The sequence below is a fragment of the Anolis carolinensis genome, chromosome 3 (assembly GCF_035594765.1).
Source record: "Anolis carolinensis isolate JA03-04 chromosome 3, rAnoCar3.1.pri, whole genome shotgun sequence".
In the NCBI taxonomy this organism is placed as follows: domain Eukaryota; kingdom Metazoa; phylum Chordata; class Lepidosauria; order Squamata; family Dactyloidae; genus Anolis; species Anolis carolinensis.
The window spans coordinates 226,465,996-227,619,428 of record NC_085843.1 but is presented as its reverse complement, the minus strand read 5'-3'; the positions used below and the strand labels follow the sequence as shown (position 1 = coordinate 227,619,428).

At 39.6% G+C, this 1,153,433-nt stretch overlaps 2 protein-coding genes and 1 non-coding gene across 6 annotated transcripts; all 3 read right to left on the bottom strand.

Annotated features, from left to right (window-relative positions):
• Positions 1 to 257,681: 257,681 nt before the first annotated feature.
• sorcs1 (sortilin related VPS10 domain containing receptor 1) lies at positions 257,682 to 854,832 on the bottom strand. Of its 4 annotated transcripts, XM_062976275.1 has the most exons (28): positions 854,023 to 854,832; positions 627,356 to 627,423; positions 543,819 to 543,918; positions 427,513 to 427,671; positions 414,027 to 414,100; positions 374,582 to 374,646; positions 367,299 to 367,417; positions 363,859 to 363,948; positions 356,542 to 356,721; positions 343,518 to 343,664; positions 338,140 to 338,242; positions 336,355 to 336,431; positions 328,445 to 328,536; positions 325,242 to 325,349; positions 323,133 to 323,250; positions 320,701 to 320,831; positions 311,235 to 311,348; positions 310,013 to 310,184; positions 304,582 to 304,768; positions 294,001 to 294,134; positions 286,340 to 286,463; positions 283,915 to 284,027; positions 281,796 to 281,927; positions 269,576 to 269,675; positions 264,598 to 264,703; positions 264,330 to 264,490; positions 260,693 to 260,895; positions 259,113 to 259,256 (listed from the first exon to the last, which is right to left on the bottom strand). In XM_062976275.1, the coding sequence occupies exons 1-27, from the start codon at positions 854,473 to 854,475 to the stop codon at positions 260,756 to 260,758; spliced, it is 3,567 nt and encodes a 1,188-aa protein (XP_062832345.1). In that variant the 5' UTR covers positions 854,476 to 854,832; the 3' UTR covers positions 259,113 to 259,256; positions 260,693 to 260,755. The 4 variants fall into 4 exon arrangements, with proteins under 4 accessions (XP_062832347.1, XP_062832346.1, XP_062832345.1 ...); XM_062976277.1 differs by lacking the exon at positions 260,693 to 260,895 and having other exon boundaries at positions 257,682 to 259,256; XM_062976276.1 differs by lacking the exon at positions 264,330 to 264,490 and having other exon boundaries at positions 257,682 to 259,256; positions 854,023 to 854,826.
• Positions 474,803 to 474,908, bottom strand: LOC134298143 (U6 spliceosomal RNA). Its single transcript, XR_010005094.1, has one exon. It is a non-coding gene; the product is annotated as a U6 spliceosomal RNA (small nuclear RNA).
• On the bottom strand, positions 779,514 to 854,016 carry LOC134297776 (uncharacterized). Its single transcript, XM_062976279.1, has 2 exons — positions 784,746 to 854,016; positions 779,514 to 784,702 (listed from the first exon to the last, which is right to left on the bottom strand). The coding sequence occupies exon 2, from the start codon at positions 783,849 to 783,851 to the stop codon at positions 782,940 to 782,942; it is 912 nt and encodes a 303-aa protein (XP_062832349.1). The 5' UTR covers positions 783,852 to 784,702; positions 784,746 to 854,016; the 3' UTR covers positions 779,514 to 782,939.
• Positions 854,833 to 1,153,433: the final 298,601 nt, after the last annotated feature.

Genomic DNA, 1,153,433 nt, shown 5'->3' with positions numbered 1-1,153,433 from the left:
ACATCTAGGTAATGTTTTTAAGTATTCTGCTATCTGCTCTTTTATTTCAATGGCCTGTAATGTTTTGGCTTGCTATCGGCATAATATGTGAAGGATTTGAAGCATAAGCTCACAAAATGAGGATCTGCATCTTGGCTGGAAAACTCTAAGTTCTACTTCAATACAAATGATAAATCTCCCTAATTAGGTTTTTGGAACTGTTTGGTTTGATATTTTGTGGTGTGCAGCAGACAGCTGTCGATAAGGCATGGGATAAATCTCTATGTTTGCATTCCTGAAACACCTCTTGAAATAGAATTAGGAGGATTGATGTAAACAATCCTCATGTCTTAAGTATTTCCATTATAAAAGCTACAAAAATTAGAACTGTTACTATAAACATGGTAGATATTTAATACTGTGATCATTAAAGGAGAGCTTTTTCCCAACATCTTGTCATTGGTCTGATGCTTTCTAGGAGAACATAAATTATTCATGGGAATTGTGGTTTCCTTTCACCAACCCTGCAGCACTCATTCTCATACATCACAGATTTTAGATATCTGCTTGGGAGAGTCAACTCTTCAAAACATGAGATTAGTCACATTACATATTTAGTGCTCGACTAATAGTTTAAACTTCAGAGCTCCTTTACATGGAATCCTGGAATGTGTGGTTTCATTAAGGACCTTATCCCATGAGGGAGAGAAAGTGTCATATTACAGCGGCTTTAGACTTGTTGGGTTGAAAAGCAAATCGTATCATTTATCAGCACAGTGTTGTTTCTCACCTTTTCTTCTGAAATTATCCATTCTCAGATTTATCACACAAGTGAGTGCAGTTAAGGCAGAACCCATTTGCTCTCCCACCAGTGAAATTGCGAGACAACACAACAATGTGGGATAACTATAGGCAACTTTATTATATGTTACCAATCAATCTCTGTGTGATCTACCAACTAAATTTAAGGGCAGGAACATAAACTTGACCTTGTACTTGAACTTACATTTGAATTTGGCATGTAATAAAATTGGGGCAGTGGCCCTCCAAGACCAACTCAACCCCAACAATGGTGAAACACCACAGTCCCAACACACAACCCCCATGTTGCACTTAAGGGGAACCTCACTGGTGATTCAGTGGAGACATTGACATCAATCTCCCTTCACCAGTGGTACACGCCGATGTGTACCTAAAACTGATATATACAGTGAGACCTATTTATGACCCCCCTTTCACCCAATCTGCCATGGATTGAACAGTGTAGGGTAGGCGAAAAAAAAACCCAGCCTCATGGGGGGGGGGGAATTCCTACCTGGCCCCAAAAAGGCAACACTTGTAAGTACACTGTAAAGGAGGCAGGTGGGTGGGTTAGCATCTTCTGGAGAGTGTCCTGGGTGGGGAAGCGCTCCTTGGCTAGCCCCACTCACAGCAAGTCTCGGCCGGGACTTTTTTGTCTCTCCCTTCACTGAAAGGGAGCAAAGCACTTCCCTGCCCCCATGTTGGGGATGGGAAAGGGAATTCTCTCCATGGGTTCTTCTGCTCTTCCTCCCAATGTGCCACTGCAGTTGACTTTATGTGACTTCACTTGCTCAGAATCTTATTTACTATCTTATTTACTATCAAACCAGACAAAAATAACTCCTATAGAAATGGTACTGAATTAATATTAATATTAATATTCTTATATGAAACCAAACAATTTCAGTCTGTGGGGATATCCCTAGTGCCCAATACTGAAAACTCATCAATAATCCTCCTACAGATATTTTATTATTCCACAATTGGATATTAAACCTATGCAAGCTTTTGTGTTTATGGTCCAAATGTGAATGTATGTGCTACCTATTCATACTTCTTGCCTGTTTTCATTGTTCCCCACATGGAGGAGAAACCCGCTGTATAGTGGAAGCCTTTCTTTACGGAGGCTCTGCTTTCAGTTCACAGGACTTATTTTCTAATGCTCTGGATCAGATGCAGAACCTCCATGCACAGAAGGGATTCTCTTGTGTGTTTTTTTGCAAGATACTGAAGCACTTTTCTCACTCTCTCTACATACAGGACACTACACACAGTAATATCACTATACAATTTCGGCATTGCTGCATTTTTGCGAACTCATTAAATTCATAATTTCATGAATCTGAACTGCACAAAGCCAGTGGAAAAGAAGGAGAAAATATATTCTCCTCCAAAAGAGGGTTTATCATGAGCAAGATGCTTACAGCCCTCTCCCCATCCATGCTCAAATATTTCTTATAAATAATATTTTTTTCTTATAGATAACATTTCCCTCTTTTTTCTCCAAGGAATTCAATGAGGTTCACACCTTTCAACAATAGAGGAAGCTTGGGTTGGTACTGCTTAGTCTTATTATACCATATCTTTATGCCTAAGCACTGAGATGATCAAGAGAGGTCCTTCTCTCAGCCCTATCATAATCACAAACACAGTTGGGGAGAAGAACATGAGAGAAGTCTTTCTCAGTAGTTGCCTCTCAACTCTGGAACTCCCTTCTGAGGGAGGCCAGAAGCATTGTCCTTATTGATTTTAGTGGTTTAAAGAAAGTAGTCAAGCTCCATCTTCACTAAGTTGCTCTACATTTGAAAAAAGAAGCAAAAATGGAAGGGAGCTGGATTAATGTGCTTCCTTATTTACTTGTTTAACCTACACTGAATATAGTCATCTGCTTTGGACATCACACTGGTGTTACCAATGTTTCATCTATGCCAGTGGTTCCCAAACCTATTTGGTCTACTGCCCCCTTTCCAGAAAAAATATTACTCAGTGCCCCCTGGAAAGGGGGGGTGGCTTAGAGAGGTGAGTGTGGCTCCTGCTCAAGAGGGCAGGGCTGAGCCTCTCCCCTAGTCCAAGATGACCCCGCCCCCACCTCTAGCCATGCCCTTTAGTCCTAAAAGGCCTCTCAGGAGAGGTATAGAGGCTCAGCCCTGTCTCAGGCTCTTGGAAGGAGGCCCCACCCCTTCTCTAGCTCTGCCCTCTATGTCCCAACAAGTGCCTCAGGAGAGGTATAGATTCTCAGCCCTGTCTCAGGCTCTTGGGAAGAAGCCAGGCCCACTCCTCCAGCTCCACCCTCTGTGTCCTAACAGGTGCCTCAGGTGCTCAGCCCTGTCTCTGGCAATTGGGAAAAGGCCCCGCCCTTCCCCTCCCCTGGCCACGCCCTGTGTCCTAATAGGTGCCATCACTGCCTCCCTGGAATGCTGCAGCGCCCACCAGGGGGCAATAGCATCCACTTTGGGAATCACTGATCTATGCTAAGGTCATCTCAGTAGGCTAAAGAACTCTAGGTAATTTAAATTACATTTAGGGTCGCGCGAGGGGGGGGATGTATTACATTTTACTTCCCCATCTTCTTGCATATATCAGATTCAAATACCTGTAATCTACATCAGAAAAGGAAGATGAACTTAATAGAATGACTAAAAGAATTGCTGACTCTTCTCTTATGTGAACTGTTTCTATTCCCAAATAACTTTTAGTTTCTTTGCTGGATGTAAAGTCCATTGATCTAGAGATCAATTCATTATACTAGATGGGTCACACAATTGTTTGCAACTCAGTAGAGTTCTGTAAAAATAATTCTGGAATGGTTTCAGTTCCGAATTAAGCTGTGATATGGCCTGATCCAATCAATGAAAAAGTAGCATAGATATTGCAGATCTTCATATCCTTTTAAGGCAGGAATGAAGGGGTAGGAGGAAATGGCCATATAAGGAGGTACGAGCAGGCCAGGAACACAGCCGATGGGTTATCACATGATTTCCCCGAAATCATGTGTTTTGAGAGAAACGAAAGTAATGAAATGTAATACTGCACCACAAATATGCACCAATGGTTTGATATGTGGGCGGTCGTAAACTGAACCCACTGAATTGTGTAAATAGACACTTGACCCTGTCTGCGGGGTTCTCCCTTTTCAGCATCTAGTTGTGCGTGGGATGAACCTCTGCAGCTGTAGGAACTTTAGTAAACTGCTTTCTTTGGAAAAAACTCCAGTTGTCTGTCTCCTACTTCCACTGCGTCCGCACAGACACATGACAAGCCGAGAAGAGGGGAAGTCTGGTTTCCGCTACATTTTCTGGTGACCCCGACGTGATTCCACAATAAGACGGGCCAGGAGATCGGAGACGGATCCCGTTGGCGGGACGGTCCCAACTCGGCGGTGGGGGCCAGAGGCAACTACCGTGAGACGAGAAGGGGCCCCTGAATATTGTAAGACCGGCTGCGGTGCTTGCCTCTGATGCCAACGCCGGCCGACGGTGGGAGCCGCAACGACAGCGAGGTTCCAAAGAAACCAGCCAGGAGGATCCAGGGAAAAGTCCAGGGGCGAAGGTTGGTCCGACGTCTACAGCAATCTGGCAAGTATAGTGGTTAAATGAGACACTAAGGGAACACAGTTACCGGCGCCGGGAGGGACACAAAGGTTCCCAGGGAGGTATAAAGGGGTTCTGTCTTGTGATTCCTGACACACACCGTTGAGTGTCCAGGTGCCCAGTCCAAGGCAGTCCCCTCTATTAGGCAGGATGGGAGGCAGTGGGTTCAAATCCACCACCCCATTACAGTGTATGTTAGACAATTTCGGCTCAGTTGCAAGTAGAGCCGTAGAAGGAATTCCCCAGAGAACAAGACTTGTGAGGGTGCCCCAAGACCAAGTCGTGCAGGGCTCATGAGGAGTCGCAACTCCCGGGGAAAGGAAAAAAAAAAACTGTTTGATTTCTTTGTCATGTGTGGGGAATAATGAGTTTCAAGTTCTGCATGTTTCGTGGTAATATTGAAGTGAAAATGAAAAATGAGTCTATAGATTTACACAAAAAATGTTGAGCACAAATATCTAGAAATGTTTTATTACGGTTGAAAAAATCTGATTCGAAGAGGGTCTGTCTGTGTTAGTTTGCTTTTGCTGACAAGCTGCAGAGAGGCGAGAAAAAGGGAGGGAGGCTGTTAAAGTGGTGTTGAGGCTCAGAAAGTTTTCCTTGTTATTTCTGAGGAACAAAGGCTGTTTTCTTAAAAAGTTTTCCTTTGCACCTGGGCCTCATGCCAAAAAGATAGTGGGAAAATCTTGGCAGACAATCCAAGGTAAAAACGATAAGTCTGTTAGAATGTTTCTTCCCTGTCATTCTGGTTAAACTCAGGCGAAATGCCCAGAGAAAGATAATGGAATTCCAGTGGACAGCCAAGGTCAATGAAAGCCGCTGTGAACTAGTGAAGTTTTAAAAATGTAATGTGAATTTAATATGAAAAAAAAAGAAAGAAAATGATGATGTAAATGTGTATATATATATATATATATTTTGGGGTTCTGTCTTTCACCTGGATCTTAAATCCTTGCTTTGGACTTGTTTTGGGACAACTGGGTGAGAATGTTTCATGAGCTGAGAGAGAGTGTGTGACTTTATCTAAACAACTAACCACTAATCAGAATTCCTGTGGACCTTGTGTGAATGAGATGTATGTGTTGAATTCAAAATGCATAAAGAGTTATAAACAATGTTAGTAGATTTGTTCAGAAGCAATTCGGAAGCTGTAGATATTTTTTTTTGGAAAAAAAAAATGGTCTTAGGCTTGAAAAAAAAAATCCTTGTTTTGAAAGAACAATGCTTCAGTGTTTTTAGAGAACATGGTGATACAACAGATAAGAGCTGGACATCTGCCCAGAAATTGAATCTCAAAAAAAAAAAAAATGAGCCTGAACAAGTGTACTTTTGAAAACTCAAGCCTCTGTGGGCTACTCCCCCTTTTTCTGTTCTACAGACTGTTTAAACCCCTTACAGGTTATAGGGAAATGTTGGAGGTTCTTTTTTGCAGCACTTTGGAATACAGGTGATCTTGGTGAGTCAAGAAGAAGGAGAAGGAATGTGAATGAATGTTTTGGAAAGGAGATGGATGCTGAAGGGAGAGGACAAGGAGAGGAGTTATTGGTTGTAGAGACTTTGTATGGAAAACTGTCACAAGTTGGCAGTGCAAAAAAAATATATTTATTTTTGAAAAAAATTGACCCCATATTCCTGACACAGAAGGATTAAGAACTGACATTGATTTTTAAATTTTTGATTGACATTTTATTCAAAAAGGGAGCTAGTGCCCAAGTGATAAAAAGTTATCCTTTTGAGAACCAAAGACATGATATAATTGGCTACGTCTCATGTTGCTTCATAATAATTTTGTGAGATTTGGATTCTGGACTTTGTGATTTTGGCCCAACTCTTTCTAAAGGTTACGGAAAGGGAGGACTAGGACTTTTGTAAACGGGACATTAGATCATGCAAATAGGGGCATTTTTCCATCGCCCCCAGCCTGGATTTTGCCAGATTTGAGAAGCGGCAGGAGGCTTTTCAACGTGTGTTACTAACAAATTTTGATCTGTTCAACGAGTCGGTGTAAAAGGGGAATTGAGTAAGTTTAACACTGCAGCAGGACTGGAGTGGAAGATTGCATTGCAGCAAGTGGATAGACGATTGTTAAATCGTTTGCGGAAAAGAAAAGAAAAAGATGTGGAGAAGAAAGATTTTGTTGGATTTCAAGACAGATGAGTGTGTTGTCAAAGGCACAACCTCTGAGGAGGCCTGCCGTGGATGTGAGCGAAACGACTAGAGAGAGTGCTTCAAGAGCCATACAGCCTGGAAGGATGAGTATTTCCCTCCCCTTCTTTTCCCTCTCATTGTTTTTTGCTACAGGTCCTGAACTCCTGTATGGGATAAACCCAGAAGTCTATGAGACATGTTTATTGAGAGGCCTGGGAGGGCCTATAGGTGTTGCTGAGTGTTAAGGCTGTGATGGAGTGTGGCATCAGGCTGGAGGCTGTAAGGGCTGACCAACTCAACAACATACAATTTTCTATTTTGACCCAACTCTCCTGGATAGGACCTTTTGTAATGGGACATTGCAAATAATTTGGATTTTTGCCGGATTTGAGAGACAATGAGGGACTTTTTCATATGCCATCTAACAACCTTCCTTTTTAAGCCAAAAGGAGGATATAGCACGGAGGCAATGTGACAAAGAATAAAATAAGTTAACCATTGCAGCAGGACCAGAGTAAAAAGGATTACTGCAGATCGCGAAAGAAGGCCCATGGAGGAATCATTTCTCAAGAGGCCATGGAGGGGTCGTTTGGGAGCTGAATAGTGGCCTACCTGCCCCACCCGTGGAGAGACAAGGGATTTCAACAAGATTGGCTGAGACAAAAGTGATGCCGAACAGGATGATCGACAGATGGGTAATCCGTTCCCCCTCCCCCATTCTCTCTCACTGTCTTCCTGCTTTCTTTTTCAGCTTTTTGGACTCCTGTTCCTAAATTGGAGATCCATAAGGCATTGTTACTGAGAGGCCTGTTTTCCAAAATGGAGATCCATAAGGCATTATTACTGGAAGGCCTGTTTTGGAATCCAAAACAGTTTAAGTCTACCCCACGCCACACGCTGGGTATACTGGGTATGACAGCTAAAGCCCTGTGAGAGATGGAGATTTTCTTTACAGACTTTTCTTTACACAGAGACAATTCTTAGAGACTAGAGACTTGATTGGACAAAGAGACTTTCTTCAAATTAACTGAACATTATTCCTTTGATCAAGGAAGAGGAAACACACCCCCAGTTTGACTTTATGCCAAAGACTGAAAAGACCTGAAAGTTGGACATGTATGTGAATGGCCACCTCGGGCCATAGCAACAAATCCATCATCGGAAGAAGCCAAATGACTGGGCTAGATCAGAATTCTACTGTGGACTATGTCCTTTCTAAAACCTGATTAATATTTTTAATCCTCATGTGTTGTTTACCTCTGGTGATGAAACTATGTACAAATGCTATTCTGCGCTCATTTTCCACTGAAAAGATAGCTTGGCTGCAAGCTAGAAGGGATTGGAGGGACCCATAAGTCTGCTCATTTAGTTTGCTTCAGCTTTTGTATACACGCTTCGCAAAAAAAAAAAAAAAGGGGGAATAAGGCAGGAATGAAGGGGTAGGAGGAAATGGCCATATAAGGAGGTACGAGCAGGCCAGGAACACAGCCGATGGGTTATCACATGATTTCCCCGAAATCATGTGTTTTGAGAGAAACGAAAGTAATGAAATGTAATACTGCACCACAAATATGCACCAATGGTTTGATATGTGGGCGGTCGTAAACTGAACCCACTGAATTGTATAAATAGACACTTGACCCTGTCTGCGGGGTTCTCCCTTTTCAGCATCTAGTTGTGCGTGGGATGAACCTCTGCAGCTGTAGGAACTTTAGTAAACTGCTTTCTTTGGAAAAAACTCCAGTTGTCTGTCTCCTACTTCCACTGCGTCCGCACAGACACACGACAAGCCGAGAAGAGGGGAAGTCTGGTTTCCGCTACACTTTAGATTGTATTTTACACATTCTTCCCAATAATGTATATCAGTGCCTACAATTTCCATGTGGGAAATATTCATGGTTTGCAGTTGGAAAAACTGACTATAGGTAGTCCCCAAGTTACAAACAACCAACTCATAAATAAGAATGGGGCTGAGACAGGAAGTGAGAGCAATCTATCTCTTGGAAGGGAAATTCACCCCTAAAATAGTTATCATTAGAAAAAGGTGTCTGAAATGAAGCTTTATCACCAATCCTTGTTTCCACAGCAAGCCACATTTTTTCAAAATCCAATTATCACATGGACAGAAAGTGAGGTAAAGTCTTCTGAACAGGGGCACCTTTCCCTATGTCCAAAACACACGCATACACACACACACACATGCATATGGCACACCCATAGCTTCCAGGCCTATGGGTGAAGATTTTGGGCCTATGCACCTGGGCCTCACAGGACCTACAAACGATTACCGAGTAAGGAGCAATCCTATGGCTTTGGGCCTATGCACAAAGGCCTGGTGGGGGGGAGAGTTTGGGGTGGCTGGGTCATCTTGCATCTCCCAGTTCCTTTGCCTGGCTTCTTACTGAGCATTTGAGCGGGGCTGGCTGGTGCTGTGGGCTTGGCCAGCATCTCAACCCCCCCCTCCGAAAAACAAAACAAAACAAAAACAAATGTCTGACCTCCAAAAAGACGAAATGAATCAGGGCATCGATGAAAGCCGGGAGATGAAACAGAACAAGGTAAGTCCCAAAAGCACATCTCTAGTATATATGACAATATATTTTGTCATATAAGCATATATTTGTGCTCATGTTTTTATTTTGTGCTGAAAATCTTGTTTAAAAAGATGCTAATCAGTCTAGGTTTCTTCTCATCAGGGTCTCTTGAGACTCAAAAAACATAATTATCAACCACTATTTAATATTTTAATTGTTTTTTTTTCTTCATGTCAGGAGCAACAGGAGTTGCTTCTGGACTGAGAGAATTTGCCATCTGCAAGGACGTTGCCCAGGGGACGCCCGGATGTTTTGATGTTTTTACCATCCTTGTGGGAGGCTTCTCTCATGTCCCCGCATGGAGCTGGAGCTGATAGAGGGAGCTCATCCGCGCTCTCCCCGGGTGGGATTCGAACCTGGCAGCCTTCAGGTCAGCAACCCAACCTTCAAGTCACAAGGCTTTAGCTCACTCCGCCACCGGGGGCTCCTATTTTAATTGAGTGAGTTGTAGTTCAAAATATCTGGAGGGTGTCAAGTTGTCTAACTCTGAAATACTCCTGATTTAATTCCTTTGGCATACCTAATTACCTTGTGGAAGCATTTCAGTGAAGGAATGTCATTAATCATATCGGTAATGCTCAAAGCAGAGTCATCTGTTAATAACTACTCTTTCATGTAGATCCAATAAGAGTAATTGTTAAACTATCTTCAAGTAATAAATTCTGTAGTCTGCTCTCATAGTTATTGGGAAAGATGGGGCAAAAGGGATTATTTGGGAATATTTGCTTTTCACTTTGCATTTCCTGAATGAAGACGTTAACATTGACAGGAAGCTACCTGAATAAAAGAAGAGTGAAATTGAATAATTGAAATTCTTCTCGTCTACCTTGAGATGCCCTTGCAGGTAGTTGTGGGCTGCAGTCAGAGCAAATTAAAAACCAGACCTATTCCCATCACCTTTAAATCAATAATGAGTTAGGCAGGCTGTTCATTTTTAAATACTACTCCTTCTTGACCTAATTCCGTGAATAATGTTTATGACTTTGGGCATTTTTTTCTACCAAGGATGATGATGTTGTGAGCAAAGGTATCCTATTCAGTTGTACTTACAGACTTCATCTAATCAGAGAAGATACAGTGCATGAAATGAACACATCCCTGCATTAAATGTAACATGACCTTGCACGGTGCAATGTTTCTTAAACAGAAAACCAGTTTATTTATATTCTTCTTTGAAACAAAGTGACTTTTTATTTAGCAGATCTTTGAACTTAATGGGATGGTCAAACATCTTCATTGTAGGCATAATTCCTGTTTATATAACATGTATTCATTGATTTTTTGCAGTATATAAAAAGAGGCATCATTTTGGACTGTCATCACCTTTATAAACTAAATTATAGAGAGTGAAGACTTTTGCTTTCAGAACAAGACACAGGCGTGAATGCAGTTTTAGTTGTACATCTGTGCATCTGCTCAACAATCATTAGGCTGATTTTTAAAGGACGGTATCCCTACTTTTGCAGTTTTTCCTAAAGATAAAAAATGAGATCTTATATCAGAGTGGGTGCTTTCACCCCTTTCCTTTCTACCCCAGTGGAACTGACCTTTTTCAATGCAGGATCATACCTCCCTAGCCATTCATCCAATGCTTTTGGGTTTGGAAAGATCGGCCGCTTACAAGAAACGTTGCCCAGGGGACGCCTGACTGAATTCACTCAATCTTCGGGGAGGCTCTTTCCGTGTCTTTCCGTGGGCAGATCAAAAGACAACTTGGCAAGGTGGCACTACCTGGAGGAATCCTCCACCTTGTGTGACTGTGGAGCTGAACAAACAACTCAGCATATGTATGCTTGCCCACAATGCCCTGCCTCATGTACGGAGGAGGTTGCTGTTGCCCGCTTTTGGTCCAAAACTATTTAGTTGCTTGTGATTTCTTTTCTTTTCTATTTTATTTCCATTATTTGAAATGTATTTGCTGTACCAATGCTTTTGACACGAAATAAAAAAAAATAAAACCTCCCTAGCCAGTTAGTGGCTGGAGAAGGGAGGGGAAATCTGGAAAATGTCCAGCTGTAGTTCAACAACCAGAAGTAAAGAGATGCAATCTTAGCTGATTTCATCAAGATTTGTTTATGTGTTTGGATTTCATCAAAATCTGTACATTGTCTTCAGCTGTTTTCATTGGTGTTAAAACTGTTTTGACGTCACAACGTTTAATAAGTTTTAGACTATTTAAATTACAGCTTTAAATTGTTTTTATCAGTTTAAAATGATTTTGTTGTACACTGCCATGAGCTCTCTTGATACAGGGTAGGATATAAATATTTGAATAAATGAATCCTCCCAGATCTGCACTGTGCCCATATGTACTTACTGACAATCGGAGAGGATAACATCGTCTCTTGGCTGGACCCTCCCTAGAAATTTTCACCTTCCCTTCGGCTCTAACATAATGAATTTTAAGAATAACTGTAAGATAATACATCTAGGATAGAAAAATGAAAAACCCTAACATAGGATGGGTGATATGTGAATACCATCTTAGCAGACCACAAGCTAAACATGAGTAAACAATATCATACCGTGACCCAAAAAATAAATGTCTTTATGGCCTGCATTAATAAGAGTATAATTTTCAGATCAAGGGAAATAATAAAGCAGTTATATTCTACTTTGGCAAGATATCACATGGAATACTGCCTCCATTTTTGAACAGCTCAAGAATGATTTCAACAAGCTGGAATGTGACTGAGATGATCAACATTCTGGAAAGCAGGCCTTATGAGGAACAATCTAGAAAGATGGCTACATTTGGCCTGGAGAAGAGAAGACTGTGTAATTATATGATAGCTATCTTTAGATATCTTGATTGTGTATTTGTGCATGATTATATAGTCCTGCATGGCAGAAGATTGCACTGGATGGCTATTGTGGTTTCTTCCAACTCTGTGATTCTATGTAATATTCTTTGATGGAATGTCATTTAGAAAATGGAACAAGCTTCTTTTCCCTTACTCCAGAAACTGGAATACAAATATAAACCAATTGATAAAAATTACAAGAAAAGGGATTCCACATAAACATGAGGAAGAACTATTTTAATGTAAGAACTACTGGAAAGTGGAAAACATGTAGACTCCCATAATGGATGGTGAATTCTTCATCTTTGGAAGTCTTTAAACAGAGGTTACATACAAAAGTATCTTTCAGAAGTGCTTAACTTGTGTGTTCCTAAATGGCAGGAGGTTGGACTAGATGGCTTTTTGTCATTTCTTCCAGCCCAAAGAATCTATGTTTTTTAATTCTGTCTGTGTATTTGTCCTCTAACTATAAAACTGTTGTGTCCAGTTTTAATCATGATTTTTAAACTTGCATATTATGTTTAATCTTTGCTCTATTCATTTTAATATGTATTTTGTAGAAATGCATTTTAATATGTATATTTTATAGAATGTTTTTAGATGATTACATGTTTTTAGCAATGTTGTAACCCATCTCAAGCCACGAGGAGAGGCAGGTAAAAAATAAAATAAAATAAAATAATAATAATAATTATGGACAGGAGTTTTATAGCTCAAGGAAGTGCAATAAATATAAAGGTGAATATACTGCTATGATAAAAGATTGTGTCAGTGTATGTGTTACCAAAAGGATTCTGTCCTATATCTGAACACCTTTGAGAGGATTAACTATAGCTGCTGAGATCTTCCTCAGTGCTGTGATGGTACTACATGGCTGCATGCCTAAAATATGGAAAATTGTGTTTGCGGTTATCTAGTGTGGGCTCTTTTATACTGCCACTTAATGTGTGATGCACCAGGCTGATGCATGGTAACACTGGGTAAACCGTTGAAGATCCAGATCTTTGTAGTATGGATGCCTCCTGGGATCACCATCTGTAATCCTAGGAGGTGCTCCCACAGCCATCCCATTCTCCCCAGGCTAAGTCAGTCCAGGAAGGTGGGATGGCAGTGACACTCCCCCCGCCCTGTATCCATTCCACACCCAAAATAAAAGAGAAGCATGCTAATTATTTTTGGAGGCTGCCTGTTGTTGCATAGTGGTCTATGCTGATGCCATGGAAATTTGGAGGGGGAATTCTAAGAATGTGACTTACCAAAAGCCTCCCATTGGGTTTCTATGACTGAGCAGGGATTCAAATTCTGTTCACTAGAGTTGTAGACCACTACACCATGCTGGCTCTCACTTCTGCATATACAGATCATCACATGCGTACAGTGTACATTAAGAAATGCCATATAATACAAGCAGGATCATGAAAGATCATTAAAGGGACAACTGACACATGGTAAGTTATTGAGCTTATATGTAAGACAATGTTGTGACTCAGCTGGAACCTCAGACTGTCTCTGATGGGAATTATGGGATTCAGGTTCAAGATGACTCTGATGGGAATTATGCAATTCAGGTTCAGAGTGTCCCTGCTGTAGAAGATGAGGACCAGGGAAGCTTTTCCACAGCAGGGAATGTTTAGATCGAGCTGGCCGTTTGGAATTCAGGGTTAGCAGGAGTGTTAGAATAGCAAACAAGAAGGAGGTCAGAGGCCAAAGAAATGCTTTCATGCTATGCAAGGGGTATTAAAACAGTGTGTTGGGAGACAAACCTTTGTCAAAGCAACTTCTCGCTCAAGTCAAGAAGCAGGCTCTCGTTTTCCTGGATTATCTTGCAGCCTTGTGTGTTTATGTTCATGGGACTTGGTGATGCTCTAATGCAGGGGTCCTCAAACTTTTAAAGCAGAGGGCCGGTCCACCATCCTTCAGACTGTTGAGGGGCCAAATTATCATTTGGAAAAAAAAATGAAAAAATTCCTATGCACACTGCACATATCTTATTTGTAGTGCAAAACAACAACAATAACAATGAAAGACCAATACAATATTTAAAAATGAAAATAATTTTAACCAACATAAACCTATCAGGATTTCAATAGGAAGTGTGGGCCTGCTTCTGGCCAATGAGATAGTCAGGTTAATTAGGATTGTTGTTGTTGTGGGTCTTCAAGTCATTTCAGACTTTGGGCGAGCCTAAGTCCAAAATTATTTATTTATTCATTTACTACATTTATTTACTACATTTATATCCCACCCTTCTCACCCTGAAGGGAACTCAGAGCAGCTGTATGTACATACAATATATTATATTATTAGCATAGCACAATATTAGCATTATATATTACTATATTGAACTATACCACTATACTGTAATGTTATATGTAATATATAACATATAATTAATATTAAAAAGTCAAAGGTTCAGTCATGTCTGACTCTGGGGGTTGGTGCTCATCTCCATTTTTAAGCCGAAGAGCCGGCGTTGTCTGTAGACACCTCCAAGGTCATGTGGCCGGCATGACTGCATGGAGCACCGTTACCTTCCCGCCGGAGCAGTACCTATTGATCTACTCACATTGGCATGTTTTAGAACTGCTAGGTTAGCAGGAGCTGAAGCTAACAGCGACGGCTCAAGCCGCTCCCAGGGTTTGAACCTGGGACCTTTCGGTCTCCAGATCAGTAATTTATTATTATTAATATAATAATTAATATTATTATATGGTATTATTATTATTATTATTATTATTATTATTATTATTATATTGTATAAAATGATAATATTATTATCAGTATCATATGTATATACAATATATTGTATTATTAAAACCGATATAAAAATCTTATATTATAAATGAGGGCGGGGGCCAGGTAAATGGCCTTGGAGGGCCGCATCCGGCCCCCGGGCCTTAGTTTGGGGACCCCTGCTCTAATGGGACCTTGTTTTATTGGATTATTCTTTGAAGCCTTGTTTTACAACAATCTTTTGGAACTGTACTTTTGCTTTTTAAGAACTGTTTATTTCCTATTTTCTAATAAACTACAAAAGACTTTAACCTGTGTGCAGCTTGGTGTATAAAGCAAGGCGAAACTAGACTGAGGTGCGACAGATAAGACAATAAATGCACTGTCTACTCCTTATAAAGAATGATAGAGGAAAGATCTAGTGTACAAAACGGCACTGCTTTTTTTGATCTTATTTCCTTTGTACTATTAAATGCTAAAAATGCCCAATTGTGATAATTAAACATCATGAGATTGTACACAGGTTTGGATTTCAGATTGTTAAACAAATAGTGTCTGAATAATAATAATAATAATAATAATAATAATAATAATAATAATAATAATAATAATAAAACTTTATTTCTACCCCACCACCATCTCCCCACGGGGACTCGGGGCGGCTCACATGGGGCAAGGCCCGACCAGCACAATTTACAAAAACAACAGCATAAATACATTGAACAATATACAAAAAAATAAATAAAACACAGTAATACAATAAAACAAGAGTTAATACAGCAGTAATATCAATCAATCACCAAGTACAATTCAGTCGACTTCATTGGTGGAGGGGACTGAATGCCTAATAGTGATGAATATCTACTCTCTGCTGTTTTAGCAATAGCTGTATTTCATTTCATTTTTTTAAATGCAGAGACCTGTATTTCTTAATGCTAATCAACATTTTTAAGAAGTTGGTACTGTTAAAATTATTTCCTCTTTTTAAATATATGCATGTTATAAGAAACACAAGCAAACTTACACTTTGCATGTCAATGATTGACTAATTTCATGTTGTCATCTATTTGAAATTTAGCTGACATAAAGCAAATAGACTACATTTTAATATTGACTTTTGTGGTGAACCTCTGCCCTTTCAGCTCTTATTACCTTGATAATCATACTCTTCGTCTAAAGAAAGAAGTCAGTAATTATTATACTCTATCGTATGCTAAAAGAAAGCTGACTCCAGTTGTTTTTGTTCCCCTGCTTCTGACAGCTATATACAGCTGGGCTGAAAGAATGACAGATGTTCCAATGTTGCAGAATTAAATGAAAGGGTCAGATAAAGGACAATGGAAAAGGCCTGGTAAGTTCAGTAGACGAAGGTTTGGGTAAGCAGCTAAAACTTTGCAAATATTTTCCCCCTTGAGCGCACTATTTGGGAAATAAAGAGTATCAGCATTATGAGACACAACTGTGTTGGTGTAAGACTCCAGAGACCCAGATTCAAATTTCCACTCAGCCATGGAAACCCATTAGGTGACCTTGGGCAAGTCATGTACTTTCAGCCTTAGACAATTTTGCCCTATGATAAGTTGGAGACAACCTGGATCCTGAAGATACATGGCAAGAATATATCATCTCTTTTGATAGTGACATATGGCTTTTACACCCAGCTTGTTTACAATGTCTTATTGCACTTTATCACTACTCTTCATTTTTCTAGGCTGTCAGTGTTTTAATAAGACTGTTCCTTCACCCTTTCCTGATCACCTTTATACTATTTATGAGCCCTATCTAGAGTTCTGCACAAGTTTCTTTCTCTGCACATGCATTTTATGTCTAGGTTTTTAAAGCATTTGATGTGTTTTATGTTGTATATTTATCTTGTCATATTGTTTTAATTCATGGATTGTGTTTTAACCTGTGTTGATGTTGGGCTCTTCCCCATATAAGCCACCCCGAGTCCCTTCGGGGAGATGGAGGCGGTATGTATGTGTATATATATATATATATATATATATATATATATATATATATATATATATACACATATATATATATAAAATATTATTATTATTGTATGACACAACAAACAAGATAGATATGCTGGATTTCGTATCACAAAATCACAAGTCGAACACTTCCCAAGAGTCTAAAACTGTGTGATGTGTTTTCAGGTGATGCACGCAAATCCCAGTAGGGTGGCCTTTTGCAGTTAGGGTTATTATTATTATTATTCTATGTCATATTATTATTATTATTATTATTATTATTATTATTATTATTATTATTATTATTATTATTTATGACACAGCAAACAAGATAGATATGCTGGATTTCGTATCACAAAATCACAAGTCGAACACTTCCCAAGTGTCTAGGACTGTGTGATGTATTTTCGGATGATGCGTGCAGATCCCAGCAGGGTGGCCTTTTACAGTTGGCAGATCGTAATTTTGTCAATGTCTATTGCAGGGGTCCCCAAACTTTTTAAGCAGAGGGCCGGTCCACAATCCTTCAGACTGTTGAGGGGCCGAATTATCATTTGAAAAAAAAAAAAACAAACAAATTCCTATGCATACTGCACATGTCTTATTTGTAGTGCAGCAACAACAACAACAACGAAAGAATACAATATTTAAAAATGAAAACAATTTCAACCAACATAAACCTATTAGGATTTCAATGGAAAGTGTGGGCCTGCTACTGGCCAATGAGATAGTCAAGTTAATTAGGATTGTTGTTGTTGTATGCCTTCAAGTCATTTCAGACTTTGGCCGAGCCTAAAATTAATTATTTATTTACTGCATTTATTTACTACATTTATATCCCACCCTTCTCACCCCGAAGGGGACTCAGAGCAGCTGTATGTACATACAATATATTATATTATTAGCATAACACAATATTAGCATTATATATTACTATATTGAACTATACCACTATACTATTATATAATATGTAATTTATAACATATAATTAATATTATTATATGGTATTACTATTAGTATTATATTGTATAACATAAGATTATTATCAATATTATATGTATATACATTATATTATATTATTAAAACTGATATAAAAATATCATATTATAAAACTGAGGGCGGGGGCCAGGTAAATGACCTTGGAGGGCCGCATCCGGCCCCCGGGCCTTAGTTTGGGGACCCCTGGTCTATTTTTTCCAAATGCCGGCTGAGATCTTTTGGCACGGCACCCAGTGTGCCGATTACCACCGGGACCACCTGCACTGGTTTCTGCCAGAGTCTTTGAAGTTCAATCTTGAGGTCCTGATAGCGGCTGAGTTTTTCCTGTTGTTTTTCGTCAATGCGACTGTCTCCTGGGATGGCGACATCAATGATCCACAGTTCTTTTCCACAACTGTGATGTCTGGTGTGTTGTGTTCCAGAACTTTGTCAGTCTGGATTCAGAAGTCCCACAGTATCTTTGCATGTTCATTTTCCAATACTTTTGCAGGTTTGTGATCCCACCAGTTCTTTGCTGCTGGGAGGTGGTACTTGAGGCATAAGTTCCAATGAATCATTTGGGCCACGTAGTTGTGCCTCTGTTTGTAGTCTGTCTGTGCAATTTTCTTACAGCAGCTGAGGAGATGATCAATGGTTTCGTCGGTTTCCTTGCACAGTCTGCATTTTGGGTTATCAGCTGATTTTTCGATCTTGGCCTTAATTGCATTTGTTCCGATGGCTTGCTCCTGGGCTGCAAGGATCAGGCCTTCTGTCTCCTTCAGGGTCCAATTCGTGAGCCAGAGCCAGGTCTTCACCTTATCAGCTTTTCCTTCAATTTTGTTAAGGAACTTTCCATGCAATGTTTTGTTGTGCCAGCTGTCAGCTCTAGTTTGTAGTGCGGTTTTCTTGTACTGGTTTTTTGTCTGCTGTGTTTTGAGGAGTTTCTGATTTTTTCAATCAGAGCAGGTTCTTCACTTTGCTTTACATATTCATATAATATAATATTCATATAATACATATTATTATTATTGTTGTTGTTGTTGTTGTTGTTATTATTATTATTCTATGTCAATGGCACAGTGAACCCACTCCAGGTTGTAGTATGAACGTTAGTGGATAAGGGGGTCCTACTGCACATGGAAATATGTATTAGTACATTGTAAAGCTCCTTCAAAATTCTGGAATGGATGTTTCAATCTGCTGAACAGAAATCCGTTAGTTGCTTTTTATCACCAATGCTTTTTTTTACCAATTTCCAGCTTCATAATGGAACTAACAGAAGTACCAATAGGTTGGGTACAAGGCAGGGTAGAGTAAGGACCTCTAAACACCCAAATACAAATGTGATATCTAAGTGTAATAAAAATAAAGAGACAGTATGACGAATAAGAAAACTTGTCTTTGGTTCACAGATGTGAATGCATCAGTGCTGATAAATGATTTGTATCATGAACTATATATTATGAAAAAATCTGGAAAGAGATACAAGGATACAAGGAGCTTATTCCATGACTTCCTTGTGCAAGTTTCTTAGAAGTTATTTTTTCTTTCTTTTTTTTTAAAGATAACTGTACAAAATACTATACAAACTGTACAAAAATCCTGTACAAACAAATAGAATGAACATTATACTGTAGAGAGTTAATAATAAAGTTTATTTATATCCCACTCCCTCTCTCAGGGGACTTGATGAAGCTTACGACATAAATAATACAATAAATGCAATACCATAGAATAGAGAAAATGGAATAAACAATTCATAACAAGCATTATTCCCAATGCAACTGTTTCACCTTTTAGAAGTCAGGCAATTATGTGTGCACGCAAAGCAAAGCTACTATTAGAGGTGTCCCAAGGTTTATTGATGATATTTTTACCTCTGTGTATTCTTTCCTTAGATATTTTTGAGCATGTTCCAACTTTTTTCATTTGGCATTTATGTACTTGTGTACCATATAATATAATTTACTTCATCAAGACTTCTTTTTGTGGTGGTGGTATGATAAGTGCTTGAATGTGTGAAGTAATACTTTCAACACAAAATAATAAGTATTTTTCAAACACTTGTACTAAGCCAGAAGTCTCAAGAAGAGATTAGAGCTAATGCAAAGCTTTGAGAGGTTCAGACGTCGGGAGAGAAGAATCAATGATTTTATCTCCCACACATCAGTTTTCTAGCTTTACCTGGGCAATGTGCAAACTGTCCAAATCTTATTATTTTATCCACTACAGCTTCCTTAAGCTTATGAGCTGCTTTCTTGTTTTTTTTTTTTTGTCCAAACTTATTTTAAGTTGATGTTCTGCTGGGGGAGAAAAGGTTAAACACATTTTTTTAAATTTTCTTTATTGTAACTGTCATTGTGCATCCAATATTCCTAAGATACCACCAGCAAAAGTAACAATCCACCTCATTTTTTTTTTGTAAAATATCGAATGACTGCCTGGAGAGGGGATTCAGAAGGTCACATTAAGCTATGGGAGAATACATGTCAAATTGAGCTAGAAAAGAATCTTGCTGAAAATTCATGATTGCTGCCTCTCACAATTTAGAGTACTTATCTATATGTGCAAATAATCAGATTTAGTATAAGGCAATTTCTGGTATGGTTCAGTGTTTTGGGCATAAAACTATGGAGATGAGAGTCCAAATTCCCACTTAGCCATGGAAACCCATTGGTTAACCACAGTTAAGTTACACTATCTCATGCTCAGAAGAAGGCAAACATAAAAACCCACTCTGAAAAATCTTGGCAAGAAATGACAAGTTCCCATGACTTCATCTTATGGTCTCTACAAGTTGGAAACAAGGCACACAACAGTGACAAACTTTCTATACATAGAAGAAAGCTCTCCTTCAAGTAATATGGCTTTAAACAGTTTCCCAACTAGTTCCACAATTGAGTCTAAAGATGTACTGAAAGCCAGAGCAGATGACAATGTACTATAGAATCATAAAATCATAGATGAGTTGGAAGAGACCACAAGGGCCATCCAGTCCAACTCCATGCCATGCACTCACTCAATGCACCCCTGACAGATGTTCATACAGCCTCTGCTTAAAACTGCCCGAGAAGTAGACTCCACCACACCCTGAAGCAGTGTATTCCATTGTCAAGCACCTCTTACCATCAGGAGGTTCTTCCTAACATTTAGACGGAATCTCTTTTTTCTGCAATTTGAATCCCTTGCTTGGCATCCCGGTTTCTAGAGAAGTAGAAAACAAACTTGCCCTTTCCTCAATGTGACATCCTTTCAAATATTTAAACATAGATAGCATGTCCTTTCTCAGTTTTCTTTTCTCTATGGTGCTTCTGTTCCAGAACTAGTCACCTTACCTGAAATCAATCTAGAACATTTCATCAAAAAATGTCACTGACTTTAGTAGACAACTCGTCCTTGCTCATAACCTCCATCACTCTACCTTTTCTGTTTTCTTTGCAATGTCTTTTTTCTCCCTTCTTTATAAATACATGACTATAATTCTTCTAAATCCACTGGAAGGAGGTTCTTTTGATTAAGTTGGAAACAGATGGAATTTGAATTGAAAAAAATTGCCAGAAGTGTTTGTCATTATGTTCCATTCCAAGGACTCTAAATGTTTCCAAAGGGTTTGGAAACTGTGTGTGTTCACTTTGTAAGCACTCATAAGCTTGATAAATCTCCTGCACATTTTAACTAGATAAATTGATTCAATGCTTTGTGGTAATGAGTGACAGACATTAGTGCATTAGACACGTGTAAACCCATTTCCTTAGCAAGTAAAAAAGAGCTGTGTATGTGTGTGTGTTTGTAGAACTAATAATACTGTATATTTCATTTATTACTTAATCCCTTTTCTGTCACAACTCACATTTATTGAACCTATTTCATTTAACTGCAAATAAAATCTGACAAGCTGTCTTTTTGCTGCTGATGTTTTAAATAGTGCATTGCAAACATGTGACTCTATAAGGTTTGGGGCTTTCAGGGAATCCTATACCTTTATTGTGGTATAAAGCAGCACTTCTCTGCTTTCTAATATGGGCAACCTTGCATGCCAGTGATGAATGCTATGCTAGTACTCATTGGATGTCATTCTTTATTTATTTCTTGGAAACTCATCACATATCATAAACTAGCACTGGTCCAAGACCCCCACTTACAGGGCCACTGGTGTAAATACATGCAGAGTGCATTGCTTCACTGTGTCCATAGGCAACAGTGTGCAGATAGGTTCTCAACATTATATATGTGGAGGGGGGGGGTGATGATGTGTGTGTTAGAGAGGTAGGAAGCATTTTGCCACATTTTTCCTAGCTGAATAGTGTTTGACAGTTTCTTAGAGGTGGTACTTATTACAAGCATATATTCTTTTTCTTTCCTTAAAGCTTGTGGTTAGCTGTGGGGAATGTGATAATTTGTTTCGTTGGGCGTTTTTTTCCTCTGCCACTGCTCTTACTATTTGTATCCAATCATGGTTTTACACCCAGGATAATCTACCACCTAGCAATATTTCCTCCTGCGAAGGATAGTTACCTTTTCACGGTGCTGGAGCTTGAGAGCCTCAGTGATGCCACAAGTGAAACCGTGAAGGGACACCCAAGATGGGAAGGTCATGGCAGAGAGGTCACACTAAATACAATCCCTGGGGAAGGTAATGGCAACCCACCTCAGTATTCTTGCCATGAAGACTAAATAGATCAAGGAACTCTGGTGTGGGCTGATCCATGAGGTCATGAAGAGTCAGAAGCAACTGAATGAATGAACAACAAAAGCATTATTTCAAAGCATTTGGAATATTTGAATTAAATTCTGCCAATGGGGCCTTTTTACCATACTGATTTTTTAGATGTATTGGTTGACTGGTTTTCTACTCACTGAGGCTTCAAAAGTAATCTACAATAAAGTAGATATTTAAAAAATTCTACCAGCTAGTGTTAAAGGCCAAAGGGTGCCTGCCAAAAGCTCAGGAGTGATGAGCAGACATTGCTCCTTTTGCTGCTATAAAGCTTTGTCATAGGTAAATGCTAATCTAATGTCTAGTAGTGATGGAACATACAACAGGACTTCTGCTGGAGATATCAGATTCTGATAATACTCAAAAGAAATGTGATCTTTTGAATACAACACCAAGGCATTTAGGACTTTGTAGGTGAAAGCCTGTTCACAAGCAAACTGAAACTAGAATAATTGGTATACAGAGCCAGTAATATATGGTCTCCAAATGGCACTGTAGACAATAGACTTCTGGTCACATTTGAACCTAGCTGTAGCTTCAGAATACTTCTGAAAGTTAGTAAATTGCAGTGGTAGAATCCTGTACTCTAGGGGCCTGTCAATACAGACAAACAACAACAAAAAAACATACACTTTTCATAGCTGTCTTGAACCTGAACACATGGCCTCTTTCGCACTGACAGCACTTCTTTTAGACTTCAATGTGATATATCAAAACTCACTTCTTGCTCCCAGGAATTGTGTACAATCTAAATTGGAGTGGCCTCAGGGGAAGCGCAGGACAAGTTGCTGCAAGGGGTGGAGGATTGTCACCATACTTGTTTACATATCAGTTTCTACTTATTGGAGTGTATGTGTTGTAAAATTATAGATCACTTTAATATTTTATGAATTTTTGTGGAGGAGCAATAGCATACACAGGAGTAAATACCAAGAGGATGTCTAACCCCCTTTTATTTTTAAGTTTGTTGGGTTTTTTTGTTTGTTTTTTGCCCAGACTGGCTCCTTTTTCACCCACTGATGCAACTGCTGCCATCATCCCCTCCACACCAATGCCTCGCACTTCTGCTATTTTGTTTCTTTGTCCAGATCTGGAGTTAGCATACAATTTTTTTCTGGTTCCTGAGCAACAGGATAGGCTAAAGGGTTGTCAGAAAGAGCTATATCTCATAGCGCTGGCAGTCCATACAGGCTGCCCATCCACTTGGGAGTTGGAGGAGAGGAGCACACTGCTGTTGCTGGACTGAGCTAGTGGGGGGAGAGTAAACTGCTTACTCCCAAATAAACTGTTAGAATTGTGTTTATGCAAATTTGCTGTATAGACAGCAATGCCATTTTATACTGCAGGTAGATATGGCAGTAACGGGATGAATTTGGGGCAGCCCAGGGACAATAACTTGAATTATAGCTGGGTTATTTTCTGATGTAGACAAACACTAGGGGGGAAAGTGAGAAAAAGAACTATGGAATTTTTTTCTTAGAAAAAAAGACATCTGAGAATTTTTTTTCTTAGTGCACCTAGAGTTCCTTTTCTATTTCACAGGTACTTCTCTGACCACTTTTGCTTCTTAATAGATACTTTATAGAACATACCGCTTTGTGGAAATCATTCTGTACCTCTACTTGGGGCACATCTTCCCAGCTTTTGAATAGTAAGCTGAAAAAGAGCTTGAACATTGTTTTCATCCTAAATATCTTGATGTCACCTTAGATCGAACACTAACATGTAGGAAGCATGGCATGACATCAAGCACAAAGTAGCTGCACGCAATAACATCCTGTGGAAACTTACTGGCAGTGCATGGGGTGCAGATCCAAAATTAATAAGAACATCAGCTCTGGCATTGTCTTATTCAACTACTGAGTATGCCTGCCCTGTTTGCCACAATTCTGCCCATGTGAAGCAGGTGAACATAGCATTGAACAAAACATGCAGAATAATCACAGGATGTCTCAAACCTATACCTGTTGATAAACTCTACAAGCTAGTTGGCATTGCTCCCGCTGATGTGCCACAGGAAGTTGCTGCTAACTGTGAGAGAAATAAGGTTGTACATTGTGAAAGCCATTCACTGCATGGCTATCAGCCTCCTCCCAGTAGACTCAAATCAAGGAAAAGTTTCATGAGGACCTCCACTCCTCTTGATGTTTCCCCAGCAATAGCGAGGGTGTCCTGCTGGGCAACTAAGCCAGGAAATCTCAGTTGGATGGCCCCCACGAAGGTCTACCTCCAGGGGCAAACCAAGAACGGGCAACCTGGAAGTCCCTGAACAGACTCAGAAGTAGAGTGGGCAGATCAAAAGACACCCTGGCAAAATGGCACTACCTAAAAGAATCCTCCACCTTATCTGACTGTAAAGCAGAACAGACAACTCTGCATTTGTATGCTTGTCCGCAGTGCCCTGCCTCATGTATAGAGGAAGAATTGTTTGAGGCTACAGACAATGCTATCTCTATTGCCTGTTTTTCGTCAAAAGATATTTAGCCACTTGTGCTCCTTCTATTTTTATCAGTTTTATACTAATTTATGCAATGTTTTTGATATTAAATAATAATAGCAGGTAGCAAGCAAAGCTCTATGGACCGCTTCAAATGGTTAAAACAGCCCCATTTGCCGCTTTTGGCCGAGTCTGGATGGGGACTGCCAAATGCCATCATATGACACTCAGCAGGCCCTGTTAACATTCCTCCCAAAGTGAAGGGGAAGTGCTGGGAGGCGCATCCTTCACCATCTTGGGGAGAAAAGTGTGTTTTGGATAACTTTGACAGAGCTACTCGCACTTTCCTCCCCCTTTCCTTGCATGATGGGGGAAAGAGTGGCAGGGCCAATGCACCCTGCCCCATCCTGACTGTATGATAGGGGAAGGAGTAGGGCATGCAGGGCACCACAAGCCACCCTGCACAATTTCATTTTCACCGGCGACTGCCGACAAAACCGCATGGCCCAAAAGGGCCATGTGAAGAGGTCCTCTGAAAGCCATTGTTCATTTCAATTGGTGATGGTTTAATTCAGCTCTTTTGTCATCATTAAATTTACTTTAAGAAACCGTTACCATCAATTATACAAATCACTATCCTTGTTTTTCTGTCAAATTTGTATGTTTCAGTTTTGTTTTTGTTTTTTTGTTTTTTTGCTGTATCAATTCCTAACAAGAGATCAAATATGTTTGGAAACAATTCTGATTCACAAGAAATTACAGCTTCTAGTTTCAGTTTTCTTTGTTCTAAACAATGTAAAACAAAAAGTGACCCATGTGGATAGAGCCACCTTTTTTTTTTTTTTTTTACAAAAGGTCATAGTAGCTTTAGAAGAAGGCCTTTAATTTAGTGGTACAGCATACACTCTACAATCATGCAGCAAAAAACAAAACTAAAACTAAATGCTATCTCTAGTCTTGATCAGGAAGCTGCCCAGACACCAGGTGGTTGGAACAGAAGAACTGTCCAGAAGCTAATGCCATCCAGATCAGTCACAGATTATCCAAACAAGATGACATGAAAAAAAAAGTATAGTCATCATCTGACCCAGGACTCATTACAGCAAGTCAGTAGTCCAAACAAAGGAAGCCAATAAGGAGAAAAATAGTTGTCATTTGTTATATTCAGTTCAAGGGTCATGGAAAATGTGTATGCCAATGGACGAATGCCATCACTCACTGAGATTAAGGAATTATACACAACAGAGTTACAGGGGAGCTGCTGGGAGATGTATGAGCTACTGACTCCATGCAGCTGTAGCTTAATGGATTAGTGCTGCCTACTTAAGTATCACTGGGATTGGTGTCTACCTAAAAGTCATAGCACAAAGTAATAAGGTATAAACTTAAAAAGTCAAAGAAGAAAGCACAAAAGCAGATTTACATTAAGAAAACAAAAACAATCCCTGTGAATATTTTACATAACTTTAAAGTAGAAAATGAAGATACTGAAATATTTCAGGATTTTCCATACTTTGGCTCAATTGTTAATCAGAATGAAGACTACAGTCAAGAAATCAGAAGAACACTATGCTTAGGAAAAGCAGCTATGAAAAACTAGCAAGATTCAGGAGTGTCAAAATATATTATTGAATACTAAAATTAGAATTGTTCATATAGTTGTATTTCCAATTTCCACATATGGTTGTGAAAGTTAGACAGTGAAGAGAGCTAAAAAGGAAAAATCAACTCATTTGAAAGGTCACAGTCCTGAGTTTACAAGAATTGAACAGGACTGTTCAATTGACATGGTGACCTACTACCTTATTAGACGAGCAAAATTGCCCATTGTGCAATGTTTCCTCTTCATTTGTGGCACAGAGTCCACCGACTCCCATCCCATGATGTAGATCTACATCCGGTGGGGCTCTGAAGGAGTATTGTAAGCAGCTGTGGCAGTAACATGGAAGGCTTCCTGTGTTGCATAGGCAACAATGGGGGGAAGCCAGGTGGCGGATGCTTCCCCCTGTGGGACTGAGTGAGACGGAAGTCTAACGATGTGGGGCATGAGGCAATGGGTTCATCATGCCCTCACCCAAGTCCTGATGGATTTGCAACGATGAGTGGCAAATCCTGGTCTTAATGTGATGAGGTCCCTAGAGGTCTCATAACCATAAGTCAAAGTCAACTTGATGGCCGTTAACAACAATATTTCCCTAACCTTATCTACACGTACCCGATCACACATGAAGGAAGGTTTGTAGTATCACATGTTGTCCAAGCAGGATGACATGAGAAACAAAACAGTAGTCATTAGATGTTTCAAGAGTCCAAACAAACAAGGTCAGCAAGGAGTAAAAAAATATTCTTTTTTAAAGGTCAAGGAAAACATACACATTCAAAAGTAGTATGAGTCATTAAAATTAGGAAGTTGTTCCCAACAGAGAAACAGAGGAACTTCCCACCAACATCAAAAATCTACAACTACAACTAATGGAAGGTTTTTCTATGTGTGTTACTAGGTATAAAGTCAAAATATTTTTATGCTATCAGATTTTTTTTAAAAAATTGTCTTGGTTGAGAATTTATCCCTTCATATCTCCCTGACTGTGCAATAATATACATAATATTCAAGAAATGATCTTTCAATGTTTTACAGTGTTTAAAGACATATGTTCATTTATTATATGTTATTTTTAATGCTATGACATTTCTATAAAGTGAGAATACGGTTCATGTTAAATAAATTTTACTTTTTATTTTAAATTGGTTTGATTTAAGTATGTATGTAACTTACAATTTTAATTAAGGGTTTGGTGACATATACATAGCATTATGGCTGGACAAACTCAGGACAACCTTTGAATACTATGATTTCTTGTAGCAGAAATTACCTAGTTGGGACTGCCTATGGTGGGCAGTTCCCTGTCCAATCCCATTGCTACAAGACCCCACAAAATAACAGAGTCCACATAATTCATTTGCTCAACATAATTCAGCTGGGCTTGATGCCAAGAGAATAGGCGATAAGACGTATGGTTCACTTCATTAAAAGTAATGAGGAAGGGGAAACTGGGCAATAGTCCAAACCTGCTACAGCAAATCATAAGCAGACTCTTCTGTACAAGAGTATAGAAGGGACAACAGGTGGCCATATGGTTCAGACAAGGGACACAGTGCCAATTAGTTTGGCCACCTGTATTAATCGTACACATATATGATGTGACGTACAAAGAACCGGAGTATATGCTTCCTCTTGTTATTAATTATTGAAAAGTGGGCTTCAAAGGATATTGAAGCCATGCATTGGTATGTATAATGATCAAAGCTAGACAATGACCTAGCTAGAGAATAGAGGAATGGATGGCCAAGAATGAAGGGCTTGTTGATTGCCAAATAATCTGTCTTTAGCCTGCTGTTCGGATCTGATATTTTCCTGCAAACTTCTAAGAATCCTGAACTATGCATGGCAGTGGTAGATATATCTTTCATTTAGAACTGGAAACTCAAAATACTTAAGTCTGCATGATCAGTTTGAACATTTAATCAAGCTAGAATTTAATGTTTGAGATTTTTTCTGCTTTTTTAATACTCTAGCTTTCATCTATCATGCCTTTATTACTATTTCATCGTAGACTTTTAGGCTAGTTACACTATAATTGCTTAAATTATTATTTTTGATTCTACCCTCATGGTCTCTTCAGATTTACTATCCATTTTGTAGTTGTTTAAATAATAATAATAATAATAATAATAATAATAATAATAATAATAATAATTCTGTTTTTAATCATATATAGCTTTTTATCCTCTTGAGTATCATTTCAGTAATTTTAGTAACATTTTTATGCTCTGCTGGTTCATAGATTATTCATCTTGCCCATTGGAGCTATATTACAAGCATGGTATGGAAAAAGAATCCCCATTGTATAGCTATCTGGTATATGCTTTAAGCAAATTAATGCTTGGTGTTTAATTTTAAATAATGCTATGGTATAGTATAATTGAATATTCCATGGTAATATTTTTATTATGACAACTGAGATTATACTGGAATATTGCACAGTTGCTGCAGTTATGGAAACTGTGAAAGTAGTAAATTAACATAACATTGATCCATGTTCTCCTATTGCTTACCATTGCTGTGGGTGTGGAGCTATCTTTTTGCTACCTGAATCTATTGATGTTGTGGGTAGAGCTACTGTATGCTATATATCGCATCTTCCCCTATAAACCCCCGCGGGTTGTAAGATCTGCAGGGGAGGCCCTTCTCTCGCTTCCACCATCGTCTTGAGCACGTTTGGTGGGGACGAGGAAGAGGGCATTCTCTGTGGTGGCCCCCCGGCTCTGGAACTCTCTGCGCAGAGAGATTAGACTGGCACCCACCCTGTCCATGTTCCACAAAGATCTAAAAATGTGGCTGTTCCATTTTGCTTTAAATTAAACAGTTCACAGGAAATTCGACTCCAGCTATAACTACCATCAGTCCTCACACTTTATCCGTCCTTCGTCCTATAGGTTGCTCCTTCTGTCCTAATTTATTATTGTTCTTGCATTTTGTCCACCAGCCCTATTCTGAAAGAATATTACACAAGTTCTTTCCCCCTAAATTCCAGTACTCATTACGATTCAGTCTATTGGTTGTTGATGATGCTGTGTTTATGTTATTGTCTTTTGTAATGTTGTTTGATTTTATTGAGTTATATTTTAATCTATGGCTTGTTTTAATCTCTGTTGGTTTGGGCTTGTTCCCCATGTAAGCAACCCTGGGTCCCTTCAGAGAGATTGAAGCGGGATATAAAAATAAAGTTGTTGTTGTTGTTGTTGTTGTTGTTGTTGTTGTTGTTGTTGTTGTTGTTGTTATCATTAAGATCTATACTACCTTGACAACAGTTTGATTGTGTAACTGCTTTGAGGTTTGGGTCTTGGCTCCCTAAATTGTCATTTTAAATAATAGGTAGCTAGAGTTATTTTTTCTAGACAGCTCTGAAATCCTATTGAACAGTGGTTTAGGGTGGTACTGTATTAAATTCACCTTTTTGGTAGGAATGTATGGAAGTGAAAGAAAAAAGAGGTTTTCATGTTTAAAATCAGATTTTCAGATTGGAGTCTTTGATTTTTAAAAAAAATAAAGGCAGCATCTCTGGAGTTTGAGCAAGCCACAATTCACTTCATGTTGTCAAGCATCTCTTTCTTATGGTTTGTCTGTGCTGGGTGAGTGTGGACAGCACAACTGGCTCTAATCTGAACCAGTATGCTGTCCAGATGATCTGGCCCACCATCTTTTTTTCTTCACTTAGCAGCAGAGAGAAAGGGGGCAGATTGGCTTCATGTTGCCCTCCCCCTCCCAACATGATCATCAGTCACCCCTTCATTCTTCCTGGTCACACAGACACCTTTGCTACTACATAGCCCTTATGTACCCCATCTCTTTATTCTTAGTGGATACATAATGTGTGTCTTCACACAATCTCTGTACTTAAGTAGGCAGGTGATGAATCATACTGATGGTCTGAACTAGTGAATTGATCTAGATGGGGTGATGCCAGTTCCACAATTAACAACTTTCTCCCACCAAGGGGAACTGCATTTAGTCATTGCTCTTTTCATTTTTTCACTACTTCCTCATGTTTAAACAGCATCTTAATTTTTCAGATTAATTTTCCTTTATCCCTTTCCTTTATCACCTGATGTATTTTATTGCCAGAAATTATTCTAATATAATATTGTAACACAAAAAAGGGGTGAAGTCTATTAACTTAAATCTGGAACAAACCAATCCATTTTTATATACTATGTATAGAGTTGGCGACTATTTAATAACAATTGTCACATTAGAAGTACCGTGTCTATTGTCTTGACAAATGTATTATAAGAATTATGATTTTTTTCTATTCATAGTTTTATTGTGCCATTCCACATGCAAAATCCTCATAATTTTTAAATGCCCTATCTAAAACTTGTGCAGCTTTAAATCTGTTATCCCAAGACTGCATTAAGTTTGTTTTATTTTAATTATCTTATTTTGTCTTCCATCTTGCTTGTCAGCCTTAGCATTTATGTTTCCTTTGTTGACAAAGTCTTCAGTTACTGAAAATATGTAATGTTTTCTTAATCTTAGAGGACTTAAAATACATGTGCTATCACTGATAATGGAAAAATTAATAGTCTTAAAATATGAGTAACTGCAAAATTCTGATTGCTTCGTGTTGGTATTCTCAAGTACCATATTTTGAATTGAATGTTTTAATACGCTTTTCCTCAAAGCTAAACATTAGTGGATTGGAACTTTGGGAATCCATTAATCCTATGGTATTAAAGCTCTGGAACATTGTTTTACTTTTTCCCTTGTATGTAGAAAAGTTTTAAAACTGAACTTACCATCCAATACCATAATATTTACATAGAGGTGAATCCATATGAAATTAGTGGGGCTTTCCAACAGATAGGGATTGCAATTTTAAGACCTTCAAAATGTTTTCATGCTAGGACAAAATGTTTTCCCTCAGTTCTAAAATGAAAGAGTTCTACACTTCTCTCATGAGTATCTTTTTTTTTTTGGATGTTCTGAAAGTACAAAAAATGTTCTGCTCTTGATGGTTTCTTCCTGCAAGTGAATTCAGGATACAGCAACTGTTCCTGGAGACATGTTTCATACTAGGTGAAACACAGGAAAACAAACAAATAGACAGACAAACAATCTAACTGAACAGAGTGTGATGGAAGAGAGCTGTTCTCCCACATGCTTTATTCAAAGAGCTATTACTAATGATAATTTATTTTGACAAAAATGTGAATCCTTGCATTTCAAGGTCTAGATCAGTGGTTCTTAACCTAGGGTGCCCAGATGTTTTTGGCCTACAACTCCCAGAAATCCCAGCCAGTTTACCAGATGTGAGGATTTCTGGGAGCTGAAGGCCAAAAACATCTGGGGACCACAGGTTGAGAACCACTGGTCTAGATCACAAGCAGATTTCCAGATGATGTTGAATTTCAGTTCTCATAAAACCAAAATTGAGGACTGACAATAGACACATAGACTCGACTAAATTACACAAAATGTTAAATCACATACAAGGCTGATGAGCGGAAAAGAGACCATCAATATGGAAGGTGACCTCAGATCCAACTATATTGTTTATGTTTTAAACTTTCTCAGTAATATCATTAATTGTCAATACTTTTTGACATCTACTGTAAATTTGATTAATTTCAAAGAAAATTATGTATAAAATTCTGTGGTACAAAATATTGATTTTTTTTAGCTGCCTCACTCTTGCTGACAGAAAGAATAAGGCTGGAACCAAAGTGAAAAGGGAAGCCACAGTGAATATAGAGACTCAGTAGCTGTAACACGAAACAATGAAAGGGTGGACAAGCAGGAAATGTCAGAAAAAGGCACAGGTAAAATGCAAGATCTCACAGGACAACTCCTCAGCTGGGATGATATATTTCTGACTTCAACATACAGCACAAATCAGTCAGTTTATCCCAAATAATAATCATTGCATTGCAGTGAAAAAGCATATGAACTTAACAATAGCAATCATCAGAAGTGAGTATGAAAGGTGATCATAATGATGATGTTGGTGAGCATGAATATTCCGACCATAACATACAACTGCCCCTAAATATTGCCACCATAATATTAATAAATGAATCTCGCAAGTCGTAATCCAAATTTTGAAGTTGCTATCCAAGATGCTGAACTTACTTTCAGGATAGAGTTTGACACCTTGGATAGCTCTTTTAAAATTTGTACCAAAACATGGAACATATTCCCCATCTCACTTATGGGGCAGGCATCAGCCACCATTGCCCTGTAGGATTTCAACAACATAAGCAAAAATTACACTATTTTTATGTGGAGAACATACAGTGCAATTGGATAGCTAAACTAATTAACATCATTTTTCAACTATGTGATGTCAAACTACCTTATTTCATCATCTATGTAGATTCTATCTTTATGTCTGTTTTCATTTACATTTAAGTTTTAAGGCAAAATGAGTTCACCAGCATGATGAATACATTTCCTGAATATTTTGCCAACTACCTACCAGTGTTTATATATCAACTGTATTCATGAAAAATAGAGAGACTATGGATTGCTATGATTGGAGGGAGGATGTTCTAGTACAGATGTTCTCAACCTGTGGGTCGCCAGGTGTTTTGGCCTACAACTTTCAGAAATCCCAGCCAGTTTGCCAGCTGGGATTTCTGGGAGTTGAAGGCCAAAACATCTGGGGACCCACAGGTTGAGAACCACTGTTGGAGTATTTCCTCCTGCATCTCGGGAAACTCAGAGCAACATATTCTAGAAACTCAGCTGCAGAGATTGATGTTTAAATTATATGATGTAATATAATATAATAGCAAAAGGCAAAGAGGTCATTAATGAATCTTTTGAAAAAGAGATTGGGATGTTCAATCTGTCAGGAAAAAGAAACCTATACCTGCTCTAAGAACATGCAATCTGTTAAGCTTAGTAAAAAGAACATAACCAAAGAAGAACACAATGCTGTCATATTAAAGACGTTAGACTGAGCAAGGTGGTACCAACTTCACCTGGACATGCTTAGCTTATGGACAACCGAGTTTTGCATGAACCAAGACTGGAATCAGCATCTGTCTGGAAGGTGCCAGGGTCCAAGTTTCCTGCATGGGTTTACTCCACTGCCTAATTCCCACTTTGCATTTAGCACTCTGAGAAATGTCAGCCAGCATATTTAGTTTCCCATATTCATTCCAACTAAGCCCTGTGCTTAAAAAGTTTCAATTTTCTGGCTAGAGTTTATATCTGGGGAGCAATTAACTAGGGTTTGTTAAATGAGTTGTATTATCTTTGCAGATGAGTAAGATCCCATAATCCAGAGAACATTTTGCAGCTGGATCCTTTCATAGCTTCTGGCAGCCCTGTTATGACGTCTGTCTCTTCCTGTCTGAGACTGACAGTTCAGAGATGGGAGAGGAAGAGGAAATAAATTGGCACCAGCCAAATGATTTCTCTTTCATTCTGTTGATAGGGAGTATTGCTGTGACTAGAGGTAGGTCTTGGATTCTCTAACCGAGGGTATGCTATGTAAAGAGCAGGAAGCCACCACTTGAAAGAAAAGAAAGACATTTTCTTCATTGTAAATGGGGACAGAAACAACAACTTCTTTGTGTTTAAAGAAAACATGCTTCCTTCAAATGTCTTAAAATTCTTTCTCTTAGCACTTTATCACACTAGAGCATCTATCCACTTTAAGTCTGGTTTTTGCCTCCTGCAGAATTCTGGGGTTTGTAGTTTAGGGAGAGATCTTTAAATTGCTTAGCCAGAGAGGTCCTGGGCCCACTAAACTACAAACCCCAGAATATTGCAGGAGGCAGAAACCAGATAGTGGATAGATGCTCTGGTTTATTTTAATTATAGATGGTTTTTTATAATGTCTTATCTTGTATTATTGTATTTAGATTAGTGGTATAATATGCTTTATTTATATTCTACTCCATCTCCCTGAGATATATATATATAAAGAAAGTGATGTGGTTTATGTGGAATGGCATCAAATTGTTGTCGTATGGTAGCCATTCTGACTCCCTCAACGAGGGAGAGAGAATGGGATATAAAACAAAGTAAATAAATAAAATAGTGTGATGAAGTCCTCACACACATACACAGTGCATTTATTCATTCTCTAGAAAGTGCTTCCACTTCATTGTCATAAAATGTGGTGAAGAAAGGCAGGAAGAAAAAAAGATGAACCAAATATTTAAGCAAAGTACTAACCAGAATCAGCATCTGTTTTTATATCTTATACCATTGTAATCTGGGAAATAGAGGCAAATATACATATATATCCCCCTCCCATTACTTTACTAATATGCACCAGCTACGAATGTAAATCCTGACTTGGTTTATAAATGCATAGTAATGGAGGCAATTAAAAACAGTCTTTCTGGGAGAGTAATTTATTTATTGTCAGTCTCAGAGCAATACAGTCCATTTCTCTGAAATGTGAAAACTGGAAAAATGACAACTGTGCTTTGTTGCAGATTAGTAAAAGTAGTAGCACTGGATGGGGTGCTTCTGTTTCTGTGATCAATCAACCTGTCTTTCTACTTGTTCTGTATGTATGCTTACCTTCACAAAGGAAAAAAAAAACACCTATCAGTTTCAGCAGAGACACTCCATAGAAACGTAAGAAAATGCACACAAAAAGCATTTTGGGTCTTGGCTCCTGTCCAGGGAAAGAGCTGGAGGATCCTTGATAGATTGCAACAAATATGATAGCTTCCATCATCCAAAACCATAACAATGGTTTCAAAAAGTTCCCTTATCACAATCATTATATAGGATCTTTTAGATCAGAAGGACCACAGCTTGAATAGAAGTTACTGCGGAAGAATAGCAGAAGAAGGCAGTTGCCCACATGTCCTACTTCTCAGCTTTCAAGGGTTACCTTGCCAGCTGCTGTAGCAAACAAGATATCGAAATAGTTGAAACTTTGGTCTTAGAGAGCCCCCTTATGATTTTATTCTGTGGAAATGAGAAGATGCAAGAGTTCTCACAGTCGTGTTTTGGATTTGTTGTTGTTTTGCAAAGATGATGGTGAAGATTTAATACCTTGGAGAACAGTCAATCTTGTATCTGATACAGTACTGGCCTTTGAGGTAACTGCTTTAAAAGTCTGCTTACTCCAAAAATGCTTTATTGAAGAATTTGTAATTAAATATTTATTATTAAGACACTTTATGAAGTCAAAATGCTCTTATCCAAAGGAAATGAAATTCCCAGGTCATTGCTGAGTTAAGTGCTCCAGAGACTAGAACACAAATTTAAATTACAATTAAACTGATTTCACCAAAGCAATAAGAATAACTTTTTTTTACTGAAATAATTGTTCAATATTGAAATAGACTGGTTTGGAAAGTGGTGGACTCTCCTTCTTTAGAAATCATTAAACAGAATTTGGATGAGCATCTTTCAGGAATGCTGTAATTGTTTGTTCTTGCATGACAAATAGTTGGACTAGATGGTTCTTGTGGTTCTTTTTCTATTATTCTAAGTAGGAAATAGCTCTTATGGAAAAGAGATAGGATTACGGGAAGCTTCCAGGTTTTTATGGACTCACAGATCTCAACAGATTAGAAATGATTTCATATCTATCCTTGCTCCATATGCCAACGACAGAATCAGAGGGTATCTATCATTCTATCATTTTATCCAACTATCTACGTATTATACATCAATCCACCCAGTACCTGTTATCTATCTATCCAACTATGAAGTCAGCATTTCCAAAAGCAGTTGTATTCTTATAGTCCTATGAATTACAATGCCTTTCAGTAATCTGATTTATTTATTGAAGACTAATGGTAGAAGGCAGTAATCACTGTAACTGACCACTCAGACAAGCCTAACATCACATCATATGGATTTAACATGAAAAAGTGTCTCATTATAGGCAGAGATAATAGGAAAATGTTCTTTCATTTGTAATCCAGTTGTTGAGGGGTAATGCAGTGATACTACTGGATATTGAAGCTGTTCATTGAAACAGTACTTCAGCACTAAGATACAAATAGCTGCAACCCCTTCACTGGTTGTTTATCCACAAAATGCATTCTGGCGGAGCTTATAATTATTTGGGTGGTAGCCAGTGTAGGTTGAACTAACAATCCATAAGCAGTATTTAGAGAAGGCTATAAAAGCTTTTTAATGTGTTACTCCACAGTTAATTTACACTGTCTACATAGCAAAGTGTGCATTGTAAAAGTTACTTTCACAAAATGGGCTTCAATAGAGAGAGCTAATTCAAGAACCTTTTAAGAATGGTTTTAACATTATTTACATTAAGGTTTAAATAAGACATGCATCACTGATGCATGTTATTCTCAGCCACAGAAGAAGTTGCTTACCATACTAATTGATCAAAGAGAGGTCTACACCACATAATTTTTAACATGCCAGAGAAATAAAAGTATTCTGAAACATTTCTGGCAATTGTTGTTCTTTTGCCATCAATTCTTTCAGCAGCAGAAGATACTGTTCTTCCTTCTCCTCTACCTCTTCACCTGTACAGTGGGTCTATGGTATCAATGGTGTTTGGTTCCAGGACACAACACACATACCTGGACTCCTAAGTCCATGTTTAAGTCCCATTGGATACAATGACATAGCAAAATGGGTTTTGTGTGTGTGTCAGAAGTTAACATACAGCAAGTTGCTTCTGGTGTTAGAGAATTGGCCCTCTACAGAGATATTGCCCACGGGACACCTGGATTTGTTACTGTCCTGCTGGGAGGCTTCTCTCATGTCCCTGCATGGTAAAATGGTGTGCCTTATAATAATTACTAAATTAGGGATTGCTTTTTGGATTTGTTGTGTGGGACGCGGGAAGAATATTTTCAAGCATGGATGTTTGAATCTGTGGATGCAGAACTGACGGATATGAGGAACTGTATTTCTCTTCCTTTCTCTTGAGCTCTTCAGATTTTCCCAGGAAAAACACAAGTCTTCCTCTATTGCCTACTGATCGGTGCTTTTTCTGCTTCTTCTTTTATATTACACTATACTAAGAATATTCTGATACTCTTTCTCTTGGGGAACTGTGATTCCCATCATTCCTTACCTTTGGTCAGAGTGGTTTATGGAAATATAGTAAATCATAATATGCAAGTCCACAAGTTACACAGGCTTGCATTATAACATTGTGCATGAGTCTGGAGATCAGAGGTAAGTAGTTTGGCCTATAGATCACTTTCAGACTGAGAACCCATTTTATAATTTCTGTAGCCATCCAGTGACACAAACACGCAGAGAACCTTTTCCTTTATTTTTCCCCAAATAGTGCACCAATTATCAGGATGTTTCCTCCTGAACATTCATCAAAATATCCCTAAAATGCCTGCTAACTGGGTAGGCTATCACTCTGAACTCTCAGAAAGCCTGCCTTTTTTACTTTGAGAAGCAGCTTGCATTGAATACAGGCTAATCTATTGAGTACCGATTGCTATCTTTTTTGTTTTCTTAATAAAGAAATTACTGTCTTTGTTTCAAAATTAGCCTCAACCTGATTTTCTCCCTTTCTTGACATGTCTTCCATTATTTGTAAATTTTAAAAACCTTTAGACAGCAGGGAGAGCTTTTTTCCCAAACCCGTAAACCCAGTGAACTGCTCATTACTAGGCTGCGGTTATCCATAATAGTGGGGGGACATAAGGGAGAATTTGTTAAATATCTATGGAACACATTTGTGGAAAGGCAGGGCTCCAAAACAGCCTCTTTATTCCATGTGACATGGGAAGGAGACTTAGGACTTCACCGCACTTACCTTTTTTAGTGTCCTAAGATGCTAAAGGGACAGTCCAGCGATGAATGGGCATGTTGCCCATCACACGATATCACTGGACTTCCTGTTAAAGCCCTGCACCCAACCAGAATGGAAATGTCATATGACGCTTCCCTCCTATCACAGGAAGGCTACCCAACTAAGACCATTGTAGAATTACAGTTAAAGAGGAACTTATGTGAAGCCCAAAGAAACTTCAAACTTCTTATAAATAAACAACTTCAGTGCTGCTTTGGTGCCATTTCCCCCGTGTGATGGGGAAAGTGTTGCCATTTGGGAGTGACACACAGGGCAGAGGAGTCAATCTGTGTCCCTGACGTTTCACTACGGAGGCTGGTGAAAAGGCACAGGAAGGGGGGCTCATTCATGTGATGAGGTCATCATTGCTCTCAGTTAACATTATGTGACTTAGCAGAGGGATCTTCAGGTTGGTCTTTCAGTTGTGGACTTGCCAGGTGCAACTCAGTTTTGAGGTTCTCCTTGGGATTCAGGTGCTTTGTCCAGGAGAAGGATGAGGTTTGTGTGATACCACCAGCCTCAGTGGCACCCATGTCTAGGTTGCTTCCTTCTCTTTTCATTTCTCAGAAGGGAATCGTTAAATAGGTAAATAGTTGAAATAAAGTGGCCCTTTTCAACCCAGTCTCTGCTTTGTGACCTGATTATTTCCATAGGTTAGCAACTACTCTACATTGTATAGGAGTCCTTCTGGAACATGACTTTTTTTACTCTCATTATTGTTGGATTAATGCTGTATAAAAAATTCCCAGCTCAGATCCCCTTTTACTAGAGATATCACAAATTGAACCTTAGATATAAGAACATGCTCTCTATTCCCAAGTTGTACTTTCCTTCTGCAGCAAATATTATAACCCATGTACAGTAGTGTCCAGGCTAAGCTTAATAATCTTATACAGACTCTTCTTTGTGTAGTTTTTTCCATAGAATTCCTTTTGATTTTTACTTATAACAATCTTTTTTTTTTTTTTGCTTAATATGTTGCATTGACTTCTTACCATGTTCAATCTGGTCTCAAAATGCAGGGAAACAGATATGTTATTTAAGCAATATGGATATTGTATAGTATCCTATTCTATGTTTATTTCTAGTTTCATCACTGCCTTGGAGTTGATGGCTGTCAGTGGCACAATGATTGGCTTATCTCTACACAGCAAGAGACACAAAGATTCTATGTGACTTAATTTATCATGCAGCTGAAGCTAGTATCATTCTATAATACTGAGATACCCAGTTAGCACCACTGTAGAATGACAGTTAAAGGGGATCTTATATAAAGAAACTTCATACAAATAAACTCCTTCAAAAACTACCCTCAGAACAGGGCCTCTGACAATGCACATTCCAAAAATGTTCATCACACTGCCTCCTTAAGCGTCACATTTCTCTTTATATAGAAAGAAAATTATTCATATGACCCAGTTTGTGTCTATATAAAATGTTTATGTATTGAGATTTTTTCAAGCATCAATGTTGATAGTGTGTGTTAAAGGTTCATCATTCTGAACAAAGTATATGGAAACTAGAATCGTATGGGGATCCTTCATACTTGCATGTTGACGTGTAGTTCAGTGATCTATTCAGCATAATGAGAAATGACAATTTTTACAGGTGTCTGATCAGCTAATGGACACCTCTAAGGGGTTAACAGGCTGCATTTTTATGTTGAGGAAAAACTGGCTTGTCTAACCTTTTAGGAAAGACTGATGGAGAGAAAAGTAATACACAATGACAGGTATTGCCTGGCAGAGGTACATGGTGAATCAACAGACTTTGGTATACTAAGGCAATCTTGTGGCACTGAACAATTAAATCCTGTGCCGGCTAGCTGACAAAGAAAAGGAAAGAAAAATTAAAAAGCGAGAAATACAATTTTAGAATGCAATTTACAGTTGTATAACTGTCTTCTGTTGACATGCTAGTATTGATGACCAACCCTGAATAATGAAGCCAGACACATGATATTGGATGAAGTCAGGGTTGCTTTATTTATCATATTAACTATTTAAGATTAAAGCCTGGAAAATATGCTAAAGAGGGAGAGAAACCTAGTTGGGGTCTCAACTGGGATAGGTGTCTACCTATGACATCCTCCCCAGTTTCCCTTTGGGCAAAAAATATCCTGACTCTGAAGGCAATCTAGTCTTATGGGTTGCTCACCAAGAATGGTCATATTTTAGAAGGCAGACCTAGGAAACTCCTTTCTCCACAAGCCCCAGAAGTGAAAAAATCCCCATGTCAGTCCTAAGGGTAGGCTCCTTTCCAACTCCCAAGCCCCAGAACCCAAAGAAGTCATTCCAGGGCCCCACTTTTCACCCAAATGGTGCCAAGGTATACACCAATTTTTGATATCCCTCCCCCCAAAAAATGTCAGTAAAGCCTAATTAAAGACATTATCTTGAAGCCAGTTCCACATTCCCCCCAAACAGAATGGGGTCAGCAACTCCTCCAGAGGGGAAAGAAATCCCACCCATATTCAATAGGCAATCAGATAAACTCCTACTGCACTGAGAGCAAGAGAATGGGTTATGCGATTTCAAAGAAGACTCGTGTGAGAGCTGCCAGGGCTTAAATAACAACTGGCCAGCCTTAGTGTATGCATTTTGTTTATTTTTGATAAGCCTCTATCCAGGCAGGCCAACAAAATCTGCACAATATCTATTACAAATGGAAAAGCATGGAAGTTTAAGAAAAGCTTGGTACACACCCTGCTTCTCCTGTCTTTGGCATATTCATACATAGCTTTCCTTATCTGTTACTTATCTCTATATCATAACCTTAAAAAGTAGTGTTATTTTAAAGATAATGTAAATTGATGCATGAAAAGGTGTCACATTCAGGTTAGTTCTAAAGCCAAATGACTGCTTTCCAAAAACATCTTCAACACTTCCAAAAACACGTCATCCATTTAATGGTGGCAGAACCCTTACTTTGAAAATGTGCACCAACGCTTAAACTGATCTCACCCACCACCAACAATATCATTATGTGACCAAACTTGATTGACTACATTTTTATTTTATTTTATCTTTGGTAATCTTATTTGCTATTGACTCTTGAGAAAGTGCAAAGAGCCAATTGACATTTTGCTCAAAGAACAGTACAAGTTATGCAAAATCCCAAGGTTTTTTGAACAAGAACATTTTTCACAAACAACTCTAAAATGTTATATATATTTTTTCAAAAGTGTGCCAAAGCTCTTGAAATCTTTTCCAGCAGGGAGAAAATATTGGTTATTTTACTCAAGAATGAAATAAATGAAGATTTAAATGGCTATGTGGTACACATTCTCGATCTGAAGGCCATTGGGACCAAAATGTCTCTTGTTACCTCACTTCCTTCAACAAATTGTACATCTGAACTATACAAAACAAATCTTCTTAATAAAAGCAAAGAAAATCATTCTGAAGCGAGTAATTGTGAATTGTTAACCTCCTTTTCAAGTTATGTGCTGGAGGCAAGCTTGAAGCAACCAGTCACTAGACATAGTCATAGCCAACCCAACAGTAATGATTGTTTTAAATCTTAATCAACGGCTTTTAATTGGAAATATAAATATTTTGCTGCTGTTTTATTCATTGTGTGTCTGGGACCAATGACAAAAAATAGTAAAGAGAAAAATAAGCTGCCACTTCAAGCTGCTAATCACTGATTTCTTTTTCCACCTGGCTCCCAAAAGGAACATGGGGAGGTTTATAAATACTGCCTAGTTATTATTAATTAACTGCTGTTGTTTCCTAATTAATTGGAAACTTCCTCATAAGCTACAGATTCTCAGGGTGGGATTTTTTATGCCTAAATTCTCCAGGAATGTATGGTAAGGTATGTAGTAAAAATATTGCATTAAATGTACGCAAACAGGAAGAACATAAAAGAAAAGCCTATGAGCCTCATATTCACTTGTGCGGTGTCAGGAACAAGAGGCAAGACAATCAATATTTTGCAGAAACGTCCACACAATTAATCTAGTTCCTCCCAGTTATCATTGCTCTGATTTAATGCCCCGTATGATTTTTGAAATTTGTATGTTGGGCATTGAATTGCTGCCGGTTGTGAGGCCCTTCGGGGTGAGAAGGTGAGGATACATGTATAGAAAACAAACAAATAAATAAATAAATAAATAAATAAATAAATAAATAAAATTTCTTGAGACTCCATGAGAAACTTTTGCTTCAAAAAGGGTTCCATAGCTGAAAAAGTTTGAGAACCCCTAGTCTAGTCTGTTAATGCCATTATACCTAATAACATGAATAATTCGAAATCATACGGGGCTTTATAGGTCATAACCAGTTCTTTGAAGTGTGACCTGAAATGGACTAGAAGCCAGTACAGTTGAGATAACAAGAGAAAAATCTAACACTGCATTACTATTTGTTAGGATTTGGGAAGACTATTTTGTTAAACAAACATGGCCTGTTTTAAGGCTCTTTTTCCAATTAATTTGAGCCAAAGGTATAGAATAATAGAACTGTTGGAAGAGATCACAATAGCCAATCAGTCCGACCCCCTGCCATATAGGAAGACACAATTAAAGCACTATCAACAGATGACCATTCAGCCTTTGTTCAAAAACATCCAGATGAGACTCCACCACACTCCAAAGTGGCATACTCTTACAGCTCTGACCATCAGGATTTTTTTCTAATGTTCAGGTGGAATCACCTTTCCTGTGGTTTGAATCTATAATTCCGTGTTTTAGGCTGCTTCTCTACATACACTATAATTTAGTTTGCAGGTGGATTAAAAAGTACCAGTTTCACTGTGCAGTACCTACACAAAAAGCCAGGTTCTGATTGTGGATCAGAACTGAACCCAGGAATGTTTTTTTCCTTAACCATTCTGCTGATATGTGTTGATATCGCCATATCTGTTGGGATCAGCACTGGACCCTAGTAGAGCACAAGGAATGAGTACAAAGGGGCAGAAACTGGGAGTACGCATAGGAATTGTGGTTTCCTCTCCAGGGGGGTACTTGTTTATCTTCTGACCAACTGTGTTTCAGGGTTTTTAAAAGTATGTCAGTGCTAGCGGTGTCCTGACAAGCACCCTGTATTTTCCGGTCTCAGATTGAGCCCTCCATGGGATATACTCTGATAGGCTACAACTAATTTTTTTGTCTTGTTTCAGACTTTCTGGTAAGTTTTTAAAGATGCTGTTTTTGGCTTAATGCATGCTATAGCATTTTGTGGACACACCACTCTTGAGCCATTATACGGTCTGTGTAAATACAGCCCAAGTCTCCGGAGCAGCAGAAAATAAGCTTTCTACTCCCCTCAATATGACATCCTTTCAAATGTTCAAACAAACTATCATGTCTCCTCTTAGCCTTCTCTTCTCCAAGCTAAACATATCCAGTTCTCTAAGTCATTCCTCACTAGGTTTGGTTTTCAGACTTTTTGCCATTTTGTTTCACTTCACTGGGTACATCCTAATATCCGTCTTAAATTGTGGTGTCCAAAATGGGCACAGTATTCCAGGTGAAGACTGACTGAAGAAGAATAGAGTCGTATGATTACTGACTTCAGTGTACACAAGACCTGCACAACCTGTGGCCCCCCAGGTATTTTGAACTTCAGCTCCTAGGATTCCTGACCATTGGACAAGCTAGCTAGGACTTGTGGGAGTTGGGAGTCCAAACACCTGGAGGGCCACAAGTTGTGCAGGCCTTATTAGAAACTGGGCTCATATTGATACAACATAAAATCGCATAGGTTTCTTTAGCTGCAGTATCACACTGTTGACTCAAGTTCAGCTTAAAAGTCTAGTCCATATTTTTCTAGCTTATTTGCAAAAATATCAGCATAATGATGATATTACTTATGTGGCTCACAAGAGCAGACTTTTGAATTGTGCAATATTTTAAAATTAACTAAATTTATTTATTTATTTATTGTTCAAACTTATATGCCCCCACTCCCCTAAGGCTTGGGGCGGCTTACAAAATATATTTAAAACATTCTAAAAACATCTTTTAAAAACATCAATAACAAATCAAAAGCCTGCCGAAACAGGTGTGTCTTACATGCCCTGCGGAAGGCTGATAGGTCCCATAAGGCACGAACTTCAGGTGGCAGAGTGTTCCAGAGAGATGGCGCCACTGCTGAAAAGGCTCTGCATCTAGTTGTTGTTAGACGCAAGGTCTTAAAACTGGGAACTTCCAATAGGTCTTGGTCCTCAGAGGGACAATATATCATATGGGCATATAATGACTGGAACAATCCAAAGGCTATTTACAGAGACAGAGTTCTTAAAAACTATAGGTTTCATTTGGCTTTCATCTGTAGCAAATATTTAAACAGCAGCAAGTGCAAACAAAGAGCTGAGAACTGACCACAGTCTTATTTGAGGATGCTGAGAGAAATGTACCTCATTCTGTTCAGATTACCCCACTTTCCAAATAATGAGCTCAATCAAATTCCAGTTACATTTTCAGTAGAATCATTGAAACCAATGGGATTTCATCATATTGATTTCAGTAATCCTGCTCCAAATATGAGTAAAACTTTGATGTAACTTAATATTTATAAGAACCTAAACTTGAGATCCAGCATGATATGGTGCAGTGGTTCTCAACCTGGGGACTCCAGATGTTTTTTGCATACAACACTCAGAAATCCCAGCCAGTTTTACCAGCTGTTAGGATTTCTGGGAATTGAATGCCAAAAACATCTGGGGATCCCAGGTTGAGAACCACTGATATAGTTGACGTGGCATCTAGGGCTCATGGAAACCCACTTTGTGACCTTAGGTGAGTCACACTCTTTCAGTTTCAGAAAATCCTTTGATAGTTTCACATTAGGTTCACTGCACGTCAGAAATTACTTGAAGATATTCAACACCAAAACAAATTGGGGGTAGGGGAGGAAGAGCAGGAGAAGGCTGTCTAATACAGAGTAAATGTGTATTACCATTTGCCTTCTTTCCATGAAACAGGTTATTTTATGCTTAATCTGTAGCCATTTTGCAATCATTTTACATCATTGGGGGAAAGACAGTTATTTTGCAAAGGAACTTTTTGTGTCCCCTCAAATTAATGAGACTTGTTTTGGGACTGGAGCTGAAAACTGTCATAGAGGCTGGAAATTTCTTAACATATTTTCTTGACAATCATATCAGGGATTTACATTCTCTCATCAGAGTAAATGACTGTCCTATATATCTGCAGATAAAATAAGTGATATTTGCATGGAAGGGATGGGAACCATGTGACCCTTAAGATATTGTTAGATTGCTACATAACAATTAGCTATGCTGGCTTAGCAAGATGGGAATTGCAGTTTTCAAATATCTGGAAGGGTACATATTCCGAACTTCAGAGCTAAGACCACCACTGCTATGGACTCAAAAATACAAATAGAAACTCTGATTCAAACATCTGAGTCAGTTTTTGCTTGCAAAGTATTATATGGTTGGATGTCTTGAAATTTAAAAGATTTACTTTCTTGGCAAAGTTTCTGAATACATGTTATTGTTTGTCCTGGCTTTTAATTTTTTTTTTTAGCCTTTAAAGTTTTTTTGATTGAAAAACTCTAAGGCCATGAAAAGATGAGCTTACAGCCCCCACATGATTATGATGTTAGTTATATGTACATTTGCAGTCACACCTTCCCTTACGATCTCTATTCGTGCCTCTTCGAATTCTGCAGAACTGCTGGTCACAGCTAACCTCCAGTTAGAGTGCTCAAGGGCCAGAGCTTACATTTAACGACCATGTTGTTTATTCCTACTTCCTAACTATCACAACTGAATCCAAAGAGTCTAGATTTGGGGAATTGAGAGATAAGAATAAAAATCATAACAGCAGCAGGAGGGACAACAATGATAACAACAGTGTGACTCACCTATATATGAATAGACAATCCAGTTACATACAGCAAGTTTCATTAGCTTTAGAAAAACATGAGCAGAAAGGGTGAAGCTATAAAATTATATTTATTTGTGTTTATTTACTGAAATCACATGCCATTTAAAGAATGAATAAAAAGATATAAAAATAGTGTACATCACTGATATTTTCAATTTTTATGTTTCTTGTGCAGCATCCAAGCCAGTGATCAATGAATTTATTCAGGAATGACATGGGTAAAAACCAGATATAAGGACAATTCACACAGCTTGCTGTACAAGAGGAAGAAAAGTCCTATTTGAGATGTAATACAACACATAGATGTTAGGAACTGTGTATTACTTCCATGTTTTCGTAATATTCGAAAAATGAGTGAAGAGTGTAGCATGAATAAAATTATAAAGTTCATTGAAAATATCATCTTAAGGCCACTTATTTAGGATCTGCATTCCTCATAATCCTGTTATAAACGTTAGTTGAGAACAAAGGCAGGTTATTCAACATAACCATGGGAGGTATTCATATGCATTTGGGAGCTGAATAGCTTATAGAATCCTTGTATCTTGAGATGTGCAGCAACTATTGCATGGAGAGTCAGGCTTTCTCTGATGTAAAACCCAGCTAGATCATTTAATAAATCCACTTTTGCAACCATGGCTTTTTCTATGGTGGTCACAATGCCTGTGCATTCGATGAAAAGAAGTATTTCAATTCTCATTTCAAAATTAGGGGCCACTGGTGAATCATTTCTAAAGTGTTTCTAAAATATTGAAAGTGGTCTGGTTCATTTCTATTCAAAAACACCCTAAATTTGTTAATGTTTTGTTTAGGTAATCTGTCCATTCACACCAATGGGAACATTTCTGGGGCTAGAGCAACCCCAGAGGCCATCTAGTCTTACCCCATTCTGCCATGCAGGAAAAACACAAACAAAGTGCCCCTAACAGATGGACATCAACCCATCCTTTGCAACAGTAGTAGTAGTAGTGGTGGTAGTAGTAGTAATAGGCCATCAAGTCTTACCCCATTCTGCCATGGAGGAAAAGCACACCTACCCATCCTTTACATTAATAATAATAATAATAATAATAATAATAATAATAATAATAATAGGAAGAGGAACCCAGAGGCCATCCAGTCCTTCCCCATTGTAGCATGCAAAAAAAGCACAACCAAATCACTCATCCCAACAGATAGCCAGCCAGCCAGCCTTTGCAGTAATAGTAGTAGTAGTAGCAGCAGCAGCAGTAGTAATATTAGGAGGAACCCAGAAGCCATCCAGTCCTACCTCATTCTTCCATGCAGGAAAAGCACAACCAAAGCACCCCCAACAGATGGTCATCCATCCAGCCTTTGCAATAATAGTAAAAATGATAACAATAATAACAATAACAATAATAGAGGAAACCAGAGGCCATCCTGTTCAACCCCATTCTGCCATGCAGGAAAAGCACAATCAAAGCACTCCCAACAGATAATCATCCACCCAACCTTTGCAATAACAACAACAACAACAACAAAAGGAGGAACCCCAAAATTCCAACCTACTTCTGCCATGAGGAGAAGCACCTTCAAGGCAGCAGGGGCTCTGCCTCCTCTCTTCCCCTCTCGCTCAGTCCTGATAATAGGTTGGCAGAAGCTGGGACTAACAGCAGGAGCTCATCCCGCTCCTCGGATTCCAACCACCAACCTTTTAGTCAGTAAGTTCAGCAACTCAGTGGTTTAATCCATTACACTACCGGGGGCTCCAAGTGGTGTTGACTAGACCTGAATCCACTAAAAGATCTAAAGATTAACTGGTTCAATCATCCATTCCTACAATAACAGAACAGAAACACATGGGAAGACTTCAAACTGGATATGGGTGCAATGGCTAAAAGGCTGGATTTGCTTGGGATGATAAGAGATCACGGGAAATGGTGAATTAGCACCTTACTAAACCCGCAGAGCATAATAATCACTAGCACAGGATGCAAACAGCAGCTAGTCCCAAATATCACTGACCTCATTTACAGTCAACTTCTACTATGACATTTGTAAGAAAGCTTCTGGTATCCACAGAAAAACAAGTTTCATGTTTAAGCCAGATACTTATTAGTCTTGCTGAGGTAATACCTGACTAACCTTCTCCTTAAATATAGGGGTTCAGAGATGGCAGCTGTTTCACTAAGGATTGGAAATGTGCCCTGAATTAAAGAATGTAAAATGCATAATGTATATACTTCTTTTGGTGCCTATGTTCTTGCTCATCTGCTGGAATGACACAAGTCCCACTGAAGAGGTAGAAATGGTACCATTACTGTGACCTCAATGCCACAGAAAGTGTGGATTGGTTAAATGAAAATTCATTATGTCAGTGTGCATTCGTTGGTTACTCATATAAGCTATATAAATGTCTGCTCATATCTAACAACTAGAGAAGTACTTGTAGAAAAACAAATATATATTTCCTAAAGCCTTAAATGCATGAATGTTCACACTGGAATAGCTCAGTCTATTTGCCATTAGAACATATTGAGTCTATCTTGGATTTGGCCACCGGAGATGAGCAGGACCCAATTGATCAACCAACAAATCAGCAAACAAATACATAAAAGCAAATACTGATATAAAAGGTAAAGGTAAAGGTTTTCCCCTGACATTAAGTCTAGTCGTGTCCAACTCTAGGGGTTGGTGCTCATCTCCATTTCTAAGCCAAAGAGCTGGCATTGTCTGTAGACACCTCCAAGGTCATGTGGCTGGCATGACTGAATGGAGCGCCATTACCTTTCCGTCAGAGTGATATCTATTGATCTACTCAAATTTGCATGTTTTCGAACTGCTAGGTTGACAAAAGCTGGAGCTAACCGCGGAGCACACCCCGCTCACCGGATTCAAACCGCTGACCTTTCAGTCAGCCAGTTCAGCAGCTCAGTGGGTTAACCCACTGTATCACAGGAGACTCCCAAAATACAGATATGCCTCCATTAAAAAAGCCAGTTTACCAGCGTTTAGTATTTTAGGAGTTGAAGGCCAAAACATCTGGGGACCCTCAGGTTGAGAACCACTGGTCTAGTCAATGCCACATGGATCAAGGGGCTTAGTCAGCAGAAGACTTTTTAAAATTTTACTGGAACATTCTATGTCCTGGACATGTGATCTATCACGTAACTAAATACATGTGTGACTAATCTCCACAATCATACAAGGATTATGGCCAAATCACCTTATGAGTATTGTCTAATCTAGGAGAATTTTAATCATGTTTCCATTACTACATTTCAAGTCTACAGTTCTTATATCCACATTATTCTAGTTCAAAACATAAACTATTTTTATCTTTAAAAACATCTGTGCTACTGAAAAACAAATGAACATTAAATAACTTTCTACAGTGATTTGTGTTAAGGTACGTAAATAAAGAAAAAAATTGTTACAGCTGCAGTAATGTTGCCTGCCACAAACAAAATCAGTCAATAAAAGCACTTTGGAAAGTTAAAAAGCCAAATGAATGAATAAGCCCTCTTTAAATTCAATATTCCCTTGTATAAAATATTAGGGCCCTAGCTTAAATGGCTCTCTCCTGAGTATAGTATATACTTTTTCTGTTTTATCAGCAGTCTTGCACTCTTACTGCTAGTAAATTCATTTATTTGCTCTGAATTGCAGTGCGTTGCCAGTACTTTTCAGCACATTGTAACCCCATAACATGCCCTTTATCAACACTAAAGTTTTTCTTTCATAGATCATTGATTCCTTTTTCTGTCTTAAAATCTATGCTGTCAAACACTGGCCTTATGAGCTGGACCCATATTAGTTGAACCAAGTGAATCCTCTATTATTTGATGAGGCCAATGTGTGGATAAATAATTCTGACATAACCACAGCACCACTGAAGTTCCCAATAGGCAAGATTTTTCCTATTACATAAAAGGAGAGAAAACATAGTGGGATTGCTGATCTGAGCATTCTCTTTTAGGCTACACCAGAAGTATGGACAAATAATTTATATAGGAGAAGGAGATGCCCCAACAGACCCAAAATAAAACGTTGCCATGGTTCATTTTTGTGTTTCTACTCTATATTTCTTTCCTGATTCAGTCTTTTGGCTTTTAATGTAACTTTTAAAACTTTTAATACAGTTAATTTTTAAAAAGAAGCAAGATGGACATCTACCAAATTTGAGATCTTCAGATGTGTCTTCAAATAAGGATAAAAATTGGGTTGCTGTTAGCTTTCTGTATGGCCATGTTCCAGAAGCATTCTCACCTGATGTTTCGCCCACATCTATGGCAGGCATCCTCAGAGGTTGTGAGGTATATAATGCTTCTGGAACATGACCATACAGCCCAGAAAATTCACAGCAATCCAATGATGCCGGTCATGAAAGCCTTTGACAACACAAGGATAAAAATCACCATCTATTTCATTCCCTCACATGAAAATGAAGGTTTTAAAAGTTCTCTGCTGAAAAGAGTTGACACATTCTGCCCAGATTTTTCATAGTAAAAATATTAGCCCAAGGTTTTTGTTGTTGCTCAGGTATTTTGTGTGTGTAAAAAATATTTCCTCACCCAAAATGCAACAATATTATTGTACAAGAGAAAGGATGGAATTTGCAGAAGCGGCTCCTGATTGGAAATAAAAAGGCATTGATTTTTTCACACTTCCCATAGTAAAAATAAATATAAAACTTGTACTTGGATGACTATTTTTGGGAGGGGGTATCTTATTACGACATCTTTTGTCACTTTGTAGCCCTTCTCTTATGCATTTTTCAATAGTGAGTATAGTTGTACTGTGCATGTGTATATGCCTTCAAGTTGCCTGTTGGCTTGAGACAGCTCCATGAGTGTCATAGTTTTATTAGGCAAAGGATACACAAAGATAGTTTTCCATTACATTCCTTGAAGTAAGAGTACCTGGCATTCTTTGGTAGTTCCCCATCCAAATATCAAAATCACATCACATTTTGGTGTTTTCAGCATATTATTTAGTAGACATGGGCTTGGTTACTATTTTGGCCATTTCATTCGTGTTTCGTACCATTTTTGTTTATTCGGAATGCATGAAACAGTACATTCCCCTCCGGTACGGAAGAACCAGTGAAATGAATGAAATGTAGAAATGGTAACTGTTTATTGTCTGATTTTTGTGCCTGCCAGGGCTGCAGGGCCTGGGAGGCACAGGCACTTCTTTCTTCTCCCCCCTTAACTGTGTAAAGCAAAGGAAAAAACCTTACTGTAACTCCATCAGTGTGCATCTTTGCCCACTGCACAGCACATCTTTGATGCTCCACTTCAGGTCTGGCACACGAGTAAGCGGAGCACTGAGGAAGATGCAGTGTTCGGTGCTCTGTTTCAGGGCCTGCTGGCAGGCCTACTCACCAGATACAGTCATTTTCCAAGGAGAATGCATCTGGTGAGCAAGCCCAAAACACACGCACGCACCAGACACACTCTCCTTGGCCTCAAAAATGAAAATGGTGCCATATGAATGGAACATACAGAAACAGATAGCAATTCCATACAAATGAACAACACTATTATTTAGGCATATAGGAGCAGGTAAAAAAATTAGTATGATGAGAAGACATGGGAAAGTATGACAATGTGTGATCTAATCTAAGGCATTTGTGTCCCCATAGTCTTATCTTACAGCAGAAGTGGGAAAAGCCCTGAAACATTCCCAAGCACAAAACAATGAAGAGCAAAATGTTGGCACCAAAATTGCCTCAACTTGTGCAACACCATACCCAGATGCATCTGTTTTTTGCCTCCCTTACATTCCCAATCCATATACCCAAGCCTCATTCAAAAATCACTCAAAACCTGAACAAGAAACTATATGACATCCCTTCTGGTTCCATAAAAATGCACAAGTGTGGTCTTCCAGGAAAGTCTCCATACCAGAAGCAGTTGTCCATCTCTGTTATGAGTTATTCAAATTTGCTCACCTCTTCTGGAACTATGGAGCTCAATTATTAACAAGAACTGGATAATGTGTTTTTAGAAAGCAAGGTAAAATAGTCATTGGAGACAAATTTTGCAGTGACTGGGCAGGCATAACTATGGAAGAAAGAAATCCCTACCTCCCCAGTTTTGGTAATCCACAAGCACCGTCTCTTCTCCTAGTGAACAGATATCATTGGATATTACAAACCTTATAAACATTACAAACATTAAGTATAAACAAGATCATAAAACTGTCGGACAGAACAGAAGCAAGAAAACTAACATAAATTGTTTAGGGGAGAGGGGGGATTTGGAAGCTATGCCAAAGCACTGTGATGGTGGAATAATGAGACATTTGTTAATAAGAATATGCTAAATTTGTGTTTATATGTACTATACTTAAGAAGGGAGTGTGGAATTCCCTCTGTCATGTAATAGATTTGTCAATTTAGGATCTAAATTTAGGAGCATCCAGTCCATAAAAGCTTTCGGGTGCCACACAATACTTTACTGCTTTTGTGTACATAATTTGCGCCAAACTGATAATTATAGTTGTGATATCCTGACCAAGCAAACATTTTTCTACAAATCATTTTGAAATCACCCCATACATGTAACTATGGGTGCATCTACACTGTAGAATGAATGTAGATGGCTAAGATGGCAGAGAGGTAGCAGGAACTATACAGCAGCTCGGTAAGAGAAAACACAATCCAAGTTAATCCTCCCATCTCAGTCTACCCTTGCTAGCTAGAGCTCTTGTTTAGTCATCCTGGGTCTCGGAGGAGGCCTTGGGGGCTAATTCTGCGTGGCTCAGCAGGAAGAAAGGGGAAAGAGAAGATCGGGAGAGAAGAGGTAGAGGGCTACTACAGCCGCCATTACAACAGGGCTGGAACGCTCTCCCTCATTCTGCCTCCCTATACTAAACAACTGCTGCTGCTGTTGCTGCTGTTTGGAACTGACTTTTCTGTCACTAGGGCCACTGCTGGTCTCTAACCTCTCCATCGTTAATGACCAGCTTGGGAGGGGGGTTTACACCGCTCCTGCTGCTTTGAATTCTTCGGAGCCGATCACTGCTCTGCAGCTGGCCGCTGTGTTGCCTAATACTGCCTACTTGTCTCACTCGTGGCAGCTAGCTTTCTATCCGAGGCGGCTCTCCATCTGGGACTGGGACTGGCTGTTTCCGAAGCCATTAACACCCAATTATCAGTGCTAGCTGCTTCAAAGGCTCAAAAGGCTGCAGTGACTTCTACTTGTGCTGCTGCTGTTGTTAGAGACCTCCCCCCCCCCCCCCCGGAGGCCTTCTTGTTATTACAGCTGCTATTCACCATCCGCTGCAGTCACTGCTTATTCTCACTGCCCAGTGCTTCCCGGACTGCCCAGCTGTCTGCGTTTCGGCATCGCTGCTTCCCCGATTGCCCTGGTACCCTCCAGCGTTTCCACCTTGCTGCTGTGGGGAGTAATGTGACCACTGGAGCATTGCTATTGTCCACCATTGCAAGAATTTTGTTGTAGCCTTTAAGAACTACAGCTTACCATTGCTGTTGGCAGCACTGGGGTTTTCTACATTGCCTATCCTCCTAAAGGACACAGGAAGCAGTGCTGTGGAGTGCACCATCTTGGTACCATTGCTCCTTGGGACTTGCCTGGGCTTGGCTGACCTCTCCATCTGCCCCTGCCCTGTTGGAATCAACAGCTAGGGCCAGTGCTGCGTGACAAAGGGATTTCCTGTACCGAACTCCAGCTATATTAAGGCCGCCTAGCTGGACTGGGGGGCAGCCTGCATTGAGTTGCATCCAATCTGCCATCTGTTTTTTGACGCCATCAAGCCTTTTTTTTTTTTAGAGAGAGTTTAATTATTGGTTGAGAATCAATGAGGAAGTTCTAGATAGGAATAGCTTGGATCATTTGGGGGGGCATTTGTTGATGTAGGAGTTTCCTATGAGTTTTGATGAGTTAAGATACGGTCTTGTGGGTTATGGAATGTGCTTGAGGGTTAGTGCAAGTGAATGTTAGTTTGTAGAATGTTAGTTTAGAACCGTCTAGGAAAGGTTCAAGAAAGTTGGTTTGAGAAAGTTGTGGAAAGATTAGGTTGGGAATGTACAATTATATTTGAAGGTCTGGAGTGGTAACTGTTGGAAGGTTTTTGGAAGTGATATAGGAATTATGGACAAGCCTGGAACTCGTAGGAATAATGAACTATCCCATCTATGCGACCTCATGGGCAAGTCATTTGCCCTTGTTTTGTCACAACTCACTATGTTAAATAAGAAATTGGACCTCATTTTTAATGGAATTTCTCTCATAGTGAGATCTCCGGCCCAAAATGTCATCCAGAAGGAAGAGGACGCCATAATGAACATTGATGTTAAGGACTGGTCGCGGGTGCCTGATGGAGAGGGCGGGGAAAGACATTCCGAATGTGAAGTGAATGTGTCTATGGGAACTGAGGTTGTTGGGGAAGAGGGAGAGCAGGTTTATTCCTGCAGTACAGAAGGGAGGGCCAAACACAGGACAGGGGAGTCTGGCTGGTTAAGATCTTTCATAAATTTGACACCAGAGTCTGCTCCTCATCCATCAAATCCGTAATGCCATCAAACCCAAAATTTTCTTTTCCAGCATGGGAAATTGGCTTTTGAAATTACAGACTCAGGATTGAATAGGGGTAGATGGACCTCTAGGAGAGCGATCCAGAAGTCCCTAGCCCAGATACTATCGAAGAGCTTATCAGCAGTCAGACTAAAGACCTTTACTTGGCTGTGTAGGGACTTCCAGTTTCGAGATCGTTTCATATCCCTTATTGCCACCTTTGAAGATAGCCTATTAACAGAAGAGCTCTGGGCACTTAAACCCTTATTGTTATCTTGGGGAATTAATGTCAGAAGAGTCATCTTAGACTCTTTGATTCGCCCCTTAATGATAGGCTCGGTTAGAGATCATTTTAGTCCAAGCATTGGTAGCACCCAGAACTCTCCAATTCGGTCCCCCTCTGCTCAAGCTAATTGTCAAATGTCCCCTCCTTTGTTGTCAGCCACTGTTCAATCCGCATCTGATCTCTACCCTCAGTCCCTGATTCTGTTCAGTCAATCTAGCTTCTCCAATAGCTCTCTCCTCTCACCACCACCACTATCATTACCACCATCTCAAGATCTACACTCTTATCATAGACACAATTCAAACTTATGTAGCTCTCCGATTAAGGAGAGCTGACTAGGATGCCCAATTTCAGCTTTCACCTGCCTGGGCCCCAGGGGAGGGGGTGGGCCATGACCGGGGGGGGGGCATTGAGACCGTGTGGGGGATGGGGAGAAATAATCACCATCGACCCAGGGAGAAGCGCACTAGAGTTCTGGCGACCCTGGAGAAGGTTAGATGTGGTAGCCTCCATGACAGCCCCCTCGGATTAAAGCTTTTGCTGTTTAATGCCAGGTCCGTTAATGGTAAATCTGCTATCATCCAGGATTTGATCCTGGACGAGGCGGCGGACTTGGCCTGCATCACTGAAACCTGGTTGGACGAGCTCGGTGGGGTAAATCTCACCCAGCTGTCTCCTCCAGGTTTCGGGGTGCAACAGCAGGCTAGATCCGGGGGGCGGGGAGGTGGGGTTGCGGTGGTCTTTCGGCAGTCCATCTCCCTGGTCAGGTGCATCATCCCGCAATCTACAGGTTTTGAGTGTGTCCATCTTAAGGTGGGTTCCCGGGACAGCTTGGGGATTCTGCTGGTGTACCGTCCACCCCGCGACACAGCAGTCTCCCTACCTGAGCTAGCAGAGGTGATCTCTGATGTGGCGTTGGTCTCCCAGCATCTGGTAGTGCTGGGGGACTTTAACATCCACGCTGAGGTAGCCTTAACGGAGCAGCTCAGGACTTCATGGTTGCCATGACGACCATGGGGCTGTCCCAAGTGATAACTGGTCCCACCCATCAAGCTGGTCACACACTCGACCTGGTTTTTGTTGCTTTGGATGGTGGTGTCAGAGTGGAAGAGCAAAATATTCTTCCTTTGTCATGGTCTGACCATCACCTGATCAGTTTAAGACTTACCGTGACCTCAAACCTCTGCAGGGGTGGTGGACCCATTAAGATGGTCTGCCCCAGGAGACTTATGGATCCTGATGGATTCCTGAGGTCTCTTGGGGAGTTTCCTGTCATGGAGGCTGGCGATCCTGTCGATGCCCTGGTAGACCGCTACAACAGCGAGATGTCCAGGGCAATTGACATGATTGCTCCCGAACGTCCCCTCTCTTTGTGCAGAGTCAGGTCGGCTCCCTGGTTCTCAGAGGAGTTGGCAGTGATGAAGCGCAAGAGAAGAGGACTAGAGTGCCACTGGCGGAAGACTCAGGACGCCTCTGACCGAGCACGGGCTAGTGCTGCTATTAGTGCCTACTCCGCGGCTTTGCGGGCAGCCAGGAAGACCTTCACGACTGCCCGCATAGCGTCTGCAACTAATAGACCATCGGAGTTGTTCCGTGTCGTCGGGGAGCTCCTCCACCCTCCTGGGGGTGGGGAGGCACCCGAGGACACGGCGACTCGGTGCAGCGAGTTCGCGCACCATTTTGCAGACAAAGTCGCTCAGATCCGTCATGACTTGGACACTGCCATGTGAGTTAACCGAGGCACCTGTCTGTCCTATCTTGTGGGATTCGTTTCAGCTTGTTCACCTAGATGACGTGGACAGGATTCTTGAGGCGGTGAGACCAACTACCTGTGCCATGGATCCTTGCCCTTCTTGGCTAATTAAATCAAACAGAGGTGGGTTGCGAGACTGGTTTGTGAGGATAATTAATTCCTCTTTGGATCAAGGTAAATTTCCATCTTCCCTTAAACAGGCCATAGAGAAGCCAATCCTGAAGAAGGCCTCCCTTGATTCGACCATTTTAAACAATTACAGACCTATCTGAAACCTCCCTTTCTTGGGCAAGGTCCTGGAGCGGGCGGTTGCCTTGCAGCTTCAGGGTTTCCTAGATGACACTGATTTTCTGGACCCATTGCAGTCTGGCTTTAGACCTGGTCACAGTACTGAGACGGCTTTGGTCGCGTTGGTGGATGACCTCCGCAGGGAGCTGGAGGGGAGTGTGACCCTGCTGGTTCTCTTGGACATCTCAGCGGCTTTCGATACCATCGACCATGGTATCCTTCTGGGACGGCTTTCCGGGATGGGCCTTGGGGGTACTGCTCTGCAGTGGCTCCAGTCCTTCCTGGAGGGCCGTTCCCAGTTGGTGATTCTGGGGGACACCTGCTCGGACCCCTGGCCATTGACTTGTGGGGACCTGCAAGGTTCCATTCTGTCCCCCATGCTTTTAAACATCTACATGAAACCGCTGGGTGAGGTCATCCGGAGTTTTGGAGTGCGGTGCCATCTCTACGCAGATGACACCCAACTCTACTACTCTTTTCCACCAAACTCCAAGGAAGCCCCCCAGATACTGAACCAGTGCTTGGCAGCTGTGATGGGCTGGATGAGGGCGAATAAGCTGAAGCTTAATCCCGACAAGACAGAGGTCCTCCAGGTCAGTCGCATGCCTGATCGGGGTATTGGGTGGCAACCTGTGCTTGACGGGGTCGCACTCCCCCTGAAGGCGCAGGTCTGTAGCTTGGGGGTCCTCCTTGACTCATCGCTGACACTTGATGTTCAGGTGTCGGTGGTGGCCGGGAGGGCCTTTGCACAACTAAAACTTGTGCACCAGCTGCGACCATACCTCATGAAGTCTGACTTGGCCATGGTGGTTCACGCCTTAGTTACCTCTAGATTGGATTATTGCAATGCGCTCTACGTGGGGCTGCCTTTGAAGACGGCCCGGAAACTTCAATTAGTTCAACGCTCGGCAGCCTTGGTTCTAACGGGAGCCCAATACAGAGAGCGGTCAACCCTCCTGTTTAAGGAGCTCCACTGGCTGCCGCTTATTTTCCGGACCCAATTCAAAGTGCTGGTGATCACCTATAAAGCTCAAAACGGTTTGGGACCCATCTACCTTCGGGATCGTCTCTCCCCCTACGAACCTGTACGGTCTCTTCGGTCATCGGGTGAGGCCCTCCTCTCGCTCCCCCCAGCATCGCAAGCGCGGTTGGTGGGGACGAGGGACAGGGCCTTCTCTGTAGTGGCCCCCCGGTTATGGAATTTGCTGCCTAGGGAGATCAGGCAAGCCCCCACCTTGATGGCATTTCGGAAGAGTCTGAAAACTTGGCTTTTCACTCAGGCCTTTGGTTAAGATCATCTTTTTTCCATCACAATTATTATGCTCCTCGACCTTTTGCACTGGTCGCTCTTCCCGATTCCTGATTGATTGATATTATTCAGGACTCCTCCCTACCGTACCAAATGTGACCTTAAATGATTCTAATGCACTTTATCTATTTATGAATTTGTTACCCATAATGTGCACCGTACACTTTGCTTATCCATTATTGCAACCTCATTGTTTTTAACCTGATGTTTTAATTCTGTGTTGTGTTTTTAACTTATTGTGTATATTTTTTATTGTTTTTGTTTTTGTCCTGATGTTTTATATTTTATCATTGTTTGTATTTTGATTTTGCTGTAAGCTGCCCCGAGTCCCCTTCGGGGGAGATGGAGGCGGGATACAAATAAACTTATTATTATTATTATTATTATTATTATTATTATTATTATTATTATTATTAGTATGATATCACTTTAACTGCCATGACTCAATGCTATGGAATCATGGGAGTTGCAGTTTTAGAAGGCCTTTAGCCTTCTCTTCCAAAAAGTGCTGGTACCAAACTACAACTCTCAGGCTTCCATAGTATTGAGCCATAAACATTACAAACATTAAATGGAAACAATTTTATTTATTTATTTATTTCCAATATTTTTACCCCACCCTTCTCCCCAAGGGGACTCAGGGCGGCTTTAAGCAATGTCAAGCTGCAAAATAATAATAATAATAATAATAATAATAATAATAATAATAATAATAAACAACTTTATTTCTAGACCGCCCTCTCTCCCCAGAGGGACTCTGGGGGTTAACATATATATAAACAGCAAAGATTCAATGCCACAACTACTTCACAAATATCAAAATGACAATAACATACTAATAAAAATTCCAAATTATTTTTTTTATAAATTCTGCAGTATAAATTCCTCCCAAGAAGCCAAGTCACAGTGCTACATCCTTCCTTGATTTATTGTCACTTTTCATGGATTGTGCAAATTATTTGCATTATAATGAGGTAACTTGAATAACTTTGACTCAAATTGCAGTTATAATTGTAGTTATATGCTTCAAGTCCATTGTTAACCTGTTTCCCTAACCCCCCCCCCAATTATTGAGATTATTGTCATTGTGGTTGCTTTAAACTTGTTTCAAAAAACTATATCACAGGTTATTAAAAGAAAGACAATGCTATTTTGCAGGTAAAAGGTGGGACATGACGTTTTCTATGGATAAAAAAAATCAAACAAATGCAGAATAGAACTAGTACTGATTTTCCCTGCTATTTTATCTAGTTGCTACAGTCTTTGAGAAAATGAGCTCTGAATTTCATAAGTATTCCCCTGAGCTCCTAGAGCCTAGTTCTGAGGAAAATAGCTATTAATATTTTAAAAAAGCTTTCTTAGATTGGAAATCTTTTTTTTCTTTTTTGGCATCTCAGTTTTATTCAAAACGGCTAAGCCTCTTATGCGTACAAACAGTATTATGCTTTAAAATGAGTCCAAAGACCATATCCTTTCCCCACTCCGCCCCCATTTTAATATTACATTTTTCATGCAGAAGTAGGAAAGGGACCACACTGCAGCAATGTCCTAAGGTTTCCCAGGCTGTATATTACCCTTTCTTTATGTTCCAATCTGATTTGGGAAGATTATTATTTCACATTGCATGCCTGTGTGACTGTTTATTTAGTTGTGAACTGATTGATTGGGAAATAAGTGCTTTTCGCATTGGTGATGTAAATAATGAAACTTTATTAGTGATATATTTGATACACTCAACAATGCTAATTTTTTCCATACTACTCTGTCTAATTTGCTTGGTTTTTCTGGCAGGCTATAAACAATGCAGGTTCGTTGGGAAGTCTCTAATTTGATGGCTTTAAATTAAAGTAGAACAGAGACAACCAATTTAGAAGCATCTACAGAGTGCCACCTAATGGAAAATAAAAGAATCAGCTGAGAAAAGCAAAGCTAACAGCATTAGTTTCTTCTATGCATATGCCTTTGCTTGTTTTCATATCTTAAATTTGTTTTGTTTGGTTTGGTTTTGTTTTTAAAGTCACAAGAATTGAATCTTCATCCATCCAACTCAAACTACTGAAAAGTTATTTGAGAATGTTGACTGTTAAGATATACACAGTGATGCTCTTGGCCTTCCCTGGACAAAAAAGCAGTATATCTTGCAGTAATTTATATGTCCACTTCTATCAAATACCTATCTTACAAATTACTATTAACAGTAAACCAGGGCTCAAATACTGGATTTGAACACAAGAAAGAACTGGATTTTTTTGGATATCTGTATGATAAAAAATATTTACAGTATAGATTGAGAGGGACAACTTGAGTTCCTCCAGATGTTGTTGGACTACAACTTCTATTGCCCTTCATGATTTGCAATACTGGCTAGAGCTTATGGGAGATGTTCAGCACCATCTGGAAGGTCATAACTTGTTCATTCTGGGAAGAGATGGTCAGATTGAAGAGAATGAACATTAGATTTTACAATTTGTGCTGACCAAAACTTAAACAACTGGGTATCTGTTCAAGTAAAAGTTCAAGGAACAGGTAGTGATCATTGTTTTGTTTTTTTGTTACCTTTGGCATATATTTGAATATTTGTGACCATCCAGATATTTGGGGAAGGTAGCTTCCATCATCCCTAACCATTCATAATGGTGATGAAGACATTGCAGTCTAATATTTGAAGGAATCAACTTTGGATTCAAAAAGATGGGCTTAAATCTATTGTTGCACCAATATTGGTAGTTACCAATAAATTGATGGGATTTTCTTCTCATCCTTCAATTCAAAAACCAGCTCTGGATGACCTTTCATGTTTCATGAGTAATAGCACAGCTCTTTAAAGTTGGCAGTTGGTGGAGAAATTTTTCCATTTTAGCTGGATTCTGATTGTGGTGTGATTAATTGTAATATCAGTTAGACTCTCAGTTAGCTGGCACCTCATACTATACCATAGCATAAACTCTGTATTGATTTGATATTCATATGGAAATAAAGTAATTAAAAGCAAATTAAGACAAGGACAAACTTAATGTAACATTTTCGCTAAAACTGATTTTATTTTAATTTTTATTTAAATTGTTATGTCTTCTATTTTTGCCAGTTACTTGAGAGCTCCAATTGCTTGAATTCTGGTTAACTAAGAGTATATTGTACTCCTTTAATTTGCTTTGGTTTGAACAGGAGCATAATTTCTGTGTCTTCTTCAAGCCCTCAGGCAAATTCATTTATAACCTTTTGATATGATATAATTCTCACAGAGAGAAGATATGGTCTCAGCATCACATAGGAAGATATTTGATCAAAATATTCTGGGACTGAAAAGTTATCAAACCTATATATGTATGTATGTATGTATGTATATGTGTGTGTGTGTGTGTGTGTGTGTGTGTGTGTGTGTGTGTGTATATATATATATATATATATATATATATATATATATATATATATTGCAGGCTCTAATGTGACAAACCATTTTTGCTATTTCTGAAAACCTCAGCTGCTGGCAGGGGAACAAAGTTATTGGTTCCAGAAGAGAGAGTCCTGGGCAGTGCTTTAATTTAGAAATGATATTACAGTTGCTTATTTTGATTTGTTTTGCTTTGATTTCAATTATTATGTATTTGTAGTTTAGTTTTAACTGCTTTGCATGCTATTTATGCAGCCCTTGGGCAAAAAGCAACACAGACTTGAAAGTCAGCATTACATTATACCATGTAAGGGACTGGAGATTAAAGCTCCAATCATATGTATATTTACTTAGAAGCAGTCAATTTAATTGCATGTCACATTCTCCCAGTGCATCGTTGAAATGGGAAAGGACCCTATGATTTGGCCATGTAGTGGTCAGATGAAGATGAGGGACAGCTGGTAATCTTGTTGGCTATGATTTCATTGCCAGCACATCAATACTGCAATTTTCTAGGTACTTCTTTACGATGTCTATATTGTGCTATCACACTACAACTAGTGGTGCTCCTTCTGAAAAAGAGCAATTTAGGGCAGCCACAAATAGTTGCATATGGATCCATGTGCTTGGCAAGCAAAGAAGCCTGAAATAAAGCCTAACAAGTGAAGCGAAGCCATTGAGGTATTTTATTCAATCAGTTGAAAGTGATACCAGGCCGCAATAATTCTCCAAAGGAGGCTGAGATACAGTATAGTGCAAAACAGGCATTTTTATACAGAGCACATTCAAATTTCCCATGCCCGCCCAGCTGCACTGGCTCCGCCATGATTGGCTGAGCCCTGATGATGTCAGAGGAGATTCCCGATGGCGAGAATTCAGCCCCTGCCGGCCAATGGGAGAGTGCATCACACTCTTGACGTAGATTTCCCTCTGCCCAATGACAGGAGAGGGGCCGGCAGTCCAGGAAACAATGGTGATGGAAATGATCCTATGATTGGGTTATGAAAGTCCCAGACTGGGATAACAAAAGACATTACAAGGCCCTGAAAAAAACCTTTTTTGACAAGAATTTGTAGCTGATACCTCAGGTGTTGTTTTACTGGTTTGTCCATGGCAGGGAAACATTGTCCATAAATGAATCAATGGCTGGGGAAGTGACAAACGGGAATTACATTGTCTTTGGAAGTGGGACATCACTAACCCTTCAGGGGAACAATTATGTTGACAGAAAAAGCAGCTTTTGTATGTCCATGAGACCTATTCAGAGAGCCGGTGGCCCCTTCGATGGGTCCTGTAACCCCCTTTCAGCCCAGTCTATGAGTCAAATGCAGGTGATTGAATCCTTGATTAAATGCAAATGAAGCCCAGAAAGACTGTTGACTTGTTTTTCCAGGGCAGGAAAATGTAGGCAAAAGGTCACCACAGGATTGAGCTGGTGGCTTTTTCAATAACTCATATGAAGATAAAAATATAGACAAGATTATACATATAAAATCAAGAAACTTATAGTTACGGGGGGCTCATGCATTGGAGACCCGATCCCGCAGGTTATGGGGTAACACATAGACTAGGCACATGAGGCTTGTGAGGGGCTCCTATCTCACCCTAATTTCTCATGGGGAAGAAAAAGATATAAAGGGACAAATGAGACAGGGGAGACTAGCAAACACATAGGGGCTTCCTGGAGCCTGTTGTAACCCCTCGGAGAGGGAAACATACGCACAGGGTCCGAGGGAATGGGGATAGTGTGAGACCCGGACTGGGGGAAGGATGAGGCTATGGGATATATAGTTTGGTTGGAAGGGTAAAGAGAGAAAGGAAAGAAAGGGTCGGGAGGCAGCCGGGGATGATGGTTTAGCATCAAGGGAACAGCAGGGTGAATCAAAGATGACACAAAGAGGAAATAATAGGCCAAAATGATACATTTAGGATTTGAGAAATAAGGGCAAGATTATAAAATATATTATTTATTTGGCTTTTCCTTGCTAGCTATTAGCCTAAAGCCTAGAAATGTAAATTTTCCTCAGCCCAGCTTCAGACAAAGGGCCTTGGAGTCCTATTGTTTGTGAGTCATTGACTGGGGTGGAATGGGTTGAGCAAAGGTCAAATGCCTTTTGTACAATGGGTCCCAGTTCCTATATTACCTATGCATACATGCTATAAATATATAAAATATAAAATATAAAACCTTGGTTAAATGTATGCAGATTTAACATGAGAAGGGGTCCTTGTTGTGGTGATTAGTCCCTTCGCAAATTGGCCAAGACTTAACCCTTATTATATCATTCCTGCCTGGTGTCCTTGGCAAAACTATAAGTTCCCTAAATATAAACTATCTTTTATCAGGGGAGGTCACCCTCTATAACACTTCAGTAGCTGACTCCTTCCCTTTCCCAAGCCACTACATGCCCATGTTGGGAGAAAGGAATGTTGAGTGTGGTTTGTTGTCATTGTATTACTAGATCTGCACTCAGAGAATGTCAACGAATCCATATATGCTTTGACTACACATGTCTAAACCTTGGGCAATAGCATGTCTTAGGCAAAATGGAATCAATACTTTACATTAACATTAAAAAAATTTAAAATCATAACTTTTTGAAAAAAAAATCAAGACATTTACAATAAGTACATCATGGGAATGAAAAATGCTATGGTAGATCATCAATGAAAAGCCATACATGCAAAAGATAAACAAGTACTGTATCTAATAAAATTGTTTTAGAATGGGGAAATACTACATAAAATGGGTAAATGCAAAGTGGAAGGGATTTAATATCCAAGAAAGAAGAGGGAAATTCAGGAGGACCCACAATATGCTAAGAAAGTACTCTCTGAAAGAAAGATTTTAGTGACTACAAACACTACTTCTCCATGATACCATTGGAACTTTCCAAGAAGAAACTAGGAGTATTGGCAGTTCTGTTAGGGATCAGGGTTAAGAAAATTGTCAGACTAATAAAGATCCTGGATGCTAGGTCAATATTTTTCAAGGTGAGAATAAACTAACAAGATTCTCAAATCTCAGATTTTGAAGTGGCTGAATAAGTTATTTTACCCAACATGAAGCAAACTTGTACTAGGCAATGATTTCAGCAAGAGAGAAACAAAGCTTAGACATTGAATTCATAAGGAGGCTGCTGGAAGCTTTCCCTCTGAGCTTTTGGTTGATCTTGAAGAACAGCCCAACCCAGAACAAAATACTTTTGAATTAGGAGCATTTTAAAGCACCTCGAGTGGGAAAATAAACATGATGAGAGTTTCTCTAAAACAAAATGACTTCTAAAACAAAGCATCAGGATGTCCTGAGAGACATTACTCAATACTTTGTTTAACAAGGGTTATAATGTTTGAGACAAGAGCCCACTTAAAACAGGTATCACCCAAGCAATAAACTGATTATGCTTACCTCTAATGCAGCAATGCTTATAATGCATTGTTTGACATTGGAAGGATGAGGTTCTAGAAGAGAAATCCTAGGATATTAATGTGTGTCTCAATAGTGTAATAACTAATCATATCATATCTAGTAATAGTGGAAGATGGAGTTCAGAATGAGTGCTGGCTATAAAATATGCACGAAGGCTTTTTAAATTATTCCTCCTATCTTTAGCCAGACAATAAAAATTGTCGGCCATCTAACAACAACCAGGTATCTCATAATATAGCTTGGAATGATACTCCTTGCTTAGATTGTCTCCCACCCCAACAAACAATATAATGGCTGGAAGAAAGATAGGCTGGGAAGCTGAGGGAAGCTAGCATCAATGATTATATTTTGACATAGCCAGTGATGACAATCTTCATCCAGTTTCCCATTCATTCTCTTAACATGATCATGTAATGGCCAGTAAAAGGGCAGGAAGTGGACAGTAGACTAACTGAGGATCATTTCATGATGATATAACTCCTGGATGATGCCATCGTGATTATGTGCTAATTATTGAAATATAACTGGTCAAATCAGGTGCAGCCTTCACTCCCCTAGCCACTACTTGGCCATGTTGAGAGAACAGAAAAGAGGTACGTCTTCCCCTGGGGATGGAACAGTCTTTGGTTCAGTTGACTACTTTGTGGTGTGGGACAAAAAGTGGGGTTCAGAAGGATTTTCTAGACCAAAGTTTCCCAATTCTCAAGAGTCTCATAATCATACATTTGGAAGATACCATATGGGCCATCTAGTTCAACCCTCTGTCATGCACACTCAAAGTACCTCTAACTGATGGCCACCCAGCCTTTGTTTAAAAGACTTCAAGTAAGACTCAGAAGCAAAAAGTTCCAAAGACTTCAAATACAATTTCTGTTTGTAACACACACATCCTGGAATGTCTTCTCCCAAATCTTATTGCAGATGTTGCATTTGGAAGTCTACCAAGCAAGCCAGAAGACCTGCCTCATTGATGGCCCTGTGTTCCCAGGCTGATTTACATGTCACAGCCAAACTATGGTTTTAGATAGGAAAGGAATATGTTACTGACAAATATTTCAAAAGCCTCCAATTTTCAATTATATTTGCCCTTTTGAGCTTAATGGGAACACAGGATGCAGAACCATACATTGCTAGACATTTCTTGCTGTATGCCCTTCTTGGCCAATGAAATTCTGCTGCAATTTCATTGCAGGTGCGGGAGGTGGCTCCTAAAAGAATCTGAGGCCTGTGGCTTCTACAATTCATTCTTTTCAGGCCTGCTGGGCACTCACTAATGATTAAGTTCTAATGAGCCCTGCAACCTCAGCCTCTTTCTTCTGAAGGCAATTTGCATGTCGTTTAGTTTAATTTCTAAAAAGAAATCATGTGATAGCTCTTGCATTTATATGTCAAAAGGAGAAATTGTTCACACACAAAAAGTTAAAGAATAAACCATCCAATTATCCTCATGGTGTTGTGGTCTTGCTTTCAAAAATGTAAAAGAAGGAAAGAAGACCTATTCTCCACACAGACACAACCACCTATACATGGGGTATAAGTAACAAGCTATACGCCTAAGTGAGTGTAATTTTCTAAGCAAGTGTACGTTATATTCTTTCAAGCTCTGCGGGGCATGCAGTTTTACAATTCACAATCACAAAAATGCATGACCTAGAGTTAGCATTCATAACTGTTTTGTATTCATGACTGCTACATATTTAACAGGGTAAGGAATATGAAGTATCATAAAACTCCCCAAATCCTGATGTAATGGATAAGAGTCCCTGTGAATGTGCTTATATTGACCAGAATTCAGCAGGCTGACATCTTCATCTCTTTTCCACAAGTGATCTTCAGTGTGAGGCGTGACAAGGATCCTGCTTCTGTTACACTGAAAATCACTCCCAGGAGGGCAGTGGAAACATCTTTGTGTTGTGCCGTTTGAAAGAAAAACAGCCCTCCTGTAGCCTTGCTTGAGCCAATCATAGCCAGAAAGTGGATCAAGTGTCTTTTCATCAAGCTGGTCTATATATATCAGGGCGAGCTCCCCCATTTTCCTGTGGTGTCCTGGCTTCTGAGAAAGATTATATGCTAGCTCTATGTTCTATCTCAGTGCTGTTGTTGCTTAGAATCACTTTTAGACTCAATTCCAATCTTTTCTTTTGGCAATTTTATTAAATGTTTTTAGTTTAGTTTCTTTCAGTCCTTCTTTTTTGCTAGGGAAGTGAGGGTTGGCATGTATGGGGGGGAGCTGTGAAAGGACTTTTCGGGAGGGTGTTTGTTTAAATATTTTTTAATTTTGTGGGTGGTGGGATGGTTTAGTGAAGGGATGGGATAGTCTGACCCCCTTGAGTCCCCTCAGGGAGAATTCAATCTCTCCCCAGACCTATCTATCTTCTTGCTTTGTACTCTGTCCTGTACCTTCCTTTCCCACAAAAAACTTTAAGAATTTCCTAAAAATCAGTGGATGACTCAAACATTCTGAAACTTTGGGGGGAGGCTTGTAGTGGTAAATGTGTCCTCCAGGTGTGGCAATTTTCCTCCTGATAGTTGTATAAATGACAGAAGGGGGGAGTCTCAGAATTTCCACCATTGCTGCCAATGGGCTGGATTTTCCAAGAGTGAAAACAGAACTTACAGTTGATGGATCGAGAAACAGTATTTCTCCCCTCCTGAATTTGGGCAGTTCCCAAAAAAATGGAACAGGGGCAACCAAAAACCGGACATTGAAAATGACACTGTTACCAATGCAAAGAATCATTCAGTCAGAAGTTCTCTTGTCATCTTTCCAGTCCAAGAAAAGCCAAGAGTTAGTTTGAATAAAGTCAATTCATACATTTCTTTACTAGCAATTTATAGATATAATTCACCAAATGGGGCAGCAACATTAGTTTATGATATGTAGTTGTAACTCTTACTTTTGTTCTATGAACATTTTACAAAAATGTATATCTCAGTAATTAGTTTGGACAGACAAAGCAATTTGTTGTTGGCTCCTATCACTATTAAATATGGTCATTAATATGTCAATTTGACTTTAATTATAGACAATTTTCATTTAAATGCAGAGCTGAATATGTATTTCTAAATGTATTCACCCTCAATACACACAACTGGAATCCTACACCAGGAGATGTATGAGTGGCACATAACTAAGTCTCTGTAGTTAGCCTCCTCAGCACTAGCCCCCCAACCCACTTGTGATGGAATAACCCTTAGCCATTTCCCTGTTGTCTATGTTGTACAGGGATCACAGGGAAACTTTTGGCTATTTTCCTGGCACTCAGTGTGATGTGAAAGGCATTAGCAGTGGTTTTCTGGACATGATAATTGGTGCATGTCCAGGTACAGGAAATAATTGCATGTGTCTTGGCTATCCTTTCATTCCCCAATAACTCAGAGAGGATTAGGGAGATTGATCACTTAAAAGGTGTGATCAAGGAATTTTTGTGGTATGCTCTGTAAAAAAATCTGATCTAAAAGTGATTTGCAATAGCATTAGTCTGATTTGTTGTTGTTTGCCTTCAAAGCATTTCCAAATTATGGCAACCCTAAAGTGAATCTGTCAGAAGGTTTTCTGGGCATGAGATTATATTAACCACCCAAGGAGATTAACCACCCAAGATCACCCAGTGGGTTTTACCAGACAGGGAATCAATTCCTGGTCTCCGGAGTCAAAGTCCAATGCTCCAATGATTGCACCATGTTGGCTCCCATGAATTGGATTGATGTCACTGCAATTCACCAATATTTGAATTCAGTGACAATTTTCAATTTATTGTATAAATAAAAATAAAACACTCATGACTGTTCCATATTAACAATCTTTACTTAGGAATGATGAAAGTCCCCTGGTCACCACTTACTGAGAAGGAACTGCTGCAACTGTTCATTCCTCTGTCACTTGGGAAGCATCTGGATTATGGACTCACCTGTCCACTTGACATGTATTTTGCATGAAGTAACATTGTAACAGGGATCCTGATTTTCTGCTTGTCACATTCAAGATCACTAGTCAGTTGCTTCCCAAATATCAGAAGTTACCCCTGTCAATCACAGTGGCTGCTTCCTGATAAGTGGGGATTGTGGTGATCAGCATAGCACCATAATCCTGACCAATATCAGCACTAATATATGCTGGGAAAAGGGGTCATATTTTAGTTCTAACAAATATAAAATACTATCCATGGTGATTTTGCAGTCTTTCAAACTTTGTTTAATATAAGGTTTCACATAGGCAGTTATATAAAGTATTATTTCAGTTCTGAAAACACTATAACACTGAGGAATGTATGGATATTCATCTACAGAAACCTTTCAAATTTTATGTCTATTTTTTACAATATGACTATACTGCTCCATCCACAGGACCATGATTTTATGGAAAAATATATATGGAAAATAGTCAGAATAGACTATGAAGGAGATATGCCAACACAAAGAGGAAAGAAAGATATCAAGATTCCCTTAAACCCAAAAGTAATGCCACTAACTTCTAGAAGTTCTGAATTTCACATCCTAGAATGGGAAGGGATATCAAAGCAATTTGACAAATTAATCATTGTTTTCATAAATATGACATTTCACATGCTATCTTGAGATGCAGTTGCAGCTGGTGGCTTCCAAGGCAGTAGGGCAATTACTCCAATGGGTTTTAGCTTGAACTTCAAAGCACTATCCAAGGTACTGAGGTGCTATCTGCAAATTGGGTTTAACACTTTGGTAACTTCATTGAACTTTAAAAGGCAGAGCTGGTTCATTGACCCATTGACTTGGAAGCCATAAGCTGTCACTGTTAGGATGTCAATATCATTCTTCAAGGAGTGCACATGAACTTTCACCATTTCTTTTTCATTATACAGGAATGTCTCAGTTCCTTATTTTCTGCCATAAGCTGCTATGACAAAAGGTCAAAGTTGTTTTAAATTCCCAATTCTTTCAGCAGGTTACTTCCTTATATGTTCATTATTCTAGATACCTAGCTTCATTAATTTTTTAAAAATATATTAGTGGTTGGGAAGTTCTGGCATTCTCACTTCTGTTGCTCATTCATTCTACACAATGGTAGTATTACAATTCCACTTTAATTGCCATGAAATTTTGGGCAGTGAACTTTAGAAAGAGATACAGGGTGAGTATCACTATCCATGTGTTATGAATAACATGGGTGAGGATTTGGTTGAGCCCGGTATGGAACCGCAACTCCCTTGGCCACACCAAGAGGTAACAACTACTCAGCCTGCTAGCCAAACTCAAGAGGCTTGTGAGTAGTAGGCTGAGGAAGATTTAATTGTGCCTTCCTTTGCAAAACATAGAAGGGAAAAATTACATCTGAGGCATTCAACCAGCAATCAGAATGGCCAGCAATCAGAATCAGTTGTGAAAACAGCATTGCAGTGTGATACCAGATTGCTGACTTCAACATTTGTAATCAAGCCTTGGACCTTGTGCTTTAGAGACCAGTGCTTTAGCGATTGTTTCATGGCTTTGGCACTGGATTGTGGACACAGTTTCGCTGTGTGAAAATTTTGTAATTTGATTGACCCAGGACTTTTTTGTGGCTCCTCTGTTGCTTGTTTCCTTTGAAATTTGTTGTTATTGAGAACTAATTGGCTGACCTTGGACTCTAAGACTACCCTGTTGGCAATTCTAGGACGAGATACCTGACAGCTTTACGTTTTATTCCATATTCTTGAATACCTGCATTTGCTTAATGAAATATCTTAGAGATGGCACCTGAGCCTTAACAGGGAATTCATTTATGTTAAATATATACATCATATGAATAAGCTGGAGGCAATTTTATACAGAATATTTCAATTTTTTAAATGAAACATAGTTTGCATACCTTGCATCATTAGAAGGCAAAAGTGTCACTCACTATCTCAGCCAGCAGCCACCTATGTGGGCAATTTCATATTTTTGAGTATTTCATAATTTAGAATTCCAGATAAGGGACTCTCAATCTGTGTTTAGAATTTCCAGCATGGCTCTTTAGCATGTCACCAAACTCTAGACTTCGGGGTTTTATTTATTTATTTACAGTATTTATATTCTGCCCTTCTCACCCCGAAGGGGACTCAGGGCAGATCACAATGTATATATACATGGCATACATTCAATGCCATTAGACATACAACACACAGAGACAAACACACAGAAGTTATTTAACATTTTCCAGCTTCTGGCTTCATGAGGGTATGCTTGATTCTGGTCATTGGTCATCCACTGTGACACCAAGTCCTTGATGGAGTACTTCCTCATCTTCCACACACACACTGCTAGATCTTATTATGGTGACATAAATTAGTTAAATTAGCCTCCGCGCATAAGGGGTCCCTAAATTTTCCTAATTGACAGATACAACTGTCTTTCTGGTTACCTAGGTACACAACGAGCTAGGTTATTTAATGGTTGGGTACTCAATTCAAACTGGGCTTCAAACTCATGACCTCTGGGTCAGTAGTGATTTATTGCAGCTGGCTACTAACCAGCTGTGCCACAGCCCAGGTTCCACAGGATGTGGCCATGGCAGCTAAAGTAAAATCATAGTCATATAATTTTTTTCACAGCACATCTGTAAAGCACTTCCTTCTTTTCACTTCTTGCTTATCTTGTGGAAGGCATTTGAGTATTCTCTAATTTCCTTTTTTGATCCTGATTGTCATTTCCCCTGTTGTGCTACATTAATTATTATGAAGCAGGTGTATGTGTGTGTGTATCACACTTGGCATTAGTAGTAATCGATAAGATAGTTACAGGGGAGAAGGAATATGTTGTTGGGAAGGAGACAAACACATGTTTCATCTGTATTTTTAAGTTAACTGCCCAATTCATACTTTCTCACGTAATATGGAATGGAATACAATATTTTTTGGGATGAAATTATCTTAGAATTTTGCAATGCAGTTCTTGGCTCAAACATTGGTACCAAAATATGTTTCAGTTTGCTTCCTAGTCACCAGAACAATGTGGAAATATGGACTTTTTCTCTGTGTTGATGAGTGCACCAGTCTAAAATTTGACTCAATTCTGTTATCCATACTGTCCCAAAGCTGGGAAGTTTCTCTGAAATTCCAGTAAAACTTCAGAACACCCCCAACCTATCCTAACATGGGACCATACTGGATTAACCCAGTTTACACCACAATAAATATCAGAAGTGCAGGAATGTCATGGGGAAAGCAAGGAACAAACTCATGGTGTTTATGAGTTATAACAACCAGGTAGATGTGCCCAAATATATGTCAAATTGACTTGAATTGGAAACAGATGGTTTTGTGTATCCTCAATGGCTTAAATATAAAGTTGCAGTTCTGAGGAGGCTCCCAAGGAAATAAGTAGTACTAAAATACTTATTCGGAATTGACTAGCTTAATTTAACTCATTTGGTTCATAAACATAGATTTGAAAACTGACATGGTAACCTAGAGGTTACATCTTCTTAATTACTTCAGTATGCATAGTAAATATTTCAAGAGGTGCTCTAATAGAATATTGATTCTAGTTTTGCAATTAATCCATATTGTGCTGATCTCATCTTCAATTATTCAATAATTTAGTCCAATCAATCAGTGATCCTTTTTTCAGGTAAAAGTAGAAATTCATATTTCTTATAAGAAAATATGATGATCTGTTTCTGCCATCAGTTTTAATTTATTCAATTACACATAATAGCGGTAATTTCTGGGGATTTTTCATGATTTCTTTTTCTAAATATTTGGAAAGGAATGTCTCACATCTTACATTGTTTAAAGAGCTATGTCCAGCAAGAATGAATATGATTTACTTTTGAAATATAAAGCCACAAAAGCATTCTAAATTGTCTTAAAAGAGGTGCAATGGTTACAAACAGCAATGGTTATCTGTGTAGAAATTGATACAGTAGATATACAATGAAAGCTTTGTAAGTCTGCAATATATGGATGGGTTTAAAAGACCGTCTCAATTAATTGATTAATCAAGCATGCTTGCTAGCTGGAGAAAGCATCTTTGTGGCCTCCAATGAAAAGATGCCACATTGTATCCGGCCATGTGATATAATGTAAAGGAGTGAGGGAAGAGCAGAAGCTTTCAAAGGCTGCTCCACCCCTCCACTCAGCTTCTTTTGACTCTCAGTGTTTTAAAATAGTTTTATTTCTGAAAATCATACATATAACAGTGCATTAAAATACAAACCTTGACATTCTATAAATCAATGCAGATGACTATTTACAGCAGTGGTTCTCAACCTGTGGGTCCCCAGGTGTTTTGGCCTACAACTCCTAGAAATCCCAGCCAGTTTACCAGCTGTCAGGATTTCTGGGAGTTGAAGGCCTAAACATCTGGGGACCAGAGGTGGTTCAACCACCAGGCCAACTAGGCAGTTGCCTGTGGCGCCATCTTGTTGGGGGCACCATCGAGGCAACTCCTGTCTTCTGCGGCCTGCCTCCGCCGCCACGCCTCCCTCCACAAGGAAGGAGCCAAGGTTGCCGCTTTGGGGAGCAGAGAAGCAGCGCCAGGAAGGCATTCGGGACTTTGCAGAGCAGAGAAGCCGCCGAACGCCTTCCTGGTGAGGCCTTCCTGGCATTCGGTGGTTTGGGGAGCAGAGAAGCTGCGAACACCTTCATTCTCACCAGGAAGGAGTTCAGGGCTTTGGTAAGCAGAGCTCCTCTGCTCCCCAAACCACCGAACGCCTTCCTGGAGAAGCCTTCCTGGTGAGGCCTCACCAGGAAGGCCTCACCAGGAAGGTCTTCGGGGCTCCCAGTGCCCGCGCTGGGCCTCCCATTGCCCGCACTGGGCCCGCCTTTGGGGCCTTCAGAGATTGTGAGGTAAGTGGGGTTTATATATCTGTAGAAGGTCCAGGGTGGAAGAAAGAACTATAATTAATCACCTTGATTAGCATTTAATGGCCCTGTGGCTTCAAGGCCTGGCTTCTTCTTGCCTGGGAGAATCTTTTTTGGGGAGGTCTTAGCTGTCCCTGATTATTTACTGTCTGGATTTCTCCTGTTTTCAGAGTGTTGTTTTTTATTTATTGTCCTGATTTTAGAGTTTTTTTTTTAATACTGGGGGCTATCTGGGTTATCTAAGTCCACACTGCCCTATATCCCTGTTCAATGTTTGGTGCTAAATTCGCAAATATAATAATTCCTACATAACATTACCATGTATTGAACTGCTTTTTCTGTTGATTTGTTGTAAAACATGATGTTTTGGTGCTTAATTTGTAAAAATCGTAATGTAATTTGATGTTAAATAGGCTTTTCTTTAATCTCTACTTATTATCCAACATTTTTGCTTATCCAACGCTTTTATTTTTCAGTGATTGGTTGGGGGGGGGGGCAAAATTCTGTTCGCCTACACTTGAAAAATACCTAGGGCCGGCTCTGCTGGGGACCGAAAGGTTGAGACCCACTGATTTACAGTTTTTGTAACTAAGTGACATGTTCAGTTTGTACTTCAATATAGATCAATTAGTTTACCATTAAATCCCACCCTCCACCCCAGCTCCCCTCTTCCCACTCTCCATCTGGGTCAACTTATTTTAATACACTGATGTACTTGTTTGGATGGCCTAGTTCAATATTCTGTACCTATCATTTCATTCTGTTTTGTTGATTAAACAATACCATTTCTTATTCCAGTGTTGCTTGGAATTACTATTCAAATATTTATTTATTTTTCCTTTGATTGATAAAGTTATTAATTTAATATTCAGAGAAGTAAGATCACCAGGTTTCCAGATCCCACCTTGTCCTTCCACCCTCAGGCGATTGTGCCATGTATGGCTGATATCATACATTTTAATATTTCTGTCCATTCATTATTCCCTCCTTTACCTCTATAGTCAGGGACAGAAATCAGGATTTATTCCAATATAATTTTTGCCCAATTATTTCCTCTAGTACCTCCCTGACTTTGTTGTAATTTTTGTTTATTTCAATGCAATCCCAACACATATGAGAAAATGTACGAATTTATCTGCATTTATGCCAGCATCTATTAGAGATGTTTTCCATAATGTGTGCCAATTGTAAGGGAGTTCTATACTATTGTGAATTTTTTTCCATTGTGTTTCTTTGATCCTTAGGTGTTTAATTTGTTTGGATTTTGTCAATCCAGGACCTGACTAAATTCTCGTTAAAGTTTGTTACTTTTTTCCAAACCTCTACTACCGGTAAGGTATATTTTGTCTTGTAGATTAAGGCTGTTAATTCCTTATATATTTCCCCAATAATTCCTTTCTTTCTATTTTCCAGCTAATAATTATATCTAATGGGGCATCTATTGCTTCTTTCTTTTTCATGTCCTGTATTCTTTGGGACAAGCCTAACCACACTATCCAGTTATTTTAACCCGCCTTTGTACTTTATCTTATCCCATATATTTTTTTATTTCTCAGATGGGTTCTAAGAGGTCTCCTACTTTATTTAAACTGTTTTCTTTCAGGGTCTTTATTAATAATAATAATAATAATAATAATAATAATAATAATAATAATAAACTTTATTTATACCCCGCCACCATCTCCCCAATGGGGACTCGGGGCGGCTTACATGGGGCCATGCCCAGAACAATACAATATAACAAAATATAATAGAACAACAAATCATAGCACATTAAACAACACAATAAAAGAAAATATACACTACATTAAACAAGGTCAAAGAACAATAAAACCAAGGGTGGGCCACATGAACACTAGATTAAAACGCGAGGTGAGAAAGGAAGTAGGAGTAAAAACCACAGAGGACAGGATCATAAAGTGGTGGTGCGATCTGGAGGACAAATATTGAAGGAGAGCAGCAAAAGGAATGTATGAAGTGAATACTCTCCAAAGGCACAATGGAAGAGCCATGTTTTCAGGTCTTTCTTAAAGGCTGCTAGTGTGGGGGCTTGCCTAATCTCACCGGGCAGTGAGTTCCACAATCGGGGGGCCACAGCAGAGAAGGCCCTCTCCCTTGTTCCCACAAGACGGGCCTGAGATATTGGCAGTGGTGACAGGAGAGCCTCCCCTGACGATCGAAGGGATCGGGCAGGTTTATGATAGGAGATACGGTCACGAAGGTAGGTGGGTCCCAAACCGTTTAGGGCTTTATAAATGATGGTCTGCACCTTGAATTGGGACTGGAAGATGAACGGCAGCCAGTGGAGCTCCTTAAACAGGGGAGTAGATCTCTCCCTGTAACTCACCCCCGTTATTAGTCTGGCCGCCGACCGCTGGACCAGTTGTAATTTCCGGGCCGTCTTCAAGGGAAGCCCCACGTAGAGTGCATTACAGTAGTCCAGTCTAGAGGTAACTAAGGCATGCACCACCGTGGTCAAGTCAGACTTCACGCAGGTATGGTCGCAGTTGGCGCACAAGTTTGAGTTGTGCAAAGGCCCTCCCGCCACCGCCGACACCTGCGCCTCAAGCGTCAGCGCTGAGTCCAGGAGGACCCCCAAACTGCCAACCTGTGATTTCAGGGGGAGTGCAACCCCGCCCAGCACAGGCTGCCACCCAATACCCCGATCAGACGAGCGACTGACCAGGAGGGCCTCTGTCTTGTCGGGATTGATCCTCAGCTTGTTCCTCCTCATCCAGTCCGCCACAGCGGCCAGGCACTGGTTCAGCATCCGAGGGGCTTCCTTGGAGTTAGATGGAAACGAGTAGTGGATTTGCGTGTCATCTGCATAGAGATGGCAACGCCCTCCAAAACTCCGGATGACCTCTCCCAGCGGTTTCATGTAGATGTTGAATAGCATGGGGGATAGGATAGACCCTTGCGGGACCCCACAGGTCAATGGCCAGGGGTCCGAGCAAGTATCCCCCAGCTTCACCATCTGGGAACGACCCTCCAGGAAGGACTGGAGCCACAGCAAAACCGTGCCACCAAGCCCCATCCCGGAGAGCCTCCCCAGAAGGATACCATGGTCGATGGTATCGAAAGCCGCTGAGATGTCCAAGAGACATCTTAAGTTCCTGAATGTTTTGTCTTTGTTTTCCAGGGTTTCTAACAGAAAGGGATTTGTGTTATTTATTTCGAATTTATTTTGCCATTTGGCCTCTCAGTGTTCAGCCCACCATCCTGCCTCTAACACAGTGTAAGATTTTTGGCTGCTTTAGGGCTGGGTAGAAATTTGTTCCCCTACCCAAAGATTTTTCTCCTATGCTTTGGGGAAGTATTAATTGGCTTGTAGTGATGTCTTGCCTAGCTGTTCACTTTACAGGTAGTGTGTGAGAAAAGGAAGAGTATAGTGAACACCTATGCATCTCATTTCGTCAACAACAGATCTCTGAAACTGCTCCAGCATGGGGTTAGGAAGAAGGGTGTCCTTGAAACTTGCCTTGGGCTTTCACTCTAGCTACTGCGTTTCCCCAAAAATAAGATAGTGTCTCTTATATTAATTTTTGCTCCCAAATATGTGCTAGTTCTTATTTTCAGGGGATGTCTTATTTTTCCATGAAGAAGAATTCACATTTATTGTTGACCAAAAAAAAAGAACATTTATTATATACTATACAGTAGTTGTCATCACAAACCAGCATAACCAGATAAACTGTGAATCCTATCTCTTGTTACTACCATTATTTCCATATACTACAATCTATGGTACATACATTTACTGATCCTGCATGCTCTGGTGTTCTGTTTGGCGGGCATGCTTCCAAACAAAAACTTGGCTAGGTCTTGCTTTCGGGGGAGGCCTTATATTTAGCAATTCAGCAAAACCTCTACTAGGTCTTATTTCCAGGGAAACAGGGTAGAAGTCATGCAAATTGAAAGTTCAGCACAAGTTGGTTTTCCAGGAGAAGGCCAGTCAGCAAGAAACCTACACAGGTTTCCCCTGAGGTTCAGGAATTTCAGCTAGGGGAAGCTGAGGTGGAGATCTGGGAGAGATTTACTGCTCCAGCTGCTCCTGTGCTATGTGCTTATTTTCACATTTGAAGAAATAATTTAAATAGGTAATATTCTAAATAAAGTGGGCCATATTTCTATCCAATGTATATGTGTCGCCACATTATTTCATGGGTTCATCAGCAAAGGTGTACAATAAAGATAATTTCATTGACGAAAATGTACATTGACATCCATTTTCTGAGCAATGATATGAGTTCAGTACCTATTGCCTGCAAAACCAGTCACATATCTCTGTATATAAAGGTATTGAATAATGGGGCACTGATTTGAGTCATTGACCTCAGCTCTTCTGACAAGTGGTCGAGCAGATTGCCTTTTAATATCATAAATTATAAGATACTGACTCCTAAGTGCTATAACTGTATTGTAATAACAATAAATTGGTAATTAATACAGTAACAGTCTTTAGCATGGCTGGTCAAAGCCTAATGATCATTCTGGCTGTCTAAAGATCTATACGGATGACATGTCAGTAATCCTGAGCATGCCATTTGTTTCTTTTCCAACATTTTTCAGGTGAATCAAGCAGAAAAGATAGATTACCTTTCAGAGTGTCCAGAGAATACAGTATCTCAGCACACACTTTCAAATGCTGCATAGTCACATACTGAATGAAGATATCTCTACAGCTCAATAAATGCCTTCATTCAAATTCACATCTCCATGTTTTTCAGACAACAACTGCAACTATGTGGGACTGTCTTTGAAAGGATCTCAGAAACTTCAGTTGGTCCAAAGAGCAGCAGCTATACTCCTAATTGGGGCCAGGAACAGGGAGTATACAATGCCTCTTTGGCAACATCTCCATTGGCTGCCAGCATGTTTCCACACATAATTCAAAGTGCTGGTTTTGACCTGGAAAGTCCTATATAGCTCTGGTCCAGGTGATCTGAAGGACTGTATCTCTTTCAATGAACCTGGTAGACATCTATGATCTACTGGGGAGGGCCTTCTCACTGTCCCACCATTCACTCAAGCATACTTGGTGGGAACATGGAAGAGGGCTTTTTTAGTAGCTGCTCCCAGACTGTGGAACTCCTTCCTAAGAGAGACCAGGACAGCCCCATCCCTACTGGCCTTCCATAGGAGGTCAAACCCTTCTTCTGCCAGCAATCATTTGGGGAAAGATAAGGGGCATGCTGGGGAAGTGTGGGTGGGATTCCAGCGGTAGAGGGACTATGAGTTTGAAAGGCTATTTTAAGGGTATTTATTATACAGGGTGTTTGAAAAAGAACTCCCTATTCACCATTTAATTTAATCTGTTTAACTTTTGCATTGCACTTTTTAAACTAAGTGTGAGATTGTTAGCCACCTTGAGTCCCCACAGGGAGAAAGGCATAGTATAAATAAAGTTATTATTAATAATAATATCTTTTGAATACATCTGGTATTAATTCAAAGCAGGGCGGAAGTTACCAGAAGGATAAAAAAGTTTATAAAGAAACTTCAAGAACATGGAAATATAGCAGTAAATAGTTTCACTCTAGCCTTACTTGAACATGTCTGTTCCTAGTAAGTTGAACACATGGTAAAGGGATGATTTGGACTTTTTCTAATATTAAACACAGCTCATTGGCCACCATCTCTCATCTATATATCTAGTCCAAACATCTGCAAAGCAGAAAGTGCACACACTTAGGAATAAGGTAAAGGTAAAGGTTTCCCCTGACGTTAAGTCCAGTCATGTCCGACTCTGGGGGTTGGTGCTCATCTCCATTTCTAAGCTGAAGAGCCGGTGTTGTCCGTAGACACCTCCAGGGTCATGTGGCTGGCATGACTGCATGGAGCACCATTACCTTTCTGCTGGAGCGGTACCTATTAATCTACTCACATTTGCATGTTTTCAAACTGCTAGGTTGGCAGAAGCTGAAGCTAACAGCAAGCGCTCACTCCGCTCCCCGGATTCGAACCTGTGACCTTTCAGTCAGCAAGTTCAGCAGCTCAGCGCTTTAACACACTGCGCCACCGGGGGCTCCGGGACACTTAGGCCTACACATGAATTAAAAATTTATTTATTTATTTTATTACGTAATTTATGGCCTTTCTCCAAGGACCCAAGGTGGTATACAACAACAACTAAACAAGCAATATAAAATTTAAGACATTAAAATAATCCCATACGTTCCTGCTGAACATAACATTGTCATTAAAAGGAGTAAACTCATATAAAATTCCCAGGAAGTTAAAATATGATTATAAAGTACAGTTTCTAGGCTTCTAATGTAATTAATTAAAAGCTATTCCACATAGCAGAGCATTCCAGAGTTTTGGAGCCACACCCAAGAAGGAGCCATCTTTAGGCAGTTTTAAGTGTTGACTGCCCCTAAGATGAGTGGAGAGGAGCATTTTGCTACTCGATCTTAGGAGTCTAACCAGCTTGTATGGAAGGATATTCTGTCTCAAGCATCCTCTACTGAAGCCATGTTTTATGTGGAAGCCTCTGTATATGTAGCTGTATGTCCCTAGATTTTTTCTTTGCAGGTGGCTGCACTGGAAGGAAAGTAAAATTTCAGATGAAATATTGGGAATGGGATTATTTGGTTTGAATAGGGTTTCTCTTTTTTGTTCAGCCATTCACAAGAGTCCAGCTTCCATTTTGTCTTTCTTTCAGGATTGACTATTGGGTATCATTGTATTCAAAATGTCATATTGTTGCTACCTCTGTTTGCATTTCATGTTGCAAGCATTTACTGGGTCCAGGACTATATAAGTAAAGAGCAATTGGGATTTTAATTACTCATAATTGGACAATCTAAGTATCAAGAATAAATTTCTCTCCTTTCTAATTTTGGAAACGTGAACCAATAAACAAACCCAAATTAAAATGGTTAAGGGGCATCTATTGATTTAGCATGTTGTGCCTTCAAGGACTAATCTATATTTCTTGTGCTTGCTTTAACTGGAGATGATTTATTATATGATTTCTTGTAAAGAAATTTAAGTATGTAGTAGGTAGTAATCATGTTCAAAATACATACATCCTAGTAAGAATTTTTTATTGTTTTAAACAGTGATTCAGTTAATTAATTTTATTTTTAAAATGATGTTAATTTCAGACCAGCTTTCATGACAAGGTCCTCTCAACATAGTTTTGGGTCCCAATACCATTTCATCTGTTTCTTTCATGGTTTTGTACCATTCAAATGGAACGGAACAGTACAACCCCCTCTGGAATGGAAAGAACAGTGAAATGAAAAAAAGGGGGAAATTGTGACCGTTTGGTTGGCTGATTTTCAGCATGCCAGTTGCAGGCCCTGGTTGGCAGGGCCTACAGCCCAGCACCCAATGCTCGTAGGCCCAGCAGGCAGGGGCTACAACTGAAAGCTTGATGCTCATAAGTCCGGCTGGCAGGGTCTACAATCAAGCACCAAGTGCTCAGCTGTAGGCCTTGCCTACCAGGCCTACAAGCATCAAGTGCTTGGCGCTCGACTGTAGGCCCTGTGAGCTGGGCCTGTGAGCATCGAGTGCTTGGCTGTAGGCCCTGCCCTCCAAGTGCTTGATGCTCATAGGCCCAGCAAGTAGGGTCTACAACCGAGTGCCAAGTGCTAAGCTGTAGGACCTTCCTATCGGGCCAATGAGCATCAAGTGCTTGGTGCTCGACTGAAGGCCCTGTGAGATGGGCCTGTGATCATCGAGTGCTCAGCTGTAGGCCCTGCCCTCTGAGTGCTCAGTGCTCCTAGGCCCAGCAGGCAGGGTCTAAAGGCCCTGGCAGACCCTTGCACTTTGCTATCCAAGGTCTGAAAATCTTCATTTTTTTTCCGGACCTTGGGCAGAAAAGCTCATTTGTATAGGTACCCAATTTCAGTAGTGACTGACAGAAATGGAAATGGGGCCATACAAATGGGACAAATAGAAATAGATAGCAATTCCATACAAATGCACAAGACTAATACATATAGTAAAAATGTTTTATATGAATGAATGAATAAATAAATAAATAAATAAATAAAAATATAAGTGTTTTTTTTAGAAATTTCAGGTTAAACCAATCAAACAGTACCTAGAGCAAGCAGATCACAATTCAATACCAGAAAAGAAGATAGCTATTTTTAATATAGAAAAAGAGGTTATAAGTAGTGTTTTTGCAGATGGAAGAAAGAAGAGGAATGGTCCAATTTCCTCAATAAATTTCCAAATAATAGTATCAAATTGAGAGGCCTCTCACTGGTGACCAACATTTGATTTCACTTCAAATTATGGGTAGAATTTGCATGTGAAATCTGGTAGCTATTCAAACATACCTGCCAGCAACTTACTCGTTTAAAATAGCACATGTGGATACATATTCACAAAATATGTTCAGTCAATTTGTACACAGATCCATTTATTATGGATTGTAATTAATGATGAGCTGACATGGTGCAATGATTTGAGCATACTGGAACTCCGGAGACCAGGATTCAAGCCTATTTGTTCATGGAATCGCAAACAGATTCAAAGGGGGTGAAGCTAAAGCTAACAAAGAGAATAAAGGAAGGTCTACAATCCAGCCTAATTCAGATTTCCTCACAATAAACAAGGCTGTTTGTAGTTTTAAAAATAGCTCAACTTTTCCTTATGCCTATCACAAGAAAACAGCCACTCTCTCTGTGTGAATGTTAGGGATCGTTAATTGTTTGCTTGTTTCAATCATGATATATGGAATGATAGAGCTAATAACATTTAGAGTCAGCTTAGATATTTGTACTAGCATTTCTTGCTGATCTATGCTTCCAGAAAAAAGGATCTTTGAATCTGCATTATTTCACCTAAACATAGCCTAGCCTTTTCTTACATTGAGCAGACATTTGATATATGTAAGTCTCATGCCTCAAGGCACAGCCTACTTCCTGGAGTGGTGTGGGTCCAAACAAGATTATCATCACAAACTCCTGCTGAACTCACATTGAGAAAATAAAACAAGAAAATCAGCAAGTTTATGAACACACGCAACTATACCAAATCCGATTATGTGCATCTGTTCACATTATTATAACCTCATCTTTTTTCATATTGTTATTACTCTCGAATGAGACAATAATTGCCAATTTAAATGAAACTGAACTATCAACACCTGATAACATTTAAGTTCTTTGTCTTATTCTGTTCTATTTCTCTCTCACACGCAGGCACAAGTGTGTGTTCTTATATAATTGCTTCAAATCCTCTTAATGAATGCAGAGCTTTAATATAACACTATAATTACTCAGATGTAAATGTCTAAAAACATAGTTAGCCTGTCTTTTACAGAACTTAAATGCATTTATTTCTCTACTAAATCCTTCGCCTGGCTAAGGAAAATACATTTTAAAATAGCAACCAGGGAGAAAAGGTCAATGCTATTCTTGCAATCTTGTCTGGAAAGTAGCATTATAAAAATAATTGCAGTTTTAGCTAATCAAAGCTATGTTTAGTAGAACTAAGGCTGTAAGCATAATATACAGTATTACAGTAAGTAATCAGGTATCCAAGTTTTAATGTTGGGTGAAAATAGGATGTTTGGCAGATCAGTTCTCCTAATCTTTGAGAACTGGTATACAAAGCAGAAAGTTGTAATACCTGTCCATTTTTAAGATTCTGATAAGTGGGAAGTTTTCTCAAATTCAGAGGAGCTGAATATTTTTGTGGGCAAGGGTTCCAATGGATATCTTCTTTCTGTTTCTAGCTTCTTCATGGCCTTTTCCTCCCACAAGTACTAAATTGTTATGGGAACATGTGCTGGTAGCTGACATTTAAGCTGTGAATTTGTGTGCAGTGAAAAGAAGGTACATTTGGCAGAGCTTTACATTATACCAAGATAATGTAAGATCATGCCCTGATCATGTTCCTTTCATCAATTCCAACCTCTCAAGGCATTCTTTACCTCTCTGCTATCATTTATGGAGCATGAGGATGAGAATCCACACTCTGATTATTAAGTACATCCAATCCTCATTTGATTGTATTTCTTGCAGGCTCTGAACATACTGGTATCTGCTTGTTTGATTTCTTAGTTGGCCTCCTTTTGCTCCATCTCTGTTGTCTTTTTCCACATTAGATTATTACTATAGCATGAGGACCTTCTCACATGAGGCAAATTCAGTGTCCTAGGATGCTTTTGGGACACTTCCTCCTTGCTGCCCACCATCACATGATGTACAACGACTTCTGGCAGGGCCCCGTGGAAGGAGTGCCCTGAAGGCAGCGCAAGAGACTTCCCTTGGGACATGGGGCCAAGCCATGGCATCAATGCTTCCCCACATGGGATGGGGAAGCATCAGCTGCAGATGTGGTGGAGTGCAGGGCACCAAGATTGCCCTGCTGATTTATCATGGGTGATGGCAAATCGCCCCGCGGGACCTCATCCATGTGATGAAGTCCAGAGTGATGTTACTTAACTCCTCTCTAAATTATGATAGATTCCACAGTAATGGTTTGGGAAAACATTCCCTTGCATAAAAATAATAATTTGGTAAAATCAGAAGCCCTTTCTTTCATTCTTTCCAGTATTTACAAGAAACAAATAGAAATTGTTGCTGTGATCAAGGGAGATAAGTCTCAAATGCTTGTGTAAAAGGCTAGAAGAATAGTTGGTGATGAATATAATTTCTTTTTTGCCAGCTGGTACATGAAATGTACTAAACTTTGACTCAAAACCATAATTTCACATTACTTGTTTCCATCTGTGTCTAAACATTTATTACATAGAGATACCCTAACTATGATGTGCTACTCAGCAGTTTGCCTTCCTATTGTTTGCATTCTGACATTGTAAGACAAATAGAAATGATGTGATATTCATTACTATGGAAATCCTTCATATGTGTGTCTGCTCAATGGATCAGCATTTCATCAACAGATATAAGAAAATCCATTGTATCCTACAGAACAATATTTAAGCAAGACCCCTGGGTCTGAAATATGAGGTAATGTATTCTTGTCCCAAGACTTTGGACATTCCTCAGAGCAATCCTTCTCAGGGAACTGGCAATTATTATTATTCCCTGAGTATGCTAGAACAAGTGCCATATTTGTGTCCATTGGTTAGAAATGTTTCTTTATTTCCTAATTAACTCTTTGTAGCCTGACAACCAGTAGTTCACAGACCAGTACATCAGTCCATGGTCTTATCACTTAATGCCTTAGATAGTTCCATTTATTTATTTTATTTATTTATTTGCGACATTTATATCCCGCCCTTCTCACCCCGAAGGGGACTCAGGGCGGTTTACAAGTATATATACATACAATATATTATATTATACAACTATATCGCAATATTATTAGTAATATTGCATGTAATATAAATATACAATTATAATAGTGAATTATAATTATTATTACATTGTATTACATCATAATATTATTATTAATATTACATGTATATACAATGTGTTATAATATTAGTATAGTATAATATTATAATATTATATTATATTATATTTAATATAATATATTATATTATATTAAACAATATTATATTGTTTATCATAACCATAATCATAATCATAACGTTAATAGGGGAGTTTCATATCTCTATTGTGTATGTTATTTTTACTCCTTTATTTAGCATACGGAGTACAACATTTTGCCAAAACTCCTTTCTGTTTCTGAATAGATGAAGGATAGACTCTGACAGTTTTAACAACCATGACAGGTTTTATATACAGACAAACTACTTAGCAACTGATATGTCTTGCATCTTATTTTGTCTATTTTCCCCACTCCTTATGAAAAGCTCTTTTTGTTTGGATTCTAGCTTTCATGAAGTTGAGGACACTGTATTTTGATTTCTAAAAATTAACTTTAATCAAAATATTTCCCTAGGCATTGCACAACAGTTTTTGCACATATACATGGATAGCTTGCTAATGTTAAATTTGATGACCTGTATAAATGTATGAATCAGCCTCCATTTCTTGTTTTAGTGAGAAACTGGGACCCGACAGAACTTCTCTAAATAGTACATATGTGTTTTTAGATGTGCTTTCAGTCAGCCTATATTAACTTGATTTATTACTGGACAAAGGGAAATTTTTATAACATTATATACATATACTCGAGTATAAGCTGACCCAAATATAAGCCGTGGCACCTAACTTTACCACAAAAACTGAGAAAACTTATTGACTCAAGTATAAGACGAGGGTGGGAAATGCAGTAGCTACTGGTAAATTTCAAAAATAAAAATAGATACCAATAAAATTACATTAATTGAGGCATCAGTGGGTTAAATGTTTTTGAATATTTACATAAAACTATAAGATATGATTGCCCATCTCTGATTACCTATATAATTGAGTATAAGCTGACCCAGCCATCCAGCATTCTCAATTGAGTATAAGCCAAAGGGGGCTTTTTCAACCCTAAAAAAGGGCTGCAAACCCTGGCTTATACTCGAGTATATATGGTACATTTAACAGTATTGAATGCACAGTGATTTCATTCTCTCTGGAGATTCAGATTAATATGCAAAAGGAGTGAATTCTTGGTAATAACGCAATTGTGCAACAATATTCACCATCCAATTGATATAGTTAGTCTAGCACAGGATGTCAGAACCCAGGCTGCGGAGCACCAATAACCATGCGCAGAGACCAGAATCTATCTAATATCTTTATTAAAGGAATATATAAAGTCAATAAAAACAAATGTAGAATAAAGTTCAGAAGTAGACCTTTCAGAAAAGGTCAAATATAGTCCAGGAAATCAATGTCCAATATGAGATATTAGAGTCCAAAGTTATAATCCAATAACCGAAACACACACTTTGCCAAGCAAAGTGTGGGGAAAAGACAAGGTCCTTTAGTCCAATGGAGCTTGACAACAAGGCTGGGAAACAAACTAGATTCTTGGCAAACAAGACTGGATACGTGGCAACAAGAAGCAAGAAGCAAGAACAAGGTCCGTGGCGAGGTCCGAGGGAACAAGGCAGGCTTGGAACTAGAACAAGGTCCGTGGCAAGGTCCTGGAAACAAGGAACTGGAGTAGCATAGTCCACACACGATCTCACTCCTGAAGCTGACGAATTGACTCCGCAAGGATCTCCTTGCGGGTAAACACCTATATAGGATCTTGTTTTCCCGCCAAGGAACACTTTCCCTGGGGAACAAGAAGTGAAACCCATACTGTGTCCAGATGCATGACTCCTTAAGATTTCCCAAGGGAAACAGGCTTAATCAGCTAATTGTCTGGCAGCGATTCTGGCGCTTCGGCGATTCGCCTCCCTAGCGCCTCTATCTCGATTATAATTATCCTTACGAGAGAACGGGGGAGAATTCTGCTCAAGGCTTATTTGGCTGACTTCTTGAGGGCAAACATCTTGCAGGTGCGGGGCCTCCGATTCTGGCTGAATCGGTGGGAAACCCAAGTTTTGCTCTTCGTCTGCCACAATAGTACTAGGAATGGGACTACATGGCCCATGAGACATCACACAGGACCACATTGTGCCTTTTTTGCTTTATAGCTTTTAAAGGTGAGAAGCTTGTCAGGAGGAAAAGAAGTGACTATCATAATTCTGCAAAACAAACATGACTGAACAAAACAGATTAAAGCCATACATTTAGTAGTTATGCACTCAAAGCTCTCAATGGATAAAACTGTCAGTTTCATCCACCTGCTTCTTTTGACTGTCAATTTTATGTACTTGTGTACATTCTTCTCAAAAATGAACTAAAGCAAAATTCTTGCCTGTCTAAATTTCACACCAAAATACTAACAATGAGGCAAAAGGAGAATGAATGGAGAAGTACACTGTAATCCAGAATATAGATTCAACCTGTGAAGAAGACAGTGTAGTAGCCCCACTTAGGTACTACAGGACAAAGACAGTCTGTGGTAAGTGTGTGTGCATGTGCATATGGATTCAAGTCATCTGCAGATTTATGGCATGCCAATGAATTCCATAGAGTTTTCATAGATTGGAATACTCAGAAATTGTTTTCCCATTTCTGTGGACAGAGTGTGGTATATTAAAGTTGCTGAATCCAGTTGGAAGTCCAAACTAAAGAACTACTTGATCAATGGCTTTACAAAAATGTTGACTTAAAATGTTGTCTTAACATTCAGCATTGTTTGATCTGTTCTAATCTAAATGAAACTAGAAACAATATAAACCAGAATATCTGATGATCAATTGTTTGAAATGTCTATCTAAATATATCGATTTCTGCTCCTTTTGTACAATAATTTGTATATTTCTGCTCTGTTTCTCAGTTTCCTTAAATTTATCCTAGTGAAAAACCTGTTGTATGAACATTTCTATGATGAAGCCCATTCTCAGATTCTCCACTTTAGGAGGAAAGGGGGCGGGTAAAGTCAGTAGCCTTAAACCCCATTTCATGATCTTATGTTGCATTTAATGAAATTTAGATTTCACGTTCTAAACAACAAAATCTTATATGGAGTCTCTCTTTTTATTTAAAAAGCCATTTGGCACATTTAAATCTAATTTATTAAACTGCACAATGGAATTATTATGCAGCTCTAATTACAATTTACTGGCAGTTCTGGAAAAAATGCCTTGAAGATAATTACTTTATTTTAATAGATTTTTCTTCCAGCAAGAATTAACTTGAATAATCAGGTATTTTATTTTGCTCATGTCAGAGTCATCTAAGAATAATGTACCATTACCAAATGGCTTTGCTGTTATTGTAGATGTTTTCTTCTACTGGCATACAGAGATGGAGCTGTTTGTGTGTGTGGGGGGGGGGGGGGGGGGCGGCGGCAGTAAAGCTACACATTTCAATATTTAGATAACTAGTGTAACAAACTAAAATTTTAAAGATCTTTGTAATCCAAAGGATTATGTGATTTTTGGACCTGAGAATCCTAATCCCCATTCTATAACTGTACTCAGTATCCTTATCATATTTGCCATATTTTTCTCTAAATCAAAGGGAAATGGTAGTTCTCAGATACTTTTTATTTGGGAGGGGAAAAGTAAAATCTGCCATACCTTTGAATACATAGGTATTTGCCTGTTTATCTTGAAAGCTGCTGGAATGGCCTTTATTTCCATAGTTGAGAAAAGTCCCACAAGTGGCAAATGATGATGATGATGATGATGATGATGATGATGATGATGATGATGATGATGATGATGATTAGGAGATGAGGGTAAATTCAGAGAAGAATGCTGCACATTTCAGATGAATTATTTTGCTGATGTAGACAATTTCCTGGTGGTAAAGACTACCCCTGAAATGTATGCTATGTGACTGTGACCAAAATTCTGTTCAACACAGCAAAGGCATGCAAGTGATTTAGTGTGAATAAAATTATTCAAGCAATGCAGCTTCTGGTTCACAGAAGGAGGGAATTGTATGGGCATGCATTTTGACTGGTTTTCAGATCATCCAGTGCTCTTCAAGTAAAGCAAGAAGTACTTGCCAATGTCTAAAAGGATAACATCCCCATACCCTGGCAATACAAGTTACAGAATCTGCAAATATAAATTATGCCATAATTTTATCCAGTTGTTTATTGCATTTATATGTTGACTTTATCCCAGAGTGAGTAAGGCAGCTTCAAAACAATTAAAATGTTCCTTTTAAAAAAAGACACAAAAATGTGTAAATAGATCTTGGACAGGTCACTAGAATATGGCAAATAGGTCCTGGTATAAATCAAACTGGGGTGGATTAAGCTAATGCAGTTCACTCCATGAGCTGTGTTTCCCACTATTCACTTCCAGTTCAAAGCATAGCAAGACTAGACTTTTTCCTTTCTAGATAAAAGTATGGAAAGATGTTTTTAGCTTACAATAATGTGTTGTTTTATTTTTAACCCACTTTTCTCCCAGAATGGAATCCTAAGTATTGCATTACTATCATTGTTATCATTTCTGCAGAGGAAAGTTAGGGCTAATAAGAGAAGGCCTAATAACAGTGGCATTAAAATTGAAAAATACCCCTAAAAATGACCTTAAGGGTAATTATAAAGTAAATTGAATTTGGTGCAACCAAAACTAAAAGTGTTTCCCTTTGTGCATTATGCTTAAAAGACAATTTCATTATAACTTACCTTTCCAAGCAGGTTGTTCATAACTCATAATTCTCAAGCTCTGGGATCAAACATACCTCTATTTGAGGTATGGTGCAAACAACATTTTTGATTAACTAAGATATTACAGAATGGCAGCAGCCACAAAAGATGTTTCAAAAATGTATACCATTCATGAAAACCTGACATATTTATTTTATTGCCTTTACTTAACAATTTTATGTTGGGCAGGTACAAAATGATTTTTTTGTAGTAGATTCTTGCCCATTCAATTTGGCCAATATAGAAAAATCTTAAAACTTCAATTTAGTTTTATTTTCAGTAAATTACCAAAGTTCACATATGTCTTTATGTATTCAACAGGAAAAGCAAAACTGTCAGATACATTCATCTCCATGTAGAGTCATCACAGCATCAGACTTTCTTAAGCATTGTGATGTCATCCATTTATTATGTAATCCCAGATGCTATAAATTGATCCACGTGGTTAATCCTGCTAAGAGAAAATAAGAAGCAGCCAGAAAAAGGAGTGGTATCAAACCATAGAGGGTCATGCATATTTGCATGTTAAAGAGGAGAAAAATGCTGGAGGCACATAAATATTAAATACTAGCTTGGGACCCAGCGGTGCCCAGGTGATTTGAAAAAGGCATTATTTGTCTTTGAATGTTATGTATTCTCAGTTTGGAGTGGGTGAACTACAATTCCCAGAATCGTGGGTCAATCCTCCCTAAACCCTGCCAGTATTCAAAGTTGGTCATTTTGGGTCTGTGTACCAAGTGCAGTCCAGATCTGTCATTGGCTGGTCATCACCTGGCTGCAGTGCTCTTTGGATGGGGGTGAACTACTACAACTCCCAGATTCCCGGGGCAATTGTCCTGAAACATCTGTCAGTATCCACAGTAGGCTATGTTGAGTCTGTGAGCCAAGTGTGGTCCAGATCCGTCGTTGGCTGAGTTCAGTGGTCTTTGGATACAGGTGAACTACAACTCCCAAAATCAAGGCCCATTCCCACAAACCCCTGCAGTATGTTCAGTTGGTCATGAGGCTTCTCTGTGCAAAGTTTGGTCCCAGTCCATTGTCAGTGGGGGCCACTGTTTCTCAGGATGCAGTGACTCCCTTTTCCCCAAACTTGTCCCATATGTTCTATTGGTTATGTGGGCTCTGTGTGTCAGGTTTGGTCCTGGTCCATCATTGGTAGGGTTCGATTGCAGGTGAACTGTAAATCCCAGTACATACTACTCCCAAATGCCCAAGCCAATTCTCCTCAAAACCCACCAGTATTCAAATCTGGGCATATCGGGTATGCATGGCAAGTTTGGTCCACAGCCATCATTGTTTGGGTTCATAGCATTCTGGGTGTAGGTGAACTATAACTCCTCTAAATTCCCCAGTAGGAGTCACAGTGCTGTGACTCGATGCAGGGTGAACTACAACTTCCACCATGTGGAGTCAATCCCCCAAACTCCTCCAGTAAGTTTAGTTGCTGCTCAGTTCTGCTCTGTTTGTGATGCAGACAGATTTGAAAGAGAAGGGCAGTAGGTGGGGTCATGCAAATTTCACACCAATGAAGAACCCTGGGATGCCTACCTGTGGTGGAGGAAAATGCAAAATCTAGGATGAAATGCTCCCCAAATGAAAACATTCATTGGGTGGTGGGCCGTAGTGTTTGGGAAGGACATTGGCAGAGTTTGGGCTACATGTTCATGGAGCTCGCTGTAACTGCAATGTCAGTGGAAGGGAGTGACTTGGTGGCTCCTTAGCACTGGGAACTATAGCCTGTTTGTGGAGGCCGGAGGCTGTCTGTGTGTGTGGACACCCGTGCCACATACACACATACAGGTTTTCACTTTTATTATGGATATAGATATAGATGTAGGCAATCAGAGAGAAATTGGCTGAGAAATCCTGGTTACAGAAGACGGATGAAACTGTAGGTATATCTAACATGAAAGGAAGTTAATCATTAGATCAAAACTACTGCACGAGGTAAAAGAATTGTGCCTGCTTTAATCCACAAATCTTGAATCTAATGTTTTCCCCCCTTTAATGTTTGGTGTACAGATCAATATGTAATTTTAGATGTTTACTGACTAATTTATATACAAAAGCAGTGGCAAAATGCAGGACTGAGACCATCCCTGCATTTTCTCTGAAACTCTGCAGGGCACATAATAAAATATACATTCTATCAGGAAGATTTAGTATACAACTAATCCCTGGGAAAGACCCATCATATACCAGGAAGCCTCAATGTGCTGATACGCAAAAAGTAAAGAACAAGCATAATTAACTTTCACTTCAAATGCAATATTTTAATTTCATGAAATATTAAACCTGGAAAGATAGCTGACTAAGACCCCATCTACACTGTCATCTAATGTTGTTTGAAATTGCATTATATGGCAGTGTAGATGGGGCCCTGTTTAAGAAACCATTTGTTATGGGGTGAGAGACAATCACAGATAAGTATCCCCTCCTCCACATTTTAAATGTTAAAGAGGGAAAAACATAATCAGCAGAGATTTTGGCTTGAATCCTATGGTCACAGGATCCATATATTTCCCTTTAACTTGTCAGCTTCAACCATGACAAGAGAATCAGTTTATTTTTATTCCTTAGAGTTAGTACATCTCACATATTTCAGTTACATAGCTAGGATAAGTAATTAGTAATGGAAAAACATATCAGTTTTGCCTTCTTACACATTCAGATGCTTTAAATCTCAGGTTCTTGTTAATTATAAATTTATTAATTTTGAATAACAATATCTACAAGTGAAAAGAAACTATCAGGTCAAATAGGCCTTTTTTTACCATTTACCAGTTGAAGGTTTCTTCCAGATGGCATCCAGGCTCCATTTCGTTATGATTTCTATTTCAATACCAAAATTCTGTTTTTATATGATTGAAGAAAGATGGTAAAGCAACCTTATCTTTTTGATCTTTTTTCCATTTTGCAATTCATACATGCACCCTCAAGAATTCTGGAGGTACTTGATTGTTACTTTGCCCATTGTCTGCATGCAGATATAATAAGATTGGCTAAAGTAGAATCATGATATTTCCCAGTTTAGGCTTTGTTTATTCACAGACACTTTGTTAGAATGTGATACCAAAATTCAAACATGGACTTCCTTTACTATCCTCTTAAAGTTAATGCTAATAATGAAAACCCTCCAGTTGCATAGAGATTGAGGAAGCAAAGGGCAGGAATGTGTAAATTTCTAACATTTCTTCATGAATTTGATGGAATTAGCTTGTAAAGAAATGAAACCGCAATGTTGGAGAAATTGAAACAGTTTTTTCTCTCAATGTTATATCTGTCAGCTGTTTGGTGTCTTTTGAGATGATAAAAAGCTGCTTTCAGATTTGTCAAATTTCAAAAACAATTCACTTCTAAAGAATCCAAATGGTTAAAATAATTGGTTTGAGAACTTTTGTCTTATTGTCATCCTAAAGTGTTGATTACATGATTCTAGAGTTTCAATATGCAACAGACATTGTGACTCAATGTCTGTTTGTTCAATATTTGACGCTAATCACATTTCATTAAATTTCTCGCTAGACAATCATTGAATATTTCTTTGTAATCTTTTTGATCTATCATAAGTCTATTCCAGGCTATGGTTATTAAATTCATTTGTCAGTTGGTCTTTTTCTATTTGTGTGACACAGAAAGAGTAAACATACAAGAGGAACAAAAAAAAAAAAGCTTGGATTTAAAAACACGATATTATTTTCAATGCAGTTAATCTTTTTTTAATAAACCTATTATGCAGGGATTCCACAGGAGTAGCAAAATATGATCTAAGTGGAAACAGAAGACTTTCTGTTATAGAAAGAACGAAATATATTAAATACTAGTTAAGCACATCTTGCCCAATTGCTTCAAACTCCTATAAAAATTAAATCCATCCTAAAGTTGTAGTAATAAGGTGTGTGTATACATAGAGAGAGCCAGAGAAAAATGGATTTTCTTTCTTCCTCCCTCCCTCCCTCCCTCCCTCCCTCCCTCCCTTCAGATTGCTATCAGCAATGGAAATGAGAGTATTGTTTCAAGTAGATCTGTACAATTTTTAGATTAATTTAATTCTTAAAGTCTAGCATTCTGTTAGTGAGCTAAAATAGGGCTGGTATTATAACTCACTTTGTTGGTCACTATGGGTCAACATTCTCCATGATGCAACATAAATAGAAATCTTTTAAATGGCACAGCACCTGCAACATAACCATTTCTGTGTCCATTAGAAAGCAGGGAGGTAATTCACTGCTAACTATTTTCTTGAAGGAAGCAATGGGCAATTATAGCAATTTTCTTCCCATTGCAAGAAGGGTTTTGAAAATTATGCAGTTTTCAAAGACTATTTGCAATTCAGAACTTATTCTGTGCAAAATACGCACATGGTTGTTTTGTAATTAAACATAATTTTCCACACAGGAAACATTGGAAAATGCGATTTTCTGTGCAAATCAACCATGTACAAACTTTGGGACCACTCTAAATTAAACATTTTTCTTATATGAAACTTGCTTTTTCTGTGCAGAAAATAATGCTTCTGTATAGAAATATAATGTATGTATAAATATAATGATTTAATTTTTTGTGGAAAAAATTTTGAACTGTAAAGATTCACATTGGTCCAGAATTCTTTTCCTCTGAGTTTCTTTTCTTTCTTTTTTTTACTAGTAGTAGTACCTTTTATTGATTAGCCCATCGGCCATATCAAAACACTTGACAAATACATTTAACACATACACACACAGCATATATTCCACAGTACAACAAAGGTTCCACAGTGTTTCTTAGTTGTTGGCATTTTCATGTCATTCACTTAATGTTTTTGAATACATTTCTGTTTCTATTGAACAACAGGGTTATCAGCAACCATGTCTATCCACCAATAGGCATCAAGAGGGATCTCCAGAAATGCTTGGGGAGTTTCTGCAGTTGTCATGACTTAAGACAGTTACAGTAAACCATCTCAATGTATTTCTGCTAATCCTTGCAGTCTCCAGATGAAAGTGGGCCCTTCCACATACCATTTAATCGGAGTCAGGATTTGGATTTAAGAAATCTGGTTCCCTTCAGAGTGTCTCCACAGACAGCCCTCAAACCTGTTCAAAGTTGCCACAAAATATAAATCTCCCCTGATTCCAGATCGAACCAAATTCAGGATTTTTTATTTTTATTTTTAGCTTTTTTAGCAAAAGTGCTGGTTGAAAACAACTGACAAGCACTTGACTTAAAGCAAAATAAGCTGAGGCATTGAAATTCATCATTCACATGGGAACACTGTCATTTGCTTGCAGGAGGGGAAGTGTTTGTTTATTTTCACACTGATTTCTTAATTTGGCTTCTATCTGAAACTCCTAGAGTTTAATCTTGTCTATCGAAATGCACTCTGGATGCATCTTTCACTTTGCTGCACTGCACTGTTTTTACAGTGATCAGCTTCGGTGGATTTTATGGCTTGATACAAAATTTCCAGTGAATTTTTTTCATATGGTTTCTGGCTGGGTCCTGATCGAAGATTGCATTTGCAGTGTATGTATTGTAGACACCACAGCCTTAAACCAACTTCCAGCTAGATTATAATGCCTGTGTGGATCGAGCCATAGAAGCCATGTTGTTGGCTACATTACTTAAAAGATGGAAATTTGGGAGCACCACCTTGAGATGTATCTAACTCTCAAATGTATGGCTTCTGATGAAGGATTCTAGAAAGTATAGAATACTCTGGAGCATTTACGAACTTCTTTTAATGCAGGGTAAGACCAGGTAAACAATTTTCCCCACGTTACTGACCAGAAATCACTGGACAGTGGGAGTGACCTCTGTTGGCACTGAATATAGTGCTGGTGTAGAGAAGCCCTAAGCCAGATAACAGTTGAAAAAATAACAGCCAAAGAAACAGAATCTAACATATATTTGATTATTATTGATATTTGTTAGGTTGTCTGGTTCATGAAGTTGACCATGCAAATATATCTGAACAGAAAAAGTTCAAGAGTCATTGCTAAATCTTACTGGAAAGTCTAGGGTGTGAATACATTGAAAATCATCCTGCAGTCCTTTCCACATGAATGTATCCTACAAGTTCCATCTCCAAATGCTGGATGTTCTAGCCAGCTGAAGCTACCAAGGAATACCAACAAGAAGGTCACATTCATTGATGAATTGTTATTGTATGTTAAAGCTGAGGCAGAATCAAGTGACTTTCCAGAAATTGTTGGACTGTAGTTCCCAATAGCTTTAGCGAGTTTACCCTATGGTGAGGGTGCTGGGAGTTATACTCCAACAACTGCTGAAGGGCCCCTGTACTAAAGACTATATTTTAGCAATATGCTGTTACTCTTAGGTTGTGATTGACTATGATTTATTTAATTACTCTTAAATACAGATTATAGCAGGGGACTCTGCTGACAAGATAAACGGTGGCCTTTCTCACAGATGGTGATGAGACCCATTTTAGCTGCAACCTACAAAAAATGCTGGAAAGGTAAAGGGGGGCATGCTTTTCAAGTTTGGTAGGATTCACTTGAGAGTTGTGGAGGAATTCAACCATAAAGTGCTGGTAGTAACTAAGATGCTATATAAATTATCACCATAAGCAGTCCCACATGAAGAACAAGATGGGTTCTGTGGGATTTTTCTTAATTTGAATTAGTATGTAAGTCAGAAGAGATGCATTTTTAAAGTGTAACTACAGCTATTTTTAGCATAGGGAAGGATTAACACTGTAATGTGTTGTTGAGGGCTTTCATGGCCAGAATCCCTTGGTTGCTGAGAGTTTTTCGGGTTGTATGATCATGTTCCAGAAGCATTATCTCCTGACATCCATGGTAGACATCCTCAGAAGTTATGAGGTATACCCCTGTAATGTTTTTTTATTGTCTGTGCCTCTGTTTAAAAGATTTCACCTCACTTTCTGTCCTGGAGACAATTGGATTTTGAAAATATTGGGTTGTTGTTTAAAGAAAGATTAGTGATAAAGCTTCAGAGGAGACAACTTTTCCCCATAACTCTTTCAGGAGTGAATTTCCCTTCCTAGGGGTAGATTTTCTCTCACTTACTGTTGTCTCATCCCTGTTTGTAACTTAGAGTCATATGTAAGTCAGATGTTTGTAACCTGAGTGTTGTCTGTACTTAATTAGTTTTTAGGTGATTACTATATTGAGTTGTGTATATATGTATGGGTGAATGTGGAGAACCAAATATCACCAAGGGTTTTGGAAGGATATTTTTTATTGTGTCAGAAGTGACTTGAGAACATACTGCAAGTCGCTTTTAGTGTGAGAGAATTGGCTGCCTACAGAGACATTACCCAGGGGACACCCGGATATGTTATCATACTGCTGGGATGCTTGTCTCATGTCCCTGCAAACTAGAGCTGACATATAGAAGCTCACCACATCTTGCAGATTAGAACCAGCAACCTTCAGGTCAGCAACCCAACCTTCAGGTCAGCAGTTCAGCTGGCACATGGGGAACAGAACACAGCAGTATACAGATAGCAGAATATTGATTTAAAAACACCAACTTGCAGATGATCAACATATTGAAACATGCTTTCTATCATGATATCTGTGTTTCTTCTGAAAGATCCAAAGATCAATATTGTAACTTCTGCAGCATGAAAAGAAGAAAAGAAGAAAGGTGATAGCAATGAACAGTAGAAAGAAGACTCAATGCCCTACTGTGAGCAGGAGACAGTTACTGTGACTTCAGTGGAGAATTTACATAAATGTTGTTATTTCTACACAGCCCATGAAGATACATTGTACACAAATAAACAGCAGGAACACAGGATGTTTTTATCAAAATCCAGGTGTGTGGTGTTCATGTGCTTTTGGAAAATATGGGTAATTTTTGTACACTGAAAAGCCAATTTACTTGCTTTGTGACTCCCTTGCTGCAACAACTACACTAAATTCTGCTCTTTTTCCAGGCCAATTAAAGTGCTTTATGATTTGAGGTGAGCTTATCCAGTGGACCTGTTCCTCCCATAGCCTGAATTCTTATTAAGTTGATCACAAGCCCCTCCTGTATGTCCCAAAACCCTTGAATTAACACCAGATTCAGACCACAGAACCCTTTCCAGCAACCTGTGGGCAGCCATTAAAGCTTCCTCCCAAGGGAAGCTCACTGTCTTCCTTCAAAGGATATGTTTTGTTTATCTATATAAAGCCTAATTGTAGTTGTTTTAATTGTTTTATTTGACATTTTTTATTATTGCTTTTAATTCTGTCATTTTTAATTAATTTGTCTCATTTATATGATTTCTTACTGATTTAATGTAAATTTCTGTAGGGTGACTTAATTTTCTTTAAATAATCAATGAACATGTATAAATTGCTATTATTTTATTTATAACTACCAGGCCTTCCTTCCTTCTTCCCTTGCTCTCTTTTTCTCCCCCCCAAAAAACTTTTTAAGAACTTGAGTTGTATTGCAGTCAATCAAAGTGCTGAGAGTATATTTCTTTTCCAAATGATGTTCCATGTTTGCTCAGCTGCTTTTCACCAGCCCCTCTTCTAGCTAGGATAAATAAAAACAGCTTACAGAACAAACTAACAGGAATATGGAATAATATGTGTTTAAATATGAGTGGCGAGATTCTTAGCTGCTAGCCCTGACAAATGGAAAGGTCATTATAGAGTGCTTCTTTTAATCATTTGTGTCAGATTCGTCCCTCCTCTCTTATCTGTCTATCCAGTGGGAGGATGGAGAAGTTTTCCTCTGATTGTTAGTCAGAGTGATGGATGACTGAATTATTTATAATGTTTGCCCCTGGCTCCTTAATCCTTATTTGTAAAGTCTGGAAGCAAAGAGGCACCAGGAATCCACACTGGTGTTCCATTAATAGTTCAGGATGTTGGTTCGTAGGTTCAGCAGGTGTTTAAAAAACAGATATTCAACTTATAGTCTGGGAAATTTGCAAATAGCTGTGGAAGAAAATTCTCATAATAATTTAACCTTTGAAGCCTATGAGGCTTGGTAAAAACAAAGCAATAAGAGAGGATGGACTTGTATCACTTTTGTATTACTCATTGTGTAGTTTTCTTCATAGAGTGAGGATGCTTACTCTGAAAGGCTCACATGTGAAACTCAATACACAGAGGAGGGGGAAATCTGTGTATTTTTCTCTTTTCAAAGGTTCCTTTCTCTAATATCTCTCATATTCATGCTTGAAGAAGAAGCAGTACCCAAAGGGTATGGTACTACTCAGTTAATTTTTAATTAATAATCTTCTTTCAACAAAACCAATTGCCAATGGGCCAGGTTCAAAACAACCAAGCCTGCTGAATTCATAGGAGAATATATGGTATCGGCAAAATCAAACACAGTATTATAAAGACCAATGTCTAAATGGCTTCATAAATTTTCAACCTGAAACCAATAGCAAACTTGTAGTCTGAAATCTTGCAGATATGTAGCATTAAGGCACATAAGAAATGAGGCAATTAATCTGGGTGAAGTGATGAGTCCTTTTTCATGTTTATTAGCCTGTATTTTCTCATATGCAGGCTAAGAAGTATTTTTAACAGACCGAAATAGGAATGAAGGCCCAAATCTTTGGCAGGCATCCTCAGAGTTTGTGAGGTATACCTCAGTCACAACCTCTGAGGATGCTGGCCACAAATGTGGGTGAAACATCAGGAGAGAAAGCTTTTGGAACATGGCCATACAGCCCAAAAGACTCATAGCAACCCAATGATTCCAGCCATGAAAGCCTTTGACAATACATTAATACCTTCAAGCCATTTGTCGCTCAATATTTCTCTGTTGAACAAAAAGAAGTTCAACGGGGACTAAAGCAAGATACTCCACTTAGGCAGAAAAAATGAAATGCAAAGATACAGAATGGGGGATGCCTGGCTTGACAGCAGTATGTGTGAAAAGGATCTTGGAGTCCTCATGGACAACAAGTTAAACATGAGTCAACAATGTGATGTGGTGGCTAAAAAGGCCAATGGGATTTTGACCTGCATAAATAGGAGTATAGTGTCTAGATCCAGGGATGTCATTCTCCCTCTCTATTCCGCCTTGGTCAGACCACACCTGGAATACTGTGTCCAAATCTGGGCACCACAATTGAAAGGAGATGTTGACAAGCTGGAAGGTGTCCAGAGGAGGGCGACTAAAATGATTAAGGGTCTGGAGAACAAGCCTTACAAGGAATGGCTGAAAGAGCTGGGTATGTTTAGACTGCAGAAGAGAAGGCTGAGAGGAGACATGATAGCCATGTATAAATATGTGAGGGGAAGTCATAGGGAGAAGGGAGCAAGCTTGTTTTCTGCTGCCTTGGGGACTATGACGCGGAACAATGGCTTTAAAATACAGGAAAGAAGATTCCACCTGAACATTAGGAAGAACTTCCTCACTGTGAGAGCTGTTCGGCACTGGAACTCTCTTCCCCGGAGTGTGGCGGAGGCTCCTTCTTTGGAGGCTTTTAAGCAGAGGCTGGATGGCCATCTGTCGGGGGTGCTTTGAATGCGATTTCCTGCTTCTTGGCAGGGGGTTGGACTGGATGGCCCATGAGGTGTTCTCTAACTCTATGGTTCTATGAAAGCTTCTGGAACATGGCCATACAGCCCGAAAGACTCGCAGCAATGTGACTTGAAGTTTGCTTTTTCTATCAAAAACTGAGGTGTTATCAGCCCTTAGTCATCAACCCCTTTTGTTGTTATTGTTGTATTGTTGTAGAGAACATAGGCCACATTCTCCACTTCAAGATTAGATGTCATATTTGGTGAATGAAATTGGAAGCTAGGAATCTGCTCGCCCTGTCTCCCACCTATTCAATTTGTGATTTGCTCTAATAAACATAATTATTAGGGCATGTAAACTACATTTGTATTTAGATTTATAACACATTTTTTTCTTATACACGGAAATATAAAATAGCCTTGGGAAGAGATGTAGAGGAGGACAAGTCAGTATTTTCAGAAGAAAACTGAATGAAACTAACTCTATAATGGTGATGCTTTTTTAATAGCCAGACATGCTGATGATGAAATGTGGAGATACCCAGTGTTTGGACAGTGGTTCAGAAATACATTCACTTTTCCCACACCTGTCCTCCACATATTGCCTAGATATTCTATCAAATAAAATCCAAATTTCTCCTCCAAGATGTGATTACTCGCATTTTCACTGGAATTCTGTGTGTGTTTCAATCAGACAGAATATTCTGTGGGATTCACTTCTAGGTTGTGTGTATGGAGCTGAAGTCTTAAAACATCTGCCTAATTAAACAAAGACAATGTGAAGGAAAACATGGGTACTTTTCAAGTAACGATATGAATAAAGCTTGAGTGAAAGTCAGCAGAGAAAATACTGCGGAGCCGGATACATTGAAAATGACAAGCCAAATGAGTTATTCATGACATGTCCTGAGCAAAGTTATGGTGAAAACTTCCAGGAGACATAACCTTTTTTTATTTTGTTTTTTAAAAATCTTCCTTGGTAATTTAATTGCTACTCATACTATGTGAATACTGTGAAAATATTTTTCAGAATTATTTCCCTCAAGCCATTCTTTATATTGTCTTTAAATATGTATTTTAAAAATCACAAGTTGTAAAAAATGCATATGATGTATCTTTCTGCAGTGTGTATATCCTGCCCATGTTTAAAGAATACTGCTTTGTTAGAAAAAAAAGTTGCATGAGAAGAAGTCCACACAAACACAACCTCTGCTTAATAATATATTGTTCAAATATGCTCACCTGTGAAAGAAATTTATTTCAGAATCTTGCATGCATACGCATTGTGTCTGCAAAAATTGTGATCTTTACTTCTTCAGTTAACCCACAGTGCAAATTTTGCTTGAATTTAAAGGAGTACTCTTCAGAGATCTGTAATAGAATGGTCAAGATGAGTCAGTCAAAGATTGTATCCTTGCCTCTGAGGCATAATTTATTCTGATCCACCAAAGAATAAATGTGACAAGAGTTATTTTTAAAGACACCAAATTTAAATTTCTTATAAAGATATAAATTATGGACAAGAACCATTAGATCCTGCATTTAATTAAACACCTTAAGGAGGCTGTTAAAGCTCAGTGCTGTTCAACAAATGGGAAAAATACTGAATAGCTGAAAAGCTAAACAGCTGAAAAGGGATATTAGTAAAGAACCACTGTGATTTCCACATCTGAAAGTAATGATGGTGCCAATAATATTGCTTTTATGACATTCTTGGTTGAGATAATAAGCATGAATTCAAATATGTAGGGCAAACCATTATCACTGGTAATTTTATAGCACCAGGTTTCCAAAGTTAGAAAAATGAATAAATTTAAAGTAGTGGAGGTCAAGTCCAGAGTTCAAAAAAAATTATTGTGGGGGCAAATTGCCAAGAATCTTACGGCCAACAAGAGTAATTGATCGTGCTAGCTGCAGGATTTAAGGAATTAAAACCTCAATTCTAATGGTAGTCTCAATTTGAGTAAACAAGCAGTCTCTGAATTACAAACATTTGATTATAAATGACTCATAGTTAAGAACGGGGAGAGATGACAGGAAGTGAGGGAAATTTATCCCTAGGAAGGGAAATTCCAGAATGCGTTATCAAGGGGAAAAGGTGTCACCACAGAAGCTTTATTACCAGTCCTTGTTTCCACAAGCCAAATTTTTCAAAATCCAACTATCACAGGGATCGAAAGTGAGGTAAAATCTTCTGAACAGGGGCACAGATAGTAAAACACAAGGGTGTTAACACCTCCCTATGCTATCTAAAGTTAAAAAGTTATATATTTGGCTAGAGTTACACTTCAAAAGGAACCCCTGGTGGCGCAGCGTATTAAAGCACTGAGCTGTTGAACTTGTGGACCAAAAGGTCGCAGGATCGAATCTGGGGAACAGAGTGAGCACCTGCTGTTAGCCCCAGCGTCTGCCAACCTAGTAGTTCGAAAAAATGCAAATGTTAGTAGATCAATAGGTACTGCTCTGGCAGGAAGGTAACGGTGCTCTATGCAGTCATGCTAGCCACATGACCTTGGAGGTGTTTATGGACAACACCGGCTCTCTGACTTAGAAATGGAGATGAGCACCAACCCCCAGAGTCGGACAATTCTGGACTTAATGTCAGGGGAAAACCTTTACCTTTACCTACACTTCAAAAATATACCTTTTCTGACTTACATACAAATTTATCAAGAACAAAACCTACAGAACCTATCTTCATAATTTTGATTCTGAGGTCCTTCAGTCTATATGACAGTGATGGCCAACCTATGACACGTGTGTCAGCACTGACACACCTAGCCATTTTTGCTGACACACTGCCGCATGCAGATTAATTGGATGACTATGTCTTTTGTGGCCAAATTTGGTGTGATTTGGTCCAGTGGTTTTGTTGTTTACTCCATGGGAATTATGCACATTACATACATACATACATACATATATATATATATATATATATATATATATATATATATATAATCATTCTATTATTATTCTATTATTATTGTAGTATATTATCATATGATTACCATTATATTATTATTATATTATTCATTATTCATGACTACATTGAAACTAGAATAGAGAGAAATCAGCGTGGAAACTGCAAGAGGTGCCATAGATTGTTGTACATGGAAATAATGGTAGTAAATAGTTTTTGATTTATTAAATACAGTTATACATTACAATTATACATTTTTGTTATTTAAACTATACATATTGCGAAATTATGGTTTTTTCTCAAAGTGACACACCACCCAAGTCATGCTAGGTTTTTTGGTGAATTTTGACACACCAAGTGCAAAAGGTTGCCCATCATTGCTATAGGATAAGTGTATATTATTCACTGTTCAGCAGTTGAGTCAATGGGCTTACCCTAGATGGAACTTGCTAAAGAAAACTGCCATTGTAGGACTCTTTCCCAAGCCATTCTATCTATAGCCTGGTTGCTCAATGTCATCTGAGCATCAAAATAACAATTCCAGGTCAAGCATGTTGCTCCAAAAATCATACTATAAATAAAAACCCACTACCTCTCCAGATACAATCAGCAATATGGAAAATTTTCACCCATTATTAAATACCAACCTTGCACTGTTACCTCCAAGATTCAATTCCATGATTGAATCTAAAACAGGGTTAAATTTAGATCTATTCACATTTTGGATTGAAGTTGATCTTACAGCTTTTGCCATGAATCTGGCTGTGGGATCAATCCTATATTTTCGGCACTGGAGATATCTGCTCTCTCATGATTTTAATTACATTTCCCTTTAGGTTATTGTCCTTTCTAGATTCTAGATTATGTCTGGAAAGGGAGTGGGTCTTGATTTGCATCTATAGTATGGTTTATTAGAGTAGCATGCCAGACCTGATACCCTCAAACTCTAGAAACAAAGGCCAATTTTGCCAATCTAGATCAACTGAACTATGAAACTAAATCATCTCCTTGTACTGAAGAGCTATGGACAGTTAACTGCAATCCTGAAAGTTTGATCTATCTATCTATCTTCAGTATCCCCCAGGTCTCCCAATATGCAAGGCAGCTTAAAATATAGAATAAAACAAAATGAAATTATTTGAAAGAATGCAAAATGTGTGAAACAAGGATTGGTCAAAATGGCTTAAATGACTTCACAGACCTAAACCTGTAGCTTCACATGAGGTTTCACATGAGGTCATACAAAAAACCTCTTCATAAAAAGGCAGACTTACACTGAGAAATATGGAAGACCTTGTAAATTAATGTAGGACACTGCCTGTAGTAGCTTGTAATAAATGGCTCCCAAAGGAAGTGACTGTTATTCATTTGGGATTGCACCATAAGGCACTGTACTATGTCCACTATTGGTTACATGCTGTATATTGCCTAAATACCCATAAAATAATTGTGGAGGATAGGCCCTTGGGGTTAACAATGTCAAAAACACATTTGGGATAGCCCCAAACCATGTTGAATGTGGAGACTACTTCCAATGGAGCTTACTCCCCCACTGATAGAGTCAACAGATGCCTATCCATTTGAACTGTTCCAGATCCTTTTGGCCATTTATGTCAATTTGTGTGGATAGTGTCAGAAGACTCATGTTAATGCAGCCTCACCAGCACCCTCAACAGTAATCATCAGGGCTAATGGAACCTCCTCCACTTCCTCGGGTAAAGCACATTGGCCCTGTTTTTTCAAGGCATAGAAATGAGCCAAAATCTATTTAGTAAGATTTGCCTCATCCTTAAAGTTGGTTTCCCATTGAGTTGAGATTATGGACTTTTTATGAGGGACATGGGTCTTCTCCAAAGACTTAAGTCTGGCCAGAATAGCAGACAATCCACCTCCTTTTTCTTCCTCACCCGAGGAATCAGGTAATGTTGGAACTGTTATGATTGAGCCTCATGGCTCTGCTTCTGGCAGACGTGGACGTAAGACTCCTCGAGAGTCAGATACTCTCGAGGAGCGAGAAAGAAAGAGGCTGCGAGATATCTTTGCAGAACCGTCTGACGAAGAGTCTTTTAAGGGGTTCACAGAGAGAATGGAGGAAGAGCTGGTTAGCTCGGAAGAGGATGAGATGGATTGGACTCGGGTAAGGGAGGAGTTGGGTGCCACTGGCAATAATGGGATGGAAGATGAATGGGGACCTTCAGGATTAGACCCATGGACAAGCTGGAGGGATGGGACGGGATCCACAGCTGGGGATGCTGTGGGGCGTAGTCAGAGGTGTTCCAGCTCTGATGAGGAAAGTGATGAGGAAACGCCCGGGTTAAGGAGGGCAGCTGATAGTGATGAGGATTTGTAACTGGCATAAAATGAGGCTTGGGAGCAATTGCAAATTGCGTTGGGCAAGGTAATCTGGACGAACGCTTGGGATCTGTGTGGGACGCTTTCCTGAAGACTGGTGTGTTTTCGTGTGCTGATACGTAAGTTGTTTTGGAATTTGGGTTCAGACGGCGGGAGGAATTGTGTGGGCTTTTGTTTGTGCAAAACCTCTGCTTAATCTCAATAGCTTTGACCTTCCGTCGTCTTCTTGACGGACGCCATCTGCTACTCTGGATTTACGGACTGAAAACTGACTACGGGCTCGCTTTCTCCTATTGGACTTGGAAAACTGCAAACGTCTGATTCTGCCTCTCGACCTTCGGAACGAATTGGGACTACGCTACTGCTTCAATCCTTGGCTGTTGAGTTTGTATTGGAAATTTGCCTTGCTGTGTGAAGGAGTGACTCCTAGTTACTCAAAACATAGTGCTGGCAGCAGAGAATTATCTGCTGCCAATTAGTTGCATTCTTTTGAACTCTTTGTTTCCCAGCTTCTGTTTGTTTTTCCCCAGGCTGAAGCAAGCTGTTTTGATTTTACCCGGATTAAACTCCGGTTTAATCCGGTTTATCTTTTGAATGTTTTTTCTTGCCCCTTTTTGTTTTTAAAGGCTAAGTTGCCTTGCCCTTGTCTTTTACAGGCATTTTGAGTTCTGTAAATCCAATAAACTCTGTTATCTTTGATCTTGTGGCGTTCTGTCCTTGACAGGAACGGCTTAATGCTTGGCTGGTTGCCACTTAGCTGGACTTTTTCCTCTCCCCTTCCCCACCTTTCCTGAAACATATAGTTAGTAACTGGGACTAATCATTAATCCAACACTCAAACCACCAACAAGCCCAGATGATGCAGAACAATCCTTCACAAGCCTTCATTCTGCATATCAGACATCCAGTGGAACCACATTAGGCCAAACTGGGCCTAATAAGCCCAATGAGGGGTGTTAGCAATCTTGCCACTGACAATCTGATCCTACCAACACCCTGGCCTATATTTTCACATCTAGCTCATGCAGTTGTAATGACAATACACTAAACAGTCCAGCCCCCTACTTCTCATATCATGAGCTGAGAAGAAAAAAAAATCTGCTGTGTAATCTCTTCCATTATCCTCTTAAAGTGAAGTCTCATCCATAGAGGAGTCAAGAGGGCCAGACAGCTTATAAACACTGCAATGTCTCCACTATAATCACACCTGTCATCATGGTGCTCTGCACTTGACATAAGCATTCCATTGGAAGCCAGCAAAGATGGGTCCTCTCCCACAGTACAGGTCCAAATTCACATAATGAAACTTATTGGTGGATGGGTTGGCCCTGAATGTTTAGATTAAGGAGTTTAACATTACAATCATTCCATCCTTCCTAGTGATTGCATAATTCACTTACTTGACAAAGAAGAATAAAGAACTGATTGGAAATAAATGTTTGATGGGAGAATCAGGAAACGGGTTTGTCACTGGAATCATCAATTACCTGAGGTAATGCTAGTGACTCCTATGAACTTGCTGCACATTATTTTTTTAGTGTATCTGGCTTCGATATAGTGTGTACAAACAATTAGTCTTCATGCTGAACCAGTGAGATTAACTGGTGCATGACAAGCTCTATGGTGATAACATTGTTCCCAGAAGAGAAATTACAAGGCTAGCAATCAAAAGGTATACTGCAAATTAAACTATGCAATCATTAATTGCATTTGAGCCTAGGATCCCATTGACAGGAGGAATAATAAAATTAGAAAGTGGAAACCTCTGTACAAAGAAAAACCCTACAGTCTTCCTTCGGCAATATGCTTTTAGCCTGGATGGAGGACAATTTCCTTAACACATTAAATTAATTAATTACATCCATCCCTGGAAGCCAAGCTTCCATTGCCGTATTTAACCATCAGGGATTTCACGGAATACTAATAGTCCTTCAATTCTGTTACTTTAATGGTCATTAAATAACAAAAGTGGAAGAAAGGCGATCATGGCCATCTAACTATTTTTAATTAAAATAAAATGAAGAAGTAGTTGTAATTTACCCTCCACCTTTGACGGGAAGCAGATAGTAAACTTTATAGCATGCACTCGTGAAGGATTCCAGTTTTTAATTAAAAACTTTAGTAGTCAGTTAGAGATGAGTACTCAGCAGCTAAGATATTTCTCAACACGGAGATCTGCTCTTATCTAGAAAAGAGGTTATTTAAATTACAGTTAAGGGGATATAATTTGCCTAGTTGTATCAGTGCAATTAAATATAATATGAATATTGCATTCTGGCTAGGCCTGGATTCTTTTTCTATTCTGGCAGAGTGGTAGGCATCAAGAATGGCAGTTTCAAATGCATATTTGGTGAATAGCAAAGTAAGGCAAGGAAATGGAAAGCTATGGGATACTGTTTTTTGAAACTGTATTGTTAACATTAGATCTTAGCTCCTTGGATTATTAGGATTCTATATATCTTCTGGCACTTGAAAATGATGAGAGAAATAGAGTATGACCCCTTTATCCATGGATTCAATCTCCAGTTTCACTGTAAATTAACATGGAAGTTCCATTTGGAAAGATGGGAGTTTACTTGAATGAGTGAGGTGTAGATAGCTTTGGGGTTAGAAAGAGTGCCAGGAAATAGAGCAATGGTTCTCAATCTTTGGGTCTTCAACTCCCAGAAATGCTAACAGCTGGTAAACTGACTGGGATTTCTGGGAGTTGTAGGTTAAAACGCCTGGGGACCCAAAGGTTGAGAACCACTGAAATAGAGTAACACCTGAGAGTTCAACTTGGTTCAGGAAATTGTTTTCTTAACTTGTTCACTCATTTTAATATAATATCAAAAGTTATATAGTTGTGTGTGTGTTTTCTTTAGTCAGAATTATTGATCATAATCCCCTATTGCCATCCAACAGCACCTTTTTCTCTTATTATCTCTTTTTCTGATACCACCCCACCTTCTTGGAACCAAAAACCACTTAGCTGTCTGAGATGACTCATATTTTCCCAGTATTTTGATCTTTAGCTTCTACCTTTCAGCAGTGATGTTCATAATGAGAGACAACTTATTTGCTTGGGATTCAGTTCACTGTCATTCGTGGTAATGGTACTGAAACTTTGTGGTGATTAATGGGTATTGTTAGCCATTCTGATCTGTCCCCTGTGAGTCTTACTCTAATTAGTGGTTGACTTCATGAGCTCTGTCAGCTTTGCGAGATGGGCTGGCAAAGGACAAAGTTCAAGTGCTGATGACTTTATGATTTATACTGCTGCTGCCAGAGTTGAATTGTACATTCATTGACTTGTTATAACTTCATTGTGCTGATTTCTTTTCCATTACTGAATTATGCAGTCTGGCTGTTTCATCTGCTGACTACAGCCTCCTTACCCATTCTTTCAAGGAAGTTGGAAAACAGCATTGGATATCAATTATTCAACCTTGTGGTTTCCACAAATATGCTAAGTTTGATTTGTCACACAATGCTCATGTTTCTTGCCCTAGAGAAGGTGAGAAATCTGGATAGCAATAAAGAAAGTGCACCCATCCCTTATACCAGTATAGCATATTCAATTATCATGTGTGCATACAGCAGAATGGGGCTGGCTCAAGCCATTTTGCTGCCTGAATCAACACTGTAAAAATGCCCTCCCCTCATTCACATTTCTCTACAAATGTCTATCAGACTATCTGAAAAACCCTCTTTCCCAATATGAGAATGTCTGAGTTTTAAGATCCGCAGGAGAGGGGCCCACAATTTTCATAGACACATTTGATCAGAATGTGTGAGACAGCCTTCTCATTAGCACCTTCAGCGCTATACTCAGTTGATCCCTTCTTTGTAAAAGGCCTTTTGGATTGTGTTTCCTGTGCTGGGTGGGGTGATAGTGGTCTGTGGAATGAAGTAACTGTCTATAGTTCTGTTTTTATGGACAGATTACTACTTGGTGGAGTTTAGACTTGCTAGAGCTCACAACTTCTGCAGAGATGGTACCTCCCTGGAGACATATGGATCCTGATGGTCCTTGTGGAATCTTGCTGCCTCAGCAGGCAATTCCATTATCTATTCCATGATTTATGGAATGGATAAATGGCCAAGGTAGTGAACACAATCTCTCCACAGTGTTCCCTTTCACTGAATTGGTCCCCTCGTTCTCCAGAGAGGTGGCAGCAATGAAACAAGAGATGAAATGAATACTAAAGTCATATTGGCAGAAAACTCAGAATAGGCAAGAGCAGAGGCAGACAAACTTTTTGACACAGGGGCCATATTGCGTTTTAAAATTTGACAATTGGGCTGAGCCAGTGGCAGACGGATTGATGTGTGTACAACAACAACCACCACCACCACCACCACCACCACACGGGTAGAGCAACCCTGATCTGGGATTCCAAAATGCTTTCAAATCCAAAACTGTCCACACGGATAACTGAAATAGATATGCTAAGTCAGTGGCTCTCAACCTGTGGGTCCCCAGATGTTTTGGCCTTCAACTCCCAGAAATCCTAAAAGCTGGAAAACTGGCTGGGATTTCTGGGAGTTGTACACCTGGTAACCCACAGATTGAGAACCCCCATGCTAAGTGAATTATTTCCAAGCAAGCATCAATGTTAAGTTCATTAGTAGGCTCAAACAGAACCTGCCCGAGGTAATTCCAAGTAGTAGGCGAACTTACTACTTGGCGTCCCCCCCCCCATTTTGGCACCCAACCCCCCCCACAAACCAGAGGACATGGCTGCAGTGCGGCGGCTGCTGCGGCGACGGCTGCTGCGGCAGCAGTGTGGTGGCTGTGGCAGTGGTGCGCTGGCGGCTGCTGTGGCGACGGTGCCACGCTCTCACGCTGCCCAAAAGGTGGGCCCAGGAGAGTGTACGCCCTGCATGCTGATGCACGCTCTCCTGGGCCCAACTTCCGGGTGACGTGAGAGCGTGCACATCGGCCAGAAGGCAGGCCCAGGACAGCATGCATCAGCACGCAGGGAGGGCAGGTGTACGCTGTCCTGGGCCCGCCTTCTGGGTGACGTGGCAGCATGCACGTCACCTGAAAGGCTGGCCCAGGAGAGCGTGCATCAGCACGCAGGGCAGGCAGGTGTACAGTCTCCTGGGCCCGCCACATCACCCGGAACGTGGGCCCAGGACAGTGTACGCCCGTCCACCCTGCGTGCCGATGCACGCTCTCCTGGGCCCACCTTCTGGGCAATGTGCAACTGAAAAAAGATGGGAGATGGCGGCGGGCAGCGGTGGGCAGCGGCACTGTGTTTACACGGGGACACCTCGAGAGCGCTCCCTGTTGGTGTGCGCCAGCGGCGGGCACTGACTTCGCCTTGCTGTTGGACCACCTCTGGGCTCAAATAATATCTACAGTTAGAGTGTATTTCCTTCCAGTAAAATTTCATATTTGGAATCCTCAGCTGATAGGAGAATCTTTGAATTTCACTGGCACATGCGACCTGTGAGGGTCAGAATGGACATATGTGGAATTACATTTAGTAAAAGAAAGTACAGAAGGGGCTTTGCTTCACCTTCTGAAGTGCTTCAAATTTCACATTCCCGCCATGAAGTGCTTTCCTTATGCAAGGTTAAATGCTAGAGCTTATTCCATGAATTTATAGAGCATTTTAATGTTATTGTCTTCCCCTTGCTTGTTCCTATTGATGTGTGTAATACAATTTTCATAGATGCAGTAAGGACTTAAAATAGTAATAAAGAAAATTAAAACAAATTTTGTTATTCTCTTAATTTGATAACACCTACTGAATTTGACATATTTTAATGATTTTTTTAAAGAAATGCAGAATTCACAAATATATGCTAGCTGTTTTCAACTAGGCTTAGTATCAAGTGCTTCAATCTATGTGATAGATCAAAACACTCAGGCAAAAGCAATACCAAAACAGCAACAACATTAATTTTCCCAATAAGTAGGTCAGAAGAAATCATTTCCAGGCTTACTGCAATAACACAACTTTCCATTTTTTTTTAATGTCTCTGCATCTAATCTAATTGGATTTTTAAGAAACACATCATATAGGAACAAATACACTGGATATAAATAGTACTAAGCTGGAGATGCAATTTGTTTTCTGTAAGGTCCTTTAGAGCTTATCAGTCATCAAAACAATGCCTAGTTACCCACCTGAATCAATATGATCTGAAAATAACTTCATGCTTTCTTAATTTGTCATGAAGTTGATAGAAAACATAAAGAAAGGGTGAGACATCCTGTATTCTGTACCCAAATGAATCAGTTCAGTTAATTATATGCAAATCAGCTTCACTAACAAGTACCTAAATAACTCAGCCTTGTCTTCATTACCCAGAGAGTTGCATTATGTTTCACAGGGAATTAGACAAGGGATATTAATCAAAACGCCTTGTAAGCGGAAATGAGCTTGCTCAATAGTTGACCTCTGTACTTTCAAGGAGTGTGATGTATATAACAGACAACAAACATATTTCACTAAGGAAGGAAGTAAACAGAATTTTTGTTTAGAATTGGAAAATGACTTTCCTCCTTATATTTAGTAAATTTAGGTATGTATAAATGTAAACTGATATAAAGTAGGTTTCTGGGAAACAATTATGTTTGTAGGGTAGGGAAATTTGTCCTCCGAAATCCATATTTTTTGGGAGTAATGTCACGTGCCCTCCCTTCCTCCTCTCTCTCTTTTACCTCTCTATTTCTCACTTCCATTTTCTTTCCCTTACTACTTAAAAGGGATAATATCTGCTGCAAGAAGTCTGAATATTGTATGCAGTCAACTTTTCCTCCTCCAGTTCCCACCACAGAGATTCTCATGGCCAGATGCTTGTCTGACCTGGCTAGGCTGCTGCTGGGTGCTTGGAAAGGGTTAATCTGATTTGGCTGCTTGGAAGAGGTCAAGCTAACCTTCCCTTCTTGAGTATTGCATTACAGGTTCTTGTGATGCCCTGTACAGGTTTGATGTAAGGAGCAGCAGCTGAGTTCTCTGGATAAATAAAGAGTCTGGCAGAGATAGCTTTTTGGTAACAGATAGCTCTTTGGTATTTCTGTTTTGCTTAGCCAGACCTTTGAAAGATTCAGTGTTTAATTCTCTGATTAAGTAAATCTGGTCTTGGCTCATCCTGTGTTTGTTGATTAAACTCTTCTCTGGTTACCAGGTGAGAGCTGCCTGGAACATGATAGAGATGGCCTATGGCTCCATTTATGATGGCAGATCCTTTATGAATGTCATACTCACATCCATTCACCACACTTGGAAGGCATTGGCAAGTGTGTATAATTCAATGTGTTTTGCACATTCTTTTGGGCATCTGGGTATCCCTTATAAGACACAGAGAATGTTCATACACTGGAAGAAGGGTGTACCCTGTTCAGCAGGGCCGTAGCCAGAAAATTGGGGGGGGGGTTAACCCCTTGCACACACCCTCCCCGCTACAGACTTGTCAATATCTGCTTGAGATAGTGCCTGGAGGGACTCTTAATGTTTTGTGTCTCATAGACTTAGCATGGGGATTTGGTTAACCAGTTAAAATTCATGAGTAAACCAGGTTTTTTTTATAACCTGAAAAATTTCGGGGGGGGGGGGGAGTTGAACCCCTAAAACCGCCCCCTCACTACAGGCCTGCTGTTTAGCTTATATATATATATATATATATATATATATATATATATATATACACACACACACATACACATACTTTAAAAATGTACCTGATCTAACTTACATACAAATTCAACTTGAGAACAAACCCACAGAACCTTTTGTTTTGTTTTTTGTTTTGTTTTGCTTTTTGTTTTTTTGTTTTGAACCTTTCTCTCTCTCTCTCTCTCTCTCTCTCTCTCTCTCCCTTTCCCCCCTTTTTTCTGCTCCTGCTCCTTCCCCTCCCCTCGTATTCCCCGCCCGATCCCCCCCCGACCCCCCTTCCCTAACCATCCTTAACAGTCAATTTGGTTTTTATTGTATCAAGAAAAACAATATATATATGTTAAAGAAAATGTAACACTGTTGCTTACAAATCTTTCAATAAAAATGATTTTTAAAAAAGAATATATGAAACAAAAAATTATTGTTTAGACTTGGATCCTGTCTCTAAGATAGCTCATTATGTATCTATATGCAAATACTGATAATCCAAAATCCTCCCAAAAAACTTGTTCCAAGCAGTTTGGATAAGAGATACTCAATTCTGTGTTAGCCATCTTTAATAATCTGAAGGGCTGTTACATAGAAGATAAAGAATTTGTTTTCTGCTGTTCCAAAGAAATAGAACTTTCACCAAGAGGTTCAAATGACAAGAAAGTAAATTTCAATTTAACATTTGGGAAAATTGATGGATTTTGCTTAAATGGAGGAGTTGACTTATTCGAAATGGATACTTGGTGTGTGGACTCTAATTTCTTGCATTGACAGGTTTGACTAGATAATCTTTGAACTATCTTCCAGGACTAAAGTTATATGAATACCATTATAGGGAATCATATGTTTAAAGGAAATATATATCTTTTTAAACCTTGCTTCTAAGTTAATGTTTTATTCTCCACTCATTGGATCAGAGATAAGAAGATATCACGTAAAATAAACTTGAAATATTTTTTAAAAGAGATCATAATCATAACTATCATCTGGGAGATAGAGGATGTTATTGAGGGTCGAAATGTGAGATACATTTGTATGTGATGAAGTGTGTGTGTGTGGGGGGGGGGGGGGAGGCTGAGGGTGAGGACTATGAGCATCTATATGGACCTGAGACATAATCATGGCCAGCAAAAATGGAAAGGTTTGTGTAATGTTGTATTTTTGTCCTTTTTGTTATGATTTGAGGTTTTATAAGAATATCCCCTTTCCTTTTACACTACTGTATATTATGAAAGGGGCCCCTGGTGGCACAGTGTGTTAAAGCGCTGAGCTTCTGAACTTTTGGACCAAAAGGTCCCAGGTTCCAATCCCAGGAGTGGAATGAGCGCCCGCTGTTAGCCCCAGCTTCTGCCAACCTAGCAGTTCGAAAACATGCAAATGTGAGTAGATCAATATGTACCGCTCCGGCAGGAAAGTAACAGCGCTCCATGCAGTCATGCCGGCCACATGACCTTGGAGGTGTCTATCGACAATGCTGGCTCTTCGGCTTAGAAATGGAGGTGAGCATCAACCCCCAGAGTGGGTCACAACTGGACTTAACGTCAGAGGAAACCTTTAACTTTACCTTTATATTATGAAAAAAACACACCAAAGAGTTGATTAGTATGGTAGATTTTCCCTCATGATAAAGCATTCTGTTCTTAGTCTATTTGGAACATTTCAGAGTGCAATTCAGCCTGTTATTTTCTATTTTGAACCTCTTCAATCAACCCTCTCTTTTTAGCTTCCTTTTTTGCCATTGATTTATTTCAATTAAGGATTGCATGTTCAAGTACCATAATTGCCCCTTGTCACTATTAATTCCAATCCCTTCAAATTTATAAATGGATCTAGAGCCTGTAATGAGAAGTTCAGAAGTATATGCGCCTCTCCCAATGAGCCAAATGACTGGACAGTTTTGGAGGTGGAAGACTCAGCAAGCTTAAAGAACCAGGGCAAGGAATGCAGAAATGCCGCAACACTGGGGAAAGATTATTGAATAGAATACATTGTTTTTAATTAGAGTGATGGGTAAGATGAAGTAATGAGGATCAATGGAATAATTTCTGAATATTTTCCCATGCTTCAGATGCAAGCTGAACCAGGGATTACTTGGCATCATGCAAACAGTAGCATATCTTTTTAAACCTCAGCAATCTTGTCCTAGAGTTTATTTATTTATATATTGATATTTATTAATTTGTTTATTCATTTATTAGCTTTCCCGATGTTCTTTTTGCGAGGTCTTTTCTGGCACTACTAATGACATTTCAGTATTAGCACATGGAATTCTGTTTAACCAACACACACTTAATTCTATTTAAGCAAACATAAAAGAATGCCATGGTCACTAAAAGTCAACATGGATCCTCAAAATCTTTCAGCATGAATAAAAATTTTGAAATCCTTCACTCTTTCATGTAAGAAATGAAACAAGTGAAGATTTATAGTGCTGGTCTACACCACCTGTTCTAACCCTTGGGCAAAGTAGATGGAGATGAGTTTCTTTCTTCCATCCAATCATGCATGCATAATGATAAGAAAAACCAATCTCATAACATATTTCGAGTTCCAGATTTATGACACATCCTTATTTTATATTTAACTGTGACATAAGTCATTGAAACCAATAATGCCACCGAATGAAAATCAAGGTCTACTAAATAGATCACTTTGCATTAGCAAACTCTGACAGTCCTTGATTTTTGGATCTTATGAACTCTTGTAGTCGAGTTAACTCATCAAATTGTTTGTCCCTGACAGCTATCCAGCTTCTTTCACCCATCCATCACTTTTATAATACTCATTTGCATATACAATGTCATGCTTTTTGTTTGAGTACCCACAAAATATGTACCCACATAATCTGGGTATCTCTCCTATGGTTTGAATTATTAATCTATAGCACTAATATCTAGAAGTAGATAGTACTGTGTTCCCTCACTACTTTGCGGTTCACTTTTCGCAGATTCGCTGTTTCACGTGTTTTCAATAAACTCTAAAAGGCTATTATAAATCATAAAATATTACAACTTACAGCCTAAGGAAGGGAGGAAGGAGAAGCCAAAGGGAGAGAAAAGGAGCCCAAGCTGCAACAGGAGGAGAAGGAGGTGATTTATCAACACACGATATGTTAATAAAGACTTAAAATAGTGCATCACTACTCAAATAATGTATAAATATTAAAATATGGTGTCCCAACATTGCGGATTTTCACTTATTGTGGGTGGTCCTGGAACCTAACCCCCGCAATAAGTGAGGGAACACTGTATACAATAATGGACTTAAGAAAAGTTGCCTGGGTGTTTATCAATTTCAGAGAGTGTTTTTTTTTTTAAGTTAAATGGTTTCATTTTTTCATGGAAAAAATAAGAGCAAGGTTTTAGAATAACTCATAAACTGGTACATATTTAATTATTTGTGAAAACTGAATGGATATTACAGTGGGCTGATGTCATTATGACAAGGGTGGACATGATTATTGCTGTATTTTAGTAACATATGAAGAAACTGATTTTTGTTTTGTTTTGTCATTTCCTCTCATTCAGAGATTCAGGCATACTTATCTATAATAGGTAGCCAATTGGCAACACTGATATTGAAGATTAGCAAACACAATGGAGCACCACAATGTACAGAAAAGAAGTTTTAAGAAACAGCAAGAGTTAGAAATTGATTACTGAATTGTTCAGCTAGGCTACCCCCCCCCCCCCCATTAGTAAAATTGTCACACTGATGAGAGTCATTGACCAGGGGCTGAGGTCCAGCTGTAACACTCAGGAGCCCAGTCCTTAGGAAATAAAGCATGTTTTGACTGTCAGAAACATCTACAAACTGACATAGAAAGTTGAATCAAAGGAATTTATCTATGTATTGACATACAATTAAATAATTCATTGAATAGGACTTATATAAAGTTGGGATTAACCATCTCTTTGTGTAAGGTTTGTGGCAGGTTCATTGCTTGATGCAGAAAAGATTTGTTAAAATGTCCTACCTAGACTAAGTATAAAGAGTCCATTCCAGGTTTTCTATGTCAGTTGGTCAGGGAAAGAATTTGGGCAGGAAAAACCTGTACAATAATAAGGCATGATGTTGTAAGTTTTTGATGTATTTCAGTGCTTCCAAGACTTCTAGATCTCTCAACATTATACCAAGACAAGACAAATTAATTTGTGAGAATCAAAAAGAAAAATACTGAAAAACTAGTGTTTCTTTCTGTACTTCAGCAAATTAATCTGAGATTTATATATATAAACTAACAGCTGAGGTCATAAGCTCTTCACTCAATTCTAGTCCCTTCATTATTGCTTTTACTGTTGCTGCTTGCAGGGCCGTAGCCAGAAAACTTTTTTGGAGGTTTTTTAAAAAAATTTCAGGGGGGGGGTTTGAACCCCCCCCCCCCCCCCGCTACAGACCTGTCAATATCTGCTTGAGATAGTGCCTGGAGGGACTCTTAATTTTTTTGCGTCTCATAGACTTAGCATGGAGATTTGGTTAACCAGTTAAAATTCATGAGTAAACCAGGTTTTTCGGGGGTGGTTTGAACCCCTAACACCCCCCCCCCCCCCCGGATACAGGCCTGGCTGCTTGTACTGTTAATGTTTTAAAAGAAATCAGCTACTCTGCTTTATATTCAATCTACATAAAAAACACACCTGATGTACAAGATGTATAAGTGCAGAAATGCAGAAAATATGTATTACTGGAATTCCATTTACATTTTTCTCTGTTCTCTTGTCTCCCCACTCCCCAGTGATGTGCTCTTTATCAAACGTCAATATGAATAATTTTTCAGCTGCAGTTGTGCATAAAAGATCAGAGCCTCATCAATAACACCTAAGTTGTGTGCGTGAAGGTGGAAGAGGGCAGACACAAAAGCATGGAAGATTTAATTTTCAGATCACATGAATTTCTATTGCTTCCAAGGGACAAAACCAGGCACAATCTGTAATTTGTATCTGCTGTGCTTATTTCAGATGCCTTTGTGTTATAAAGCTGGGTTACAAAAATAAATAAAAAGACTGGCGCCAACTCCAGGGAATCCTTCCAAGAGGTGTATTTCTTTCTGCAGAGTCAATTTCAGACATAAAACCCAGAGATATTGATCATCTTCAACTAAATGAACTTTCAGATTTATTCTGAGCCATAAACGATGCTGTGATAAATAGGAAAATGATATATGGATTGACCTTGCATATAGAATTGTGTTAAGCAAGAAAATTCTTTTTCTGTCATAAGAGAGAACAAGCCTCCCCATTGGTCCCTTGGATCCTATAGACATGGATCAAATATATGCAGACTATATACAAGTTTCCTGGTATGTCAGTACTAATAAAGTGAATGGCAAAACTCTCCTCATCTCGTAGTTCACTAGAACATTTCTTTTGCAAACTCCATTAAAAATAGAAGTGCTTGAATGATTCAGTACTGGATGTATGTACCCACATGGAGCAGGCAGTGAAAAGGAATTAAGTTTATTGACACCTGACACCCACAAAACTACTCTAATTCTTTTTCTCTTTGGCAGAGATTGGTAAAGACCTTGTAAAAGGACAGCTCCCATGATTACATAGCATTGAGCCATGTCAGTTAAAGTGGGATCACACCGAATTAACTCTACAGTATAGATGCACTCTTGGCAACTAACTTTTTTATTTATTTGAAGCCCTGCAGTGCAAATCTATGCATGTTTATTCAGAAATACTGTCTTCAATAGAACCTAAGCCTAATAAGCATACTTGGCACTACAGTCTTAATTCATTGTAGGAAAGGAATGCTTCTCAGTGAGAGTGAAAAATAAATTTCTTGGCTTTCAGTTCATCTTCTATATTTCTACTGCATTGTATAGCAGGAACTCTGTTGTGTCATGTTTTTGTTAGCTGCCTTGAGTCCCTGTGGGGAGAAAGACAGGATAAAAATAAAGTAAATAATACATAATAACCCTTCAAGTATTTTTAAAAGGCATGAACAGGCTGATCATTTGCTGATTTTTTTTTCTTTTTTTCTTAGGAATTTTGAGATATGTGTGTGTGTCTCAAATGATTCTCATCTGTCCACCTTCAAATGTTGAACTCTTACACCTCAGCTTGTCATTTACCATATTTTCATCCTTTTTCTGTTAGAATAAATTCTATCAATAGAGGACATGGAGATGCACAGATGTATGTACAGATGTAGACTTAGAAATAATGGTGATAATTTATACAGCAGAACTCACCATAGTGAATGGACTGTGACTGTGGTAGAGAAGAACATAGTGAAGAAGACTTATGTGCCTGCTGGGTCTGGATAGGTATAAAGTGTTGATGAGACAGTTGAAATAAACAAAGGAAATATAAAGAATAACACCCTCAAGGAGATCTGGGAATAACACCCTCAAGGAGATTTAGGAATGGAAATAAATGAAACAGAGTTGTTGTAATTATGGAGAAAAAGGCATTTGAAACATTTATCAGTACGGGTTAAAGAAAATTACTATAAGTTAATATGGAAATGGTATCTAACACCAATAAGAATAGCAAGTATGAATACGTGGTGGCAATGTAAATATGTAAGTAGTTTTTGGGGAAGGTTTTTAGAGAAATAGAGGAGACAATGAATATCACAATAGAAAGAAGTCCTAGTATAGCTTTATTATCATTATATAATAATAAACAACTGAAAAGAGAGGATAAAGATGCGATAACAAACTTATTAGCAATAGCAAGACTGCTTATAGCAAGGAACCAGAAAAGAGAAATAGATATCCAAATAGAGGAGTGGTATAAGGAAGTATGGAAATTGGCAATAAATGGTAAGCTGACATGTAAATTGAAAATTAAAAGGGGGATATGGAAACAAAGTGATTTTGATGATGTATGGAGAAAAATTATTGAAAAGGGATTTTTTTAAAAAGACGGAAAGTTACCTCCACAAGAGGAAATGAAATTTTGGACAGATGATATATAAAAAGTAGTGGCTCGGCGGGAGGGGAACACTGCGGTGAGGGATAGAAAATATGTATAAGCATAAAAATAACAGTAGATGCCAAAAGTTAATGAATGGCAGATTGTATTGAATATTACGTGTCTGCTGTTAAAAATGATGTATAACGAATGTATTGCATTATGATAAAATAAAAAATATTTTACAAAATGGCGATAATTTATACAGCAGAACTCACCAAAGTGAATGGACTGTGACCGTTGTGGAGAAGACCATAGTGAAGAAGACTTATGTGCCTGCTGGGTCTGGATAAGTATAAAGTGTTGATGAGGTAGTTCAAACAGCCTTCTTTGTAACCATTCAAATTGCTTGGTGCCCTTGAGATGATGCACTACCAGCTTTAGACCATCACTGAGTGGCAAATTTTAAGCTTCTCTAGAGACAAAAATGGAAATCAGTATAGTGTATTCATTTCTCCCTAGAGCCTCTAGAAAGATAGATATGCTGATTTCCTCTAGAACAGTGGTTCTCAACCTGTGGGTCCCCAGGTGTTTTGACCTACAACTTCCAGAAATCCCAGCCAGTTTACCAGCTGTTATGATTTCTGGGAGTTGAAGGCCAAAAACATCTGGGGACCCCAAGTTGAGAACCACTGCTCTAGAGAGCCATAAGTCCTTCTGTTTGGAGAGAGAATGTATACCCTGCTGCCTGGGGAAACTTTGTGTCTCCTGTTGCTTTGTAAGTGAAAAAAAGCATTAAGAAGTAAGTCTGATCTGTCACTGAGGGAGGGTAACAACACAAAGAGAAAGTAAAGTGGGGAGGGAATACAAGAGGGAAAGCAGATGGGAAATAAAATGTTCTAAAAAGTACTAGATAGTACGTAGCTGTAAGCCATCCTGAGATAGTTGTAAAACTTCACTAACATTCTTGGGCACAGGGGCATCAATACAGGCAGGCCTGCAGGTATAGGCTGAATATCTCTTGTGCTTCTCCCTTATTCAGTGTTTACACTTTTTCTTCCAGGTTTCGGAATACCTGTCTTTATAGATAAATATCTAAAGGGGTATCTCAGAAATGGGACCCAAGTCTGAACATGAAGTTCATTTATGTTTCATAATCATATACACCTTAGCCTGAAGATAATCTTATATATACTATTTCTTTATATAATTTTGTGCATTGTGTGCATTAAACCATGAGAAGACAAAAGTATCATTATCTTAACCACCCATGTGAACAATTACAGATTTTGGCATATTCCCAATTTTGCAACTTCAGATAAGGAATGTTCAACTTGTATTCCTTATTCCTCTGTAGGGCCTGTAGGTAGCTTTACATGATACTGCCTTCCTGTGAGTAGATGGGAGAGGTAGACTAAACAAGAGATAGAGGTGATTGAGCATGAGCAGAGGAAGCCAGAGGGGTGGAAAGTGAATGAATACAACAATGATCAAAAAGAAAGGGAAGCAAGGAAAGAAAGAAGTGTTGAAAACCAAGATTAAGTGGGGGAATCAGCAGATAAGTTGAGGTTGGAAATAAGTGCTTTCTGTTTCTTTTGAAGTGTACCATCTCTGTGTCTGTGTCTACATGTGCATATCAGCCACATGACTTTGAAACCCCAGCACCTGAAAATGTGCATTGTGGGGTTACATTGTTTCATAAATGGATATTAGTTTTAGCTTATTTCGATCTGTCTATAGCCAGCAGTGCTCTTTTTTCATTACTAATGGTAGATTTCCTCAATCAAAAGAAAATGAAGGGATACTGTGAGGAAGGAAGCAACGTTTTGAAAAACACCTTCAGAAACATTGACTTGCTCTAATCAGATGATGGGTGCATAGAAACCTATAATAAATTATTTTCTAAAGTATTGTTTTCTTCTTCCTTTTCCTTCTTTCTCTCCTCCCATCTTTTAAAGCATCTTTTCAATTCCCTGAATGATGTTTTTTAGGACTCTAGAGGCAAATTTAATGTAATACCAATCTAGCAAAGTTGCCAGGTGAAGTTAATTCAGCATGCAAAGTGAACCAAAGCAGAAATGATCAATACCAGGCTTTGACATGCATGGTGTGTGTTTCTGATCAGCTGTCTTCAGCAAGGATCAAAGGCTGATTAGCTATAAACATCTGTGTTCAGTTGACAGGAAGAGATCAACACGGAAATATTTTATATATCAAAACAAGGAACTATCAGAAAGAAAATCATTTGAATGCCACTGATGTTTGCCAGATCAAGCTGACACAATCTGAAATGCTGACCAAAGATTCCCAGTGGTACAGCCATGACAGCAGCATCAGCACCTCTGCTAAGCCTTGAAAGTTTAATCTGCCAGGTCTGTGTACATGAATTGATTCTTTCTTTTGCTTCTTCCCTTCCTTTGTATTTCTGGAATACAGCTAAAGGCAAAACCTATTTTACATTATGCACAGACAAGCCTGTGAGTTACATTGCTGAGAAAATCTTTTTGCTCAAATAAGTGAGAGCATCTCTAAAAGCATAGTGTCCCAGATGTGCAAGTCTGTGGTTGAAGAATGCAAGTTATCCAGTCACTTGGACTATCAGACCTTCAGAACTACTATGATTTTTGGAGTTTCTCCCATATTTCAAGCTTGATCAAAAATTCTCAGAAAATAATTTGCTGAAAGATTATCTAAGCAATTTGAGATTCTTACAACCCACTGCCTATTCCCTCCCCTGATCCTTTCCTAATTTATTTTAGAGTCCCCAGGGAATGTGGGGGTATTTTTTGGAAGGACAAAATAATATTTGGCAAAGCAAGGTAAATATATCTTGTTTGGTAAATCCAGTAAGCTTCCCAACTCACCATTCTTTTAAGAATGGCATTGGACTGATAATGATTTTTGTAATATAAAGATGAGAACTGTTAATTTATATGCTAACAGTTGGGAAGAGTAAAATACATGCATTATGCTTAAATTATGCTTATAAGCATAATACAGTTGGTCCACTGGGTTTTGATTCCAGAGCCTCCCCACGGATATCAGAACTCAAGGTTGCTCATGTCCCACTTAATACAATGATATAGTAAAATGGCATTCCTTATATAAAATGCCAAAATCAATATTTGAAGTCTAGAATTTTCTTTAAACATTTTTCTAGTTATTGAATTGATGGGTCGGAAGCCCAACTTCACATGTTTCATTTCAAAATTCAATGTTCTTTTAAATTTATATTGATTCATTTTTGCTTTTGTTCTATTTATGTCTTTTGTAATCTTGTCCCACTAATAAACCATTGTGATGCCAAAGAAAAGAAAATGAATGTCAGTAAAACAAGTAACATTTCATAAGAGGCGAAGTCTAAATATTTTCTCGGCTAACCTCTCCTGTAAAGATACAAACAGAAAAATGTCTGGGGCATTCAAGAGATTCTGAATACAGGATTACATTGAATGTGTTCTGCATCATGGCAGAGGCTCAATGAGTACATTTGTTATAGTGCCCTCTTGCCTGAAATTTCCAAGTGAATTCTTCCTTCCTTGACTCAAAAAAAGGGACATATGGTTTATGGGTGTGCATGTGGGAAGAATATTAATTTCTGCAAAAAGATACAACATGCTTTGGCAACTGGCTGATGTTCAGCAATAATGAATGAAATTATTACCCAACTGAGTAGTTGGATTAAAGCATTCAGCATGGCTTTAGCCTTGCTGGCATTTATCAGAATGTTCTAATATTTTCCACCCTCCTCCTAAATTGTTAAAAATTAACAGTTAATGTCTAGTTAAAAGGTGAATTACTGAGATATATGATCAAGCACATGGCTCCCACATTTCTCATCAGGCCCTACTGCTATTACAAACAGAAACACATGCATCTGTCCTTGTTTTGGGCAGGATGTAGCAAAACGCCTCTGAATTCTCTGAAGCCATGATCAAGCAATAAATTCTACTACACTGCAAAATGGAACAACGGTAGAATATATACATATGTTAACTAGCCAGCTATACATATTCTCTTAATATTATGAAGAAGGTTCTGCATTTCTAATGGGAGCTACATAATGCCACCTAGTGCTTAATTTCATAGTAAAAAATCTCAGTTCAGTTGAAAATTCAGACTTCAAAACTCCATAGTCTGGAAAATTTATTTTTGGATCATAAATTTAGGAACCAATCAATCAGGATTGCTGGCTAGGATATTCTGGAAACTGTTTTCCAAAAAGTAACTTTTTTAGGCTCTTTCATGAAGATGCTGATTAGCCAAATTTTATCTCATCTTTTTTAAGCTGACCCTTAATGACAAATTCATAGTAACTAGTACTTGCAGTTAGTCAACAAAGACAAAGCCTACCCTATGTCCTCATGTATAAGTCTAGATATTTTAATCAAAAAATCTACCCCAAAAAAACTGAGTAAACTTATCCATGGGTCAAACAAATATTGTAGCTAAACTCTTATCTAAAAAAGAACTATCCTCTTTTCTGACTCGAGTGGTGCCAACCCCCTCTACTTTTCACTATGGATCTGCTTCTTATTTTTTGAATGCCTGGGCAGGGAAATGGCAGTAACAATGGCACAGTGGAGAAGAGGGCTTGTGAAGGCGGGTAGGCTGTTCTACAGTAGGGTGTGTGTGGGGGGGGGGGGGCACTATGGAGGGAGTGTATGCAGCAGCAGTGGGAAGTGTGCAGTGGCACTAGGGAAGGTTGACAGCAGATATAGGGGTGCGGGCAGAGTGTGTGGCAGCTTTATTTCTCTCATTCTCCCATGTGTGGCACCGGGGGGGGGGGGGGGGCGGAGTGATGTTTGGCGGGCTGTATAAATTGTTTATGCATGCTGGCTATACATCATACATACAGTAGAGTCTCACTTATCCAAGCCTCGCTTATCCAAATTTCTGGATTATCCAAGCCATTTTTGTAGTCAATGTTTTCAATATATCATGATATTTTGGTGCTAAATTCGTCAATACAGTAATTACAACATAACATTACTGTGTATTGAACTGCTTTTTCTGTCAAATTTGTTGTAAAACATGATGTTTTGGTGCTTAATTTGTAAAATCATAACCTAATTTGATGTTTAATAGGCTTTTCCTTAATCCCTCCTTATTATCCAAGATATTCGCTTATCCAAGCTTCTGCCGGCCCATTTAGCTTGGATAAGTGAGACTCTACTGTATTCAGCATCTTTTTATGCACAGCCCCCTTCCCCAGTTTTATGGATACCAGTAATCATATGTTTCTTTAGGAGTCAAGAATTCAACTAGGATTGTGTTGTATCTTTTCAGATGAACTTTTAAACATCTGAAATAAAGATGGAAAGATGAGGAAAAAGAAGGAAAGATCTGTGTAGACATTAATGAACTCTTTAAGACACGAGGAATATATTTTATTCTTACCAGTCAGAGAAAGCAATAATAATTTATTTCTTGTTTATAATAGTTTTTCCTATGGGTTGTAGCAGTCTCAATATATGATTTTCAATCTACAGTTCATCAAAAGAGAAACACTGTATCACTGCCAGAGTGTACACTGCTTTGCACTCAAGATTTCTAAGATTCATGTTGGAACTGTTAATTCAAGTCACGTCAGACTTGTATTTAAGTTAAAGAACCATATAATACAGTGATATATAAAGTCATGTCAACATTATATTAAAGTTAGTTTAAAGATATATAGAATCCAGTCACGTCAGGGCTTTATACTACGGGCATTAGTATACATTAACGATCCAAAAACAAAGATTTGAGAACCAGAGGTTTCCTTTCCTCACAGAGACTATAGTGGCAACTGAGGGGAAAATAAGTTCAATTTGTCTATTAATAAAACATTTTAATTTGCCAAAAATATTTTGAAGATTCTATTGAAATGGGAAAAATGTGAATCAAACAGAAGCAGTATTTTTAGAAGAATATTGCTGAATCTTCCAGCCAGCATGACCATTCTGAGAGTTGTCTATAAAAGTAAAATTTCCAACTTCTGGTTCCGCCCTCATTTTGCACCCTGAAATTGGATGTCTAAGGTAAGGAAGTGGTTTCTTATCTACCTCAATATCTATATTTTTTGTGCATTCCTGTGAGACATACAACATGGTGCTGCAACCAATGATTGAGAAATTGTAGTTAGCATCTTTGTTTAGGTTCTTTTCTTTTCTATTAATACTCATGAGAACAATCTCTTCTCTTTTGGCAATAAATATTGAGGAGGCAACTAAAAGAATACAACCTGAGCACTGTATTTCACTATTAATCACAAGCTGATCATGGAAGGAAGGCATGCAGGAGTGATTTGAATCCCCATGTGGGCTTTCTGGAGACACCTGTGAGTATTTCCATCTCAGAATTGATTTTCTCCAACACTTTTTGTGGAAGAGAAGACAATAACAGACTACCTATACTATGCTATGGGAAAATAAGGTGTGTGTGTGTGTGTGTTGGGGGGGGGGGAGATAGATTTCTCTTCCGTGTTGGGAAAAGAAAAGAAGCTTATAGTCTTGGGGTTACTTCTAATACAGCAGGAACTGGCCATTACACAATAATCTCAAAAACAACTTGACTCTTTTCCCATCCCCTTTCATTGGTACCAATCAGGAGTTAATTCTTTTGAAGTCTGTTGATTTGCACAAGAAGCCAGCAGGTATAAGCAGAGAAGACTAGCTCATGGGAGTGGAACCCGTTATTTCCGATACAGATCTGTCATTTAGGAGAGATGAAAGGTTGAAACTCAGTAAGGGATCATTTTAAGGATTTCAAAGATCTGATTGATCTGTAGCCTTCTCCTCACCAGCTGTGCCTAGCAACACTGGAAGTTTCCATTCACTTTCAGAGACTGGTATAAATATCCTAATTTCTTTCAAACATCTGGTAAAGTCCATCCCAGTGGGAGCTGGAAGTTAGTTAAGGCCATCTCTATAAAACATAATTCAAACTTTTATCAGTTGGAGAAATAATAGCTGTCTTTACATCTTTAACAAAATAAACACCCTTTTGGAATTGTCAGGATTCTTGTAGTCTATTTCGATCCCAGATATTAAATTATCTATTATTCGCTTCTGCTTACTATATATTTTTGGTCATTATTATTAAAATGAGCTAGCATTCTGGCTGACATGTATTTAACAAAAACAATGCAAGCGCTGATAGTGTAAAGCACAATAAAACAAATGTGAGGTTAACTGTCCCTATTGTTAATTGACGTTACTTCAGTCAGCTTGGAATTCAATAGGCTTAGTTAATTTTTGTAAGTGCAAGAAACTTGGCCCAGTCTTTCAAAGAGCTTCAATTCATTTCTGAAAAGCTCACACATGTTCACATATTTCATATTTGACATGAAAAGAACCTGAAATTGGAAAGAAAAAAAGATTATGTGAGAGAAAGTGATAGGTAAAGGTAAAGATTTTCCCCTGGCATTAAGTCTAGTCATGTCTGACTCTGGGGCTTGGTGCTCATCTCCATTTCTAAGCTGAAAAACTAGCATTGTCCATAGACGTCTCCAAGGTCATGTGGCCAGCATGACTGCATGGAGCACCATTACCTTCCTGCCAGAGCGGTATGTATTGATCTACTCTCATTTACATGTTTTTGAACTGCTAGGTTGGCAGAAGCTGAGGCTAACAGCGGGAGCTCACTCCATTCCCTGGATATGAACCGCTGACCTTTCGGTTTAATCCGCTGTGCCACTGGGGATCTGAGAAAGTGATACTGACAGGTTTTGCCCAGGCAAGTGTAGATGTTGGTAGTCTTAGCACAGTAACCAAGCAGTGCAATATGTTGGGTGAATAAGGCCACAACTTTATTTGGTTACAGCTTATGAGGTTTAGCACGCCCAATGGGCCATGGATCCGTTATTCCGTTTGGTGTAATTGCCATTGATATAATACATCTCTTCCTGAGACAGCTTACTGGACCACCCCAGCATGGCCCGTCTTAGGTTTCCTGATTTGTTGGTGTGTGGGGCAAGCACTGACCCCATTGCATCTAGGGCCAGGAAACCCCTAAAATCACCAGTACACCTTTCCTTATCTTGGAGTAACTTCTGGTTACTGGTTCTTGGACTTCTCATCATCAAAGCAGCATACTCAGAGAGCAAAGGTGTGCCTGAATATAATACTTAAAGTAAAATCACATAGCCACCCCAGGTACCCTAATCTTAATAATTGAAGTATATAAAGCTAATGTTACACCTATGTTTTATATGCAGTAGAAGTATGGGATTTAAGTTCCATCTCAGTAATAGATCAAGCTTAATCTTAGCACATGAGATGCATACTGGGAGTAGATAAAAGGACTTCAGCTGCCTCGGTGAGAGTTGAACTGGAAATTTACATAATCCATGCACAGTCTAAACTTAGAGCGTATAATTTACTGGTGCAAAATCAATGTAATGGAGCCAGATAGATTCCCAAAAATTGTGCCTATTAGAAAATAATAATAATAATAATAATAATAATAATAATAATAATAATAATTTATTTATTTATTTATTTATTTATTTATTTATTTATATATATACTGCCCTATCTCCTCAAGGGACTCAGAGCGGTTTCCAGCATACCAGGAAATATATGGTCAATTTAAAACATACAACAATTAAAACATTATACAGTGGCCAGGATTTAACATTGGAGCAGCCAACTGTAAAGTGCGAGATGTGCCAGGTTTTCCAATACAGTGTGGGCAGGGATGGATAAAGTGCTAAGCAGAGGTATAGCTAGAGAGTCTAAGGAGCTCCATTCAAAGATCTGTTTAAACCACCAGGTTTTCAGCTCCTTACAAAATGAAAGTAAGGTGGGAGCTTGCCTAATCTCTCTAGGAAGGGCATTCCAGAGCCGGGGCGCTGCCACCAAGAAGGCCCTCTCCCTTGTCCCCACCAACCGTGCCTGAGACGGTGGGGCGGGTGAGAGAGGAGGGCCTCTCCGGAGGATCTTAAAGCACATGCCAGTTCGTAGGGGGAGATGCGATCACGGAGAACAGATAAAATCCCAACTGCAAACTTCTTGGATTATGCAACTGACAAATTATATAAAAAGTTGTGGTCTTCCTGTCTCCTGCACCCTAAGTGACCATGTAAAAAAGAGTTCTGTTAAAAGAATTTTGGACATAGAAGGACAAAAAGATATAGCCACCCTCAGTAATGTTGCCAACCTAAAATGGCAGAATCAATATACATGTACCTTCTAAATTGCTAATTATTTAAAAATGCAAATGCCAAAAAAAATTAGGGAGGTATTCACTTGAGATAGATTTGATCAGCTTGATACAATGGTAATGCTGCTGCTCAGTCATTTAGTCGTCTCCGACTCTTCGTGACCTCATGGACCAGTCCACGCCAGAGCTCCCTGTCGGCCGTCACTGCCCCCAGTTCCTTCAAGGTCAAGCCAGTCACTTCAAGGATACCGTCCATCCATCTTGCCCTTGGTCAGCCTCTTTTCCTTTTTCCTTCCATTTTCCCCAGCAATGTGATCTTTCCCAAGCTTTCCTGCCTTCTCATGATGTGGCCAAAATACTTCAGCTTTGCCTCTAATATCCTTCCCTCCAGTGAGCAGCTGGGCATTATTTCCTGGAGGATGGACCGGTTGGATCTTCTTGCGGTCCAAGGCACTCTCAAGATTTTCCTCCAGCACCAGAGTTCAAAAGTGTCTATCTTCCTTCGCTCAGCTTTCCTTATGGTCCAGCTCTCACATCCATAGGTTACTATGGGGAATACCATTGCTTTGACTATGCAGACCTTCGTTGCCAGTGTGATGTCTCTGCTCTTCACTATTTTGTCAAGGTTGGCCATTGCTCTCCTCCCAAGAAATAAACGTCTTCTGATTTCCTGGCTGCAGTCTGCATCTGCAGTGATCTTTGCACCTAGAAATATAAAGTCTGTCACTACCTCCACGTTTTCTCCTTCTATTTGCCAGTTATCAATAGGTGTAGTTGCCATGATCTTGGTTTTCTTGACATTTAACTGCAACCCAGCTTTTGCACTTTCTTTTTTCACTTTGGTGATAAGGCTCGTCAGCTCTTCCTCACTTTCGGCCATCAGAGTGGTATCATCTGCATACCTAAGGTTGTTAATATTTCTTCCAGCAATTTTAACTCTGGCCTTGAAATTATCAAGCCCCGCACGTCGCATGATGTGTTCTGCTTACAAGTTGAATAGGGAGGGTGGAAGTATGCAGCCCTGCCATACTCCTTTCTCAATCTTGAACCAGTCTGTTGTTATGTGATCTGTTCTTACTGTGACTACTTGGTCTTTATACAGATTTCTCAGGAGACAGACAAGGTGATTTGGTATCCCCATACCACCAAGAACATGCCATAGTTTATTATGATCCACACAGTCGAAGGCTTTTGAATAGTCAATAAAGCAGAAGTAGATGTTTTTTCTGAAACTCCCTGGCTTCCTCCATTATCCAGCGGATATTGGCAATTTGGTCTCTGGTTCCTCTGCCTTTTCTAAACCCAGCTTGTACATCTGGCAACTCTCACTCCATGTATTGCATGCTAATAGCATCCCCTATAATGAATGGATTTGTATCTGCGGAGCACCTCAAATTATGAATATAGCACACATATTATTTGACTATAAATTGTATCAGAGGGAGAGAGACTTCTACTTTGGTCCATATATCAAAAGGACAATGTATGGGGAATCTCACATCAGAACAAAATATTTTATGTGTGGCCAAGACCCAAAAATAATATATAAAACATCTTTGTATTTAAGCAAAACAATACATTTGAGAACCACAAATGTGGGGCATGTTCCGCTTTTTCACACAAAAACTAGACAACTACATCTGCTCCAAATGCAAACAGATGACTCTGATGGAGCAGAGGATCCAACAGCTCGAGCACCGTATTAAGACCCTTAAGGACATTCAGGCACTCGAGCTCTTCTTGGACACTGCACAACACGCTGCTGTAGATCTGCAGCCTGCATCACACCAACACCACCAAGACCATGATGAGGAACCTTATGGGGAGATCAACTCAAAGGTAGACAACTCTCAGGCTTGGAAGGAGGTCACCCATAGAAGGAGACGCAGGACCAGGCAGCCTCCGCAGAACTCCTCTGCTCAGCTGCATTTACACAACAGATTTGAAATTCTTACATCATTAACATACAATCAGGAAACACATCTTGTGGAGGACCACAGTTTCTTAGATACCACTCAGTGGACCACCCTGGATCAATGCGCAGGGGATAGCCCTGACGGGGACAGTGCATCACCACAGTCACACTTATGTAATCATGCAAATGCTCCATCCCCAATCGTAGACCAGGAGCAACAGGAACATCCTTGGGAGAGTAATGGGCTCTTGGATGTATCTCAATGGATTGTCATTGATGAATGCACTGGGGATGTTGAGGAGGAGGACAACACTTTACACCTGCATGATTCACTTCAACAGGAACACTCTTCAGGGGACATACACACTGTCTTGCACAAAAGGGACCCTGTCAATCCTCAAAGGAAACAGGTCTTGGTAGTAGGTGACTCCCTCCTTAGAGGAACGGAAGCCATCATTTCCAGACCGGATGCGATGGCTCGAGAAACATGCTGCCTCCCAGGGGCAAAAATACACCATATCACTCAGAGGCTCAGTAGGCTCCTAAAGCCCCATCACCCTCCCCACCTTATGTTGATTCATGTAGGTACCAATGACACCGCTAGGCATACTTTTCAAAAGATCACAAATGATTTTCGAGCTCTGGGAAGAAAGCTAAAACTGTATAATGTACATGTGATCTTTTCATCCCTCCTCCCCGTTGTAGGACACGGCTCTACAAGGGCCGGAAAAATAGTACAGGTCAATAACTGGCTCAGAAAATGGTGTCAAGAGGAGCATTTTGGCTTCCTTGACCATGGTCTACTCTTCCAAGAGGATGGACTACTGGCAAGTGATGGGGTGCATCTCACACAAGTAGGAAAACATCTTTTTGCACACAGACTCACAAACCTCATCAGGCGCACTTTAAACTAGATCCACTGGGGGAGGGGAACAACAGCCTGGCGAACACTATATTACCCACAACCACAGGGAACCGCCAAAAGGCTAAACGGAGGGCTGCACAAACACAGCAAGGACCAAGTACAGAGAGCACAATAATCCCAAATAAACAGTTCGAGGGGAGGTCACAGGGGCTTACATGCCTTTACACTAATGCTCAGAGCATGGGAAATAAGCAAGACGAACTCCAACTCCTAGCACAGCACCACACATACGATGTCATAGGCATCACTGAAACCTGGTGGGATGACTCCCATCACTGGAATTTAACCATTGAAGGCTATAACCTCTTTCACAGAAATAGAACAAAGGGGAGAGGAGGGGGAGTAGCTTTATATGTCAAAAACAGTTACGTTGCAGAAGAAATGCAAGACTGTAATCCGGGAAACCAGCTTGAAAGCATCTGGATAAGAATCAAGGGAACAGGGACTCAAAAAGATCTTGTCGTGGGTGTCTACTACAGACCTCCGAGTCAGGATGAAGGACTTGATGAAGCCTTCTGTCAACAGCTGACCAAACAGGCACAAAGAAGAGATATAGTAGTCATGGGCGATTTCAATTATCCCGATATCTGCTGGAAAACAAACTCAGCCAAGAGTACAAAGTCCAACAAATTCCTCACTTGCCTTGCAGATAATTTTATGGTCCAGAAGGTAGAAGAGGCAACAAGGGGATCAGCAACTCTTGATCTAATCTTAACAAATGTGGAAGACCTGATCAATACAGTTGAAGTGGTTGGATCCTTAGGGGCAAGTGACCATGTGCTCCTGCAGTTTGCAATACAAAGGAATGCTGAAACTAAGACAAGTCAAACACGCATTCTGGACTTTAAGAGAGCTGACTTCCAAAAAATGAAGGAATTACTGAGCGGCATTCCATGGACGCCGATATTAAAAAACAAGGGAGTTAAGGATGGATGGGAGTTTTTCAAAAGTGAAATACTCAAGGCGCAAATGCAAACAGTGCCAACAAAGAAGAAAAATAAGACAAGTGCAAAGAAGCCAGAATGGATGTCCAAAGAACTTCTAACTGAGCTAAAGCTCAAAAGTGACTTGCACAAGAAGTGGAAAAGGTGAGAAATCACCAAAGAAGAATTCAAACGTATAGCCAACACCTGTAGGGAAAAGGTTCGCAAGGCTAAAGCGCAAAATGAGCTCAGGCTTGCCAGGGACATAAAAAACAACAAAAAAGGCTTTTTTGCTTACGTTGGTAGAAAAAGGAAGAAAAAGGAGGCGATAGGGCCATTGCAGGGATAAGATGGGGTGATGGCGACAGGGGACAGGGAAAAGGCAGAACTACTTAATGCCTTCTTTGCCTCGGTCTTCTCTCAAAAAGAAAGCCATCTTCAACCTCAGCAACATGGAATGGACGAAGGATTGGGGGAAATCCAACCGCAAATAGGGAAACAAGTTGCCCAGGAACACCTGGCCACTCTAAACGAATTCAAGTCCCCAGGGCCAGATCAGCTACATCCAAGAGTACTGAAGGAACTAGCGGAAGTTATTTCAGAACCACTGGCAATTATCTTCGAGAGTTCTTGGAGAACGGGAGAAGTCCCAGCAGATTGGAGGAGGGCGAATGTGGTCCCTATCTTCAAGAAGGGAAAAAAGAACGACCCAAACAATTACCGTCCGGTCAGCCTCACATCAATACCAGGCAAAATTCTGGAAAAGATCATTAAGGAAGTGGTCTGCGAACACTTAGAAACAAATGCGGTCATTGCTAATAGTCAACACGGATTTACCAAAAACAAGTCATGCCAGACTAATCTGATCTCTTTTTTTGATAGAGTTACGAGTTGGGTCGATACAGGGAATGCTGTGGATGTAGCGTACCTGGATTTCAGTAAGGCCTTCGACAAAGTCCCCCACGACCTTCTGGCAAACAAACTAGTAAAATGTGGGCTAGACAAAACTACGATTAGGTGGATCTGTAATTGGCTAAGCGAACGAACCCAAAGGGTGCTCACCAATGCGTCGTCTTCATCATGGAAAGAAGTGACAAGTGGAGTGCCGCAGGGCTCCATCCTGGGCCCGGTTCTGTTCAACATCTTTATTAACGACTTAGATGAAGGGTTAGAAGGCACGATCATCAAGTTTGCAGACGACACAAAACTGGGAGGGATAGCTAACACTCCAGAAGACAGGAGCAGAATTCAAAACGATCTTGACAGACTAGAGAGATGGGCCAAAACTAACAAAATGAAGTTCAACAGGGACAAATGCAAGATACTTCACTTCGGCAGAAAAAATGGAAATCAAAGATACAGAATGGGGGACGCCTGGCTTGACAGCAGTGTGTGCGAAAAAGACCTTGGAGTCCTTGTGGACAACAAGTTAAACATGAGCCAACAATGTGATGCGGCTGCTAAAAAAGCCAACGGGATTCTGGCCTGCATCAATAGGGGAATAGCGTCTAGATCCAGGGTAGTTATGCTCCCCCTCTATTCTGCCTTGGTCAGACCACACCTGGAATACTGTGTCCAATTTTGGGCACCACAGTTGAAGGGAGATGTTGACAAACTGGAAAGCGTCCAGAGGAGGGTGACTAAAATGATTAAGGGTCTGGAGAACAAGCCCTATGAGGAGCGGCTTAAAGAGCTGGGCATGTTTAGCCTGCAGAAGAGAAGGCTGAGAAGAGACATGATAGCCATGTACAAATACGTGAAGGGAAGTCATAGGGAGGAGGGAGCAAGCTTGTTTTCTGCTGCCCTGCAGACTAGGACACGGAACAATGGCTTCAAACTACAGAAAAGGAGATTCCACCTGAACATCAGGAAGAACTTCCTCACTGTGAGAGCTGTTCGACAGTGGAGCTCTCTCCCCGGGGCCGTGGTGGAGGCTCCTTCTTTGGAGGCTTTTAAGCAGAGGCTGGATGGCCATCTGTCGGGGGTGCTTTGAATGCGATTTCCTGCTTCTTAGCAGGGGGTTGGACTGGATGGCCCATGTGGTCTCTTCCAACTCTACTATTCTATGATTCTATGATTCTATTATTTATATTTTCAGTTTTATCATATTTATTTACTGTATTGTTATAAGTGTCTTATTTTAACTTATTACATAACAACAACAACAACAACAACAACAACAACAACAACAACAATAAAACAACTTTATTTTCCACCCTATCTCCCCGAGGGGATTACATAGGGTGTAATCAAGTCCTATCAAGCCTTGTTGTTTGGTTTGGTGTTGTGATACGGCCTTAGGGCTAATCAATAAAATGTATTACATAATATTACACAAGTACTGCATGTATTGGCCCCTATTTCAGGATCCAGGATCCATGCTAACTGGCCAACTCACAGTTGTGACAGGTGATGAAATTAGGAAGAGGAAGGTGCATCAAAGATTCCTCAAAAATAGCAATCTTCACTCCCCACCCCACCAAACCCCCAAAGCTAGATTGCCTGACTCCCATTGGCTACCCAGGTCATGAGGCTCGCAAGGAAGAAGCTCCAAAGGTGCAACGGCCTGCTGAGAGCCAGCAAGATGATCTCAGAAGCTTATTTGCAGTCTCCCAGGAATAATCGGTGCTAAGTAATCTGGGCCCTGTTTTTCATATCCCTGTTTGAAAAGGATGGGAGGATTCCCACCTAAAGATGGATTATCCAGAAATATATTGATTAATCACACTGTTTGTGGAATCAGTGAATTGCTTTGCAATTGTATATTTCATGATGGGATCCTATTGTTTTCATTCATTTTTGTGCCAGTGCAGCATGAAGGCAAATAAGAAGACATTCTCTGAGCAACAATGAGGAAGGTCCTAACTCATTTTTTGCTACACAGGAAGCTTATTAACAATATAACTCCTTGTTCATGCCTCACCTATCAAACCCATCTGTTTTCAGATGTACTACTAAAATATCAGCTTGCAAATGCTCTATGATATCCACCTCCTTGTTTATTCTTTTTTTTTTTTACTCCTAGTTTGGATGCATAGGGTATTGTAACTCAGTGTCAACGTCTGTTTCTGTGTCATCCCAAAGCAAAATTGCTCTCCTAACTTGTGTAGATGATGGTGACAGATGTTGCCAAGCAGTCACCAGGAAGAGATAACAGGGGATAACAGGAGTGCCTGGGATCATTATAGGACATGAATCTTCAGAAGTAATTATAGGTGGCAACAACAGAGATGACAATCAGGTCCCACTGGTCCATAGCTTGTTACTGAAAACAACTGCTAGCGATATTTCTCTAAAGGAATGTGTTGTAAAACTGAGAAACTTCCGGATGCTGTTTTCTATCATGTTCTAATATGCATGTTGAATAAAAAGCATTATGTGGTTATCTATTTCAATATCCCTGGACATACAGTGCAAGATTTAAAGGTCGCAGTCCTTGAACAAGGAAATCACAAAGGAAGACTAGGAAGAGGAACAACTGGATTGAATAACATTTATATATTCCAATCCATTAGCAGATGTATGAAGAAAGATAATGGCTTCATGATGCACTTTATGTATTAATACTAGGGTCTTCCCTATTGAACATGTAACAAAGGTATAATATTTCAAATCCAAGGACACTGACTTTTGGTAATCAAATTTATTGTTTTCACCCATTAACACTAGGAGCCACGGTGGGGCAATGGGTTAAACCCTTATGCCAGCTGATCTGAAGGTTGAGTGGCTGACTTGAAGGTTGCCGGTTCGAATCCACAAGATGGAGTGAGCTCCTGTCTGTCAGCTCTAGCTTGTGGGGACGTGACAGAAGCCTCCAAGCTAACACATCCAGGTGTCCCCTGGGCAACGTTTCTGTAGATGGCTAATTTTCTCACACCAGAAGCAACTTGTAGTATGTTCTCAAGTCACTTCTGCCACGATAAAAAAACTATTAACACAAACTGATCATTGCAAAGATCTGAAAGACCTACACAAACTACAGAGCCTTTTGAAAGTTAGAACAAAGATCTGGACTATACTAAATCTTACCACTCTCCCATTTTTACATCAATGTACATGTATTTTATATCCCGAGGTCTGACATCACTCTGTATTGCATTTGAATAAGTTGTTATTAGGGGTGTGCACATCTCAAAAAAACCTTCTTTGTTTATCTTAATGAAATTTGTGCAACCCCGGTTTTGATTCTGAAGTGTTTTGAAAAAATTGTAAGGGGTCTGTGTCAGATCTATTATGGAGTTCCAAAAAAGTCATTAATTTTTTGTTACATTATTCGCCCATTCATGTCAGTAGGGTCACTAATGGGGCTCCTCTCTCTCTCAGTTTTCGGGCTATCTGGATGAAACTTGCTACAATTGTAGTACACATTTATCACTTTATGACCCCGCCCCCAAGTTTCAGAATGTTTTACTCATCCACTGATTTTTAGAATATTTTTGAAGTTTTTGAGAACAACTTTAAAAAATACAGGAGCTCTCCCCTCAAATTTCTCTACAATGACAAACGATAACTAGGGCATCCTCCCTCATCCTCAAGTTTCAGAAAGAAATTGTGTTTTATGCTGTAAATCACGTTGAGTACCACTTTTCTACATAGAAATAATAATTTTCTGCACTGAAAATGTTATTTTGTCAGTTAAAAAATACCACACACATTTTGGTGCACAATAAGTCCTGAACTTCAAAGATTCTCAGAAGCAGTTTTGTTAAGTGCTTGTGGCATTCAAGAAACATATATTTCTATATAAGGCTTTATTATAAATTTGGCATAAGTACAGAGATTTTTCTCTAATATTATTTTGACCACTTCACCATTGATAGCTTCCCTTTTTAAAAGGAAAAAGTGGGTAAAAATTAAATATGGTTATATTGTGATGATTATCTGTATTTTGAACAAGATAGCTTGACATTAAATTGAAGGCAGATGATCTTAAGGAAGACAAAAGCAAGAATATTGTTTGCTTAAACTTGAAAACAGACTGAAGAATCGACAATGCAAGAATGGATTGTTAAACTTGCTCAGTAAACACATATAGCTAAATCAATGTGAGTTCTAAAAGATAAACACAATGAAAATGTTGTGAAAGATTGTAAAATGTTTTATGGACTTTTTTAGAAATAAAAATCTTTCAGCCAGATGTTTTTTCCTAGCTGTGCCTTTAGATTCTAGGGATTGAACTGGGATTTTCCTGGATTCTATATATACCTAAAATTATCAGTAGAAACATATTTTTTCCTAAATAAAAGAGAAAATTTCACTGATTAGGAGAGACTTTAACCAATTCTTTTAGCATTTCATTCAAACACGCTAGTAGAAAATTCATAGCACTTTTAACTGAGCATGAATTGTTTTAAGCTCCCATATGCAACTGGGGTCATATAAAATATACATTTTGTCTGTTGTGCAGAGCCTGAACAAATACATGGTTTTGTTGATTCTATTATCCCAAGGGATTGCAAGGTTAAGAAAAGGGTATTTTGAAAGTTAAGGGGGCAGGGGCTTCTTTGCATGAGAGAAAAGGGAAAACAGAGCTGTTTTGCTGCCAATCAATCACTCTTGCAAGAGGAACTGGGCTAGAAGAGAGAACAGGCAATAAAGAAACTCTGTCACTTAATGGACAGGAGGAAGTAGTCTAAACAAAGCTCAATGGGGAAAATTTCATGGCCGAATGAAAGAACTGAATCTGTTTACTGAAGACATTATGCATAACTTGTGAAATTACACAAGCCAAGTAAAGAGAGCAATTGTGTGTACAGATATAGGTTATTAACAAGAGTAAAAGTACCGTGTTTCCCCTATGCAGTAGGGTTGTGCAAGGATCGATTTTTCAAAATGGGCTCTGGCTGTTTTACCTCCTTCGGCTCTCAGCCAGCAGTAACAGCACAGGCTCCACCACCATTTTTTTCCAGCTGCAACAGACCACATGGCTATTGAAAACTGCTGCTTTTGGTTTCTTTCCGCTACACATGGAGCGTGTAGCTAATGCTTCTTCAGTTGGTGTGGCTCCCTTTGAAATAAATGTTTTAAAAGGGTGCCTTAACTCAGCTTCATTGAAAGGATGTTGAGGAGAAATGATTCCAGAAATGGTGGTTTCTTAAGTCCAATACCTTTAATCCAGGTTTTATTGAAGGATATAAGGAGAAAGGATTCTGGAAAGGATAGTTTCTTAAGACTGCCTTTAATTCAGATCTTATTGAAAGATATAAGTATCCCAGAAAGAATGGGAGATCCAGGTCTTATCCAAGTCTTATTGAAGGATATAAGGAGAAAGGAGCACAGAAAGGATGGTTTTTTAAAACACTGATGACCTAAAAATGATGGAAAGAGGAGTCTATTAAGTTCCCCATTGCCACCAATAGGCCGGATCTTCATGGATTCATGTCTGCCGGATTGAAAAACTGATTTTTTTTTTTCTGACCGAATTCAGGAAGCTCCCGAAAAATGGATCTGGGGTCCACTGAAATCTGGATACCAAAAACAGAATGAGGTGGGGAAAGTTGTGCTTAGCAATCTGTAATCCAAAATCTTTAACTGGAAATTGCTTCTGATCTTTGTGTTAGGTACATCCAAGTTATGCTTAATTTAGCAAAAAACAAATAGGCTAAAAAACAAATGAGACCAGCAATAACATTTTATGCAATGATATTTCTGTCCCATATTATAGCCAGTCAGGCTTCCTTCTGCAATTTCCCATTTCACTCCTTTTCCATTTTTCGTTCTTAGCATTCTGTGGCCATGAATCATTCACAGAGGGATACCCCCTTAATAAGTGTTTCTTACATCTTTGTCCTCTCTTCTGATCTCTTTGGTTTTCCTCAGGTTTACAATTTCTCTATTTTCTCTCTCTCTTCCTCTCTCAACCTCTCTCTCAGGGCCCCATCTACACTGCTATATAATGCAGTTTGAAAGTGCATTATATGGCAGTGTAGATGGGGCCTATTTATCTCTTTCTTATGTCTGAGCATCCTCATTTCGATGGTAGAAGCATTGTAACTCAGGTTCTGTGCTTAATAGATAAAATGTCTTCCCCAGCTTTTTTGATTCTGGCTTTCTTTGGATCCACAAACCACATGACGTCTTTTATCATTTTTTGATTGAGCAAAGTGGATAGGTATGAGAAGACAGTGACAAATGACACATCTATGAAATCTTTAAAAGTTGAACACTTTATATCGTACACTTTATACGTTCTATTTATTATACGATAATCTTGGAGGGGTTGCAGACTACTCAGTCTTTTGTGATTCTCAGAATTCTTTTATGTGTGACATTTATTGTGGAATAATAGTACCATATTAATTCACATAATTGATTAGAAACTGAAAATAGGGACTTACTATTTGCAGAAGCTTTACCTTTCTGGTAAGATGATTATAATTTAAATCAGGCATCGGCAAACTAAGCCCTGGCCGGGGGGGGGGGGGGGGGGCTGATGCGGCTTCCTGGATGCTTACCTCAGGCCCTCCTCATTTTCTCTGTCCTCTTGGCATAAGCACAAGACAGCCACCTCATCCTTCCACTAAAAAGACTGGTGAGAAAGGAATGCAGCAGCTGAGCCCTCTCAATCACTGCTTGTCTTGCCCTCCTCCCAGCATAACTATGAGAGAGGCTCCACCCTTATGCTGGGAGCACAGCTCATGGAAGGCACATGGTGGCTGAAAGCCCTCCGCAGCACCCTCAGTCACTGCCTGTCTCACCCTCCTCTGACAGCCTGAGAATCAGGTGAAGAGGATCAGGGCAGTTGCCATGTGCCCCTGGTATAAGGATGGGGCAAGCAGTCCCATCCTTCTTTTGGGAGGACAACCTGAGGATGACCCAGGCCCTGCCCTGCCCTGCCCCCTCCTGGCTCCATTCTTTCCTAAGACCTACCCCTCCCGGGCCCACACGACACAGCATGTGTGACTGTCCCCCCCCCCCGGACCCTGCCAGCCAGGCTGCAATGCCTGATTTAACTGATATTAAACTTATTCACATTTAAAAGTTTAAAGTGTAAATGAGGTTTTCCTGCTGAAGCAAAGATTATTTTGTGTGGCATGGGGAAAAACAACTACAAAGCATAACTGCGAAGCAATGTCTTTGCTGTTTATTCTATGCCTTCTTCCTGCAAGCAGCCCATGACACAACCTGTCATACAGAGAGGTGAAGCAACCAGCTTCATGGAGGGGGTAGGGATAGGTGAAGGCAGGAACTGGTGTTCAATGATCCCTTTAAAACCACCATGTGCTCTTCTTCTGTAATCAAAGTATTTGGTCTGCCATTACTGAAGTTGCTATTCTGCCAGATTTTGCCCAAAATATATGGTGTGCCAGATATAACCCTTTCAGACTGTGTATTAACCTCCCAATTCTACTTTCCTTACCATGACACATTCTGCGTTGGAATTCTAGAACTTGACAAAGCACTTCAGCTTTCTATCTGAAAATCAGAATATCCAAAGGACAAAACCCTGGCAATGGTACTACAGTTTTGTAGTATGAAAGGACTCCAGGTGCCTGTTTGGTTCCCTAGCTAGTCTGGATTCCAAATTTTCACACACACACACACACACACACTGTTATGGTTGAGCCTTATGGCTCCGATACTGGGAGACGTGGTCGTAAGACTCCTCGGGAGTCAGATACTCTCGAGGAGCGAGAAAGGAAGCAGCTGCGGGATATCTTTGCAGAACCATCTGACGAGGATTCCTTTGAGGGTTTTACTGAGAGAATGGAGGAAGAGATGGTTAGCTCAGAGGAGGATGACATGGAATGGACTCGTGTGAGGGAGGATTTGGGTGCCACTGGCAATGATAGTATGGAAGGCGATTGGGGACCTTCAGGATTAGACCCGTGGACAAGCTGGAGGGATGGGACGGGATCCACAGCTGGGGATGCTGTGGGGCGTAGTCAAAGGTGTTTCAGTTCTGATGAGGAAAGTGATGAGGAAACGCCTGGAATTAGGGTAACAGCTGATAGTGATGAGGAGCTGTAAACTGGCATAAAATGGGGTTTGGAAGCAATGGCTAATTGCGTTGGGCAAGGTAATCTGGACGAACGCTTGGGCTCTGTGTGGGAAATTCCTGAAGACGGGTGTGATTCGTTTGCTGACTACGTAAGTTACCAAGGACATTGGGCATAGACGGCGGGAGGAACTGTGTGGGCTTTTGTTGTGCAACCTGTGCTTAATCTTAATAGCTTGGACCTCCGTCGTCTTCTTGACGGACGCCATCTGTTTATTCTGGACTGACTGACTGACTGACTGACTACGGCCTCGGACTCTCCTTCCTGTGATTATCGTTGGACCTGGTGAACTACAAACGTCTGTATCTGCCTTACGACCTTCGGACCGGATTGGAACTTCGCTGACCGCTTCTGCCCTTGAATGCTGCGTTTGTATCTGGAAATTGCTTGCTGTGTGGAGGAGTAACCTCTTAGTTACTCAAACATAGCTTTTGGCAGCAGAGAAGCATCTGCTGCCAGTTTTTTTGTATTCCTTTGAACCTTTTGTTCACCAGCTTTTGTTTGTTTTAGTCCCAGGCTGAAGTAAGCTTTTTTGGTTTAACCCGGATTAAACTCCGGTTTAATCCGGTTTATCTTTTGAACGTTTTCCTTGTGTCTTTTTACTTTTAAGGCCAATGTTTGCCTAGCCCTTGTCTTTTACGGGCATTTTTGGTTCTGTAACTCCAATAAACTTTGTTATATCTTATCTTGTGGCGTTCTGTCCTTGACACACACACACACACACACACGCATATCTATATATATCTCTATCTATCTATCTATCTATCTATCTATCTATCTATCATCCATCTATTTATATCTTTAGCACTTGTAGGGACAAAGATATGGAGCAATATCTGGCTATAATCTGTCTTGAACTCGAGCAACAATGAAGTAACTTATTAGAAGACTGAAACAGAAAATTCCTTTTCCCCTTCCCAATCCCAAACATGACAAAAGTGGAGGATGTGTTGCAAAAGTATCACAAGGCAAAGAAGACATGAAGGGGAAGAGAAAAAAAGACAGAGCTAGCAAAAGTTCTCAAACACAGGAAGTAAAACTCCTTGGAGCAGTCAGTGGGCAGAGCTGAGCTGCACCCTGTCACCCTGTTGCAGGTGGGAGCTAGGAAAAAGAAGAAGTTTGTGAAGTTTCAGAAAAGCCTAGGATAATCTGATTGTGATTCTGGAGAAAAGTAAGGCTTCTTAAACATTTTCCACACATGGCCTCCCAAGAAATATATAAAACACGTTTAAAAGCCAAAACATTGTTTGAAAATAAACTAGCATTTGCTAGGCTGAAGTCCACTGTAAATTCTACATGTTGTTGCTACCAAATTTGTGTAAATGGGTAGTACTCTACATGCTTCCTTTACTTTTTCTTTGATACTCATTCTTGCGATGACCAACCTGGAAGAGTGATCTGTTATTAAATAAAAAATAAAAAACAGGTGGCAAAAAACTACAGTGTTTTGTTTAGAAAGCCACTGAAAGAATCTGCACATGACAAAATGTTGCTGCTGATACTTGGACCATACCACCAATGTACATGACCATTTTGTATGTTTTGCTCATCAGACAAATCTGGTAAGATAGATCGGTTGCAAAGCGTATTAACCAAATATAATGGGGTAGGTTCCATGACCAAGAAAATTTTACCTTGATTCCCTGTTCCATACCAAACAATATACACTAGACTACACTGCTGTCTCAGATCAGAGCTTATTATATAAATGGTCATTTATATCTTTTTTAACAATGGCTAATGCTCCTTCAAGTAGTATGGCTCCCACTGAAATAAATGGGGTCAATGCCTTAACTCAGCATCATTGGAAGGGTATTGAGGGCAAATGGCCCCAGAAAGACTGATGCCTTAAGGGGGAAGAGACAGTGGAAGGAGACAGATGATGGCAAATCAAACAGATAAATCTTCAAGAAAGCAGAGAAGAGGATTAGGTTGATGGGGCAGGAAATTTTTCAATTTAATTTCAAAACAGGGTGTGGTGAAGCTTAATGATTTACTTCATTTTACTTATCCCATGGGATGACGTCCCTAGACTCATGTTTTGTTGTGCAATTTTCAGGATCAGTGTTGGCTAGTCATTGCCTCCTTACCCACATATTTTGTTCACTGAGATCCAGGTTTTTAGAATTCTTTCTGGCAAAAGGGTATTCTCTTAAGCAGCATATAAATTCTGAGTCTAGGGAGACCTTCTGCTTCAACACTGCCATGTCATTCTATGCAAGGCAAGAAGCCACTTAGTGTTTTTGCTATAAAACTAACACAAGGTTCTGTTTGTCCTCCAATGCACATGGCTATTTCCTTCCTTTGCATCAGTCAGTTGGATTTTGTCATTCAGGGCATGGTGCTGTAACTATCTGTGCTCAGTCCTTGAAAACAACCCATCTCCATGCATTGCAAATCAGCTTCCAGCTTCCATTTTGTCTTAGCTAAGGCCCTCGGTCTCCTAGTCATAAATAATTCCAACATTCCTAAACACCAGAATGCCATGAATTATGAGCTTTTCATCAAGGATCAATAGAAACAGAGGGTGTCTAGATAAGCACATTTCATAATTACTGCTTAGAACTGCATAAATCAATTTAGTAGCCTGCTTCAGAAAAGTTTTCCAAAATATTCTCATTTTTTGTGTTAGATTTATAAGAGTAATGGTGTCTCAGTGGAAGATTTCATCCCATCTCCTTTTTAATATAGCCTTTTAAGGAAATTTAATTTCACCTTCAAAAGGAGTTACATTAAATATCAATCCCGTCAAATTGTATCTGACACGTTTATGTTTCATTATTATGTTTTTTACCCAAGGAAATGAATCAATCATCTGGTTACTCTTCAATTCATCATCTTCTTGTTCTGCAGCGTCTCCTTGAAATAATCAGAAGACTCTGGCAGTAAGTTAATGAACAGGCACTTAAGGATTCCTTTCTTTCAGTCAAATACTCCAGGTAATGAGGTTGAAATGGATTGCATGATATGAGTTACTGAGGACCCTTCACTGACATTAATCTAATAAACTCTCAAACTTTGCATTAAAATGCATTTGAACTTTCTGGTTATGCAATTACAAAAGGATATGAAAATGTAGCATTCTATATGCAAAACATATTTACCAAGGTTTTGTAGGTTTTTATAGAAAGATAGCAAGGGATAGAGATATACTGTTGGCTCGTTAAAATGATTTGAAGCAGCAATAATTCTGTAAAATGAAACAAAACACAACTGAAGTGTCCCTGTAGCATTGCTTTCTAAACATTATGGCTTTTCTTTCATTTTCTCCCTTCTATTGTAGCATTTCTCCTTCACTAAGACAGTTACTTTACCTTGAAAACCTAGATTTGCCATCATGTTAGATTTGTAGTGAAGGTATTTTCTTTTTTGTTGTTGTTGTGTCCTTCAAGTTATTTCCAACTTATGGTGATCCTAAAGGTGAACCTGTCACAGGGTCTTCCTAGCAGGTATTGTTCAAAGAGGGTTTTCCTTTGCCTTGCTCTGTTGCTGAGGGAATGTGACTTGCCCAAGGTCACCCAATAGGACTTCATGGCTGAATAGGGATTTGAATCTGGATTGTAATCTTGGAGCAGATCAACACTGATTGATACTCTAGGGCTGATCTTGTGTGTCATACATTGCATTGACCCTGGATATGGGTCGCATAGGGGTGTTACCTGTTGGCCCCTCCTTTACCACGTGAGTGCCATCCTGTGTTCCCAAGATACCCAAGCCTGGGAAACACGGGATGGCAGTGGACAGTTGTTACTGGTTCCATTCTTGAACTGGCTCAACTATTCCCACAGGCCCAAAGTTGGGGGATAGTCTAAATTCTGGGTCAGAATTCTGATTTCCGCCTGATTTTCACTAATGTATAGCAAGACTTGGTTAAAATGGTCTTACCTGGCATTACCCTGGATCAACTCTCCACAGTATTTGGCTGCCATGGAATTGATCTGGCTTATCACTGACCTATGGTCAGTGTATATGTGACCCTGTTCTCCAGTGCAGAGACCAGGATCACGTTTGAGCCCAATGCTCAAACGACTTCAATCAGCTGGGTCGCTGTGCCAAGAGGGGAAAATAGGAAGCCATGTGGCTGAGAGGCACTGTAAAGAACTTTTATCAGCCACATGCCTTCCTGCCAGGCCGGGCTGGGCCCCTCCTCTTGGAATAGCAACCCATCTAGGTTGCTGTGCCAAGAGGGGAGGAAGGTGCGTGGCTGATAGAAATCAGCCGTGTGCCTTCCCACTGGGCTGGGCCTCTTCTCTTGGCACAGCAACCCAGCTGGGTCAATGGGTTGAGAGGGAAGGAGGCATATGGGAAGTAGAGGGTTGGAGGAAAGCCCCCTCAAGGCCACATTTGGACCACAGGCCCTTTGGAGGGAACCAGCTACTAGACAGTTCGATTAGTCTTCCGCAGGGTTTGCCCATCCCTGCTCTAACCACTGCAGGAGTCTACTGTATACATGCAGCTGTGGGCAAGGTTACATAGGGACCACCAAATACAACACCCAAACACAAATCAAAGGCACTGCAGACTAATTCAACCAGAAAAGTCATCTATAGCAGAGCACTTGATGAACCAACCTGGACACAGAATATTATTTGAGAACACAGAAATGCTGGACCATCATGACAACAAGCATGCTAGACTACACCCAGAAGCCATTCAAATCCACAAGCATGTGAACAACTTCAACATTTTCACTATGAAAATGAACACAATCTAGTTACCAGGACAGTAGAGTCTCACTTATCCACCATAAACGGGCCATCAGAACGTTGAAAAGTACTGCTCCAGTAAATTCCCCGCTTGTGTCCTCAGCTCTTCCCCCTTCTCCCTTCCTGCAGTGTAGCCAAAACGCTGCGCTGCCAGCCACGCCCCCATTGTTGGAAACGGAGGAGAGAGGCAGCAAATTTACTGGGGCAGACCTTTTCAAGCTCATTTATCTATATGAAACGTGCCTAGATTTCAGTGGGGATTATGTGAGATTGTAGTATTGGAATGTGCCTTTCAGCTGCATATGGTAAATGATTCCTGCTATACTTTGTCCTTTTTAAAATCCAAAACATAACCTACTTTGTGGATAGCCCTCGTAGTAGTAAGAATAAGAATGAGAATGAGAAGAATAGAGTTCTTAAAGGGTCCAGTAGTAGAAGGCAACATTATTTTCCAATGTGTATAGCATAAATATGTATGAAGACCTGAATTGGGCCTCGGAAAAAGAAGTGCTTAGGAAAAAAATTAAGACTAACAAATAGTGTTGTGCGTTTGAAATAGTGTTGTGCGTTTGAGATAAACCTTGACCCGTTTCATATTCCAGCTTTCGGTAGGGGCCCTGATTTGTTTTTTTGGGAGCCATCTGAAATCGGGAGGGCAAATATCTGTTTTCAGTTTGGGGCCCTGAAAGATCAATTTTCCATCAGACCATGATGGCTCCCTTTCCCAGCACACATTTTGAGGATGCTTCTTATCTGCTATTTCTACTCTAGAAAAGGTGCTTGGTGGCAGACACTGGCAGGCATACATGCTTTCTGGGCCTGCCTGCATGCCACGCCACACACACACACTCCTTGGAAAGAGAGGGTGTGTGTGGTGTGGCATGCAAACCCTCTTTAGAGTAAGAGGCACTTGGCTGCAGGCATGTATGCTTTCTGGGCTTGCATGCCAGAAAGCGGAAGTGCCTGTAGTTCATGTGTGGTGTGGCATGCAAGCCCGAAAAGCGGAAATCCCAGAAAGTGCATGTGTGGCATGGCATGCAGGCCTGAAAAGCATGTGCACCTGCCAGTGCCTGCAGCCAAGCACCTCTTACTCTGGGATCAGCTCCAGCTTGCTTTCGTGTTGAGGTGATTTTTGTGTGAGTAGTTGACTTCCTGTTTCATTCTCCCAAAGAAATGAAAGAAACAAACTCCATTCACAACTCTATTAACAAAACAAAAACAGAACTGGGGATATGTGGAACTTTTTTCAGAAACTTTAACAAAAGTCTAAAGCAACTGAACCTTATAAAATTATTTCAGTTTTCATAAATTGACATACATGCATACACATACAGACAAGGGACAGTCACATAATATAGTATTCCACCTGACAATTGTGATAATAAAAGATTTCACATAATATGGTCTATAGGGAAATATATAGTACATTGAAAAAAGATTTAAGGTGGGTTTTTTTTAAAAAAGAAACAAAGCTTTTGTAATGAAAATGATATTATTTTTATCACTAGTGCTACTGTTATTTCAAGTTTGTACAATATTTTTCAGCCCTGATGATTATTTCCTAATATAAGAGTTTCTTAAAAATAGATTCATTTCTTCTTTTGGCAGCCCAAGGGTGTGTGGTAGTTGAACTAATATTCTAGTTCTGCCGGTTTGATTTGTATTCCTAGCACATTCAAGTGGCAACAATTTCAGAAGAATAGGAAGATAAGTATTCAGCCTTGACCACTAAATCAGGGCTTGCCACTTGCAATATTCCTCAAACCTATAGTAAACTGTCTTCCAAGGAAAAATGGATGCCATCTGGATTGTTTCATACCAGTCCTACAGTATTTCAACTTTATTGATCCTCCTATGCATGAATGATTTCTTTGATCTGTGAACATTAATTTAACTCTACTGCAGTAGCTAGTGCCATAACTGTTTCAGGTACTACCACTCAAATAACTAGGTCATGGTCCAGATAGAGCTGCACATTGCTAAGCTCCATTGATTTCTGTGCAAAAGAAGAACTGACAGAAAGGAAACTATCCAATTCCTTTTGACCAATCAGAAATTTCTGTCAGCTCAAAAATCATGGCAAAGCCAATACTTCCTCTGCAAAACTTTTTCTTTATATGTGTGTCCTTCTTAGTTTCCTACAGAGTTAAGGAAATAATCCAATGTGAGAATGTGAAGCAGCACAGAACCATTTCCACAGATGGAGGCAGAGATCAGAAACTGGAACTAAATACCTTCCTTGCATCTAAGTGAAAAAGAAATCACCACACTGTTCTTTCAACTGAATATTTTAACAGCTCTTATCATGTGTTTCCACACCTTTCAAATTCAGTACTCCAGATGGAACACTGGAAAAGTCAGTGGATTGACAAAACTTCAGAAAAGTTTTCTTGAATGTGGTTTGCTTGTGTAATAAAAGCAACAACAGAGCATCACCCCATTTCTCCAATGTTAATCCACAGCATTCTTCCAGAGATAACAAAGATCATATAGCAAAGAACAAGACAGATGTAAAGAAAAGTCAAGATGGGATTACAGACTTTCTTACTGAATCACAATGTATCCTCGCTTGGACCAATTCAGGAAAGTTTTGTAGCCAGAGTACAAAGGTGGATTTAGAAATAAGGGTATGATATACAGAGTTTTTGAAGATATCTGAAGTGGTCTGGGTTTTCCTACATATTGGTAAAGGTTTGCTCTGTTATCACAAGTAACTTGTACCTGCTTCTGGCAATATGTCCTCAAGGCAATTTAGGTTAAATAAACATTTAAAGATACAAATAGTAATCCCTTTAGAGGTTGTGAGCAACCCACACAATCTGAAATGCTCAAAGCAGCAGCTCAAATTAAATCTAATGCTTAAAGGATTTCCCAATTGCTTTACTGTATAAACAGCATAAATAACCAAATCATATTAGCCTTTAACATAATTAGTTAAACACACAAGTATCTGAATAAAACCCATTTCTACCCCCTCATTCAAAAAAAGAGAGAAGAAACACAAGATCTTAAGACGACTTAAATGCTAAGCTATTTGCATGAAATTCAAAAGATCAAAGAATTGCCACTTCTTAGCTAATTCAGCTTCTTAGCCAAGAAAGCTGTGGCACTGGCTTCTTTAGAAGAAGGAAGCACAAACTGTAAGGTAGAAGTTTGACCTCAGCAGAATTAACTTGACAAATCTGAAAGAGTTTTAAGTAACAAAAAAGCATTTGTAATCATATTGAGCTTTTCCCCTTCTGCCCTTCCCCTGTCTCATCAGCAAATAATCTTTTACACAAGAAGTGTCCCTCATCACAGACTAAAGGCATATAGGAGTCATATACTGTAACTGCATGTGGCTAAGTGAGCAATCTGCAGAATGAGGGCTCATCCTGTATGATTCTTGGTTAAATTTCAAAAATCTTCTAGAGATTATCACTTCATATCTCTAGCAAGGGTGGGCTATGCCACCCCCAATAAATTGTTGGATGGGAAAGAAGAGAGTTTGTGGAATACACGGTTAAAGGATATCGTAATCAGAAAGAGAGTTTAAAAAACACTGAGGGCATGAAAGAAAGAGAAAGGAAGGTGTCTGATTGAGATGCCTGATTAGCATTGTCAACAACTACTGGCATGCTATGTTAATTTCTTCTATTGACTATTTCTGTGGAAATATTAGTAAAGAGAGTCAGTGGCTTGGTTGTTTCAGGGCAATGAATTCACACTGGGTTTATAGAAGCTACACCAGATTTTATGGGAGCTGTCAAAGACACTGAATCTGTTTGGAGAAGATTACAAGATTGTTCTTATAAATCCAGTATGGAACCACCTCACTCTAGTAATGGTAGACAGGACACCTCTGAATGTTAGCTCAATAGGAAAAAAATCTAGAATGTTCAATACTTTAGACAGTATGTGTAATAGTAATTGAGATGAAGATATAGATGTAATAATTATAAGAAATACAAAGCTTCTCTTCCTCCCCCCTCCTTTCCCTTAGAAACATAGGGCCGGGCTGTAGCACAGCTGTTTAATCACCAGCAGCAATAGATTACTGCCGACCAGAAGGTGCCAAGTTCGAAACCTGAGTCGGATTGAGCACTTGATTGCCAATAGCCTAGCTTACTGTCCACCTAAGCAGTTCGAAAAGAGCTGCAGCTGTAACTCGAGAGAATGAGGGACCGCTTAAGCGGGGAGGTTAATTTAATTTATGACACCATAAAATTCCGGTGGCAATCAAAGAGCAAGGATGAAATACTATGATCAAAAGGATTCAGTGTTATAGTGGATGAAACTACAGCTTCCCCATAGCAGGAATTGAGCAGAACTTTCAGAAGCTCCAGAAGCCTCTGAAAGTTGGAAAATGTTGAATTATCTCTATCTGTTCTATATGTTTTGTATGTCTAAAAATAGCATTGAATGTTTTTCATGTATATATACATTGTGATCTGCCCTGAGTTTCCTTCAGGATGAGGATGGAATATAAATACTGTAAATGAATAAATAAATAAATAAATAAATAAATAAATAAATAAATAGAAGACTTTTTTATAGATCTATTCTACTAACAAGAACTTCACTACTCTCAAACTCTTTTTGTTTTTATTTTCATTTTGTGTGAAAAAATTTGAGCATGCTCAATAAAAATACATTGAAAAAATAAGTAAAAAATCTCAAAAAAGTAGGTGGTAAAGGAAAAATTGTTTGACGATTAGAATGGGCATATCACCAAATTGAAAGAGATTTTGGCAAGTTAATTCTGTAAAAAAAAAGGAATAAGGTATAATAGGAAAGCATTATATGTATTGCTAAGGCAAATGTCCTCTTAACATTTTCTTTTATTTATAGACAGAGAACTGGGAACAACTCAGTGAATTTTTCCAATTGTTTCTTGGAAATAGGCTCACTACATCTGACTGGAATTCTGTGTCATGTGTGTGCAGCTTCATATCCTACAGCATCTCTGGAAGTTGATCACTAAATGGCTGTGATAGTACTTTCCCATCGGTGACACTGCAATCTTCATTCCAGTGGAGACTAGAAGGAAGTAGTGGAAATTGCTTCTGTCTCATCTGTAAAGTAGCATACACTAACCTAATACCAAAGATATGTGACCACCTGGATTTCAAGACTTTTTTTCTCTCAGGACTCTATTTTTGACTGCTGTTACATCTGGCATCAAGTATAACTAAACTGACCATAATTTTATATCTTCCAGAATACCCCAACATTGATCTTGAAGCTTTGGAGAAGAAAATAGTCACTGGCTATCACTAAAATGCTTAAGGAAAAATTCTCTGTAACCCTACAGATCCACAAGAGGTTTCTAAGAGTTCAATGAGAAATTATGAAAAGCATTTTTAACTGTAGATATAATAATCTCAATGCAGGGATTTTCTGAAATTTGAACATTATTTCAAGGCTTCCTCCAAGTAAAATATTTAAGAACGTCTGTACTCAAGAATTTCCAGAAAATCATAAGAAAACATGAGTAATTTTTTTAAAAATTGAGAAGTTTTCTAAATTTGGGAAATATTCTATATATACTTACAATCCTAATAGCAGAATGCTTCAAACACTTAATAATGAAGTCCCCCCCACCAATGAAGTCGACTGAATTGTACTTGGTGGTTGATTGATTTACTGCTGTATTAATTCTTGTTTTATTGTCTTACTGTGTTTTTTTATTGTTCAATGTATTTATGCTGTTGTTTTTTTGTAAATTGTGCTAGTTGGGCCTTGCCCCATGTGAGCCGCTCCGAGTCCCCATGGGGAGATGGTGGCGGGGTATAAATAAAGTTTTATTATTATTATTATTAATGACCACCTTCCAATTTCTCTGCCACATATCTTTGCATATTTACAAAGTACTATTATAAATGCTAGTGCATATTTGACATGGAACCATACGTCTGCTTCTTGGTCATTCAATGCCATTTGCTTCCACTATTTCTCCAACTTTTAATCTATTAAAAAGAATACATCATAGAAGTGACATAAATATCCACTGATCCCTCATCCAAAAGAAAGAAAAATCTTATCTTTGAACCTATAATGAATATGGTTGCATGTGCAAGGTGACCAACCCCCCTTTTCTCAAACACAAAACTCAGATGCATTCAATTGGAGATAACAAAGGCCAGAACTTGAAATTTGTATTGGTTACAACTCCAAGCTCCCTGTGCCGCCACATCCCCTGATGACCAATAGGATGAACCATCAACTGAGGGCAAACTACCAGATCCGGATCCTGGGCCCTTGCCAACCACCCCAAAGTTGTCACAAAAAATCAAATAGAGCCAGACCAAACATGGCCACAAGAACTAAGGGTGGGTGGGAGGGGCACTCTCAAAGGCAACTGAACTGAATAGATGCCAGGCTGTCTTAAATACCTGGAAAGTGGACTCCAGGGAAGAAGGCTTTCCCCAGGTCTAATCCTGGTAACCAATCAGATTGACTTGGAAGTTCAATCTGATTTTCTGCTTGTTACACACGCTTGAAGAGTCACACGGCATGTCAGGTTTGCCAGGGAGGAAGCACTGAAGGATCATGGCGAGCGGAGGAGCACCTGCACCACAACTTCCCTTTCTGGTAAGTCAGGCATGGCATTAACAAGAATACTTTCAGTTTCATTTATTATTTCGAATTAAAAGTATATTTCCTCTAATATACAGGACTTTGTGGGGTTTCCAAATACATTTCTTTCCCATTTCCATCTTCCACAATTGTATACCACTTTTTTTACATTATTTTACATTATTTCTACATAATTCTGGAGGTAAAAATGCCTTAGTGTTATCACCTTATCATTGCGGCTACATACCTTTTATACACAGAGATGGTTTATACTATAATGCTATGCCACAGTGAAAAGCTTTAGCATCTCTGTGTTTCGCTGTATTCCCAGAGGGTAGTTATTTAAGTCTGTGACAGCAAAAAAGAACAAATAGCCTTCTGGTAGCTTAAAGACTAACTTTTATGATGACAGAAGTTCTCATGGATCCAATCCATTTTAGCCACATCCAAATATACGTTGTTGGACAGCATTGTAAACAGTCATGTCAGAAGACATTGAAATGCAGAACACAGATAGAGATAATTACCTTAAGATTAGACATTTGCAAAGGAGTAGTTAGATGTTAATAAAGAGAAACTCACATCGAGAACTTGATTTAATGCAAGCAGGGTGATTTTAATGCTTTTGTCCTTGCTCAAGGCATAAGAGATGAAGCTCAATATCTTAGAGAATTATTGCTCAGCAATTTCCCATTGAAATCTTTCTTTGAGGTTATTCTGTGTCAGAACTACCTTAAAATCATTGATGGGGTGTCCTGGGGTAGAAGTGGGAAATCCCACTGGTTTTAAGGGTTTTAATTTCTGATATCTTATTTGTGTCTATTTACTAATTCGTGTAGAAGCTGCCTGTTTCTAGGCTAGAATAGGACATTGCTATCAGTTAATAGCATGTATTATTACTGGAAGATAAGCAAGTGGATAGAACACTGATGCTGGGGTTGATATGATTAAAATCTGTAATAATGTTGCAGGAACAGATACAGGGACAGACCTGATATTTCTGTCCATTCCAGGGTCCAAGGACCTGATCAGATGGCCCTTTGTAAAGCAGGGGACAGAGGGGGAAATTGTGGGGCAGTGTAGGGAACCATCTCACTGAGTTTCCTACCATTGGGGTCCATGTCATCCTTTCCTATGACATTTTCCTGCTGTCCCCCGCTTCCTCTTTGACTCCTGTTGCCTTTTTCTATGAGGGCCCGAGTGTATATCCAATTCCTCTGGGCTTGAAAAGATCATTAAGGAAGTGGTCTGTGAACACTTAGAAACAAATGTGGTCATTGCTAATAGTCAAAAAGGATTTACCAAAAACAAGTCATGCCAGACTAATCTGATCTCTTTTTTCGATAGAGTTACAAGTTGGGTCGATACAGGGAATGCCGTGGATGTAGCGTACCTGGATTTCAGTAAGGCCTTCGACAAAGTCCCCCACTACCTTCTGGAAAACTAGTAAAATGTGGGCTAGACAAAGCTACGGTTAGATGGATCTGTAATTGGCTAAGCGAACGAACCCAAAAGGTGCTCACCAATGCGTCATCTTCATCATGGAAAGAAGTGACAAATTGAGTGCCGCAGGGCTCCATCCTGGGCCCGGTTCTGTTTAATATCTTTATTAACGACTTAGACGAAGGGTTAGAAGGCACGATCATCAAGTTTGCAGATGACACCAAACTGGGAGGGATAGCTAACACTCCAGAAGACAGGAGTAGAATTCAAAACGATCTTGACAGACTAGAGAGATGGGCCGAAACTAACAAAATGAAGTTCAACAGGGACAAATACTTCACTTCGGCAGAAAAAATAGAATGCAAAGATACAGAATGGGGGACGTCTGGCTTGACAGCAGTATGTGCGAAAAAGACCTTGGAGTCCTCGTGGACAACAAGTTAAACATGAGCTAACAATGTGATGCGGCAGCTAAAAAAGCCAATGGGATTCTGGCCTGCATAAATAGGGGAATAGCATCTAGATCCAGGGAAGTCATGCTCCCCCTCTACTCTGCCTTGGTCAGACCACACCTGGAATACTGTGTCCAATTTTGGGCACCGCAGTTGAAGGGAGATGTTGACAAGCTGGAAAGCGTCCAGAGGAGGGCAACTAAAATGATTAAGGGTCTGGAGAACAAGCCCTATGAGGAGAGGTTTAAAGAGCTGGGCATGTTTAGCCTGCAGAAGAGAAGGCTGAGAGGAGACATGATAGCCATGTATAAATATGTGAGGGGAAGTCATAGGGAGGAGGGAGCAAGCTTGTTTTCTGCTGCCCTGCAGACTAGGACGTTGAACAATGGCTTCAAACTACAGGAAAGGAGATTCCACCTGAACATCAGGAAGAACTTCCTCACTGTGAGGGCTGAAAGTTGCTATTGACTAGACAGGGTAGGGATGGAAGAAATTGCAGTTAAATAACATCTAGAGGCTTCTGCTTACTGATCCTCCTTATGTAGTATCATGAACTATAATATTGTTGAGGAGTTTGACCCCAATGAAGGCCTGTTGGTTGTAAAATGCCTAACACTTGTACTACTTATGATGATGTTTTCTGGGATATTATTAGTAGATTGTAGTTATCTCATCAAGTCCATGGTAATCCCATATATAATTTGGAATGGAGTCTGTTTGACAAATCTAAAGAGGCCATCGAGTCCATATAACCAAGCACCTCAGTTATGATGATATCAGTGCAAGAAATCACGGGATGCCCTGAATTACTTCTGGATATTTTGCAAAATATACAAAATATGACCACTATTTGTTTTGTAAATTAGTTCTTAGTAGATTAGGCAGTACATACTTGTTGCTAATTCTTTCATCAGTTTTTATATTACCTTCTGTATTTCTTGGTAAGATCTAGGAGCCTCTCATTTCCTGAATAGGTGGAATTGCATGTTAAATACAGAAATTGACAAGTTGTTTTATGGGTTACAAATCTCATACTTCTCCAAGCAAAGTCATCAGCCATGTTATGGTTCAAAAATATTTATTTGAAGAGAAGTTCACAATATGCAATGTCGATTTTTAATCTAGGACTTGCTCCATTTACAGAGACCACACAGAATTTTTCGCTTTCCATAGTGTTGATAAGATTTTGTTTTAGTTAAGTGCTCTAGTGGTTAATATGCAAGCAGGTGGATATAAGAATTGACACATGTATGTGGGAATTAAGGTATTATCATCCCAGGAAACATATTGTTAGTCAGGAGAGATTGGAATCCACCCTCCAAAGGACTTTCACACTGGCAAGCTGTAGATGAGATTTATTAGTTGCACTAACTGCTGACAGCTATTGTCATTCCAGGTTTCATTTTTTATATATACTACTAATATCAAAGAAAGTCAGTTATTTTTTCTCTTGCTTTTTATAGCACACTTTGTACTTTTCTTGAATGATTACCAATGAGAACATTAGCTCATGTCATTTCAATTGAATGGATTCCTATGCACAAGATATTCTTTTCCTTATATCTGAATTAAAATTTTACACAATGGTTTTCACAAACCTTGAAATTGCCTTAACAGTGAGCATTACTGATTGAAATTACACACTTGTCCAAATATGCCTAATTAGTCATTACTTGCTGAAACAGACAGACTATTCTTTTTATGTGATGAGAATATTTTTTTTTTCATTAGGAGCTGAGGGATGGGATGTGTGGCTGCTGCTGCTTCTCTGACTGCTTTTCCTTCTTGTCTCTCTGTGTTGAAAAGAAAAGCCAAAATGGCCACAGGGTTGATTAAAAGTACTCTTGGAATCTGATCTGATGTAAGATTTTTCACTGCGAGGCAGAAGAGGGGACTCCTTCCTTTTTCATCAGCATACATAATAGGGCTGTGCAAAAATTCATTTGTAATTCGTTAGTCATATATATTTCATAAGATTTGTACACATGAAGCGATATTAAAAAATGGGAGGGGCAGCCAGTGACCTATGACTTTTGGAAGAGTTATGTAAGTCTTATAAATGGTTCCAGGTCTCCATCATGAGTGCTGCTTCTCCCCCAAAAGGTTTGGGTTTGTTTTCCCCAAAAGACCTTGAGGAGGATAGCAAGGCTGGAGTAGTGGGAGAAGCCCTGCTCTTTCCCCAAAGGGGTCTCTTCCAATCCTCTATTATTTTGATGATGATGATGATGATTAACAACATTGAGGCTTCATTTGTTCCCTTCCTGTTTTTTTTTTTTTACTTCAAAATAAGATATGTGCAGGATGCATAGAAATTTGTCCATAGTTTTTTTTAAAACTATAGTCCGGCCTCAATGGTCTGAGGGACCATGAACTGGCCCCCTGTTTAAAAAGTTTGGGGACCCCTGATCTAAGAGATACAGGGATAAAACATTATTCCTAAATTTTCCAGGAACTTATTCCATGTTACCTTGTTACTTGATTTTTCTAGCAAAAGAAACATTCTGTGAAGATGCAAAGGATGATAAAAGGCAATAATTTATTTCCTCCCTTTCCATCACATCATCTGCTGGGTAGATTAGGCTGGAATCAAAAGCAGCTACATGTAACACAGAGCAGCAGTAGTGTTAAAACAAGTAAAGGAAGAATGGAAAGTGAAATAGTTAATGGGGATTTTAACTTGTTTTCTAAAGTATAGCAATAAGGCAGATTTTTTTTTTTAAAAAACTTCTGTATAGATGATTTCAACCATCCAGATACAGCTATTGAGAAACTTCTCAATAGGAATACATTATTAACCTGCCGTGGAAATGACCCATGGAGGGAGAGGGCTGTGCTTCTCTCACCAGCAAAGGCTGTACTAATAAGCTCCAGCCCTCATAAGGTGAAGCCAAAGACTGGTGGGAGATTTTTCATTTTACTTTCAAATGGAAAAGCTTAGAATACACTATGCAGTCATGAAAATGATGATGAAACTAGAGTTTCTAAACACCTGGAAAATGGAGATAATGCATTGTTTTATCACTGGTTAATGCTCTGGTCATCCAAGGTATAAGGAAGTGTGAAACCTTAAAAGGTTATGTTCAAATGAAGAAGTTTTTTTGAGTCGTGAACACCTCTAGCAGCAAGCATGAGGCAATGGCTGCAGCATAGTTTGAGAGAGCTGTGTGAGATGCTGCTTCATAAGAGAATAGATGAATATGTCTCCTAGAGTTATTTTGTGCTTCACTTGAAATGCATGTCATTTTAACACATCTTTTATACATTTTATAAAAAATTATATTACATTATTTCTAATGCCCCTCTGAACCAGATCAAAAATAGGAAAAGTATTTGAATTGTTAGTATATATTATGGTGTTTATCCCACAAACAATGAATACATAGAATTGTCTGCCATTTCCTAAGGAAAACACACAATGCAAAAGATGCATAAGCTGTAGATTGCTACTGCAATTTAAATGAACTTGGTTTGTTTGTATAGCTCTTTTCGTGCAATGGATAAAGAACAGCAGTAAGAGAATGGTAAGGAATTATTGTTCTTGTTCTTTCTTTTTTAAAAAATCCTTATATTCTTTTCCAAGACAAGAAATATTTTTGAAATAATTGAACAGTTTCATGAATGCAGGACACATGGAAAAATATGACTTAGGAAACTTTTGACGAACACAACGTAGATAAAAAGAAATGATGAATGTAGGAATTAATTACTTTGCAAGTTAGGTTGAAAGTCTGTTCTCAATTCCATTAGAGACAATTAGCACTGCATGACAACTTGTCTAAGAGTGGGGTCAAATTATGTTATTGAACCAGATATGGGTGGCAGAATCAAGACTTTCCAAATAAAAACTTCACTGTTTTGTCCAATTGATTTCTCTCTGCTGCTGGAATACTCTTTCATCCATTGGAGACTTCTTTTAGTTGAATGAAGAAAAAGGAGATTTATGATTTTTTTTAACTTCCATTTTCATTCCACTCCAAATCTTCCAAAATGTCTTTTAATATGGTTTGGAAGGTAGTACAAGTATTTTTTTTTTAATGTCAGGAGTGACTTGAGAAACTGCAAGTCACTTCTGGTGAGAGAGAATTGGCTGCCTGCAAGGATGTTGCCCAGGGGATGCCCGGATGTTTTGATGTTTTACCATCCTTGTGAAAGGCTTCTCTCATGTCCCCACATGAGGAGCTAGAGCTGACAAAGGGAGCTCATCACACTCTCCCTGGATTCGAACCACTGACTTGTCAGTCAGCAGTCCTGTTGGCACAAGGGTTTAACCAATTGCACAACCCGGGGCTCCTAGTACTGGTTACTTCAATAAGGGAAGAAGTGTGGAAAACAATCTTCCTCTACTTTGTTGGTGGAAGATTCTTCAGAACAGAAGAGTATCTATAAGTGGAAAAACCAAAACTGAAATGACATCTCCGTTATCACTTTGGATTTGCTTTTCACGCTTTTTCTTGCTGCTCCAATATTATGCAGATAGCAGAATCCCTGAGTAGAAATGACAGAAGTTTTTATTACCTTGTGAAAACACATCAGCCCATTGCACAAACGAAAGGAATAATGTTTCAAACACACATACATATACACAGCCTGTATAGAAGATGGATTGTTAAAGCTCATATACTTTTGCAGCTCATTTGCTTCAGTTTTCTTTGTTACCAGCTCTGGCCCATTAAATAAGACAGCCATAACTACTTGGAAGTAAACATACTGGACTCGATTGGACTTTCTCAGGAATAAACAAGCAAATGCACATTTAGGGGAAATGGTTTTATTGAACTGAGATACTCATTTTTAAATAACCATAATAGGATTGATGTGTGACACAAAATTTTACAATTCTTATAGTTTCATATAGCCCTGGTGGCACAGCAGGTTAAACTGCTGAGCTGCTGAACTTGCTAGCTGAAAGGTCAGTGGTTCGAATCTAGAGAGCGGGGTGAGCTCCCGCTGTTAGCCCCAGCCTCTGCCAATCTAACAGTTCGAAAACATGCAAATGTGAGTAGATCAATGGGTACTGCTCTGGTGGGAAAGTAAACGCACTCCATGCAGTCATGCTGGCAAGAAGATCTTGGAGATGTCTATGGACAATGCCGGTTCTTCAGCTTAGAAATGGAGATGAGCACCAACCCCCAGAGTCAGACATGACTAGACTTAATGTCAGGAGAAAACCTTTACTTTTACATTTTTATAGTTTCACTAGCTTTGCCCAGCCACACATTGCTGTGGTTTTTCGGAATGTTTTGTTCACCAGGTGGAATAGCAGTGAATAGCATTGGAGGCTCAAAGCCTGGCCATTTTTTTCATATGAGAATCCTTGTTTGGTGAGGTGGAATACAATGAGTAGTCTCGGTGTGGGAGGCATGAATGCTGTTATTAGTCACCTTGATTAGCATTTAATGGCCTTGTAATGTGAAAGGCGGACTGCTTCCTGGGTGGGGTAATCATTTGTTGGGAGGTGTTAGCTGGCCCTAATTGTTTCCTGCCTTGTAGCTTCAAACCATGGGTGATTCCTGCCGAGTGGAATCCTTTTTTTGGAGGTGATAGCTGGCCCCAATGGTTTCCTTCCTTGTAGGTTCGAAGCCTGGCTGATTCCTGGCTGGGGTAATGCTGTGTTGGGAAGTATGAGCGAAGTAGTGTGTGTCCTTTTTTGCCCCTTCCCATGTAAAGGGCAGAAGGCCCACAGTTTGGGTGGGGAGTTTGGTCTCCGTCTGGCTCCCCCTCCTCCCCAGGGTGGCAATGGGCGGTGTGGGAAGAGGGGTGCGAGCTGCCATTTTTGGCGCTTTTTGGCGTGGTGTTTTCTGAGGCCTTAGGTGGCCATCTGGCCCTTTTTCTGCATCCCCCCCTCGGGTCACTTAGGAGCTTACCTGGGTCTGGGGAGTAGTGTGGCGATGGCGAGAATAGTGTCTCGGTGGTGTGCTTGTGGGCTCTTTATCTGTGGGTGGTGTGGGCAGTGCTCCTCCTCGGGGTTTGGAGGATGGGTGATGGCGGAGGTGCAGGAAGAGGTGAGCGATGAGGCCCATGGCCTCCCCCCCCCCCGCGCATCCAGAGGGCTGGGAGGCCCAGAGTTTGGCTATCCAGTTTGGTTTCTGGTCAGCTTCCCCCTCCCCCAGGGTGGCAAGGGGTGAGCCAGGAGAGGCACCTGGGAGGCTTGAACTGATGTCAGGCCCGCACAGCACCCTGCAGGCCTGTTGCCACTGCCAGTGTGAGAGCTACCCTGGCATCGAGGTCCGAGACCTCAGTAGCTCCTTTTGCAAAGGGCTTGCCTTCTGCGCCATCCTGCACCGCCACCGGCCCGACTTGGTGTGAGTAGACCCACCTGTCTAGGCCTCAACGGAATCCCTGGGCTCGCCTAGGTGGAGCAGCCACTTCTCCTGGCGCGTGGAGGTTCGGGGCTGTTTGGCAAGTTGGTGGAGGCATCGGGGTGGGAAAAGGTGTGCGCGAGGGTGCGGCCGTTGAGGGGTGGTGGGTTGTTTTGTCCGCGTGGGCTCACTTTTGGCGCACGCTCAGATGGTTTGTTGCCAGTTTTTGAGTTTTTTAGCCCCCTTTTAGGCTCCTGCTGTGTTTTTTTGTTGTATGAACCTTGAGGCAAGGCTTTTGCGTGGTATTGTCAAGTTTGGTGGTTCTGGGGCGTATAGTTGTGTTGTTATAGTCACGGTGCAAACAACTTTACCCTTTTATATATAGATTGTGTTTCATTATTGGTAGTTTGCTATTTAAAACATCTCTGAAGTATTTTGCTAAATTGAAAACATACAATACTATGCTATAATCTAAGCAAATGAAATTGTCAAATACAAAAGGAAAATGGAAAATATGGGAAATTGTAACTAAGTTTGTTCTCAAAGCATAGTTGGTTCAGGAAAAAACACTAACTGGGTTGTAAAGTAATATATCTCAATTGGTTCGTGAACAAGACAGCATTTTACCATCTCATCAAGCAGGGAACTAAGGGTTTAATATGCAAAAAGTTTGGATCAACAGATATAATGAGCTTGGTCAGAATATATTAATAAAGCAGTTTTAATCAGGCTGGTGAGTGCAAATAAGTTGAGTCATACTGAGTTGCGGAAGATCTAACCCATTCGCTATATACTTGACTTGCCTCTTTAAATTCTTCACATGGAACTAATTTTGTCAGCTTGCCCTTTACAGCAATGGCCATATAGAATAACTTATTAGATTTCAACAATCTGTTTGGAGTGGAAATTTGACTGCATTTTTCATAGGTCTCCCTCTTAACATCAGAATCAAAGTGGTCTATCCACAGAGTATAAAATCATTTTCCAGTATTTTTCTTCCTCTCTTATCGAGATAGGACTGAAAATATTGAAGCCATCTGCTTCTAGCTATAGAAGATTTTTAAAAATAATGTCTTGGGTATGAGGAGTCATTGGCCTTCCGTAACACACAATTACACTATTATTAGGAATAACATCAAAACTTTCTAATCCTTTTAATTACTCTTTAACATATATATTAATACAGCTTCCATTCTTTGGCCTTTATCAGAAATATACCATGGATTCATCCCATAAAAGCTGAAATCCCAGATCCAATGAGAGTAGTGCAGAATCCACCCACGCACTGCAGACCATTCTGAAACTGACAGGAAAGGTAGCAAAGAACGAAACAATTTGTTCATCTCATTTGCTTCACTTGTCTGCACAGTTCAATACCCTCCTTCCTTTATGAGCTAGTTGAAAAAGATATACCACTGAAAGCTGATGTGGCTGCACTGTTAGATTCCTAAGATGTAACCACAGCTAGGTTCCTAAGATGTAACTTTGACAGATTCTTCTCAGTTTTCAGCAAACTCTTCCGCATTTCTAGAGAAAAAGGTTGCAAAACTTCGACAGAATGAAATTGGTCATTGCTCAGTCCAGTTGGATGGAATTAGCTTAGACAGTGGTTCCCAACCTTCCTAATGCCGCGACCCCTTAATATACTTCCTCACCTTGTGGTGACTCCCCCAAACATAAAATTATTTTCGTTGCTACTTCGTAACTGTAATTTTGCTACTGTTATGAATTGTAATGTAAATATCTGATATGCAGGATGTATTTTCATTCACTGGACCAAATTTGGCACAAATACCCAACAAGCCCAAATATGAATACTGGTGGGATTGGGAGGTGATTGATTTTTTCATTTGTAAGTTGTAGTTGCTGGGATTTATAGTTCACCTACAATCAAAGAGCATTCTGAACTCCACCAATGATGGAATTGAACCAAACTTGGCTCACAGAACTTCCATGACCAACAGAAAATACTGGATGTGTTTGGTGGGCATCGACCTTTACGTTGGGAGTTGTAGTTTACCTTGATCCTGAGAGTATTGTGGACTCAAACAATGATGGATCTGGACCAAACTTGGCACAAATACTCAATATGCCCAAATGTGAACACTGGTGGAGTTTGGGGAAAATAGACCTTGACATTTGGGAGCTGTAGTGTTTTCTAATGGTCTTTGGCGACCCCTCTGACACCCCCCTCATGACCCCCCCAGGGGTCCTGACCCCCAGATTGAGAAATACTGTCTTAGACAGATCTATGAAAAAATAGGGCTGGGTTGTTTCCTCAGTAATTGGTCTTCCTGAATGAAGATTTTATTCATGAAAATGAATATTTGTACTTTATTAGCATTAGAAGAAAGAATTTGTTTTTCGTATGTTAAATTCCTAATCTAAAGCCTGTTTATTTTTTTAAAACATTTCTAATGCTCAGATCAAGAGTGGGGGTCTATTGTCTTCTAATCTGCATTTCACGAAAAGTTATGTAAGCTGATTCCATAGCTATATCTGTTTGTTGGTCTGATATGGTTTAGAAATATGCATTTTTGTAATGTTCACTGTAACACACAACCATCAAACCACATACTAGGCCCTTTTAGGGGATTTAATTACAAGATAAAATGCCTCAAAAGATTTTGTAAATCTGTAGTCTTCGTGGTAACATTTCACAGAGATGCTAGGTTGTCTTCTCATTAAAGAAATGCCTCCCATCTGGCCAGCTTTCACAATATCATCAATTAGATATAATCAACTTCCTATTCATTTCAATTTAGAAGATAGATATAATGCTTGCAATTTTACCCCCCTTCCTTCATCCTCTCTTCTAATTTAATTTTTCTTCTAATTTGTCATCTTATAAATTCTCATAATATTGCTGATTATGAAGTTCATAAATTGAGGGCCGGTAACACACACAGAGAGACTGTATGTCAGATGAGAAACCAGTATCAAAATAGCTACAGGAGAAGATTACAAATTGTGTAGCTAGTTTCCTTGTTCCTACTGGTATGATTCCTAGAGTTCCAGATAAGGAATAGAAGGAAAAAGGGTAAACCTTTCCAGATGCTTTTGAGAACTATCCTCTTAGAGCACAGCCCTATTCATGGCAATCAGAAACGAGTCCTATTATGTTCAGTGTGACTTACTTTCAGGTAAATATTTACTATCTCACTGAACATTTTTATAATATACCAAAATGACATCAATGTTTCTAAACAATTAGCACCAAGAGGAGAATGCCTCTCCTTTCTTAGCTTCATGTCTTATTTTACATCTACAGTATTGATATTCAGCGTTATTCATATTTTTAAATGATTGTATGTAGTTTTGGTGAAAATAATCTTGTACATATGGCTTGGAATTTATATTGAATAGTTTGTTGCTGAAGATGGGGTGAATGAAGTTGTTGTTGTTGTTGCTGCTGCTGCTGCTGCTGTTGTTGTTGTTGTTACCTTTATATATTATATTATTGACACAAAGACAGAGTATGACACAGAAAACAAGATATATTTGCTGGATTTCGTATCACAGAATCACAAGTCGAACACTTCCCAAGTGTTTAGGACTGTGTGATGTATTTTCGGATGATATGCGCAGATCCCCGTAAGGTAGCCTTTTGCAGTTGACAGATCATAATTTTGTCTATCATCATCATCATCATCATCATCATCCAACGTTCTGAATTATCCAATGCAGTCTGCCTCCCTCCTGGATCCACAGCTGTTTCTCAAGGCAGCAAGGACTGAACTCTTTTACAGATTTAACTTCTGACAGTGTTGTTACTGTAAGTTCATTTTATGCAATTCTATCTTTATTTGTAGTCAATTTGTTAGTAACCAATTTTTTTGTAGTCAATGTTTTCAATATATTGTGATGTTTTGGTGCTAAATTTGTAAATACAGTAATTACTACATAACGTTACCATGTATTGCACTGCTTTTTCTGTTGAGATGATGTTTTGGTGCTTAATTTGTAAAATCATAACGTAATTTGATGTTTAATAGGCTTTACCTTAATCCCTCCTTATTATCCAACATTTTCACTTATCCAACATTCTGCCAGCCCATTTATGTTGGATAAGTGAGACTCTACTCTATTATTAATCTTCCCTCTCCCACCATAAAATTGGGACATAAGGCCACTTGAAATTTTAAAAACAATATAAAGGTGAGTATTAAAATAAGATTTAACTGTTTATAATATTAAAATATTAGACAATTGAAGTTAAAATAATAAATGGCAATCTAAAAAAGAAAAAAGACATTTGAAACAGTAAAGTTAAATAGTTTAGTTAAAACGATACAGCATACTCTAGCCCAGTGATGGCGAACCTTAGTAACCGAGTTCCCAAATTGAGAGGGGGGGCACTCAGGAGGGTGCAAGTGAGGGTGAGAGCGACCAGGAAAAAGGATGTCAAGTGGGCAAGCAAGTGGGCCATTTGTATGCTCTGTAAACACCCTTGAGTCCTTATGTTGGGAGAAAGACATGATAAAAATAAAGTAAATAAATAATACATATTAGAAAGATTGCTTAGCATATGCATGTACAGAGGTTTCTTCCTAGGGTTCAGCTGGGTTGCTTTTCCAGTTTCATACTTTCGGTATATGAAACTGTATATTCTATGCATTTCTCTCTCCCACTGGTGTGAAAAATATATTTCTTTCTCCCATCCCACTCTCTTTTTTATGGTCTTGTCTACAGGGCATAAATATAAGGTAATCACTATGCAGTTCATGTTGACAAGTTTACTTCCTAATAAATTGCCTAATAGTAGGAGGATATGACTATTTGCATATTTAAAGAGAAGGTATATGCTCAATATCATGCTGCTAGACTGTGCCTGATACAGCATCATAATTGCATTTGGACCATAAACTCTTCAGGGATATCTGCCTATTATGTGTTCACTGACTTAGGTTGCAGGGAAGAGAGTTGAAACATTTATCAGACAAGTAAAGAATTTCATAAAATATGTTTCCCATCCCATGTTGTCACAACTGTATCCCATCTGTCAATTAAAAAAAAAACAAATTCAGGCATGTAAAGTTAATAGAAGCTATAGAGGGACACTTTAAAAAAAATCTTCCCAGTCTCTCGTTTTCTTGCTCTGCTCCTTTTAACAGAAAAGGATGATGTTTATCAACTAGTACTGGAAATAGTTTGCTGTAATTAATTTTTTTAAAAGAAAAAATATCAAAACATTCCATGACAATGTGGCAAAGGACTGATGAATGTCTAAATAGCATTTTGCTGGTGTTTGATTTATTGGTAAGTAATTATAGAGTTGTTTCTGATAGGATCCATCTAACATATAATTTCTCTCCAAAGCAGAAAATAAAATGGCACTTCACTCTAGTTTTTTAACCTCACTTATTTAATCTCCTGGTCATAATAAATGACAGAAATGCAATAAATTGATATGCAGCTGATAGCTCTCTTCTAGAATTACACTTCAAGTAAGACCAAATACGTTCAATAGATAGATATATAATGTTATCTAACCCCCCACACCCCACCCCACCCCCAAGACAGCATGACATAGTGGTTTGACAGCCATTCAAATCTTCCATTCCCTTCTCTGCTTGGCCAGAAAAGAGTCTGGCTAGGATCCATGCCAGGGAGCTCCGGTGGCGAAGTGTGTTAAAGCACTGAGCTGCTGAACTTGCAGACCGAAAGGTCACAGGTTCAAATCTCTGTGAGCGCCCGCTGTTAGCTCCAGCTTCTGCCAGCCTAGCAGTTCAAAAACATGCCAATGTGAGTAGATCAATAGGTACCGCTCCTGCGGGAAGGTAACGGCGCTCCATGCAGTCATGCTGGCCACATGACCTTGGAGGTGTCTACAGACAATGCCAGCTCTTCGGCTTAGAAATGGAGATGAGCACCAACACCCAGAGTCAGACATGACTGGACTTAATGTCAGGGGAAACCTTTACCTTTTTAGGATCCATGCCAGGATTGGCTGAAGACTTTGCTGACATCATGGTTGGCCTCCAGGTTGGGATTTCCTTGGTGGGCTGGGAAGGTAGGAATGACAGCTGGGGTTTTTCAAGCAAGGGACCAATAGGCTGTTGGGACATCCCCTGGGAGTTGCAAAGCAGGAGAAAACAATGCTAGTGATATGTTGATGAGCTTTTGATTAGCTCAACTGTCCAGTTCTGAGCCAAACAATGATACAGGGCTCAGGAAACGAAGCTGCAAGACTCAGAAACAAAGGTTCAAATCCTGAGCAATCAAGGGCTGGGCTGCCACATAAAAAAAATTAATGAATTTCCATAATTTTAAGTCTCTGCTTCCATGGGAGTAACAGGGGACAGAGACAGACAGAGAATCACACAAGCATTTCTGGACTAAGCTGGCTCACAAGTGAGCTCCTCTATCTTTACATATAAACAATGATTCTGATGTCTTGGGACAAGGTCAGGGTCATCTGCTCAACCATTTCCATTCCCAGGAGATTATCTGAACAGGATCACAGAGGGGTGGCAGTTTCTAAGTTACATTTTGATACATTTACAAGAAGCACTTTATATACATTTCATATGTAAAAAATAGATACAGTACACAGTTGAAAGATACACAAAATCATAAGTTGATACAGTTTATTATAGGGTTAGATATGAAAGTGTTTAGGGGTTTTACAGCTGCTACTGCTGTTTCGGTCTTGATCTTCTGATGCTTCTAGCATTTGTATATCCTGAAAAGGTCTTTTTAAAAAAAGGGGGAAATCATATATTTATTTCTGAGCCTTTGGTGAACTATAAATCTTCGAGGGGTACCTGGTGGGGTAGTACCATAGTTCAACAACAATTCCTTTTGCCAGTGGAAGGGACGGCACTATTTGTTATCTCAGGTCTATTGTCATTTTGTACTTAATAACATTTTCAGCTCTGTTGCCAAGCTTCGGAAAACTTTACACACATTAAACTTTTGTATGATTATTAGGCCATGCATAATTGTTAGGACATAGAAAATGACATTAAATATTAAAAAAAAAACAATTACTTCCTTGGATACTTGATCCATTAAAAGTGAAACACTCAATATGATAGGATAACAATTTTCAAAAGGTCTCTGGATGAGCCAAAGGCCTTTATGTGCTATTCCAATAGCTCCCCGCCTATGGAACGCCCTCCCAAATGATGTCAGGCAGGCTCCCTCCCTCCTATCTTTCCGCAGAAAAGTTAAGTCCTGGTTGTGGGACCAGGCCTTCGAACAATAACAGCAGCATCAATTACTACTGCACGCTTTAAAACTCAATGACAGACCCAGTTTTTAGACTCAAAATGCGCCAATTGTATATTTATATGTATATTTTTCTGAATGTTTAATGTATTTAATTTTAATTGATTGAATGTTCTGTATTATTTTATATATGTGTTTTTATTGTAAGCTGCCCTGAGTCCCCTGTTGGGTGAGAAGGGCGGGATACAAGTACTGTATAAATAAATAAAATAAATAATAAACTAGCCTGGACAAATTTGACATGCTTCTGTGCCATAAAAGCTGGAAACCAATACATTTGCTTTTACCTATACAATTCAGGAAAGTCAAGCAATTCAGAAAAGCCTCGTATGGTTTTGCATTTGATGAGCTTGCACTTGGTAGCTTAAGAAACCAAATGTGAATTATGTTGCTGTTTCCATGAACTAAATTATTATGAACCCACTCAGCCCTTCATGAGTTGAACAAGGATATTTAAGAGGTCATTAGTAGATTAAAGGTTTGTATATATGTCAGTAGCTTTCTTTAATATACATGCCTCTTCAAATTTATGAAGAGAGAGTGCACAATGTAATATCTTTAGTCTCTGTGACAGTTTTGGAATCTTTAAATGTCACCTCACTGCCTTCTCAGAAAGGCATATTCTAGGAAATCAAGTGATAAGCAAAAGAAAATGTCAACTCTTTCAACTATAATGTGAGTTTAAAGGAGAAGTGAACTTTGTCAACATGTTTCTACACACAACTGCAAAGCTGTACGCCACATTCTTCAATGAGGCTTACGTTCAGGTAAGTGGGTATAGTCACCTGCTGAGGAACACGCACAATAATTATAGTGTGGAAGAAAATGATAAATCCTCTGCAGGAGCTTTTGTGTTGAATATCCCAAAGAGATTTAGTCTGTAGATCAAATATGCAGATGTTTTGTGCAATGTGCTTACATTGTATTCATAATTATTGGGTTGGGAGATGGGTCATGGCTTCAGGATGTTTGAATACTGAGAGAAAATGGCAAAATTTTATCTGGTATTTTATTCTAAATAAGATTTCCCATCTGCTGGGAAAGCATTTTGTGACTTAGGAAGAAAAATTATGAAAATCATTTCTGTCACACACAATACACCAATGTAAGTTAGTTAGACGATCCCTCATTGTCCGAGAGTGATGGTCTTCCAAATGTAGTGTTTTGGTGGTGGGTATGTAGGTGACTGTGGAATCTTATTCTTGACCTGCATGTTCTTCTAGTGAGGGCATCTGTTTCCAGGTGGAAGACAGTCCTTGTCAGGGTTGGCTTGAGGCGCATTCCTCTTGGCACATTTCTCCCTTTTGCCCTCCATTCGTGCCTCTTTGAATTCCACTGCACTGCTGGTCACAGCTGACTTCCAGTTAGAGTGTTCAAGGGCCAGGACTTCCCAGTTCTCGTTGTCTATGCCACAGTTTTTGAGGTTATCTTTAAGCCCATCTTTGAATCTCTTTTCCTGTCCACCAGCATTATGTTTCCCGTTGTTGAGTTGGGAGTACAGTAACTGCTTTTGGGAGACGGTGATGGGGCATTCAGACAACGTGGCCAGTCCAGCGGAGTTGATGGAGTAGGAGCATCGCTTCAGTGCTGGTGGTCTTTCCTTTTTCCAGCATACTGACATTTGTCTGCTTGTCTTACCAAGAGAATTGCAAGATTTTTCGGAGGCAACCTTCATGGAATTGTTCCAGGAGTTGAGTGTGATGTTTCTAGACAGTCCATGTTTTGCAGGCATATAACAGGAGGTGGGAGGCCAATAGCTTTATAAACAAGCACCTTGGTATCCCTACGGATGTCCTGATCCTCAAACACTCTCTGCTTCATTTGAAAGAATGCTGCACTTACAGAGTTCAGGAGGTGTTGTATTTCAGTGTCAGTATTGACCTTTGTGGAGAGGTGGCTGACAAGGTAGGAGAAATGGTCAATATTGTGTAAGTGTGGTCTGTTGTAGCCAATTATTTTTACAAGCAGTCCCCACTCACTCATACATGAGACACAGACATACACAATCTTTTAAATCAGAAATGAGTTGGTGGGTCCACCCACTTGCCTTACCTTTTTCACATGAAGAGAAAGGAGTGGGGCATACCTTTAAATTTTTAAAAAGGAAATGAATGAATAATTTTCTGTGAGGAACATGAATGGGTTAGAATCTGTCTCCTCACTCATATTTGCAATATGGAATATGAAGGGGTATGCTGAAATCTTCCTATCTTTGACCAGAAATGATACAGGGAATACAAGCAGAGGTTCTGCTGATCAGTAAGAAAACCAGCTTGCGGACTGAGATCACAGCCTATTCTGGATGGAGTTGCCCTTCCTTTGAAAGATTGGGCCCATAGTTTTGGGATGCTCTGGACCTAGTGCTGCTCTAAGAAAGCCAGGTTGATGCAGAGGCCAAGTGCTTTCGCAAAGCTTCAGCAGGTGTGCTAGAGCTGCCCTTTCTTGGGAAAAGTAGATCTGGCCATAATAGTTCCTGCCTGAAGCTGCTCTTGGAAAATGCTCAGAAGCTGCAACTATTGAAAAATTCATTAGCCAGACTGGAGACAGGTATGCATTTTAGAAACCTTGTGACATCTACTTTGCTTCCTAGCTCAATTCAAGATGCTGGTGTTGACCTACAAACACTAAATGTCTGGGGCCAGATTATCTGAAAGACTGTCCCCTCCCATATGAGCCTAAAAGAAATTTGAGATCTTCAGAGGAGACCCTATTGTATGTCCCAACACTCAGTGAAGTGAACTAAGGTGGATACAAGTAACAATGTTTTCTCTGTTGCAGCACTCTGTAAGGCCATGTTCTAGAAGCATTCTCTCATGATGTTTCACCCACATCTATGGCAGGCATTCTCAGAGGTTGTGAGGTCTGTTGGAAACTAGGCACGTGGGGTTTATATATCTGTGGAATGTACAGGGTGGGAGAAAGTCAGACAAGAGTTCTGGTCATGTAAGACTTAGAGTCTCATGCTACTCTATGTCTGCCAAAAAATAGCAAGGAATAAAATAACTCCTCTGCCCGAAACACCACTACTGTGGGAGTTTGCTGGTTCACCCAAATTTGTATGGCGCCCCCGGTGGTACAGTGGGTTAAACCCTTGTGCCAGCATGACTGATGACTTGAAGGTTAGGTTGCTGACCTAAATGTTGCTGGGTTGAATCCAACTTGGGGAGAGCACGGATGAGCTCCCTCTATCAGCTCCAGCTCCATGAGGAGACATGAGAGAAGCCTCCCACAAGGATGGTAAAAACATCAAAATATCCAAGCATCCCCTGGGCAATGTCCTTGCAGATGGCCAATTCTCTCACACCAGAAGCAACTTGCAGTTTTCCTGATATGAAATTTGTGCATGATGAAATGTCGGCTCACTACAGCCGCTCCTGAATGAATACACGAGACCTGCTGTGTTGTCACCAGAAACTTTACTGCAAGAAACATCAACATGAAAAAGCCAAGAATGGGAGGCATTTGCCAGCATTCCTTTATATACCCTTCCCCCTCATTTGAAGATACATCTCCCGCCCAACAAAACCCCGCGAAGTTTCCCCGCCAAGTCCAGCAGCCGTTTCTTCTCAGGATCCCGGGATGCAGGTGTCTTATCAGTCCACAATGTCAGTGTCCCTGAAACTCAGTGCTATATCCAGGCTCTAGTAGCAGGGTTCTGACAATGAAATATGTTCTTTATAACCTGGAAAATAAGTAAATGAGTGGAAGGGTAAAATCGCATTAGGCATGGGGCTATATATTTCCATCTGCCTTCCAGTTGAGATGTAAATGCTCATCCCTTTCTGCTGTCTCAACATTATGTGAGTTGCATGTTATCATAATGACAACATAGCATCATAGCTTTGATAGAGGCACCATGGGCCACCTAATCCAAATCCCTGCCATGCAGGAAAAGCACAATCAAAGCTTGTTTCAATTTCTAGACTGTAGTTCATGAAATGGAAACAGAAATGGTACTTAAATCAGATCAAAGTATGTTGACCCAGCACTAATAATTCAGATCTTTCTCTTAGTAAGGAGAATTTCCAACTAATTGACACTTTTAGGTTTAGGTTTCATCGTTTAAAATCTTAACTTTTGTAATCAATCTGAAAAAGACATTGAAGACATCAAATATTAGCTGAGGGTAAACCAGAAGACCTCTCCAAAAGTATAGTGGTGAATAAGCAATGGTGAGCTCTTCTTTTTGGACAAAATTAAAGTGTACTTTGAAAAGGAGTCTCTGATGCAACTATTTCATATATCAGAGGCAATGTATATTTACAGAAAATGAAAAGCTGGTCACAGCTTTATTTGAATCATTTATTTATTTATTTATTTACAGCATTTATATTTCGCCCTTCTCACCCCGAAGGGGACTCAGGGCGGATCACATTACACATATAGGCAAACATTCAATGCCTTTTAACATAGAACAAAGACAAGACAAATATGGCTCCGAGCGGGCCTCGAACTCATGACCTCCTGGTCAGAGTGATTCATTGCAGTGATTCATTGCAGCTGCTCTCCAGCCTGCACCACAGCCCGAGCCATGTTAAAATGTTCCACATGAACCAGGAGAGACTTTCTTGATTTACTCTGCAGTTACTACACATTATTTTCCCCTGTGCTAATAGCAAGCCATCAGTCACTGAAGATGTAATCCGATTTTGTAGATGGCCATGGGCATAATTTCCAATCATTTACTATATGCCAGCTTTCCTTACCTTCCTTATCAATTGCCAAGAATATTGCTAAAGGATAGTCTTCACCTCATTACTCTTTACATTTTAAAACAAACTATAATTGCTACCCCTTTGTTTCTATAACTTTGTTTTACATGATGTAGGCTATCTTATCAATTTGAGGTTTATTTATCCCTGATGGACACATAAGGCTTTCCTGATTTATATTAATTCTATACATGCAGTCCTGTGCATGTTGTCTATTCAGAAGTATGTCCTGTTGAGTTCTGTGTACACAGAAATACAGCCTTAATCTTTAATGACAATGGATTTTCTGTGAGTTAAAAAGTATTGTGTGTGCAGTCATTGCTGCTGAAGTGAAAACAAATAAGAAAGGGATGGCTGCTCATCCCTACATCTAAAACCATCAAAGGTAATGCTAATTACTCCAGGTTGGCAAATCTTCTACACCAATTGAATTATATCCATACTAATGCAGAAACAGAGGCCATTATTAATAGGGAAACAAAACAAGAGAAGTTGTTGCACAGCTACTCAAAGTACAGAAAGAAAAGATATTACTGTTGATCTGGAGATTGTTAGCCGAGAGTCTTTGCGCAGCAGTAGCTAGATATAGACATCAGGCTGCACCCATAATATAGACTACAAAATTATGGTAGACTGTAGGTCTATCATTGGTCTTTCTTTTCAAGCTGACAGTAATGCTATCAATAAAGAGTGTTGTTCAAAAGGCCTTTTAACTGATGTAACTTTAGGAGAGGTAATGAATTAACTTGTGCCACTACAGGAGGCGTTGATGAGGAAATAGCATTTGAAACATTTGGCAGGCATGACAATTTTGAGAAATGTTGGCAGCATGTGCAAAATATTCAACATAAGCTTTATAATATTTAAAATTACACAACCAATTGTATGGCAATGAATGAACAACCACTATGAACGTGTTCAAGCTAAATAAGTCAAAATGGACCTGGCTTTCAACAAATCAACATACTGAATGCCACAGATGATCACAGATCATGCTGGTACCATTATTCATAGAACTCTGGGCTCCATCAGAGAATAAACACACTCATGTTTCTCTTTCATGCTGGAGTATTCTCACTCTTCTTAACTAATAAGAAAACACCTTTCAAACAGATCTGCCTTCACCATCAGCCTCAGTTAAGGATCATATATATTCTCTGAATGAATGCCTGGATGGAGTAATGGGATGGATGAGGAAAAACAAGTTGAAGCTGATGCCTGATAAAATGAGAATGTTTGCTGTCAGGGAACCAAACCTGGATTTGGAGGAATACCAACCAGACCTGGATAGGATTACATTGCTCTGTGGAGACTGTGTTTAGAACCTGGTGGTGCTTCTAGAGCCATTGCTTCATATCAAAGCACAGGTAGATGTGAGAATAAGCAGTCAGGAGTGCCTATTATCAGCTTTAGCTGTTTCACCATCTCTTTCCCTTCCTCAGGTTGGATAATCTAAAGATGTTAGTGTATGGGCTATTAACCTCAAGGATGAACTTTGCAACATGCTGTAAATTGGGCTACATCAGAAGTCCAGAAACTTCAATTAGTTCAGAACATAGCAACCAACTTAAATATTAAAACCATGCATATCATCTTCCCTCAGGAGGAAGAAGAGGAATTTGTTTTCTTCATAATCATTGGTTGGTTTACAGATATATTCATAGGTAAAGAATTTTTAGATGTGTAAAATGAATTATTACCAATTATGACTCCAGCAGAGCTTTTCCCAGTTCCTACGGCACTGAGATTGCTGTAGGCATGCAAGCATTCAGCTTGTCCAATTGAATTTATTTCTTACAGTCACATTCCACTTTCCCTCTAATAAGGCGATATACATGTTTCTGTACATTATATACCTTAACCTGCATGTCGAACAGTGCTAGAGGGAAGAGTATCTTTTTAAGGCCTCCATGGTTGAGAAAGTTGAGAGGAGACATGATAGTCATTCTGTTTGAAAAGATGTCATAAGCAAAAGGGAGCATGCTTGTTTTCTGATGCCCTGGAGACTAGGACTCAGAGGAATGGGTTCAAATTACTGGAAAGGAAATTCCATCTGAATATTAGGAAGAACTTTCTGTCCATAAGAGATGTTCAACAGTGGAACTCTCTGTCTAAGAGTGTGATGAAAGCTTCTTCTTTGGAGGCTTTTAAACAGAGGCCTGGATGGCCATCTATTGGTGGTATTTTGTGCTTTTCCTGCATGGCAGGAGGTTGGACTGGATGTCCATGTGGTCTCTTCCAACTCTATGATTCTAGGCCAGGGTTGTTAGATGTGGCACAGAAATTTAGGACACAGCATATGATGGGAGAGGAGTCTGAGGCTACTTTAAAACCTGGCCTTCCCCCTCACATGGCTCTGCAGGTTGCCTTCTGTCTTTGAAAGGTTTAGTACATTTCTTGGGTGGGTTCTTAAAGCTGATGTTAGGGCAGAGAGATGTTTTTCATTAGCTTGAAGATTTTTATCAGTCAAGCAAGGACAGGGCAATGTACCTCTCTTATGCAAGAATTTGTTTCATTGATTGAAGAACTAGGGTGACCCTAGTGCATGAGAAAACAAAGGGTCCTGGTACAACACTTGTTTTGTTTTCTAAGATATCGAGCTTGCAACAAGTTGTACAGCATCACAAGTTCCCTATAGTAAACTTTAATGCTTTGAATAGCATTTCTGGGATTCAACACAGCCACTATTGTGGACTTTTAAGCAGAGGCTGGATGGCTATATGTTGGGGGTGCTTTGAATGCGATTTTCCTGCTTCTTGGCAGGGGATTGGACTGGATGGCCCATGAGGTCTCTTCCAATTCTATGATTTTATGATTCTATGCCTGTTCAGTTCCGAATCCCATAGACCTGTGATGTCCTCTACCTATTTATGGAGAATTTAAAAGTTCTCTTGATGAACGTATTCTTCAGGCAATGTGATTAGGGCTGAATAAGGAATTGAATTTTGTGGCTGACCTGGGGACTTTATTCATTTATAACGTCCCTGGGCATGGCTGGGAGTGCCTGCCCTTTATTTTCCATGAACTGAACTGCTGGAGAGCAATCCAGATATTGAATTGACCTCTGGCTTTGAGTGCTTCCATCCAAGGGAAGGCTGAATAAATAGTCTAGAAAAGAGATTGGGTCCCAGAAAAACCCATATCCGGTTATCCCCTCTTTCTCCTTTCAGGTTTAATCACCTTAAATAGGATATATGTCAAATAAAACAGCCCTTATTTTACTCAACCTTCTGTGTCTAGAATCATAGAATCATAGAATAGTAGAATTGGAAGAGACCTCATGGGCCATCCAATCCAACCCCCTGCCAAGAAGCAGGAAATTGCATTCAAAGCACCCCCGACAGATGGCCATCCAGCCTTTGCTTAAAAGCCTCCAAAGAAGGAGCCTCCACCACAGTCCGGGGGAGAGAGTTCCACTGCCGAACAGCCCTCACAGTGAGGAAATTCTTCCTGATGTTCAGGTGGAATCTCCTTTCCTGTAGTTTGAAGCCATTGTTCCTCGTCCTAGTCTCCAGGGTAGCAGAAAACAAGCTTGCTCCCTCCTCCCTATGACTTCCCCTCACATATTTGTACATGGCTATCATGTCTCCTCTCAGCCTTCTCTTCTGCAGGCTAAACATGCCCAGTTCTTTAAGCCTCTCCTCATAGGGCTTGTTCTCCAGACCCTTGATCATTTTAGTTGCCCTCCTCTGGACGCTTTCCAGCTTGTCAACATCTCCCTTCAATTGCGGTACCCAGAATTGGACACAGTATTCCAGGTGTGGTCTGACCAAGACAGAATAGAGGGGGAGCATGACTTCCCTGGATCTAGACGCTATACCCCTATTGATGCAGGCCAGAATCCCGTTGGCTTTTTTAGCAGCTGCTTCACATTGCTGGCTCATGTTTAACTTGTTGTCCACAAGGACTGCAATATATTTTTCACACGTACTGCTGTCGAGCCAGGTGTCCCCCATTCTGTATCTTTGCATTCCATTTTTTCTGCCGAAGTGAAGGATCTTGCATTTGTCCCTGTTTAACTTCATTTTGTTAGTTTCGGCCCATCTCTCTAGTCTGTTAAGATCGTTTTAGTCTGTTAAGATCATCTGCTCTTGGTATCCCTGGCTGGTTGTCAGTTTCACACACAATGACCCTATTAGGTTCCTAATGCTACCAAAAATCCTTTGGTGAAGCTATTGCATGTCTTCAGCATGGAACTCTGAATAACAGGATTACTTTAAAAAATAAAATATTCAAAGGGGGCCCCCTTTCTCTTCATTAGCCTCCCCCCCACCCCCCACCCCCCGCTACTCTTTTAGATGCATACATAATATTAATCCCTGACATCCCCATTTCATTTTCTCTGGAATTCTCATGTATATTTCTATGTAACTATGGTATTTTGTTGACAGACGCAGCTCAGCATTGCTGTTTAAATGAATCCACATTATTCTGTCTCTAGTCAGGATCTTCCTTAAGCTCACCCACTTTGTCTGCTCATGTCTACTCTCATGCATTTGCATTTTTCAGAAATTTTCTGCAATCTCTAACTGCCTTAAAGGGAAGTTTACTGGCAGTGAAAACTTCACACTGAAGTGAAACAGCCTCAACAAATATGCCTTGTGTTGCAGGCAATGCTCAGTTCCAAAATAATTTAAATTTAATCGGGAGAATAAACAGAAGAAAGTTGGGAGGAATGCAGTTCCAATGGCCACCAGGATCCACATAGGGAATGATATGATTATGAATTAAGCTAGATCTCATCTTGCAGCACTGAAATTACTAGACAACAAATGAGATCTGGTCCTCTTATATTTTGTGCAACTTTCAAAAGAATGATTACAGAACAGGAACTTGCAAACTTCCTTCATTGGACAGCATCTCCTAAAAGCCCTCATTACTTTTCTTATTTTATAATACTGCAGCTTACAGAATCCACATCATACCTTGGTCATGATAACCATGAGATTCTGGTAACTGCAGTCCCAAAAAAGTAATACTTCCAGGCACTGTTACTAAGAAGCAATGAATGGAGATCAAGGGCTTATGCTTTGTGGTATCTTTAAAGCCTTACAAAGATTTGGCACATATCAGATGCAAACTGAATCCGTCAAAAATCAGAAAACAAAACTGAGACTAAATCAAACCTATCATTGTCTTCTCTGACTAATTTCCATCTTGCAGATCTCAAGATATTTTACCACCATCTCAGCTATTCGGGAAAATGCCCTTTATGAAGTAATGCTTTTGACTAGACTAGTGGTTCTCAACCTGTGGGCCGCAGCCCAGCAATGGGCCAAGAGAATAAAAATCCAGGCCACAAACTTCCTTCCTCTTTATTTATTTATTATTTTATTAATTTTGTTTCTGCTCCTTTCCACAGAGCTGACTACTACATTGGATAGACCACATCAGCTCTAGATTATTAAATATGCTTTTCTCTGTGTGAGCAGATGGTGACAACTGGATGGCTTATGTGCTGAATCAAAAATTAGAGCTGTATTAGGAACTAGCGCAATGCAATATCCTGAACCAACACCTCAAATTACCAAACCGAATCTAAAGCTGGAAAAAAAACTGATTCGTAACCATTTGTTACTAATGTTGGAGAGTGGTCCCTGGTCAAGTGGGCCCCGGTCAAAAATGGCCCTGGTCAAAGTAAGCCCTCATGAAGTGGGCCATGATAAAAAAAAATTGGGAACCACTGGACTAGACCAACAGGGGTTTACCCACAAATAATCTGGCCATGGGCCCAATATGCAGAGATTTTACTATGTAAATGTCATATAAAAATTGTGATCCTGGGGTATTTTGGATTCCATGGAAGCTGTTGAAATCAGCATGACATTTCATGTCTTGTGTTGTGATTGCAGCCACAAGACAGCCTTTTGTTGTCCACAAAAGTCCTGCTCACTTCCATCACAATCCGCCTATGCTTTGCAAGGATAGCTTTGAACTATAACAATAGAATTCATTACTCAGGCTCGGTTTCTGGGAACATCATTCATTTCCCTCTTGTTACTTGCTCTTCAGTCACAAGAGCTAAAAGGAAGGTGCCTTGATCTCAAAAGAAGGACAATGGTGTAATACATTTCCCATCAGCTTCAGGAAGAAAGGTTGCAACCTGCTTTGTGCTGAATTCAATTAGGCTTCAGAAAGAGAGAAACAGAAGCAGAAAGTCACAGTCTGCAGAGATGCTGTAGCCTTTCAAGTTCCAGGAGAGTCTCTCTACCTGAAGAAAATTTTAACTAATCATGGACCTGATAGATATTGAGTGTCTCTATCTAAATGGTGGGAGATCTTTTCCTCTTTAATATGCTGTGGAGGATCTTTCTGGAAATCAGTTGAAGATTCATCCTGAAAAACAATTTGCCACTGCATATAGTATAACTCCCTGCATGTTGGCATGGTATCTTCATCACTTTGTACCCCACAGGAAACATTCTCTCTTCTTTACTGGCATGCAAAGAAACTCTCAGAAGCCAAGAGACTCTTGTTCAGGCTTATTTAGGCATGAAATTGGGGAAAACTAAGCCAAGCTCTCTACACCTATAGTGCATTAGCAAACATCTGCAGAAGGCTAGAATTTAGGCTTAAGTTCAAAGTGTATACACATTTTGAAGTGGGCTTATAGTGTGACCAGATCATAGACGTCCAACAAAAACACACTCATGAAAGCTATGAGTCCTTTAAAAATATTTTTAACAAAAATACTGATTTACAAAACAAGAAAACACAAAAAATAAAGAATGCAAGAAAAAAGAAGCAAAAACCATTACCATGAAAAACCAGAAACAAGAAAGGTTTTCATTATAAAACTAAAACTAAACCACAACTACTAACACAACTTTATCTACAATATTCAACCAGAGCTTTGCAAACTTTTCATGTAAGGGTGCTTCCAGACAGCACCAAATCACAGGTTTTAGTCAGGGGCAAAACAAAAACAAAAACTGGAACCTGAGAAGAGGTCCACATACAGATCTGTTGGTCCTGGGCTTTCTGCCTCCATCGTCCACACTTGCTGCTTTGTCCTGGGATTTTGAAGCCCCCAAGATAGCCGCAGCAAGACATCCTCTAGAAATTTCAGTGGCTTTTTTAAAATATGTGAATCATTGTGTAAATTCCATTCCTGAGTTATAGAGGCTGCATGGCCATCTGTGCAGACAGGCTTGGCCGTGTACTTGTGCCTGGGAACTACAGGGTGCTGTTCCTGAGTTATACATGTCTGTTCCTGATTGCTGTTATTGTGAAAAGATGTACAACGTTGACTTCAGGGTGACCACTTTGTCCTGACAAGAGAAACTTTGCCATCCACACATTTAATGAAGTTTCTGGCACAGTTGATTACATGTCAAAACCTTGGTTTCTGTGTCACAATCTTCATTAAATGTGTGGAGGATGACGTTTCTCTTGCCAGGATAAAGTTTTCACCCTCTAGTCAATTTTTAGGATACAACCAATCAGAAACCAACATGTACAACCCAGGAACAAACCAATATAAAAAATTCCATATTTTGTGATTTGAAGATTATGTCAGAGAATCATTGCTTCAGTGCTGATTATCTTTGCTTCTTATGTACTCCTCTTGATTCTTCTGCAGCTTCTTCTATGCCTACACTGTATGGTTCATCACAAACATGGGCAACAGATTTTATTTTCTTTATTAGACATTTTTCCATTTTAGTGGTAATTACTGCAATTCAATCAACAAATTACGCAAATTATAAGCCATAACAGTACTACACTTGAACAACACTATCATTCTACTTCTGTAGTGATTAAACTCTCTGGAGGTTTTTAAACATAAGCTGGATGGCCATCTGTCAGGGGGTTGGGATGGATGCCCTTTGGGGTTTCTGGAGTTTCTTTCTCTGGAGGTTTTTAAACAGGCTGGTTGGTTGTCTTTTGGGAGGGTCTCCTCCTCCTTGCTCTCTCCCCCCCCTCCCCACTGTAACTGGGACCACTGTTTGGGGGTGAGGCAGAGAGCTGAGGACATGGAGGAGAAGAATGGTGGACAACATGGGGCTTCGGGTTGCCACTGCTCTCGCTGGCAACCCCTCCTCTTCCTGGGGGTTGGTGCTCATCTCCATTTCTAAGCTGAAGAGCCGGCATTGTCCCTAGACACCTCCAAGGTCATGTGGCCGGCATGACTGCATGGAGTGCCGTTACCTTCCTGCTGGAGCGGTACCTATTGATCTACCCACATTGGCATGTTTTCGAACTGCTAGGTTGGCAGAAGCTGGAGCTAACAGCGGGCGCTCTCTCCACTCCCGGGATTTGAACCTGCAACCTTTCGGTCTGCAAGTTCAGCAGCTCACTGCTTTAACACACTTTGCCACCGGGGCTCAACTTCATCTTACTTCTTATATATTTAAATAAATATCCTAGCTATCAATTTATTTTAGATATATAGTTAACTGTCAAGCTCACTTCAAAGGACCAGTCTGAACGCAGATCAAAGATAGCTGCTCTCAAATCCAATCTTTATTGAAGAATACATGACTTTGGAAAAGTCGAGAATGACCTAATGTTTACATACATTCAATTTTATCACTTCTGATGCAACGTAATAGCACACGCAAATATCATCATCAAACCCCACCCTCCGGATCACATTACTACCATTCCCACACACTACATCAATTATAATTGTTTATACTTTCAACCCTGAGTTCCCAGGCTCATTTTATCTTCTCCCGCCAGGTGCTTGCAGGGTTGTTTTATGTTATGAAGCCAGATTCAGGGCTTGGAAATCCAGCCCTGGGATTTGGCTCCATGACATGGCGCCCTCGTTTTCTTCATCCTCCTCTTCGGTTCTTTTTTCATCATAGTCCTGAAACAAATCAAACAACAACTCTATGTGTCCATTTTGTCCAAAGTACCCATATACTTTTTCAGTAAGCTGCGATGGAATACTGGGTGTATTTTCCCTAAACTTTTTGGCAATGCCAACTGAAAAGTTACTTCATTGATAACACCCTGTATTCTGAATGGTCCAATATATTTGGGGCCCAATTTTCTCGAAGGTAGCCCCAATTTGATGTTTTGGGTACTTAACCACACTAGATCTCCTTTATCCAATTTATCACCTTCCACCCTCTTTCTGTCTGCGAACGCTTTATACTTTTTGTGTGCTTCCTTTAAGGATGCAGTCACTTGACTCCAGCATTCTAGCATTTGTGTTTTCCATTTCCCTGCCTCTGTTTCCTCATTCTCTGTCCATCTTGGTAACTGGGGCAAAGGCTGTATTTCATACCCGTAAACCACTTCAAAGGGGGTTTTATTTGTTGCTGAATGTAATTCCTGTATGACCAGCGCTCTGGTTATTGTGAAAACGATGCAAAATCTTAATCCTTAATATTGCTGGGATATACAGTTTCTTGTTAACAAACCAAAATCCCCCCTTCTGCTCCCCCTTTTCTGCGTTGGATGCGATCCACTGATCTCCTTCATAAGACTGTTTCAGTTCGTTTCCCCAATTATCTTCCCCGTCGAGTTCAACAATAGCCGTGTTCTCCTTTTGGGTTTGCGCTCTTGTCCTGACAGCTAAGCCCCATTGTTTATCAGAGAATATTGTCCCCTCTTTTGCTGTGGTTATGCCTTCGTGTTGAGGCATGCGTGACAGAGCATCTGCCAAGACATTCTGCTTCCCTTGAAAAAATTTTAATTGGAAATCGAACCTGCTGAAGTATTGCGCCCATCTAATTTGTTTGGGGGACAATTTTCGAGGAGATTTTAAATACTGGAGATTCTTATGGTCAGACCAAATTTCAAATGGGATACCGCTTCCTTCGAGGAAGTGTCGCCAGCATTCTAAGGCTTTTAATATGGCTAATGCCTCTTTTTCCCATATTGGCCAACATTTTTCAGTTTCGCTGAACTTCCGGGACAAATATCCACAGGGTTTTAAGTTCCCATTTTGATCTTTTTGCAATAGTACTGCCCCGTACGCACAGTCTGAGGCATCGCAATGGATTATGAAAGGGCTTCTGATATCTGGATGTTTTAGGATGGGTCCTTCTGTGAAGCATTCTTTTAGGGTTTCAAATGCCTTTTGGCATTCTGGCGTCCAACTCAGTTTGGCGCCAGGAGCTTTTACTTTTGCTGTCTCCCCTTTCCCTTTTGTTTTTAAAAGTTCAGTAAGGGGTGCGGTTATTTGCGCGAAGCCTTTTATGAAGGATCTATAAAAATTTGCAAACCCCAGAAATGATTGCAATTGCCTCCTTGTTTGAGGTACTCCCCATTCTTTTACATCTGATACTTTAGCTGGGTCCATAGCTAATCCTTCTGGAGATATCCGATACCCCAGAAAGTCAATTTGAGTTTTATTAAATTCACATTTGGACAGTTTTGCGTACAGCTTTGCTTCTCTTAGTCTCTGCAACACTTCCCGGACCAATTTCACGTGCTTTTCCTTATCTTCACTCACAATCAAGATATCATCAAGAAATATAAATACCCCTCTGTACAACAAGGGGTGTAATATTTCATTTATAAGCTGCATAAAGCAACCGCCTCCGTTTTTTAGTCCGAAAGGCAAAATTTTATATTCAAAATGGCCGAATGCGCAGGAAAATGCAGTTTTCCAAGTATCCTCCGGTTTGATTCTTAATTTATGATATGCTTCAATTAAATCCAGTTTAGTAAATATGCTCCCTTTCTTCAATACGGTAATTAAATCCTTTACTAAGGGCATAGGGTATTTATTGTCCTTAGTAATTGCATTTAAATTACGATAATCAATGCACAATCTTAGGGAGTTGTCTTTCTTTCTCCTAAATAACACTGGGGCCCCGAGAGGAGAATTGGATGGTTTAATGAAGCCTCGCGCCAGGTTTTTATCAATATACTTCCTCAATTCCTCCTTCTCCTGCACAGACATGGGATATACTTTTGGTTTTGGTAAGTTTGCTCCTGGGGTTATTTCAATTTCTACTTCTATATTCCTTTTGGGAGGTAATTTACTTGCCTCTTTCTGATTGAAAACATCCACAAAGTCTCTGTATTCAGGTGGCAATAGCTGTGGGTCTATTTCACCTGATTCATCTCCCTCGCCTTCCTCTTCTGCAATTTTGCTTATCTCCCATTGCGTCTGCTGTTCTTTAAATGCTAGGCTCTTTCCTCTCCAATCTACGTCAGGATTTGCCTGTTCGAGCCATGGTATCCCTAATATTACGTGGTATGTGGCAATAGGGGCTATCACAAAGGATATTCTTCCTTCCCATTTGCCTATTTTACATGGGACCTCCCGTATTTCCTTTGTAGATACTTCCCCAGCAGCAACTGATCCATCTAGCTGCGAAAATGCAATTGGGGAGTCAAGCACCATCTGCTGGCATTTCAGCGCTCCTGCTAGTTCCGGAGTTATAATGTTCCTAGAACAACCACAATCCACAAATGCCTTGCAGGTGGCCCGATTCTCTAGCCCCGAGATGCAGATTGGCACTACTATCATGCGTTTGTCCCGACTCACCAATCTTTCCGGAGATTCTGGGGCTTGCACCTCCTCCTCCGCACGCCTCCCGGTTGCTGGCTTGGGTTTTGAGGGTTTTGGCGGCTCCCCCTTCCGTGCCCAACATTCTGCTGCTCGATGGCCCGTCTTCCCACACACAAAGCATCCCGGTTTAGGTTTGTTGTCGTCTCCTCTGGAGGGAATCCCCGGCCTCCCTCCGGACCTTTCCTGCTTCCTCGTTTCTCCTCGGCCTCTCGCCACCGGTCTTTGCTGGCCGCCGCTGCTCCTGAAGCGCTTCACTTGGGCTAGGGTGGACTCAACGCGCCCCGCTAGTTGAATCCATCCCTGGAGCGTTTCGGGGTCATCTCTGTGCGCTGCCCAGCTGAAAACCTCGGGGCGTAGTCGCTCTTTAAATATTTCCACTTTGGTCACTTCAGACCACTCTGGTACCCTTTCCGCGAGGTGGAGGAATTCCTCTGCGTACTCGGGCACCGTTTTGTCCCTCTGCTTTATTCCTTTAAGCTGGTCTCGAGCCCTCAATTGCTCTAGCCGGTCTCTGAACCGGTTTTCCAGTGCGGCGAGGAAGCGGGGCACTGACCTCAGGCATGGGTCGCGTCTGGCATGTAGTTGCACATACCAGCTTGCAGCTCCTCTCCTTAGTGTGTTGCCGATGGCTCGAACCCTGCTTGCTTCGGAGGGGAATGTGTGTGCATTGTCTTCCATGTATCCTCTGATGCTAATTAGAAAAAAGTTCAATTCAGCTGATTCCCCTCCGTATTCTAGTTTGAGATCTTCCCTCCTTGGCATCCATTCTGCGGCCCGTTGGTGCTGTCTGGGAGGCAGGGGGAAGGGTTGCATCGGGTTTCCTTGGACGGCCCCTCTGAACACGCTGCGCCCCACTCCGGTAGTCATTCTGCGCGGCTCCCGAAATTCTGCCGCCGCTGTCGGCCCTTCCACCCATCCGCATACGGGCCTCGCTGTAGCCCCCGCATCTCGTCTTCCTTCGTCGTACAGCACATTCTCCTCCTCTTCCTGGATCTCCTGCTCCTCTCCGCCTTCGTCTGCTAATCCACTGGACCCGATCCCTGGCCCCAGTGGTCTTTCAACCCCGACGCCCATTCGGGGGGTTGGGAGCTCTGTTGGAGATGGCGGCCTCAGAGTTCCCAGAGCTCGCTGGCGCTCTACTTCGCGTGCCATTCTGTCTCGGAACTCCAGCTCCTGCCAATATTCCTCATCTCCCTCGCCCCTCGCGGCCACGGGACTCTGCGTTGATGCTCGCTGGCCCCTCTGGCTCCAATCTCCTTCTTTACTTGGCTCTCTCTCGGCGCCATATCGGATGGGCTCCTTTTGGAGATTCTCTTCCAATAGTGGCACCAACCTCCCTACGGTTTCCGACAGCCTGGATAAATTTGTTTCCAGGATGGATAACCGCAGGGCCACGGTCTCCGGCATGCTTCCTCCAGATCCCCAACTGGTTTCCGCAGCCGCAGAGACGCCTCTTCCTCCCCTGGGAATCCTCTGGGTCACGCCGTCCGGCCTGGGGTACCCCGTAGAGGAAGCTATGGCTTGCAGCGTCTCTTCTCCCAACGGCCGGGCCCCTTGCAAAGGCCTCCCTGCTCCATTTGGGCTTTGATCTCCTTCTCCACTCATTATCACTTCACTGCGAATTCCGCAGGAGGGTGAGAACGGGATTCTCGACTTAAATGTCAAGCTCACTTCAAAGGACCAGTCTGAACGCAGATCAAAGATAGCTGCTCTCAAATCCAATCTTTATTGAAGAATACATGACTTTGGAAAAGTCGAGAATGACCTAATGTTTACATACATTCAATTTTATCACTTCTGATGCAACGTAATAGCACACGCAAATATCATCATCAAACCCCACCCTCCGGATCACATTACTACCATTCCCACACACTACATCAATTATAATTGTTTATACTTTCAACCCTGAGTTCCCAGGCTCATTTTATCTTCTCCCGCCAGGTGCTTGCAGGGTTGTTTTATGTTATGAAGCCAGATTCAGGGCTTGGAAATCCAGCCCTGGGATTTGGCTCCATGACAATTAACACTTTACCCAAATTTATAAGCCTACACAAGTCTAGTGCACTTATAATTTGAGAAGGCATTAATTAGGCAGCCATCCATTACTGGGTTGTACTGATGTGTAGCTCTGACAACTTGCTCATAAGTCTTCCTAAACTGGCACATAAATGCTTAGGGCAAGGAGCAGCAGTTAGTCTAGCATGAAGTATACAGTGCTATGCGTATAAATCTATCCCCCAAAAATGCCAGTGCAAATGTTTATAGTCAGGATATAAAGTTTTATTCTCTTAATTCTACTCCAAATTTTTAAATGATGGCCATTTTAACAGTGGTTTTTTTTTTTCTGAGCTAGACCTTTCAGAGTAACACATCTCCACTGCAATGTATTGCTAGAAGAAAATATACAGGGTAAAATTAAAAGAAAAAAACACAGGCAAAATTTTAACGATTCTGAGTTGCAATTGCTATTTATATAATTATAATGCTTTTTAATTTATGCAATAAAAATAACACTTGGCACAACCTTGCTGACAATGGTATAGGGAGGCCTTTACATGGGATCTTTGCACTAATATTAATACTATTTATCTGCTTTAAAAACTCCAGAGAGTGAAATCCAATGTTTTCCAAATAGTCATTGATGTGGTTGTGTAAATCTTGCACCCAAACTGGAACACAACTTTTTTTTGATGTTATGTGTTTACAGAAAATGAAAATGTTACTTTTTTTTGTACAACTAGATTGCAATAGTTTTACTTTTTCAAGGAAACATGTGCTTGGGGCAATGGATCTATTCCAGATTCCCATCTAAATTTTAAAGCAACTATCCAAGGTGCTGAAAGTATTTTAGGGATATGATCATGTAAAGTTCCGATGAAAACCCAGACATTCATTGGCCTATTGACATAGATACACACATTTATATGAAAGCTAGTACAGAAATGTGGTTTTTTCTGTATTGTGGTGTGTGTGTGTGTGTGTGTGTGTGTGTGTGTGTGCTAGGCCTAGAGAGGGAACTCCTTCCTTGCCAGTGCCACTGCCCCTACTGTGGCAAATGGCGCATCTAGAGATCTGAGTAGTCACAATTTGGTTCTGATATAGTAATATCAAGAAATTCAAGCTATGCAAGAAAACACTGGAATTACTCATGAAGGAGAAAGCATGGGGTTGAAATTAGAACAATGGTAGTGTCATACAATATTTCCCTTCAAATTAGAGCCTCATGAAAATTCTGGGAAAATGTTTTTGTCTTCCAATTCCTGTGCCTTTTGTCCTTTGGAAATATCTTGTTTTGGGATGATGCAATAACAATAATTCACATCCAATACTCTACAGCCATGGCTGCTGCAGGTGAGGGTGTCCCTTTGTTATCTTCCTAGAGAGAAATTAAGATTAAACTGCTTGGTGTGTGTGCTTGCTGAGGGAGGTCACATGGAGACGGCAGGACCAGAGGTTTTAAACGCCCTGGCTGCCCTCCTCTGACCCTTTTTCTTCTCTTTTTACCCACCTCAGTGAAGTATGATCTAATTGCCTATAGAAGCTAGGTAGGAATTTTCCCACTTTTAGAGAGGAAGTATTGCCTACTCCATACTGTCTTTGGGAGAATAGTAGTGTCTTTACATTGGCTTCACTGGCAGGTTTTGGAGGAGAAAATAGAAAATGGTGTACATTTTGGCACCATTTGAGTAAAGGGTTGGACTCTAGGATACCATCTTTGGATTCTGGGGCCAGGAGTTGGGAAGTAACTTGCCCTTGGGGTGGACATGAGGGTTGGATCTCCATTTCTGAGTGTTGTGGCTTGCTTTGCGGGGGAGTTCCCTAGGTCTGCCTTCCAAAATATGACAGTCTGGAATGAGCAATACTGAAATAAGTTGGAATTCTCTTGGGGTCAGGTGTTTTTGTTCAAGGGAAGATGGGAGGTAGACACTTGCTGCAGTGAAACTCCAATCGGGTTTTAATCTCAATAATAATAATAATAATAATAATAATAATAATAATAATAATAATAATAATTTTATTCTTATATCCCGCCCCATCTCCCCGGAGGGACTCGGGGCGGCTTACATGGGGCCATGCCCAGACACGACAGCACAAATCAGATAAAACATTAAACCGAGCAGTAAAACTTCAACATGATTAAAAACAGTCATAAAATCTCAAATAAAATAATAAAATAATAAAACTTTATCTCCCCGAAGGGACTCAGGGTGGATTCCAACAAACAACATCATACATTCAATGCCTTCAAAAAACAGATAAATATTGACATAAAATCCCAACAAGACCCCACATATGAATACAGCCTTAAAAACCTAACATCGAATTAAACCTAATATTAGTTGAATATAACATCAATAATCTAAACTAATATCATCAGACACAATGAGACAAGAATTATATAGTGACATAAAATCTAAATAAACATTCACAGTAATTTACAAAAGCCAACTGAAGTTCAACAGAGTTGTGTGGGTTGGATTATGTGGCCTACTGTGGTAAATGGGTTGACATAGACTAACAGAACCCAGATACAGCATAGTTCTCAATCAGTATCTAGAAGTGCTCTCTTATTAATTAGTCCTCTTCCTCTCCATATGCTAATGAGCAGAAGTAGGTCTTTAGTTGTATGACCTTTATTACATTCAGTCTGGTTTTTTAATTTGAGGGTTGGTCATCAGTGTCCTATTTGTGGACTAGCCACTAGATTGTGCATGGTTTCTTTCTTTTTTAAAAAATGTATTTGAGTGAAACGAGAAGTACCTGCTCTGGAATAAAAGTCCCTACATACTTAAGCAATGGGGAATACCTTGAAATAGTCTATTATGAAGCCTTACCTAGAGGAGGCCTCCTCAGATGAAAAAGTAGTACCAGGTGAAGGAGGCCACCAAAGGTTAGAGAAGGCTGGCAGCTTTGTTGGGACAGAAGCAGAGTCTGGCCCATTCAAAGTCCTGAGGGGTGGGGACTAAGTATGCTCCATTAAAATCCCAAAGTTTTCCACTCCTTTTCTTATAGGACTTCAGGTTTCCACCTATTTTTGATCTCTTTTAACTGGAGATACCATGGTTAAAGTATGGACAAACTTGAGATTTCTTTCATTTTCCTGTCTTGGAATTTTCTCAAAATCTGCATCTTCCAAATTGGCAAGCACTGGTATATTCTTCTCAAAACCTAATAGAATGAAATATTCACCCATCTGCATTGGCTGAACATGCTTCTAGTCTCAGTATGCACAGGAGAGGTTGCACCTGTTTGGCATGTAGCCCAAAAAGTTAGGTGGCAGCTCTAATTCAGAACTAGCATGGTCGAATTCACACAAATCCAAAACCTAATGTTTAAGAACTGTGCTGCAAAACCTGTCCTTAGATTGTTAAATATATACACATACATTCTTTTCATGCTGAGTATGAATAAAACAAAAACAAAGTGAAATTAGAACTGATTCCATCTCTACCAGAGATTGAACCTGAAACAATATACATGCAAAACATGTACTGGGAGATTGAGCTTTGGTCCATGTTCTTAACAGTTCATAAATTGTGGGAGATACTGAATTTGATTGCCATCTGTTACTTGCAGGCAGTCTGTATGTGTTCCTAATGTGCCAGCTTGTATACATCGATCAAAATAAAAAGGACATATATATTACGAAAAACAAATATTTTAGGGTTTAAAGCTCTCTTTGCTCATTTTGACAGCATCTCTTCATCTGTTCTGTTTGTGCATTGAGTAGAAATGATGTCACAGGCTAAACTAGTTATTTAATACTTATGTTTGAGTCGTTTCCTTTCTTATTAGAGCAATACACCTTATTGATCTCAAGAAGTACTGCAGTGACAGAAAATTTTACAGTACATTGAGCCATGTGGGGCAAAGGCAATAGAAAAGGATTCATGTGCTTAGTAAGTTACTATTAATAATCTACACAGATATGATTCAATTGCAGTTGTGTTAGACAAGCAGAATTTTTTTATCACCATAACATATTAGAAAATAGCATATAACATATTTGTAAAAAGCTATTTTACAATGGCATGTAGGTTAAGATGCTATTTATATTTCAATTAAAAGTTGTTCGGAAATCTTTACAAGAATGAATCAGGAAAATCCCACCTTCAATTTTACTCTTCTTGTACTGTCTTCCAACTCTGGGGTTGGGAGAGAAAATAGCTATCTGAAGTTTTGAAAATCCCATTTCTGGTCCACCTGACTACAAAAAAACCCCCCTTCCCTTGATTTCCTTTTCTCCTTCTTGTAAAATCTCGTTTCTTTAACCTCTTCCTTTCTTTATTTTATTAATTTTCCAGAAAAGTAGTCATAGGATTAAAAAGGGTTCAAAATTCAGTTTCCTAGAGGTTAGGGCCAAATAGAGAAGACCACCCTGCTTCCAAATTATCCTTCCTATCTATTGGTTTAATTCTTTTAACTTTTGAATTAATGGCATGTCCATACTGTAATAATGAACAAATAATCAACAAGGGTTCCTATAACAACTGAAATAGATTTACAGTTGCGCTAGCATGGGCTGCCACTTTATTAATTAATGACTTAATTAAGTAATTCCAGTATTGTGTTAATGCTGAAAGGATGATATTAGTCATCAAGTTCAGTTAAAAATAAATGTAATTAAGTTTCCTAATTTCATTTTAAAAAAATAAATTAATTTAATTAGTTTCTATAACTTTCTTAAATTAGAAATGCATCAGTAATTTCAAGTAAAATCCAGAAAAAAAATTCACACTGAAAACCCTGAACTCTAAAATGTCTTTAAGACTAAAGTAAATGTATTTTTAACATGCTAAACAAGAGCTTGGACTCGTGCTTGTCAGCAAAGCCCATTGAATTTATTATGGCTTACTTCTGAATAGATACACACACATAGGATTAAGTTATACTACTTTACATTTAGTTCTACTTTTAAAATAGTGAAATCATACTCTGAAAGTATCTCGATGAGGTTTATCACTTTGGGAAGAAGCTGATGTTTTCCCAGATGTCATCATGCTGAGACACATGTTTGAAAGAATATTTCACTTAATTCTGTCAGTGGCATATAGAGGTAAATGTCCACTTCTGCCTATATATGCTTTTTTGGATATTATGAAACTTAACTTTTCCTGCTTCTTGCGATGATGACCAAAGCTCCCAACTTGGACTTTCCATTGATCTGTTGCAGTCAGCTCTCACAGCCATTCCATAGTTGGTGGTGAATGGGGAAGGGAAACATCTGGTTACGTCCCTGCAGCCATGTATGAAATCTATCTATCTATCTATCTATCTATCTATCTATCTATCTATCTATCTATCTATATAAATGTAATGTGTGTTTTACTATGGAGAAAACAACAAAACCACAGAACCAAATCACACCAAATTTGTCCACAAAAGACATAGTCATCCAAAATATGTCTTTCAAACAAACAAAAAAAACCCCTAGAAAAATGAAGTCCAAATTAGAGGACCAGGAAAAGCTGTTTTTTTTCTCAGCTGCCAGTTAGAAGGGTAGGCCCCGCCCACTTCATCTCCTAGCAACCCACTCAGCCACAATGGAGCTCAGGGCTTCTGCACTCAGGCCTCTTCCACACTGCTATAAAATACAGATTATCTGATTTGAACTGGATTATATGGCAGTGTAGACTAAAGGCCCTACCACACACCTATATAACCCAGAATGCCAAGGCAGGATAATCCACAGTATCTGCTTTGAACTGGATTATCTTGAGTCCACACTGCCATATAATCCAGTTCAGTGTGGATTTTATACAACTGTGTAGAAGGGGCCTCATACAAACTAGTTCTAAGCAGATAATATAAGATTATAAATATAATATCTAAAGTTGCTGTGGTATAATAATACAGTACAATATAATCTCTAAAATCAGGACAGTAAATAAAGAGCAACACTCTGAAAACAGGGGAATTCCAGAAAGAAAACAACCAAAGCCAGCTAACACCTCCCAACAAAGGATTCCCCCAGGAAGGAAGCAGCCAGTCTTTGAAGCTGCAAGGCCATTAAATGATAATCAAGGTGACTAATTGCAGCATTCATACTTGCTGCATTGAGACTATTCATTGCTATTCAACCTGGCCAACCAAGAATTCCACAAGGTAGAAAGCATCCAGGCTTGCAAGCAGAAAGGCTATTCAGTGCTGTTCAACCTGGCCAACAAGATTTCCCCTACATAGAAAACTCTCAGGTTTTGAAGCCAAGAGGCTACTCCGTCCCATTAAACCTGCCCAAGGAAGGTTACCCCTATATAGAAAGTAGCCAGGATTTGAAGCAGCAAGGCTTTTCAGTGCAATTCAAATTGGCCAAAAAACCATTCCCCTAGAATGCAAGTACCCCGCCTTCCAAGAAGCAAGCCTATTACATTACATTTCAGCTCACCAAACAAGGATTCGCATAAGAAGAAAACGGCCAGGCTTTGAGGCTGCAAGGCTATTTACTGCTATTCCACCTGATCAACAAATAATTCCTATAAGCCACAGCAACCTGTGGCCGGGCACAGCTAGTTTATTATATCATCCACTGAGACCTCCAAGTAAATGATGTAAGCTATTCTCATCTGATTAAAGAGCCATATCCAGATGTTGCTTATACAATCTCTCTAACTCTCTATCAGCCATGGAACAACTACAGAGTAGGCTATAGCAGCTAAACAATAAGTATATTGAATGGCCAGATGTAGCATTGTTCTCCATGACAAACTATTATATTGCATGCTGAACAATTATGTGTTATAAGTAATATATCCATCTAGTGAGGTGATTTTAGCAGATCATAAATGAATAACTGATACCCCTTATTAAATGTTTTCACAGTTTTAATTTCTGTACAGTATGACACTCATAAGGAGTCCTGGGGGCGAAGTGTGTTAAAGCGCTGAGCTGGAGACTGAAAGGTCCCAGGTTCAAACCCTGGGAATGGCGTGAGCGGTCGCTGTTAGCTCCAGCTCCTGCCAACCTAGCAGTTCAAAAACATGCCAATGTGAGTAGATCAATAGGTACCACTCCGGTGGGAAGGTAACGGCGCTCCATGCAGTCATGCCGGCCACATGACCTTGGAGGTGTCTACGGACAACGCCAGCTCTTCAGCTTAGAAATGGAGATGAGCACCAACCCCCAGAGTCAGACATGACTGGACTTAACATTAGGGGAAACCTTTACCTTTACCTTATGACACTCATATCCATGGATAATACATTCCTGGAAATGTAGATAATAATGAAGCTATTGAAATGAATGACTTCTGGTGGAAGTATACCATAGAATGTTTCTGGAGAACCTAGAAAATGTCTAGGGAGAACATATTTTTTCAGATATGAGTATGTGAAACTGGGTATTAAACTGTTTATCCCATTTCTTTCATCTCCTTCTGTCCTTTTCAAAGAGTGGTGGTGATGTGCCATTGATTTCATTGAGTCCCCAGGACTACTGTCATCACTGCTGAGCAATGGACTTCCCTCTAGACCAATGATGGGCAAGCTTTTGCGCTTGGTGTGTCAAAATTCACCAAAAAACCTAGCATGACTTGGGTGGTGTGTCACTTTGAGAAAAAAACCATAATTTCACAATATGTATAGTTTAAATAACAAAAATATATAATTGTAATATATAAATGTATTCAATAAATCAAAAATTATTTACTACCATTATTTCCATGTACAACAAATCTATGGCACCTCTTGCAGTTTCCATGCTGATTTCTCTCTATTCTAGTTTTAATGTGGTCATGAGCAATGAATAGTATAATAATAATATAATAGTAATAATATGATAATATGCTACAATAATAATATTATGATAATAGAAATTGTGTGTGTGTAATGTGCATACTTCCCATGGAATAAACAACAAAACCACTGGACCAAATCACACCAAATTTGGCCACAAAAGACATAGTCATCCAATCAATCTGCATGCAGCAGCGTGTCAGCAAAAATGGCTAGGCGTGTCAGTGCTGACACGCGTGTCATAGGTTGGCCATCACTGCTCTAGACACAGCTAGCAATTCTTTATGAGTGGTTACAACAGAAATAGCATTTTTGTCTTCTTAAAGCTGTCTGGCATCATAAAAAGGAGGAACTGAATTTTTGAAATGGAAATGCTAATTTTAGTAGGTCTTCCACTTCAAACAAGGCCAGGTTTGAAGAAAGGAGAGAAAAGTATTTTTTGATATTTTAGAGGTGAACACTTAGTAATTCCTATAAAGCCATTCCTATAAAGCTTTGTTCTGTTTCCTAGGCAGTGTCAGAGAAAGGTTCACCTTGAAAATAGTTTGATAGGAAAGTACCACTGAGAAGAATGAGCAGGTCTACCAGTCATTGTCATCTTCAGGTTGATCATTCAACCTTTCCACCCCTTTTCAAGTGTTGTCTCCACATTTTCATTTTTGGCTCACAGGAGAGTAGTAGATAAAGAATTTGCTGATTTCTCCTCCTTCTCTTTGAAATGGCAAGGCTCTAATTGCTATCAAAACATTTTTATGATCCTCTACCCTGTACAGATAACCTTTCCTCATCCCTACTCCATCAGCAAGTAAGTAATGGCTTACTCAGCTGTGACTGGCAAATTCACTCTGTTGCATCTTCCAACTTACCTCTGGCAGTAAAATAGACAAGAGCCTAGCACCCTGTCAACAGTCTGTGTGTGAACAGGCAGAATGGTATAATTGAAATGACACAGTTCCTGCTCTACCATTCCCTCTTATTATAGTGGCTATAGCCTTCATGGCCAAGCAATTAGCTACAACTTGGCATGTGATAGTCATTTGGGACTTGTATACAGAAAGAAAAAAGAAATGGACAGGATGTACCACAACATGTACTGCAGTGACAGAAAATGTTGAAGTCCCCACTGAGACCTCCATAAACCATTGTCCTGTCTTCAAGACAATCTATTTTTTCTGATCGGTTGCATTCCAGTAAATATAGTCACTGTGGTTCATCAGGCGTGGCCTGCTTTTCTAACTTGGAACATAACTGCTTCATATCTCATCTTGATAGTTATACTTTGTTGTTATTTGCAGCCTCTGCTTCCAGCTGGAGCATAAACTGTTCTGTCAAACTGGCAATTTACCACCATGTCACAATAAATACGTATAGGTTGACAACCATTTAGTGTTATATTCATGTGTATGTTAAACCAACACATGTATATGCTAAATCAAATGCAAAGTTAAGTTTTCCCTTCTTCATTTAAAAACATATCTCCTCCTTCTGCTAGGTAGGCAATTGATTAAAGAAATAAAAATAATCAAATAGACACATGGGCTTATGTGAGGTATTTTCTAAATATATTGGCTGCATTCCTAGCAGAATATAGAACTTCTAGGGGATTTCCTCGTTTTTCTTTTCAAGGTATGAACTGGAGACAGAATGCTCAAAAGGATTGCCTGTGTCTGCCTAGCTGCATGAAATTTCTCTCTGAAAAAATCTCTGTCATGATCCCAGAAAGCTTCACTGAAGCTCACCTTCCCATCTTTATTTTGCCATGTGATCCTAACTTCAGAAGAAATAATTCACATTGTCAAGGAGTTTTCCTAATTTGCACATTTACCTATTTTACCCAACTTTTCCCAATTGAGAACAGATATATATATATATATATATATATATATATATATATATATATATATATTCACATATTTGTATTCTGCACTTCTCATCTTAAAAAGCAGGCAGCAATTTGATGCCCATACATATAAATATAAAATAAACAGATATAATTAAAACCATACAATTAAACATTGATTAAAGCATCAATTAAAATCACGCAATCCAGATCATAGTCTGAGGCCTGTCCAACGTCAATTCCATTAATCCATTATTATTATTGCACTATTTACTGGTTGAATGTTTGGTCTCATAGCCACATCTTAAGTTTTTTCCTGAAAGAGAAGAGGAAAGAGGCTGACCTGATTTCATTGGGGAGGGAGTTCCATAGATAAGGGGCCACCACTGAGAAGGCCCTGTCTCTCTTCCTCGTCAATCACGCTTGCATGTGTGTATACACACACACATAAAAACTCAGGACACGTAAGAGAAAAGTCATAAAAACTAAAGCTCAGAATGATCTGTCTTTCTAGAGAAGGATTGTTCCCCTCACCTTTTGTTAGGAGCAGATATAGTATATCTCAATTTTTTTTCCAAATGTCAACAGATGTTGAGAACATGGAAATAATTGTTCTCCTATAGACACTTGGGATGGTTTTTTTCTTGCTATTGGAAAACTGTTCATCTTTTCCATGAAAGTAGTATAGTTGGACTAGAAAACTGCACTGTTTTTCAGAGGCTACACTGCTTTTTCTGACTCAGTGTGCAGCCTTCCTTGAAAGTTGTTTAGCTTTTGGTATGTAAAGGACAGCCATATGTGTGTGTAGTGCTTTCTAATGTGGAAACAGACATGTTGTCCAAGGGGTATACTATACACAACAAAAACATTGCAGAGAAAACAGCAATGTTTCATAACAAAACCATATATATATATTATGTGCAACATTGTAGGTTTTGCATAATGTTTTGCTGTTTTTAAAATTTATCAAGGGGTGGAATCTCCAGAATCAATCCTAGTTGGGAAATGAATGAATTTGCATTTCATTCCCAGTCCAGAGAAAGAGAAAGAAAGAAGAAAATGGTATGTCTTCTGCATGGGGAGGATGGAATGCTAAAAGAGACAGAGGGGAGACTGAATTGTTCAATAGATTCTTTCTCTCAGGGTACATCTTTACAAAGCAGAAACAGTAATGCTGATCTGGAAAAGGGTACCAGATTCATAGATTAGCATCACAGGAGGTTATACACAATAACCCAGAATTGTCCCAGCATCTGGATGGCAGCTGCATAATCAAGTGGCACTGGAAGCAGTTCAGTACCACCCTCTGATGACCCTTACCTCACCCCCCCCCCCCAGTCTGCCATTTGGGGTGCCCACTGGGGATGAAAATTGCACTGTTTGTTATTTAGTGCTTGGAGTGATAATATCTAGCACCAAGGCAACACAATAGAGGGGAGAAGAAATATCTCTAGCCTTTCCCACCTACCTTCTCTGATTGTCTTAATACTATGGATATCGCCACTCCACATTGAGGGAGCAGGGTAGATGGTATCTCATGTTCACAGACTGCCTTGGCTTGGGGAAAGCAGGATGGTTTCAGGCTGAGTCAAGTTTTTCATGCCCATATAGAAAAACCAAAACACAGGAAATACATATGAAGTGTGAAGATGCTTGCCTTGCTTGGTTTCTGAATGATGTAGCTGACTGCTGTTTCTCTTTATAATAAAGAGAATATTATAAATATTTCATCTATCCCTGATTTTGAGCTCTGCTAATGATGAAAATTTGGCACTTTTTATTCTTCTGGTTACAACAATTACACTGTCACACCTCAGAACTGAAGCACAGAATGAAGCTGAGAAAAACAACTGTGGTGATTATTCATTAGGTAAAGGTAAAAAAATTTTCCCTGACATTAAGTCTAGTCATATCCGACTCTGGGGACTGGTGCTCATCTCCATTTCTAAGCCAAAGAGTCTGTAGGTACCTCCGAGTCATGTGGCTGGCATGACTGCATAGAGCGCCGGACCGGTAACTATTGAACTACTCAATTTTGCATGTTTTTGAACTGCTAGATTGGCAGAAGATGGGGCTAACAGTGGGAGCTCACTTTGCTCCCCAGATTCTAACCACAGACTTTTTGGTCAGCAAATTCAGCAGCTCAGCAGTTTAACCCACTGTGACACCCGGGGTTCCGGTTATTCATTCCTATTTCTTTACTCCTGTAGAGCAAAGAGATTTTTCAAATCATGATCCCTTATATTTTGAATAAATTATATCTATAGCTAGGTTTGTTTTCCAACATCTAAAATTACAGTCTTAGTTTGCTTACAGTAGGAATGTCTAAAGTCTGGCCCAGCGGCCATTTGCAGCCCTTGTTCAAATTTCTACTCTCTCTCCAGGCCCCCCTCCCTCTCACCCTCCCTTGTTTTTTTTCCTCCCTCCCTCCCTTCCTTGACTTCCTTCCTCTCTTCTTTCCTTCCTTCTTTTTTGGGGATCAGGGCTCCGGAAGAGGTGGGCTCCTTAGAAGGAGAGAAAGACAGATGGCTTTCTTTCCCTCCCTTGGGAAAGAAAGCGGAGAGCCAGGCAGCAACTATAATCCACAACTGATAGATTCTTTTTAAAAGCAATGCACCAGGTCCTTCATACCTTAGTGCAACCCTGGCTTTGTGTATTGGTGGGACAATGGAAACATTTTAACATCCCCATAATGCCCAGAATGTAATACCACTGTGGCTAATTGAACCCCCCACCCCTCCTCCATATTTTCAAATATTCTTTCCATCCTTACTGGGCGCTAACTCCAGGGACAGATTCAGATACTCATCTACAAAATAATGCTCATTTGTTTTCATTAGACTGAACAACATTAGCCCAATCTAGTTCTTCTAAATATAGAGGTACAACAGACTATTTCTGTGATCCAAATTATTTATTTCAGAAATGGAAAACTTTAAGCATAAAATATCCTTAATTATTATTATTTGTTCATTTATATTTCACTTTTTCCCCATGTTTTTCCCCATTATAAAACATTATAATACTACAGCAAGAAGCTGTAGTCTTTTCTTCACAAAAGGAAAAGCATGAAAAGCTATAGGTAAAATATAATGATACAACCAAATGAATTTAAAAAATCCTTTAAGTAAATCATTTTAAAAAGAAAACAAACAAAAAACAGCAGCACAGCAGAGAGAGGAGGGAAAGTAAGACAGAGGATAATCCTAGAAAAAATAACTCTTAGACTTGGTCCGGCCCAAGAATTATTTTCCCGTCATGAAGCAATTCATTTTTTGTCAACTGTTACACTGATTCATTTTGTACTTGCCATTCTTGTTGATATTCAAACAATTTTTCACAGCCTCTCACCCCCCCCCCCCCCAACAAATGTAATCCTCTTTTTGTGGAGGTTTCCCAGAAAAGCAATTTACTTTCTCTAATTGGTTTATCAAAAAGGCAGCCATCTACCTGCATTACAAAGGCTCATAATGAAATTAAAACATTTAGCAGCTTTGCAACAAGACTTGGATGGTTTCAATTAACGACTTTCATTTCTTTCCCAGTAAAACTCTTTGGTCCACGGCGTGAGTCACTGTGCCGATAAAGGAAATAAAGACAAGCTGTAACTCTCTCCAGAGGAACGGATTAAAGATGCTGCACTCGCTTAGCAGCCAATTTCCACAGAGATGTTCTGAGGGGATGAAGTGAGCATTTGTGAGACAGATTGATGGAAACTGTGTGCCCTTTCCTTCCCATTTCCCTGTCTGCTGATGGAGGTCAGGAAGAAAGACTGATAAGGATAACATGAGGGTGCAATTTGAAGCATTTTAGTGGAAAGCCGGCAAGGACATCCAACTAAAGGATCATGAAGATATTGATGGACAGCAAAGGGTCATAACAAGTTTTGGTGGTCAACACAGAGGTCGTTTTGAAAATATATATGTCCCAGAGAGGATCACCTATTAAGATATTTTACTTTAACCTAGCTAATGCCATTTCTCTGTGCACAATAAATTCCATTTTCGGGCAGGAGAATAATGTAACAAATTCACCCTTCTCCAGGTGGATGACAAAAAAATAATAACATTTAAGCTATCCTCAATATAGATGATTTAAAGTAACTGTTTTGGAGCTCTACATTCTTTATATTAGAATGCCATTGTAATGTTTCTAAAGCTTTCCACAGAACCAAATGAAACATGTTGCAAAATGGATGGGAAGCATATGCAGCCTGTGGTCTGCATTTTCCCCACTCTTGATCTACAGCAAGGATACGAAAAGTCCAACCTGTGGGCTACATAAAGTTCCAGTGCATCACCAGAACCCATTTGTTCTGGATTTTATTTTATTTTACTTCTACCTAGCTTCAAAAACTTCAAAGGAAGTGTGGTAGCAATGTCATGAAAGGTCCCATCTACACTAACATAGAATGCAGTTTGAACTGCATTATAATGGTCAGTGTAGACTCATATAATGCAGATAGAACTGCATTGAAATAGATTATATGAATCTACAAGACCATACAATCCACTTGAATGCAGTTAATCTGCATTCTGACACTGAATTATATGCCATTGTAGATGGGGCCATAGTTTTGAGAGACCCCTGGGAAGGCATTTTAGGTCTGCCAATGCATTGATAATGTAGAATTAATGCAATCTGACACAGTTCTAACTTTCAGGGTTCAATTCTATGAAATCCTGGGATTTGTAGTTTGGTGAAGCACCAACACTGTTTAGCAGAGAAGATTAAAGACCTTATAAAACTTTCAGTTGTGGGAGCTGACAATATCTGTCTATATATTCTTCACATTTCCACTTGAGAACAATTGCTGGTTCATTTACAAAGAAGATGAAATTACGGCAAATTTTGAAGCCGTTTTAAATTCATGAACTGAATTGAGTATAAGATTAAAATGAAGGAGGACAGTATAGTCTACTTTGAAATCTAGAGTATCTATATTGTATGTCAGCCTGTTCAATCTGTGTCTGTTCCTTCTGTATAGTGTGAGGCTGAATTTCATGCAGAAAATGATGGTTCACGTAAGGAATGTGGGCCTGAGCAGCCGGGCTTAAGTGTAGATGAGACAGGTTCTGATGATCCTTTACTGAATTCTACAGAGTTACACTCTGGATGCGATTCAGAAGCCAGCGAGGAGCTAACCTTGAACCAAAGACAGTTTTACAACAAATATAGAAAAATCTCATGAAAGCTCAGAAGGTCAGCTCATTTACAATAGAAAAATAATAATAATAAGCCAGCTGTCTCTGAAGGAAGACAAAGTGCATTTCTCATGGTTGGGGATTTTGGAGAGGGTATTTATTGATTCATGTTGCTTTCATTTCTCAGTCAAGAAAACTTTGCCTTACCCAAGGTTCATGTTTTTCCAGGGCTCCCTGTTTCCAAGGATTTATGGTGTTCCAGTTGGCCTATGGAATTTTATGTTGGCTTCCTGAATTACTTTATCCACGTTTTGCCAAGGTCTTGCTTTGCTATGCTGCTTGTTTTTACCTGCCTTGTTCCATGGAATTTCTACAGCTTGATGTTATGAATTTAAACTGAAACCTTAAAAGACATTCTTTCCTCATTATTTTTGGATTGTACTTTTACCTTATTCTGCTTGGCTTTTTAATATATTCTACAATAAACTGTTTGCTGTATATTCAGTTGGTGTGTTGCTTCCAGTCAAATGGATTTCTGCCTTGGGGTACGACTATTAATTCAATTGCCAGTTCTCCAGTTATGGGTTTATATGTTAGGAAATGTGCAAGGTAAGAGTGCATGTCTCAAGCAAAGTACATAGACTGTGGAAGGCAGAAGCTGAAAATAACCAGTCACAGATCACCCCACCTCATGTTCATGAGAATTAGCAAAAACAGACACAAAACCATACATTCTTTGTGAAACATATAGAATAGCTTTATTTTCAAATGATGTGTGTTCAAATTTGTGCTGTAATGCAGCAGAAAAGAAAAAAAGTTTATAGGATAGAGAAATGTAGGCGGATATTGAAAAACAGAATGTTACCATAAATATATACTGCACCTTTACTGAAATTTCCAAACAGTGTGTTGCGACATGTCAGTGTGTTTGCTGTATTGTGTAGGTGTGCCATGTGAACATAATGTGAAACCTGTGAGTCTGTGTGAAATGAGCAATAAATCACATTAGGTAAAGGTAAAGGCTTTCCCCTGACATTAAGTTTAGTTGTGTTTGACTCTGGGGGTTGGTGTTCATCTCCATTTCTAAGCTGAAGAGCTGACGTTGTTTGTAGACACCTCCAAGATCATGTGGCTGCAATGACTGCATGGAGTGCTGTTACCTTCCTGTCAGAGCAGTACCTATTGATCTACTCACATTTGCATGTTTTCGAACTGCTAGGTTGGCAGAAGCTCAACCCACTCCCTGGATTTGAACCGCCAACCTTTCAGTCAGCAAGTTCAGCGGCTCAGCGGTTTTGTCTGCTGCACCACTGAGAGCTCTGAAATGAGCAATAAATCACATTAAAATATAAATGAAAGGTTTTCATGGGTTATGTTGTATCCCCATACATTTTGTTATTACAGTTTATGTATGTGTCTTTATTATATATATAAGGATTGATTTAATCTCTGGTTTGCTAGTAAAACTATTTTTTTCTGTTACTTTCTTGCTGATTTTCTCTCAGTATTTGATAATTAGGCATATGGTACTGAATTATTACTTAGGACATCTTTTGTAGCTGAAATGGGTGAGGAATCTAGACAGTATTAAAGATCAATAGGCCTGTCGTTTCTCACAAATTAACCTCCCACTTTGAATCTAAATACATTTTTTCGGCATCTGTGGCCCAATTGTATATACCAGGGGTCCCCAAACTAAGGCCTGGGGGCCAGATGCGGCCCATCGAAGCTATTTATCTGGCCCCCACGACACAAGGGCAGAAGGAGGTTGGGCTAAATGACCCAAGGGGTCTCTTGTTCTCTTACAACCATTATTATTATTATTATTATTATTATTATTATTATTATTATTATTATTATTATTATTATTATTAAACATTGAGGCTGGGTGGCCATCTGTCAGGGATGCTTTGCTTGTCCTTTTGGTGCACAAAGGCAGAAGGAGTTGGATTAAATGGCCCAAGGGGTCTCTTCCAACCCTCTTTATTATTATTATTATTATTATTATTATTATTATTATTATTATTATTATTAACATTGAGGCTGGGTGGCCATCTGTCAGGGGTGCTTTGCTTGTGCTTTTGGCGCACAAAGGCAGAAGAGGATTGGACTCAATGGCCCAAACAGTCTCTTCCAACCCTCTTTATTGTTGTTGTTGTTGTTGTTGTTGTTAATTATTATTGCTCGGTGGCCAACTATAGTCCAGCCCTCCAACGGTCCGAAGGATCGTGAACCGGCCTCCTGTTTAAAAAGTTTGGGGACCCCTGGTATATACACATATGACATAGTTTAGGTTACATAAGCAAGAATCAGAATGAAAATTCTGTAAAGAAAGAAAGTGCCAAAATACACATTTTCAAGACAATTTACAGCTAATGAGGAAAAATAGATGCAAAGTTTAGTTATAGTAAACAAACACACTGCTTGGTCAGGAAGGAATGAAAAGCCATTGAAAGATGCAAAAATTATACAAGATACTTTTAATAATACTTAAAAAAAGGCAAATGTAATTAAGACAGAAAATAAAACATCATAAAAACAATGACAGATTAAACAAGACAAAGCTACAAGCTTAATGAGAGGCATTATCTGTGGCACAAAGATGTATATAAATATCATATACCATGATATGTATTTCATATGCAAGAAATGTTTGCAATGTATTGACACCCATCATGCTTAACCTGAAAACCATGAAATGCAAAAAAAAAAAAAAAGAAGAAGACTAAAATCCCTCTATTTTTAGCAGCAACACAATGTTCATGTCAATGCACGCCACATGGGGAGTCCTGAAATCATACAATCATGGATCTATTCTTTGATCAAGTAACTCTCCTCCAAATACAATTGTGGTAACTTAAGAGAAATTGAAAAACCAACCAAGGGCAGTCTTCCACCAAATGATATTCAAATCCAAGTTTTAATCTGTCAGCTAACAATTTCAAAATAAACTGGCATTTTATATATCCTTTGACAAATGAAAAAATCCAGTATCTTAAAAAGTAAACAGCATCCAAGTCACAATACAGAAAGCTGACATTAAAAAAGAGTTGACAGTGCGAAATACTAAAGTACATACGAACATACTTAAAAACTGCTGGGGTCGTTTGGAAATGCACTTAATATCAAAGGAGTTATAGAAAATCAAAGTTTTTCTTCTCTCTTCTGCAATTTCTTTTGTAAAATAAATGCCCTGGATTTTAAAAGCATGTTAACATTGAGAGTATGCTAACACTGAGTTTGAAGTTGTCTAATTAATAAGATATTGATGCTTTAAGTAGAGTAATCCCCTTTGTTTAGCATTCAAAGGGAATATTCTCCCTGTCTTCTGTGAAAAATCAATTAGGTCTCATCTGGTAAAAGAATAAAATAAAAAGCCCCAAAGACAACTGAGGTGTGAATTAGCTGTTCCCTCACTAGTCTTCCACCAAAAGATCACACTGTTCCAAAGGAATGTGTAAAATGTAGCAACTCCGTGTGCAGCTGTCATTAAAAGCCAAACTGATGTTAATAATAAGAAAATAATATAAAATTACACATGAAGGAAATTTTCAAAGAAGTAGGTATGTTAGCCCTTTATGGCACAAAAAGACGGAACAAAGAATTGCGGAAGTGCCTTGGAGACAAACTGATTTTATTTTAACATGGGTTTTGGATATAAACGCCTTTCTTCAGATGTACCACCAAAAGGTATTAAGGCCTCAGGGATAAATAATATTTATACACTTAAGGCACTGGGATAGAATATAACGGCTTGAACGCAGTTCTGTACCTGGAAGCCCAGGTTTCAGTATATTTTCACAATTAATACTTGTATTCCAACTACACCTGTTCCTTGAGAAGTCATATTTGGTCACAGTAACACATGTCTTCATTATATCCCATTTGGATCATTGTAATGCATCCTATATGGGGCTCCTTTCAAAACTTCAGCAGATTCAAGGCTGTTGACTAAAAATTACTCTTTCAAAAAATGGAACCAACTCCATCTTTGAGTAGAGTGGCAAAAGACAAGAACTTAGGACTTCATCAGATGGAGGTTCTCAAGCCAAGGGAAAGCAGGGGCATCCATGAGGCAGTGAGGGAAATTCACCAGGTAGTGTCGCTGTCCAGCTTCCCCTTGTGCTTTCCCCAGCTTAGGCAATGAGAACACGGATTAAGTCACAAGGTGAGTCTCTTTTATTTCACCCTAGTAGACATTGCCTAAGAATGTATATGCACCACACAATTATAGAACTTTGATATTACTTGAACTATTATTGTTATTGTTATTATTAATATATTTATTTATACCCTGCTTTCTCTCCCTCAAAGGAGACTCAAAATGGCTATTAGAGCCCCAGCTATGGAATCCTGAACATTTATTTTGGTAAGTTATCTAAAATTCATGAGTGCACTATAATGGTCTACAGCACTACAGTTCTATAGCAAGAATTATAGAAGGGTTTCCCAAGAGTCCCTAAGAGATATGACATTTAAGTCACACAAAGTATTCCCTAAACTAAAATAAGAAAAATACAAACAGTTAAAGCAAACATACTGTAGCAAGTGTCTAACATCACAATCATATACTCATTTGATTTTTACATAATCCTATTGAGCTAACTGAATGTTATTTACAGATAAATAGATATTATACTCAGGCCTAGAACATTTAACATCGACAGTTTTGCACAATAACAGATTCCTAGAACTGTGGTGGCTAGAGGAGAAACAAAGGGGCATACAGGGAGCGTACCACCCCCTGTTAAGCCAGCTCCACTGGCTGTCGATATGCTACTGGGCCCAATTCAAAGTGCTGGTCTTGACCTACAAAGCCCTAAATGGGTCCGGTCCAACTTACCTGTCCGAACATATCTCCTCCTACGAGCATGTGAGAACTTTAAGATCATCTGGAGAAGCCCTGCTCTCGGTCCCACCTGCCTCACAAGTGCAGCTGGTGGGGAGGAGAGACAGGGCCTTCTCAGTGGTGGCTCCTCGGCTGTGAAACACCCTCCCCAGTGATATCCGGCAGGCTCCATCCATTCTGAGTTTTAGGAAAAAAGTGAAGACTTGGCTTTGTGAGCAGGCGTTTGATGAGTGAATTCTGTTGGCTCGACTCGGTCCGGATTAAGGTTTACGTACAAGGTCTTGTGGACGAATGGCTCAAGTATTTTATAATGGATGGTTTTAAATCTATTTATTGTATTTTGTTAAATTATCTAATTGTTTTAATTGCTTATGTTTTATCTTTTTGTATTGTATATTGGCATTGAATTTTGTCAGATTGTGAGCCGCCCTGAGTCCCTTCGGGTGAGAAGGGCGGGATAGAAATGATGGAAATAAATAAATAAATAGATGAAGTATTGGAATATCCTATATAGCTGCTTAGCTTACTAGGTATGTGTGATCCAAAAAAACTGTGTTCAAAAGGATGTGGCGCTGGCGCTTTGTTTCTAAAGTCCTTTCTGAATTTTGGGGGTAAAAATTTTGAAACTTTACAAAACTTCAGAATCTTCGTAAGTTCCTTGTTAATGACGGTTGCATGTGTGCCTTAAGGAAAACATTACTGTCAGTGGAGAAACTTGAGGGGCTTCTCTCACCTTCATTTTTGAGCTATCCTGATAAAACTTGCTACAATGATAGAATCCATTTACCACTGTTAGCTCATCAAATTTCAGAACATATGCCTTAGCCACAAATTTTTGGTGAATTTACAAAGTTTTTATAAAAGACCTTTTTAATAATAAATAAAATCTGTCCCTTTTAATTCAAATTCTTAATATTATGGGGGGGAGGGACAGAAAACGGGAGTGTTGGAACTCACTTCGAAAGCGCTAAACATCTGAACACAATTCCGAATAAGGATATTTCCACATCAAATGCACAAGTCTACTGCTTACTTCTGCAAGTAGCACAGCTGTCAGTTCAAACACATTCTGGTATGGCAACAACTGTTTGACCTAGTAATAATTATTTATTCCCATGCACTTTTTTTTAAAAAAAAACTTCAAAATGATTTTGGCAGAATGCCAGTAATTATTTCATAGATATCATGTATTTATAAAAATGCAATGAAAAGCAGCCTGCCATCCTCTGCAGAGGCATCATAGGTTAGAAATATAGACATGTAGTGTTGGCTACTGATCAAATAATTTCCTCCAAGGTCTTTACTATTAAATGATGCCTTCTTTGGAGGCTTTTAAGCAGAGGCTGGATGGCCATCTGTCGGGGGTGCTTTGAATGCGATTTCCTGCTTCTTAGCAGGGGGTTGTACTGGATGGCCGATGAGGTCTCTTCCAACTTTACTATTCTATGATTCTATGCAAATAAAGTCATTATAGTTTTCATTTTCCTCACTACCACACTTTCTGCACTTATTCCCTCTTTATTTTCTGGATAATCTTAATTATATAATTATTGCATTGGTTTAAAGCAGATTTAATTATTGCAACTGGGTGCAACTGGTATAACCCTACTGTTACATGAATTTATACATTAACATCACAATAACAAATCAGAATCAGTTATGTCTTCTCTTCCAACATGGATAAAGTTGCTCAGCTATGCAGTTGGATCTTCATATTTGTGGGTTTAACTTTTACCGATTTGATTATTTACAGATTTGATTAAAACATGTGCTCTACAAATCTCTAGGTCAGTAGTTCTCAACCTGTGGGTCCCCAGATGTTTTGGCCTACAATTCCCAGAAATCCCAGCCAGGTTAACAGCTGCTAGGATTTCTGGGAGTTGAAGGCCAAAACTTCTGGAGACCCACAGGTTGAAAACCACTGCTCTAGGGCCTCCAGCAATACTCTATGATCAGCTTCCAGTGAAAGTTTACCATAGAGTCAAACTCTAGAAATCCTCTAGAGATCCTAGAGAAGTGTTATTTTAAGTAAAAATAATAGTGGGTTTCTTCAATTCGGTTTTTGTCCATCATAACTCAAGAGAATGTGAAAGGTTGACAGTATTTTTAAGTATTTAACGTTGACTACACAATATCATTTTTTGCACACTTGTCATGGTTGTAATCCAATATTCTAGACATGATCAGAATTCATAGAACCTTGCTGCAAACCTTCTCTTATTTGCATAGATTCTATAGATCACTTGGTTGACATAAAGCTACACTTCAAGTATTTGCTAGCAAAGACTGTAGGAGAGAAAGTTTACAGTCCAATGCATTATCCTAAACTTACTATGACTATTGACAAAAGCAGATTAATCAAAAACTGCAATTGTTAAAAGTGCAAGTTATAGAGCGTTGCTAGATTTACATATCTAAATATCCTGGGTCATTACTATTACATGGAGCAATGTGTACAGCAGAGGACTATACCACACTTTTAGAAGAGCTACAAAGAGCACAAAGCTAACCTGCTTATGCCATTATAATGCTGTTGGAATGAAAACCACATCTACTGACTCAATGTGCTTTGTTATCTCTTTTCCAGGTTTCCAAGACTTTCATGCTTTGTTTCATTTCATTTAATGGAGGTGACCTTCCTCTACAGATCTCCAGATTGAGTGACAGGGCAATGATAAGGAATCCAGCCACAAGAGGAAAAAAAATAGAACACTAGGGGCAACTATCAACCTCACACAGCTTTGTGCAGCATAGTTATTAAAACAAAATATGCTAAAATATGAGAATGCCTTGTGCCTGTCTCAAATAGTTGATCTAAATCCAACTGTCAGTTCTGACCAGAGTAAACCTATTAAATCAGTTGGATTTACAGAAATATTGATTTACCATTTAGCAATTGATTCGATGGATCTGCTCTAATTCAGACTAGCAATTGGATTTAGGCTATTGCAATTATTCTACCCACTTCCCATTTATCAGGGTCTCAATGCAGAATTACCTGGCTGTGTATTGTGCTGAAGAGGAATTTTCCACATTGATCATGATGGATAGCTAAGAGGAGCTGTTTTCCTCCTCCCAACGATTGAATTTCTCCTGAGGTCATGCTTAATGGTAAGGGGACACACAAAGTTTGCAATTTAGGTTTCCGATTCATAATAATCAAGACAGCATAGGTATATGGGGGAAAAGAAGGGCACTGGTGAGCCCTTAGGTTATAAAGAAGATAAAGAAGAAGCTCACAATTTGTCCATTTAGAGGAGACAATTATATCTGGGCCCTGCATATTCTTAGGTCTTGCTGCTGATATGACAGCAACAAAGATTGCTATTTTATAGAAGGGCTTCTATTTTCTTTGGGCAACACTGTGTGCAAGGAGCATGTGCATTGATTTAAAGCAGAATTGTTCTAATTCAAAATAGCACATCCTTTAAAAAACAAAACAAAGAGACAAAATAAATTTCATGGCACAGCAGTAACAAAGTTAATCTCTTAGTAGGTCAAGTGTCCAACGCAACCTCTCTGGAAGGTTATGTCTACATGACCAAAATAGTGTAGGTCATTTGCTGTGGTGAGTTCACATGACGCATGGACCAGAAGCAGAATACACCCACTGTTGATACTGGATGAGAAACTCCATCCTGGGCACACAGAAGACTGGGAAACTTGGAAGGCACTGAACAAACTGTGCTCTGGGACCACAAGATGTTGAGCTAATCTTAAGAAATGGGGCTACAAAGTGGAGTCTACGACATGTGAGTGTGGAGAAGACCAAACCACAGACCACCTATTACAATGAAGCTTGAGCTCTGCTACATGCACAATGGAGGACCTTGTCACAGTGACACCAAACTCACTCCAAGTGGCCAGCTTCTGGTAAAAAAAAATCTAGTATAATGTCAAGTTCTTAAATTTGTTTGTGTTTTTTTAAAATACATGATCTGTACCCTCAATTTGCTTCTGACGAGATAAATAAATAAACCCAGCCAGTACTCCGTAACAATATCTGGTAAGATAATTTGGGAGTTGAGCCACAGGATAAAAAATATTTATTTTATTTATTTATTTAAGATATTTTTACCCCACCTTTCTCTGCAAGGCTTTATTAAATGAGAAGGGCTTTACCCCCTTCTGGAAACTCAACAGGGATGGAGCAGCTTTTAATTCTTCCAGAAGGGAGTTTCAAAGTACTGGTGCCTGCCCTGAAAAGAGCCTTCCTTGGTCCTAGTTTAGCACATATTAGAGGGGGGCCAGTGTGGAGATAAGGGTCTGCCCACAAGACCTCAACACTCGCCCCAGTTTGTATAGAGAGAAATGGTGTTCCAGGAATCTCTGGGAGAGATCTGTATGCTGATAGTAATATATAGTTATGGTGGCTGGGATGCCTTCCCAACCTGTGTGAACAGTCAAACGACTCCAAGTGTTGTGTTAGAACAGCAACAGAGCCCTTTAAAGTGAGTTTTCCAAGCCCTATTTGCCAAATAGATCCAGTGCCTTTCTTAGCTCCTTTACAGTTTGAATTCAAACTCACTCTATTGACATCAGAGGTACATGTCACCACTTTTCAGAAACAATAAAATTAATTATAGTGAATAATATTTTTGGATCTATATTGATTTTAATTGTATGCAAATATGTGACTTCTTTAATTCAAGATTAGTCAGGCATATCCCCTATGATTCTATTATGTTGATGATTTGAAGCCTGCTTATTTGAGGCAACATACATAGACTGCCATAGGTAGTATCTCTACATTTTGTTTAATTAAAAAATACACCTAGGCACAGCATTAACAACCTTGTCACATGGCTGCTGGATGTGCTCCAATTTGTTGATAGGTGTGAGAACACAGAACCCCATGCCCCACATCGCCCTGCTCCAGTTGTGGCTGATCAGATGGGGGGAAACATGAAGCATGCGTGGAGCTCCATTTTTGGATTCCCCCCATAGATTCCAATGGCAACCAGGGAGCCTTCCTGTATTGCCCTGGTGGCAGTATGCATCGGCTTCACCCTCCTTCACCCATAGAGCTGTGCCGGCATCATCTGATGGGAGCCGGTAGGCTCTGTGAGTGACCCGGGCTAATTGCATGTTGCCGATTTTAGCCCCATGTGAAAAGGTTGTAAGAAATTTTAAGCTACTGCTACTGTATTCTTCTACAAAGAGCTGGGAAAAACGGAGAGGATAAAAATAACTGTGAGACAACATAAAATTGAAGAACAGGAAGACTTTCTTTTTTCTCCATTGTATAGGAAAAATATGAAGACAAAGTGAAGGAACAAGAAACTATTTGTGGACCACAAATCATCTTCTTTACCATTGCAAAGATGTTTTGTGAAATTCAGTCCCCTGACGTGGATATAAAATGCAGATGAAGCTGGCAACTTTATCTGTTTTAATTTAGATCCGGAACATGGAGACCTCCTGACCTTTCCTGTTCTACCACTGGAAGAGTGACTGTGAATGTGATGGAACCTTTTATACAAATCAAGCTGCATTAATTCTGATGGAAAAATTAAATGCACCAAGGTGTGCTAATCAGCTCTGCTAAAGAAACACAGAAGGAAAAAAGTATGAAATAGAAAAGTTTTCCTCATCTTTCCCTACATGTACTCTACTTCTCCCTAGACTTGCTTTGAATATATTCTGATTTTATACTCACTTTGAGCTCATTCAGCACAACAAATCAGATTACCTCTCCTACAAGGGAGATAATATCCCTGTGCTAGGCGTTTGTGTAGTTTTAATATTATTTGATGTCCTTTTTTCCTGGGCTGCTGTATTTTATTTATTCATTTATTTTTGACACATGTTTTTCTAGATCTTTGACCTCATACTTTACCTGTTCTCAGGTACATGGCAGAATCCTATATTGCATTTCATCATCCATGGCAACAGGGACAAAATATTGTTCTTGCAGCAGGTTCTACTTTATGATTTTTTATAATTTTATACTTTAACAATTTTATTAGTGGAATTTTATATACACTGTTGTTTATACTTATGTTATTGTATTTATACTTGTGTATTGTTTATATGCAGCACTTGTAGTGCTTCTTTGAACTGCCCCGAGTCCCTTTGAGGAGATGATGTTGGGGTACAAATAAAGATGATTTTTATTATTATTATTATTATTATTATTATTATTATTATTATTATTATCCTCATCATCATCATCATCAGATGACATAGCAATGTGGTGACAATCACAAGAAAGAGTAACACTCAATTGCATCTCTCCTTATCCATTACTATTGATTATTTGCTAAGGTTTCTGATAAAATACATTGCTTAAGGAAGCCTATCATTCTTCTAGTTATCCTAGTACAGTAGAGTCTCACTTATCCAACACTCGCTTAGCCAGCATTCTGGATTATCCAACACATTTTTGTAGTCAATGTTTTCAATATATCATGATATTTTGGTGCTAAATTCATAAATACAGTAATTACTACAAAGCATTACCGCACATTGAACTACTTTTTCTGTCAAATTTGTTGTATAACATGATGTTTGGGTGCTTAATTTGTAAAATCATAAGCAAATTTAATGTTTAATAGGTTTTTCCTTAATCTCTCCTTATTATCCAACATATTCACTTATCCAACATTCTGCCGGCCCATTTACATTGGATAAGCGAGACTCTACTGTACTTTTCTTTGAGATGAGTCTAAAGAAGGGTTTCTCAACAGATTTTCAAATAAGCAATGATAAGTTCAAACCAAACTAAGCCTGACATTTTTGAGGAAGGTTATGCTCCTGGTTTGAATTTGGGGAGCGGGGTGAGTTCCCACTGTTAGCACCAGCTTCTGCCAACGTAGCAGTTCAAAAACATGAAAATGTGTGTAGATCAGTAAGTAGGAAGGTAACGGCACTCTATGCAGTCATGCCAGCCACATGACCTAAGAGGCATCTACGGACAATGCCAGCTCTCCGGGTTAGAAATGGAGATGAGCATCAACCTCCAGAGTCAGACACAACTAGACTTCATGTCAGTGGAAAACCTATATTTTATCCTGAGCCTTACATTGAGCCTGTATAATTTTTGCCCCTATATATATTGGACTATGCTCAGACTCATTGTTCTGATATACTGTTTTATCCTGTTTTATGCTATTATATGGTTTTATCATTTATATTGTTTATATTGGTTTTAATGTATGACTGGGAGCGGGATATAAAAATAAAGTATTATTATTATTATTTATCTTTAACTACACCAATTACTTTTGTAGATGCTCAGTAAAGTGGTATATAGCATATCTTGCCTATCACTTTCTCCATGGATGGGCAATAACAACTAGATGGCTATCTCTGATTCCCCCCACCACAACTGATTGACAATGGCAATAGAACTCACTCCTACAATAAGTGAACTTGTAGCTGCCACCCACACCCTCCTTCACTGTTAGGTACAATAGATAAACTTTACATTCTTTTAGTATTGAATAAGCATTTGGCCTTACCTTGGATCGTTACCTTGATGTGATGCTGGGGCTGGAGCGCCTCGATGATGCCATGAGCTATACCATGCAGGGCCACCCAAGATGGGAAGGTCATGGCAGAGAGGTCAGACTAAATAAAATCCCTGGGGAAGGTAATGGCAACTCATCCCAGTATTCTTGCCATGAAAACTACATGGATCAGTACAACCAGAGAAATGTTGGTATACCATCGGAAGATAGGACTCCCAGGTAGGAAGATGGGGAGGAGCAGAGGACTAGTCCAACTAGCCCCAGATGTGATGACGCAGTTAGCTCAAAGCTGAAAGGAAGGCTAACGGCCGACGGTGCTGGAGGTGAACGACAAATCCAATGCTCTAAAGATCAACACACTATAGGAACCTGGAATGTAAGATCTATGAGCCAGGGTAAACTGGACGTGGTTATTGGTGAGATGTCAAGATTAAAGATAGACATTCTGGGAGTCAGTGAAGTGAAATGGACTGGAATGGGCCACTTCACAACAGATGACCACCAGATCTACTACTGTGGACAAGAGGAACACCGAAGAAATTGTGTAGCCTTCATAGTTAATAATAAAGTTGTGAAAGAAGTGATTGGATACAACCCAAAGAATGATAGCATGATCTCAATTCAAGTTCAAGGCAAGCCATTTAACATCACAGTGATCCAAATATACGCCCCAACCACAGCTGCTGAAGAAGCAGAATTAGATAAGTTCTATGAGGATTTGCAGCATCTACTGGATAACACACCAAAAAGAGACATTATTCTCATTACAGGAGATTGGAATGCTAAGGTGGGCAGTCAAATGATAACCGGATCACAGGCAAGCATGGTCTGGGACAACCAAATGAAGCAGGATGTAGGCTGATATAATTTTGCCAGGAAAACTCACTGTGCATAACAAACACTCTCTTCCAACAACCTAAAAGGCGGCTTTATACATGGACTTCACAAGATGGTTAACACTGAAATCAGACTGACTACATCCTTTGCAGCCAAAGGTGGCGGACATCCATGTGAAAAGAAGACCTGGAGCTGACTGTAGCTCAGATCACGAACTTCTTATTGCAAATTTAGAATCAGACTAAAGAGAATGGGGAAAATATACAGATCAATTAGATATGATCTCATAAATATTCCTAGTGAATATGCAGTGGAGGTGAAGAATAGATTTCAGGGACTAGATTAATAAATAGAGTCCCAGAAGAACTATGGACAGAAGTCCACAACATTGTTCAGGAGGCAGCAACAAAGTACACCCTAAAGAAAAAGAAAACCAAAAAGGCAAGATGGTTGTCTGCTGAGACACTGGAAGTAGGCCAAGAAAGAAGGAAGGCAAAAGGAAACAGCGATAGGGGGAGATATGCCCAATTAAATACACAATTCCAGAGGCTAGCCAGAAGAGACAAAGAACTATTTTTAAACAAGCAATGCATGGAAGTGGAAGAAGGCAACAGAATAGGAAGGACAAGAGACCTCTTCTAAAAAATCAGAAACATCAGAGGCAAATTTCAGGCAAAAATGGGCATGATCAAAAACAACGATGGCAGGGACCTAACAGAAGCTGAAGGGATCAAGAAAAGGTGGTGAGAATATACAGAAGATCTGTATAGGAAGGATAATAATATAGAGGATAGCTTTGACGGTGTGGTGAGTGAATTAGAACCAGACATCCTGAGGAGTGAGGTTGAATGGGCCTTAAGAAGCATTGCTAATAACAAGGCAGCAGGAGACGACAGGATCCCAGCAGAGTTATTTAAAATCTTGGAAGGTGATGCTGTCAAGGTGATGCATGCCATTTTAAAAATGCTATTGTCCACAGAGTTCATCTAGGACTGTTTTCAAATAGTCCAGTATTTTTTATTTCATGACAGTTGTAATACATGACCTCACATTCATGGTGAGCTTCACACATGGGATTTGTTGGCTTGTCATAATTGTTTTTCTTCATGATAGCTCCACAGAATAACAAGTCATTTAAATTAATCTAAGCATTCGTGTTAAAAAATAAAGATGAACTGCATTCAATGACCAAATTCTAATATCCACATTATTATTGATGAATACCCACAAATGCTCTGCCTTAGCTATGGAATTTCAAACTGACTATGATAGAGAGTGGAGAAATTACCTTTTGGGATTTCACCTTCCTGAGTCCCCTAGCTACCATGTTGTCTTGGGAATTCTGGGAGTTCTCGTTCAAAAAGCAACTTTCAAAAGCTCTGGCAATAATTACAGATATGTATACTTAAACTTACATATTTTGAATGCTTTTTTCTATTTCGGTTAGCTTAGTCACAGTATAATGAAAAAAATCACCCTTTATGTGAAGAAATTTGTTAAGATTGACAAGTGCTTATAAAAATAAACCACAGTAAAGTTCTGTCCCCTAAAAAAAGTAGTAAAAGATAGTGAAATTGACAAATTTGTCCATTGACAGATTAGCTCATGAACATGCGTCAGATGCTAAACTAGAATCAGAGGTAACAGCAGTAAGACTAGCATTTAAGTGCCAATACATAATTACTTCATGATAATTCTGCCATCCTTTACAAATTACAGGTAACATGGGCTATTGATGATAGGTTAGGATGCAAAGAAACAATCAGTCTTTGAGAACAGCAAAATTGGAACAGAATTTATGACACTATTAGAAGATTATACATGATGAGATAGGCTGAGAAACTCCTCCTTCTTACTGGAAAAGGAATAAGTTCACTGTGGTGTAATTGCTGCTTTTAAAAGTAAGAAGGATTTTGTTAAAATTGATTTACTCTTACCTACTGGCCATAAGTGAGAAAATTAAAAGGCATAATCTAAAAATTATGCATGGTAGAGGAAGCTGTATTAAGGATAAACATAGAAATGGCCATTGCTGACAAAAATCTCATGCAGTAATTGGATGTGCTAAATCAATATTTAAAATTCTGGTAATCTATAAATACAACTACACTGAATCTAGACTATGTTCATCATGATTAATTCCATTGAATAGAATGGGACATAGTTATGAGTAAAGCATGACTAAGGCCAAATGCTTGCTGCTGCTCAGTCGCATAGTTGTTTCCGACTCTTTGTGGTCTCATGGACCAGTCCACGCCAGAGCACCCTGTCGGCCGTCGCCTCCTCCAGTTCCTTCAAGGTCAAGCCACTCACTTCAAGGATACCATCCATCCATCTCGCCCTTGGTCGGCCTCTCTTCCTTTTTCCTTCCTTTTCCCCAGCATCATGATCTTTTCCAAGCTTTCCTGTCTTCTCATGATGTGGCCAAAATATTTCAACTTTGCCTCTAATATCCTTCTCTCCAGTGAGCAGCAGGGCATTATTTTCTGGAGGATGGACTGGTTGGATCTTCTTGCGGTCCAAGGCACCCTCAGGATTTTCCTCCAGCACCAGAGTTCAAAAGCGTCTATCTTCCTTTGCTCAACCTTCCTTATGGTCCAGTTCTTGCAACCATAGGTTACTATGGGGAATATCATTGCTTTCACTATGTGGACCTTCGTTGCCAGTGTGATGTCTCTGCTCTTCACTATTTTATCAAGGTTGGCCATTGCTCTCCTCCCAAGAAGTAAACGTCTTCTGATTTCCTGGCTGCAGTCTGCATCTGCAGTGATCTTTGCACCTAGAAATATAAAGTCTGTCACTGCCTCCATGTTTTCTCCTTCTGTTTGCCAGTTATCAATAGGTGTAGTTGCCATGATCTTGGTTTTCTTGATGTTTAACTGCAACCCAGCTTTTGCCCTGTCTTCTTTCACCTCGGTGATAAGGCTCCTCAGCTCTTCCTCACTTTCAGCCATCAGAGTGGTATCATCTGCATACCTAAGGTTGTTAATGTTTCTTCCAGAAATTTTAACTCTGGCCTTGAAATTATCAAGCCCCGCACGTCGCATGATGTGTTCTGCGTACAAGTTGAATAGGGAGGGTGAAAGTATGCAGCTCTGCCAGACTCCTTTCCCAATCTGGAACCAGTCTGTTGTTCTGTGATCTGTTCTTACTGTGGCTACTTGGTCTTTATATAGATTTATATCCCGATACCATAAAAGGGAAATGCTAAAGAATGCTCAAACATCTGTACAGTGGCACTTATTTCACATACCAGTAAGGTAATGCTCAAAATCCTGCAAGGTAGACTCTAGCAATACATGGAGCGAGAGTTGCCAGATGTACAAGCTGGGTTTAGAAAAGGGAATGTGGAATGAGAGACTAAATTGCCATTAGCCGCTGGATAATGGAGGAAGGTAGGGAGTTTCAGAAAAACATCTATTTCTGTTTTATTGACTATTCTAAAGCCTTTGACTGTGTGGATCATAATAAATTGTGGCAAGTTCTTGATGGTATGGGGATACCAAGTCATCTTGTCTGTCTTCTGAGAAATCTGTATAAAGACCAAGTAGCCACAGTAAGAACAGATCACAGAACAACAGACTGCTTCAAGATTGGGAAAGGAGTATGGCAGGGCTGTATACTTTCATCCTACCTATTCAACTTGTATGCAGAACACATCATGCAACGTGAGGGGCTTGACAAATCCAAGGCTGGAGTTAAAATTGCTGGAAGAAACATTCATAACCTTAGGTATGCAGATGATATTACTTTGATGGCTAAAAGTGAGGAGGATTTGAGGAGCCTTATAACCAAGGTGAAAAAAGAAAGTGCAAAAGCTGGGTTGCAGTTAAACATCAAGAAAACCAAGATTATGGCAACCAGACTGATTGATAACTGGCAAATAGAGCGAGAAAATGTGGAGGGAATGACAGACTTTTTATTTTTTGCTGCAAAGGTTACTGCAGATGCACACAGGAAATCAGAAGACGTTTACTTCTTGGAAGGAGAGCAATGACGAACCTTGATAAAATAGTGAAGAGTAGAGACATCACACTGGCAACAAAGGTCTGCATAGTTAAAGCAATTGTATTTCCCATAGTAACCTATGGATTTGAGAGCTGGACTATAAAGAAGGCTGAGTGAAGAAACTGTGGTGTTGGAGGAAAATTCTGACAGTGATTTGGACTGCAAGAAGTTCCAACCAGTCCATACTCCAGGAAATAATGCCCAACTGCTCACTGGAGGGAAGGATATTAGAGGTAAAGATAAAGTACTTCGGCCACATAATGAGGAGACAGGAAAGCTTGGAGAAGAAAATGATGCTGGAGAAAATGAAAGAAAAAAGGAACAGGGGCTGACCAAGGGCAAGAGGGATGGATGTTATCCTTGAAGTGATTGGCCTGACCTTGAAGAAACTGGTGGTGGCGACAGCCAACAGGGAGCTCTGGTGTGGGCTGGTCCATGAGGTCACAAAGAGTTGGAAGTGACTGAATGAATAAACAACAAAAGAGTAAAAGCAATTTCTGAATGGTAGGTCAATCCTTATGTACATTTTATTGATTAATTGCATCAATGAGATTTACAAAAGGTAGACTCAATTTGGGATTCTGAGTCACAATCATGAAGTGGGGGTAAATAAATGTTTTATTAAAAAGCTGAATAAGCATACTGCTGGAGGGGGGCATTGCAGCCTTTTATTTTCTAGATAGCCCTAAATATTTAAAGGACTGCCTAGAGAATGTATGCTCATACTGGAAAGATGCCCCCATTCTATCATGGTGTTATTTCCATATAAGGATGGGACAGATCTGAAGGAACTAGATACCAAATCCAGAACTGACCATGTCATAATATTTCCAATCTCTGTGTACACTATAGTCATAGGAACTAATTACTAAAGAAAGCTGTCAGGAAGAGTTCCAACTCATATTTAAACAGAAGGATGGAAATTATAGATGAGAAGCTGAGGGGGACAATAGGATCTATAGCACATTAATAGTTGAGAACAAACAAAGCTTCAGATATCTCTACAACAACGTACATAAGTTTGGAAACCAACAAAATGAGTTGTCTTCATGCAGAAAGCTAAGTATGAGTTTTTTATGCTTAACAGAGACTAGTTGGGATGACTACCATGATTGGAATATTACAATTGAAGGGTGTAATCTATTGAACAAGAATATATTTGGCAGAAAATGGGTTAGCATTGTTTGTCAGAGACAAATTCAGTTGTATAGAAATCAGAGGGCACACGCTGAGAGCATGTGGGCAACATAGAGAAATGGTATGCATTTACAACAGGTCAACAAACTAAGAGGAGGTGGTTGAGAATGCTTTCCAGAAACAAATCTCAGAAATCTGGAAGATACAAAAATTAGTAGTTATGGGGAACTTCAAGTAGCCCAATATCTGTTGAGAGAGATTTTGCTAAATTTAGGCTTTCCAAGATGATGTACCTTGTAGAAGGGCCTGGTCTAATAGTTTGAAGTTACAGGAGGGTAGATTTCAATTGAACATTAGAAGGAACTAATTGTCATTAAGGCCCCTTCTACACTGCCATATTAAATCCAGATTATCTGCTTTGAACTGGATTACTTAGCAGTGTAGATTTATATTATCCAGTTCAAAGATGATAATGAGGATTATCTGCTTTGATAGTCTGGGTTTTATGACAGTGTAAAAAGGGCCTAAGAGAGGGTCAGCAATGCAATCAATTGCCTTGAGTGTTGCCTTATTTGGACATCTTCAAAAAGAAGCTGGACAGCTACTTGCTGGTGATTCTTTCATGTGGAATGGATGTTGGACTACTTTGTCCATGAGGTCCCTCCCAGTTCTATCAGTCTATGACTTTGTTTCTATGAGATGACATGATCAGTAGGAAATGAGGAAGATTGCATTGAAAATTCAGTCAAGGAGTCATGGCCTTAAGTTTGCAATACCTGAGAACAGTGCGTGGGAGGCTTCTCATTCATAAGTGGAAGCTGAAATCATGCCAATTAACAACAATAGCAAAGTTTAATTTCCCTTTGGTTTACCTTTCCATGATAACTTACCAACAGTCACAAAATCTGAATACAAAGAAAGTGAAACCAATATCCCCATCTCTATCTATTTAGAAGCAATTGTATGAAGAAAGGAATAATTGCTCTTCTTTCACATAAAATCTCTTAAAAGGAATAAGCAAGGACATCATTTCACACTCTACCCAGAGGCATGTGAAGTTTCAATTTGTGCCATATGGCAGGCAAGGAAGATTAACCCAGCTGCTGACTCAGCTTTTCTTAGGATAATTATATTGTTAAAGAAAGAGGGTGGCAGATTGGCCACTTTATATACATAATACTCCATATCTTTGCCCATATCATAATAATTCCTTTACCACTACTGAGAAGAAGGATCATGTTGAGGACCTTATTTATCACAAAGATGATTTAATACAAAGTAGTCAGTGATATGGATGCATGGACTGGATTTGTTGAAGGAAAACTGATTTCAAAACTGGAGCAGGATCAATAGAGAGTAAATAAGTGAATACGTTATATGAGTTATCACTGTCTGGTATAAATTAATACCAGTTTTTATTATTTGATGGAGGAAGATTTGGATGAATTAGTTTTTCTGAGAACTTCAAATTATTTTGAACATGAAATATGCATATACAATAATTTGGTACAAATTGATATCTTCTTTTGTCCTCTATGCAGCACTCTGTGTAATGGAACAAAGCAGAGCAGATCTAAGCCATAGGCCAGAGGTTTCTACTTTCAATTAATTTACAATTCAATAAGAAGCTTACTTCCATCAGATGTTACCCCCTCCTCTGAACACACCAAAAGCGAGACCATTGATCCATCTCAGGCACATCTACAAGGGTCACTTAATCGAAAGCCAGTCCACAGTAGAAATAATCCAGCCTGGGCCCAGCACAAATGAGCTGAAACCAGTTTAGTTCCACTCGACCATTACTTTATCTTAGATGATCCCCATCACCGAAACTGCAAGGCTCAACATTTTTCTTAGCTTTCATTTTCAGACCTGCCATATTTATCTGTATGGAGTTTGAACTGGAGAATTTTAGGATTAAACCTTTGGCCCTATAAAGTAATAAGTATCTATTCCACAACTGATCTATCATCTTCACCCATAATGTAAAATTCCATTTTCTTAGGAAATGTTTTATCTTATGGCCAAATGGGGACCACTTTGAAACAGATTAAAACAGTTGGTAAATTTAACAGCTGGTAAATTGGCTGGGATTTCTGGGAATTGAAGGCTAAAAATATCTGAGGACCCCAGATTGAGAACCACTGGATTAGAAGGACTAGTTTTCATGCTTCTATACAGCACAGTTGAAGTCTGTTAGAATGGGAAAGGGCTTAATCACAGTTTGTTTGTCATTTATTATTTTAGTAAGGAAAATATTGTTCAGGTGAACTGAGATATTTTTTTGCCCCTTTACTTGATTTTTTCATTTTTTTAAAAAAAAATTAGTTGGCAAAATGCCAACTATTTTGTGGAAAAAATTGTCCATGAATTGACAAACTTTGAATTTAAGATGACATTTTACAAGCTATTTTCATTTACTCTGTATCAGTTCACTTATATTGTTACATCCGATTCTCCCCCTTGCGCCCAGCCTCAAGATGATTGCATTCAGTTGATCCCTAATATAATATCTTGATTTCCGATCTTGTATCCTCAGTTCACCACATTTCCTGTATTATAGAATTTGCAGCCTGATTGTGACATTTTAGTTCCACTCTTCTTAAACTGGATGTTTTGTTTGTCGAAGTAAAAACAAAAACAAAAAACATGCAGAAAATACAATTTCCTATCACTTGCAAGATAATTTGGAAATACAGTGCAAAGACATAACATATCCATATAGCATAAGGCCTAAAGGGAACCTGAGACTTTCATTATAAAAGTGCTGAAGTGTCTTGAGACTGCATAAGCTACTCTATCGTTCATGAATTTTTGTGCTTTAGTTAACACTTCTCAGAGCCAATGAGTGCCGAAAAGACCCCACAGAGCTACTGTTTCCTATTTTCTCATTTCATGCTTGATGTGCCAATTTTCCACTGTTACTGTTTTCTTTTTAAATGGAAATATTACATTTGTGGGAGTCAGTCATGACACTCTTCTATATTCAAATGAGGAAATTACAGTGTAGACTATGTAAGGAGACACTGAAGTATCAAACATCTGGCAGCATAATACCTGAGAGCTGTGTCTGATAAGATCCCTATTTTGAAAAGAAACCAGAATTCTCTTGTTCAGAATCTGACCATAGAATAAGCTTGCTCTGGGAGCTCAGTAATAGATTGGGTTGTCTTGCATTCTTAGGTGTTTATGTGTGAGTGGCATCTCTGTTTTCTGACCAGTTTTATCTTTGGCTAGAGCAGCTGTAAGCAACCACATAATGGACAGGGAACAACCCCCCCCCCCCCCACACACACACACACTTGCAGTAACAAGCTCAAATGACTATTTTCCACTGCATTTCCTCAAAATGGCAACATCTCCTACCTGCCACTATTTTGAGAGGGACCGAAGAGGGAAATAGATATAATGAAGTAGTATTGATTCTGGAATACTTTTGAAGGTGGGCATATTTTCATGTGTTTTCACATGTTTGGAGAATGCTTTCTACATGAGTTAGGACATTTTTTAAAAAAATGGGAGACTGGTGTAGCATTTCAGAGGCCACAAAAGTATGTTCCATGGACTGGTAACAATTTGCCATAATCAATTAGAGTTTGAGTATGGTAGAATATCTAAATCCCACCTGAAACCTCTCCCACTCCAGATTTACATTTCATTTTTCCTCGGAATTTTCTTGCAAGTGTTAAATGACTCATGTAAGACTGGTGCACAGCTGTACCAATGTATCTCCTTCCTGACACTGCAAGTACCAAAATACTGAGGATTCTGGAATGGACCTACAGTGGTTAATGTAATCACCACCGTGACCTCAAATCTATTCCTGTCATGTCAATCTAACCATCTGTACAGCAAAACTGGGTTTCCCCTAAACTAGTTCTATACTGACTGTCTTGCCAAATACAAGAGAGATTCTGTGATTAGATTTGGAAACAAAAAGCAGAGATTATGGATGAAAAAGCTTCTTAGATTTATTATACAGCAAACAGGTTATATACCAAGCAAGGCAACACCTCAATTAGCTATTGGGAGCCCCAGAGATGGACTCTTTTCAAAGTAGCCACTGGATACATGACATCTCAACTGGCAGGTCCATGTTGAAGCTCCAACTTGGATTTTGACTCAATGCATTTTCTTATAAGGCTCTTGTTTATACCCTGAGAACTTCAGGTGTCTTTCATGCATCTGGCAATGGTTCTCAACCTGTGGGTCTCCAGGCATTTTGGCCTACAACTTCCAGAAATACTAGCCAGTTTACACATTGTTAGGATTTCTGAGAGTTGAAGCCCCAAAACAACTGGGGAGCTCAGGTTGATAACCACTGCTCTAGTTCAACCCTATGCTAAAGCGGAACCTCCACCATCCTTCAACATCATTAATCACATAATTACAAGTATCCTCTCTGTAATGTTCCAGGTGTGTTATCTTAAACATTTGGCAAATAGACAAAGTATGTGATTTAGCAAAAAAACAAAAACAAAATAAAATCATAATGCTCAGAGACAACATGGAGGAATTATAAGCAGCTCAGAAATGGAGGCGCAACTAAGCACCAGGCCACTGTCTCTTCAAGATGACAATGGTATTCTGGCAGTTGCCCATACACCAACTTAATGGACAGTATGAGTACATTTTATATGTGAATTTAACTTGACCCATGTGCCCTAAGTAAGGTATGAGTGTGTGCTGCTAGATGTATCTAAATCTAGTTTTCCAGTGTACTGAACAGAGATCTATACTGAGTTTTGTAGTAGTGTATACCTCTAGACCACTGGTTCTCAACCTGGGGTTCCCAGATGTTTTTGTCCTGCAACTCCCAGAAATTCCAGCCAGTTTACCAGTTGTTAGAATTTCTGGGAGTTGAAGGCCAAAAACATTTGGGGACCCCAGGTTGAGAACCACTGTTCTCATGTTACCCAAATAAACAAAGAAATTGTCAATTAGCTTGGCATCGGATTCACATATAAAATGTACTCATACTAGCAGATATCTGAGGGGCTGTAAATATTTATATAAATGAAATGTTTATCATACTAATGAATCCTTAGTGGGTTTAAAATGAGAAATTATGTAAAGCATGCTGTAAAAGATGACACTTAAAAATGTGAGTTCAAGATGATGAATTAATAGGTGATATAATGATATTTCAAACTATTATGACTTGATAAAGTATTCAGTTACTTCACAATTTAAAAATGTTTAGGACATGAAGAATGACAGCTGAAATCCTATACAAAATTGCCTGGGAATAAATTACATTGATTCTAATGGGATCTTCCATGTAGTAGCCATATACAGAATTATAATGTGTGAATGAAAAAGGGGGGATTACTGGGCATCTTTATATTGTTATGGTCTCAAAATAACCAGTTCGTTTAGAAATTGCCAGAACCATAGATTGTCCATCACTGCTCTTGACATATCACTTCATGGAGTGGAGGATTTAATCATGAAACAATTAATTATTTTTCAACATTCAATTCAAAGGTTCAAGAAGATTTACTTTAACCTCTTGTCATATAAAAGCATAAAAGGAAACAATTCTTCCACTGACAGCTAAAGGGTTAAATTCAGCCAGGGTTCTGTTAGTCGCAGTGACACTTAACTAATAGCTTCCATTAGTTCAAGAAAGGAAAATAACCCATCACTGTTTAGCCTTTAGGGTGGAAAGAAAAACTTTCCCACTTTGATTTGGTGAGCAGCGATTAGTTGGAGAACGTATCACATGCTCATTCATGGACAGATGTGATCCTTTGTATGAATTGGAGTTGATGTCTTTAACCCTAGAAGGAACAATTACGAGGGAAGGAGCAAAAAATATGGCTGGAAAACATCTCCAGAGTTTGAACACATTCCTCAAAACTGATGCCTTGCTCAAAGGAAGAAAGGTGAAAGCAATTACCTTCTCTTGAAACAAAAATGTGGATCACAGCTGAAGGAAGGTTATGGACTACAGAGATTAGAAACAGTCAAGGTATAATTGGCTTGCTAAGTTTGCTGGTGGGATACAGTTCTTGGGTCTCCATTCAGTGCACTCATGTGCTGGGGCATTTACTTTCACCTATAGAATGAAGCTTCTGCTTTAATGTCTAATGAGGAATCAGAAAGGGAGATAAGGATAGGACAGAAAATAAGCAAAGTTGGTGAAAAGAGCCAAGAGTTCTTGCATTGCCATGTGTTTCTGCTGTTCCTCTCAAATCAGTATCAACCATCCATAGAAACAGAAGATTTCAGCCATCTGAATGACTTGTCAATGTGTCGATATTGGCTGTTCCCATGAACCTGCCCATGTACATGTGAAGAGGAAAACCCAGAATACAGAGATTTTTTGCAGAAGTGTGGCACATACATAATACCTGATAGCAATTATTTAGTATTGGATTGTTGTGGCCAATAGAAGAAATAATACCAAAATAAATCCTTATGAGACTAAGAGATTATTCTCCATTATTGTGATAGGGGAAAGATGGAAGTAGGGAATTATGGTTAACTAACAGGGTTTATAGCAGGGCAGATCTTGCGGGGGTGGGGTGTATCAGCAGATCTTGTGAGTTTCTATGGCAAGAGAATTAGATTTATTCTATTTTGGATTTGATTTTCAATATTACAAAATCATGCTGGTTGGGATTGTGTGAGTTGTAATCCAAAGAAATTTATCAAACTCTGTCTCAGCACAATGTGCCTTGAGGAATAAGACATTGTCTTTTAAAGTTAGAAACACTCTTACTGTAAGGCACTCAATATTCTGACCAATTTTCAATAAGCCAGGTGGTCCTAAGACTGCAATTGTGTAGTAAAAAAGGTGGCATTCAAGTATCTCAGGGATGTATTTTAAGCTAACAAAAAGGGCAAGGACCTTGCAAACTCTTCCAGTGAAAATAATGTAGTCAATCATATAAAAAGAGGATCCAACACATTTTATACAGAGGCAATACATTTGCTTCTTTGAATGAGATGCTTAACCACCCTGTATAATATACATTTTTCTATGTCTCCATGGTCTTGTGGTATTGTGCAATTATAGATTGTAAGCAATGGTATGCTGACTATTGTGAGTTCTAAAAAAACTAATTCATTGTGTTTACTTAGAATTGTTATACATGTCTGTTTAGGAAGCTTAACTTTGCAATGTGCTGAGAATATGCCCCTGATCATTACATCTTCAGAGTGCATTCCAGGGCCCTTCTACGCAGCCATATAACCCAGAATATCAAGGCAGGAAATTGTACAATATCTGCTTTGAACTAGAATATATGGCAGTGTGGACTCAAATAACCCTGTTTAAAGCAGATATAGTGGGATTTTCTGCTTTGATATTCTGGGTTTTATGGCTGTGTGGAAGGGCCCCTACTCTTAATACATATATTTCACTAAAATGTGAACTATACTGTTCACATCTTTATCCAGGTGGAACTGATCAAGATATCAAACTTCAAGAAATTCTGTGGGACATATCTCATTGCCTTTCTCTCCCTGATGATCAATCTATCCATCTTCCATACACTATTTAACTAGCTGTATAACCTTTTATTGTGATTCCTTTTCAGGACACATATATTAATCTCTCTGATGAAGAAAGAATAACATACCACAATTTTAAAAATTATTGTTTTTCCAGTCACAGCAACAATTGTGGAAACTCACAATAAGCTTTGTAAAAGTTATTATGTTATTAATTGCTTTCAAATTGTTGCTTAAATCTATGACAAGGTTTTCTTGGCAAGATTTGTTCAAAGAGGTTTTTGCATGGGTTTCCACTGAGTTCACTAGTCTAACCCTCAAAACACTATACCATGCTGTACTAAGCACAACTTTATTTCAATCCAGGAAAGCAGACAAAAGCAACTAATTAGAAAGCGATTTATGTTTTGATTAGCAGTTTTGTTTGCCTAAAACACACCTCACCAGTTCTTCCTGTTGTATAGTTGAAACAAAGGAAATGTAACATCAGTGCACTTGCATTGTCAATTATGTACCTAATAGGCTCATAATTGAAACCACCATAATCATAGTGATTTCCTAATAAGCAACAAATGAGGTAAAGTGAAACAATTTGCCCGTGTGGATTTACTCCAGAGTTGTTATTCTAAATAATCAAAGTTCTTTCTCTTACTGAATTTCTAAAGTATTTTTGGGGGAGGGATGAAAATATCCTTTTGACACATCTGAATATTCCCAATAATTTGTTTTAGTTCATAAAAAGTGCATGTATGTATAGACAGAGATTATGATGATCTATGTACAAGGTTCTTGGAAGAATGGAATTAAGTAATTTATACATTTTAATGCTTTTTAATGTTTGTATAATGTATTTTTACTGAATACTGTTAATGGTTTTAAATGTGTTGTTAATTTTATTGATTGTTTGGCATTGAATCTTACCAGGTGTTGTAAGCCGCCTTGAGTCCCCTCAGGTGAGAAAGGTGGGGTAAAAATATTGTAAATAAATAAATGATAGCTAGAGAGAGAGACAGACAGACAGACAGACAGACCACAGTCACAAACATTGCTAATTCTATGGTGTTCCCCTCTGAAATGGTAACATGTATTACTTTTCTTCAAGATGTACATGCCATTCCTGTAAGTATTTGAGCACCCATATTCTGCACTGTGGTTGTTAGAAATACAGGTTGATCATCCCTTATCTGAAATGCTTGGAATTCATGGAATTCATTTCTGTTTCATACACACCTTATACATATAGTCTGAAGCTGATTTTATACCTAAAATTTGTAATAATTTTGATATTGAAACAAAATTTGTGTACATCAGAAAGTAAATGTGTTTATATCTCAGTCACCCATATAGACGATATTGGATTTTGGGTTATTTCAGAATTTGTAATCCCAGATAAAGGATGGTCAACCTGTATTCACATTTCCCAATCAGATTCTTGTGTCCTCATCTGATACAATTAAATGTGGTTTCAGAGTTTCCTCTTAGAACTTTTCAGACCTAACAACAACAACAACAACATCTCCTTGGCAGCTCGAGGTGGAGTACACCATGGTTAAAAAAGACTGATAAAACACACCACTATTAAAATACATATAATAAAAATACATATTCCAACACCAATAAAATGCAGATTAAAATTTACAAGTTAACATTGATTGGGTAGGCATGTCAGAAGAGATAGGTCTTCAGTTGTGTCTTACAGCCTTATCCCATGAGGTAACTTAAGCATCCTAGGATGCTTTCAGGACACTTCCTCCTCGCCGTCCACTGGATGCCATCACATGATGTATGGAGACTTCCAACAGGGTCCCATGAAGGAAGCATCCTGACTGCATAACAGCAGACTTCCCTTGGAACGTGGGAGGCTTCTTGTGTTCTGCAGAAAATCACGGGGCTGATGATGCTTCCCCACATGGGATGAGGCGGGGCAAGGAGTGCCAGGATTGCCCTGCTGCCATGCTGATTTGCCACTGATGGTGGCAAATCACCCTGCAAGGCCTCATCCATGTAATGAGGTCCTTAAATTCTGACATCTAATTTAGTTTTCAGGTCTCTTCTGACAGGTCATTCTACAGTCTTGGGGCAACTGATGAAAAGCTCCTCTCAGTGATGGTGACCAGTTGGGCTCTAGCTGACTAAAGTAGTCCAGGATTCCATCCCAGGATTCTATAGCATTGAGCCATGACAGTTAAATTGATCACCATCTTTCTCCTATTGTCACATTCTGCTTCCATCTCTTTTCTTATTGAAGAAGAAAGACAATTTATACTTAAGCTGGTTGTTGCTGCCACTAGAATACAAATAGAATAGTTCAACCTCTTGAGTCCCAAGATAGCATGTGTTATACCCAAGATAATTCAGCTGCTTGTACTATAGCTGCATTTTCTGGCTTAGCAGTGATCTGATGCCCTTAAAAGTGAAGAGAGTTTTTTGGTAATTGCTGTCAGGCCTGGATTGTACAGAATTCCCCCTGATGATCTTTTCACACACTTGCTGATGACTCACGAGAAGGCAGTTCTTTGCCAAGAGATATCAAACTAGCTGAAGCAGACGTTCTTGATTTAAATGAGCATTTAAAAATTGCTATAATAATAAAATAGCTCTTATTTTTGTCATTATGGGGTCCTCTCTTGTGGCACTCCTTTCTGGAGGCAGATTGCCCTCATCAGAATAATGGGACATTGAGAGCCAGAATAAAACGAAGCTGACTGAAAAGCGTTTTAGAAGCACTGAACTGTTGTAATTAAAAATGGTTGGCTCGCTTTCCCTTCTACCAACCATATCTGTCCCAATAGACAGTTTTGTTTCCTTATATCCTCAATGAAATACATATTCACTACAAGCGTTCCTTTTTGTTGCCAGATTACAGATCTTATTTATATCTGTTAATATAGCAAAAGCTGACATTACTTCATTGATGAACTTTATCAGATGAGAAAGGCAAACTGGCATTGTATCAGGAGTCCAGGACTATAACCTATTGTGCAATGGCACAGGCATCCCATTGTTGATGTGCCTCCTCCCCACTATTAACCTATTCCCACCAACACCCACCAATAGCTGCCAATCCCACAATGTTCCCATTACCTACCGTTTGTGATGTGACCATTTCCCTTCTGTGCCAACAAACCAGCACTGACGGGACATCGGGGGGATGATCCTCCGCCTCTTTCACTTTTCCCTTCCCTCTTGCTATTCCAGAACTCAAAAAAATTAACTATTACCCATTACTGCATCTGTAAAATTATATAATAATAATAATAATAATAATAATAGAGTAGCTGAATTGTGAGTTGATGGAGTTATGAGCACATGCAGAAGTACAAGTGCAGAACCATAGATCAACCAATCAGTGCAATTCCATCAATGGAGAGGGAAGCAATAAAAAGGATACTCATGCCAGCATGTATCTGCTACCTGGTGCCATTGCTTGCATGAGTTCTGTAAATTAGCAATTTCGTGCAGATCTTTATTTTTAAAAATTGCTGTTTAAAATATTGCTGGGAATATGGTGCTTTAATTATTTCCCCACCTGTGATTTTTATCTGAGTTATAGCAAATAGGTCACTATTTTGCAAGATGAACTGCAAGCTGGTGGAAAGGAAGCAGTATTCCAAAGCAGAACCTCAAAAGGGAATGTGACATTCTTGAGTTATATTCCATCTTATTTATTATGACTTGGTTTATTGTTGGTGGTTTAAATAGTTTAACTTGTTGTGTGTTTTATTATTATTTATGTTATTGTTTTGTTGTAAGCTGTTCCAAGTCCCTTTGCAAGATGGGGCAGGATATAAATAAATCTTCATTCATTTATTCAAATATTAAAGACACTGACTGGCATGTTGGGTTGTAGTCACAGATTTGTACCTAGTTCTAAATTTGTAATTGCTCTGTATTCAGTTATACTAAGTATTAACAACATGGCACCATGATTTTGGCATCATAACCATGAAACCCCTTCCTACTGCAATCTGTGATGTGGTAAGCAGAAGCAGGACCACTGTTGCATCTCCACTTGTAGGAGGGTATTGGAGATATCATCCTGCTTAACCTTCATTGCCATTAGGACAGACCTGCATCATTTGGTGAGACTGTTGGGTGATAAGGAAAAATTTGGGAGTCAGGCTAGTAGATATGAGACAGTACTTAGAAACTAGGTGAAGATGCTTTTTGCAGACTTTAGTTCTGCAGTCAACACAATTGTTCAACTTAGACTGGTGTCTAAACTCATGGATCTTGGATTGCAATCTGTTCCTGGATTACGGACTTCTTGTCTGGACATTCCCGCGGGGTTAGATTAGGTCACCATACCTCTTCAGCTCTTATTCTCAACACTGGGATGCCACAGAGTGGTGTGTTGAATCCTTTGCTTTTCACTTTGTACATCTTTGATTGTACCCCTATCCACCATAGAAATATTACATTTGCAGATGATACAACCATGGTGGGGCTTATCTCTGAAGGGGATGAGTCTGCTTATCAGGATGAAGTAGATCAGCTGCTCTCAATCTGGTTCTTAACATCATTAAGACCAATAGCTCTGGGCCTACTTCGATATTGTCCATATTGATGGACATAGTTTTTAAAGGATTTCAGACAATGGTTTTTCTGAGGCAAGGATTCAGCCTGGGGATTGTGCAATCATGGAATCTATCACCAAACAACAGCTTCTGCTCAAATAAATTCTATAGAATCTTCCTCAGGGTTTAGCCACCTGATACACACAGAAACCAGTTCAAATAAGGAATAAGTTCTCCTTATTTGCAAGTTCTCATAAATGACTTTTTCTTTCTTGATTAAAATTTATTCTAATGCTTTCTGAAAGGCACTAAAGTTCTTGTTGAACCTTGAATCAAATGCAGCAACAATATGGTGCCTTTCTCTGTAGCACTTCAGATCTTTGCACTAAATAATGGATCTGAGGAAGCCAAATATTTTTCATGTCAGGCTGCTGAAATCAGAGGAAGTCCCTTCTGATTAACAGTCTAACTAATCTTAATAGCATATAAAAATATTGAAATAGGCCTAAATGATGCTATATAGACAGGGAGATAAATGTCACATAGGACTAGGCTAAAGATCTCAGATTTATTGCTAGCTTACACATTCTTATCCTTGCCTTCTGCCTTCATATTCAGAAGTCAACATGTACAGTTGCAAGATGAATATGTATAATTACCGTAGATTTCAGAAGCTTTAAAAGCCAGAACTAGATAGCAAAAATTAGAATTTAATGAAGAATTCAACAAGAGGAATTTATGAAGCGGTGTCTTGATAATATCCTAATGACGGAGAAATAAGGCGAATTAGTTGAGTCCAAAAAGGGAGGGGGCTTGACTCCTGGGAAGGGGATGATGGCAGAGGGAATAGCAAGTCTGAGACGAGATTAAAATAACTTCAAACAGAAGCAGAACGGGGGAAATAAGACTTTGAAATCCGTTTTAAAACCTTAATGTGCCTTTTAATATTGCAACATGTATTTGAATGGCATTGTCATCAAATGCAGTTTGTGTACAAAAGCTATATAATCACAGATCAACAAAGTGATTTTGAAGAGGATAAAGGCATCTAAGAGACTACTAGATTTCACTTTTTTCCTGATGAGCATATTAGCAAAACATCTTCTCATCAGATGTAAGTTATACATCAGCTCAGATATAACTGCACAGAACTTGACTGCAACTCACAACTAGGACAGGATTTAGAAAATGATGAAGATAAACAAAAGACAACTTTTAGACTTTCTCGCTTTTTGACCTATCTCATTCCCATTCTCTATTTATAATTGTATTGGATCTATTCCATCATTGAAGGGACCAGATAAAGCATTTACACTTGCCAGGAGTAGTTTCACCCTCCTCACTTACTAGCTGGAAAGCAACTAAAGAGCACTGGGCATGTTTAAACATTCTAGATCAATACCCACCTATTATGTCAATGAACTATTTCTCCACCCAGTTTTCTAGTAGCATGGGCTTTGGATATTTACCTTTAGTGGTTTGGTTAGAATTTTGCAACTTGCCCTGACTGAACATAATGTTTTCACATACTCCATGCTGTATGGGGTTCATAGTCCCAACATTTGTCTTTGTGTTATTTGCTCTTTTGTCACAACTGACAGGGTGCAGATAGTTGGTTAGCTAATTTTTATCTAGATAGCTCTCCCAAAAGCCTTGCTTACAACCTACTCAATGTCATCTGTTTTAAGTGGCCAAAAAAGTTGGTTCTTTGATCTAGTGTTAAAAAGGAGGCCTTCAAAAACATCCTCAGCTAAGAATAGCATGTCTCCTCTGAATGAATGCCTGAAGGAGGAAATGGGTTGGATGGGGAAAAACAAATTGAAACTGAATCCAGACAAGACAGAGGTGCTTGCCATTAAGGGTCCTAATCTGGGGGTGGAGGTGTGTCAACCAGTCCTGGATGAGGTTACACTCCCCCTGAAAGAATGTGCTCGCAGCTTGGGAGTGCTTCTGGATTGGTCTCTCCAAATGTCAGCCCAGGTAGATGTGACAGTCAGGAGTGCTTACTACCAGCTTTGGCTGATATGCAAGCTGTGCCCTTTCCTAGATTTGGAGAACCTGAAGATGGTAGTGCACGCAGTGGTAACCTCAAGATTGGACTTCTGCAATGCACTTTACTTAGGCTACCTTTGTACCAAGTTCAGAACTCCAGCTGGTTACGGGAACATCTAGGAGTGAGCATATTACAACTATCCTGAAGTCACTCCAATGGCTGCCAATTAGTTTCAGGGCAAAGTACAAGGTGTTGGTTTTGACCTTTAAAGCACAACATGGTTTGGGTCCAGGTCACCTACAGGATCGCCTTCTCCCATATAATCCACCCTGCTCACTTAGGTCCTCTGGGGGGGGGGGGCTACTCCAACCAGCCAGAAACCAACTGGCAACTGTTACCAAGGGACATTTTCATCAGCTGCTTTAAGACTGTAGAGCGACCTGCTGGAAGAACTCCAACAGCTAAATCATCTGTCCAAATTTTAAAACAATCTAAACTTCTGCCTCTTCCGGCAGGCCTACCCAGCCAGTTTTAAGCATGAATTTTAAACTTGTGTCTTTTATTTAATCTTTGTCTTGTGTATTTTAATATGCATTTTATAGAAATACATTTTAATATGTATCTTTATAGAATTTTTACAATATTTATGTGTTTAAATTATGTTGTAACCCACCTTGAGCTACGGGGAGAGGCAGGTATGAAATAAAATTATTGTTATTGTTGTTGTTGTTGTTATTGTTATTATTATTATTCATTTTAAAAGTACAACCTAACACTAATTCCTGAATGATTGGTTACCTCCCCCCCCCCACACACACACACACACTATACATTGTAGAATGGCATTCCTGTCTGCACAATTCTAGTGCCACATGATTTCAGATTAAAAATACCAGATTTTGGAAGACCCCAGTGTTTGTTGGAAAGCACTTATTCACAAACCACATTATGAAGGTCAAAAAACTATCAAAATAGGTCAAGGGAAAATGGAAGCAAGTACTTTCCTGAAAGAACACACAACCTGTGGATAGCATTATTTAATGCAGTTGTCATTATCATTACATGGTACATTAGTATTATTAGTACCTAATACTTTTAGATTTAAACATAATGGCTGTGTGGAGCTCCATATAGTAATTAATGGAATTTTTTTTCTCTCAGTTCAGAATTTGTGCTCACTACATCTTCTTTCTAGGATATGCTTTATTTCTCTAGGCTAAGAGATGTACCCTGCTCTGAAACAGATATTTGCAACACTTCTCACTTACGTGGGCAAAGTATCTCATGCTTGAGTATGCCTGTTGTCTGTAAGTTTAAAATTGTTTTGCCATTCTAATATAGCTAACTATGTCAATCCAACTATTTCTTCTCATGTACTTTTTTACCTTGCTTATTTATGTACTGAAGGAAATACAATCTGTGTTTCCTTTCTGTGCATCAATGGTTAAAAGAATATTTTTAAATGGAAATTAGTATTGAGCTGTGGGCAGGTCAACCCTTAAATGACGTAATCTGTGTTTTGCATAATGAGCAAATGATTAGTTTGGATTTGAGAGATCAGAATAAAGCAGTCCTAATGGTATGCTTCTCATATACTTCAAGGAGCCCCCAGTGGTGCAATGGGTTAAACCCTTGTGTCGGTAGGACTGCTGATTTGAAGGTTGGGTTGCTGACCTGAAGGTTGCTGGTTCGAATCCTGGGAGAGCGCAGATGAGCTCCCTCTGTCACCTCCTGCTCCCCATGCAGAGACATGAGAGACGTCTCCCACAAGGATGGTAAAAACATCAAACACCTGGACATCCCCTGGGCAATATCCTTACAGACAGCCAATTCTCTCACACCAGAAGTGACTTGCAGTTTCTCAAGTCACTCCTGACACAAATATCTATCTATCTATCTATCTATCTATCTATCTATCTATCTATCATCTATCAATCAATCAATCATCTATGAGTTTCTCTTGCCTGAAGAAAAAGAGAAAGTAGAGACTTGAGCAGGGATTCATCCATCAAGGACTCGGTGCCACAGTGCATGAAGTAGCTGCTCCCCTTGTGGCCGGATTCGAATATACCCTCAGGAAGCTGGAAGCTGGAGAGTGTTAAATTGCCTCTGTGTCTCTGTCTCTGTCTCTATGTTCATATGGCATTGAATGTTTGCCATGTATGTGTACATTGTGATCCGCCCTGAGTCCCCTTCGGGATGAGAACGGTGGAATATAAATAGTGTAAATAAAATAAATGAATAAATCATGCCTGAATAAAGATTTGTCTACTACCTGCCTGCTAATATTATCCCAAGGAATTTATTAGAAATAAAGTATGCAGAAATGCCAGAGAACCTGAATCTTTAGTGGAACAGCCTAAACCTGAATAGTAGCCATTAGGATTTATTGCATACACATATTTATTTCTTTTAATTGTGGAAACAGCTTTTCAGAGGGATAGTCAAGAAATGAACATCTGCCCTCTTTTTTAGATTATGTCAACACTATGTAACATAAGAAGAAGCACTTTGGAAGATATCAAAGGCCTATCTGGCCCATTGAAACACAAAAATAATGTATGATCAATACAATGATTTATATAGCGCTTACTTTCAAGGGAACTCAGAAGTCTCTTTTGCACAATCATCCAGTGTGTGACAACTATTTTGTTATTTGGTTTTCTGGGACCTTTAGGAATATATATGGGTATGGGGGTAATTTAGATAGTTAATGACATCCTTTCTCCAACATGACTATTAAATAATAGGGTTGTCCAAATTTTCGTTATGTTTCTCGTTTCGTAATTATTTCGGATTGTTCTCATTTTTTGAAACGAGTATTGAAACGTTTTCCCTGGGCGCAACTGGCAATGTAATTCGAACCATCGTTGGCCCATTCTCTAATTGTTTCTTAAAATTTTCGTTAAATTTTTTCCTTCCAAAAATTTTTTTTAATTTTTTTTTAAAAAAAAATTAATTTTTTTTTTGTTTCTGCAACCTAACATGAATGGGAGCCTAGAGCAGCCTAACATGGCTACCGCTCCCTGGCCAATCAGAGACTTCCACGATGGCTGAAAAAAGGTGAGGGCTAGCATCCTCCGCGTCCACGTGGAGGATCTCTATAAAAATCCCCTCCCCAACTGAGCCAAGCCATTCTGGACTAGGATACCGAGGAGAGAGGGTGGTTCGCTCACGCTGGGAAGCTGCTTGCTTGCTTGGGGGAGAGAGGGCTAAGTGACTGTTCTGGCTATAGGGGGTAGAGTGTCTGTCTGTTGTTGCTGGTTCGATATTGTGGTTTTTTTTTTTGGGGGAAATTGGCTTGGGGCTTGTGGCAGAGTCCTTGCTGTGGCTTTAGGGAACTTTTATTTTCCAAAGGACGTCTGCGTTCCTGCAAGTGCAGAGCTTGGGGTGCTTTACTTTTCTACTCCAGAGGGAGTCCCTTTGCCTTTCTGTTTTCTTTTTTGGAATTTAGCAATCACCACATCAGCCCTTCTTTGCAATCCTGAAAGGGGGGGGGGAACTTGAAAATAATAGTTTCCAAAGGACGTCTACGTTCCTGCTAGTGCATTGCTTCCCCTCCCGCTCCGTTTGTAATCCCAAGCCCCCGGGCTGAGTGTTATTGCAGCAATCACAAAGACACACATTGTTTTCAAACCTAAAGGGTACATTGGAAGAAATAGTTTCCAAAGGACGTGGGGCACCCGCCAAGGCATTGCTTCCCTCACACTCCATTTCTATTCCCAAGCCTTGGGCTGAGTTTTATTTCTGCAATCACAAAGTCATAGAGGGTCCACAGCAATTTATAGTTTCCAAAGGACGTTGCCAATCCTGTCAAGGCATTGCTTGGCATGTGCTGCATTTCTAATCCAAAGTCCTCAGCCAGAGTTTCATTTTTGCAATCACAAGGTCAGCCAGTGGCACCATTGATCAAAAGGTTCAAAGGCAATTTATAGTTTCCAAAGGACGTTGCCAAACCTGTCAAGGCATTGCTTGGCATGTGCTGCATTTCTAATCCAAAGTCTACACAAGTAGAAGAGGGACTTTTACAGTGATAAGAACCCAATTGAACAGGAAATAAGACTTTCAAACCAGGAACAGGTTTCTTCAAATATTGAAAAATAGTTATGAAAATTCGCCCAAAATCATAGGAGACAGGAAACATTCTGCAATTTGTTGAGCAAAGAGTGTGGAATGTGTTCTCCCACTGTACCAAATTTGATGAGAATAGCTCAAGAAATGAGGGCGGGAGACCCCCAGAAAAGTCCCCCCCCCCGGTTTCCTGTTTTTTGGTGATTGCGCATGCGTGTCCGCCATTTTGGAAACATTTTAGAAACATTACGAATTTTCGGAAATATCCGAAAATTTTGGGTGAAAAATTAAGAAATAATTTCTATATCGAAGAGCCGGCACCCCCTACTTTAGAAATTGAAACATTATTTCCATCGATCGGACAAGCCTATTAAATAAACCAAGAAATTACTGTGAGTGTTAAAATGAAACCTTTTAACTATTTTATGTTGATGATTATGTCAAACATTTTTCACTGTGGAGTTTTACACCATTACAACAGCTTGAAATTACTGGACTCAATTAACCACACAATGCTTACTATACACTGTAAAATATGTTGTTAGAGAAATAAAAGCACAGAAAAAGTGGCACTCCTGCTGAACTCACTCTGTGCTTCAATGCTAGCATGTTTCCTTTCTCATATGCTTTTGTGTGATTGCATACTGCCATGCTATGGTCATTTGGAAATGCTATTTTTACAAACCTAACATGAAATTACCAACTCTCTTTGCACCTTCCCTTTCCCCGCACATGCCTTGCATTTAACTTTATCCTTTTGTGTGCAAGAATTTTGTTAAGTGAATCCATGCAAATTGCTCAGAATGCTTTTGGTTTGATGCTACAACTGAAAGGTATGTGATGATTTACAATGATACCTGAAAGGTATATGATGATATGAAACCTGGAAGTCTGTGCTATAATTGGTTTTCTTATGACAAGATTATCTATATCCACTTCAGTCAGTGGTTTGAAAAAGATTATTCTAATAACATGGAACATTAAAGAAGACTGTTATTAATACCAGTGCTGACACAGCACACTCAAATTGCCTATACTTGTCCTGGAGTTGCAGGATTAAATATATTTGTTTAGCCTTGGATAGAAGATAACACATGTTATTAGCCAGATTCAGCTTGCTTGAGATCAAAAATCTGTATAAAAGCTTGTCAATAGGGATGGGGCTGTAGCGCAGCTTGTTTAATAGCCAGCTGCAATAAATCACTACTGACCGAGAGGTCATGAGTTCAAAGCCCGGGTCAGCTTCGAACTCATTAAATAGCCTCAGCTTGTTGTTTACCTAAGCAACCCGAAAGACAGTTGCATTGTCAAGTAGGAAATTTAGGGGCCGCTTATGCGGGGAGGCTAATTTAACTAATTTACGTCACTATAAAAAAATGTCCAGCAGCGTGCGTGCTCCATCAAGGACTCAGCATCACAGTGGATGATGAAGCAGCAGCTCCTCCTGTGGCCGGAATCGAGCATACCCTCATGAAGCCAGAAGCTGGAAAATGTTAAATAGACTCTGTGTCTCTGTCTCTGTATGTCATATGTCTAATGGCATTGAATGTTTGCCATGTATATGTACATTGTGATCCGCTCTGAGTCCCCTTTGGGGTGAGAAGGGCGGAATATAAATACTGTAAATAAATAAATAAATAAATAAATACTAATATGAAGTATTGAAGTCCAAATTCATAGCACCTTAGAGAAAAATTTGGAAGCATAAGCTTTTGTAGATTAATGGCTTGTCTATCCTGCTTTAGACAAAGTTAGACTATCACTGTCATTGGATTTGTATTCTTTTTCAGAATAAAGTGATGATAGGATTATATTCACATATTGGATTTATGAATCTCTATGTATAGCTAGTGTGTATGTATATTATGATTATTAAATATAGCAACTTCATTCGGCATTGCTGTTAATTATAGAATGCTAACTGCTTCCAGTGTTATCTTGGTGTGACCTTGCAAGCGAGGCCATTAATTGTTTGCTGTTATCAGTGATTAGGACCCAAGTGGAATGAGTTGCAAGCTAAGAAGGGTGAAAAAACAGATGTATAGAAGGATAGTAGTCATCAAGGAAAAGAAAAGAAAAACAAGGCTAAAAGGTGGTTCTTCAGCATAGGAGAAAGTTGACTGAGAGGCAATTAATTAAATTTGTTAAGCACTCCGTTCATTGAACTAAACCAAAAATTGTATCTGATAGCATATATTCCTATTGCCATGTTAATTGTCATGCTATGGTATTACCCAGAAACCAAATTACATTTATTCAGGATTAATTAGCACATTTTGTATGAAGTTAATATTCAATGTAAATGAAAAAGATTAGCATGGAATTATGCAAGGGCTTGTGAGAATGGGAACTTTTTTAAAAATAGAACTACAGTAGAGTCTCACTTATCCAACACTCGCTTATCCAACCTTCTGGATTATCCACCGCATTTTTGTAGTAAATGTTTTCAATGCATTGTGATATTTTGGTGCTAAATTCGTAAGTGCAATAATTACTACATAGCATTACTGCGTATTGAGCTACTTTTTCTGCCAAATTTGTTGTCTAACATGATGTTTTGGTGCTTCATTTGTAAAATCATAACTTAATTTGATGTTCAATAGGCTTTTCCTTAATGCCTCCTTGTTATCCAACATATTCGCTTATCCAACATTCTGCCGGCCCGTTTATGTTGGATAAGTGAGACTCTACTGTATCATGAAGTCAGATTTAGTGGAAGGAAAACAAAACTTTCAGAATTTGAAATGCAACTTTTGTAATTGCTTTTTCACAAGTGCAGAAAGAGGATGGATATGAAAAAATAGTCAGATCTATTGCATTTTGAAGATATCTTCACTCTAAATCTAATTTTCTTTAGTTGAATTTGCAGCTATGAAAAGTGGAAATGTTCTCATAGAATCATCAAATAATAGAATCATAGAGTTAGAAGAGACCTCGTGGGCCATCCAGTCCAACCCCCTGCCAAGAAGCAGGAAATCACATTCAAAGTTCCCCCGACAGGTGGCCATCCAGCCTCTGCTTAAAAGCCTCCAAAGAAGGAGCCTTCACCACACTCCAGGGCAGAGAGTTCCAAAGCTGAACAGTTCTCACAGTGAGGAAGTTCTTCCAAATGTTCAGATGGAATCTCTTTTCCAGTAGTTTAACTTTCCTGCCTTTACTTAGGGGAGAAAACTTGCTGACATTTGTGCAATTGATCTGAGATTCAAAATGAGTCCCCTCAGATGAGAAGGGCGGGGTATAAATGCTGGAAATAAAATCTGTTTTCTCAAAGGATCTGCTTAATTCTGCAAGGCAGAACTTTCAAGACCAAGATGAATTATATTCATATTCAAAAGAGAAGAGAGAAGAAACTCCGCCTCTAGGAAACTATATGAGGAGAAGAGTGCCAAATGATAGTGAAAACAAAAAGTAAAATTGAGTTGAAAGGTAAACTGATTTATGTTAAAGGTGGGATAAAATACAAGCAAAACAAATGCTGCATCTAAGTCCGTCAAGTTTGGCTTGTTTACATGGTGTAATTGGTTCTGTTAGTTCAACACTACAGAAATAGTTCTACTTGGGCAGTGTTTGCACATGGGTTTAATACTATGTAAAGGGAAGAGGCACTGACTGTTGGGCTTTGCCCACATCTGCTTTAGACCTTCTCACCCAACACACATATAATTTGAACAGGAGAAGAACGCTGGAAACAGAGCCAACAGGCATACTCATATTCCTACTTGCATGCCACAGGGAAATAAAACTTGGATATGAAATATTTGATTCTTTTTTTACTAGAGGTATCTGAATTTTTCATGTATTTATTTTGTTAGATTTGTTTACACCCTCCCTTCATAGAAACCCAAGGCTGGCTATCAATAATGCCAAAACAACTGTTTACTAAACAGAATGCATTAAAATAAAACAAAGCCAATAAACAACCATCAGAGTGAATAAATAACAAACAGTAACTCCAACTGTTTGAATTACAGTGACTTTTACCTACTCAGAAACATCCAAGGAAACAAATGGAGCATAGTCTGGTGCTTAAATATTAATAAAGCTAATGCAATTGATGCCCTTATGGGAGGTCATTATAATGCTAGGATGCATTAAGTTTTTTCTCAAGAAGCTTTTGCTTCACCACAGTCTTGCTCCACTATATGGGATTTACACAAATCTCATGTAATAAGAACGTGTCTGATAGCCTGGCCAATCCATGTTGTATTTCACTTCTATCTTGTTAATACGAAAACAGTGTAATTAATTGGGCAGCTGGAGCTTTGCTTAGCCTATTTCCTTAGCCCATGGTACCTGGATCCATTTAGACATTTTTCTCCCCTGCACCTGCTTTTTACATGAGATTTTTGTACATCCGGCAACCCAATCCAGAGTACTCCACAACTTGCCCCTGTAACATTTCTGGGTGTGTTAAGAGCAATAGCTCCTTGAGTAAAGTTCAAAGGGAGGTTGGATGTGTAATTATCCCCACTTTTTCTCTATTCCTTATTTGCCATGTGTAAATATAAATCTACTGAGTTGTGTGCCCTGATGAGCTTAATTTGACACCTTGCATTATCTTCTTCCCAAGTCATCTGGCTGCAATATTCAAACTATGTAACACAGTCACACATACTTCCGTCCCTCTGCATATTTTAAAAAGAACAAAACCAAAACAAAAACAACATTACCTTATGAAGAAAGTTCAGTCTTTTTGCTTGGTCTAATAATGGTATAATGATATTACCCCTATATGGTCATACAAATATATTAGACATCATTTGATGTTAAAGTTAATAAGTACTGAATATACATTTCATTTTCTATAATACTAGATTAAGTGGATTACTGATAGAAAGATGTGAGGAACAGGCATTTCCAAGTGGAAAAAATAGAACTACAAAATTGTTACTATTTTATTAGCTTTTTTCAATATGCCACAAAATCACAGAACATGCAGATTATTATGTTAAGATTGCGGGCATTCAAAATGAAAAGGAAATTAGTAGATAACATGCTTTTCAAATTAAATCAATTTCTGTATATGTTTGTGCATGATGATTCCATCCCTCTCACCAAAATTGAAATATATGCTCACAAAGTAATCTCTTGATCAAAGGAAAATGAGCAATTATATCAAAAAAAAAAAAAGGAGTCATGTGAAGCTCCTTTTTTGTCTCAAAGACAGTCACCAACCTTGAACAGATGATTTAAGCTACTTGTAAGGCACATGTTGCAGCTGTGGTTGGCAATCATGGTTCAGTGCTCAGCCAAGACATTTTGACATTGTGAACAAAGGACAAGATGGCATCCCTGGCTCTTTCTACAGGAGCCAGAGATGCCAGTTCAATTTTATTTCAAACCTGTTGTCAGGATAGTGTCTCCTACCAAACATGTGATGAAAACTTTCCATGTTGTAATTCATCTTGTTAATTTTGGCCCAGCTCTCTGACCTATTAAGGTCATTTCTAAACCTGATCCTGATATGAAGATAGGATAAGGAACACCTAAGAGTCAGAAGCAGAGACTCTGTAAAATTATTGCAATGTGACATTACTTTAAGTGCTATGAAACTCAGGGAATTTGTAGTTTGATAACCAGCACTCTTTGGCAGAGAAGGTTTAAGATCTTATAAAACTCCCATGATTCCATAGCATTGAGCCACAGTGTAACGGATCTGGCTTACCTTATAAGGTTGGTAAGTGGCCCACTTTGCAGGATTAGTGTGCAGCCATTTTGTAGGCAGGGCTGATGAGACGCCATTTTGTAGGCCTTACTTTCAACAGCTCACCAGAGCAAGGGGGAGGAGCAGTCAAGTACTCTATGTGCAATCTGATTGGCTAAATGCAAATGAGAAGTTGCTTAGCAACTGGAGATGGGCAGAGCCAAAGTGACAGTTGGAAGCCAGAGCATTGTTTTTTTCAGTTAGGGCTTTGGAATTCTGTGAGTGAGCAGTTGTTTTTTGAAAGTCAGTCAGTTAGGAGTTGATCTTTTGAATTCAGTCATTTGGGAACTATGTTCTGAGAAAGAAACCTCTTTGAGGAAAATATAGGGAAAGCCTTTAAGAAGGAAAGGGCTTAGACATATATTTGGGACCTCTAGGGTCTAGAGCACTGCTGTTTAAATCCCAGGAGAAGTGGATTTAAAAGTAAATTGTCCTGTTTGTGTTTCCTTGGTGAAGGAACATATGTACACAGGAACCAAGATATAAAACATCCTTTGAAGTGAAAGCATAAGCCTTTAATGAAACCACTAAGCATCTGTACAATGTTAATGAAACCACTAAGCATATTTACTGTCCAAATGACCAATAAACAATCATTTCTTGTTTCTTCTCACACAAAGTGTCACATGTCTCTCTCTCAACATCCCAATATAGAAGAAGCTCCTGGTGGCAGCATTTGATTGAAGTAGCAGGTTCGAATCCTATTCATAGTTGGTGGCAGCAGAAATAGAAATAACTGCAATTTTGATAATTTGAGAAATCCTCGCTATTGTATATTGTTTTAAAAACCCCATCCTCCTTCATACACAGCAATTAAAGTAATGTAAAATTTCATTAATTCTACAGTGGAGGTGCATTCAGGGTCATCAGTGAGATAAATGTTTATCTATACTTTGCAAGCCAAGCACTGATCAATTCACAAATTAAATGTCTATGATATACTTAGTTTCTCCTTGACATGCTCAGTTTGTGTCCTATCTCTGTCTTTTCCCATCTTTAGTTATGTTTGCAACAAATCAGTCTTTTCCCATGTTTAATATATGCTATCAATCATCTTTCCATGAGTACATTACTTCATGCTAAGGGACAAATATTACATTTTAATGCATTTGTGTCATTATTGTTCCCTGGAAACCATCCAAGGCTGCAATAAAAGGGTGATTGGAAATGCACCAAGGCTTTTAATATCCTAATTATATTTTTCTTAACTGCCCCTAATCATTTAAATTGATTTGTAATTTGTTTAGAAATCACATCAATTGTTTTTTTAAGGGGAAGGATTATTTCACCTCCACCCACTGTTTCTTTATAACCACAAACACAAAGAGAACTTATTAAACTACAAATGAACATTTCAAGAGTAAGGAAAATAACAAACAAGAGACCTCATCATATTGATGCCCCCTCTGTTTAGTTCTATTTCACCAGCACCCCATGTGCCCTCCCTCCTTCCCACATCACATGGGGGTATCAGGACAAGGCGCATTGGTGCCCTGTTCCTGCCTCTATGAGACAGAGGGAAGGGCAACAACACTTGTTGCTGCATTGCCCTTCCCCTATCAGACAGGGGGAAAGGGCCAAAAAGATGGCTTACATACCGGTGTTGACAAGGAAGCGTCTTGCAATGTTTTCCTGCCATTTCAGGGATCAGTGAGGAGGGGCTATGGGCAGCATCATTTGATGGAGCTTGGCAACCCCCCCTCCCCGAAGAGAAGCAAAGAGCCCAAAACCCCCAGTGTTATGAGGTGGCTGGGCATAACCTTCATTTCATTTTACATTTTATTTCTGTCCTGTTTGACAAATTCTTGGGAAGGCAATCCTGATGTAGATGGCTGATGGTAATCAAATGCTCAACAGCTTCTGGCATTGTAGGCATGTAATAAGATTTGATATTACATTTGATATTCAACTCCCAGAAATCCTAACAGCTGGTAAACTGTCTGGGATTTCTGGGAGTTGTAGGCCAAAAATATCCGGGGACCCCAGGTTGAGAACCACTGCTCTAGAGCATGTGATGACCTCCTAGTCCCAGGAATTACTGGACAAGATGGATTAGAACAGGACTGCACAATCTGTGGCCATCCAAGTGTTTGGGACTTTCAGAATCTCCAGCCAGTTTTTCCAATGGTTAGGAATTCTGGGAGTGGAAGTCCACAACATCTGGGAGGCCACAAATTGTGCATGCCTGGTCTAGAGCCATATAGGACAGACTAGGCTTCTCAAAGGGGCCTCCTCCTCATCCCACCTGCTTTGAATGGTCCTCACCAGCAGGATCCTTTTCCAGCACCACTGACATTCCCCACCACTTCTCCTTCTAGGCTGTTTCCCTTGTGTCAGCCAAGTGGCTTAGTTCACTGTAGACATACTGTTTGGTGTTCCTTCATACTGAGCCAGCATTGAAAAAAGAGAGTGAGAGGTGTAATTGGATTATTAGGTCTTCTGTGTCCTTCTCTTGCGTTTTTTATACCTTGTTGTTTTAACACTGAGTTGTAAACTAATCATCATCCGCTGGCCTCCATTTCCCAGACTGATAAAACTACTGCATATAAAGGTGGTGAATTAGTTCAGAGTTCAGTACTTTAGGGGATTTCCCCCCTCTCCCAATGTGGTCTGAACAAATCTATATGATGTCTACCTTATTTATTTCACTCACCAGATTAAGCATACACTTCACATATTATCTGTAAATAAAACATCTAGATGCCTGAAAATATAGGGTTATGTTTACTTACCTATCTCTGGGTCACGTAGTGGAGTGGGATGGATTTTCTCTTTTAAAAGTTATAAACAAATAGAACAGCTTTGTTTTGGCATTCTAAAATAGATGTTCTGCCCAATCTTAATGATGTTAGCTTGCAAGTATTTCCCATTGGTTTCATTAAATATGTCCTCTAAATATTCTTAGGTTTGTTGCTTGACTTTCTTTTATATTAAGATTGGCACAATTTATGATTTCGTGTTACTCAAAATAAATACACAGGGTCAGTCTTTTGCACATTCATTTCAAAAAATCTTACTTAGTGGAACATGATGTCTTTCTAATGGGAAGGAATGGACGTATTTCCCAAATGACACTGCAATAACAGCCTGTTGCCACTCCCTATGGATGAAATATAATTTCCAGTCCTGAATAAGGTATTCAATTTGAAATTAAGTAAGTGGTTATTTGGCTGAAAGACTTTTGACAAATGCAATCTTCTTATGGGTTTCAGGTGAAGAAAATAGTCAGGGAAATGTAATTAGGGATGGGATTTAATGCTGGCTAACTTCCAGCTGAAGCCTGAAGGTATTGCAATGGTAATTAAAATGTCTGGCAGTTTACATGTACAATCGACATAAAATAAGAAAAATGTAAAATTCTAGGGCATACTCATTATACCCACATTAAAGCACAACTGAGGATGTGTTTATACTGTTCAATTATTAATGATAATATTATTTTGTGACTGAATGCTGTCCTTCCAAAAGTGTATGTGTGGAGGGGTGAAGCTGATATTTATTGGATGGTCATGATTCTGCTCCCATATAGGTTTGGTGTATGCAATATGTCATGAGCTGTGGTTTTGGTTGTAGTTGCACAAGATCTGACAAGTAGTTTTAGCATGGGTTTCAGTTCCTGTGAGTGGTAGAAAAGGCTTAGGTGCCTGTCAAACCTAGTTGGGAGTCCTGTAATGGGTTATCAGGGTCATGCCCAGCTCAGGTGTAGGTGGTTTGTTCCACTCCACATAGTGGATTGCCCCTATATTATTATTATTAGTAGGAGTAGAAGTAATAGTATTACTAGTAGTATTTATATCCTGCTCTTTCTCTCCCAAAGGAAACTCAAGGTCAACACTAAAAACCTGAATTAGGAATATCCTTTGAAAACTGCATTCTTTTCAAAGACTTTCTCTAAATGAGGAAAAAAAACTGCCAAGATTACTCATTGCTACCTTCAAAAAGAAAATTAGTGAAGAATTACATCCTGATATTCTTACCAACTCTTTAGGTAGCAATGTTATCGAGTCCCACTGCCTGAATTGTAGAACTACTTTTGTGTAGATTGTGCAGCAAAGTGTGACTATGGGCCCATCTACATGGGCCACATACTTCAGAGTTTATCCAAATCGACGTACTCTGAATAAGCTCCATGGGAATCCACATGGCCAGCTTCTGTGCCATCTCGGCAGGTAGTGGGTGTCTGCATTGTGTAGCGCTGACTTGGTGCAGTGGCTGGATGCTCAGTGCAGTGGTTCCAAAGCTGGTTTGGACAGCCACCCTTACCTTCCCCTCTTGTATTCAGAAAAGCAATGTTGTCCCCCCCCCACACACACACACACCTTCCTTCAACAATTGCTCAGGCACTCCAACTAGTGTCAGTGGATGTATCAAGCAATGATAACCAACAATTTCATGCCTGATTGTCACTGGTAAGCAAAGGATGAAAAGAGGAAAGGTAAGTGCTATTTCCTGCCCCTGGACTGTCTGAACCCAAGAAAAGAAGGATAGCCATGTGAACAGCCAAGGCTGATTCCAAATATGCCTAACTGTTCACAGAAAATATAGGTGAGCTCTGGAGCTTCAGGGAAGCCCCAAAGCATCCCACAACCTTTTCGTAAAGGTAGGACAAGACCATGTTAAGTGGCCCTGAAAGGTATCAGAGTGTTTGAGCTCCATACATCATGTGGATGGTATAGGGTCCTTTCATCCCCACCCCACCACATTTGCTCCATGTAGTTAGGGCTTCTGAGGATCTGTAAAGATCGAATCTGCTGGACTGCTATTGATTTGCACTCAGTTTTGTTTTCTATTAAAAATTGATTCCATTCTGTAGTTTCAAAGACTGCATCTTCTACAATACTTGTAGGCTTGGAAGTAAGTTAACATTTATGCCACCACATAAGAATATATTGCAAATAATAAAAAAGACTAAAATATCAAATTACTGGAGGTCTTTGCTTCTGATAAAGACCAGTAGCCTTTGTTTATTAAAATTAGGCCATTTGTCACACAGGAAACTTTCATCAGGGTCTTTAGAAAAGTACACTCATCAAGGCTTTGCAGAATTTAAATGTATTCAGTCCAATTAATTGAAGGTGAATGTTGGGAAATTAGATTACCTTTCTTTAGTTGAGACCTTCAACATCTACTATTCACATGATGAATTATATAGAAAAGTAAAGTTATAATTAGTGTTGGGGAGTGGAGTCATGTGTGATTCTGGATTTTGTAGTCCAAAAGGCAACTTTTTAAAGCTATGATATCAGCCCTATGTAGCAGGTAACTAAAGATAAATACGCTAGAAGCTAGACAAGGCCAAATTATGTCCAAGCTATCCTCCAATATTCTTAGCATATTTACTAAATATCCTTTCCCTCCAATCTTTGCTGACCCATTGTTCTTTCAGTTGCCTCTCAAAATGAAATACAGAACCTCTTGATTTCTTGGCAAGCAAGGTCTAAAACTATACAAATCTCCTCAGGGCACCTTGTACTAGAAGAAAATGTGACTTTTAAGTGCACAATTTTCTGTCCTGCATAAAAGCCAAAAGACTTTAAAAGATGCCAAAGTCAAAGGCTAGAGAAAGGCCTTTTAATCCTGCCACCAGGTATTCGTAGATAGCTGTAGAGCTCCATTTGTAGCCTGAAAGGTAATGCCATTTCATGCATCATCTATTTTTAAAAAATAAATCTTCTCCTCTTCAATTTCTAACTTTTTTGTCACTCCTACTCACACATGATTTTCAGGCATGTTTTAATGGAATAGAATTTAATTCCAGAAAAAAGAAAGAAAGAAGAAAAAAGGTCAAATGGACTTCTTCTGTCCCTTATTTGCTTGCCAAGATCAGAATCCCTTTTCTTTCTTCTTAAAAAAATGTCTGAATTGCCCTGCTATCTTGCATGATACACCATGTCAAAAACTGCATTTTCAAGGGACTGACAATGTGATTGGTTCCGCTTTCCTAATCTGCCAAATGTACAAAGAAGCCAACAAAATTCATCTCCATATCATTGATAGAAGGGTTTTGCATGTGCTTGTGAGTGTCTGAAGATAAGTGAGAGTTGAAGGATCATACACTGCAATATTTAACAGGCTAAAATAGCTAAATTTAAGAGAAGCAGGGTTATTGCTTGCCCTCTACTACATGTAAACAGCACTTACACATACAGTTGAACAACATGCATTGAGTTCATTGAAACAAAGTCATGGTGCACTACAGCTAGAACTGAGGAAATCAGGGAAAGAAAACGAGAAAAGAGACCATGGCATATCTATTCAGTGAAATCCAATCAGGGTTAGAAACAGGATATTTGACCCCATCATTATGTTATCTCCCTTCCCCTCCCCTTTCCCCTTTCCCCTTTCCCCTTTCCCCTTTCCCCTTTCCCCTTTCCCCTTTCCCCTTTCCCCTTTCCCCTTTCCCCTTTCCCCTTTCTCCTTTCTCCTTTCTCCTTTCTCCTTTCTCCTTTCTCCTTCCTTCCTTCCTTCCTTCCTTCCTTCCTTCCTTCCTTCCTGCTTTCCTTCTTTTTTGTGGAATTCTTTTACTTAGGAAGAAAATTCTATTAGATATACCTGAGAGAAGAAAGTCATTTATACTGATACTTACTGAAATACAAACAGACAATGAGAAATCTCACACGTCTCTGCAAATGTATAACATGTCTATGTAAATTTATTTATTTATTTCACATATTTGTATCCTGTCCTTCTCACCAGGAAGGGGACTCAGGGCAGTCTTACAGCAGGCAGCAATTCAATGCCCAAACATATAAATATAAAATAAACAAGTATAATTAAAACCATACAATTAAACATTAATTATTAAAAACAGCAATTAAAATGTTGGGAATGTGAAGGAATAATTAGTGGGACTTAGCTTCAGTGACAGAGAAATAGTAACGCACTGGAAAGTAGGGAGAAGGAATGCATGGCATTCAGGAGCAATTCTCACCAGACCCAGTCATAGTTGGCAAAGGTGATGATGAACCGAAGACCAGTAATGTCATATGTTTCCCATCCTGAACTTAAGGAAAAACTGAGATAAAGAATGTAATGTACCTTCAAAACTTGACTCATTTTTTTTTTTTGCAAAATCTATCCTGAGGTTTGCTGAGAGAGTGACATGGAAGTGGGTTTCTATGCATTACCAGTATTCATCTATATACTGTGTGTGTGTGTGTGTACGATATTAAATTGATGTAAAGATGTCCACCTCTTTCATTCAGGAGCACCAAGAATATAAGACTGGGTGAAGACAACTGACTTGATTAAGGTGCACTGTTATAAACTTGGAGATGAGTACCTAAGGTTATTGATTGTCCTATAATAGTGGGTCTCAACCTGTGGGTCCCCAGATGTTTTGGCCTTCAACTCCCAGAAATCCTAACAGCTGGTAAACTGGCTGGGATTTCTGGGAGTTATAGGCCAAAACACCTGGGGAACCACAGGTTAAGAACTACTGTCCTATAAGCATCTGATAAGAATGCAGATGATTTAGACCACACTCCCCTTACAAATAATAAAAAATTCCCCTGGTCTCAAATTAATCTAACATCATGCCCCAAAGCAATGTAACAATATTCTGTATATGTATTGTTCATCTAGAAGCAAGTGGCAAAAGACAAACACTGAGGCCACTATGGATCACATTTTACCACTTTTTTTAGTTACTTGAGAATAATCAAGTTCAAAGAAAGTAAACACAATAAGGAACTGTGCCCATGAAAACAAGCAAAAGAAATAACAATGATTTATTTTGAGTATAAATGGTTGCACCGGAATTCAGCAATAATGATTTTTCAGAACACTCAGGACTGAATTGTGCTGGAGCATTCGTGATCATGGTCAAGCATCACTATTTATTGACCAAGATTTCACTTGCTGCATTAACCTGCAACAGAATGAATCAAGTTTCTGCTTAGTTTCTTTCCTCTATAAGCCACGTAATAGAGGTCTGTTGGAGATTATCTAGAATATTGCATTGCCCTTAATTGATTAATACTACCATCTTTCTTGATAAGTTCTACTCACAAAAAATAGATGGATGTGCCAAGTAATATTCCAAACCTACTTGCTGATTTGTTTTTCATCTTTCATGATCTAGACACAAAAGGTCACCTTCTCCTATCCAAACATGTCTTTGCAAAACAACCAACCAAATATATTCCCATTAGGCCAATGCCTCTTTATCAATTCCACATCTTGTAGTGTTTGTAAAATAAGAGCTTTGCCTTTAGCAAACTCAAATCATTTCCTCCCTAGTGGAATACTAATAGTTTTGGAGGAAGAATTACTTTCCCCCCACAAAAGGCAATGTAAGAAGCAGACTTCTCCTTTGTGAACAACACTTTGGCCTGTTGGTTACAAAAGAACACATGACCACAATTGTACAGGTAAATGGTTCCTGAAAAAGGAGTAACACAGCAACAAAATCTTTGAATTAAAACATTACATTGTCAGTAGATGAACGTAAGTTTTTTTTAGAAATTGGAATGTTGCCTTTTAAACTGGTATTTCCCTAAAGGTGTTTAGTCTGCGTGATAAAAAGACATTCCTTTCTATTACCCCCTTTAGATAATGTAAAGCTTTAATGTTTTTCAATAGATGAAGCTCTATTTCAGGGCAAAGGAGATTCACAATAGTTTAATTGATCTATCATGGAACATATAATTTTTAGAATGGTATGGTTATTGGTTACCTACAAAGTGAATACCACCAAATATTAATGACCTTCTAGATGAATTTTATCTAGCAAGTACTGTTGATTCACTTATGCAGTGTGTACCAATGAACACTAATAAAGCTGCATAGGAAGATGAAAAGCTGATCTGATATTACATTTTGCCCACTCAGAATCTATTTCATAGTTTCTAAGCATATGCGCAGCTCAATCAAAAGATGTGTATGGAACTATCCATGATAATCATTTACCAAGTCTCCTTTAGAATAAGATAAATGATATTTAAGTCAAAATTACGTATTGCTTTATTTTTTTCCTTTTAAAAAATATTTTAATTCAAACAGTGTGAAAAGAATAGATGAATACATTTTATAAACACTTAACCCCACTACCTAGGCCTGAACAAGTATTGTTTCCTCTGCCATACATTTATGAGTCAACCACTAAACAAATGTCATATCCAAAATTCCTGACGAACAGGCTTGTATAGTTTTCCCTTATCACTCTCTAAAATATATTTAATGAAAGCCTAGCAATATGAGTCTAATTCTGATATTTTAATTTTCCCCCAAACACCCTCTTTTCCATTGATAGTTTATCATTTAAAGCTACATTCCATACCTCCCCATACAATGTTTCCAGCATGAGATTGGTTACTATTTTCCAATTCCTTGCAATGGTAAATCTCACTACTGTGAGTAAAACAATCACCAATTCTTTCTTATCCATTTCTGAATTCAATTTTGTGGCATCCATTAGTAATTCTAACTTAGCATGTGGGGTGTTGTTTAGTCCTATAATGTTACCTATTTCCTTATATATATATTGTTCCAGAAACTCTTCAGCAGGAGCATTCCCACCATAAATGAAAATATATATCCATACTACATATCCAGCAATCATTACTTTGCTTCTTATCCATCTGATGTAATTTAACCAGTGTTGTATACCATCTCCATATAACTTTATTCACGTTTTCTTTTAATTTTATTAACAGATTCTTAACCACTCTCCACTTTAGAACCCTTTTCCAGTCAAGATCTGTCAATGGCCCTAGATTTCCTTCCCATCCCTTTTCTAACAACTTCAGCCCTATTTCCTCATCTATTAACCCATTATATATCCATTGTATATTTTCCCATTTAGTTATTTCCCTGATATTTATTGCTTTTTAAGTTTGCTTAAACATTCTTCATATTTATTTAACTTACCACATATAGGATTTTTACCTAACCAATCAGTCATTTTTCCAATTATATAACTTCTGGCTCTCAAACCAATTCAGGACACTTTGTTCTCCAATTTATTAAATTTGCCCCTTATATTTTGTATTCAATCCTTCCAAGAAGGAGCCGTTTCTGCCTCCATTATTTTTTTATTCTTAACTTTAATTCTCAGGTCTTCCGGAAAAATTTCCAGTAAAATTATTGGGATTAGGGGAGAAACTCCTGAAAATATCTTGTTTTTTAACTTAAGCCATGTCTCCATTACATCTTTAGCTTTTTTAACCTTTTCTATATCCTTAGTTTCCAACTCTCTTTAATTTGGAGATATTATTTATAATATTCAGAACCTTTGTTAACAAATACATTGATTCAAGTTTTTCTCCTATCAGTTGATTCTCATGTTCCCTTTCCTGTTTCTTGAATATTTAAACAATCCTCTCAAAATGGCTTTCATTGCATCCCAGAGCACCTCGTATGAAGGGGGTTCCCTTAAATTTGTCTCCCAAATTTTTGCCCATTCTCTAAGAATATTCTCCCTTATAGAATTCTAGTTAATAATATTTATATCCATTCACATTCTTTTCATAGGCTTATAGTCAGTCTAATATTCTAATATCTTAGTCACATCCCAGTGATCACTTATAGAATTTAAATTTACTGTGACTTCATTAACATATTTGCTAGGGGTGGTGATACAAATATATAATCAATCTAGTGAATACCTTTTGCACAGCTGAATCATATGTATGTAGCTTTCCATCCCCTTTTATTATTCTCAGTACATCCTTTAAGTTATAATTGTTAATAATTTGAACAAAATCATATCTCGCCTGTATATCCCCTCCCTTTCATGAAGATGAGTCCAGTTCCTGGTTAAATGTTGTTAAAATCCCCTGCCACTCTCATATTGCCTGTTTGTACTTTTCTAATCCTTTCATCGACTCTTCTGCAAAACTCCCTTTGGCCACAGTTTGGGGCATATGTTCACTAGTAGGTAATCCTCAATATTTACTGCACCCTTAATTATCATCCTTATCTATTAAATCAGTCTTAAAACCCACGCTTCGTGAAATCAATAATGCAACCCCTCTAGTTTTAGAACTTCCAAATCCCTTTATGTAATGCTCTACCCAATCCAGATTAATTTCATTACAACCCTCCTTCTGTTGGTGTGTCTTCTGCAAAATATAAAAATAAAAAATCTGGTCTTGACCTTTTAAAGTATGTTCTCAGTCTCTGACATTTGAATTTAGACCCCATACCCCTCAAGTTAAGGGTAATGCATTTAAATCTATTCATCATCGAAAAAAGTAGTAAGAGTAATAGGTAAATTCTTTAGTACAGGCCTTACGTACACCCCATTTGATACATAGAAAACACAAAACAAAATTAAATTCAAAACAAAATTTATTGCCTTCTTGAATACTACTCTCAGTTATATGAATTGAGCTGGATCCCTTTTTGAAAAGTTTGATCCAAAGCAACCTCTTCTCCCTTCTTAATGCTTTGCTGATCTTTTTGAAAACCTCTCTGTTTAGCTTTGTCATAAGATCTAAAGGGGTGATTCTCTTAACAATTGATCATTTATGTCTATATTTACATGGGCTACATGAACATGCACTTTTGAACTCAATTCCCCATAACTGGCAACATCCTCATCAAATGTTAAGGAGCCCCTAACCCATTAAAAGGTGATCAGAATTAACTCTATTTTTCATGAAGACATTTATTATATTATTGCTCTAAGTTCAACTTTGCTTAGCCATTTGGTAACAGTGCACCTCTTCAATGGCTAGCCATCCTGCCTTACTTCATGGAGATCATGGACATACTATAATGTAGACAGTCTGTATCTGTCCAGCAAAATATCCTGGCAGTTATGGGCTTGATTTCTTTGGATTCTTAACCCTTTTTTCATATACACTACATGAAACTGATGGACTATATATTCAGTATTTCATTTAGTACTTTCCTATATTAGTGCTTGCCCTAAGTAAAGATTTTGTCCAAGCAGCATGTCATGTATTTTCTGAAACAAAATTGCTAATGGATATGAAATTTGCAAAGCAGACGTGAAATTTAGAAAGCTAAAGCACTTTCTAAGAAGCTTGGAAACTGATTACCCCTTCTCAGTGGAAACCAATATATAGTTAGTCTCACAGCATGTGAGAATAATTCAGCAAATGGGAAGATGCAAAATGCATCCTCTTGTACTTCCTTCCTGAATAGAGGAAAACAATATATTTGGAGACCCAAGATGAGTATCGAATGTGATCTTCATTCTGCCCTTCACTGACTTCAGGCACAGGTGACATCACCAATCTAACCAAAGAACCATCAGTGTCAGGGTTTGAAACTAATTATTTGGCATTCTTTGAATTTTGTTCTAACTGTCTGAAATAATATCAAAGCCATTATATGAATCTTAGGCGCCTTCTACACTGCCATATAATCCAAATTATTACATCATCCACACTGGTATGATGTTCCAGTTCAAATCAGATAATCTGGATTTTATATGGCAGTGTAGAAGGGGTCCTAGAATATATATATACAGTAGAGTCTCACTTATCCAACATAAACGGGCTGGCAGAACATTGGACAAGCGAATATGTTGGATAATAAGGAGGCATTAAGGAAAAGCCTATTAAACATCAAATTAGTTTATGATTTTACAAATTAAGCACCAAAACATCATGTTATACAACAAATTTGACAGAAAAAGTAGTTCAATGCGCAGTAATGCTATGTAGTAATTACTGTATTTACGAATTTAGCACCAAAATATCACGATATATTGAAAACATTGACTACAAAAATGCGTTGGATAATCCAGAACGTTGGATAAGCGAGACTCTACTGTATATAATTATACTTTTGAACTATTTAATAATTCTTCAGTGAGTATGATCTGAACCTAGAGGTTTGTTTGCTATTTGGTGATGGAATCCTTTTTTGCTCGTCATTACTATTTGCCTTAGCTCTTTAGGCTGGATCAACACTGCCATATGAACCAAATTATCAAATCAGACAATTTCCATTCTGTCCACTGCCATATAATCCAAAATTTAGTTTCTGTGCAAGAAACACTGGGGTTTTTTTTGCATGGAAAATGTATATATTTATTTATTTTATTTATTTACAGTATTTACAGAAGGGGATTCGGGGCGGATCACATTACACATATAAGGCAAACATTCAATGCCTTAACATAGAACAAAGACAAAGACAAACACGGGGCTCCGAGCTGGCCTCGAACTCATGACCTCTTGGTCAGAGTGATTTGTTGCACTGGCTGCACCTGGTTGCTCAACAGCCTGCGCCACAGCCCGGGCCCAAATGCAGAAAAAGTGGTATTTTTACACAGATAAATAATGTGGAAGAATCACAGATCTTATGGCAGTCTCATAATTACTTTTATTCTTCCCGGTAAGGGTTTTGGAAACAGCAGGAGTCGCCTTTCTCAGCCAGGAAATGAATAATGGACATTCTTTCCATTCTTACTTCAGTCATGAATATTGTTCTTAGATATGGGTATTATGCAATTTAAAGTTTTGTCAGGAGCCTGCACTCTTTGCTGAAAAAGCTACAGACGTTGTAAAACTACAAATACCACGATTCCATAGCATTTAATCATTACAGTTAAAGTGGTGTCAAACTGCATGAATACTACAGTGTAGATATACCCTAAAAGGCGGCGGGGGGGGGGGGGGGGTGAAGACTTGCAATAAATTCAAAATATTTATTGAATAAAGTTGTTTGAATAAAGTTGTTTTTGTTCTTGATTGAAGGCCTGTGTTATTAACTGGTCCATTGATGTCAATGGTAGTGATTTAAACATGTGTTTATCTATGCTATTGAAAGCATTCAAAATTCAAGAATTTTGTCTGAAAGCCCTCCTTTCTCTCCCTCTCTGATAACTGGCACTCCAGCCAGTGTCCACACTTGTGGTGAGTGATGACCACCAGCAATTTCATGCTCTGTTTTCACCACCAGGATGGGAGACAGGATTGTGATGAATAGTATGTTCCTATAGCAGGACCAAACCTAGTAGGGTGATGCTGGGCTATATGGACTTCCCCAGGGCTGATTCAAAGGTCCCAACTTCAGATCGGTCCTGGCACAAGTGGCATGTGGAGATGTGTCACAAGATATTCTTTTTCTTTTGATATCATGACATGCCCTAAATAATCTAAAAATAAATAAAAAAATGAAGTTACACCCAAACACAATGAGATAAATGAGAAATAGAAACATCAGTGCCTTCCTTTAGAGACAGAATCTGTTTAATAAATATGACTGTAAAAGCAATAAACAATAGCAATTATACATTACACTACATTGTAACCAACCAAGAGGGAAAAAATTACATCAAAAAGTCATTTAAAATTAGCTGTCGGTCAAACTCTATAAGAAAAAGAAAACATTCAAATTGACCTATAAAAATAACTTCACTAATATTGGACTTCTATGGCCTATTAGAACTATGAGGTTTACTATACAGTGATCAGACTAAGTTGTTCCCATCATTTTGAATACTACAACTATAGACATAAGTGATGCCAAATTTTGTAACAAAAATCATAGAAGATTTCTAAAGATTAATATATAAACTTTCTTGAAGTTTATTAGATTGGGTCAAAAATTCATTTATTTTGTGTGAAAAAAATAGAAAGCAATCTTTAGGATTCTAGTCACATCCCTGATATATTTTAGCATTATGGCAACTGCCAAGTGTTGCCAGTTCTATATAATTGTGACTAGGAGTGGCAGCAGAAGTAATATTAAGAGGCTAGAAGGTGAAAAGTGATCCCAACCATCACACTGCTTCACCAAGTGCCTCTATGGGCCAGTATGAACAAAGGAAATATGCATTAATGAAATTATATTTCTGCCGAACCACTTTTCCCCTTCTTAAATACTATTGTCAGAACAGAATGATTTGGATGTTAGAAAAACAGCTTAAATCCATTCATGTAATTACTATGTGGAGCTAAAGAACATACTCTTTCCTCTCTCAAAAGGGTCCCACAAAATAACAGACAGTGAAATGTTTCATAAAGATGGTGTCTTCTAAGGGCAGACATAAAATAGTGTATATGCTTTCATCCTTGTGACTGTGAGGGAACTATTTCTTCATTGTACTAGAAAGATGGGTTATACCTCTGTATAATACTCTATTATGAAAGGAACCTGAGCAGCTTTGGGGACTTACTCTATATCTGAAGAAGTTAGAGCAGTTATTGTAGACAAAAGAGATGAAAAAAACAAGAAAATGGCAAGACAGCAAAACCCATGAGAACATTGTGATGCCTTTAAACTTGAGGGCAGTTCTTGGGTGTATTTTTGGAATGTAGGCTTTGGTGGCAAATCCTCCTACAAGCCTGTTGTGCTAAAAGCACAAAAATTATGCTGGAAAAGTCAATAACCTTTACCCCACTTCATGCCCTCCCCCAAATTCCCCATGCAAATTCTTGGCCTATATCAGTATGAATCATCTACAAATTAAACCTTGATTAGAAAAAAAGAGAGAAGAGAATTAAGAGGATTTTTTCCTTTTCCTTTTACTCCATTAAAATAGAGTACCTGTACACTGCAGTTCCAAATATGTTATCCAAATGACATACACATGCACAGGTTTAAAGCTAAAAACCCTTTTGTCATCAGAAGAATCAAAAAGTCCAAAAGCAGTTGGTTTCTTTCTTTCTTTATACATATACATATTTATATTTAAGGGTAAAGGGGATAGAGACTGATTGGTGTCCTTGTTTCAAACATTTATACAAGTGGGGATTTCTTTTGTGCTTTGAGGCTCAGCAACTGTGGAAATACTTCCTGTGGCAGAGAGTAAATGAGAGAGAGAGAAGAAAAATAAAGGAGAGTTAGGTATACAGTTACCAAGGAAATTGAAAGCATCTTAATATTTTGCCATTTGCCTTGGACCTTGGACTTTTGCTTACAAATATACACTTGCACCTCAAATGTCTGCTGTTCCTTCCAGAAGTAGCTCATACATTCATAACTACTTGTTCCTGTGCTAATAACTATATTGTAACCTGTCAAACTATGACTGAAAATGTGGGAAAAAAATGACTGGGGCATTTGTGTTCCTCTGAGAAAATATGCAAGGCTTTTAACTGCTTTTGAAATAAGATGCAAGGTCCCTGAGTTTTGACAATCTGAAGAGGCATTTGTCTTTGCCCAAAGAGGAGACACACGATATGTGCTAAATGGGTGGTAGTTAATTTCTCCAGAGGGAGAAATAAGTGGAATAAGCATGAAGATGTTTCTTCTGTCCGAAAATCCGTTATTTTGAATCCTAATCCTTTAGCAAAATTCACTTTGAATTCAACTGAAGTTGTGACTTTCTAGGAGAAAATATGCCTGCCCCATTGAATTTATGCTGACATTTAACTAATGTCTTTTGTTACTAAGACCTTAGATCCTATCACACAAACATGACAGGCTTTGTAGCCTACAAAACTCGCAAACAAATTGTTAGTTGTCAAATAGGAAAAATCAGTATTAAGGATATTTCTGAATTTCCCTCTTTCAAATTTCCCTATACAAATTTTCTGCAAATCTATAGAAGCATGATAAAATGCAGAAAATCCATCTTCATTTTGTAAACAGTTGAGAAATAGATTAGCTATATGAAGCATGTGCAGATTCCAATTTCTATTTATTTATTTGGCATTTATGGTCCACAAGAGGCAAAAACAAGCAAGGCCTCCTAGAAAATAACAAGTACACTAGGATGTCTTTTAACTCAAGTTCAGAAAATAGCTCCTCTGTGTAAGCGGAAATCCACACACAGTGCTACATTATACAAACAATTTAATCCCAGACATACTGGAATTGGTTTTTACAACAGTAGAGAAGGAAGGATAATCATCACATGCTATTTTTTAGAACATACATATACACACACACAAACATACACAATGACTAAGGCTGAGCCCGGCATTGCAAACCACTTTCAGGCTGAAATTGTCTTGGATTAAGCCAAGGGATAGATTCAAAATAGGGTTGCCAGATATCCATGGTTGACTTAGACAGTATAGGAATTGCCAGCTTTGTCCAGTGTCCAGTACAAGGTTCATAGTCAAGTCTTGTGACTGGCAGCTCTGAAAGGGCTGCAAACCGCCTACTCATTTCCCCAACACCAAGGCTTTGGTCTGTTCCCCACATAGACAGCAGCCTAGACCACCACCCCCTCCACTTAGCTGACTGCCAGTCTACTAGTCGGCAGGTCAGCAAACCCAGCACACCTGCGCTTGGCGAGCGCTCCTCATACATCTGACCGCCATCATGCTCATCGGCAGGGCAACAGTCTATGCACTGTCTGGTTCTGGACGCTGGGCAGTCCTTGGCTGTCTGGTCACGCTCGTTGGTTGGCGTCCAGGATGTCCAGGAAATTTTCCTCCCAATAGCCTCTTGTGTACAAGAATTGGTCTTTGGAAATCTGGCAACCCTACAAACAACCCCAGCTAGAAACAGTTAGAGGATTTAAAAGCATAATTCTTGCATATTATTCCACTGGTGCAAGGAGAGAAGCAAGGAAAGATTATTAAGAAATAGAAGCCCCATAGTAATAAACAAATAAATATTTGCATGCACTTGATTAGGAAAGGTATGCTCAGGATTAGTTTCTTTTTTTTAAGAATTGATAAATTGAGTACTTTTCCCTGTTGTGGAGCTCTTACTTCTTATCATACATTGAGAAAATCACTTCTTTGTGACAGTTTTCTAATGGTTCACTAAATTGATTTGAGCTTATTAACCTATATAATACATTTATCATGTTTTTCATTTGCAGAAGTGGTGAAAGATGTCTGTTTGTCATAGCACATGAAAACTCACTTGACTAGTATTTAGGATGCTTTTATCTTGTGATTGATCATTGGAAGTCAAATAGACTTAATAATGCCTGATCAGCTATTAAAACATCTATTGCTGAAAAATAAAATTGCAGGAATGAGGAAAAGTTTAATCCTAATGAATGTACTTCCCCCTTGACATCTACTTTTATTCTTACATTCTTATGGCTTTACAATTCTTCTTCAATTTGATTGGAGAGGACAAAGAAATCCAAATCTGCTATGCCAAGGTGGTTTCAAGGCTGAAATAAAGCTGAGAGTTGTTCATTTTTCAGGCAAATATGGGGACAGACCTAGAGATTAAGGGCCCATCCAGACAGGCACACAAAGCGGGACCTGTCTTGGCTTTTTCCAGAGGTGTCCAAACAATGCCTCTGGTATAAATTAACAAACAAACCAAAAGTTTCCTTGATTTGTTTCAAATTAATGAAATATCCCATTAGATCCAGGCATTCCTGAAAGGCCCAGGTCTAACGGGGTATTGGACCTCTGCAAAAAGAAACAAAAGTCATCCAATTTATATCTCTGGCAGAATATTACATTTTCAATACTGCCAAAAATATGTATAGTACAGGTCAGTGACTTTCAGCTGGAAATATGGGACTCCTCAAATGATGAGGGAGTGCTGAGAACATTTGGAACAAATGGGCACATCTTGAACAGCCATTTATCAGTCTTCAAATATATGCTGTTTTCACCTAACCCTGACAATAAAATCTCATTTCCTAGATTTCTTCCCCAGGCAATTAAAGAAAGGTGTATTGCACTGAGGAATCAAAAGGAGAAAAATCAATAAGAACACTGTGGTCTATCTTTTTTCATACTGAATGAGGACTAAGTCCAATTATAAGTCTAAATCAGAGTAGGTCTTGCAATAGCCAAAATGGTAAAATAGAACCAGGAATCTCAATCAAGAAAAATACACAATATTAAATAAGGAAATATTCAATATTCATCCACAATGGACAAGGATACATTCAGCATTCAGTAAGCAGAAACATGATTTAGAAAAATGTCTATGTTTAATGCAGACGATACCAGGTTCAATCCCAGGCATTTCTAGTCGATTTTTTAAAAGGGATGGGCAGAAAAAGATATCTCCCTAAGACCCAGGTAAAAAGATTAAATATTACAGTCATCCCTTCATATCCACTACTTTGGGGTTCAGGCACAGACGAAAGCAGGAAAAGGGTAAATTTAAAAAGCTATTTTTAAAACCCAAGAGAACGCCTTTCTAGGCACCTCTAGATCCTCTAACATGGTGCTATGGTTAACTTCCACCAGACATTGACCACAGAATTGTTTTGGAAGACCTAGAAATTCCTGGAGACAATCAAATCCAAAAAAGTCAAACCTGTGAATGTGAAGAGCTGACTGTATTCTAAATTAATCAATGTTTTGATTTGGTAGTAGGTAGATTCTTATGAGCTAATCAATCACATACAGATCCCATCAGCCTGTATTGGGGCCGGGCTGTGGTGCAGGCTGTTGAGCAGCTGCAATAAATCACTCTGACCATGAGGTCATGAGTTTGAGACCAGCCAGTGGTGGGGTGAGCACCCGTCAATTAAAAATAAAAAATAGCCCCTGCTCGTTGCTGACCTAGCAACTCGAAAGATAGTTGCATCTATCAAGTAGGAAATAAGGTACCACTTATAAAAAAAAGTGGGGAGGAAAGTTTAACTAATTTACGACCTGGAATGAGGAAGTGCCGTCAGAGTGGATGATGAAGCAGCTGCTCCCCCCTGTGGCCAGAATCGAACATCCCCTCAGGAGAAATTAAATTGCCTCTGCATCTGTCTGTCTCGGCCTTTGTTTGATGTGTTTATGGGCATTGAATGTTTGCCCTATGTGTGTATAATGTGATCCGCCCTGAGTCCCCTTCGGGGTGAGAAGGGCGGAATAAAAATACTGTAAATAAATAAATAAATAATGTACTCAGCTGGGGAGAATATTGTCATATTTTGGCTGTCCTACATTTTTGATCAGGTGCAAATATGTGCCAAATTTATTGTCGTCTTATTGCTCACATGCTTACAGTAATTTAAACTCTAATGAATATCACAATTTCATACAAAACTTCATAGACACAAAGTTTGTTCTGTTTCTGTTTGTCTTGACTGCAATCCTCAGGGTCTTGTATTTGATGAAATTCCACAGATACCCAGCCAAAAGCAACTTCATTTATTGAGGACTACTAGTTGAGGCTTTAAGATTATAGTAAGTGGTCTATAATCTTAATCTAACCCACACAACATTATTTTGTGGAACCAAAATAATTAAGGGTTTTTTTTTCAGGCATCTCCAAACTTCTCAGACTACTGTGATTTTCAACATTGTTTTTTCCCATACTTCTTCCAGCTAATGGTATTGAAGTCAAATGACAGAAAATAATTCTGCATGTTTATTTTCCAAGACTAGTAGTTAACTACAATGTTAGTGGGACATGGCTGCTTGTGAGATGACATTCTGGAAGCATGTCATTTATCGGATGCTTTATTATTATATTCAGTTGTTATATGGATTTAAACATTTATCATGTATCATATATGGGTTTTCCCTAAAATGTGAGGTGGGAATAAGTCATTTTTTTCCAAAAACAGTAAAGCTTTTATGCATTAGAAATAGTTTTTAAAATAAAAAACAGAGGATAGCAGGAGGATTTTGAACTTTGCCCAGTAACTAGTACAATTTTATCATCACAATTGAATTTCATGGCTGAAACTAGAAAGAAGCTATAAAATATTTTCTTTACTACACAACTCTCATACAAGTGCATATTTATAAGCGGGAGAGAGACAGAGACAGAGAGATTATAGTGAAGACAAAATGCCAATGTCAATTTTCTTATTCACTAAGCAGAACAGAAAGAGGAAAGATTTTGGAATTAGTTTAGAGCAATCTAGAGAGATTAACTGAACAGTGAGAATAGTGAGTGTTTTAGCAGAGAAGGTTGGGAGACTCAGAATAGATTTTGCCAATCCAAAGGCAGACTTTGACCAATTTTTGGGTGCTGTAATTCATTTACCTATGGGCCGGGTCTCCAACTTCTCATCTACTAGTTGCTCTGGGGTCATCAGCTCCCTTTGAGGGACATTAGGAATGCTTTCATTTTGACTGCCTGGACTGACCATCTCTTGATCTTTCTCATTCTGCATCTTTGCATAAACATTAATGCCCGGAATCTTCCTAAAACATTAACAGAAACCATTGTTGGTGTGTACGCTAAGGCTCTTTTTGCAGTATGCTTTCACACCTTCCAGAAGAACAGTAAGGAAAGAAGGAAGACATCATACCTTTTGAATTTGTAGATTACAAATACTGCTAATCCCACAAATACCACGGATAACAGCATCAGCATAGCTGAACCACTGTGGCTAGGTGTGACATCTATGAGCGGGGCTGGAAAAATCAGAAAAAGGTTTAGAGCATCAGGTCCCAAATATTCTGCTAAATAAAAGATTATAAATTATAAGCTTTAGCAGCCATACATTGATAGAGAAACAACATGGTGTAGTATTGGCTTCAAGATTGGACTGCAGCTCTGTAGACTTAGTTCAAATCTCTAGTCAGCCATGGAAACCACTAGTCAACTTTGTTCAAGCCGTAATCTCTCAACTTTAGAAGAAGGGAAAGACTAACCACGTCTGAAATAAATATTTCCATGAAAATCCCATGATAGGGTTACTTAAGGCAGTTGTTCTCAACCTGGGGGTCCTCAGATGTTTTTGGCCTACAAGTCACAGAAACCCCAGCCAGTTTACCAGCTATTAGGATTTCTGGGAGTTGAATGTTAAATAAATGAAAGCATTGCAGACAATATTGCACGTACATAGAGTAGCTGCGAAATGATGCATGCAACTTTTTAAATCTCTATAGTTACTCTTCTGAGGCTCTAGAACAAAAGTTGGGATGTCCACAATTCAAGAATGAATCCCCTTTAGAGCTACATTCTAGTTCTGTTGTTTTTCAAATTTGGAGGATGATCCAAAATGTTTCCTTTTTTAAAAAAATGCTCCTGTACCACTGACATTCTGTATTTTAACTGGCAGCAATAAAAGTATGCAGACAGTATGTGTTTTGTTTTGAAAAGTCCTGTCATTCCTAGTGCATGTTGCTATTGAAGAAATATGCAATTTTGCTGTTCCTGCATTACAATATCCATCATCATAGCAGTAATTTTAGTGGATGAAAAATTTAACGTTCTTTAAAAAGAGCAAAAAATGCATGTATCTTGTGTACTGTGTATGGTTATCACTGCTTTAAAGTTTGTATTTGCATATGATCAAGATCCAAACCACAGTAATAGGTGAAGAGATATGTGAGTATATACAGAGTATTGCAATCACTGGTCGAGGCAGGACCAGCTTTTCCAAGAAACAGTGGACTAATTTTAAAATTAGTAATTTTAAAAAACTGAGTGACAGTGCTACTCAAAGTGATAGTCCATGGAGTAGTGCCAACCCATGAGCCATTCCCTGCCAATTCAATGGCAATACAAAGAACAATTTGTAGTCAATGGGCATACATATGGTGCCAGTCCGTGGGGAAAAAAAATATCCCCTATATCAACCTGAGAAGTACTGATCCAGGACACATACTAAAATAGAGAAACTTTTATCAAACCAAAGTAAATGGTAACAACCAACAATGAATTAATTGAACACACTACAGTGTTTTCAAGTTAAACCATGTTGTAATTCTGATGGGAGGTTGCAGGCATTGTCCAAAAACATGGCTTCTTTGCAACACAGTAAAGAATACACTTGAAAATCCTTAATTTGGGAAAAATTGCCATGTGTGATAAATATCCTAGTTGATCATAAAATGATTTATATTATCTAGAGATAGTTCTCAGTTCCCACTTAATAAATATTTATTTTGGTGAGATTTCCACCACCCACAAAAGATTGTTTGTTTGGAAATGAAAATCAAATCTAGACTTAGCCTACCAGCCCACACTATCTTAGAAATATCTAAGGCATTTTTTTTCAAGGACCTTCCTTATTAAAACCCTCTGTAGCTGTAGACATAAAATATATAATTAAAGTGCTGTGATTCTACTTTAACTGAATCTTGGGGTTTGTAGTTGGTGAAGCACTAGAGCTCGTTGGATGAGGATTGTTTTTATCCCTCCCTAAACTGCAAATCCTGGGATTTAATATCTTCAGGAGAGGCCCTACTCTCACATCAACGAGGGAGAGGGCATTCTCAGTGGCTGCCTCGACCCAGTGAAACACCCGCCCAAAAGAAATTAAAACAGCTCCCTCCCTTTCTTCATTTATGAGCCAACTAAAAACTTTCGTGTTTAGACAGGATTTTAGTGAAGGAAATTAATCTCAAGTGACAGGAAACATCATATGTTATGGACTGGAGCAAAGTGCAATTTATGTTGATATTATGCCACATGAAAGTGAATGTACGTTGTAGTTGCTCCTTAAATTTGCTTATTTTATGTTTATATTTATTATTGATATATTTTGATTGTTGTTTATGTGATTTTAATATGTTGTAAGTCACTTTGGGTCCCATGAGGGAGAAAAGCAGAATATAAATAAAGATTTATTATTATTATTATCATCATCATCATCATCATCATCATCATCATCATCATCATCATCTAATATCTACTTTTGAAGAAGTGGGGAGGGAAGGGGCAAGGGTAAGGGAAGGAGAGATTAAGTCAACAAGAGCATTAACAATGAATGCTGGAAGGATTCAGATCTGAGATAATTTTTTATTGATTTATCCATGCCTCAATACTTTCCTACTAGTCTGGTTTATGTTGTTTAATGGTGGTTGTGTCTTCAGATAATATTTTCTGCCTCTGCAGATAATGATGGCATTATATAAATAGATGATGATGATGATAATTATTATTATCATAAACATGATCATCATCATCATCGCTATTATCACCAAATATGTCTTTATTTTTATAACAGCATCATTATCTGCAAAGGCAGAATACTAGTATATCATTATCTTCAGAGCCAACCCCATTACACATTATAAACCAGACTAGTAGGAAACTGAGGAATGCAGAAATCAATAAAAACTTTGCTCATATTTGAATCTTTCACACATTCATCATTTGCTCTTTCTGACCTAATCTACTCACAGTCATGATATTTCTAATCAGACTTGATCAGTGTGACAAAGAAGAAGCCAATCAGAAAGTAGGTGCAGTATTCCTGCAGAGCAAACCAATCTGAGGCTGCAAGCTGAGAAGGTTCCTGCAGTGAAAAGCAAACAAACAATGAAGTTGTTTTCTTATATATAGACAGCATGTCATGGAAACAGCATGTCTGTCTTCCTCATACTTCAGCTTGGATTCTCAGCTTTTATTTTATACAAAGTTCCTAATTATCTTGTTGTCTGTCTACCTATATACCTATCTATCAAATTGATACAATACCTGTAGGTAAAGGGAATTGCACTATGGAGGCAGGTATTTTTTATCATTTTTGTGTAAGTAAGAACTAAAATCTCTTCAAAGTGGGTACACTATGGGGGATCTAAAATAGTAAAGGCATATTTGCTTGGAAACCATCTCTACACAACCAACAAAGTTGTATACATATACTTATTCCAAACATGGACATGGAATAAAATCCAAAATTCTGGGAACAATTTAATACTATTGTGTAGGAATGTAAAGAATGCTTACAAACACTGAAAAAATAATGTAAAAACACTGTTTCTTGGGTGTTGAGAAATGCTTTCAAGGAGAAGCTGAGTCTGATAAAAAAAACCTCTGTTACTAATTCTAAGAAAAAAATATCATGCATGCTCTTCTCAGTATAATTCCTCAACTACCGATAATCTTTGAAAACTGTATAGGGAATGTTTCCTACTGCACATTTTGAACACTTATTTCCAGATAGAAAATAATTAATAACATTATTGAATGAAATGGTCAATGAAAGGCCAATGAGACAAGTGAAAAACCAAAGGGGAATAATTACCAGATGTATTTATTTATTTATTTATTTCCATCATTTCTATCCCGCCCTTCTCATCCGAAGGGACTCAGGGCGGCTTACAAAACTGGCGGAATTTGATGCCAATACACAACAATTCAAAAGAATAAAAAGATAAGCAGTTAAATGCAGATTTAAATCAATACAAAATACTTGAGCCATTCATCCACAAAAACCTTGTACATAAACCTTAGTCCAGACCAAGTCGAAGCCAACTAAACTTATTCTTTGAACGCTTGCTCACATAGCCAGGTCTTCACTTTCTTTCTAAAACTCAAAAGAGATGGAGCCTGCCGGATGTCATTAGGGAGGGAGTTCCACAGCCGAGGAGCCACCACTGAGAATGCCCTGTCTCTCGTCCCCGCCAGCTGCACCTGTGAGGCTGGTGAGACCGAGAGCAGGGCCTCCCCTGAAGATCTTAAACTATGTGGTAGGTCATAGAGGGAAACACATTCAGACAAGTAAGCTGGGCCAGAACCATTTAGAGCTTTATAGGCTAAAGTCAGCACTTTGAATCATGCTCAGTAGCTAATCGGCAGCCAGTGGAGCTGACGTAACAGAGGAGTAGTGTGCTCCCTGTGTGTGGGTCGAGAACAGGTTCTGGGGCCTAAATTATGAATATTTATAAGGCTCATTGATAAGTTGAGTCATTCTATGGAGAAGGGAAATCACCAACGGTAATGCAAAAGGACAACCTTGACTGCCTTCACTGCCATTTCCCTGTCCAGGTTTTGAAAAAGGCCAGAAGCAGTGGCACAGCAGAAGAAGTACAGGGGTTTGGTGCTTTTTTAGTTCTCCCAGGACAGAGTAAGCTCTCACCTTTTACCATTTTACTCAGTGAAGGTAATTAACCCATAGATAAGTCAACCCATCATTTTTGAGTTAGTTTTCTTGCTAAAATTTCTAAACATACATTAGTCAATACAATATCAAGTCACATAATTTTATAGACGAATCCACCTTCTTAAAGATGAGAAAGAGCTATTTTCTGCCAAAGGTCTTTGAAGGCACTTGTCTGTTCACAACAGAGAACTGTTTTGTAGAGACTGCAATTCTATACACACATGCTGGAATTAAGTATAATTGAACCTAAGGTGGCTTACCTTCAAGTAGACACACAAAAATTGCACTGTAAGTCTGACAGTGATTCCATTAAATTACATTCAATACACCATAATAGAAAAAGCATTCAGGTATTTAAAAATAGAGCATTTCTATAGCATTGCAGTGAAGACTTGACAATAAACTGTGCTAGCAACATGAGCTGAAATGTTCAGGAATCAATACCAACCTGCTGTTAAATGGGCAGCATGGACAAAGATTCTAACACCAGGTTTCAAGTCAAATTGTATGGAGTTTTGGTTCAATTTCTGAGCCAAAACTTCTGAAATCTGGAAAAAGGAAATAAAGAAAATTCAGCTGTAAAATGATGCAAGGACTCTCACAAAGGTAAAGACTGTGAATAAGCAATAGTAAAAGAAAGGTATGTAAAAAATCTCAATGCAGTTATGACATTATCCTCTTGTCATGGCAGTCCAAATATTTTGTTGACTGAGATCGATCAATAAATATTCTTTCTTGCACAAATGAAGTTAAAAGTACTAATTTTCATAACTGACAAGTCCCTATTTGGTAACAGAATGTAATAAAAATAAACACTGTAGCTAACATTCCATTGTCTTTTGAAGGTATCACAAATCAGTTGTCTCAAACAGATTCCCAAGTCTTTTAAATGTTATCACCAATGGTGGTTGTTGAATATAGCCTTCTTTTGACAAATTTGTATCTGTGGATCCTTATGAATAAATTCTTTCATCATCAATCTACCTTACCAGTTGGAGATGAAACATATGAAAGTTTAAGGAAGCAACAATGTCAAGTTGACAATCTATACAAAGGCCTTCAATTTTGCCATCCATGCATAACTTCATATGGTAAGAATAATAGTGGTTCGTCTACCCCTCAACCCAAAATATCTTCATTCAGGTTATTTAAATCTGAAGTTGCCTTGAACTCATCTTCTTAGCACCACACTTATCTATAATATCACACTCAAATTATATTGCTATCCACATTCCAAGTTCAGATCGGCACCAGTGTTAGCAGCTTACTTGTAAGATTTGTCCATTTGGTTTTTAAAAGGCTCTAGAAAATATAACCTTCAATCCCTTTGCCAAGTGCAGCACACACACATAAAGCTTCTATCACAGTTTTAACCACTGTCTTTTAAAGATGTAACACTCTTCTTTTTTTAACAGAAATGTTCCATGTCTCACACATTCATGGATATACAAAAAGATCCACAATATCTTTCATATTTTACTAAAAACTAAATGGAGGTCAGAAATATCATATTGTGGGGGAGATCTATATAAAATCTATTTTCATGAACAGATTCACCACATGATGTAATCACCTAATATCCTTTCCCCCAAATAAGCCTTCAAAGGTTAATGAGAAATTATCAGGAAATGAAGGTATTCCCTTCATTTTATAGCCATTTTCACTCTTTTTTATTTTGTTGATTTAGTTTAAATCTGTAATGCTGCTCAGATGGGAATACATTATCTGACTCTCACTTTTCAGTATAATAGATTTATCATCTTTTTATTATCTTTAATGAATTTTTAAAAATACTTTTGGTACTTGCCCTTCATATGCAGGATTGCTTTCGAGAACTATTCGTGGCTCAATAATAATTAGGAAACCGGTTTACAAGCTGATAATTCATGAAGTTCAAAAAAACAGCAAAATTCTTACCCAGCAATGTATTTGAAATAACAATGATGATGTTAGAAATAACATACAAAAGATACAAAATGGACTATTTAAAAACAAACTCAATTGCTATGGCCAAATTCATTTAGAGAGAGAGAGGGAGAGGGGGGAGAGGGAGAACGAGCACAGAGAACAGGAACAAATCAGGGATTATGTTAAATATATTTTAGCAATAAACATATTGGTTTATATGCCTACAGCCAAGGAGTACTGAAATACCCAAATGAACTAGAAATGATTGCTGATACCTATAATAACAATCAATGTATCAGAACATTAAAGGAATCTTAAAACATTAGGGAACATAAAGACAAGAAGACAATCAACTTCCAGACTGGTTACCCCTGGGGCAATTTGCCAGCCCCTGTGGCAAATCGGTGGGATAACGAGGCAATCCTGGCATCCTGTGCCTCACCTCGTTCACATCGTCGCTTCCCCATCACACATGGGGAAGTGTAATCACGTGGATTTCCCCTATGCTCACCCCATGGTTCTTTACGGAACATGGAAAGTTTCCCATGATCCATAGGAAGCATCCTACCACATTGTCAGGATGCTTCCTCCATGGAGTCAGAAGTTGCCATACGTTGTGTGATGGCTTCTGGCTGGCTCCAAGGAGGAAGGGTCCTGGCAGCGTGCTGTCTCAGAAAAAGATAAACTTATTTTTCAAAGTTTTGTTATAATTACAAAACAAAGGTAGAGCTATTAGGATTTTTAAAATAACATTCTCTATAGCTCAGTCTCTTCTTATTTAAGGATCCCCTCACATGTATGTTTTTGTTTTTTTTGACAGAGAAAGGTTTGGCAGATTTTTGAGGTTCAGCCACAGAGCCAGATGTCTCTCATCATACCCTGGATAACTATTTTTCAGGCACCTCCGTGGCTGAAGTGCTGCCACTGAAAAATGGCAGCGACGGACATTGGCAGGCTCCCCATCTTTCCATAAGGAAAGATGGGTCAAGCCGCTGAAAATAGACTTCCCTTTATGTGATGAGGAAGGGGAGAAACCACCAAGGAATGGGACATGAGGTGACAGGCCCCCACGTCCTCTGCGTTACCACTACCTAAACACAGCGATTCACAACAATTTCAGTGGCATGTCTGACAAGGTCCTAAGTCTTTGATACAGATCCATATGATTTTTTCCCTATAATTTTCATTTTTTTTTCAAACAGCAGGCATTTTCTACCTATTGTGGCAATTCTCATATAAAGCATTGTGAAGCTCAAAGACCTATTAAGAAAATACAGTTGGAGATGTAAACAAACATAAAGAACATTTACATACAGCCAAGCATAATGATTATTTGGCCATAAAAGATACATGTGCAAAATTACTAGAGTAGTGCAATGGTGCCATCCTCATTTTGGTAGCTGCCTGAATATCTAAGTTATATGGCAACAAGTATTCTTAAGTGAAAGCTGAACAATAGCAACAGTATAGCAACAGTTCAGCAGGGAACTTATGGCCATGAGAAGTAATGTTCCATAACATCAACTCTATGTAGTGCCAAATTTTCCAAAAGGACAGGTGGCCTGTTATGGTTCCCTGGCTGAAACACCAGCTTGGTTGCAGATCAACAAAATATGAAATGGTATCTTGGATGGCAGCCACAGAACTGTACTCTGCGCTCAAGGGGTAATAAATGAATTGAAGATAACCAAATACAAGGTACAATCTGTGGCTTCCAATTTACATGACTGGAGTGGTAAGGACAAAAATAAAATCATTCTTTGAAGACAGCAATGCTATTTTAAATTATGTCCATGGAAAAAAAACCCTACAGCATAATTCTGACTTTGCTTCTCTTTTGCATTCATCTCTTTAAAAAGATCCAACTGACAGCTTAGCCTAAAGTGGATGCCTCTAAGAATGTTTCTTGTTAGAAAAACAACAGTGCTTACTACTGAAGGATGCTTCACTGTGGGCATCAGAAATAGGATTAGAATGTTTGAAGGACCCAAACAGTCCAACTTGCTTATCTACCAAGACTGACCCCTCTCTGATGTAAACTGATAATTTTGGGATGTTTTTCCACCTCTTTTCTTCCCACCAGTCCACTCTCAGAAATTCCCCAGATTAAATTAGCATGCTGAATAATGTTTCTAATTTAGAATGAAGATTCTAGTTTTTTGAAGCCTCTAGTTTTTTCTCCAGGCTACTGATTTATTTGTTCTTTAATCAGGATCTTTCATTACTATACATGTTCTCTATCAGGTTAATGGAATCATGTCTGGTTTTAAAGAGATGGTGATGTGATTGAGTTGAATCAAGGAACAAGGCCATGTTTGAGAGCAAAGAAAGGTGGTGACCTCTGGAGCACTGAGCTCACAATTTTCAAATTTACCGGGAAAAGCTTCTCAACATGAATTTTGACACTGGAACCTGAATTAGCAAGACTGTCAGACAACAGAGAATTTGGTGACAGTTTTGAAAGCTCAGTCAGAGAAATTACAACTGAATATTGTTATATGTAAAGTAATGACAAAGGAAAATGCCAAATCCGAGCAAAAGACAGACACCCTCCCCCCTCCACAAAGTGAAAGTGATACAGGAATCAGATGTTGAAAAGTTGGCTTTGCAAGCCATGCACAAACAGAAATATGAGTGTTTTGAAGATGGAGGATAGGAATATGAAGGCAGGCTCTGTAGCAAACAATTGTGATATCTTGGTCCTAACAGATGAGAGCTCCAGGCAGCAAAATATCTGGGACCCAATTGGCCAGTTTTATTATACCATTCTCATATTTGCTCTATGTAGCTGGTCAATAGGAAAACAAAATAATCTTAGTCTGTTATTCTCATTTCTTAGTGTTTGGTGAAAATAATTCAAGTAATATGGCCCCTCAAAGTATTTCCTCAGAGATTGTGTACTGTAATAGGACTGAGATAGAATGCTGCTTACACTCTGCAATCTTTCTAAAGCCTCATCAAAATGAAACAATAAGTATTCCCTGACATTTGTGTTGTATTCTAATTCAATTCCCATTTGTTTTGCTAGGTTCCCACAACAATTTCCCATTGGAGTATGACTAGCTTAAATTGATTTTGTATAGCAATATCATTGGAGATGAATGTTTCTGTTCCAGTATTTTGAAATATTTGTTAATAATGCTGAACTTTAATAGAAAAAAATTTCTTTTCAATATTGATGGTATACAGTGACTTTGGATTTTTCTTTTACTTTACATTTTTAAAGTATGCACACAAGCAGACTTATATCATTGCCAATCATGGGCGTCAGTCCAATTGTGTGCACACAGAATCACTGGGACCATATTAAACTTTCATGCTGAACTAGACATCAAAATGTCAAACAGGAGGTGAAGGGACAATATTTTATAGCAGGCATGGGCAGACTTCGGCCCTCCAGGTGTTTTGGACTTCAGTTTCCAAAATTCCCAACCAGTTTACTGGCTGTTAAGAATTGTGGGAGGTAAAATCCAAAATACTTGGAAGGTCAAAGTTTGCCCATGCCTGCTTTATAGCATTGATCACAAATAGAACTATTATAGAATTTTCTGGTGACCATATCAATAGGTGGCTAGTATATTTTATTAAAGACTATAGTTTTATTTGAGAATTTGGATTTACTTTGAATTAAGTAAACCTTACTGAACTGAATTAGCTTAGGTAAAAAAAAAAAACCAAGTGTCAATAAGACAGAGATGTGACATAAATACATGTAAAAATTACCCTTCCTAATCATTAGTATACATGGGATATTTTAATAGATATGGAAATAAAATGAAATATTCAGTCTTGGATTTCAATAGGAATGTTTATTTCATGACAGTATTCCAATCCAGAATAATAAGAGTATGAATGAAGAGACTAGTATTTGGGTAAAAGGAAGTCTGAACTCAAACACATCTGTGAGCTTATGTGAGTAGGTATCATACTGACCTCTAGTGGAAACTGAAAGCTGCTTGTCCTGTATGTCAGAAAATATTATTTTAGTACATCAATGGTAAAGAACACTCAAAATGTGTTAAAACTACAAAGGTATATTGTGGAATTATGTTCCTGATTTTTAGAAGTTTTTTACGGTCACGCTTGAATCACACATTCACATCCAACTGTGTGTAAGACAATTCCCCTTGCTCTATACCTTTAGTCCTCCTTTAATTCTTTCTGTACTATATTCCCTATTTAATTTAGGGATTGATCCAAAAGCCTGTTTGCAGTTCCTGTCAGCTGCATATGTGTCAAGTTTTCTGCGTTTTCTAAAACCCTCACAATTTGAATTTAAATTGCAAGCATTTGTATTCAATTGAATCCATAAAATATGCATTTTTGAACTGCAAAGTGCAGCACAAAAATCAAAGGCATATTCAGTTTCAAGGTTCGCTGTTTTATGATCTGTGTGCCTTTTGAGGAAGTAGGAATTGATTTGGTTCACTTTAAAATGTGTTCCAAAACAACATTTCTGATCTTACATTTTCTTACATTTTATGAGAAAATTTTACAAAATTAATTATTGAACAGGAACATCTCCATTCTGATGCAATTATTATTTCCTTTTGCTCATTATAATATTTTACCTTCTATGTAAGCAATTGGCATGTGCATGATAAAACATTAGAAAAGCAATATCAGTTTGTTTATATGTATGATTGCAGCTATATTATATCCTCCCAGGCTTTTTAGCAATGTATAAATGTAGCTCGTAGTTTGATAACTGTAAACACACAGAGAAAGAATCTTGAAACAAAAGTGACTAAATCTCCACCCTTTATATAAAAAAGATTTACAGCAAAAAAAATAACCCTGGATAGCCAAAATAGTAGTTACATGTGTAATAACATGAAGACTACATCTGCACAACTGTTGTCCTTACACAACATAAGTCTTATAAGGAGAAATATATATGGAAAGGTTATCAAAAGAAATATGAATGATGGCATCAAATATGAACCTGAGAGCTCTGAGTTGTTCAGTTAATTGCTATTTCTAATTGTCCAAAAGCAAAACAACAAGCCACAAGTCTGTGAAGCCATAAAGTCTGAAAGATAACTGTTGTGAAAACCAATCATCCAGTTAATCAGTCCATCCATTCTCCATCACTTCTCCTTTTTCTTGGCTCCTACATGTTCCTTTATAACAAAGTCTAATTGAATGAAACATTAAGGTGATAAAGTTTCCAGTACCTTTGAAACTGTTCTCCTCACTAGTGTTCGTACCAACCCTAAATAATTTAAAAATTCATTATCACTGTCATGTCATAAGCTATAGAAACAATATTGCTGGAGAGCATCAAACCTTCCACTTATTCATGGTTACCTCGGAAACAACAGGAGATAATAGAAAAAGTGGTAAATGAGTCTGAAAAGTGGTTCAGAGGTAGAAGAAGCATGTCAGCTGAGTTATTTTAGCTCATTATAGGCAGTCCCCAAATTATGAACAAGATAGGGTCTGTAGGTTTGTTTTTAAGTTGAATTTGTAAGTAAGTCGGAACAGGTACATTCAGTTCTTGAAAACTTCAGTTTGTTGTGGAAATAAGGATAGGTAATAAAGCTTCAGTGGAAACACCTTTTTGCCATGATAACTCTTTCAGGAATTAATTTCCCTTCCTAGGGGTAAGTTTCTCTCACTTCCTGTTGTTTCAGCCCTGTTTGTAACTATGAGTTGTTTGTAAGTTGGGGATTGCCTGTATTTCAAGATTATTGAACCCAGTCAAATGATCAGACAATGCAAATTTGCAAGGTTCAATGCTATGAAATTCTGGGAGTTGTAGTTTAGTGAGGCATAAGCACTCTTTAACAGAGAAGACTAAAGACCTTGTAAAACTACAACTCCCAGGATTCCACGGTATTGAGTAGGCATGTGCGATCAATAAAAAAAGTTTCAAAAATTATTACAAAATTAGGGTGTGCTGGTGTTTTATTTCCAAAGTGTTTCTAAAGTATAGTTAGTGAAAATTTCATTACTATAATGACAGTAACAAATTTTCATTAGTGATTGCGCTTAATTACTATAATTGAAGAAACTTCAGGGGCTCCTTTCTCTCTCAATGGTAGAACAAAATTACCACTGTTACCTTATCAAGTTTCAGAACATTTCACCTATCTACAGATTTTTTGGAAATTTTCAAAGTGTGTATAAACAGCATTTTTAAAACAAACTACAAGAGCTATTTCCTTGAATTTTCTATACAATGACACAAGATAACAGTGGATCATTCCCCCAAACATTCAGAAATATTCATACATCTACTGATTTTAGGGATTTAAAAAAAAGTTTTGACAAATTTCTTTTTAAAACCCACAACAGTTATCTCATTGAATGTCTCTCATATATTAACCAATAGAAACCAAAATTAACCAATTCTACATTTTCATAGTATCCTAGAGTTAGAATGGACCCCCAAGGGTCATCTAATCCAACTGCCTTCTTCCAGGCAGAAAGGCCTCCTGACAGATGGCTGTCCAGCCTCTAAATGAATCAATATGCTTCCTCTGTTGAGTTGGAAGGGACCCCCAAGAACCATCCATTTAGGGATTTCTACCCAGCCCAGCAATGATTTAAACAAATAAAATTATTATTATTATTATTATTATTATTATTATTATTATTATTATTATTACTACTACTACTACTACTACTACTTAAATACTTACTTACTAGGCGTATCAGTCAATCCTCCTCTTTGCAGATTCAACCATTCATTGGAACTCTGGCTGGCTGCTGCTAGAGGGGAATAAATCTCTTCCCTATCCTGATTGGGGTTTTCTGATGCGAGCAGATTTCTGGGAAATGAAATTTAGGCCAGGGCCTTTTGCATTCTCTGCCATAGGGCTCCTAGCCTTCCCAAACTAGATTTCCCAGAGTTCTGTGCTTTCTTTTCCAGCAAACTCTGCTTTCCTCCTGTAATGGCAAGATGCCATTAATTTAAAGAGGAAAGGCCATCTTTTTGGCTTGGCTTTGCTTTCTTATGCTGAAAACAAAACTGACTTTGGGAGGCTTCCAAGATTTACAAAATGCAAACAAAAAAGTATTTGGTAAGTTTCTATTCTTAAGTCTTTGGCATGGGAAATGCCCATGTGTCGGATATCGCCTCATAAGTATGAATTTATCAAATTTGATAGGACTTATGAGGATTAATGAGAAAATGCACACTTCTAGTATTGAGCCATGGTAGTTAAAGTGGTTTCAAATTGCATTAATGTAACAGTATAGATTTATCCCCAGACAAGCAACTTCCTGTGCAACATCATATGCAACTGTATATTACCAATAGAATTCCAGCTAATGCATACTATGCACTGTCAACAAACCAAATTCTGACCAATGGAGCTCTCTTTGATTTTCAGCTTTGAGGAAAGGCAAGATGTAAACAGACAAATACAATACAGCACACTGTCTGCTATCTTTGACTTGCAGCAACAACTATTTTGACAGCTCATTGGAGCATGTTGCTGTGAAAGCTGCTGTGTGGGGAGTCACGTGAGGCAGTCAAGTATTGTGAGGAAGCACCTAATTCAGCCATTTGCAAGCTGAAGGTACTTGAAGAGTGTGTTTGGTTGATAAATAATACTGATGTAATTCACAGCCTCCTAACAAATACATGCATTAGAAAGCAGAAATATTTCAGGTTTTTGTACTTGCCTTCTTTAACAAAATAGCTTTTACCTAAAAAGGAAACCTCATATTGATACAAGTGTGTGCATTTTAGGTTAAAATATTAAATACAGCTTACTGTTTACTTAAGCAATTCAAAAAAGTTTAGAGCTGTAAGTAGAGAAATTAGGAACTGCAAATTGTGGAGGAGGTATTTTATAACACCATAAAGAACAAGGCCAAAAATGTGGTGAGCAAAAATAAGGTGGAAGGAGGAAGTCCTGATGGCTCTTTGTCATAGAGAATGGAGCAACAGCACTCCCCTGTGACTGAATCTGCCGAGATCAACCTCCAAGGCACCAAAAACTGGACTTCAAGACAACATACCTCCTTTCTGTCTGTTCTGTCCTGTCTGTCCAAACAGCATTGAATGTTTGCTGTGTATGTGTATTGTGATCCGCCCTGTTATTATTACTTTAACACTTATGAATAAGAGGGAAATCTCAGCTTGTACATTAAGTTTTTGAAACAAATCTTGAGTTCCTGTATTACCTACAAGCTCAAGTAGAAAATATTGAAAAGTAAGTTTTGTATAAAACATGCTCAGAGTTTGTATCTATAGTGAACATATTTATAAAAACATTCATGCAAAATGCCAAAGCATCTACCTAAAAAACACATATGTCATTGTAAAACCAAAAACACATGCCCACCAGCTGTTGCTAGCTAACTATCTACCTCACTGAAGCAATATTAATGAACGACTAATTTTTTTGGAAAAAAAGAATTACAATGTGCAGTTTAATAGTGACTTTCTACGTCATACTACATTTCTAGAGTGACACTAATTGCTGGAGATGTCAAGAAAATGTGTTTCTGTCACTGGGACTCAGAGCTGTTAGGTATTTGAGAACAAAATGCCAGCATCAAGAGGATAATTATAAAAGAAGGTGTGAATATAGTTTCTCTTCACAAAATAAAATGTATGCAGATCTTTGCCTCTTGGCAAGCCAAAAATTATATTATGGGGAATGCCTAGACACAAATAAAGAATTAATTCCTATAATATAGAGATTGCAATGTGGTCAAGATGTTCTATTTACAGTTATATTCTTCTTGCTTTCTGATAAAGGCTTCTGGTGACAATGTGCTAGAGCTATAACACTAGATCACAAAGCTATAACACTTGATCACAGACTGCCTGGGAATACACTGGGAAAATATCTATATAATAATCTGTGGAATTCAATAAATAGCCAAGTGCTGCGAGTGAGCTGGATCAACTGTAATTTCCAGTTGTGCCAAGGGGAAAAGGTCTGCATGGAAGTAAATCTTCATTTCTCTTGTACTAAGAACGTGGAGAAAATGTACAGAAAAAAGGACAAAGTAAATAAAAGCCAGAAACTGAGGTGATATTTGCTTTGCCATTGGGGTACAAGATAGAGCTTGCAGGCATTGAAATATAGCCATCAAATTTGAAAAAAATACACAATTCAAAATTTGTTTTAAATATTTCAAACACTGTTGCAAATATCAAATTCAGCAGAAATAAAAACTCTAATCAGCTAATGCTTACTAATGAATTTTGGCCATAATTTAAGAGATGATTAATAAATAAAAGTATATGCTTGCTTAAAAAAATAGTTTTAAATGTTCTTTTCAAAATTACTAAATCCAATAGCATTAATAATTTGAAATAGTGAGTGAGTGGAAATTACTGACTTTATCCAGAAAGCTGATTAAATTTTAGACTTTTAGAGAACGCCAAACAAATGTATATAGGAATTTCCAAGCAGTGGTTTCAGAAACAGATTTCACTTAGTGTATACATTTATAGGTAAAGGTAAAGGTTTTCCACTGACATTAAGTCTAGTCGTGTCTGACTCTGGGGGTTAGTGTTCATCTCCATTTCTAAGCCGAAGAGCTGTTGTTGTCCGTAGACATCTCCAAGGGAGCACTGTTATCTTCCTGCCAGAGTGGTAGCTATTGATCTACTCACATTTGCATGTTTTCGAACTGCTAGGTTGGCAGAAGCTGGAGCTAACAGCAGGAGCTCATCCCCCCTCCCTGGATCTGAACTGCCTACCTTTCGGTCAGCAAGTTCAGAGGCTCAGCAGTTTAATCCGCTGCACCACCAGGGGTTCCTCTACATTTATAGTGCCATTTCGGAATCCAATTAAAAGTTGTAAAGTATGTACTTTCATCCGATATTATTCAGAAGGAATGCAACTAGAAATATACTGTGGGGAATTTCTCTAACAATGTATTTGTGTCTAAAAATCACCCACTGATCATTTTGGCATGAGGTTATTTTGGTTAATGATACATATGCAAACCTTATCTGCATTGTGTTGTCGAAGGCTTTCATGGCCGGGATCACAGGGTTGTTGTATGTTTTCCGGGCTGTATGGCTATGTTCTAGAACATGGCCATACAGCCCAGAAAACATACAACAACCCTTATCTGCATTGTTGGGGTGGCTGTACAGGAGATCTCTATTTTATGACAGAATGTATTGGATCCTAACCTTCTGTGGGTAGAAGGACTTTATTTATACAAAGTACGTCATTTTCAGGAATTTCCCCATACTACAGTTCACCACCTTTGATAGTCTCCCTAGTCTAAGGAAAGACAAAATCTTTTCTGTCAGCCCAATTGCACAAATCTCAGTTTCAATTTAGTTGTGTCAAAGTGCACAAGAATATAATCAATAGGTTGGTTTTATTTCTCACATCTTTAACGAATTGATCACATATATGAATTATTCTCCTATAGGAAAAATCCTCTTAAGTGGAAAACATCTTAAATAAAACATCTGAAGAGGATATGATTCTGATATAAACAACCAAGAAGGATGTAATTGAAATTATTATGTATCTCTGTTTTTCTGACAACTACTCTTTTCTCCCCTGAATTTACCTTTTAGGTCATTATTATGCTGCTGTAAAATAAATTCTAGTTGACATTATAAATTTCAGCTATAACCTAATTCAGAAGATATGGCCTTAAGAAGCTTATCAGTCAAGTAAACAGTATTACAAATGAAACAAAAGTTAATATGCAATATGTTTTATTTTCACTTTCTGCCAGAAATTCTCAGTGTTGCAATAATTGATTTTGATATATATAAAATACAATCTCACACAATATTATAAAAGAAAAGGATCAGAAACCTGCTGGAGATCTTCTGCTGTTTGTCTGTTTCCTCCTGTTGCATCATTATAAGGCAATATAAAGAGCTCAGCTGATGTAGGTAAACCCGGCAGGATTGCTACCAAGATATGCTTGTTGGGAATACCTGTTGCCTAAGATGTAGAAAGAAAAACTGTTAGTAACCAGCAAAGTCTGCCTGGCTGAGATAATTTAGAAAAGGCTGCCATCTGAGAAATAAAAATCACTGTCCTTTCTCAGATTCCTAAGTAAGCGACCTCTTTTACCTATGGGGTTTATGATCACTTTATCTCTGGTATAAAATCAAATTAACTGGGTGAGGTAGTTTAACTGATGTGAATGGCATAAATTCTCATTAAAGACTGACAACCAATTTGAAAAAAGAAAGATACTGTAAATGGATTTATCTTTTTCAAACTGAAGTACTGCAGTACAAAGTTATTTGACTTGCTACATTTCCAGGTTTTTTAAAAATAGTGTTTTAATAAGTACTATCAGTTATAGTGGCAGCCTTGATAAGGCAAATGATCTGATGCACACAATGCAAGCCAATTGCACGTTTCAAAAGGAGGGAATGGGTAGAAATAGTCTGGCAGACTTAAAACTACCCCATTTGGCGGCAACACAGCAGAGACCAGCTACTTCTGGACTGAGAGAGGAATTTTGGACAGTCACTGAGCAAAGTCTTAATCTTTTGTGCCAGATTTACTCAAGTGCTTAGGAAATTTAGACTTAAATCCATTGTTAGTCTCAAATAAAATAAAAGCTTTTGAATAAAAAGAAACTTATATAAACGTTAGCAGGCCAAATTCCCACTGAATTCAGAATTTTGTTTAAGTTTCAGGTAGATATTGTGTGACATCAGTGTTGAAAAGAAACTTAACACATGACTACTCAGATATGCTATACGTTTTTGCAGTTGTCATCATTATAAGTGTCAGAAAGAAGATAGGTGAAATGCATTTCTTTGAGACCTGGTTATGATAGATTATGATATAATTAGTAGAGACAGACTCCCCTAATGGTATAAGCATATATCTCATGCATATAAGAGGAAGTGTATTTTGTAATGTATATTTCAATGTACACAATTTTTTGAGCCCATATAGGACATGGAAGCCTTCAAAACTCTGTTTAACAAAGGCTGGCATAGGCCAGTTGGTGGGTCCGCTTTAATGAAAGGATATTCTGTTGAGAAATATCCTACTTGAAAATATCGCAGATTCATTTAGATTTACAATGACCTTATCAGTTTTGCCACATTTGGAAATCTGAGTACTAGCCACAGCATGACTTTCTGAGGCAGACATTCATCATGGATCCATGACAGTCTATATTTTATATACTGTTTCTGCCCTAAATCTTGATATCTCTGTGACATCTGGAAATATTATTTAACTTAAGGCAGAGACAAGTCTTTTACGTCTTGTAAAGATGGAAACACATTCTGCAAAACAATTCTGAATATGATGACTCAGATTATATTGAATCACACTCTGTTCAATCTCCAGAAGCACTACATCAGTTTCAACAAATTTGACAGGACTATCTTAGTGCCACAGATACTAACACAAATTACTTCACCAAGAATGTCATTTACACAACAGTCACAGGACTTCCTTAGATCTATATTCTGGAACACCTACTCTATAAAAGAAATATAGCCAAAGCATGTTCTTTTTAGTTTTATATTCCACTACTAAATAAAGATAGCAGACGTGATTAATGGATTGAATTATCACAAATAAAGCCAAGGGGCAACCTGCAGTGGTCTAGAAAGCCTGGCTGCTACTGGCTTAATGTTACCGCAGATATAGCTAAAAAGCTAGATATGAGCAACAAAATGAAGGAGAAAAGAAATGGGGAAGTTCAATTTGTAGATTTAAACTGCTTGTCTCTGGCCAGAAATTAAATTAAATTTTAATTTCACATATTCAGCATCCTGCAAAAGAGAAATAGTGACAGTGATGTATGATTACAAAAATGGAACTAGCAAGGAAAGAAACTTTCAAAAGAAGAAAATGTGTATATATTTACCCAAAATTAAATTGCTGTCTATTCCTTACATTAATTTTGGAAGATCATACTATTTAGAAATAATAATTTAGTCCCCTCACTTACCTCAACTAGAGCTATCTTGATGACTCGACTAACGTCCCGTCTCCATTCAGGAATGTCTGGATTATATTCATCCAGATTTGGGGAGAAGGATAACCTTAATGATCGAAATTGCTCTAGGGGAAAAAGGAATGACAGGGCTGTAATGTGTGAGCTTTATAATCAATATGTTTATTAGATAACATTAAATGTTAGAAGATAGAATCCAGAACCCAATCTTTCATAAACCATCACTGTATGCATTATGTACACACAATCACACATTAAGGCTGTATCTCCACCAGCTAAAATAATTCACCATGAAGCCGTTTTGGAGTCCAGATGGTCAACAACACATTGGCACCAGTGCCCTGTCCCTCTATGGGCCACTGCCGCCACTGCCAATTTGCCAACCAAAAACAGTTCCCAGACAAAGCCTTGCTAGCAATAGCACTTCTAATGAACAAGACACCCAGCTATGTGGTCACCAGAAGCAATGTTGCCAACAAGGCTCTGCTAAGGAGCTGCTTGGATTTGCTTCTGGCCCATGCGCCACAGGATCACCCTGAGCCAGCCTGATTCAGCTGTCAACATGTCTAAAACACCTGGGTCACTGCAGAGTTTTCTTGAAGCTTCAGAGTAACTAGAAGTTCTTCTTGTGCTTCCTTAATAGCCGGAAGCAGTACTTCTCCTATGAAATTGAACATACGTCATGAAGGATTGTTCAAACAAGGTTTGAAGTGTGCTTGTTTTACTTGGCCCATGTAGACATGGCTTAAAGTTTCTGGGGCAGGCATCAAAACAGCACACAATTGGGCAACCAGGACTTTCCCAGCAGATGTGAAAGCAGATACTCACCTGTAACAAATAATCTATACCCTTAATAGAGTTTAGTGTAAATCTTTTCATATTAATAGTTTGTGCACAGTGGTGCATATCTGTCTGTCCATTTTGACCAAGACTGGACACAGAGCATAGAAAAAAGGACATCTGAAAAAATTATCACAATGGTTTTAGGATTTTAATCATTGTCACTGATTACAATCTTGGCCACAAAGTGAGACCAACCTGCAGAAGCCTTGCTGATGAAATGAATAAATCCTTGTTTGTATTTGCATGACTTTAACTACAGCTACTTCCTTCTGACCCTATTTTGATAATGATGCCACTTAATCCTTCAAATACAAACCAGTGTCACGAGCACTGATGCCTGTGTTTTCTTTATTGATGCTTCTAATTAAAATAAGTTTCAACTTTGTGTTGACTCAGAATAAACCCTTAATTTAAATAAATCTGAAGCCTTGTTGACAATCAGCTCATTAAATGCTAGACATCTATGAGCAACCTACTGGCTATTCTTTCTATGAAACAAAAAAATCCCATTTGGTCTGATTCTCCCCCTTTAATATTGTCTCCAAACAGAAGCATCTTATCCAGCAATTAGAATGTTTGTTTTTTGAACGGCTGCAAATGAAACACTCCAAGACATCCCTCAAATAAGGGAAGCCACCATAGCAATTACATTAGAGTGCTGAATATTAGGGCGGCAAGAGGGGAGGGACAGAAGATAGGCATTGATGAAAAGTGTTACCCACAGGCTGGATTTACACTGTCCTATATCTCAGGATCTGATCCTACACTGCCAGATAATCTGGAATAAACAGATACTCTGGGATCAGATCCTGAGCTATAGGGCAGTGTAGACCCAGCCTCAAATAGTGTTTGATATCTAACAAGAGAGATAGATATCAACTGTACTGGATAACAGTTTGATGGAGTTCTGAGTGCTAATTTTTTCATCATCTGGTCAAATTTTTCTGACACGCATCTTGCCTCAAATTTGAGAATATTGAATGGAGGAATGCATCTGCTAAGCACAGTTCAACCTACATTTTCCATATATGATTATCCCATTTTCCCAGTTTTTGATCTCCTGTAATTGGGTAAGTTGCTCAATTGGATTCTGCTAAGGTGAAACTCTGACCCCAAGTGTTCATGCTATTTAGAATATTTATATTTTAAATAAATCTAGGATCTCATTCTGTGCTGAAACAGCTATTCCCCTTTCTTGTGGTATGATTATATGATTTTCTAAATATCACAAACTGAACACAACAATCTACATAGGGATAACATTAAGCATTGGTATGAACATGGAAGATATTTTGAAATTAAAGAAATAAATTGAAAGGGACTAGAGTGATAAAATAGCAATTTATGCTGAAATGCTTCCAAATCCCAGGTACATATTCTTTGCTTCAGCTCCTGCACCTCCATAGAAAAAAATAATGGCTCTGCAGTGACCCTTCTTCTTGATTAGTGAAACTGACATACATCCTACCTTGCATATGTGTTACATCTTCTGTGTCCTTCTAGCTCCCTTGGCCTGAATTTAACAAGGAACAGGGGGAAAGAATCAGTCAACAACAGTGAACAAGATAGGGCTCACCATACACTGCAATCGTTTTGGTGTCTTGCAGAATTGTGTTTCCTGCAGAAACCTGCACTGTGATGGTGTTCATTCCTTCTGCAGAGAATGTAAACGCAATGTTCCCTTCTAGAGTAATCAGTGGCTGCAAAAACACAAGAAGGGGAATGAGATAGGTGCTCATTGATAGTCTTATTTTTATATGCACAGAAAGTGAAATCAAAAGTTCTTCCCCTAAAAACGTTTATGAAAATACACTAGAATTAAAAGTGTGCAGCACGGCCAAACTTGAGAAGAGACAAAACAGGTCATTTTCCCTAGCCATACTATATGAGCTATAAAAAAATAACACTGTTGTTTTAAACCAAAAGCCTGCCTATCTAGCATTCCATCCCCACAAGCAGGATCAAATGTAGATATACTGTCTTTGCTGCTGGAGGTAAAATATAGCATCATGATTAACCAATTTGTAATTAATGGTAAAATATTTATCCAGGAAAACCTCAGAATACAGTATAACCCCAGTAGCCACATTCGTGGATTTAGTATGGATACACGAAACTGTGGATAATCATGAGCCTATTAATAATCTGACCTAATAATACAATATAATCATGCTAGGGTACTTAGAAAATACTTATGACTTCATCACACTAGAGCATCTATCCATTTCAAATCCAGTTACTGCCTCCTGCAGAATTCTGGGGTTTATAGTTTTGTGAGGCCCAGGACATCTCTGGTTGAGCAGTTTAAAAACCCCTCCCTAAACTACAAGCCCCAGAATTCTGCAGGAGGCAGCAACTGGGTTTAAAGTGGATAGATGCTTAGTATGATGAGGAGAGAGAACATGTTTTGTCAATTGTGGATAAACAAAACAACATTTTCTCAAAGGTAGATAAATGAAACCACGGATACCAATATTGTGGATACTCTGCACACAATATGGACCATACTATGCACAAAGCAAAATATGCTGAATGAAGGAGAAGAATTGAATGCAAAGTGAATAAAGAAAGTTAGTTTACAGGTGAGGGCACACTTCTAAGGATGAATATCCACTTAGGAAAGTACCCTTTGCTGATTCTAGATACAATATATTCAACTGTGAGTATCAGTGAAAATCTTCCTCTGAAATATTCAAAAGGAAGCTTCACGTGGGAACAGCTTAACATAATTCAGCAACTTGAGAATAGTTTTCTGTGGTGCTCCCAATCTTGACAGAGGGTTCTGGCATTCTAATGCATGCAATATCTAACTGGGATGTTTGGAAGATAGATACAATTCCATGACCATTAAGACACCAAATGAAAATCCAACAGTGATCAATTTTTCCACAGACACTATAGCAAACAAGCATTACCGTATATACTCGAGTATTAGCCAACTGAATATAAGCTGAGGCACCTAATTTTACCACAAGAAACTGGGATAACGTATTGACTTGAGTATAAGCCGAGGGTGGGAAATGCAGCAGCTACTGGTAAATTTCAAAATAAAAATAGATACCAATAAAATTACATTAATCAAGGCATCAGTAGGTTAAATGTTTTTGAATATTTACTGTATTTCAAAGAAAAAACTAGCTCTATAAGTGGAAAAGTAGGGGCAACAAAAACAATATGGTATCAACAATAACTTAATTATAAGGGTCTGATTCTGGCAGCCCAAGAACAAGCCATTAGTACCAATGGCATCAAAGCCAAAATTGAAAAGTCGACAACAGATCCTAAATGTAGGCTCTGCAAGGAAGCAGATGAAACAATAGATCACGTCCACAGCTGCTGCAAGAAGATCGCACAGATTGACTACAAGCAGAGGCATAACACCGTTGCTCAAATGATTCATTGGAACTTGAGCCACAAATACCATCTGCCTGCAACAAAGAACTGGTGGGATCACAAGCCGGAAAAAGTTACAGAGAATGAGCATGTCAAGCTACTCTGGGACTTCCGAATTCAGACAGACAGGGTTTTGGAGCACAATACTCCTGACCTCCTGATCGTGTTAAAAGACAAAGTATGGATTGTCGATGTCGCAATCCCAGGTGATGGCAGGATTGAGGAGAAACAACTGGAAAAGTTGACACGATATGAGGATTTAAAGATCGAACTACAAAGACTCTGGCACAAGCCAGTCAAGGTGGTCCCAGTGGTGATCGGCACACTGGATGCAGTGCCTAAAGGCCTTGGCCTGCACTTAAACACAATCGGCGCTGACAAAATTACCATCTGCCAGCTGCAGAAGGCCACCTTACTGCGATGTGCTCGCATTATTCGCCGATACATCACACAGTCCTAGACACTTGGGAAGAGTCCAATGTGTGATCCAATTCAACAGCCAGCAGAGTCTGCTGTGGACTCAACTTGTTGTGTTTCAAATAATAATAATAATAATAATAATAATAATAATAATAATAATAATAATAAACTTCATTTGGATCCCACCCTATCTCCCCATGGGGACTCAGGCCAGCTGCCAGCATAGTAACAGGCAAACATTCAATGCTTATATAAAGAATGCAGAGCTAGATATAGATCTATAATTATATATACTAATTTCACATAAGCATTTTCCCCTGAAACTTTTGCAAATCCTCTCTCTATGTGTGTGTGTGTGTGTGCATTTCCCCTACAATATTTGCAAGCCATACACTAACACACACACATACACACGTCTATATATATTTGTGTGTTCATTTCCCCCTGTAATATTTGCAAGCCCTATATATAGGTAGGTAAGAATATATTCATATCTATCCAGACATCTCTTTTTATATAGATAATTATATCTATATAGGATTTGCAGAGACTTGCAAACATATGAGGGTAAAGTCATATATAAAAATAATGTATACGTATGGCTACAGATATACAGGTACAAGGATCTATATGTATATAGGATTTGCAAAGAACTGCCGACATATGAGGGGAAAATTCATATATGAAATTAATGTAGATAGATAGATAGAAAGATAGAGATATATAGGTACATAAGGATTGCAAAAGCTTGCAAGGGGTTAATGCCTATATATCTATAGGAGAATTTAACAAATATTTCAGGGGAAAATGCTTCCATAAGATTAATATATCTTCTTCCTGACTTGCAAGGGTGTCTTTCTCTTTTCAAAACATTCCCTTGATTAAGAGCGAGGGGGGCTTTGCAAAAGAAAACACAGTGATAAGGAAAGGTAAGAGAGAAATATATCATATACTCATATCATATATATCATATACTGCAAGCAATAGCCTGAAGGCTCCATTGCTGGCCTTGACCTTGACCCCATTATAAGCCGAGGGAGGCTTTTTCAGCTGAAAAAAAGGGCTGAAAAACTCAGCTTATCTTTGAGTATATACAATATATACAAAAAATCACTATATTCATATTAAAGTAGCAAATTTACTATTCATCTTTAAGAGATTTATTTAATGTAGTCCCATACTCATCACCAATCAAATGAAAAATGATATTTGTTGTTATTGCCTGTTTTCAGTTTGTTTCCCACTTATGCCGACTCCAAAGCTAAGCTATTCTGGGGTTTTCTGGGGCCAAGACTGTATGATTTGCCCTGGCTAGCACAGTGGGTTTTGACAGGCAAGCATGAATTCAAATTCTTGTCTCCAGAGTCATAGTCATGCACTCAAAGCATTACACCATATTGGGGGTAAAAAAAACTACATTAAATTAATTAGCTTTAAAATAAGCAAGGTTCTATCACAGTAAAGTAATTTTGGTGGTGCTCCCAGATGTGCCATTCTTAAACTTCAACAGTTTAACAATCACTTTTTAGTGGGCGTTTAGTGAATAAAGCTAAGATTAATTGGATATTGATGTAAAAGCAAAAACAATGGTGAAGAGATAAGGAGTGATATTTCATCAATGTATCCTCATTGACACTAGGGGATTCTTATCTGTATAAAACAATTGATTCACAGACAAGTCTGGAAGAACATTTAGAACGGCTGCAATGCAGTTTGGTAACCCAAGGATTGCATTGCAGTCATTATGATGTGATTATGCCAATACACACTAATAAAAGAATGTGTGATGCTCGACATCACCATGTGCAATGGGAAATTAATGACTGGCCCATCAATATCCTTAGAGTATATACTGTAGCTAGCATATCTTCCCTCACAAGCAATAAGTCCATGCTGCCATACATCCCAGTTCAAAGCAGATAATGTGGGATTTTATTCAGCTGTGTGAAAGTGGCATTAGTGGTTGAGGAAGAAAATTCTAGCAGTTGAGAAGTCAGTTGCACATGGAGATAAGGGAGGGGGGCTGGTATGTCTGTTGAAGATTAACATTCTATCATGTCATTATATGATCACAGCTAATTTGTGTCATGATCATCACTACAGGTATGATTACAATAGAGTCTCACTTATCCAACACTCGCTTATCCAACGTTCTAGATTATCCAATGCATGTTTGTAGTCAATGTTTTCAATACATCGTGATATTTTGGTGCTAAATTCATAAATACAGTAATTACTACATAGCACTACTGCGTATTGAACTACTTTTTCTGCCAAATTTGTTGTATAACCTGATGTTTTGGTGCTTAATTTGTAAAATCATAACCTAATTTGATGTTTAATAGGCTTTTCCTTAATCCCTCCTTATTATCCAACATATTCACTTATCCAACATTCTGCCAGCTCATTTATGTTGGATAAGTGAGACTCTACTGTATTATTCAGAGATAGCAATGTGTAGGGATGCCATTATTCCCAGGAGCCCCCAATGGCACAGTGGATTAAACCTTTGTGCGGGCAGGACTGATTACTTGAAGGTTGGGTTGCTGACCTGAAGGTTGTCAGTTTGAAATCAACTTGGATAGAGCGTAGATGAGCTCCCTCTATCAGCTCCAGCTCCATGCAGGGACATGAGAGATGCCTCCCACAAGGATGGTAAAACATCAAAACATCTGGGTGTTCCCTGTTCCTTGCATACAGCCAATTTTCTCACACCAGAAGCAACTTGCAGTTTCTCAAATCACTCTTGACATGAAAAAAATTATTTCCACCATTCAGTGGCAAAGAAGAGTTTACATTACATTAACATAATGTAAGTGGAACATTCTGTAGGTCTGTATGATCCATAATATGAGCCCTATATGAAGACATAGAATCATAGAATCATAGAATAGTAGAGTTGGAAGAGACCACATGGGCCATCTAGTCCAACCCCCTGCTAAGAAGCAGGAAATCGCATTCAAAGCACCCCCGACAGATGGCCATCCAGCCTCTGCTTAAAAGCCTCCAAGGAAGGAGCCTCCACCACGGCCCCGGGGAGAGAGTTCCACTGTCGAACAGCTCTCACAGTGAGGAAGTTCTTCCTGATGTTCAGGTGGAATCTCCTTTCCTGTAGTTTGAAGCCATTGTTCCGTGTCCTAGTCTGCAGGGCAGCAGAAAACAAGCTTGCTCCCTCTTCCCTATGACTTCCCTTCACATATTTGTACATGGCTATCATGTCTCCTCTCAGCCTTCTCTTCTGCAGGCTAAACATGCCCAGCTCTTTAAGCCGCTCCTCATAGGGCTTGTTCTCCAGACCCTTAATCATTTTAGTCGCCCTCCTCTGGACACTTTCCAGCTTGTCAACATCTCCCTTCAACTGTGGTGCCCAAAATTGGACACAGTATTCCAGGTGTGGTCTGACCAAGGCAGAATAGAGGGGGAGCATAACTTCCCTGGATCTAGACGCTATTCCCCTATTGATGCAGGCCAGAATCCCATTGGCTTTTTTAGCAGCCGCATCACATTGTTGGCTCATGTTTAACTTGTTGTCTACGAGGACTCCAAGGTCTTTTTCGCACACACTGCTGTCAAGCCAGGCGTCCCCCATTCTGTATCTTTGACTTCCATTTTTTCTGCCGAAGTGAAGTATCTTGCATTTGTCCCTGTTGAACTTCATTTTGTTAGTTTTGGCCCATCTCTCTAGTCTGTCAAGATCGTTTTGAATTCTGCTCCTGTCTTCTGGAGTGTTAGCTATCCCTCCCAGTTTTGTGTCGTCTGCAAACTTGATGATCGTGCCTTCTAACCCTTCGTCTAAGTCGTTAATAAAGATGTTGAACAGAACCGGGCCCGGGACGGAGCCCTGCGGCACTCCACTTGTCACTTCTTTCCATGATGAAGACGACGCATTGGTGAGCACCCTTTGGGTTCGTTCGCTTAGCCAATTACAGATCCACCTAACCGTAGTTTTGTCTAGCCCACATTTTACTAGTTTGTTTGCCAGAAGGTCGTGGGGGACTTTGTCGAAGGCCTTACTGAAATCCAGGTACGCTACATCCACAGCATTCCCTGTATCGACCCAACTCGTAACTCTATCGAAAAAAGAGATCAGATTAGTCTGGCATGACTTGTTTTTGGTAAATCCGTGTTGACTATTAGCAATGACCGCATTTGTTTCTAAGTGTTCGCAGACCACTTCCTTAATGATCTTTTCCAGAATTTTGCCTGGTATTGATGTGAGGCTGACCGGACGGTAATTGTTTGGGTCGTTCTTTTTTCCCTTCTTGAAGATAGGGACCACATTCGCCCTCCTCCAATCTGCTGGGACTTCTCCCGTTCTCCAAGAACTCTCGAAGATAATTGCCAGTGGTTCTGAAATAACTTCCGCTAGTTTCTTCAGTACTCTTGGATGTAGCTGGTCTGGCCCTGGGGACTTGAATTCGTTTAGAGAGGCCAAGTGTTCCTGGACAACTTGTTTCCCTATTTGGGGTTGGATTTCCCCCAATCCTTCGTCCATTCCATGTTGCTGAGGTTGAAGATGGCTTTCTTTTTCTGAGAAGACCGAGGCAAAGAAGGCATTAAGTAGTTCTGCCTTTTCCCTGTCCCCTGTCGCCATCACCCCATCTTCTCCTTGCAATGGCCCTATCGCCTCCTTTTTCTTCCTGAAGAGAACATCTTCAGTTCTCACTCCCTGCTAAAAATGTAAAGGAGTTTTAAAGAAGTACAGCCACATACAAAAAAGAGCACTTTATCAAGCACCGGTTAAGATTTTTCCAACAGACAACTGAAGGAAAGGAAAAAGCAGACAGTGGCTTTATTTGGCATGCTTTTATGCGAAACAGTGTCCGTAGGCAGGGAAATGTACTAGATGTCATTTCACTTCTCCTAGCATGTGGTAATGAGGCATTCTTGCAGCTTTATAGCACAAATGAGAGTTCCATATAGGTTTAGCATTATAAAAGAGTAGGTGTTGGGACTGTTGGCAAACATTTCCTTTTATCAGTCCTGCTGATGAAAAAAATACAGCTTCGAGCCCTATAGAACTGCAGAGAGATCATCAACCAAACACAGAACTTTATGTCTGAACTCTGAGTATGTCACATAAGCTTTAAAGGAAGGGGGGAAATCTGCATTTTACATAAGAAAATGGAGGGGGGATTCTAATCTTGGAATCTTTGATAATCCGTCACTCTGCAGTTTTCTCAGTTTGATCTCTTCAGCTGTGTCCAATGGGGGATTAGTGATTTGCATAAAATGCAAATGAGGCCTAAACAGTGGCAGTTAAGCAAGTTTGTAAAAAAGCTGATTTGCAACATAAAAGTGCTGAGAATTGCTCTCTGTGATTTTCAGGGTCCTAGAATCTGTTCCTCAAGAGAATTCACAACCCCCATGATAATGACATTATCTCATGATTTAACAACTCGTTTTGCTGCACAAAATACAGACCTCAGTGTTGTTTCCAAACCACCAGATGTAAGTTAATGTTCCAACTTGACTGGGCCACAGAACTGCTGTGGCATTAACTTCTTTATTCTTTGTTGTTACAAATGGCAGTGATAAATGAACATGTTCCAAAGGACCTGGAAACGAAGAAGAGAGAAAATGTGTCTATGAATTTTACACATTAATTAATTCAAATTCACTCTCCTGAGTTTCAGTCAAGAGAATGAGCTACTTCCTACACAATCCTATTTCACCTTTGACAGCAAGTCAACACATGCTTATTGTGGAGTAAAAATTTACTGGATTTATTGCTTTAAAAATAATATAGAATATAAATGACTACCATATTGGATTTTTAAAAGACTGTCACACTTATAATGTATTACATTTTGCAATGTTCATGCGCATGGCATGCTGTATGCACACTGGGAAGTCAAAGCCAACCTGGAAAATGCAAGGTCAGTGCTGATAGCAGAGATTAAGACATAGAAATCACTTTCATTTAGGAATATTGTCCTGCATGAAATAGCCCTGAACAATATGCACATATTTAGCTTGATCTGCAAGCAGCAAAAATGTGGTTACATTTCTAATTATTCAAGTCAAGTCATTGGTTTCAAAGAATCATAGAGTTGGAAGAGACCTCTTGGGCCATCCAGTCCAACCCCCTGCCAAGCAGGAAAATTCACCTTACAACCCAGTTTTGAAGACATGCTTGAAGTCTTTCAGGACAAAAACAGATCTACTCTACAAATACACACTCTTAGAACAATTTGGTGATGATATGTTAAAACAGTCAGAGATTTAGATGGAAAAACAAAGAACTTTGGGAATGTGAGGATTTCCAAGAGGAATGGCAAACTTAGTGCAGGAAAATGGGCATGATCTCCCATTATATCTAAGGTGCCAAGTACCAGTGTTCAGTTCATAACAATGTAATTCATAGGCAGCTGAAATGAGCAAAGGATTCCTTATCATAATGAAACGAACACATATGTTAATGATGATACCTTTACTTTTCCAAGTACAGATTGCTCTCACTAAAGCAATTCTCAGTATAATGACAGAACATACAATTTGTTTTTAGAAGGACTCAAAACCCAGATCTTGGCAACAAGATATTAAGCAGGAGATGAGAGCATGAAAATTCATATTGCTGCTGCCAGTCTGAGGAAAACGTGCTATCTTGTTGCACAATTGATTTGATTCAGTATAAGGCTGCATTATATGAGCAATGCAACGTCAGTATGTTGTTAGGAAGGATTTTCCAAGTCAACCAATGAGTATTTATTTTAGAAAAGTATCTGTTCCAAAACATCTATTTAATTGCTCCACACACTTTGCCTCTTATTTCTTATGCATACATAATTTATTAAAGTTTGGAGTGTGTTTATTAAAATCCAGTTATAAGCTCTTAAAGATATAAATACTGGGAGAAACTCTGTTTTGCATAAAATGTTTAAAGAAACTACCCCAAAATATTTTTTAAAAAATCAAGAAAACTGGTGAGAAGAATCCTTGACTGATGAGAATCTTCACTGTTTGAAACTTTTTATCAGCAAAATTTGCATGTATTTTGTTCAGAGGGGGAAAAATCATTTCCTATAGCAGTTTCTTGTTTTCTGTGCAGAAAATGCTGTTTTATGGAAGGCAACCATGTGTTAATTTTGTTTAAAATAGCTTCCAAACTAAAGGGTAAAGGTTTTCCCCTGACATTAAGTCTAGTTGTGTCCTACTCTGGGAGTTGGTGTTCATCCCCATTTCTAAACCGAAGAGCCGGTGTTGTCCAGAGACACCTCCAAGGTCATGTGGCCAACATGGCGCACCGTTACCTTCCCGCCGGAGCGGTACTTATTGATCTACTCACATTTGCATGTTTTTGAACTGCTAGGTTAGCAGAACCTGGGGCTAACAGCAGGCACTCACTCCGCTCCCCGGATTCGAACCTGAGACCTTTTGGTCCGCAAGTTCAGCGCCTCAGTGCTTTAACACGCTGCGCCACCGGGGGCCCTTCCAAACTGAATAATGATAAAGATATAAAATAAATTCATGGTAAAATAATACAATACTTTTCCCCCACCAAGAATTATATCCCTATTGCTGTCATGAATGTTATTTCAATGCATTCTGAAATCATATGAACAACATATCTTTTTAAAGGATCCAGTCATTTCCCAACCCGATTATTTTTGTGCTGACATCCCTTTAGCAGTCCCAACCAGTCCAATTGAATTAAATGTCACCATTCAAAAATTATGCAAAGGGTCTGCTCTAATTGGGACTAACCAATCAGATTCCAGAACTGACGTTGGTAGAAAAACGAAGAAAAAGGAGGCGATAGGGCCTCTGCAAGGAGAAGATGGGGTGATGGCGACAGGGGACAGGGAAAAGGCAGAACTGCTTAATGCCTTCTTTGCCTCGGTCTTCTCACAAAAAGAAAGCCATCTTCAACCTCAGCAACATGGAATGGACGAAGGACTGGGGGAAATCCAACCCCAAATAGGGAAACAAGCTGTCCAGGAACACCTGGCCTCTCTAAACGAATTCAAGTCCCCAGGGCCAGATCAGCTACATCCAAGAGTATTGAAGGAATTAGCAGAAGTTATTTCAGAACCACTAGCAATTATCTTCGAGAGTTCTTGGAGAACGGGAGAAGTCCCAGCAGATTGGAGGAGGGCGAATGTGGTCCCTATCTTCAAGAAGGGAAAAAAGAACGACCCAAACAATTACCGTCCAGTCAGCCTCACATCGATACCAGGCAAGCTTCTGGAAAAGATCATCAAGGAAGTGGTCTGCGAACACTTAGAAACAAATGCGGTCATTGCTAATAGTCAACACGGATTTACCAAAAACAAGTCATGCCAGACTAATCTGATCTCTTTTTTCAATAGAGTTACGAGTTGGGTCGATACAGGGAATGCTGTGGATGTAGCCTACTTGGATTTCAGTAAGGCCTTCGACAAAGTCCCCCATGACCTTCTGGCAAATAAACTAGTAAAATGTGGGCTAGACAAAACTATGGTTAGGTGGATCTGCAATTGGCTAAGCGAACGAACCCAAAGGGTGCTCACCAATGCGTCATCTTCATCATGGAAAGAAGTGACAAGTGGAGTGCCGCAGGGCTCCGTCCTGGGCCCGGTTCTGTTCAACATCTTTATTAACGACTTAGATGAAGGGTTAGAAGGCACGATCATCAAGTTTGCAGACGACACAAAACTGGGAGGGATAGCCAACACTCCAGAAGACAAGAGCAGAATTCAAAACGATCTTGACAGACTAGAGAGATGGGCCGAAACTAACAAAATGAAGTTCAACAGGGACAAATGCAAGATACTTCATTTCGGCAGAAAAAATGGAAATCAAAGATACAGAATGGGGGACGCCTGGCTTGACAGCAGTGTGTGTGAAAAAGACCTTGGAGTCCTCGTGGACAACAAGTTAAACATGAGCCAACAATGTGATGCAGCAGCTAAAAAAGCCAATGGGATTCTGGCCTGCATCAATAGGGGTATAGCGTCTAGATCCAGGGAAGTCATGCTCCCCCTCTATTCTGCCTTGGTCAGACCACACCTGGAATACTGCGTCCAATTCTGGGCACCACAGTTGAAGGGAGATGTTGACAAGCTGGAAAGCGTCCAGAGGAGGGCGATTAAAATGATTAAGGGTCTGGAGAACAAGCCCTATGAGGAGCGGCTTAAAGAGCTTGGCATGTTTAGCCTGCAGAAGAGAAGGCTGAGAGGAGACATGATAGCCATGTACAAATACGTGAAGGGAAGGAGGGAGCAAGCTTGTTTTCTGCTGCCCTGCAGACTAGGACACGGAACAATGGCTTCAAACTACAGGAAAGGAGATTCCACCTGAACATCAGGAAGAACTTCCTCACTGTGAGGGCTGTTCGACAGTGGAACTCTCTCCCCCGGGCTGTGGTGGAGGCTCCTTCCTTGGAGTCTTTTAAGCAGAGGCTGGATGGCCATCTGTCAGGGGTGCTCTGAATGCGATTTCCTGCTTCTTGGCAGGGGGTTGGACTGGATGGCCCATGAGGTCTCTTCCAACTCTACTATTCTATGATTCTATGATTCTATGATTCTATGAACTGAAGTAGAGAATTCTGATTAATTACTTAAATCAAAGTAATGTAACTTTAAAAAGCAGCTTAAAATGCAGCTTTGGAACAGCAGGTAGTGTTGTACTTCTATCTACATGACAAAAATAACAAGAAAAAACATACAGATTTTTTATGAGATTGGCTAATCTTCTGCAATTTTGAGGGCCAATTATTTAAATCTTTTTCTGTTAACTTAGTAAAATAGAGTTCATTTTTACAAGAAACTATTTAACTCAATGGAATTTATCTACCTATATTTGCCATATTTCACATGGTCACTTTAAGATGCATAGCCACCATAGCCATATAATCCAGATTATCAAAGCAGATAATCCAGATTTTCTGCTTTGTACTGGGTTATATGAGTCTACACTGCCATATAATCCAGTTCAAAGCAGATAATTTGAGTTTTACATGGCAGTGTAGAAGGAGGCCCAGTGACTCTTGGGCTGACTCCCACACACTTGTTAGTTGCCTTGTGTCCCCAGAGTGGGAGAAAGATGGGATAGAAATAAAGTAATACATAAATAAAATAAACAAATACAAGCACAAATGAGGAAACATTCATGCAAATATACATGCATTTCATTGTAGGAAGAAAACACAAGTCTCACATTACAGGGGTGAAACCAGAGAGGTCTACCTGGAAGTTGTGACTATCCTAATCCACCAGCCCATACTTACTCTTTGCCTTTCCAATTCTTGAGGGGAAGTGTAAAACACAAAAGTGGTTCCACCTACACCTGTACTATGAGAGAAAATTGGTTGTGCTTGGCACAGGTAAAGTTTCCAATAATACTCCCAGAGTTGCTTGGTTTCAGCATGGACCAAGTAGCAAGTACTAGGCTTGATCGATCCACGAAAAATTTGATTCTAAACTCGTTTCACAACTAGAGGGGGGCAGCTTTTCGTTTCTGATGGTATTTCCGAATTTGGCCCCCCAAAAATTCGAAATTAACGAAAATTCGTTATTTTCTAAATTAATTCGTTAATGGCGGACGCGCATGCGCAATTCCCAAAAACAGCACAGAGGGAGAGGACTTTACAGGACTCTCCCACCCTCATTTTTTGAGTGATCTTCTTCCAACTTGGTACAGTGGTAGAACACATTTAACACTGATAGCTCACCAAAATTTGGAACGTTTCCCTCATCCTCTGATTTTTGGCGAATTTTCATAGCTTTTATAATAAACCATTTTTTAATAATTGCAGAAATCTGTTCCTGGTTTGAAAGTCTTATTTCCTGTTAAATTGGGTTGTCTTTACTGTGAAAGTCATTGTTCTACTTCAGAAACTTTGTTTTTGTGGCTGAAACTTTGTTAAATTGGTGTGTGTGTGATATATACTGTGTATATAGTCCCTGTATAATGTGTGTGTGTGTGTGTGTGTGTGTGTGTGTGTGTGTGTGTGTGTATAGGTAAAGGTAAAGGTATCCCTTGACGTTAAGTTCAGTCATGTCTGACTCTGGGGGTTGGTGCTCATCTCCATTTCTAAGCCCAAGAGCCAGTGTTGTCCATAGACACCTCCAAGGTCATGTGGCCGGCATGACTACATGGAGTGCCATTACCTTCCCGCCAGAGCGGTACCTATTGATCTACTCACATTGGCATGTTTTCAAGCTGCTAGGTTGGCAGAAGCTGGAGCTAACAGCGGGCACTCACTCTGCTCCCGGGATTTGAACCTGGGACCTTTCGGTCTGCAAGTTCAGCAGCTCAGTGCTTTAACACACTTCGCCATCGGGGCTCATGTATATATAATATACATACACATACACACAATGTGGAAAATATGTGGAAAGGTAGATAGATAAGTTGGGAGCCACAGCGAAGGCACCTTCCTGGGAGCAAGGTCTAATAATAATAATAATAATAATAATAATAATAATAATAATAATAATAATAATAATAAAAAATCCCTTACAATATCCAAGATGGCTCACTGCTACAGAATCTTGGGAGGTTTAGTTTGATATGGTACCATTATTGGCAGAGAAAGCTAAGCTGTAGGAGTTGAAATCCAATCATTTATCCTCCCTATAGAATCAATTTTATATGCATTTTTAGCTACAGAAAAGCTAAAATCAGGACAGTAAAAGAACAACACCCAGAAAATGGGAATTCCAGACAGGAAACAATCAGGGCCAGCTAATACCTCCCAACAAAGGATTCCCCCAGGTAGGAAGCAGCCAGGCTTTGAAGCTGCAAGGCTATTCAATGCTAATCAAGGTGACCAATTGCAACATTCACACTTGCCTCCCACAGACAAGAGTTCTTTCTCCCACCCTGGACCTTCCACAGATATATAAACCCCACTTGCCTAGCTTCGCACAGACGTCAAAACCTCTGAGTATCAGGCCTGAGCTGAGGCGAGGCGGCGGCGGTGGCCATTTTCCCCCTCCGTCTTCCTCCTCCTCCTCGGCCTCCTTCCCCCTCGCCCCCTCCCATTGGCTGAGCCCGTGACGCCCCTTTTGCTGAGGGGCAAAAGGAAAGGGCCTGAATGGTGGGAGTTTGGGTGATTTGCAAAAGCTTTTTTTTCCTAACGAAAAAAACGACGACATAACGAAAAACGGCCTCTCGCGATTCGAAACCGCGATATCCAGACGTGTGGACAACCAATGCTTCAAAATTGCTTCAAAACAAACGAAAATAACGAATTAATAACGGTAAACGGGGAAAACGAATTATTTGAGCAAGCCTAGCAAGTACATTGTGAAAGACTACTACAGTAAAAAGTCTCAGCTAGTCAGGAGGTTTGAATTGGAGACCAGATAATATTTAGCTCAATGCACAAATGATCTGAATATAGACATTTTAGTCCAACAAGTAGAATGTTTCCAAGTTCTGAAATGATCTAGGGTAAAGCAAAGTTCTAGGAGAATCAGTTTTCTTGCTTTTTTAAGCTACAGAACCCCAGATATGGTTGTTGGACTGCACCTCTCAGCAGCAAAAACAGTGTTGAGTAATTGAGGACCTACAGTTTAATAAAAACAGGAGAGCAATGCAATTTTCTCCCAAATCCAGACCAATCTAATATGAAAGCATTGACTGGTTGTTGAAGTTTTATTTGTTTTTAATTCACCTTCGTATTCCTAAATATAAAAGAAATGCTAGTCATAAAGGGCCACAATCATTTTTTGACTTCTGAAAACATAATTTGATCAGATGAAAAAGCTTTCCTGAGCACCCACTATGATCTTCTGCATTAACAGGTATAAAAGGAAAATATAATGGCATAAAATGGCATAAAAGGAAAACAATGGCATCTCCAATTCCTTCAGGCACCATTGAACTGCACCTCCCATAATCCCTGACTACTAAATTAGTAAGGATTGATGGGATATTCAGACTTTTTAATGCACAGAGTTGACACAGTTCCCATGACAAATGGCATGGAATCTACAAGTATGAAGACTGTTTGTATATTGATTCCTGGAAACACCATAGGCTATAATGTTTGTGATGCTTCTGGGAGTGCCAAGTAACCTCTTTCCTCCTTTGCACTCAGTTCCAATATTGTTCTCTGCCAATCAGTTCTATGTGGTGGGGGAGATGCTTTACAAGAGGGGAGTGACCGAAGCAATGACTTTTTCATTGCCACTTGTGGCCTGCATAAGCAAACCGCTCTTCTATCAAGTGGCCTCATTAGCTTGCAAACACAGTGGCTTGCTATGGTGATGGGCCCCCGCAGAATCATTTTCTGTCAAATTGCAGCAGACTGCATGGCCCTGTTATCTGAGACCCTCCAAACCTCTCTGGGGATATTACCATTTCTTTATTAGTTTCTAGTGACCTTTACAAACAAGGCCTGGCTGTTGTCTCTGCTATTTCCTTAAAGATGGGAATGAATAAGAAGCAGAGCAGGCAATTTTATTTTATTGGTTTATTCCTGTAATGGTCTATTGTTTGGGTTGCTTTGGCTGTTGCCATATCCAATTATTGGCATAAATAGCTTTCATATAATTATTAAACAATGCACTACTTGTCCCAAAGTTACAAACAAGATAGGTTCTGTAGGTTTGTTCTTAAGTTGAATTTGTTTGTAAGTCAGAATAGGCACATTTTAAAAGTGTTCCTTCACCCAAATATATACCATTACATATATTAACTTTTTATCATATAGAGAAGGGTTAAAACTCTTGTGGTGTTTGTTTTGCTGTCTGTGCCCCAGTTCAGCAAATTTCGCCTCACTTTCTGCCCCTGTGATTATTGAAAAATTTGGCTTGTTGTGGAAACAAGGATTGGTGATAAAACTTCCATTGAGTTGCCTTTCCCACATTATAACTTTTTCAGGAGTGAATTTCCCTTCCAAGGGGTAGATTTCTCTCACTTCCTGTTGTCTCTCCCCTGTTCCTAACATTTATAAGTCAAATGTTTGTAACTCAGGGACTGTCTATCATATAGTGATATATAAATTCCATCAATAAATAGAAGATAGAATTTCTTTACATATAGGTAGAAGAATCTAATATAAGGGTCTGCTGTCCAACCTAACACTACCGGACTCGTATCAGCAGGGGTGGCCAGAGCTCGTTTTTTGAAGTACTTTATGTAGTGAAAAAAACCCTTTCTTTCCAGCAATGTTTTTTTATTGTGTCAGAAGTGACTTGAGAACATACTGCAAGTTGCTTCTGAAGTGAGAGAATTGGCTGTCTATAGAGATATTGCCAAGGGGATGCCCGAATGTGTTACTGGGAGGCTTCTCTCATGTCTCTGCAAGCTAGAGCTGACAGACGGAAGTTCACCGGCAACGGGTTCGAACCGGCAACTTCAGGTCAGCAACTCAACCTTCAGGTCAGCAGTTCACAAAGGTTTAACCCATTGCAATGTTAAAAATGTAATACTATCTCCAGTGCAGACATAATTTTTTACCTTCTTTCCCAGAAATGGGGCTAGGAGACTTGTGAATCCTCTGTATTTCTACCAACTAATAGGCACTAAACACACATTTCCCTGCTCCTTCCCTTAACTTGGCCTTCTGATTTGGGGGCAGAAGAAAACCCTGAGCTTTCTACAGTGGTTGGTAAGAGCTGCACTAACACAGAGAGACTAGAATCCTGTTGGTGCAACTATATTGCAGATGGTGGAGGAGGGAAAAGTGGGAAATACAATTGTGAAGGAATAAGCAATTAGAAAAATAAATTAGTCAAAGCCAGCACATTTTATCTGCCTTTCCTCGGCACCACTATGTGAACCTGTAAAAAAAATGCAACTACTAATGTAGTATGCCAGACAGATTCCACACAATGGCTGGAAGTCTGTTAGTGACAAAAGCAGATGTAAATCAGTCTTATGTCTATGCAAGTCTCTCTTTTTTTGGTTATTTGCAAAAAATTCTAACAAGATACCCTTACAGTGTGATACAAAATTCTCGATAGTCATCTTATTGCTGCGGAGTGTAGCTGGGATGAGGAAAGCATCTGGTTACATCTCCATAGCCAGATGAAGACTGATCATAATTCACAGAGACCTCCAGAGTTCTTCACAGTATATGGAGGCAGGAAGATGGTGAAAGAGGGCAAAATGAAAACCTGAACTTCCCTCAATTGGATATGCTCATGTAAGATACACACCAAACCTGCACATATAGGTAAAGGGATTCCTGTGATGTATACATTCAAACTGTCTGAGGTTCAAATTACAGGAAAGGCAATTGAACATTAGGAAGAACTTCCTAACTATAAGAACTGTTGGAACTCTCTGCCTCTGAGTGTTGTGGAAGCTCCTTCTTTGGAGGCTTTTTAGCAGAAGCTGGACGGCCACCGGCAGGCCTGTAGCCAGGAGGGTGGGGTCAGTTAAGGGTTCAAACCCCCACCAAAATGTGTCAGCTTAAAAAAAAACCTGGTTTACTCATGAATTGGTTAACCAGTTCAGTAAACTATGTTTTTTTAACTTGGCACTTTTTTTGGGGGGGTGAACCTTTAATCCCCCACCCACCCTGGCTATGGGCCTGGACACCTATCATGGATAATTTGATTGTGTTTTTCCTGCATGGCAGGGGGTTGGATTAGATAACCCATGTGGTCTTTTCCAACTATATGATTCTATGTGTCTGTCAGCATATCAACACATCAAAACAGAGAAATTGTCAACATCCTGCAAGATTTTGCATTTCTGTGGATTTTTTTGGTGAAATTTCTGTTGTACAAAAATAGGGCTGCCTAATTGTTTTTTGTGCAAAGCAGAGTGGGTTTTCTGCAAAATGTGTTGGACTTGGCCTTCTTCAATACATGATGTGCAGAGAGAGGCAGAAGTAGACTGTAAATATATTAAATTAATGTTCCTATTTCTTTTCCCTCTGAGTTATCAATGCAGAGCTGTACTAAGCTATATCAGCTCAATAGAGGGAACCAAATTTTCATACAATTGGTTTAAAATAAAACTAACCACCTCTGCTGTCAGCACAGATTTACTGACTTTCAGAAACAACCATATGAAAAAGAAAATTTAAAAATATTTCATATACTAACAGTAATAACATACAATTTACATGTAAATACAGGACAGCACTGTCAGCTCCCAGACTGTTTTCCACCTGTGCTGTTACTCGGAAAATCCCCACATTCTGGTAGATGTGCTTGATCCCATCTTCTGTTGAGCTGAGATTGGCATATGACACAGCACTCCCATCTCCAAAATCCACTCGGATTATTGATCTTTGAATATCCCCCTAAATGAGGGAAATATGGGAAAAATGTATGAGTAATAAAACTTGCATAAAACCCTAGGACAATTTGAACATTTGGAAGGGATTTACAGAGGGTAACCCACAATTTACAGGGATAGGTAGAATCTAGGGCTGGTCGCCTCTTGTTGATTCAGTCAGCTAACGGTGCATCTACACCAGTGGTTCTCAAACTGTGGGTCCCCAGGTGTTTTGGCCTACAACTCCCATAAATCCTAGCCAGTTTACCAGCTGTTAGGTTTTCTAGGAGTTGAATACCAAAACATCTGGGGACCCATAGGTTGAGAACCACTGAGCTACATTGTATACTTAATGCATTTTGGCACTACTTTAATTGCCAAAGCTTAATGATATGGAATCATGTAAGTTGTAGCTTTACAAGTTATTTAGCCTTCATTGCCAGAGTGCTGATGCTACATTACAAATCTGATGATTTCATAGCTTTGAGCTATGGCTGTTAAAGTGGTATTAGATTGCATTAATGTATGTTTAAATGAGTGATGATGGTAGAAATTTAACCACATGCACCCTTCATTAAATAATTAGACAAATTAAAGGTGTGAAAACACCTGAAAATAGTCTACAAAAGGCATCTTCTCAAGAGGAAAGCATCACCTGTTATCATTTAAGTGTATCTAAATCTGAGAATTTAGTTGAATGATTTCAAGTCAGAAATTAATTTTTTGAGACTGTAGGGGCTGGAGAGGCACATTGGTATCTTAAATTTTGTATGTATTGTTTATTGTGTTTACTCATTTTGTGAGCCGCCCCGAGTCCTTTCAGGGAGATGGGGAGGAATAGAAATAAAGATGATGATGATTATGATTATTATTACTAATTAAATCTACTTCTGGGGCTCTTTCCACCCAAAGTGCCATACTATTATAATTTCAGTGACATTGAAGAGAATCTCTTAAAAATCATCACTTTCATTTTAAAACAACATCTCTGCCTTGTTTTACAGTGGAAAGTCATATCCTCAGGAGGGTTCTTTTTGCAAAATGTAGTAGCCTCTCAGAAACATAAAGGGAAAAGTTAAAGTAAAGAAGTAAGCTGAAATAAATTTAAAGGAAATCAGAGGAGGGAATGGAAAAATGACCTATGGGCATCTACTCAGAGATGGGGGTGGGGCAAAAGGGATATATTTAAGCAAGATATTATATACATTTTCATCTCATGTGACTCCTTCAAATGGTGCTGTAAAATATTAGGGGTATTCTACAACACAATCCTATATATACCTACTTAGAAGTAAGCTCGGTGAGCTTGGTGATTCTAACTAGGTAAGAATGTATAAGAATGCACTTAAATGTAATAAAAAGAGAACTTGGAAAAAGATGAATGCCATATCTGTTCTAATCTGAATGCATCATTTTAAGCATCACCTTTTACAGATTCTGGTAAGCCAAAAAATATGCTGAGTATACATTCGCCATTAAAGAAAAATCACTTCTAAGCTCAGCAGGAAGTGGCCTTCTGATGCTCATCAAGGCATCCTGGTGAGAAAGTTGTTCCCTTCCACTCAAATTAGAGAAGACCTATAGCTGCCACTCTCAAAGCCTCTTTGAGAAGATGAATTTGGTCTTTTTTCCAGTTGTTTTCATTAACATTATTTCATTCTTTTGAACTGAAAGTGCTTTCCTTTCCATTAAGTTCAGTTCAGGCTGTAACAATTTTCTGAAAAGGTTATATTTAAAAAGCTGATATTTAAATATTTTGGTTTCTGAGACCAAAGAACATCTAAGCAAATGAGATACAATATGAACAGTGAGACAGGTATTTTCTGGATTTTGAATGAAAAGGTAAAAAACAGAAAGAGAGAAAGTAAAAACCTAAAGTCTTTTTTCCCTTTGTGTATACTGAAAGTTGATCTATATTATTGTCCTCACACATCTAATTTTTTAGAAACAGAAGTTAGTAATAATTTACATTCTACTATACAGGAAAGTCAGTTCTGCTCATATCACAGGCATCGGGACATGAAAGAAGCCTCCCAGCAGGATGTGGTTGTCCCTTGGGCAACATCTCTGTAGATGGCCAATTCTCTCTCACCAGAAGCAACTTGCATTATGTTCTCAAGTCACTTCTGACACATTTTTTTTTAAAAAAAAAAATAGAGGCATCAAAAACTCCAAATGGCTTATGCAAGTTCCCTAGAAAATACTGATACAAACTTACATAAGATGAAGACCAGTACATTTAAATAATCAACAAATATGTATAACAGATACTTAAGATGTGGATTTCATTTGCATGGAAAATTACAAAAGATAGATCCATATCTGTCACTTTCCCCCTGCAAACATTATTGATCACTGCAATAAATCAATTGCTAGGCTGAATGTTTTTGTTTTTTTTCATCCTGAAGTCATACAATTAGGTAGTGACGTGAAGGCGTTTACACTAATTTTGTATTAATACATCAAGGCTTTCCTAAACACATTTGTGTAGAATCTAAACTGAATAATTTGTTCCCGTACTGTTATTGCATGAGATACTCTATCATGACATCAAACAATCTTCAAGTACTTTCTAGATGTGGAAGGTCAACTGTAAACATATTCTGATCTAGCACCCATTCATGTTGAATGCATAGTACAGCAGTAGCAAGTGCTAGTTGCAGAGAGAACATTTTCCCCCTTTATGTTTATCAGTTTCCACTCTTTTCCAAAAGTAACACATCTGGCACTTGTAGGTATTCATATATAAATCTTTCCAAAAATTGGAGGCCTCTTTGTCAGATTTATGCTGAATAAATCAGGAAGAACAAGAATAGGGGGAAAGGAGAAGCATAATTGCAAAGGTTGTTATCACAAACCTATTTCACCAAGGGGGAGGAATAAATAATGTTTCATTGTCACACTGTGTCATTTTTGTTGCAGGATTTGGCAAGGTAGGATGGGTGAGTGCTATTTTCTGAAGTTTGCCTTACAGATATATGGATATATAGGAAAGGCAGGTCATGCATGTCTAGATGCATTTCACACATTAATTCCTCTTGCAGTCTTCCTGGTTTTTCACACTTAGGTATTCAGAAACAGCAGTCTGAACTGTTTATAGAATATTATTATATGTTGATTACTTATATGCTGCTCATATTATTTCAATGTTGAAGAGAAGACTAATTTCCGTAGTTCTAATGAAAATAACATGTTCAAACGTCTAATTTCAAGCTCACCCAAGAGACGGCAAGCATGAATTTGTTCTATAAAGTGCTGGATTGTATATATAAATCAATGAGGTACGATTCAAAGTTTTCAAAATTGAGTCCCAAGCCTCACATTTAATTTGGAACTCTTCAATTATGCAATGACTTGTTATCTCTTTAGCCATGCAGATGTTTAAAATTGAGTTTTAATTGGGCTTTGTGGCAGGCAGATGTTGCTTTTCCTCAGTTGTTTTCCAGAATGGAATTCTTAACAATCTGCTTTATGTAATTTTTATGCAGATTTACCCAGGGTTTTTTTTTTTTTGCTGTGGCAAAAACCCAGTGTTGGAAGTATTTTTATGAACAAAATTTGTATTAAATCCAGAAAAGATGTGTGTGTGTGTGTGTGTGTGTGTATGTATATATCTCCATCCTTGGAGCTGGGGGTGGCAACAGCTGACAGGGAGCTCTGCCATGGACTGGTCCATGAGGTCACAAAGAGTCAGAAGCAACTGAATGAGTAAACAACAACAAACATATATATACACACACATGCATACACACATACAGACAGTAATAGTGCATGACAATGCAGTTCTACATGTATCTTAAATAAAGGTTTCACTGAGTTCAGAGGAGCTTATTGCAAGAAGCAAGTTATACAATTACACCCTAAATAACCTATTCTTCACCTACCCTAGGCAATGCTCACATAACAAGAATCAAAACATATAGCTGAATTTTGTCCATGACACCTAACATTTATGGATTTTTTTTTTGAAATGCACATGGCAGAAAAGTATCTAAGATATCAACAATGTATTCCGTTAAGATCAAGTCACTCTATTAATTTAATTGAGAGAATACATCAATTCTGCACTATTTTCTCACAGGCTACATTATCAGAAAAGGATCTTCTCTGTTATCCCAACTCCAGTCATTCCCCCCACTTTGGTAGGCTTCACATCTGCGGTTTTGATTATTTGTGAATGTGAAATTGTGCCCCTGCTTCTCAGGATTGGGTCTGTTGTGTGAACATTTACATGGCTGTCCTGTTTTCAGGAGGTCGGTGAGGGGACTTTTTAGGAAGTAAGTGTGTTGTTTACTGTTTCACCCAGTACCTCCCTTCCTTTGTGTAGATGAAACTGATACTCATGGTATGCAGGAGGAGGAGCTAGTCCCATGTACCACTTCACTCATCCCATGGATCTGGCTCATCTGCCTCTTCCTGTGTGCTGGGAATATCTGTTTTGCTGAGACAAAGGAAAGGAGGTACAGGGGAAAGAGGCACACATAACAGAGAGGAATAGCAGAATGAACTATATCTCCTGGGTAAGTGATGTTATAGGCATGCACGGGAACATTCCTCCTCCTCTTCTAGTTTGCTACATATATATCTCTCAATAGCTCATCTCTTCCTTCAGGTGAAACAGATATTTGTGACATGTAGGAAGAGAAAAAGAAACCAGGATCTTCAGAGTAAGTGAAGAAGTGTATGGGATCAACTCCTCCTCCTCTCCCCCTCCTCTTGGGGACTGCAGCAGCAGTGATTCATTCTCTCCCCAACAGATATATTTTCACCTGTTCCACTTTCATGGGAGAGCTGTGCCCATAATCCCCATGAAAGTGAAAGGATGACACTGTAATATTGACTTTTACATCATCAAATGAAACAAGATTATCTGAAGTGACTGGACATAGAAACAACAGTTGTTAGTTAATATAGATATCATTTTCATACCTTGCATTAATAGAGAAAATGACTGTATGCATTATTTCAGAAACTTGAATTCTCCATGCTTTCTATGCGCTGATTTCTCATTTCTTTGTAATACTAGCCCAGGCAGCTTCAACGTACTGGTACTTGTCAAAAAATCAGGGAGGACAATAATTTCAACCCACAAAGAGGTGCATTAGGCCCTGCTTGTTCTAAATGGATATGTCTGATACACAGCTCAGATTTATCAAACTATGAATTTGTTCAATAGCATCATTTCATTAATTGTGTTCTGTTCTATCCATTCTGTTCCAAATAAATCAGATTCAAAAGCCTCAGTGGGAAAACGTGAAACAGAACATACCTCTTCCAGCTGCATCAGAAATGTAACATTGTGCCCTTGTTCCGATGTCAATGTGCCATCCGAAGTGACAACTCGAAGCCCTCTTGGGGCCTTGCCAGGACACTGCTGAGGCTTGGCTGTATACTGCTCACGCACACCATCTGTGCAGTTATTAGATACAACCTTCCTATACCTGTTCAAATGTGGAAACAGATACGACAGTGGAAGAAACAGTTGCAATTGGTTAATTTCAGGTGAGGTTCAACTTTTCCAGTTCACCACTGCCATCTGTCAAGCAGTTTTCATCAAGAAAATCATGAACCAGCTAAAAATGATGAGCTTTAGGAACTTAGTCAAAGGGCTTGGAAGTACCAAGCTATGATTCATATAAGCCAGATTCTATAGAAAATTTGGAAAGCTTTGTCAGGGAGTTTATATTGATCTCCCCATTTAAGGCATTTCCAGGCAATCTGTGCTTCTACTTTTAGTGAACGTACAACCACAATCTGACACCATTGGGGTTCAGCTTGATCAGGAGGCAGTGGCTCTAAAGTTGTGTGAAACAGGACAGTTGAAAAAAAAAAGAAGCAGCCTTACCCTTCCCAAGCTTCCAGTATTCTCATGAAGGGTGTTCCTTTTTTCTTAAGTATAACAGATGATGCCCGGTAATCATGCTTTAGCCCAGTGTGGTCCATGTGGCCCACCAATTCATTTTTGTTGACCCTTACCCTTCTTACTGGAAAAATATTTTAATTATGAAATTAAATAATATTTTAGTTATGTAATTCAATATTAATTCTATAATTCATTTTCTTTCTGGAATGTCTCTGGCCCTCACATTCCTATACTAAAGTTTGATGGGCCCTTGGGTAACTAAAGGTGGGACCACACTGCTTTAGCCTATGGGGATTTAGCTCAGTGTTTCAGGCTATGCACACAGGAGGTGTTGAACATCAGTTGGCTTCTGTGTTCTCTCATTACATATTTTTCAAACATATAGCCTTATACGGAGTTCTATAGAACTTACAACACCATCACTTGGCAAATTTATAAAATCCCTCTAATGGAATATGGTGCTTTTTATGACTCCACAAGTTTATCTGTGTCTTTTGTGTTTTACATGTCACTACTCAATAATCAAACATCTCAAACCTGATATACAGAGATTTTGTTGGAGAATTTAATAACTTTCACACACACGGACATGCCAATGAGTCAGCTTTTGATAACTTTAGTCACTCACCCAGTGCTATTGAGATAACTTTGACCAAGACTGCAGTCTTTTGACAATGTTGATGGGTTATACCAAAATGCAGGCAGACACTGGCCATTGCTGTGACGTTCAAATCCATAGTCACTGGGATTGAAGAAAAAGAGACATGTTTAAATAATAAGCAACTCAAGCACCATATTGGGATGACATAAGATCCATTTCCATTGCACATCTAAGTAGATGGTGAGTTAATTCTGATATGTTCTTATGATGATGGGATACCTTGAATAAAGAAAAAATGATGATTAATCAGTTAAATTCAGTTGTATAGACAGGCTTTCCTGATACTTTGGCTCTAGTTCAGATAAATTGCCCAGGGAAGTTGTGGTGCACTATATACATCTCACAATTCCTTAGAATGGAGTCAGGGCAATTAAAGTGGTATTAAACTGATATAACTAAATAAATACTGCATTTACATCTATTTATAATGAATTCTGATGGCACAATTGACAGATGTAGTACCTTGTAGAATTATTTCAACATGTGCTCAGTTTCTTTGATATCACTAGGCATGCATTTTCCCACAATCAGGGAGTCATAATCTATATAGTCTCACATCCCTTTCTTTATTAACATCAATGAGTATGCAACATTTGAGCGAGAATAATTTTTTATTGTACCAATCATTCTCAGAAGAAGGAAGTGACTCTTCAGTACCCAATGTAGAAATCAGTTAGTGCACAATGAATATGCTCCTGTCTGCTCATCTTTCACATAAGTCACCAGGCTTCTTGCCTCTTTCTGTGCCAGTTTGAATCCCAGGAGAGTGTGGATGAGCTCCCTCTATAAGCTCCAGAAGCATCCCACAAGGATGGTTAAAACCTCAAAACATCCCCTGGGAAACCACCTTGCAGACGGCCAATTCTCTCACACCAGAAGCAACTTGCAGTTTCTCAAGTCACTCCCCCCCCCTCCCCACCATTTTGGTATGTGACAGTTGGGAAGGATATAATGTGTGGTAACATAATAAGCTGTTTAAAAAGTTAAGACAACTTCTATAATCTTCTAAACAACATAACCAGGGACTGAGGCTTCTGAGTGGGGAAGCTAATTTATAAGTTCTGGTCTTTTTAATATGGAATTCGGTCATTCACTGGACGAGCTCAAATAGTCTACATTCCACTGCTATTATTCTCTTAAAGTATTTCCCAGCCACGCTATTTAATATTCCTTTATTCAAGATACCAGGGAATGAACCTAGGACCTAATGCATATGAAACATGTGCACTACAACTGTGTTGATAACTCCCTCTGGACGTACGCCATTCATTGTCATTGGAAACCAGTAATTGCTGCTTTAGGGAAAAGACAACGCACAAATGGATTTTGAAAATCCAGCATTTTCATTTCTTTCTTTAGTCTGTATGTTGCTCTTAGGCCTTTTGTGTAACATGTCAATGAGGAAAGTTGGTTAATTGCTTTGCAAACAGATGCTTAGTTATCCCAAATGATGCAAATTAATTTCATAAGCATCCTTAGTGGAGGGACAGCAGAAAGGCTATTGAAATCATCATTCAACAACATCATTCCAGAGAAAAACAAATATTTATGTATGAATGAGCCTTCTTTCTCTTGTAATCTGATTGTCAACAAACCAGAATGCTTGTACTGCCGAGCTGTCATGTACTGATATAATTAAACAGCAGTAACACTGCACTCTCAGAACAGGTTCAATAATCAAGTGAAAAATAAATGAGCAAAAATGTGTATTACAATAAATACAAAACACGATTTAATCTGACAATATTAGTTTGAATTTTATATTATTTATCTGTTTTCTTTCTAGATGAGAGATTTTAAATATTTCTCAGTGCAAGATATAGATTATGGAAGAGGTTCTTAATATTTTTTTATAGAGTAGCAAGGGTGGTATTTTCTGCCTCCTAAAATCAGGTGCAATCCAAATGCTTAAGACATGGTTATGGGTCAGAGAAAAGCACTCTGTGTATACCCAGATACACTTTTTTCCTTAGTACATCCGCACATATTCCAAGATTGGGTTGTGTCATTGATGTCAGGGATCAGTCTCCAAGCTCAGAACACATTATGTTTTATCCCTATTTGCAATCAAGTTGGTTTGAATGTATGGTAGTTCAAATAATGAAAGAAGACCTTAAAGAGTCACACGTCATCACATCTCTGCTCAGTTGCTGCAAACCCAGAGCCATGGCTTCCTTTCCTTTATCACTGGCCCATGTTATTAGTACTCCTAATATATTGTACAACTACATATAATTTTATTCCTCTGCCCCAAGATTGAATTACCATTGTGTCACCCTTGGCTACTGGCTAGGCTTTTATTGTGTGATGTTGTGATTTTATAGTTCTGATGTATTAATTTGTTATAATTGGAATGTATTTTATGTTGTTGTATTTTATTGTACATTGCTGGGCTTGGTTCCCAAGCTCCCCCGAGTACCCTCAGGGAGATGGGGCGGAATACAAGAATAAAGTTGTTGCTGTTGTTGTTGTTGTTGTTGTTGTTGTTGTTGTTATTCAATTAATCAACCCCACTGTAATGTGGTCTTCTACTGCAACACATTTAATAAGATATCATCTTTTTCATGTCTGCTTTATAGAGTTGGAATATACTAAAAGTGATAGACATCGCTGGCTAAGGAAACTGGATCCTTGTGAGTATTTTATGAGCATATATGTTTGCAAGAACAAGCTACTATAAGATGATACTGCTTCTTGTCATTTTAGCTTTGTCTAATGTGTGTGGGCAGAGGTGAATTGTTATATGTTTTGTGCTAGCGAGGAACTCCTTTATGGCAGGCTCTGAATGATGATGCACATGGTATAAGGGTAAATTTGAGCAAGGGAACAGTCTCGTTGATCTCTGGCAGGACAGGTATGATCATATTAATTTCTGGACTCATGGCTATTATATTAACAAGACAATATTCCTTGTTAGAGTTTTGTTTAATTCTTTCTAGAGCTAGAGTGGCTAAGCCTAAATGCCAGACCTTCCCAACAGAGACCAATATATTTGAGAATATTTTTTGTTTCTCAAACCAAATGTCCGGCATTTATCCACACTTGATGTTGAGTAAACCTTCAATTTGGACAAATCTACGTTTAAAAAAGATAACTAGGTTCCTGCAACCATCTTTTTTGCCATTCAACAAGCTGTATATTTAACAGAGTTCTGATTGCAGCATTTTTAAATTTAAGTAATCTCCTTGCCTATATATGGCATGCATGCATACACATACACTCACTCACTCACATGTTTGCACATGCTGAGAAATGATGCAATCAGCTTATTTGCATCTCACTGGAGAGACATTCGTATCTCTCTTTCACCTTGCATCCTCATGATCTAATGAATGTCTTGTCTCCTCTCTGATGCATATGAAGCACTGATGATAACAACAAATTGCTGCCTACTTGTAGGCACCACAGGCTGCCTTCCAATCAACAAGCATTAACATCAATGGGAGCAGCCGAGGATGAACCTGCCTGCTGAAATCTGAATATAGGAGTTAGGGGAACTGAGCATTACAACTTCAGAGCCAGGCATCTGGCCTTGCAATTGGTATTTATGAAATACATTGTTTACTGTAAGTTGAGACTTCAGTTAGACATTACTTACTCATAAGCATAATGGTTACTGGAGAACCGTTGTAATTAAGGAACAGCCCTTTTCAGCAGAAGTAGTTGGGGACATACAAGCAGTAAAGGGAACAAAGGATTTACTAATCCAATGCACCATTTTCTCTAGTTTAAATACAGCGAAGGAAGGAGTACCATCATAAGGTGTTTTATAACTTCAGAATGAGGGAAAGATGTAATTTCACTCTAGATGGCCCGCTGTAAAAAAAAATTCCCTTCACTTAAATAAGTCCTAAAGTAGCTACCATCCCATACATTTTGCATGTAGCACATATTTTGGCTTCAGTAGAGTACAATAAGCCTTCATTTTTGCTGCGGTTAGAGATACAAAACCTCTGTAAAAGAGAAAACTGTGAAAAAAAGTTTTTAAAAAACAGACAAAACATTTTGGTCCTCCAGCACAAATTATAGTCAACATTTGCTGGAAATTGAAGATAGAATTGTCCTGGATGACTGAGGGAGTTCCAGAGAGAACAGTCAAATCAAATATTTGAATAGTCAAATCTGCAAAAGTCAAGTCCCCAAATGTGGAAAGGGAAATCATATTTATCACTAATTTAAAAGGCCTTAGTTTAGAAATCCACTTTAGAATTAAAAAGAATGGTACATCCAAGCCTCTAAAGTACAGATTGTTTTTACTGATAATGACTTCCTGTTTAATAAACAAATCTCAAACAAATAAACTACTGGTACCTCTCAAAGGATTTCTAAGCAGAAATTTAAGGCAACAATGTACACAGAATAAGCACTTAGAATGCTACTTTTTAATAAAAATGTCATATTTACTATTGTTATTTATTTATCATTGAGTTCTTATGTGCTGCTGTTAATGCTGTCTCAGAAAGTGACTAACTGGACTACTGTTACTAAAACGTTATTCTGTCCACCCACCCCCACATTAAAAATAAAAAAAGGGGGAAAGTGGAGGGACCCATGGAGTCTTAGAGGGCTGCAGTGAAGTGCCAAACAGCTGGCATTGTCTGTAGATACCTCCAAGGTCATGTGGCTGACATGACTGAATAGAGTGACGTTGCCTTCCCACTGGCACAGTACTTATTGATCTATTCACATTTGCATGTTTTCGAACTGCTAGGTTGGCAGAAGCTGGGGCTAACAGTGGGAGCTCATCCCACTCCATGGATTTGAGCCACCAGGGGCTCTGGTCCAACCTTTACAAAAAATGTATTTCCTTTACCTATCTAGAGGATATGAGAGGAATTTTGCCACATTTTCAGGGCTCTCAGGGCCCTTCTACCTATGAAGTAACCAAGATAAAGGGGTGTGTGTCTAAATGATGTTTGGAAAAAGTGCGTGCAGAATTGGGTTAACAGCTGAAAAGCACTTGTTTAAAAGGTGAGCTTAAAACCCAATTTCACCCCAAAAATGTGCACGTTTGCATGACTGTATACCTCTGCAGACATGAAAAACACATGACTTCCTTCCCTTCCCCCTGTGTGGACTGCTCCAGTGCACATGCACATTTAAAAGCCCAAATCAGCTGATTGGGCTGTCAAAAAATGGAGCCACAGACACACAGGTGGCTAAAGGGAAGCACAATTGGAAAGCAATTAGAACTCTTTGCAACCACTCCTTTCTTCTGATGTTTATAATAATAAACAGAGCTTGAATTAACAGTTGGGTGCAGACAGAGATAAGAAATCTGCTTGTGTGTACATTAAGATCTCTGCATGAGCGTATATAAGGTCCAGCGCATCTTGGAGAGATTTAATAAACAAAAAAAAAAAAAAACTTCCGCCATATGTCCCCCATCTCCCCTCCATCTTGATCTGTTACAAAGGAATGCTGTTGGGATGGCAGACCATTTCCCAGGTCTGTCAGGCCTGTGTGTGGACTGAAAATCTGGTTCCACTAGTTACCCAATTTTGTTCCGCAGTACGTTCTGTTTGGTTGATTGTAAAGTTTATTTTATTTATTTGAACTATTTTGATCTTCTTTATATCCATGTCATCAAAGCAACATTCACATGTAAACCAAAACATATAGTAAATAATAAATTCAGAGAAAACAATATATGAGATGCACCTGTTCATCACATAAAGACTTGCACATACAATAGTGCCTGGTGTGTAATTTCTCTTAGATGTAAATTGTTGCGGTTTTTTTTTAATGTGGTTTAGGAAATCTAAAGAATTATTTCATAGGAGGCAATTTTGAGGACACTATTGTGTAATGGTCTTCAAATCAATATCTGTTAATACTGGGATTAGGACTGGGAAAATAGGGTGGTTTTGTTCTCTCTCACATCTGATTTTTCAAAAGGTAAATCTCAAATCCTTTCCTTCACCTTTAAGAAAATATTTTGAAAGGCCTCCTCATCAGCAGTCTCTTCTATAGCCACACAGAAATCTAAGATATCAACTCCCATTGCCTTTTTAAAGCAAGCTAATCGTATCAGATTTAATCTAACATTCTACAGGAATTATAGCTTTTGCTATTATTGTTGCAGTTATTCTTTGACTAGATGTTTTTCTCCCTGTGTACAGAATAAAAACCTCAAACAGCCACTGGAGTGATACTATTCATGCTGTGGTGAAAAAAAAGAGATGGAAATCCAGGTAAATAAATGCTTTAATAACACATGTGTCACCATGTAATCCATTTACAACTCCAATAAATACAATTTAGTTTCTAGGCAGTTGCTAGGAAGTATTGTCCTTAAGGCTAGATACACCATTTCCATTGTGATAATCATTCCTGAAACACTATTGCCCCCTGGTAGTGAGAAGTAGGCAATGCATGCAAATTGAATCTCTGAAGCATTGACTCCTAGTTTGAAAAACGTGATATTAGTAAAGGTATTACTAGGGATGGGAGGCCTTTCCCTATTTCTGTTTTTTTCCTCATTTCCTCATTTTTCCTCATTGCTGGTGAAAATTTTATCAGCACTTTTTTGTGACAAAACTTTCTAGTATTAATACTGTATCTCTTCAGTTCTAAGAAACACTTTTTTCAATATAAACATCTCTAAAAATTGAGTGCGTCTTAGAATTGCAGGTATATCTTATGTATTTTTGTTGGTGGTGGTACTGAAATTAGGGTATATTTTACAATCAATGGTGTCTTACAATTGAAGAAATATGGTATATGTGTTTGTAAATGGAAAGGAATGTGTTTGAGATGAAAAACAACTCATATATATATATATATATATATATATATATATATATAAAAAGAATAACATTCCCAGTTTGTCCTAGCCAATTTGATTTCTTGTCTTATGAAGTCTGGATTTTAATGCCTGTGCAATCAGACATTTTGGTAATGTCAAATTAGAATAGCCATCTCCTTTCCTCAGACAGGCTTCTCATCTTTAAGAGATATCTGGAAAATAAATACTGTATTGTAGAAATAACTGAATTTTGCAAATTAATAAAAAATGAATTTCTTTTTAAAGGAATTTACCACATTGGACCATTTTTCATAAAGAACTTGAGATTAGAAGTTTGATTTAAAAATGAGATTTTAGCTCTGTAGAAGATCAAATTTCCTAAAAGGGGGAAAACATTGATTTTTTTGTGTGTATCAGGAGTGACTTGAGAAACTACAAGTTGCTTCTGGTGTGAGAGAATTGGCCATCTGCAAGGACATTGCCCAGGGAATGCCTGGATGTTTTACCATCTTGTGGGAGGTTTCGCTCATGTCCCCATATGGGAAGCTGGAGCTGATAGATGAGCGCTCAACCCACTTCCCAGATTGGAATTGCAAACCTTTCAGTCAGCAGTCCTGGAGACACAAGGGTTTAACCCATTGCGCCACCAGGGGCTCCAACAGATTGACCGAGTGATCATTATCCTTTGTTCTGTGTTTTTTTTCCTGCATTACACTTTTCCTGTGATCTGCATTTAATTAGTAGTATTTTAATTAATTTTTTATTGTTTGCCTCTCCTTCTTAATAGCACTACATACTTCTGAAAAATAGTGTTGCTTAGTGGTCTGAATATTGACCTGGGGCTTTGAGAAAACAGGGACTGAATCCCTGCTCAGCCATAGAAATCCTTTGAGTCTCACTCTCCCAGACTCAGAGGAAGATAACGGCAAACCACCTCTTAACAAATCTTGCCAATAAAATCTCAGGTTAAGGCATTTGAAAGCACAGAGCACCACCAACAAATATGATAATGCAGTATATCATGACATCAAAGCAGGGTTGATGAAAGAAAATCTATGATGGCACCATAATCATTTTGAATGTCACTTTACTGATGTACAAATGTACTCTTGCATGTGGATGAAACAAAAAAGACAGAATAACTTTGACACATGTGTTTGGTCACCTTGGTTGCATTTTGATGCAATATTGTATACAATCATATCAAGATAGCTTTTGTACATCCCTTAAGAATGCAAACACAGAAACTAATATGGAGTAAAGGAAAAACATAACCTCACAGAAGTAATCAAAACGTGTATATTATGTTCACATGGTATATCCTGTAACATTCATGTAATTGTTTGCAACTTTTTGTGCAGGTGCAATTAGTGTGAATATTATATGTTTCAGCTAATAAATAACATATCCATGGGCAACACTGTAGCGACATTAGAAGGAAAGTTGTATAGCATTTCTACAGTGTAAACTCTGTTAGTCTATGGTAACAAAAACAGTGTTGCTTATTAGCATATAAATGACTCACACATTTATTATCATAGGATAACTTTTAATCCTGACCTTAATGACTTAAGAGGAAGCATTAATTATTGTAGATTACAACCTTGAGGTCATGGCTTGTACTGTTTTACTGATCTGGAATCATCTCTAGAAGCTTTTGTGGTGAGCATTCAATAGCATTCAATAAATTAATATCACTGCACCAAAAACTATTAAATTCAAGATCCTGAATTGCTCTTTCAGTTTCTTCTCCAAATATATGCTTCCAAATCTTTTCCTCTCCTCATTAGATTTCCTATTGAAATAATCTGAAGTCCTTGTCAAGATATCCTCACTCTATTTCAAAGTGATTATAAACTTTCTCAGGTCATGCTATATTTCCCTCCTAGTCTGGGTGCTGAAAGATGGGGGTAAGAGGAGCTCCAACAACTTGCAAAAAGACCACATGGATCCCATGATCTCTTACTAAGATAGATTTCTAGGAATTGAAATCCAAAATATTTGGAGAACCAATTCCATTACTGGTTTAAAGAGAGATAGATAAGGTCCTTACTATATATACTCCTGCATAAGTCAACCTCATGTACAAGTGATGCAAACATTTGGAGGCCATAATTATGGAATTTGATATGACACACTGATAAGTATTCCATGGAGAGGGGGACATGCCAAATATACCCTAGATCAACGGTTCTCAACCTGTGGGTCCCCAGGTGTCTTGCCCTTCAACTCTCAGAAATCCTAACAGCTGGTAAACTGGCTGAGATTTCTGGGAGTTGTAGGCCAAAACACCTGGGGACCCACAGGTTGAGAACCACTGCCCTAGGGGGTCAGTTGCCCCTGGCTGCTATCACTGCCATTTTCCCACACAGGCATCCAGAAAGTCCAGAAATGATGGCATGACAGAGAGTGCAGAGCAGATCAGTGTTTCTTTTAGGTTCTCCCAAGACAGACTAAGCTCTCATTTTTCATTACCTGACTCATAGAAGGGGAAGATTCATTTTTTGATAAGAGGTAAGGTTTAGTACTCACACTGCCCGGTGGGATAAGTTGACCCAGGTTTTTTTTCTTGGGGGGGGGGGTGGATGTGAGATTTTCTGGGATAAAAATCTGGGATTCTGTGCCTACAACAAGAACTGAACAAGTTAAAAGACTCTTAATAATATTTTTTCAAGCTCTACTCACCAGTCAAAATCTGCCTCTGTACAAACACATGGTTGAGATGCCATAGCACCGGCATATTTGCCCTGCATGCATTTCTTTTCTGACTTGCGTTTCTTGTAGATTCTTTTTGCCCCCATGATGCATGCTTCTCCCTAGGTAGAGAACAGGAGAAACTCTCTCTGTATTATAATTAGCATTATTAAAATATATGCTTGGGACACCAGTTATTAGGAAAAGCAAAAGTTATATTCAGATAAATTAGTCACATTTTTCTTGGACCTCACACAGCAAATGAAAAAAACCCCAAAAGCTCATATGGACCACAGAATATATATGTGTGTAGCTGAATCATAAAGTAAGGGAAGGGAAATCCAAGGGAATGTATACATTAAAAACCTTGGAGGAATTAAAAACCAAATTTAGAGACCTATCATGGTTTCAATATGCAGAAATTAATCAACAATTTATAAAAGACAAGCAAATGGGATTTTGTGAAGAGGGAGAAACATGGGATAAATTATTACAAACTAACAGGAAGGAAATATCGAAGATTTATAATGTCTTATTGGGATGGTCTACCGAATCTGAGTCTGTGAAACAATGTATGATTAATTGGGCAAGGAATATTGGCTGTCCAATAAAATTTGAAGAATGGGAACAAATTTGGAATAAAAAACTAAAATATACATATTCCTGGGACCTTAAGGAGAACTGGATAAAGATTTTTCACAGACGGTATATGACTCCAAAAAATTAGCCTTAATGTATAAAAATTACCCAAAAAAAACCTGTTGGAAATGCAAAACGCATGAAGGATCCTTTTACCACCTATGGTGGACTTGTGAAAAAATACAAAAATTTTGGAGAATGATCCATGTAGAGACACAAAAATATTGAATAGAAATTTTTCCATGAAACCTGAATTATACTTGTTAGGAATTTCGGACACTTCACTAGAATTGGATATAAATGATGATAAACTCTTCACATATATCTCAACAGCGGCTAGAATAACTCTAGCAAAAAAAAAATGGAAAACAGAACAGATCCCACAGATTGATCATTGGTTGGAGAAATTAGAAGAAATAAAGAATATGGACAAATTAACTTTGTGTATGAAAGAAATTAGAGGTAAACCGATAAAGAAGACAAACTGGGAAAAAGTGGAAATGTATATTAATAAAAGGTCTAAATGTGAAAACTGAACTGGGACATTATAAGAAATGTAAATTACAAATACTGTACCAAAAGGGGAAAGAATTGAAGTTTTTGAATCACCCCCTTTTTTTTCTCCCTCCCTGATTTTCCTTATGTTTTTATTCCTTTACCACCCAAACCCCTTACCCCCCTAAACCTGCTCTATGTTCCTCCACTGTTATCCTTATTTGTGAACCCTGTTTTTAAAATGTTTTTGTATGTCATACACTTACCCCTCAATAATTTTTTTTAAAAAAATTAAGGTTCATTGTTAAATACTGGATGTATCCTCTTTGTCCAACATGCAAAATGTAAAATGTAGTGATGTTGCAATAAACAAACAAAATGCAGCTAACAATTGTTCAGTGTATCCTACGAGACATGTAACGGTATAAATTCTACAGTCAACTTTCCATGAGTGTTTCTTCTTTGGCTCCAACTACTATCGCATATGTATTTGGTCACTAAGAAGTAAATTATCAATCCCATGTCACCAAAGCTAGCTTCATAGGTGTGATCTATGTGTCTAAGCCCCAGCTAGCTTCCCCTTTGTATCATCTCTAATTGGATGGCTGTAAAGAGTCTACTAGCTAAACTTCAGTAACTTAAAGGTACTTCAGACACTCACCAAGATATCTTCAACTTCAGCCCTACAAACAGCAACAAGTAAGAAAAGACACCCCCCCCCCCCCCCCGCAGCAATTGGTTGAATAAGAAGAAATTATCCTACATATTTTAAAGACAGGAGCTGCTTGGAGATTGTACTGAAGCCAACGGGGCTGCATAAGCCCTTGTCCTGGCTGTTATCTCTGTTTGCAATTGGCCTTTACTTCACACACAGGGAAACCATCCTTCCCTTTGAAAAGGAAAGATGGGACAATTCACGAATTAGCAGATATTTCAGCATTGTATTGTATCACAGCCATACATGAAATGAATTCATGAATTCCGACCCAATAAATTAAGAGGGGTATCCAGAATGAGCAATATTCTGATGTTAGGGCTTTATTCTTATAAAAAACCCTGCCTCTTCCATGCCACATAAGTGCCCCTGTCTCTTCCATTGTACAACTCACTACATTTCTTGGGGTTGCTCTTGGCAGACTTTTCAGGGAGAGAAATGTTGCTGAGGAGAGGAGGGATGAGGACATCTCATATTCTTTGCACAGTTGCACATGTCAAAATATGGGTGTAATCCAACATATGCAATTAGGGAAAGTGTGGCTGAAGACGAATCCACATCTCAAATATTTTACCTGGCTATGAAGTTGCCATGGCCTGTAGTCATCTTCAGCACACCGTCTGTCAAAAATAGACTTGTAGTCTACTTTCACCAGCTGCCACTCTGAGCGATGGCTGAAATGTCCAAAAACCCTGCACAAAACAATTAAACAAAATTTAGGATATTTCAATAATCTGTGCTTCATACAGAATCAGAGAATTGCAGAGTTTGAAGGAATCCCAACAACCATGCAGATCAAATCCTTGACCATGCAAAATCCCACAACTGAAGCACCCCTAAAATAAGTAAAATATCAATGCATGGGATCTATTTTAACCTAGACTTGGAAAAAAGGCAGGACAATTTTGATGATGATAATAATAGGAATGACAACATCATCAATTCAAATTAGCAAAGAAAAGTATTTTCCACATCTTCTAAGGCAGTGGTGGCCACTTGCCATCACCCTTCTAAGGTGACAAATGTGATATTATCTTACTAATAAGTTTTATATACAAGTGTACATGTGTAATGGATCTCATTAAATTTATGTAATGCAAATTATCTATTAAAGGTGTGCAAAAATTTGTTTTTCATTAGTAAGCCATATCTAATTTATAATTTTTATATATACAAACAGGTATTTTAAAGGGGGGCGCCCACACAAAAACTTAAGAATCAAAACATCAAAACTTAGGAATCATCAGAGTCAGTTTCATTTTCAGTACAAGCATGGGAAGCCAAAAAGGCTGCCATTCCTCTTTAAATTAATGACCTCTCGCCATGAGGAGAGAAAAGAAGGATGGCGGGAAAAGCTGAGTGACCTGGGAAGGAGACTGAGAAAGCGCAGAATTCTGAGAAATGAGTAGGCGAGGAGCCCTATGGCAGAGAATTCAAAAAGCCCTGCCACAAACTACATTTCCCAGAATTCTGCTCAGCATCAGAAAGCTCCAATTAGGATAAGAGAGAGATAATTTACTTATCCGAACGTATCTCCTCATATGAGCCAGCTAGATCTCTAAGATCATCTGGAGAGGCCCTGCTCTCGGTCCCACCTGCCTTGCAGGCGTGGCTGGTGGGAACGAGGGACAGGGCCTTCTCGGTGGTGGCTCCCCAGCTGTGGAACACCCTCCCCACAAATATCCGACAAGCCCCAACCCTTCTGGGGTTCAGAAAGGCTGTGAAAACATGGTTGTGTGCACAAGCTTTTAATGAGTAATACAATAACGTCGACATGGTCCGATTGAAGGCTGAAGCATGAGGTTTTTAGACAAATGGATCTAATTTACATATGTTTTAATTGTTATAATGTATTTTAATGATGTATTTTTATAGTTTTAATTATATGTACTGTTTTTGTTTTATTATTATGTTCTTGGCATTAAATGTTGCCAACTGTTGTAAGCCGCCCTGAGTCCCCCCGGGTGAGAAGGGCGGGGTATAAATGCTGGAAATAAATAATAAATAAATAAATATTTCCCGCATAGCAGCAGCCAAAGTTCCAATAAATTGATGAATCTGCAAAGGACTGACTGATATTTCAATACAAGTAATTAAATTAGTGCTGGGCTGGGAGGAAATTCCTAAACTGAAGTTCTATGATAGACATTCAATGTTGTGCCTTTTTTTTAAAAAAAAACATTTTTGTCAAACTTTTTAAAAAATCCCAAAAATCAATAGATGTATGAATATTTCTGAAAATTAGGGGGAAATGAGCCCCTGTTATCTTGTGTCATTGTATAGAAAATTCAGAGTGACAGCTCTTGTAGTTTTCTTTTTAAAAATGTTGTTTGCAAAAACTTTGAAAATTCTCTGAAACTACGTGGATGAGTGAAATATCCTGAAACTTGATGAGATAACAGTGGTAATGTGTTCTATGCTTGTAGCAAGGCTCAGGCTAATAGCTCTAACAATGAGGGAGAAAGGCATCCCTGAAATTTCCCCATTGGCTCAATTAATTACTTAACGAAAAGTAACAAAAATAACTCATTATAAATAACTCTTTATAAATATGATACAGACCATGTCCAATTTCAAAAACACTTTAGAAACTATTTTTCCAACCCCCTAATTTTGTACTGAGTGTTGAAACTTTTTTCATTGATTACACAGCCCTATTATCTATGTAATACTTTCAACATACGTCATTATTAAGGTCTCTTCTCCAGGTTCTCCCAGGACCCCATCAACAAAAAGTGGGATAGAAGTGAAGCTGTACTTGCTCCAAGATCTTCCTTCATCAAAACTTAACCTGGTGGAGAAAATAAAAAAATAAGAACAATGAGAGACTTTTTTTTTCTGGAGACAGCATTAAAATGTTCATGGTAAGCGTCTAAGAACTTGATGTACTAAATAAGATAATAACTTCTTACAGATTTCAAGAAATTGGGAAATTTTAGAAATATGACTTGCAAGTTTTTTAAACATCGAAATACCATCCATGAAGAAAAACACCTCAGGGTTTCCCAAATGAACATTGGGAATACTTTTGTTTTATGGAGATGTATTAAATGTCCTATGGATCAGCCACAGCCATTTGTTGAAAATAATTAAGAAGCTACCACTGGTCCTCCTAGCTAAGTATTGTTGATACCAGAAGTAGAATTTTTTCAAGCCTTACCTAGAAATGTTGTCAATTAAACCTCAGGCTTGCTGTATACAAAACATGTGTAAAGCTATGACCTGCTTCATAAATTAATATTAAACCATAGTATGTATTTTCTGTGGAATCTCACGACAGTGAAAAAGTAAAATTAACTGCAGATCAACTACAGTCTTGACAAATTTAACATACGGTTAACCTCTTCTCATAAGAGAATCTGTACATGTTAGGAGTACATATACCCTTTTTCTGTTCAAAAAAGAGGTGCTTAGAAATAACCTTTGCAAACAATATCTTAAAAATATAACACCAGCAGATCAGAAGCATCATACTTTTGAACAAAATGTTAGGAAATATTGGGAAAGGAAAGGAAAGTATAGGTGAGATTATAGTATATTTCTTCTTGTAACCACATTTCAAAAGCAAGAGAACTATCAAAACAAAGGGAAGGAAAGGGTGGGAAAAGAACCAGAAGGATGGAGTGGCCTTCAACATGGCATGTCTTATTAAACCATTTTTCAATAAATTTAAAATAAAAGACCACTCCATATTTCATGTTTAGAACTCATAGCCACAGATTCAGTTGATATGTATTAGTTTATTCGAAAAGTTCGACACACTAATATGTCTATAGTAAGACTGTTATAACAGCATCAGTTTTCTCTGTAACTATTCTGTCTTCATGATAATCATAACTGTAGCGCTATTGCCAAACTTGTAATCCTCCCCCCCCCATTTTATTGAGCATGTAAGGAAGAAGGTCTATTATGCCAGAATTTGGAGCATGCGTGACTTACATTTCTGTAAGAATACAGGGGGATGATTGGGCCAGGAGAGAGTACTTAGATATGCAGGTTCCAGCTCTGCAGACACAAACATACTGAACTGGAGCCCTATTTGATGACCTACAATGAAATGAGGCCAATTGTGGGAGCTAGATGTGCGCACATGAGAGAGAGTGGTGGGGCTTGGGGGAGCAATATAGGAAAGACAACTCAAATTGCCTGTCTTTTGGTGTTGACTCACACACCTCTTTCCCCTCCTGTAAAATTGGATTTTTGGCTACTACACACTGTGAACTGGGGACTGGGGAATTGGCTTTAGATGTGGTCTGTGATTAGGTTTTGTCACTGGCAGGTTTTTATGTATATGGAAATTGGTGAACACCCATGGCACCCCTTAAGTGTGGAAAGGATTCTTCTGGAATCAGCTCTTTAGATTTTGGGACTGGGAAATTAGACTAGAGACTCATCTTTGAGGTGACCCTGAGCCTTACTTCCCTGATCTTGGGGCTCAGGAATGGGGAGACCTCAGGGAAATCTTCCAAATGCAGGGAGCAGCCCAGGTTTGGAGCTCTGGTATCTTCACCTCAATTAGGTGGTGCCACCTTTCCCACATCAGTACACTCTCTTCCTCTTTTTGGTTTGGATATCTCTGGTTCACAGTGATAATAAATAGCTCAATAATGATGGCCCAGTTTACCCAGTGTTCTGGTGCAATCTCATTATTTCATTGGTATGTCATCAACTAAGTTGCTTATGTAGAATATTGGCCATTTTCTTTGCATATAGAGCTAGGAATTTTACTTATTTTGATTGCAACATCCAGAGTTCCCCAATTGGCATGACCAGTTGTTTCCTACCTGAGGAACTCTATAACAATGGCAACCAACACTATTAATAAACCTATTATTCATAACTTAAAGTTCTGTCTACCTCTTATTTGTTTGCTGTCTATTCTGAAGGTCAAACTCCATTTCAGCTTTTTAAAGGAAAAAATGCATGTTATTTTGTTCAGAAAACAGCATTTTATGCACAGGAAATAGAATCTTCCACATGGAGAATAATATTTTGATGCAGAAATATTACTTCCCAAAAAGAAAGTGTTGTTTTGCACACAGGAAAAAAAGCTATAGTTCATGATTTGTTCTTCTTAAAATTAACACATTGTTGATTTGCACAGAAAGCATAATTTTCTTCTTAGGAAACAACATTTTATATGTGGAAAATAATATTTCAATCAAAACAAATATTAATTTATTTACAGAAAATGCAACAAAATCTGTTTCTTTGCAGAAAATGTTTCCTGAGCAAAACCACCATATGCAAATTTTGTGCAGAATAGATTCCAAGCTATAAAGATGTTTGTCTGCCCAGGATTCTTCTTATTAGAGTTTACTGACACTAAAAAATCATGTTTTGAATATTTTCAAATATTCTTTCAATTCCTACATCAAAGTTCTATCTCTTTTACAGTGGCCAGACAAATCTATGGAAATCTATGGAAATTTCATATTTAGGGTATCAGTATAATGTCACACACTATCTTCCTGCCTTTCACACTGTAGATAATATCTAGCTATTGTGACTGGCAGCAACTGATGGTTCCATCCTCCAGAAACTAACAATTTATATAGAAATCCTATTTCCATTTAAGAATGAGTCAAACATGGAGTGCAAATGGTTATTACATTTTTAATTCAGTAAGACATTTATAAAACAATGCCACTGCTTCATTCCAACTCAATTCAATATGAACACTAAAGGATTTCTTTTGTTGTAGAGCTGATGTGTGAAACTGCAATCATTGCTTTAGTGTGATCAAGAGAGAAAGCGTGTAAGTTTCTTAATTGGCATATCGTGGCACTTAGTTGAAATATTTAGTCATGGCCCAACTGCCAGTGGCATGTAATATATAATGAAGGACTCTATGACTAATGAGATCAGAAAAGTCACAGTAATTACCAGAGATGTCTGATAGGCAGAGATGTATGCTTCATGGCAACCAAAACCCCACCTTGATCCAGATAAAGAACGCTGTGCTCTTCTTCAAAGATCTGGGAGAACACATAAAAAGACACAACATTTAATGCTTCTAAGTGTGGGAAACAATTATGTGAATTGACAGTGACAGGCTTTTAAACATGATATATTAAAAATGAGATGCTGTATGTGTAGTGGTTTGAGTGTTGGTCCAGGAGTTTTGGAGACCTGGATTCAAATCCAAGTTTCAAATTCCACCCACAGACACTCACAAATGATACTCCCTTGCCTGATTATACCCGGAAGTCCGAGAAAGTCAAAATAATTTTGAATTAATTTGAATACGTATAGCAACAACAATTTTACTGGAATACAAATGGGGACAGGAACGCTACCACCTACCACTTTATCATCTTGGGACTTTTTGCTCCTTTGAAGCACTTTGGAGACAGGGCCTGCCAAGCGTTACCATGTTAGCCTCTCTGAGTCCCTCAATGATGGAAAGAGGGTGGGGTATAAAACAATGTAAATAAAATAATAAAAAATACTTTGCAGACCTCATCCCATTTTCCCTCCTAGTGCTGAGGAAGCATTGCAAGACACTTCCTCTGCAATAACGGAAAGGTAAGTAGCTTTTGGATAGCTCTGATGGAGCTACCCACAATTTTTGCTCTTTCCTTCATCTGATGAGGACAGGGCGCCAAAGCTCCTTGTCCCATCTCCACCATGTGATGAGGGGTGCCACAAGGTGCCCAGTGCACTTTCCATTTCACTGGCAACTGCCAGTGAAACAAAACGGGGCCAGGGACCATGTGAAACGGTCCCTAGTCAAATCGAGCTTTTCTGGGAACCCAGTGGATTTCTCACTTGAATTAAAATATGTCCCACTGCACATATGGCAATGATTTTCACAGAGTTCAGGGCAATGAAAGTGTTGTTCTACTTTGATTAAGAAATTTATTGCAGGCAAAAAAACCCACCGTAATATCAAATTATGTTTTATTTGCAAGCAGTGCAAACACCTTTCTTTATCAATATCTGGTGTGTGTGTGTGTGTGTATGTTTATACACAAGAGACTTATTTTTTCTTCTTTACACATATTTCAAACAAGATTAGCTGAATATTCACAACACTGAATTGCTCAAATTATTAAGCATGTGAACAAAACTGTCAATTGATCATGGTGCTTGCCTATGGTTTTCTAAAGCAAACAGGGCCAGGCTGATCATGAACTGAGGTAAGGCTGCTTTCACACAGGCCTAAAAACCACTAGAAATTGGCATTTTAAAGGTTGGTTTCTAGTGGGTTGAAGGCCAGACGGCTTGTCAAAACCCTGCCATTCAAGATCGACCCATGAGTATTGGCGGCAGCCCCCAGGCCCTATTTCCCTGGAAAGTTTACCAGAGCAGCCTCCTGCCATTTGCAGAACTCTAGAAGCAAGCTCCTCCCACATCAACTGATGTGATAGTAGCTTTGGAGAATGGAGGAGGAAAATCCCCCTTCCCCTCTCCAAAGCTCCTGTAGTGTCAAAATGACTTGCTATGGTACAAGAGGCCTGCAAATGGAGGCAAGTCTCTCCAATAAGTTTATGGAAGAAACGGGGGGCTGGAAAGGGATGTTGGCACTGCCGTCCTACTCCTTTGGGTTACCAGAGCCACCCCCCCCCCCAAAAAAAAAATATCAGGGTGGTTGTGAGGAATAACTATGGGATCACGGAAGGCAATCCGATTTAAAAATTAGACTTCAGGCCTGTGTAGATGGGTTCTAAGATGGATGTTTCTAATGACAGATCACCAGAAATAGTCAATTCACCATTGGAGGAGTATTTGCTGCTATGGAGAACTGTTCTACACAACACTCCAGAGTTGGGAACTCCTAAATGTCTGATTTTGAATAACCGAGAGAGCCAGGGGCCATGTCATGGGTAATTTGGAAAACTTTCTTTGCTAGGGTGGCTTTTTAATTAGTAGTCATAAACACATTTAAATATATACTTAGAGTCAAGAGGACAAGCAGTGATCCTCAACATTTTATGTATAAAAGACAAAGTAAGTATCAGTCCAGCACTTCCTTTTTGCTTTGTTAATTCCATTTGAGTATGTACTTGATTCCACTTTATGAGGATAGTTATAGCATATTAATTAAATGTCAACTACTTACTGAAAACATATTTACTGAGGTACAACAACCAAGCATTGTGTTGTGCATCTTATTACCCAATTGCCAAAGCTCATTAAACGCTTGTACTCGGTGTAATAGATATGCAATTAACGGGCAGGGAAGCAAACAAAGGAGGGTGAGAAGAAAACATTTGTTTGGAAATCATCATTTCTAATTTTGAGACAAATTAACTGAAACTTGTTTTTCTCATGAGCTCTTTTCCTTTCAAAAACAATATTTGAAAGCTCTAATTCACCAATACCTTATTCCAGAAGCTTCATCTTGCTGAAATTTATGTGAACTCTAAGGAACTTTACCAGAGTAAAATGCTTATGTATTGACTCTATATAATGATTTTAATCTTGACTGTTTTTAATATCTTTTTATTGGAAGCATGTTCTGAAGTCAAGCAGAAGATGGGGGTGAGGTTCCTATCAGGACTTCTTTAATCCCTCTTCGGGTGCATTAAAATTAATAGCAACTGCTGATCCCATTTCATTTTGGGGGGTGTTATTAGTTATTAAAGATTACATTCCCAATCAACAATTTACCACTTGTTGGGTATATATGAAGTTATAGGCCTTGTGGACAAAGATGTCTCACAAAGTTTTCAGGCCACATGAAAGACATTCATGTAGCCTGAAAGCGTTATGATTTATTTGTGCCCATAATGCTAACCATACGTTACTACTCCGATAGACTATTACAACCATGTTTAAGTACTCTGACACACTTTGCATGCATTATAGTTCAGATCTGAAGTTGTTTAGGACATGAAATGTGCCTCCTTTGTCATTCTCATTGGTGCTGATATATATATATATAGGTGCAGGAATCTTTAGACCTACAGCTCATCTTTTACTTGACTCTTCTATCATCCAAACAGAATGACCAATGGCAGTAGTTTGATTCTCCCATAAGTGTTTTGTAGTACAAATCTGTGAAGGGTCCTAGGTTCTTTATCCCTGGTTTAGTGGAACATGTGAGAAAGAGTGGGTAGGGCCTGATTCAGATCCTGAAGCCTTTTGTTATACTGTGATCCCAACATGCCTGCATTAGGGTTCGTGACACACTGTGCAAGTGCAAAATTGTCCAGATTCCTTCTATGCATAAATTTAAAATCATATTGAACTCACTCACATCTCCACTACTAAATCAGTCCACAAAACCCCTGTATCTGGTTTCAGAAGGTGTGTCCTTTTACTCTCTGGGGTTTATTCATAGTTATTTAAAATGCTTTTTACACCCTTGCAAGAATATTTCATCTAGATTTTAACAAAACATGAATATCTTCCAAAACAAGGTACATTGCTATGTGAGTCAATTAAATGAAATCATTTCCTTCCATGGATAAATGTTTATTAAAATCTGACAACAGAACACACAATTCTCATGTTTTGTAAGCAATAGGTGCAAAAGGTTATAAAATCCAATACGATTTTACATGAAGCTCAACATTAGTGGGCTTAGATTAGGTCATCTGCAACAAAACATTCCACAATGAAGTTCTACTTTTCATGGCTGGCTGAAAGTCCTCTTCCAGTATAGCAACCTTAAGAATATTGGCATACATTTTCTCATACTTGGTGGAAAACAGTGCTTCAGTGCACCAAGACAGCATGTCAGAATTGTCAACTGTCCTTTACAGCTGAGAACATTTTTTTTCAACAGCAGCAAAAACAAAATAATTTTTTCACAAAAATGTTTCCTGACAAAACCAACATGGTTTGCATAAAAAAGCAACATATTTTTTCACATTTGTGTGCATACATACAAAAACACGCATAAGACGTTCCCTGGTTGTTTAAATGAAAGATGTCCTGGAGGGTGAAAAAAAGTACAATTTACAAAAACATGCATACATTTACCCAAGGAAGAGAAACACCTGGAATTTGATGTTTACAACAAAAAAAAGTCATCATTATGCATTTTGAGATGAGGGAAAATGAAAATAATTATTTTCCCCAATTGATGTTTCCTTCAATCTTCAAGCACTACGAAGTGAATATACATTTATAATGCACAGATTTTATTGTGCTCACATTAGCTTGTTAACGTTGCCTGTTCCTTATCATTGCAGGCATAAACTGTATTTTTAAATGCTCAACTGAATTTTTAAGTTACCCCAGTGCTCAAAATTTGGGAACCGAGGGAGGGGAAGCATTTGGGAAGCATTGCCCTTATTTTGCTCTTCTTGAGCTGAACCTTGTCTCCACTCTTCCTCCTGCCCCTCCTCTTTTTCTCCTCCTTCTCTTCTACTGCTACTACTACTAGTAGTTACAATTACAGTAGAGTCTCACTTATCCAACACTCGCTTATCCAACGTTCTGGATTATCCAACACATTTTTGTAGTCAATGTTTTCAATATATCGTGATATTTTGGTGCTAAATTTGTAAATACAGTAATTACTACATAGCATTATTGTGTACTGAACTACTTTCTCTGTCAAATTTGTTGTATAACATGAAATTTTGGTGCTAAATTTGTAAAATAATAACCTAATTTAATAGGCTTTTCCTTAATCTCTCCTTATTATCCAGCATATTTGCTTATCCAACATTCTGCTGGCCCGTTTACGTTGGATAAGCGAGACTCTACTGTACTTCCCCTCTCCCTCCCCCTCCTTTTTCTTGAAAACATTACAGTTCTTCCCTTTTCTGCATAGATGGTAGCATTTTGGTTACAAAATGACCACCAACTGAAGAACTGTCAGATTTCGTATACTTTAATGCTATATGACCTCTATGACAGTGGTTCCCAACCTTTGGTCCTCCAGTTGTTTTGGATTCAATTCCCAGAAATCCCAGCCAGCTTACCAGCTGTTAGGAATTGTGGGCACTGAAGTCCAAAACACCCGGAGAACCAAAGGCTGGGAATCACTGTCTTAGAAGTATACTCAAACTAGTCTGTCTGTATGTCCAGCTTTCCAAAGTATGATAAGTTTTCTTTAAGCTTGTTTAGTTCAAATGCAGGCCTCCTCAGTGGCGGCTCCTAAACTTTGGAATTCTTTCCCTAGAAAAGCTAGGATGGCCCTTTCCTTCCACCAGTACATCAAAATATCTGTATATTTAATATTCAAAACATCTGTATGCTTTTAGAAACAGATTGGGATGGGCTTTTAATGATCTGCTGCACTTTTTGTAGTTTGTATATAATCTTTTAATAATTTTAATGGTTTTAACTTCAAGAATGGTTTAATTGTCTTGTGAGAAACTTTTATGTCTTATACTTTTTATGGATGCTTTTGTACAGTTCTTAATATGCATCGTTTCTGATATGTTGTAATCTGGCTACAGTCTTATTGCTGAGGAAAAGGGCAGGATATAAATTAACAAAATAATAAGAAGTAAGTTGTAAACACCTCCTACCTAATCCTCCACAAAGATGATACTACTATAACCCATGCCCATTGATTTTGTCCAGGATATGTGAGGCATTATGCTTATATAATTATGATGAATAATAATAGAGGATTTTTCCAGAGCTGCCAAAATAGGATTTTTAACATCTCTGAAAGGAGGCCAATGTGTCAAACACACCAGTGAAACTACTACTAGGCAGGAAAGTTGAGCCAATTTTAATTTGGAAGGGAATTTCACTTATTAAACAACATTGTACAAGAAACACCAAAAATAGTGCTTTCCAAATGAAATGAGCAAGCCATTAGCTAATGAAACTCAGTCAAAGGTAATATTATCCTTGGATCTTCCTTGTCTCCTGTCTGTTCATATGAAGAGAAATGGAAATTCTCTTCCACAAAGTAACTCTTCCAAATGACCAACTTCCAGGAAGAAATTCATATTTACTAATCAGTCTTCTAGGGCTTACACAGGTATAGGTAACCTAAACTATGAGGGGATTTTGCTGTCTCTATATGTCCTTTTTTGAGAGACATTTCTTAAGGTGTGAGTGGGTGAAGTTCAGGAATCCATTACAGCACCCCATTGAATTCAGTAAGAACTAATCCCAAGGAAGTATACTCAGGATTTCTAAACATTTAGTTGAGAAAAAGTCCTACTGAATGGAACATGCTCAGTATTACTCTGCTAAACTTACATTTCAATTTTACGTGGCATTTTAAAAGCTATTTTATATTTGCAGCAGATTTTACTGGCAGCTTTGGATGGTGCTGGAATATGCCAGGTTCTCCGAAGGTTCCGATAACAAGGAGGTAAGGTTAGTATAACTTTCATTACAAGTTAATAAGGATATTTCACCATGAGTAATAGCATGTAAATAATAAATGACATATTCCTGTTCTCATAAAATAATAAGAATTGGAGCAAGGATCAACAAGAGAAATGGAAAGGCAGTGAATTTAAATAGAATAGAAAAAAGTATTACTTTAAGCAGTTAGACTGCATCATACCAGAAGTAGACTATTATCAATGACCAGTACCATCTCCGGATTTTATATAATAATACAATAGATAATTACAAGATTTAACTCATTATTTACTAAGACAATAGATAGACAATATTTCATATTATTTCATATTAGACCAGGAACAGGTTGTCCTAGATTAAATGTCTAGCCTGACTTTCAAAATATATCCAATTCGACATTGGCATTTAGGAAATGGAGATTCAGCTCTTATCAAAAATCAGTTCCTGATAGATAATTTTACTCCTGCTCTAATGAGTATATCATGTTTTTATGGGGCCTGGCAAAATAATGCTACAGGAGATCCTTGGGTTTATTGCAAAGCAGTTGAGACTTTCTACATCATCAGAGGGGCTGATTTGCCCATTGTACACCACTTGCTCTCCACTTTTGACATGGACCCCTTTACACATCACACAGAGACTTCCTGCTGGGCTCCATGCCCATAGGAGAAAGCAAATGGTATACACAATGGCAGCAGCAACACAGGGGTTTCCCATTTTGCCTTTGGAGCAATGGGGGGAAGGAGTGCGGTAACACTTCCCCCTGTGGGATAGGGGTCAAAGTAAGCTGGGTAATGTTGGGCATGGAGTGACGGGTTCTCCATGCCCCCTGATGGAACCCTATGGATTCACCATGATGCATAGCAAATCCATAGGCCTTTGTGATGAGGTCCTTAGTTTGCATCTACGCTACCTGAAACAATCTGGAGCTAATCTGGACACAACATCGGAGCACCTGAAGCTCTGTTGGAATCCAGACAGCTGTCCAGGTTAACAGCTCATTGGGAACACTGCAGTTGATTTCATAAGGCAAAAGAGCTCCCTGACTGAGCATTTCTGGTGAGATTATGTCTGATCCGCTACAATAGGTCATGTGATCAGCAGAAAAAATGTCGTCAGCTAGGTTCTGCTGGGGAGCTGCTTTTAGCTAGTGACATAGTGGTGGGTCCGATGGACATAGGGACACTGCATTGGACCAGATCCAGCCCAGTCAAGCTGTCCATAACTCCAAAATGTATTCGGACTTCATCCAGATGTGTGAAGTATAAGAAAAGAAATTACCATTTAGATTTCCCAATACGAGTGATTGTAAGGAAGAGTAATTCAGTTTACCAGTTTACAACTTGGATCTAGACTAAGTTAGATCCTGATCAATGTGAAGTGTATCAGAGCATCATCTGAAACACCAGACAGTAAATCAGGCCCCAAATAAGATGAGGGGCCAATGCATAGACACACCCCATGCTGGTGCATTTTTTCTTTATCTGAGATAATAATAATATTACTGTCATTGAAAAGACAGTTTATATCTTTTGCCCCCCTTGTTTGCCTTTGCTACTCACTTGTCTCCATGTGTTGCCTGCATCAGATGAAACAAACATGCTGATATCTTGGTCTGACAACTCTGATCCAATATTACCTGTAAGAACAACACTCTTAAATGAATTCAAATACATAGCCATGTTAATCTGCAATATCAACATGCAAAGGGATCTTGTAGCACCTTTGTGACTAACTAAGATATCGTAGTTGGCAGCATAAGCTTTTGTAGACAAAGCGTGCCAATTTGCCAAAATATAGTGGACTCATTTATTGATTTCTTTACCATATTTGTTCCCCGCCCTTCTCAATCCTGAGGGGGACTCAAAGTGGCCTCACATATCAGCAACAATTCCATGCCTTAAAATAATATACAATTGGTAGACATCTACATTAAAAACCAGAGAATTAAAACATCCAAAAACAACTACATCAAATATTAAAATCATATAATCCAAAATTGTAATCCAGGGCCATTCCAATTGTCATTGCACAGATTCTACATTCATTTATTGCACAGTAGTTATTCTCCAAAAGCTTGGTGCCATAGCCATGTTTTAACTTTCTGAAATCTAGAAAGGAAGGAGCTGATCAAATATCACTGGGGAGGGAGGTCAACAGCTGAGGGGTCACCACTGAGAAGGCCTTGTATCTTGTCCCCGCCAACCGTGCCTGCAATTGCTTAGCTATTGCAAGGGGTCCACTGGACAGTTTGATCTGTAGCTCAAGTGCTGGAACCAGTCTTTAATACTCATCAAGGGTGCCAGAAATTTATTCTGAAACATCCAGGAAAATGCAGACTGATCCTGGAGTTTTGGAGGTGTAGACAACTATCAGGCTTAATCCAGATCAATCTACTGTCTAGGCCTCTCACTGCTGCTTCATTATCAATGTGCAGTTGACAGAAGCTTAATGGTAATATCACATGTCACAACAAGACATCATGCCGTGTGCCAGAAATGTAACATCTCCAGCAAGCCTCTGCCAAGGAGATGTTTCTTGGTGATGGTGCAGCACAATGTGGATGGCCAAAAAGCTCTGGGGATACGCCCAGGCTACACCAGAGCAGCTCTGGAGCTCTTCAACCCATCTTATTTATGTGTAGGCACAGCTTAAGTTTAAAGTTGCATCTGAGTAAGTACACTTAGCCTAAGATGCTACAATATTCCTTTGCACACTGTTGAAATGACATTTAAAAAATAACATTGGTTCAAAAATCAGGAATGCTTTTGTTATTGATTTGCCTTTAAATTTTAAATATTTTTAATGTCTTGTGTTTGGCTGCTTTAGTCTTTTATATGAGTAATAATAATTATTTATACAGTAGTTTAAAATTTCAGACCTTCACACGTATCATGTGCTGCCATGGAAAATAAGCATTACTGACACCACCAGCAAGGAGATAAAAGATGACAAGCTGTAGCCCGGTTCAAGCCCTTCATGCAGGAGACTTGAATCAAGAATATCCTAGATGGCAACTCAGGATGCTGATACACTGTAAAATTAATGAATTAACACCAATTTAACTGCCATGGCACAGTGCTATGGAATCCCTGGAAGCTGTAGTTTTGCAAGGTCTTTACCCTTCTCTGCCATAGAGTGCGGGTGCCCTACCAAACCACAACTCCCAGGCTTCCATAGCATTTGGCTATGACAGTTAAAATGGACCTAAATTCCATTATTTCTACAGTGTAGATGCACCCTCATGCCTACCAAATCACATCATTTTGAGTTTTCATGTTCCACTTTTTTAAAATGTGGTGCATAATTATAAACATCTGTATATACAGAATTGAAACATTTCCTACCAGAGGCCACAATGATCCCAGGAGCTGTATCCCGACTGGCAATGTTGCCTGAAGTGTATGGGTTCTCTGAAACCTTCAGGTGGAGATGTAGGGAACAATAGGGCTTGAAAGCAAAAGAAAAAAATGTTACACATTCCTGAGTTGATAGGTCTACCAGCATCTAGCAAATAAAATAGTTAAGAGTACAATAACACCATTTAGAAAAAATAATTTAGATCCCATGACAACCGATGGGAAAGACTTTCACCTTTATACATTCTTTCAGCATACAAATTGAAACCTATTATTGAGGGAAAGATGGAGAAAAGAAATATAAAACAAGGCTGAAATGATGTGGCCCGACCTAGTAGTTCTTGGAGATTAAAAAAGATTTCAAATAAATCATGAACCATTCTTTTGTTGGCCCTGTTGAATTCCATCGAACTTGAATCATAACTGTCAAATATACTACAGACTATGATATGGCAGTATGATGTATTTACAAGTGAGGTTCTCTGTTTTTTAGCTTGTGTGTTTCTAATTCATGTAATCAATATAATTGTATTTTATACTATTTTAACTATGTGCCTTTAAACAGAATTGTTTTTTTATGTTTTGTAAATTAGGTTTTTAGTGAAACTTTTATCTTAACATTTCATAAGCTTTGGGTCCCAGGAGAAAGGTGGGACATAAATTGAATAAATGAATAAATAAATTAAATAGCCTTAAGCCATCATCTGTCAATGTATATGTGCAGCGACGGGAGGGAGGAAGTATCAATTGTGTCAAAGAGTTTTTAGTGGAAAACAATATTTTGGAAATGTTCCTTCTGTCTATAAAAATTAATTTTTTTAAAAAATAAAATAAAATAGAGCTTTCTTAAGAGCCCTCCAAATGTTTATTTACCCTGTAGGGGATTCAGAGTGGCTTACATATATAGGCAACAATTTGATGCCAAAATGTACATCCAATAAAATAAACATATATATTACAAACAGCTACCAAAACATATCAACATTAAAACAATTAATTAAAATCACGTAATCCAATACCATAGTCCAAGGTTGTTGCTGAACTACCAACTCCCAGTGCAGAACCATATAATGCACTCTGAACTGCACTATATAATTCTACGCTAACCATATAATGCAAATCAAACTGCATTACATGACAGTGTGGAATCAGCCCCAGCCTCCCTCATTACTGGCTATGATAGCAAGGGCTTCTCAGGAATGAAGTCCAACAATATTTGGAGGGCTTCCGAATTTCTACCCCAGCTTTAGAGAGTTAGATGAGATGTGCAATTTAAGTGCATAGTGTGCATAAAATAAAAGAGCAAAGACTGTTTGATCTGATTGGTGTTAGATATTGCTTTAAAATTACACATAGGACTCAACAGAAAGGGCTTCTGATGAGAAAAGAGGGAACAGTAGGGCAAATCTGTCACCTTGCGTGCAGCTCCGTCTTGGTGACGCTTTCCCCATCACATGGGGAAAGTATCACCCTTGCAGGGAGGCTCCATGCTGGCTCCATTGGAGCCAGCACAACACTGAAGGTTGCCCGTATTGAGGTGACAGCATCCAGTAATGCATTCACCCCAGTTGGGGGCAGGGCATACACATGGTGTCATATGATGTCTGGCATCGCTCTCTGTCCCCTGGATGGGGTGAAAGCAGTGTATATTTCACTCTGTCTTAGGAGGTCATTCATCTTAGCTCAACACTGTACAAGTACCAAGAATAGACTATGACATTTTGATTTGGAGATGGAGAACAAGATTGCACACCTATTCCATGTACAGATGTTGGTCAGACTGGATCCTCTATCCCACTGAAAGGCAGGATGTGGATATGTAAAACAGGGCACAACACACCTAGTTTGTCTTCCAGTATTTCACTACTTCTGTACAGAAGCAGTGAAATACTGAAAGACAAATTAGGTGTAAGCACTGGTGCCTGTTTGCAACCTGCTTATACAAACAAAGGAGTTGGATGGCATCCATGGTGTGGAATGAATGCAGTTTGACACTACTTTAACTGTCATGGCTCAATGATAGGGAAATCATAGGAATAGTAATTTGGTGAGGCACTAGCATTTTTGCCAGAGTGCAGGGGGCCTCCTGTATAAGGGCAACTCCCAGGATTCTATAACACTGAGCCATGGCAATTAAATAAGTGTTACACTGTAATGTAGATACCTATTGTGAGGTGCCTAATGATACAAACTGACCTTGCTTATTGAAGTATCCTTGCTGATAAAAGTTCTCAGAGATAATTCCTTGGCCTTGTTCACCCAATTGGTTTGCAAGACCAAAGGCCTTTCCAGACAGGTAATATATTCCAGGATCTGATTCCGGGTTTTCTGTTTATCTCATATTATCTGGCAGTGCAGACTCATATAATCCAGTTTAAAACAGAAAATCTGGAATCAGATCCTGGAATATAGGTCCTATCTGGAAGGGTTCTGAGTGGGGATTCAAACTCAGGTCTTAAGAGTCATTGTCGAATGCTCAAACCACTATACCGAGCTGTTCTCTTCCAAATATAGGACTATTGTTCTTAAATGATACATTATAGAGAGAAGATGTAAATAGCCAAAAGTAGGGATGCCAAATGAAACAATGCAACAAGGACATCTTCTCTTCACTTACACATCCTGGAAGTTGTAACAGTCTTTTAAAGCTAGCAGAATCCCACAAAGATCAATGAAATCTCAGCAATTCCACACGGGAAAGGCCTGTGAAGGTTATATCTCTTCCTGCTATTTATTCAGCTAATGAATACTTGCAAAACTGCTGGAAAGCAGATTATTGTTAAATGCCAACGAGCTTTGTATCATATGATCCGTTCACCTGCTGCCCAATCCAAAGTGAGCCCCTGGGAATAATACCGTTCTTCCTGCTCTCCAACATTTCAACTGTCGTGGAAGACATCAGCCCTGAAAATCATGATGGCATGTGCTCCCAGAAGGTGAATATGATAGCAGTGTTGGGAGGTATAGTCTTACTGATGTGACAAAAGGAAAAGAAGGACAGAACTGAATGAATGGGTGCATCATGAAGCAAGTTTAATATACCTAACACCATTATAGAAACTGACAGCCTTGGAAGGGTGACAATTTGTAGCAATCCAGAAGCCAACACATTGGAGCTGAGGTAGGAAAAGGAATTTGTATTCATTTATATCATCTGTTCTGAATGCCAAACACGTTCTCTAAAAAACAAAGCCATACAAAGTATCCTATGGCACATTTAAACCTTTAAGAAATGGATATTATTTTCCCCACTTTGAAATCTGTTATATATATATTATCTCTCATATTTCTTATCTTTAAATTTTAATATATTCTGTTTATATGGCCGAAAATTTATTTTACATTTTAGTCTCCAGCACTCAATAAATCAAAATATAGAACTATGCAGGTAATATTCTTGAACTGCTACTGTACAACCTAGTTGAGTTGATCTGTTACACCCGTCTTCCATTTTGTTGAAGGCTACAGGAATTATCTTACAAATTCTAAGAACTTTAATCTGCACAGGTTTTAAATTTATCATAAATTCTGATGAGTGCATACATGCATATATGTTGGAGGAAGAGGGGAACAGAAGCGGGAAAACACAATTTTCTCATTATTTTCACTTATTTTTCCCCTTGCTATGTAGAAAAGAGAGTACAAGAGATTTTAATGTAAGAGACTATTATCTACTCCAGTATAGTTTTTTAATTAGTCTGTGTGTAGTAAGCAAAATAAACAAGACTTAGGCTGGATCTACACTGTCATATAATGAAGTTTCAGAATGCAGATTAACTGCATTGGACAGGATTCATTGCCAGAATCTGTAATGTAGATCTAGTCTAAGGCTTTGTGTACATGGCCAAACTAATATGGATTCACCACTCAACTGCAGCATTGAGTCCACAAGATGCACATGTTGAATTCACAACATACCTGCGGCATCCAGTTGTTACTCCGTCACAGTGGAAAATGCAGCTTTGGAGTGTGCACAGCGGAAGTGAGCACAATCCGCTGTGCACACTGCTAATGGACCCACTATTGTGTTGCCTCCAGCAAACAGCTCTTTCCCAGAGGCTTGTTTGCGATGTTCCTTTCTGGTGCTGTCATGTTAGGCAATGAGTGAGAGAAATCTCAGTGGGAGAGAGGTTTTGCTAGGCTGAAACATCAGAATTAATCTTATTCATGAAGGAAGAGTGTCATGGTATTGTTTCTGTTGCTGTCTACATTCATTATCAAAAGCATTTTGAGTACTCTACTATTTATATCCTTTCTTCAGTCTCCTGCACAAAAGCAACCATAGGGTGTTTGCTCAGATCACCAGTAGTTGCAATCAGCTTAAAGCAAAAGCATCTGTGTGAGTTTGGAGAAAATTGTCTTAGATTGACATCCTAAGGAAGAGCTGTGTTAGTGTCCATTTGCAAATAGGTTTGTCAAGGAAATGCATGCATTATCTAATTTAATGCATTTGTATCTTTGCCTTCTTTTTAGTATGAGATACAAGGCAACTTACCACCAATTAAAATAGAGGTTAAGCCTATTTCATACAAAAGTGAAAAAGTTCAGTTAAGAATCATATGTTAAAAAGCCCTAAATTAAAAGAGTTTACAACAAATTTAAACATAGTAATTCCTAAAAGTACAACATATTTCATTAATAGTAGGTAGGTAAAAAGCCAAAGGTTTGCCAAAATAAAAAGCAGATGGTGGCCATAGAGACTCCTGTAGGAGATCATTCCAGAACTTAGGAAAAACCAGCAAGAATTCTCTCCTTGTGTTTTCACCACTTATACCTGTGATGAGGGCAGGATGGAGATAACGCCCTCCCTCAAATATCTTAAAAGTCAAGGTATGTGATAAAAGTTGTGCATGCCAGACACTATATTGGTGTGTACACAAGTGAGTGAGTTAGTATGTGTGGAGGAAAAAATAGATATATAATTTCAAATAAACTTTCATGAACTTCTAATTATTCATTTCCATTTTCAGCACACATCCTACAAATTCTCTCTGAGGAAACTTAGTAAATTTGCATACTTTGAAAAATTCAATCTGGTAATGTTCTTTTCATCCAATGACAAAATAACCCCAAAATTTCTACTAGCCCATTTATCTTTCTTTTGCTTCCATGAATAGCTCACTAACCTCACCTAGTGTTCTGATTTATAATGACACAATATCCAGCAAATGTTTCCAAAAATGCATCAGAGAAAAGTTCACTAGTACAACAAAACAGATGGAAAAATTCATTCCCATTACATTCCTGCATGAGCTTCTCTAATGAAATCAAGTAAATAAAAGTCTAGTGAAAGATGCATTTATTTTTAATAGTCACAGTACCAGTGAAAAAAGGTCCTTGCCACTGTTTCCATAAAAACCACTTACCAGGAGGCAATGAATTGGGTTTCCTCTCAGATCTGTATCTGGGGCCTGCAGCAAATGCCAATCTCTCCCTTTATTGTAGGTAATGAAAGTTTTCACTTGGTTGTCAATCTTCTTGTTAGCCAAGAACATTCCCTTTATGCCTGCTACCTAGGAAAAATTGACATGACTGAAAAACAGATACATTTGACACTGATTGTGTGTGTATTCCTACCTGTCAAACCCAACTTTGGGACATGGTGCAGTGTATAGTTACAGCAGAGTTTGTGGTGAAATATGCATCAAAGTCTTTCTTATTTCCCTTGAGCTGGTACAGATTAATATGAAACACCACAGTGGATCCAAAGTTCAGAGATTGTAGAAGAGGGTTTCAGCAGAGAAAGTCATGAGGGAAAATCCTAATGCAGTATAATTTCTAGGGAATTGCCTTTAAAACAGTCCTTTTTCATAAGAAAGATATAATTTATTTGTTTAGAATATTTTTAAATCAGTACTTGTTCACAAAGAAAAGGATATTTTTGAAGAAGAGAGCAAATAAAAACAAAAAAAATATTTTGAAATGTGAACATTAATTTTAAAAGAAATATGGAAGATCACTATTATATATGAACACAGTAGCAAGAATCATTTATGCCTAGAGACAGAAAGAACCAGACATCCTGATGCAAGAAAAACGTCTGAGCAAGATATGTGAATAAACTTAGATTATTTGACAATGTTGATCAAGGAGAAATCCTTGACCAAATTCAAGAAGACTGGAATCCTTTTATTACTGTTTTTATAGCTAAGATGGAGACAATATTTAATTATTGGGGTTTTAAAATTTAGAAATGGGATATTAAAAGTAGGAGGACAGAAATAAAGTGAAACTTAAAAGGAATAAGAAATAGGTAGTTAAAATCAACAGGCAATGAGTGTGAGGCTCATAGTTTTAGTAGATATCTGTTTAGATTGTGTTTAGGTCACATATTTTAGATGAAAGCGTGTTAAGTGCTGTAGATTAGTTTTATATATATAAGGGAAGCTTGTTTTGGTTTTTGGGTTTTTTTATGGTGGTAGATTTTTACTTTGCTCTTTTTGGTACTCTTAATGTCTTTTTTTTTTTTTTTGACTTTCTGTGTTTCCCAAGTTTGTACATTTCCTTTTTTCCTGTATGTTTGGATAAAAAATATGTTGTTTTTTTTTAAAGAAAAGAAAATGTGACAACAAAAGAAGGAATCAATAATAATGAAAGGCAACACTAAAAATTATAACCTTATTTCCACCATTTTTTAAAGAAGTATAAAAACGACAGTGCTTCCCCATGAAGAGTTTCATAATGAGGGTGGTGCTCCCCAAGAAGGCCCTTGTCATATCACCATCAGTGCTCCTATTCCTAAAATCCAAATAAATGAAAGAAAAGCATAAACAAGTTCAAGACCTTAAGAAGAGATACAAAAATTATGAGTTTTAAAAGGGACAATTGGTTCAGCTCCAAAGAAGACTGAACTGGATGCAAGAAGCAACGTGAATAAACAGCTTTGCTTTGTCAAACAAGCTTGGCTTTCTCATCTGGTAAAAATCAATAACATAATATCTACCACAGCATGAGACACACTCTGTCATTGTGCCAATTGCTGGTTTGTAGTGAATGAGGGAAGAGGAGGGAGGGATTTTTTTTTTTGTCTTGCAGAGGAGTGCATCTGGTTCCTGCATCCCGCACAGTTTTCTTGGCAGGGTCATGCAAGAACTGATACATAATGTTACCCAGGAAGCCTCTTTCTTCTTAGCTATTATGGTTTAATTGGCATCCAGCCGCAATATATTTGAGTGGTAGGAGAAGTTACTTGATTTTTTAGCATACACTGTTAACTATCAATTCAAGAAAGAACATGATCAGAAGCTGAAAATGAGGACAGTTCCATTCTTAACACATCTGGCAAGCTATGTAGACATATAAAATTTGCAATGTTTGCAAGGGTTCCTGTGTGATGTATAACTTTGGTCGGATCCATGAGTTACTATAATTTGGACTTGGAGCATGTCCATGGCCAACCATTTTGGTGCCTTATCCTGGACAATGGTAGAGGGGGCAGCAAATGCTAATTGGATGGTAATAAGTTTTTTATTGATTTGTATGTCTTGTGAGATAAATACACTTGTGCATTTACAAATGTATTACCTATGGCATCTTTCTGATGTCTGGGGATATATTAAAAAAGTAATTGCATGTACACAGAGTACAGAAAAGGTGAAAGACAATATACTCAGGAACTTCTAGTCCAGGGGTGGGAATCACATAACCATGCATGTTTGCCTAGAAGGCCTCAGGACTCTCCAATCCACCCTCCACCCATCCTCATATAATTTTCATTCAACTGTTCATGGGAACTTCCAGGATTAGTTGTTCTCATTTATAGTAAGGTGTGAAACCACCATCTTGTTTCAGCAAAAAAGCAAAAAACAATTTCCCTGCCAATCAGACTTTTTTTTTTTCAAACTCAACATGATCTTTAAATTATTTCTGAGATGAATAGGGACTGGGATAGCTCCTCAGAGCTCCATGGGTTAGAACAGGGGTCCCCAAACTTTTAAAACAGGGGGCCAGTTCACAGTCCCTCAGGCCATTGGAGGGCCGGATTATAGTTTTTAAAAAAATACATATGAACAAATTCCTATGCACACTGCACATATCTTATTTTGAAGTAAAAAACAAACAAAAAGGGAACAAATACAGCCTCAATGTTAATAATAATAATAATCATTATCATCATAAAAATAATAAAGAGGGTTGAAAAAACCCCTTGGGCCATCTACTCCAACCCCCTTCTGCTTTTGTGCACACTATAATCAAAGCACCTCTGACAGATAGCCATCCAATAATAATAATAATAATAATAATAATAATAATAATAATAATAATAATAATAATAATATCACCATAATAAACATGGTTGGAAGAGACTCCTTCGGCTATCTTGCCCAACCCCCTTCTGCCTTTGTGCACCAAAACATAAAGCACCCCTGACCAACAACAACAACATTAACAACAACAACAAACAACAACATTGTAATAATCACGGTTGGAAGAGATTGCTAGCTTTCAAGAAAAAAGATTCCACAACAGGGCTGCAGAGTATTCTTTCAGTCATTCACACTGGAATGACTGAGGAGGGAGAGAGGCACATGCGGATTCCCTGCCTGTGTCCTCCGCAACAGCGAGAAAGGTGTGTGCGTAGCGAGGAAAAGGCCTGCGCCTTTCTCTCCTCCCTCGGCTGGTACGCACCTTTCCTGCTGCCTTCCTCGGTGGCACTGGCGGGAAAGCTGCCTGTGGGGCGAGGGAGGAAAGGCACAGGCCTTTTCCTCGCCCCATGTGCATCTTCCTTGGTGGCAGCGGCGGCGGTGAGAAAGGTGCGTGCAGGGTTCACATGGTGCAAGGAAGGTGCGCATGGTGCAAGGAAAAGGCCTGCGCATTTCCTCCCTCGCCCTGTGGGCAGTTTTCCTACTCCCACCACTGAGGAAGGCAGCGGGAAAGCTGTCTGCGGGGCGAGGGAGGAGAGAAAGGCCCAGGCCTTTTCCTCGCACCATGCGCACTTTCTTCGGTGGCAGCAGTGGAAAAGCTGCGTGTGGGGCGAGGAAAAGGCCTGTGCCTTTCCTCCCTCACCCTGTGGGCAGGTTTCCCACCGCCACCATCGAGGAAGGCAGCGGGAAAGCTGCCTTTGAGGCGAGGGAGAGAAAGGCACAGGCCTTTTCCTCGCCCCACACGCACCTTTCCCGCTGCCACCGCCACCAAGGAAGATGCACATGGGACAAGGAAAAGGCCTGTGCCTTTCCTCCCTCGCCCCACAGGCAGCTTTCCCGCCGCCACTACCGAGGAAGGCAGCGGGAAGGGTGCATGCCGGGCGAGGGAGGAAATGCGCAGGCCTTTTCCTCGCACCATGCGCACCTTCCTCGGTGGCAGCAGTGGAAAAGCTGCGTGTGGGGCGAGGAAAAGGCCTGCGCCTTTCTCTCCTCCCTCGCCTGGCGCGCACCTTTCGCACCACCTTCCTTGGTGGCGGTAGTGGGAAAGCTGCCCACGGGGCGAGGGAAGAAAGGCGCACGCCTTTTTCTCACCCCATGTGCGCCTTCCTCGGCGGTGGCGGTGGAAAAGGTGCGTGCGGGGCAAGGGAGGAGAGAAGCGTGCACGCGCGGGCCGGATAAATGGCTCCGACGGGCCGGATGTGGCCCGCGGGCCGTAGTTTGGGGACCCCTGGGTTAGAATATGAGTATTATTATTATTATTATTACAGTATTATTGTTATTATTGATACAAAGACACAGTATGACACAGGAACAAGATATATAATTCTGGATTTCGTATCACAAAAATCACAAGTCGAACAGAGTGTTTAGGACTATGTGATTTATTATTATTATTATTATTATTATTATTATTATTATTATTATATTATGACACAGCAAACAAAATAGATATGCTGGATTTCGTATTAAAAAATCACAAGTCGAACACTTCCCAAGTGTCTAGAACTATGTGATTTATTTTAGGATGATGCGTGCAGATCCCAGTAGGGTGGCCTTTTGCAGTTGGCAAATAATACCCTGAAGAAGGAGACAGAAGGCCTGATCCTTGCAGCCCAGGAGCAAGCCATCAGAACAAATGCAATCAAGGCCAAGATCGAAAAATCAGCTGATGACCCAAAATGCAGACTGTGCAAGGAAACTGACAAAACCATTGATCATATCCTCAGCTGCTGTAAGAAAATTGCACAGACAGACTACAAACAGAGGCACAACTCTGTGGCCCAAATGATTCATTGGAACTTATGCCTCAAGTACCACCTCCCTGCAGTAAAGAACTGGTTGGATCACAAACCTGCAAAGGTTGTGGAAAATGAACACGCAAAGATACTGTGGGACTTCCGAATCCAGACTGACAAAGTTCTAGAACGCAACACACCAGACATCACAGTTGTAGAAAAGAACAAGGTTTGGATCATTGATGTTGCCATCCCAGGTGACAGTCGCATTGATGAAAAACAACAGGAAAAACTCAGCCGCTATCAGGACCTCAAGATTGAACTTCAAAGACTCTGGCAGAAACCAGTGCAGGTGGTCCCGGTGGTGATGGGCACACTGGGTGCCGTGCCAAAAGATCTCAGCCGGCATTTGGAAACAATAGACATTGACAAAATTACAATCTGCCAACTGCAAAAGGCAGGATCTGCACGCATCATCCGAAAATACATCACACAGTCCTAGACACTTGGGAAGTGTTCGACTTGTGATTTTGTGAAACGAAATCCAGCATATCTATCTTGTTTGCTGTGTCATACAACGTCGTTGTGCCAATAATAATATTATAAAATTGTTATTATTATTATTAGTTTTCTGCTTTTCTCCCAGGACTAGGACCAATGTGGCTAAATATTAAAACAGAACTCAATATTACAGCCATTAAAATAATTATCTAAACAAGTAAAAACAACAGTTAAAAACTTTTCCTAACTAATCCCTTAAAGTTTGCCTTTTCCCTACACAGCAACAAGGCAACAACCCTGTTCTGCCCCTGATCTAGTAAAGAAATTAAGCATTTCAGAACTTATTGGACTGATTCCTTCCTTTATGAAAAAGCCCAGAGCTGACAGCCTCACTCTCTATACCTGTAACACAACAGAAGCAAAATGGGATGCAAAATGGCACTTCTGAAGCACCTTCTCCCACACCCAGCTGCCTTAGATATCTTTGTGTATTAGTATGAAGACCTTGAAAGACTTTTGCAAATATGTTCTGCAAGATACATTTTACAGACCTCTCACAACTGGGAATTTGCCATATCAGATCATGGAAGATTTGTGAGTGTATTCAGCTAAACACTCTTACTAAACCTTTTTCTGATCTTCACGCTGAATGCACAAAACCAACAAGGCATCTTTGGACACAGAAGTGGGATGTATACACACAGACATATTTCTCATCCAGTTTTGCCCAATCTCTCTACAAAGAGAAACACTTGGAAATGTCTTTCTTATTATACTCACCATGAAACTGCACCGTTAACTGTATAACATGTAGAAGATATGCTTTTCTGAGCATTTAAGTAAATAAGGAGGAAAGCTTCCTCTGTTAAATTTGTGTATATTGGCTCATTGTTAAAGGCCCAAGAATTCTTCCTTTCTCACAAATATGCAGATAATTTTGAGAGATCATTTGTTTACATCTCTATAGTATGCATATTCACTTAAATTATATCACACTGACACTACAGACTAAAACAGTACAGAGTTGGCAATGTAACTGATCATCTATATTTCAGAAACAGTATTAAAAATAAATAGTTATAGGTATCATGCTTCATATATTTTATTTTTCCAGCAAGATATTTGATCTTTTATAAAAAAAAAAATCAAGGGAACGTTTCATGGAAATAAATAGAGTCCTACAAATGTAAAGAAGGTTCAGCTTTATCGGACACTTTGCAGTAACTCTGTAATTTGCACAGATGAGGTAGATCACAGAAAATGTTCTAATGGTTGTCCAGTTACATATGGTTCATAAGGTGGTATTTGACATTATGGCAAAACATTTAGTATCAGACATTAATGTTTTTAGTTCTGGCAACTACTATGAGAGAGGATAAATAATTTTGTTGGATTTGCCACTCTGGTTGAACGTGAACATCACTATATGTGTGTGTGTGTGTGTGTGTGTATATAAAGGTTTTGACCATTTTTGCCTTAATCTAAACAAAGAAACTACAACACCCAGAACCACAAAACTAAACAACACAACCCAACACCCTTGTGGCAGGGTTTAAACAACAAAGCCACACTTCACATTAACATCCGTGGCCCACACAAACCTAAAAGCCCACAAAAACCATGTGCGCTTGCGTGGGACAAGCACAGCACACGAAAATCACTCGCCCCACCCCCCTCCTCCACCTCCCTCGCTCACCGGCTACCGCGACCGCCGCCATCTTGGCCACTAGCCCTGGCACAGCACCGCTCGCCTTCCCGCCACTTCCCCAAGCACTCCTAAGTGGCAGGGAAGGCGAATGGCCAAATCAGCAATTTCCACGCTCCTTCAACTCTGGCAGACGGCTGAGAGTGAGGTGCCTTTCCCGCCTGCAGAGCTACCAAAAAGGCGGGAAGGCGGACGAAGAAAGCGGTGGTTTCTTCTCTCCTTCTCTTGGGAGAGACGGCCAAGAGCGAGGTGGATTTCCCTTCTGAGTAGGCATCAGGAAGGAGGGAAGGAGGATGGTGAAAACGCTTTTTTCTCTCCTTCATTTCGGACACCTATTGACCCAAGAGGGGGGAGGGGAGGGAGGAAAGACACCTTAACGGCCACGGCGGGGCTCGCCTGCAAGGCGGAATAACAGAGATTTCAAAACGCCGCGCCACTGCCACCATAACAGCCACCCGCTTTCTTTCCCACTCTAATTCTTCCTGCCATAAAACAGGACACACTCCAAACAGTCCTGACAGAAGGCCATCCAACCGCTGTAATACCATAAAATCCTAGGACTGTCAGAAACACCTCAGGAACAACCACTTCAACTACCTTCTACCATAAACCAGGAAACAATCAAAACACTCCTGACAGATGGCCATCCAACCTCTGTAATATCATAAAATCCTAAGGTTGTGAGAGACCCCTCACGAACATCCACTTCAACTTCCTACAACAATACAGGGGGACACAATCCAAACACTCCTGACAGATGGCCATCCAGCCTCTGTAATATCATCAAATCCTAGGGTTTGGAAAGAGCCCTCAGAAACATCCAGTCCAACCTTTCTACCATGCATGACACAAACCAACCAGTCTTCACAGGTGGCCATCCACCCTCTACATACGCCACAGCAACATGTGGCTGGGCACAGCTAGTACAACATAAAACAACAATAGAAAGAAAATTGTGATAGTATTTAAAGAAACTGAAGAAAATCAAGACTCTAAGAATTTCTCTTCTGTAACTAGAAAACAAAACACCTTAATGGCACTAGTTCAACTTTGATCTTAGAAACTAAGCAGGGTCAATGTGCCACCAATTAACACTAGGTGCTGTTAGCTGTATTTTAGATGCCCCATTTAAACTGCCAAATAAAATCTAGAGTATCTGCTTTGAACTGGATTATATTGGTCTACACTGCTATATAATCTAATTAAAACCAGATAATCTAGAGTTTATATAGTAGTGTAGATGGGGCTAGAGTTAGGAATTCACAAAACCTCCTCTAAATATTCCTTGCCTAAGGAAACTCTATAGGAGGCCCTGGTGGCATAGGTGGTTATATCGCTGAGCTGCTGAACTTGCTGACCAAAAGGTCAGTGGTTCAAATCCAGGGAGTGGGATGAGCTCTCCCTGTTAGCCTCAGCTTCTGCCAACTTAGCAGTTCAAAATATGCAAATGTGAGTAGATCAATTGGTACCGCTCTGGCAGGAAGGTAACGGCACTCCATGCTGTCATGGTGGCCACATGACCTAGGAGGTGTCTATGGTCAACGCCGGGACTTTGGCTTAGAAATGGAGATGAGCACCAACATCCAGAGTTGGACATGACTAGACTTAATGTCAGGGAAAAACCTTTACCTTTACATTTAAGGAAATCCTATAAAATTCATGGGGTCACTATAACCTGAGACGTGACTTGAAGGCACTCTCTTTGTCTCTCTTTCTTTTTCATACATAAACTTAGAATACATGATGAGATCCTGTTCACAGATGAGCGTCTGTCAAAAAGAATAAAACTACACCAAAACTGAATTGAAATATCATCAGGTTTAAAAAAACTAGCTTTACTGTGTAGCATGCAAGGCATTCCAGGGACAGAAAATTCCCCCCTCCACACATTCAACTGCCCACCCCATTTTAAAGTTGTCCTATTTTAATAATATCACTTCATCCTTAAAGACCTTTGTGTTCTAAATTGCCAGGTGTTAGGGACTATTCTTGAAAACTGATAAATAAAATATGAATAAGGGACAGAATTTAACTTTACTCCTACAGTTGCATATCTAAAATAAAAAATGTTGTGGGAATACAGATATCTAGATATGTTAGACTACAATATCCCCCAATCCTAGTCTGCATAGGCAGGGAACAGCCATCCAAGAACATCAGGAGGATAAAATATTTTCTCATTAGAGGCACAAAAAGTTTGTTTAAAAACACCCTGAACATGCACCCAGCCACATACATATTATTGCTACTAACCTTTCTCACATGCTTGGCTCTTATTCCTACTCCACCCACCACCATAACTACTTAATTTCAACCTCTTTCTTATTCATCAATAAATCCCCCGGATGCTACCCAGGTGTTATCTGTTCCTTATCTTCATTTATAGCTAAGCCTCTCATGATTCATAGCAATCTTGTTGGGAGATTTGCATGGGATGGCTTTCGGCTCACTCATAGCTGGAACAATCAAACTGAAGGGGACGTTTTGTGCAAGCCTTGATGTCAGCCAATATTCTTTCTATCTAGGCAATCAGCAGATACGACATGACCAGTCTGATCACATCAATTTCAATTTCGACTGCTATGAACTGTCAGCCTAATAATGCAAAAGCCTTTTCTTCGATTCCTCCTCCTCTTGGGATGTAGGACACCTTTACATAATGCAGTGAAACCACTACTCAACCTGATGGTAATGTGAAACAACAGTCTTTTCAACAGTCTGTCAAAGTGCTAGTGGGATTAATGTATTGCTTTAAAAGAAATTCCACTCAGTTTCATCAGGGCATGGAACGCTCACTCCCCCACAATCCTGTCTGGTTGTAAACATGGGCCATTTGGGCTTTCTGCATCTGTGTGGTTGCATCAAGATAATTGCCAGTTAAAGCTGCTCAAAGTCAAGAGTCAATGTCAAAGTTAATCCATACAGTGTCATTCAAATTCATGTTATATAGCACAGGGAGACCTCTTTATGGTAGAATTCACTGCCTCCGCAGCATCCTGCTACAGAGCAGGAATGGCCAAGTCCAGACTAGCAGACTTTATCTCTCCCCTGACACATATTTATCTGGCTCCTGGTGGTCCTAATCCAAGTCTGGTCAAATGTTTGCCCATAACTTGGCTCGTCAGTGGAAGAAAAACGTGTTTTCCATCTATAAGTAGGGATGCTTGAAGATACGTTCTGTCCACATTTTTAGTGAACTGACCTGATTTTCTTTTTCTGGCTGGATACATAAATTTAAACTCAGTACTTTGATTGTATCTTTAGCTCAAATAAACAAAAAAAATGGTGACAGCATGTATACAAAATGCAGGTGAAATCAAAATATGCATTTCATGCATATTACATATGCAAATGTTTTACTCTTTTTAAAAAACAGACAGATACAGAAATGGGATGGAACTGACTTATACATTGATGCAAACAAAACTGATATATACTAAAAAATATACTGATCTGTGTATCACATAGTTGTTAAGAAGGTACATAGCTCATGCTTCAGTGTCTCATTACCATCTGGATTTTGTAGGGACTGCGTGATCTCAATTACAGAAATTCACCTTATGCCAGATATTAAGGCTACGTATTTGGTGTGGAAAAATATATTTCAGCCACTTTTTATTAAGAGTTATAACTATCCCCAAAAGTACAGAAACTGAACTGCCCTGCTATAGCGGATCTTTTTTTTAATGGAAAGTTAGTTCAAGTGCATATAAGAATATTGCATATAATATTTCCCACAATTCATTCTTAACATGTTGAGTAGAAATGATCAAATAACAGAATAGCCATCAACTAAAATTCATACACTCATTATAATTCTAGACTAGGGATGGAAAAAGTACAGTCTGTGAATATCATGTGAATTGACTCTGGTCACTTGCCTCCAGATGATCTCTCCCAGCTGTTTCATGTAAATATTAAAAAGCATTGGGGATAGAATGGCATCTTGTGGAATGCCATATAACAGCTCCTTTTTGAGGAGCAGCTATCCCCAAGTACCACCATCTAGAATTTGCCTGAGAGGTATGACCAGAACCACTGCAGCACAGTGCCTCCAATTCCCAGACCCCCAGGCATTCCAAAATGATACCATGGATGATGGTATCAAAAGACACTGAGAGTCTAGAAGCACCAACAGCGACACAGACCTCTTGTCAGTGTTAAGATGGAGATCATCCACTAGGGTGACCATAGCAGTCTCAATTTCATATCCTGCTTTGAAGCCGGTTTGAAATATGTTAAAGAAGTGTGTGTCATCCAAGACTGCCTGAAGTTGGAGAGCAACTGCCGTCTCAATCACCTTGCCCAAAAAAGGAAGGCTGGAGACTGGTCTGTAATGATTAAGATCCAGGGAGGACTTTTTCAGCAGGGGTCTAACTACTGGTTCTCTTAAACAGGGTGGAAAATTCCCCACCCTGAGAGATGCATTAATAATTTGTTGTATTTGAGATCAAATTGCATTTCCTCTCTGGATGACCAGCCAAGAGGGGCAGGGACCAAAAAAGCAGGCTGTCCTTACTTGCCCCATCGAGTTTTCCACCATTGGCACTCTAGTCATCATCCTTCCTATTTCATTTCCACTGATTTCCCAGTATTTGACAGCTTGGTTAGCATGGTATGCACCACTCAGGTATTTATGACCCACAGGAAAAGGCTTATTAATAATAAACATTTTTATTCCCTGCCATCATTGTCTATTTCAGCAATCTACACAACTTTATCAAGGTTGTGAGTCTTTAAAGACCTGGCTCAATATCTGCAGAACAGTTTTCCTTTGGACCTTTGTCCAGAGAAAAATCTCACCCATTTTACTAAGGGGTAGAAGACTCCTTTGAGTCATCAAATGAAGCTGCTCAGTTGTACCAGAGGTTGCTGAGATGGGTAATAACTAGTGTGACCCCACATATGATATAATGAAAGAGTTCCATGAACTGTAAAGTTAAAACCAAGAAGAAGATTTGTTTTTCAGAAATCTTCACTTGGCAATTAGAACATGCTGGTGAGAAAATACTCTTGCTCTGTCACTGGGTTATACTAACTATTATGTTAAACATGCAGGCCATTCTAGCTGCCTTGAATACCATACTGGGAGGAAGACAGGATCTAACACACATGAACAAACCAACTAACCAATCAAATAGTCGGCAGTTATTGTTTCTTTTTTTATTTTCAGGTAAATGTGAGAGACCTGATTTCGATGGGGTCTACTATGTGACAATTCAGAGTACTCTATTGATTTATTTTTCCATTTAGATTTTTCTCTTCTTCCATGGGGCCTTTAAAAATTGCACAAAATCCCACCGTAGGCAATTTAAGGAGAGTAAACCTCTCTGATGCTGAGCACTGCATTCTGGGAAATGTAGTTTAGGGCAAGGCCTTTTGAATTCTCTGGCATAGGACTCCTCGCCTTCCCAAACTACATTTCCCAGAGTTCTTTGCTTCTCCTAGTAAACACTGCTTTCTCCCCCCTCCCCCCTTTTCTGGCCTCTTCTAATCGTGAGGGGCCATTAATTTACAGAGGAAAGGCAAGACAGGCATGAAGGTAGCCTTTTTGGCTTAGCTTTGCTTCCTTGTGCTGAATATGAAATTGACTTTGGAAGCCTTCCAAGATTTACAAAACTAAAACAAAAAAGTATGGGGTAAGTTTTGATTCTTAAATTTTTAGCTCAGGTCAGGTCACACCTGCATATCTGAAATCAATTCGGAAGTACAAATTTAACAAATTTGAAACTACTTATGAGGCCAAACTAAAATTATGCACATGCCTATTAGATATTTCAACAACGAGTACATGAACCTAAGCTATTTTGGTCATTAGAAATCAAAACTAGCATTGTAAAATTGCATATTGAAGACAATGGAGAGGCATAACTGGAAGCAAATGAAGCTCTGGCATGGTATGTTCATCTTTAGTGCAAAGGCAAGATATTCTGCCCACATAAGGCAGTGTCCAGATCAATGACATTCTAGCTTAAGCTGGAGATATTCACGTACCTTGAGTTACATTTTCTGGGAAATATGGGATATAAACTAAAACAAATAAATAAATAAGAATGGGGTGAAAATGTGCACTATTGTCACATACCTCATAGAGGTCTATCATCACATTGCCCTCCAGGTCTCGGCTGCTCTTGACATTTTCCAAGGCCAGGGTAAAGTAGACCCCTCGGGTGTCAGAGATGTAAAGGTTGTACGTATCATTCTGGTTCCATTCCTGGACTGCAGCAAATACCTGATTCTCATCTGTGCTGATAACATGCATGTCCTGGAAGAGAAAGCACAGGGAGCCATCACTGACTGGCATCTCACTTGTTTCTGCTCCAAGGGCAAGGCAGGGTAATCCTCTTGGAGCAAGGCAGTATGTCATTATGGAGTCTAATCAGAAAGCAAACCCAATCTACTTTGCGTGTGCACATGCATATTTTAGAGAGTCTCTCTTCAGCAAATATATGCAGAGCAATAATGAATTGAGGACACATTAAGTGAACATTTACACTGGTGATAGTATTGTACAGTAGCAATAGAAGATGAGTGCATTTGTTATAGGGAATGTAGAATATTAATTCCTTTTTGTCCTTCAAGAGTGTAAGAAAATTTTACAATTAGGAATCACTAGGAATGAATGAGAAGGGAAATGAATGAGGAAGGAACACCCAAGAACCCAGGCAAATGAACACACCAAGTATTTAGTTATATAAGTATCATACTATAAGGTTTCTAACTGAAACCTGGGGTGCATGAAACCTGTAGAATTAGATGAATTTTTCAGCACTTTAATTGCCATGTCTCAATGGTACAGAATCCTAGGAGTTTTACAAGGTCTTTAACCTTCTCTGCCAAAGAGAGCTTCACCAAACTACAAATGCTATGATTCTATAGTTTTGATGCATGGCACTTAAAGTGATGTCAAACTAGATTAAGTCTACTGTCTAGATGCATTCTTAGACATATAGAGAAAGGCAACATACATGGTGGACTCAAATGGCAGGTAACTATAACATCTACACATTCTGCTTTATTAAGGTGAATATGAGGTTTCCTTATTGTTTCATGTTTATTTGTTTCCTTTAACGCCCTTTTCTAATGAGATAAAATTGCCAGTCTGAACAACATTTATTTTTCATTATTTGCCACATTGCCAGTTGTAAAGATTCCTGGGCACAAAGCCTTAAACTAACTCTCTTTTTCTGTGGTGCAACCCCCCTTCCCCCCAGTTCTTCCAGAACATAAACCTGTAATCTCAATTTCTAATTAACCGATATCTACATTTTTGTATAGGTGTTCTTAGCTCATCTTCCTAGCAGATTTATAATTATGTAGTACAATCTGCAGCTAAAGAATTGGAAAATAAATTATTACTAACAATACAGAATTCAAGTCTTTCCACAGAGCAATGGAAGTGAAAATGACTTGACCTGAATAACAGAAATCCATAAGGTTGTGTAACTACATTTAAATGCCGCCAAAAAAGCCGCATCTCAGTGGGTTTCAAGGCCAAACAGGGATTTGAATCCTGGTCTCCAACATCCTAGACCAGCACTCAAACCACTACACAACATTGGCTCTACCTTAAAGACATCGGATCCTGTCTGATCATGGAAGCTAAGCAGGATCGGATCTGGTTAGTATGTTTATAGGAGATCACCAATGAATATGAAGTGTTGTAGGCCACATTTCAAACAAAGGAACTAACAAACTGACCCTGAGTATTCCTTGCCTAGGAAAATTCTGTGTAATTCATTGAGTCAATACATGACTTGCAATACATGATCCACACACACTTTTAGGCTTCAGATATTGGCGTTGGTGCAGTACAATGGTTCTCAACCTGTGGGTCCCCAGGTGTTTTGGACTACAACTCCTAGCTGTTAGGATTTCTGGGAGTTGAAGGCCAAAACATCTAGGGACCCACAGATTGAGAACCACTGGTGTATTTAATTCGGGAAACTGCAGTCTAAATAGTATTTTTCCTTAAGATCTGTTTTGAAAATATGAGAGGAATACTTTTTGGATTTTTGTCAGATACAGCCACTGCTTAAACTCAGACAAGCTTCTTCATTTACAGGATGAGAGAGAATGCAGCATTTTCATGCCTTCTAAGAAATGCTAAACTACAGAATCTAGGGTTAGTCAACTGGACATTTGCAACAATTGTTTCCTTTTTATTGACAGTTTCTGATTAAGACTTACAATTTGATTGAACTAATATTCCTGTTTGGCTCAAGAATAATCAGTTTGTCAATTTCAAAACATCTATCCATTTACACAAAAATTCAAGGCTATTATGAAAAAGGAAGGAGGAGGTGACCTCTTGGTCCATGGAAAACTAGGGTGGATTTCGTCCCCATTTGGTATTATTTCAACCATGAGAAGAAGGAATAGCTGGTGTCTGTTCTTGGACACTGTGAGTTAACATTGATTTTCTGCTACATTCCTTTATTCTTTATTCTTTATTCCTTCTATATGTTACCAGGCTGAGAAATTGTCAGCAAACTTGTCATGTGCAACAAATACCACTCAGATGCACTACATAATATGGCCCTTATTCTTTCTGTCAGATTCAGTAATTCACCTGTTATTTCTGCTGGGTAAATCATACGATGAAACAATCTTCTCACTGACATGGAGAAGCTAAATACGGAGAGAGATGGGGAGGAAAGCTCTATCATCATCATCCTTTCTCTTCCAAGAGAAATAAAAACACCTCTTGTCTTTTGAAAGAAATGAAGAGAAAGTTCTCTTCCAATTAGCAAATACCCTTCTGACACTGGCTGTGACACCTTTTCTATATGCCTGCTTACAAAACTACTGCAGCACCAGCCTTCACAATTCCCCATTATACAGCTCTGCAGGATAGTCAACATTAAGATGCCATCCGTCTGCCTGGCTTTTATGCCTTTCAATGGAGAGAGGGGGAAAAACAACCGGATGGGCAGGAATGTGATGAGGTGACTGCAGAGGCAAAAAGCCAGTGCTTTCTAACTCACCAACATGCTATGAATGCCCTTATCTCAGTTGATCTGGGAAACTTCCCAGTTTGATGAATTTAATAGTAGGAATGCAATATCTCATATATGATCATAACCATTTTCAAGTGTTTATTTTTATGTGTTGTCGAAGGCTTTCATTCACACTGGCCTTCAACAGACAAGTCCTTTCTCCCACCCTGGACCTTCCACAGATATATAAAGCTCTCTTGCTTAGTTTTCCGATATACCTCACAACCTCTGAGGATGCCTGCCATAGATGTGGGTGAAACGTCAGGAGAGAATGCTCCTGGAACATGGCCATACAACTCGAAAAATGCACAACAGCCCAGTCTATTTTAATTTTCAACACATGGGCTTTTCCTTCATCCCATTGATGCCAGGGTTTTTTTGCCCTAACAACTCACTGGTGAAAAGTGACTAGTTTTCTGAATATAAGAATCCATAAGAATTCAGAACCATTTCTAGAGCTATAAGAATCAGAAATACTAATGATTTCAACAGGATAGGAAAGTTCAAACATAAGAGACACTGCAAAGGATAGTGGCTAGAAAAGCAATGCTACCCATTTGCATGAATGGAAGAGAAGAAATGAAATGTTGTGTGCCAGTGATCCATAAACTTAATTATATCTATTGGGGGCTGGGGGACCATGTAAACAATGCTTAACTCCTTTTCTTTTAAAAATATGTAAATGAATACAGTCTAAATGATTACAGTCTAAATGCCATGAAGATATCAGATCTCATGTGATCTTGAGAGTTAAGCAGTGTCAGCTCTTGTTAGTACTTGAGTGGAAGATCACTAATGACCACCAGGTATCCCCCAGACTATATTTCAGAGAAGGAGCAGGCAAAACCACCTCTGAGTCTTCCTTGCCTAGGAAAAACCTATCAAATGTATAGGGTCACCATATCAGGTGTCTTGAAGGCACATACACACATAAATGAAAATAACTATTTCTCATACAATTTGTAACTGAGAGTTTAAATGCTGAAATTCTCACCGTAAACCCCTCAAAGGTAGAAATCCAGCGATCAAGCTGCTTTGTCTTTCTACCAAAATTCCACCCCTCAATTTCACAACTTGTTATGGCCTCTAAGAACTCTTTACACCATTGATTTTATTTGGGCAAAGTAATTGAGCTGAAAGAGATTAAAGACTCTCTAGTCATAAAGGGCCTTGCTTGTTTCATTTCCTTTTGACTGTGCTGTGCTTTGTTCATTTTTAATAAAGGCAGCCACCTGCTTTGATAACAGCATCCTCAACACGCCTTTTCCACTGTAGCTCTGTGCATACAGATTTAGCTGCTCATCCTTTGAAGATGTTGTGAAATTGTAATGAAGCACCTTGTTGCCTTAAATATCACCCTGTAGGTGAATTCAGCAACATCTGTTTCTTGTGCTGGGTGACAGAGAGGGACTCTTGGGTCTTGTTAAGGAAAGTGGCATGCTACATCAGATGAAGTTGCTTCGGAAATATTTAATATGTGTTTTTTCTCTAACCAGGAATTAAGTCAGCTAATATTTTACTCAACAATTGGGAAGAAATCCTGGGGCTGTCAAGACGCTGCCTCGGGGAGAAAAGGAAACTATGACAGCATGGTCTTAGCATATGGGAAAAATGTTGTTTACTGCTTCGTTCTTTTTTGCACATGCCTTGCACATTTTGCTGGCTGGTATCTGAAATCCAAGATAGAGTCGAACTAGTTTGAGAAAAGAGCTAAAAATGACACCTCTAAAGTTGTCTTAGTCCATAAATACTGCATAACAGAGTCAATCTTTATGATAGAGCTGAGTCCCAAAGAGCCCAAAGTTATGCAGAATTTGTTGTGAGTGCAGAGAAGACACCTACTTCCATCCATATACTCCTTGTGGTAGGAGCTGCAAAGCAACTCTGAAATTTCTAAATATATGTATTGAAAAAATACACTCTTGCCAATTGAGATAAAGTAGTCAGTACCTGGCAATAGAGGAAAATATAAAGAATCAGAAATGAATGCAGTAGTTCCTGGATGTTTTCTTCACAGCTAAAGTGTACCACAATGTAATCCTCCTGTGACTTCAACTAAGTGCAACTAATGCTCTCAAAGAGCAAGCCTACATACTCAGTTTCATGTTGACTTGAGGCAACAGAAGATATGAAAGGAATTTGAACAAGTCCCTAAGGATCAGGCAAGTAACAGTGGTAGAAGAAACAACATATATCCATCTGCAAACAAGTTTTCTATTCCAGCATAAGAAAAAGATTACTCCCTTGTCAATGTGGAGCTGGGTACATGTCCAATGTTGGAATTTGCAGTTGCTAAGATATTGTGCTCCTCTCTTTTTCTTCAAACCTGACTTCAGTCTTTTATAAATGTGTGGCGTTGGTGGCCAGCATCCAGTTAACATAAGTCCACTTTATATGTATGTATATCTTTTTTTGTCATTGAAGAATTTAGTACTCTCTTCAACATTCTGTAACAACCAAAATCCCTCCAAGGACTCAGTTTTCCTGTGATAGCTCCTTTAGTGGATTTTGGCAGAAAATGATATTGGTCTATGTCTGGCTGTGGGGCTGTCACTTCATTCATCTCTCCCCATGGTGTCCATCAGTCTTGAGATCAATATTAAAGGGGAATATTGTAGCAAAACTATGTATCCTAGGGTAGTGAGTGGTGAACTGTATGGGGATTTTGCCTACAGGCCTCCTACATTAGTTTGACAAGTAGAATTGTGGCCAATCTTTCAATCTCCCATGCATGCATACCACACTGCCTGTTATCCCCTCTCCACTTGGAGTCTCAGAAGCAGCCCTCCCCTTAGCTGAGAGGCCAGTTCAGAGGCTGACCAATCACAGCAGGAGGAGGGCTTCTGGAGGGAGGATTCCCTGTCTGTTCCCAAAAAGGAAGAGAAGAACAGGCAAAGAGATCTTCAGCCTTCTCTGCCAAAGGGGTTCCTGAGACCATCAGAAATATGTGTTTTCTGATAGACTTTGACAAACCTTCTGATACCCCCTCATGACCCCCCACCAGGGGTCCCGACCCCCAGGTTGAGAAAAGCTGCTGTAGATGATTCATGCTGGTATAACTACTAGAATTTAACTGAAGAACCCTATATCTTACAAAATTGATTTTTACATTCCAGTTGGCTATGTCTTTGCTGTTAACAGAACTTAAATCAATAAGCGAGTGACCTGACTGAATTTTTCATAGACATTAGAGAAGATGGGCAGAAGGAGATTAAACATTTTTGGAAAATCTGACTGTCTGATTGCAAACAACCTTTACTGAAATGGCCCAAGTGAGCTGCCATTTGGCATTTCCAAGTGACCTTTAGCATGTCCATTACAATAACTGGATGGAAAAGGTTTTGATGATTTTAAACGCCTCTCACAAATAAGCACTTGACTAACAATTATGAGATTTGACAGGATAAATTTTCTCTTAACATTTTCAACCCCGGGGGTATCACTCCTGTGTCAGTATCATTTGAAGGGGTAATGACATTCTGAAACCATTTGACTGGATTTAGGAACTTCAAATATTAAACCAAAAGTGTAGATTTTCATAAAGTAGAAGGCTTATTATATTCTAAAATTAAAGAGAAACCCTTTATACAAGGGCCAAAATGTTTAACAGCTAATCCTAAACAGGTGGAGTCAAGGATGCTGATATTACCAAGGCCTAATGCCTCGGTATAGAATGTACTTCATTAACTGGCTTCTGGTCATTACATATCTGAATTTTGCAGAACCTTGAACTTGGCAGGCAGTTCCAAAGATAATATTTCTGAATCATCATACAATGGAACTAATTGGAGAAAAACAGAACTGTTCAACAGTGATTTCTCTGACCCTTTGAAATATTGAATTCAAAAACCTTGGTCAGTTTAATGTGAAATAGGCTTCTTTCTTCCCTATTGGTTTTTTTCCCTTAAATGCGCAGATCCAACCACCCCCCCCTCCCCCAAAACAATAATATCCTTTCAGGCTATGTTCTAATTCTTCATTTTTCTTAATTATGGAAGATTTGAAGTGGCAAAGCAATGCAGTTGTTTCTTTAATTGACATTAAATTCCATTAATAAAGCAAAATGAGGATTCTATCGGCACTGGGAGATGTGGGCGAGGGAACATTTTAATAATATAAAACCCTAAGCATCATCAAAGAGGAAAATGCAAGATTAATTACTTTCTGACTAACATAAAAATCAAACTGGTTTTGAACTGATGTCCTTGGACACCTGCAATACTGACCTTATTGAGGGTTTTCCCTATTGCTGCTGGAACATTTTCTTGAAAAGAAACTGTGTGTATCAATTAAGCCATTCTTGAATCATCTGCTCAGACACTACAAGGTTTGATATGAGTATGATCTCAAAGTAAATGTGTGTGTGTGTGTGTGTGTGTGTGTGTATAGACATAATTACTTACCTTTGGCAAGGCATATTTGGGAAACTTCATCTGTGAAAATGCATTTCTCCGATAGGATACGTAGTAATGAGGCCGGCCTCCTGATGTCAACTACAATATATAACATTTTCTTTTATTATCAAGGTTATTATTATCGCTGTTTCATTTTTTTATGGCACAGGGAAAATAGCAAGCATGCTAGAAAGAGGGATATGCCTGTAACAGCACAAAAAATGATACTGCAGTTACAGCAGGAGACAAAATAGCCATCATTCTGGTTGTCAGCAATGGAAACTGACAGTATTAAGTGTAAGCTATTCAGACTGTTTGTACAGAAAGACAAAAGGGCACAGTGAAACCTTCAAATACTAATGCCTGGATGTTATCTTCTGGATCCTGAGCATGCTACAATTGTGATACTTAAGTCAATAGTGCTTGCTTTTTATAGAGAACAATTGGGGCATAAGAGTATAATGGCAAAAGCTTCATGTTCTAGTCATTGTCAAAAAAAACTTTCCTCCCCAAATGCAAGGTCTTATAGTGTTGCCCAGATCTATCAAGAGCTGGTAAGTGCTCTAAATTTTACAGAGTGGCCCATTTATTTAACACAGGTTTTGTTACAATGTGCCAGAACCAGCAATATTTTCAACATGTGGTAGACATGAAAATATTTCCTGCATTGTAGACAAAACCTTAGTCCAAAAACACAAGGGAAACCTTTATTCCCCATTTCACAAAGAATGAGTCAAATATGAATTTACATTAAGCTTGGATTAAGTAAAACCATAAAAGAATTGGCTGCTGCCAGAGGTTAAGGAACTATAACATCTTAATATTGTTAAATATAAAACATTGGTTAACCTATTTTGATTGCCACTTGTTCTATAGTTTTGCTTAATATAAGCCAGGAAAGAGTTATATGTGTTTTGTCTTTATTTAAATTAGAGTTTTAAGACCATCTTTTGTTATTTGATAAGAGGTACACAGTTAAGATAAATCCAAAAGAATCATAATGGGGAATATCCTCATCATTTTTTTACTTGTTTAGTTTTTTTAATTTAACTTTTTTTTCAAAAAGAGCATTTAATACAAAATATTGTGTACAATAGAGCATGTTTGTACTAAAAAAAATCTTCAACCAAAATGTCCCTAAATACCAAAATTACAGAAAAATAAGTAAAAACTTGTTTTGTTTTGAAATATTCTTCAGGGGAAGTCACTCTGACCCAATCCCTGAAACTGTATCATTTCATTCCTAAAAAATAAAACCTATGGCTATAGTATACAGTTCAATATGGATGCAATACTGTAGTAGTTGTTGCTCTTTACATCTAAGGCATTTCAGACTTATAGTAACTGTAAGGTAAAACAATCTTAAGAGTTTTCTTGGCAAGATTTGTTCAGAATTGTTGCTTTTCTTTGAAACTGAAAGAGTTTGAATTGCCCATGGCCATCTAAGGAGTTTCAACAATCATGAATGAACATTCAGTGCATAATACCACACTGGTTCATATGTAATCATATCCCCACCATACACACACACACACTATAGATTTGGCCATCAAGAAGAAAACAATTGGCACAATAATTTGTTTTGTTATATTAACTTAATACACATATTTCTAATTTATTCTTTTTCTAATTAGGATATGAACTTTACAAACTTGTATATCTTTCATATCATCAAGGTGGCAAGAAGGTGGGATCATATAGGAAGCTGCCTTAGTTGTGTCAGGACATTTGGTCCTTATAGCATTGCCTTTTCTATTAAGGTTCTGTCATGGGCCCACAGAAAGATTAATCTCTTGATTTTGGCACTGCAACTGCATTAATATGCTTGATGTGCTCCTCAATACTTAAGGAGGCTCACAAACAGTGGTTCTCAACCTGTGGGTCCCTAAGTGTTTTGGACTACAACTCCCAGAAATCCCAGCCAGTTTACCAGCTGGGAGTTGAAAGCCAAAAACATCTGGGGACCCCAGGTTGAGAACCACTGTTCTAGATGGTTGCATTCAAACTTACTCATTTGTAAGTCTAGAAATTTTAGTCAAAAATCAACCTAATAAACTTGGACCAATGCATCCATAGGTCAATGTATTTTAGCTTAACTCTTATCAAAAAGGGAATTATTCCCTTCACTTAACAGAGTGGTGAACGGCAAGAAAGCTAAAAGAAGCACCCCCTCTATTCTCTCCACAGTGGCACCATTTCTGATCTTTTTGAATGCCTGCATGGGAAAATAGCAGTGGTGGCAAAGGACAACAGCCACTCTGAAATGACACTGGCACTTTCCCTCCTTTGCAGAATGGGTCATATCAAATCCATAATTCTGGCCTTTGGCGTTATATATGATGTTTACTTATACACTCATACATATGGTAGGTGTGTCAGTTTGGATTATCAGTATGCAAAGGGATCTTGTAGCACTTTTGAAACTAACTGAAAGAAAGTCACTAGAATAACCTTTCAGAGACTTAAATCTACTCCCTTGAGTGCAAGTAGATGCAATATGCATCTGAGGTAGTTGACATAAGTCTAGAAAAACTTATGCTGCCAACTTCTTGATTTCAATGGCAAAAATACTACAGGATTCCTATACATTCTAAGTGGTCTTGCAGTTATTATGGGGTTTGTTTACTATGCCTGCTTCTTTTTCTTTTATCTGGAGAAGCATGAATATAACAATTTAGTGAAAAATCCAAAAGAGGAGGTATAGTCTCAGTTCCAAAACCAGAACTACACATTGCCCAAGCTGGAATGTATTCTCTGAAATGAGCCAGAAACCTCAGAGTCTCATGAAAAAGGTTTGAAGACAGACAATTTACAGCTCATCTCCACTCTGCTTGCACTTTATTTCCTCTTTCTTTTTTACAAAATGGACAGCAGCAGGAGGATAATGAAACCCGAAACTGTTCAGATATATTCTCTGGCTTTCACCTGGAACATAGCTCAGCTGAATATATCTCATCTCCATCCTTTTCGCAATAATCATAGCCCATGCATGACAATCATGCCTGATTACTCCTCTCAAGCACTCCGTTTCCATTTCTCTCCCTCAACCCCTTCTTTCCCCTATTTCAAACTAATAGAAAAAAGCTTGATTGGTCTGTTGAGACTGAGATATCAGATTCTGGCATACAAACTTAAAAACCTGGTGAGATAGGAGGATACTCCTAGAATGTAAGATGAGGCAGGCTGATTGGCATGAAAGTTTATTTTTGCAGACATCACACACACTAGGCAAATCCTCCCCTCCCCCATGACCCCTGTGTTGATAAGGTACTCGAGATAGAGGCAGAGGAAATAATTAGCTTCCCAATGGTAGCGATGCTTGGATTTGTGGCACTGAAATGTAGCACTCACTCAAGCAGTTTTGTTGCAGGTGTGGGGGAAGGGAGATTAAAATACAGGAAAAGAAGACAAATGATTTGCAATCAATCAGTGAAAAAGCTGTTTCAGACCTGAACAAACACATAATCATCCTGGACAATGAGGGAGTCAGAGTCAATGTATCCTGGGAAAGGTTTACTTCTTACAGCTTCAGAGCAGTTCTGCATCCTGCAAGTGATGTACTGTGCATCTGAAATCACACAAACATATGCAACACATTTTTTAAAAATGTTTTGCTCTTAATACCCTTAATTAAGCCACAAATATACATTTAGGCAACAAATTAATGATCATAATGAGGATTAGACAACATAAAAAAGAAAAGAGAAACAAAATACTTCCTCGCCAGTTCTGTGACATCACTAGGGCTGTGTGGCCTGCACCAGGTGACACCATTAGAATGGGTGACATTAAAATGGTGTCTATAAACATTTGTGCATATCCTTTTAATTAGATACCACAGAAACATCTTTCTTAAGTCCATCATATATGTGCTATATCAGTGGTTCCCAGCCTTTGAGCCTCCAAGTGTTTTGGACTTCAGCTCCCACAGTTCCTAACATCTGGTAAGCTGGCTGGGATTTTTGGAAGTTGAAGGCCAAACCATCTGGAGGCCCAAAGGTTGGGAACCACTGTGCTATATCAATATACTTACATAACTAAAAATCCATGCAGTTTAATTTTCCATCCTTCTAATGTACATGTGCTTCAGTCAGAGCTTTCATTATTACCCAGTTTCAATGGTTCTTCCACTTACAGGATTTCATCTGCATTTGCTATAAGTACATATTGTTCTTTTCATTGTTGCTGGGTTTTTTAAATATATAGTCACTGACTTTTGTCTCAGTTTTTAGTATTTTCCTGATTTGGTGCAGGAAGAGGCCAATGGGACTGACACCATGAGCTACTACTCTGGATGATACCAACCCTAGTGATGCTACTGCTACTAACCTACTTGTCTTAGTGCTATTCTTAATCCATGCCTGGACCTGAAACTGTGAGGTCTTTGAGAGCACATGGTAGACCAGGAAAGAGTATAGAAAGGACAAGGGGATGAGTTTATTTTCTGTTGCACTTACGACTAGGACACTGAACATTGGATTCAAGTTACAGGGGAAAAAAGATTCCACCTAACCATTAGGAATAACTTCTTGATGGTAGGAGCTGTTCAGCAATTGAATATAATGTGGTGGAGTCTTCTTCTCTGGAGGTTTTTAAGCAGAAAAGGTGACCATCTTTCAGGGGTGCTTTGATTGGGTGTTCCTGCATGGCAGGGGTTGGACTGTGTGACCCTTGTGATCTCTTCAAATCCTCTGAGTCTATAAGATGCATTATACAATTAAATGGCATTGTATGTAGACCACTGAATCTATGGTTAGTTCAATGCAAAACTGTTCTCAAGTAAAGCCAACAGATACTTATTCGTAACCCTTTGTAAAGCTTAGGAAGGAAGGCCACCAAGAGCAGGGAATGTTATCAATCAAAATTATAACATTCTGCTACTTCCCAGCATTGGCTGAATTAGACCCAAATGTTGGTACTTGCTTAACTGTGCTACAAAGTGCAATAGGCATACTATACATAGCTGATTTGGAAAGTATGCTTTCTATAGAGATCAAGATCCTTAATTCTATTTCAGCTTGTATGCTGCCTATTCTAATCTAGCCCCCTTTTTTTTTTTTACATTTTCCTTCAAGTACTAGTAGCTGCTTCAATTAGACAATAATTTCCAGTGACAACAGTGGAGAATATGAATATCTTTGAACCACAAAACATGTATAGTTAGATCATCACAGTGGATTCCTGAAAGCTATGTTTTGATGGAAACAAAGAGAACATAAAAGGGAAAGGAAATGGAAGAGAAAAAAGATTTTAAAACTCATGTTTTTTTCTTCACCAAAAAAAGGGCAACTAATTGTGTAATGAACATGGCCCATTGCAGCTTTGTTTTTAACTCTTAAATATACAGACCTCTTACAGATGGAATATCATTGTATTTCATAAAATGTGGGTCCCTTTGTGATTAACAGAAATAACTCATTAGGGTTTCAGTCTGGCTAAATCTTTTCTATTTTGTAAGGCGCTGACTGTGGCATGGCATGTTTGGGCAGAGAAAGGTCCTATTTTACTTAACTTCTAGCTTTCCCTTTGCCATTAAATGTGTTTTATTTAATATCACTAATAAGCCATTGAGTTGTTACTTTACTAGTACCTCTGGTGTGAGAAAGACGCACATTCTTTCCAGCTTAAATAGCTCTATCATTCTCTAGAACAGTGGTTCTCAGCCTGTGAGTTCCCATGTGTTTTGGCCTATAACTTCCAGAAATCCCAGCCAGTTTACCAGCTGTTAGGATTTCTGGGAGTCGAAAGCCAAAATATCTGGGGACCTACAGGTTGAGAACCACTGCTCTAGAACAGTTCTAAAGATCTGGGACAGATATTTCTCTCTACCAGAAGGGGCATGTCTACATGTTAGAAAAAAATGTCAGGTTAGAAGAAAATTGGTCCAGTGAATCCTGTTCCTTCAGATGTGATAAATGGTTCAGTAGGCCCTGCCTCTGCACAGAGTCATCTTCCCCAACTGGGCTTAATACATTGTGGCTAGAAAATGGGGGTGGGAATAGAAGGGTGCCAGCTCTCCTTCAGATGGACAACTGAACTGCTAGTCCAGTTGGGGAAAGACATGGGTGGCTTTATCACCAATCCTATGCCTGTGAATGAACATATTAGAATTCACATTAAATCATGACTCCAGTTCTGAAAATCACAGTTTCGGAAAGATTTTGACAAGGTGGAACATATCCAGAGGAGAATGATCAAAATTATCAAAGGTCTGGAAGCCATGCCCAAGAGAAGGAGCTTAGAGATCTGGAAATGTTTCATCTGGAGAAGAGAAGATTAAGAGGTGACATGACAATCAAATTTAAATGTGTGAAAAGCTGTCATATTTAAGATGGAGCAGACTTGCTTTCTGCTGTGCTAGAGATTAGGACAAGGAACAATAAATTCAAATTGCAGGAAAAGAGATTTCACTTGAATATTAAAAAGGCCTTTCTGGCGGTAAGAGCTGTTGGAATACATTGCTTTGAAATAAAGCATAGTCTTCTTCTTTAGAGGTTTTCAAACAGAGGTTTAATGGCCATCTGTCAGGAGTGCTTTGACTGTGAATTCCTGCATAGCACGACACTGGACAGTAACTTCCAACTCTATGATGCTACAAAGACTGGATTTTTGGGCCAACCTTTGTGAAGTATTATTCCTTCATCATTTTGGTAAGTTATGGAGACAAAGAGCTATAGTGGTCAATTCCATATGAAGAGGCTGGAAAGCATCACACTGTCTCACATTTGAGAAGCAACCTATGTGTATACGTTTATATTTCAGAGGTATCTTGTTACGTTCAAGAAGGGTTAATCCCATATAACAGTGCATAGGATTGTAGTCCCTGCTGTTATTTGCCCTCAGAAGTGCAGATACTGAACACAATATCACTGGGACAAACGCAGCAAAAAAAGAACAATATTGGCAGTTCTCTGGCAGTAGGAAATATCATGGGGCCCCACAGTTACCTTTTCTTCAACATAAGAAATAGCCAGTTCTAGTCCATTTTTAAAAAGCATGAATAACACACCATGCAGTTTGGCCTTTTGTGACCCAAGGTTACGCAATGTACTTTTCTCTCTTCCTGTGCAGGTCTAACAACTGCTCATACTTACTGGGAATATTGTAATGGTAGCCATACTAGACTAGACAGAATACAGAGCAGTCTAACATAATCCCAAACTGCCTAATCATTGAGTCAAGGTGGGGAGAATATGAGAAATATGCTGTGACTGTGATGACTCATGGGCCTTGCAGTCCCGCTCCTAGTGTCCCTGTGGCAGATGAGGATGAAAACATGGGGTTTTCTCCGGATCAACAACAGCCGGAATCCTTTCAGATCATAGAATCATAGAATCATAGAATAGTAGAGTTGGAAGAGACCTCATGGGCCATCCAGTCCAACCCCCCGCTAAGAAGCAGGAAATCGCATTCAAAGCACCCCCGACAGATGGCCATCCAGCCTCTGCTTGGATGCCCGATGTTGATGTTTTTGCCCAAGAAGCAATTAAAAAAGACCTTGAGCAATCCTCGCCTCCTTTTGCCAGGAGACAGTCCTATACTGCGGAAAGGAGAGAAAGGGAGCAGATTCGCAGGAGTCTGAGAATCGCAGCTAAACAAGACATTGATTAGCCATGCTTCCCTTGGGAAAATCTAGGGAGCCTCACATCTGGAGAAAACTGGGTTTCATTTTCCGTTCTCTAGGGAAAGAGAACGCTGGACACCTGTTTGGCGGGAAAACGAGACCCAGATATAGGTGCCTGGCACGGTTGGATCTGTGCGGAGTCAACAGAGCAGCTTCAGGAGTGATTTGGTGTCCCAGTCTAGTGTGGACTTCGCAAGTCCGCAACTCAGCTTCCTTGCCTTGCCAATCCAAGTATTCAAGAACTGCCTTGTCTTTCCAAGTATTCAAGAATTGCCTCGCTTTGCTCCTAGCCACGGACCTTGCTCCAAGAATCAAGTCTTGCCCTCGTACCTTGTTGTGGATTTTTACCTTGGACCCTGAAAGACCCTGGACGTTTCCCCACACTATTGCTTGGCAATAGTGTGTGTTTCGGTTTGGGATTTAACTTTGAACTCTAATATCATTTATTGGACAAAACATTTCTGGACTATATTTGACCTCATTAGATAGGTCTGCTTCTGGACTACATTTTCTACTTGTTTTTATTATTCTTATATATTTCCTTAATAAAGATATTAGATAGTTATTGGCCTCCGTGTCTGGTTCTTGGTGCTCCGTAGCCTTGGGCGTGACAGTGACAAGTTAACAGCCACATACCAATTCTCTTATAGAAGCAGAGATATACCATCGACGTACGTAAAACAAATTATGATCTGAAACATAACTGTATTATTAGAGTTTCAGATGGAAAGTTCCCATTTCTTACTCAAAGTTCAGTAATTTAGCATGAGTAAATAAAATTTCACACAAATGGTTGGTTGAACATCATAGCAGTAGCAAATGTTTTCAGCATAGTTGATTCACACTGCAATCATCCTCAAGCTGAGCAAGCCACGGTTCTTGTTTCACCAAGATCCGACTCAATGTCGTGTTTAAATCACTGACAAAATTAGTTGCGGCTTTTTCATCTACAGGATAAAGATATTCAGTAATCTGCCAGCCCTGTCCCGCAAAGCCATTTCTAGGATGGTATCAATAATGCAGTGTGGTCAGTTATCTTTGAGAGGTGTATCAGTGAAGGAACAGCTGTGCTTTATAAAATAAGGTAGGATTTTGAGTGAATGTCTAAGGAGATAACAGAAAATAACTAGCCCATGGGAAAAGGAGTTTTAATTCCTTTAAGGATTTATGTGATACTGGAATTTTCAATTGTGTGTGTGTGGGGGGGGGGGAGAGATAGAAGGGAAAGGCACTCTGGTTGCCTCCTTCCCCCAAAGCCTAGCATTATTCTGATTTGCAAAAATTCTCTTTTTGATTTAATAGAAGAGAGAGGAAGAACCTTTAAGATTACAGGATACTGTTGAGTAAGAGGGAAATGGATAGTACGGAAGGATGCATAAATATTGTGTTCACAGCTCTTTTCACAGTAATTAAATATTTCTTTTCTTTAAGGGGTTTGTTAGGGAAGCATTCAAAAACACTTGTTCTCTTGGTATTCAATCCATGTGGAATCTTTATTTACCCAGTTACACGGGAAGCACCTCATCACTTACACTTAATTCATGTCAATTAATATATTCCATCGCAGAGCTCTAGAATTAATTTTGTTCCATTTCTAGCACAGATGTTTCCTACTCCCATCGGTAATTGGAATGTTATGCTTCTCATCTCCAGCAGTCACATTTCCAACAACAGATGCCATTTCAATTGTAATGGTAATGCTGAAAATATACTAGTTTGAAACTAGAATAGAAGGTGTTACTGTGGACCTGAATAGCTTAGTTCAGTAGCATTTGGAACTTCAGCTCCCAGATGCCCCAGCCAGTCTGGCAAACTGTCACAAATTCTGACAGCTTGTCAGACCGGCTGGAGCACCAGGTCCAAAACACCTGGAGTACCAAAGGTTGAGAATTACTGGCTTAGATAAGTCCTGGTTTTGTTTTGAAACCCAATTACAAACTACAATAAAGACCACCTTAACACACAACGCTATGCATTCTCCATTGGTTTCAGTAAGATTTTTTTTCGAGTTATGTGTTTAAGAGCTATGTGAGGGCAGGAGAAGAGTTTCTGTTGTCAAACATTCAATCCAGTTTTGAAGAGAGATGCATTTCTTAGCTAAATATGTTAGGTACTTAGTATATCATTATCTGCTTGTGTGTGTGTGTGTGTGTGTGTAGCCTGCATGTAGATCATGAGGACAGTTTGGCAGCTCTCACCATGGCCACCACTAGTGAAAGCACCCCTGACAGATGGCCATCTAGCCTCTGCTTAAAAGCCTCCAAAGAAGGAGCCTCCATCACACTCCGTGGCAGAAAGTTCTCTTATTGACACTAATAATTCCTGTCTTTTCCTACATTTAACTCTTATTCAAAATTTGCCAGGATACCAAGTTTTTCCTAATAAAATGTTAACCATGTCTGCACTTTAACCCTCTGTCCACATCATGGATTTGTCTGTTCTATTCTGTCCCTTGAAAATGCAATGATTTTGTTTTTATATGGAAGTTATTCATGTCCAGGAGGACCTGGACACAACCTGGATAAACAGCTGAATCTATAGCTGAATCTAAGCCCTATGAGCTTGTGGCAACAACAGCCAAGTGGAATGTGCATAAGATTGCAGCCCTGATAACACAGTTATAAACATTAGATTCTTTTTTACAAGTAAGGCCAAGAGATACTTATTCGTAACTCTTTGTAAAGCTTAAGAAGGAAAGCCACTGACGGCAGGGAATGTTATCAGTCAAAATTATAACATTCTGCTACTTCACACTGCTCTCTCAATGTTTGCAAGGTAGTTTGTACCAAATAAAACCATGATTCAGACCTTGGATTTTACACCCTTCTGTGACATCTTTAGAAAAGAGCCAATCAAATGAAGCGGTCCACAGGAAGAAAACATTTTATGCTTGTTGGCTGTTCCATTTTATGCTTTCCCTTAACATGACTTACAAATCTTCCCCATTTCTCTTCTAAAAACCCAAAACAAACAAAATGACTTTAGTTTCAGAGCACTTCTGAAATGCTACCACTTTTGGAAAAGACCTGGACCAAATCCAAAGAGAAATGTACAGTATTATCTCTCACTGTATTTGTATAATCACAACAAAGAAGAAAAAGAACTTACGGCCATCCACTGTTTTTGTCTCCAAGTGGACTATGTCTGGTTCTTTACTGGTCCCCATCCTAGACCTGGGAAAAGAGACACTAAAGTTGTAGAATTATTATGAAGAAATAAATAGATACAGCTCTATGAAATGCTGCTTGTTGAATTTACACATTGTGTTTTAGTTAACTACATTTGGGGAAAGTAATGGCTAGTACTCTAATTATAACTGAGATGTTTTAATCCCCTCCAAATCATTTCAAGTAAGTTCCGACTCTCCTTCCCCATGGCTTGTTAACTAAACAACCCTGAGTCCACAATTGATTCAGCCCACCCTGTGAAAATCAAGAGTACAGTTGTGACTGAAAAAAAATAAGTAAAGTTTATTATGATCATCAAGGGATGGAATAAAGAAATATATTTTTATGTTACATTGCCTTAGTGTTATAAATCAGGTAAGAATTATATCACAGTGGAGCAAATGGCAATAATGTCAGATGTTATGAATCATGCCAAATGTAGCCAACGACCTTCTATAGCTGATATTTTTGAAATCCAGGATCACGTTTGTTTATTAAAACAAAACATTGGCTAGACCCTGCAAGCTGGAATTCTGAAAATAAACATGTTTGTCCACTCCCTTGGACATGCATATTGTTACACGTTTTTTTATGTAACTCCTGATATATTTCACACTTCATGTTTAAAATGCCACAAACAATCTTATATGCTTCTGTCTAAACCACAACATGATATACACCAAAAGTTTTCCTGTGTATAAAAATGTGTTAACTTTATGACTTCTGGGCACCTTTGGCATGACTTCATTTTTTTCTATTTCTGAAGTTAATCTGACTTCCTCATATCATCTGCATTTTATTATATGTATATGAGTATGAACACAGAAACATATAGCTATATCCTATGTAAAAAAGTTAGTCTATTTGAGTTACGGGCATAGGATTTCCATGTAGATAGATACAGGATGGCAGACTTGGTCTATTTGAATAACTAAAATTCTTAGTGAAAATTATTTTTTCATTCATTGTACTAAATCAAAAACTCCTTTTCTATTAATTTTTCAGGAGGTTCTTTCTTCAAATATAAAATGACTAAGAGAAGTAGGGGTGGTTGGAAATAATATATACTACATTGTTCAAAGAATTGGAAAGAGCAAAATATAATATACTCAGTGTAATTCACAAACAATATAAAATACTTAGTGAAACTACTTTTAATGGGTGATATGTATATACTTAAACAATTATCTTGGGCAAATAATGTGATCATTTCAGCATCAAGATTCCAAAGTGTGGAAGGACGTCACAGATGTTCAGAAGTTTCATTGCAGAAGGGACCACTGGTTGATCAGGATGGGAATCTGAGGAAGAGAGCTTGAGATAGCCTTTCAGAAGGTATGTGCATGTGGCAAGGCTTTACAAAAGTATGAGTGAGGGAGAGGGAATATACAGGATGTCTAATAACTACTTCCTGCGCATGTTTATTGAAGAAATGAGGAGACAGTGAATTGACATGTGTGTACTATGAGTCTGTTTAGCACATTTCCCAGTTTTGAATGTTCTGTAAACTCCTGTATGTTATCCACTTAACAGCTGCAGGTCCATGGACCATAATAAAGTTTATTTCTATTTAATTTCTACATGTGTCTGTCCACCAGCCTGCTTTGTGTTTGTGGGGAAGGGGCTTTGAGTGAACAGCCATGTGCCTATGTGTGCTATAAAGAGAAGTAGGCAGGAAGAGGTAGTTTGTGACTACCTGGATATATGTTTGGGTCAATAATGCCTGCCATCTGTGTGAATAAATGAATGTTATTTACATATGTATACTTACAGGTCTATTTCTAAATCAATTCCTATCTACTTTAAAGTTTGGAATGTAAGAAAATGTTTATGTTTGCACACATGTTGGGAAGGAATCTGTAACAGTTTCTATGGATCTGTGTGTGTTGGTTTCCTTGGAATAGGTAAAGATAAATTTTTTTCCCCTGACATTAAGTCGAGTCATGTCTGACTCCGGGGGTTGGTGCTCATCTCCATTTCGAAGCTGAAGAGCCGACATTGTCCATAGGCACCTCCAAGGTCATGTGGCCAGGATGACTGCATGGAGCGCTGTTCCCTTCCCGCCAGAGCGGTACCTGTTGATCGACTCACATTTGCATGTTTTTGAACTTCTAGGTTTGCAGAAGCTGGGTCTAACAGTGGGAGCTCACCCCTCTCCCCAGATTTGAACCAACTACCTTTTGGTCAGCAAGTTCAGTAGCTAGGCAGTTTAACCAGCTGTGCCACCGGGGGCTCCTTCCTTAGAATACATGTGAGAATACCCACTTTTGCTTTGTCACTATTGCTTGGCTTTGCCTTGCCCCTGGCTTCAGTGGTAAAATTACTTTGTGTTGTAAGCTGAACTCTTTAGAAGCTATTGATATCCACAAACAATATCAATGGAATAGTTTTAGCATCTTGGACAGCATTTTTAAAGAAAAGTCAAATGACCTCATCAGGCGGGGTACTTTTTGGTGCCATGCGCTAGCAACTCCTTACTTTGGCGACAGAGTCCGTCGGCTCCTATCCCACCACATACAGCTACTTCTGTTGGGGTTCCATCGCAAAAGTAAAGAGGAACCAGTTTGAAAACTGCATTGCAGACAGTTCCTGAATTACAAACATCTGATTTACATCTAACTTCTAGTTACAAATGGGAGTGAGATAACAGGAAGTGAGATAAAATCTATCACCAGGGAAGGGAAATCCAGTACTGAAAGAGTTATCATGGGAAAAAAGTGTCTCCACTGAAGCTTTATCACCAATCCTTGTTTCCATGACAACTCTATCTTTTCAAAATCCAATTGTCACAAGGACAGAAATTGAGGTACAATCTTCTGAACAGGGGCACAGATAGCAAAATAAACATTAACACTGCCCTATGCTATCCAAAACTTTAAAAAATGTCTGGAGTTATGCTTTAAAAAAGTACCTGATCTGACTTACATACAAATTCAACTTAAGAACAAACCTATAGAACCTAACTTTTTTGTAACACAGGACTGCCTTTATATGGTAAATTTAACAGCATTGAACTGCACTGAAGTTTGAGAGTACAGTATATGATATGGCAGTATAGATACAGCCAGAGAATGAGCTAATGAGTTTTTTTTTTGTTTTGTTCTGGTGGGTCTAAACAAGTGATTCCAGCTAAAAGGAGAAAATGTTGCCCTAGGCAGCAATTTCAGCATGAGATGAGCAAAATAAACAAATAATTTCAGTAAGAAAGAACAAATCTAAACTAGTGATTTAAGCAAAGGTATTCCAGTAGAAGGAGGCACATGAGGGCAGCAACCAGACCTTATATAGTAGGCTTGTGTATGGATTCATTATGGACAATTGCCTTCGGCTTGTTTGGTTGATTTGAACACCTGTAACAGCATGGACTTTGTCACCAATTTTTTTGGCCACAACAGAACAGCAGCTGTCTCTTAAAGAGAGAAGGGAAAGGATCGCAGGAAAGGGGTTTCTTAAGCTCTTGCCTTAAATCTGGGAAGCCCCCCCCCATTGCCACTAAATAGCCTATTTCCCCACCTTCATCAGATCCTGTATTCCAGGGCCTAACACCATATGCAAGGTCATCAGAAGCCTCTCTCCCTAGACAGTATCTTTCACCACACTTGTCCAATATGTATATTTCATGTACACCACACTCCCCCAACAACTAAATTTGAATACAGAATCCCTATTTCATGTTCTGTAAAAAAACTTCTTACAAACAAAGGGTGTCCATCTGAACTTTCTTGGACACATTACTTGATATTTGTATTTAGCAAAATATGGGGATGTTTCAGACAAATGCCCATTTTAAAAAGGTGAAATTTCTCAATGACCTTTCCTGTTTATAATGCATTGTTTCCTAACTACAGGGTCACAAGCTAGGAATGTCTTGATTCTTGGTGTTTAATTATATCCCAGCTGTTTAATTTGTAATCTCAACATACTTAATGTGGCATTAATATAATTCCGTTCTTTCAGAAACAGCTACAAGACTGGACTGGACAGGCTTAATGGCTTACTCTACTGTGTTCTTGGCCAGTAAATAACAATGAATAATAGGTAACAAGTGTCTCTATTTTAGAACATACCCATGTACATCTTGGTGGGGGGGTATTATGCAAATATGGTTATCATGATATACAACCTCTTTGAGTTTTAAATAAGTGTTGTGTGTAACAGAAAGTATATGGATTATATTATGTAAATGCTTCTTTCTATACATTAGTGATGAATATGGATTCCTGAAATGCAAATTGATTGCCCCTGCTTTCCATTTATATTAGCCACTAGCCAGACTTAAGTGACAACTCCAATTTTAGAAATTTAATACAATCTTTTACATCATATATGTTATATGTCTATTTCTTTCCATAGGTAAAACATAGATAAGTTTGAACATAGATTACAATCTTGTATTAAAACATGGAATTAAAAAACAAGAAATATAAGAACACTTGTTTCTTGCTTTGCTTTTAAATGAAAAGTCAACACATTTTTCCTTCAGCTCATTAAAGATTTTTTAAAACAAATGTAAATTGGGATTAAAGAAATGTACTTTATCTTTTCAATTACTTAACTTAGTTGAAACATATACATCTGGAAGGCTCTAACTTATCAGCAGTACTTCATGTGGAAGAGCAAATGCCGATCATCACTTCTTACTAGTTTGAAGTGAGTACAAAATGATTAATGTAGAGAGCAGTCTGTGTTTGCAAAAGTCTAAATAAATCTAGGTGTTCTATATGGGAGAAAAACCCTGGAGCTTTTGAATAATTACCTATTGTCAGTATTCACATTAGAAGATTGCATCGTTGCTATGAAAATAAATCTGTTTGCAAAAGAAAAGATACTTATTCAACATATAGCAAAACATTTCCAGAATACTGATACAAAGTCATTAGCCTACAAGATCATAAAAAGGCCAGCCCCCGACTGAAGCAGCCATAATGAACCATTGTAATATCAAAGCTGTTGTTCTTCTCCCATTTGTTATCCATGCCTCTTTAAAACATGCATGCTGTAACTTTATCAACCAATTTTACAGTTATTAATAAATAATTGTCAAAGTAATCCCCAACAATGCATGGCTACAGGATTTATTTTGGTGACAGAGAAATTTCCCTCTTTAGTTCTTGCCTCTATTTGCACAAGAAGACAGCTTACTGTGACATATAGTCACATGTAATGCTTCCTTCTTCCCATCTCTCTTTCATTATTTTGCAACTTTTTGCCATGATGCCCAAATAGGGAAGACTCTAGACATGACAGTATACTACTACGCACTTGACCCAGGAAAGGCGAGATGGAACTAGAGCATGGAAGGGAAGGATTTCTGAGAATGGAAGTTATGTGTGATGGCTAGACAGTGGATTGGCTTTTTAGGGGGACCAATCACAATTCAACTTTTATAGTGGCCAATGTTTTGTATCAACAAACTTATTCTAAATTTCCCAGCCTTATTACAACTGCAGACTGTTCAATTCACAGTGGAAGCACTCTGAAGACTACTTGATGGAATGAAAATGTTTTGCCTTGTTGTACTGCAATCACCATAATGCTCAAGATCCTGTAGGGCAGACTCCAGCAATACATGGAGTGAGAGTTGCCAGATGTCCAAGCTGGGTTTAGAAAAGGCAGAGGAACAAGAGACCAAATTGCCAATATCCACTGGATAATGGAGGAAGCCAGGGAGTTTCAGAAAAACATTTATTTCTGCTTTATTGACTATTCTAAAGCCTTTGACTGTGTGGATCATAATAAATTGTGGCATGTTCTTGGTGGTATGGGGATACCAAGTAACATTGTCTGTCTCCTGAGAAATCTGTATAAAGACCAAGTAGCCATAGTAAGAACAGACCACGGAACAACAGACTGGTTCAAGATTGGGAAAGGAGTACAGCAGGGCTGTATACTTTCACCCTCCCTATTCAACTTGTACGCAGAACACATCATGCGACGTGCGGGACTTGAAGATCAAGGCTGGAGTTAAAATTTCTGGAAGAAACATTAACAACCTTAGATATGCAGATGATATCGCTCTTATGGTTGAAAATGAGGAGGAGCTGAGGAGCCTTATCACCAAGGTGAAAGAAGAAAGGGCAAAAGCCGGACTGGGGTTAAACATCAAGAAAACCAAGATTATGGCAACCAGACTGATTGATAACTGGCAAATAAAGGGAGAAAACATGGAGGCAGTGACAGACTTTATATTTCTAGGCATGAAGATCACTGCAGATGCAGACTGCAGCCAGGAAATCAGAAGATGTCTATTTCTTGGGAGAAGAACAACGGCCAACTTCGATAAAATAGTGAAAAGCACATCACAATGGCAACGAAGGTCCGCATAGTGAAAGCAATGGTATTCCCTATAGTAACCTATGGTTGTGAGAGCTGGACCATAAGGAAGGCTGAGCGAAGGAAGAGAGATGCTTTTGAACTTTGGTGCTGGAGGAAAATCCTGAGAGTGCCTTCGACCGCAAGAAGATCCAACTAGTCCATCCTCCAGGAAATAATGCCTGGCTGCTCACTGGAGGGAAGGATATTAGAGGCAAAGATGAAGTATTTTGGCCACATCATGAGAAGACAGGAAAGCTTGGGAAATATCATGATGCTGGGGAAAATGGAAGGAAAAAGGAAGAGAGGCCAACCAAGGGCAAGGTGGATGGACGGTATCCTTGAAGTGACTGGCTTGACCTTGAAGGAACTGGGGGCAGCAACGGCCGACAGGGAGCTCTGGCATGGACTGGTCCATGAGGTCACAAAGAGTCGGAGACGACTATGTGAATGAAGAAGAAGAAAGCAATCTCCAGCATTCCTCATCATGAGATACATTTACTAGGGCTCTGAGAGTTACAACACAAAAACATCTGGGCTATATTTTTTTTTCCTATCATGGCTTACAGCATTTTTTTTTATCAAATCTGCATAATACCATCATTTATTGATGTTTATTTTGCTGGCATATAATCATTAATGGAACAGGACATGCCCAAAAGTGTATGGGAATGGAAACATTCTGCAATTTTATCCATGTCTTTGAGAAAAGGATATCATGGTGCACTGAGTTCTGTGCTGGAAAAACTGCCAAACCATGACATTATCACCATTTTCAGAAATGTTTGCAAATAAATATTTTTTAGAAAACACATTGGGTTTTGTATACACACACACAATTTTGAAACCAAACAATTTGTTTGCAGAAAAAGTGTATATTGTCTAAAGTCTTATGCAAAAAGAAATCCAGAAATGAAGGGTAAAAACAAAATCTGCTAAACCCCTAATACATTCTATTCTGTTTTATTCTTCCATGCAAGAACAATAGAAGGTGATGATTTACAACCCCAATTGCCACTGGAGCCCATCAAGCACTGTAAAATATTTTACATGCAATTTTTAAAAGGTATTCTTTTTAAATTTCATGGCACCATTGATTTATGAACCAGTAGGGGCTTGGGGCTGATTCAGGCGTTTTAATTCAATTAATCACCTTGCTTTTATTCCATTATTTAATACACTCATTAAAGCACATGTTACAGCATACAAATGTAAGTAATATTCTAAGGATATTAATGATGATGATAGCCATTTTTCTTAAACAAACAGTACAGACAAGTCATTTACTGTTTGAAAAGTGATTTGAAACATTTGGCACCAGGCGGAATTTATTTAAATCCACTTTTTAATATGCAACATATATTAATTATGTGACTAATCAATCTGATTCACTGACTAATCTTTCATGTGTAGAAATCTTTCTATTTCACCAAACACCTGATGATAGAGTATGTTTTTCCATATATTAGTGCTGCCCTGCCCTTCCTTCAACAAATGTTGATTTAATTATAGAACTTGCATATTTCATAGCAATACTGTGAAAAACATATTTCCTAAAAGTTGATGCTGTAGAGTACCATATGTTTCAAAGTACATTTGAAGTTGCAGGATGGTATCAGGAATGGATATTAAAATGGCAGTCACCATATTTGTTTCTGGTGGAGTTTCTCTATCCTGTTTCCCTGTCAGTAGATAACAGCTGCAGTCTAAGGGAGACTTTAGACCCGTGGTTCTCAACCTGTGGGTCCCCAGAGGTTTTGGCCTTCAACTCTCAGAAATCCAAACAGCTGGTAAACTGACTGGGATTTCTGGGAGTTGTAGGCCAAAACACCTGGGGACAGGCATGTAGCCGGGGGGGGGGGGTTGAGGGGCTTCACCCCCCCCCCCCATATGCATGGTGGTATTGGGATAACAATACAAAAGGTTTGCTAGGGTAGACCCCCCTCATCCAGACTCAGCCCCTCCTCCCGAACCAAAAATCCCAGCCCCTCCTGAATCAAAATCCTGGCTACGGGCCTGCCTGGGGACCCACAGGTTGAGAACCACTGCTTTAGCCTCCATGTGTTTTGGACTTCAACTGGCAGGAGCTTCCACTGTACTGGCTAATGATCAGGGATTCTGAGAGCTGCAGTCCAAAATACCTAGAAATCCCTCCTTTGGAAACACTGTTTTAGACAATTAACTAGAGCTGTTCAAGGCCAAGTACTGTATTACATAAAGACAGCTCTTATTTAAGTATGAGCCTTCTAATATCCATAGAATCATAGAGCTGTAAGAAACCACAAGGGTATCCAGTCCCTGACACAGAGGAATACACAATTTAAGCACTTCTGATAAACAACCATCCAGTTTCTGTTTAAAATCCTCAAGAGAAGGAGACTCCAGCACACTCTGAGGCAGCATATTCCACTCTCGAATAACTCTTACCACCACAAAGTTCTTCCCAATGCTTAGATGAAATGACTTTTCTTGTAATGTGAATCCATTGCTCTGTGTCCTAGTCTCTGGACAGAGGAAATCAAGCTTTCTTAATGTGACATCCTTTAAAATATTCAAACATGTCTATCATGTCCCCTCTTAACCTTGTCTTTTCCAAGCTAAACATGCCCAGCTTGCTAAGCCACTCCTCATAGGACTTGGCTTCCAAACCCTTGATCATTTTGGTCACCCTTCTCTGGACACATTTTATTTACTCAATATCTTTCCTAAACTGTAATGCCCAGAACTTGACACAGTATTACAGGTGTGTGGTACTGCTACTTCACTTGATCTACACTATAGTATTTTTTATACAACCTAGAATCAGAATTACCTTTCTAAGGTCTGGAGTGGATTGGATGTCCTTGTATAACCTCTCACATCATAAACATTTTGGCCAGTCCGCTTGGAGTAAAATGGGCTTCTCGATATACTGCGATCTGGTTCAGTTTTTATCTTTCAATAAGGAAAATTAGGAAGTGCTCATAGCAGGGTCTTTTCAGGGACTGCAATTTTATTATGAATACACCTTCTAGAGTGGTTCATCAGGGCTCTTTTCAACTGTAGCTTGAAATAGCAGATATATACCATCTTTATCTCCCTGGCTTTTTAGCGTTTTTCTGGTCAGACAGTCAAGTTTAAAGTGTCTCATTTTACTGACATATTTTTCTCCATTTGTTGTATTATTTTGAACATTTCATTTGACATTTGTGGTTGTGTTTATATTATTTACTACATTGGATACAATCTATATAGGAAGACAGTTTCTAAACTATAAAACTAATTAATCAATAAATCCATAAGGTGTTCCCAGTTTCCACTGCTCATTTCCCTTCATCATTTCTCCACACTGAATCACCTCTAGTTTCGAGAGGAAACATCATCCAAAAACATCAGTGCATGAAGCACTGATCTGAGCACACTGTTGGACTGTATCCCGAAACTCTGTTGCAAGAAAATGGACTAGTGGCAATTTACTGTCATAACATACAGTAAAATCAGCATTTCTACACATTTAAGAAATGGCAACCCACTGTGCCCTTCACACAACACAAGCTTTAAGTGTATTTTTCCATTTCTAAACTTTGGTTTTCAAATGATTCCTAAGCCAGTTGGCAATTGACTTTTTAAAAATTCCCTGCATAGACAGATAAAATGGCCAATTTCCCCATGTGATGTTAATCCCTGTTGACCACTTTTGTTGCCTGCTTGTAAATAAAATGATGACCCTGTGTGTGGGAGGAGCCAAAAATGCTAATTTCCCCAGATCTCCTGTGCAGAGACTTAAGAAAAGATCAGGGGTTAATTTAAAACCACTTCCTATGATTGGGGAGATAAATAATTGAAATCCTGGAGAGACAATGGGAGGAAATCTCAGTGCAAACAAACCCAGGGAAAGTGCTGCCTTAAGAACAGTGTTTCTGTTTCAGTGGAAGGGTCTTGAGTACAAACGACCCTATGGAAAGTGTCACTTTAAGAAAAATCCCTTACATCAGCTTCAGTGGAAGGGTCTTCAAGGCAAAGGGCCCCAGGGAAAGTGCCGCTTTAAGAAAGGTGCTTAACTCTTTTTCAGGGAAAGGGTCTTGAGTGCAAACAACCCCATGGATAGTGCCACCTTAAGAAAAATGCCTTAAATCTGCTTCAGTGGAAGAGTCTTGAAGGCAGTGCTGCCTTAAAGGATGCCTATTTTTAAAAGTGTGCTGGTATCTTGGAAATAAGAGGAGTCATTGCCTGCCCATGTGATGGGGATTAAGTTGGGGATAATTGAATTAGAAGCTGGAGGAGGCAATCTTAGTGTGATGGGTGTGAATAATTTATTTGTCTTTTTTAAAGACAGAACTCTATGAAACCCCACCCTTTCCCTCACTTTTCCAGGTTTTCTCCAGCTCCTTGTGATGAAGTCCTACGTAAGTGGAGTTCATGGAGTTGGCAGAAAAAACTCTTAATTTTACTGTTGGTTGAGAAAGTCACTCATGTTTGCATATATATTACTCAGTAACCTAAGATGAGTGGAACTTTTCTGGGGATGGATCTACACTGACCATTAATCCAAGCCCAATCTGGATTATTGTCTCTCAGCTACTGTGGATGTGTGAGAGAGTCCACACCATCCAATGGCATTGAACACATATCTTGTATATTCAACCATTAGCAAGCATAGTTGGTGGGGACATAAGACAGGGCTTCTCCATGGCTGCCCCTCATCTTTGGAATTCCCTGCCTAGAAATGCCGGAATTCCCCCCTCCCTGCCATCCTTCTGGCAGCAGGCTAAAACTTTTTTTTTATCACAAAGGCTTTTAAAGAAGAAAGTTTTTGAGACTGAGCCTGGTGGTGTTGTATAGGGTTTTAAATTTAACCGTTCCCACATTTAATTCTATTCTAGTGTTTGTATGTTTTTTAAAAGAATATGATTGAAGATAGAATGAACTATATTGGAAGAGAAGAACTGAAGTCACCCTACACCCAATCCCCAGAGCTTAGGTAATTTTCCCCTGGCTTAATAGCCAGTACTCCTACCCTTCCCTTCTCAACCCATTATTCACCCTTTCCCCTCCATCATTATCCCATCTCCCTCTTTTTTTTCTTCCCTTCTTCTTCCTTACTACCATTCCCTCTACCCCCAAATCTTCCCTCACTAACCTTTCCTTTAGTCTACAGCCCCTATAACACTATTATGTATCAACAAAGTTTCAATAAAAATTATATTAAAAAAAGAAGACAAGACAGGATGTAAGATGAGGTGAGGAAACTAGACTCCAGTGCCAAAGAGCTGATTAAAAAAAATAGAAGCTGCACTTCTAGAAGAGTAGGGTGAGCTTAAATTGTTTTATTAATACGTTGAATCTAAGTTTAGACAAATGTGCTTTTCTGTGCTATTTTCACATCATAATGATTTGATGTCTAATCCTTCTTCTTGTGCTTTGATGTTTAGTCATTGACTAAAATATCCCACCAAATTGCCCCATAAACCGAGCTGGCTTGGTAAGGAAGTTGTCTAGGAGACACCAGCTTTACAGAGAATAAAGGGATGTTTAAGTAGAATCAATAGTAACAGTCTGATAATGTATGTGTGCATGTGTGGGATGTGTTTGAACTAGCTTGTTCATTCCTCTTTCATTGAGCTGCAGATGATATCAAAGTTCATCAATTATGACTTAGCCCTTTTCAATTGTGCAATCACATAGAAGACATGTACACGCCTACAGTTGGAAATGAAAGCAGGATTCCCTATCATATAACAAGAGAATGCAGTTAATCAAAAGTGAACAGATGTATGCTGGAATTAGAACCAGTCACTGTAGTCTATTGTGTTTATACAAATAAAGAGGATCAATAAATGTTTCACCTCATATGAAAGCCTATGAATACAGACTTGCAAATTTACTTTTATCCATAGTTATACCAGACTTTGTTTGGAACCAGATAATGCATCACTTTCTAAACATATCAAGGTCAAAATGAATATAACTCTCTGTATTCAAAGAAAAGTTATTAGATCCTCAATGAATTTAGCTCAATGTTTCTAATGTTATTCTATGGTTAAAGAGGACGAAATGACAGTAGAGCAACAGATTAATTTACATGCAAGTTATATCTGTTAAATAAAACAGGAATCACAAAACATAAACTGAAACCTGCCTTTTTTAGAGGTTTCCTTTTTCAGAGACTTTGAAATGTCACGGTTTATCTTTCTAGTGGCATTTTGTCTCTCTTTAGAGCAGTTGATGGTGTTACTTAATAAAGGCTGTAAAGTCCCATAATGTCCTGATGCAGATAACAGAGAAAGCACTGAAGAAATAAAGAACCATGACAGAGGAGGACGTGATTTGTATTCAAATCTGGTAAGTCAATACAGTGCCAGGTTATGCACTGAAGGAAATCCTTTCAGGTAGAAGGAGAAAATGAATTCTTTCCATCATTTGCAAAAGACCTTGGGTAATATGTCTCTCCTAATCTGAGGAAGATAGATTTTAAGAGTCAAAAGAAGACTTTTGCTATACATTGGTTTAATTTGAATTTCTTCTTCAGTCCCAATAATCTGTACAAACATGTATATAATACAAATAGAAAGTATGTGAGCCTCAAACCTTAGCAACGTGCATACTTCCCATTAAATAAGCAATTAAAAATATTTGTACCCCACTTTTTTTTTTTTTTTAAAAAAAGATATACATCTCCATACATAGAAAAACCAGTGAGATAAAATCATGATTAGACTTACATCAAAACAGTAACATATAAAAGGACAGATAGAGCAATATGGAGAAACATAGACCAAGTGAGAACTATTTTAGCTGATTATTATCCTTTTTAATATATGTTTTAATATTATGAATTGTTTAATTCCCTTGTAACATTGACCTTTGTATGCTATCGGCTATATTATATCTGTTTTAATTGTAAACTAACTTGAATCCCTTTTTTGTGGGGGAAAGAAAGGAAATAAATAATGTTAAAAGAGCGAATAATTTGCAATTAAAGAAGGTTATAAGAGGCTTGCCAATAAATAAAAATCTTAAGACTGTTGATGGAATGCTATGTTCATCATCAGGTTCAACTCTTTGTTCCTATCTGGTGCAAGGTGTCCACACAGTGTCACTATTCAGTCAGAAAAAAATGAATCCAGCCACAATTATAAAGAATAGGCAATTGGAATACATCATGCTGCTTTTCAGATTTAATAAATAGAAAAAAAAGAAACATTTCCTTTCTGACATTGTATTCTTTCCTTCTATATATCTCAGAACAGGATATACTAGCATATAACATTTTACCCTCACAACAGCCCTGCATAATAAATCAGGCTGAGCAATAAAGATTTATCAAAAGGTCATTGGATGACTTACCATGCTGGAATCAAGGAGTAACAGAATCACAGAATTGTACAGGCAAAAGGAATAATGTGATCCATACCCCCATCAACAGGAATCCATAGTATATCATTCTTGACAGGTAGTCATATAACTTCTGTTTGAAAATTTGAGGTGGAAGAGAGTCCTTCACCTTTCAAAGTCAAGTATCCTACTACTAAACAGTTCTTATTGTCAAGGACAATGAATTAACTATGTAGTAGTATTTTTCTTTCTGACTTAGGGCCCTTCCATGCAGCCATATAACCTAGAATATCAAACTAGATAATCCACAATATTGGCTTTGAACTGGGTTATGTTGAGGCCCCACTGCCATATAATCCAGTTCAGTGTGGATTTTATACAGCTGTGTGGAAAGGGCCCTAATTCCTTTTATTTCACCTCTCTTCTATTGGACTTGGATAAATTCTTCAGGTGTTTTTGAACCTTCCCAGAACCTACACACATAGTTAAAGAACATATTAATACTTGCTTGGAGCACTAAAGTTAGTAATCTGTACTGAACACAAAATGCAATTACCAGGAGATCAGGGACCTCATCAGACACATGTCCCCCCCCCCCCCCCCACGCTCGATCTGTGATGTGTTTTAAAAATGTGTAGAAAAAGGGGGAACTGAAGTTATGGAGAAATCATTTTGTGAGCTCCTGATTTACGAGGAAATGGCAGAAGGTGCATATTTATAAGTGTGATTGGATCTGCCAGATTCCCCCATGGTACAAGGAATGTGAATGGGCAGGAACTACACTGGTTCATGTGATAGCTGAGAACATGGATGATTTTGGAAGAAATTGTCAAAAGAAAGAGCATGTGATGGTGTTGGGAATATTATCTGATTGAATTCCAAATGCAATGGGATGATATACTATGGTAAGAAGATGATCCCATCCTCCACTTTTCTCTAGACACAGTCTACTCTAGTTCACATCTAACATTTTCTAATTCACAAAAGGTTCTGAAAACACATCACACTGTTCTACACGGAAGCTAAACTGGTTTCACCCCATACATTGCCTGTCAGTAGACTGACTTGATTTGTAACAGCCCTTGCCAAACTTGGCCTCAGTTTGTTAATGTACTGAGTATAACTCCAATGCACACTGCACAATGCAATGGGCCTTTGGTTGTGGTCTAGGACATCCACTGGGCACCAAAACCCATGATGCTCAAGTCCCATTATATGTTTTGGTATACTATAGTAAAATTGTCTCCCTTATTCTAATGGCAAATTCAAGTTTTTCCTTTTGGAATTTTTATTTTTAATATTTTCAAACCATGTATTGTGGTATCAATGAGTGCACAATTCATAAGCCTATAGCTGACTATATGTGGTGTGGTATACATTGTCATTAAATTCACCACATGGTCAAAACCAGCAAATCACACCTTACTTCTATGTGCTAGTTTTGCATCCTGCATTTCTAGATTTACTTGAAAGTATTGGGCCACTATTTGCAGAAGCTTTTGATGGCATGTTCTCAAAGGAGGAAATGTTAAGAAGATCCCAGAACACAAACCAATCATTTCCTTTTTTTTTGAAATAATGGTCCATCCTGTCTGTGCAAAGTTCACTGCTCAGTTAAATTTATTAATTCCTGTGCAATGAACCACAAGCCACAAGAGGGAACTAGAGATCTTTATGTAGCCCTTGCATCGCCTACTGTTGGTGGGCATCATTGACAAAAACCTGATGTTGGGGTGGGGATGGAATAACAGTACTGTTTCCTTGTTCTACCACTTCACTCATGGAGTAACAGAGAACCAGCAACAACTGACATCATAACCACGTGATGAAAATTTACATCTGAGAACAGAGTTGACACAGGTGACAAAATGTGACAGATGTTAAATCTCCATATTCCTGTCAAGCCTACTTTGTTAAAAGTACACGTGCTCTTCAGAGCTACTCAGGTCCCAAATACACAACTGGGAGAAGTTCTTTCTCAGATATTTGGGCCTAGCTGGCTTTGTAGAAAGTCTATTTCCTCAGCTACTTATTCTTTCATATTGCTCAGGTTGAACATTGGTCTCCTTTTGGGAGAAGACCGAGGAAAAGAGGGTGTAGAGCAGCTTTACCTTTTCCCTATCCTCTGTTAGCATTTCATCACCTTCGCCACACAGAGGTCCTGCCATTTCCTTTTTCTTCCTTTTTGTGCTTCATAATCGGGCAATTAAGATTAAAAGTAGGAACTTTCCCCAGATTTCCTATCGCTCTCTTCAAAACACCTCACTTTCCCCCCTTTATTTTATTCAGAGATGAATGCTGTTGAAACTGTGCATACCACAGGTGTTTGCTTCTGGGCCTCTGCAACTGGCTCCACCCCAAGAAAAGTCAGATGATCTAGCTGAAGCTCCACCACTCAAGCACACAGCTAAGGCTCCACCCCCTCAAGCACATGGCCTCAAACCAAGGCCTCAAACACTAGACCTCAAGCAGAGGTATCAGCGCACCAGCCACCAAAGCAACCACAAAGCTTTAAAAACAAACACACCATCTTACAAATAAGTACTCAGCCTTTTAAACAAGCAAGCAACAAACACTCAGCTGGGTTGCTGTGAGTTTTCCAGGCTGTATGGCCAGGTTCCAGAAGCATTCTCTCCTGATGTTTCACCCACATCTATAGCAGGCATCCTCAGAGGTTGTGAGGTCTGTTGGAAAACTATGCAAGTGGGGTTTATATAATTGTGGAAGGTCCAGGGTGGGAGAAAGTACTCTTGTCTTCTTGAGGCAAGTGTGAATGGTGCAATTGTCCAGCTTGATTAGCATTGAATAGCCTTGCAGCTTCAAAGTCTGTTTTTTCCTGCCTGGGGAAATCCTTTGATGGGAGGTGTTAACTGGCCCTGATTGTTTCATGTCTGTTTTTCTGAGTTAAGATCTTTATTTACTATCCTGATTTTAGAGTTTTTAAATATTGGTAGCCAGATTTTGTTCATTTTCATGGTTTTCTCCTTTCTGTTGACATTGTCCACATGCTTGTGAATTTCAATGCAGAGCACTTGATGAACCTGGACACAACATATTATTTGAGAACACAGAAATGCTGGACCACTCTAACATCCACCATGCCACACTACACAGAGAAGTAATTGAAATTCACAAGCATACCTCCAATATTTTATTTTGGAAAATTACTTTTTAAATTTGTGACCTGACAATCACAGAGACAATATAATTGTTTAAATTGCCTTATGAATACATCCAATTACAGAGTTTTTATTTTGTTTTTATTTGTAACTTTGTGAAAGCAGATACTCACTCTAAAAACATAGTTAAGAGGAATGATTCTTGAATAAAATACAGTGTGGAATAATAACACTTTCTATTAAGGTTCCAATGTTAGATGGCTCTGCTATTCATTGTAAGTTGTTTTCTACCAGCCGGCAATAAAGAAGCATGATTGCCACCTGCAAATATAATCAAGGCATAATTTATTCCATCTGAAATAATTACATTTGTGAAAACAACAGGGTTAAAATGGTAAAATTGGGAGAATTTTTTTTACAAAACACCATACCTATAATCCACACTATTAATAATGACATAATAAAGTCAAGATTGGTGATATTTAATTCTTATGAGCAAGATCATAATTATTGGATACTCTTGAAATTCTATTCACTCACTAAAACTTCATGACCTGTGTCTGTAATTCTTTGTATGTGGTTTATTATTTCAATATAGACATAATTTATTCTTCACCTTTCTTTTACTGCAGGTCATTATTATGGCTACATGTCCTCAGGCTTTCAGGGCACTAGGGAAAGCAGACTCACTCAGTGACATCTACTGTATGTTTTAGTTGTGGTTATTATGTTTCGCTTAGGGAATTGTTTGGATGAATTTTCAAGAAAATGGTGGGAAAGTTGGAGACATTGGGGAGGAAATTGTAAGACTGAATCATTCCAGTGGGAATAGTGAACCAATGTTTCTGCTGCCTTTGCTGAAAGTGGTTATGTCATGAAATATGTAAGACCCTTCAAAAGCTTCTGTTACAAAGTTGCTTCCTAAAATTTTAATTGCCTTCAAACCTTCTAAGTCACTGCAGTGGCTTCAAAGCTTTAAAAAAATGTATGTTGTGGCCCAGCAAAAACAATGCCACCACTATTTTATTTTGTATAAGAACGTAATGAAGGCTTGTTTCAAACATATACTCATTTTGGTTTCTTTATTTCTGAAACAACATGTCAAGAGAAAGAGGTCTGTGGTACTGAACTGGGAGGCTTTACATCTGAATCATAGACGCAAAGTCTTAAGAGCAAGCTGCTATAACCCTTCTTGTCTGATCTCCAGCTGTGAGGAAGAGCATTCTGTGCATCTCTAAAGCATTCCTAAGAAAACAAACTTCACAGCCATTGAGCAACATACAGCACTTCAGTTTAAGGCAATTCAGTCTTATTATGGACTAGAAATCCAAGCTTTGTCTCATTTGTTTCAATCAATACATTTTTCAGCTCTCATCTGGGGTGAAATAAAGTGGAGTCCACAACATGCAAGTATAGAGAAGAGCAAACCACATACCACTTACTATAGTGCAGTCTGAGACCTGCCATATGCACAGTGGAGGGTCTTCTTACAGCAACACCAGAAGCACTCCAAGTGGCCAACTTCTGATCAAAGGAAATTTAGCATAATGCCAAGTTTTTAACTTTGTTTGTGTTTTTTTATACATTACTAGCTTGGGGACCAAGTGATGCACAGGTTATTTGAAAAAGGTATTGTTTGTTTTTGAATGTTAGGTATGCTCAGTTTGGTGTGAGTCAATGCCCCCTGAACCCAGTATTCAAAGTTGGTCATTTTGGGTCTGTGCACCAAGTGTGGTCCAGATCTGTTTTTGGCTGGTCACCGTCTGACTGCAGTGCTCTCTGGATGGGGGTGAACTACTACAGCTCCCAGATTCCAAGGGCAATCTTCCTGAAACATCTGTCAGTATTTTCAGTACGCCATGTTGAGTCTGTGTATCAAGTTTGGTCCAGATCTGTCACTGGCTGAGTTCAGTGCTCTTTGGATGCAGGTGAATTACAATTTGCAAAATCATGTTGGTCATGGGCTTCTTTGTGCCAAGTTTGGTCCAGGTCCATTTCGGTAGGGGTCACTGTTTCTCTGGATGCAGGTGAAATATAACTCCCTTTTCCCCAAACTTCTGCAATATATTATGTTGGTCATGAGGCTTCTCTATGCCAAATTTGGTCCAGGTCTATTGTCGGTGGGGAATCACTGTTTCTCTGGATACAGGTGAATTACAATTCTTGTTTCCCTAAACTTGTTCTGTATGTTCTGTTGGTTATGGGGGCTCTGTATGTCAAGTTTGGTCCTGGTCCATCATCAGTGGGATTCGGAGTGCTCATTCACTGCAGGTAAACTATACACCCCAGTAACTACAATTCCAAAATCACCAGGCCAATTGTCCTCAAAACCACCAGTATTCAAATGTGGACATATTGGGTATGCATGCTAGGTTTGGTCCAGATCCATCATTGTTTGGGTTCATAGTGCATTCTAGGCATAGGTGAACTACAACTATAAATCCCACAGTGGGAGTCACAGTGTTCTAACTTGATTTAAGGTGAACAACTTCCATCATGTGGAATCAATCCCCCAAATTCCTCCAGTATGTTTAGTTGTTGTTCAGTTGTACTCTGTTTGTTATGCAGACAGATTTGAAAGGGAGAGGCAGTGGGCGGGGTCATGCAAATTCCACACCAATGGAGAACCCTGGAATGCCTGCCTGTGGTGGAGGAAAACATAAAATCTAGGATGAAATTGTCCCCAAATGAAAGCATTCCTTGGGTGGTGGCCCATAGTATTTGGGGAGGACATTGGCAGGGGTTAGGTCTACATGTTAATGGTGCTCGCTATAACCTGCAATGTCCTAGGAGAGAGTGTCTTGGTGACTCCTCAGCACTGAGAACTATAGCCTGTTTGTGGAGGTGGGAGGCTCTACCACATACACACATACAGATTTTTTACTTTTATTATGTGTACAGATAACTGTTTTCTCAATTTGCTTCTGATACGATAAATCAAAAGCTCTCATCTCTTTCCACAGACTTCTGGTCATCCTATTGCATTCCCTAATTTACAGACTTATGTGACCACACACAGAGATTTACTAACATCACAAACTTTCTTTTTCTCCTGGTGCTGTACAGTATTAGATATTTTCCTTCATAGGCTACAAACATCTTCCTGAAGGCACTGTTTCTCATAAGAAGCCATGAACTAGCATCTGGACACATTCATTTTTGTTTGTTTCTGAAGAAAGTCAGAAAGGAAACAAATTTTGTTCAAGTATCTTTGGGCAATGATCGTGCTACGACCGATTCAGCTGTAATAAATTCTAGAAACAATGCTATTGTTTTAATACCAGAAATATGAAAGGAAAAGTGTCCCTGAGCATGTGAGGAATACATTTGATTTACTACTAAAGAATTCTTCTTGTGGACTCACTCACATAGACTAGCAAGGATTATGATTTGTCTGACATAGAGCAACAATGAACAGTCTGAGAACCAGATTTTCTCCCACAGATCCTCCCCTCCTGATTTCCTTTAAGTCAGTGGTTCTCAACCTGGGGTTCCTAGATGTTTTTGGCCTTCAACTTTCAGAAATCCTAATAGCTGGAAAACTGGCTGGGATTTCTGTAGGCGAAAACATCTGGGGGCCTCAGGTTGAGAACCACTGCTTTAAGTTATTTAGTAATTGCTCCACACAAAATTGTTTTCACGTACTAAAACAATGTCACCTTGAATAAAATACTAATCTCTTTCAGTCACATCAGTTTTTTCTATGTTCTTGGATGGTAAATCCACACCATGTTTTAGTCTAGACTTTAAAGAAATTATTCAAGGTGCTGAATCATATATATATATATATATATATATATATATATATATATATATATATATGAATTAGCAACTTCTTTAAACCCAAAGCCACTTGTCTCTGCTATCTTTTTATCCCCTGCCAACAGTAACCTCCTCCATTCTTTGTTCTACCTAGAACTGTGATAGCCAGAAACCAAAGATTCTGTCATTGCACTTTACTGTCTATCATTCTACCTTAGATCCAAACTGGATTTTCCTATGTCACATCCATCTTTTCTGAAGATAGCCCAGCCTCCAGAGAATGTTTACTTCTACAGATGCATCATGATATAAGATTAATACTGTTGCTATTGACTAACACATGAGCCCTCTCATAAATATGTAGAAGGTATGAAGGGAGATCCTTCATACCTTTGGGACTTCAACTACCAGAACCCCAGCCTGCTTGGCTAACTGCCTGGATTTCTGGGAACAGAGGTCTGAAACACCTGGAGAACTACAGGTTGGAGCCACTGCATTAGTGGAACATAATCCTGCCATTTAACTAAGAGGGTAGCAGCAAGCTAGGGTTGATTTTCTTTTCCCCTTTCTTTCTTGGTTACAAGAGAAGGTAACTACATGAGCCCCCGGGCTAGCAAGGGAAGGGACTTTAGATGTCCCATTATCCATTCCCAATTCTAACTTGCCTAACCATGTTATTTTTCCTACTTTTCCATTGATGTTGAAATTCACTTCCTGGTGGGATTCCTTTTGCCATTAAACAGCTTTCTCAACTTGGTTTTTTTCTGTTTGCTTTCCATGGTTCCTCTATTGCAGCATTTCTCAACCTGGGGGTCAGGACCCCTGGGGGGTCGCGAGGGGGGTCACCAAAGACCACCAGAAAACACATATTTCTAATGGTCTTAGGAACCCCTTTGGCAGATCTCTCATCCTGTCCTTCTCTTCCATTTTGGAAACAGACGGTGAATCCACCCACCAATAGCCCTCCTCCTGCTGTGATTGGCTGGCCTCGCAGCCAAGGGAAGGACTGTTTCTGAGTCTCCAACCAGGGAGGGGAGAGTAGGTGTGCTCGGCACATGTTAGCATGGTGCGAATGTGAGGGTGAAGGAGAGCACATTCAAATTTGGGCGTATGAGGTATTTGTGCCAAATGTGGTCCAGATCCATAGTCATTTGGGTTCACAGTGCTCTCCGGAGGTAGGTGAACTACATCTCCCCTAAATCACTGACAATTCCTCCCATATCCCTCCAGTATTTTCTGTTGGTCATGGGGGTTCTGTGAGGGAAGTTTGACCCAATTCCATTGTTGGTGGGATTCAAGGGGCTATGTTGTGACTCAGCAGCAGAACCAGAGTGAAGATGAGGAAGGGGATTTTGGTTTTCAGATGCAGGAGCTAGAGGATGGGATGCAAGATGAATTCCAGGATGATGTCATGGGGCTGAGAAATCATGGAGTTATACAGGCTGGTTCAGAAGAGCAAGAAGCACAGCCTGTGGATGAACTCCTGAACCAGCCTGTCATAGATAACAACCAGAGAGACATTCCCATGGGAAATAATGAGCTGGATTTGTCTCAGGCTCCTATTCAGGTGCAAGATAATGAATTAGTTGACCTTGACAATCAAGGAGTGTCATTGCTATCTCGAGCAGATCGTTTGCAATGGAAAGGAATGCCTAGGCGCAGCCTGAGATTAGCTGGAAAACGGGAGGCCTCTGAAGGGAAGAGAAATGCATTTTTGGGTTGCTTTTAAAAGTGTGTGTTTAGAGACAATTCTTTGTCAAAGCAAATTCTCGCTTCATCAGAGTGGATGTGTCTTCATGCCTTGGAAATTCTCCTGTTCTTGAATCCTTGCAACCAGTGGGCTAATGTTTCTTTGGAAATGAACTCATGCTTTGTGACTAAAGACTTTTGGATTTACCGACTCTTTTTTGCAACTACTTTCAGATCTTTATTTCTGCCTACTTTGATTATATATATTCTGCTTTAGCTTAATAAAAATTACAAAAGACTATTGTTGTGTGTGACTTGGTGTCAACAGCAAGGTGAACTATTCTGAGGTGCGACAGGCTCTTTGATTGTAGGTAAACTATAAATCACAGTAATTACAACTCCCAAATGTCAAGGTCTATTTTCCCCAAACTCCACCAGTGTTCAAATTGGAACATATTGAGTATTTAAGCAGAGGCTAGATGGCCATCTGTCCGCGGTGCTTTGGATGTGATTTTCCTGCTTCTTGGCAGGGGGTTGGACTGGATGGCCCATAAAGTCTCTTCCAACTCAATGATTCTATTATTCTATGATTCATGCCAAGTTTGGTCCAGATCCATGATTGTTTTGGTCCACAGTGCTGTCTGAATATAGGTGAACTATCACTCCAAAGCTCAAGGTCAATGCACACCAAACCCGTCCCATATTTTTTGTAGGTCATGGGAGTTCTGTGTGTCAAGATTGGTTCAATTCTATCGTTGGTGGAGTTCAGAATGCTTTTTGATTGTAGTTGAACTGTAAATCCCAGCAGCTACAACTCCCAAATGACAAAATCAATCCCTCCCAACTCCGCCAGTATTCAAATTTGGACGTATTGGGTATTTGTGCCAAATTTGGTCCAGTGAATGAAAATACATCCTGCGTATCTGATATTGACATTACGATTCATAACAGTAGCAAAATTAAAGTTATGAAGTAGCAACGAAAATAATTTTATAGTTGAGGGCCACCACAACATGAGGAACTGTATTAAGGGTTCACGGCATTAGAAAGGCTGAGAACCACTGTTCTACTGGATATTTAGTGGAGTTTCAACTATAACCCAGAGTGTATACCTAAGTATTAAATAATTTTTTTGAATGACGTTGCCCAACAATCTGAACCCATTTGTGCCATGCATAATACTAATTATTAAAGGGGTTTCAAAAGAATAATAAAGTGGCAGTCTGTTCCTGATTTGTAATGTTTGTGGGAGATCAATTCCTTTTTTCAAGCCAGGATTCCTGAATGTTGGTCCATCCTAGGACTTAAACTACATTGGGGGGGGGGGGGGGTACTAGTAGGAAGGTGAATACACTGCCTGTGTGTGTGTCTCAGCCAAGAAATACAGAATTAAAAACTGCATTGGTTATGCTTTGTTTGATACTAGAGATTGATTTCCAAGAATCCCAGGCTTCTGAGTACAAAAGACCTTTAAAAATATTTTAGTTTTCACAACAGAGTACAGCGGTACACACTGAACATAATTACACATCATGGCTAGTTTTATTCTGCTTGTCCACAGTAAATAAAATATATTGCATTAACACAGTTATTTCCATAAAAACATCAACTTTAAGACCAGACCACGATTTGCAGGATACCTTTCACACTCTCAGTAGGCCCCATTAAAAGTCTTCATATACCACTGTTCAAATTTATCAAGTTATTTCCTTAATACTAATAAGAGTTTTATTTCCCACTGTCAGTGTAGCCAGCCTATTTCTAAATTGAACTCCTAATATTTGATGTCACACCTCTTTTAATCTCTATTGTAACGTAATAGGCATCCTAAATCTATTTGTTGTTTTAGCCTACTCTCTACAGTCAAAACAGCAGTCTTCGTTTCTAAGCAAATTTGTTGTTTCTTTCCCCATTTTCCTCTTTCCAACACTCCAGCAACTGCCTTTCTTCAAAGCACAAGCTCTTTTTTGATATCTCATATTTGCTTTGCCCATGAAATTCAATAAAGGCCTTGTCAGGTAGAGTCTTCTACCTATTATATTTATTTTATGAGTGTGAAAAAGTCTATAACTCATGATTGCAATGGAAGGGAAGTGTAAGAGAGTTGAGCTTTTCTTTGCTGTAAAGACATATAATCAAACAGGCAATAAAGATCATCCACACCTGGTATTTCATCATTACAACCCGTTTTTCAGAGAAGTAATTATTCACTCAAAGTTAAAATCAATAGGAGGCACATTTCATTCCTAAGCAGTTATAAGATCAAGGTTTTAAAAATTTGCATATGGATAAATGCATGGTCATATCATTGTCATTGTCATTATTACTTTAGGCTTAAACTGGGGAACTGAAAGATGAAAGATTGACATCTTACAGGTTGTAAGGGAGGATATATTATGCTTTAAGGCAGTGGTTCTCAAAATGGGGGCCCCTAGGTGTTTTGGCCTACAACTCCCAGAAATCTCAGCCAGTTTACCAGCTGTCAGGATTTCTGGAAGGTCAAAACATCTGGGGACCCACACGTTGAGAACCACTGCTTTAAGGCATGTTTGGTTTGGCCATTTTCATCCCAGTGTAGGATTTTGGGTTGCAGAAACAGATATGGGGCTCTTCAAAATAAAAAAATAATTTTTTTTTGAGACATTGCTTTAAACATCCAATGTTTTTATTTTATTTCTTTGTTTTTATTTGTCTTAGAGCTGCTAAAAAAGTGCTTTGTTCCATAATGAACCATGGTGCCTTACTTATTTCATTGCATTCAGCAGTCCTAGAGGTCAGCGTTTAAAGAGTGCTTGAAATTGCTTCATATATCAGCTGTGCTAATTACTGTATATATTTAGTAATGTCTGGTATGTATGCTAAATTCTGGTATGCCCATTCATTTTTATTTAAAATAATGAACAGCAATGAGATACTTAGAACACGTATAACACCTTTACTAAAGAGCTGAAGTCACTTTATGCATGCTCTTGTCAGTAATTCTAACAGTAAATTGCCAAATAAGCCAAAAATATTAGCTCCTATAGGGATGGACCTAGAGGAACTCAGTGATGTGTGATTTCAAATTCCAATTCATGCTTTAAATACATAGTACTACTCCTGTGGGTCCAAAATTTCAATAGGGATGAAAAAAGCCATCTCCAACATTCATTCCATCCCTTCTCTTTTACGATCCATAGTGGTTCTGGTGGCAAATGTGATGAGGTCCTTAGAAGGAAAGGAGATGCTAGTCTGTAGGACACTATGGTACTGACCAAGAGGTAATGAATTCGAAGTCAGCCTGGATCGGAGTGAGCTCCCGACTATTAATAGTCTAGCTCGCTGTTGACCTATGCAGCTTGAAAGACAGTTGTAACTGTCGAGTAGAAAATTTAGGTACATCTTTATGCAGGGAGGCTACTTTAACTAATTTACAACACCATAAAACCTTCCAGCAGTGTGCGGAAGAATGAGGAAGTACTCCATCAAGGACTCGGTGTCACAAGTGGATGGTGAAGCGGCAGATCCCCCTGTGGCCAGAGTTGAGCATATCCTCATGAAGCCAGAAGCTGTAAATTCTTAAATTGCTTCTGTGTCTGTCTATATATGTCGTATGTCTAATGGCATTGAATGTTTGCTATGTATATATACATTGTGATCTGCTCTGAGTCCCCTTCGGGGTGAGAAGGGTAGAATATAAATACAATAAATAAATAAATAAATAAATAAGGTACAGAAGGATACTCTTGCATAATTTTACACCACAAAGACCACTACAGTTGATGGGAAACAGCAGCAATGAAATGTTTTTGGGGAGTGATGGAAGTGGAGCCTCTGGTTGGTTGGTTTTTGGGGGAAGGAATACACTGGGAAAATGTCCACACCAGAGAGAGATCCAGAAATATCTTATATAACAAGTCACACTCAAATGACTTAAATTACTCAGAAATTACTGATTTGAATGTAATGAGCTGCTGGGTATTTTCACAGCAGGCTTTTTCAAGTTTACTTTTTGAGAAAGCTAAGTGTATGTTTTTGTCATCATAATTTGTACCCATCCTTTCGTTTTGTAAAAGTATATAGAGGAGGAGTTTAGTCTGTCTCATTTGGAAAGCTAAAATCCAAAAGATAATGAGCTGATGCTGATTTCAGTGCAGACCCCCAGAAGTCCAGTTCTCAACAAAGGAGTAACACAGTCAGCTTCTGGAAGTCAAGAATACAGTAGAAATGCCGAATTGTAAAGAGTCTGTTCCACAAAAATAAAAGTTTGCTCTTCTAGCAACCATCTAGACATAGTCTATCCCCATATTCTTCTCATACACCATTTTATCACAAGGCTAATTGGCCACAACAGACTGTTTAGAAAGTGAGCTTGTTTTCCTGTAGGCATTTCACTGAAATGATCATCAGCACATACATTTTTTACATGTTTTCCCTGTCACAACAGCATTGGAATGGCACTGCTTTACACATGATAATGGCTTTGTGATTCAATTAGTGGAAATATTGCCTTTGGGGGTTCATCTTCCTAGAGTCTCTGTAATCCAAAAAACAATGTAATCATAAATCTAGAAGCTAAACCTGTTCTTCCACCCCTTGTTCCAAATGTGACAATTTCTTTCAAAGTATAGAATACATGTAACTGAATAGTTTTTCAAAGGTTGAAAATACAATCTATATATATAAATGAGTGATGGCATCACAGCAACCCACAAAACAACAAAACTATAGGCCCCCCAACCTCGAAATTTGACAACACAGCCCATCATCCACGGCTCCAGTAAGATACAACAAAAAAGAAAAGAAAAATAAAGTCCTAATTAGAGGGAGAGCAATAATTGTTTTTATCCAATTGCTGCCAGTTTAGAGTGCTAATCTCTGCCCACTTCATCTCCTAGCAACCAAGCGCTGAGCTGCTGAACTTTTGGACTGAAAGGCCACAAGTTTGAATTGGGGGAGCGGAGAGAGCCCCCACTGTTAGCCCCAGCTTCTGCCAACCCAGAAGTTCGAAAACATGCAAATGTGAGTGCATCAATAGCTACTGCTCCAGCGGGAAGGTAACGAAGCTCCATGCAGTCATCCCACATGACCTTGGAGGAGTCTACGGACAACGCCGGCTCTTCAGCTTAGAAAAGGAGATGAGCACCAACCCCCAGAGTCGGACACGACTGGAGTTAACGTCAGGGGAAAACCTTTACCCTTGACCTTAACTACCACCAATTCCTCAATACTTTATTTCCCATACCACCATACTTTGCCACAGCAACGCGTGGCCGGGCACAGCTAGTATAAAATATGTAGTTAGCACACTCCCTAACAACACTACATATGTACTATTATTATTTCCTCTTCTGATTATCTTAGTGATTTCACAACAGATTAGAGATCACATTAATTACAAACCAGCGAAAAAAGAAAGTGTAATCTCATGGCAGATTTCTTTCACTCTGACTTGAGTAGTAGATATTTAAGTCCTGTTCCCCATAAAAGCTACATCCTTTTAGAATAAAATGGTGATCATTTTTTTCTCTCTCTCTCTTTTCTTTTTCTCTTTCTCTTATTTTTTCCTGAGAGGTTTCTAATTTTTAACATATATATTACATTGATTACAAGATTATCAATGTTGGAAACACCAGTACTTAGTGAGTTTGGCTAGTACAGATTATTCAGGGTTTAGTTTAAATTATTTACCAAAACAGGATGGAAGGGTTTCAAACATTTAAGAGTTAATGAAAGAGAAACTGTCAGATTCTTTCATGCCTACTCAGCTGAGATTTGTGAGTGGTCCATTTATGTACATTTTCATAATACAGGTGGCAAACTACATTATGAATGTAAATGGCTGCAAGGAATTCCTGTCCTCTAAAATTCCTGTTTCTGTACTATAAAAAGAACAAGGAGTAATGGTACATGGTAGCCATTCACTTCATGATTTATATCCATAGGTTTCAGAGTTTGTGGAAACTTGGAAGCTGGAAGAAAACCATAATCTCGCTCTCAATCTCTCTCTCTCTCTCTCTCTCTTCCCCCCTCTCTCTTTCTCTCTATCTATATATGTCATCCTCTTATATCAATGGAATTTGACTTTAAAACAATATAGAAACAACATTTGTAAGAAACTTCACAATGCTTTCCATAGTGAAAATTAGAAATATGATAGAACTCCTAAAGCAGTGTTTCCCAACCTGGGGATCGGGACCTCTGGGGGGGGGGAAGGTCGTGAGGAGGTGTCAGGGGGGTCACCAAAGGCCATCAGAAAATATTATTTCTGATGGTCTTAGGAACCCCTTTGGCAGAGAAGGCCAAAGATTTCTCCGCCTGTCCTTCTCAACCTTTTTGGAAACAGATGGCTACTCCTCCAAAATTTGTGCCAAATTTAGTCCAGATCCCCTGTTGTTTGGGTTCACAGTGCTCTCCCGATGTAGTTGAACTACATCTCCCCTAAATCACTGTCAATTCCTACCAAATCCCTCCAGTATTTTCTGTTGATCACGGGGGTTCTGTGTAGGAAGTTTGGCCCAATTCTATCATTTGTGAGGTTCAGAATGCTCTTTGATTTTAGGTGAACTATAAGTCCCAGCAACTGCAACTCCAAAATGGCAAGATCTATTTTCCCCATACTCCCCCAGTATTCACATTTGGGCATATTGAGAATTCATGCCAAGTTTGGTCCAGATCCATCATTGTTTTGAGTCCACAGTACTCTCTGGATGTAGGTGAACTACAACTCTAAAATTAAAGGTCAATGACCATCAAACACTTCCAATATTTTCTTTTTGGTCATGGGAGTTCTGATAACAGTAGCAAAATTACAGTTATGAAGTAGCAACAGAAATAATTTTATGGTTAGGGGTTCACCACAAAATGAGGAATGGTATTAAGGGGTCACGGCATTAGGAAGGTTGAGAACCACTGTCCTAAAGCCAAAAATAGTAAAATACTTTTTAGCAAAAACAAAAGTTTTTACAAAATACAACATAATAACTTTGGAATCCCAGCAACAAGGGAAATGCCAAATGGAGCATATGCTTCTCTGGTCACATCAGGAAGCAGAGATATTGCACAAACATTTCTGGCTTGTTCACATAAGATGCCGTAGGCCTGGATTGCTGCCTTGGTTCATTTAGGTATAAAGGCCCCTTTGGTTGTGCTGGCAGAGGCATCTTTTAATTATAGAGAATTCAAACATTTTGTTGTTTAGGCAGTCTGGCACCTTAGAAGCACCATTCACCCTCCCCAATATGGCAGGGGTTCATCTATTCCAAATCCCCTCAGAGAAGCAGACTCCACAAAGGCTGAAGAAGTGGAGCATCAGCCTTACCCTACGGCACTAACTCTGGCTCAGACCTTCTTCCAAATCTAAAAATCCATTTGACATTAAAAATGCTTCATTAACTTCCAGCTCCACACAGCACCAAAAAAGCTGCCAGCAAACACATGCGTATGAATAAGCTATGAAAAGTATCAATTTTTAATTTTTTCCTGTGCTGTTGCTGTCTTCTGCCATGGATTTTGGATTATCGCAACTCGATAATTTTCAGAGGTTGGTCACTTTGATTTGCAAGTTCTACATCAATGTCCTGCAAATGGCCATACAATTCAGAAATGTTGAATTGTTGATAACAAGACGTTTTTTGAAAATACAATTATACCATCTCAGCTGGTTCATTTCCAACACAGAAAGGATAAATGCATCACATGTGATAAGGTTTTTAATACAGTAGAGTCTCACTTATCCAACATTTGCTTATCCAACGTTCTGGATTATCCAACGCATTTTTGTAGTCAATGTTTTCAATACATCGTGATATTTTGATGCTAAATTTGTAAATACAGTAGCATTACTGTGTATTGAACTACTTTTTCTGTCAAATTTGTTGTATAACATGATGTTTTGGTGCTTAATTTGTAAAATCATAACCTAATTTGATGTTTAATAGGCTTCTCCTTAATCTCTCCTTATTATACAACATATTCGCTTATCCAACGTTCTGCCAGCCCGTTTATGTTGGATAAGTGAGACTCTACTGTAGTAAGTTCTAAAGCTTTATTGCCTACAGACTTTCAAATAAGCCAAAAAATAATTTTAAAATCCTGCCCACATGTATATATATATTAGTCATTTGGTGGTCCAAAGTAATGGTGTATGTCTGTGATTTGCTTTAAAATAATATAGTAAAGTTCCAACTTTCTAAAGTTTTCCTGATTTTTTTTCTTATTCACTGGGAAAAAAGGTCAGGGAGCCCCTGGTGTCATAGCAGGTTAAACTGCTGAGCTGCTAAATTTGCTGACTGAATGGTCGGTGGTTCGAATCCAGGGAGCGGAGTGAGCGCCAGCTGTTAGCCCCAGCTTCTGCCAACCTAGCAGTTCAAAAACATGCAAATATGAGTAGATCAATAGGTACCACTCCAGTGGGAAGGTAACGGCGTTCCATGCAGTCATGCCGGCCACATGACCTTGGAAGTGTCTATGGACAACACCGGCTCTTCGGCTTAGAAATGGAGATGAGCACCAACCCCCAGAGTCAGACATGATTAGACTTAATGTCAAGGGAAAACCTTTACATACAGATGGCTGCAAATTACTGTTTACATCTTAGCTGAAATTTTAATTTGTCTTTCCATCACAAAACAGCATTCTATAGGACTGTTTGATGTGTGTTCATTTCATGAACTATCCTTTTCCAACAGATGCTTTTGTTCTTTTTTGTTGTTTATTTGTTCTGTCACTTCTGACTCTTTGTGACCTCATGGACCAGCCCACGCCAGAGCTTCCTGTTGGCCATGGCCACCCACAGCTCCTTCAAGGTCAAGCCAGTCATTTCATGGATACCATCCATCCACGTTGCCCTTGGTCGACCCCTTTCCTTTTTCCTTCCTTTTCCCCCAGCATCATTCTCTTCTCCAAACTTTCCTGTCTTCTCATGATGTGGCCAAAGTACTTCAACTTTGCCTCTAATATCCTTCCCTCCAGTGAGCAGCCAGACATTATTTTCTGGAGTATGGACTGGTTGGATCTTCTTATGATCAAGGCACTCTCAGGATTTTCCTCTAGCACCAAAGTTCAAAAGTGTCTCTCTTCCTTCGCTCAGCCTTCCTTATGGTCCAGCTCTCACATCCATAGGTTACTATGGCGAATACCATTGCTTTAACTATGCAGACCTTCGTTGCCAGTGTGATGTCTCTACTCTTCACTATTTTATCGTGGTTGGTCATTGCTCTACTACCAAGAAGTAGTATTTGTTCTATATGTTATCTTTTTCCTCAGTGTTACAAATGGCAGTAGGGGAGGCTGGAAACATGTAATGATATCAGGAAATGGAATAAATAGTTTTTTTAGTAGAGGAGGAGAAGAGGATTTGACATGTAGAAGCCATTTGCCCTGGCAGCATTACCCTTGAGATAAATTGGCAGAAAAGATGTAAGAGAATAATTTTATTCAAAACAGATATTTCTTACATATTTCAATGGTTAGCATAGCTAATTCTCTTTGATGGTGTAAGGATCCTGTTTTGCAATACCTAGATAGGATTACTATCCCAAGGAGGCAGTATCATATCATGCTGTGTGATATACAATACTCTGAAGCACATAGACACACATTCCTCTGGTTTCACATTCACTTCTGTATGTTGTCTTCCATATCTCAGATTTGACATTTCCTTGCACTGACCTCATGTCAATTTGTTTCCCCATCCCTCTCTCTGTCTTTCACATTTTACAAACAATCCCTCCACTCAACATCCTAACAAGAAAAATGACATTCAGGATTTGTCATTTTTATAGTATAGTGCCATCTGGACCACAAACTGTCTTCCCTCTCTGAATCCCTAAGCAAATGGCTTCTTCTTTTGCTTATGTAATCTACCCTTATGTTGTCTTTCCTTTTTTTCCTCAGTAACCACATCTTCCCATGATAGTTTCTGAAATAATTTCTGTATAAGAACTAGTTCCAAGCCTGAAAAATACATTTAAAAAGTTATCTTGTGTCACAAAACCTTTTTGATTATGATATATGAAGCGATGAATCTGTCTGTTTCACTTTCTGTAATATACACTTCTCTATGGTTTCAGTAATAACATCAGCTAAAAATAATGTTTCTCCTCTAGATGAATGTCTGGAAGAGGAAATGTGCTGGATGAAGAAAATCTGAAACTGAATTCAAGCAATAATAATAATAATAATTTTTTATTTATACCCCACCATCATATCTCATAGGGACTTGGGCGGCTTACAAATAGCACAGAATAGTGCCACACAACATATAAAATACAGTATGTCATCATTAAAACCAATAACATTTAAAACCAAACACATTAAATTAACAAGAGCCATAGAGTCAAAATATGGCAAAGTATGCGTTAAAAATCCATGCAATCAAAGGATAGTAGGCTGGCTACTATCTAACATTATCAAAGGCCTGTTGAAAGAGCCAAGTTTTTAGCTCTTTCCGAAAGTGCTGCAGTGTGGGAGCTTGCCTAAGTTCCCTGAGGAGGGTATTTCAGAGCAAGATGTAGATGCTTTAACTGGGTTTGTATGTGAGCCAACTAGTCCTGGATGGAGTATTTCCAGCATAAGGTGTGAAATTATACCACATGTCTATTGAGCTTTCTCCCACGTGTATGCAAAAGCCTTGCCAAATCTATCTGTTATCCAAGGGTGCAAATGTGCCTTGAAGGACAGAATGGATTAGCCATGGCTCCTTTGAGCTACAGAAAAGCCCAAGGCATGGTATAAATGCATGTGTGCAAGATGTGGATTGGAGTTCATCCAAAGTAGATCTGACACATGAAGTTGTTTTTTAATACAGACCTGCCTCAGGCAGGCTAAAGACAGTGCCTTGCCCAATGAAACTTTGGCATACAACCTAAGCAGATAGATATATATTTGGTGATTTAAATATGTTTATTTATGTATTTATTTATTTATTTAAAGTGTGCTATTGCTCAAAGGATGCCAACAGTAGCAAGCAATAATAAACACAGAGCAAAACTACAACATAAAAACAAAACAGTTAAAATATATACATATATTACTTTATTCCAGTTCAAGCACTGGGTCTCAAAATGTAGGCAGGCCAGCGCTCTTCTTATAACAGCAAGGAGGAATACTCTATATCAGTGTTTCTCAACTTGTGGATCAGGACTCCCGGGGGGGGGGGGGTCGCAAGGAGGGTTCAGAGAGGTCACCAAAGACCAGTATTTTCTGTTGGTCATGGGGATTCTGTGTGGGAAGTTTGGCGCAATTCAATCATTGGTGGTGTTCAAAGGGCTCTTTGATTGTAGGTGAACTATAAATTCCAGGGACTACCACTCCGAAATGTCAGGATCTATTTTCCCCAAACTCCACCAGTAGTCTATTTTGGGCATATTGAGTATTTGTGCCAAGTTTGGTCCAGATCCATCATTGTTTGAGCCTACAGTGTTCTCAGTATTTAGGTGAACTACAACTCCCAAACTCAAGGTCAATGCCCACCAAACTCTTCCAATATTTCCTGTTGGTCATGCGAGTTCTGTGTGCCAAGTTTAATTCAATTCCATTGTTGGTGGAGTTCCAAATGCTCTTTGATTGTAGGTGAAGTATAAATCCCAGCAACTACCACTCCAAAGTGACAAAATCATCCCCCCCCCCCAACAAACCCCACCAGTATTCAAATTTGGGCATATCGGGTATTTGTGCCAAATTTGGTCGAGTGAATAAAAATACACCCGCAAATCAGATATATATTATGATTCATAACAGTAACAAAATGACAGTTAAGAAGTAGCAATGAAAATCATTTAATGGTTGGGGGTCACCACAACATGAGGAAGTGTATTAAGGGGTCGCGGCATTAAGAAGGTTGAGAACCACTGCTCTATATTATTATAATACTCTATATTATTATAGAATATTTGGACATATGAAAAAACATGGCTCATTAGAAAAGACAATGAGTGGTAATAAGATTGAAGACAACAGGAAAAGAGGATGACCACATCAAAGGTGAACAGACTCAGTCAATAATAATAATAATAATAATAATAATTTTATTCTTATATCCCGCCCCATCTCCCCAGAGGGACTCGGGGCGGCTTACATGGGGCCATGCCCAGACACGACAGCACAAATCAGATAAAACATTAAACTGAGCAGTAAAACTTCAACATGATTAAAAACAGTCATAAAAGTCAATATAGACAATAATATTAAAATCCCGATTTGGGTCAAAAGATCCAGGCCAAGGTGCAAAGCAATATCAAGTTATCAGGGAGGGATAATTATACAGCAGGTGTAATACTTAAAGTGCTGAATGAATCCTAAAAACAATCCAGAGGGTCTACTGCTTAATAGGTAAATAACATGATCCCACAAGGAAGGCCTACTGGAATAGCCAAGTTTTCAGGCTCTTCCTGAAAGGAAGTAGGGTAGGGGCCTGCCTAATCTCCCTGGGGAGCGAGTTCCACAGCCGGGGGGCCACGGCGGAGAAGGCCCTCTCCCTCGTCCCCACCAACCGCAACTGCGAAGTTGGTGGAAGTGAGAGGAGGGCCTCCCCCGACGAGCGAAGAGGTCGTGCGGGTTCATAGGGGGAAATGCGGTCTCGAAGGTAGGTGGGTCCCAAACCGTTTAGGGCTTTGTAGGTGATAACCTGCACCTTGAATTGGGCTCGGAAAATAAATGGCAGCCAGTGGAGCTCTTTAAACAGCGGCGTTGAGCGCGCCCTGTAATCTGCCCCAGTTAGAAACCTGGCTGCCGATCATTGTACTAGTTGTAGTTTCCGAGCCGTCTTCAAAGGCAGCCCCACGTAGAGCGCATTGCAGTAATCCAGTCTAGAGGTAACTAAGGCATGGACCACCATGGTCAGATCTGACTTCTCGAGGTATGGTCGCAGCTGGCGCACAAGTTTTAGTTGTGCAAAGGCCCTCCCAGCCACGGCCGACACCTGGGCCTCAAGTGTCAGTGCAGAGTCCAGGAGGACCCCCAAGCTGCGGACCTGCGCCTTCAGGGGGAGTGCGACCCCGTCAAGCACAGGTTGCCACCCAATACCCCGATCAGACGTACGACTGACCTGGAGGACCTCTATCTTGTCAGGATTGAGGTTCAGCTTGTTCGCCCTCATCCAGGCCAATACAGCGGCCAGACACTGGTCCAGTATCCGAGGGGCTTCCTTGGAATTAGGTGGAAAGGAGTAGTAGAGTTGGGTGTCATCCGCGTAGAGATGGCACCGCACTCCAAAACTCCGGATGACCTCACCCAGCGGTTTCATGTAGATATTAAAAAGCATGGGGGACAAAATGGAACCTTGCGGGACCCCACAGGTCAATGGCCAGGGGTCCGAGCAGGTGTCCCCCAGCTTCACCATGTGGGAACGACCCTCCAGGAAGGACTGGAGCCACTGCAAAACAGCACCCCCAAGGCCCATCCCAGAGAGACGTCCCAGAAGGATACCATGGTCGATGGTATCGAAAGCCGCTGAGATGTCCAAGAGAACCAGCAGGGTCACACTCCCCCTGTCCAGCTCTCTGCGGAGGTCATCCACCAAGGCGACCAAAGCCGTCTCGGTACTGTAGCCAGGTCTGAAACCAGACTGCGATTGGTCCAGAAAATCCGTATCTTCCAAGAATCCCTGGAGCTGGGAAGCAACCACACGCTCCAAGACCTTGCCCAAGAATGGAAGGTTAGAGATTGGTCTGTAGTTACTGAGGTTAGCCGGAACCAAGGAGGCTTTCTTCAGAACAGGCCTCACCACAGCTTGTTTTAGGCCAGATGGAAATATGCCCTGCTCCAAAGAGGCATTGATTATTCTCACAAACCAATCAACTAGCCCTCCACTGGCTTGTTTTAAGAGCCAAGATGGGCAAGGGTCAAGGGCACAGGTGGTTGCCCTCACCGCTCGAAGAATCTTGTCCACATCATCAGGCTGCACAAGCTGAAACGAATCCCACAAGATCGAACAGACAGATGCCTCGGTTACCTCACCTGGCAATGCATCAAGGCCGGCGTCTAAGTCGGAACGAATCTGAGCGATTTTGTCTGCAAAATGGTGAGCGAACTCGCTACACCGAGTTGACGAGATGTCGGGTGCTCCCCCGACCTGAGGAGGGTGGAGGAGCTCCCCAACAACTCGAAACAACTCTGAAGATCTATTTGTTGCAGACGCGATGCGGGCAGTCGAGAAAACTTTCCTGGCTGCCCGCAACGCCGCGGAATAGGCCCTAATAGCGGCTCTAGACCGTGCTCGGTCAGATACGTCACGAGTTGTCCGCCAGCGGCACTCTAGTCTCCTTCTCGCACGTTTCATCTCCGCCAGCTCCCCAGTAAACCAGGGAGCTGGGGCAACTCCACGCAGCGAGAGGGGGCGCTCAGGAGCGATCGTGTCTATTGCCCTGGACAACTCGCCATTATAACGAGTGACCAGGGCATCGACAGGATCGTCAGCTTCCATGGTAGACAGATCCCCAAGAGACCTCAGGAATCTCTCAGGATCCATAAGTCTCCTGGGGCGGACCATCTTAATTGATCCACCACCCCTGCGGAGGTTGGAAGAGACGGTTAGTCTTAAACTGATCAGATAGTGGTCGGACCATGACAATGGAAGAATAATTTGCTCTTCCACTCCGACCAAACCGTCGCCCGCAACAAAAACCAGGTCGAGTGTATGTCAAGGGAGCTAAGCAGAATAATTGGGTAACTTGGAGGTCTCTCATTCATAGGTTTGTCATAAATCAAAGCTGACAATATAGGATTGTTCCCTTATAATGGGGCCACCTATTTCCTAAGGAGGCTTGTTTCTTTATCCTCCACTATAGAAGAAAGAACTGTGAAGTACTCTTCCTGGGGAGATGGTGAATACCTTATCTTCTATAATTTTATGTTTATTCATTTTCCAACTGTTATTTCCTCCCCTAAAGGGCCTTTCAAATCCTTTCCAATTGATTGATAGCTGCAGGTGGAGCCATACAAAGATAAGCCCTTTAAAAAGAATCTCCTTTCATGCTAATGACTCATTCCTAATGAAATAGAGAAGACAGGAGCACAGAATTTCTATCACCTATATAGACTGCCAAATTGTCTCTAAGTGAGATGTTTTAAGCTTTGCAGGGGGTATTGGAAGACTGCTTTAATGTGTGCCCCCCCCCCCAAATCCTGTATGTATTGAAGGCAGCAATAGAGAAGCAGCTGAAAATTGTGGGGGAAAATATTTCGATTAATATTTCTGCAAGAAAGCCCCCATCACAAATAAAAAAAGGACAATAAAATAATCCAGCTGGGATAAGACAATGGCTTTCTTAGTGGTATTATGTGCAGGTTTCTGCTCAGCAGCTCAGTGACATGCATGTATTCATAAGCCACAAGGTGCCTAGGGGATAATTTAGTCAAGGTAATGGCCTGGGTCAAGTAGCAGTTAAGCTATACAGCTTGATATTTTGCAAAGATACAGTAGTTTTGATCTTGCCAGCCATCTACAGCAGTTGTAAGAAATGCACAAAGCTGTTCTAAAGATACTTTTTCTTTGTTCTTAAGCAGCACAGGGATGTCCCCAGATATATAAAGCCTGATTTTAACAACTCGGCAGCAAACTGTTCTCTATTTAAATGTCTGTTCTGTACAGTTATGACCAGAGCTTAGGGAAAAATATTTTTCGAGGACCCTATATATTCATGAATCTAGAAATTTTAGTCAAAAAAATAACCAAAAAAACTGGATCAACTTAAGCATGGGTCAATGTGAGTACTATCCCTTAATTTTCATAGTGGAAGGGACCATTTCCTTCTCTGAAGGAAATGGTGAAAGGAAGGAGCTTAGTATGTCCTGGGAGAATCTAAAAGAAACACCAATCCTCTCTACTCTCTCTGTCATGGCACCATTTCTGGACATTTTGAATGCCTGGATGGGGAAATAGCAGCTAGCCTCTATGGCAGCTTTTGTGATTTCCTCTCTCTGCAAAGTAACTGTTTACTTATTTATGGTATAAGTTGTTTTAAAAATCATATTTTTGGCCCCAAAACCTGTCATCAACTTATACATGAAGTCAATTTATACAAGAGTGTATGTGGTACATCTCTCAGAATCCCTAGCATTTTGACTGGGATTTGAATTCAAAAAAAGTAATTTAATCCAATGTTTTATTCAGCCTAAGCAAAATCAAGTTTCAAACTAGCTTTAACGTTCATCATATAAGATTTTTACGAGATACTATGTGAAGTAGAGGGAAAATAAATTTGTATCATAGAATCATAGAGTTGGAAGAGACCTCGTAGGCCATCCAGTCCAACCGCCTGCCGAGAAGCAGGAAAATCACATTCAAAGCACCCCTGATAGATGGCCATCCAGCCTCTGTTTAAAAGCCTCCAAAGAAGGAATCTCCACCACAGTCTGGGGCAAAGAGTCCAGTGCCAAACAGCTCTCACAGTTAGGAAGTTTTTCCTCCTTTCCAATCGTTTGAAGCCATTGTTCCATGTCCTAGTCTCCAGGGCAGCAGAAAACAAGCTTGCTCTCTCCTCCCTATGACTTCCCCTCACATATTTATAAATGGCTATCATGTGTCCTCTCAGCCTTCTCTTCTGCAGGCTAAACATGCCCAGCTCTTTAAGCCATTCCTCATAGGGATTGTTCTCCAGACCCTTGATCATTTTACTCGCACTCCTCTGGACACATTTCAGCTTGTCAACATCCCCCTTCAATTGTGGTGCCCAGAATTGGACACAGTATTCTAGGTGTGGCCTGACCAAGGCAGAATAGCATGACTTCCCTGGGTCTAGATGCTATAGTCCTATTTATGCAGGCCAAAATCCCATTTTTTTTTTTTTTGCTGCCGCATCACATTGTTGGCCCATGTTTAACTTGTTGTTCTCAAGGACTCCAAGATCTTTTTCACACGTACTGCTGTTGAGCCAGGCATCCCTCATTCTGTATCTTTGCATTTCATTTTTTTCAGCCTAAGTGTAGTATCTTGCATTTGTCCCTGCTGAACTTCATTTTGTTAGTTTCAAGGGTGAAAGATAATTAACACACATGTACAGAATAAGTGTGAGGGTTTTAATGTGTAGATACAAAATAAGAAGATATACAAAATCCTAGGACTGCAAGGAAAGATTGGATAAGTTATTTTGAAAGAACAAATACTGCTACACAGAGAACTGAACACATTGCAGTTAAGATACTATTCTCACACAGATTTGTACAGTCTAAAAAGTTCTAGCACAGAGTACAAAATTGTTTGCCTCTTACCAGTAGAATCTGTTTGGTGTTACAGTTTCTTGGAGAAGTAGCCATCTTCTTCCAAATTCCACAGAGCTGTACAACTAAAATAAAAGTCAAGAAAATACAATATCTTAATGGTCAATCAGCAATCTTATTTTCTTTAATTGTCTTCAACATTTTTCATAATCTAAGCACAGACACAATTTTCATTGCTTTTATGAGGCATACTCTTTTGAAAAGAAATCTGACGAAGAATACTTAGAAGAACCGCACTAGTTAACCTGACTATACATAGTACACAAATTGTTTTTTTTTTTAACTGAAATTGTGGATCTGGCTTGTTTTGCTGTGGTGTTATACTGCAACAAAATATACCCAGCCTAGAGGAGACTTCTCATAACATGAGCTGACAGCAGCATAATGCACTGGTCTATAGCAGTCCACTATGATTTGCACTGAAATACTCAGTGTTGATCCATATGTCCAACACAGTCAGAGAGGCTGGTGAGCATCAGCATGGCTGGACAGAGCAGCATCTGTTTCCATTATTCAGCAGGAGATTCAGGGTCTCCATGCCTTCCACTTTCAAATGACCCAATTATATTCCATGTTAACTGCCATGACAACATCTTGTAGAATTCTTGGGATTTTAATCTGGTGAAGCACTGGAGCTTTTTGGCTGAGAATTTCTAAGTTCCATTCCCTAACATTCCAATCCAGGGAGTCCACAGGATGTTGCCATAGCAAATAAAGAGGAATTGTCGGGTTATAACTACAGTAGAGTCTAGCTTATCCATTCTTTGCTCATCTAACGTTCTGTATTATCCAATGCAGTCTGTTTCTCTAAGCAGGCAAGGATCACAGATTTTTTGAAATTTTCACAGGACTGAACTTTTTATGGATTTAACTTCTGACAATGTTGTACTGTAAGTTCATTTTATGCAATTCTATATTTGTAGTCAATTTTTAGTAGTCAATGTTTTGTAGTCAATACATTCAATGCATTGTGATGTTTTGGTGCTAAATTCGTAAATACAGTAATTACAACATAACATTACTGCGTATTGAACTACTTTTCTGTCAAATTTGTTGTATAACATGATGTTTTGGTGCTTAATTTGTAAAATCATAACGTAATTTGACTTTTAATAGGCTTTTCCTTAATACCTCCTTATTATCCAACATTTTCACTTATCCAATGTTCTGCTGGCCTGTTTATGTTGGATACGCGAGACTCTACTGTATGTAGTATGAAAGGGGTCCTGGTGAAGGAGATTGATGTCTTATAGATGGTTACTATATCACTACAACAAGTTTTCCTGTCATGTTGGTGCTGTATCAAATACCAATTTTATCTCATTTCCTCTTCCTGATCTACCTATAAACATTTCATGTAGATGCCTTTCATCTTAATCCCTCCTAGTGGCACTTCCTATTGAGTATTCAGTTATAGGTAGCTGGCAACTGAATACATCATGGTCATAATTCAAAGGAAAAAATAGCTGTAGGGACAAGGCCACCAAGGATGGACATTACTCTCATGGAGGTGAGTCTTACATGTGTGCACATCATTAGAGGTACCATTTATCCAGGAAACACTCTTATAGTGAGACAATCTTCTGTGATAAGAATGACTTCCAAGATGTAATAGGAAATGGCTCAAGTAACAACATGTTAACCTGTCACACCTGCTAAATCAAAAAGATGAAGCAGACGAAATCTCAAAACCTCTTTAGCCTGAGAAAAAGAAGACAGAAAGAACTATGAGGAATTGTAAGAAAAAATCAACTGTCTTGCCCACTAATTGACAGGGTTGTCTCAGTGTCAAAACTGCAACCTTTCAAATTTCATCAGAGCAAATCCTCTAAGTCTGCGATAACATCTTAGTTTGTGTCAAGAAAAAGCTGAGGAATGCATATGCTGGGAAGATATACCTAAAATTTCTCAATGTCTTCATCAGTGGATCTGAAAGACACTGCAATATTGCACAAACATACAATATATATCTCCCATAAATAATATAGAGCCTTTTGTTTTTCAGGTTGGATCAAATTGACAGTGAACTACTGGAAAGGGATTACATTTTTCTTGAGTTTTCATTTATCGGCCAGGAGACAAGAGAAGTGCCTGCTTCAATTAAGCAGGGAATAGAAGTGTAGAGGGGGGTTATTGATCACAGTTATGTTGCAAAAACATACAGTGAACCAAAACTTGTCAGAGTGAAAGCAAAGCCTGGCAACCCACTGGGCTTGTGCATCACTGAGACAAAGTTAAGCACTTTCAATTGTCTTTGACTACAGCAGAAAGGAGCTAAGATGGATAGTGTGGCAAATACTGAAAACTGGCAACAACTTGCAGCTTGCAATTCTCTTGTTAGATGAGTGGTGAATCAGCTCCAGGTTTTACTCTGGACTTTACTAAAGTTAAAATTATGCTGAATCCTTTGCCTAAAATAGGTTCATAACCTTGGATAGCTCCTTTAATACTTTGCTGATATAGATCCTAACCACGGGATCTCCAGAGTTCTGTGATCCATTGCTTTTCCTCCAAGAAAACATTTACAGAAAGCTCATATTTTCTAATTGCCATAAATGCCCATAACTGGTACCTTTGTAAAAGTGAAACAAAGATTCCACATTTTCTTTATTTGCTATTTCACTTATTAATTTGTTCTAATTCACTTCAGGCTGTATAAAATAAATTAAACTATTTGCTAACAGTATAATCAGAAAAAAAATAATGAAGTGTTAATACAGTAAAATCATACTACCTATTTTTGACATTATATTGAAATCTGAAATATACAGAAAGTAATGGAATAATATATGAGGCCAATTGGCACAGAACATTACGGCATGAAGCTGCTATTGCCAATCTTTTCCATGACATGGGAGAGTGGCTACTCAGCACCATTACCATAGTCCTAACAGCAATTCCACTGACAACACATGACTTCGATGGTCACACTTCTGCATGGGTGGTGAAACTCTTCCCTCCTACTGTTCTGTTTGTCTTCTTGCTGTTGTTGTTTACTTTTTGAAAGAAAAAGTCCCTAATGGCTTCTTTGAGAGGAAGTGGCAGATTGACAATGGGTATCTCACAACAGCATCTGTGCAAATTTCCACCTTTGTGCGATAAAGTCCACATATCTATTCATTAAGGGTGTGAAATTATTTCATTAGTCCTCGTAAGTCATATCAAATTCATTACATTCATACTTATGATGTCAAAACATAGGAATCAAAATTTACCCAGTACATTTCCATTTGAATCTTGTAAACATCAGAAGCCTCCCAAAGTCAGTTTCAAATAAAGCAACACCAAAAGGCTGCCACTCCTCTTGAAATTAATGGCCTCTTGCCATTAGGTGAGGGAAGCAGCAGGGAGAAAGTAGAGTTTGCTGGAAAAGGGACGGAGAAAGCACAGAATTCTGGGGAATGTAGTTTGGGAAGGCAAGGAGCCCTATGCCAGAGAATTCAGAAGGCCCTGCACTAAACTATATTTCCCAGAATTGTGCTCAGCATCAGAAAGCCTCAATTAGGATAGGGGAGAGATTTGTCCCTCCGTAGCAGCAGCCAGCAAAAGTTCCAATAAATTGCTGAATCTGCAAAGAGGAGGACTGACTGATACTTCTAGTAAGTTAATCTCTGTGCTGGGCTGGGAAGAAATCACTAAATTGAAGTTCTATTGATTAATATGAAAAAAAAATATCCAACGAGATAGCTGTTGTGGCTTAAAAAACAAAACAAAATGCTTGTATCAAAACTTTAGAAAATTCCCTAAAATTAGTAGATATATGAATATTTCTGAAAGTTGGGGGGAATTATCACCTGTTACCTTGTGTTATTGTATAGAAAATTCAAAGAGATTTAACCCAGACCAAAATCTTTCAGTCCTCTGGCTGTTACATGAGACCTAACTTTGTTTCCCTTCAGATGAGTGTTACAGGATGAGTGGGACTTTGACCTCAATATTCTTTCTGATTTGTTGTTATGGTTTCAGTGGCAGTGGCTAAGAACAAATTCTCTGCATGTGTTCTTTCACTGGCATGGAAAGGATGCAAAGAAACCTCAGGGTACTCTCTAGAGTAGCTCATCTGCTACAGCGCTGCATGTGTAAACTGTGTCAAAGAAAATATATAACTAAATTAAATAATTAACTAAATCAACCAAATGTATTGTGTTGATCCCCAATAAATATTATAGCATGAAGTACAGTATGATACCCATATCAACAAGGGATGCATTTTAAGACCACCCATCCCTCCCATGGATACCTAAAATCATGGATAACAGTGAATCCTATGTTTTGATTATACTGGAGCTGGAAGCCTAAAACAGAATTGCACCAGAGGACATAGAGAGGCCCATAAATATTTTTGGGGGAAGGGGATATTTTTGGAATGTGTATAAGTGAAACTGGGGATATTAATTCCATGGATAAAGAGGCTGTACTCTATTAGGAGGAAAATTCCCTGGTGTGACAATTATGAGATGCAGCCCAAACATATACCTGGTTCTGCTGGTGATTGGCTAATCCCATATTGCACGTTTCATAAGTAAAATGGACAAAACTGCTACTCTAGAGAAATGCTCTGGACTGGAAGGCTATCTGAATCCTATTCCAATTAGCACACATACCCTGGTCAAGACAGGCACAGCAAAGAGAGTTGCAATGGATAAGAAGAGCCTCACTATGTCACATACTTATATACCTACCTGAATTACAAAGCTTGGGGAGAATGGGAAGAATGAGTGCTGCTCAGAAATACCAGGGAAATAACTTCCGCTTCATGAGAGAAAAGTAATATAAAAGTGTAATAATAATAATAATAATAATAATAATAATAAGTGTCTAGGACACACAGTCCTAGACACTTGGGAAGTGTTCGACTTGTGATTCTGTGATACGAAATCCAGCATATCTATCTTGTTTGTTGTGTCATACAATAATAATAAACTTATAATACTAATAATACTAATAATAATAATAATAATAATAATAATAATAATAATACTTATGCCTCAAGTACCACCTCCCAGCAGTAAAGAAATGGTGGGATCACAAACCTGCAAAAGTATTGGAAAATGAACACGCAAAGATACTGTGGGACTTCCGAATCCAGACTGACAAAGTTCTGGAACACAACACACCAGACATCACAGTTGTGGAAAAGAAAAAGGTTTGGATCATTGATGTCACCATCCCAGGTGACAGTCCCATTGACGAAAAACAACAGGAAAAACTCAGCCGCTATCAGGACCTCAAGATTGAACTTCAAAGACTTTGGCAGAAACCAGTACAGGTGGTCCCGGTGGTGATGGGCACACTGGGTGCCATGCCAAAAGATCTCAGCCGACATTTGGAAACAATAGACATTGACAAAATTACGATCTGTCAACTGCAAAAGGCCACCCTACTGGGATCTGCACGCATCATTCAAAAATACATCACACAGTCCTAGACACTTGGGAAGTGTTCGACTTGTGATTCTGTGATATGAAATCCAGCATGTCTATCTTGTTTGCTGTGTCATACAATAAAATAATAATAATAGTAGTAATAATAATAATAATAATAATAATAATAATAATAATAATAATAATAATAATAATAACTCCATAATTGCAGAGCAACCACTGAGGGTCCTTTCACACTACTCAATGATAGCGCTGTCATTCCACATCCAGCACTATGGAATCCTGGGATTTGCAGCTTGCTGAGACACTGGAAAGTTGCCTGAGATTTCTGATTATCTATCCCTAATTATCTATGGCTTCAAACTACAGGAAAGGAGATTCCACCTGAACATCAGGAAGAACTTCCTCACTGTGAGGGCTGTTCGGCAGTGGAACTCTCTCCCCCGGGCCGTGGTGGAGGCTCCTTCTTTGGAGGCTTTTAAGCAGAGGCTGGATGGCCATCTGTCGGGGGTGCTTTGAATGCGATTTCCTGCTTCTTAGCGGGGGGTTGGACTAGATGGCCCTTGAGGTCTCTTCCAACTCTACTATTCTATGATTCTATGATTCTATGATTCTAAACTACAACACCCAGGATTCTATAGGATGGAGTTATGACAGTTACAATGGAATCATTTTGCTATAATTATGTAGTGTGAAAGGATAGTATATCTGACAGTCTAATGTTTGCTAAAGCAGGCCAATGAGCCAAGAAATGATCAATGAGTGTAGCTGAACATTTTAAAGGAATTCCAAGACTTTTTCAGATCAGTGTAATATGCACTGACTACATCCAGTACTGATCTGTGAATCTGTATTATTTGCTGCATCCAGTATTGATCTGTGACTTGGTATCATTTGTATTTCCAAATTACCTATATTGGTATGCTCACGTTAATGTCAACATAAGACTACAGTTTTAATGTAATTGGTCCATATCTAGTTTCCTTATATAGGACTGCCATAGGTAAATGAGTGAGAATGTGAGAAAAGACTCTTCCAAGAATTCTAAGAATATTATGGATCAAGGATCATCCCCAAACTGTTTGCCATTCTTCACTGGCAAACAACAATTTCAGTTCAGGTGGTCTGCACACCATCAAAACCAGCAAAAAAAAGCCTTCATCCTGTCTTTCTTATGCTCCTATTTGCTACTGCATGTCAGAAAAATTGTTGGCAGGAACAAGAAAAGGTATGACTGTGTTATAGTTAGAATTTAAGTACTAGCTTTAATGTACTTGGGACTAAATATTTTAGATCCTACTCACATTTTAAAACATTGGCTGACATAGGAATAATATTAGGAAGGCAAAACCCAGTAACAGACATAATATTCCTTCTCATCCTATTACTTGTGGAACTACAGTGAGGAATTACCAATAATGAAAACCCAATCACGAAATGTGAACAGTATTCAAGGTAAACTTATAATTTTTAAGAGAAAAAAGGCCCACAAAACATTGATAAATGGACTGGTCATGGAACAGAATGTTGTATGCCAAGTTAAATTTGGTAAGAAGTCAAGCATCACATATATGGCATGAACTAACAGCCCAGAGAAATGAAATGATGTGTTCTCAAACTGGGAGATATATTTTGTCAGATATTCGCAATGTGAGTCGTACCATTATGTATTAGAAAAGAACAGGTGGATTGGAAATAAGGGGTGGTTATGTTGATCAAGTTTTTGTTCTCGCAGAAAGAGACATTAGCCATTTTTCTTCCCAACAGGTTCTGTTGTGCCTTGAAAGATAGAAAGTGCTGGTGGTTTCTTTTGTTAGACAATTTTCCTTTTCAACTGATCTGTTTGTGCAAGCTCATATTCCCCCTTTTCTGCAACATGATGGGTGATAATTTTTGCTAGATGAAATTCTGACTGCTAAATATGGGGAGAAAACGAGATACGGCTTGGTAAGAAATTTTAGGCAGAGAGCCAGGTTTGATATCATCATGTTTCTTTTCTCTCCATTCAAGTATCAGAAGTAAATTTTATATAGCACAGAACTGGAATAAAAATGTACAGTTATACATTCTTGTTCTCCGGGGAGTATTTCCCCTTCTCCTCCCTGTCTTATGGAGATATTTCTATTTCAAGCAATTCTCTTGGACCGACATACATATGGCCTAGATTTTTCAGTTTATCTAAACTGCATTCCACTTGATATGCAGAACACAATGTTCTCTGTGAATCCCACACCACTATCATTTAACTTGTCATATGCTATTCATGACCTGCAGCATGCAGATGTTAGGTGGTCTCTGCTGAGAAGGCACTGATTCAAAAGACACAATCCACTATAACATTTATTTCTGTGACTGGTCTATTGAAATGAATCTCATTGTGATGCTGCATGACTGCTTTACAGGGAAATGTGATGAAATAGAGTATCCTATAACTGAGCACAAAACTCAAAAGGCTATTGAGAACTTTCCACATGCTGAGCAACTTTGGTAAATGAAATATTCTGTATTGGCAGTCAATATTTCATCCTACTATAGGACTATGAATGAATCCAGGTGTATTGGTCCTTGATCTGTGAGGTTCCATTGGACTTTCCTTATCTCCTCATTTAATGTGAACTTTGCCTCTATCCTATTCTTGGAGATTTTAAAAAAGTGAGCATCTGACTAACCATATTTCAACCCATGAGTCTGACAGCCTTGAGATCTTCAGGAGAGGGCCTTCTTTCAGTCCCATCTCCTCTACAAACACATTTAGGCTGGAACTGCACTGCCATTTAATCAGTTTTCTGAGTCTACATGGCCTTAAAATTCAGTCCAAAGCAAATAATCTGGATTCAGAAACTGGATTATATTCCAGTGCAGATGAGGCCTTAGTGTCTGTTTCTAGGCTCTGGAAATCAATTCCCAGGGAAGCCATGATAGTCTATTATTTCCCATACTACCAATAGCAGACAAATCATTTTTTCATATATTACAGCAACATTTGGAGAACTCTAGTTTTTTAAGGGACTGGTTTTGGAGAGTGTGCTATCCTATTTCAATTGTAGTTTTTAAACTACTTTGCAACAGGTTTCATTGTATGTTTAAAATTACAGTTTTAAAGAAGACAGCTGGCATGGTGTAATGATCCAAGTACTGAACTATGACCCTGGTAACGAGGGTTCCATGAAAAACCATTGGGTGATCTTGGGCAAATCATATTTTCTCAGCTTCAGAGAAAGGCAAACACACATTTATATTTTAATTATAGTCTACTTGTTTTAATTTTAAGCCACTTTGAGTCCCAGTTTTAAGTGGGAAAGTAAGGTACGAAGACAATTATTTTTACTACTACTACTACTACTACTACTAATAATAATAATAATAATAATAATATCATATTCAGAAGGAAATGAAACAAAAAAGTAGACTTTGGCAGTGCCTTATAATTTTGTAAACTATCTTAGCTCCAAAGATAGTTTCATAGTTTTCATTATTCCCACATCCAGGAACCACTTTTGTTCCTTGAAAATCATTGTGGAAAAATTGGATTCTGACTAATTATGAATAATTCTGTCCTTCTGTAGCATCCACTCATACTTTTGTTTACTGGAGAGTGATTCTCCAAACATACTTTGGAGAAAATATAGGTGCATATTGGAAGAGGGATACGAGGACAGCATGAAAAAATTTGCTTATGCAAAGCTTCTCTTCACTTACTTAAAACAATGCTTTAGATAACTGCATGGCTATCAGCTGCCTCCCAGTAGACTTAAATCAAGGAAAAGCTTTATGAGAACCACCACTCCACTAAATGTTCCTCCAGCAACAGCAAGAGTATCCCCGTAGGCAGCAAAATCAGGCAATTCCTACTGGATGGTCGCCCATGAGGGTCTTCCTCCAGGGGCAAACCAAGAATGGGCAACTTGGAAGTCCCTGAACAGACTCAGAAGTGGAGTGAGCCGATCAAAAGGCAACGTGGCAAAATGGCACTAGCTAGAATAATCCTCCACCTTGTGCAACTGTGGAGCAGAACAAACAACTCTGCAGCTGTATGCTTGCCCACAATACCCTGCCTCATGCACAGAGGAAGAACTGTTTAAAGTTACAGACAATGCAATTGCTGTTGCACGTTTTTGGTCTAAAGCTATTTAGCTGCTTGTGATCCCTTTATTTTATCAGTTTTAAACTAATCTATTTATGCAATGCTTTTGTCACAAAATAAATAACTTACCTAAAGATCCAATACTATGTGACCTATAACTTTCCTTTTCTTGTCAAATGTCAGTTCTTCAGTGATTTAAAGATTCATTAATGTAGAAAATCAAACAAATGGCTGGAAAAATCCAAGTTCTTAAAATAGTACCAAGAAATCAGTCAAATTAAACAGAAGCTATTGATATGTTTCACTGACTACCTGGGTACTTGTTTATTTATTCCTGATGGAACCCAGTGATAATGATAATGCTTTCAGATATCCATGAGAAGGGAGACAGTCATTTAAAATGTACGGAGATTAACAGCCCAGCAATTAGTTTTTCTACAATGTTTCTTTAGCCTTCTTTACAATCCTCATTAAACATGTTCAAGCAAAAGTATCTTGAATCAATCCTCTTCTCTCAAGTATGGTTCATTTTTTAATGACAGTGAAATCTTCTGTGTGCATGAGCATCTTAAATGTAGAGGAGATCTCTGATGCATGTGTTAAGAACACAAACACTGCTGAATTGACTTAACAATTCATCTACTGTGATAGTGGTAAATGTAATCTAATTGAGATAGACTTGTCTTGTTGTCTTCCCTCATTCTCTAATACTTCAGTGCTCCTTCTGCATGTGGAAATTCCATTACAAGCTGATTCTACATAACTCTGAATATCTCTATAATATAGAATTAATGCAGTTTGACACCACTTGAACAGCTATGACTCAATGCTATGGCATACTGGGATTTGTAGTTTAGTGGAGCATCAGAATTATTTTGCAGAAAAGGCTAATGAGCTTGTAAAATTACAACTCCCATAATGGCATAACATTGACCCTTGGTAGTTAAAGTGATGTCAAGCTGCATTAAGTCTACAGTGGGTCCCCTGATGTTTTTGGCCTTCAACTCCCAGAAATCCTAACAGCTGGTAAACTGGATGGTATTTCTGGGAGTTGTAGGCCCAAAACATCTGGGAATCCCAGGGTGAGAACCAATGGTATAGATGCACCATTAGTGCAATACTTTTTTAAAAAAATAAATAAATCTCAGAAACCTATTTTAGACAAGAAATAGAGAATAGTGAATTAAGCAGCCAGGACTGGCCCTACTATTAAGCAGAACTGGGCAATTCTGCTTGTGGCAGATGGGGTTTTTCATGAAAGAAGAACAAACTCTTCATTATTTAATTTGTTAAGAACACATTCTCAATGCAAAGGATAGCTTTTTAAAAGGTACTGATGAATTTCTCAAAAGATCTGTCTAATTATAATTGTTAGACATTAAAAGAAAAATGGCTGAATGGCTGATGGTAATGAAGGACCCAAAAATTTCCATTGGTATATGTACAATATTTAATGCTTAAATATTATTTTCTGTTTTTCCATAGGAAATTCTATAGATAAAATCCTATTGTTTAGATTTCTATTGCATCAAGTTGCTCACTAGTTAACTTGCCTTTCCATGTTTTTTTTTAAAAAAAAATAAAATAAACAGGGATGTTCCATTATCAACTGCTATTTACTTTATCTCTTTCATTTATTTTAAGATGTGTTCCAAAACATAATGTTTAGTGAGATGTAATAAGACACTGAGTGATAGATGCTTTTAGATAGCATGCTTTATGGTCTTGTTTGCACACTGGTTTATGGACAAGTTAAAAGAAAAATGCATTCCAAAGGCTGTACCAATTTTAGAACCACAACTAAAGAATCCTAAAAAAAGAAGACAGCATATCAAAATACGTACTGTTTCAACCATCGTAAGAAAAAAGGAAAAATAGATAGGTAGATGTTGCATAAAGCCACAGGGTGCTCTCTCGGCACTGAGATTTTCATGCAGTGCTACTGGTGTGTAACACCACTGCTTTCCACATTCAGAATTGGGACAGAAAGGTATTGGAAAGTAACAATGTAATTCTTTCTTAATTGTGACCTTGAAGGAAAAGCAGTAGTTTTAGCAACTTTCTTTGTACTGCAAGAAAGTCTCTGAAAATTGCAGTTTTCTAAGATTATACACAATTCTATATCTGTTTTTATTGTTGTTTTTATTGTTGTTTTTATTGTTTTTATTGTTATTTTAAAGCTAAGTGTATTATTTTAATCTATTTCTGTAAACCGCTCCAAGCCAAACTGGGAGTAGCGGTATACAAGTCTAATAATAAATAAAATAAATAAATCATTTACATGTAGAAAATACTACTACTTGCAAAGAAAATGCTGTAGTTAGGGACTTTATTGTGTGCTAAACTCACATGTGGAAATTTGGAAATTTTGCGTAGAATAGTTATGTTAATTTTATTTGGAATAATCTCAGTTCTTCTAGAATAGTTTTAGTCCATTATTATTCTTATCATTGTTCTCCAAAATTTAAAAAATACATTTTCACCATGTTAAAAAATACAGTTTCAAAACGTATTACAATTCCTAAGAAAGACATGAAGGGGTACATTCTGGTTTTATTGCAAAGCACCCAATTAGTTGTCAGAGTCAGAGCAGATTCTTAAAGTTACAATTCAAAGTGTTCTTCAATGGTCCAGAATGTAAACTGGAAGTTCTGCAGCTGTTCAAGTTGTTTCTGACCTATGTCCACTCTACATCTATTACAGGGTTTTCTATTCAAGATTTGTTCAGAAGGGGTTTGCAATTGCCTTGCTCTCAGGCTGCCCAGAGTCACCCACTGGATTTTATTGCCAAGCAGGAATTTGAAGCCTGGTCCAATACTCAAACTGCTACATCATATTGGTTCTCTCTTCTTCTTGATGAAATCAAACAAAAGACGTATCTGTTAATCACAATGATAAGATCCAATCTTGTTCAAATAGTAATGTGCTTTATTTCTTTGATGTTTTTAATGCCGAATCCTTTTTAAATTTGTCCAGTTCAGAAATTCCATCCAAGGTTTGATTGCTCAGAAATTATGTTAGATTTTTTTCTGTAGCTTTGGCTACACATTGTTTATGACTCTTAAATAGTAGCTCACCATTTTGTGAAGTGTAGTTTATAAGCTTGGCCATAAATCTATAATTTTGCCTGCCTGCATGTCACTCTTTCTCTTCCTTCTGATTTCCAGCAGTTACTTTACACTTACCTATTTTATTTCATTATAGACATTAATTCTTTATTTATCCCACAATTTGTGCATTACCTATGGAAAATTCTACTTGTAGCAGGGAGCTGAAAACACAGCAAAAATCCACTAAAACCAAGCATTTTAATATCCAGGCCTACTAGCTCATATAACAGAACTGCTGCAATGTAATGCAAAAAGCAATTACTAAAGAAAAGGAATATGTGCCTATGTACTTCATCTTATTCATCTTATTTATTTAGAGACCAATCTCTGAAAGAAAAAACTGCATGATAAAGGTGGAGATAAATTGTGCAATAGATGGCATCAATTACAGTGTGAATATGACTGAAGATCACTGAAATCTCTTCATTACTCCTGTTACTCTGGAATGATGTTGTCAAAAACAAGTAAACAATTGTATTATGCTTGTATTACTTTGATCCTCAATGGGACTCTGGGGAACATGCCAAGTGATAAGAAACCTATTGGGATTAGGCTCAGAGATAATAGGAATGGACTCCTTATCTACCTGCTACAATAACTATTTAGATACATTAAGGAGAAAGTTGCCTGTATTTGCTCAGAACTTGTGCTGCAGTTATCACAGAGTTTGAGGATATGTCCAGTGTTCCATTTGATCAATTTTCTTGGAATCAGTTTCAGTTATTGAGTCTTAATGAAGAGGAAAAACATTTTAACAGTCTGTTCCATCACATAATAAGCCTGACCCTTTCTCATCTTAGTTGATAAGACAAGTGTTTGTAAATTTTACTTGTTTGGACCAGCTGCTCCCAGATGCTCCCAATAATCACCCCTATCTCAAGGTAAATACCCACACCAACCTTCTGATCCTGACTGTAGGCTAGAATCCAATCCTCCTGCTTTGGATGGAAGAGCATGCTGTGGATGTAGAAGTTCAGCCGGTATTTTTGATAGGTGGCTCCTTCATCTGAACTGATCAGGAGACTACTCTCAATTTCTGGATCAGTGAGCAGCATAATCTGTAAGGATAAACAGATGAAGAGTAGAGTTCATGATGAGGGAAAACAAATAAAAAATGTCAAACCTCTAAATCTTTAAGAAATGGTTTTTGTAAAAGGTTTTTTTCTTTTTAGCAGTCCCCAAGTAAAGTAACCAAAAGTGCAGCAAACGTAAACTGAGACAAAAATGAAGGCAACTTTTTTAATGAAAAAAGTTATGTAGCTACATGTCTTAATAAAATACCTCAATTCAGCCCATTACAAAGCACAATCATTGTAATATGTTTTGCTACAAAATACTAGGCTTGACATCGTGTTCAGTATTCAGAATGCTAGGAAATAGATTTATATCACAAACACTAGAATTCTTGGTCTTAGTGCACCAGTGAGAGCACTTCAGAATCCACCTTAGAAGCCAGGCGGAGCCATCAACATAGGGATTTCCAAGGCACTGCAAAGCAGCGAGTGAAGAAGTGTTGAACCCTCTCCCATTCGTGGGACACTTTATGAAAAATCCTGTGTCTAGGTATTTCAAAGCATGGGAGATAGTAATATACTTATATACTTGCTGCTCTAATGCCCAACATCTTGGTGGCACTGCCTGGCCTCTAAGGCAGTTTGTTTTTTGTTTGTTTGTTTGTTTTATAGTCACATTAGAAAATGTTGTTGCAACAATTGAAGGCAGCTTGCTTATCTACATCTCCTGAAACAGGATCTTGGCAACTATTTTTGTTAGTAAATGTACATTAGTTGGATAAATATAAAAGTCTTGAGATTGACTAGAAGCCCAGAAGTGTGTGATGATACTAAATTAATCTGGATTTCAAGAAAAAAAATAAGAGTACGCAGGCTATAAGAAGTAAGAACAAAATGAATAAGAATTGTTTAGTTGATCTTAAACACCTTGAATTCATGCATCAGAATTTCCTAGATGATTTCATATCGGCCTTCCATATCTAATCTGTGATTTCAAAGGCTGGCCGATTGTGCTTACATAGATTTAAAAGCAGTACTGGCTACAGCTTGCATCACTTTTAGCCACTTCTCACATGCTCACACTATTTTTATATTAGATTCTGACAGATGCAAATGTTCATACAGATATGGACTTTATTATTAAAGACTTGTTAGCCATGGACTCCATAATGCCATGCACATTTCCTGTCTATTTGGAACCTGCCTATCTCTAACATTTTCATCAGTTCATTCTGGCCTTAGAAATCCAAATAAAGCAATGATCAGACTAGAATTTGATTGAAATTGGAAAATACCACAAGCAAAATAAAAACATGGAGCAGGATCGAAAGACGTGCTATGCATATGTGGGGCAGAAATGTGCAATCAGCCAGAACCAAAGCACTTTGCGTTGGCAAAGAAATGACTGTTTTTCAGAATGAATAACAGATTGTCTCCTTGGCAGTGGGAACTACTATGGCAAGAACATTAAGCCCTGGCTATGCATGAGCTCTGCTCACTTGCATACCGAAATCAGTTCTTTAGATTCTGGGCATACTAAAATGAGTGTATGCACAATCTAAAGCACATTGAAGAAATCCAAAATATCTGAGCATTAAAAATGCCATAACTGGAATGTGCAACCATTGGCACATATACTAAGCAGAAATGTCTCATCCTGAGGGATGACACACAAAGAGTATTCCCTTTCCCATCCCATGAATTGTCAGATAGTTACTTCCATTACTTGAAGCCAAATGAAAGCTAATGCATATTAACTCTGCATTAATTACGTCTATGTCATTTGCATATTAATATTCCTCTTTTACCTTCTGTATATGTGAGACTGTGCAACTGTGTCACACCCACATGCACATATTTAAGTGTTAAATGGGTTTTTGTTTTATTTTGCTTGAAGATATCTCTATCAGCTGGAATTGCTATAGCACAGTGGTTCTCAACCTGGGGTCCCCAGATGTTTTTGGCCTACAACTCCCAGAAATCCCAGTCAGTTTACCAGCTGTTGGGATTTCTGGGGGTTGAATGCCAAAAACATATGGGGACCACAGGTTGAGAACCACTGTTTTACCATTAACATCCTTAACATAATCCTACATTTTATGTCAAGAACAATGGGCTTTTGTGATTTTGTGATTTGTCAGACTACAAATTACAAAATCTCTGAGTTTACCAGGCTGGGAGATTCTGAGAGCTATAGACTTTGGCTGGATCTACACTGACATATAAACAGCATTATAAGGCAGTGTAGATCCAAACATTGTCACACATACCTCTTGGGGAGATAGAGCAGGATATAAATAAAGTTTTGTTATTATTATATTATTTTAATAGGTTTTCTTGGTCCAACTATGAATGGAGCCCTGTTTAGACATTTAATCTGAATAAGAATAGAATTTGCAGGAATAGGGAAGGGAACTGTGCTCAGTAGTCCTTCACCTTCCCTCTGAGTTTAGGGAACTGTGCACATTGGCTCTATGTCTTCCTTCTAAGTCCAGATCTTGCTGTGTTGACTGGCAAGTTTTGAGAAGAAGTTCTACTTTCATTCGCTTAAACACAAGCAGAACTTACTGTGTGACCTTGATACTTAAAGCACATAGTATGTACTAGCTTCCTTTCAAACCTTGCTGCTAATATACAGCCAATAGGCCCGCCCACCCCCAAGGCCTCCCGCAATGGAGGGGACTGAGACCATTATATATTATCAAACTCAGATACTGTCATTTTGTAGAGATGGGGTGTTTGCTTAATGGGGTCTGCTCATTCTAAGAATAAGGGCTTAGTAGCAGCAACAGTAAAAATAACAATTTGGCCAGCCCTCCAAATTCACTATGTTTAGGGGCACGGGGCCACTTCAAAAGTGGAAAAATGTGGGAAAAGCTCACACACTTGTTTTTAACTTGAGAAAACACCTACCTAGGAATCTCTAGATCCTCCAGCATTACTTTGTAGGCCATTTCTACCAGAGAGTCAAAACTGTAAACATGGACTGCAGTAGTAGTCATGTTGGTAGTGATGGCATTCCTATTATATTCTTGGGTTCACAATCTACCAGATACTAGAATTTTGGGTCATCGATTATTCCAATCACAAAAACATAGGAATCAGTAAGATAACCCAATAATGTGGACTTTTCTAAGTAGTATCATTTTGTAATTTTGTTGTTGTGATGATATTTATCATAATTTCATCAAAATGTTCTGTTAGTTATTTATTCATTTATTTCTTCAGCTGCTATCTTATGTTTCTCCTTCCAGAGGACTCAGGCAACTTAAATGCTTGTTTGTAATTGCTCCCAACTGACTGATCACCACTGAAGCCACTGGTTTCTCACATGTACTGAATCTCCATTTGTAAATCTCAATATTTCACAATTTCTCCCCCACCCCCATGCATTGCCCTCAGGAACTGCTGTACTGTATCAAGAATCCAAACTTTTCTTTTCTCAACTACAGTAGTTATGTCTGGCATACTATATAGGAATCATTTATCAGTTTATATCTGACTCACATAACATTTTCCTTCATTTTTTTCAGGCTTATCTTCCATCCAGTTCTTTGCAGATGGTAAATTATACATTTTGCAAAGATTCCAAGATATCATTGCAGCCGTTATCACATTATTTATTATATTAATTTATATTCATTTTTATTCTCATTGACAGCCTACGTGTTAGAAAATTCTGAGGAGATGATGATGATGATGATGATGATACTTTATTTATAGGCCGCCCTATCTCCCCAGGGGGACTCAGGCAAAAGAGGCAAACATTCAATGCCTTAGTAAAAAACAAACCCATTAATCAAAAGCAGTGCAAAATAACATCATTGTAAACTCAAATTGTGAAATGATGATTTAGAGAAGCCAATTTGGAAAAATGATAAACACAGAATGATTCAATAGATCTTGAGTGTGGGGAAAAGATGGGAGATCTTTGCACCAAACAGTAGAACCCAGGTTTCTTGATCAAAGTATATCTGTCTGTATAAAGTTGCTTATGGCTGGATCTACACTGACATATAATGCAATTTGAATCTGTCATATATAGCCAGTGAAGACTCACATAATGCAGTTCAATGCAGTTAACCTTCATTAAATGGGTTTATACTGACCATATAATGTTGATTCAAACTGCATTATCAGGCTGTTTGTATCTAGCCTTTGTTGTGCATACGTCTTTCAATGGGTTATCTTGATCCATCCAACTTTGAATAGAGTTTGCACAAATGAACTACACTATATGAGTCTATGTTGACTGCTTTACATGGCAATTTAGATGGGGCCGTAGGACTCGTCCACATTGTCAAAACTGTGGAACAAACCAGCATTAAAAATGCTGGTTTAGGTTGCCTTTTGTGGCCACACACAGGGGCAAAACCTCATCTCATTGGTGAGGGGGTGGCCAACTCATACCCGCTGCATCAATGTGGCACCGGCACAGAAAGTGCCACCCTTCCCTTCCTCATTTTACCAGAAAAACAAAGAAACAGCCTCATTACATTTTCTGGAGGCTTCCCTGTAGCTTCAACATGCTGAGTGATGGCAAACTGGAGCTTTGGAGAAGGGAGGGAGGCACTGCCATCCCAACTTACTGGACTGCCTGAATCCAGGGAGTACAGGATGGCTGTGGAGAGCTTGATGGACAATAAGAGAAAGGTCTGAGTCCTTGTACAGTATAAGAAAATGCATCCAGTCTAGCTAACACTACAAATTCAGAAGACATTTTACCACTTATTGCTTAAACATGGTACACCTGCAAAAAGGCAGCAAGCAACAGAGACCTCGGCTTTCTCTCTAAACTACCATTCTTAACGTGTGCTCTGCGGAGCCCTTGGGGCTCCATGTAGCATAATAAGTGGTTCTGTACTTCCCTCCTCTTTCCTGTTCCTCCCCCTCCTCCCTTAGTGCCAAAAGCCTTTTTCCCTCTCCTTCCTTGCCACCAAGATCCTTTCCCCCTTTGCTTGCTTACAAAACCTTATTTCACTCCCTCTTCAATGGGTGCTTTGAGTGTGCTTTTCCTGCAGGGCAGAAGGGAGTTGAACTGGATGGCCCCTGGGGTTTCTGCCATCATCATCATCATCATCATCATCACTATTATTATTACAAAGGCTGGTTAGCCATCTGTTGGGGGTGCTTTGATTGTGCTTTTACTGCATGACAGAAGGGGGTAGGACTGGATAGCCTCTGGGGTCTTCCACAGAAATACTGTTAAGTTTAGTTTGGTTAAATTTGTTCTTCATTTTAAATATTGTATTGTTCTTTATTTCTTTATTTTTTGCACTACAAATGAGATCTGTGAGGTGTGCATAGGAATTTGTTCATGTTTTATTTTCAATTAGTTCACATAAACACTCTCCATCCATCTGCCATTGGCTCGGCCCATATGTTAAACTTTGAAATGCAATGTGTCAAAAAGTTTGCCCATGCCTCATATATACATTATTAAAATAATATAAAAACATTTATTGGGGCTCAATGGGAAACTTTTGCTCTAAAATATCACCTACCAGCAGCCATTCCAGAAGTCTATTTGAACCTGTTACATCTAGCTGGTTCATTATATTGATTAAATTCCTCTCCTAACCTTTCTATTTTGTGTAACATGTCTTATCTGGATTATAAGCCAGAAGGCAAACAATGTCATATTACCTCCCTGGTAAGTCACTTTGGAGAGCCGTTTTTGGCTGAAGGACAAGATTGAAATGTTTTTTTAAAATAAAATAAAATAAATAAATACATAAATGTATAAATAAATAACAGTTCTGAGAAGTTGAACCATATGGGCAATCCTCAATCGACCCTATGGAAGTTTTGAATCCAAAACTTCTATGTAGTATATTTTCAACTTCAGTCATAAACTGAAGTTTGGTACACATGACTATAAATATGAAGAGAAACAACAAAAAAGGGATGGTGCAAAAAGATTGTACTTGAATGATACAAATTAGTCAATCAAGCATTTTGCAATTGCTTCTGTAGAGACATGTTTGCTGGCTAGTGGCCGAGAAAGTAATTTCTCTATAATAGACTGTCACGGTAATTGATAGAAAGTACTCCCCAAAGAGTGTAATGGAATATGAATGACATCTGTCACTTTGTTAATTCTTTCGCTTTGTTCCACATATGCATACTGCAATAAATGAACTAAATGACAGGAAATGTGTGTGTGTTTGTTTTGGCTTTGTTTACATGTATCAAAATTTTGCACATATTGACCATCAGTAGGTGGCTTTCAAAGCGCACCTAGGTTGCTATATAATGTTAGATTTTGGTTTGATTTTTGTTTATGCTTGTTTTGCAGTAACTCTCATAGAATTTAATGATACCTGAAAGCATATATCTCAAGCAACAGGGAACCATTTATATGGTCCAATAGCCCTAACCTTCTACAGACCAAACACCAGTTCTTGGTGAGATTATGTTGGGGTCCTTTGGAAGTTTCATCAGACAATATAATCGCTTTGCATTTATTTATTGGGACATATTCAGAAGCTTCTCTGATTCCCCTCCAATGCACTGTACCATCTGTCATGGGAAGGGACAGTGGTACTATTAGGATTGGTGTTAGGATTGTGGTGTCACCCCCCTGGTCTTCCTACTATATCACAATATTGTAGGTAAAATACCCCCCCCCCCCAATGACAAAACCAGCTAATATAAAACCAGCATAAAATCCACAATCCCCACATCCTTCTAGATATGCCACTGGGATGGTGCTAATGTAGCTCAGTATTATTAACTCTAAGGAGGACTTGGTTCATTGCAAAAGATGAAATAAAATGCCAGCATCTACGGAAACCCCAAAATGACACACATAAGCATGAAGTGATATTATGCCTGTATATATAGCACTAACAGGATACTAGCCAAAAATCAGCTGGCTGTAATCATTCTATTCCTCCTGTGTCTATTCCCTGAACAGCCTCAGTACCCATGGTCTTTTTATCTCCTGACACCACTATCTATACCTGCATAATTATTTCGGCATTGTGCACCAACAGGTTTTCAGCTCATGCCTACATAGGTAGGACAAATGGAATCTTATTAAGAACAAGGACATTTGAGATGAATATTGTGAAAGAACCTAATAATGAGCCATATAAGTCTATGAACTTGTCTCCCAGTGGATGTGGATATATGATTCAGTCTTTATGAGGCTTAATAAAAATAAATGGAGTAGAAATTCCTGAAGCTATGGATCTCCCCGTCTGTGTAAATCCCATATTCCCCATGGGTTAAATCCTACTCAGCAGCTGTCGTGCCATCAGTTCACCCATCCTCACAATGTTCTACAGATAATGAACTCTCTGTCACCTTGGGCAAATGTCTTGTTAATAATCTTGGCACTGTCCATGCATTCTCCAGCCAGGTTTGACCATTTTTATGTGAACTTTCTAAAGTAGTAAGTGATGCATGCAGCCTCTTTGCTTCAAACAGGAAGCTACTCAGAAATGGGCGGGGAAGAGTTTCTTAACCTATTAATAAGTAGAAGATTATGAAAAAAAAAACACTGGAAATTGTTGAGGGCAGAAATATGGATTGGTTGTCCTACACTCATATTCTAGTGTGTGTGTGTGTGTGTGTGTGTGTGCGCGCGCGCGCGCATGCATATGTGTGTTTTGGTGTATAATCCTAAGGTCCCCCCACATGACAAATATAGAGAGAAGTATGTACATGATATATGCATGGCATGGAGGAAGTAGAATCAAGGAATAAAAATCATATACATTCTATACATGTGGAGGAGATATCATCAATGCAGCTCCCCCAGGTAAAAGGGATCCTAGTCAATTAAAAATCATTCTGTATATGTACAACAGGGATAAGGAACATGAAGCTTCCCAGCTGCTGCTGGAAAGTCTCATTATCTGCTGACACTGGATACTTTCTAGATGGTGCTAGAAAGTCTCAAGCATGGCTATCAGAGGCAGTCCAACCATAAGGCGAACTAGGCATTTGCCTGTGGCGCCATCGACCCGGGGGCACCATCGTCCTGGGAGGAGGGCGCCACTCTCCGCCTCCTTCTCCTTCAGGTCTCCTGGCGGCCGCGCTGGGCCTCCCACTGCCCGCGCTGGGCCTTCCGGCCAGCGCGGGCCCGCCTTCACACCACGTGAGCCCACCTTTGGGACCTTCAGAGATTGTGAGGTCTGTGGGAACTTGGAAGCTAGGTATGTGGGGTTTATATATCTGTAGAAAGTCCAGGGTGGGAGAAAGAAGTCTTCTTTGAAGCAGGTGTGAATGTTGTAATTAATCACCTTGATTAGCATTTAATGGCCCTGTGGCTTCAAGGCCTGGCTTCTTCTTGCCTGGAAGAATCTTTTTTTGGGAGGTGTTAGCTGTCCCTGATTGTTTACTGTCTGGATTTCTTCTGTTTTCAGAGTGTTGTTGTTTATTTATTGTCCTGATTTTAGAGATTTTTTTAAATACTGAGGGCTATCTGGGTTATCTAAGTCCACACTGCTCTATATCCCTGTTCAATGTTTAGTGCTAAATTCGCAAATATAGTCATTCCTACATAACATTACCATGTATTGAACTGCTTTTTCTATTGATTTGTTGTAAAACATGATGTTTTGGTGCTTAATTTGTAAAATCATAATGTAATTTGATGTTTAATAGGCTTTTCCTTAATCCTTCCTTATTATCCAACATTTTGACTTATCCAACGCTTTTATTTTTCAGTAATTGGTTTGGGGGGGGCGCCAAAATTCTGTTCGCCTACACTTGAAAAATACCTAGCGCCGGCTCTGATGGCTATGTTAGCTAGCACACATGCTAGTTGTGGTCCAACCATAGACCTCATCAGATGGACTTAAAATCAGTGGCATATGCCAGTTCCTCTCTGTTTTCCCCACAGAACCCACTAGCTCCCATCCCATGATGTAGAGCTACTTCTGGTGGGGCTCCGTGATTCAAATAGAAAGGAACCAGCATATGCTGCCATGGTGGCAACATGGGAGGCTTCCCATGTTGCATAGGGATCAACAGGGGGAAGCTGGGTGGCGATACTTTCTGTCATGAGATGGAGTTTGGGGTAAGTCGGGTAATGTGGGGTATGGGAAGACGGGTTCACCACACTGCCCCACCAGGCACTGCCAGATTCACCTTGATCTGTGGTGATTCTGGCAGCCAATGTGATACGGTCACATATCTGAAGAACCTCCTGATTAGAAGGATACCCATAGATAGGCACACATTTTTCAACCTTTTGTTTGTTCCAAAAGTTTATCAACAGTAATGAATATGAGTTAGTAATGTGCCCACTGCCAGAATCCTATTTTTCTCTCACGTGTAATTAAGGAGACCTAGATTCCTTGAGGAAATGGATCTTTAGAAATGTAAATGTGCAGAACCGGATGCGTATGTGTTCTTCTACATTGGCAATAATAGTATTATGATTGTGTTTTAACTATTGTGGTTCATTCTCATGGAATCCTGAGATTTGTAGCTTAGGAAAAAAATATGTGGTATTCTCAGCAAGAAATGTTTAGTGCGTCACTACATCATGAATCCTAGGATTCCATAGGATGCATCCATGTCAGCTAAAGTAGAACAACAGTGCTATATTTCTCAGTTAAGGTTGGTGTTACTGGAACATCATGAGGCTTGCCATTGGCAGTCCAATCATGACCATCTATTACTAAGATTATGTCTTCCTGCTTTGCTCTTACTTTAACATCATGAATGATAATAATGCAGTGCAATGAAACAGTCACAAAGAAAAATTAAGTAACCCGATATCTGGGTACTATTTCTTTCTATGCTTGATAAATAGAGGGAAAGTAGAATTACATTTTCATTAGATTTATGGCCAACTCAGCTCTGGAAGATTATGATGGTTTTCCTTCCTCTTAAGTACAAAGAATACTGTCCTTTATTAAATAGGCAAGTTTAAAGTTTTTAATCTCTTGACTGTCCTAGAAAGAGAATTAGTGTCTGTGTAAAGCAAGATTTAAATGAACTCTGTGAGAGATCAAATGACATAAGATAAGTTAAATACACATTTTGTTGGCTGAAGGGGTACATGGTAGGTCTCCTATTTCAAATAAAGTGTTTTTTTATTATCGTTTTTAATTCATTTCTATTCTGGCACAAATGAGATTCTTAGTTTGTTTAATACAGGTTATGAGAATGACCATGCTAAATAAAATGCAGAGTTTTCAAAACTATCGTTCCAGAATAATAATAAAAACTGATCTTACAATACATTTAAAAATATAAACTTTATTTTAAAACAATACCTGAAAACATTTTCCAACTGCTGTGCTACTTTGCTAGGCAGGTTGTTATTTGTCATGTTGTTGTGCCTGTATGGGAACACTGTCTGTGGCCCATTATTAAATGCCACAATTCACAGAAAAGGCAACATGAAATGAACAATGTCAGAGCAAAATGAGTATAGGTGTATATGGGGTTGCGGTTATGGATTAGTGATGTTTCCAAAAAATGCACAAATGATAGGACTGGACTGAAAAAGGACATATAATGATAATGTGGAATATTAGTAAATTAATGATGGCTGAGCTCCTGACTGGAAGGATACCCATAGTCACAGCATTTGTCTGATTGACAGGACAGGATACAACAGCCTTTTGACTTTTTAACCACAAATACGACAAGAGTAATCTGTACCAATTATCACAAGATTTATTCATTCACAATACAACTTTTGGCATGCTTTTGCACATGCAAGTATTCATAAAAATGACAATCAATCCGGGTTAGTGCTATTGGCTTCTCATGGCCAACAACTGATATGAAACTTATTGCCATGTAATGTAGCAAAGGTTCTGTGTTAGAAAGGAGAGCTCTAGGAAAGGATTGCAAGAGTTACATACAGAGAAAGGTAGAGTACATGCAACTTCTGGGTCATGTGTTGTCCATCCCTGCTTTGAAAGAGATTCAATAATTTCCTAGATGACAGTTTTATCAGTGCTTTCAGGGAGATGAGATCAATTCCTAATGGTCAGGTCTATCAGTGGGTCTCCTACCTAAACTTTTTCTGAATCTCTGTACCCCATCTATACTATTTTCAGTTTTTCACCAATGCTAACTGTGCCACTGGTGCACAGCAACCTTGTGATGACTAAATGTTTTGCATTAGACAATCATTGCTTATTCAACATAATGGGTGGTGCTAATGAGAGTTCAAGAAATTTGAAAGATATCAGGTTGCCTATAGCTTATCTATACTTTAGATAATATTGAAACAGATTCATGTTTTAATTTGTGTGCTGTAGTTTTGTTTTTTGTTTTTTTTAAAAAAAATATTTACCACAATATAATATGCCCAGAAGTCAGAACAAACTGGGGTTTTTTCACAAGAAATTCTGTGACATTAGCTAAAGGAATATGAATGACGATCACATTTCAAATTCTCATGTGGAAGTCATCATATAACTAATTTATATTAAATATAGCTCATTCATATTACTCATCCCCAGTTTTCACCATAGCACTTAGAGCGTAGGAAATTACTCTAATGTCCAATTAAGCAGGGCTTTGTGCAGACATTTTTTTTAAAACCTATAGATTTCTGATTTTAAAAGTCAGTGCCTTCTCCTGTCCCTGACTATATGCTTAAAATTTATGGTTGTCATAAATAATAGCAAATCCTAAGTAGTATATTTTGCTGACTCTGTATAGCTACTTTAATAAAAGACAATTAGCGTGAACAATATCATTCCAAAGCAACTTGCATGTCACAGGCTTTTATTCTTTAAATTGCGAACACTTCACAAAATTGATGTCTTTAAAGGAAAGAGCAGATAAGTCTTTGTAACTGCCCCTTCATCAAACAAGGTTCAGCTAGGAAAAGATGGTCTTGATATGAATCTAAACATCAGTTCTTTTGTGAGTACTAAGAAAATGGATGTCAATGTCTTGTGGCACCATAATTTTGTCTGATAACTGCAAGTGTTTTAAGAAAGAAGCAACCTTTTAGCATGTTCAAATCTCACTTGGATAGTAGGAAAAACTGGCATTACAGTATGGACTAGCCTTTCTTAGAAAGGCAGTCAAAGTTGAAATAAATTCTCTTTTTTCCCAGTGTCAACTTGTTTCAAAGAAACTTCATAGTTTTGCAGAATCAAATGGAAATATCAAGCAAACCTACAAGTGATGCGCATACCCAGCTTTTCTCTTCAGAAAGGTATCAAACAAAGCAAGTTGCAAAATGTAATTAAAGGTTTCCCTTGACATTAAGTCTAGTCGTGGTCGACTTTGTGTGTGTGTGTGTGTGCTCATCTCCATTTCAAAGATGAAGATGCCGAAGAATCAGCGTTGTCCATAGACATTTCCTAGGTCATGTGGCCAGCATGACAGCATGGAGTGTCGTTAACTTCCTGCAGTAGCGGTTCTTATTGATTGACCCACATTTCCATGTTTTCAAACTGCTAGGTTGTCAGAAGCTGGACTTAACAGCGGAAACTCACCCCTCCCCCTGCATTCAAACCATCAACCTTTCGGTCAGCAAGTTCAGCAACTCAGTGGTTTAACCCACTCCGACAACAGATATCAAAATAATAATAGTCTTAGATAAATATACAAGTACCAAGCTAAAAGCAGCATGAAAGAATAGGACTGTGACATCAAAACAAATGTGGAATAGAAGATTAAACTGCAAATTCCCAAAGTTGATTTAATTGTTTTCTTAATTGCTGTCATCATCATCATCATCATCATGTTTATTTAACCCTGCGTTTTCTCACCACAAAGAGACCCAAAGAGGCTTACATTAAAAGCATTTCAATATAGTTTAAACTTTACAAATAAACAAAGATTAAAACAGCATTAAATATCAATGGTATTAAAAGTTCACAGTTAAAATCCGTAAAAACATATTCAAAGCTAACCCATCTATACTTTGTTTCTAGAAACTTGTACTCCATGCAGAGATTGTCATCTCTGGCTACTTGACATTCTACCATGGGGGAGCTTGCCAGGTGCTCTACTTGGGACCCACAAATTACTTCATGCTATCAGCATATTATACATCCATCAGTAGCCTAGAAATGCAAGCTATGCACAATATGAATATTCTTTTAAAAATCATAAATATTCAGCTTATTGAGAAAAAAAAATTGAAGTACAGAAAACCAGTCAAAAGAACAGTCAACCATTACAAAATTTTAATCTCTGTGAGAGGGTAATATAACCAAAGGATTCTTTTCGTTAGCAGCAACAACAAAAGCACTGTAACGTGTGCAAAAGCTGTTGTTGTTGTTGTTGGTTTTTCCAACTCCCACCCACTATGCTTCTTTAATTGAAGGAAAGGATCAAATTTGTGCAAGAGGTATCTGGTAACTCTTTGAGCAACATTTATTACAAGCTGGCTTATAGGGCAAGGGCCTACCCGCTTAGCAACCTAGTATCTGAGAAAGGTGAAGGCTGACCAGGAAATGTCAATTTTGCAGCTAGGAGAAAAGAGCAACTGTTGTCATTTGCTTTTCTGTCCTTGGTACAACCAGATACTGCCTAGGTGCCCACTGCCCTTCCCGAGGGTCAGTCTACACTGACCTGCTATACTGGCATTGTGTATGCTGGATTGGCTCTGGGATGGGTCAGTTCCTTTTCCCTTCCTAGCAGTAAAAACACAGTCATAGCAAATGTCAAGTAAAATCTACCACAGTGAGGACTAGTCCTAATTCCTAAATACAGAAAAAGCACACAAAACATTAGTGGATTTCTTCAGCTTCCCAATCACATTCACGTTCACTTTATTACGTTCAATGTTCAGCTCATAGAGCTTCCCAATCGGACTTTTTTCTTACATAGAAAAAGAAAAAAAAGGAAAGGGCTACCCAAGGAGGATTATATTGCTACAGTAAAAACATGACTGAAACAGATTTATTTTACTAATCTAGTGGCTGTGGTTTATTACAATTGCCTATTGATTTTGTCTCCTTTGGCTACTCAACCATGTAGCCTATTTGTTCCATGTAAGGATTCACATGAAACTCTTCAAACAAATAAAATGTGCCTGTAGGTGGCATAACGGAAAACCCCCAAAAGCATGGCGAGATATAGAAAGCAGATGAAAATCTATTTGTTTTTAGAAGATATCCCAGCCAGTCTTATAGTCAATAACATTTTTGCAAAGAAAAAAGAAAAAAAAGCTTGAAACATACAAATTCTGTTTTATTTTCATTGGGTAAGTTTTATAAAAAAGCGGACCCAGTTTCTTTCACTTTGAGGAGTGGATGATAAATGGGTACATTTGGTTTGGTTGTAGAAGCTTGTGTCAACTTTATTGACTCAGGAATAAGTGGAAAGAAAAAGCCTTAAACAATTTGTTTGAAGTGTGTGTAAATGCAACCCACATTTGTTCTGAGTAAATGGATTTTGGGCAACAACCAGTGGAAAAGAGTTTGCTGTGGTGATGACTGAATCTTGTTCTACATTTTTTATTCTGACTACATATTCACCAATAAACAATTATCTGGGCAAGAGAGCTTGTAAGAGCTGCCCATAGATAGGTAATAAGTTATAACTATTGGGGATGTGTAACAAATAAAAAAAAAGGTTTCAATATTCATTACGAAATTAGAAAGGGATGAATAGGTTTTGAGGGTGTTTCTGAAATTATGCATCTAAATTTTTTTGGAACTATAATGAAATAATGAATTTTTCATTACTTTTTCATTAAGTAATTGAGCAAGTGGAGAAACTTCATGAGTTCATTTCTCCATCATATTTAGAGCTATCATGATAAAACATACTATAGTTGTACTATAGTAGGTTTTATCATGATAGCTCTAAATATGATGGAGAACAAATTTCAACAAAGCCCAACAAATTTCAGAACGTTACACTCATCTACCATTTTTTGGGAATTTTTTGAATATTTTTTGCAAACTGTTTTTATTTTGAAAAACTACAAAAGCTATCTGCTTGAATTTTATATGCAATGCACAAGTTGACCAGGGCATCAATCCCAAGAAATTTCAGAACAATTCACACATCTATTGATTTTAGGGATTTTAAAAAAAGTTTAGACAAAAACATTTTCCCCCAAAAAGCCACAACAGCAATCCCCTTGAATGTCTAACAGTGTGTCTATGACACACAATTAACCACAGAACTTCAACTTAGCACAGATTTATACTATTTCTTACTTTAATTATTTTTGCAGATTTATTATTATTATTATTATTATTATTATTATTATTATTATTATTATTATTATTATCTAAACGGCTGGCAGCTGCAGCTCTCACTAGGCTTTCTGATGCTGAGCACTGCATTCTGAGAAATGTAACGTAGAGCAGGGCTTCTGAATTCTCTGCCACAGGGGGCATCACCTTCCCAAACTATATTTCCCAGAATGCTGTGTTCTCAGTCTCCCGCTTAGCCCAGCTATCTGTCCTTTCTTATGGTGACCGGCAAGCAGCTTCGGTCTGGCAATGTCCTCTTTGGCTTTACCAAAGTTGCTTAATGCTTATACTGAAAATTAAACTTTGGGAGGCTTCTGAATGTTACAGAATCTTAACAAAAATATTGGTGAGTGTTTCAATTTTTAAATTTTTCTTTCCCCTTTTTTGCATGTTTTTTAAGAGCAATTTGTTTGCATGAATCTAACAAATTACTAAAGATTTACAGAACTAACAATAATTCTGCACAGCCCTAATAACTTTGTGGAAAATATGGATTCTTAAGAACTTTACTTTCACAGCTTCTTCCCACAGTCAGTTAACAATCCATCTGCAATGTTGGCTATCATGTCAAATTAATTTATTTGACTCTCACTATGCTTTGCATACTCATTATTGTAAAACCTCTGTGAAACAGAGAAGAGCTGGAGAATTTAAAAGAGCAAATGAAATGAAATATGTGTTGCCAATGTGAGTAAAAAAAATGTGAGATATTTCACTTCCCTTCTAGTTTTAGATTTTAGACATTTTTTGTGAGATGGCCTGCTTTACATTTTAACTTGGATAGAATATGGATCATAAACTCCATTTGCTCATATTACTCCACAAATGAGACTTACAAGACAAACCTTTTTTACAAGTAGTTCACCCATGGTAGAGTATAATCAGAAATAAATGAAAGTAGTTTTATTTACTGCTTTAAAACTGTATCAAATTCCATGGTTAATGATGTAAAATTCCTATGGATGTTGAAATCTGTCAGTTTATTTATCTCTTAAATTTTAACTGATTGACTTGAGTTCTTTCCATCCTAAATATAAATAAATACATTTTAAGTGTGAATGGAAACAAAAAAATCCCCACTTTTAAAGGCAAAATAAAATATGTCATCATCATCTTAGGCGATCCTTCATGGCTGAGTATTATTGTCTTCCAGATGTAGAGTCTTGAAGTGACCATGACGATCTATTCTAGATCTACATGGTATTTCGCAGTGAGGACATACATTTCCAGATGAAAGGTGGACCCAACAAGGGTTTGCTTGACACGTCTTCCTCTTGGCACATTTTCTCCCTTTCACCTTCTGTTCATGCCTCTTCAAAGTCAATAGCACTGTTGGTAACAGCTGACATCCAGTTAGAATACTCAAGAGCCAGAGTTTCCCAGTTCTCTGTGTTTATATCACATTTTTAAGGTTAGCTTTAAGACCATCTTTAAATCACTTTTGCTGTCCACTGACATTCCATTCTCCATTCTTGAGTTGTGAGTAGAGTGCCTGCTTTGAAGTGATTGGGCAATTGAACAATGTGGCTAGTCCAGCAAAGTTGATGGCAGAGGATCATTGCTTCAATGCTGGTAGTCTTTGCTTCTTCCACAATGCTGATTTGTCCATCTGTCTTCCCAAAAGATTTGTGGGCTTTTTTAGAGGCAACACTGATGGAATCTTTCCAGAAGTTGAGAGTGACATTTGTAGACAGTCCATATTTTGCAGGTGTACAATAGAATTGGAAGGACAATAACTTTATAAAGAAGAATCTTGGTATTCCTAAGAATGTCCTGATCCACGAACAATCTCTACTCCATTTTAAAAAATGCTGTACTTGCAGAGTTCAGACAGTGTTGTATTTCAGCATTGATGTCAGCTTTTGGGGAGAGGTGGCTGCATAGATAGTGGAAATTGTCAACATATTATAGTTTTCCACCATGAAGCTTGATTTCTGGCATTGCAGAGGAATTAGCTGGTGCCTTTTGATTATCTCTGTTTAGTGAAAGGCCAAGGTTTTCATATATAAATAAATATTACAGTGCAGATAAATATTAATTAATTAATTGTAAGTATGAATGGAAACAAAATTTTCCCCACTTTTAAATGCAAAATGAAATATGTATATCCATAGGAAGGACCCATTTTATCCCTGCTTTCGTACAGGTGTTAAAAGTGAGATGCAGCTTTAAAAAAGAAACAGCTATCATATTTATTTAATTTGTAGCCTGCCTGTCACTCAATATGGGACCCAACATAACTAATGCAGTACTTAACATGATTTAGTAATGAATTTAAAAATAAACTCTTAAGAGTTATGCAGTCAAAGTACTAGTCAAGAATGGTCAAATCTGCAACACTTGATTTTTTAAGATCTCGGTTTATTGTTATCCTAAATGTAAAACCAAAAAAGTCAATGTCCATATATTTATTTACAAAAAATCAACCAAAATGAAATCTATCTTCATTCCCACCCCAAAATATGTAGGTTTCTGTTATGCAGTAAGGACACTGAACAAATAATGACACGTTGCTACTAATAGCCAGGCAGAACAGATTACAACATGCTTTTAGGACAAGCCATTCACATTTTGATAGAAAAACAGAGTGCAAATGTACTTCCATTACTACATCATTATCTATGTTGGGCTGCCATTAGTATTCAGAAACTTCTGCTCATCCAAAGAGCTGAAGCTAGTTCTCTGGTGATAACTAATTATGGGAAACATACAACTCCTTTACTACCATAGCTTCATTAGCCAGCAATCTTTTTCCTCTGTAGATGCTGGCCTCAGATACAAGCAAAATGTCAGGAGAAAATGCTGCTAGAACACAGCTATATAGCCTGGACACCACACAACACCCCAATTTAATATGCTGTTTGTTAAGGGTTATGTTAAGTCTTATAATGAATTCTAATGTCTCAGTATTATTCACTGATTTGGGTTTCTTTTAAGAGAGAAAAGGAACAACAACAACAACAACATGTTAAAACTTCATAAATTGTTTAATCATTTTTAAAGTGTGTATATTTATATTTGTGCAATTTTGGATTTGTATTGCTGTTACATGATGTTAAATCTTTTGAGTTTCTTTATTGTGAGAAAGGCAGGATATAAATGAATAAATGGATAAATAAATGACCCATAATCTCCTTTATGGCTCAGGTCCAGATTAATTGAAAGCTTAATTCTCTAATATGAATTTTCTCTCTAGCAAACTATCCTCACAAGTACATTGGGAACATAGTAAAGGCCCTTCTCAGAAGCTGCTCCAAGGTTGTGGGACTATCTTTCTATTGGGCTAAACTCCTTGTTGTACTCCTTATAACATATACATATTTTTTTGTTCTGTTTTTGTTTTGACAGGCTGTTGGGAACTGCCTGACCAAAGGGAAAGGGCTTCGAGTACTATGCTGTATTGTTTGTATTTACTTTCTTTTCTTTTTAATGAATACTGTATATACTTGAATATAAGATGAGTTTTTCAGTCCTTTTTAAGGGCTGAAAAAGCCCCCTCGGCTTATGCTCGAGTATATAGGTAATCAGAGTTGGACAGTCTTATCTCATTAAAGCCTTATTATTATCTTAAATTACAATTTTATGTAAATATTCAAAAACATTTAACCTACTGATGCCTCAGTTAATGTAATGTTATTGGTCTCTATTTTTATTTCTGAAATTTACCCATTTCCCATCCTCATCTTATATTTGAGTCAATAAATTTTCCCAGTTTTTTGTGGTAAAATTCGGGTAGGCTTATACTTGAGTACATAGTGGTATATATTTTTCTTTTACTTTTAATTCTGTTCATAGTTTAATTCTATTTTAATTTTTGAATTTTTAAGTGACCTTTTCAATCTTTTTGTGGGTAGGGTATCTGTTTTAATCTTTTTTTAAAGTTACTTTAGGGTTGGAGAAAAGGCAAGTTAAAAATTAGTAAGTAGGTACTGTATATACTCATGTATAAGCCAAAGGTAGGTTTTAGGGCCGAAATTATAATTGATATGACCTGTAGATAGGTCGAGGGCCATTCACCACTACAAACTCAGGTCCCATCTACACGGATCATATAATCCAGTTTCTGAATCCAGATTATTTGTTTTGACCTGGATTTTATAAATCGACACTCTCATATAATCCAATTTAAACCAATCTGGATTCAGAAACTGGATTATATGGTAGTCTAGATGGGAACTCAGGGAACCAGCCCTTCTTGGCTGCCACTGCTGTCATTTTCCCACTTAGGTATTTAAAAAGACAGAAGTGGCACCACAGTGGAGGGAGGAAGTAGAGGGGATCATACATTTTCTAGATTTTCACCTTTCACCATTCTATCCAGAAATGGTTCTTTACAAAAGAGCTAAGGTGCAGAACTTACATAGATAAATCAACCCAGGTTTTGGGGGTCATTTTTTGGCTAAAAATTCTAGACATATACATGAGTATATACAGCAAGAAAGTAACATTTTAGACTGTTGGAATTAAAGCTACAGAGGCCCAGCTTCAATCTTCACTTAAGCATGAAATTTATTGGTTGCCTTTAGGCCTATTATTATCTTTCAGCCAAACATAATTCATAGACATGTTACAAAAGATAAAATGGTGGGCTTTGCAATGGAATGAGAACACCAGGAGACTTTCTTGGCTGAAAAACAATGATAACAATGTGAGATATATAAAAATAATAAATTTGACAAATGCATAATAGGGAGAGATATTACTAATTTCTAATTCTAGCCACTACTTGCCATTAAAATGTTAATCTAATTAAGATGAACAGCTAATGATATTTTTAAGAAGCAAAATGTAGCAAAACATCCAGCCTAAGGAAAGAAGTACCTTGAAAATGTCCATTCATATTTGAGAACAGCTGTTATATTATTCTGTGGGCTCACATAAAAATGAATCACTGAAAATTTAGCACTGCAGTATTTAGAATTTCATTGGTTTGCAGACAGACGGCTGCAGATTTTCTCACAATAGCAGAATAACACAATGTAATTTAGTTTTATGTAACATCTCCCACAAGTAAGTATTAAAAGTACTATAATCATAGTGAGTAATACATGCTGTCTTTGGTTGCTATTTCTTTGACAGTTGGATAAAAACAATATTTTATGATAAAAAGATGAGTGTAGTTATGTCAATAGAGTGTCAGAGCCCATGTGTAATTACGAAGGAAATGGTATTTGGATGCTTTAATTGAATAAGGGTTAGAAGGTGATGGGCCAGGGACCACGGGCAGGTCAAAAAATGGAATGGGATGACAGTAATTTATGCAAGTTATATAAGAACAGCAGAGATTAGGACTCCTGTTTAATGCTCATCATTTTGCAAGCAGAAGGAACATTCAGGTAAAACAAAGAACTATTCCAGTTAAAGCATATTGGCTGATGAGACAGATAGAATCATAGTTTTATTTCCTATAGAACAGGGTAGAAGGAAATAATGAATTCATTCTGCAATATCATAAGCCTTCAATGGATGGTAAATGCCAAAATGGCTTCCGTAAATTTTGATGAACAACAAAGACATCCATCATGTCTTAGTCTTTCTGTCCATGTTCTGAAGCTATATTGTACAACAAAGATAAATTTTAAAAACAACAGCAATTGCTCATAGCATGGAGATGTTTTCAGTTTGCCCCAGAACCCCACCCTTCATGACTAAGTTCTGCTATTTGAAAGTGATAGAAAGGCAAAAACATTCAGCTTATTTCTGTAATAGATTCATCACATACCAGAAATCAATTAATCTTAAACCCTGTTACTTGTGGGTTGAACATCTCTTATCTAGAATTCCTAAATCCAAAATATTCCAAAATCCAAAATTAGCCACATGGGTAGCTGACATAGCAACACCTCTGCTTTCTATTAGTTCAGTGCACACAAATTTTGTTTCTTGCACAATTATTAAAATTGTTCTATAAAACTATCTTCAGGCTGTGTATATCAGGCATATATGAAACACAAATGAATTTCTTGTTTAAATAAGATTCCCATTTCCAAGATATCTTGATTGCCAGGTTATGTGAGAGTGGATGGATGATGCCTGTGTCAAACCAGAATAAATTGCTTATGGGCTTTGTTTGATGATATATTAGCCAGTTTTGAGTTAGGCAGTTCTCTTCTCTAGTCTGTGTCCCAGCGGAGGCCCCGAGATGGATAGATACTCTGTGATGCCAGATTCTTTATTATTTGCTTATAGTTGGTTAATCCCTCTGCATCTTCTTTTAATAAAACTTGTCTACCATGCTTTTTGATGCATTGGTATCAGATAGTTTCATTAATATATGTATCAATATATTAAATCAGAGCAATAAAATGGGAAGATAATGGAATGAATGCAATCTCAAATATAAACAAAAGGCAACCCCATTTACAGTCAATGGCCAAGATCCTACATTGCTTCCATGTCCCATAATATTTCACCAACAGAGTGGAATGTGCAACTTCTATATAAAAACCAATGTAGAGAAATATATCAATAGTTAAAGTAATGGCTGACAATTCACTGTAAAGCTACAATATATGACAATGCATATTCACATGCTACTCTGTGTACTTTAACTGCTGACAATGTGTGCAACTATGTTCTTATGCCTTTATTATAGTCAACAAACCACAATGCAAGGCAATGATTATATGCATCTTACACACATATAGATAGAGGTGTGTGCACACTATTTTGGGAAACATAAAAAGGTCATGTTGGAATGGTACAAATGGATATAATTAAAAGCATAGAAAGACATTGTTGCATCCCATGACTGCAGAAACACCTCAAAACCATGCTGGAGCCCCAGACTATAAGCAATGCAAGCTGTTTATTGAAGAATATATGTAAGCTATAGCAAATCAAAGTCAAAAGTCAATGAAACAAGGTTTTAGTCCACCAGATACAAGATACTTGAGAATCTTGAAGCAAGGGTCAATGAAAATCAAACACAAGAATAAACTTCAACAAGGTATCAAAATTAGTCCAAGGAACAGGATCAAAGCTGGAACAAAGAACAGGATCTTCAACTGGAACAAGGGATCCAAACTGCAAAACTTCAGGAACAATGACTGGATAATCCAAAATTCCCCAAGAGCAAGAACAAGAACTGGAACAAAACTCAAGATACAAGGCTACAGGAACTTGGCATGAAATTCCACAGGAACATAAATAAGATTCCATGAGACATGAAACAAAGACTCCATGAAACAGGAACAACACTCTTGATGAGCAAAGTTACCACTTCTGAAAATCTCTCTCAGAAGCGGTACTTCTTAAAGCTGGAATCAAGACATCTTTCCTTTTCTCATTAACAACCGTCTGCTCCTTCTCAAAACCTCCCTTTCTTTCTGTCAACCTCATTACTCTTATCACAACTGGAATGCCCATCCGGCAAGGTATAATTCTACTTTGACTCTCCCAAGGAACGCGGTTCAAGCTGCCTGCTTGAAACTATTGTCTGCCTGCTCCCAGAATCCTCAGGAACAAACTCTGGCTGTCTAGGAACAGCAGCCTCATCCAACTCTGGCTGCATGGGAGTTCTAGGCCCCAACCCAGATTCAACAGACAGGTCAGGTGCAGGTACAGTCACAGGCTGAACAGGCCCAACCTCAGGCTCACCTGACCGCTCAGGTGCAGGCTGGGATACAGACACTGTAAACATAGCTTAATAAAATATGTTTAAAATTGAGTACAAAACAGATATAATTAAAAACCAAACAATTATATGAGTTAAATGTTCAATAAAGCCACATAGCCTTATTACCACAAAGCAAGAATGTGATATTCCTCCTGATCCTGGAACTATGATCCCCAAGTAACATCTAGCAAGTTTGGCCCATTGGAGAATCCTTAAATTTCAACAACTACAAGTTTTATTACAGACACAGGAACCTCAACCATTGAAGATACTCAGATTAATAAATTGGTTAAAATACAAGAAAAAGTAATAGACAAGATAAATACTAGCAAAGGCTAGTTTCATCCTGAGTCTAAAGCAGGAAGATTTCTTATCCTAGCTACCTCTGAGAGAAACTTGGCCATAGCCAAAGTCACATAGGGAAGATTACCTTGCAGTAAAAACTTGACATAGAATACCGTTGCCTGTTTTCCAAGGCAAGATGTATTGTATTCCCCTCGGAAATCCTTCGAGGCAGATTTGCAGGTGTTCCATATAATGCAAGACTTTGCCCATACAGTAACCAGGAAGTAGAATGTATGAAACAAATATTATTGTCCTGCAACTTTTAGAAACAGGCTTGACAACATATTACTAACCCACTACTGAACAACCTACCTGGTACTTGGCAATAGTAAAATTCTTTAGATAATTGGCTCCGTGAAGCAGCCCAGTGTAGTGTATACATAACACTAGGGGAACAAGAAACATATGAGCAGGAGTGCAGCTCACAGAAGGTAATGTCCTTCTGTAATCTTGTTTGAAAGATTTAAGGGCCAAGTCAAAGCCCAGGGATGCAGAAAGGCCAATAGAGTAGGATTTTTTAAAAGCCTAGACCAGCTACCTGTATACACATCCTGGGATAGATGGTGAATTACACCTGTACCCAAACTAAAAACACTGAGCCAGAATTTAAGAGCCAACCACCAAGCTCTTGTTGATAAGGGGATCTCCCCAGATTCTAGTAGCAAGACACATCTGGCGAACTGAAAGAGGGCCCTCAAGAACATTGCTTGCTGCTTGTCTAGCTGAGATGTTAAGCCACCATTTCAATTAATGGAAACATATAACAGCTGGAAGGTTGTCTTAGCATTAAAACCTTTAATAGTGGCTGGTATATACTGACCTTTTTTGGAAAGACTAAAGCACAAAATAGCTGGTCTGCTTATTTGTGCTTTCTGGGAAATAGCAGATATATGAGGGGTGGTCCAGAACATTGTGTAAAGGAAGATCAACCCCAGATATTGGAAGCTTTTAACCTGTTCTAAAGTATGCCCATCTAGGAACCATCAATCTTGGGATTTTTTTCTCTCAAAACCCCAAATTTTAGATTGCCCATAGTTGATTTTTAAGTTATTCTGTGAGCAATAATTCAGGAACTTCCTTAATAAGTACTGCTCTGGAGCATGAGATAATATCAGCACCATCAGCATAGAGCAATAATGGAATTTTACTAGTTCTGAGCTTGGGCAAAGGACCACTCAGGTCCAACAGAGTTTTTTTCCAGATCGTTTATGAATATGTCATACCAGGTAGGGGCCTAGGGCCACATCTGCTCTGTAGCTTGCTGTCTCTATACAGGGCCTTGATAAGGTATAGGAGTATTTTATTTTTCAGGACCTTATTCATTTTTTCTCATAGTTTTTTTCTACAGATGGCATCAAAACCTGTTTTAAAGTCCATAAAAGCCACTAACAGCTTACCCTGAAACACTCTATTATGCTTCTCAATGAGAGGGCACTAAACAATGATCAATTATTGAATAATTTTGCTAAACACTGCTTGTTGAATTGTGTTGTTCATCTCCAAGAGGGAAGATAGCCTATGGCATAAAGTTTTCCCATTATTGAGAGCAGACTAATCTGTCTTAATTCCCTAGTTCACTAGGTAGTAGGCTTGCTCAAATAATTCGATTTCCCCGTTACCCGTTATTAATTCGTTATTTTCGTTTGTTTTGAAGCAATATACGGCCTTGATTGTCCACACGTCTGGATATCGCGGTTTCGAATCGCGAGAGGCCGTTTTTTCTTATTTCGTCGTTTTTTTCGTTAGGAAAAAAAAGCTTTTGCAAATCACCCAAACTCCCACCATTCAGGCCCTTTCCTTTTGCCCCTCAGCAAAAGGGGTGTCATGGGCTCAGCCAATGGGAGGGGGCGAGGGGGAAGGAGGCCGAGGAGGAGGAGGAAGACGGAGGGGGGAAATGGCCGCTGCCGCCTCGCCTCAGCTCAGGCCTGGAGAGACCGAGAGAGAGAGAGAGAGGGGCCCGGCGGTGAGGAGGAAGAGGCCCGGGATGCGAGGGGGTGTGGGCCAGGCCCGTCCTCGGCTGCTCCCAGGGAGGGAGGGAGGACTACGACTCCCAGGGGCCCAGATTCGCACCCTCCCTCCCCCCAATACAGGTCTCCATACCACGCTACATGAACTTGAATGGATACTGTGGTTGTGTTGTCGAAAGCTTTCATGGCCGGGATCACACTGTTCTGGTATGTATTCCGGGCTCTATGGCCATGTGCCAGAAGCATTCTCTCCTGACGTTTCACCCACATCTGTGGCAGACATACACAGAGGTTTTGACGTCTGTGCGAAGCTAGGCAAGTGGGGTTTATATATCTGTGGAAGGTCCAGGGTGGGAGAAAGAACTCTTGTCTGTGGGAGGCAAGTGTGAATGTTGCAATTGGTCACCTTGATTAGCATTGAATAGCCTTGCAGCTTCAAAGCCTGGCTGCTTCCTCCCTGGGGGAATCCTTTGTTGGGAGGTATTAGCTGGCCCTGATTGTTTCCTGTCTGGAATTCCCATTTTCTGGGTGTTGTTCTTTTACTGTCCTGATTTTAGCTTTTCTGTAGCTAAAATGCATATAATAGGGAGGATAAATGATTGGATTTCAACTCCTACAGCTTGGCTTTCTCTGCCAATAATGGTACCATACCAAACTAAAGCTCCCAAGATTCTGTAGCAGTGAGCCATCTTGGATATTGTAAGGGATTTTTTATTATTATTATTATTATTATTATTATTATTATTATTATTATTAGACCTTGCTCCCAGGAAGGTGCCTTCGCTGTGGCTCCCAACTTATCTATCTACCTTTCCACATATTCTCCACATTGTGTGTATGTGTATGTATATTATATATACATGAGCCCCGATGGCGAAGTGTGTTAAAGCACTGAGCTGCTGAACTTGCAGACCGAAAGGTCCCAGGTTCAAATCCCGGGAGCAGAGTGAGTGCCCGCTGTTAGCTCCAGCTTCTGCCAACCTAGCAGCTTGAAAACATGCCAATGTGAGTAGATCAATAGGTACTGCTCTGGCGGGAAGGTAATGGCACTCCATGTAGTCATGCCGGCCACATGACCTTGGAGGTGTCTATGGACAACACTGGCTCTTGGGCTTAGAAATGGAGATGAGCACCAACCCCCAGAGTCAGACATGACTGAACTTAACGTCAAGGGATACCTTTACCTTTACCTATATACACACACACACAAACACACACACACACATATGCAGGGACTATATATATATATACACAGTATATATCACACACACACCAATTTAACAAGGTTTCAGTCACAAAAACAAAGTTTCTGAAGTAGAACAATGACTTTCACAGTAAAGACAACCCAATTTAACAGGAAATAAGACTTTCAAACCAGGAACAGATTTCTGCAATTATTAAAAAATGGTTTATTATAAAAGCTATGAAAATTCGCCAAAAATCAGAGGATAAGGGAAACGTTCCAAATTTTGGTGAGCTATCAGTGTTAAATGTGTTCTACCACTGTACCAAGTTTGAAGAAGATCACTCAAAAATGAGGGTGGGAGAGTCCTGTAAAGTCCTCTCCCTCTGTGCTGTTTTTGGGAATTGCGCATGCGCGTCCGCCATTAACGAATTAATTTTGAAGATAACGAATTTTCGTTAATTTCGAATTTTTTGGGGGGCAAAATTCGGAAATACCTTCAGAAACGAAACGCTGCCCCCCTCTAGTTTTGCAACGAGTTTAGAATCAAATTTTTCGTGGATCGATCAAGCCTACTAGGTAGTCCTTTCTAATAAACTGGGACCATAACGGCTTGCTTCCAACTAGTGGGAATTTTACCTATGTAAAAGGTAAAATTTTACCTATCTCAGTGAATAGGGCAACTAGTAAAAGTGCCTATCACTGTTCATTTGTTTTAATGAATTCAGCAGGAATGTAGTAAATGTCTAGGGCTTTCCCATTCCTAAGTTGGTTATTAAATCAAGAATCCTATCAACAGACATTGGGTTCCAGACAAAAGAGACTGGAAAAATAACATCCTTGAGTATCTCAAAAGCTGGATGAGGGCCACTGGTCATGGTAAATTATAGATCTAAAGTGATCTTCCCATACCTGTGATGGAATTACACAGCTCTAGAGTGAAAAAGTAGGGCTCCTGATATAGAAACCAAAGTAAAGTTTTTACATTATTATTCAATGAAACATTCAGGAAAAGAGCCCAAGTGTTGTATTCATATTGCTGTTTCTTCTGCCCTACTAAAATATTATATTCTCTTTTTAGTTGGTGGAAGACTGGAGGTAGGAAATATGCAAATCAGTGTAAGCCACTGCCAGCTAGGTATGACCATTGTTCATTATCCCAAAATAATTGCTTCCTGTGCATTGCTGAACTTGGTTCTGTGTATGTGCCCAAAAATATGTCAGACAACAAATTATAATCAATTAATTCCTTTAAGTATTTTTAATGAAAATATACTTTGATGTGGTTTACTACAAAGCATTCCTGCTTCTGCTATAGAGCAGCCAAAGTTCATGAAGCCATTTTTCCAATTGGACAATAGTTTGAATGATATGTTATTGAAATGTGATATCCCAGCAACAGAGGGGAAATATGGCTGGATTCTCAAAAAATGCATTCAGTAATCATATCCAAATTGTTCCAAAACACAAGCAAAATAGCACAGTACCCATCTTCTGGTGCATCTAAACTGCCAAATAATGCAGCGTATAGAGGCACATTAGTCTGCATGCACCCACAAACGGACATAGGTGAGTGCAATTTATCTTGGGGAAAGCCACTTAATCCTGTTGCACCCTGGGTTAAAGAAACACAGGGGAAGGTTTGAATCCTGCAGCTTGATTCAAACCTTCTCCCATGTTGGAGTAGTCAGGACAACCATCCTGGATCCTTAGGCGGGATCACTGTCTCCACAGACATCCCATGAGCCTCAGGCTCATGCAGCCTGAGCAAGTGAGATGGCACTTCGTTCCTACCTTCTGCATCCCTGATTTTTCCCTGGTGAAGGCAGAAAAAGCACCTACCTCAAGATAAAAGCCCCCTTTTTTGGTTCTGAACCATGTGACTGTCTCTTTTCAAGGTCCTTTGCTGGTCACATGGTATGTAGTAGATGCTTTTTCTGTCTTCTCTGGCAGAAAATTGGGGTTGTGGGAAGGGTGAGAACCAAGCCCATGTCCAACCCTGCTGAACTTGATTTAGCATGGCTGGGCTGTCAAGCTGGTGTCCCACCACTGAGATGGCATAGGACACCCTTGTGTGGCTTCAACGTAACTCAAAAATGGCAGTTCTGAGCTGCATTATGTCCCTGTGTAGAAGAGTATTTTGTTCTCAGAAACCAAAGTCAGGCAAATAGTAAAAGTTTAGATCTACTAAAAGTAAATAACAAGAGATACAGAATAAATGTCATGTTGCCTTGGTATTTCTAGTCTTCAAAAGTTGCTGCCAACGTACTTCTGAACTTCTTTCTCCAATCAAAAATTCTGATGAATTTGAAAAGAAATTCAGAATTCAAAGTTCATCCAGATTCCACTCCCCCCCCCAAATGATGAATTGTTGCAGCAGTTATGCAAACAGTGTTTTCCATTCCAGCTGGAGCTAATTTATGTCCTGCACAGAACATGTGTCTAGCTAGCCCCAGCAATTTTTGTTAAATAGAGATACAATCTCCTTCCTTTTGCTCATATTATTCCCAGCCTCATCAGCTGCATTGTTAATTTCAATAATTAGAGTTACTTGCCTGCTATTCAAAGAAAATACCATTCAGCAAACATGGATGCATTTTAATTGAATAATTTATTTGATGAGGGCTTTTATTTTTCTTTCCTGATATGCAGTCAGCTGTGACAATAATGGAATATTGCACTGAATGCAAAGTGATAACAGGACTGTACTTTAAATTTTTCATGTCCTTAATAATGGAATGATGTTCCCATTTCTTAAAAGCATATAAGTAATGAACTAATCAAGTGCAGAGACTTTTCTGAAAAGTATGGTGTTCATTTGTAACATTTGCAGAAGACAGTACCAATTCAAAACACTTAATGTTTAAATTGATTGCTTGGGAAATTTCAAACCTTTCCCAGTTTTCAAACACTGGAACGAGAGTGTGGCAAAGCAGCATTAAAATGTTGGCCTATGATGGTAACTTCTGGGATTAGTTACCCAGAACAAATCCTAGACTTGCTCACTAGCTAACATATATCTGATCAAAATGAATGAGCTATCCAAGGAAGATGCCTGAAAAATGATGAAGACAAGTAATTTATTTGCACATGCAGTACTACTGTCACTATTGCTATGAGGATGTAGGTCAGAGATGAGTCAAGCCACTTTCCAGAACATTATTAGGTAAGGCAGTGTTAGCTGGATATAGTAGATGAATTCCTGCTTCTAAAGTTAATTTACTCAAGTGTTAGGACTGAACCAGGGGCTGAGAAAGTGGAAGAATTGCTTTGTGCCTCTTACCGGTTGTGTTTTCTTCTTTTGTAAAGCTCAGACAACTGACTTTAGGTATCTAGAATATCTGATCACAAAAGCCATGGAAATCCTGTTGCCATATCAACACTAAAATGTAAATGTTTGTACCTGTTTAACTGCCATAGAATTGTTACTTGTGTGCTAAGGATTTTCTTCTTCCTAATGCCAACTCACACCATTATTCTCAATACAACTAACACTAAACCAGTTTGAATGAATGGATACAACTTTTAGTTGTTCTCTTGAAGGTAAGAAGATACTTTAATTTCCACCAATTACTCTGATTAGGAATGTATGAAAAAACATGTTCTTTCAAGAGTTTGCTAGTATACAGGTTTATTCAGCCTGCATCTCTCAGACCCAGAAAAGACACATGCAAAATCTGAACATGAAAACCCACACATTTTGAAGCTATCCCTTGGCTAACTTTTGTGGTACCAAGCATTTTAGATAAAGAATACTCAAGTACCAGGTCAGTGTCACTTCATGAAACAAAATGGTACTGCACGTGCTAAAGAATCACTGTACTTGTGTTGTTGTTACTACTGTCACTGTCATAATTTTAAGGTTCTTGGCAAGCTTGAGGCTGAACCCAAGCTATGGATGTGTTTGACATTTGAAGCTGAGGGCCCATCCAGACAGTACCTTTATCCCAGGAGCTCCTGCAGCAATCAAGAGGGTGGCCAGATACTGTTCCATGTAAACCCAGAAGCAATCATTACAAAAGGCAAAAAACATGAGATTTCCAGGTGCAGGAATATAGCGGTTTTTAGCAGAATATCTGGATCTTCGCATATCTGTATATCCCTGCAATCGGAAATCATTGAACTTTTTATCTGGGTTTGTTTCCGGGTTTTAGGTGTTTGTTCTTGATTGGTCAGTTCCTAAAAAGAAGGTGACACTTGAGTAGAAGTCAAAAAAATTGTCCTGGGAAGAGAAACTTTGTCCCTCACATGTTTAATGAAATTTGTGGCAGAAAAATGAAGTTCCTGGGGTACAACAAGTACTTTCACAGTAAGTAGTACACAATGAAACAGGAACAGACACTTTCAAACCAGGAACAGAATGCCACCAACACTATAATTACTTAGACTTTGTTGTTGAACTAAGATTCAAAAATGATGAGCTAAAGAAAATCATGGCAAGATACTATGAAAAGTTATAAACCAATAAAGAAATAGAAAGAGAAAAGGGAATTATAACAAAATGTCCAGACCCTCAATCACAACTACTACTCAAAGGGAAAATAACTACTGAGGAAATCAAGGAAGTAATCAAGAATCTTAAATCAAATTCATCTCCTGGATCAGATGGTCTCACCACAAACTCCTATAATACTTTTCAAGCTGAAAACATCCCAAACGTACTAATCCTTTTCAATGAGATAGTGATATACAAAACCCCAATTCATACAGATCAATTACATTATGCAGTGTAGATTATAATTTATTACAAAGATATTAGCTAATGTGTTGTCGAAGGCTTTCATGGCCGGGATCACAGGGTTGTTGTATGTTTTCCGGGCTGTATGGCCATGTTCTAAAAGTATTCTCTCCTGACGTTTCACCCACATCTATGGCAGGCATCTTCAGAGGTTGTGAGGTATGGAGAAACTAAGCAAGGAAGGTTTTTATATATCTGTGGAAAGTCTAAGGTGAGAGAAGAACTCTGTCAGTTGGAAGCCAGTGTGAATGTTGTAGTTAATCACCTTAATTAGCATGGAATAGCTTCATCTCCTGGCTTCTTCCTGCCTGGGGGCATCCTTTGTTCAGAGTCATTAGCTGCCCCTGGTTCCCATGTCTGGAACTCCTCTGTTTTCAGAGTGTTGCTTCTTATTTACTGTTCTGATTTTTTAGTTTTTTAATACTGGTAGCCCGATTTTGTTCATTTTCATGGTTTCTTCCTTTCTGTTGAAGTTGTCCACATGCTTGTGAATTTCAATGGCTTCTCTGTGTAGTCTGACATGATAGTTGTTGGAGTGGTCAAGCATTTCTGTGTTCTCAAATAATATACTGTGTCCAGGTTGGTTCATCAAGTGCTCTGCTATGGCTGATTTCTCTGGTTGAGTGAGTCTGCAGTGACTTTCATGTTCTTTGACTCATGTTTGGGCAATGTGTTTGGTGGTCCCTATGTAGACTTGTCCACAGCTGCATGGTATACGGTAGACTCCTGCAGAGGTGAGAGGATCCCTCTTGTCCTTCGCTGATCATAGCATTTTTTGGATTTTCTTTGTGTTTGTAGGTTTTGCTTCTTCATCAGTTTGCCTATGCAGTCAGTGGTTCCCTTGATGTATGTATGGCTTGACCACTCCACTTCTAGAACATGGCCATACAGCCCGGAAAACATACAACAACCCTGATATTAGCTAACTTACTGTAAGAGATTCCAATTGAAGAAGACCAATATGAATTGATTTTAAAAAAGGATGCTGGCTGATCCAATCAGGAAAGTAATATATGTAATCAACCAAGCAACATTAAGAAAAGGGAAATTACTGATATTAACATTCAATGTCTATAAAGCCAACTCCATAAACTATCAGTATTTATCCCAAGTCTGGGAAAACTTTTAATTAGGAAAGAAATTTTGTGAAGTAATAACAAAAGTATATAAAAATCATCAGGCAGAAATAATTGTCAATGGATTCAAATCAAGAACTATCATGATCAAAAGGCATCCTCTCTCGCTTAGTTTATTTGTCATAGCAATAGAACCATTAGCTAATTTAATGAAAAAGGGAAAAAAAGAATAAAAGGATTTAAATTAGGCAGGGAATAAATTCAAGTTGATTTATTTGCTGATGATGCCATGATAATATTAGGGACACTAGGGAAATCCTTAAGGGAATGAGTAAATATAATAAAATAACTTAAAAGATACCAAGTCTTGCAATAAATCTTGAAAAATCAGAGACATAAAAGTCTTTCCTGGCATGAGTTAAAAGAAATCAAAACAATCCTGGGGATAAGATATGGGTGGGGGGGGGGGGGGGGGAAGAAGCTTAAATACTAGGGAGTTTATTTTCCAAAAATATTTAAATAATATAATACGAATAAACTATGATCCATTATGGAAACAAATTGATAAGCAAATTCAACATTGGAATGAATTGAAAATGATTATTCTTCCAAAACTTTTATTCCTCTTCTAGGCGTTACCATTCAATATAACAAATAAAATAATTTTTAAAAATGGGACACCTTAATAAAAAGGTGGTATAAGTGGTAGGAGCCAATAAAAGCAGAATATCCAATTTGTCATTTTACTCCCTGTAAGAAAATGGAGGATAGGGAGCCCTCAACCTACAAAGTTATTTTGAAGCTATATCAACTATTAGAATTAGAGTGTGACAGTGCAAAAAGATGGGTAAGAATTAAAAAGTCAATTCCACTAAATATGTGAAACCACTGTTCATGTCTAAAGGAAAGAATGAACAGTCAAGAAATAAAGAAAATAAAAGGAGCCCATTTCCTTACAAACAATTTCATGTTGGGTCTCAGTGACCATTCCAACTGATTTTTAGGATGAAAAGAATTAACTAACTTTGAAGTTTTGTGTATTAATTTGTCCCATTCCTACACATTCATATTTAGAACTACCACATACACTTACTACCAAGCAAAGAAATTCGAATTGCAGAATTAACATTAACTGAATAGGATGTTTTTACTGAATCATAACAACTGCACTTAAATGAGAGATTAGAGTTTAACTTCCATTGAACTAAATGCAACTCAACTAGATTAAGTACTTTAAAGGTCAAATCAATTCACCAACCTTAACAAATGTAGCAATGTTTAGTTAAGTCTTTCTTTGAGTCTTTTATTTGTTTATTTTATTTTAGTACCCCTTAAAATTCATTAAGGGGAATAATTTATGACCCAGACTACAATTTTAGATTACTATATGGTTTATGGGTCATGATTCATCTTCAATTTGCAAATCTGCTTTGACAGGAAACTCAGCTTCCACCAGCCTTAAAGTTAGTAATTCATCACAGATTTTAAACTTCAGTGAACAATCAACGTTTCTAAGAGTCCTTTGAGAGACAGCATCCATGTCAGCACCTGGCTAATTTTAAAAGCTGCTCTAATTTTATCTAAGTCATTGAAGTTAATTTTGAAAGTCTGCAACAGTCATGACAATTTAAAGTTGTGCTTTTCACCTTCATAACAACATGAAGCATGATTTTTCAATATTTATTTCAAAAGCTAGTGATGTTTTATAGGATAATGATGCTACATATTATTTGGAATTTATTGAAAATTTTAAGAGGATGTAAATGGGTATAAATTATGCACTATAGCAGGGTATATGCTATTCCACTCAAAAGACTTAAGGACAACCACTCACCCTCAAATTTTCATCTTCCCAAAACAAAAGCCACAAACAGATAAAAGTAATTTGCTTTCAATGATGTTCTGTTTTAAAAATAACACAAGCTCTAAAACAATTGTTTTAAAAGTTGTATAGGTGTAAAGGTGAATGTGGGATGTGGGGGTGGGAGATTAAAATGAACAATACTGATGATTTTTAGACTAAATAGTTTAAGGAGAATGACTTTAGGTGGTAGGAAGATTTGTTGTTTTGTGTGCCTTCAAGTTTTTTCCCCCAATATATGGCAAATCCAAGGATTTAAATCTGTGCTCAGCCACTTAAATAAACTGGGGGCAACTCAACAATTCTCACTAGGAAAGGAAAGGGCCCAGGGTTGCCATAATGAATTGGCTAGGAAGCAAACAACAGGCAAGCCTATCAGGATTTTTCTTGGCAACCTCGAGAAAGAAAATTTGATTTGCCCAGGATCAGAGTACACTTTCATGGCAGAGCAAGGATTTATATGTTGATGGGAGCATAGTGGAAGGAAAATGTATGTGTGTTGCTTCTGGGCCCAGGGAGAAAAAAAATATGACTTTAGCCCTGAGAACTGGTCATCCCTGTCTACTGAAAACAGATGCATCAAGTACCTACAACATGGAAACCATGGGCTGTGAATCTTAGTTCTCTCGTTTTCCTTCACAGAATCAGTCCTTTACGATTGCACTGTCCATCAACATAAAATGTATAGCTTTCTTAGAAGCACTGTTCAAAGACATGAGTCATAGAAGGCAGTAATACAATCCCAGCTGGCTTTTATTGAATTGATGAATACATAGGCAAAATCAGCATTGAAATAAACTGTCAGCACATGAGAGGTTGGCAGTGGAGGACAACAAAAGTAGTAGTTGGAATGGCAATGAAAGGAAACTTTGTCAAGAAATAAAGCTACCCTACTGGATCCCAAGACATCTCTGCTGCAGTATGTCTCACTTGAAACGATATGCATCAATGCAATAGATCCTTATGCTATAAGTTACCACATTATCTTGACTTTAAGGTTTCCATCAGCACAACCATGTGTTATAGCTATTTCTATTGTCTGATATACCACAGAAAAATTAAAGAACTTGGGCTCTTGAAATGAGGGCACTTTAAGTGGCCCTTCCCATCTGGTCAAAACTCAAAATTATTTAATTACCAATAGAATGAACTTTTAAGCATTCCAAGAAAAGAGAAGAATTAACTAGAGACTCCTTTGGGTCTCACTCTGGAAGAATGGTGGCACATCGTGAAATAAATGAGTAAAGAAATAAAATGGTAGCAGAGACAGCAGACAGTTCAAAGCCTTCTTCATAACATTCTGTATGTATTTCATATTTCAACAATCACACCAATATAATCTAAACTCTGGCCACAATCCTGTTGTTTAATCCCAATTCAAAAACAACAAGAGATGTATTTTTTTTAAAAAAAATCTCAAAAGAGAAAAAAAACCCCTAATAAATATAGACAAGTGCTTCTTTGAAAACTTTAATTTTTGAAACTATTCAGAACTTGGACATAATTTCTACAAAATTCACATCTGGGAATTTTCTTTAGAAAATTACACTTTCTACACAGAGAACTCAATTTTCTATGCAGAAAAGAATGTGGGGTTTTTTTTACACAGAAGATGCTGTTTTCTGTGAAAAGAGCACTTTTTTAAAAAAATTGTCTTCCCATATCTTAATGAATTGTTTAATGGCGAATCAATGCAGAAGTAAATTTGATAGTTTCAATGGGTACAATTCAGTAAAAATATAAGATTTGTATCTGTGTGTATTTGAAACATTTGAATTGCTCTACATTAAAAACTGAAGCTAGATTAAAACATCAAAAGAAAAACAAGCAACACAGATATTCACTTATAAATACTCATGTATGCATTGAAATAAACATGCATCCTTAGGGATAAACATGCATTCATTTGATACAATATTGGAGGCATTTATAATAATATGAGAATACATCAAAATATGTATGTACATGCTCACACATACATGCACACATGTATACCTGTGAATATCAACATCAGTCCATAACACAGGGTAAATCTGGTTAATGTGGGTTCATGTCATGTTGTCAGAATTCAGGGAATACAACCTTGTTCTTCAGGATTGGTTTGGACAGCTGGACATGTTTTAATTCAAACCAGTCCACAGTCCACACAAGTCAGTGGAACTATCCCCTTTTCCATGCACTCTGCAGGACAGGGGAAAGGGGGTGCAATTTACCTGGGATATTCTTTGTCATGGAGGCAGCTGACCACGGAGCTCTGGAGACCTCATGGTCATTACCGAGTGCCTTCATTAACATCATCAAAAGCAACTTCATGACCTAAGAAAAGAATGGAAAACCCTTCCTTTTCTCAGGTCATTAAGCACCTATGCTAATGTCAGCAAAGACATCTGGCAATTGTCATTAACTCTTCAGAGCTCCATGGCCAGCAACCACAGTGACAAAGGATATCCCAGGTATGAATGACCATCCAGTAGGTTCTTTATTCTGCCCCTGCTGTCAATGTGATTTTGGGATGGAATATGTGAAGAGTTCCTCAAACACCAGGGCAGGTCTGAAGCAGCAATGCTCCAGATCGGCCTTGGATTTTGTGGCTCGTGTAGATGAACTTTTACTCTCTGAAGAAGCAGAAAATAAGCTTGCTCCACCTTTAATATCATATCCTTTCAAATGTTTGAGTATGGTTTATTATGTTATCTCTTAACTGTCTCTTATCCAGGCCAAATATATGCTGCTCCCTAACCTGCTCCTCATAGAACAAGGTTTCCTGAAATTTTACTATTGCAAACATCTTCTGAACAAATTTCAACTTGTCAATATAGGCTCATACGATCATGTTTTGCTCTAGTTAACATTTATAAGTCTGTGGTAATCACTCACTATAGAACAACTACTTTTTCTCAGCCCTGGCCTCAAAAATATTTATATTCCTGTGTGGTTTGTTGCTCCAATTTCAGGAGAAAGGGACACATTATCATAAATTTATAAAATCAAATCCACATACCAATTATTATTTGCATATCTATTATTCCAGCAATTATTTGGGGGTTTTAATGTCTGAAAAACATTCACACACACACTTTTACATGCAGTCCCATTTTTAGGGGGGAAAAGAATGAGTGACACTGGATATTTGAAAACCAACTGGAGCTAAAAGTCCTACATTTAATCTGTGTAATTTCTTTTTAAGTAAGAAAAATTCTGATCACATATCAACTCAAATGTACCTTCATATATATGTGGTCCTGTAATAAAAATGCAACATATATTTCTGAAGTGGCTTGACAGCCAAAAGGTTTCTTCTGACAAGTTTAAACTGAGTGTACAAAATTCAGGCAGTATCCTCCAATTACTACCTTAATTTCTGAACCACAATTTAGGCTCCTTAGTTCAAGGTTTTCAACGGATGCTAACCCCCTTTTCTAAATGTCCACAATGCACCTGGTTTTATAAAACCCACATTAATGGCTGAATCTGATTATTAACCTAACAAAGAGAAGACAGATTGAAACAATGAGATTTTTTAAATGGCTGACAGACAAGTCAGCTGCTGATTCATTGAACTACTTCTATTTGGGATTAACCAAGAGGACTCAATGTCAAATAAAAACATAGACACATACTTTGCTATACATAGGATATTTTCATTAACCTCCAGTTTCACACTGGATTCTAATTTTGCTTGTGTTTATCTTTCTTTCATATTTTTCCTACTTAAAAAGCAAGAGCTTAGAAAGTACATGTACATTTCTTCTGGAAACAATCTAGAATAGAATGCTCACACCTAAATCAAGTCTTTTCAAAAATTTGTTTTGTGCAGAACTTCCTTTGTGTTATGGTTGATCATGGTCAGTTCCAAAATCTGCTCAGTAGCAGGAGTGAGTCCTGAGCCATACTGTGAAAAGTGTTCCTAACTTATATATTTGAAGGGAAATTGTTTAAACTCATTACACTATATCACAAAATTAAAAAAAAAGTCTGTTCCTGGTTTGAAAGTGTTATTCCTGTTTAATTATATGGTACTTACTTTGAAAGTAGTTGCTATACTCCAGAAACATTGGGTGTTATTTTGGCTGCCACAAACTATGTTGAATCAATGAAATATTCATTAAAAACGATAGCATAATGTGCTACAGGATGTCTCAAAAAAACAAATGTTTGGAGTTTTATAAACCTTTTCCATGTTTTTATGATAGAACCAATTAGGAAATGACATATATAACCCAAGAACAAAATGGTGTTACATAGTGTCATTAAATAACGTTTCTTTCTCTCTCAGAGTATAATAATTGTTGATATCCCATTTCCTCCCCAAAACTGGTACTTAAAGACTTAAACCCAAGAACAAAATGGTGTTACATAGTGTCATTAAATAACCTTTCTTTCTCTCTCAGAGTATAATAATTGTTGATATCCCATCTCCTCCCCAAAACTGGTACTTAAAGACGGATACTCTTCAAGAAGGGGTCCCTGGTAGCACAGTGCATTAAAGCGCTGAGCTGCTGAACTTGCGGACCAAAAGGTCCCAGGTTCAAATCCCGGGAGCAGAATGAGCACCCGCTGTTGGCCCCAGCTCCTGCCAACCTAGCGGTTTGAAAACATGCAAATATGAGTAGACCAATAGGTACCACTCAGGCGGGAAGGTAACGGTGCGCCATGCAGTCATGCTGGCCACATGACCTGTAGATGTCTATGAACAACGCCGGCTCTTCAGCTTAGAAATGGAGATGAGCACCAACCCCCAGAGTTGGTCATGACTGGATGTGATGACCCATGGGCCTTGTAGTCCTGCTCAGGACATTGTAATCCCTGTTGAAGATGAAAACTTGGGTTTTTTACCTTCCCAGTCTGAACTGGATTCCTCTCAGCCAGATCTTCCCCAGGCAGATCTGGGAACCTTGCACCTGCAAGAAAGTTGTGTCCCAGAAGTATGTCAAACAACCCCAGAGCCTACTTCTCCCGTGTTCTTGCGCCGGGAGTTTTGTAAACAACAGAGAAGTTTGGAATCAGCTTCGCGCAGGAGTGCGAGGATAGCAGCTAAGAATGTTGCCAATTAAGACTGTTTCTCGTGAGAATCTTTAAGGAGTTTAACATCTGGTCTCGGAGTTTAGCTTTCGTTTCTGTTTCCCAGAGAACGGCTTCGGTGAGAAAGTTAGACTCTATATAGGTGTTTTGCCCGCGTAGTAACTTCGCGGAGTCAATTCGTCAGCCTACGGAGCGAGTTGTGTCTGGACAGCGCGCTCCGATTCAAGCCTCGCTCCTGCCCAAGCCTTGCCTTGCTATCCAGCCTTCGCCTTGCTTCCCAGCCTTTGTTTATCTGCGGACCTAGCCTTGTTTCCCAGGATCAATCCTTGCCTTGTTTCACGGATTTTACCAAGTTATTCCACGGACCTTGTTCTTGTTCCTAGTTACCTTGTTCCACGTTCAAGCCTTGTTTCAAGTATCAAGTTATTTCCTAGCCACGCTCAAGTTTTATGGACTAAAGGACCTTGTCATCTCCCCTCACTTTGCTTGGCAAAGTGAGTGTTTCGGTTATTGGATTACAACTTTGGACCTTAATATTTCCTATTGGACATTGCTTTTTTGGACTATTTCTGACCTTTCCTGAAAGGTCTATTTCTGGACTATTTTCTACACTTGTTCTTATTAACTTTATATATTCCTTCAATAAAGATATTAGTTAGATTCTGGCCTCTGTGTATGGTTATTGGTGCTCTGCAGCCTGGGTCGTGACAGTTTGACTCCGCCACCCTAAGCACCAATTAACCTCGGCCAGAATGTCCACCGGAGACGTACCTGGGCCGAGCGGCCAGCCGATTACCTACACCATCGACAAGGAAGAGGTGGATCGCATCCGCGACAGACTCAACGCCCAGGATGGAGAAATAAAGGGCTTGCGGGAGCGCGGAGTCCGCCTCCCGGCCATGGCGTTGCCCACCAAGTTTACTGGAGAAGCTTCTAAGGTTCATGTTTTCCGTCGCCAATGTCAAGCTTATCTAGAGGCCCAAGATGCCGAGTTTCCCCAAGAAGACATCAAAGTGGCGTGGGTTTACAGTCTTCTAGACGGGCCAGCGGCCAATTGGGCGACGGCACTGTTCGACCAAGCCTCTCCACACCTAAGATCAGCGCAACACTTCTTGGACCACCTCAAGGAGACTTGGGGAATCGAGGACAATTTGGAGGCAGCCGGTCACAAACTCCGTCGCCTTTTCCAAGGAGACAGACCTATGTCTCAGTATATAGCCGAGTTCCGAGTGCTGGCCCACAATACCGGCTGGAACGATGTAGCCCTCAGAGGACAATTCCGGGAGGGTCTCAACATTGAAATGCTGGAAGAAATCTCCAAGGTGGACCCTCCCCAGACCCTCGAGGCACTCATTGATCAATGTTTACGGGCTGAAGTCATGATTGCCAACAGGAAACAGTGGGTTCGAGGCCAGGGCAGTAGAGCCGGGGCAAATCCCCCCGCTCCCGCCAGCGTTCAGCCACGACCAGTATGGAGACCCCCACCACCAACCCCATACCCCAGAGGAGGCGAGGAGGTGCCGATGCAGTTGGGCAATGTGCGTCCCAGACTAGATGCCGCCGAGAAGGCCCGTCGTCAACGCTTAAACCTCTGCTGGTACTGCGGGAACGGGGGCCACTTCGCCAGAGAGTGCCCAGCCAAAGGGAAGCCGGCCGCCCGTCTTGCGGCGGCGTCCTCCACGGAGACGAAGGCGTCTGAGCCGACTGGTACACAGCCGGCGGGGGAAGCCAACGACCGGGTGTAGAGAGGCTCGCCAACCCGGTCAAAAAATCCATCCAAGAGCCGCCAACCGGGGTCCTGTTCCTTCTCGTGGTCACTTTATGGTCAGCAAAAAGGGGACCCGTCATGATCCACGCCATGATAGACTCTGGAGCTACCAACAATTTCATCGATAGAGAGTATGCCGACTCTCTGGGATTACAATATCATGATTTCAAGAATGCCCGTGTGGTGCAAGCCATAGACGGCCGCCCCCTCAAGACGGGCCCCGTAAGTCAGTGGTCGGAACCCACCAGGATGTGGATAAGGGAACACATGGAAGAGATCTCCTTCTTTGTTACCGAGGTCCCCCATTTCCCTGTGATTTTGGGAATTCCATGGCTGACTCTCCACGACCCTAACATCTCCTGGTCCAACAGAGAACTGCAGTTTGCTTCACCGTACTGCCAAAACCATTGCCTCGTAGCCAAGGTATGCCATGCCACAGACACCGAACCCATCATCACCTTGCCAAAGAAGTACTCCGAGTATTGGGATGTATTCAATGAGAAAGAAGCCGAAAAATTACCCCCACATAGACCTTATGACTGTGCCATTGACTTGGTGGAGGGGGCCCCGATCCCGCGAGGGCATCTCTACTCCCTGACTGAACCAGAGCAAGAAGCTCTCAGGGAATTCCTAGAGACAAACCTTCGCAAGGGATTCATCAGACCCTCTCAATCCCCAGCCGCCTCCCCAGTGATGTTTGTGAAGAAAAAGTCGGGGGAACTACGCTTGGTGGTGGACTACAGAGCATTGAACAATATCACCAAGCGGAACAGCTATCCCCTGCCCTTAATCTCGGATCTACTGGATCGGCTTCGAGGAGCTAAGGTTTACACCAAGCTGGATCTTCGGGGGGCTTACAACTTAGTTCGCATCAGGGAAGGGGACGAGTGGAAGACCGCCTTCCAGACCAAATTCGGATTATTTGAGTCCCGAGTTATGAATTTCGGTTTATGCGGAGCCCCCGCAACGTTCCAGCATTTTGTCAATGACATTTTTCAGGACTATCTAGACAGGTTCTTGATAATCTACCTGGACGATTTTTTGGTGTTTTCCAGATCACAATCAGAACATGAGAACCACGTCAAAATGGTGTTACAACGATTGCGGGATCATGGACTTTATGCCAAGCTGGAAAAATGCGCCTTTGATCTACAAGAGGTAGATTTCCTTGGTTACCGCATCTCGCCTCTAGGGCTTTCCATGGATCCAGCCAAGGTCTCAGCAGTGTTGGAATGGCGGGCGCCAACTAACAAGAAAGAGGTGCAGCGTTTCTTGGGGTTCGCGAACTATTACCGCAAGTTCATTCCAGATTTTGCCCGCTGGTCCGACCCCATCACTAGCTGCATCCGTGGAAAGCAGCCTTTCCGCTGGACTGATCAAGCAGAGAAAGGGTTCCAGCAACTAAAGAAACTATTCACCTCCCAGCCAATTCTACAACACCCAAATCCTGGAACCCCCTTTGTGGTGCAAGCGGACGCCTCTGATGTGGCAATTGGGGCTGTACTCTTACAACCGGAGGGAGATCACCTCCACCCCTGTGCCTTTTATTCTCGTCAACTAACCACACCAGAGAGGAATTACACCATTTGGGAAAAGGAACTACTGGCTATAAAGGCAGCCTTTGAAACTTGGAGACATTGGCTAGAAGGGGCCAAATTTCCCATTGAAGTCCACACTGATCATCGTAATCTAGAACATCTAAGAACTGCCCGCAAACTAAATCAGAGGCAGCAACGTTGGGCTTTATTCTTCGAACGTTTCAACTTCCAGATCCATTATGTGACTCCAGCCCAAACCAAGCAAGCAGACGCCCTGTCACGTAAACCGGAGTACGCTGCAGGACGCAAGGAGACCTTTGAATCCCAACTGCTACAACCCGAGAACTTTGCCACGCTCACGGTGGGGAACACCAAATCCATTCCCATTGGTTCAACTTCCCCTACTCCAGGACCCATCTGTGCTCAAGAAATCCGGGCTAGTCAGCAAGCAGATGCCTGGGCGCAGGACCAACTTCGCCAAGGTCTGCATTTTCCCTTTTCGCTTAAAGATGGACTGCTATGCTATAGAAATCATGTTTATATCCCACCCGGACCGGGCAGGGAGAAAGCGCTTCGTCTGTGTCATGACTGCAAACCAGCTGGGCATTTCGGACTATTTAAAACCATGCATCTGATCCTAAGGGATTTTTGGTGGCCCAAGATCCGCAAGGATGTGGAAAAATATGTCAACACCTGCCCAGTATGCCAGCGCTCCAAGATAAGAAGGGAGAAGCCCTCAGGGCTTCTGCATCCCCTTCCTACCCCATCTCGGCCATGGGAAATAATTTCTGCGGATTTTATCACTGACTTACCACCTTCCTGTGGTTTCACCACGATCCTAGTGGTGGTGGACCTTTTCACCAAGTTAGCCCATTTCATTCCCTGTGAAGGTCTTCCCACGGCCAAAGAGACTGCAGATCTATTCCTTCAACATGTTTTCAGACTACATGGATTGCCCAAGAGTTTAGTCACAGACCGTGGATCTCAATTCACCTCTCGTTTTTGGAAGGCACTACAAAAACTATTGGGCATAGACTCTCGCTTATCTTCAGCTCATCATCCCCAAACAGATGGGCAAACGGAGCGCACCAATGCCACTTTGGAGCAGTATCTTCGCTGTTATGTAAACTATCAACAGGACAATTGGGCTTCTCTGTTACCACTGTCTGAGTTTGCCTACAACAATGGAGTTCAAGCTTCTACAAAAGAAACGCCGTTCTTTGCAAACTACGGCTTCCATCCACGTTTCTTCCCCCCTGTCATTGAAACTTCAGAAGTTCCCGCAGCAGAGGATTGGCTGCAGGAACTCACAGCGGTGCAACAACTTTTGCTCCAGCAACTGGACCAAGCCAAGGAGGACTATAAACGCCACGCTGACAAACATCGCCAGCCGGGCCCCGAAATCAAGGTAGGAGATCGGGTTTTCCTGTCCACTCGCTTTCTGCCCTCCCACCGCCCTTGCCGGAAGTTAGATGCCCGTTTCATTGGCCCCTATCCAGTGGTGGCGCAATTAAACCCCGTGACTTTCAAACTCCAACTTCCGCGTTCAATGCGCATCCACCCAGTGTTTCACCGTTCCCTGCTCCTTCCGGCGGATGGTGTGCGTCCTGATTCAGACCAACCGGCCCCCCCTCCTGTGTTGATGAATGGGGAGGAGGAGTTTGAGGTTGAGGACATTTTGGATTCTCGCTTTCATCGCCGCCGCCTACAATATCTCATTGACTGGGTGGGTTTTGGCCCTGAGGAACGCTCTTGGGAAGACGCCTCCACAGTCCATGCTCCTGATCTAACCCGCCGCTTTCATCAGACCTATCCCGCCAAGCCGCGACCTCGCGCCTCGGGGAGAGGGCCCCAGTTTGGGAGGGGCCTTGAGGAGGGGGATAGTGTGATGACCCATGGGCCTTGTAGTCCTGCTCAGGACATTGTAATCCCTGTTGAAGATGAAAACTTGGGTTTTTTACCTTCCCAGTCTGAACTGGATTCCTCTCAGCCAGATCTTCCCCAGGCAGATCTGGGAACCTTGCACCTGCAAGAAAGTTGTGTCCCAGAAGTATGTCAAACAACCCCAGAGCCTACTTCTCCCGTGTTCTTGCGCCGGGAGTTTTGTAAACAACAGAGAAGTTTGGAATCAGCTTCGCGCAGGAGTGCGAGGATAGCAGCTAAGAATGTTGCCAATTAAGACTGTTTCTCGTGAGAATCTTTAAGGAGTTTAACATCTGGTCTCGGAGTTTAGCTTTCGTTTCTGTTTCCCAGAGAACGGCTTCGGTGAGAAAGTTAGACTCTATATAGGTGTTTTGCCCGCGTAGTAACTTCGCGGAGTCAATTCGTCAGCCTACGGAGCGAGTTGTGTCTGGACAGCGCGCTCCGATTCAAGCCTCGCTCCTGCCCAAGCCTTGCCTTGCTATCCAGCCTTCGCCTTGCTTCCCAGCCTTTGTTTATCTGCGGACCTAGCCTTGTTTCCCAGGATCAATCCTTGCCTTGTTTCACGGATTTTACCAAGTTATTCCACGGACCTTGTTCTTGTTCCTAGTTACCTTGTTCCACGTTCAAGCCTTGTTTCAAGTATCAAGTTATTTCCTAGCCACGCTCAAGTTTTATGGACTAAAGGACCTTGTCATCTCCCCTCACTTTGCTTGGCAAAGTGAGTGTTTCGGTTATTGGATTACAACTTTGGACCTTAATATTTCCTATTGGACATTGCTTTTTTGGACTATTTCTGACCTTTCCTGAAAGGTCTATTTCTGGACTATTTTCTACACTTGTTCTTATTAACTTTATATATTCCTTCAATAAAGATATTAGTTAGATTCTGGCCTCTGTGTATGGTTATTGGTGCTCTGCAGCCTGGGTCGTGACACTGGACTTAATGTCAGGGGAAACCTTTACCTTTACTTTACTCTTCAAGACTCTTCAAGTCCCAACACTTTCCTTTTATAAAAATTGGGCTGATCCCACCTTTTAAGTATTTAGTATGAAAATTCAGATTTTCTCTACAAAAGTCTACTGTTGGTTTCCTTCCTAGCTCCTTTTAAAAAACAAAAAAAAACCCTGCAAAAGTGCCCCCCTGCACCATAATAGGACACTAAGAAAGTCTAAAAGAGGTTTTGTTATTGTTATATGGCTTTAAATCGACTCTAACTTATTGTAACCTTAAAAATGATTTTTTAAAAATCCAATGGATTTGGGGAATATCAACTCCCTAGACTACTAGGTTTTTGATCAATGGTTTGTAATATCTCCAGTACTGATTAGGCAATTAAGAGCTGCTGACCAGCTCAAACAAATCTTTAGTCTCTTCCAAAGTTGTCATGAAAAGCTATTATAGTCTGATTTCAGGCTACTGGGAATTTCTTTGTTTATTCAAAGAGAATCCCTTTACAGCCTGCCAAATAAAGTCTTTCTCTTGACATCCCATCTGTGAAGCAACACAAAGATGAATATCAGTCCCTTGGGAGAGCCAGAAAAAACAATGAGAAAACAAAGACATCTTTTAGTTGTCTGAAGCTGACACAGTATATTGCACAGGTCTTAAATTTAAGAATACAGGTGGGTTTTTTCTTTTGAAAAACACTTTTACTTTGTTTTGCTGAAAATCTTGTTCTGTCATGCTGATTGTGCATTTTGCTTAAAGAAGGTGATATGCAGCAGACATCAACACAAGTTGTGGGATGGAGGGAGGCGTAACACCATAAGAATAATATACACTTTTTCTTTGCTGTCTGTTTCTCATTCTGCCATTAAGCATGCTGGGCTCTCGTAGTAAAGTGAGGCTTAAACTATTAACAGTAGTGTTTCATGCTTGTTTGGAAGATTTAAATATTATATAATAGCAGAAACTGAACCATTAATTACATTTATTGCGATGTGCATAGCATCCCAAACTTCATGAAAACAGAAAAAAGGAGGCATTAAAGTGGTTATGCAAGGCCAAGAGAAAAATCCTTCCATGCCAGTGCGGTGAGAAGAATAAGCAGAGCCTTTGATTATACTTGGTGGCTCTTTATAACTCCTTGGATGATATATAAGCTGTAAGTAGAGAAATTAGGTACCACAAATTGTGGGGGAGCTATTTTACAACACCATAAATAACAAGACCAGAAATGTGGTGACCAAGAGGAAGGTGGAAGGAGGAAGTCCTGATGGCTCTTCCTCACAGAGCATGAAGCAACAGCACCCCCTGTGACTGAATCTGAGCACAACCTCAACCTCCAAGGCACCAAAAACTGGACTTCAAGACTACATGCCTCCTTCTTTTGTCTTATTCTGTTCTGTCCTGCTTCCAAACGGCATTGAATGTTTGCCATGTATGTGTACCGTGATCTGCCCTGAGTCCCCTTGGGGAGATAGGGTGGAACATAATTAAAGCATGGTTGTTGTTGGTGTTGTTGTTGTTGTTGTTGTTGTTGTTGTTGTTGTTGTTGTTGTTGTGTCTATAGGGTATTTCTGATATTGCCTTGGAGGATTCCAATACCCATGATCCACAAGGATCCCTGACAGAAAATGAGGATCTTGGGTGAATACAGCCACAATGTCCATGGCTACTCACCTTTCACTTGCCCTCATGTAAACTTGCCAATGTGATTTGCTTATTTCCAGCAAAACAATAAGTATATTTTCCTTGGCTCCAAAGATGAGAAGCAGCAATAACAATATCCTAGGTGCACCCATGTTGGATTTACTTTAAGACATTATTATTGATGTGTTGTCTAAGACATTACTATTTCTTATTATTATTATTTTAAGACAAACTTATTATATATAGGGTTTTTGTGGTAAGATTTGTATTTGCCGTCCCCAGATGCTGAGAGAGTGTGATTATCTCAAGCTTACCCTGTGGATTTCCATGGCTGAGTGGGGATTACAACTGCTATTCAGAGTCATGGCCCAATGCTCAAACCACTACACCATAAAAATATGGAACGTCTCATGGATTTGTGTGTCATACTTGTGCAGCGGACATGCCAATCATTTCTGTCTTGTTCTAATTTGATATGTATTCTGCTGAAATGAGCACAGCTCTGAGACTGATTGCTTGGTAAATGTTTATGGGGAAAGACTAGTTTCCTGCAGTTTGAAATGTAATGCTCACTATTTTGATAACTAAATAAAGCACATACTCTTGCCAAAGACTGATGCATCATTTTCAGCCACCCAGACTGCTTTATGTATTTATTTTGGGGTAGCATATATCATTTAACAACACAATAAGACTGACATGAACAAGCAAATGTATTATGAAAATTTGCTTACTTCAATTTGTTGTGAAACGCTGAACTCTAAAACAATTTCTGAATTTTACAAAAAAGAAGAACTCATTTGGAATCAAGACATATATTATCTATCCCTAGCTATTGAGTATATGTGAATAAGACATATAATTTTAATCCACTATAACATTCACGCAGATGGATTTTGGCTACTTCAGTATTCAAGTGAGTCATGCATTGAGAAAATTGATAATAATAATTATATACTTTAAAGTTTTTTTATGTGTCCATACTTCTCTTAAGTTATAGGAAACAATTTTGTTAAGTAATCTTATTATTGGTCTTACACTCAGTACTAGGTACAGGAACAGCTATATTACCAGTGACCTTAAAAATAGAGCATTACATGATCTGTGAAGGCAATGATGTTCAGAAACTTTCCTATATATTGCAAAACAATAATAAATATTTAAGGCAACTTCCTTAATATTATATTACTTTTAATTCTCTTTTTTCTCTTACTTCCAGTCTCTGACTATTTTGGATTAAAGGATACCAGCCAAGTAGTCAAAAATAGTAGTAGTAGTAAATAAAGTAGTAAATAAATCTACTCTAGGTGAATACACACATGAATGAATGATTTAGGTGTACTACTTGTAGGAAAACAGCTTAATGGTGTCTATCAGCTGAGAAACACTGACATGAAATCAGTCACCTTTTGAGAAGGCACAACCAATATTTTTTAGCAAAGACAAATAAGATCTCTTTTTTCTTCATCATATTATAATTTTTTTAATGTCAGGAGCAATTTGAGAAGCTGCAAGTCACTTCTGGTATGAGAGAATTGGTGGACTGCAATGGCATTGCCTGGATGTTTGACCATCCTGTGGGAGGCTTCTGTTGGATTTTGGTTGTGTGTGTATGAAATGTGAATCAAGTGTTTTTGCTGTTTTGCAAGTGTGTGTTTCAGCAATGAAACAGTTAACAGCAGGCCAGTTTGAATGACAGCCTGCTGTGGCCAATACGACATGATTTCCGGCCTTGGAGGACAGGACTTCTTTTGGACCAAGGAATGTGCTTCTTATCAGTTGAACTGTGTGTGCTGAGTGGCAAAGAAAGAATGCCTGCTTCCAGCGATGGCTTTTGCTGTTATGTAAATATCTTTGTATATATTAAATAAGTGTTTGAACTGCAGATGTCTTTGATTCTGTACTGCTTCTCAGAATGAGAGCAAGCAGTCTGACATTGGAGAAGAATTGGTGAGGGAAGAAGATCACCAATTCATCAGGGTGCTGATGCAGAGCTGATGATAGATGGTTTTTGAAGAAACCCACACACGCACCCCTGCAGAAACAGCTTCTCCATGGGAAGCTGGAGCTGGCAGATGGGAGCTCACCCCACACCCTGGATTCGAACCACTGACCTTTTGGTCTGCTGTCCTGCCGGCACAAGGGTTTAACACATTGCATCCCTGGGGGCTCTTATCATATTATAATGAATTGATGTTCAATGATAGGAAATAATTTTAAAAAAAATGTGGAGAGAAATTTCTCAGTAGGGATCTATGATGAAACTAACATTGGAGCATCATTCCAGCATAGCTACATTTAGATTTGTGTTAGAATCCCAACAGAGGTAAAACTACTATCTTAAGTACTCTCTGACCTCCTTCTTTGGAAACATTGGCATATGAAATGATTGAATGAGGCTTTTTAAAAAAAAACAAAATCCAACAACTCACAATTTGCATTTTTAAAACTTCTAGAATACATTTTAGCTGTCTTAGAAATATTTGCACGATACTTTTAGCAATTACCATTCTCTTCCATAGGAGTTTCCGTACAGCTGACTACCCTGAATTAAATTTCCAGGAAAATTGTCATCTCTGTCAGGAAAAGTAACCATATAATAATGTACAGGTAACAGATGTTACTTTAGTGTTATGCTCTGGGTCCTTGGATCAAAGGAATCCCATCATGGTACATGGGAATTCCTTATCTGTGTAGTGTAACCAAATAGGGATTGGAGGAAATGTGCACAACTTAATCCGTTCAACATCATTTCTATTACTTCGTACACATGAAAGTGGATGTCCTGAAAGGAAGGTATCATGGATAAACTTTCCAATGGTCAAAATCAAATAAAAAATCTCCATGGGTACAGGAAGCTCCTTCCCCCCACCATTTGTAAGTTAAATTACCATGCTCTTGACAGAATGCAATATCGGAGTGCATCTAAGTAAGGCTCCTGGTCTTTTATGATCTTTCAGATGCCTCTCTGTAGGAGCCACAGCTGCGCCATGGGTTAAACCCTAGTGCTGGCTGGATTGCTGACCTGAAGGTGGCCAGCTCGAATCTGCGAGATAGGGTGAGCTCATGTCTGTCAGCTCTAGCTTGTGGGGACATGAGAGAAACCTCCCAGTAGGAAGGTAGCACATCCGGGAACCCGCTGGGCAACGTCTCTGTAGACGGCCAATTCTCTCACACCAGAAGTAATTTGCAGTATGTTTTCAAGTCGCTTCTAACACAATAAAAATATGCCTTTATCTGCAATGAAAAAGGAACTCCAGATGTCACAATTTATTCTACATTTTAAAAAGCCGCTACAATTCATATCCTTGACAGAAAATACAATGAAGTGACTTTCAAAGAAAATGTTATATCTATCTTAGGTCACAGAATCCAGATATGTATAGACATTGCTGGGAATAATTTATTTACCTCTATAACTCTTCTCTAAATGTCATGGACAGAGATTTATATTATCTTTGAGAACTTTGGATTTACTGTGATGATCAATTCTTTGTTAATAGATAAACTCCACACCATTTACTATTATTTATGGCCTGACAACAGATCAATTAGATATTTCCATATTCAAAACTTGCACGTTCCTTTAATGTAAATATTTAAAACTGACATAAATTTGGACAATATGTTTGATGGGACAGAAGATTTAGAACAATGAGGCAAACATATTTTTTCAGTTGACTGGATTTCTATAAAGCTAACAGATTTATTTAAAGTAAGGAACTCTTCTTGGTTGAATTTGGTATTGACATAACAAATATAAGTCAATAAATTTCTGAAAAACATAGATAATCCTGTGTATATTATGTAGAGCTTGGAAAGGTTACTTTTTTTGGAGCAACATGACTATTAAAGTTACAAAAGTGGGTGCAGTGTTATGATTTGGGGGAGTGTGGTTTATGTAGTGATTTGAGCATTGTAAACCACGAAAACCCTGTAATAGATTTGTCTTCACCATAGGCCAGAAATAACTTGTGGGTACACAATTATAGCTATCTAAGTAATGTTTTCAAAGTCTAACTTTAAGTTTAAGAATCTCAATTAATAGTGCTAGGAAAGGTTTGTGGTTGAATCCTAGAGAGTTCTAGCCAGTCAAAGTAGATAACTTTTGAAAGCCCACAGTATATGTATAAAACCAGTTTCATACACACCTTGTCTGAACAAGTTGAATGGAAAAATGCTTAACAGACATTTTTACAGTTTTGTGTTGCACTTCCAAGACCCTTGAATTGTTTGTTGGCTCTTAGATTGTTTTACAGCTTTGCTTACAACTAAGTCCTTGGATCCTAACAGTGATAAATGCCTCTTGATCTTGGGCTGTTAATAGCACCTGCTGCCTTCCTTTCTCCTGATAAATCTTCCACAAGTTATGAGCCTGGCTTCCTTTGGTGATGATTCCAACACTCTGACCAGTTGAACCACCTGATAATTTGAGTCAGAGCAGCAGTTCCTTCTCAGTGACCGAAAATGCAGACGTGGAATTCCCTTCCAGTAGTAAACCAGGTAATCTTCTCACTCTTGTCATTTAAGCATCATTCATTTTTACAGACTTTGGGAGTAATTTGTAAGTATGCTGTTTGCTCCTATTCTGATTATGATTTTCATTTTAATATATATGTATGATTGTAGAGAATGGATGAGTAATTTCCAGGAGTTCAAGCTGCTCTCATCTCTGGGTCCTCAGAAAGCTTCTCAGTTGCCACACTCACCATTTCTCAGACCTCTCAGTTCTGCCTACCTATGGCCTCTAAAAAATGGGACTTGTAATTGGGAAAACACATAACTATTTGAGGAATTTGTGGTGGACTTGCTTTATATCCTTCCATTTTTAAGAGTGCGAATGGTAGATTGGCAGACACAAAAAGTATGCCTTTCCCCATGTGCCAATCAAATGTACCTCTGAAGGCTATAGGTCTGAGAAAATTCTTAGCAGGATAATACAAAGAGGCATGAGAAAATCCTTCAGAGGAACTGGATTCAAGTAACACAGGACTTTTTAGGGGATAACTAGCACTTTGAACGATGCCCAGAAATAGATTACCAGTAAAGTTGCTGTAAACTATATTCACTTGCCCCCAATCTCCAGCCTCCCTCTTTCCTTTACTAGTTGATATCTTGCAGACCTCTCTATGTCAAGAGAAATGCTATTTTATTATTAAGAAAGTGACAGTATTCAATGAAGGCAAATAGAATATTTTAAAATGAAATATGCCCATAACACTGCCAGGGTTCCTTCTTTGAAAAAAAGACACAGAGGATGTGATGGGTGAAATATTACCTTCCTTCTGTTCCCAAATCTGGACTGTGATCAAAATGGCATATTAACTTCATGCAGTTTCACTCGCATATGCAAAGTTCTATTTAAATGAAGCTTTTAGGGCTTGATATAATGCATTGTTTAGTTGAGTGAGCACAGAAGTACAAGCCAATGTGCCTTTGAGTGACTGGAAAATGTCTTCTTTCTCTGTGGGATCTCCTAGCTGGAGCCTGCATATTCATGAATTGCAAGTATCTTCATTTTGCCCAGCATTTTCTGCCCAGCAAATTGAGCTTTTCTTTTTTTTAACACCTTTCGGGTAAAACATAAAACAGATGTGTTCACTATCTGTAACAGTTGCAAATCTCAGAGTCTTTTTCTTCCGCTACAGGTATAAGAAACATTTTTCAGTATAATAAAATGCAACTCATGCTTGAGCATTCTCAATAAACTAACCCATCCTGCCAGTTATAGAAATATATTTTTTCCTTTCATAAGTTGTTTCTCATAAAAAGCTATATGCTTGTATAGAAATAGCCCCAAATTTGATTCAGTATTTTCCACTCTGTTGAGCAAAGCCACGTTTTCTTAGCTGTAGCCCCCTGTACCGAGCCATTTCCTCATTGGGCAAGAGTAGGAGGTGGAGGGACAATCAAAGTGTCCAACTATTTTTTATGGCTAGATTCAGAGCAATGAAACAATCCAGAGGGGCTTCTGTGGATTGTGAGGGAAGGGTCTCAAGGGGACAGCAGCTGAGAAAATGTATTTTTTCTGGAAAATGTTGGTCGTTGGTAAGGAATTCCAACCTCTGCATAGTCCAAAGCTGGATTGCCATGGCATACGCCATCATAATTCAGCAATCACAATTCATCATAGGCTAGCACCCTATCAGTAGCACATGCAGCCAAAAGTCCAACTTATGCAAATGTTTATATATTTTCTTTTGCCATTGCAAAAGTAAATATTCCCTTACATCTTCTACAATTTCTGAAGTCTCACTCTCCAGACGCAACTATGGGGTGGGAGGAGATTAGAGAAGCACCTGACTTTTTCCCCATAGACAAATGCAAAATTATTATATTATTCTGTGAAACCTCCAGAAAGGCCAAAATGAATTTCAAACGTTGATATCATTGCCTTGTATATGGCTATGGGGACATAGCCAGATGCTTCTGTGATCCTTTCATTTAATAGCTATGGAGACGTGGCTTTCAACCTGTGAGTCCCCAGTAGTCTTGCGCATTTATATGAAATCACTTGCCATTTCTATTTGTACCATTCCTATTGCCCCTCTTCCTTCTTCTTTCACTGCTTATGGAAACAGGCACCTATGCAAATGGGCTTTTCCATCCAAGTTCCAAAAAAAACCCCAAAGATTTTTCAGATAATGGCCAGCAAAGCACCAGAGCCTGCCAATTAGGGCCTACAGCCAAGGGGGCCCAGTGCTTGGCTGTAGGCACTCTGAGCCAGGGCCTATAGCCAAGCACCGAAAATCAGCCAACCAAACAGATACTGTTCCCTTCTGCCTTTGGTTTCACTGTTTCTTTTGCTCCTGTGGGTTGTGCCATTCCTTGCAATCCAAATGGACAGAACAGTACAAAATCATGAAAGAAACAGATGAAACAGGATTCGGGCCTTACTCTAGACCCCAGGTGTTTTGTTCTACAACTCCCAGAAATCAGCCACTTTACCAGATGTTAGGATTTCTGGGAGTTGAAGACCAAAACATCTGGGGACCCACAGGTTGAGAACCACTGCTATAGAGAGTGCAGTGGTAAGTCCTTTAAGAGGTTACAAATCTGTTTCTTCATTTTGCAGCAACTATTAGCCTCCCTCATGGAAATGGATATTTTGAGACTGGCATTGTAACTACAATGGATTTTTATGCTGTGACTTCACAGATCACTACCGATGAAAACCACATAAACCAGTGTTGCCTTTAATGCATGGGCATACTGCCAGTTGCCGGGGGCCCCACAGGCATTGGGGCCCCATGCTATTCTATGCACAGACCAGAATTTAACATTAATTTTCTGACCACACACCTCAACATTCAAATCTCCTGATAATTTAATAGGAGAACAATTACTACTTGTAATAACAAGTTGGAATGTCTGCATTTGAGAGAGAAAAAATTACTATTTTAATTGTTTGCAATAAAGACATACACTACCCTTTCATCCACCTTTTTTCACATCTTCCCCTTTTTCCACTCCCCCCACAGATGTGGAGAGATCAGACGAAAAATGAAAGGGCTTTTTGTGTTGCGTTATGCAGCACATAAAGCAGGGCACATTTGGTACCAGTGGGAAGGAAAGAGGGAAGTGCCCCTCTCCCCTTCGATGAAGGGGGTCAAAGGGGGTCCTTTCCTCTCCTCTTTTCTCTTCTTCCTCCTCCCTTTTTTATTCCTGTGAGTGATTGTGTAGGTAGAGGCCAGTGCTTTGCCTGGAGGCCCATAATGCTTGTAAGATGGCTCTGACACAGAGCCTAATCAAATATTTTGTATGCATTCATATATATGAAATGTCTGGAAAAGAGTTGAATTTCATTTGATTGATCTTGTGCAGTGACTTGGCATTCTCAGCGTTCATCATCTCAAGCAGATGACTATCATCCAGAGTATTCTATGTCACAAGCAAAAGGGTAACGGGAGACACTTCATTACAAAGGGAAGTTTAAGGTGAGGAAAACAGCCTGCGAAAACCACTTGCAGAACAACTTCATAGCCTAATCCTGAAGATATCTATTCAGTGATAAGCCCTGTTTGAGTTTGTGATGATTATCAGCAAAGAAATGTCATTGTTGCCTTAGGTAGAAAAGTTTTGTTTTATGGTAGTGAAAGACAAACAGACTCACAGTCATGAATTGGTCCATTGGGAATTGTTTTTTTTCTAGCACCAAATCGAAAATCAACCACCAGACACTGCATGTAAGATACTTCCACATGCCATGTGTTTTTAAATTGCTATATCGCTTCTTCCTTTGCAGAGAAGACCTACAGAGAGAGAAATACTGTCTATCCATGCATCTTGAGAGTTGCCTATCTATCATATTTAATACATTTCTATTCATTTTTAAATTTGATATTTCCTTCTACTAACTTAACATATTAACTAACTTATTAACATGGTATTTCCAGGTTATTTACTCTTTTCTCCAATTTATTTACTTTTCACCCTTCTCACTGCTTTCATCCACCTGCTTTCATCAATTATACCAGAGGTGAGTGTCATGCAGTTCTCTAGATGTTGTTGCATTGCATCTAAAATACTCCTTGCTATTGGCTATGCTGGTTAGGAATGAAGGGAAATGCAATTATACATCTGGGAAGTTATATGAATTCAACTCCATTGAATCATGGAATCACAGAATCATAGAATTGGAAGAGATCACACGGGCCAGCCAGTCCAACCCCCTGCCATGCAGGTTCAGTACAATTAAAGCACCCTCCACAAATGGTCATCTAGTCTCTGTTTAAAAGCCTCCAAAGAAGGATCCTCCACCAGACTATGAAACAGTGAGTTCCACTGTTGAACAGCTCATATGGTCAGGAACTCCAGATCTACAAAAAAAAAAAGCCAAAATGGATCTGATGAGGAAATAGTTGCATGTAGATGCTTTATTCTGTTGTCGTTTTTAAAATGATAATTGTATATATGGGGAAAGATTAAGATTTCTAAATTCTGCCATAGGAGGAAGAGAGAAGCTTTTAAACCTTTCATTGGATTCTTGATCTGGCTTTCTGTTCCAGAGTTACTATCTTCTATGTTTAGGATAAATAACAAACTAAGTAATTTGGATTTGATTTGTACACCAAGACATGAATGGAAGATACATCCAACAGGTATCTTCCAAAACTAACCGATATTCTGTGATTTCCACTGGCATTTCTGTAGTGTGCAACTGCTCGACTGAAGAAGAAGAAAAAACACATTACTAGGCTGATACTGGTCTCATAATAAGGCAGGAATGAAGGGGTAGGAGGAAATGGCCATATAAGGAGGTACGAGCAGGCCAGGAACACAGCCGATGGGTTATCACATGGTTTCCCTGAAATCATGTGTTTTGAGAGAAACGAAAGTAATGAAGAAATGTAATACTGCACCACAAATATGCACCAATGGTTTGATATGTGGGCGGTCGTAAACTGAACCCACTGCCTTGTATAAATAGACACTCGACCCTGTCTGCGGGGTTCTCCCTTTTCAGCATCTAGTTGTGCGTGGGATGAACCTCTGCAGCTGCAGGAACTCTAGTAAACTGCTTTCTTTGGAAGAAAAAGAAAAAACCTCCAGTTGTCTGTCTCCTACTTCCACTGCGTCCGCACAAGACACACGACAAGCTGAGAAAAGGGGAAGTCTGGCTTCCGCTACATTTTCTGGTGACCCCGACGTGATTCCACAATAAGACGGGCCAGGAGATCGGAGACGGATCCCGTTGGCGGGACGGTCCCAACTCGGCGGTGGGGGCCAGAGGCAACTACCGTGAGACGAGAAGGGGCCCCTGAATATTGTAAGACCGGCTGCGGTACTTGCCTCTGATGCCAACGCCGGCCGACGGTGGGAGCCGCAACGACAGCGAGGTTCCAAAGAAACCAGGCAGGGAAAAGGATCCAGGGAAAAGTCCAGGGGCGAAGGTTGGTCCGACGTCTACAGCAATCTGGCAAGTATAGTGGTTAAATGAGACACTAAGGGAACAGCGCCGGGAGGGACACAAAGGTTCCCAGGGAGGTATAAAAAGGGGTTCTGTCTTGTGATTCCTGACACACACCGTTGAGTGTCCAGGTGCCCAGTCCAAGGCAGTCCCCTCTATTAGGCAGGATGGGAGGCAGTGGGTTCAAATCCACCACCCCATTACAGTGTATGTTAGACAATTTCGGCTCAGTTGCAAGTAGAGCCGTAGAAGGAATTCCCCAGAGAACAAGACTTGTGAGGGTGCCCCAAGACCAAGTCGTGCAGGGCTCATGAGGAGTCGCAACTCCCGGGGAAAGGAAAAAAAAAACTGTTTGATTTCTTTGTCATGTGTGGGGAATAATGAGTTTCAAGTTCTGCATGTTTCGTGGTAATATTGAAGTGAAAATGAAAAATGAGTCTATAGATTTACACAAAAAATGTTGAGCACAAATATCTAGAAATGTTTTATTACGGTTGAAAAAATCTGATTCGAAGAGGGTCTGTGTTAGTTTGCTTTTGCTGACAAGCTGCAGAGAGGCGAGAAAAAGGGAGGGAGGCTGTTAAAGTGGTGTCTTTCAAAGGAGTTTTCCTTGTTATTTCTGAGGAACAAAAGCTGTTTTCTTAAAAAGTTTTCCTTTGCACCTGGGCCTCATGCCAAAAAGATAGTGGGAAAATCTTGGCAGACAGTCCAAGGTAAAAACGCCCTGTCATTCTGGTTAAACTCAGGCGAAATGCCCAGAGAAAGATAATGGAATTCCAGTGGACAGCCAAGGTCAATGAAAGCCGCTGTGAACTAGTGAAGTTTTAAAAATGTAATGTGAATCTAATATGAAAAAAAAAGAAAGAAAATGATGATGTAAATGTGTGTATATATATATATATATATAATATTTTGGGGTTCTGTCTTTCACCTGGATCTTAAATCCTTGCTTTGGACTTATTTTGGGACAACTGGGTGAGAATGTTTCATGAGCTGAGAGAGAGTGTGTGATTTTATCTAAACAACTAACCACTAATCAGAATTCCTGTGGACCTTGTGTGAATGAGATGTATGTGTTGAATTCAAAATGCATAAAGAGTTATAAACAATGTTAGTAGATTTGTTCAGAAGCAATTCGGAAGCTGTAGATATTTTTTTTGGGGAAAAAAATGGTCTTAGGCTTGAAAAAAAAAATTCCTTGTTTTGAAAGAACAATGCTTCAGTGTTTTTAGAGAACATGGTGATACAACAGATAAGAGCTGGACATCTGCCCAGAAATTGAATCTCAAGGAAAAAAAAAATGAGCCTGAACAAGTGCACTTTTGAAAACTCAAGCCTCTGTGGGCTACTCCCCCTTTTCCTGTTCTACAGACTTAAAACCCCTTACAGGTTATAGGGAAATGTTGGAGGTTCTTTTTTTTTGCAGCACTTTGGAATACAGGTGATCTTGGTGAGTCAAGAAGAAGGAGAAGGAATGTGAATGAATGTTTTGGAAAGGAGAATGCTGGAGGGTTTACATTTTTGATGGACTTTATTTTCTTACTGCGTTCTCCTACATAATAAAGGTGTTTAAAGTTTGAATTTTTAAAAGCATCTTAAAATGTGTATAACTACAGAGAATAAAGATTATGTTTATTAAGAAAAAAAATAAAAATAAATTATTTTTGAAAAAAAAAAATTGACCCCATATTCCTGACACAGAAGGATTAAGAACTGACATTGATTTTTAAATTTTTGATTGACATTTTATTCAAAAAGGGAGCTAGTGCCCAAGTGATAAAAAGTTATCCTTTTGAGAACCAAAGACATGATATAATTGGCTACGTCTCATGTTGCTTCATAATAATTTTGTGAGATTTGGATTCTGGACTTTGTGATTTTGGCCCAACTCTTTCTAAAGGTTACGGAAAGGAAGGACTAGGACTTTTGTAAACGGGACATTAGATCATGCAAATAGGGGCATTTTTTCCATCGCCCCCAGCCTGGATTTTGCCAGATTTGAGAAGCGGCAGGAGGCTTTTCAACGTGTGTTACTAACAAATTTTGAGCTGTTCAACGAGTCGGTGTAAAAGGGGAATTGAGTAAGTTTAACACTGCAGCAGGACTGGAGTGGAAGATTGCATTGCAGCAAGTGGATACACGATTGTTAAATCGTTTGCGGAAAGGAAAAGAAAAAGATGCGGAGAAGAAAGATTTTGTTGGATTTCAAGACAGATGAGTGTGTTGTCAAAGGCACAACCTCTGAGGAGGCCTGCCGTGGATGTGAGCGAAACGACTAGAGAGAGTGCTTCAAGAGCCATACAGCCTGGAAGGATGAGTATTTCCCTCCCCTTCTTTTCCCTCTCATTGTTTTTTGCTACAGGTCCTGAACTCCTGTATGGGATAAACCCAGAAGTCTATGAGACATGTTTATTGAGAGGCCTGGGAGGGCCTATAGGTGTTGCTGAGTGTTAAGGCTGTGATGGAGTGTGGCATCAGGCTGGAGGCTGTAAGGGCTGACCAACTCAACAACATACAATTTTCTATTTTGACCCAACTCTCCTGGATAGGACCTTTTGTAATGGGACATTGCAAATAATTCGGATTTTTGACGGATTTGAGAGACAATGAGGGACTTTTTCATATGCCATCTAACAACCTTGCTTTTTAAGCCAAAAGGAGGATATAGCACGGAGACAATGTGACAAAGAATAAAATAAGTTAACCATTGCAGCAGGACCAGAGTAAAAAGGATTACTGCAGATCGCGAAAGAAGGCCCATGGAGGAATCATTTCTCAAGAGGCCATGGAGGGGTCATTTGGGAGCTGAATAGTGGCCTACCTGCCTCACCCGTGGAGAGACAAGGGATTTCAACAAGATTGGCTGAGACAAAAGTGATGCCGAACAGGATGATCGACAGATGGGTAATCCGTTCCCCCTCCCCCATTCTCTCTCACTGTCTTCCTGCTTTCTTTTTCAGCTTTTTGGACTCCTGTTCCAAAATTGGAGATCCATAAGGCATTGTTACTGAGAGGCCTGTTTTCCAAAATGGAGATCCATAAGGCATTATTACTGGAAGGCCTGTTTTGGAATCCAAAACCCGTAGGAGTTTAAGTCTACCCCACGCCACACATACTGGGTATGACAGCTAAAGCCCTGTGAGAGATGGAGATTTTCTTTACAGACTTTTCTTTACACAGAGACAATCCTTAGAGACTAGAGACTTGATTGGACAAAGAGACTTTCTTCAAATTAACTGAACATTATTCCTTTGATCAAGGAAGAGGAAACACACCCCCAGTTTGACTTTATGCCAAAGACTGAAAAGACCTGAAAGTTGGACATGTATGTGAATGGCCACCTCTGGCCATAGCAACAAATCCATCATCGGAAGAAGCCAAATGACTGAGCTAGATCAGAATTCTACTGTGGACTATGTCCTTTCTAAAACCTGATTAATATTTTTAATCCTCATGTGTTGTTTACCTCTGGTGATGAAACTATGTACAAATGCTATTCTGCGCTCATTTTCCACTGAAAAGATAGCTTGGCTGCAAGCTAGAAGGGATTGGAGGAACCCATAAGTCTGCTCATTTAGTTTGCTTCAGCTTTTGTATACACGCTTCGCAAAAAAAAAAATGGGGGAATAAGGCAGGAATGAAGGGGTAGGAGGAAATGGCCATATAAGGAGGTACGAGCAGGCCAGGAACACAGCCGATGGGTTATCACATGGTTTCCCTGAAATCATGTGTTTTGAGAGAAACGAAAGTAATGAAGAAATGTAATACTGCACCACAAATATGCACCAATGGTTTGATATGTGGGCGGTCGTAAACTGAACCCACTGCCTTGTATAAATAGACACTCGACCCTGTCTGCGGGGTTCTCCCTTTTCAGCATCTAGTTGTGCGTGGGATGAACCTCTGCAGCTGCAGGAACTCTAGTAAACTGCTTTCTTTGGAAGAAAAAGAAAAAACCTCCAGTTGTCTGTCTCCTACTTCCACTGCGTCCGCACAAGACACACGACAAGCTGAGAAAAGGGGAAGTCTGGCTTCCGCTACAATATCATCTTAAAAGGAGGCTAAAGTAATGGCATTAATTTATAACAAAGCTCTGAGTTTTTTCATGTTGTGCATCATGCAGACATGAAAAAATACTCCTTTTTGTGCTTTCACTCATTTGCACAAGTGCTTATGTACATCAGTAATCTGTATATGGTGAGCAGACATAAATAAACAGAAGAAATTGAAAGTTAAGAAAAATAGTAGGTGTGTGACAAACCTGTACTATTCTGTAAAGATGATGAGGTCAATTGGAGTGGAGTTAGTAATGTACTCTAGTTTAGTATGAACTTTAAAGGACCATATAAGGTACCTTGGCTTAAGCATCTTGGATAGTTCCTTTAGACTTATTGTAGAGGGGTTTACTCAGCATCCCAATAGTTAATTAAGAACCTCCCCAAATATCCATAAAAGCCCCTAGTCCTTCCAAAAGAATATGGATCTCATAAGCATCCCTATTTGTTGTTTAATTTCACTGCACAATTTCATGCAAAGACCACAGTAGCTCTCTCAGTAAGTACTTCTCAAACAGCACTTCTATTGGAAAATGAAAGAAAGAAAGAGTCAGAATTATTCCCTTTGCTATCACATAGGAGGCAATTAACCAGCTGCAGGTTGCATAAACCAGTGCCATACTATGAAATTCATCCATAAACCAAGGAGTGAGATCCAAGTGAGAGGATAACAAAACTGCAAATGCTTCCAACAAGCTTCATGTGCATGATTTGCAAACATAATGAGATTTCTGGATTCAAATTAATGTAATAAAACTGAGCCAATTCCATTTCAGACAATCAAAGGAACTTTATATTTCCTATATAACAGGTGAAGATGAGAAGGGTGGGAAAAGAGAAAAGAAGCAGCACACATGTGGAGACAGTCTTAAATCCCTCTCCTTAGCAAGTTTTTATGCCATTAACGTATCACATTGTGTGGGTGTTCTCCATGGCCTTTCCCTTTTGAGGGATCAGTTGGAGGTGAAATTGAACAAACATCTCATAAACACAATGCTACACATTGGGCAATTGCTGGTTGTCACAGGAAAACAGTCACCATAAGGACCTCTTGCACCTACATCTCAAGCCACCAACATTTTGCCCAACCCATCTTCTTTTCTGAATATGTCTCATGGTTAAATGGCATTACATTCCATACCGAGCCTGCCAGCATTGCTTTGCCAAGTTACATTTAATTTGCTTGCTATTTCGAAGCGTTCAGATTTGACAATGGAATGATTAAACAGAGATGATCTAGAGCTTGGCCATTTATTCCTCCTCTTTCTTCTTTGGCAATGTTCTAAAGAAAGAAGCAATTAGCTATTGTGGAATGAGGGGAGCCTGTTGACTGCAAAGAATTCAGCCATTTCACTCAGCCATCAGAGAAATAAGGACTCACTTTCACCAATGGTAGAAAATGCCCCTTGATTGCTCTAAGGAAACAATAGGTGTTCAACTAGGTGGCAAATCCCATGAAATAATTATCAATCCCAATTGTCTGTGAGTGGAAAATTACATGTACAGAACTCTAAATTACAGCATTTATAGCACTAGTTTCAACCTACAAACACTGAAATTAATTGGGCCTTTGATAAATTAGATACCATATCATAATCTGCATCTCACTATGATCTGAATAATCCAACAAAGCTGGCTTTTGTAAGCCTATTCTGAGACAAATACAGAGAGCAGCTGTGAACAAAATGTTCCCACAGTGTTTACCAGTTAGATGGTGACATTCCTTCCTCAACAACCTTGATAATGTCTTGCAGCACTTCTGGTATCACAACATGAAAAGATTGAAAGAGACTATTCAGTCACTGTATTTGGCTTTCATGGTTAACCCTCCAAGTATTTCTGAAAAAAAGGTCACAGAACCAAAGAAACAAGAGTTGGAAGAGGTCACAACTACTTTTATTAGTTGCCATCCAGCCTCTCTTTAAAAGCCTTCAAAGAAGAAGACTCCATCACACTCTGAGGCAATGTATTCCACTGTAGAACCACCCTTTCAATTATTTTAAAATCCTTTTTTCATTATAAAATTTTTCTAGAACCCAGTTGGGTTCTACATTTAATCTAGATAAGAAATAATACATTTAATCTCTGTAGGCAGGAAATTTTAGAGATTAAATGTAGTATAGACCTATATTGTAATGTTTTCCTCCACCTCAACTATTGCTTTAGAACAGTGGTTCTCAACCTGTGGGTCCCCAGATGTTTTGGCCTTCAACTCCCAGAAATCCTAACAGCTGGTAAACTGGCTGGAATTTATGGGAGTTGTAGGCAAAAAACACCTGGGGACCCAAAGGTTGAGAACCACTGCATCACAACAAAAGTGTCAAACCTGTAGCCCTCCATATGTTTTGGACTACAACTCCCAAAAGTAATAGCCAGCTTATCCAATTGTCAAGAAGTCTAGGAGCTGAAGCCCAAAACCACTGGAAGCCACAAGTTTGACACCAAAGTAGCCTAAATGGTTAAGGCTACAATTCAGTATGTAAGAACATTTGTTGTATCTAGGTCCAATTTTGAGGTAGATCTACAAAAGATTTGTCTGGAGAATCACTGCCACTCATTGTTGATCACAAGTCTACAAACTTCTGGGATGCAGATATTTGGGACTACATTTTTTGTAATCATCAACCACTCAATATGTTGGCTGAATTTTATAGGAATTGTCCAACACATTCAATCAGTAGGGAATTACAGGACCAACTACAATTGTTAATTGCACTCCTAACATACATTTGGTGCTTCAAATGTTAGCCCCTTTTCTGGGTATATTTGACCTGCTGATTCCAAAAATGGTAGCAATTTTCTCCAATGAGCTCTGATTTTTGAAATACTGAACATATATCACCTACCAGTTGCCATCTGCTCACCCATAGAAAATCATGATAACCATATCTCAGACACTAAAACTGATATAGTATATCCAATGTAATTTTCTAAATCAGTGCCCCCCAAAACTTCAGGAACAGGCCTTAACTCAATAATTTTTGTTGCTGTGCTGTGTTCATAGAATTATCAAAACAACTTTCTTCTAGGGAGAAAAAAATCTGTAGACATCAATGAATGTCTATGCAGAGGATTTAATAACTGAATAAGGAGTGAGATCTTGATATTTAATTGTCTGCAGAGGATAACATTGACAATCTTTGATCAGTTTCAGTACTGAATGTTTCAGAATTCAGATAGACCAGTCCCAGATTAATATAGATCTAGAAGACCTTCCTTTTTGTGTTATCTAATTAACATCCTACACAAATTGTTATCTAGGAACCTAAAGCAGCAGATTTCATCTGATCTTGGAAAATAAGTAGAGTTGGTCCTGGTTAGAACTTGGATGGAGATCAGGAACTAATATTGGGTGCAGTAGGTTATAATTCAGGGGAACTGGCACTGGCACAATCACCTCCAATAATTCCTTGCCTTTAGGAAACTCTATGAAATTACCATATATCAACAGATGGCTTCAAGAGGTACATGAAAAACATACTTGGAGTCATCTTGGTGTTTGCTACCAGCCCATGTTGCAAAACATTTTTCTGCAAGGGAACAAGATGAAAAAGATGTGCATGAACTTCAAATGTTGCAAATGTGGTACAATATTGGACAGGCTCATTCACTTTACAGCTTGTTGCAAGTAAAAATTGCTTCCAGGAATGACTCCTTCCAGAAAGTTGGTTTTTATTCTTCACCTTTTTAATGACAACAAGAGAGTCCAACCAGGGCCGGCCCCACTCATGCGGCAGCTGACGCCGCCGCCTCGGGCGCAGGCCCGGGGGGGCGCCGTCAGGCTGGGCGGGAGGCGGGGCACCGCCCTGACGGTGCCCCGCCTCCCGCCCAGTGCGCCCTGGCCCGTCTGGCCTGCTAGAAAAGGCCAGACGGGCGAGCGGGAGTAGCGTGGGAGGCGGGGCCAGCTCTGACGCCGCTCCCCCCCCCCCCGCCCAGCGTGCCTTGGCCCTGCCTCCCACGCAGCGTGGGAGGCGGGGCCAAGGCACGCTGGGCGGGGGGGGGGAGCGGCGTCAGAGCTGGCCCCGCCTCCCACGCTACTCCCGCTCGCCCGTCTGGCCTTTTGTAGCAGGCCAGACTCAGCGGAGGTTTCTCCAGGCCGCGATTGCGGCCTGGAGGAACCTCCGCTGAGTCTGGCCTGCTACACAAGGCCAGACGGGCGAGCGGGGGTAACGTGGGAGGCGGGGCCAGCTCTGACGCCGCCCCCCCGCCCAGCGTGCCCTGGCCCCGCCTCCCACGTTGCGTGGGAGGCAGGGCCAAGGCACGCTGGGCGGGGGGGGGGAGCGGCGTCAGAGCTGGCCCCGCCTCCCACGTTACCCCCGCTCGCCCGTCTGGCCTTGTGTAGCAGGCCAGACTCAGCGGAGGTTCCTCCAGGCCGCAATCGCGGCCTGGAGAAACCTCCGCTGAGTCTGGCCTGCTACACAAGGCCAGACGGGCGAGCGGGGGTAACGTGGGAGGCGGGGCCAGCTCTGACGCCGCCCCCCCGCCCAGCGTGCCCTGGCCCCGCCTCCCACGTTGCGTGGGAGGCAGGGCCAAGGCACGCTGGGCGGGGGGGGGGGGAGCGGCGTCAGAGCTGGCCCCGCCTCCCACGTTACCCCCGCTCGCCCGTCTGGCCTTGTGTAGCAGGCCAGACTCAGCGGAGGTTCCTCCACCTCCGCTGAGTCTGGCCTGCTACACAAGGCCAGACGGGCGAGCGGGGGTAACGTGGGAGGCGGGGCCAGCTCTGACGCCGCCCCCCCCGCCCAGCGTGCCCTGGCCCCGCCTCCCACGTTGCGTGGGAGGCAGGGCCAAGGCACGCTGGGCGGGGGGGGGGGGAGCGGCGTCAGAGCTGGCCCCGCCTCCCACGTTACCCCCGCTCGCCCGTCTGGCCTTTTGTAGCAGGCCAGACTCAGCGGAGGTTCCTCCAGGCCGCAATCGCGGCCTGGAGAAACCTCCGCTGAGTCTGGCCTGCTACAAAAGGCCAGACGGGCGAGCGGGGGTAGCGTGGGAGGCGGGGCCAACTCTGGCCCCGCCCCCCCGCCCAGCGTGCCCTGGCCCCGCCTCCCACGCTGCGTGGGAGGCGGGGCCAGGGCACGGGGGGCGGGGCCAACTCTGGCCCCGCCCCCTCACTATTCGCCCTGGCCCCGCCTCCCACGCAGCGTGGGAGGCGGGGCCAGGGCACGCTGGGCGGGGCCAGGGCGCCGGTGGCGGGGGCGCTTTTCAGCACCCCCGCTTTACATCAAAAAATATCTCCGGCCGGCCCTGAGTCCAACACACGATTTTAGGAATAATCATTAGTCATGTCAGGCATTAAATCCTGATCCAGGCTGCAATGAGTGGGGAGAAGAAATGTAGCTCATTGTTCCCACTCCAATCCTAGTCTGCACTGGTCCTATTGTTATAGCTATTTGTTATGAGGGAAAAAAAGATGACGTGGTTTCTCTTACATACAGCAGATATGAGAAGATCTCATTCACATTAGGGCCATACTGTAGATAAAAGAGCTGAATTCTTTATCCTCCACCTATGCACCCAATTTCTAACCAGATTTCTGACTGCAATTTAATAAACAAAAACAGTTATGGGCTTAATGTCTCACATGGAAATTCTGTATTGTGTCTGTGTGCTTGACAACATTTCCATACTTCGGTGGCAGAAATCAGAAAACTCAGCTCACCACAAAAAGTGACCATTTATTAGGTGGGAATATATGTAATTTTTGTTTATTGATGCTATAAAGCTGGGCTATGTAAAGAAATGGCTGGAAGTTCCCTTGCCAGTGGAATAGAAAAATTCCCTAGTTTCTAGAATCTTAGATGGCTTCAGAACAAAACCTTGATTGGGATTCCTTACCACACAGATATGGAAAACACCCTAGGAAGCCTGAGGAATATTCTGATTATTTAAAGCAGCAGTTATCAAAGTGTGCTCTGCAGAGCCCTTGGAGCTCCGTGAAACATACTGAGGGAGTCTATGGTTCAATCCTCTTCCTCCCCCTCTAAGCTTTCCCTCCTCTTTCCTGCTCCTCCCCCTCCCCCTCCATCTCCTTTGCTGCCAAAAGCCTTTTCCCTTAGTCCCCTTGCCCCCAAAAGCCTTTTTTCCTCACTTCTCTCGCCTCAAAGACCTTTTTCCCCTCATTTCCCTTGCTGTCAAAAGCCTTTTCCCCTCACCTTCTTTGTTAATTTGGCAAGCATGAAATAGCACCGATGTGAAGGCACTACAAAGACAAACTGCAAAACAGCTGAGTAATAAACTGACTAGTTTCATATCTAATGCTGCATTATATCAAGTGCAAGTTTAATATTATTCAACATGTTTTTCTGAAGTTCGCATTCTATTAACATCTTTGTTTTGCTTATTTCTTTGTTTGTTTTTTCTATTTTGAAAGTTTAGCTTATTGAACTCCTAAATACTTTCTGACATAAACTCAATCTATGGACAGTTGTGCTGGATTCTGTGTAAGTAGCTATGTGAAGCAGACCTGCAACTTGGTTGTGTGTGACATAGGGGAACCATCTGGATAACTATTTGCACATCTTCCTGCGATAAATATACACACTTGCAGTTATTCTGAAACTGTAATCCTGCCAGGCAGGTCATGAGCTAGTGCTAGTGCAGGCAAGCTACTATATCACACAGGAAGTAATAACTAATTCATTTCTGCCAACATTAAAAAAGATACTAGGGAGAAGGGGCAACATCCATAAACTGAATGCTTGTACTGCTCATGCAGCATGTGATTCCCATATTACAGATGCATTGGCATCTATTAATTTTGGCAGAAGGAGTAGTCTTTATTATCTGACAGCACAAGCTTTTCTTCTTGCCAATAGCCTGACAGGTGGCAAGTTGGACAGATGTAACATCCTCCCCACCAATGTCTTGGATTGGGACCTTTACAGATGCTGTAGTACTGGTACATCAATGGATTATACTAAGGAGTATTTTATGATATTTTGGGATGGATTCATCAAAGGAGTGAGACACATTTATCTTTTTAAAGGTTTTGCATTTTGATCAACCAACAGCCTTCGACTGCTTAGAATTTCAAAGCAGCTATCCTATAGGGATGCTGCTTGTGAGGAGGGGGAAAGATCACCTAAAGAGAATTATTTGCTTATTATTCTCATGATGATTCTGATTTCTTTTTTTAAAAAAACACCTCATTTATTCATAAAGCATCTTTGTGTCTAATCCTTGGCAAAGTCGTTAAACTATAAGAAATGTTTGTTTCCATCTCAAAATGCCAGTCACATTATAACTCTCACAAAGCAATAATGCACCAAAATTATATATACTGCAGAGTGATTACTAACTATATAATTCTTACAAGAATCTATACATAGTACTTTTTGATGGCAGTAATTTAGATATATTGGATAATATAATATTCTTTATAGTATGCACCTAGCTTTTTAAAAAAGAAAACAGGCACATAAATTGACTGTGTAATAATAAAAATGTTTTCCATTTACATTTTAGCTACCCATTCATTTCTGTTACTTTTGTTTGTCCTGTCTCTACAGTTCCTCAAAGCACCATTTTAACGTACTCGCCTAATGAGAACAGTCTGATTAAAATGGCACTGTTTCCCCAATACTTTACAGACTTCTATGTAAAATTATTCAGAACATAACATTTACAGTATTTACTGCTGTAAGAAATACCAGGCTTTATAAGCTATTTTTCAGAAGAAGACAATGGCAAACAATCTCAGAGGATTCCTTGCCTAAAAAACCTATATGAAATTCATGAAATCATAGTACTGATCCTGAGAATAAAGCAGAAATGGCACAGTGAATCCAAACAGACCCAGTGGAAGAATCTATTTATAAATCTCTACATTATGTAACTCACAGAAACAATCAAGAAGCAAAATCCCACCCAATTCTTCTGATTCCCACATCACAGAACTCCTCCTACCTATTACCTCTTATGTTGGCAATTGTATGGGGACCAGGAGCCAATTCCCCATAAGCCCTCAGAAACTATACGTATCAACAGCATACACAAATGCCTCTTTCTTTCTTCAGTGTCCCTCTGGATGCTTTGGTATCCATGTGGGTGATTCAGGGGAACAAAAGCAAATGTAGGTAAGCTGCTACACTTGATCCAGAAATTTTCCCTAGAATGGACTCTGGCTAGAAATTTATTGTAAAAATAAAGCACATGTTTCATTGACAAGACCTGAGTTAACTACATCAGCCAGTTTTTATTTGCAAAATGCCTTGTAAATTGGTCACAAGTGGTTTAAGTTTGCTTCTTGTAGACCAGAATGTATAATAGTCCTCTGAGTACCACTTAGTACAAAAATGGGCAACTTCATCAAGTTGAAGAACTGATTTTCTCAGTTCAAGAATCTCAGTAGATCACATAATTTGTAGCCCCAAATGCTACAAATTAAAAGAAACCAAAAACCACGATGTGGCTGAAAGTCCACTTCCAGCTTTGCATTAAATAAAATCCTCTTAAACAGTGTATATAGAGGGCAGAGGGCTGAAACTTACTGTATTTAAAATGCTAATTTCTCTTCCTGGGGGCCTGCAGGAGAGTCATGTCACTGGGGGTAGGGGCAGAAAAATAGCACTCCAACAAGTCTGTAGGGGGCTAGGGCCACAATAACAGGCCAAAGGTCCACGTGCAATCCCAGGCAGCATGAGTTTCAAAATTAATTTGAAGATGATAATGTGTTGCATACAAACCCCAAATAATAGTAAATCTGCTCAGGTCGGCATCCCGTGAAAGTAGAAGTAATCCCTGAATTTAATAAGGACACATGTCCTAAAATGACTATGCTTTTATTGGTACTGCTCATTTTCCAGGCGCACTCCAAAAGGAGTCCTAGACAAAGAAAGGTAGTCCATTGTATGGGGATGGGGTTGTTGAAGGAGGAAAACTGTTTTCCCCATTTTTGCTGGTTATTCACCACCCCTCTCATTCCCATTTCATCAAAGAGGGTTATTTTTACAACAGGGACATGGGTGGAGAAAATAATGGGAAAACAGGGGGAAATGGTTTAACTCATGTAACCCCCTTTCCTGCATAAAATGGACTGTACTTCTCTGTGTAGCATCCTCTTTTGACCTCTGCTCAGATAATGGAAAAGTACCTTTTTATTTAAAATGGAGTGATTTGCCATAGTGACTTACTTGATACTTACTGGTCCTAAGGTCTTACATGAAACCTTCCTCTAGATGCCCTTGTGAAATGAGTTGAAACAAGACAGCAGACATTTTCAGTTGTAGCACTATGTCTATGAAATATATTTCCCAGAGGTGCTCACCTGGGACCAAAGATAGCATTCTGACTATCATCTGAAGATTGTCATATTTTCTCAGGATGCATTTACATAGGCAGGAAACCCTGGAGCCTGTGCAAAGTGCAGTATAATGCAACAGTCCTGGTGGCAGCTTCACTGCCCATCTCCATCCCCTGGGGCAGTTGGATGGTGTCCTGACCACCCAGTAGAACTGTACCTAGTTTGTCCCCCAATGGATGACCACCCTTACCTTGGTTGTCCTGTCAGTGTCATCCTCTCCTCCAGCTTTTGTCTAACACATTAGGCAGCCTTCTCCTGTGTTGGGGCAAGAAGGCTCTGTATATCATGTAAGAGCTAGGGGGCCAATTCTTGCCTGTCGAAGTTAAACTTCCCATGTAGATATGCCCCTAGGACATTTCAAAAATGCAGAAATACATGGGGGAAGTGTCACCAAAGCTGTGCGGATCTGTGATGGCTCCACTGGAGCTAGCACAACACGGGAAACCTCCCATGTTGTGGGGGAAGCATCATATAACACTTCCATTCTGGTTGTGGGCAGGACCTCTGTTGGAAGTCCAGTGACATTATGTGATGGGCAGCATACCCATCTGACACTGGACTGACAGGGAAGCATCCTAGGATGCTAACAAAGCCCCATGTGATGAAGTGGCTTGACCACATTATTCTATTCAGTTTTGAAAACTGCAGGGCTCAGTAGCCCTAAGCCAGCCTGTTCCATCATGAGAACTGTTGGAAGTTGCAGTCCAACAACACCCAGAGGGTCGCATGATTCTAACTTCAGAATTAGATGGTTGACTGAATTTCAATATTTTTCAGTGAGTGATAGTCCTATTTTTTTCACAGGTAAACGTGCAGAGAAAGTGAATCATTGCTATCATCTGAATCATTTTCATCACCATCACATCTACATTCCAGATGCCAAGCCTATAAAAATGTCATTTGTGCCATTATATTTTGCCCACAGATATACTGTGCCACACATGTGTCTATAAGGTTCCTTCCATTCTGCTAAAGATATAATCTCAATTATAAAGCAAAGCACATTGCAGCTTTTCCTGTTGTGAGGAAGAGAAAGCCCTTGTAAATGCATCTTACAGAATACTGGAATGTTAACAATTAAAATGTTTGCCATTTATTTATCATATTTATTTCCCGCCTTTTTTCACCCCGGAGGGGACTAAAGGCAACCTTACAACAGGCAGCAATTTGATGCCATATAAATAATAAACAATTACAATTAAAATCTAACAATTAACACATGAATGATTAAAAACAACAAATAAAATCATGCCAACCAAAAACATAATCCAGGGCCTTTCCATTTGTCAATCACATTGTTTCATATTTGGTATTTCTACAATCTAGAAAATTGGCTTCAGCTTTTGTAAAGTTGCCACTGCTTTCAGAACAAAGAACATAATAAAATATGAGCATATGTGACTATGGTTGTTCTTTAACCAAAGGAAAATGGATAGAAGGAGAAACATGCTAGGATCCGCAAATATGAGCACAATAGTATGTGTGCATGCACATGCAGAGCCAGATCTGCCATTGGCACCTGTTTCAGGCAACAGATTCTAGGTGTCATGAAATTGTTAATTATTTAATTATTCATGACCTAATTGTTAATTATTCATTTTAATATTGTACTATTGCTATCACAGATTTATAGGCTCATTGGCCCTTCAAAAGACAGACAGTGAGATAACTGAGAAAAAGTGGACTTTGACAATCAAAATATTAGATAATATAGTCTGCCATCCATATTACTTGTTATGCATTGTCACTGAAAAAGGCTAAAAATGCATTGTGATCATTTGTATGCTGTCCTTCAACTGTGTGAGATGACTTGAAATATACATTAAATTGATATGCTAATATAGCATAATAAAATCAAATAAACTATATGAATGATTCTTGAACAAAAATGATTTATATATTCAAAGAGGGAAGAATAACTCCTTATCTCTTGGAAAATTGTTTGAGAGCCTAGAGACAATTGTAGCAAACGTTCATAACATTGCTTTCCTAGTTTTTTGTGCACTGAAAACACAAGGAGTATGGCTTGATCTGCCAAATACAAGTGGTGAAAGACTCGTTGCATGATGATCTCACGTTCAGCATTTCAGAAGCAAAGGAAAGTCTGATGTTCCTTCTAGTTTCACCCTGAGGTGCGTAAACTTGTGAACCACATTTGAGATTGAAAGCAGCTAGGTAACATAAAGACAAAATCACTATCTATCTATCTATCTATCTGCCTTTCAATATTACACTCTGATTTGACACTGGGGTTTAATACATGCCATGGTTTGTATGGAGTTTTGTCTACAATAGAACAGGTTTTGTAAATGAAAAGCTGTGTCTATTATTTATATTTGTTTTATAATGAATAGTCTATCAACATTAAGGATGTAATGCTTTACTAATTTAGTTCTCAAAGGAAGCAACAAATAATTTTGGCTATTTTTTCCTGCTGTGAGAAAGTCTGCACAATAACAACATGTATGATTTTTGTAGAGAACACATCCTAAATGGCAAATTCTTATCAGTCTAGAATTATCCTCATCAAAATTTCCCAGCAGTCAAGAAATGCAATTTTCAATTATTAAAAAATACATCTTTTCAAACGTTCTTTCTAACCAGTATCAGCCTATACTCAGGTCCATCTACACTGCAGAATTAATGCAATTTGACCACTTTAACTGTCATGGCTCAATGCTATTGAATGAGTGTTGTGATTTTAGAAGATCTTTAACCTTCATTGTTAAAGAGTGCTGGTGCCTCACCATATTACAACTCCCAGGATTCCATGGCATTGAACCATGGCAGTTAAAGTGGTGTCAAACTGTATTCATTTTACAATGTAGATGCAGCTTTAGACTGTATCTACACTGCCATACAAGCCCAAGCATATAATCCAGTTTCTGAATCCAGATTATGTGTTTTTAACTGGATTATATGAGTCTACACCAGTGGTTCTCAACCTGTGGGTCCCCAGATGTTTTGGCCTTCAACTGGTAAACTGGCTGGGATTTCTGGGAGTTGTAGGCCAAAACACCTGGGAACCCACAGGTTGAGAATCACTGGTCTACACTACCTTATAATCCGGATCAAAGCAGTAATCTCAATTCAGTTACAGGATTATATGGAAGTGTAAATGAGCTGTTAGAGATCATAATTAAAATCCTATCCTTCCTTTCATTACTCTGTAGTTTGTTTCTTTGCTTGCTTCTATGCTTGGGCTTGTATGTTTCATTGAATCTGAAAAGCTCCTCCACTGTCTTCTTGGGAACCCTCCATCATTTTAATTGTGATCACTACCAGCTCATTTACACTTCCATATAATCCAGTTTCTGAATCAAGATTACTGCTTTGACCTGGATTATATGGAAGTAAACTCACTGCCATATAATGAGTGCACTGCATGACTGGTTTGCCTGAAAAGTTGCTGCTTCTCTTAGCCACAACATTCCATGTTGCTTCTGAGAACTCTATCCTTAATTTACATGAGATGTGATGCTCTGTACATTGAGCAGTTATCTATAGAAGTCACCATAAATCTGTTTTCTCCTGATGTGGGAATCCTTTTTGAGCGCCAGAGTTCACTGTGTGTAAGGTAAAGTGGTTCTCCATCTCTGGTCTGGCTTAATTGGACTTTGACTTTGGGATACAACAGTGACATCTCATCATGGATCAGGCTAGTATCTTAAATTCCTTTGTCAGCTGTCATCTCTGCAGCCTGTTATGCTTTCTGTGTCTCGAGCATCAGTGCCACAGGGGAAAACACTTATCACAAAGCTTGCCTGTGCCTTCATTGTGCTTCAGCAATACTCCTGCTCCTCTGTGAATTCCCTGGTTAGCATTCTTGCCCCTTCTGAACTATACATTCATGGCTCTGAAATTTAATAGTTAGGTCACTATCTGTTGGTGCTTGACTGACAGAAGCCCTCTTTTTAAGTCAGGAACATATAGTGCTTTATATAGATAGCATGCCTCAACGCCAACTTGTTGCATTTCAAAAATTCCTTCTGGGGTGATACTGCTTCCTCTGCAAGGTATGACTGTAACAGCCTTATCAGAAAACCCAGGTGAAGTGTCCTGCTTTTCCTGGTTCCGCGACAAAAGAGGGAGCAGAGGGGTGAATCTATTAGGCTGTGCCTAGCTCCCTCTTGGCAACGCTTTCCCCATCACATGGGGGAAAGTGTCACCTTCATGCTTCTACTATGACAAAGAGACATAATTCCCATCTCCAACATGACTGGCTGCCTCTGTTTTCTCCACAAACACACAGTTAGGTGACCTAGTCCAGGTCTCAATGAAATATCAGTCATTCTGGTTACAACATTTTATAATGGCTTCTAATGTTAATTCTTCTCTCAGTAATATTCAAAATCCACACAATCATTCCTCCAATCTTGATCCCTTTTACACTAAACAATTATAGAACTATAATTCAATCTTAGCCTCAATGACTGCATCCCATGGAAACCTGGAGGTTGTTGTTTACTGAGCCACTGGACTTATTTGGCTGGGAATTATAAATAACGTTCCCTAAAATGCAAATGCCAGACTTTCATAGGAATGGACTCTGATAGTTTAAGTGGAATCACAGTGATATAACTGTGTAGCATGAAAGTCCCATGTAATGTGAAGTAACCTTTTAGTGGTTTATAAAACTGATATATTTCTCTTACAGAGAAGATTGGTGACTGTTACTTGTTTCAACAGCTTCTATTTAGACCTACTCTAGAGATCTAATTGGAGTATATCTTTCAAGGTCACAACAATAATAGGAAAACAGACAGGTTTTCTTGAGTTGATTCTGAGACTTCGGAATGCATTTTCTAATGCAGTTAGGAAAAAAATAAATGAAGGAGTAGAGATGTATGGAGAGAGCAGAAGGTGGCTGAGATGCAACAAAATGGATTAAACAGAGGTCAAGCCATTTATCCACTTTCAGAAAGACCAGGTTACAAATGAGGAAACTACATATTATCACCTTCTCCACACACCAGGGATATGGCTGCTTGGTGGATAATAGTTCTGTCCAGAAGAAAAAAAGATGCCTAGCAATATTTATAAAGGGAATTTGATAGCCACAGAAACTAAATAACACTTTTTTCTCATGACATGCCATTCCCTTAATAATGATATAGCATGGCAAAGTGTATAAGTGCTATCTTCAGATCTGTTTTGGTAATACATCTTTGTCCTTTGGTTGCAATATTGTTAAAGAAACACAGATATTTCTAAGAAAGCCTATGAATGTAATTTGCTTCATTTCAAAACAATTAAAACCAATGATTTAGAAAAGATTACAACACATTTGCAAATATTCTAAAGGATAAAGTTGCAATTTACAAACACCATTTTTATAATATTGGATCTGTATCCATTTTGTGCGTGGGTAGTGGACCTTGCTTGTTAAATATATTGCAAGAAGCAAACTTAAATGGGAGCTGTGCTTTGGTGAAGCAATGCATGAAGGATTAGGAAGGTAACACCTCAAAGGAAATCAAATTAGTAAGCACTGTCATATTGATTCAATAATTATTTTAATACCACGAAGAAAAGAGATTTCATCGTTAGTATACAGAACATACATATTCATTACAATTTGCAGTTAACCTTAGGGTAATGAAAGTCAGTCTACTGATCTAATATATGATGAATTGTATACTGTGTGACATTTAGACAATGCCTTGGCATTCAGCCTTTCCAAAAGGACCAGCAGGCTCAGCAGTTATTATAATATCATATTTTGAATGCTTTAAAACACTTTGGGGATATGGAAACTAGTCCCTCAAATTGTGAGCTTAATGTCCCAATCACCTTCTTCCATTGCCCAAAATAGTTTGCTATCAGTAGGGTAGAGCAAATACCAATGTTAATCTGAGTTACTCACATTAGAGCAGTGTTTCTCAAACTGTGCTCCTCCAGGTGTTTTGGATTTCAGCTCCCGGAAATCCCAGCTAGCTTACCAGCAGTTAGGAATTGTGAGAGCTAAAGTCCAAAACATCTGGAGGTGCACAGTTTGAGAAATGCTGGGTTAGAGAAATGCTGAAACTTCTCTCCAAGAAATGGATGGTAGAGAAATGGCTTAACCTTCATATGAAATGATTCTGATCAAGGGAGACAGGATATGTGTAAGACCAAGAAAAAGAAAAGACATTAAAGAAGAGTATGTGTTCATTCACTGTTGACTTAGTCATAACTGGCCCAGTCATTCCTAGCACCACACATTCATGTAGGAGGGGAGGACAATTTTAATTTTTTTCTATTTCCTAATAATTGTTGAAAAAATAACTGAAATTGTTTTTCATCCTATTGCTTCAGGATACTCAGAATTCCCCAACCCCACAATGATGGAAAACTGCAGTGTTTCAATGAAAACTGAGCAGCTTGTCCAGAAAAACATATATTCCAGAAACACAGCTTTCAGCACACAATAAATTATGTGACGTTCAAACCAGCAAAGGCTGCTGCTTAAGTCAACCCAAGTTTCTTTCTCCATCATGTAATATTTGAATTGCCCACCTAATTAAAATGTACACCATAACAGAAAAGAGAATTTTAGCATAGATCTCTTGCCCCTCTATTAATCAATATTGGCTCCTTCACAGGATGTCTTTGAACAGCCACTATGTGATGACAGCCACTAATGGAGCTTTAGATCCTTCAGTGAGTAAAACCTCCATGTTCATTACACAAAACTTCTCATTCTGCCTACATGTCTCTGAAGAGGTGGTTTTCATTGTGGGCTGTTGCCACACTATAATCTAAATCCATTTGCTTGTCTCAGTTAAAACAGACCAATTGAATCAATAGGACTGAATAGATGTGGGTTTACTCTATCTATCCAGTAGTCAATTCTATTGGTTTTACTCCAAATTTAGATTGATTTTAGGTTATATGCATGCTTTTTTAAAACATTCTATATATCAGATTGTAAGATGAAGTTTGAGTTGCCTGCAAGAGAGATAAAGAGAGATATATAAATAAATAAATACAACAACAACAACAACAACAACAGTAATAATAAATGCATCTGATCACATGGAAGAAAGAACTGATATATTTGCCTTTCTGTTAAATATTTCCTTCTCAGGTAAAATATTACACATTGGAGTCACACTCTCAAGATTATCAATTCATAACATGATTTCAATTCATAACATCAAAATCAACCTTTAAAAAAGTTGGAAAAGACCACAAGGGCCATCCACCCTTTATACTTATATCTCAAAGTTATATACACCTAACCTTATTTTCTTTCTTTTATCACTTTATCTCATGCACAACTCTAGTATGGTTTTCTTAACTAAATTCTGCATGGAGCCAGAATCAATTCCCTGAGTTACTGTTGGAAGTTGTGAAATCCAGACTCAAATCTCTAAGTAAAGGTAACTGTTTCCCAATTAAGTCTAGTTGAGTCCGACTCTGGGGGGTGGTGCTCATCTCCATTTCTAAGCCAAAGAGCTGGCACTGTCAGTAGACATCTCCTAGCTCATGTGGCCAGCATGACTGCATAGGGCACTGTTACCTTCCTGCTGGAGCAGTACCTATTGATCTACTCACATTTGCATGTTTTCAAACTGCTAGGTTGGCAGAAATTGGGGCTAACAATGGAAGCTCACCCTGTCTGTGGATTCGAACCACCAAACCTCCAATCAGCAAGTTCTGCAGCTTAGCAGTTTAACCCGCTGTGCCACCACAGTCTAAATCTCTAGTTAACAGATTTATTTATTTATTTCGTGTCAAAAGCATTGCATAACAAATATATTTTGAAATGATGGAAAAAAAGGAAATCACAAGCAACTAAATAGTTTTAGACCAAAAATGGGCAGCAGCAACTGCATTGTCCGTAGCTTTAAACAACTCCTCCTCCGTGCATGAGGCAGGACATTGTGGGCAAGCATACATATGCGGAGTTGTTTGTTCTGCTCCACAGTCACACAAGGTGGAGGATTCCTCCAGGTTGTGCCACCTTGCCAAGCTGTCTTTAGATCTGCCCACTCCACTTCTGAGTCTGTTCAGGGACTTCCTAGTTGCCCATTCTTGGTTTGCCCCTGGAGGAAGACCCTCATGGGGGGCCATCCAGTTAGAATTGCCAGGTTTAGCTGCCCAGAGGGACACCCTTGCTGCTGCTGGAGGAACATCAAGAGGAATGGTGGTTCTCATGAAGCCCTTCCTTGATTTGAGTCTGGTGGGAGGAGGGTGATAGTCATGCAGTGGGTGGCTTTCACAGTGTTCAACCTTATTTCTCTCACCGTTAGCATCAACTTCCCGTCGCACGTCAGGAGGGGCTATGCCAGCTAACTTGTAGAGTTTATCAACAGGTGTAGGTTTAAGGCACCCTGTGATTATTCTGCATGTTTCGTTTAGTGCTATGTCCACCTGCTTCGCATGGGCAGACTTGTGCCAGACAGGACAGGTGTACTCAGCAGTTGAGAAAGACAAGGCCAGGGCTGATGTTCTTATTACTTGTGGGTCTGCACCCCATGAGCTGCCAGTCAGTTTCCGCAGGATGTTGTTGCGTGCAGCTACTTTGTGCTTGGTGTTCATGCAGTGTTTCCTATATGTTAATGTTCGATCTAAGGTGACACCAAGATATTTAGGATGGAAACAGTGTTCGAGCTCTTGGCCTTCCCAAGTAACTTTCAGTTTCCTGTTGGCAGAAACTCATTGGTTAACAGATAAATTCATTAGTTAACAGATAAACTCATTGGATAACTTTGGGCCACATTCAGCCAACATAATATGCCTCACAAGGTTTCTGTAAGGACAAGGTGTGGAAGGTTCTATGCATATTTCTAAAAACTTTAAGTTACTGAGATTTTTTTTTCAGACAAGTGTTTTCAAGCTCCATTCTGTGCTGGATTCACAAGAATATTCTGAAATGTAGGTTCTCAGAGAACACATTTATTTTAATGTGGCAAACTCCACTCCGGAGAGGAGTATACCCTGGTGCATTATGTTAGAATTAATTGAATTCTAGATCCTGTCCTCACTACTACCCACAGGTTTTGGGAAAGAGTGAACAGCGGGTAGTTTCTGCTGCCTTCAGTCATAAGGAAGGCCTTCATGTTTTCTGCTTTCTCTACACTACCTGTGCTATGGTGGGGGAAATCTTCTTCCACATGAAAGGAACTTTAATAATCAGCTAGTGTTGCTTTCAATATATAATATCAAAGGACACAACCACACGGATGATAAAACCTCCCTTCTTATCATGCAAAAGTGAACAGTCTCTGCTGGATTCCGATGATGGAAAGGCTTCAGCAATTCATGAAGGATGGCTTTAACTCATAGCCTTTCCCTCAGATCTTCCCAGAAAGACAGTAAAATGTTGATATTTTCATTTTCCTCCAGGGAAATTACAAATCTTCATACAGAAATCCTCCCTTGATTTCACCCCTCCCATCCCTATTCCTTGTTTCCTTGAAATATGAAAACTTGCCTAATAGTATTTGAGAAATGCATTCAAGAATAAAGAAAAAATCCCTATTGCTTGGGGGGGGGGGGGAGAGTGAGAGAAAGAAAGAGAAGAAAAATGTTGTTGTTGTTGTTGTTGTTGTTGTTGTTACAAAACAGCATAGAGTCACTTGATGTCATATTTCAAAAGTAACATTCTGAAACAAAACAATTTTTTCCAACTAATTTGCCTCATGAAACTATAATTTCCATGATTCCACAGCATTGAGCCATATCAGTTAAATTGATGTTAAACTGCATTAATTATACAGTATAGATGTGCCCAGAAAGAGAATGGGAAGGAGCATTAGGAAAAGAAGAATGAGGGAATATAAAGGATAGTGAATTGCCAGAAGGAAAGATCTAATGAAGTGGAGAATGCTGAGGTGGAACATACTTATATCACAACTAGCTGTGCCCTGCCACGCGTTGCTGTGGCGTTGTCTGGTGGTGTTGGTGAGAACTTGCTTAGGTAGTGGTGGTATTGAATGTCTGTTGCATGGTTGTCTTTATGTTTAGTATGCATTTGGTTGTTTGTGTACTGTGAAAGTGGTGAGGGTAGAGGGGGTCTATGTCCCTGTGTAGTTGTATAGTATTTATACATTGTCCATGTGTTGTGAATGCTTGGATTGTGTCCTGCTGCATAGTAGAAAGGGTTGGGCTGGATGGCCCTTAGGGGTCTTTCCAAACTCTTGGATTCTATGCTTGTATCATCATCATCATCACCATCATGTTCATCATCATCATTATTATGTAGAGGCTGGATGGCCATCTGTCAGGAGTGCTTGGATTGTATCCTCCTGCATGGTAGAAGGAAGTTGATCTGGATGATCCTTAGGGGTCACTCCAAACCATAGGATTGTATGTTGTTGCTGTTGTTATTATTATTATTATTATTATTATTATTATTATTATTATTATTAGTAGTAGTAGTAGTAGTAGTAGTAGTATTGAGAGTCTGGGTGGCCATCTGTTGGGAGTGCTTGGATTGTGTCCTGCATGGCAGAATTGGGTTGGACTGGATGGCCTTTAGGGGTGTCTCCTAACTGTCTGATGCTATGATTCGATGTGTGTTATTATTGTGCAGATATTGGATGGCCATCTGTCCAGAGTGGTTGGATTGTGTCCTCCTGCATGATATAAGGAAGTTGAACTGGATGATCCTTAAGGGTATCTGCTAACCTTAGGATTGTATGATATTCTTATTCTTATTCTTATTATTGAGAGGCTGGCTGGCCACCTGTTGGGAGTGCTTGGATTGTATCGTCCAATGGCAGAGTTGGGTTGGACTGGATGGCCTTTAGGGATATCTCCTAACTGTCTGACTCTATGATTCGATTTGTATTATTATTGTGCAGATCTTGGATGGCCATCTGTCAGGAGTGCTTGGTTTGTGTCATCCTGTATGGTAGAAGGAAGTTGAACTGGATGATCCTTAGGGGTGTCTCCTAACGTTATGATTGTATGATCTTATTATTATTATTATTATTATTATTATTATTATTATTATTATTATTGACACAAGGACGTTGTATGACACAGCAAACAAGATAGATATGCTGGATTTCATTTCACAAAACCACAATTCGAACACTTCCCAAGTGTCTAGGACTGCGTGATGTATTTTCGGATGATGCGTGCAGATCCCATCAGGGTGGCCTTTTGCAGTTGGCAGATCGTAATTTTGTCAATGTCTATTGTTTCCAAATGCCGGCACAGCACCAAAGAGGCCTAAGTGAGGCCTAACTGTGCCTGTCCCCTGGGCTGAGTAGGTTGCTAGGAGACTTAGCCTTCAAACTGGCAGCAATTGGATAAAAACAATTATTCTTCTCCCTCTAATTAGGATTTTATTTTTATTTTCTTTTTGTTGTATCAACCTAGAGCCATGGATGATGGGTTGTGTTGTCAAACTTCAAGGTTGGGGGGGGGGGCTGTAGTTTTGTCCGCTGCCCTGATTCCATCACTCTTTTATATAGAGAGATAGATTCAATGGAGTTATTCTAGTTGAGGCTAACCAACAGAATTCCAGCCAATATAATTTATTTTCTTATAAATGTGATTCTGCCCATCCATGTGGAAACATAACTCGTTATGTTTGTCATGATGGTAAGATGGTAGGATGGATAATAAACCTCTCCATGTTTTGGCACATTTATAAATATAATAATAATAATAATAATAATAATAATAATAATAATAATAATAATAATAATAGCCCAGGAGCAAGCCATCATAACAAATGCAATTAAGGCCAAGATCAAAAAATCAGCTGATGACCCAAAATGCAGACTGTGCAAGGAAGCTGATGAAACCATTGATCATATCCTCAGCTGCTGTAAGAAAATCGCACAGACAGACTACAAACAGAGGCACAACTATGTGGCCCAAATGATTCATTGGAACTTATGCCTCAAGTGCCACCTCCCAGCAGTAAAGAACTGGTGGGATCACAAACCTGCAAAGGTCATGGGAAATGAACATGCAAAGATACTGTGGGACTTCCGAATCCAGACTGACAAAGTTCTGGAACACAACACACCAGACCTCACAGTTGTGGAAAAGAAAAAGGGTTGGATTATTGATGTCGCCATACCAGGTGACAGTTGCATTGACGAAAAACAACAGGAAAAACTTAGCTGCTATCAGGACCTCAAGATCTAACTTCAACGACTCTGGCAGAAACCAGTACAGGTGGTCCCGGTGGTGATGGGCACACTGGGTGCCGTGCCAAAAGATCTCAGCCGGCATTTGGAAACAATAGACATTGACAAAATTACAATCTGCCAACTGCAAAAGGCCACCTTACTGGGATCTGCGTGCATCATCCGAAAATACATTACGCAGTCCTAAACACTTGGGAAGTGTTTGACTTGTGATTTTGTGATATAAAATCCAGCATATCTATCTTGTTTGCTGTGTCATACAATGTCGGTGTGTCAATTTTGTGTGTGTGTGTGTGTGTCAGGAGCGACTTGAGAAACTGGAAGTTGCTTCTGAAGTGAGAGAATTGGCTGTTTGCAAGGACTTTGCCCAGGGGATGCCCGGATGTTTTGATGTTTTACCATCCTTGTGGGAGGCTTCTTTCATGTCCCCACATGGAGCTGGAGCTGATAGAGGGAGCTCATCCGCACTCTCCCCAGGTGGGATTCGAACCTGGCAGCTTGCAGATCAGCAGCCCAACCTTCAAGTCACAAGGCTTTAACCCACTACTCCACCGGGGGCTCCTCTGTTGTGTCAATAATAATAGTCATCAACTTACTTATACCTTGCCTCATCTCCCAAAAAGGGACTTGGAGCAGCTTACAATCATAAAATAAAACATAATCGATGATATAAACAAGGTAGATAACATATCAAATTAAAACAAAACAAAAACAACGAGATTATATATATCAGTTGACTATCTGCACTACAATAATGACATGAACAACAGTAATATCGTTGCTCAAACCTGATGTCTGGAGATTATATTTCCCATGTTCAAAAAGTTGAATCTTTGTTCTTCTCTTTTTTAAAAAAAGCTTTCCCATTTATGAAATATAAATTCCATCTCTGAAATGGAAGTGTCAATATAACAAGATCCTGTATTTCAAGCATGCACATTTTGCACCTGACATTTGGATTTCAATAGTTCAGTTTTATGTCTGTTTAAATATCAACACCTACTCAAAAGGAATGTCTGACAAATGAAGAAGCCCAATAAAACAGGAGTCACAAGTGTGATCACCATCAAAATAAGTCCAATAGATCATCCATCTTGCATTTTACTGAATCCCTAATAGCCGTGGCTCAATTAACAATATTATGTCTGAAACAAAGCTTGGTTATATCACTGTTTAGATTGCAACTTCCAGAAATCTGGGCAGGTAGCTAGCTGGAGATTTTGAGAGTTGTAGTCCTTAAAAGGAACAGTTCCAACTTTGATCTCCATACTTTTTGATTCTGTGCATTAAAAGATATAACTATCCCATCAAGACAACCTCCCCATAGTTCTGGAATAGTATTTTAACATCTGAAGCAACAAGAAAACAAAAAAAACAGGTATTGCAGAGCCAGCTACACAGATTCTATCCAATTATCAACAAATGTCAGGTTACAGAATAATTGGGATACTGGCATGTAAAGCAGAGAAGGTGAAAGCAAATAAACTCTATTACCATACTCTCAAAATTATTTTGTCTTCAACCCCCATGCTTATTTATGCTGACAAGCAAAATTTTTGTTTAATTAAAAATCTTCATTAAAAAATACATCAGCTCCTCTCCTTAGTCCAAATTAATTTACATATTGTCCTCAATATTACATTCTCAAAAATAAAAAGGAGGGAGGAGGAATAGTTATTCCTGGCAAAGGACCAAGATTCCAATTATAGTCACTACTATAGAAGAAAGTGAAATGGATTTTAATTGGGGCCCAAGGGTAAAGGTCAGTTTGCGTGGAACAATGGGTGTCTTTGGTGGTAATTGACTGAATCACCCTGTATGAATTTGTAAATGTCAGTAAGGTTCTTGAAAGGAGAGTAAAGACAAAGGCCCGATACTACAAAATGACAGGAGAGCATCAGCCATGGGGAGAAAAATGTACTTGGGGTGGATTAAATAGCACCTTGAATAGGAACAAGATGGGACAGTAGGAGAATTTCAATTAGGTCAACAAATACAAGTCAATGTGTACCCTAAGATAGGCATACTTTGGGTTTTTGTTCCAAAAATTCATGTCCAGGACCACATGAACAAATTGTCTTTTCTAGGTCCATACTTTTTCATTTTAAGATTTTCAGTGAGGAAGATTTTGCTATTATTCCAAAGTATCTCTACCTTTTTTTCATGAGTCTGTTCTAATAGTAGTAGTAATAATAGTTTTATTTTTTTGTTTTTTTTCGTGTCAGGAGCAACCGGAGTTGCTTCTGGAGTGAGAGAATTGGCCGTCTGCAAGGACATTGCCCAGGGGACGCCCAGATGTTTTGATGTTTTTACCATCCTTGTGGGAGGCTTCTCTCATGTCCCCGCATGGAGCTGGAGCTGATAGAGGGAGCTCATCCACACTCTCCCCAGGTGGGATTCGAACCTGGCAGCTTTCAGGTCAGCAACCCAACCTTCAAGTCACTTAGTCCACTATGCCATCTTGGGGCTCCTAGTAGTAATAGTAGTAGTAGTAGTAGTAGTAATAATAATAATAATAATAATAATAATAATAACTTTATTCTTATATCCCGCCCCATCTCCCCAAAGGAACTCGGGGACCAAGCCCAGTGGTACAAAAATTAAAATATATCACCATAAAATACATTTGCATTACGCAACATTAACCACAAAAATACATGTAAAACATCATAAAAACATAAACTCAACAACAACTGATAACCAGTAGCTGAGCACAGTAGGCATGGTCAGAGCTATAAGAGTGGGCCAGGGCTTGTGTAAAATACTAAAGGGACGAAGCTGGTAATAAAGGCTAGATATTAAGTAGGGCTAGAAAGGAGCCCCTGATGGTGCAGTAGGTTAAGCCACTGAGCTGCTGAACTTGCTGACTGAAAGGCTGGTGGATCGAATCTGGGGAGAGGAGTGAACTCCCACTGTCAGCTCCAGCTTCTGCCAACCTGGCAGTTCAAAAAAAATGTAAATGTGAGTAGATCAATAGGTACTGCTCTGGAGGGAAAGTAACGGCGCTCCATGCAGTCATGCCGGCCACATGGCCTTGGAGGTGTCTACAGACAACGTCGGTTCTTCGTCTTAGAAATGGAGATGAGCATTAACTCCCAGAGTCGGACACAACTGGACTTAATGTCAGGGGAAAACCTTTGCCTTACTAGAAAGGCCAAGTCAAATTGTTAAACCAATTAGCTCTTACCCAGTCACTTTGAACCCTTTCACACTACATAGTTAATAGCACCATGATTCCATTTTGATTGGCAATATTTGACAGAATCATGAGATTTAGTTCAGGGAGAAGCATTTAGAATGATCAGAGAGCAATAGTATCACACCAAACTACAAACCTCAGAATTGCTTAGGATGCAGCAGTTAAAGGGGAATGATAGTGTTGTGAGTGTTTAGTGTAAAAATGCTCTTGTAATATTCAAGATATATTTGTAATACATCAGAAAACATATACCAACTTTCTCTTAGTGCAATGATATTTGTTGATACTAATGAAGCAGACTACAGATCAATGGTGGCTGGGGCAGTGGATGCTTTGGTTATGAGGCGGGGGGCAAAGGTCTTGAGTTGGTGCTTATTATAAAGTGAGAACTCTTCCAGTACTTCATCAACACAAAAAATCCAAGATTTCATAGGATGAAAGTTAAAGTGAGATCATGGTACTATAACTATGTAATCTCAAAAGGTTTCTGGTGTAGTGAAAACTTGATATCTTCCTGACACTTATCGCTATGCATTCAGACCCATTGGGAGGAGAATGGTGAAAACGGAAGAGATATGGGAGTGTTTCTGCTTGTGCAAAATGTAGGTGAGGAAATCTCAAGATGTTTTTGCCTTTCTGCTCCTACTGCTCCCACCCTTATTGCTTATATATATTGCATATCACACGATTCAGACATTCCTGTCATTAAATATGCTCACAAAAAACTTTGAGGTAGAGTCTCACTTATCCAACATAAACGGGCCGGCAGAACGTTGGATAATCGAATATGTTGGATGATAAGGAGGGATTAAGGAAAAGCCTATTAAACATCAAATTAGTTTATGCTTTTACAAATTAAGCACCAAAACATCATGTTATACCACAAATTTGTCAGAAAAAGTAGTTCAATACACAGTAATGCTATGTAGAAATTACTGTATTTATGAACTTGGCACCAAAATATCACGATGTATTGAAAACATTGACTACAAAAAAGCGTTGGATAATCCAGAACATTGGATAAGCGAGAGTTTGATAAGTGAGACTCTACTGTATTATGTTTTTAATTGTTTTAATTGCATTTATTTGTTTTTTATCTGTTTTAATATTTGTATTGAAATGTGGCATTGAATTTTGCCAAACTGTAAGCTGTTATGAGTCCCTGTGCCGTCCGCCGGACAATAAAAAACTATGAAACTGAAACGTGCTGTCCTTTATCCGGGCGAACTGCAAATCCCTATAAGCTGTCCTATAGATATTGAACGACTGAGTCTGGATAACTTCAAAAAGGGATGTTTATTCATACAAGGTTGTAAACCTGGCACAGATCTTAAAGTTGCAGAAAATGAAACAAATTTCTATAGGTTTTAGGTACAGAATTATCCCTGGTTCCAGAAAGCAAAGGTGATTATAAAACCACTATACCCTAATCACGCTGCCTATATTAGAAGGAGAAACTCTTTCCTTCCCTATCTTTACAGCAAAGATTAGTTCTAGAAGCGACAGAATAACCCTGCTCCTCCAACTAGATTTCCTATTCCAGATCAATATAATTCAATACTTATCTAATTTGGATAGGCTTAGATTGGCCTGGTTTTGAGGATGATTTGTCCCAGTTAGCCTTGCACAGCTCCAGCACGTTGGAAGACTATAGCCAGAATGAAGCTCTAAAATGGAGACTAGACCCTGGTAAAAAGGGCGGTCCTAAGATGTTGCACTCTTTGACCAATCACTGCAAAGAAAACTGCAGCCAGCTATTGCAGATTCCAAGCCACTTTTCCTAGGCTTTTGCAGCCAGAGGCTCAAACAAAATGCAAAGGAGGGAAAACAAACAAATGACCAATAGGTAAGGCAAACCATCGTCCTGGGGGACGGAACACTCCCCGCTAAATTCCCAGGATGTGGGAATTTACCAATCAAAAACATACAAACACCTTTGTATATACAACAATAAAACAGTATAAAACTTACACACTTTGGACAAGCAACCCGAGATTGCTGGTTGGTCTGTCTAGGACAGACATTTTGTCCTTACTATGAGCCTTTACCTGAACTTTTCTAACCTTACCATCAGGGCAAGGAAAGGTCTTTAGTATAATGCCCATAGGCCGGGCATAGCGGGGCAAGTCTTTGTCCTTTAGCAACACAAGGTTTCCCACCTTGAAATTGTCCTTTGGGGTTTGCCAGAGTCTTCTGGTTGGAAGCTGGCTTAAGTATTCGGCCTTCCACCTCTTCCAGAAGTGGTTGGCTAAGGTCTGCACATGCAAAATTGGTGCCACAGTCCGACCAAATTGACTTAATTGGCCCTCTGAGGGCTATAAACCTTTTCAAGGCATTTACGAATGATGAAGTGTCCATTCCCTCTGCAACCTCTATATGGACAGCTCGTACTGACAAACAAGTAAACAAAACCGCACATCTTTTGTTATTTACAACACCACTGGTTTTTCTTGTAACAATTTCCCAAGGACCAAACACATTGATTCCCACATGGGAAAAGGGTGGGTCTGTCAAAGTCCTATCCTGAGGTAGTTCTGCCATTAACTGACTTTGACAGTTTCGCCTAAGGCGCCTGCATTTAACACATTTGAAAATACAACTGTTGACCAACCTTTTGGCATTAACTACCCACAGACCTTCATTTCTAAGGGCTGCCTCAGTTAGAGTTCTACCCTGATGATGGATCCTTTCATGGTGATGCCGAACGAGCAGCAATGCAGTGTGACTATTAGGGGGTATGATGATGGGGTTTTTTATGCACGCCTTGAGTTTAGCTTTGGCTAACCTTCCTCCAACTCTCAAAATACCCTCCTTGTCTAGAAATGGGTTTAACTCATTTAGAAGACTTTGATTAGGGATGTTGAGCCCTTGCTCTAGCCTAGCTATTTCCTGCTTGAAAGCAGATCTCTGTACTGACTTGAATATGACGCTCTTAGCCTTTATCATATCCTGGACCTGTAAAGGCTCACTATCTTTGCAAGCTAAACGATGTATAAGCCTAGCTACTGCTCTAAGAAGACTGTGCCACTCCGAAAAACGTTCAAAACGGTGTGGTTCCAGGCAAGATCTTTGGCCCATCTTGATTTCTGTGGTTGATTTGCAGGCTTTCACCTCTGCACTTCGTGAGACTTGAGCATTCATAATGTCCGAAAACCTTTGCTCATCTTTCGAGAGCGCTGTGGCTTCGTCTCTCTCAGAGACTTTGAAAATGGAGGAATACTCTGGAGTTATTGCTTGGCAGTAGACTGAGACGTGACTTAGGCAACTGCGCACAAGTGTAGGACGTCCACCTTTAAGCACCTGTGCTTGATTGGAGTCCAACGACGATGGTGGGTGCATCTTGTTTATGCACACTGGGCCTGTAACTGTCCAGCCTAGTGGTAGCAGCTGAGCAATGGGCGCCCCTGGAGGTCCCTTAACTTGGTCGTTCACATAGAACAAGTTCGGACAGTCCGCACCAAGCAGAAGGGCAATGTCCACATCTGGACGGAAAGCAGGTATGGCATTCTTTAATCGTCGCAAATGTGGATGAGCCTCCACAACTTCTCTAGTTACAATTTGTTTTTTGTTCCGAGGGATGGAGGAACACTCAATCAGGTCTGGCAACTTGAACTGCCTCTTCTGGTCGCAAGAGGAGACAACGAAGCCAGATGCTATGCGACCCTGCAACTTCTTTTTTCCTGCACACGTAGTCATAGTGTAGTCGACCATCTTGGTTTTAAGGTCAAACATGCGGAAGAACTCTGGAGTAGCCAGGGAGGCGTCGCTCTGTGAATCCAGGGCCACATAGAGTCTCTTTCTAAGCCAAGGGCTCTTGGCTGGATATACATCCGCTAGGCAGATAGGATGACAAACTCTGTACTGGTGCGAGTCAGAACACAGCTCTGTACAGGCGACTGCTGAAACTTCCACCTGCATCTCTGGTGCGGCTGGCTTGTCGGTGTCTTCGACTGCTGACTTTTCTTTTGGTGAAGCGTTCTCTTTGGGGTGGGAGATGATATTGGAGTTGTGCATTGCGGTGCAATGCTTGAGGCTGTTGCATTTCTCACACTTGATGTTTTCTTTGCAGTTGGATGCAAAGTGTGGAGTTGCTCCACAGCATCTAAAGCAGATTCCCTGCTTTTGAACTAGCTGTTGCCTTTCTTTGTATGTCTTTCTACTAAACTCCCTGCAGTTGGCCAAGCTGTGAGGCTTTTGGTGAATAGGGCAAAGCAACTCTTTTACCTCCGACCTGGGTTCGTCAGTCTTGAGTTGAGTTTCGACTGCCTTTACGCTGACAGGTCTATTGGCCTCTCTAGGTGGTTTCTTGTCCACTTCAGGTGCCTTCTCTGGCTGGGTCCCTTGGTATAAGGTGGGGAGGCCCGTCTGTGGATCATTCCTTTCTCTGGCTGCCCTGGTGATGAACTGGACCAAATGAGAAAATGGAGGGTATGCCTGGGAGTGGGCCTCCTTGTAGTTGAAGACCTCCTGTCCCCAGCGTTCTTGCAAAGTGAAGGGCAGCTTGGTCAAGATCTGCCTCTGGGACAGGTGCTGATCGAGGCACTTCAAACCGGGCAGTTCTGGATTCTCCTTGGCCGACTCTAATTCCGCAAGGAGATCGCTGAGGTCCCACAAGAGTTTGAAGTCTTTGAGTTTTAAAGCTGGGAACCTTTGGAGCTTGTCCATAAGAGATGCTTCAATCTCTGTGCTGGCCCCATACCTCTGCTGCAACCTGGCCCAGGCCTTTTCCAGGGCTTTGTCGGGATCGGCTACGTGGGCTGCGTAGATCTTCTTAACTTGTGAGGATGAGGCTGGGCCCAACCATGCAGCCAGAAGAGTCAGTTCTTCCTCAGGCAATAACTTTAAGTCTCTGATTGCTCTCTGGAAGGTGGCCTTCCAGAGAAGAAATTCCTCAGGCTTGTCCGAAAACTTTTCGACACCCTTGTCCTTAAGATCTCTTCTGGGGCTTCTGATGATGGAGACAAGCTGGGACTCTGGCGTCGAAGGGAACAATTGAGGAGTTTGCTGTTGTGGAGTGGACTCCCACCGTGCACCTTGCGTCAACCTTTGGCCTCTTGGAGGGATGACATCGACCACTGACGAATCGGTGGCTCCCTGTGCAGCTGTCTGTAAGGGCCAACTAGCACTTGGCCTTGAGGCCCTGATTGACTGACCTAGGGATTTAGCAGGAGGCACAGGTAGCTCGGGCAAGGGTGAGCTCCCCGCTATGACGCTCTGCTCTGCAGGAAACTCAAAAGTGACTTTGGGGCCCTGCTCTGGGTAAGGAGAGAAGTCTTCCTGTTCCTCATCCGAAAACTGGCTGTTCATGCTGCCAAGGTGCGCAAACACTTTGGCAGAAGGATCCTGTATTGGTAACTGGCTTACATTTTCTTCTGTGAGTGGCTCAATTAGGGCTTTGGCCAAAGTCTCAGCCCTTACCCTTTTGGCTGCGGCATCCATCTTTATTCTAAGCATTTCTATTTCACCTTGCCTTTGGGCCTGTTCCATTTGCATTTCGCTTTGTCTACGGGCCTGTTCTATTTGCATTTCGCTTTGTCTACGGGCCTGTTCTATTTGCAGTCGTTGCTCTTCTTCTTTAAAGGGAAGGGTGAGATCAGCTGCCTTAGCATCAGCCTCCGCCCCCGCTACCTTGCTCTTTAGCTTCAGACGCGCAGCCTCCTTAATGTGCAAGGCAGCTAGGGAAGAGATGGCACTCCCAGCAGCAGAAGACTTGCTAGAGTGGCTATGTTTAGATGATGCACACTCCCTTAGCTTAGATACCTGGCTAGAGCGGTTGGACTTAAGACTAAGTGCCACAGCAGGTGATTTTAAAAGATTGGTCTCATGGCTGCATAAGGAAGACTGATTTCCTTTTGGCTCAGACCTTAGATTAACAGGTGGAGAACTAAATTCCAAGGCATCTAGAATTGCCCTCACCTTATTTTCTTTCTCATTAGTGTCAGCTAAGACACTCACTATTTCTAACTCTGAATCCTTGGCGTTAATGCGCTCGAGGACCTGGACTATCTTAGACACCAAACCCCTCCAAATACCGAAGGTCTCTTCAAGGTCGGTCTGTAATATGGATGGCACCCTTGTAATACCCAAGCTCTCAATTCTGTCCATCAATGTTACAATTCGCTCCCATGCCGAACCTAACCTCACATGGAGGAGCTCCTTTTCACCTATTAGATGGGCTAGCATCTTGGCTGAAGGGTGCTTTATCCTTTGGGGCCTTTCATTCCTACTTTCAGCCTCAGAAGGAGGTATACCATCTGTATCATCTTGAAATTGCATAGACATTATGTATTCTTAATAGCAAGTAAATTTACAACAAAAGCAAATACAACATACCAGCAAGTAAATTTACAATAAAAGCAAATGCAATATATAATACAATGCACAACACTTAACCATAGCAATATATATCACTAAGTAACTATACTTTACAAAGATTGTGACCTTTGGCGCCAGATTTTAGTGGGCAAGCTGCAAAATGCCAACTGACAGCAACTTGCCACTTGATACCTCCCTTGCCCGAGTGACGTAAACTGCCAAAATGGCGACTTCGCCAAATTTTCAAGCACCTCGTGCTCTGCAGCTCGAGGCCTGCCGCCGAAGGAGCACCGAGGCTGGCTTTGGAAAGGAGGAGAGAAAAGACGCCTCCTCCCCGCTGTGAAGGGAGGTCACCACCGCAGGTCGATGAAACAGGTCACCACCGCAGGACGATGAAGCAGGTCACCACCGCAGGACGATGAGGCAGGTCACCACCGCAGGACGATGAGGCAGGTCACCACCGCAGGACGATGAGGCAGGTCACCACCGCAGGACGATGATGCAGGTCACCACCGCAGGACGATGAGGCAGGTCACCACCGCAGGACAATGAGGCAGGTCGAAGCCGGCCGAGTGCTCCGGCCGAACTCGCAGCAGCGTTGCCAGGCCTGTCCAGGTTCTAGCCTGGTTCTGGTGGGCTTCACGCCTCAGAGCCAGCCAAAGAACTGTCGCTGGTGCTCCGCGGCTCGAGGTCTACCGCCGAGGGAGCCCTGGACGTTGCTGGGAACTGCACAGCCTGTGCAAACCCAGAAAGCCACTGGGCCACGTGCGCACACGCGAGCCAAATAGCAAGGAAATAGAGCCCCACTATTTGACTCCTTCAGGTCTGAGAGCGGGCTCCACTGCCTCAGACGCTGGTAGAGTCTTTAGGTATGCAGACTGAGCTCAGGCGGAAAAGCCGCGGCCTAAACTAAACTTCCTAAACTATAAAAAACTATAAGCCGTGCAAGCTAGCTCAAGCGGAAAAACCGCTGATCTACCTCAAAACTGTGCCGTCCGCCGGACAATAAAAAACTATAAAACTGAAACGTGCTGTCCTTTATCCGGGCGAACTGCAAATCCCTATAAGCTGTCCTATAGATATTGAACGACTGAGTCTGGATAACTTCAAAAAGGGATGTTTATTCATACAAGGTTGTAAACCTGGCACAGATCTTAAAGTTGCAGAAAATGAAACAAATTTCTATAGGTTTTAGGTACAGAATTATCCCTGGTTCCAGAAAGCAAAGGTGATTATAAAACCACTATACCCTAATCACGCTGCCTATATTAGAAGGAGAAACTCTTTCCTTCCCTATCTTTACAGCAAAGATTAGTTCTAGAAGCGACAGAATAACCCTGCTCCTCCAACTAGATTTCCTATTCCAGATCAATATAATTCAATACTTATCTAATTTGGATAGGCTTAGATTGGCCTGGTTTTGAGGATGATTTGTCCCAGTTAGCCTTGCACAGCTCCAGCACGTTGGAAGACTATAGCCAGAATGAAGCTCTAAAATGGAGACTAGACCCTGGTAAAAAGGGCGGTCCTAAGATGTTGCACTCTTTGACCAATCACTGCAAAGAAAACTGCAGCCAGCTATTGCAGATTCCAAGCCACTTTTCCTAGGCTTTTGCAGCCAGAGGCTCAAACAAAATGCAAAGGAGGGAAAACAAACAAATGACCAATAGGTAAGGCAAACCATCGTCCTGGGGGACGGAACAGTCCCTGTTGGGGTAAGAAAGAGCAAAATAGAAATATAGCAAATAAATAAATAAACAACTTGAGGGTAAAGCAGTTAGTCTTCCACAGATAATTTTTTCTGGGAATGCCAGGGATTTTCTGAGAGTGCATGAATGATGCACACTCTCAGAATGAGTGAAATATTACTCAAATGAGTTTGGCAGTGACAACTTGTGCTCTAATGAAATTCATGTAAATGCTTTGCATTTTTGCATATTACTTACTCTGGGTTTTTCAGAAGGTGGTGCCTCATTGCCCTAGCACTATAGTCACTGCTCATTCAGACTGGAACGCTTTAATCATGAAGGTTTGATCATCCATTTTATGATGGCCCTGAACATGAAGCGGAATCAGGAACCAATCCTTATGTAAATGGCCTGTACCACTTTAGACTGTAGTAACACAGAGGTCATTTTTGAATGCTTTCAACTGAAATAAAAGCTCTGTGTGAGAGAAAAACTGTTGTCTGTGTTCATACTATGCCAGCATTCTACCGGTACAACACAAGTAATCTAAGGATTGATAACATCTCAAACCAACGTTTTTTGTTTGTTTGTTTGTTTTAAATAGGGATCTTGATTTAATTCAGTGTGAGAGACTTACTGTACTGTATCCCAACATGTTCTCAGAAAAATAGAATCATAGAATAATAGAGTAGGAAGAAACCACATCGGCCATCTAGTCCAACCCCCTGTCATGCAGGAAAAGTACAATCAAAAAACCACTGACAGATGGTCATCCAGCCTCTCTTACCATCAGGAAGGTCTTCTTAATGTTCAGGTGGAGTCTCCTGTCCTGTAATTTGAACCCATTGCTCCAATTCCAAGTTTCCATTGCAGCAGAAAACAAGCCTGCTCCCTCTTCCTTAGGATATTCTTTCACATATTTATACAGTACATGGCTATCATGTTAACCTTCTCTTCTGCAGGCTAAACATAAACTAGATCTTTAAGACACTCTTCATAGGGCATGGTCTCCAGACCTTTCATCATTTTAGTTGTCCTCCTCTGGACACCTTCCAGTTTATCAATTTCTCTTTTAAATGGAGGTGTCCAGAATCGGGCACAGTATTCCAGGTGAGGTCTAACCAAAGCATAATAGAGAGGTACCATGACTTCCCTCAACCTAGACACTCATGTTTAACTTGTTGTCCACAAAGATCTTTTTCACTTGGATTGTTGTTGAGCCAGGCGCCACCCATCCTGTATCTTTGCATTTCATTTTTCTGCCTAAGTGTAGTATCTTACATTTGTCCTTGTTGAAATTCATTTTGTGAGAGTTGGCCCAGCTCTCTAATCTATTACGGTCATTTTGCATTCTGATCCTGTCCTCTGGAGTATTAGCTATCCCACCTAATTTGATATCATCTGTGACCTTGATAAGCATGCCCTCTAAACCTTCATCCAAGTCATTAATAAAGATATTGAACAGTATTGGGCCCAAAATCAAACTCTGTGGCACTCCACTAGTCACTTCTTTCCAGGATGAAATGGAACCATTGGCGAGCACCCTTTGGGTTTGGTCACTTAACCAATAACAGATCCACTTAATAGTACAATTTTCTAGCCCACATTTGACTAGTTTGTGTGCAAGAATATGCTACAAGATATGCTACATCCACAGCATTCCCTGCATCTACCAAGCTTGTAACTCTATTGAAAAAAGAGATAAGTCTGTTATTTTGTTTTTGAGAAATTCATGTTGATTTTTAGTAATCCCAGCATTTATTTCTAAGTGATTGTAGACTGCCTTCTGTAATGATCTGCTCCAGCATTTTTCCTGGTATTGATGCCATGATGGATGGTAATTGTTTGGGACAAGGTCCTCTTTTTTTCTCTTCTTGAAGATAGGGAAAACATTTGCCCTCTTTCAGTCTGCTGGGACTTCTCCTGTTCTCCAGTAATTCTCAAAGATTATTACCACTGGTTCTGAAATTACTTCTACTAGTTTCTTCAATACTCTTGGGTGTAGCCCTGGAGACTTAAATTCATTTTAAGTAGCTAGGTATTCCTGGACTGGGTTGCTATGAGTTTTTCAGGCTGTATGGTCATGTTCCAGTAGCATTCTCTCCTGATAGCAGATATTCAAGATGCCAGCCTCAGATGCAAGCAAAATGTTAAGAGAGAATGCTATTGGAACATGGCCTTACAGCCTGAGAAACTCACAACAACTCACTGATTCTGGCCATGAAAGTCTTCGACAACACATATTCCTGGACTACTTCTTTACCTATTTTTGGGTTGCAGTTCCCCTATTACCTCATCTACTCTATATTGCTCAGGTTGAACACAAATCTCCTTTTGGAGGAGGACTGAGGCAAATAAGGTGTTGAGCAGCTCTACCTTTTCCCTATCCCCTGTCAGCATTTCACCACCTTTTCTATGCAGAAGCCCTACCATTTTCTTTATAAATATAAAAATATGTATAAAACTTTATTTATACCCCGCCACCATCTCACATAGGGACTCGGGGCAGCTTACAAAATAATGTACAAAGATGCTATATATAAAATACATAATACATAAAATAAAATACATCAACATAAAAACAATAACATTATTTGTCTTCCTTTTTCTACTGACATAACCAAATAACCTCTTTTTATGGTTTTTAATTTCTCTGGTAAACCTGAGCTCATTTTACATCTTAGCCTTATGAACTTTTTCCCTACATATGTTGTTTATTTGTGTGAATTATTATTTCCTATTTTGTGCACATCTCTTTTAAATCTTAACTCAGTTCTTTGGACATCGATTCTGATTGCTTCACACTTCTTCTATTTTTTTCTCCTTCCTGGTACTATTTGCAATTGTTCCTTCAGTATCTCACAATAAGAAACTCCTACTCCTGGAGCCCCGGTGGCAAAGTGGGTTAAAGCACTGAGCTGCTGAACTTGCAGACCAAAAGGTCCCAGGTTCAAACCCCAGGAGCGGTGTGAGCGCCCGCTGTTAGCTCCAGCTCTTGCCAACCTAGCAGTTCGAAAACATGCCAATGTGAGTAGATTAATAGGTACTGCTCTGGTGGGAAGGTAACGGCGCTCCATGCAGTCATGCTGGCCACATGACCTTGGAAGTGTCTACGGACAACGCCGGCTCTTCAGCTTAGAAATGGAGATGAGCACCAACCCCCAGAGTCGGTCACGACTGGACTTAACGTCAGGGGAAACCTTTACCTTTACCCATCATTAACTTTGAAATGATTTCAGTATTGGGTTTTTTTTTTCAAAAAAAATACAGGAAGAGAGAAAAAAAGAGAGAAGTCCATCCCAGTAATAAGCAAAAAGTGACCAGTATGCATAAAAGGAATCCCATTTCATGATACAACCAAGGTACTGGTGTGAAAGAAGGCGATTTTAATAAGTTTAGAACAAAGATCTTTTCACATACACAAAACAGAAAAGATGGAAAAAATAAAGCCAGGTCAGAATAATAATAATAATAATAATAATAATAATAATAATAATAATAATAAACAATGACAACAACAACAACTTTATTTTTTATCTCCCCAAGAGGACTCAGGGCGGTTTCCAACATATGCAAAGAATTTAATTGCAGAAAAGTATATATACTAAATACAGACAATTAAAACAATACAATTCTTTTTAAAGTTGACCATTTTTCATATTCTAAATATGCTTCTAGTATTACTAAACCTTTTTTGTTTCTCTTGCTTCAATATTTTTTCCTGGAAAGAAATAAGGTAAAGATAGGCATGAGATACCAAGGAAAGGTCAGAAATGGAAGACTGTGGCTTTCTTTAGATTGATGTTTCCTAACACTATCAAAAAAGACTTTGTATAGTGCCTTTCTTAACTGATACTTTATGGAAAGAAAAGACATAGAAGTGATGTGAAAACACAGGAAAGATAAACTTGTTGTTCAAATGCCCTATGTAATTCAACAAATGAGGCATATTTTTCACAGAATAAACAGACTCTGAAATAGTCTGAATTCTGTTTGAATTCTAAAAATAAGAGAACAATTCCACAATAAATGCCTCATCTGGAAATACCCCAAGCTCAGTGTTTATTATACTAAGTTTTTTTTTTAACCTGGTATATTTGCCTTAACCACTGTAGAATTTGGATTATGTTCTTGACTCTTAGTTGTTCTGAAAAAAACATAAACTGAATATATGCTTTAAAAAGTAATGGGATAAATATTCTTTTGCACAATCTGATGAAACTCTATTGGTTTTATTGACTGCATTTGTTTCTGGAACAGCATCCAAGGTTATATGTCTCAACTGATGCACAGCGTTCTAACCAGGCAGATATTCTTGCTTCAATAGTTTACGTTCTGCAGTGTCATCCATCACAAAACAAAATATATTGAAGTCTTAATACTGCCCTCATATCTATATATATAAAAGAGTGATGGCGTCAGGGCAGCGGACAAAACAACAAAACTACAGGCCCCCCAACCTCGAAATTTGACAACACAACCCATCATTCACGGCTCTAGGTTGATACAACAAAAAGAAAAGAAAAATAAAGTCCTAATTACAGGGAGAGGAATAATAGTTTTTATCCAATTGCTGCCAGTTTGAAGGCTAAGCTCCGCCCACTTAGTCTCCTAGCAACCCACTCAGCCCAGGGCACAGGCAGAGTTAGGCCTCACTTAGGCCTCTTCCACAGATTATCTAATTTGCACTGGATTATATGGCAGTTTCGACTCAAGGCCCTTCCACACAGCTATATAACCCATTTAGAATCTTATATTATCTGCTTTGAACTGGATTATCTTGACTCCACACTGCCATATAATCCACTTCAGTGTGCATACTAAACATAAAGACAACCATACAACAGACATTTAATACCACCACTACCTCAACAATTTCTCACCAACACCACCACACAATGCCACAGCAACCGTGGCCGGGCACAGCTAGTTTATAAATATTTTGAACTTTAGAGATCTAGCTGTATCTATAAAACAGCCAGATAGATTTGTTAGAACCATAGAAAATATACTTAATATGAAAAAGCAAAAGGAAAATAAATCTAATTTCTGATATGTAAATTCAAACTGTTCTGCTTGGGATAACTTGAAATCATCACTTTGGACTGAAAGCTGGATTTAGACTTCGGTATTAAAATTAACGGGTTTGTTTGTTTTTGTTTGTTTGTTTTTTTAAAAAAGAGTTAAACATTGCTTGTGGCCATTTTCAGAAGAGTAAAATGAATTATCACATCTGCCAGTATTACAAGGTGTGCTTCTAAATAGTGGAATGTGTGTGGTGAAATCAATTATCACTCTTATTATGAGAAATATGTTTCTCATATGCTAATTATGACTTCATAACAGTGCAGCAAAAGCCATGGCACAATAAAGACATGCTGTCTATTCCTCTTCCTCTCTATCAATCCCAACAGAACCATGTCATAAACTCTTCAACCTGCTTTCTAACCTTACTTAAGTAAAGCAAGATAGGAGAGCAGGAGAAAGTAGTTTATGACAATTGGAGTAGTTTTCAGAGGCTAGATGGATAGGAGAATGATTGAATTTGACTTGGGAACCCTAATGGGAGGGTTCATTTGAATGTGGCTTTGGGCAGAAATTATCAACATAAACTATTTTAGCTTAAAAGGGGTTGAATTTGCCTATCCTATACCTGCCACCACCAAGCATTTGCAATGGGAAAAGCAAGAGTCAAAACGTGGTCTACTCCTACATTATACATGGCTTTCATATTATACTGACAATCTGAAATTTAGTGGACTCCTCCTACTCTTGTATCTCTGAAATTATATAAGAACCATCTAATGAGCACAGAGTTTGAATTATTCGCAATTTTCTTCATAGTAGTGTCTAAAGGCACTTCCACACACCCCTAAAATCTGTGCTGAAATGGGTGCAGGTTCTAGATTATTTTTGACAGGAACTTTACGTTGCAAAGCAATTAGCCCCAGCCTACAAAACAATTATCTGCAACTCAGTAGCCTGCATATTAAACCATAAACTGAAGGGAGAATAGAGATCATTCTTCTTCAAGGTAGCAATGAGTAATTTCAGCAATTTTCTTCCTGTTCTGAAAATGCCTTGCAAACCACGAAGTGGTTCATTTGTAGAAAATACTGATTTCTATTTCAAATTGACTGTGTGGAAATTTCATGTAGAATAAATCCTAACTACATTTTTCTGCACAAGAATTAATGTGCATAAATGCAACGAAATATTGTTTTCCACATAGAAGATGTGGATTCCTGCCAATTAAATGCTGCTTTCGGGGTAAAACAATCATGTGTTGAAATTTGTGCAGAATACATCCCAAACTGAAGATTCTCATCAGTCCAGGACAGGGCCGTAGCCAGAAAAATTTTTTGGGAGGGGTTTTGTAAATTTCGGGGGGGGGGGGTTTGAACCCCTAGCACACATACCTCCCCCCCCCCCGCTACAAACCTGTCAATATCTGCTTGAGATAGTGCCTGGAGGGACTCTTAATGTTTTGCATCTCATAGACTTAGCATTTGTGCGGTACTATTTTTATCTTTTGCTTTTAACAGATAGGTTATAACTGGTTTTTAATTCCACAGACAGTTTAATTGCATTTTTAAGACTTCTTTTAAAAATATTTTTATCTGTGTTCTCATTTATATTGGTTTTATTTTGTAAGTCACCTTCAATCTAGCTGCGAGGGAAAACTGGGTTATAAACAAAATGCAAATAAACAAGTATAATGCAACCTGCTAAACTAAAAAGGGGTGGGTTTATTTATTTATTTTGCTAACTTAATTTGATTATATTTGTGGGAGGCAACTGGAGAGATGCACAGATGTGCAAAATAATGTGAAGGACATGGATCTTTCAGAACAAACCTCTCTGAGCCAGGAGGATATAAAATGTTTTTAGAGGATTAATTTTTGCAGGTATGTGTGAAATCAATGGGGCATTTCTATGCAATGCAAAAAGGGCACTTTAGCATACAATTTAAATACAGAAGTATTTAAATAAAGAAAATGCATGTACTTCAGTGTGAAAAAGTTAACACACCGTCCCACCCACCCCTCTCTCTCACACCAGAAATTCACCATTGCTTCTGTTGTTTAAACTGTTTGTTTTTAAAACCTTTTTTAAAGAAAGTGTTTTAGTCAAATGTAAGAAATGTTTTATCTGTATATAAATTATTATTATTATTATTATTATTATTATTATTATTATTATTATTATGTTTTAAATACAAAATGTATTGTTGTACATTGATTGTTTTACTGCCCAGAGCAAGTTAAAATTAAGTAAGTAAATAAATAAATAAATAGATGTTTTAAATAAATAATTAAATTGCATTACACTAAAAATGTCTCTTGAGATGTTTTGTAAAGATAAGAAGTTACTGCTTCCTCCCTTGATTTCTGGTTGTAATGGCAAAATGCAATTAATCTGATTAAATCTTAATATAGGACCACTCCTGTGGCTGTACAAGAATCGTTGTACAAAGATTCCTAAAAAAATTAGAACACAGGGAATGGCCTTAAAATATATATATATATACTATTTCTGCTACACATTTTTGGAAGCTATTTACCAATCTGTAACAGAATGTACTCAGTATTCCAATGTATGTTCCATTCTTTTATGAATGAAAATACAAAGCTAAAGTTTTCATTAGGTATATCTTTACATTCTTTGAGACACAAAATGCAGTAATTGCTTAAATGCAAAGTAGCTTATTAATTGCAAATTCCATATGATGGTATAACTCAATGTTTCCACACAATGACTTTTTCATGTGAAGTCTATATATTTTTATTTCAAAAAATGGATACATTTTTAAATTTTAAAAATTAATTTTAGTTTATCAATACATTTAGCCCACACTATGCTGAGAGCTCAGAACATGTAACAATATTGCTTTATCACATCAACCACAGGGTTCTTAGATATTTTGTTTTGTAAATTGCATCCCATGTTTGATTTCCTAAAGTCTTGTAACAACCTGAAGAGATACAATGAGCTTTAGAGTTTACAATATGAATATGAGAGAGAGTGGGGGGGGGGGGGAGAGAGAGAGAGAGAGAGAGAGAGAGAGAGAAATGTGTATGTGTAACCACCTCATCAGACGGGGCTTGGGAAGCATCCTAGGATGTTTCCTCACCAGTCCAGCGATGAATGGGCACGCTTCCCATCCCGCAAGGTCTCTGCACCTCTGGCACAGGCATCACTCACAAGTGGAGTGGAAGCATTATACAACCAATGGAGTCAGCATGAATCCTCGCCATGAAGGCAACGCTTCCCACATGTGATGGGGAAATGGTTGCTGTGAAGGAGCGGCATGTGGGGCAATGGATTCACCCCACTGACAGTTTCTGTGGTGAAGCCAGGCAAAGCAGGACATCTGGCCTTTGTGATAAGGTTATTTGAGTTAGCATTATTTAGGATTTGTGTGTGTGTGTGTGTGTGATTTGTGAAGCTATGTTCAATATGTATTTAAAAATTGACCCACTGAGAATGCTACTATTTGAAAGCTTGAGTTATACATACATTATGGTGGCAGCAGCTAATACAGAATGGTAGTGTGAAGATGAGATAAATAATGTTTTGCACAGGAACTACAAAGGCATCTGAAGGGTTCCTCTCTACAGTTTATGCCATTGCAGTGGAACAGAAGGAAGTTCTTACATTGGTGGAGAAAGGTGAGATAACTGGAAAACATCACATCTAGTAGTAGTGGAGGGATCAGTAAAAATTGTTACATTTGGTGGGGATAGTGGGAAACATGACATTGGATGGTAGGATTAGTGGAAATCCATACAACCCACTTGTTGGGGTCATGACTGGCATGGCAGAGACAGTAACTAACTTGCAGTCATGAGATTGCCATGAGTTTCTGGGATAGCAAAAGAACTAAAATCCTAGAGTAGTCCTGAATCTCACAAGACGTCCTCTCTTTGCAAGGCCTGAGCTGGCTCTATATAAGGCTGTTTTGCATTTCCCACATTATTTTCCAAAATATCTGTGATCCTTTCTACAAGGTGATTCTTGGACCACCTCTTCAATTTTATTTATTTATTTACTCCATTTCTATCCCACCTTTCTCACCAAAGGGACTCAAGGCAGCTTACAGATCTGGCAAAAATTCAATGCCAATAAAAATTAAGGGTTAGGTAAAACAGAAAAAAACTGTTAAAAACAATTAACGTTAAGCATTAATACACATGAAACAGTATACATCCATTCATCCAAAAACCTTGTGCATAATCCTTAATCCAGAAGAAGCCCTAGAAATGTATTCTTTAAATGCTTGTGTGCATAGCCAGGTCTTCAGATTTCTTCTAAGCCCAGAAGGGATGGAACCTGCCTGATGTCACTGGAAAGGGAGGTCCACAACTGAGGAGCCAACACTGAGAAGGCCCCATCTCTCGTCCCCATCAATCATGCTTGTGAAGCAGGTGGGACCGAGAGCAGGGCCTCCCCAGATGATCTTAAAGTTCTAGTAGGCTCGTAAGAGGAGATGCGTTCAGATGGGTAAGTTGGACCAGAACCATTTAGGGCTTTATAAGTTGAGACCAGCACTTTAAATTTGGCTCGGCAGCATATCGGCAGCCAGTGGAGCTGACACAACAGAGGAGCTCCCCATACGCCGCTCCAGTTATAAGTCTGGCCGCTGCCCATTGTACTAGTTGGAGCCATCTTCAAAGGCAACCCCATGTAAAGTTCATTGCAGTCATCTAAGTGGGATGTAACAAGAACATGGGCCACTGTGGCTAAGTCTGACTTCCTAAGGTAAAGGTACAACTGCTGCACAAGTTTCAAAACACCTCCCGAGGTACAATTTTCTCATTTCCATCTTCTTGTTTTCTCACTTCTCTTATCATCTCTATGTGTTTCATCATGCATGATCCAGCCTCTTCCTCTGACCATTAAACCAACAAATTATCCACAATTCAGTCCACAAATTGAATGATGCTGATAATCTTCAAATATGGTAAGAATGATGTTGTACCGTATTACTGAAACTCATTTATATAATCATTTCCCTAGGTTCCAGGGATCAAACAGCTTTCCTCACAGAAGGTACCTCTCCAATTTTTGAGAAACTAATCTCCTCAGAGAATAGCTTCATTCAGCACTGTCTTCCAATTCTAAGTGCCTTCTAGGATAATATATTGTGGCAAAGGAGGCAGAGAAGTACTCTTCTGGTTACACATACCCAATTCTGGTTCCAACCCATTGTTTGTAGCATCCCCTAATTAATTCTGTAATCCAAAAAGAATCAATAACACCTAATCATGAAAATACGTTGAAGGGACAGTCACACAAGATGCAAAACTAGACATATTAATCATGTCTTCAAAGTAGAACAAAGAAAAGATTGAAGGATTAAGACATCTTCAATCCATTCATTTTTACATGGACACATTGTTCAGCAAAGCAATTAAAAATGAAAGGTTTAGAAGATATAAAAGCAAAATTTAATGCAGGCATGCAAGACAAGAGAAAACAAAACCTAGGCCCACAGGAAATAATCAATATCTCATGAGAAGACACTATGCTATTAATAGTATGAAAATGCTGGCAGATACTATCAACTGGAGTTTTATTAATTAAGTGGAGATGTAAAGATACAATGGTTTTGGAAAGTACAAGGAACAAATGTACTGGCTCCTTAGAAAGAACAGAGTGTGCAGTTTATGAGGCCTAAGCATCTGAATTAGCCACAGGCTCCTCAGCACAAGCAAAGATTTCATTTTTCCTGAAGCCAACCAATTGCTTTCTTCCCTTCTATTTTCATACAGCTTTAGGATTTTATTTATCCCATACAATCCTAAAAGGGCAATTTGGAAAATTTTAGTATCAAAGCCCACATAGAGTGAAAATTCATATTCTAAGGGAGGGATTTTATTTTATTTATTTTTTTGAGAATTTGGCGGGTCACTCTTTGCAAAGTACTATTATTCTCAGGTTCAGGTTATCGGAAAGACTATATCTTTTTATTTGAGTCTGAGGGCATGATCAAGGCCAATTCGGCATGCCAGCTGCTGGATAAGCCCCAATAAGTATCCCCACAGAGACTCCCTAGTTGCCGTGGAGGCAAGAGAGTCTCTCTACCACCCACAGTGCAGCTCAACAGCAACCCTAACTGCCTCCCCCTTTGCCTACTATGTTGTGGTAGTCTTCAGTGACAACACAGGACATACCCGTTCCCCATTGCTTGCCCTGAAGTCAGCAAGGGAGACAGTCAATGAGGGAGCGGGAAAGGGGGGAATCTCCTCCTTTCTTCTCCCCTCCCCTCCCCTCCCCTGTGCCTCCTGTCACCCCTGCTGTGATGAGGAATTCCAGGTGGCAGTGGGGACAATTGCAGATGGTTCTGTTTGGGAACTGGACTAACTATTCCAAGTAGTCCTAAATCTGTGGAAAGCCTGGATTTTGAAGCAGAATTCAGACTTTCCTCCAATTTTGAGCAAGGCAAGGCAAGGTAACGCTATCAATCTTCCCTGTGTTACCACAGATCAGCCTGGGGTAGTGTCTGTCTGCTGTGGGAGTGATTCTCATCTACACCAACCTAAGTGGTTGTTCTAGATAGAGCCTGAATGAGCTCTAGATCTTAAGCCCTGCCACCTTACCAGACATGTCTGCTAAGAACAAACGACAGCATCTTCTCAGTGGTTGATCCCATGCTCTGGAAACCTTTCCTTTAGGAGAATAGATTGGCTCCCTACTTATTTTCCTTCCATCTGTTCCCACAGGATTGTAAGTACTAAACAGCAAGAGCTTAAAATAGCACACTGTTGGGATTTTGCCTTTTAATTGATTTATTTTTAATATTTTTATCAGTAGTTTAATCTTTTTTTAATAATATTTTTGTATGAATTTATTCATATATTTGCAGTTTGTGTCTTCCTTTTTGTTACTTCATAAAGACAGCATGGTGAGTGTTGGACTAATATTCTTGGTGAGCATGTGTTTGAATCCCCACTTTGCCATGGGAACCCATTGGGTGAAGTTGGGAAAGTAACACCTTTGCAGTCTCAGAGAAAGACAGTAGCAAAATCCCTATAAATAAATTTGCCAAGGAAAGCATATGAAAGTTTAACCTAGAATCACCATAAGTCTGAAACAACTTAAAGGCACACACCAATAAACAACCAACACACATTTAACTGTGTTGTAGTATTTAGTAAGCCAACTTGAGTTCCATTTCTCAAAAAAAGGGGGAAAAAAAGAAATGAAATCTTCTTCATCCCTGTGATCAATAAGTCTCTACCATGTTCAATTGGGTTTACTCCCAAATAACATTTTTAGGTTTTGTGACTTTAGTATCTTTAAGAAAATAAACAATTACATGGGAAACCTGAAGTTCTTTCCAGATGTGCCAACTATACATTTTCCCTTCCACTCACAGCAGATTTTTCTAACAAGATCAGACCAGATGAGAGATTTTATTGGACATTTGGGATTCTTGGTTCTGGAAACATGTTGACAAATATCCAAGTAGGCAGAATTCTTGGGCAGAATTGATATACTGCTATTTCCCTCCCTTCCCCCTCCCTTTCTTCGTTGTCATAAATCATAGAATAGGTGGCACTATATTTCAGGGAGATGAAAGTTATTTGTCAGTAAACAGGTTTTCTGTGGCTATTAAATCTTCAAAGTTTACACTGCTTTGTATTATTAGATTATTCTTTTCTATTATTATAGATTGATCTAAAAGAAAATGCTGTAATTTACCCAAATAAAACCCCAATAGTGACTGATCAGCAACTTAAATGGTAAATAATGTTTTCTTCTTTATGTGTCATGAACACCCGGAGGGAACAACAAGTTCATTTCTTGTCTGGAACATCTCGTTATGTATTTTTCTTTTCTATTTTTTTAAAATCAGTACTTATTTTTTAAATAATATATAAAATGGAGAAACAGAAGGTAGAATATAACATCATTAAAGAGAAATTGACATTCACAGACCACAGTATGCAGTTTTGCAAATGCATCCATATGCATTTAGATGAATCATATTACTTAAGGAGTGTTGGTCCTCTAATACATATAGTATTACAACCATAGAGTCAGAAAACTGCGGAACTATGTGACATCTGATTGTTTTCTTATCCAGCTGTTACTCAGAAACAATACAATTAAGAATACTGTTAGTGAATGCCTGGAGCCCAAAGCTTTTAACGCTGCCTGTTGAATATGTTTGTGGCTGCTGTCTAGCAGATAGAAAAGCTTAATTATAAAGTATCTGAAAAACTATATATGCTGGCCAGGTAGGACTCCTCCCATTTACTGGGAAGAGAGGGGAGAAGTTACCTATCCTACACTGTCATAAAGGTGGTGTCTTTAAATAGGTTTCTTAAGCAGGTGTTGGGAGAACTGCAATTCAATAATATACCAACTGGCACATTTTGTGTTGAATGGGAAATTAGAACTAAATTCTCCTGACCTTGGGACTGGTTTCTGGGTCTTTGTCCTCACTAGGGGCCAAAGCAACTTGCCGCTTATATCTTCTAGCTAGCCTTCCAGTATTTTAGCTGGACGTGGGAGTAGCCATGATTTTCAGGGAAAATAAATACATAAATAGTAGGAGTGTACAATTCATCAAAAAAACATCCCATTTTTGGTGCCTCCCCCCATTCCATTTATCAGAAAAATCCTGAAGTTGGGATGGAGAAATACTGTTTCATGATCTATCAGCCAAAAGCTCCATTTTTACTCCAGAACATCCGGTCCATTGGTGACAATGGGGGAACTGGTGAGAATCCTCTTTCTGACATTTTTATGGCTATTGGGACAAAAATGGCTAAACTTGTAGGACCCATGTACAACTGCAAGCCTCTCAAGTTTCAGAATGTTTGTGTCATCCATTGAATTTTAGGAAAATTTTTAAGTTTCTACAAGTAAAGTAGGAAGGCTGCTGGACTGGTGTAAAAGTAGAACAGCCAGGAGATAGGGCTGAGAATGGAATGGCAGAGACTGAGAGTCAAAGAGATGAACTAGAAGAAGAAAGGGCTTTTTTTTGGGGGGGGGTGAACTTAGGCTGCTGGTGCAGGACAGGGTACAGAAACCAGAAGGCAGGGCTGGGAAAATTCTCCCTGTGAAGATTCAAAGGAGTCAGGTTATTTCCTAAATCTATCCCACACTCAGTCAAGTTAAAAAGAAAAGAAAAGGTAAAACTAAACAATATTTAAATAAACACACACACAAAAGCCCTTCTTAAACTCATAGCCCCCCCCCCAAATGCACATCCACCCACTCCTCCCTAGCAAAATTAGTAAAATAACAGAACTATAAGATATTAACTAATAAAATTTAATAACTAAGAAAATTTAATGCAGAAGAAAAAGGTTAGAATTCTTAAAAAGCGACCTCTAGGCACTAAAAGCAGTGATGGCATTGAGATAGAACGTGGAGTTAGCTAGCACATGATCTCTCCCTCTCAAATGCCAACATGCCACAGAGAAATGGCACCCTTTGCAGAAAGACACATGATTCACTTTCTTCTTCTGATTGGCTCTGATGAGGCTCAACGGTTCCCCACATGGCTAGATGCTGTCGGGCCTTCCATTGCTCTCCCCCACCACCACCACCTGCCCCATTTCCTGAGGTCTGGCTACTAAGTCACCCAAATCCTTGAGAACAATATCACAAAATGGCATTGTGCACACCCTTAATAAATAGAAAGACAAGGGCTCATATTTCTCATCAGCTTTGCAGTGAAAGTACCCCTTTGACTGGGCAACTGAGTTTTTGCTCCCCCTCACCTACCATGCACTGCCTGGGAAGCCATTTTTCACCAGAATTTTTCCAGAAGAGAATACCCTTCTTAAGGGTATTTGCAGGAAAAAAAAGATCTAGCTCAGTTGTTGGTCTGCCTCCAGTTTAAATAAGTTTAAAGAAAAGGCCATCAGCACAGTGATGACCTCAGCTGATAAGAATCCATCCATAATAGTCCATTTACCTCCCAAGGGAAATGCAAAGGACAATCTCCTATCTCCCAAGAGAAATACAAATGACAGCCTGTTTATTTTTGATTGAACTGGAGGGCAATGTTATGATTAATTAATTGTAGTAATTGCAGATAAATCAGTTTTGGAGCAGGGAGTGTATCATCCAGGAGAACAAAAAAAATTCATTCAATAAATCAATTGAATGGATTGGGGTCTTCAGTAGTGTGCAAATTTTTTGAAAGAGAAAATTTATGGACTTGTTTTTTAATATAAAATGCAAATTCTAGCAATTAATTCCAATTTCAATACATGCTTATAAATTAGCAAAAGAATATTTTTCCTCTACATCCAAGGAACCTGTCCTGATCCTAAACAAGTTTCTGTCATCAGAACTGGACTGGATGAGAGCAAACAAATTGAAACTCAATCCAGACAAGACAGAGATGCTCTTGGTCAATCAGAAGGCAGATCAGAAAGTAGGGATTCAGCCTGTGCTGGCTGGGCTTACACTCCCTCTGAACACACAATTCCGGGGTACTCTTGTATTTGGCATTCAACCTAAAGGCCCAGGTTTCTCTAGTGGCCAGGAGTGCCTTTACACTTTTAAAACCTGTGCTCCAATTGTGCGCTTTCCTTGAGATGCTAGATTTAGCCATTGTGGTATGTGCCTTAGTTACATCCCATTTGGATTATTTTAATGCACTTTACACTTATTTGTAAAGTATCTGGAAGCTTTAATTGGTCAAACAGCTACAGCCAGGTTGCTGACAGGGGCTGGGTACAGGTTGTTTTTATAAATGCAATATCTATATAAGTTGCTTTTGTAAATTAGAAGTTCCAAAGCATTCTAAAAGTATTCTTGATTATTGTTGAGAAGCTGCTTGTCAACACAAAATGCTATCCCATATGGAATTACCTGTGGGACATAGTGTGCTTACTTTAAAAAAAAAATCTGCATAGAACAGCACTGTTAACATGGGAAGAAACTGCTTTTTAGGTCTTGTCTAAATTAACCGGAAAACCCAGACTCATCCTGAATCCACTGCTGTTTGTTTCAATGATGCCAGAGGATCTGGTGAGTATCCTAGGTATTTTGGTTTTGACCCAACTTCGCCCTATTTTAGGCAAAGTCATGGAATATTATGTAGTTTGCAGGAAATCTGTATTCCAGAACTTTGCAACCACCTGGCCATCACAGACACATCTGTTATTGTCAGTACAACCCAGAAGAATAGGGGGATGCATGATGAGCTCCATGAGATTGGTGACATCATAGAGAATAAGGTGATGTCTCAGTAGGGCTGATATGGACTCAGTCCAGTTGGGCCATTTGGATTGGTCCTGGATTCAGCACATACATGCTGGATCTGGGACTGCTGTGGGGCAGGTATTCATTGGAGTAACCTGCCAGATATAGACACAGTCTCAGATTGTGACATAATATTGGTTTATATCATGGCCCAATTCCCACAAACACAGCTTGGCTGTTAGGAGCCACTCTGAGTGATGCAGGTCTAGTCTGCCAGCAATAAAGGTGCAAAAAGATTATGTATGGTGTTATGTGAAATGGTGGTGGAGATTTGTCCCTGATGTTTTTGTTGTGGTAATCTCTGAGCGGTTAGACTCAATTTAACCCTCTCGGGGGAGATTCCACCAAAATCAGCAGAGTAGCAAAAGCAAAGCTTTCAAATGCAACAGTTACTTACACTGGTGAGCAAGAGAAGCCTTTAGGATTGCAATGGACTGAGTCTCAATAAAAGTTCAAAAAGTATTTATTTAGGTAAAAAGAACTCCATTGTAGATAGAAAGGCTTGGGAGCTGTCTAGATTACTATAGACTGGTTTCTAAGGAAAAATAGGAAAGGAAAAATAACAAACATCTACATAGTTACATCTTGCCAGGAGAGATGGCAGGATGCCGCTTGTTAGCTTGAAGAACAGAGGGAGAAAAGAGAACCAAAATGGTTCCAACCACATGGTCCCGTTTATTGGGGCCATAAAAGACATTCTGACCAATGGGAAGTTAGTGTCCCTAAAGATTCACATTTCTACTAACTTCAAAGTAAGGGATGTGACGTAAACAGGATAGAGTGAAACACAGTAAAGCCTGTCTAGGCATGCTTTGGAAACAGGGAAAGGATTCCCTCAATCTAACTCTATCATCTATCTAACTACATTTGGACTTGAGTAGTCCAGGATGATTTCCCAACAGTTTTCATCCTTATTTGCTGACAGAAGGGGGCTTGAAACATTCATCCTATTCATCCTGTGCCCCGATCACTAGCAGAAGAGAACTCCAAAGTGGTATTCAGGAGGCATTTCCGATTGTGTCTGAAATGCCTTGATCATTAATATGTAACATAACTAAACTCTGAGAAGTTATGGATTCATAATTCTAGGTTATGAATGTATAACTGTAGTACAGATGCCAGACTATATTTATTTATTCAGACTTAATTAATATAGATTTGGAGTATTTAATTTTAATGTAAAATTTAACTGACTTTATTTCAGATAGGGAGACAAAAATCCACACCAAACATACTTGCTGTCCGGTGAATTATACCGGTGACATTTTTGTTGTGGACAGGGATCCCTTGGACAGGGATCAATAAATAAATAGAGAGATAAAAGAAGTAAATGAAGCACTGCCTCTAAACTAACAGCTGATATCCCACCACAGGGACAAGTGTCTTTTTCACATGATTTAACAATTACGCTAAATCTTGAACCAAGCTGTGGTGTCATTTCCTTGATTGCTCTTTCAGTCATTTATATTTGTAATAATGTCATACAATACATTTAGCCAATTAGACAAAAAGGACATAAAACCCTGGTCAGCAAAAGACAGCATTTCACACAGCAGAGTTAATTTATGTAATCCATTGTCCCATGATGAGGTGATGGCAACTGGCTTTTAAAGGAATTAGACAATTTAATGGAAAAGAGGTTTAGTCATGCTTATTGGCTATGCTAGCTTAATGGCACCTCAAAAACAGTTCTCTCCTGGTTGTTCTATTTATTCTACTTTATATATCCCATTTTCTGCTTTAGAAAGGAGTCATACAACACAGTTAACAGAATATAGTGATAGGCATAAAAGTAAAAAAAACAAAAACAAAAAAACAGGGCCAGTATTATCAGTGAACTAGTGGTACCATCTTTCTTTTCTTTTTCTCCCCTTTCTTCCTCCTTTTTAGTTATGTGTAGTTAAACCAAGTAACCTTTTCTGGCCCAACTTCCTGAAACCTGATGGAAACAACATTGACCCATTCAATCACTTGTCCCCAAGCAGCTGTCACACAGTAAAGAAAGTTATTACAATAGGATTTGTGTTTATATCGTTATTACAGTGCTTTTCCACACTTTTTTTTTTGGGGGGGGGGAAGCATCAATAGTCCAAATAATATCACTGCTGAGTTTCTGAACTTGTGAGTTACAGTTTCTTCCAGTGCCCTCATGGCATTCTACCTAACAGTAAACAAGTTTGCATCGAAGTGCTAATGAAGAAGAATTGAGAAAGTGAATGTTTCAGTGCAGGTATTTTTCTGTTTGTTTTGAAACCATGAAGAATGCAATAAAACAGCCTCTTGTGATAAAGTCCTTAATATACTAAGGAGCTGATAGAGAATACAGGCTCAGCACGGGGTTTTCATTTCAACATTATTCAACTAAGGTTTCACCAAAGTCAATATCCAGCAGATGAGGCAGAAATGTTTTAAAAACTGAATGTAGGAAAAAGTAAAAATGATAGACTTATTCCATCAAGACAGGGGGTTTGCTTGATGGATTTACAGCTTGAGAAAATTTGTATACAAATAAGTATTTACTTACTACTGATAAGAGAGCATAACTTATCTCCATTTTGCTGTGTTAGGAACTTATGAAAATATCCAGATTTCTTCATAAATGAAATGGAAAAGACTAAATATTAAAACAATAGTTGACAGTAGAAAGATGATTGATACTTCATATTTATAACAGCAACCAAAAGCTGTTTTCCAAGTATTCTAGAAAGCTATGCTTCACAAGATTATAGAAATATTTATATGTAATAAATTGTATGGATGGATCTGTAGGGGCGCTGATCCATAAAACCAGGAGCTTTTCCAAAGCCACTTTCAACTTTTACAGATTATTTGTGCCCAGTCAAAACTTCTCTTCTAAAATAACCTATTCATGTATAAAGGGAGATAGGTGGAGAAAAATACACCTTTTCTGAGTACTTCCCCATTACAACTCCTTGGTAAATTGTAGCTTTGTGGGGTGCTCATATGATTAAAACCTTCTGGGCTTTGGGATGCATTTTCTCTGCAGGATTTGACAAATCTTTTTCTATTCTCTGTTGGGAGTACTTAAAAGGCAAACAACTTTAAATACAATCTGGCCTCTTTAGACGCCATTCTAACATCTTAATGAGAATCCCCCAACCCCCTCAGTTTCCAAACAATGTGTTCACCCTCATTCAGGATGAATTAAAATGGCTTCAGGCTTTGTGTCTATTTTTGATGTACTTGAAGCAAACTACTTTTGAAACTTTGTGTCAACATTTTTAAAAAATGAACCATACAATGCTAAATATAATAATTCACTTTTCTTGACATTTTGGAATTTTATTAAATATTAAGGGTAATTGTCAAGTCTCAGGGACCGGAATGAAATAACTCTCCAGATAGTTCTCCAGATGTTATTTTGCAGGTCCCAGGATTACTGGCCAGCACAGGCCATGATGCTGGGCGGTGCAGTTAAACAACAATTAGAAGAAATCCCACCCCTGTTCTAGTTCCATCTGCAATAACAAGTAATGTCAGTAAGTTTTCCCCTTCTCTGTGAAATTATGAAGGCCTTACACAATTTCAAACTGTGTTTTATTTTAGTACATAATGAAGAAAAATTCACAAAAGTCACAAAAGTAATATGCAGAAAACATTATTTTGAGAAGACAGTATCTTTTGTGCATAAAATACAAATCTTCTGTACAGGAGACAGTGTACTCTGTTACAGATTGACTGATGTCTGCATAATAGCTATTGCATTGATAGCATGTTTTCCCCCTGTATCAGCATGTTTTCTATAAAATCCTGTATTTCCATACTGTACAAGTTTACACAACTTGAACAGATAATGCAGCATGCTCACATAGACTAATTACTGTGAAGCAAACATGCTTTTATGGTCAGAAAACATGTTTTCTTTTTTTAAGTTTTTCCCTCTTTTTGTCAGAATTAGTTATTCTTAAAGAAAACCTATTGCTTCTCACTTTTGCACAGAAAATACATTTATTTTCCAAGACACAGAGGAAAAAAATACATGAACTTTTATGCAAACGGATAGTTCTGAATTTCACATAATTTCATCTTGACTATTTTCTTTTCCCTTGCTGGGGTGTGTTGAGTTTTGACACTCTGTCAATAAATGCTTTGACCTGTTGGAAGTGCTTTGATCATGTGTTCCTGCATGGCAGAGGGTTGAACTAGATGGCCCTTGGGGTCTATTCCAACTCTATGATTCTAAGATTCTATGAGACTCCTTTCATTGACAATGGAATTGCTAATGAGAATTTTCCACATCCCTATTTCTCGATAATTTGTTATCACATAATGTTTCAATCTATATTAATAATACCACTTTACCAAATTATTGGTGTTTCTTATTGAAATCTTGTGACCAATATAAACACAATCTATGCAATGTGTTGTCGAAGGCTTTCATGGCCGGGATTACAGGGTTGTTGTATGCCTTCCAGGCTGTATGGCCATGTTCCAGAAGTATTCTCTCCTGACGTTTTGCCCACATCTATGGCAGGCACCCTCCGAGGTTGTGAGGCATCACAGAGGTTGTGAGGCCATAGATGTGGGCGAAATATCAGGAGAGAATACTTCTGGAACATGGCCATACAGCCCGGAAGGCATACAACAACCCTTTAATTTATACAGCAATGTTTTCCATACACAGACTGAATTCACATGGTCAAGGGCATATGGCATTCAGCATGCAAAACTGAGAACTGCTCTTAGTTTCCAAGGTGCCTTCTGTACCATTCCATAGACAACTAAAGAAGCTACTGGCAAAGTGTTTACTTAGCCTTTTTATTTTTGTTTTGTGGTATTTTCCTCATATTGCTTTTATTGGAAACTACATGTGGCAGTTAGACCTTTAATTATTTTAATAGCAAAGTCCATTATGACGGCCAAATATCAGCAGGATAACTAAAGCTTAGTAAAAGATACCTTATAGATGCAAGTGGATGATTATACCTTGATTATGTTTCTAACTCTTAAGAGGGTTCTTTGGACACACAATATGTGATGTTTAGCTATTTCTTCCAAAAAGTGAATGCGTATTAAACTCCCTTTGTAAGCATTCTGCTCATAATTAAAGGAGACAGTCAACTATGCTCCAATGAATACCTCAATTTCCTCACTTCCCTTCTCTCTATACATTACTTTACAAAAGTGTAACTGGGTTAGTTTAAGAAATGGAATGACCTAAGAAATCTTTTAATTAAGATAGTAGGACAAATACACAACAGGTGCCAGAAGATGGCAAGTAGTGAGCAAGCGCAGTTGAAACAAGAAATCAAATTTTGTAAGCCAGCAGCATTGGTATACCTCTACAAAAGTGGGCAAGTGCCATAGTTGCTGCTTTGGTCCTGAAACCTATTGCAGGCTACATATGCTAAAATATAAACCAATGTTGGGAGAAAATATTGAAAATTTGAAGTGATTGGATCTTTACTTCAAAGTGGCTTGAAGAACTGTTATCCTTAGAACTTTCTAGGCCATCAAAATTAGTTCTGCTTTGACCTGGGGGGGGGGGGTGAGAGGGGACTTAAGCGAGCCTTTGAATCTAAAAATTCTACTGAGGCTCATATGAAGTATGATCACTGCACTTTATACACCTCTGTTTTTGAATTGACTACATTAGAGGTGCAGCTAAACATATTCCTAACCAGTAAACCTATGCTTAACCAGTAGCATAGTCCCTACTGGCTAGGGAGGTAAGGAAGAGGGGTGGAGAGGAATAAGAAGGTTTTTGGTGTTTCTTTTCTGATGGCCTTGACTGTCAAGAGACAAGTCTTAAACGAATGGATAGATGTCCACATACGTAGGAAATATACAAGGAGACAGACTATTGGGGCCTTGGAAATGTGTGAAGTGAACATAGAAGATGATCGTAATTTTCTGTGAAATTTCTTTGGGTATCTGAGGACCTAGTGGATGATCACGAGATAACAGATAATATTGCTAAAATGAAAAACTTAAGAAAAAAAAGAGAATCTGGATTCAGCAGTATAAAGATGTTTCAATGTACAGTCAATTCACCTCGTTCTTTTCAGAGTAAGCACACAAAGCCTTGGACCTAGTTAGATAACTCTGTGAATTTCAGAGGTTTTTTGCAATTGCGTTTTTTTTTAATCAAATCATTTCCCTGTTGAGTAGGAAGAAATAATATACTTGGGGTAAATTTCAATCCAAAATGAACTAAAACAAAGGAGTTACATATGCACCCTGAGAAAATATGTACTGTACAAGGTCTTACTTATTTTTACTCTCAAAATCAGAAACTATGTCAACATTTGACCTGCATTGAGATTAAAGCTATACATGTGTCGATGATGTATAATATCACATTAAAAATGTTGAACAAAAAATGTAGAGGCTGAGAACTGATTTGCTGACACAAATATAGAAACATATATTATATTAATGCCAAGAATAGTTCAACTTCATTCAATGCACACATTAAAAGTGTATTTATCAATGAAGTAATCAGGATGCACTATCAATTCAAATAAGGTTCAGGACAATCTACAATGGAAAAAAAAATGTGAATCTAATTTGGCAATGTAAATAAATAACACCTAACCAAGCAAGGAAAACACTGTGTCACCTTCAAAACAACCATGATATTTCACTTACCTTACGCTTATTAGTTGGACAAACATAGAGGTAACTCAGAATGGTCTTCAGGCCCACTTTGTCATTTAGCTTTTCATAGGTGGTCCCATAGTCTGTTGACCTATAATTTCAGAGAACTTTAGTAAGTATGCATGTACACAAAAAGCCAAAATAAGATGCAAACTGCTTGGCTGCTTTCCAACTAAAGACATGTGGCAAAATAGCTCTCTGGAGCTTTTTGAATGATTCATGTAGTCAGGGCCGGCCGGAGATATTTTTTGATGTAAAGCGGGGGCGCTGAAAAGCGCCCCCGCCACCGGCGCCCTGGCCCCGCCCAGCGTGCCCTGGCCCCGCCTCCCACGCTGCGTGGGAGGCGGGGCCAGGGCGAATAGTGAGGGGGCGGGGCCAGAGTTGGCCCCGCCCCCCGTGCCCTGGCCCCGCCTCCCACGCAGCGTGGGAGGCGGGGCCAGGGCACGCTGGGCGGGGGGGGCGGCGTCAGAGCTGGCCCCGCCTCCCACGTTACCCCCGCTCGCCCGTCTGGCCTTGTGTAGCAGGCCAGACGGGCGAGCGGGGGTAACGTGGGAGGCGGGGCCAGCTCTGACGCCGCTCCCCCCCCCCCGCCCAGCGTGCCTTGGCCCTGCCTCCCACGCAACGTGGGAGGCGGGGCCAGGGCACGCTGGGCGGGGGGGGCGGCGTCAGAGCTGGCCCCGCCTCCCACGTTACCCCCGCTCGCCCGTCTGGCCTTGTGTAGCAGGCCAGACGGGCGAGCGGGGGTAACGTGGGAGGCGGGGCCAGCTCTGACGCCGCTCCCCCCCCCCCGCCCAGCGTGCCTTGGCTCTGCCTCCCACGCAACGTGGGAGGCAGGGCCAGGGCACGCTGGGCGGGGGGGCGGCGTCAGAGCTGGCCCCGCCTCCCACGTTACCCCCGCTCGCCCGTCTGGCCTTGTGTAGCAGGCCAGACGGGCGAGCGGGGGTAACGTGGGAGGCGGGGCCAGCTCTGACGCCGCTCCCCCCCCCCCGCCCAGCGTGCCTTGGCCCTGCCCCACGCAACGTGGGAGGCGGGGCCAGGGCACGCTGGGCGGGGGGGCGGCGTCAGAGCTGGCCCCGCCTCCCACGTTACCCCCGCTCGCCCGTCTGGCCTTTTCTAGCAGGCCAGACGGGCCAGGGCGCACTGGGCGGGAGGCGGGGCACCGTCAGGGCGGTGCCCCGCCTCCCGCCCAGCCTGACGGCGCCCCCCCGGGCCTGCGCCCGAGGCGGCGGCGTCAGCTGCCGCATGAGTGGGGCCGGCCCTGCATGTAGTATATAATGACACTTAATTATGTACACATGCCATCATGTGAGTGGTTAACATTTGCATTTAAATTGGATTAGGAAAAATTAAAATTGCATCCTCCCAGAGCCACCCACATATAAAAGATACAATAAGAAATGTTAATCTCATTCTAAGAGGTGGTGGTAATGTTTGTTGTAAATGCCAAGTAGCACAACGAGAAACTGAATTACTTATTTGACATATACCAGTCTCTACCTCAAGATCTTGCTAAGATAAGATGGTGGATTCAGTCCATGACAGATCAATGTTACACTTTCAGGAAGTTTATTGAGTAAAGAAAATTCTACCTCATATTGGAATATATTAGTAGGAAGAAGGAAGATGAATTTATTTATTTGATTACTCATGTATAAGTCGAGGGCCAAATTAATGGGTTTTATATGATCCATGAATATGCTGAGGGTCATTCTGTGAGAGATAGCATAGAGGAGGTCGCTGCTTCTTTTACGTTCTCCTGGGATGAACTAAACTCTTGCTTTTGGCCAGTCTGCTCAGATAAGGGATGACATCTTTTTGATAAGAATTAATGTCACACTGAATCACAAATAAATTAAACCAGGCTCAAGTCCCATCTACACTGCCATATAATCCAGTCTTTCAATCCAGATTACATCAATTGAACTGAATTATATGGTAGTGTATATTCATGTAATCTGTTTCAAAGCAGATACTCTGGATTCAAAAACTGGATTATATGGCAGTGTAAAGCCAGACCCCACCTACACTGCATTATATAGTCAGTATAAACTTATAACTGCATTGAACTGGATTATATGGCATTGTAGATGGGACCCCAGGCTATTTGGGTTAGTTTTTTTTTACATATACATAAGGATGTAGGCTATATCTCACATTTCTTCCAAGATATGAGTCAAAGCATCTTAAAGGCAAATGCCCCAAAAAGTTTCCATAGACCAGCAAATCATTGATGCCCAAAAGAAGCAAAACAGCACCAACTGGTAAATGCCAGCTCAGATAATGTCTAACAAATCAGCAAGAATATCTGTTTTTTGAAGACTGCTTAGCAATATCAATAAAATCAGTCCTGTGACACCCTGAGTGATACCGCTCATATGAGAAAAGTTGCAGGTTACATGCTCAAGTATTGTAGGATACAGATCAAATCAAATCAGCAATTTGAATGCACAGGACGTGGTGAGCTCCCACTGTTAGCCCTAGTTTATGCCAACTTAGCCATTCAAAAACATGCAAATGTGAGTAGATAAATAGGTACTGCTCCAGCAGGAAGGTAACGGTGTTCCATGGAGTCATGCGTAGGAGACGTCTACACACAAGGCTGGCTCTTTGGCTTTGAAATTGAGATGAGCAAACACACACACCCCTCCAAGAGTCGGTCTTGATTACACTTAATGTCAAGGGGAAAACTTTACCTTTACTATGAGGTTAGAGTGTGGTCATCTGAATTGAAGACTGTTGTTTTGGAGATGGAAGCCAATTTATTTTAGTGTATAATTTTTATATTCCCTAATTTTCTTCATAATGCACTGGGCACATGCAATTATTATCAAGGACATAGCTTGCAGTGTCAATAATATTTTTAATTTAGATTATACAGAGGTCACTTTCCAATTTGCATCTAATAATACAGCATTCCTAATGCATGGATGCTGCACTTACTTTGAGTTATAACTTCCAAAGTAGCCATACATCTGTTATTGTTTCTAGGTATTTGTGCCACTTACCCACTTTTAACAGAAGCCAAGCTCTGGAAAAATATTATTTATAGCTCTTTAACTGTCCCCATCTACACCGACCATTTAGATCAGTGTAGATGGGGATTGCCATTTAGGTCAGCTTGAGGATAGATCAGCCCCCTAGCGGCCACAAAACACATATGGGCTCATCCAGATTAACCTGTGAAAACCAGTAATGTGGCTCTAATCTGAGTTAATATAACTCATGGTGAGGTCGATTTGGATTCTTCCCCAAGTGGCAGCACAGACACTTGCAGCCAGTTCGTAAGTGTCTCAATAGCTATCTTGCCTCCCTGGGCTCAGGTGGCCTGGGACCCCATCCTTTTGTCGGGAGGAAGACAGAACAAGCAGTGACTACCCCAATCCTCCTCCCCTGATCCTCAGGCTATCCTCTTGGCATTGTGCCAGGAGGAGAGCGAGATAGGTGGTGACTGAGAGTGCTCAGGAGGTATTTCAGCCATGGTGTGCCTTCCTCGAGCTGTCTTCCTGGCATAAGGATGGGGCCTCTCACACCCTCCTTATGTCGGGAAGAGAGAGAGACACACAGTGGCTGAGAGTGCTCCAGAGGGCTCTCAGCTGCTGCATGCCTTTCTCCCCCATCTTTTTGACACAAGAACATGACAAGCCACCATGTCCTTCTGCAAAAGGACAGGGAAAATGAGGAGGGCCCGAGGTAAGCACCCAGGAGGCCGCATCCGGTCCCCAGGCCTTAGTTTGTCCATGCCTGCCCTATTGGGTCACAAAGTGCTTTGGAACCTAGCATTTTCAGCCTACTTCTTTGGCAATGTAAAACCACCCACTGTTTTCAGCTTGACTGCTTGATCACTCTAGTGAAGTGGTCTGGTGTGTGATGTTTCTCAGGATGCAGCTATCTTAAATTCAAAAATGAATTTTGTCTGCATAAAAAAAATAAACTTAGAAAAATCAGAGTTCCACAGAAGGTTTTCACACTACTTCAGGATAAGTGGAGTAAAAGCCTGCAGGTAAGCATATTTGTATAGTTATCCAAAGTATGTGTTCTCTCCTGCCATCTTTGTAGCAGGTAATTTATAACTCTGAAACCATTTCACATTTTCAACCAATAATAATAATCTTGAGGACCTCAAGATTGAACTCCAAAGACTCTGGCAGAAACCAGTGCAGGTGGTCCCGGTGATGATGGGCACATTGGGTGCCGTGCCAAAAGATCTCAGCAGGCATTTGGAAACAATAGGCATTGATAAAATTATGATCTGCCAACTGCAAAAGGCCACCCTACTGGGATCTGTGCGCATCATCCGAAAATACATCACACAGTCCTAGACACTTGGGAAGTGTTCGACTTGTGATTTTATGATACGAAATCCAGCATATGTATGTTGTTTTCTGTGTCATACAATAAAATAATACTTTATTTATATCCCACCCTATCTCCTCGAGTTGTGCCAATTGTATGAGAGAAGAGCATATCATTATTTTGCATATGTAACACATGATTACTCAGAATAAAGAGAAACTTGCCAAATGATGATTTCATATTCATTTAAAAAGTTTCAAAGGGCCATGAACTCTATTCAGTCTGCAGAGAGTAGTCATATTGTATTATCAATTGCATGTGCATTTTTCAATGATAATCTTTGACATTTGCAACCAGTTTGTTTTCAGTGAGTGGCATATACAAAAATAAAATTTCTATCTTATTTTAACTACATAGTACAACATCAACTATAAATGTGCAAACCATAACAACAAGAAAATACAAAAGTTTCACAAAAATTATCCGAAAATACAATCATATCAAGCCAACAAACTGTGCACGAAAATTAATATAACTAAATCACTCAACCTAGGAATTCTATTCAAACATATAAACATGTATGTTGAGGGCAACTCAGACTGAATTGTTTGCCTATTTATATTATATACCCACTAAAGCAAATCCCATTAACTTAAGCATTTCTTAGTATTCAGTACTTTGGCACTCCTCCAATTCCTTGCCAAAACAATCTTTGCAGCAATCAAAAGATTGGCAAACAAGTATACTTGATTTATATTCACAACATCTGCTATGTATTAAATAGTACTAATAAGATATCTACATTCAATTTAATCCCTATCATCTGTTCAGCTATAAAACTAATACCATTTTGCTTCAGATAAGTCTAAGAAATACAATAAAATCCAAGACTTAGGTCAGCATATTCAAAGCACCAAAACTGGTTACTTTGAAATATTCTGTTCCTTTTTGTTGCAATCACTTACCAACAAAAATGTATTTTAAACTAAGGGATACTTTATAGTGGCTGGTGACACAGCCACAAACATCGTCCCCAATCCATGGCAGCAGCAGAGGGAGCTCAGACAGTTCATCCAGGTTGAGATAGCTTCACCTTGCTGGACTGTCAGCTTACCATTTGTGTTGCTGTCATCACTCTCAACCAACTACATGGCACCATGGGAACTCCTGGCTGTTATGGGCACCCCATGCTGGCATCAACAGAGATGCCCACATGACCAGGAAGAAGGAAGGGCAATCATGGGCTAATCTGTACCCTTTTTTCCTGAACTCATTTGAAAATATTTGTACTTGTGATTTTTATGCCGAAATCATTCCTGAAAATCTATAATGGTTGTTTAATTCAAAGCTTTCAATTAAATTCTCAAACCTATGGTGTCTAGTTACTAAAGACTTAATTTCAGCTGTCTGGAATTTCTATGCATATCTCATCCAGCTTATTTAGAACTGTTTTAGTATATTTTAATATTCAAATCTTTATTTCAACCTTTTCTTTTTTATCAAAGGTAGGGCATGCAGTGCCAAAACTAGCTATTTCTGTTATTTTCTTTATATTTTCTGCCATTGCCTACAAACTATTTCATCCCTAATGATCAAGCCCCTTCATACTAATACTGCAAAAAAGTGAAAGCTACTGTATATACTCAAGTATAAGTCGACCCAAATAAAAGCTGAGGCACCTAATTTTGCCACAAAAAACCACTGGGAAAACTTATTGACTCAAGGATAAGCCGAGGGTGGGAAATGCAGCAGCTACTAGTAAATTTCAAAATAAAAATAGATACCAATAAAATTACATTAACTGAGGCATCCGTAGGTTAAATGTTTTTGAATATTTACTGTATTTCAAAGAAAAACAGTAAACTAGTTCTGTAAGTAGAAAAGTAGGGTCAACAAAAACAATATGGTATCAACAATAAATTAATAATAATAATAATAATAATAATAATAATAATAATAATAATAATAATAATAATAATAATAATCTGTCGGGGGTGCTTTGAATGCAATTTCCTGCTTCTTGGCAGGGGGTTGGACTGGATGGCCCATGAGGTCTCTTCCAACTCTACTATTCTATGATTCTATGAATAATAATAATAATAATAATAATAATAATAATAATAATAAAACTTCATTTGTATCCCACCCTACCTCCCCATGAGGACTCAGGCTGGCATCCAATGTAGTAACAGACATGCATTCAATGCCTATATACAGAGTTAGATATAGATCTATTATATATACTAATTTCACACATGCATTTCCCACTGAAATGTTTGCAAATCCTCTCTCTCTATATGTGCATATCTCTCCTGCAATATTTGCAAGCCCTATATATCTACATTCATATCTATCTAGATATGTCTATATATATTTGTATGTGGATTTTCCCCTGTAATATTTGAAAGCCATATATATATATATATATATATATATATATATATATATATATAGAGAGAGAGAGAGAGAGAGAGAGAGATTATTATTATTATTATATCTAGACATCTCTCTATAGACATTTATATATACATGAGAGGAAAATTCATATATAAAAATAATGTATACATATAGATACAGATATACAGGTGCATGGAAATCTCTAGATATCCAAATGTATATAGGATTTGCAAAGACCTGCAAACATATCAGAGGAAAATTTATATATAAAATTAATGTATATGGATCAAGCATGGGCAAACTTTCTATCTGGGGGACCGCATGGTGGACCAGAGCAGGATGGGGAGGCTGGGAGGGAATTACATCTCTGCACCCATTGCCTTCCTCAAGGATAAGTTGCCCCTTGGAAAGAAGAAAAACAGGAGCAGGAGGGAAGGGAAGGACAATCTGCAGGAGAAATACTCCTCCCGACAAGCAACTTCCCAGGGCTCTTCTCTTTCCCTTCCCTCCTGCTAATTCTTCAGGCAAAAGTGTGGGCTACCTCCTGAAGGCCTCCTCCTTGCGGGCAATGCATCTTCCCAGAGTGACTTTCCAAGGGGGAACTTTCCCTTGAGGAAGGTGGTGGTGGTGATGGAGGAGGAGGAAGAGGAGAAGGAGGAGGAGGAAGAGGAGGAGGAGCTGCCCTCCTCATCACCAAGGGGCAGAGGCTGGAAGAAGGGGAGCATGCCAGCTAGGAGCAGCAGGCCAGGAAGGCCAGGAAGAGGCTCTGCCTGGGTCTAGTGCTGAGGCCATGTGTGACTGACCTAGCTTCCCTCTCAGCATTGGGATGCAGTGGGCTGCAGCATCATGATGCTGACAGGATAGTGACACAGAGAGGAGGGCCTGAGAAAAGAACTCAAAGGGCCGCATCCGCTCCCGGGGCCTGGGTTTGTTCATACCTGAGATAGATAGATAGATAGATAGATAGATAGATAGATAGATAGATAGATAGATAGATACAGATATAAAGGTAAATAGGGGTTGCAAAGACTTGCAGGAGGAAATGCCTATGTATCTGTAGGAGATATTAATAAATATTTCTGAGAAAATGCTTTTATAAGATTAATGCATATATGGTTTGCAAAGACTTCAGGAGAAATATACATATATAGAAATATATTTATAGACCTATAGGGCTTGCAAAGGCCAGTGAACACTTCCAAGGAAACTAAAATGGACATATAAAGTTGTGATGCCTCATGGGCCCTGTAGTCCTGTTCCTAGTACTATGAAGATGAAAACATGGGGTTTTCGCCGGTGCAACAAGAGCCGGAGTCTCTTCACCTGCCGGATGTTGACGTTTGCCCTCAAGAATTCAGTAAACCAGGCCTTGGGCAGTACTCCCCTCCGTTTCCCAGGAAGGAATCTTATTCTAGAGATAGGGGAGTTAGAGAAGCTAATCGGAGAAGCCTGAGAATCGCTGCCAAACAACTGGCTGATTAGGTCTGCTTCCCTTGGGAAATTCTAAGGAGTAATGCATCTGGACAGAGTGGGTTTCGCTTCTCGTTCTCTAGGGAAAGAGTTTGTTGGCGGGAAAACGAGACCCAATATAGGGGTTTGGCGCGAGAGATTCTTTGCGGAGTCAATTGATCAGCTTCAGGAGAGAGATCGTGTGTGGACTTCGTAACCCCAGTTCCTTGCTTCCCGGATCAAGCTTTCAAGCCTTTGCCTTGCCTTGCGGTTTAACCACGGACCCTGCTCCACGCTTCATGTTTTGCCTTGTCTCCAGTCACGGACCTAGCCAAGAACCAAGTTTATTTCCAGCCTTGTTGTCAAGCTTCATTGGACTCTAAGACTCTGTCATTTCCCCACACTATTGCTTGGCAAAAGTGTGTGTTTCGGTCAAGTGGATTAAAACTTTGAACTCTAATATCATTTATTGGACAATACATTTTTGGACTATATTTGACCTCATTTGAAAGGTCTGCTTCTGAACTATAATCTTCACTTGTTTTTATTGCTTTTATATATTTCCTTAATAAAGATATTAGATAGAGACTGGCCTCCGTGTAAGGTTATTGGTGCCCAGCAGCCAGGGTTCTGACAAAAGTTAATACATTTAGATACACACACAAAAAGCCAGGAAATTGGGTGGGTTTGAAAGCGAGTCATACAAACAAGGAGGACATGAAATATATCTTTCACTCCTTCCCTCCCTTTTGACTCCAAAAAACACACTGTTAAGGGAGGGGAAGTGGAGAGAGAAATATATGATATATTGCAAGCAAAGGCCTCCATGCTCCACTCTCTAGCCTTGACCCCATTATAAGCTGAGGGAGGCTTTTTCAGTTCAAAAAAAAGGGCGGAAAAACCCAGCTTATCTTTGAGTATATACGGTAATCCCTATTCTATTTGTAGGTTGTGTAAAAAAAAAACCTAGATTATTTCTTATCCTATAGAACTACCATCAATACCTTTCCTCATGTTTGATCTCTTAATATTTTGTTTACAAAAGCATGTCTCTTAAAGAAATATCAAAAGAATTAAAGAAATATTATTTTAATGGAGGAATAATGAAATTAAATATGCAAATGTGTTTCTTTTGTTTTATAGGGTTTTTCATTTGTAATTATTCAGAATTGCCAACATCTTTTATTTTGAGAATATTAAAAAGATATTCTCACTTTTACTCTAGACTTCATTATGAAGCAGTTGAAAGTGGAGGTCATGTTTTGAGTTCAGCCATGAAGATGATAGAGATGGTTCTCAAATCAGATGTTTTGAAGATAAAAACACATACCTGTAGTTAGAGAACCAGGGATCCTTTTAATGCTTTATATTAATTTCAGCCTACATAGTTAAAAGGCACACACCTGCACACATGATGCTTTTTAATAACCGTATGCTTTAAATAAATTTGTTCTAATTAACTATTAATCATGCACAACATTCAAACCTCTTGCAAATTCCATTTCCACCTTTTCATTATTCACAAAAACAGTGAAGCATTCTACATTTTAACACTATCAATTAAATAGTGCAACAATTATTCTCAAGAAAAGTACAAAGAAAAACCAGAATCTAACTGTTCAAAATCTTGGAGTTTCTTTAATATTCAGACTAAAGCTCAGAAAACATTTACCAATCCATGGGCATTGGAGCTAGGACCTCCACCAGATGGAGAATGATCAAAGAAGACACAGGAATATAGGCAGAACTCAGACCCCTTCTATACTGTCTTGGTTTTACTGGAGACGCCTCTGGTAAAACCAAATTAATTAGGAACAAACCAGGGTTCCTCTGGTTTGTTCCAAATTAATTAGATGCCCCATTAGATCCAGGCCTTCCTTCATGTAGCCAACCCCCCCCCCCCCCCTTCCCAGGAAAGCATGGGTTTTTGGTGGCAGTGGGAATGGGAGTGAGGATTTTGGTGCTGTCTGAGTTAAACCTGTACTCTTGAAGAAACAAGCTATTACTTATAAGCTATTACTTACAATGAAGTTGGTTATCTTTATTCATGGACTCAACCCTCCACAGCTTGAAAATATCTCTTCCCCCCTCCCCCAAATCAAACCATGATTTGCCAATTTAATATGAAGAACAACATTTTATTACATTCTTGTATATAATGGGATTTGAGCATTCATAGATATTAGTATTCACAGGGATCTTGGAACCAAATCTAAGCATATACCAAGGGCCCACTGGAACGGAAAAGGAGTGTATAGGTTTATGAATTTTGGTAGGAAATGGGAAAGCTCTGATTTTAGGATTTCTGAGCATGTTACCTATTAAAATATGTACACTCACCCCCATGTATTCAACATTTTCATAGTTGGTTACAAACAACCTTCTGGTTTTTCTGTTTGGTTGGTTAAAAAAAAACAAGTTAGAAGAGCTTCGAATGTGTTGCCAAAATGATTGTTTGGAGAACAAGCCCTATGAGGAGCGGCTTAAAGAACTGGGCATGTTTAGCCTGCAGAAGAGAAGGCTGAGGGGAGACATGATAGAAATGTATAAATATGTGAGGGGAAGTCATAGGGAGGAGGGAGCAAGCTTGTTTTCTGCTGCCCTGCAGACTAGGACGCGGAACAACGGCTTCAAACTACAGGAAAGGAGATTCCACCTGAACATCAGGAAGAACTTCCTCACTGTGAAAACTGTTTGGCAGTGGAACTCTCTCCCCCAGAGTGTGGTGGAGGTTCCTTCTTTGGAGGCTTTTAGGCAGAGGCTGGATGGCCATCTGTCAAGGGTGCTTTGAATGCGATTTCCTGCTTCTTAACGGGGGGTTGGACTGGATGGCCCATGAGGTCTCTTCCAACTGTACTATTCTATGATTCTATGATTCTATGATAAGCTACAGGCAGCTTTCAGGCATTTTCATGTTCCCATGTGACTCCTCAGGAGACAAACCTTTTGCCCCAAATATCCTGTAATATTTTTCACATTTGCCCACACATCCCATTTTGGTCCAGCAGATATTTAAATCAAAAGAAGTTTAGTGTTGCAATTTTTCTTGTTGATGAGTGACAGTGAGTGCAGTCCCCAAGTTGTCTACCTATGTTGCAAATAACAGAAAACAATTTGAAAGTTCACACAAGAATCTATCCAAGCTTCTGGACCAATTTTGAACATATGGTTTGGAGTCTTGAAAGAATAAAAAGGGTTGATTACATTACAGACATGAAACTTACCAGCTGTCTTTGCTTCTCAGAAGTAAATCCCAGTGAATGTATTGTGGTTTACTCACAGTGAGCATGTGTATAGGTTGGTCAGTCTCTGTATTCTCATTTCCCCCTTATTTCATCTTTCACTTTGCCTTAACATTGATTTGAGTACATCAGTTTGAGTAAGGGTCTGACTCTGACATTTGCTATATAAATTGCCATAAAACAAATGATTTCTTTTAGGGACAAAGTTAAAATGTGGCTTTTTAATAAAAGCCTCTGTAGCTTAATCTTATTTTAAACATATAGTGGTTTTAACTGCTTTAGTCTTTTCTGCTATTTTAACCTCATGATCTGTCTAATATGTTGTTTAAATTATTTTATTGTTTTATTTGGAATTAATTTAAATAATCTTTCTCTTCCTTCTTACCAGCATTTTAAGAGTACAGTATTTCACTAACAGAAACAACATTAATTGTATAAAAGTAGAGTTGTAGAAGACAGTTATGTTGATTTTTATTTCTTTGCAGCTGGCTTTTATAATATCCCTAGGTTCTATTTGTCCAGTCAGAGACAACTCTCGCCAATCTCTATTAATGTCAACAATGACCTTCCCCACCCATGGGAAGTTGTGGTGTGTGTGGGTGTGTGTGTTTATATCTATATCTATATCTATATCTATATCTATATATATAGAGAGAGAGTCTTTTGGATACCCATTGCTTGGAGTGTCACTAGCCTCTGCTTGTAGATCCACGCAAATAGATGGTTGAACCAGATTGCAACAGCGATCAGATATTAGAAAGAAACCACTAACACTTTTTGTTTTTTGCTATACACTAGTCATTTATTTAATATTTTCTGTCAAAACTTTCCACCATATCTGTGTGTTTAAATTCAATGGCTTCATACCCAGACCTAGCTGGAAAGCCTATACAGTAGAGTCTCACTTATCCAACATAAACGGGGCCAGCAGAATGTTGGATAAGTGAATATGTGGGATAATAAGGAGGCATTAAGGAAAAGCCTATTAAACATCAAATTAGGTTATGATTTTACAGATTAAGCACCAAAACATCATGTTATACAACAAATTTGACAGAAAAAGTAGTTCACTACGCAGTAATGCTATGTAGTAATTACTGTATTTATGAATTTAGCACCAAAATATCATGATGTATTGAAAACATTGACGACAAAAATGCGTTGGATAATCCAGAACGTTGGATAAGCGAGTGTTGGATAAGTGAGACTCTACTGTACTCTGAAAATTTAGATGTCCACTGCACAGAAATCTTAACTTTATACTCTGAACAGACAGACACCCTTCCTTAATATGTCTGTTTCTGTGGCTTAAATTTTGTAAAACATTTCCCAAATTAATGGTGAGCCTGTAACAACTGTAGGGTTATCATCTCAAATCCCCCATGCCTTCCATGCTCTTTCTTTCTAACCCTTCTTTTCCTGATATGAGTTGTTCTTTTCAATGCACATGAGGAAGTAAATAAAGAGGGGGGGGGGTGAAGATTAATAGGTAAATATACAGATTTCCTTTTCTCCTGCTTCAATCTGAAATTTAAGGAACATTTTCAGATAATGTGGTCCTCCAGAAATTGCTAGCAGACATAGATGGTATAGCCAATATTATGTCATTTATTGTTCAAAATCTGTGGAGGGTGATAGAGTTACACAAAGTGGTGATCCATGGACCAATGTCAGCCCAAGAATCATAATCTGTCACTCCCTGGAGAGTTTCCTTGAAAAGAAACAATTGTAGGCATTGGGCATAAACATGGTATTGATTTTTGTCGCCACAGATTGGGGGCAGGGGAAGAATTAGCAGCTCCTCAAATTAGATCAGGGGTACCCAAACTAAGGCCTGTGGGCTGGATGCAGCCCTCCAAGTTCATTTACCTGGCCCCTGCCCTAAACTTTAGACTTAGGGTTGACCTAGGTCTGAAACAACTTGAAGGCTCACAACAACTTGAGAGGAGACATGATAGCCATATATAAATATGTGAGGGGAAGTCATAGGGAGGAGGGAGCAAGCTTGTTTTCTGCTGCCCTGGAGACCAGGCCATGGAACAATGGCTTTAAACTACAGGAAAGGAGATTCCACCTGAACATCAGGAAGAACTTCCTCACTGTGAGGGCTGTTCGGCAGTGGAACTCTCTCCCCCGGAGTGTGGCGGAGGCTCCTTCTTTGGAGGCTTTTAAGCAGAGGCTGGATGGCTATCTGTCGGGGGTGCTTTGAATGTGATTTCCTGCTTCTTGGCAGGGGGTTGGACTGGATGGCCTATGAGGTCTCTTCCAACTCTATTATTCTTTGATTCGATGATTCTATTATTCTAACAAGAACAATGCTAATTTTGGACTATTTCATCATAGTCCGGCCCCCCTCCAATTGAAAAGTTTGAGGACCCCTGCATTAGATAGTATTAAGTAACTCAGGTGCAGATAGACTGGAGAGATGGTGGCTGTAGACAAGTACTTCTATTGAGACATCTGCTCCTAAATTCTGCAAATACTGTGTATATTCTGAAAATGTCTTCCTATACACTAGGAGTTAGACAAATTGTTCCTCTCCTGATTTTTTGTGCTTCAGCTCCCAATCCATGAACATTGTCTATGTTGGCTAGCATCAATGGGAGTTGTAGTGCAAAGACTCATAGAGCTCTTACCTGCTATAATAGAAAGACATTTCTACTGAACCAAATGATTTGCTTCTGAATAAAGAGACATATGACTAGATTGCCTGTGTATTTTACGAATAGTATTTTAAAATCCCATTCATCATAGTTTGTGTCTAATTTATTTATTTGGTTTCTATCACAAGTATACAAAGAGACATCCAATCTATTTCATTTAGTAATTCTGTACACAGAGCAACATATAAATCAGAAGAATATATAAGCATTGCAAATCTAAACTCATATATTTATTTTTACATATAATTCAGTGTTATTGGAAGGAAGCATCCTCTGCAAAGCAATGAAAAGAAATTACTTTCTGGTCTTTATCATTGTTAAACATAGAAAGCCAATTCTACTCTTCTTATTCACCCACATACTATTACCTGATAAATTTAGGTTAGAAATGGTTGTATATACATTATAAAATATATATTTGGTAAAATATTTCCCCCTAAAAAAAGATTTTGGCATATAAACAACTTCAATATTTTTCAATGACAATGTTCCCCATTTCTCCTTTTTTTCTCTTCTCAGACAAATGAAATTTCTATTATGGTATTATAAAAAAAAATACTTATACGCTTTATTGAAAGTCACCAAATTTCATTAGTTCACCCACTGTCAGGGCTATATCTCAGTTTGCTCTTCACAACATTTCAAAATGATAATAGGCAATCTGCTTTCACTGAACACTTGAACCTTAAAGACGTTGTTGCCTTTTCTTTTCTTAAGCATTGTACACTGGCTGTCAGCTGGAATGCAGTTTCAGCAGGCTACATACTGACATGTTATTTATTTCTTTGATCTGAAAATTTAGCCCCTATGAGAATTTCCTGTTTTTTTCCAGAGCTCCTGCACACTTGAAAGCCTGTTTGCACATTAGTCTCCAATCTCCTGAATCGCAAAGTGCCTATTAATTTTGCACAAGCCTACATTTTCAATGTAAACATTTTTCAGGAGCTACACACACGCTAGTCAAACTGACTCTTTGTCACTGTATTGTCCTCTACATTTTCCTCCCCCTATATCTTTACTTCAATGGTGTGGGAAATCAAGTTGGATAAAAATGTGGATGTAAAAGTGTATACAAACAGTCCTCAACTTTAAGTTCTTTAGGTTTATTCTTAAGTTGAATTTGTTTAAAAGTTGGAATAGGTACATTTTGAAGTTCTCTCTCTCTCTCTCTCTCTCTCTCTCTCTCTCTCTCTCTATATATATATATATATATATATATATATATATATATATATATATATATATCTCTTTGGATAGTATGGGGAAGGGTTAACACCCCTGTGGTATTTGTTTTGCTGTCTATGGCCCTGTTCAGAAGAGTTCACCTTACTTTCTGTCCCTGTGATAATTGGATTTTGAAAAAAATTGGCTTGTTGTAGAAACAAAGATTGGTGATAAAGTTTCAGTGGAGACACTGTTTCCACAAAAGACTCTTTCAATAGTGAACTTACCTTCCTATGGGTAGATTTATCTCACTTCCTGTTGTTTAACCCCCATTGGTAACTATGAATCATTTGTAAGTCAGATGTTTGTAACTCGAGGACTCAATTTTATTCTGATATATCAACATTCAGAATATTTATGTTATTAAAACCTTTAAAATAAATTAATGCAATGTATTTCAGTGTTAATTAATCATGGGTCAACTTTTTGGAGACTAGTAAATTATTTGTGCAACAATAACAACATGGTAACAAATAGAAAATCAAATTGAAAAGTGGGTGAGAGGAGGGCATTAAGACTCAAACCAAAGAAGGACTTGGAGGCTAAATTGCTTTGCTTGCTTCTCAGTTACTATGGTTTTACAAGTCAAGTAAGTAAAGTTAACTACCTAACCTGTATGTCTTTTAGCTAAGGTGCTTCCTTGTCATTTTTGTATCAGACAGTGTTTTGATTCAGTGGAAGCGTTTCTGATCAATAACCTGCTATTTTCCCCTTTCATATTCTGGACTTTGCCCTTTACATTTATTCAGAACCTATTCCCTACCTGTTTAAACATATAGTAGATCAGCTTCAAAGACAGCTTGGCTTGGAGACTTCAGAAAAACTCTTTCAGAATGTTCAAAAGAGACAAGTTCAATGGTGCCATTTTGTTAAGTGCCCTTAGAACATCTACAGCCCTAACAATTAGTAATGTAAAAAAAAAGAACTCTGGCTGAAAGACCATATTCTTACAAACCCTACAATCACACCAGTTTTAATTTCAAAAACTGGAACAAATTTGAGGATAGATTATTATCAGATGCAGCTCAGCATGTTATATGTACAGATCAAGCCATATGCTGAATTCATGAATAAAACAAAGCTTCATGTTGTGGACTGTAAGAATGAGGGATCACTTCACTACAAGGGCAGCCCGCAGTGCACAGAGTGGTTTGTTAAAGTTACCCTGATATGAGCTGTAAAACAAAAGATAATTTCTTCTCTTTGTGGATAAAAATTTCTGACCTTTACCTGATGTTTCCATGTAAGCCTACACTTCAATTGAAATTTAATTTTATCCCAATGGTTTTCTGTGCAAAAAGTAAATAGTTCTACAGGTACGAATTGGTTTAGACACTAGCACAAGACACTATGCAAAGCCATGGAATTACAACAGTACCAAGCCTTGCACAAGTTAGATGTAAGAGAATAGGAAAGTGTCCAGAAGAGCAAAGATCACCACAATGTAGCACAGAAATATCGACTCAGGACTGGGCATCATGTTTTAACAGTTTTATGGTATTTATATAATTTATTGTGTTTTTTTTTAATATGATGTATTTATTGTATTATTTGTTGAATGTGAGGCAATGAATATTGCCATGTTGTAAGCCACTCTGAGTCCTAAATGTAGGAAATAAATAAATAATATCTAATATACTGTGGAAACTGAAGCAATGATATAATCAAAAGCATAAATATTGTCCCAAAATATAAGCAATCGTTATTTCAATGAAACACGTTGCTGTTTTTTGTAGCCAGAAAGCAACAGCCTCAATTAGTTGTCCCTGCCCTCTCTACCATAGTGTCAACATCAAAGCAAAAACAAACAAACAAACAAACAAAAACACACAATTGTGCACTGTGGGGAATGTTCCACATAGGTGGCTGATATAATGACACCTTTGCTTTTTTTATAGTTCAATGCATACTTTTTTCCATGCACAAAATTATTACTATATCTTAGAAAATTACAATCAAGTTTTGGATATAAGATAGAATTTAATTTCAAATCAGACTTGGAACCCATCTCCAAGATATTTCATTATATACATAATTATATTCAAATACAGATCAGGCACTCCTCAAGTTACAAACAAGATAAGTTCTGTAGGTTTGATCTTAAGTTGAATTTGTTTGTAAGTCGGAACAGTACATTTTAAAAGTGTAATGTTAGTTTTGAGTAGCATAGGGAGCGTTTAACATCCCTGTGGTGTTTGTTTTGCTGACAGTGCCCCTGTTCAGAAGATTTCACCTCACTTTCTGTCCCTGTGATAATTGGATTTTGAAAAAATTGACTTGTTGTGGAAACAAGGATTGGTGATAATGCATCAGTGGAGACACCTTTTCCACATGGTAACTCTTTCAAAAGTTAATTTCCCTCCCAAGGGTCAGATTTCCCTCATTTCTTGTTGTCTCTCCCCATTCTTAGCTATGAGTCCTTTGTAAATTGGATGTTTGCAACTCAGGGATTACTTGTATTTCCAAATCTGAAAAAAAATTGAAATCCAAACATGTCTGGTTCCAAGAATTTTGGATTAGGGACACTCAACCTGTATTAGATTTCTGAAAGAAGTCACAATATAGTTAAGCCTCTCATCCTAATCATGCTTCCTGCAAAACAGTTGTATTGATTTTGATGAAATTACTTTCAAGTTTTTATGATAACGACTGCCTTTCTCTTAAATGACTATAGGACAACAGCTTCCTGAGAGGACAACTTTTTGGAGGACACTTGCCCCCTCTCAGTCAAACCTGTACTCTCACCCAGTTTGAAGGCTACCAGGTACTACAGATACAGGAAGAAGAAAGCCTTCTCAAGCATTTTATCATTACTAGTGGAAAAGCCTCTTTCTATGGCAAACCATAGAAAGATTTTGACTGGGACCAAAGTAGGCTTCTTGGCTGGGACCAAAGAATCTTTTCTCCAGTCACATCTTAAATTTTCCTGACCAATAAGAGTTTCTTCAGAGCTAATGTTTGATGCTTCTTTACTCCTTATCTTAAAACTAAAGAAAATTCAAAGAGCCCATAAATGTCATGCTTCTGGGAAAGTACAGCTTGAAATCATTTGTCACAACATATGGCTTATCCTTACAAAGTGAAAAACAACTCCATTTCACCAAACCATTCCCTAAGCATTTGTGTGTTAAAGAGTTCATTTTCTTGTTTTGCCTCTTTTGCCAACTCTTATTATATATATATATCACATTAAGAGCTATATATAGGGCTTCCAAATGACAGAAAAAAACACATATTGTTGGATTTCCAACTGATGCACATAAGCAAAATATCATGCAAGCTTCACAGGTGGCTAATGATTTTTTGCATTCAAAGCAAATGACTATTCACCCGCCATCTTCTCTCAAAGGGAGTTGACATAATCTGATGTTTCTCATCACCCATGGAGATCACAACGTTGTGCAAGAAACTTCATTGTGAAAGGATGATGTGAGCAGAGTTTAAAAATCACAATGCTTTGACCTACTAACAAACAAGTACTATAAAAGGCCAAAATAATTTTATTCATGTCCAACTTAAAAGCAGATGAGGTGAATCACTGTCATTCCAACTACATAATAAAAATTCTTGAGAAACACGAGTTGCATCTTGTTTCCATCTTCTCTACACATAAATATTCTTGAAATAGAGTTGGGTTTCAATTGGCAAGGGATTATGTGTCCTAGAATAGTGGCTGTCATATCTGTAGGACAGCAGATGCACTGCAAGCTTTTAGCCCAAACTTTAAACAAGATTACCAAGATGTTGAACCTATTTTTCTTGGTTTATGTTTCTACTGTTCAGAATAAAATCTGAAGAGGATTTACCACTCTGATGACATAAAAGCTATCTATTATCTCTGCTCAAAGGGAGAAATTTCTTGCATGTTAGTCCCACATTTGTTTTTCATACTTCTTGGTAGGCTACACTCCAAATTTTAGAATTTGGTAGAGATGCGTTTAAAAAACATATATAATTTCATTACTCATGATGCATATAAGATATTAGGAATTGTACTTTAAATATGTACTATGGACAGTTTTTGAAAGATAGTCCCGAGCAAGCCCACCTTCGCCAAAGGTTCAACCTGTGGAAACTAGTATAGCAAAGTACGATTAGTCAATTGATATAATAGCAGAGCTACCTTTACACATAGCGCTCAGTTTCTTAATTGGGGTGTGCTAATTAAATTGCATGCCTTACACTTCCCCCATGAGGTTAGATATAGGGGTAGTGAGCTGTCCTATCAGAAGCACAAGGTTGAGAAAATCTCCATTCAGTAATTATCTCAATCCATTCCACCTAATGTCATCTAGTTTTTGGTATGCATGTGTAGGTATGTTCCTCATCTATGGCATCTAAAAATGGAATATACCCATTGCTGAATATAATCAAGTTGAATTCAAAAATAAATTTAATTTCATGTAGTACTAATCTAGAGCACTAAATTATCCCAGATCTTAAGCCTTGTCCCACCTCAGTCTTTAAACCCTAAAAAATCAAATAGCTATCCCACTATTTTGATAATATACGCAAATACATCTTGTATAGCACATTTGAGACAGAGAAAAAAGTTGGTAACATAAGCTTTGGCAGACTTAAGTCTACTTCATCAAATTCATGTTTTGATACAAGAAATGCATATTCCAACTGGGATGCCTACAAAAATATGTCCATAGCTTTATGGATCCTACAATGTCTATAGCATTCATAAAGTCAGACTATGACAATATACCATTTGTCTGTGAATAAGCCCCATTTCAGAAATGCTTACTATGAATAAATAGAAATAACTCCCAAGTTGTGAATTCTAAATGTTGCAAGCCATGCCAAGGTGAAGGTAGTATTCATTTATACTTGTCCTAGATATGCATATAATCTTCTGCAAAAATATATAGTGACTCGAGGGTGATGAAAGGGATATCATAATTACAAACTTGATTTTGGTTAGTTCCAGTTAATCTAGCAAGCCTCTGAATGTGGATACATTTTTAACAACATATGAAAATTATTGCATCAATTTGTGTCCTGGATTTTCTGTATCCATAAAATGTAGTACATTCACTAGTGAAGCACCTGAGCCCTTTGTGTCATTAGCAGTATATTTATTGCTATGTATCTGGGGGATCAACTAGGTTATATAGTAGTCTATTTATAGCTTCTCCTGGGATATGGAGTGGTAATTTGTTCCCTTGACACCTAACCTGAGGTCAATTTCAGCAGTGGAAGATGTATTTTTACAGGAAATGAAATGAAAGCATACAACAGAAGATTAATATCATTTCTGAGGCCTGGAGAAAAAAAAAAACATGCTAGTGAAAAATGGTCAAGAGCACAGATTATGTATCAAGAATACAACAGTGTGTTATGGCCAAGGTGAAATGTTCAAGCAGTCTATTAATGAATTGATACACTGGTCTTTGCGTGCCATGGAGTTATAGCCTGATGTTTTTGAAATGAGCTGTTCCATGCTTCTAAAATAGTTCAATGCCTGCAACAGATCAAATGGTGTCTTATTCTTAGGCCGTCAGAACATAATTGAGTACAAGTAAAATTGGGGATAGATTCTACCGCAGAAATAAATGGTATATGGCAAGATCCATTTACCATTTGGCCATAATTCTCCTTGCAGTTTTCAGTGCTCTAAGGCACAAGTTTTTCTTGGTAGTGCATACAACACTGTAAGCAAAGAAGCAATACACTTTACTGAAGTGTTTTGTTAAACCTTACAAACAAGGTATAAATTAATATTGTAAACTGTCATATGGATGCAAAACACATGTATTTTTTCCAAGGATGAAAGCATGTGCATGTAGCATTAAAACCATGGACATTTAATTTAATACTAGGAAAGGATAAACAACTGTTTCTGAATCTTTTAAAGATTCAGATGAAATAGGAGAATACACAAAAAGTATAGACTTACTACAAAAGAGACGAAACTTCAATTCCTGAATATACTATAGCTATCAAATATTAGAAGAATTAGGGAAGGCAAACTCTTGCAGTACAGGATTTATGGTCATTTTCTTTCCACACATTGCTTGTCTCCTTCTTCGTATTCTTGCTTATGTACATTTTGCAAATTCTCAGAGCAATTTATGCTTCAGTTATTTTTCTGGTTATTTTATCCAGCACTCTTCTTGGCTAACCAGAATTTTGTTCTATTCTTTTATAAACCAATCTTTCTTGAACCCATACTTAGTGACAGCTCAAGCGCCATCTACACTTGTTACAAAATATGATGTGCAGATTTGATAAATGTGGATTTAATATGTGTGGATATGAATGGAACTGAATGAAAGGTGAATGAATGAGAGCTAAATTTTGAAGACACCAGTCTGAAGATTAAGGCCTTCAGTGACTAACTACCTGTTTGCTGAATTGTAAACTGGTAAACTGTGATAAGAACTGTGACAGTGATTAGAGAATTGTTTACATCAAGTTAAGGAAATCTTTACAATCTTTACAACCTTTAAGAAGGAAGTCAACACAAGGCTAACACCAATCAAGAAGAATCAACATCTGGTCAGGAAACTGAGATGGAGCCAGGATGGAAGTTTATCATTCATTTACAACTTTGGGACAACATCAGCAAAATATTGCTATATAAATGACCTTATGACAATCCAGAAATTGTGGTAGACCAGAGGTATCTAGCTCACCTGCCAGTGGAGATGGTGTACTTTGGAGAGTGGCAGATATGCAAGGAAGCAGTTTGGTCACTCTTGGCCTCCTTTTCTCAAGGAAAGAAGGAGGAGTGCATTTTGGAATCATAATACAGGGAGTCAGTTCTGCTGTATGGAAGCAGGATTCTGATCCTTGACATTCTTCTTAGGGAAAAAGGATGTACTTTGGCATTTTGCCATTTTGGCAATTTAGTTTTGGAATTATGTGTTGACAGGCTGCAGAGGAAAGTAGGGCCTGGCCTAAGCAGATGATTCTACAAAGAGGGGGAAAATGTTCTGGTAATATTTGGATGTGTGCATGGGGATGAATGTGTGTGGATGCTGAGTGAAAATGTAACCTTTTATTTGCTTGTTAGCCAATGTAGTAGGTTGTTTGTCAATCCAATGTAGTTGCATAGAATCTATATGTCTGTATGTCTAATGTCTAAATGTTGGTCTTTGTGTAAAAGTTCTGATATAACCTCTCACACTGAAATTTCAATAAAAAGAACCTATGTTTTGAAGTTATTGAAATGTTATTCATAACACAGTGCCATATCATCCAGTTTCTGAATCCAGATTATATGGTTTGAACTAGGTTATATGGCAGTGTAGACTCATTTAATCCAGTTCAAAGCAAATAATCTGGATTCAAAAACTAGATTATATGGCAGTATAGATCCAGTCTCAGTGAAAATTGGAAAAGGTTTTCCAGGTAAAGTGAAAAGAGAAAACAGCTATCAAGTAAATCCATAAAAGACAGGCTGTGCTTTCTCATGGCTTGGGATCAATGTTTTCCATTCACTGAGATGCATCTTTGGATATAAAGGCACCTTCACCTTCATATCATCCTTCCTTTCCACCCACATTTTGAAATTTATGATTACCATTTAGGCTGGTTTCAATTTCCATTAATAATATGTGCAACTGCTGTACATTTAAAGGGATTTAATCATGCCCCAATGACAGCATTAAGTTTAAAGCTGGGGCTTCACACAGAACTAGCAAGTAAATATCTCTTGAAAAAGTCGGTTTAACATTTCATAGGAGGGTCCCATTCCAGACAAATTAGATTTGTCTTGAGTGAAAACATACTCCTGTCAGACAGAACAATGCTGTCAATGAGAGGCAGAGGGACCTGTGAATGCAGGGGCCCATTGCCCAAACCTGGTGAGATATCCTCCCTCCTGAATAATTCCTTCAACTCATTTTCAGAGCTACACTGAACAGCTTAGTGACAAAAGTATGATTAGCTCTGAATAAAGCAGAGCTGTAGTTGCAGCAGCACAAAATAAAAGTGGAATGTCTCTTGGTTCTGGGATTTTCTCTTCATCACTCCTGAAAGGAGATAGAAGTACTAGCTTTAGGCTTCTGTGACAAAAAGGCAGCTAATGTCAACTGCTGGAACTGAAGATTTGTTACTATACTAATCAAGCAATGAATGGTTCCATATCTACAATCTTAAAAATCTTCTCTTCTCTTCTCTTCTCTAAAAAGGGAAGAGCCTGAAGCTGATTTGTATTTAGAAATACCCCAAAATGCAACTTCTTATTTTCTGTGCAAATCAAATCACATTTTAATTTTGCATAGAACAAGTCGTGAATTGCAAATAGGCTTTGCTGGCCAACCACAGGAATAATAATAAACTTTTAAATAGACCAGACACAATATATTGGGTGAAATAAAGGCAATTTTCATTATTACCTATTTAAATTGTTTCCTAGTGGTGAGCAAAACTATGGAGGGAGAAAACTGCGTGGCAGCAGCTGAAGCAGTAGGTCTAACCTGGACTACTCGCACCAACCTCCCTAGAGTGAAAATATCATATCCTCCAAGATAAATCCCTGAAATCCCTGGCTCTCAGGCCAGCCACAGATTGTGAGACAGACCAGAACAGTCATTCTCAACCTGGGGTCCCCTGATGTTTTTGGCCTTCAACTCCCAGAAATCCTAACAGCTGGTAAACTGACTGGGATTTCTGGGAGTTGTAGGCCAAAAACATCTGGGGATCCCAGGTTGAGAACCACTAAAACAGAGAGTATGATTCCTTGAGCTGAAACCCAGAAAGCTGCCTCAAGGATGGTCAATTTTTCCCAACCCTAGATGATGGGATAGCCAGGAGCAGTTCCAGAATTGAATCATTCACCAAAATTGTGCCTGAAGTTACTTACTGAAGTTACTTGATTTTTTCCCCTACACCTGTCATGGGAATGTATTTAAGACTCCTCCCTAAGCCAATTTCCCAAATTCTCAATGCTAATGTAGGGTTGGCGGGGGGGGGGGACCTTCTGTAGAGGGTAAAAATCCTATCCAGCCCCAACAATACTCTCTTGCTGTGGAATCCAGAAAATTGGCCTCCTTACCAGTACCACTACCACCACCTTGCTCAGTTGGGGTAAAATCACATTGAAACACTAGCACTGAGAAGAAAAGCTCTAAAATTACTTATTGCTTTTTTTTTTTTTTTGCATTTATAATGCTGTGTTTCATTATGAATTAAGAATTTCAAATCCTCCTGGGCTCAGAATTTTCCCATTCAATGTTGTTTTTCTTTTTAATGGCCATGCTTTTAACTGCTTTTAATTCAATTGATGGTTTTATTAGATAGTTTAATTATACTTTAAACTCCCGTATGACGTGAATATTTTGGTTGCATCTGTTTTAAATTTGTGTAAGCTATCTTGAGCCCGACACTCAGAAAGAGATATGGTAAGGGTAATGATGATGTCTTAAGGTTTAGGGAATAAATCATCTCAACATTAATAAAATGATGGGATACCATACCAGCAGAAATCTAGAAGAATTAACATTAGGTAGGATTGTTTTATTTCAAAACATTGTTTTTTGTGAAAACTATTAAACAGTAACCAATCACTATAAACTCCTTACTAGGCAGATGTGCTTTAATGATAACTTTGTATGTCATTAATGAAATGTTCTCCAATTGTTAATAATTGTATAGACAGTGGCACAATTATTTTAAGATTAATCAATTCCATAGATTGTATGTCATCTCAATCTAAAACAACTCCCAAAAATGCTGGGTGTATATGTGCTAAATTTCTAGATGCCAAGACACCTTGCTGCATGGCATCAGTTGGGTGAATGAGGCACTGATGGATAGACAGATTTCCAAAGGATTAAGACCAAATAACACTCACAAACAAAGCCAGGAGAAAAAGTTCAGCAACCAGATGGCATGTTCCCTTCATGTTCTCTCCAAATGCACACAGAGAATACTTATTAATGCTAAGGCACTCCAAACAGAACCACAGGTACCCACTACTATTTTAACTAAAATGGTTAAGGCTTATATGATACAAGATAGATTCTTTTAGGATAAAAACATGTTTAAATGCAATGAAAGTTTTGAATATATATTTTCATGTATACACATCCTCTTCTCAGCATAAAGAATGTACATCCAAATTACTGCTAAAGTGATAAAATGTCCATCTGCCTTCACTCTTACATGATGTTTAGTCCCTGCCCATACAAGTAATCCACCCTGACCTATTCAGGTTAACTAAATCCTTGCAGATGTCAAATATATTCAGACTGGATTACAGTCATATTTGATAATATTGATTTGAAAATGTAAGAGTTGATCTTTTTGATATGTGAGTTTTAGAAGGAAAGAGGAAAAGAGACTGACTGAGCACTGTGTTCCAGAAAACATTTTTAGGCACTTGTATTATAAAGGTTATAAGTGCATGACAAATGCATACATAAATTATGGCTCTAATTTCATTTTGGGTTACTGATGATCTGTGAAAACTACTTCGGTATCACCTACCTGTTCTCTCAATGGAAACGCAGAGTTATTAATGGGCACTCAGGGGAACCCTATAATTCCTAGTGTGCCAGATGCTCTTGCCAAAGCAAGTGTAGAATTCATCCGGCTTTGAACACCCAGATCCTAATTGATTCCCTTACATCTACTTTCGCTACCAATGTGGGCTTCCCCTTCCAAATCTAAAACAACAGAGAGTCCTGTGGAACCTTCAAGATACAGAATTTTATTGTAGTATAAACACATTTCTACATGTAGTATCACAAATTTTATTGTGCACTCAGATGCATGGAATATAATGTGTCTTTTGGGTGTACACACATAGCAAGAAGTCTGCAAACTGTAAGTGCCAAAAAGAGAGAAAGCATGTGGAAAATACAGAGCAAAATAAGAGTAAGCAAAATATCTGTATGGAGTTCAAAGATACAATGAGGCAAAACAGAGCAAACTGTGGTGACAGCAATGGACACTACCAACAATCAGTCAAAGTCTTGCTTCAAGGCATTTCTGAAAAGCTTCCATAGAACTTTTTTCTTAATGCTTTTATTGTAAACATGGGTAGAATAATGTCAAATTCAGTAACTATTCATAATACAAACAAAGCTTCCATAGAAGTTCACTTTCTGTTATATAAATATGCTGTGAATCTCTTGGTCTTTGACATTTTTGAAGCTTCTTCTGAGAAAACCTAAAACTCAACAACATGTAATTAAGCCATGTTGAATATAATCAAAATATGATATATTGCCATGCTCATAATAGAGAGTGTTACTCCCTACTTTTTCAAGCCAAAATATTTTATCTTTGTGAAAATGAAGGAATTTTAAGAACACTACCACGGCTTGACCTTTTCTGGACGTAGAACTGTCAAAGGTAACAGCTACTGAGAGTGCTAAAAATGGAAAATTCCATTCATGTTGCTTTATACAGCATATACAATCCCATTTCTCAAAAGGATTGGCCTTAGACTCTGTTAACTTATGTTCCAGTGCTTATTTTGAAAGATTTGAAAGCCACATGAATCTGCCTGATATTTGAAAAGGGGGGGGGGGGGGGGTCTCTAGAACTCATCACATTCCAGTTCCAGTTCTCCAGCCTCCGTGGTGAATCGGAGGGCAGCAGGACAATCCCAGTGCCCCATGCTCTGCCTTGCTGCCAGCTGACACTTCTCCATCACACGTGGGGAAGCTTTGGCATGTGATTTCCCCCAGCACTAGTTCTGTTGTTCCAAATGGAATATGGGGAGGCTCTCGTGTTGGCAGTGCAGCATCCTATGAGGCTGCCACTCCAATTGACCCACAGAACCCTGCTGGAAGTGAGGCTATATCGCGTGATAACCAGCATGGGGCTCCATGGTAATCTGGGGCAGAAGCATCCAAGAACACTGAATTTCCATTGTGTGATGAGGTTTCAAGTCATACTACCCTCATTGGTTATACTGATGATAACATGGAGAAAAGACTTAGTCATGGTTGGACCTTCAGCAATTAATTGGTTGAGATAGAAGGATGTGCAGTGCAGTGTCCTGTGGTGTGTGTTTTACTGTCTGTGTCCCTGTTCAGAAAATTTCACCTCACCTTCTGTCCCTGTGATAATTGGATTTTGAAAAATGTGGCTTGTCGTGGAAACAAGGATTGGTAATAAAGCTTCAGTTGAGGCACCTTTCCCCCATGATAACTCTTTCAGTAGTGAATTTCCCTTCCTGGGGGTAGATTTATCTCACTTCCTGTTATCTTACCCCCATTCTTAATTTGTAAGTCGGATGTTTGTAACTTGGGGGCTGCCATATTTTTGGCTGGAGTTAAACTTAGACTTCATCATACTTACTTTAAATAGTGTCCTAGGATGCTTCTACCCCATTTTAAGGACAGAGCTCCACGCTGTGCATCACACGACATTGTGTGACTTCCAGCAGAGGCCCTGCCCTCAACCGGGTGAAAGGGTTGTTGGACAAGTTCTCCTCAACACGGGAGCTTTTTTGTGTTATGCTGGCTCCAATGGAGTCAGTAGGGTGATGCACTGCTGAGAGGGACCTGCATGCAGAGTGACAGATTTAGCCTGATGCCCTTCTCTTTTCTTATGGAAACCAGGCAAAGCAGGCTGTTTCACCTGGCCTTTCTGATGAGACCCCTTAAAATGTACCTGTTCCAAATTATATACGAATTCAACTTAAGAAAAAATCTACAGAACCTATCTTGTTCATAACTTGGGGATTGCCTGTACACCTATATGGTAGGTATGACAGGTTTCAGTTTGACTGAAAGTTATTTGTAATATTCAGTGGTCCATTTCATGTAATCTCCTAAAAACAGAATGGGAAGGAGGAAAACAAAAAGTTAGGCAAAACTGGTCAAGAGAGTCAGATTTATTGGATACTGGAGAGGATGGAGTAAGTCTGCATTATACCTGGGGTCTCCTGCAGGACTCCTGCAGAAGATCTTGAAACATCCTTTCTCCCTCCATGGCAGAAGAAAAGTTCCCTAGGATCCCTAGGCTGATGGGAACTTGCTTTCCCAGCAGCACTTGCATTGAAAAGTCTCCGAGTTCCTCACCGAGCATGATAAGAGTTAAAGTTTTTTCTCTTTCCCTGTTTCTCAGCTAATAAAATGCCTGGTTGTGTCCATGCTCTGATTGACTGAGAATGGACACAACAAGTGACTATAATTCCCAGAACACTATCTTGTTTTTAAAAATGTTAGGGTTAAAACTTAAAATAATTCTTAAAAAGCAGTAGATTGATGAATTGTTCTGAAACTTGGCATGCCTGCAATTGTAAATGGGGTCTAAAACTGAGGTAAGTTTCATGCATTTAGGCCTTTAAATGATTGAGGAGTGAGCCGTTAAAATTTCCCATTGTAGCTAATTGGCTGAATCTTTGCTGAATGAAAATGGCAACACTTCTCCCAATTCGAGTAACTTCCTGGTAAACAGAATGAGGGGTTAGCCAAAAACGGACCCCAAACAACATGCCTTTTGGCTGAATTGCACAAGCCTACTATATGGGCTAACTGAATTTTCTGCTCTTTATAAAGGCAGCCCCTTGACTGCGTGTCCAGTTGTGCTGCCCCATTGATATAGTGTTTTTCTATACTTACACAATTATAATATAATAATAATAACTTTATTCTCATATCCTGCCCCATCTCCCTGAAGGGACTCGGGCGGCTCACATGGGAACTAAGCCCAGCAATACACGATAAAATACAATCACATAAATACATTTAAAACATATAAACAAAATCATAAAACATATAATACATTAAAACATACTCAAACAATAACCAATAGTCAGGTGCGGTGAACATATTCCACTGGGGCAAGGCAAATGTTGTCTGTGTACAAGATGTTTTAAACCTCTACTGAATGAACCGGAAGAAGTGCAGTAACTGGGTCTAGGTGGAGGTAAGGGACAGTCATCAATTTATGCCAATTTAATCAAATGCACATTTAAATAGCCAGGTTTTCAATTATCTTTCAATCTAGTGCCATGATGCTGCCTGGTAAAAATCAGACATTATCTCCTCTTCTCTTCGCTTCTTTCCTTCTATAATCTTTCTTGATTTTAAATTCTTCTTGTTGTTTATTTTATCTACTGTAAAACTTCAATAAAGTTTTTTTTAAAAAAAAAATCAGACTTTTTTTTTTTTTTTAAAAAAATCCTTTTCTTTTCTTTTCTGTTCTTTTTTTTAACTTATCCCTAAAAACTGCTTGAGAACTCAAATGGATTTCTAGAGCAGGGAACATGAGAAAAAGTGATTTTCCTGCCCTGAAGCAATGCCAAGTATCTCTTTTATTAATTTTCTTTCCAAGAAGTGCAAATATATTCTCACATCTTTCACTGTGAATGCTTTTGGTAGGCAGACTACTCCTCTCATCTCTTTTGTCTGACCAATTATCCAATCCCTAGTGAGAGATCAGACCTTGAGCAGTGGGAGCAACAAGGGAGGGGTGATTCCCCTTGGTTCTACAAAATTATCGTCTGAACTGCTTCAGTTTTGTACCATAAGATCTGTTCTGGTTCTGACCTCTCCCACCTTGCCATTCTTTGATATGCCGTGCCTTTCATACAGCCCTCCTGAGCTTAGCACTCTGACTAAATTGGGACTGAATATCCTCCCACAACTGAATTAATTCATTCAACAATAAGGGAGGCAAGGCAACTGCTAACTCTCCTTATGACCTTAATGCTAATTAATGAGCAAACAAGGACCTACTGCACTTTGATGTGCACAGAATTAAATAATATACGGGTCACTCTGAAGCCAGGGCCCCCAGGCACCCAAGCCCTCTGGATGGAAATGCTGATAAAGAGATTCAGCTATACAGCGCTGATGATGGCTTTGGAAGAGCAGTTAAGAAAAACTGGTAAATGTAGTGACAACATCTATAATGGATACAGTTTCATTTTCAACTTAAGTTATGAGGTTGAACAGAGTATATCACCAGTAGGCTGATTTGGAGGCACTTGTCAGATAACGTATGTGAATCTTTTCCACATAAGTTGTCTTCCAAATTATGAAGCTGATTTTGGTGCCAATTTCAAAATATGGATTATTTCAGTTGCCCCAATATCACCGGGAGCCAAGATGAAGAGGTATGGAGTGGCGTACTGAAGAACAACATAAGGGATCAGGACAAGGGGAGTGCCTATTTTATGATCCCAGTTTGTGGGGTGTTAAAAGGAAAAGGAGAAGTGAAATATGTCATCTTTTTCAAAAGTTCTAAAAATGAAATAGTGGATAAAAATAAATATTATATTTTTCTTGGTCTTTCACCAGATCTTAGCGACTAGACACCAATGAAGCTGACTGAAATAGTTTCAAGACAAGCACAATGGAACATTATAAAAGTGATTTCCACCAAATGTCTTATTGGTCATTATCTTAGATGTGTTTTAAAAGTATTACACAAATTAATGGAGGCTCAGGCTACATCTATCATTGGCTAGTAGCCATGGAAGCTAAAACTGGAACTGCTATATTCCAAGACAGCACATTTTTGACTAACAGATGCTGAAGGGAGAGTGAAAAGAAAAGAACATCTCTATCACATCTTGTATTCAATTTTCCAAGGAACAACTTAACTTCTACCAGTCAAGTGAGGATATTGCCTAGCTGAATAGTTCAGGTGTAATTCAGCAAAAAATTATTTTTTCTGCTGTCATGATTCTTGGTATGAAATCTTTCTCTTCCTCTTAAACACACCCATATACAAAGACATATGCTACTGCCGCTGCCACCACAAACAACGACAATAATTTCACATCACTACAACCAATGGGAATGACCTAAGTATATACTGTTATATTATCATGGTTTCCTGTGCACCAGGAGTCCCTAAGGATGCCTGCATAGTTGGGGAGCAAGAAAAATGTAATATGAGTTAAATGACCTAGACATATGGGTCTGCTGAAGATTTAGGAAAAATTAAAGTGATTCAGAAGTATTCAGGAATTGGCATTTCCTGACACCTTTTTGTCCAGCCTCTCAAGTCTTTGAATATTATTTTCATCCCTAGCCAAAGATGTTTTTCCTCTTTGCTTTTTTGCCACCCTCTTGTTTTGCTACATTAGGCTACACTGTTCATCTCCTTGGTAGTCATATTAAATCAGGCTGCAATATTTAAATATTACAGTAGCAACAGCAACAGCATAAACAACAACATTGATCTAGGTATGGAACACATCAAATCTGACACTGAAAATCAGAGAGCTCTGTTCAAATACCAAATTAACCAGGTGTTTATTCCATATTGTTGTGGCTCCTCAGGCTTGGATAGCTTGCATTTTGATATCAAATACAATGGTCAGGATCCCACACAAAAGGAGATTCCAGTGCTTTTTGGCCCAAGGTCAGGCTATAAGAAAGCTTGCTTGTGAAAGATGTCCAGGCTAGATTAGCAAAAACAATGGGCCAACTGTCCAAAACCAAATCCAACCCCAATCTGTTCAGACTTATTGTAGCTCTGGACCTTGTTCATACAATTAGAAAACCAGAAGGGACTCAATTACCAGCTTTAAAGAAGCATCCAAGTATCCTCTGCCTGCTGTTTATCCATACAGACTGCAAATTATACATACAAGGGTACTGCCAATCTAAGAAAACATCAACCATATGCGTCAGTATTTTATCAAGGTTTTGGCCACATTTGAACACAATTGAGACTCTGATACCATGTACTGTATTAAAGAAGTAACACTCCTCTCACTTGTATCTAAGCATAAACAAAATGAGACTGTGAGAATTTGGAGTATTTTCTAAAAAAAAATTACATGGGCCTACATTGGTTTAAATAATATGCAATCTTGAGTATTTAAAAAATTAAATTGGGTGGGTATTGCTCATAGTTACTTCTTTGTATTAGAGATTTGTAGGCATTTTGACAGGATGAGACTAGCTCTTTCTTCTTTCAATGCTTCCATTGGACCCTATGTGTGGAGCATTATGAATCCAAGCCAAAGATACTTCATCATATGAAGAGACTCTCCTTATGACTGGAAATGTCCCCCCACCCCATGGTTTCTACCCACATGGATTGCATCTGTGGATTGTGAATACTCCATGGAAGACTAGTTATACCATCTGGTTATTGTAGAGAACAACACAGGACTATGTTACTTCTTAAGATTCTAACTCCAATATGTCCAGTATGCTAAAATGAAGGTGGAGATTGTATACATGCCTCTTTTCATGGTGAATATAAAGCTTTATAACACCTGAAAATGAAATAATATTGAAAATCATATAGATAGCCCTCTTATCCTGGTATGATGAGATGTTGGTGGAACATAGGAAGGTGTCTTTTAACAATCCAAACAATTGTTAATACTGAAAGCATGTCAAAACTTGGGACCTTTTCACACTACACAATTTTAGTACTATGGTTCCACTTAAACTTATATGATTTATGGAATCCTGGGAATTGCAGTTGATGGAAACGTATTTAGACAGCCAAGAAGCTTTAATGCTTTAGCAAACTATAAACTGCAGAAACCCACAGGATGCAGTCACTGCAGTTAAAACCTATGATTATACAGTTACAATTCTGTACTATGAAAGGGCCTCTATGGTTGTTGGGAGCTAAAGGCAAGGCTCAAGGATGAAGAACATCAAGGTCAGATCATGACTATAGTGATTTGCACCAATCTGCCTACTCTATCTGAGTACTGGCTCTGACTCATAGTTACACAAGGGTGGCTCTGAAAATGGACACTTCAAAACCAACTAGGAATTTCCTTCTTTTCAAAGATGGTCACTTGTCAAAATGACTAGCACTGCCAGTCAATACTAGGCTTAGCTGTGATTGTTTTCACTGGCTGAGCTTATTGATAGATAACACCAGACTCATTTCTTAAAACAGGATTGGACAGAATTATGAATAAAAAATGTGTCTGATGTCTCAACTTCTACAAGAACCACAAGCTTACTTTTTATTTTTATCATCTGAAAGCTAGGGAGCTGGACCACTAAACATCTTAGGAGCTGAAAGTATAGACTGGCAGTTACAGTCCCCTGGCCCTTAGGCTTCAACCCCCCCCCCCCCAAAAAAAATCTCAGGGTGGTCTGCGAGAAGGCCTTACATTTATTATTTAAACTGTTATGTTTACTCATATCATGATCTGATCACCATGCTCAATATATCCCATATGCATGGGAGTATTGGGATAATGATAAAAAAAGGTTTGCTAGGGTAGAGCCTCCCTCACTCAGACTCACCCCCCCCCCCCCCGAACTAAAATCCCAGCCCCCCCCCCCCAAAATCAAAATCCTGGCTACAGGCCTGCCTTAGACCATTTGAAACTCTGGCCAGAATGAACACTGAGGTTTAATTGAAAGACTCTATTATGAAATGTATTTGTTATGTTCTACCAGGTGCAAAGAGGGTTCATTTATTGTATGAATGAAGAAAACAACCAAAGACAAAACAATATTTTGAAGCAATATTACTGTAGCTCTTGGCACATCCTGCTTGACCTCATTTCCGTTTCCATTCATGCATTCTTATATTTTGTTGCACCAACCCTTGTTTACTACATAAAGCAGTCGCATTGGCAATTCCAAAGGCTATGCATGCATTATCTTAGGTCCAAGCCTCAGCAGGTGCTTTTATGCCTGCCAATAAAATAAAAGACCTAGATACTCATTAAAATGACATCAGTTCTAAAAGGAAGGACCTCTTTATAAGCAAAAAAAAAAAATGTTATTCAGGGCAGTACAGTCTTTCAAAAAAAAAAGTTGGATTTGAATGATTTCAAGCCACGATGCAATAAAATCTAGAGAAACATAAAGATTTATTTGCTTCTAAACAGTTTATTTTATTTTTCCAGGAGAGGCAGTTATCTGAGTCAACACAGCTTGGATGATACATCTGGTGAGGAAACATATCCCAGACTAGTAACTGCCAACTGTGCAATCATACCTCAGGAGACAATGTACATGCAGCTTATAATTACTCAGTGTCTGTCTGTCTGTTTCCATGTGTGCAGAGGTACACACACATCCCATTTGAGTTTCAGATACCTCTTAGATTCTCAGAAAAGGTATTTCAGTAATAAATGTATTTCTAAACAATGCTCTTCCAAGAAGCAATCACTGGGTTTTTTTCAGTCTATTTTTCCAAGACCAAATTGATTCAAGGGAACCCCTAAAACCCTATAAGAAGCCATCTGATCTTGGAAGCTAAGCAGGGTCAGGTTTGGCTACTATTTGGGTGGGAGTCAGCAATGCATAATCAGGTGCTATAAGCTGCATTAAACATTAGGAAAAACTTCCTAACAGTAAGAGCTGTTCACTGGTGGAATATCTTCCTGGGGAGTATAGTTGAGTCTCCTCCTTTGGAGATGTTTAAAAAGAGGCTGGGTGGTCATCTTTTGGGAGTGCTTTGACTGTGTGATCTTGCATGGCAGGGGATTGTACTGGATGGCCTTCTAGTTTCTTTCAGTTCTATGATTCTGAGGATTCCCTGGCTTAAGAAATCCTTATGAAATTCATGGTGTCAAAGGGCTTAAAGGCACCCACAGACTGATCTAGTAGGGCTTTGAGGAACAATTACAATTCCAACAAAATCATTTTTAAAAACTCCCCACCCCCAGTTTATTAATATAATTATATACTTCACAGAATGAAATGGAATGCATTGCAAAGATGACAAATTATTATAATTCATTATATGGATTACGTGAGTAATTGTGTTTTTATTGTTTTAAATGTGTTTTATTGTTTTAATGCATTTTATTATTCTATTTCAATGTTCATTTTAATTGTACATTGATTTTAAGGCATCAAATAGTTGCCTATGTGTAAAGCCGCCTTGAGTACCCTTCAGGGTAGAGAAAGGTGGGGTAGAAATGTTGTAAATAAATAAATAAATAAATAAATAGAAGAACACAATAATATTTGGTAAATTACAAGTCAGTAGGAAAAGAGGAACATTGTAAGTGGATAGACTCAATCCAGGAAGCCATGGCTCTACGTTTGCAAGACTTGAACAGGGCTGTCGATGAAAAGGGCTCTCATGCACAGGATCTCTATGAGTCAAAGCTGATTTGATGGCAAATAACAACAGCCTAGGAACAGCCACCAAGAAGTCTCTCTCCCATCTCCTCACTAGACTACATGTCAAAAAAACAAAGACATTTAGAAATCCTGACTTAATGTCGATTTAGGGACTCTTAAACATACAATGGGTCATTTTCAAGAGCTTTTTGCTTGCATTTATGTGTACTCACGATGCTACATACAGCAGTGAAAGAAAGAAGATCAATACAGACAAGAGCTGAACAACCAGAGGTTGGTACACACTAGACAGCTGTCTAAATCTAAGAATGGAACAAGGACCACTATTCTCATACTACAGCTTCTGTAAAAGGCTGTACACACTTGAGTGTAATTTGTGTGTATGTGTGTGCCTTCAAGTTGCTGGTTGGTTTAGAGTGCTCTTGGGTGTTTCATAGGGTTTTCTTAGGCAGGGAATACTCAGAGATGTATTTGACAATTCCTTTCCCTAAAATATAATAATAATGATGATAATGAAAAACTTTATTTGTATCCCACCCTATCTCCCCGTGGGGACTCAGGACAGTTTCATTGCTGGTCTCCCCTGTTTAGATTCCAAGTTCAGACAAGATCTAATGCCTTTAGGAATCAGATTATATAAAAGAAGGTGCATAATGCATCCTGGGATACAATGTGTTGGAAAAGTATACAGTGTCAAGTAAAATATAAAGTTTTGATCCTTGGAGATCCAATTAGCAAACATTTTGATGCAGATCTAGTGGTTTACTCATTAAGACTGGTACCCAATCTTCATTTATCCAAATTAAATCCTATTTGCCTGAATTTGAGGTGTGCCTAAGCAAGCAAACATATGGAATTGTGTTGTGAGTATCACTGTCCATATACATCCATTTCCATTATGAATATTTTTAGGGATTTAAAGATTCATATGGCTCAGTGGTGCCAAATAATACTTTTGTGGAACCTTCTGCCCTATTACATCAAGGTTTGTTGTTGTTGTTTTTTTTGGGGGGGGGTATACATTCTGCAGCTACAATAGTTTTAAGATGCTTGTGGAAAAGCAAGCTGCATATTTTCACACACACACACACACACACACACACACACACATATATATATATGAAAGAGACAGAAAGAAAGGGTATGATTCATCATATATGCTCCATCCCATGTGCACAAATTATTATGGGGAAAACACACTGGAAGGCTAATGACTAGAGTAAGTGTCTCCCAGGCTTGGGACTGGCTTCAAAATGTTGTCATCGATCATCCTAATAAGCACTTAAGAAAGTAAATCAAGGGCTATTAAAACACTTTTGACATCAGCCTCACATCCTTGAGTAAAGCACAAACTATTGCAGTTTATGATCTGCATACAAGGACGGTGGGAATGAATGAAAGGGGGTGTGCTGGGTTTTCACACCAAATATGTCACTTCTACGGTTGCTTTCCATATCTGGAAATTAAATGTGGCACATCTGCTTCACTTCCCTCAGAAAATAACAATGCTGAGAAAAAATAAGTAATATATCAGGTTGGAAAGGAATCTATTTTTTACGCTAGACCAGTGGTTCCCAACCTTTCGTCTTCCAGTTGGTTTAGACTTCAACTCCCAGAGATCCCAGTCAGCTTACCATCTGCTAGGAACAGTTGGAGCAGAATTCAAAAACACCTGGAGAACCAAAGGTTGGAAGCCACTTCACTAGACAAAACAAATAATCAAAGAGTTTTATAAAATAGGAAAGAAAAGAAAATAATTAAAATCAGTGTTGTGCAAAAGTAATATTTGACTGTTTGTATAGTAGGATTGCTTTATAACAAAATATAGTCATAGTAGAGTTTATTGGTTTGGATATTGAGCACTGGAGATCAGAGTTCTAAACTCTTGCTCATGAAGCTCACTAACACATGTCACACCCTCTCACCCTCAGAGGTAGACAAAGAGCAAACATCTTCTGGACAATTTTTACCAAGAAAACCTATGATAAATCAAAGTCTCCACAGGTCAAGAACAACTTGAAGGTACACAACAATTCCAACAACAACAACAACATGAATGATAATTAACACAAAATATTGTGCATGTGGATTTTGGCTCACCCATTCTAAGTTTGTTTTTGTTTCTATTTGTTTCAATTGAAGGTTAAGAAGCTTCATATTGCTATTGGTTTACACTTTTCACAATTTCAATCAACTTCTGAATTTTCTTCCTGGTCCAGAGTGTACTTGACTTTTCAAAAGAGCCAGGCAAGAAATGTTTTGAGTGACTATACTCTTGGAGAAGGAGGCGCTCATATCAAAGCAAAATGCAGTCTTGATCCAGCTGCAAAAAAAATTAATCACATGACAAGGTAAATTACTGAAGACATATTCCAGAATGGAGAAAGTACTGGGAACAAAGAAATTGAGAGATGTAAAGATACAGGTACTGTATCTTGAATCATTAATGGATCCAGGAACAGAAAGATTTCAAGTAAAGTGGAGCTACACAATGTTTCATCCCTAACACTGCACCACACCTTTTGTTGCCATACCCATCAAAATGGTAATTAACTGGACAGTGGAAAGTAGGAAAGTTGCAGTAGAGAAACCTGGACATATAGAAATGTCTTCCTGCTTCAGGATTTGTTTTCTATTAAATTTTCAGTTTGGTAAACCTTGCTAGAGATCAGATCAACCCGGCTAAGAATGATTTTGCAGTGATTTTTCAGCAGAGAATGAGAAGAAGCTGGATATTTAGAGAATAAGGATCTCATCACATGGGGAATTTTTAGTGTCTTAGGACATTTCTAACCCAGTTGAGGGATGAATAGGCATGAAGCCATCACATAGCGTCCCTCAACTTCAGGCAGAGGCCCTGCCCCAAGCTAACATGAGAGCCTCCCCATGTTGATGAGGAAGCATCCTAAGATGCTTCCCCATCAACATGTGGAGGCCATGTTGTGTTGCCTCCAATGGAGACAGCACACTTCGGCCCCAGTTGGATGACAGTTCCTCCATGTGATGGCATTGGGGAAGGGCGTGTGATAAGGTCGTAAAGAGTAAGCTAGAGAGAGGCAGAAAGTAAGAAATTAGGAATGCAGGTGGGAATAGAATACCTAGGCTGGATCTACACTGCCCTATATCCCAGGATTTGATCTCAGATTATCTGCTTATCCCAGATTATGTGGCAGTGTACACTCATACAATCCAGTTCGAAGCAGATAATTGGGGATTAGATCCTAAGATATACGGCAATGTAGATTCAGGCTTAGACGCATACATATCCTTTCTTATTCTTTCAAAAATATGGTAATAGGATGAGAAGCAAGAATGAAACTAAAAGAAAGAACAACATGCATCAAGCCTGTGTAATCTGTAGCCCTCAGATGTTTGAAGTGCCAGCTCCCAGAAACCCTAGCCAGACTGTCCAATGGTCAGGAATTCTGGGAGTTGAAGTATAAAACACCTGGAGGGCCACATGTTGCATGGAGCTGGTTTACATGTTTTAGAAATAAAAGGCCTTTATGAAAAGTATTATAGAATCATGGCATGCAGAGATGAGAAATCAAGGTCACGACTGCCAGAATCAAATCAGACTATATGTCAGCCAACAATATGGCTACCTTCAAAACATCCTAAGTGCTTCAAGGGTAGTTCTAATCATGGAAAGACAAGAATTAGAATGACAAGTGGAATGAAGATTTGCAAATGCATGGAAGAGAAGAGTAATTCTCTACAGTTTTATCAATACTGGACTACTTGTTCTGAAGTTTGCATGTGTTTCGGTAATAACTGGAAGGTCACGCAAAAAATGTCAAACTCTCCACAGTGAATTAATGTGATTGAATTAGATGGTGGAGGAGAATTGGCTCAGGGTTTCCAAATGTTTCCAAGCCAACACTCTATTTTCCATGTCGATAGAGGATATCAACCAGGCCTTAAATGCATGCTGTGCTAATTCACAAGCCTTTGCCAACTAATTTTAAGAGGATTTTTAAAAAAGAAAAACTGAATTTATGCCATATTGTATGGGCAAAATTGGGGCACACGTTTTCCCATTAAGAGTTTTAATCAGAAAAGAAGAGACCTAGCTGTCATTTCAGCTGAAAATATGACTTATACATTTTTTATTCATTAATATATTTGTTTATTGTCTCTTGGTCAAGTCCCCAAGGACAGGATATTAAACAAATCACACACACACACACACACACACACACACACACACACGCACAGACTCATTGGAGAGTTACCATTTATTACACGTGTGACTCATGTATCTTCTTTAACAATACCTATGGAAAAGTTTGGAATATGCAACTGTCTGCAGTAATTATACCAAGCATTTGATTTTCCACAACAACAGAAAAGTCGCGATGTAAAAATGTCCCATCTTATGTAACACAGGTGCATTCTAAATGAATACAATATACCATACAATCCCAGTGTACAACTACAATGTAAAATTGATGTAGTTTGACACTGCTTTAACTGACATGGCTCAATGCTATAGGATCATGGAAGTTGTAACTTGATGAAGCACTAACACTCTTTGGCAGAGAAGGCTAAAGGTCTTGTAAAACTACAATTCATGGTTCCATAGCATTGAGGAATGGCAGGTAAAGCCATGTTAAACTGCATTAATATCACAGTGTAGATGCAGCACCTAGTCTTCTTCGCAAAATATATGTACATATACACTTGCATACAATCTAGTTTTCCAGTTGGGATTAGCTGCTTAATTACCCTGTATGACACTTTGAAGTAAAATTTCCTGATGTACATTGAAGAATATAAGAGGAATCAATTAAACAAAATTCAAGCACAATAAAGCATATTCATAATGAATAATGACTACATTTCTGTTTTAAAGACTCACAAAGTCAGTGCCAAAAGACAAGTGGGGTACATCCTCACAGTAAATTAAAACAGTCAAAACCATTTTAATTTATATATATATACTTTTCTTATCTTCTGGTTTAAATTATTGTAAAATTACAATAAAGAGTATTTTATATAAAACCATTTTAATTGTGAGGGCTCAATGCTATGGAGTCCTAGGATTGTAGTGTAGTGAGGCACCAGCAATTTCTGGTAGTGAAAGCTAAATAACTGGTAAAACTACAACTTCCAGGATTCCATAGAATTGAATCTAAGTAAGTGCAGATGTGCTCTCAGTCAACCACTTGGTTTTTGCTCTGTGCAGTTACTCAAGACTTTGTTTTTTTCTGTGCTTTACTAAGGCCATTAGAAATGGTCTTCTTCAGAACAACTTTCCTATGAAAATAAGACTATAATGAACTGAGCAAAGATCTGTCCCATCCAAATAAGGCCTCAGCAGGCACATCAATCTCAGCAGTTTGCCAGTCATCAAAACTAGTGTCTGAAGGACCCATATTCTGAAACAATGTTCATGTTGCTCTTGTCTTTTTATAAGGTGTGCAACACTATTCAAATTCATCTGAAAATGTCTGTCTCCCAAATCTGCAAGTGTTTGCATGCACAGCACTTCCATTATGCTGGGGTACTCCATCCAAATCAGGGTCTATTTATTTATTTATTTAAGATGCTTGGGGGGGGGGGCACTCAGGGCAGCGTCACAATCAGTTACTATTGGATGCCAAGAAACATAATATTTAAAACAATTACAATTATAACAAATTAAAATATTAATTAAAATCATCCATTTAAACATCTATTTCAAAGCACAATTCGAGTATTTAGGATTTCCATAGCCTCCTTAAAATCACTAGGTAAAAAACCATGAGAGTTGCATGTGATGAATATTTAGAAATGTTTTTATCCTTGATAAGAAATACAGTAGAGTCTCACTTATCCAACATTCACTTATCCAACGCAGTCTGCCTCCCACCTGGATCCAGAACTGGGTCTCTAGGAACCAAGGACTGAACTATTTATGGATTTAATTTTCAACAGTGTTGTTACTTTATGCAGTTCTATCTTTATTTGTAGTCAATTTATTAGTAGCCAATGTTTTGGTAGTCAATGTTTTCAATACATTGCAATATTTTGGTGCTAAATTCATAAATACAGTAATTACTACATAACGTTACCATGTACAGAACTGCTTTTCCTGTCAATTTTTTGTAAAACATGATGTTTTGGTGCTTAATTTTTAAAATCATAACAAAATTTTATATTTAATAGGCTTTTCCTTAATCCCTCCTTATTATCCAACATTTTTGCTTATCCAACGTTTTGTGGCCCGTTTATGTTGGATAAGTGAGACTCTACTGTAATGTTGAATGATAAAGACTATCAAATAAATATGGTCAATTATGCAAGCACTCCCCATATTTAGGGACTTTTTTGTAAAAATAAAGAAACGAAGGAAGAAAGGGAAAAATATTTCTTTAAAGTTTTTTTTTTAGTATTTTTCAACTTTTGTGCAAAACATTACAACACAATAAACATTTTATATTGGATCAAAAATTGTACAATTATTTCCCCATAAAATCGTCTAAAGTATGAAAAATTATCAGCAGTGTTTAGATTTTGAGATGAGTTGGACTGTTAATTCCATAATGTTATTGTTTGGGAGATGAAAGCTAGAATAGAAAAAAAAAGTGGTTCTCCAAAAGACACTGCTACAGATTAAAACAAATTTTCCCTTGCATCCTTGTAGTTCTCCTGCAAGAATAGACCAGAACTACCTGAATACCAAGCTACCCCATTGATCCAAAGGGATGAAATGGTCAGTTGAACTGCTGAGACCCGCTGGAGACATAGTTTCCTCTGTCCATTTTACAGTGAAAGGCATGTGGCTCAGTAAACTTTCTTTACTCTGACTGTAAAGGATGTAGGAGAATGAAGTATAGCATACTTTAAAACCAATCAATTCTCATAAAATTTCTTGTCCAGTCCCTCTTCCAAAAATATCAATTCCTTTCTTCCTTTGGGCCATGCCATTCAAAGATTTGTCAAAATGGCAGTTGACGATTGGGCTTATTTTAAAGGTTTGCGATTTACCAACCCTCTCAGAAATGCAGTTGAGAACTGCAAAGGGCTGACAGCTTTTTAATTACGGAGGGTGGGAGGGAATGACACTCTCCTGTAGTAATAATATCAGGCAGTAATATCAGTTTGTCCTTTCCATCAGACTACACTTCACTCAGTATAGAAGAGAAAGAATGGCAAGATAATCACTCATTGCCTGTTTTGCTTGCACTGAAGTTAGATTTATATTTTCTTTCTATCAAAATTATTTGAGGCTAAATCATGCAGAGAAAGTACAGCAACACTGAAAACTTCTTAGGCACTCAAATCATAGTGCAATTTGATGGAGGTGAAAGGGAAAATGGAGATTTTCATCAGAAGGCAATTGAGGTGGTCTGTTATTTGTCACCAATATTCTAGGATGCTAACACATTAGGCAACATTTTTACAGTGATTTGCAAGACACAAATCGTCATAGGTATCACCTAATATAGCACTATAACTTATATAAGTGGTCTTCCATTGCACCATTATACATGTCACAAACCTAAAATGATATAGTTGAACAAAAGGTAAGTAATTTCTTGTAGATGTCCAATGAAATTACTGAGAAATGTCCAACACATTTCAAATAGTTTGTTTCCAAAATAAATCCACTGCAGTAAGTTTGCTTCTGGGGATTATAATGCAAATACTGCATACTGAAATGGAGGCTACCAAAACCTATATCTCTTTGACTTTCACAGTTCAGGGATGGCAACACCATGGGAAAAGGGAAAGTTGGTTGTCCTCAACTGTATTTCAAATAATCTGGATAGCTTTAGCAATAAGCCCTATACCAAAAATACTGCTGCTCAATGACAGACACATAAATAGACAAACCCAGTTGTTAATGAGCATGTCAATATAGTTTGCATTGCAGTGACCTGGCTGCCTGAAGCTAGAGGTGACCTCTCCCAGTTTTGTCTTTCTGAGCTTTCTGGGCAGTTAAGGCTTGGTGGGGATGGAGAGATGGAGCTGCAGGGGTCCACTGTAATTCCACATCTATCACCAGGTGCCCCATCCCAGTTTTTTGAGAATTAGTGTGTGTGTTTGAAGATTGGTGGCCTGTACTAAATTGGGATTCTGTGGGGGTTGATACCATGCTGTTCAATAATGTTCCTTTCTGAGCTGGCTGGATTCATTTTGACAGTGGTATTTGAGTCTTAATGCTGGAAACTGGGCAAGGGGTAATGCATCTCTCATAGTTCTGGTGCACTTTATGGCAGAATTGAATACTACTAACCATGGAGCCCTTCTGAGCTACACTGCTCATACTTGTAGGCATTTTGCAGTTATCCTGCTCCTTTTTGTAGTGGTGCACTCAGAAGGTGGTATACGAGGGTACCTCTTTAACGTGCTGGTCATTATCCTGGGAGCCTCTTCATGTTTTACTTCTGTCCCCTATGCTGTTCAATATATACAGGAAATTCATGGGAATGAAATCTCAGGTATGTTGCTTAAGAGTACTTCTGGCTTCAACCCTGAGTAAGCATGCTCAGATGTCAGTACCGGTGAGGAGTATGTTTGCACAGTTGAACATAGCATGGCAGTTGCACCCTGTCCTTGATTACAACTGACTATGGTAACATATGATTTGATTGTATCCTACTTGGATCACGATAGTACACTCTATGTGGGGCTGCCTTTGGAAATTATTTAAAAAGTCTGGTTGCTCTGAAATCCTGTATCAAGATTTCTGACTGATGCTGGTTTCAGAGAATATATTACTTCCTTGCTGAAAGTACTAATTATGTCCATAAAGCCCTATATGAGTCCAGCACATGAAATATCATCTCTCTCTTTCTATATGAACATTAATATATTTCAGAGTCTGTGTTATAATGGGTTCTTCCATTAACTGGGCAACACTGCTGAGGCATATAATTTTCCTCCAGGTAAACAAAGAGTTAGAGATGTGTTGGATTTTAGAGACATGCCAAAGCTTTGAAGTACTTCCATGTAAGAGTACATACATTTCTCAACATGCCACATGGAGACCAAAGAACTGAAGTCTTGCCTCAGGAAACTATTTGCAGATTGGACTAAAGCAGGGGTCCCCAAACTTTTTAAACAGGGGGCCAGTTCACGATCCTTCAGACCATTGGAGGGCCGGATTAGAATTGGCCACCGAGCAATAACAACAACAACAACAACAACAACAACAACAACAACAACAACAACAACAACAACGAGGGTTGGAAGAGACCCTTTGGGCCATTGAGTCCAATCCCCTTCTGCCTTTGTGCACTGAAAGCAAAAGCAAAGCACCCCTGACAGATGGCCACCCAGCCTCAATGTTAATAATAATAATAATAATAATAATAATAATAATAATAATAATAATAATAATAAAGAGGGTTGGAAGAGACCCTTTGGGCCATTGAGTCCAATCCCTTTCTGCCTTTGTGCACCAAAAGCACCAGCAAAGCGCCCCTGATAGACGGCCACCCAGCCTCAATGTTAATAATAATATAATAATAATAATAAAAAGAGGGTTGGAAGAGACCCTTTGGGCCATTGAGTCCAATCCCTTTCTGCCTTTGTGCACCAAAAGCACAAGCAAAGCACCCCTGACAGACGGTCACCCAGCCTCAATGTTAATAATAATAATAAGAAGAAGAAGAAGAAGAAGAAGGAGGGTTGGAAGAGAAGAAGAGACCCCTTGGGTCATTTAGCCCAACCCTCTTCTGCCCTTGGGCTGTGGGGGCCGGATAAATGGCTTTAATGGGGCGCATCCGGCCCCCGGGCCTTAGTTTGGGGACCCCTGGACTAAAGTATCCAGATTCCCAGCCCCCAAGCATATTTAAGTCCAGAAATCCATCTGCATTGTTTTTGAATTTTGAATTTTACATATTCAGTACTTAAAACTTATACATTCTTTAACAAATTTGCAACACAGAGTTATGTATATCATAGCTCCTATGGTATTTTCACTCTCTAACTATATTACATACTCATATTGTTTACCTTTTGTTACCCTTCACCTAGTGCTATCCCTTCACCCCAGACCAGCCAATTACAATATTTATTTCCAAAATTCCATTGTTTCTTTTACAGATTTTCCCCCTTTCCTTCTATGTATACAAACTCTATAAATTTTCCCCATATCTTCCCAAAATCATCCTTTTTTAATAAACCTCTTTTAATTTTAATATTTCATGTCAATTTATCATTTATCACAATTGTTAGTAGAATACAGAATGTTTACCTAAATGTTTTAGGGATGCCGTTGCTTTCCAACATCATCTGAAGCAGAAATTTGTTCTTTAAATTAGTGTAGTAAAAGTGTCATTTACTAGAGTATTTAGACTTGGGTCCCATTTCTATGATATCTCATTATTTAAGTATATGTGAATACAGGTAAAATCCAAAATACTTATGGTCCCAATCTCTTCAGATAAACTGTATTCTATCTTTCCTAGGGAAGAAAGAAATGGATAGGCCTTCTTACATTTATTTCTCTTGGCATTTTTCAGCCTTGATGCTGAATGATCTTCTTTTCCTGTTGTTATCATGTAATCTTTGATTTCCTAGTAAATTAACACAATGTCCTTTTTAATTATAATGTTTTGTTTTTCTTCTATTTGCTTATTGTCACAGTACATTTTAATGTTGCTTGAACCTCTGGAAGAGATACAGGCTCAAATGAAATAGTGATAAACAAGCAAACAAATCAAGTCAAGTTATATTTGTCAGAAATCATTGGATATCATAAAATGGGAAGAAACATCATTCAGTGACAGATATAACACAAAAGGAATATAGTATTGTCATTTATCATAGATGATTTCAAGCACCAAGTACCACATTTTATCTGACATATTTATGTCCAATTCTTCGGGCCACCAGGGTAAAATATAAGAAGTTTCTGTATTAAATATTTATCTCCATCAGATATCAAATAAATGATTTGTTCATAATCATTGAAGATGAATGGAGGTTGAAAGGGAGAAACGTGCCAAGCTGTAGACACATCAAGCAAACCCTTGTCGGGACTGCCTTCCATCTGGAAATGTATATCCTCATTGAGAAATACTATGCACATTGCACATCCATAATAGGTGTCTTACTTACAGACCCACAGCCAAAACTCTACCCTTGGAAGACAATCATACTTAGCCACGAATGATAGCCTATGATAAACTGTTGTAATTATACATTGTCTTCACTGCCAAAGAGTTCTGGTTCCTCACCAAACTACAACTACCAGGATTCCATAGCATTGAGCCATGGCAGTTAAAGTAGTATCAAACTACATTACAGTAGAGTCTCACTTATCCAACGTAAACGGGCCGGCAGAATGTTGGATAAGCGAATATGTTGGATAATAAGGAGAGATTAAGAAAAGGCCTATTAAACATCAAATTAGGTTATGATTTTACAAATTAAGCACCAAAACATCATGTTATACAACAAATTTTAAAGAAAAAGTAGTTCAATACACAGTAATGCTATGTAGTAATTATTATATTTACGAATTTAGCACCAAAATATCATGATGTATTGAAAACATTGACTAAAAAATGTGTTGGATAATCCAGAATGTTGGATAAGTGAGTGTTGGATAAGTGAGACTCTACTGTACTTCTAAGTGTAGACATATCCTACATCAGTTTCTGGTTTCTCTAATTGTATGCAGCACCTCCTACCTTAATGCAAACGTAGATGTGAATGTCATTTGATAAATCTTTCTAAAAATGGGAAGGTAGTTCAAATCAATGTTCTTGGAGTTTTTATCAAGAGTAGATCTTTACCTGGCTGCTACTCAATGAAATTTTTTAAGAGCTTTACAATCTATAACAAGTAATAAACTCAGCTTTGCCTAATGATTTTGGCTTTCCCTGAAGCACAAAAATGACTTGATAGACCGTTCCTTATAAACAGAGTTGTTTGCTGCCACAGTTTTTGAGAAAAACCATTTTGTAAGTTTATGGTTAGATATGAAGCCCTGTGATGGTTAGATAGGAAGCCTTGAAAAGGCTCTCAAAAATATCATCGTTCTGTTTTATATTGATAAGTTCCTAGGATTCAAAAACCTCCTGCCAAGAAAACATTTTCTGTTCTCAGCTTGCAAACAGCTTGCAGAGCTACTCTACATGTTTCTGACAATTCTATTAATATTCAGAGTTTGATTAAGGTTATTATATTTTTCTTAATTTTTATTATCATTATTTCATTCTATATAGGGAAACTCTGCTGCTGTGTAAAGACAAAAGGAAGAGAGACAAATCACCAAGACTGTCATTTTATTGCAAGGTTGAGGTTGTTGGAATAGGTGTATGTGTATGATTAAGCAAAGGTATTAGTATAATGTCTTATGTGCCCTCTAACAGAAGACTAAAGTCCTGTAAGATGGACCTAGGCATTTTATAGATGTTCTCCATTTTTGACAGGCATTTAACTATGAAGTCTGGCTGTCCATCACTGTCATATCCAGGGAAATTTATGGATAAACATAGCCAAGCAAATTAAGTATGGGTTTCTCATCAAGTCAGATACTAACCTGGATTTTGTAATCTGTTTTTAATTCCCTTGCCTTCAGGCAGCAATTGATTGACTTGTAGTCTCTGATCCTTGGCCACAGTATCCTTACTTCTGGTCTTCTATCAGACTTCACAGGTAGCTGCCTGGTAAATTCTCAAATGTAGGAATGATCTATAAAGACTAAAAGGCTCTAGATCTATAACATTTTAGCTATATGACAAAGTAACAAAAGTGATGTTAATATTACATTCACATTCTTGAAATCCCTGAAGTGAATATATTAAGTTTTATAATGTTTAACGTCCCCATTCAAATTCCAGTTTAAGTAACTGCAATTCACCTTTGTCTCCTGAAAACCTATCAGTGTTGTAAAGGATCACCCAAACAAATTCCCAGTAATAGGAATATCCCCAAAGCACCTAGCCTTTTATTACATGAAATACAAATCACATCCCAGCAAACTTGGCAATCAATGGCAGGAAAGGGAAGAAGGATACAGAGTTCCGTGGATTACAGAAAAATACCACCCAAAGCAGGGGGCAATTGGCATCTGATAATCACCTGATAATGCTTGCCAAAATGTGGCCATTAAAAACAAGCCAACTTGCAGATACCCAAATCCACAAGTTAACTCATCTCAACAGCTGTTCTTATACCCCCACAACTTCTCTGTTTCCAATTTAATTAATGTTCCATGTTCCCACTCTTTTCCATTTCCACTAGTTATGGAACAGCAGCCACATATGGATAAGTGGCTAGAAATATGCAGCATTCACACATGCATATGGTCCAGAGAAAATTAGCATGAAGTGGGTGAAACCCCAGGGATGGAAAGAACAACCAGCCATCCACGCTGTGATAATGTGGGACAATCCCTTCCTGGCTCCTAAAGCCTAGGGAATTGTATAGCAAGGAAGACATTACAAAGAGAGAGAGGGTGGCATTCAATAGTGGTTTAGCTAAAATGACTAGGCTCACAGAAACCCCAGGAAGTCTTACAATGGTCTTGTCTTCTCTGCCATCACAAGATTTCACCTAAAACTTGGACTGAGCGATAGTTCACCCAGGCTTGAGAGCAGCCTTGCCAGCCAGGGGGCTCTATAAATCGATGCCCTCTCAAAAAAGGTGATGGGGGATAGATATTCTATTAGATTTTCTGGATTATGCCAGATTTCTCTTTCATCATGAAGATGCTCCTGGCGGAAATATAATTTTTATTAATTGTTACAGAATGATATCTATTAATGGTAATTTTGAAATCTGGTTCAGGAAACACAACAGAGAAGGGAGGAGGGAAAAATTAAGAGTGAGTTGTCAGCATTGCAAACAAAGGGACATTCAAGACACATTCAAGTCAAGGCTAAATTTGTCTTGGGAAGTAACAGATAAAGATAAGACAGTTGCAGACTCTGAATAAATAGTAGAGCTCAGTCTGAAGAATCTTGGACATACTCAGTGTGGAAACTGGGAGGGACATGAGCAGGAGGTGGAAGTGGAAGCATTTGAGAGGTGGGCCTAGAAGAAAAGAATGTTAGTGTGTTTCTGTGAGCTGTATAAATGTGGCTACCATTTTCTTTGTTCTTTGTGGTACACCTGGCTATTACAGAAGATGCCTGTTAGTTTTCTGCTGCAGTAATGAAATTTCTGTAATTTATAATCTCCTTGTTCTTGATCTTAATTGGGAAACAAGGACAGAAACATTTAAAGGAAGGCCTGCATTAACAATCATCTGTCAAAAATCCAAACCCTAATGATTGATTTTATAAAACATAAAAATATCAAGGTATACATTAAAAATTAACAGAAAATAAATACACGATCAGTGAAAATCTATGTACAACAACAACATCGAAAATAACCCATGCGAATTCAATATGTCTGGAAAAAGTGATATACAATGTTGTATGCATGGTAGAGGAAGCTATATTAAGGATATACATAGAAATGTCCATTACTGACATAAATCTCATGCAGTAATTGGATATGCTAAATCAATATTTAAAATTCTGGTAATCTATAAAGACAACTACACTGAATCTAGACTATGTTCATCATGATTAATTCCATTGGATAGAATGGGACATAGTTATGAGTAAAGCATGACTAAGGCCAAATGCTTGCTGCTACTCAGTCGCATAGTCGTTTCCAACTCTTCGTGACCTCATGGACCAGTCCACGCCAGAGCTCCCTGTCAGCCGTCGCCTCCCCCAGTTCCTTCAAGGTCAAGCCAGTCACTTCAAGGATACCGTCCATCCATCTCGCCCTTGGTCGGCCTCTCTTCCTTTTTCCTTCCATTTTCCCCAGCATCATGATCTTTTCCAAGCTTTCCTGTCTTCTCATTATATGGCCGAAGTACTTCATCTTTGCCTCTAATATCCTTCCCTCCGGTGATCAGCTGGGCATTATTTCCTGGAGTATAGACTGGTTGGATCTTCTTGTGGTCCAAGACACTCTCAGAATTTTCCTCTAACACCACAGTTCAAAAGCATCTGTCTTCCTTTGCTCAGCCTTCCTTATGGTCCAGCTCTCACATCCATAGGTTACTATGGGGAATACCATTGCTTTAACTATGCAGACTTTTGTTGCCAATGTGATGTCTACTCTTCACGATTTTATTGAGATTGGTCATTGTTCTCCTCCCAAAAAGTAAACGTCTTCTGATTTCCTGGCTGTAGTCTGAATCTGCGGGAATCTTTGCAACTAGAAATGTAAAGTCTGTCACTGCCTCCACGTTTTCTCCCTCTATTTGCCAGTTATCAATCAATCTGGTTGCCATAATCTTGGTTTTTTTATGTTTAACTGCAGCCCAGCTTTTGGATTTTCTTCTTTCACCGTGGTTATAAGGCTCCTCAGCTCCTCCTCACTTTCAACCATCAAAGTGGTATCATCTGCATATCTGCATAGTGTTTCTTCCAGCAATTTTAACTCCAGCACTGGATCCATCAAGCCCCGCATGTCACATGATGTGTTCTGCATACAAGTTGAATAGGTAGAGTGACAGGATTCAGCCCTGCCGTACTCCTTTCCTAAACTTGAACCAATCTGTTGTTCCATGGTCTGTTCTTACTGTTGCTACTTGGTTGTTACACAAATTCCTCAGGAGACAGACAAGGTGATTTGGCATCCCCATAGGAGTGGGATTATAAGATAATGTTATAATTATAATTATATATCATTATAATTATAATATATTGTTATAATGGATTGGCTGTATCTGGTACACTGCAGAGGCAGCAAGAGTGAGTGAGAGAGGGTTGTTTAAGTCCAAGGAACATTTGCGTTCCATAAATGGCTACTAGAAATCTAGTTCTACTTATCATGCCCCCTTAATCTCTGCAGAATAGTGTTATCCCTAAAGCAGTTATTTTGCTATTCTACCTTTTAATGTACCCACTTCCTTCAGTATGTCTCAGATACCACAACAATGTTGGTCCAAGCACAATGGCAGGGGTCCTCAAACTTTTTAAGCCGAGGGCCGGTCCACAATCCTTCAGACTGTTGAGGGGCCGGATTATCATTTGAAAAAAAATACAAACAAATTCCAATGCACACTGCATATGTCTTATTTGTAGTGCAAAAACAACAACAACAACGAAAGAACAATACAATATTTAAAAATAAAAACAATTTTAATCAACATACATTTATCAGGATTTCAATGGGAAGTGTGGTCCTGCTTCTGGCCAATGAGATAGTCAAGTTAATTAGGATTGTTGTTGTTGTTGTTGTTGTTGTTGTGTGCCTTCAAGTCATTTCAGACTTTGGGTGAGCCTAAGCCTAACATTTATTATTTATTTATTTACTGCATTTATTTACTACATTTGTATCACACCCTTCTCACCCTAAAGGGGACTCAGAATGGCTTACAAATTATATGTACATACAATATATTATATTATTAGCATAGCACAATATTAGTATTATATATTACTATATTGAACTATACCACTATACTGTAATATTATTAGTAATATATGTAATATAGAATATATAATCAATATTATTATATGGTATTATTATTAGTGTTATATTGTATTACATTATAATATTATTATCAATATTATATGTATATACAATATATTATATTATAAAACTGAGGGCGGGGGCCAGGTAAATGACCTCGGAGGGCCGCATCCGGCCCCCGGGCCTTAGTTTGGGGACCCCTGCACAATGGCATAAGGATTAAGGGTGTAAAAAAGGATTAGGGATGAAAAATTAGGATTCCTATATTTTTAAAAGAGAATAACCTAAACAGTTTCTGACTTCAATCCTACATAATTCATAAACAGTACATCCAGCTCCAAGGTGTAATGAGTGGTAGATATTAAATTTAAATATTCTCATATGATCTCAGAAGACTTTCTCCTCTAATGGCCAATATGTATACATTTTGGTCCTTGTTGCTACCATAGTTTATTGTTCAAGTAACTGGAAAAAAAGGAAAATAAAATCAACAACTGGACAGAACTAGAGATTGAAGATAGGATGGATTTTTCTTCCTATAGGATTGGCATAGAGTATAACTATGTACACATTTCATAGCTAATCAGCACATATAATGATGTCATGCCACCTGCCTAGCATTAATTACACATCAATTTCCTTTAGGCATCATAGACAAGATGAGTTTTAAAGAGGGAAATGAAAAATGATAACTTTCTAGATTTTGAATGGGAATTTTCCCATATGCAAAGTGATAAATTGAGCTAAAATGTCCTACTTGGTGCCCTGAAGCATGACAGATTTTAGCATGACTAATATCTGGCAGCCAATATACTGTCTGCTTATGTAGTCTTCCAGCTTCTAGTTATGTCTGAAATCCAGCTAGCAAGTTAACCTCATATACTCACATGCAAATGCCTGAACCACAACTTCAACATAGCAGGAAGCAGATACAGTTAAAGTACTGTATATACTCGAGTATAAGCTGACCCGAATATAAGCCAAGGCACTTAATTTTACCACAAAAAAACTGTGATAACTTATTGACTCAAGTATAAGCCGAGGGTGGGAAATGCAGCAGCTAAATTTCAAAAAATATAAATAATTACCAATAAAATTACATTAACCGAGGCATCAGTAGGTTAAATGTTTTTGAATATTTACCGTATTTCAAAGAAAAACAATAAACTAGCTCTATAAGTGGAAAAGTAGGGGCAACAAAAACAAAATGGTATCAACAACAACAACAACAACATCATCATCAACAACAATAATTCATTTGGATCCCACCCTATCTCCCCATGGGCTCAGGCCAGCTTCCAACATAGTAACAGGCAAACATTCAATGCTTATATAAACAATGCAGAGCTAGATATAGATCTATAATTATAGTTTCTATAGTTACTAGTTTCACATATGCATTTCCCCCTGAAATATTTGCAAATCCTCTCTGTGTGTGTGTGTGCATTTCCCCTACAATATTTGCAAGCTCTCTCTCTCTCTCTCTCTCTATATATATATATATATATACACACACACACACATATATTCATATCTATCTAGACATGTCTATATATATTTGAGTGTTCATTTCCCACCTGTAATATTTGCAAGCCCTATATATAGGTAGGTAAGAATATATTCATATCTATCCAGACATCTCTCTTTATATAGATAACTAGCTGTGCCCGGCCACGCGTTGCTGTGGCGAAATATGGTGGTATGGGAAATAAAGTATTGAGGAATTGGTGGTAGTTAAGGTCAAGGGTAAAGGTTTTCCCCAGACATTAAGTCCAGTCGTGTCTTACTCTGGAGGTTGGTGCTCATCTCCATTTCTAAGCCAAAGAGCCGGCGTTGTCCATAGACTCCTCCAAGGTCATGTGGGATGACTACATGGAGAGGCGTTACCTTCCCGCTGGAGCAGTACCTATTGATCCACTCACATTTGCATGTTTTCGAACTTCTGGGTTGGCAGAAGCTGGGGCTAACAGTGGGGGCTCTCTCCGCTCCCCCAATTCAAACCTGTGGCCTTTCGGTCCAGAAGTTCAGCAGCTCAGCGCTTTAACACGCTGCACCATCAGGGGATATTATTTCCTAAAGGTTGTGAATATACAATATTTCTGATTGGTTTTTTTTGTTTGTTGGAGGCAAGTATGAATGCTGCAATTAGGAAAAATGATTAGGATGTAATGGCCTTGCAGCTTTAAAGCCTGGCTGTTTCCTCCCTGAGTGAATTTTTTGTTGGGAGGTGTTAGCTGGCCCTGATTGTTTCCTGTCTGGAATTCCCTTGTTTTCAGATTGGTGTTGTTTGCGATATTTTATGTGCTTCTACTGTCTGTGGCCCTGAGAAAACAGGATTTGCCAGACTTTGATGATGGGAATACTTTGTTGGGAGGTGTTAGCTGGCCCTGATTGTTTCCTGTGTGGAATTCCCCTGTCTATTTACTGTCCTGGTTTTAGAGATTATATTGTTCTGCATTATTCTATCCCAGTAATTATTTCATATTAAAGAAGAATCTCACTTATCCAACATTCGCTTATACAATGTTCTGGATTATCCAACGCAGTCTGCCTTTTCATAATCAATGTTTTTGTAGTCAATGTTTTAAATTCATTGTGATATTTTAGTGGTAAATTTGTAAATACAGTACAGTAGAGTCTCACTTATCCAACATAAACAGGCCGGCAGAACGTTGGATAAGCGAATATGTTGGATAATGAGGAATTAAGGATAACCCTATTAAACATCAAATTAAGTTATGATTTTACAAATTAAGCACCAAAACATCATGTTAGACAACAAATTTGTCAGAAAAAGTAGTTCAGTACACAGTAATGCTATGTAGTAATTACTGTATTTATGAATTTAGCACCAAAATATCACGATATATTGAAAGCATTGACTACAAAAATGCGTTGGATAATCCAGAACGTTGGATAAGCGAGTGTTGGATAAGTGAGACTCTACTGTAAATACTACATAGCATTACTGCGCATGGAACTACTTTTTCTGTCAAATTTGTTGTATAATATGATGTTTTGATGCTTAATTTGTATAACGATTACCTAATTTGATGTTTAATTGGCTTTTCCTGAATCCCTTCTTATTGTCCAACATATTCACTTATTCTGCCAGCCAGTTTACGTTGGATAAGTGAGACTCTATTGTATATTTCTAATCTTATATTATCTGCTCAGAACTGGATTATATGAGGCTCCTTCTTCACAGCTGTATAAAATGCACACTGAAGTGGATTATATGGTAGTGTGGGGTCAAGATAATCCAGTGCAAAGCAGATAATATAAGATTATAAATGGGTTATATAGCTGTGTGGAAGGGCCTTGAGTCTACACTGCCATATAATCCAGTGCAAATTAGATAATCTGTGGAAGAAGTCTAAGTGAGGCCTAAATCTGCCTGTCCCCTAACTGAAACCTGGCTGTCCCTTGGTTGCTAGGCAACCAAGTGGGCAGAGATTAGCCCTCTAAACTGGCAGCAATTGGATAAAAAAAATTATTGCTCTCCCTCTAATTAGGACTTTATTTTTCTTTTCTTTTTGTTGTATCAACCTTGAGGCATGGATGATGGGTTGTGTTGTCAAATTTTGAGGTTGGGGGGCCTGTACTTTTGTTGTTTTGTGAGTCGCCGTGATGCCATCACTCTTTTATATATATAGATTATATCTATATAGGATTTGCAGAGACTTGCAAATATATGAGGGTAAATTCATATATATAAAATAATGTATATGTATGGCTACAGATATACAGGTACATGGATCTATATGATTATAGGATTTGCAAAGACCTGCAAACATATGAGGGGAAAATTCATATATAAAATTAATGTGGATAGAAAGATAGATAGACAGAAATATATAGGTACATAAGGATTGCAAAAGCTTGCAAGCGCTTAATGCCTATATATCTGTAGGAGAGTTTAACAAATATTTCAAGGGAAAATGTTTTCATAAGATTAATGAATATATATTTTTCTTCTTCCTGACTTGCAAGGGCATCTTTCCCTTTTCAAAACATTCCCTTGATTAAGAGCGAGGGAGGCTTTGCAAAAGAAAACACAGTGATAAGGGAGGGTAAGAGAGAAATATTTCATATATTGCAAGCAGTAGCCTGCAGGATCCATTGCCTGCCTTGACCTTGACCCCATTATAAGCCGAGGGAGGTTTTTTCAGCTTAAAAAAAGGCCTGAAAAACTTGGCTTATCTTCAAGTATATACGGTATACCTATCACATATAGCATGAGAAGTGTTATATAAGCGTTAGATCTCGCATCACTCTACATTTTGATGGTTGTGGAATTACCTTTTGTTATATGGGAAACTGCTGATTGATTGTGTCCAATGTCCACACATTCTTCTAAATTTCAAAGACATGTGTGTTTGGCCTTTAAAACAGAAGTCCTATTCTGGTGTTTGTTTGAACATATGAGGTCTATAGTGAATAGATACACAAGCTCATCTTACCTTCCACTTACCTACATCAACACCCTCAGTCACCATCCTCACTATTTGTACCAACAACGTTTGATGTAAAAATGCAAAACTTTGTCTTGTTATTGTGCAGATTTAAATCACATAATTCGATTAATCTCTCCATATTTGTAGAAAAAATGGGATTCCTCTTTCCATTCTATCAGATGTTGCACAGCTAGTTTGAATTTGCAGCAAGCATTGAAAAGTTGTACTGCTAATCCCACTTTAAGCAGACAGTTTAGCAGAGATAATCCAGCTACACCAAGGTACATTTTATTTACTTTTGAGACCCTGCCACAGACATCAGGAGGAAGATGATAACTAGCATAACTAAGATTCAAGGGGGAGCATTGCAGTGTTGTCAGTTAACATTTTATGCTAGCATCCCACTATCAAGATCATGAGAACAGTACACAATTTTGGTAGGCATAACTCAAGGGAGTTGCATGTGTTAACCATGGCAAGACGTAGTGATGCCCTATAATGCTTTGGGAAGCAGAAAGAATCCTCCTTCTGCCCTTCCCTGTTCTCTTGCATATCTTTGTAAACTTTGAATGGGAGATTGATTCTCCAACTTTTCATGGTGTAAGCCACATTGATTGCAATTAATCTTGCAGATTTCTTTCTCTTCTCTCATTCTATTCAGAAGAAAACCATATAGATCTTAATGGTGCTAACAACATTAAAAGACTGAGAATGAATGCAATACACTTTCCCTGCCACTTGTCTCAGAAGAAGCTAGGAAGAGTACTTAGAGAAATTATGTGTCAGATTCATTTTCAGCATTTTAGCATTAGTGTTAATGAGAATTTAATGAAAGTCCCATTAAGCTCAACAGGACTTCCTTCTGAATAGTGAAGAGAAGAGAGACTAGAGAAATCTGCAGGTTTATTGAGATCAATGGGATTTCAGATGTTAAAATGTCCTCAGTTAAACCTTCTAATAAATCCTGGCATTTGTGTCTGGATGTTCAACAAAAGCAAGCCCTGCTGCTCACTTTTGCTATGCAATCCGAGTACAATCTTGACATCTATTTTTCTATTTTCCTCCATGTTTGTTTCAAAACATGTTCATTCATGTGGCTTTGCTGGAAAATTCAGGAACGGGAAGGAACACAATATTCAGCTGTTGGTGGTAAATGGACAAAGATTACATTCCTCATTTGAAGGATTCTTGTCTACTAGTAAGACTAGAATCATGTGATCATGGATCATGACAAAGGAGACTTGTCTACTTGCATGGAACATAATGTTTCTATTTACATGAATATGAGTGTAGCCTCAGGCCTCTCTTTTCAAAATACGGAAATTGCCCAGTTAGGATGGGGAAACCTAAGGAATTAATGACACTATTAGTGCATCTAGACCAGGCATCTTCAAACTGTGGCCCTCCAGCTAGTTTGGCCTCCTACTCCTAGAAGCCCTAACCAGCTTGTTCAATGATCAGGAATTCAGGGAGTTGGGGCCCAAACAGCCAGAGGGACACAGCTTAAAGATGGCTGATCTTGATAAACACTAGGGGTGTGTGAAACAGCAGAAATTCATTCCATTTTCATTTTGAATTTCAGGTGTCCCCTCTCAGGATCTGGAGGTCCATTTCCATTTTGGGAAGGTTCAGTCCTTTCGCGCTAATGGGGTAACTGGCAAGGTTCGTCTGCCGAATCATCAAAATTATCCAAAATCTGAATCAACCTCCAGAATTTTGCACCTAAACAGGTTTTGAGTGATGTGATTTTATCACACTCAAAGCCTATGTGGGTGGGGGAAATCAGTTTGTTGGCCTCAGGTGGGAGGTAAAAAAGGTAAAGGTAAAGGTTTCCCCCTGATGTTAAGTCCAGTCATGACCGACTCTGGGGATTGGTGCTATTTTGTCCAGTCATGACCGACTCTGGGGACTTTGCTATTTTGGTCCTAAAATTACTATAATATCTTAAAAGATAATGTCACAATAATGCTGCTTTCATCATAAATAATTCACTATAAGCCACTTTTGGTGCTTGTTAGCTCAGTTATATAGCCTGTTGTTTTGCTCAGTTACAAGCAACTCGACCCTATTAGTTCCATTTTTTCTTAACTTAGTTTTTTTCTTTTTTGCCTTATGAAAAACTTAATTCTGTCCAGTTTTGCTTACCCCTTAAAACAAATATGCCCTTTCAGCATAAAATATGGAAAACAAACAAATAAGAATCAAGTGAAGAGTTGTTAAGTTTAAAAGCCTTAAAAGCTTAGAATTGTGCTGATTTTATTTGTGTGACTCCTTTTCATGTGAAATACATACATATATATATATATATATATATATATATATAGACCTCAGTTTCAAGTGCCAAGTTCACAAACAAGAAATTCACACAATTATGCATTCCATTTCATTTTGTCAGGGTGAATGAATATAAAGTTCCCGTCAACTACTGGCTTGAGTACTACTTATAAATTTTGCAGATTTGAAGTTCCATTAGAGCTGTTTGCCAGGATGAAATCTAAAACATGCACCTCTAAATTTATCCTACAATATTTGAACACATGCTGCCTTAAAGAAGCATTCACACACATACACGCACTTTGGCCTTTCTACATGTTGTTGTGTTATAACCTGGTATGATAGTCAAAACTTTGAAGACACATAATAGTTTTACTGTGACGCAGAAGTTCAGCAAACAAAAGCTAACTGGCACTTGTTATTCACATAAGTGTTAATTTAGTTTGTTGTGACACAATCAAATAAGCTCTATTGTAACATACTCCCTCCAGAAATCACAAGTGGTTGAATGGGCCCACTACAATGCAATTCCATTGTCACATGATCCCAGATTAAATCAATTTCTTTCTCAAAGCCCCAGAGTTTGTTGTGCCAACATCATAATTTTACAAGTCTTCCTAGAAAAGGGTGTTTACATAATTCAGTGATTGGGTAAGGGTTAAGCAAATAAGAGGCCAATGGTAACTGTGAAAAAAAATAAAACCTTGGGGAGGTCTACAACTGAAATGGCAGAAGCTATATGGAAATTACCACTCAGGCTCTCCACAAATCTGGGATTTATGAAAGAATGGCAAGAATAAAACAATTACTGAAACAATCACATTGCTAAAATAAATTGAGAAGAGTTGGTATGATGCAAATCTCATAGGGGTTAGAATGCATACACATATTAGAAATGTTATGGAAATGCAAATATCTTGCTGTTGGACAAAATAAGGCAGCCACAGCTTTCCACACTTTAGCTGACCTCTTTGTATATGCTAATAAACTCAATATGTTAGAAGCATAGCAGACAGTGACACAATTGAAAATCTCAAGGCAATATTTCCTTATGTATTAGGTCCCTTTAGAAAACAGATCTAAGAAACTTTTAAAACATCTCTTAACTAAGAAGCACCATGGGCATCACATATCTGTAATTTATAGTATCTGACTAATAAATGTCAGTATTAATATTCATATTTCTGATTTACATCTTGATTTTTCAGCTGCAAATGGATCAAGGTTTTCTTGATTTGCATTGCAGTGCTACTACATTTCATGACTGGATGCAAGAGAGAATGCACTTTTAATGTGCATAATAAATTTGCAATCTAATTAACATGGAATATTTTATAAAGTCTGGTCAAGCAGTGGTGAATGTATTGAATAATAGGCCTAGCTGAGGAGTTGTATATATTTCTGCAGAGCAAAAGCATGTACCTTTTCTTCTCTCAAGGCACGCTACACATCAACACAAAGAAAATTATCTGATGCAAAGTGAGAAAGAAGAGCTGAGCTCCAGAACTGTCAGGACTGGGAATCCAAATCTTCTCTTATTTAATTCTTTCATACAAAAATAAAGGAGCTGAAGTGTTTTCCAGACTTGGCAAGATTAGAAGAAATTTTGGGCATGTTAATGGTTTATTTAAATTTGAAGACTTTAAAATAATTAATTTTAACCCCAAGAAATGGTTGTTCAGCAAAAAACAAAACAAAAAAAAACCCTAGTTGCACAGTAGACAGTGTATTCTGTGGGCACACACACAAAATCATACTATCACAAAATATTCCCCAAAATCTCAGCAACAAAAAAAAATATTGAAATTAGAAAAATCCAACAACTTTTTGGTACAGCAAGCATGATAGCAAGGGAGGAAGCAATTAGCTCAGACCTTTGAAGTAGTTCTGGTGAGGGAAGTTTATAAACAGGGATCAGAAAGCATCCTTGCCTTTTTTGGAATATGTAGGCAAAAGTGTGGTCAAGATCAGTCTGGATTCAGGGAAACAAACAAGCAACATTGTCAGGCAGTCTACAATCTAGAACTCCAGGAAGTTCAGTAGGTAGTCCAGGGATTACAGTCACAGAAAACATGAAACAAGAACACTAACCAAAAAAACGGTAAAGTTGCTTCCAGCAACCAGCACCAGGCAGAGTTGGCTCTTACATGGGCTTTAACTTTCTGGTCCTAATCAGGAGAGCTTCTCCTGCTGCCTGACCAGGAGCCTCATTGAGTAGCTCTGTGCCTCACACACTGGGTCCATAGGCTTGTCAGCCATGCTGTTTCTTCCACTATCTGCTTCAGGTGTGTCCTGGCTATATTCATTCTCAGGCCAAGGCTTCTCATCAACCAGGAGACCTACATGACTAATTTCAGACTCAGAATCTTGAACTGAAAACTGGTCCATGACAACAACAATTGAACACCCCCCCCCAAAAAAGGGGGGCATCTTGGTGTATTTTTCACCAAGGCCAAGAGTATATGTAATTACTCTATCTCCTTAATCAGAACTTTTTATCCTTTTTATATAAGGTGAGCTATACCCATATATTTTGTATGCCTAAAGTCCCAGTTCCAGTTTCCAGAATCTTTAGGTAAGCCATGAAAACACTTTTTTGAAATTATAGAATGTGATGTCTCAGAGACCCTTGAGTCATGACCCTGTAGCCATTATAGATCAGACTGAAGAGGATATGGGGTTTTCTCCAACTCAGCAAGATTCTGCTCCCTTCCAGATGTTCACTGTTGACAGCTTGGGTCCAAGGCTAATTACAAAAGCCCTTGAAACAGAGCCTGGTTCTCCGGAAAGTGTTCCTTTTGATAGAAAATTGTTTCTCAAAACACACCGCTCTGAGAAGGAGATTCGGAGACGAAGCACGAGATTAGCGGAGAGAGGGGACGCTAATTAAACCGTTTCCCTTGGGAGTTTTCAGGGAGGGTTGCATCTGCCAAAGTTGTTGTCTTCAGTCCGTTTCCCTTGGGAAAATGTGAACTCAGGCACCTGGTTTGGGGAAGATCTGAAGTTCCATAAAAGTTCTGGGCACAGGCTAGCCATCGCGGTGTCAACGTGTCAGTTGGAAAGTTAACATCGACTCTAGTTCCTGCGGCACGCTCCTCTTGAGTAGACCGGGTGTTGCGTCTCGTCTCCCTGCCAAGACTGGACTGCGTTTCAGTTCCACCACGACCACCTTGCCTTGCCTTGCTTCCTTGCCTTGCCTTGCCTTGTTTTCCTGCCTTGGACATTGAACTTGGAACTCTCTTGAGAGACCTTGCCTTATTCCCCACTCAAACTGCCTGGAAGTTTGAGTGTGTTTCGGTTATTGGATTTAAAGACTTGATCTCTAATACTAGACATTAAACTTTATATTACTGGGCTATATTTGACCTTTCCTAAAAGGACTATTGCTGAACTATATACGCTGCTTATTTTTGTTTGATTCTTTTATTGTTTTAATAAAGATATTAGATTGTTTATTGGCCTCCGTGTTGGGTTCCAGTGCTCACACAGCTTAGAGGCGTCACATAGAAAGCCAATGTCAATGGGCTAAATCAGGGGTCCTCAAACTTTTAAACCAGAGGGCCAGTCCACAATCCTTCAGACTGTGGAGGGGCCGAATTATCATTTGGAAAAAAAAATTCCTTATGCACACTGCACATGTCTTATTTGTAGTGCAAAACAACAACAACAATGAAAGAACAATACAATATTTAAAAATGAAAACAATTGTAACCAGCATAAACCTATCAGGATTTCAATGGGAAGTGTGGGCCTGCTTCTGGCCAATGAGATAGTCAAGTGAATTAGGATTGTTGTTGTTGTGTGCCTTCAAGTCATTTCAGACTTTGGGCGAGCCTAAGTCTAAAATTATTTATTTATTCATTTACTACATTTATTTATTACATTTATATCCTGCCCTTCTCACCCTGAAGGGGACTCAGAGCAGCTGTATGTACATACAATATATTATATTATTAGCATAGCACAATATTAGCATTATATATTACTATATTGAACTATACCACTATACTGTAATATTATATGTAATATATAACATATAATTAATATTATTATATGGTATTATTATCAATATTATATGTATATACAATATATTATATTATTAAAATGATATAAAATATTATATTATAAAACTGAGGGCGGGGGCCAGATAAATGACCTTGGAGGGCCGCATCCGGCCCCCGGGCCTTAGTTTGGGGACCCCTAGGCTAAATAGACTAGATAGTGCATAGGTCTGACTCAGTTTAGGTCAGCTTTCAGTGTTTCATAGAATCATAGAGTTGGATGAGACCACATGGGTCATCTAGTCCAACCCCCTACCATGCAGGAAAAGCACAATCAAAGAACAATGTGAACATATGTGAAAAGGCTGTCATGTGGAAAATGAAGTGGTATATTCTGCTCCTTTGTAAGATAGGACCTGAACCAGTGGATTCATAATGTGAGAAGAGTCCAACATCCTGCTGATAAGAACAAGGAAATAGACTACCTTAGAAGATGGTGAACTCTTCTTCATTTGAAGATTTTTTTAAATAGAGGTTAGATGGGGTTGCAGTGGGTTCTTATACTGGGAAAAGGTTGTGCTAGATGGGCCCTGGGTTCCCTTCAAGTCCCGTGACACTATAAGGAGACAGTGTACCATGAGAGGTGGTGTCACCCCTATGGACCTACTCCCATATCAGACCATACAAAATCCTTAGTAATATTTTTTGCACTAGCATTACTTACAAATTGTAATTCTCGTATATTTTTAAATGGAATGACAAAATCACTAGCTACACTTGCAAGGAAAACAAGAGCAGATACTTGTGTGTGCAGGCAAAACTACATGATTCAAAGGGTAATAATAACAACACCTATAATTGGACAACATGCACATTATAAGGTTCAAAGAGTAGATTATCACAGAGTTTAATCTTTGTAGATATATTGATACAGTACATGTAAACTGGGCTTACAAAAATGTTTTTGTAATTATAATGACTGTTGAAACAGGGATGGTGTCACCTGGTGCAGTCTATCATCACCTTGTACCCTCCTGTAAGGAACACATATTCAAGGCTATATCCATTATTAGCCAGTACCTGCCCCCTGCCATGCCCCTTCTTCCATATCTAAGGTGGTTGCAATTGAAACAGGGGACCTGCTTGCACTCCCCTAGTTGCTGCCCTTTTCATCACACTATGGGCATGAAATACAAGGTTAGCTGCAAAGGTAACATTAGTTTGTGTTCTTCAGATGGGAACCTATCCTCCTTAGACTTTTATACCTTTATTAAGCTTCTTTCTGTTCACTTTGCTAGCAAAATAATTTAGAGAAATGGGAAGAAAAGTGCTAGGTCAAGGTGCACTGCTGCACTGGGAAATATCAAAAGAATTTATGCTTCATTTCTGTTCTCATGCCCTTTATGTAGCGAAAGAATGCAAAGAGGTATTTTAAAGAAAATGAGCCTGGGGTCTAGAGAAGTTATTTTTCAATAGAGTGATTTGCTGCAAGACAAAGAATATAATCAAATAAAGGAAAATTCTTATTGAGTTATACAAAACAGGTATTTCTGCCTTTAAGCCATTTGCTGAATAATATCAGAGTATCTGCAAAAAGATTTGTCCAATTCCCATTACTAAGTGCATTTGCATTGTATATGCACATTCTCTGATCTTTCAGACTCATAGCCGAAAGTCTGATAAACAGATATCACCACCTAAATTTGTATTTCAATTCATTTTAAAAGGCAACTGCTGAATATTCAAATTTGAACTTTCAGCCCTCGAATCCACTTAAACAGCTTCAAGGAAAATTGAAAGGCTTCAAGTTGATTTCAGCCCTGGTATTGTGGAATCTGTTCAATAAATTGTTAATCAGTGGGTGAAATCCCATTAAATCCAATAGTAGGTTTGTGCATAGATTTGGAGTGATTGGTTCCCTTCAGCCAACCCGGATTGTTTGCCTTGGCTGCCATACAAATAGAGGCACAACTATGTGGCCCAAATGATTCATTGGAACTTATGCCTCAAGTACCACCTCCCAGCAGTAAAGAACTAGTGGAATCACAAACCTGCAGAAGTATTGGAAAATGAGCACGCAAAGATACTGTGGGACTTCCGAATCCAGACTGACAAAGTTCTCGAACACAACACACCAGACATCACAGTTATGGAAAAGAAAAAGGTTTGAATCATTGATGTCGCCATACCAGGTGACAGTCGCATTGACAAAAAACAACAGGAAAAACTCAGCCGCTATCAGGACCTCAAGATTGAACTTCAAAGACTCTGGCAGAAACCAGTGCAGGTGGTCCCGGTGGTGACTGGGACATTGGGTGCCATGCCAAAAGATCTCAGCCAGCATTTGGAAACAATAGGCATTGACAAAATTACGATCTGCTAACTGCAAAAGGCCACCCTACTGAGATATGCGCGCATCATCCAAAAATACATCACACAGTCTTTGTGCCGTCCGCCAGACAATAAAAAAAAACTATAAAGCTGAAACGTGCCGTCCTTTATCCGGGCGAACTGCAAATCCCTATAAGCTGTCCTAAAATATTGAACGACTGAGTCTGGAGAACTTCAAAAAAGGATGTTTATTCATACAAGGTTGTAAACCTGGCACAGATCTTAAAGTTGCAGAAAATGAAACAAATTTCCATAGGTTTTAGTTGCAGAATTATCCCTGGTTCCAGAAGGCAAAGGTGATTATAAAACCACTATACCCTAATCACGCTGTCTATATTAGAAGGAGAAACTCTTTCCTTCCCTATCTTTACAGCAAAGATTAGTTCTAGAAGCGATGGAATAACCCTGCTCCTCTAACTAGATTTCCTATTCCAGATCAGTATAATTCAATACTTATCTAATTTGGATAGGCTTAGATTGGCCTGGTTTTGAGGATGATTTGTCCCAGTTAGCCTTGCACAGCTCCAGCACGTTGGAAGACTATAGCCAGAATGAAACTCTAAAATGGAGACTAGACCCTGGTAAAAAGGGCGGTCCTAAGATGTTGTACTCTTTGACCAATCATTGCAAAGAAAACTGCAGCCAGCTCTTGCAGACTTCAAGCCACCTTTCCTGGGCTTTTGCAGCCAGAGGCTGAAACAAAATGCAAAGGAGGGAAAACAAACAAACGACCAATAAGTAAGGCAAACCATCGTCCTGGGGGACGGAACACTCCCCGCTTAAATTCCCAGGATGTGGGAATTTACCACTCAAAAACATACAAACACCTTTGCACATATGACAATACAAACACTAGAACTTTAAACATCTCCAATAAGCAACACGAGGTCACTAATTGGTCTGTCCAAAATGGACACTTTGTCTCTGTTGCAAGTCTTTAATTGAACTTTCCTGACCTTACCATCCGGGCAAGGAAAGGTCTTTAATACAATGCCCATGGGCCATGCATGGCGGGGCAAGTCTTTGTCCTTTAACAACACAACGTTGTTAACCTCAATGTTGTCCTGTGGGCTTTGCCAGATTCTTCTAGCTTGAAGCTGGCTTAAGTACTCAGCTTTCCACCTTTTCCAAAAGTGGTTGGCCAAGGACTGCACCTGTTTCCACAGGGCACGGTGAGTTCCGTCCGGAACTGGCAACATGATGTCCTTCCATCCTGGCACCTTTTGTGTCAAAATAAGTGCAGGAGTCAGTGGTTGTAAGTTCTCAGGGTCACTGGTAAGGGGAACCAGCGGCCGGTTGTTGATAATTGCGGTAACTTCCGCCATAAGTGTCACCAAAACATCATGCGTCAATGACCTATAACTCAAAAGCATGGCATTAAGGATTTTGCGACTAATACCAATCATCCTCTCCCAAACACCACCCATGTGGGAGGCGTGAGGAACATTGAAAGTCCACATAATTTGTTCAGTATTCGTAAAGTTCTGAACCTTTGGGTCTCTCCCAAACCTAGACACACAATTGAGTTCTTTGGTCGCACCTACAAAATTGGTGCCACAGTCCGACCGAATTGACTTAATTGGCCCTCTGAGGGCTATGAACCTTTTTAATGCGTTTAAAAATGATGAAGTGTCCATCCCTTCTATGACTTCTATATGGACAGCTCGTATTACTAAACAAGTAAACAAAACTGCCCACCTCTTGTTATTTACAACACCACCCCTGGTTTTCCTAGTGACAACCTCCCAAGGACCAAACACATCGATTCCCACATGGGAAAAGGGTGGGTCTGTCAAAGTCCTATCCTGAGGTAGTTCTGCCATCAACTGACTTTGACAGTTTCGCCTAAGGCGCCTGCATTTAACACATTTGAAAATACAACTGTTGACCAACCTTTTGGCATTAACTACCCACAGACCTTCATTTCTAAGGGCTGCCTCAGTTAGAGTTCTACCCTGATGATGGATCCTTTCATGGTGATGCCGAACGAGCAGCAATGCAGTGTGACTATTAGGGGGTATGATGATGGGGTTTTTTATGCACGCCTTGAGTTTAGCTTTGGCTAACCTTCCTCCAACTCTCAAAATACCCTCCTTGTCTAGAAATGGGTTTAACTCATTTAGAAGACTTTGATTAGGGATGTTGAGCCCTTGCTCTAGCCTAGCTATTTCCTGCTTGAAAGCAGATCTCTGTACTGACTTGAATATGACGCTCTTAGCCTTTATCATATCCTGGACCTGTAAAGGCTCACTATCTTTGCAAGCTAAACGATGTATAAGCCTAGCAACTGCTCTAAGAAGACTGTGCCACTCCGAAAAACATTCAAAACGGTGTGGTTCCAGGCAAGATCTTTGGCCCATCTTGATTTCTGTGGTCATCTTGCAAACTTTCACCTCTGGAACGGACTCGGGCAATTCTGTATTATCGGTGGGAGAAAAGGCTGATGGAAAATTGACTTCGGTCAAGCATCTGGGGCCTGTCAGCCAACTTGAACTTAACACTCGTTGAGTTGAAGCTCCTCTGGAAGCGATGTCAGCTGGGTTGTTGCTGGTGGCGACGTGGTGCCACTGGCTAGGCGTAGAACTGTATAGAATGTTGTTGATTCTATTAGCCACATACACCTTGAATCTTTTGGTTGTGTTGTTGATGTAACCAAGCACAACTGTACTGTCCGTGTGGAAATGGACATCTTGAAACAAGTCTCCTATCTCTTGCTGGATGATGCGCCAGAGCTGGACAGCAAGAACTGCTGCACACAATTCCAGCCGGGGTATTGAAGTTCCCATAGGAGCTATTTTAGCCTTTGCCATGATGAATCCTGCGTGACAAAAATCTCTGTCCTTTTGTCGCATGTATGCCACAGCTGCTATAGCTCGTTCCGATGCATCACAGAAGATGTGAAGTTCTGTGGTGGGTTCTATCATCGCCTTGCAGGGAACAAATTGTCTGGGAACTGTGATGGTTTCCAGTCCTTCAGCTTGAGAAGTCCAATTTGCCCAAGCTGCTTTCACCGATGGGGTCAGCTCTTGATCCCATCCTATCTTCTTCAGTGACCAGAGTCTTTTTTCTGTCACATGCCTGTTGTTTGGCAAAGTGGGTTTTTCTGCTTTAAAAGGCAGAGGGGCTATCCAATTTCCCTCGGGACTCCGGGAAACTTCAGAGTTCATGATCTCTAAAAACCTCTGTTCATCTTTGGAAAGCGCTGTAGTTTCATCCCTTTCGGAGACTTCAAAGATGGAAGAATACTCTGGTGTTATCCCCTGACAATAGACCGAGATATGACTCAAACAGCTATGCATTAGTGTGGGGCGACTGCCTTGAAGCACGTGCGCTTGACGAGTGCCCACCGACGATGGAGGGTGCATCCTATTTATGCACACTGGGCCTGTAACTGTCCAGCCTAGTGGTAGCAGCTGAGCAATGGGCGCCCCTGGAGGTCCCTTAACTTGGTCGTTCACATAGAACAAGTTCGGACAGTCCGCACCAAGCAGAAGGGCAATGTCCACATCTGGACGGAAAGCAGGTAAGGCGTTCTTCAGCTTTCGCAAGTGAGGATGGGCTTCCACGACTTCTCTGGTGACAATCTGCCTTTTGTTCCGGGGAATAGAGGAACACTCAATGAGGTCTGGTAACTCGAACAGTCTCTTCTGGTCACAAGAGGAGACAACAAAGCCGGATGCTATGCGACCCTGCAACTTCTTCTTCCCTACACAGGTGGACATGGTGTAGTCGACCGTCTGGGTTTTTATGTCAAACAGTTGGAAAAACTCTGGAGTCGCCAGGGAGGCGTCGCTTTGTGAATCCAAAGCCATGTAAAGTCTCTTTTTAAGCCAAGGTCTTCTGGCTGGATATACATCTGCTAGGCAGATGGGATGGCAGACTCTGAACTGGTGCACGTCAGAGCATAGTTCAGTACAGGCGACCGATGGAGCATCCTCCTGCATCCGTGACGCGGTCTGCATGTTGGTGGCTTCAGTAGATGACCCTTCTTTGGAAGACGTGTCCCCTTTGGCGCGGGAGACAGCGTCAGAGTTGTGCATCGCGGTGCAATGCTTAAGGCTATTACACCTTGCGCATTTGACGTCCTCTTTGCAGTTGGATGCAAAGTGAGGAGTAGCTCCACAGCACCTAAAACATATGCCCAGCTTCTGAACAATCTGTTGTCTTTCTTTATAAGGCTTCTTGCCAAATTCCCGGCAGTTGGCCAAACTGTGAGGCTTTTGGTGAATGGGGCAGAGCACCTCCTTCACCTCTGACTTGGATTCGTTGGCCCTGTGCTGAGTTTCAACAGCCTTAACACTAACCGGTCTTTTGGCCTCTCTGGATGGTTTTTTCTCCACTTTAGGTGCCTTCTCTGGCTGGGTCCCTTGGTATAAGGTGGGGAGGCCCGTCTGCGGATCATTCCTTTCTCTGGCCGCCCTGGTGATGAACTGGACCAAATGAGAAAATGGAGGGTATGCCTGGGAGTGGGCCTCCTTGTAGTTGAAGACCTCCTGTCCCCAGCGTTCTTGCAAAGTGAAGGGCAGCTTGGTCAAGATCTGCCTCTGGGACAGGTGCTGATCGAGGCACTTCAAACCGGGCAGTTCTGGATTCTCCTTGGCCGACTCTAATTCCGTAAGGAGATCGCTGAGGTCCCACAAGAGTTTGAAGTCTTTGAGTTTCAAAGCTGGGAACCTTTGGAGCTTGTCCATAAGAGATGCTTCAATCTCTGTGCTGGCCCCATACCTCTGCTGCAACCTGGCCCAGGCCTTTTCCAGGGCTTTGTCGGGATCGGCTACGTGGGCTGCGTAGATCTTCTTAACTTGTGAGGATGAGGCTGGGCCCAACCATGCAGCCAGAAGAGTCAGTTCTTCCTCAGGCAATAACTTTAAGTCTCTGATTGCTCTCTGGAAGGTGGCCTTCCAGAGAAGAAATTCCTCAGGCTTGTCCGAAAACTTTTCGACACCCTTGTCCTTAAGATCTCTTCTGGGGCTTCTGATGATGGAGACAAGCTGGGACTCTGGCGTCGAAGGGAACAATTGAGGAGTTTGCTGTTGTGGAGTGGACTCCCACCGTGCACCTTGCGTCAACCTTTGGCCTCTTGGAGGGATGACATCGACCACTGACGAATCGGTGGCTCCCTGTGCAGCTGTCTGTAAGGGCCAACTAGCACTTGGCCTTGAGGCCCTGATTGACTGACCTAGGGTTTTAGCAGGAGGCACAGGTAGCTCGGGCAAGGGTGAGCTCCCCGCTATGACGCTCTGCTCTGCAGGAAACTCAAAAGTGACTTTGGGGCCCTGCTCTGGGTAAGGAGAGAAGTCTTCCTGTTCCTCATCCGAAAACTGGCTGTTTAAGCTATTAAGATGCACAAGCACCTTGGAAGAAGGGTCCTGCTTCGGCAACTGACTTACATTTTCTTCTGTGAGTGGCTCAATTAGGGCCTTGGCCAAAGTCTCAGCCCTTACCTTTTTGGCAGTAGCATCCATCCTTATTCTAAGCATTTCTATTTCACCTTGCCTTTGGGCCTGTTCCATTTGCATTTCGCTTTGTCTACGGGCCTGTTCTATTTGCAGTCGTTGCTCTTCTTCTTTAAAGGGAAGGGTGAGATCAGCTGCCTTAGCATCAGCCTCCGCCCCCGCTACCTTGCTCTTTAGCTCTAGACGTGCAGCCTCCTTAATGTGCAAGGCAGCTAGGGAAGAGATGGCACTCCCAGCAGCAGAAGACTTGCTAGAGTGGCTATGTTTAGATGATGCACACTCCCTTAGTTTAGATACCTGGCTAGAGCGGTTGGACTTAAGACTAAGTGCCACAGCAGGTGATTTTAAAAGATTGGTCTCATGGCTGCATAAGGAAGACTGATTTCCTTTTGGCTCAGACCTTAGATTAACAGATGGAGAACTAAATTCCAAGGCATCTAGAATTGCCCTCACCTTATTTTCTTTCTCATTAGTGTCAGCTAAAACACTCACTATTTCTAACTCTGAATCCTTGGCGTTAATGCGCTCGAGGACCTGGACTATCTTAGACACCAAACCCCTCCAAATACCGAAGGTCTCTTCAAGGTCTGTCTGTAATATGGATGGCACCCTTGTAATACCCAAGCTCTCAATTCTGTCCATTAATGTTACAATTCGCTCCCATGCCGAACCTAACCTCACATGGAGGAGCTCCTTTTCATCTATTAGATGGGCTAGCATCTTGGCTGAAGGGTGCTTTATCCTTTGGGGCCTTTCATTCCTACTTTCAGCCTCAGAAGGAGGTATACCATCTGCATCATCTTGAAATTGCATAGACATTATGTATTCTTAATAGCAAGTAAATTTACAACAAAGGCAAATGCAATATACCTGCAAGTAAATTTACAATAAAAGCAAATTCAATATATAATACAATTCACAGCACTTAACCATAGCAATATATATCACTAAGTAACTATACTTTACAAAGATTGTGACCTTTGGCGCCAAACTTTGGTAGGCAAGCTGCAAAATGCCAACTGACAGCAACTTGCCACTTGATACCTCCCTTGCCCGAGTGACGTAAACTGCCAAAATGGCGACTTCGCCAAATTTTCAAGCACCTTGTGCTCCGCGGCTCGAGGCCTGCCGCCGAAGGAGCACCGAGGCTGGCTTTGGAAAGGAGGAGAGAAGAGACGCCTCCTCCCCGCTGTGAAGGGAGGTCACCACCGCAGGACGATGAGACAGGTCACCACCGCAGGTCAATGAGGCAGGTCACCACCGCAGGATGATGAGACAGGTCACCGCCGCAGGTCAATGAGGCAGGTCACCACCGCAGGATGATGAGGCAGGTCACCACCGCCGGGCGACTGTCCCGGCCGAGATCCTAGCCACTGTGAAGACTCAGCCAGAACTTTCTTTTGGAGTTGCCAGGCTTATCTGGGTCCCGGCCTGGTGCTTCTGGACTCACCACCTCTGTGTGAGCCCAAAGACTGCTGCTGGAGCTCCGCGGCTCGATACCTGCCACCGAAGGAGCTCGGGGTAGATTGCTGGGTTTTGCACAGCCGTGCAATTGCAGAAACAGCCGCAGCTGAAGAGCAGGATACTGCAGAGGCTGAAGGAATGGCAGCAAGCTTCACTGCAACAGACCAACAAAATCAAAGTCTCTATGGCCGTGCAGGCTAGCTCAAGCGGAAAACCGCTGATCGACCTCAAAACTGTGCCGTCCGCCAGACAATAAAAAAAAACTATAAAGCTGAAACGTGCCGTCCTTTATCCGGGCGAACTGCAAATCCCTATAAGCTGTCCTAAAATATTGAACGACTGAGTCTGGAGAACTTCAAAAAAGGATGTTTATTCATACAAGGTTGTAAACCTGGCACAGATCTTAAAGTTGCAGAAAATGAAACAAATTTCCATAGGTTTTAGTTGCAGAATTATCCCTGGTTCCAGAAGGCAAAGGTGATTATAAAACCACTATACCCTAATCACGCTGTCTATATTAGAAGGAGAAACTCTTTCCTTCCCTATCTTTACAGCAAAGATTAGTTCTAGAAGCGATGGAATAACCCTGCTCCTCTAACTAGATTTCCTATTCCAGATCAGTATAATTCAATACTTATCTAATTTGGATAGGCTTAGATTGGCCTGGTTTTGAGGATGATTTGTCCCAGTTAGCCTTGCACAGCTCCAGCACGTTGGAAGACTATAGCCAGAATGAAACTCTAAAATGGAGACTAGACCCTGGTAAAAAGGGCGGTCCTAAGATGTTGTACTCTTTGACCAATCATTGCAAAGAAAACTGCAGCCAGCTCTTGCAGACTTCAAGCCACCTTTCCTGGGCTTTTGCAGCCAGAGGCTGAAACAAAATGCAAAGGAGGGAAAACAAACAAACGACCAATAAGTAAGGCAAACCATCGTCCTGGGGGACGGAACAGTCTTAGACACTTGGGAAGTGTTCAACTTGTGATTTTGTGATACGAAATCCAGCATATCTATCTTGTTTGCTGTGTCATACAATATAATAATAATAAACATTATTGGTTCTTTCACAAATAACAATGCAGTCAGGAAATGGTCACACTTTAGAATTCACTTTTCTGAAAAATTAGAAATTACTGCTGTTTTCAAACAGATGCAGAGAACATATCTGTTTACACTGGCATCCTTCACTGTTTCTATTGACTCTCCTTTGTATTCACTGCTCATGTTGTTGTAAAACTAGAGTGATTCTGATAAAAGAAACTGTTTTAATTTTTTTTAATAATTTGAAAGTTTTTTAGATTTTATACCTGCTTTTTAATACAAATTGATTGGAGATTCCTGGATGTCAAATAGCATGCAAATATTAGACATAAATACACCAAACTAAAATAATGCAAAGAAAATGCTAACGCATGTCTTTTGTGGATCAATTTCCTTCTCCTGTTTGCTCTCTCTAAATTTAATATTCAGCATTCATGTAAGTTAATTGACATTGGTAGTGCAAAGGTTCTGCCTTTATTACTGCAGATAAACAGGTGTCAAAGACCGGAGACACTGAAAGTAATCTTTCTGTAAGGCAATTAATATTCAACACAACCTACAAGACCCCATACTAAGTATCAGTGGTGAAGAACTGGGATTTGAGATGTTGCTGGATTGCAAATCCCATCATCTCTTACCATGGATTTTCTAGATGAATACTGCCTGTAATGTGATAGCGTACTCACTAATCCTAAGTAGGAAATCCAAGAAAACACTATTTTCAGAATGAATTCAACTATGGCTTGATCTACACTGCCCTTTATCCCAGGATCTGATCCCAGATTATCTGTTTCTCCCAGATTATCTGGCAGTGCAGACTCATATAACCCAGTTCAAAGCAGATAATCTGGGATCAGATCCTGGGATATAGGGCACTGCAGATCTAGCCTAAATCACTGTTGTTTAGGACTGACTTTTCCCAAACATAAAAAAATGCTTTTAAGCAAATACTATGTGGAATGAGATGAGAATGTCAATGGGCTGAAGGTCACCCATTATGTACTAGCTTCTGTCTTTCACTTTTGAGTGAAGCTATTATGGCATTGGCTAATGCAAATGTGAACACTATGAACATATGGCAACAAAAATATTCTGCAGTGTGCTTAATATATTCTCTCTCTCTCTCTCTCTCTCTCTCTCTCTCTCTCTCTCTCTGCAGTTTATATCTCTCTTTTTCTCTAAATATAAATGTGAATAAAATAACAAACTGAGCAGCTTGAATTTTTAAAAATGTGTTTTACTGCTAGAGAGAGAAAAAAATGGAAGTAACATATGTTCCTTCTAATTCAGACTACAAAAAGCACATCCTCAAATCAAGTTCATTAAGAATACCAATAATATTTCTTATTAAGCTAGTTTTACTACAATTGACAAAAATAAAGCTAACTATTTTTGGGCATGTACATCACTCAAAGCCTTATCTTTAAAGCCATGGGTGGTCACTGACTGGGAGATTGATTGAGTGATTAAGAAATGGGCTCATTTTAGTCTCAATCAATCAGTAATCTGAGACTGAAGAAACCAGATCAACAGTGTCTCTTTCCTTGACTTACACTGGGAAACTGAAATGGGCTGCAGACAAGCCCATAGCTAAGGGGAGGGTTTGAAACTTAAATAGAGCCCTCCTAATAGTGGATAGGAATAGCTCTTACCATCACCACACTGAGCTCTCACCAATTTTAAAGCTGATCAAGCAGACGTAAGGTCTGCTTTATTATCTATATTATAAAATTAATACAATCTGACTCCACTTTAAAGGCCATGAATCAGTGCTATGGAATCATAGGATTTGAACTTTAGCAGAGAAGGCTAAAGAGCTGGTAAAACTGCTGCGCCCATGATTCCATAGCATTGAATCATAGTAGTGAAAGTGGTGGCAACCTACATTTATTCTACAGTGTAGATGTACCCCTTAGTCCCACTACTACCATAATTAAGGACCCTTACAAGTTTTCTGTGACAAAGGAAAAACACCAGCCTACCTTTTCTATAACTGTGTGTGTGTGTGTTATAATGTGCATTTCTATGACTACTGTAAAAATGTATCATGATCAATTAACTTAATCTAATATCAGATGTAATGGTAATGAAAACAATGGCTAAACTAAAGATACAGACATTTATTTAAAGTGATACAGTGCAAACTGTATACAGCGGCCCACTTACACAGCTGGTCTAAATGAAATAGAAAATTAAATATTCAGTATTAAAAACACCAAATTGAGACAATAAATAATGAACACCACTCAAAAACAGGAGAACTCCAGACAGCAAGCAATCAAGGGCCAATTAACACCTCCCAAACAGAGGATGCTTCCAGGCAAGAAGGACAGGCTACCTCTATGCAGACACCCTCACTGACTGACTTTGTAGCTTTATAGCTACTCAATTTCTAATTCAAACTTGCTATTGCAACATTCATTGTTGCTTTAAACAGCCACAGCTTCTTTCTCCCACCCTGGACATCCCCAGGTATATATATATACTCCACTTGCCTCATTGCCAACAGAACTTCTGAAGATGCCAGTCACAGATGCAGGTGAAACATTAGGAGAGAGCGCTGCTGGAACATGGCCCTACAGGCAAAAAAAACCTCACAGCAACCCAAAATAATCAGGTTTCTTTTATTGACCATATGAGTTTTGTCATCACCATTTGCAGCTTGTGGGGAAAAAAATGTGATTTTAGCATACCAGATGAATGCAAAATTGCATACCTAAATACATGAGTGTGTACATGCATGAGCATTAGCATACACATTCACGCACATGTACACACAGAAAAACATGAGAGTTTTCTTTTTTAATAGAATCGCTTTTTCATCCATGGAAGTTATTGCTTAAGAAATATGCACTAAGTGAGAAACATGAATATTATAAGGTTCCATGCACTGAAATTTCTGATAGAAATTTCTGATGGAATTGTTCACTCTTTAAGAAATAGAATGGATAGAGAAAGGAGGTAAGAAATCATGCTGGCTCTTTATAACACTACCCCCTCCTCTGGAGAATACATCACTGGTTGGCATTCAAAGCCTTCAAGGATAAGGTTAATCACAGTTCTTTAATGTTTGGCTCTACACATCGTTCCAATCACATTACAAATGTGGAGATTATTTCCTCTCTCCTTTTTCCTGCCACCACTGCCAATTCCCCATAGATACGGTATCTTTTATTCTGACATTTTATTTATCTTAAACTTAAGCTTATCTTTCTTTAGTAGCAGAAACCACTGTTTTCTCCTGAGTCTCCAACCTTAATCCCTTTTGTGATCTGGGAGATATCTGAGAGAGCATTGGAAGGGGGGAAAATAAACAAATCCAACTTGACTAATTGTTCTGTGTCACATAATCTTTTTCTTATCCTTAGTCCCTTTCTTGAAGGAAAAATAAACAAATGATTCTTTTAAAAAGGAAAAACCAAGAACACAAGGAAGGTAAAGTCTATCTAGAGTGTAATTAATGCCAAACCCAGCTAGAGAGAAATCTCAATAACTCATTTCAAAAGTGGGATCACCCTTGCAACTTAAAGGCTGTTGCTCTACTGAGAGAGGGTGCATAAAACACTGAGCTGCCTATCCACTTCTCTGCACTTCACACACCGTGTTATCAGAAGTTAATAGGCTTTTGATTCCAAGGACTTTTGTAGACTTAGACTGCTTTGCAGGGCCGTAGGCAGGAAAAAAAAAAGGGGGGGGGGAGGTTTGAAACTTTTTTTAGCGATTCATGAAGCGTAGTTCCATAATGCAAAATAATTTAGAATTCAGGCTCCATTGATAAAATTCAGTGGACACTCATGAGGATTTGGTTAACCAGTTAAAATTTATGAGTAAAGCAGGTTTTTTAAAAACCTGAAAAAATTAATGGGGGTAAACCCCCCCCCCCCAGCTACACCCCTGCTGCTTTGTATACTGTATTACTATTGGGGAGAGAAAGGATCCCAGCCTGGGGAACAATCATATTAATGAAAATACATTAAAAACTGGCATTTTCTTATGCCCAAATCAGAAATACCGAAGAACCAAGCAGAGAGCATTTTTCTGTGAAACACTCAACTATTGTTTAGTAGCACATGAATGAGCCTACTTATGTTTCAAGGGCACACTCTTAGTTCCCTCCAAGCTTGGCTAGGGATGTAAAAACAAAAAATACCTATTTTTAATGACAAAGTGTATCAAATCAGCCCAAGCAAGTTGTATAAGAGTAAATATTAGGCTTGTGATTTTCGACTGAACCTTGATCCGTTTCTGTTGGCCGGATACTGGTAGACCCTTGTATTCATTTTTGCACTCCTTCCAAAAATGAGTGGGTACTCGGATAGCCATTTTTTGTACAGTAGCCAGAAAATGCGGCCAGATCCAGCCCATTGGCGGCAATGGGGAGGCTCATTGGGCTCTACTGCTCATTATTTTTGGCAAAGGCATCATTTGTTGTTATATCCTTCATTAAGACTTGGATTAAAAGCATTAGAGTTAAGATACCACTCTTTCTGTGATCCTTTCCCTTATGTTTGTAGAGGAAACTGGGTTTAATACTTAATACTTTAACTAATACTTAGTTAAAGCTTTTTCTACTCTAGAGGAGATAGGCACGTCAGGCGCATGCCGCTCTCTCCTTCCAGCATGCAGCTTTCCATTATTTTAAGGAGGCTTCCCCACTTACCAGAAAAGGAAGCGCTATGACCTGGAGCTATCCTACCCTAGTCTTCCTTTTTTTTTTTTATTGGTGTTTTCAACATACAATATAGTAAAACCCAAATGCACAAAGGAAGCATATAGTGGTGAAGAAAAGGAATAGGGGTTTGGAAAAGTGACAAAGTAATAGCTAGACAAAACCAAAACAAACCCGAAGAATACCCAACCACCACCCCCACTTAAAATAAAATTGACTTCCATCTTAACACAGTATCGTATCAATTATTTAATTTCAAGCTGTGTTTGGTTTTTTTTTTCCAACCAATTCTATCTGGTGTCTCTGATTTAAAGATTCGTTTTTGTTTGCATATTTCAGTATTTAATATATCTTATCTTCTATTACATTTTAGATAATCAAGTTATATTTTTCTTCCTTCAAGTAATTTTTGACCAATTCCCAATTTGTCTGTTTCATCGGTCTGCCATTAGTGTTTTGTAACCAATAAGTTAATTTGTCCATATTCATAATCTCCCAGACTTTGTTTATCCATCCTCTTATCTCCGGCATTTCCTTGTCTTTCCAATATTTGGCCAGATTCATTCTAGCTGCAGTTGTTAAGTAATTAAATAGGACTTCCTTATTTCTATCTCTATCTATGTCTAACATCCCCAGGAGGAAGTGTTTTGGATTCAGATCAATTCTAATTTGCAACATCTTTTGAATTCTCCAATGTATCTCTTTCCAGTAGGCTTTCACTTTTTTGCATGTCCACCAGCAATGGAAGAACGTCCCCACTTCTACTCCACATTTCCAACATTTATTTGTGGCTCCTAGTCTTCCTTTTAAAAGCCCTTTCTTTGCACTGCAGGTCCTGCCAGGAGTGGTGCCTGCATTTTCCCCCCTCATGTCTTTCTGCTTTGGATTTAATGTTTCCTTAAAGTTGTTTCTACTGTCTAGTCTAGAGGAGAGGTCCCTGGGTGGTAATAGTTTTTTGAGAATGAGGCTTTTCTTTTTATTTGTTGGGATTACTATTACCGTTATTATTAATAAATTATTATTATCTTTAGTAGTATTTTCTGAAGGGGAGGAGGGGGAGGAGAAAAAGAACTCTCCAAGCCCCCAAGTCAAAAAGATTCAAGAGAGGCTGAGCCAGAAGCCAAGCCAAAAATACACTGAAGCCAGGATGCAACTATGATGCCAAATAGAGGAGGAGGAGCCATGATCACCTCCCATGTGGTCCCATCACGGAAAGGAAAATGTGATGGCTTGGCCCTTGCCATTATGGCCATTCGGCCAAGCCAAACAAGACAGATTGGCCAGAGAGAACCGACCACTCCGAATCCGTGCACAAGCTTAGTAAATATGGTCAATCTTCATGTGATTGTTCATATTTCAATCACATGAAATGGGGGGAGGGGTAGAAGAATGTTTATGTAAAAAAAACACCTTGCGATGTACTCAAAATAAATACTCTGTCCCAGAAAATGGTCTGCTCCCCAACTTATGCAATGCCACTCCCACCCTCACCCTGATATTCTCTGTGATTGTTTTGCAAGAAAGTTCACAAATGCCAAAGTTATTGACAAAAAGGACAAGAACTATTTGTATCTTGCCCAACTGGGGAAAGTATTTGGAATACGTTGTTCTTAAGTCCAAACATGAAGTAAGTAGAAGCTTGCATTCCTACCTCTTGCATAGCTATCAAGGCAAAATCATTCCAGACTCTTCTGAAATCACAAATAGTTCCTACAAAGTTTCTAGTAGCTTATCTTTCTAAGCATGCCTGACTTCGCTTTTAAAGTTAAATATTAAAAAACAATTTCCACAATTCCAATGTTTGCAGTACAGTTAAAACTACCCACTTTTTTCATATTAAATTTGCCCTCATATAAATTGTTTCTTCCAAGCTATTATGAATTACATCTAAACAAATATCACAAGGCATATTCTTATAGGACTTTTTTGTGAATTCAAATACTCATTCTATTAGCAAATTTCACATTACCTATACAACCCAATGTCACTACCAAAGCAGGGATTTTTCTCTATTCATAAATTGGATTAAGGCACTTGGGTTCAAGGAAAATAACAAAATATCACAGTACGGAAGTCAAGGGAAGAAGCCTTTCCCCTTTCCAGCCTTCACAAATAGAAGGACACTTGTCAACAAGCAAGATCAAAATACTCATATGCAGAATAATACATCCTTTCATTCATTGAAAGGGCCCAAAACATCAAAGTGCTGAAGGAGATTGTTCTTTTCCTTTTATTTCTAGGTTTCTTTGATATTAATGTAGACATCAGGACATTTTAACTAATGTCACAGGGTGAAGAGGAATAGTAGCCTATTGTGAAACATTCTTAAAACCTGTCTTTTCATTAATTTGTCTCATCTGAAAAAGAAAACTCTATAATACATTGATTCGTAGTCCTTGGTGAAATCAAAGAAAAGTATTCTTGTCAATACAGAGATCTGATCCCTCCACTTCTACTTCAGCCTCTCTACTTGGCCCAGAATAATAGTAAAGAGATGTATCATTGGGGTGTTATGTGGTTTCTGGGCTATATGGCCGTGTTCTAGCAGCATTTTCTCTTGATGTATTACCTGCATCTGTGGCTCTGAACTGAAGATGCCAGCCACAGATACAGATGAAACATCAGGAGAAAGTACTGCTAGAAGATGGTCATACAGCCGGGAAACCATACAACACCTCAGTGATCCGGCCATGAAAGCCTTCTACAATACAGATGTATAATTGTTCTTTACTGTCCTCCGATTAAGAAAGAATTTTCTCAGATTTGGATAGTCAAGACTGTGTTTTGAAAATGCAAATATCTGCAACATACTGGATCCAAACTTATATCTTCCAGGAAACTTCCTGTTTGGATGAATGTTGAACGAAAGTGATGATGACAAGAAAATGTATATGGAGGTGCATTATATATTAAAAAAAACAATATTACTTCTAGATATGGATATAGATTTATAGAATCATAGCCTTGGTAGGGACCTCTTGCACTGGCAAAAAGTATGACCACATTCTTAGTATTATCAAGGGGTAGGCTCTTCACACAAATCATAGCAAATGTGTAGAAATCAATAATAATAAATAATAATAAGAAAACTTTATACCCCACCACCATTTCCCATAAGGATTCAAAACGGCTTACAAAATAGCACGTAAGGATAAAATACGTGATACATAAAATAAAATACATCAACATGAGAACAAAACAATAATAACATGACATAAACCAGGTATATAAATTAAATAAAACAACCTCTATTAAAATAAAATCAGTTAAAAGATCCATGTATCAATATAGCAGCCCAACTGAATGCACAAAATGTAGATATAAAATGTTAAATGATTGGCAATAAGCTCTGGTTACTGTCTAAACATTACCAAATGCCTGTTGGAAAAAAACAAGTTTTTAATTCTTTCCTAAAATGTTGTAGTGCAGGGGCTTGTCTAAGTTCCCTGGGAAGGGCATTCCAGAGCTGGGAATGCCCTCTGCATCGTGCTCACCAACCGCACTAAAGACCGAGGTGGGACCAAGAGGAGGGCCTCCCCGGCTGATCTTACAGCCTGCACCGGTTCATAGGGGGAGATGCAGACACGAAGATAGGCCAAGATAGGCCAAACCATGTATGGCTTTTTAGATGATAACCTGCACTTTGAATTGGGACTACTTTCTATAAATCCCCTGAAATGTGAATAAAATTAACATGTTATTAGTTAGGCCCCCTCCTACACTGCCATATAAAATCCAGATTATCTGCTTTGAATTGGATTATATGGCAGTGTCGATTTATATAATCCACTTCAAAGCAGATAATGTGTGTTATCTGTTTGTTTGTTTTTATTAAAAAATAGATTTTTATCAAGGGTTTACAAAAAATAGGTAAAAATAAACTAGGGGAAGTTTGCAGGAAAAGAGGGTGGGTTGAGTGGAAGAGGGTGTGGGCATAAAGGGGAAAGGAAAGGTTTAGGGATGTGGGAAAAAGAGATTGTACTTCCATTCTTCTTTGCAGTGTAATAAAGTTCAATCTCTCCCTACTATAGTATTTCCTTGTTTGCTAATCTTCTCTCCAATTCTTCGGTTTAAATAAGGTCCTTTTCCTTCAAGCATGATTTGTTTGCTTAAATTTAGGGTTTTACTTGACTATTATATTTTCAAGTATTCTTTGATGAGTCGCCAATCTGTAGATCTTATTGGGACACCAGTGTTCTTTTTGAATAAAAATATTAATTTATCCATGTCCATAAAGTCCATTATTTTCCCTAACCATTTGTCTTTAGTTGGGACTTTTTCTTGTTTCCATAGTCGTGTACAGACCATCCTTGCTGCTGTAGACAGATAAACGAACAGAATGTCCTTATTTCTATCCAAATCCATTTCCTCATCCGTCACACTCAGTAAGAAATATTCTGGTTTCAGTTATAATTTAGTTTTTAACATCTTTTGACAGGTTTCATGCACCATCCTCCAATAATTGACAGCTTTTTTACAAATCCACCACATGTGGTAAAACGTTTCCTCTTGCACGCCACACTTCCAGCATTTGTTCTGTGAATTCTTGTACATAATTCCTAATTTTTGTGGTGTCATGTGCCAGCGGTACATCATTTTGTACCAGTTTTCTTTTAGATCTATTGCATATGTATATTTTATTTTTGTATTCCACATGTGTTCCCAATTGTTTAATTTAATTGATTTCTCAAAATTGGCTGCCCATTTTGTCATACAATTTTTAGCCAGTTCTGTTTCTGTGGACCATTCCAATAATTTATTATATAGTTTTGTTATAGTCTTCTTTTCCATAGTCGTCACTTTATCCCAGAAAGAGTATTTGTCATTGAAACCAATTTTCTTGTCAATGTTAAATTGTTCTTTTAGTTGGAGATAGTGGAACCAGGAAAAGTTTATATCTTTAAGTTATTTCCTCCTGCATTTTAAGCAGGAAAGTGTTATTCTTTTTAATCAATATCTCTTTGTATGTTGGCCACTGCGTCCATCCCAGTAACCTTCTTTGTTTCACCTCAAGTGGAGAGATCCATAAGGGAGTTTTCCCATAAAAATTCACTATGTATCTTTCCCAAATTTTCCAAAGCGCGGATCTAATAAAATGATTGCCAAAGTTTTTTTTTTCAATTGTCTTTCTTTCATACCATAGATAGGCATGCCATCCAACTCTTAAGTCATACCCTTCTAATGTTAAAAGTCTTTCTTTCTTTCTTTCTTTCTTTCTTTCTTTCTTTCTTTCTTTCTTTCTTTCTTTCTTTCTTTCATGTTGTCCATTCCTTAATCCATTCGAATCCACATGCTTCGTAATATAACTTTAAGTCCGGGAGGCCAAAACCTCCTCTTTCTTTTGCATCCGTCATGTTTACAAATTATGTGTATTATTTGTTTTGATAATATGAATTATATGGCAGTGTAGAAGTGGCCTCAGTTTTATATAGAAGTAAACCATTGATATATTGTGTGAAGTTTTTAGGACACACACAGGAAAGTGTTGGGAAGCCTTTAAGACACACTTTCATCATCATTTGGAGAATAAATGATTGTGAACTAGAACAGCAAAGTTATGTTTTGCACCGTTTTTACAAGATATTTGTACAGTGCAAACCTGTATATGTCCACTCAGAAGTGCAAGAAGTATTAGTTCCATGAGGACAATAAGATATTGGAATGTGCTTTTACTAAATGAGGAAATGGGAATATCAATTTGTGTCTCTGCCTCATGCTTTGGTGTAACAAACTATAAGGCAGGTGAGGGTGTTTTGCATTTTGCACCAATGACATATAATTCCATTTTTTCTAAACAAACTGAAAAGTATCTATCACAATTACAGTACATTTCAGAAATGAGGTAAAATTATTATTTTTTGTAAAAGAAAAGTTAAATGTATAAGTTGCTAAGTAGGTCTTTGAATTACAGCAGTAACTAATTATACCGCCTTTCTGTCACCACTAACTCTGCTCAATCCAGCTATTCATCCACATAAAGAATAAGAAGAACCTCAAATGATCATACTGGGATACCTCGAAACTTCCAGCACATAAGAAATCCAATTAAATCTAATGAAAGGACTATACCAGAGTGTCCAGATTGAAGTCAGTTCGTAATTAGTAGCTCAGTTTATCTACGTACCTCCACAATGAGCTTTCCGTGATACTCCCCAGGTTGTAGTCATACAGCTTTGTCAGAATTAATATCACCTGCAGGCACAAGAAGAAAATCATAGTTAGTCTCTAACAATTAGAATCTCATAGAACTGATATGACCCAGGGGAAGGCTTAGACTGCTGTTAATGGGTGCTTAACATAATTAAATGAATTGCTTGAGCATTTGCTTAACTGATACGGGAAATGTCTGAAGAGACGTCCGCACAAATCAGAATTTTCCCTGCCAGAGTCTGCTGCACGTGTGGCAACTTCTCCCAGGAGACAAGGAGGAAAGAAAGGGCATTTGCTTCAACAGTCAAAGTAAATTAAATAAAGCACTACCACAATGTGGTGTTTATGATAGCATGACTGGACTTGATGTTGGAGGACTTGTACAGGTGAAATGTCCTTGAAAGTTTAATGGATTTGTTTGTTTTTATTCTGAGACTACAAATCCATAGAAAAAACTACTTCATACTGCAACAGACCTACAGAAATGAGAATGACCGTAGATTGAGATTGCTTTGAAGGTCTGTTTGAAGACCTACAACAAGAGGTAGCCATCCTTTCAAATAATGCTCTCGCTATTAATAAATATCCCCTATATTTAAAATCTTTCCTCATGTAACAATTTCCAAGCCTCCCATACATATGATTTCACCCCCCCCCCCCCGAACTACTTTTATTCTTTGCATTTGTTTCCATTGGGCTATATCTTCCTTAAAAGACTCCATATATAGTCAAATTAGTCTACTAGAAGAAAGTAGTTAGAATGGATGCAGTCTTTCTTAAGGTAGCTCAGCTCACAAAGGATTAAAGTACACTGGGAAGACCCAAAGTGCTCATATGATTTGAGTGCTGGTATAGGATTCTGGGAGACAAGACTTTGAATCTCTGCTCAGACATGGAAACCCTATGTATGTCCTTAGACAGATCATACCCTTTCAGAGGAAGGCATTATGCAACAGCCACATTCTTTGGAGTAAATCTTGCAACAAATACCTTACTATTGAGTCTCCATAAGTCAGACTCCACTTGAAGACACATGACCACAACAGCAAAAGCAGCAGCATACTAAAGAGATAGTTGTATAAACGGATAAAAAGTGTGAAAAACTATCTGGATAATGGTGTCCAAGAAAACAGAAATGCTTGGAAAACTGGAAGCCAACCTAAAACAATGGACCCGCATAGGCGAAGACACAATGTATGGTATTCTCTCAGATGTACTACTTTGATACCTCAAGCATAATTAAAAGCATGCCCTTCACCTCCTTCAACCCATGGAAAATTATATTTGCTACTTTTAATAACTAATATAGAACCATTGCTGTTGCTTTATTATTCTGATTAAAAGGGAGTAAAGGGAAGAATAAAGAACAATTTTAAGGAGGCAAATTTGTGCCAGTCAGAGTATATTTATATGTGTAAATTGACTCTTTTCTCTTTTTCTTCCTCACTCTCTCCGAATTTCTGTGACTACACTTTATTACGAGAATGGGTTTCTTTACTCTTCATTTTACTGTTTGTCTAATTCCATTTTTCACTAACAAACCTTTATTTTTCTTGCACACGTTAGGTTCCCACATTGTTTTTTGTCATCTTTTGAAAGCTGGGGTTCATTTTCTATTGTTTAATTTATTCCCAATGATGTTTTGAGCTACTTTTTTGAGACTATGTACTTTGTTAATGAACAGATTTTTAATAAATTGTGCAGTTTTATTTTATTGTATTTTATTTTGTTCTGTACTATTTTACTTTACTTGTTGGTGAGGTTCAGGTTTCACCGTATATGCTTTTCTAACTATACTTTCCATCTAAGGGTGAAATTTTCATCTTAGTTTCAGCAAACCAATTCACATCTTTTCCTAATTTTTAGGCAAAACTACTACACACTAGGAAACACAGTAAACTGCAATTAGTGCAGCATGGTGGGAGTTTTTAGAAGTGCAAAAACAAAGTTTCAGGAATAATTGAAACACACACACACACACACATCACTATAGTTGCTAAATATATGCTCTATGGTCTTTTGCTTTCTGTCAGTTTTTGCATGTCATAGGCTGATGTATACCCCCCAATTGTGATGTAAATTCATATCAATTTTACTTGAAACTGTCTCTGCTTTTCTTGGTTTAACCTCCTTACCTCATAAATATTGAAATAACAAGTTTTTTTATTTTAAAAACTAGAGTTCTATTGATGATTTAAAAAAGACATATTAGCCTTTTTCTCCTGCTGACTCTCATAGTGTGGTTATACTTTCACCTGAACTGCTGCAAACTGCCAAGTGATACTATGCCATGTCTGTGGACTTGATCTCTCATCATTACCTAAATAACTTGGGTTTCATCACCGTTTTCCATTTTGTGTTTCTAACACAGAAATAAAACTGTCTGAGAATACTGGATCCACAACAAATCCCTGCAATGATGTACTACCTCAACAGACAGGATACTTTCCCCATTGTATGCTGCTTGTTCTCCCCTTTCAGGACGTGTACTTCCGGTCGGCTCCATCCAAAAAGAGGCGAGCAAGTGGCATATGCCACCATTGTAGCATCACAGGAGCCTTTCTGCCTTGCCTTCCAGCAATGGGGGGAAGTCAGTCAGCAATGCTGTAAGTCATGTGATGCAGTGTGTGGAGCAGCAGGCTCTCCACGCCTCCTGTGTAGCAAATCCATGGGCCTTTGTGATGAGGTCTGTACTGGAAACTTCTTTCCACTCTAAGAAACCATGGATGAGCACTGTTCAGTACTGCATCCCATCTTTGAAAAACTACCCAATTGGATTTCCATTTCCTCACCAGGATGTCAAATCATTTCTCAAATTATAACACTTTACATCTATAGCATTCTAGCACAAATATATATCATTTAATTCAAACAACCTTGATGCTATCAGAGAGCCTTCCATCCTAGGATTACACTAAAGGTATTTGACTTTTTCCATACATGTTATCAGTGTCTAGCAGAGTTTATGTAAATATACAGAGCTTTTTGTACAACCACACTTAAATTCCTTACCATTGTCTTGAGGTGCTGGGACTTGGAGTCTAACAAACTTTGGAAGCCACATACTTCCAATGCCTCATACTGAGGAGGCTCCAAGAAAAGGGAAAATTACAGGACACTTTGCCACTTGGCTTTGGTGATTTTCAGCATGCCACTAGGAGCCCCTGATGGCGTAGTGGGTTAAAGCCTTGTGACTTAAAGGTTGGGTTGCTGACCTGAAGGCTGCCAGGTTCGAATCCCACCCAGGGAGAGCGCGGATGAGCTCCCTCTATCAGCTCCAGCTCCATGTGGGGACATGAGAGAAGCCTCCCACAAGGATGGTAAAAACATCAAAACATCCGGGCATCCCCTGGGCAACGTCCTTGCAGACGGCCAATTCTCTCACACCAGAAGCGACTCAGGTTGCTCCTGACATGAAAAAAAAAAAGCATGCCACTGTGAAACAACCACATACAAAATTAGACTTGTGCACAGATTTGATTTGGTTGGTTCCTTTTGGCCAATCCAGCTTGTTCGGTTTGTTTGCTTGAATGTCAAGGGCTCAGCCGTCACATTTTTTTCGACTGACCAGGCAATGTGGCAGCTGGTCACGACTCCTCCTCTCCTATTGGGCATCATGTAGGGTCAATCTGAATAGAACGCTGTGACAAGTCTTATGCAAGCCGTGTCTATTTAATGGGGTAAGCGCCTCCATTGCTCTAGAGACAGAAGGATGTTTCCTTAACCCCATTCCTCAAACCCAGGCTCTCTTGAAAGGAAGAAAGAAAAGGGCCCCAGGAAGGGTGCTTCCTTAACCCCATTCCTCAAATCTGGTCCCCCTTGAAAGGAAGAAAGGAAAGGATCCCAGAAATGGAAAGGGGAGCCTTGTAAGTTCCCCATTGCCACCAGTGGGCCGGATCTTTCTGGATCTTTCAGCTGCCTAGCCAAAGACGGATTTTTTTTCCCATTAGCCGATACTCAGGAGGCGTCCAAAAATGGATCTGGGTATCCAATGAAATTCAGATACCAAAAATGGATCGCTCTTCAGCCGAATTGCACAAGCCTAATACAAAGCTCTCACACAGAAGATAGGACAGTAGTGCACCTGAAACTACGGATATACTTTAAGTAATCTCTTGGACGGAGGTTTTGCTAAGCTGCTTTGCAGGTTAACAGGTTCAGTTGCTGACAGGGCCCTTAATTCCTGCTACAGATGGATGTGAGACCTGGCGCATTTCTAGCTTGACTTCATTATTTAGTTTACTACAGTCCTGTATCAGGAGAGCAACTACCAGAAATGCTTTATGTGCAAATGCCCCTCCCTTCCCCTTTTCGTAGCAGGGGATTTATAGGCCTATTCAGGGAGCAGAGCAGCAACATAATTCTGTATCTTCAACAAACAGCCGCCCTGCCGCCACTGATAAGCTTTCCTAGGAGGGTGGTGATTGAAATGTAGCACTTTCCAAGCCTTAATTGGCACATGCGTTAGTCAGGCATATGCACTCTCTGTGGGAACACCAGATGACAGGGTGGCAAGCAGCCTGACACCTAGCACAAGTTTAGGTTTTCTTTAAAGAAACAAAATTAAAATGAGAATGAGTCATCAACTTTTAGGATATCAGGCTTTGAGAAAATGAAGAATAGAAATACTGGGGTCTTCACTTGTTATTAGCACTTTATCTCTGCTGTGTTCGACCACACACTTGGCACCGCATTGCTTCAGCTGCCGTTATGCCAATAAACCCATGCAAGCCAATCATTTGTTATGATTTATGTGCCCCACCACATAATTCCCCTGAGCAGTTTGCAGACAAAAGAAGCAGTAGGACTCAATTCATCACAAACCCAAGTAAGAAAAGCTAAAACTACTAGAACTACTGCACTAATTTGACTAGTTCAAAATAAACATTGAAACACCAGCTAGGACATCACTTTATGGAAACAAAATCAGGTTATGATCTCAAACTATTTTGACAGAAAGCAACATCAAATGATGGGGTTAAAGCTGTTTGGAATGAGGTTTCATTGTCTTTCAAGACTCAGGTTCACAGATCTCCACATTCACTCTGGTTAAGCAAACAAGACCCCCATGAATGTGAAAAGCATGGATAAAGAAATTGCTTTTTTAACCTTAGAGAACACATCTCTAGGAATTTCTAGGTCTCCCAGCACAACGCTATGATCAACAACAGCTGAATATAGAATTGCATTGAAGTAATGTGTTCATTTTAGAAATCTCTATGTTCTCCCACATGGCTGGAGGAAGTTGACCATAAAATCACACTGTAGGACCTGGAGAATCTTAAAATGAATATTTAAAATCAAATAATGAATAATCAAATCTGCAGAAGTCAAAACCACAGATGTAGAGAGATGAATATACTATTTTTATAGCCAGAGGTGAAACACAAACTACAAATGTTCATGTGGATGACAGATGTGGCCAGAGTAACATATACTTAAGTTTTGACTATTGCTATAACACAATCCATGTGTAAATGCTCTGAAGACTGTCCAGAAACATAGGCAATTGCAGAATACTGCTGCCAGACAACTGACCAAGTACAGTCCTAACCCTTCAACATTTCAGATCCATGACCAATGTGGCCAAGGTACATCAGAATGTGATCAATATGGAAAAAGTTATATATTGAGGATTTTTTAAAGTTTACAAAAATCTGCAAACTGCATACTTGGATCAGAAAGAATGTGATGTTTTAATGACTCAGGTGTGAGAAAAGAACAACTAATTCTCTCATTCAGCCTATAGAGTTTTGGGTCAAAGAAATTCATTGGATAAGATAAAACAAGAAGCTGATGTACAGAGCTAAAACAAGCCCCACACAAATTAAAATTTACAGGCTTTTATATTGTTATCCTATTTGAACTGGGTAGCCACAAGCAGCAAGATTGTTGAAATAGCAGAAGAGCCTCCAGACATGAAGGCAAACAAACCCAAAAGTGGAACTGAATGGGCTCTTGTTTCACAAATTATTAAACTAAACCAAGCAATTCTGCACTTGTCCCTGCTGTCCCACTCCTTTCTGAAGCGTTTGTTTTTCCTCTTAAGAGAGACATTATGGAAAAACAATACCATTCTATGTGCATTTAATTAGGCCTACACTGTAGGGACAAACAGAACTATCATTGGGTTGTTGTATGTCTTTCGGGCTGTATGGCCATGTTCCAGAAGTATTCTCTCCTCACATTTCGCCCACATCTATGGCAGGATGCCTGCCATAGATGTGGGTGAAACGTCAGGAGAGAATACTTCTGGAAAATGGCCACACAGCCCGAAAGACATACAACAACCCTGTGATCCCAGCCATGAAAGCCTTCGACAACAGAAGTATCATTTCCAGGGCTTCCACGTCTTTCCAGTTAAGATGGCTGTGATGGAAAAACTGCTGAATTCATAAGGGTTGGGGATTTTGCAGCCATCCCCAAAACACAAATACAAAACTAGTGGTTGAAAATTGAAAAAAAAATTACATTCAGAGACCTCTAAGTGTCTCTCCATTACAACATTGTTTAAGAGGTCTGCAGAACCTCCTCCCCAAATGGCCTAACCAACAAGCAAGCAAGCCAGCCAAACAATAAATGAATAAAGATTACTGGACTTCACAACTGAAGTTAAAAATGTGTAAACCAGAGTTGCACATTCTTATTCATGACTGCTGTGTATTCATTAGAGTAGTGAATATGTAGGAATCATGAAAGGATCCCAATCCAAACTGACAGGGCAGCTGTTGCTGCAGGCAACAAGGGTCTGCTCTACTATAATCTGGACACAAAACACTGGTGTTTCTAGTCTCTCCTTTTCTTGTGCAGGTGGAAATTATGGCAGAGATCCTACTTCTGGCAGTTGCAATAGAGATCTCTGGAGAGAGGGCTGGGTGGTTTTTATGAATGCTCCCATTAGAAAATGCATAAAGATGTGGATAGACTACAATTCCTAAAAATCGTAGATCACTCCAAAACCCGCCAGTATTCAAAGTTGGCCACATTGAGTCTGTGTACCAAGTTTGGTCCAGATCTGTCGTCGGCTGAGTTCAATGCTCTCTGGATATGGATGAACTACGACTCCCAGAATGCATGGTCAATCACCGCCAAACCTCAGCCAGAATTCAAAGTTGGCCATATTGGGTCTGTTTGCCAAGTTTTGTCCAGATTCGTCATTGCCTGGGTTTAGTTTTCTTTGGATACAGGTGAACTTTAACTTCTGGATTCCATGGGCAATCATCAATAGAACCCTGCCTGTATTCAAAGTTGGTTATATTGGGTCTGCGTGCCAAGTTTGGTCCAGATCTGTCATTGGTGGGCTTCAGAGTTCTCTCTGGTTGCAGGGTGAACTACAACTCCTACACAGGTGGGTCAGTTTCCCCCAAACCCCTCCAGTAAGTTCTGTTGATCATCAGGGTTCTGTGTACCAAGTTTAGCTCAGATCCGTCATTGCTGGGGGTCACAGTGGTCTCTAGAAGTGGGATCCAATAGGAAAGCTGCCACAAACATACACCACCGCCCACATACATATATAACATTCACTTTTATTATATAGATATAGATGTAGATATAATTTATGACAAAATTAAAGAGATGAATTATAAACCAGTATATGATTCTAGCAGCAAGATTGGTTCATGCTAGAAGTGGAAGAATATTGAACTCCCAACAAAAGAAGGGTAGATTTCAAAAGCTTTTGAAATGGCAAAGAGGGTCAAATTGTCTATTTTGATCAAAGAGATTTCTGTGGATAATTTTCTAAAAGACTGGGAACTATTTTTATCTTTTATAAAGAGGAAAAAGGAATAACTTGTGGGATCTGAAAGCTGAGTGCTATTGTTTGATTTTTTATCAGAATTTTACATTAAGTCCAGTAGAAATGGAAAGTTTATTTTACTTTTTATTAATGTCTTCGACTGATTGGGTGGGAAGTCAACTATTAATATGTTTAAGTGTGTGGAGATTGTAGATTAGAATAGCGATTGTTATGCTTAGGATTCTGAGATTTGTTTCTGAGTTTTGTTTTGTTTTGTTTGTTTCATTTTTCTTTATTTTTCCCCACTATTATAATGCTTGTTTCGTTTTAAAATGGAATAAAATGCATGTGAAATGCATGCGGGAATCTTCAAGCAGAGCATACAACATTTTAGATTTGATATTAATATTTCTTAGATCTCATTGTGTGTGTATGTGTGTGTGTGTACATGGGGTGGGGGTTAGGATGGGACCCTTTCCATCAGTTCACACAAGCAAGATCACACACCATATATATCAGGATGTGTGCTTTACTTATATTTTAATTTTTGCATGACATTTAAATGGTTTTACACCATTAATGTAGTAAGTGCTCTGGTAGCATACAAGTGAAATAAAAAATCATCTTTCTATTGCAATAGCTTTCAGAATAGCCCAATCTACAAACTTATTTGCTTACCCACACTGTATTATAACTCCGTGGGTGACTAAATCATGAAAAGGTTGTTAAAATAGTAGCAGTCTGAATGTACACACATCTTTCTCTAAGTCAGTGGGTCCTCAGGTGTTTTGGCCTACAACTCCCAGAAATCCCAGCCAGTTTACCAGCTATTAGGATTTCTGGGAGTTGAAGGCCAAAACATCTGAGGACTCCAGGTTGAGAACCACTGCTCTAAGAATCTATGCCCTTCAATGATGATTGTTGGGCATCTCCCCCATCTTTGTTTTAATGAAATGTATAACATTTAACATGTTCTCCATTTAATATATTTTTAACAATAGCAATCTAATTGACAATCAAAGTGATATACATTGATAAAATAAAGAAACAGAGAAAATAAAAAGAGAAAAAATAGAAATATAAAAAGACATATAATTAAAACGAAGTAGAGTCTGATAACCTCCCCATGTTAACTATCATGAAAACAAAATGTATTATTCTACCATTACAGATCCATTTAATTTGTCCCACTAATTACTAATAACCATAGCCACAGATTTTTTATTTCTCAAAAACTCCATAAATAATTCTCAATATTCAAAAAAGGCTTCAATTGGCTTAGTGTGGTTGCTTCACAGCTCCAGGGATTCTTGGTTGACACTGATTTTCTGGATCCGGCACAGTCTGGCTTCAGGCCAGGGAATGGTACCGAGACAGCCTTGGTCGTCTTAGTTGATGATCTACGCCAGGAACTGGACAGGGGGAGTGTGTCCCTGCTGGTTCTGCTGGACCTCACAGCGGCCTTCGATACTGTCGATCACAGTATCCTTCTGGGACGCCTTGCGGGAATGGGACTTGGAGGGCCGGGCTGTGGCGCAGTCTGGAAAGCAAGCCAGCTGCAACAAATCACTCTGACCAAGAGGTCATGAGTTCGAGGCCAGCCCGTGCCTGCGTCTTGTCTCTGTCTCTGTTATATGTTATGGCATTGAATGTTTGCCTTTATGTGTGCAATGTGATCCACCCTGAGTCCCCTTTGGGGTGAGAAGGGCAGAATATAAATGCTATAAATAAATAAATACTGTTCTGCAGTGGCTCCGGTCCTTCCTGGAGGTCGGTCCCAGATGGTGTCATTGGGGGACACCTGCTCAGCCCCACAACCGTTGGCTTGTGGTGTCCTGCAGGGCTCTGTATTGTCCCCCATGTTGTTTAACATCTACATGAAGCTGCTGGGAGAGATCATCAGGAGTTTCGGGGTGCAGTGTCATCTGTACGCAGATGATGTCCAGCTCTGTCACTCCTTCCCACCTGTCACTAAGGAGGCTGTTCAGGTCCTGAACCGGTGCTTGGCCGCTATGTCAGACTGGATGAGGGCCAACAAATTGAAATTGAATCCAGACAAGACAGAGGTCCTCCTGGTCAGTCAGAAGGCCGAACAGGGTATAGGGTTAGAGCCTGTGCTGGATGGGGGTCACACTCCCCCTGAAGGTGCAGGTTCATAGTCTGGGGGTGATCCTAGACTCATCGTTGAGCCTGGAACCCCAGGTCTCAGCGGTGGCTAGGGGAGCCTTTGCACAGTTAAAACTTGTGTGCCAGCTGCTACCGTACCTTGGGAAGCCGGACTTGGCCATGGTCGTCCACGCTCTTGTTACATCCTGTTTAGACTACTGCAACACACTCTACGTGGGGCTGCCTTTGAATACTCTTTGGAAGCTTCAATTAGTCCAACAGGAGGCAGCCAGGTTAATAACTGGAGCGGCGTACAGGGAGCATACCACTCCTCTGTTACGCCAGCTCCACTGGCTGCTGTTTAGCTACCGAGCACAATTCAAGGTGCTGGCTTTAGCCTATAAAGCTCTAAACAGTTCCGGCTCAGCTTATCTGTTCAAACGTGTCCCCCGCTATGATCCACCTCGAAGCTTAAGATCGTCAGGTGAGGCCACAGATGCGGCTGGCGGGGACGAGAGACAGGGCCTTTTCAGTAGTGGCTCCCCGCCTATGGAACGCCCTTCCCATTGAAGTCAGGCAGGCTCCCTCCCTCCTGTCTTTCCGAAAGAGAACAAAAACATGGTTATGGGACCAGGCATTTGAGCATGAGTAGCAGCAAAAATGAGATATGAATATATGACCTACTGACAGACCCCACCTGGACATGGAAAGCGCCTTAAATGTATATTTAAATGTATAATTATGTATATTTTAATGTATATTCTTAATTTTATTGTAATTTTTAATCTCAATGATTTTTAAATTTGATGAAAGCTGTTTTTTGTTGTGTATGTTTATATTGTAAGCCGGCCTGAGTCCCCTGATGGGTGAGAAGGGCGGGGTAGAAGTGATGTAATAAATAAATAAATAAATAATTTTTATCCTTCACATAAGGATTATCCTTTAGAATCCATGTTAGTTTGGCAATTTGAGTTAGCTAAGTGGTTTTAACAACCTGTTCTTCCATTCTACACAATCTATTCACAAGTTTAAGCAAACCATGTTCTTGCTGATGTTTGCATGTATTGAAGAATGGTCCATATTTATTGTATCTAGTCTGTTATCATAATGCCAATGAGAAACATTTCTGGTAACATAACAAAATATACCTTTACCGTTTTAGAATAAACGTACAAATCTGAGACCAATAATATTTAATCTTCTTACACGTTATCAAATGAGTTATTTGAAACTTACTATGGCCTATACCTATACCAGTGATGACAAACCTTTTAGAGACCAAGTGCCCAAGCCCCAAGGGATGGAAAGAGGTAGAGGTGGGGTAAGTGGTTTGGAGGGGTGTCATACAGGGGGTGGGCAGGTGGGGGTGAGTGAGGGGTGGGCAAGCGAGCAAGGGTGGACAAGTGGTTACGTGTGGCATTAGTTCGCCACCACTCGCCTATACCATCAATTGGGAATGATGGGCTACTGGAAGGTCTACTTACTGCCTGCCAGGAAGCATTTAACAAAAGAAATTTACAGGCATACATCATGCATTTTACGAGTGCATTTTTATGTGATGTTCCTAGAAGGTTTCTATTTATTCTTTCTAAAGCCCCAAGGGATTGACTGTTTTACACAATTTTCAAGTTTTTCACGCAACCTTATCAAGTCAATAAAGTGTCACCATATTGAACCAGAAACTTAATAGTCTGGCTAAGCTTCTCTGACACTAATGCTCTTTTCCCACTGGCAGCTACATTGGCCACTTTTAGACACTGACACTTATCTAGAAAGAGTAGCTACTATAATCTTACCCATTTTCCTTGTTTAGGAAGAGCTTTAATTTTGTCTAGAAATAAACTATTTTATAATTTAAGATATGAAATAAGCAAAAGACACAGAAATATCACAGCCATGCTATGTGTGGCTATTTTTGATGGAGCTATTGAGGAACAATGTTTGGAAAAACAAGACAGGAGATGTCAATTGACATACAATCCTATAATGTTATGGTTGAGCCTTATGGCTCCGATACTGGGAGACGTGGTCGTAAGACTCCTCGAGAGTCAGACTCTCTTGAGGAGCGAGAAAGGAAATGGCTGCGGGACTTATTTGCAGAACCAACAGACGAAGACTCCTTTGAGGGTTTTACCGAGGGAATGGAGGAAGAGGTGGTTAGCTCAGAGGAGGATGATATGGAATGGACTCGTGTGATTTGGGTGTCACCGGCAATACTAGTGTGGGAGGCGACTGGCGGGTTGCAGGATCGGACCCGTGGACGAGTTGGAGGGATGGAACGGGATCCACAGCTGGGGATGCTGTGGGGCATAGTCAAAGGTGTGTTAGCTCTGATGAGGATGATGATGATGAGGCACCTGGAATTAGGGTAACAGCTGACAGCGATGAGGAGTTGTAAACTGGCATAAAATGGGGTTTAGAATCCAGGGCTAATTGCGTTGGGCAAGGTAATCTGGACGAACGCTTGGGCTCTTGTTGGGAATTTCCTGAAGACGGGTGTGTTTCGTTTGCTGAATACGTAAGTTACCAAGGACACTGGGCATAGACGGCGGGAGGAACTGTGTGGGCTTTTGTTGTGCAACCTGTGTTTAATCTTATTAGCTTGGACCTCCGTAGTCTTCTTGACGGACATTAATTGCCTATTCTGGATTGACGCTGGACTGACTGACTGACTACGACCTCGGACTACCCCTTCTGTGGCTTTCGGTGGAATTGGTGAACCAAAGACATCTGTACCTGGCTTTCGACCTCGGACCGGACTGGGACCCTGCTGACCGTTGTTACCCTGATTGAAGTGCCTGGATCCGGATTCCGGTTGTTGCACGGAGGAGTAACAACCTTAGTTACTCATTTGCAGCTTTCGAGTAGCAGAGAGGAATCTGCTGCCAGCTATTTATGTTCCTTTAAATCCTTGTTTATCTACTTTTGTTTGTTTAAATTGCCAGGCTGAAGTAAGCATTTTCTGTTTAACCCGGATTAAACTCCTGTTTAATCCGGTTTATCTTTTGAACCACTTTTGGTACCAGCGGAGTCTTTTTTGTGTATCTTTTACACTGAAGGCAAGTGTTTGCCTAGCCCTTTGTTTCATACGGGCACTTTTTAGTTCTGTAACTTTAATAAACTGTGTTGAACTTTATCTGGTGGCGTTCTGTCTATGACATATAATATTGGAAAATGTAGTCCGGTGAAAAGATCTTTACGTTCTATTAAATTCATATCTATTCCTTTCTATAGCAGAAAGGTGTGCTTATTTGAGCCAGTAGAAAAGGCATATATTAGCCCCTCCCCTGATTTTGTAAATGAATCCTAAATAAGTGTTTCAAGCATTCAAACAAAAATCAAAATATTCCCCCATGCTATAAAATAACAAAATCCCTTCGTTTAAAAAAGGATGTCTTTTCTATCATGCTTGCTGCTGCTGCTCAGTCGTTTAGTCGTCTCTGACTCTTCGTGACCTCATTGGACCAGTCCACGCCAGAGCTCCCTGTTGGCCATCACCGCCCCCAGTTCCTTCAAGGTCAACCCAGTCACTTCAAGGATACCGTCCATCCATCTCGCCCTTGATCGGCCTCTCTTCCTTTTTCCTTCCATTTTCCCCAGCATCGTGATCTTTCCCAAGCTTTCCTGTCTCCTCATGATGTGGCCAAAATACTTCATCTTTGCCTCTAATATCCTTCCCTCCAGTGAGCAGCCGGGCATTATTTCCTGGAGGATGGACTGGTTGGATCTTCTTGCGGTCCAAGGCACTCTCAGGATTTTCATCCAGCACCAGAATTCAAAAGCGTCTTATCTTCCTTCGCTCAGCCTTCCTTATGGTCCAGCTCTCACATCCATAGGTTACTATGGGGAATACCATTGCTTTGACTATGCGGACCTTCATTGCCAGTGTGATGTCTCTGCTCTTCACTGTTTTGTCAAGGTTGGTCATTGCTCTCCTCCCAAGAAGTAAATGTCTTCTGATTTCCTGGCTGCAGTCTGCATCTGCAGTAAACTTTGCTCCTAGAAATACAAAGTCTGTCACTGCCTCCACGTTTTCTCCCTCTATTTGCCAGTTATCAATAGGTGTAGTTGCCATGATCTTGGTTTTCTTGACGTTTAACTGCAACCCAGTTTTTGCACTTTCTTCTTTCACCTTGGTGATAAGGCTCCTCAGCTCCTCCTCGCTTTCGGTCATCAGAGTGGTTTCATCTGCATACCTAAGGTTGTTAATGTTTCTTCCAGAAATTTTAACTCTGGCCTTGGATTCCTCAAGCCCCGCATGTCGCATGATGTGTTCTGTGTACAAGTTGAATAGGTAGGGTGAAAGTATACAGCCCTACCACACTCCTTTCCCAATCTTGAACCAGTCTGTTGTTCCGTGATCTGTTCTTACTGTGGCTACTTGGTCTTTACACAGATTCCTCAGGAAACAGACAAAGTGACTTGGTATCCCCATACCACAAAGAACATGCCATAGTTTATTATGATCCACACAGTCGAAGGCTTTAGAATAGTCAATAAAGCAGAAATAGATGTTCTTCTGAAACTCCCTGGCTTCCTCCATTACCCAGCAGATATTAGCAATTTGGTCTTTCATTCCTCTGCCTCTTTTGAACCCAGCCTGGACATATGGCAACTCTCGCTCCATGTATTGCTGGAGTCTGCCTTGCAGGATCTTGAACATTTCCTTACTGGCATGGGAAATAAGTGCCACTGTACGGAAGTTTGAGCATTCTTTCGTGTTTCCCTTTTTTGGTATGGGGATGTAAATTGATTTTTTCCAAGCTGATGGCCATTCTTGTGTTTTCCACATTTGCTGGCATATGGCATGCATCACCTTGACAGCATCATCTTTCAAGATTTTAAACAGTTCAGCTGGGATCCCATCGTCTCCTGCTGCCTTGTTCTTAGCAGTGCTTCTTAAGGCCCATTCAATCTCACTCCTCAGGATGTCTGGTTCTAATTCACTCACCACACCATCAAAGCTATCCTCTATATTATTATCCTTCCTATACAGATCTTCTGTATATTCTTGCCACCTATTCTTGACCTCCTCAGCTTCTGTTAGGTCCCTGCCATCTTTGTTTTTGATCATGCCCATTTTTGCCTGAAATTTGCCTCTGATGTTTCTGATTTTCTGGAAGAGATCTCTTGTCCTTCCTATCCTATTGTCTTCTTCCACTTCCATGCATTGCTTGTTCAAAAATAGTTCCTTGTCTCTCCTGGCTAACCTCTGGAATTGTGCATTTAATTGGGCATATCTCCCCCTATCGCTGTTTCCTTTCGCCTTCCTTCTTTCTTGGCCTACTTCCAGTGTCTCAATAGACAACCATCTTGCCTTCTTGGTTTTCTTTTTCTTTGGAACGTACTTTGTTGCTGCCTCCTGAACAATGTTGTGGACTTCTGTCCATAGTTCTTCTGGGACTCTATTTATTAAATCTAGTCCCTGAAATCTACTCTTCACCTCCACTGCATATTCACTGGGAATATCTGTGAGATCGTATCTAATTGGTCTGTGTATTTTCCTCATTCTCTTTAGTCTGATTCTAAATTTTGTAATAAGAAGTTCGTGATCTGAACTACAGTCAGCTCCAGGTCTTGTTTTCACTGACTGGATGGATGTCCGCCATCTTTGGCTGCAAAGGATGTAGTCAATCTGATTTCGGTGTTGACCATCTGGTGAAGTCCATGTGTAAAGCCATCTTTTAGGTTGTTGGAAAAGAGTGTTTGTTATGCACATTGAGTTTTCCTGGCAAAATTCTATCAGCCTACGTCCTGCTTCATTTTGTTGTCCCAGACCATGCTTGCCTGTGATCCCGGTTATCATTTGACTGCCCAAATATCATGCTTACTACCTGCAATGTGTGGATGGATCAGACTGCAGGCAGCTACGAAACACATGCGGGTTAATCTAGATTAACCCGAGGAAGGCTGGTTAATATGGCTTTATCCCAAGTTAATATAGCTCAGGCAAAAGCCCAAATCCTGCACTGGAATTCAGGTTCCCCCTTAGATTATGGCAGTTCACCTACAGCCAGTTGCTATGCGGAACTGACTTAGGTGTCCTGACAAGCCATCCCAGGCTCCCTGGGCTCAAACAGCCCAGAGATATGTGATGACTGTCCCCTCCTTCCCCCTCCTCCCATTTCACTGCTGGCTACACAGTGACAGGGCAACCAACCTTATGCTGTGGGCTTCCTCCTTCTCCTTCTCTGTGTTGAGACTCACAAAAGGGGGTGGGAAGAGGAAAGGGGTGGTTCCCTGTATTGGCACATATAAGTTTAGTAAAAAAAAATCAACCCCAAAACATGGTTGATTTATCACTGAATATGTGAATACTGTACTTTAAATTTTATTTTTAAAATAACTGCCCCCTATTCTGAGTAGAAGAACAAATGGCATGATCTTAGTCCTTCTTGAGAAATCCCCCCCCCCCCAAATACACATTCCCCTTTAATACTTCCACCATGGTGCCACCTTTGTCTTTTATGAGTGCCTCAGTGGAAAAACGATGGCAGCCAAGGGCTTTCTCTTCTCTGTGGAATGATCCACAGATCATTATATTTGAGGTTGACTTATAAATGGGTTTATACAGTTAGTCTGCCATTTCCATACAGTTTCCAGCTCGACTAGATACAAAATTAGACAAAAGTTACTTCACAGAAAATGAAATGAAATATGGTACACACTAAGTGCTAGTATTCCTTCTCAAAGAAGAGTGAATTTTCAAGTATATACAATGTAGTATATGAAATTTGTTGTTGCTATTTTATCAGTGTGGAAACACATGCTCAGAAAAGAAAGTGGTTATCATGTTTAATTTTCTAATACCCCAAATTACTCCACCATTCAACTATGGGCTGTCATCATCATGCAATATATCACAAGATGATTTTAAACTCTTACTGAGCAACTAAGTGTATTTGCTCCAACAAGTAAACAGACATCTCCAGTTGTGGTAAACATAATGCTTATCTAAATCTTATTCCTACTCATATTCCAAACATACTATTGTCAGTCTGTTTGTTAAAAAATGTACAGAATTGGGCAAAGGCCAATTACGTAGCAGAGGTACATTGATCTATAACAAGGGTAGCCATCATATATCTCGACATATTGGACTGCAATTTACAGTAGTCCTAGCATAACCACTAAGAAAGAAGGCTGGAAGATAGTTTCCAACAATATCGGGAAGCTTACATGATTACCAGCCTAGTCTATTTTGCATAAATGTTTCCTGATGACATAGAGTTTGATCTTTCTCGTGCATTTTATTTATTTCAGGGCATGTCTTGCATTTTAGTAATGTTTATATATACTGCCCAAATAAATTTAATTATAGGAAAGCACAGAGAAAAAAAACTATAAACAGATTTCTATCTTTGGTGTAGTCAACCATGAAACTTTTAGGAAGCATACTCTTCATAAAAAGGCAACTCCTCTGTTACTGCTGTTATTCTTTGATGAGTACATTTGAAAAAGGCTCCCATGTGTCTATCATGCACCATATGAAAATAAAATGATCACAGAAAGAAGGTTTCTGGTATTTCAGTTTTCATCTAGACTGCTGTGTTAATTCAAGCGGTGGTGGTGTTTTCTGTCCTATAAAGTTCTTTAATGGGAAAAACAGCACATCTCAAATAATATGAGTCAAAACTAAATGAAGATAATTTCATGCAACCTGGAAGTATCTTTACAGTCTAACCTTAATGCCACCTCCTCCATTTACTAGAATGTGTTCTGCAGGGAATATTTATGGCTGTGTTTAACAGTAACTTCTAGAGCAAACTTGGTAGTTTTAATAGCTCCTATAAACCCTAGACTTGGAATTTTTCTAGGTAGAATTTGAAGCAATATGACCATTTTTTAAAAAATGCTATTCTCTAAAGGAGAGCAGCAACAACAAAAATACAAGAGAAAATGTTAGTGAGAAAGACCTTATTTAGAAATTGAACCACTTGCTGTGAAGGGGGGAAGAACTAATGCACAGGATGAAAGTTTTGAAAATTGCAACCCAAGATTAATGTGATGTGTGTATAAGCATGTGTGTGTGAACACCTAGCAATCCGATTATTCTGAGACCTCCTAAGGCACATGAAAGTGAAAATTAGCATGCAATGTATAATTAATTTTGTGCTTTACTGATGTTTAAATAAATGCCTTTCATGAAAAGACTGAGTATTCAAGCAATAAATCACTGCTTAGTTCTCTGTCAGGAGAAGAAAGATATCACTTGACAGAGTTATTGAATTCAGCTGTATGGTCATGAAGTAAATTACAACTCAGATAAGGAGGTGGAATATTGTTCCTGACCAATACCAGCGTGAAAAGAGGAACATATTTTGTAAATATGTTGGTCCAGGAGTGGGACAAGATGAAGAAAAACAGCAATGACAATCATTTGATATACATTTGTCTGAAATATACTAAAATGTAAACAGATATTCAACAATTTGTGAGGCAATTACTATAACAAAGGTTTTACCTGACCAGATTATAAATATCATATTCCCTCAAAATAACAGAAAAGTGGTGAATTTACTCCTTCTATTACTCCGCTACCTTTATTTCTCCTAAACTTAGTTAAAAAACCAGTGAGTGATTCCAGATTGGAAATGAAGATCAATTCATAAGCGAATACACTGATGTAAACCTTTTTACACATACACAGGAAAATGTAAAACATAGACTTCCAAGACTGAAAATCCATGTATAATTTGGAATCATCTTTCAAGAAGCCAGTATTAACTAACTTCATTGACACGTGTATGTATGATGGCCTACGTATGATATGAAGTATCAATTGTGTTAGCTATAGTGCAGCAGCAATATGAATTATTCTTATCAAATGAATTAAAAAGTAAAATTATGTATAATAGGCATAATTTCTTTGAAAACGCAGATAAACCTGGAAGGGTCTTGGCATAGCAAATGCAATATCATAGAAAGAGGCCATTGATAGCCAAGATAAGGTTCAAAGGAGAGAGAATTACGAACTTAAGAAGAATTCAAAACGTTTTTGAAGACTACCATAGAAACCTCTACAAAAACATAATGATAGATATTTAAAAATAGACCAATATCTAGTTGATATGAAGGTCACCAAGCTTTCAGAAGGTATGAAAGCAGACAAGGATAGACAAATTACATGGGAAGAACAGAATACAGCAATAGATAAAGCTAAATTAAATAAAGCCCCAAGTCCAGATAGATTCTCTGCTTTGTTTTATAAGATGTATATAGAAGAATTAGGTCCATTATTGCTTTGTACGATGAACCAAGTGTTCCAAAAAGGAGAGATGCCAGAGTCTTGGGAGGAAGCAACTATACTTCTTTTACCCAAACAGCACAGAGACATGGAGCAGTAAAGAACTATAAACCAATTTCATTGGTTAATAACAATTATAAATTGTTTGCAGAAAATTTAGCAAACAGGCTGAAACAAATTTTAGCCAAAATAATACATGGGGATTAAGCAGGCTTCCTCCCAAGTAGACATCTGAGCCAAAATGTGAGAATGATGATAGGTACAAAGAGTATGATGAAGAAGACCCAAGCAGGGTCCTAGATGCGGAGAAAGCATTTGATAATGTGAGCTGGGACTATATGATTAAAGTACTGGACCATTTTGGAGTGGGTCAACACTTGAGAAAGGCCATAGGAGCAATCTATTCATAAAGTATCAATTGTGTAGAATCAATCATATTTACTGGATAAAAGATATCAAAATGTTTTATACTGGTGTCTGAATCCAAAAGATAGATTAAGGCACAAAGAGATGGGCTCTAATCCAGTACCAGTGAGTTAATGAGCAGGAAAACAAACAGGAGCATTTTATGTGGGATTACTGGAAGGGATAAAACAAGGTGATGTTATGCCTTTTGTTTTTGGTTTAGGTTGTTTCTCTGAATCACCTGGAACTCTTTGTACATTTTTTCTTGCTATGGATGACAACTCTATGTTTCTCTTAGAGCACATTATCTCTGGTTTGGCCAGATTTTACTCGTATTCTAAGCATGACAGTCAGCTTTTTTTCTTGAACATCATTTCACCTGGATTACAATTTTTCATTTTTTCAGAGTGAATGGAATAAGTGGTAGAATGCAAGAACCAAGAGACTGCCCTGCAAAGCTGGTGTGTTGAAAAGTAACAGTGTGGAAAGGTAACATTTATGTGGAACATTCTAACACCAAGTAAAGATTTGAAACTGGATCTCCTTTTCCAAGTCCAGCATTTTAGGTATTACCATGTATTCGTGCTCCTAGATCAGTTGTAAAAAAGAATAGTATAAAGGTTGAAACAATTAGTTGCTGTGAATTTGCATGGTCAGATTGCTTTCTGAACGTTTGCAAGGATTTGAGGGAGGAGAATATGGCAATTTAAGGCAAGGAGCTACTGCTAACAAGATGGGAACAACATTGATGCCCCATCTACACTGCCATATAATCCAGTTTGAACAGCATTATAATGGTCAGTGTAGACTTATATAATGCAGATTGAACTGCATTTAACTGGATTGTATTTGTCTACACTGCCATATAATCTAGTTCAATGAAGTTAATCTAAATTCTGAAACTGGTTTATATGGCAATGTAGATGGCTCCTGAGAGAATTAGGTAGTCACTACCTCTATACCCTCTGCAAGCTCATGACCAGGTACTTTTGTTACCACCTAGATAATACTAAGAAACAGTGGCAAGATACTGCAGTGTTCTCCAATGTGTATACATCGTTTTTTCAGATTGAGAATATAAGATGCTACACCTGCAACAAATCAAAGAGGTTGTTAACCTGACAGAGGTAAAGATACAGTAACTTGAGAACTTTGGCTCTTTGGAGAAAATAAAGTGGTTTTGGAAAAAGCAGAGAAGAATCTCTTGGAGGAGCAATGGGGAGGGTGGAAATATCTCTAGGGAGTAGTATGAATGCAATGAATAAAAACTAAGCAAGAAAGAGGGCTCATTTTTCCCTCTGCTGAAAATAAGTTAATACAAGCCTAACACACTCTACAGAGAATATGTGGATGGAAAATGGAGCTGCAGTGACAGCTGTCTCCAGCTTTTGGTGTATACTGAAGAGTGGATGGGAGGTATTGGATATCTCCTGCAATGTTAAAAAATAAAGATATAACTGGATTGATAGAGGCACACCATAGTAGTTAAAATCCAGTAATAAACAAAAAAGCCATCAATTTTTTGCAAGGCATCCCATAGATACAATTCTCAAATAAAAATGCCCTTGGTTTTACTGTGATTATTTAACTATTCAATACCGTTAACTGAAGTTATCATTAAATAGTCACAGGAATATTTATATACATATCATACATTCTGGCTCACATCAAGGTATTTTCTTGCAGGAACAGAAACACAATATCTCAGGAAGTGTGATGCCTTCCTTTGCAAAGATCATGGCAGTCAGGTTTCAAAGACTCAATAAGACAACTGACCATAATCTCTTGCTTCTGTGCCATGATAGAGTAAATAGTGAAGTGAAGGAGGATGCAACCTAAAATAAGTAAAGACACAATACAACAAAACTTTGGCCTCATCTACACTGGCACCATACTGCAGCTTCGTGATTACTTGAAACTGAAGCAGCCACAATTTATTATCTCTGCTCTTAACTGTCACTTTCCCTAATTTTTTGTTCTGTATGCCTCTGGAATGCTGATGCGCATAGCTGCTGGAAATGGTAAAAATAAGCTGCATAACTGGTTCAGTGGGTGATTTAGTCACCCACCTAGCCTCAAACTACTTCCAGACCTGTCAAGTTAATCATGTGCACAGAGATGCTGGTTCCTTCCAAACTGATGCCAAGCTGTATTATAGTGTCAGTGTATATATGCCATTTGTTACCTCCACAGAATTAAAATCTCTGGGGCTATGCATTAATTAGAAAACCTTATAGATTGGAGAAATGGAAATATTTATTTTATTGTCCTAAGGTACCTGGGGGCAGGGGGAGAGAACCAATGCAATTGTTGACCCAAACAGAAAGTTCTACCAAAAAGATCATAAAATAGTTGGTCAGTAAGCAAGCATTTAGAAAAGAATGCCTTGAAAAGTAAGAGTCAACATGTGTGTGTGTCTTTTTAAAATCATGCCAGACTAATCATGCCTCCTTTGTAAAATTAAAACATGTTTCCACAGGGTTGATAAATCAAGGAAATGCTTTGAATGCAGTGCAGGGCTGTCAACAAGTTTTCCAGTGATACTGATGGATAAGCTGGTCAGATGTGGGTTAGAAAATGCCATTATTTGGTAGATTTACACTTGATTGAAAAACTATTTCCCAAAGGTATTCACAATGAAGAGCAGTGACAAGTGGAGTGCCACTGTATTCTGTTCTTTCTTTATAACCTATTTATATTTATATGACATACAGAAAATATATATTTAATGTATTATCTCATATATTATTTTCATTAAAGGGGAGAAGAGGCATGCATTGAATTAACAAATAACACCAAACAAAGAGAGGAATACCTAATTTAAGCTTGCTAACTGAAACATTCACACTTGGTTTAGACTAGTGGTTCTCAACCTGTAAGTCCCCAGGTGTTTTGACATACAAATCCCAGAAATCTTAGCCAGTTTACCAGCTGTTAGGATTTCTGGGAGTTGAAGGCCAAAACATCTGGGGGCCTACAGGTTGAGAACCACTGATTTAAACAGACAAGGGTTCTTTCTCCCACCTTGGACATTCCACAGGTATATATACACTCCACTTGCCTCACTGCCAGGCATGTAGCTGGGGGGGGGGGTGTTGAGGGGCTTCAGGGTGGTCCACGAGAAGGCCTTACATTTATTATTTAAACTGTTATGTTTATTCATATCATGATCTGATCACCATGCTCAATATATCCCATATACATGGGGGTATTGGGATAACAATACAAAAGGTTTGCTAGGGTAGATCCTCTCTCACTCAGACTCACCCCCCCTCCGAACCAAAATCCCAGTCCCCCCCCCCCCTCCGAATCAAAATCCTGGCTACGGGTCTGCTCACTGCCAACAGAATTTCTAAGATGCCAGCCACAGATGCAGGTGAAATTTTAGGACAGAATGTTACTGGAACATGGCCATGAAGCCCGAAAAACTCACACTAACCCACTGATTCCAGCCATGAAAGCCTTCAACAATACAAAGAGAGGAATACCTCAGAAGACAGAGACATAATTCAAGACAACTACAACAAGTTAGAGCCTAGCACAATGAACAACATCAAAATACGTTCTACAGTTAAATATAAGGCGGATCACAACTTGCTTGAAACCTGCATACAATTTTAGAGGTTGTAAGGGATCAAAATCTTCACTAATAATAATAATAATAATAATAATAATAATTATTATTATTATTATTATTATTATTATTATTATTATTATTTTATTCTTATACCCCGCCCCATCTCCGCAAAGGGACTCGGGCGGCTTACATGGGGCCAAGCCCGGTCATGACAATATAAAAACAAGCAGTTAAATAAATCAAACAACAATAAAACAAGTTATAAAAACACATAAAATACATCATGATAAAATCATGGATAAGATCTGTAGGAAACTGGGCTAAAGTGCTAGTTATGTCGATATCATCAGGGGGGAGTGGTTATCCAAAGTGTCGTAGCCATCAAAAGTGCTAGGAGAGGTGTACAAACGAGACTATTAGTAGAAGGCGACTGGTCAATCTTATTAGATCAGTTGTCAAAGGCCTGCTGGAAGAGCCATGTTTTTAGGCTCTTCTGAAAGGAGAGAAGGGTAGGGGCCTGACTGATCTCCCTGGGGAGCGAGTTCCAGAGCTGGGGGACCACGACGGAGAAGGCCCTCTCCCTTGTCCCCACCAACCGTGACTGCGACGGTGGTGGGAGCGAGAGGAGGGCCTCCCCGACGAGCGAAGAGATCATGCGGGTTCATAGGGGAAAATGCGGTCACAAAGGTAGGTGGGTCCCAAACCGTTTAGGGCTTTGTAGGTAATGACCTGCACCTTGAATTGGGCTCGGAAAATAAACGGCAGCCAGTGGAGCTCCTTAAACAGTGGCATTGAATGTGCCCTGTAATTTGTTCCGGTTTGGCTGCTGAGCGTTGTACTAGTTGCAGTTTCCGGGCCGTCTTCAAAGGCAGCCCCACGTAGAGTGCGTTGCAATAATCCAGTCTAGAGGTAACTAAGGCATGGACCACCATGGTCAGATCAGACTTCTCGAGGTACGGTCGCAGCTGATGCACATGTTTTAATTGTGCAAAGGCCCTCCCGGCCACAGCCAACACCTGGGCCTCAAGTGTCAACGCCGAGTCCAGGAGGACCCCCAAGCTGTGGACGTGCGCCTTCAGGGGGAGTGCGACCCCGTCAAGCACAGGTTGCCACCCTATGCCCCAATCGGACATACAACTGACCTGGAGGACCTCTGTCTTGTCAGGATTAAGTCTCAGCTTGTTCGCCCTCATCCAAACCAACACAGTGGCCAGACACTGGTTCAGTATCCCAGAGGCTTCCTTGGATTTAGATGGAAAAGAGTAGTAGAGTTGGGCATCATCCGCGTAGAGATGGCACCGAACTCCAAAACTCCGGATGACCTCACCCAACGGTTTCATGTAGATGTTAAAGAGCATGGGGGACAAAATAGAGCCTTGCGGGATCCCACAGGTCAATGGCCAGGGGTCCGAGCAGGAGTCCCCCAGCTTCACCAACTGAGAGCGACCCTCCAGGAAGGACTGAAGCCACTGCAGAGCAGCACCCCCAAGGTCCATCCTGGAGAGCCGTCCCAGAAGGATACCATGGTCGATGGTATCGAAAGCCGCTGAGATGTCCAAGAGAACCAGCAGGGTCACACTCCCCCTGTCCAGTTCTCTGCGGAGGTCATCCACCAAGGTCATCTCGGTACTGTAACCAGGTCTGAAGCCAGACGGCGAGTGGTTCAGAAAATCAGTATCTTCCAAGAATCCCTGGAGCTGAGAAGCGACCACCCGTTCCCAAAAAAGGAAGGTTAGAGATTTGTTTGTAATTGTTGTAGGTTGGTCAAATCCAAGGAGGCCTTTCTTCAAGACTGGCCTCACTATAGCTTGTTTTAGGAAGATGGAAATTTACCCTGCTCAAGAGAGGCATTAATTATCCTCACAAACCAATCTAGTAACCCACCACTGGCCTGTTTTAAGAGCCAGGATGGGCAAGGGTCAAGGGCACAGGTGGTTGCCCTCACCGCTCCAAGGATCTTGTCCACGTCATCAGGCTGTACAAGCTGAAATGAATCCCACAAGCTCGAACAGACAGATGCCTCAGTTACCTCCCCTGGCATTGCACCAAAGCCGGCATCCAAGTTGGAACGAATCTGAGTGAATTTTTCTGCAAAATGGTGAGCGAACTCGCTACACTGAGTTGCCGAGTTGTCGGGTGCCCCCCCAGCCTGAGGAGGGTGGAGGAGCTCCCCAACAACCCAAAACAGCTCTGAAGATCTATTTGTTGCAGACGCGATGCGGGCAGTCGAGAAAACCTTGCTAGCTGCCCGCAACGCTGCGGAGTAGGCCCTAATAGCGGCTCTAGACCGTGCTCGGTCAGATGGGTCATGAGTTGTCCGCCAGTGGCACTCTAATCTCCTTCTCACGCGTTTCATCTCCGCCAGCTCCCCAGTGAACCAGGGGGCTGGGGCAACTCCACGCAGCGAGAGGGGGCGATCATGTCTATTGCCCTGGACATCTCGCTATTATAGCGATCGACCAAGGCATCGACAGGATCGTCAGCCTCCATGACAGACAGATCCCCACGAGACCTCAGGAATCCATCAGGATCTATAAGCCTCCTGGGGTGGACCATCTTAATGGGTCCCCCACCCCTGTGGAGGTTTGAGGACATGGTGAGTCTTAAACTGATCAGATAATGGTCAATCAATACTATGATGCAGAGGACAAAAATGATAATGCAGTTCTAGCTTGAATCAACATAAGTATATTATCCCAATCAAGAAAATAAAACATACCATTCTGTTTTCCTCACTTAGAATACTATATCCCACCACGGGCACGTTTTAAGAAAGATATCAGAAACCTGGAACATTTTCAACAGAATTAGACTAATTCCAAAATCCAGACTCTGTAATAAATAGTTGAAAGAAGTGGCTATGTTTAAACTGGAGGCAAGAAGACCATGTGGTGATATGATCACTAACTTCATATATGTGAGTGCTATCATGGGGAAGTAGGTACAAGTGTATTTTTGTCTCCTTCATAGCATAGGATCCAAACCAGTGGATTGAAATGAAAATAAAGGATGTTCTGACTTAATGTTAGAAAGAATGTCATGATGGTAAGAGCTGCAAAACAGTGCAAGGGGCTACCACAGAAAGTGATGAGTCCTCCATCACTGAAGATTGCTAAACATAGGTTGGATAGTCTTCTGTCAGGAATGCTTTAATTGTGGATTCCTGCACTGCCAAGGTGTTGGACTAAATGGCCTTTTCAGTGCATTCCAATTTTACCTTTCAAATTTCATGATGTAAGGAATGTAAACATATGTACAAAGATACAATTAGATAAGTGAAGGTTTTGGCTCTGTCAACTTCTGGCAGTGCTCTGAGGAGTAAGACACAAACTCTGGAATAAAGGACACTCCATCTCATTATGGGAAGAATAAAGAAGACTGCACTCCTAAACACTTTCTGGTGAGTAAACATCCTTAGATACAAAGTGGTTTATTTCTAACTATATGAGGATAGAACTGTACTGTTAGCATACCCAAGGGAATACAACAAGCTTTGCTACCTTTTGCACCTCCCTTCAATCCTCACACATGGACATTGGAAACAGGATACAATGTCATCAGACAGATTGCCTTGCACCTGAACAGTAAACTGACCAGACACACAAGTCCCCTGAATAGCATTCCTCCCATTGCAGATCTATACATTTTGTTGAGGCCTGTGAAGCCTCTGAGGATGAAGATTTTCTGTTTGAGTCTGATGCTTCTGTGGGAAAAAGTGAAAGTGTGTTTCAAAATAATGGGAATGTTTTGGGTAGATCTGTTGTCTGGGAAACAGGCAGTGATTCTCATGAGAATCACCCAGACATTGACTCTGAAAAGAATGTGGAGGAGACAGGAGTGTTACAGATAACCCAATGTTTACAGATCAGACAGAATAGTGCGAAACAGAGACAAATCCAGTGTTCTCAGTGACTGAAAGATAAACAAAGGGAACACAGGTGAGAGAAAGGGAGTATTCTTAAAGAATTGGAGTTAATGTTCAGTGGGGAGGTCAACATTGCTTTTTTCATGGGTCAAGTTGCCTGTCTCAAGAGATCAGAGTTAGGAGTTCTGTTCTTGGGTCTGTATTTGGTTCTCCTGTTTAAGTTCTCTGCCTCCTGTTTGGATTACAACTATTGTTTCAAGTTTCAAGCCTTTGGATTATGATCATGTTCATCCTTTCAAGTTTTGCCTCCTGTTTGGATTACAAATCTTGTTTCAAGTTTCAAGCATTTGGGATTATAGTTAAGTTCAAGTATCAAGCCTTTGGATTATGGTCATGTTCATGTTTTTAATCTTTTGGATATAACTCTAGTTTAAGTGCTACAACCCTTGAATTACCGTTTCTTGTTTTGGCCTTAAGTGATTTTTGGAATTCCTATTCAGAGTTGGTCATTGCTTTTTGTTAAGCTTCTGGAAATCTTTGTTTTCAAATGTAAATATACACATAGATTTTATATGCAATATCCTCCATGTCCTCTTTTCTCCTCTTTTTTCCCTGACACATTTCATCTTTTTTTCATGACTTACAAGTGGTCTCCCTAATTAGACACAAAAGTCAGAATGAGCCTTGAACCTGAAATTCCAGTTGTTAAATTTAAAGTCAGTTTTCATTTTAAATCACAGATTGAATATTACTACAGTGATATTACATTTATTTTCCATTCCAGTAGCCACCTTGACAGCGTACTATAATGAGCAACACAAAGTCTCTTATTATTTCTTGTTCACTATAGCGGTTATATAACCAAAACTAATCTAATATCACCAAATGAATATGATGAATATATTAGGATAACTGGGAAGTGATTATATAGCCATCTGTGTATGGCACTAGGAATAAACAAGGGTCATAATTAAATATGACATATTACAGCAAAGTGTCTTTTAAAATGGCAAAGGAACTGAAGATCCTGGTCTTGGCAACATATCAGAATTTCTCCCAGCTTTCCTTTGGGTTTAGTTGAATTTGACCTTCTCTTATTATGGCTATGTGTAGTGTGTGCATCAAAAAGGGGGCTGGAATGTATACCTATTCATTTTTACATTAGCCATGGCTTCCAATCTGTCTCCCTTGCCCTGAGATAAGATCCTCTTTTTAAAAACACATTTATGAATGCACTCTATTTCCCCCTTTCATCTTTAAAACTGCTAAGTCAACAAACTCTAGCTAATTAGTTCTATTTATTCTGTGACTGCTAATCAATTACTGCCAAAAAATCTCAAATGACTTTCACTTTCCTCTTTCCTTCACCCAAGGTTTATTATTAAAATAAATAAATAAAAAGACTTGCCACCCATAATCTATAAGGTTTTCAAGTTTCCCTTGTGTACAAGAGCCCTGCTTGAGTGTAAAATAAAGTTCTCCACTTAGTTGCACTCTCATTGCTACTCAGCCTCCATGAAAATAACTCTGTGCCAGCTGCTTGAAAATAAGCTCAGAGGCATCTGGAGACCAATTGTAATGCAAAGGTCATATTTTCCAAGCTGTTTATAGATTGTAATTTGTAAGGGTGTAATGTCACAGGTTGTCAATAATTCAAGGTGGAAAATTACAAGTCGTAATAGGCTATCAATTCTTCATTCTTCCTCACTTAACTCTTTATCCCCAAAGAGTGGTTAAATTCCATTTCATTCCAGTTTATTCCTTTAGGTTTCATTCCAAAGTTTCATTTGTTTATGGTAAAGGCATTTAGGATGGTAAAATATAACTAATCCCTTAACAAGTCCTTGGGGAATGTAGCCAATAAAAAGTGCATGTTTCAGAGTACAGATATGAATTTCTGCTAAAGGTCTATTCCCGCTGGGCTCTTATATTCGGTTCAGCCTATTGGTAATATTGTCAGCATAAAAAAATGATCCCCCCCCCCCCCTTCGGAGCCTGAACAAAGATTGAAATGAAAACCTCTGTGAAAAAGAGACAATTTCAAGCCACTATTTTAAGATTTATCTGTTTGGATCTAATTCCATCTCTAGTTAATCATGCAAAGTTCCAGTGATGTCAATGGAAGTTATTCATACATAAGAAATCACACAGTCCCTTGGGAAATAAATTGCCTCATATTTCTGACCAAAATTGAGATTTCTCCCATCCCTTGAGGAAATCTAATTAGCACTTAATTAAATTATTTTACTATATCTAATCCTCTAACCTGAGGGAAAGAAGTCCTCAGTTCTTAAAAAAAAAAAACCTCAACGTGACTCAGCCCCCATCTACACTGTTATATAATGCAGTTAAACTGCATTATATGAATCTACACTAACCATATAACTAAGTTTCAAACTTCATTATTTGGCAGTGAAGATGTGGCCTCAAAGATTCTGTGTCCCTGCCTGTTGTTGTCCATCTAAGGACAAAAATTTACAGAGTTCAGGAAGCTTGAGAAGAGCAGAATGACCGACTGAATCCAGACACAACTAACATGTAGCAAGATGATGCTCAGTAATGATGCTCATTCTTTTTCAAAATAGTTCTGAAAATTGGTTAATATGAATAATTCATATCTAATACAGGATTCCTCAAATTTAATCTTGTCTATGTTTTTTAACCAAGTGCATATTCAACCATTTTATTCAATTTAGTGATCGCCTCTCCCCCTACGAACCTGCACGATCTCTTCGTTCGTCGGGGGAGGCCCTCCTCTCGCTCCCACCTCCGTCACAAGCACGGTTGGTGGGGACGAGAGAGAGGGCCTTCTCCGTGGTGGCCCCCCGGCTCTGGAACTCGCTCCCCAGGGAAATCAGGCAAGCCCCCACCCTGGTAGCATTCAGAAAGAGCTTGAAAACCTGGCTCTTTACTCAAGCCTTTAGATAAAGATTGCTAATCCAGAAGCAATCTGTATCTGTGACCATTCTTGTACCGGTTTGCACCTTTTACCTTTGTCAACTCGATATAGACACAGGGTCTATTCCCATCCCAATTTGCACTTCCAGAATTTGCAGCACTTTATCAGTCACCTTGTGTTTACAATATTTATATGGTGCACCTTACCCAGTCTACTTTTACAATCTCTCAGTTTTAATCCATGTTTTTATTAGTTCTTGTTTTTTATTGGCTAATGTTTTATTTTATTTTTTTTATTTTTTTTATTTTTTATTGTGCAAGTTGTTGTCTATTGTTGTGTTTTATACTGCTACTGTTTTTATTCGGGCTTGGCCCCATGTAAGCCGCCCTGAGTCCCCTCCGGGGAGATAGAGGCGGGGTATAAAAATAAAGTTATTATTATTATTATTATTACATAACTAAATATGTTCTTCGTGATTCGTCCAGTCGTTTCCGACTCTTCGTGACCTCATGGACCAGTCCATGCCAGAGCTCCCTGTCGGCCGCCACTGCCCCCAGTTCCTTCAAGGTCAAGCCAGTCACTTCAAGGATACCATCCATCCATCTTGCCCTTGGTTGGCCTCTCTTCCTTTTTCCTTCCATTTTCCCCAGCATCATTATTTTTTTCCAAGCTTTCCTGTCTTCTTATGATATGGCCAAATATGTTACTATATATTATAATGTATATGTTACAAAATTCAAGTCACTCTAAGTACTCCATTATGAGCTAACATGTACTGTATATGAGGCCAAAATGTCCAGTTGTGACCAACTAAGTTCAGTTATCATCTGAACCTTCTTTCCAGCACTTTAAAAATTGTAGATTTCAGTATTAATAGACCCAAAGTCCATGAGCCCTTTAAAACAGAATGGAAAGCATACAAAGAATCTGTTTCACCAGATGAAAACCTGACTCACTCAACAGGTTAATTCTGGATCTTCTACATGCAGAGGCTCCCATCTTGATCTAGAATTAAGCATATGTAAATGGATGAAGGACCTACATTAGTTGGAATGTGTTTGAGGTCTATAAGCTCTACTCCTTAGCATTAGGAGAGAATGTTTCTGGAACATTGCCATACAGCCCAGAAAACTCACAGCAACCCAGCTCTACTCCTGTTTACCAGCATTCCATTTTTACAAAAGAAGTCTTCGGTGGAACTTTTGTCTGACTCTTAAGTTTATAGCTGGGCTGAGGGTTGCACTGGACACAAACTTAGAAGTTTATATAAGCCAAGTTTTTCATTGGGTCATATAATGCATTATTTTTCTCTTAAAAAACAAGCCTAGGACAGTTGTTGTTGTTGTTGTTGTTGTTGTTATTATTATTATTATTCTTTTATTTCTTACCCACCTTTTCCCATGGCTTGAGGTGGATTACAAAACAATTAAAATACATAAGCACAGCAAAAACACTACAAATACACACACTAAAACATACCTCTATCAAAGTTACACACCAAAACATATCTCTACAAAATACATACTAAAACACAAAAAACAGAGATCAAACAAAGGACACTAAAAATTCATGCTTAAAGATGTCTGGGTAGGCCTGCTGGAAGAGATAGGTCTTTACATGGTTTTAAAATTTGAACAGCTCATTTAGCTGTTAGAGTTCTTCCGGCAAGTGTTTCACAGTCATGGGGCAGCTGATGAAAAGGTCCTCTGGGTGGTGGTTGCCAGACGGGTTTTAACTCTTGGAGCAGACACCCCCCTAGAAGACCGAAGTGTGTGGGCCAGATTGTATAAGGGAAGGTGATCCTTTAGATAACCTGGACCCAAATCATGTAGGGCTTTAAAGTTCCAAACCAACACCTCTTACTTTGCCCAGAAACTACTTGGCAGCCAGTGGAGTGACTTTAGGATAGATGTGATATGCTCACTCCTAGATGTTCCTGTAACCAATCTGGCTGCTGTGTTTTGGAACCAGCTGGAGTTTCTGAACTTGGTACAAGGGTAGCCCAATTTAAAACACATTGCAGAAGTCCAACCTTGAGGTTACCAGTGCATGCACTACCATCTTCAGGTCCTTCAAATCTAAGAAGGGATGCAGCTGGTGTATCAGCAGAAGCTGATAGTAAGCACTCCTGACCGTTGCATCTACCTGGGTTGACATTTGAAGAGACATATGCAGGAGTACTCCCAAAATGCAGACACAGTTTTTCAGGTGGAGTGTAACCCCATCCAGAACTGGTTGCCACACCTCTATCCCCAGATGAGGACCCTTGATGGCAAGCACATTTGTTTTGTCTGTATTTAGTTTCAATTTGTTTTTCCTCATCCAGCTCATTACCTGCTCAAAGCATTCATTCAGAGAAGACACACTATCTCCTAAATATGTAGATATGTAGAAATGTACATATGTAGAATGGATCCTTCAGCCCAACAACATCTTGCATTTGCTAAATAATATGGGGAATATAAAAGAAGGAGGACTCTCCCTGCCTGCTGATCCAATGGTGGATGAATTTTCAGAATGGGGACATAATGATATATCATATTCCAAAAGTGTAAGAAGGGGACATCAAACTGAAACTAGCCTCTGAGGTGGCCTTCTAATCTGCTGTGCCATGGGATCATTGAGAGATGCCTTGGTAGGACTGCAAGGGGAACTTACTGTTTTAAATATGTTGTACTTCACGTCAAAACTATCTTTTGGCCCCATCTACATTGCCATATAATGCAGTTTTAAGCTGCATTATATAGTCAGTGTAGGCTCATATAATGCAGTTTACCTGCATTGAGCTGCATTATACAAGCCTATACTGACCATATAATGCAGTTCCAAAGTGTAGATGGAGCCTTAGATTGTGACTGTCTTATCACATCTTGCAACTAATGCAGTCCTAAAACCTTACCTAAAGGCCCATGGATCCACTGTGCAATGTAGCAAATCCATGAGCTCCTGGTTGGGGGGGGGGGGGGAGGGTGGAGAACCCATCACTTCATACCCCACATCAGGCATATTGGCTTATCCCTCATCCCATGGGGGGAGCACTGCTGCCCGGCATCCCCCCATTGCTGGTAAGGCAACACGGGAAGGCTCCCATGTTACTACAGCAGTGGTGTGTGCTGGTTCTTCTCTTCTTTCAGCACAGAGCCCAGCCGGAAGTGCCTGTGCATTATCTAATGGGCTATGTGCTGAAAGTGGAGAGGAAGCAGCATATGACGAGCAAATTGACCCATCTGATGAGGTGCCTAGGGAATTTTGACTATCCAGGATCCTTTGTAAAACATTATTCAGTCTGCAGGCATGCACAAATCAAACAGCTGATAGATTTAAGGTCAATAGATAGAGGGAGCTGTTTTCCCCAAGGTCAAGTGTAAGCACAGTTGGTTGTTGGCTTGTTACTAACCTGTTTACCTCTATTACAGATTATACTATAGTTCATAAAGCTGTTACACATTTTAACTCATTTTGAATCTTCTGTCTTATTTTAAGTATAGGAGCACAGAGACACCTTTACGTTTCAAGAGTAATACATCAGCTGTGTTGGAAACAAAGCTGTGTTTTCAACACTAAACATAGAGGATGCATTCAACTACCATTACTGGGACTGAGTGGAAATACCATAATGGAAGCAATCATTTCTGCCTCCGAATGGAGCCATTTTAGTGTCTGCTAAAACTGCCTGCTTTCAACCAAGATATTAGTTCTGGCATTCAAGATGCTGAAAGCAACGATGTAGTTATAATGAAATAATTCCTGAAATCAAAAAAATTCCAGATAATTTCTTCCCCAAAAGGCAATATGTCAGTGTTTAAAGGTTCCCAAGAATATACACACACATTTGGGGAAATTCACAGAAATGGCTCTACTGCTCTAAGAGGATTGTAACTGCTTCATGTTGTGTGTGCTGAGCAACTGTGGATTTTCCATAGTGGCCAAGTTTTCACATTGCATAGTGAAACTGTCCCTGAGTTTGTATGAAATCCTTATGCCTTAATTTCCCACTGGCAGGAAAACTAAGGATGACATTCCAGAGAGAAATAGCAATACACATAAGAAGACAAAGAGAGAGGAAATTCGTTGTCTCCATATCTGATAGTCAAAGGACCTCATCCCATGCACGGAAGGAAAGCGGGAGAAAATGGAGGGAACTGTTTTACTCCATTCTGTCCAGTCAAGGTCCATCTTCTGGGATGACCAGCTATCTCATGTCCTTTTCCTGCCAAGGTCTGTCTTTCCCCCATTTTCCCCGTTTCCAAAGCACATGGAAACAGAGCCCAGAATCCATATGATGAGGTCCTTTGAAGTGATGTCATGTCACTTTTGCTCACCATTTTTTCATACCCAGGGACAGGGAAGGGTCTGGGGATGCAGAACCAAGAAAAATTATAGATTTTATCTGGAAGCCATAAAGGTATTTTTTTAAAACATGAATAGACCATAGAGAACCAAGCATGAAATCTATCCGGTAAAATTATCTACTGTGAACTGCACTTCATAACAGCAGTTCTTTCTCTTGGCATTCTTTTCAGTAACATTATCCAGCCCAAACAGACGGGAAAGTCAAAACATATTATAAAGCAGTGCACACTATTTCAAATCTTACTATCCCTATTTCATGGAGCCGAAAGGATGCTTGCACCTGTAGGACAACAGATATATTTTGGCCTTTACGTACAACCTGGAGGCTTCTTCTGAATCTGCAGAGACAAGAGACTTGCTCTCTCTGACTGGTGACCTTTCTGTGAAGATTAAGGGAGTGTTTGTCCTCTAAAACTACCATTTGCAGTTTAGGTTGTTTTCTTTTTCTTTCTTTCACTCCCCAAAATCCAGGTAAATATCCATGCTGTTTATCCAAGCTCCTTTTAGCCCCTACGTTAAGAAGTGAAATGCTAAAAAGTATAAGCATAAAAGAGGATTTATGGCATCCTTAGCAGCATTAACACTGCTGTATTATGACACACATCTGAGTTCAGTACTATCCTCTCAAGAAGATTCAGGGTTTCAGACCTCAAGACTTTGCCGACTCCAAGCAATCATGAGAGAACTTTCTTGCTGGACTGGATGGGTTAATGTTTTCGCAACTGTATTAATCTATAATAGAACAGAGGTCTTCTGAATTATTTCTCAGAGAAACCTGCTGCCTTGTCACCAGTTCACTGAGCCACATACTAGACTAATTTGACTTACACTTATGGTCAGCTATTTGTCAAAGAGCAAGTATGGAACAGAACTTTATATTCCATTCCCTTTGACTTATGGCTAAGTTTTGACATGTGCACCTCCAGGGAACACAGACCTGTTTTCTCCCCTTTCGTGAATGCTTGTTCAGCATCTATTCCTAGAGAGAGAGAAGTTGTGAGTCATTTGTGTTTGTGTTGTGTTGGTTCTCTCAATGAAATTTTTTCAGTCTGAATGAGGAAAAGAAATATATTTCAACAAATGATTCTTTTTTGAAAGGAGCCTCTTTCTCTGACACACACACACACACACACACAATTATTAGAACTTGAGGTTTCACTTGAAACTTACAGTAGATCAAGGGAAAGTGGGGAACAAATGCTTTCTTTGTGAATATGTTAGTTTATGGCCTGACAACAAGCATATTGTTAACTTGTGGAATTTGCTACCATAGCACATAATGATTTCCATTGGTTTCAGACCTCATCACACTAGCATTTTAAAGAGAAGGTAAAGTGTGTGCTCCTGCTTTCAATCCTGTGGCTGCCTCCTGCAAAATTCTGGGGTTTGTAGTTTAGGGCAGGGTATTTGAAATTCTCAGCTAGAGAGGTCCTCAGCTTCACTAAACTACAAGTCCCAGAATTCCGCAGGAGGCAGCCACAGGATTGAAAATGAGCACACACTTTATCTACATTTTAAAATGCTAGTGTGATGGGTTCCATGTTGCCTTTTTAAAAGGCCTAGACAAATCCATGGATGATTTCCCATGAGCTCCAATAAGACATAGTAATTAAATCTAGTTAAAAGGTAATAAACGAGGACCAAGAGGACTGCAGAGCTGTTGCCTTCAAGCTCCAACTAGAATTATGCCAAGAGAGATCTGTGTGGCCATTGTGGCAAACAGAATTTGGGTTGATCCAGAAGTACACGTCTCATGTCATATTTAGAAAGCATATAAATGTTTGATGGATTAAAATCCATGGAAATAAACCAGCAGCTTTGTTTCATTCTGCACTGTCAACATTCAATTTCTGCAGCTTCTTAAATACATTTACTTTTCAGCATTTCATGCTTCACAAATCATTTTCTAAAAATGTGGAAATTGGAAGTGAGGCCATATAATTAGTGAATAATGATCTAATAATGCAAAAATGACTACAAGCTACCAGTATCAATTAATACTCAGGTGTGCATGAAAATGTCTGTGTATCTCTGTGTGTGATGTGTGTATATTCTAACTGTAAAATACTTGAAAACAGATCCAGATGTTCAAGTATGAATGCTGCAAAATTTGATGAATACTAAAAAACTTATAGAAAAAAGAGAAGATATATAGTCTGTTCTCCCTAACTTGTGTACTTTGATCTTTTGAATTTTGGCTTTGCCTTACAATATGATTCTTGGGCCCCATCTATACTGCCATATCATTCAGTTTGAAAATGCATTATATGGTCAGTGTAGACTCATATAATGTAATTTAACTGCACTAAACTGTATTATATGAGTCTACCCCAGACATGGGCAAACTAAGACTCCCGGGTGCTTATCTCAGGCCCTCCTCATTTACCTTGTCCTTTTGGCATAAGGACATGGCATAAGGACTCTGGAGTGCTCTCAGCCACCACGTGTTTCACCCTCCTCCTGGCATAAAGATGGTGCAAGCAGCCACATCCTAATGCCGGGAGGACAGCACAGGGAAGGCACCTTCAGAGCACTCTCAGACGCTGCCTGTGTTACCTTCCTCCTGGCATAATGTCAAGAGGACAGCCTGGGGATCAGAGGAGGAGGACCTGGGCAGTCACTGTGCGTCTCACCTTCCTGCCGGCAGCCCGTGCTTATGTTGTGAAGACAGCCTGAGGATGATCCAGGCCCTACCCTGGCTCCTCCTGACCCTGCCCTCTCCTGGGCCCTACCCCTCATGGGCCCACCCCACCCAGTGTGTTGATGGCCCCCCATTCCCTCCCAGCCTAGCCCAGTCCAGCCCTCCCAGCTGGGCTTATAATGTGGCCCCAAGGCAAAACAAAAGTTGCCCATGCCTCGTCTACACTGTGATCATATAATGCAGTTTAAAACTGCATGATATGTCAATGAAGATTGGGCTTTAGAAATTAAAATCACATAGGCATTTGAAACATGTGAAATTTAAGATGAAATATGCTTACCTAGTCATTGGATAACATTTCTGGAGTTCTTATTCTAAGTGATCCCACTGAAAAAATTCCCCATAAAAATAAGGAAACTGAAATTCATAATTTAAATGGTTTCTAAAAATTCAACCCCGCCCCCCAAAAAATCAAAAAACAAACAGGTATACCTACATTCCATTTGATTCAATGGATTTAACACAGTTACATGCCCAGTACCATCAAACGAGTTAAGTACCTCCTTCATGCCTTTGCAAGTTCATGGTGAATTGATGGATATAGCAATTATGATCATGTATGAAAGCATTTTATCATTTAAAGCACACTTCTAAAAATGGAAATTTAAGGCCCTTCCAGACAGGCCTCTATCACAGGATCTGATCCTAGGTTTTCTATTTAAATCAGATTATATGAGTCCGCACTGCCAGATCTCAGATAAACTGAAAGCCTGGAGTCAGATCCTGGGATAAAAGGCCTGTCTGGAAGGGCTCTTATTTTCACAAGATACTACCTAGTTTGCACCATTGTGTAAAACAGAAATTTGTAAGAAAACTGGATTATTGTCCAAATTTTTTCTTTACTGTACAATCTGGCAGTTTCTTTTCTTTGATTTATGCCTTCCCAACAATGCAAGGACAGGACTCTAGGTTTGTTCTTGTTATTAATTCCTTTTTTTCCACTCCTCCTCTTCTCTGGATTTTCAGGGGGAAACAAACCAGACGAGAAATATGCCAGACTATACAATAAAGAAACTGCAAAGCTTAGCCACTTCCACTGGAAGAATAGACAACTGAACAGTGTTCACCAGCATGCTTTCTGGCTCACAAATCTAATTCATTGTTTCATGCACTTTGCCCTACTGTCTTGCAAAATGTCACCCGCGAGTATATGGATAAGTAATGATTTGAACTCATGTCCAAGGCCAAAATTTTAGGTAATAAATTATAAAGGCACGCAAAATCAATTATATTTATGTTGTATTTTAAAAGGCTCTATAATGCTGATCGGGAGCATTACATATGATTTTTTATTTTAAAAAAAACAGTAACAGTAAAATAGTTTTAAAAAGTAGAAATCTATTATTTGATTAAATAATAGAAAATCCAATTGTATTATATGAAACTGATACAGAATATATGAACCAGACATGAAATTTTCATAGTTGCAACACAGAGCAGTAAGAAGGAAAGACAGTCTGTATACACTGGGTTCTTTTACTATAAAACTCTATCAAGGTGAAACAAAGGAGTGCCAAAAGGCATAAACTGTAAATCTTACAACTCCACTTGCAGCAAAGTTGTTCTCTCTCTCTTTTAAAGTACTTCTTCTACTGAACTCAATTTTTGGTTCAGCAATGTCCAAAATAAAATCTAACATTCCCTATGTATGCTGATGTGAACAAGATACCTGTCTCAAAGCCGTTCATTGTAACAACCCAAAAATAAAACTCAGCTCAGCATGATAACAGGTTGATAACCTTCTAGAAGGATTATACTACATACATGACAACTGAATATTATACTGACTGACATGTTGTTAAACCAATAGATGGACCTACTGACAACAGTCTCAGCCCATTTCTCTCCAAGCAATCTAGTTTTCAGAAAATAGTAGCCTAGAAATTTTACAGATCATTAAAGCATTTCTGGTTGGGAAAATAATATTTTCAGTCAGAAAGTTAGCCCTGTGGCTTTAGTAGTAGTTTTGTAAGGGAATGCATTGTTTGGTGTTCCTGCTGAGCTTCAAACTTACATTAAAAACTCAATTTAAAATAAAGCAGAATATTTTGTCAAGATCAAGGTAGAGTGACGATAACTCTCAACACTCCTTGTTAGTAAGAAAATACAGGTGCCCTGGAAAAGACAATACAATGTATGAATCCTTTATTTCATTGTCTTCCCATTCCACCCCCCCTTAGGAATCGTCCCTCATATATGTGCATGGAAAGTAGTACCCATTTCAAAGCAGTAAATTATAAAGGATTATGTTTTATGGTGAATGAAGTCATACTTCAAATCAGAAAAACAAACACTACAGTCCTTGGGTCACAAGTGCCCTTCCCCATTCTCAACTTCCCCTCAATTCCTGAAAAAACAAACAAACAAATAATAATAATAATAATAATAATAATAATAATAATAATAATTTAAAAAAACTTTATTTATACCCCGCCACCATCTCCCCATGGGAACTCGGGGTGGCTTACATGGGGCAGAGGCCCAAACAACACAAGCACAAAATATAAGCAACATAATACAATATAAAACAGATAAAACAGTAGTGCAATATATCAATTAAAACAACAATACAGGATAAAAAAATACATTAAAAACACATAAAAAGGCAAGACCGTAATAAATACAGGATAGATTATTAAAAACCCTCTGGGGCCGATTAATTAATGACTGTATCTCCGAAAGCCTGCTGAAACATCCAGGTCTTCAGTTGTTTCCTGAAGGAAGATAGAGAGGGAGCCAACCTAATCTCCCTGGGGAGGGAGTTCCAGAGTCGGGGAGCCACGGCTGAGAAGACCCTTTCTCTCGTCCCCACCAAACGCAGTTGTGAGGAGGGCGGAAGCGAGAGGAGGGCCTCCCCAGAAGATCTCAGCGACCGGGTGGGTTCATAGGGGACGACACGGTCACGAAGATAGGCAGGTCCCGAACCGTTTAGATCTTTATAGGTAATAACCTGCACCTTAAATTGGGCCCGGAATATAATCGGCAGCCAGTGGAGCTGCCTAAACAGGGGGGTTGACCTCTCCCTATAAGCAGCTCTAGTTAGTAACCTGGCTGCCGACCGTTGTACCAACTGCAATTTCCGGACCATCTTCAAGGGCAGCCCCACGTAGAGTGCGTTACAGTAATCCATCCTTGAGGTAACCAGAGCGTGGACCACCATGGCCAAGTCAGGCTTCTCGAGGTATGGTCGCAGTTGGCAACAAACAAACAACAACAACAACAACAACAACAACGTGTCCTAGACACTTGAGAAGTGTCCAACATGTGATCCAATACAAAAGCCAGCATAGTGATCTTGTTTGCTGTGCACTAATCTTGTTGTGTATCAAATAATAATAATAATAGCTGTGATCTTTTTTCTCCATGTGTAAGCCACAAGGAGTGGTGGTTTTCTGTTGTAATATAATATAGGATCCAAGGCACAAGAACCTATAACCACCCAATTTCTTTTAAAAAATAACAAAATCAGAAATGAATTTTTGGTCCTAGTGCAACCTACCTCGTGGTGGGAAATGAGGGTGAAAAATTGTTCCCAGAAAAATCTGATTTTTTTCCCCTTTAATTAAATATACTGGATTTAAAGGAATAGTTATTCCAGCCTTCATGGCAAGTTAGAACAGAAACAAGAACAATTGTTTCACAAACAGTTGTTGCACTATAATGCTGAAGCAGTGAAGCTGTGGCCAGGCTGATAACTAGAAAATAAAGTTTTTACTTATAATCAATATTAAAAATGCTTCAGAACATCATATACTCAGTAAGGGCAATCCATTCTTTATCCAAACGGGAGATATTTGCCAAACATAATGCTTATTCCCAACTCATGTTAGGACACAAGTGCCAAATAGGAGCATGATTAACTAATACATCAGATGATTTTTGAAAAGAAAAAAAAGATTTATATTTCAAGGCAGATCATCATTCTGGCAAATCATTCATAATAAGATATTACTTTATCAATGTCCCTTTTTGGTGTGACCACACTTCCATCTTACTAATATAAAAGAAATCAGTGACAGATGATGGTGAGATAAATGCTCCCATGTTTTAGGCTAGATTTAAAGCAGTGGTTCTCAATCTATGGGTCCCCAAGTGTTTTGGTCTACAACTCCCAGAAATCCCAGCCAGTTTACCAGCTGTTAGGATTTCTGGGAGTTGAAAGCCAAAACATCTGGGGACCCACATGTTGAGAACCACTGCTTTAAAGGCTTTAAGGCACTCTCCATCATGCTGAACCGTATTTCCAAATAGGTTTAATACCGTAGGTGGCTCCTTTAAAGGAAATTCAAATATGGCATGGATTCACCATTATACTGACATGGGGCCACCAGCTGCCACTAATACACACTGTCAAGGACAGAACGCCACAAGGTTCAAAATAACAGAGTTTATTTAATTACAGAACTCAAAAATGCCCGTAAAAACACAAGGGCCAGGCAATTTTAGCCTTTAGGAGCAAAAAAGGGACAAGGAAAAAACGTACAAAAGATAAACCGGATTAAACCGAAGTTTAATCCGGGTAAAAACAAACTGCTTGCTTCAGCCTGAGGGTAAACAAAACAAAAGCCGAGGAACAAAAGAATGCAACTAATTGGCAGCAGATTCCTCTCTGCTGCCAACACGGTGCTTAGAGGAACTTGCGTCGCTCCCACACACACAGCAGACAGGATTTCCAACACGAACAGATCAGCCAAGGATTGTAGCAGAAGAGTAGACCCAGTTCCTTTCCGTGGTTCAAAGCCAGAAGTAGACGTTTGTAGTTTCCAAGTCCAGAAGGGGAAAGACAAGCCGTGGTCAGTTCAATCCGAGTTTTCAAAGCAGGAGATGGCGTCCGTCAAGAAGACGACGGAAGGTCAAGCTAATAAGAGTAAGCACAGGTTTGCACAAACAAATGCCCACACAATTCCTCCCGCCGTCTGACCCTGAATTCCAAAAACAACTTACGTCTCAGCACAGGAAAACACACCAGTCTTCAGGAAAGCGTCCCACACAGATCCCAAGCGTTTGTCCAGATTACCTTGCCCAACGCAATTTGCAATTGCTCCCAAGCCCTATTTTATGCCAGTTACAAATCCTCATCACTGTCAGCTGTCCTCCTTAACCCGGGCGTTTCCTCATCACTTTCCTCATCAGAGCTGGAACACCTCCGACTACGCCCCACAGCATCCCCAGCTGTGGATCCCGTCCCATCCCTCCAGCTAAGCCATGGGTCTAATCCTGAAAGTCCCCATTCATCTTCTATCCCATCATGACCAGTGGCACCCAATTCCTCCCTTACCCGAGTCCAATCCATCTCATCCTCCTCCGAGCTAACCAGCCCCTCCTCCATTCTCTCCGTAAACCCCTCAAAAGACTCTTCGTCAGATGGTGCTGCAAAAATGTCTCGCAGTCTTTTTCTTTCTCGCTCCTCGAGAGTATCTGACTCTCGAGGAGTCTTACGCCCACGTCTGTCAGTAACAGAGCCATGAGGCTCAATCATAACACTATCCCCTCTCACAAAGGCCTCCTCCCCCGATGGCGGAGAAGTGGCAGTGATACCCTCCGCTATAGCACCACGACGACTAGAGGTATCCAGTTTCAACAGCGAACGATGGAAGACTGGATGGACCTTTAAACTAGACGGTAAACGCAAACGAAACGCAACGGAAGAAATCTTTTTAACGATAGGAAAGGGACCCAAATACCGAGGCGCAAACTTTCCCCCAGCCTGTTTAATATGTTTGGAAGATAACCACACCAAATCCCCTTCTTCCAACTCCTCCCCTGCCTGCCTGTGGCGGTCAGCCTGAGTCTTTTGCGTTGCCTTAGCTTCCAACAGTAAGCGACGGGCAACATCATGCAGTGCAGCCATTTCCGAAGAGCGGTACACAGGGTCCGAAGAGACCACATTGGTCGACGGCGCCACACCTCCCCGTGGGTGAAAACCATAAGTTAGCTCAAATGGCGTATGCTGACTAGACGCGTGCACCGCATTGTTGTAAGCGAACTCAGCCACCGGTAACCACTTCACCCAAGCCGTGGGTTGATCCAAGCAAAAACAACGCAAGTATTGCTCTAAGAGCCCATTAACCCGTTCAGACTGTCCATCCGTTTGTGGATGAAAAGCTGAAGAAACGTTTAACTTAGTCCCTAAGCACTCATGGAAGTGTTTCCAAAAGCGTGACACAAATTGCGGAGCCCTATCTGAAATAATCACCTCGGGTGCTCCGTGCAAACGATAGATGTGCTTAGTAAATAGTAAGGCCAACGTAGGGGCCGCCGGAATGGTTGAACAAGGAATAAAATGAGCCAGTTTGCTAAATAAATCCACCACCACCCAAATACAAGTATAACCCCCAGACTTAGGTAAATCCGAAATAAAATCCATGGAAATGATTTGCCATGGCCTCTCTGGAACAGGTAGAGACGACAACAACCCTCTAGGGCGCCCAACAGGCGTCTTACTCTGCTGGCAAACAGCGCAGCTGTCACAAAAGCGCAAAATGTCTTGCCGCATCTTTGGCCACCAGTAGCTCCTGGTGATAAGCTGTACGGTCTTGAACCTGCCAAAGTGCCCAGCCATGGGTTCGTCATGGTGGGCTCTAATCACCTCCAACCTGAGGGCCCCCACTGGTACGTAAACCTGCCCCCTGCGTACCAATACTCCGTCTTGATCCTGTAGATGCGGCAGTATTGTACGGTTACCTGCTGATAGCAACATCAGTTGTTCCTGGGTCCACACATCATCCCTCTGAGCCTCAAGGATCTGGTCATGTAACCCGAGCTCATTGTCTACAACACATAGAGAGGCAGTAGGCAAGATGGTCTGACATACTACCTGCTCATTGGTCTTAAACTCCGGCTTGCGGGATAAAGCATCGGCCCGCAAGTTTGCCTTCCCCTCCACGAACTGCACCTTGAAGTTAAACCTGGAGAAAAACAAAGCCCATCGGATTTGACGCTGGTTTAACTTCTTTGCTGTTTGCAAGTGCTCTAAGTTCTTGTGATCAGATCTGACCACGATCTGGTGCCGTGCCCCTTCAAGCCAGTGCCGCCACACCTCAAACGCCACCTTAATCGCCAACAACTCCTTCTCCCATATGGTATAGTTCTGCTCGAAGGGTGTTAGTTGCCGCGAGTAAAATCCACAGGGACGCAAGGTCCCTGAGGAATCCTTCTGAGACAATACAGCCCCCAACGCGTAGCTAGAAGCGTCCGCTTCTACCACGAACGGTTTGTCAACATCAGGATGTGTTAGTATGTTATCCGATTGAAAACTAGACTTAAGTTGTAGAAACGCATCGTGAGCTTCCCGCCCCCACACAAATGGCTGTTTCTTACGCAGGAGCTGCGTCAAAGGTACCATGAGCTTTGCAAAGTTCGGAATAAACTCCCGGTAGTAGTTAGCGAAACCTAAGAACCTTTGTACATCCTTCTTAGTCTTAAGCTCTTGCCATGAGTTGACGGCGTCAACCTTATGTGGGTCCATTTTAAGTTCCCTACCTGACACTACATGACCTAGGAACTCCACTTCAGGCACATGAAAGACGCACTTGGAAGCCTTGGCGAAAAGCCCATTAGCCCGCAGACGGTGCAGAACCTGCTTGACATGTTGACGATGTTCTTTCTCGTCCTTAGAAAAAATCAAGATATCATCCAAATAAATCACTAAAAATTGGTCAATTAGGTCCCTGAACACATCGTTCATGAACCTCTGGAAGACCGCGGGAGCGTTGCAAAGTCCGAAAGGCATGACTCGGAACTCGTGGCATCCGAAACACGTGTTAAATGCCGTCTTCCATTCATCCCCTTCCCGTATACGGATTAAGTTATATGCCCCCCGCAGGTCAAGCTTGGTAAAGAACTTCGCCCCTTGCACCCTTGATAATAGTTCCGAGATTAAAGGTAGCGGGTACCTATCCCGAATGGTGTATTTGTTTAGGATCCGATAGTCGCAGACCAGCCTAAGTTCCCCAGTCTTTTTGGCTACAAAAAATACTGGTGCCGCAGTTGGTGAACTAGATGGGCGAATAAACCCCTTGGCTAAATTTTCATCTAGAAACTCCCGCAAAGCCTGCCTTTCCGGTACAGTCAAGGCATACAGCCTTCCTGCTGGCAATTTCGCACCTTCTGCTAACTTGATGGCGCAATCATATGGCCTGTGCGGTGGTAATTTGTCCGCTTCTCTTTTACAAAACACATCAGAGAACTCCCCATACTCAGCAGGCACTCCCTCCATATCAGATTGAGTAACATTCAGAATGCAACCGTCCTGCCTCTTTAAGGTTACTTTACGTGTCGCCCAATCTACTTGTGGATTTACTACAGCTAGCCAATCCATCCCCAGGATCACGTCATATCTAGGCAAGCTCGTAATATCCCACACAAACGTTCCCGTTACTCCCTGCACCTCCCACATTACTGCTGAGGTTTCATGGTTAACCACCCCAGTCTCCAGCAGTCTCCCATCAGCTCCTTCCACCCACACGTCGCATGCTTTGCGCACTCTAGGAATGCCATGCTTCCTAGCAAACTCAATATCTACATAAGAGACCGTAGCCCCTGAGTCCAGCAGTGCCAAAGTGGAAACAAGTTCCCTTCCCCCAACAGATAATGTAATGGGTATGAAAACATGCTTCCTCCCCTCAGTTGACTGCTTGAGGAGCCCTAGTGCGTTGGACTCACGTCGCACTAGGGCTGGCCTTTTCCCGAAAGCTGGGAAGGTTTCACATTACAGGTCTTGGCAAAATGCCCCGCATTCCCACAGTACAAACACAAACCCAGCTGCCTCCTACGGCTCTTTTCCTCTGTAGACAGCTTTTTAAAGACCCCCAGCTCCATAGGCTCTTCCCCCATCACCACAGGTGCCCTGGTAATATGCATGGGTGGCGCACACATTGCTTTCGAGTGTCTACGAGCCTCGAACCTTGCGTCTAAACGCAGCACCTTAGCTACTAAGGCATCCCAATTTTCAGCCGGCTCCAAGCGTGCTAATTCATCCTGGAGCATATCACTTAACCCAGCAGTAAATAAAAGCATGAATGCATTTTCCCCCCAATCCAGCTGGTGGCGATACAGGTTAAACTTATTTAAGTAATCCAAAACAGTCCCCTTTCCCTGTTTCAACCGATACAGAGCCCACCCAGCATTCTCCGTGTGGAGAGGATCCCCAAAAGTGTCAATTAATAACTTTTTGAAATTATCCAAATTGTCTTTGACTGGGTCATTTCCCAAAATTAAATTAGTGGCCCATTGTCCTACGGGACCGGTCAACAAACTCAAAATAAATGCCACCTTGCTAGTGTCTGTAGGAAAAGCATGAGCACTGAGGTGGGAAAAATAAAGCTCCACTTGTGCCAAAAAAGTTAGCAACTTGCACCTGGTCCCATCAAAGCGTTCAGGAGTCAAAACATGTCCTTTCACAGCATGAGCAGCTTGGCTAACGGTAAAAGCCATTTGTAATTGGTCAAATTTGGCTCTTAACTCATCCATCGTCTTCCTGACGGGTTTATTGCTGCAATAAACTTTTTATGGCGTTGGGCAATCTGTCAAGGACAGAACGCCACAAGGTTCAAAATAACAGAGTTTATTTAATTACAGAACTCAAAAATGCCCGTAAAAACACAAGGGCCAGGCAATTTTAGCCTTTAGGAGCAAAAAAGGGACAAGGAAAAAACGTACAAAAGATAAACCGGATTAAACCGAAGTTTAATCCGGGTAAAAACAAACTGCTTGCTTCAGCCTGAGGGTAAACAAAACAAAAGCCGAGGAACAAAAGAATGCAACTAATTGGCAGCAGATTCCTCTCTGCTGCCAACACGGTGCTTAGAGGAACTTGCGTCGCTCCCACACACACAGCAGACAGGATTTCCAACACGAACAGATCAGCCAAGGATTGTAGCAGAAGAGTAGACCCAGTTCCTTTCCGTGGTTCAAAGCCAGAAGTAGACGTTTGTAGTTTCCAAGTCCAGAAGGGGAAAGACAAGCCGTGGTCAGTTCAATCCGAGTTTTCAAAGCAGGAGATGGCGTCCGTCAAGAAGACGACGGAAGGTCAAGCTAATAAGAGTAAGCACAGGTTTGCACAAACAAATGCCCACACAATTCCTCCCGCCGTCTGACCCTGAATTCCAAAAACAACTTACGTCTCAGCACAGGAAAACACACCAGTCTTCAGGAAAGCGTCCCACACAGATCCCAAGCGTTTGTCCAGATTACCTTGCCCAACGCAATTTGCAATTGCTCCCAAGCCCTATTTTATGCCAGTTACAAATCCTCATCACTGTCAGCTGTCCTCCTTAACCCGGGCGTTTCCTCATCACTTTCCTCATCAGAGCTGGAACACCTCCGACTACGCCCCACAGCATCCCCAGCTGTGGATCCCGTCCCATCCCTCCAGCTAAGCCATGGGTCTAATCCTGAAAGTCCCCATTCATCTTCTATCCCATCATGACCAGTGGCACCCAATTCCTCCCTTACCCGAGTCCAATCCATCTCATCCTCCTCCGAGCTAACCAGCCCCTCCTCCATTCTCTCCGTAAACCCCTCAAAAGACTCTTCGTCAGATGGTGCTGCAAAAATGTCTCGCAGTCTTTTTCTTTCTCGCTCCTCGAGAGTATCTGACTCTCGAGGAGTCTTACGCCCACGTCTGTCAGTAACAGAGCCATGAGGCTCAATCATAACACACACATTTGGGCACCAATAACTGATAAAAGTGTAAATGGGAGACCGAGATACACAGGCTTACAACTGCAAAAAATATCTTAAGATTCACATTTTCCATCCCTGTATCTGAGGATAACCTAAAACATAAAAATATGAAAAAAATGGGAGCAGCTTGAGAAGCATTTTGTGCTGATGAATAATTCAGTTTCATTTTTTTTGCTATGTATATAAAATAAACGGCTATTTAACTTTCTCATGTGCTTCTGAAAGTAACTAAAACTATTTATTTTTATTCCAAATCAAACTATTAACATTTAAATAGCACAATAATTCTTTGGGAATATTTAACCTGCTTTTAAAAATGAGATCATTTTGCATGTTGCATTCTTTGATTGTAAAAAACAAAACAGTAGACATGATTTTTCCTAATTTCAAGTGGAACTCCTTGCAGTCTCTTTTTTATGTATGGGTTGGGTACGCAAATCAACATGAAGAATATGGAACATATTTGCAAGCCTGTCAAATAGCTGTGAAACATTGCATGCTTGCAATTTCAACATGAAGGATATATCAATCCTCTTCTAACTTACTCACCCACAAAAAAAGCAAAAGCAAAAAAATTCAGTATATAAGGGTTCTTCATGATTGCAGGAATACAATGCAGATATAGGCATGACAGAGCACTACTTTGCCAGAAGTAATTAGTGCTGTGTATCTGGAAGATGCATATTACCAGTCGTGGATCTGTGATTACTTTTAGGTAGACTAATGAAAGCTCTGTGCTTATCCATATTCCAATTCATTTCCATTCTCTCCTTCCCCTACCTTATCAGCAGTAGGATTAACATCAGTAATAGGGCTGTATGCATATTTACACATTGTAATTAAGTGGTGGATGAAGAAGGAAAGAAGCTCCTTAAGAATATTTATTGAAGCCTAGAAAGTCTTCTCTTCACAGGCTAAATTTATTCTACCATTATTTGAAAAATGAAGCCCATGCTAAGATTAGAATACCATTTATTCCCGGGAGCCCTAAGAAAGTCCAATAAGTTGCATCCCATATGCATTCTTTGAACTGCTGACAGCCTATAAAAACTACCTATGGGCCCCCTTTTTCCACCCTGTAGCTGTTAGCTGCCCATTGACTCTCAAACATAAGGGGGTCATCTATACATACTTGAAATCTAGATATGATATACACATATAGTTTTTCACATGTAATATTTGGTATGTCTACACTATATGCAGATAACGTCACAGGATCTCACCAGCTTTCCCCTCATCCTTGGATGCTGCAAAAAAAAAACAGCCAGAATGGCTCCGACCTTACAGTGTCTTGGCAGCGTGTTGAGAGGCTGCTCTGAGAACACAGGTGACTACTCATGTTTTCACTGACTAAGCTGGGGACAGCCTGGGATGAAGCTGGGAGCAGACAAGAAGGGTGCAATGCAGGGAGCTGCCCGATGGATTCTCCTGCTGCCCCACAGATTTGCCTTGCTGCCCCACAAATTCCCCCACTGTCCCACAACTTATGGACCTCCATCTGATGAGGTCCATAGGTTACTGCACACATACTACACACACATTATGTTGCTCATATTGTGCATACTTGTGCAAATGTCTGGACTGTAACACCGACATAGAGACAAGAACACATCAAATACTCTGCTCATAAATTATATTAAAGATTCAGTATGATACAGTATTTGTACTGAACTAAGACTTAGAAAATCCAGGTTCGGGTGCTTATTTAGCCCCAATTTTCATTGGATAAGCCTGGGTTAGTCAATTTCTCAATTTAATCTCTGTCACAGAATGTATTAAGAACAATACAAAGAGCAGAACAACTGTCTGAAGCTCACTGGACAGAAGGTGAGATACACATACAATTAAGCCTACCACAGATGTACCAAAGCATCACAGGGAAAGGGTAGGAGATCCCATAGTGAGTTTTGTCATGAGATAGCTCCAAATAATTCAAGAAAACCTACCTATCTTCGTAAACATTATATCTCAAGGCATTCCACAGTAATTGAATCCCCAAACAATATCCAGTAATACATAATGCATGGTACCTGGATATATGTTCTATATGTTTACTTTATGTACAGTTCCAAAACCAGGAAAGTTGGGCAGACCTAAACGTTTGATCTGATATATCTCCTGCTCAAGTATAAAATTGTACACTCTCAAAAATAGATAGGAAATTATAGCCACCCTATTGAAATTAAGGACTTCTGGTCCAATAATACCATAGAATCACTCTGGAGGACCTAGAAAATGCCTAGAGATGACATATTTTTTTCAGACCTGGATAAATAAAATTACAGATTTCATTTCTCCTGTGAATATGATGGCCATACAGGCAGTCTATGAGTTATAAACATCCAACTTACAAATACTTCAGAGTTAAGAACAGGGCGAAACAGAAAGTGAGAGAAATTTACCCTTAGGAAGGGAAATTTATGCCTGAAAGTGTTACCATGGGGAAAAGGTGTATCCACTGAAGCTTTCTCACCAATCCTTGTTTCCACAACAAGACCATTTTTTCAAATCCTATTTTCGCAGGGACAGAAAGTGAGAGGGAATCTTTTGAACAGGGGCACAGACAGCAAAACAAACTCCACAGGGATGTTAGCCCTTCCCTATGTTATCCAAAGCTATAAAATATATAGCTATGTTTGGAGCTACACTTTAAAAATGTACCTGTTGTGACTTATATACAAATTCACCTTAAGAACAAACCTACAGAACCTATCTGGTTCATAACTTGGGAACTGCCTGTATTGTCTCAGTTTCTGAAATTGAATGGATGATACAGGAACCCTCTATTTTAGCCTGAAGGAATGAAAATTGGGTGGGGTCAAGGCAGCACTCTTTTACTACCCAGAGGGCTGTTATATAGAAGATCGAAAAGTCCAAGAGAGCAGAAAAAATCTCATGGCTTTACTTCAGATAAAGTTTGATATCTGCTGAATACTAGGAGAAAGGGTTTGACATGAACAGAACTTTGAAGAGGAGTGTTTCCAGACTCTGTCTGATAAGGTCAATCAAACAGTGGAATCAATTAACTAGAGGAACTCCTTTCCTAAGCTGCCTAAATACCCTGAAGCCATCAGCCACTTATCTGATCTTGAAACCTAATAAGCAGAGTCAGGCCAGGTTAGAATATGGAAGAGAAACCACCAGGGAATACCAGGTGCTGCAGGCTATATTTCAGAGCAAACAATATCAAACTCCCTGTCGATTATTCATATCACGAAAGAACTACAACAGGGTCACTATAACTCAGAATTGACTTGAAGTTACATGATAACAATATCCCTTCCTAGAGAGCATTAGACATAATCCCCTCCATGAGGTATTCCTTATTGTAACTGATTACCTTTTTGTTGTAGCAGACTGGGGAAATTTCTTTTTGTGGAGAGAGGTTTTTTAATAATTGGCTATATAATCCATATTTCTGTTTTTAAAATGGGCATATTTTTGCATTGTTTTTAATTCTATTAACATTTTAACTATCCCTTATCTTTTGTATGTTTTTGTTTTTAAAATTATATTGAAACCATCTTATTTTTTAGGAATGAAAGCAGTTAAGATACAGTAGATATATTTTCCTTCATTTTGCTTCTGATTCTTGCTTGATTCAGGAAGAACTCTTTCGTTAATCCTTCTGAGTCCTAAACCAGAAGGGGTTACTTTAAATTTGGCAGAATTCAGAAAATTTCTGTAAAATAGATTAGTACTAATTGCATCCATAATCCATGTTGAGTTTTTATCATGAAATATTTTCTTTGTAACTAGGGTCTACTGGTATTAAATATTTCATTACTTACTTATTGAATTTATTTATAATACACATCTAGCCACAAAGCAACCATTGAAACGTGGAACCAATCTAGGCTTCATTTGAATTTCAACAGCTGCTGAAGATTAATTGCTTCTCAACCTGCAATCTCAAAAAAGAACTTTGCAAAAGAGGGCAGTTTTTAGATTGTAAGTGGGAGAGTTATGGTTTGCCGATACATTGAAAAATAAAAATGATTAAGGGTCTGGAGAACAAGCCCTATGAGGAGCGGCTTAAAGAGCTGGGCATGTTTAGCCTGCAGAAGAGAAGGCTGAGAGGAGACATGATAGCCATGTACAAATATGTGAAGGGAAGTCATAGGGAAGAGGGAGCAAGCTTGTTTTCTGCTGCCCTGCAGACTAGGACACGGAACAATGGCTTCAAACTACAGGAAAGGAGATTCCACCTGAACATCAGGAAGAACTTCCTCACTGTGAGAGCTGTTCCGCAGTGGAACTCTCTCCCCGGGGCCGTGGTGGAGGCTCCTTCCTTGGAGGCTTTTAAGCAGAGGCTGGATGGCCATCTGTCGGGGGTGCTTTGAATGCGATTTCCTGCTTCTTAGCAGGGGGTTGGACTAGATGGCCCATGTGGTCTCTTCCAACTCTACTATTCTATGATTCTATGATTCTATGATTCTAAGATGTAAACAAGGGAAAGGAATACACTCCTGTTATTGTTACACTGCTTTTCAAGAGGTATTCCCAATTACCTGGTATATCAAGAGGGAGATAGAAAGGACAAGAATGAAAACGTTTGTAGAAAGTGTATGAATTTAGGATATTCTGTATCCTTCATACAAGAAGGCCAATGCTCTTATTTCCATTCCTTATTCCAGAAAAAAACCTGAGTGCTTCTCAGGACCAAAAAAATAATCACAACAAAACCCAAAATTTGTTTTTAGTCTAGAGTTAATACATATAATTATGGAATAAAAATATCCTAAAATAGCACCCAAAATATGCTGATATACTGAAGTATCTTATAAGGAGAGTGATTTGCTATAGACACTGGTTTAGAATCCTCCAACTCTAGTTCTAGAATGCAAATGCTTATTTGCATAATGGTAGTATGCATAAAATCTCAATTTTAAATATATTAAAAGAGTAATGAACAATTAAGCATTGCACTTAAACTGAGAGTCCATAAAGAATGATTTAACTAGCTGAAAGAAGGCAATTGATTAAAAATGCCTACGCAAATAAATGCTTTTTGACATGGTGCCAAAATGTCAGCACCCGTTATGGCTCCCAAGGGTGCATATTCCAATGCTGTATTGAAAATAAAATCCCACATCCTCTAATCATAATCTAGCCATCAAAAAGATTTTTTAAAGTTTAAGATGAACTACCCGATACTCAAGTCATAAACAGCACAAAGGACCAGTAGTGAAGAAAACCTAGTCAAGTGGTAGTAGTAGGCAAGATCAACCTTTCTCTAGGAAACAAGTTCCTTTAATAAAAAGCTAAGACAGAGAGCTTTATAGAGCTAGAGTCTAATAGATCCCTGCTGGCCTGTGGCCCAACCCCAGCTCATCTGGAACTTGAATTAACAGTCTCTGACCATCTGCTATAGTAGTACAGTTCAGAACAGGCCAATAGCCCCACCACCTGGCAAACAACATCAGTAGTGAAATGCCTACAGTGCCTGGTTTCTCTGCCAGGTTTGAGGTCCCCAGGACATTACAGGCCTCCAAATTCTAAAATCTGAAATAGTCATGTGCAGTTAAGAGTCCTAGACTAGGACAGAAGGGACCATCTAGAATTCGGCTAGGACAGAAGCCGTGGGAGAGTTAATCTTTCCCTCCTTGGCCATGCCAGTTTCTCAAACATCCCTCAGCAGAAACTGTCAGTAGTTTGGGTTTTTTGAAGCACTAATAGAGACTTGTTTTATTACCAGTAATGGATGCATGAAAACAATGACTGTGCCTATGGGCACATAACTGGTAAAAAAATGATTAAATCTATTCTTCCTACAGGTTATGGTCCTGACCCATCAGTAGGTCCCAAGCTTAACTTTTAGTAATTTTATGTGCAATTTTGAAATGCAACCACACCAAAAGAAATATCACAGTTTTGGAGCATTAGATCTCACTTAGTGTTTTTCCACTGAGAATGAGAAAAATTATGAGTATTCTTTATACTAGTAGCATTTCACAGACTAATATCAACTCAGTACCTCTTAAATACTACAAATGTGCAAGAAAGTAGGTACATTTGATTAATTGGAACACTTAATTGGAAAATGTAGTTTCTGAAATGAACAAATCTGAACTTCTTTCAGACTCCTCCCCTTTCGATAGCTGACATTTGGATGTGGAGAAGCATTTCCTAAAAGAAATGGATTTTCCTATACCTGCCAGAACTTCACTTGTTATTCACTTAAATCCCAAGAAAAGCTAGAACTTGCTTGTCTGTAGAATGCCTTTCCATTATCTTCTCTATGGGAAGGTGAGCCAAATGGGACTAATGGCATTCAATGGGAAATTTTCTCCCACTTGAATTTTCCTCTATGCACCCAACTGCTAGCACTACAGTATCTTAAAACATAAGTTGAACATTAGAAATAGAATCAGGCAACCAAAGAAAAAGGGAATGGTACTGAGACAATATGAATGCTGCAAATATAAGAGTTCTAGGTGTGGGTTGTTGTTAGTTTTCCAGGCTATATAGCCACGTTTTTCTGAAAATGCCCATACATCCCAGAAAACTCACAACAACCCAGTGATTCTGGCCATGAAAGCCTTCGACTACACAGTTTTGGGTTTGAAGGATTTTCAATATTTCCCTCCAATGCTAGAAATTTTAGGCTGATGTTCTGGGCAGAATTTTTATTTAGAGAGAAATGATTTGATTCTGCCTCTCCTCATAAGCCCTTACAAAAAACTGACTAAACAGCTCATTAGGCAAAAAGTGTTGTCTTTCTTTTATCATTATGGCATCCCCAAACTAATGTGTGCATTGAACCATAAGTAACAATAGGGTTGTGAGTTACCACAAAACTTTTGGAAATGTTTAGATAAAAAGTATCAAAAACTGTATTTTGAGATAAAGTATGGAGCTTTAGAAGAACAGATATGAAAGTGGCATGGATTGGAAAAAGCTGATTTAATTCCTGGCACAAGCCCATTATTTTGCCCCCCATCACTTCCATCTAAAGTCCTATCATCTTTACCTTATTAGATAGTGACACTAAGTATAAGTGAAGTCTCTATCACTTTTCAAAATGCTGAAATTATTACTTTTCCCACAAAAAAAACCCTTTTTGCTTTTAAGGCAATAAGTGAAATGAAACACAATTGAAAATAATGGTTCTATTACTTAGGGTGACAAAAGCACCTGATTTGAATAGACTACTGATTCTCCTGACTTCACTAATGCAAGTTTTAAGCTATTTTATATGACCTACTGCTATGTCTCCACAATTACAATGTTTAAAAAGATGGAGCCTGAGAATCTTCATTGATGAAGAGCACTCATGGTCAGACTCACATTTCATTCAGTATGCTGCAACTGAAGAAACCCAGACAAGAAATAAAATACAACTAGGAAGAGTTTACATCAGAATGATATAAGTACAGAAAGCAAAGGGGTTATGGAAGGACTTTTCTGGGTCTCTCTCAAGAGACCAGACCAGGAGAATAGATCAGGAAAAATGAAAATGGTAATATTAAGGTGGCTAGTTATCAATATTGTACTATTGATCGGCTGATGTTAACCCAGCCCACTTTGCTAAGAAGACCATAGAGGAACAGTTGGGTCAAACTACAGTTTTTACCAGTTGCAAAATAGAACTTTTTAAAATGATTCCTTTATTTTGTTGGGGAAGAGTGGAGAGGTAAAAGGCGAAGCAAAATGTTAAAGTAAAATCATTTTCAAAAGCTTTTCATTTCCTCTGTAAAGCAAAAGGTTTGTGCAGGGGTCACCAGACTAAGGCCTGTGGGCTGGGTGCAGCCATTCAAAATAATTTACCCACTCCTGCCCTAAACATTAGACTTAGGGTCAGTGCCAGATTTAGGACAAATGAGGCCCTGTACTATTTAAGTTATAAACCCCCTTACTTGGACCTTGATGGAGTTAGGCCCAGTAGGACTACACTGGCTGCTTTGTGGCATATCCTATAGATGATAAACTCTAGCATTATGTCTGGAATCACTCCAAAACAGAGCGCCTTCAAATTTAAAATTGTACTGCACAAGCAAAATCCACTGTCATTTTTTGACAAAAAGATGGGATCCCCTGGCCAATGGGGCCCTGTGTTTTAGCACACCTAAGCACAATGGTAAATCCAGTACTGCTTAGTGTCACTCTAAGTCTGAAATGACTTGAAGACGACGACGACAACAACAACAACAACAACAACAACAACAGGCCTAATTGACTTGACTGTCTTATCAGCCAAAAGCAGGCCCACACTTCCCACAGAAACACTGCTAAGTTTATGTTAGTTAAAATTGTTCATTTTGAATATTGTGTTGTTGTTTTTTTGGTTTTTTGCACAACAAATAAGATATGTGCAATGTGCATAGGAATTTATTTATGTTTTTTTTTTCCAAACTACAGTCTGGTTCCCAACAGTCTGAGGGAGTGTGAACTGGCCCTTGGTTTATAAGGTTTGAGGACCCCTAGGCTAGATCAATCAACAACAGATTGCTAGTTTGGATTCTTGGTTGTACAAGTGTTCCCATATTTTGGGAAGTCTGACTTGGCCACGGAAGTTCACACTCTGGTTACATCCCAAACAGATGACTGCAATGCGCTCTGCGTGGGGTTGCCTTTAAAGACTGTTTGGAAGCTGCAACTGGTCCAACAGGCCGCAGCCAGATTTCTCACCGGAACTGCGTACAAGGAGCACACAACCCCCCTGTTGCACCAGCTCCACTAGCTGCCAGTTTGCTACCGAGCACAATTCAAAGTGCTGGCTTTAGCCTATAAAGCCCTAAACAGTTCTGGCCCAGTTTACCTGTCCGAACATGTCTCCCTCTATCAACCATCTCGGAGTCTAAGATCATCTGGGAAGGCCGAGATGCGATTGGCGGGGACGAGAGACAGGGACTTCTCAGTGGTGACCTCTTGGCTGTGGAACTCCTTCCCCAGGGAGATTGGATCAGCCCCCTTCCTTTTGATCTTCCCCGAGAAAGTTAAAACATGGCTCTTTGACCAAGCTTTCAGAAATTTGGTGCAGTAATAGATATGAAGATAAAGAAATGACAAATGGAATGGCCCGGACCACGCTCTTGGATCACATGATTTACTTTGCTGTCAGAGTTAAATGTTCATTGTTTTATTTATGTTTTAATTATATTCTAATGTTTATTATTATTATTTAAATGACTATTTTGTACTTGTTTTAAAAGACATTAAATTATTGCCATACTGTGAAGCTACCTTGAATTCCTTCTGGGCTGAGAAAGGTGGGATAAAAGTATTGTAAATAAATAAATAAAATATAAATTAAATAATAAACATTAATAATTAGAATTATAAATATATTTCTTAAAATTATACACACAGCTCATTGCACACACAGCATCTACTAGAACCAAAGAAGGGATATCACATCCAACCCCAACTTCTGGGTCCCCAGCAGGAGAAGACTGGTATATAAATTAAATGACTTAATGAATAAATAAATAAACAAACCCCCTGCTCAGTGCAGGATCTCCAGAGAAAGTATCCCCAGCAATTCTTTTTGAACATGTCCAGAGAAGGAGATTCTAACAAGTGGTTCCATTACTTAATTAATTTTACTGTGAAGAAATTCCTTGTAATGATTATTAAACATATTTGAGACACCAGATAACAAACCTGCCCCCACTTCTCTATGATAGTCCTTGAAATCTTGAATAAGTGCAATCCTGTGACCCATCATTCTTCTTTTCATGAATCTGAACATGTCCAACTTCTTTAGCCTTTCTTCATATGTTCATTCCCCATAACTCTTATCACACTTCAACTTATTAACTAAATGATGCTGTGCTTCAGCAGCATTTCTAATTACAATCAGCATTCATATTAAATTAAAAATCAACTATTCTACACATGTCTCTTGATTCCACTATTTCCTATAAGTGCTTTCTGGTAACTTTAAAGCCAGTTCCTATAGCTTATCAGACCACCTAATGTCACTGAATTGAACATGGAAAGGACCTTCATTGAATATGAGAATTGAAGTTAAAATAAATCCAAGTTCTGCTCTGGACCCAAACCACCATAGTCTTCGAGGTTGCTAGAACACAATAGATACTAGCATTCAGCAGTCACCATGCCTCTTTTTAGGTATAAAAATAAATTAACTCTTAATTTTTGAAAGGTAAATCCACAACAAGACTGTGATCACCCAGGTGTACACCTCAAGCAAATACATCTTCTGTCAAAGCAGATGGAGCCAACTAAAAACTTAATCCAGACTTCAAGTCAATGGAAAAGTTATCAATTTAAATCAAGGGTGTTTCCACTTATCCCGATGTCTTGACAGATGAGTCTGTCATTGTATATTACAACTACGATACCATCTCTGGCTGAATGAAGGACACAACTGTATGATACTGGCCTTTGGGTCCCAGTTAATATCCATCCATTTTTATTTGCAATATCCTTGACATTTTTGTTTTGTTTAGATCAAATCAGAATTAATCTCCCAGATATTTGTGATGAACAAAATAAAATGATACATGTAACTCAGTATGGCAGCATGACATTATTGCTGGCAAAGTAATATTAGTTTTGTATGATTATCATCTCCAGGGAGCTCATTGTACGATAGAGACTCCAGGTGCTGGAATCATAAAATATTACATTCATTCTTCAAACATCTGCATGACATTTCCTCTCAAGGACAGCATCAGAAACTGGAACAGTGGCTCAGGCCTGATGTATTAAACATGTTCACTAAGGGCATGAGAGTTTTAAAATCACAGTATTCTACTATTGCCTCCAAGTTAACCCTTTGTTGCTTTTTCACTAAAAGTGATAATTGCACATAGTGCACTATCTATAATATAATTTTGTATAATCTTAGAAGCTTTTCTAAGATAGAAAAGTAGACTAAAGTACAATTTATTGTACTTTCTGGAAAGGTATGTTTTTGCTTCATGAAAGCTGGCCTTTATGGGCACTACTAAACCTCACTTAGCATGTATGAATTTCATATCTAAAACTTTCTTTAGATTAATCACACTGAAAAGTGGTTGTCAGTAAAAAAATAAATTTTCCAGAAATAATGAATGCATATAGTGGTAGCATTGCCTTTACCTCCATTTTTTCCTAGGAAAAAACTGAAATTTTGGGGGAAATGTAAAAATATACAAAGCTTATTTCTTTATTACCCTTCATGGCTATCATGTTATCATGTTTCAAAAAAATTAAATTCAAAATATACTTTGTTAGAGGTTTTTTTCTAATTGCATTTAATGACAAATGTTTTGTGACATAAGGAGTAGCAAAATGCTGAAGAGATTATGCACAACAATCTCACACAAAAGTGTTTCATGAAAGAAAACAATTTGGATTCTTTTTAAGAAATGTTACGTTGCATTTAAATATAGCCCCATAGATATACCTTTTTCTGCAAAAGTATTCATTAGTTTAGTTGGGGGGAGGGGGTTGTACAGCTCAGCAATTTTGCAAAAAAACTCATATGGCTGTTTGTTTAATTGCTAATTTTTGCACAATTTATGCACATAAATTTCTTGAAACACTTTAGGACAAAAATAGAAGGAATAACTGCACATAAATACTCATTTTCCCCAGATCAGGGAGAGAACTGCAGAAATTAGTTATCTTCTGTGAAGGAAAAATATTTACAAGCCTATATCATACTGTACCAATGAAAGTTGCTTCATATTTTGAATCTATTCTTCTCCACAGTATTAAGTAGAAATAGAAATAATTCATTTTAAGGGTGAGGGGGTGAAAAGTGCAGCCAAGATTCAGTGACTACTATATCTGCTTCTTAAAAAGGTCTAATCAATCTCTTTTTCTAATCAACAGTTTGGGATGTGAAAAGTTATTGGCGGCAATCTTCTACCTAACATTTTTTCCAGTTCCTGCTTTATATTTTAGCACTGTGGGATTTCTTCTCTACTAAACATGTTTGATATATTTTTCTTAATATACACTTCATCTTTCAATTTGTCTAGTTTATACATGTTATTGTTTACCCCATTGACTGAAGATTTTTGTGCATGTTTCTCCCAATTATGCATATTTCAGCCATTTATATATATATTTTAAAAAATGTGTGCACTTTATTTCAGATGCCTGAGATGAGATTCAACATCACAAAAGTATGAAAATCATTTTTGTTGGGATTTTTGAAATTGCAACTGCAATATTCAGTCATTTTTAGCTATCAGAATCAGCAAATTCTACTTCTTCTACTACTTCATTTTTATTATCTTCATGGAGATCTATATATCAAAATTATTTTTCTAGAAATGCTTAGAAATCACTTTGGGGAAAGAAAAGTGAAGTTGGGATGCATTAAAATCTTTACCTTAAGCATTTATACATCTAGGTTTGCTTGAATCAAACTTTTCTATACTTTCATCTGCCAGTTTATAAACAGACTTGGTGTATTTCCAAACAAAGATCATTTTAATTTACATGTGTTGTGAGATTTAGGAATGTGAATCAAGGTGAAAACCGAAAGGAGTCAGACATTATGTCATACAAAGGACCTGTTATTATAGTGAAGGAGGGATATTCTCAGCAGACACCTAAAAAGCAAAACCAAATTTCTGATGATATGTTGTCTCCAATAGTTAAGCATTGCAGCATTTCCAATATCAAATTCCTAAATGTGTTTATGACTTTGGGGAAAGTCAGGCCAGGTAGCAATATATTAAAATCTTTGCCTTAAGCAATTTCTTCAGTTTTCTGAGATGAAATTTGGTGATCCATCCTTCTCAGTTTTCAAAATAAAAAAGGAGGAGGGCTTACAGGGCAGAAAATTATTGGGAAACAGAATAATAGAATCATAGAGTTGGAAGAGACCACAAGGGCCATCCAGTTCAACTCATTACCATGCAGGAAAACACAATCAAATCCCACCTCCCCAACTGATGGCCATCCATCCTCCACATAAAAACCTCCATAGAAGAAGACTCTACCCTGTGAGGTAGCACATTCTATTGCTAAACAGCTCTTGCTGTCAGCAGGTTCCTCCTAATGTTTAAGTGGAATCCCCATTTGTGCAATTTGAATCCATTGCTCCATGTCCTAGTTAGACATAGATAAATTTCATCTCCTTTCCTTTTGTTTTCTTCCTGATCTTTCACATGTGTATATTTAAGTAGTCTAGAAGTATGTAGAACTATATAACAAACAACAAAGGCAGTCTTAGATAAAAAATAGAACATACTTGAGATTGTCTCCTTTAGCTAAAAGGCTTTACTTTGTCTAATTAAAGCTTTGATATCCAATGCAAAAAAGGATAGAATGCACAGGAGAGCAAATGCTATAACAAATTGGGTAAACTCACCAAATGGGGTCATATTTTTCATTAACACATTGTCTGTTTTCAAGCTTCTGTAGAATATTGTTGAGATTATTTTTAATGTCTGGTTCTCATGGAGCCTGAGTGGTTATTGAAACAAAGAATTCATAATCCAATAAAGGTATTGGCTTAAGGGACCACTATGTTGGCCCATGAAGAATCGCTTTATGAAGGATCCATGCTGTTGATGAATGTGTTTTCCATTTTGTTTACCTATTTAAATATCAAATGTTATGTCTTACAGAAAGGTACCTTGAGGTAGTTTGCAAAAATTTCAGGTCCGGCTTGTGCAAGCCGCAGTCCCATGGATATAAGAAAAATGGGTAACCGTTATTACCTGTCATGAGTACTGGTTTGACAAGACATACCCATTGTTCACTCTATCTAAACAGCAATAAAAACACTGAAGGAGTAAAACCATTTATTATTTGGAGGATTTGAAGGGGAGCATAGAATCATGACTCTATGGACCTCTGCTGGATATTGGTTCTTCTTAGACTTCTGCATTTGAACTATGTGAGGCTGGTCTCTGCTTTAATTATTTCTGCTTTCTCAAAATGGTATCTATTCATCTGCAAGGAGTGACTGAGTCAGCAGGCAATGTGGCTCCTATGATAATGATTTACAGAGGGAATCAAGGCAGGGCATAAATCACTGGGCTTCTCTGAGAGAAACATGTTACACAATTATAAAATAATTAATCCACCTCCATCTCACCGAGCAAGCTTTGTAGAGGGCAAAACATTGGAAAAGCTCTGTATCCTTGCTATCCTCAGAAAGAAGGCTTGTATGAGCTGAGATGTAGAAACAAGCCAATATTGGATATCTTTTAATCTTATCATTTTGAAACGCATGGGTCTTCTAAATTGGTACCTGATGCCTGCTATGGCTCACATGCAAATGTATATGAAATAACAGTTTCGGTACTGAAATGTCACTCAGCTTTATGCATGAATATACACATTTTCTAATGCTTAAGGAGATGTGCAGTCATGCATGCTTTCAGAGAAAGATATTTGTACCAAGGAATTGCAGGGTAAATGAAATCTCATAACCATGGAATACAATCTCTGCCATTTCTGCAAGGCAAGACACTGCATACAGAACTGATATTGACAGGTAGTTTGTTGGTTGTAAACTGCCTTGTAAAGAGTATTGCATATTAGATTTCTTCTAACTCTAAAGCTCTTCATCTGAAAGTACTTCTCTCTTTATAAGCATAAGCTTGTAGCTTTTATATATTAAGAAGCCTCATTATATAATGATGATGGTTTTGTGTCACAAGAAATAATGGAATACAACAGGCACAAAGGCCCCATCAAGACTGCCTTATAATGCTGTTTGAAACTGAATTATATAGCAGTGTATATAGGACTAAAATAATCTATCAATCTAATCTGTAGCATGCAGGAATAATAAAGTACTACCAAAAAATGGTAATACAACTACTTCTTAAAGACCTCCAATGAAGAAGAGTCTACCATCCTCTGAGTTGGTCCATTCCATTGCTGACAAATCCTTACTATCAGGAAGTTATTCCTAATGTTTAAGTGGAATCCTGCCATTTGAATCTATTGTTTCATGACTTACTCTATGGAGAAAAAGAAAAGAAGCTTGCTAGATCATTATGGATATTCAAGGTGGTTATCATATTGCTTCTCAGTCTACTTGTCTCTATGTTGAACATAGCCAGTTCTCTGCTTCATTGTTCATAGGCCTTGGTTTCCAGACCTTCTACCATCTTGGTCATTCTTATCTGGAAACATTCAAGATTGTCATTGTATTTCTTGAAATTGTGGTGCCCAGTAGTGAGCAGTAACTATTACTTTTTTTGCCTACATATTATAGACTTGTTGATATAGCCTAAAATTACTTCACACTGTTGACTCATGTTCAACATGTGGTTTACTAAGAACCCTAGATTTTTTTTCACATGTACTTTTGTCAAGCCAAATGTTGCCCATTTTGTATTTTTGCATTTAGTTTTCCTATATACATTTAATATTTTAGAATTATATCTGTTGAAATTCATTTTGTTAGTTTCAGCTCGTCTTTCCAATCTGTTAAAGTTATTTCCTAATTCTATCCTCTGAGGCACAAAGTAATTTGGAGTAATCAGTCATGTAGCCAGGTATTCTAAAAAGCTGGGAAAGAGAAGGGCACCAGAACAGTGCACATTTATCAACATGCAGGAAGTAGTTTTGTACTTTATTTTTACCAGAGGACATTAAAAATTCTTACTACCTGCAAGAAAGCTAATCATTAGATCCTTCCCCTCCACCCTCAAACAGTGTGTTTCATCATCCCAATCTCCGTATTAAAAGGATTCCGCATAGCTGAGGCAGGTTTTATGCTGATTGATTGAAAGTATCACCTGCTGTTTGGGTCCCCTTTACTTCACAGAGATAAAGCTCATTAGATATTTATTTATTACATCGACTGGCTTTACTGAAGCTTTGAAGTGTTGTAAAGCAAGCTAATCATGGTGTAACACTTATATTTGAGCTTAGGGAATTTTCAAATAAATTGATCCAGGGCTGAGGAAGCTTTGGGTTTCATGAGCTTGATAATACCATTTTTTTTAAAGACAGGACCTCTTTCTGTTACTAGTTTATTATAAATATAAACTGTTGAAAAAGGAGGGTATTTGATATTTGGCCTTTATGCCAAAGAAAGTATAATTCATCCAATAAAGTTTATTTTCAGAATTTTGCAGGTCTATCTTAAGGGTCAGCAGGATATAGTGGCTTGAGTCTTAAAGTAGGACACTGACAATTACACCATTTTTGATTAAGATTCAATTGCTTGTCCCATGGCATACGTCAGTTCACCTTCCCTTTTGCAGCAGAGCCCACTGGCTCCCATGATGTAAAGCTACTTCCAGTGAAGCAAAAGAGAAGGTGAACCAGCATATGCCGGCATGGTGGCAACATGAGAAGCTTCCTGTATTACATAGAGATCAACTGGGGGGGGGGGGGGCAAGGAGCAGACACTTCCCTGTGGGATGAGGTGGGAGGAAGCTAAGCAAAGCAGGGCATGGAGCACCAGATTTCCACCAGAACCACTAGATTTGCCATGATGCGTGACAATTCCAGTGACCAGTATGATGAGGTCCATCATGTCAATTTCTCAAGTTTCTTTTGATCTAATTGTAACCAGTATGGCTCCTCTATTCACAAAAAGCAAAATGGCTAGTTGGGGGGGGGGGGGGAGAGAGAGAGATTTGAAGGTCCCTTGGATTGAGGATTGAGGCCACCCTCCATGCAATATGAGTGAATGCTGGTCAGTTTAGGGCTGGGCAGGAATCCTCCTCCTTTAAGGGAAATGGTGGGGTGCCTAAGCCATATTGTATCTCTCAGAGAACAGAGCCTATGAGGGTGGAATGTTTAAGTTAGGTGGCCTTTAGCAGAAACAGGGGAGAGTGTCTTCCATATACAATAGAGTCTCACTTATCCAACACTTATCCAACGTTCTGGATTATCCAATGCATTTTTGTAGTCAATGTTTTCAATACATCGTGATATTTTGGTGCTAAATTCGTAAATACAGTAATTACTACATAGCATTACTGCGTATCGAACTACTTTTTCTGTCAAATTTGTTGTATAACATGATGTTTTGGTGCTTAATTTGTAAAATAACCTAATTTGATGTGTAATAGGCTTTTCCTTAATCCCTCCTTATTATCAAATATATTCACTTATCCAACATTCTGCCGGCCCGTTTATGTTGGATAAGTGAGACTCTATTGTATCTGAATCTGGCCTCTTTATTTCATAGTGGGTCTTCAATTACCTCTAGGTCTTTACTGGCTCCCCCTTAGGTATTTTGGTCATTTCCTTTTGCTCTATTTAGGAGTCAAATTCATCAGTGTTCTAAGTTTGGATGTAATTTTGCCTCTTGTACCACTGGTGTTTCGGGTGATGACTTATGCATTACTAAGAAACTTCAAAACCGTTTCCAGAAAGAAGGAGGTACAGATGTGGATAAATTTTTCATAGGCTAATTCCTAGATATGGATGCAAATTTTTTAAAAAATATTACTGTACTTCAAATAGAAACACGATACACTGCCATCACTATACAGAGAAGTGTTTCCAGCTGATCTTTCTCATTCTGTATTCCAGGTGCTATTGTGATTAAACTTTCTCTTCTTCATTTTTAGCATTGTCTTTGAAATGGATTTGGTCCAGAGATTATGCTTTCAAAGAAAAGGCTAGATGGTCCCAAAGGCATTCCTTCAAATAAGGGGCATGTTTAAATGAAGGACTGTTCTTTGACATTTCTTCAAATAGAGAATTGCAAAGTAAGACTCATGTTTACCCTACTAGTACTGTGTATGGCCATGAAAAATATGAATATTATATGCTGTATAATATTTCATGATCGAAACACTCCACTGGAGCTAACAGAATGGATGCAGATGGTTTTGAGTGTAGAGACAGCAAAAAAGTCAACCTCAAAACCATATTTTCCTAAATATATTGTCATTATGAACACTCATATTACACTTCAAGGACCTGAAAGTGGTTTTTTAAACCCTTCTGTTTAGAAATACAGTACTTCTCTTTTGGAAACCATGCAATCTGGTATGCTCCTAGTGGGATGACAGCTGGTGAGAAAGTGGCAGAAGGTGTTCAAAGAACATCTCATCTTCAGTGGAGGACACAGTACAAAGAATTAATCAAGTCAAATCACATTGAAACACAAGGCTGGGCATCTGACAACCAAATATGCATGTTCCTAAAGGACTTAAAATTATTGGATACTGTTTCTCAAAGGACTATTTTAACATCTTCCTGATACCTGCACTCAGACTGCAGAAATACTTAACGTTCTGGATGTTGTTTCCCAAGGGTCTATTTTAACATTCTGATACCAGGACTCAAATTTCAGGAGCTACTTGCTATGGAGGATTTGTTTCTTTCTTTGGCATTTAGGTACATCAAGGAACTATAACTATATGGACAGTGAGGAATGGATGCAGAAAAAAATTGCTTAGCATGATAAGGAAAAAGGTTTCCATTCAAAGCAGAGATCTATACCCTTTTCTTCCTGCAATGGTGTGGATGAAGACCATTCACTTTCCTAGAAATGTGCTAAGCTCAGAGAACTTATCTTCATTTTTAGAATCTTGAATGAACTTCTTATGTTTATTCTTTAAAGGTTTCTTCAAAGGAAGCAACATGATCTCTAAACCAGTTCCAGTTAAGATGGCCTCCCCATTGCATTATATCCTTTGTATTCTGAGACTGTAAGATATTTTTCACTGATTTGTTTGTCAATCAGAATGATACATTCTACTCTGCAGGTTCCTAATTGCAGTTTTCCATTGTTTATTGTTGTGTTAAACAACAGCCTCAGACCATTTGATCTTCTTTTATGTCTGCATAGTGGAGTATCCCTTCTCTTACATAAAAAAGAACAGTGTTCATACAACTGATGAAAATGATCACAGCGTGTAACTGTCAGATATCCAATATTAAATATTCAGCAACCAAAATGAGATATTAGTAAGAGACAAAAGGACGCATACACATTAGAATGAGAATACCCAAGAGTGCCACTAAAGTTAACAGAGATGTCAACATGTCTAGTTAACTACCTGCTAGGTCTTTGGTTTAAGATTTGGAACCTGACCATTAATGCTTCCCTTGGGCTAAAGCGCAGCAGAGGTGTATTCCCTGCATAATGTATGAGGGTGACCTAGCTAGTCAGTATTAATGAGTAATAACATCTTCTTGATTATGTGGTGTGCTATCTGTCACTGTGGGAATCACAAAGCACATTCCAAATGGTATATAATGCAGGACTCAATTACCAGCTAGAGAAATCCAGCCCCAGGTAGAATGGAAGGTGTCAGCTATAACTTATGTAGGATCGGAAGTGACTAATTTCTCCGGAGGGAATTTTGTCTGCAGTTGTGCTGACATGGAACCATATTTTTGATTATCCAGATTCCAGGGCTGCCCTTCCATCATGCCCATGCACACCTCAAGTAAGTGAAATATTATATTGCCAATTTTGCTGCTTGTATATTTGAAATAAAAATTAATGTTGCTGTAAGAATTGAGAGACATTTTAATTTAACACTCACTCTTGGGAACCATCCATTCATCAGTGTACTAATAATGCTCAGACCTCAGTTGTATCAGCTTCCAAACTGATAACTTCAGCAATTTTATCTCCCTACAATAAAGATATTTCTTGCATTTTTTATTTTTTATTCACATGTGTGAAATTTGTGCAGAAAAAGTCCTGAATTGTCAAGATTCTGATAATCAAAGATTCACCTACTGAGAATTTTCCAACATTTGAGAAAATTTTCCATATATATTTTTATCCCTACTTGGGAGCTGTCTGAGACCTCTCCCTCCTGTGAATTCATCCCTTCCTTATGAAAAACTGGGGAACTGCCTTACCCAAAATAGCACTAGATGAAATTTGTCTTAAAACCTCAAAATTCCTTCCTTCTTGCCCTATTATGTGTCCCCTTTGTTTTTCCTTTTGCTATCTTAGCTTGGTATATCTTTATATTTCTTTGCTCTGGAGTATCGTAGTTATTTCTGAAATTTTCAATTAATGCTTCTCTATTTTAAAACCAAACAATTTGACACTGGAATGCCAAGCAATTCCTTTGTTCCATATCATATATTGTCTGGCTTTACAGATAAAATTATATGGGAATGTAGCCTCAGAATATAAATCTGAGGAGGAAGGCAGGGTGAGATGGTCTCCAACATTCTCAGATCTAGCAAGAAGGAAAGACGTGAAGAGCATGGATGGTTGGTTCACTGACTTTCTCCTTGCATGTCATTACCTGAAATAACACTTCATTGTAACTGACATGTAGGCAATGAGGACCTCCAGCTGCCAATGTTTACAAAACTGTAAAAGGTCAGAGAAATAAATCTGACCTTTTCCCACTGTCTTGCTGTGTAAACACGAGGCATTGCAAAGTTTGAGCACAGAAAACAAAGGGTGGGGAGAACTGACAATACAGGTTGATCATCCCTTCCCTGAAATGCTTGGGATCAGAAATGTTTGGGATTTTTTCAGGTTTTGGAATATCTGTATTTGCACATACAGTGAACCCGTGATATCTTCTGAGGTTGGTTCCAGAATCCCATGTGAATACAATTTGTGGATGCTCAAGTCCCATTGTATGCAAAGATTTAAAGGGTGCTTGTAAATAAATAAATGGATTACTTTCACAGTAAAGGTGTCCAGAGGATACTATCTTAAACAACCATAAAACTACAGAAGGCATGAGGTTAATAATTGTTCAACTAAAATCCATGTTATTAATATTTTGGATTTATTAGGACTGCTCACGTATTTTCCCATTCTTGATTAGAAAGAAAAAAAAAACCAATTCCCACAATATGGTTTTTTTGTTTTTGTTTTTTGGCTTTTATTTTGATCAAAAACATTTGTACAAAAACAGTATTGCACAGAAATCAGTGCATTTTTACAAACAGTGCATTTGAGCAAAATCAAAAAGTTTTATTTTATTGTATTTTATTGGCATGAATAAATGGTACAAAGGTTCCCAAAATTTAAACAATAACAACCCCAAAACATATCAAAACTTCTGATCTCACTCAGATGAAGGGGAAATGTTTTGAAATAATTTTGTATTCCTTCCAAGAATTAAACAAATACAGATTTGCATTCCTAATGTGAAGGCACGCTGGGGGAAATGGCTATCTCTAGGTCTGGCTACCCAAGCGGCATTCGGTTTACCCTTTAAATATACCTCAAACCCCAAAGTAAACACTCTTGAAGCTGATTAAAGATAACCAATATATATATATATAACACAGGAAATAGTCCTTTTACTGTATTAGAAATAATATGAGGTAAAATTGCTGAAATTATACAGAAATAAAACTATATTGATAGAGAATGAAGGCTATGAGGTGAACTATACGCTATGCTCTCTTTGAGGTAAGTACCTAAACTATGAGCGATGTGGTAAGTACCAGCTATAATGAACTATCTATAATGACTATGAGGTGAACTATAAGGTAAGTACATAAGCTATGAGGTAAACTATGAGGTATAATAACTATATGGTAAGTACGAGGCTATGAGGTAAGTACTTCACTATCCGGTAAGTACATAAGCTATGCTCTTGGTAAGTACGTGATTTATGTTGCCTGTTTGAATTTGCCAGGTCAAAGAACCCAGACCAAATTCTAAGACCTATCTCTAAGAGGTTTTTCTCTGGAATGCCCAAGGAGGGGAAAGAGCCTCTAAAGCCTAGCTCACAGGCTGAACCATCTCATCCAAACCTACAGGGGAGTCTCAAGCTCCACCCCCAAAACAGGAGCCAATGGAACATTCCACCCAAGAACAGCAAAGCAGAAAATAAGCAGGGGATAGGAACCCAGTAAGACATCACACCTAATGTCTCTTTGTTTCCTACTGCTGTCCTGTTACCTTATTGTGATCAAACATCCTTTTCCTGTTCTCCAGAAATACTGGCATATTATTTTTCTTTTCTCACTGAGAACTTAACTTGCTCAAAATAATTAGCCAAACACAACTTAATCCATTTCAAATAAGATATGATATATTTGCTTCTTTGTATTTTTGTAATAAACACAGTAGAGTGAACATGGTGTGGTGGTTTGATTGTTGGATTAGGATTCTGGGGGGGGCAGGGTTCAAATCCCCATTTAGCCATGGGATTTCTGTGGCTGGCCTTTGGCATGTCATATTTTTTTAGCCTCGAAGTATACCAAAGGCTCATTCTCTCTGAAGTAATCTTGCCTAGAAAGGTCTATGATAGGTTCATTGAGGTTTCCATAAATAAAAAACAACCAGAAGACATTATTCTAGATTATGGATGAGCGTTTCTTCTATTGTGTCATCACCAAATACCCAAGTGCTGCAATTTCTGCTTTAATGCACTATAACTTTTCTTGAAGGTCACAAGATAAATTGTTCGGGTATACGCTCATGAGAAGACCCATGTAAATGGGGATTACTGCTAAACTTCATATGTTTTTCTGTAATCCAATCTATAACACATTTATAGCAACTCAAGTGTTATCTAGTTAATGGCACTTTCAAATGACTTTAAAAGCCTAGTTAATCAATACACTGACAATCTTCAGAGCAACATAGACTTTGCACTGAATAACATAAGAGATAATTGATTTGGATTTAGATAAATTTGTTGTGTGATACAATAATGGGAATTAGTGCTAGTGTTCAAGTTACTAAAATTTACATTTGTGTGTTTGGAAAGCTGAAACAAAAATATAAATCAAAGGATTCCAAATACTAATTCTATATATTATTCTTATATGAATTTTTATCTTTTTCTCATTCCAGAATCAGCTGATGGATTCACTAAACTGATTAAACTAATCTAAGTTACTTTGTGCTATCAAGTGACCTGCTGATGTATAGCTCTATTCTGTCCCCTGAGCTAACATTCAAGTGCCCAATTTTCGGTAAGAACAGTTAGAAACTCACACTAAAAAGGTGTAACAACAAACAAAAAATAATGTAATTGTAAGAAAAATCAGTACTCTAACTCCTCCCAGGGTCTGACTTTTTTTTTCTGTTAACACCGCTGGAAAGTCTTTTTCCTCTTCAAACTGCAGACTTGGTTCTTTAGTATTTTAAGTTTACTTCAAGTCTTGAGCTTGTTTTCTACAGTCTTTGTCTTCCTAAACTATAAACTTTGTAACTCTGAGTTTCTTCAACCTTAGCTATGGAAAATGTTTGCAACCTCTAGAGCAGGCATGGGCAAACCGCCCCTCCAGGTGTTTTGGCTTGACATAGAAAACAATAAAAGCCTCTGTGGGGGCATGACAGTTTTTTTTAGATAAGGAGTACAGACATGGTCTATCTCAGAAAATAGCCTACAGCACTCAATATTTACTGGTAATCTTCCAAATGCAAACCAGGCCTCACACTTCTGGGATCAGATGGGATCCATTGCCTTTATGGAAATAAGAAGCGGGCTTATTAAAGGGCCAATTCTTTTAAAGGACCTATCCCTATTGTCAAAATAGATTCAATATTTTGGATAAAACCCAACATGGATTCACTGTAGCTCTACACATAAACCACTGTTCAGCACTGACTTTAATGTAGTTGTTGATTCAAGAATTATCTACTACTCAGTCAGCTTCCTGCTTCATTTCACCAACCCCTACAACCAATCATAAATGTGAGCAATCTGACAGATGGCTCTGGTGGAAAATATTATGTCACAAAACTGTATACAGGTTCTGATACTGTGCAAACAAGGAGCACTAGACCATGTTTACCTTTACATCTTGCTAGCTGATTGGGGACCACATCTTTTCGGTAACAAAAACAATATTTTCTTTTTTGTTTTTTCTTCAAGGGCTGAAGTTTATCTTTAATGTATTATTCAAACACTCACAATGATTAATTAATCAGTATGGGGAGAACCAAACTGGGCTCAGTGTATCGCCCTATCCAGATGCTCCAAGTTAAAGAGAGTCAGGAGGGAGAGTATGTCAGCATGAGCTGTTAATTATGTAATATAATATTGCAGGATTACAGACAGTTTTCATATTTTTATGGCATATCTTGTTCATTGTTTTTTCTTCTTCACTGTATATAGGTTACATGTCTCCCTTCTCATCCTGCCTGTCAAAGTTACTGCAGGCAAAGAATGGGTAGCATTCTCCAGGTTCACTGAGATTGATTTAGAAAGGTTTGTCATAATACAAGTAGAATGCTGACTGGTGCATTAGTTTCAGGAAAAAGCTGTGAAAAGTTCAGCTCTCTTATCACGTATTGACAGTTTCAATAGAATGTGGAGCAGGATCTTGCAAAAACAGCCAGTTAACAAAGATTCCAAAATCAGTTCGACAACTGTCATTTGATTTCAGGTTCTTCCTCTTTTCCAGATCACTGCTTTCTTTATCCATTTAAATTCCTATCTGCCATGTGCAAAGGTGGTTGGTTAACGATAGGTAGATTAGCATGAAATGTGGAGAACCTACTATAAACTGGAGATGATGGGCATGTTTTGGAGTTCCTAACATAATTCCTTGCTTTCATACACTAATGACAAAGGCTGGGTAGTACTACGTAGTCTTCACTTTTTGTCCAATTTATTCAGAACAGCGAGAACTAGCTCATGTATGAAAGGAGTATAGAAGAGTCCGTTTCGTTACTTTTGCCATTCAATTGTAGGCTGCTAAGACTCCTAGAAGAGTTCTTTTTTTTTTTTTTTTTTGCTGCCAACAGCCGTGCAGACCTATGTGCTAGCATACAGATGTCAGGATATTTGTGGTAAATGAGCCCTGTAAAAGTTTATGGCCAACATTGCAATTATCATTTCAGGTATCACTCTGATACCACATTTATGTAACTATGCATTCATACTTGAATTCAATCCATGCTTATGAGCAAGTGGATTGTAAACCACAGCAGCTTACCCTAAAATAAATATGCTAATGTGGGCACCACAAGACTTCTCTCCCCCTTTCTCTTTATACCCAAAGAAACTAGCCGAACTCTTTGAAAATGGCTACATTTTGATCACAGATGTTGGTATAATTCCCCATAATGAGAAGAACCTGAGATATGAATCACTATACCAATCAGCCAAACATCCCAAAAAATATGTTGACAACAGCTGACCTTCCATTACTTAACTCTAGAAAAATAACTGGGCTTGAAAAGAAAGTGGACAGAAGTTAAGGCAGTGTAAAAAAAGTCCCTTAGTTCATTTAAAATGCTCTCAGAATACTTCTAAGGAAAATCTATGGAAAACATCATCATCATGAAATGAGAAAACTCTGACATCTTTATGTCAGAAGACACCAATGCACCTTGGTGATTCATAATCCACTGTACCAGTTATCACTGAAGCAGCAAATTGTACAAAAGCAACCTACTTAGCTGCAAATCAGCCAAATAAAAAAGGAGATGCCATATTTCAAAGGAAAACCTTCTTACAAATAGGGTTACCAGATTGTTAAAAAGGTGCTCTGCTCTTGTGCAAAAAAAAGTTTTGTTTCATTAAACTTTTAAACAATTTCTTCACATTCCCCACTCCCCCAATGAGAATTATATAGAATGCAACTGGAGGGTAACAATGATAAAAAAACAAACTATAATGGCAATAAGGTCAGTAGCACATGCTATGACATTGGTGTCATCCATGAAAATAAAGCAAGTAATGAGTTGTTGGTAAGTAAAGCATGGCTTGGTGAAATCTGATAAATAAATTAAATTACAAAGGAAAAGGAACACTAAATTAAAAGGCACTGGTGCATGTGTATGTATATATAGTTTCATATGTGACAGCTCAAATGCTTACTCGATGGATTGTCACCTTGCCGTGGTGAGGGGGCTTGCATGTTCCAATGAACCTGCGGGCACAACCACTGGAGTCATGCACTCCCAGGAGGGGCCACAGGGGAGGATCCAGACCAAGAAAAATCTGAAGACCCTAAGACCTCAATGGCAGAGCAGGTGGAGGATAACATGGTACATGTTACAACGGCTGTGAAGGTGGAAGCAGGCTGCAACAGACTGAAAAGCCATCATCGTTGTATTAATCATGCCACTGGCTGGAACCTCACTCTGTGAAGACTGTGTGTTGACCGGCCATGCACCAACCTCCACACATTAAAAAAAATCATGCACAGGCATCTTCCAAGAAAAATAAAAACAAACCAACAAATGTCCCATGGCAATCAGCAAGTGGTGACGGGGGCAGGAAGCCCCTAGTCACAGACTAGCACATGGGCGGTGGACATGGACTCAGTCGCTCTACCTCAAGGTCCGAGGCAGTTGAGTAGTCCAGCAGCTGTATCCATGACTGAGCAGCCCTTTTTAGTATCCGCTCTGCTCACCTCACACAGGGAAGGGGCTAGAAAAGCTGCCCTAAACAAAGTCTGCCTCTCTTATCCCTGGACTGGACTGCCGCATCAGGAGGGGTCCCCATTCTGCGGCCAAAAAATTAAAGTGAACTTTGGAACATGGAACGTACGGACACTGTTGGATAACACTCACAGTGAACACCCCGAACGCAGGACTGCTATCATTGCAAGGGAGCTGGGATGCTTTAACATCGACATAGCAGCCCTTCAGGAGACCCAGAGAGCAGGAGAGGGACAGCTGAAGGAAGAAAAGGGAGGCTACACCTTCTTGTGGAAGGGACTGCCTGAAGAAGAGTGAAGAATACACGGAGTTGGCTTTGCTATCAGAAATGACCTGGTGAAGCACCTGACTGAAGCACCCATTGGCATTAATGAACGACTCTCAACCCTCCAAATTAACCTTGCCAAAAACCAACAGGCAACCATCATAAGTGCCTATGCACCAACACTAGATGCTGACGAAGACATCAAGGAAAAATTTATTGTCAGCTGGACACCGTCTTATCGGAGATACCTAAGGACAAAATCATCCTCCTGGGGGACTTTAATGCAAGAGTCGGACAGGACTCCGACCTGTGGCCAGGGATCATAGGAAAATATGGGGTTAGAAACAGCAAATCGAATGGCATCTTGCTTCTCATCAAATGCGGAGAGCACAACCTTGTCATCACCAACACGCTCTTCCACCAGAAAAACAAGCTCAACACATCATGGAAGCACCCCCGGTCAAAGCATTGGCACCTCTTGGACTATGTAATTACACGTGCCAGAGACCGCCACGATGTGCTTCTCACAAGAGCCATGACAGGTGCTGATGACTCCTGGATAGACCACAGGTTAATCCGATCCACTATGGCTACCAAGATCGCCCCCAAACGCAGACTCCAAGGAAGAAAAACAAGGCACAAAATGAACACCCAAGCCCTTCAGGAGCCCTCCAAACGAGCTCTTTTCCAAACAACACTCAAGGATCATCTACCCATAGAACACCCTGAAAATGTTGAGGAACACTGGAACAAACTGGAGACCTCCATCATCATACCCTGTGAAGAAACCATTGGATATCAAATTAAGAAACATCAAGACTGGTTTGACGATAATGACAAAGAGATCCAACAGTTAATTGATAACAAAAGGAAAGCCTTCCAAACATGGCAGAGAGACACCAACTGTGCTGTTAAGAAAAGGATCTATGCCAGTGCAAAAGCTGAGGTCCAAAGAAGGACCAGAGAACTCAAGAACATCTGGTGGACAAAGAAGGCTCAAGAAATCCAACACTTTGCAGATACCCATGATGCTCAGGGATTTTTCAAAGCCACAAAGATCATCTACGGACCAAGAAACCATGGCATACAGCCTCTTCGCTTATCAGATGGAACCAAACTTCTGAAGGACAAAACATCAATTGCACTACGTTGGAAAGAACACTACCAGAACCTTCTGAATCACAGTTCCAATGTGGCCGAAGAGGCCCTCTCACAAATCCCGCAACAACAAACCAGGGATGAGCTTGCAGCACAGCCTAGTTTGGAAGAAGTCAGCAATGCCATCAGCCAACAAAAAAATAACAAAGCCAGTGGACCTGATGGGATCCCTGCTGAAATCTTCAAAGAGGGTGGACCTGAGCTGATATAACAACTCCACCAGCACATTGAAAAAGTGTGGGTGACCGAGAAAATCCCAAGGATGCCACCATCATCACCCTTTTCAAGAAAGGGGATAGAACAGACTGCGGAAACTATCGCGGTATCTCCCTTCTAATCTCCGCTGGGAAAATCCTCGCAAGAATACTTGCAAACCGACTTCTACTTGTTTCAGAAGACACCCTCCCAGAAGCCCAGAATGGCTTCCGCCCCTCCAGAGGAACAGTGGACATGATCTTCACTGCACGACAGCTCCAAGAAAAATGCAGGGAACAAAATCAACCTTTGTACATGGCATTCATCGACCTTGCAAAGGCATTTGACACAGTGAATTGCAGTGCTCTCTGGACCATCCTCCAAAAAATTGGGTGCCCTGACAAATTTGTGAACATCTTTCAGCCCCTCCATGATAACATGATGGCAACAGTCTTGGACAGCAATGGCTCCCAAAGTGACCCATTTAAGGTGGAATCAGGTGTCAAGCAGGGATGTATTGCCCCTACCTTATTTTCCATCTTCATCGCTATGATACTTCACCTTGTTGATGGAAAGCTTCCCACCAGTGTGGAAATCATCTATCGGACAGATGACAAGCTATTTAACCTCAGCAGACTGAAAGCCAAAACCAAGGTCACCACAACATCTATTATAGAACTCCAATACGCTGATGACAACATTGTGTGCATTCAGAAGAAGACCTACAAGCCACTCTAAACACCTTCACAGTAGCATACGAGAAGCTCAGCCTCTCATTGAACATTGAGAAAACCAAAGTGCTCTTCCAACAGGCACCAGCTAATCCCTCTTCAATGCCAGGAATATAGTTTAATGATGTAACATTAGAAAACATTGACCATTTCCATTACCTTGGCAGCCACCTCTCCACAAAAGTCAACATTGACACTGAAATACAACACTGCCTGAGCTCTGCGACTGCAGCATTTTTCCAAATGAAGCAGAGAGTGTTTGATGATCGGGACATCCGTAGAGATACCAAGGTGCTTGTTTATAAAGCCATTGTCCTCCCAACCCTGCTCTATGCCTGTGAAATGTGAACAGTCTACAGACGTCACACCCAACTCCTGGAGCATTTCCATCAGCGTTGCCTCAGAAAAATCCTGCAAATCTCTTGGGAAGACAGGTGGACAAATGTCAGTGTGCTGGAAGAAGCAAAGACCACCAGCATTGAAGCGATGCTCCTACACCATCAACTTCACTGGACTGGCCACATTGTCCGAATGCCTGATCACCGTCTCCCAAAGCAGTTACTCTACTCCCAACTCAAGGATGGAAAACAGAACGTTGGTGGGCAGGAAAAGAGATTTAAAGATGGGCTTAAAGCCAACCTTAAAAACTGTGTCATAGACACTGAGAACTGGGAAGTCCTGGTCCTTGAGTGCTCTAACTGGAGGTCAGCTGTGAACAGCAGTGCTGCGGAGTTCGAAGCGGCACGAATGGAGGGCTTAAGGGAGAAACGTGCCAAGAGGAAGGAGCATCAAACCAACCCTGACCGGGACCGCCTTCCACCTGGAAACCAATGTCCTCATTGCGGGAGAACATGCAGGTCAAGAATAGGTCTCTTCAGCCACCTACGGACCCACCCTCAAGACCCCACAATTGGAAGACCATCATCCTCAGCCTACGAGGGATCGCCTAAGTGAAATATGTGATTAGAGGGAAAGATGAAGTACTTTGGCCACATAATGAGAAGACAGGAAAGCTTGGAGAAGAGAATGATGTTGGGGAAAATGGAAGGAAAAAGGAAGAGGGGCCGACCAAGAGCAAGATGGATGGATGTTATCCTTGAAGTGACTGGCTTGACCTTGCAGGAGCTGGGGGTAGCCACTAGGCTTGTCCGATCGATGGAAAAAATGTTTCAATTCTCGTTTCTAAAGTAGGGGGTGCCGGCTCTTCGATATAGAAATTATTTCTTAATGTTTCACCCAAAATTTTCGGATATTTCCGAAAATTTGTAATGTTTCTAAAATGTTTCTAAAATGTTTCTAAAATGGCGGACGCACATGCGCAATCGCCAAAAAACAGGAAACCGGGGGGGGGACTTTTCTGGGGGTCTCCCGCCCTCATTTCTTGAGCTATTCTCATCAAATTTGGTACAGTGGGAGAACACATTCCACACTCTTTGCTCAACAAATTGCAGAATGTTTCCTGTTTCCTATGATTTTTGGCAAATTTTCATAATTTTTTATAATACACTATTTTTCAATATTTGAAGAAACCTGTTCCTGGTTTGAAAGTCTTATTTCCTGTTCAATTGGGTTCTTATCACTGTAAAAGTCCCTCTTCTACTTGTGTAGACTTTGGATTAGAAATGCAGCACACACCAAGCAATGCCTTGACAGGATTGGCAACGTCCTTTGGAAACTATAAATTGCTGTGGACCCTCTATTGAATCAAATCAATGTCTGACTTTGTGATTGCAGAAATAAAACTCAGCCCAAGGCTTGGGAATAGAAATGGAGCATGAGGGAAGCAATGCCTTGGCGGGTGCCCCACATCCTTTGGAAACTATTTCTTCCAATGTACCCTTTAGGTTTGAAAACAATGTGTGTCTTTGTGATTGCTGCAATAACACTCAGCCTAGGGGCTTGGGATTACAAACGGAGCGGGAGGGAAGCAATGCAATTGCAGGAACGCAGACATCCTTTGGAAACTATTATTTTCAAGTCCCCCCCTTTCAGGATTGCAAAGAAGGGCTGATGTGGTGATTGCTAAATTCCAAAAAAGAAAACAGAAAGGCAAAAGGTCTCCCACAGGAGTAGATGGAAAGCACCCCAAGCTCAGCACTAGCAGGGACGCAGATGTCCTTTGGAAAAAAAAGTTTCCTAAAGCCAGCCACAGCAAGGACTCTGCCCCAAGCCCCCAGCCAATTCCCCCCCCCAAAAAAACACAATATCGAACCATCAACAACAGAAACACTCTACTCCCAGTTAGCCCTCTCTCCCACCAACAAGCAAGCAGCAGCTTCCCAGCGCACGCCAAACACCCTCTCTCCTCGGCATCCCAACCCAGAATGGCTTGGGTCGGCTGCGGTTGGGGATTTTTATAGAGATCCTCCACGTGGACACGGAGGACGCTAGCCCCCACCTTTGGCAGCCATCGTGGAAGACTCTGATTGGCCAGGGAGCGGCCATGTTAGGCTGCGCTAGGCTCCCATTCATGTTAGGTTGCAGAAACAAAAAAAATAAAAAATAATTTTTAAAAAATATTAAAAAAAATTTTGGAAGGAAAAAAATTAACGAAAATTTTAAGAAACAATTAGAGAATGGGCCAACAATGGTTCAAATTACATTGCCAGTTGCGCCCAGGGAAAACGTTTCAATACTCGTTTCAAAAAACGAGAACAATCCGAAATAATTACGAAACGAGAAACATAACGAATATTTGGACAACCCTAGTAGCCACAGCTGACAGGGAGCTCTGGCATGGGCTGGTCCATGTGGTCACGAAGAGTCGGACGTGACTGAATGAATAAACAACAAATATGTAACAGCTTTGTTGATAAATTTTTAAAGATCTCTGGTATATCCTAAATTGCATTCCTGCAATGTGGAATTTAATTGAGGATCAATGTTTTGGTTCCTGCATGCTTGCTAAAAGACTTGATCTCCACAGCTGGAAAAATCAACATTCACCATCTTAATATTCAGTGTTTAAATCTTACTGTTTTTTTCAAATTTTCATAGATGTCAATTTCAAGAAAATGTATTTTTAGAAAATGGACAGTTGATATAAATGTATATGCCTAACACTTGCTAATACCTACAATTTCCCTTCTCCTTTTTTCTTTCTTCCTCCACCTCAGCTTTTTACTTTCTGTTTCTTTTCTTTATAATCATACTTTAAAAATCCAAAAGTTCTTTTTAAAAACTTCTGGTATATGGAATGAATGGATGTTAGATAAGCAGAATGATTTCTAATTTAGTTCAATCTCTACTGATGTTCAGAGTTTGGAAATAGTCCTTTGTAGACTTCACTTGCCAAAATTCCTTAGCCAGTATGGCTACTGGCCATGTTGACTGGGGGGATGCTGGGAACTTTTGGCTCTGCTACTGTTAATTTGGACATATAACATTTTCACTAATGAGGAAGTCCCACACTTTGCCAAGCACGAAGACGTTATGTTCTGCTCATCACTTTATATCCATGTCAGAAAAGATCTGTCCTTTGCTGCTTTTTTTCCATGTCTGGCTATTCCTAAAGCCAAAGGCCAGGTACAGTGAACCAGCTGGCAAATCCACCTACAAAATTTAGCATTATTAAGATGTGTTTCCCATATGATGCTACCTGGTCAGTGAGATAATTTCTGTGTTTGAAAATTGTGTTGCTCATCTTAAGCAAATAAGGGGACGAATATTTATTTTCCATTGTGTCTGTATGTTGAGAAAAAGATTGTTCCTTTGTCTGGCTTTAACTTGTCAAATGACTTAACATTCTGTCATTCTTTTAAAATTATTCTTACTGTTTGAGGTTGTTTCAAACTGTTTGAAATTAAAATTATTGTACACTGCCTGGAGCATCTTGATTTCAGAATGGATATAAATATTAAATAAATGAACGTAATGGTTGAAATTTTAATGGGAATTATGGAATAATTAGGTAAGCTTTTCAAGAGGGTTCTTTTGTCTTTAAGACAAACCTCAGTGTCTGGAATCTTAGCATTAAATTCTTTTATGAGGATTGTCTTGTGTGTGTGTGGTTATATATGTGTGTGGGTTTGTGTGTGTGTGTATATATATATATATATATAATTTTTATTAAACATTACATGCACATCTACCCAATAATGCCTCCACACAAACACACGATTACTTAAAATATGACTTCCCACCCAGTTAAAGACAAATCTTCTTGTTTAAATATGTAATATACACTATCCTCCTAACCAACAGCCATTTCAAATCCCACAAGGTTTATTTTTCCTTCTTTTTTATTTATAAAGTTTAGAATTGACTTGTAGTCATTCAAATTTTTGTCTAAAGACTTCTCTCATATCATTATTGACTATTTCTTATTTTGGCTAATTTGAATAATTTCACTGTTTTATCTTCAGTAGTAGGTATCTCTTTCTTTCCACCCCAATATTTTGCAAATAAACGTTCAGACACAAAAATTATGTCATGTAACATTCTATAACAGAGTCACCCAGTAAGAAAACTGAATCTTGTTTTTGTTTTTATTTCATTAACCACTGGATCTGTCCCCAAACATCCTTGCCTAGCCACACATCCACCATATGTGGTAGAAGATACCGCCATACCTTTAACAAACACAGCATGTTCTCTTATCTGTGAAGCCAAGGAATCAGAACTATTTTTTACAGAAATATACTTTTCACATATCTACAAACATACACATATGTCTTCATAAACCACTGGTTCTCAACCTGCGGATCCCCAGATGTTTGGTCTTCAACTCCCAGAAATCTCTGCCAGTTCACCAGGTGTTAGAATTTCTGGGAGTTGTAAGCCAAAACACCTGGGGACTCACAGGTTAAGAACAACTGTCATAAATGAATGTGGAAAATTGTATATATGTTTTCTATACTTTCTTCTATGGTTTACAGTTTGACCTACCTGTAAGAATGTTTTGAAAAACAAAACCTTCAGGAAACTGCCATTGAACATTTTAGAATGTCAGACCTCCAATAAAACTATGTTTTCTCCTGAAAAGTAGCATTGAGCAATCAAAATCCGACTTTAGCAGAAAAAAATAGAGAAAAAGACTAGAAGATATGCATTCCCTTTCAACTGAATTTTTTTGAGTTAATTCTCAAACTTTCCTAGACATCTCTGACTTTTCATGGTAACCTTCTTTCCACTGCTTTAACTGTGCCTTCACTTATTTTTGTTCCATGGGTTTTCTTTTCATGCTGAACATGTGTTTTCTCCTGGTTGGGTGCCTGTTCAGAGTCTAACTGATATTCCTTCTATTATTTAAACACATAGTTAAATTTTAATGGCCTCCAGCATTTTCATCTCAATTAAAGAAGGGATTTGTCTGTAACAAAATGGGGGGGGGGGGGTGTAAATCTCCAAACTTCCAATCAGCTCCTTAACTCCAGAAACAAAGTATTGTTTTGACTTTCCCCAAGCATGATTTTATTTTTCAGTCCGATTACTAGCTGGTAATTACCTCTGGAAATTTCTAATCTGTAATACATGAAAATTCCCGTGAACTTTCCCTAATGTCATTAGTATGTAGTAACCTGTGTAAATATATTAACACTGTGTTTTAAGATATCTGAATGCTGGATGATGCAATTAGAGAGAATTCCTGTTTGAAAAAAAATAATCATACTTAAGAAGGTCCCAGTACAATATCACATCCATTGTAATGTATTTAACCATTATGAATAAGTTATGTGACACGGAGTTACAACCAAAACCAGGACTTACTGTTTTTCAGTCCAGCTCATTGATTGTTGCAAAACTAAACAAACTTTTAAAATAGACATGCAATTTATAGAAAATACTATGATGGATAAGTAAATAATGTCTAGCCCATGCCACCTTTGCATGCTTGTACTACTAAACCCAATTGTAGCTGTCAAGGAGAATATGATTATGGACATATATGAACACAGCACAATCATGGGATGCATATCAAAGTCATGTGCCAAGTAGATATAGGCTTTTCCAAATGCTTGCTGAAAAAAAGCTGGTAAATATTGGGAAAAAGGCAAGTCAATCTCTGGATCTCACACCTCAATAAAATGTAGCTGAATATATAATTTTATGCAAATATTTTATCCTGTTTTTACAGAGGCAAATTTTATTTAATATGAAATTCTTTTGTTGAAAGATTTTCATTATAATGCTGGACGGAAAGTAACAGATGGTCATTTATTTTCCAGGCTTCTAACTTAAAGCCAAAAACTGACATCCAAGTTTAAACCTGAACACAACAGATGGTGGGAACTAAGAAACACGGGCTAACAGAGATGTGTGGAGCATCACCACTGTAGGTCATGCCATAGATGAACTCCCAAGTATTTTTAAAGATGTAACTGCAGTTGTGAATTACCAAACTTCTCTTTTTCGTTGCCTTAGAGAATAGTTTTAACATTTGGAGAGGATGGATATAATTTGAGTCTATTTTTTCCTTCTTTCAAATTCCCTCTTCTACTGAGGACTCACAACTGACTGTTGAAAAGTTCAAGTGCTTGGAGTAGAGAACACAAGAGTATCTTCAGTGTTGCTTCTCCACGTCAAACTATGTATTTCAAATGAACTGTGATCACTCACTTACTTGCAGCCAGTTTTTTTAAAGACTTGAGTAAATATTAATAGAACCCAGCAGCAATGCTATTTTTATATCTTTAATGAAAGTAATGTTACTTATTTCCAGTTTTTATGTATGGCTGTGAAAGTTGGACAGTGAAGGCTGCTGACAGTAAGAAACTCAACTCAGCTAATGTATTATGTGGTGATGGAGAAGAGCTCTAGAAGAGCTCTACAGATACTGTGGACTGGTAAATGGACAAATGAGTCTAAGAGCAAATTAAGCCTAAATTCTCCCCAGCAGCAAAGTCCATTCAGCTGAGTCTATTGTATTTTGGACATATTGTGAGACAAAGTGACTCACCAGAAAATACAATGATACTTGGTAAAGTTGAAGGCATTAGGAAAAGAAGTTGAATACACTAAGGATGGGTTGATTCGATAAAAGAAATCGTAGTCCCAAGTTTGCAAAACCTGAGCAGTTGATGACTGATGCAATTGGAGGTCTCTTCAAGCATAGACAAGGTGATGGCAAATAACAATAACAAACATTTCAAAACAACATACCGTATATGCCCGAGTATAAGCCGACCCGAATATAAGCCGAGGCACCTAATTTTACCACAAAAAACTGGGAAAACTTATTGACTCGAGTATAAGCCGAGGGTGGGAAATGCAGCAGCTACTGGTAAATGTGATGTCTCAGGTACCTTTGGCCCCTGATCCAACAGCCATTGCGGATCAAAATGAAGAGAATTTGGGTTTTTCCCACCTCAGCAAGACTCAATCCCTTTCCAGATGTCTCCTGTTGACATTGCTGAGCCAGAGCCAATTAGGAATGCCCTTGAAATGTTGCCAGCTCTTCCGGGATCTCCGGAGAGTTTACAATTTGATAGAAGGGCTACTTTCCAAACAGATCGCTCTCGAAGACAAAGTTTAAAGAGAAGTGTGAGATTAGCTGAGCGGGGAGATTGTGGTTAAGCCAGTTCTCCTGGGAAGAATTGGGGAGGCAGGCATCTGGCGCCTCGTTGTTAGCAGCTCGTTCTCTTGGGAACATTTGGGGAGTCACGCACCTGCTTTGGGGGAGCTTTTGGACTTCAGTAAAAGTTCTGCACAGAGAATTTCTGTTGCGGTGTCAACTGAACTTCTGACTGAAGAATACATCGTCTCTTTATCCTGAGCTTCTAAGCGGCCCATTGGCGCACTTACTCTCGAGTAGACCGGGCGTAGCAGCTCGTCCCTTGCCATGTTTGGACTGCGTTTCAGATCCACCACGTACAGCCCTGCCTTGCCTTGAAACCTTGTTCTGGACTATTATTTCAAGTGCTTTCCTGAGGAACTTTGCTTCTTTCCCCACTCAAACTTCCAATAAGTTTGAGTGTGTTTCAGTTATTGGATTTTGGACTTTAGACTCGAATATTGGACATAAAACTTTCATTCTTTGGACTAATTCTGATCTTTCCTAAAAGGTCAACTGTTTGACTATCTATTCTGCTTATTTTTGTTTGAAGCTTTTATTGCTTAAATAAAGATATTAGATTGTTTATTGGCCTCCGTGTTGGTTCCCAGTGTTCACGCAGCCTAGGGGTGTTACAGTAAATTGGGTACTTACACTGTTGTAACTATGCTAGTTGAGGCAGTAATCATGGTTCAACTGCAGCAGAAGAAGGGTGCCTTCATGAAACATTATTATCTAGGCTTCCAAAGCTCCTTGGCTACAAGGGCATCCCATATCCTGGGAAGCTTTGTTATTTAATAAATAAGCTGCTAAGAACCAGAAACCTTTACTCTCAATGATGGAGAAGAACTTGATCAGAATCTTGTTGGTACACAATGCTCTAGCATAATGATCATTTATCCAGCAATCATTTAAGTTAATTGTCCAAAACCAGATCTGATCGGTTACAAATCAAAGCAAGATAAAGTCCTAGATTGCTCTGCTGCCACAGCTGTTTAGGGCAAAAAAAAATTGTAAAGTGTTAACCCTGTAGTTAAGGACTAACATATCATTTCATATATACAGACAATATTTATTATTTATTTATTTACAGTATTTATATTCCACCCTTCTTACCCCGAAGGGGACTCAGGGCGGATCACATTATACACACATAGGGCAAACATTCAATGCCCATAAACACATCAAACAGAGACCGAGACAGACAGACGCAGAGGCAATTTAACCTTCTTTTGAGGGGATGTTCAATTCTGGCCACAGGGGGGAGCAGCTGCTTCATCATCCACTCTGACGGCACTTCCTCATTCCAGGTCGTAAATTACTTAAACTTGCCTCCCCACTTTTATAAGTGGTACCTTATTTCCTACTTGATAGATGCAACTATCTTTCGGGTTGCTAGGTCAGCAATGAGCAGGGGCTATTTTTTATTTTTAATTGACGGGTGCTCACCCCGCCACGGGCTGGCCTCGAACTCATGACCTCATGGTCAGAGTGATTTATTGCAGCTGCTCAACAGCCTGCACCACAGCCCAGCCCCATATTTATGTACAAATCCTATTAACCAAAGCATTTCTGCACCTGTTTAGCATATCTGCATCTTTGTTTGTGACATATACATACATATAAATCCAGCTCCACCACTGAAAAAAAATGTAAAGGTGAAGAAAAAAGGAGAGAAGGTTAAGAGGTGACATTATATGTTCAGCTTGAAGAAAATAAGTTTGAGAGGAGATATGAAACCATGTTTAAATATTTGAAAGGATGTCACATTGCTGTTCCAGAAACTAAGAAAAGGAATCAACACATTCAAAATACAGGAAAAAATATTCTACAGGTGGTATTGTCCAAGAGTCAATGAGTCATAGGTGGAGGGTTCACAGGTGCAAGGAAAGAGGAAAAGTGTTTTTTAGGATGTTGCAATGAGTTTGGTTTGCTAACTATTGTAGTATCTGTATTTGTTTGTCTTTTGTATACAAAAAAAACATTTTAAGGAGGTGCATTGCAAGGGAAAATTAGATGTCAACAAACGTGTAGGAACCAATGAATGGACGGATGTCTGTTTTACTAAGAAACAAATGATGAGTTGAAAGACATTTCATTTGGAAACCTCATTCACACCTAACTCTTCCTCAACAAAAGGAAACAGAAAAGTTATCATCCACTTTTTCAGGTGGATGCATGTGTTGGAAAGCACTGGCTTGTGCATTTTAAAAGGAGGGCTATTGCCATACTTCTACAGTGGTCTGATAAACCCTCTCCTACTTTGGTAAAAATTATGTCTCTTTAATCCCTGGAGGTGATGAACTAATATTTAATACTTGCTTCAGTTGCTTATGTACTTCTTCAAAGTGACTGACTGATGAATCAAGTGAATCAGCTGATGATCCCAATACTGCAGGAGAAGGTTTGTACTTAAAGGGACAAGCGTATGTAATTTCATCTAGAGCCACTTCATAGTGAAAGGACTGAAATTTGACACTCAAAACTTTGGTGCTCCTTTTAGAAAATATTAAGATCAGCAACTCATCTCTACAAAAAAAAAGAAAAAAAAAGAAAGAATGATCAGGCAGCAAGCTTCTTGAAGAAAATAACTTAATCTCTGGATGTCTTTTAAGTCTGTCAATCTCAGTCAATTTATAATTTCCAAAAATAAAACATTGTTTTGCAGTAGAGCAGATGTTTTACACACAATTGGTTCCAGGTGTTCCCTGACGTCTCAAGATAAGGCTGTGAAAGTTCCTTATATGAGACTCTGGAGATAATCTCCCAGTCAGCATAGATAATCCTGGCTTTATACATAGTTTGAATTGATATAGTCAGTCCTCCATATCCACAAATTCCACCAACTATGGCTCGAAAATATTCCAGAAAAGAATTTTAAAACAAACAAACACCAAACTTTGATTTTGCCATTTTATAAAGGGACACCATCTCTAAAGTCCAGTAGGTTGTTAGGAATTGTGGGGGCTGAACTCCAAAATACCTGGAGGGCCAAAGTTTGTCCATGCCTGTTCTAGAACCAAAACCCAGTTGATGCCAGGGGACAAATGTATAATACATCCTACTGATTTCCTAATCCTGTCTTCCTCCGTGTGAAAGCTGATTGAGTCTGACAGTGCATGTTATATTTTTTGCATTCCTTCAGAATGCAAATAGGGATTACAAGTTGTCATGCCTCCTTATATATAGAAAACTATTACCTTGGGGAGATTTGGTTCATTAGTTAGTCTTGGTTCCATTTTGAGAATGTATGCAGGATAAGGATGGGGCTTATCTACTTGATGTTGAAACATATCTGATTGAATAAGAGAAAACTGAGAACCTCACAGTAGTCTGGAAGCATGTAACAATTTTTATAACTGATGCGGCCCATTCCTATTGATGCCCAGTCTCCAAAAGCAGATGCCATCATAAAGTCGCACAGCTAATCAACCTGCAGTGCCCCCATTCTGCCACATCGAAATATTACAAGATAACCAGGTGGAGAATTCTGATTTATTCATTCCAAGGCTTGATGGGACTATGAATTTTTTAGTATTTTAGAGGAAATTAGCCAAGAAATTTACAAAGAAAGCTAATGCCAGTTAATCACTATCAATATCCCACTGAACTGGATGTATTTGTATGAATTTTATATATTGTACACCGCTTTGAATCCCACCCATGGAAGAAAAGTGGGATGGAAATGATAATAATAATAATAATAATAATAATAATAATAATAATAATAATAATAATAACTGATTTTAAAAATTACAGATGCACTGGCTTTTTTTTTTGCATTGTCCTATAGGAATTCTACACAGCAATACAGGATTTCATCTAACAACCACAGAAAATTCTTGTGCAGTCATTTAAACTTCTGTTATGTCCAATATTGTTATGTCACATATTTTAAGATTGTTTTCTGATATTAAGCATCAGTATTTAGTGACCTCAAGGGTATGCACTGAACTTTCATACAAACAGACTTTATCCTGTTTTGCTATTTCTGCAACCTTCTCTCCCTCCCTTTGACCTGTGATGATTTCCTACTTTGTGTCTTTGCTGAGCTGATGAGACCCATCTGTATACTCTGCCAGAGTCCAAAAATAAACCTCACATATAAAGATATTTCTAGGTACAATTTTATTTTTCTGAACTGCCTTCTGGAAAGTAAAACATTAAGTACTGCACTGGTAACCAAGCTCTACTGACTTAAGCTCATATAGCATAAACTGAAAAAGGATAGTAATGACTACATTAGTAATGACTACCCAAAAGAGTACATGCTCCATTGTTTTCTATCCTTACAGAAAGATAATCATGGCTTATCTCCCAGCACCACTGTGAGTACAAGAGGGAAAAAAAAGTATTGAGGGCATTTATGTTGGGGATCCATTCCAAAACATTATCAATGAAATTAAGCGCACAAAGCTTTAACACCTCTCCAGATGATCAACTTCCCCAGTTTTAAAATGTAAAAGCTGTATTTCAAGATGTTAATTTTTATAGTGCAGGATCACGCTTGGTCCATCACCAGCCCTGTGAGTTACAGGCAGAGAAAATTGGAAGCTTGGATGTAATCTTGCTGCTGTTTTATAGTACATTCCACTAGATCAATGGAGTGTAGAGATATTGATTGAGAAACCTTGCTGAGCTGAAAAGCAGTTCCAGCTGCCAGAGGTGTCATCCAGAAGAAGGGCTTATCAAATTTCTCTCACTTTGTCATTTACTCTTTTGCCCTAGCATGCAAGGACTCTTGCAGCAACCTCCCGGTAGAGTTTAATTATCCTGCCTCCCATCTCATCTAAAAAAAAAAAAAAAACCCCAGGAACTTACTCAAGATTTTTCATATCCCTATTTTAACTGATTTTAAATCCTCTGTGCTACAAATATTAAACATTGAGAATAGCAATTTCAGACTCATTCCTATATCACCCTATCCTATGTGGACTTTTTCAGGAGGAATATCATGTGTTATATGGGACTTATTCTTAAGTAAGTATGCCTAGGATTGCACTGTTAAGGTGCAATCCTAGGCATACAAATAAAAATAGTATAAAGCATAGCTCCAAATGATGGGCATTAGGTTTAGAAATAGAGTTTATGGGATTGATATTCTGCTGGGCAACTCTATGGGACACACTAGGGATTATTTTCATTTAAACTCCCCATACATTCTATTTTTCTGATTTACTAGAAAACATGACCCCATGATCCTGGCAAATTTTAGCCAACTGCATGTTGTGTTGTATTTAATTTCTTATTAGTTCCTTAGAAGTGCTCCTGCAAATGCCAGCATAGATATCATCATCAACTAATCTCTTTTCTACAAGATTTTCTCTCCTTTTCCTTCCTCTCTCCCCAAAATGGTTGCTGGGGAAAAATACTTAACAGATGGCCCTGAAAGGGTCTAGAAAGGTCAAACCATATAGCTGTTTTTCTACTTAGCACCCTCCACAGTTAGAACTGGTTCTGAAGACCAGACTGCTTTCGTCTGACAGCTCAACTCAAAAGTAATCAGGTAGCATTTCTTTTTAAACCTGGGTATGTGGCATGGGCAAAGAGAGATAGGATGGATTCATTTAGTGCAATGAGTTCTACACATACTATATCCAGCAGTTAACTTTCAGGATAGTATTAGCTTGTAGAGGAAGAGAAGATTTTAATTTTCATAGTTTCAATACTGACATTTTCAAAAATGGCAATGAAAGATTTGCATGCAATTTTCTTATAGACTTTAGAAAATTGCCTAGCTAATTGGACTTATTCTTTTGGCTTGGTTTACAAAAAAAGACAGTTTGAGGAAATGTACAAGGGCAGGTCCTTTCATTCATACCTTGTTTGACACTGCTGTTGGGCAAGTCACATTTCCTTTAACATTATCTAGCCAACTAAGGGCCCTTTCACACAGCCATATAACCCAGAATATCAAGGCAGTCCACAATATCTTCTTTAAACTTGGTTATTTGAGTCCACATTGCCATATATTCCAATTCAAAGCAGAAAATGGGTGATTTTATTCAGCTGTGTGGAAGGCGCCTAAGGCTGTTCATGGAATTGGCCTGCCCCAGTATTCTATCCTTGGAATATACATTAGACATTCCATTGCTATACCAATGTGGTATAGCAGTTTGAGTGCTGGCCCAGGACTTTGTGATACCAAGGTTTGAATCTCTACCCAACCATTAAAACCTACTGAGTGACCTCAAGAAAGTCACTTTTCTCACCGCAGAAGAAATTGATGGCAGACACACTCTGAACAAATCTTGCTAAGAGAACCCCATTATAGCTTTGCCTTAGGGTCATCACAAGTTGGAAATGAATTGAAGGAACACAGCAACAACAACATCCCTCTTGACTTTAGTTGTTCTTAGACAGAACAAGACAGCAATGAGCTAAGGTAATTTTCTTTACTAAGAATTTGGGAAACCTGATATACAGATCTCCCTTAATAGGGCTATATACTCCTTGGGAGGTAGATCTCAAAGAGCAGTATTTGTCATTTTTACATGTTCCACACCACATAATGGTTTTAGCTTCACATAAATTCCAAATCTATGCTCGTCTAGTGCAAGTGGGAAGATTGCTCCCTGTCTGTGAAACTACAGACTCTCTGTTCTCATTTGTTAGAATCCATTTTCATTAGCAGAGTATTTAATGACATACTCCTCACATAATCTGTGGTATCTCTGACAGGATGGAGCAGTTTCTGTTTTCCTTTCTGTCCAACAATTTACAATTTCATCAGCAATGCTAGTTTCTAAGGGGGAGCTACAAACAGTGGCTTTATAGAAAGCTTCCAAAATGAGGCAGAAAAGAAAGTCATTAGCAAATTATAAAGACGTCCTTTCAGTGACAAGCAACTAATCTGGGCTTTCTGCTTTCAGAATGCCACAGGAAACTATAGTTACAATTTCCCCAAACAATGCTTCATTTTCTGAAGATATTTCCCATGCTTATTTGAGAATCCCAAAACAATAGGCAATTACTTGTAGTGCATTATCACTTGCTTAATGATATTATATCTGGCCAGGCAGAGTGTGGCACAAATGTCATTTTTCAAGTGAGCATTAGAAGCTCTCGTAAACCCAATGAACAGACAGTTGTGAAATATCACACATCCCTTAAAAAAAAACAAAAAAACAACTGGAACATTTTAATATCTTTGTTGGTTTACTAGGGTAACTCCCTCGTAGAGTGAAATGTTTTCCCCATTTTGCCCTCTCCAATACAGGCAGTCCCCAAGTTATGAATGAGATACGTTCTGTAGGTTTGTTCTTAAGTTGAATTTGTATGTAAGTCAGAAGAGGTACATTTTAAAAATGTAACTCTTAACTATACACACACACTTTGGAAAGAGTTAACACCCCTGTGGAGTTTGTTTTGCTGTCTGTGCTCCTATTCAGAAGATTTCACCTCATTTTCTGTTCCTGTGATAATTGGATTTTGGAAAATGTAGCTTGTTATGAAAACTAGGATTTGTTATAAAGCTTCAGCTGAGACCCCCTTTCCCCATGATAACTCTTTTAGCAGTGAATTTCCCTTCCTAGGGGTAGATTTTTCTCACTTCCTGTTGTATCACCCCCATTTGTAACTATGGATAGTTTGTATGTTGGATGTTTGTAACTTAGGGGACTGGCTGTAATGAGTACAAAAGCATTAATCTGGATTCTTCAGGATAGTGGTCTGTATGAAAAGCAAGTGATTATGGTCTGGCACTTTCCTTGCTGGCATCATGCCTGCTTTCATTGAACCACCACAAGTCAGTAACAGGACAGGCATCATATATGCAATGTGTCATGGGCACATTTCTTGACATCTTCACATAAAAAGAACAGGTGAAGTTATGGATATCAGATTCAACCTCTGAAGTGCTGTTGTCAGCCAGCCACATTGGCTAATATATCTCCATGGCTTCCTACCTTCACAGATGAGAAAGTGAGTAGGGGATTAAAGATAACACTGCATGGCTGTAGCATGTTACCTGTACTACACAATAGCCTATTAGCCATCGCTATAAAGACAGTATTGGAACTGCTAAAGATAACTCCTTTTCCAATGTACCTTGGAAAAATGCTTTCCACTCTCCCTTAAAAAACATGTGTTAAGCCAATATAACCCATAGATTTCAACTATATTTCCACAGACTCACTGAGTGATGGAAGACCTTCATATTTTCTGTATCTAATAACAGCCACTATCTCTCAAAACACAGAATCTACTTAACATCTGTTTAAAGTATAAATTATAGAAGCCTCATAAGCATAAACAGTGCTGTAAAAACTTACAAGGGAGCAAAGATGTTGTAATGCTCTCATGTAAAAGTAAGTACATATTTAAAATTCTGAAGCATATGAACATAACTTACAGCTCATCTTGTAACTGTAAATTCATGCATAAATTCAACTGTAGGCAAATCTGAATTGGAAAATTATGTTGTTAAATAAAAGAGTCTGTAGCAGATATTATTCTAAGTTCCAGACATGTAGACAGCAAGGTATCATAAATCTCCACTCTCAAAAACAGTTCATATGCCTATTTTGATGCAACTGAATGACTGGTGGCAAATGTTAGAAATTATAAGCACTGCATTAGACTTCATAACAAAGGCAGGCACCCAAACTGAACAGAATTTAACTTTGAGTAAAAAATATTTATGCTATTACCAAGGCAATATGTATATGTGTATGTATGTGTGTGTATACATCTAAATTTAAGTCAGGAAAGCCCATTCCTACTCTTTTTTTACATCACTGATTCCGAAGAAGGGGGTGTTCTAGGAGTTAAAAGTCAAATACATTATGGGTTAAACCACTGAGCTGCTAAACTTGCTGACTCAAAGGTCAGCAGTTCGAATCCAGGGAGTGGAGTGAGCTCCCACAGTTAGCCCTAGCTTCTGCCAACTTAGCAGTTTGAAAACATGCAAATGTGAGTAGATCAATAGGAACTAATCTGATGAGAAGGTAATGGCGCTCCATGCAGTCATGCTGGCCACATGACCTTGGAGGTGTCTACGGACAATGTCGGCTCTTTGGCTTAGAAATGCAGATGAGCAACAACCCCCAGAGTCAGACACAACTAGACTTAACGTCAAGGGGAAACCTTTACCTACATCTAGAGGACCAAAAGTTTCTTGATGCCAATTTCCATTGTGTGTTTGTCAGTACTAGATAAGTGCTAACTCCACTATAAATTATTTTCTTTCTAAGACTCTGATTTCCTCCACCACCAATAGCTCAATTGAACCAATTATCTACTGCATCATTACACATAAGCAAAGGTGTCATGGGCTGATGTTACTGAAATTAAAAGAAAGATAAATTGGATGTAATTAAACACAGTGATATAAAGTTAAGTACTAGTCTCTGCCCTGTTTGCTGTTTACCAGTTTCTTTTGCAGCTGTGAAATGGGGCTAATGGTACTTCCCTACCTGTCTCACATGTGGTAACAAGGGAATGAATTATTTACTGCATGCAACACTTTGAAGATAAAATTGTTACATAGATGCCAAGAAGATTTATCATCATGGGGCTGCAGGGAGGGGAATCATGTCTTTGAACACTCCTGCAGCTCATCAGGGTAGACTTTAAAAGAAATGTGAGAGGGGGGAGAGAATAAAAAGAGGAAACATGAAATTTGAATAAATAAGTAGGCTACTATACATATAATATCCTTTATGAAATATTCCTTCCAAAGTACCTGTAGAATGAAAGCTCTAAAAAAATAACTAAAATTTAGATAGACTTCAAAACTGGATCTCATGGATGTCAGAGTTTTCCAACTGTAAAAGGAATTTAACAATGCATATAGCCAGATCCTATTAGAAATTGTATTGTATTGAATGGATCTTAATTATGCACAACTGCAGCCTCTGCTTTCTGTGATAGAAAAATCAAACAGACTTAGTTTTTGTTTTGTACAAAGGTTCAGAAGCAGAAAAATGGCTGAACTCCTGTTGAGCAGTTACACACTCATTACGATTTCATATTTATAATTGTATGTAGAGCCTAGCTGAGGAAATGAATAGATTGGGAGAGTTCCCCAATCCCCACTAACTGGGAAGCAGTGACTGTGATTGATAGTGGTCTGTTGCCCTGTCGACCAGTAAGTAGCTGGTTGATGGTCGCACACCCTTGCGCAAGGATTTCTCCAGTGGTGGAGAATAGCAACAGGGACCCTACTACTGCCTGCTAAAGTGGAGTTCACTATAGGAATGAGTGGAAGCATCAGTTAGTGCTTTCTTATCAACTGGAGAAAAGACCTTTATCAACTATAGTGGCTGCTGCCTAGTAAGTGAGGATTAGGGATATTGGAATGGATGTCACTGTGTAACTAATTACAGTGCTTATGAATTCATAATTGTCCAACAAGATTCCAGCCTGTATTAATTACATTCTGATCGTATTGCCTTTCTCTGTGTTTTTCAGGCAATGCAACTATGTGCGAGTTACTTCTAAACTTGTGAACATGGTTAGCATTTTATACAATAATAGGCCTACCTATCTGTATCCCCAATGGTAGAAAATACGATTAACACAAATCGTTTCACAGAAGCATACTTTCATGCTGTTGCTCAATATTAAAAAAGTATTTTAAAAAGCATAATATCAGTACTATGCAACCATATTTATGCAGAGAAACTGTACATCTGGACTTTTCTCTTTGGCATCAGATGTCAGTGCTATGGAGTGGCATTTACTAGCTCTGTACGTTCAAGTTGCCAGTTGTTCTCAGGTAAAGTAGAGCAGGGCTTCTTAAAAAAATCCACTTGTGATCGCTTTCAACCTGAGAAAATTTTTAGGGCCCCCGGGTGTATAGGGATGTAAAATAGGAATAAAAACCTATTCCCTGAAAATAAAGCCCAATTTCCCCATCCCCTTCACTCAGGCATACCATTTTCCCCTTTCTTATTCTGAAGTCCATTATCTCCTCCTTCTTGATCCATTTTCAAACTAAATTCCCCTCCTCTTTCATCCAGGCATGCCACTTTTCCCTTTCTCATCCTGAAACCCAAATTCACTTCCTCATTTGTTCATTCTCAAACCCAATTTCCCTTCCTCCTTAATCCAAGCACACAATTTTCCCTTTCTCAACCTGAAGCTCAATTCCTCCTTCTTCATCATCCATTTTCAAACGCATTTCCTCCTCTTTCTTTGCAACCACCACCACCACCCACTCACAAGACCCCATTTGAGATAGCAACCTCAACTTTAAGAAGTTTTGCAGTAGATGACTGAAAGAGTATTTGTGTAATATTCAGTTGCTAGATTTCTTGACATTGGTGTATAAAATGTGGATAAGGGTACAGCTCCTTATCTTTTGCCTCAGACAAAAGAAAATGGGAAGAATCCTAGACAGAATCTGAAAATGCAATTTTCGGTAGGGAAAATTTGCATTTTGTTTTGTAGAGAATAAATCCTAAATTGGGAGCATGCTTCAAAAGCTGCATTTGACAGCAAAAAGAGAAGTTGTAAACTTGCTCATTCTAGCCAATGAAGAAAAATTGCTTCAGAATTTCTACTTTATTCACTTTGACTTTAAATGTCCCTCTTCTAAAAATTAATATAAGTTCACTACTGGGAACTCTTAAGACATTTAGTCCAGTTTCCATTAACATGAGAAAAAGATGCTCCAGGAGTTTGGGTGATGTCTCCTGACACCTCTTCGCACGGTCCCTGGGGCAGTGCCATTTCACTGGCAGCTGCCGGCAAAAGGGAAGGTGCATGGGGTGGCTCATAATGCCCTGTGCGCCCTCCCTCCTTCCCACATCATATGGTGGGGATGGAACAAGGTGCATTGGTGCTCTGCCCCTGTCCCCATCATATGGGAGAAAGGGTGGCAAGCATTGCCTGTTGCCCATCATATGTGGAAAAAAGAGGAGCTTCCCGAAATATATTTTCTTCTCCATCATGGAGGAAAAAATGTCTTGCAACGCTTCCCCTCATCTTTGGGAGGAATGTGGGCAGGGCTAAACCAGCCTTGTCTGATGATGCTCAGCAGGCCCTGTCTAAAAATAGAAAAAGGGCACAAAAAGTCCCTGTGTGAAGATGTCCCTAGGATCTTCACTTTACTGAAGGCTGGTGTTTCCAGTTTTACAGAGGGTGAATCTATTCAAATGTTAGCCTTAGCTTTAAAGAAGGAATGTTTATGTTGGTGACAGGCTCACATTTAAAGCTCACTTTAAAACCCAGAAGGATTTTTCCATCCCATTGAAAGAAGAGCCATACAACTTAACTGTTTTGTCTTCCAAAGCCTTTAAAGATAAGAAAAGACAGTGGATACTTCATATGACCATTCACTGACATTCATTTTTGTTTTGTGAACTATGAATTCTCACGCAACCATGCTACCAATTAAACTTATGTACCTGTGTAGCGTTAAATGTACTTTGATTACCATAATCATTGATAAATATCAATCAAAAAGCCTTTGTAATAGATTTTCAGCTCCTTCAACCTCTCATCACATCCTATTAAGTTGTGCCATTCTCTGCTTGCTTAAAGAGATGCTATAAATTTAATGGCAGGAGGATGGAGAATGACAGCATTCAAATATTTATGAAGAGATGCATTTCTTCCCTTTGCACCATTATTCTTCCTGCATGTCAGTCCAACTCCTCTGTGGCTGCTTTTCCTAAAAGATATTGCACCCTCTGAAGTAATTTCTCTGGGGGACAATTATTGAAGAAGGGCTATCACCTGTATTTAATTAAAGTTTCACAGCCAACAGTAATTAAAGCTAATTGAGATGCTTGCAACTCAAAAGAACTACTTGCTAACTAAGGAGAAGGAAAGGAAACCCAATAGTGGTCTATCAAATATGACCTTGAGTGTGGATCTTTCTAGGGGGGGGGGGGAGTCTTCTGGAATGGCATTTAACAGCATGGTTTTACAGCAATATATGAATGCATTGCTACTGCTGATCTTTTTAAGTTGGTGAACAATACATTTACAATTCAAGTGATAATATCATGGGCAAACACAGGATGGTCAAAGGGAGAGCTATCTTTGAAGACAAAAGAGTTTAGCTCACGCAATTGACACACTATAGCTATCTGATAAACCCACAATTGCCAACTTCTCACCTGGCTTCTGAAGCTATTGTTAAAATGGAGAATATTGTGACAACCTGTTGCACAAAGAACCAATAAAGTTTACAGAAAGTGCCTGATAGAGCCATCTAGGTGTTTTTTCTCTGGTTCATCTATTCTGTTCTCTTTTCAAAGGAGACTAATGTTCTCTCTGGGTGACTTTACTTTCTTCTCTTACCTAACCACTTCTTGCTTTCTCACTCAACCATGTAGCAAACATAAAACAGCATTCCAAGTAACTATCCTATCACAGATGCGATTCCTTTAATAAAACACACATCTTTGTTAGCTGTAGACCAACATAGCCTTTTGCACTGCAGTTCATATACCACATTTCATGCATTAGTTGTGTCAATAATAGATGCTTGACTTGCTGATGTTAGTAGTTCACAATGTTTATACCCATTGCCTACAATGGTGTACTTATTTATTTTTTTGGTTCAGGATATGGTTGAAAGCAACAACTGTAAATTCTTGTATAACATATAGAGGATGGCTATAATTGGAGCAACTCTTCAAACAAAAAATTCATGGACAAACAGGTGATGCCATGAAAGCCTTCGACAACAAGGTGATGTCTGCTTTGCCTCCAAGGATGTGTGAGTGTTTGTGTCTATGTGAGTTGCTAGATGCCACACAACAGGTAGCCTTTCTTTCCCTTGAAGTTACCTATACACTGGTAATTGGAGGATACAGTATGGCTCTCCTAGGATTTGTAGCTGAGCTCTCTGGCCTATCACCTAACCAGAATACAACCAGATTAATATATTTGAAAATTAAAGGCTTTCTCTCCTTTCCTACATTAGTTTTTAAATGCATCATAAAAAATCTTAGCAATACATTTTGTCCCCTCGATACAAAAATTTTAGATGCTCAAGTCCCATTATACATACTGGGTATAATAAAATGCTACCACTTATAAGGTTAAAGGTAAAGGTTTTCCCCTGATGTTAAGTCCAGTCATGACCAACTCTGGGGGTTGGTGCTCATCTCCATTTCTAAGCCGAAGAGCCGGCGTTGTCCGTAGACACCTCCAAGGTCATGTGGCCGGCATGACTGCATGGAGTGCCGTTACCTTCCCGCCGGAGCGGTACCTATTGATCTACTCACATTGGCATGTTTTCGAACTGCTAGGTTGGCAGGAGCTGGGACTAACAGCGGGTGCTCATTCCGCCCCCGGGATTTGAACCTGGGACCTTAAAGCAGCTCAGTGCTTTAACACACTGTGCCACCACCAGGGCTACCACTTGTATAAAATAGCAAAAGCAAGGTTGCCAATGATAGTTGCTTTTTTTAAAATATTTTCCAGCTGTGGGTGATTGAATTCATGGATACAGATCCATGCATTCTGGGGGTGTTGACTGTATTTATCTTCAAAATCCATTTTTTTGCTATAATATGGGAAAAATGTAATTCAGTTTCAGAGGGAAACTCTCAAAATTTCACTTTTTAAATGTGGTGGGGAAGAAAGTAAGTTCCCCATTCATTTCCTCTGCATCCATCATGTTGTTAAAATCTCATGTAAAGTTACCAGGTGAGGAAAGGATACAGTAGCCACTGCTTTAAACAATGCTAATGAGAAAAAGGCTAGAGATCACCTGCTGCACAGCTGAAAGGAAGAAGATAAGTAAGCCATTATCCCATTATCTATTCTGAAATATCACCTGTGCATAGCACATTGTCACCTAGCAGGCAGCAGCTGCATTAGGCTACCTGAGTTGTTTTTCACCTCAACTGGCATTATGCAAACTGTAACTTTACACACTTGTGCTTCCTTGAATGTAACTTTTAAAATTGAAGCATTTTAGCCCATTGGCTCTTACTGCAGGGAAATAGCTTCAGAATTATGACTAAGTGTTTTTGATGCAACCAAACTTTGCAGGGAGGAGAAGCCTAACCTGGCTTGCCTCCCTGCCAATCAGGGCTTCCTTTTGTATAAGGGGAGGGTTTTGGAGCTTCCAGCAGTGCTTAAAAGCCTGGCCACATGGCTTGCAAGCTCATTCTAGCCAGGGAAGGGATGAGGGTGGTTGCTCTTGGTTGTAGCTGCTGCTGGCTGGGTGGGAGAGAGAGAGAAAAAAGAAAGTGTTTGGAAAAAAAGGAGAAAGTGTTTGGAAAAATAAAGGAGAAAGCATTTGGGAGAGAAGAAGTGCTGGGGTTTGGAAAACTTTCGGTTTTGGGAAACTGACTGGTCTCTTTTAAACAATAAAACTCATAATTGAAGTTACTTTTCTCTGGGTTCAATCCTGTCTGTCTGCCACAAGTTATGCCTCTTGCATAGCTCAAGTGCTGTATCCCCCATCATTCCTTAACTGCTTTCTGGATAGACTGCTCTGCTCCCTTCATTTTGGGGAGCAAGGCAAAACGTACTATTCTCTGGGTTGAAGCTTGCCTGCCTGGGCTGCCACAAGCTGTGCCTTGTCTCAAGTGCTACATTTCCCATCATTCCTTAACTGCTCTCTGGATAGAGAGACTTCTCTGCTTCCTCCATTCTGGGGAGCAAGGCAAAAGTTACTGTTTTCTGGGTTTAATCCTGCTGGGCTGCCATAAAGTCTGCCTTATCTTAAGTACTGCATCTCCCATCATCCCTTAACTGCTCTCTGGATAGAGAAATTGCTCTGCTCTCTACGTTTTGGGGAGCAAGGCAAAAGTTACTGTTCACTGGGTTGAAGCTTGCCTGTCTGGGCTGCCACAAGCTGTGCATTGTCTCAAGTGCTGCATCTCCCATCATCCCTTAACTGCTCTCTGGATAGAGAAATTGCTCTGCTCTCTACGTTTTGGGGAGCAAGGCAAAAGTTACTGTTCACTGGGTTGAAGCTTGCCTGTCTGGGCTGCCACAAGCTGTGCATTGTCTCAAGTGCTGCATCTCCCATCATCCCTTAACTGCTCCCTGGATGAGAAATTGCTCTGCTCTCTCCATTTTGGGGAGCAAGGCAAAAGTTACTGTTCTCTGGGTTGAAGTTTGCCTGTCTGGGCTGCCACAAGCTGTGCATTGTCTCAAGTGCTGCATCTCCCATCATCCCTTAACTGCTCTCTGGATGAGAAATTGCTCTGCTCTCTCCATTTTGGGGAGCAAGGCAAAAGTTACTGTTCTCTGGGTTGAAGTTTGCCTGTCTGGGCTGCCACAAGCTGTGTGTTGTCTCAAGTGCTGCATCTCCCATCATCCCTTAACTGCTCTCTGGATGAGAAATTGCTCTGCTCTCTCCATTTTGGGGAGCAAGGCAAAAGTTACTGTTCTCTGGGTTGAAGTTTGCCTGTCTGGGCTGCCACAAGCTGTGCATTGTCTCAAGTGCTGCATCTCCCATCATTCCATAACTGCTCTCTGGATAGAGAGACCGCTCTGCTCCCTCCATTTTGGGGAGCAAGGCAAAAGTTACTGTTCTCTGCCAGCCGCAACTTGTGCCTTATGCACACCCCTGCACTCTCTCCAGCTGGAGAGGAAGGGTTTGCCCCCACACCTGAGACCATTTCTAGGTTAGGTCTTGTCAGGGCCAAAGTCCGATTTTGTCTGGGGTCACTAGAATTAAAATATGAAGCATTCAAGTGCAAGCAGGTCGGGTCGTTTGATTTCTGAGCAAGTTTCTGCTGTCGTTCAGGGGGCAGCCAGAAAGGGAGGGGGCAGCCAGTAACCAGTGTCATTATACAGCAGGTGGTGGAGGTGGTGATGTTGGCACTTCTTCAACTCCCAAAATTAGCCGTTTCTGGACCCAGGGGCCTCCCCCCCCCACTTATCTTATCTGACAGTGAGTAGGATGAAGGCCCATCCAGTGAGGGTCCTTCAGAGGAGGCCTCACTAACATCTATCCCTCGCACCATCAGTACGCCTAGGTCCCAAGGTGCTGCAGTGATGGGAAGGTCAAAGTGTTTCCTCTGGGATCACTTCCATGTCCCATGCCCAGTGTGCCAGGGTGGCAGTTTGCAGGCACTGCAGTACCAACATCAGCAGGGGGAAAGGCTTGAGGCATCTGGCAACCACAGGGGTGAGGGTGCACATGAAGAGGCATCACCCAACAATTTCATTGGTAGTAGGAGAAATTGCCAGCTCCTGCAGCAGCCGCCAAAGTACTCTCACTTTGCATTCTGCCAATGGTGGGAGACAGTGTCAGTCCACCTTGGATGTTTGGGGCCAGCCCGTGAGCAGGATGAGAATGGGGAAAATATTGCCCATCACCCAGCAGATCACCCAGCATGTCAGAGAGATGGCTCTCAACCACCAGCCCTTCCGTAGGGTGGAGCGGGAAGATTTTATTCGCTTGATGCAACTTGTTTGTCCTAAGTATAAAATCCTAACATGCACCACCTTCTCCTGACCTGTGATACCTGGTTTGTACGAGGGCTGCAAGGAATGTGTTGCGAAGATGTTGCGGTGTGCCTTGGAAGGCTACATCCATTTCACATCTGACATTTGGTGCAGCTTAGGAAGAGGCCATTCCTACCTCTCTCTAATGACATATTGGAGAGAGAAGGAGGGAAGCCTGGAGTCAGGCAATTGCTGGGCCCTCCTTGGGATGGAAGTGGTAGATAAGGACCACAAGGCTGAAATGATCTGCCATTACCTAGAAATCATGATGAGGGAGTGGATACAGTGAAGGCCAGAAACCATGAGGACAGGGTTCATGGTGATTGATGCTGGCAAAAATATAAGAGCAGTGGAAAGCACCAGATTTTGAAAGTCGCCCTCCCTCCCCTTTCCTTCAGCAGGGTCAAGTTTCCTGGAGGGGGTGGGGTGCAATGCCGGCCTCCAATAACCAGCCCAAAAGGCTCCCCACCCCAGGCTCTTGGCCGGCACTGCCGGGGGTCACCTTATTTTGCCCCCTCCCTTTTCCTTCAGCTGGGGCAAGATTCCATCCTGGAGGAGGCATGGTGCAGCGCTAGCCTCCAGAGGCCAGCCGAAAAAGTACCCTGCCCCAGACCCCTGGCCAGCCTTGTCAGGGTTCTTGTTCTTCCACCTCCCTCCCCTTTCATTCTGCAGGGCCAAGATTTCATCCTGGAGGGGTTGTATTTGTTAATGTGGGATTTGTGTATTGATAGTGTTTAAATGCAATTTGTGTCTTGGTTTGTACTGCATACTGATTGCATCATCCAGAGTGTACTATAGTCTGTAAAGAGTTAATTACTGAGAAGCTGTGATGACCTTGATGTGTGGCTGGAGCTGGGGAGTGTCCAGACACAAGTGTGTATGCATTACTTGATTGCATCAGTTCAGAGTTCTGTTCTGTCTGCCTAGAGTGAGAGTCCTGTGTCTATTGTCTGCAAGTCTGTTTGTCTTGATTATTACTGCATATAGTAAAACTTTGTATATAGTTTTACCAAAGTCTCTGGCTGTCTCTTCATTCTGCGTTCCACTGACCCCATCCAACTGCTGCTGCGCTGTGTAAATTACTCTGACAATTGGTTATGGGCCCAGACTGACCAGTTCCTAGACTGCCCAGATCCTAGACTGGACCAGAGTTCTGGAGTTTGGAGTGGAGAGAAAGTTGGAGCTGCGACTGTGACCAGAGATGGGACCCGCTGTTTTGGTAAACCTGCTTGAGTGTGAATCTGGTGTATCTTCGGAGGAAGATTGATTCCTGTAGAAGCAGAGCTGCGCAGCGGGGCATGCTGGAGCCTGACTGATTAATGGCCAGAAGTGAGAAGTGGAGCCATAAATCTCTAAGCTTGAGGGGGAGACTGCCAGATGCTACTGAAAGTGTGGAACCATCAGTGGCTGGGCTGAAACTCGAGAGCGAGGGTCTCCGGAAGGTGAGATAATGGCTACCTCAAACTCATTGACAATGATTGAGGGATTAAATGACCATAATTATAAAGAATGGTCTGTGTATATGCAGCATTTGCTTGTGAGAGAAGGGCTGCAGAAGACAATCTTAGGCACAGAAGCAGACAGAGAAAAATGAGAGAGGGCTGGCAAATTTGATATTAAGTATAATGCCAGATCAATTCGTGCATGTACAACATCTACAAACTGCTGTAGAAGTGTGGCAAGCTCTCAAGAGTGTTCACCAGAGAGAAAGCACACTAGGCAAGATGATCTGGACAAAGAGGCTGTACAGAGCCAAAATGTTTGAAGGCGAAGATGTGAGACGGCATGTGGAAAAGATGAAGGAATTGTTTTTGGAATGCCAAGTCAGAGGTGTTCAAATAAACAAAGAGCATCAAGCATACATCATGATGTCTAGCCTGACTGGTGATTGGGACCATCTGCTGTATTCATTGCAAGCCGTGCCGTCACAAGATCTGAGTTTGGATCTGGTGTGTGCGACAATTACTCTGACAGTATTGTCAGTGGGTGGTCTCTGCTAGAAGGTGGCTGACTGCCAAGGTGGGCTGATTAGAGTGAAATCAGTACTGTCCTCATGCAGCCATAGCCACTCAGAACGTGATTCCTGTTCTTAATGAAGGATAATGCAACACAGGGCTGTGTTGTTGGGAAGGGGAGTCACTTGCCATTCATTTTAATCTGTCTCATGAGCATGGGTTGATTTATGTCAGTCAAGACAGACTCGAGGTGATGCTAGCTGTCTTTGTGCAGCTACAGCCACTCAGGAGGCGAATCTTGTTTTTGCTGAATGCTTATACTATCATGCCAGGCATTGTAATAGTATTCATAAGAGATCTGAGAGATTTATAATTCTGGAATGAATCTGGTGGTTTGTTGAATAAAGAGAAATTATTTCATTTAATTAAAAAGGATCTGTCAAAACTTGAAAAATTTCCTATAAATTGTTAGATGTACGAAATGTCAGAAAGTTAAGGGGAATGATCCCCTAGAACCTAGTGTCATTCTCTAGAAAATTTAAAGACTGCTTTTTAAAGAAATGTAATTCATAAAAATCAGTGGATCATCAAAACGTGAGCTTTGGTTGAGCTAACAGTGGAAAATGTGTTCTACCACTGCAGCAAATTTGATCAGGATAGCTAAAAAATAAGGGCAGGAGAATCCCCTGAATTTTCCCCCCTGGCGGTGCTGTTTTTCCCTATTGCACAATTGTGTCTGCCATTAATGAAGTACATACGAATATTCAAAAGTTGGGTAGAGTTTCAAAAATTTTGACTTCAAAATTCAGAAATGACTTTGGAAATGAAGTGCCAGCACCCTCTACTTTTGAACTGAGTTTAGAACTGTTTTTTGTTGGGTTTTTTTTCTGGATCGCACAAGCCTAAACTCACACATGAGTCTAGAAATTGTGGTAAAAAATCAATCCCAAAAACTGGGTCAGCTTATCAATGGATCAATGTAAGTAACATACTTTTTTTAAAAAGGAACCATCCCCTTCTCTTAGAAGAGTAGCAAAACCACTCTAAGATGCCGTTATGGCTTTCTCTGCTAGAGGCCAATCAAAGAAGGATTTTGGGGTGGATTGAGTGGCCAACATATAAAGAAATCTTGACAAAAATGACTAATGAGGAAGGATTACATACAACTAAGTACATTCGAAGAATTGTCTCGAAATTATAAAAATATATCATGGCTCCAATACATGCAAATTAAGGAATCATAGGTAAAGGTAAAGGATTTCCCCTGATGTTAAGTCCAGTCGTGACCGACTCTGGGGGTTGGTGCTCATCTCTATTTCTAAGCCGAACAGCCAGCGTTGTCCGTAGACACTTCCAAGGTCATGTGGCCGGCATGACTGCATGGAACGCCATTACCTTCCCGCCAGAGCAGTACATATTGATCTCACATTTGCATGTTTTCGAACTGCTAGGTTGGCAGGAGCTGGGGCTAACAGTGGGTGCTCATTCCGCTCCTGGGATTTGAACCTGGGACCTTTCGGTCTGCAAGTTCAGCAGCTCAGCACTTTAACACACTGCCCCACCACCAGGGGCCTAAGGAATCATAGGGAATGGATAAAAAATTAGGATTTACCTAGGAATTCTGGGATAAACTTTTACTATCCCCGAAAATAAGACATCCCCAAAAAATAAGACCTAGTAGAAGTTTTTGCTGAATTGCTAAATATAAGGCCTCCCCCAAAAGTAAGACCTAGCAGAGTTTTTGTTTGGAAGCATGCCCAGCACCTGCCAAACAGAACACCAGAGCATTCAGGATTGGTAAATGTACATACTAGTTGTACATGGAAATAATGGTAGTAACAAGAAATTCTTGATAGGATTCACAGTTTGTCTGGTTATGCTGGTTTGTGATGACAACTACTGTACAGTATATAATAAATGTTCAATTTTTTGTTCAACAATAAATGTGAATTCTTCTTCATGGAAAAATAAGACATCCCCTGAAAATAAGACCTAGCACATCTTTGGGAGCAAAAATTAATATAAGACACTTATTGTCGGGGAAACACAGTATAATAAAAAAATAATCAAATGGAAAACAGAAACAGAAGAGATAAAGAACTCCATGGTGCAGTGGGCAAGAAATATTGGCAGACCAATAAAACTAAAAGAATGGGAATTAATCTGGACAAAAAACCTTAAATACACTTATGCCACAGAGCTTAAAGAAAATTAGTTTAAAATGTTGCATAAATGGTATATAACCCCAGAAAAATTAGGAATCGTATATAAAGTCATGGACAAGGAAGTGTAAAGAACAAACTGGCTCCTATTTTCATATGTGGTGGAACTGAAATAGAACCTCCGCATATTGGAAAAAGATACACAAAGAAAATTAAAAAAAATTTAAAGATCTTCCATTAAAACCAGAATACTAAATCTTCCATTAAAGCCAGAATACTATCTCTTAGGAATGTGTGACACCCAAATGATGGAAGAAATAAGTAAGGACAAGCTCTTTGTATATCTGACAATAGCAGCCAGAATAACATTTGCAAAATTTTGGAAATCAGAAGTTATCGCTGAGAAGGAGCTCTGGATAGAAAAAACAATTGAAATAAAAAATATGGACAGACTAACTTTTGTTGTTGAAAAGAAACACTGGTAAACCTATGAAGGAGAGAGACTGGACCTATTTTGAAGAATATTTAAAAAAATGATTACTAAGTAAGATACACAAAATTTAGAAGGAAAAGGGACGTTCCTTTTTTAGCATTACCATTACCATTTATTTTCTCAAGAACAAGTAAGATACAGATAAGAAGAGAATGGAAAATGCAAGGAAGAAGAATGGAAATTAAATAATCCCCTTTTTTTTCTTTCCCTCCCCTACATCTCCCCTTTCCCTGTGATCCCCTTACCCACATCACACATACCCTGTTCCTCCCCTTCCAACCATTTCCATCGCTTTGTTCCCCCTTTCCTATTTTTGTTTTACCCCCTTTTCATTTTATTATTTTTATCATCTATGTAAAAATCCCTAATAAAAATCATTTATAAAAAAAGAGTAGCAAAAGGTAAGAGCTTAGTCCATCCCAGGAGAACCTAAAATAAGTGCTGATTTTCTCTACTCTTTGCCTCACCACAACTTCTAGCCTTTCTGGATGCCTGGGTGGAGAAATGGCGCCAGTGGCCAAGTACAGCTGACCCTGTGAGGTAGCACTGGTGTTTTCCCCCATCCATGGAATCACCTTCAATGTATTTATTTATTTACTATATTTCTACCCCGCTCTATCTCACCCCAAAGCGACTTACAGTTTTGGTAATATTCAGTGCTACATTGCAATAAATATGCAAATATAACACATTCAGCAGTAAAATCAGATAAAACATTCAAATACAATTAAAATGGTTAAAATATAGTATTTAGTTGCATATTGGTCATTTGTGCTGCTACATTTATGTCGATTCTGTATTGCACTACTCCCCAAATTCCTGGTTCCGCAGCCAGGTCTTAACCTTTTTCCTGAAACCTAGGAAGAAAGGGGCTGATCTAATATCACTGGGTCATATCCACAGTAATATTATCCACAGGCTATATAAAATTCATAATTTTAACCCTAAAGCATGCCCTTGATTTACTTATATATGAGATGAATATATACATGGGTATATATGGCAATACAGTTCAACACCACTCTAACTGCAATGGTTCCATTTTATGGAATTCTGGGAGTTGTAGTCTGGTGAGGCACCAGCATTAGCTGGTATAAAACTACAAGTCCTATGTTTCCATAGATTGAGCTATGGCAGTTAAAGTGGAGTCAAATTGCATTAATTCTACAGTATAGATGCAACCAAAGTTGATCAGCCATTATTCAGAAACAGTGAAGCCATTCACATTGATGCCACAAAACACTCTGGTTGTTCTTGTCCTGCTATGAAGCAAATAGTCTTGTGACTAGAGATGGGGAAGTGATCAAAGTGCAGAGAGAGTCAATCTGGCAGGATAATAGGGACCTAATTAAGGCCCCTTCTACAGTGCCATATAATCTAGATCAGATAACCCAAATTATTTATTTTGAACTAGATTGTATGAGTCTTCACTGCCATATAAACCAGTTCAAAGCAGATAATCTGGATTTTATATCACAATGTAGAAGGGGCCTAAGACAGCTGGTCTTAACTCACTTTAAGAATGAGATCTGGCAAACCCACCTAAACCTTAATACAACTGAGATGAGGAAGTGTCTTATCACTTATCTTTATAGCATAAAAAGTCTTTATCTCTTCCATTCCTACCTGCAATGCCACTGATAAATACACACTAGCCCTCCCAGAGCAATATGAATGGAAAAGCAAAGATTCAATAACAATGCATGGCCTTCTGTAGGCGCATTATGAAACTTACTGCATTGTTTCCTAAGGAAGAGGGTACCACATGTGCTATATTATCTGTACTTCCTTATTGTAGGTTCATTCTCTTGTGCCACTCCAATATTCTCTTAACACATAATGGTCTTCCTGTTCAGTGATGTGAGTTATTGTGATTCTCCTTTCTTTCTATTGTCATGCTATTGGCTTTCCAGAAAAAAAGGGAAAGAAAGGCAAATGTTGTTTAACCAGAGATAGCAAGTGATTGAACACCCAAAGAGAAAAAGAAACACTGGTGTGAATTTTTTCCTTTTCTTTAAACAAGCTTTGTTGATTATTCACTTCAGAGCAAATCAAGAGGGAAGAGACAGCTGGCCTCCTGAAAAACAACAAGATGGTGAGCAAAGTTTCAAGGTTTGAGTGATGTAGAAAATAGTCTGGTATGTGTCTCAGCTGACTCACTCAGGATTATGGACAAATTACTTTACTACCTAGTATGTCTGCTCTCATTTCTACAATTTTGTGATGTAGGAAAAACTTCATGATGGTAAGAGTGGTTCAACAGTGAAGTACACTGCTTTGGAATGTGGTGGAATTTCCCCCTCTGAAGATTTTAAAACTGAGGCTGGATATCCTTCTGTTAGGAGTATTTTGACTGTACTCCTGCACAGCACGATGTTGCAGTGGATGGCCCTTGTGGTCTCTTTTGAGATTCTATGTGTAATCCCACAAATCTTTGGTTTAGAGCAGTGGTTCTCAACCTGGAGTGCCCAGATGTTTTTGGCCTACTTCTCCCAGAAATCCTAACAGTTGGTAAGCTGGCAAGATACTGAGAAACTGCAAGTCGTTTTGACCTGGGATGATATCCAACCTCCCCAGCCCTCCCTCAAAACTTACCCGAGGGCAGTCCCCATTGGGCCCTCATCTTTAAAGACCCGGAACTTAGCTTAAGGTCTGGGTCTTTAGATGTGTTTAATGTGGGGTAAACTTGGATAACCCAGTTTACTCTACATTAATTCACCTTTACCTGAGGTGTCATTTGAATGCATCTGGGTAAATAGCAATTTAGGTCCCACTGTCTGGAAGGGCCCTCAGTTGTTTCATCCTGCTCTGTCCTTATAAGGTGTTCCTGTGATCATGCATAGTTAGCAAATCAGGGTCTTGCTCTTTCCTCCAAATAACTAAGGCTTGCTGTAATATGAAATAACTGCTTTGTAGTTGGGGAAAGGGGCGAACGATCACAGATTGAGGTTAATCACTTGATAGCTTAAATGTTCAAACTTTAATAGTTTTTGATCTTGCAATAGCTCATTAAATTCATATCTTCTACTCTGATTAATTACAACATTCTGTGGTATCCTAGAATAACAGGACTATACTTACCTTTGCTGCCCAACAATTGCTTAATATCACATTTGATCCCATGATTGTCGTAGTTGATTTTTCTTGTATGCATTCAAGCCATTTTTGACCTATGGTGATTCTAAGGCAAACTGATCATGGGGTTTTCTTGGCAAAATTTGTTCACAAGGGGGTTGCCTTTGCCTCTCTCTGAGGGTAAGAGAGTGTAACTTGCATAAAGTCATCCAGTGGGTTTCATGACCAAAAAGGATTTGAGCCTGGTCTCCAAAGTTGCAATCCAAGGCTCAAACCACTATGCTACATGGTAGCTCGCAATACTCCATAATAATACCATTGTTAGGACAAAATATAATACTGAATTTAGAAAATGGCTTTTAAAACAAATACATAGATGTTGATAGATTCCAGGTTTAAAATCATTTTTTCCGAAATGATGTGGATTCCCATCACACTTTTTGTTCAGATCAAATTGAGATTTTTTCCCTTTTCCCATAGACACATTTTTATAGGTATCTCCTAACATATGTATATTGTCTACTACTTTTCCACTGAAGCAAGTATATTTATGTGTGTTTCTCAAGTGTACACATTTCAAAAATGTATTCATGATTTTATGCAGATGAAGAGTACAACACACTTTTCAACTGTGTAAATTTCTGAAGCAAATTAAGCTTTGTCACACAATTTTGAAAGGTAAAAATATGATACAGGAAGAATCACAAAACCACACCATACCCATTGATTAGTTTATGAATACTACCATCTTTCACTGATATTTGAGCTGAAGTATGACTGTCCTCAACTATGACTTTTTTTGATGAGTTTCTGAGAGTAGACTTATTCTTAGAAAGGATGCCTTCATGTTGTCATTTCACAAATGAGACAGAACTCCTTAGAGCCCTTCTACACAGCCATATCCAGAATATCAAAGCAAATAATCCACAATATCTGCTTAGAACTGGATGATCTGAGTCTACACTGCCATATAATCCATTCAATGTGTATTTAAAAGAGCTATGTGGAAGGGGTCTAACTTAGACCCATAAACTCAAAGCTCTAAATCACCTTACCTGGGTCACATTGAGTCATAAGAAATTGAAAAGAATCATTCAGAACATACCATTTTAGGTTTTAAACCCAGTTTTATAAGGTGTTAGATATTGAGCAGTATTTCCACAACCAGTTGTAGAACTTGGAAGAGTGGCTGAAAAACCTATTTCCCATGTTCTTTCTGAAGGATTTACATCAAGGTTGAAGAACCTGCAGCATTCCAGATGACATTGGGCCACGAATCCCATCGTTCTTAACTACTGACCATGATGGTTGGGGCCCCTTCACACAGCTGAATAAAATCTCACATTATCTGCTTTGAACTGGAATATATGGCAGTGTTGATTCACCATATACCCACTTACATCAATTCACACATACTCCCACAACCAGGAGAAATGGCATGTAAAAACTGTTGAATATGTTTCATTTTCTATGTGGTCTACTGTAGATTTTATTACATGAACCTATCCCACACTTCAATATTTCAATCACTTCTTCATCAACCCTTTTCAAAGCCTGGGATTCAGCCCTTGCATTTACCACTTACAGCATCACACTTTTTATTCTCATTCAGGATGGCATATATGATGCCTAATTTCCAGCATTGCTGTTTTGTTGGCAATGTTTTATGAAGCAGGTCATTCTTGCTGGAGGGAAATAAAAGTCGTTTTGAATGCAAAGCCTGAACATTCGTCATCTTTGCCGACCTAAAAGAAACACTGTGTTTGTGCATTATCTGTACTTTATCTCTGCCAGTTGCAGTCTGCTGTATATACTGGAGTATAAATTGTGTGCTTTACTGAATAATACATCAGGAACAACTTATTTTCAGCATCTAAGAGAGTACAGGATTGCCATTAACTTTGTTACTTGTGTCTTATAACTGAATTTGGATAACCCCTCTAGAACCCATTTGCGAATTAAATGTGTAATTCTTCAGAGTTTAATATATGAGACTTAGTTTTGCAAGGCTTTTCATATTTCCATTGTTGTCTGAGTGTGAAATGAATGTAAATTGTGGCATGAAATACATCTTCACATTTAATGTTGTAAATGTGTGCTTTTCGACATACTATAGAATTGTCATTAAATCAACTGTCCATAATGGCAATGGGAGTGCATTGGAATGAGACCCTCTACCGATAACAAGTAACAAGAGAAAAGCAACTCTGACCATTCAGATGTTGCCCTGCAATTCTCAGTATCAAGGGACAAAATGTTGGTGTTGACTCCCAAATCGGAATCCCTCCTCCGAGTGACATGAAGAATTATAGAGCAATTTCACTTCTAAATATAGATTAAAAGATTTATGCCAATATCCTAGCAGGCAGATTGAAGACTTTCCTTTTAGATTGGATACAGGAAGAAAAAGCAGGATTTCTTCCACAGTGCCATATAAAGGACAATAAAGACAATAATCAATGTAACTGAATATTACGAATGACACAGCCGGAAGGAAATGCGCTTTGATAGCATTGGACGCTGAAAAGGCATTTAACAATGTGAATTGGGACTTTATTCTCTAACTTATGCAAGAATTAGATATGGGATAATACTATACAAAAGGCATAAAACCACTATACACACAACAAGAAGCAAAGATGATAATAAATGGCTTGGAAACAGAAAACTTTAAAATTAGCAAAGTAACAAGACAAGGATATCTACTATCTCCATTACTATTTATAATGTCTCTAAAAATATTATTGAAGAATATAAGAGAAGATAAAGATTTAATGGGTGTCCAGATAAGGAAACAGTCTTACAAGATTAGGGCATTTGCAGATATAATATATATAGTAGAAAATCCAATTGATACTATACAAAAATGGTTAATAAAAATAGAAGAATTTGGGAAAGTCTTGGGACAGAATAAATAGAAACAAAACAAGATAACAAAAAAGACAAGAGGAATTACAAGAGAAAATAGGAATACAAGTTGTCAGTAAAACAGAATACTTCGGAATAATTCTAACAGCTAAAATGCTCAATTATTAAAATTACAAAGAACAATAGAAGAAAATAGAAAAAGATCTGGAAAAATGGAAAAATCTGCAACTCTTTCTGATAAAAGGATATCAATAATAAAAATGAATTGATTTCCAAAAATGCTCTTCCTCTTCCAAACAATTCCTATTATAAGAAATAAAGAGGTCTTCTGGAAATGAAATATTGTTATAAAGAAATTTATTTGGCAAGGAAAACATAGAATAAAGTTTTTGAATTTAACTGATAAGAAAAGAGAAGGCTTTGGACTCCCAGACTTGAAATTATATCATGATTCATGTGGACTACTTTGGCTAACAGATTGGTGTAATTTGCTCAAGACAAAAATATTAACACTGGAAGGCTTTGATCTAAGAAGTGGATGGCGTAGGTACTTACGGTATGATAAAAGAAAAGTAGGAAAAATTGGAATTCATTTTATAAGAGCACCATTAATAAAAATCTGGAAAATTACAAAAGATTTTATCAAAAAAACAAAAAACAAAACCTAATGTGGTTATCCCCAATGGAAGCTTGACAAAGAAGAGAACTAGGGTGGGACAATTGGCCAACTTATGAAGATATCCCTAAAAAGCAACCGGACAATTATTTTTTAAAGACTCATTAGGAAATAAACTCAAAATGTAAAATGTATCCTGGTTTCAATATATAAAATTGAAGGACTACTTTAATAAAGACAAACAATTAGTTTTTTCAGAGAAGGATTTGATATGGGACAAAATTTTAAAGATGAATACGAAATTGATTACAAAAATATACAAAATCTTATTGCAATGGTCAACAGAAATTGAACAAATAAAGGATTGTATGATTAAATGGGCCGCCAACATCGAACACAATATAAAAATGGAAGACTGGGGGAAATGTTGGAATAAGAAATTAAAGTATACATATTCTTATGATCTAAAGGAAAATTGGTATAAGATGCAATATAATAAATAATAATAATAAAACTTTATTTATACCCCGCCACCATCTCCCCAATGGGGACTCGGGGCGGCTAACATGGGGCCATGCCCAGAGCAATACAACATAATAAAATATAAGAACAACATATCATAACACCATTTAAAATACAATAAATAATAATAAACAGAACATCAAGAAATCAAGAAAAAAACAAAAACAAAAAAACTATAAATCAAGGGCAGGCCGCTTGAACACAAAGATAAAACCCGGAGTGAGAGGGACAGAGAAGTACTCCACTATGGGCAGGGACATTTGGAAGGGGTAATCTGGAGGATAGAAGTTCGGAGGGGAGTAATACGGAGATATATGACAGACATTACTCACCGAAAGCACAATGGAAGAGCCATGTTTTTAATTCTCTCCTAAAAGCTAACAGAGTGGGAGCTTGCCTTATTTCAGTGGGAAGTGAGTTCCACAATCGGGGGGCCACAGCAGAGAAGGCCCTCTCCCTTGTACTTACAAGGCGAGCCTGGGATATAGGCAATGGTGATAACAGGGCCTCTCCGGATGATCGCAAGGAACGGGCAGGTTTATGGAAGGAGATACGATCACGGAGGTAGGTGGGTCCCAAACCGTTCAGGGCTTTATAGATGATGGTCTGCACCTTGAATTGGGACCGGAAGATGAACGGCAGCCAGTGGAGCTCCTTAAACAAGGGAGTGGATCTCTCCCTGTAATTTGCCCCCGTTATTAATCTGGCTGCCGAGCGTTGGACCAGTTGTAATTTCCGGGCCGTCTTCAAGGGAAGCCCCACGTAGAGTGCATTACAGTAGTAATGCATCGATGGTATATGATGGTATATGACACCAAACTGGTGAAATGTTATAAAAATGTACAACCAAATTGCTGGAAGTGTAAAAAATATATAGGTACTTTTTAATCATACGTAGTGGACATGCAAAGAAGCATATAAGTTTTGGAGAAACATACATGAAAGAATTAAAAAATTAAAAGTGAAGTTTCCAATGAAACCAGAATATTTTTAATTAGGTATAACAGATTTGACTTTTAACAAAATTTAAGATAAATTATTTACATATTTTACCACGGCAGCTAACACAGAAAATTGGATTATAAAAATCATGGACATTATGAACATGGATATTTTGACATACCACCTAAAGAAATATCAAGCTACTCAAATTTTAAAAATACTTGATAGGACATGTTTTAAAGACTATGTAAACTCAGATAAATAGAAAAATGTTCATTTGATTTAACACAACTCCAGGCATTCTTGGGAGACACTGATTATCTAGATCCGGCGCAGTCTGGCTTCAGGCCGGGGCATGGTACCGAGATAGCTTTGGTCGCCTTAGTCAATGATCTTCACCACGAGCTGGACAGGGGGAGTGTGTTCCTGTGGGTTCTGCTGGACCTCTGAGCGGCCTTCAATACCATCGATCACAGTATCCTTCTGGGACGCCTCGCGGGAATGGGACTTGGAGGTACTGTCTTGCAGTGGCTCCACTCATTCCTGGAAGGTCGGTCCCAGATGGTGTCACTGGGGGACTTCTGCTCGGCCCCACAACCTTTGTCTTGTGGGGTCCTGCTGGGTCTGTATTGTCCCCCATGTTGTTTAACATATACATGAAGCCGCTGGGAGAGATCATCCAGAGTTTTGAGGTTCGGTGTCATCTGTACACAGATGATGTCCAGCTCTGTCACTCCTTTCCACCTGTCACTAAGGAGGCTGTCCAGGTCCTGAACCGGTGCTTGGCCACTGCATCAGATTGGATGAGGACGAACAAATTGAAACTGAATCCAGACAAGAAGGAGGTCCTCCTGGTCAGTCGTAAGGCTAAACAGGGTATAGGGTTGCAACCTGTGTTGAATGGGGTAGCACTCCCCCTGAAGACATGGGTTTGCAGTCTGAGGGTTCTCCTGGACTCATTGCTGAACCTGGAATCCCAGGTCTCAGCAGTGGCCAGGGGAGCCTTCGCACAGCCGTACTTGGCCACGGTGGTCCACGCTCTTATTACATCCCGTTTGGACTACTGCAACACTCTCTATGCAGGGTTGCCTTTGAAGACAGCCCGGAAGCTCCAACTAGTAGGACAGGCGGCAGCCAGATTCATAACTGGAGCATCATATAGGGAGCATACCACCCCCCTGCTAAGCCAGCTCCACTGGCTACCGATATGCTACTGAACCCAATTCAAACTGCTGATTTTGACCTATAAAGCCCTAAATGGTTCTGGCCCAAACTACTTTTTGGAACATTATCTCCTCCTATGAACCAACTAGGTTGTTAAGATCATCTGGAGATGCCCTGCTCTCGATCCCATCTGCCTTGCAGGCCCAGCTGGTGGGAACGAGGGACAGGGCCTTCTCAGTAGTGGCTCCCCGGCTGTGGAATGCCCTCCCCAGTAGTGTTCGATAAGCCCCAACTCTCCTAGGTTTTAGGAAAGCAGTGAAGACATGGCTATGTGCTCAAGCGTTCGAGGAGTAAATATCTGAGGTGATACGGCTTGAATCAAGGCATACACAAAAGGTGCCAGTGGACAAATCTAACTACATATGCATTTTAAAATTCATGGTTTAATTGAGTTTAATAGAGTTTTTAATTGATGGGGTATTGTTGTAATGTTTATTGATTTTGTTATTGTTTTATTGAATGTGTTTTGGGCAATGTAAATTGCCAACTGTTATAAGCCGCTACAAGCCTGGCAGTATCCCTTTTCAATGCTTTTTCAATGCCTAAACCAGTGTTTCTCAACCTGGGCGTCGGGACCCCTGGGGTTGTCACAGGGGGTGTCACAGCGGTCGCCAAAGACCATCAGGAAACACATATTTCTGATGGTCGTAGGAACCCCTTTGGCAGAGAAGTCGGATGATCTCTTCGTCTGTCCTCTTCCTTTTTAGAAACAGACGGCGAATCCTCCCACCAAAAGCCGCCCTCCTGCTGTGATTGGCCGGTGTCTCAGCCGGCCTCTCAGCCAAGGAGAGGGTTGTTGTGAGACTCCAAGCAGGGAGAGGAGAGTAGGCATGCTCAACGCCCCCCCCCCCATCCCCACCAATATTAAATGTTGACCATGCAGGTACTGTGCCAAGTTTGGTGCAGATCCATTGTGCGCTGGTTTCAGAATGCTCTTTGATTCTAGGTGAACTATAAATCCCAGCAACTACAACTCCCAAATGACAAAATCAATCCCCCCCAACTCCACCAGTATTCAAATTTTGGCGTATCAGGTATTTGTGCCAAATTTGGTCTAGATCGATAGTAATTTGGGTTCACATAGTTCTCCGGAGGTAAGTGAACTACATCTCCCCTAAATCACTGTCAGTTCCTCCCAAACCACTCCAGTATTTTCTGTTTGTCATGGAGGTTCTGTGTGGGAAGTTTGGCCCAATTCTATCATTGGTGGGGTTAAAGGGGCTCTTTGATTGCAGGTGAACTATAAATCCCAGAAGCTGAAACTCCCAAATGTCAAGGTCTATTTTCCCCAAACTCCACCACTGTTCCAATTTGGGTATATTGAGTATTCATGCCAAGTTTGGTGCAGATCCATCATTGTTTGAGCCCACAGTGCTCTCTGGATGTAGGTGAGCTACAAGTCCAAAACTCAAGGTCAATGCCCAACAAACCCTTCCAGTATTTTCTGTTGGTCATGGGAGTTGTCTGTACCAATTTTGATTCAGTTTCATTATTGGTGGAGTTCAGAATGCTCTTTGATTGTAGGTGAACTATAAATCCCAGCAACTACAACTCCCAAATGACAGAATCACACCCCTCCCCCCCCAACCCCACCAGTATTTCACTTCGGGTATTTCACATCGGGTATTTGAGCCAAATTTGGTACAGTGAATGAAAATACATCCTGCATGTAAGATACTTACAATATGATTCAAAGCAGAAGCAAAATTACAGTTATGAAGTCCCAACGAAAACAATTTTATGATTAGGTCACCACAACATGAGGAACTGTATTAAGAAGTCATGGCATTAGGAAGGTTGAGAACCACTGGCCTAAACTGTCTTGATAGGAGTTGTAGTCTGACAATATCTAGGACATAGTTTTTAAGTTTTTAGGGACATAGTTGTCCATCTCTGAAATACACAATACTGAACTACCCCATCTTGGCATAAGGCCTATTGCTTTATTTCTTTGAGTTTTCCTATGTTTTGGTTAAGCCAGCAATACCATCAACTCTGTACGCACAAGCAGCCACAGGTGTCATAACTCTGGATATGCTTGGGTGGCAGCGTTCAAGACTTATGTGGCTGTGAATTAAATCTTGTAAGAATCTGGCCTTTTTCATTTAAACCAGACTCTAATTGAACAGTTGAATTGCCTCTCTGTTATTAGAGTTTTAATGAATAATCAACATGACTTTTTATTTTTTAATCTAACTTACTAACTTGGTTTTTAATTAGTCTGCTCTCTGAGTCTAAGAACGCCCCTTCCATTTTCAAGGATTGTTTTCCCCTCATTCTGTCAGCAAGACTTATCATTTCAATAATGCAATTCAACACTTAGCATTGCCATCTCCCTGATGAGAATGAAATGGGTAATGTTTTCCTCTTGCTCATGCTGGAAGAACAACAAAAGCAAGAAATTAAAGGGAAATTAAAAGTGGAGATTTATTTTTTATTTATTATTGCCAGACAATGTATCATGTTGAATAAGCATAAGCAAGAATTACCGAATCCAATAAACATTGCACACTTCATTCTTTCCCAGCTGTCTTCGCTGGAAGTAGAATATTGTTTATTCAGCATATTTATGAAAACCAAATGATTACACATATACAATAGAATTGTTTTTCTTGATAATATGTGGACACCATTGAAACTGACTGAATGGCATAAATTACCAGTTTTCCTGTTTTCTTAAAAACATCCGCATGTGAATTTGTATAGTTTCTGACTTCAGCTTCCCTAAAGCAAACTTATATTGGGATTTTCTTGGCAAAAGGTTGACCATAGGAGATTGTTATTGCCTTCCTCTTAGCTGAGAAAGTGGTGCACCCAAGTTTAACTCATTGATTTCTATGAACAAGAAAGGATTTAAACTAGTTTTCTGGAATTGTAGTTTAACACGCAAATCATTAACCATGTTGGTGTATTACTAGTCTCAAATGCAGTGCTTGGTTTCCTTTTATTGGTGACTGATTGCATAAATAGTAAGTAGCCTACAAAAGAAGATGAGAAATCAGGAAGACAGGACTTTTTTCTTGCAGTAAGAACAACACTGAAAATACATACTGTTAGCCTTCTAAATCCACAGGTTCTGCACCCATGGTTTTAACCATCCACAGCTTGAAAATATTATCAGAGATTTTATAAATTGCTGGGCATCTTTGCTGACATTAACAAAGGTACCTGCAATATTCACAGGTCTAAACATATTCTGTAGAAAAGTGCAATTGTTTTTTCTACATAAAATGGAATTTCTGCACAAAAAACAAGTTTTCTGCTCAGAAAATACAAAGGACTGCAAAATGCAAAAATAATTAGAAAGAGTTGGAGCAGTGAGTAAAAAAGCACTTTCTGAAAACATTTGCTGAGTTTATTTAAAAGAATTAGCACTGCTGTCTTGGAGGGTGTATTTTTTGCTTTCTTCAAGACTGTCATTGAGACCTTACTTGCCATGTCCTCCAGGTGGCACATTATGCATTTCCTTCATTTTTATATACAGCAGTGATGTATACTAAACTTTCAAAGGCCTGCTTATCAGGAATTCCACCATTGCAATTTTGAAGACACGGTGCATTCTTCTATTCTCTTATCCAGGAAAGATTATTTTCTCTTCTCTCCATAAGAGTATTACTAGATTCCTTGCTTTTAAAAAAGGCAATTTCATTTCAATGAGACTATATATATTTATAAGAAAGCAGGATACTATTGCAAACCCATGCACAACAAAAACTTAAGAAAAGAATTTAATTGTAGTAAGATTCCTTATTATGATGCTTATCCTTTTGGAGAATGCTAGCTTTCTTTGGTGACACTCATATTATCATCTCTTTGCTAAGAAATGTGATACTACCAATTTATTTCACATTCAGATTCCTTTATAAAAGCACAAATATATCGCACATACATGTAACTTTGATTCTAATATATGTTGAAACATTACACACAGAGAGAAGGGGGTTGTTTAATATAGTTTTAAATCCAAAATACACATGTATACACACATACATGCACACACACCCCAAATTCAAGTGCCTAGAGCAGGAGTCCCCAAACTAAGGCCCATGGACTAGATGTGGCTTTGCAAGGTCATTTACCTGGCCTCTGTCCTATACTAAAGACAGGTTGACCTAAATTTAGGTTGACCTAAATCTCAAATTACTTGAAAGCACTCAACTACAACAATCCTAATTTTGGTCTATTTCATCATAGTCCAGCCCCCCAATAGTCTGAGGAACCGTGAACTGGCCCTCCACTTAAAAAGTTTGAGAACCCCTGGCCTAGAGAATAGACCACATAAACCAGTGGATTAGGTATACATTTTGATTCAGGAATTTATTCAGTGACTATAATCTAATTGGGACTGGTGGGTAGATTGAGGCCATGATATCAATCTTTATTGTGTTTTATTTATATGACTTTTAAATGCATTTGCATGTACAATGAAAATTTAAATTTTCGAATACAACAAGAATTGCATGTACAGAATAGTAAACTTCATACTTTACTTAGAATCATAGAATCATAGAGTTGGAAGAGACCTCACGGGCCATCCAGTCCAACCCCCTGTCAAGAAGCAGGAAAATCGCATCCAACAGATGGTCATCCAGTCTCTACTTAAAAGCCTTCAAAGAAGGAGCCTCCACTACACTCAAGGGCAGAGAGTTCCACTACTGAACAGCTCTCACAATTAGGAAGTTCTTCCTAATGTTCCTGTGGAATCTCCTTTCCTGTAGTTTAAAGCCATTGTTCTATGTCCTAGTCTCCAGAGCAGCAGAAAACAAGCCTGCTTCCTCCTCCTTATGACTTTCCCTCATATATTTGTACATGGCTATCATGTCCTCTCAACCTTCTCTACTGCAGGCTAAACATGGCCAGCTCTTTAAGCTGCTCCTCATAGGGCTTGTTCTCTATACCCTTGATCATTTTAGTTGCCCTCCTCTGGACACAGTTCAGCTTGTCAACATCTCCCTTCAATTACAGTGCCCAGAACTGGAGACAGTATTCCAGGTGTGGTCTGACCAAGGCAGAATAGAGGGTTAGCATGACTTTCCTGGATCTAGATCAGTGGTTCTCAACCTGTGGGTCCTCAGGTGTTTTGGCCTGCAACTCCCAGAAATCCTACCCAGTTTACCAGCTGTTAGAATTTCTGGGAGTTGAAGGCCAAAACATCTGAAAACCACTGATCTAGATACTATACTCCTATTTATCCAGGCCAAAATCCCGTTGGCTTTTTTAGCTACCGCATCACATTGTTGGCTCATGTTCAACTTGTTGTCCATGAGGACTCCAATATCTTTTTCTCACATAATGCTGCTGAGCCATGTGTCCACCATTTTGTATCTTTACTTTCTACTTTACTGAAAAACAGTGAAGTCATGTTCTTTTGTAGAAAACACAATTCCATAGAACAGCCATATAAATAAACGACCATGAAAATTTTTTTCTCAGATTCTCCTCTCACATGCCAAACACCAGTTTCAAAAGAGCAACAGGATCTCAGGAATCAGCTAAGCAAACAGAAGAGAGTCTCCATATGCTACTAAAGGTTTTCAGAGTACCCATAATCCTCTTCATCTTTCATAACATCCTACCTCTACCCAACCATGAAATTTCCACAGAAATATGTAACTAGTTTCTAAGATGTCTCAACTGATGACATTTTTACATCTTAATGCCTAGAATATCCAATTCATAAGGTAAAATAATTCACATCTTCAGCATTGTTCATTTAGACAAGCAATGTACCATAATATACTGAAAAACTGAGTAATGCATATAGTATAACTGGCTTAAGTTCCCATATTGGGAGGTAGGCTAGATTAAAATAAAGCAAATAAATAATATTACACTATTTAATTTCCCTTTGTGTATATGGTCAGTGCTTTAAAATGAGCTCCAAATGATGGAAGCCCTATCTGAGCTTTTTTTGGTAAATATTTCGTCAGACAGGTTTGCCATAGCCCTTATCTGAAGCCAAGAGTATAACTCACTCAGGGTCATACAGCTAAGCAGAAATTCAAATCGTGGTCTCAAACCATGATACCACACTGACTCACATGTTATTTGTGTACTTCCTCAGAATTCAAGCCATTGATCAGTAATTAAAATAATTCAATTCAAGAAAGATAGGAGCTCATTGAATTTGATTGAAGTTGCTACATACAATAAAGTGCACTCTGGTTGACAGAAAAATGAAGAACCCTCTTAGAATTATGAGGATTGTGCATAATAAAGGTTGAGTATCCCTATTCAAATTGCTTATGACCAGAAGTGTTTTCTATATCAGAAAGTTTTGGGTGGCTATCCCCCCTCCCAGATTTTTGAATGAATGTATTGTAGACAATATATCAGAGAAAGGAACTGGAAGTATTCCTTGCCTTTAAAAAATCCTATGAAATTCATGGGCTCACTATTCCTGGACAATTTGAAAGCATACACACAGAATGAGATCTCAGAGATGGAACCCAAGGCTAAATATAAAATTAATTCATGTTTTACATACACATAACCTGAAGGCAATTTTGTATAAAAGATTTTTAATAACTTTGTACATGAAACACTGAAATGCCGGATATCAATATTTATTTATTTACCGTCTTTATATTCCGCCCTTCTAACCCTGAAGAGGAATCAGGGCAGATCACAATGCACATATACAAGGCAAACATTCAATGCCATTAGATATACGGCATATATAGACAGACATAGAGGCATTTAACATTTTCCAGCTTCTGGCTTCATGAGGGTATGCTTGATTCCAGCCACAGGGTCATCTGCCACTTCATTGTCCACTTATGACACTGAGTCCTTGATGGAGTACTTCCTCAATCCTTTCTGCATGCTGCTGAAAGTTTTTATGGTGTCATAAGTTAAATTAGCCTCCCCAGCTAAAGCGGTACCTATATTTTGTACTTGACAGAAACAGCTGTCTTTCAAGCTGCTTAGATCAACAGCGAGCTAGGCTATTAATGACTGGGAGCTTAATCTGACCCGGGCTTTGATCTCATGAACTCTCGGAAAGTAATGATTTATTGCAGCTGGCTACTAACCAGCTGCGCCACAGCCCGGCCCAAAAATGTCAGTGTCTTAGGCCCCATCTTCACTGTCATATAAAATCCAGATTATCTGCTTTGAACTGGATTATATTAGGCTACACTGCAATATAATCCAAAGCAGATAATCTGGATTTTATATGATAGTGTAGATGGGGCCCAAGTTAACCATGTGAACAATTTTGGAGTATTTCATATTTCAGGGTTCTAGATAAATCTGCAATACTATTTTGGGACTAGTAGTCCATTGAAATGTTTGCAAATGACAGCTTTTCATAAAGGGCCCTCTTTTCTTCTGCTTAAACAAAGGGATTGTATGAGGGACTTAAATGAGACAACTATATTCCTCTAAATACTTCAAATGCTTTGTGGCGGCCATGATTAATAAAAAGTAATGCATTTTGGCCTCAATTCCAGACAAGATCATGACAGCTTTAAGTACATGATTAGTTCTGTACAAATGAATAGAAATTGCTCGAAAGCAATCTAGATGATGATTTACCAGTGGATTATGTAAATTCATTGATGTCACGACCCAGGCTACAGAGCACCAATAACCATACGCAGAGGCCAGATACTATCTAATATCTTTATTAAGGAAATATATAAAGTTAGTAAAAGCAAATGTAAAAGTTAGTCCAGAAGCAGACCTTTCAGGAAAGGTCAAAATTAGTCCAAAGAAACAATGTCCAATATGAAATATTAAGGTCCAAAGTTGTAATCCAATAACCGAAACACTCACTTTGCCAGGCAAAGTGAGGGGAGATGACAAGGTCCTTTAGTCCATGAACTTGAGCAAGGCTAGGAAATAACTTGATACTTGAAACAAGGCTTGAAACGTGGAACAAGGTAACGAGGAACAAGAACAAGGTCCGTGGAATAACTTGGTAAAATCCGTGAAACAAGGCAAGGTTTAGTCCTGGGAACAAGGCAAGGTCCGTAGGTAAACAAAGGCTGGGAAACAGGAGCGAAGGCTGGAAACAAGGCAAGGCTTGAGCAGGAACGAGGCTTGAATCGGAGCGCGCTGTCCAGACACAACTCACTCCGGAGGCTGACGAATTGACTCCGCGAAGTTACTACGCGGGTAAAACACCTATATAGAGTCTAACTTTCCCGCCGAAGCAGTTCTCTGGGAACCAGAAACGAAAGCTAACCTCTGAGACCAGATGTCTGACTCCTTAAAGATTCTCACGAAAAACAGACTTAATTGGGTACATTCTTAGCTGCTATTCTCGCACTCCTGCGCGAAGCTGCTTCCAAACCCCTCTGTTGTTTACAAAACTCATGGCGAGAGAACACGGGAGATGTAGGCTCAGGGTTTGTTTGACATACTTCTGGGACATAACTTTCTTGCAGGTGCAAGGTTCCCAGATCTGCCTGGGAAAGATCTGGCTGAGAAGAATCCAGTTCTGACTGGGAAGGTAAAAAACCCAAGTTTTCTTCTTCATCAGGCATTACAATGTCATGAGCAGGACTACAAGGCCCATGAGTCATCACACTATCCCCCTCCTCAAGGCCCCTCCCAAACTGGGACTCTCTCCCCGAGGCGCGAGGTCGCGGCTTGGCGGGATAGGTTTGATGAAAGCGACGGGTTAGATCAGGAGCATGGACTGTGGAGGCGTCTTCCCAAGAGCGTTCCTCAGGGCCAAAACCCACCCAGTCAATGAGATATTGCAGGCGGCGGCGGTGAAAGCGAGAATCCAAAATGTCCTGAACCTCGAACTCGTCCTCCCCATCCACCAAAATAGGGACGGGGGCCGGCCGGTCTACATCTGGCCGCACACCATCCGCCGGAAGGAGCAGGGAGCGGTGAAACACTGGGTGAATGCGCATTGAACGCGGAAGTTGGAGTTTGAAAGTCACGGGGTTTAATTGCGCCACCACTGGATAGGGGCCAATGAAACGGGCATCTAACTTCCGGCAGGGGCGATGGGAGGGCAAAAAGCGAGTGGACAGAAAAACCCGATCTCCTACCTTGATTTCGGGGCCCGGCTGGCGATGTTTGTCCGCGTGACGTTTATAGTCCTCCTTGGCTTGTTCCAGTTGCTGGAGCAAAAGTTGTTGCACCGCTGTGAGTTCCTGCAGCCATTCTTCTGCTGCGGGAACTTCTGAAGTTTCAATGACAGGGGGAAAGAAACGTGGATGGAAGCCGTAGTTTGCAAAGAACGGCGTTTCTTTTGTAGAAGCCTGGACTCCATTGTTGTAGGCAAATTCCGACAGTGGTAACAGAGAAGCCCAATTGTCCTGCTGGTAGTTTACATAACAGCGAAGGTACTGTTCCAAAGTGGCATTGGTGCGCTCCGTTTGCCCATCCGTTTGGGGATGATGAGCTGAAGATAAACGAGAGTCTATGCCCAATAGTTTTTGTAGTGCCTTCCAGAAACGAGAGGTGAATTGGGATCCACGGTCTGTGACCAAACTCTTGGGCAATCCATGTAGTCTGAAAACATGTTGGAGGAATAAATCTGCAGTCTCTTGGGCCGTGGGAAGACCTTCACAGGGAATGAAATGGGCTAACTTGGTGAAAAGGTCCACCACCACTAGGATCGTGGTGAATCCACAGGAAGGTGGTAAGTCAGTGATAAAATCCGCAGAAATTATTTCCCATGGGCGAGATGGGTTAGGAAGGGGGTGTAGAAGCCCTGAGGGCTTCTCCCTTCTTATCTTGGAGCGCTGGCATACTGGGCAGGTGTTAACATATTTTTCCACATCCTTGCGGATCTTGGGCCACCAGAAATCTCTTAGGATCAAATGCATGGTTTTAAATAGTCCGAAATGCCCTGCTGGTTTGCAGTCATGACACAGACGAAGTGCTTTTTCCCTGCCCGGTCCGGGTGGGATATAAACATGATTTCTATAGCAAAGCAGTCCATCTTTAAGCGAAAAGGGAAAATGCAGACCTTGACGAAGTTGGTCCTGCGCCCAGGCATCTGCTTGCTGACTAGCCCTGATTTCTTGAGCACAGATGGGCCCTGGAGTAGAGGGAGTTGAATCAATGGGAGTGGATTTGGTGTTCCCCACTGTGAGCGTGGCAAAGTTCTCGGGTTGTAGTAGTTGGGATTCAAAGGTCTCCTTGCGTCCTGCAGCGTATTCCGGTTTACGTGACAGGGCGTCTGCTTGCTTGGTTTGGGCTGGGGTCACATAATGAATCTGGAAGTTGAAACGTTCAAAGAATAAAGCCCAACGTTGCTGCCTTTGATTTAGCTTGCGGGCAGTTCTTAGATGTTCTAGATTCCGATGATCAGTGTGGACTTCAATGGGAAATTTGGCTCCTTCTAGCCAATGTCTCCAAGTTTCAAAAGCTGCCTTTATGGCTAATAGTTCTTTTTCCCAAATGGTATAGTTCCTCTCTGGTGCGGTTAGTTGACGAGAATAATAGGCACAAGGATGAAGGTGATCTCCCACCGGTTGTAGGAGCACAGCCCCAATTGCCACATCAGAGGCGTCCGCTTGCACCACAAAAAGGGTTTCAGGATCTGGATGCTGAAGGATTGGCTGGGATGTGAATAATTTCTTTAGTTGCTGGAACCCTTTCTCTGCTTGATCAGTCCAGCGGAAGGGCTGTTTTCCACGGATGCAGCTAGTGATTGGGTCAGACCAGCGGGCAAAATCTGGAATGAACTTGCGGTAATAGTTCGCGAACCCCAAGAATCGCTGCACCTCCTTCTTGTTAGTTGGCGCCCGCCATTCCAATACTGCTGAGACCTTGGCTGGATCCATGGAGAGCCCTAGAGGCGAGATACGGTATCCAAGGAAATCTACCTCTTGTAGATCAAAAGCGCATTTTTCCAGCTTGGCATAAAGTCCATGATCCCGCAATCGTTGTAACACCATTTTGACGTGGTTCTCATGTTCTGATTGTGATCTAGAAAACACCAAAAAATCGTCCAGGTAGATTATCAAGAACCTATCTAGATAGTCCTGGAAAATGTCATTGACAAAATGCTGGAACGTTGCGGGAGCTCCGCATAATCCATAATTCATAACTCGGGACTCGAATAATCCGAATTTAGTCTGGAAGGCAGTCTTCCACTCGTCCCCTTCTCTGATGCGAACTAAGTTGTAAGCTCCCCGGAGATCCAGCTTGGTGTAAACCTTGGCTCCTCGAAGTCGGTCTAGTAGATCCGAGATTAAGGGCAGGGGATAGCTGTTCCGCTTGGTGATATTATTCAATGCTCTGTAGTCCACCACCAAGCGTAGTTCCCCTGACTTCTTCTTCACAAACATCACTGGGGAGGCGGCTGGGGATTGAGAGGGTCTGATGAATCCCTTGCGAAGGTTTGTCTCTATGAATTCCCTGAGAGCTTCTTGCTCGGGTTCAGTCAGGGAGTAAAGATGCCCTCGCGGGATCGGGGCCCCCTCCACCAAGTCAATGGCACAGTCATAAGGTCTATGTGGGGGTAACTTTTCGGCTTCTTTTTCATTGAATACATCCCAATACTCGGAGTACTTCTTTGGCAAGGTGATAATGGGCTCGGTGTCTGTGGCAAGGCAGACCTTGGCTACGAGGCAATGGTTTTGGCAGTACTTTGAAGCAAACTGCAGTTCTCTGTTGGACCAGGAGATGCTTGGGTCGTGAAGTGTCAGCCATGGAATCCCCAAAATCACAGGGAAATGGGGAACCTCAGTAACAAAGAAGGAAATCTCTTCCATATGTTCCCTTATCCACATCCTGGTGGGTTCCGACCACTGGCTTACGGGGCCCGTCTTGAGAGGGCGGCCATCGATGGCTTGCACCACACGGGCATTCTTGAAGTCATGATATTGTAATCCCAGAGAGTCGGCATACTCTCTATCAATGAAATTGTTGGTAGCTCCTGAGTCTATCATGGCGTGGATCATGACGGGTCCCCTTTTTGCTGACCATAAGGTGACCACTAGAAGGAACAGGACCCTGGTTGGCGGCTCTTGAACGGGTTTCTTGACCGGGTTGGCGAGCCTCTCTACGCCCGGTCGTTGGCTTCCCCCGCCGGCTGTGTGCCAGCCGCCTCAGACGCCTTCGTCTCCGTGGAGGACGCCGCCGCAAGACGGGCGGCGGGCTTCCCTTTGGCTGGGCACTCTCTGGCGAAGTGGCCCCCATTCCCACAATACCAGCAGAGATTTAGGCGTTGGCGGCGGGCCTTCTCTGCGGCATCTAATCTGGGACGCACATTGCCCAACTGCATCGGCACCTCCTCGCTCCCTCTGGGGTATGGGAATGGTGGTGGGGGTCTCCACACTGGACGCGGCTGAACGCTGGCGGGAGCGGAGGGTTTTGCCCCAGCTCTACCGCTCTGGCCTCGTACCCACTGTTTCCTGTTGGCAATCATGACTTCAGCCCGTAAACATTGATCGATGAGTGCTTCCAGCGTTTGGGGAGGATCCACCTTGGAGATTTCCTCCAGCATTTCAATGTTGAGACCCTCCCGAAATTGTCCTCTGAGGGCAACATCGTTCCAGCCGGTGTTGTGGGCCAGCACTCGGAACTCGGCTATGTACTGAGACATGGGTCTGTCTCCTTGGAAGAGGCGGCGGAGTTTGTGCCCGGCGGCCTCCAAATTGTCCTCGATTCCCCAGGTCGCCTTAAGGTGGTCCAAGAAATGTTGCGCTGACCTTAGATGTGGGGAGGCTTGGTCGAACAGAGCCGTCGCCCAGTTAGCCGCTGGCCCGTCTAGGAGACTGTAAATCCACGCCACCTTGATGTCTTCCTGGGGAAACTCGGCATCACGGGCCTCTAGATAAGCTTGGCATTGGCGACGGAAAACATGAACCTTAGAAGCTTCTCCAGTAAACTTGGTTGGCAACGCCATGGCCGGAAGACGGATTCCGCGTTCCTTCAAACCCTTTATTTCCCCATCCTGTGCATTGAGCTTATCACGGATTCGGTCCACCTCATCCTTGTCGATGGTGTAGGTAATCGGCTGGCCGCTCGGCCCAGGTACGGCTCCGGTAGACATTCTGGCCGAGGTTAATTGGTGCTTAGGGTGGCGGAGTCAAACTGTCACGACCCAGGCTACAGAGCACCAATAACCATACGCAGAGGCCAGATACTATCTAATATCTTTATTAAGGAAATATATAAAGTTAGTAAAAGCAAATGTAAAAGTTAGTCCAGAAGCAGACCTTTCAGGAAAGGTCAAAATTAGTCCAAAGAAACAATGTCCAATATGAAATATTAAGGTCCAAAGTTGTAATCCAATAACCGAAACACTCACTTTGCCAGGCAAAGTGAGGGGAGATGACAAGGTCCTTTAGTCCATGAACTTGAGCAAGGCTAGGAAATAACTTGATACTTGAAACAAGGCTTGAAACGTGGAACAAGGTAACGAGGAACAAGAACAAGGTCCGTGGAATAACTTGGTAAAATCCGTGAAACAAGGCAAGGTTTAGTCCTGGGAACAAGGCAAGGTCCGTAGGTAAACAAAGGCTGGGAAACAGGAGCGAAGGCTGGAAACAAGGCAAGGCTTGAGCAGGAACGAGGCTTGAATCGGAGCGCGCTGTCCAGACACAACTCACTCCGGAGGCTGACGAATTGACTCCGCGAAGTTACTACGCGGGTAAAACACCTATATAGAGTCTAACTTTCCCGCCGAAGCAGTTCTCTGGGAACCAGAAACGAAAGCTAACCTCTGAGACCAGATGTCTGACTCCTTAAAGATTCTCACGAAAAACAGACTTAATTGGGTACATTCTTAGCTGCTATTCTCGCACTCCTGCGCGAAGCTGCTTCCAAACCCCTCTGTTGTTTACAAAACTCATGGCGAGAGAACACGGGAGATGTAGGCTCAGGGTTTGTTTGACATACTTCTGGGACATAACTTTCTTGCAGGTGCAAGGTTCCCAGATCTGCCTGGGAAAGATCTGGCTGAGAAGAATCCAGTTCTGACTGGGAAGGTAAAAAACCCAAGTTTTCTTCTTCATCAGGCATTACAATGTCATGAGCAGGACTACAAGGCCCATGAGTCATCACAATTGACAAGATAAGAAAGACTCTCTATGTGCCAGCCATTGCACATGAGCATATCTCAACTATTTACAACTTCAAAACCAAATTGCATTGACTAGGAAAAATTAGATTGCCCAGCCAAAAAGTAATGAAAGGCTGGGATTTAATTTATTCAAGTGTGTTGAGAGAGAACGAATGCAAAGGAACAAATGGAAACATAAGACTAGAAATAAGGGTCCATAAGTGCCAGAGAGAAACAGAGGATCTGTAAAATGGCTGTCTAGTGCTTGGCTCATTGCAAAAATTAAGGTTTGCTTTTTGGATGTTTTCCCAAACCACAATTTATTGAATCTTGGATGCAATATCTACTCTGATCCTTCATAGTAAAATTTCAGTGGAGAAACTGAATATTAATGGTGATAGCGGACACCCCTGTCTGGTACCTTTGTTGATCATGAATTGTTCTGTATTATGTCTATTAATGATGATACTCGTTTTCTGATCTTCATAGATGACATTCACTGCATTTTGAAAACGAAAGCCTAAATCTAACTCCTGAAATAATAATTTGAAAAAACTCCAATTTAGGTTATCGAAGGCTTTTTCGGCATCCAACGATAATAATATCATTTCTTTTTTATTAGTAATTTCATAGTATTCTATTGTGCTCAGTACAATTCTTAAGTTGTCTTTTATGTTTCTATTTGTTAAAAATCCATTCTGATCTTCCCCTATTTATGAGTTTAGAAATCTTTTCAATCTCTGCCAAGATGTTTGCATAAATTTTATAATCAGTATTCAACAAGGAAATAGGGCGATAATTTCTAACATCTTCTGTGTTTGTGTCTGGAATGAATTTTTCCTGTAGAGCCTAATTCATTGTTTTTCTAAGAAATTGTATAATTTCATCCTGCATTGTTTTATAAAAACATGCAGTGACGTCATCTGGGCCAGGTGATTTATTTGGTTTAAGGTTTCTTATTGCTTTTTTAATTTCTACTACCGTTATGTCTTCATTTAAACTTTGTCTTTGTTCATCTGTGATTTTTTGTAGACCTTGTTTACTCAGATAGCTTGCTATCTCGTCCTCGCTAATGTTATCTTTGGAATATAATTGTTTATAAAATTTTAAAAATTCCTGTCATATATCTTTGTCTGTCATTAGGATTTTATCCTTCTCTTTTATTTTAACTACTTGTTGTGTCTGTATTTTCTTTTGGATTTTTCTGGCTAGCCATTTGCCAGGTTTGTTCGCATCTTCAAAATAATTTTGTTTTGCAAATTTCAATTGGTTGGCTATTTGGTCTAGTTCCAGGTTTTGTTTGTTTTTTCAACAAGGTGAGTTTATTTGCTAATTTTGGGTTTGAGGGGTTTCTTTTAAATTCTTTCTCGGTGATTTCGATTCCTTTATTAATCTCATCCATCTTTTGATTTTTGATTTTTCTTTTATATGCACTTTTATATGTTGGATAAAGTGACCTCTTATAACTGCTTTGTATGAATCCCATATAGTTTGCATTTTTGTTTCTTTCTTGTCATTTATATCAAAAAATTCGTTTGTGAGTTTTTTGTTCTTACTAATATCTTCTTCCATTTTTATAAGGTTATCATTTAATCTCCATTTCCATGGGGCGTTTCTGTGATTTATAGTCATTTCAATCGGGCAATGGCCACTTAATTCTCTTGGGAGTATTCTTATCCTGGTTACCTTGGTATTTATGGTTTTTGAGGACCAAATCATGTCTATCCTCAACCAATTTTTGTATCTGCTAGAAAAGAAAGTAAAATCTTTTTGAGTGGGATTATGTTCTCTCCAGATATCTTGTAAATCATATTCTTTCTTCAATGATATGAAAAATCTTGGAAGTGAACCTGCTTCTTATTTTAATCTTTTGTTGCCTTCATTGGATTTATCTATACTTTTGTTCATGACCCCATTAAAATCCCCTAGGATTATGATCTGATCATATTCTTTTTGGCTAATATATTCCCTTAATTTCTTAACAAAGTTTGTTTTAGGCCCATTCAGTACAAATATATTGCAAATTAGTATATTTCTCGTACCGACCACAATCTTTACTGCTATAATTCTTCCCTCGTTATCCTTAAATTGAAATTCTGCTGGAAACTTGTTGTCAATATATAGCACTACTCCTCTTTTTTTCCTTTCTTCTGATGAGTAAAATTCCCTTCCTAGGTTTTCCTGATGTAAGAGGTTAGTATGCTTTTGGGCGATATGAGTTTCTTGGAGCGCTATAATGTTAAACTTTCCATTTATGTTATGTGAGTAGCATTTTATTTGATAAGTACAATCAAGCATCTTTTGAACTGTCATTGTCATCAGAGTTCTCAGCAGTTTCCTCCTCAACCTCATCCGTGGGTATAGGATTGGCCTTTACTTCTTCCTTAGGAGAATAAAATCTTCTTTTCTTAGGGTTTTTCCCTTTTGTCGATGATTGCGGTGATGAGTTGGTTTCTGGCATCTTTCTGAGTTTTTGATGGAATTCTCTAGCTTTTTCTTCCGAGGTGATCCAAGTACTTTCTCCTTTGTAGGTTAACATCAGGCCTCCCTATTTTTCCCATTTGAATTTGATGTATAATTTGAATTTGGTGAGTTTTTTTTCCATCTTTTTATTGTTGGCTTTCAAATCAGTTACATCTTTTAATGCCTTTGTAAATTCATCCTTCATTAATCCTAGGCTGGGCTGTGGCGCAGGCTGATTAGCAGCTGCAACAAATCACTCTGACCAAGAGGTCAGGAGTTCGAGGCCTGCCCATGCCTGCGTCTGTCTCCGTCTCTGTTCTATGTTATGGCATTGAATGTTTGCCTTATATGTGCAATGTGATCCACCCTGAGTTCCCTTCAGGGTGAGAAGGGCGGAATATAAATGCTTTAAATAAATAAAGAAATAAATTTCTTCTTTCAACTCCCTCTTCATTTCAGTCATTTCTTCTTGTGTCATTTTCTGTTGTGCGTCATGTTTGCTGGATAGAGTTTTTATTTCTTTTTGTAGTTCGTCTTTCATTGTGTCCTGTTTTTCTGAGAATTTCTGCATTTCACACAAAATACCTTTAAAGCTAACTTCCTCTGCAAGAGACATTCTGCGAGGGAGGGCTTTGAAATCTTTTGGGTTTCCTTTCAGTTTGAAAGTTGACTTTTTTTTTTCATTTTTTTTTCCTACAGACACATGTTTAAATATTTTTCCTTAGAATTGGTAGTTTTTCTTTTTCACAGTCCCAGTGTTACTGTTGTAGTTGTATCTTTCCTTTTATATTATTTGAGTAGTGTTTAGTTACTTGTCTCAATGTTTCCAGTCCTATTTTCCAGTTTGAGGCTTTATTAGACCTCAGTAGGGAGGGTCTTGCAATTTAAATTCTGGAGTTGAGTGTTATAAGAGTAAGAGTAAGAGTAAGAGTACTACTTTTTGATTGTCCAGTGAGAAACTTTGACTAATTCCCTCAAATGTTAGTAGATATTGATCTTATTTCTGTGACTTTTATTGTAATATAATTATTATTATTATTATTATTATTATTATTATTATTATTTCTTATCCAAATTCTACTGTGATGTTGCCTTTTCCCCAGAACTTCTTTTTCTTCAGCCCTTTTATCCTATCCTAATAAATTTTATGCTCCTGTTGCCTGTCTTCTAATAATTCTCACTTTTTTTAAAAAAAATTAATCTTCAAATTAATAATCTTCTTAAATTATCTAGAAATCAATTTATAATAATCAATATCCATTTGGTCAGTCCTAAGATTTATCAATAGTCTCTGGTTCCTCCAATGCACTTTAAGAGGAGAGTCCTTCTGTTGTTAATAGTCCTTCCCCCTCCTATTTTCTGTCAGGTGCTCTGTTTCTCTTCTGTATTTTCACTGGCTGGTATTATCTCGCTTTCTTCCATATGGTTCCTTGCAATATGTCACTCTTTTCTTTTTGGATTCCTGGATCTATGGTTTCATGCAAGGAGGGAGGGAGCGATGAGTCACTATGTGTTGTTTTTGAGGGGGGGGTTACCCCAGCTGGGTTAGGTTCTCCAGCTTTCTTCTCTTCTTATTTTCTTGCAATTTAAAATGGGCGAGGCCGGCGGTTAATGCGGTCTGTGTCCAGCCGCTTCCCGATGGGTGACCAGCTCGTCTCGGTCAGGCTCGCTCACTCTCCCTTGAGGGGAGGACACGCACCGGGGTCTTCGGAGTAAATGCCAGTAGACTTGGTGGCTCCAACTGTTTTGATCCATGGCTGGAGGGGAGCACAAGGCTCTACCAGGTCACCACACTCGGTTGGTCAGCCAAGAGCCTCAGCCAACCATGCCCGCTGCCATATCTGCCCAGTCAAAAAAAATTAGGTAGATATTGAGATCATTACAATTTCAATCAATCTAATGGCCAGGGTGGATTTCTCAGAATGAGTAATTAAGTGTGAAAGTTCAGGTTGAGTCTCCTATTCCAGAAATCTGAAATACTCCAAAACCCAAAACTTTTTGCTCCCCCAAATTTCCGCATTTGATGAAAAGTGTTAATTATACATCCAGCCCTTGCTGGGTTTTTCCTCAAACAGCTGTGACCCCACCTTATCTGAAATTAAATGGAGAAAAGACTCCGTATTCTGCTGCTGGTCTTATACAAGCCCCTGTAAGAACCAGGTTATTAGAGGAGATAAAACTGAAATGCATCTGGCTATGGGATAGAGAACATTGTGAGGCACTGGCTAATGAGCCAAACCACGTTATGTTTTAATTCCACCCGGCAAATTGAAAAGAGTGTGGGCAACCAGGAAACTGACCATAAAAGATTGTGCAGTCAGTTCTTTGCAACATCACTGGTCAACACCTCATATATCTATATATCTAAATGAGTCCTGACATCGTGGCAATGCACTAAACAACACAATCACACACACCCCAACCTCGAAAATAAGCAACACAACCCAAAATCCCCGCCTCAAGGCCAAGACAACAAAATTGAACAAAAACAACAATCACAGGGCCAAAAACAGCCCAAAAACCACAACAGCCCATCTGCGCCTGCGCCAACACAGGACCGGTGGCGTAAAGACACAGTAATGTCACCGCTGTCTTTGAGTTTCTGCAATTGCGTGGGAACGGGACGTCTGATTGCCTAGCGGGCGGCGTTGTGGGCGTGGCCTCAGAGACAAGGAGGCCAAACAAAGATGGTGGCGCCTGAGGCGAGCGGCCTACTCCTTTCAGCGGAGGCCTCTCCCAGCTCGGTTGAAGGAGAGGGGAGATATGTCGGGGCCAGACGAACCCGACCCCGGAGGCGAAGGAGTGGTGGCTGGGGCTACCGCTGCTGCCCTGGGGGAACTCGCGGGGCCTGTTCCGAATGGCACTGAAGAAGTAGGGCCTCCTCTCAGGCCTGGAGTGGTTGCGGGAGGTGGAGGAGGAAGAGAAGACTGGCAAGCAGAGCTGGGGGCAGACAGGGACTCAGACGCGCCGCCCAAAAAACCCCTCAAGCTCCCGACAGGCGCCGAGGGAGGAGGCGGAGGAGTGAAGCTGGAGCAGCGGCTCTACTCCGTGCTCTGCTGCACCGTCTACCTCAACCTGCCGAAGGCCTCCGTCTACCAGGTGACAGAGAGAGAAACACACACATGGAAGGTCCGTCTCACCACCACCGCCGCCTTTTTCCCCTCAGGAGGAACAGAGAAAAAAGGGGACCCCAACTAAGGATTCTGGGAACTCCTCTCCTTTAATCCAGGCTTAATTTTCAAGGCGCCCCTTTTATTCTCTTCTTCTGAATTAGGGAGCATCCCTTTCACTTCCATTCCTCACAAAATTCCCTCTTCTAATTCCCCCCTCAGTTATTAACTATTGTTATATATAAATACATCCCAGATCTTATTCCAACCTCAAATAAACATTCCAAGGTGTTAAAACCTATCTCACAACCTTTTGTGGAAGTGATCTTGAGACCTCTGACTATGACAGTCTACTCTCATTTAACCCTTTTGAGTTTTAGAAAAGCCTTAAAAACATGGTTATGTGCCCAGGCTTTTAATGAATAAATGACAAAGACGACCCAGACTGTTATATGGATAAAGTAGGAGAATATTGAACGAACGAATTTTAAGCATATGTTTTATGTTTTATATTTTATACTGTATTTAATTGGTTGTAATACATTTTTATATGTTGTTGTTTTTAATAATGTGTCGGTATCGAATTGTTGCCAATTGTACGCCGCCCTGAGTCCCTTTGGGTGAGAAGGGCGGGATAGAAATATTGGAAATAAATAAAATAAATAACCGGTACCCGTGGGGAGTGGTCAATGCCGGATAATTGAGAGTTGTCTCTGGTTGCTTGAGAGTTTCTATTAATGCTATGACAGTCGACTCTCATTTAACCGGCACCCATGGGGAGCGGTCGATGTCTGATAACTGAGAGTCATCTCTGTTTCCTTGAGAGTTTCTATTAATGTCATGACAGTAGACTCTCATTTAACCGGCACCCGTGGGGAGTGGTCGATGCCAGATAACTAAGAGTCATCTCTGGTTGCTTGAGAGTTTGTATTAATGCTATGCCCATAGTATTCCATCACATAACCCTGTATGGACTAGACATTAATATTGAAATGCAGCCATTGAAAGCAAATATAAGACCAATGCAGTTCAAACTGAATTATATGGTCAGCATAGACCCATGTAAAGCCGTTCGAACTGAATTATATAACAAGAAGAAGAAGAAGAAGAAGGAGGAGGAGGAGGAGGCAGTGTAGACCCCATATAACACAACCCAATAAAATGCAGTGCAAGAGCCAACACGGCCAACTTGGTATAGTAGTGAGGTTTGGAGGTGGTTGAATTTGCTATCCAGGAGATCTACTTCACCCGTATCCAGAGAGCACTGAAGATAGCCAACATCAAATCTGGACCAAACTTGGCACACAGACTCAACATGCCCAACTGTGAATACTGGCACAATTTTGGGGTCTGGGAATTGTAGTTCACCTGTATTCAGAGAACACTGAACCCAGCAAGTGATGGATCTCGACCAAACTTGGCACACAGACCCAACATGGCCAACTGTGAATATTGGGGGAGTTTTAGAGGAATTGACCCAATTTTTTTTGGAAATTGTAGTCCACACACATCCTTCATCTTATTACTAAATATAATTGCTATTGATTACAGCAGCCTGTGGGAGGCGCCTTCCGCTGAACCTTATCTTCTGCTGGTCCTTCTTCAACTCCCTGGACAGGAAGGGAGGGGGTTCAATCAGGGCCACCTAGCACCTCCAAACAAATGATTCCCCCAGGGAGAAGGTAGACAGGCTTTGAAGCTGCAAGGCCATTACATGCTAATCAAGGTGACTAATAACAGCATGCATACCTGCCACACCAAAACTATTCAGTGTATTCCAGCTCACCAAATTAGGATTACAATAGGAAGAAAATGGCCACACTTTGCAGCTGCAAGGCTATTAATTGCTAATCCACCTGACCAACAAACAAATCCAAAAAGCCACAGCAACGCGTGGCCGGGCACAGCTAGTACTGCCATATAATGCAGTGTAGGGGGCACATTAGCCTAAGGCATCCAAATGACATGTCAGCTAATGTAGGGACTGCCTTTTGGGATCGCCATGTATGAACCCAGTGTGTGACCCATATTCCATCCCATCTCTGCAGGTTCAGGGAGCTCAAGGAGGAGGGATGGCAATGTTCCCCTAGCTTCTCTGTCCCCCCATTTAGCCCCCAACCCTATGCCTTAGGACCATAGAACAAGACTCTTTTGGAACTTTTGGCATGTCAAAATGATGCACAAAGATTTTTAGGTACAGGAAGGGAGGGAAGGAAGGGAGGAATTCCCCCTCCATAACTCATGGCATCATTTAGATATGATAGGAGCTCTAAAAAAGTCTTGTGCCTGAGATATTTTCAGTACATTTTGGGAGCAAAACAGAGGTCAGTTACCATACCCTACCCGTGCCAATTGCAAATCAGCACAGGTGAGTATTTGGCCATCACCCCCCCCCCACACACACACACACACTTGAAAGGAGGGGGTTTGGCCCCAATGAAGCTACCAAATGTGGGTGGAATTGAAGTTTTAAATGCTAATTCCTTTCACATTTGGGTCAGTGTGGAAGCGCCCTATGGAATAAAACTTTATCAACCTGTTCATATTTTCATAATTATGTTATTGAGTAAATCTCTTAATTTGCTGTCAGCCGTATCCTACAAAAGAAGAAACAGCTAGTCTTTTCTTTAGGCTTGAATTTTTCATAATACTGGTTTTAGAAATTATTAATCTCATTGCCGGTTCAGGTGTAAGTTAGTACTGGCTACCTACAATCCATGATTCCGTATTTCAAATTAAGAGTCAGTCTTAGAAGCATGTGTTTTTCGCCTTCTGCCATCTCCTACACATAGTTTTGAAATAAGTGCGGTTCTCAGTTTTAATTGTGATTCAAGTGTTCATGATAATATTTAATGCTAACCAGTCTCTTTCTTGATAAGCCTTGCAAACTCACTTTAAATTCAAGATTCAAAGCCTAGTTAAGACAAGAGAGCTGGGTTTTATGAAAAATGAGTAGTATCAATGCAACCAAAGATAATTCACACCATAACTGGAAAAATAAAAAAGTTTGTTTCCAGTTTTGATTTTTCAAATTATGGTTTGCAGGAAAATATCATCAACCTAACCTGAACCACTGATCAAACTTTCAAGATATATCATTAAGAGAGCAATTTTCCATGTTAGGCTCCATTTGGCATATTGTGCATGTAAATTTATAATTGGGTAGCTCTGTTTCAAACAAGCACAGAACTCCTCTTCTCTTTAAGAGCACAGAAAGAGTATCTGGAGTCAAGTTTGCTTACTTACCTCTTCTCTACTCCATTTTAATGAGATTTTATAATGAAAATGCTAGTTTACGATACACTGTAATAGCTCTCATTTACTGCTGGTGTGTAGTTTTTCTTTTAATCTTCATTGCCTCTTTCAGTCCCCAAGCTTGTAAAGTGAAAATGTACCAAGAGCTGGAGCAACATTTTCCAGCTGTTGCAAGTAGGTATACAAGGTTTGGGAGACCGACCTCCAAGAAAGGAACAAGCTAATTGTATTTAAAATGATCCCCTTCTACTGTCAATACATAGCTCATGAACAATGAAAAGACGCTCATGATCTGCTACTCCTTGAACATACATAATTATGAGAGACCTCAACCCTATTCTATTTGGGCATATTTTACTCAGCAGTAGCTATAAAATTATCTACCTTAGTCATGAATGCTCCATTTTATCTTCCATGTGACATTTATTGTAACAATTGGTTTAGCGGTTAAGCACTAATGATAATGTTTAAGAAAGTGGAATGACAGCCATGTTTTAAACACAAAATATCTTTCCTTTCAACAGCTTCTGTGGTTTTCTTCACACATGACATGTTTTCTACACAGAGATCACTTCTTTATACAAACAAAACCTCACAGATATCATGTGTGGGATTGGGTGGGGTGTAGCTGATGGAAATGAGTTTATTTACTGTCAAGTCAAGTGAAAGAAAGATTATACTACACTGGAACTTGGATAAATTCCCCATGCATCCTGAAAACATGTTACAATTATGTCATTTTCTTTGACTGCTATAACAAAGACTTATTGTAACAAGGAGCTTGGATTTCCAATTCATTTTGGCTCATTGGTGGACTTCATTTTGCCTCCTTCAGATACTCATCTCTTTGGTGCTTTATCCTAACCACAAAAAATTAGTTATAAGTTTCCTCAAGTGATTGGTCCTTTCATTATGTATACTGCTGGGACCCAAGAAGGGAAATTAGTTACAGGTAATACTGCTTTTCATATATCACTGGAATGAATTTAAAATAGAATTTGTACATACTTCTGCCTGTGCATATTTTATTGGAAACAAATTCCCGCCTTCCTGGTGCAAGCAAATGACATGCCAGGAGACAACCAAAAACCCGCTTTTGTGCAGATTTTTGGGTTGTGTGGAGGAGCCCTCAGTCTGTTTGTCCTAGTCTTCATCACTCTGTACCGTCTGCTAGATGGTAACAGTTAAAAGAACATGCTGTGTGAGGTGGATTCTTAAGAACGTTATGAGGTTTCTTAAGGCTGCGGGACTTATAAAGTTCTTCCAAAGAAGGGAAAGGGAAACCAGTGATTTTCTATGCAGTAGTTGTGATCCTTTGGAGCTCCTTCCTATCTGCCACTGTGCAGTTATCAAACCATGTGCAGATTCTATAATTTTGTATAGGATTGCAGTTGCCAGCCTATACACAGTAATATGGGAATAATTCCTACTGAAGTCATTGGGACCCTTTTTCTGAAAAATGTGGATAGGATTGTGCTACAGATCCATATTTCACTACTTTGAAGAGATTGATGCATGTGCTAGGACAACTTACATGAAATTGCTGCTCTTCAAATGCTTTGAACTAGAACTCACATCAGACCCACCAATTATAGCAAGGATCAGAGATGGTGGGGATTATTATTCAAATTATCTGGAGGATATTGTTGGAGAAATCTAGTTTAATGGATTAAGTCAAGAATTACACTCTGTATTCCCCTTGCAACTGTGAAAATCCTTTGCCCCTGTTCATGAGCCAGCAATAACAATTCCCTCCATTTTCCAAATAAACTTCTATTATCTCCTGTTATACTACCCCATTTGTAGGTGCTAATAGAATTCTTGTCAGTCTTGAGTTCACAGCAAGTGCTAAACCTGAGCCTCAGGTAGTATCAGCCGGGATTCAAATTATTTCTCACTGGTATGCAATTGTTCATCATTTTCTTTCTTTCTTTTTTTGGACAAAGAAAAAGCTGCAGGATAGCCGTCCAGATCTACAGGGCACCTCTTAATGAACCAGAAAACATCATCTGATAATATATTCCAATCATAAAATTTGCTTTCGTTTGCTCTCCTTAAAAAAAGAATAAGTAGAAAAGTGTTTTTTGACAGCTATGATGGGCATGTTGAACAAACCAATGGCTTGTTCATGGACAACTTGTATGGCCTGAAAATTATTAGGAGATGGGGACATTCTTCCTTTGGGGGACCGAAATTGCTGCCAGAAAGTATGCAGTCTACAATAAAGGTCTAAAATAGTGCATCTGAGAACTTGGAAAACTGTATCCTTATATCCTTTGGGACAAAGTGGTCCCCATGTCCCTGAGGAAATATGGGGACCATTTTACTATGCCCCCAGGTTAAACTCAAGGGAGCACTTTTGAAAACTGTATCTTTTTAAATGTCATTTGAGGAAGGCTTCAAAAACAGCCTGAGAGGACTCATAAAAAACATAAGCTGTTATTTTTTCCTATATCCCTGGTTTACATTTTGCTGCTTCTTCTGATTAATAATTGGTAATGTTCATTTTGTGCTGGGGAACACAACACTCAGCATTAAGCACGTCTAATGCAAAAGGGCTATTTTCTAATGCCCTTGCAGAGAGAAAGCTATAAACTGGCCTTCTCCTCAGATGTCTCTCAGGATTTCAACTGCTTACAGTATCTTTTATTAAAATTAATAAAATATTAATTATGACAACGAAATCCTTAATTGGACATTGCAACAATAACAAAGCCATAATGTTTCTACAGTGTAATTGCACAGCAGTCCATAGTTTCAATTAAAGCTAAGGAAACTGTTTCTTTTCTCTATTGCTAGCATTTGACCTGTTCAATCAATTTGCCTACTGGCTGGAGAAAGAGGGAAAACAATTAACAGTCATTAGTTTGATGGTTTCTGAAATGTAGACATTTTGGGGAGAAGAGGATACATCACATTTCCTATTTCACTCTCTTGGTATACTAATAACCTCAATTCTGACTCCCACACCCAACATAAATCTATTTGGGCAGAGCTATCCTATATGCACATGTCTATTTCAGAAACATTAGTTAAAATCAGTTAAAAATGCCTGGGTCGAATTACTGATGGATCAAAGTGAGTACTGTACCTCAACTTTTATATAAAAAGGGAACCATCCCCTTCTCTGAGTAGAGAGGCAAAAGGCAAAAGCTTAGTCAATTCCATGAGAAACTAAAAATAGCCCCTACTTTCTTCACTCTATCTGCCATGGCTCTGCGAATTTACATTTAGCTGTTCGGCAACATAATGGTGGTGGTGACCTGAGATGGCTGTACCCTGAGGCAGCATTGGCACTTTCCTTTCAACATAGAATGACCCTCAATTTATCCATGAGCCATATAAAAATCCACAATTTTGGCCCCAAAACCTGCTTTTGACTTATATATGACTTATACATGAGTATATGCAATATGTTAGCCATAATTCCTAGATGGAGGATATGCTCATTCATGTATGACCACCACCATCATCATCATCATCATCATCATCATCATCATCATCATCATCATCATCATCATCATCATTATATTTCTTACACACCTCTCCTTGTAATTCGAGGCAGTTTACAGCATAATTAAAACACATAAACATTGTAAAAATTCTATAATATACATATTAAATTTTATTTATATAAAATATATGTATTAAAATGTATTTCTATAAAACACTTATTAAAATACCCAAAACAGAGATTAAGCGCAAGATACAAATTAAAAATTTATGCTTAAAACTGACCGGATATGCTTGATGTACACTAGATCCTGAGGATGCAGCCTAGGTTGTTGCGATGGCTAATAAGGATAGTCACAAATGTTCTCATTCACAACAAAAAAGTGTGTTTCACCAGGTAGAGGGAAATGCCAACAACTGCACCAAATGTCTTTTAGCAAGAACTAGAAGTTCAAATTTTTTGGTGAATTCTGTACGCAACAGTCATTTCTGCAGAAAAAAGAATGCATATTATTGTTTTTAGACAGCCCTTTCAAATGTTTTCTATGTAAAAGTTATGTTTCCTGTAAAAAATTCAATCAAAAATAGTTAAATGCAGGAAAAGTAAATCAGAAAATGCAAAAACCTCATGCACTCACCCAGCAGTAATAATATTTCTTTATTTAAAAAAATGATTAGCATATTCGAGGACAAATTTAATGAGATCAATGAAAACTGATCATGTAAGGCTGGTTTCAGTTTTTATTTCCTTTAGTATTCTTATAGAAAATTTTGCATTAAAAAAAAGTAGTCTCACACTGACAAATGCCTTGTTTTATTACTCCACAAAATACAATCATATTACCTGGCAGATTTTGAATTCTTCTCGACAATGGATTCGACAGTGGAAGCAAAACCAAAACAGCTTATGGACAACAGGGAATTTTTGATACTGTAATGTTACAACTGTCTTCTATAAATGATCTTGGAAGAGCATTTTTTTTACTGACTTGATTCAGTAGGTTTCCTTATACAAATTATCCTAGACAAAATTAGGCAATTTAAAAACTGGTAACACTTTTGCAGTGTCTTTGTTGTAATTTAGACAACACAAGGCATTAGCCTCACAGTTCTGCTCAGTGGGAACACTGTGTTTTAGATTTCTAAATGCTGTGCAAATTTTAATCAATCTTCCCTGTTCCCTACGACATAAGTACCAAATTCATTATTCATTCATTCATTCATTTGTTCATTCATTCATTAGCCTCTCATTTCACAGGTGCTGAAGAGACAAAGTTATGCAATTTCCAATTACACATAATAGGTTAACAGCAATGGGGGAGCACACTATTATCATGTAATAAATATTCAACAGAAGAATTAACAAGATATTGAAATCCCTGGATTTCTAATGCTTCCCACATGATACTTTGCTCTGTGCTATCATACAAAAATGCCATGACTCACTATCCTGTTCTAATTCGCAGGTGTTTAGAAGTTGTAGCATTCATGTGCCAAATGTAAAACTGATACACATATAACCATGATACAGGGGGCATACAGACTCATACAGATGTTTTCCTTTTCATATATATGACTGCATGGACAATGAGAATCTGATTCTGTACACATCCTCACCCCCAAATGGCAACTGGCAGGATCTTAGATCCTTTGAACACTGATTCTTGGGAGGTCTCTATATCTTAGTCATCTTAACATGGTGACTGAGTTCCTATGCCTAGTAGCCCAGCCTTATCAAGGTCCACAATCATGAAGTTCTGTAGCCATATTCAGCTAAACATATATGAATGTATATATGTATATTTTATTAATTGTTGTCCTGTTTTTCTCCCAGTATAGACGGCACACAAAATTTTAAAAACACATTTTTAAAAAACCAAATAATACAAAATGTATTGAACTTTGATTTATAAAAGCCATATTAAAAACACAAACTAAAACCATCATTAAATTTTAAGACATAATAAAAACAATACTACTCCCACTAAAAACTTTGTATGCCAGAATATATTAAAAACCAAATGGCTCTTTAAATAAGAAGGTTTTTACTTTCCCATGCAAAAACAACAGATAGAGAAACAACCATGCCTCCTGGGGAAAGGAGTTCCACAACTTGGGAGCAATTATGAAGAAGGCTCTCACCTGTGTCATCACAAAATGAACCTGAATGACCTTCCCCTACAGATCTTTCAACATAGACAGTCATATAAAGAAATTACAATTTTTCAGAGAGTCTGGACTGAAGCTATGTAGAGCTTTAAAAGGTCATAACCAGCACTTTGAACTGTGACCAGAAATGGATCAACAACCAGGAGAGGGTTTTTTTTTTTAAGCAGGTGATTATATGCTCCCTATGACCTGCCATAGTCAGCAACCTGGCTGTAGCATTTCGGTCTCACCGAAGTTTCAAAACAATTTTTCAAAGGCAGCACCATGTTGTGTGTAAGAGAAGTCCAAATGGCATGGAATCAAGGCATTTATAAGGGCAGCCAGATCTGACATCTCAAGGAATGAGCACAACTCACACAGCACTTCAAGCTATACCAGCATTTCTTAAACTGTGCTCCTCCGGGTATTTTGAACTTCAGTTCCCAGAAATCTCAGCTAGCTTACCAGCTGTTAGGAATTGTGGAGCTGAAGTCCAAAATATCTGGAGGAGCTCAGTTTGAGAAACTCTGAGCTATACACATGTATTCCTGGCCACTGTGAAAACCTAGGCATCCAGGCTCAGGTCTGAGTCCAGCAGCACACTCAAGCTCTGAATCTGAGATTTTAAGGGAGCTGAAACACATCCAATACAGGCTGAATTCATTTCTCCTAATCTGTCTTTTGACTCACTGGGGCACCTGTTGCCTATAATTCAACGTCTTCAGTTACAACAAGATAGTGCCAAGCAAAGGTAATTACAGTTTTCTCAGCATTTGAAAAATAAACAGAAGGATTCCAGGTGTCAGACAGATAGTGTCTCCATGGAAAAAATAGATTTCTTAAGATATCTTCCTTGGTTGTTTTGTGAGTGCAATATTTTTCCTTGAGCTCTGCGGTAGGAGTTCTTGCCTTGGTTTGATGTCATGATTTTCTGTTTCTGATCAGGGAATCTCACTTGGATACAGTTCGTTGTTTAATTTTGGGGACTCTAGCTTTATTCCCAGAGCTGGACTTTGTTTATCAAAGAATAAGATGACTGTAGGATATATTTTGAAATGACTTTTGAATCCTGCACTTTGGATGTACTTTTGTTTTGGTCTGTTACGTATACCTTTGAATTACTTTTCTATTTTGTACTTTTGTATTTTTTTTATTTTTTCTATAGCGCACTATAGAGCACCTTTTTCCTATAGAACTTTTTCTATAGAGCACTTATTTCTTAAAAACTATAAATCAGTGGATTGAATACCTTTTACCTGAGCTATATTTGGGCTAATTAGCTCTTCATTTTAGGTGAAAACGTGTCACACAGGCGGCTGGGCTGCAGCAGTCCCTCTGTCTTATCTGGATTAATTTTCCATTTGTTTGCCCCATTCAGTCCATTTTCAATAACAGACATTGGTTTATTAGAGAAACAGGCCCCTTCTACACTGCCATATAATCCAGATTATCAAAGCTGATAATCCACATTATCTGCTTTGAACTTGATTATATGAGTCTACACTACCATATAATCCATTCAAAGCGGATAATTTGGATTTTGTATGGCAATGTAGAAGGGGCCATATCTTCTTTGGAACTAGATGGAAAATAGAGATAGAGCTGGGTGTTATTCATGCTCTTTGGATTTTGCACTTAACATTCAGAGACCTAGGAAACTGTCAAATGACTATAGATAGTTCAGGAGCATGGGTTATGTATGCACCCATGTTCCCATGACTCATATAGTTCTCTATGGAAGCAGGTGAATACCAGAAGAACATTTAACCTCATGTTACCTGGCCACAACCGTTTGACTGTGATGTTACTCAGTCACATGTTTCCTGGCTTTCATTTCTGAAATGGTGAAGGGTATTCTACCCTATGTCACCCATATAGAATACCAGCCCATGTGGGTAGAACCAAACTATCACATAGTTCAATTTTTTTTCTGGATATGGAATTTCAAAGACAAAAGTGTTTCTTTCTCCAATACAGAAGCACACAAATGGTGATTTTTAAAAGTTTTGTTCCTGGCTGTCAATCAATAGACCTGGGGCCACTTTATCATCCATCTCCTTCAAACAAATGACTAGGCTTGTGCATAGATTCATTATGGATGTTTGCCTTTGGCTTTTCCAGTTGGTCCAGTTGGTTTGGAAGCCCATAACAGCATTGGCTCTGCCACTACTTTTTATCAGCTGCAACAGAATAGTGGCTGTCGAAAACCGGCTACTTTTGGTTACATGTGGAGTGTGGGGAAAGAGACAGCTGCTAAAAGGAAATGTGCGAGGAGGGAAAAGGCACCACTTCATGCCTCCAAATCAAAAGAGAAGAGAGGACTTTTAAAGGAAGCCCAGGGTAGGATACTTCCAGGTCGATCCCTCTTCCTTCCCTGGGAAGTGGGAAGCCTCATTAAAATGCCTTGGAAAACTGCCTGCAGCAGAAAAAGAGCATGTGTACCTGAAGCTCCTGTCTCCTCTAAAGTAGAAACAGCTTTAACAAAGCATCAAACCCACTTTCCTCTACAGACAGAAGGGAAAGGATCACAGAAAGAGTGGTATCTTAACTTTGATGCTTTTAATCCAGGTTTTAATGAAAGATATAAGAACAAACACGATCCCTAAAATGATGGGAAGGTGAGCCTTGAAAAGTCCCACCCATTGCCACCAATCAATCGGATAGAAAACAAATCTTTTGGCTCCTCCGATTGAAAATGGATTTCTGTCCTCCGAAATAAGGGAGGCTCTCGAAAAATGGAAAAGGACCCCCACTGAAATCTGGGACACCAAAACGGATCGCAGTTTACCCAGATTGCACAAGCCTACAAATGACCACTAGGATGTTTGCACTATTTGTACACAAACACATACACACACACACACACACATTGGTTTCTTTAAGAAGACCTCCTTGACTGATCATTCCAGCTGGTCTGTGTCAACATTTGATCCAGGTTACGCTGTTAAGTATACTGCCTGAAATCAATAACAGGATCTCATTAAGATGCATTGATGTATCATATTTTCTATTAAATTCACGCAAAACAATGGCATACCATTAAGAAACTTTAATAAAAAGAAATGCCTTTCCATTAAATGTTGTGAAATATACTATGTTAGTCATCCTGTAGAGTTTTGAACATTGGACTATGACTCTCGGGACCACGGTTCGAATTTCCACTCCACTATAGAAACTCACTGGATAACCTTAGGCACATCACATACTTGCAGCTTCAGTGGTAGGAAAAAGGCAAACTCCACTGAAAAAACCTTGCTAAGAAAACCCTGTGATAGGTTCATCTAATAGTTACCGTAAGTCAGAAATGACTCGAAGGCACAAAAGAACAATCCAATCACAACTTTGTTCCATTAAAATTATTACATTAAAGGGCAACATTTTATGTTGAAAATATTAATATTGTAGCACCATGGTCAATGTCTTCAGTGAAATAATCAAGCTATTCAGCTTGAATTTTAAGTAGCATATGCTGAATCAATGAGAAGGGCAAATGAAATGAAATCGAGATCACAGGCCAGAGTTCTTAGAAGTTACTTTGATAGTTTGATTACTCATCCATATAAATGAGACATGAGATATAATTATTTTGAAAAGGTCTAATCATGGAAGGAATGGTGCCCATCTCAATTTCCTATATACATTGTCACAATAGGAAGGCATTCAATATTGTGTTAGATGAATTTTGGAACTCTGCACTAGGAATGCTTTTATCATATACCCTGTCAATATGCCAAGCAGGGTTTTATTAAATCCATTCATTATATAATTGCACTAGAAAGTTCCCAGAACAAGTGTGAAAAGCTATAATACTACTTCCAAATGAAAAAAATGTCCAAACAAGAATTTCCTAAAAATTAAACAAGGAATTCTCATGCTCAAGAGACCTGGTGCCCAGGAAAGAAAAGGAAAATCAAGAGGAAAGACAGATGTTTATCTTCGTGTTGTGAAATATACTATGGTATATTTCAATTAACAGATTTGAAATATATGGAATGACTATGGAATTGCTTGTACTACGACTATGGATGGTGTGATTTTAATATAGAATGGAATGTTTTAAATTTTTTAAAATGTTTAATATGTTTTAATTTTAATCTAATTTTATTTTATTTTTTGGCATTTTATGTTTTTTAAGGCATTGAATAATTGCCTCTATGTAAGCCGCCTTGAATCCCCTCCGGGGTAGAGAAAGGTGAGATAGAAATAAAGTAAATAATTAAATCATAATAAAATTTATTTAAGCTTACAGTACACCTTTCAGCTCTCCACTTGTTAATACTAGAGAAGAAGAAAAAGTGTACACTGTAAGTTTGAGATGACTTAACATGAAACACAAGCAAGGCAATAAGGTTTTCACCATTTGTAACATGTAGGTGCCACAGAAAAGGCGTATACAAATTGATGCTCCATCAGTGCAATTTACTCCAGTAGGATAATTCTTCTAATATTTGATAGCTTTAGTATACTCAGGAATTGAAGTTTTGCCTCTTTTGTAATAAGTCTATACTTTTTGTGCATTCTCCTATTTCAATACCCTGTAGATGACAGATACAACTATTTCATTATTTCAAGTCTTTAGCTGATTAAGATTTTCAGCATCTCCTCTTTTGCACGATAGCTGAGATCCTGTATGAAACAGGTGGAGCATAATGTTATACTCTCACACTGGCTAGTAGTAAGCCCTCAGACAGGCTCACTGGTAGACAGAAGATGAACCGGGGGGGGGGGGGGGGTATTAGTAATTCACTAGTGGGCAAAAGAGTGAAAGAGTGATCAAGAACTACTTGATCTCAGTTTTTAGAGGAAGGAAATGAGTTACAGATAGAGTGCATGGCTTTTCCCCTAGAGCCCAGCTGCATCATAGACCCTTCTTCTCTCCACCAGTGAGCACCATCAGCCAGAGCAGAACCTTTAACCAGATTCAAAAGCTATCTAAATATATATATTTGAATAAGCCACAATTATGTCACTAACAAAATGCCACGCTGTCTGATGTATGCTGTCACTTCTGGTTTGGGTCATCTTAAACAAGTCCTGACCTATGCAACCCCTGCAAAAATGGCTCTGTATGGAAAATTGTTCCCCCTAGAATTTTAGGATCTACACATTATTAGTTGTGTTGTGTTCCAAAAGTAAAATAAAAATGGATGTGGAGTTTATGCTTAGAGAGGTCCACTTCCCTGGAAGTTGTATGCCCTGATTTTAAGAATTTATTGCTAGTGCATTGCCTGAGATCTCTTCTTACAACTTTTTCAATTTAGTGTGAATCTGCAGCTCTCTTTTCTTTCCACACCCACCATCATATACGCTTCACTCACTTGTCAAATGGTTTATTGGTAAAAGATTTACAGAAAGTGATTTATTTCTATTAGAAGGCATTGATCCAGTACAAGTACACCAGTAAGTGGACAGCTATAAAGACCTGCAAATATATTAAGAGATGAGAACTTTGAATCTACATTTCTGGCAGTCTCTGCTCATATACAGAATATTTTTCAGCACAACAGTCATTGCATCATTGGTGACTTCCCATTCTCCGTCAAAAAGTATGAATTGCAAAGATAAGCATAAGTTCTGCCACATCTGAAGTTGTAATGACCATTAAACACTTAAAGACTAAGTATTTAACAAACCTATTGTACTATGTTCCACTTACTGATCTTACCGTAACTGTATGACTAAAAGGGCATGAAGGACAAGAAGGCTAGGAAACAAGAAAGAGAGAAGCTTAGAGAAAGTAGTGAAAAATGTGTTTCAGAAAAACTTTTTTCTCAGAGCTCATCTACACAGGCCAAATGAGGTGGGAAAGAGGTACATGAACTGCATTTACTCTAATGCCCAGCAAGGTTGCTTAGTGTTGCTTTGTCTCGCATTTATAAAAGTCAGAGGATGCTCAAGAGCTTCCTCGAAGTTCCAGAACTTGCCCACACTTTGTAGCAGTGTAGACAGTTGTGTTGCTTCTGAGTCAGAATGAGTCATAGCTATTCATAAATAAGGTCATCTTCCTTTCCCCAGAGTCAGGCAGCATAGGGACAAGGATGGCACTTACCATTCCCCTCATGTCCTCAGCTTAGTGAAAACCCCCAGACATGAAATTGCTGGTGGTCATTACTTGTCATCTGGAATGATGCTGGCCAGAGTGACAAGAAGGGGGGAGGAGAGAAATTCATTTTCCCCCTCTCATTTTCCACATTGCTCTGGCGCTCTAGCCAGAGTCAGTAGTTGTGACAAGCAATAACCAGCAACATTTTTACACCTGCTGGTCACTACTAAGCCAATGAGGGGAATGGTACATAAAACTGGATTTAGTGCTGCTGGATCATGCAGACTCCTTCTAGCCACTGGCCAGCTCAATGTCATGCAGTGCAGACACCCTCAAACCACAGAGCTGGTTTGGCAGCTGGTTGTGCAAATTCCCCTAGCACTGATCCAAAGTGCCCAACTCTGGATTAGATTTGAGGTACATGGGCTTTGTATTAGGAGTGTGAAAATCTTCATTTTCAAGGCAAAGCCAAAAAGGCTGCCATTCCTCATTAAATTAAGAAAGAGGCTGCCTCTCGCCATGAGGAGAGGAAAGCGGCAGGGCAGGACAAGCTGAGTGAGCTGGGAAAGAGTCTGAGAGAGCTCAGAATCCTGGGAAATGTAGTTGGGGAAGGCAAGGAGCCCTATGGCAGAGAATTCAAAAGGCCCTGTCCTAAACTACATTTCTCAAAAATCTGCTCAGCATCTGAAAGCCCCACTTAGGATAGTGAGAAATTTGTCCCTGCCTGCAGCAGCCAGAGTTTTAATAAATTGTTGAATCTGCAAAGAAGACTGACTGATACCAGTAAGTAAACCTATGCTGGGCTGGGAAGAAATCCCTAAACTTCAGATCCATTGGTTAAATACATTCAATAAAATAGCTGTTGTGGCTTAAAAAAATAGCTTTTGTCAAAACTTTTTTTAAGATCCCAAAAATCAGTAAATACATGAATATTTCTGAAACTTGAGGGAAATGATCCCGTTATCTTGTGTCATTGTATAGAAAATTCAAGAAGATAGCTCTTACAGTTTTTTAAAATGTTGTTTGTAAAAACTTTGAAAATCCTTTAAAAATCTGTGGGTGAGTGAAACGCTCTAACGATGGTTAACATGTTCTATAATTGTAACAAGTTTCAAACCAATTAGTTCTAACAATGAGGGAAAAAGGAGCACCTGAAGTTTACCCATTGGCACAATAGCTTAATGAAAAGTAATGAAAAAGTAGTTAACCCGTTATAGTTACGATTCGGATACCATCCAATTTCAGAAACACTTTAGAAATGGTTCTCCCCTCCATCCCCTAATTTTGTAATGAGTATTGAAATATGTTTTCCATTGATTGCACAGGCTTACAGTGTATCCCAGAGTCCAGCACTGAGCAATACACTGAAGAATTGCAAATAGTTTTGTTACATCTCACTCCAAATACAGTGTTCCCTCCCTACTTTGTGGTTCACTTTTCACTCCCTCACCGCTTCACGTTTTTTTCTGAGTGGTGGCGCATGCGCAAAAGGTGCCAGTTTCCCTTTTGCACATGCACCCACCCTCCCGTCGGCATCCAGCCGGGCCACTCCAGATGCTGACGAGAGGGAGGCGCATGCGCAAAAAGGAAATTGGCAGGCGCCAAAGAGGGGGCCGCCAAGAAAGGCTTGCGAAGGGGAGAAAGGCCACCTAACTACTAACATAATGTGTAAATATTAAAATAAATATAGTGCCCCTACGCAGATTTTCACTTACTGTGGGTGGTCCTGGGACATAACCCCCGCAATAAGTGAGGGAACACTAATATGAGAACATATATTCTGCAACAATATACAAGAGAAATCAGTTCAGAATATAATCAAGAGAACTGGATAGGATATTTATTATTTATCGTGTCAGAAGCGAACCGAGGGTACAGGTTGTAATGTATTTGAAAACACAAAGTTTTTAAAAAAACAATTTGGCATTATACTAAATGTCCTTTAACCAGTAGCTGGCCATTTGGAGTTCCTTCTTATAGCAACACCAGAGGAACTCCAAATGGCTCTCAAGCAGACAGGGCCCTTCGGAATGCCTCCCCTATTACAATGCAGCCTGGTGCATGTGGCAGGGCTCAGGCTGCATTGTAATAGGATATTGAGCAAATCTACAGTGTATTCTACTCCCCCTGCAAAAAGAATACACTAAACATTTTCCTTCCACATAGGCCAACGGCAGGCATTCTGAAGGGCCCTGTCTGCTTGAGAGCCTGAGTCTTATGCTACATAAACAAATCACTCATTCCCATGTGCATTTGATTTCATGATTCCCTTTCCATTATTCTTTTTTACTTCTTTACCAAAAGCAGTGCTCCTACTCCACAGACAGAACATGGTATTCTATTTGACCTCACCTCCAGAAAGTTTTCTCTCTCTATCTTGCCCTCCTTGCTATCTTCTCGAAGGAATTGCAGCCCGTTGTTGTTCTAGCAAAGAACTGAGCCATTTCCTCAAATTCTTTTATTCTTTTCCAATTCTCCTGAGGTCATAGGACTTTCTATTTTACCCACCCTTAATGAATTCTAACAAGCTCTAATAACCTAATTAACTAAAGCATATTTTTAACTTCTGTGGAATTGAAGTATATAGAAAATTAGGTAAAAACATAAAACTGGTGAATTAATAATCAACAGTTAATCCCAAACTCTGCCTTGTACATTTAAATAGGAAGACAAGATAAATATTTCTGGATTCTTTTCCAAGATATGTTTAATATAGTACAATCAACATTATGAATCAATTCAGAAAAATTGAATTTTAACTTTTATAGAAGTTCTCTAAAACCACATAGAACTAGTCACACATTATTGGATCAATGGAATGTGTGTGTGTGTGTGTGTGTGTGTGCTTTCAAGTTGCTTCTTGAATTATGGCAACCCCATAAATTTCATAGGGATTTCTTAGTAAATGAATATTTAGAGGTGGTTTCTCAAGTTCCTCCATCTGAAATATCGACTACAGTTCCTGGTATTCATTAACATCCAAATGCTAATGATGGTTGACTCCACTTAGCTTCCAAGATCAGATGGGATTTGGTGCCTTTAGGGTATATAGGGTATACGTTGCTCCACTGGCTGCTGATAAGCTGCCGGTCCCAATTCAAGATGCAGGTGATGACCTATAAAGCCGTAAACAGTTCGGGCCCTGTCTATCTTCATGATTGCATCTCCCCTTAGAAACTGGTGTGGGCTCTAAGATCTGTTGGGGGAGGCCCTCTTCTCACTTCTGCCACTGTCACAAGCCCAGCTGGTGGGGATGAGGGAGAGGGCCTTCTCGGTGGTGCCCCCCCCCACTCTGGGATGCCCTCCCCAGAGAGATCAGGCAAGCCCCTACACTGTCCTCCTTCTGCAGGGACCTGAAAACCTGGTGGTTCCTGCAGGTTTTCGAGCAGGATTAGTCCCCCTCCCCCCAGTTGTCAACTAGGACACTGCTGTGATTGTTTTAGTGGAATTGTATGTTCTTGTTTTATTATGTTTAACTTAGTTGTATGGTCTCCTTTTGACAATTGAATGTTTTGCCTTATGCTGGAAATGGCCCTGAGTCCTCTTGAGAAGATAGGGTAGCATATAAATAAATTATTATTATTATTATTATTATTATTATTATTATTATTATTATTAACCATCTCCAATTTTAAAATCAGAATGAGAGAGAGAAAAAGAAGGAAACACTCTGTGAACAAAGCTGGCAAAAGGAGAAAACGGTTAGACACAAAAATAATTGTGTTATTTACTTTGATTTACATTTACTCCCATATTTCTTTTACTTTCAACCCAGGTTTCATTTTCTCTACAAGGAAAAAAAAACAGCAAAGAAAACATGTGTGAGACAGAATACATTATCCTCATAGTAAAGGTAAAGGTTTTCCCCTGACATTAAGTTGGTGCTCATCTCCATTTCTAAGCCGAAGGTGTTGTCTGTAGACACCGCCAAGGTCATGTGTCCGGTATGACTGCATGGAGCGCCATTACCTTCCCGTCTGAGCGGTACCTATTGATCTATTCACATTTGCCTGTTTTCAAACTGCTAGGTTGGCAGAAGCTGAGGCTAACAGCAGGCACTCATTCCACTCCCCGGATTCGAACCGTCGACCTTTTGGTCACAAGTTCAGCAGCTCAGTGGTTTAAGCCTCTGTGCCACCTGGGGCCTCATAGGAACAGATATATTAAGCTTAATTACACTGGTAGTACCAAAACTGACAAAAACCTTGACTACATAGCCACATCATATATCAAGTCTTTGAGAAGTGGATGAATTAAGTTACACAAATTCAACTTTCTAAGCAAGAAGACTTACTTGAAAGGGCAGTCAAAAAGTGAAGATGTAATTTTCCCTCATTATCATGATTTGAGCTCCCCCATCCAATCAACAAACTTGAAAGAATCTGTGCAAACCTGTGCAAAGTAGGAAATGGGTTTGAGGGTTTGTTTTTTTTACAAAGGTAGGTGCTTTCCTTTGAAATATTAACAGGGACATAGGCATTCTGAGGGGGCGGACAGAGTGCTGAGATCAGTATTTATGCTACAGAACCACTATGAGCACACTTTGACACACTATTGAAGGAGTCCATCTCATGAAAGGAGAACTGGGTTGCAGAGCTGTGTGAATGTACCCAATGGAGGTGCCATTCATGAAATAATCAGGAAACAGATAATATATCTTGAGGCATTCATGCCCCATGACAGTTCATATTCTCTGTCTGGAGTGGATGAAAGGACTTTGCCTCTTCCAAAAAGTAAAGTTTTTAAGATAACATTGGAAACATAGCCTTGTGAGAAATAAGGCACTTTCTGCTTCTTTTACTTCAGCAAATGAAGATTCAAAAACTGCTTCAATTTTTGTCCATCAGCAGTGCCTCTAATGCAGCAAGTTGTAATGTTTAAGCTGTCAGCTCCTCACACCCCACACAGTCATATTTATCTGCACTTATATACACGTGTACCACTATAAAAGCAACTGACAAGAAAATCTTGGCTGTGTTCTGTTTATGTATGTGTTTTCTAGAGTATGACAGCTTTTAGGTCATTTCATGAAGAGTCAGCAGGTTTGCTTTGGCAGCAAAAACAAAGACCATGCAAAGCGTATAGCCCCTGCTAAAAATAATTGACAAAAATAGCGCCAAAAGTCTCATGCTTTACTATGATACACTCATCCAGGATTCCCCTCTAAATAATCATGGAAGCAACATTCAACAGCAAGGTGTTTTTCAATGTAACCCATGATATCTTTATCATAGTAAATATGTTGGCATGGAGAAATATAAAAACCACAATGATTTAGCTATACTATCAGTCTTCATGCCTCATCCCAAAAGGAAAAAAAAATGCAAGAGTCATTTTTACCAAATCAATTCTCTTCCCACTAATTTTACTTCCCCGACTTTCCATCTGGGCTTTTGTCCAAAATCATGGTGAGCTGAGGAGAGGGTGTTCAAAACCAGTTTTGAATTCTTTAATCATTGCAGCTTGACACAAGTTAGTAATTGGGGCCATGGTGTTCTGATAGCATGCGTTTATGAGGAGAAGGAAAAAAAGCCCTCCAGTTTAGGTGCTATTACTAATTGCTGGATACATAATAATTAATGGATACCCAACAGAGCCCCACGGGAAGACTCTCAGTTTTATAGATTCACAGCAAAGGAACTGAGCTAAGGAAATTGTACTCCAGAGTCTGAAAGCATATGTAAATAAAGAGTAAGGAATGTGAAAGAAGGAAAAAAATGGAAAACAAAACTAGAATCCAAAACGGGGATCAAATGCCTGTGCATAGGTTAGAAGTCCAAATATGGGCCTCTATAAAAAACATTTTCAAATAATGTTAATATATATGTGTAAACTCCTATAAATGGATACCATTTTTTTTATTAATGTTTTTTCTATTTCTATCCACTATTGGTGGCGCAATAGGTTAAACCCTTGTGCTGGCAGGACTGCTGACTGAAAGGTCTGTTGTTTGAATCCGGGGTGTGGGGTGAGCTCCCATCTGTCAGCTCTACTTCCCATGCAGGGACATGAGATAATTTATTTATTTTATTTATTACAATATTTATATCCCACCCTTCTCACCCAACAGGGGACTCAGGGCGGCTTACAATAAAATGCATATATAAAAATTATACAGTGCAATATAAATCAGTTAAAAATTATTATTAACTTACATCAGTATTCATAAAATACATTATAAAATACAGGTAGGCGTGTTCAGTTCAAAAAACTGGGTCTGTCGATTGAGTTCCAGCGTACATAATAATAATTAATGCTGCCAATTATTATTCAAAAGCCTGACCCCATAACCAAGTTTTAACCTTCCTACGGAAGGATAGGAGGGAAGGAGCATGCCTGACTTCAATGGGGAGGGCGTTCCATAGGTGGGGAGCCATTACTAAAAAAGCCCTGTCTCTCGTCCCCGCCAGCCGCACCTGTGATGCTGACAGGACCGTGAGCAGGGCCTCATCTGATGATCTTAAGCTTCGAGGTGGGTCATAGCGGGAGACACGTTCGGACAGATAAGCTGGGCCGGAACCGTTTAGAGCTTTATAGGCTAAAGCCAACACCTTGAATTGTGCTCGGTAGCTAATCGGCAGCCAGTGGAGCTGGCGTAACAGAGGAGTAGTACGCTCCCTGAACGCCGCTCCAGTTATTAACCTGGCAGCCTCCCGTTGGACTAATTGAAGCTTCCGAACAGTCTTCAAAGGCAGCCCCACGTAAAGTGTGTTGCAGTAGTCTAAACAGGATGTAACGAGAGCGTGGACTACCGTGGCCAAGTCCGGCTTCCCAAGGTATGGTCGCAGCTGGCGCACAAGTTTTAACTGTGCGAAGGCTCCCCTAGCCACCGCTGAGACCTGGGGCTCCAGGCTCAACGATGAGTCTAGGATCACCCACAGACTGCGAACCTGCAGACTGTGAGTGTGACCCCATCCAGCACAGGCTGTAACCCTATACCCTGTTTGGCCTTCCGACTGACCAGGAGGACCTCTGTCTTGTCTGGATTCAGTTTCAATTTCTTGGCCTTCATCCAATCTGACACAGCGGCCAAGCACCGGTTCAGGACCTGAACAGCCTTCTTTAGTGACAGGTGGGAAGGAGTGACAGAGCTGGACATCATCTGCGTACAGATGACACCGGACCCCGAAACTCTTGATGATCTCTCCCAGCAGCTTCATGTAGATGTTAAACAACATGGGAGACAATACAGAGCCCTGCAGGCGTCAATGGTTGTGGGGCTGAGCAGGCGTCCCCCAATGACACCATCTGGGACCAACCCTCCAGGAATGAGTGGAGCCACTGCAGAATAGTACCTCCAAGTCGCATTCCCGCGAGGCGTCCCAGAACGATACCATGATCGACGGTATCGAAGGCTGCTGAGAGGTCCAGCAGAACCAGAAGGGACACACTCCCCCTGTCCAGTTCCCGGCGAAGAAAAAAGGTGAAGACCTGGCTTTGCAAACAAGCATTTAATGAATGAATTATGATGGCTTTAACTCGGTCCAGATTATTGTACTGTTTTAAATGTATTTATGGGATTATTTTAATTGATTGTTTTAATTGTTATGTTTTATTTTTGTACTCTATACCGGCATTGAATTTGCCAGATTGTGAGCCGCCCTTCGGGTGAGAAGGGCGGCATAGAAATGATGGAAATAAATAATAAATAAATAAGATCATCGACTAAGGTGACCAAGGCTGTCTCGGTACCATGCCCTGGCCTGAAGCCAGACTGTGCCGGATCCAGAAAATCAGTGTCAACCAAGATTCCCTGGAGCTGCGAGGCAACCACATGTTCCAGGACCTTGCCCAAATAGGGGAGATTGGAGATAGGCAGAAAGTTTCCAAATTGAGTGGGATCCAGTGATGGCTTTTTCAACAGCGGCTTGATCACAGCCATTTTTAGGCTCGCTGGAAACTTGCCCTCCCGAAGGGAGGCATTCACCACGACCTTCACCCACTCAGCCAATCCCCCTCTGGCTTCTCTCACCAGCCAGGATGGGCAGGGGTCCAGGATGCATGTAGTCGGTCTCGCCTCTCCAAGGATCTTGTCCACATCCTCGAGCTCAACCAATTGAAATGAATCCAACAAAACTGGACAAGCAGATGCGCTCGATACATCCTTCCACAGGATGGTAAAACATCCCCTGGACAATATCCTTACAGACAGTTAATTCTCTCACAGCAGAAATGACTTGCAGTTTCTCAAGTTGCTCCTGACATGAAAAAAAAACAAAACAACAAAATCTACACACACAGATAGATACCTTCATAAAAACTCCAACCATCACCCAAGTCAAAAAAGGAACACAATCAAAGCCCTGACAGACCATGCACAAAGAATCTGCGAACCTCACCTCCTCCAAGGTGAACTAAACCACCTAAACTGGGCTCTACAGGCCAATGGATACTCAGAAGTACATCTGAACATCAGAAGAGCTGCAAGGCCAAGAACAAGCCATGAGAGTCAAGACAAAGATCCACCCAGAGGAAAGGTGTTCTTTCCATACATCAAGGGAACCACTGACCGCAGAGGCAAACTGATGAAGAAGCACAACCTACAAACTATCTACAGACCCACAAAGAAAATCCAACAAATGCTATGGTCAGTGAAGGACAAGAGGGATCCTCTCTCCTCTGCAGGAGTCTACCAGATACCATGCAACTGTGGACAAGTATACATAGGGACCACCAAACGCAGCGCCCAAACAAGTGTCAAAGAACATGAAAGGCACTGCAGACTAATTCAACCAGAGAAATCAGCCATAGCAGAGCACTTGATGAACAAGCCTGGACACAGTATATTATTTAAGAACACAGAAATGCTGGACCACTCCAACAACTATCATGTCAGACTACATAGAGAAGCCATTGAAATCCACAAGCATGTGGACAACTTCAACAGAAAGGAGGGAACCATGAAATTGAACAAAATCGGGCTACCAGTATTAAAAAACTCTAAAATCAAAACAGTAGATGGGAACCAACACTCTGAGGGCAGAGGAGCCCCAAGGACGGCTAATGACTGAACAAAGGATGCCCCCCAGGCAAGAGACAAAACCTTTCCAATGCTAATTAGGGTGATTAACTGAAACATTAATGCTGGCTTCCCAATGACAAAGGACTCTTGCCACACCCTGGACTCTCCACAGATATATATTTTTTCCTTTCCTTGCCTAGTTTATCCATGCCTCACAGCCTCTGAGGATGCCTGCCATAGATGTGGGTGAAACATCAGGAGAGAATACTTCTGGAACATGGCCACACTGCCCGAAAGACATACAACAACCCAACAACAAAAGCTCCAATCTTTATTGTCAGAATGCAATCCCGCATCTTTCAACATTGAAAAACAAAGCAGTTGGAGTTCCCCAAACAACTTTTTTCCTTGTTCTTCAATCTTCCCTTTTTCTTCCTGATGTAATAGGTGATGGTAGACTGCATACAGTGGGAGCCTTGTGCCACAGCCAGTGAGACAGAGAAAGGGGAGTGCAAGATACTACTACAGCCATATTTTTCATTTCAACACTAAATAACAAGGGCTGCATGTTCTGGCTCCAAATTGCAACTCAGAGATTCCCCTTCATTCAGATTTGTTGTTAAATTGCCTGCAATATCCTGGCTGCCAACAGTTGTCAGCTTTTTAGGCAGCCTCTACAAGGGTTTTCTTAACTAGTGACACATTGTCATTCTGATTAGATATGTGAGGATCTCCAATCCATATTCCACCTGATGCATCTATTTCCTCACCTTATTCGGAAATGTTATGTAAAACTTTGATCTTTTTGGTTGTTCACATATATGTAAGCACCACTACAAAAGCAGTTGGACATTTTTGTCCAGTACTAAGCAATGTTCTTATTCAGTTCCAGATCGCAAAAACAGAGAAGCAGATCTCATGCATTATTAGGTTCACCAGATCTCAGGACCTGGCTCAAATTTCAGAACCTCTTCTCTAATTTTCAGGAGAATGGAAGGAATGATGATGATGATGATGATGATGATGATTTGTATTCCTCTTTATCTCTCTAAAAAGAGACTCAAAGTGGCTCACAACAAAACCTAAAAATATACAGCATTGAAATAGAATGAAACATAAACCTTATTAAAAAAATACAGTAGAGTCTCACTTATCCAACATAAACGGGCCGGCAGAACTTTGGATAAGCAAATATGTTGGAAAATAAGGAGAGATTAAGAAAAAGCTTATTAAACATCAAAATAGGTTATGATTTTACAAATTAAGCATCAAAACATCATGTTATACAACAAATTTGACAGAAAAAGTAGTTCATTACACATTAATGCAATGTAGTAATTACTGTATTTACGAATTTAGCACCAAAATATCACAATGCATTGAAAACATTGACTACAAAAATGCGTTGGATAATCCAGAACGTTGGATAAGTGAGACTCTACTGTAAATGGGTAAAACCATTAAAACCAATTAAAACCTAATCATAGCCAAACTCACAGCACCCTTGACTTGATCTTAAAAACTTTCTTCTTTAAAAGCCTATCTATTTATTTATTTTGCCTGCTGCCATAAGGACTGCAGAGAGGGTGGCATTCTGGTTTCCCTGGGCAGGGAGTTCCAGAGTCGAGGGAAAGTCACTGAGAAGATTTTCTCTTGCATTTCCATCAACCAAACTTGCAAGAGAGGTGGAACTGTGAGAAGAAAGGGCCTCTCCTGGAGATTCTAGGGTTCAGGCAATTTGTAGAAGAAGATGCATCAGCTAAATAGCCCGGACCTGAACCATATAGAGCTTTAAAAGCCATTAATAACATTTTGAATTCTGACTAGAAATAAACTGGCAGCCAGTGGGGCTGCTGCAACAGAAGGGTTGTTACCTCCCTGTAGCCAGCCCTCACTTAATAACCTGGCCACAGCACTTTGAAAGACTAAATATATCTATGTATCTACTTAAATGTGTAGTAATTGTATACTTTTGTATTTGAACAGCATTCTCTGTGTAAATGTGGTTAATCCTCAGTTATCATGCCTAATGACATCACCAAGTGGTTACTCCTATTATTACGATATTTACTTGAGTTTAGTGCACCATCAAATGTAATGTACACCTCAATTTTGAGGTGGGCATTATCAAAAAAAGAGAGGATTTTTCTAAAAAAAGGAAGGGGAAGGAGCACCCTTCCACCAGGCAGAGGCTGGGAAGGGGCACCCTTTCTCTTTCACCTCTCATCTGAGAGACAAAGGAGAATGGGAATTGGGATGGGGAGGGCCACCCTTTCTCCTTCGCCTTTCAGCCGGGAGATGAAGGAGAAGTGGCTTGAGGAGGGAAGGGGCACCCTTTCTCCTTTGCCTCTCGGCTGGGGAATGAAAGAGACCAGGGCTTGGGGAGGGAAGCCGATGCCAGCGAGTTTTCTAGGCTCTGGCTGATGGAAGGGCACAGGCATCTTTTGGCATGTAATTGTAATGTACCATTGAATGCAATAAATATCCTCATTATGTCAAAATAGATGCACATCACATTCGAGTAAATATGGTATATATAAGTATTTGAAATTATTTGTGCAATTTGTAACATACACAGCTTTCCTGCATTCACTATATGCTTTCTGGCTATTTCCCCCCAATCCATATATATATATATATATATATATATATATATATGTTTTTCCCATGGAGTAAACAACAAAACTACTGGACCAAATCACACCAAATTTGGCCACAAAAGACATAGTCAGCCAATCTATATCTTTCAATCAGATAAACTTAGAAAATAAAGACCAAATAACAAAACCGCCAAAACCTCACAATTGCTTACCTCATGTGTAGAGCCCATCCCCCCCCACCACACACACACACACTCTGAAATAACTACATTACCCAGAGGACCTTGCAGCTGCGCACGGAGCCTAACCCCACTGTCTCAAAACATTGCCATGGTGGGCGGGGCTTGTGGCTGGAAACCTCGTCCCCTTTCCCCCTCAGAAGAGAGACCTTTCCCGGTGAGAGAAAAATGGCTGTTCTCAGGAGGAAGAGCAGCAGATGGTATTTATCCATGGCTCTCATGGCTCTCATGTCTCATTTCAATCTTCTCTTCTGTAGGTAAACAGACCCAGCACTTTCAGATGCTCCTCAGAGGGATTAGTCATCCTTTCAATTGCCCTCTTTCTCTGGACACCTCCCACCTCAGAGTCATTATTATTACTATTATTATTACTATTGCTATTATTATTATTATTATTATTATTATTATTATTATTATTATTATTATTACAATTATTATTTTGTGTTGCTGTGAACCATGAAAATAAACAAAACCTGGCACCCAGCATTACAAAACACTACAACCAGGACAGTAAATAAAGAACAACACTCAGAAACAGGGCAATTCCAGACAGGAAACAATCAGGGCCAGCTCACCTCCCAACAAAGGATTCCCCCGAGAGGAAACAATCAGGCTTTGAAGCTGCAAGACCATTCAGTGCTAATAAAGGTGACTAATTACAACATTCATACTTGACTCCACAAACAAAAACCCACTTAGAATGGCACCACAGCAATGTGTGGCTGGGCACAGCTAGTTACATATATCACATACAATAGCAAGCAGAGCTTGAACACACACACACACACACATATGGATTACAAAAACAATATCTGACTGGGGACGTTAGCAAACTGTAGCTCCCAAAAGTAACTTTTGAATGTTTTGGTGAAATGTTTCACATTTCAATTTTCATTGCTAGAAGTGCAGTAAAAACACAACAGGCCAATAGTCATAATAACTCATCACTGTTAATCATTTGCAATGAAAACAATCTTCAGCATTTGCACCACTGGGCTGACTGAAAAGTGTCAAACCACAGCTACTGTGGTTACAGACTAAGATGCTTTTTGTGGCATGTCACCTTTAGCTGCCACTCCTTTGGGCACAGCTCCCTTTACATAGATACCTGGCTTTATATCCCAAAATACCAAGTCTGATCTCTTTGCTTTTAAATGCCATGTACTGCCTAAGGCTTAAGAACTACAACTTGTGTGCAGCTGGCTCAGTGGACTCATTGGGAAAAATAATGTGCTATGGGAGAGGCTGCTTTTCTAGCAAAACAAGGATAGCTTTTCCCCCTCCTCTTCCTTTACCTTTTACCTAAGGGGAGAAACTGCTGCATCGATTTTTTTCTTTATTAATGAAAACAGTCACACTGCAATTTTGTTTATATATGTTGCTCGGAGGCTAACGGGAAAATGCTGAAGAAAGGACTTTATGAGAGGACTTTCATATAGCAGGGGTCTGCCAACACAGAGCAATCATTTCTCAATTAAATCTCAGTGTGAGGCAGTTTGATATTATTATATGCATTTGACTGATGAGCACGGAGAGCCATTAGGGAGGTAGAATGCTTTTCCCAGGATCTCGTAGCAAGTCAGTCACAGGCACAACTTGCACTACCAGCTAAATCTATTACATTCCAGAAATGGCAACAGAGGCTACCCTACTGTGAGAGGGCTGAGGGGGAAAGTATGAGAACTATCTGAATTACCTACTGGACCATTGTGTGGCAGCCACAATGAACACTAAAATGTTGCCACTGTACTGTTGGCCCTTATCTGTGTGAATTTGACTTTTGTAGATTTGATTGTTCATAGACCTCTCTAGGAACCTAGGTCCTTTTGCTGAAAGTTGACCACAGAGCCACGTTGGAGGATCTAGACATTCCAGAGAGAACACCCGTCTCTCTATTAATCCTCCAGTGTGATTCCATGGTCATAGACTTGTGCTTGAGGACATAGAGGTTCCTTTTACAGGTTTAAAAAAAATCAGTTTCTTAATTAAAGGTTTACCCACTTTTGCAGGAGTCCTGAGCCTTTATGTGGCAGGATGACTGTTCAAGCAGGAGGCTTCAGGTGACAAAACAGTAGTGTAAGGTACGCACTACATCCATTGCAGTAGATGTCTTGTAGAAGGTTACACAAAGGTGGCATCCTAAATGAGGATGTGTAAGTGTGCAATCTGTGGCACATTTTAGGAATTCATTTAGTGAATTTCTAACTCATTTCTAACTCATTTAGTGGAGGGACTATAACTACACAATTACAAGCAGGGAGGTCAGCTGGGCACCAATGCAACCTAGTATAACTCTGGTGTAACATAGCTCCAGCATGCCAGCCCTACTAGTGTAAATGCATTGCTTCAAAACTTCTACATAGGACCACAATTGAGAAACATAAACACATTAAAATGTCAAGGTTATCTCTCTTTGTCGCCTTTTCATTATGGGCAATTTTACTCCACATGCTTTCCCTATTGAGTTGCATTAAAATGGTTACATTAATTACCAATGAAGGCAATATGCTTTTTAAAAATAGCAGACATTATAACAGTTTGTGTGTCACAAAATAATCACTTTCTCCGCACCACATTCATTGTCTTGAATGGCCTTCAGATTTTTTATATATCACCTGTCACAAGGCAAGCCTAATGTTCAAAATGAAGTTCAAATGTGAAAAAAAAAATCCCTTACTCAATTAGCAATGAATAAGTTGCCAAAAAAAACCACTGTGACAGAGTTCATTGATGCCTTTCCCCAAGATGGCTCAAAAGAAACAAAATTAAATTAAACGTCAGGAAAGAATATTTCTGGAACATGGCCATACCGCCCGGAAAACACACAGCAACCATTAAATTAAATCATTAACTATGGTAAGAAATAAAACCGTGTAAACCACATTTAGAAGGTGTTCCATGGTTAACAAGGTATCATGATGAAACTTTGTAATGAGTATGGAATCTTTTCTTGTACAACAATACACTCCATCACAATGGGCAGGAAAGCAACAAGTATTATATTGTGATAAGATGAATTGGCAGCTCATGGTGGTGAATTTAGATTTAAAGGGAGAATTTAAGTTGCTGATCTCTACTCTTTAATAGAGCCAGCACTCTGGACAGCTCCTTCAAAGACGAAAACCTGGAACAGATTCTGCTAACATAAGACCACTATCCAGATGTTAAATAACTCTTTTTCTATTCAGGATGATAACTATCCAATTCATATAATTGTATATATGAGACTAGGAGTGTAAAATATGATGATAGAGGCTTTCTCAGTCATGCTGAGACAGCAAGCCAAGTTGTCATCAACATCTACAAGACTTCTTGACTTAGGGCTTATCTACACAGTCACTTAAACCCAGGGCTGGTCTGAAACTGCTTCAGACCAGCCCCAGATTCAGTTGAGCTATTTATATTCAGCTACTGAAATGCCACAGAGTTCTGACCATAGATAGACTGGACTCTTAACTCACTGTGGTCTTTGTAGTGTAGTAGTTGGTGCAAAGCCCTGTTCCTGGCTGCCACCAGGCATTTTTGCTGACAACAATGGAATAGGAGGGAGATCTCTGCAGTTCTTGGCCAGATGCTGCTACAACAGGTACTGATCTATCCACTTTTCACTATGTTGCAGAGCACAAGGGAAAAAGGGAAGTAGTGCCTGGCTTTGTAGACACTGAAATGATTCAAATTATAGTTGATCCAGTTGTCCACATTATCCTGGAGCGTGGGGCTGCTCCAGAGTTTTGGTGAAAACCAGAACATTTTTCAACTTCTTCTAAAGTCGGATAAAATCACATAAACTGGTTTCACCTCATCTTACCAATTGGAGATTCATGGACATTGTGTGGATATCCAGGAACAATTCCTGATTGGAACCAAGGTATAGGGCTAGTGTAGATTCGCCCCTCAGAAGCAGATAGATTTTTGTAGAGGTTTTTGTAAGTTGTGTGAAAATCTGTCTGTGCAGCCATGGCACCTTTTTCCTCTGTGGAAAAAAATCTATCTGTGCAATGTTAATGGCTTTTCTCTTTATGAAAAAAAAATCATCCCCACAGAATGACTACCTGACTGATCCAAAAGGTACACACACCTAGTCTGCACAGCAAAGCACCAGGTATTTCAGTTTAGGTATGTGATTTATATTATCCACATGATTCATGGAAGAATTTGAAAAAATAAGAAAACTCATGAGGCTGAATTGGCACCAAAGTGAAGAGGGAAAAACTGCAAGGGAAAAGCAGAATTTTGTCTTGTAAGCAAGAACAAAATTAGTAAGAAATTTGAATTGTAGCTTTCCCTTGTTTTACATTTTGGGTACAGAGAATAACATTCCTGTACAACATTCCTGGGATGCAGGAGAAAATGGTAGCTTTAGGTATCTACTTTAAAAACAACAATGAAAGAACACTGACTTTTAAAAAAAATGAAGCTGACCTGGTTTGAATTCATTGCCAAAGTGAAAGGAGCTTCCACATTTACTAGTAGCTTGAGGCACAGAAAAATCAAACTGCATTACAAAAAAGAAAAGAAAAATATCTATGGTACTAATAAACCGTTTTGCTGTGAGGAAATCTGCTTCTCATCCCAAAAGTGTCCAATTAATTTTTAGCACTTCAGGACTCACATTCTAATTTGCATTAACCCAACAAACTGCCTTCCAGTGCTAATTCAAACTGCCATCCAATGACTGTACAATTAAATGTCCGATCATCTATTCCCAAGGGGCTGCTTTAATTCCTTCTGCTTCTTTCTTTAGTTCAATTTCTAGGCAATAATAGAACATGCAGAGCCTTTATGAACATTGAAATCCCTGACTGAGCAAACATGTGATGGAACCATTTGCAAAAGAATGACAAGGCCAACTCACATTTAACTACGGTATCACTTTCAGATTGCAGCTGTGGCTTGTACATGAAGGCTGAAAGCACGATGAAAAAGTGAGGTTGACAGCCATAGATGGACCTCAAAGACTACAAAGGCTCACGCTTGAAAACCTAATGTTTTGCCTGGGAAAAGGTGATTGAGGAAGACAGGGAGTGAAAGAATCACTCCTGGGAAGAATCAAGCAATAGAAGATTTAAAATGGTCAATAGAACAGATCTTCAAAGTCACTGATGTCAGCAATGCTTAATATTTTTTTATTAAAAGTACTAAAGCTCAGGCCCTTGCTTAGACAGATTTTTCCTAAATCAAATACATCTGAGACTTTCCTATGGGAAGTTTGAGGACACTGCACCAAAATGGATTTTGCCCTATTAAAAGGCAAAGTTGTTGTTTTTGTCTGAACATCTGGTGATCTTCGAGTGGAAAGTAAACAACAGAAAATCTGATTTGTTGCAGGTACACAGAAAATAGTTTAATAATTCATAGCCAGAATCTTCTTGGTGACAAATATAAGAGTAAATTTCTGTTATACTTGTATTATATCCTTTCAAGGCTGTTGCTGAAAAAGATATCTAACATCTTCTTTATTCAGTGACTCCCTATGCACACAGAGGCCATCTGTTAGTTGCCACTGCCTGACCCACATTCATTTAATGTACAAAAAGGGCGTCTAGGCAACCCAGTCAAACACATAAAGAAGATTGCATTGCCCTGCACTACTTAGAAGTCCTCCAAAGGTCCATTACAATGTGTATTCTTTGTGCTCCTGGAGGCTGATGGATAGAGGGGCACACAGGGGATAAGAGGAAAAGTAAGATGAACTGAGCTTTAAGCTTCATCAAATCAGTTCAGGATCTCAACCAATGCATTTCAAGCCTGGTAGTTCATTCCCAAGGATAAATGATCAATAGATAAAGCTTTTCTCCTGACATTAAGTATAGTTATGTCCAACTTTGGGGGTTGGTGCTCATCTCCATTTCTAAGCCAAAGAGCCGGTGTTGTCTGTAAACACCTCCAGGGTCATATGGCCAGCATGACTACATGGAGCACCATTACCTTGCCATCAGAGCGTTATCTATTGATCTACTCACATTTGCATGCTTTCAAACTGCTAGGTTGGCAGAAGCTAGGGCTAACAGCTTACCCCGCTCCCCGTCTTCTAGAAGAACACAGAATCTACCATTTGTTTCTGCAGCTTCATTCTTCTATGGGTTCATACCCTGGCATGTTACCTTTCAGCAATGAGGAAAAACCCCAGAAATATTGATGGCCAAAATTATACATGGAGATCCTGCTCCATTGTGGTACAGTGACATGACTCTTACCTTTCATTAATGCAACCCTGCAAACACCAACAATTTCCTCTGTCTTGTGTATCATCGTCTTCATCAAATATTTCTATTAAAACAATTGGATGCTTTCACTGAATTTTACCGGAGAAGATACTGGTCTAGTTTTTATTCAAGATTTTCTTTCAACAAAAAATTCCACTAAAATGGAATCATGTTTTGTTTGGTAGCTCATGTGGGAACACTACTAATTATTGCCCCATACACATTTAGTATAATCAGAAAACAGCTTACACACTCAAACATTAATCTATAGTTCATTAAATATGTAGAGTTTCATGCTGAAAGGATGATCAAAGAGAGACCATATTTGGACTCCTGTTGAGCTTTCCCCCCCCAAAAAAGACACACATCTATGAGAATTATAAGAATTAAGTCTCACATGTTTATGAAAATCTGAAACCAGTAAAACCATATCTTTGTTAGAGGTGGTGTATTCATTTGTTCAATTGTGAGATAGTCTTTGTTTCCGAGGATACTATCTAACTGGCAAATTTCTGTCATTTGTAAAGATATAGGTTACTGTGGAAAAAATCTGTGTTCCGGCAGTCCTCAGGTTACAAACATCTACTCATAATTAAGAATGGGGGTGTGACAAAAGGAAGTGAGAGAAATTTGCTCCTAGGAAGGGAAATTCACTCCTGATCATGGGGAAAAGGTGTCTCCACTGAAGCTTTCTCGCCAATCATTGTTTCCACAACAAGCCAATCTTTTCCAAAATCCAATGATCACAGGGACAGAAAGTGAGGTGAAATCTTCTGAACAGGGGCACGGACAGCAAAACAAACACTACAAGGATGTTAACCCTTCCTTATGCTACAGAGAGAGAGAGAGAGAGAGAGAGAGAGAGAGAGAGAGAGAGTCTTGGTTGGAGTTATACTTTAAAAATGTACCTGTTCCAGCTCATGAACAATTTCAACTTAAGAACAAACCTACAGAACCTATCTTGCTCATAACTTGGGAACTGCCTGTATAAGCAAATGAATGTAAAAGAATTATTGAGTTTTAATGTAATGCAGTGAAAAAAAGACCTTAATCCTAAGTGTTCATTTAGAAATTAAACATATACTTTATAATGGTTATAAACATATACTATAGATTGGTTTATGAAGATAATCAACGCCTCCTTGGAGCAGGACAAATTTCCATCTTGCATAAAACAAGCTATAGTGAGGCCAGTTTTGAAGAAGGCCTCCTTGGACTCGACCAACCTAAGTAACTACAGACCAATCTCTAAACTTCCTTTTTTGGGCAAGGTCTTGGAGCCGGTGGTCGCTTCTCAGCTCCAGAGATTCTTGGAAAATGCTGATTTTCTGGACCATTCGCAGTCTGGTTTCAGACCTGGCTACAGTACCGAGACGGCTTTGGTCGCCTTCGTGGATGACCTCCGTAGAGAGCTGGACAGGGGGAGTGTGACCTGCTGGTTCTCTTGGATATCTCAGCGGCTTTCGATACCATCGACCATGGTATCCTTCTGGGACGGTTCTCCGGGATGGGCCTCGGGGTACTGCTCTACAGTGGCTTCAGTCCTTCCTGGAGGGTCACTCTCAGTTGGTGAAGCTGGGGGACTCCTGCTCGGACCCCTGGCCATTGACCTGTGGGGTCCTACAAGGTTCTATTTTGTCCCCCATGCTTTTCAACATCTACATGAAACCGTTGGGCGAGGTCATCCAGAGTTTTGGAGTTCAGTGCCATCTCTATGCGGATGACACCCAACTCTACTATTTTCCACTTAAATCCAAGGAAGCCCCTGGGATACTGAACCAGTGTCTGGCTGCTGTGTTGGTCTGGATGAGGGTGAACAGGCTGAGACTTAATCCTGACAAGACAGAGGTCCTCCAGGTCAGACGTATGTCTGATCGGAGCATAGGGTGGCAACCTGTGCTTGACGGGGTCGCACTCCCCCTGAGGGCGCAGGTCCACAGCTTGGGGGTCCTCCTGGACTTAGCGCTGACACTTGAGGCCCAGGTGTCGGCGGTGGCTGGGAGGGCCTTTGCACAATTAAAACTTGTGCGCCAGCTGTGACTGTACCTCGAGGAGACTGATCTGACCAGGGTGGTCCACGCCTTAGTTACCTCTAGACTGGATTATTGCAACGCACTCTACGTGGGGCTGCCTTTGAAGACGGCCCGGAAACTGCAACTAGTACAACGTGCGGCAGCCAGATTTCTAACTGGAGCAAATTACAGGGCGCATTCTACTCCCCTGTTCAAGGAGCTCCATTGGCTGCCGTTTATTTTCTGAGCCCAATTCAAGGTGCAGGTCATTACCTACAAAGCCCTAAATGGTTTGGGACCCACCTACCTTCGGGACCGTAATTCTCCCTATGAACCTGCACGATCCCTTCGCTCATCGGGGGAGGCCCTCCTCTCGCTCCCACCACCCTCGCAGTCGCGGTTGGTGGGGACGAGAGAGAGGGCCTTCTCCGTCGTGGCCCCCCGGCTCTGGAACTCGCTCCCCAGGGAGATCAGTCAGGCCCCTACCCTCCTCTCATTTCGGAAGAGCCTGAAAACATTGCTCTTCCAGCAGGCCTTCGATAATTGATTTAGTAAGTCTGACCTGTTGCTTTTCCAATAATAGTCCCATATTTATGCCTCTTCCAGCACCTTGAAGGTGACAACAATTTGGACAATCCACCCCTTCCTGATGATTCTGACATAACTAGCACTTTGGCCCAGGTTTCTCCTGATTTTATCTAAGATTTTACCTTTTGTCCTGATATGTGATTTCTAAGGAGAGATGGGGCGGGGTACAAGAATAAAATTATTATTATTATTATTATTATTATTATTATTACTCAAGATTCTCTTCAGGGTACAACATCTCAGGTATCCTGCATGGCACTGTTGAGTGATATTATACATTTGAATAAGCATCTGAATAACAGATTTTGTCTGAATACTATTCAAGGAAATAAAGAACAACACTCTGAAAATATGGAATTCCAGACATGAAACAATCAGGGACAGCTAACACCTCTGAACAAAGGATTCCTCCAGGCAGGAATCAGCCAGTTCTTGAAGCTGACAAGGCCATTAAATGCTAATCAAGGTGATTAATTACAACATTCACACTTGTCTCCAACAGACAAGAGTTCTTTCTCCCACCCTGGACCTTCCACAGATATATAAAACTCCCTTGCTTAGTTTCCAATATACCTCACAACCTCTGAGGATGCCTGCCATAGATGTGGGTGAAATGCCAGGAGATAATGCTTCTGGAACATGGCAATACTGCCTGGAAAATTCACAACAACTCAGTGATTCCAGCCATGAAAGCCTTCAGCAACACTATTCAAGTAGATAACATGGGATGACTCAAGAACATAACATATTAGACTTGATTGATTTTTAATTTTCTGTGAGTGATTTTTGCCTTTACTTGTTCTGCCTTTTACATTCTTTTTTCCCTTTCAAAACAGAATTGTTTTAATATCTGGATATTAATAACAATGAATTGATTAAATTGTTTTAATAGAGAATGTCTTCTTGAAACACTTCCTTATGCAGAACTGCACTGTTGCTATGCTACTCCTTGTATTCTTAGGTAATTTCAAAAGATTTTGTTATGTTCAGTGTTAATTGGGGTTTCGGCAAGGAAATCCAAAATACCTTTCTGGTTATTTTTTTGCCCAGCATTGGGATTAAGATTGACACTTGAAAGATGGATTTTGAATTCCTTAAGCAGTTAGAGATTATAAGGTTTGTGAAGACGTTTAGCCTGACTGATGGCAGTCGATCATTATGCTTGGTGAGGAGAACAAATCGTTTTAAAGAAGGGCATCTGTCAAAATGGGAAATCTTCCTACAAATCCCTAGCACACCATAACAATAAAGTAAAGGTAATGGTTTTCCCCTGACATTAAGTCTAATTGTGTCCAACTCTAGGGGTTGGTGCTCACCTCCATTTCTAAGCCAAAGAGCCGGCATTGTCTGTAGATGCCTCGAAGGTCATGTGGCCACCATGACTGCATGGAGCGCCATTACCTTCCCACTGGAGTGGTACTTATTGATTGACTCACATTTGCAAGTTTTCAAACTGCTAGGTTGGTAGAAGCTGGGGCTAACAGTGGGTGCTCATCCCCTCCCCTGATTCAAACTGCTAACCCTTTGGTTAGCAAGTTCAGCAGCTTAGCAGTTTAACCCAGTGCGCCACAACAGTCTCCCCACCACAACAATACAGTTGTGATGCCTCATGGGCCTTGTAGTCCTGTTCCTAGTACTATTGTGGCAGATGAAGATGAAAACATGGGGTTTTTGCCGGTTCAACAAGAGCCGGAGTCTCTTCACCTGCCAGATGTTGATGTTTGCCCTCAAGAATTCAGTAAAACAGGCCTAGGGCAGAACTCCCCTCTGTTTCCCAGGAAGGAATATTATTCTAGAGACAGAGGAGTTAGAGAGGCCCAATGGAGGAGTTTACGGATCGCTGCCAAACAACAGACTGATTAGGCCTGCTTCCCTTGGGAAATTCTAAGGAGTCTTGCATCTGGACAGAGTTGGGTTTCGCTTCTTGTTCTCTAGGGAAAGAGATTTGTTGGCGGGAAAACGAGACCCAATATAGGTGTTTGGCGCGGGAGATTCTTTGCGGAGTCAATTGATCAGCTTCAGGAGAGAGATCGTGTGTGGACTTCGTAACCCCAGTTCCTTGCTTCCCGGATCAAGCTTTCAAGCCTTTGCCTTGCCTTGCTGTTTAACCACGGACCCTGCTCCATGCTTCACGTTTTGCCTTGTTTCTAGCCAAGAACCAAGTTTATTCCCAGCCTTGTTGTCAAGCTTCATTGGACTCTAAGACTCTGACATTTCCCCACACTATTGCTTGGCAAAAGTGTGTGTTTCGGTCAAGTGGATTAAAACTTTGAACTCTAATATCATTTATTGGACAATACATTTTTGGACTATATTTGACCTCATTTGAAAGGTCTGCTTCTGAACTATATTCTTCACTTGTTTTTATTGCTTTTAATTATTTCCTTAATAAAGATATTAGATAGAGATTAGCCTCCGTGTACGGTTATTGGTGCCCAGCAGCCAGGGGTCTGACAGTTTGACTCCGCCAACCCAGCACCAAATAACCTAAGGCCAATATGTCAACTCCAGGAGCCGGAACGGCCGCCCCAGCTCAACCACTCAGTTACACCATTTCTCAAGATGAATTCAATCGGATCCGGGACACACTCCGAGAGCAGGAGGGAGAGATACGGGGCTTGAAGGAACGAGGAGCCGATCTCCCTGCTCTAGCGCTGCCAACCAAGTTTTCTGGAGAAGCCTCCAAGGTTCATGTCTTCCGTCACCAGTGCCAGGCGTACTTAGAGGCCCATCAAGCCGAGTTTGCCCAAGAAGATGTCAAGGTGGCGTGGATATTCAGTCTCCTGGATGGGCCTGCGGCCACTTGGGCGATGGCATTGTACGACGCGGATTCCACGCACCTAAACACTGCGCAGCAATTCTTGAACCACCTTCGAAAAACCTGGGGGATCGAGGACGACGAAGAGGCGGCCGGCCATAAACTCCGGCGCCTCTTCCAAGGGGACAGACCATTGTCCCGATACATAGCCGAGTTCCGGGTGCTGGCTCAAAACACCGGCTGGAACGATATAGCGCTCAGAGGGCAGTTTCGCGAGGGCCTCAACATTGAGATGCAGGAAGAAATCTCTAAGGTGGACCCCCCTGGGACTCTTGAAAGACTCATCGCCCAGTGTTTACGGGCTGAAGTCTTGCTCGCCAACAAGAAACAGTGGCTCCGGGGCCAGAGTGGAAGAGCCGGAGTAAAGCCTCCCACTTCTACCAGTGTCCAGCCTCGTCCAGTATGGAGACCCCCACCACCAGCCCCTAACCCCACGGGAGGCGAGGAGGAGCCGATGCAGTTGGGCAATGTGCGCCCCAGGCTAGATGTTGCTGAAAAGGCCCGCCGCCAACGTTTGAATCTGTGTTGGTACTGCGGAAATGGGGGCCACTTCACCAGAGAATGTCCAGCCAAAAAGAAGCCCGCCGCCCGTCTGGCGGCGGCGTCCTCCGCGGAGGCGGAGGCTACCGAGGCGGCTGGAACAAAGCCGGCGGGGGAAGCCAGCGACCGGGCGTAGGAGGGCTCGCCAACCCGGTCAAAAACTCCATTCAAGAGTCGCAAACGGGGGTCCTATTTCTCCTGGTGGTCACGCTGTGGTCAGTGAAAAAAGGACCCGTCATGATCCATGCCATGATAGACTCAGGGGCAACAAACAACTTCATCGATAGGGACTATGCTGACTCTCTGGGACTACAATATCATGATTTCAAGAACGCCCGGGTGGTGCAAGCCATAGACGGCCGACCCCTGAAGACAGGTCCAGTAAGCCAATGGACCGAGCCCACCAGAATGTGGATAAGAGAACACATGGAAGAAATCTCCTTCTTCGTTACCAAGGTCCCCCATTTCCCCGTGATTTTGGGTATCCCGTGGCTGACACTCCACGACCCAAACATCTCCTGGACCAACAGAGAACTGCAGTTCGCCTCAAGGTATTGCCAAAATCATTGTCTAGTAGCCAAGGTCTGCCATGCCACAGACGCAGAACCCATCATCACCTTGCCCAAGAAATACTCGGACTTTTGGGATGTTTTCAATGAAAAGGAAGCCGAGAAACTACCCCCACATAAACCCTACGACTGTGCCATTGACCTGGTGGAGGGGGCCCCAATTCCGCGAGGACATCTCTACTCCCTGACTGAACCAGAGCAAGAAGCTCTCAGGGAGTTTATAGAGTCAAACCTTCGCAAGGGGTTCATCAGACCCCCTCAATCCCCAGCCGCTTCCCCAGTGATGTTTGTGAAAAAGAAGTCAGGGGACCTACGCTTGGTTGTGGACTATCGGGCACTGAACAACATCACGAAGCAGAACCGCTACCCATTGCCATTGATCTCAGACCTATTGGACCGACTCTGAGGGGCCAAGGTTTACACCAAACTGGATCTTCGCGGGGCTTACAATCTAGTTCGCATAAGAGAAGGGGATGAATGGAAAACCGCCTTCCAGACCAAATTCGGATTATACGAGTCCCTAGTCATGAATTTCGGATTATCCGGAGCCCCCGCAACGTTCCAGCATTTTGTCAACGATATTTTCCAAGATTATCTAGATCGGTTCTTGATCATATACTTGGACGACTTTTTGGTGTTCTCGAAATCACAAACGGAACACGATCAGCACATCAGAATGGTGCTACAACGATTGCGGGATCATGGACTATATGCCAAGTTAGAAAAATGCGCCTTTGATTGGCAAGAGGTAGACTTCCTGGGATACCGCGTCTCGCCACTAGGACTATCCATGGACCCGGCAAAGGTTTCGGCCGTATTGGAATGGCGAGCGCCAGCTAACAAAAAGGAAGTTCAGCGCTTCTTGGGGTTTGCAAACTACTACCGCAAGTTCATCCCAGACTTCGCTCGCTGGTCTGACCCAATCACCAGCTGCATCCGAGGGAAACAACCTTTCCGCTGGACAGAACAAGCTGAGCAAGGGTTCCACCAGCTAAAGCAGTTATTCACAACCCAGCCAATTCTACAGCACCCTGATCCTAAAACCCCTTTTGTTGTGCAGGCTGACGCCTCCAATGTGGCAATTGGGGCTGTGCTCATGCAACCAGTGGGAGAACATCTCCATCCTTGTGCCTATTACTCACGACAACTAACAGCCCCAGAGAGAAATTATACCATTTGGGAAAAAGAACTCTTAGCCATAAAGGCAGCCTTTGAAAATTGGAGGCATTGGCTAGAAGGGGCCAAATTTCCCATTGAAGTCCATACTGACCATCGAAATTTCGAACATCTAAGGACCGCACGGAAGCTAAACCAAAGGCAGCAGCGCTGGGCTTTGTTCTTTGAACGTTTTGACTTCCGGATCCATTATGTGACTCCAGCTCAGACCAAGCAAGCAGATGCCCTGTCACGGAAACCAGAATATGCAGCAGGACGCAAAGACACCTCAGAATCACGATTGCTGCAACCCGAGAACTTTGCCACGCTCACAGTGGGGAACACCAAATCCACTTCAATTGAGCCAGCTCCTCCTAACCCAGAATCCCTTTTCACTCAAGAGATTAGGGCCAGTCAACAGACAGATGCCTGGGCTCAAGAACAGATTCGCCAAGGACTATGTTTCCCTTTCTCACTCAAGAACGATCTATTATGCTACAGGAACCATGTTTACATCCCTCCAGGTCCCGGCAGAGAAAAGGCACTTCATTTGTGCCATGACAGCAAGCCAGCAGGACATTTTGGGTTATTTAAAACCATGCACTTGATCCTGCGAGATTTCTGGTGGCCCAAGATCCGCAAGGATGTGGAGAATTATGTCAATACCTGCCCTGTATGCCAGCGTTCCAAGACACAAAGGGAGAAGCCGTCAGGGCTACTGCATCCCCTTCCCACTCCTTCTCGCCCATGGGAGATAATCTCCGCGGATTTTATCACTGACTTACCACCCTCCCTTGGATTCACCACGATTCTAGTAGTGGCTCATTTATTCCCTGCGATGGCCTTCCCACGGCCAAAGAGACTGCAGATTTATTCCTTCAGCATGTATTTCGGCTACATGGATTGCCCAAGAGTTTGGTCACTGACCGTGGATCTCAATTCACCTCTCGTTTTTGGAAAGCCCTGCAAAAACTATTGGGCATAGACTCTCGTTTATCTTCAGCTCACCATCCCCAAACAGATGGACAAACCGAGCGCACCAATGCCACATTGGAACAATACCTTCGCTGTTATGTAAACTACCAACAGGACAATTGGGCTTCACTATTACCTCTATCAGAGTTTGCTTACAACAATGGTGTCCAGAATTCAACTAAGGAAACCCCGTTCTTTGCAAACTACGGTTTCCATCCTCGTTTCTTTCCTTCTGTCATAGAGACCTCAGAAGTCCCTGCAGCGGAGGATTGGCTGCAGGAACTCACAGCGGTACAAGAACTCTTGCACCAGAAACTTGATCAACAAACGCCACGCTGACAGCCATCGCCAGCCTGGTCCCGAGATCAAGGTAGGAGATCGGGTTCTGTTGTCCACTCGCTTTTTGCCCTCCCACCGTCCCTGCCGGAAGTTAGATGCCCGTTTCATTGGTCCCTACCCAGTGGTGGCGCAACTTAACCCTGTGACTTTCAAACTCCAACTTCCGCGCTCCATGCGCATTCATCCGGTGTTCCACCGTTCCCTGCTCCTTCCGGCGGATGGTGTTCGCCCCGACGCGAGCCAGCCGCCCCCCGCCCCTGTTCTAGTGGACGGAGAGGAGGAGTTCGGGGTTCAGGACATTTTGGATTCTCGCTTCCATCGCCGCCGCCTTCAGTATCTGATTGACTGGGTGGGTTTTGGCCCCGAAGAACGCTCCTGGGAAGACGCTTCCACAGTCCATGCCCCTGATTTGGTCCGCCGCTTCCAAGCCGCGGCCCCGCGACTCTCGGGGACGGGCCCTGAATGAGGGGGGCCTTGGGAGAGGGGATAGTGTGATGCCTCATGGGCCTTGTAGTCCTGTTCCTAGTACTATTGTGGCAGATGAAGATGAAAACATGGGGTTTTCGCCGGTTCAACAAGAGCCGGAGTCTCTTCACCTGCCGGATGTTGATGTTTGCCCTCAAGAATCCAGTAAAACAGGCCTTGGGCAGAACTCCCCTCCGTTTCCCAGGAAGGAATATTATTCTAGAGACAGAGGAGTTAGAGAGGCCCAACGGAGGAGTTTACAGATCGCTGCCAAACAACAGACTGATTAGGCCTGCTTCCCTTGGGAAATTCTAAGGAGTCTTGCATCTGGACAGAGTTGGGTTTCGCTTCTTGTTCTCTAGGGAAAGAGATTTGTTGGCGGGAAAACGAGACCCAATATAGGTGTTTGGCGCGGGAGATTCTTTGCAGAGTCAATTGATCAGCTTCAGGAGAGAGATCGTGTGTGGACTTCGTAACCCCAGTTCCTTGCTTCCCGGATCAAGCTTTCAAGCCTTTGCCTTGCCTTGCTGTTTAACCACGGACCCTGCTCCATGCTTCACGTTTTGCCTTGTTTCTAGTCACGGACCTAGCCAAGAACCAAGTTTATTCCCAGCCTTGTTGTCAAGCTTCATTGGACTCTAAGACTCTGACATTTCCCCACACTATTGCTTGGCAAAAGTGTGTGTTTCGGTCAAGTGGATTAAAACTTTGAACTCTAATATCATTTATTGGACAATACATTTTTGGACTATATTTGACCTCATTTGAAAGGTCTGCTTCTGAACTATATTCTTCACTTGTTTTTATTGCTTTTAATTATTTCCTTAATAAAGATATTAGATAGAGATTGGCCTCCGTGCACGGTTATTGGTGCCCAGCAGCCAGGGGTCTGACAACAGTTCCCATTTTTTGTTGCCAGAAAAGCATACTAGAATGGGATGGAGAAGATAATCAAGACCAAATCACTGAATTTAACTTATTTTAAAAGGGTAATATAAGTCTTAAGAAACTAAGATACATTGATTATAATCTGAATTTCCTCTGCCAAGGTAGTGCAATACCTGCCAAAGGTGAATTCAGTCTTTGGTGTGCTACCTTTGCAGCTCAGTTCTTTCCCCTCCCACTCATCTGCTTGATCCTTCAAAGGTAGATAGAAAGAGATATTTTCACAGACACAGGACATTAAAGCCATTCTTCCTTCATCAAGCCCTTCCTTTGAATATACATGTCAAGGTTTGGTTTTACATTCCTCTTTTAGTTTGCTTGCCCCAATTGATACTGCAAACTGATATAATCTTTAAAGCAGCTTAACTGTGATGGCTTTTAAAGAAAATTACTATAATACTATAATCAAAAGATCTCTGGTACACAACTGCTAAAACCACCCTGAACCTATAGTACAAACGAAGAAAAATAACAATATTAAATTTGTATTATAGATATGTCCTTGTGTTAAATTATCACAGTGAGATGGCACAATCTTCTGGTCTTTTTGGCCAGTGCTGGGCATATCAATTTTTTTTCTGGGAAACCACATATTATAACAAATGCCAGACCTCATTGGATTAAGATTACTAGCAATTTTAGGACCTTAAAGACAGCTTGAAACATTTGATTGGTTCAGAATACAGCACTTAAGAATTTTGGAAGGAACTCAGAATTCTGATCACATTCCACATGTTCTGCACTAATCACATTGGCCACCTGTCCATATCAGAACCTAATTTAAAATGGATGTATTCACCATTCTCCACGGTCCATTACTGAGACCTATTAGATTGGTGTATACCATAGACTGTGCCTTTTCTATGGTGGATGTACATCTCTGAAATATTCTCTGGAATATTTTCCACAGGAAAATACACTTGACCCTTTCTTTGATGACTTTTTTGGTTGGCATAACATATATTTTTATTCCAGTCAGCTTTGGGTGAATACTGCGGCTGTGACTGCTTCATCAGCTCCTATATTTGTATGCTGCTATTTTTATCAGATCATTTTATATGATTTATTATGTGCTGTTTTCCTCCAATATTTTCATTTCTTCTGCATAATCTTACTTTATTGTTTTACTGACTGTTGTAAACCACGTTGGAAGTATAAATTATCCTGAAATTTTGTTTAAACACTATTAAAATAATATACATATACACAGACGTAGTGTGTGTAGAACATATGAAAACCAATCAATTATCACAACTTTGAAGACCTTGAAAGTGCTCCTGGCTTTGAACACATAACAGAGAGAAATCTGAAGAAAAAAAAAACACTGTCCAGATATGGCTCAGTGTCTTTTGAAATGTCAAACATTTTATTATTTGTTTCAATGTGAATATGCTGATTATTATTTTTTACTAAAACTTTGCTCCTTTTAAAAAGTTGTCATTTTCCTGATCATGTAATGAGTATATTGTTTTTGAATCTCACATGCCTCTTTATATAAAGGGATATTCCAAAATAGAAGTCAGAGAAATGAGACCTGCAGGCCACTTGAATTCCTCTAACTTCTTTTTGTGTACACATCCCAACCATCTAGGAGACTATAAAGTCCATAATCTTTCCCAAATTTTAGTGCACAATTTTTATAAAAAGCAAAGCTAATAAATGCTAGAGATGTGCACAGTATTCGTTTCTCCCGTTTCATTCGTTCTTTCATTCCTCTCATTTCAGGGTGGAGCATGAAATAGGAACACCCCCTCCAGAACAAAAATTAACTTGGAACAAAAGAAAGCGGGAGCGGTTACCATTTACTTGTCTGCTTTTTGTGAGCACAGTTTAATCTTTTTTATTAATCCCCCAGCAAACAAAAAGTAAACCCTATTTACTCTCCTCTTCCAGGAGGTCATAACTCTTCCTTATGTAGAAGTGGGAAGCCTTCTTAAAATGCCTTGGAGAGAGTGTGGCTCCTCTTCCCTCTTCCTTGGCTCTTGGAGCTGCTGCTTTAGGTTGCTGCGGCTGTTGATGCTGCCTCTGTCTCTAATGCAAGAAATGCACCTCCTCTTTCCCCTTCATGGCTCTTACTCCATCTCCTCTTTCTCCTTTGCGCCTCTTACTTCTTACTTCACGCCCCCTCATCTTCCTCTTTTGCACCTCTTACTCTATAGTAAGCCAGGCAGCAGCAGCAGCAATGATCCAAGGTGGCAGCTCCAAGAGCTGCGGAGGGGGAGAGGAGAGGATAAGAGGCCTGGAGGAAGAAGGGGGGACTGAAGGAGCCTTCCTTGCATGACAGATAGAGGAGAAGGAGGACAGGAAGGCAGCAGTAGCAAGCAGGGACTCAAGGCAGCAGCTCCAAGACAAACCATGCCATTGCTAAAAAATGATGGGAAAGGGAGTGGAATCCCCCCCCCCCCACATTGCCACCAGTTAAGGAAGTAGTAAAATACTGGATTTGGGCACTGGGCTGTGTGTGGGGAGTGTCGAGCATCTTTGACCTTTGGCTCCCTCCTGCTGCTGCTCCTGGAGAAGTTAGAGGGTGGGGCCAGTGGGGAAAAAGAGAGGATGTTTTTAAGGAGGTTTTATTTATAGAATGAAAAAAATCCCTAAAAATTGGAGGATGACCCAAACATTATAAAACTTGGTGAGCAAAGAGTGGTAGATGTGCCCGCCATATGTGGCAATTTTCACCCCTCTAGCCCTAAAACCAAGGGAAAGGGGAGCCTGGGGAAGCCTGTCCTTTGCCACCAATGGACCAAACATTTTTGTATTTTCAGACGCAGAACAAAAATGCTCATTAAGAAAGGCACTGCTTTTCAGAAGATGGTCAAAAATGAAAACAGGGTCCTTACAAATGAAACAAACAGAAATGGATAGCAATTCTATACAAATACACAAGCCTAAAAAAATACCTCCACACCATCAGAGAATGCATTGATTTTCCTTATTGGATCCACCAACAACCCAATTCCCCTGTATCCTTTACCAAAAAACCCGCCACCAAAATGAAAAACAGTTTAACCTGGAATCTACTGGCTCACATTTGTTGTTGTTGTATTATTTGCTTGCCATATATCACACTAGCTGAAGCCTTCATGTTGTCTTCAAGGTCAGCCCCACAAAAATCACATGGCTTTCTATCTGTCACAAGAACACCTGGTCCAGTCTCAGTTCCCCTGTTTCCTACCAACTTGATATGATAGCATGAAGTGCAGACAACCCCATCCCATTACATACTGGAAGTTGTTGCCTTCCTGTTTTGAGCTCTGTGCCCACATCAGCACATTCTTTTGATCACTACTGGCACATATGACAAAAGAGATCAGTATATTCCTGTTATGCTGTCATCCACGCAGCAAGAATGGAACTGCCCTTTCCCCTCCCACTCCTGGCTCTTTTCAAGTAGCAAGAGAAGTATCTGATTAAACTAATAAGTGTAATTTGCTAAATTTATCCCTGGTGTATGAAACACTACTGAAATCGATGGTCCACTAAGCACCAGTATCTCTTTATATAACACACACAATAGAGGTCAGAATAGAAGACTATAATAGTCCCTTCTGGGTCTTAAAATCTATTAGTGAAAACCCTGGAACAGAACTAGCAGATAGTAATGACACAAATTATAACTAGCTTTTGGAGTGTAATGAGGGAGGGGAAGTATGAAAATTTCCACTGTTCAGTTAGGTATAGCTATTGCAAAAGATTCTTGGTATTTTTGTAATGGTGTCTTCCTTCAATGCAAGGGCACAGACATTCCAGTTTAGGAGAGCAGGTTAACGTGATAGGACAAATTTAGCAAATGTGGATTGAGACCAGAGGCACCCCATGCCCTGGCTGTGCTCTGTCTTTGACATTATCTTATGGATTAGGTGTGTTAAAATCTTGTAATGCACATGCATTTTATGGTTTTCTATTCTGAATTTCAAAATTATTGGGCAGAACAACAAAAGAATATGACAGATCTCTGCTGTAGTAACTATTGTCTATTAATCTGTCTATGTTGCTACTGGGAGGAGGCTTAAATCCTGCATTCCTACACTTTAAAACTAAAACTAAGTACTATTCAGACATGAAAACACTGGTTTAAGATAGCTACATAAGGCTTCATCACAAAGACTTCCAGTGGTGCATGTCTGGGGGTGTGGGAAACCTGTTGCCCAATGCCCCCATCACCCAACTCAAGCAAAAGGAAAGGTGAAGTGGAATTTGCCACCAAATTTATCCCAGTCTGATGAGGTTGTCACTCTATTAAGCAGAGTTATATCAGTGGCTTAGAATATTACAAGGAAATACTCTTGGAAGAATGTTTACCCAACTGGTAATTTATTCTATTGGTTGTAATTTTTTATTCCATCCACAAAAGCTACTTATTTAGAAAGTAACTACAGTTGGCTTTCAATGTTTGGCATTTGAATTCAATACCTTTCTTATACTGAAATCCTTATTTCACAAAAGGTTCAAGATTTTAGCCTAATGCTACAAGCATATCCTAAATTCTCTAACAGGAGTTCTTTAGACCTACTGAACCCTGTGGAACTACTTCTATGTTTCTGTTCCTGTGTGGTTTCAAAACATTTCCAACTGATGGTGATCATAAAGCAAAGCTATCATAGGATTTCCTTGGCAAGATTGTTAAAAGAGGGTTTTCCAATGCCCTCCTCTGAGGGTGCTTCCAGTCAGTGTCAAACTGTAGGAAAAATAAGTGGGGCAAAAAAGCAGTACCTGACAGCAATTTACTGGATTGACGGAGCTGTCAATCCAGTAAATGCTCCTCCTGTGTCCTGACACCTTCCTCTGTAGCAGATTTTAGAAATACACAAGATAGACGAGGGACATCCGGCGGAAGTTTATTTTTTATTACAGTAGAGTCTCACTTATCCAACACTCGCTTATCCAACGTTCTGGATTATCCAACGCATTTTTGCAGTCAATTTTTTCAATATATCATGATATTTTGGTGCTAAATTCGTAAATATAGTAATTACTACATAGCATTACTGTGTATTAAACTACTTTTTCTGTAAACTTTGTTGTATAACATGATGTTCTGGTGCTTAATTTGTAAAATCATAACCTAATTTGATGTTTAATAGGCTTTTCCTTAATATCTCCTTATTATCCAACATATTCGCTTACCCAACATTTTGTCGGCCCGTTTATGTTGGATAAGCGAGACTCTACTGTATTTTTAATTGATTATCCGAGATGTGCTGGACTTCATATGTGCTGTTTTGGATATCTTCTTGTGCACACAAGCAGATTTATTATTTATCTCTCCTCACTCTCTTGTAAATTCAAGCTCTGTTTAATTTCATACACATCAGAACAAAGGAATAGTTGCCGAGAGTTCTCATTGTAATTGCTTTCCAATTGTGCTTCCATTTAGCCACCTATGTGTCCATGGCTCCATTTCTTTATAGTCCCCATCAGCTGTTTTAGGATTTTAAATTGCGCACATGTGCTGGGGCTATCCACACCAGCATATAGAAATGAAGTAACATATTTTTGTTGAGTGTAGCAATAAAAAGTCATGTGATTAGTACATTTTTCGGCCAAAATCAGGTTTTAAGTGCACTTTTTTAACATGAGTTTTTCAACTGTTAATGAGAATCAGCACACATTTTCTGTAAAAGTCATTTAGCCACACACACACACACACACACACAAACCTTTTTATTCTGGTTTCTTCTGGGTTTTAGAGTCTGTGGAGTGAAAGTGTTACTTGCTCAAGGTCACCCACTGGATTTCCATGGGGAATTGACCCCTAGTCTATAACAGCACCCAAACCACTATACCATACAGGCTCCCCCACTTCAATATCAATAAGTGTAAGCTTGAACAGTTAACAGTATAACCCTAAAATACAACTTACCTTAAACCAATTTTGTGATCAAACTAGGTGCAAAACAAAATAAAACAACTATGAATGGCCCCCTTTCAGGCTCTCCCAAAGCTTCTAAAGTAGAGGATTGATTCAACATTTTTTTCATTTTTCCATTTGGGGGTAAGTGTCTCCATCTTTTGTAATTTCCTGTGCTTGCTATATTTGATTACTGCACAGTTATCTGTAAAGACACAAATCCCTCTCTTGTCCTCTCTAGTCCGAGACAATAGCTCTCCAGCGGCTCTTCAACAAAAAGCCAATCCCTGCCAAATTCAAGAGGGTAAACAAAATTCATCTCCTTTGGCAAGGTTTCTCCAATCTAATGCATGTAATTACCTGTATCCCTTATGATGTCCTTGTTTACAGATTAAAGCTACAAATCTAAAGATGGGGACACAATTAAAGCAGATGAGTCAAAAATGCACATTGGCTGATTTCTTTAGTACCTCCACTAATACCACTGAGATGACTGGGACTGCCTTTGCATTTTAAGATTCAACCAATGAAGCAGCAAATACAGGTAATGGGAAGATCTAATGTGCCTCCTTTTCTCTCTTTATGGCTTGCTATGTGTCTGACCTCATCCACCCACATTATATCAGTTCAGAAACAGTGATTCACCAGCCCACCTATCTACTTTAGAGACGTAGGTAGCACACTTTACTTTTTTGTTGTGCCATTTGTAGTTGCCATGGGGACTGAATTCCATTTTTGATGTGTGAAAAATGATGCAATAATCAAAACTACAAATTCATTCCATTTTCTTAGGGTGAAGATGATAAATGATAAGACATCTAACAGGGATAGTAAGTGTGACAATTCTTTAAAATGAAATAACCTTCAAACCCTAAATAAGGCTCTATTTATCTTTCTCCAGCCAGCAGTCATTTACACAATTCTAAGTCTATATGCTTCATTATGACTCTAAGAAACAGTAGAATATAAATGCACTTTTCTTTTTTAAAGGAACTATTTACCAAACAATTTTAACATGCTTAATAGCATACTTTGCTGCAGTGCATAAGACACATAAGGGTATGTCATATAGGGGATGGGGCAAGCTTGTTTTCTGTTGCTTTGAGAACCAGAACACAATGCAATGGATTTGAATCACAAGAAGAGAGCTTCAACCTAAACATTAGAAGAAATTCTTTACTGTACTTTCAGAAAATGATACATTCTTTTAAAGTCTTTAAGCAAAGGTTGGTTATCTCTAAGAAACATATTTTTGTACTTTTCTCCACGACAAAAGCTTGGGCTAGATGGCCTTTGTGGTCCTTTATTACAGATTCTAAAACGTATTTGCTGTTCTTTTGACTTCTATACCAAAATATGAATATACTTGAGGAGGTTATAAATGATACACCTATGGAAAAAAGTGGGAGCACAGATAGGGGTGAAATCTTTTCCAGCCATCTTTACTTCCTTTGCTGAGATCTTGATACCTCTGTATTTACTATAGTCACCAGTTGAGTATATATATCCTGGGAGTTCTGGGAATTTTCTGACTCTGCCTATTCATGTGCAGAGAACATTACATAAGTTGATGATAGAAATGTAAATTCCTAGCATCAACAATGTAGTTGTTTTCTTGTATATGAAGGCACACCACTGAATGTTCTCCTCACTGGATGAGATTACAAAAGCTTTTCTACCCTGGGACTTTCAGAATTTCCATAAAAAAACTTTTTACAAGAAATAATGCGCTTTTTTCCAAAACATCTAATGTTTGTATCCGGCGGACAGCGGTGTATGCGACGGTGTATGTATGTGGTAGCTTTCTGATGGACCAACACTTTCACAAGCCACTGAGACCACCAGGAATGACAGATCTGGACCAAACTTGCCACACATAACCCCCATGACCCATTTTATGTCCTGGTGCCATTTGGGGGATGATGGGCCATGGATTATGGGATTTGCAGTACTTTCAATCTCTTCGGCTCCCACAGATCACTGCCGTGCCCACGAGTGATGGAACTGGACCAAACTTGGCAGACAGAACCTCCATGACCTCCTTTACATCCTGGGGCAGATTGGCGGAGGACAGACTAAGGATGATGGGACTTTCAGTACCTTCACTCACTTCCCGACACCACTACAACTGCCAGGAATAACAGAATTGAACCGAACTTGGCACACATAGCCCATATGACACAGTTTACACGCTGCTGCAGTTTGGGGTAGGACAGACCAAGGATTATGGGATTTGCAGTACCTTCACTCGATTCACTTCCCACAGACCATTGCGACCCCCACAAATGACACAACTGGACCAAACTTGGAACACAGGTGCAATGTGGCCCACTTTACACCTTGGTGTGGTGTGGGGAAGGATGTACCATGGATGATAGGACTTGCAGTGCCTTCACTAACTTCCTGAGACTGTTGTGACCCACCAAACTTGGCATGCAGAGCACCCATGACCCACTCTATACCCTGGTGAAGTTTGGAGGATGATGGTCCATGGACAATGGGAATTGTAATACCTTCACTCACTTCCTTAGAACATTGCGACCCCCGATGCGTGATCAAGACCAAACTTGGCACATAGAGCCCCCATGTCCTAATACAAGTTGAGTATCCCTTCTCTGAAATGTTTGGTGTCAACCAAAAGGTTTTCAGATTTATTTATTTTTTGTATTTTAGAATACCTGCATTTCTAACATGTATATAATGAGTTGTCTTGGAGATGGGTCCAATTCTAAACACAAAATTCATTTATGTTTCATGCATACCAGCCTGATACAATACGATATTATTCATAATTTTGTACAATAAAATGAAGTTTGTGTACATTGAACCATCAAGTTCCCTGCATATAAAATGATGCAAAATTTAGTGATTTTATGCCCTTTCAGATTAATTTCACTTGAAAGGATATTGCATGCTTCTGTGTTCTGTAAGTTTCAATGCGTCATTCTTCACCATTCTAATTCTTTTTACAAAACTTTCAACAATTGGTCACCTAAACCCTAATAACTCTAAAAGTTTTTTTTTTCAGGTGCGCACAGTGGGAAGTCACACATTCAAAGCTACTGAGAACAAGTCCAGAATATCTTGCATTTTGACAGTAGCAGTTTATACAAAAGAAAATACCTGGATATAAGCCAGAGCTCTCTGTTTGGTATGCTATAGGCATTTAATACAACAGAACAACGTACAGATAGTTCTTGTCATGATCTAGCTCTCTATTTACTGTCTGTCTATTCATTGATGTATGAGTCACTGAGTATTTGTACTATTTGGAAAATAGTCAAAACTTGAAAAACAACCAACATCACCCCCCAACAGCCACATCACCAATCTATTAATTAAAATATATTTAAAATCTGGATGGAAATGATAAATCTCCAAGAAAATAAATATCAGCTGCAGGGATAGTCTAACATGAAAGGGACAATACATATCTCAGAAACAACCAGTTTGCCACTGGGAGAATCAGAAAGCTGTATTAAATTAATGGAGTGTGAGCTTGAGCACCAGAGTACCAACAGTAACCCTTGTCATCTTCCAAAAATTGAAGAGATAGTGTTAAAGTGGGGTACTTTCTCTGTTTCAGTAGGCTCCCATAGTCCTATTCAATTTATAACACATGAAGCACAGAGTTTGTCATGTTCTCTGGAAGTGTTTGTTTTGCTCATTCTGCTGTGTCTATTATACCTAGCTCTTGTCAGATGGCTTTAAAGCTATCATACCATGCATCTGGTGTCCCCATTTTAAGGTTGGCTGAGTCAGTTTACCAGCTGAGTCAGTTTCCAGTGCACATATTATGCACCAGGAGCTACAGCTATCCACAGTTAGCCTTATCATACTTAGATATTGCTCTTGAAAGTCTTTTTGTGTTCTTGGCAGCTGGCTGATAAAATCCCTGCTGTTAACTCCATCCCAGAAACAAGGAAATACAAGGTAAGTATTACCTCTCAGAGACCATTAAAACTATCTCATTAAAAAGTGAGGAGGAAAACCCATGCCTAACCCCAGAATAATGGAGAGAGACAACGACATACCATGTAGCTATCATGTATAACAAGATAGGATTTAATGACCAAGCAACAGTAGGAATCCAGTGCTAAACTCAACTCACTGTGCCCCTCTTATTCTGCCTATCCCTAACATACTTGAAGGAGTCAGGTATAGAAGATATATTATGGTGGCTCTCAAAGGCTGGAGATGTTTGACATTGTTTCTGTGGTTGTTTAACTGAATGATAACATTGGAGGGGACATTCTTTATAGGAGCAATATTTTAATTCATACATTATTGTTTGTGATAAACATTTGAGATAATCACTTAATACGGAACCATCTTAAGCAGAAAACAGTTTAATTCCATCCTACTCACATGTATCCCCATGGTTTTGTCACATATTGCAAAATTTCCATTTCTAATTGAACAAGCAAATCGACATACAGCATATGCTATACATATTAATAATGGGAAGGAACAAAAGTAAACAAAATACCAACAAGGGAGGATCTAATTTAGGAACTTTCCAACAACTCACAGACAGATTCCCAAAGTATGTTTTGGTTTCTTTTATTAAAAATACATTTCCTTTTACAGTACCAGATCGTTCCAGCTTTTGTGCTGAAGACAGATCTGCCATGAGCACAGTTCTCATAACCCACTTTTGCTTATCTCCAGTGGACTATATATAACCCAAGAAATGCAGTATTAGATACAATAGTAAATGTTAAAACACAAAATACACATCTACCAAGTTAATATGCCATCTTGAATAAAGGTCCAGTTATTCTACATGTCAAAAACATGACTATGCATACTGTCCCAGTGCTATATATCTCTGAATTTCGATGTTTTATTATAGCACTGAATATATTGAAATAACATGTTCAAATGTACTCTAATCACTATTTTCTTTTAGATTGATCCTAACTGAACATTTAACAATGCAAGCTGTATTGCACACACCGCTGACATGTATTACTAGGGTAACATTCTGAGAACAGTTTCTTTTTTGTTGTTTATTCATAATTTCATCTGATAAAACAGAATTATACCTTAAATAAGAGTTAGCAACAATTCCATAACTTAAACATTTACAGAGGGAAACCTGCCTTTTAGCATAGCAATGAACTAGCTTTTGGCTTTGAGCCAGTAAGTGACTCTGACTCTAAAATAGCAATGACAAGGATTGACCTCACATAGACCTTCTGGGAATGAATCAAATAAGAAAGGGAAATAATGTTGTGCAATTAAAAATGCATGGCTAATTCACCCTATGGGCAGAGTAAGACAGTTGTACTAGGAGTGGTGAATTTTGTCCACATGAGGAGAACTGCAGATACAGCTGCTACTGCTCTTGTTGTTCATTCTTGTTACACCAACCAGCTTCTGGCAACTCCAGGAAAGAAAGGCTTCTAGGTCATCCTATCACAAATAGCCCTGTTTGGATCTTGTAGATGCTGAACTTTGACTACCTTGACTGCCTGGTGTGACATCAGACAAGCCACCAGAGTGAGGGGCAAGAAATTGCTCTCTCCTCTCCCCTCTCCTCTCTTTCCTTGATCACCTTCTTACTCCAGCTAGCAGCACTCCAGGCAATGAGTGACCAACACTAGGCATGTCATGCCTTCTGTCTGCTACAATAGAATTGGGATGGGGGAAAGATCATGAGTGCCATCCCATGTCCCTGGATTGCCTGAGCCTGGGCAATAATAATAATAATAATAATAATAATAATAATAATAATAATAATAATAATAATAATAATATGATCTGAAGAGAAACCAGAGTAATAATGTATGCCTTATCCGCTTCTCCTAGTAGCTCAAGGGATGTTACAGAATAATTAAAACAATTAATATTGTAAAAATACCACAAATACACATATCAAAATGCATTTCTATAAAAGATACATATTAAATGTATTTCTATAAAATGCATATAAAAATACACAAAACAGATTATATAAAGGACACGCTTAAAAACTGGCTGGGTAGGCCTGCCAGAAGAGGTAGGTCTTTAGATGGTTTTTAAATTGCGACAGCTGATTTAGCTGTCAGAGCTCTTCTGGAAGGTTATGTCTCAAAGAGAATTCAGAGCAACCAGTGACTTTGGTTAATGCAGTTCAAGACTGCGTTAAGATGGTCTTGGATCACATTAACCCAAATCAGTGCCATGCATCACCACAAAGCTGATTTGCTCACCCCATGGGAGAAGTAGTTAATGTAAATGTGCTTTATTCTGATTTCTTGAATAAAGTTTCCATTCTGATCAATGATTGTTTGAAATATGATCCCTAACGCCTCTGCTTTTTGTGAACCCCTCTTGGACATTTGGCATTTCTTGTTCCATATTTGGTTAAAGTGTTTGATGGAGAATTTCTAAAATCATTTTGCTGGCATGGGAGATGAATGCAATAGTTCTGTGGTTACTCCAATCCCTGAAATGTATTTTGAACATTTTCACTCTGTGGACCATTATTCTGTTTTCCATTTTTGTTGGAAGATTCTGGTTAGTAGCAGAGTAAATTTTGTTGCTGAAGCTTAAACAATTCTATTGGTATGTCATCTGCTTCTGATCATCTGTCTCTATGAGTTTTAAAGGCCATTTTAAGTGTATGTATTGTATTTTTATTCTGTTTTTACTAATTAATTGTTTCTAAACTTTTGTATTGCACCTTTTATAGTGTGGGATTGTTAGCTGCCTTGAGTCTCCATGGGGAGAAAGGTGGGGTATAATTATTATTATTACTATTTATTTATCCCAAGTGCTCTAAGCCCATCACTTTTTAAATTTTGAGGTTCATCTTCAAATGATTCTTCCTTGAATGAATCTATGTCCTTTCATTTTTTTTATATAGTTCATCAGTGTCTTGTTTCTACCATCTTTTTATTTGTATTTCATCATGTTATTTGCTCCTCTTTTGGATTTATAACATATGAATTCTCCTTTGATTCCTCACAGACTTTTATTCTTCCTTTTTGTTGTCATCTTCTATCTATGAAAAAATATTGATTCTTACATAAAATATGTTGTTTTCAGAAAATACTATTCTCAAGGTAAATCAACCATGTGCTGATTTTATACAGAACATTTTTTTTCTAATAACAGTATTTTCTGCACAGAAGATGACTTCTATGCAGGAACAAATTTCTGCATTGAAATATTTGTGCACTGAAAGTACTGTTTTCTGCACAAAACAACTAAGTGCAAATTTTGCAAAAAAATAAAATAAAATAAAAGTCCTGAACAGCGAGGATACTTGCTAGTCCAAGATTCTTCTTGTCAGGGTTTCTTAACACTCAAAAAATGTATTTTCATAGTTATTCTGAATATTCCTTTTATTCTCTGCATTTTGTCATCATATAGTTCTGTTCCTGAGACATACTAACAGTCGGTCTATAGAATTTGGCAGAAGCCTCACCATATTTGCAAAATTTGAGGGGGGTGGTGGAATCACTGGCAAAAAAAGAGGACAACTTTGTGCAGTGTTCCTCCTCCATCCAAAGGTTGAGCACATGCACGACATAATGGGTCTGGCTAGAACACCACCAACATTATCTCTACTCAACTCCCCCTTTTCAAATGTTCAAAATAACTGGTACACAGGATTAATCTGATAGACTCCTTCCTCAAATATTTCATGCATAATAAATACTCAAAATGTGCATCTTGCTCTCTTTAATTAATTTCCAAGTTGTTTCCACATGAACAAAAGAAAACAAAGTTTTAATGATCTTTTTTTTGTCAATTTAGCTTTATCTCTTACCACTCCTCATGCACGTAACTGTAAAATTATACAAGTTGTTTTTTGTATCCAGTGAGGAGGGAGAGTTACACCACATTTCTTTCATGTTCAATACATTTTGGATTGATTTTATAATGTTTGCCTTTTCAAGTGTTTGCACTATAGTGGGCTTTTCAACTGTAATATTGGGTTTCTGGGAATTCATGTAGGCTTTCCTGAACCTTTTAATCTATATTCATGTCCATATTTTGAGAAAGATTTTTACTCATGTCATGAAAATGAGAGGACAAGATTTAGGCAAGAGATTAGTTTAAGAGTACTGGAACAGACTGCTTGTCATAATATGGGCATGCCCGATATAGAATCATAGAGTTGGAAGAGACCTCATGGTCCATCCAGACCAATCCCCTGCCAAGAAGCAGGAAAATTATATTAGAAGATTCATCAACTTATATGATTATACCATTATGATTCCACTTTAGTTGCCATGCTTCCATGTTATGGAATGGTAATGTTTGCAGTTTTAAAAGGATAATTTGGAATTCTCAGCCAGAGAGCCCTCATGCATTACCAAGCTACAAACTACAGGATTCTATAGAAGCAGATAAGGTAGTGCTATAACTAGTGCTATAACTGTATAGTCTGAAAGAGTGTTTAGACTTTCATTTACATTGACCATTTAATGCAGTTCAAAGCTAGCTTTAAACTCTGGCATTCAGACAACAAACTCCCACAAAAGTGTACAAAAGAAAGCCCCTAATGTGCATCAGTACTCCGTGGTACATGTTATCGTCATCCAGACCTCAAACTGATTCCAGGATTTCCTATGTAATCATCTGCACAATAAACCACTTTCTTTAATACCACTTTCAAACTGCCTTCAATGGTCAGTGTAGATGGGCTGGTGTCACAAGTCAGATATAGCTTCTTCTTTTTTTAATTCCAGGATTTTCATTTAAAGGTATAAACCAACCCTTGCCATGCATGCCTTTATTAGTTCAATTTATGTTCGAGTGCTATCACACCATTTAGGGATCTTCCTATGAAAAGCAGGTGGGAAAATAGCTTAATTTATTATCTGCTTTGGCTGTATCTTTCACAGCAATATATTTTGAGATGCAAGAGGGGATTACAGCATGCACCAGTTACAGCTGTCAATGAACTGGCAATGGGTACAGCAAACCCCAAGAGTCTACGTTGAATGACAGATAATCTGGCCAGTAGCCAACTCAGTATGAATGAGCCCTTTGACTCATATAATGAAGCCGAACCTTGCTGACAATCAAACCCTACTTCTATAGTTCTGTATCAGGAAGGACAACCAGATGACTGTCTCCCAAGTAGGCTGACCCACTTCCTTGCCAACATACTTCAATCTGATAGGAGCACTATGATGCTTGCTCAATGGAATGTGGCAGTCCTTCCCACTGATACCCGCCCACTCTGTTCAACACACTGAGCACTAAAGAACTCAAAGCAAGTAGCAGCACACATAGGATGATTCAGAGGCAGCCATCAGTAGTCCCAATTCTATTGAAAGCTCATTTCTTCTAGACCCTGGTAGCAAACTCAAGTGTGTTATGAGGGCAAAAGGCAGCTGGAGAAAGATGCCTGCCTTGCATGTTACAAGGATTATTAGTGGGGCAGGGAAAATGCTCCTTAAGATTTATGCGCTCCAGGGCAGCACTCTAGCTCTTTATGAGATATTGTACACAGCTATTTAGTTACCATGCAATAAAAAGAAAGTAATTATCATTTGCATCATTTACTGAACTTCAACCAGCTGAAATACTGAGCACCAGGGCTAGCAGTGACCTCTTGTATGTTTTGTGATAGACATCACTCTTCTCGCCCTTTTGTGCTGTTTTCAGCTAAATTAGCATTTATTTATTCCATATGCTGTCTGCCTTTTTCACCATCTTTCTTTTTTTAACAAAGACATGATAAAATACCAAGCAGCAAGAAAGGAATGTATCTCTTGCATATTTTGTGAGGAAGGTTTCTACTGTTTGTTGTTGGTGGTGCTTTCAAGAGGGAGGGGCTTAACTGAAGTAAAGTAAAATTCCCATACAGATTCGTCACACTTGAAGCACATGCTTAAGATGCTAATCAAAGTGGGAAAGTTAATTTCAAAATATAAATCTTTCTCAAACAATGATATATGTAGTCCAAATTTAGTGTACATCTTGTGTGCTTTCCATACTTGGAACTGAAAGAACTGAAAATGAAGATCTCGCTTTATCACAATAAGCACAATGACTAAAAGGAATGGACACTGCCTTTTATGAATAGACTATTACTTTAAATTCCAAAGTGTAACAACAGTGAACGTCGGTAAAATTACCAAATATGAAACAGGATAGATTACAAATATTGAGGAAGATGAATATCCATTTAAAAAGAAACTATTACAAAGCCTATCTATCTATATATATATAAAAAAATATAATTTGCAGTTTTATTGTGGAGTAAACAACCAAATCACTGAATCCAATCACACCAAATTTGGCCACAAAAGACAGTTATCCAATCTCTGTCTTTCAAACAAAAAAACCTAGAAAAATAAAGTCCAAATTTGAAGATGTGGAAAAGCTGTTTTCTCCCTGGCTGGCGATCAGACGGGTAGGCCCCACCCCCTTTAGGCCCCACCCCCTTCATCTCCTAGCAACCCACTCAACCATAATGGTGACAGGCAGAGTTAGGCCTCACTTAAGCCTCTTTCACACTGCTGATAAAATACAGATTATCTGATTATATTCAGTAGTTCTTCTCTGTCTGAGTGTTACGGAAGTCTTTATTTTACCCTTCAGTGGTTCTCGTTTCTCAAGCTTGAACTCTGTTTTAGGATCGTCTTCCTTGTTACTGTATTCATCAGAGTCATCATTTCCATTCTGCTTGCTGTTTTCTGCAGAGGAAGAAACTGTTGGTTTAGGTACAAAAGAACTTATATCTTGTCCTGATTCTTTTAGCTTCAGTAGCTTTTTCTTATAGAGCTTCCATGTAGTGGCAACAATTGGATTTGAACTCGATGACATTGTAGACTCAAGGCCCTTCCACACAGCTATGTAACCCAGAACTGGGTTATCTTGAGTCCACATTGACATATAATCCAATTCAGTGTGGATTTTATACAGCTGTGTAGAAGGGGCCTCATATAATCCAGTTCTAAGAAGATAATATAAGATGATAAATATAATATATAATCATTACTGTGGTATAATAATATAGAACAATATTTACTATCCTGGTTTTAGATATCATAAAGAGCAAAACTCTAAAAACAGAGACAGGAAACAATCAGGGCCAGCTAACACCTCCCAACAAAGGATTCCCCCAGCCAGGAAACAGCCAGGCTTTGAAGCTGCAAAGCCATTAAATAAATGCTAATCAAGGTGGCTAATTGCAGCATTCATACCTGCCACACCGAGACTATTAATTGCTATTTAACCTGACCAACCAAGGATTCCGCAAGGTAGAAAGTGGCCGGGCTTGCAAGCAGTAAGGCTATTCAGTGCTGTTCATCTTGGCCAACCAAGATTTCCTCTAGATAAAAAACCCCCAGGCTTTGAAGCCATGAGGTTACTCCATCCCATTCAACCTGGCCAACGAAGGATGCCCTAAGTAGAAAGCAGCCAGGCATTTAAGCTGCAAGACTATTCATTGCAATTCAAACTGGCCAAACAATGATTCCGTTACAAAGGAAGTAGCCAGGCTTCAAAGGCTCTTTGATTGAGGGTGCTACTCCAGCTCACCAAACCAGGATTCCCCTAGGTATAACACAGCCAGGCATTGAAGCTGAAAGGCTATTCAGTGCAATTCAACCAGACCAACAAAGGATTAACCTTGGTAGAAGGTGTCCAGGCTTTGAAGCAGCGATACTACTCTGTACTATTGAAGCTGACCAACTAAAGATTCCCCTAGGTAGCAAGCAGTTAGGCTTTGAAACAGCGAGGCTATTCATTGAAATTCTAGCAGCCCAAAAAACCATTCCCCTAGAACACAAGTACCCAGGCTTCCAAGCAGGAAGCCTATTTCATTGTATTCCAGTTCACCAAACAAGGATTCCCATAAGAAGAAAATAGCCAGGCTATGAGGTTGCAAGGCTATTCACTGCTATTCCACCTGGCCAATAAATGATTCCCATAAGCCACAGCAATGCATGGCTGGGCACAGATATATATGTGTGTGTGTGTGTGTGTGTGTGTGTGTGTGTGTGTGTGTGTTGTTATGTAAAAGAAGCTACAATTCCTTTCTTGTTAAAGCTCACTAAATAGATACAATATGGGAATATAATATAAAACAACTAAGTATGTGATCCAGTGCAACACTCAGATCTTGCCAATATGTCAGAGAAAGCAACTCATGAGAATCCCCAACTGGGCACCATAATAAATACAAATCATACCACAACTACCTTCTGTGCCTTTATGTAGAAGTGTCACATTTGTTTTACAGAGCTTTGCGCATATTCTCACATGACATCATATTACATGTGCCAAGTCTATTCTTGTTCTAATCCAGGGAGGTTATAATATTTGGATGCAGAGGATCGAGAGGGCAGGGAAAGATGCTGAGTTGCTCAAGCACACCTAAAAACAATAATGTTAAGGCAATGCTTTTATGATAATTGTAGTGTAGAATTTATTATTGTGTTGTTCTATTATTTGTAATTGTTTCAAATAGTCAGACTAATTCAATAAAATTGATCTGATCTGACCAGAGTGAAATTGAATCTTGCACATTCAAACTGGAAATAATCTACACAATAACAGTAGGTCTATCTCTGTAGTATTAAAAAGGAAGTATTCTTTTCTTTACCTGTCTAATTTTATAGCTAGGGAAATGCCTAGTTTAATTACTGTGTCTAGGTCATGTCTATTTCTTTAAAATTATTACCATCTGACAGGTTTTAAATATAGTGCAACCTGTTGAAATTGCAGATTACCAATCACCTAAAACTGTCTTCTCTGAGTCTGCAAATTTGACTTGGGGGGGGGGGGGAGGAAAACTTTCCAATATACACATATACAGCTATTCTGTGAGTGTGTGTGTGTGTGTGTGTTTATGTGTGTATCTCAAACAACTAACAGCACATCATGCTGTCTCAAGCTGTTGCTGCCTGTCAAGTTACAGTAATGATCTTGGCTTTCTGGCAGCAATTCGGGTTGCTTAAATCATTGTTTCTATTGCAATGTGTCCATCAGAAAGAGGCATCCCAGCAACAGTGTCAATATTATCCAGTGGTGGTCTGCACAGATGGAGGACGAGAAGATGGGGCAAACAGACTAAGTCTGGGTGAGATTTTTTTTAAAAAATTCAGGGGGGGGGGGGGAACGGTATTCCAGTTGTGGAAACAAATAAACTCTCGCTGCCAAATTTAGTGGAAGAAATTGTTCCTTTAGCTGTGAAGAAGGCACAGAAAAGAATTATGTATTCTTGTAAGTAAACCAGGACAAATGTATAGGGAGAAGAAAAGAAGCTCTCCAAATGATTTAGGTTTTGCATGTAAAAACATAATCAACATACTTAAAACAGATACATATATATGCTTTTAAAAATGCAATCAGTATAAATTTATGGAGTGAGACAAGCAAAAGAACTAAAGTTGAACAACGTCTTGTTAGAGTATCAATTTATAGTGCTCCTTTGCTTGGTAGTACAGTAGAGTCTCACTTATCCAACATAAACGGGCCGGCAGAACGTTGGATAAGCGAATATGTTGGATAATAAGGAGAGATTAAGAAAAAGCCTATTAAACATAAAAATAGGTTATGATTTTACAAATTAAGCACCAAAACATCATGTTATACAACAAATTTGACAGAAAAAGTAGTTCATTACACATTAATGCTATGTAGTAATTACTGTATTTACGAATTTAGCACCAAAATATCACAATGCATTGAAAACATTGACTACAAAAATGTGTTGGATAATCCAGAACGTTGGATAAGTGAGTGTTGGATAAGTGAGACTCTACGGTATAACAAAATCCTTTGGTAAATAATAGAGGTGTGCAATTTGGCCAAAAGGCATGCTGTTTTGGGGTTCATTATTGGCTGACCCCTCATTCTGTTTACTGGGAAGTTATTTGAAAGGGGAGGGGTTCTGCTGTTTTCATCGGGAAAAGATTCTGCCTATTGGCTACAATGGGAAACTTTAAAGCCTGAATGCTCAGCCATTTTAAGGCCAATCTGCATGAAACCTACTTCAGTTTTAGACCCCATGTACAACTGGAGGCCTGCCAAGTTTCAAAACAATTCACCAATCTACTATTTTTTTAGAATTAATTTAAGTTTTAACCATAACATTTTTAAAATAAGACAAATCACATGAGAGGGTTCTGAGAATTATAGTCACTGGTTGTGCCCATTCCCAGCCAGTCAGAGCATGGACACCACCAGGGGTTTTTTTTTGGCTGAGAAACACAGAAAGAAAAACCTCAACTCCCATCATGCTCCGAGAGGAAGTTTTAAATGACTGCCCAATGTAAGTGCTCCTGGGAATGTGAGTTCCCAGGGCCCTCTCTGCAGGAATAGGGGATTTTCCAAGAAGAAATAGAGGATGCTGTTTTTGCTGGGAAATGTGGCAGATCCCTGCCTCAGGTATATTGCAAACTTAACTCTTTGCTCTCTAGAACCGATAAAATCTGGCTCCTTCAATCTGTTTTGCTGGGCTTTTTGTTTCCCTTCTCCCCATTATGTTTTTGGATATTATACAAAATGACCCACCAAAAACTACAAATCATTTTTGTTCAAACTGATTCAGGCCCAAGCCTAGTAAGTAAGATTCTTTACTGTCTGTAATATTACAAAGATCTATGAAAACTGGCATGCATTTACTCAATTCATTATATGCAATCATCAAATCAGCAAGATGAGCCTAATTTACCATATATTAAACAAAAACCTAAGACTTGTGCGCCAGCTGCGCCCATACCTTGGGAAGACTGACTTGGCCATGGTGGTCCACGCTCTGGTTACATACTGTTTGGACTACTGCAATGCTCTCTATGTGGGGTTGCCTTGGAAGATGGCCCAGAAACTCCAATTAGTATAATGGGCAGCAGCCAGACTAATAACTTGGGCGGCTTACAGGGAGTGTACCCCGCCCCCCCCCCCCCTGCTAAGCCAGCTCCACTGGCTGCCGATATGCTACCAAGCCCAATTCAAAGTGTTGGTTTTTGACCTATAAAGCCCTAAACAGTTCTGGCCCAATCTACTTGTCCAAACGTATCTCCTCCTATGAGCCAGCAAGATCCCTAAGGTCATCTGGTGAGGCCCTGCTCTCGGTCCCACCTGCCTTGCAGGCGCGGCTGGTGGGAACAAGGGACAAGGCCTTTTCGGTGGTGGCTCCCCGGCTATGGAACACCCTCCCCAGAGATATACGACAATCCCCAACCCTTTTGAGCTAAAAACATGGATGTGTGCTCAGGCCTTTAATGAATAAATGGCAAAGACTACCTGGACTGATTTATGGATAAAGCATGAGGATCTTGGATTAATGGATTTAACCATATGTCTTATATTTTATTTTGTATTTAATTGTTCTTAATGGATTTTATATATTGTTATTATTTTAACTATGTTGTCGGCATCAAATTGTTGCCAATTGTGTAAGCCGCCCTGAGTCCCTCCGGGTGAGAAGGGCGGGATATAAATGCTGGAAATAAATAAATTTAAGACAAGAGTTAAGACTATCTCATGATGCCTCATGCTTCACAAATCCAGGAAACTAAAGTGAATGCCTTATCAGATATGCCCTATGATCATATCTGACATGTGCAATGTGACAAATTATATTTGTTTATAACTTACTCTCCAAGCACCTTTCAGGACCAAATACAGATGCTGAGAATCATGTACCTGTGACCAGCAAAAATGCCACTCCGTTCTAGTCTTGCATTATCTTATGAAGCATTTGAACCTTACTGTATTGTTTAAAAGGGCATAAGAATATCTAATTGCACCTTTGAGACCAACTGGAAATGAGACATTTCTGGCAGAAGATTTGGTGGAATGAGGAAGAAGGGGTACTATCTTGTAATTTCCCTTAGGTAATAAAATATCTTGAATTGTCCCCACATTGACAGATTATGCATGCATAGGAATTCGTCTAACCACCTCATCAGTTTGGCTGGTTTGTCCGTCATACACTGCTTCCTCTCCAAGTTCAACATGGAGCTCATTAGATGATGCAAAAGCACGTCTGACCAGGATATGTGCTTAAAGAGGAGAGGAAACCACCAACACAGGAGCCTTCCTGTTTTACCTTACCAGGAATGGGGGGAATCCGGGCAGTGATGCTTCCTCCCCATGGTAAACCAATTTGTGCAGTGCGGAGTGTGGAGTGATGGGTTCTCCACACCCTGCACTGGGAGCCCATGGATTTGCCACAACATGGGGTGAAACCATGGGCCTTTATGATTGTAAGTAAACCTGTTGTCATGTTATCAGTTCCAGTTCACATACTGAGAATCTGAAGAGACTTGAATTACATGTCATAGTTTTATATGATCTATACTGGAGTCACAAATTAAAAAGCAAGAAGAGCTTGGTTTACAGGCATTTCCCGCTATATTTGATGTGACATACTTTGTGGGCAGATTATACTTGGGCTGCATTTGATGAGGATTCCATTATATTAGTTCCACTGCGGACACAGCCTGAATTTCAAATACACAATTTGAATGTATAATTCAGCTTAAAATGATCAGGGTCTAACCTCTAATAACAACCTAACCCTTAGAGTTTAGTCTCTAGACACAAGCCACAGTCCTAAGCATACTTAATTGAAATGTGGACTCTTGGTTTAATGCTGCTATATTTGTCTTCTAAAGCAGAATGCTTTACCTTTTCTTACGTTTTGCCTTGCTAAAAAGCCTGCCATCTGTTTTAAATTATTCATTTATTTACATCTGTTCATTAATATATTTGTGAATGCTAACAGAATGTGAATATTGCTTTTTTTTAAAAAAAAAAAAAACACATTTCTATTTAAGAATAGGAAGTCAAGAATCTAATTTCTAGATTCCATTGGTGCATTTGATGTTGCACAACCCAAAAGGCAAATATGTTCAAGTTGATTTTAAAATAAAATCATAGATCTGGATTTCCCTGGGGAAGTACCACGCAACTCTACAAGTGAGTAACAAAACTGCACAACAGTGCAGGCAGATAGCCAGCTATCCCCACAGGGCCAATTTTATGTTTATTTCACTCCTAGCCCTTATGCAGTCCATTAATTTAAATTCTGTGCCAATAAGTAGTCATATGAACATCTCCACTCAAACAATATCTATCTGAGTGTTTCCACAGCAACAGTGCACCAGGTCAAAATAAAAAAGGGTTGAGCTACCTGGAAATTTGATGGTAACCATAGAAATTATTATTTTGTAGGCCGTACATCACTTAATTAGTCTTGATGCGCTCCTAGACCATCCAGTCCATGTACTGGACTTCTGCAGGCATACTTTGGAGAAACGCCTAATATCCACACTAAAACGATGAAGAGAAGATCTCCTGTAAATACTGTTATCCTCTGAGGGAAAATAGGACAGTACTAGGGAAAGGGCCTTCTTATTGTTGGTGACTCATCAAAATGTTCTTGACAAAGGAGTTCACCTATTATCCTTTTCGTGCCTGGCAAAGACTAGTTTTTTCAAAAAATGTGCTTGTTAAATGTATTTTAAATCTTGTAGTTTTAATACTAATGCTGTTTCTACTTCTACTTGTTTGCTTTTTTTACTGTTTTAGTGTCTAAATTTAGATTTACACCAGATTAGGATTGAATAATTATAATAACTAAGAAACCAACAAATTCATGCCATCCAGTAGACATTGGCTGTTTCACAGTTCATACAACTCCCTGATCCATTTTTTCTGTGCAAGAGCTTGAAAAATTATTATCAAAATATGTGAAAGCATTAATCAATGCCTCCTATTTTGTTGTACAAAAGAAGTCCTTCTCACCTCCTCTACATTTTCCGCATATTTCTATGCATGTTTTCATACATATGCATATAGTTTCCCTACAACCTCTTATCAACAAGCATCTTTTCTAACTGGGCAGCATATGATTAATAAAGATATTCTGGGGAGGAAACATCTATATTTCTCATGTTAATGTATATTTACTGACAACACAACACACCAGACATCACAGTTGTGGAAAAGAAAAAGGTTTGGATCATTGATGTTGCCATACCAGGTGACAGTCTCATTGACGAAAAACAACAGGAAAAACTCATCCGCTATCAGGACCTCAAAATTGAACTTCAAAGACTCTGGCAGAAACCAGTACAGGTGGTCCCGGTGGTGATTGGCACATTGGGTGCCGTGCCAAAAGTTCTCAGCCGGCATTTGGAAACAATAGACATTGACAAAATTACAATCTGCCCACTGCAAAAGGCCACCCTACTGGGATCTGCACGCATCATCCGAAAATACATCACACAGTCCTAGACACTTGGGAAGTGTTCGACTTGTGATTTTGTGAAACGAAATCCAGCATATCTATCTTGTTTGCTGTGTCATAATAAAATAATAATAATAATAATAATAATAATAATAATAATAATAATAATAATAACTTTATTTTTGTACCCTGCCTCAATCTCCCCAAAGGGACTTGGGACAGCTAACATGGCACCAATCCCAAGCAATTACAATAAAAGAAAATACTTACAAGACACATGACAGCATCCAGTAAAAATGTTTATACAATAACATAGTGAAACAAAACATAATAACAATAACATAATAGAAAAGAGTATGAAAACAGTACAAAAATTAAATGAGAGCAAGCTGGGTCAAAGTGCGAGGCATGAAAATTGTAAAACCCATGGGCGAGATAGAAAGATAAAGTGTTGCATTTTGTGAGGAACTCGGGTGGGATAAACAATGAGGTTATTCTCAACTGAGGGATGAGATAAAGTGCATCAAAAAAAAACAATTGACACTGGGACGGGACCTGACATGGGAATTAGTTATTCATTGTTACCAACACTGTGAGGAAAACAGGCTGTTTATGTAAGGGGAAGAACACATGGTGACAAATGTACTTCAGAGGAAAACTTGTAACTGATTAAACCATTTGTAACTTTTTGTGGAATCGTAACATGTTGCCATTGTGAAATATACTGTTTGGAAATTGGGTCCATCATTTTGAAAGCCACTATAGGATTTGTCACTGTGCCTTCAAGCTGTTTTCGACTTATGGTGATTCTAAGACAGCATTATCAAAGAAAATCAGTGGGCAGATTTAACGGTAAAGGCAACACTCTGAAGTCTATGGTGAAAGAAATGACTACAGAAATGTCCCAACAATTGGCCTTAACATGATATCTCTATGCTGTATGGAGACCTCAATCAAGCAGACAAATAGGAAAAATCAGACCTTGCAGAACCAACTAGTGAAAATCAACCAAGAGGTTTTCTTGGTAAGATTTGTTCAGAAAGAGTTTGTATCCTCTGAAGCTCTCTCCAGTTTCTTTACTCATCTTGCTGGTAAATATAATTACCAGAATATCCTTCCTTTTTTGAAACTATCTAGAAGGACATCAAGACATGTGAGACTAATTCAATTTTATGCTCAAGTGAATGTTGAAGAAGCACACCCAATGGAAGAATGGTGAATGGAAGCCCTATCTTGGGTTAATTTATACATAGGAATCTTTTACTGGTGATAATGATAACATTTATTGTCAAGATCATGCTGTTATTGCAGAAGGGTTTGACCGCAGAGTTTTGACCTGGAAATGCAATTTAATTTTTGCAGAGTCTTAAGTCAGGCTTGATAAAGTAAAGGTGGTTTAAATAGATTGTTACATGGAAACTAGTTAAGATAGTGTGAACAGTGATGCAGCGTTGTATTTTAGACACAGACTTATCCCCTTCCACTGGCCAATTTGGACCACCATGTGAAATGCATAGCTAATATTTCTCTTTCCCCAATTAATGCTCCATAATTGCATTTACATTTCTTACACATTAGAACTAACCGCTCAACCTGCTGGCAGGTACAGTTTGCCGCTGCTTTCTTCTTTCTGGATGCTGGTGCGTGGCTTGAGAGTTGGGTCAGGGTGTGGGGTGTTACTCCTGGCTATTCCACTAAGTGTGAATTCCTATTTTCAAATCAAAGATTTATTATACCTAGTTTCCCTGAAAACAAGACAGTGTCTTATATTAATGTTTGCTCCCAAAGATGCACTAGGTCTTATTTTCAGGGGATGTCTTATTTTTTCATGAAGAAGAATTCACATTTATTGTTGAACAAAAAAATGAACATTTATTATATACTGCACAATAATTGTCATCACAAACCAGCATAACCAGACAAACTGTGAATCCTATCAAGAATGTCTTGTTACTACCATTATTTCCATGTACAACAATTATGGTATGTACATTTACCAATCCTGCATGCTCTGGTGTTCTTTTTGGGGGGCATGCTTCCAAACAAAATTTTTTCTAGGTCTTACTTTCAGGGGAGGCCTTATATTTAGCAATTCAGCAAAACCTCTACTAGGTCTTATTTTCAAGAGATGTCTAATTTTCGGGGAAACAGGGTACTATGTTAGCTTGAACACTAAAAATATTAATATAATAATTCAGTACAGTATAGCAGTTTGAGCATTGGATTATTACTCTGGAGATCAGGGTTTGAATCCCTGCTCAGCCACTGGGTGATCTTGAGCAAATAATTTTCTCTCAACCTTGGAGGAGGTGAAAGACAACCCCACTCTCACCAGATCTTCCCAGGAAAACCTGGTGATAATTTCACCATAAAATCCCCATCAATTGGTAATGACTTTAAGGCACACAATAACAAATATCAAAAGCCCCCCCCCCCCCCCAAATGGCTCAATGTCATGCCAATGAGTGAAACTATCCCAACCTGTGGTCAGTTTGTTAACAATTCCCAGTACAGTGATTAATTAAAATTTGAGTTAGTCAGCTCCAGTGATCAAGCTAATAAAAACCTAATTGGCACCAATGCACTCATTCTGATATTAGTGTTTCTATTAAACATTTGTTTAGTTATGTGCTAAGGCAGAAAACATTTCACAGCTAAATCTGCTGCTTCAAACCCAAAATCTCTATATGAAGTTATTTAAAAAACCTTTTTTATTTTTCTCCATATCAGTTGGGTACAATAACCAATGTATTAATAAAAAGCACAATGTATTGCCAAAGGCTTTCACAGCCAGAATCACTGGAGTGTTATATCGTTTCTGGGCTTTATGACCATGTTCTAGCAGCATTTTCTCCTGACATTTCACGTGCATCTATGGCTGGCATCCTCTGAAGATGCCAGCCACAGATGCAGGTAAAACATCAGGATAAAAGGCCGCTAGAACACTGCCATATAGCCCAGAAACCACATAATGCTCCAGGTGAAACATCAGGATAATATGCTCCTAGAACACAGCCATATAGCCCAGAAACCACACAACACTCCAATATAAAGCACTCCTTGAATTCGTCATCTGTAATGAATTTAGCTTTAACAATTAACTCTTGTCATATTATTACATTCAGCTTAGAACTGGTTACCCCCAATATGTACAATCTTCTCACACATATAATTGTTAGTTGCATGGAAGAACTAAGGCTTAATAAAGACCTCCACATTTAAAGTAGATCAATTGAAGGCTAAATCAACCCACTGATTTCAATAGGTCTGCACTAATCTATAGCCAAGTTGTGTATATAAAAATAGAAACATAATCTTATAATAAAACAAAGTATTTGCTTCTAATAATCATATATTTATTTACCAGGCACAATTGCCATAAAAATGTATCCCCAAACCAAATGAATATATTTATTCTATGTTTGATGGTGTACATCTAAAACAAAGGAATGTGTTTTGATTTAATCACCCATTTCATTTTTTATCTTTTCTTATGATTTAACAGATCTTTGCTCAACATGAAATTAGCTGTAACTGAGATTCAAATGTCAAAAGATATTAAAGTGGAACCTATCAGATACTTGCTGCTAAGCACTGAAGTATACACTCCTAGTGAAAGTTAGGAATCACTTGATGAGTGATTTTGGTCTGTAGTCTTCAAAGACTAGGGAATACTGTGTATATTACAACTATTCCCTGAATTTAAGTCATCCAAGCCAAACTACCCATGTGTCTTCCTGCTGCTTTGACATTAGAGAACACAATGGCAAAAGCAGCTTGCTTTATATACTATGTCTGTTCAGAGCCAAAACTCAGCAGGTTGCTTCACCTTCATGCACTGTAATGTTTCTCAATACTGAGAGAGGTTCATTGCCTTTGAGTCTCATGAGACTCTGAAGTAGGGCATTTTAATTCACCTCCTCCTGATTAAACAGCAAGAGCCAAGCAGTTGAACCTCTCAGTCAGCCATTTCCATACTATGGTTCGTTCTTGCAGACACAGACAGATAACAGATAGGCAGATAGAGAGAGAGAAGGGGGTCTGGCGCAAAATAATTTCGAAAGAGTAGAAATATTATTTATTATTGCCTTTTTCTCAATATGTGAATGGAACTCTATGCAGTTTACAAATTATTAAAACCAGTAGAGGTGTGCAATTAGGGAAAGAACTCATGCCATTTTTGGTGCCAATTTTTGGTCGCCCCCCTTCCGTTTTTCAGGAATTTCCTGAAATCAGGAAGGGAAAAATACTGTTTCTTGTTCTGCCAGCTGGAAGTACCATTTTCATTCCAGGAAGATATGGCCCATTGGCAGCAATGGAGGAACTTCTGAGGCTCCTCTTTCTATCATTTTTAGGGCTACTGGGACTTGTCGGGGAATTACTGGTCTCAAAAGTTAACTATGTATTCAGTAATCACCTCTCTTAAGTCTATAATTTGCTGATTGACCTGTGCATTGTATTTTTTATCCTGTTTCCCCTTCTGCTTCTCTCCCCCCCCCCCCTATTGTGCTTCAGTATCTATTTTTACACTTTAAATGTACTAAACATATCAAGTCTGTATGAAACTGTGACCTTTATTTCCTGTGCTGGTCTATGACCAAAATAAATGATTTGATTTGATTTGAGGGCTACTGGAACAAAAATGACCACACTCTGAGGACACATTTATAACTACAAGCCTCCCAAGTTTCAGAACGTTTGGATCATCTACTGATTTTTAGAAAATTCTTAAATTGGAGGGAGGGGGAGAGAGAGAGAGAGAGAGAAATGAGCAGGAGAGAATGCAGAAGCAAGAAGATAGATAGGGCTGAGGAGGGGTTGAAATTAAAATAATTGTATTCTCCCCATGGAGACTCAAGGAAGTGTGTGTATTTCCTTCTTCATATGTTTGCTTGACCCCTTTTCTAACACCTGAGCAGAGCTTTGATTTCCTAGAAATCAAGAGACATAGATGTATATATGGCAGATGAGTAGTTCTACATACTTTCTCCCAGTACATGATTCCACTACATGAGAATAGAAAACAAGGACATACTTGGTGATCCCACTCTCTTTGTTGCATCTTTTAAAAGAGCATGAACCACTCTCCCTGTCCATGAGATTGGAACTGCATAAGGGAAGGATGAGAACTGTGGGGTCCACTGTATACATGTTAACCAATAATAAACTACTACTAATAATAAATGTTATTTGCATTCCGCCCTATATCCTTGAGGGGACGCAATATGTTCTCTTATGAAGTCCTCTCTTCCAGAGCACAACTGCAGTACATAAAAACTGACCTCTAAAATCAACAAAAGAGCATCTTTTGGAAACTGGATTTATGTCCACTCTTGGTTCGATAAAAAGGGGGTGGGTGTCCCAGAAGGGTCAGTGGGATGAAAAATGGACATGCATGGGCCATCAGAAGCTCCACAGATGCACAGTGTTGTACAGTGCCAGTGCTGCACAACAAATTTAACTATAGCTTGAAAAACATGCTATTTAGGGTATTTTTATTTTGCAAAACTCTTCTAAAATATAGAAGTATAGAGGGGGAGTCCACCACAAGATACCTCTCAATCCTCAATCTTAATTGTTATACAAAAAAGCAATGTTGTTAGTAATTATGTCATACTGTACAAATGGTATTCCTATGCCCTCATGACATATATACTTTACCGGTAGCCACTTGCTACAGAGCTCTGAATTAAATCCTGATATATTCAAAAAGAATAACAATGTAAACAAATAATGCTTTAGTATGGATTAAAGTTTGATGCAGCAACATACAAATAGTTCATCTAGGTGAAATGATAGAAAGGACATGGAAAAAACTAAATTTCTGGATCTGACCAAGGTCCATATGGTCTTAGAAAATTGGTTTCAGCAGTCACAAGCCAGATACAGCCGGAAATTGACAGACAAGGCATGAAATGATTGGCTCCTCCTGTCATTTGCCTCAGCACCCGTTGTTCAGAAGCACAGAGCCTCTGCCCAGGAAGGTTCTATTTAGCAATTACAGTAGAAAGCCATTGGTTGTCTTGTCTTCTGTCTATGCTGGTGTTTTACAATTGGTGGGAAGACCCAACTTAAGTTAAGCATTTTAAATCCCAATGAATTTAGAAGATCAAAATCTTTCCATTTTTTTTTCTATTTCTGAAAAATGTGAGATCTTGGCTGGGAGTTTTGATGAGTTTGCCATCACAGTGGGGATTGGTTGCTGTTTCACAGTTTGGGCATGTTCATAGATTCAGTGTTGGCAAACACAGCCTCATTGGCTTAGAATGATGTTTATTAGGCTAGACTCTAACCTTGTCAAGACAGAGAAAGCCTTGCGGTAGGTGTCTATATCATAGTATTTCTCTTTGTGGAGAAACAAATTCATTATGCACAAATAAAGTGTCCTTGAAAACAGTCTGGAAAGTTACATCAACCAAAACAGGAAGGCAAGGCACAGTGAATTAAACCTTTGTGCCAGCAGGACTAGTGACTTGAAGGTTGGGTTGCTGACCTGAAGGTTGCCGGTTGAATCCAACCTGGGGAGAGCGTGGATGAGCTCCCTCTATCAACTCCAGCTCCATGTGGGGACATGAGTGAAGCCTCCCACAAGGATAGTAAAAACATCAAAACATCTGAGTGACCCCTGGGCAATGTCCTTGAAGATGGCCAATTCTCTCACACCAGAAGCAACTTCTAGTTTCTCAAGTTGCTCCTGACACGAAAAAACAAAACAAAACCTGAGAGTAGTGCTAACATTTCACAGGTGAAAACCAGGACACATGAAGGCAAGCAACATCAATTTGTGGTCAAAATGGCAAAAGGTATTAATGAGGCAACACAAATAAGCTAAGAGCTTGTCTACACTAACTGTAAGACCCAAAATGGTTTAGAAATTGCCCCTGGATATCCAGACAATATCCAGAGATATCCAATCTTTAATGTGGACCTGTTTAGCTCTGTGTCAATAAAACTCAAGGGATGCTCCAGAAAAGGGAATGGATCAGGACTATGTCTCATTCGTCATCATGGCAGATGTCTGGAGAGCTCCAGGGAACTCCTCGCTTTCAAGCTTTCACAGGGCACCTTTGCTGTGATAGCGCGTGCATGTGATGAGGGGAAAAGAGTGTTCTTGTCCTCCTCCTCCTTCCTGGTTGTGTTGGCAAAGGTGCCAACACAAAGGTCCCCTGTCATCTTCCACAGCAACTGTCCAGCTGGTCCAAATGAGTTTCAGCCTAACTGGATTGAATCAGTGTCAGTACAGCTGGTCTATTCAGCATTTCTGCTTGACTGGCACCAGAATAACTGGAAGAATGAGTCCCAGAAAGGTTGCAGGAATTTGCTTTTGCCTGAGTCTATTAGGAAGGATAGGATTCCACCTTGTGTCTTCTCTCCCTTGATGAATTTTTTTCCCTTTGAACTCAGTTTTTGCCCATTGAACTCAGTTTGCAGCAACTTGAATGAGTTGATGAGAAAAATGAAAGTGGGAGGAAGAAAACAAAATTAGGATCTGTTTAAAGCAGCTGAAAAAGTGGGACTGTGGGTAATTACTCATAGATGTCCTTGCCAATTTGGGGCAGTTGGATGGTATAATAAGATCATTCTATGCCTGGGCTGTAGGATAGTCTCCTCTCACACCTTGTCAGGACCTTTAAATCTTATTAAAAACATCATTTCTGGATGTCCCTGCCAAATGTGCTGAGGTGGATGGCAACAGTGTGGTGTGTTTGGCAGCTATACTATGACCTTTTGCATGTCCGCCAAATATTCTTCCATTGTCATTAAAGTTTTAGATCTTTTGTAGTATTTCTATTGAAGATTTTACTTTGCTGTTGGCAGTTTTAGGTGCCAGAATCTAGTTGTGCAGTCTTAAGTAGAGTAGACCTACTGAATCAATAATATTATTTACAAAAGTATTGCCTTACCATCTAGAAAATGATCCAAAGGGTCTACTCCAGGCATAGACAAACTTTTTTGCCTTGGGGCTGCATTGCGGGCCTGACCAGGAGGGCCAGGTAAGGAGGGAGGGGGGACTAGCACATAGGCCCGGGAAAGGACGAGGCCAAGAGGGAGCGGGGCAGGCCAGGGCCGTCCCAGCTGCTCACCCCAACCTTATGCCAGGCGGAAGGCGGGACACATGGTGACTGCCTCAATCCCCCCCCCCCCCGATCTTTGGGCTATCTTCTTGGCATTATGCTGGGAGGGAGGGAGGCGAGACAGGCAGCAGCTGAGAGTGCTCCAGAGGGCTTGTATTGTACTTATGCAGTGAGGAGGGCAAGTCACACAATGGCTGAGAGTGCTCTAGAGGGCTCTCAGCTGCTATGTCCCTTCCTTCCACATAATTTTGGCATAAGGACATGGCAAGCTGGCATGTCCTCCTGCCAAGAAGACAGGGAAAATGAGAAGGGCCTGAGATAAGCACCCAGGGGGGCACATCCGGCCCCGGGCCTTAGTTTGCCCATGCCTGGTTTAATCTAACTGAGTTTAGGCCACTTGGATGTAGATTTCATGCCTGCATATTCTTTTTAGGATAGAATAACTACTTATTGTAAATCACTTGGAGAATGTTTGGTATTGGTAAAATGCTATAAAAATATATTATGCACACCTATCTAAAATAAAATTTTACATTAACTGCTGGCACTGATGTAACTACCTCTGCAAGAGTTGGTTGGGAAAAAGGCTTGATTCCCATTGCAATGCTGTAGCTGGAAGGACACAGAGTACAAGCTGAACATAAGGACTCCATTAAGTGACTGTATATATTTTGTGTGCAGAAGATTTCTGGTTCCCTGGTGAGTTCAAAGCTTGGATCCAACACCAATCCAGCCTTTATATATAGAAGTTCAGGTTTATATTCTTTGTTCAATATCAAGCCAATTCTTTCAACCTGTACACTGTCTTTTTTCCTTGCTTTCCATCACAATCAAGTATTCTTGTGATTTTTTGGGGAATATGTATGTTATCAGCATATCTTATAAAAGAAAGTGTGTGCTTTTAAAAAGCGAGCTGAGCCACACAATGGAAAATGCAGATGGATCATGACAAAGACAAAAAAGAATTATGGGAGCCATTTGGTTGGACTGTGAAACACAAAATGCTTCTCAGTTTGTCGGGAAAACTATTTTCTATTTCAAGGGCTGGCAGCAATTTATGTTGGCTTGTTTCTACTGACTGTTCTCTCACTGTAGGATTTGGTTTCATAGCAGCAGGGAGTATGAGGGATTTGTGAAGTATACACGCCAGAAGATTGCAATGACCCTAATGTGGCTGAGGTGAAAGGGGAACTTTGGAGATCATTATTTTGTGCTTGGTGGCACGTTGTGATTTAATACGCTCCTGTCCGTTTTCAAACCTTACAAAAAACCATCAAGATCCCATTCATTTTGATAAGGACTTTATAATGACAGAAACATGCTACCATAGCACAGACAAAAAAAATCAAAATCTAAGAAAAGCACAGCACATGCCTTACCTTAGATCAGTCTCTTTTGCACATCATGGCACTTTCCAAGGTAAGGCAGAATATATTCACATTATCATATAATATAACATAAGATTGTACTGCAAATATCTCTATTACAGAACACCTTGTGGTAGATGTTCTCTTCAGTGCAAGAAATACAAGAGCACTCAGATTTAAAGATTTACACTTTCAGGCACCCAAGATTGAGCTCTTACACATAAAAATGTTCAAACATTATCAGTTTACAGGCATCAATTCCAAGATAGCAAATGCAGTTATTCTGTAGAGTGTGTTTATGCCAAAGAATGAAGCTGCATTATCATTCTGCCTCTGTGCTGCTCACGTTGCCTTTTCAATAGTAACAACAACAACAAAAATCTCATTATGCTATCTTATTACCAAACTGCCTTATCATAAGGGTTTCTCTTCTGAAACCAATTTCTTTGCGTGATTATTTAGAGAAATAACTACAGGTTTCTTTTATGGGTATGACATTTTCCCCTCTTGCTTAACGTCTTGTGAAGGAAGATGTTTGGACTTGGGGGACATACTATAATCAGCCTGGTTTTCTAATTTCACAAAGATGGACCTGATTTGAAGGCTATAGTGCTTTGAAAGTGGGTCCCTTGTTTTGAAACACCCTATATAGAAAAGAGTATTTAGGTGTGAAAGGATGAACATCTTACAAGCACTTTTTCCAACAAACAATGTATGTTTTCATTGACATAGCTGCAACCCTATATACATTTTCCTTGGACTATACGAGAAATGTTCATTTAAGATTTCCCCTGACCCACTTCCTGTGGACTGAGACCAATGAAACTTGGCACAGTTATTAGTCATTCTCTACATAGGTGCCCCTGGTGGCACAGTGTGTTAAAGAACTGAGCTGCTGAACTTGTGGACGAAAAGGCGCCAGGTTCAAATCCCGGGAGCAGAATGAGCGCCCACTGTTAGCCCCAGCTCCTGCCAACCTAGCAGTTCGAAAACATGCCAATGTGAGTAGATCGATAGATACCGCTCTGGCGGGAAGGTAATGGCGCTCCACGCAGTCATGCCGGCCACATGACCTTGGAGGTGTCTATGAACAACGGCGGCTCTTCGGCTTAGAAATGGAGATGAGCACCAACCCCCAGATTCGGACACGACTGGACTTAATGTCAGGGGAAATCTTTACCTTTTTTACATAGGTGCCACCTAGGGACACACACTTCTCCTATCTTTTTTAAGCAACTCTAAATGCCTCGCTTGTAGAAGTTGACAGGTTGCTTCAAAAGCCATGTTGTGACTTTGGAAATCAGAGTGTTATCATCTGAAAAATGCTTACCCTTCAAAAATAATTTCATTCAGAGAGGTGGAAGTCCAATGTTGTGAGGTTGGGTGAATAAGGGGGATGGTAGAATTTCAAAGCCACAGGAGCATGCTTCCATTTGGGCAATGTGTGAGTTGTGAACTGGTGCACTGTCTTGCAGAAAGTGGACAACTTTCGTAAGCATGCCACATCTCTTGGTTTTGATGGCCTCCCACAATTTCTGCAGCAGTGAAGCATAGTATGCCCCAGTGATCATGGTACCCTTTGCTAGGAAATCCATCAATACTACTCCGTACTGGTCCCAAAATACTGTGAGCATGACCTTGCCTGCTGAGAGTTGGGCACATGCATTCTTTGGAGGCATGATGCTTCCATTGCATTGACTGGAATTTAATCTCTGGATCAAGGTGATGGACCCAAATTTCATCCTGTAGAAAGCATCCTCCTGGTTTCCATGGCACATTGTCAATAGAGCCTGAGAGCATTCAACTCGTTCCTGCTTCTGGAAAGGTGTGAGCAGCTGGGGAACCAAGCGAGTGGATACCTTATGCATGTGAAGAAGATCTTGGATGATTTTTTTTCCATGGAACCCACACTAATCTTGACATTTTGGGCTAGGTGGTGAATGGTTATGCAATGACATTCAAAAATGGCAACCTCCACTTGCTGGATGGTGTGTTCATCAGTAGCAGAATGGGACCACCCTGGAATTGGAGCTATTTGCACCGAAGTCTGACCACATTAGAATTACAATGCCAATTCTTGACTACATCGTATGATGGGGAATCATCACAATAAACCTCTTTCATCTCATTGAACATCTCCTTTGGTGTGTGGCCTTTCAGGTAAAGGAACTTGATGACTGCTCTGTATTCCACTAGGTCCATTATCAAATCTCACACCACTTCAGCACCTGTACAATCAAAACTGTTATCAGTTCTGAGTTGTAAATTGGCATGTAACCTATAGAGACTTATATCATCATTACAAGTATGCAGTTTCAGCACCTTGTGATAAATAGAAGTGGGTCAGGATAAATCTTTAATGAGCGCTCCTCATAACTTACTCCAAACAAAGGATGGAATCCAGAAATGGATTCCCACTAACAGAACAGTAGGATCCACCATAACTCAGGAATAATGCATTTTCCCTCTGTCACTGTGGCCCCTTGAAAACTCCCCCCAAACCCTCTGGTGGGTTGGGAAACACTGGGAACATTTTCTTGGTGGCATGATAGGACACAGTGAGAATGGAAGTAGAAGAAAGTTTTGAAACCTCTACCAATGGATTTATGCTGTCAAGGCTTATTTCCATGTAAACATAAGTAAGATGGGTGATAGATTCTTTCCTGTTATTTACAATAAATTAGTATATGCATGCAAGTCAAGAATATGTTTTCATGGGTGGTAAATTGATAACTGCAAATCAGAAAACAAGGCATCTCATATGTTATTTATATGTGTACAACTGTCTTAGCTTTGCTAAATGTTTTAATGGCTTAGGGCCCTTTTTAGCATTCACACACACACACACACCAATTCACACTTCCCAGACTAATACTCAGATTGAAATACTGCAATACTTTGAACTGTGAAGTTCTTTGAATTCTGTGATGCAGTTCTTGCTTAAACTTTGCATGTAAAACCCCTACATCATGAAAAGTTGCATATAAAATGTGTACATTATGGAAATCATACTATATATAAATGTGTGTGTGTGTATTTGAAAAATTATAAATCAATTCAGAAAGCATTCAGAGCAGATTTGTGTCTGAATAAATATGAAACTGAAACAGACTTGAAAGAAACTGTTTAGCTGTTAAAATATACTTCTGGAAGAAACATCATTTATATCCTATTCTCTCTTACCATCTACAATAGATCCTTAGCATCCACTATGGTTTGGTTTCAGGATCCTCCATGAAAAGTGATAAGAAAAGGGGAAATGAAGAATCTCTGGATACTCACGTTTCATTATATACAATGGTATAGCAAAGTCATTTCTCTTATATAAAATGACAAAATTAAGGTTTTTGATTCTTAAAAATATTTTCAAGCCATGGATGGTTCAATCCATAGATAGAGAATCCATAGATATGGAAAGTCGATATATTAAAAGAGAGAAACTATTTTGAATTTTCTCATGTATTGACATAATGATTATGATGTCCACATCCTTTGAGAACTAATTTTGAAACACCTAGCAGTATGTTTACTTTCTCACTTCAAGGACACAAAAGGTTTCTCTTATTAATGCCAGTGGCTTTTCTATGGCTATGGATTTCTGTGCATCCCTCAACTTCATCTAAGGGCATCTGAACAAACGGAATACCTATTTTCTTCCATCATACATCAGCTCAGCTCTACACTAATTCTTCCATAACCTTCAGTTTTATTAGCAGAGGTGTCTAGGATTAATTCAAATGTAGATTCAGATTCATATTTAACCACTTTGAGTATCCACTCTCCAACTGGGATCATATCAGGAGAGGGTTGAACCATGCACATTCCATTTTGTCCAAGCCATTGGGTTCTAACATATAGCATTCATAGACCCCTGCAGAACACCCTCCAACTGTCCTGATTTGTCATTCATCACACTTTTTCCAGCTGTTTTTAAAAATGTCCAAGTTTTGTTCTCCTCTTCCCAATTTTCCTTTTTGTCCTTAACTTACTTCCATTATGTGAACTGAATTCAACATTCAAGAGTAATTTGTACCCTTGCCCTTCCCAGTAGCCTCAGGAAAAAACAATCCACTACAGTATCCTCTAAGGTAGTAGTTCCCAACCTTTTTTGACCAGGATCCAGTTGACTAGAGATCACTTGAACAGGACCACTTTGACCAGGGACCACTTGAACAGGAACCACTTTGAATGGGGACCACTCTCCAACATTAGTACCAAAAGGGTTATGAATCAGTTTTTGGTCAACTTTAGATTTGGTTTGGTTATTTGGGGTGCTGATTCAGAAAACTGTATTGGATTTTTTTATGTCAAAGGCATTGCATAATAAATAAGTTTAAAAATGATGAAATAAAGGAATCACAAGCAGCTAAATAGTTTTAGACCAAAAGCGGGCAACAGCGACCACATTGTCCGTAACTTTAAACAACTCCTCCTCCGTACATGAGGCAGGACATTGTGGGATAGCATACATACGCGGAGTTGTTTGTTCTGCTCCACAGTCACACAAGGTGGAGGATTCCTCCGGGTAGTGCCACCTTGCCAAGTTGTCCTTTGATCTGCTTACTCTACTTCTGAGTCTGTTCAGGGACTTCCAAGTTGCCCATTCTTGGTTTGCCCCTGAAGGAAGACACTTGTGGGGGGCCATCCAGTTGGAATTGCCTGGTTTAGCTGCCCAGAGGGATACTCTTGCTGTTGCTGGGGGAACATTAAGAGGAGTGGTGGTTCTCATGAAGCTTTTCCTTGATTTGAGTCTAGTGGGAGGAGGCTGATAGTCATGCAGTGGATGGCTTTCACAATGTTCGACCTTATTTCTCTCACATTGGATAGACCACAGCAGCTCTAGTTTCTGATACAAAATATATGCTCGCCTACAGAAAACCATATTTAATAATCTAGAAAACCATATTTAATAATAAATAAATAAAGAGGAAGGAGGTTTGCAGACCAGATGTTTGTTCTCATGGCTCACTGTTGGGCCGCGGCCCACAGGTTGGGAACCACTACTCTAAGGTAGGTGTTCTTCCTCAATGGTAACTTGTTCTTGCTTCTCCCCATTTGTCCTGGCTTTCATCTGTGTCCCCATCTACACCGCCATATGAAATCCAGATTATCCAGTTTGAATTTATATGGCAGTGTAAACTAACATAATCCAATTCAATGCAGATAATCTGGATTTTATGTGGCAGTGCAGATGGGGCCTGAACTCAGCAGGAGGTATAGGTTTCTGCAGTGATCAGGAGTGCAATTTAACACTTAAAATGGTTGTATTAACTGCATCTCTTCCTGGAAGCACTTGATTTTGCCATGATGACAAATGCCTTAGTTACATTCTGTTTGTAGCACATTCTTGTGTAACTGTTTTTAAGATCATCATCATCATCATCATCATCATCATCATCATTCCAATAGGATTTTCAGATTTGAAGATTCTTAATGAAAGAGCTTTTAAGGTGTAATATTATTATTCTTTTAAACTGCTTTTTAACTCTTTTAATTATATGTTTTTCATTGGGTTTTTTTAACTATTGTCAGCATTTTCATTCCATGTTTTTAATTGAACTGTGTTTAATTTAACTTGTAAGCACTTAATTCTGGCCAAGGTGAGCCAGGAATGGTCCTTCATATGTTTCTCGCTCTCAATCTTCCTGTCCCAACATGTGAGTGAACCTGAAAAGGTTATAAAAACATCTGAAACATTCTGTAATATCATTCATGGCACTCATTTAAAAGAAATGCATGTAAGGCTCTTTAAACTCTTATTCTAGAGTCCTTTACATGCAATTGTAAAAACCCTAACCATTTTGATACCCCTGTGAATTAATCTTCAACTGCTAAGCATCTTTATCTGTGAAATATACAAAATGACAGTTTTCAAAATGTCCAGATTCTTTACAGTTGAAAAACCTGTACATTGCTATCTTACTACTTTAGACCCTTAAACAGTTACACTCTGCTATCTTAACAGAAGAGACATGCCATAAATTACATCCCACGGTAGAGATTAATGTTCTGTGATTTGCTGAAGTCCAGTATGAAATCATAATCATAGAAAACAACACATTCCTCCTAGTCACTTTCAGGGTTTCAACACTCTTTCTTTCTCGACAGGGAATATGCATCTTTATTGACTGGATAGCAGGCAGGTTTTCTATAAGTATGAGCCCCCCCCCCCCCCCCGGTGCTGGAAAAACTGATACATTTTGGATTCCATCTATTTATGCAGCTCTTAAAGGCTAGCTTCCAATCATTGTCACCCGCATTGTTGGTTTGTTATATCAGTGATGGGCTACCTTCTTAGCAATTATGGGAGATCAGCTTCATAACTGATAAAAAGACCAGAGACCAGAAAGTTGGACTAAATTGTCACTTTGCACCCTGAGGTTCTCCAAGATTCCATTACTAAGACTAGTGATTTTTTAACTATTCTGGAGCTAAGAGTGAGCAGTGAAGCATTGCTGTTGTTGCTAGCATGATATTCCAAATTCAAAGTTTACAAAGAGGACTTCAGTATGTTCTTGTGAAGGAAGCAATCCATAGTGTTGAATCTGCTTTGGGGACAAGATTCAGCTTCTAGGTAACTCTTTGAAAATTTGGAAGAGAATGTGGACTGGATTCCCTGCCTCACTGACATGGAAGGGACCAGTCATATTGCAGGAACAATGTTTGGAATATTGTGCACAGTTCTGACATAAATGAAAACCAATACTATAGATCTCTAAAATTTAATTAAAAAGCAGTCAAGACAATAAAGGTTCTGGAACAATTTACCTACAAGAAACATTATGGTAAGATCCCCATATCCAAGTTCAACAGTTTCACTTACTCATGCTATAAACCCACCCCTCCCTATGAATGTTTTGGGATCTTTCTATGTCCTCCATTTATTTATATACCACTCCATCTCCTCGAGAGGATTCCGTGCAGTTTCCAACATGAACATAAAAAACATTTAATTGTCAAAAAACACCATGCAACAAAGTTAAACATAGTAAACATAATAAACAACATCATAAGACAGAACCAAAACAGAGAGCTGTCCAATGACATGAATGGTAACAGAATTGGGACAGATGAAATATGTCTTTACATTACCCATGGTTAAAAAGTGGGTTTTGCTATCACAAGATGTAAAAATAGTCATCTCCTGCTTGTGGACTTCTCATAGCATCTGTTTGGGACCCATGGGTGAAACCAAAATGATTGACTACAAAAGCTCTGACTTTATGACATTTATATTTTAATTCTTTATCCCTACCATACCCCAATCTCTACACCCTACTGGAAGACAACTAACACAAATTTGAAGTATCAAAAAATTATGCACAGCAGTATCTGGATTGGCTATATATATCTTCAAATCACCTGTTGACTTATGGTGTCCATATGGATATCATAAGGTTTTCTTAGGCAAAAATACTCATGTATTTCCTCTGAAATACAGCCTGCAGGACCTGGTATTCATTGATGATCTCCCACCCAAGTAGGGTTTACCCTACTTAGCTTAGATCAGATAGGATTTGAGTCTTTAGGGCACTCTATACAAATAATATTTTCCATTTATATAACAGTTGTCTGAATTTCTCATAACAGTTTACATACAGTGATGCAGTTACAGCAACCTTTGATCTCCACTCTCAGAGAAACAAATATGCTAAAGATCACTGTGTGAATTCATGTTTGAAGTGAAAGCTTAACCTCTGACTTTTCCAATTATGCTCCCTCCTCTCAAAAAGCATTATCCCACTGTTTTGCTTGTCATGCCAATCTTTAAGGTGCAAGATCCTTGTCTGGAAAAATTGAGTTCTAAGGGCTAGAAAGTAAAACACTGAAACATGTCTTTATATTTTTTTACCACCAAAGTCTATTTCCAAATACAAAGATATGGAACTAAATCTATCTAAGGCATGGGCAAACTTCGGCCCTCCATGTGTTTTGGACTTCAACTTCCACAATTCCTAACAGCCAGTAGGCTGTTAGGAATTGTGGGAGTTGAAGTCCAAAACACATGGAGAGCCAAAGTTTACCTATGCCTGATATTTCTGGATATCTCACTCTATTAGTTCAAGAGCAAATTTCTCATCCAATGTGTAGCAACACACCACAGGGTGCACTGTTAAAATCTGAAATTTACCACAATGTATCATAAAGGCCACCACCTTGGCCAACATAGTCATGATGGCTACATATTTTTTTTGTTCATGATGAAAAGAAAGCTGAGTGGGAATGTGCTATTGCATTTATTTCTGCATGTGAACTTCCCACAGCATTTGGTTGGCTATCATGCAAGCAAAATGGTAAGCTAGATAGGTCATTGGCTTGGTGGCTACCATGAAAGTATATTTGCTTTTGGTTTTAGTCCAGACTTTTCAACTATGCAACTATACCTATCCAAACATATAGGTTCAGCACATTGGACAGATCCTTCAATTCTACCCATCCCAATACACAGGAAGAAAAGGCAGTTTTTCTTTATTCCAAAGTTGTACTCACATTGCATACTTATAGCACTTTGATACCATTCTAACTGTCATGGCTTCATCCTTCAAAATCCTGAGATTTGTAATTTACTGAAGTACTCAGAACTCTCTACTATGAAACCCCAATCCACCCTCTAGATCACTGGTTCTCAACCTGTGGGTCCCCAGATATTTTGGCCTTCAACTCCCAGAAATCCTAATAGCTGGTAAACTGGCTGGGATTTCTGAGAGTTGTAGGCCAAAACACCTGGGGACCCACAGGTTGAGAACTACTACTCTTTATTTAAAGCATAAATACTCTCTGACAGAGAATTCTACATCCCTCATCAAAGCACAAATCCCAAGATTTCACAGGATGGAACCATATCAGTTGTAGTGGCATCAACGTATTATATTTGTGTAGTGTGTATACATCCCATGCTTCTCACAGCTAAATCCCGACTTTATGTTTAACATCATAGCTCAGAAATTTGTTATTTAAGTACATTCAAAGTGTTGGAAAATGTCCAAATAATGAGAAAATTTGATAATTTGATGTGTTGCATGCACTGATATTACATTATCTATAGAGCTAGATATGCTTCTTAGCAGGGGGTTGGACTAGATGGCCCATGTGGTCTCTTCCAACTCTACTATTCTATGATTCTATGATTCTATATGGAAAGCTGGAACAGCTATAATCATTCTATGGTGGTTGTCAGGAAGAGTCATGTGGGTAACACTGGCCCAGATTCCAGACTATACTGTATAAGCAAGGTGAGATATAAGGAGAAGGTAACCAGATTCTAGATGCTGCCACTGCTGTGACTATCATAATTATTGCCATGCTATTGAGGATATTTTCATATTATCATAGTTTAGTGTTCTCTACAATTGGCACAAGCCACCAGAAACACAAATGAAAACATATCTCAAAGATAGTCTCTATGTATACAAGTAACAATGCTGTCAGAAGAGGAGGGGAAAGTAGTAGTAGTAGTAGTAGTAGTAATAGAGGAGGAGGAATCCAAAGCTATATTTCATGTTCAATACTGGACATAACTTAAAATTTTAGGCAAGATGCTTCTGGCTTGCAGTTTTAAAAAGTCATATAAAACTATAGCCATCCCATTGGTTCATAAAAAGCTCTTGTTTTTGTCTCACATAACAGTTCAACACCAATTTCATTTTCTGCATTCACAAACCATCACATAAATGGCAGTTAAAAGATGATTCCAGTAATAATAATATTAATAATAATACTAATACTAACAACAGCAACAGCAACAACAACAACAACAATATAAACATAGTTCTAGACACCTGGGGTGTCCGACCTGTGATCTAATACAAAAGCCAGCGTAGTGATCTTGTTTGTTGTGTACTAATCTTGTTGGGTATAAAATAATAATAATAATAATAATAATAATAATAATAATAATAATAATAATAATGAGATTTTACATATTTAAAGCAAAAAAGCTACATCCATTCAACATGAGTATCTTATGTATTGTGGAAACACATGAGAAATGTTTTATATCAATTATGTGGCAAAATGTTGAAATACAAGCAAACTGAAAAGAACATGCATGAATAACTGAAAAACTTTTCTATATTCACTTCAAAGCAAACACTGAAATCAAGACAAATGGGGATTGTAGCATTCTGTAATTCACAGTAGAGTAATGATATTTATTGTTTTCATTTTAAAAATTGTGATCTTAACTCCTCTGTTCCATAACCTGAGACTACCCAATGGAGGCTTTTAAACCTGTTGTGAAGTTATAAGCCAGGCTAAAGCAGTGACAAACTTTTTGATCAGTTTTTAAAATCAGCAATTCAAAGTGATCAATTCATTTTAAAAGGAACTATATCAGAGATTTAGAAGGCAAACAGAGAAAACAGAGAAAATGTCCAAAAGACTTGCAAAAGGATGTTGTTGTTCTGAGTGCTTAGTTCGGTTGATTTAAAAGTTCCTAAAAAGTCTATAAATTACAGTCTAGTCAATGAAGTCTGGCTCCTGGAGAAATGCTGACATGAACACAGAATTTGTACAATGAGATTTATATCCACATATTTTAAAAAGGCAGAGATAATGGCCAGATCATTCCATTCATTCCCCCCCCCCCCCCCCGCCAATTAAAATCCCACTAGAAGCATAGCTAAAAGTAGCAGCACCATGGACAGGAGGGAGAATGATATGTTGTCAAAGGCTTTAATGGCTGGAAGCATTGGGTTGCTGTGGGTTTTTCAGGCTGTATGGCCATGTTTCAGAAGCATTTTCTCCTGATGTTTCGCCTGCATCTATGGCAGGCATCCTCAGAGGTTGTGAAGTCTGTTGGAAACTAGGCAAGACGGAGTTATATATGTGTGGAAAATCCAGGGTGAGAGAAAGAACTCTTGTCTGTTTGAGGCAGGTGTTAATAGAGCAATTGATCACCTAGATTAGCATTGAATGGTATTCCAGCTTCAAGGACTGGCTGCTAACTGATTGGGGGAATCCTTTGTTAGGAGGTGTTCGCTGACCCTGATTGTTTTCTGTCTGGAATTCTCCTGTTTTCTGAGTGTTGTTCTTTATTTACTGTCCTGATTTTAGAGGGTTTTTTTAATACTGGTAGCCAGATTTTTAATACTGCATAGTACTTCATAGTTGACCATGTCCACTCTGAAATTCTGGCCATTGGTACTTTGAATCCATCTGGAATTAAACTGGAATTAATTTTATGGTTTTTAGCAGGATTGTGTGTTTTGTTTTAGGATGTCTATCTTGTTGTATGTCTTCTATTGGCAATTGAATACTTTGCATGTGTTGGAAACCACCCTGAGCCCTCTTGGGGAGACAGGGTGGTCTAGAAATAAAGTTTTATTATTATTTTGTTCATTTTCATGGTTTCCTCCTTTCTGTCGAAATTGTCCACACACTTAGGGATTTCAATGACTTCTCTGTGTAATCTGACATGATCGTTGCTAGAGTGGTCAAGGTGATCAATTGCTACATTCACACCTGTCTCAAACAGACAAGAGTTCTTTCTCCCACCCTGGACTTTTCACAGATATATAAACCCCACTTGCCTAGTTTTCAACAGACCCCACAACCTCTGAGGTTGCCTGCCATAGATGCAGGTGAAACATTAGGAAATAATGCTTCTGGAAGATGGCCATACAGCCTGGAAAACTCACAGCAACCCAGGGAGAATTATAGTTTAAATGTGTGATTGTGAAGAACTGACTGCTTCATTAAGAAAAACTTTCCTTTTTGTTGTTGTTGTTCCCTCTTATATTTCTTTGGCTCACTAAGAACCAGCTCCAAGGGATCTGCATTATTCAGAGTCAGCCTGTATTGTCCTTATTCTCTCAAAACTGAAGTCCAGTTAATACCAACACTGCTGTGAAAGAAAGTGGCTCAGCTTATCTGAATAAAATCTGCAGCAGAGTGTCATAAGAGACGTCGTGAAAGTGGAATTACCTTTCAGAAAATAAAAGACATTCGCAATGAAAAGGAGCCGGGTTACTGGAGATATAGATGAGAGAAACTGTCTCATTTCAACACCGCGGGGATAAACCAGAGAACAACAGGTGAACGGGCAGCCTCTTCCCGCAAGTTTAGCTTCATTTTTATATAAACGGACACTTGAACTGCCTCAAGGGAACAAATGGTACATTGTGAACCAATCTTGTGTTGCAAACCTGAGCTTTTTAATGTGCTTGGGGAAAAGTGAAAAGAGTTAGGGACAAGCTTGAGGGAGATTGTACAAGTGGCATCCCTTTGATCAAAACCGAATCGTGATTGCCTGCGACATGAACTATTAAATTAAAGCTAGGGGACCATAGACTACTGTCAAAATACAAACCGAGAGACATTTTTCTACTCTGGTGTCCCAGTTGAGAAAACACAGCTTTATAAATTTTCCATTTGTACAATAAAAGAGGAAAATGGGGGGAAACAACTTGTTCGTGGGTGGAAAGAAAGTGCCAAACCATAGTTGCTATTTAGATACATACTATCAGAAGAGGCAAGAACTGGACACACAACAGATGAGAACAAGGTTCCCCAGTTGCCTCACACAAAGAGTATATAGCACTCCTGTCCATGCCTTCCCGATGCCACCATTCATCTTTATCACTTTGCCACGCTCGTGCCACTTGTCAACAACGAGGCATTTCAGGGTTGAAATCGCTGACCCTTTTCAGCTTCAAAACAACACACACAGCCTTCTGCGGAAGTGAACACCTTTTTGATTCCAGTCATCTCAGAAAACCCTTTTTCCATTCACTGCACACAGAGATTAGGGTTCTAAAAAAAAATCCGGGGCATAGAGTACACGCTTGTCTTCAAATGCACCTAGTAGCATGCCAAGTGAAGCAGGAAACTTTCTGCTCCAGAGAGGATGTCAACAGAAGACACAGCAAATAGTTGATTTAAATGGAATCATAGAATCACAGAGATGGAAGAGACCTTGTGGGCCATCTAGTCCAACCCCCTGCCAAGAAGCAGGAAAATCGCATTCAAAGCACCCCCGACAGATGGCCATCCAGCCTCTGCTTAAAACCCTCCAAAGAAGGAGCCTCCACCACACTCTAGGGCAGAGAGTTCCACTGCTGGACAGCTTTCACAGTGAGGAAGTTCTTCCTAATGTTCAGGTGGAATCTCCTTTCCTGTAGTTTGAAGCTATTGTTTCACAACCTAGTCTCCAGGGCAGCACAAAACAAGCTTACTCTCTCCTTCCTATGACTTCCCCATACAAATTTATGGCCATCATGTCTCCTCTCAGCCTTCTCTTCTGCAGGTTAAACATGTACAGTAGACTCCCATAGTTGTACAGCACTCTCAGCTAACTGGAACTCAAGTAAATGGAACTTTTAAGCAACTGGCAAACAAAAAGAAAAAAAAACTTTCAATAAATACATAATAAATATTAAAATAAAATCAATTTTAGCGGAAATGTTACATTAAATCAAATGTGTTTGTATTTGTCTTAATTTGCTTTTAATATCAACTCAGTACAGTGTTTATGGCATGGTATATTTTAAATAGTAACGCTCAAGAAGCCAAAAGCTACACTGGCACGGCATCTACCAATTCCCATGGTGCCAGTGAACTGTGACTGCATCCCCACTGTAGACTGAATGCTGTTTGGCATGCCTTTTTAACTGCCATGGTTCAATACTTGGGAATCATGAGAGTTGCAGTTTTACAAGGTGTTTAGGCATCTGGATTGCTGTGAATTTTCCAGGCTGTATGGCCATGTTCCAAAAGCATTCCCTCCTGATGTTTTGCCCACATCTATAGCAGGCATCCTCAGAGGTTGTGAGGTATATTGGAAACTAGGCAAAAGGGATTTATATATCTGGAAGGTCCAGGGTGGGAGAATGAACTCTTGTCTGTTGGAGGCAAGTGTTGCAATTGATCACCTTGATTAGCATTGAAAAGCCTTGCAGCTTCAAGGCTTGGCTGATTCCTGCCTGGGGAAATCCTTTGTTGTGAGGTGTTAGCTGGCCCTGATTGTTTCATGCCTGGAATTCCTTTCCTGCTTCTTGGCAGGGGGTTGGACTGGATGGCCCATGAGGTCTCTTCCAACTCTACTATTCTATGATTCCCCTGTTTTCAGAATGTTGTTTTTTATTCACTGTCTTGATTTGAGAGTATTAAAATATTGTTTAGGCATCTCTGCCAAACTACAAAGCCCAAGATCCTTTAGCACTGAGCCATGGCAGCTAAAGCGGTGTCAAACTGTGTTGATTCTACAACCTAATAACTGCCTCATCACACTAGAGTATGAATCCATTTTAAATCTGGTTTCTGCCTCCTGCAGAATTTTGGGGTTTGTAGTTTGGTGAGGCCCAGGACCTGTCTGGCTGAGCTGTTTAAAGGCTCCTCCCTAAAGTGGATTTAAAGTGGATCCAAGCTCTAGTGTGATGAGGTCCTTAAGAGTGGGCATAACTCTGAATAGACTAGAGAGAAGGGGGCAGCAGAGGGGGAATGTTGAAGGGCATCCTTTGCTGCCTGGGTCTTTGGGATGAAACCACAGCACCATCAGGGATTGGAAGGCGGAGAGTGCCTCGACCCCAGGGACATAGCCAGAAAAAAAATTGAAGGGGTGGGGTCGAAACTTTTTTTAGCCAATCATGAAGAGTAGTTCCATAACGCAAAATAATTTAGAAATCAGGCCCCATGGATAAACTTCAGTGGACACGCAAGACAGATAAACTTCAGTGGATACACATGGGGATTTAGTTAACCAGTTAAAATTCATGAATAAACCAGTTTTTTAAAAAAAAAAATCTGAAAAATTTCGAGGGGGGTGAACCCCTAACACCCCCCCCCCCCCTTGGCTACAGCCCTGGGAAGAAGACCTTGCAAAATGACAACAACTCCCACCACACATTCACACTGACCTCTCTCGCCCTAGACTTTCCACAGATACATATTTACCTCTTTGCTTAGTTTTCTCCATACCTCACAACCTCTGAGGATGCCTGCCATAGATGTGGGCAAAACGTCAGGAGAGAATACTTCTGGAACATGGCCATACAGCCCGAAAAACATACAACAACCCTGCAACTCCCACCATTGCTTTGAATGCGATTCTCCTGCTTCTTGGCAGGGGGTTGGACTGGATGGCCCATGAGGTCTCTTCCAACTCTATGATTCTATGATAATAAATCATTTGCAATGCTTGCTGAACAGACTGAATTTCCTTTTGGTGGAGTACAGCTGAAGCATCTACTGCAGAGTATGATTCTGTGCTGGTTCGAAAGTGGTGTCAATCTGCATTCATTATACGGTGTGGATCAGGCATGGGCAAACTTCAGCCCTCCGGGTGTTCTGGATTCCAACTCCCACCCTTCCTAAAAGTCTCAAAGGCTGAGAAAGGGACCTGAGGCTGTTAGGAAGGGTGGGAGTTGGAGTCAAGAACACCCGGAGGGCTGAAGTTTGCCCATGCCTGGTGTAGACGCAGACTCGGGGCAAAGGCTGGAGACTCAGGGCAAGGCTAAGGCGAGGGGAGGGGGCTACGGCAGTACTCACGCTGCTGTTGTGTCCGGACCAGTGGACCATGGCTTGGTTGTGGGCCGAGTCTCCGGTGAGGGCGAAGGTGGTGCTGGTCAGCTTCAGCTCCTCGGGTCGGAAGCGGGTGGCTGGCTCCGGGCGGCTCTCCAGCGGCGGGGCGTCTCGGGCTCTCCGGCTCTGCCGCCTCCTCCTCCGCGGGAGTCCGGGATGGAGAGGAGCAAGAGGCGCAAGCGGCAGCTCGGAGCGGACTTCCAAGGAGACAGGCTTCTCCCCCAAAGCGCCCCCGAGCCCTTCCCCGCTCGCCTTGCTCTCCTCCTGGCTCCTCGCCCTCAAGCGCAGCGATAATCCTTGGTGGCCCCGGCAAGACCGGCAAGTGATCTCCGCCTTGACGAAGCCCGACAGGAGCAGCAGCATCAGCCACGTCCGGGCGGCCAAGGACCAGCCTGGGGACCAGCCGGCAACTTTTCCCATCGCTCCCGACGCCGAGGAAAGACGTGTGTCTCTCCAAGAGATATGTGGATCTCTTTGGACCCAGCGATAACTCCAAAGAAGTTTGTTTTTTCCAAGAGCAAAAGCTTCCTTTCGGATTTCCCTTCTCTTTCTTCCAAAGCTTTTGGATGGAAGGGGGAAAATCAAAGCCACAACCACACGAGGGAGGAGCTGAAGGAGCGCGAGAGAGAGAAAGAGAGAGGACACGCGCGCCAGCCAGCCCTGCTTGGCGGTTTCTGGGCACTGCTTTTTGGAGAAGTCCAAAAAAAAGAGAGAGGATAATAACCCGCCTCTTTCTCCCTCCTCGTTTCTCTCCCAGCCCTCCCCAACCGGCTTCCCTTTCGCCAATGGCTTCTCCTCCTCCTCGCTGGGATTTTCTCGTCGTTTGTGTGTTAGAGCGCCGACGCGGCGTCCCTTTCCTTCCCCTCCTTCCCCTCCGTCTCGCCAACTTTCTCCTTCTCTCCATCACCCCCTGGATCCCTCTCTTGGGCGCGTTTTTCTCCCAGGAGAGGTTGACAACCACGTTTGTAAAAGCCGGGGTTCCTCAAAGTCAGGCATGGGCAAACTTAGGCCCTCCGGGTGTTTTGGGTGCCGATTCCCACCATTCCTCACAGCCTCAGGCCCCTTAAGCCGCTGAGGGGGAAAGGAAAGGGCCTGAGGCTGTTGGAATGGTGGGAGTTGGAGTCCAAAACACCCGGATGGAGGGCCCAAGTTGGCCCAAGATTGCTCTAGGTTGAGAAAAGCGTATTGCATATTTGATTCGAAGTTTCATGCAAGGTTGTTTTTTGCAACTAACCAAAAATAAAGGTGGGTAACTCGATTGGCTAGCTGAACAGTGTTCCCTCACTTAGGTTCCAGGACCACTCTAAATAAGTGAAAATCCACGAAGTAGGGACACTATATTTATTTTAATATTTATACATTATTTTAGTAGTTATACACTGTTTTAAGTCTTAATCCTGTGTTGATAAATCACCTCCTTCTCCTCGTGTTGCCACTTGGGTTCCTTTTCTCTCCCTTTGGCTTCTCCTTCCTTCCTTCCTTAGGCTGTAAATTGTAATTTTTATGATTTATAATATTCTTTTAGAGTTTATTGAAAAACTGCAAAACAGCAAATCCATGAAAAGCGAAGTGTGAAGTAGTGAGGGAACATTGTACTAAGTTTGTGTCTATATAGGCACACTGACATCTCAATAACACCGGTTTAAAATCCAAAAGAGACACACAGTGTGTTGCTGTGGGTTTCCCAGGCTGTATGGGCATTTTCCAGAAGCAGTCTCTCCTGACTTTTCACCCACATCTATGGCAGGCATCCTCAGAGGTTGTGAGGTCTGTTGGAAACTAGGCAAGTAGAGTTTATGTATCTGTATAAGGTCCAGGATGGGAGAAAGAACTCTTGTCTGCCAAATGCAAGTGTGAATGTTGGAATTGGCCAGCTTGATTGGCATTAAATAGCCTTGCAGTTTCAAAGCCTGGTTGAAAAACTCTAAAATCAGGACAGTAAATAAAAAACAACAACAACACTCAGAAGACAGGGGAATTCCAGACAAAAAACAATCAGAGCCAGTTAACCCCTCCCAACAAAGGAAAATGGTAGGAAAAAGGAAGAAGAGTCAACCAAGGCCAAGGTGGATGGATGGTATCCTTGAAGTGACTGATTTTACCTTGAAGGAGCTGGGGGTGGCGACAGCTGACAGGGAGCTTTGGCGTGGGCTGGTCAATGAGGTCATGAAGAGTTGGAAGTGACTGAACAAATAAACAACATTCAATGCCAACCAAGCTAGCCAATTGCAACATTAACACTTGCTTCAGGCAGACAAGAGTTCTTTCTCCCACCCTGGACTTTCTACAGATATATAAACCCCACTTTTCTAGTTTCCATCAGACCTCACAACCTCTGAGGATACCTGCCATAGATGTGGGCGAAATGTCAGGAGATAATGAATGCTTCTGGAACATGGCCATACAGCACAAAAACTCACAGCAACCCAGTGATTCTGGCCATGAAAGCTTTCAACAACACATAGACACAAACTGTGTTTTTCAACATGCAAATACACACATCACTGATGTAGAAAGCCAGTGCAGCTCGCTGCTTTCTCTGCTAGGTGCCCCCCCCTCTCTCTCTCTCTCTCTCTCTCTCTCTCTCTCTCTCTCTCTCTCTCTTGCTGCATGTCTCTCCCTTCTAGTTCTACCTAGGTTCTTTTCACAGTCCCTGGAATGCAGAGTTTTATTTAGAACTGTAATTTAGAGCAATTTCAGATTGAATATTGGTGTGCATTTACTAGTTTCTCTTCCACTGGCACTAGAAAGTGCTTTTGGTTGTTGTTTGTACAGAGACAGTGATACTACTGGATTCTGAACCTGACCTTCTCTTACCTGCCTTATAAGGGGATTCCCATTCACACCATGTCTTAATATATACATCAACCTGTCATCTTACCAATGCATCAAGGTGCAAATCTGCACTCCCTGTTTTGATGCCCTGGTTTAATACCAGCATTGCAATAAACATCAGAAAAATCAGAAGAGAATGAAAGAATGTAAGGATATGTATATAATTGTCATTCAGGCATCAGCCAGGAATCATACCTGATTTTGAAGAAAAAGGCAAGTGAAGCCTCCCTCTCTCTTGAATAGCAAATAAATGGCATGCACAATAACCTGGCAAAAGTAACAGATGAACAGAGGAAAAGAGCTCACACTTTGGTGCACCATAAACTAGGCTTGGTTTGACTGACAGTGATTTGTAATATTCGGTGGTCCATTTCGTGTAATCCCTTGAAAACAGAACAGGGAGAAGGAAACCAAAAAGCTGGTCAAAATGGATCAAGACAGCTGGATTTATCGGCTACTGGAGAGTTAAGTCTGCATTATACCTGAGGCAGGGGTCTGCTGGGAGGCTCCTGGAGAAGATCCTGCAGCATTTTTTCTCCCTCCCTGGCAGTGGAAAAGTTCCCTATGCTCTTCCTCCATAGAGAGCCCTGCGGGGGAACTCACTTTCCCAGAAGTACTTTCAGGGGACAGGCATTGAAAAGTCTCTGAGTTCCTCTCAAACATGATGGGAGTTCAAGTTTTTCTCTGTGTGTGTTTCTCAGCTAATAAAAGGCCTGGTTGTGTCCATGCTCTGATGAGAAGAGGAGGAGGAAGAGGAGGAGGAGGAGGAGGAGGAGGAGGAAGATGACTTTATCTCAGGGCAGATTCCAACAAACAAAAAGACAAGCATGTAATGCTTCAGTACAACAACAAATACAAACATAATAACACAAATAACCCAACATATAAAAACATATTATAACATGACACCTAAAGTTAAATAAAACATAACCTATCAGATAAATTATATCTAATCTAAAACATGAACATCAAACATCCACATCAATTTACAAGAGCCAATGAAGGTTCAATAAAATATGTAATTTTTGACTGAGAATGGACTACAATTCCCAGAACCCTCTCTTGCGGTTTGTCTTATTTTTAAAAAATGTTATTTATTTATTTACTGTATTGCTACCCCACTCTATCTCATCCCGAAGGGGACTCAAAGCAGCTTCCAAATTGGCAATAATTAAATGCCATACAAACATAAACATACAAATATAATATACACATATATTAAAATCAGTAAAAAAAAATTTAAAAAATCATAGCATATCAATACATTAAAATCAACTATTAAAACCTACACAAGGTTATGGTAAAAATTAAAATAATTCTTTTTAAAAAATAGTAGATTAGTGCTTTTTTCTGAAAATTGGCAGGCCTGCAGTTGTAAATGGGGTCTAAAACTGAGGTAGATTTCATGCAGATAGGCCTTAAAATGACTGAGGATTGAGCCTTTAAAGTTTCCAGTTGTAGCCAATGGGTCGAATATTTGCCAAATGAAAACAGCAACACTCCTCCTGATTCGAGAAACTTCCCAGTAAACAGAATGAGCGGTTAGCTGAAAATGGACCCTGAAACAGCATGCCTTTTGGCCAAAGTGCACGGGCCTAATCATAAACCACTGCAGTTGAGAGCATTTTGAGTTCTTACAAAGCTTTATGGCAGTTGTTCTCAGTATGGGGTCCCCAGATGTTTTTGGCCTTCAACTCCCAGAAATCCTAACAGCTGGTAAACTGGCTGGGATTTCTGGGAGTTGTAGGCCAAAAACATTTGGGGACCCCAGGTTGAGAACCACTGCTCTACGGGTTTAAGTATGTTGGACTATGACTCTGGAAACCAGGGTTCAATTCCCTATTCAGCAAACTCACTGGTGACCATGGCCAAATCACATACTCTCAACTCCAGAAGATGCTATGACGGATTCATTTTAGGGTCACCATAAGGCAAAAATGACTTGGAGGCACACAAAAACAAAATAAACATATAAACAAGACCAAAAAAAGTATCCTTGTGTCCATGAAGGTATGATATAATGCAAGAAGCATTAACTGATCATGACTTTGAACAAAGGACATTGAGTGAGCAATTACTGGGGTGTGTATATGTGAAAGTTATGATCATGTTTTATCTGGCATTCAACCTCACTGAATTTAGAGGAGTTAACTCTAAAGAAAAGTGCACAGGGTCAACTGAATAGCTCCAATCCTGTGGAATTTTTGACTAGAAACACATCCCACAAAACTATTTACTTTTGCTATTTACTTTTACTTGAATAACTATGGCCAGGTTTGCACAGCAAGAGCACTAAAGATTGCAATCTAACTTTATATTGAACTGTCAGTGGGCTGTTTTCTCCCATTCATTGGTATAAGTGACTCAGAACCAGAGGCATGGACTTCTAGTAACACCTTTGGTCTGCTTCAACTTGGGAAACCAGTTGCCAGAGCCTGCTGCATTGCCCTTTGACTTAAGCAGTTGCTGTCATGAGGAATTGAGATAAATAAATCACTCAAACATTGCTGAGATCTGGTTGGATTAAAACTGTCAAGAATGAAAATACGATTTGTGGTATATTAAGGCAGTAAGAGGAATTCAGAGAAATCACCATTTTCTAAGTTGTGTGCCCTCTAGCTCTAAACGGCTCGTAATTTATAGCAAGAGGGCAAAGTATTGCTCCTCCTTGACATCTTTTATATTTTTCCCCTGTGCATTTTATTCCCTTCTGTCAAATATTCCACAACATATCAAGCATGTGAAGATCTTGGGGGGATTTCTCTTTTTTTAGCCTATTACTATTCAAAAATTTAGTCTTTCAAAAGGTCATTAACAAAAGTGCTTGTAAATGAATGTGTGTGAACAAGTGCTTTCCTTAAAATATTTGGTGAAGTCTTAATGCCAGAGAAATTGTTGTGAGTTTCAAAACTGATCTCAGAACATTTGAATGCACAGGAAGTGTGCATCAGAGGTTGGCAGATTTTAGGCTTGTGGGACCTACTGAAGCTTTTTACTTATGCCTACAAAATCTGACATCTGATCCAATAGACATAGCTTGATTTATAGAGTGCTTAATCCAGTTTTTACATTCCTAACTCACTTTTGTGAGCATTGCAGAGGTTGGAATTATTTAACAACTGTTAAACAACCACTGAATGGTCCTTATGTTATCTTCCAACTCGAGTTCTATGATAACTGATTATCTCCTCCCCAACATCACATTTAAGCTGCCATAGATCACATCAACATAAACATTTACTGGCCAGTGGTAAGAGGGAAGAGAAGTATCCAAGTATATTCCTATAGTTGGATGTACACATAACATGACATCAAATTCTATGATGCCTCAAAGATTTCTGAAGATACCTGAAGCTGTGCATCCCACTATAGAAACATAAGATAGTAGATATCTGCTATGACCATTATCCAGTCAGCAGTAAGTCGTAATGGTGTGTGTGTTTGCTATGGTAGCTGAAAATGTACCTTTTTCTTTTTCTTTGCCTTTTTATAGATCAGTGGTACCCAACCTTTGGGCCTCCAGGTGTCTTGGATTTCAACTCCCAGAAATCCCAGCCAGTTTACCCGCTGTTAGGAACTATGGGAGCTGAAGTCCAAAACACCTGAAGGCTCAAAGGTTGGAAATCACTGTTGTAGAGGAAGGCTGGTCATTGCTCCACCTGTGCTCAACTTTGCACTATGTCTCCTGATCCAGGACCTTGGTGTGAAGTGAGATCCTGGGCAAGCCTGAGAAGAACCAGCCAATCACAGCTCATAGCATGCTATGAGAAGTAACATATGGGAGAAAGGATTTAAACTTGAAATCGATCTGTTGAATAATAAAATAGAAGCAAGATTAACTACATTGGGGCAAAGAGATGCAGTGAAAACTTAGTAAAGATATTCTCCTGACATTAAGTCTAGTAGTGTCCGACTCTGAGGGTTGGTGGTCATCTCCATTTCTAAGCCAAAGAGCTGGCATTGTCCGTAGATGTCTCTAAGGTCATGTGGCTGGCATGACTGCATGGAGCACCATTACCTTCCTGCTGCAGTGGTGCCTATTGATCTACTCACATTTTTATGTTTTCAAACTGCTAGGTTGGCAGAAGCTGGGGCTAACGGCGGGAGCGCACCCAGATCTCTGGATTCAAACCCCCAACCTTTTGGTTAGCAAGTTCAGCAGCTCAGTGGTTTAAACCACTGCACCACTGGGGGCTCCGAAAACTAAAGGGGAAATCAATTAGATCTGAACAGAGTTAGGGGAGTTACAAATGTAGAAGGAATTCAGATAGAGCTATTGCTTTACTTGCTTGTTACATAATGAAGTTTTACTTGTTTTTTTCTGATATTATTAGCTTTATTTATACCCCTCCTTTCTCATCCTGGGGACTCAGAGTGGCTAACAATTCCACAATGTAGTCATAGTTTAAAAAGAGCAAGACTAAAACTTAAATAAATGAAATTTCACAGTGTGATAAAAACAGATTAAAATGAAATAAACACACTTAAAATAACCTTTGAAACTCACAGCTCCCCCCCCCCCCCAAATCCAACCCACACTTTTCCAGGATATTATTCTATATTTGTATAAATGTTTTATATCAATAACTGATAAGAATAATTGGTCACACTTCATGACACTGGACCCACTGCTCAACACAGTTCCTTGTCCAATATCGAGGTCACTTTGAGATCCAAGTACCGGATCCAGAGAGGGATCTTAAGGATAAAGAGCAAGATGAGTGACATGAGTCCGTGTTCAAAATACAGAGCCAACCTGAATAGGGATTCTGTTACCCCTAGCCATAGTCTTATAATGAAATAATTCATTTTGAGTCTGCAAACTAAATGGAACTCCTTAAACATATCACAAGTTACTCCCTTCACTGACAAGCTCTTTCCATTTCAGAAGCATAATTCAGACCAGGGGTGCACAAGTACATGCACCCCTTTCCCCAAATATCCTTTCAGGCCATTCTTTTCCAGCCAAAATAATGCTTCTTTCCCTGGATGTCTCCAGCAGTGGCAAAAGACCTTTCAAACAGGTTGCAGCCCTAGCATACACATTGCTTAATACAGTTTTTAAAAAACATGTAGTGCCCTTTTTTTTGCATTTTCAGGTGTCCTCCCCACCCCTCAAAGGGCCTGAAGGGCAATGAATTGGGTTCTGAATATGTTGAATTTGTTCTTGTCATCTGGAAGGCAGAAACTCTACTCATTTCAATCATCCAGATATATGGTATAGTAATTACTATATTAATGCATTTTATGGTGCATACACGTAGTACATACCCACTGCTTTCTAAATGCTGTTTATGGGTTTCTTATCTGCTTAGCTCCTGCAGAAATAGATAATATGCTCTTCCTGTTTTCCTGCTGACTTTCACCTTACCAAGCGTCATTGTCTTTTCAAGTGCGTAACGTGTTCTCACGATAAGGCTAAGACATGACAATTTCAGTGTTGTCATCTTGACTTCTAAGAAGAGTATAGTTTTGATTTGCTCTAGAACTCATTTGTGGTCTTTTTAGCTGTCCATAGTATCTTTAGAATTTTTTTTACCACCTCATTTCAAATGAGTCTTTTTGGCTGCAGATGATGTCTCCTATACTCTTCCCTGGTAAGATCCCTGGTTTCAATCCAGAGTTTTTCTTGCTTCCAATCGATTAGGCTTAATAGTGTAAATCTATTTTTTACATTCTCTTTAAATTCTATAGCCATGTTCTTCAGTTGTATTTTGGCATGATGTTCATTAATTTTATTTAATTTTTATATTTGCAGTTTATGGTCTGTGACACAATCTGTTTCTGGTCTTGGTTTTGCAAAAAAAACAAAAAAACAAAACACAAACGCTTCTCCATCTTCTGCTTCCAATTATGTAGTCTATTTAATTTCTGTATTAACCATCAGGGGATATCCATGTATACAGTTACCTCTTTGGTTGCTTGAAGAGTTTGTTTGCAATGAATAATCTGTTGGCCTTGCAAAATTCAATCATCGCCCTCCTGCTTCATTCTTGATCTTAGACCAAACCATCCTATGATCTTTGATTATTTTCTGTTTTCTATGTTTGCATTCAAATTGCCTATGTATTAACAGAAATTTTTATTTTGTTGTGTGGTCAATTGCCTCCTAGACTCCAGTGTAGAATATTTTCATTTCTTCTTCTTCTTTTGCCTCTGTAGTAGGAGTGTAAACTTGGATTATGGTTCTATTAATGGCTTTTTTCCCCTGAAGTCTTATTGAAATTATTTGGTTAGATTTTGGTACTATAGCCTTTGACTACTTTTGCTATGTGTTTTATTATCAATCCTGCTCTGTTTCTTCTTAGATTTTCATTTCCTCAGTAAAATACTATATTTGTCTGACTTAAGATGTCCAATTCCTGTTGATTTCATTCACTCACCTATGCATTGTAAGGTATTTATGTTCCATTCTTGTTTTACTATGCTTTGCTTACCCTGATTCCTGCTTCTCACATTCTATGTTAGTGTAATAAGTATTGTGCAGCTCCCTTTTACCTATGAGCAAATGTATGTCTTTTTTACTTGAGTCCAGTTGTGTCATTATTCACAGTACTACTCATAGTTGTTCTCTGCTTTTTCTCTTTAGTGTTTTAAAGCCTGGGAGTCTCATTTTCTGGCATCTGGCATATTTTGGATTGTCTTATCATAGAGTTTTCATAATAAAAGGCATTCAGAAGGAGTGCTTCCTTTTGTACAGTGATGAAATATTATATGGAAACACAAACATCTCAACAGGTATTCAGAGATTCTCTGCCAGTGTCACCTTCCACTATTGCTGCCTGCTCAGTGGCTGCTTGGCATATTTAGTCTGGCTCAGCAAAAGCTTTTCTAAGGGTGCATCTATACTGTAGAAGTAATGCACTTTGACACCACTTTAACTGGCCTGGTTCAATGCTATGGAATCATGTGAGATGTAGTTTTACAAGGTCTATAGTCTTCTCTGCCAAAGAGTGCTGGTGTCTCACAAAACTACAAATGCCAGAATTCCAAAATTTTGAGCCAGGTCAATTAAAGTGGTGTCAAACTGTATTTATTCTACAGTGTAAAGACACCCTTACATGACAGCCTTTACTAGCAGCACTGCTACCATCAATATAGCCTCTTGCCTCACAGGAGCACTTCCACCACTGTGAAAGACATACACAATAGGCACATACACACACTGATTTTTTGGCATCTCTTTTCCTGTTCTGATGGCTTGTTGCAGATGTTTCAATGAGTGATTTATTTCAAGTTTCCCCCACTCATAATTATTTTACTACTCCCTCTCAAAAATTTTCTTACTAGCAGCCTTGAGAATATAAGTAAGTGGAAACAAAGAACTGAGTGCTGGAATTTAATTGAGGTTTCACAGTACCTTCTGAGAAAGCCGAAACAATTATGAATGATCTGTAATCTGACCATCGAACCCCAGCATAGTCTACTGTAAACCAATTATCTTCCTACTGGCGTGAACTTCTTTCAGATAAATGATCACTATTACTTGCATAATCTCTGAACAATTAATAATACATGCTCTGAAACAGTTCTTTTTTTTCAATTTGTAGGTCTCACATACAATCTGTTTCCTGGTGTTCTCTCTGTTCTGCCAGTGATAAAACAAAAAGAAATGAGAGTTTTCACCACAGAATCTGCTCCAAAGTCACCTTTAGTCTATGGATTTAGGATAAGGTCAAGATGTTTTGATGCTCACCACATAGTTCTGTTTCTCATACACAGTTGCTTTAGAGCAGAGGTCCCCAAACTAAGGCCTGGGGGCCGGATGCGGCCCATCGAAGCCATTTATCTGGCCCCCATGGCACAAGGGCAGAAGGGGGTTGGGCTAAATGACCCAAGGGGTCTCTTCTTCTCTTCCAACCATCATCATCATCATCATCATCATCATCATCATCATAATCATCATTAACATTGAGGCTGGGTGGCCATCTGTCAGGGGTGTTTTGTTTATGCTTTTGGTGCACAAAGGCAGAAGGGGATTGGACTAAATGGCCAAAGGGGTCTCTTCCGATCCTCTTTATTATTATTATTATTATTATTATTATTATTATTATTATTATTATTATTATTATTAACATTGAGGCTGGGTGGCCATCTGTCAGGGGTGCTTTGCTTGTGGTTTCAGTTCACAAAGGTAGAAGTGGATTGGACTCAATGGCCCAAAAGGTCTCTTCCAACCCTCTTTTTTATTGTTGTTGTTATTGTTGTTGTTATTATTATTATCGCTCAGTGGCCAGCTACAGTCCGGCCCTCCAACAGTATGAAGGATCGTGAACTGGCCCCCTGTTTAAAAAGTTTGGGGACCCCTGCTTTCGAGAATGTTAAAACAGCAACAAAGTTTCAAATTGTTGCTGTATTTAGAGCAAAACCATGCCAAGTGTTGGATACTCTTAATTCTCATCCATTCTAGGATGACAAGCCTTGGAGCTTCCCTCAGGGCCAGCAGTATTTCATGGAAGACTTCCAAATAACAGCTACATCGCCCTTGTTATTTGAGTATTTAGTACCCCTATATATCCTTGCCAGAAGAGTGCAATCTATTAAATAGCCTGTTCTCTGTATCCTACCATGGGGAAAAAAACATGCGAGAGGGCTTCCTTCAATGTAGCACCCAGTTGTGGCATGCTCTCCCCTTGAAGGCCCAATGGATTTTATTTTGCCTTTTTGTTGAGTCCATTGGGACCTAATGATTTCAGCCAAATCTGTGTACACATACATATAGTTTTGGACTGTTTTAACTGCTTAAATTATTTATTGTTTAAAAAATTAGTTCCTGGTTTATGCCAGACACTGGAAAGAAAGTATTATTCCATCTGTAAATGAATGATTGACCAAGCTGCTAAATTTTGAAGAATTTGACTAACGTGTCTTAGAAGAACTTTTTCTGGAAGTTCTGTCACATGATATATACGTAGAACATTTAAAGACTGGTCTGTAATAGTGTTGAGTGTTAAAATACATAGTCAGAAAGAAGATCAAGATTATGATAAATGTTGTACAATTTGCCAATTTTGAATACTTTTTGTAAAATGTACATATATTGATAGGACAAATGATTGTAAGATGCTATCTTGGTATAGGGTGAGGAAGTTTTCAAAGGGGACACATGAGTTTTAGTGTTATTGGAAAGTGTAAAATTAAGACGGTTGGTGGCTTTGTATATCAATAATTTTGTTATAATGAGTACACTTTGGAAATAATAATAATAATAATAATAATAATAATAATAATAATAATAATAATAATAATAATAATTTAGTTCCTGGTTTTAGAATGTTACAATAATTTTTTTGTTTTTCATTTTAACCCATTGAAACTAACTTATTATAAACAAAGGTTCTGACCATATGCATAATAAATGTCACTCTTTCCCACCTGTTACTAAGGAGGCTGTTCAGGTCCTGAACCAGTGCTTGGCAGCTGTGTCGGACTGGATGGGCAAACAAATTGAAATCGAATCCAGACAAGACAGAGGTCCTCCTTGTCAGTCAAAAGGACAAACAGAGTATAGGGTTACAGCCCGTGTTGGATGGGGTTACACTCCCCTTGAAGACACAGGTTCACAGCTTGAGAATGATCATAGATTAATCGTTGAGCCTGGAACCCCAGATCTTGGCGGAAATAGTGCAGTACAATAATATTGTTGGAATATGTGCAATGACCATGGAATGGCTCGGACTAAGATTTTTGAGTGGCGTGATTTTAATATTGTTTGCAATTTTAAATATTTAATATGTATTAGTTTAAATTTAATTTAAGATCAATGTGTTGTATGTTTTTAAGGCTTTGAATAATTGCCATATGTAAGCCTCCCTGAGTCCCCTTCGGGGTAGAGAAAGGCGGGGTATAAATGGGGTAAATAAATAAATAAAATAATATAATAAATGCAGCATTTAATTCCCCACCAACCCGTGGTTTTAGCTATTTTATGTTTACCAAATGAATTTTTTACACAATATTTATAGCTGTGTGCCGCTACATTCATTTTTGTTTAGGTTTCCCTGTACCCAGATTCTGTTTCTTTGGCCTCCTGCCCTATTCTGCATTTGGACTCCTTCTTAGGATACTTTCCCCAGCTCTGGGTCAGAAAGAGCTTCCCGCGGTTGACTACTGAAACCTTCACAATTAACTGACTGAATTACCCAAAATGACTGAATTGTTACACTTGGTTCAACACGAAGGTGTTCCCTTCTGAACTAAAAGTATCACACAAAAATATATAATCAAAATCGGATATTTTGATGTATCAAATTCACAATTCTCTGTAAACTTAATTTATGCAACGTCTTGAATTCAGGAGGTTACCAGCATTGATGTTCCTGCACTAAACTTTGTTAAAGTTCTGTAAATGCGCTAACCCATTTTTCATCTTGTTCAAAATCAGAAAGTATATTGTGATGCATTTTAATATGCATGAAGCATTAAGCAGAACAGCAATATGTTGAGCATTCTCCCTCCCCATGGACAACATATTGAAGCAGGTTTTTAAAAAAGAAAAGAAAAGAAAGAGGGTAAAGTACAAAGCCAATTGTTTCTTTTTACACAGTTCAAGGGATATTCCTTCTGATGTGTTTTACCACACACAGAAATCAAAAGACTGGCTGTTTGAACCTTCTTCAAACATCTCAGTTGATCAAGGCCTCTCAGCACATGTAAACTCAGCAAAATGAATACACATGTGATTGTTACACAGTGTTGTATGCATTCAATTTTAGGCTTTTTCATAACTTTAAAGGAATTTAATGATGCTTGAAGCAGATCTGAAATAGTACACCATATGAGTTTAATTGCACACGTGTATCTATATGTAGCTATGAGTTTATGCATCCAGGCACTGCAATTGTTATACATATATAACAATTGCAGTGCTTGGAATTTTTCCAAGCAGCTACTCTTTAATGATGCTATAAGTATCCTCTGAAGCATCTTCTTACTTCTGGTGTGAACAGCTGAAAGTACTATGTCCAACCTTTTACCAGCTATAATTAGTTCTTGCACAGCAGAGAGAAAAGCAAACTTAATAGTCACCCACCAAAAGCGGTACTTATCAAGTGTGATACATATTTTACTTTTCCATCAAAATCATAAGAGAACCAAGGTTGGGGAAGAACATGAAAGTCTTCTTCAACTTTCACATTCCTTTTGGTCTCACTTGGACCAAGCCAGTGAGACCTGTTTTTTTTTTCCAATTGTATAACGGTATTGAATGTTTGGCATATATGTCCCTGTAATCTGCTCTGAGTTCCCTCGGGGAAGATATCATGGAATATAAATAAAATATATTATTTTGTCTTATATTCTCTCAGTAGTTTCCTAAATAATTATGACATTCTAAATATCATAGGATTATTTCTGACTGATGGCAGCACTAAAGTGAACCTATCATGGTGTTCTCTTGATGTGATTTGTTCAGAGGAGGTTTATCTTAACCTTTCTCTGAGCCTGACTGTTACTTGCCGAAGATGAGCTGATGAGTTTGTATGACTTTCCACATAGGAAAGAATCCCTGCGTTATGCAAAATGCAGTGCTCCATATGAGCCCCGGGAGTAGCTTTACTGCCCTCCCCCACCTATTGAGACCAAACCCTTACCTTTGTGATCCTCTTGCCATTGTCTCAGTGGTCACAGAGTTCCAAAGAACTCCTGGCTGTTCTTGGGTAGTGATACTTGCATGATTCATGGAGGGGAAGGAAGAAAGATGGGGACAGATCTATTCACCTCTTTGAGTCACATGGCTGCCTTCGCAAATGTCGGCAATAGCACCCAATGAGGTGCTAAGGAGGGGCTAAGGAGGCTGTTCAGGTCCTGAACCGGTGTCTGACCGCTGTGTTGGACTGGATGAGGGCCAACAAATTGAAATTGAATCCAGACAAGACAGAGGTCCTCCTGGTCAGTTGTAAGGCTGAACAGGGAATAGGGTTACAGCCTGTGTTGGACAGGGGTCGCACTCCCCCTGAAGACACAGGTTTGCAGTCTGAGGGTTCTCCTGGACTCATCGTTGAGCCTGGAGCCCCAGGTCTCGGTGGTGGCCAGGGGAGCATTCGCACAACTGAGACTTGTGCGCCAGCTGCGCCCGTTCCTTGGGAGGTCTGACTTGGCCACGGTGGTCCACACTCTGGTTACATCCTGTTTGGATTACTGCAACGCGCTCTACGTGGGTCTGCCTTTGAAGACGGCCCAGAAGCTCCAATTAGTACAATGGGTGGCAGCCAGACTAATAACTGGGGCGGCTTACAGGGAGCGTACCACCCCCCTGTTAAACCAGCTCCACTGGCTGCCAATATGCTACCGAGCCCAATTTAAAGTGCTGGTTTTGACCTACAAAGCCCTAAACGGTTCTGGTCCAATTTACCTGTCTGAACGCATCTCCTCCTATCAGCCCACGAGAACCTTAAGATCATCCGGGGAGGCCCTGCTCTCGATCCCACCTGCCTCACAAGCGTGGCTGGTGGGGACGAGAGACAGGGCCTTCTCGGTGGTGACTCCTCTGCTGTGGAACTCCCTCCCCAGTGACATCCGGCAGGCCCCATCCCTTCTGGGGTTTAGAAAGAAGTTGAAGACCTGGCTATGTGCGCAAGCGTTTAATGAATAAACTCAGTTAGCATTGACATGGATTGGATTAAGGCTCTTGCACAAGGTCTGATGGATGACTGGCATATATATTCAGTGTTGCACTGTGTTAAATCTTTTATATATTGTATTTTACTATTTTAACTGTTTTATTATTTTATTGTATTATGATATACTGGTAGTGATCCTGCCAGTTGTGTAAGCTGCCCTGAGTCCCCTCGGGGAGAAGGGCAGGGTAGAAATATCGGAAATAAATAAATAAATAGGAGTCCTTTGGAGCTCTGTGACTGCCACAACAATAGCAATAGGACTACCAAAGTAGGTCACACCCCTCTGTCCCCACAGCACAGAGTTAAGGGAAAGCTGGATGGCTGTGTGAGCAGTGAAACTGGTTCTGAATTAGACTCAGCTGTCTATACAACCCTGAAGTGTAGGGCTGCAGAGCATTCCCCAATTTTGCTTAATGTGAGGCAAAATTGTGTTAAGCAGATTGCACTGCATGGGGGGGGGGGGCTGTGAATCATGTGGTTACCACTAGGCAAATTCTTGCTTGAGAGGGAATTTGACCCCTGACCTTCAGAATTATAGTCCAACACTCAAACCTATATACCATGCTAGCTCTCATAGTATGGCGAAACAGCGTTAAATTCTGAAAAAATGAATGAACACAAAATTTATGCAATAACCCCCCATACACACATACTTTTTTGCTTCAGAAATTTGCACTTGAAATAAGAAGTAGAAATAACCCAGTATGGATCCAATTGTGAAAGCTCTCAAAGCGAAGCATGTAACCTATGAGTCTATATTGAAAAATTCTCTCTGGAAAGGTTCCAGTTCAAGGGTGTTTCTCTTACTTCAAGAGTTGGAAAATGTTTGTTTGTTTCAGACCATCCTTCCATGACTTGGTTCCCTTGCACCATGATAGGAATTTTAGTCCAACATATCTGTTTAAAAAGCAGTAGATGTTTCATACTAAAGGAATTGGATTAAGACCAGAGGAATGGTTTTGTATGTCAAAACCAAGGACTTTATCACATTAGGAAATGCTCAATTTCTAAGACTGAGAATGATTTCGAATTGGTCCCATCACATGACGTTTGCCCCATCTCATCGATATTCTGTCAGAATCCGTCTGCAAACTATTGCAGAAACTGATTATTTCCACATGAAAATCTATACGCATCCTGTCAGCAACGATATGACTTGTCATTTGATGGCGTGTCCGAGGGCAGAGTCTCATGATCCTGGACTTTTCATGATGCAAGCGGCTGCCATTTCTGTTTTGGACATTGAAGGAGAAAGGTCTCTGGAATTACTGAAATCAGTAATTACTGCTTCATCTCATTATTTATTTATTTGCCAGAATCTATGTAAGTTCTTCCCTCCACTGTATCTGTATGTGTAATAGAATGTTAATGTGCAAAAGAACTTTAATTCAAAGAAGTAAAAGAGTAATTCAGCTGTACTTCACTTGTCTTTTTATATCACAGAAAAATGGCAATGTAGTAAAAATGTTTTGATGCAGATTTCATTGCTTCTTTTTCATTAGCTATTCTGCTAGAAAAACTTCCTAAATTTCCTCCTCAGCTAGCATCGCCTCTGCTCTGGGGCGATCCTTTCCCATGTAAGGGCACCGTCCACATCAGCCACATAACCAGCAAACACTTCCGTGTTATATCTATTATGTCTTCTCAAAATGAGAAGCAGTGCTGATAGAGGCTGCTGTTGCTTCTGTATCAGCTCAAGTTCGGCCTCATAAAATTGAATGACTAAACAAAGCAACATGAGTAGATTTTTCATTTGGTGCCAAAACGTAGGGATCAGGCAAACCTATTACTGCGCAGATGCTTATCTTTGAGACCACATCTCCCCCTAATGAACTGGTGTGGACCCTAAGATCTGCTGGCAAGGCCCTCCTCTTGCTCCCACCACTGTCACAGTCACGGTTGGCGAGGACGAGAGAGAGGGCTTTCTTGGTGGTGGCCCCTGGCTTTGGAATTCCCTCCCACGGGAAATTAGACAAGCCCCAACATTGTCTATCTTTCATAGGGACCTGAAAACTGGGTTGTTTCAGCTTGCTTTTGAGAACACCTAGTCCCTAGTGACAAATACCCAGTCCCTCAGTTCTACAAGAATATCCTGCTCTCTTCACTTTATCCAATACCTGGCCCTATCTATGCTGCTTGTACTACCCCACACCCAGCCCTTGTATATCCTGATCATGGCCATTGTACTAAGGCAACTAGTTTTGCTGAGTATTGTTACACGGCTGTTTTATATTGTTATGTTTTATAACATTTGTGTTTTTAGCTGTTTTGTTATTTTTAATGATGTTTTTATTTTAACCTGTGTTTTTTGCTTTGATGGATTGTTTGTATTTGTGTCTATGGGCCTTTTGTCCCATATGTAAGCCATCCCAAGTCCCATTTGGGAGATGGTGGTTGGGTATAAGAATAAAGTTATTATTATTATTATCGTTATTATCATTATTATTTGTTGGTTCTTTTTCAAATCTTGTGAGAGGCTTCAAAGCTACTGTGCAATCTTATAAAATAAGTTTTACAAAAGGTCATGAAGTGGTGTAATGAGTCAAAGCAAAGTATTTTCTGAAGGTAAGAATCATAGTATTTGGATGTGATGGGGTCAGTATGCACCCTGTCTGAAAACAGTATGCATTTAGTCATTAAGAAACTATGGGGTGCATACTGATCAGGCCCGGTTCGTCATGGATGCCTCTGAAGCCCCCGCCTCGGGCGGAGCGCCTTCCTGGGCGCACGTGAGGTGGTGGCGGTTGCGGGCGGCAGCGGCGGCAACCACTGGGTTGCTCGCCACAGAACCAGGAAGTATTTTTCTATTCTCACGATATTTCGCAAGATTTCTGCTATATTTCGCAAGATTTCTGCGAGATTTCTGTGAGATCTCACGGAAATCTCACGAGATCTCATGAGAATAGAAACTATTTCCTGGTTTTGTGGCGAGTGACCCAATGGTCGCTGCCACTGCCGCCCGCTGCCGCCGCTGGTAAATTTAGAATGGGGGGTGCAATTTCGAGCGGGGGCGCGCGGCCCTAGGTTGGCTTACCACCTAGAAAAACCTAGGGCCACTCCTGATACTGATTAAAACAGAGTATTTCCTAATGTGATGAGGTCCCAAGTCTGTTTCTATGTCTTCTGTATATAATCTAGTAACTTTTAGGTACTATAGCTAAAATGACCACACTGCCATTTCAAATATTCTCCCTTTGTGCCAGCAATTTGTATGTAGTAGTACTGCACAAAACTAGCAGCCTCTTGCTGCCTCTCTGGCATGTTTTCTCATAGGACTGGGTCATTAATTTCTGAGAAAAGAAAAATCTGTGATATATTTTCTTTAACTGGAAAAGGCATGTCTAGTGGGAGTTTTGACCTTTTTCTTCTCTGAACAGCAGATTCCCCATGTCATATCATAAAACATTAGGAACTGGTTGGTATCACCCACACAAGAACTAGACAAGCAGGAATTTTCTGTCTTTAGGGTGTTATTTAAAATGAAAAATGTTGTTGACAAGGACAGTCATGAGAAAATGTCTATTAGGACAAAATAATGGACAGTACTGTCACAATGTGTTGTCGAAGGCTTTCATGGCTGTAATCACTGGGTTGCAGTGAGTTTTCTGGGCTATATGGCCATGTTCCAGAAGCATTCTCTGTGGGCAGGAGAGAATGCTTCTGGAACATGGCCATATGGCCCAGAAAACTCACTGCAACTCAGTGATTCCGGCCATGAAAGCCTTCGACAACACATTGTGACAGTATTGTCCATTATTTTGTCCTAATAGACTCACAGAAAACGCACAGTTACCCAATACTGCCACACATCATATGTGTTTAGAACACTTATGTCATCATCCTATTACATTTAGAAATATGTTTCATTCTGTTCAGTTACTCCATTTTGGAAGTTACTATACTATTCCTATTCTAACTGAACTGAAGGTAAGAAATTTACTGCAGTATACATTTATTGCAGTTTGAAACCATTTTTGACCACCATGGTTCCATGTTCAGAAGTCTGGGATCTGATACTTTGAGTTCACTTCCCCAAGAATTCAATTGCCCTATATGGGGTATTCAAAGTGATAATCAAGAATCAATTCAATCAATTTACTTTAATTGGTTTTGGCTTATATGTATTTTTTTTTCTTTGAATGGCAACAAATTCTTATGTCAGATAGCGTCCTAAAAGCATATTGAGTGCTTGAATTGCTTTGTTGCCAACTCCTTCAAAAAAGAAACACAACTGTTTCACAAGTTTTTATATTTATTTATTTACAGTATTTATATCCCACCCTTCTCACCCTGAAGGGGACCCAGGGTGGATTACAATGCACATATACATGGCAAACATTCAATGCTATTAGAGATCAGAACCGGCCCAAGGTAATTTTCAAGTGTAGGCGAAACAGAATTTTGGTGCCCCCCCCCCAAACCAATCACCGAGAAAGAAAAGGTAGAAGATAGAGGTGAATAGAATGGATGAGTTCCGCATACTAAACATGCCCAGCTCTTTAAACCGCTCCTCATAGGGGTTGTTGTCCAAACCCTTGATCATTTCAGTCACTCTCCTCTAGACATATTCATGTTATCATTTCTTATTATTATTATTATTATTATTATTATTATTATTATTATTATCAGACAGACAATCCAGTTCAAAGAAAGTAACGTGGGTTATTTGTTTGAAGCCATTCTTCCACATTGTTCTCCAAATCCTTGATTATTTCAGTCACTCCCCTCTAGATATATTCATGTTATCAAGTATTATTAATATTATAAGAATTATAGTAAATTATTGTAAATAGTGCATCTGGCTAAAAATCCACATTAACTGCTTTGAACAGGGATATATGGCACAGTGTGGACTCACAATCCAGTTCAAAGCAGGTAATGAGGGTTATTAGCCAGATGCACTATTTACAATAATTGACTATAATTCTGATAATTCCCTGGATGGAAATAAACAAATAATAAATAAACAAAAGGAAAGGAGATGGAAGGAAGGAGGGAAGGAAGAAAAGGAAGGAATGAAGGAAAGAGAGAATAAAGGGAAGGAGAGAGAGAAGGAAAGAAACTGAGAGGGAAAGGAGAGATGGAAGAAGGGGGAAGGGAAGAGTGGGGGTGAGGGAGGGAAGGAAGGAGAGAATGAAGTTAAGGAGGGAAGGAAGGAAAGGGGCGAAGGGGAGAATGGAGGGAAGGAGAAAATGAAAGAAAGGAGAGAGAAGGAGGGAAAGAAAGAAATAGAGGGGGAAAGGAGAGATGGAAGAAAGGAAGGGAAGAGTGGGGGCAGGAAGAGAAGAAGGGAAGGGACGAGGGGAGTGTGGGGGGGAGGAAGGAAGGGGGCTGCGATGCCAGGAGCCCCCTTCCCACTTCTGAGGCCCAGCCCTGGCATAGCAAGGGAGAATGAGAGGGGGGGGGAGAAGGAAGCAGCTTATGTTGCTCTTGGGATCAATGGCCAGGAGGAGCCGGTTCCTGATCTTCTGCCGGGAGAAGGGTCCCAGAGCTGCTGCCATTGCCTCCCTGTGCCGGGAGGAGATCAGGGGGTGGGCAGGTCGGTGGGCCTGGGCAGGCAGGTGGGCGAGCGAGGGGCCCCTTCCCTCCCTCCCTCACACACACACCAGCACCATACCAACACGGGGCCCCTCAACAGCACCCCCCTTTGACGTGCGCTCACGGCGGGGGCTTCACTCGCCCCCCTGTTGAACCAGCTCTGTTAGAGATACAACATATAGACACACACAGAGGCAATTTAACATTTTTCAGCTTCCGGCTTCATGAAGGTATCCTCGATTCCGTCCACAGGGGGAGCTGTATCCCATCCTAATGCCACCTTTCTTTTTCATTTTCTTATCCAAATTAGTCACATTACCGTCATGATAAAATGAATAAACTGTTCAAAATGCAACAATTCTAGTGTTGAATGTGTCTTAGCGCTGTAGTAATAGGATTAAAGAGCATTTCAGTTATTTGAAATCTCTTTAACGTCTTATCCAGCTTTCCTAACCTTTTTTTTTTTTAAAAAAGGCTGATATGCTGATTGCTCCATCTCATCATCCTGACTCATATTTTTTCTCTTTCACTACTCCAAAAGTAAAACCAATTTTGGACTGTATTACATGAAGCAAGCAAACCAATATTGCAGCTAGACCAAAGGTGATCAGAGATCTCTATCACACAAGACCATGTGCATCTTCAACCAAATTATCTCCCACTTTCCCTACCCTGTGATGCTGTCTCTAGCTGTTGGTGGGTGGGGGAAGATCATCATTAGTTCCTAATTCCACAAAGTTCACACCACCAATCTTGGTGAGATGTATCCCTTCAATTTCTATGTCACCATGCTGACAATAAAATGACATCAGGTGGCATGATTCTCCTCTTCCCCATTCCTGTCATTATTCCCAGGCTGCGGATTTTCTTTTTCTTTAATATTTTATATTTATACTTGTTTTTGTTTGTAAATGCTAGAATTGTGCAATTGCTCTGAAAAAAATAAACCAATAACAGAATAACAGTAGTACAGGAAGGCTGAATTGGTGAAGAGAGGTAGGTGAGATATCAAAGGTGGTCAATGTATGCACTATTTAAACCAATGTGACTGTAACAAAGGACTGTGATAAAGTCCCTAGTCCTTCTCTTCCTGCTCAAGTTTAGCTTAGCCTGGCACTCTCAGAGAATTCACCTATTTTTAATTGAGCTTCTATAATGAAATTTTATTTCACTTTCTATAGCTGTTGGTGTCAATACTCCTTAATCATAATACCTAGCCACTGCATGGATACATTCTATCATAAATCCCTTTGTTAAAACAGATTTTGGTATTTGATTCACTGAAGCAAAACATGCTAGAATTAGATTAATAAAGTATACATCAGTAAATGCCACATTTATTGTTTAACCTGACAAAAATATAATTGTTCAAATGCATGGGAGGAAAACCAGGTACTGCTTCTTAATAATCTCACAGTTATGTTAAGGGTGAAAAAACAGATAAAATCCCAATGTATTTTTATTTCCTTTGCTTGTTTTGATATAAATATTACTGACAGTACTTTTTATAAAGCTTGGCACAGTTTTTGCATTTTCACATTTACTGTCAACATAGAATTATGCTGTCTTGATGCCCTCATTTTTAAAAAATTGAACATTTAGACAGCAATAGAGGAAGATGTTGCAAGAAATCATAGATAATACATGTCTTAGGAATGAGTTGTGAATTCCAGTAGGTTTCCTCATTATAAAGCAAAACATGCACAACTCATTTCCCTGCACAAATAAAATAAATATATTTGCCTACAAAGTTTGTTTTGCAAAGGATTGATTGCTTTGGCACACAAAGAGGGCCTGAAAGTAACATTCAGAACTTTAAACAGGAGTAAGACCTTCGGTACACATACATTATCAAAAACAAGAACCCAATTGCTAGCATGAGCATCAGTATCTCCTATCTGCCACATTTTATTTACTTAGCTCTTCTAATTTAGAAATAGAGAAGGGAACAAGTCTTTTTATGATTCATTAAAGACATCTCTTACTTAAAATGTTCGCATAGTTTTGCAAATGATGGTAGTACTGGTTTCCCATTTCTTCCTTTTCTTGTGTTCTCAGTAGAAATGAAATTCCATTTATATTCTTGATGTTTTTGTGACTAAGTGTCTGAAAGAATGATTTTTAAAAGGTGAGCAGAAACTGAGTATGACCACAATTTTATTCTAAGGCTAGGGTGGGTCTACACAGGCATGACAACCCAGACTCATCCTAAAATGACTGCTGTTGTTATCATGGTGTCCCTGTTCTTCCGGTAACTATTAGAGATTATATTGAGTTAAAGCAGCTTTAACTCAAAGTAGGAGGATGTTCAGACAAGTCAGGGGATGTTCATGAATTTAATTGAAACTATGGAGTATCCTGTAGCTTTGGGGCACTGTGGACAGCTGTATCAATTCTGAGTCAGAACAGTCTGCCACCAAAAAAGGGCATCACTACTGTCACTATTCCCCTGTGCTCAATAGTGCAGGGAAAAGAGAATGAATCATGCTTCTTCCTGGTCATTTAGGCCCCTTTGCCAATTTCTGAACAAATTGCTCATGACGGTGAGAAGCTCCCATGGAGCTCTGTGGCCAGCTGGATGCAGCAATGGTAACATGGAAGATAAATGGATCTTGGCTCAGCTGGACCATGTGGACAACAACTTGTTACCACAAGAGGTTTGGCCAAGTGCATTTGGCTTTTCCAAATGCCAGTCTGGAGCATTTCTGCTCCGGACTGGCCACAGATTTACCAGTCAGTGAGGCTTCTGCTATACTCACTACAGCGTAATCCTGTACCCACTTAGCAGAGAGCAAGGACCTCATCAGATGGGCTGCCAGAATCACCATACATTGTGGCAAATCTGTTGGTGCCTGGTGGGGGTGGGGGAACTCATCACCCCGTGCCCCACATTGCATGACTTCCCCCCTACCTCATCCCATGGAAGGAAGCATCCATTGCACAGCTTCCCAACAATGACTCCAATGCAACATGGAAAGTCTCCTGTGTTACTGCCATAGCAGCATGTGCCAGTTCCGCTATAGTTTTACGATGGAGCACTGTGGGAAGTAGTTCTACATCATGGGATGGGAGCCAGCAGGCTCTATTGTAAAACTATAGAGGAACAGGCACATGCTACCAAAAAGTCGTAAGACTAACGCAGCGACCTATGTCCAATTAGACATCACTGAACTATGTATATCAAAAGGAGACCCAAAAAACCATCTTGTAAATTGTTTTATAATGTTGTTTTTCCATGCCATTACTGCTGTTTTTATTTGTTTTGTTATACACTATCTTGGTAACTTTTTATTGAGGGGATTGTTAAAAAATACATTGGACCTTTAGTAAACACTGGGGTTTACTAAATCCGCCCTGAGTTCCCTCGGGGAGATAGGAAAGAATACAAATAAATTATTATTATTATTATTATTATTATTATTATTATTATTATTATTATTATTACTACTACTACTATTTGGTTCCAGGACACTCTTGACTATTAAAACATATTATTAAAACCTTATTTAGTACCGCACACCCACACAAAGCAGAAATATTAGCTGAACAAGATATTAGCATACTTAAAACTTAAAAGTGTAGATTAACAGAAGCATAAATTATCTTGTGGAACAAAACAGAAGGACAGGGAATGAACCTTCTCAGTAGTCACAGAATTCTCAAGTCCTTTTTATCTACAGTGGCATAGTGAAATGGCAACTCTTTTATAAAATGGCAAAATCAAAGTTTGTTGGTTGGATTAAAAAACATTTTGAAGTGATTGATAGATGGATCTATAGATATGGTGGGCCAACAGTATTAAATAAATAAATAAATCTTATGGTTAGTCCAACAAACTTAGCATTCTCTACACAAGAGTTCCAGACATCCAGAAATCTACAGTATAATAGGAGTTACTTTAAAACAGGAACCTTTTGTACATAAAGGAATTGCTCTACCATTGGGTTACATACTCCTCTACCACCCCCCCCCCCCCCAATGAATGTCTCTGGATTAATACTCATTCTCATCACCACTCACCCCCCCCCCCCCAAAGGAGAGAACAAGCAAATACAAAAGCTTATATTTTGGGCTACTAACAAGTCTTACCTCCTGCCAACCTAACAGTTTTAAAACATGCCAATGTGAGTAGATCAATAGGTACTGCTCCGGCGGGAAGGTAATGGCACTCCATGCAGTCATGCTGGCCACATGACCTTGGAGGTGTCTATGGACAACGCTGGCTCTTCAGCATAGAAATGGAGATGAGCACCAACCCTCAGAGTCAGACATGATTGGACTTAATGTCAGGGGAAAGCCTTTACCTTTTTAACAAGTCTTACTGTAAGAATAGAATTTTAACTGTTGAAAACATCCAACTGAACTGGCATTTGGCTATAGTGAATCCAAAACAGTTTCAGTTTCAGAACGATGGGCTTCTGTAATGTTGGCATACCTTTATGCCAGCATTGTGGCTGTGCCCCTGGCTACCCGCAGTCAACATTTTCTTGCCCCCATTTGGCTCTTCCACTGGCTGATCATGCTAATGAAGAATGTTGCCATCTGATCCCTCTTGCATTCAGTCTCTGAGATTAGCCAGCAGAAAGCAGTGGACCAACACAGGGTGATTTCTGCTGGCAAAAACAATTTGTGTGTACTGCTAATCCTAATCTTTTATAGCCAGATATGACTGATTTATTGCATTAAAACTGAATCCTTTTAACCACTGAGTGAAGTGGGAGGGAAAATGAAGCCTGAGATGAATCTGAATTCAGAACTAAAATCTGTAGGAAATTGAATAAAATGTTTTAAAATGCTTTTCACATCACTTGTATCTGGGGTATACAATATGTTCATTCATCTATGATTCTTCCAGCAAGATATTTATATTTGTCAGATGCAAAATTTTCCACTGCATCTTCATTATTTTCATTTTTCCATCTGGAAGGGTAATAATTTTCATTCCATATCCATTATTGTTTTAAACCACGCTGCCTTGTCTTGTTTCTCGCAAGTAGCATTTTACAAAGCTACTATGCAATTTAAATGGAGGTAAACGGTAAATATCATTTAAGCCATCCTCCCTGGTGACAGACTACAAGGATAGCAGAATTCTTTCACAGATCCCTAGAGATGGGGTACAATGGGAGAGAATCATGTGGATTGTTCTCTCCTTTCTCCCATCCCTTCTTTAGAGATCACTGAATTTCAGCCATCGCTGAAGGAGAAGTCTGACATTTTATCAGCTCTGGGTTTATTTGTATTGACAAGACAATAAAAATTCTTGTCTATCACTGTCACCTTTAGCACTTCGCTCTGGAAGAGTTTAATAGAAGCAAGTGGGTAATAATGAAGAGGAAAAAGAGTACGAATGTAATTTCTTACAAATGCTGTCTGCAGTTTGTCATGGTTACAGAGAATGAATGTATAAGAGCATATCTACATCTGCCTATTTACTTCTTATTTCAAGCTCACTTTTCTTCCAAAGCAGCTAATGGTAATCATTCACTTGAATGTTCTAAGAGCAACCATATTCTCTTACCTTTTTTCAATGGCTAAAATGGCACCCAACTCACACAAAATAGAGATATTAGCTAGACAAGATATTGGCAAGCTTGGATAAAATGGGTTGTTGTGTGTCTTCCGGGCTGGATGGCCATGTTCCAGAAGCAACATGTTCTTTTCGTGTTGATCTGTTTTGTTTCACAAGACAGTATGTGCTGCAGCAAATCATTTTATCCAATGTGTTGTCAAAGGTTTTCACGGCCAGAATCACTGGGTTGTTATATATTTTTCAAGCTGTATGGCCATGTTCCAGAAGCATTCTCTCCTGACATTTTGCCCACATCTATGGCAGGCATCAGCAGAGGTTGTGTGGTATATTGGAAACTAAGCAAGGGAGGTTTATATATCTGTGGAGCCTGCCCTCCTATTTCAGACTCAAGTAACAAGAACAATTGGTGGTAGTTGTGATGTGGGATAGGAATAAAAAGCATGAAGAAATAGTCAAAGAAGCAACAAATGCTAATCCAAGCAGAATGCTTTTCAAGCTTGTTCCTTATGCTTTTTTGTTCAGAGACTACACTCATCCTCACTAAGAACAGACTCAACTTCCTTCCCTCTTCTCAATATAGAGGCTAGTGGGAGGATGGGTTCATCTGAACAAGAAAAATCATTGCCAGCCATTCCAATGATTTGCACAGAATAATGACATAATTCTTCCAAGACTGCCACAGAACCTCTTGACTGCTGGAGGAGTCTGGGACCACTGGCCACAATATAGTCCTCCAAGAGTGTTGGGTGCAGCTGGGCATAAAGCGACAGCTAAGCAAGCATCATGGCTGTTAAGTTCGGGTATTGGCAGTGCAGCCATAATTTGTCTCATGTGATTGCCCTGTTACCAACAATAGCTATGCTGAGAAGTGGAGGGCAGTGGTATATGGAAGATCATTTTCACTGCCTTTGTCAGAAAAACAGATAGCAATGTCAATCTTTCTACTCACATTCACACTTTTCACTCAGGCTGGATATATGGCAGCCCTACAGGGTCAGGATGGGAGAAAGCCAAGAGAACATCTTGAGGATATTTTATACACTGCACAGTACTGGAAGATACCTGCAGCTGGGGTGTGGGGTGGGTCACATTTTTGTTCTTCCCTGCAAGAATAATTAATTAAAAGAAAATTGTCTTTTGTGGACTGGAGGAAAGAATAATGTTTGATACTATGGTGTAATGGACCAAGGTTTGAACTAGGACTCCAAGAGGCCAGACTTCACGTACTTGCTCTACCATCAAAGTTCTTAGCCAGGCCATATTATGTCATTCTTGGAGGAAAGCAAATAATAATAATAATAATAATTATTATTATTATTATTATTATTATTATTTTATTTTATTTTATTTTTATACCCTGCCCCATCTCCCTGAAGGGACTCGAAATAAGTCTCCAAATAAGTCTTAACCATAAAACTACATGATGAGGTTTACACAACTCACAGTCAGCTTGAATGCTGTCCTTCTATCCCAACAATAACATCCTAAAAGATACAGTCTCATTGACAAAACAAATTTCGTAAGAAAGCAAAAAAAGATTAAGCTAGACAAGTCAATAAAAACAAACAAAAACAAAATTAAGAGACTTAAGAGGGCCAATTGCCATTGACAATCAAAAATCATCAATGCTTAACATAGCTCTTTCACAATCTACTTTAACACAGGGAACAACTGATTATACAAATTCAGTTCAAAAACTTCATGAAAGCTTGCTCCATTAGCATTGTGAAATGTGGAATGCTGGGGAACATTTTTCTGGATTCTGTAATTGGCCAGGCCCTACCTGTTTCTTCTTCTCTGCATCATATAAGCATTTAAACATAGTATTTTCACTGTATAGCCATTCGGGCAGTCCACTGAGTTTTCCCCACCCACTTATTTAATGTCCAACATGCTTCTAATTGTACCATTCTGCTCCAGAAATTAATTGGTCAACCCACTCAGGGCCATAATTCATACTAATGGGTCCAAGCCAAACCAATTAGTTTTTTCATCGGTGGTGCAGCATGTTAAAGCACTAAGCTGCTGAACTTGCAGACCGAAAGGTTGTAGGTTCGAATCCGGGGAGCAGTGTGTGCACCCGGTGTTAGCTCCAGCTTCTGCCAACCTAGCAGTTCGAAAACATGTGAATGTGAGTAGATCAATAGGTACCACTCTGGCAGGAAGGTAACAGTGCTCCATGCAGTCATGCCAGCCACATGACCTTGGAGGTATCTACGGACAACGCCAACTCTTGGGCTTAGAAATGGAGATGAGCACCAACCCCCAGAGTCGGACACGACTGGACTTAACGTCAGGGGAAACCTTTACCTTTACCTTATTCAGCTGAATACCGGTTGAACAGCTTTACAAAATATTCTTAGCAAGCACCAATCTAGATGATTCTAAGTATTCTAAACATAAGCTCTTCATGCAATCTCAAATTGTAAAGTGGGTTTCTTCTCTCTCAGAAGAAAATTCCACAGGAAGGTTGAAACCTCAGAAAATATACCTGCCTAAGTGTTTCTGTGAATGTACAACATTTACACTTGGATAAGTGACCGTTGACATATTTGAAAATGTCTGAAAACCTAGAGGATATATATTACTTCAAAGGCAAGCACATTTCTGTTGGTAAGAGGAAACCACTTAGGATTGTTAGGTATGTTCTTTTCTGTCTCACTTCAGAAATTCAGCTGAAAACTTAAGGGTTCAAGGACTCCTATAGGCATGGCCAAATTCATTACCTTTCATTACTCTATCATTGTTTTAGGACTTCATCACAAAAGTCTTATTTTGTGGATATAGACATGTTTGCTCTTTTTCTGGTTGAACATTCCCAGGCACTTTGTCCTTCAGATTTGTTAGAGTACAATTCCCATTATTTCCAGCTACCAGCCACACTGATGAGAGAGAATGAGAGTTGTAACCCAACACAACCAAAGTGTACTAACCTGGGAAAAGGTAGTTATAGTGTTACTAAACCCATTTAACTTCCCTTGAAATTCTTCAGACCTTTTAATACCTGGATTCCTTTATCTCGGAAACCAGTGGGATGTAGTGGTTTGATAATTAGACTATGGGTGCTTGTAGACTGTAGAATTAATGCCAGTTGACTTAACTGACATTGCTCATGGGAAGCTGTAGTTTGGTGAGATACCAACACCATTTGGTAGGGAAAGCGAAATAATTTTTTCAAACAACAATTCCCATGATTCCATAGCATTGAGCCATGGCAGTTCAAGAGTTGTCTACAGTTTTGATCAGTGGTTCAACCTGTGGGTCCCCAGGTGTTTTGACCTACCACTCTCAGAAATCCCAGCCAGTTTACCAGCTGATAGGATTTCTGGGAGTTGAAGGCCAAAACATCTGTGGACTCACAGGTTGAGAACCACTGGTCTAGATGCCCCCATGACTCTGGAGAACACACAGCCTGGTGATAGTGGGGTGTGTATGTTGCACATGCCAATAAAATTGAGTTGGATTTGCACACCAGAATGGCTTGTCATCTATGGATCCAGTGGCTGAGACTGGGGGTGGCTGTAGTGGAGGAGAACTGTGCTGATGCCCCACAGACAGCCAAATATATTCAATTTAAATCAGTGCATTATGAACAGTAAAAGGTTAGCCATTGGGGGGGGGAGGCAACACAGTCTAACATGATCAACAAAAATGTTACCTGGTCAATTCTGGCAGATATGGGGTAATAGGAAAACAGTCCTTTGGTGTTTTCAATGATAAATGTAGGCTTTGGGGCATCTTACCATATTGGTAGTATTTTTAAATAGATTGAAAAGATACACGGCAATTTAAAATTCTACTGGATAATGTTATATCACAATAAAGGGGTGATTTGTATTTAATGATTAAATGGTGAAATTTTTCATATGGAACATGTTACATTTTAAGATCCCTTTTTCTTAGGGGAAATAGGAAGGATGAAACATTTTTTTGGGAAAATAAAACACAGCAGTTCTGTAGATCTAAGTATTTCCTGAAAAGCCTAAATAAATGTCAGGCTATTCCAGAAACGATTTGTTTGGATTGTAAAAATATGGAGAACCTTTGATTTGTGCAGACAACGAACTTTTTTTGGTGAACAAATGAGAGTGAATCTTGATTTTGATCTGATCTGAAATACTCTGCATTCTGTGGAAGCATATTCCACTGATCAAAACCCACATTTCTCAAGAGTTGGGAACTCTTTTATGGATTGATAAGGATCTGTGTTGTTTGGGGATTATTTTACATAAAAGTCACATTTTAATGAAGAAAATAGGCATAACCTGTGTAGAAATATTATTTCTATGTACAAAGATTATTTTCTGTGCAAACAAAAACACCCCAAATTTACAAATTTTCTGCAAAATAGGTCTTTAGTTATGATGGCTTTGAAGGCTTTCTCAAAGTTGGAAAGAAATCGGAAAAATTATTCATTACTTCCTTCAAGAACTTAGTTAAGAAGTATTTTTATTATATAATTACATAAGTAGTAATTGTGTTACTATTTACAAGAACACTATCCTTTTACTGCAACTATATAAACCAGTATTATAAAAATATGCTGCAGAATATAAAAGCCAAATGTATCAAAACCAATAGTTATTGCGCAAGAGAGATTAATGACATTTATTATTTAACACTCAAGCTTGACAAAAGGCACACTTCAGCTCAAGAATGTCACCCAGTATGCATAAGTTTGCAAAGGAAAAATCACAGTAATATATTCATTGTTTTATTTTCAGCTAATATAGGATTAGTTTTCAGGTTTAAAAACAGAAAAAGATCTTAGTTTCCAGTGTTACTTGAGCAGGTTGGAACCTGATGGTTGCTGTTTTCTCAGACCCACCACCATCACAAGTACATCTTATGGGAAAATGGGAATTAGATTATTTTTCCCCCATTCAAAGCTTGCATTTGTGAGAAGATCAATTTGGTGGCCTCTTGTGTGAGAAGCCATTTTAAATTTGACATCGGGCAAGCCACACTTGATGTGGAAGAGAAGAAGTCTGGAGTGAGAATATTTATGGCCTGCTGCTCTCCATCTTTACCTTATTTGATTGTTGACCCACTTTCTTTTCATGGGGTAAGTATTCTTGTCACTTTAGAGTTGTGTAGGTATTTTCCTCCTCCTAAAAAGTATGTGGGGGGGGGGGGTTGCCTATCCTACACTGTCAAGGACTTCTTAAACAATTAGGTAAGAGTAGTGCCATAAATCAGTTCCAATATTTGTCTGATTTTGAGTGAAGTATCAAATTCAGTGAGCACCATTGGCACTCCTTTGGGGTAGGATGAGGGGTAGGATGAGTCCCTTCGGGTGAGAAGGGCGGGATATAAATGTTGGAAATAAACTATTCCTAAGTGTCACATGATCAGGGGACAGGGAAAGTTCACTTCCTTGGGCCTGGTCTCAGGGTCTTTGCCCACACAAAGAGGCCACAAGTCTTAAGGGTTGACACCCTGTGGTCAGTCTTCCAATTTAATAGCTCACTTGGAGCAACCCTATTTTTTAGGTGGGGTTCCCTGAGTGATCTTATCCAGGGAAGTTGGGGGCAAGGTTTAGAGGTGACTACTGCCTCAGCTGTGTCCACACTTGGTTGCCGACCCATTAGGTTTTTTGGATATCACTTAGAAACAATTAAATAGGTAACATTAACAAAGTTGCCCCCTTTTAGTCCATGTGTACCTGTATAATTTCCTTATTCCATCTCTGGGTCAACAAAAGGTTTTCTTTGAGACTGTTCAAGGATCTAGAACAGGCCTGCACAACCTGTGGTCCTCCAGGTGTTTCGGTCTCTAACTCCCAAAAGCCCTAGCCAGTTTGTCTAATGGCCAGGAATTCTGGGAGTTTAAGTCCAAAACACCTTAAGAACCACAGCTTTAGAACTTCTTTTCTAGGAAATTTAGAATGTCCTCCCAAAGACAGATGGTTTTTTTTTATGGCAGCAGGACTTTGATAGTTGATAAATGAGAAGAAAGGGGCCTCTAATAATGTGCTGTGTGGTTTGTTGCTCTTGTGTGTCCTCAAGTAATTCCTATCTTATGGAAATCCTTAGGCAAACATATCACAAGGTTTTCTGGGGCTGAGCATGTGTGTCTCACCAAGGTCACCCAGTGCATTTCCATGCCCGAGTAGGGAATCTAACCCTAGTCTCTAGAGGTGTAGTCCAGGGCTCAAACCACTACTCCAAATTGGTTGTCTTTTTATTTTAATGATTTAAATGTTTTTCATTTAGTCAGTATAATTAATTTTTAAATTAAAGTAACTATATTTTAACTTTTTCAGGAGGTATACTTGCTTTATCTTTTGTAAGCCTCATTGAATCTTAGAGCTGGGGGAAAGGCAAACAAACAAACAATTTGTTGTCCTGTACTTTCAAGTCATTTCTAACATATGATGACCCTAAGGTGACCCTACCACAGGATTTTCTGGGCAAGACTTGATGCCTCTCTCTGATGCTGACAGAATGTGATTTGTCTCACATTCAGCCATGGCTGAGCAGACTCAAACCACTATGCCATGCTGGCTCTCAAATGAATAAATAATAGAGGGTACTGGCTTTTACCTCATTCTAGTAAAAGGAACAGGAAGGTAGTTATATCTGCTCAAGATATTCAGAAATGGCACTGAATTTAGTCTCGATGCGATAAGGATAGATGTAATGGACATAGCTGCAGCAAAGGTAGTAGGTAACATTCTCCTTGGTGGAACATCTGTACCTCTAACAAATACCTGAGGGACCCTATTGCAATACCTTAACAACTTTTATATTGCTTGGATGGTCTATAAAATATTGTGAATAACATTTAACTTTGTCAGTTATTTCCCATCCTAATTATAGGTACAGGAAGTATTGGTTCCTAGATGGGGCAACCCTTGTCAAACACTGTTTTTTTTAATGGTGACCGCTGTGTGTAACTTGTCTCAAGTGTGCCTTTTTTCATCACAGCAAGAGCAGCTTCACAGATTCAAGTCCGCTCAAGCAGCCGGTTAGCTCATTTAAATGTTTTATAGGACTCTATATACTCCCTTTATCAGAACTTCAGATCCATACCATTACTCTGCAGAATCCTTAACACCTAAGGGATGGCTCCTTTCCCTTAACATATGTGCACACAATACCTTCAGCCTATAAACCATCATAGTTTCTTACCCAATTTGTTTCTCAGCAGATTCTGAAAAAGAAACAAATAACACGTTAGCCTTAAAAAATCTCACTCAATATAGTTAGCAGATCAATTTTCTTTACTTTTTATATGATGAAGATCATATTTCTTTTTCTAAAAAAATAATATAGGCGTCCCTCATTACTGTAGGATCAAGTAGACTAATTTTCTTGATTGGTTGGTGGTGAACAAAGTTTTAATTAGCTCCTAGGGGAACCTAGAATGGATTTGCCTAATACAATGCAGCTGGAATTAGAACGTGTTTTCCAACAGTGTCTTTCTTTATTTTAAAAATGATATAATTTATTTGTTTTGTCACACTCTCAGATTTTTCTCTCTCCTCCCCCCCTCACCTTTTCTCATTCATTTGAACTTGTTGGATCTCAGTCTGAAATAATATCTGTTCACATAAATGTGGCAAATGCTGGATTGAAGAGTGTAAGAAGGCATGCCCAGTTCATCCCATGGAGAAGTGCAAATCTGCATCCTTGTACCAGTAGAAATGTATGTTATTTGTCCCATCTCCTCTAGAGGGCAATGACTTTAGATCCTATTACTGTCTTCAAATGAAGGAAAGGGGAAGAATTACTGCCAAGCATTTTGTCAGCTTATTGTGATTATTTCCAAAAGGAAAGGTAGGGCTGCTGGGCTCCCCATTTATCCACAAGTCCAAAAATATCTCACTAATGGATTCAACCTTAAGAAAGCAAGAGAGGAGGAGGGAGAAAGAATGCATATTGATTTTTTAAAAGATGTCTGGAATGCTGTTATTTTCCAATTAACACTCCACATTAGAGAGCAATCCAATGAAAAGAAAAAGCTAAGCAGTCTCGTTCCATTTTTGGCACTTTTCAAAAGACATGATTTGCTATTCTTCCTAACTTTTCAGCTAAAAAGTGCCAATCTACAGATGATGCCAGAGGCTTATTTGGTATAAACTGGAATAGTATTGACTTCTTTGACCTGTGATTGCTTCTCAAAGACAGACTGTTCCACACTAGAGAAGGATTTGCACTAGGCAATAAAGTGATATAATTGCTATTTATCAATATTGCTATTGTTGCAGTTCTAATAGTAATAGGAAGGTTGACTAACCTTTACAGTGTCTGTTGCTTTAGACACATATCAGTATCTTTCATTTAGTATCCCCCCCAAATGGCATTTAGCAGGAAATGTATTATTATTAATTAACCCTGAAACTTTATGGCTATGAGTCTATCTGCATATTATGGCCGATCATTTTTTAATCTTCCCCTGCCAAAGCCAGTCATGGCTGGGTCTACTATAGTTCCATTTCGCAAAAAAATTGAACTAGACTGCTTCGTGTTTCTTCATTACTATCATCACTTCAAAAAATATATCTCAGCACTTTCTTTTCTTTTCAATGAAGATAAAGAACATTCAAGGAAAATATAAGGCCATGAGTCCCTATATCAAGAGAAAGATAGGACAAAAATAAAATCAATAAAATCCCATTATTGCTGTTTACACTTTCACTTGAGTTTTCTTCAGATCCTCCTGTACAATTTAAATGTGGGTACATTTGAGAGCAATTAAGTCAGTTTTTGTTCATTTTTTCAAGATTGAATTAGTTCATTTTTTCAAGATTGAATTAAATAGCCATCTGACATCTCTATATAATAGAAAAATAGTATTTGGTGCATCCTAAGTAAACAATCAGACAAGGACGAAGGAATTACAGTAACTGTGTAAACCAATTTGAACATTATGGGAGATGTTGTAAAAAAAAAAAAAAGCTGTCTGAAGCTTTAGTTATACGCCCCATCTTTCCTGAACATCAGTTATCTCTGAGCATTGACTGAAGCAAATGCTGGTTGCAGCCATAGCTTTTATCTCCATAGGATGGAAATCTGCCCTGAAATGTAGCCCAGAAGTTATTCAATGTGGTTTGGAAGGTTTGGCAGTTTGGATGAATATTGGAAAGTCCACAGTGAAGTCTAGAGCATATTAACCAGTACTCTGACATGGACGTCACTCCTGATGCTGATGGATTTGAAGCCAACACCTGGAGAAGTACAACTATTCTGGATTTGAAGAATATAAGCAGTAATGAAAATATTCACTAAGTGTAAGTAATCATGAAGACCAAGCCAAGCTATATTATTTGAATTAGGATGCATTCAAAATGTGTGCTTTGAAGTGAGTGCATTTCTAAAATGCTTGTCATTTTAGTTCTGACAGTTTCAGATTTATCTTTACATTTTGAAATATTTTGGTTGGTGTTATGATAACTTCATTCTGACAAAATGTTTCAAACTTCCTGTGTTTTTTTTTCTTTTCTGTTCCTATTATAGAACTATTGCTAAGCATTCCTCCAATTTTTAGGTGCAATTTTAATTAAAAGCAATATAGAAAATCAAGCAGAAGTTATATGTAATCATACGCCATGTGAGTTTTGAAGTTGTTAATTACCAGTTGCCATGAGGTGTTTTTTTTTAAAAGTTTATGGCTTGATATATAATTAATATATAGCACATTGGTAGCACTAACTTTCTTAAGCATATTCTAAGTCTTAAATATAAATTGATAAATACTTCATAATAACTCAGATGTTCCATAATAACTCAGATGTTTACTATTGGACTCGTTTAGTTTTTGTACCTGTTGTAATCTAAGTGTTCATTGATTTCACACTTGCTCACCATCTTTAACAGCTTTAACATGGCAGATAAATTGAGCACCATCTTTTCAATTCTTGAAATAGCTGTACTCATTGAATTTGGCCAAAGAAGATGGTTGAGAATTTCATTTAGTTCATTTTCTAGTAATATCTTATCAAAATTTGCACTCAGACCTTAATCCTGATTAGATTAAAGCTTTTGAAACAATGAGATTCATTTGGAAGTCTTTTAATTCAATGGACCCACAGTGGTGTAGATTGTCAATAGGATTCAGGTCCTTGTCTTAGCAACACGGAGGCTAATTTAATTATGGCTAGATTGCTGTACTGAGCTGCAGAGTTCTCCCCTGATAAGCTCCCAGGGGGAAAATTCACCAGCTCTGGGTTAGTATCAATTCTGAGATATCTCAGTCTGGTAGTGGTATTTTCCCAGGCATGGAAGAAATTGAGGTTTTTCATGAAGATCCCGTTTCTGCCTCTGATAGCTTGCCAAAGCATTTGTTTTTGCCCCAGGAGTCAGAAGAGATACAGATCAGGGAAAAACACTTATCGCAGCATGGTAGCTATGTTAAACCCACAGCAAAAAGAAATTCTTTAATTGCCATTTTTAAGGAAGAAAGAAGATTTAACCTTGTGAAATTCATTCCTCGCTGTTGGAGAATTACTCCTATTGGGAGTACCCTCTATTTTCAGAAAATGTGAGTAATGTAAATTTACTATCTCCAAATGGAATGCAACTGCATACTGATTTTTCTACCTCCCCCAAATTGCTAATGGACTTTAAAGAAAAAATTGTTAAGAAATGCCAACTCTAATACATTTTGTGGGATAGATTGTTTGTAACAGCTAATAGTATATATCAACCAAAGTGTTAAAGTATTGTTTGTCTTTGAAGCCAAAATAAGAGAAATTTCCTGGGACAAACAATCCTCTCTATTCTAGGGGAATAGCCCTAGAATGAGCCCAAAAAAACTGAAAAAAGAAAGAAAATATACTCTTCTGCCACCTGTTGTTTAGCTAAAATAACTTAATTCAAAATTAGAACAATCACAGCCAAGTTGGAATCAAACTCTATTAAATTACCCACAACTATGGGGTTAATTGAAATTTCTGAGAAAAGAATTAACAGCAGAAATGAAAGAAATACATATCTCTTTGGAAAAGCTGACTGATGAGCCAATTCAGGCAAACCAGAATTTAGTGAAACCAGATTTCAGAACTCAGAAGCAGGCAGCAAGGTTGGAGAAAACCCTTCTGGAACTTTAAATAAAGGGTTTAGGAAGGAGGTTGACATGATTTACCAAAAGGGTTGGCTTGAGGGCAGACAGAAAAAATTGCAATGAAAAGTAGTGACTAACTTTATAATACTAGAATATTCTGTGGAAGAATTGTTGTGGAAACACTTATATATATTGAAAGGGAAGTGAAGAAGAAGAGAAAGACCTTCTGGGTGGATTGTTTCCTGATGCAGATCCATCTGGAACACTGAAGATGAGAGTTTTTGACAATTGCCAATGAAGATTTGTGAACTGAGATGGAGAAATTGATTGGGCTGATAGAGAAAGAATATTTGTTTATTTTAAGAGAGATTTGGGATTTACTGAACAATATATTTGAATAATTTTTTGGGGTTCAATATTTGTGGGATTTGTGAGCTTGTAGTATGTTATTCAATGTAAAGTGTGGCTAATCTATATACCATATATACTTGAGTATAAGTTGACCCGAATATAAGCCGAGGCACCTAATTTTACCACAAACAACTGGGATAACTTGTTGACTTGAGTATAAGCCGAGGGTGGGAAATGCAGCAGCTACGGGTAAATTTCAAAATAAAAATAGATACCAATAAAATTTCATTAATCCAGGCACCAGCAGGTTAAATGTTTTTGAATATTTACTGTATGTCAAAGAAAAACAATAAACTAGCTCTATAAGTGGAAAAGTAGAGACAACAAAAACAATATGGTATCAACAATAACCTAGTAGTAGTAGTAGTAGTAGTAGTAGTAATAATAACAACTTCATTTGGATCCCACCCTATCTCCCTATATATATATATATATATATATATATATATATATATATATACACACACACACACACACATACATATATGTATACAGTAGAGTCTCACTTATCCAAGACTCGTTTATCCAAGGTTCTGGATTATCCAAGGCATTTTTGTAGTCAATGTTTTCAATATATCATGATATTTTGGTGCTAAATTCATAACTACAGTAATTACAACATAACATTACTACGTATTGAACAGCTTTTTCTGTCAAAGAGTGCATGTGATTCACCAAACTACAACTCTCAGGGGCCCATACCTTTGGATCATGCAGTTAAAACAGTGTCAAATTGCATTAATTCTACAGTGTTGATCCACAGTTAGTTATGTTTCAAGAAACACCATTAAAATAAGGGAGCCTTATCTCTGGGCCCTTCCACACAGGCTCAAATCCTGAGAGGAACTGGGATTTTATATCCCAGTTCATCTCAGGATGGAGACCCCACACCACCCCGAAGCCCTGGGATTTTGATGGGCTACATGTTGTGGCTACATGCCATCCTCTGGTCAACCAGGGAGGGCATTTAGCCAGTCCCCAGACCCCCCCCCCCAATTTACTGGAGGGACCTGCCAGGATCTTCAGGCCTTTTGGATTTCCATTCTCCCCTCTCAGTCTGAGGCATCAGGAGCTTTCTATGAGGGACCTGAAGATGCAGCTAGGGAGCAGGCTAGGAGGGGGGGCAGTTCTAATTCTGAAGCAACTCTATTATTCAGACAAGTCAGTGATGCCATCTCACTGTTATTATGATACAAAGAAAATGGAGTGGCACATGTGCCATTTTGTCATGGCAATTGTTGTAACCATGGAGCTCCAAAGAGGCCTGGCATGACCCAGTTAGGGATAGGAAATTACTCCCTCCTTTCCCCCTTCCCTCTGAATTGTGTGGGCATTTTTGCTTAGAGCAGCAAAACCACCCAGGGATGGGCAGGAGCTCTTTTGGGTTCTGTGGCTGCATCTACAGCAATGGCAAAACTCCAGAGGTAAAGATGATCTAGACCAGTGGTTCTCAACCTGTGGGTTCCCAGATATTTTGGCCTTCAACTCCCAGAAATTCTAGCAGCTGGTAAATTGGCTGGGATTTCTGGGAGTTGTAGGCCAAAACATCTGGTGACCCACAGGTCGAGAACTACTGATCTAGATTCAGGTAGGGATCCTCCAAAAATGCTATCTTAAAAAAGTTAAATTTATGTAGTGAAAATCTAGCTGCTTTCCTCAAAGCATGTCAGAAAAAATATGCTAAAAGACACCTCAGGTTCACAAGCAATAGCATTAGCAAAACTTAAAGCCTGCTTTCTTGTCTTCAGACCTACATTCCAATAAAGGTGCAAATATTCAATTTTACTCTTTCCTTCCTCAGCCAATCCATCATATTTTGTTTGACTTAACTTGACATCTGGAACTAAGCATTCAACTATATCTTCATATAGGATATGGCATACAAACCACCTCCGACTCAGTCTTCCTAACTGAATATTTGAGGATTATTTATATTGTATTATACTGTTCACCTATTCTTCTTGTTTACCCCACAACTTTTCCTGTTGCAAAACACACTTAGCCCTTCTCCTTGGCGCCATTTATTATTATTCCAAATAATAATTCATCTAGTTGATAAATAATTTTCATTCATGTTTAGAGATTAAGTAAATCAGTGAAACCTTTGAATTGAAAACAGCCTATTTACAAGGTATGACAAATATCTGCACAAAATGGTCAGATATTTTGATGCATTTTGTATTTTTTAATAGATGTTTTATTATCATCTCTTATTTGCATCACTATCTTAATATATTTCTTTTGGAGGACAACCATTAACTTGAATATAATGAAGGAAAACACATACCACATTTCCATATAATTTATTTTGGACTAAATTCATACAGAGTTTATTTGGCATGCTGGGGGGTGAGTGTCAGATAATTCACAATTTCTTATTGGTTCCTTTAATAATTAAGAATATGTGTGTGTGTGTGTGTGTGTGTGTGTGTGTATATATATATCCCACAAATTTTCCAGATTAAAAAGCATAAAGAAAGCTTGTCAGGATTAACATGATATCCTGAAAGCATTCGTTTGACTCCTTGACTATCTATAATTTACTGAGTTGCAAAATAAACATATTCTGCCTTTCTTCTGCCGAAGGCTCAAAGTCGTAAATATTTCATTACTTTAAAAAATGAATTGCTATTAGGTAAGTGTTTTGGTTATTCAGGAAAATAAAGTTTTAAGTAGTCAAATAAAATTGCTTCTTTTACCTTCTGGCGGATTTGTTTGTTTTGAACAGTTTGAAATGGTGAGCAGTACAGTGTCACCTCTTGGATTGGAATAGAACTACGCACATCAAGTAGTCAATCACTTCTTTATTCTGACTTTATACCTCTACGGTCCTCAGATGGTAAAAAGATTAGGTCTGTGAAGGATAGCATGGAGTCATAGAACCCTTTAACTTCCATTGTTTAAACATGCTGTTCAGAAACTGCTTCAACACTGACCTGATTGTAACATTCAACATTTCTTTTTCCTCTTAAATATATTTAGATGCAACAGCTTTAAACAATAAGCTTTTTGATAACCAAACTTTTTCTACTGTCATCTAAGGAAACAGAGGGTGTGTCAAGATGGACTTAAAAAAGGTGCTCAGTTTCTAACAGCCAAGAAGAAGAAGAAGAAGAGGAAGAGGAAGAAGAAGAAGAAGAAGAAGAAGAAGAAGAAGAAGAAGAAGAAGAAGAAGAAGAAGAAGAAGAAGAAGAAGAAGAAGTTGTGCCCCAAATACCATCTGCCTGCAACAAAGAACTGGTGGGATCACAAGCCGGAAAAAGTTACAGAGAATGAACATGGCAAGATATTCTGGGACTTCCAAATTCAGACAGACAGAGTTTTGAAGCACAATACTCCTGACCTCACGATCGTGTTAATAAACAAAGTGTGGATAGTCGATGTTGCAATCCCAGGCGACAGCAGGATTGAGGAGAAACAACTGGAAAAGCTGACACGATATGAGGATTTAAAGATCGAATTGCAAAGACTCTGGCACAAGCTAGTCAATTTGGTCCCAGTGGTGATCGACACACTGGGTGCAGTGCCTAAAGACCTTGGCTTGCACTTAAACACAATTGGCGCTGACAAAATTACCACCTGCCAGCTGCAGAAGGCCAACTTACTGAGATCTGCATGCATTATTTGCCGATACATCGCACAGTCCTAGACACTTAGGAAGTGTCCGACGTGTGATCCAATACAACAGCCAACAGAGTGTCTGCTGTGGACTCATCTTGTTGTGTTTCAAATAATAATAATAATAAATAATAATAATAATAATAATAATAATAATTAATACACTTTATTTATATTCTCCCCTTCTCCCCAGAGGGACTCAGGGTGGAGTACAGTATAATAGAACAGACAAAGGCAAACATTCAATGCCTTATTTACAGACATACACTAAGACATACAACATAGTCAAAGTCGAAGACTTCGCTTTCATTTCTGGCTTTTGGAGGCAGTACTCATTTCTGTCTCTAGGAGGTGCTCTTTCTCCATTTTTCAAGCCAGGAGCCTGCAATGTTACCTCCTGATCAGGTGGCCGGCAAGATTACTTGGAGCATTTCTTTACCTTTTCTCGATGAAGCTGTACCTAATTATCTACTCATATTTGCATGTTTTTGAACTGTTTGTTTGGCAGGGAAGCTAGGGCTCACAGATGGGAGTTCACCCCATCTCACAGATTCAAACTGCTTACCTTTAGGTCAGCAGATTCAGTGGCACAAGGGTTTGACCCAGTGGTTCCCAACCTTTTTTTTTTAACCAGGGACCACTTGACCAGGGACCACTCTTCAACATTAGTACCAAAAGGGTTCTGAGTCAGTTTTGGTCAACTTTAGATTCGGTTTGGTTATTTGGGGTACTGATTCAGAAAATTACATTGGATAGACCACATCAGCTCTAGTTTCTGATACAGAACATATGCCATCCAGTAGTCGCCATCTGCTCATCCACAGAAAACCATATTTGATCATCTAGAGCTAATGTGGTCTAACCAATACAATTTTCTGAATCAGCATGCCAAATAACCCCAGGAACAGGCCTAAAAACAAAGACACCAAGGCGCCCCCACTTCCAGATGCCACATGGAATGGCTCCACTTAGGGAGAGGGGGGAGGAGGAGGAGAAGCACCAGTCAGAAAGCTTTTGTTGTGCCTTTTGTGGATAGTCAGCCTCTCCCCTTCCAAAATCCCCATTGCCTCAGCACTATAAGAGGGTTTCATGAGACCAGTCGCTCTTGTTGCAACAGTGTAGTGATGGTGAGACTGCTACTAGTTGTCCATGGACCAAAGGTTGGGAACCATTGGTTTAACCCATTGTGCCACAGTGGCCCCTGACCCAGGACATTCATCTCAACTGGTTCTTTGGAACTTAATCTGTTTTTAAAATAATTGATTTCTATGTTGTATTTTGGCCAAAGATCTACATAATTTTTTTTGGGGGGGTGCCATGTTGCTGTCTCCAACATGTGACTTCACATTGGATCTGGGGAAGGTATTAGGACTGAGATGAACAGGTTGATGGGAGGTGACAAAGGACAGCCATAGATTGAACTTGATCATATCTGCATTTTTAATTTTTTCATTTGCCTATAATATATTTTTAAAAGAACGACTGTGTATGCAGAAATTTGCATATCAATATACTAGCATACTTTTGCATAACATTATGGCTTATGACAACTTAGGTGGAAATACATACATTCACATGCATGATGGGAAGAAAAAAAGTGAAATGGCAACCAAGAATGTGAATGCAAGTCTCCAAAAGCAAGCTTACATTGAGGTTGCATCACTTGAGGACAAATGTGGCTGCATAAGACAAATCCACCATACTGTCCAAGCTCCATGTGATATTAATGACACAAATGTAGGATCTATGCAGATCAGGAAAATATGATATGGGTACTTTTTTTCCCTTTGGTGGAGACATTCATACAGTGCTTTTCTTATCATTTGAATCTTTATAGTGGCAATGAAGAAAAACATAATCCTTTCTGTCCAGTTCTGATGTTCCCTTTAACTAACTTTAAAACTTCTCTCTTATTTTAGTTCTTCTCCCCTGTACCTGTACATGCATCCCTACTAAATTTTATTCATGTCCTGTGTGCTACATTTTTTATTATCAGTTTTGCATATCTCTGCCACCCACTTGCTCACAGTCTTCTTATATTTTCTGCAGTGTTTAAAATAAGATGTTGACCTGTACTGAATACAGGAGATTGTTTCCAACATACCGTATATACTTGAGTATAAGCCAAGCTGAATATAAGCCAAGACACCTAATTTTACCACAAAAAAACCTGATAAAACATTGACTCCAATATAAGCCAAGGGTGGGTAAATTTCAGAAATAAAAATAGATACCAATAAAATTACATTAATTGAGGTATCAGTAGGTTAAATGTTTTTGGATATTTGCATAAAGCTCAAATTTAAGATAAGACTGTCCAACTCTGATCAAATCATTATTCATATCTTCTTCAATGTAAATGTGCTTATGTATCCTTTTAATAATAATAGAGTAAAATTAATAATAATAATAATAATAATAATAATAATAATAATAATAATAATACAGGAAAATAATACATGTAATAATAAATAGAGTAAAATAATAAATGCAATAATAATAATAATAATAAGATCAGAGTGAAATAATAAATGTATTATTAATAATAATAAAATAGAGTAAAATAAATGTAATAGTAGCAACAACAATAGAGAAAAACAATAAATGTATCATATATTCTTGAGTATAAGCTGACCCAAATATAAGCCAACCAGGACCCTCACCCGAGTATAAGCTGAGGGAGGCTTTTTCAGTCTTAAAAAAGGGCTGAAAAACTAAGCTTATACTCAAGTATATACAGTAATTGTTTCATGAAAGAAGGTTTCAGTTACAAAGTTTGAGATAAATATTCCTGGAATGAGTCAGTGTCTTTAAGCTCTTCCACACAAGGGCCAGCATCCTTCTTGTGAAGAAGATCCTTGAAGTCTTTGATCCTTGAAGCCTCATATGAACAATTGCTTTAAATGCTGCTGAGAATTTCTTTCAGTGGCTGCTTTGATTTCCCCCCACATGTTCATAGCTTTGGTTCTATATTTTTCTATCTTTGTATTATAATATATTTTTTTATTGTCACCTTGGATACATATATCTAACTGTTGGGTACAGTCTAAGAACATTGAATCATTCTGTTGCAAAGTATTGGTTTTTACTCTACTGTCATCTCTAATTCCATGAAAAAATGTAACGATATGATCCTTTCAAACTTGTTAAAAAATAACAGTCACGAACAGCAAGAGATTGATAGATAGTGTTGTGGGTGTTACAGAATGATTCATATTTAGGTTTTTTAAGTGTAGGGTTTTAAAAGATGTAATATATTGTATTTTCTCTGTAGCGGACCTTCTAATTTCTGGAAGGAAGATATCTGGAGAGCCACAGCAAACAAATGGGGGGTGAGGGAGGTTACCAATTTTACCTCTTAAAGATCTATTTGGTTAACTAATTTTGATGCAGAAACATGCCTCCTCAAATGACAGGGCTCACTGGAAGTACACAACAATACTGCAAATTACTCCTATTGCCTCTCTCTACTGATTACAAAAACAATGTCTAATGAGAATTGCAGTCCAGGAACATCTGGAGGACCACAAAAGGCCTACTCTGTTTTGGAAATTCCAACCTGAGAAAAGCCATAGAAGTAATAGTTGGATAGTAAGTCAACTCTTACGTAAATTTAACTGATGCAATAATTTTGCTGTATTGATTCTGCTGCTATTAATATGTTTCAGTCCTTATTTGCTAGTCTGCCTGTGTTTTATTATTTTCACAAAAGACATTGTGGCATGGCAGTTTGATTGCTGGAGTAGAAATGATGAAATGCAAATCCCTATTCAGCCCTGAAACTTGCTAGATAACTTTGAACCAATCATCTTAACCTAGTGTGAAAGTTGCTAGGATACTAAGGAATAGGGTTGTGGAATACTCTATGTTGAAGTTCTTGGAATAAATGTAATGATGTTTTATTGTTTATTAATTGGAATTTTGGTGTTATCCTGTATTTTTAAAATCATTTTGGTGTCTTTATGGGCAAATTAGAAGCCTTAGAAATGCTTTGTTGAAGTATGGCAAAAATCCTGATCTTCAAAATACCAAAGCTTAAAGTTTGTAGGTTTATAAACCACTCCTACCCTGAATTTACTATTCTGGTCAAGCTTAAAGGAGATAAAGGTCAGTTGAAAAATTGTTCATTCATGACCAGGAAGTTCTGCATAGGAACAAGCTCTGAAATGCAAGTCCAGATTCTCTGTGAATGTGAGCATTCATTTTTCTATAGTTAATGGTTGGGATATCTGACTCTTAGGTCAGACTCTTGTGTATATGTCTTGATTCACTTCTAAAAAGATACCCTACACAAAGTTTTTTTTACCTCTTTAACTTTCCTGCCATTTGTCTAATCTCAGCACATCATCCCTTTCACAGCGGTGCATATTAAAAGTGAGTTTGCACAGACTTCGGAGCAGATTGCCCAATTAACTCCTCAGCACTTTGATTACTTTATCAAGCAACCACTTATGCAGGTGCCACCTTTCCAAACGAGACATTCAGTTCAAGGAAAACGGGGTGGGAGGGAAAGCTGCCCTCTTGCCCTGAGCAAATTCCATCTTGGGTAATTACATTCCGCCTACACATTCCTCAATCAATTTCTTCCAGGTACCATCTTACCTTGAATGCAAAATATCTTCTTGTCTTTATCTGTATGGATATTGACAGGTCGGGGGAGTCTATTTTTGGCCCTTTTGGTTGTGGAACTAATCCTGAAAGGTTATAGTAAAATGAGTCAGAAATGAGAACATTTATAGGTAGATCTCTCTGTCTGGCTGGGTGTAGGATGATTATCATCATACCTTAGATTCTCTTTTTATCTGCTTCTAAATATTCCAATACAAGTGACCATAGCATAATTATCTTCACATGATTTTTCAAAAGCACCATTTTTCAGCAGAATCAAATGTGACCAAATGCTGGACAACATAAAACCATTCTGGGAGAAAGGTAGGATATACATTCTATAAACCAACAAATAATCAACCAATAGGAAATCAGTGTTGTTATATGCATTAATATCACTTCCAACTTACAGATTTTCTTGGCAAGATTTAATTAGCCAAGGTTTGCTGTTGCCTTCACCTAAGGCTGAGAGGGTGTGATTTGCCCAGGGTAACTCAGTGGGTTTCCATGCAAAGTCAGAATTATAACTCTGGTCTCCAAGACTTTGAGCACAGCACTCGAGCTACTATACCACACTGACTTATTCATAGTCAGGCAATAATTTTATTAGCACCCATTTCAACTCTACAGTAGTGTTGTGCATTTGTGTGGAATTGCTGTTCATTTTGTGTAGTTTCATTTGTGTTGTCTCATTTTCGTATTTGTGTCCCACTAACGAAAAAGGGCCCCTACACAACACGAATTTTCATCTGGCTAATGAAAAAAATGAAAATTTTTGGACCATTGGCTGCAATGGGAGGGCTTCTGAGACTCACCCCCCCCCCACCCCGCTCAGTTTTTGGGTTAGCGGGGTGAAAATCGCCACACATGGAAGGCATTTCAGCCCAAGCCAAGGGAAATAGAAGGCCTGGGGAAGTGAGGCCCTGAACCAGAGGTGGCCGAATCAGGCATCAGGGGCAAGAGCTCTAACAAGGGCCCAGTGTAGCCCTCCCACCTACCCCCTCCTCCCGGCAATGGCGGGAAAACTTCTTGGGTCTTGAGAGGCCTTGCTCAGGCCTTTCTCCCTTTTTCTTTCTTTAGGCTGCATTGGGGCCTACCCCACTCCTGCCAGAATGCAAGGCCCAGGAAGGCCCAAGCGGCCCTTCTGCTGTTGCCAGGAGGAATGGGGGTAGGTCCCAAAGTAGCCTAAATAAAGAAAAAGGAAAAAAGGCCTGAGTAAAGCCCTAGAAGGCCAAAGCACCCTCCTGGAGCCACAGAAATAACGCACCGGAACTGCCTCTGGTCGGTTCGCCCCCGCTTGGATTCGCTGCCACTACTGTCCTTGCCACTGCTCTGGCCCTCCAGGCAGCCTTAAATGGGGCCACCTGGGCCGGCCTGCCACCAATTGGCCAGGAAGCCAGGAGATGGAAGAATTTCCCACCACACAGGGGTCTTCTCAGAAGAAGAAGTCTTCCATGATGAGCTGCAACGGCCCTTGCCTGGTAAGTCGGGCAATTCATATTATTAAGACCCACTGGTACACATCAGCTGTAGTGGAAAAGCAGCAGGCCTCTGTCAGTACGAAAGGAAAATGAAAGCAAGCACAATTACTGCGGTTTTCATTTTCATGTCATTTCCTCATTTCTTACAAAAATGTCGCCATTTGCTTTGTGTAGACAAATGGTCAAAACAAAACAATAGCACAAAGGAAACGAAGGGAAAAAATTTCACGCACATCTCTACTCTACAGCACTGAAAAAGTGTTTTAGTTCACTGTAACTCTTCATCAGATGAGATAGCAAGGTGGGGAGGGAAGCTTGGAAATGATAATACTGTAATAGAAAAGAAATCCTATTTATAGAACCTGAGATTTTCTTGTTACTAAGTGTGATTCCAGATGTGAAATTCTCCTGCCTCATTCATGCAGATTCCAGACGTCATTGCCTCCCATTTTTAACTTTTTCAAGTTTTCCATATCTTTCTGTATTTTTTATTATCATAGAAAATTCACAAATGACATCTTTTAATTGACAATGAAAGATGCCCATATGAAAGTACCTTGACATACTTTTGTCTGCTTCTTTTCTAACTGCAGATTCCAGAATATAATAAGAAAGCTTTTGATGCAATTTCAACACTGAAGCTAAACAACCATCACTTGGCTGATAAATTCTCTGAGATCCACATATATAGCACTCAGAAGATTGGTACTTAAAACAGTTGTTTTACACTCAGCTTGTAAAATTCCTGGCTACAAAATGCATGAATAGAAGAACAACAGATCTCAGCAATGGATGGATGCATCTTTACTGATCTGCTCCATTTCAAAATACTTACAAACCCACTGGCCCCTTCTACCTGAAATTTGCTTATTAGGACTTCATAACCGAAGTACTGCATGTCTATTTGCTCTCAAGATATATATTTTTTAAACTTCCTTAGGAGACCAAACACAGGATAACATGCAAGTGTGTAGGAGTGTTGTTATTTTGTTATTTGCCTCTAAGTTCACTACAGTTTACAGTGTTCTTATTGCAGGCAGTCCCCAAGTTAGGAACAAGATAGATTCTGTAGGTTTGTTCTTAAGCTGAATTTGTGTGTAAGTCAGAAAGGTACTTCTGTGCAACCACACACACACATACACATACACACACACATACACACACAAGCTATGGATAGCATAGGGAAGGGTTAACACCCTGTGATGTTCATTTTGCTGTCTATGCCCCTGTTCAGAAGATTTGACGCCACCTTTTGACCTGGGATGATTGGATTTTGAAAATTTTGGATTATTGTAGTAGCCAGGATTGGTGATAAAACCCTTTCACCCATAACTTTCAGAAGTGAATTTCCCTTCTCAGGGGTTGATTTCTTTCACTTCCTGTTGTCCCACCCCCATTCTCAAATATGAGTAATTTCTAAGTTGAATGTTTGTGTGACTTGGGGTCTGCAAGGACGTGGGGGGGGGGGGGGGGTGGAAGGATTTACCATGCCCTGCTTTCAGAAATTAGAGAATATGACTTAATGTCATCCACTGGGGGCCCATCCAGACAGGCCCCAAATGCAAGACCTGCCTCGGTTTTTACCAGAGGCATTCAAATGACACCTCTGGTAAAAATGAATCAATTTGGAATAAAACCAGGTTTCCTTGGTTTATTCTGAATTAATGAAATACCTCATTAGATCTGGGCTTCCCTGAAAGGCCTGGGTCTAATAGGTATTGGGCCTGTGGGAGGTAACTCCTGGGATTGCATTCTGTGACACCAGGGCTCAGTCCTCATAGTCAACCCACATCTTTTGGGCTTCTGGAGCCCAAAGGTACAGGAGGGTGCCCACCCCCTCCCCCAGCCTCCGATTCCCCCCTAAAACTTACTAAAAAAAGGTCTCTGGCTGCCATGAAGCTTCTTTTCAAATCCTCTTGGTACAAGAAAATGATGCCTGGGGGGGGGGGGGTAAGGAGGGATTTTCCTCCTCAGCCCTCCCATCTCATCAGGTGTCATTTTCTCATGTCAGGAAGACATGAGAAGAAGCTTCATGGCAGTCAGGGACCTTTTTGGTAAGTTTTAGGGGGTAAATGAGGGGCTTTGGGTGACTTCATGCCATCCCTCCCCGAAAGCCCAGATTTGGGTTGGAGAGTGGGGAATGGAACCTGCGCATGTGTGGAAGGGCTCTGGATTTCTCTGTCTGAGCCAAGATTTAAACCAGTGTCTCCAGTTTCCTAATCCAACAGTCAGATCACAAGAACATTCTCTCTCTCTCCCTTCACAAATATTTTTAATTCATTAAGTTGCTTCTGGTGTGAGATAATTGGCTGTTTACAGAGACATTGCCCAGGGGATGCCCAGATGTGTTACCACCCTGCTAGGAGGCTTCTCTCATGTCCCCACAAGCTAGAGCTGACAGATGGGAGATCACTTCATCTCAACAATTCGAACCGCCAACCTTCAGTTCAGAAACCCGACCTTCAGGTCAGCAGTTCAGCTGGCACAAGGGTTTAACACATTGCGCCGCCACGGCTCCTCATTGGATGCATGTTTACCATTCATAAAGTGCATTTAAAATTTGCTTGTTGACTTATTAGCTTAATTAGCTTATTAGTTCATCAAAATGGAGTCTGGTCCCTGATTTTTCCTTGGATTACCAAATAATAAATGAACTGAACTGTTAGCATCCCACCAGTCTCTCTCCACCTATAAAAAGAATCCATCAGCAAAACAGAAAGAGGGAGGGATTTGTGGATGTTTCCACCTTCCTTGTGCCCTCTGTACACTTCCCAAAATCCCTTCCAGAAATCCGATGCACTAGGGAATAGTTTTGGATAAAATAGGGACTTCAGTAGAAAAGGGAATTATTAAGAACTGTTCTCTTCTTATTCAGATGACTAATGTGTTCCTTCAGCTGAGGGTCATGGGTTAAATACTATCTATTTAAATCTGTATTATTTTAGGGGATTTTTTTCACATCCCAGAAGTTAGCACATTTTAATACTAATAAACTAAGGAATTTTGATCCAGAACAACTCAACACTAATGGTTCAAGTTGCATTTCTACTGGTAGTCATAGGAGCGTTTTCAGATAATATTTTCTTGTGACGCTTTCAAAATACTTGAGATTTACCTGATTGAGCTTTAGTATTCCTTTTAGTGGTTGTGGGGAAAAATACTACTATGGGGTTTGGCATTTGACGATTTGATTCCCCTTTTCTCTCTCCTTTATCCTATTTGTATTCTTGTCTGTGTCACATTAAATGATGCAGAGCTCACTTTTAGGGTAATGCCAGACCCAAAGTTTATGAAAAAAAGATTGATAATCAGCTTCATAAAACTCTGGGGAAGCAATAATTTTTTTGTATCCTGCCATCGTTCTAACTGCAGGCAACTTGGTATATTGCATACAGACAAGACCGAGGAGGGGGAGGACCTACAACGAAAGGGGAAAGCATTTTAGTCATAGGTTTTTTTTCTTGGTCAAGGATGGATAAGCTGTAGCTGTTAGCTTCTTTATCATTTTTATAGTAGGACAACTAGACTGCTTTGTAGATTTCATGAGTTATCACAGGCTAAAAAAACAACAACAAAAAACCTGAAATGTAAAAGTCACAGGCTAAATGCTTAAATGTTCATGTGCCACAACCTATGAACTGGTATTGCTTTATCAAAACGAAATGAAAAACCATCTCATTTTTTTATCATGGTGGAGCGATAGCAAAAAAGTATATAGCTAATATACCTATATCACTCTTGTATGTACCCAAGAGTGAGCATGGTGTAGAAGCTTGAGCATTTGACCAAGGACTTGTCTACATAAGTACCAAAATCCTGGAGTCATCCCAAATGGACTTCTGGCTATTTTCATGATATATAGCAGCTTACAGTGAGTATAGCAGGATGATGATGGTTAGCTTTAAATTGACTTTGCTCTACTTCAGGCAAAACCATGGAATACTTTGGAGCTTGCTGGAAACTCCAGAATATCCTGGGATGTCAGGGCAGTCTGGACAGTGGGATTTGTGACCTTATGACATTGGCCTCTGGAATCTCCATGGATCGTGGCAAATCTGGCTGTGCTCGGTGGGGGAAATCCATTGCCCGACTTATCCCAAACCCCATGCCATGGGGGGGGGGGGGAGTGGTCGCTGCCCAGCTTCCCCCCCATTGATCTCTATGCAACACCAGCATATGCCACCAACTTTAAGACCATCTGATAAGGTCATAAATCTGATTTGAATCAATTTGCTGTCCAAACAAATGTCCTTCACTTCAGGGAGCAAAATGTCATAGGATGTCCCTATGGCTACAATGTTTGAACAAGATTTAATTCTCTAGTGGTTTTCTTTCTGATTTGCCTATTGTAAAGCAGATATATAGTTTTCATCTCTCAGGCATAGACAGGAGTGTGTGAGCTAATTCAACACTGGAGGGGGTGTTGTTCCAAGCTGGTAAATTAATACCCACTATATCTTACCTAGTAATTGGAAACTTTATTCCTTTCTCTAGAGGTATCTTAATTTCTGAAACTCAACAATGATTCCCACAATTTTATAGTAGTGGGAGTGGACAACTCCACCTGACTATCACATCCAATTTCACCCAAAGGCTTTTTATTCCAGTTCAGTTATTCTATCTATCCAAAATTTATCACTTTGCCCTCAGCTTAGTAAGCCTGGAGAACTAATGTAAGCACAATCGAAGAAAAGCTCCCTCTCTCTCTCTCCTTCTCTCCCCCTCTCTCTCTCTGTATGTGTGTGTGTGTGTATTCACACACTCACACATACAATCACCATTAGTTTGTGTCTCTATTACTCTTGGCAATAGATCTTAAATCCAACAAAACAGTAAAAGTGATTGCATTTCAGCTTTCTGCTCAGATGCTTGTGAATTGTGGTATATTAGATTATTTATTTCTTTTTTAGGCACTGGCAGTTTTGCAATATTTGCTGAACAGAGCAGATGAATGCATGTAGGGGGGTTGGGGAAGACTTGACACAATTAAATGATTCAGATAATCCTGTAGTAGTATTGGAAGTGTAAACAAATACAAAAATTAGTAATACTCAAGAAGAAATAGTTTCACACTGTGGAAATATGGAGCTAGTTTCACTGTATTGCCAGAAGTACAAAGAGTTACAGTCATTTTCCAAAATGTATCTAAAAACACATATGCAGGATGAGGGAGATTGCAAAGCAGATGCAAAGGAGGTGAGATTAGAAGCATGTATCATATATAATAAGTTAACCTTATATAGTTGCAGACTGGTTTGGGAGCCAAAAGTAGGGATTTTAATATGATTCATGGATAAATTGAGTGCCATTCTTCAGAGAGGGTAAAGCACAAATACCATCTCATCAGGCCAGTTGCCTCAGGCCACTGTTGCCATTTCTCTGCCTAAGCATTCATGATAAGTATTAAGGTACAGTACACACTGACCCATAGATAAATCAATCCAGGTTTTTGGAAATGATTACTTTGACTAAAATTTCTAAATGTATACAGGAGTATATGGGGTAACTGGAATTCAAAAGTTCTTGGCAAAAACATAGTCAAGTGTCCATCTTATCCATTTTAAAAACCATGTATCCTGTTAATTTGCATTTCTCATTCTCTTCCACATGTCACATAAATGATAGCATGCAGTATTAAATTTCAATGTTTCTGTAACATGCCATTTAATGTCATTTTAAGAGTGGGGTAAAGGGATTGAATTTATGATAAGTGTTTGTAGTGACATTCAATAGCTAGAATGTGACCTTGTACAAAATTAATTATCAGTCTGAATGAGGCCAACAGTATTAATGAATTATTCTGCCAAAGATACGAGTGTGACAGTTAAGAAAATTGTCCAGAAAATTGGTGAATATGAGTAAGAAGTGCATGAAGTGGAATAAAAATGCAACACAATGCAATGTGCTTATAAGTTGAAAAGAGACAGAATAATTTTCACCTGGCCAGTTTTCAAACTTCCCTCCTGCACAAATGCAGGAAAGTTGAGTTATGGGAATTCTTATTCCTATAGAATCGTAGCCCATGTGGAAGAGGCCACATGGACTATCTAGTCCTGTCATGCAGGAAAAGCATATTGATAAATTGCTTTGGCTAAAATACATGCACTCATTCTGATATCCTTGATCAGAAATCATTTCACAATGTGATAAGCAACTAAAATACTCATAGAATGTGATGCATGGAAAAATGTACTTCTTCTGCTGTAATTTCTATCCATGATTTCCAGCATAAGCTAGCATGCTAAGAGATTAAAGAAGAGGCTGTTGTAGAAAGAAGATGGAATCTCCCCTTACTACAGTCAGCAAGTGCCATTACTTCCATCGCTTCAGGATCTGGTTTACCATTGATAAATAGCTAGGCTTTCAGTGCCAGCTCAACAGATATTTCCAAGATTGATGTACTAATTTCTTATGCTGTAAATTGATTCGCTGACATGAGATGTAATAGTTCCACTCCAGTTGGCACTAGTTAGGCCACAGCTGGAGTATTGTTCTCACATTTAGATGTAGATTTTAAAAAGAGAGAGAAATGTATGTAAATTGGTGACAGTTCATAGTAGAATAACAAAAAACTGAGAAACGAATTCCCACGGGAAATACTTGCAGAATATGTGGAGAAAGCTCATAAAAATAAATGCTCTAGGTAGATAATAGGTATATTTAGCCACATCTGAGTGTTTTTATATGAAGATTGGTTATTTTCCTTGTCTTTTTACACTGGGGAAAAGGGAAAATGAATGATCAATTTAATGACTGGAGTTTCAGAATTTAGACTGCAATCCTAATTATTACACAGTGAGTAAATTCAATTGAACTCGTTGGGATGTCCTACCTATTATGCACATCTAGAAATGAGCTGGTACTTGGAATGCTGACTGTGTTGAGAATGAGTTTAAAATTCTTGTTTACAAAAGGAACAGAAGGCAAGCTAGATAAATATACAATGGGAATTATGTGTTATTTCAAATCTCTTTTGCTTGACCCACAAAAATGCCAATCACTATTCAACACATGATGATTTTTACTAAGAAAAACAACATGCCCAGGAGACTGTGCAAAATAAATTGATTGGAATCCTATGGCTGCTGTTGTTTCTGCTGTTGTTATGTGTGTTTTTAAAGCAGGTCAGGCCGAAGGTTTATCAAAATTAACATGTCTGAAAATGGTCAGTTCTGTACACTTTAAGAAACATACACCAACAGCTGGGTGGTATCCCAATGGGTGTTGGTCTGAGATTTTAAAAAAGCTATACAAGTAGCCAAACCTTCCCCCCCTTCCACCCCTGATTGGTGGGTTCAGCATTTTTGATAGTTCAATTAAAGTAGACAAATACGACAAGAGGATTCATTTCTTATAGACATGCAAGCCACCAGTCATCACAGAAATATAGGGTAAAGATAAAGGTTTTCCCATGACATTAAGTCTAGTCGTGTCTGACTCTGGGGGTTGGTGCTCATCTCCATTTCTAAGCCAAAGAGCCAACGCTGTCCATAGACACCTCCAAGGTCATGTGGTTGGCATGACTGCATGGAGCGCCATTACCTTCCTGTCAGAGTAGTACGTATTGATCTACTCACATGCACATGTTTTCGAACTGCTAAGTTGGCAGAAGCTGGGGCTAACAGCGGGAGCTCACCATACTCCCAGATTCAAATTGTCGACTTTTCGGTCAGCTAGTTCAGCAGCTCAGCGGTTTAACCCACTGCAATAAATTCATGTTTGTAGATGGACATTACGAAAGTGATTTCACAGCTGGCCTTAACAGTGGGATAGTTGGTGGTTCCACCACAAATCAGTGACATCATTAACTTCCTACTATGGAGATATTAAGCAACTGAACGACACCACAAAATTCCACCCATAATATTACCAAGAACATTTCCTAGTCTCAGAGTTTCCCAGGAAAAGGCTATTTTGGACCCAGAAACCTTGGTTCACATAAAATGTCTGTCTTGTGGAAGGAAATTGCATTCATGAGATCCATCTTTTCCCACTTCATGTGTTTTTTCACCCCACTCATTTCCTGAAAATATCTGTGGAAGAAATATTCAGATTTTGCTTCAATGTGTACCTGGGATATAATGCAGACTCTAGTATTGGGAGAAAAATCTGGATGCTTTTTTGAACTAGATTCTATAAACTGGGGTGGGTTCCTGTGCTCCACCAGATATTTTTGGATTCCAGCTTTTGTCAGGTCTAGCCAGCATAGCTGCTCAACAGGGATTATGGAAGTTGGAATCCACTGACATGTGACAGATAACAGATTTTCCAACCCTGTCATCAGCAGTGACAAAAATTCTATTGTTAGAACCACCGAATCAATTACATCTGCCTATGTTTTGATTCACTATCCAATAACTGATTGAATAGGGCTAATAATTAGGACTAACCGATAGGATTCAGGACATCAACAGCAGTTTAAATTCTTGGTGCTATTTTTATTGTACAACAAAGAAATATATAAATCACAATTATTCCTGTCTCTAGCGATAAAGCAACTTATACAACTCCATTATTTTCAACATGTGGAATCCACATCCAAAATGACAAAGATGTCTGTATTTTGGGTGTGCATGGTTATATGTGTGTGATTCTATATAGAGATATTAAAATGTCAGTCTTCATTTGAATAAATGGTTTCATCATGGTGCTTTCGAAGACCTGGATTCTAGTAATTTTCCTGGTCTAATTTGAAATTGGAAGGTTTTGCTGAACCTCTAATACTGGGCTGTATTGAGCAAACTATCTGTCTGAAAGTTCCCATTTCACTATTAAAATTTCAATGAAAAATCATCCAGTGGTAGAATTTCTATTTTATTATTTAAGAAAGAAAGAAAAATGAGAGAGACAGACATTTCAAGTAGGAAACAGTAGCCATTAAATGGAAAACAAACTACAAAAAAAATATCGCTATGGTTGTTAATTATGGTCAGGTCCTGGCTTTGTCTCAATAGACACATATCTTAACAGCTCACATCAAAGCCACCTAGATACTTAGTGATATTGTCAGCTGTGGGAATTCCTTTTTATAAACACACAGGCACACATGCATAAGGAATAAAAATAAACTTGATTAGCATTCAGTTGATCCATAGATTATGTATCCAAGATTGAGAATAACTGCTCACTGAGTCTGAATTCTACATCTACCCAGCAGAAACTAACACCAATAAAGCAAGCACTAATGCTACTTCACAAATTAATATTCATGCTTTTACAATCTGACAGAAGAGAGTTGTAGAATTTGAGTTCCAAGTACACTGGTTTCCTACCATCCCCACCCCCTGAATTCAGGCCAGTGTTATTTCTCCTATGCATAAATTATCTGTAGTGAATAGTAATGTGTGAACTAGTTATGTTAAAGTATCTTTCCTCAAATGCATATTTTTTGTTTTTTGTTTTTCTTTTTTGTCAGACACCAAATTGAAGTTTTCATTGAGCTGCTTGCCATGACAATTGGATATCTATTCACCTCATTTGCAATTTTCTTTCCCAGTCCTGTTTTTCAGTCTGGAGAAGTAATTCCAGACTTTTCTGCTGATGGGACACATCTCTAAAACTTAACTACTGCTGCTCACTCCTGACATCTTTTGCGGTGATGGAGAAATTAGGCTGGGCTTGATTTGAAGCTTGCTTGCTACTCCATCAAATGTCTGGAAAATGATCTATTCTCAGAGTTTTGGCTGTGTCTGAGTTGGCACTGATAGTGCTAGATGCATATCCATTAATACCTTATTTTAGTTTCATGAGTGCCAAAGTCTGTGGAGAGCCAGCGGGAAAATAAACTACCATCGCTGCTACCAGCACACAAGAAGTGAGTCCTGCTGCCACACCCCCAGCCCTGCTTCTACTCGTGTGAGGAGGAAAGGAGGAAAAGAAGAGGGTGGTGGAGGAGGAGGCCTTAAAACACCTGCCTGCTGCTCACTTCTTGCTGTTACCATCGCTGCTACCAGCACACAAGAAGTGAGTCCTGCTGCCACACCCCAGCCCTGCTTCTACTCGTGTGAGGAGGAAAGGAGGAAAAGAAGAGGGTGGTGGAGGAGGAGGCCTTAAAACACCTGCCTGCTGCTCACTTCTTGCTGTTACCATCGCTGCTTGCCAGCACACCCCCAGCCCTGCTTCTGCTGGTGTAAGGAGGAAAGAGAGAGGGGAAAACTTTAAAAACTCCATAAACATTCTGGAGAAGAAGGCAGAGCAGCTGGCTTTAAAACATTCGCGTTCTCAGTCCTACCGTTCCCTCTGCCCCTCGGCCTGCTATGAAGCGTGGCCTACTGGTTTGTCCTTGGGCTCATCTTCAGCTGTTCACATCTTATCACATCTTTTTGCATCTGGCAGCCTTTCAAGGGGTTGAGACTTTGGGAATTTCTGGGCTGGGCCCATACCATCGCTATTACCACCACTGGCTGACTTCTGGGGTTGGACCCATTGCCAGAATTTAATCTAAATTTGGTTGGACCTGGGAAGACGGGGGGTTAATTTGTCTTTGTTAAACTGAGCCGTCAATCCTCTTGTGACTGGGAAGTTGAGAGCAGTACTGTATAGCTGCTAAAAATCCTGTGTGGCTGCTAACCTAATGTTAAAATGTGGTGGTGTTGTAATCACTGATCGGGACTGCCCCCCGGAACCAGATTGGTTTTTTGGCAATAGAAATTTATTCAATGTATTTAACAGATAGGCACTTTAGATATAGGATTGGCTCCTCCAGCCCCTTAGTTTTATTGTTACTTATGTACTGTGCACTTTATAGCCTCCAACTGTTACTAGGATTCTGCTTTTACAATATCTCCCATTCCTCTGCACAGGTCACTTTCAGTAATTGGAACGTGGATGTGAATGTAAAAGGGGAGGGGGGAGTGTTGGAGGGTTTTGGAGACTATGTAAGGGGGGTGGGAAGAGGGTGGGAAGTGCCACCATCTGGCTTGTTCAATTGGCGCAGTCAGGCTGACCCAGCTAAACAATGGTCAGGGGAGGAGAGTGGGGGATGTGCAGAGGATGGGGGGAGTTCTGCCAGCCATGGAGTCACCATTGGGACGGTTATAGGAAAAGGGAGGTACGGGAAAAGGAGACCAAATGTGTTAATTGGGCCTAGAGACCTTCAGAGATCATTATTAGTTCCAAAACGTATTCCAAAAGGGTCTCCTGACAAGGTGAGTCTGGGTATCCGGGATGGCGGACCTGATGGATTAAAGCTGGTGCTGTTGAATGCCAGATCAGTTAATGGGAAAACAACCACTATAAGTGATCTGATATTAGAAGAGCGAGCAGACCTGGCTTGTATAACAGAAACCTGGTTGGATGAGTCGGGTGGGCCTAACCTCACTCAGCTCTGTCCTCCAGGTTACTCTGTTCAGCACCAGCCAAGATCCGGAGGGAGGGGAGGTGGGGTTGCAATAATCTATAGGGATTCTATCCCCGTGACCAGATGCCTCATCCCGCAATCTACCTCATTTGAAAGCGTCCACCTGCGGGTAGGAGACCGGGACAGTATAGGGATATTTGTAGTGTACCGTCCACCCCGCAACACTACAAACTCCCTGACTGAGCTAGCCAGGGTGATCTCGAGCTTGGTGTTGGAGTCTCAGCGGCTTCTTGTGCTGGGAGACTTCAACATACACGCAGAGACCACCCTGTCGGGAGCGGCTCAGGTTTTCATGGATACCATGGCAACCATGGGACTGTCCCAAGTGATTTCTGGCCCTACCCACTGTGCGGGACATACATTGGACTTGGTATTTTGCCAGGGATGGGAGAATGGTGGTGGTGTGGAAGAGCTCTCGTTAGTCCCACTGTCATGGACTGATCACCACTTGGTCAAGTTTAGAATTACTGCAACCCCTAACCTCCGCGGGGGTGGTGGACCCATTAAGATGGTCCGCCCCAGGAGGCTTATGGATCCAAATGGATTCCTGATGGCTCTTGGGGATGTTCCCGCCTCCTCGGTAGGTGATTCTGTTGATGCTCTGGTCACTCTCTACAATGGGGAGATGGCCAGGGCAATAGACACGATCGCTCCAGAGCGGCCCCTCGCAATGCGCAGAGCTAAACTAGCGCCCTGGTACTCCGGGGAGTTGGCAGCGATGAAGCGCGAGACGAGGCGTCTAGAGCGTGTGTGGCGAAAGCGACGGAGCGAATCAAATTTAGCACGGGTTAAAGCCCAAAGGAAAACATATTGCAAAGCAATGGCTGCTGTAAAAAAAATCTATTATAGTTCTAGAATTGAGGCAGCCAAAAACCGTCCTGCCGAGCTTTTTAGAACTGTCAGAGGGCTGCTTAACAACACCCCTCAAACTGCGCCCACAGATGATGTGGCAGAGAAATGTGAAGCTTTTTCCCAGTTCTTTTCAAAGAAAATCGCTTTGATTCGTTCCGAGCTTGACGCCACAGTTGATGCAATCTCCGAAGATGTAGCAAGAGCACCTGCTTGTCCTATTTTGATGGATTCATTTCAATCTGTGCAACCCGAGGATGTGGACAAGGTCCTTGGAGAAGCGAGAGCGACCACATGCATCCTAGACCCCTGCCCATCCTGGCTGGTTAAAGAAGCCAGAGGGGGGTTGGTCGAGTGGGTAAGAGTGGTGGTGAACGCCTCCCTCCGGGAAGGCAGACTTCCAGCTGGCCTCAAACAAGCCGTAATAAAACCGCTGTTGAAGAAGCCATCACTTGACCCCACTAATTGGAATAACTTTCGGCCTGTTTCCAATCTCCCCTTTTTGGGCAAGGTCGTGGAACGCGTGGTTGCCTCGCAACTCCAGGGATTCTTGGAAGCAACTGATTATCTGGATCCGGCACAGTCTGGCTTCAGACCGGGGCATGGAACTGAGACGGCCTTGGTCTCCTTGGTGGATGATCTCCGCAGAGAGCTCGACAGGGGGAGTGTGTCCCTGCTGGTTCTCCTGGATCTCTCAGCGGCCTTCGATACCGTAGACCACGGTATCCTTCTGGGTCGCCTCGTGGGAATGGGCCTTGGGGGTACTGCATTGCGGTGGCTCCAGTCCTTCCTTGAGGACCGTACCCAGAAGGTGTTGATAGGGGACAGCTGTTCGGCTCCACAACCGTTGTCTTGTGGAGTCCCACAGGGTTCAGTACTGTCCCCTTTGTTGTTTAACATCTACATGAAGCCGCTGGGTGAGATCATCCGGAGTTTTGGAGTTCGGTGTGATCTGTACGCAGATGATGTCCAACTCTATCACTCCTTTTCTCCAGCTTCCAAGGAGGCCGTCCAGATCCTGAACCGGTGCCTGGCTGCTGTGTCGGACTGGATGAGGGCGAATAAATTGAAGTTGAATCCAGACAAGACAGAGGTCCTCCTAGTCAGTCGTAAGGCCAAACAGGGTATAGGGTTACAGCCTGTGCTGGATGGGGTCGCACTCCCCCTGAAGGCACAGGTTCGCAGTTTGGGTGTCCTCCTGGACTCATCGCTGAGCCTGGAACCCCAGGTTTCGGCAGTGGCCAGGGGGGCCTTCGCACAACTCAAACTTGTGCGCCAACTGCGCCCATACCTTAGGAAGCCTGACATGGCCACGGTGGTCCACGCTCTGGTTACATCTCGTTTGGACTATTGCAATGCGCTCTACGTGGGGTTGCCTTCAAAGACTGTTCGGAAGCTGGAACTAGTCCAACGTTCCGCAGCCAGGTTATTAACTGGAGCGCTGTACAAGGAGCATACAACTCCTCTGTTGAAGCAGCTCCACTGGCTGCCTGTTAGCTTCCGGGCACAATTTAAAGTGCTGGCTTTGGCCTACAAAACCTTAAACGGCTCTGGTCCAACTTACCTCTCCGAACGTATCTCCCCCTATGAGCCGCCCCGCAGACCTGGATGTGGGACCAAGCTTTTGGCCCATCCTAAGATACGGTCGATATAATCTGATGTATTCGCTGGATTAATGTGTAATTGAATACAGACTGGCTCTGACTTTTGGCCCAATGCTACTGGCCCTGTTGTAATGGCCACACAGTGCTTACTGTTTTAAATGGGGTATAATATTGGTTTTTAAGTGTGTTTTTACGATCGTTTGTTTTACTATATTTTGTATTATATGGGGCATTAATCTTGCCATTATGTAAGACCGCTCTGGGTCCCCCTGGGGGAGAAGAGCGGTATATAAATTAAATAAATAAATAAATACCCTAGGAAACATACTCATGTACAAGATTTGGATGTAGCAGAGGAGAGAGAGGGGAGCCAAACTAAATATTTTCAAGGAATATTTTATTTCATATAGAATCAGAATAGCTTTGTCGTTGTGCTATTGCACAAAAAAATTACATTCCTTCCCTCACACACACCACAAAACAACACACCCATTCCTCAACACCCACATCACCATCGCACAGCCCTCAATGCCACATCAATGCAAAACCATGGAGTTCAACATAGCCACAGCTCTAGGATAACATTTATCCTTCAGTCTGTTTGTCCATGTCTTTGTCATCTTGCACCATCTGCCACATGGCAATAATTCAAAATAAGAATATACAGGGTAAGAGGGATCTCGCTCTGAGCTTTCTTAAGGCAGCAGGAATCATAAAGTTCTTCCAAAGAGGGGAGAGTGCGACCAATGATTTCATGTGCAGAAGTGGTAACACTTTGGAGTGTCATCCTATCTGCCACTGTGCAGCTACAAATGCAGTAGGTTAAGACACTCTCTATAGCACAGTGGTAGACAGTCATCATATTGTTGTTATACACCAAATAAAAGGAGCTTGGATAGAATTTTCATGACAAATAAGAAAGAGACAGGCATTGAAAATGTCCGTCCTTGTAGTAAAGCAATAGGATTTGGATAGTCTGCTTGCTGGATATTAAATCCACATGCAGAGAATCTATTTAACAGTCTATGCTAAATAAGATATTTGGAGGGAAATTGTATTTATTTTTTATATCAAAAACAATGAGATAGATACATACTGAAGCAAATCAGTTTTTCCCATAACGTGCCATGAAAAACCTAAAACCTTTTAGCTACAGCACACATGAAGGACTAAATTAACTGTTAGGACTATGGTTATTATTAACATAAGAGATTCGCAGCAACAAACACAGAATATATCAGGCATAGCGATGTGATATATGTGCAACGTAGGAACCTTTTCAAGGACATTCCCCTATTTGCTATCATTAATCCTATCCTACCACAGACTGCAGCTACTTTGCTGTGATTTCAAGATCCACTGGGCAGATTTTGCTAACCTAGAGCAGCCGGTAACTGATAGGTAAGACAGAATTTGAAAACATATCTCTCCCACAGGTATGTTCAACACTTCAGAACAAAAAAGGAGCTGTCTTAAAAAATTTTTTAAGTCAGCCAACATTCATGATAAACTTGAACATTTTCTAAAACCTTTCTGTTTTACTAATTCAGTAGCATTCATTGTAGGTAGCTACAACTGGTTACTTTGGAGGCCTATATTCTGTACAAATAATGATAACTCTCCTGATTTTCAGCCTATCTTAAGTAACTGCTGCTCTATTAATCAAACTCTTTTAAAAGTGCCTAACATTTCTTTTATTTTAATACATCTCAAAACATTAACAGACATACTTTAAAATGACCTGCTCAATTGGTTTCTCACTGCAAGATTATATATATTATATATATATTGGTGCATGGACAGTATATACTCCATAAACCAGAAGTAGAAAAAATTCAGTTCTAACACTGAATAGTTTCCATGTGACTTTTTTTTTTACATACAGTGTGATAGAACTGTGCAACAACTGTTAGGTCTGGAAGCAAACTTCAAGGACAAATCAAAGGATGTGATCATAGAGCCAATTAGATGTTTTCTTGAAAAAAATATAACCACAGATAGGCAACTGTTGTGGCTTCAGCAGTAAATTATCTTCTCCTGATACCCTCCAGGTCTGCACAAGTTCTCCAAAATAATAAAGAAAACAGACAAAAAACCCCCCAGAAGTTGCCATAAGTCCACTTCTGCTTTGCAAAACAGTGCAAAGTGGGATTAGATACCTATTAAAATCTGTTTCACTATTTTGGGGGCCAAAATAAAGAACAGAATCTGGGGAACCTATAGGAGTCAAAGGCTTAAAATAGTATTGGAGGGCCTTTGGGCTCCACCTTCTCATCTATGCTACAAAAAGTAAAAAAGTTGTCTGGTGTCCATATACACACAGACACAAACTATGTCGCTCTTGGTCATTATGTATTTAAATTGTTGATGCTGTATGTTATATTTTTGATGTATTTATTGTTGTGTGTTTGAATTTGTTTTTACCATTGCATTTTATTGTACACTGCTGGACTTGGCCCCCATGTGAGCCCTCCTGAGTCCCCTTGGGGAGATGGGGCAGGATACAAGAAAAAATTATTATTATTATTATTATTATTATTATTATTATTATTATTATTATTATTATTATTTATTAATTATTATTATGTCAATTCCTGGGAATCTTGCTTGCACCAATTATACAGAGATTCTTCTGAGTATTCAGAAGAAAATACTGTCTATCCTCTAGGGTTGTGCATTGATTCGTTATGGACGTTTGCCTTCGGCTTGTTTGGTTGGTTTGGTTGGTTCAGAAGTCTGTAGCAGCATGGGCTCCACCACCATTTTTTTTACCGGCTGCAACAGAATAGTGGCTGCCAAAAACCACCTGCTTTCAGTAACGCGTGGAGTGTGGGGAGGGAGGCAGCCGCTAGAAGGAAAACCATGAAGGGGGAAAGGCAGCACTCTAGCATCTCCAAATCAAGAGGGAAGATAGGGCTTTTAAATGCCTCTTCCTTCCCTGGGAAATGAGAAACCTCCTTAAAATGCCTTGGAAAACTGCCTACTGTAGGGTGGGAGCATGTGTGCCTGCAGCTCCTGTCTCCTCCAGAATAGAAACTACACATCAAAAGAAAACAAGTGAGCGAAACTGTATATGCTGTGTATTGTTGCTGAGATAGCACTATGATTAGATTTAAAAAATCCAAAGAGATTACACTCTTATAACACAATTATTACACAAAAACTGTGATCACAACAGACTCTGGAATTCTAGTTGTTTAGTGAGGCTCAAGACCTCTTCACTGAGAGTCCTAAATGCCTCTGCCTAAACTACACATCCCAGGTTTCCATGGAAGATAAAATGGAAAGATAGTGCTATAATAGTGTAATGTGATAGGAACCACAGTTTAGTAAATTGAGTTGGTCAAACTACCAGAAAATCAGGGCAAACTTCCTCCCCTCAGCAGCCCCATGAAACACAAAAAAGCTACCCTAGAAGGCCCTATGGAACTTATTTGTAGATGGAGCTGAAGGATATAAAGGCCAGGAAATGGGAGAAAACACTCATTAGGCTGTATTGAAAAGGCAGGTGAATTTAGGTCAGAGAGTAGTCTATGACTATGGGTATGACAGTAGTTAACACTGTCTTTCCTGGGCAACCTGGTTATAACTATCTTAGGAAGCTTCTTCATGCAATCTTGTTTTTCTAGTGACTGGAACTTGGGGTTTTCTATATGGCAAAAGACTCTATAACAATTTACTGAGCTCAGGAAAGCAATAATGATGTGACTTGGGAGTTAACCCAGGCTTCCAGTGTGTAGTTCTGCATGTATATTTATAGAGTTATGTTTTATTGTTTTATTACATGTGTTTGAATTCCCATACTTTGGTAGAAAGGGCATTATAAATAAATGTTTAAAATATTACTAATTGCTTGTGAGTTTTTAAAATTGTTATGTATGAATTAATTTCTACTAACTAGATCTATATCACCTAGCAAGTTTATAAATTGTTCTTGGCTTGTTTGCAAAACCACAATGCAGAGATTTCTTATGATCCAATTAAGCATCCGCAGTTGTGCTCTGTATTTCTCCTCACCAAATGCAGGAAAGCCAAACAGAGCAATGAAGTGTGATTTCAGAGCAATATGTAGCCACTGAGCACTGCTGACAGGGAACAGTAAAAAGCTATTAAACTTAATAGATATTATATTAGGCTCTTTCAAACTCTAGATTGAATTTGTACCATTTATGAAATACATCTGATTTGGCATTTCCTGATTACTCCCACAAGTAATTACATAGATCATTTCAATATGTTTACCTCAAATGCTCCCAAGCACACATTTATAATTCTAGGAAATGCTGTCAAAATAACCAAAGATCTAACAGCTGGGTCAGGCCCCTTGACATTCTTTTACATAATTACACCAGAATCAAAGATTCAGAATTTCATCAGCTAGAAATATAAAGATATGGTTGTCTTATCCATGCCTGCAAACAAGAATTTTATCTTCTCTCCGAGAGGTGTTTTTGGGGGAAAAAAAAAAAGAGAGAGAGAGAGAGAGAGAGAGAGAGAGAGAGAGAGAGAGAGAGAGAGGGAGAGAGAATTAGTGCTAAAACCTTATTTTTGCGCAAAGGAAGCAATGTTTTTCCAGTTGCTCAAAGCTACAGTGGTCAGTTTCCCTGATGTTTGACAATTAGATGCAGCAAACAGTTTGCTTGCCTCCTTTATGACAATTAGCCATTTATTCTGTTGGTTAACCAGAGCGGAAGAACACTAGTGTGCTCAGAGATAATTTGCACAAATTTTAGAGGTCCTGGTGAGGCAGTAACAATTTTTATCCCACTGGAAAGTGAGATTCTCTTAAAACCTATCATCATAATTTTGCCTTTTTATTTAAGGTGGTTTATAAAAGTTGAAACAGGCCTTGACCCATTTTCCAGTAATTGTAGACATGGCCTCAGCCACTATAAATAGTAGTTGCTCATTCCATGTTTCCCACTGCAAAATAAGTTTCTGACTGCTGCGCTAAAACTTTTTATGCTTGAACTTTATAAGCCTTTCTTTTCCTTTCACCCTTCTTCTTTCTGGCTGAAATTTCCTGATCTCTGCATCCAAACATTTTACATCTGAACTGTTCACCTTTGATCTGCAACTAACTAGTCAAGAGCATCCCTCAAAAATTTGCCTCAATTTTACAATAATATAAAACTAAAATAAATACAACATAGACCTCAGAGTTGTTGCTTCAGAACATAATTTAACAAAAAGTACTGTTCCACACTTGTTGAACTGCATAACCCCTTCATAGCAAGTCATTATCCTTAATGTGGAATCAAAATTGGGGCCAGTTATACTTGTGAAATGGAGCTGCCAAATATTTTAAAGATCAAAACATTCTGAATGATACCTAAGCTATGTACAACAACAAGGTTCACATATGCTACTTCTGTTTTTATGTGCATACTTTGACTATTGCCAGAAATCCTGCTTCTACAGTCCTATTGTTATGTGTTTTCAAGTTGTTTCTTGTCTTAAGATAAATCTATCACTGAATTTTCTGGGGCTGAGAATGTGTGGCTTACACAAGATCAACTAGTGGGTTTCCATCATCAAGTAGGTGACCTTGTGTAAGTCACACATTCTCAGCCCCAGAAAATTCAGTGATAGATTTACGTTGAGATCACCATAAACCAGACACAACTTGAAAGTACATAACAATAAGACTGTAGAAGCAGGATCTCTGGCAATAGTCTAGTATACACATAAATAATAAACTTTATTTTTAGTCTCTCTCCAGAGGGACTCAAGGTGGTTAGCATACATATAAAAGGGCAACATTCAATGCCACAACTACATCACTTAATATCAAAGACTATAAAATAGCAATAACTTATAGTAAAAAGGCAGAAAGTTTCAGAGAGTGCATTTCAGAACAAATGAAAAATGCACACAACTTGATATTTGTTGTTTACTCAACTTTTGCATATATACTTTTAGGTTTCATGGATCTTTGTAGAGCCTGAGAACTTGTCAGTTACTACTAACCAGAAAACAACATATTTATAGAGTCAATTCAGATGCACTCCATGCATTAGATGAAGTGATCTGGAATCCATTAAAATGTATGTTAAACAACTTTCAACATGGCACAAGAAATAACATTATTTAAATTGTCTATGTTTGTTTCCTATTAATTGCTTTGTCACTTTAATTCTTTAATATATATATATATATAACAAGAAGGTTTTCACAACTCCTCTTAGAAAATTTGAAGGACCTAAATGGAGAAATCAATTCTAGAATTTCAATAGTCCCTTGGTTAACAGGTCTGTAGCAAGAGATCAGCAGGATCTGCCTATTCCTATCCTCATATCTTAGGCATTATATAGTTCCAGTTCTTCTACTTGTGCATATGATATTAGAACATGTCAACTAGACTTATGACAAATAGACTCCATCAGCAGTCTTTAGCAGTTCTCCCTTTAAAAAATACAAGTAGGATTTACATTTTCTTATCCTCCTATCCTAAAAGCCTTTCCTGTTCATAACAATTGAAATACAAACTGCATTTAAAATTCATGAGAGCTATAACATCCATTTATAAATGCAAAACACATTAGAAAATGGAAGTACAAATGTATGTAACACACATTGGTTGGGATTTTAAAAACAGTAGTGGAATAAACACATCATGGTAGACCTGATAGAAAAAAACTTGAAAATTCATTTAAAAAAGTAATTTGCTATACCATCAGTTATAATATCCTTCTCCAAGCGGACATTTTACTATTAATATTAATAACTAGTTACTTACTCCTTATTTTTTAGTTTGAGGGAAATATCAATCTAAAAAAAAGAAGAAAAAAATCTTAAAATGTGATGGGGAAAAAACCCAAGTATATGTCAAGATAATGAAGTTACTAAACATTGTATTAAAAGGGGTTTCTATTATTCATTGGCAGAAATGGGGAACTTACGAGGCTCCCCTTTCTGTTCCTGGGATCCTTTCCTTTCTTCCTTTCAAGGCAGTTTGAGTTTGAAGAACAGCATTAAGGAAACATCCCTCCTGGGACCCTTTCCTATCTTCCTTCCAAGGGAATCTGGATTTGAAGAACGGGGTTAAGGAAGAACCCCTCCAGGGGTGCTTTCCTATCTTCCATTCAAGGGAGTCTGGGTTTGAAGAACGGGGTTAAGGAAGCACCCCTCCAGGGGTACTTTCCTATCTTCCTTCCAAGGGAGTCTGGATTTGAAGAACGGGGTTAAGGAAGAACCCCTCCAGGGGTGCTTTCCAATCTTCCTTTCAAGGGAGTCTGCGTTTGAAGAACGGGGTTAAGGAAGCACCCCTCCAGGGGTACTTTTCTATCTTCCTTTTAAGGGAGTCTGGGTTTGAAGAACGGGGTTAAGGAAGCATCCTTCCTGGTACTCTTTCCTATCTTCCTTTCAATGGAGTCTGGGTTTGAAGAATGGGGCAAAGGAAGCACCCCTTCTGGGACCCTTTCCTATCTTCCTTTCAAGGGAGTCTGTGTTTGAAGAATGGGGTTACGGAAGCATCCTTTGTGGGACCCATTCCTTAGACACAGCTTGGATAAGACACATCACAGCGTTCTTCTATTCTGATTGGCCCAACAGGCAGGGCTCACAAGCAGTGCGAGCAGCATGTGACAGCTTCTTTGTACCACGTTGTGCCAAATAAGGGAGAAAGAGCTATGTTCGGCTGCCATGTGGTCCCAAAACAAACAAAAAAACTTGGCGGCTGAGCCCTTACCATTATGGTAAGCCAAACAAGCCAGATTGGCCAAAGGGAACTAACCACTCTGAATCTGTGCACAAGCCTACGAAGGCTTGTATTTGACTTCCTTTGAGGCTTAGAAGTTATGCCTTTTTGCAAGATCAGGTTTCTTAGCTGAGAGAATGTTGAACTGTAGTCTCCAAAGTCATCCAACTCTCTAACCACTACAGCAAACTCTGAACTTTTGTGCCAGCTATACCATCTATCCAATTATGGCTAATATCAAGTTTCATGCAAAAATAATTCATCCTCATTTGCATTACCATCCTAAAGTACAGTTTTAGTTATAGCATAGTTTTGAAACATGGAAGATAAACTCTGCCTCCCATTTCTTTGGGTGGGTTCAATTAGACTCTAGTTACATGCATTACATCACTTTTCAGATAGTAATATGGGGAGGGCATTTTTTACTAACTAGACAGGTCTCTTCTATTTTCACATTTCTTTTAATAAATAAAACTATGGTCTTCTCTCCCTTCTATTTCCAGACCTCTGGTGCTCTGATGCAACACAACCTAATTAAAATTCCTATTATCCAACATTCAGATAAAATAATAAAGTCTGCTGTGAAAAATGCATAGAAAAGAGAAACTAGGCATCATTTTATAGTACGAAGTGTATTGTATTCTATTGCACTTGAGCTTGTTCAAGAAAGCTGATGATGGGTAAAGGTAAAGGAAAATAATCGTACACTGGATACACATTGAAGACAAAAAGAAAAACACATTATATCACAAAAGCAAAAGCAATCAGCTTTTTTGTGTTGACCATATCTCAGTGGTACAACATTTGTTTGAGTCAAAGCCAAAACAGCTTCAGGCATCATAGTTAAGAGACTCTTGGCCAAAAACTATAACCAGCACTAGTCTAGATACAAACAGTGAGTTGACTCTATCAGAGATAGTTTTATATCTTCATTGACAGGTTTTTGCCTTGCTTACCTACACAGAAGAGATAAATCTTGAATGAACTGGATCCCCAACTTTACAATAAGTTTTGAACTGTAATTTACCACCCATGTTCTATTGGATGGAGGAAACAACCCCATCAAAAACCAGTACAATAAGGAACAAGCCAATGTTTTGCCTAAGGAGGTTGGTTCTTTAGTGTATGAAGTAATAAACACATAAGCAGACATAAGAGTTATCAAATAGCAATCAAATCTGCAAATGTTGATGTAAGATCTGTTTATAAAATAGATCCCAAAGTTGAACTGGCAGCTTCATTGAGCTGCTGATTTACCCCAGGCTAAGTCTGCTGATCTTTGCCAAGCTTCTCAAAGACAATTCTACAGGGATTTTTAAAATAGGTCTTCTGTAAAGAGCCCCGGTGGCGAAGTGCGTTAAAGCACTGAGCTGGAGACCGAACGGTGCCAGGTTCAAACCCCGGGAGCGGCGTGAGCAGCCGCTGTTAGCTCCAACTCCTGCCAACCTAGCAGTTCGAAAACATGCCAATGTGAGTAGATCAATAGGTACCGCTCTGGCGGGAAGGTAACGGCGCTCCATGCTGTCATGCAGGTCACATGACCTTGGAGGTGTCTACAGACAATGCCGGCTCTTTGGCTTAGAAATGGAGATGAGCACCAACCCCCCTTTACCTTTTACTAAAGACATTTCACTGTGTACCTTCGGTCAGGGCAATATGCTGTAAGACAATGTGGGAGAGGGCCTTCTCTGCTGTAGCACACCAGTAATCTCCCCTTGGAAGCCCAAATGGCACTTATATTGCTATATTTTAGCCCAGTTGGCACATACATTGATCTATTCTACATCCTAGTGCCATGTGGACTGCAGTTGTCTACAAAAGCATAACCTGTTTTTATACATACCCACACATGTGCAGGGTTTTAGATGGCTTTAAATTATTTCATCTAATTTCAGTGTTGCAGGATATCTGTTGCATACCCTATGGAAGCAAAATTTCCAGCACTGTCTATCCACTCCTCAACTGCACTTGCTTTGGGTTGAAGCTGTAGTAGAGATTACACTCATTAGAAAACCCTGGCCCCAAGACAAATAGCTCTCAGTCCTGTACGTCTTCTTTCAGTGCATCAAGATACTGGGCAGATAATTCCACAATGGGTGACAGCATCTTTAGGGATTAGCCAAAGTATCATACAAAGGTTTTAGGATATGAAGTTAACATATTATATCCTCTGTAACCTTTGGATCCTCTGGTTTTCTCACTCTATCTTGTCTAGTTCCCTCGTTTCAAGGCGTTGAAATCCCTTCCCAAAGGACTCATATCTGGTATGAAATTCATAACCATAATTATAACTTCCAATGAAGTTATAATAGGAACTTCTTTGGCCAGCAACTTTGTACTTTCCTTTGTACTTTCCTTGCCTTTGTGGGAAGCCATGGCAATTGGCTCAAAAGATGTCTGATCTCAATATATGTCTTCTCACCTGGTAATTTAGTTATAAAGGATATCACTTGCATGGAGAAGGCCTATAAGTACAGTCTTTCATGCCACATGGCTATAGTCAACAAATGTTGGTATGTATTAAATGTACAAATGTGGGGGGGGGGGGAGAAACCCCTAAGCCCAAATGTCAAAAAAAAATGGAAGGATGGTATCAACTCCACCTGGCTAAGGCTCCAATCTTACCCATCCCTAATCTAGAGAGGTCTCCCACCACTGGTTGGATAAATTGATAACCATTCCTGTGCTGGAACGTCATGGGTTCCAGTTTCTCTTGATTGGCTTCCTTTCCCATAGTTTTAGAGCAGTTACTTTTATGTTAGTTTATATGGGTGGAGTTTAGGGAAACCCTTCTTGGTTTGTATTAGCCATTTTGTTACCCTTTTGTCTGAGGAAAAGGGAGCCATTTTGTGTCAGTTAGTTGGCTGTGCCCCCTTTTTCTTGAGTTAGAAAAGAGCCGTTACAGAGAATTCTAGAGGCAGAACATGTCTTCAGTCGGTCTCAAAGTTCCAGGCTTTATCAAGCCATCTCAAGTCAATGCTTCTGACCAGCTTGCTTTGACCAGTTACTAGTTTTAACCAGCACTTCAATCAGCTACTTTACAACCAGCTTGTCAAATCAGTATCTTTCATCAGCCAACAGTTAAAAAGCAACTGGTTATTGCCTTTGGATATAGGGTGTCTCAGTGGTCCCTATGCCAGAGACTGAGAACAAGGAAAGCTGTCATCTTTTGTTTCACCTCAGAAATATTCACGTCTAGAAGCTCCAGAATCATTAAATTATCTTTCAAGTTTTGAATATGAACTTTATTGTGGGAAAACCAAGTTAGTGCTTGGGTGGAGTTAAACCCAAGTCCTGTTAATAAATCGTTATCATTTCCCTAAAAACAACAGTGTGGACATTAATTCTGTGGTGTTCCTTGTTCTTAAAGAAGGCATCCAGAATCCCCCAAGCTGACAGAAAGTTTAAACATGTTAACACCAAAGTTACCTTAACAACAGTTGGGGTGCGACTGCATAATGCCAATCTCCAAAATCTGAATACATAGCAGAGTCCAACAGACCTGGCTGTACATACTGTGTAAGAAGTGATTTTCATGCCTCTTCCATCTTTCCATTCTTCATGAACATACAAGCCACCAACTGTTCCCAATCCTAACATATCCAGAAGAGAAGGTTGTTCATTATTATTACCAAGAGTAATTAACTGTAGAAATTAAAACCTCTGAAAAGATTTTGCAAAGAATAGAACATTCCCTCTAATCAATGCATTTTTCAAACAAGAAACTAATCAGACCAGCTCTGCATGATGGGCCTTTCAGCTTTCAGACTTCCCAGTACTAAAATCCAGTGTGCTGGGACTAATAAAGTCTAACCAGGAGATAAATACAAAGTAAACCCTGCATCTTGAGTAGGAATGAGGAAAGCTGTTTTAGGTGTGAAGCTGGACATAATATAAGACTTACTATAATCAATGCTCCCTATTTTGTGTTATCTGCATAACCACATTGTCCCAGTCTCATTTTCCTCCAAAAAAAAAAAAAAAACTCCTCTAAGTAGCAGCCTATCTTTGACATGCAAAGCAGCCACCCAGGCCAGACCATGCAGGGCTGAACTGTGATTATTTTGTCATTTGCAAAAGCAGTGATTATAGGGAATATTCTCCTTTCTGCAAAACATTAGCAAAGATTGTAATTCCTACAGTTAATTATTCCTGTTGGTAACAACAATGAATGTCCTTCCCTTCTGGATATATTCATGTACACATAAGCCATTTTGATCCAAATTACAAGGTAGTTCAAAAACAATATTTGCAGCTAATTATTTATACTAATTTTTAATTGGCGATTAGTTTTATAATTGGCAAGGCAATGACAGTGAGCAATCACAGTCTCTAGTCCTGCCTTAATCTTGAAAATAGTGTCTAATTATAGAAGACTTCATCAATTTGTATTATACATTTTTACAATTGCTCTTTTCCCCGTTTGTTGCTGCCACTGTTGATTTTAAACTGCTTCAAGATTATGTTCTAATCCTTCATGGTCAGTGCACCAGAATTTGCAATTCTTTTTATAAGAAAAACAAACACGACACACAGAGGAGTTTCTCCTTGATTACAATATTTGGAACTGTCTCTTTGAGGTGACAGCTAAAGAAATTAGAGATGTTGTTAAGTTGGAAGTCATCCATTACCTTTCTGGAAAAGGAGCAGTTGTCTGAGCAACCACAAAGAGATTGTCTCAGGGAGATTTCTGCATCAAGGTCATAATCACAGGTTTGATTGTGTATTTTAAGGAGATATCCCTGTGGGTTAAGAAAAATATATCTCATTAAGGGATTCATCAGTTACTCAGGATTCCTTCCAGCCGTATGATGAGGAAGTGCAATTACACTCCAGATGTCTCTCAAGGTTTTTTCTTTTTACGTCTTCATGGTGCTTAGACAAGTTGGGTGATTTACACATAGGGTCAGCTTCATTCCCTTATTTAGATTTATTAGCCCTGTCTTACAAAATCATAGACTTGGGAGACACCTCAAATGTCATCCAATCCAATCTCCTGCCATGCAGGAAGAAACAAAGAATTCTCAAAAACAATGGCCATCCAGCCTCTGTTTAAAAACCTCCAGAAAAGGAGACTTCAGCATACTCTAAGGCCCCTTCTACTTGTCCAAATGTGTCTCTCGCTATGACCCACCACATAATTTAAGATCCTCAGGTGGGCCCCTGCTCTCGGTCCTGCCAGTCTCACAGGTGCGGCTAGTGGGGATGAGAAACAGGGCCTTTTCATTAGCAGCCCCCGCCTATGGAACACCCTCCCAAGTGAAATCAGGCAGGCTCCCTCTCTTCTTTCCTTCTGAAAAAGAGTTAAGACTTGGCTTTGGGACCAGGTGGCACCATCTGTAACATATGCTTCAGGATATAATTGTCAGACCCGGTTCGTACTTGAAATGTACCTAAATGTATATTTATATGTGTTTTATGAATGTTTTAAATGTAATTTAATTTTAAACTGAAGTTGAATGTTACTATGATTGTTTATATATGTGTTTTATACTGTAAGCCGCCCTGAGTCCCCTGTTGGGTGAGAAGGGCGGAGTAAAAATACTGTAATAAATAAATTAATTAATTCTACACTACCATATAAAATCCAAATTATCTGCTTTGAACTGGATTATATAGCAGTGTAGACTCATATAATCCAGTTCAAAGGAGATAATGTAAATTATCTGATTTTATAATCTGGGTTATATGGCAGTGTAGGGGCCTAAGGCAGCCTATTCCACTGTCAAGGAGTTCTAACAAACTGCAAGGTGTTCCTAACGTTTAGATAGAATATATTTTTCTGTAGTTTGATTTTATTGCTCCTTTTAACCTTTTCTTCTCTAGGATAAACATACCCAGTTCCACAGAACACTCCTCATAGTGCCTAGTTTTCAGATCTTTTACCATTTTTCTTTCATTTGGACAAGATTTAGCTTGTCAGTCTCATTTTTAATTGTGCTGCCCAGAACTGGACACAGTATTCCAGGTATGGTCTGGAAACATTAATTTCTTTCTTATTATGACATCTTCACATATTTAAAGCATCTTTTTGATATAATATTTTGTGTGTTTATTTTCTACCTTTTGCTTCCTGCCTACTTCTAGACAGAAGACTCGAAATACTAGCACTCAGAAAGCATTACACACACAGTAATTCCATCTTTCTGTTTTTCTCTTATCACCTCATCACAAAGGGCTAAAATCAATGGCATGTGCAATTTTAGCCCAGGCCATCCACCTAGCCAGCCAGCTCCCATCATATGACACCATGCTGGTTCCATGGGTGAAGGAGGGCAGAGCCAGTGCATGCCGCTGGCAGGACAACATGGGAGCCAGTGCATGCTCTGACAGGACAACATGTTGCCATACAATCTATGAGGGGAAGCCACGCATATCATGTGCACTCATGCTTCCCCCCATATGATTGTCCTTGCATGGATCCAGGCGATGCAGGGTGTGGGTCCCAGGTTTCCCATGCCTTTATACGAACCAGAGTATTGCCACTGGTGGCTGCTGGCCGTCTGTTGACATTATTAGTGCCCCCCCCCCCCCCCGATAATAAACAAGTCAGACAAACTAGTGGAGAAACCCAGGAGAGGTACAAATGAAAGACAACAGTGTCTGACATGAAATTATTTTATTGAACTTAGTAGCAAAGCATCTACAGGCTCTCTTGGCAGTTAAAGTTTGGGAGAATGGAATTGTAGAAGAAGAATAGTCAAGATGATATACTGGCCAACATCCATGCCATGATCATTATTGCAGCACAATGTCCTTATATATGTTTGCAGTTGAAGTACTAGAAGAAACCATACAGACACAAACCATGTGATCTCAGATCTCATGTTCTGGCCCTAAGTTTGAAAACAGAGCCCCTCTCTTTTCAGGGTCTTAAGATAGGTGGAGGAAATGTGTGGACAGTTGGTTATGGCTGGATCTACACTGCCATATACAGTAATTCAGATTATCAAAGCAGATAATCCACATCATCTGCTTTGAATTGGATTATATGAGTCTATACTGCTATATATCAAGTTCAAAGCAGATAATCTGAAGTGTATATGGCAGTGCAGATGAGGCCTATTTCTGCAGACTGCTTTGGAGCTTCTGGTACACACTGTCCATCCGTCTAGCAATCACTTTCACAGTCACCTATCTGTTCCAAAGTTTTCCGAACCATGGCTAATACCAAAATTCAGTGTGAAATAATAATACTGTGGGGATATATAGAGTTGCCTCGGGGTGCTGCCTTATAAAGAAAATAAATAAAACTTCTCTAAAAACTATGTGTTTCTGTCTTCTTGCTGCTGTGGGATCTCCAGGGATGTACAGCCAGCCAAGATCAAGGATTCAGTGTGAAGGAGCAGTCAACACAGAGAAATATTGAATTACCTTAGATTTGCTTGTCTCACAAATCACTGAATATGGTAGTATAAGATTGCTTCTTTGTAGTTTGGCCTATCTGATTGTTAAATTTCCCAATTTCCACTTCATCAGTCAATCCTGAATTACTGAAGCTGCAGTACAATTTCCTTTTTCGGTTTAAGGCTCATGAAGGATGTACCACTGTTAGCAAAATGCATAATATGAATATCTTTCTTTGGACTTTATCACATAAGGCTGATAAAGCACAATTATGACAGAATTAAAGTGCCTTTGGGTGGAGTTTACTACACAATGTATGACTCTCTCATGGTTGCATTGTACTTGGAATGTGATTGAATCATCTTTTTCATTGATAGAAAAAAAAACTCATCTATGAATTCCATATTGCTGATCTTCTGTCATTCTTCCTTGTGCGATAATGTCATTCTTCTGCAGTCTTGATATTGCCAAGTACAGAAAGGTCTTGTGGGAATGTTGACATTGTGCAACTATAGAGTTGTGGCAAAATAGAAGGAAAGGGAAAATGAGGGAGAAACACCGCACTGAACCACTGGGTAGGAAAAAATAGGCAGGGAGGAAGACAGAAGACAGATTGTGGGAATTCACATCAAGAGAGTGTCAGCATTGCACAGTTGCAGTGAGGATTTTTTTTATTGTGTCAGAAGCGACTTGAGAACATACTGCAAGTCGCTTCTGGTGTGAGAAAATTGGCCATCTACAGAAATGTTGCCCAAGGGATGCCCGGATGTGTTACCATCCTGTGGGAGGCTTCTCTCATGTCACCGCAAGCTAGAGCTGACAGACGGCAGCTCACTCCATCTCACGGATTTGAACCGGCAATCTTCAGGTCAGCAACCCAATCTTCAGGTCAGCAGTCCAGCTAGCACAAAGGTTTAACCCATTGTTGTTCTTGCAACAAAATGTTTCTTTTGCTTAAAGACTGTGATTATGATGAGACAGTAGGATAGTGTCATAATGTCCTTCCTCTCTGTTTAGGCACTTGATTACTTTCACTTGGTTCCCCTTCTTTCTTTTTCTTTCATTCTTTGTTTTTTTTGTTTTTGGTTTTTTTTGGTCTGGCTAAACATTTTATCCTTGCCCTCTTTCTCTCTCTAATCTTTTTTCTCCTACATTTCCCACAAAATCTGCTCATGTTTTCCCTATTCACTAGGGTTTTTTGTTTTGTTTTGTAGTCTCTTTCCTTAGTTTCCCCTTCTTCCAATACCTCCATACTTTTTTCTCCACTTCCCCTCCCCATTATTCATGGCTAAATGCTTTCTCCTTCCCTTTTTGTTATTCTCTTTCCTTCCCATATTTTTCTTGTTGCACTTATCTTCTCTTTCTCTTGGTAGGCGTCTCTCATTGTACCTTTATTTATTTTGGACTATGTTTATCTTTTGCCTAATACCTATTTTTGTTGCTAACTCCCTCTTTTATTCCTACTTTTGTTAACCACACTAATCACATCCCTTGTCTTCCCCTCCCTGGTGTCTCCATTCTTTCTTTGGTTCCTCTACAACTTCCATGTGTTTAAACATGTTTTCTGTTTCAATCAGATCACTGAAAACTTAATTTCCAAATAGATAAATGTTTTATTTCTCATGTTCATTGTATTTGAGTATTTGTCTTATTATTTAAATGGAACACTCTGTGAAACATTGGTTGTTGCTTATGGTATCATGCTTAATGATATCACTAGTACTTTCTTTCTGTTATATCACTAGGACTATCCCAACATCTTAGGTAAAAGCCCTGAAATAATCAGGGCATGGGATGCTCTTGAGCTAGAAATCCTAATTAAATTAAAATTATTACATGGCAAATATAATAACACAAACCTGCATTAAGGGGTTCATTCAGGCAGTGCTCCAACCAATGACTTGAAGGGTAAAACATAAGGCTTGTTCTTATATAGTCCTTCCTTCCCCTCCTTTCTTAGGTCCCTTTTACACAGCTGAATAAAATTCCACAATATCTGCTTTGAACTGGAATATATGGCAGTGTGAATTCTGATATTCCAGTTCAAAGCAGATATTGTGGAATTTTGTGCTTTGATATTCTGGGTTATATGGCTGTGTGGAAGGGCCCTTAGTGAATGACTTCTTGATTTGATTATACTATAGTTAGGCAGAAAAATAGGATCATAATCTAGGTTCAAGCCTTACTTTCTGATCCAGGGGTTCAACCTTACATTTGAACATTACTTCCATCTAGATGGGATACACAAAAATTAATGGGACTTTTAAGGGTCCTTTCATACAGCCATATAACCCAGAATATCAAGGCAGGATAACCCAAAATATCTGCTTTGAACTAGAATATCTGAGTCCACACTGCCTTATATCCCATAAAATGTCGGATTTTATTCAGCTGTGTGGAAGGAGCCTTAGTCACAACCAATATAAATCCTATTGATTGCAATGAATAGGGCTAACATGAGATTTATCCCTTGGTTTTAAGCAAACAATGATTTGATCAGACCAGGAAGTTGTCATTAAATCACATGTAGTAAAGAAGGAAGAAAAATGAGTTGTGCAACTACAGAGTTTCTATATATCTGTATATTTCTTGTGAAAGATGTCAGAAGAATCTTAAAGGTTCTTTCACTTAACAGAGATGATGAACACCCTCAAACACTATGTAGAATGTTCCCAATCACAATAAACTCTTAATGAAACTTCAATTGTAACAATTAACCATGTTAGCCTTACATGGTTGTTTTTCTGATTCTGATTATTGTAATTGCCACTTACCACCTCATCACACTGGCAAAATTGCCCATCCTACAACAGTTTCACCTTACTTCAGGGATGGAGCCCACAGGATCCTATCAGATGACATAACTCTACCTCCAGTGGGGCTCTGTCCCTGAAGTGAGGTGAAACTGCCATAAAAGGCAGCAGCGAGAACATGGGAGGCTTCCTGCGTTTTCATTGAGAACAATAAGGGGGGGGGGGAGCTGAGTGGTAACACTTCTTTCCATGGAATGAGGTGAGGGGTGATGTGGACAATGCGGGGCATGGGGCAATGAGTTTCCCATGCCAAATTCACCATGATCCATAATGAATCCCTCCGCTAATGCCTGCAATTATGATCTCAGTGTGATGAGGCCCTTACTCCGGGCAGGACTTCTCCTTTTTAACAAATATATGTAACTGTCTGTTGAAACCTCTCTTGTGATCAAAAATTTTGTTAGTACATTATTGACCATCATACAGTTTTGGAAGCATTTTCAAGTGTTTGAAATTTGTGCTTGTCCTTTCCTTGGATCATGCTTGGGATGTAAATTCTTGCTTATCTACTTCTTATGAATGAATATGAAAAACCTCTTTAAAAAGCTTTGCCAAGTAAGATAAGTCTTTTTAATATAATTTTCACATTTGCAAGGACAATTTTTATGCAAGCTACAAATGCTGCCACATTGTCAAGTGGACTTTAAAGAAGTAAAAAAAACTGTGTGGTTATTTAGGCCTTTTAAAAATCAATAAGCTTTATTTTCTGTGCTCGTTGTGTCTTTGCACTTTTACACAGTGACTTCTTATGTAAAATATGTTAACTCTGACATCCACCTCCCTACTCTCTTTCTCCTCCATCTCCCACAACTCCTGCTTATGCTCATTTCCCCCCCATTCACTAGTTTTTTGCTTGCTTGTTTCTTTCCTAGTCTCTAGAAGGAAGAAAACCTCATTGTGATTGTCATTTTTTGCTTGTCTTTAACACATACTAACAAAGAACCTTGATCCACCTGGATTAAAAAAAGACCTGCTCTCATCTCAGCCAATGCCTTTTCTCTTCTCACCTGCACTCCACAACTCTTCTTCTTTCATGTTCCATTTTCTGTCTACACTCACACTCATTTAGTTTGCACTAGTTGACTGTAGGGATTACAAGCGTGTAGATGTGTGTATAGGATTTAACACAAGTGTTCACAAATAATAATAATAATAATAATAATAATAATAATAATAATAATAATAATAATAATAAAAACTTTATTTATACCCTGCCACCATCTCCCCACAGGAACTCAGGGCAGCTTACATGCGGCAAAGCCCGAACAGCATAAATGAGCTAACTGCGTAAGGTGTTCTGTATCACCCTTAAACACTTATTTGCATCTTTCAAAATCACATTTCAAATTGAATACCTCTCAAACACTCCTCAGAAAACTTTTTATGCCCTAAACAATTACAGGAGATAACAGATCAGTGGCTTAACAAGCAGGTGTGCGTGCACAAACCGACACATCAGAGGAAGTGACACTTAAACGACTATAATTTTATTATCCAGCATTTCAACAGAAATTTATTATTTTTTTCATAAAAGTCCCTGAGTGTGAGAGATATGCTTGTTGCTTTCCTGAAAGTTATGTTTTTAGCTTTGTTACCAGTTATGCTTTTTTTGTTTTGCTATCAATTAAGCAAAAGACCATGTTGCTTCTACAAACTGCTAGTGTGTTAGAAATAACTGAAGATGAGCTCAATAATATGCATGGGAATGTGGTATATAAACAATGTTCAAGAAAGTTTAGAAAAAACCTAGAACCTTTTCATTTACTTCCACAATAAGTACAATAAGGTAAGTAAAGGTTTTCCCTGACATTAAGTCTAGTCGTGTCTGACTTAACAGGGTTGGTGCTCATCTCCATTTATAAGCCGAAGAGCCAACATTGTCCATAGATACCTCCAAGGTCATGTGGCCAGCATGACTGCATGGAGCGCCGTTACCTTCCCACTGGAACGGTACCTATTTATCTACTCACATTTGTATGTTTTCGAACTACTAGGTTGGCAGAAACTGGGGCTAACAGCAAGAGGTCACCCCGCTCCCTGGATTCGAAACGCCGATCATTCAGTCAGCAAGCTCAGCAGCTCACTACAATGATTATGATTAATTAATTGACAAAAATGTCCTATTATGATCTGATTAAAAGGGGGAATAAAATAATAGGAGCACATATACATTTTATTCAAATCTACACTTACATTAGCTATACCATCAGCTACAAAATAAGGACCAGTCTGGATCCCTTCAAATGACCACTACTGCCAGCAATTTGTGTCTAGAGTTGCTCAATGCCTTTGCCTACACGAGTCATATGGAAATGGATCAGAAGGACACCAGTGTCACTAGAAGTTTACCAGGAACCTTCTCAAAGGAATACTTTCATCACTCAAATCCAGCTTACCATACCATGATAAGAAAGATGTTGCAGAATTCAGAATACAACGTCCAACTCTGAACACTGGCCTTATTAGCTGGGGAATTCCAGGAGATATAGTCCAAAAGTTAATTTCTTCATGCCCTGTGGGAATAATTTAGATATGACCTTTTTTGGTAAGGAAATTATTATTTTTAATTTGTAGTTTTTACCCAGAAATATTTACATTGTACTTTATCAGTTACAGTTTAGTCAATTTATGTATCCAGATCAATAAAGGGAAAACTGAAACATCTTTTTTTTAATGTTCCCCTAATATTGGAGATGCACAAAGTAATATAAATGAAATAAATTTACCATCCGTGTTGCCGAGAGATTAGGGGTTTTAAATAAAATAAGCCACAAAAGCACATTACTTGCTGCTACTTAATCCAGCAACAGGAATATTAGGTTAAAAAGACCCATATATGCAGCTTTGAAGACTCGTATGTATAATAATCAAAATGGGAACAGGGCTGTGAATAGCAATGCAAGAATCTTTCTTAAAGAGACTCTCCACTTGAGCTAAACTGACATTTTTCAGTAGACTTTATTTTTGCAAAAGTTTCATTTCTAGAAAGAAGAAGAGTCTACATAAACTTTTCCAAATCCATCTCTATTATATTTTTTGAGGGGATAAATAATTACCGGGCCTTAGCACAGCAGGTTAACCACCAAGCTGCAATAAATCTTGCCAATGGGAAGGTTGAGAGTTCAAAGCCTGGGTCAGGGTGAGCTCCTGACCTTTAGCCCAGCTTCTGCCTACCTAGCAGTTCAAAACAAATGTGAGTAGATAAATAGGAACTGAACTAAAGTGGGGAGGTATTTAAGCTTGGCATTTTATCAGAAAAAAGAAGGAAGTTTACAAACAAAGCTCTTCATCAGGGAGATGGAGCGACAGCACCCTCCAGTTGCCAGTAACAGGGTTTATCCTCATATCAGTTGAGAAGCACCTGGTTGATATTCCAACAGCCCCACTGCAAATACTCTTTATGTAATGGGGGAATGGCAACAGAGTCCCTGTTTCTGACTGTTGCACTTTAGATCACTAAATAAGAATGCTGGAGACCTGCTTCCCAATTGACAAGGAAACATCAGTCAGTCCCATATAGCAATTTTGCACAAAGTAAGTCTTGAAGTAGGAGCCCCCAGTGGCACAGTGCATTAAACCACTGAGCTGCTGAACTTGCTAACCGAAAGGCCAGTAGTTTGAATCCGGGGAGCAGGGTGAGCTCCTGCTGTTAGCCCAAGCTTCTGCCAACTTAGTTTGAAAACATGCAAATGTAAGTAGATCAATAGGTACCACTCCAGCAGAAAGGTAACGGCACTCCATGCAGTCATGCCAGCCACACGACCTTGGAGGTGTCTACGAACAACGCCGGCTCTTCAGCTTAGAAATGGAGATGAGCACCAACCCCCAGAGTCAGACACAACTAGACTTAATGGCAGGGAAAAGCCTTTACCTACCCTAAGCCTTGAAGTGTGAAGAGTCTTGCCATTCCAGGATTCTCAGGGTTTCCTGACACTCAAGAAACATAATTTTCAATGTTTTTTGAAATATTCTTTCCATTTTGATTGCTATCTGTGCCAACTGCAGTACTTTCATTACTTTGTCTCATCATGCCCACATGTGCTTTCTATGCTTTCTCTAGCAACTTAGTGTTCACCTAGCATCTGATTAAGAATGAATCCAATTGATCTTCCTAACTAGAGTAGAGAATAGATGAATTGTTGAATGGCAAGTTACTACTGAAATAATTTTCACTGTTCTAATTCAAAATCAAGTGTGTCAAAATCAAGGCCTGTGAACTGAATCCAGCTCACCATGTCTTTTTATGTGGCCCTTTAAATAGTGGACTACATTATGTCATCATTAAACATAATTACTGCAAGGACATTGCCCAAGGGATGCCTGGATGTTTTGATGTTTTCACAATCCTTGTGGGAGGCTTCTCTCATGTCCCCATGTGGATCTGGAGCTGATAGATGGAGCTAATCCGCACACTCCCCAGGCTGGATTTGACCGGCAACCTTCAGGTCAGCAACCCAACCTTCAAATCATCAGTCCTGCCAGCACAAGGGTTTAACCCACTGTGCCACCAGGAGCTCCTATGACTAGAGCTGATGAGTGTTCTTATACAATAACATCTGGAAGGATAAGTTAGTTTTAGTCAGGATAGTAAGGTTTAAATTTAGTTACAATGCTTGTGAATATGATGTCTAACTTTAAAATGTATAGAGCCATGGCAGGTAAAGTTGCACCAAACTGGATTAATGCTATAGTGTATATATGCACCTAGAGTACATTTATTTCTGAGAAAATATACATAGGCTTGCTTCCCCCCCCCCCTCCCAGTGTGGGGCATCGTATTATACTGACTGCTTATCAGAAGGTTTTCCAATGGCATAGCAAGAAATGTCTCCCAATGAAATATGCTATGAAATCGTTATATTACAGTCTCACAAATACTCAGATTTGGCCCACACTTCATTTCCATGTAGAATCATAGAGTTTGAAGAGACTACAAAGGCAGCCAGTCCAAACTCCCGACTTGCAGGAAAACACCATCAAAGCACCACTGACAGATGGCCATCCAGCCTCTGCTTAAAAAACTCCAGAGAAAGAAGCAGTATATCCCATTGCCAGATAGTCCTTACTATCAGGAAGTTCTTCCTAATGTTTAGGTGGAATCATTTTTCCTGCAATTTGAGTCTATTAAAGCTTAGAGGCAAAACTGTTGCAATGCTTCAATGCTTGCAGTTACAGGACGGTTCTACCCAAGACAATAATGTGGGCCAGAATTGGCATCCAAAAACGCTAGTTCCAGCCTGCATTGCAGCCCAACAGGGAGCCACTTTGAAAGAGGGAACAGGCCCTGAGTCACAGGACCAATGCCACTTAAGCGACACTGGGCAGGAACCTAACTGCTAACCCCTTTCCCACTTCCCAGCCTTATGAATAAGACATAGAAGTAGGAAGGGGTACCTTCAAACAGCAGGTAGAGTGCATTGTTGCTGCTATAGCTAGGGACAGCTATCCCATATCCCCAGGTTGGCTGAGCCCGGGGAGTGTGCATTCGCTGTTGGGACACCCACAGCCAGTTCTGCATTGGAATTGACTGTGAATGTCTGCATTGTCATAACTCAGAAGAAATCCCAAATCTGGTGCAGTTATTTTAACCCAGAGTGCAGCCACAATAAGTGGATTCATCTGGAACTGCCCATGTGCATTTAGTGGCTGCCATAAATTGATCTGACTCCACACTTACCATTTAGGACAAGGACCCTTATGCACTAACCTAAATAGCCAGTGTAAATGGGCCCTTATTTGTTCTTTAGGTTCCACTTAAAGTTAGATGAACTGGTAACTATGAAGTGAATGCACAGATTTTTGTGGTTCTGCCATCTTAAATCCACAAAATAGCAGCATAATAGATAGGGGATTACATTCCTATCTTTTATAGCACTTCAACACACACACACACAAACGTTTTCTGTCTTTGTGCAACACTTTTTCAGGTAAAAATGTTCAAAGCTATAACCCTACAGTTAGAGAGCTATTATCTAATCCAGATATATGCTCTCAAATTGGCGTAGATTGAAGTCATCATCATCATTTGGCCTTTAGAACCCTAAAGCATGAAAATTCAATTTTTTTCAACAAGTTGGTCCAACAAAAGAGATAATTTTAACCAACACATTAAAGTCGGTCTAATCACCAGCATGTTCACTCTATAACCTCAATCACTGAGCAGATCCAAATTGTCGCTGAAGAATGCACTTGGAGTTCTCAAAAACCAAGCCTTGGATTATATCCTCAAAAGGTCAAGGCTTGAGACTTGTACTTTCAGTAGTAAACACTATATTATTCTAGTATTTCAAGTGTCTATATGTCTTTCAGCTGAGCTAAGAAACAGAGACACTTACTAGAGGAATGCTGCTTAGGAAAAATTCACTCACATTTTCTCTGGGATTTTTATTGTTTTGCCAGGCTGTCTCTTAAAATGTTTGCAGATTTTCACCTGAACTAACCTTTCTTTCATATAATGTAAACCTTACAGTTCTTGTTATGTGCTTTCAAGCCAAATGAAGCTTAGCACAACTATATTATACTATTTTCTGGTAAGGTTTATTCAGACGGAGTGTGATGTACCCAAGATCAGCAAATGGATTTTCATGGCTGTGCTAGGATCCGAACCCTGGTTTCCCAAACTCCTAGTCCAACATGCAAACTACAATACCTCACTTGCTTCAGACGCCACGTGGATTTGTATATATCATGTTTTAGGCTTGTCATGGATGTGTTTTAAATAGGAACCTGATTACGTTGGTTGTAAATCTTTGACTTTCTGATTTAATGTGTTGAACTTCTGCTTTTAATGTTTCAAAACCCTCCAATTTTAATGTTTTGCCGTTGCAAACTTCTGGTCTGTGACTGTAATAAATTCATTCATTCAGTCAGTCATTCATTACCTCACTGGCTCTTCTAAATTTTATTCTTCAATCTTAATTACATGGAAGGGGTGGCAGTGCTGCCATTTTAGTTGCTCTGTTGTGTCCCCCCCCCCCCCCCCAGAGTATCCTCTATTAATAGAAATGGTAAGAGAATAAGGAAGCTGTAGGAATGTTTTCATCTCAGAGAAACAATGAGAAAAAATTGTCCACATTTGAACAAACTTGAAGTATGTGTGTGGTTTTTTTTGGTTGTTTTTTTTTTGGCAATATGTGTGCCTCCAGCCCCATTTTTAGTAGCCATGTTGAAAGGAGATATTAATTTTGTCATTAATGAAGGCACAAAAAGTAACAATTCTTAATATCTAGACTTTTCACTGTAGATTTTTGAAATATATACCAATGTTTTGCATTTAGAACCTCTCTTTTCTTTTTAATTTATTTGTTTATTTGTATGCATCTTTTCTCTCTCTTATAAGAGACTCTCCACATCATAGTGAATGGTTATTTGATGCTTTTTCTTCTTCCACCGGTGCCCCCTCATTAGGATTAAATCAACCCTATTATTATAATTCACTCTATGCATTCCTGTTTAATAGAAAGCAAATCCGCACAGAGTGCATTTCCATTAGTTAACATCCAGCTGTAGAACCTCTTTTCCTTGGGGCTTCATCTGTTTTGGAATGCATCCATTTCCTTATTACAAGCTGCAAGAAATTATTCCTGGAGAATATCTGTATCGGGTTAGTACGTTGGTTCTACACACCGAGGAAGCAGTCCTAGGGTCTTTGTAAGAGCATAGCAGGCCCCAGACTTTAGATATTACTATGAAGTAGCAGAATTGAATTTTTTTAAAGGAATGGACTAGATTCGAGGACCATACTTAACTTGGAGGACTATAACTAAGATATTGATGGCATGCTTATTTATGGTATGGAAAATATAAGGTGAACAAAGAATTTAACAGACATCCAATAAGATCTAGCCTCCTGAGGATCTGTAAGAGATATAAGGAAGAGATGAAATTAAAAACCCCTTTATTGCTGCATCCATTGGAAGCAGTACTTAGGCCAACATCTAATGAGGAAATAAGAACTTACAAGGAGTATCTAATTAAAGAAAAAAGATAAATGGAAATTATAAAACTGAGAGAAGAGATAGGGATAAGTGATTGGTTCTGTCACCATCACTTGCATGATTGATTTAGGAAAGATGTTAAAGTAGAGTTTGCTTTAACAGAAAATCAACATTGGAAGGTATTTTCATTGGAAGGAAATCTGTTAATATAGTTTTGTTCCAGCTAGACTGACAATAGCAAGATCATCGAAAGGTGAAAAAGAAATATCTAAAAAGAATGAGAGAGAAACATTATTAGATTATATTGAAATGGCCAAGTTATCTAATGGTTTTTGGGAAGGAAATAATGAAAAGTTTATTAAAAATGGAGGCTGGCATTCGAATACATGAAAAGGAAGACAGATGGGGTCCTTAAGATAGCCACAAGGGGAATTTACTAAAGTAAATAAAAGGGTAGATTTTGTTAGATATGGCACTCACAGCGGGTAGTGTCAAAAGTCATGGTTGGTGGGGTAACAGGTAGGGAGTAGGAGGGAAAAGATTGGAGAGAATATTGCAATGTATTGGTTTGGCGGAATGACATACCTGTATTTGACTCTCTCTAGATGTTTCTCCTTTTTATATTTTGTATCCTATTAATTTCACTCAATAAAAATTATTTAAAATTGTTTTTAAAAATGAAAGAGCATATCAGGGCATTGTTGATGAATTACCATCAGAGTTGTAGCTAGAAGGATGGTAAAATGAGGACACTTCCCCTCCAAATAACAAATCATTTTCCTTCAATCTCCACATTTCTAGCATTGCAGAGTGAGAACTGAAAACAATTCCTGGTTAGAACTGCTATATTGGTTGTGTTCACAATCCGTTGTCAACTTTGCCTGCCTCTTTTCTTTTGATGCCTACACTCTGTTTCTAAATGCACAACTGAAGTTTTAAGTTATTATGAGTTGTTCCTTCACTTCTTACATGATTACTCTCTCAGTGACTATTGTTGAGAATAACTGAAATGGAACAACTTAAATATGATAGTAATTTTTTTAAGAAAGAGGAAATAGAATTTGACCTATGCTGACAATGGTGATTCATTTTTTTCTTTTTAAATTTTGAAGCCTTTGTGCCAGGGACGTTTCTTTACTTTAGCAAATAACATGACTTTCACTTGAATTGTGTATATTTTAAAAGTAATGCTCATATACATCTTGCATGGTATAGACCAGAAATGAGGGTATAGCCATGAAACAACATATTAAATCACATTATCATATTTTTTGTGGGCTGAATATGGCCTTTCTATTCCAGTGAACACAATTTAAACAAAAAAAACCTGTGATGCAAAGTCTAAATGTGTTGCTATGAAGTCAGAGCATGAAAACAGTCTTCACTCATAACCCTAGCTTGGCCTAAAGCAGTATCGCTCACTCTCGCTCCCAGCCTTCTCAAAGAGTTCTCCAAAGATATTCCCTTGGTTGCTGCCATGGAAAAGAATGGATGCTACACACAAAAATTCCCCTCCTTGCTCTCAGTTTCACTTGATGTTCAGTTTAATATCTCTTGGCTAAATCTCATCCTAGGAATGAGTCAATAGAGATGAAAAGGAAAGAAAGAGAAGCAAAGGGAGAGGGAACCATGGTGATGTTGCTTGCAAGGGAAAAAGAAATATGAGCCACTCAGACGTTGTGCAATAATGGATCTGCCGACACCACCACAGCAGCCCAAAATCAATAGCAAATTCCCCTCTTAATTCCTAGCACTCTCCAAACTGTCTTTTGATGTTTGCCTCAGTAATCTCTATGGATTTGGTCAATTCTGGAGTTGTTAGCTTCAAATTGATATTCAATCCATTTTAAGATCCATTTCTTGCCTTGTTAACATGTGCAGCAACAATCTAGTTTCCGGCAATTCTGTTTTGTGATTGGTGGTGGTAGGAGAGAATAGCTTTAAAAGTGATGTGGATATAACAGCTATGAACAGTGCTGCCATGGCTGCACATCACCTCATATTCTCTAGGTCCCATTTACTGAAGATTTCTATAGTACTGATGTCTTTGTTTGGTCATAAGGCAAATGTTAATTCCCAACTAGGCTACAAAGTATTGTTTATTATTTGTTCCATAAATCTCACTTCAAAGACATCAGTACTATAGAAATCTTCATACTTTGTAGCCTATTTTGGAATTAACATTTGCCTTATGACCAAACAAAGTAGCATGGAATTTTTAAAAATCTGAACAAAAAATGATACATATATTTGACATAAAAATTTTCAACAGACATTTGGACATGTAGAAGATCATCATACCAAAGAGACATTCCACCAGATAGTAGATCATATGTTAAAAATAAACTCAAAAAAGAAAAATATTACAAACCATGTAAATATAGGAAAAATAGAGTCCACTATATCACTACATGAAATTCTACAGTTGAAGTGGCACCACCACAAAGTTTTTGCCTATCATTCATTGCCTAGTTCACCTAATGTTTCTTGTATACCATGCATGTACATTGGATTCAGATAAAGTTCAAACTGAATCAGGCTCATTCAAACCAATTCTGCCATTTTTTACACTGAGCAGAACTGAATCATGCACAATGCCTTTTTATTTCTGTTCTTGGGAAAGACAATGACTTTATTTCCATTATAATCTATTACAATTTTGTTTCACTAAAAATCATATGGAAGGAAAGAAAGTTTGAATGACAGGTCCACCTTCTAATCCTAGGACAGGTCTATTATGAGCTTTCCAGTTTTCACACTTTAGAGGAAGAATGCTGGTTTGGACTCTTCTTCATTGCTATTCAGCTTTCCTATAATTCCTATAATTAGCATGAAATTCAGTGTTGAGTTCTGACATGGGAATAGCTCTATAATTTTTATAATTTTAAAACTTTATAATTCTGTGCATTCCCAATACTGTTGCAGGACTGAAAGCCTATCTATGAAGGGACCAATACCATCAAAAGTGCAAATAAGGCATGGTAAGAGTTTCCTATATACTTTTGAATAAATCTATAAATTTTAGTCAAAGATCAACCCCAAAACCCCTGGGCTGACATATCCACTGGTCATTGTCAATGCTGAACTTGTACTCTTTCTCAGGGGAATGTCTAGATACCATCTTGGTGATTACCTGGATGGCAACCAGCCACACCCAAAACCCCCAAAACGAGTCTTGTAATTAAAAAAAAAAACATACTGTGCCGCCATTAAGCTGCTCCATTAGTCCTCCTGGCATGTAAAAATGATATGCAATTTTGTTTCTGCCCCCCCCCCCCCCCCCAATCTCTTGGCACATCATTTCAACATGCCAGGAGGACTCATGGAGCAGCTTAATGGCAAGTTTTTTTTTATTTTATTTTAAGGCTCCTCGGGGAGGGGGGAGGGGGGGGTCCAATTCTAGGAGCCCAAATTGTGTGAGATGGAAAATGGGGATAGTTCCAGATAGTCCTGGAACTAGATGTGGGTGAGTCCCCACAGGCCCAAAACCTCATTTCCTTTCAGGAAAGCCTGGATTTAATGAGGTATCTAATTAATATGGGACAAACAGGCAAACTCTGCTTTGTTCTGAAATCATTTGCTTTTACCTGAGATGTTGTTTGGATGCCTCAGGTAAATACCCAACAGGTCCCTCCTTTTTAGGTCTGCCTGGAAGGGCCCTGACACTGCAATTTGAAGCAGAACCTGGTGCTCTGGGACAGTGGACCTTACTGAGTTTTTTTCAGTTATGCTCCATCTGATTGCTCCTTTCAGTAGTGTAAGGGGTAAAATATGAAATATGAAAACTTCCATGTGTATGCACATGTACACATATGCAGAAAATCTGTGTTCATAATCAGATATTAGTCATCTTTAAAACATGGAAACAGAAGAATGGCTAGTTCTATCTTCCTCGTCCCATCATAACTTTCCTCACAAAGAAAATGATTTATCTTCAGAGAACATTTTTGTCCATGTGGAGCCCTTCTGGGCAAAGAAATTTTACAGGCTCACACAAAGAGCCTCCAGGAACTTCATCTCTCCAGACACATAGCTATTCATGATGAAAGTAATGATGGAGTGGGGTTAGGTTCTCCCCTGCTGTTTGATGAAGCAAATGACCTGGGTAACACCTGGATGGGATCTCTTATAATCATTTCTATTGCTCATAATCCTTGCTAACTGTTATAATGGTCCTGCTGCTTTAGTTCCCAACAAGATTTAGAAGGGAACATTTGAAAATGCAGAAAGAGATCTTCTTTTTTGGCATATAGGGTGAACAATACAGGGTCACAGTGACTGTTATTTATCTGCCCTCTTAACATAGTTATGTTTCACTGTACAGCTGTCAAACTAGGCAGAAATGTGAAGCTCTCAAAGAAGAAATACAAAATATTTTCTCTAAGGCACTTACAATCTTTTCTTTAGGAAGAATGATAGCTTCTGTGCTGCAAACTTCAGCTTGGAATAACTAGCAATCCCTAAAGAAACATGCCAGCTTTTATTTGGTCTAAGATCACTTCTGTGCCAGCACTGTGAATTTACTTTTGAAGATTCTTTATATATATATATATATATATATATATATATATATATATATATATATATCACAAACACACCCGAGGCACATATCCAAAAGTAATAAGACCTCCATTAACAAGATACATAATCGCTAACATAGTTTTAGAATGGCAGCATGAAGAAGTCCAACATCCATAAATAACACCCACTCACTATGAGTTTTGAAACTCAAGCAAAATATGGGTTGGCCAAGCAATGCTGAAGAATATTGAATTTGATCTGACATTTGTCACCCTGATAAAAAGAAATCCACACATTCTAACTGCATCATTTAACAGAAGTATTACAAAACAGAGTGCTTGTTATTTGGGAAGATAGTGTTATACTGCCACTAGAAATATGACATCTGGTCTGGTTCTGTCACCAAACTAATCAGAGGTGACAAGGCAAGCCATGTCAATGTGTAGTACCTCACCTCCCACTATAAAACTGGCCTGTTTTTGTTTTGTTTTTTAAAGAAGAAAACATATACTAACACATTTCACAACTTTTGAAAAATAATTGCTCAAAACTTCCTTTGGGCAGTTTTTCCTAGATGTATGTTTGTTCTCAGCTGTGTCCCTTTCTTGTCATAGAAAAACAAATCACATAAACTAAGGAAATATACTGTTTTAAAAAGGTTAAGCACAGGCAGATCCTAAGATTTGATAGTAACTATATTCTGGGGAAAAAAATCAAGACTGGAAAATAAAACCCCAAATGATCGAGGAGGCAAAAAGCAAACATTCTTCCATCTAATTGGCAACATAGTTGTGTATACTTCTCCCAGTTGCTTATAGAATTGGGCTTTTTGGGAGTTTATATGTCATCTGGAAGATTGTTGACTGCTTTAAGATGGCTAATAATATTATTTCTAAATCAGATAAAATTGTTATTGTTGCTGTTAGCATTAATGTCATAATAAGAAATATGCATTAAATATCTTTTATAGCAAATCTACAAATCATGTCTGCTTAGCCTATCTTTCATAAAAAGCAGTTGTGTTCATCTGCCTTCTGTAACACAGTTCATTAACTTTTCAGACATTTCCAAATGGAGAGCTCCTCACTCTACCAATTCAAGAGTACTTGCAGTTTTTACAGTTTTCTCCTCTCAACAGATTCTCTGCAGTGAGTTAAAAAAAAACCCAGAGGAAGTGGAAGAAAAACAGAAGAGATTTATGAGTGGAGACATGCATCATGTGAAAACTCATATACAGTTCAGTAAATGATATCTGAAATCTTGGTTTGGCTATAGTATTCATTCATGAAAGTTCCAGTTCCTGGTTAAAATTATTTTAGTGACTACTAATTCATTATCGCCCTTGGGATAGAATCGTTTAGATGTCATATGCAGCCTATCCCCCTATTATTGTTGTCTGGGTATGTATGTGGAAAGGAGTATTTTTGCACATCTGTATAAATCTGCATTCACCTGAGACTGCAGACATCATGGGTACAACTCCATGTACCTGGCTACCAAGTACCTATGAGAATGTGCCTGAGTCTCTTCTGACTGCCCTTGGATACCTGGGGGGAGGAGTTGTCTTGTCAGAATGTATTCATGAGTCCCCTTTACTAATTGGTAACTTAAAGGACATAGTGGTTGTGACACCCCGGCTGCGAGAGCACTGGAAACCAATACACTGAGGCCAATAAACAATCTAATATCTTTATTAAAGAATTGAAGCAATAAAACAAAAACAAGCAGAAGATAAAGTTCATCAATAGACCTTTCAATAAAAACAAGTGAAGAATAAAGTTCAGAAATAGACCTTTCAGGAAAGGTCAATTATAGTCCAGGAAAATAATGTCCAATATGTGATATTAAGGTCCAAAGTTATAATCCAATAACCGAAACACACACTTTGCCAAGCAAAGTGTGGGGAAATGACAAGGTCTTTTAGTCCGTTGGAGCTTGACAACAAGGCTGGAAAACAAACTAGATTCTTGGCAAACAATTTATTTATTTATTTATTTATTTAATTTATATACCGCTCTTTTCCCCCAGGGGGACCCAGAGCGGCAAACAAGACTTGATACGAGGCAACAAGAAGCAAGAACAAGGTCCGTGGCGAGGTTTGGGGAACAAGGCAGGCTTGGAACTTGGTCCTGGAAACAAGGAACTGGAGTTGCGTAGTCCACACACGATCTCACTCCTCGAGCTGACGAGTTGACTCCACAAGGTTTCCTTCGCGGCAAAACACCTAAATAGGGTCTCGTTTCCCACCAGAAGAACACTTTCCCTGGAGAACTAGAAGTGAAACCCAACTCTGTCCAGATGCATGACTCCTTAGAATTTCCCAAGGGAAGCAAACCTAATCAGCTAATTGTTTGGCTGCGATTCTGGCGCTCCGGCGATTCGCCTCCCTAGTTCCTCTATCTCTATTATAATTGTCCCTTCGAGAAAACGGGGGAGAATTCTGCCCAAGGCTTGTTTGGCTGACTTCTTGAGGGCAAACATCCTCCAGGTGCAGGGGCTCCGATTCTGGCTGAACCGGTGGAAATCCCATGTTTTCCTCCTCATCTGCCACAATAGTACTAGGAACGGGACTACAAGGCCCATGAGACATCACAACAATGGAGGCAGGTTCATGGCCCAAGGGTTCAGGGGACATCACAGTGGTTCCCATGAGACCTATCAACATTATTATGCCTTCATGGAACAGCAGTAACATAAAATATCTAACTGTACTTTAATGTTGGTTTTAACCAGGATCAAACCATGTTTTAAAATTAAGTGGCTAGTAAACCAACTTTAAACCAACATTAAACCAACATTGCATGTTTTGCCTTTCACAAGGAAAAGGTTCAAGAGATGGAAATGAAAAAGCCCTCTTTTTTCTCTCACCCTACCCAAACTTTCCCCTTTTATGTTGCACTTTCTCTTTTTATGTAGCACCAAAAGACTAAGGCTTGTGAATAGATAAGGTTCATGCATAAGTGTTCAGCTGTATGTGCTAGAAAATAGGAGAGAAAGATAACCTTTTTAATTCCAGCCTCTTCCTATAGCATTTAGAAGATTGTTTAAGAAATTATACATTGTCCGTATGTTGGCTCTAATTGTGTCCTGTTTGGAAGAGTCATAGACTAGGAAGATAGTTCCCTGAAGATATTTCCAAAGAGACTTTTCACCACACTTCATAAAAAGTTACTGCCATTGATGTGAGTGGGGTAACTCTAGCAGGAATCTATTCTGTTTTTCTCTTCCCCTTTTCATTTCTTTACCAATGAAAAGAACACAGTGAGGAAAGATTCCCCATTCTTTTTTTTCTTTTTTTTTGCAGTACCATTTCCCCTAACCACCCGTGATTCTGGATAGATTAGAACATCCTGAACCAATACTGCATAACTATATCTTAAAATACTGTAAATTCCTAAGCTGCATACAGCTTTTGCTCTAGCAGTTTTTTTCATCTCTCCTTCAATAGAATCATAGAGTTTAGTACAATCCCCTGTCATGCAGGAAAAGCACAATCAGCATCCTCCTGACAGATGGCCATCCAGCCTCTGTTTAAAAACCTCCAAAAAAGGAGCTTTCACTACACTCTAAGGCAGTGAGTTCCACTGCTGAACAGCTCTTACAGTCAAGAAGTTCTTCCTAATGTTCAAGGGGAATCTCTTTTCCCATAATTTGAACCCATTGCTCTGAGTCCTACTACCTCATCAGATGGACTGATTTACCCATCATACATCGCTTGCTCTCCACTTTCAACATGGAGCCCATTATATGATGCACAGAGACGTCTATCTGGGCTTTGTGCCAAAAGGGAAGAGCAAGCGACATATACTGCCACCACGGCAACAGAAGCTTCCCATATTGTCTTTGGAGCAATGGCAGAAAGACAGACAATGACACTTCCCACCATGGGATGGGGTAAAGTAAGTCAGGTGATGTGGGGCATGGAGTGATGGGCTCTCCACACCCCTGACGGGACCCCATGGTTTTGCCATGATGTGTGGCGAATCCATAACACTTTGCGATGAGGTCCACAGTTTCCGGGGCAGCAGAAAATAGAAGTCTGCATAAATGCATCACAGAGTGTTATGACTACCTAATCATTCTATAGGTTTATTGCTACAACCTAACATACATCAAATACTATCCTCTGGGGGAAAAATCATAAAAGCCACAATAAATGTGTTCCATCTGGTTTTGAGATTTAACTAACCTAAGGGCATTTTCTAAGGTAGTTCTTACTTTTAAGGGGTTGAGTAAAGAGTCATTTTGTTTTCCTTTCAACTATAATTCCCCCAAAGAATCATTTCTGTCCCATCAGTTATTATTATTATTATTATTATTATTATTATTATTATTATTATTATTATTATTATTACTGTGGAACTTCCGAATCCAGACTGACAAAGTTCTGGAACACAACACACCAGACATCACAGTTGTGGAAAAGAAAAAGGTTTGGAACATTGATGTTGCCATCCCAGATGACAGTCGCATTGACGAAAAACAACAGGAAAAACTCAGCCGCTATCAGGACCTCAAGATTGAACTTCAAAGACTCTGGCAGAAACCAATGCAGGTGGTCCTGGTGGTGATGGGCACATTGGGTGCCATGCCAAAAAGATCTCAGCCAGCATTTGGAAACAATAGACATTGACAAAATTACGATCTGCCAACTGCAAAAGGCCACCCTACTGGGATCTGCACGCATCATCTTAAATACATCACACAGTCCTAGACACTTGGGAAGTGTTCGACTTGTGATTTTGTGATACAAAATCCAGCATATCTATCTTGTTTGCTGTGACAAAATAAAATAAAATAAAATAATAAACTTTAATTCTAGACCACCCTCTCTCCCCAGAGGGACTCAGGGCAGTTAACATACATATAAAAGTTGTTGTCTTTGCTGCATGTGAGATCATGTCCTTTTAATGGGAATTTTTTTTTTGTGCATTAGATATTATGCTAATAAGGAAAGATGGAAGGGGAATAAGAAATAAATGTTGGAAGTAAGAGGTGATTGGTGGAACGCCTGATGGAGTTGGAATAATGTATTTGGTATGGAAAAACATTTATGACCTTTTTTTTCATGTCAGGTGCAACTTGAGAAACTGCAAATTGCTTCTGGTGTGAGAGAATTGGCCGTCTGCAAGGACATTAGCCAGAGGACACCCAGATGTTTTTTATGTTTTTACCATCCTTGTGGGAGGCTTCTTTCATGTCCCATGAGAGCTCATCTGTGCTCTCCCCGAGTTGGATTCGAACCGGCAACTTTCAGGTCAGCAACCCAACCTTCAAGTTAGCAGTCCTGTGAGTACAAGGCTTTACCCACTGCGCCACTGGAAGCTTCATGACATGATGAAATGAGTGAATGAATGAGAATGAGGATTAAGGACCCCTTCAAATTGGGGGTGGGGGTGCCCCTATTTCTTCTTTTGGACAGGGTTTGCTGAGCATCATCAAATGACACTGACTTGGCCTCGCTCACAATCTTCCCAAAGTGGAGGGGAAGTATTGCAAGATGCTTCCTCTGCCACCACAGGGAGGAAAGTGTTTATCGGGCAGCTCCAATCAAGTTATGCACATTTTGTTGCCGCCCTTTCATCCATATGATGGGGACAGAGACAGGGTTCCAATGCACTTGGTCCCATTCTAACCATATGATGGGTGGAAGGAGGGAGGGCACACGGGGTGCCACAAGGCGCCCCACTAGCCTGCCCTTTCACTGGCGACTGCCAGTAAAAGAGCATGGCCCCAGGATGTGTGTGAAGAGGTTCTAAAAGAGTCAGGACATCTGATAAATCCTCGCATTTAGCATTCACAGTTAGGAAGTTCTTACATTGGTGGCTGTACTGGGGAAAAAGGAGAGCCTTATACTTGTGAAAGTCCTAACCTTTGGTGGCAGTGGAGGTTTAGGCAGAACCTTACACGCTTATGCAAAAGTCATGGCAGAAAGGAGCAGGACACATGCAACCTGCCTGCATTTCCTAGAAAACAATTTATTATAACATGGCTGAATTCCCAGGAGAATTCTTGAGGAAAGGAACATGGCTACCCCCATTGTTCACATTCACTGGAAGAGGCTTCAAGTCAGATTAGAGAATATTGATGCCCAATCATTTACAGCAACCCTTTGTGTCACAATAAACTTAGCATGGAACTTGATGCCCAAAACATGTGTTTCTTGGAGAGCAATAACATATTAAGTATATTAGGGCAATGCCTTTCCAATGACGGCAATGATTTATTGAGAAGCCCTCAAAACGATAAATTGACTTCCTTGTCATTTTTAGACACAACTAATATTACCAGCTGCTCTAAGAAATATGGTGCTGGCCTTTTGCACAGATGACAATAAGGAGAAGTTACAGTTGCTGAAGCAGAGTATAATTTAGGAAATAAAAATGTAGAGCATGCCTATGGATGAGGAAGTGTTATCTTTAAGAGCATCTAAAATGGCCTCAGGTACTTTTTCTTTTCTTCTTTGTCTTTTTCTCTTCTGTGCCATGAATAGATGTATGACAGGCAGAAATCCATGAAATGAAGTTTTGTCCTGACAAGAAGATGTAGTAATGTGGAAGGATTAATCTGTTTGCCATGCAGGGATTAAGGCACAAGGGGAGCGGGAAATTGGAATTTTATTGTGAGATGCTAGTTTTGTGTCTCTGGTCCCTGACAAAAGGTTATTCTGATTACAGTTGGAAACATGAAAATTGTGGATAGGGATAGAAAGAAATGTGGGGATACAAATATATGGCTGTTTTCTTCATTATCACCATCTATTGTCACTACACAGGAACCTAAATATTGAAGAAACTACTTTCTGTGGCAGATGCGGCTTCTGCTAAATGCCAGGTACTTTGGATCAGCTGCTATCAAGATTGGCATTACTCCAGTCAGACTTTATCACAGAAAATTTCTCAGCACAAGAAAAGTGGAAGATATTAGTGGAAAATCCTAAATGGGAAAAAGAATCACAGAAGAAGGCAAATGTGAAGCAAAGTCGCTTTAGGCACCCCTGGGAAGTTCTAAATACCCTTTTCAATACATTTTTTTATCATGTCAGAAGTGACTGGAGAACATACTACAAGTAACTTCTGGTGTAATAGAATTGGAGAGGGGACACCTGGATGTGTTACCATCCTGCTGGGTGGCTTCTCTCATTTCCCCGCAAGCTAGAGCTAACAGACAGACTGGAGCTCACCCTGTCTCACAGATTCAAACCGGCAACCTTCAGGTCAGCAACCCATATATCAGGTCAGCAGTCCAGTCATAGAATCATAGAATCATAGAATAGTAGAGTTGGAAGAGACCTCATGGGCCATCCAGTCCAACCCCCTGCCAAGAAGCAGGAAATCGCATTCAAAGAACCCCCGACAGATGGCCATCCAGCCTCTGCTTAAAAGCCTCCAAGGAAGGAGCCTCCACCACAGCCCGGGGGAGAGAGTTCCACTGTCGAACAGCCCTCACAGTGAGGAAGTTCTTCCTGATGTTCAGGTGGAATCTCCTTTCCTGTAGTTTGAAGCCATTGTTCCGTGTCCTAGTCTGCAGGGCAGCAGAAAACAAGCTTGCTCCCTCCTCCCTATGACTTCCCTTCACGTATTTGTACATGGCTATCATGTCTCCTCTCAGCCTTCTCTTCTGCAGGCTAAACATGCCAAGCTCTTTAAGCCGCTCCTCATAGGGCTTGTTCTCCAGACCCTTAATCATTTTAGTCGCCCTCCTCTGGACGCTTTCCAGCTTGTCAACATCTCCCTTCAACTGTGGTGCCCAAAATTGGACACAGTATTCCAGTTGTGGTCTGACCAAGGCAGAATAGAGGGGGAGCAGGACTTCCCTGGATCTAGACGCTATTCCCCTATTGATGCAGGCCAGAATCCCGTTGGCTTTTTTAGCTGCTGCATCACATTGTTGGCTCATGTTTAACTTGTTGTCCACGAGGACTCCAAGGTCTTTTTCGCACACACTGCTGTCAAGCCAGGCGTCCCCCATTCTGTATCTTTGATTTCCATTTTTTCTGCCGAAATGAAGTATCTTGCATTTGTCCCTGTTGAACTTCATTTTGTTAGTTTCGGCCCATCTCTCTAGTCTGTCAAGATCATTTTGAATTCTGCTCCTGTCTTCTGGAGTGTTAGCTATCCCTCCCAGTTTTGTGTCGTCTGCAAACTTGATGATCGTGCCTTCTAACCCTTCGTCTAAGTCGTTAATAAAGATGTTGAACAGAACCGGGCCCAGGACGGAGCCCTGCGGCACTCCACTTGTCACTTCTTTCCATGATGAAGATGACGCATTGGTGAGCACCCTTTGGGTTCGTTCGCTTAGCCAATTGCAGATCCACCTAACCGTAGTTTTGTCTAGCCCACATTTTACTAGTTTATTTGCCAGAAGGTCGTGGGGGACTTTGTCGAAGGCCTTACTGAAATCCAGGTAGGCTACATCCACAGCATTCCCTGTATCGACCCAACTCGTAACTCTATCGAAAAAAGAGATCAGATTAGTCTGGCATGACTTGTTTTTGGTAAATCCGTGTTGACTATTAGCAATGACCGCATTTGTTTCTAAGTGTTCGCAGACCACTTCCTTGATGATCTTTTCCAGAATCTTGCCTGGTATCGATGTGAGGCTGACCGGACGGTAATTGTTTGGGTCGTTCTTTTTTCCCTTCTTGAAGATAGGGACCACATTCGCCCTCCTCCAATCTGCTGGGACTTCTCCCGTTCTCCAAGAACTCTCGAAGATAATTGCTAGTGGTTCTGAAATAACTTCCGCTAATTCCTTCAATACTCTTGGATGTAGCTGATCTGGCCCTGGGGACTTGAATTCGTTTAGAGAGGCCAGGTGTTCCTGGACAACTTGTTTCCCTATTTGGGGTTGGAGTTCCCCCAATCCTTCGCCCATTCCATGTTGCTGAGGTTGAAGATGGCTTTCTTTTTGTGAGAAGACCGAGGCAAAGAAGGCATTGAGCAGTTCTGCCTTTTCCCTGTCCCCTGTCGCCATCACCCCATCTTCTCCTTGCAGAGGCCCTATCGCCTCCTTTTTCTTCCTTTTTCTACCAACGTAAGTAAAAAAGCCTTTTTTGTTGTTTTTTATGTCCCTGGCAAGCCTGAGCTCATTTTGTGCTTTAGCCTTGCGAACCTTTTCCCTACAGGTGTTGGCTATACGTTTGAATTCTTCTTTGGTGATTTCTCCCCTTTTCCACTTCTTGTGCATGTCACTTTTGAGCTTTAGCTCAGTTAGAAGTTCTTTGGACATCCATTCTGGCTTCTTTGCACTTGTCTTATTTTTCTTCTTTGTTGGCACTGTTTGCATTTGCGCCTTGAGTATTTCACTTTTGAAAAACTCCCATCCATCCTTAACTCCCTTGTTTTTTAATATTGGTGTCCATGGAATGCCGCTCAGTAATTCCTTCATTTTTTGGAAGTCAGCTCTCTTAAAGTCGAGAATGCGTGTTTGACTTGTCTTAGTTTCAGCATTCCTTTGTATTGCAAACTCCAGGAGCACATGGTCAACAAGGGTTTAACCCATTGCGCCATTGTGGCTCCTTTCCAATAGATAATATTATAGGAATAGTATAGGAGTATAGGGTTTGTTAAAGCAATGATATTCCCCATAGTAACCTATGGATGTGGGAGCTGGACCATGAGGAAGGCTGAGTGAAGAAAAATAGATGCTTTTGAACTGTGGTGTTGGAGGAAAATTCTGATAGTGCCTTGGACCGCAAGAAGATCAAACCACTTCATACTCCTGAAAATAAAGCCCGATTGCTCACTGGAGGGAAGGATATTAAAGGCAAAGATGAAGAAGAGAGGAAAGCTTGGAGAAGATAATGATGCTGGGCAAAATGGAAGGAAAAAGGAAGAGGGATTGACCAAGGGCAAGATGGATGGATGGTATCCTTGAAGTGACTGGCTTGACCTTGAAGGAGCTGGGGGTGGCATCGGCCGACAGGGAGCCCTGGTATGGGCTGGTCCATGTGGTCATGAAGAGTTGGAAGCGACTGGATGAATAAACAACAGCAAAGGGTTTGTTATAGGGATATTTTCCTAAGTTGCGTTTTTATGGGAAAGAATGAATAAGTTGCCAATGTGTCTCATTGTTATCATAAAGTTGGGGGACACAACATTTTTTAAGACTTCACAGATCAGCTCTTATTCTGTTTACATTAAACAAAATAATCTGTGTAAACAATTGCATTTATCTGCAGAGACATTCTCTTGCAAGGAAATGTAAATTCCCCTCTCCACACACAGAGAGAAAATGCTATTTTCTTTATAGGAAGCATATTAATTTCACATTTTAAGCACAAAATAATTGCCAGACCTGGGTGCCCCTGGGGAGAAAAGCAATATATTAAATAAATAAATAAATAAATATTTGTGTAGACCAAATTGCATTTATTTTAAAAATGACTTTATTTTATTCCATGTGTATCCTTTCCATAGCAATATGTTGTCTAGTGAGAACTGAAAGTTGCATGTGTATGAAAGCACATATCTCTATAACTTTTTAAAAACAACTTTCCATCTCTAACTATGTACCAACTGAATGGTATGCAAACCATCCCAGAAAACCCAATGTATTTCTTTTCATCTGGCATTTCTCTCAAACTGGTGACAAGGATTATGGAAGGAAATTGACGTATTGGTGGTTACTATACGGTTCTGGGGCACTCTTTGTTGGGGGGGGGGGTTGGAATATCTTTGTGCATTTGTATGCACTCAAAGGGCTTCTGATGGCATATGGGGGCAAAATTACCTTAAAATGAAGCTAGAAATTATTGCCTGAGCTCTGTGTCTATCTATACTATACATGATATTTTAGTTTTCTTCCTATAAAATATAGTTTGGGGCATGCTCCTTTTATTTTTACAAGGATATCTTTTTGTCAGTTAAGACATGGTAGATATTTTGGTGAAATACTTTTCTGTGTAAATGAATTCATTCTTGCTATCACAGTACAAGAGTTTTCATTGCATCCAGTTCTTCCTATGCTGTTTCAGGTCTGATTCTGGGGAGGGATTAAAGAATAGTTTATACCACAGTCCACAGCAGCTGTTTCTTTTTAAGATGTGAGCTTATAGATCAATACATACAATACTTACACAGATGTAAAAAAGGATTCTGGCTGATAATATCACATGTTGCAACTAATATTTTATTAACACAGCTTGTTAACAAAAATCTTCATAGTTAATTAATTTAATTTCAGTGTTTTGCCAAATAAAAACCCAGTTTGTATCATTCATATTTCTTTTAGGATGTATGTATGTGTGTGTATATTTTTATATTGGAATTACCGGAGTCATAATGTAACAATAGTCTGTGAGGTGTAATCACAGATGCTCAGATAAATTTATCATAGAAACATAGAAGCATAGAGTTGGAAGAGACCACAAGGGCCATCCAATCCAACCCCCTGCCATGCAGGAAAAGCACGATCAAAGCACCTTTGTTAAAAGCTTCCAAAGAAGGGGCTTCCACTCCACTTTCAGGCAGAAAGTTCAACTGTTGAACAGCTCATACAGTCAGGAACTTCTTCCTAATGTTCAGGTAGAATTTCCTTTCCCATAATGTGAACCCATTGCTCTGAGTCCTAGACTCCAGGGCTAAATAATTTATCATTAATTAGGATACCTAGAATGAAAATTACATTTACAAGAACTTCTGCAATAGCATCTGGTGTGAACAGTCTGATCTGAGCTAAGAATAGGCAACTGGCAATGTCTGTCTGCATATCATTTTGTTATTAAGGAAGGAGAAAGAAAAAAAATGCAAGCCAAGTGTTACATTTTTAAAGATGTGCTAATAGGCAGCAAAGGTCAGAGAATATGATAATATGAAGCTTGTCCTTGAGATTCATTTATTGATAAGTTCTCTCCTAATCGGAATGATTTATGATAATGCACAGCAAGGTCGCAAGATACCGAGTGATGTTCCCATATAGGCTTAATAAAAAAAAGGTTTTGCATAGGAGCAGAGATCTGTGGACTGCAGGCCCCATGCACATATTGTGATGTGAACTTCAGACCTGATTCTCAAAGGTGCTCATCCAAAGAGACACTGTGACCTTTCATCAACATTGCACCCTTAGTTTATACTTTGGATGAGAACTTTAGGGACCATGTTTCTATCTAGAATGGAAAATACTTGTTTTAACTTAAGTCCTACTTTTACATTTAAAACTGCCATCTGTTGAACTCAAACATTTGTTGGGCATTGCAAAGGTTGATCTTAATTATTTTGGTTTTGATTTGAAAGGAACAAAAGATATTGAAGTTATGGATGGTTTGAATTATTGTGCCAACAATCCTTAAGAATGATCTGTATCAAGATCCACACATTTTTTTTTGAACCAAAATCAGAAGTTTCTAAAAAAGAGCCAATGTCTCCCAATTGGGGCCAAATTTCTCTGAAGATCTTAAGCATATCAACCCAAGTGATAAGAAGTTTATTAAAATCAGAACACAAATGTTCTTTCCAGATTTAGAAATAAGGAAATATCTGAAAGGTTTGTTCTGGAATGAAGTAGCTGAGGGATTAGCTTCAAGACCTTATTGTGGTCTCTTTTTTCCATCTCCATATTTGCTGTTTTTTGTGCCTTCAAGTCATTTCTGACTTATGGTGGCCCTGAGGTGAACTTATTGCAGGGATTTCATGGAAAGATTTGTTCAGAGGATATTTGTGTTTGCTTTCCTCTGAGGCTGAGTATGAAATGTGCAGAAAATCACCCAGTGGGGTTTCCATGGCTGAGTGGACATAGGACCTCACCAGATGGGGGAAAGGGGGGTTTAGTATCCTAGGATGCTTTGAACTCATCTAATGGATGGAGCCTCATGCCGGTCATCACACAATGTTGTGTGACTTCTGATGGAAGCTCTGTCCCCAACCGTGGTGAAAGCGTCATTGAACGTTTTCCTCACAAAACAGGAGGCTTCCAATGGAGCCAGTATGTTCCCTCTCCAGAAGGGCAACATCTTCTGCTCCTCTCTTTTCTTGGCAAAGCCAGGTGAAGCAAGACTCTTCACCTGACCTTTGTGATGAGGCCCATAGTCCAATGCTTAAAGCACTACACCACTAGCTATTATTATATAGCACTTTAAATTTTAGTATAATTAGATGACTGGTCCCTCTAGCCCACTGCTTCTTACATTGTGTGTCCTGACCCCAAATGGGATCCCCTTAACTCAATGTTGGGGGCACAGACATTGGCAACAGTAAAAGATGTCTGAATTCCACCTGTTTAAATAAATCTGTTCACAACAACATGCAGTGTTTACAGTGGACTCTACAGAAGATGCTTCAGTTCTACTCCACAAAAAAGAAATTCAGTCTGTTCAGCAAGTTTCGCAAATGATGGTTTATTATCAGTACATGTTTTATTTTTATACCTATTTTATATTCCCATATACCTAGTGTTGCAAGTGGGGAAAGTTTAAGAAGCCCTGCTCTAGCACACTGTCTGCCCAGCACTGTCTGCTCTAAAGAATTTCTCTTCCATTTTCAGACCAAGGTGTTCTCCATCCTTGCCAAGCAAGAATCATTTTATAAATGGTCCCTGTAGGCCATTTTAGAAATGTATTTAAGGATTCTCAAGGCAAAGACATTTTTGTGTAATAAAAATTAAAATTCTAATACATCTAGCCTTTTTTATTTTCCTTCTGTTGGACCAAAAATTCCCTATGTTCCTGCTCTTCTGATCCTTTCTACTATTTTCATCCTGAGGGAAAAATGGGGAAGGTATTCAACTGAATAGGCATTGAAACAACCTGAGGCTCTATCAGCATAATTTTTTCCCCTTCTTTCTCCTTGACCCTTTTCTATCTTTTTATTTCTGTCTGTGGAAAACTGCAAACTGTTAAGTTTCTTTACTATCTTTGGATTTGCAAAAAGCCTGAGGTGGACGGAGGAGTCAAATAAGGATATTTTATCATGATGTTTCTCTTATATGCATAGTATAAATGCTTTAGGCCTGTCAATTGGAGGTTGTTTGTTTGGCAAGAATGTTTTTTTTCTATGGTGATGTGGAGGCTGAAGGAAAAAGAGTGGTGTGGTTGATCACATTTTTCATATTGACATCACCAGTCTAAATATATCAGAATTCATTTTGTTCAAATAGTCAATGCTGATGTGCTATTTCTTTTGTATTTGAAGAGCTTTTCCTCAGCTCAAAACATCAAGTTGTGTTTTTATTCTCACATTCTCTACTAAATGAAAGCAGATGTCTGAAAACTTACATAACAACCATTTTCAAGTAATATATGCTCAACCTTCGACATCATGAACATTCATTGCATCTCTGAATATTTCATACTCCTTTTCTTCATATTTCCTTAGGTGATTCCAAAGATAGTTGGTATACATCTGGTACATTGAAGCACCGATTACTTAACACTCCATAAAAACACATCCAAACAAGTTCTCACAATAAAATGAGGTGTTTTTTTTAAAGAAGCAAGGCATTTTGAACGTGGTATTTCTAATATGCCAAAATAAATCTAAGTACTCAATAATTTCATGAAGCTATGCTGCAAACTGTGTCATATTCCTGTATTGGAATTTGCAAGAAAAAGTTTGCATTTTAATATAGATTTGCCTGATTTGCATTTCCTAAAATTAATGGACAAACTGGAATATGATTATCCTTTCGGATTTTGTAGTTTGTCTATTTTTAAATATGGCTTACCAATGAAAAATTCCCTACACAAATCAATGCAATAAATACATATGCACAGAATTTAATATAATTCCTTTAATATATATATATTTAAAATACTTATGAACTGCAGTAGAAGTTACATGGATTAAACTTGTGCTAGCAAAAATTAAGGCAAGAAGATGAATTCATCCATCCCAACATTGGCAAGAGAGTATTTGAGAGCATGTATTGAGACAGCTGTTATATGTTCCTGCCATTCAATTATGGGCATCTGTTCAGAAATAGTCACATGCAAAAATGTGTTGTGTGTGATGGCGAATGCAAATAGGAAATGCTTTGGGAAATGACCCAGGTTAGGATATGGATGTGTGCATTCTCAACCCAATCAAAAGATAAATTATCACACCCGTCTTTATTTTTTTTATAACTAAAAGTTACTGGGAAGACATTAAGCAACATGAATTCTAACTATATTAACTTTCATCCACACCTACAAGTGTCTGCCTGTATACATACCTAGCGCTGATGCAGATGGGAAGCTGTTCTCCATTGCATACATCATCCAGAAGTGAAGCACATCTGGCCATTCCAAATTACTCTGCTTCAACATAATTAGATGTCTTTGAAAGATAGTGTCACATGCATACAACTTCAAATGTTGGTTGAGATCCTGCATTGGGAGCTCTCAGCCATCAGCTCTCAGTCATCAGCATGAGCCCTTTTCCCTATAGTTATGTGTCTCAATGCAACCCACAAAATGTATCTTAGACAGAAGGCAACCATACCAAAACATGGATTTCTGTAGTGTTGTCTAATGGATTCTAGCCCTTTGGCAGCATTAAGAAGTTTTGCAAAAGGCAGATGTGACAGGTCCCTGTAGCTGCTTGTTGTAAAACACCACTCTGCTGAGATAAAGATAGAAATTTCTTCACTCACCATCCCACTCCACAGCACCCCAAACATTCCTATGTTGGTAGAGTTGCCTGACTTCTAAAATGGGTTGTGAGGGTACATTTAAGTCTTTACAAAGGTGCAATGACTGTAAATATGAATTCCAAAATTTATAATGTCAAAAGTACAGCTTACACAATGTTAGTACCACTTACAAATACAATAACTATATGGAATATAATAGGCTGAATAAAAAGTAGTAAAATTTCTCATTGAATTTTGTAGATGCATGAGACTTTCAACATGTACTTCTATCAGATGTATGTGTCACACAAACTTCTCAAACCAATACACAGTTGAAATTCATGATCACATTGCCTCACTGCAAACTATTTCCAGTGGGATAATGCATTATATGAACAGAAAGATGGAGAAACCACAGGGAGCTCTCTTAGTCCTGTCATAGTAAATTCTTATATTGAACACTTTGAGATACAAACCCTGGAAACAGCACCAAAAAGCCCACTATATGGTTCCGATATGTTGATGACAACTTCACCATTTGGAGCAATGGAGAACTAAACAAGTTCCTGGACCACATCAACAACATCCACCCAAACATCCAATTTACCATGACAAAAGAAAATGAAGGAAAACTACAATTTCTAAATGTCCTAGTCATTCCCAAACCAACTCAATAATTGGGGCACACCATTTACAGAAAACCTATGCACACTGATAGATACCTACACAAAAACTCCAACCATCACCCAGGTCAAAAAAGGAGCACAATTAAAGCCCTGGTAGACCATGCAAACAAGATCTGTGAAACCCACCTCCTGCAAGATGAACTGAACCACCTAAACTGGGCTCTACAGGCTAATGGGGATTCTATGACAGACATCAGAAGAGCTGCAAGACCAAGAACAAGCCACAAGAGTAAAGCCAAAGATACATCTAGTAGAAAAGTGTTCTTATCATACATCAAGGGAACCATAGGGTGATAAAGAATCACAACCTACAAACAATCTACAGAACTACTAAGAAAATTCAACAAATGCTACATCCAGCAAAGGATAGGAGAGGTCCTCTAACCACTGCAGGAGTCTACCATATACCATGCAGCTGTCACGACCCAGGCTGCAGAGCACCAATAACCGAAACACTCACTTTGCCAAGCAAAGTGAGGGGAGATGACAAGGTCCTTTAGTCCATGAAACTTGAGCGAGGCTAGGAAATAACTTGATACTTGAAACAAGGCTTGAACGTGGAACAAGGTAACTAAGAACAAGAACAAGGTCCGTGGAATAACTTGATAAAATCCGTGGAACAAGGCAAGGATTGATCCTGGGAAACAAGGCAAAGTCCGTGGATAAACAAGGCTGGGTAGCAAGGCGAAGGCTGGATAGCAAGGCAAGGCTTGAGCATGAGCGAGGCTTGAATCGGAGCGCGCTGTCCAGACACAACTCGCTCCGTAGGCTGACGAATTGACTCCGCGAAGTTACTACGCGGGTAAAAACACCTAAATAGAGTCTAACTTTCCCGCCGAAGCAGTTCTCTGGGAATCAGAACCGAAAGCTAAACTCTGAGACCAGATGTGAGACTCCCCAAAGATTCTCACGAGAAGCAGTCTTAATTGGCCACATTCTTAGCTGCAATCCTCGCACTCCTGCGCGAAGCTGATTCCAAACTTCTCTGTTGTTTACAAAACTCCCGGCGCAAGAACACGGGAGAAGTAGGCTCTGGGCTTGTTTGACATACTTCAGGGAGACAACTTTCTTGCAGGTGCAAGGTTCCCAGATCTGCCTGGGAAAGATCTGGCTGAGAAGAATCCAGTTCAGACTGGGAAGGTAAAAAACCCAAGTTTTCATCTTCATCAGGAATTACAATGTCCTGAGCAGGACTACAAGGCCCATGGGTCATCACACTATCCCCCTCCTCAAGGCCCCTCCCAAACTGGGACTCTCTCCCCGAGGCGCGAGGTCGCGGTTTGGTGGGATAGGTCTGATGAAAGCGACGGGTTAGATCAGGAGCATGGACTGTGGAGGCGTCTTCCCAAGAGCGTTCCTCAGGGCCAAAACCCACCCAGTCAATGAGATATTGCAGGCGGCGGCGGTGAAAGCGAGAATCCAAAATGTCCTCAACCTCGAACTCCTCCTCCCCATTCATCAAAACAGGAGGGGGGGCTGGTTGGTCTGTATCAGGTCGCACACCATCCGCCGGAAGGAGCAGAGAACGGTGAAACACTGGGTGAATGCGCATTGAACGCGGAAGTTGGAGTTTGAAAGTCACGGGGTTTAATTGCGCCACCACTGGATAGGGGCCAATGAAACGGGCATCTAACTTCCGGCAAGGGCGGTGGGAGGGCAGGAAGCGAGTGGACAGAAAAACCCGATCTCCTACCTTGATTTCGGGGCCCGGCTGGCGATGTTTGTCAGCGTGGCGTTTATAGTCCTCCTTGGCTTGGTCCAGTTGCTGGAGCAAAAGTTGTTGCACCGCTGTGAGTTCCTGCAGCCAATCCTCTGCTGCGGGAACTTCTGAAGTTTCAATGACAGGGGGGAAGAAACGTGGATGGAAGCCGTAGTTTGCAAAGAACGGCGTTTCTTTTGTAGAAGCTTGAACTCCATTGTTGTAGGCAAACTCAGACAGTGGTAACAGAGAAGCCCAATTGTCCTGTTGGTAGTTTACATAACAGCGAAGATACTGCTCCAAAGTGGCATTGGTGCGCTCCGTTTGCCCATCTGTTTGGGGATGATGAGCTGAAGATAAGCGAGAGTCTATGCCCAATAGTTTTTGTAGTGCCTTCCAAAAACGAGAGGTGAATTGAGATCCACGGTCTGTGACTAAACTCTTGGGCAATCCATGTAGTCTGAAAACATGTTGAAGAAATAGATCCGCAGTTTCTTTGGCCGTGGGGAGGCCTTCACAGGGAATGAAATGGGCTAACTTGGTGAAAAGGTCCACCACCACCAAGATCGTGGTGAATCCACAGGAAGGTGGTAGGTCAGTGATGAAATCCGCGGAAATTATTTCCCATGGGCGAGATGGGGTAGGAAGGGGGTGTAAAAGCCCTGAGGGCTTCTCCCTTCGTATCTTGGAGCGCTGGCATACTGGGCAGGTGTTGACATATTTTTCCACATCCTTGCGGATCTTGGGCCACCAAAAATCCCTTAGGATCAAATGCATAGTTTTAAATAGTCCGAAGTGTCCTGCTGGTTTGCAGTCATGACACAGCCGAAGCGCTTTTTCCCTGCCCGGTCCGGGTGGGATATAAACATGATTTCTATAGCAGAGCAGCCCATCTTTAAGCGAAAAGGGAAAGTGCAGACCTTGGCGAAGTTGGTCCTGCGCCCAGGCATCTGCTTGCTGACTAGCCCTGATTTCTTGAGCACAGATGGGTCCTGGAGTAGGGGAAGTTGAACCAATGGGAATGGATTTGGTGTTCCCCACCGTGAGCGTGGCAAAGTTCTCGGGTTGTAGCAGTTGGGATTCAAAGGTCTCCTTGCGTCCTGCAGCGTATTCCGGTTTACGTGACAGGGCGTCTGCTTGCTTGGTTTGGGCTGGGGTCACATAATGGATCTGGAAGTTGAAACGTTCAAAGAATAAAGCCCAACGTTGCTGCCTCTGATTTAGTTTGCGGGCAGTTCTTAGATGTTCTAGATTACGATGATCAGTGTGGACTTCAATGGGAAATTTGGCCCCTTCTAGCCAATGTCTCCAAGTTTCAAAGGCTGCCTTTATGGCCAGTAGTTCTTTTTCCCAAATGGTGTAATTCCTCTCTGGTGTGGTTAGTTGACGAGAATAAAAGGCACAGGGATGGAGGTGATCTCCCACCGGTTGTAAGAGTACAGCCCCAATTGCCACATCAGAGGCGTCCGCTTGCACCACAAAAGGGGTTCCAGGATTTGGGTGCTGTAGAATTGGCTGGGAGGTGAATAGTTTCTTTAGTTGCTGGAACCCTTTCTCTGCTTGATCAGTCCAGCGGAAAGGCTGCTTTCCACGGATGCAGCTAGTGATGGGGTCGGACCAGCGGGCAAAATCTGGAATGAACTTGCGGTAATAGTTCGCGAACCCCAAGAAACGCTGTACCTCTTTCTTGTTAGTTGGCGCCCGCCATTCCAATACTGCTGAAACCTTGGCTGGATCCATGGAAAGCCCTAGAGGCGAGATGCGGTAACCAAGGAAATCTACCTCTTGTAGATCAAAGGCGCATTTTTCCAGCTTGGCATAAAGTCCATGATCCCGCAATCGTTGTAACACCATTTTGACGTGGTTCTCATGTTCTGATTGTGATCTAGAAAACACCAAAAAATCGTCCAGGTAGATTATCAAGAACCTGTCTAGATAGTCCTGAAAAATGTCATTGACAAAATGCTGGAACGTTGCGGGGGCTCCGCATAAACCGAAATTCATAACTCGGGACTCGAATAGTCCGAATTTGGTCTGGAAGGCGGTCTTCCACTCGTCCCCTTCCCTGATGCGAACTAAGTTGTAAGCCCCCCGAAGATCCAGCTTGGTGTAAACCTTGGCTCCTCGAAGCCGATCCAGTAGATCCGAGATTAAGGGCAGGGGGTAGCTGTTCCGCTTGGTGATATTGTTCAATGCTCTGTAGTCCACCACCAAGCGTAGTTCCCCTGACTTCTTCTTCACAAACATCACTGGGGAGGCGGCTGGGGATTGAGAGGGTCTGATGAATCCCTTGCGAAGGTTTGTCTCTAGGAATTCCCTGAGAGCTTCTTGCTCTGGTTCAGTCAGGGAGTAGAGATGCCCTCGCGGGATCGGGGCCCCCTCCACCAAGTCAATGGCACAGTCATAAGGTCTATGTGGGGGTAATTTTTCGGCTTCTTTCTCATTGAATACATCCCAATACTCGGAGTACTTCTTTGGCAAGGTGATGATGGGCTCGGTGTCTGTGGCGTGGCATACCTTGGCTACGAGGCAATGGTTTTGGCAGTACGGTGAAGCAAACTGCAGTTCTCTGTTGGACCAGGAGATGTTAGGGTCGTGGAGAGTCAGCCATGGAATTCCCAAAATCACAGGGAAATGGGGGACCTCGGTAACAAAGAAGGAAATCTCTTCCATATGTTCCCTTATCCACATCCTGGTGGGTTCCGACCACTGACTTACGGGGCCCGTCTTGAGGGGGCGGCCGTCTATGGCTTGCACCACACGGGCATTCTTGAAATCATGATATTGTAATCCCAGAGAGTCGGCATACTCTCTATCGATGAAATTGTTGGTAGCTCCAGAGTCTATCATGGCGTGGATCATGACGGGTCCCCTTTTTGCTGACCATAATGTGACCACGAGAAGGAACAGGACCCCGGTTGGCGGCTCTTGGATGGATTTTTTGACCGGGTTGGCGAGCCTCTCTACACCCGGTCGTTGGCTTCCCCCGCCGGCTGTGTGCCAGTCGGCTCAGACGTCTTCGTCTCCGTGGAGGACGCCGCCGCAAGACGGGCGGCAGGCTTCCCTTTGGCTGGGCACTCTCTGGCGAAGTGGCCCCCGTTCCCGCAGTACCAGCAGAGGTTTAAGCGTTGACGACGGGCCTTCTCGGCGGCATCTAGTCTGGGACGTACATTGCCCAACTGCATCGGCACCTCCTCGCCTCCTCTGGGGTATGGGGTTGGCGGTGGGGGTCTCCAGACCGGACGTGGCTGAACGCTGGCGGGAGCGGGGGGTTTTGCCCCGGCTCTACCGCCCTGGCCTCGAACCCACTGTTTCCTGTTGGCAATCATGACTTCAGCCCGTAAACATTGATCAATGAGTGCCTCGAGGGTCTGGGGAGGATCCACCTTGGAGATTTCTTCCAGCATTTCAATGTTGAGACCCTCCCGGAATTGTCCCCTGAGGGCTACATCGTTCCAGCCGGTGTTGTGGGCCAGCACTCGGAACTCGGCTATATACTGAGACATAGGTCTGTCTCCTTGGAAAAGGCGACGGAGTTTGTGACCGGCTGCCTCCAAATTGTCCTCGATTCCCCAAGTCTCCTTGAGGTGGTCCAAGAAGCGTTGCGCTGATCTTAGGTGTGGAGAGGCTTGGTCGTACAGTGCCGTCGCCCAGCTGGCCGCTGGCCCGTCTAGAAGACTGTAAACCCATGCCACTTTGATGTCTTCTTGGGGAAACTCGGCAGCACGGGCCTCTAGATAAGCTTGACATTGGCGACGGAAGACATGAACCTTAGAAGCTTCTCCAGTAAACTTGGTTGGCAACGCCATGGCCGGAAGACGAATTCCGCGTTCCTTCAAACCCCTTATTTCTCCATCCTGTGCATTGAGCTTATCACGGATTCGGTCCACCTCCTCCTTGTCGATGGTGTAGGTAATCGGCTGGCCGCTCGGCCCAGGTACGACTCCGGTAGACATTCTGGCCGAGGTTAATTGGTGCTTAGGGTGGCGGAGTCAAACTGTCACGACCCAGGCTGCAGAGCACCAATAACCGAAACACTCACTTTGCCAAGCAAAGTGAGGGGAGATGACAAGGTCCTTTAGTCCATGAAACTTGAGCGAGGCTAGGAAATAACTTGATACTTGAAACAAGGCTTGAACGTGGAACAAGGTAACTAAGAACAAGAACAAGGTCCGTGGAATAACTTGATAAAATCCGTGGAACAAGGCAAGGATTGATCCTGGGAAACAAGGCAAAGTCCGTGGATAAACAAGGCTGGGTAGCAAGGCGAAGGCTGGATAGCAAGGCAAGGCTTGAGCATGAGCGAGGCTTGAATCGGAGCGCGCTGTCCAGACACAACTCGCTCCGTAGGCTGACGAATTGACTCCGCGAAGTTACTACGCGGGTAAAAACACCTAAATAGAGTCTAACTTTCCCGCCGAAGCAGTTCTCTGGGAATCAGAACCGAAAGCTAAACTCTGAGACCAGATGTGAGACTCCCCAAAGATTCTCACGAGAAGCAGTCTTAATTGGCCACATTCTTAGCTGCAATCCTCGCACTCCTGCGCGAAGCTGATTCCAAACTTCTCTGTTGTTTACAAAACTCCCGGCGCAAGAACACGGGAGAAGTAGGCTCTGGGCTTGTTTGACATACTTCAGGGAGACAACTTTCTTGCAGGTGCAAGGTTCCCAGATCTGCCTGGGAAAGATCTGGCTGAGAAGAATCCAGTTCAGACTGGGAAGGTAAAAAACCCAAGTTTTCATCTTCATCAGGAATTACAATGTCCTGAGCAGGACTACAAGGCCCATGGGTCATCACAGCAGCTGTGGAGAAGTCAACAATGGGATCACCAAATGCAATGCCCAGACCCGAATAAAAAATGAAAGGCACTGCAGACTAATTCAACCAGAGAAGTCAGCCATAGCAGAGCACTTGATGAACAGACAGAAATTCTAGACCACTCTGATAACCATTATGTCAGACTACACAGAGAAGCAATTGAAATCCATAAGCACATGGAAAATTTCATCAGAAAAAAGGAAATCATGACAATGAACAAAATCTGGTTAGCAGTATTAAAAAACACCATAATCCAAACAGTAAATAAAGATCACAACTCAGAGATGGGAGAACTCCAGACAGCTAACAATCAAGTGTCAATTAACACCTCCCAAACAGAGAATGCCCCCAGGCAACAGAGGACAGGCCATCTCTATGCAGATACCCTCAATGCAGGCCCGTAGCTAGGATTTTGATCGGGGGGGGGGGGGGCTGAGTCTGAGTGTGAGATGATCTAACCTAGCAAACCTTTTGTATTGTTATCCCAGTGCCCCCATGCATATGGGATATATTGAGCATGGTCATCAGATCATGATATGAATAAACATAACCGTTTAAATAATAAATGTAAGGCCTTCTCGCGGACCACTCTGAGAATTTCGGGGGGGGGGGTGAAGCCCCTCAACCCCCCCCTCCCCGCTACATGCCTGCCTCAATTATTGACTTGCAGCTTCATTGATAATCAGTGTGATTCAAGCTTTCTAATTGCAACATTCACACTTGCATTAAACAAAGGTTCTTTCTCCCACCAGAATGCTACTGGAACCTTGTCATACATCCTGAAAAACTCACAGCAATACACTTACTTAAGGATTGTTCTTCAATCTTGCCTTGGACTTTTAAAAAGTATATTTCAATGCTGCAGTTGTATATTCGCTTCACCTAGGGCCTGAAGTTAGTCAGATTAACTCAGTCTAGCTTATTTCTGAGCAGATATATACAGAAATTCACTCTAAGAGATTTAAAGGCAATCACATGACAGAATGTCCAGAGGATTTTTTACCTAGTCATTCATTTCATATTTTATATCTTGTAAGCAACTCCTGTAAGTAAACCTTTTCTTGACTTATCTTACAATGACAGTTTGATTATGTATCTTCCAGAAGGTATGATGTATGACAATGTGAGAAATAAAAGATATCTCTGGACACATCTCTATATTGTCAGGCCTTTATTTTTATACCTATGGGAATAACTTAAAATGACATCTAGAAGCTTGGATTTTTTTTTTCCACCAGACTGTGGTTACACAGAATATGTGAACATATTCACACTCCCTCAGTCTTATAGAAAAACAATGGCAAGTTGCCTCTGAATAAATCTTGCCAGGAAAATCCTATGATATTCAAAAGTCAGAGTTCACTTGAGGGTACATAACAGCACTGTGTTCTCAAGAACCCAGTAACAAATTATATAATTATTCTCTCCAGGAACTAAATAACAAAAAAACAAAAACAAAAAACAACAACAACACATACTTGGGAAGCAATTCCAAATGGACTGACAAGTGATGCTATTTGGAACAGACCTCATTATTTACCAATACTCAACGATTCTTCGATCTTGGATAGAATATGAATCATTAATGGTTCAATATTGCTGTGAAAATGAGATGATAACAAGAAACAGAGCAAACATTTAGCACTTGTACTGTACTTTTGAGTGCTTTACATGCATCACTCTCATAATGTTTATTTAACTCATGATCAGTGGTACATCTCCCTACCACTCTCCCAAATGGATGGTGCAGAAAGAGGCTGAAAGACAGTGGCTTTGTTGGGCCACTTTCTGTTAATGGACTAAACAAATGATTTCCAATTTATACTCTTAGCCATTATATTAAACCCCACTGACAATCTCATCATTTTTGACATTTTGAGAATGTAATGACGGGTTTTGAAGCTCTGGTCATCAGGCTAAGCTGTTCATATGAGAAAATAATTCCACCTCTGACATGGCAATTAAAAAAATATATCAGCTAGAAGCCACTAGAACATTTATGAATGTATAACCATCATAATTACACACCAATGAAGAGTCCCCCAGTTTGATCCCCGTCCAGTTTCCATTAACTGGGCAGCAGTTGCTGTAGTCAATGGCACTCTGTTTCCTTGTCATTCTGGGAGCAGAAAACTGGCATTACCACCCCTTCCCATAAGCAATACCTATTGTGACTCATAGAAGTAGGATCCTTGTAGCAATTACTTTTCACATTGGAGATTGCTTGTGTGAAGAGGATGAAAAAAAACTTTTGTGTCCTGACTGACAGAGGAACAGTCTACCATTGGTTTCAATGGCCACTGCCCAGTAAGTAGGAATCAGGGGACTTTTGTGTTCCCTATGCTTTCCAAGCTAGATAATACATAGGGATTGTGAATACAAAACTATTACTAATGCTAACACTGAGTAATGCATTTGTAACTACCCAAATTAATTCCAGTCTATGTAAATGTTTTTTTAAAAAAAAAGTTACATTCATTTTTATTATTTATAAAGTAATATGCCTAAAACTAATTATATAGAAAAACAACATATTTAAACAACATATATATACTTATAAAGATATAAGGAACCCTCAGTGGCACAACAGATTAAACTGCTGAGCTACTGAAATTACTGACCAAGAGGTCAGTGGTCCGAATCCGAAGAGCGAGGTGAGCTCCTGCTGTTAGCCCCAGCTTCTGCCAACCTAGCAGTTCAAAGACATGCAAACGTGAGTAGATCAATAGGTACCATTCCCGTGGAAGGGTAACAGCACTCCATGCAGTCATGCCAGCCACATGACCTTGGAGATGTCTATGGACAACACCAGATGTCAGGGGAAAAACTTTACATTTTTATATAAACATAGGATATAAGAAACAACATTGATCCAGATTCTTTGAGACACTAGCAAAGAATAATCTTGGAACAGCTCTTCTTTTCTTCTGATTTAATAATTTACATGCATATTTTCCATCTGAACAGTTCTTCCATACCTTCAATTATAGGGGAGGGTTTTTTGCTTTTATATGGGATAGTGTCAGTTTGTTAGTACAATGCTGAGATAAAACTGCGTCCCTAGAAACGTGGCAGAGAAAGCAGATATAATGTATGAATTCATTTTCCCTTGATAACATTTTGTAGTATAATTTTGTAGAGTAAAGGCACACATCTTTATTCCAGGTTATGTACTTGCTTTTCAAACACAGTCTTTTGAAAGATATATTTATACTACACACCTCTGGGGAATTTCTTTCTAGGCTCTCTTCTATCACACTGCATTTCTCTGAAGACATGGGTTATTCTAGGTGAGCCCAGTTTCAGTCTGAGTCCATCACTGATAGGTCAGGCACAGAATTCACATCAGAAGGGTGAAAGAAAATATAGACTTTTACATTTCTCCTCTTCCTCCTCTTCTTAGTCTGGGATTCATTTTGGGCTGTTCTAAAAAAACTCTCTGTTATGTTTTCATTCATGCATTCAGATTAAGTCTCCTCTAGTCTTTCTGGCAGATTTTCCTGTTGAACAGTGTTTTCTGTGTTCATATCCAACCACACACATGCTACTTTTCTGAAGAAATATCTGTTGAGTACTACATGTCATGTTTTCCTACCTCTTAGAAGTGCACTGACAGCACATTAGTAAATGGTAAATGATGAGCATCGCTTCATTAGCATGGTGTCCAAACAGTCATAAAATAGGAGGGAAAATAAATAGCTCTTAAGACATTAGACGAAATACTACAAGCATTCATCTCAAAGAAAATATTCATTTAGTATTACCATAAACACTTGAATATAAGCCAACCCAAATATAAGCTAAGGCACCTAATTTTACCACAAAAAACTGGGAAAACTTATTGACTTGAGTATAAGATGAGGGTGGGAAATGCAACAGGTACTGGTAAATTTCAAAAATAAAAATAGATACCAGTAAAATTACATTAATTGAAGCATCAGTAGGCTAAATGTTTTTGAATATTTAATAGTTTGAATATTACAATTGTAATTTAAGATAAGATTGTCCAACTCTGATTATCTATATACTAGAGTATAAGATGACCTGAATATAAGCCAACCAGGAGCCTCATTCAAGTATAAGTCAAGGGGGCCTTTTTCAGCCCTAAAAAGGGCTAAACACTTGGCTTATACTCGAGTATATATGGTCTGTTTGATTGGTGGAAGGTATGTCTTTTAAGCATGTAAATTACCGGGGTGATTCCCAATAGCTCTATCTCTTCCCTTACCAACAAGGTGCTCAAAATCATTTCAATACATTCAGTATTTTTCTTTGGCCTTAAGTTATGAGCTTCCTTGAATTCCCTTGCCTATTTCTTCTTCTTCTTCTTCTTCTTCTTCTTCTTCTTCTTCTTCTTCTTCTTCTTCTTCTTCTTCTTTTTGTACTTCTCAATAAGTGAAGCTCAAACAGCTCATCCCATTTTTGTCCTCTTTACATGCTTCCATTCAAAATGAATGGTCAGAGGATGCCTCAGAACGGGCTGTGATCTATTTGGACCAGGATAAGCATAAAGCCAGTATTTCTGCCACTTCCAAGCTTTCAGAACAAAGTCCATTTTGTCCTCTGGCCATCTTTATTTGTAAATATTAAAGATATGGCGGAATATTGACTGTGCATTGTATAACTTTCTGTCATACAATTGCAAATGGATAGAAAAGGGTCTGAGAAAGAAGCAATTAAGTTGATCTTCAGTTCTTTTTTGGACCCGGGTCTTGTATTCTTCCACACCATAGAAGGGGTGACAGAAGAGTTCCTTGGAGGTGAAGTGGAAGTGAAAGGATTTTGTTTTATTTCATGTGAGTAATGCTTGTATATTATATTATTTGGCTTTTTTCCACTTGTTGAAATACACCCATTGGAAAAAATGGGGCTTATATAAGCATTGGCTTACTATATCTTAGGATCTGATCCCAGGTTTTCTTTTTTCTTTTTCCACTTTATCTGGCAGTGTGGACTCATATAATCCAAATTAAAGCAGAAAACCTGGGATCAGTTCCTGGGATATAGTACCTGTCTGGGAGGGCCCTAAGATTCATTCTGACTTAGATGTCACAGTTGATACAGCTCTGGTGGGTGTAACTCTGCCAACTGGGTCTGGCTACAGGGTTCCTACAACTCTGCTGTTGCGGGCACAATTCAAATGTAGGTTTGAACTTCAAAGTCCTATATGGCTGCCATCCAGGTTATCTGAAGGACATATCTAGTAGACTCTACAATTTACTGCCAAGGTCCTTCTCTCTGTCCTACCATCTGCTCAAATGTGCTTGGCAAGAACACAGGAGAGGACCTTTTTGGTGGCTGTTACCAGACAGTAGAACTCCCCCCAAGAGAGATCAGGATGGCCCCATCCGTGCTGGTCTTCTGCAAGCAGGTCATGACTTCTTTCTTCAAGCAAGCATTTGGAAAAGTAACACACACAGTACTATTTTTTTTAATTTTTGTATTTGCTTTGTTTTAAATTGATCAAAGTATGTGGTTGTTAACCAGTTTGAGTCCCCTTGGGGGGAAAGGCAGGGTACAAATAAGATGTAAAGGAAGGAAGGAGTACTCAAGAGGAGTATAGGAATTGCTGCTAGTCTATAACCTGAGAAGATATGAGGAACGTTTCAGAACTATTCAATATTTATAGTTATATATGCGCTGAATAATAAATTTATCATGTTGTTTTTGCTGTTTATTGGTTCAGTCGCTTCTGACTCTTCATGACCTCATGGACCAGCTCATGCCAGAGCTCCCTGTAGGCCATCGCCACCCCCAGCTCCTTCAAGATCAAGCCAGTCACTTCAAGGATAACATCAATCTATCTTGCCCTTGGTCAGCCCCTCTTCCTCTTTCCTTCCCTTTCCCCCAGCATCATTATCTTTTCCAAGCTTTCCTGTCTTCTCCTCATGTGGCCAAAGTACTTTATCTTTGCCTCTAATATCCTTCCCTCCAGTGCTATAGTTCTTCAATGAATATCTGATAGTCTCAACCAATTCAATATATATATATATATATATATATATATATATATATATTACAGTCGATGAACAGCAACAGAAAATGTACAAGCATCAGAATAGAATATATATATATATATATATATATATATATATATATATATATATATATATACACACATTTAGATAATTAAAAAACACTGTCAAAACAGGGTTAAGACATAGTATTGAATATGCTCCCTCCAGTGAGCAGTCGGCTTTATTTCCTGGAGTATGTACTGCTTAGATCTTCTTGCTGTTCAAGGCACTCTCAGAATTTTTCTCCAACACCACAGTTCAAAAGTCTTCCTTCACTCAACCTTCTTTATGGTCCAGCTCTCGCATCCATAGGTTACTATGGGGAATACCATTGTTTTAACTATTCAGGCCTTCATTGCCAGTGTGATGTATCTACTCTTTACTATTTTATCCAGATGGGTGATTGCTCTCCTCCCAAGAAGTAGACATCTTTTGATTTCCTGGCTGCAGTCTGTGTCTGCAGTAATCTTTATGCCTAGAAATGTAAAGTTTGTTCTGTCTCCACACTTTCTTCCTTTATTTGCCAGTTATCAATCAGTCTGGTTGCCATAATCTTGGTTTTTTTATTTTTAACTGCAACCCAGCTTTTGCACTTTCTTCTTTCACCTTGGTTATAAGGCTCCTCAGCTCCTCCTTGCTTTCAGCCATCTGCATATCTAAGGTTGTTAATGTTTCTTCTAGCAATTTTTAACTCTAACCTTGGATTCATCAAGCCCCACACATTGCATGATGTGTTCTGCATACATTTATCATAGTGATAAGTTAATTTGCAATGTACAATATATATTTACAACACATTAAAATGCCTCTTAGAATAAATAAAAGTGCCCTTTTGAGTTTATTCTTCACCCCTCTCCTAGGGAAGATTTCGGTACAAAAGCACTGTGCATGAATGCCCAACCATTTATGCTAGGAAAGGCAAAAAAGAGTAAAAATGGTTTTGTAACCTCCTCATGCTAACTGAACTGTGCTCGCCAATTATAAGAAATATCCTCGAACTATGATATCTGCTTTCTCATTAGGTCCAGGAACATTTACATTTTATAGTTTTCTCCTCCCTGTAGAGTAGTTCTCATAGTAAGATGGGCATATGAAAAAGGAAATAACAGCAGTGCCCTTTGTCTATATTCACTCGACCTTTAGATATCTGTCTTCCAGACTGAACATATTAGTGATTTCTCTGTGACAAAGGGCTTATTTGCAACTTTGCTGTTCTCTTGTAACTGGGGTGTGAAAGCTCTGTCTTACAGCAAGTGACAAATGTAGTAATGAGGTTTGGGGGGCATCTAGTATTCTTGCTAAGTGAATGAAACTCCAACTGTGTTAGATTATTCCAATTACTTAAAGTTGTAATTGAGGAGAAAAATCTAGCATGCTTTGGAACAAAGACAGATTAAAAATAGCTGGAAGACTTGAGATCCTCTCTGGCTCTTGTGAAGAGAAATGAGTGTGCATGAAGTAAAGACAGACGGATTACATTGCCCAAGTACTGAGCAGAACAATGATAAAAAAAGAAGTGTGTTAGATACTGCAGAACAATGACACTCCACAGTAATTGATATATTACTTGATAGCTTGGTGAACTGAAGTTTTCATGGAAGGTTTTCCACCAACATATGCAACCAGTAGGATTAATGGAAGGAAAGTTCGCATTGGATGTGAAGAGATGATCATCAGGAAAGTTCACATTAGATGTGAAGAGATTATCGTCATGTGCTGGAATGTATAGGTTATTCACCATCTGAATGCAACCCCTGGGACATGCTTAAATATCAATTTTACATTGGGAAATTTGCCCAACTGAATACCTTAGCAATGCTCTCAATTGTTGTAATCGTGAGCAAATTCTAGCTTCAGGCTATGGTACTGTGTCTTAAAAATTGCACGAGATGGATGATACAGCAGGATGAGCAGGATTCCACAAGTTTAATTACTGACTATACTGACTATATATTTTATCCAGTTATCATTATTGCTTAAATTTTAATTAGTTGTTGATGTTGTTGATGATTTTGTGCAGTTATTATGTTTTACATTTTTATTGATCTGTATTTTAATCTGTTGTTGTCTGGGCTTGTCCCCATGTGAGCCACCCCGAGTCCCTTTGGGGAGATACAAAAATAAAGTAGTAGTAGTAGTAGTAGTTGTTGTTATTGTTGTTGTTATTATTATTATTATTATTATTATTATTATTATTATTATTATTATCAGATCTTTATTCCAAATGTTATCATTTCAATAGTTTTACTAATATCTATCTATCTGGCGTCTGTCACTTTCTCCATTGTTCTTTGCTGTAAAGTGGCTCACTAGGATTCACTAGGGTGGCATCTTTTGTTCAGACCCATAATTTTTCTAAGGTTACTGATCATAGCCAACTAATTTTCTACATCAATCCTTGCTGCCCAAAGCACTCTCCTTGAGTTTTATCTCAGGTGTGTGAGAGAAGACCTTCTCAATAGCCATCCCTACACAGTGTGAATAGTACAATTAATTCTGAAGTGTTTCACCTTAAGGATCAGAGTTAACACCCAACACACCAAGACAAATGCCAGAGTTCATGGGACCTGGAAAGCCTACGTTGACTGATGCTGGTGCCAATATCTTCTCCCTTTCATTTTTCCTAGGCAGAAATGATTATCCTGGAGAAGTCCAAGATGAAATGGATTAAGGCAATACAGCTATCTGTCCAGAATACTGTTGGGCCATGAAAAAAAAATGACCAGGGTATCACTGGGAAAATAATAATGATGACACATGGCAGTCACTTGGTCTAGTGTTTCTCTTCATAGCCCCAGACTGTAATGAAGGACAAAGGCATTGACATCTCCGGGCCATTCTCTGATCAAATATCAGCCAGCAAGCCAATGCCTTAAATCAAGAAATAGCTTCCTACGATCTACAGAAATAGTTGCAGGAACACCTTGGCAAATGAGAGTCCAAATGTGGCAAGTTAAAACCTGGAACCTCAATCAGTGGCTGATACCAAATGAGAAACTTCCCCCTAGGCACACAGAAGACTGGGCGACTTCTAAGGCTTTGAACAGACTGCACTGTGGCACCACGAGATGCAGAACTAACCTGAATAAATGGGACTGCAAAGTGGAGTCCATGACATGCGAGTGTGGAGAAGAGCAAACCACAGACTACCTATTACAATGCAGTCTGAGCCGTGCCACATGTACAATGAAGGACCTTCTTAAAGCCACACCAGAGATGCTCGAAGTGGGCAGCTTCTGGTCAAAGGGGATTTAATATAATGCCAAGTTTATACCCAGGATGAATATTCAACAAGAAATATGTGTATCGTCATAATGCCCTAGCCACATCCATGAAACTAGTTACAAATAAAGAGGAAAATGTTACTTGAAATCCCAATTCTAATAATAGAAACAAAAAGAAATCTTTTTGAATGTTTTTCTAACTAAAACACTTGTGTGATTCAAAATTATCCCGACTGGGGGAAAAAAACCACAAAACAATTGCAGAAGCTTTTAAACTAATGATACAATCCCATGGATAATTTCCCCTAAATAGCTCAGAGATGTGACTGAATGAATCATATATCAATCCAGGAAGCAATTTCCCTCAATGAGTTCTACCTGCTGGATATCACAATGCATTGCAGATTGAGCAAAAGCTTTCATTTGAAATAAGTCTCTGAAACTAGCTTTGGTGCAAAACCTAAGCCCAGAGGGTAAGAGAACTATGAATATATATAGGACTTTCTGGTGGCACTCGCCTTACAAATGGGCCTTTGTACAGCTGGCAACTTGCTTGGAGAAATAATCCCATGACATAAGTGGCTTCCAATGATTCTTCCCAGGTGCTGCTCTCAGACAAACAGAGAGTTCGATTTTTGTGTCATGTTATAAATGCCCTAAAATATATCTAGGAACCAGGACTATGTGTGTTTTTAAGCACTGTGAAATTATTCCACATCATTACAAGAAAAACTGGATTCATTTTAAAGCTGTATCCACTATCCAACTATCAAGAGACAGTTGTATGAATACATAGTATACACGTGTAGCTAGCTAAACATTAAATGTTTAACACTTTATGTGTTACATTTAGGATATTAGCTCACTCGCCTTTTTGCAGAACTTAAAGGGGCTGTGCTGAGCTGAAAGTTGGAGAAATGATTTGGCTATGCTGGTTTCTTTCTCTCAGGTTTATGTTTTCAAGAAAATAGTTCAAGGGAATCTGGATTTCCGTCATATTTATTGTAATGAAATGTCAGGCATGGAAAATATATGTGGAAGGACAACTTCCCATGAGAGAAAGCCACATATCTAGACAATGGATGGTCTATTCACAGCCCTGGAATGACATGCAACTCACAACATCATTTTGCTCCCTGGGCTTCTCCTAGCTCTTCAGAACTATTCTTTATCTTCAAAAAAGGGGTGAATTGCCTCTTCTGGAAATGTCAATGAGCAGCAATTTGCTTTTAAAATAGATTGTAATGCCACCTAATCCAAAAGTTCTGGCCACATCTGATGGATACCTTCCAAGTTTTAGGCATTATTGGCAATCTTATTACCTTGGAGAGCATTAAGGACGGCATATTGCTATAGATGTCTGTTTGGCCACTGTGGAAACAGAGCACTAGATTAGTGGCCCATTCAAACTATACTGTTATTGTGCAATTTTCCAACATCTCATAGAATCCTGAGGTTTAGAGCTCTCTGGAAGAGAATTCTAAACATTCCTCCTTGGATTACACATCTCAGGATTCCGTGGAACATCAACATGACAGTTAAAGTGGATCATAGTAGTTTGAAAGGAGCTTAGATAGGCTTTGGATTTGATCTAATAAAGGGCACATCCAGACAGGCCCATATCTTGAGATCTGTCATAGTTTTACTAGAATCTTCCAAACAATGTATTTGGTAAAACCGCATTAATTCAGTTTCCCTGTTTTGTTCTGAATCAATAAACACCTGGTAAAACCTAGATCTTAGGTAAGATTCAGATCTTACCAGGTGTGGGCACTATGTGGATTGGGCTCAGGGTCTGCATCATGTGATTCGTGAGCCCAATCCACACAGCCATCTTGGTTTTTGGGGCTCCGTGAGTCCAAAAAACTGAGAAGGACCCACCCCCTCCCCCAAAAGAACTTTTTCAGGGTAAAATTAATATAATAAAATAATTAATATTAATGAAAGCAATACAATATAATGGAACATATAATGCTGCTGTACCTTGAAGCAAACAATAGGTCATATTGACTTACTTTGTGTAGTTGATTTAGACATTTTAGTCATGCCCTATAACTTGAAGATAGTGTAACTTCCTAAATTCAAACTATGAACTTTTCCACTGTGTGACACCTGAGATCTCTGCTTCCTTATTTTAATAATTAAAATTCTAGTAAATTAGAAACTACAAAATGTCACTATTCAGTGAATGAGTACATTGCAAGCTGCTAATACACTAAGCTGAACATCACTATTGAGCCAAATGTTCTAGTGAATAGATGACCTGGTTTTCATTGTTCCCTATAGCCAGCAGAAGGACATTAGCTCACATCAAGGAATCAATATGGGCATGACACAAGATACCTGACAAACAAGAATCATGGTTAGTTTTGGATGGGCAGTAACATCTTACAGTTTACAGAAATGGCAAAGTCGCTTGGTGGATGAATAGTATATCTTTCCAAGCTTTCACCCAACTGTAGTTGAGAGAGTGGGCACAAGAGTTGGCATGCAGGTTTCACAGCTAAGCCTCTTTTTTCCCCTTTCATGTATAGTGTTTAGTTTCCTTCAGAATGCTATTGATACAGATACATTATTAAACATTGCCTCTGGGCCATTCCTTAGGGAAGTCTAGGCAGTTATGTTCTAGTAGAAGCTACTGACTTGGAAAAGCAGAGAATGCAAAGTCTTTAAGTAGTATAATAAGAGAACAAGGGCAACAGGAAATAAGCCAACTGTACACACAGTATTTGTATTTTTGCTACCAAGAGAACTAAAATTCGTTGTCCATGTTCCTTCTGTTTTCCATTCATACCGAGAGAAACCTCAGAAAGTGGATGGAATTTGGAAGCAATAGTATTCATTTCAACATTTTAAATTATGGTTTATAGCAAACATACTGTTGTGTTTGGATTGATCTGACATCCAGAATATACTAGGAACCTCATCACATTGATGAGGTCCTCCATGCCGATTCACTAGCCTCCATGGTGAATTGGCTGGGCAGTGGGGCAATCCTGGTGTCCCGCACCCCACTTGGCCAGCAACAATGCTTCCCCATCACATGTGGGAAGCATCGCCGTGTGGCTTTCCCCAGCAGTAACCTCTTTGTTCCTAATGGAACATGGGGGGGCTACTATGTTGCCGGTGCAGCGTCTTAAGATGCTGCCACCCCATTGCTCAATTGGGACAGAAGTGTCTTAGGATGCTAAAAATTCCTTGTGCAATGAGGTCATAAGTGAATGCATCAAGTAGTTCATTTCTGAAGAGCAGGGATGGGAATAATGTTGCTCTCCAGATGTTGTTGGATTGTAAGTCACAACATTCATCATTGGTTTACTATGCCTTCCAAAAATTGCTGTCCCACATCTGGAAAGCTAAATTAATCCATAATCAAATATCTTCCTGGGAAACGTGACTAGGCTAGATATGCAACACAAGCATTTAAAGAGTTTGTGTGGTGGTGCATTCCATATAGGAGAGGTACCTTTAGGGAATATGGGTGGGGCGCATCAACTCTGTTGTGAGACTAGTCAAATTTAACCTTTCCTCTCCTTGAGCTGCCATCTTGAGCAGCAGACCTCACCTTGATGCAGTTAGGACTGGCAAAGGAATATACACAGCATGAAATTGTGTTCAGACTTTACAAATCTACACTGTACAAAATGGTCAAGAGATTGACCTGTATTTCCCCTACATATTTAGTGCTGTTTTAGCTGGAATTTTGTTACATCCACAGATAAAATGTATATGTTAGGCAAATAATTTAACCTAATAATTAATTTTGATTATGGATATCAGAAACCTGGATCTTAAGGTCTAAAAAACAAGTAGATTTCCACAAAAGAAGAAGCAAAAACCCCAACTAGCCAGGTGAGAAGGAAGAGCAAATATGTGATGCAGAAAATTATTTAAGGGGTTGAAACTGACCCAAAATGGATATGTAGGAGGGAAGAAGATATGTTCTTATCAATTTCATTTGAACTGCTCTGTGAAAAGCAGAAGACAAAAGTGCTTCAGAAAAATAAATAAATACATAAACATGCTCTGAAGCTCTAATGGCTTGGCTTCAGGAATTAGACAAGAGCTGTTCTGGGGAATAATATGTGTAATTTCAGATTGCTCTTCACACTGAAGTGCTAAATGTAGGGCACATCCAAAGCACTGATTTCAAATTGCTTTGACACAAGATACCTCTTCAGAGAAACTTAGGTAAAGCAGGTACCTAGGGTAGTTCTATGAAAGAAAACTTGCTAATAACATTCTCATAATCTCATCAAACTACAATTTCCAATATTCTTAGACTCCTAAATAGGAATGTGTGTATACGTCTCAAGAGTGTAATAACTGTGATGAAAATACACTATTGGACTCTTCTTTTGCAGATATGTATAAAAAGAATGTTTTGAAAGAAAGTTTATTAATACTACAATGAATTTTTGTCCCAAACACAGTGAAATATTGAAATAAGAAGCTGCTTATTGCTATTATTAGGCTTTTTTTCCAGAACTGGTAGTGAAATGGGCAGGACAGAAATGAAGAAAACCTGTTTCAACTGCATTGTTGATAACAGTTAGATATGAAAGACACACATATAAACCTCTATTGTATGCTATCTGCATTTTGATTCTTAGATAGAAGATAAGTGGCAGTCAAACCGCCATTCCTTAGTATAGATTTGTCAGTTTTAATGGAAGCTCTTGGAAGTGGAGAAAAAAAATCAGATATTAATTTGACTCTCACTTCTAAGCAATGTTTTCATCTTATTTTCATGCACCTCACTGACTTATTTCTGTGCAAGGTAATATAAAATGAGATGAAATTTGTTTTTTGTTTTTTAATAAAAAATAAGTTGATTGATTTTCATAGCATTATCAAAGGAGTTGCAAATGGTTGGCTACAAAAAGTGATGGATTAAGCAGAAGGCAGTAGCTACTCCAGAGGATGAGAACCTTTCTCCTTGCTTGCCACTGGAATATCACCCCCCTCTTATTATTATTGACTCATTTCCCGGGGGGACACTATGCCATCCTGAGACAGGAAAGTTTGTACAGCTTACAAATGCAACCTGATGCTAAATCCTTCCCCTGTTTCCCTGGAGTCACATTTGTTCTCTTTGAAACAACTCTGCCGTGGCAGGGAATTTCGCTGAAGCAAAGAAGAGATGAAGTATTAAGTAAAGAAATCAAGGAAAGTGCCGCTATTTGTTTGCCATTTCCCATGCAACACGGCAAAGCAAACACCTTCCAGGACAAGGGCAAAAGAACAATTGCTGGTCCACCTTCAGGCTTAAAGAAGACAAAGGAAACTGTTCAAGCTTTGTGTTCTGTAAATTTCCACAGCTACAGAACAAATTGTGCCTAAAACCAAAGTAGCCATCATCCATACTACATACTAAAGAAGTTAATATAGCCGTTCATTTAGATGACACCCAAACCACAGTCTCAGAAACTTTTGATCAGAACCGGCTGGCGACCTTGCTTTAAGTTCAAGCCTCATGTCTACTTACAGTCCCACGTATAGCACCCCAGGCAACTGTAGAGTAAAGCTTGGGGTATTCATTGCCTACTTTGGGAAACTCTGTAATAAATTTAAAATGACAATGCCAAACCAACTGGCAGAGATCGCAGCAGTTGGCCCTCACATCCAACAGCTGGCTGCTGTCAGCTGAGGACAATCCATGTCAGAGTGGGGCACCAAAAGGCATTTTTCTGAGGACCCCTCCGAAGACCTTTTTATATTAGTTAAGCTGTAATTTGCCAAGCAGTATGGGTTCATTTATTCTTATTCTTTTCCTCTCTGTCTCTCTCCATCTGTTTCTCTCTCAGACATACATGTGTTTACTGTGTATGTAAAACAGATAAAGAGACATAGATAGATATATGAAGACAAACACATTCATATGAGAAAGAGAAACAAAAGATTAGATATTACAGGCACATGTCTGAGGCTGAATCTACACTGCCATATATTACAGTTTCTTAACTCAGATTATCAATTTTGAACTGGATTATGGCTAAATCTACACTGCCCTATATTACAGGATCTGATCCCAGATTATCTGCTTTAAACTGGATTATATGAATCTCAATTGCCATACAATCTGGGATCAAATTCTGGGATATAGAGCAATGTATAATAATAATAATAATAATAATAATAATAATAATAATAATAATAATAATAACAACAACTACTACTACTACTAGTACTACTACTACTTTATTCTTATATCCTGCCACCATCTCCCTGAAGGGACTCAGGGCAGTTTACAGATGGCACAAGGTGCCTAAAAACAACATAAAAGTGAACACAGTATAAAATATAATACAATAAAACACATGCAACATATAAAACATCAATTCAGACTCAGTCTAGCTGCGATCCTCTAACAGTGCCGGTCAATTACTGGCACCATGGTCAGGTTGTAAACATTGGAATAAAATAAGTACCAGCTGCAATAATGGAGAGAAGACATGGGATAAAGTGCAGGATGTGAGATTAACTACGTAGATCAACTAGAGGCTAAATATTCTGAAAGACTTGGTTGAAGAGCCACCTCTTCAAGTCCCTATGAAAGAAGGACAGTGTGGGGGCCAGTCTAATATCTCTGGGGAGGGATTTTCAAAGCCGGGGGGGCACCACTGAAAAAGCCTCTCCCTCGTTCCCACCAACTGTGCTTGTGACGGTGGCGGGACCAAGAGGACGGGATCAGATACTGTGTTAAATGGTAGTGTAGATCCAGCCTGAAAGAAAAAAAAAGTAGCTGTCATGAGCTGCCCCACCCTTGGGGATAAGCAAGATAGAAACTGACCCAGTTTGTTTCTCCAATTTGAAAACAATAATTCATCTACGAAATCCAAATATATTTTGTGTTACAGATAATCCTGCATTAGAAAAAAAAACTAGAATGTAGAGATGCTGAACCATTCAGGCGAGAGTTTGGAAAGTTACTTTAAAAAAAAAACGTGAATATATATTTTGTATTTTTTATAAGTGAGCAGTGGAAAATGAAGGCATGGGACACCAAAGAATCATGCTCCCACTGGATATTTTCTGCAATACATTATATCTTTTTTTTTTTCTTGAGATTTGCTTCAGGTACATAATATAGTTTATAAAATGGAAATGATGTCATACTGTCTATTTTTAAGGACTGCAAGCACACATAAAATGTATGTAGTCCTTTATACGTTTACACAGAAATATGTCCCTTTGAGCTCATTTGGGTTTATTCACACCTAAGTGTGCATATCAGGAAAACATTCACAACAATGTATGTGAGCAGCTTATGCATGAGCATCTCAGGTCCTTTAGTGTTCTGTATTTGTGTTTCGGTATCAAAAAAGCTAACAAGAACCATGCAGACTGTTCTTGAATAAGGCAGTCCTTTTGCTCTGAGTATTGTGAATCCGAGTAAGATAAAAATATACAGCTATGTGTGTCAGCTCTCTTATCTCAGACTCAGGCATGGCTGCATTCTGAAAAATTGTGCAGTGAATTCAACTAGAAATACTTAGGCATTTTGTACAGTTGCTGCATCCTTCAACATACAAATCAACCATCTTCCACTTGATTTACACCTGCTGCTCAATTGCAGTTACATTTTATCTGGAATTCCAATGTGACATCACATCAACATAGATATCTTATGTCATGATTACACTGCATTGTCTGCTGAATATAATTTATCATATTTTAAAACAAAATGATGGCAAGCAATGAGTTCCAGTTATTTTAGAAAACCTTATCTAGTTCACTGAAATAAGTAGTAGACACTTAAGCTTCAATGCACCATGTAAGAAAAGAGATAGTGAAACTCCTCTCTGAAGTCTAAAAACTTTCAGTGGAGGTGTTGTTAACCAATGAAGGTATTGTCATATGGTACAATGCACAGGATATGAAAGACATCAGTATACAGAAAGAGCCAAGAGTCTATGAATGAGATAACTATCAGTCGTGTAACACAGAAGACCATTCTGATACCCAAATCTTATCTTTTGTCATTGCAGGCAGCAGTTTGACAGAAAGCTGGGCTGTGAATAATTGAGGTGGCCTCTCAGATTTTTTTTTTTTTACAGCAGAATTGTGGGATACAGCAAAGATTAAAGGCCAAAGAAAACAGGAGAAAATGAAAATGAAGGGAGTTCTACTGAATGTGCCTATGTTGTTTTAGTGATATCCTTGACCAGGGGTCCCCAAACTAACGCCTGCAGGCCAGATGTGGCTCTCCAAGGTCATTTACATGGGCCCCACTCTAGACTTTAGATTTAGGGTCACCCTGTCTGAAAGAACTTGAAGACACACAACAACAACAACAACAACAACCATTCTAATTAACTTGACTATTTCATCAACCAAAAGAAATCCCGCAATTCCTGTTGAAATACTGGTAAGTTTATGTTGGCTAAAATTGTTCTTCACTTTGAATACTGTATTATTCTTTCTTTCTGTTTTTTTTTTTGCACTACAAATAAGATATGTGCGATGTGCATAGGAATTTATTCATGTTTTTTACAAACTATAATCTGCCTCCCAAACAATCTAAAGGACTGTGAACCGGCCCACTGCTTACAATGAGAGCAGGCAGGGCTTTTTCCTAGCATAATGCTCCAAATATGACTCCTACAAACATGGAGTTTGTATGAAATCACTTCAATACAGGACTTGGAAAATTGCGTATCTTCAGCATGTCTCATCCCCACCCTCCACCCCCTACCCCTGCTGGGAGATGGTGGTGGGATAGAAAAATAAAGTTACTTACTTACCCTGATTTCTGTAACATTTGCTCAGATAGATTTGGTACCTTTCAGAAAAAAGCTCTCCAAAGTGTTCTTGAGCCAGGTATGATGAATATTATTTGCACACAAAAAATCCAGACTAGCTAATACCCAAAAGCATACATTAGAGCAGAGCTTTCTAAACAATTCAAGTTGTTGACACACTTTTTAGACATGCATCATTTTGTGATATAGTAATTCGGTTTTACTAGCAAACTGGAAGGTATAAGAGACATGAACCTATACATAAATTGTAATAACAAAATGTATGGAGACACAACATATCAATAGATAGGATGGAAGGGGAAAATACTAGAGCACCATACTAATCTGCAGCTTTGTTGTGTAAAAATGCATGCAAATTGGTACTGCTTCTTTCACATAGACTCAAAAGGTCCTAATTAGAGTGGTGTCCAGATTGCCAGGTAACCTTTTTTCCCAGTAGAGAGGGAGATGGACCAGAGAGCATTTGGCTGCTCCTAGCAGATCTTTGCAGCTGGAAGTGGCCAACTCCCCAGACCAGCCAATGGCATCCTGGCACTTGACCGAGTAGTGTTTTGCTTCAATTTTCAGCTTGGCTGGGTGGCAGCAGCACTGGCCAAGGGACTCGAGCTAACCATAGATGGAAGCATACTGAGTGCTAGCATCCAGTGATTTTTTTTATTTCAGAAGCGGCTTGAGGAACTGCAAGTTGCTTCTGGTGTGAGAGAATTGGCCATCTGCAAGGATGTTGCCCAGGGACACCCGGATGTTTGATGTTTTACCATCCTTGTGGGAGGTTTCTCTCATATCCCCGCATGGAGCTGGAGCAGACAGAAGGAGCTCATCTGCGCTCTCCCCGGGTTGGAATCGAACCGGCAACTTTCAGTTCAACTCAGCCTTCAAGTCAGCAGTCTACCAGCACAAGGGTTTAACCCACTACGCCATTGAGGGCTCCATCCAGTGATTAGCTGCATGGCCACATGGTGGCAGCAGGGTGACCGGACAGACAGAGAGGCCAGACAACCCCTTTTCTTGAATTCAACCACCAGATTGGGGGGCAGGGGTAGAAGGAGGCAAGAGGGATACTGCAGAACAATCAGCCATCAAGTCAGGCTGCAATGGACAGGGGCTTGTACAACTCCAGCAGCTCAATAAACTAAGAGAGAGAGAGAGAGATGAAGTTTTCAGGTGGGGCAGGGCCTTGTAATGCAGAGAGTTCTCCCTCTCCTTTCTTGTTTAATGTGCTACCCTGTCTGAGGACATAATTTCTATTGGTTTTGCCCCACAAGTTCGTTTCTTAACATTTTGCACCCCACTCTCTCCTCAATGCTTCCACACTTCCTGAAACCATACTGTCTTCATTCTCTTCACTGTCTTTCTATGACAACTACTAAGTCACTTGGGTTTTCTTATTGCTTTTGTGCAACACATCAATACACTGCAGCTGACACACTAATGTGTAATGACATGCAGCTTGAAAACTTTTGCACTAAAGGCATAATTTGTTGGCTTTGAAAGGAAAACTATGTATGTTATTTTTGAAATAAGAAAAATAGATATCTCTACATATGAGTTTCATGTTTTTAATTTGAAATCTAAGAGGCAGATATTTAGTTCATTCATTATCATTTCCTCTATTTCTCTCCCTCCCCCCCCTCTCTCACACACATAAACTAAAAGATCAGAAATCACAGGGACATGTGTAAGAGAGTATGTCATACAGATAATGTTGAACAAGGATGAAGTAGCAAATTTATTCGACTAGTAAGACAATTCAAAAATAAAAGTCATTTCAGGTCACCACAAGTAGTCTTCTATCAGGATATAGTATAATCAAGATATTGGGGCAAAGAGGGTTTTAGGTTTTTTTTAAAAAAAAATAAGAGCTTGGAAAGCTACTTTTAAGATTAGTAGATTTAATGACATGCTGAAGACATCCATAACTGAGCCTTGAGAGGATGAAGCTTTAAGAGTCCGGAGCATCGTCTCATCAGTGCTCAGTTATGAATTAGTTCAGCACATCGTTATGTTCATTTTTCTCAAAAGTAATGTTCCATTCAATTACCATCTAACTCAAGTGCCAAATAATCTATTTAGATTCCACCCATTTTCTACAAATGTAGTTTTGATCTTTTCTTTTGAGTAAAATGAGTCAGGCAGGACATACTTCCCAAAAGCTAAGCCAGAATGTTGCAAGGCCTGCCTTTTATAAGCATAATCACTCTGATCTTCTCTTGAGGCAGAGCTTCAATAAAAGCCTGCTTCAAAAGAAGTGGGGAATGATACCTAGAATTGTTTAGGTTATAAATGGAATACTCCTATTTACACCTAGCTTATGAGATTTTGGAGGATTTATCTAGATTTTCAATGACAATATTACAAATTCCAATCAAAGAAATGAGATTCAGCCTTCTAGTTCTTCTCACATATCAAGCAACTAAGGAAGTAAACTTAGACCATATTTATACCATACAGGTTACTCTATTGTAAATGTGTCCAGAAGCATCCCTAGATCCATAACATAAATAATAATAATAATAATAATAATAATAATAATAATAATAATAATAATAACAGCAACTTTATTTTTCTACCTGCTTCCATCTTCCCAGAGGGACTTGGGGCAGCTTACATGGGGACAAGCCTGATCGACATAGTTAAAATATAACACACTGAAATACATAAACAATAGCATACAACAGAATAAAACAACAACATTATAACAGATTATAAGAACAACCATTGAACCAACAGCCAATGATCCTGAAATATTTATTTATTTATTTATTTATTTATTTCAATCATTTATACCCCACCCTTCTCACCCGAGGGGACTCAGGGCGGATTACAAGTGGCAATTAATGCCATTACACCATAATACAATGAACTAAAACATTAAAACAGTCAAAACAATCATAAAATTACAGTTACAAAGTTTAAAACAGTGCAAAGTGCTTATGCCATTCATCCACCAGACCTTATACAAAAGCCTTAATTCAGCCACCACCAAAAAGGCCCTGTCTCTCGTCCCCACCAGCCGCACCTGTGAGGCGGGTGGGATCGAGAGCAGGGCCTCCCCAGATGATCTTAAGGTTCTCGTGGGCTCATAGGTGAAGATACATTCGGACAGGTAAGTTAGACCAGAACCGTTTAGGGCTTTGTAGGCCAAGACCAGCACTTTGAATTGGGCTCAGTAGCATATCGGCAACCAGTGGAGCTAGCTTAACAAGGGAGTAGTACGCTCCCCGGAGACAGCCGTTAATATGGTGTCAAAGCCAGAGCGGATCAGAGCAACTTTGTCCGCAAAAAACTGAGCAAATGCTTCACAGTGGGCTGCCGAGCTGTCAGGGATCCCATCTTGAGAGATGGGATTTAACAAACTTCTGACAACTCAAAACAGCTCCGCCGGACGGTTTTTGGGGACGCAATATTAGCTGCAAAGAAAGTATTCTTTGCAGCATCTATTTCCACGGCATAAGTCCTTATGTAGGAACACAGCAGTGTTTGGTCTGATTCGTTCTGCTTCAAACGCCACACACACTCTAGTTCCCTCTTCTTTCGCTTCATCGCTGCCAACTCCTCAGTGAATCAAGGAGATGGTTTAGCTGGGGTACTCAAGAGGGGACGTTCCGGAGCGATCGTGTCTATTGCCCTGGCCACCTCCCCATTCCAGAGAGACACCAGAGCATCAGCAGGATCACCAACTGAGGCAGCGGGAAACTCCCCAAGTGCTGTCAGGAATCCATCTGGATCCATAAGCCTCCTGGGATGGACCATTTTAATAGGTCATGCACCCCTGCGGAGGTTGGGTGACGCAGTCAGCCTAAACCTGATCAGGGGATGGTCGGTCCATGGCAAAGGAGTGATGGTAAGCTCCTCCACTCTGTCACCTTCCTCCCATCCCTGACATAAAACCAAGTCTAATGTGTGTCCTGCTCTTTGGGTGGGACCAGATACCAGTTGGGACAGCCCCATGGTTGCCATGGTGGCCATGAAGTCCTGAGCTGTGCATGGACATTGAAGTCCCCTAGCACCAAAAGCCGCTGGGACTCCAATGCCAGGCCCGAGACCACCCCCGCTAGCTCAGGCAGGGAGACTGTAGTGCAGCGGAGTGGTCAGTACAATAGTAGAATCCCTAATCTGTCCCGGTCACCCACCCTCAGATGGATACAAATAACAATCAGTTTCTGGGCATGGGTTTTGAGGATAGCGCTGATATGCGTAAGTCAGATAGCAACATTAGGGATAGAGGGCAATGTAAAATGAAGCATAATATCTTTGGGTAAAGAGCAGTAGTAAAGTGCAAGGACGAGATTTTATGTCCTAGTTGGGGCCAAGTTATCTGGGGGATTGTCTAGTCAAATGCACAGTGGAACATCCACGTATTAGATCTTTATGGAAGATGGACAGGGTGGGTGCTAGCCTAATCTACCTTGAGAGGAAGTTCCAGAGCCAGGGGGGCACCACAGAGAAGGCCCTCTATCTCGTCCCCACCAACCATGCCTGTGATGGGAGTGGGAGTGAGAGAAGAGCCTCCCAAGAAGATCTTAGCGATCATGCAGGTTCATAAGGGAAACTGCAGTCATGAAGATAGGCAGGTCCCAAACATGACAAATTCAGGACCAGTGTCCAGACTGCTTTGACTCCATAGGGTTCCAGACTGCATTCTCCATGTCAGCTCTGCACCTCTCCACTGATAATGGAGCTTCATGAGAACACCTTACTGCTACCTGTTGTATCTGCTGATGTCAGAACAGGGCACTCATGCAATCAACAAGGTGCGGTTCTACCAAACTCTCTTTTTTTGCTGGTTGCAGTGATGTCCTGTTCTAACATCTTCAGACACAACCATAATAGCCAGGCATTTACACAGAGCGTCATGGCTGATGTAGAGTGATGGTGGCAACACAGAACATTTCCTTTCTTTGCACTAATCGGTGCAGGGAAAGGATAATAGTGGTGGTGTCCATCTGGGACAAGGGATTGGGTCAAACTGGATATGAACCAACTGTTCAGACTACTGCAAAGGCTTGGGATATTCCAGAGTTTTCCCCAAATTTGCACAACTTGGGGTAAAATCAGGTTAAATCCAGAAAACCCAGGACCAGACTTACTGTGCATTATGGAGAGCTACAGGAATCACTATGAGTTCGATTTTTTTTAGCCAATCCTCAGTCTATGAAAGCTGCTGGTACCAACTTTATTCTCTCACACATTCTCTAGTGTGCTACAAAATCCCTTTGTATACTGCTATTCTAGTATGTAGAAGAGATTAGGCATCTCTGTTATCTTGTGTTAATTGTTATACATATATGCTGAAAGTAAGTACTTTGCCATGGTCCTCCTTGGAGTCTTCATTTTGGGCACCTCTGTTTAAATGGATACATTTTATTAAACATGACAATACTTTCCACTATTAGAAGAATGTGGCAAACACTGCAATTTGATTTTTATATATTCATGCCAAATTGACTTTATGGGGAAATCCAGATTTGAAAATTGGTAAGAAATGTTTATGTTAGATGCAAGCTGATCATTGGATTGTTACCTGTAATTGAGATATTTTGTGTTGTTGAGGATTTTTACCTTTTTCAATTTTGTAAGAAAACTTGAACCTACCTCTATCAAATCAATGGCAACATCTACAAAGGAAACATTTATTATAATGCAGATTTGGCCCTGCATCTTGAAGTGCAACTGGGAGTCTCTTAATATTATAGACATTAATAGGAAATTATTGAGAAACCTTTTTTTATTTGGAGAGTAAACACAAATATTGTTTCCATTCCTACTCTCCTGTCCTAATGTGTCCTCTGCTGTTGTCTTGGTAAGGGAAATGAAATAGGGAATGTGTTTTGGGGATGGATTTGAAATTCTGAAGGAGAAAAATTATAATTTGCTGCTAAAGTACTGTTGGTAATGGAAGCTAGCATTTTTCAAAGTCCTCTGATTGGCTCAGCTATATGATTCAAGAAATCAAAGATCATTTCAAAATTAATCCAATAAGAGCACTGGAGTGTTTGGCTGTTTCTATTGAAAGTAGAAGAAATGTGAAAGTATTTTTAAACAGGCTTTTTGCCATAATTACATCTCTAGAGCCAATCTCTTGTTAAAAATAATCCAATTAATAGCCATCATAATAGCAGTATTCTGTACAGCAGTCACCTGAAAGCCTCTCAGTCACTTTTTCAGAACACTGTGAACTGAAAACTGAACTAGGGTCTATAAGATCAATTCATTGTTTTGTTGCAAGGAATGTAAATATAGAGGTATTTGTTAAAATATGCAGACATGTTTTGGCTAAAAGCAAGCAACTTACAAGGCTGATGACAAAATTACTTTTTGCACTAGGGATCATGTGACTTCACATATCTATAGGATGAACTGCCCATCATTAAACTATGTCACAATGCTAGATGATAGCAATAATATCTCTACTGTGCTAAATACATATTAGACATCTGGAGAGCAGTGTTCATTGGCACTACTACAAATCCATGTAATCATCCACCTGCTGATTTAGGGTTGATGCTTAGCACTTCCTTCGAACCCTACCATGACTTCTGACAGTTCTTTCTTATATTCCACTTTTCAAGACATAGATAAGACTCAGGGTAGAATTTATAATTTATGAAGAGCTGTTTCTTGCACTACAGGAGAATGTTTTGGGAGTTCCTGCATGTTTCAGCTGTCCTGTCCCCAATCTTTTTGAAAAATGCAGCTTCTTTTCTGAGACTGAGATAAGCACCAAAGAACAGACTACAGTCTGAAGCATGAAGCCATGTGTAGAATGACAATATTACAATGATTTATAATGTAGACCATTATATCAGCAATGGGTCCAGAGATATACTGAACATGGAACAGACATGGGCTTTGACCCAAAGGCTTAACATTTGAGTTAAAAGACTCAAAAGGTGGAAAAGTAGCTAAAGAATTTCTGAATGCACGTAGGTGTAAAAAGGGATGCTAGCAAATGCTTAATCTCCCCTTCTCCTGAAACTGGTGACCAAAAAAACAATTTAGGCTCAGTGTTTGAGACATTTACACATTATTTGCCCTGGTTTTACTTCTCAGTATACATTTTACTTCTCAGTAATTTTGCAGTATGCATTCATTCAACTTAAAGAAATCTTGTAAGTTTTGCCATTAATTTCTTGCAATGAAATTAAATGTTTCAGATACACATGGTGCTCCAGCAATGTGAGCAAACACATCACTACCTAGTCTGTTTGGTTTAGTGCTTTTTGACTGCTAAAGTGTGAGCAAAGCCCAGGGTTATACAGATGCTGTATGCCACTTGCCATTAGCTTCACAGGTTGCAGACTGGATATATAGTGTATGACTCAATGATATGTTAGAAGAACCAGAATTGTTTACAGGCAAACTAATGCAAATAACAACTTTTGTCTCCTTCAGGAGAGAAACAAGCAGCTGCTTTGGTAAAGTAGAGATGGTCATCCTCAGTTCATCCTGTGCTTTCCCTCTGGAGGGAGAAACATGGAGTCAGGGTTATTCAGAGTTATTTCAGACTGGAAATTTTTTTGTCCTACAACAACATACCAATTTATTTTGAATTATATTGAATTAATTTTATTTAATTTTATTGTGAACAACTTCGCCTAACATATAAAATTGTTGTTTGACTTATGGATGAGAGACAACCAAATCATCCTGTCATGAATAGCCATGCTCAGGTCTTGCAGACTCAGGGCAGTGACTCCTTGATTGAGCCTATCCACCTTTGCCTACTTCCTTCTACCTTGCCAAGCATTTTTGTCTTTTCTAGTAAGTCATGTCTGATCATGATACTTCTAAAGTAGCAATACTCTCATTTTAATCATCTTCACCTCTCAGAAAGGTTGAGCCTTGATTTGCTTTACAAAACATGTATTTGTATATTTAGCAGTCCACATATTCATGGAACTATTCTCCATCCCCACATATCAAATGGCTTTTTCTAAACTCAATTTTTTAAAATAAAATAAAATAATGCAGTGCATTTCCAGACATCTCATGTCTCACAACCCTTTTGCTCTACAGTTTTTCTCTCACAGAATCTACATCAGATTCCATTGAATAAATTCCGTCAATAAATAGACATTGAAATGTTAGTGGGATCATATATCATAAATCAGCAGCAAGAAACCGTCTGGTCCTGTTCAAGGAGGCCCATTGTCTTTTGTTTCAATGGGTTCTTCTGTCTTCCCAAATGGTGAACCAAAATAGTCTGTTTTTATTGCTTTGCTTTTCCCCAGCAGGCTTAGGGCCATTGCTGGAGGTTTCTGGTGAAATTAGGTTTATACACCTCATATACCTCCTTGTAGACCATTAGAAACTATTTAACCTCAGCAGGCTGAAAGTCAAAACCAAGGGCACAACAACATTTGTCAAAGAACTACAATATGCTGATAATAATGTAGTCTGTGCTCATTCACAAGAAGGCATAATAATAATAATAATAATAACAACAACAACAACAACAACAACAACAACAACAATAATAAAACTTTATTTATACCCTGCCACCATCTCCCCGTGGGGACTCGGGGCGGCTCACAATGTTACAAAAGTAACAGCGCAAATACATTAACAATATACACAGTTTAAAACACAAGAAGATGATAAAACAGAAGTTAAAACAAAGGTTTATACAACAGTAATAATATCAAACAACCACCAATGCCATTCAGTCAACCTCAAAGGTGGAGGGGGGGACTATAGCAGCAATATAAGATAAAATCATTAGATTAAAATACCCCGATGAAAGGAACCTAATAACATTCAGAATAGAATTATAATGAGGCTGGTCATCCAATGGCTGTCTCTCCAATGGCCAGCCCAAACATCCAGGTTTTCAATTGTTTCTTAAAGGATGGTAGGGAGGGCGCCAACCTAATCTTCCTAGGGAGGGAGTTCCAGAGCCGAGGGGCCACAGCCGAGAAGGCCCTCTCTCTCGTCCCCACCAAATGTAACTGTGAGGAAGGCGGAAGCGAGAGGAGGGCCTCCCCGGAAGATCTCAGAGAGCGCATAGGTTCATAGGGGTCATGAAGATAGGCAGGTCCCGAACCGTTTAGAGCTTTATAGGTAATAACCTGCACCTTGAATTGGGCCTGGAATATTATCAGCAGCCAGTGAAGCTGCTTGACCAGGGGGGTTGACCGCTCCCTGTAAGCAGTTCCTGTTAGTAACCTAGCTGCCAACTGTTGTACCAACTGTAACTTCGGGACCGTCTTCAAGGGCAGCCCTACGTAGAGCGTGTTACAGTAATCCATCCTTGAGGTAACTAGAGCATGGACCACCGTGGTCAAGCCAGGCCTACAAGCCATATTAAAAATCTTTGCAGAAGCATACAAAAAACTTGGCCTCTCACTGAACATCAAGAAAACCAAAGTGCTCTTTCAGCAAGCGCCAACTAACCCCTCCCCAATGGCATAAATTCAGCTTAATAGTGTAATGTAAGAAAATGTTGACCATTTCTGCTATCTTGGCAGCCACCTCTCCACTGAAATACAACATCTGAGCTTTGTGAGTGCAGCATTTTTTCATATGAAGCAGAAAGTGTTTGAGGATTGGGACATTTGTAGAAATACCAAGATGCTTATTTATAAAGCTCTTGTCCTCCTCTGTTATATGCCTGTGAAACATGGACTGTCTACAAATATCACTGTCAAATTCTGGAAGGATTCCATCAGCGTTGCCTCTGAAAAATCCTGCTAATCTCTTGGGAAGACAGGTGGACAAATGAAGAAAAGACCACCAACACTCAAGCGATGATCCTCTGTCATGAACTTCGCTAGACTGATCACATTATCTGAATGCCTGATCACTGTCACCCAAAAGAGTTACTCTATTCTCAACTCAAGAATGGAAAGCATAATGTTGATCGACAGCAAAAGTGATTTAAAGATGGGCTTAAAGTGGATCTTAAAAGCTGGCATAGACACTAAGAACTGGCCCTAGAGCATTCTAACTGGAGGCCAGCTGTTACCAACAGTGCTGTAGAAATCAAAGAGGCACAAATGGAGGGCAAAAGAGAGAAATGTGTCAAGAGGAAGGTGTGTCAAGCCAACTCTGTGGAGGATCGCCTTCCATCTGGAAATCAATGTCCTCACTGTCAAAGAGCATGTGGATCCAGAATATGTCTCTACAGTCATCTATGGACTCACCACCAAGACTCTACACTTGGAAGGCAATCATACTTGGCCATGAGGGATCACCTATGATTATGTCCATTCGAAAACAATCTGTATGTAGATTAGTGACATTGATATGAGTGACATATCAGTTACACTGAAAACAAAACTGGGGGGCACCTATTGAAATGTGCAGACATAAATAGTGACACATATCAAAGTAGTCATTTGATGGATAGCATTTTGGTACAAAAAAAACCTTCTCACCCCACACAACAACAACAACAACAACAACAAAAACAACAATCTATCAGTTGACCACCTTGGGATGTGTCATCAGTTTCTTCTACTGAATATTTGTGCCAAAGATACTACTGCAATATGGACTTACATTTGAGGGGAGGAGGGCTGATCTGCACAGATCCCCCTACATTTGTACTACTTTTTATAGTTTTAGTGATAGGAAGGATTTGTCAAATTTGTGAATATACTCTCCATCTACTTTGTCACAGCCCTCTGACTCTACTGTTTCCAGCCAACTCGGGACCTCAGCTCACAAGGGGGGAACATTCGTAATCATCTTCTTTTATTCACTGGATTGCCTCCTCTGATTTCACAAAATGGATAGAAGATGGAGAAATGCAACACTTCCCATCCCACATCACATTATCCACTTTTAACCATTTCTATGCGCAGGAAGCCACCAGAATTGATTCCTGCCCATTTTTAAAACCACTCATTTCTATAAACTTCACAAACGGATTAACACGGGGAAACATGGAATGCTCTTGGGTCATCTGATGGGCTCTGCAGGCCTTCATTTTTTAAGTTATAGAAACAGAGGGAAAACAGTGTTTGATGAGGTCATTGGTGTCCTTTTGTATTACCTGGAACTATGCTTAGTTCCTAGTCCCAATGTAGCAATTTTGGCACAACTATATCCAGTAGATGCAATTTTCATGTTTTATTGAAAGTTTAGAAATGTATTCATGCCATTTCCTGTTCATTAGCCTTTGCTACACCCACTTTCTTCCTGGTTGCTGCTCACCTCCTGCTTGTGATTATTAATTGTTATGCTCCTATGATAACCTGTTATCTCTCGTATTCCTCAACAAAATCAATCTCTGAAGACTTTTATAAATGTTATTAGTTCAATGAATTCACTTTATATAGAAAAGCAATTGGATTTCTTTCTAAATTGTTAGGATGATTGTTGGCATTACTTTATTGAGAGAACACATATTTCAAATAAACTGAATTGGTGGAATATAGTATACAGTTTGCCCAAGTTGCCCTAATCGCCTCATTTGTGGGTTGTGGGCTGATACAAAAATCTGACTGCGATGCAATGTGATGGGCTAACCAGGGTCTAGATCAGTGGTTCTCAACTTGGGGTCCCCAGATGGTTTGGCCTTCAACTCCCAGGAATCCTAACAACTGGTAAACTGGCTGGGATTTCTGGGAGTTGAAGGCCAAAAACATCTGGGGACCCCAGGTTGAGAACCACTGGTCTAGATGAATTGGAAATGCACTGTAGATGCATAAGAAGTACAAACTATGTGTGTATATATATATGTATACACACACACACACACACACACATAAACACACACACACACATATGCGTGTGTGTGTGTGTATATATATATATATATATATATATATATATACACACACACACACACACACACACACACACACATATAAATACATTCATTTTGGATGTTCTTGAAGCTGGAACTGCAGCAAAATGTGAGGGAGTTTCTGTCCCCCATACTTGTGGTTTCCACATGAACTGTCCAAAGTGTCAACAGCAAAACCATAAGAAGGGAAGTGACAAAGGGTTTATTCCTTATCTGGAAAAAATGAAATGCTAAAAGGTTCAGGAGACCCCTGCAAAGAGTTAAATTGTCATTTCTTATGATTTCCAAAAGAAGTACACCATCCCTTTTACCATGCTAGGGAATCTGGAAAGGTTGAAGCCTGCAAAAATAGTTAAGGAAGTGCCTCATAGTTACCCTTTCCTGAAACAAAAGAACACCTAATATTCTGTTCTTTGAAGTTCTGTCAGCTTTAGCATTGAACATTTCATTCATTAGCTTTGCATCCCATCATCTTGCTGGAATAGTTAGGGCTATGAATAAAATTGGATAAAACAAAACTGTGTCAAACAAAACCTATTTCAACACAGCACATATTAATAAGCGATATAAAGGCAATTTGAAACACATACTTGAAAGAAAACACAGACCCCGTGGCACTTGTTAAAAGCCAGACAGTTAAAAGGTCAGACTCACTAGATTTAATTTAATTGCCCAAAGGCTGCCGGAAGAAAGATCTTTGACCGCTGATAGAAGGATAAGAGGAAGGGAGCCAATATGTCTTCACAGGACCTCCATTCACCAAGTTGCCTCTGATTAAGTAATGTTCTTCTTCCCCATTTTGTATCCAGTGTCTCAATGTACCAAGTGGAGATATTCTCTTCGTATTTTCAAATTATTTGGCTCTGGCTTTTTCAAAAACAAATAGCACAGAATCAACTTATCTGAAAGAACAAAGGCAGTTTCTGACTCAGCACTGCTACTAACCACAAAGCAAGTGTCCCAATTTTCCTAAAACTGATTGATGGTAGTATTTTTCCTATGTGCCTTCCCTTTAAAAATAACTGATGAGAAAGAGCAAAAATGCTCACAGTAGTTTAAACAGTAAATAGGTCCATCAACAGAACAGGAAAGAGTTTTGGCTTGTAGTTAAGACGTGATTCAACTTCTCATCAAAACCAAAAGGAACAGTTGTTCAGGCATTCTCCCTCTTAAACACATCTCGCTTTCTCCTTCAAGCTGAACACCATAGTCATAATCCACATGCTGTAGTAGTTTACAGGCTGCCACTGAGAAAATAACAAAGATGATTGTTTCCCCAGCAAAAGCATCCTGTTGATTTTTCAATAGGAAAATAGTTCAAAATACCTATCAAGATTCAGGTTTTAGATGTCACACAGCTTCCTTCCCTACCCTTCTTTTCCAGATAACATTTTAAGGCTTCTCTGATGAGTTACTGTAGTAAGTCCTGAATAGCACTGAAATGTTCTTTCTAGAGAATGGGGTAAATATTTGTTTCAAGAAGACCTGGTGTTATGACATATCCTTACACATTCACATTGTAACCCTTGTCTTCCCACATGTGCCCACATAAACAAGGGGATCTTTCCATAAACAAGGCATGTACGCAACAAATTATGTGCTTGGTTCAGTATGGGGAAATACATTCAGAAATAGTTTTTAAGCTCAAATAGCACAATTTTTATTCTTGACACATCCAATCCTGCAGAAGGGTGGGATGCTTGGTTGACATGTCACCAAGCACATAGAACTGTATATTATTTCAATTTTCCTGAGATGAAGAAATATTGTGGTAGGAAAACAATAAGGAAAGGAACTCTGTAACTAGACCAAAGAATGTTTTTAGTTTTCTGGTCTGGTAATAACAAAGGGGAGCAGAGATCATATGTTTGCGGAAATAAAATGAAATAAAACATGGAGCTAATGATGTTATAATTACCATGACAACAGTCCTAGATAAGTCACACGTATAATAAGGTAGCATAAACTACACCAAATATTCTATCACACACCCAAAACTCACCTTTTACATACTGCTAGCCTTAACATTTAGTGCAGATAAGAAACAGCAGCAGAGAAGTACAGATCTATAGATAATAACAACAACAACTTTATTCTTGTATTCCGCCACCATCTCCTAGAAGGAACTCGGGGCGGCTTTCATGGGAGCAAGCCCAGTCAAACAGAGAATTAAAACATAGCACAGTTAAATTTATAAAACAACTTCATAAAACAACATAACAACATAATAAAACAACATCATCAATCAACCCATAGACTGACATAGTAACCAAATACTAAACTCGGGTGATCAGGGGCTTGTGCAATAAAGTTGTGGTTACAAGGCCAGTGCAGGTGGAAAAAGTGCAAGAGTCAGATGATAGTTATGGTTAGATGGGCAATATCCATTAGAACGCTATATCTATTGGATGGTAAAGTGATGGGGAAAAATATTGGATTATGGCTGGGAGAAACATTAACTAGTGAACTGTTTAATCAAAGGCACTGTGAAACACCAATGTTTTTACGTCTTTACGGAAAGTGGACAGGGTGGATGCCAGTCCAATCTCTCTAGGGAGAGAGCTCCAGAGCTGGGGATGAGGCATCTTCTGTCACCTCCCAGTATTCTTCTTGAGATCTAAAAGATGACATCAAAACAGTGCATCCACTGCTGTGCAAATGTATATGGCCCCTGCTATCCCCCAGCCAGTAAATGGCCACAGGGGAGCAGCAGGTGAAAAGGTTGGGGGATTGCTTCTTCTGCATAGTTGATAGAGAATTCCAACCTCTGCTACAACTAGAGGGATAAGATCCTGGATTTCCATAAAACTGTGAACCCTGTTGAACTCTAAATGAACAGGTTTCAGCAGGTGCATACTATTGAAATGTTCTGAAGGACCTAGAAATAACACTTGTGTAGCATTTCTAGGTCTAGCACTTTTAAATGTGAACTAGTGAAATTACTGGTCTCACAGATACAGGTGTGATATTGTACCTACACAATTAATTAATAGAAATGTCAGAACACATATTTTGCCATTCCATGTTTCTGAGTATGGGGAATGTAAAGGATCACAGATCTGGCTGGCCATGGAAACTTAGGATCCTTCCACACAGCTATATAACCCAGAATGTCAGAATATCAACTTTGGGTTATACACTCAAACTTCAGTTATTGGGATACCCCAAGTTTATTAAATACTTTCAAGTATCAATTCATTAAAAATGCATATGTACAGAGGGGGGGAGGGGAGAGAGCAAGACCTTGATGATAACTGGAGTCTTAGTATGCTCCTTTTTGCATTGAGACCAAATGGAAAGCAGGCCATTGTCAGTGTGCACAGAGCCAAAAACAGTTCAACTTAGATCCTAGAAACTCAGAAATATGTAATAGAACAAGAGAACTGAGAAAGGGAGGAAGAAAGTAAACTGAGAATCACAAAAAGTGGCTAAATAAATGGTTCAGTTTGACTTACAGCTCTGGTAGCAGCCTTACCATAATGCCCTATATTCCCGCTAGAAGGAATACAGCTCTTGTTGTCAAGGAGAATTGTCACAGGTACTTGCACTGTTCAAAAAATGTTATAGCACCATCTAAAATGCGGCATAAAAGAGTTATATTGCACTTGAAGCGTTCTACATAGATCTCATAGAACTATTCAGACTACATGGCATCCCGCTTAGGTAAAAGAAAAAGAGATCACAAGGGTTTCTGTGGGAAGCGTCCATTTCCCCAATCCTGGAAGAATAGGAGGGGGAATTTTGCTTCTATGCACAATAATCTTTTTGGTTTGGTTATGCAGGTGCATCATATGAACCCTTGCTTTCAATCAATCCTTGTAAGAAACAATGGCACTTCTGATATGTTCCTCCCATCACTGTGGAGCACAACAGTGATGGGAGGAACATATCAGAAGTGCCATTGTGAAGGAGATGAGCTTTGTTATGAAGCACCTGATAGATCCACTGGAGATCAGTGAATCCCTTGTATCAGTGGCTTTGTTTAACCTTGATCACCCTCAGTTTCAGTGTGAAGGCTCTAATCACATCATAGATAATAGATAATAAAATTTTATAGCTGGAAGGAGCCTCATGGGCCATCAGGTTCAACCATCTGCTCAGCACAAGATCTCCAGCTAAAACATCACCAGCAGCTGTCTGGACTCTTTTTGAAGATGTCCAGAGAAGGATACTCCATCACCCTTTTAGGCAATTGGTTCCACTGCCAAACCACTCTTACTGTCTATATTCTATTAATGTCCAATCAAAATCTACCCTACTATAACGTCAATCCATGAGACTTGGGGTACAAGCCCGGGCTGTGGCGCAGGCTGGAGAGCAAGCCAACTGCAACCAGCTGCAATGAATCACTCTGACCAGGAGGTCATGAGTTCGAGGCCCGCTCAGAGCCTGTGTTTGTCTTGTCTTTGTTCTATGTTAAAAGGCATTGGATGTTTGCCTATATCTGTAATGTGATCCGCCCTGAGTCCCCTTCGGGGTGAGAAGGGCAGAATATAAATGCTGTAAATAAATAAATACATACATACATACATACATCTACACTCTAGATTCAATGCAGTTTGATACCATTTTAACTGCCATGCTCCATGCTATGGAATCATGGGAGTTGAAGTTTTGCAAGACCTTTAGACTTCTCTGCCAAAGAGTACTCATGCCTCATCAAAATTCCCAGGATTCCATAGCACTGACTTGTGGCAGCTAAGGTGATGCTGAACTGCATGAATTCTACTGTGCAGGTGCACCCTTGGTCCTATTCTTTGAGGCAACAGAGAACAACCCTGCCCCCCCCTCTGTGATGGCCCTCTAAGTCAGTCTCAACCTGTGGGTCCCCCAATGTTTTTGGCCTTCAACTCCCAGAAATCTTAATAACTGGTAAACTGGCTGGGATTTCTGGGAGTTGTAGGTCAAAATACCTGGGGATCCACAGGTTGAGAACCACTGCTCTAAGTATTAAGAGTGCAATCATGTCACCTCCTAGTCTTGTCTTCCCCTTTTCTTAAGTGTTATGTTCTGCATACCTCTTACTATCCTTGTTGCTTTTGTCTGAACCCAGTCCAACTTGTCTATATCCTTCTTTTAAAAAGATACCCAGAACTGGATGCAGAACTCAAGATGAGGCCTGACTATCATAGAATATTGTGGGACCACTATTTGCCACAACCTGGAAAATATGCTTGTATTAATGTAGGCTAAAATAGCATTTCTCCTCTTTGTTCAACTGAATGTTAACAATAATCTCAAGGTGATTTTTGAATTTAATACTCCTAAGCCATGTACCTCTCTTTCACCAGCTGTACATTTAGTTTTTGTAGCCCGAAAGTAGAATTTTGCATTTGTTTCTACTGAATTTCATTTTATGAATTTCTGCCCAATTTATAAAGGTCTTTTTGAATTCTCATCCCAGTTTGTTGTCATCCATCCTAGTATGTGATAAGGATTCTCTCCTGATAAAAATGTTGAAGAGTAATGGCCCTAATAGCGGACACATGATAAAGCTTAGAAGTACTGGGAGATAATAGAGAAATCGATGCAAAACATTTTAAAACTTAGAAATCATTTGAAACTAGAGTTGTTTTTACAATACTTAAAAAATGGGCAAATGAAAACTCTGAAGTTAAATTGTTTTGCTATATGGTTTTGGCAGGAAGGTTGCTTTATGCTCAAAAATAAAAAAGATAATCTTCCAACAAAATAATAATAAATTTTGAGGATTTTTGAAATGGTGGAAATTGACAAGTTATCTACTTTGATCAAAGAGAAATATCTGGACAACTTTTTAAATGAAAGTGAACTTTTTATCTTTTATTAAGAAGGAAGAAGAAATGTTGCTTGTCAGTGAATTTTATTTTTTCATGATTGGAAATGCAAAGAATATTGCTTAAGTAGCAATGAGAAGATTATTACCTGGGTTTTTTTTAAAAAAAAAACTCCGTGATATGATGGATGGGGAGCCAGTTTTAATGTATCATTTTATGTGAGACAGGGGTTGAGGGGGAGATTAGTGTTTGTTTTTCATGTTTTGGTTATTACTTGATATACTTTTTTGTATTAGTAATTTGTTTAATTCTGTTTGTATCTACTGTCTATTATAATGTAGATCAATGATTTTCAGCCTGGAGTCCCCAGATGTTTTTGGCCTTCAACTCCCAGAAATCCTAACAGCTGGCTGGGATTTCTGAGAGTTGTAGGCCAAAAATATCTGGGGACCCTAGGTTGAGAACCACTGATGTATATGTTCTTAAAGAATGAAAAAGAAAAGCAATGGCTCTATAACAAAACTCAGAGTCATCCACTCAAGTAGGAGCCGCAGTGGCGCAATGGGTTAAACCCTTGCATTGGCTGAACTGCTTACCTGATGGTTGGGTTACTGACCTGAAGGTTGCTGGTTCGAATCTGTGAGATGGGGTGAGATCCTGTCTGTCAGCTCTAGCTTGCGGGAACATGAGAAAAGCCCCCCAGCCAACAGATCCAGGTGTCCCCTAGGCAACATCTCTGTAGACGGCCAATTCTCTTACACCAGAAGTGGTTTGCAGTATGTTGTCAGGTTGCTTCTGACACAATAAAAAAATCCACTCAAGTCCTCCTACTATTCTGAAACATAACCATTGGTAACAACTCTTTGAGCATGATTTCCTAACCAGTCATGGATTCATCAGACAATATTTCCATCTATTATGTAATTAATTCGTTTGTTAATTAAAAAGAACCAATACAGTCCACTTGACTATCCTCAGATTATAAATTGTTCAGGCAGAGAGAGTACAATTAGAAAATACAGACCTTATGGGTCACAACATCTAAATACATTTTGGAAATTGCAAATTTTAGACACTTCTACCTTCTCCAGCTTTTTGTATGATCTGGTCAGGTGAAGAGAACCCAGTAGTTTGCACACCTATTTATGGAATTGTGTTTGATACTACTAAAAACTTTGCTCAAGTTTAAATTGTGATGTTTTTTTTCCCCTTATAGATTAGAATAGTTATCTTTGTTTCTCATATGACTTTTATTTATGATTCCCCAGAAAAAGAGTTCACAGAGCTGCATGCAGATTGAAATAGATTTCAAAATGATCCGCGAAGCACAATAAAATAAACTGATATGAAACATAGCGATAGATAATATTTTAATAACATTCTCATATGAGGAGACAATGTTTGGAAAGTCCTGACAAGTTAATCTTACTCAGAGACTTCTGGTCATCTGTCTTGCTCTGTACATATGCAGATGTGCTACAGAGGAATATCATCATAATATTGTGGCTGTGACATCTGGTTCTGGAGAGGTTGGCATCAGGTTTTATTTATTTTTAGTGACCCATTTTATTTACCCATGCTTTTTAGACCCACCCATTTTAATTTGTCTTGTGTCTTGAATTTTATGTTTTTCACTGATTAGCGATGTTATGTTGTTTTGATAAGGGGGTTTCTTTTGTATTTTGCAATTTAATTTTTAATGGATGTCAGTCTCACAGTCTCAATAGCTGAAATATATAGTAGTAAGTAAATCAATAAATATTCTCCTGGATTCAAAATATGAATCCAGGAGAAGTGAAGTTTCCAATCATGCCTGAACTTATGTTAAATGTTGAGTTGCATGTCATCATCATCTTTCTAAAAGCAGTTTGGAAATGATAGAAGAATCCAGCAAATCATTTTAAAAGCCACTTACTAACTTAGGCAACAATTGATCTTGTTTTTTTTCCAATCCCCAAATATTTCTCGGCTACATTAGTTCCTCAATGTGAGTAACCAGTGAACTCTAGTGGCACATTTCCTGTGATAGCCTTAGTCTGGCTTTCATTTTCACCCACTTTCATCAATCTTGTAGCATGGGTTGCATGACTGGTAGCATGAAAAAATGAAATTCAGTTGATATAGTTCTTAATAGGTCCAAGGATATCCTAACACAAGGAATCTATAGGGTGAAAATACTGAATCCTAGAGGTGTTAGTCCCCAGAAATGTGAACTGGCAATGTCAGATTGCTGTAACATACAGCATTGATCCAATTGATAGCCCCAACTAGATCAGACCCACTGCATCATGTGTTGCATAGTGGATTAAGAACCATAGCCATCAAATTGCTTCCATGGGCTATTGTAGTTGGACTTCCTGGTGGGATTGAAGCCTATATGTTTAAGAGAATAGGCAATTCTTAGCACTACAGCATGAAATGAAGACTCTGTTGACATCAATATAACCTATCCTTTATCCTCTAAAACAATTGTTTAGTTGGGAATAGATCTACCGCTGTTTTGAAATATTTTGTTCTAGTTGGATATTAAATTCCTGAGCAAGTACACCGGCAGTCCATTAAGAGTTTCACAGATTTCAGATATACATTTTTTGTTTTAATACTGTGAGAATAAGGGATCCTGAACTGGAACAGTAACATGGAGATGTAAAAACAATCACTGTACATTTTCTGAAGGAAAGGGGAGGGTGCTGAAAAGCAAAAGACAAAAACGAAAGCATTCAAATGTTTCAATCAACAAAGATGCATTATACATCCACCAGCATGAAACCTTGCTTGGTTAAACAAAGCTTCCAAAAGATAAATTTATGAACTAGACAAATCCAGAAGTAGAAGATTCATTGAACAGTATGTTAGTATCCCCACAGCTACAAGATAACATACTTGGATTTTGAATCACCTTACAAGATACAAACTTCGGCACAGTGCAGTCCTTCAGGGTATTCACCTGGTCCTAATCACCATTTAATAGCTTGTTACCTTCATGAATATACATCACAGTGACATTTCCACATGTGCATCGAGAGTGGCAGAATGGAAAATGAAGGACCCATTCATTACTATATTAACAAGGATGACATGACCCTCCATTTATGCTCATGAAACTCCTGCCCTGGAATTGTGATTTTGCATACCCAAGCAAGTTGAGTGTGGCAGAACTTTTTCTTTCCTTAAAGGTAGTTTTGGCATGGAACTTGGCATGCTTGGCAGGGAGGTAAAAGGTGCCCCAGAAAAAAACATGCCAGCAATTTGATTAGGAAGGTATCTGTGGGCAACAGGCTCCTCAACATGGAAAAATGGAACAACAGCACCTCCCCATGGCTGGTCGAGAACAGCCTCCAGATGCTGAAAATGCAAAAGAGGGAAAGCCTTGCCTCTGTCTATGTACTGTCTGTCTTTGTTATTAATTGTATAATGGCACTGAATGTTTGCCATATATATATATTCTGTAATCTACTCTATCTACTTGGGGAGATAGAGCAGAATATAAATAAAGTATATTATAATAAAATAATAAAATCATAGATATGGAAGTGAACACAAATACCATATAGTTCAGCCCTCTGCCATGTAAGAATACACAACTAAAAAACTTTAGAATGCTGGCCATCCAATCTCTGTTTAAAAATCAACAAAGGAGAATCCATGCACTTTTGAGGCAATTGAATCCAATGTCAAACGGTGCCCTGTGATAGTTTCAAACCAATACAGATTGAGCAACAGTCCCATATTATTCTGGTGGTGAAAATCACAAAGATAGATGATATTAAAAGCAGGTTAGACAAATATACTGTATAGAGGAAAATACATTGGATGGCTATTATGATGGCTATGCATTGATTCCAATATTCCAGGTAGCATGCCCCTCAATATGAATTTATGTGGTCCAAACTGGAACACCTGGGAATCAATGCTTCTTTCCTCCTCCACCACCAGAGGAAAAGAACAATATTGGCAACTGACTGATGAAGAAAGGGCTTTTGAATTATAACTTCAAGCTTAGGCCTTAAAAAATACCCAAGATGTGTGTGGCAGGAAAGCAGAGACAAGTCTCAGGATTCATCTGCTTCTGAGGCAGATGTAGATTACTAGTAATCCCTCCGCCTACCCATCTCACCCATTATCACGGTGAGTCTCATTTTATTTTCAATACTGCAATTTTACTGTATTTATTCTTGAATTTTATGATTTTGTGATATATGTGGATTTATTCTCCACTACTGGCAAAAAAATTAGGGAACACTCATTTAAATAGTGTAATAGGATCAGATTTTCTCATCCACCCTTTGCGATACCATCCAACCCATGTAGGTTCCTGTGGAGATTTCCTCTTATCTTTCACAGCAAGCAATAAGTTTGGCTTTTTTCAGTCCTTCTTGATGTATATTTCTGAAATCTGGTCTATCTGATCTTATGTTACTCATCATCACTTTCCCTTCAAACACCGATTACATATTTCCTATAGTCTAGCAGCTGGGACTCAGCACAATATCTTCACTTAGTACAGTTCAATCCAGAGCCTTATAGCCATGCTACTATCTTCTTTGATTTATATTATATTTCTCCATTAGTACAAACTTAGAATTATGATGATGTCCCACAGTGCATCTGATCACTGAGCCAAGGGCTTCTTTTTCTTCTTCCACCAAAGTCTTGCTTTGTGGATTGTTGCCAATCATCAGACCGCTTCTTGCCATTCCTTGATGTGGGAGCAGGTGTCTCTTCCTGCTGCTGGTGCTAACTTTTATATGGGTCTTTCTTTTTCGTGCATTTCCTAGATCCTGCATAATGTCGACAGTTCGTAAACAGGCATGGTGAATCTTGATTAAAATAACTATCCAAGGTGCTGAAGCTATTCTGGCCAAGGGATTGATTTGAACTCAAGCTTAAAGCAAATTCACCAGAACCACCAGGCATCATGGCTGTAGGCAAAGACACAGCCATTGGTTAAATCTGTATAGGAGCCAGTCTCCATAAAGCAAGCAAGTATACAGAAATGTGCATTTATGTGATTCCTAAAGCAGACATAAATTTGGCACATATTACTGCTCTTATTTAATACAGATGTTTAACACAGACATGTTGTCTTATCTAATGGACATACATGTTGTTTTGGGTTTTTTTGGCTATGAGGAAATTATCAACTTTAAATTAATTTTTATTAAGGATGGAAACCTTTGACTCTGCATGCAGGAAAGAAAAATTGCCATAATTTTCTCCCTGCTCCAAAGCTAATAAATGACCACATAGTTTTCCTCAGTCTTCACAATTCCCAAAATGTTTTGAAAAATTGTTCTGCAAAGAGAGAAAAGCATTACTAGCATGAAACAACAACAACAACAACAACAACAACAACAACAACAACAACACCAACTTTATTTATATACCCCACCCCATCTCCCCGAAGGGACTTGGGCGGCTTACATGGGGCCACGCCCAGGCGAAACAGACAATATAAAACTTACAGTATAAAAACAGCTCAATAAAAACAAATAAGATAGCATATATAAAAATCATACATTAATAAAATCCTGAAAAGAACCTAAAAATGAACTGAACCTAAAAAAAAAAAAAACATGATTTCTCATAACAGATTCCAGAAACACACAAAGAGATTTTTTTTACAATAAATTGTGTTTTTTGTACAAACCCCCCCAAGATTTTATGCAAGCGCCTTCCTACAAACACACACATATTTTTGTATAGAATAATCTCCAAAAACACTTCTGAATGTATAAATATTATTATTATATTTATTTATTAAATACTGTGCAAAGTACTGGATGTGCAAAGTTTGCAAAAATCTTATCAAGGAAACCTATTTTCTGCCAGAAAACAGGTAAGAACATTTTTATTTCCATGACTGATTTTTTTCTGATTGCTTGTATAGGAAAGACAGGGTCCTATTTTCATGCTAAAAGCTTCTCTTGCATACCTATTTATATGTAACTAGCTATACCAGGCCATTAGGCATGTGTGATCCATGAAAAAAATGGTTCAAAACTCGCTTCTAAGGTAGGAGGCGCTGGTGCTTCATTTCTGAAACTACTTCTGAAATTTGGCCCAAAACGTTTTGAAGCTTAATGAATATTTGGAATATTCATAATTACTTCGTTAATGGCGGGTGCACATGCGCAGTGGCCAAAAACAGCACCAGTGGGGGGGGGGGATTTACAGGACTCTCCTGCCCTATTTTTTGAGCTAACCTCTTCAAACTTGGTACAGTGGTACCAAGTATATTTAACACTGCTAGCTTACCAAAATTCAGAACATTTCCTTTATCATCTGATTTTTGGTGAAGTTTCATAGCTTATATAAGAAACCATTTTTTAATAATTGCAGAAATCTGTTCCTGGTTTGAAAGTCTTATTTCCTGTTTCAATGGGTTGTCCTTACTTTGAAAGTCATTGTTCTACTTCAGAAATTTGTTTTTGTGGCTGAAACTCAGTGAAATTGTTGGACAGTGTCCCAGCAAACTATAATGTGCTATCATAGTACCATGTCCCGTGTGCAAAGACAAAGTTTTGGCAGTGTAATAAACTTTTGCCATGTTTCTATGACAGAACCAATTATGAAATGACATTTATCACCCAGGAACAGAAATCATAGCACACCATTAAATCACTCCTGAGAGATGGCCATCAGCTTCTGAATAAGGAAATCTGTTCCTGGTTTGAAAGTGTTATTTCCTGTTTCATTGGGTTTTCTCGGGCTGAGAGTATGTGACTTGCACAAGTGCATTTCCATGGCTGAGTGGGGAATCAAGCCAAAATCATAGTCCAACTCTCAAACCACAACGCTACACTATGCTGTCCCAAAAAAGGGGCCTGCTGTTTCTTCCCTATGAGGCTTAACCCGCTTCCAGTGTTACACTATGTCTTAGAACAAAACCTCAGTCTTTTGTATTTTGTTAATGCTCCTATGAGATAATGTATAAGGATGTGGGTGAACTACAATTCCCAAAAGTCTTGGGTCACCCATCCCAAAACTCCCCCAGGATTCACAACTGCCCATGTTGGGTCTGTGTGCCAAGCTTGGTCTAGATCATCACGTTTCTTCTTATCCCAGATTTTATGGCAGTGGGGACTCATATAATCCAGTTTAAATCAGATAATCTGGGATAAGAAGACTCCCTCCCTTCTGTGATTGGCCACAGGGAGCCAAGGCAAGCCCAGGCTAGGCTGCACCTCCCTCAAACCAAGTTTGGATGCTTTAAAAATGCATGGCTTATTGGCTTAAGTGCCGAAAAACATACGACGCCATTAGAAAAATTGGCTATCCCGATTCGATATCACGGGATACACATGACGGGATAACCCGCTTCAAAACCCGGTTCAAAAGGGACAAAACAAACGAATTGGATCTAACATACGACGGATTCAACTTTTTTGCCCTCCCCTAGTGGCCATGTTTGGTTTAATGGTACAGTAATGAAAGAAAAGTATAATATCTGAGTTCTAATAAATGTAATTTTTCCTTCCTTCCTTCTTTACCTCTTTCTTTCCTTGCTTCTTTCTCTCTTTGTGAAACCCCCCTTCCCTCCCTCCCTCCCTCCCTCCCTCCTTCCTTCCGTCTTTCCTTCCTTCCCTCTTTCTTTCCTTCCTTTCCCACTTTTTCTTTCCCTTCTTCTTTCTCTCCTTTCTTCTTTCTCTACCTCTTTCTTTCCTTCCTTTTTTTGCTCTTTGGTTCCTTCCTTCCTTGTCTATTTCCTTCCTTCCACTTTCTTTGCTGCCAAGCACGCTTGCCCTTCAAGAATGGTGAAGATGCCTGGAGAGGGAGCTCTTACAGTATTAAGGCTGCCCGTTAGGGGCGATATTGAAGTGCCCACAGAAGTAGCAGCCTGAGGAACATTAGGCTTCATGTCTTTCTGCTTTTCTGATGTTGAGGCACCCACAGAAGTAGCGGCCAGAGGAGCATTAGGCTTCCCGTCTTTCTACTTCTCCTGCTTCTTGCCCCGATTAAACCCTTTCATCTTCAGAAGGGCTACTATGTTTGCATGTATTCTGAAGGCATCAGATCTCATCTGATCTTGGGAGCTAAGTAGGATCGTGCCTGGTTAGTAATGGGATGTGACACCATCAGAGAATACTATGTTGAAATCATTGGTTTCTTTCTAATTGTAGTAAATGGAAGGCATGAAGCTTTGATTCTAAGTCTGATCAGGAAATATTTGTTTTCATGATTGAGGCTTTGTCTAACATTCTAAATATTTTTTAAAAAAAAAATAGGAAGTCCCTCTGAACATTTGAGTAATAATGCTCAAGTAGTGTTACTATCTCCTTTTCAGAGAAAGCTTCCAGGTTAATGGAGTGGTGGATCCAGCTTAAGTTTTGGTGCAAACTTCATAGAAAGCATCAAAATTGTGGAAACTAATTTATGGGATAAAATTCAGCACCCTGGACTTCTTCTTTAAAGCTTCGACTAAAACCCAGTGGGGAGTCATTGCCCCAGTGACATGGCAACCACCAGCTACTATTGTTTCATATATTTTAAACATATATCATATTTCCCCATTTCTGTTTATGACTTTACCAAAACAGTGATTTAATGTTTCCTGTCAAAGGATTTTAAAATGTTCTATCTTGGGACTGAATCAAAAAGTTATTCTTATGGATAGGAAATTAAGTAGTAATTTATTCTTTACCTACATATATTATAGAGACAATATTGGCAGAAAAATGAACCTGTCAAATACAGTCAGGTACAGAAGTCTTCAGATAGCCACATTTGTTTCTTCTGCTATCAGTATTCTTCAGAACTGAAATTCTTCACAATATTTTTGTACTGTTGAATGCATCCATCATCCATTCTTCAGTGGGAAAGACCCAGATGGATGGCTGTCTGCTTATTCATAGTATCCAAAAGATACAGCACCTAGTTAGCTCTTAATTACCTATAATGTGGTACAGTTGGATTGCACTACTTTCCTGAAGATTAATGAAACACAAGTAAGAGTTACTCTATTTTTTTTCTTGGAGAACCAATGAAAGCTTGGCAAGAGAAGTAGTAATGGTTGGTGAGTAATTCTGAAGCATATTGACTCTTTATACCATTTTTTCTGTATTTTAGCCAATTTTGTTTCTTATGAGGAAGGAATATGTTATCTGATCACCCCCAGGAGCAAACATTGTCTGCAAAATTTTAAAACTGTACCTGGAATCCCATAATCTTTTACCCCAGTTTGTTCCGTTCAAGGTAATTAAGCAACAAAAAGAGCCTCACCGCAGCCAAAAGCATTCCTATCTCCAGTCTTGCAGCATTCAAGTTTCTTTTCTTCAAAGTGAAAGCATTCCTTTCCCATCTAAGAGGTGGTCATAGGAGACATTGCTTGACAATAAGGCCCACTACATTAAAAAGAAGCCCTGCCGCACAAAAGAAAGCAAAGTTTGTTTAATGTTCACCTCAAGTAAATTTTTAATTTAATCCCCATCCCACAATATAACTTTTTTCAAAATAGAGACTTTCCTGTTTTGTTTTATGTTATATCAGATCAAAATCTGTTAAAAATGCAGAGGCAGGGCTATAGACATACAGGCAGGTGTACAGCTATGGTATTGTGCCCCTCCCCCATTAGTTTTCCCCCTCCTTCCTCCTCAAAAGGACACTCTTTTAAATCTTGAAACATGGTTCTCATGTTCCCCCTCAACCATCTCTTCTCCCAGGTAAACATCCCCCAGGAGAAAGGAAAAAGTGAAGGGAGGGAGGGAGGGAGAGAAGGATGGGAGAAAGGGTTGGAGAAGGAAGGAAAGACAAAAGGGAAGGAAGGTAGGTAGGAAGGAAGGAAGGCAGGAAGGAGAAAGGGAGAGAGGGAAGGAGGGGAAGAGGGAAGGAATGAAGGACGAAAGGGTGAAAGAGTGAAGGAAGGAGAGAAGGAGAAAGAGGGAGGGAAGGAAAAGTCCAAGGGTTTGCCCATACCTGGTCTAGACCTTAATTTTGGCCTAACAAAAATAATTATTCATGTTTGACTGGTAAGTGTTTGACAGAACCTAAAAAGCATCCTCCACAAACCAGTTATTCACTAGGAAGTTTCAGATAAAGTTGTCAGGGCATCCCATAATAGAAATGTTATCTAGAGAAGGCATCACATCCACTGTTTTAAATTAGCCATTTTAATATATAAAAGTTCTAAATTATTAACTTTTCCCCCCAAAATGATATTTGATGGCAAAAGTAATATCTGTGTGCAATACTATTAAGTGATTCGTATGAACAAAGCTGTTTAAATCTGACAGAGCAGAATAATTATGCTGTCAGAAAATACACAATTCCATTTTCACAAAGCTGTCTAGATCACTAGGCTTCACTTTCAGAGACCATTCATCAGGGTGGCTGAGGTTTTTTCCCCCCTCTAATTACTGTGGGGAAGGTGCTGTTATGGAAAACAATTCAACACAATGAACCTATACACAGAAAAGCTTACTGTTGCTTTCAACAAGAACATATGAACTAATGCATAATGCTCACTAGACAAAGGTTTCATAGGGAAAAAGCATTTTCTGAATCTAATGTAAGCATCTCACACAACAACTATGAGCCTTGTGGCAGATAATAATTAATTGATACTTATTGCAACTAAAGATGGGGAGATATTTATTCAGTCAGCACTTTTAAGCAAATAGGCTTAATTCAGAATGCTCCTTTCTATCTTGAAGTCCTCCTATCCACAATAAATATGTTTGTTGTTTTGACAGGCACTTAAAGACTGCTTTCTCAAGGGGAATGGCCCTTGTTTAATGGTTATACAGGCATCCCTCACTTATTTGAAAGATGAGATACCAGAGGGCTGTCAAAAACCAGAAATTGTTGAAATGTGGAATCCTATGTCATGGTTTAATTCACTTTTATTTTAATTCAGTGATTTTTAACTGAATTAAATTTTAGTTCAGTTTCATTTTAAGAAATGGCAAAAGAATAGATAGTATGTCAAATATATAGAATCAGAGTATAACGGATGAAAGAGAAGGTAGTTGAAAAACAGATAATTGACAAGCAGGGGGTGCCTGTTTTCTCTATGAGTTATTTTATTTTAAAGGTTATATTTTGAACTTGTTTTAATTTTATTGATTGTTTGATTGCATTCACTTTAATATGAGGTGTTTTTACCAATGTCTCTTTTGCTCATTGTTAGTGGCTTTGAGCCCCAAACAGTTAAAAGTGCAGGATTATTATAAACAAATAACCAAACAATACACCAGTATTCTAAGATATAGATCAGAATAGTTTTTCCTAGGATTGCATAGCTATACAAACTCCACACATATTTGGGGAGTATACGTATAAAAATGTAGTTATAAGAGAAAATTGCACATGTAATATATCTAGTAAATGAGAGCTGGACCATAAGGAAGGCTGAGCGAAGGAAGATAGATGCTTTTGGACTGTGGTGTTGGAGGAAGATCCTGAGAGTGTCTTGGACTACAAGAAGATCCAACCAGTCCATACTCCAGGAAATAAGACCGGCTGCTCACTGGAGGGAAGGATATGATAGGCAAAGATGAAGTACTTTTGCCACATAATGAAAAGACAAGAAAGCTTGGAGAAGATAATGATGCTGGGGAAAATGGAAGGGAAAAGGAAGAGAGGCAGACCAAGGGCAAGATGGATGGATAGTATCCTAGAAGTGACTGGCTTGATCTTGAAGAAACTGGGGGCGGTGATGGCCGACAGGAAGCTCTGGCATGGGCTGGTCCATGAGGTCACAACAACAATATATCTATTAAAGAAAAATATATATGAAATAAATGTAGAAATTCTTCCTTTAAAAAAAGGAAATTGGATTGAATGGGCCCGACTGAAAAAGATTTAACTGTTACAGATTCAAAATAGACTGATCCATGTTTTAGACCATAGTTCCATTCAACTAGCTATCGTAAACACATTTTGTTGTGCCCCCCCCATTCCCACCCCAAGCACTCAAAAGATTGGGAAAGGAGAGATAAATTCAAGTTTCTGGAACTCAACAAAATTGCATTCTCTCTTATTTGGACAGTGTACTATATCTAGGCTTATATCCATTTGTTTCTGGTTCAAAATCCTTACAAGTTATTCGTCCTATGACATTTCAGATCCCTTCTTTTGCAATATTAATGCTGGAGGGGGAAGCCTTTCCTCAAACAGCACACTTATAAAAGTAATTCATTTCTCCCAGAAGCAACCAGTTGGAAATTTCTAATCTCCTGTAAAGGAACAGGAGATACACACATTCCTATGAGGTGCTAGAACATGGTTGACAGCATATACATCCTAAGGTGAGAATATGGTATCAATAGGAATTAATCTATGCTAAACATGGGAATACATTTTTGCCAGCACTGATTGCTGAATTTTAAATTAAGATTTTACTTATGTATGCCTCTGAATTTGAATAAAAATGTAGGGGAAAAGAATATTCAAAATGTTTTTGACAGCAATACAGAAAGAGTCACAAGCTTTAGCTGCTTCCAGGCCTCACGTCTACCATATGACAAACTATGGCTGAAAGCACAAATCAATTACATTCCTAAGATTAAACCTTCTCATGCCATTTTGTTTAAAACTAGGATGCATCAAAAACAGCTTGTGAGGCAGTTCATGAGTCAGTGATGAGCAAATTAAATAAGTATGTATGAAGCAGATCTAGAGGACTCTGCAACATAGCTTAAAGTGTCTAGGAAGCACCTAAGAGCTTGCATGCATATAGGCATACCTCGTTGCTACCCGCCACTGATAATTAATATAAAAGACCTCAGAAGGTTTTCTTTAGTAAGTAGTGCTTTTATTAATAATGCATCACCTTGGGATCTTTGGTGGTTTGAAAGGCAATAAATAAATGCCTTGAATTAATAAATAAGTGCATGCATTTTAAAAAGTATTAATTGCAAGCCTTGGAGCTAAACAAAGTATCTTTAGGTATGTCTTCTCTTTTATGGGTTGTCCTTGGTAGGTTTCGCTGGCTGAAAAGGACTACAGCATTAATATCAGTGTCAGCTTATCACTGTCACTTTATATTTCCTACTGTTACATAGCAGCATTCCAGGATGTTGAGGACAATTTCAAATTATATTTCCAAGCTATGCCATGTTATCCCAGGATGGGGATCTGATTCTAGGACCCACAAGCATTCTGAGCCCCTAGGAGTTGCCAAAGAATGCCATGTGTTGCTGTAATCCTTATGGGGTGAATTGGTGTAGGCTAATAGATTGGGAAACTTTAATGAAATGAGCTGGAAAATTATGGCTGAGAGAGAAAAAGAGAGAGGGATGGGTTGCTGTTGCCAATGAAACTGGAATGAAGGCCTCAAATCCCTTTGATTTAGGTCAAGGATGAGCAACATGGTTGAGGAAATATCTTTCCCTTTCAAGTGGGATTGAAGAGTGCATCCCTACTCAAATGTAATATTTTTACATTTTTAGAGAAACGGGAATTGTTAGGAACGCTTCCAGGCTTGCTTTTTTTTTTCGGGGTGTGTTAGTGGGAGGATGACAATAGAAATTTATACACACAAACTAAAGCTTGGATTCCTTCTTTTAGATAAAATTTACTAGTCCTGAGGACATGTCCCAAAGGTGCACAGAGAACACAGGAAACTCACAGGCCATTGATTCCTACTCCTCATTTAGTCAGTAGGATTTAAGTTTTTTTGTGGAGGACAGATATAAAGAAACATTCTTTGCCATTAGTATTTCATATGGTCTATGTATTTTATCATGGTTTTTAGGGTTTCACATGCTGGAACTCAGTTATTTGTTTGGGACTATAAACAAGCCAGGTGCCACGGTGGCACAGCGGGTTAAACCATTAAGCTGCAGAACTTGCTTACAAGAACATCGGTGGCTTGAATCCAAGGGAGGGTGAGAGCTACTGTTACTAGCACCAGCTTCTGCCAACCTAGCAGTTCAAAAATATGCAAATGTGAGTAGATCAATAGCTACTGCTTTGGCGAGAAGGTAACTGCACTCTATACAGTCATGTCAGCCACATGACCTAGGAGGTGTCTATGGACAACACAGGCTCTTCAACTTAGAAATAGAGATGAGCACCACACCTCAGAGACAGACCCAACTAGACTTAATGTCAAGGGGAAACCTTTACCTTTATAAACAAAAGGACTCTGTGGGATCAGATATGTTCTTGAAGAACAATTCCTAATACCTTATTGTAGCTGCACCCACCACCAAGACTCTGTCCTTGGAAAACAATCATGTTTGACCACAAATGATGATGAGCTGTATGGAACTAGGGGCACACATACAAACATATGCGCGTACACACACAGCCAATTCCAAATTATGATTATTAATTTTTAAAATGTTTTGGTTGTCTGTTATAAAATGCTATTCCTTGTGATGTTTATAATTCTACCCACAATATTATTTTTACAGCATTTTATGCAAAACAGGAACCCCTTAGAACAGTTGTTTTTATGTGTGGGTCCTCAGGTGTTTTGACCTACAACTCCCAGAAATCCCAGACAGTTTACCAGCTGTTAGGATTTCTGGGAGTTGAAGGCCAAAACATCTGAGGACCCACAGGTTGAGAACCACTGCCTTAGAATATAAGAACAGTAACCCTTAGAACATACTTCCATTGGACCTGTATTTATTCACATCCTAGAAATAGTAGTAGAATGAAGTGTACAGTGATGTCAGCTGGAGTTTGATTTGAGGCGACACAACATACACACATACATGCATGAATACCAAAATTCATAGATGCTCAAGTCCCATAGAATGGTGTATTGAAATGGTGACCCTTATACAAAATGACAAAATCAAGAATTGGGTTGTTGTGTGTCTTTCGGGCTGTGTGGCCATGTTCCAGAAGCATTCTCTCCTGACATTTCGCCCACATCTATGGCAGGCATCCTCAGAGGTTGTGAGGTATGGAGAAAACTAAGCAAAGAGGTAAATATATATCTGCCACACAGCCCGAAAGACACACAACAACCCTGTGATCCTGGCCATGAAAGCCTTCGACAACACAAAATCAAGAATTGCTTTTTGGAGTTTTGAAAAATATTTTCAAGCCACGAATGGTTGAATCTGTGGATGCAGAATCCATGGATAAGGAGGACCAGCTGTACTTTGTGTGAGGCCAACTCTCTGCTTTTGGAAACTAGTACTGCAATGGAAATATATCAGTGTGAATTTATGGTGCCTGAACTTTGTGTCAAGACCTCCTTCTCAAGGCACATTTTAAAAGACAGTTAAAAGAAGACACCTTTCTGTGTTAGCTTCCAAAGAAAAGTGGCCAAGAGACTGAGCTACAGTGAAAAGCTCTCAATCTTCCCCTTTGTTGTGTTCTCTCGATGTCTCTCTCTATGTGTTTCACCATAAGGGAAGTAGATATTAATATGTATTCACTTTAAATAATTGTTGTTAAGATATAATAATACATGCAGAGTGCAGTTTGCACACTAGGATTTTTTTAAGGGGAATACAGTCATTTCTTTGAAAATAACAAAAATTCTTAAGCAAAATAATATATAAGCCATCTATAAGGCCTACTTCTTTCTGTACATGTTTTCAACTACAGATATCAACTATATCTATGACACAGCTATCAGTAGTACAACTGAAAATATCAGACACCTGGCATAAACATGACAATCAAAATGAAATTTCACTTGCAAGCCACTTTCCCCCAAATTCACACTATGTGGGGCTGAAAAATGTTTGTATTAATCTATTTTTTCTAAGTAAATGTAGCTAAGAATACAGTGCATCAGCATTTACAAAAATCTGTCAAATCCATCTCATAAAGCAGCTGTGACTCAGAACCGCTAATACCTTGATGACAGAATTCACCTTTCTTGAATTGGATAGTTTCACTTCTGGGTTCCTCAGATCATGAAATTGCACCCAATTGTCTTTAAAAATAGCACGCTAGAGATGTGTATATCAAACTATACCATTTTAAAGTTAATGGCTCATCACGTTACAGGCTCATAAGCAGTTGCAAAAATGGATAATTCTTAAAGTAATTCCCATTGAAACACTTAGTAGGCAAGCTTCTTTTATTAGGAATGCATGCTTAGCTTATTTTTGTATACTTTTTGTACTATATGACAATTGGGCAAGGGGAAAAGCATCAGCTACTACAGCATAATAATACTGGGGGAGGGGGAGGAATGGCTAAATCCAATTGCTAGTCCAAAATTAATCAATGAGAAACTGATATATCAACAATGATTTCAATAGGTCTTCTCTACTTGGAACTCTTAATTGGATTTAGAGCATGGCTTCGTTAATGAGCACTAGGAGAAAAGGGACCTTTCTCTCTTTAAAAAACAAGAAGATTTCAGCAGGCAACTATTAACATTCTTTAAATGTTAATAGAATAATTTGTTAGCATGTGCCAACAAAGATTCTATTTGTATTGATAGCATATTGGATGGACTTAATTGACATCATAATACTGACACTTAGTAGCTTTGGTTATTTGAGGCTGAGGAGACATTCCTGTAGCCAAGGATGAGGAATCTCTGATCTCCCAGATGTTTCAGATCTCAACTTTTATGAGCCCCAGGAAAATAGGAAAACAGTATGGGATGTTTAGTCAAAGCCTTCTGCTGGGCCAAAGGTCCACAATCCTAACAGACAACTTAGATGTAGGACTATTTATAGATACAAAAACTAAATTTATTAAATCCTGAGAGAAGCCGCAATGATGTCTTTCATATTGGAACAGAAAGGAATATATTATATGCCCATCTGAGTACTTATTTGCTATTATATTAAGGTCCAAAACAAGGAATCACTAGGTCTTTGAGAAAATAGTTTTATACATATCTGTTCACTTCTGGGGCACTGGATTCCTATTTGGCAGTAAGCTCTTGTTATTTTATGTATTTTTATTTTTATTGAAAACAAGGAGCTACAATTTTTCAATGCATTTACATTTTTCCTAGGTGAAATAAGAGACACAACCCCTGTAGCCTTTATAGTTGGGTAGAAGAGAGATTTCAGCAGATGTTGCTTGCATGAGAAACAACAACTGCTGAAATTCACTTACATGGAATTTACATGGTATGCATTTTCATTGCCTTATTTGCTATCTTCTTTAATGGTGTTTCATGCTAATTCAAAAAGTCTGGAAACTAAAGTTGTTACTTCAGATATTTCACCACCACTTTGAGCTGGATGGCTTTCAATGGAAGAATGGTGAACTTAAATTCTAAATTTGTGTCTTCACTGGAACAAACATATATGAATCCAGCTGCTATTCCCAGTTAGAGGGAAAAAATTGCATCCATGGGATTCACACAGGAATTGCCTTATTATCCAACAACTGATTCTATGGAACTAAACATTGCAAGAGTTCTCATTTAGACTGAGAGTGGCATAAAATGGAAAGACACTCCAGTCCCATGTCTTTCCAATGATGTCATCAAAAATATATAAAAGTACTAAGGCCTTAACATTTTAAAACTTGTTTGTTAAGATTAATTTGAGATAGCTGTCAGACTTCCTCTGAATTAATTAGTCCATTGTTAATAAATAAAATTAGAATTTGGAGCAGAGTTCTACTCAAGAGGTGTTTTGTTCTAAGAGTTTGAAATTACTTTCTGAAACAACACATTTTCTAATGTCACAAGTAGGCTTATGCATGGAACAATTTTTTTAATATGGCCAATTAATTCATAATAAATAGTTGGAGTAACAGATCAATACTTTCCTTTGAACTCTATTCATTTATAGTAATATTGATAACACCTATTTAATTCATGGCAGTTTTTATCGTGACATAGCTTAATTAGTTCATACCAATTAACTCTTCTATTTTTCTGTGAAAAAGGGTCATGTGCTCAATTTTTAAACTGATATTTCTAAAGAAATACATGTTTATTTACATTAACATTTTGTGTAAACTGTTCCTGGAATGTTGTCTGATCACACTCAAGATCCCCATTTTTAATTTCCATAATCCCCTCATAATAGACTGGGAGACGAGGGGGGGGGGGGGAATTACCCAATGAATGCCTGGGTCCATTTCCTTCTCCCATTGATAAGATCAGTGCTATCTCTGGCACCCATGCCTCAAGTCAGTTTCACCTGTTGAGATGAAGTCTTAAGCCACTCAGGATGCGGATGCTAGCTGGACAGTTTTCCAACCAATCGGGAGCTGGTGTGGGTTTCTTGAATAGCTGTCAAATGAAATAAAATGCTCTGTATTCACAATTGCTGTATGTCAGTACATTGGTGGACTTCCCCCATTGACATCCTCTTTGACCATTGAGAATAAACCTCTGCTTTTGCTTTCTAAACCCTCTGTGTCCGATTTGACCTTCTGCCAGGCTTTCATATTCATGATTCTTGTGGTTGCTAAAATCACTTAACACTGAAGTGGTGCTAATCTGGCATCCCAGATGCTGGATCAGGTCCATTTGGTGTCCCAATTGGGACTCTCTGAGCCACCTTGGAAGTGGCAGGGAGTCCCAACTGCCCAGCTATACTGAACATGGTTCAGAACTGTTGGGCAGCCACATACAGGGCCACCCCTTCCTATGTTGTGGCTGTCCTGAACTACAAACATAAACCTACCTGAATCTTTGGGGACTTTGGCTGCCACCAGTTAGAATGCCATGGCTCTAAAGAGGCTGGGAGAGGAAAAGGGCAAAGCCTCCCTGTATCAATCTCACTCAGCAAGCAGGCAACATGGCTGGAAGCATCTAAAACACCCAAAATAAGGTTGGTGGGGTAACAGCCACGGCACTGGAGGGGATTACATGGGATCACCAACCTGTGTCCCCATGCTGCCTGATGCCAGAGAATATAGAATGGCAGTCAAGACAGTTGCCACGGGTTCCAGTTGAGAATTGGCCCAGTTGTTTTGGTGCAGGATTTGGTTATTCCTCTGAGTTAGCTTAACCCAGGGCAAAGCTGCACTAAGGTGGTAGGGCTGATCCATCTGCATACTGACCTAAGTGGTCAGTACAGGTGTGTTCTCTGTTGCCAAATACTTTGGGATATATTTATAATCATTGGCAATAGGAATGAATCATAGTTTTCTTTTGCTTATATAATGAAACCAGGAATTGTACTATTACCTGAAGAGGAAAGAATTGCCTAGCTCAATAGAAGCAATGCACTGGCTAAAAGGTGACAGGATTTTCCTTTGTTAAATCTGCCAATCAGTGTGACAGATTTGAAGTGAACAAGTCCTCACCATTTAAACCTGTTTCTTTGCCTCTTTTCTAATCACAGCAATCAATAAGAGATCTCACTTAGAGAAGAAGAAGTGATTACTCTGATTGTCTTGAGCTGACTTCTCTGCATTACTGTCACCAGTGATAGACCAATTTTACAGTTAATGCTAAAAGTATGCACTGGGTACATGGACAAAAGAGACTTTATAACTGAATGGATATTTTTGCATAGATGATGAAAACTAGAAAATATTTTTCCATTGTTGCAAGATATTTTCTTGTCAAGTAATAATATGTTTAAAATAAAGGAATAAAGGAATTCAAAGGACTTTGGCAACCGAAAACATTCACACCAGAAAAACATCACTAAAATGCATTTCAATTTTCTACTCATATGAATTAACTCGTTGCTGCCTTTCAGTGTGGCATAATTTTCCGGAGTTCCTTTTGTTGAAGAAAATAAAATATATAACATTTTAAAATGTATAAAAATAAAATTGAGGGACTTCAAATTGGCTGCATAAAAAGGGTGAGGTTGGGGCTGGGGGAAATGCAATAGTACCTTTAAGACACACTGATTTTTATTTGCTGTGAAACTGATTACATTATTACATCAACATCTATGGTAAGATTAAGTAGCAGCCATTGAGACAGCATCAAGACTACAGGACAGGTACTATAACTTGCTTTGATAAGTGGACTGTTGTGGCCCCTTATATGTTGATAATTTGGAACTCTTACCAGCATTACTGTAGATAATCAGTGGGAAGTGATGATGGGAGTTCCAGCTCAACAACATATGAAGGGACATATGATGCACATAATTTAAATAGAAATTTCCACTCCTGAATCAAAGCTCTCTATGTGGATAATCATTTCCCAAAATATTGGCTCCAGCATTGATTCAGGTGTCTAGATAATGTATATATTTGGGTAGGAGCAGAGGGATCTGTACAGGAATTCTACTTAATTTCTGTGCTTATTCTATTGCTCTGAGTATGTTTTTGAAAACTAATGTTTTCATTAATTTTAAGGCAAAGAACACAATAACACAGGACTGGTGTCATACAGAGAAGGTTCCTAATCCACAACATGCCCTCTTCTTGTAAGTGGGCAGAAGTTAGGAGACATCCCTCTTCATGCCACAGCAATCCAATTGTTCATGCATCAATAGCAGCTTGATAGACAAGTATGATGAAACCTCTGTATCCATAGGATATAGCTCCATGATTTCTAGCAACTTGTGCAGCCCACTTTATCAAATGGCAGTTACATGCAGATATAGAAGGTGCAACATCTTATTTATACATGTGCGGGTATCTGGTATGATTAATAAAATACAATGGATTTTTAAGGTGATGCAATGTTCTAGGCCTTCTGTTTCAGAGGATAATGGGGGAGGAAGTTTTCAGTTACAGATAATTCAGTTTTAGGATTGCTCAAGGGAAATTTATATGACAGCAAAGATTTGTCATAAAATGCAATCTCACTTAAGTCAGCATAAGTATGGATGATGATGATGATGATAATGATAAAATGTATTAGTTACTTAAGCAAACATTTGAATCCTGCTAATTCTCATGCTTAGAAGAGCATGCATCAAAACACAAACAAATGAGCTTATTCCCAAAATTGAAAGTGATTGCATCAATGTGTGTTTGTGTACCATTTTTGACAATTAAGACATGTAATGTAACCGGAGCTACTGAAATCATATCCTTTTATTCTTCTCTCCTCTCCTCTCTTCAACACTTAGTCATGTCTATAATTATGTTTTATCCCATGGTTTCTTCCATTACTCCCTCATACAAATGTGATTCATAATTTGTATCTGTGAATTCAAGCTGGCAATTTTCAATCTCCCATTAGGATTTTTCAAATTAAGATTGTCTTTCATTAGTTATTAGAGAACTGTACTATTCTTACTTGTGAGTGGCAGCTTTTCATTTAATTGCTTGATGTAACCAGTTGGGGTTGTTCATGCTTGCAAAGTATATGCCATAGATGGATCTCTTCAAAGAGAGAATGCATACCATGACACTTGACAGTGGTGTAGCCAGCTACTGCTTTTTGAGACATGTATTCTGTAGGTACTAAAACAAAGATTGGGATGAAATACGATTGGATGTTTCCTGCAGTTTGTTCTCAAAATGTTTCTTTCACCTCCTATACCCTTCCAATGTTCACTAATGCTATTTATTAGGGCTGGACACAGATCGTTTTTCAAAATGGGCTCCAGATGGTTCAGCTCTTTTGGCCAGCTATAACGGGATGGGCACCACCGCCATTATTTTTCAACCACAACAAACCACGCAACTGCTGACCACAGCTACTTTCAATTTGATTTGGCTACACATAAGAAACTGCCACCAGTAGTGCCCTTCACATGAAACAAGCTTCAAATGTGGGATAGAGGTATCTTGCCATTTCTAAAATGACAAGATAATTTATATCTTTTTAAAAGAATGGCTAATGCTCTATAGGTGGTGTGGCTCCCACTGAAAGGGTGTTGAGGAGAAACAATGCCAGAAAAGGTGGTTTCTTAAGTGTGGTGCCTTAAACCTAGGTGTTATTGAAGGTTAGAAGGAGAAAGGACCCCAGAAAGTGTGGTTTCTTAAGTCTGATGCCTTAACCCAGGTCTAGTTGAAGGATATGAGGAGAATGATCCCAGAAAAAGTGGTTTCTTAAGACTGATACTCTAAAAATGATGGAAAGGAGAGCCTGGGAAATTCCCCCATTGCTGCCAATGGGCCGGATCTTCCTGCATCCAAATAGAAAATCCAAGGCATGGAAAATATGTAATCATTTCAAAAACTTGAATTACCTGCTTACAAATTTTGTAAACACGTTTTCTTTCTTCTTAATATTTAGTAGAAGCCCTACTTGCTCACTTTCTTCCTTAATTTTCATCAGTAGTTATTCCAAGCATTTGCTACCGTTATTTTGTATCATTCCCAAAATTTTAGTATATTCAGAAAAAAATAGACCCAGTTTCTCAGTAATTTCAGATTTGAAAAATGAATATTATACCTACTTTAACACAAATACAATTCAATCAATCAAGTTGTTTATTTCGGTCATAGACCAGCACAGGAAATAAAGGTCACAGTAACATACAAACTTGGTACATTTAGTACATTTAAAATGTGAAGATAGATACTAAAGCACAATAGAGTGGGAAGGAGCGGAAGGGGAAACAGGGTAAAAACATACAATGCTCAGGCCTATCAACAAATTATAGAATCACAGAAGATGATTACTGGATACATAGTTAACTTTCAGGACCAGGACAATTTTATACCTCCCTGCTACTTGTAGATACTAATTGAGCTACAACCTACAATGTTGCAAAGTTTTGTGCAGCATCATACAAAATCTGTCAGGGGATGACTGGTCCCAAATACAATTCTAATATGAGCATGAACAATTCTGAGATTTATGTACTGTCATTTATTTTTTATTTATTACAGTACTTGTATCCCGCCCTTCTCACCCAATAGAGGACTCAGGGATGCTTACAATAAAACACACATATAAAAATAATACAGATCATTCAATCGATTAAAATTAAATATATTAAACATTCATAAAAATATACATATAGATATACAATGGTAATTGTCATGGTAATTTTGGGGAATCCACTTGGGTACTTCCCCATTAGAAGGAGATGTATTATGCTGGCAAACTTGAGTTTTCTCACAAAAATGAGAAAACTCATCCCTTCACTATAGTGTCTCTCACTAGCAAACAGATCTTTCAAATAGGAAGCTGAGAGCGCCATGGTAAATATCCAAGAAATAGTTTGGAAGGCATGAAGCAGTTCTGCTGCTGAATCTAAACTATGATTTGCATTGGTGGGAGACTCCCTGAATGCTCTATATGTAAGCTAGTCAGAGCTCCTTACTGTCAGCTATAAAAATAATATATGAATGAGTAAATTACCTTAGTCAAGACATCTACTTCTAGGTCTTTCTTGATCATAAAATGCAGGAACAATAGATTTAATGTTCTACTAGGTGAGGGATTACAGGATATCAGTAAGAAACTGCAAGTTTGCAGTCAGTATCTTTTAAGGATCGCTGTCAAAAGATTAGTTATAGCCGATAATTCCCCCCATAGCTTAGCCTGTACCTTGTTCTTTGGAAACAACAAGGTTAACTCTTATGTATTCAAAATAAATATGCAGGATTATCTTTGAAACAACACTAGACGGATTCATTTCATATTGAAGGAAGGCATTATGTGAACTATGAGGTCTTTTTCACTCACAATTTGTAGATTGCCATAATTTTCACATACTCTGTTGATCTGAAGGGCTCTTAAAGTCTCTGATGTGCAAGAGAGCAAGAAATTTTAACAACTATGCAGAAGTTATATTCTCCTTTCCTCACACTACTGCTGACATGACAGCATTTTTCACAATGTAGTTTGAAAGCTGCTAAAGATACTAAGTTTACCTATGCATTGCATTATGGAGACTGGTGAAATTGATCCTTGTTGGTCTCTGTCAAGCACCATGGGTCTGGTGGGTCATGGTTTTCTTTTTACATTACAAAAGGAACAATTTTGATACTAAAAATGGAATTGTTGTATAACATGGAAGAGTGGTCAGAGTGTAGTTGCAGAGAGAGCAATATGAAAATGTTCTTCCAAATAAAAATTCTGCCTCTCAGAAGAAATTTTTCTTCAGTATCCAAATTTCTAGCTTTTCTGAAAGTGAGATACTGAAATCCAGACACGTCTAGAATTCTTACCTTTTTCATTTTCGCATTTCTTTGATTATTTTGCTTGCCTTTTCTCAATGGCTGCCTAATCTGTATTTCTAGATGCTTAAGCTAACATTAAACCTACAGCAATGCTTAAAATCTGGTAGAAATGCTAAATTTATTTTTGACTGAAGAAATAAAACATATTTTGGGGGACAATGCCCTTCTTATAACTATTCCTGTGATGGTGCTTCAGATCTATGAATATGAACAAAGATTACTTCATCACATGCAATAAAATCAGTGTTTCTACACATTTAAGAAGTGGCAACCCACAGAGCCCATCACAGCTGTGGATTCCAGGTATTTCACCATTTCCAAAGTGTGGGTTTTTCGCAGAATTCCTGAGTTGATTGGCAATCAACTTTTTTTCAACTCTCAGAGACACGTAAAAACATCCAATTTAACATGTGATAAGTATCCCCCCTTGCTTGTTTGTAAATAAAGCCTTAACTCAGCTTCATTGGAAGGATGTTGAGGACAAACAAACCTAGAAAAGTGGTTTCTTAAGACTGAGGCCTTAACTCTACTCTAGTTGAAGAATATGAGGGCAAACGACCCCAGAAAAAGAGGTTCCTTAAGACTGATGCCACAACTGCTCTAGTTAAAGGGTATGAGCGCAAACGATAGGGAAGAAGATGTGTGATGGCAAATCAAATGGATAAATCTAAAAGAAAGTGGAGAAAAGGATTAGGTGTGATGGGGGTAGGAAAATTTTTACTTTAATTTCAAAACGAGGCATGATGAAGCTTGAGGAAAAAACAATGATTTACTACATGTTACTTATCCCATGGACAGGCCCGGTCCAACATGGAGGCCAGTGAGGCCCCTGCTTGGGGTGCACGGTCCCCTGGGGCGCAGTTGTGGGCCTCTCCCCCCCACCCCCCCTCCGGTTCAGTTGAAGCCTTCCGGCAGGCATGGCTCTCTCTCTTCCCTCCCTGCTTCTCTCTCTCTCTCTCTCTCTCTCTCTCTCTCTCTCTCTCTCTCTCTCTCTCTCTGAGAGGTCAGAGAGAGAGAGAGAGAGAGAGAGAGAGAGAGAGAGAGAAGCAGGGAGGGAGGGAAGAGAAGAGAAGAGAAGAGAGAAGAGACATGCCTGCCTGCGCTTGGCCTTCTCCTCGCCCTGCCTTGGAGCCACCCGTTTGGTTTCCAAACTACAGCCAAGCTTAAAGGGGAACACCAGAGCCAGGCAAGCCTTCCTTAAATGGAGTCCTTAGAGCCAGAGGATATCCCTTTAAGAGATATCTCAAGGAGAGCTCCTGGAAAGGATTATTGGACCAGCTCAATTGCAACAGATCCAGTGCCATGTAATCATGTGAGTTGTAGTTTTACAAAGTCCCTAGCCTTCCCTGCAGAAGAGAGCCAGTACCATGCCAAACTACAACTCCCAATTTTCTGTCAGTTTGTTTTGGATTGCAACTCCCACAGTTCCTAACACCAGACATGGGCAAAGTTTGCCCTTGCCTGGTATAGAAGCATTCTATTCTCCAGACATGCCAACAGTTTGTGTAAAGTGAGAAAATCCTGGGCATTTTTTCCTTTAATGCTAAAAGTTCATAGGTTGTTCAGCAACAGCCTACTGGCTGGGTTGCTATGAGTTTTCCAGGCTCTATGGCCATGTTCCAGAAGCATTCTCTCCTGACATTTCACCCACATCTGTGGCAGACATCCTCAGAGGTTTGGACGTCTGTGGGAAACTAGGCAAGTGGGGTTTATATATCTGTGGAAGGTCCAGGGTGGGAGAAAGAACTCTTGTCTGTGGGAGGCAAGTGTGAATGTTGCAATTGGTCACCTTGATTAGCATTGAATAGCCTTGCAGCTTCAAAGCCTGGCTGCTTCCTGCCTGGGGGAATCCTTTGTTGGGAGGTGTTAGCTGGCCCTGATTGTTTCCTGTCTGGAATTCCCATTTTCTGGGTGTTGTTCTTTATTTACTGTCCTGATTTTAGCTTTTTTAAAAATACTGGTAGCCAGATTTTGTTTATTTTCATGGTTTCCTCTTTTCTGTTGAAATTGTCCATGTGCTTCTTGTGGATTTCAATGGCTTCTCTGTGTAGTCTGACATGGTGGCTTTTAGAGTGGTCCAGCATTTCTGTGTTCTCAAATACTGGCTGTTAGGAATTGTGGGAGTTGAAGTCCAAAACATCTGGAGGACCAAAGTTTGCCCATGCCTGATTTAGATCAATCTCAAAAAAGGGTATATTTGCTAAGCCCTTTGGGTACGACCTTGGAAATATCTGGCTATAGTGCAAAATGTTCTCAAGTGTTGGGGTTTTTGAAGCTGCACAAGATGGCTTTAAGGCAATTTCTGTCCCCTCAGCCAAAATATATACAGCCAACTTCAGTAAGCTGGAAATAATGTCTTAATCATGTATCCAGCTCAATAGCAGATTGTGATTGGAAAGTTCTGGGAAGTGCAGTATAGAGCAGGCATGGGCAAACTTTAGTCCTCCAGATATTTTATAATAATAATAATAATAATAATAATAATAATAATAATAATAATAATAAAATAATTGTTATTATTCTATTTTATTTCTAACCTGCCCTCTCTCCCCAAAAGGACTCAGCGCAGCTTCCAAATGTAAAGGCAAATATTCAATGCCATATACAATAATAAAAACACAACACAATAAAATAGAAAATAAATCATAGCTAAAAGTGCATATATAATTGATTCTATAGGGAGGATATATGATTGGATTTCAACTCCTACAGCTTAGCTTTCTCTGCCAATAATGGTACCATACCAAACTACAGCTCCCAAGATTCTGTAGCAGTGAGCCATCTTGGATATTGCAAGGGATGATTTATTATTATTATTATTATTATTATTATTACAGTAGAGTCTCACTTATCCAAGCTAAACGGGCTGGCAGGAGCTTGAATAAGCTAATATCTTGGATAATAAGGAGGGATGAAGGAAAAGCCTATTAAACATCAAATTAGGCTATGATTTTACAAATTAAGCACCAAAACATCATGTTTTACAACAAATTTGACAGAAAAAGCAGTTCAATATGCAGTAATGTTATGTTGCAATTACTGTATTTACGATATATTGAAAACATTGACTACAAAAATGGCTTGGATTATCCAGAAGCTTGGATAAGCGAGGCTTGGATAAGTGAGACTCTACTGTATTATTATTATTAGGACTTGCTCCCGGGAAGGTTCCTCCACTGTGGCTCCCTACTTATCTATCTACCTTTCCACATATTCTCCACATTGTGTGTATGTACACACACACACACACACACACACACACACACACACACATATATATACACACACACACACAAACACATATGCAGGGACTAATATATATATATTAGGCTTGCTCAAATAATTCGATTTCCCCGTTACCCGTTATTAATTCGTTACTTTCGTTACTTTTGAAGCAATATACGGCCTTGATTGTCCACACGTCTGGATATCGCGGTTTCGAACCGCGAGAGGCCGTTTTTTGTTATGTCGTCGTTTTTTTCGTTAGGAAAAAAAGCTTTTGCAAATCACCCAAACTCCCACCATTCCTAACAGCCTCAGGCCCTTTCCTTTTGCCCCTCAGCAAAAGGGGCGTCACGGGCTCAGCCAATGGGAGGGGGCGAGGGGGAAGGAGGCCGAGGAGGAGGAGGAAGACGGAGGGGGGAAATGGCCGCTGCCGCCGCTGCCTCGCCTCAGCTCAGGCCTGGTGTCTCTCTGTGAGGCGGGAAGGTGGCGGATGGAGCCGGGAATGGAGAGACCGAGAGAGACAGAGACACGCAGAGATGGAGGCTGGCGCGGGGCCCGGCGGTGAGGAGGAAGAGGCCCGGGATGTGAGGGGGGTGGGCCAGGCCCGTCCTCGGCTGCTCCCGGGGAGGGAGGGAGGACTACGACTCCCAGGGGCCCAGATTCGCACCCTCCCTCCCCCCAATACAGGTCTCCATACCACGCTACATGAACTTGAATGGATAGTATACTGTGGTTGTGTTGTCGAAAGCTTTCATGGCCGCGATCACACTGTTGTGGTATGTATTCCGGGCTCTATGGCCATGTGCCAGAAGCATTCTCTCCTGACGTTTCACCCACATCTGTGGCAGACATACTCAGAGGTTTTGACGTCTGTGCGAAGCTAGGCAAGTGGGGTTTAATATATCTGTGGAAGGTCCAGGGTGGGAGAAAGAACTCTTGTCTGTGGGAGGCAAGTGTGAATGTTGCAATTGGTCACCTTGATTAGCATTGAATAGCCTTGCAGCTTCAAAGCCTGGCTGCTTCCTACCTGGGGGAATCCTTTGTTGGGAGGTATTACCTGGCCCTGATTGTTTCCTGTCTGGAATTCCCATTTTCTGGGTGTTGTTCTTTTACTGTCCTGATTTTAGCTTTTCTGTAGCTAAAAATGCATATAAAATTGATTCTATAGGGAGGATAAATGATTGGATTTCAACTCCTACAGCTTAGCTTTCTCTGCCAATAATGGTACCATACCAAACTAAACCTCCCAAGATTCTGTAGCAGTGAGCCATCTTGGATATTGTAAGGGATTTATTATTATTATTATTATTATTATTATTATTATTATTATTATTATTATTAGACCTTGCTCCCAGGAAGGAGCCTTCGCTGTGGCTCCCAACTTATCTATCTACCTTTCCACATATTCTCCACATTGTGTGTATGTGTATGTATATATACATGAGCCCTGATGGCGAAGTGTGTTAAAGCACTGAGCTGCTGAACTTGCAGACCGAAAGGTCCCAGGTTCAAATCCCGGGAGCAGAGTGAGTGCCCGCTGTTAGCTCCAGCTTCTGCCAACCTAGCAGCTTGAAAACATGCCAATGTGAGTAGATCAATAGGTACCGCTCTGGCGGGAAGGTAATGGCACTCCATGTAGTCATGCCGGCCACATGACCTTGGAGGTGTCTATGGACAACACTGGCTCTTGGGCTTAGAAATGGAGATGAGCACCAACCCCCAGAGTCAGACATGACTGAACTTAACGTCAAGGGATACCTTTACCTTTACCTATATACACACACACACACACACATATGCAGGGACTATATATATATATATATATATATACACACAGTATATATCACACACACACCAATTTAACAAAGTTTCAGCCACAAAAACAAAGTTTCTGAAGTAGAACAATGACTTTCACAGTAAAGACAACCCAATTTAACAGGAAATAAGACTTTCAAACCAGGAACAGATTTCTGCAATTATTAAAAAATGGTTTATTATAAAAGCTATCAGTGTTAAATGTGTTCTACCACTGTACCAAGTTTGAAGAAGATCACTCAAAAAATGAGGGCGGGAGAGTCCTGTAAAATCTCCCCTCGTGCTGTTTTTTTTTGGCCACTGCGCATGCGCGTCCGCCATTAACGAATTAATTTCGAAAATAACGAATTTTCGTTAATTTCGAATTTTTTGGGGGGCAAAATTCGGAAATGACATCAGAAACGAAACGCTGGCGCCCCCTACTTTTGAAACGAGTTTAGAATCAATTTTTTTCATGGATCGCTCAAGCTATATATATATATATATATATATATATATATATATATATATAAACACATATATATTCTATTCACCTCTACCTTCTACCTTTTATTTTTCAGTGATTGGTTTCGGGAGGGGGGGGCACCAAAATGCTGCTTGCTTACACTCGAAAATTGCCTAGGGCCAACTCTGCCCATGGAATGAAGTCCATAAAAATGTATTAAAATCTATATAAATCTAGATGTTAACTAGGTGGTTTTCTTTTGAAATAAATAATTATCCCATGGATAAATAACTTGTAGATGTCCAATAATTTTCCCATAGTCACAATAATGGTTGTGCTTAGGATGAACACTTTTCTGTGAAAGGTAAGCTACTTTGAGTTCACTGCTATTTAGCCCTGTGTACCTTGGTTCAACATCTAATAAGGCCACTCAAAATCCAAGATTAAATTTGTAATTAGAAATAAATCCAATCTTGCAAAATGCTAATGGGAATCCCACCCAATACGATATCTAAACTCTACTTCATTCTCTGACTGCCTCCAAGGTAATCTGCTTCAATAAGATTTGTTATTCTGAAAGATTTGTTATTCTATCATTCATTTTGTGCTGAAGGAAAAAAAGCATTGAGTCAGTGGTTCCTCTAAATATTTTGAATTCAACTCCCTGAAGGTCCAGCCAGCATGTCCAGTGGTCAGGAATTTTGGGAAATACCTAAAGAACCAAAGTTTGGGAATCACTACCTTAGAGTACTGCGTCTCCATTACACCACTATAGATTACAAATATAAGTCATCCATAAATCAACTACCCTGTTGTCACTGGCATATGTGTCATTACAATTGATCTAAGCTGAAAATCTGCAATGAATAACTCAGTCTCCTGCATCTCTTCAATTTTGTGTAATTTGTTATTATTGGGAAACACTATGTGAAGATTGTTGTCCTCCTCTTAAAATGTATTTGTTAAAATATTTATAGTCTGCATTATAACATGAAATCTCAAAGTGTTCCACTATCCCACAGCCTGTTTTTCCTATTGTGGTTATTGTGGTTATCGTGTACCTTCAAGTTGTCATTCCAGAATATTCCAGAGGTTTCTTGATAAGATTTACTCAGAGATTTGCCATTGCCTTCAGGCTGAGAGAGTGTGTCTTGCCAAGGCTCTCACAGGTTTAGGTCTTGGGAAATTCATTTTTCAAAAAGCACAAGCATGAATAAAGGAGACATTTTGATTTTTAGGGCATTTTTGGTGGGAAGATGTTTTGAAGAGTGCTATCATCTTTATTTTTAAAAAATGAGGACATCTGCTTGGTATAAAGCAGATGGGTCACAGATGTAAACAGGGCAAAGTGCTTTTCATTACCTCTCCCACATACCAGCCTGAAAGCAAAGGAAACCTGCTCTTCAGGAAAAATATCTGAAAAGTCTCCATGCCACATATATTTCTTTCTGCTGTGGCTGCCAACATCGAAACTACAAAAAGCTTGTCACAGTTTTGCACTTCTATGGTGAGACTGTTGAAATAATATTTTTTAAAATTTTGATATGTCAATTCCCTTGCAACCGTGTACAACTGCTACTGAGCTCTCCTTGGTACTGAAAGTGGGCAAGCTAACCCCTCAGCCCCTTAAGGATGTAAAGAAAAGCTTTTAAAATGCTTTGATCTCAGAGACAGACTATATACACACACACACACACACACACACACACACACACATACATTAAGACAGCTTGTTGAGTAACCACTGGCATCTACTGGTTCCAGTCTGAAAACAAGAGAAGACCTGGTGCAAACTATCACTTTTGCCTGTTTTGAAGCAAAGCTTGAAGCAGACAGGACAGACATACAAAAAGAAGAAAATGAATTACCTATGCTGCTAATTATTCATTAGTTCTGATCATTTGTACCAGAAGTACTATTATAATTTGCCTGAAAACCATTCGTAAATATAAAAGCTTACATAAAGAGGACCAAAATATATCTCACATGCGAGAAGGAGTCAAGGCAGGAGTGAAATCTCAACATCCTCATTGCTCTCTTTTAAGAAATCAAATCCACATTGTGTTTGGCTGTTTCAAGCTTGTTTTTTAAAAGAATATTATCCTTCCGAAAGAAGTGCATGATACTTTTCAACTCCATTCCTCCTTTTTCAAAATTGTTCACAAAATCAAAGAAAGCAAAAAAAAAAAAAATGGGAAACTTCCAAAAAAATCAAGAGAAGAAACCAGAGTCAATGTCTCAAAGTGCTCAATTAAGGGATTTTTGTATTGGTCAGAAAGCCCAATATGTTTCATCATGAATAAGGTCTCAGACATCTTCAAGCTCTATTTCAAATTTAAATAGACATTTCTGGAGCTGGAGCTCTCATCCTCAATTGGACAGAAAAGAACCCAGTAGTAAATGTTGTGAGAGCATCAGTTCCAGAATATTCTAAAGTTTAATTTTAAATTGCCTCTGAAGAAAGCCTTTGAGAATATAGATAGGCCAAAAAATATTAGACTTTTCTACTAATTAAATCATCTAATCTATCATTTGAGTACCTTCCGATGGTTTCCTCTCTGCATTTTGAAAGACTCACTATCAGGTGCAACTACTAGTATTCATAAATGAATTCACAAATCCAGACACTGAATAAAAATATTTTAAAAGAAAGAAACCCATTTGATAAGTTCAACATGCAGCCAAAAACTAAGAGGCCAAGGATACAAGACACAAAAATGAAACGCAAAGATACAAAATGGGGGATGCCTGGCTCGACAGCAGTACATGTGAAAAAGATCTTGGAGTCCTCGTGGAGTTTTCAAGTTAAACATGAGCCAACAATGTCATGCGGCAGCTAAAAAAGCCAATGAGATTTTGGCCTGCATAAATAGGAGTATGGTGTCTAGACCCAGGGAAGTCATACTACCCCTCTATTCTGCTTTGCTCAGACTACACCTGGAATCTTACTGTGTCCGATTCTGGGCACCACAATTGAAGGGAGATGTTGACAAGCTGGAATGTGTCAAAGGAGGGTGACTAAAATGATCAAGGGTCTGGAAAACAGGCCCTATGACAAGCAGCTTGAAGAGCTGGGCATGTTCAGCCTGCAGAAGAGAAGGTTGAGAGGAGACATGATGGACATGTATAAATATGTAAGGGAGAGTCATAGGGAGGAGGGAGCAAGCTTGTTTTCTGCTGCCCTGGAGACTAGGACACACAACAATGGCTTTAAACTACAGGAAAGGAGATTCCACCTGAACATTAGGAAAAACTTTCTGTGAGAGCTGTTCGGCAATGGAACTCTGCCATGGAATGTGGCAGAGTCTCCTTCTTTGGAGACTCTTCTCTGCAGACTCTTTTAAGCAGAATCTGGATGGCCATCTGTCGGGGTGCTTTGAATGCAATTTCCTTCTTCTTGGCAGGGGTTGGACTGGTCCTCCTGCTGCATTTATAGGGAGGCATCCTGTCTCTCCCTGTTGTTCTCATGCTCTCCCCTGTCTCCAACCCTACATTTGGTGACTATGTTTCTGTTAGAGTTGGTTGTTTCTGTCTTTGCATCTTTGTCACACCTTTAGGGTGGTTGGCATAGACCCTGGATCCAGTATGTTTGTCTTCCCCCTCCTCTCCGAGCTGTGTGTGTGTCTGCCATGTGGTTGTTGGGGGGGGGGGGGGTGAAGTGGTGCAGGTATCCCTAGCCAGCAAGAATGGAAACCTGCACTGCGCCTCTTTTTGTCTCCTTTTGGTGCATCGGTCAGCAGCGGACTGTCCAATACCTTGATCCAGACCCATGTATGGCTGCCAACCCTGTTTTCATTTGTAATCAATAAATAAGTTGTAGTATTTCGCTATCCCAATACTCTGAGTGAGCGTGTTTCTTCTGGTTAGTGCAGGGGAGGGTTGCCCTTGCTCAAGCAAACAGTTGCTCTTTAAACTGGCTAAGTATCATTGTAATATGTCCTTGTCTCTACATCCATTGAAATATACATTTATATCTAAATGATACATATTTATCCAAAAATCACATGGCACCACAAGAGGAATTAGGGCAATCGTGTAGAGCAGTGGTTCTCAACCTGGGGTCCCTAGATGTTTTTGGCTTACAACTCCCAGAAATCCCAGACAGTTTACCAGCTGTTAGGATTTCTGGGAGTTGAAGGCCAAAATCATCTGGGGACCCCAGGTTGCAAACCACTGATGTAGAAAAAGAGATAAAGAAAATGGATATGGAATCTAGAGCCCTCAAACAAGTGTTTTTATTTCAAAATTAGATAAAATAAGTCATATTCAGATGAAATCAGCAGTTATTTTGTTAAAACTACAGATGAAAGATAAGATAGAGATAAGAGCAGAGTACCTACAATAGACAGCAACTGTAGTTTGATACCACTTGATCAAATTAAGTTAAAAATTATGATTTACTGGCATTTGTAATCTGGGAAAGGATTCTTCAAACTCTTTGCTCGAGAGTTCTAGTATTATAAATAGTCCTTGTAGTTCAGAGAAACAGTGTTGTAGTTCAAGGAAATGTATGGGTATTACCTATTCCAAAGTGAAGGGTGCCCAAGTGCATCACAAACAACGGGATTGTGTAGCATGAAAAATAGGCTAGATTTGAATGACTTTGCATGTTTATTTATTTAAAATGCTGCTAAATTGCAATTTCTCTCAATGAATTCTCAAGGCAATTAAAAATAACATTGTAAATGCCATAAAATGCAGCAACTAAATTGCACGTAATCAGTACATGACAATAAAATTGGAGAAGTGTCTAAAATTGTCAGATTAAGAATGAGCTCTGAGGAAGTTCACAGAGGAGGAGATAGTCCCAGTGATTATCCTGGCCAAGTCATTTACTGGTATACATGTAAAAAAAAAAACCCCACAGATATGGTAATTTGTAGAGGGGGGAATGGTGTAGTGGTTTGGCTGCTGGACTAGGACACTGGAGCCAGGGTTCAAATCCTGGGTGACTTTGAGTAGGTCACACCCTCTCAGCCTTAGGGGAAGGCAATGGCAAACTTCCTCTAAACAAATCTTGCCAAAAATGCCCTGTGGTAGATTAACTTTAGGAGAGCCATAAATCAGAAACAACTTGAAGGCACACTACAATACAGTTAGAACAATTGCTGTAATCTACATAGATTCCCTTCCTAAAAGCTTCCCCCCCCCCCAAAAAAAAAACAAGCTGGGCTTCATCAGGACACTGATCATTTTTTAAATAGTTTTGGATAGTCTTTCCATCCCTAATGTAGATACACCCACAGCCGTTTTTCCAATTTATTAGCATTTTTTGCTACCATTACAAATCCTTTGGAGGTGTGCAGTGTAGAGTAGACTAAAAAAAATCCACCTCTCATTTTGGTTGATTGTACTCAAACCATCTGCCACCAGCTATACTTGTACTGTGAAGTAGGAAGGTGTTTTATGAAACTAGTGCCAAATGGAGGCCAGAGACAGTTGGTGATAGCCTCAAATGACCTCACAGGGTCCATGTTCATGTTGGCCAAGATATGAAAGTGGCATGAACAAAACCTGTTCACTTTCCGCAGTCTGCTGTCATTAACACTTGTCCCTTCCTCAGCCTTCACAGCAGGGGCAAAAAATGAATGAATGCAGGATAATTTTACAGGTGTATATACAGCGAAAAAAAAAGTATCCATTATGTAAATAAATGCAGTAGAGTCTCACTTATTCAACCTTCGTTTATCCAACATTCTGTATTATCCAACGCAGTTTGCTTCTTAGTAGTCAGTGTTTTTGTAGTCAATTTTTCAATACATTGTGAAATTTTGGTGCTAAGTTTGTAAATACAGCAATTCCTACATAACGTTGCTGTGTATTGAACTGCTTTTTCTGATGATTTATTGTAAAACAAGATGTTTTAGTGCTTAATTTGTAAAATCATAATGTATTTGGATATTTAACAGGCTTTTCCTTAATCCCTCCTTATTATCCAACTTTTTCACTTATCCAACATTCTGCTGCCTGTTTATGTTGGATAAGTGAGATTCTACTGTAATATGACCATCTTTGTACAAAGTATCTACGTGCAAACTATTGCCAACTTCATTACTTCACATCTGGTAGTTCCCAAGTGAGTTTGTAAAAACTTCACTCCATAATTTAACATATGGGGGAAATTGGGAAGTTATAGCGGTGTTTCAGGAAACATTTATAAGTGGATGTTAGATTTTTTTTCCCGTTTAAGGGAGAGTTTAAAGAACGCACACAAAAAGAGGATATATCTTTGGAGGGATAGCTAATACTCCAGAAGACAGGAGCAGAATTCAAAACGATCTTAACAGACTAGAGACATGGGCCAAAACTAACAAATGAAGTTCAACAGGGACAAATGCAAGATACTCCACTTTGGCAGAAAAAAATGAAATGAAAAGATACAGAATGGGGAACGACTGGCTCAACAGCAGTATGTGTGAAAAAGCTCTTGGGGTCCTCATAGACAAAAAGTTAAACATGAGCCAACAATGTGATGTGGCAGCTAAAAAGCCAATGGGACTTTGGCCTGCATAAATAGGAATTTAGTGTCTAGATCCAGGGAAGTCATGCTCCCCCTCTATTCTGCCTTGGTCAGACCACACCTGGAATGCTGTGTCCAATTCTGGGTACCACAAATGAAGGGAGATGTTGACAAGCTGGAATACGTCCAGAGGAAGGTGACTAAAATGATCAAGGGTCTGGAGAACAAGCCCTATGAGGAGAGGCTTAAAGAGCTGAGCATGTTTAGCCTGCAGAAGAGAAGGCTGAAAGGAGACATAATAGCCAATGTATAAATATGTGAGGGAAAGTCATAGGGAGGAGGGAGCAAGCTTGTTTTCTGCTGCCCTGGAGACTGGGATGTGGAATAATGGCTTTAAACTACAGGAAAGGAGATTCCACCAGAATATTAGGAAGAATTTCCTCACTGTGATTGCTGTTCAGCAGTGGAATTCTGCCCTAGAGTGCGGTGAAGGCTCCTTCTTTGGAGGCTTTTAAGCAGAGGCTGGATGGCCATCTGTCAGGGCACTTTGCATATAATTTTCCTTCTTCTTAGCAGGGTGTTGGACTGGATGATCCATGAGGTCTCTTCCGATTCTATGATTCTATGATTGTATATTTACTTTACATAATTATAGCACTTTGATTTGACTGTAGTTGCTGTGGCCCCACTTCATTAAATCCTGCAATTTGTAGTCTGCTGAGGGACATAGAATTCTGTAGTGTATTCCTACCAACACCATAGGAAATTGCACAGGATGAAAGTAAGATCATTAATGTGGTATCAAGTGGATATAATTGTGTGGTGTATGTACACACAAAATGTGACTGGGCAGTTAATTCAGCAGTAAGAGAGCAAGTCACTTATATTGTCATATCTCCTACTGAATCTATGTTTTCCATGTATTTAATCAATTAGCCCAGTACTATATACATATGAACTATAAATCAGAGAACAGTGCCACAATACTATAGTTTCTTCATACCTTTATATTTATACTTACAAAGAAGCAAAGAAGGGAAATATGAATTAACTAGTTTCAAGCCTTGACTGCTGCTTTTGCCATTGCTGGGTTCATCTTGTGCCTGCTGCTACATTTTGGTATTAGGTTCTAAGGAGGAACTGGGCCTCCACTGCCAGCTCATTTCATATCTGTTTAGTGTCTTTTCTCTCCTCACAGTCCGACTTACTCAGGAGCCTGACATCTTCCTGTGCTCTGGCAGAAACTCATACTTCATTTATAGACAAGATCTGGACTTTCAGGCAGAACTGGCACAGGTTTGCAACAGATTTGTGTCTCTCTTCCCTGCTAGTGGTCTTTTGTTGTATTTCTTCAGTACCCCTCACTTTCCTATAATGCCACTTGTTCTCTCATTTGAGAGAAGAGAAAAACAACAGTATAAAACCTAGGTCATCATTGCAGATTATATGAAGTCACATGGAGAGTAGTTTTGGAAGGAGCAGGTATATATTTATTGTGTCAGAAGCGAACCAAGGGTACAAGTTGTAATGTATTTGAAAACACAAAGTTAAAACACAACAACAACAACAACAAAAACAACAACAACAACTACTTGGCATTATACTACATGTCCTTTGACCAGTAGCTGGCCAGTGGCCATTTGGAGTGCCTCTGGTATTGCTGTAAGAAGGTCCTCCATAGTGCATGTGGCAGGGCTCAGACTGCAATGTAATAAGTGGTCTGTGGTTTGATCTTCTCCACACTCGCATGTCATGGACTCCACTTTGTAGGCCTATTTCTTAAGGTTGGCTCTGCATTCATGCTGCCAGAGCACAGTCTGTTCAGCACCTTCCAAGTCTCTCAGTCTTCTGTGTGTCCAGGGGGGAGTCTCTCATCTAGCGTCAGCCTAGACACTAGCGTTAGCCTGCCACTTTTGGATTCTCATTTGCAGAGGTGTTCCTGCAAGTAACTCTGTAAATCTTAGAAAACTATTTCTTGATTTAAGGCGTTGGCATGCTGGCTGATACCCAAACAGGGGATGGGCCAGAGATGTCAATGCCTTGGTCCTTTCATTGCTGGCTGCTACTTCCCAGCGGATGTCAGCAGAGTACTTTTCAAGGTGTACCTAAGTACTTTTCAAGTGTAAGCAAGCAGTATTTTTGGTGCCCCCCAAACCAATCACTTGCCGCTTCTCTCCTCGTCAAGCCCCTGACCTCCTCCCTTGCAGCAAGGAAGGAGGCCGGGGCTTTGGCGAGGAGAGACATCGGCGTTTCCTTCACCAAAGCCCAGACTTCTCCCTTGCAGCAAGGAAGGAGGCTGGGGCTTTGATGAGGAGAGAAGCGGCATTCCCCTCGCCAAAGCCCCAGCTTCCTCCCTTGCGGCAACGGAGGAGGCTGGGGGTTTGGCGAGGGAAGGGACGTTGCCCTTGCCAAGCCCCTGGCCTCCTCCATTGCCTAGCCCTTGTGCAGGACCTGCTTGAAGCTCCAGGAAGCACTGGAAGCGGTGTGGCGGCTGCGGGTTCGATCCCTGCCATCGCCCTTTCCCTCCTCGTTGCGACAGGGAGCCCTCTTCTGCTTCCTCCCTCTTTTTGCAGCTGGAGTCTGGGTGCCTGGATGTGCCTCAACTGCGCCCCCTAGAGGATTGCGCCTCCTGCAAATGCATAGTTTGCTTACCGCTTGAGCCGCCCCTGGATGTCAGGTGGTGCAATGCCGGCTAAACAGTATAATTTCTCCAGTGGTGTGGGGCATAAACATCCTGTGATAATGCGGCATGTCTCATTAATGGCCACATCCACTGTTTTAACGTGGTGAGATTTATTCCACATGGGCATGCATATTCAGCAGCAGAGTAGCAAAGCAAAAGGGCAGATGTGTCAGGACCCAGGCTGCAAGGCACCAATAACCAAACACAGAGGCCAGAATCTAACTAATATCTTTATTGAAGGAATATATAAAGTTAATAAAAGCAAGTATATGAAATTGTCCAAAAGCAGACCTTTCAGGAAAGGTCTCAATTAGCCCAAAAAAGCGATGTCCAATATGAAATATTAAGGTCCAAAGTTGTAATCCAATAACCGAAACACTCACTTTGCCAGGCAAAGTGAGGGGAGATGATAAGGTCCTTTAGTCCATAAACTTGAGCAAGGCTAGGAAATAACTTGATACTTGAAACAAGGCTTAAAACGTGGAACAAGGTAACAAGGAACAAGAACAAGGTCCGTGGAAAAACTTGGTAAAATCCGTGATACAAGGCAATGTTTAGTCCTGGGAAACAAGCAAGGTCCGTAGGTAAACAAAGGCAAAACAGGAGCGAAGGCTGGAAAGCAGGGCAAGGCTTGAGCAGGAGCGAGGCTTGAAACGGAGCGCGCTGTCCAGACACAACTCGCTCCGGAGGTTGACGAATTGACTCCGCGAAGTTACTTCGCGGGTAAATCACCTATATAGAGTCTAACTTTCCCGCCGAAGCAGTTCTCTGGGAACCAGAAACGAAAGCTAATCTTTGAGACCAGATGTTTGACTCCTTAAGGATTCTCACGAAAAAGGAGACTTAATTGGCTGAATTCTTGGCTGCTATCCTCGCACTCCTGCGCGAAGCAGCTTCCAAACCTCTCTGTTGTTTACAAAACTCATGGCGGGAGAACACAGGAGAAGTGGGCTCCGGATTTGTTTGACATACTTCTGGGTCACAACTTTCTTGCAGGTGCAAGGTTCCCAGATCTGCCTGGGAAAGATCTGGCTGAGAAGATTCCAGTTCAGACTGGGAAGGTGAAAAACCCAAGTTTTCTTCATCATCAGGTATTACAGTGTCATAAACAGGACTACAAGGCCCATGAGTCATCACACTATCCCCCTCCTCAGGGCCCCTCCCAAACTGGGACTCTCTCCCCGAAGCGCGAGGCCGCGGTTTGGTGGGATAGGTCTGATGAAAGCGACGGGTTAGATCAGGAGCGTGAACTGTGGAGGCGTCTTCCCAAGAGCGCTCCTCAGGGCCAAAACCCACCCAGTCAATGAGATATTGCAGGCGGCGGCGGTGAAAGCGAGAATCTAAAATGTCCGCAACCTCGAACTCCTCCTCCCCATTCATCAAAACAGGAGGGGGAGCCGGTTGGTCTGTATCAGGACGCACACCATCCGCCGGAAGGAGCAGGGAACGGTGAAACACTGGGTGGATGCGCATTGAACGCGGGAGTTGGAGTTTGAAAGTCACGGGGTTTAATTGCGCCACCACTGGATAAGGGCCAATGAAACGGGCATCTAACTTCCGGCAAGGGCGGTGGGAGGGCAGAAAGCGAGTGGACAGGAAAACCCGATCTCCTACCTTGATTTCGGGGCCCGGCTGGCGATGTTTGTCAGCGTGGCGTTTATAGTCCTCCTTGGCTTGGTCCAGTTGCTGGAGCAAAAGTTGTTGTACCGCTGTGAGTTCCTGCAGCCAATCCTCTGCTGCGGGAACTTCTGAAGTTTCAATGACAGGGGGAAAGAAACGTGGGTGGAAGCCGTAGTTTGCAAAGAACGGCGTTTCTTTTGTAGAAGCTTGAACTCCATTGTTATAAGCAAACTCTGACAGTGGTAACAGAGAAGCCCAATTGTCCTGTTGATAGTTTACATAACAGCGAAGATACTGCTCCAAGGTGGCATTGGTGCGCTCCGTTTGCCCATCTGTTTGAGGATGATGAGCTGAAGATAAGCGAGAGTCTATGCCCAATAGTTTTTGTAGTGCCTTCCAAAAACGAGAGGTGAATTGAGATCCACGGTCTGTGACTAAACTCTTGGGCAATCCATGTAGTCTGAAAACATGTTGAAGGAATAGATCTGCAGTCTCTTTGGCCGTGGGGAGACCTTCACAGGGTATGAAATGGGCTAACTTGGTGAAAAGGTCCACCACCACTAGGATCGTGGTGAATCCACAGGAAGGCGGTAGATCAGTGATGAAATCCGCAGAAATTATTTCCCATGGGCGAGATGGGGTAGGAAGGGGATGTAGAAGCCCTGAGGGTTTCTCCCTTCTTATCTTGGAGCGCTGGCATACTGGGCAGGTGTTGACATATTTTTCCACATCCTTGCGGATCTTGGGCCACCAAAAATCCCTTAGGATCAGATGCATGGTTTTAAATAGTCCGAAATGCCCTGCTGGTTTGCAGTCATGACACAGACGAAGCGCTTTTTCCCTGCCCGGTCCGGGTGGGATATAAACATGATTTCTATAGCAAAGCAGTCCATCTTTAAGCGAAAAGGGAAAATGCAGACCTTGACGAAGTTGGTCCTGCGCCCAGGTATCTGCTTGCTGACTAGCCCTGATTTCTTGAGCACAGATGGGTCCTGGAGTAGAGGAAGTTGAACCAATGGGAGTGGATTTGGTGTTCCCTACTGTGAGCGTGGCAAAGTTCTCGGGTTGTAGTAGTTGGGATTCAAAGGTCTCCTTGCGTCCTGCAGCGTATTCCGGTTTACGTGACAGGGCGTCTGCTTGCTTGGTTTGGGCTGGGGTCACATAATGGATCTGGAAGTTGAAACGTTCAAAGAATAAAGCCCAACGTTGCTGCCTCTGATTTAGTTTGCGGGCAGTTCTTAGATGTTCTAGATTTCGATGATCAGTGTGGACTTCAATGGGAAATTTGGCCCCTTCTAGCCAATGTCTCCAAGTTTCAAAGGCTGCCTTTATGGCCAGTAGTTCCTTTTCCCAAATGGTGTAATTTCTCTCTGGTGTGGTTAGTTGACGGGAGTAAAAGGCACAGGGATGAAGGTGGTCTCCCACCGGTTGTAAGAGTACAGCCCCAATTGCCACATCCGAGGCGTCCGCTTGCACAACAAAAGGGGTTCCAGGATCTGGGTGCTGTAGAATTGGCTGGGACGTGAATAATTTCTTTAGTTGCTGAAACCCTTTCTCTGCTTGATCAGTCCAGCGGAAGGGCTGTTTTCCACGGATGCAGCTAGTGATTGGGTCAGACCAGCGGGCAAAATCTGGAATGAACTTGCGGTAATAGTTCGCGAACCCCAAGAAACGCTGCACCTCTTTCTTGTTAGTTGGCGCCCGCCATTCCAATACTGCTGAAACCTTGGCTGGATCCATGGAGAGCCCTAGAGGCGAGATACGGTAACCAAGGAAATCTACCTCTTGTAGATCGAAAGCGCATTTTTCCAACTTGGCATAAAGTCCATGATCTCGCAAACGTTGTAACACCATTTTGACGTGGTTCTCATGTTCTGATTGTGATCTAGAAAACACCAAAAAATCGTCCAGGTAGATTATCAAGAACCGATCTAGATAGTCCTGAAAAATATCATTGACAAAATGCTGGAACGTTGCGGGGGCTCCGCATAATCCATAATTCATAACTCGGGACTCGAATAATCCGAATTTAGTCTGAAAGGCAGTCTTCCACTCGTCCCCTTCTCTGATGCGAACTAGATTATAAGCCCCTCGAAGATCCAGCTTGGTGTAGACCTTGGCTCCTCGAAGTCGGTCCAGTAGATCCGAGATTAAGGGCAGGGGATAACTGTTCCGCTTGGTGATATTGTTCAATGCTCTGTAGTCCACCACCAAGCGTAATTCCCCTGACTTCTTCTTCACAAACATCACTGGGGAGGCGGCTGGGGATTGAGAGGGTCTGATGAATCCCTTGCGAAGGTTTGTCTCTATGAATTCCCTGAGAGCTTCTTGCTCCGGTTCAGTCAGGGAGTATAGGTGCCCTCGCGGGATCGGGGCCCCCTCCACCAAGTCAATGGCACAGTCATAAGGTCTATGTGGGGGTAATTTCTCGGCTTCTTTTTCATTGAATACATCCCAATACTCGGAGTACTTCTTGGGCAGGGTGATGATGGGCTCGGTCTCTGTGGCATGGCAGACCTTGGCTACGAGGCAATGGTTTTGGCAGTACTTTGAAGCAAACTGCAGTTCTCTGTTGGACCAGGAGATGTTTGGGTCGTGGAGAGTCAGCCACGGGATTCCCAAAATCACAGGGAAATGGGGAACCTCGGTAACAAAGAAAGAAATCTCTTCCATATGTTCCCTTATCCACATCCTGGTGGGTTCTGACCACTGGCTTACGGGCCCCGTCTTGAGGGGGCGGCCGTCTATGGCTTGCACCACACGGGCATTCTTGAAGTCATGATATTGTAATCCCAGAGAGTCGGCATACTCTCTGTCAATGAAGTTGTTGGTGGCTCCGGAGTCTATCATGGCGTGGATCATGACGGGTCCCCTTTTTGCTGACCATAAGGTGACCACTAGAAGGAACAGGACCCCGGTTGGCGGCTCTTGAATGGGTTTTCTGACCGGGTTGGCGAGCCTCTCTACGCCCGGTCGTTGGCTTCCCCCGCCGGCTGTGTGCCAGCCGGCTCAGACGCCTTCGTCTCCGTGGAGGACGCCGCCGCAAGACGGGCGGCGGGCTTCCCTTTGGCTGGACACTCTCTGGCGAAGTGGCCCCCATTTCCGCAATACCAGCAGAGATTTAAGCGTTGGCGACGGGCCTTCTCGGCGGCATCTAACCTGGGTCGCACGTTGCCCAACTGCATCGGCACCTCCTCGCTCCCTCTGGGGTATGGGGTTGGTGGTGGGGGTCTCCACACTGGACGCGGCTGGACGCTGGCGGGAGCGGGGGGTTTTGCCCCAGTTCTACCGCTCTGACCACGTACCCATTGTTTCCTGTTGGCAATCAAGACTTCAGCCCGTAAACATTGGTCAATGAGTGCTTCGAGGGACTGGGGAGGGTCCACCTTGGAGATTTCTTCCAGCATTTCAATGTTGAGACCCTCCCGAAATTGCCCCCTGAGGGCTACATCGTTCCAGCCGGTGCTGTGGGCCAGCACTCGGAACTCAGCTATGTACTGAGACATGGGTCTGTCTCCTTGAAAGAGGCGCCGGAGTTTATGGCCGGCTGCCTCCAAATTGTCCTCGATTCCCCAGGTCTCCTTAAGGTGATCCAAGAAGCGTTGCGCTGTTCTTAGGTGGGAAGAGGCTTGATCGAATAGGGCCGTCGCCCAGCTGGCCGCTGGTCCGTCTAGAAGGCTGTAAACCCACGCCACCTTGATGTCTTCTTGGGGAAACTCGGCGGCACGGGCCTCTAGGTAAGCCTGGCACTGGCGGCGGAAAACTTGGACCTTGGAAGCTTCTCCAGAAAACTTAGTTGGCAACGCCATGGCCGGGAGGCGGACTCCGCGCTCCCTCAATCCTTTTATTTCTCCATCCTGCGCGTTGAGTCTGTCACGGATGCGATCCACTTCATCTTTGCTGATGGTGTAGCTGAGCGGCTGCCCAGCCGGCGCGGCTCCGGTCGACATTCTGGCCTTGGTTAATTGGTGCTTATGGGTGGCGGAGTCAAACTGTCAGGACCCAGGCTGCAAGGCACCAATAACCAAACACAGAGGCCAGAATCTAACTAATATCTTTATTGAAGGAATATATAAAGTTAATAAAAGCAAGTATATGAAATTGTCCAAAAGCAGACCTTTCAGGAAAGGTCTCAATTAGCCCAAAAAAGCGATGTCCAATATGAAATATTAAGGTCCAAAGTTGTAATCCAATAACCGAAACACTCACTTTGCCAGGCAAAGTGAGGGGAGATGATAAGGTCCTTTAGTCCATAAACTTGAGCAAGGCTAGGAAATAACTTGATACTTGAAACAAGGCTTAAAACGTGGAACAAGGTAACAAGGAACAAGAACAAGGTCCGTGGAAAAACTTGGTAAAATCCGTGATACAAGGCAATGTTTAGTCCTGGGAAACAAGCAAGGTCCGTAGGTAAACAAAGGCAAAACAGGAGCGAAGGCTGGAAAGCAGGGCAAGGCTTGAGCAGGAGCGAGGCTTGAAACGGAGCGCGCTGTCCAGACACAACTCGCTCCGGAGGTTGACGAATTGACTCCGCGAAGTTACTTCGCGGGTAAATCACCTATATAGAGTCTAACTTTCCCGCCGAAGCAGTTCTCTGGGAACCAGAAACGAAAGCTAATCTTTGAGACCAGATGTTTGACTCCTTAAGGATTCTCACGAAAAAGGAGACTTAATTGGCTGAATTCTTGGCTGCTATCCTCGCACTCCTGCGCGAAGCAGCTTCCAAACCTCTCTGTTGTTTACAAAACTCATGGCGGGAGAACACAGGAGAAGTGGGCTCCGGATTTGTTTGACATACTTCTGGGTCACAACTTTCTTGCAGGTGCAAGGTTCCCAGATCTGCCTGGGAAAGATCTGGCTGAGAAGATTCCAGTTCAGACTGGGAAGGTGAAAAACCCAAGTTTTCTTCATCATCAGGTATTACAGTGTCATAAACAGGACTACAAGGCCCATGAGTCATCACAAGATGTCTTCACTGTGTCTGGTTGTGATCCCCAGGTTATGCCAGTCAGCTTTTGTATTTTTGTATGTTATTTCTAGTGCCCATTTTTTGCATGAATTTGGAAGAAGCAGGTGAATTTCCTTAGCTGGCACAGAGACTGCTTGCCTCTACAACTCTGCTCCACAACTCTCCTCCCCCTGCCCTGCTGGCTGTTTCTCTTTTTTCCATGCAGTAGCCCTCATAATAGGTGCCATTTTATAAATTACGAGTATCAGAAAGCTGGGCTAATAGCTATGTTTCAAAGTGAACTCTGCCGATCAATTCTCTCCTATGAAAAAGAGGAAGCTATTTACACTCAAGGATGAGAATTGTCAATGCCAGGGGGCAGAATGGATGAATAGATACATGAAGATAGAGATTGATTTTCTAAAAGGGACTGCACATCAGTACCTGTGCACAGCACAGCAATTAGTCGCTTCATCATTGTATCCAGAGAGTTATGCCATGATGTACTCATCTTCTTTGCTGCTCTAAGTGCAAACACTGGCAGAGCAAGAAAGATCATAAAAACTTTGCTTAGTGACACACACTAATCTGAGATCATAGGCACTGGTGTTTCTTTCTCCTTCATTGTTGTCTTTAGTTTCCTATCAAACATACTGCCCATTTGTCTCTCATTTCAAAGAAAATAAATTTCAGGGGGAAAGTTTACTTTCTGAATAATTTATCCCTCTCCCTTCCCTCTCTCTCTCTCTGACATTACACTATCTCTAATCTCATTAAAATAAGTGGACATTCCTGCCCATGTAATTTTTAGTAAAAGATACATTTTAATGAAACTGGATTAGGGTAGTACTTGTACAGAATCCCAAAAACCCTTTCTACACACAACCTTTCATGAAAACTAGTGTGGTGTGGTGGTTTGAGTGTTGGATTACAATTTTGGAGAGCAGAATTCAAATCCCCTGACAGACATGGAAACCTTGGACAAGGCACATTCTCTCAAACTCAGATCAAGGCAAAGACGACCCCTCTTCTGAATAAATTTTCCCAAAAAAGCCCTAGGTTCACCTTAGGGTTGCCATAAGTAAGAAAAGATCTGAAGACACACAACAACAGCCCCCTTCCAGTTTTCGCTTCCCCTTCCCAAATATTAATTTAGTATCCAATTTCAACAGCACATGCTCAGTTCCCATTGTCTCTTTGGGGAGTTTTTTCTTACTTTTGTCCCAATTTGTTGTACTTCTACATATATTGGATTCCACACAAGCCCGCTAATTGCTGTTATGTATAAATGTTGTCATTTTGGTTATGCAAGGATTGGCTCCTGAAGAATTCAAATAGCTTAGGAAAAACCAGAGGTTAAAGTGGTTTGAAGTCCTCTTCTGATTTTAAAGAATGAGCACAATGGGGCCTTGATATCAACTAGTGTTTGGTTTGTTTGTCTATTGTTGTGTTTTATCTTGCTATTGTTTTTATTCGGGCTTGGCCCCATGTAAGCCGCCCTGAGTCCCCTTTGTGGAGATAGAGGCGGGGTATAAAAAATAAAGTTATTATTATTATTATTATTATTATTATTATTGGTTGTTTAGAGAATCTAATAGAATCAAGGGCCAAAATAGAGTCCGGGGGGGGGGGGGGCATGCAGACTCAGGACTCCATTTTGCTCATCTCTAATATGGATGATATTTGCATGAATATCATTTTTAAACACATCAAACTCCATTTTCAATGATACCTGGTGATCTATAACTGATAAGCCACGTTATATGTGTTTCCAGATAATTTTCTTTTTATGGCTACCAAGACAATTAAAAACTCTGACTAACTCTGAAAAAGGTATAGAAACGAGAATGGGAAGACCTGATCTTAAACAAGGGAATAGTTTTCTGCTTTTAAAAAATTAAAATGTGTTCAGTTTTAGGTTGTGTTTTTTGTTGCTGTTGTTTATTCCATTCAGTCGCTTCTGACTCTTCATGACTTCATGAACCAGCCCACTTCACAGCTCCCTGTTGGCCGTCACCACCCCCAGCTCCTTCAAGGTCAAGCCAGTCACTTCAAGGATACCATCCATCCATCTTGCCCTTAGTCTGCCCCTCTTCCTTTTCCCTTCCATTTTCCCCAGCATCATTATCTTCTCCAAGCTTTCCTATCTATGTGTCCAAAGTACTTCATCTTTGCCTCTAGTATCCTTCCCTCCAGTGAGCAATCAGGTATTATTTCCTGGAGTATGGACTGGTATCTTCTTTCAGTCCAAGACACTCTCAGAATTTTCCTCCAACACCACAGTTCAAAAGCATCTATCTTCCTTTGCTCAGCCTTCCTTATGATCCAGCTCTCACATCCATAGGTTACTACGGGGAATACCATTAGTTTAACTATGCAGCCCTTCATTGCCAGTGTGATGTCTTTACTCATAACTATTTTATCGAGATTGGTCATTGCTCTCCTTCCAAGAACTAAACGTCTTCTGATTTCCTGGCTGCAGTCTGCGTCTGCAGTAATCTTTTCTCCTAGAAATACAAAGTCTGTCACTGCCTCCACATTTTCTCCCTCTATTTGCCAGATATCAATCTATATGGTTGCCATAATCTTGGTTTTAGGCTGTAGTAGCCACAAAGGTACTTAGGAAATTATAGATTCCCCACAAAGGCAGAGTACACAGCTATATTTTGAAAATAATTCTGACCAATTTTGTTTTAGTGAAAGACAATGCAATTTATTCAAAAGATGAGATCGAGGAAGAGAATTGATATGTAGACACAGAAAGCTACAGGCTGACTTTGCTAAAGTTACTATAGGGACATTTCTTCCTTATTTTTGCCAATATTCAAAGCATGGCATATAGAATTATGCTACAATGTAACTCTGCCCCTCGTTGCCTGTATTTTCGCCTCAGGTGGTCTGGATGTCAGGAGCAAAAATATGCTAAATAAATCACAGACTACTCAAAACTTTTTTACACTGTTGTCTCTCCTTCTTACTTGAGCATCCCTTCCCTTCACCGTCTCTTCCCTCTTTGTCTCAATCAGCTTCCTCTTTGGCACCATCAGCAATCAAAATTGTGCTGCCAAACTGTTATGGTTTTTAATGTGCACATTGATTAGATTCACTAGGAGGAACTCGGCTTTTTAATCACATCTTCCTCTCCGATTTAAGAGCAGGAATTATACACACACAAGTCTGTGCTCTACGTAGAATCTTATTAGAGGAGATATAATTTGTCCCAGGTGACTTTTTAAAATGAATTCTAGGTTGGCAGCCAAGATGAGTTTAGGCCACTTCAATGAGAGCAAAATTTCTCCCAGGCAGCAGCATCCCATATCACAGGCTCAAAAGAATCAAGTCTAAAATAGAGCATACACTATGCTATACTGGCCTGAGTCTATATGTTAAAAGAGCTTTTCAAACATTTCATATTGGTAACACACTTTTTACACATACAATTTTTGTGACACAGTAATTCAGTTTTGCTAGCAAAATTGATATTGAACCAATCCCTTATAACATATATAGACACAAGTGTAGTAACAAAATGTCTGAGGACACAGCATATCTGATGAAAACCTTTCATTTATATTTAAAAATATATATTATCTGTAAGATACTGTAATAGTACACCTTTCCAAGATTTTTGCCATTTATGAGTAAAATATGTTAGTAATGCATATCCATTGGTATTGTTTATTTCTCATAGATTCAGAGGTTTTTCATTACATTTTCATGAAACATCTGCAACCAACACACGAATGTGTCGCAACACAAAGTTTGAAAAGCTCTGTGTTAAAACAAGGAGACTGAGAAATTATACCTGTGAATTAAACTGGGATTACTAAGCACTTTTTCCTCTAAAATAGATACTGACGCACTATCTATGAATGAATTTCAAATGTACAGCCCAGGTCATGAAACACATACTTTACATTTCATAGAGTGCTTCTTTATGACCAGATCTCAGCAATTCTAAGTTGTAGGAGATGAATTTCAAGAATTTTTCAGACAGAGATTTTAAAAAAATACTGTACCATTGAAAAATCGTTCAAAAACATGTGGAGACCAACACACTTAGACTGACAAGAAATTTTGTAATTCAGGTATAAATTTTGTAATTTTGCTCAAAATTTGTTTGTGATTGTTTTGCACATAAAACAGCATTTTCTGCTCAAAAATAATAGTTCTGTAAAGGATTTGTTTTCTGTACAGAAAATGCTATAATTGGGGACTTATTCTGCACAAAATTGACATTTCCTTCAGGCACTTTCCCAATTGGCATTCTCCCAAGTGACAAGCAACTGCAAACCATCAAGTATCTTCTAATTTTCCATTTTAAAATCCCTAGCTAGAAATTCTAGACCTTTTCTTAATCTCTATCAAGTAGTCATTTTTGCCTTTCAACCAATATATATATATACACACGCACACGCACGTATGCACACACACACACACACACACACACACACACAAACAAATTGGATTTCACTAACTTCCATGTATGGATGGAAACAAAGAAATCTTATTGTCCTAATAATTTTCAGATTATCAGTTTGAAGCCTTCTACCCAGATCCACGACCATTGTATGCCCATATGGGCTATATGTTTACACGATGACTTGCTTAGAGTTTACTCACAGAATATAAACACCACAAAGCATAAACCAACACAGAAATTTAGGGGTTTTTTTCAGTGAGTTTAGGATTTGAACCTAAACTAGTGTAGGAGGCTAAGTGATAATTTGGTACTTACAACAGCTTAAAGGCCCACTCAGTGAAAAAATAAACAACCTAAATGTTGAGCAGGGGGTGGAATTTCTTGGGAACATTATAAAAAAGAAATACATCTGCTGGAGGTACTTGGTGTTTAACCGAGTGGGAAGATGAAGTGAGTTAATATGTGAGAAATATACATTCCTAGCTAATGAGACAGTTCATTTGGGTAAATGGAACTGTCATTGAACGATAGAAGACATTAGACTAGGTTGTTTCCTTCCATCAGTCTGTTTCAATATTTTTTAAAATAGATATACTCCTGATCTCTGTGATATATCAATGAGTGTTCCACAAAATTCTATTCTATGCTCAACAAATTAGCGTTGAAGAAGTCTGCATCATTCTTTCAACCATTGACTCTTCCATTTACTCTTCCTAAAGTATTTCTGCTAGCCTACTAACAATCAAGATGCTGTCTTATTTAGGTGCCCACAGAGAAGAAAAATTATTTTAGGCACCTGGTCATGGAATCTTGAAAAAAATGTGCCAGGGTTATTTTGCTGACATTGCCCTTTTGCTTACAATCCCTAGTCTTGCTATGGGCCTTTGTAGATTGGATGAGTTATTTCGGATTCTCTTCAGATATGACAATAAGGGATAGAAATTGAATGGCTCATCTCTAACCAAGCTATGAGCTCTAGCTTTCATGTGGCATAGTATGGGAACACTGTATCTATTAAAACACTGATCAAATTACAAAATACCATGGAGGCATTTATGAAACCATGTATTTAAATTTGGAGTTATTCTGTGGGTTATCATCATCAACAACAACAACAACCATCATCATCACAGATCCAGGGGTAATGTACATGATATAATAAAGGTTTGGCATAAAGTTTAGGAGAGAGAGGGGAGAGGGAGAGAGAGAATAAATTATGGTTGGTTGAAATGAGTACACTGTATGAATATGTCTGTAGTACTGTAGTCATTATTCACCCACAGATTATCTGCAGGGATCTCATTTGTTAAACTTGACTAGTCCAGTCAAAATGCTGCCTCTAGACTCCTTGAGTGTCTGCTGCTGCTGGCAGTCAAAGATCCACATTTGATTGACAAGTGACTAACATTAAGCTATCTGAGATACTGAAGGAGCTGGACTATATATTTGTAAGAGACCTCATTAGTGGAAAATGTTTCCACTTGGGTACCTTTCCAGATTTGGCTGGCCATCTTTTCTCTCTTGTACATAATTCACAATACACTGAGATTGCCAAGATTTCTGTAGTTAGCTATCAAAATATTTAAACACAGAGTAAAGCCTGATAGGAAATGCTATCCATTTTGCTGAACAATCCTTTAAGCAGAAGCGTGAAACCATGACAGCTCAAGAAGGGCAATTTGCCACACTTAACTACTTCATTCTTATTTCCCAAATCCCTGCCATCCAAATCCTTAAAAGCATCTGTTTGGATAAATGAACTTGTTGCCAGAAGAGATCTGGCTGAATCCTGACAGCAAAGGCAGCATCATTTCCAAGTGAAACATGTTTGAGCAGGTAAAGAAAATGGGAACAGAGGCTTGGGGACAACAGACATCCATAACAATGTATGAGATTGTCATTACCAGCACAACAGCCAAGTGTGGAAGAGTGAACAATGTAAGGTGAGAAATGGTCACAAGATTTGTGATTTTGCATGGTTTTATTGTTGTTAGAAGCATTAGTGCTTATGTAAGGAGCATGGCTCCAGAGTTTTCAGCCTTGGATAAAGGGAAAGGAGAAAAATGAGAGTTTACTCATTGCAAAACTCATCACAGTGCAAAGCTGAAATCCTCTGTATACTGATAGGATAAACTACACTGAACAAAATAGGATTTGCTTCTGCAGAGGTTGACCAGATGGAAAGCAGGACAAGGCAACTTTAACAGCCGTGTTCTGATGAAATTACATCTTTTGAACTGAAGCCTGTCATCTTTACTGATGCTGATTGTATCCAGGGCTGTTTGCTAGGCTTGCTCAAATAATTCGTTTTCCCCGTTTACCGTTATTGATTCGTTTTTTTCGATTGTTTTGAAGCAATATCGAACCTTGGTTGTCCACACGTCTGGATATCGCAGTTTCGAATCGCGAGAGGCCGTTTTTTCTTATTTCTTCGTTTTTTTCGAAAAGAAAAAAAAGCTTTTGCAAAGCACCCAAACTCCTTTCCTTTTGCCCCTCAGCCAATGGGAGGCTCAGCCAATGGGAGGGGGCGAGGGGGAAGGAGGCCGAGGAGGAGGAGGAAGACGGAGGGGGGAAATGGCCGCCGCCGCCGCCGCCTCGCCTCAGCTCAGTGCATTAATTAATTGGGCCTTAATGAGCCCCCTTCCAAGCCAAACCCACCAGAGAAACACCCTCAATGCAAACCTTGCAACGTCCTTCTCTCCTTCTTGGACACAAAGGCAAAGGGAGGAGGCACTTCGGGTTCCCAAGCGACCTGAAAAGAGCCATAGAGAAAGGGAGAGCCAGTGCGCATGCTCCACCCTCCAAGGCACACAAGGGGGGAGTTCGCATGGGAGCCGGAAGTGTTGGGGCCTCCGTCCCTCCCTTGCTTTTCCTCTTTGGTCTCCCTATCTTGAACACAGAACACGCATGAAAAAAAACACACCATAATTTCACAATATATAGTTTAAATAACAAAAGGAAGAGGAAGGAAGAGGCCCGGGATGCGAGGGGGTGTGGGCCAGGCCCGTCCTCGGCTGCTCCCAGGGGCCCAGATTCGCACCCTCCCTCCCCCCAATACAGGTCTCCATTCCATACTACGCTACATGAACTTGAATGGATACTGTGGTTGTGTTGTCGAAAGCTTTCATGGCCGGGATCACACTGTTGTGGTATGTATTCCGGGCTCTATGGCCATGTGCCAGAAGCATTCTCTCCTGACGTTTCACCCACATCTGTGGCAGACATAGAGGTTTTGACGTCTATGCGAAGCTAGGCAAGTGGGGTTTATATATCTGTGGAAGGTCCAGGGTGGGAGAAAGAACTCTTGTCTGTGGGAGGCAAGTGTGAATGTTGCAATTGGTCACCTTGATTAGCATTGAATAGCCTTGCAGCTTCAAAGCCTGGCTGCTTCCTACCTGGGGGAATCCTTTGTTGGGAGGTATTAGCTGGCCCTGATTGTTTCCTGTCTGGAATTCCCATTTTCTGGGTGTTTCTGGGAAGGTAATGGCACTCCATGTAGTCATGCCGGCCACATGACCTTGGAGGTGTCTATGGACAACACTGGCTCTTGGGCTTAGAAATGGAGATGAGCACCAACCCCCAGAGTCAGACATGACTGAACTTAACGTCAAGGGATACCTTTACCTTTACCTACACACACACACACACACACACACACACACACACACACACACAAGCAGGGACTATATATATATATATACACAATATATATCACACACACACCAATTTAACAAAGTTTCAGCCACAAAAACAAAGTTTCTGAAGTAGAACAATGACTTTCACAGTAAAGACAACCCAATTTAACAGGAAATAAGACTTTCAAACCAGGAACAGATTACTGCAATTATTAAAAAAAGGTTTATTATAAAAGCTATGAAAATTTGCCAAAAATCAGAGGATAAGGGAAACGTTCCACATTTTGGTGAGCTATCAGTGTTAAATGTGTTCTACCACTGTACCAAGTTTGAAGAAGATCACTCAAAAAATGAGGGCGGGAGAGCCCCCTAAGTCCCCCCCCCCTTCGGGCTGTTTTTGGGCCACCGCGCATGCGCGTCCGCCATTAACGAATTAATTTAGAAAATAACGAATTTTCATTAATTTCGAAAAATTTTGGGGGCCAAATTCGTTATTAGCAACAAAAACGAAAAAACTGCCCCCTCTAGTATTGAAACGAGTTTAGAATCAAATTTTTCATGGATCGATCAAGCCTACTGTTTGCACATAAGAAAGGTTTAAATCTTCCCTCCAGAGAGTTTTTATTTCAGTATCCCACACAATTGTAAAAGATCAGATCAATTTATGGAATTAGTCTACTGACCATTTGGGACTTTACAATTATAAATACTACAAAACAATTACAATAAAAGCATAGCCTAATATGATCTGTAAACACATGTGCTTTTAAAAACTGAAAGATTTCTTTTTAGCATGTGCATGTGAGTGGGTGGGTTAGCAATTCTGAGATAAAAAGTTATTGGGGTAAGGGCAATGCTTAATTGCTTTAAATTCAAGAGAAAACAGATAAACAGATAAGATCTTCCAGGGAGGCCCTGCTCTTGGTCCCGCCAACGTCACAGGCGTGATTGGCGGGGATGAGAAACAGGGCCTTCTCAATGATTCCCCCTTGGCTATGGAGCTCCCTGCTTGGTGAGATTAGATCAGCCCCCTCCTTCCTGTCCTTTAGAAAGACGGCAAAGACCTGGCTGTGGGACCACACATTTGGGGCAGTGCAATAATGGCAGCAATAGGAAACCTACTCCACTGACTGGAGCCAGCATGGTGTCCTGAGTTGGTTTAAACAGCTGATTTTAAAATAGATATAACTGAATTTAATGTTTAATGTTTAATTTTTAATGTTTTAATGTTTGTGTATATTTATAATTATTTTATGGCCCGACATAGAATGCTTGCCGTATATATGTTGTGTTCTGCCCTGAGTCCCCTTTGTGGTGAGAAGGGCGGAATATAAATGTTTTAAACAAAATAAATAAATAACATGAACACTTTGACCAGAATCCAGTTGGTCCACTGATTGGCACACGACAGAAAAAGATTATTAGAGTTAAAATTCAGACTCAGGAAGAGTGAGAAACATGGTTGTCCAAAGGCAGAGGTGGAGAATTTGTGGTCTTCTTGATGCTGATAGACTTGAACTTCCTTCCAATAGGTGTAGCCAATCATAGCTAGTGGTGAAGTTTTTAAGGATCAGCAATTCAAAGCCATTCAAGAGGCAATAGATTCCCCAGCCATATTCAAAGATATATGTTAGTGTTGATTAAAAACTTGAATAAAAATAAATGTTAAAACTGTAGACAAGGAGCAAGAAAACTTATACAACCAATTGAAATTGCAAGGGAAGAAATCATGTCCCAGAATGAATGTTACTTTACTACTGTCCATAGGCACATGCTTCATACAGTTTACATATCAGAAATAGAAGCTGCCAAGGGGTATCATCTCTCATATGCTGAAGTTTCTTACCTACACGTAATTAGTTACTGAATACTTTGTACATGCAATTCATATAGCAGTCTGAAACACAACTGCCATCCAAGTAATTACTTGGGAGGGAAAATACAGTCTGGTATTAGAACTCATTTATGACAGTGGAAATATATAGTCTACCACCCAAGAACATAACTGCAGCTAGTAAATCCTATCCAGTGCACAAGCAATAAATCCCCATCTACATACTTTGCTTGAATGAGAAATGAAAGTTAAATTGCTGCCGTCTGGTTTAGTGACACTGTCCCCAGACAGCTCAGGCAGTGTTTGCTTGCTTGGTCTCTTTCTCTACAAAGGATGATGGATCAGGGAACAGTAGGAGGGACTTCTTTTAGATATATCATTCCTCACCTTTATTCTATGCACAGATTATCTCCTTCCCTTCAGAATTAGTCAACAGATGTACAGATTATCTTCTTCCCTTCAGAATTAGTCAACAAGAAATGAAGGAACTTTAGTGGTATTTCCTGAAGGTAATGGATCATCTAATAATGATTTACTTTTTACAGTCTTCAAACCATTATACTTTCCAATCTATGATGCATCGGGAAATGGAATTGTTACTGGATGGAGTCTGAAATCAAGGACAGATGGAGCAAATAAATCCTTTGGTTGGTTGAAGATGTGTAACAATCTCAGCCAGGGCTCCTTGTTTGAGTTCTAGAGCCCCTGGTTGGGGTGATGGAGAGAATCTGAAGGCAGTATTCTCACATTCTGAAGCATTTTGAAAAATTATTCTGCCCAGAGATACACATGAGGTAGTTTTTTTCCATAGGAATTATGGAGTCTTGCACCATAGTAAAAATACATATGTTTTTGTGCAAGATTGCTGTCTTGTGCAGTCCTCCTCCCAGCAATCTTTCACAAAAAAGCCACATGGTTTTATTGTGCTAAATCACTGTTTTCTACACCCTCCTTCTACACCCTCCTTCTCTTATTCATTCCTTTTTTCTGTATATAAAATTGCAATATTGAACAAGAAACACATTTGGATGTCTGCAAAGCATAGCTGACATTCTATATCACTTTCTAAGTTTCATAACTTTAAAAGCCGGTTTACAGAAATCTAACAAACTCTGCAGGCAAATTGTGAAGATGCTCACCATAGTATTCCTGATGTAAATCAGGCACTCCTGTTGAACATCAGGCACTTCTGATGTGCACAGGGAACCTCTCATGCTTTGGGGACACCTTTGACGGGTATTAGCACTCCCAGTGCACATTGGACACTTTTGATATGTATTGGACACATCTGATGTACAGCGGACACTTCTGATGTGTATGGGAAACTCCTGTTGTGCTCTGTCACTTTCTAGCTGGTGTCCAGATGTGCACTGAGAGTGCCTTGATGTGCATCCACCTTAAATCACATATTGAGACTGTGGTGCATCAACTACTCCACTGACTACTATTGCACAATGGATGTCCATACATTGCAACATCATGGCATCCCATTTGAACAGGGACATCATGAAACTACTGAATTCTATTTTCTGAACATGTAAGTCCACTTATGAAGATTTCAACTCCCAGGCTAAATTCGATTCTGTTTTTTTCATGCAAACCTCCACAAAAATTGTGCAGAATAATTTCATGATACATTTCAGAATGTATGAATAACAAGATGCACCGGATTATGTCTTTTTTCTCCAGTGAAGAGAAAACTGTACAAATTATTCATCATTGCTTGTGAGGACAAAATAGTTGAATATTAACACCCCTAGCTGAAGGTATGTTGAATAATGAGGGATAAGGCAACCAATATTATTATCAAAGAGCTGCTTTGTCTCATAACCATAATAAGAACATGGGTCTGTGCTAGGGCACTTAGGTTGTGGAAAACATTCCCCTTGGAGGCCTGCTCACTACCTCTATCAGTTTCATTCTGACACCAAGTTAAAAAGTATTTTAATTAAAGTTTTTATGGCCTAATTAATACCACTGAGATTTGTACATATGTATGCCTGTCAATTGTTTTAACTTGTTTCATGCACTTTTAGTCTGTTCAAGTTAAATCCAATTGTTTTAAATTTTCAATTATTTTCAATTACTTAAGTTAATTTTGTTTGTAAGCTGAGATCCTGTGATAAAGGTCACAATATAAATATTAAAACAAAGAAATACATATTGCAGTTTGTGATGCTAGTTCTTGGCAGAGTTTTTTATTTTCTGTTCAGCTGCTCACCAGACTTGGATTCTTGTTTGGCTCTGCTCATGCTTTGTTCCCAACTGAACCACCACTGACCCTAGTTCTGTTATATTATTTCTGAATTCCAGAAACATTTTTGAAAGACGGATTCAGACATGCCTCTTAATAAATCCTGAAGTAAGATCTGCATCAGTAGGAAAAACATCCCCATGACAGTTATGAAAAGGTAATCCGTATACATTTTATTGAAAATGGAAACAGAAGATGAAATAATTAACTACTATGGTTAAATGGGTGCAGACTTTTGGCTATACCAAAGAATTTGAAAAATGGGAAAAGATGTGGCAGAAGGGTTTAAAATGTATACAATCATATAATCTTAAGGAGAATGTATATAAAATCATGTTTAGATGGCATTTAATCTCCCTCCACAAAAAAAATTAAAACATATAAAGGGGCAAATAATAAATGTTGAAAATGTGAAATTCATGAAGGGTCTTATTACCATATGTGGTGAACATGTAAAAAGACTTAAAATTCTGGCTGCAAATTCATGGGGTAATCCAATAAATTCTTAAAACAAGAATAAACTTCATGCCAGAATTTACATTACTAGGACTATTGGACAATAAAAAAGGAACATGAGATAATACTGCAGTATATGTTAACAGGGGAAGTCTTGCTCTCAATCCCACCACTGTCACACGTGTGATTGGTGGGGATGAGAGACAGGGCCTTCTTGGTGGTGGCCCCTCAAATGTGAAACTCCCTTTCCAGATCGACCCCCTGCCTCCTGATGTTCAGAAAACAAGTTCTATGAAAACAATGTGTTCATTTATTTATTTATTTATTTACAGTATTTATATTCCGCCCTTCTCACCCCGAAGGGGACTCAGGGCGGATCACATTACACATATAAGGCAAACATTCAGTGCCTTAACACAGAACAAAAACAAGACAAACGTGGGGCTCCGAGCTGGCCTCGAACTCATGACCTCTTGGTCAGAGTGATTTGTTGTAGCTGGCTGCAGCTGGTTGCTCAACAGCCTGCTCCACAGCCCAGCTGTTTGGAGACATAAGATAGTCACTTCTAAATGTTAAAACAAACAGAAGTAAATGATTTTCTGGATATAAAGTGGAATAAAAATGTTGAATTTTTACAGAAACTGACAAAAGATAAGCTGGAGATCTAGTTTAAAAACTAATTCATGCATGTTGGTAGTTTTAGAGTTGTAGATAGAAATGTATGTTTGTTGAGCTGTCATTGTCTAAGTTTATGTTTTGTAAGTATTGTTGCTTTTTGTGTGTTTTTATTGTTAAAAATTAATTCAAAATAGTGGGAGGGAAATGAAAAGGTAATCTGCCTTTTCATAACTGTCATAAAGGGGTGGTGAGGATTTTAGATAATGTGGTGGACATGTGGCTGCATGCAAAAATTAAGAATTATAATTTAGTAATCTAATCACTGTTTTGCTGAAGGTACTTCTGCTGAAGTTATAATTAGTGGCTTTGAAGTGTGAATTTATTCAGCTAAGAATGCTCTTAAACTGAATAAAACTTTCCTCATAAATTCTCTTCACAGAACAAGATTATGCATATTTTCTTTCAGCACAGCCAGCCTTATCATTAGGTGAAGTGTGGCTATTACCTTGGACAAAAATTTTGGTATCCAAGAAAAGCAGCATCACTCTAAACCGCTTCACTTCCCATCTGCCATAATGCTAGTCATGTTATTTCTAATAATTAGAATGAGAGGAGCTCTGACTACAAAGCCATAAATATCCTCTTTCACTCCATTCAATTCCTTTTAAAAAAAAATTTTAATTAGGAAACTGCACAGTTTTGAAGTGAATTTCAGGCACTTATAGGAATTTCCCTTCTTGATTAGGGATTTCCATACTGTTTGCTGGAGCGTGCCAGGATAGCCATTGGTCTTATCACAGCTATCAGCTCTCCAAGCATTTGAAAAAAAAATGAAAGCACTTTTAGCATATTGCAACTGTTGAGACATTGCTTGTGAACTTGCATAAATGTTTAATTGCAAAGTCCCAATATCATGAGATTTTAAATGTATGGAATTGCTGAATTACTCCGGAAAATGGGGGGGGGGGGGGTGCATGGACAAACAGGCAATGCATGAATTAGGAGGAGACAAGAACCAGGAGCTGCGGTATGCTAAACATGTTTGCAAGTTTCTTCAAGCACTTGGAGAACGTATTGCTTTGATAAGAGGAATAGCTATGCTGGCATGATGCAGCTCCGACTTGAGATGGGATTGCAGTGCCAGATCCATGTTATAGCATCATGTGATAATGTCATAAGTAGGCATGTGCGATCCATGAAAAAAATGGTTCAATACTCGCGTTTAAAGTAGGGGGCGCTGGCACTTCGTTTCTGAAACTACTTCCGAATTTTGACCCACATTTTTTTAAAACTTAACAAATATTTGGAATATTCGAAATTAATTAAGCTGGCAGTTGATAGTTTGCAGATTATCACTGGTCCAAGGCCTACCACTTTGAGTAAGAATCAACTTAGGGTATGTCCTGTATTGAAACTTGTACTGGAGTTGTACATGCCAGCCCAACTATGTAGTATCAGGGTGAGTCTCATTTTATTTTCAATACTGCAATTTTACTGTATTTATTCTTGAATTTTATGATTTTGTGATATATGTGGATTTTTTTTTTCGTGTCAGGAGCAACCGGAGTTGCTTCTGGAGTGAGAGAATTGGCCGTCTGCAAGGACGTTGCCCAGGGGACGCCCGGATGTTTTGATGTTTTTACCATCCTTGTGGGAGGCTTCTCTCATGTCCCCGCATGGAGCTGGAGCTGATAGAGGGAGCTCATCCACACTCTTCCCAGGTGGGATTCGAACCTGGCAGCTTTCAGGTCAGCAACCCAACCTTCAAGTCACTTAGTCCACTACGCCATCTGGGGGCTCCTATATGTGGATTTATTCTCAGCTAATTTTTTTTTTGCCAGTAGCTGAGAACATGTGGATTTATTCTCAGCTACTGGCAAAAAAAATTAGGGAACACTCATTTAAATAGTGTAATAGGATCAGATTTTCTCATCCACACTTTGTGATACCATCCAACCCATGTAGGTTCCTGTGGAGATTTCCTCTTATCTTTCACAGCAAGCAATAAGTTTGGCTTTTTTCAATCCTTCTTGATGTATATTTCTGAAATCTGGTCTATCTAATCTTAGGTTACTCATCATCACTTTCCCTTCAAACACCGATTATATTTCCTATAGTCCAGCAGCTGGGACTCAGCACAATATCTTCACTTAGTACTGTTCAATCCAGAGCCTTATAGCCATGCTACTATCTTCTTTGATTTATATTATATTTCTCCATTAGTACAAACTTAGAATTATGATGATGTCCCACAGTGCATCTGATCACTGAGCCAAGGGCTTCTTTTTCTTCTTCCACCAAAGTCTTGCTTTGTGGATTGTTGCCAATCATCAGACCGCTTCTTGCCATTCCTTGATGTGGGAGCAGGTGTCTCTTCCTGCTGCTGGTGCAAACTTTTATATGGGTCTTTCTTTTTTGTGCATTTCCTAGATCTTGCATAATGTCGACAGTTTGTAAACAGGCATGGTGAATCTTGATTAAAATAACTATCCAAGGTGCTGAAGCTATTCTGGCCAAGGGATTGATTTGAACTCAAGCTTAAAGCAAATTCACCAGAACCATCAGGCATCATGGATGTAGGCAAAGACACAGCCATTGGTTAAATCTGTATAGGAGCCAGTCTCCATAAAGCAAGCAAGTATACAGAAATGTGCATTTATGTGATTCCTAAAGCAGGCATAAATTTGGCACATATTACTGCTCTTATTTAATACAGATGTTTAACACAGACATGTTGTCTTATCTAATGGATACACATGTTGTTTTGGTTTTTTTGGCTATGAGGAAATTATCAACTTTAAATTAACTTTTATTAAGGATGGAAACCTTTGACTCTGCATGCAGGAAAGAAAAATTGCCATAATTTTCTCCCTGCTCCTGTCACGACCCAGGCTGCAGAGCACCAATAACCATACACAGAGGCCAGATTCTATCTAATATCTTTATTAAGGAAATATATAAAGTTAATAAAAACAAGTATAGGAAATAGTCCAGAAGTAGACCTTTCAGGAAAGGTCAAAATTAGTCCAAAAAAGCAATGTCCAATATGAAATATTAAGGTCCAAAGTTGTAATCCAATAACCGAAACACTCACTTGCCAAGCAAGTGAGGGGAGATGACAAGGTCCTTTAGTCCATGAACTTGAGCAAGGCTAGGAAATAACTTGATTCTTGGCACACAAAGCTTGATTCAAGGCAACAAGGAAACGAGGAGCAAGAACAAGATCCGTGGTAATTACTTGGCGAGGTCCGGGAAACAAGGCAAGATCCGGGGAGAAAACAAGGCTGAGAACGAAGGCTTGGAACAGGAACAAAGGCTTGAAAGCAGGAGTAGCTGTCCACACACGCTGCTCCGGTAGCTGACGAATTGACTCCGCAAGATCCCTTCGTGGGCAAAACACCTAAATAGGGTCTAGTTTTCCCGCCAAAGAGCAGTTCTCTGGAGAACCAGAAACGAAAGCTATTCTCTGAGTCCAGATGCATGACTCCTTAAAGTTTCCCATGGAAAGCAGGCTTAATCAGCTGAATGCTTAGCAGCTATCCTAGCACTCCTGCGAGACGCCTGTTGAACTCCCCTCTGTTGTTTACAAAAATCATGGCGAGAAAACGGGGGAGATTTTGGCTCGGGGCTTGTTTGACAGACTTCTGGAAGACAAATCTCTTGCAGGTGCAAAGGCTCAATTTCTGGCTGGGATAGTTCCTTTTCTGGCTGAAATGGTGGAAAACCCAAGTTTTCCTCTTCATCATTCACAACAGTACTAGGAACGGGACTACATGGCCCATGAGTCATCACACTATCCCCCTCCTCAAGCCCCCTCTCAAAATAGGGCTCTCTCCCCGAGGCGCGAGGCCGCGGCTTGTCGGGATAGGTCAGATGGAAGCGGCGGGTTAAATCGGGGGCATGGACTGTGGAAGCGTCTTCCCAAGAACGTTCCTCGGGGCCAAAACCCACCCAGTCAATGAGATATTGTAGACGGCGGCGGTGAAAGCGAGAATCCAAAATGTCCTGAACCTCGAATTCCTCCTCCCCATCCACCAAAACAGGAGGGGGGGCCGGCCGGTCTGCATCAGGGCGCACACCTTCCGCCGGAAGAAGCAGAGAACGATGAAACACTGGATGAATGCGCATAGAGCGCGGAAGTTGGAGTTTGAAAGTCACGGGGTTAAGTTGCGCCACCACTGGGTAGGGCCCAATGAAACGGGCATCTAATTTCCGGCAAGGGCGATGGGAGGGCAAAAAGCGAGTGGACAGAAGAACCCGGTCTCCTACCTTGATTTCGGGGCCCGGCTGGCGATGTTTGTCAGCGTGGCGTTTATAGTCCTCCTTGGCTTGGTCCAGATGCTGGAGCAAAAGTTGTTGCACCGCTGTGAGTTCCTGCAGCCAGTCCTCTGCTGCGGGAACTTCTGAGGTTTCAATGACAGGAGGAAAGAAACGTGGATGGAAGCCGTAGTTTGCAAAGAACGGGGTTTCTTTAGTAGAAGCCTGGACCCCATTGTTGTAGGCAAACTCTGACAGCGGTAACAGGGAAACCCAATTGTCCTGCTGGTAGTTCACATAACAGCGAAGGTATTGTTCCAAAGTGGCATTGGTGCGCTCAGTTTGCCCATCCGTTTGGGGATGGTGAGCCGAAGATAAACGAGAGTCTATGCCCAATAGTTTTTGTAGTGCTTTCCAGAAACGAGAGGTGAATTGGGACCCACGGTCTGTGACCAAACTCTTGGGCAATCCATGTAATCTGAAAACATGTTGAAGGAATAGATCTGCAGTCTCTTTGGCCGTGGGAAGGCCATCACAGGGAATGAAATGGGCTAACTTGGTAAAAAGGTCCACCACCACTAGGATCGTGGTGAATCCACAGGAAGGTGGTAGATCAGTGATAAAATCCGCAGAGATTATTTCCCATGGGTGGGATGGGTTAGGGAGGGGATGTAGAAGCCCTGAGGGTCTTTCCCTTCTTGTCTTGGAGCGCTGGCATACTGGGCAGGTGTTGACATATTTCTCCACATCCTTGCGGATCTTGGGCCACCAGAAGTCTCTTAGGATCAAATGCATGGTTTTGAATAGTCCGAAATGCCCTGCTGGCTTGCAGTCATGACACAGATGGAGTGTTTTTTCCCTGCCCGGTCCTGGGGGGATGTAAACATGATTTCTATAGCAAAGTAGCCCATCCTTGAGCGAAAAGGGAAAACGTAGCCCTTGGCGAAGTTGGTCTTGTGCCCAAGCATCTGCTTGCTGACTAGCCCTGATTTCCTGAGCACAAAGGGGCCCTGGAGTAGAGGGAGTTGATTCAATGGGAGTGGATTTGGTGTTTCCCACTGTGAGCGTGGCAAAGTTCTCGGGTTGTAGCAGCTGGGACTCAAAGGTCTCCTTGCGCCCTGCAGCGTATTCCGGTTTCCGTGACAGGGCATCTGCTTGCTTGGTCTGGGCTGGGGTTACATAATGAATTTGGAAGTTAAAACGTTCAAAGAATAAAGCCCAGCGTTGTTGCCTCTGATTTAGCTTGCGGGCAGTTCTTAGATGCTCTAGATTCCGATGATCAGTATGTACTTCAATGGGAAATTTGGCCCCTTCTAACCAATGTCTCCAAGTTTCAAAGGCTGCCTTTATGGCCAAAAGTTCCTTTTCCCAAATAGTGTAATTTCTCTCTGGTGCGGTCAATTGACGGGAATAAAAGGCACAAGGATGGAGATGATCTCCCACTGGTTGTAGGAGTACAGCCCCAATCGCCACATCGGAGGCGTCCGCCTGCACGACGAAAGGGGTTTCAGGGTCTGGATGCTGAAGGATTGGCTGGGACGTGAATAATTTCTTTAGTTGCCGGAACCCTTTCTCTGCTTGATCTGTCCAGCGGAAAGGCTGTTTCCCACGGATGCAGCTGGTGATTGGGTCAGACCAGCGGGCAAAGTCTGGAATGAACTTGCGGTAGTAGTTCGCGAACCCCAAGAATCGTTGCACCTCTTTCTTGTTGGTTGGCGCCCGCCATTCCAATACTGCTGTGACCTTTGCCGGGTCCATGGTGAGCCCTAGTGGCGAGACACGATATCCCAGGAAATCTACCTCTTGCAGATCAAAAGCGCATTTTTCCAACTTGGCATAAAGTCCGTGGTCCCGCAATCGTTGTAACACCATTCTGACGTGATTCTCATGTTCTGATTGTGATCTAGAAAACACCAAAAAATCGTCCAGGTAGATAATCAGGAACCGATCTAGATAATCCTGAAAGATATCGTTGACAAAATGCTGGAATGTTGCGGGAGCTCCACATAAACCGAAATTCATAACCAGGGTTTCGAATAAACCGAATTTTGTCTGGAAGGCAGTCTTCCACTCGTCCCCTTCCCTGATGCGAACTAGATTATAAGCTCCTCGAAGATCCAGTTTGGTGTAAACTTTAGCCCCTCGAAGCCGGTCTAAGAGGTCTGAGATCAAAGGCAGGGGATACCGGTTTCGTTTAGTGATATTGTTCAATGCTCTATAGTCCACTACCAAGCGTAGGTCCCCTGACTTCTTTTTCACAAACATCACTGGGGAAGCGGCTGGGGATTGAGAGGGTCTGATAAACCCCTTGCGGAGGTTTGTCTCTAAGAACTCCCTGAGAGCTTCTTGCTCTGGTTCAGTCAGGGAGTAGAGGTGTCCTCGCGGAATCGGGGCCCCCTCCACCAAGTCAATGGCACAGTCATAAGGTCTATGTGGGGGTAGTCTCTCGGCTTCTTTTTCATTGAATACATCCCAATATTCCGAGTACTTCTTGGGCAAGGTGATGATGGGTTCAGCGTCTGTGGCATGGCATACCTTGGCTACAAGGCAATGGTTTTGGCAATATTTTGAAGCAAACTGCAGTTCTCTGTTGGACCAGGAGATGCTTGGGTCGTGGAGTGTCAGCCATGGAATTCCCAAAATCACAGGGAAGTGGGGAACCTCGGTAACAAAGAAGGAAATCTCTTCCATGTGTTCCCTTATCCACATTCTGGTGGGTTCCGACCACTGGCTTACTGGACCTGTCTTGAGGGGGCGGCCATCGATGGCTTGCACCACACGGGCGTTCTTGAAGTCATGATATTGTAATCCCAGAGAGTCGGCATACTCTCTGTCAATGAAGTTGTTTGTGGCTCCTGAGTCTATCATGGCATGGACCATGACGGGTCCTTTTTTTACTGACCACAAGGTGACCACTAGAAGAAATAGGACCCCGGTTGGCGGCTCTTGAGTGGGTTTTTTGACCGGGTTGGCGAGCCTCTCTACGCCCGGTCGCTGGCTTCCCCCGCCGGCTGTGCGCCAGCCGCCTCAGACGTCTTCGTCTCCGTGGAGGACGCCGCCGCCAGACGAGCGGCGGGCTTCCCTTTGGCTGGACACTCTCTGGCAAAGTGGCCCCCGTTTCCGCAGTACCAGCAGAGATTTAGGCGTTGGCGACGGGCCTTCTCGGCGGCATCTAATCTGGGACGCACATTGCCCAACTGCATCGGCACCTCCTCGCTTCCTCTGGGGTATGGGGCTGGTGGCGGGGGTCTCCACACTGGGCGCGGCTGGACGCCGGTGGGAGCGGGAGGTCTCGCTCCGGTCCTACCGCTCTGGCCTCGGATCCATTGTCTTCTGTTGGCAATCATGACTTCAGCTCGTAAACATTGATCAATGAGTGCTTCAAGAGAGTGTGGAGGATCCACCTTGGAGATTTCCTCCAGCATCTCGATGTTGAGACCCTCCCGAAATTGTCCTCTGAGGGCTATATCGTTCCATCCGGTGTTATGGGCCAACACTCGGAACTCGGCTATGTACTGGGACATGGGTCTGTCCCCTTGGGAGAGGCGCCGGAGTTTGTGGCCGGCTGCCTCCAAATTGTCCTCAATCCCCCAAGTCGCCTTAATGTGATCCAAGAATTGTTGCGCTGATCTTAGATGTGGGGAGTCTTGGTCGAACAGTGCCGTCACCCAGTTGGCCGCTGGCCCGTCTAGGAGACTGTAGATCCACGCCACCTTGATGTCTTCTTGGGGAAACTCGGCATTACGGGCCTCTAGATAAGCCTGGCATTGGCGACGGAAAACATGAACCTTAGAAGCTTCTCCAGTAAACTTGGTTGGCAGCGCCAGGGCCGGGAGACGGATTCCGCGTTCCTTCAATCCCCTTATTTCTCCCTCCTGCGCATTGGGCTTATCACGGATGCGGTCCACTTCATCCTTGTCGATGGTGTAACTGAGTGGTTGGGCCCCCGGTCCGGCTCCGGTAGACATTCTGGCCTAGGTTAATTGGTGCTTAGGGGGGCGGAGTCAAACTGTCACGACCCAGGCTGCAGAGCACCAATAACCATACACAGAGGCCAGATTCTATCTAATATCTTTATTAAGGAAATATATAAAGTTAATAAAAACAAGTATAGGAAATAGTCCAGAAGTAGACCTTTCAGGAAAGGTCAAAATTAGTCCAAAAAAGCAATGTCCAATATGAAATATTAAGGTCCAAAGTTGTAATCCAATAACCGAAACACTCACTTGCCAAGCAAGTGAGGGGAGATGACAAGGTCCTTTAGTCCATGAACTTGAGCAAGGCTAGGAAATAACTTGATTCTTGGCACACAAAGCTTGATTCAAGGCAACAAGGAAACGAGGAGCAAGAACAAGATCCGTGGTAATTACTTGGCGAGGTCCGGGAAACAAGGCAAGATCCGGGGAGAAAACAAGGCTGAGAACGAAGGCTTGGTACAGGAACAAAGGCTTGAAAGCAGGAGTAGCTGTCCACACACGCTGCTCCGGTAGCTGACGAATTGACTCCGCAAGATCCCTTCGTGGGCAAAACACCTAAATAGGGTCTAGTTTTCCCGCCAAAGAGCAGTTCTCTGGAGAACCAGAAACGAAAGCTATTCTCTGAGTCCAGATGCATGACTCCTTAAAGTTTCCCATGGAAAGCAGGCTTAATCAGCTGAATGCTTAGCAGCTATCCTAGCACTCCTGCGAGACGCCTGTTGAACTCCCCTCTGTTGTTTACAAAAATCATGGCGAGAAAACGGGGGAGATTTTGGCTCGGGGCTTGTTTGACAGACTTCTGGAAGACAAATCTCTTGCAGGTGCAAAGGCTCAATTTCTGGCTGGGATAGTTCCTTTTCTGGCTGAAATGGTGGAAAACCCAAGTTTTCCTCTTCATCATTCACAACAGTACTAGGAAGGGGACTACATGGCCCATGAGTCATCACAGCTCCAAAGCTAACAAATGACCACACCGTTTTCCTCAGTCTTCACATTTCCCAAAATGTTTTGAAAAATTGTTCTGCAGAGAGAGAAAAGCATTACTAGCATGAAATAATAATAATAATAATAATAATAATAATAATAATAATAATAATAATAATACCAACAACAACAACAGACAGAATGGGGGACGCCTGGCTTGACAGCAGTGTGTGCGAAAAAGACCTTGGAGTCCTTGTGGACAACAAGTTAAACATGAGCCTACAATGTGATGCGGCAGCTAAAAAAGCCAATGGGATTTTGGCCTGCATCAATAGGGGAATAGCATCTAGATCCAGGGAAGTCATGCTGCCCCTCTATTCTGCCTTGGTCAGACCACACCTGGAATACTGTGTCCAATTTTGGGCACTGCAGATGAAGGGAGATGTTGACAAGCTGGAAAGCGTCCAGAGGAGGGCGACTAAAATGATTAAGGGTCTGGAGAACAAGCCCTATGAGGAGAGGCTTAAAGAGCTGGGCATGTTTAGCCTGCAGAAGAGAAGGCTGAGAGGAGACATGGTCGCCATGTACAAATACGTGAGGGGAAGTCATAGGGAGGAGGGAGCAAGCTTATTTTCTGCTGCCCTGCAGACTAAGACACGGAACAATGGCTTCAAACTACAGGAAAGGAGATTCCACCTGAACATCAGGAAGAACTTCCTCACTGTGAGGACAGTTCGGCAGTGGAACTCTCTCCCCCAGACTGTAGTGGAGGCTCCTTCTTTGGAAGCTTTTAAGCAGAGGCTGGATGGCCATCTGTCGGGGGTGCTTTGAATGCGATTTCCTGCTTCTTAGTGGGGGGTTGGACTGGATGGCCCATGGGGTCTCTTCCAACTCTACTATTCTATGATTCTATGATTCTATGATTCAACAACTACTTTATTTTTATGCCCCGTCCCATCTCCCTGAAGGGACTTGTGGTGGCTTACATGGGGCACTTCTAGCATGAAAAGCACTACTAGCATGAAAAAACAAGATTTCTCATAAGATTCCAGAAACACACACAGAGATTTTTTTACAATAAATTGTTTTTTTTGTACAACCCCCCCCCCCCCAAAGATTTTATGCAAGCGCCTCCGTACAAAAACACATATATTTTTGTATAGAATAATCTCCAAGAACACTTCTGGATGTATAAATATTATTATTATATTTATTTATTACTGTGCAAAGTACTGGATGTGCAAAGCTTGCAAAAATCTTATCGAGGAAACCTATTTTCTGCCAGAAAACAGGTAAGAACATTTTTATTTCCATGACTGAATTTTTTCTGATTGCTTGTATAGAAAAGACAGGGTCCTATTTTCATGCTAAAAGTGTTACTTGGCTATAGCTAGGACATTTTTCTCTGCTTGGCAGAATGTAGGGGCTTGGAATGGGGCTTTAAGGCTGTGCAAAATAGAGCTATAGTTAACAGTAAAGGAGGGGGACAGAAAGTGCCTGAAATACGTGTACAGAAGAAAGATCAGGTCAGTTTTTGAAAACCTTCATATTAAAAGCTTCTCTTGCATACCTATTTATATGTAACTAGCTGTACCAGGCCACGTGTTGCTGTGGCCATTAGGCATGTGCGATCCATGAAAAAAATTGTTCAAAACTCGCTTCTAAAGTAGGGGGCACTGGTGCTTCTTTTCTGAAACTACTTCTGAAATTTGGCCCAAAAGGTTTTGAAACTTAATGAATATTCGGAATATTTGTAATCGATTCGTTAATGGTGGACGTGCATGCACAGTGGCCAAAAACAGCACCGGGGGGGGGGGGGATTTACAGGACTCTCTCGCCCTCATTTTTTGAACTATCCTCTTTAAATTTGGTACAGTGATAGAACATATTTAACACTGCTAGCACACCAAAATTCAGAACATTTCCCTTATCCTCTGATTTTTATAAGAAACCATTTTAATAATTGCAGAAATCTGTTCCTGTTTTGAAAGTCTTATTTCCTGTTTCATTGGGTTGTATTTTCTTTGAAAAGACACTGCTCCTCTATCCCAGGATCTGATACCATATTATGTGCTTTTAACTGGATTATATGAGTCCACACTGCCAGATAATCTGGGATAAGAAGATAATCTAGGAGTGGATTTTAATCTAGCAGGCTTTGCCTGCTTCTAACCAGGAGGGGAGGGAACTCAGTCAGAAGTGGGGCTTACACATGTCACATACATACAAATATAGAGCAAATTTTAAAAGAAATACTACTAAAACATAGATTTAAAATTCAACCTTTTCCCTTCCCAGAATGATACTGTTATATATATTTTAACGTGAGTCCCTTTCCATCTCAAATCTAGAGAGAAAAGTGGGGTGACAGTAATAATAACAACAACAACAACAACAACAACAACAACAACAACAACAGGGTAATTTAAAATAATAGGGGGGAGTTGTGGAAAATCCTTAGCAGGGTGATAGTTTGCTTTCCGTGCCCATTTCCACTTTTCTTCTCCCCCTGAAGTGGGAAATCAGTCACACACCAACCTGGGTGGAGAGTTCTAGTTTGGGGTTTTGCCAGCACATTGCAAGGGAGATCCTGGAAAGGGCATTGCAAATCCAGGCTTCCCTCCACTTCTGTAAACCGGTTTAAGCACGAGAAGAGGAAGTGGTTTGCAAGGCAGATCCAGGCTCGCTCTTCTGCAAGCCGGCAAATCAGGCTTCCCTCCACTTCTCTAAACCAGTTTATGCGCGGGGAGAGGAAGTGGTTTGCAAGGCAGATCCAGGCTCGCTCTTCTGCAAGCCGGAAAATCAAGGCTTCCCTCCGCTTCTACAAGCCGGTTTAAGAGTCCCATAGAAACCAACCACTCCAGGATGGGAAGGGGATTTCTCTCCTGAATAGCAATGGTTGGTTGAATTAAATCACTTTCTCATATATCTGAAGGTTATCCAAAGGTATTTCAAGAATGGGCACCAACGCTTTGAATTGGAAGGTTAATTCAGAAGCACCAAACCACCTTGGAACTCAGTTCAATAGTAATACGATAAACGAATTTATTACGATAAACAACTTTTCCGATTTTTTTGCACATGCTTAGTCATAAGGTATGTGGAACCATAGCCTGATCAGACATCCTTATGAATGGGCACAACTGGGGCACTAACAAGTGAAAATGTCTTCCTGGTTACTACAGAAACCTTAGCTTCTAGGCTTAGAGTTGGATCCAGTACACCCATGTTGTGAACCTTTGTCTCTAGGGAAGTGTAACCCCATCCAGCATATGCTGAATCCGTATTTCCTGAACTGCCTTTTGTCTTGTCTTGTCTGGATTAATTTCAATGTATTTTTACTTCTCCAATCCAGTATTCATAAAAGATTACAATTTAGAGCTGAAACAGCTCCCTTTGTGTTTGCTGGAAAGGAATGTCATTCACATGTGGTTTCTATAGCCAGATCAGACATCTCTACCAATGGGCATAGTTTATTATGTTTATGTATTGTATACCCCACCTTTTCTCTCCACAAAGGAGACTCAAAGTGGCTTACAGTAAAAGGATTTCAATACAATTTGAAATCCAAATATATACAAAATTAAAATAGAATTAAAATCAATGGTATTTATTTAAAAATAAAAGTTACAACCCTAAAAACTTATTAAAATGTATTCAGAGCCTTAACTGAAATCCTAGCCAGTAGAGAAATTTGGCTGTTGCTTTCTCACCAAGAAGTAAAGCTCTATCTTGTTCTCCACTATCCTTGTTTTGGTGAGACAATGGGATTTCCAGGATGCTACATCCAGTGCCATCAATGTACATGCACACATATTACAGGACAAAAAGGAACTCTCATATACAAATTATTTTTATTTTATTTATTCATTCATATCCTGCCTTTCTATGGATAGTGGGCATCAAGACAGTATTAAAGTATACAAATAATATCAAAACTAAAATTCGTATTTAAAAACATTAAAATATTAAAATGTGTTCCCCAACTACATTAAAACCTTTGTTTAATTCTTCAAAACACCACCATGTAGAAATTACACAGCCCAACTCTCAACTATTTATAAAGGTGTGGTGAAAGAGAAATGTTTGCCACTGAAAGAAAAGCAAGGATGGAGCTATCCTGGCCTCTCTAGGGAGGGAGTACAGCCATGAAGAATGTGTTTGGAAACAGCCATTAAAAATGTCCTCTCCCTTGTTTCCACCAACTCAGCCTTAAAAGTTACTGGGACTGAGAAACGGGCTTTTCCAGATGTTCTCAAAACCCTAATGGACTTATGGCCTTTCCAAAGATCAGTGAAGGCTCCTAATTACAGGATCAGTGGACTTGGCCATTCACATCATTTCTGTAACTCTGAGTCAGTCTGAGAAGGATGTAAAAAGACAAATTGAAGCTTACAGCTGTTAAGGTAGAAAAAGGAAGGGGATAAGATAGATTTGTTACACTCTCCAAGGAAGAATACTCAGGTGATTCGGAGTTGGGGTAAAAATCATTTCCTATTACGAGTACTTGCACTTAATCTTACTTAACACTTTTGAAACAGCTGTTGGGTTTTAACAGAACTCCATGTTCTACTCTTGATACCTATAAAATCAACTGATTACTTGCATGTGTGAATTGTGTCTATCAAGGACATACACAACAGTGAAAATTTTCGTTTTACTTCATCTGAAATACAAAGAAGTGTAATAAATCACTGACTGTTCATATTGATTTCATTTCAATCTATAATAATAAAAGAGAATACATGGTTGCTTGTTATCAGCCTGTCTCTCAGTAGCTCTATAGCAATGAAAGCACCTGAAACTTGGCAACTGAAACTAAGGAGGCACTTGATTTTTCTTCTCAAAATGTATCCTACTCTACCAGGAACAGTCCAAGGTCAAGAAGGCATAAATCAGAACAAAGTCCAAGTAGAGAAATCAGTGAGCAGTCCGAGGGTCATAAATCTAAGACATTCAACAGCAGGGTCTGGTAGTCAAGAAATGGTCTTTTTCAGTACCATCCAGGTTTTTTTCAGTACCATCCAGGGAGATATTAGCATTATTTTATCAATCCTCAGCTGAACCCACACCTCACCCACACCAGAGTACTTAGAGAACACATCCCACACCTGTGGCAACATTGCCTTCACTACATATGAGGGTCTGTTTCAAACACTTAGTTTTTACTTGCAAGGACTTAGATCTCTCAACTGCCCTTCTTGCTGAACTGAAGGAGAACTCAGCTGTGTAGGTCTTCTTCATCTTCTGAGGAAGATGACCTCTTCGGGAGAAGAGTGATGACAACATTGATTAATTAATCTCAGCTAATTAAAAGCCATCTCTTTGAAGTATCTTTGAAGTATCACCTTGAGCTACTAATAGCCAGCATTTCCCTATTCCAAGGAAGGCAAGGCATGGAAAGATTCTCAGGACTTCTGTGAAGCTCTAGAAAACTTCCCAATGTAAGGATCCCAACCTGTTGAAACAGTAAGACAGAAAGGAGTGGGGAAAGAGAAGAAGAACCAAGAAAAAGGAGTAAGAGATTTTCTAAACTATGCAAAGCTGTGCTTCTTCTAGTCAGCTAAGAACTTTATTACATAAAGCTGCTATTCTATGACAGTTGTGCTATCATACGACCACATCAGATGGGGGAAGAATTGGCTGCATGTTCCACTTTACCGCCCCTTTAAGTACAGAGCCTGCTGGCTTCCACTACATGATATACTATTCACTTATGGCAGGGCTCCATGCTTAAAGGGGTGGCAAAGTGGAACTTCCCCCCATAGAATCACCTTGTAGGTAAGATGGGAGATACAGGGCATGGGGTAATGGGTTCCCCATGCCCCCAACAGTGGTCACCAGATTTGCCATGATGTGTGGAGATTCCAGCGGCCAGTGTAAAGAGTAGGCTTGTGCAATCCAGATAAAACATGATCCATTTCAATGTTCCAGATTTTGGTGGGGGTTCCGATTCATTTTTCGGAAACCTCCCAAATTTGGGAGGACAGAAATTCATTTTTGATCCGCGAAGCCAAAAGATTCATTTCTATCTGGTCCATTATTGGGGGGGGGGGGGGGGCTTCGCAGGCTCTCCATCCTGACATTTTAGGCATTGTTTGTCCTTATATCCTGGATTAAAAGCATCAGAATTAAGATACAACTTTTTCTGCAATCGTTTCCCTTCTGTCTGTAGAGGAGACTTGGGTTTAATAAAGAGCTTAAGAAACCTCACTTCCTGGGATCCTTTCCCTTCTGTTTGTACAGGAGATGTGGGTTTAAAGAAAGGGCTTGGGAAACCTCGCTTCCTGGGATCCTTTTCCTTCTAACGGCTGCCTTCATCCCTGCACACAACATGTAACTGAAAGAAACTGAAAGCAGCCAGTTTTCAACAACCACTGTTCTGTTGTGGCTGGTAAAAAAAGTGGCAGACGAGCCTATGCCATTACGGGGATCCGAACAATCCTAAAAAGCTGAAGACAAACGTCCAAAGTGAATCTGTGCACAAACCTAGTGAAGTGCTCCATAGATAGTGGATACAGATCGGCTTGAGTACCCTCAGTATAACTTCATTGATATTTTTTTTTCATTTCAGGAGCAACTTGAGAAACTGCAAATCACTTCTGGTGTGAGAGAATTGGCTGTCTGCAAGGACATTACCCAGGGGATGCCCAGATATTTGATATTTTTACCATCCTTATGGGAGGCTTCTCTCATTTCCTTGCATGGGGAGCTGGAGCTGACAGAGGGAGCTCATCTGCATTCTCCCCAGATTTGAATTGGCAACTTTCAGGTCAGCAACTCAACCTTCATGTCAGCAGTCCTGACGGCACAAGGGTTGAACCCATTGCACCACCGGGAGCTCCAACTTCATTTATGCAGCTGTACCACATTGAAAAACAGTGAACCTATTACTGTACTTCCATATACCCTTTGAACACCACTTTCCCTCACTTCTGATCCTCTATCATTTTAAAATATATTTTCAGAGAAATTTTGCAACTTAAGGTAAATGAAAGGGATATTGTGATATTGCAACAAATTGACAAATTTGTCCCATCATTAGTGAGAGATGGGTTAATCACAGGAAAAAGGCAGACCAGCAGTGGGATGCACACAGTTCAATTAATTTAGTTTAGAATTCAAACTCTGATAGCAACCTCTCACTTTTAACAGAATCAATTCGTATTCTCAGCCTTATATTCTTCCAGCATGTGAAGGGTGAACTCCCTAGATATATGAAACATTCATATAGAGCATTTGTCTCTTAATTACATTAAGGAACTGATTATCATCAAAGCATGTCTAATTTTGATTGCTGTTATTAATTTAGTTTTAGCAACAAAGTTGCTAAACCCATTTCTGCTCTAAGGTTTTTGGCAAGTAGCAGTCATCTCTCTGAGGAAATAAGCATGTCTCTGAGTCAATATATTATATTAACATTTGTCAGAACTACACTGTTCTTCAGCTCTGCACATGTTCAGATTATGATGTGTGGCTTCATTCCATAAACAATTGCTGTTGGAGAAATCTGTCCCAACGTATTTTGCTTTTTACCTTTTGTGTGTTTGGATGAAATGAGTGGAACAGAGAACAAAGATTGTTTCACCTTTATTTATGTTTCTTTATTTCTAGTAGGGTTTTTTTATTCACAGTAAAGCTGTTAGAAAAACCTGGCTTTATTGCCTTTTGATTCCATTTATTTTAGGAGAAACGATTGCCCCATTTATTAAAGAAGTATCCACTCCATGGTAATTTCAATAACTCCCTTTATGCCTCCTTTACATGTTGTGATTCTATCTGATACTATTTCAGCTAATGACTGGGATGCATTACAACTGCCAAACAGAGAATTATTTTTAAAATAGAGCTATCCTTTAAAGCAAAGAAGTGAATGATTTAAAACAGTTCCACTCCAAGTGATGGTCACTGGATTCATATCGATCTGCAAATTGTCAGCTGACGATCTCTGGAGATTTTCCAGGAAAGAAAGAAATAATTGTCGGCAATGGTTACAAATGTAATATTGGTCCCTGGTACTCTGGGGAAAAAATGGCTAGTTTCCTAAATCAGATAGCATAAAAAGCACTGGTTTCATGAAAATGTTATGGTTTTGGAGTCTCCTTTCCTTTTGAGTACTGATTTTTATTTTGCTATGCATCCTCCATAGTTTTCTACAGGACCTAAAATTCATGATTAAATGATATCTTAAGCAGAGCCAATACAGTGTAGTGATTTCCATGTTGCACTGAGAGACCAGGATAACCCACTGTGTGATCTTGAACAAGGCATGCGAAACCTCCCCTGAATAAAACTTGCCAAGAAAATCCTATGATAATGTTTCCCTAAGTTGGAGTCAGCTCCTAATCATTTGATAGCAGTAAGAAGTGGACACTTGCACAACAACTCCCGAAGTGGAAATGGATACACAGTTCACGTAGCTCAGAGGACACCAGCTCAGTTCACATGGCTCTTTAAAGCAGATGTCTGTTCAATCATTAAAGCCAAGGCAGTATGGGAAGGATGGCTTATGGTAGCATTAAAACATGAGGCTGTTTTCAGGAGAGCTGGCCTCTGCCAAAGGGACCATGCCAGGTGGTCTGGCATAATTCTGTCAGTAGAGCATTCTGTTCTGCCAAAACTCAGTAGGACCTTGGCCAAATACTCTGGGGCATGTCAGTCATGGAATACTATTCCTTTAGGGTCCAACTGATGCCAATATTGGTGTCATTGCAGTAGCAGTTCACAGCAAGTTCTTATTAAAGACTTCAGGTCCTAACTGATTTTACATGATTTGCACATGATATGGTTTACATTACAATTGTTTCAATGGATTTTTAATCCTTTAAAATTATTCTTATTGTTTCCAATTATTCCAAATTGATGATATTCTACACTACCCTGAGATCCTTAGATATAGGACAGGATGCAATTATTCTAATTAAAAACTAAAAGAGGTGAATAATCAAAGTTGTATGGCAGAGAGATTATCTGACTTGTATTGAGAAACTCATGAAATGATTTTCATCGCTGGGCATAACATATGGCACATGGGTCTGCTGAACTGAAAATCATATTACAAAAATGCAGGTTAGACATGATTCCATATAATATTTGTAGCTCAATATATAGAGAACTTGCAGCAAATATTAGCATGAAACATGCAGGTGCATCAAGGCAGAGATGAAGAAGATTTTCTTGCTAAATTGTCAGCCTATATTCATCCCCCAAAAAGCAGACAAGGTTGCCAAACTTACAAAGTCTTATAGGAAATTGTCCTTATGCTATTAATACCTGCATAGAAGATATAATATTTGGTAGTGGAACTCCTCCTGTTACAATATTTTTTAAAAAGTTACAAATCTCTAAAATTCAGCTTTCTACATAAGTAATATATACACAGGAATTTAGTTATCTTTTAATTTTGGGAAACCTGAACATAGTGCCTGAGAGTGAGGGTGGGTAACATTCAGAACAAAAAGGCCTCCTCAGTGGCTGCTCCAAGCCTCTGGGGCTTTCTTTGTAGGAAAGCTAACCTGAATATCTCTTTGCTTTGCTTTTATCAGCAGATGAGGATTTTTTTTCTAATAGGCTTAGGGAAATGTTTAACAATGAAATAGGTTTTCTACCATAGTGTACTATTTTATCTTTTGCTTTACAATCCTTTACATTCTATTCAGTTTAATGTATTCAATACAACTTTTTGGCATTTTATCTATATGTGTGTTGCATTTCTTTTCTTTTTTTATCATGTAAGCTACCTTCAGTTCCAGGTTTTAAGGAAAAAGAGAATACTAATAAACCGGTATATTGTGCATATATTGTTAAACTGCCCCATTGGGCAGACTAACTAGACTGATGGGGACTGAAATTCAATAACATGTGGAAGATCACAGGTTGCCAAACATGTGCTAGAGGACATGTCCACATATTGACCTAAACCATCTAAGTCAGTGGTTCTCAACCTGTGGATCCCCAGATGTTTTGGCCTTCAACTCCCAGAAAGCCTAGCAGCTGGTAAACTGGCTGGGATTTCTGGGAGTTGTAAGCCAAAACACCTGGGGATGCACAGGTTGAGAACCAAAGTGAACTTTGGTATGTGCCCATGATAATACAACACAACAGTACACATAAAGACAGAATTGTGATGTTGCAACTTTAAAATTAAATCTGTCTTATTCAAAACCTCTGCTAAAATCTCCTTTCTCCATTTTACAGAGATTACTACACTTGTGTTATGAAGCAGCAATTTCATTCCAAGGAAGAAGTGGAAAAGGGCTGAGAGTGGCAGGACTGGAAAGCCATAACCACAAAAGAAATAAATATGGTCTCCCAACTGGAATACAATTATCCCAAATAAAATCTATGTAGCTGACTAGAACTAGAAACTGGGATGATAAACACATATTTATTCCTCCTCAGATTCACAGGGGGATGTGGTATTAAAAGCCTCCTATGCAGATCATCATCATTGAGTGTAGAATTTTTTTTAGTTCTTCTGCACCATTGTTTTTATTTATTTATTTATTTATTTACAGTATTTATTTATTTATTTATTTACAGTTTTTGGGTCTTCCCTACTGAGATTGTCAACAGGAATGCCAATTAATGCTAACTCTCGTGGTGCTTAGTGGGGTGTGGACATTTTTCTGTTTATTGCTGATGTGAAGTGCAACTCTGCCCACTGACAGCTCAACAGCTGTCTTGTCATGATAAGATGCAAGTGACTTCCTGCAGGCTCAGTATGGATCTGAATTAGGAAGCATAGGAACAGAATGCTCCAAGCAGTCTTGGACATCTGACCTTTGAAAAGCAAAGGCTATTAAGAACTGTCAACTCTTTTTGTCTGTCGGATCATACTGGCATATAATGGGAGAGTAGGTGAAAGTGTTTCCCCAGTTTTCTTCTTCAGGGTGCACCAGTCAGTCAGAAGTCAGAGTATCCCCTATATAACACTAAGATGTGCTTCTTGGCTCTAAAGAAGAATGATTTTCTCCAAAAAGATGTAACAAAAAGTCTGTTAACTCATTGATGCCAAATGGGAATGAGAGAGAAATAACTCCAATTCTGTAGAGCACATTGTTAACGAAGAGCCACTGTCTGGAATCAAGCAGCCACCTAGAAAAACCAAATTACAGGCATCATGTGAACCACAATGAACACTTACAAAGAGTACTAATTCCAAGACAGATTTCTGTTTAATGACATCTTGGTTGTGTCCAGGTTTTTTAAAACCTCTTCTATTTTTATTGCTTGTGGAGACTGACCTGAGAGTGTGGCATGGAATATGACAAGCCCCATACAAAAGTCTGAAGACTTCTTTTCACCCCACAATTACCTTCATTCACGCAAAATCATGACCCAAAATATATTTGATCTGACTTATGAGGACTAATTATAATTTTGCACAGCTCTAATGTTTAAATGCCACAGATAGATCTTAAAACAAAATAAAGACATATAAACTGCAATTGCTAGTCACAATTTATTGACTTGGGAAATATAATTTGATATTCAGCTGTTCTCTCTCTCTCTCTCTGGCTCCATCTACAATGTCCATTTAGGTCAGGCATGGGCAAACCCATGCCCACAGGCCAGATACAGCTCCTTGGGGTTTTTCCTCCAGTCTCGGCCCCAAAGCCAGCTGCATGTCACACCCTCCTCTTGGTAAGTGACAGCAAGGCAAGGCAGGCAGGGAAGACAGGGAGCAGAACAGCCAATGGAGGGGAATGGGAGAGGAAGAGGCCAAGGTGGAGCAAGACTTCACTCTCCTCCCTCTACCTCTCCTCCCTCTACCTCTCCTCCCTCTACCTCTCCTCCTGCCTTGCACTCTCTTGCTTCCTCCCTTCTCTTCTGCCTCATGCTCCCTCACCCCTCCTTTCTGGCTCGTGCTCCCTTTTTTCCTCCCTTGCTCTCTCTCCTTCTCCCTCCCCCACCCCACCTCCCTCCCCAATCCCCCCAGACTCACTCTCCCCCCTCCCCTGCACCAACCCTCACACACCCCCAGCCTGGCCTGCAGGACCCCACACAGCCCGGCATGCATCCCCCTTGCTAAAAAGTTTGCCTGTGCCTGATTTAGGTAATAGCCAGAGGGGGAAAAAAAAACAACAACTGAATATCAGTGCAAAGTTCACAATCAGCCTGGAGATGAACACAAAATGAATACAGGATGATCAATTTTAACCCAAAAAACCTGCTTAATGCAGCTGCACCCAGGGTTAAAGTGTATCAGAAGAAATCCTGAATCTGGCCTGCGTTGTCTGTCAGTATAGAACCCCACATTCCCTCGTTTTTTCAGATTGCACATTATGGTTTCCTGAACAAAACTTTGGAATCATCACCCTTTTTTGCTGCAGAAAAACAAGTGAATTTTCTGGTATGATCCTGAGATAGTATCAGGATCTCAGATGGAGAACCTTTACAGCTATTATTTTTTGTGTTTTCAAATTATTTTTCCTCCCCCTTCACAGGCAGAGTATACATTCCCTATGGTAGCTTTTCAACCAGCACCAATGTGGTATTTATCCCACAGTCTTATTTTATTCAAGAATGTACTGTCATTTAACAAGATTATATTGTCAAACTTGTGGAGTGCATTTAGGGTCCCTATTAACCAACAATATTACACAAAGCAATAATGGGCTCTTGTCTTGGATGTTTATGATACTCATAATAAATTGCATGCATTGTTGCATTTCCCTTATGGCATCTATAAGCTTCTGTGATTGGTTAAATATTGTTGCACTAAAAGGGGAGGGACAATTACTTGATGTTCAGTCACAGCTAATGAAGTAAATGAGACCAAGATTTAATGAGTTTATACTAGCATTCCAATTTCAGTTATCTGTGTTTTGTTGGGAAGGAAGTGATTCATTTGCTTTTGTTGTGCCTGTCAAAATACTCCAAAAGTGTCCAAGAAGCCTCATTAGGTTCATCTAGTAGTCCTCCCCTTATGCTTACTTATCCTTAGTAAATTTCAAAGAATGCAAATAGAACTAACTTCTAAGTATACATGGGGTCAAATGCTGCATAATTAGCATGAAACAAAATTGGCTAAGCATAAAATTGGCTAACCTCTCCTGTTGGGTAAATGAGCCTTGCACTCAAGTTAAGGTGTATAAGATAACAGCCTGACTCTCATGCATGAAAGAACATGATTCTTTGCTTCTCGGAGCAAATTACTAGGCTGTGGTTTTTAGGCCCTCAAAGTAACCTGTGTTTCACATTTAAGCTCTACATGAGACCAGGTAAGCAAATTTGTATCCTCTAACTTTATAAGTGTCAGTACATTTTGAGGCATAACTAGGTGAAACAAAGATGTAACAAAAATTTTCCTCCTAGTATCATTTTCCTGGATTTCTGGGCTATGAGATAAAGTAGCTAAGGAAAGTTAAGGGGAAATAAGAGGACTCTTGTTTCTGATATGTGAGTTGACCATCCAACAAGACATGATCTAAACTAGCAGGATGAAACTTACTGAGAAGTACAGAAAGGAAGCTAGTATACCACGTTTCCCCGAAAATAGGACATTCTCAGAAAGTAAGACCTAGTAGAGGTTTGGGGAAATTGTCAAATATAAGACCTCCCCCAAAAGTAAGACCTAGGAGGGAGCCATCGCTGCTGCTACTGCGGCTCCCTTCTCCGGGCGGTGCTGTGTGAATGAGAAGGAGAAGGAGTCAAAGAACATGAAAGGCACTGCAGACTTACTCAACCAGAGAAATCAACCATAGCAGAGCACCTGATGTACCAACCTGGACACAGTATATTATTTGAAAACACAGAAATGCTTGACCACTCCAACAACTATCATGTCAGACTACACAGAGAAGCCATTGAAATTCACAAGCATGTGGACAACTTCAACAGAAAGGAGGAAACCATGAAAATGAACAAAATCTGGCTACCAGTATTAAAAAACTCAAAAATCCGAACAGTAAATAAGAAGCAATTCTCTGAAAACAGAGGAGTTCCAGACATGGGAACCAGGGGCAGCTCTGAACAAAGGATGCCCCCAGGCAGGAAGAAGCCAGGAAATGAAGCTATTCAATGCTAATCAAGGCGATTAACTACAACATTCACACTGGCCTCCAACTGACAAAGAGTTCTTATCTCACCCTGGACTTGCCACATATATATGTAAACCTTACTTGCTTAGTTTCTCCATACCTCACAACCTCTGAGGATGCCTGCCATAGATGTGGGTGAAAAGTCAGGAGAGAATACTTCTAAAACATGGCCATACAACCCGGAAAACATACAACAACCCAATAAATGTGAATTCTTCTTCATGAAAAAATAAGATAGCCCCTGAAAATAAGACCTAGCACATCTTTGGGAGCAAAAATTAATATAAGACACTGTCTTATTTTCAGGGAAACGGGGTATAGAGTCCCCAGCAGGATGACACCATCAGGACCTTCTGGTATATGATAAAGACAGAACCTCTTCCGTTCAAAAGCTGCAGACCCATTGAGATATGTTTGACAGTCAGTTTTGATGTGCTTTAGTCTACTCAGTGAGTGGAGTAAATCTCAGTGCTGCACTGATCCAAATGATTGTTCATTTGTTTGTTTGTTTCTTAACTTGTGCCCCACTTTTTTCTCACGATCAAGACCCAAAACGACTTGCACTTTAAAATATACAGAAGGTAAAAATTACAATGCAATTGAATTTGTACAACTACCAAAACAAATACATTAAAATACAATTAAAATAAATAAATACAAAACCTTTAAAATACAAGTCACCAAACCAGAATGCAGAAATGACCATCAGTGTGGGTACATTTCATTGTTAGTCGGTGGATGTGAGTACCAATATAGTTATTTCACTAGTACAAATTTCAGGGTACTCTTTAGCTGTAAAATGTTTGTTTTAAGCAAATCAAATTCAAGTGCACTTTCTCCTGTAATGGAAATTTGAATGTTAACTCTCTGTGAAATTTACTTTAATATAATTGGCTTTAAAAGCTTTGACTTGTTGGGGGTTTTGAAATTGGTTTTTTTTTTTTGCTTACTTTTCAATATTGTGCATTGAAAACAAACATAGCATAACTTGCATGTGATCCTTTTTCTATAATAAAGCAGGTACCCCCCCTGCAACAATACTTAATCACCTGCATGCAATATCTAATGCTAGTGCTGAAGTATAAACCACAAAAAGCAAAATGAGATCACCGAAGCATGATAACACTGAGTTAACAGCAACACAAAACCCAAATTGCAAAGGACAAATTGATGAGGCTCTTTTTGAATGATGAATCTAAAGTAGCTTCCAATTAGAATTCACACAGTGTCAAGTTTGGAGAATTTGTCAAATTCAGCCTGTACAATGGATATTCAATTTCAGGGTCATTTTCATTCCCCGTTATTGCAGAAGCAGAAGTGTCACCCCAATGATAAGTCCCTCAGCACTCCAGTCACAAGCCCAGAGACAATTTTCCCCTCAGAACCCAGGACCTTTATGTTGAACTTGGGAAGTTACGTGAAGAGAGTAAAAGGGGCCAGCGTGGAGGGGAGGCAAGGCTTTTTCACCTGCCTCCTCATATCTGTACAATCCTGACCTCAGGGTTTGCCTTTCCTGTTTTCAGAATCTAAATGACACCTCAGCCATAATCCCGAGTGTAGTGTAAGATCGACTTGGAAAGCCTATCCGCATAAAGTATTGTTGGAGAAATGAGATCTGGCAGCCTCATTCATTCTAAATAACTCTAAAACATAGAATTACATTCTTTGTCTGCATTCCAAATTGAATTTAATAATTCTTTCACTACAGCTTGCTTAGGTTGAGTGGGGGAAGGAACGGCAAAAATGTGGCTTTCTCTCTTTTTTCTTCTTCTTTTTTTTGCATTTTCAACACTAATAAACAGTAAACAAGTTTGCACACTGTATTCCTCCTGCCGATCAGGAAAGTGTTACAATTGGGTGCCATAGCCATGATTCTCTGTGGACTGAGGACACAAAGATGGAAAAGGCCTTAAAGAAGCATATGCAGGTCATGTCTTGAGAACATTTATTTTATAATAGAATTGCCTTTCCACAAGATCAAATGCAGTATTAAGGGAGAGAAACTGTGATGACTCATGGGCCTTGTAGTCCTGTTCCTAGTACTATTGTGGCAGACGAAGAGGAAAACATGGGATTTTCGCCGGTTCAGCCAGAGCCGGAGCCTCTCCACCTGGAGGATGTTTGCCCTCAAGAATTCAGCCAAACAGGCCTTGGGCAGAACTCCCTCCCCCCGTTTTCCCGGAGGGACAATTATACTAGAGATAGAGGAGTCAGAGAGGCTAATCGCCGGAGCCTGAGAATCGCTGCCAAACAACTAGCTGATTAGGTCTGCTTCCCTTGGGAAATTCTAAGGAGTCATGCATCTGGACAGAGTTGGGTTTCGCTTCTCGTTCTCTAGGGAAAGTGTTCTGTTGGCGGGAAAACGAGACCCAATATAGGTGTTTGTCGCAAGGGGAACTTTGCGGAGTCAATTGATCAGCTTGAGGAGAGAGATCGTGTGTGGACTTCGTAACCCCAGTTCCTTGCTTCCCGGATCAAGTTTCAAGCCTGCCTTGTTTCACGTTTTGCCACGGACCTTGTTTCATGCTTCATGTTTGCCTCGTTTCAAGTCTTTGATCTAGCCAAGAATCAAGTTTATTTTCCAGCCTTGTTGTCAAGCTACATTGGACTTTAAGGACTCTGTCATTTCCCCACACTATTGCTTGGCAAAGTGTGTGTTTCGGTCAAGTGGATTAAAACTTTGAACTCTAATATCTTATATTGGACAATACATTTCTGGACTATATTTGACCTCATCTGAAAGGTCTGCTTCTGAACTATATTCTTCACTTGTTTTTATTGTTTTTATATATTTCTTTAATAAAGATATTAGATAGAGTCTGGCCTCTGCGCATGGTTATTGGTGTTCTGCAGCCTGGGTCCTGACAGAAACCATTTTTGAATGTTGGAATCCTCTAATATGGTTGCAGAGTGGCAGGATATTACAAACCAAAGTCAAAGACTCCTTCATTGTTCTACAGACTCTCAGTGGGAATACTATCATAACAAAACTTGAACATTACAACGTTTGCTCCCAACCGCCGACTACCCGGTTACATCACAATATAACTTCACTGCCACCAATCTAATTCTATTGGTCTACGACCACACAATTCACTCTTCCCTGTCCCACTGGCCCACTGACTACCAGAGTAAGATCACATAGCCTCTCAAAAATGAAGGGAAACTCCAGCTTAAAGAGTGAGGGCTATCATGCAGACAGGCCCCCTTCCTACATTGATGCACAGAAAGACACACTGAATTCTTGTGATGAAGTATAAATAGATTTGTGAAGTTTATTTGATCTAGAACCAGAAGGTTGCTCAGATATTAGGAGAGGTTCAGAAGCTTAATGGTTTCAGAAGATTATCAAGCTGTTTCCTTAAAAGAAAATTGTTCCTTACCTTGTCTTCCACAGAATCATGTTCACTCACAGAAGAACTATTTGGGCTTTTCAAAACTCTTCAGTCTTCCCTTCTGGAGGCTCCTAATATAAGCCCTTTGTCCCTTAGAGGCTCTTCAAAAATGTAGCCCTTCTCCCCAAAGCATATTTTTATTTTTCTCCTCACAGAGGTCTTTTTTTTCCATCTCCAAACACTTCCTTTCTCCTCCTGCCGATTATCGCTCTCTCCCTCTCCCTGGCGCCCTCTACCTTCACTAGCTAGGCAACACTCTCTAACTTCCCCACCAATCAGGCACCACTACCATATAAGGAGCGGGCTGTTCCCTCCTCCTTTAGCTTGGATCAGGCCTTTTCTCACAGGACCTATAACGTTTCCTACACAAATGGGCCTGGCAAGGTAGGCCCATTCTGTTAAAAACATCTCTTTTCCACATAAAATAACAATATGCTTAGAGACTTCATCACCTGAGCTGTGGGAAATGAGAGGAATCATCTTCCTAGCACAGCAAATCATAGTGTTCCATTCCAAAATGGATTGTTTCATTTTAAGACTTCACATCACACATATATGTTTCCCAGCCTTTCCCCCATTGTGTCACACATTTGGAACTATCACATGGGAAAATTCTGTCCCTGCCCACTCGATATTTTTTTTAAGGGGGAAATATTTGAAATCCCAAAATCCCAGCATTTCTAATATATGAAAAAAATGTAATTATGTCAAGTAATAGTTTCAAGCACCTAGGCAAAAAGAGCACTCCTAAGTTCTATGATTAAATGTAGGGAAGAAATATGAGCTTGTGAGTAGTAATTGCTGAACTTTGAAGTGATAGCAGTTGGTAAAAAATTAGAAAGTTTAAAATAGAGTTATTCTGAAAGTACATAGCACTGCAGAGGGAGAAAATACAGCTATATCACATTAGTGATATCTTTCTTTTGCACAATTTATCTCAGTGACATTTAAAAATATTTTAAAATGAACCAGACTCAAACAGAAGGACTTGAGACAAGAATTGGAGCATCAATGTACACCAGAATATCACCTATAGGAATGCCCATTGATCCACATCATTGAAATGAAACAGCACTGATGAATCTGACAGATCCCATCCCATGTGTTTTTAAGTGCTTTCTCCCAATTTCAAGTACGTTTTGAGGACTAAATGCTAGAGATGACACCCAGAAGCCAAAAAAGTCATGTGATGGGATTGGTGACACTTTGTCCTCAAAATGGATTAGAAATCTGTAGAAATATGGAGAGAACTGCATCTGATGAGGTCCTTACTGGATAACATTGGCTGTAGGGTTCTGGTCAACCCAGTTCAAATAAGTAGGCATCTGTATATAGAGTGCCTCTATGGCTCCATCTGTACTGCCATATAATCCAGTTTGAAACTGCATTATATGGTCAGTGTAGACCAGGCATGGGCAAACTAAGGCCCGGGGGCCGGATGCGGCCCTCTGAGTGCTTACCTCAGGCCCTCCTCATTTTCCCTGTCCTCTTGGCAGAAGGACACAGCAGCCAACCATGTCCTTATGGTAAAAAAAAATGGGGGAGGAAGGCATGTAGCAGCTGAGAGCCCTCCGGAGCCCTCTCAGCCATCGTGTCTTGCCCTCCTCCCTGCATAAGAATGGCTCAAGGATGGCACAGAGTGGCTGAGAGCCCTCCGGAGTATCCTCAGTTGCCTCCTGTTTCACCTTCATCCCAGCATAATGCCAAGAGGACAGCCCGAGGATCTGGGGAGGAGGATTGGGCAGTCGCCACATGTCTCACCTTCCTCCCAGCATAAGGATGGGGTGAGCAGCCCAGTCCTTATGCTGGGAGGACAACCTGAGGATGACCCAAACTTGCCCTGTCCTCTCCTGGGCCCTCCCCACTTAGCATGGCCTGACTCCCTTCCCTCCTAGCCTGGCCCAGCCCTCCCAGCCAGGCCTACAATGTGGCCCTAAGGAAAAAGATTTGCCCATTCTTGGTGTAGAGTCATATAATGCAGTTCAATGATGTTAAATTGCACTGTAGGAGTCTACACTTACCAAGTAATGAAGTTTCAAACTGCATTGTAGATGGATCTTACGTCATACAGGTAAGGCAATGTTTGGCAGGAAGTGCTTTTGGAAGAGGTTTTTGGTGGCTATAGTCTAGCACTCAGCAGAATTAAGGGTTTGGTGCATGGCACTGGGTGTAGATATGGTAGAGACAAATGTAGGCAGTTTCCCACTGAACATGCAAGTAAAGGTAAAGGTTTTCCCCTGACATTAAGTCTTGCCATGTCTGACTCTTGGGGCTGGTGCTCATCTCCTTTTCTAAGCCGAAGAGCCAGCATTGTCCAGAGATGTCTCCAAGGTAATGTGGCCAGCATGACTATATGGAGCACCGTTACCTTCCTGCCGAAGCGGTACCTATTGATCTACTCATATTTGCATGTTTTCGAACTGCTAGGTTGGCAGAAGCTGGAGCTCACTCTGCTTCCAGAATTCGAACGGCCAACCTTTCGGTCAGCAAGTTCAGCAATTCAGTGATTAACACGCTGTGCCACTGAGCATGCAAAGTAAAGCATAATTCTTGTTTACGCAGAAATAAGCCTTGTGGAATTACTTTTTTTTGTTTTCAAGGTAAAGTTCTATTCTATGTAAGACATATAGAGCAAATTTAATTTTGATCCATATGTGAGCAGTTAACTTGAAAAAATGGGAACTTGGTAAAATCGAGATGTACGTAGCTTGGACTAGCAATTCCATTCAATCCCATCTATTTAAAGGTTGGTACCTTTAAATATTCTCTTAACTCCAATCACCAGTCTGTGGTTATAGTTAGAAAAGTTTGAAGTCAGGATAGGGAGTTCACAAGCTTAGGAGTACAGGGTTTAGATACCAGTTTATCAGTGGAAAGAATCTAAAAATCAAATCTGTATTTGCCTAATGATCAGAAAAAACAAAACAGTTTTGAACTGCTCTTGCTCTTGATGCAACTTGTTCAGCAGAACTGAACAAGCAAAACTTTCACAGCATGGAGATTAACAGCACAAGATATCACAGTAGTTTCTTTAAGGCTTACTCCACAATAGGATTGCATAGGATTGAATCCTGTGATATCCACTGGTTAATCTCTGCAGCTCAAATATATAATAGCATGTAGTAATAACAAGAATTGGAGGCAACATACAGGGAAGTCTGGTGTTAGATAGCACAATCCCACACATATGTACTTGGAAGTGAGTAGTTAATACAGATTTTTTGTTGTTGTGCCATTTTTAAATGCCGGAATGTTATTTTGCTATATTTATTGCATTATAATTGTAATTGGCTGGTTTATATATATCTCCGTATAATGCACCATGTTTATTTATAAATCGCATTTAAGCTTAGAGCTAATTCCCAAGTACATGTGGATAGGATTATAGCTCCATAGCTTTTTATGAGTCTTATGGAATAATATTATGAACTTTTTATTTACCTAGATTATTTACACAAATATCGTTTTCACTGTGACCTTTTTAGAGACGAAAATGAACATTTTATCCACAAACGGAGAGAACACACACTTTGTTGGTTTTTAAAATGTGAGGACACATAGGTTTATACATATGCTAAAGGAGAGAGAAAAATGCAATAAGTGATAATTTTCTTTGCATCTGTCTTTATTGCAAAAGATGTAATGCACATACAAACATCTGAACTGAAGTATTCTTAATAGGCATTAGAAGCAATTTGATAAATGATGGATGAGATATGAAATTCTGGATTTTATTATAAGATTTCCTTCTCTTCCACCTATGTGGATTGCTTCAGCGCATGTGCACATCTTAAAAATTCAAAACAGCTGATTGGACTGTCAAAAAATTGAGCCACAGACATACAGGTGGCTAAAGGGGAGCGGAATTTGAAAGCCATTAAAACTTGCTGCATTACAGTTATTCATTTATTTAGATCTCTATAATGTTAAACAGAGCTTGAATTAACAGTTGGGTGAAGAGAGAGAAGAAATTTGCTTGTTTTTACATTTGGATATGTGCGCATATGAGGTCTAGCACATCCGTCATATGTCCACCATCTGCCCTCAGTCTTGATCCACTTCAAAGGAGGGTGTGAGGATGATGGGCTACAATTTCCTGACATGTCTGTGTGTGGTCTTGCGGTCAAGTCCCGGGATTTTTTGCCCCAGTTTTTAAACCCGCATTTTGACGCTGTCTGGAAGTGCCCTTTTGTTTCTCTCCTTCTAATTCTGGGAGGTTCAGATCAAAGCAAGTACAGGCAGTCCCCAAGTTACAAAATCCAACTTACAAATGACTCAACATTAAGAATGGGGATGAGACAACAGGAAGTGAGAGAAATCTACCCCTAAGAAGGGAAATTCACTTCTGAAAGAGTTATTATGGGGAAAGGGGTCTCCACTGAAGCTTTATCACCAATCTTTTTTTCCACAAGTCAAATTTTTCAAAATCCAATTATCACAGGGACAGAAAATTGAGGTGAAATTTACTGAACAAGGGCACAGACAGCAAAACCTTTATGCAATCCAAAGCATACACACACACACACACCAGCCAAACATATAAGGCTGGAGTTACACTTTAAAATGTACCTGATCCAATTTACAAGCAAATTCAACTTAAGAAGAAATCTACAGAACCAATCATGTTATTAACTTGAGGACTGCCATATTACCGTAATATGCATTCATGAGACACATAACCCTCCAGCAGTAGACAGTTGGCTGGTACAGAAAAATCGTATCCTGCCCTAAGTCAGAACTAATTCGATAGGCGAGAATGGTTCACGTCAAAAATTTAAGAATTGAAACTTAAGAAGACTACGTTTCAGCTTTGATTCCTTCGGAAGTCTGTGTGTGATGCAGAAAAAGAAATTACAGAGCATCAAGCCCTGCTGAGAGGCAAAGCCAAACATGTTGGAATGCCTCTCAGCCAATCAGGGCTGGGGGGGGGGGGGGGAGGAGGCAGAGCGGATGCCATTTTGGCTTTAAATTCCAGAGCGTGCTCTGAAAGGGATCAAGGGAGGTGGGTAGAGCTGCAGGCAGGAAGGCAAACAGGCAGGGAGAAGGGTGACAGAAGGTAAACAGAGAAGGTAGTTTTCATGGAGAAGGAGCACACAAGAAGGAGACCATTGGTGGCTGGCTGCTGAACTAAGCATTTTGAGTTATTGCTGTCTGCTGGCCACTGCATAATAGTCACATGTGCAAAGGGGCAATGCACTTTGATATTATTTTGAATTTAATAAATATTATAGCATAGCATTAATAGCTGGCTGGCTGCTTTGGACACTTGAAATTGATATTTTGAATTTGATAGCAGCCTTGGACACTGGACACAGTCTGGCACAAACTCTACTTGGAAATTGAAATCCTTTTGAGTCTAATATTATAGCCAAGCAGGAGAGTTTGGATGATGCCCTTCTGCCTGGAAGAAAGGGGTGGGACTAGATGGCCCTGGGGGGTTCCCTCCAACTCTAAGATTCTATGAAAATGTAGAATTGGTATTGGTTTTATTGGTTAATATGAGATACATTCAATGAGATAGCTATTGTGGCTTTTAAAAAAATGTCAAAACCTTTTTAAAAATCCCTAAAATTAGTAGATGCAAGAATATTTCTGAAAGTTGGGGAAAATGATCCCGTTATCTTGTGTCATTTTATAGAAAATTCAAGAAGATAGCTCTTGTAGTTCTTTTTTTTTTTAAAAAAAATGTTGTTTGTAAAAACTTTGAAAATTCCCCAAAAATCTGTGGATAAGTAAAACATTCTGAAATTTGGTGAGCTAACAGTGGTAAATGTTTGCTACCATTGTAGGAAGTTTCACCCAAATGAGGGGGAAAGGAGCCCCTGGAGTTTCCCCAATTATAGTAATTAATTATGCGTAATTACTATAACAAAATAGTAACAAAATTTTGTTATTCTCATTATAGTAGCAAAAGTTTTACTAATGATACTTTAGAAACACTCCAGAAACAAAATGCTACCACCTCCAGTTTTGTAATTTTTGAAACATTTTAACGGATTGTACAAGCCTAGTAGACAGGTGGCCAGCACATGTAACTGGATGTATTTTTGCTCAAAAGACACATTTCTTGAGGAAGGATGGTGGTAAAGACTATCCACAATAGTGGACCAAGTGCTAGTGACTTCTGGCCCCTTGATAACAGCTGTAATTTTATTGTAATTCTTTTAAAGAATTTTTAATGATACATAGGAGAAAAATAGTATTATTAAATGCTCTATGGTATGTATTGACTGGTTTCTCTTTGTTTTATGAAAGGGACATGTGATGTAATGTTTTTCATTGCAAATCTGCTTTTACTATAGCTATGGATTCAATGGGCTGAAATTCCTGTGTTTACCAGACTTCAACCGCAATATTCTGCTGGAGCTTGTGAAGAAATAATTCTTGTCTCTACTGCCTTTGGAGTCTTGTCAGCTTTTCGGTTTGTCTTATATCAATAGCAACAGCAAAAATTACATTGTTTCTTATTTCTATCATTCAGTTTCTGGGAGGTTTGAATCATACAAAGGGAAGTACTTCTTCACACAATGCATAATAAATCAGTTGTGGAATTTATTACCACAATGCTTCCACACCACTAGATTCATCCAAAGGAGTTACTACACAAATGCATGGAGGATATCAACTAGTCATACTATCAGTTAAAATGTCCTTAATCAAGTATTAGAGGTATATCAAGCTGCTAGAACACAACAAGAAAGACACATTTTCCTGTTCTTTAGAGGCTTCACTTAAACTTCTGGTTAACCTCTGTGGGAAGTAGGAAGCTGGCCTCAACATGCCTTTGACTTCATCTACTTCTTGTTACTTAGGGGAATAACAAAAAAAAACTGCCAGTAAATATAGGCTTGCTTGTCAAGGAACAGAGTTTTGTGCCACTAGACACCCAACCCTGAGCCTTCAGTATTGTGTCATCATTTTCTTCAAATTAACTCAAGCCTTTATTTCTAAATTAATATTAGTACCAGAAAAATGGAAAAGGAAAGAAAAAAGGGAGGGGGACATCTACACTGCAGTAGTGATTCATAATAACTACGCCTAACCCCGCAGGAGATGTAATATATCCACTGCTTGGGTTGCTGAAAATGTTTCTTATGTCTGCATCTCCTGGCCTATTAATAAAATCCTAATTGTGCACCCTGGGTGGGAAGCTCTTAATCATCACAGTGATCTTAATTAGGATTGATTTGTAGTCCAGCTGAGAGCTCTACCTGTTTGCAGAGAAGTATGGCATACTGTTAATCTAAAGGGGTTTAAAATGAGGGCTTTTTCCCATTCCACTTACTCAATATCCTCATAATTGGAGAAGTGATGAAACCTCAGAACAATAGTTACAATTAGAAGACACTGGGACAGAACCAAGTTGCATACCAATTGCTCTTTTCCTTTTAAAGAGGGAGTTGTGTGTTACTTTTCATTCATGTGTTCCCCCTTTTGTTAGAATGGTCTCAGTCACCCAGTCAACCATTAGTCACCAAAGCTCTTCTTTTTCAATAGAACACTGAATTTCTCAGGAGTCTTTTAGAACGTAACTCCATTTATCAAGTTACAATATGAAATCAGCACCTTGCAGAAATCTGTAGCAAAGCCTCCTCTTTCTTTCTTTCTTTCTTTCTTTCTTTCTTTCTTTCTTTCTTTCTTTCTTTCTTTCTTTCTTTCTTTCTTTCAGGTTTCTTCCTAGGCATACAATTACATTTTTCTCTGGGTTAACATCGGTTTCTCGAAAAACTAAAATTTTCACATGTGAAAAAAGTACAAATTATCTGCTTTGTGTGAGACCAAAGTACACCTGGTCAGTAAGTTGAATTTTGCTTACATGGAATTATTTGCTACATATGTTGATTATATAGTGAGACTGTCTAGGATTTCTCTCTGTTTTAAGCAAGATTCAAGAGAAACCCCTCTTTGCTTATTCAGAAGAGCTGAATATATCTTGCGTTATCATGAAGAACTGGTTTCTGACTTCCTAAGCTGAGCTCAAGTTTCAATGTGTCTATGCCATGTCTCGATTTGCAGCAATTTTCCAAATGAGTCTAGGGCTCACTGATTTATCTAAAAAGGTTAAATACAAGTAACTAGTGAGTTTCACTGCACAGCTGGGTTATCATGGAAGTTAGAACTCATCTCACTCCCATGGTCTTTGAAGGGACAATCCCAGAGAATATCCTTCATATGGCCCATTTTTCTTGAGTGATGGAGCTAAGGATCCTAAAAGATGCAATCAAGTGTTATAGATGTTGCATGGCAATTTTGAAAGATCACCAGCTTTACAACTTTGCTCATCATTTGATGGTTATACCTATGACATTTAGCTCAACAGTGCAGATGTTATCAGTCAGTGCTAAAAGGAGGTAAGATTGTAGTACTTTATCCCCCTCTAATGGTGACTTGCATGTACTCATGTTATATTCCATATTGTCATACCTTGTAATATATGAATATAAGGACATGGAGGTAGATTTTGGTTTGCTCAAATCTCCGATCACATGTTTTAAAATAAAAGCACCTAGACCTCATGAATGAGGATCCCTGAAAATGTATAGGAAATGAATATATTGAACATTTAAGGGAGGAAAAGCTGGTTCTCTGCTGTCCAATATCATTGGCATTCACAATGTTGGAACTGTAGTAAGAACTGAATAAATTATTTCCCCAAAAGCAATGTATCGATTTCTTAAAATGGAATCTTCAGTGGATAATTAAATTTAATTTTCATTTTACTTTAAACAGGTCCCATGATATGAGATACCCCCATTAGTATTTATGGTGAAAAGCAATGACTGGATTTAGTAAGGGTCCAATTACCTGTTTTTTGTCTTACAGTGACATTGCAGTGAATATATTGTTGAACTGACCACAATCCTGTTTGTTAGACTTGATTCTTTTAGTTCTTGTACCATTCAGGGAGTGATTTGATCTCTCAGAATTATCATATCACATGACCCAAGGTAAGCTGGATCAACAGTTAAATTTGTATCATCTTCACATTGTTCACAAAAATAATGATTCTTAAAAAGATATAGGAGTTTTTCCCCTTTCTCATTTTCCCCCACTGCATATTAATTCAAAGCCATCAATATATCCCTTTGGTTGTCTTTTCACAGATAGACGTGCATTACATTTTTATATTTTCCACATCTGTGTAATGACATCATACCGCCCCCATATTATGCATGTTCAAATATCCATCTTTCTTTTAATGGAGAGGACATCCTTCTTCTTCAAAAGACACCAGCTGCTTTCCTTTTCCATGGTAAAATAACTACTGACAACCAATCATTTCAGTACAATTTCAGCTAGAAACAAAAGAATTGCTGATACCCATAAGAATCTTTAAATGTTTTTAAGATTTGCTGTTCAAATAAATTACGATATTCCAAGTTTTATACTGCAGAGAACATATTTAAAAGCTCGAAATAGAATATAACAGAATTATTCTTGAAGCTAGGTGCCACTCGTTTTCATATTATTGTAAAAAATAATAGTCATTTATTAACAGGTAGTGCATGTGGGGTTTGTGAAATTGAACCAAATGTTGATGTGCCCAGTATCCACACACAAGAATTTCACATTTTTCATTAATGAAAGGAAGTATACAGATGTACATACACAGGACTACTCCATTTTAGCCAGATTTTGCACAGACATTGATTAACATTACACAGACACAGATGTGTTTACATCAGCTCCTTGCTGTAAAACATATGGCTGGGCTTGTGTATGTAACAAATAGGTTCATAAATTGAGAAGTGTGTGGTTTAGAGATTTGATGCATCAAAACCCCCACTAAGAATTCACTAAGAATGGGGAATACGTCTGAAAATCTTTCTTTAATTTTCTGTAGCCTTTTAACTATTCTGTTAAGATAGTGAGGATTGGAGGAAGAGAAGGATTTACAGTCCATTTTTGATTTCTTGAATAAAAGTGGCTAAAAGAGTACCTGTGTGACCCATACTGGGGTCAATCTGGCATATGGCACACTGGATTAGCTCAAATTTATTGGGCAAGTGTAGATCCACCCAATAGCCTAAGTGACTTTCTGGTCTCCTCAAAACTAATTGAAAATATTTTTGAATCAGGCTCCAAAATTGTTTGAACCCTCTAAAATTGTCTATGAATTCATGTTTTTCTAGGAGGAACTAGGAAGTACATCAATGTAGTATAAAATCCCCTGTTCAGAGGTCCAATCAGCCAGGCATGCTTTGTTCCAAGATATTACAATTGAGCAGTACCTCCCTCTATGCCTGCTAGGAACGCTCAGTCCACATTATGCTATTGTGAGGATTTAGGTGACACACATGTCAGAGGTTCTATGCAGTCATAAAACTGTTCTTGTGGAAGTGATTCTATTAGTTCCAGTTAAGGAACCAGGTATCCAGAAGCACAGTTGTAGTGGTCTTCTACTCAAACAACAAAACATGCAAAGACTTCTGTTCTTTCCCAAATAAGCAGGAAGACTTTGCTTTCTCCCTTGTTGCAAGGTAAAGGTAAAGGTTTCCCCTGATGTTAAGTCCAGTCATGTCTGACTCTGGGGGTTGGTGCTCATCTCCATTTCTAAGCCGAAGAGCCGGCGTTGTCCGTAGACACCTCCAAGGTCATGACTGCACGGAGCACCGTTACCTCCCCACCGGAGCGGTACCTATTGATCTACTCACATTGGCATGTTTTTGAACTGCTAGGTTGGCAGGAGCTGGAGCTAACAGCGGCCGCTCACACCGCTCCTGGGGTTTGAACCTGGGACCTTTCGGTCTCCAGCTCAGTGCTTTAATGCACTTCGCCACCGGGGCTCCCTCCCTTGTTGCAGTAGTATACAAATTATACACAAAATTTACAGTAGCAATTCTCCAAACCATCTGTCTTTCAACAACTTTAATAAAACTTACTCAGTATAACTACAAGCTATATACTACTCCCATTGCATTAACCACTACGCCCTAATTAAAGTGGCTTAACTCTTTTACAGGTGGTTAGGTCAGAGGTATTAACTCTGCTATCACTTAGAAAATGCCAGATAATTTCCAAATCCTGACAAAACACACATGCACATCTCTTTAGTAATTATCCAAACACTGGCATTATTACCCTAGGAACAAACCTGTGTGGACATTCATGCTCCATGAGAAGCCACATGTTCCAAAAATACCAGTCAGCTTACTAGCTGTTAGGAACTGTGGGAGCTGAAGTCCAAAACACCTGGAGGCCCAAAGGTTGGGAACCACTGCTATAGAGACAGTAAATTCCCATTTTAGAAACATCAAAATGACAGTAGCAGTTCAATTGAGATATATGTGCTTAAGTGCTTTGTCTTCAATGCATTTCAACATATTTATTTTGCTTTGGAATGTAGCTAACATTTAGACTAGCATTATAGATATCACCCATTAAGTGCATGATTTTGACATAACATTTATGACCGTTACATCCTCCAACAGTAACTTTTCCAAGGTCTCTCTTTGAGCCATCCCCATAAAGTAGGAGTGAAGTCTAATACTAACAAGTGGCAATGATGTTTTGCAAAGCTATGCTAGCTGAGAGATTCTGTGCACTGCAGTTAAAAAACAGCCATTCTTCCAAGTTTTGAATCAAAGTAGGACATAAAGTCAAAAATAGGCCTTTCTGCTTCAATGCAAACAGAAGAAAATCTTTGTAGCAAGGGTGTTACAACTTGCAAGAAAAGTGAGTATTATGAAAGTGAAGATTCATATTAGACATCTATTTTCTTATCATATTAGCAGTACTTACAAGAATCTACTCAGAGACAGCTGGTCACAATAAGCAAGATGTGTCTGGAAGATCCTTAAGCTTCAGATGATGAGATCAGGATGAGGAGATCTTCCAGGCAAGGTTGTTAACAAAAAATAATAATAATAAGGAGGAAGAAGAGGGGGAGGAGAAAAATACACAAAGGGAAGAGTTGTTGTTATGCCCTTTCAAGTCATTTCCAATTTATGGTAACCCTAAAGAAAACATATCATAGTCTTTTCATGGGCTGAGAAGATGTGACTCACCTCAGTTCAACCAGTGGGTTTCTATGGTTGAACCCTGGTCTCCTAGTTGTAGTTTAACACTCAAAACAAGAAAATAATATTTTTGTGTTGAAATGCTGGACTGTAATACTAAAAGTCCAGGGAGACAGGGAAGATTTTAAAAAAAAACATACATAGAAAAAGAGAAATATGAAAGGCCATCAACCACACCATTTTCCTGACAAAACAGAATGGAAAGATCAATGTTAGGTATGGATATTTCTATAACTTTGCCCATGAATTATATATATTATCTGGTATCCTCTGATAACCTCTTTGATCATTACTCTGCTTCATTCTTGTTTCCCTTTGTGTGCAAGTTCTAGGTAAAAATTTGGTCTTTATGCCAGCTCTGATCATTTTCACATCTGTATTGACAGCCAGTGATGCTTGATTGCATCCGACAGTGAACAGTCTTGGAAAAAAGAGGAAACTAGAGAATGAGTAAAACTCCACTGAAATTCCCGAATGCCTTTTCATTTGATGTCAGTAGGCTTTGGATGAGACCTATGATATGCTTTGTGATTCAGATTCAAAATGATATGTGTATGTGTTAATAAATATCTTGTAAGCAGTTACAGTGGCAAGGGAAAATTAAGGAAGGAAATGAAGAATGCTTAAAACTTTCATTTCCTCAGAGATACTGAAGTGAAGAAATTGTGTCTTCTCAGATCTAATGTTGAAAAATTTTGATCCCCCAGAGCAGATAGCATATGAATTGTGTCTGACTTAATGGCAGAATAATTGAAACTTTCTGCTTCAGATCTTTATTTACATTCAGTAATAGCTTCACTTCTCTTCCAGTTTGTGTATTATCCCATGGCACAGAAAGCAGCTGCAATGACCAGTTTTGTACAGATACTATTCATCCAGACTTGCGTCTAGAAATTACAGGGTGTTTTTAAACAGGTTTTGGTTGAATATTATAATTCATATACTACTTAATCCAGTTATAACAGTTCTAGCATGAAAATATAAACAGTGGTTTTGATGAATCTATGGAACAAGATGCTTTGAGTCTTCTTGTGGAGAGAAAGAGTGGGGTATAAATAAACATCATAATAATAATCTTGACACTGAAATACAACACTGCCTGAGCTCTGCAAATGCAGCATTTTCCCGAATAAAGTAGAGAGTGTTGTTGTATGTCTTTCGGGCTGTGTGGCCATGTTCCAGAAGCATTCTCTCCTGACGTTTCGCCCACATCTATGGCAGGCATCCTCAGAGGTTGTGAGGTATGGATAAACTAAGTCAGGAAAGGAAAGAATATATATCTGTGTAGAGTCCAAGGTGTGGCAAGAGTTCTTTGTCACTGGGAGCCAGCATTAATGTTTCAGTTAATCACCCTAATTGGCACTGGAAATGTTTTGTCCCTTGCCTGGGGGCATCCTTTGTTCAGTCAAGTCCTCATTGTGTTGGTTCCCATCTACTGTTTTGATTTTGGAGTTTTGTAATACTGGTAGCCAGATTTTGTTCATTTTCATGGTTTCTTCCTTTCTGTTGAAGTTGTCCACATGCTTGTGGATTTCAATGGCTTCTCTGTGTAGTCTGACATGATAGTTGTTAGAATGGTCCAGCATTTTTGTGTTCTCAAATAGTATTCTGTGTCCAGGCTGGTTCATCAAATGCTCTGCTATGGCTGATTTCTCTGGTTGAATTAGTCTGCAGTGCCTTTCATGTTCTTTGACTCTTGTTTGGGCGCTGCGTTTGGTGGTCCCTATGTAGACTTGTCCACAGCTGCATGGTATCCGGTAGACTCCTGCAGAAGAGAGAGGATCCCTCTTGTCCTTCGCTGACCGTAGCATTTGTTGGATTTTCTTCGTGGGTCTGTAGATAGTTTGTAGGTTGTGCTTCTTCATCAGCTTCCCTATGCGGTCAGTAGTTCCCTTGATGTATGGTAAGAACACCTTTCCTCTGGGTGGATCTTTGTCTTGACTCTCATGGCTTGTTCTTGGCCTTGCAGCTCTTCTGATGTCTGTGGTGGAGTATCCATTGGCCTGTAGAGCCCAGTTTAGGTGGTTGAGTTCACCTTGGAGGAGGTGAGGTTCGCAGATTCTTTGTGCACGGTCTGTCAGGGCTTTGATTGTGCTCCTTTTTTGACTTGGGTGATGGTTGGAGTGCCTCACCAAACTATTGCATGCAATACATGAAAATATCAGCCAGTAGAGCTTCCTTCAAGCAAGCCCAAGAGTTCAAGTACCAGAATGCCAGGAAACCACCCTATGAACAAAATGACTTTGATTTCACTGCTAAACCTGTCTGTGCCCATGTTAGTAGGACACCAAAACCACTGCAGACACAATTTTGGCTTTATCCAGGGTATCATTTCTGTATATAATGCCGGACATGTTTCAGTCTGAACAGCCTGAAGCCTGTTTTTCAGATTGTTGCACTTGAACCTACCCTCCACCCCCATACTGCACTTTCTTGATCTGAAACTCAGCTAGTTCTGCAGTATGTCTTCCAATTAATTTTATTACCATCATGGCAGGAATGTCAGGAATAAAATGTCAGCAGGTCCCCTGACCTATTGTGCACAAGTTAACATTGACCCACATTGTATGGCAAGTGTTTCAAAACCACCACTCGAAATAATTAGATTAATACTGGATTTTCCTAGTTCATGTCATCTCCACATTGTGCATTTTTGATCAAAGAAATTCCCTTCAGACTAATCATCTAGTTTTCAGTTCTCAGTTCTAAAAAAAAATATATCTTCTATCCACATTTGTAGATAAATACAGTGTGCATGTATATGAAGAAAAAATGAGGAGATACTTAGTAAATGTTGATCTTTAGGGAGCTAGTAGAATGTGTTAGAAAACCTTAATGTTTACCAGTAAATCTCCTTTGGCCAATTGAAAAAATCATTATGTGAACGATTTACTAACAGAATGTGAACATTAAATAGAGCGTGAAAATTACCCAATAAGTGTGATGCTTAACTAGTTTCTGACCTTTGTTGCATATTTTCAATATTTACATTTTTGTTATTCCTGTTGTTGAGTGCCTTTAAGTTATTTCTGATTTATGGAGATCCTGAGGGATCCTATTACAAAATTTTCTTTGTAAGATTTGTTCAGAGGAGGTTAGCCATTGCCATCATCTTTGGATGAAAGAGTGTGACTTGCCTAAAGTCATGTAGTTAGTTTCCATTTCCAAATCCTAGTCCAGCACTCAAACCACTGCACTGACTGATACATATATTATCTTCAATGTTGTCAGTATCACCTTAAGAATGGGAACATCCTCTTCCATTGAGATAACCCTGTGTGGCATTGAGAACTAAGGATTTTATTATTATCATTATTATATTTACTTATACCCCACTTTATCTCTCCTGCAGGAGACTCAAAATCATAAAAGCATCAGCATACAATTTAAAATATACAAATATGCAAACATTAAAACAGGATTAAACATAAACGGTATTTAAACATTCCCAATTGACCTGTAGTGGGTTTCAGAACCATAATCTATGTGTGACATCAAAACAGTCCTATATAATGTTGAATGATGGGAAGCATCAGAAATGTAGGATATTTTTACATGGGTCTTAAGCTATGTAAATATATTGACATTATTTATCTGCAAGAAAAAAACCCCGGAAGATTGTCCTTTTTTTCTCCTGCAAACAAATGTTGGCTGTTTCTATGGCAGATACTAGAGCTTCGCTTGGCAGAGAAAATGAACAGAAAAAGCTCGTGAGACTAAATGAAGAGATGAGGTTATTTTACAATGTTTCCAGAATGTCCAGAATGTGTGCTTCAGTCGATCCTATCAGACAATGTTCAGATACAGACATGCTGTCCTTCCCCCTGATGTGGCTATGGAACAGGTTAAGACTCCTTGTTCATTTTTTACAAGAAGTGAATTTATTATGCCTTCAATAAACTGGAGATTGATAGACCAAGTTTCCACTCAGAGAGATCTGGGGAGCAATAGAATTCTCTGGCAAATCTACCAAGTTCAAAATCAATTTAGCACTATGAAGACGATAGAAGCAGTGAAACCAATATGACATTGTTTAGTTATGACATGCTGCTCCCTGAAGATTGTGGGTAGGTGGATTTGTTTTGCCCTTCTAGTTGGCAGAGAGCTCAAGAATATTAAAAGTACATGTGGCTTGTGTGTTCTGATAGTAATAGAAGTGTGTAGTTTATATTGTGTACCTGTCTGCTTTATTTGTGTGTGAGTGTGCGTACACTACCATGTATATTGATTACATCACTACCATCAACATCACCACCACCATCATGATCATCATTTCATCGGGTTTCAATAATTTCAGTAATTCTGTTCTGTAACCAGACATTGTATCCTTATTATTTATTATATCATTTTTTTTTCATTTTTAGAATTGAACACACCCTCCAACATTTCACAGAATAAAAATAATACATGTATAATGAGTGAGAACACACAAGCATGCTGAAAAGGGAAATATTCCACCTTGTCTTCTTCCCTCTGTTTCCGCTACCCAATCTGGGAAGCTGTCACGACCCAGGCTGCAGAGCACCAATAACCATACACAGAGGCCAGAATCTATCTAATATCTTTATTAAGGAAATATGTAAAGTCAATAAAAATAAGTGCAGAATAAAGTTCAGAAGAAGACCTTTCGGGAAAGGTCAATTATAGTCCAGGAAAACAATGTCCAATATGAAATATTAAGGTCCAAAGTTATAATCCAGTAACCGAAACACTCACTTTGCCAAGCAAAGTGAGGGGAGATGACAAGGTCCTTTAGTCCGTGAAACTTAAGCAAGGCTAGGAAGTAACTTGATTCTTGGAACACTAGGCTTGATTCAAGGCAACAAGAACGAGGAGCAAAACCAGGATCCGTGGTAATTACGTGGCGAGGTCCGGGAAGCAAGGCAAGGTCCGTGAAGCAAGGCAGGGTCCTGGGAAGCAAGGCAGGGCTGGAAACGAGAGCAAAGGACTTGGAGTAGCGTAGTCCACACACAACCTACTCCCGAAGCTGACGAATTGACTCCGCAAGATTCCTTCGTGGGCAAAACACCTAAGTAGGGTCTCGTTTTCCCGCCAAAGAGCAGTTCTCTGGAGAACCAGAAACGAAAGCTATTCTCTGAGTCCAGATGCATGACTCCTTAAAGTTTCCCATGGGAAGCAGGCTTAATCAGCTGAATGCTTTGCAGCGATCCTAGCGCTCCTGCGAGACGCCTCCTGAGCGCCTCTCTGTTGTTTACAATAATCATGGCGAGAAAATGGGGGAGATTTCGGCTCAGGGCTTGTTTGACAAACTTCTGGAAGACAAATCTCCTGCAGGTGCAAGGGCTCCATTTCTGGCTGAGAAAGCTCCAATTCTGGCTGAAACGGTGGGAAACCTAAGTTTTCCTCTTCATCTGTCACAACAGCGCTAGGAACGGGACTACATGGCCCATGAGTCATCACAGAAGCAAGAGCAGCTAGTGGTTTCTCAAAATCTTACGTATATTTGGCAATCTTCCCCTGGGGTTAATGAATAAGCCTAACTTGCAAGTTAAATTGTTAAAGCATTAATATTATAATGCTGTAGTATACACGGCAATCCTAGATATTTAGAAGCATTGAGCTCAATTCATTTGTCAATTATGCAGACAATTTTAGTTCTTGGGAAGTGTAAAAATGTAAAATAAATTCCATCTCCATAAGAAGCACTATCATCTTCTTTATCCCAGTCACTGATGATATATGTCTTCTTTAGAACAGATGAGCAAAAGTGCATGTGCTTTTGTTATGCGTTATTATAGACATTTGCCTTCTAGAATTTATGCTGCATTTCCATATTTAACATTTATTTTCCTCCTTCTGTTATGCCACATGATAGAATCATCCCACAGCATACATGAATAGGATTTGTTTATATCACCCTTCTAGAGTCACACTATTTCACATTACATAGTACTGAAACTGTAGACAACAGACACTAAATAACACATGCTACAATTTCACACAATGCTATTGAGTTGGCACACTGATACTTTTGTTAGGTAGCAAGGAATTGTAATGACACAAGTTATCGTTTGCTGTCATGAATCAAGATATTGCCATATTAAACTAAAGTACACATTCATTAGAATGGTAGAAGCAGTGTTGAAGTAGAGTGATGTAGCTCTTTTGAGTGTGAAACACCAGTAGTTGTAAATCACTTTGCACTGCTGGGAGGCCTTTCCCACTGCTCTAAAGAAGCTCTGCCTGTATAGCTCTTCCCTGTCCACACCCAAAATACAGAGAGCCCTATTATCTCATTTTGAGAGAAAGATGTGGTATGAATTCAATAAACAAACAAACATTGGAGCTGTATTAATTAGCTGGACAGGTTCTTTCAGGTCCTTACTGAGAGCTAGGCCTTATGGATGAAATGGTCAAGGAGACAACCTGTCCCATGGAGGCACAGGTGATTTTTGTATTCACTCTGCCCATCCATGTCCCACTCTTCAGAAGCAGAACTTTCCTGAGTTTAAGACATTTGGAATTAGTGGGTAGTGTAGAGAGGTTGAGACTAGAGAAAGTGATAGTCTGAATCAAGGGATGAGTTCCAATAAGCTTGGCCCCTGCTATATTAGATGGGGCTCGAAGGGCCTGAAGAATATTGTTTGTATCCTCTGTTAAAAGGGGTAGTATCCTATACATGAGAGACTTCACCATGGAAAAGAAGAACTGTTGTGAAATTTTCAACTATGTAAATTGGAAGCCCTTCCTCCTAGGCTTTATGGACTCCCAAAAATCCACAAGGACTCCACTCTGCTCAGACCCAATGTGAGCACCATTGGATCCCCCACATACAATTTGGCAAAATTTCTGGCCACACCACTACAAACCTATATTGGGCTCACTGCCCACTACTTTAAGGACTCTGACCACCTTCATAGAAAAAAAAAATCAGCAATCTCAAACTCACTGCCAATGACAAACTGATCAGCTTCAATTTGGTGTCCCTATTCACCAAGGTCCCAATAGCAGACATCATCACATTCATCAACCAGAATTCCCCTGAAGACAACACAGCCCTGTTTCAACAATGCCTCACTACAAGCTATTTCCAGTGAGACAACGAATTCTACAAAAAGTAAGATGGAATAGCCATTGGGAGCCCACTTAGCCCAGTCATTGCAAATTTCTACATGGAATACTTTGAGAAAAAAGCCCAGGAAACAGCAACAAAAAGACCACTATATTGTTCAGATTTGTGGACACCATTGCCATTTGGAGCTATGGAGAATAACTACACAAGTTCCTGGACCAAATCAACAACATCCACCCTAACATCCAGTTTACTATGGAAAAAAGAAATTGAAGGAAAACTATAATTTCTAGATATTCTAGTCATCCACAAAGAGCTCAAGGATAAAATCATGGCCCATGCTGCAGCAAATGCAGTAAGGAAAAGGCTCCCAACTCTAAAAACAGTGCCCAAGAGATACCTGGCGCCTCTCATGAAAGATGAAAATACAGTACTCTCCACTGTCTAGATAACATCAATTGAACAAACAAACCAGTATGCCTACAGTGCAGCAGTAATAGTAACAGAGGTGCTTGGGCTCCTACAACCAAGGCAGCCCCAAAGAAAATCGACTGGAAAACCAAAGTGGAAGGTCAGGCTAGAGCTGAAAATCAAAAATCATAGATCAGATGCAAGTAACCTGAAAAATATGAAAGAGAAGAAACTGAAGAATGACAAAATCAAGCAATACCTGATCAGGAAGTACTGGCTGAACACCAGAAAAATTGAAGAAGCTATGGAAAACGTGAAAGAACAAATGACAGCAACAGCCAGAAAAATTGAAAGATATGAAGCCAAAATCATCCAGTACAGACAAAATCAACTGTTTCAATCAGACCAAAGACGGTTCTACCAGAATCTGAACCAAACAACAGACACAATAACCACAAAGCCAGAGAAAACTGCAACAACAAAGTTCTGGAAAGAACATGCAAAGATACTGTGGGACTTCCGAATCCAGACTGACAAAGTTCTGGAACACAACACACCAGACCTCCCGGTTGTGGAAAAGAGAAAGGTTTGGATTATTGATGTCACCATACCAGGTGACAGTTGCATTGACGAAAAACAACAGGAAAAACTCAGCTGCCATCAGGACATCAAGATTGAACTTCAAAGACTCTGGCAGAAATCAGTACAGGTGGTCCCGGTGGTGATCGGCACATTGGGTGCCGTGCCAAAAGATCTCAGCCGGAATTTGGAAACAATAGGCATTGACAAAATTACGATCTGCCAACTGCAAAAGGCCACCCAACTGGGATCTGCGCACCTCATCCGAAAATACATCACACAGTCCTAAACACTTGAGAAGTGTTCAACTTGTGATTTTGTGATACAAAATCCAGCATATCTATCTTGTTTGCTGTGTCATACAATGTCGTTGTGTCAATAATAATAATAATAATAATAACAACAACAACAACAACCCTGCCTCCATCTCCCTGAAGCAACCCAGGGAAGTTTACATATGGCACAAGGTGTCTAAAACAACACATAAAATAAATACACAGTACAATACAAAATGAAACCACTAGTATATAAAACAACAATTTGAACTCGCAACAGCGCCAATAACCTATAGTGTAATCTATTTACACTATACTCTGCGATGTAGGATCTTGGGCATTATAATTTTAGAAAAATAGGGGGAAATAAGAGCAGCCTCTGATCTCAGGTTTCACAGCTGTTCTTCAGATATTGTTGAATTTCAGTTCCCAGCATTGACTATACTGACTGGGACTTCTGCATTTAACAACATCTGGAGTACCTCATGATTTCCACCCCATCTAACAGTATGATTGAATACTGAACTACTCAGATGTAGGGCATTAAGTTCAGTGGAGTTTACTCTCAGGCGAGTTGCAAACTACAATGACTTTTTATTTTGCCATTATGTACCACTGGGAAAGGAAATACAAAGCAGAATATAACATAGCAAGCAATCATGTTTGTCTTATATATCATAAATTGAGCTTATGTTTGAAGGCTGGTGATATCGGTAAGCTATTTCTCCAAGGGTTTTGTTTTATTACTGAAACTGTCTGGTAATAATATGAATCTCAGTCCTTGTTTACATGGTTGGTTGCCTGCTTGAGCCAACTATTGTCCATCTGCACAAGAATTCTGCCAGGCTGTTGACTGACCTGAGACATGCAATGATGAACATGCAGTACTAATAGTAAAGCAACAGCAAAACAAAACCTAGGGTAGACAGGAGGAAATCAAATAAATGGTTTAATAACATTATCTCTAATCATGCCTATCTTTTGTTGGTGGCATTTTACAGGGAGGTGAAAGAAAACTCTGATTTCTTGTTTTTATATAATCCAACTCTTATGCACAGGTTTTTTTTCATTTGTACAAGTGATGTAAAGAACAGCAAACTTTGACATTTGAATTCTCAAGGTATCGATTCCAGATTTATTTTTTTCTTTTCTAATTCAATTTGAGATTCCTGGTAAAATTCACTCTTATTGCACTGAGAAGCTTATTCCAATTGGAGTATGTGAATTTTCGAACCAACCTAGACCTGCAAAGCTCAACCAGTAACATATTAAAAAAAGAAACTTCTGACACTAAGTGCTAAAGAATCTAGAAGGAGATTGTAACAAATCATTTTCCAGGTACACACAAAGAAGATGAAACTACTTTGGCTCACGGTCGCCTGTGCATATTTGCCACTATATAATGTCTGAACTGAGAATCGGATTCATATAATATGGAATTCAAAAACAATTCACTCACATGTAATTGAAAACAGACAAGGAACACTATCTTTTATCCTAAGAGATCTGATTTAAGTCAAACTCTAAGAAAGGAAAGTCACAATAGGAACCTGATTTTTGAGGGGGAAAAACTTTCTCTTTTTTCCACAGTTGTAAAATGAAACAATAATCAAGGTTTTGTATTACTTTCCTCTTCATAAAATCTTCTCACTTCATACAAATTAATTCCTTCCAAGCTGCTAAATCCTTCTGGTTCCATTTGCTATTGTTAATGATTTTTAACACTTGATAATTTTGAAATGGGCATTGTTGTAAACTTTCCTTCAAAGAGGAAGAAAATGGCTGCTGACTATCCATTGCATTCACAGTTATGCTCTTCATGTGCAGCTAATGTTCACAAATTACCCCAACAATCATAGTGGTTTTCAGGAACATAAAATCACTTCATCTGTGATATTTTTCATTACAAAATGTAATGACCTCTTGGATGTAGGCAGAAATATAAAGACACGAGTGCAATTTATTGCATTCATTGCGGAGAGAAAAATAGGAAAATATCAGCAATAAGACGAATGTGCATAACAAGGGACCAAGAAAAAACAAAACGAAAAATGTACATATGGACTTTTTTTTAGCGATCCTCACTTTAAAATCCGCCAAAAAAATCTAAACATAAAATCCACTGAAAATGAAATGAGTTTTCAATATTATGGTACCAGCATCAATATTACTACAAAAATGTTATAGTTTATATTTACAATATGATATAATTATTCAGTCCAAAACAATAGAGAAAGCAAAACTAACTATTCTATGTGTAGCATATTTTCAGAAGTTAAAAATATGCAATAAAGGGAGAAATTTGCTACAATGTTGGCTAATTGTGTAGTGGCTGGGAAGTTAAATATAACATTTTATTTCCTTTCTGTAATAAAAAAAATCACATATAGATTGCATTGCTCACATTAAAGTGTTCTTCTTTATGCTGGAATAGTTGATGATACAGGTGATAATATGAATCAAGAATGTACTCCATTTATTTTACATACCATTATTTATATATATATGTAACCCATGCCACCACAAAAATAAGAACTACACTTTACAAAGAAAAAAAGACAACCTAAAGGATGAAATATTATCAGAGGTCCAAATTAAATGAATCCGAACACAGAATCTACTCTACTCATTAGAAGCCAACTTTCATAAATACATTTTTCATTGTCTGTGAAATGCTCAAGTTCTGACAAACTGTCAAGAGAAGAGATTTGAAAGAGAAGAAAAAAGGGAGATGAGTGCCTACACAAAATATTGACAGCCCAAGCTTACTTCTCATCCCAAGTGGCAGAAAGTCAGTGAAGATGCTGGAACCACTACTGCTTTCACCTTGGAATGCTACTTTGTTGGACTACAACAGAAGTATTCCATATCTATTAGATGTCCCAAGCTCTGCAATCATAGAATCATAGAGTTTGAAGAAATCCTGGTTTACTGGTTTGCAAAATGATAGAAACAGACTTCAGTAGATGTGATGTCTCATGGGCCATGTAGTCCCGTTCCTAGTACTATTGTGGCAGACGAAGAGGAAAACTTGGGTTTCCCACCGATTCAGCCAGAATCGGAGCCCCTGCACCTGCAGGATGTTTGCCCTCAAGAAGTCAGCCAAACAAGCCTTGGGCAGAATTCTCCCCCGTTTTCTCGTAAGGATAATTATAATAGAGATAGAGGCGCTAGGGAGGCGAATCGCCGAAGCGCCAGAATCGCTGCCAGACAATTAGCTGATTAAGCCTGTTTCCCTTGGGAAATTCTAAGGAGTCATGCATCTGGACACAGTTTGGGTTTCACTTCTTGTTCTCCAGGGAAAGTGTTCCTTGGCGGGAAAACAAGATCCTATATAGGTGTTTTACCGCAAGGAGATCCTTGCGGAGTCAATTCGTCAGCTTGAGGAGTGAGAACGTGTGTGGACTACGCTACTCCAGTTCCTTGTTTCCAGGACCAAGTTCCAAGCCTGCCTTGTTCCCCGGACCTTGTTCTAGTTCCAAGCCTGCCTTGTTCCCCGGACCTCGCCACAGACCTTGTTCTTGCTTCTTGTTGCCTCGTATCAAGTCTTGTTGCCAAGAATCTAGTTTGTTTTCCAGCCTTGCTGTCAAGCTTCAATGGACTAAAGGACCTTGTCATTTCCCCACACTTTGCTCGGCAAAGTGTGTGTTTCGGTTATTGGATTATAACTTTGGACCTTAATATCTCCTATTGGACATTATTTTCCTGGACTATATTTGACCTTTCCTGAAAGGTCTATTTCTGAACTTTATTCTTCACTTGTTTTTATTGACTTTATATAATCCTTTAATGAAGATATTATATAGATTCTGGTCTCTGCGCATTGTTATTGGTGCTCTGCAGCCTGGGTCCTGACAGTTTGACTCCGCCACCCTAAGCACCAATTAACCTTAGGCCAGGATGTCTACAGGAACCGGGGCGGAAGCCTAACCACTCAGCTACACCATTTCCAAGGATGAATTCGACAGAATCCGTGATACACTCCGTACGCAGGAGGGAGAAATACGGGGCTTGAAGGAACGAGGTATCCGGCTCCCTGGCCTAGCGCTTCCAACCAAGTTTTCTGGAGAAGCCTCCAAGGTTCATGTTTTCCGTCGCCAATGCCAGGCGTACATAGAAGCCCGTCAAGCCGAGTTTCTCCAAGAAGAAGTCAAGGTGGCGTGGATTTACAGTCTCCTAGAAGGGCCAGCGGCCAATTGGGCGACGGCGCTATTTGATGCGGGCTCCATGCACCTAAGTTCCGCGCAAAACTTCCTGAATCACCTTAAGGCGACATGGGGGATCGAGGACAACGTGGAGGCGGCCGGCCATAAACTCCGGCGCCTTTTCCAAGGGGACAGGCCGTTGTCCCAGTACATAGCCGAGTTCTGGGTGCTGGCCCAAAACACCGGTTGGAACGATATAGCCCTCAGAGGACAGTTTCGTGAGGGTCTCAACATCGAGATGCAGGAAGAAATCTCCAAGGTGGATCCTCCAAATTCTCTTGAGAGACTTATCGATCAATGTTTACGAGCCAAAGTCCTGCTTGCCAACAAAAAACTGTGGCTCCGAGGCCAGAGTGGAAGAGCCAGAGTGAAACCTCCCGCTTCCGCCAGTATTCAGCCACGTCCAGTGTGGAGACCCCCACCACCAGCCCCATACCCCAGAGGAAGCGAGGAGGAGCCGATGCAGTTGGGCAATGTGCGCCCCAGACTAGATGTTGCCGAAAAGGCCCGCCGCCAACGCTTAAACCTCTGTTGGTACTGCGGGAACGGGGGCCACTTCGCCAGAGAATGTCCAGCCAAGAGAAAGCCCGCCGCTCACTTGGCGGCGGCGTCCTCCGCGGAGACGGAGACGGCCGAGGCGGCTGGAGCAAAGCCGGCGAGGGAAGCCAGCGACCGAGCGTAGAGAGGCTCGCCAACCCGGTCAAAAACCCCACTCAAGAGCCGCAAACCGGGGTCCTATTTCTCCTAGTGGTCACGTTGTGGTCAGCAAAAAAAGGACCCGTCATGATCCATGCCATGATAGACTCAGGAGCAACAAACAATTTCATCGATAGAGAGTATGCCGACTCTCTGGGATTACAATATCACGATTTCAAGAACGCCTGGGTGGTGCAGGCTATTGATGGCCGTCCCCTAAAGACGGGTCCAGTAAGTCAATGGACTGAACCCACCAGAATGTGGATAAGGGAACACATGGAAGAAATTTCCTTCTTCGTCACCGAGGTTCCCCATTTTCCTGTGATTCTGGGGATTCCATGGCTGACACTCCACGACCCAAACATCTCCTGGTCCAACAGAAAACTACAGTTTGCATCCAAATATTGTCAAAACCGCTGTCTAGTAGCCAAGGTCTGTCATGCCATAGACGCTGAACCCATCATCACTTTGCCCAAGAAATATTCGGACTTTTGGGACGTTTTCAATGAAAAGGAAGCTGAGAAACTACCCCCACATAGACCCTACGACTGTGCCATTGACTTGGTCGAGGGGGCACCTCTACTCCCTGACTGAACCAGAGCAAGAAGCTCTCAGGGAGTTTATAGAGTCAAACCTTCGCAAGGGGTTCATCAGACCCTCTCAATCCCCAGCCGCTTCCCCAGTGATGTTTGTGAAAAAGAAGTCAGGGGACCTACGCTTGGTTGTGGACTATAGAGCATTGAACAATATCACGAAACGCAACCGCTACCCCCTGCCTTTGATCTCGGACCTATTAGACCGGCTCCGAGGGGCCAAGGTTTACACCAAGCTGGATCTCCGGGGGGCTTACAATCTAGTTCGCATCAGAGAAGGGGACGAATGGAAAACCGCCTTCCAGACCAAATTCGGATTATTCGAGTCCCTAGTCATGAATTACGGATTATCCGGAGCTCCCGCAACATTCCAGCATTTTGTCAACGATATCTTCCAGGATTATCTAGATCGGTTCTTGATCATATACTTGGACGATTTTTTTTGGTGTTTTCTAGATCACAATCGGAGCACGAGAAACATGTCAGAATGGTGCTACGACGATTGCGGGATCATGGACTATATTCCAAGTTAGAAAAATGCGCCTTTGATTTACAAGAAGTAGACTTCCTGGGGTACCGCGTCTCGCCTCTAGGGCTCTCCATGGACCCAGCAAAGGTCTCAGCAGTATTGGAATGGCGGGCGCCAACCAACAAGAAGGAAGTGCAGCGCTTCTTGGGGTTCGCAAACTACTACCGCAAATTCATCCCAGACTTTGCTCGCTGGTCTGACCCAATCACCAGCTGCATCCATGGAAAACAGCCTTTCCGCTGGACGGAGCAAGCAGAGAAAGGGTTCCAGCAGTAAAAGAAATTATTCACGACCCAGCCAATTCTTCAGCACCCTGATCCTAAAACCCCTTTTGTTGTACAGGCTGACGCCTCTGATGTGGCAATTGGGGCTATACTCATGCAACCAGTGGGAGAGCATCTCCATCCTTGTGCCTATTACTCCCGTCAACTAACAGCCCCAGAGAGAAATTACACTATTTGGGAGAAAGAACTTTTGGCCATAAAGGCAGCTTTTGAAAATTGGAGACATTGGTTGGAAGGGGGCAAATTTCCCATTGAGGTTCATACTGACCATCGTAATTTGGAACATCTAAGAACTGCACACAAGCTAAATCAGAGGCAGCAGCGCTGGGCTTTATTCTTTGAGCATTTTGACTTCCAGATCCATTATGTAACCCCAGCTCAGACCAAGCAAGCAGATGCTCTATCACGGAAACCAGAGTATGCTGCAGGACGCAGAGAGACCTTCGAATCCCGATTGCTGCAGCCCGAAAACTTTGCCACGCTCACAGTGGGAAACACCAAATCCACTTCAGTTGAACCGACTCCCTCTACTCCAGGACCCCTTTGTGCTCAAGAAATTAGAGCCAGTCAACAGGCGGATGCCTGGGCTCAAGATCAAATTCGCCAAGGACTACGTTTCCCTTTCTCACTTAAGGATGGGCTATTATGCTACAGAAATCATGTCTACATCCCTCCAGGACCAGGCAGAGAAAAGGCACTTCATCTGTGTCATGACTGCAAACCAACAGGACATTTTGGGCTTTTCAAAACCATGCATTTGATCTTACGGGATTTTTGGTGGCCCAAGATCCGCAAGGATGTAGAGAAATATGTCAATACCTGCCCTGTATGTCAGCGTTCCAAGACAAGAAGGGAGAAGCCCTCAGGGCTACTGCATCCCCTTCCTACTCCATCTCGTCCATGGGAGATAATTTCTGCGGATTTTATCACTGACCTACCACCCTCCCTTGGATATACCACGATCCTAGTGGTGGTGGACCTTTTTACCAAATTGGCCCATTTTGTTCCTTGTGATGGCCTTCCCACGGCCAAAGAGACTGCAGATTTATTCCTTCAACATATTTTCCGGCTACATGGATTGCCCAAGAGTTTGGTCACTGACCGTGGATCTCAATTCACCTCTCGATTCTGGAAGGCACTGCAACAACTACTGGGCATAGACTCTCGTTTATCTTCAGCTCACCATCCCCAAACAGATGGGCAAACGGAGCGCACCAATGCCACTTTGGAACAATACCTTCGCTGTTATGTAAACTATCAACAGGACAATTGGGCGTCCCTATTACCTCTGTCAGAGTTTGCCTACAACAACGGTGTCCAGGCTTCAACCAAAGAAACCCCGTTCTTTGCAAACTACGGATTCCATCCACGTTTCTTTCCTTCTGTCATTGAAACCTCAGAAGTCCCCGCAGCGGAGGACTGGCTGCAAGAACTCACAGCGGTGCAACAACTATTGCTCCAGCAACTGGACCAAGCCAAGGAGGACTACAAACGCCACGCTGACAGTCATCGCCAGCCGGGCTCCGAAATCAAGGTAGGAGATCGGGTTCTGCTGTCCACTCGCTTTTTGCCCTCCCACCGTCCCTGCCGGAAGCTAGATGCCCGTTTCATTGGTCCCTATCCAGTGGTGGCGCAACTTAACCCCGTGACTTTCAAACTCCAACTTCCGCGCTCTATGCGCATTCATCCAGTGTTTCATCGCTCCCTGCTCCTTCCGGCGGATGGTGTACGCCCTGATGCGGACCGGCCGGCCCCCACCCCTGTTTTGGTGGACGGGGAGGAAGAATTCGAGGTTCAGGACATTTTGGATTCTCGCTTCCACCGCCGCCGCCTTCAGTATCTCATTGACTGGGTGGGTTTTGGCCCCGAAGAACGCTCTTGGGAAGACGCTTCCACAGTCCATGCCCCCGACTTAGTCCGCCGCTTCCATCAGGCCTATCCTGCCAAGCCGCGGCCCCGTGGCCTGCGGAGAGGGCCCATGTTGGAGAGGGGCCTTGAGGGCGGGGATAGTGTGATGTCTCATGGGCCATGTAGTCCCGTTCCTAGTGCTATTGTGGCAGACGAAGAGGAAAACTTGGGTTTCCCACCGATTCAGCCAGAATCGGAGCCCCTGCACTTGCAGGATGTTTGCCCTCAAGAAGTCAGCCAAACAAGCCTTGGGCAGAATTCTCCCCCGTTTTCTCGTAAGGATAATTATAATAGAGATAGAGGCGCTAGGCGAATCGCCGAAGCGCCAGAATCGCTGCCAGACAATTAGCTGATTAAGCCTGTTTCCCTTGGGAAATTCTAAGGAGTCATGCATCTGGACACAGTTTGGGTTTCACTTCTTGTTCTCCAGGGAAAGTGTTCCTTGGCGGGAAAACAAGATCCTATATAGGTGTTTTACCGCAAGGAGATCCTTGCGGAGTCAATTCGTCAGCTTGAGGAGTGAGAACGTGTGTGGACTACGCTACTCCAGTTCCTTGTTTCCAGGACCAAGTTCCAAGCCTGCCTTGTTCCCCGGACCTTGTTCTAGTTCCAAGCCTGCCATGTTCCCCGGACCTCGCCACGGACCTTGTTCTTGCTTCTTGTTGCCTCGTATCAAGTCTTGTTGCCAAGAATCTAGTTTGTTTTCCAGCCTTGTTGTCAAGCTTCAATGGACTAAAGGACCTTGTCATCTCCCCACACTTTGCTCGGCAAAGTGTGTGTTTCGGTTATTGGATTATAACTTTGGACCTTAATATCTCCTATTGGACATTATTTTCCTGGACTATATTTGACCTTTCCTGAAAGGTCTATTTCTGAACTTTATTCTTCACTTGTTTTTATTGACTTTATATAATCCTTTAATAAAGATATTAGATAGATTCTGGTCTCTGCGCATGGTTATTGGTGCTCTGCAGCCTGGGTCCTGACAGTAGAAAGCATCAGGAAGAGTTCTTACTGTCCTCAGAAAACTTGAAGCTACATTTTATAGTGTCTACATTGGCATTCTCTTTCCTCTAAACCACTGCTTCTTGAACTGTGAATCCTGACCCCATAGCTCAATTTTGGGTCCTGAAATTTGGCAACAGTTGTTTTCTGAATGTCACCTACGACCTCATTACATGGTCACTGGAATCACCACATATCATGGCAAATCTGGTGACCCGCATTGGCAGGTATGGGGAAGTCACCGTCCCATGCCCCATATCGACTGGCTCCTGAGGAAGCTGATTTCATGGGGAAAGTGGTGACTGCGTGGCTTCAACCCATTGCTTCCTATGGAAACATGGGAAGCCTCCCACATTGCCTTGGCAATGGCATGTGCCAGCTCCTCCCTAGAGCATCCACAAAGCTCCACCAGAAGTTCATCTGTGTCATTTGATGGGAGCTGGCAGGCTACATGGCTGACCTAGGGCTTACCTGGTCTATGCCACTGATTTAAGTCCTGTAGGATGAGGAAGTTAGTGGCTGTTTCATACATTTACATGAATCTGCTGTGCAGTATTTACAGTGGACTCTGCAGAAGATGCTTCAGCTGTACTTCATAAAAAGAAAAATCAGCCTGTTTAGCAAGGCTTGCGAATGCTGATTTGTTATCAGTAAATGTTAATTTTTTTATACCTATTTTATATACATATACACACAAGGCTCCATAAAAAAAAATTTCAGGCCAAAGTGGCAATGTTTAAGAAGCCCTGCCCTAAGGTAGCCAGGCCCAATGAGAATTTGGGGTGGCAATTTGTTAAATATCTTAATGAAAAGATCCACAAAACTAATAATAATAAATAATAATAAACTTTATTTTTATATCCTGTCCCATCTCCCCGAAGGGACTCGGGGTGGCTCACAACAGGGACAAGCCCGAAACAACAACATATTTGACATAAACTTAAAACATTCCAACAATACACAAAATAAAATAATGTACAAATACATTAAAATCCAAGCAAATAAAATCAGAGTAATTAAAAGCAAACCAGTGGGAACAGGTTTCATAAAGTGCTGTATCATGGAAATAAGTAACAGTGATAAAGTTTTTCCCCCAAAATGCTGTATGTTTGTAGTTAATTGTCATCAAGTCTGACTTAACGGTGTCCCTACTAGCAGTGCTGCTACTATCAGCCTAGACTCTTGCACCACAAGAGTACACAATCCCACCACCATGGAAAGTTAGTGCCATGCTGAGTGTGAATACATAGCTGGTCATAATAAACGTATTTGCTGAGCATGGATTTCTAGCATTTTTCTTATGAATCTTTTCAGGTAACTTTCCTATATAAGCAATTAGCTAAATTCTGTAATCATATTTTGAAGGCAGGAGAAAAATGCTTCAAAAGAACTTACTGCTTAACTAAAAGAACAATTAGGCTGCTGAAATAAAATGGAGGGAAACCCATTAATTTAAACCTTGTCCAAACTGTTAATTAAGAAAACATATTCTCATATAAATTCTTTTGTACTGCAGCTTCCAGCCCCCATCATTTAAATTCTGCTAATGACCCTGAATCCTCCCTGCCTAGGCTCCTTCTACACTGCCATATAAAATCCAGGCTACATGCTTTCATGTTTAGGTGCCCTGCTGGAAGGTCTGACAAGGAACCCGAAAATCCTAAGACAGCTGTGTGGATTGGGCCAGGAAGTCACACAATGCAATCCCTGAGCCCAATCCACACGGGGCCTACACCCGGAACAACCCAGGTCTTTCCAGGTGAAAATTAATCCTGGACAAAGCAGGGATTTCCTGTTTTGTTCCGAATTAATTTGCTTTTACCGGAGGTGTCATTTGGACACCTCAAGTAAAAGTGTGCGATCTCATGCATTTCGGGGTTTGTGTCAATGCGCTATAAGTCCACACTGCTATATGATCCAGTTCAATGTCGATTTTATACAGCTGTGTGGAAGGGGCCTTTGTTAAAGAGATTTCGTCTTCTACCCATATTCCATTAGCCTTTGTTAGATGTTTCATTGTGACTTCTATGATTACGCAATCCATGGTAGGAACATCTTCAAAAATTTGAAAACAATATTTCTAAGGAATATTGTTTGCAAATAATCAGTACTACATCAATTATCAACAAGATATGATCATATCCAGGCCTCTTTCATATCTATGCCCTTTCAAATAGAAAGTAACAAGATTGCCTTGATTTCCTGCACTATATCACTAGCAGCAGATAATTTATAATTTTCAACACCACACCCTAAGTTGAGGACAATCTGGTGGCTCTTTCCAAGTGTAATATGGTGATGCAGGGAAAGTTGTTTGTCAGTATATTTTGAAGCAGCAGTTTCACCTTGCACATCCTCTTCTGTATTTTTTTCAAATGACCCTCCTTATATCAGAGATTTTGAAAGATTGCCTCTTAAAAGCACTAATTGAACAAAGCTGACTTTCAAAAATACAGAAATTGCCGGGAGAGTAAAGAAAAAAACAACAACACAAAGAGCAATGAAGCAAAACGAGAGTGTGAATATCAAAAGCAAGACATGAGCAATCACTTCCTGGCTGCAATTACCTTCCTCCCCTACGGTGACTAAGTGATCTGTCAAGGTATCAAGGAAAACAAGGATGCAAGAAATTCCCACTTCCATACCAAAAACCTTCTTCCTCACGTCCATTTCCTCTGGTTCAATTAATGAAATATGCAAAGTGGCTGGCTAAGAAAGGAACTCAGATGCTTACCAATACAGATGGACAGATGGATGAGCAAAAGAATCCACAGATTTTTGCAAGATGGTCACCCTCAGGTAAGATAGGGCATTAGTCACCACCTGCATTCTCTGTTTCCCACTTAGCTGGTCATGCAGATACTGTTTTCTCCTTCACCTACATTCATCCTTCAGTTTTATCATTCTTTTTATCTCCAGTGTGTCAAGGAGACTATAAACTTCTGATAAAGACTTTGTATAGAGGTGGGAGAGAATTTCCAGTCAGTTTTTTTCCAAACTTCACACAATTTTAAAATGGCTAGATTAGCATCCTCCTTGCCATTGCAAAGCTCGTAGAACTAAAGGTTTTTAAAGGAAGGGTTTTTAGGAAGGCTGTTTTTATTGTTTTAAATGTACTGATCTGTTAAACTGCTTTTTTATATTTTACGCACATATTTTAAATGTTGGTAGCTTAATTCCATTTTAATATTGATCTCTTGAAGAGCATTGTACCTTAATTTGTAAATCACTTTTGTGGAAAGGACAAGTTCTTCATCAGCACTATTGCCATCTTCATCACACTTACTAACAAGCTTCAATGTCGTTTTCACTAAATTGTTTCTTTGTTATTATTTGTATATTAATTGTATATGGTACTTTCCCCTTCAAAATTGGGGCTCAAGATGGCCTAGGTATATATAAAACCATTCAAGTTATTTATGGTGGATAACATTATCTTCATCCACTAATGCAGTTTTGACTAGTAACCTCCCCCAGTTCTACAGAATCTAAGGATGTGTCCACACCAGACAGGTTAGTCCAGTAACATCTGCTCTTAGAGTAACTCTGAATTCAGAAACTAAAGCCCTTACACTGCCAGATAATCCAGGCTATCAAAATAGAAAATCCACACTGTCTGATTTGAACTGGATTATCTTAGTCTACACTGCTGTATAATCCAGTTCAAAGCAGATAATGTGGTTTTTATACAGCTGTGTAGAAGGGGCTTAGGATTTTCAGATGGCCTAGTAGCATTTCTGTCCTTCTGGGCTGTTATTGCATCTGTCACCATTGCCACTGCTCCTAATCAGCTACGGAGCTCCATCCAAGCTCTTGGCTATCACAAGTGCTTCTGCTGATAACAGTATTAAGTGTCCATGCACCCAGCAAGACAGAGGATGTGATTTCCCTCTTTCTGGCTAGTTGCATGGTTACTCCATTCTGACATGAGTTGAGCTTCCCACAATGGCCAGAAGCTCAAATAGAGTTTCATGTCTGGCTAGGAGCAGCAATGGCAACATGGGCATGATCCATTCTCTTTCCCATGCAACCATTTTCCCTGCTTAGAGTAGGGCAATTTTGGATTATAGCTGAAAAACCTAGGATTCTTACTGGAAGCCCTTATGCATCATGATAGCCAGCTGTTCATTTTCAATGAGTCTGGGTTTTGGCCCAGTGTAAACAAGTCCCATGTTCAAGAAGAGTTGCTACAAGACTGTCTGTAAATGTATCCCTCTAGCGTTAATAGAACTAGTTAAAAGCAAGCTACCTTTGATTCTTGAACTTTCATGACATACGCTTAATGGGAATGAGGTCTGGATCAAAATACATTCAATCTTTCTATTGATATTGGATACAAGTCTGTTTTACCCAGTTGGGTCACTGGCAACCAAGATCATCTGATTGCCATTCTGACATTTTGATAGTTTGCTGTATAATTTGTAGATATACGCAGCTCAAAATTAGCCTCAAGACTTGCCCTGTCTTGGATATATCAAACACTGTCATGTGTTGGAACAAGAGAAATGAACAACCAACCAGAATTAACATAAATGAATAGATGGTGCTGATGGCAAGTGAATGTTCTTACATAGGTCAGTCTGTTTTACAGTCAAATGTCATCAGCTGATACTTACTTAATTGTACAGATTAACTTTTGTTAACTCAGGCCCCTTCCACACAGCTGAATAAAATCCCAAATTTTCTGTTTTGAACTGGAATATATGGCAATGTGGACTCAGATAACCCAGTTAAAGCAGATATTGTGGGTTTTTCTGTCTTGATATTCTGGGTTATATGGCTGTGTGAAAAGGCCCTAAGCCTCATGTCTTCTGTTTGTTTGTCATGTATTTCTCCTTTCAAATGCACTCATGCTGTTTCTTTTTACTTAAGTGCCATGGGCTACTGACAATAAGTAAACTGTAAATTTTTGACTGGAATATTTTATTTTGCCTTGGCTCATAACAAAAGGAAGAGTCCCATCTATGTATGTGAATAAAGTGTTAACTACCACTACTTTTTCATCAGAAATGTGCCTTATTTTCAGTGTCATTCATTTTAAAAGTTCTAGTAAATAATCTTCACAAACTAAAGACCATTTAAGTTAACAGATTTATAATTTCATCAGGCTCTTAGAGGCAGTAATTACAGAATCTTTGTCATATGCTTAATATATATTGATTAAAATATTTCACACATTTGAAAAAGCAAACCTTCAACATATTCTCATGTTGAAATGTCAGTTGGAAAGTCTTATAAAAGTTTTACTTATAATGGATATGTTTAATTGAAGTGACATTTTACATATATTCAGAATGACATTCAAATTCTGAAGAGCCCTGATGAATTCAAGTAAATTGTTTGATACTGCTAGTTTTGTTATTATTGATATGTGATCTTTATATAAAACATTATCTCCTTAAAAAATAATTGCTACAACACAAGCAAAAATGAGCCATGGTGGATTAAATAAATCCAGGAAGACCACAAGCAGGATATGAAGCTGATTAATAGATTAAGAACTCATACTTGTGGGATGTAGTGAGCCAAGATTAGAAAGCTATATTGCTACCGCTATTTTAGGGCCTTTTCTACAAACCAGTATAAAACAATAGGGGGGGATCTTCAGTGATCCTACATAAGGGTGCAAAATGTGCAGTCTGTGGGCCTGTTTTGCATATTTCACCCCAGAACCATCTGTAACAAATGACTGAAAACCACTTTGAAAACATCCAAACTGCCAAAACTCATATTCATTTGGGAACCCATCCTCTGCTCATATTATCACCCCCCCCCCCCCCCCAAATCTAAAAAAATGCAAAATTTATCTGTATCTTAGGTTCCAGTCAATTCACTTCAAGGCAGGTTGTAAATTCCTTTGTCCAGTTATGGACCTTAGCTATATTTCTTGCAACAAGAGGTATGGCATTCTGGGGATTGTAGACTCATTGGCACTCTCTATACAAAGTTCTTTTAGCTATTCCTGCTTATCCATACTATATGCCACTTTTCTTGACTCTGTCCATTCATCAAATAACCAAAATGTCAGTCAGGCAAAGTCTTGAATGTGTTTTTGGCAGAAGAAACCAACTTGAAAAGATAAATTACCTTAACATTAAGCCTTGAGCAGCACTTGAACAGGTCAATAATGGCCCATCAAAAAGTCTGTATTGATGCAAAAGAGGTTTGCTTTGGAAAAAATGAGCACTTCTGTAGAAAATGTCACTACTATTTACATTTTATTTTTTTATTTTTTTATTTTAAAGCCTTCTCAATCATGGATAAGATGTTCCCTCATAAATTGTATTCTTCCTGCCCCCTTAAAGCTCATTTCGAAATTGCACTAAGCAATGCAATATAAAACCCTCCAATGCCCTTTCAGTCATATACCTTATAGACATGAAACACACATTCTGCCGGGCTCATGCTGGCTAAATGCAGGTGTTTTGATAGCTTTGTGTCAGTCAGATAACTATCATCAGAAGTAAGTCAGAAGAGAGATATGGCGAAAATTCCCAGTTTGCATACAATAAACGTTAGAAACATAAAACATGGCAAAGATTTCTGGAACCTGAATGCATGGAGTTATCAAATGGGTCATAAATCTGGCCACTGCAGGAATATGGTGCTTAGTAAACTAGCCCTGCCTGCAGTAATGAATAGCATAACTATAGAACACATTCCCACATAAAATCATAGAGTTGAAAGAGATCACAAGGGCCATCCAGTCCAACCCCCTGCCATGCAGAAATACAGAAAGCATTAATTACAGGTGGTCATCTAGACTCTATTTAGAAATTTCCAAGGAAGGAAACTTCACCACACTTCAAGGCAGCATGGTAAACAGTACTTGGGAGTCCCTTCTCTCACACTGCTAAGCCATTTCCCAACTGAGTTATTGGGGAAAAGGATAGAAGAGATTTAGAATTCAACTCCACCCCACCCACCAATTGTTCTCCATCCCACTCAGGAGATCACTTCAGCATAGGAAACAGTGGGGAGTCTGCATGGAGAATATAGGATGTTGTTGTTGTTTATTTGCTCAGTCACTTCTTACTCTTCGTGACCTCATGGACCAGCCCACACCAGTGCTCCATGTCGGCCGTGGCCACCCTCAGCTCTTTCCAAGTCAAAGCAGTCACTTCAAGGATACCATCCATCCATCTTGCCCTTGATCAGCCCCTCTTGCTTTTTCCTTTCATTTTCCCCAGCAACCATAGGATGGGTGACACATAAATGTCATCTTGCTTTTGATACCTTGAAATCTTCAAAACAGCTTGGCAGCGAAAGAGGGAGACCACAGCAGGCATTAAACTGATATGTCAGTGGATGGAAGGGTGTGTCCATCTGCAGATGTGTATGAGAGAGAGAAGGAAAATGTCAAGTCGCTGTTGCCTATGGCCCTGCCCACTTGTGGGAGAATGTTTTTCCTTTACAACTTTCTCATGAGCACATGTATGTATTCCTCACTTTTCCCCAAAAGGGTCCCTATTTAATGAACATAATTATGGGCAAGCATGTCTATGTAATTGCATTTTCCTGCAGAGAAAATGGAGTTTCACCATTCTGAAATTCCTACTTATGCTTGTGTGTAAGCTGAAATTAAGGCTATTTTTAATGATAAGACTTATATGCTTGCTAAATTTGTGATCAGGTGTTGCTGAGCACCTCTGAGGGCCTTCTGCTTCATTCCTAAGAGCTCTTTAACTTTAGAATGGACTTGGACTGGATAACCCTTAATACAGAGGCTACTTTCAAATAGTGGACTGTATTCTGTAAAGTAAGATACATGACCAACCTACCTGATTTCCCGAAAACACATGACATTAGCCAAGAAAAGACGGAGCAATTCTATTTTTGACATGTTTAGCAGGAATTAGAGATAAGTTCTTCTAATGTTCTCGTACTAGCTTGGGTTAAATTATAGCCAGGCGAAGGGTCTGAAATCAAAATGTTTGTTTTCGTGTTGAAGGTGACCCTCATGAATTGCTGAGATTCCTATTCCAAGTCAGGCCACTATGAATGTCAGCAAGATCATTTTTCAAAGGAACCCTTTAAAGCTGAATTTCAAAAACACAACCGGAGGATGTTCAGTATTCAAAAGTCCAAATTTAAATCCTGTAATTTCGCTTGTTCTTGTTTCAGCTCACTGCCTTGCCAGTTCTGCCTATCTTTTCATGAATTTTATAACACATATTGGTACAGCAGATCTCCAGGCTTTGGAATAATCCTTCTTTAGGAAAGGCAAGGATATATAGCTGCTTTTTTTACCCTCTGCCTTTATATGTCTAGAGGCAGCACAAAATTTTGTTTCCAGTAGCAGGTATATGCCAACGTCATGCTTAAATGAGTGTGTATACATTGTTCAGAATGCAGTATGCAATACTGTGCATCTTCACACAAAAGCACTCCTCAGACCTATAATACAGTAAGCCTTCGCAGCTTGAACTCTGTTTCTGCTGTACTTTGAATCTCCGAAAACCATAAATTATGCACTTGAGTCAAAGAAGCACTTGCAATGAAGACAACAATGTCAATGAAATAAAATTAATAGCGCAAAATGCTAATAAAATGGGTAAATTCCCTTTCTCCTCATAAAGGCCTATTAGCCTGACTCATATTTACTCTACTTCTGGACCAAAATTAGTGTGTTTCTTGAAGCTTATGGGAAACACTAACAGTAATGAAGCAGAAAAATGATGAATGTTTAAAAATTAAGGTGATCCATAAATGGTGATAAACGTGCCCCCTCTTTGGTGCCCACATACTTTTGATGAGCTGGCACAGTTTTAAACCTCTTTAATTTAAGACAGAGCAGTTTTATTTCTTTCAAGCTACAGTGGAAATAATTTCCTTATCTATCATTTAGAATGGTTTAATACTTTCATTAATCCACACATCATAAAGCAGAAAGTGATTTTTATACCTATTCCAATCACTCATTGTGGCCGACTGCAAATGGGAAACGGCTGTTTTTCTGCTGATTCTGAATTTAAAACTTAAGGACAGTATCTCCACAAGTCAGAGTAATTATGGAGGCACAGATTTAAAGACAGATAGAGCCTCTGTCACCTCTTCCTTGCTATTATTGGGTGTATTATTGGTTTGAAGGGAAAATAAATGAATAAATCATGGAAACATAACCACAGTGACAAGAACGGAGATCTGGGTTATTGATGGAAAGGAAGCAATGCCTTTAAGGCAGGGCTGCAGCCAGCATCACATTGGGTATCTTCTTTTTTTTAGCTGTTTCCTTTAGACACACACACACACATTTTACATGTGTTCACTCTTTCTGCTGACTTATTGCGAATCCACCAAGTCATTCCATAGATTAATTAGCAATGCTAATTAGCAACACTACGACAAAGCCAGCAGAGAAGGTCAATTGCCTAGTCGTGTTCTGAAGATTATCATGTTTTATTACGAAGTATTCTCCAGATTATATTAAAATGCATCATATTAACATTACGCTATTAGCTGTTCTAATATATAAAATGTAGTTCATTCTAAAAGAGAAAATCCCCACATAATTGTTGCTCTGTAAATGTCTTGGTCTAAAGAAAAGCTGATACAGCAAGACAGACGAATAAATGTCGGATCCAGAGATGAGCATATTGGTCAAGTCACTTTCTACAAATTTCCTCTTTTTTTTGCTCTGACCATTTTTTTTCTTACAAACCTAGAAAAATTATATAAACCACATCTGAATGACAATAAAACAATAAGAAATAAAAGTAAGTTGATCAGCTGAAAGCGAATCAGAACAGCAATATTTCCTGGAAGGATCCAGAGCAATGCTAATAGCCTGAGTTCATTCAAATGGTGAAAATGAAATGTCTCCTTGTTGGCAAAAATAGTAAGGGGATATCTTGCCTGTCTCAAACTGTTTTGAACCACACTTTTAAATGTCACCAGATTGGTGATTGCTCAGTCTTGAAAAAAATCTTCATGAATTCTATTTCATTGTTGGCTTAACAAAGTGTGGTTTATTGCACTTGCTGAAAAATGACTTTGCATCCCAGATTGGCAATAAAATTGCAGTTGCAATAAAAGAGAACAAATTTCAAACAATTCTTTCATTTTATTCCTTTCATATTTCAAGTCATCCCAATAACCTCCAAAACCCCAACTGAGCTTCTGACAAAACAGATTTTAAAACATAGCTCTTTGTCATTCTTATCTTAAAATTGTTGACAAGTTATGCTATAACAGTATAAGTATTATACAAAATATTATACATCAGTTTAGGGATTGTGGGTGTGGGGAGACTTTAGAGTATGATATTATCTATAATGGTCAACATGCTGAAAATTTCAAAAAAAAAAAAAAGAATTAAAAGAAACGTCTATGACTTGAGTCAATCATTGGTTGAAACAGAGATTCTAGCCAGGAAATCACAAGGCTAAGACTTGGGAAATCACCTGTGATTCTCTTCCTAAAAACCCGAAGTGTAAAGTATTCAGTATTTCACTGAATATCATATCAGATTCATCCATGCAATACTGTTTCTGGTTTTTATGTATGGCTCATATATCTTAAGTATATCTCATTAGAAGCCGAAGTGATTAGAAGCCAATGTGATTAAACTGAGGCTATTGTATTTTGAACATAACTTGAGACAACATGGCTTTCAGAAAAAGACACCAAAATTCCATAAAGTGGACAGCAACAAGAAAAAAGAAACCATCACCCTATATTTTCAATACTTGTCAGAACCCTGACTGCTGGGCACCAAAACCTTACACGGAGGCCAATCTCTATCTAATATCTTTATTAAGGAAATATATAAAAGCAATAAAAACAAGTGATGAATATAGTTCAGAAGTAGACCTTTCAAATGAGGTCAAATATAGTCCAAAAATGTATTGTCCAATAAATGATATTAGAGTTCAAAGTTTTAATCCACTTGACCGAAACACACACTTTGCCAAGCAATAGTGTGGGGAAATGTCAGAGTCCAATGAAGCTTGATAGCAAGGCTGGAAATAACTTGGTTCTTGGCTAGGTCCGTGACTGGGAACAAGGCAAAACGTGAAGCGTTGTGATGACTTATGGGCCATGTAGTCCCGTTCCTAGTACTGTTGTGACAGACGAAGAGGAAAACTTGGGTTTCCCACCGTTTCTGCCAGATTTGGAGCCCTTGCAGCTGCAGGATGTTTGCCCACAAGAAGTCAGACAAACAAGCCTTGAGGAAAAATCTCCCCCATTTTCTCGCCGCCTTTATTATAATCAAGATAGACACGCGCGGGAGGCGACTCGCCGAAGCGCCCGGATAGCTGCCAGACAATTAGATGATTAAGTCTATTTCCCTTGGGAAAGTTTAAGGAGTCCTGCATCTGGACAGTTTAGGTTTCGGTTCTTGTTCCCCAGAGAAAGTCTGCTTTGGCGGGAAAACAAGATCCTATATAGATGCTTGGCCACAAAGGATTCCTTGCGGAGTCAATTCGTCAGCTTCGGAAGTAGATTGTGTGTGGACTATGCTACTCCAGTTTCCAGGACCTTGTCCTCGTTCCAGCCCTGCCTTGTTCCCCGGACCTTGCCACGGATTCGCCACGGACCCTGTTCTTGCTCCTCGCTTCTTGTTGCCTTGAATCAAGCCTTGTTTTTCCAAGAATCTAGTTTGCTTCCTAGCCTTGCATTAAGCTCCATGGACTAAAGGACCTTGTCATCTCCCCTCACTTTGCTTGGCAAAGTGAGTGTTTCGGTTATTGGATTACAACTTTGGACCTTAATATTTCATATTGGACATTGTTTTCTTGGACTAATTTTGACCTTTCCTGAAAGGTCTACTTCTGAACTATTTTCTACACTTGCTTTTATTAACTTTATATATTTCCTCAATAAAGATATTAGATAGACTCTGGCCTCTGTGTATGGTTATTGGTGCTCTGCAGCCTGGGTCCTGACAAGCGTGGAGCAGGGTCCGTGGTTACACAGCAAGGCAAGGCAAAGGCTTGAAAGCTTGATCCGGGAAGCAAGGAACTGGGGTTACGAAGTTCACACACGATCTCTCTCCTGAAGCTGATCAATTGACTCCGCAAAGAATCCCCCGTGTCAACCACCTATATTGGGTCTTGTTTCCCGCCAACAAATCTCTTTCCCTAGAGAACAGAAACGAAACCCAACTCTGTCCAGATGCAAGACTCCTTAGATTTTCCCAAGGGAAGCAGGCCTAATCAGTCTGTTGTTTGGCTGCAATCCGCAAACTCCTCCGCTGGGATTCTCTGACTCCTCTGTCTTTAGAATAAAATTCTTTCCTGGGAAACGGAGGGGAGTTCTGCCCAAGGCCTGTTTTACTGAATTCTTGAGGGCAAACATCAATATCCGGCAGGTGAAGAGACTCCGGCTCTTGTTGAACCGGCGAAAACCCCATGTTTTCATCTTCATCTGCCACAATAGTACTAGGAACAGGACTACAGGGCCCATGAGGCATCACAATACTTGAACAGGGCTGTTGATACCTGGAGCTCTTGGAGATCTCGTAAGGTCACCATGAGGTAAAGCAAATAATATGATTGATGGCTAATACTAAAAATACCTCTACCAAGATATTTTCCATATTTTTCATCTCGATATCTGATTCTCAGGTTACAGCGATGTTGTTTCCCTAGCAACTCAGTTCCTTATAGTTTCTAAAGACTTGGTGAATGGTCAAGATGGAGGACAGGAAGGAAGACCTTTATAGGAGGAGTCTATTCCCAGTATCCAGCTGTATAACACAACCTTTCTATTAAAGTGAATAATGAACCTGATATGAAATGATAAAATGACTCTCAAACTCCCCAAATAAACACAAAAGATATTGTTTATAGTAGAAGTTTGCTTACAGTCCGCCTCACAATGTGGAGTTTGAGAAAAAATAAATATCTGAATTAGGTGTTGTATGCCTTTTTTCAGTGGAAAACACAAAAATTGACAAATTGGATACAGGATGCACATTTTTTCACCATTTTCTATCCTGATGTATTGTGCAATGGGGTGCTGAAGTTGAAAATATGTCCAGCTTGAGTTAGATCTGCAACCACTCCCAAAATACAGAATCTTTGTATGCAGATGTACAAAGTGTTTTGGGCACATAAGAAATGTGTATTTTGTTAAATGCTTTCCTTCTTTAATGGAACATTAAAAAATTGGAAGGCTGAAATATAGAGGTTTCATAACAAAAATTACATCTCTTCCCATGTTCTGCCTTGGAAGTATAATATTCAGTTAGCCAAAGTAAAAAGCTCAATGGAGCAAATTTTTACAGAACCAGTTCTCCATATTCAGAACCAGCCCTATTCCAAATGCAACAATACTAGCTAGAAACTGTCTTGAGCAGTGGTTCTCAACCTGGGGTCTCCAGATGCTTTTGGCCTACAACTCCCAGAAATCCCAGAAAGTTTACCAACTGTTGGGATTTCTGGGTGTTGAAGGCCAAAACAATCTGGGGACCCCAGGTTGAGAACCACTGGTCTTGAGAATCATCCGGAACCAGGCGTGTTCATAACAAAATTTCATCTGCCTTCCCCCAACCAATTAGCTTGTAGCAAATAGACCCTATCCTTTTTACAATAGAGCAATGGGACTGAGTGTGTTTGGCTATCTATCAATACAAGTAGCTTTTTCTCTGACGTTCAGCCATGCTCATCATTATAGAGAAGAGAACTGAAATAAAGCATTCTTTTTTCCTGTGAGGCATGGGATGGATTAACTACTGCTACAAATTGTTCTTGAAAAATTAACTTTTCTGTCTCATATGCTAATAATTTAGAAAACCTCTTTTAAAGTCATAAACAGGAAAATAAATTATTTAAGCTCATGCTAAAATGCTGAAAGCAATCCAAATAGAAGCTATATCCATTTCAGGGAGCATGTCAAGCAATTCAAGAAGCCATTCAGTATTGTTTGGTTGCTTAATATTAATTCCTCCAAGACTAAAAGCACATCCCTTAGTCTCTCCCACCTCTGAGGCACTTATTTATTTCAGGGCTTTAACATTTATTTCTATTAAGCTGTGGATGCAAAAGCCTTAAACTTGATCAACCCCCTGGTGAGCTGGTGAATTTAACAGCTCCTAAAATCTGACTGGGACAAAACAAAGTACCCCAAATGCATACATCCTTATATTTTCTGGGTTGTTTTTACATCACAGCTATTTTTATCTGTAAAAGAAAAATTAAACAGCAAGTGTTTATAAATGTGCAGGTGGGAATGTCATAATATATTGTAGGTATAGTCTATATAGATTGTCCCATAAAGCATGACTATGGGTATTGAAATAATATTTAATAGCACTTGAAAAATTATATAAAATCACTTCTTGAATGTTAGGAAGCTCTGACAAGTAGAATTGTGTGTGGATAAGAATCTTTGCAGCTTGGGACTTTTTCTAGATAAAATTTGAATGAGGTTTTTTTTTCTTGCACAGAAAATCACAGAAAAAAAAACTGTTTCCTCCATAAAAATACTATTTCAGTTAGCAAAAAATGTAAACAATGGATAGAATCAGAGAATTTTCTGCACATAAAATGAAAATTTCTATGCAAAAATATTATTTTCTGCATAGAAATGTTGCCTTTTGTAGATATAGTTTTATCTTCTGTGAATTTTGTACAAAAGTCCCAAATTGCAAGTAGTGTTAAAACCTTCTCAGTTTTTGGAAATGTTTATGCAGCAGGAAGAAAATTGCTAACCTGACTTGTATCCTTCAAGAATGACATTAAGGAACAATTACATCACTAGTTAATAGGGTCTTGGAAAAGACCTTCACTAAAATGTATCACTATTTATTTATTTATTTTAAATTGCCCAAGGTCCTAGATACCATTCATAAGTATGCAACTATAACTACAAATGATCTAAGGAACCAACCTCTGACTGCCATTTTAAATTTCAGGGAGCTGCTTGATCAATAGAGCTCTGTGGTATGATCAAACAAGGCATCACATTCATTGTGGCTTGGGGAATGGGAAGTGAATGACATGTCCTTCTAAAGTATCCCACCTGACCATACCACAAAGCTACACTTGGAAAGGCTCCCAGGATTTCAAGATGACATTCAAAGTGCCTTTATGACCATGGCAATAATGCCACAATTGTAAATACACAGCAATAACTATTCAGAATATGAAGCAGTATACATCTGTAACTCTAGGTTATGAATCCATTGTTGCAATGCAGGACACCAGCCATTGTGGCATACAAGTTTGAAGCTTTTCCTGTTTTTGTCTTTTCAAAATTTTCCATAGCCTTCTCAAACAACCTCATCACAAGGGCAGGATTTCGACAGCATATGCTAGCTCAGCCCTACATCACCCACAGAGCCTGCCGGCTCCCATCTAATGATGCCAGCTGGTATCCATGAGTGAAGTAAGGCAGAGCTGCAACATACCGCCATGACAGCAGAACGGGAGACTTCCTATGCTGCCATAGGAAGCCATGGGGGGAAGCCACTCAATCGACACTCCTCATCCATGGGATCAGCTGATTCAGGAGCCAAGCAATTCAGGGAATGGGGTGCCGGGTTCCCCACTCCCCCCGTTGACTTGAGATGATGTAAAGCATTTCTGCCGGCTCTGTGACAAGATCAAAAGTGCCTGTATGGTGTAATCTCTAATAGTTCTCTTTAAACTCATGCTTCTGATCGTTAGAACTAACTAACAACTGGACTTTATGCATATCTACTCAAACATAAGCTGCCTTGTGTTCAAAGGGGATTACTTGGGGTGAAAGGCACATAGAATTGGCACAAATATACAGCCACTAGACTGAATTTCTTCTTTACCTGTTACAGCTAAAATGGACCAGTCCCTTCTTTCCAATAATTTTCTCCAATCAGCAATTTAATCTGTTCCTGGTAACAAGAGTTTCTAATTAGCTCTAAAACCCAATTGTAGAAGTCTCGAGATTGCTTGTATGATGCTTCTGAAAACAACAGGCACTCAAGGAAGTGGATGCATTATTTCCCAACCTTCCCAGTTCTTCTACACTTGAAAACTACCCACTGAACTCTATAGAATTAACATTATGATTTTCTTATCCCTAAACTTCCCTCTGAGAAGACTAGCTGTCTAGGCAGGAAACAGATTCGCTGTTAACTGTGTTCTGCTTATATGCTTCATTCCTCACTAAACCTGGGTTTAACCTTTGTTCTTAGTTTGGGAGGCCGAGGCAGATTTCCTAAGCTTTGTATTTTAAAGCATTAAAAGGTAAAGCCTATTTATAATGTAAAGCACAATCAATAATACATCTCATTTAGCTCAATGACTTGAGAGCATGTAACTACATAACCTTCAGGCACCAAGCAACATGCATCCCCACTTAATACAGCTGCTGACAACATGGCTTCATGATTAGAAGGTGGTCTGAGATGAGATTGATTTAGAAAGAGTTTTCATTGAATAAGACAGTTTATGCAATATTTGCTAAAGAACAGGGTTTTCTGGCATCTGGTCAAATTCTGAAAACTTATGCGGCAGTCGATTCAAGTGTTACCAAAGATCAAGCTTATATTAAGATGTTTGGGACCCTGGAACAGTTTCAGAAATGGGTGTAGGAGCCTTCTGCACATGTGTGAGCTATTCTAGGAAAACATACACAGTAAATGATCGAAATAGAATGTATAAATCAGCATTTCTCAACCTGGGGGTCAGGACTCTTGGGGAGGTCGTAAGAGGGGTTGCTGAAGACCAATATTTTCTGTTGGTTATGGGGGTTTTGTGTGGGAAGTTTGGCCAAATTCTATGATTGGTGGGGTTCAAGGAGCTCTTTGATTGTAGATGAACTATAAATTCCAGCAACTGCAATTCCCAAATGACAAGGTCTATTTTCTCCAAATTCCACCAGTGTTCAAATTTGGGCATATTGAGTATTTGTGCCAAGTCTGGTTCAGATCCATCATTGTTTGAGTCCACAGTGCTCTGGTTGTAGGTGAACTACAACTCCAAAACCCAAGGTCAATGTCCACCAAACCCTTCCAGTATTTCCTGTTGGTCATGAGAGTTCTGTGTGCCAAGTTTGGTTCAGTTCCATCGTTGGTGGAGTTAAGAATGCTCTTTGATTGTAGGTTAACTATAAATCCCAGCAATTACAACTCCCAAATGACAAAAGCAATCCCCCCCCCCCCCGTATTCAAATTTGGGCATATCAGGCATTTGTGCCAAATTTGGTACAGTGAATGAAAATACATTATGCATATCAGATATTTACATTATGATTCATAACAGTAGCAAAATGACAGTTATGAAGCAAAAATAATTTTATGGTTGGGAGTCACCACAACATGAGGAACTGTATTTAGGGGTCATGGCATTAGTAAGGGTGAACCACTGGTATAAATAGTATCATGGAAAGCAGCATAAAATCTTATTCTCCCAATCTCACACATTTTTGGAAGCTGAATTGGGAAAAATGTTTCCATTTATTTCTGAATAAACATACATTGGAATATTCTGTGGGCCTTTATTCACAAGGAATTACTAGTATAAGATTCCTTCCTATTCATTGGGATCAAGTCTAGAATTGATTATTCTTTTTTTCCTTTCTCTACTTTTTGAAATAGGAAATTGTCTACAAGGCACATCAGGATTTTGTTGGAAAGTCTAGACTTTGTAGAATTAGACTTGAAGCAGATATCAGAGTAATTGAACTTCGCTATAAGCTACTAATGCTCAAATCATCCAACTTCTCTTCTTGGTTTGGTGACCTAATACATTTGGAATATTGAGTTCAGGTCTGGATGCCTCATTTTCAGAAGGACATAAGTAAGTTGCAAAGATTCAGGGAATTACAAGGTTTATAAGAGCTATGGAGAATGAAACAATTGAGGAAAAGTTGGAACAGTTGGGAATATTCAAGTAAAGGCTGAGGGAGGTAACATGACAGCACTCTTTAAATATCCTAGAAGCTGTTACAGAGAAGACGGTGCCACATTCAATAATAATAATAATACTTTATTTTTATTCCGCCCTATGTCCCCAAAGAGACTCAAGAGATTAGATTTTGATGAGAAGAGACCTCTTGACAGTAACAATGGTTTGGCTATGGCATAAACAAAATGGTGGCCCTAATATTAAATAGCAAAATTAAGATTTGGGAGGTTTTTTTGGATTTGGGGGGGGTATTTTCTAACAGAGGGCACTTTAATGATGAATCTGTGGATATAAATTACTAATTCCTTCCTATGATTATCCCAAATGACATTTCAGATCATAATAGCTCAGGTGCAGCTTTCTTTTCTGATAGTTTCTCTCTGTCACTACATTCTCAATCTATTTTAAAAACTAATAAGCTTGGAGAAAATGTAGCTGAGATGAATGTAGGTTTATTTTACTGCTCTTGTTAATCCTGGGAAGTGTAGCTGTGTATTCACTGAAAGTCAATGAATCAGAAGCTGAAGGTCAATGACTCAGAACATTGTCCTGTAGTATAGACTTCTGAACATGCTCAGAGTCTCTTTCAATATGTACTTTTAAACCCTTCCTGTTGTAAGATCAAACTACCTGCTGCATAGATGACAGCAAGTTTTTCCTACTTACTCACAAGTAGACACCCTTGATCTCAAACCAGACAGGGCTCACTGTGCAGCTGTAGGAGAGTTAAATATGCCTTGTATCAATATCATTGCTCCACTACAAAAATTGCAAATGATCATACTGTTCAGTATCTTTTTTCTTGGGAAAAAAGAAACGAGTCTTCGTTTCAAATGCGGATGGCAGATCGTCTTCTTCTCTTTTGTTATGGCACACATTGTTTCCTGTTCCCTATTGAATGTGTATAATCCATTCCATGTTTTTAAGCTCCCTAGTGAGGCTATGTTATGAATTAGTGTATTGGACTATGATGTGAATTAAGTTTTTATTGTGGTTCTATGAGCATACCTGCATTACATCCATATTTCAGTTTTATACCACTTTCACTGTTACGATTTCATTATAAGGACATTTGGGATTTCCAGTTTGATTCAGTATTTAGAAATCTCTGCTAGAGAGCTCCAGTCCACTCCTTTGGACCGCAATTCTTTGACAGAGAATTCTAAGTACCTCACCCAATTGTAAAGAAATTAAATCCATAGGCTTGACCCTGACAACTAAATTGGTATGGTGCTTAATATAACTGTATAAGTATGTCTTGTATTTTATTGATATGTTTATAGCTTACTCTATAAATTTGAAGTGAAGGGCATGTAACACACAGGCAACTTTAATCAGAAGCTGCTATCTTATACACACTTGTGAGTAATTTTATAGGCGTTTCTTGTGCAAGGAATACTCAGAGGTGTTTTTGGCAGTTGCTTTGTCTGAAACATAGCCTACAGCACCAGACATTCATTGGCGGACTATCATCCAAGTGTTAACCAAACCTGGCCATGCTTAGCTTCCAAGATCAAATAAAATCTGGTGTCTTAGGGCAGTGGTTCTCAACCTGTGGGTCCCCAAATGTTTTGGCTTTCAACTCCTAAAGATCCCAACAGCCGGTAAACTGGCTGGGATTTCTGGGAGTTGTAGGCCAAAACCCACAGGTTGAAAACCACTGCCTTAGGGTAACAGACTGTTCCCATTGAGTAGTTTAAGGCTTTCAAGATCAAAATTACTGGGTTGCTGTGGGTTTTTTGAGTTGTATGGCCATGTTCCAGAAGCATTTTTTCTTGATCTTTTTCCTGCATCTGTGGTTGGCATCTTCAGAGGTTCTGTTGGCAATGAAGCAAGTGGGATGAATATATATATATATATATATATATATATATATATATATATATATATATATATATGGAATGACCAGATTGGGAGAGAAACCCTTGTCTGTTGAAGCTAATGTTAATGTTGCAATTAGTGAGCTTGAATAGCATTGCGTAGCCATGAAGCTACAAAGTCGATCAGTGAGGGTATCTGCATAGAAGTAACCTTGGTTTTGTTGCCCGGAGGCATCCTCTGTTTGGGAGGTGTAAAATAAGCACTTGCTTATTTGCTGTTTGAAGTTGTCCTATTTCTGAGTGGTGTTCTTTATTTACTATCTTTATTCTAGTGTTTTTTAAAATATTGGTAACCAGATTTTGTTCATTTTCATGGTTTTCTCCTTTCCTTTGAACTTGTTAATGTTCTTGTGGATTGCAATGGCTTCTCTGTGTAGTCTGAGCTGATGGTTATTGTGGTGGTCTAGAAATTCTGTGTTCTCAAATAATATACTGTGTCAATGATGGTCCATCAAGTGCACCTCCCACTTGCAACATTCAAACATGCTTCAACAGACAAGGGATCTTTCTCCCACCCAGAGATATATATATACACACTCCACTTGCTTCATTGCCAACAAAACGTCTGAAGATGCCTGCCACAGATGCAGCAAAACATCAGGAAAAAATATTACTGGAACATGGCCATACAGCTCAAAAAACCCACAGCAACCCAGTTCCCATTGAACCCAATTGTGCTGAGTTCAGAATTGCATTGGCTTGTTATCATTAGTTTGGCAAGGGTGGGCATTTCTTTGTCATTGTTGCATACCTAATTTCTGACTTATGATAACCCTTCTTGTTTGTCTGTTTTTGTCATTCAATGTTGGTCATTTTTGTTACCCATTGGAAAACGCCCTAGGTTCCCTCGGGGAGATAGGGCGTGTTATAAATAAAGCATTGTTGTTGTTGTTGTTGTTGTTGTTGTTGTTGTGAACCTATCATTTGATTTCCCTGCCATGATTTGTTCATGACAATCTGACCATGCCTTCCTTTATGACTATGAGAATGTGATGACAAAAGTCATCTGATGCATTTGAACTCTGGTCTCGAGTCATAGTCCAACACAAACCACTACACCACACTAGCTCTCTGAAAAGTACTCCCAATTGGGGAATGTGTTGGGAAATAAACCTGGAAGGTCCATCTCCAAGTAACAAAAATGACAGTGCATTTTAAAATGTGTTATTGAAGTGGGAAAAGGAACCATCTCTTGATCAGTTACAGATATGAAAAAGTTTAGAAATGAGGACTTTGAGCAAAATCAGTTGCTATGCATTTTTCTAATATAATGAGATTTGTGCAAGACTAATATGTCTGAATTAATTGTTCAGATATTAATTAATACCTCAATAATACTGTAATTACCAAGTGATTATAATTAAATAGTCTGCAGAAGCTTTGTGTGCAGAGAAAAAGAAAATGATATAGAAGTGAATTTAGGAATGGAGAAATGACATTGAAAGGAAAGTTAATCAAAAATGGCAACAGGGATGATTTGGTAAATCTTCCCATTGCTAGCTTTCAAAAGTGAAACAGATCAAAGGGGTTGCTTTCTATTCGACTGTCACTTCAGCAAAAATGAGTTTTCCATGTCATCAGAAACAGCTACATGGCCTTTCAGGAACGTAAAACAAAAATACCATTAATTAGTCATGAATGTCACTGAGGGTGACGGCATGCCAAAGAGTATGAAGGGTGTGTGAATAGCTGAGAAGGAGCATAGCACAAAATGTACCACAACTATATGAAGATAACTACAAGTGAGCAGATGGAGTGGTTTATATTTATGAAGCCTTTGATCTCTCCTTCTTGCATCTTTGAACATAGTGTGATGCAACAGAAGCCAGGAGCCCTGGTGAGTTGCACACAGTTGAGTAATTTCCAAAGTGGAATGTTCACAGTAAATTATCACACTGCTTTTGATGGGGTATCTCACCAGGAGAGCCAGCAAAATGTAAAAGTTCACAGTTGGTCATTGCACAAAATAGGAAGAGAAAAAGGACTATGAATCACTTGATTTTCTTATCCTCTCTCCTCACATAGTGTCATGCCCACACCTGCTTGTCTCTTCATGTAAATACTTCAATTGTCAAAGGAGGCTCTGAAGACATTGGATATATTTATTCAATATGTGCAAGTGATGGTATAAATATTTTCCAAGTTTAAAAAAGGAGTTTCTTTAGCTGCAGGAAAACCTCATTGGAAAGAATAATAAAGCAATGATTTTTTTTCTGAATTTTTTCCTGCAATTGAAAATTTGGAATTGTTATAGGTATCGTATTTGGTGGAGGGAAATACGTGGTCATCTTTTACGAGGGGAAGCCCTCTTGTTTTCTGCCCAGGTAATGTGCTTCTTGGGCAGAAAGCACTTTTCTGTGTAGGAAACCTGTTTTCTGAGCCAAAAGCGATTTTTGTACACACACACACACTACGTTAGTTTCTCTCTGCAGAAATAATTCAATATATTTGAATACAGAGAAAATGCTGTAGAAAAATACAGTACAACACTGTATTTGGGGAGGCAATGTTTCTAAACTTACAGTCAAAACAGGAAATTGTGAACCTTACTGAAAGAAAGTAATTCCACCAGGACCTACCATAGAGTCACTCTAAAGATCTGTTTTAAAAATTGAGGGGTCCTCCAGTGGAAGCATACCATAAAATTGTTTGGAGGACATTGAAAAGATATATTTTGTCAGATGCAGGTAGGTCAAACTGCAAATACGGTCCCATGGCTACAGTGGTTATGCAGTATTTGTTTTTGTTCCTACAGAAGGAAAAAACACTGTCATTATTTGCCATTGAATTGAAGTATAAAATTATTGAGGACTGAGCTCTCTTTGCCATATGGTAATCATACTCAATATACACAAATCAACAGCTGAAACTGTTGTAGAAATAGCACAAATCACAATAATCAGACTTGCTCAGTAGAGACAAGTGCTATGTAATACTTTTATACAGATTGTGTATCACTAATCTGAAATGTTTTCAACCAGAAATGTTTTGAATTTCAGATTTGTTAAGATTCTAGAGTACCTGTATTTGTGTGTATGTATGTGTGTGTGTGTGTGTATAGGTAATGGCACTCATGCAGTCATGCCGGCCACATGACCTTGGAAGTGTCTACGAACAATGCCGGCTTTTCGGCTTAAAAATGGAGATGAGCACCAATCCCCGGAGTCGGACACGACAAAACTTAATGTCAGGGGAAAACCTTTACCTTTATCTATACATAATCCTAGAGATGGGACCTAAAACTAAGCACAAAATTCATTTATTTTTCATATACACCTCATGCATATAGCCTGAAGATAACTTTGTACAATACTTGTAATAATTTGTGTATGAAACGTATTTAGCTTGGGTACATTGACCCAGTGGAAAGCGATGGTGTTACTATCCCAGCCACACATGCAAATAATTTTGTGTTTTGGAATATTTTAGAATTTGGAATTCTGGATAAGGCATGCTCAACCTTTATATTATTGATGCCTGAAAGTGAATAGTAAATAGTAAAGATAAAAGATCTTGGACAGGGTATCCTTCTTTCTATCACTTATTTCGTCTCCAGGAAATAAAGAAATAAAGTCATACTTTTACTGAGAAGGGGCAACCCTTTATATATTATGCTAGGTAGATAATCCCAAAGTTACACACCCTCAAGTAGTGTACCACATTCAAGATCTATGTACATAGCAATAGCAGTTCTGTATGTGAGAATGACAAATTAATTTCCAGATTGCAAAGACCATCAGAGCTAAATCAGGCTTGAAACTTAAGATCATAAACACTATGGAGGACTCTGGAACAGTTCATCAATGCCCAGACTTGGTCAATTTATTACACCTCATCCTAAGCCACCTTCTGAGAAATGAAAATCATGATGCTGGCTAAGAAGGAGTTCAAGTCCCCCTAAAAGCCACTGTAAAAAGGTAAAGGTTTCCCCTGACGTTAAGTCCAGTCATGACCGACTCTGGGGGTTGGTGCTCATCTCCATTTCTAAGCCAAAGAGCCAGCGTTGTCCATAGACATCTCCAAGTTCATGTGGCTGGCATGACTGCATGGAGCGCTGTTACCTTCCTGCCGGTGCGGTACCTATTGATCTACTCACATTTGCATGTTTTCGAACTGCTATGTTGGCAGGAGCTGGGGCTGACAGCGGGCACACATTCCACTCCCGGGATTTGAACCTGGGACCATTTGGTCCACAAGTTCAGCAGCTCAGTGCTTTAACGCACTGTGCCACCTGGGGCTCCTTTTAAAAGCCACTGTAGAAGCCAAAATATTAGTTATCTTTCACCTCATACTCAGCTTTGTTATAGATAAATATGCCTGAGCTCTGGACAAATACATGCTCTGTTAGCCCTTTAGCTCCCAGAAAGGCATGATTTCATATTCCTTAGTTGTAGGTACTATATACAGATGAGAAATTGGAGCAGTCTTTAGTTATTGAAAAGTGAAACCCTCTAGCTTTCTGGAAGAAGAGAAATATAATAGAATGAGCAATGTTTTTCCGTAACAAATATGAAGTTCAGCTTCTGGTGCTGTGTCAGACATAATAGAAAGTCTTGAACATCTCTCCATTCCAGACATAATGAAAAACTATTGTTCCTATTAAAGACAGAAGTCTCACATCTACTCCAGTTGGCTCTTGAATGGTATTCTTCCTACGCATCTTCCTTTACAGTGCAAACATGAGACTGGAAGCTTTGGACCTATTTACAATTAACCAAAGTCCTGTACTAGCCAATTTGGGAAAGTGTAGTTCATTTTTTCTGTGGCTACTTAATCAAGTGCTTAACTTGTCCAGAGATTGTCCAAGGCACTTTCCAATGTTTCTGTTTATTTAGAAATGTACAGATTGAAAACATGGGGAGAAAAAATGAGGAGATATAGTTTAGCACTGCGGGACAAAGGCTGCATCTCCATTTGGCAGGTTATTATTGTGAAAATCTTCCTTGAAGCAGCCCCAGTTCCAACACATACATGCTGAATCTGGGGCCAGTGACCAGATAGCCAAGCACAACTTTGGTCCCACTGAAATGTCACTTTGTCCTCCATGTTGCTATCACTGCTCTCACCAATTAAAGAGCTCCATGCAAGCACTGCCCATTGACTGTCGCATCTACTAATGTTAGAACATATCTCCTCTTATGAGCCATCTAGAGCTCTAAGATCATCTGGAGAGGCCCTGCCCTTGGTCCCACCTGCCTCGCAAGCACGGCTGGTGGGAACGAGGGACAGGGCCTTCTCGATGGTGGCTCCCCAGCTGTGGAACACCCTCTCTAGCAACATCCAACAAGCCCCGACTCTTCTGGGCTTTAGAAAAGCTTTAAAGACATGGCTGTGTGCCCAAGCATTTAATGAATAAACATTTGAATCGACATGGTCTGAATCAAGGTTTACGCATGAGGTTCCGAATGAATGGATTCAATTACATAGATGTTTTTAAATTTTATAATGTGTTTTAATAGTGTTATTAACTGATTTGTATGTATTGTTTTCATCTTAATGATTGTGTTTTGGGCATTAAATTTTTGCCAACCTTTGTAAGCCGTCTTGAGTCCCCTTGGGTGAGAAAGGTGGAGTAAAAAATGCTATAAATAAATAAATAAATAAATAGAATTGGGTGCAAACATAACCCCCTCCTTCTTATTGTTCATATGATAACTCCATTCTAGCATCTAGCATAAAATAATCAATTTTAAAATTGTAGAAGCACTCAGCTGAGGCAAGGAAGCACATTTAAGGCAACAAAATGTGTGTTGGCCAGTATAACAGCAAGGACAAACCTGCACTTTCACATGAAACAATAAAAAGAAAGATCAATTTTAAAATGATAGAAGCACAAAGTTGTGGCAAGGAAGCACAAAGAGAAGAGGCAGAAGCATTATTTTCTTCGTACTGTACTCATTCCAGCATCCCTCCGTCTCTTGCTCTCTCTCCCTCTCTCACTCCATGAAGCCAAACATACTAGGAATAAAAACCACACAAAATCAACTAACCCAAAGTTCCTCAAAGTAGACAAGAGCAAAGCAGACAGCAATCTCCCAAAGTGGGCAAGAACACGAAACACAGAGGCATGAGCAAAACCTGGGCTGAGTGACAGCTCATAACTCAAAATGCTCTTAGGTTGGGGTGCTCTTACTAAGAGGTTCCACTGTGTGTGTGTGTATAGGCTGGAGTTATACTTTTAAAATGATTTCAGGCAAATAAAAGGTATTCTGTACATGATGTCTCTTACTCCCTTGCACAGAGCATCTAACCCAGGAGTGGGGAAATCATTCCACAAGATGCTTTTTTGTGTGGCCCTGCTCCCGGATCCCCTCCCAATCTTAGGGAAAGATCGTCCCCAAATGTCCCCAGACATATTCTAGGCAATGTGGAGGACCTGTTTATTTCTCTTCACTTCCTAGCATTTGCTACTGGAAGCAGCTGCCTCACTCTGCTCAAAAGTAGGGTCAGTTCTGGTTTCTTGACATACATTAGAAGAGAGTACTACTTTGAAATCTAAGTGATCTATAAATATTGTAAATAACTATTATGAGCATGTATTGTTCTCCCATGGCATTGGGTATTGTAGGCTTTAAGTTAACAAATAGTAGCAAAAATTGCTGCAAAGCATATATCTTTTGGCAACAGAAAACAATTTCCATTAACTTTCATGGATCTTACAGTCAATTTATAATCAGGAAGAAAGTGGGGAAATGACACTTTGAGAAAGAAGACTCAAAAGAAAGAAAGATTTAGACATATTTTGCAATAAAAGTTTCAGCCTGCAAATGGAAAATAAGTCTCTTATAAACAGCATAATAATAAAAGCCACATTTATCGAGGATAGATGATTTTGCACAATGTTCGGCTGATGACTTGAAAAGCTATTCTTTGTTCTTTTTTCTTTTATGCTGCAAACATTAACAATATTATAAAAATTAATAATTTATCTAAGATGAGCTGATTTTTTTTCTCCTTCCTTTGTGTATTCCTAACCAGGCAACAAAGCTGTCTAGCTTCAGAATCAATCTTAACCTTATTTTCTATTGTGTGCTTCCTGTTGTTCCAAAACAAGATTAATTTTCTTATATGCAAGCCACTGAGCAGTTGATGTTAAAATAAGATTGATTTTAAATTTATTTATTTTTCTTTCCTTAACCTTCCCCTGCACTCCTTACATTATGTTTTGTTTTGTTTTACCACAGTTAATAAAATCATGTTGACTCATACAATTGAATGTAGGGTTATATTCCATTTGCACATTTTTATCTTCCTTCTCTCTCTATTCACCAAACTCACTTTAGAAGACATAACTGTTGTTTTGCTAAAAGAATCCAGAAACAGGAAACAAACACCTTATTCTGGTGACCAAAATAAGAAATGGGCAATGTACAGAGGTCACTATAATCCCCACTGGCCCGAAACTCAATCTCCAGGTAGGTGATATACATATAAGCTTTGTGCAGATGATCTTGATAAATGCAAGAGGGATGTTACATTCACTTCTAGCAGCTTCATTAATGAAGTGGGGGAAGGAACTATGCTAGACTGCACATTGGTGAACAGAGTTCTAACTGACTGGGTTCATAGAATGAAAAAGATGGATGTACCACATAAGAAAAGGAAGACAGGCTCATTTTAAAGACAATGATCTTGAACTGTTTAACTTTAGTAAGCCCCTAAAATTGATGTTCTAATTCTAGACTGGGCCTTCTTTGATAAATAAGGGAACATATAAACAGGTAGCAAGAATTGACATCACACAGGAAATAAGAACGGAGAACCAAACAATGTGCGTGTACGCAAATAGCAGGTAGAGTTTGCATTATATTAACCTAGAGCAGTGGTTCCAAACCTATTTTTTGACCAGGGCCCACTTTGACCAGGGCCCAATTTGGCTAGGGACCACTTTGACCAGGGACCACTTTCCAACAAGTACCAAAAGGACTATGAATCAGTTTTTGGTCAACTCTAGATTCAGTTTGGTTATTTGGGGTGCTGATTCAGAAAATTGTATTTGATAAACCACATCAGTTCTAGTTTCTGATACAGAACATATGCCATTCAGTAGTCACCATCTGCTTGCCCACAGAAAACCATATTTAATAACCTAGAGCTGATGTGGTCTATCCAATGCAATGGTCAGCTCTGCAGAAGGGAGCAGAAATAAAATAAAATAAAATCGAACGAGGTTCACAGGCCAGATTTTTGTTCTCCCGGCCCACTGCTGGACCACGTCCCAGAGGTTGAGAACCACTGACCTAGAGCTTATTTAATGCTAAAATCCTCACCCAGGGAGAAAATATTAGTACAATAATTTCCCCCCAGTGATTATAATGGGGTGTAAACACTAATACACATGTGCAAAGATAATAATCTTTTAAGAATTATGTAGTGTGATTTAAATGCAAATTGAGATGCCAGTTCTGTAAATTTTCATAAGAAGATATATACTATAGGCTTTGTGCTATCTTTGGAAAATATTCCTTAGCACCTGTCTTTTACACAGAGAGAAGTAAAAGGGAGTTGGATCTCCACTCTGAGCAAAAAAACTAAAGGTGATTTTCAACATCAGAATGGAGGGAGAAAAGCAAAAGGGGAAAGAGGAAAAAACCTGGAAGCTGAGTTAACTGGAATCAGGATGTGGTCAGACCAAGGAAGCACCCACCCACCCTCCTCCATTCTACATACAGAAGACATCCAAGCTCCTTTTTTTCATGTAAGGAGTGACTTGAGAAACTGCAAGTTGCTTGTAGTGTGAGAGAATTGGCCGTCTGCAAGGACATTGCCCAGGGGATGCCCAGATGTTTTTTTTATCTTTCACCATCCCTATGGGAGGCTTCTCTCATGTCCCTGCATGGAGCTGAAGCTGATAGAGGGAGCTTATCCACGTTCTCCCCAGGTTGGATTCGAACTGGCAATCTTCAGGTCAGCAACCCAAACTTCAAGTCATCAGTCCTGCCAACACAAGCTGCTTATTAGGTCTGATTTCAGCACTGGTGATGGAATAGCATCTTCCCACCACAAAAGAAAGGAATTGATCAGGTTAGAGCATGTATAATGTGATGTTCCAAGCAGTATTTGTTGTCCTCAAATAGAGGGAAACATTCAACATTGTTTTACGGTGTCTTTTGGCAGGGCAGGCCTTCATTGCAGAAAGTCAGCTGAGGATATATTAGTTATACGGGATATGAGAGGAAAATGAATTGTTTGGATGAAATTGTTGTGTTGAAAGAGCAAATATGGAATGAAAAGGTTGGCTTGGTAACTGGGAGACATAAAGAAGGTTCTGTTCCTTCTGTCTGTGCGCCCTTGTGCTCTAAAAATCAGATAACACCATTATTCCATGTTAGAAAAGATGAGATTTAGCATACTTCTTGACCCTTTTATAAACTCTAAACAGGAGATGCATAAGGATGCATGAGGCAACATGTATCTGCTCAAATCAGTTACTGAGTTGCTGTCCTTTCTATTGTATGTTAATACATTTCCTTGCAAAATTTTGGGTAGATTACTTTTCTATCACAAAGTGCCAGAGGTCGTTAGCTAATTTGCTGAAAGTGTACATCTTATTAAAATGTCTTAGTCTTCAATACTAAGACTCCATCACTTGTAAGATGCACACTAATTTCAGTATTAGCAACAGAAAAAAGCTTCATTTAAAAATAACCCATGATTCTATGATGTACTCAGGTTTTAGAGATGTTTATATGGGGAGAAAGTGCATATTAGACTCTAAGGAAGAAAGCAATTTCTGTGGACACAGCTGAATGGTGAACTACAGCTGGTAGGCAAATTTCATTTTGTTGTGATCCCCGTATTGAATTACATTAAAAAACTGGAGCAACCATGCAAAAATCTCAGAATTATCTTCCAAGTCATAAATAACTCAAAATATGATGATTTGGAAGCTTTTTTATTTTTAATTTGGGAGGCAATCTACTCCATTGAATATTATGCTTAGTTCTTTTCAAGGTGTATTCAAAATGTATCATCTTGCATGTTACTTAGAGATACCATGATAAATGATGGGATACATATGTTTTAATTAAAGAAAAAAATACTTGATTCTCCTTCAAAATTCAAAAGGGCACTGGAACAGTTCTGATGTTTTTATGCTCACCTTTCCCATTAAAAACTATGGGAACATCCACTGAATGTTTTAATCATTATGACTCTAATTACTTATTCATTTACTTAGTTTTTATCCCACCTTTCTTCCATGAATAAGACTTAAAACATCTTACAATATTAGTAAAACATTGCCAATGATCCACTATTATAGAGATGCTGTGTTTGCACATGGAATCTAGAGAATTCCATGTGCAGTGACTGAATTTGGACCCCACCCATGTGTCCCTACACTGAATCCTAGTAGGTAAAGGTAAAGGTTTTCCCCTAACATTAAGTCCAGTCGTGACCGACTCTGGGGGTTGGTGCTCATCTCCATTTCTACGCTGAAGAGCCGGCGTTGTCCATAGACCCCTTCAAGGTCATGTGGTTGGCATGACTGCGTGGAGCGCCGTTACCTTCCCGCCAGAGCAGTACCTATTGATCTACTCACATTGGCATGTTTTCGAACTGCTAGGTTGGCAGGAGCTGGAGCTAACAGCGGCTGCTCACGCGGCTTCCGAGGTTTGAACCTGGGACCTTTCGTTCTCCAGCTTAGTGCTTTAGTGCACTTCGCCACCGGGACTCCTTATTGAATCCTACAACCTGGAATAAATCCCTATCATTGGGCTTAAAACAGAATTCCTGATGCATGCCTTTTTCGCCTTCTTGGCCACCCCAGGCTAGTTTTCTGCCTGGGGAAAAAGATAAGATGGTGTGCTTTCTATCTATAGAAATCAATTAGACTGTAAGGTAAATCTTAATTCACTACTTCCACCTTTATACTTTTGAGTGTGGAATGTCAGTTCAGTTTACATATATAGCCCTTTAGATAGTGGTAGACTTCAACTCCTAGCATTCTTCATTTTTTGCTAGGGCTTTCAGATAAATGACATCTGGAGTGCTTCATCCACCTGAACATTTGAAGAACATGCAACACAAGTTGCCTAGAACACATTAGCTTTGGTTTATTCACCCTTATCCAGCCCAATTCAGTATCCAGGCACTGCTCCACACCTCCACAGTCCCAGTTAATACCAATGACAAAGTAGAGCTGAGTGTCATCAATACACAGGTGGTTACAAACCCCCAAACTCCTAATGACCTTTTCCAGTGGTTTCATGTAAATGTAGAAGAGTAAAGGAGACAAAACTGAACCGCATAACACCACACTGTACAGTGGTCATGGGGAGTTCCCCATTTCTAATCTCTGACCTAATAGTTAGGACCAGACTCTATAAAGCAAGACTTCCTAAACCCATCATTTAGCTCAATAAGTTATCATAACTAATATTATCAAAAGCCACTTAATAATCTAAGAGAATCAATGGAGGTGCACTTTAATATTTTCCTCAGAGTAAGTTGTCTCAGTACTATATATTGGTCTGAATCCAGACTGAAAGACAGTTTGTTTCCTCCAAGAACATTTCCAGTTGCTCAGACATCAAATATTCATGCATTTTGCCCAAGTATATGATATTAGGATGGCAGTTATCACATACCTCTGGTGGGAGCTCTTTTTCGGGAGAGGGTACACTACAACCTCATTCAAGGCAGCAGGCACCTCTCCCTGTTAATGTGAAGCATTTACCTTCCCTTGGGCCCATCCATTCAATTCACATGTGCTAGAGCAAGATTGGCATTGGTCCAGACTACATGTGGTGAGATGGAACAGATTAAGTGCCTTGTCTATATCATCAGACTGCAACAACTGAAACTGATTACAAGAAAATGGGCTAGATGGTACACTGGACACCTGGAATCTGCAGTAACTGTGGCATCAAGTTCTGAATGAATATACCTAACGTTTTACTCAAAGTGCCTGGAAAATTTATCACAAGCAACCAAAGGTTCGGATTTTGACCACTTTGAACCAATAAACTTTTCACCACTTGGAAGCATACCATCTAGCATACCATCCAGCTCTACTGGATGGTATGCTGAAGATAGAATTGAGAAGGCACAACTAAAAGCCTTTGCCAATTTTCAGACATTCATTCTGGGATATCTGCTACTCTCAAACAAAATTTTGCAAAGAAGTGATCAGAGAATGACCATGACATTGTTGTGCACCCCACCTCCCAGTCCAAATTGGCCTCCAAAAGCAATACCTAAGTCTAAGGTGTGCCCCCCATGGTAGTCATGATAGCAATAAAATCCTTAGCAGGTTCCACTGGGATGGCATCAGAATGAGTGTTAAAGTTACTCAGAGCCACAGTCCTGCAGTTTTCCAACTCCACCTCTAAGACCACATCAGCCAGCTCAGGCAAGGAGACCACCTCAGCTAGCAAAGGCAGTGACACCTTTGCTTTCTGATGTTTAAACGTGCACACACTTTGTTTCATGCACACAATTATTGAAAATATTGTATAAAATTCCTTTCAGATATGTCTATAATGCATGGATTTCACATTTAGACATGGAGCCCATCACCAAAAATCTCATTATGTGCACAAATACAGATATTCCAAAATCTGGTTCCAAACATCTTGGATAAATGGTACTCAACGTGTACTTGCTTACATTATACTTACAGAGTATAACTTACATTTTCACAGCTGAAAGTCAGAAACAGCATCAGGCATTGACACATTGATTAAAATCTAGTCATGCTTAGAACCAACCCTTGTAAGTCAATGAGGCAAGGTGGCAATTTAAATCTAATAGAATTCAGTATACCTTCCCCAAGCATAGCTGAATCTGGATCCAACTCAAAATATGTGTGACACCCCTGGCTGCGAAAGCACTGGAAACCAATACACCGAGGCCAATAAACAATCTAATATCTTTATTAAGGAATTAAGGAATTAAAATGAAAACAAGTAGAAAATATAGTCCATCAATAGACCTTTCAGGAAAGGTCAAATATAGTCCAGTAATATATTGTCCAATATATAATATTAGAGTTCAAAGTTTGTAATCCAAAACCGAAACGCACTCAAACTTCCAAGCAGTTTGAGTGGGGAAAATGTCCAAGTCTTTCACTAGAGTTCAAAACAAGTCCAAAGGCAAGGAATTGAAGACAAGGCTGGATACACGGCACGACAAGACAAGATTGGATTCATGGCAAGACAAATCAAGGAACACGACTGGGCAAAGCACGACAAGGCTGGAAGGCAGTGGACTTAACGCAGTCCACACTTGGCTGGAAACGAAGTTATTCCTCCAAACTCACACGTTGACTCCGCAAGGACTAGCCAGTGCGGGGAACTTTTAAAGAACTTCAAATCTTCCTGCAAAGCAGGTGTCCAATGCTCCTTTTCCCAAGGGAAAAGAACTGAAACAACATCTTCGGCCAGATGCGATCCTCCCTAAGAACTCTCAGGGGAAACGAGCTAATTAGCGCTCTGTCTAGCCGCTAATCGGGTGCTTTTTCGTGTTTGCGCTTTCTCTGAGCGGCTAGCCTCCCAAAATTCCCTTCTCGCAAAGGGGGGAAGAAGTGTTGGGAATAGGTACCTGTTCAAGGTCCTTTTTAATGAGCTCCGGGCTAGAATTGTCAACAAAAGGCATCTGGAACGGAACAGCATCTTGCTGAAACGGCAGAAATCCCATTTCCTCATCACTTTGATCCGTAATGGCGCCATGGTCACGACCCAGGGGCCCATGGGACATCACAATATGGTGGAGTATAATCTAATAATCAAATATTCAAACACACATTTCCTATGAAAAAGCTTTGAGAATGTGCATTCACATTAGTTTAGGAATCTCTTTAATCTAATGTAGAAAATATACGTGTCCCACAGATATTGTAGCTAAAATGTAAGAAGCAAACCGGGGGAAGAGTGTTGTATTAAGAATATTCTATTGGAGTTGCCTCAAGACAGTTTCACTGTATCTGGAACACACGTGGATATCAGAAATAACACATAATTTCCCATTTATCTTTATTTTTTACAAATGATATGTTCTCTGTATTAATGAGGAAGCAATAACCTATTTTTTCCAAATCACTCAAGAAATTTCCTGAAAAAAATAAAAAGAACAAAGACGGAGGGGGATTCGTAGCCAGAATGAAGAACTGTCAAACTCAACAGGCTTCAAGCAGAAAAAAGAGCATTTATTGCTGAACGTGTAATGCTTGGAGAAATGCCTTTCATCACAACTAAGAAATACAGTCTCGATCTTGCAGAACTATACTTTTTGGAGAAGAATGAGAAAGAGAGAGAAAGTCTAAGATAGAGGTCAAATAAATCTATGTTCTCAGAATTCAGGTGGTCTCTATGAGGGTAGGTAGAAATGGCTTTTTTCTTGTTGCAATGGCTGATTTCTTTTTTCTTTCTCCACTTGCACCCTGTGGCAGAATTCTCCAGCTTTCTATTAAATGTGTTCTTTATCCCATCACAATATCTAATACAATTCACCTTGGTTTTTTAGCACTTTCTAGCAGAGTCAACATTTGACAAAAAGCTCAATTCTTTTGCTGAACTGACAAATCTGTTTTGGAAACCGCAAGCAAGAAAGGGCGATAGACTGGATGATCTTTGGATCCTTCTACCTGGACAATGCTATGACTCCTATAAAAATGTAGCATTAAATTTAGTGGCACTAAATTGGCTTATATATTGAAATACACCAACTCGTCTCTTTGCCACCTAATGGCCCATCTATAAAGCATTATCTTATTTCAGCTCTTAGCGATGCCTCATTTGTTGTCTTGGGTGGAATTCTATAAAGTGACTAACAACCTAATATTAAAACTGTGCTGTTGGTACATGCCCCATTGCACTGTTGTGTGTATATACACCAACAAAAAGCATGCTTGTTATAATATAAAGAGGAGAGAGAGAGAGAGAGAGAGAGAGAGAGAGAGAGAGAATGAATTATTCACTTGTCCCTTATTTTTATTCAGTCCCACTCCCATTAATATGACCAAGAAACCAATTTATCTCCTGTGACCACACAGCACACCCAAACTGAATCAACCACCGTTTTGCTCCTTTTTGTACAGATTTTATTCTGATGATGTTATTTATTCCAGAATATTGTGCAATCAGAGACTGTTTATACCAGCTCCCCAGGTCAGTTTATCTTACCTTGGTATACAATGAGGAAGAACAAGAACAAAATCTAGGATT

What these genes read in the sequence shown, in the direction of transcription:
- LOC134297776 (XM_062976279.1), bottom strand. Translation starts at nt 783,851, where the DNA reads ATGTTGTTTAACATCTACATGAAGCTGCTGGGAGAGATCATCAAGAGT.
- sorcs1 (XM_062976275.1), bottom strand. Translation starts at nt 854,475, where the DNA reads ATGGGAAAAGTTGCCGGCTGGTCCCCAGGCTGGTCCTTGGCCGCCCGG. An exon ending in GAAGAGACCTTAATAATGAC is followed by an intron (nt 323,251 to 325,241) that starts GTATGTTGAAAG and finishes TGTTTTGTGCAG; the next exon opens with GGTTTTTGGACATTTCAGCC. An exon ending in CAAAACGATTGCAGTGTATG is followed by an intron (nt 284,028 to 286,339) that starts GTGAGCCCTATC and finishes TTTTTCCCCTAG; the next exon opens with AGCAATTTCGATCATTAAGG.